We start from the raw sequence: 1,028,870 nt of genomic DNA, 5'->3' as shown, positions 1-1,028,870 counted from the left end.
ACAAAATAATGTAAATATTGGAGACATATCTTAATATCTAATATGCATTAAGTACATTTTAAAATCCATATCTGCATAAAGTTAACTGCACTGCCACAGAAGATTTAAAAAACTTCAATACTTCACGAAGGTAAAGCGTGAATCAGTCCAATTTCAGTTTAAATTGTCCACTAGTCCCCTTCTGTCTTTTCTCATGTTCAGTGAAGAGACAGGATTTGATCGTTCACAGTTTTTAAAAACAGTGTCTTATTTTCATTAAGCTAAGCCTACCGCTGATGTAATTCTTGCATTACAAAGGTCTTAATTTAAACCATGACATAAATGCTTTTCATCAGTTGATTTTTTTGTTCTTCGTGCCAAATTTCTTGCATTTTTAAAATAAAATGTATGGCATATAATAACTGCTGCAGGACAGGCTGTTTTATTCTTAAATATGAAAGACAAATGGGGTGTGACATGCAAATATTTCAACATGCAGCACTTATTTTTTCTGAACTTTCCTTTTCCCACTGTTTTCTCAGTAGAGTATTTGACTTCCTTTGAATCTGGCCTAACAATAACACTGGATTTGAAGCACAAATCTCAGTCATGATCATACTGACTGGACCAAGAGGTGAAAAGTGTTCTAATCTCCCCAGCCTCCCCTCCAGTCAGGGATTTGGAGATCTGTAGATTATAATTTATAGCAGCCTTTTGAAAGAAGCATGGGGATTCACTGTGAACACCCAAAATCCTGCTTTGTGTTGCATACCAGGGGTTTCAAAGCACACCCAGATTTCATCATAATCATATAGACAAGGATCATTTCTACAACTATCTGCAGCATAAATACTTTTTCTCTTTGGTATCATTGTAATGAATGACAGATGAGCTATGTTAATGCACTCAGGAGAATTTCAGAATTCGTTTAGTCTCGTTTTATTTTGAAGATAGGAACCTGGTTAATTTTAATTCTGGGTCAAGGGACACCAGCTGTTTTCCCATTTGAACTGTAAAGTATCGGAGACATTTTTCTTGTGTAATATTAATAGGAATAAATTAATATTATAATTACCAACATTCAAACATTGTATCGAAGCAGAAGTTTCAATGTGATCTAGCTACAGAATGCTGTCAAACAGTGTGTGGGTAGTTCACTGATTATTGCAAACAGTATATTATGAGGCATTGACTAGATGAAGACAGTGAACTCTGACATACTTTTAGAAAGAATAGCATTTTAGACAAAATCTGGCTGCACAGTATTTAAGGTGTGGGCTCTTATTAGGATTTTATTTGAATTGTGAGAGGCTGTTTTAATACATCAAATATTCAGGACTGCCCAGAGGATTCAGGAGGCCTGGGGTCTTTGGTGGCGGGTCCCGGGGTGGAAGGACCCCCTGCCACCGAATTGCCACCAAAGATCCGGAGCCGAAGAAGCTCCGGGGTCCCAGGCCCCGTGAGAGTTTTCCGGGCCCCTGGAGCGAGTGAAGGACCCCGCTCCAGGGGCCCTGAAAAACTCTCGTGGGGGCCCTTGTGGGGCCCGGGGCCTGGGGCAAATTGCCCCACTTGCCCCCCCCCCCCACCGGGGCGGCCCTGCAAATATTTATATTCAATTAGCTTTTGACTTTATCCTAATTTTTAAAATCGATTACTCATAGGATACCTTACTTCACTTGTAACAATATTATAGTTTTGAGTTGAGAAAATAAAAAATATTTTAAATATGTCATTGTGACTATTATATGTTGTTACTTTTTCATACTACCGTCTGTGTCTAGAAGGTTTTCCATTGCTTATTTCAGGGGTCAGCAACCTTTCAGCAGTGGTGTGCCAAGTCTTCATGTGTACACTCTAATTTAAGGCTTCGCGTGCCGTTAATACATTTTAACGTTTTTTAGGTCTCTCTATAAGTCTATAATATATAACCAAACTACTGTTATATGTAAAGTAAACAAGGTTTTCAAAATCTTTCAGAAGCTTTATTTAAAATTAAATTAAAATGCAGATCTTATTAGTTTACTGTGATCCTTGCCCTTGCTTTTCCAATGTTGGAGTTTTCCAATGTCTGGTGGCACCTATTTGAATACTTTAAGCTGCACACAGGCTTCTGAGTGATCAGTTGTTAACCGGCTGGAACCCCATATTGGCAGCCGAGGTGAGTGGAGCTGGCGGCTGATAGGGCTGAGCAGGGCCGGAGGCTTGGACCCTGTCTGGCAGGGGCCCTGCGCTGGAACTCCAACCGGAAGCAAGATGAGTGGGCTGTGGCGGGGACCCCAGCTGGCAAGGGGCCAGCAGCCGGAACCCCAGAGCGGCAGCGGGCTGAGCAGGTCAACCCGCCCAGCTCTGGGGTTTCGGTGGTGGGCTGAGCGTCTCCGCCCGCCCCCGATTTGGGGTTTCAGCCACCGGCTCCTGTTAGCCAGGGTCTCAGCTCACTGCCAGCCTGGGGTTCCTTCACCCAGGCCAGCAGCGGGCACTGAGTGGGACCCCAGCTGGCAAGGGGCCAGCAGCGGGAACCCCAGAGTGGCGGTGAGCTGAGCAGCTCAGCCCGCTGCTGCTCTGGGGTTTGGCTGCCAGCTCCTGACAGCTGGGATCTCAGCCTGCTGCCAGCCTGGGGGAAGGTACCCCAGGCCAGCAGCGGGCACTGAGTGGGACTGGCGGTGGGACTCCGCCTGGCAGGAGCCAGCGGCGGAAACCCCAGAGCGGTGGCGGGCTGAGTGGCTCAGCCCGCCCCGCGTGCCAACAAAAATTGGCTCACGTGCCACCTTTGGCACATGTGCCATAGGTTGCCAACCCCTAGTTTATTTCATTATTTTAGATTTTTGTCTTTATTTACATTATTTTTTATGAAAATCTTTTTTGTATGGACCCTGTATGGAGCACAAGCTAGCAAGACTTTTGTTAAAAGTATGTTCACCTTTACATTTTCAATCCCTATTTTGAAGGATTCATATTAGTCCTGTAACAATTCACTCTGGGATGAAACTTGGCATAGAAAATTTCAAATCAAAATATATTTTTCTTTGTTTTCCTTTTTTAATAAGAACATTAAAAAAATAAGTCATGTTGTTTTTAGAGACACAGGGTGAAGTCCTGGCCACATTGAAGTTGATAAGAGTTTTGCAGCTTCAGTAGAGCCAGGATTTCAATCATAGTATGGAAAACAATTGAATGTACTATTTTCAGATGGGAGATTTGTGATCCTATATCTGAAAATTATTTCATTTTTTTAGTTCATATTGTGTATTCATATTGTGAATTAGTATCTTTGTTTTTTGTTGTTTTTTTGATTTAGTAAAACAGCTACTTAGCATGTTTGGTCACTTTTAAACAACAATTTCCAAAGGAATTTTAGTATTTTGAGATGAGATATAAAACTAACATTCTCCCCCACCCCCGACAAAGATCCCTTGGCATTTATTTCTCCTGAGAGTTAGGGGGTGCCACCTACAGTGGCCTAGACAGATTCTAGTTTGGATAATAACAGTCTGCTTATCTATTTTTCCTCGGCAATTTCAATCAGATATTGGTATTGTTATATATTTCCTGTCCTAAACTGTCACACGTCGTTGCTTTGCACTTCAAATAGCTTATACATCTCACCACTCCACCTGTAATGATATTATCATTTGAGCTCAGGCCTAAATCCTACTGTGCTGGTGATGAATTGACAGCACCATAAATGAGCCTGACATGATACAAGTACAGATGTTCAATATGTAGAAGAGTCTGAAAAATAAGTCAGACTGTAAGGTAGTGTGGTGCCCCTTTGTGTAAGGGTGTGATGCTCCAAGGAGTCCCCAGTGCCTCCTGGTTGCTGCCTGTCACTGAGTCGCCTGTGGCTCAGCCCTCTGGCAAAATCACATAAAGTCCAAACCCTTTCTGGGGTAACAAAGAGGCCTAAACAAAAGTTCTAACAAATCCAAAGTAATAATTCTTTGGCCCTTCTTGGATCAAATTAATAATTATTTCTTCTCTGGCAATATTCTCCATGCTGCCTCCCTCCCCCAAGGACTCTAGCAGTTTACCTCGGAGGTCACCATGTTCCCACTTACAAGGCCTATTCCTGGACTTCTCCCACATGGACTAGTCCCCATGGGTTTCTTCTACCAGAGCGCTCTCCTTTTTACTTCCTGGAGGCCTACACCAGCTAGGGTTGCCAACACTCCCAATTTCGGTGGGAGATTCCCAGAATCAGGCTTTATCTCCTGGAGGTTACTGAAGCCAAACCGGGAGATTTTAGGACACTGAAAGTCTGGTGGTGCAGTGGGGCTAAGGCAGGCTCCCTACCTGCCCTGGCCCTGCGCTGCTCTCAGAAGTGGGCTGGCACATCCCTGTGGCCCCAGGGCTGGGGTGGGGGAGAGAAGGGGGTCTCCATGCGCTGCCCCTGCCCCGAGTGCCGACTCTGCAGCTCCCATTGGCCGGGAGCTGCGGGGGCGGTGCCTGCAGGCTGGGGCAGCCCACGGAGTCCCCCAGGAGCTTCAGGGATGTGGCGGCTGCTTCTGGGAGTGGCGCATAGCCCCGCTGCACTGCTGACCGAGAACCGCCTGAGGTAAGTGCCGTCTGGCCAGAGCCTGCACTCCTCACCCCCTTCTGCACCCAAACCCCCTGCACCAGCCCTGAACCCCCTCCTGCACCCAAACTCCTTCCCAGAGCTTGCAACCCATTCCCTCCTTCACCCCAACTCCCTGCCCCAGGCTCAGCCTGGAGCCCCCCGCCCCCTCCAAACTCCTCGGCTCCAGCCCAGAATCAGCACCCCAGCCTGGTGAAAGTGAGTGAGGGTGGGGGAGAGTGAGTGATGGAGGTGGGATGGAGTGAGTGGTGTGGGGCCTCAGAGAAGGGGCAGGCATGGGGTGGGGCCTTGGGGAAGGGGCAGGGCAAAGGTGTTTGGGTTTGTATGATTAGACAGTTGTCAACCCTAACCAGCTCTCTTCCCAGAGCTTAATGAGAGGAGCTCCACTGCTGTCTCCCTTCCCCAGAGATCCTGACAACTCTCTTGGAGTTCTCACTGTCAGCTCTGACCCCTCATTCAGGGCTTGACCCCACAGAGGCCTACTCTACCTCCTGTGGGCAGCAGCTGCAGGGCTTCGCTAGTGAAAGCTCATTTTCTTTCCCCCTTCCTTCTAAGCAACTTTTCCTTTAGCTGTTCTAGCAGGGGAGGGATAGCTCAGTGGTTTGAACATTGGCCTGCTAAACCCAGGGTTGTGAGTTCAATCCTTGAGGGGGCCACTTAGGGATCTGGGGCAAAAATTGGTCCTGCTAGTGAAGGCAGGGGGCTGGACTTGATGACTTTTCAAGGTCCCTTCCAGTTCTAGGAGACTGGTATATCTCCAATTATTACCTTTATTACCTAGTCTCTTTCTAGTTCAGCTGCTCCATTACTAATTAGCTAAAGAGGCACCACCTGGACCACCTGATTGCTCCCAGATGAAGCACATAGGATCATCATAGGCCAATTAGGCCCTAATTTTCCTGAATGACTGTTGGATCCATTGTTCTGAAAGATTGTTCTGTGTGTTCAGAAATATTGTTCTGTGTGTGAGCATAAAGATATAGAACCAAGACAGTGCAACATTCAAGCTTTTTCCTCTCTCCACAGATACTGTCCTCTCTTTCCAAGCACTTCCTGAAAGTAGAGTTCTCTAAGTTCCTAGACTTTACCTTCTATATAAATATATTGCAACTCCCCCTATTGGGAAGCTGTTTATCATAACATCCCTTTTGTCACATTTGTTTGATAACAAGGTTAAACATTAATACCATAAAACCTGCTTACATACTTAACATTTTATTACACCTCCATAAAGTATCTCAATGTATGTGTCATGACCTCTGGGGCTCAAACCACCTCTGCAAAGTTTATGGGAGCAGCCATGCTCCAACCCGCTATGTAGCAGCCTGCTAACAATTGCTTACCTGGAACTCAAGAAGCCCAGCCCCAGGTTGAGGCTCTGTCCCTGAGGTCCTATGGGCAAAGTTCCAAAGCAGCTGATTGGCTCCCAGGCCCCACTTAAGCAAGCAGCAGGAACAGAAAGTTGTTTGAACAAGTGGGTTCCACACTGTGTCTGCTCCTCCTCCCTTGGCTTGATTTCCTGGCATTCTGTCTGAGAGTGACTCTGATTCCCGATTCATGGTTCTGATCCCCAGTTTGTCTCCTGCTTCTGACTGTCCAGTATCCTGACCCAGACGACACTTGACTCCTGTCTCATGACTGCAGACTCTGGCTCTGACTACTAGGTCTGACTGCTCACAACCTGGCTCTGACAGTTTGTTCAGACCACAATAACCCTGAGGGCCAAGCCTGGTGTGAGAAGGATGGACCCGGCAGCATCTCTGCAGCCACTAAAAGCCTCAGACTCACCTAAATGGGCCCTCTGCCTCCAAGCAGATAATTAAGCACTGCAGGCCCAAGTTGTGCAGCTGACCTCGGACAACCAGCATCTGCAGGAGCAAGTGAGGCAGCTCAACAGTGAGAATACCGTGCTGCTAACACAGCCGGCAATATCCTTGCCCCAACAGTTTGACAAGAATTGCCAGTGTTTCCTGGATTTCATGAACCAATCATAGAATCGTAGGACTGGAAGGGACCTGAGAGGTCATCTAGTCCAGTCCCTTGCACTCATGGAAGGACTAAATATTATCTAGACCATCCCTGGCAGGTGTTTGTCTAATCTGCTCTTAAAAGTCTCTAATGATGAAGATTCCACAACCTCCCTAGGCAATTTATTCTAGTGCTTAACCACTGACGGTACATTTTTCTTAATTTCCAACCTAAACCTCCCTTGCTGCATTTTAAGCCCATTGCTTCTTGTCCTATCCTCAGAGGTTAAGGAGAATAATTTTTCTCCCTCCTCTTTGTAACAACCTTTTATGTACTTGAAAACTGTTATCCTGCCCCCCCGCTCAGTCTTCTCATCTCCAGACTAAACAAACCAATTTTTTTTCATTTTCCTTCATAGGTCATGTTTTCTAGACCTTTAATCATTTTTGTTGCTCTTCTCTGGACTTTCTCCAATTTGTCCCCATCCTTCCTGAATTGTGGCACCCAGAACTGGACACACTACTCCAGTTGAGGCCTAATCAGCGCAGAGCAGAGTGCAAGAATTACTTCTCGTGTCTTGCTAGGCACTAAAAATGATGGACTGCATCTGTGGTCCCTCAGGACTTGCGAGGGTGGCGGTTCTTCAACTGTGCCATGAGTCCACCTTGGCAGGACACTTAAGGTGATGTAAAATTCAACAATTAATATCTTGTTTCTTCTGGTGGCCCCAAATGTGCCCTATGATAAAGACCTTTGTAGCTTCCTGCCAGGTGTATGCCCACCAAAAACCCTGCTGTCTCCTCCAATCTCTGGCCATCCCATCTTGGCCCTCGGAGGCAATTTCCTTGGACTTTGTGGTGGAACTACCAGAATCCAATGGTTTCACAAGCATCCTGACAGTGGTAGATCACTTATCTATGCAGAGGAAATTGCCCGGCTCTGGATAAACAACATAGTCCATCTTCATGGCCTCCTGGATCATATCACCTCTGACTGGAAGTCGCAGTTTACTGCCCACTTCTGGGATGAGGCCCTCTGCTTACCATCCTCAGTCAAACAAAAAGAATCAACCAGAGTCTCGAACAATACTTATGATGCTACACCATCATCACCAGGATGACTGTTACCATATTCAGAGGAATATAAAAATGGCCCTACTGGGTCAGACCAAAGGTCCATCTAGCCCAGTATCCTGTCTTCTGACAGTGGCCAATGTCAGGTGCTCCAGAGGGAATGAACAGCACAGGTAATCATCAAGTGATCCATCCCCACTCGCCCATTCCCAGCTTCTGGCAAATAGAGGCTAGGGACACCATCCCTGTCCCTCCTGGCTAATAGCCATTGATGGCTAATATTCTCCATGAACTTATCTAGTTCTTTTTTGAAGCCTGTTATAGTCTTGGCCTTTACATCTCTGGCAAGGAGTTCCACAGGTTGACTGTGCATTGTGTGAAAAAATACTTCCTTTTGTTTGTTTGTTTTAAACCTGCTGCCTATTAATTTCATTTGGTGGCCCTTAGTTCTTATGTTATGAGAAGGAGTAAATAACACTTCCTCATTTACTTTTTCCACACCAGTCATGATTTTATAGATCTCTATCTTATCCCCTCTTAGTCATCTCTTTTCCAAGCTGAAAAGTCCCAGCCTTAATCTCTCCTCATATGGCAGCTGTTCCATACCCCTAATAATTTTTGTTGCCCTTTTCTGAACCTTTTCCAATTCCAATATATCTTTTTTGAGATGGGACGACCACATCTGCAGACAATATTCAAGATGTGGGTGTACCATGGATTAATGTTGAGGCAATATGATATTTTCTGTCTTATTATCTATCCCTTCCTTAATGATTCCCAACATTCTGTTCACTTTTTTGACTGCCGCTTCACATTGAGTGGGTGTTTTCAGAGAACTATCCACAATGACTCCAATATCTCTTTCTTGAGTGGTAACAGCTAATTTAGATCCATCATTTTTTATGTATAGTTGGGATTATGTTTTCCAATGTGTATTACTTTACATTTATCAACACTGAATTTCATCTGCCATTTTGTTGCCCAGTCACCCAGTTTTGAGAGATCCTTTTGTAGCTTTTTGCAGCCTGCCTGGAACTTAACTGTCTTGAATAGTTTTGTATCAACTGCAAATTTTGCCACCTCACTGTTTACCCCTTTTTCCAGATCATTTATGAATATGTTGAATAGGACTGGTCCCAGTACAGACCCCTGGGGACACCACTATTTACCTCTCTCTATTCTGAAAACTGACCATTTATTCCTACCCATTGTTTATTTTTTAACCAGTTACCAATCCATGAGAGAACCTTCCCTCTTATCCCACGACTGCTTACTTTGCTTAAGAGCCTTTGGTGAGGGACCTTGTTCACATGCTTGTTGCCCCCCCCCCAAAGAATTCTAGTAGATTGGTGAGGCATGATTTTGCTTTACAAAAAAACGTGTTGACTATTCCCCAACAAATTATGTTCATCTGTGTGTCTGACAATTTTGTTCTTAGTTTCAACTAGTTTGCCCGGGACTGAAGTCAGGCTTTAATTGCCAGGGTCACCTCTGGAGCCCTTTTTAAAAATTGATGTCATATTAGCTATCTTCCAGTCATTTGGTACAGAAGCTGATTTAAATGACAGGTTACAGACCACAGTTAGTAGTCCTGCAATTTCACATTTGAGTTCCTTCAGAACTCTTGGGTGAATACCATCTGATCCTGGTGAGTTATTACTGTTTAGTTTATCAGTTTGTTCCAAAACCTCCTCTAATAGGACAGTTCCTCAGATTTGTCACCTAAAAAGAATGGTTCGGATTTGGGAATCTGCTTCATATCCTCAACCATGAAGACCGATGCAAAGAATTCATTTAGTTTCTCTGCAATGGTTTTATCGTCCTTTTGTGCTCCTATAGCATTTTAAACATCCAGTGGCGCCACTGGTTGTTTACTGGGCTTCCTGCTTCTGATGTACTTAAACATTTTTTTGCTATTACTTTTTGAGTCTCTAGCTGTTCTTCAAATTCTTTTTTGGCCTTCCTAATTATATTTTTACACTTCAATTGCCAGAGTTTATGCTCCTTTCTATTTTCCTCCCTAGGATGTAACTTCCACTTTTTAAAGGATGCCTTTTTGCCTTTCACTGCTTCTTTTACTTTGTAGTTTAGCCACGGTGGCTCTTTTTTGGTTCTCCTACTATGTTTTTTAATTTGAGGTATACATTTAAGTTGAGCCTCTATTATGGTGTCTTTAAAAAGTTTCCATGCAGCTTGCAGGGATTTTACTTTTGGTGCTGTACCTTTTAATTTCTATTTAATAAACCGCCTCATTTTTCTGTAGTTCCCCTTTCTGAAATTAAATGCTACAATGTTGGGCCACTGAAGTGTTTTCCCTGCCACGGGATGTTAAATTTAATTATATTATGGTCACTATTACCAAGCGGTCCAGCTATATTCACCTCTTGGACCTGATCCTGTGCTCCATTTAGGACTAAATCAAGAATTGCCTCTCCTCTTGTGGGTCCCAGAACTAGCTGTTCCAAGAAGCAGTCATTTAAGATGTCAAGAAACTTTATCTCTGCATCCCATCCTGAGGTGACATGTACCCAGTCAATATGGGGATAGTTGAAATCCCCCATTATTATTGAGTTTTTATTTTAATAGCATCTCTAATCTCCCTGAGCATTTCACAGTCACTATCACTATACTGGTCAGGTGGTCGGTAATATATCTCTCAAACAATAATGCAGACCATACATCCATAGGCAACTGCACTTCTTTTTCAAGTATGGATATCACCCCTGATTTCACCCACAACTACTCATATCCTCCCCCAACCCATCTGCCTTGAACCTAGTACAACACATCCATCACATCCAAGATGAGAAGATGAAGAAGGACAACAAAAGTTATGCGAATGAGCATATACAGCCGGGTCCCACCTACTCTGAAGGACAAAAGGTCTGGCTTTCAACAGAACACCTCCACATGGACAGACCCTTCCAGAAACTAGACTATTGGTTCCTTGGTCCATACCAGATTTGGTGAATAGTCAACCTGGTCACCTCTGAGCTCCAACTACCTCAATCCCTTAGAGTCCACCTGTATTCCGTTTCTCACTTCTAAACCCATACACTGAGAATACATTTCCCCATAAAGGTTAATCACCGCCCTCACTGATACAAGTATAGGGTCCGTAGGAATACATTGTTTGTGAATTCCTCGACTCTAAGATCAACTGGGGCAAATTATGATGTGATGGGTTGGACCCCCTTCTGGGATTCCACCTGATGTACTGGGATTTCACTGAACCACCCCTGCTCAATCAGCCAGGGTTCCCTTCCCTGCTTTGCTGAATTAGGGTCTCTGGCCTCTTGCAGCACACACACACAGGTAGGGGCACACCCCACCATAGGTGCCAACTTCTGCTTGCGCCGGTGGGTGCTCGACCCCCATCTGCTCCTGACTCTGCCCCCTCCCACCCCTGCCCCGCCCCCATTCCAACCCCTTCCCCAAAGTCCCCGCCCCAACTCTGCCCTTCTCTCTACCCCTGTTCTGACTCCTTCCCCAAATCCCTGCCCTGGCCCCGCCTCTTCCCCGGCTCCTCCCCTGAGCATGCCACGTTCCTGCTCCTCCCCCTCCCTCCTGGAGCTTGCTATGCTGCCAAACAGCTGTTTGGCGGAGGCAAGCGCTGGGAGACACGCTCAGGGGAAGAGGAGGAGCTGACTTGGGGTGGAGGGACAGGGAGGGGAGCTTGGCTGCCAGTGGGTGCAGAGCACACACTAATTTTTCCCCTCCAGCCCCGGAGCACCCATGGAGTCGGCACCTATGCACCCTGCTGCAGAGAGAGACTGAAGTCAGCTATGTGTGAGAGGACTCTCCCTGCACTCACGTGCACACCCCTTTTTGGGAGATAAACCCAAAATAATACTGTCTTGCACTGTATAGAAAAATCTGCACAGTGCAAGCTCATAAAAATCCACCCTCTTCCTCAATATGAAGAGAGATGTGCACACTTCTTGCCCCCTCTGTTAGAAATTGCATAAACTGGGTTTTATTGTAAACAAGAAATAAGTTCCAAAGGTGGATTTTAAGTGAATATAAGAGATAACAGACAGAACAAAGCAGATTTCTGAGCAAATGAAACCAAATACGCAAACAAAGCTAGTATCAGTAAAGAAATTGGTTACAAATAGTATTTTTCACCTTAGATGTTGTTGCAGACAGATTAAAGAAAGTCTTGAAAGGCAGCTGTACTGGTCTCCTTCTTGAGACCTCAGGTATATTACTCACAAGCTAGATGTTCTTCCAGCTTGGGCTCAACCCTTCTCCCCCCAGTTCAGTTCTTGCTTCCAGGTCTTTTTTCAGTGTCTCTTAGGGTGGGGAGGCAGAGGAGAACCTCAATGATGTCACTCCCCTGCCTTATATAGCACTTGTGTAAGGTGGGAACCCTTTATCTTCTAGTGGAAAACCACTGGGATCCCAAAAGGGGAGGATGGGTATCCAGTACCAGGTGACTAGGACCCAGGTCTCTAGATGGCTGTGGCCGCCATTGCTTGTAAGCTGTCTCCAGCGTCCACAGGAAGACTAAGCTCTTTCACAGTCCATTGTCTCTGCTAATGGCCCACGAGCCCTGTCTGGCTTTTCCATTGTGTACCTGAAGCACTGATTGGGGGGTGACACCCAAAGTAATACATTTGAAATACAGATACATAGTTAATAGTCCTAACTTCAGATACAGAAATGATACAGGCATACAAATTGGATAATCACATTTAGTAAATCATAACCTTTCCAATGTTATCTCACATGAGCCATCTTGCATAAATTATATCTCAGTTATGTCATATTCATATCATAATCATATTTTCATAAAGAATATGGAGTGAAATGTCACATATGGTACCTGCTCGACTAGGAAGGTTATTGCCCAGAGGAATGCACTTGGGAGCTAATGAAAAGTGTTCACGTGCACCTGCTGTTTTGGGCCTTCCATAGGAGCCACCATGATAAACCTGGACCTATGTTGCCCGGAGGGGAGGAGATGATGTCATGACCCACAAGTCTCAAACCCACAGATCCCACAGGATTTATGGGAGCAGCCATGTGCCAATCCTCCACCTGGCAGCCTGCTAGCAACTGCTTATCAGTGACAGAACCCCAAGTTGTGGCTCTCTCCTTAATGTCCTATTGGTGGAGTCCCAGAAGAGCTGATTGGCCCACTGGCCCCACTTAAACCAACAGCAGGAGTAGGAAGCTGTCTGAACTGGACTCTGTGCCTTGTACTTCCTGCTCCCCCAGCTTGATTTCTTGGCATTGTGACCTGGTGTGACTCTGGTTCCTGACTTGTGGTTCTGATCCCTTGTTTGTCTACTGATTCTGAACTCCTGGTATCCTGACCCAGCTGACAACTGACTCTTGTCTCATGACTGTGGACTCTGGGTCTGACTACTAGGTCTGGCTGCTCATGACATGGCTGTGACAGTATGTATAACATAACACAAACTTAAAAAAAATTAGCTAACTCTTAACTTGCTTGGTAACTAAGGTATTTTCCTACGATTTGGAAGGGTTCTTTTGTGCCATTGGGTTTGTCTACATGGTGCAGCAATACATACTTTGGAGGTGTGGTTTCTATAGTGCACTAACACATTGCACATTAATTGGTCCGTATAGACCCTACTGCTGTGCACTAAAAGTAGTGCTTAGTACTATATTAAAGTGCACTAGGAAACTTTTAGTGCACACGGGCAGTGTCTACATGGGTCAGTTAATGCACAACATGTTAGTGCACTTTAGAAATCACATGCTTGTAGTGAGCATTACCCCACTATATAGACAAGCACCAAGTATTGTACAAAATCTTGTGTACACCTTGCAGGCAGTTTTATGTTGAATCAAGTGCAGGTCTTGTAGTGACAGGAGGCTGCTTTGCACATGGTGGTTCTGGTTGTGTAGTGTTTGGAGAGTTTGTTCCGGTATGTGTCAATCACTTATCTGCCTGGGTTCCTTCCATGTCCTGCTGATCAAGTCTGAGCAGAGTGCATATTTCACAATCCTCCATGTCCATGTTTATGTTTTGTGCTTGTAGTGGGTGAATGCGCTTGTGGTTTCAGTGAAATATATGCCTATCCACTGCTATATTTGTCTGTTCAACACAAGCAGCTTGCTTCCAAATGCATGATTTGTACTGAGACAAATCTGGGAGGGAGGAGGTGCGAGTTGCTGGGCCAGGGGGCACCCCATGGCTAGGCTCTGGGGAGAAAGGGTCTGAGTGTCAGGCCCCCAGCTGGGCTCTGGTTGGGGAAGGGGCAGAGAAGCAGGAACCGGGCTGTGATAGTGGTTTCTTTAACTCTCTACTCCTGGGGGAATTTTTGAGTGTGTCTATATTATTACAGACACACTTGCTGACAGGTATTTTGAAATAAATTACCAAAATAATTGAAACTGGCGTGATTATATAGTGTTATTTTGAAAAATAAAATTTGCAAATTTTTTCAGAATTTTAAAATATTATGTGCAGAATTTTTAATTTCTTGGCACAGAATTCCACCAGGAGTAATGTTACCTTTTGGATATGGAACCAAAATCAGTGAGTTTCTGCACAGGGCACATGCCACAGGAAGATGGCAGCTTGACTGTCTCCACCTTGCCTCACTACCGAGGAGTTAGGCCAACCCAATACCGAGACAATTTAGGAACAAATTGGCACCTATATCAGAAAGGCACACTCCATCCTCTCAATAAAGCTCAGCAACTATGTGGCCGTGTCACATAATGAAGCCCCCTCCGAACTCCAGCCATGTCAATACTTTCCGGTTGGCCTTCTGGCCCTATCCACCTTTGGTGGGTGGACTGAAGTCCACCAAACCTTGCCAACCAGCATCTCCAACCATAATATCCCCATACCAGGAAACATATCCACCAGCAATCCATCATCCAGCTTATCCCTCCAAATCATTCCAGCCTGGAGCATGTTCCCAGCTCATTCTCCCCTAAATGAATAACAGTGATGTCCAGCATGTGCTTTCGGGGGCCAGGTCATGCGAGGAAGGCCAAGACAAAATCGCATCCCACCTGAGGCCCAGTGTGAGCCTCTCACTGTATTACACACTCTCCTGTAAGTGCAGTGCACTATGCTGGGCTTGCAAATCAATATTCTCAGGCATAGACATGCTCCGATGCATTCTATATGATAGAAATGGGGAAGAAGCAGACAAGGTTAAAACCTGAGGTGCTCACGGCCTCTCCTCAGGCAGGTGCATATAAGCCCTGGATCACCGGCATCCTATAACCTGAACCTCTGATGCACCCAAACCCAACTGGGTAGCCACAGTTGTGACTTCTATATGGAATGAGTGGGAGCCATGCTGTCCCAGTGGCATGCCCAATAGGAAGGGGCTGTCACTCAACACTTCCACAAACTGGAGATTGGTTAGGAAGGAAAGGTACCTCTGCAGAAACACAGGTGGCTCAGGAACATATGCCCGCAGTGCCCGCACAAGTCCATCTCCCCAGAGCAGTGCAGAGCAACAGCCTTGCTGACCTCTCTTTTTTGACCTGTAGACCTTCAGCTGTAGAGTCACTGCACGACCTGTAGTTCAAGAGCCAGCCGAAGGGACCAGTTCACTGGCCCAGAAGACCCCATAGAAGTCAAACAGAAAGGCTGCCTAGAAAAGTACAGCCTCACCCCCATGTACTGCAGATCTAATGAAATGCCTTGACTAATTGCTTTAAGGACCTGAAAGGTCACTGGCTTCCTGACATTGCTTCATGTCCCAGTATCCCCAGGCCCAACCCTCCAGCATCCTATGGGCCAAGAATCCCTGACAGGGGTCTGGACAACCCACAGACCTGCAGTAAGCTCCCCTCTCCCCCCGACACCTGGTTAGCTTTGTCAGTGATGCCAGCTCCTCCACCTATGCAGCAAGACAATGAACTGCCAGATTTGGGGTTCTGGTATAGGCTGGACCCTGGGTAGACCCACAGCCCTCCTGAATGACTGAAACTCCCAAATGCTGTTGTGTAAGCCAAAAAGCTGTGCAGTGCAAGTGATCTCTTTGCTGCGGATATTGCTTCTATCAACCAAGATTCCATAGGGCTGCCAGCATCTGTTCAGGCATCTCCATGGCCTCCAGTGCTAGTGTTCAGAATCTGTCAACCTGCAATCAAGAAAGAGCATTGGCTAGGCCATTGTTAAGCCAAGGCACATGCTTGGCAGTGAAATGAATATTAGAGAATGAAAGGCCTCACTAACCTGGCAGAATTAGTGGACTGAGAGTTCACCACATGGACAACTACTTGATTGTCACACCAAAACCTGATCATCTTGTTCCTGAACTCCCCATCCCAGATGGTGACCAGGACTACAGGAATGTGATGTCCTTCAAAATTCCAGATTCCTTCCACTCCTGGTTATACCAATGCACCCTAAAATACAAGCCAAAACCTATCTGCCTGTGGCAAACAAGTAGACCTGCAGGGCTGCCTTGAGCATGTAAACATACCTTCATCTCTCGAGGTCCCTTCCAGTTCTATGATTCTATATAGAAACCCCATTATAGTGAGTAAGTAAATGGTGCCAGGTTGCCAGGTCTTTCTTCATCTCTGTTGTTACCCTTAAAAAGTGGTGCAGGGCTTGCACTTGTAGCAAAACACACAGAAGATGTGCCTGGGGCTATGACTTTGCATGTAAATTCAGATGGCCCAACAGATATTGGAGATCCTTCCAACAAACCTTTTTGGCCCTGCTGACATTAACAACCATATATTCTAGCACCGTAAGCTTGTCCCAAGGAAGGCAAGCACAATGCCTAGGTATGTCAATGTGATAGTAGGGCCCTTAGATTTTTCATCAGCTAAGGGAACACCCAATTTGCCCACCAGCTCCCCCAAAAACCCCAAAGCAGCCTCTTACATTGTAAGACCCCATAGGTCTAGAACTCAGGGCTGCCAAGCTACTGACAACTTCATGCTATCACCCAGCAGCAACTGTAACTAACTTTCATTTCATGGCACTATGACCTGCTGTGGACACAGACCATAGGAAGTCCCATCTCAAGGGCACCCTATATAAACCCAAAGGGCATTCCAGAAAGTGTCCAGGCAACAGTGTGGATCTTCTGTAGCTGCCATCACCATTTCTGCTCATGAACACCTGGCTTCAATCTTGGCTTGAATCAGACTTTGCCTCCTGACCCAGACCCTGAAACCTGCCTCTGATCTTTGGTATTGACCTTGGCCTGGAACCTGACTACTCCAAGACTCAGGTTTGCTCCTGCTCTGACCCTTGGTCCCAAGCACCCTTGTTGGGATGCCGACAGTTTGCCTGGATCACGCTAGCCTGTGGTGAAGTCCTATCCTGGGGGAACATGGAGGCAGCAGGCCACTCCCTGCCCAGCATGCCCCAGAGAGTATCGTAGATGCCTGAATGGGTTAACTGCTGCCAGGAGGAGCTCCCCATGCTTCGAGCCCAAGTATTGCAGCTTGCAAGAGAGAGTAGAGCTCTGTATAGGCAGTCCACCCAGCTCCATGATGAAAACATGGCACCATAGGCCCAGCTGGCACAGCATGCAGCAGATAACCAGATGCTATGAGGGTTGGAGGCTCAGCTGCAGGATGAGAGTGCTGCATTATGGGCATGTGCTGCAGCTGCATACCTGGACCAGTCCACTTGCCAGAATGTTTTAGTGGGTATCACCAAAAATTAACCAATATTGGTTTATTAACCAATACTGCTGCTGTTTCTGCTCTGCCCCGAGTCCTACCCCACTGACCAAGCAAAAGTAGGACTCACTAGTCTCCTGATGGGAGATGCACTGGACTGGGCCTCACCCCTACTCAAATGAGTAGGCCCAACTCTGTTGAACTGGGATGCCTTTCTACAAGCATTTTCTGCCATATTTGACAATCCCCACTTTGTCTGGCTGACAAAGATGGCCCTGCACAAACTCCAACAGGGGCAGGAACAGGCCTCTTCCTACCCTGTCTGCTTTCAGTGACTAATCTCTGAGATTGAGTGGAACCAAGCGGCCCAGCTCTACCAAATCCGGTAGGGACTATGCGAGCAGGTTAAGGATGAGTTAGCTCGTGTGGCGGCCCTGACCAACCTAGATACCTGTGTTATACTCATCCATGGGTGGCATGTTTGTAGAAATTTTGGTGGTGCCCAGAACCCACCCTTGCCAAAACTCCGCCACGCCCCCAAACTCTGCCCCCCACCTGCCCAAGGCTCTGGGTGGGAGTTTGGGTGAGGGAGGAGGTCTGGGGTGCAGACCCTAGGCTGGGGCAGGGGATTGGAATGCAGGATGCAGGCTCTGGGAGGGAGTTTGGGGATGGGAGGGGTGCAGAGGAATGGGGTGCAGGGGTGAAGGCTGTGGGGTGTGGCTGCAGATGAGGGGTTTGGAGTGTGGGAGGGGCTCAGGGCGAGAGTAGAGGTGTAGGGGGTGAAGGCTCTGGGGCTGCCAAAGAGGGGTTTGGGGTGTGGGAGGGGCTCAGGGCAAGAGTAGGAGTGTGGGGGATGAGGGCTCTGGCTGGAACTGAGGATAAGGTGTTTGGGGTGATGGAGGGGCTTGGGGCTCAGGCAGAGGGTCAGGGTGCGGCGGGATGAGGGCTCTGGCTGGGACTGGGGATAAGGTGTTTGCGGGGCTGGAGGGGCTCAGGACCAGGGTAGAGGGCTGGGGATGAGTTTGGGGTGCAAGCCAGCTGCTCTGGGAGAGGGGCCAGAGAGGACTCCCCCCAGCTCTTTCCCTGCCAGCAGCAGCAAGCTCTGGGGGAGGAGCCCCCTTTTCCTGCCCCCCAGCAGCACACTGTCACTGTAGCCTCACTGGGGGTGAGGGATGGGGCTGCCTCCTTGCATGGAGCAGGAGTGGTGATTGTGGGCAGAGGGGGTCCCACCCCGTGCTGCTTGAGGGTCCTGCCAGAAAAGGGAAGGGTTTGAGGGGCAGGGCAGGCTCAGTCAGTCTGTCCTGGCCATGGAGATGGGGGGCACTAGGACCCTGCAGCAGCAGTTGCTGGGAGGCAACATGGAGCTGCTCAGGGAAGAGAATCAGTGATTCTCTGCTCCTGGGCTGGGAAAGACGAGCGGGGGGCAGGGCCCGGGGGCAGCAAGTTGGGGCCACGGAACACTCGGGAGAGGCGTGGAGGGGGCCACAGGTGGCGGGGGGGGGCACCCGGCTCCACATATTGCTGGAGCTGGGCCCCTGGTTCTGAATATTGCTGGTGCCCGAGCACCACATGGGTATGGAACTCGCCGCGTATGTACTCATCGACTACAGGTTCAGCAAACGAGATTAGGAAAGGAAAGGGTCCATGTTACCATTTGGCCAATGCCTCTTGGCAGCTGTCTTCAGCCCAGACCACAAATCTATGCAGCTAGATAGCACCCCCCGCCACATGACCCTTGAGGGAATAGAGCGCCATCACCACCACAGGCTGTTTTTCTACTGGGGAGGATCCAACCATATGCTTTCCAACTACCCATTCCAAGACCTAGCATGATGCAGTTTTGGAAATGACTTGGCCAGTAGAGGGGGTTGGCCTGGGCAAGTCCCAAGATAATGCCCCCCCTCACTGAATTCTACCAATTCTACCTCAGTGGCAATGATGGATTCTGGAACAGCGGCTGACTTCATAGATGCTGATACTGCCCAAGCTCTGGGTATTCTGGTTCATCCAAAGACTGTCCCTGACCTAGTGGGAACTAGATTATGCATTCCTGTCTTTGGGGACAGTGCAGGGAGGACAGTGCTTCTGGAAGATGCCTTTCAGGACCATCAGGAGATCCTTCGGTTCAGAATGACCCGCTCACCACACTTCCCCATAATCCTTGGCATTTCATGGCTGTTGGCTGCTGATCCACACATTCTTTGGCATCAGCACCAGGTTAGTATCTGCTCCAAGTTCTGCCAGCTAGTTTGCCTACATGAACTGTCTGATGAGCCCCAGAACAAAGACATGCCCCCCGCTCCCATGGGGTCTGGCCATGGGTCAGGTGGGACCACCACCAAAGTTGACTCCAGCACTGCCTCCCAGGTACAGTGACTATGGTAGTGATCCTCAAACTTTATACCTCACGTATCTCCTTACACCTGTCCACGTCCTCCCCTGCCGGGGCTGAGAGGAGGGCCATGGGGACGCAGACGGGTAAGGGGGCTGAGGCTAGGGCCACAGCTGGGGATGCAGGTGGGAGCGGAGCCTCAGTTGGGGGCTGATGCCGGCAGTCAGGGCCAGCAGCTGGGGCCAGGAGCAGAGCTGGGTGGCGCTCCCTCCCCATCTCCTGTGGAGGCTGGCTGCCACCCCAGCTGTGCCCCCACAGCTTGGGGACCTCTGGATTATGGTGTCTTCGAAAAGAACACTGCCATTCCACCACCACACTGCTATTATGGCTGCCCTGCAGACACGTGGCATGTTCTGGGACCTCCCATCCCCATTTATGTCTCCCTTGTGCTACCTCACAGACCTGACTTTGAAGCCACCTGGAGTCCCGGCTGTTGCTCCCACCAGAACTGCCCTCCTGAGACCATGTGGTGTCACAAGGGAGTGTGCTGAACCACAAACACATCTGCCCAGGAGGCCAGACCACTGGGCCATGCCCTCCCAGTAAACTGTTTGTGAACTCACCCTGCTGCAGGGACCAGGGGTTTCATGTTGCACCTGACCACTGTTTTACAGGTCTCCAAGCTGATCTGAAACACACTGCATTATCTCCGTGAGTTGCCCTATCCCTGGCCACTTAGGACATGGTTCCCTTCCTGGCCTCTTGCTCTTTCTTCCCTCCCTCCCCTTTTCCAGTATCCTCCTGGTCAAGGATAGCCAACACATAGCCATCTGCATCAAGTGGCTGCAAGGGGCCTGTTAGCTTGTCCTGCTGCACTGCATTTTGGTGCCAGCCCGACAGCTGGCTAGCCACGTGCTCTGCATAATCAAGCAGGTTTTGGTTGTTGCCAGACTGCTGCCTGTGATCCATGTGTTCAGGGCCTCCTTTGACGGCTAGAATCCAAAATACAGGAAATGGCCCTGAGCACATCATGGCACTAAATCTCATGAGAATTTATGGTCCCAAATCTTGTGCCAAATCTTGCAAGACCAGATGTTCTGTGGGGGCTGGAAATCTTGCGGGATCCAGCCCATCCTGTTGTTTTTAGCCCTCTACTGATGCAGGAACCACTAAACTCACCCCTCGCTAGGACTGGGCCCCTCATATAAGAGTTATTTCTCTCTTGATTTTCCTCATTATGACTACCTTATAGGTTTGGCACAAAAGAGAATTGATTTTTTTTTAATCTTACAAAGACACACATTTATGGGAAAATAGTTTTAACCATATAGAAATAATACTTGCATTTCCATAGTGCCTGTCATCTGAGGATCTCAAAGCCCTAGAGTTTGAACTAATTAGGTCCCACAACTCCACTGTTAGATATCTAAGTGTTGGACTTGTTTTGCATATAGGAAGGTTAAGAAATGGAGAGAGGATGTGACTTAGCTGCCACAAAGCAAGGCAGTGGCAGAGCCAGGAACAGAACTCAGGAGACCTAGAAACCAGTAAAAACATCAACATTGTTAACATACTTATTTGTTAAGAAACAAACACTGTGGCAGAGCTCTGACCTTGCCCCCGTGGGTCCTGCACTTCTAGGCAGTTTATGTTAGCCTCAGTGGCTCACTGTGACCTTCCACGTAGCCCTTCTCTCTCTAGGGCCAGGGTTATAGTCTACTGAGCCCTTTTCATCATAGGCCAGCAAGGAGGTTGGTGAGAGAACTCCCACAGTCTCTGTTGTCCCTAGGGCTTATTTCAGAACAGTTTAGCCTTCTGTCCTGACAGGGGCCTGACTTCTCCTCCCAGGCAGTGTTTCTGTAGTGGTGGGTTGTGGGGAACCCGGGCCTGTCCTCTATTCTGGGTTCTGGCCCAGGGACCCTAATGGTAGCAGCTGTTGCGGCCAACCTTTCACTGCCAGAGTTGCTACATTTCCCTGGGCCACTTCCCCACAGCTCTCCTGCTTCTCCCTTCTTCACCCTTACCTTAGGGCTCCCTTACCAAAGGTTTGAGGGTGTCTTCATTAACCAGCCCTTCAGCCACATTTCCTCTCCTCTGGCTCCTTGCCTCTCCTCTGCCTGACTGGAGTAAGCCCTATTTATAGTATCAGCGGGGCCTTAATTAAAGTCAGGTGGTCACATTAGCTTAATGGCCTCACCTGACTCTTTGCAGGTTAATTAGAGTCAGGTGTTCTCATTAGCCTGGAGCAGCCCCTGCTCTGGTCAGTCAGGGAACAGAAAACTATTAATCCAGTGGCCAGTATATCTGCCTTCTGCTATTCTGCTGCACCCAACTGGCCTGGGTCTATCACAACACATACAACTTTTATTCTTTGTTATTTTTAATTAATTTGCAGTTAGGAGGCCATGTTTCCTCACTTGAAAACTCTATGCATTTACTGCTGATTAAGTACATTACAGAACAAAGACAATGATAAGATCAGACTTTCAGTCCTTGCATACCCAATAATCCCATGAAATCAATGAGTGTTACAGGTGCTCAAAGATGTCAGTATCAGACCTAATGTGGAAATATCTTGGGCCCAATCTGCCTTCATTTATAAAGGTGCAATTCTCATTCTAGTCAATGGGAGTTGCACAATTGGCCTCAGTATGTTTATTTTTTTCTATTTTTAAGATTCAAATGTATATAAAGAGATGTAGCTGAATACTGTATTCAGTGGGCCAAATTCTCCTGTGTGGATTTCAATGGGATTGCACCAGTACAAATGAGAATAGAGTATCGCTGTTGTGTGTCTCTATACATTCTCCGAACCATTGGAATAGATCATCTCTAATGAAACAGACTTATTCACATCAATTCCATAGCTGACAAAAGGATGCAATTCTCAGCTTTATTAGAGCGGGCAAGATTTCACACTAGTCTTACAACATCAGATGTTCTTCTTCGAGAGATGTTCCTGTGGGTGCTCCACTCCAGGTGTTGGTGCGTCCCTGCGCCTTCGCTCGGAGATTTTGACAGCAGTACTCATACCGGTCGTGCATGCGCAGAGCCTGCCCCACGCATTGAGTGTGCTTTCATAGTACACTTGCTGCACGACAAGTCCCTTCAGTTCCTTCTCTGCTGTCCCCAGGCTGAGACGTAGCTCAGCAGACTCGTTAGAGAATTTCTTCTCTCCCTTGTTCAACTCATTTCCCTCTTAGTTTAGCTTCTCATTAATAGGTGGATTCCCTTTTCCCTTCTCTTTTCTTAAAAAAAAAAAGCAAACAAACAAACAAAAAACTTTTTTGTTCCTGTCAGCAGCAGCCGCTTCTGATATGCCTGGCTCTCCAGATTTTAAGCACTGCTGTAACTGTAATGATGCCATCCCTCTTTCAGATGGCCACTGTAAATGTATAAAATGTTTGGGGGAGTCCCACATCCCCCAGAAATGTGTCCACTGCAGCAAGTTAAAATCCAGGGTATGCAAGGACAGGGAGCTGTGGTTAAAACTGCTCCTGCTACAAAAATCTCTCGGACCAGCCTCAGACCCACGCTCTGACCTGCCGCACACCGCAGCCACCCCGCTTCAAAGAAAGAAAAGAAAACTTCAAAAAAGCACCAGTCTCTCTCACCCGACAAGGCTTTGATGGGCATATCCACTGCATTTCTCCTGGTGCTTCCCCAACTGAGTACCTTTCACTTGCTGGGCTCCTCCAGTGCCACACGAAACCCGCCTGCGGCTGCGGCGGTCACACCAACCTCCAGTGGCGTGGCTTCAGGCTTTCAGTTGCCTGCCTCTCACATGGCACTGTTCGACACTGCAATGGAAGCGGTGCCAACATATACTAGCCTGCCTGACTCCCCGCAGGCTCCTCTGACTCTCCCAGCACCAGTAGCCTCTGAGCTAGCCAGCAGTGACATAAGGCTCAGGACAGCGGTGCAGAGGAACCCTTCCTCACAACAAATTCCTCTCACACAGCCCTCCCCTCACAGAGGTGCTGCGGCACTGCAGTTCACACAGACAAGAGACCAGATGGTGTCACCTATCTTGCAGTCACCCCTGCTTAACACCTACTTCTCTCCGGACACTCAGCCAAGGTCTGCACAGCTTTCCTCCAGTGATGAGGAATCTGGGCTGCAGGGAGAATTTTCATCTTATTGCATCTCCTGTCCATAGACCCCAGTCAAGAGAGGTCATAGAAAAGCTACCTCATCCCACTCCATGGGTCCTGCTGGTTGCCACTGTGGTGGGATGGCACCACCCATGCCCTTCCCAACACAGTGGCAATGGGCTCCTTATACTCGGGACCACACTCGTTATACCACTGCAGCCAGGAGTGAGACCTCCTCGGTACCACCAGCTGACCACCCTGCCACTGACTCAAGACACTGGGCAGCCCTGTCACAACCACAAGATCAATCACGGCCTGCCTCTAACCTGGTAGAACTAGTTGTGCTGCCTGATGAAGCATTGCTTCCTCCTCCCCCGACATCTTTGGATGATTTCTCAACATTTCAGGACCTCTTTAAAAGAGTTGCCAATGATCTACGAATTAACCTGGAGGAAGTCCCTGAACAGCAGCATGAGCTAACTGACATCCTGCAGCCTTCTTCTTCTTCTAGAATTGCATTACCTATCAATGCAGCCCTTTTAGAATCTGCCAAGGCCATCTGGCAAACTCCGGCTGCAAGCCTGCCTACCTGTAAGCGAGCAGATCGGAAATACTTTGTTCCTTCCAAGAGCTCGGAATTCCTTTTCACTCAACCAGCGCCAAACTCGCTGGTAGTAGACGCAGTCAACCAAAAGAACAAACACCAGTTTCCCCGCTCCACCCCTTCCGAAGGACAGTAAGCGATTAGACCTTCTTGGACATAAGGTATACGCTTCTTCCACATTGCAATTTCACATTGCTAATTATACAGCTGTTCTGGCAAAATATGACCACAAGAATTACAATAAATTCATGGACTTTATTGATCACATTTCAAAAGAAAAGGAACAACAATTTACAGCCATAGTTTCCGAGGGACAAATCATCTCCCACACCGCTCTTCAAGTTGCCCTTGATGTGGCCAATACTGCAGCACAGTCCACTGCCACAGCAGTTGTGATGCACCGAGGTTCATGGCTCTCGTCCTCTTCCTTTCCCCACGAGGTCCAGAGTACCACTGAGGATCTCCCCTTCGACAGTGATAAACTCTTCGCCTCCACTACGAATGACGTACTCCATTCCATGAAGGACGCCAGGGCAACTCTCCAGTCTCTAGGAATTCAAACCCCTACGACCAAAAGGTGACAATATAGATACCAGCCTTACCAGTGACCACGCTACCCCACATACTCCCAGCAATTCCATAGAACACACGAGCAACAGCAACAACAGCAATGCCAGAGACTCAGATACCAACGCCGCCATCCCAACTCCTTGGCAGCATCTCAACCCCCTCCAACCAATAAGCAAATCTGAAGCCTTGGTCGAGGGTATAGAAAACAATATTCCCACTTCAGTGCTTACACTGCCTGCCCCTATTTTTGGACACCACCTACGCCCATTCTCCCATCAATGGCGAAATATTACTACCGACAAGTGGGCTTTAGAGGTTGTCACAATTGGCTATTCCATCTCTTTCCTTACCCCACCTCCCACCCACCCACTCTCCCCGACCCTCTTCAGGGACCCATCTCATGAGCAACTTCTCTTACAATAAGTACAACATCTCCTTCAATTGGGGGCAGTAGAAATCGTGCCCGAACAACACAGAGGGAAAGGTTTCTATTCCCATTACTTCTTAACAGATAAGAAAACCAGGGGATGGCAACCAATTCTTGACCTCATGCAGCTAAACAAATTTATCAAAAAGCAAAAGTTAAAAATGATTACACTCACCACCATAATCCCAGCGCTGGAGCAGGGCGATTGGTTTTCAGCCCTCGACCTACAGGATGCCTTTTCATGAGATTATTCACCCAGCCCACAGATGTTTTCTTTGCTTTACCCTCGGTTCGACACATTTTCAATACAGAGTGTTGCCCTTTGGCCTATCTACCACCCCCTGAGTTTTTTCCAAACACCTAGCGGTAGTCACTGCCCACGTCACGAAACAGGGGGTCATAATATTTCCTTACCTCAACAATTGTCTCCTCAAAGCCTCAATGCTCGATGAAGCTCTTTGATCCATGCAGCTTACCGTTGCTTGCTTCCTTTCCCTTGGTGTACAAATAAACAAAAACAAATCAGCCTTATCTCCTACCCAACAACTAGAGTTCATAGGAGCGCACCTTGATTCCCAATAAAACCCCCTTCTTTACAGACCGAATGTACACGCTCTAAACAAGCCTCTAGCCATACCCTTCAGAGTCAAAGCCTCCCTCTGATGGTGGACAGTTCCCTCCAACTTCTGCTCAGGAGTCCCTTTTCTCCAGGATGCTCCATCACTCATAATGACTACCGATGCATCCCTAATGGGATGGGGAGCACACATCTCCCACCACACAGTCCAGGGACTACGGTCTTCCACCGAAGCTTCCCTACACATAACGTCCTAGAACTGTGAGCCATATGCAATGACTGCTGGCACTTCCTCCCATTCATTCGGAACCAACATGTTCGGATAATGAAGACAACATCACATGCAAGTTCTATGTCAACAGGCAGGGAGGGGCTCGATCTCACTTGCTTTGCACAGAAGCCATGAAGCTCTGGAATTGGTGCCTCACGAACAACATCTGGATATCAGCCACCTATATTCCCGGGGCCCTGAATACCATCGCCGACGAACTAGGCATACATTTTCCCTGGGATCATGAATGGGAGATAAACGACACGATCATACACAACATATTCCGCGTTTGGGGCTATCCAACCCTGGACCTCTTTGCAACTGCGAAGAACAAGAAATGTCCCAAATTTTGCTCCAGAGCAGGGTTGGGCAAACATTCCCTAAGAGATGTGTTCTTGATCTCATGGGCTCAACACGTAATGTATGCTTTTCCCCCGATACTGCTTCTCCACAGAGTTCTGACAAAGATACGAACAGATCGTTCCACGGTAATTTTGATTGCCTTGTCGTGGCCCAGAAAACCGTGGTATCCGTTCCTCACCAGAATGTCAATTTGTCAACCGATTTCATTGCCTCTCACTCTGAACCTCCCATTGCAGCAACACAGTTGATTTCTTCACCCCAACCTATCCATGCTTCACCTCAAAGCTTGGTTCCTCCATGGTTCCCACAAAGCGAACTAGCATGTTCAAAGAGTACTCTTACATAGCAGAACATAATCTACTAGCACCACATATCTCCAAAAGTGGAAACGATTCACACATTGGTGCTCAAACAACCAAATTCTTCCAACTTCTGCACCTCTTCCAGCCATACTTTATTACCTGCTGGACCTTAAGAATATAAGAACATAAGAACGTCCGTACTGGGTCAGACCAAAGGTCCATCAAGCCCAGTATCCTGTCCTCTGACAGTGGCCAATGGCAGGTGCCCCAAAGGGAATGAACAGACAGGTTATCGTCAAGTGATCCATGCTCTGTCACCTTAAGCAATCCAGCCTCTCTTTCAGCTCCATCAAAGTCCATTTAGCTGCTATTACAACTTTTCACGACAAGATTGATGGTACTTCTGTTTTTGCTCATTCAATCACCAAGCGCTTTCTTAAAGGGCTCCAATCCCTATACCTGTACGTTAAACCTCCTACCCCTCTGTGGGACCTTCACTTAGTATTAACCTGTTTAATGTAACAACCTTTCGAGCCCCTAGGCACTTGCTCCCTCTTACACCTCTCTATGAAAACAGCATTCTTAGTGGCAATCACTTCCGCCAGACATGCAGGAGAAATAGCAGCTCTCATGGTGGACCCACCCTACACAATATTTTTTAAGGACAAGGTTACCCTCCAACTACACCTCAAATTTCTTCCAAAGATACATTCATCATTCCACATCAACGAACTTATACACCTACCAACCTTCTTTCCGAAACCACATGCAAATTCCTTTGAATCCACGATGCATATGTTGGATGTATGCAGGGCTTTGTCCTTTTATTTGGATAGAACCAGACCCTTTAGGAACTCTTCCAGACTCTTTGTCTCCATTGTAAAACAATCCAAGGGGACACCTATTTCCACCCAGAGACTTTCCAACTGGATCTCTGCTTGCATCCATCTATGCTACCAATTAAAGGAGACAATTCCTCCAGCCTGCATCAGGACTCACTCCACTAGATCTGTAGCTACCTCCGTGGCTTTTCTACGCAGAGTTCCTCTGGCTGACATCTGTAAAGCGGCCACTTGGACTTCTGAACACACATTTGTTAAGCATTATGCCCTTACTCAAGGCCCTCTCACTGATACATGATTGGGCAGAGCTGTATTATCTACCGCATTCCTACCAAATCTGAAGTCCTTACCTCCTTGAGATACACTGCTTTTAAGTCAACTGGAGTGGAGCACCCACAGGGGCATCTCTCAAAGAAGAAGAGGATGTTACTCACCTGTGCAGTAACTGACGTTCTTTGAGATGAGTGTCCCTGGGTACTCCACTACTCACCCTCCTCCCCTCTACTTCAGAGTTGGGGTAGCCTCCGTTGTAGAGAAGGAACTGAGGGGACCAGCCGCACAAGCGTACTACTAAAGCACATTCAACATGTGGGGCAGGCTCTGCGCGTGTGCGACCAGTACGAGTACTGCTGTCAAAATCTCCGAGCGAAGGTGCAGGGATGCACCAACACCTGGAGTGGAGCACCCACAGGTACACTCATCTCGAAGAACATCAGTTACTGCACAGGTGAGTAACCTCTTTTTATCACAGATCTGTGGAGTGCACTTTTGTGAAATGAAGATAAATTAGGGAAAAGAAAAAAAATCTTGACAGGTAAGTATAATTTCTGAATGCTGTCATCATGGTAGTGTTTTCATATTTCAAACAAGTACTAATTTTCATGGTATAAGGCAAGCAATTCTTTAGAGCCATTAATCGCATTCAGTTAGGAAGGTATAATGTGTAGTGTCAAAAAGAGAGATAGAGCTTTGAAGGGTTTGGCTTTTTTTTCCCCATTGGAAAAAAAGCAAAAAGCACATAACTCTAAAGGAAAGAGTAAAAGAACAGAAGCTCTTACATGGCACTATATGCTTGTGCTCTTGGATCCATAGCCTTTTTTATACAACAAGAATTCCTCATTGATGACAATAAGCATCAGTAACAGATACAGCTGAACACAGTTTAATAGCAAATGCAGCCAAGACAAGTTCTGTTCAGCACTTTTTCAAAAAACATGCTTAAAATCTGCCTGATGCAGAACGTTTGGGAGCTGGTAGTGACTAGAACATATTCCTCCAGAGACAGAGCCTTGGTATAGCTCCATGTCCTGTTCATAGGGTTAACCTGATCATAACCTTAACTCCACAAAGGCCCATCAACCTGTACCTGTCCCCTCTCATTCAGTAATTTATGTATTTTAATGTAGAAACTGTGCAAATTGGTATAGTCTCTAATTACATGTATCGTATTTACAAGCACTATAATGAAACAGCTACTACTAGGATCTGAGAAGCATTACATTTATGTCAACAACATTTAATAATAAATACTCAATAGCTTAATTAAGTGTTTCTTGGAGTGCACAGAACTTGGTTGTGGGCTCATTAGAAATGGATGGTTCTCCTTGTTTCACTTAGCATACTTACTGGAAGTACATATTGTGTGTTTGTCAATAGCATAAAAAGCGATGAGTAGATAGGACAAAATAAACATTTTTAAACATGGACAGACTGCATTTAGTAGCAGTGGAATGTATCTAGTTAATTAAAGAGATTGTCCTTAGGCATTCCACAGATTATAATTACAGTTTCTCACTCCACCTTCTGGCATATTTTGCTCAGAGGAGTCCCAAGAGTTTGGAGTCTTTAGGTTGAATGAATGTGGATACCTCCTTCAGGGTCTGAAACAAGAAAAATTGGCAACCACATTCCAAAGAAAGCTTAGCCGGATGGAAAATGACTGCTTATAGTACCAATGTTCTCTAACCTCTGTTTAGCTGAGGCAAAGCTGTGTCATCTCTTTAAAAAGGTATAGCTAGGATAAATATTAGATCCTGGAACCAGAAAATTCCACTTTACTCATTTCATGAGCTAGTTTAAAGATTTTATTATGAAGATTCTGTTATATATATGAAATCAAACATATGTGGGGAAGTACATTTGGAAGATCTAGCAGATAGCACTCTGGCTATTTCAAGAGAGATTGTGGTAGTACAAAGCCAAATAAATCAGAGATAAATTTAGAGTAAAAAAACCCCCAATCCTGCTAGCTAAATCTCTGATTTCTTTTTTTCAGGAATTTCTAAAAGTATCAAGTTTCTGATCATGGCATTGTTTTCCAATAGCTCTAATTTTTCTTAAGAGCTGTAATACCATTGTAGATACATCATTGCCACCAGAAGTAGTATGTTTCACATCCACAACTTCTGTTATCCAAACCTATCAGTTCATAGGAATTAATTTTAAATTTATTCACATTGGTAGGTAAGTAACTTAAACCTGTGTCCAAACTTTCATGTACCAGGCTCAGAATCTGGATACAGTTTCGTACTTATGTGAAAACAAGCTAGAATAGCCAGATGTATAGGCTATCAGGTAGGCAGAGAACTTTGATGGCCAGGCAGCCAATTCCTGGTATAGCGGTGTTCATTACAAAGCAATTGCCAAGAAATCATTTGCTTCTCATGAGCCATATATTTAAAGGGAATGTCCACAGATTGAATTCATAAGACATATTTCCTGACTTTTATTACACAATTGTTAGCCATAATTAAATACAAACCAACGATTAGCTTGACCATTATCTTGGCTATCCAGACTTCTTGCTTGAATTTGAGAAGTCCAATTTTCCCAGCTTTGGATGGTTGCACATTGCCCAGTCACTGCCTCCATTTTGGATCAATTAGGTGATCCATTTTTTGATCCCCTATTCCCTAGCTGTTTTACCATGTCTAGTCTAATAACTGTTATGTTTGAGCCAGTGTTTACTATTCCCTGTATTTCACAGATCCTCTTTCACATTCCATAGCCAAACTCTCACTGTTGTTGTTTAACTGCCCAGATCTAAACAAGAACTGTGGGGTTGATCTTTGTAGCTCCAAGCTTTGCCCCTTAGCTTCACAATATGTTGGGGAAGAGTCAAAATGGCTTTTGTAAAGGCAAATCTTGCCTCACCAATCTATTAGAATTCCTTGAGATGGTCAACAAGCATATGCATAAGGGTGATTCAGTTGCTATAGTGTACTTGGACTTTCAGAAAGCCTGTGATAAGGTCGCACACCAAAGGCTCTTAGGCAAAGTAACCAGTCATGGGATAAGAGGGAAGGTCCTATCAGTAACTGGTTAAAAGATAGGAAACAAAGGGTAGGAATATATGGTCAGTTTTCACAGTGGAGAGAGGTAAATAGCAGGGTCTCCCAAGGATCTGTAGTGGGACCAGTGCTGCTCAATATATTCAGATATGATCTGGGAAAAGGGGTAAACAGTGATGTGGCAAAGTTTGCAAACAATACCAAATTACTCAAGATAGTTAAGTCCAAAGTTGGTTGTGAAGTCTTGCAAAGGGATCTCACAAAACTAGGTAACAAAATGGCAGATGAAATTTAATATTGATAAATACAAAGTAATCTACACACTGGAAAGCATAGTCCCACCTTTATATAAAAGGTGATGGGGTCTAAATTAACTCCAGAAAGAGCTCTTAGAGTCATGGATAATTCTTTGAAAACATCTGCTCTTTGTGCTGTGGCAGTCAAAAAAACTAACAAGAGTTTTAGGAACCATTAGGAAAGAGATAGATAATAAGACAGAAGATATCATAATGCCGGTATATAAATCAATGGTACGCCCACACCTTGAATACTGCATGCAGTTCTGGTTGCCCCATCTCAAAAAAAATTGGAAAAAGTACAGAGAAGGGCAACCAAAATGATTAGGGATATGGAACAGTATAGAAGGAGGGATTAAAAAGACGTGGACTGTTCATCTTAGAAAAGAGACAGCTAAGGGGGAATATGATAGAGGTTTATAAAATCATGAATGGTGTGGAGGAAGTGTTATTTACTCTTTCACATAACACAAGAACCAATGGTCACCCAATGAAATGAAGAGTTAGAATGTTTAAAACAAATACAAAGTAGTACTTCTTCACACACAGAAGTCAGTCTATGGAACTCGTTTCCAAGGGATGTTGCAAAGGTCAAAAATATAACGGTTCAGAAAACAATTAGATAAATTAATGGGGGATAGGTCCATAAATGGCGGTTAGCCCAGATGCTTAGGAATGCAACCCCATGTTCTGGGCGACCCTAAACTTCTGACGACTGGAAGCTGGGACAGATGATGGGGAGGGATTACTCGATAATTGCCCTGTTCAGTTCATTCCCTCTGAAGCAGCTGGCACTGACCACTGTCGGAAGACAGGATACTAGGCTAGATGGACCATTGGTCTGACCCAGTATGACCATTCTTATATTCTTGTTTCCTGAACTGGGAGAGGGACTTTCAATAGGCATTTGTGACTCTGCTCTGGCCAATCTTATATTTACAACAATCCTGCTTTTTGTGGTCAATTATTTCACAGTACCAGTATTTAACTGAACTGATTCACTTAATTTTTGCATTTTTGCCCATTTCCCTTGTTCTACAAAATAAATTCATCACTTTTTCTAGTAATTGAAAAATATCCAAGGAACCAGATCAGAATCCCCTCTTTCATCATACATGTTAGACACAGAGCTGTACGTAAAAGGCTCATGGTACTAAGCGTCCATTTTCCTCACTAGTGTCTGCTTCCTCTCTTGGTGTACTGCTGCAGGGAAAGATTCAAGTTCCATGCTAAATTCCATAGCTTCTCACAGTCTCTTTGCTTCCTTTTTGTTGATCTTGACCTGCAACTCTAAATCCAGCTAAGCACATAGAAATTTGTCCATTGCCAGTTTATCCTGGAATTCCTCACTGAGATCTGGATGTGCCAGGAACACAAGTCTCCACATATCCTCTGCCTATTCAGGTGGAGTATCTTCTTTCTCTCTCATTCTACTTCTCAGTTGTGGCCTGGCCAGCAGATTGCTGGCTGGATCCCAACCACACATCAAATGCTTGTACCAGATCTGGATAACTCAGTCTTTTTTCTAGGGGTAAGGTCTGCAGCACTATCAGAGCTGGGCCATTCAAGTTGGCTGGTAGAAACCACCCTCTCTGAACATCCTCACAACCATTCATCTGGGTGATGATTAACTGAGCCAAATAAGTCTCCCAGGAGTTTTTGCATGATTTCAGCTGGGGCAGCCTTACTTTTTCCCTCTGGGCCTTTGTGGATCACTAACAGGGTAGAAAACTGTTTCAGTTGTCTAGTCTTACCCAAGACCTCTGGCTGGCCCAATTCCACATTTACGTGGCTTGCTTCCATAGTGGTCCGTGACACTGCTCAAGATTTCTCAGCCCCTTAAGTCCTTGCTGAAGCTCATCTCTGTTACTGAATTCCAAGTTGTCCAGAGTTTTCTTGGTCTCCCCTATTTCATATAAGACCTTTTGGTCCATGACAGTCAAGTTGTTGGTTACCTCATTGACCATTCTGGCATTCTGGACTGGGAGTGTTGCCAATGGGCTTCACAGTCTTTCCTGACACTTTGTAGTAGCTGCCCAACAGAGATTTCAGCTCTGCCTGCAACTCATCTTTTAGCCCTTTCTAGAAAACCTCCAGATGCTGCTTTAATTACTTTTGTGAAGCCTGCAGGTACTGTTTTGGATCTTGTTTTAACTCCTTTTGCAAAGTCTCCAGTTGTTCTCTTTCTGTGTTACTTGCTTCTTCCCTCTCACACATCATTCTAATCTAATCAATCCCTGTCCCTAAATTTATCTGATCGCAGTAGAACCCCCTTCGGCTGCACAGCTAACCCCTACTCCAGCCTTCCATGTGTCTTTGTTTTAGGCAGAGGCCCTTATTGTTTCAGTTATCCATTCCGTGAAAGAGTTCAATTGCTTTTTATGTACGTCCTGAATGAAAGGGAACTGTTATACCCACCACTTTCAATGAGGTTTGACCCAACCCATAACAATATTTTACTGACATGATTTCGCCATTGTATTTGGCTATGGGCCAAATCCTGTCCTTAGTTACACCCCTGCAATTCCCTGAGATTTCAATTATAGATCTGTAACCCTTTTACTTACTGCACTTTCTTTCAAGGCAGTTCACTCTTAGCATGCCTCTTGAAGCTATATTACCAAAACATATCCATTATAGGCATATTGGTTAGCTTCATTAGCCACGAAAAAGATGTGAGTGTTTGAATCACAGCTCCTTTACATAAGGAATCCCTTTGATTTAAATCCAAGTCAAATGTGGGAGATTTGCGTTGCTTTGGGGTATAATCGTGGCTATCCAGTGACCATTTCAGGCTATGTCATGAGGATAAGCCCAGGATAGATGTTGGTTTGGGCATTTGAGGGAGAATTCTGTGTTAGTAGTAGGTGCATTTTGTGGAATGCTTCCAGGACAACCTCCAGTGTGAGAACAACCATGGATGTGTCCCAAGTCTGGCCTGACTAAATGACCTGGGAAAGCGATCATCTTAATTTTCCCTGCCACGCCCCAACTCCTGTGGCTGAAATAGTAGCAGGGCCATAGTATGATATCTCCTTTAAACCCGGACCCTGCCCTTTGTTTCCTGCAGAACAGATTATGAAAGTGAGCATGGAAGTGTTGCTGTAACACAGGCTAGAACTGCATGTATTTGGGCAGCTGTAATGGTCTTCACATGCACTCACTTCAACTCCCTGATTCCATGGCAAACTGATAATGGCCCTGGATGAGAGAGAGAGAGAGAGAACAAAAAAGAGATAAGTTTTCCCAAAGTAATAGCTAACATACTATAAAATCCTACTATAGGCAGGGCAAGTTAGGGCCAACTACATGGAGGTAAAACTGCAACTTATCCAGTCTGCACTAGGATTTTACTAGTTAATGTATTAGTTATCATGCTGTAAAAACACACCTTTTTCCTAGAGTAGACATACCCATAGAGAGGTGAGCACAGCCCCGAAGAGAAATGGGGAGGGGAAGGCATGTGGGAAGCCAAGAAGAGAGCAGTGGGGAGGGAGTGGAGCCTTAGTGGAAGTGACAATGCAAGGAGAAGGCAGGAGTATTAGAGAAGAAAATGGGAATAATTGAGGGGAGCAATATTGGCCCATCCACACTGGAAATTAAACCATTTCAGCATAAGAGATAACATCTATGGAATGTTTTTAGAATACTGTTTTAAACAGTTATGTCTGGTACACGTTGGTCAGAGAGACGGTGTTTAAACTCTGTTAGCCAGAACTGTATCCCTACTGTGTTCAAAATCAATTTAGTTAATACAATTTAATTTCTATTGTTGATGGTGTCTTAGAGAGGGAGGAAGGATGTAAAAGAAAAGTGAACTGGATGGAAGAGAGATGCTGAAAAGAAAAGAAAAAAGTGGAGGAAAAGAAGAGACAGGAAGAATAAAAAACAAGGGAGATGTAGTAAGTTTCTGATTTTTAAAAATTTTATTTTATAGCCATTTTGCTGCCAAAATATTATAAACTGCCTACCTGAATAGTAACTGTAAAGTATATGCAGAAGACACACACACACTGCCAGTGTCTCTTTGTATTACACTTATGGTGGGAAATGCCATAAGAAAGATTTAGATGGCGTGTTGTCATATCTTCTTATATTTTAAATCTATCAAAAATGAAAACTTTGTTTGACGTGCAGAAAGGTTTTTGGCTGGCTATACATGAAAATATCATAATAAATTCCTTCTTTTATTGCTGGCATTATTATAAACAATGTACTCTGCCTATTAGAATAATAGAATATCAGGGTTGGAAGGGACCTCAGGAGGTCATCTAGTCCCATCCCCTCTTCAAAACAGGACCAATCCCCAGACAGATTGTTACCCCAGTTCCCTAAATGGCCCCCTCAAGGATTGAACTCACAGCCCTGGATTTAGTAGGCCAATGCTCAAACCAAGGAATTCTTGTGTTATTTGAAAGTTAATACATCAGCTAATGTATAAAGTGACATACCTATTTTTAAAGTCTAAATTCTAAGCTCAATACAGCTTCTTTTTCTATCCTGTGGGATTTTTATTGAGACTCAGAAAAAAATCTCTAGGTACACTTGCCTCAGACTTCCATGCCTACTATTTGCAATGAGATCTTTGGGCTGTAAGTATTCCTATTATGTGCCAATTTTGCCGACCAACATTCAGATGTGCATAGACTCCCTTGCCCCTCTTTAGGCCTTTTGGGTTCCACTTCTATATTTTGTCCATGACCCTGAAAATATTGGCTGCTACCTTGATGCTTCTCAGTGCATTATAAGGCATGACACAAATTAATTTTTTTGGCCATTCCATTTCATCTAGGACTGTGGCATGCCATATTATCTGTCTCAGATGGGAAAACACATGTGAATGAGCATAATCCATTTATTGGTTTATGGTCACAAAGTCCTCTAGGGAGTGTCCCACATAAACAGGGTGTTCCTGCATGCTGGATTTGGTATTTCAGTGTTTGAGCTGAAAGATGTGAAAACCAAATGTAGCTTCCTATTAATAACTAACACAGCTGAGGTGGTTTGTGTGTATAATCTATTCCATCAAAGGTGTGGAACAATTGCATACAAAAATATTCATAATAGACGTATTCCTTAGGGTAATCTATGCATAACTGATGAACAAGGGGAAACCTCTCACTTTGGGACAAACCATTATTTTTGAGATCTTCAAACACAAATGCAATAAACTTGCATCTCTGTTCTAATCTGGTGTATTGGAGGTTGTTTGTATCAAAATGACCCAGATGAAGAACATATTTTTATGGAAGATGTTACTAGACCTAACCAAGTACTTTACTTTTAGGTGTATGGATGTAGGACAGACTTGAGCCTTACATAACTGTGGGGGGGGGGGGGTGTTTGTGTGAATTTGCTGTTTATGATTGGTGCTAGTGCCTGAAATCCTTAATCAGTAGAACATAGGTAGTGGCAGCAAAAACTTGTCCATGCTCCCCCGCAAGTATGCTTCAGCTTTGAGCTGGAAGAAACAGCTGCATCGATGAGAGGACTGTTTAGTCTCACTGCACTTTTAATCTTTAGCCTTGCTGCTGAGACTGTCAAATATGGTAGCTGTTTTTGCGATATAGTCACTTGCACAGTTGGAAAGGGATTGAGACTATTAATATTGTTTAATAGATCACCAAGCAGCCACCATTTGGACACTCTCCACCCAGACTGGATTCCCATCAGTATCATAGAGGTGAAAGATGAGCCCCACATTTCTTAAGTACATATATAGATGCCCATTATATAGAATCTTGGGGCAAGTTTACAAGTGAAAGACAATGCTGCCACTTATTAAACCAGCAGCTCACAAATCTATACAAATTGATTCATGGCTCATACAGAGAAGCTAAAACATCAGCATAGATTTATTTTAAAATTTTTGTAAGCAGACTGTGTGATCTACAGTACTGAATACTGAAGCAGGAAATTGTGAGTTCTAGTCCTGGTTCAACTATTAATTATTTTATTTGATTGTTTATTTCTATTGCAGAGGCACGTAGGGGCCCAACGTGTTTGGCACTGTGCAAGTCACTTAATCCTTCAATGCGTCAGTTTCCCAATCTGATAAATGGAGGTAGCAATATACTAACCTTCAAGGTGTGCTATGAGGATGAATTGATAATGTTTGCACAGTGCTCTGAATAGGAAAAGTAGTGTATTAGTGGTGAGTGTTATGCTCTTTTTAAAAAAAAATACTTCATTATTTTTCAAAAGCAAACAATTTTGGCAAGGTGATAAAGGAAGAAAGAAACAGGGAGGGGAAGACTGAAGACAGTATTCTCATTTTATCCAGTAAATAGTAAGCTCCTTAAGGAACACTATATTCTTTCTTTTTCATTGTTCAATCAATCAGCCTCTTACGCTCAAGAGCAGTTTTCATATCTGTATTTACCTTCTCAAGCCATACTTTACACTCATGCTTTTCAGCACTTTACACATTTATTTAAGGCTCAACTGTGAGCACTTATTCCTTTTATTAAGAAAACACATCACACTCACACACTACAGGCCATAACCGCAAAGCTGTTATAAATCATACGATATCACTGACATCCTCCCTTTCATCTTCATGTGGATGTAGTACTCTTTCCTGGCTTATTGCTCTCACTCAGGCTGCTGTGGAGCTTCCTCCTGTGATTGAAAATAAATAGTCTTTAGTTTCCTTTCTAAGTCAATAGAAAATGTATTCCTGGTACCTCTCAGCAACATAGTTGATAGCAGTTAATGTATTCAGGTCAACCCACACATATCTGTCAATCAAAACTTCTATTGCAAAGATCACTTTTGTACGATAAGGCAAACACCCATATGAAAGCCATTCATCTAATGTTAATGCAGTCAGGAAATGACATTAAATCTGTTGATTATATATTTACTGTACATTTTCTTTGTCTACATACCAGCTTGGGGTTGAAGGACAAGGAAGTACAATCTAAGTCCTGTTACTTTATGTGTAGGGCCCTACTAAATTCACAGTCCATTTTGGTCAATTTCACAATCATAGATTTTAAAAATAATAAATTTCATGATTTCATATATTTAAATCTGAAATTTCATGATGTTGTAATTGTAGGGGTCTGAAAAAGGAGTTGTGGGGGAGGTTGCAAGGTTATTGTAGGGGAGTGCAGTACTGCTACTCTTATTTCTTTGCTGTTGCTAGCGGTGGCACTGCCTTCAGAGCTGGGTGGCCAGAGAGCGGCAGCTGCTGGACGGGAGCCCAGCTCTGAAGGCAGAGCTGCTGCCAGCAGCAACACAGAAGTAAGGCTGGCATGGTATGGTATTGCCACCCTTACTTCTATGCTGCTGCACTCAGAGCTGGGTTCCTGGCCAACAGCTACCGCTCTCCGGTCACCCATTTCTGAAGGCAGCACAGAAGTAAGGGTGGCAATACCACGATTCCCCTAAAATAGCCTTGCGACCCCCCTGCAAATCCCTTCTGGGTCAGGACCCCCAATTTGAGAAACGCTGGTCACCACCATGAAATCTGTATAGTATTGGGTAAAAGCACATAAAAGACCAGATTTCATGGGGGGAGACCAGATTTCACGGTCCGTGATGCATTTTTCATGGCTGTGAATTTGGTAGACAAAGGAAATGTACAGTAAATATATAATCAACAGATTTAATGTCATTTCCTGACCGCATTAACATTAGATGAATGGCTTTCATATGGGTGTTTGCCTTATCGTACAAAAGTGATCTTTGCAATAGAAGTTTTGATTGACAGATATGTGTGGGTTGACCTGAATACATTAACTGCTATCAACTATGTTGCTGAGAGGTACCTATTTATGTGGTAGTAACAGGCAGCCAGATTTTGACTTCACTTACACCAGTTTTACCATTACACTGATATAAATCAGGAGTAACTCCACTCAAATCAATAAGTAAATTCAGGATAACTAAGAGGGAATATGGAGCAGCGAGGGGAAAAAACACAAAGTCAAGGATGAGAGGAGGATACAGGAGGAGGATGTTTAGAAGAGAGGTCAGTTTGAGAGCACCATACACAGTGGGAGGGAGGAGTAGAAGTTGGAAGAAGAGATTGCAGAGATGGAGGCAGAACCATTTTTTTTTTAAAGGTTGCTTTTCATGTTGAACTTTGCTTGTAAATCTGCACCATCCTTAAACTTCATCCACATGCTGGTACTTGTCTGCTTAGTAAGTCAATCCTGTTGTTTTTTAATCTTGTGTATTCGATATAATATGAATAAAATGTTTTGTGGCGATATGTGCCATCTACATACTCATTCAAAAGTCTTATCAAGCTTTAAAGCAGAACAGGAATATAGAGCAATTCTACAGATTTTGTTGGAATTTTGTTTTTTTTATCATGAAAAACAGAAATATATTTGAAAAGTGAAGCAAAACTCCCCAAGATTTGACAAAAGAAGAACAAACAGTCTGGACTAGGCATTTCAGATGAATTTAGCTGGCAGGAATGAGCTGCTAAACGTGTAGTGTGGCCAACATTGTGATAGGGTGAGTAAACTTTGCATTTCTTATTGGAAACACCTTAAAGTTCACTATTAGTGTGTATTTACCCTCATTTAAATTTACTAAACAGAAAGGAAGCTGCTAATCTCTGAGCAGCAGGTCGTGAGGTGCTGACCTGATGATAAATTAATAACATCCTCGGGGATAAAGTGACTATGAGCCTGCTGTCCTAATAATGAAGGGCCCAATCCTGAAAATGCAATTAAGCACACCTATGGCCCTGTCTATGTTAGAAGAATAGCCTATGTTTGAACTCACATTTTCAAACATTTCCTAATTGAAACAGAACCAATGTGGTCTCTTTGTGGTAGAAAAATCTCTGCTCTGTTTACAGGATCAGGCCTTTACTATAGTCTGGTAACATTCACATAGAGTTGTGTAATGGTAAAAGTATTTGGTTGGAACAGCACAGCTTTATGATTGACAGGTGATATTCTACTGAAGAAGATCTAAGTGAAGATAACATTTTTCAAAAGAAAGATATTGCTGGCACTTGACTACCTGTTCCATGAAGCATTTATTTGCCTTTGTCAAAAAACCAAAATGAAGTCTTTACTGCTGCCAATTTGTGACTTTCTTTGCTGTAAAAATATTCTGTTACTAAATCAGCCCTTGTCTTCTGTCTGTGTTTGTCTTAAACTCTTGTGTGAAATAGTATATACCCCCTTAGAGACTTTTACTGCCCTTGCTATTTAGGCAATGAGAGTTCTGTACAAAGATAAATGGGAGGTTAGGTGCAGTTACATAGAGGTGATAGTGATGTATGGTTTACTTTAGGATTGCTCATTTATTAGCATATATTTTGTGTTTTCTTACCGAAGAACAATTCAGATGTATTCAAATCTTTTTTGTTTACTTTTTGTTCTCACCAGTTATGATAGTTTTCAGAGTAATTACAATGAGCTGCAGACTTTTTTTAAGGTAATAAGTTAAAGCTGCATAAAACAGTTGTGATTCATCAACTGTTGTGTGGAACATTAACAGTGAAATCTGGTTTTTCTGTCTAAGTATTTAAGTCTAAATAATATAAGCAAAAATAATTTCTCCAGTCAACTATCTTGAATAAAATTATTATTCAATGTAATATTGCTGTAAACTGTAGGGATTGATTTTTCCTGATGAAATGATGAGAGGGAGAGATGTTAAGTTCTTAGGAATTATCTTTGAACAGGAAGTATTGTTGATTCAGCAATATCACCTTAGGGTTGATTTTATCAGTTTAGACAGATATAGTTGGTTCTACTCAGTATTTGCATGGGAGATCTCCAAGGAAAACGCAGGTGCTACAGGAAGCAGTGTTGGTAATTGAAGAGTTAAACGTTTTCCACTGAGTTAATCCTGAAGCAGTACTCCAGCAGCATAGGGGGAATTGTGGGGGCATGGATCAATGTTCACATCACACTCCCGGTCAGTACCCGGTCCGAGCCGGGGAAGCTAATGATCCAACCAGCGGACCAAATTCAGTGATGAATCCTGGTCACATACCACCTAAGCACATTGTGCATATGCTGAGAAGAAGGGAGAATTGTGCTCCAAGTGGTGCAAGTTTTTGGAAGAAACCCCAAAAAAATTTTTGACCTCACTATCAGGGTGGATGCCAGATAGCAAAAAATTCAAAATTGTCTTCATTTCTGTTTCAAACAATGGAATTTTTTGAGAAAGACAAGATGTCTTTGTGAAAATATACATCTCTGAAAAATAGAGTTTTGTGAACAAAAGTTGTCCAACTCTAATTTTAAACTTCAGATGGTAATTAGATTCCACAGCCCTTTTTGCAAGAGCAGGATTATTTAGTCATGGTGTCCCAGCCAAATCTTATTTTGTGTTAATAACATTCTGCCTACCTAAATTCTATCCGCTGTCTGCTGTTTCAACTCATTTTCTGCCTGTCTAATCTTCTCTTTATGTATTTCCAGTGGGACAGTCACTGTGACACATGCTCATAGGCACTGGAACTAGATTGCTGGGGGTGTGAGAGCATTCCCTGGCTTGAAGTGATTTCCATCATATACAGGGTTTACAGCAGTGGTCCCCAACCTTTTTCGTCTGGCAGGCGCCAGACGAAGGACCGTGGCGGTGGTCGAGCATCAGCTGAAATGCCGCCGAAATTTGGCGGCATTTCAGCGGAGACGCCTCTGGATGACGCCGCTTGTTGGCGGCAAGCAGTGTCATCCAGAGGCATTGCCGCCGAAATGCCGCCAAATTTCGGCGGCATTTTGGCGGATGCTCATCCGCCAGCCAGTACACGGGCACATTTAGATGCCCCCGTGGGCGCCATGGCGCCCGCGGGCACCACGTTGGTTTACAGTTTGGTTCAATGGCTCTCAGCACTCCCGCTATACAAATTGTTCCATTACCACTGCACATGCTGTTATCCTGCTGAAGCACTTCACCTTAGTGGTATGGTTTGTGTTTGGAACGCAAAGTCTGCCACTGTGTTCCCCCTGAATTGGACTGTAGCGGGGTGGTCACCCCGCTCCAGCCCTGAAGGAGTTAAAGCAGCCCTGGAGAGGGCTGCAGCTGGAAAAGGTAGGCTGATGGGGAAAGCAGCCACAGCTGTGGCCAGTTTAATCCGGGCCCAGCTGGCCCTTATAAGAGGGCAGTGGGCCAGAAGCTAGGACAGACACTGTCTCTAGCTTCTCAGAGAGAGAAGGACCTGACTGCCTGGGAAGCTGAGGAGGGTACATAGGGTGGAGCAGTGCTGGGGAAGGGCAGAGGGAGCTCAGCAGCTCTAGTCTAGCAAAGCCCCAGGCTGCAGGCTGAGTTAAGGCCCCGGCCCACAAAGGGTACTAGGGCTGCAGAGAGGCAGCCCAGAGATAAGCAGAGGCAGCTTGTCCAACCCCCCTTACTGATGATGAGTGGTTTACAGACTGCAGTCTGCCCCAGGGAGATGACTGGCAGTAGCCACTAAGGCGAGGTGGGGATAGCGGGTTGGGGTTCCCCTGGAGGGGAGACCCAGAGTGAGGGGGTACTGCGGTGGGCAGAATCCCTGGGCAAAGGGCACTGGGGTCTGGTAAGGACATGGGGCCAGTGGCAGGCGAGACACTGGCCTGCAGAGGGTGCTCTGAAGGCTGAAGAGCTTATTCCCTGGACAACCTGCAGGAGGTGCTGTACCGGTGAGTCGTTGCCCTGCCACAGGGACCCTTTAAATCAATTTAACTACTGCTCAATTAAAACAAAAATGTTTCTAGTCTCTTTCATTGCAGAGAACCTTCTGATGTAAACAAGTCACTAATTTGTGTTGAATGATTTTTCCTAAACAATTTCAGGTTTCTCCTGTTCCACCATACAGCTACTCAGAGCTGGGTTTGGGACCCATGAAACCCAGGGCCATGGATTCTCTTTTACTTTGTATGTGTGGATGTGGGGCAATGAACCACCAATGAACTATCCCTACCCAAAATTCTAAGGCTGACCCTGCTTAAAGGTGCCTACATTTCTGAGGTAGGCAACTCATTTCCTGCTGTTTAAAAGCTTGTGAAGCCCTACGGCATTCTTCTAGGTGAGAGGTGCAATTATAAACATTACTACTTCTAACAATAAATTGAATTCCCACTGATGAAGAAAATAATGATAGATTTTTTTTCCGCTGGGAACAGCAGTTCTACCTCCCCATAAAGAATAATTTAATTAATAAGCATATTCCTTGGAAGCTATTCACACTACAGCAGAAAAAAGTTAAATGATTGTAACTTTGTTTCACTTGTAGAATAAGTTAGCAACTTTTCACATAAAATAATCCAATCTCAATTTGGATTTTGTTGGCTATTTTTTCCTGAGGTATATGAAATCCTCTTAATACAACTTCTACACCTAGTAGGCTGGATTTCCATTCATTTGTATTTTAATTTTGCTAGGCATTAATCTGCCTATTTTAGATTGCCAGTACTAACAAGAAGTCTGCAAAGTTTCATATGCTGTATTGGAGCAGTGATGATTACAAAAGCAATACAAGTAAAAAAGAAGAATTTTATTTTCAAGCAATAAGTCTCCTCTAAAAGTAATAAAACAAATATCAGAGGGGTAGCCGTGTTAGTCTGGATCTGTAAAAGCAGCAAAGAGTCCTGTGGCACCTTATAGACTAACAGATGTTTTGGAGCATGAGCTTTCGTGGGTGAATACCCACTTCGTCGGATGCATGTAGTGGAAATTTCCAGGGGCAGATGTATATATATATGCAAGCAAGAAGCAGGCTAGAGATAACGAGGTTAGTTCAATCAGTGAGGATGAGGCCCTCTTCTAGCAGTTGAGGTGTGAAAACTAAGGGAGGAGAAACTGGTTTTGTAGTTGGCAAGCCATTCAGTCTTTGTTTAATCCTGAGCTGATGGTGTCAAATTTGCAGATGAACTGAAGCTCAGCAGTTGCTCTTTGAACTCTGGTCCTGAAGTTTTTTTGCTGCATGATGGCTACCTTAAGATCTGCTATTGTGTGGCCAGGGAGGTTGAAGTGTTCTCCTACAGGTTTTTGTATATTGCCATTCCTAATATCTGATTTGTGTCCATTTATCCTTTTCCGTAGAGACTGTCCAGTTTGGCCGATGTACATAGCAGAGGGGCATTGCTGGTATATGATGGCATATATTACATTGGTGGACGTGCAGGTGAATGAACTGGTGATGGTGTGGCTGATCTGCTTAGGTCCTGTGATGGTGTCACTGGTGAAGCTATGTGGGCAGAGTTGGCATCGAGGTTTGTTGCATGGATTGGTTCCTGAGTTAGAGTTACTATGGTGCGGTGTGCAGTTACTGGTGAGAATATGCTTCAGGTGGGCAGGTTGTCTGTGGGCGAGGACTGGCCTGCCACCCAAGGCCTGTGAAAGTGTGGGATCATTGTCCAGGATGGGTTGTAGATCCCTGATGATGCATTGGAGGGGTTTTAGCTGGGGACTGTATGTGGTGGTCAGTGGAGTCCTGTTGGTTTCTTTCTTGGGTTTGTCTTGCAGTAGGAGGCTTCTGGGTACATGTCTGGCTCTGTTGATCTGTTTCCTTATTTCCTCGTGCAGGTATTGTAATTTTGAGAATGCTTGGTGGAGATTTTCTAGGTGTTGGTCTCTGTCTGAGGGGTTGGAGCAGATGCGGTTGTACCTCAGTGCTTGGCTGTAGACAATGGATCATGTGGTGTGCCCGGGATGGAAGCTGGAGGCATGAAGGTAAGCATAGCGGTCGGTAGGTTTTCGGTATAGGGTGGTGTTAATGTGACCATCACTTATTTGCACCGTGGTGTCTAGGAAGTGGACCTCCCATGTAGATTGGTCCAAATATGATTCTCTCCAGCACCTGCATGGGACCACAGGAGCAACTTTTATGAGTTTATACAAAAGCATTTGTTTGTATTAAGACAATCAATTATGTGTATTTGGGGATTAAAACCTATTTACATAGGACTAAATTGTTTCTAACACTAATGCAGCTGCACAGAGGAGTAGGAGGGAATAAGAATTCATCTCACTGTCTCGTGTCCAAAACACACAGACCAGCTAGTACTGGGGGACTTAACTACACATACATCAGTTGGAAAAGTAATATTGGACATTTTGTGTTTTACCATAAGTTCTTAGAGTATATTGGGGACAACTTTGTTTCAGAAGGTGGAGGAAGTAACCAGGGGAGCAGTCATTTATATTTGATTCTGACCAACAGGGAGGAATTGGTCATACATCTGAAGGTTGAAGGCAATTTGGGTGAGATCATGAAATGACAGAACTCATAATTCTAAGGAAAGGAAATTCATCACCTCTGGTGTTTAGGGCAGTGATGAAGCTCCTCCACTCCTGTCTGTTTCTGGCAAGTCTTTCAATGGTTTCTCCAGCTGTGCTGAGTTTTTCAGCTCAGCTTCCACAGCTCTTTGCCATGTTTTCAGGCGGCCTCGTTTTCACTTGCCATGAGGTGTCCATCTTATTGCTACTCTCGTGATGGAATCAGTTTCCATCCGAAGCACATGACCGATCCATCTCCAACGCCTCCTGGCAATGATGGTGCTCAGATCCTCTTGGCTGCACTGTGTCAATAGATCTTAGTTTGAGATTGTTCTGGGTCAAAAGATATGGAGGATTTTTCTGAGGTAGGTTGTATGGAATGAAGACAGTTTGGACATGTCATACTTTCTTATTCCCCAGCATTCTGCTCTATAAAGTAGTGTTGAAAGTATGTACCTCTGATAAATTTTGAGTTTGGTTTTGGTGTATTTTGATTATTTCCAGACTGTATTTAAGCTCCTAAAGGTGTTGCTGGCTTTATTGATTTTGTTCCAGATGTTCTGGCTTGTTCCACTATCCTGGCTGATGGTGCTGCCCAAGTATCTGAATGTTTCTACATTGGTGAGAACATAATCCTCTGTCCATACTGATGATGGTGAGGCAATATTAAAGATCATGATGTCTGTCTTATTGTGGTTGATTTTCAGTCCAATTTGCTGGCTGAATGCATTGAGTCAAGTTGGTTGTTCTTGTTTATGGTGTTGGGTATGTGATAGAGTGACATTATCTGCGAAGTCCAGGTCTTCAAGGGATGAGAATAGTGTCCATTTAATGCCTCTTGGCATGTCTTCTGTTGTACGCTGCATTACCCAGTCGATGGCAATGTTGAAGAGGATTGCAGACATGACACACCCTTGACGTACTCGTGTTTTGACTTCAAAACTGAGTTTGCTGTGATCAACACTGCATGTAAAGTTGAAATAGAAGCTTTTTGATGTTGATTATATGGAAAGGAATTCCATATGCCCACAGAATGTGCCATAGGCTGGTCCTGAATGCTATCCAAAGCCTTCTCAAAGTCTATGAAATTTATGTAGAGTTGCTGTTGCCATTCTAAGCACTGTTCTATTATGATTCATAGAGTGAAGATCTGGTCTAGGCATCCACGCCCTTTCCGAAAACCAGCTTGCTCTTTTCTGAGAATGCTATCAACTGCCTCTGATATACGCTGGACTATGATCTTACACAATACTTTGCTTGGCACAGATAAAAGTGTGATATCACACCAGTTATTACAATCACTGAGAGTTCCTTTCTCTGGTATCTTCACTATAACCCTATTGTCCACTCATCTGTCACTTTTTCCTTTTCCCAGACTGATGTAAATAGAGGGGCCACGTTAGATGCTGCTAATTTGGGTTTACCTTGAACAATTCTGCATTCAAGTTATCCTTGCCAGGAGCTTTCCCATTTTTTAAGGATTTGATGGCTTGAATGTGGGTATTCACCCACGAAAGCTTATGCTCCAATAGTCTATAAGGTACCACAGGACTTTGTTGCTTTTTACTCTTCCTTAGTTGTGGTGTCTGTGTTGATATCAAGATCTTCTTCTGCCTCCTGGCTGGAGGAAGGGATAGCTCAGTGGTTTGAGCATTAGTCTCCTAAACCCAGGGTTATGAATTCAATCCTTGAGGGGGCCATTTGGGGAACTGGGGCAAAAAAATCTGTCTGGGGATTGGTCCTGCTTTGAGCAGGGGATTCTATGTTTTCTTCCTCTTTAGGTGGCTCCCTGTTCAGCAATTCTTTGAAATGCTCTGTCCAGTGCATTTCTTGTTCTTTTTCGGTTTTTAGTAGGTGTCCTTGTTTGTTCCTGATGTGTGTTTGTTGGTGTCTGCCGTTTACCACTGATAAGCCACATCATTTTGTAGATGGTTCTTTGTTCACCATGAGCAGCTGCATCCTCTGCTTGTGTTTCCAGATTATTAATATAATGCCGTTTGTCCTCTCTCACAAGGCGTTTGACCTCCCGGTGTGCCTTGCTATACTGCTCATGGTATTTTCCCTTTAGCTTCTGGGATTTTGTGTCTAAAACTTTTTTCTTCAGGGCTCATCTGGTTTCTATGGTGTTCCATGTGCTGGGTGTAATTCACTCCTTCCTTCTCTTCTGTCAGTAGCCTAGGCAGGCTTCACTGTTCTGTTTATAAATTGCTGTTACTTTGTCCACTTCTTGTTGATCTCCTCATCTGCATTCCCCTTCTCTTCATCAAGCTCTGCAAGTGCTTGAAACCTATTCTTTAACTGCAGAATGAAGGCTTTCTGTATTTCAAGGGACTCTAGCTTGGCAATATCATAATGTCTATGTCCCTTGTTTGGTGGACCCACACTTCTCAGTTTTAGCTTGATGGAGGCTGTCACAAGGTGATTGTCACTGCCAACATCTGCACCTCTTCTCACTTTCACATCTGTCAATGAGTGTCACCATTTGCCATTGATCATGATATGGTTAATCTGGTTCTTATCTCTGCCATTTGGAGAACACCATGTCAGCTTGTGAATTTCACGATGTTCAGATATGGTTCCACCAATGACTAGGTCTTTCATATTATGGAAATCAACAAGCCTTTCTCCGTTTTCATTCATGGTGCCACACCTATGTCTTCCCATTGCTCTGTCGTTTGTTTGTGTTGTCCTTACCGACCTTGGAATTCAGGCCTCCCATGACGATAGTTAGGTCGTGGTGTGGTACTCTCTCTAACTCTGCCTGTAGTGTAAGGTAGAATTTATCCTTTACTACTACTTCACTGTCATTTGTAAGAGCATAGCACTGAATCATATATTATGTTTCCATTTCTGTCTGGCTCTCATAAGTCTGTGCTAATGGATTTCCATTCAAGCAGGGAATGCTCCACTCCCTTCTTCAAAAGGATGGCAACATCCTCATGGTGATGTCCATCATCCCATCCAGAAAACAGCAAAGTTTCTCCCGAGACGGTTGTTAATCTTCCTGATCCCATCCATCTGATCTCACTGACACCCAGGATGTGTAAGCTGTAGCGTCTCATCTCTGCTGTGACCTGAGCTAGCTTCCCTGTTCCGTACACTGTTTGTACTTTCCAAAAAACAAGATTGGTTTTTGTCTTGGTGTTGAGTACTTCAGTCTTCATGCCAGTGGCTTCCTTTCAGCTTTCACCCCTGGCAGTCATACAGGTCATTGACTCGGGAAGGCCATCACACACAGTAATGGTCGATTTCTCTGTCACTGTTTCCGTAACATATTTTGTTTTTTATGGGATAGGGTTGTTAGCCTTGTGCCTAACCCCCAACCTGGAGGACCAGGGTGTCTGTTTTGTCTGCCTCCTCCCACACAGACCAATCCAGCATGGTTGAACCTACCGGGAGCAAAAAGCCCCCGCCTACACAGACTTTGGGGATCATAATAGCACACAAGCTGTCCCGCCACAACAAGGCATGGACACCAGAGGACAGAGAATAAGGATAATGGACTTCAAAAAGACAGACTTTAACGAACTCAGAGCACTGGCATGTAAGGTCCCATGTCAAGAAAATCTAAGGAAAAAAAGTTCAGGAGAGCTGGCAGTTTTTCAAAGACAATATTAAGGGTGCAACAGTAAATTAACCCAAAGCAAAATAAAGATAGGAAGAATAGTAAACGGCCAATGTGACCTAAAAATCAAAAAGAAATCCAATAAGAAGTGGCAACATGAACAAATTGCTAAGGAAGAGTATAAAAGAATAGCACAAGAATGTAGGGACAAAAATCAGGGCAAGGCACAAGATGCAATAAGAAGAGATTATTTAAATACATTAGGAATATAAGAAAGATGAAGGAAAGTATAGGGCCTCCACTTAGCAGGGAAGGAAAGCTAATAACAGATAACATCAAGAACACTAAGGTGTTCAATGCCTATTTTGCTTCAATCTTCCATAGAAAAGGTTATGGTGACCAGATACTCAACATAATTAATATTAACAGCAAGGGGAAAGGAACGTAAGCCAAAATAGGGGAAGAACAGGTTAAAGAATATTTAGTTAAGTTTAGATGTATTGAAATCAGCAGGACCTGATAAAATGCATTAGGATGCTTAAGGAACTAGCTGAAAATCTTGGAAATACTACCAATTATCTTCAAGACTTCATGGATGAACACAGAGTACTGGAGATGGGCAAATGTATTACCGTTTTGGGGTCTTTTTTGTTTTAAAGAAGAGGATCTGTAAAATTATAGAACAGTCAGCCTAACTTCAGTACCTAGAAAGATACTAGAAACAATCAATTTGTAAGTACTTGGAGAATAATAGGGTGAAAAGCCAATGTGGATTTCTCAAACAACTCACATGAATCTAACCTAATTTCCTTCTTCAACAGGATTACTGGCCTAGTAGATGTAGGGGCAGAGGAGAGCTATAGAATTGATGTATCTTGATTTTTTTTATTAAGGCTTTTGATGCAGTCCCTCATGACATTTTCATAAGCAAATGAAGGAAATATAGTCTAGATGAAATTATTATAAAGTGGATGCAAAATTGGTTGAAAGACTATACTCCAAGAGTAGTTATCAATGGTTCACTGTCTCACTGAGGGGGAATGTATCTAGTGGGATCCTACAGGAGTCTGTCCTGGGTCAGTACTATTAAATATTTTCATTAATGACTTGGATAATGGAGTGGAAAGTATGCTTATCAAATTTGAAGATGACACAAAGTTGTTAGGGGTTGCTATCACTTTGGAGGGCAAGATTAGTATTCAAAATGACATTGACAAATTGGAGAATTGGTCTGAAATCAACAAAATGGTATTCAGTTTAAAAAAACAAACAAGGTACTATACTTAGGAAGGAAAAATCAAATGTACAACTACAAAATAAAGAATAACTGGCTAGGTGGTAGTACAGCAGAAAAAGATCTGGGGGCTACAGTGGATCACAAATTGAATGAGTCAACAATGTGATGTACTTATTAAAAAGGCCAATATTCTGAGGTGTATTAACAGGAGTGCCAAGTCATGGGAGGTAATTGTTCAACTGTACTCAGCATTGGTGAAGCTGCAGTTGAAGTACTATGTCCAGTTCTGGCCTCTCCATTCTAAGAAAAAGGGACAAATTGGAGAGAGTTGAAGAGAGCAACAAAAAAAATAAAATGTTTAGAAATCCTGACCTCTGAGGAAAGGTTAAAAAAACTGGGCATATTTAGTCTTCCAATATGTTAAGTAGGGCTGTTGATTGCAGCTAACTCACGTGATTAACTCAAAAAAAGTAATCGAGATAAAAAAATTAATCGCGATTAATCGCAGTTTTAATCGCACTGTTAAACAATAGAATACCAACTGAAATTTAGGATTTTTTTTACAATTTCAAATGTATTGATTTCAATTACAACACAGAATACAAAGTGTACAGTGCTTTATATTTTTTATTACAAATATTTACACTGTAAAAATGATAAACAATAGGAATAGTTTCTCAATTCATCTCATAAAGTACTGTAGTGCAATCTCTTTATTGTGAAACTGCAACTTACAAATGTAGATTTTTTTTTGGTTACATAACTGCACTCAAACAAAACAATGTAAAACTTTACAGCCTACAAGTCCACGCAGTCCTACTTCTTGTTCAGCCAATCGCTAAGACAAACAAATTTGTTTACATTTATAGGAGATAATGCTGCCTGTTTCTTATTTACAATGTCACCTGAAAGTGAGAACAGGTGTTCTCATGGCACTTTTGTAACTGGCATTGCAAGGTATTTACATGCCAGATATGCTAAAGATTCATATGCCCCTTCGTGCTTCAGCCATCATTCAGAGGACATGCTTCTATGCTGATGACATTCATTAAAAAAATAATGCATATAAATTTGCGACTGAACTCCTTGTGGGAAAATTGAATGTCTCCTGCTCTGTTTTACCCACATTCTGCCATATATTTCATGTTATAGCAGTCTCGGATGATGACCCAGCACATGTTGTTCGTTTTAAGAACACTTTCACTTCCGATTTGAAAAAACGCAAAGAAGGTACCAATGTGAGATTTCTAAAGATAGCAACAGCACTCAACCCAAGGTTTAACAATCTGAAGTGCCTTCCAAAATCTGAGAGGGACAAGGTGTGGAGCGTGCTTTCAGAAGTCTTAAAAGAACAACACTACGATGTAGGAACTACAGAACCCAAACCACCAAAAAAGAAAACTTTCTGCTGGTGGCATCTGACTCAGATAATGAACATGCGTTGGTCTGCACTGCTTTGGATTGTTATTGAGCAGAACCCACCATCAGCATGGATGCATGTCCTCTGGAATGGTGGCTGAAGCATGACAGGACAGAATGAGGTATGAATCTGTAGTACATCTGGCATGTAAATATCTTGTGACGTTAGCTACAACAGTGCCTCATGAATGCCTATTCTCACTTTCAGGTGATGTAAACAAGCAGGCAGCATTATATCCTGCAAATGCAAACAAACTTGTTGGTCTGAGTGATTGGCTGAACAAAAAGTAAGACTGAGTGGACTTGTATAACTTTAGAGCTTACATTTTATTTTTGAGTGCAGTTTTTTTGTACATAATTCTACATTTGCAAGTTCAACTTTCATGGTAAAGAAATTGCACTACAATACTTGTATTAGGTGAATTGAAAGACTATTTCTTTTGTTTTTTACAATGGAAATATTTGGAATAAAAATAAATATAAAGTGAGCACTGTACACTTTGTATTCTGTGTTGTAATTGAAATCAATATATTTGAAAATGTAGAAAACATCCAAAAATATTTAAACAAATGGTATTCTATTATTTAACAGCACAATTAATGGTGCAGATTTTTTTAATCACAATTTTTAAAATTGCTTCACAGTCCTAATGTTAAGGACTGTTATAAAGAGGGCAGGGATCCATTGTTCTTTCTATTGACTGAAGGTAGGACAAGAATTAATGGGTTCAATCTGTAGCAAGGGAGATTTAGGTTAGATATTAGGAAAAACTCTCAAGTATAAGGATAGTTAATCACTGGAATAAGCTTCCAAGGGTGGTTGTAGAATCTCCATCATTGGAGGTTTTTAAGAACAGGGTTGACAGACATTGATCAGGGATCATAGAATCATAGAAGATTAGAGTTGGAAGAGACTTCAGGAGGTCATCTAGTCCAATCTCCTGCTCAAAACAGGACCAACCTCAACTAAATCATCCCAGCCAGGGCTTTGTCAAGCCAGGCCTTGGTCTAGGTATACTTGGTCCTGCCTCAGCACAGAGGAATGGACTAGATGACCTCTCAAGGTCTCTTCCAGTCCTATATTTGTATTATTATGTTTAAGTGGTACTGATTGCAGCTCCAGTACTCAGAGACCAACTGAGCTGGAAGTGGGAAGAAACTAGTTAAAGCTGTAGCTCCTCCCCACACACATCACCCATCAGAGCTGGTACATCCTATAAAGGGGTGTCCCAACTTCCTTCCTATCCTCCCACAGAGAACCAGACAGATGAGGAGAAATTGTACTTTTCTAAGGCACAATGCCTCTTGGTGGTGTACAGCCTCCTGAAGGGGCACAGTCTAGCCCATAATGAACCTACTAACATGCAGAGCACAAGATGAAGGACAGCACAGCATCAGGACGTGAATCAGTATCTATATTGGGAATGAAAAGCTGAAACTGTCCAGCGTTCAAGCATATGACAAGTGAGCCAATATAGTGTACCATTCAAGCATTGTTCCTTTCTCCACAGATACCGTCTTCTCTCACCACAGCACTTCCTGAAAGCAGATATCCCAAGGCTACATCTGCTATGTGAACTAGCATTGCAATTCCCAGCTTGTGTATACCTACTGTTGCTAGCTTTTATAACGTTAGTGGGAGTATAAATAGTGTAGCTGCGATAGCATGGGAAGTACCAATAGGGCTTAGCTGTCCTGAGTCCAAACCCATCTCAACCCCGTGGTTATGTACATGGCACAGCTTAGCCATGCTACTGCTGCCCTTACTACGCTGATATTTATACATGCACTAGCTTGAGAAGAACTAGCCTGAGTATAGGTTTCAGAGTGCTGTGTTAGTCTGTATCAGCAAAAACAACGAGGAGTCCTTGTGGCACGTTAGAGACTAACAAATTTATTTGGGCATAAGCTTTCATGGGCTAGAGCCCACTTCATCAGATGCATATGTATGAGAGCTGGGAATTGCACCCCTAGCAAATAGTGGAGACTTAGTTTAAAGTCCTAGGTGTTACCCCATAGGCCACAGAGTTTGCAGGGAGGATGCAACCTGGGCCATGGCTCAGTCACTTTTTGACTGGGAAAAATATACATGGTGCTACAATCCCACATGTCCAGCTGCAATACCATTCACTCAAACATGGCCCAGCTGCCCCTCCATCGTGACTCCTTTGGGATGCTATAACCTCATAACTGGATACAAAAAGTGTTGACCACTCAGAATTTTTTATGAAAATATTCTGTAGATATTCAAAACTGGTTAGAGCTGATTTAATAGTAAAAGAAACAAAAACAGAGTTGTGAACAAAAGCACTAAGTGCAGCTTGCTATTTGTGGCATCACCTCATAGTTGCAACTGCTGTGGCATATGGAAGATGTAGTATTCTTGATAAGACTTATATTTAATAACACAGCAAAGTTGCAACCCTAGTATGCTCCCTCCTGGCTGGATGTGGCATGACAGAACCTTTGCGTCAGTTTTCCCCATTATCCCGTGGCCAACTCCAACTGTAAGATTGTCCTGGCCCTCTGACTAAGCCACTTTGCAAACTCCTGCCCCTTTCAGGACCCCTAAGTCCTTTACCAAACTCCAGCAGAAATGTATACAAAAACTAAACCTTCAGCACAGCTAGGCTCAGCTTACAGGCACCCCTCTGCTGCTCTGTGCCGTTCTCCTGTCTATCCACAGGCATCTGTGTCTCAATCAACCTCACAGCCGAAGGGCTAGCACACATACCTTCCCTCATTCAGGGGTTCAGGTAGGCTCTAGTGTCTTAGGGCTCCTAGCTTCAGTGAGGCTCACAGTTCACCATGAGAGAAGTGGGCTCCAGGAGGGAGTTTGGGTGTAGAAGGGGGCTCAGTGCTGGGGCATGGAGTTGTGGTGCAGGAGGGGGTGAGGGGTGCAGTCTCCAGGCAGTGCTTAACTCAGACAGCTCCCAGGAAGCTGCTGGCGTGTCCTTCCAGTTCCTAGGTATAGGGTCAGCCATGGGGGTGCCGCACGCTGCTCCCTGAGCTCCCATTGGCCCTGGTTCCTGGCCAATGGGAGCTGCGCAGCTGACACTCAGAGTGGGGACAGCACGCAGAGCACCAGTGGCTGCCCCTAAGCCTAGAAGCCAGAAGGACATGGTGGCAGCTTCCCAGGAGTGTGCTGAGCTGGGTAGGGAGCTTGCCAGCCCTGCCCCAACTGGACGTTTAACAGCCCCACCAGCACCGGACACCTGCCAACCCTAAAACAGAGATAGAATCTGGGAAGAGGTGAGACTGCTTATGTTGGGGGAGGAAAGGTTGCATGTGTGTGTGTGAAGTTTTGGGAGGAGCTTGTATAACAAATCCCCTGGGGCCTGGGTTTGTGGGGGAGCCTGCAGGAAGGATTGTGAGGGGATTTCTGGAACCTGAAAATGGGAGCAGTTTTTGGTGGAGACTGTGCATGTTTCTATATTTGCTGCAGTTTTGGGGTTGAGAAAGAGAGTTTGGAGGTGAAAGGCAGAAAAGTGTGTGTGTGATTTTTGTGGCTGGGGAAGAAGCATGCATGTGTGAGATCTTTTGGTGGTGGAAATAGAAGTATGTGTTTGGGAGCAGATGAAGGTGGAGAAACTGGGAATAGAGAAATTAGTGAGAGAGACTGAGACATTTAGGGAAGAAGGAAGATAATGGAACAAAAGAGAGAACAATTTTCACACAATATATGGAAAGTATAGTGAGGGGAAATAGACTGAAAAAGATAGAGGAAACACTAATAAGTTATTGTAGAAGAAGGGAAAATACTGAGTCAAGGGAATAAACAAATGCAAGAAAGACAATGTCAATTTTAAAAAAATATTTAATTAAAAGTACAGATGCAAAATGTTGCAACAAACAACCACGTTTAAAATATTTTTTAAATATTTGGGGTTTTCTTTTTGATATAACATGCTGTGGGGCCTAAGGTCAGTCCTGGTTAGCTGTGTTGCCTCTTTTATCATTATTTAAGGCGCACAAAATTATTCTCAGTCTCAAATCTCTTTCTGTGTTTGTACCTATGCATCATAAGTGTTATTTGCAAGTATTCAAGCAGCCCGAATGCACACATGAAAATATTCATGTATCTCAAAAGTTTCACAGTTTTAGCATCTTGATCTAAAGTGATGAGTAAGGGTGCTGATACTGCATTCCTTGGGCAGCTGAAATTGTCATTGACTTTAGGGGAATATGCAAAAAAAAGCAGGATATTTTAATCAAAATCATGGGAATAAAAATCTCCTGCAATATTTCTGTTAATGTCCAATAAGCAACTACCCACACTGGTGATACATACAAAACTAAAGGGAAGGCAAAGCAATGAGCCAGCCCAGCAAATAAAGAGTAGGAAGCAAAAGAGAAACACATGTGGCAGAGAAAAAAAACAAACTAAGAGTAGACAGTTCAAGGTAATAAAACCAATAAAGGAAATGGGAAATAGAAGCAGAAAAACTGGGTAGGTAAAGTATAGATACAAAAAATAGTGTAATGAGAAGAATGGAGAGAATGAAAAAGAAAAGGTAACTAAAATAGATTTAAAAAGAGCAGAATGAAACAAAAGTATACACAAATGAGGAAAAAAATGCAGAATAATGGAAAGAGGTTTATAGAAAGTCTTGCACAAAATAGATGCAAATAAAAATAATAAAATAAATGGGGAAAAAAGATGAAACAGTCAGAGAAGAATAAAAGAGAGCCAAAAAACACAAATGGCAGGGCTTATTTATTTATTTATTAGGGCTATCAAGCAATTAAAAAATCAACCATGTGATTAATCATATGATTAAAATAATTTTGATTAATCATGCGATCAATTGTGCTGTTAATAATAGAATACCATTTATTTCAATATTTTTGATGTTTTCTACATTTTCAAATATATTGATTTCTGTTACAACTAGGACAGTTGATTAATTGCAGTTAATCACATGATTAACTCAAAAAAATTAATCGTGATTAAGTGCAATTTTAATTGCACTGCTAAACAATAGAATAAGAGGGATAGCTCAGTGGTTTGAGTATTGGCCTGCTAAACTCAAGGTTGTGAGTTTAAGCCTTAAGGGGATCACCCAGGGATCTGGGGCAAAAATCTGGGGATTGGTCCTCCTTTGAGCACTGGGTTAGACTAGATCCTGAGGTCCCTTCTAACCCTGATATTCTATGAAATTTATTAAATATTTTGGATGTTTTTCTACATTTTCATATATATTGTATTCTGTGTTGTAATTGAAATCAGTATATTATTTTTATTACAAATATTTGCACTGTAAAAATGATTAACAAAAGAAATAGTATTTTTCAATTCACCTGATACAAGTAGTGCAATTTCTTTGTCGTGCAAGTGCAATTTACAAATGTGGATTTTCTTTGTTACATAACTGCATTCAAAAACAAAACAATGTAAAAATTCAGAGCATACAGGTCCACCCAGTCCTACTTCTTGTTCAGCCAATCGCTAAGACAAACAAGTTTTGTTTACATTTACAGGATATAATGCAGGGGTTTTTTGCACATAATTCTATATTTGTAAGTTCAACTTTCATGATAAAGAGACTGCACTACAGTAATTGTATTAGGTTAATTAAAAATACTATTTCTTTCTTTACAGTGCAAATACTTGTAATCAAAAATAAATATAAAGTGAATATTGTACACTTTGTGTTCTGTGTTGTAATTGAAATTAATATATTTGAAAATGTAGAAAACATCCAAAATATTTAAATAAATGGTATTCTATTATTGGTTAACAGTGCGATTAATCGTGATTTTTTTTAATCGCACGATAATAGCAGTTAGTTTTTTTATAGCTCAACAGCCCTAATTATAACACAGAATACAAATTGTACAGTGCTCGCTTTATATTTATTTTTTATTACAAATATTTGCACTGTAAACAAAATAAATGGTCTTTTTCAATTCATCTAATACAAGTTGTCATAAACATACAGCTAAGGGTAGCATAAAATCCCTCTTTACCTGTAAAGGGTTAAGAAGCTCAGATAACCTGGTTGGTACCTGACCAGAAGGACCAATGGGGAAAGAAGATACTTTCAAATCTGTTGGGGGGAGACTTTGTTTTGTGCTGTGTGGGTGTTCTCTCCGGAGACAAAGGGAGAGACCAAGCAAGTAATCCAGCTCCCACTGAAATGATACATCTAATATTACAGAAATAGTAAGTAATAGGAAGGAAATGCCTTAGAGTATCTTTTGTTTTAGCTTGTGAATTTTCCCTGATTCTTTGTCTAAATCCCTTGGTGGTGGCAGCATACTGGTCAAAGACAAGGTGGAATTTGTGCCTTGGAAAAGTTTTTAACCTAAGCTGGTAAAAATAAGCTTAGGGGGTCTTTCATGCGGGTCCTCACATCTATACCCCAGAGTTCAGAGTGGGGAAGGAACCCTGACACAAGTACTGTAGTGCAATTTCTTTATCATGAAAGTTGAATTTACAACCATAGAATTACATAAAAAAGAACTGCATTCAAAAATAAAACAATGTAAAACTTTAGCACCTACAAATCCACTCAGTCTTACATATTGTTCAGCCAGTTGCTCAGACCAACAAGTTTGTTTACATTTGCAGGATATAATGCTGTCTTCTTGTTTACACCACCTGAAAGTGAGAATAGGTGTTTGCATGATACTGTTGTAGCTAACGTCACAAAATATTTACATGCCAGTTGTGCTAAAGATACATACTTCATACTGTCCCTTCATGCTTCAGCCACCATTTTCAGAGGACATGTGTCCATGCTGATAACAGGCTCTGCTCGGTAATGATCCAAAGCAGTGCAGACCGACGCATGTTAATTTCCCTCATCTGAGTCAGATGCCACTAGGGAAGATTTTCTTTTTTGGTGGTTCAGGTCCTGTAGTTTCTGCATCAGAGTGTTGTTCTTTTAAGACTTCTGAAAGTATGATCCACACCTCATCCCTCCGATTTTGGAAGGCACTTCAGATTGTTAAACCTGGGTCGAGTGCTGTAGCTATCTTTAGTAATCTCACATTGGTACCTTCTTTGCAAATCTGCAGTGAAAGTGTTCTTAAAATGAACAAAACGTTCATGGGGGGGTTGGGGTGCGGGGGGAGGTGTGGGCTCTGGGAGGTTGTTTGGATGTGGGAGGGGGCTCACGGCTGGAGCAGAGATGGGGGTGCAGGCACTGGTCGGTGCTTACCTCAGGTGGCTCCCGGAAGCAGCCGGCATGACTCTCTGGCTCCTAGACAGAGGCACAACCAGGGGCTCTGCACGCTGCCGGTTCCTGACCAATGGGAGTGTGGAACTGATGCTCGGGGCAGCACCTGCACTGTGGGCAGAGGCAGCACGCAGAGCCCCCCTGACTGCCCCTGTGCCTAGGAACTGGAGGGACATGCCAGCCATTTCTGGGAGCCGCACAGAGCCAGCCACTGTGGCCAACCGGACTTTTAGCAGCCCAATCAGCTGTGCTGACCAGAGCCGCCATGGTCCCTTTTTGACTGGGCCTTCCAGTCGAAAACCAGACACCTGGCAACCCTAGTTCTTTTAAATACATAGGCCCAGTTCTGTAGCTTTATGTGCACTGATGAGCATTTAATAACCTGAGTATTCCCCTTAGCTTTGCCTGTGTATGTGAGTGCTCACGGTTGTTAAGAGCCCTTTCTAATGGTTTTAATCCACAAATCAAATTGTTCTTTTAGTGTGAAACAATACTTTTTTATTAGTTAAACACAAGCAGCTGGCTGGACCTTTTATGCATTAGAATAAGGACAGAAAACCTCCCTCTTGTTTTAAGTTTTCTTTTGCTTAGATTGTACCCTCATTCCTTGTATTTTATATTTATAGCTTTTAATGTAGATTGTTTAAAACGCTTATAAGAGCAGGGAAGGGAACAGTTTAACCTTTGACAAAGGCAGCATTTTTAGATTTAACTGAAAGTACTTAGTTAAAAAAAATCTGTTTCCACTTTACTGATGGGATCTTTTTTAAAAAAACCTGCAGGTTAACAACATACAGTAGAGCCATGATTAGCCTTGCCAAGAAAGGCCAGATCCTGCAAAGCCCCAGTCACATGAACAGTCCTTACTAATGTGAGTCCAGTTGAAGTAGATGAAACTAATCACATGATTAAGGTTTTAAAGAAGCTGGTCCCAATTTAAACACTTGGCAAAACTTGTGCCTCCATAATATTTGTGGTCCATAGTAAAACCTCCTAAGTGGTTTCTGATTCCTTTCCAGTACTAAACTCCTTTTAAAGGAAAAGCCTACCAATTGATGAGCCTGCATGAACTCCCAAACATCTTTGCTAAAATAGTAACAAAACAAGTCCCGCAAAAACTGAGTCATAGGATTACATTTTTCTCTGTTACAGTGGTATAATCCAGAGGGAATCCAATGATACTGAGGAGGGGCTGAGGGAACTGGGATTGTTTAGTCTGCAGAAGAGAAGAATGAGGGGGGATTTTATAGTTGCTTTCAATTACCTGAAAGGGGGTTACAAAGAGGATAGATCTAGACTGTTCTCAGTGGTACCAGATGACAGAACAAGGAGTAATGGTCTCAAGTTGCAGTGGGGGAGGTTTAGGTTGGATATTAGGGAAAAAAAATTCACTAGTAGGGTGGTGAAGCACTGGAATGGGTTACCTAGTGAGGTGGTGGAATCTCCTTCCTTAGAGGTTTTTAAGGTCAGGCTTGACAAAGCCCTGGCTGGGATGATTTAGTTGGGAATTGGTCCAGCTTTGAGCAGGGGGTTGGACTAGATGACCTCCTGAGGTCCCTTCCAATCCTGATATTCTATGATTCTATGATACTATCTCTGGACTAACAGTGTGAAAACAAGAGAAGAATTTGGCTCACTGCTTGGAAGGAGTCTGTTGTTACAAACTGAAAGACAGCCTATTTTCCTCCAAAATAGGCCAAATCTTGTAGTTCTTACCCAAAATTGACATCAAAGGGAGTTTTGCCTGAGTAAGAATTGTAGACTGTGGCCCTGTAACAAGATCTCCAGAAGAAGAAAGAGGAGAACCCATGTACCCCCAATGCAGATAGAGGTAAGAAACTGTTTTCAGGCTCTCTGCACAGGTACTACAATGGAGAATGATTTGGAAGAGTAATCTGAGGGAAGGGATCAGAAGGAGACCCCACAGACTGGAAGGCATGGGATGCATTGTCCTAGGGATGGGGGTTCCAAGACCACCACTCCCAAGAGTAGGCGTGGTGGTGGTTGGGGATTCCCTCCTAAGGGGGACAGAGTCATCCATCTGCCATCCAGACCTGAAAACTTGAGAAGTGTGCTGCTTGCCTGGAGCTAGAATTCAGGATGTAATGGAGTGTCTGCCAAGAATGATCAAGCCCTCGGACCGCTACCCCTTCCTATTTCTCCATGTGGGCACCAATAATACTGCCAAGACTGACCTTGAGCAGGTCATTGCAGAGTATGTGGCTCTGGGAAGAAGGTTAAAGGAGTTTGAGGTGTAAGTCGTGTTTTCGTCCATCCTCCCTGTTGAAGGAAAAGGCCCAGGTAGGGACCATCAAATGGTGGAAGTAACTGAGTGGTTGCCCAGGGGGTGTCAGAGGGAGGGCTTTGGATTCTTCAACCATAGGACATTGTTCCAGGAAGAAGGATTGCTAGGAAGAAATGGGATCCACCTAACGAAGAGAGCGAAGAGCATCTTCGCAGGCAGGCTTGCTAACCTAGCAAGGAGGGCTTTAAACCAAAGCCCTGAGGTAAGTGGAGAAATGGGATACTGGGAGGAAACACTAGGAGGAGGGTGCAACAGGGGAGGCCTCCTAATTCACACTGAGAAAGCAGGGCAGTCGACTAGTTATCTTAGGTGCCTGTACATGAACTCAAGACGCCTGGGAAAGAAGCAGGAAAAATTGGAGAAAAGGTGGAGGAGTTGCACTGTATGTAAGAGAGCAGTATGGTTGCTGAGAGTTCCAGTATGAAACTGGAGAAAAGCCTGTTGAGAGTCTTTGGGTTAAGTTTAGAGGCGAGAGCAACAAGGGTGATGTCATGGTGGGCATCTGCTATAGACCACAAGACCAGGAGGATGAGGTAGGCGAGGCTTTCTTCATACAACTAACAGAAGTTTCCAGATCACAGGCCCTGGTTCTCATGGGGGACTTCAGGAAGGTGATCAGGAACAGTCAACATGGATTCACAAAGGGCAAGTCATGCTTGACCAACCTGATTGCCGTCTATGATGAGATAACTGGCTCTGTGGATAAGGGGAAAGCAGTGGATGTGATATACCTTGACTTCAACAAAGCTTTTGATACGGTCTCCCACAGTATTCTTGCCAGCAAGTTAAAGAAGTATGGGCTGGATGAATGGACTATAAAATGGATAGAATAGAAAGATGGCTAGATCATTGGGCTCAATGGGTAGTGATCAACGGCTCAGTGTCTAGTTGGTAGCTGGTATCAAGTGGAGTGCCCCGGGATTGGTCCTGGGGCCGGTTTTGTTCAACATCTTTATTAATGATCTGGATGATGGGATGGATTGCACCCTCAACAAGTTTGCAGATGACACTAAGTTGGGGGGAGAGGTAGATATGCTGGAGGGTAGGGATAGAGTCCAGAGTGACCTAGACAAATTGGAGGATTGGGCCAAAAGAAATCTGAGGTTCAACAAGGACAATTGCAGAGTCCTGCACTTAGGATGGAAGAATCCCATGCACTGCTACAGGCTGGGGACCGACTATCTAAGTGACAGGTCTGCAGAAAAGGACCTGAGGATTACAGTGGACAAGAAGCTTGATATGAGTCAACAATGTGCCCTTCTGGTCAAGAAGGCTAAAGGCATATTGGGCTGCATTAGTAGGAGCATTGCCAGCAGATTGAGGGAAGTGATTATTCCCCTCTATTCAGCACTGGTGAGGCCACATCTGGATTATTGCATCCAGTTTTGGACCCCCCACTACAGAAAGGATGTGGACAAATTGGAGGGCAACAAAAATGATTAGGGGACTGGGGCACATGACTTATGAGGAGAGGCTGAAGGAACTGGGCTTATTTAGTCTCCAGAAGAAAAGAGTGAGGGGGGATTTGATAGCAGCCTTCAACCATAGGTGCCGACTTCTGCTCCAGCCGGTGTGTGCTCAACCCCCCCTCTACCCCTGGCCCTGCCCCGCCCCTATTCAAACCCCTTCCCCAAAGTCCCTGCCCCAACTCTGTCCCCTCCCTGCCCCTATTCCGACTCCTTCCCCAAATCCCCACTGCGGCCCCACCTCTTCCCCACCTCCTCCCCTGAGTGCGCCACATCCCGCCCCTCCCTCTCCCTCCCAGAGCTTGCTACGCTGCCAAACAGCTGTTTGGCGGCAGCCTGGCAGGAAGCACTGGGAGATAGGCGGAGGAGCAGGTACACAGCGTGCTGGGGAGGGAGGCGAAGGAGGAGGATGTGGAGCAGGGCGGAGGGGAGCTTGGCTGTCAGCAGGTGCACTATTTTTTCCCCATGGGTGCTCCAGCCCCGGAACACCCATGGAGTCGGCGCCTATGCGTTCAACTACCTGAAGGGGGTTCCAAAGAGGATGGAGCTAGGCTGTTCTTAGTGGTGGCAGATGACAAAACAAGGCGCAATGGTCTCAAGTTGCAGTGGGGAGGTCTACATTGGATATTAGGAAAAACTATTTCACTAGGAGGGTGGTGAAGCACTGGAACGGGTTATTTAGGGAGATGGTGGAATCTCCATCCTTAGAGGTTTTTAAGGCCCATCTTGACAAAGCCCAGGCTGGAACGATTTAGTTGGGGTTGGTCCTGCTTTGAGCAGCAGGTTGGACTAGATGACCTCCTGAGGTCTCTTCCAACCCTAATCTTTTATGATGCTAAGGAGTCTGTTGCAAACTGAAAGACAGCCTATTTTCCTCCAAAATAGGCCAAATCTTGTAGTTCTTCCCAGAAAATCCCATTGTCAATTGATATCAAAGGAAGTATTGCCTGAGTAAGGACTGTAGAATGTGGCCCTTTAACAATAGATGTGTCGACTAGCTGAGTTAACCCATTTACCCAAAAGAAATTATAGCTGCAGATGTTAAAGCAAGGCATAGCACAACTTCCACTCCTGTACTGAAAAGCAGCTCTCCTCTTTTTTTTCTGGCTGGCTTGGGAAAGCAGTGCTCCACCACACCTCTCCCTCTTCTTTAGCTGGTGCAGTAAGAATGCCCCCTCCTGTTTCAAGTCACTTTAACCAGTGGATTTTAGGAGGCAACATTCACACTATTCACTCCTGTGGGAGTTGGATTTGAAGTGGACAGGGGGAAGCAAAATATCTTCCTAATATTTACTGGGCTAAATCCTTGATTACAACCAAGGAGGGATGATTAAAAGGCCTCATCTTTGCACTCATCCAATCCAGGGCTGACTGTGTACTGAGCTAATCCCTTATATAAATTAAAGCAACCGAAAGGCTGATCTAAATTATGTCAGCTGTTAGTGGCAGCCTGGTTTAAGAGCAATATCTCATATGCCAACAGCAGAGTATCAAAGGCTGGCTGGCTTGTAAAGAGAGCTCATCTCAGCCTTGCCTGTAAGTAGCAGTTAACACCAACTGAGCCTGATCCAGTGACTTTATTACAGTTAGTGGTCCAGCCGTGAAAGGGTATCAGTGAGAAGACCCAGAAGAGAGGAGTAAAGGGAGTTTCTGTGGTTGCTGGGAAGAGCCCTGGTGAAGCTGGGCTGGAAAGAACTACATAGGAAGGTCAGGCTCCTGTGCGGGGTCTCTCATTTAAGGCTTGTGAGAAGTAGGGAGGTTGCTGAGGGAAGCTGACAGAGTCTCTGGGGAGGGAAGGAGTGGGGAAAATCAGCTGGGAAGCATCAGCATAGGAGAACTCTGCAGTGCCTGGGTGTGACGGGTTGGATCACAGAAATGCCCTGGGGGCTGCCAACTGATGTGCCAAGACTACTTCTACCCCTGCTTTCCCTGCCAGCTTGGGATTTCAGCACCCTGTCTTGTTGAGCCAGACACACCAGTCTGCTCCAACACAGACCCAGGATCTGAACCACGTGCCCCAAAGCTACAGACTTAACTGAAAGCAACTTGAGAAGTGTTCCTGTATTTAACGCTCAGATGCCAAACTCCCAAAGGGGTCCAAACCCCAAATAAATCCGTTTTACCCTGTATAATGCTTACACAGGGTAAACTCATAAATTGTTCACCCTCTATAACACTGATCGAGAGATATGCACAGCTGTTTGCCCCCCCCCCCCAGGTATTAATACATACTCTGGGTTAATTAATAAGTAAAAGAGATTTTATTAAATACAGAAAGTAGGATTTAAGTGGTTCCAAGTAATAACAGACAGAACAAAGTGAATTACCAAGTAAAATAAAATAAAACATGCAAATCGAAGCCTAATACAGTAATAAAACTGAATACAGATAAAACCAGTATCTGGTATTCCAGTAAGCTTCCTTTTACAGACTAGTCTCCTTCTAGTCTGGGTTCAGCAATCACTCACACCCCCTATAATTACTGTCCTGTGTTCCAGTTTCTCTCAGGTATCCTTGGGGGAGGAGTGGCTATCTCTTGAGCCAGCTGAAGACAAAATGGAGGGGTCTCCCAGGGGTTTAAACAGACTTTCTCTTGTGGGTTGAGACCCCCTCCTTCCTCCTATGCAAAGTCCAGCTCCAAGATGGAGTTTTGGAGTCACATGGGCAAGTCACATGTCCATGCATGACTCAGTTTTTACAGGCAGCAGCCATTATTTACATGCTACCCTGAACTTCCTCAGGTAGACATCTTATGTGGCTTGGAGCCTTCCAAGTTTCATTGTCCTTTAAGTGTTTCTTGATTGGGCACTTAATTTGCACATTCCTTTCTCAAGGAGCTGACCAAATGCTTTACTAAGGCTACTTAGAAATCAAGCAAGTACACAGCCAATATTCATAACTTCGAATACGACACATGCATACAAATAGGATGAATATATTGAGTAGATCATAACCTTTACATAGATATGTTACATGGCATATGTAGCATAAAACATATTCCAGTTATATCATATATACATTCATAAGCATATTTCCCTGAAGCCTTTTGGGGTGCAATGTCACACATAACGTTACACTGGGAGCAGGGGTGAAGGGCAAAGGACTTCAGGGTAGCCCAAGAGGAGAAGAAGAATTATTGGTTTGGCTATTGATATGGATTTACAGTTGGATTTGCATTACCCTAGAAAATGACTGAATTTAGGAGTTGATCTGGCCAGAGGACTGGCTGTGAAGGAAGACCCAGAAAGGGCCCAAGAAGTGACCAATGTGGGGGATGAAGTCCCCTGCAATGTCCTGACCTAACACCAGGAGGTGTTACAGCAGTTAGTGCAACCACAAGGAACACTATGCTGGCTATACTGCACAAGGAACACTATGCTGGCTATACTGCTGACTAGTGACTATACCATGAAGGGTGAGCCAACTAAGGCCATTTACACCACTTATATGACCACTCTGTAGTGCAAGCACAGAATTGGGCCACACTCTCTAATCCTGCCAGAAATGAGAACATAAATGCCACAGAGCAAGTAGTCCTCAAGCTAGGCTTGCAGTGAAAAAAAAAACCAGAGTTACTGTAGATTCATAACAGAAATGCAACTGTTCCCTACTCCATGTCATCTCAGACTCCATCTGATTATCCAGATAGATTTGGCAAGTGCCCAAATGGAATTCTATGGATATCTAGTTTTGTGAGAGTAAATAACTGTATAAAGCTAGTCACGCTCTCTGCAACAGATTTCTGTGATTTATTAGTAAACCCACCAAAGAAACTTGCTTCAAAATAAAAGGGATAACAATAAAATCTCAGCTGCTCCCGTGTACATAGGAGCTCATTTTGTGGCTAACGACATTAGGCCACAAAGATTTTATTGGAACTCATTTGGGATTGCTTGAATAACTTATGTGTGGCTTCACCACTTGTGAGTAAGGTGGCCATTCCAAGCTGATGCCTTTATACCACCCCATTCTACCTGGCATTCCTTTTATGAACCATTTTACAGGAAATCTATTTTAGAAATGTTAGAGGTGGTTTCTTTCTAAAAGAATAAGTACTGTAATTTAAAATATTGTTCCTTTAAAATCAAGTTACTTTAGTATTGTGAGTTCAACTGTACAGGCCCTTTAGGGAGAGGAAAATCATAACTAACACAATTTTAGAAATTTCTAACATGACCACAGAATTGCTTTTCCATGCTTAATAATGTCATGATTTTAAGGTCTGCTATTTCAAGGCCTACCAGAACTGGAAGGCAGTATTGTGCCTCATCAAAAGGTTGATAAGTTGTGAGGTATTCCATCTTGAATCAAGTATAGCAGTGAATATTGCTGCTCTTGAGTTTCAGGTCTGTGTGGTTTCCACATTTGGTGGGAAAGTTCCAAAGTTGAGGGGGAAAGGAAACATTTAAATGGCAATTTGCGTTTTTTAATTATTTCAAGCTGCTCAGAGTTAGTCCCAGTGGTGGAGATGGCTTAATGGGCAGTTGTAGGTACATGATAAATGCAACTTGTCACATGGATATTGCGTCCACGTTTGTAGTATTTGTGTATGTGTTTCTCCAGCTGCTGAGTTCATTATTCTTGATTCAGATACCGAGTCAGACATCTGAGCATACGGTTGCAGACAGCCTATGTTTGTGCTTTTTTTTTTTTGTTAAATTAGTCATTACCGTGGGCCGGATTGTAATCTTGCAATCTGTCCTGAGTATGGGGTGGTGTGTTCCAGAAGCAGACCAGGGAACAAATCGTGACTCAGACTTCTAACTCCTCCTTTGCTCTGGGGAGGGAGTAAGTTACTTTATCCTTCTTTCTGAAGCATCTTGCTTCTCCATCCCCCTGCCACAGGTGCACAGCCAACTACTTTGGGTTGCTTCCACTCCTGTCCCCCTCTGCCTCCACCCACCCACTTGCTCACAGTGTGGAGTAGCAAATAACCCCAGCTCTCTTCCCCAGGGCTGCTGTCATAATTTCAGCAATGGAGGAAGTGGAACTTTACTCCCCTGTACAGCTGTGTGAGAGCTGTGACAGTCTGGCCTCAGAAATGTAATGATGATTGTTTAGCTTGATTTGTCTTTCTTCAGACCCTGTTAATCAAGAATTTATAGTCCATTCCAATGGATGCTTTATTCTCTCAGGGTTTTTAAAATATATGTAATGAGACAGTTCACTTTTATATGTAACTCTGTTAGAGTCTTCAACAGTTTTATGGAGGGAACACACAAATTTCAAGGGACATTCCATACTTGAAGTTAGCACTGAAAATGACTTCATTTCACTCATTAAAGCCAATAATTCTGGCTGAAAGCTGAAATGCCAATAATTATTACTGCTCATGTTAAGACTTTGCCCCCTCCCCCCCCCGCCCCACCCACACACACTCAAAGATGCTTTGTCACGTTCAAACTGTCAGGAAGTTTTTGTTAGAAGGGATGAGGAGGAGATTTAAGGAAAGACTCAGAATTCCAAGCCCTTTGGGCAGTCCATGGTAGAAAATGATGGCTGACTTGTTCATGAACACATTTAAATTAATTCAGAAGTACATTCTAGAACTACATTGTCTGAGGCAGTAGAGATAAAGGCCAATCTAGCAGTTATCTGTGGGTAGCTGACTGTGCTTATGGCATGAGATATTTTGTTGAGTGTAGCAGGATGACTCAGGGCAGGCTGCAGTTTACATGTGGATCCTGCTGCTGCTTGATAGAAACATGCACACTAGCTGGTTTAGAGGCCAGTTTGGAGCCCAATAGACTGTTGGCTATTTGCTGTTGCTATGTGGCTTGCACCCTAGCATGCCTCTCACCATTTGTACTTCTGTGCATGATGGAAGTATCTTGCCTAGCTGCTTAAAGGGGAGAAAAAACTATGCCTATGCCCTTTCCCCGGCCTCATTGTACACCAGTAAACTTGACATCAGTATCAGGACTCAGCCCAGTATATCTGACTTGAAGATTCCCATTAAAAATATACTGAATAGCAAATATCTTGTCTTTGTACTTACACTTTTTGTGGTGGTGTCTTTAAAATGTATCCCCTTTCTTTTCAACAGAGAAAAGATTCAGTCTCATAATGCTGGGAGTGGAGTGAGAGGAAAATCAGAATTACTGTAGTGCTAACTCAAGTGTGCAGTGATGCCAGTCCTGTTATCTTGGGATTCCCACCAACCTCTCAGAACAGACAGAACCAGCTGTTTAAGGAGGGAATGTACAATCTTCTGAGTGTTGAGAGCTTAAGGCAGGCTAATGGTTAGCAAAATTACCATGTTAAAACACGTTTTTATTCAACAGATCTACTCCCTGCATATTTTGGAGTTATAGCTCCTTACTTTACTGACCAAAACCCTGTTTTTACTATTGCTAGCACTGATAGAGCTGATAGAGCTTTTGGGGAGTGAGCAGGCTTCTATGCTGTTTTGCACATCATTAACAAAATTGTCAGCTGATAAAGATTCTGCAATAGTCTATTACTGGTGAGGCAGAAAGAACACTATTTTCACACAACAGCTGGAATTTTCAGTCTGATAGAAAAAACATCGTTTTAACTTGTATGCTGAACAGATTTCATATGGAAGTCACTGAGGGCTAGTCTACACTTACCGCGCGGGTCGACACGGTGAGTTCGACTTTCCGGAGTTCGAACTATCGCGTCTGATCTAGACGCGATAGTTCGAACTCCGGAAGCGCTAGTTCGAACTCCGGTACTCCACCTCGGCAGCTGGAGTTAGCAGAGTCGACCTTGGAGCCGCGGAGTTCAGTTCCGCGGCGTCTGGACGGGTACGTAGTTCGAACTAGGGTAGTTCGAATTCAGCTACGCTATTCACGTAGCTGAATTTGCGTACCCTAGTTCGACCCCCATTCTTAGTGTAGACCAGGCCTGAGTGTGAATAAATATGCACCTCAATTATATCACTTAAAGAATAACATTGAACTATAATGCTAATGTTTTTATTTGTTTTGTTCTGTCAACTGCTGTTTTTTAAGGCTGTGTTGAAGTCTTTGGCTTCAAGGCTGCATTAAAACATATGGTACTTCTACCCCCAAATGTTCAAAAATCATGAGTTTGGTCTCAAAACATTGTGGGATTGACTTCAAAATCCTGAGATTACAGAAAAAATGGGGGTGGGGTTCTAGTTACTTTCTGGTTTTTGAGCCTTTATCATAAACTTGTTTGCATTTATAAACTCTTCTCTGCAACCAAGAGGTAACTTACTTTAAAACAAATGAAACCTGCAGTTCCCAGTTTCACTCAGTCCAGGAGCTCGGGCTTTGAAGAAAGTGCCAAACATTTTAAGATTCACAAGCACTGGCAACACTGTTCCCAGATCAAAAAAAGGTCACTAAACTGGTGTTAAGGTTTTCAATTTCTAGCAATAACTTAAAACAAAAAGCTTAATAGAACATGGAAGCTTTCAAGAAACACAAACTTTAAATTTCCTGAAAGTCAGAAAATTTAAAGCTCAGATTACACGCTGGAACCCCTAAAACACAGAAATGTTTGGAAGTGCAAAGTTAGGGTACTCTTCTTCCACCTAATCCTCACAAAAATAAAGCTGCCCCTAAATAGTGTCCCCTTGTGTATGCTCCTTTTAAGGTGAAGACATTTCAAACTATATTATGTACTTAAGGCCCATTGCTTTCAACAGAAGTTTTGAATGTGAAAGGACTGCAGAACTAGGCTCTTGGCTAGTTAGCCATTAAAGCAAGGTTAACACTGTAGGTATCCTTGAAAGTCCAAAAAACAGTTCTGACTATTGAGAGGTTCAAAAGTCCATAGCAAATGGCTCCAGCCTCCAAAATTAAGCATGAGCATCCAAAAATACTGAAAAGCATTAGGGCTCATGGAGGGCTGATGAATAGAACAAGCTCGGAGTTTCTAGCCTGAAATATGCTGTTCCGAAAGAGTTAGACTTTTGTAAAGTTCATATCCTGTAAAAATTCTAGTCCTGTTCACTTCAAATATGCTTCCCCAATAAAATATCTCTTAAGGCAAGGATCTACAAGTAGTGCAGTTTGATTTTGGGTTGAGGAATTTAAGGAAAGTTGGGATTGAATTAGATTTATTATAGAAAGCTCATTACAGCCAAAATACTACTGTCATTCCATATAATAAACAATCTAGAATAGGGAAGACTCGATGTGGCCTCAAAAGAACACAAAAAGTTGCTATGAAGTGAATTAATAGAAGCAGACGGGGCACTGAAAATGTCATTTGTGGGATGTGAGAGGAGGGGTCAAATCAATAGGAAATCTGAGGAATCCATAATAAATCAAGGTATAGTATCTGACCCAACAGTAACAGTTTTTCAAGATTGAAACAAAGTTCTTATTCAAGCAGTCTTTGTTTTATGTTTTAAATAGTGACTTATCATCCTATTGTTTGAAAATCAACTGTTTTTGTTGAAGCAGAAGCTTGTTGTATAGAATTTTATCTAAGACTTAGTTGAAATCTAGAGAAATTGTGCTGTGTGAGCTTCTGTAGCTTTATCAACTTTATCTGCAATGGCCCTAAAAAGATTAGTCAAGCTGGAAACCTAATCAGGTAGAGTGAATATTTTACCAACTCTAAAGGTGGAATCCCCATCAAACTAGTCTTTACAAACTAGAAGTTAATTGATAAAAGGTGGCATGGATAGAACCAGTTTACATAAAATATACATTTATCTGAAACTTTGCTCAAAACACAAAACCAAAAAAATTATTGACATTCTAAAAGTTGTTTTATTCATTTTGGAGCACATCTGCACTTCTGGTTCTGTCTGAAGCTGAAATGAAAAGAGCAAAATACTGAAAGGAAGGCTATCTTTGTGGTGTGTTCAGCCCAGCCAGAAACCAAAAAAGCCCAAAACCTAGAGACAGCCTGTTCTCTTGAGTTTTCTAGCTCAGATCTTCAAATTCAGGAGGCCAAAAGGGCTTGGAAAAGCAGCTGGGCTTCTGAATGTTTTTCCAACTGAACCCCCATCAGCAGAAAAACAGCATAGGGAAAACAATTAAGGAAATCTAGATTACAGCTATTATATTAGCAACACAGATTCGGAGTGCAGCAGTTTCCTTGTATTTCAAAGCAAAACAGTCTGTGGTGTATGAAACCATGTAAGTGTGAAGTCCTCGTTTATTGTGTACTGCATTTTTAATTTAATAAGAAAACCTGCACTCAGACAGTGGACATTTTGTTGTCAGATTTGCTGCAGCCTGTTACAGAGGAGATACACTGCACACTGTGCTCACAAAGAACAAAAGTAAACTTTCATCTTACTTATTGTTAATCTAAACTAAAAATAATGTAAACATTGAAATAATATGGTTGTTCTTTGTGAATGGAAAAAAATAAACACAATCTATATCACTATAATTTTTCTGAGAGGACTTTCATTATTTACTAATAGCTTTCAGTTTTTGCTTTCACACATCTTTTCCTATAAGAAACGTAGTAAACAGATCTTATATAGTTGCTTGCATTTCCAGTCTCTTCCATAGCATAATCAAATGCACAGTAAGGTCTGGTCTACACTACAGAGTTACGTCAGTGTACATGCTACAGGCTTGCTCTCACCGATGTAAGTGCCCTGCTACACTGACATAACAACTCCAGCTCCACGAGAGGCGTGGGGCTTATGTTAGTGTAGTTAGGGTGATGCAGTGTCGGTCTAGACACTGTATTACTTACACCGGCTGTTGGCTGCCATTCTTCTCAATTTCATGGCTCCATACAGTGGAAAAGAAAAAAGAGCCTGGGCCAGTAGTGGACTCCAGCTAGAGCCCTGCCATGCCTGGGCTCCCTGCTCCCAGCCAGGCTGCTGACCGCTGTTCCAGGCTCCCTGCTCCCAGCCAGGCTGCTTCCAATTGCCCCAGGCTCCCTGCTCCCAGGTGGGCCGCTGTCCAGGCTTCCCGCACCCAGCTCCCCACTCAGGGAGGAGAGAAGCCTGGGCCACTGCCCCCTGGACCCAGCAGGGAGGAGAGAATCCTGGGCCATTGCCCCCTGCTCCCAGTGGGGAGCTGAGGGCCCAGAGGACAGCTGGGTTCCTGGAGGGGAGCTGTGTAGAACTGAGTGCCCTGGCTCTCAGCCCCCATCACTGCCCTTCTTCAGTTGGTGGAAGTGCTTCTGGTGAGGATACGCACCACCAACAGAAGAAGGGCCATGTGGACATCAGCCACTGCATTTATTACTGAGGTGGCTGTAAGTTGACCTAACATAGATGGACTTAAGTTTGTAGGATAGACATACCCTAAATCTACTAAAGATCCAGTATAGTCATATCACCTGGTTATCAAAAGTTTATAAATAATTAGCATATGCTGCCTTAGTTGTAAACAAACAACGAGCCCTAGACTTTACTAACAGAGAATTTTGCCATTGAAGCTCTGTTTAAAAAAAATTGAGTTTTCACCCTGAAAATATATTTTAGATGAACAGCTCCAGTCTTCTACAAATTCAGTAATAGAAACAACAAAAGCAGGTGGACAATCCCTCGCTTGCTACTGTTCTTGAACAAGAGCATTTCACCCTGTACAATAATATGTCAACATATTTTCTACATTGTTTGGTATTTAGACAGAATTTATTGCCAAGCTTCCTGGTAGCAAACTGTGCAGGTTGCAAGTGGAATCTGATTGAGGTGAGTGAATTAATGTGGTGGCTGTTTGGAATGTCATCCAGCTGCCAGTTAGAATTTCATTTGTTTGCCTTTTGCACAAGTGTGAAATGAACAGCCCTAGGTTTCAGAAGTGTGAATGTACATTTTTATATCTCACACTAATTAATACCTTTTTTCTATCCTCCTCATTCTGGGACATATAATTTATTTGTAGATGTTATTTACTACTGGTGTGATAGAGAGGGGGAATTTTACCTCAGACGTTAAACATGTATTTAAAGAAAGAAAGGCTGGGGCAATCCAAAAGTGGGTAGATAAACTTCCTCAATTTCACAATTTGCCATTACATCTAAAGTGAGATAAAAGGAGTTTGAATTACGAACAATTTTGGAAGGAAGTGTTATTCACTTAATGCATCTTAGGAAAAATTGTTGATGAAACGTCATTTTGTACTTGTTTGTGTTTGGAATTTTACATCCTCTACTTTGACCCATCTTTTGAAGGACACCAATTTTATGTACAATCTCCACTACTCTCCCATACACACAACTATCCTCCTCTGCTATCAATAGGCTGATGATAATGCAGTTTGTAATGTGTTCTGATGTGAAAAAGGTGCTGCATAAGACTGAATTGTTGTTGTTGCTGATATGGCCAGAAATTTCCCCAACTAGATCTGTCAATAACTGACACTAAAACAACAAGGTACGAAGTGTATTTGAAGAGTGTCAGACAACATTGTTTTTCTGTCTTCTCTAGGCAAACTATTCTTCAGATAGGTGATTTGACCTAGCTTTGTTTAAATAGATTAAGGGCTAAATGGTTTGAAAAGAAATAAAGGAAGGGAGAAAAAATGGAAACAGACTAATATTAGTTGCTTTGCACAATGCAAATCTCAATGTTCTCTAGTCCAGTTATAATCTGTAACTAAAAATATCACTTTACTCCATGAACTTTCACTCCATGCATCTGAAGAAGTGACAGAGGGGTAGCCGTGTTAGTCTGGTTCTGTAGAAGCAGCAAAGAATCCTGTGGCACCTTATAGACTAACAGAAGTTTTGCAGCATGAGCTTTCGTGGGTGAATACCCACTTCTTCGGATGCAAGCAGAGAAGAAGTGGGTATTCACCCACGAAAGCTCATGCTGCAAAACTTCTGTTAGTCTATAAGGTGCCACAGGATTCTTTGCTGCTTCTACTGAAGAAGTGAGGTTTTTCACCCACGAAAGCTTATGCCCAAATATATCTGTTAGTCTTTAAGGTGCCACCAGACTCCTTGTTTGTTTTTTTTAAATATCACTGTTATTTATGAGAGAGACAGGGTAGATGAGGAAATATCTTTTACTGGACCAACTTCCATTGGTCAAAGGGACAGTCTTTCAAGCTTCACAGTGCTCTTCCTCACGTCTGGAGAAGGCAATCGGTGTCTCTAAGCTAAATACATGGTGGGCAATTAAGCGTTAGCAGGCAGTAGGGTGTGTTACAAACTGTTATAATGTGCCATAAAACCAGTGTCTCTGTTAAGTCCATGGTTTTTAGTATCCAGCAGTTATGAATTTAAGTTCGCAGGCTCATCTTTTGAGGATGTTGTGCAGGTTTCCTTTGTGAATGAGGACTAAGAAGTCAGATTTGGAGTGATCACTTTGTGTAAAGTGTTCACTCAAATGTGCTTTTGTCTATCATTTTTTGGTGTGAATTCTTTTGCAAGCATATCTGGTTTAACCCACATAGTTGTTGGGGCATTTGATACACTGGATGAGGTACCCCACATGTTGGGAGAAGGCATGTGTAGGAGCCATAGATCTTGAAATGTGTGTTGTGGGATCTATTGATCATTGTAGCAGGTGGGATATGTCTGCAGGATTTGCATCTGTTGTTCTGGCAGTATCTGGTGCCACTTTGAGTTTGTGTCCTTGTTTGTGGGGAGCTTCCTTCTGGTGATGAGGTTGGGGGTTGTTTGAAGGCCAAAAGAGGGGTTTCAGGAAAGATTTTTTGCAGGACAGTCTCCATCAACTATGGGTTGTAACTATTTGATTATACCCTGCTTGGGTTCCATTGTGGGATGGTGGGTGACAACTAGGGGTGCGTGGCCAGTGGTGGTTTGTTTCTGTTTATTTTCTGTATTGAAGCAGGTTCTTTTGGGGTATTTGGGTGGCCCATTCCATGATGCAATTTACTATTCTGATGGAGTGTCCTTGCTCGGTGAAGGTTGTTTAAGTCTGATTAGGTATGTATCCCATACTTTCTTTTGGGAGCAAATTCTGTGATATCTGAGTGCCTGCCTACACATAACAGATTTCTTGATTTATCTAGGATGGTTGCTGCATCTGTGGAAGTAACTCTGGTGATCCATGTGTTTTTTGTTTGTTATTTGTTTAATAATATATAGTCATTTGTAGGGTTCCATTATTGAAGTTGATTGTGGTGTCCAGAAAGTTGCTGCTGGTGCAGGAATATTCTGGAGAGAGGGGGATATATGGGTGGCAGTTATTGAAGTAGTGGTGGAAATCTAAGAGGGAGTTTAAGTCATCTGTCCAGAGGGAGAGAATATCATGGATGTGTCCAAGGTATATCATTGGTTTTGTGGTATGAAATTCTTCCTCAAGATGGTCCACGAAGAGATTGTCATATTAGGAAGCCATCATAGTACCCATGGCTGTTCCCATGATTTGGACAAAGTATTTGTTGTTAAATGTAAAGTTGTTGTGAGTGAGGATGAAATAAAGGAGTCTGATGATACATTTGGGGTGGATTTCTAAGCATTGTTCATTATCATGTAGGTATTTGAGGCAGGCAGCAGTGCTGTCATGATAATGAATGTTGGTGTACAGGGAGATGACATCCATGATGGCAAGGATGGTATTCTGTGGAAGTTGTTAATGTTGCAGAGTTTCTGGAGGAAGTTGATAGTGTCTTAGAGGAAATTGGCCCTTTGTGTGTTGAGTGGTTTGAGGATGGTTTCTATGAGTCCTGATAGAGTGCTGTGGCTAAATATGATTGGTCTACCTGGGTTTCCTTGTTTGTGTATTTTTGGAAGACTGTAGATGGTCCCTGGGGTGGGTTTGTGGGGGATGTGCACTCCAACTCCAACTTTTATTGGAGTTGTTTGGGAAAGGACTTGATTGTATCTTTAAATTCATGTGTGAACTGCGGTTCAAGGTCTTCTTTGAGTTCTTTATAGTAGGAGGTGTCAGAGTTGTCTCATGGCCTGATTAAGATAGTGCCCCCTTTGTCTGCTGGTTTGATCACTATCTGGTGGCTGGATGTCAGGGACTGTATAGTTGTCTTCTCAGCAGTGAAGAGATTATGGTGCATGTAATGTTTGTTGAGGATTTTTCACAGTTGATATTTTTCCTGAAGCAATCGATATACTGATCCAGTGTGTCTAACCCTTATGCTTAACAATCTGTCCCACCTTGTATTTTGGGTAGACACTCTAGTTACCTTCTCCATACCTGAGGAGGTGCTCTGTTAAGCTTGCAGTTTGTCCCTTCCACCAACAGAAGTTGGTCCAGTAAAAGATATTATCTCACCTACCTTGTCTCTCTCATATCCTGGGACCAACATGGCTACAACTACACTGCAAAATGTAGTTTATGTCTGTCTTCTTGTCTTCAATACTGTGAATGAAGAGCTATATGATTTTTGGTTCAGTATGAATTACTTCAGTGAATGTATTTGAGAAATTCACATATAGGACAGATTTTCAGAAAAGTGAACATGAAAAATGTGCACTTGTTTTCACACCTAGTTACTTAATTTACATGTCTAATTATGTGACACACCTACAGTCAAAGTAATTGCATGCACAGTTACTTAAAAATCTGCCTATGCATCCCCAACTTGGTAACAATTACATTTTAATGTTTACTTATTTTTTAAAAATGTGTAGTTTCTATGTTAATCTACTATGTTTGGCATTGAAGGACACCAAAAATGTTTTACATAACTGATACAAAATTACAACTGTGTTATTAAGAAACTGAATAAGGAGAAGAGATTGAGAATATTAAATGTTAACCCCAGGCTTATTTGATGACATAATATCCCTGACAAGCTTGTGCTCACTTTTAATTTCTCACCAGCTACTGTATTGAATGTTTGTGACCCTCTGCAGAACATATTGCCTCACAGTTAATGAAGGACCAGGTTCTGTTAAGGAAAGATGTATTCAGTAGCATGCCCCATAGGGGAAAGAAAGCTCCATGTGAGCTTTGGAGGGATAGAATTTCCTTGCAGGATGAAGATGTGAGAAATGCCTTTAGAGAAGAAGGGATTAGGAGTTAAATAGCATTTGGTTGGAGCACATTTTCCCAGTTACATTCATGTAACTCCACTGAAGTCCAACAGGATACATCATGTAACCATAGCTGTCACAAACATAGTGCAAACATAGCTGTCTGAAGCTGCCACCATCCCAGGGAAACAGAAAAAGATGGCAGCATTAGTCTTGTGCTATAGCTAGAGCTGTATCAATAGTAGATTTTTTTTTCTGCTGCCAGTTCCATAAAATCAAACCACTTTTGTTTCTGGTCAACCTGAAAATTAATTTTTTCAAAATGTTTGGTGAATTGAAAAGTTTAAAAAAATGGGTTGAATTAAATGTTTTATGACCCAAAATGAAATGTTTTAAATTTGAGTATTTTTGTTTACATTTTAAATTTTAAAAAATCTAAAGAACGTTCAAAATTAAGTAATTTCAAATAAGAATCTCCAAACTTTTAATTTCAACAATGTTGAAACAAAATGTTTTAGGGTTTTTTTTTTAATTTTTGTAGTATTCCCCACCCCCAACCCCAATTTCCAACTCCAGCTAAATAATTCAGCAAAATCACAAAATACTTTGGTCAGCCCAAATCTGCATTTTTTTTCTTTTTTGGCTGAAAAAAGTTTTGGTACAAAAATTTTGCTCAACTCTAAGCACAGCCTCAGCTCTCCCTCTGTTCAGCTGTCCTAGCAGCTCCAACCCTGACCCTTCCAACCACCTTTTGGTTGTTCTGAGAGCAGGAGGCACCACACTGAGAGCAGCAGGGAAGTTGCAGGAAGCTGGAGCCCTAAAAATCCCCATCTTGTCTGTGCAGCCTGGATGCTGAAAAGGTCAGGGTGGAAAGAGACCTGGGGGAAGGAGTAGTGAGAGAAGCAGGGAAAAGGAAATCTTAATGTAAGAGGTTGTCACAGGAAAGAGAAGCCTGGGGGAGCAGATATTTGGTGCCCTCAGTAGGCTGCCCTGATTGCCTGCCCCAAAGGCTGACCTTACAAGGGAGGAGTGCACAAACAGAGAGACTCAAAACATGCAGAATGGAGGCGAGGGAGGCATATGCAGAGAGGATGTAGAAGGATGGGGGAAGCCTATGGAGAAATAAAATTCACTAACATGCAGTTCTAATTGCCCAGCAGCTAGAGGCCAGGCTTTGGAAAACTCCCTGGAAAGTAATTGTAAATATTAGTGGATATGTTTGTAACTCAGAGCAGAATCTGGCTGAGGTTTTTTAATCAACCCTGCTTCGAGAAAAGCCAGTTCAGGTATCAAGAAATGGCGGACACATCGTGGTCAGCCAAAGGATAGGCCAAGCCATGGAGGGATCTGTAATGCGGTGGAGACATCCCATGTTCAGGTCCTGGTCCCAGTTCCTTGTTCTTGTGTTAGCAGAAGCTGTCCAGAGCTTTCTCTCCCAGGAAGGCCCAGAAAGCAATATGACAGCCCATGATCCCTCCTCCGCTGAAATAAACTGGTTACACAGCTCAAATAAGCTGTCCTAGTGCGAGTTGTGCAGCTATCAGAGGCACAAAAGAAGTTTGGCAATCTCTCTATTAGTCCAGGTGATGCACATCTTCAAAACACAAGATGCAAGGTTCATTTGTGTAATGAGCAGCACCAAACCTCCAGATACTCTCAAAATTAGGAATGCTTTAATTAGGTCACCTCTTTCCTGATCAGTTTTGCCTGTTTATTAAGTTAGGGTTGATTTTTATCCCTTGTTTATTTTTGGCAACATGGTTATATTTGTCAGCAACATACAGCCCTGGGAAATAAGATTTATAGTTGACTCGTGCTCCCTCTACTGGTTGGCATTTGCCTCTACAGTTGCAGAGCAAAACAGCAACTACTGTAGCTTTTTGATCTGTTGACAATAAGGGGTTTTTGAACATTATATTTATTTTATATTTTGGAGGCAATTATTGCTCATGAAAAGTTCTGCAATGACATAACTTGGAGTATGAAACCTTCTATACTCAGAGAAAATTGGCCTTTGGGGTCCTTGAATTCCCTTCATGGATTTGGTGGGCCTATGAACATAAAGTTTAATTTCAGCTTTCATTTTTTAAAATAGTATTTTTGTCTGTTTTATTTTGAAAAGAGCTTTGAAAGAGTAAACTAACTTAAACGAGTGTAAACTGATCACTAGTGTCACTGATTTTCCCCCCAAAATGACAAGTTATTCACAGACCTTCCTATAGTCACTCATGGTTCATTTTTGGGACTCATCATGAAAGACGTGGACACAGTTACCTTGATTTGAGGAAACCCTACTCTATCATCAGGTGCCACTATTGCAGATGGGCCTGCTAGTTCTGTTTGTTCAAATGCATAATAGTTAGATCTCAGTGAAATGCTTATTGTCAGCTGTGATGCAGTTTGTTTCAGATGTTGAATACATTGCCTGCAAAGTTGGTTTCCTGTCTGAATCATTGTCTGAGAGTCTTTTTGATTAAAATTAATTCTTAGGTGTAGTTGTTGTCTATAGGTTATATGTATATAAGCAAATATTGCATAGTTCTAAAACATAGCACCCAGATCAGTTCACAATGGTAGAAAATAGTGCAGCTAAATAACAGCAAGTATGACCTCTGGTCACAAAGTCTAATAGCATGAGAGGTGCCTGGTCTAGTAATTTTAAGCACATGACTGAAAACAAAAAACTCCTGCTTTCTAATCTTGTCTCTGACCATGGGTGTAGTTTGGGGGAGCAGTACCCCCCAGACCGCAAGCCTCAGGCACAGAATTTACCTCTCCCCCCATGTGGCCCCATTAGCCTGACTGGAGCTGCCTCCCCCGCCCCCAGTATAGTAATCAAACTACATCTATATCTCTGACACAGATTCTTGGACTAAGTCAAGTCACGACCATTCATTCCTAGTAAAATGGGGATAACACTTACCTCTAGTACTTACCAGGCAGGTTGGAGAATCTCCTCAACATTTATAATTTACACAAGTTGAAGATTTGCCCCGTTTGATTAACTATTTAATGCTACTACTAACGCTACTACAAAAATGCTAAAATTCACCTTAATATGACTGTTGAATGGCTAGGGCATGAGCAGAGATTTTGAGTCTGCCTTATTTGGATAATAATTCCTTGAAAAACTGTTTTAATCAACAAATGAACAGAAGACTGTGTATGGTCAAATCTTATGTCAGATATCCAGGATAGATTGTTTGATGCTATTGTATATTCAGACAGATTATTTCCTTGTCCTTTCAGGCAAAAAGTACTATATTAATATCAAGTGATCAAGAAAGCACATAGTTTTATCTTATGCACAGTCTCTGGGATTTCCATAAATTCAGACTAAGCTTAGATTACTGGCTTGAAAATGAATTCAGAAATTTTGTTTTTTGTTTCCATCCACTTGTCTTCTGACTGACTGATATTGATCATTTTGAATGTCCCCAATCTATATTTGTTCCATTGGAAATTTCCTTTATTGGTTTTAACCATTGCCTGTTTTTATCCAAGGTCAATGTGTGCAAAAAAATAAAATATCCCAATAAACAAAGTACCCACTGTAATTTTCCAACTATTCCTCCTCACTGCAAGCAAGCCAGTTTTATATCAGACTGAAAGACTGTAACTCAGGTTGTATGTGTTTTCTTCATGAAATAAATGTTTGAATGAATATTGTTACACTAAAATATAAGTTTATGTATGTTAAGGATTAGACTTAACTTGAAGAGGTTATATTTTATACTGTACTAGAAACAAGAATTTAAATTGTTGGAAGGGCTTCCTTACTTTTACTCTTTGTACCATTCTGGAGTGTGAGTTTTGACCTCTACCTTCAAGTACATATAAGGCTTTTTTCAAAATAAAAGTGACATGAGGTCTCTTGGGAGGTTGCAAAATACTCATACAAAAGTACATTTTAAAAAAAATTGTGTTCTGGAGTTTCTACAGCTAGCTTCTAACCCAACAGTGATGTGCATATTTCTTGTAGTGGAGGATCTTTTCAGTATTTTGGCATTCTGTTCAATATTTTATTATAAACTCATTCAGGTGTTGTTGACTTTAATTTTGAGTAGAAGAACAGTTTTCTCTTAAACTTTTATATTCACTCGAAACACCATTCCTCCTGTGGAATACTTGTTCCACTGGACTATTTTTCCCTCATATAAACAGAGCAAATCCTATATGGTATAGCAATATATCTGGATAAACATTCTATAGTTAGGAAAAAAAAGTTTCACATGTCCTGAAAGAAGTTTCTGGAATACTATATAAAAAAATAAAGATGTATGAACATTTTCTTTGAGTGATGGTCCCTATATGGATTGCAGATATGTGTGCACATGTGCACCATGCGACGGAGCTGGAACTTTTCATAGTAGTGTCCGTTGACCTGCACATACGTTTGAGGTTTTAAGAGGCTGTGCAGGTCGATGCTGCTCCAATTTTCCCTTTCTGTCACATGGCCAGAATCAGAACACCTGTTCCTTGGTGCTTCCTAAGAGAACTCTTTGTCTGTTCCTGCTGTTGTACATAGTTTTATAGTTTTTCTAGTTGCCTAGAGTTAGATGGTTAGATCTGCTCTTGTTGGACTTTGTTACCATGGGGTGACCCCTCCCGGGGATTGTGTCCCGGCAGGCCAGCTTCAAGGATTGTGCTTCATGCCCATGCTCTTTCTCTGTGAGCGATGAGCACCAATGTTGTCTCTACTGCTTTGGTGAAGTCCACATCATTGCCCACTGCTCCATCTGCCGCTCGTTCCTGCCTCACACTTGAAGCCAGAGAACTCCGCCTCTATAAGTATCTGATGGAGGAGGCTATGCGCCCATGTGTGCAATCGGATCGGATCCACCAGAGTGGCACCTGTCACCACGAGTGAGCATGCCCCTAGCTCCCTCTTGCATGCTGGTGCCCCAGTACAGCTGCGACCACAGGAGCACTGTGCACTTAAGAAGCACTGCCATAGGCATAAGGGTGGATCCCCGACAGGGACTGGCGCTAAGCACAATGTTGCCTTCACGAGCTGCATCAGGTTGGGTGAGAAATCGTGTGCTGATTCAGATGCTCCGCCTCCCAAGAAGCCCTCACGGAGCATAAATTGAGGCACCACCACAAGCCTTCTGTGCCATCTCCAGCCACAACTGCTGGTCTGCTGCCTATAGAATTTTGTTTTACTAAGAGATATGCTGTATGATTGAAGATGACCACTGTATCATTGTTGCTGCCCCTGTTACACAATTGCAACAAATCTTATATAAAATGTATCATAAGGTGTCAATGGAAAAGTTACAATCTGTCAAGTATGATTATCCTAGTGAAATCCATATCTCATCACTGTATCTGAAGTTATGAATATTGGCTATATATTGGTATCTCAAATGAGAAGGTTACTTACCCTGTGCAATAACTGAGGTTCTTTGAGATGTGTGTCTTTATGGATGCTCCACTGTATGTGCGGCAGTGCCCCTGCATCTGGGTTTGGAGATCTTCGGCAGTGCTCACTGCACATGCACAACTCCCTGCTTTCACACTGTGAGTGGGAAATATATATAGTGCTGTGCAGTCCGACCGCTCCCCAGTTCCTTCTCTGCCACAGAGCTTATGTTTCAGTTCCGAAGCAGATGGGAGGAGGGCAGGTAGTTGAGTGCCTATAGCAACACAGGGCCGGATTAACTTTTTGTGGGCCTGGCTCCAAACATATTTGTGGGCCCCCCCGGGGAATGATTGTAAAAGGGGCCGGGGGCAAAAGCACAGTGGGGTGGGAGCTAGGGTTGGTCCCTGGAGCAAGGGAGGGGCTGGGGTAAACTGCAAGTGCAGCAGGGCTGGGGAAGGGGTAAACAGGATTCCCCCCCCCCCCCGCTCCTGCCCACATAGAGCGGGTACCTACCTTCTCCCTGGTTCTGATATATGGAGCTATACCTATCTCATAGAACTGGAAGGGACCCCAAAAGGTCATTGAGTCCAGCCCCCTGCCTTCACTAGCAGGACCAAGTACTGATATTTGCCCCAGCTTCCCCTTCAGGGATTGGGCTCACAACCCTGGGTTTAGTAGGCCAATGTTCAAACCACTGAGCTATTCCTCTAGCCCATCCTCTTTGTCTCTCTCTGCACTGAGCTGCCACTCCTCCAGTGTGACAAAGTGGGAATGTTCTTAATATTTTCTCTAAATACTGTGAGTGCCTCAGTTTCCCTTATGCATTTCTTACGTATGTAAGTGGTGGGATAAGGCTGTGTGATCGTTGCAGAGCCCTAGAGGGCAGGTGTGATGCTGTCTGCACAGAGAATGGCTGACACACTGTCTCCTGGCATCTGATGGCCTGGGCCCCTCCCCTGCAAGGTGCCAACTGAAGGTGTTGGAGAACAAAGAGATCAGGGGCCTCCTGGCCTGAGGGGAAAGAGACAAAGGACAGAGGAGGGGCTGGAGGGGGTTGCAGTTTGGAGCTGGCTGGGGAAATGGAGGGAGGCCCAGCACTGGTGTTTGGGCTCCCTTCCCCACAAGACGGACCTGACTGAGGGGTCCTGTTTTCCATACCTACAAGCTCTGCTTTGACTGTGTTCCTGTCGTCTAATAAACCTTCTGTTTTACTGGCTGGCTGAGGGTCACGGTGAATCGCAGGAAGTGGGGGGTGCGGGACCCTGACTCCCCCACACTCCGTGACATCCAGCAGCAGCAGGACAGATTCTCTTCCAGCCCTCTGGGGTGGGTGTTGGGAGTGAGAGGAGCGGAGGGTAATGTGGTTACTCCTATAACTGGACTTTTAGTTTCCAGTCAGCACTGCTAACCGGACCCCCAGGTCCCATTTTCTACTGGGGTTTCCAGTCTAAAACTGGATACCTGGCAACAGGGCTGCCAGAAAAGCCTGAGGGGGGCAGGAGGGGCAAGCAATCATTTTTAAAAGTGAGAGGGCTAAGCCTTAAGTGGTGGGAAGCAAGGGGTGGGTGGGCTAGGGAGCGGAGAGAGCTAATGGGCAGGGCCATGTCTGCTGTACTGCCCAGGTAGGTTGGAGACTGTGGGGATCAGCTGACACAGTATCCCCAGCCCAGGTGATGTGACAGCCTGTGGTGGATTTAGAGTTAGTGGGACCCCCTGGCCCTGTGCTCAGCTTCATTTTTGGGGCCTCTCCTTGGGTCCCAGCCAAGAAAAAGAACTTTCTCTCTTATCTCCTCCCGCCTCTGTTTTTTCATTCTTTTTTTCTTCATCCTCCTCCTATAAGTAATAGCAAGTGTGACAGAGGGTATGGCTACACGTACAAATCTGCAGCACTGGTAGTTGCAGCGCTGGTCGTCCAGCTGTGCAGGGCCAGCGCTGGTGTGTGGCCACACTCACAGCTACCAGCGCTGCAGTGTGGCCACATTTGCAGCGCTGTTGGGAGTGATGAATTATGGGCAGTTATCCCAGCATTCAAGTGGCAGCAACGTGCTTTTCAAAAGAGGGGGGTGTGGGGCAGTGTGACAGGGACCGGGGGCGGGGGGAAAGAAAGAGTGGATTTTTGGAACTGACACTGTGCAAAATCAGAAAAATTTCCCACCCCCTTACTGTTAACTGCAAACAGCCTGCATCCAACATACTCTCTTTCCCCCCTCTGCCCCCTCCCCCTGTTTCTCTCAAGCAAAGCAAACACTCAACCCCTGTGAATGACTCCTTTTCTCGCTGCTGGTCAAGCAAAACGCAAACACTCAACCGCTGTGAATCACGCAGGGAGGAGGATCTCATTTGATTGTTCACAGATTGATCACAGCAAACAGGAGCTGATAAGCAGCTCTGGTAGAGCAGCTCCGGTAGCAACGGAGGGAGGTTCACAACAAAACAAAGAGAGGCTGCATAACAAAACAAAGGGAGTAATTTAGTTAAAAGCATTCTGGGATACACCCTTATACCCTGGAGGCCAATAACAGCGCTGGTGTGTGGCCACACTTGATGACCAGCGCTGCAGCACCAGCACTGCAATCCTTATTCCCCATGCTGAGTGAGGTGTACGGCCAGCGCTGCAGCCAGGGAGTTGCAGCGCTGGAAGTGCCCTGCAGGTGTGGCCACTTACTAATTGCAGCGCTGGAAAGCCTCCACCAGCGCTGCAACTCGCAAGTGTAGCCATACCCAAAGTTCCTCCTCTACCTTGGTGGATCCTGCGCTTATTGGCAGATTTTTGCTAGCCTTTGAGATCTTCCTGTGTTGGATCAGGAGTTGGGAGGTTCTGGGGGGAATCCAGGCCCACCCTCTACCCCGGGTTCCAGCCCAGGGCCCTGTGGATTGCAGCCATCTACAGTGCCTCCTGTAACAGCTGCATGACAGCTACAACTCCCTGAGCTAATTCCCCATGGCCTTCTCCAAACACCTTCTCTATCCTCACCACAGGACCTTCCTCCTGGTGTCTGATAATGCTTGTACTTCTCAGTCCTCCAGCAGCTCTCACTCTCAGTTCCTCACACGTGTACCACAAACTGAAGTGAGCTCCTTTTTAAACCCAGGTGCCCTGATTAGTCTGCCTTAATTAATTCTAGCAGCTTCTTGATTGGCTGCAGGTGTTCTAATCAGCCTGTCTGCCTTAATTGTTTCCAGAAAATTCCTGATTGTTCTGGAACCTTCTCTGTTACCTTACCCAAGGAAAGGGGACCTACTTAACCTGGGGCTAATATATCTGCCTTCTATCACTCTCCTGTAGCTATCTGGCCTGACCCTGTCACACAAGTAAATGAAAGTAAAGTGAGGTACCTTGATTGTTCTTGTAGTCTAACTTATTTTTCCACCGACCACTTGAAAATTGCAGAGAGTATCGATGGACCACTTAATGATTTTTCCAAATATTGTAAAAAAACGTTGGGGTGCAGGGTCTGGCCAGGAGCTAGGGTGAGGAAGAGGGCTCAGGGTTGGGGCAGGAGGTTGGGGTATGGAGTGCTTACCTGGGGCAGCTCCTGTTTGGTAAGAGGGGTGCAGGTGGGAATGCAGGGGGTGCAGGAGCTCATGTTTGGTGCTCAGGATGGGAGTGGGGATGTGGGGGGGTTCAGGAGTCAGGGCATGGGGTGTGGGGGGGCTGGGTATGTGTGGGTGTGCAGGAGTCAGGGCAGGGGGCTGGGGATGTGTGAGGGGGTGCAGGGGTCAGGGTGAGCAGGGGGCTGGGGCTATGTGAGGGGCATGCAGGGGTCAGAGTAGGCAGAGGGCTGTGGGTGTAGGCTGGGGTCGTGGGGGTGCTCATGGCAGGGGGCTATGGGGTATGCTCCAATTCCAGTCCCTTCCCCAAGGCCCTGCCCCTGCCTCTTCTCTTCCTCCTCCTCCCCCTCCCCGGAGCAACTGATCAGCGGCGCGGGGGGGGGGGGGGAAGGGAATGTAGAACGCTGCGGAAAGAGGGGCGGGGGAGGAGCTTGGCTGCCGGCAGAGCCTGCCCTGCTGCAGTAGGAGCCAGCAGCACTAAGCTTCTGCTCCCATGGGGGAGGGAGGGCAGGGCAGAGAAGAGTGTGCCAGGCCAGGGCCCCTTTGGACAGTGGTGCCATGGTAAATCCGATACTGGCAACACACATCTCAAAGAACCTCAGTTACTGCACAGGGCGAGTAACCTTCTTTTCTTCAAGTCTTTGTCTTCTGTAGGTGACTAAAAAGCAGTGCCCCTAATTGAAAGACGGGATTCAGAGTGGTATTTACTGAAGATGATTGAACAGTATGCTCTAGGAGAGTGTCTGCAGCAGTGGCGCGAGTAATGATGTAGTGATGGGCAAAAGTGTCAGCTGATGCCCGTGTGGCCACTTTGCAAATGTCAGCAATGAGGACATGATTGAGAAAAGCAATGGAGGTGGAGAACAAGTGGGTGATATGTGCTCTTATTCCAGTAAGAGGTTGTCGATTGTGTAGTTGGTAGGACAGATGTATACACTGCAAGATCCTCTTGGAAAGGTGTTGCTTAGAGATGGCTGTGCCCTTGGATCTTTTGGCTGTTGAAAGGAATAAATGTGGCGATTTTCTGAAAGGTTTAGTTCTGTCCAGGTAGAACGCTAATGCTCATCTGACATCCAGGGAGTGCAGTGCTGCCTGTCGGTTACCATGAGTCTTTGAAAGACGCAAGGAAGGTAGATAGGGTGATTAAGATGGAAAGAGGATGGTACCTTGGGTAAAAATTTGGGATGTGGACATGGTGGAACTTTGTCATATGAAAAACTGTATGGGGAATATGCCATAAGGGCTCCAGTTTCACTGACCCATTGGCAGATATGATGGTGAGAAGAAATGCCATTTTAATTGATAAATGAACATAGGAGCATGCTGCCATTGCTTCGAATGAAGGTCTAGTAAGAGAGCATTGGATGAGGCCAGGGTCCCAGGCTGGGGTTGGATCCCGTATGTGAGGGAAAAGATTTTGGAGGCCCTTCAGGAAACATTTCATGAGTGGGTGTGTGGAGATGGAGTGGCCATCTATGTGGCAATGGAAAGTCGTGATGGCTGCCAAATGCACACGAATGGAGCTGGTTGATAATCCCAATCATTTAAGGTATAAATATAGTTCAGGATAAGTAGTAGTGGAGCGCTCATTATGTCCCAGTGATGGGGGGAGCACCACATTGGAATCTAGCTCATTTGTGGAGATAAGTGCATCTAGTCATGTCGCATCTGCTATTCAAGAGTATCTGTTTAACTACTTCTGAACAGGTTATTAACGAATCCCAGAACCATGGAGGAGCCATGCTTTCAGGTGGAGCAGCTGTGGATTGGGGTGGAGGATGTGACCTGCATCCTGTGAAAGGAATCACGGAGTTGGATGGAGAGAGATTGGTTAGCATGCCATCATGCAAAGGAGGTAAGTATACCAGATCTCTCATGGCCATGTTGGAGCTATAAGGATGACATGGGCTTAGTCCCTTTGTATCTTGTGGAGTACTTGAAAAAGAAGGGGGAAAGGAGGGAAGGTATAGAGCAGTGGTGCATCCCATGATCTATGTCCCAGTCCCACTCTCGAGCAGAATTGAGGGCAGCAGGCATTTTGCGGTGTGGCAAAAAGATCTCTGGTGGGGAATCCCCCAGTAGTTGAAGATGAGATGAAGAATACATGTATACAGTTCCCACTCGTGTTCATGGGAGAATCTCCTGCTCAATGAGTCCACGGTGGTGTTCTGATGTCCAGAGAGTTATGTGGCTGAGGTGGTGATGTCATGCTGGATACACCAGTTCCATAATTTCAGTGCCTCCAAGCATAAAGACTGGGACCTTGATCCGCCTTGCCTCCTTTGTAAAACGTGCAGGCAATATAGTCCGTCATGACTCTGATGGTGCAATGTGAAATCCCTGGGAGGAAATGTCAGCAGGCATTGTGGACCACTCATAGCTTCAGGAGGTTGATGTATAGGGTGGATTTGGTTAAGGACCATCTTCCCTGCACTGTATGAATGTGAAGGTGTGCTCCCCAACTGATTAAGGAGGCATCAGTTGTTAGAATCATGGTGGGTGCCATTTGAAGGAAGGAACCCTGACACAAATGTTCTTGGGCTGTGTCACCAGAGTAGTGAGTCCTTGACCCTCGTGGGCATGGATAAGAGTTTGTGCAGGCTATTCCTGTGAGGTATATATACTGTACGTAGCCAAGCCTGAAGACATCACATGTGTAACTGTGCGCACTTTACCAAGAACCTGATAGGTGGATCAAGGTTGATATTGGTGTCCTTTTATCTTGCACCATATTAACTACTAAGAAATTTGGAGTAGGATGAGAGAAAATAAATTCCATATCTTTTGCGGGAATATAATATTTTTGTCTGCCCATTTGCAAGTCAGAGGGATGGACCCTTTGGTCTGCCAGAGCGCTTTAGTGCGATTGAGAAGGGCATCATTAATAGGGAGTGCTGTTGTGGAGGATGAGGATGTGTGCAGGATATTGAGTAGTTTATGTTGTTGATCTTGCACTTCCTCCAAAGGAACCTGGAGGGAGTCCGCAATCCTGCGAAATAATTCTTGAAAATGCTTGAAGTCGTCATCAGCAGGAGGAGGTGGAGGCATGATAGCCTCATCAGGGGAAGAAGAGAAATGCCCTGTCCATGGCCCAGGGATCCCAGTATGGACAATGTGGAATGTGGGATTGCATCCATGGTGGTCCATACCAGGGTGCTTGTGTGGATTGTGGATGTGCAGTGGAAGCCGTTTGCATGAGATGGGGCATTCCTCCTCCTCTTCTTCCTCATCACTGGAGAAGTGGGGGTGCTGTCCTCAAAGGAGAAAGGGAAGTCCAGAGAGAAGGGTGGAAGTGGGGGAGGTTATGTCTAAGCAGTGGTGACTCAGGCATGTCAGGGTATGTCTACACTACGGGATTATTCCGATTTTACATAAACCGGTTTTGTAAAACAGATTGTATAAAGTAGAGTGCATGCAGCCACACTAAGCACATTAATTCGGTGGTGTGCGTCCATGGTCCGAGGCTAGCGTCGATTTATGGAGCGTTGCACTGTGGGTAGCTATCCTGTAGCTATCCCATAGTTCCCGCAGTCTCCCCCGCCCATTGGAATTCTGGGTTGAGACCCCAATGCATGATGGTGCAAAAACAGCGTCGCGGGTGTTTCTGGGTAAATGTCGTCACTCATTCCTTCCTCCGTGAAAGCAACGGCAGACAATCATTTCGCGCCCTTTTTCCCTGGATTGCCCTGGCAGACGCCATAGCATGGCAACCATGGAGCCTGTTTTGCCTTTTGTCACTGTCACCGTATGTGTACTGGATGCCACAGACAGAGGCGGTACTGCAGTGCTACAGAGCAGCATTCATTTGCCTTTGCAAGATAGCAGAGATGGTTATCAGTCGTTCTGTACCGTCTGCTGCTGTCATGGGTGCTCCTGGCTGAGGTCGGCCGAGGGCGCAAAGACAAAAATGGGAATGACTCCAGGGGTCATTCCCTCCTTTATGTTGTATCTAAAAATAGAGTCAGTCCTGCCTAGAATATGGGGCAAGTGTGCTAGAGAACCAGTGTACCAGAGAGCACAGCCGCTCCGTGTCAGATCCCCAGAGATCCCGCAGAAATGATGAGCTACATGCCATTCTAGGGACTGCCCCTGCAACAACCCCACCTGTTGCTTCCCTGCTCCCCCAACCCTCCTAAGATACCATGGCAGTGTCCCCCCATTTGTGTGATGAAGTAATAAAGAATGCAGGAAGAAGAAACACTGACTTGTTAGTGAGATAAAATGAGGGGGAGGCAGCCTCCAGCTGCTATGATAGTCCAGGCAGTACATTAAACGGTGCGGGGGAGAGGAGCCTAGCATCCCACTGCTATGATAGTCCAGGTAGTACAGAATCTTTTCTTTAGACATGAAGGGGGGAGGTTGATGGAGCTCAGCCCCCTGTTGCTATGATGAAGACAGTTACCAGCCGTTCTGTACCATCTACTGGGAATGACCGGGAGCCATTCCTATTTTTACCCAGGCGCCCCCAGCCGACCTCACCTGAGGCCAGCCAGGAGCACTCATGGGCTGATGATGACGATGGATAGCAGTCATATTGTACCGTCTGCCACCAGGGAGGGGAGGGGAGAGGATGCTGCTGTTCACTGCCGCAGCATCGCGTCTACCAGCAGCATTCAGTAGACATAGGGTGACATTGAAAAAAGTCGAGAAACGATTTTTTTCCATTTTCTTTCACGGGGGGGGGGGAATTGACGAGCTATACCCTGAACCACCCTGGACAATGTGATTGACCCTACAGTCATTGGGAGCTCAGCCAAGAATGCAAATGCTTTTCGGAGACTGCGGGGACTGTGGGATAGCTGGAGTCCTCAGTACCCCCTCCCTCCCTCCATGAGCGTCCATTTGATTCTTTGGCTTTCCGTTACCCTTGTCACGCAGCACTGTGCTGAGTCCCTGCTGTGGCCTCTGTCTGGAGATTTTTTCAAATGCTTTGGCATTTCGTCTTCTGTAACAGAGCTGTGATAGAACAGATTTGCCTCCCCATACAACGATCAGATCCAGTATCTCCCGTACGGTCCATGCTGGAGCTCTTTTTGGATTTGGGACTGCATCGCCACCCGTGCTGATCAGAGCTCCACGCTGGGCAAACAGGAAATGAAATTCAAAGTTCGCGGGGCTTTTCCTGTCTACCTGGCCAGTGCATCCGAGTTCAGATTGCTGTCCAGAGCGGTCACAATGGTGCACTGTGGGATACCGCCCGGAGGCCAATACCGTCGATTTGCGGCCACAGTAACCCTAATCCGATATGGCAATACCGATTTCAGCGCTACTCCTCTTGTCGGGGAGGAGTACGGAAACCGGTTTAAAGAGCCCTTTATATTGATATAAAGGGCCTCGTTGTGTGGACGGGTGCAGCGTTAAATCGGTTTAACGCTGCTAAAATCGGTTTAAACGCGTAGTGTAGACCAGGCCTCAGATACAAGTAGGTCTTTAGGGCATCTGAATCCTTGGGTAGGAGGAAGGAGTATCCTTGGCACTGATGCGTGACTCAGTGCTGAGGGAGAGATGCATTCTCCGGAGCAGCCAGCAGGTGGAGCTGAAGACTTGCTCAGTGTCAAGGACTTGCTTGGTACGGTAAAGGATGCTGGTCCTAGAGGTATTGTTGGTGCTGTAGCACCCAGAAGTTGGTCTGTCTTGGTCTCCAGAGCTGAAGATAGTGCCAAGGGCTATAGGTCTGCCTGGTTAGTGTCTTTAGATAGTTGTTTCGTTCTGGTACCAGAGATGGTCAGATGGGCCCAGGAGCTATGTCCCATGTCTGAGGATGTTGAGGCAACTTACATCGCAGGAGATAGTGTTCTGGCAGGCTGTGCTCAGAGAGTGAGAATCATAGAATCATAGAATCTCAGGGTTGGAAGGGACCTCCGGAGGTCATCTAGTCCAACCCCCTGCTCAAAGCAGGACCAAACCCACCTAAATCATCCCATCCAGGGCTTTGTCAAGCCTGACCTTAAAAACCTCTAAGGAAGGAGATTCCACCACCTCCCTAGGTAACCCATTCCAGTGCTTCACCACCCTCCTAGTGAAAAAGTTTTCGCTAATGTCCAACCTAAACCTCCCCCTCTGCAACTTGAGACCATTACTCCTTGTTCTGTCATCTTCTACCACTGAGAACAGTCTAGATCCATCCTCTTTGGAACCCCCTTTCAGGTAGTTGAAAGCAGCTATCAAATCCCCCCTCATTCTTCTCTTCTGCAGGCTAAACAATCTCAGTTCCCTCAGCCGCTCCTCGTAAGTCATGTGCTCCAGCCCCCTAATAATTTTTGTTGCCCTCCGCTGGACTCTCTCCAATTTATCCACATCCTTCTTGTAGTGTGGGGCCCAAAACTGGACACAGTACTCCAAATGAGGCCTCACCAGTGCTGAATAGAGGGGAATGATCACGTCCCTCGATCTGCTGGAAATGCCCCTACTTATACAACCCAAAATGCCATTAGCCTTCTTGGCAACAAGGGCACACTGTTGACTCATATCCAGCTTCTCGTCCACCATAACCCCTAGGTCCCTTTCTGCAGAACTGCTGCCCAGCCATTCGGTCCCTAGTCTATAGCAGTGCATGGGATTCTTCCGTCCTAAATGCAGGACTCTGCACTTGTCCTTGTTGAACCTCATCATATTTCTTTTGGCCCAATCCTCTAATTTGTCTAGGTCCCTCTGTATCCTATTCCTACCCTCCAGTGTATCAACCACTCCTCCCAGTTTAGTGTCATCTGCAAACTTGCTAAGGGTGCAGTCCACACCATCCTCCAGATCGTTAATGAAGATATTAAACAAAACAGGCCCCAGCACCGACCCTTGGGGCACTCCACTTGACACCGGCTGCCAACTAGACATGGAACCATTGATCACTACCCATTGAGCCCGACCATCTAGCCAGTTTTCTATCCACCTTACTATCCATTCATCCAGCCCAGACTTCTTTAACTTGCTGGCAAGAATACTGTGGGAGACTTTATCAAAAGCTTTGCTAAAGTCCAGAAATAGCACATCCACTGCTTTCCCCTCATCCACAGAGCCGATTATCTCATCATAACAGGCAATTAGGTTAGTCAGGCATGACTTGCCCTTGGTGAATCCATGCTGACTGTTCCTGATCACTTTTCCCTCCTTTAAGTGGTTCAGAATTGATTCCTTGAGGACCTGTTCCATGATTTTTCCAGGGACTGAGGTGAGACTGACTGGCCTGTAGTTCCCTGGATCTTCCTTCTTCCCTTTTTTAAAGATGGGCACTACATTAGCTTTTTTCCAGTCATCCGGGACCTCCCCCGATCGCCATGATTTTTCAGAGATAATGGCCAATGGCTCTGCAATCTCATCGGCCAACTCCTTTAGCACCCTTGGATGCAGCGCATCCGGACCCATGGACTTTTGCTCGTCCAGCTTTTCTAAATAGTCCCGAACTACTTCTTTCTCCACAGAGAGCTGGTCACCTCCTCCCCATACTGTGCTGCAGAGTGCAGCAGTCTGGGAGCTGACCTTGTCTGTGAAGACAGAGGCAAAAAAAGCATTGAGTACACTAGCTTTCTCCACATCCTCTGTCACTAGGTTCCCTCCCTCATTCAGCAAGGGGCCCACACTTTCCTTGACTTTCTTCTTGTTGCTAACATACCTGAAGAAACCCTTCTTGTTACTCCTAACATCTCCGGCTAGCTGCAACTCCAAGTGTGATTTGGCCTTCCTAATTTCACTCCTGCATGCCTGAGCAATACTTTTATACTCCTCCCTGGTTATTTGTCCAATCTTCCACTTCTTGTAAGCTGTTTTTTTGTGTTTAAGAAGAGCAAGGATTTCACTGTTAAGCCAAGCTGGTCGCCTGCCATATTTACTTTTCTTTCTACACATCGGGATGGTTTGTTCCTGCAACCTCAATAAGGATTCTTTAAAATACAGCCAGCTTTCCTCGACTCCTTTCCCCGTCACGTTATTCTCGCAGTGAGGAAGGAGCCTGTTTCTTCTCATCAGAGTGACAAAGAGATAATTCCTTCTTAGAGGGACATGGGAAATGAGAATCAGCGGACAACTTCGCAGAGCATAAAAGCCACACAGGTGGGAGTCCAGGCCTGGGTCTGATGCTGGTCATAGTGATTTTTCCATGAGAAGTTGTAACTGAATGTCACAGTCTTTTCTGGCCGTGGCAGTCAAGTAATGTCAATGGGAACACTTGTGGGATGTGTTCCTCTCCCAGAGAGCAAATACACTGCAAGTTTTCGTCCATTACCAGGAATGTGACCCAACAAGAGACGCACTTCTTAAAACCAGGAGATCTGGGCATAAGGGAAAAAGCTTCCCGGTTGAGATGAGAGGGAAGCAGGGAAACAAACACCTAAGCTATGAAGTAACAATTAAGGTAAGGTGGAAAAAAAATTGGAGATAGAGGGAAGAAGAAAGTACTAACCTACACTAAAACTAACAGGTAGGGCACTATATAAGGAGGCAAAGGGAAAAGCAGGCTCTGCCATGGATTTCATCCCAGACCAAAGGTGGAAGAGAAGGAACCGGGGAGCGGTCAGACCGCACAGCACTATACATATATATCCCGCTTATGGCGTGATAGGGGGGAGGTGTGCATGTGCAGTCCATGGGCACTGTTGATGAAGATCTCTGATCCCAGATACAGGGGGCACTGCTGCACCTACAGTGGAGCACCCATAGCAACATCACTGGAAGAAGAAGTATTTACAACCAGTCTCGCCAGCTCATTGTGAATGGACTATTCAAGCTTGATGGGCCATTAAAAAGAGTCAATTCCCCAGATAGTTCTTCCTGAGGATACCTCAGACAGCAAGGAGCAATGGCCATCCCTGTGATTCAGCAAAACATGTAATGGCATGTGATGTGGACATGTGACCTCAGACTCCATCTTTGTCAGTAACTTTCCATACACAGGGGCCATGAGCATTGTTTGGGACAGTAATGTTCCATGCACATGGCAGAGGATATAAAAGACACCTGAGACATCTCCATTTTGCCTTATTCCTCCTCCAGGTCTTTGACTGTGGATTTACAACTGAAAGGAGTATTTTGAACAATGGACTGAGGACCTTTGAATCTTTTGGAAGTTACCAGAGAGACTTTTCCAAGCCAGCAGACTATTCCATCACTGTTACAAACTTGATCTAAGGACTTCGCAATCATTTGCATGTATATGGTCTTTTAACCATTTATAACTCTATTCTTTTATTAATGAATTTGTAGTTAGTTTGCTAAGGATTGGCTGACAGCATGATATTTGGGTAAGATCTGAAATATATATTGACCTAGGGGTAAGTGTCTGATCCTTTGGGATTGGTAGAAGCTCACATCTGGTGAATTGGGTTTTCAGTAACCTCTTACTGTATTAGACCAGTTTGTCTAGATGGGAATCAAGGGCTGGAATGCCTAAGGGGAGGACTGTGTCTGGCTTCTTGTTAACCAGTGTGGTGCTACAGAAGCTCTTTTGCTACTGGTTTGGTGAATCTAATTATAGAATAAACCACCAATTTTAGGGGACTGTCTGCCTGTTTCTTGCAGTCTGTCCTGAGCATGGCATTCTCAGTGTGGTTCATTCTAGGTACCTGGTCACAATAACAACATTTATCTATTGTTTCTATTTGAAAGCCATTTTTGCTGTTGTACATCTCATTATTCAATGTCTTGGACAAAGTTGCAGGTAAGCATGTTTTTATTTAAAACTTGGAGCATTTTATTATGACTATGCAATAAACGCTTTCTCAGTCCCATATGGCTGTCTTTATGTAGGGCTTGATCCTGCCCCCACTGCCCTAGGGAGTAGAACTGGGCCCTTAATGATGAGAAAACATACATACTGCTTCCTGTCCTTTGAGATCATATATTCATTCTTCTATATTTGTGCCTGTTGAAAATTTGCCTCAGAAATGCACCTTTAAGTGAATTTTCTGTCATAGGATGTTCACAGAATTACCAGAATCAACTGAGATATACTGTTTGTTGTTTCCCAAAATGATTATATATGTAGATGCAAATACTGTCCCTCTTCAATGGGCATAGATACCTCCAGACACAGCAGAACTGGTGCTATTTAATTTACAGAAAGGGTGAAAGGGCAGAGTTTATCTTCAGTGATGAGAATCTGAATGTCTTCCACCATTTAGAATAACCAAAGTCCAGGAGGTGCAGTGGATACATGAAATTTGTATACCCCTTTTTAAGCTATACAAGCTAAAGGAAACCAGTTTACATTATATTACTGCAGAGAAGCAATTTTGTAATTTATGCTGCTCAGTTTAAAGCATCACATTTTTTATACAATAACAAAAAAGCAGAGAGCCTGAGTCATTAGAAAAATACTTGCACAGCTGGTAAATTGTATTTTCTATGGATCTTATACATGTGATTCTAGGTGCTAAGTATACACATTATTAGGGTCAATCCAAATCCAGGCTGTTGAAAAATCCAGAGTGTTGGAGGATTTAGGATCTTCCTGTGGATTTTGTTGTAGCCTTCAATCTATGCTTTCATTAAAATAATACATGTTCTAACTTTCTGGATTCTAAAGGGAGTCTTCACAATGTAAGCCAATGTACTGTCATTGATTATACAGCCAAGCAGGCTAAAACAATATCACAAAGATGTGTAAAATAATATTTTGTTCTGTATTTTTGTCTTCTCATAACAGATTAATCCACCAGTTCAGAAGTGAAGTGCTACTGTGAAATGGCCCCAGTCCCTCAATCACATGGAGATAGCATTGTTGAGATATTTTGGTAGCAAATATCCTTTTATGAAAGGGCATGAACTGCATGGTGTCCCCCTACTAGAAGGCAAGAAGCTATCAACACTATCTCATTCTTTCCTGATTTTCTGGGCTATCCTGACTGAAAGGAAATGGGAAGGGACAATATTGTTCTGCTGAAGAGATTACATCTATTCTCTGCTCCTTTTTGTCCTAGTACCTGGAAATAGAGACCTAGTTTCTTGTTGCAGCTTGACATGAAGAGGGCAATTTGAGATGTTCCCTACTCTCTGAAGATCATTTCTAGGATGTTTTGGTTTAAACTCCCACTCTCCTAGAGATTGTGTTTGCCTGTTCTTCCAGTTCATTTACATATCGAGCTTCCTTTGACTGTATTTTGCAGAGGTCATTACAAATTCTATTCTGGCAAGTGCAGAATTCTGAGATCTGCAGAATGCATGGAGGACTTTGGTCCCCCTGGTCAGTTCACATAGGCTACTGCTGTGCAGTTTTTGCTCTGCAAGAGAATCATATTGGAGTTTAGATGTCTTGTGACTCTTAAGTCAATTGCTTTTATCTTTGTCTGACTGTCACAGGGTAGACTCACCCACTGCAGGTGGCCACCTCCTCCTAGCAGCTCTGGGAAATTCACTCTTTTCCACATCCAACCCCTCTCCTTGTGTTCTCTTTACCTGTTGTTCTCTCTCTTACTCTGTGGCTGCTTGCTCACTCCAGGAATTGTAGCTTCCTCTTCGTGACTTGGCCTTCCAGGGTATAGAGTCTCATTTCACCTGCTGTTCAGGCAATGCCATTCCATCAGTGGCTGGTAGGGGAACCCAGGCCCGCCCACCATTTTGGGTGCCATCCTAGGGACCCTACAACGTGCAGCCAAGTTCTGCTTAGTCCCCAGCCTTGCTGCTCTCTCTCTCTGGGCAGCTTCCTACTCTGCCTCCCACAGGCTTTCTTATCCACGCTTCTCTCTTCTGGGTGCACCCTTCCCTCAGGGCCAGACTCCCAGGGGTTCTACTCTTTCCCTGGCTTTCCTTCTGCCTTCTCTAATGAGCAGAGGGTTGCTGTAAACTTCCTCATTGCAGCCATTTCTGTTGCCAGATTCCTGGCTTTATACTAACCTAGCCCACACCTACTCAGCTGACCTTTATTGTCCAATCAGGGGTTGCTTCTCCAGCCTAAACCCCTCATATGTGGGCTATCTCACTAACTGGCCCTTTCTCAGCTTCATTAACTCTTTCAGGGTTGGTGTGGTGTGAACACCCAATAAAAGTGACCATAAAAGCATTCCAAAGAGGCAAGGGGCTCCACTAGTATCAGGTAGTGAGTTTCAGCTGGCCTGATCAGTTCATTGTACCCCAATTCACTTATGTCATCATCTGTATCTAATAGTTGTCATGTAAGGTATCATTGGAAAACCCATAAGACACTGATCATTAATGTTTGTGTGTGGCGTATGTATGGTAAATGCTCAAAGGACTGTATAAATGTGAAAGAAATATAGGACTAAAATGTGCTTGAACCAGATAATTCTGGGGAATGGATAAACAGGCTTTTTCCAGATAAAGGAAAGATCAAAACCTCCATCCAGGGGCAATCATAGTCAGGTGGCCATTCACTGGCAATTTGGAGGCTGCAGGGACAGATAGTTTGCATTACAGAAAGCACCAGCAGTGAAGAAACCAGCATGGGACTTTCTCCATTAGACTCCATGGCACCTTTCCTCAAAGCAAGGGCACTGAACTTTGAGAAAGATACATTCTGAAAGTTCACTGAATTATAAAAGAGAGGGGCAAAGAATCCTAAGTTATCTTTCACCTAAGAAGACAATGGAACCGAGCACTTTGGACTTTCTGGGAGATCCTGACCAAGGAGATGGTCAGTCACCTGGCTGGAAAGAGATGTGGTAAGACTCTGACCTAGAACCAAGACTGTAGTTTTGTTAAGTCTTAGACATTAGAAAGCATTTTTCACTTTTGTTTTAACCATTTCTGACTTTATGCCTTCTATTTTAAATATCTTAAAAACTCTTTTTGATTAAACTTGTTTTACTTTTATTCTAAATCAACCCAGTGCTGTGTTTGACTTGAAGTGATTATTAACTTGTTAAAGCAACAAGCTGCTGTGCTTTTGTCTCTTTAAAGAAGCAATGGACCTTATTATTCCTCTGAATGTTCCAGGAGAGGGCTGGATGTTTCAGGGCAGATGGTTTTGGGGAAATTCAGGACTGGAGTTGTGTTGAAATCACTTGGCTGGTGGTGACCAGAGTGTGACTGTGGTGCAACAAACAGGCTGCCGGAGTCAGAGCTGCTGAACCAGGGCTACTCAACACTCAGATTCTTAGTACATGCTTTTATGCTGGCTGGGAGCATCCAGACAGGGAACCACAGTAGCAGAGCATTTTAAGGCACCCAGGGTTGCAGGACAAGTGATGACACAATCTCTCTGTGGTCAGGGTTGAACTCCAAAATTTGACACTTGGGCTTTTATATTTCTCCTTTCTGCCTCAGACCACTTGCCTTCGGCATGTGTGAGGGTCCATCTGTGCTTCTTGGAGAGAACTCTTTATAGTAAGGTCAGGGCATTTTCAGCAGAGATTCTTTTCCATCTCTAGCATCTATGATTTTTGAACAGGAAAGGAATCTCCTGTTCTAGTTGATGAAAATCATGGTGGAGTAGTACCTCCAGGACCCTGCTGGTATCCCTGGCTCCATGGTAGAAAGACGACTGCACAAGAAATCTAGATAGTGTAAATTGGATCTTCTCATTATAGAGGAGTGCTACTCAAGTTGTTGCTGTTTATTATTTGTTTTGCAATAGCCCCTAGGAGCTCAAGTCATGGACCAGGGACCAGTTGTGCTAGGCACTGAACAAACACAGAACAATAAGTCAGTCCTTGTCATATACTGTACACTCCTTGGGACAAGAGATGGAAACAGCAGACAAATGGGAAGCACAAGAAAACACTGAGACAATATTGGTCAGCATGATAGGCAATGGTCTCAGCATGCTGGTTGCCTAAATGTTAGTTTTGTTTGTTTTTGTAGGCCTCACTGCAAATGAGATTTTAAAGAGGGCTTTGAAAAACAACAATGATGTGGCTTTGCAGATGTTTACAGGGAATTATTTTCATGCATGAAAAGAAAACACAAAGTTGCTTGTTTGAAAATTTAAAATGAAGGCTGGCATGACTGGGAGAGGAGAGGTGGGAACTGATGTTTCGGTACCATGTAAGATGCAGTAGGTAGGGTGGAGTTAGACCATGAAGGGCCTTGAAAGTGAAGACAAGTAGTTTGTGTTTGAGGTGATGGAGAGAGGTGAGCCAGTGGAGGGATACAAAGAGAGGGTTGACATGGTCAAATGAGCCAGGAAAGTTATCTTTGCTGCAGCATTTTGAATGCATTAAAATCATAAAAGTGTAGGACTGGAAGGGACCTCAATAGGGTCATCTAGTTCAGTCACCTGCACTCAAGGCAGGATTAAGTAATAACTAGATCATTCCTGATAGGTATTTTTCTAACCTGCTCTTACAAACCTCCAATGATGGAGATTACACAGCCTCCTTAGGCAATCTGTTCTAGTGTTTAACTACCCTAACAGGAAGTTTTTCCTAATGTCCACCCTAAACTTCCCTTGCTGCAATGTAAGCCCATTGCTTCTTATCCTATCCTCAGAGATTAAGGAGAACAATTTTTCACCCTCCTCCTTGTAACAACCTTTTATGTACTTGAAAACTGTTATCATGTCCCCCCTTCAGTCTTCTCTTCTCCAGACTAAACAAATCCATTTTTTTCAATCTTTCCTCATAAGTCATGTTTTCTAGACCTTTAATCATTTTTGTTGCTCTCCTCTGGACTTCCTGCAATTTGTCCACATCTTTCCTGCAATGTGGTGCCCAGAACAGGACACAATACTCCAGTTGAGGCCTTATCAACGCGGAGCAGAATGGAAGAATTACTTCTCATGTCTTGTTAGAGACTAAATCATGGACTGAAGAGAGACACTGGATTTATGGCTTATTACAACAATTTGTAACCCACTAACCCCCTCTTTTTGTTTTACTACCGCAGAGGTGTTAACGGGCCACTCTACCTTGAATGGTCCCTTACAAAAAGTGCTAGCTATTTCTGTTAAACAATCTGTTTTATTTTATATTTTGTTGAGACGCTGGAAGTTCCTTTCCCAGACTTGAAGAGGTCTGCGTGGCTGGAAAACTTGTCTCTCTGACCATCAGAAGTTGGTCCAATAAAAGATTATCTCACCCACCTTGTCTCTCTAATATCCTGGGACCGACACAGATACAACTACACTTTTCTACTGTTGGCAGTCTGAGGTAAGAAAAGATTTCTCTTCCCACTGCACTCCACCCAAATTTTGGGCAGAGAGCTTTCTTTCTGAATGGAGGAATAGTGGGATACATCATGCATTTCAGGTAGATGATTGGCACCAAGCTCACAAAGCTGCTTCCTTGCATTACTGGGCCTGTATCCTAGAACCTTATGAGTGATGTATGAAAATGAGAAGACTTAATTATGTTCACTTGAATATTAACGTTTAATTATGTCATTGCTGAATGACATACTAGGCACCTTCTGAAATTTTTTGTGCATTGTGACTGGATTGTTTCTGGAATGACATGACATTCCATTAATTTTTTTAGATAAGAAGCTAGTGCCAAAATGAACACACATTCTATTACCAGTCCAGGGGTTAAATAAAAAGATGGGATACCTGGTCCAGATCTGACCTATAAAAAAAAACCTAGACATATAGTGGGCAATGTCTACTTCGTGAACTTGGTGGGTTTTTTTTTTTTGAAGTCTCATCAGCGTTTTCCAACTTCCATCACACAAATTAATGTGCAGTGATTAATATTAAATCCAAAATGTTAATACAAAATTATATAAATGAAAAACAAAAGTCAGAGTTAAAACAAATGGCAATTATTGATAATGGCTGGACAGATGGCCAGCAGAAATTATTAGCAAATAATGTTTTTTAACAAAATGACTTAAATTTGCAAAATGTGAACTTAGATAGCCTATGTAAACATGTGTCCCTATCACCTTTAACCTTGTTCCCCTTAATTTTCTCTGGTAGTCATACTTACTTGGCCTGTCTTGTCTTAATTTAGGGCTAGATTGGACCTTTCAGCTCAGTTCTGAGCAGGGCTAACTGCAGTACTGTGCTAGGGATGGAGTAATGTACAACACCCCTCCTCAGGGTGTAGCATGCTTCCTCCTTAACCCTCCCCATGTACACAGCCAGCACTTCCGACTCTCTGCACCTCCCTCCCTCTTGTTTGCTGGAGTGTGGGGAGCATTAGGCATTCAGTCCCTGCTCTTCCATTTCCCCTGCCCCCCACCCCGACCTGTGATCCTTGCAGGTCTTAAGAACCTATGCAGGGGTTTGGGGGGGGGGGACGTACTTCCCTGCATAATCACATAAAACTAGAATATAGTCTTATGGTGTGTAAATTCTTCTGAGGAAAAACCACCTCCTCCTATGCATTTTTACTATGACTAGCACAGTGGAACCCTGATGCTGCCTAGGGCTTCTGGGTGTTACAGTAATATAAATAACAGTAGTAATTAACAACTCAGGTACCAGCAATGAATATGCCTCACCTAAAGAATCCACATTATATAATTCTGTGTTACATCTCTTCTGATGTGTCCTTTGTCCTTATACAGTCTGAACTAGATTGTAAAATCTTCAGGGTGGGGGACCACATTTTATCTGTAAAGCCACAGACACACACAAGGCTTCTGTAGAAATAATAATTATTTTATTCAAATAGAATTTGTCATAGCCAGTCAGAGTGCAGGGGTACTGCTCAGTACTGAATGATAAGTGAAGCCCTTTCAGTTATGCAATTCCCTCACTCATCAATTCAAGGAGTCTGATTTCTATAAACACTATATTATTTCACAATAGCTATACAATATGCAAAATTGCTGTATATTAATTTAGATGAAAAGAAAGCTTAAATTAAGAGATTGCATTGTAGCTTCTGCTGAAATGTTTCTGGTTCCGACTGTAGGGCCAGCTAATCAAATTTCATGCTTCAAGGCTTCAACCAGTCACCTGTAGGGGTCAGGAAGGATCCCCCCCCAATACAGAAGTGGTCAGATATATTCTGGTTTTTTTTTTCACCTTCCTCTGAAGCATCAGGGATTAGCTACAGATGAACATGGGACACCGGATGGTGGGACCAGTGGTATAGAGAATCCTCTTTCCTAGATGTATGTCTGGTGTGTCTTGGTCAAGTGCTCATGGTCCAGCTCATCACCAGATCTGGCGTCCGGAAGGAATTTTCCCCTGTGTCAAACTGGTAAGGACCCTGAAATGTTTTTTGCCTTCTTCTACAGCATAGAACACAGATTACCTGCTAGGATCATCTGGGCATATTTCACCTAATCAGGTTTTCAGCCATTGCAGGGGCCTCAGACAATGGTAGCACTTTGGTCTCTCCTGTTCTCTGCCTGTGGCACACAACACTTAGTCTCCTGAGGACTGAGCTGCTTTAGTCTAACCCAAGTTATTGCTCTCAACACAGGGGTCATAGTGAAATTTAATGGCCTGTGATATATAGATGATTTAATGGTCCCTTCTGGCCTTAAACTCTGTGAAATAAACACAGGGCAAAAGAGGATCCTAATGCATAGTGGAGAAAGATAGTTTAGCCCTATAAATAACTAATATAGGTAACTGGATATTTAGCAGTCTCCAAACGAAAAGTAGCTGCCATTTCCTACACCAACATCAAACGTTAGCCTCATTCACTTCTTACTTTTTAATAACACATTTTTTTCTGATGGTAAAAGTAATAACATTAGGACAAAATTGACTTATAAAATTACTGCTTACACTTAAAGTAAATTGGCACTATTCTCATCACACATTTTCCCCTTAAACCTTCAAAGCTCAATTGTTTCAGAAGGCTATGTGGGAAGTTGCTACTGAAGTAACTTTTTTTGCTTGAACAGTACAGAAATAATCAGGCAAAATCTGTATGAAACTTTTAGCATATAAATCTTCTGATGCCTGGAGGTTCTAATAAATTATATGTTTCTTTACAAATATGTTTTAAAACTATTTGTCATACTTACACTGCATGTACTGGAACCAGGAATAACATCATTTTGGCTGACTCTGCTTGTTTTTATATGTATTCACAAGTTAGTTGCACAAATGAAAGATGTCTCTTTATACCCAAAGGCTCCATAAAACAATAGAGTGTAAAAACGGGCCAAACATTTTTTATGCACTAAAACCTTAATATTGAAAGAATGGTAATCTAACTCCATTGTTTCCAATGTATCTAAAACTTTAAGTACTGTAAGTTTTAACCCTAAAAATTAGATGTGCATACACACTTTCCATCTTTTACTTATACTCTTAAAAGACGAATAATGCATTCCATGTACACTACAACTCTAGTACTACACCTGTCACTGTGGTATTTGAATGAAAGATCAGTCCCACAAGTATTCTGAGGGCAGGGGAGGGGGGAGAGGGGGAAATGCAGTGGCTGTAATAATTCAAAAAGCAAATTGAATTTATGTAAATGGATTTTGTGTATGTACCTTACTATTTCATAGCATTTTTCTCAAATTTATAAGGGTTTAACACATATTAAAACACATAAAGATCCCCTGGCTGCCCTAATCATGCCCCTTCCCAGGCAGCCTGGCTCACTCACGGTGGGTTGTTGTCCCCCCTTTGTGCCCTCTTAAACAAGTGATTTGTGAAACAGGACTCGATCCACCAAGTGAACAGCCCACTGACAAGGGAACCACTGGTGGAAGCAGACAAAGACCCTGAGTATACCTGACCCGGATAGGGTAAGATGTGCACTAATATGCCTCAATATTTTGGTGCACAACTTGAGACACCTAAGGCATTATGGGCTCAATCCTGCAAGGTGCTGAGCACTCTGGTCTTGATCCTCCAGCGTGCACCCAAAATTAGTGGACACATTGGTAAGTATTGGCCAGAGTGATTTCATAGAGGTCATTTAGGTCTGGCCACCATGCTGAGGCAACTCTAAGTATATCTAGACCAGTGGTTCTCAAATTTTTTTTTTTTCATGGACCACTTGAAAATTGTTGAGGGTCTCGGCGGACCACTTAATGATCTTTCCAAATGTTGTTTGTACTGTTAGCTAATTTTTTGTAAAGTGCTTTGGATAAAAGTGCTATATAAAAAAAACCTTTATTACAATTTACTTTTTTTGTTCTACAAATAAAAGCACACAACTCGTATATTAATATCAGTAGTCTTACCTTTCTAATGCGATGGATATGCCCTCTCTCTCTCCCATTGCAGCAGCCCCTGAGCTGGGGCTGGAAAGGAGACGGGGGTGTCTCTCCCTCTCTCCCCTGCTGTGGCAGCCCGTGAGCTGGGGCTGAGAAGGAGAGGGTGGGTGGGTCTCTCCCTTGCAGTGGTGCAAGTAGAAATCATTTCTTGCCAGTATTGTAATCATGGGAGAGAGACAAGGGGGGGAATGTGACCTCTGCACATGACCCTCCATGCGACTCCTCCCCGGGAATCCCCCAGTGTACAAAGACCTGGGTAACAAAGGCCTGGTTAAACAAATGCAGTTGTAAAATGATGCTTCGGGCCCCTGGTGCCACCTGTACTTCCAAATTGAAAACTTCTTAAATGAAAGAAGATTAGAAAGGACAATCACCCTTAGATAAAGATAAGCTGGCAGAAGCTTAGTTTGGACATAAGGGAAACATTCATAGTGTGTTAAGGGAAAGTGGGGTATGTCCAGAGTGACCTAGACAAATTGGAGGATTGGGCCAAAAGAAATCTGAGGAGGTTCAACAAGGACAAGTGCAGAGTCCTGCACTTAGAATGGAAGAATCCCATGCACTGCTACAGGTTGAGGACTGACTGGCTAAGCAGCAGTTCTGCAGAAGAGAACTTGGGGATTACAGTGGATGAGAAGCTGGATATGAGTCAGCAGTGTGCCCTTGTTGCCAAGAAAGCTAACAGCATATTGGGCTGCATTAGTAGGAGCATTGCCAGCAGATCGAGGGAAGTGATTATTCCCCTCTCTTCGGCACTGGTGAGGCCACATCTGGAGTACTGCGTCCAGTTTTGCCCCCCCCCACTACAGAAGGGATGTGGACAAATTGGAGACTGTCCAGTGGAGGACAATGAAAATGATTGGGGCTGGAGCACATCACTCACGAGGAGAGGCTGAGGAAACTGGGCTTGTTTAATCTGCAGAAGAGAAGAGTGAGTGGGGATTTGATAGCAGCCTTCAACTACCTGAAGGGAGGTTCCAAAGAGGATGGAGCTCGGCTCTTCTCAGTGGTGGCAGATGACAGAAAAAGGAGCAATGGAGGAGTTGCAGTGGAGGAGGTTTAGGTTGGATATTAGGAAACACTATTTCACTAGGAGAGTGGTGAAGCACTGGAATGGGTTATCCAGGGAGATGGTGGAATCGCCATCCTTAGAGGTTTTTAAGGCCCAGCTTGTCAAAGGCCTGGCTGGGATGATTTAGTTGGTGTTGGTCCTGCTTTGAGCAGGGGGTTGGACTAGATGACCTCCTGAGGGACCACGCATGTGCGACCCAGCCAGGCACCATGTGCGACCCAACCAGGCACCGCTACCGAAAGTCTCCGACTATGAGTGCAAGGGCGCATAAACACCTAAAGTGGAGCACCCACAGGGACACACATCTTGAAGAACCTCAGTTACTGCACAAGGTGAGTAATCGTCTCTTCTTGTGGCAACACTCTTATGCCCAAATAAATGTATTAGTCTCTAAGGTACCACAAGGATTCCTTGTTGTTTTTCCTTTAGCTCAGTGGTTCTCAAACTGTGGTTCAGGACCTCAAAGTGGGTCATACCCCCATTTTAATGGGGTTACCAGGGCTGGCTTAGACTTGCTGGGGCCCAGGGCTGAAGCCCAAGCTCCACTGTTTGGGGCCAAAGCCGAAGCCCGAGGGCTTCAGTCCTCGGCGATGGGGCTCAGGTTACAGGCCCTCTGCCTGTGGCTGAAGTCGTTAGGCTCGGGCAGGCTCAGGCTACCCTGCTGGGGTCATGTAGTAATTTTTGTTGTCAGAAGGGGGTTGCAGTGCAATTAAGTTTGAGAAACCCTGCTTTAGCTTAAATAGCTCTTCATGCTCTCTGGTGTTTACCCCCAATGTATTTATAGACAAGAGTCATGACCCCTCTCAACCTTTGTTTTGCGAGGCTAAACAGGAAAGCTCTTCCAGTCTCCTCTCCTAAGACAGGCCCTCTATTCCCTGATCATCCTAGAAGCTCTCCTCTGCACCTGCTCCAGTCTGAATTCATCTTTCGTGAATATGGGTGACCAGAGTTATATACAGTATTCCAAATGAGCTCTTACCAGTGCTTTGTATAATGGCATTAATACTTGCCTATCTCTACAGGAAATGCCTTGCCTGATTCATCCTAGGATCGTATTTGCTTTTTTCACAGTCACCTCACACTGGTGGCACATAGTCATTCTATGATCAATAAACACAGCAAGGACTTTCTCCTTTGTCGCTTCCAACTTGTAGCAGAAATTTTATTATTTGACCCAAAGTGCATGACCTTGCATTTTGTACTATTTCTAAATGTAGTAAGTTTCATCCCATTTCTGTTACTCTAGCCTTCAAGTTCACCTAGATATTCCTATATAATATTCAGTCCTCCTTTGTAGTGACCATGCCTGCCAACTTTATATCATGTACTAAATTTCATTACCACACTCCGACTTTTTGTGCCATTAATAAAAATATTGAATGAGATTGGTCCCAAGACCAATCTCCACCAGTAACTTTTTCTCCAGTCCAGTAATTCACCTTTCAGTACAACCCAAGGCCTTCTCCCCTTTAGCCAGTTCTTTATCCACCTTACAGTTCTTATACTCATACCCATCTTTTCTAACTAATCGTTTCCTAGGTGGTACCATGTCAAATGCTTTTATGAAGTCCAAGTATATTAGATTTACTATATGTCCCTTATCTAAAAAAATCAGTCATTTTCTCAAAAAGGAAATCAGATCAGTCTGGTATGATTTATCTTTTGTAAATCCATTTTGCATTACAACTCTTTTACTTCTATGAATTTAATTATTATTTCTTTCACAATTTGTTCTAAATATTTGCATACTACTGAGCTCAGACTAATGGGTCTTTAATTGCCCAGATCACTTTTCCCCCTTTTCTTAAATATAAACAACTTTACCTATTCTCCAGTGATAGAGTACTATCCCTGAATAGACTGGTTTATTAAAAATCCTTGCTACTGGACTAGCAATCTCTTGTATCAATTCTTTTAGTATGCTAGGATGGAAATAATCTGGCCACCCGATTTGAGCTCTTTTAAGTTTTTCTTCCATTTTAGATGTGGTAATTTCCATTTTTGTACACTCATTTCCATCAGTCGTCCTGCCCTCATGCTGATATTTCACATTATCACCCTTACTGAAAAATGAGGCAAAATGCTAAATTAATTTTTGGGCCACATCTAGATTAACTTTAATCTCCTGCATAGCAACCCAACCTCATCCTTCCTTATTCTCAATTACATAACTAAAAAATGCATATTTTAATTTCCTTGGCAAGTGCAATTCAGCATGACTCTTAGTAATTCTCACTTTATTTCTATATTTTCTAACCTCCAATATGTAGCTTTCTTTGCTGATCAATCCCCCTTTCCATTCCTTATAGCTTTCTACATACTCTTAATAATCTTTTTGAGGTGGTGATTCATCTAGCTGTGTTTGGAGCCTTTCCTAATCAGTTTTTCCCCCTTGCCTGGGATGCAAAGTTCAGATAGTTTTTGTATAGCTGATTTAAAGAAATTCCAAGTCTCCTCCACATTTAAGTGCTTCAGTCCAGTGACTTCTTTAGCTAGTAGATGCACATGTAACTAGTCACACTTTGTTGCTTTCATAGGTTGATCAATTTGCACAACAGGAGCTCCTTGCATTCCTCCATTCCGTGTGCCATCCTCCCATCTCCCTCTGTATCAGGGACTCCCTACAACACCCTATCCCAAGCAGGGGCTCTGTGTGACCTCCATTCCTCCCCTCCATCACATACTAGGAGCTTTGTGTCCCCCTTCCTATTCCCCGCTTTTGCCACATGCTAGAGACTGTCTCATTGTTGTCCCCCCATACCATTTTCCTCTATTCTCCCCCTTACATCCAATGCCAGGGCTATGTGTGCCCTATAATTCCCTCATATAAGGGTCCCTCATTCTTCCACTTATGGCAGGGGCTCTATGTGCCTTCTACCCCTGCTATTTTTATTTCTTTTCTTTCTGGGAGATATATCAGAGTGTCAGCATTTTTAAATTGTACTAGGATGGGCAGAGATGAGAGGGTAGTATTGTTACGCTGGAAGGTGTTAATGGCTGCTATCAACTGGTTCTTTGATTTATAGACAATTTAGAAGCAGCTGAAACTGCTGGCTCTGCTAACCAGATGTAGGGACTCTACATTCCTCGTTCTCCTCTTGTTTTCCAGTTTTCATGAAGATGAAAAGGGTTCAGGTCATTGACGCCTAGAATATTCCCTAAAATGTTGCAATTGATCAGATGCAGTGTTCAAAAGTTATCATGTTATGAAGGGACAGACAAACAAAGAAATGCCATTGAATTGAGTGTAAGACCCTCAGCAAGATCACAGGTGTGAATATAATACTGTACTGGTACTGTAGTTTCAATACTGCCCCATATTTAAAAATTACAGTAAAATTATCACTGTTTAGTCCACAATTTAAAATGAATCTATTATACATCATCCATAAAACTGAGGCTGGTTACTTCAATTATCTGTATTTTATAAATAAAATTTCTGTATTTTAAATAAATTACACAGTGGGGTTGAAAAAGGAGGATCACCCTGCACCCCCAGTCCTCTTCCCTCATGGTGGAAGTCAGCAGAGTGCAACTCCTGGAAGGGAAGATTTTCTTGTGTGTCCTAGGGCGAGACTTCCAGTCTCATTCACCACATGGGGAGACTCAGCACAGCAGTTGCAAACCCTGTCCCTCTCACAGCAGGTCCACCCCAACTTGCTGCTGCTCAAGGGTGTCTGGCTTCTTTCTCCCTTCAGTTGGGCCCTGCTGCTGCTGTACAGAACCCTCCCTCCCTCGCAAGGCTCATAGAAATGAACAGGCTCAGCCTACAACGGGGTTAGATAAGAAGCCCATTCCAAGTTATATTACTACCTTCTCCACGTGTGTGTAGGGGGGAGGGGAGGCTTTTAGCCAGGCACAATTACCCCCCATCTCTACCTGAGGGGGCTTTTACCCTGGCACCATTTACCCTTCCCTCATCTCCACCCGGGGGGCTTTTACCGCGGCACGATTTACTCTCCCCTCATCTCCACCCCGGGGGCTTTTACCGCGGCACGATTTACTCTCCCCCCATCTCCACCCCGGGGGCTTTTACCGCGGCACGATTTACTCTCCCCCCATCTCCACCCCGGGGGCTTTTACCCCGCGCGGCGCTGAGCCCCCAACACGCAGCCGCTGCACCGAGGCCCGCGCGGCGCTCCCGCCTCTCGGTGTCACCGCCCGATTCTTCCGGCCGGGCAGCGCGGCCGAGCCTGCGCCGAGAACGCGCGGGGGGCGCGTGAGGGGAGCACACCAACCGGGGAACCCGGAACTGCCCGGCCGAGCGGTAGCGCTGCGGCTGCCAGCCGTCACGGTGAGGCGCTGCGGGCAGCTTAGCCTGGGACGGCGGCTCAGGAGCTCGGCTGCCGGGGTCGGCGGGGAGCGGGCCCTGGGGACGGCGTTCGGTGCGGTGAGTGCTGGGGGCGCGTGGCGGGGCGGCAGTAGCGTGAAGGGGTTGGTTGGTGGCAGGTAGTGGCGAGTGCGGCGCGTGGGGCGGGTTGGGGGCAGGCGGGGGTAGGGTAGTGTGGGAGGGTTGGGGGCTTTTACCCTCCGCACAGTTACCCCCATCTCTTCCTGGGGGCCTTTACCCCGCACCATTTACCATTACCCAAGGGGGGGGGGTTGGGTCAGTCAGCGTGAGGAGCGGGAGGGTGGTTGGGGGTAGTCGGGGTGAGGGGCGGGGGATGGTGAGGGGCAAGTGGGAAGGTTGGGAGCAGGCAGAGGCGCGGGTGGGTGGTGAAAGCAGGGAGGGGTGAGGGGCGGGAGTGTGGAAGGGCTGTGGGCTGGCGATGATGGGGGCGAGTGGGAGGGTTGGGGGCAGCAAGGGTAGTTGTGGGGATTGGGGGCAGTTGGTGGTGAAGGGTGATAGTGAGGGTGGGAGCTTTGAAGGCAGGTGATAGTGAGGGGGTGACTGTCCTGATATAGGTGTGGAATGATTACCAGCAGATTTTTATTGGTAAATGTCAGGAAATGTTAATGTCACAGTAGACAAACCTGCAAAAAATTTCCTTCCATAATAATAGAAATTTACAGACAAGCAAAGTAAGAAAAATGCTGCTTGAGAATTTATTAGAGTCTGGTTTAAGGATGTTTACTGTGTATGTTTGACATGTGATGTTGAGAATTTGTAATTTAAGGTTTATAAAGCTTTAACTCTTTGAATCTGAATGTCTACTTTCATTAAATAATTATTCTAACTCACCCCCCATAATTTTGTACAACTGTGAAAATTAAAATAGATAACAATTGAGAAAAATGTTTAAAAATAAACCAATATTGTCCATCAAAATTATATATAAAAAAAAGTCAAATTCTGCCAAGCCTATTTATAGGATTTGTGTAGTACTGAAGTGGGCTAATATAAGATTGCATTATATGCTGGACAGTCATGAAAATAAGATGTGCATGTCTTGTGACTGTCTGTGTCAGAAACTGCTGTGCCAAATGCAATTAGTACTTTGGTTTGCCAAGAGTGGTAGAAAATAGAACTTCACTCTTGATATCTAAAAATTGTTCAAAACTCATTATAAGATCGGTGCCAGTTCAGTCCGAGCCAATGTTCTAATCTGTCTGTTGTCATCAGCAAAAGGTGAGTTTATAAATTGTCAGGATTTGTGTAGATCCAGAGATTATTATTTTCCTGTTAAGTATTATGTAAAGATATGGCAAGCATGCCGTTCTGCTGATTAATTTTTTATATATTGTACAAGCTTACTATTGGTTCTAATGCAAATAGGTTGGAAATTCATGAATACAAATATTTAATATATGTACATTTTGAGTCTCAAATATTTTCTTTAAGTATATATAACCCCTGTTTAGTAAGCAAAACTTGAAATAAATTTTCACATTTCCATACATTGCATTAACTAATGCTGCTAATTTTTAATGTGGTCTCTTACTGATTTTTTTTTTAAAGTGCTTGGTGTATAATCCAGAAATCTTCCACAATGCTAGAGTCCTATGTGACTCCTATTTTAATGAGTTATGTGAATCGCTACATTAAGAACTTGAAGCCCTCAGATCTACAGCTGTCACTATGGGGAGGAGATGTGGTTCTTAGCAAACTTGAATTGAAGCTGGATGTACTTGAACAGGTATGTTAACAGTAGCTACTATGTATGTGGCTCAATTTAAAATAAGTTCAGTAAAATGTTCAAGATACTATCAGTATATCAGTATTCACTTACAATCATTATTATTTTTGCTATCTGTTTTGTTCCCATCTAGACCTCTTTTTGGAGCTTTTTCCCCCTGTTGGTCAGCTGCTCTGGGGATCCCACATCCCCTGTTCTAGTGGATGAACAAGGAACATTTGCATTTCTGCAAATCACTGTACTTGAAGAGACAGCAGTCTCTTTATGAGCATATCCCTTCTTTCAGTGATCAGTTGTTTCACAGTACCAGCACTTAACTGAACTGCTTCTCCCTTTAAAAAATATTATCAATCTTTTATTTTACTATCTGAATTTAATGATATTTAAAACCATTCAAAATGTTGTGAATCAAATTAAAATCCTCCTTTTAATCATTTAGATGCAGATTTTAACTTACGGGACTCATTACAGAAAGGTTCCAACTTCTTCGGTAGCAGCTTTCATCTTTTTGATGGGTTGTGCATGGAAAGACTGTAGTTCTGTAGCAAATTCCCCTCCCTCACCTTTTGGTGATCTTGCAAGTCCAAGTCCAGCTGGGTATCCTTGCTTGTATCCGTTGTTTCTGGCATATCTAATTTCCTTGGGTCATTTGTCAGTTCATATGGGGTCTCTTCTACCCCTTTGCTGAGCCCTGGCAGGTCATACTGATATCTGGCTCCAAACTTCATATCAGAGGCTTGTACCAGCTCAGTTTCTCTTTTTGTGGTTTAAGTTTTACAGCATCATTCAAGCTAGCAGCGAGAACACCCTCATCCCCAAACACTCTTCTGTTCCTATCACCAACCATTCATTTGGGGTATGGTAAAATGAACTAAGAAAGTCTCCCAGGAAGTTTTTTCCTCAATGATAGTGGGACTTCTGAATTATTTTAGCCCCTGAACATTTGTTTCTTCCTCATCAGAGTTCCTGTAGGCTACAAATAGAGTGGAAATCTCCAGTTTTACCTAAATTCTGGCTTGATTCCTATGGCAGTGGCAGACTTCTAAGGTTATCTGCACCCTCCTGAGTTTTCTTGCAAAGCAGTTTTTCAGTCCTTGAAGTCCTTGCTGCATCTCAGCTTTATTAGCAAGTTCTGTGTTGCCCAAAGCTTTCTGGTTTATTTCTATTTCTTGAAAAACTTTTTGGTCCATGGTAATTAAGTCAGTGGTCACCTGTTCAATCCAATTTGTCAGCACACACTAGGCATTTTGTAGCTGGGTTTCAAAATCTGTCCTGACCCTTCATGTCGTCTTAATCAACAGAGGTTTTGTTTCCAGCTGATTATGTTAGATCTCTGCCTTTGGGCTATCCCTCACTTCTTTCTGAGAAGTTTCCAGAAACTGTTAGGTCGTCTTTTAATTTCTTCTGCCGTGCTTTGATTTCTGCTAGTGTCTCAGCTATTTGTTCCATTTTGGTTCAGCAGTAATACCAGCTCACTATCTCTCTCCTTGGAAAGTATCCCACTTTGATGACTACTCGTATTGCCTCTCCAATGAGTTTTAGAGCCTTGTAGGTCAGTTTTCCTTTGAAGGAGAAATTGATAGTGTGGACTATGGGTATTTTCTTTGGGTAACTTGTTTTTATCTACTCCATATACTCTAGTCCTTGAGCAGGTGCATTCACAAACAGCATGTAGGCAATCTGCTCTTTTGGGAATCTCAGCCCACAAACTGCCTGGTTCCTAGGAAGCAGGTCTGCACCTAGAATTTACTTCAGTTAAATTAAGGCAGAGAGCAAAACATCTTGTTGCTTTCTACAGCTCCCTCAAAAGGAAACTTCATCACAAAACAGTATTTCTTCAAAGACTCCTTGCACCTCTGTAGCACTTAGTGAAGATGCTATCTACATTGATGGGGGAGCTTCTAGGTATAGGTACTCCTCTTCCCGGAGAGGTGGTAGCTATGTCAGTGGGAGAAGTCCTCCTGTTGACATAGCGCTGTCTACGGAGTTCGGTTGGTATAACGGCATCCCTCAAGGGTGTGAATTTTCCAAACTGCTGACCGAGATAGTTATACTGACATAAGTCGGTAGTGTACATCAAGCCCAAGAAAAGACTTAAAAAAAGAACTTGATAAGTTCCAGGACGGATAGGTGTGTTAATGGCTATTAACCAGGATGGGCAGGGATGCTACATAATACTCTGAATGTCCCTAGCCTCTGTTTGCCAGAAGCTGGGAATGGATGATGGGATGAACCTCTTGATTGCCTGTTCTGTTCATTTCCTTGGGGCACCTGGTATTGGCCACTGTCAGAGGACAGGATGCTAGGCTAGATGGACTGTTGGTCTGACTCAGTGTAGCCGTTCTGATGTACTTGAAAGACTGTTTAACAATCCCATCTGGTGATTCCTGTCATAACGTAATTACTTTTACTAAGTATAGTAAGTGGACATGTTTTTTGAAGTAGTTGGATTGGAATAGAATCCCTTGAATCTAGGAAAGAAAGCATAGTTTTCTGGTGATCCATGAAATCTGGGTTCATTTAATGGCTCTGCCATAAACTTTCTTTTTAACTGTGGGCAAGTTGTGTAGGTCCCCATCCTGCAAACATTTGCACCTGCAAATCTCATTGAGCTTTAGTGAGACTACTTATGTGTGCAAAATTGCTTCCTTGGGAAATCGTGTCTTACTAATCTATTAGAGTTCTTTGAAGGGGTCAACAAACATGTGGACAAGGGGGATCCGGTGGACATAGTGTACTTAGATTTCCAGAAAGCCTTTGACAAGGTCCCTCACCAAAGGCTCTTACGTAAATTAAGCTGTCATGGGATAAAAGGAAAGGTCCTTTCATGGATTGAGAACTGGTTAAAGGACAGGGAACAAAGGGTAGGAATTAATGGTAAATTCTCAGAATGGAGAGGGGTAACTAGTGGTGTTCCCCAAGGGTCAGTCCTAGGACCAATCCTATTCAATTTATTCATAAATGATCTGGAGAAAGGGGTAATCAGTGAGGTGGCAAAGTTTGCAGATGATACTAAACTGCTCAAGATAGTTAAGACCAAAGCAGATTGTGAAGAACTTCAAAAAGATCTCACAAAACTAAGTGATTGGGCAACAAAATGGCAAATGAAATTTAATGTGGATAAATGTAAAGTAATGCACATTGGAAAAAATAACCCCAACTATACATACAACATGATGGGGGCTAATTTAGCTACAACGAGTCAGGAAAAAGATCTTGGAGTTATCGTGGATAGTTCTCTGAAGATGTCCACGCAGTGTGCAGAGGCGGTCAAAAAAGCAAACAGGATGTTAGGAATCATTAAAAAGGGGATAGAGAATAAGACTGAGAATATATTATTGCCCTTATATAAATCCATGGTACGCCCACATCTCGAATACTGTGTACAGATGTGGTCTCCTCACCTCAAAAAAGATATTCTAGCACTAGAAAAGGTTCAGAAAAGAGCAACTAAAATGATTAGGGGTTTAGAGAAGGTCCCATATGAGGAAAGATTAAAGAGGCTAGGACTCTTCAGTTTGGAAAAGAGAAGACTAAGGGGGGACATGATAGAGGTATATAAAATCATGAGTGATGTTGAGAAAGTGGATAAGGAAAAGTTATTTACTTATTCACATAATATAAGAACTAGGGGTCACCAAATGAAATTAATAGGCAGCAGGTTTAAAACAAATAAAAGGAAGTTCTTCTTCACGCAGCGCACAGTCAACTTGTGGAACTCCTTACCTGAGGAGGTTGTGAAGGCTAGGACTATAACAATGTTTAAAAGGGGACTGGATAAATTCATGGTGGCTAAGTCCATAAATGGCTATTAGCCAGGATGGGTAAGGAATGGTGTCCCTAGCCTCTGTTCGTCAGAGGATGGAGATGGATGGCAGGAGAGAGATCACTTGATCGTTGCCTGTTAGGTCCACTCTCTCTGGGGCACCTGGCATTGGCCACTGTCGGTAGACAGATACTGGGCTAGATGGACCTTTGGTCTGACCCGGTATGGCCTTTCTTATGTTCTTATGTTCTTATGTTCTTGTGTATGTGTTTTCAAGACTGGGTCCTTAATCTGTATGTGCCTCAATTCCCCACTGGTAGAATGGGATAGTCATAGTAAGAAGGAGTGTGGTGAAGACATATTAATTATTGTCTGCAAAGTGCTCAGATACTATGATGTAGAAAATTTATGTAAGTATTGAGTTTAATATTTGGTATATGTATATATCTATGGGAAACAATGGAGTCTGTTGTCATTTTACTTATAGGAGCTAATGTTGCCTCAGATACTTACATGCAACTCTTATATATCCACAACTCTCATTTAAGTCAATATCTCAAAGCAAAATTTAGTTCAACGAAAGCAAGTTTTTTGACACCTGTTAGTCTACATGAAATGAGTGACCTGGTGCCCTTAGTTTAGTTTTACGTGGGTAGGTGCCCTCATTAAAACAATAACTATAATTGACACTCTAGTTGGCAGCCTCATCAGAATTCAGAGAGTGAATGGGAATTGAAGATGGACCACATACCTCCTTATAGAGCAGAGGTTCTCAAACTGTGGTTCGCGGACCACCAGTGATCTGCGAGCTCCATTCAGGTGGTCCGCGGATAGTTCCTTCTAAGGTGTGCACCTGGGCAGCCGCACATGAGAGAATGAAGGGCTGCCCACCTAATTAGTGGAGCCATGCAGGCGTGGCTCCACTAATTAGGTGCCTGGACCCTGGAGAAGATGCACATGTAAGGTGAGATGGTGGCCTTGGGGGGAATAGGGAGTAGGTGAGAGGGGCCAGTGCGGTGAGGTGGGGGAAATAGGAGGTAGGTGGAGGGCGGCCATGGGATGAAAAGAGGGAGTGGGGGGAATTTGGGACGTGCAGGGCTGTGGCGGCCAGAAAAAGAGGCAACTTGCTCCAGCTCCAGGGCTGCGGCTGCTGGGGAGAGACCCCTCTCCTTCCCAGCCCCAGCTCGGTGGCTGCCATGGCAGGGGAGAGACTGCTGATATTAAAATATGAGTTGTGTGCTTTTATTTATAGAACAAAAACATGTTAATTATTATTTAGTTTTTTTAATATTGCACTTTTATCCAAAGTGCTTTACAATAGTTAGCTAATGATACAAACAACATTTGGAAGGATCATTAAGTGGTACGCCAAGACCCTCAGCAATTTTCAAGGGGTCTGCGAAAGAAAAAGTTTGAGAACCACTGTTCTAGAGGAAGGCACTCCAAGCTGGGATGGAGGTACACGACAAAAGTAACTAGAGGAAATGTGCTGAATCTATTCTGTCGATGCCAGGTTGGAGCCAGTACTCGCCAAACTCAGTTGAAAGATTCTCATTGACTTCCAGGAAGGCTTAGAATGAGCCCAAAGAGTTTTTCAGTCTCCTGGGCTATCAGGCCACCGTCCTAAGGCTTTTTAAAAATAATTTGCAGAATTTTATGTAAATAATGCTAAGTGCATATGAATAAAATTTAACTTCTGTTAAATTTATCTCAAGAGCACATGCATTTTTTTTCTTTATTATGCAGGCACTGATTGCAACTATGTAGTTAAGCCTGAGTTCCATTTTTCACTTAAAGGAAAGGTTCAGCATTTTTGTTATGTATGAAAAATACATGCATCCTTATAAAAATGACAGCACCCACTCTTTGAGTACAGAATGAATTTTCTGAGAATTTACAAGTAGATCTTTGGAGTTTAAAGTTAATTAAAATGTGGTCCTTTAAGAAACTTTGGACCTAAGTCTTTTCCTTGTCCCAAATGACCTTGAATGGAATAATGGAGACTCTTCAAAATTTTTATATAATTAAAATGAATTGAAATTTTGTACATAGATTATAGTGGAAAAAATTGTGTTGAAATTAAGTTATTAATTATTTTGTATTACTATAGGCACTATAGAAATAATAGCTCAGGTAACTTTTAAGGGGGGGCATTGTGGTATCAGAAGAAACTCAACAAATCATCTTTCCCTTTACAGCTGTCTTGCATGCAATGTTTCTATTGGTTGAATGAGTCAGTAGTGTGAGGGAGACAGGATACATGTTAGGCATTCTCTTTGGTATTATTATTATTTGTATTACCATTGCACCTAGGAGCTCTACTCGAGGACCAGGACCCCTCTGTGCTAGGCACTGTACAAACACAGAACGAAAAGACTGTCCTTTATAGATTATTTGGCCTCGTTGCACTGCTGTTTAAAGGTTCTGTGGCTGCATTATGACTAGGTGTCTGTGCTTAAAGGACTCTCAGCTGCACTCCAGGTAGCGCTGCTGGGGAACTGAAGCAGAAATGCAGAGAGAACATAAGAAAGGCCGTACCGGGTCAGACCAAAGGTCCATCTAGCCCAGTATCTGTCTACCGACAGTGGCCAATGCCAGGTGCCCCAGAGGGAGTGAACCTAACAGGCAATGATCAAGTGATCTCTCTCCTGCCATCCATCTCCATCCTCTGACGAACAGAGGCTAGGGACACCATTCTTACCCATCCTGGCTAATAGCCATTTATGGACTTAGCCACCATGAATTTATCCAGTCCCCTTTTAAACATTGTTATAGTCCTAGCCTTCACAACCTCCTCAGGTAAGGAGTTCCACAAGTTGACTGTGCGCTGCGTGAAGAAGAACTTCCTTTTATTTGTTTTAAACCTGCTGCCTATTAATTTCATTTGGTGACCCCTAGTTCTTGTATTATGGGAATAAGTAAATAACTTTTCCTTATCCACTTTCTCAACATCACTCATGATTTTATATACCTCTATCATGTCCCCCCTTAGTCTTCTCTTTTCCAAGCTGAAGAGTCCTAGCCTCTTTAATCTTTCCTTGTATGGGACCCTCTCTAAACCCCTAATCATTTTAGTTGCCCTTTTCTGAACCTTTTCTAGTGCTAGAATATCTTTTTTGAGGTGAGGAGACCACATCTGTACACAGTATTCGAGATGTGGGCGTACCATAGATTTATATAAGGGCAATAATATATTCTCAGTCTTATTCTCTATCCCCTTTTTAATGATTCCTAACATCCTGTTTGCTTTTTTGACCGCCTCTGCACACTGCGTGGACATCTTCAGAGAACTATCCACGATGATTCCAAGATCTTTTTCCTGACTCGTTGTAGCTAAATTAGCCCCCATCATGTTGTATGTATAGTTGGGGTTATTTTTTCCAATGTGCATTACTTTACATTTATCCACATTAAATTTCATTTGCCATTTTGTTGCCCAATCACTTAGTTTTGTGAGATCTTTTTGAAGTTCTTCACAATCTGCTTTGGTCTTAACTATCTTGAGCAGTTTAGTATCATCTGCAAACTTGCCACCTCACTGTTTACCCCTTTCTCCAGATCATTTATGAATAAATTGAATAGGATTGGTCCGATGACTGACCCTTGGGGAACACCACTAGTTACCCCTCTCCATTCTGAGAATTTACCATTAATTCCTACCCTTTGTTCCCTGTCCTTTAACCAGTTCTCAATCCATGAAAGGACCTTCCCTTTTATCCCATGACAGCTTAATTTACGTAAGAGCCTTTGGTAAGGGACCTTGTCAAAGGCTTTCTGGAAATCTAAGTACACTATGTCCACCGGATCCCCCTTGTCCACATGTTTGTTGACCCCTTCAAAGAATTCTAATAGATTAGTAAGACACGATTTCCCTTTACAGAAACCATGTTGACTATTGCTCAAGAGTTTGTTTTTCTATGTGTCTGACAATTTTATTCTTTACTATTGTTTCAACTAATTTGCCCGGTACCGACGTTAGTCTTACCAGTCTGTAATTGCCGGGATCACCTCTAAAGCCCTTTTTAAATATTGGCGTTACACTAGCTAACTTCCAGTCATTGGGTACCGAAGCCGATTTAAAGGACAGGTTACAAACCTTAGTTAATAGTTCCGCAACTTCACATTTGAGTTCTTTCAGAACTCTTGGGTGAATGCCATCTGGTCCCGGTGACTTGTTAATGTTGAGTTTATCAATTAATTCCAAAACCTCCTCTAGTGACACTTCAATCTGTGACAGTTCCTCAGATTTGTCACCTACAAAAGCCAGCTCAGGTTTGGGAATCTCCCTAACATCCTCAGCTGTGAAGACTGAAGCAAAGAATCCATTTAGTTTCTCCGCAATGACTTTATCGTCTTTAAGCGCTCCTTTTGTATTTTGATCATCAAGGGGCCCCACTGGTTGTTTAGCAGGCTTCCTGCTTCTGATGTACTTAAAAAACATTTTGTTATTACCTTTGGAGTTTTTGGCTATCCGTTCTTCAAACTCCTCTTTGGCTTTTCTTATTACACTCTTGCACTTAAGTTGGCAGTGTTTGTGCTCCTTTCTATTTGCCTCACTAGGATTTGACTTCCACTTTTTAAAGGAAGTCTTTTTATCTCTCACTGCTTCTTTTACATGGTTGTTAAGCCACGGTGGCTCTTTTTTAGTTCTTTTACTGTTTTTCTTAATTTGGGGTATACATTGAAGTTGGGCCTCTATTATGGTGTCTTTAAAAAGGGCCCACGCAACTTGCAGGGATTTCACTTTAGTCACTGTACCTTTTAACTTTTGTCTAACTAACCCCCTCATTTTTGTATAGTTCCCCCTTTTGAAATTAATTATCTCTAATCGCATACAAGCAATGGGACTTTGGGGCTGGACTGCTTCTACTTCTTTCTCATATTGCTGGTCTCAGCGAGACAGCTGTAGAAATCATTAAGTCACTTGCAAAGTAAGGGACAGATTCACCTTACATTTTGATAGTTTTACGCTGCTTTGGCAATGCAAAGCAGTAGTAAACCTCACTTAACTGGTCAATATACTCTGACTGCTTTGTGCTTCTCTGGTGTATTGGTGAATCTGCCCTTAAAAGTTAAAATAATGTTTTAAAGTTGTATATTTTCAAATCATTAGAAGTATTGAAAATAGGGATGTAAAATATTAACTGGTTATCCGGTAAGTATTGGTCTTACCGTTAACCCACCCTAACTTTTAACCCTCATGCGTGAGTATCAGATTGGTTCTCCTGCCCCGGGCCGCGCCAGTTGGGAGCAGCCCTAGCAGGCCCTGGGAGCTTCGTGGGGGGTGGCGAGCCGGGCGGACAGGGGCTGCGGGTCTGTTGCGGGGTAAAGTAGTCCCCAGCCTTCCCCTGTGCCATTGGGAGGGGTACGGTTGCGGAGGTAGATAGTGCGCTGGTCAGGGAAAGGAAGCTGCTGCTGGGGTGGGAGCATGGAGCATCTACGGAGGCCGCATTGGGACAAACAAGGTAGTTTACAGTCTGGACTCTGTGTGTGTGTGTGTGTGTGTGTGTGTATAATTACTGGTCTGAACTTTATTCTGTTTGCACATTAGAAATCTGATCAAGTCATGATCACTTGTACTGAAGCTACCATTAATTTTTAGATCCGGTTAAGGTTACACTTAAGAGAAATCCAAACATGTTAAGGTACAGAAATGCACGGTTAAAGCATCCAAACAACCTTATAGCGGTACAATGAAGGGAAAATATGAAAAAACTGTCTTTAAAAATTAGTTTAACCTAATCTTGGAACTGCAAATACAAAATGCCTTAATTATTATCGTATGGCTATTGTATGGCATCACTGTAATATATTATTTATAGAGCAGAGTCCTGAATGTGAGGAAGACAAGTTTTGATTTTAATATGGAAGTAGAGGTAATAATACGTAACTTACCTACCTGTCCCACAGGGATATTGAGGGTTCATATATTTTAAGGCTAGAAGGGACCACTAAAATAATCTAATCTTACCTCCTGCATAACACATGCCAAAGACTCTAACCCAACAATTTCTGCATTGAACCTGTATCTTATGTTAGAGCTACAGCATATATCTTTTAGTGTTTGTACAGTTCTTCAAATATGTAAAACACTATGTAAGTGTTAAGTATTAAACAAATGTAATCTAGTATAGTTCAACATTCCATGTAATACTTAGTTTAATGGGAAAAGATTCCATGAGAGTTGAAGGGGAATAAAAATAAGGCTTCTGTTATGTTTGTTAAATTAGTAAATGTGGCACACACATTTGTTCTGTGTTGCCTCAATTATCATTCTTAAGTACCACAATAAAGGGTTTGCATTATATCACTGCAGAGACAATTATTTGTCCAATTAGGATAACGTCAGACAACATTTGTATCAACATTCCTTTGGCACAGAAAAGTTGATTTACCTTCTAAGTATATAGGCAACCCGTGTCTCTCTGCATTTTGCTCCACTTCCTGCTTTCAGAAACGTGTGGTGTTGCTTTTTTTTTTTTCCCCCTTCAAAGCATTTTTCCATATCTTGTAGGAAGCTTTGGACACAAATGGGACTTTGAGTTAAATCCATCTGGTAAATAATGGGGAAAAAAGCTATTTCAGAATGTCTTTTAAAGTAAACTTAGAATTCCCACATGTAAAGGCAAATCAGTGTCTAAATAAACATTGCTATACTGATGATTGGCATAGAAATTAAATATTTGAGAGACAAGAAGCCTAGCTTACTTCTACAACTCAATTAAATTGCAGCTCGTACTGGCCTGCTATCTTCCTGTGTGAAAGCCTCGTGTATGTTATATATTTTTTTTATTTTGTCAGGCTGTTGGAGAGAATAATGCTTCCTATTCTTACCTGGTTGTTTGGGCTGTTGGAAAGCTGGTGTAAAGTGATTGGTTCCATTTGTTATGGGCAGCAAAATGGCATATAACATTTTGAGTACAGAATGAATTTTCTGAGAATTTATAAGTAGATCTTTGTTTGGAGTTAAAGTTAATTAAAATGTGGTCCTTTGAGAAACTTTGGATGTCAGTCTTTTCCTTGTCCCAAATGATCTTGAATGGAATAATGGAGACTCTTCAAAATTTTTATATAATTAAAATTAATTGAAATCTTGTGCATAGATTATAGTAGAAGAAATGCTTGTATTAAAAAAATAAATAAATCTGAATGTATTTCATCCTGACCATGTTCAAAAGATTTGTTGTATATACAGTGTGTACAGAAACTCTCATCTGTATGTCAAATAAACTACAAAGTAAATCTTTCTTTGCTGTGTGGAGTGTAGCCTGATTAGATTAGTCTTTCCATGTTGACCTCCTTTCCTCCTGTTTGACTTGTTCCCTTCACCTCTAATATTACGTTAACACTGCAGGAAAAGAGTACAAACTCAACTTTATATATTAAAAGTAACCAACAAGATACATATGTAATAAAAACATCCCTCATACTCTTTTACCATAGCCCTCATTCTTTAAGTACCTGCTCCATCTTTGTGTTTGTCATTTCTTGCTGTCTTTCATCTGATTTGAGCCTGTTCCTAAGAGATACTGAGCACTTGCAACTCCCATTGAAGTATTAAAAGGTTTTTGGAGCAGAGACCTCTTCTTCCCCCTCCCACCCCTGCAGTTTTTAATATTAATCTGTAAGGTTCCATGCGCTCCACAGGCACCATGGAAATAATACAGTATGCGTATGAATATAATTAACTTTCATTGTTAATTGTTGTGAGTATGCTATAGTTATGTTTCTAGAGTAGTGATGCATTTCACTGTAGCTGCATATAAGAGAGACTGTGGTTTAAACCTTTCTTAATTATCAGGGACATAGTAGAATCCAGATGTTTCCTTTGAACACATAAGCACAATAAATGTGTGTGAGTAAATGCATGTGACCAATTATTAACTAAAGTGACAAGACTTATGCAATACAGAACTGACGGTGGAAAAAAGAACTTTTGAGGATTTTTTGGGGGGGAGGGCGTGGGTGCGAGGTGACTCTTAAGATTTTATTCTTAGTTTTTTGTAAAGTAGCAAATGTGTCCTTGACAATTTTGATTTTATTTTTAATTAAGTTTTAATATCTAATTGGTTAATTCATATTTTTTAGGAGCTGAAACTACCATTTAGTTTTTTAAGTGGACATATTCATGAATTACGAATCCATGTACCATGGACAAAACTAGGCTCAGAACCAGTTGTCATCACTATCAATACAATGGAGTGCATCTTGAAACTAAAGGATGGAGTCCAGGTAAGAAGCCTATGATGAGTTTATATAAAATATAGTTGCTAAATTGAGGGTTTTTCAAAAAAATTGATAAAGTAGTTGATGTTGTATTACAGGAATGCTAATTTGTTTTGTCTGTCACGTCTGGCCAAAAGTCTTTGTCTGCACTGAAGTAATAATCATGGTTAATATCACAAGAACTGTGATGCTTTCTCTTCTTTCACTTTATTTACTGTAGTGTTGTTCCTGCAGGTGTAAAAGCAGGTTAATGAATCTCTCTGCCAACATTTTCCTATGACTAGGTAGCAAATGAATCTTTAGAGCAACATAGCATCCTAAGTGCTTCCAGCTTTTACCACCCAAGAAGTTGTGTCCCACTGCTGGATTAAGTTATATAGAGCATCACTAGGCTGTGTCCTCAAGATATGAGTTATTGCTGTAGGAATGCTTTATTAAAGTTCCTATTATTTCAGTATAGCTATCTTTTTCCATTTTGATGTAATAAGTTATTTGCTTAAAATATAAAGTCTTCTTGGAAGACATTTTTTAGTGTCTTTTAAAAGCTTTTTATTTATTTGTTTGTGACAGATGCATAACAACACTTCATGTCTGTAAAATTTTCATTCCACCACAATAAAATCTGGTACTATACCAGCAACTGGATATTATTATATTTTGCATATATGAGTTTAAAAAAAAAGTACAGAGCTTTGTGAAATATGCAGTAGCATCTTGCCATACTTCAGCATTCATTGTCAATCAACAAATACGTTGGAACACGTGAACAAATACGTTGGAACACTTCAACACTAAAGCATGTTTTAGTTCTAGGTTTCTTACTTTGTCTAAACATTTATTTCATTTCAATAGATACTCCAATTATATTAGAGTCCTGGGAAATAAACATATGATTAAGACATCTTCTATAGAACTTCCACAATTTGCTTAATGAACTGTTAATATTTGATACCAGTATTTAGATATCTGAAAGTAATTACATTGGAGAACATTTCTGCATTACATTTATATGATAAATGTTCTGTAATGAAAGTCAATCTATTTCTGGAATTAGAGATTTTTGTTTTGTTTTGGAAAACCTGGTCCTAGTTATGCCACCCATGCAGTGTGCGCTCTCTCTCTCTGTCTCTTTCATATATATCTATATATAAAAACAACACCCAGACACTAAGTATTTTTTCAATGGTAAGGTAGAGGTTTCAAGGCCAGATGTCCCATAAGAAACACACTTTAGAAGCAGCAAATTATAATTAATTATAGAAGCTGCGTAAAAAGATATGTGTAACATGACTTTGTGCAACCAAGAACTAATATTTGATATTGGACCACGCAGATGGCTACTGCTGGTATGATCAGATTTCCTGCTTGCATGGTATTTGAAACTTAAATTTTGTGGTGCGTACAGCAAAAGGTCAGATGTCATGAATGTAAAGCACTCTCAAAACAAGTATTTGTTACAGATGTTTAAGATTCAGAGGCAAGAAAGGATTTTTGAAAATTACAACTGACATTTGAACAAATTATTCAGTGGTCTGTACACCCTGGAGAGTAACATTTGGGTCTGTGCCAATGATAGTGTTTATCTTTGAGTAATAAGAGTGCAAATGAAAAAAAATTGTTGTTTTCTCTGGGTATATTTTTAAGAGGCTATGGGTTTGATTTTATTTCATGAAAAAGTACTTGTATTAGAAATTAAGTGTTAAGAAAAATGAAAATGATGTCTAATGACTTCCATGTCAAATTTATTTAAGTATTTTTAGGCTATTTTAATTTGCACTATGTAATTGTAGATTGAATGGCTAGGACTAAGCCTTTTATCATCAAAATATTTGCTTGTTAGAAACTGTTAAAATGTACACACGTAATAGGTAAAATGTCTTCTCAAAACAGTGATGATGGAATAAATGTTTAATTTTTTTTATTTTGAATTAACTATCAACTAAAACAATTGCACCAAAGAACTTCAAATCAGTAAAATAATAAGAAAACATTGTATCCTGTCCCATGTTAGTTAGCATAATCCTGCATTTCCTTCCTCAGGCAAAATGTCTGTTGGAATCATGAGTAGTTTGTCTGAGCAAAGTGTGTGCAGTCATTGACCCTAACTTACTACTATGAAAACCCATGGTGAAACCCGTGGAGGAGCGGTGAAGTTAGCTGGGTTTCTGATGAATCTTGCCTTGGGTTTGCAAAGGAGGTAGTGGGGCATGGTTTTAAAAATGATGATCCTATGGGTATCCATGGAAAGGAAGTTCTGATCTTGTGTGCCAGCCCCTTTGCAGTGCTTCCATATATGCATCACCATGGGGATCATACACCTGCAACTCTTTAGGAGTTGTACTGCTGCTGGTTCTTTGTCCATGCTTTGGCAATATCCCTTTTCCGAGTGGGGTGAAAGCATAGAGTGAAAGATGAGGCTGATTCTAGCAGCTTTAACTTCCGCTAAACTTCTATGATGATGATTACCTTTTTAGAAGAGGAGAATGTTTATTCCCTCTGAAGCGTCTGGCATTGACCACTGTCGGAAGACAGGATACTAGGCTAGATGGATCATTGGTCTGACCCAGTATGTCTGTTTTTATGTTCTAATGTAGTATACAGTGATGTGTTTCACCCACACATACCGTAAACCCACAGAGTAGAAGTAGAAGTACTTCTGTAAACTCTGGGGGATTAGGGGTGCATGGAGAAACTGCCTCTCCCACTTTTGCGCTTCCCAATATATTTTTACTCAGTTATGCTTTCTGTGATGAAGTGGGGATTTCCTGTGACTGACTTGACTAGGGATTGCTATCCAGGGGTTCAGATGGGTTAAAATGCTCCTACTGCAAAGCAGTCAATGTGAGTTTGTTTGGGTCATATAACTGTCTAGAGTGGTATGAATGGGTTGTTAAGGACTGGCTGAAACTTGCACCAGTGGAGTATCTGGAAAGACAACGGGAACTCTAGTGATTGAACAGTTGACACCTAATGACTCAGCAGTGGTCCTTTAAGAGGATGACAGTAGAACCGGAGGTGAAAGGAGGCTAGGATCAGAGCTGGCTTTTGGAGAGACCAAGGAAATTCTGACCTGAGGCTGACAGGAAAAGGGACAGCAACAGAGAGAAAGGAAACCAAGATGGTTTCTAGAGCAGTACGGCTCAAGGAAACCTTGGCTTTAGCCAGTATGGACTAATCTTAACCTTTGTTTCTCTGTGCTAACCTAAGGACTTCCCAATGCAGTATTCCAGTTGACTAATAAGTCCTACAGTTTTGAAAAGTTTGCCTGGTGTCTCTGCAAATACTTGCTGATGTGCATTAATTCCTGAAGAGGGTGAAAGTCTCTGAACAGAAATCTATCTCGGTTGGACTTGCTGGGCAGAGCTCATGGTTAGAAGCAGCAGTACTGGAGCCCAGAGATTCCGTATCAGAGGTGTTAAACCCATATGGCCTATCTTTAAGGAGGTCTGGCACAGTAAGGGACTGTTTAAAAGCTGATAGTATGATAGTACTGATAGTACTGATCATGTGAATCCATAACCCTTTCTTCCTCCCACAGGTGAATGAGAGCCTTGAGTAACTAAGCATGACAGTTTACTAGCTAGAAAAATAGGTTGCTAAATATATTCTCTCTGTTTGGAGAGGGAGTTTTTGAGTGAGCCATTCATAAGATGTGCAGTTCAATATGAAGGCAGAATATATCTTGATTACAGTTTCTACAATACCTCAGTGGTAGTTGCAGTAGAAATCAGGTGCCCATTCTTTCGCAATACCATTATTGCATGTATGATGACTCATAGAGTCAATAGAACTCCATGGAGGTGTATAGGTCATCATGGTTGTCTTTCACAGTTGTGTGGCCTAAACATCAGTGTTTCTGATGTCAAGTTACGATAATACTCAGGTAAGCCAGTTACATAAGGTGTAAGACCCAAATAAATGTGGGTCTAAAATGAGGGACACTTGGGAGGAATTTACTTTTAGTGATTACTTCCTGGATAAGTTGAAGATGTGCTGATCATGATTAGAGGTGAGTTGTTCAGTTCTTCTGGACACTGTTAGAAAATTACCCTATACACTCATTCATAAGCCGAATATTTTTGGTAAAAAAGTGATGCATCAAAGAGTGGGGGTTGGCTTATAAACGTGTCTACACCAAAATTTGATGATTTTAAACTCTATGGAATCATTGAATTGAATATTTAATACATTGTCATTTTGTTTACCTGGAGCGTTCACAGGCACGGAGCCCCTCAGCTCCCTGTGGCCGTGGTTCACTATACCCTAACACCATTTGCTACACAACACATCCTGATACGCCGCACGTTTTAAGAGGCAGGGACCTTCATTAAATATGAAACAGTGTTTAATCGTGTAATTAAAGACTGTATTATAATGCCTATTCACAAGGAAGTTTACATTTGTTTGTACAACCTTAACTGTCGTTTCTGGACTTTGAAGAAGATTCACTCAATCTCAAGTTTTCATGTTGTATAAAATTTCCTCTTCTTTTATTTTTTTTAAACAAGAAATAAATTCTATCATAGGTAACTATTTTCTAGACAGAAGTAGAATGCTCTATACAGCACACTATGTGTGATCAGTTGAGGTGAGAAACCTTGCCTCTGCCCATACAGACTTTGATTTATGGAAACTGGCTGTACACTTTGAAGCCCTGTCTGTTTCTTTTAGTGTATAGTCTATTTTAATGTTAAAATAGATGTTCAGTTTACAAATCTGATTATAATATTAAGTTTTAATCTTTGTGTATGAATGTAAAATTTAAAAAGTGAGAGAGCTGCCTGCCAGGCAGAAGTCCAAACCGTCTGGGCTGGCTGCCAGAGTTCCTTGAACTCAGACTCTAGGTTCTCATTAAAGTGCCTTGTGTCCACGCACAAGTTTTTTAAAAAGTGAATTATTTGAGGTGTAAGGTCACAGTAATTAATCCTATTTGGAATTGGAGTGACTGTACTTTATAGTGAGTTTGTTAGCTTATGATTCATATGATGTATTCCTAACTACTCTGCTTCTGACAATTCTCCCACTGCTATCCCAGACTGTATTGCTTCACAGTTTGATCAGCCTGTCTTTGAATCTGTGTGCCCTCCACTGCTCCAGTTTAATTTTGACTGGATGCCACCTCTCTTTTTGAAATGCTGGCATGCAGCCATGTGTGTCCCTTTTTGATGCAAGGTAAGTTCATGCAATGAGTCATATATGCCCATTATAGCAGCCATGTCCCTTGTGCTTCCATGCGCACACTTGCAGAGTTCCTGGACTTGATTGTCCTCTTTGGACTGCTGCATGTCCAGTCCCATTTGGAGAAGTCACTGGAATGCAAACATCTACAAGATATTGTCATGGCACTTCCAGACTTGTTCCCAGTGCCAAGTGAAAGCAAAGGAGGTGTGGCAGAAGTAGCTGAAGACAAGGGTCAAGAACAGGACCTCTGGTAATGCTTCTACTATCTGCCCATACTGTGAGCAACTGGACTGGATTTTTTGCAAGCAATGTCACCACCTAACTCACGAATGGTGAGGTGGGCAATTTTCCACAAAGCACACGAGACACCCAAGCACCTAAGACACCACAGAAAGCATCCTTGCCTTTGTGTATAGCAGGGGTCGGCAACCTTTCAGAAGTGGTGTGCCGAATCTTCATTTAGTCACTCTAATTTAAGGTTTTGCGTGCCAGTAATGCATTTTAACATTTTTAGAAGGTCTCTTTCTATAAGTCTAGAATATATAACTAAACTATTGTTGTATTTAAAGTAAATAAGGTTTTTTAAATGTTTAAGAAGCTTCATTTAAAATTAAATTAAAATGCAGAGCCTCCCGGACTGGTGACAGGACCCAGGCAGTGTGAGTGCCACTGAAAATCAGCACACATGCCATAGGTTGCCTACCCCTGGTGTATAGCATAGGGTCTTACCAGAGGGAAATTCTTCAGGGGAAGCAGTAACTGTATGACCTGGCAGATTGCACAAGTACACCATGCAGACAGTCATACGGAAGCTGCTGTGGAGGAGAGCTCTCCCTGTTCAGGCATCCAGTAACAGGCTTCTTAAACAAGGGAAGCCGTCATAACTCTGTTAAGTCCATAGAAGTCTGAGGAGCAAAAATTCCCCTGCTTTTTCAAGCAAACATGCCTAAATTTCTAAAGATCCTGGCATCATGGCCCTTTTCAGACTGTCCCATGTGAATATTGGTGAACCTTCCACCGTGATCTACCAGGCCTTGCAGCACCATGGAGAAATATCCCTTTTTGTAGATGATAAAGGCATTGGCTTGGTGTGGGAGGCAAACAGTAGGTATCTGGGTCACATCAGTAATGCATATGCAGTTTGGGAGCCCCATCAATGCAAAGCTATCAGTAACCTGTTCATTGCCAAGTTTGCAACATGACACAGCAGCACCCTCCTCATAGCTCTGCAAATCTCTATAACAATAGCCTCATCAGTTGATCTACCTGTACCAAACTAGTAAACTACTGATTGACAGCCCTCAAGAGTGGGGAGTTTTCAGATGGTAATGGCCACACATTTCTCTCTGCTGGGGGAACTCTCATGTCTGTGTTCTGCTGTAGTTCTGGTGACAGATCTGCATAGATCTTTAGGAAGGCAGTCTTCTGCATCCTGAAGTTCTCCAGCCACTGCTGGTCATCCCATTTCTGTCTCACTAGCCTATCTGACCAATCAGTGCTAGTTGATTACTTCTAGAGGTGATGGTCCACTGAGTAAAGCCCCTCCAAGTATATGTATGCAAAAGTAATTGCTTGATTTCATCCTTCTGCTCCTCTTACCTGTAGTTCTATCACCACTGCATCTGAAGCTGCTGAGTCAAATGCAGTCAGCTGAACAACTGCAATAAATGTGCACGTCCTGTGTCTACTAATTATTGTGATGATCACGGTGTTCAGCAGTATGTCTTCCACGCTGTCTGAAAGCAGTTTGAAAATTGAATTGGTGCTGGCAAAATAGATGAATTTATGGGTTTCCAAGACAGGAATCATGGGAATTTGTTAGTATGACCCTACATCCCAGAATTCCTGTGGCTTCTGGTAGGCATCTGTGATAAATAAAGTGGGGGGATAGCTCCCTTTGATGGACACCCAGCCAGCCAGTTAGCTGTAAAATCCCTCTTGGTAGCTGTTCTTTACTTGCGTTAGCTGTAAAGGGTTAAGAAAAAAAAAAGTAAGGTAAAGGGAAAAAAAAAGTGGCACCTGACCAAAAGAGCCAATGGGAAGGCTAGAACTTTTTAAAATGGGGAAAGAAAGTTTCCCTTTGTCTGTTGTTCTCTGGGCTGCAGGGACACAGGGCAGCAATGCAATAAGCAGAAATGCTGTGTCAGGTTTGAACTATGTATGAAAAAGTATCTTCCATACCTAGAAAAAAAAATTTGGATAGGGAATGTTTAGACGCTATCAGATTTATTTCTTATTTTGGCTTGTGGATCTCCTCTGTGCTAACCCCTGATGCTTTTGTTTGCTTGTAACCTTTAAGCTGAACCTCCAAGAAAGCTATTTTGGGTGCTTAATTTTTGTAATTTTTTTTTAAGATCTAGCAAAAAGCCTAAGTTCCAGATGTAATTTTTTCCTTTTTGTTTTTAATAAAATTTACCTTTTTTTAAGAACAAGATTGGATTTTTGGTGCCCTAATTGGTTTGTGCATGTTGTTTGATTAGCTGGTGGCCACAGCTAATTTCCTTTGTTTTCTTTTTCAGCTCTTCCCCGGATTGGGGGTGGTGAATGGGGAGAGGTGAAAGGGCTTGAGGATACCCTATAGGGAGGAATTCCCAAGTGCTCCTTCTTGGGTTCAAAGGGTTTTTTTTTGTTTTTTTTCCCCCCATTTGGTTGGTGGCAGCATTTACCAAGCCAAGTTCAGAGAAAAGCTGTAACCTTGGGAGTGTAATACAAGCCTGGAGTAGCAAGTATTAATTTTAAAAATCCTTGCAGGCCCCCACTTCTGTCACTCAAAATGACAGAGTAGGGATTCAGCCGTGACAGCATCCCACAATACACCCCAAGAAAAATCCCAGACTATAGAGCTGAAAGGTGAATATTGCACCATGGGATGTATGCTGCATGGTTAACTTGAAAAAGTGGATAGGTGGGTAAAGGTTAATAAGGAAAGTATCATAAAATGGGCAGAACAAAGCAACATGATGGATGCACATACTTTCCCATCTGTCTGTACTCATCTGTTGTCTCTTGTCTTGGATTTAGATTGTAGTCCCTGTCCCAGAGTCTACCTTTTTTGTTCTGTGTTTGTACAGTATCTAGCACAGTGGGATTCTGATTTGTGACTAGGCTCCTATATGCTACAGTAATACAAATACGTAGTAACAATCCCTGTGTAGACAATCCCTTAACCCAGCTCCTGGCAGGGCCGGTGCAAGGATGTTTCACGCCCTAGGCGAAACTTCCACCTTGCGCCCTCCCCCCCCCCGCGCTCCCACCCTGAGGCGCTCCCCTCCGTGGCAGCTCCCCCCTTTGCCCCGAGACGCCCCCCTTGCGGAAGCTCTCCACCCCCCACCCTCCTCCCTGAGGCACCCCCCCGCCCCAGCTCACCTCTGCTCTGCGCATGAGCACGAACACCCCAAGTACGCCGTCGCTGCTTCACTTCTCCCGCCTCCCAGGCTTGCGGCGCCAATCAGCTTAGGTGCTGCAAGCCTGGGAGGCGGGAGAAGTGAAGTGGCCATGGCGTGCTCGGGAAGGAGGTGGGGCAGGGGTGAGCTGGGGCGGGGAGTTCCCCTGCATGCCCCCCCTTTACTTGCTGCAGGCGGCCCTCCCTGCGCTCCCTTGCCCCAGCTCCCTCCGCCTAAATGCCGGCGGTGACTGGAGCGGCCGAAGATCTGGCTGCTGCGGTCACTGTCAAAGAAAATGGTGCCCCCCAAATGCCAGCGCCCTAGGCGACCGCCTAGGTCACCTAAATGGTTGCACCGGCCCTGGCTCCTGGAAGTAGATTATCTAGGGGAATCCTTATCACAAGGAAAGGTCTTTCATCAGATATCAGAGTAGCAGAGTTTCAGGACTAGATTTAAGTCCTAATTCAAAGGAAGTGCTTTTGGCCTGTCACTGCTATATTAATAGAATCTATGGCAGTCTGTCTGGAGTTAGTCCCATGGCTAACTTCTATATGATCTTTCCAGAGCCATATGCTATATTTACAGCTGCAGAGCTATTCAACTCCAATCTCTTTCTTGCCAGAGTTAAAGACAGTATTAACTTAATGGTTGCACTTCTCCAAGGGAGTTCTTCTGGAGGCCTCACAGTGTCTGGTTGTAGTGCCTTGAGCACCTTTTGGAAGTATCTAGTCTTAATTTGCATTAATTTTATTATGTTGTTACAGTATCAGCCCATTGGACAAGTTGTTTCTTGAGGACTGATGCTCGGATATTAGTTCTATATTCATCTGCTTTTGTGCTGTTTTCATACCAATTCCAACTTCTGAAAAAATTAATCTTCAGATTTTTTCTTATTTAACTGCCTTCATTAAAACTCATCTGTAACAAGCATTTATTAAGGGTCATTATGGTTCTTTTTTAATCTCTAGTCTCTTGTTTCCATTGATCTTTTAGTGAGTTTTGAACTATGTATTACCTATGTGATTCAAGAGGAAACATGGAAAGCTTATGGTTATGCATTTTGGCTTTTGTGTCTAACCTCTGTTCTCCAGAAGCTGGAAATGGGCAACAAGGAATGAATCACTTGATGATTACCTGTTCTTTTCATTCCCTCTGAGACACCTGGCATTGGCCACTGTCAGAAGACAGGATACTGGGCTAGATGGACCTTTGGTCTGACCCAGTATGGCTGGTCTTATATTCTTATGTTTAACTGATGAGCTTGCCCAAATTAGGCTATCCCATCATACCATCCCCTCCATAAACTTATCAAGCTTAGTCTTGAAGCCAGATATGTCTTTTGCCCCCACTATTCCCTTTGGAAGGCTGTTCCAGAACTTCACTCCTCTAATGGTTAGAAACCTTCGTCTAATTTCAAGTCTAAACTTCCTAGTGTCCAGTTTATATCCATTTTGTTCTTCTGTCCACACTGGTACTAAGCTCAAATAATTCCACTCCCTCCCTAATATTTATCCCTCTGATATATTTATAAAGAGCAATCATATCTCCCTTCAACCTTCTTTTGGTTAGGCTAAACAAGCCAAGCTCTTTGAGTCTCCTTTCATAAGACAGGTTTTCCATTCCTCGGATCATCCTAGTAGCCCTTCTCTGTACCTGTTCCAGTTTGAATTCATCCTTCTTAAACATGGGAGACCAGAACTGCACACAGTATTCCAGATGAGGTCTCACCAGTGCCTTGTATAACGGTACTAACACCTCCTTATCTTTGCTGGAAATACCTCGCCGGATGCATCCTAAAACCTTACCTTGTGCCCCATCTTACCCCTGTCTGCGCCCCTTCCCCAGAGCTGGGTCTGTGTGTGTGTGTGTGTGTGTGTGTGTGTGTATGCGGACAGGGGTAAGGCGGGTGATGCTAGGGCTACAGATGGGGGTGGGGCCAGGAGCAGAGCTGGGTGGCATGCCCTCCCCACTCCCCATGGGGGCTGGCCCGGGTCCCAGCTGCGTTCTCTCGAATGTTCCTCTGTGCCGTCCTTGTGGCGGGGTTGGGATGGGGGAGAGGAGTTTGGGAGGCACCCCACAGTTTGGGGATCTCCGTACTACGGACTGGGTCACTAGAAAGGTGTGGTTTTTTTTTTTTTAAGTATATAGTAGCTCTGTGATACCTAACTTCAGGAGATTATTCTTGGAAGAAAATATGAGTTAATGGGTATGCTATTCATCCTCTCTAGAACTAAATGTTTTCCTCTATGAAATGGTTTTATATGAAGAGCATGGATTGAAGGTCTGTCTTTCAAAGTAGTAAGAAGAGGAGAGTGAAGCTAGCAATAGTGAATTGTGGAGAAATTAGTCAAAGGATGAAGGAACAGAACAGAGGTGAAGGATAGTTGTGTAGAGAGGAAAGGGTGCTAATTTAAGCATGTGGGAAAACAGTTTCCCTTTAACTTAATCATAAATGATTAATTGGCAATATTAAAAAAAGCATATGACTGACAAATGGTTCTTTAATAATGTGCCCAAATTGTGTGGATGCCAGAGAGCAGTATTTGAAATTTTGTTTACCTTTTGTATAGTACAGTAAAATTGCAGTTGGAAGGAGTGCATCTTGTCTCTTCATTTGCTCCTGGCCTTCAATGACTTATGTACTTACTTTGTGTTAAATTTTAATGTAATACTTAAAAAAAAACTCAGATAATTAGGAGTACCCTTTTATCAGCACTTCATATGTCTGTTTTAAAATGCATAATATTTCCTATTCTTTGAACTGAGGCATGTTCCTGTAAAATGCGCTTTGTTTTATGCCACACATGTTGCCGATCTGTTCATTTTGTTTGTAAAAACCCATAACATTTGGGCAAAGACTTTTTTTTTGTTTCAGTTTTTTGCATTCCCCACTGCTTCTTTTGTTCTATTCTTGGATCTTCTTGTGCTGTGCTTTTTAAGCCCAATATGAAGTCTTGAACACTGTTTTCTTAATTACCTGCTGAATCATTTCCTTCCTTCTCGTTTGGAACTTAATTTTAGAGGTCATTGTTCTTTTTCAGTGGTCAGTAGAACTTAATTCATATTCTTTATGTAACCTCTTCCCCCTTCTGATTTAGGTCTGTTCTTCCTCTCAGTCAGCGTTCCCAGGCTTTTATTCCTGAATACTAGAAAATATTATTTTGTCAAAAGTCTTAAATGTAATGTTTCACTGGTTCCCATAGGATTGTGAATACTGTACATTTTGAAAGAGAGAGGAGATGTTATAAAGTGGGAGAATATCTTGTCTCTGAGGCTCTAAGCAGAAATAGGCAAGAAGTGGTTTGAATACTAAGGACCAAATAATTTTCCTATTTAAGCGAATGGGAAAATATCCCGCTGACTTAAATTTTCGGCCCTCTCCTGTTTGCAATAAGTCTGGTTTGGTAGTCCAGGATGAAACAATTTTAATCAAGGCAATATAAAATCATGATTTAAATCACTTGATTTAAAAAAAAAGATTTAAATCAGGTTGTGGCTTTGTAAATCTAATTGAAAACTTGTGCTATGTCAACTTTACACTAACAGTGACAATGAACTAAATTGTAAATGCTGTTTTTAAAAAAACAGATGCCAGTATTGGGGAAGTTATTTGAAGTTTACACAACTGCTCTAGGCAAAAAACAAAACTTGATAAAAAAAAGACCCTAATCCTGTAATCACTTAAGCAGGTACAACTTGACTCATATTATGAAGGTCTGGAAGTATTGTTGCTGGAGAGGGGAATTCTTTTGTTTGCTCTCCAGCAAAACTTTCCTTTGACTGATTTATATAGTGATGTTAATAGGCTAAAGAGTGAACCAGAATGAGCATGGAGCCCTTGGGAGCTGGAAGAGAGAGAAAATGAGGGTTCACAGGTAACTTACTCACTCCTCACACTGCTTTACAAAGGGGTGAGAGGGATGTTTAAATGGCATGAACGTTAGTGGGGAGTGAAAATCAATCCCACTTCTTAAAATAATGGGGATACCAATTGAGAGTCCATAGTTAAAGCTGAGTTTTACATTTAAAACAGAGATTCAGTCTCTTTGTTATATAGGAAGAGTGCAGTGTAACAGCATTTACTTTTTAAGTACAGAATGAATTTTGAGCATTTACAAGTAAATCTGTTAGTTTGACTTAATCTCAGAGTGCTGTTTAATTTTTGTTTGTCCTGAATGACTTCAACAGAGTAACATCCTCTTCAAACATTTGATGTAGATAAGTTTTTGAAATCACATGCATAGACTATATTTGATGAAATTGGATGTAAGTAATGTTGCTAAATTACTAATGAATATTGTATTAAATTATGATTATATAGGCTGAACCAGATCATTAGCTTATGTCACACTGGTGCAGTTGTGACCTCATAGGTGTAACCAGTATTGCCAGTATAAGGGAACTTTTGGGGTTCTTTTTATTTGCCATTTTGTTTTTGAACCTTTAGGGTGCACTTAGGTCACATTCTCAAGGTTTTCTCTGCAGCCATAAGGACTAGAAATGTACTTGTTTTTAAATGAAAGCTGAGATTACCTCTTAATTACATGATTCCAGGAGCTTGGTATTTTTCTTGAAGCCCAAGTACTTCGAGAGTCATGATAAAATTACAAGAGTCAATAATTCTGGATAACTCAACCAATCATTGCCTTTCCTCTTAGGGTTGGCAAGAAAGTCAGTTGACTGGTCAGATAACATAAATTAGCTATCTACTATTTGGATGTGGTCAAATATTCCAGCCAGAATGCTGTAAGGTAGGCAGTGGCCTATCGTACTATCTGTTAGCAAGCCTACTTAAATGTTTCGATTGCTCATTTTACTACATGCTAATACTGTTTGTTGGGGAAAAGTAACTAATTAAACGTTGAACATCTTGATTGGCTAGAATCTTCTAGAACAAACATATATATGTTTTGATCTGTATACCAGGCTGTCAGTGTGTGTGTAGGTTTACAAAGCATGTTAAAACAAAACAAATTAAAAGACATGGTCCCTGTCCCGAAGAGCTCACAAGCTGAACTGACTAGACAAACATACAGAAATTAACACAGAAGGGAGTTGGGGAGGCAGAGGATGGTTCAAGGTAATTACATTTCCTCCCCCAACACAAAGAAAATAGATACACAGCCATTAAGTTGCTTGAAGGGTTGATGGGCTGCCTACCTAGCATAAGAGAGACAAGATGGGTAGGTGAAGAGCTCTGTGTAAGCTCGAAAGCTTGTCTCTCTCACCAACAGAAATTGGTCTAACAAAAGATATTACCTTACTCAACCTTACTTCTGCTACAGCAAATGTTCATGCTAAAATTCTGTAGGTTGTAATGTGTCAGTGGTATGAGAGACTGGCTTCATGTATCAAGAGATGACATTTCATTGATGAAGTAACAGTTAGGACAAAGCCTGGTCTAACCTACAGCGTTAGGTCAGTGTAAGCTGCCTTGTGCTGACCTAACTGTTGAAGTGTCTTCTCTTAAATTTGTTTTCTGCCAACATAAGTTCTTCTGTATGCCGATTTCATAACACCACATGCCCAAGTGGCATAGAGTCACGGTCAATGTAATTAGGTCGATGCAATAATAATGAAGACACTGCATTGCTTATGTCGAGACTATTAACTAGCTTTCAGGAGCTATCCCATAATGCATCACACTGACAATACAATCGATATAAGTGCTTCTGGTGAGGACATGCAATGCCAACACAAGGAGCCAATTATGTGCACAAGTGATTTAATAACTATGGTGGCTGTATGTTGATATAAGTTAGGTTGACATAATAATGTAGACATACCCTAAATCTTTAAGGCTGACTTCACTAGGAAGAAAGGTGTATTCTTTGTCCGAAACCGACCCGGGTTTGATAAGCTTTGGTATTGGGAGAGGAAAAACAGGCTGGACCAGAATAAGGTTTAAAGCCAAGTGGCTGCGTTTATTTGGGGGAAAGTTACAACTTGGGCCGAGGGAGGAGGCAATTCTTAGCTGGGATGTTATCAAACAATACAAACACACCCAAAAATCATCAAAATACAAATCTATACTGCTCACTGCTTCATACTGAGTAGGCAGACACACCAGTTACACAAGAAGGAAATCGGGTTCGTCAGAGCGGTGCCCGGTGCAACACAGAAAAGAAACGCACGGGCCACTGCCTCAACCGCCCTTGCTTTCACACTAAGGGATTTACCCAGAGTGTGGTGCAGCTGCGATTGTGCAGATTCCACTCACTCAGACCGCGGGGACAGAAACCCCTTGGTCAGCTAATCCCCAGATGGAGACAGCACCCAGAACCATACACTCCACACAAAGACAGAGCAGTAACTCACACAACTTAAAACAGTCTACAATTAACTATCTACTAAAACCCAGAACAACTATACAAACTAAACAACTGTGCAATTATGAGCTCAAATACTGTAAGATACAACAATTTAACTCTTATATGCTATCTACACACTTGGTACCGAGTCATGGAGGGGAAAAAGAGGGGAAGCTAGGTAAGCAAACTATCAGAAATTAGAATGCAAATACCGCACTCCAGGCGCAGCTGACCAGTAGAACAGACACCAGAAGCATGACGAGCTGATAGAAATAGATCCAAAAGGATAAATCCAAAGCGACAAATCCAAAACGACACGACACGAGCTAGCTATAACCGGAGAAGACCCTGGCTGAAAGGTTGATCAGGCCCTTCAGCTGACACGCGGACACTCCACACACATTTTGGGGGGAAACCTAGTTTTATTCGAAGGGTCTCTCTCACTCGTGTCAGCATCTGATTGGTCCCTGGCTCCTACACCCTTCAGGCTCCAAGCTGTTGCCCCCCACGCCAACAGGATTTGCACACGGCACACTGGCATCTTTGCACAAGGCACTAGCCTGACCCCTAGATGACCAAGCAAAAGAGCGGGAAAATGTACATAGCACTAGAATGTTGCACACGACACCATGGTGTTGCTGGGCAGAATTAGGTCTCTGCCCTCTCCTGTGGAACAAGAACCTGGTCCAAGATGGAGGCTGCCTTGTCCTTTTAGCAGAACAAGATGGCCACGGACCGACAATTGGCTATACAGAACCATAACTATGTATAGGGTTGCGACATTCTTAACTACAGTTGATGCTATACCACTGGACCCCAAATGCACATATTTCTCATCAGTCATTCTCATGAAAACACCCAAACCCATGCCAAATGCCAGCATTAACACTACATGCTTTTTTTATATAAACCCAAAACAGGTTCTTCCCTCTCCTTTATTTAAGAATGTCAGGCTACTTTCCCCTCGTGGGGTCCCAGAGCTTGGGCTTCAGCCCGAGCCCAAACATCTACATGACGCTTTTACAGTCCCGCAGCCTTAGCACTGTGAGCCTGAGTCAGCTGATATGGGCCAGTCAGAGATGATTGATTGCAGTTCCTTAGATAGTATACTTGTGTTCTGAAAAGTGACTCTGTGTTTTAACATTTCATATTTGTGTATTAATTATTTTAAGATCAAATCTGTTCAATTTAAAATTGTCTTTTTTGGTGTGTTTTTTGGGGATAACAGCAGGGCTGAATACTTGGAATCTGAATGAAAAGTTGAGGTCTTCGAGTGATGAAGCACCAACAATAAAGTTTCTGTTTTCAGTACTTAGTTAACAATTCTGTTCTGTACTTACTGGAATAGAATCCAGAACTAACTTTTCAAGAGCTGCAGTGACTGGAGGGCTAACAGGTAGAAAACAGGTATTTTAGTAAGATAAAGGATATGATGAATTAGACACAAGGAAAAGGTCTGTTGACAGAGGAACCAATTTTTACATACATTTCAGAGAAGAACTTACAGTGAACTATCTTGTGGAACTCAGAATCATGGTGGCTTTGAATGTGAATAAAATAGAATTATTTTTAGTTGAATTGTAAAAATTAATTGCTCTTATGTTTAAAAGGATTGTCAAAGTTTAATGGTCTCTTCTTACGTCAGACGTACCTTGCATTAACAATTGTTGTAGTTGTATGCAACTAGATTTGAGATTAGATAAACTATGCACAATTTACATGAAAATTTAGCAGCCTGGATACAAACTAGTTGCCCAGCCTGTACCACTGTGGTGATGCTGCTAAATTAATATTTTACTTGCCTTGTGCAATTAGAATTTTGCAATACTGGATTAGACAATGTATAATATTTTAGGATTTTTCTGTAACACCAATCATTATAGTAAGTAAGTGCTTCCCAGTTAAATTAGAGCTGCATAGTGATGTCCCTTGTGGATTCTGAAGTCTTCTGCTCTTCACCCCTGGCTGTAGAAGGCTCTGACTGGGTAGAAATATACATAATTTAAAAAATAAACTTACTTCTCTGATTATGTTGGGAAAACTTCCTGAAAGAGGAGAGGGGAGAATCTTTCAGTACACCCTAAAGATGTCTGAGCTCTGGGTTAGCCAGAGTTCTTGTGGGAGCTCATTCCATAGCTAGATCCCCTCGACCGATTAAAGCTTTATCTCTGTGTCTCACGCATTTTTGTCTGGATTTTATAAGCTGCATTGTCCCAGAGGAGCACAGCTGTGTTGGCGAGTCATGGATGGAGATGCAGTTGCAGATGTAGCTGAGTCCTAATTAGTATATTTTGAATAAAAGCTTCTGTAAATAGGATTCTTATGTAGAGTTCTTATCATATGCTTCACTTATCTTAGAAAAAATTGGGTGATATTTTTTATCCTGATAAAAACAACCAATGAAATCATATTTTTCTCTTGTATTTCTGACATGTATAATAAGCTAGGTGGATACATGGATAGGCCGAACAATTTTCCTTTTGTTTACTTCCTTGCCCCCCAAATGTTACGGTTTCCTTGTACTTTAATCTCTGTTAAGTTTAAACCTTTGGATAAGCTTACCCTGGTCATTTAAAAAATATTAGTTTCCACTTACGAACATTTTTTTTCCACACTGAGATTCTTTTTTGAATTCATGGATTTGTGATTTTTATTTTTATTAGCTTACAGGAACCTGCCATCTTATATCTGTACAGCTTCATACATTGTATAGCATACCTACAAGAAGTTCTTTGAGTAGTGTCCTTATGGATGCTCCATATCAGGATGTATATGCATCTGTGCACTCTGTAGTGGGAATTTTTCATCAGCAACGTCCGCGTGTCTGCATTTGCCCTCAACATCCTTTTGCTCTGGTACAAGAGCACATAGGGAGGAATGGACTTGCCGCAGCTCAGTTCTTTCTCAGCTGCCTGAGGCTTGAGATAGCAGACACCATGATGCTCTAACATGTCTTGCTACCCCTCTCGCTAAAATGTCTTTTTTTTTCTTAGTATATTTTTCTTTGTGTTTTACACAATTGGTACTTTAAAAAAGGTTTTTTTTCTCCCTCTTCTTTTTTTGCCCGATTTGGGTCTTTGATCCATGGCCTTGAGTACGGGTTATCCCCGAGACCCTAGGCTTCAAACCTTTCCTGACCTGCCACAGGACTTCCCTCCTTGTCCACCATCTCCGCCCCTAGCGATGAACATTCAAGCTGCCTCTGCTGCTTTAGGGAGTCTTATGTCCCGTCCAAATATAAGCTCTGCTCACGGTTTAAGAGTAGATACAGTAAACTCCTGTTAATGCAGTGCTTGCTGAGACCTGTGGGGTTTGAGTCCCCCACTCCCATGCATTAGATTGTCAGAGAGCTCTTGTGACTATCCCAACTGAGACTAAACAGCTCTTTTTCTCTCCTGCTAATAGCTCACCTTAACTGATCACACTCCTTATAGTGTGTATGGTAACACCCATTGTTTCATGTTCTCTGTGTGTGTGTGATCTTCCTACTGTATTTTCCACTACATGCATCCGATGAAGTGAGCTGTAGCCCATGAAAGCTTATGCTCAAATAAATTTGTTAGTCTCTAAGGTGCCACAAGCCTGTGTTTGTTGGGGGTGTAGCTGGTTCTAAGCCAGGCCTAAACACACTGGGAGTGGGTCCTTTTAGTTCAGAATTGCGGTGAATTCCCAGTGAGCAGAACAGAAATAGGATCTGCTGGTTGCTGTCTGTGCTTCAAAAAATGGCTGACCTTTCAGGAGCCAATTGTCCAGATAGGGAAGAACTATTATTTCCATTTGATGAAGATGGACTGTGGCGGCCGATAGTACTTTACTAAAGACCCTTGGAGCAGTGGAAAGACCAAAAGGTGGGATGTGATACTGGTAGTGGTCTCTACCCAGGACAAAATATTGTAAACATCTGTGCAAATTTTGCATGGCTGTATGGAAAATAAGCATCCTGGAGGTCAAGGGAGACAAACCATTTCCCAGGTCCAGAGAGGGATTTACTGCTAGGGTTATCATTCTGAATCATTGAGCTCAGACAAAGATGTTTAGTGTCCTGAGGTCTAGAATTGGTCTCCATCCCCTGTTTTTCTTGGGGTCCAGGAAACACCTGGAACATAATCCTTTCCCAACCAAGTCCAGTGGGACAGGTTTGATCACCTCCACTGTTAGGAGGGATTGTACCCTCTTGCCTCAAGAGACTCTTGTGAGAGGAGTCCCTGACGAAGGCAGTGGGGGGGTGAGGATACGAGGGTGGAAGTGAGTTGAAACGGATGAAATAACCTATAGATATCACTTCCAGGATTTGTCTGTCCAAGGGGACGAGTTCCTAGCAAGGTAGAAAATGAATGAGATGGCCCTTATGGGGTGGAGGGAGGATATTTGCAGCGTAAAATTTGGAGGAGGAGAGGTCAGCAGGTCAAAATGGTCATTTTGCGGATGTCGCCATCTACGATTAATCGCAGTTTTAATCACACTGTTAAGCAATATAATACCAATTGAAATTTATTAAATATTTTTGGATATTTTTCTACATTTTCAAATATATTGATTTCAGTTACAACACAGAATACAAAGTGTACAATGTAATAATCACTTTATATTATTTTTGGTTACTAATATTTGCACTGTAAAAATGATAAACAAAAGATAGTATTTTTCAGTTCACCTCATACAAGTAATGTAGTGCAGTCTCTTTATCGTGAAAGTGCAATTTACAAATGTAGATTTTTTTTGTTACATAACTGCACTCAAAACCAAACAATGTAAAATTTTAGAGCCTACAGGTCCACTCAGTCCTACTTCTTGTTCAGCCAGTCGTGAAGACAGACAAGTTTGTTTACATTTATGGGGCATAATGCTGCCTGTTTATTATTTACAATGTCACCTGAAAGTGAGAACAGGCATTCACACTTTTGTAGCTGGCATTGCAGGGTATAAACATTTGTATGCCCCTTCATGCTTCGGTCACCATTCCGGAAGACACGCTTCCATGCTGATGAAGCTCATGTGACATTACGTTCCATATTCTTTATGGAAATATGCTTATGATATAACTGAGATATAGCTTATGCAAGATAGCTCATGTAAGATATCATTGGATAGGTTATGACTTACTGAATGTGATTATCCAATTCTTATGCATGCCAACAAATTTAATGAGTCTGTGACGTTGCAGTCCATATGCTTTATGAAAATATGCTTATGAATGTGAAAATGATGTAACTGAAATATGCTTTATGCAAAAGGTCTCTTGTAAGGTATCATGACAAAGCTTATAATCTGAGTCTGTTCATCCTATTTGTATGCATGTATCATTATATCTGAAGCTAGAAATATGAAGTATAAATCTGAGGTTCTATTGTAATTATGCAAACTGTGGGCCGTTAATGGTGGTTTGGAATCTTGATGTCTCCCATTGACTATGACAATTGGTTGTGGACGGTTTATTTACTTGCAAGCCTTCCTGTGTACGTGTGGGCCAGCCCATGGGTAATGAAGAATGAGGTCTTACAGTGACATATGACCATGTCACCTGATAATGAAATCCATCTTAAATCTGGTACTTTTCCATTTAGAAGGAGGGGTGGGGACCCAGAAAGACACGAGTCCTGCCTTGTGCCAAAGCTATAAAAGGGGGTGGAGCAGAACAAAAGAGCCTGCTAGTCATGACAGAGCCCCTGCTTTCCACTGAAGATGTCTGCTGGAACTAACGAGGACTGTACCAGGGGAAAGGAGTCTAGTCTTTGAAAGAAGTTTATTGGAACATCTCTGATGGTGAGATATTACCTGTAATCAGTTTCTCAATGTATTAGGCTTAGACTTGTGTGTTTTTCCTTTATTTTGCTCGGTGACATACTCTGTCTGTTATTACTTGAAACCACATAAATTCTACTTTTTATACTCAATAAAATCACTTTTGTTTATTAATGAACCCAAAGTAAGTGATTTAATATCTGCGGGGTCAAGTTTGGAAAACAAAGGATTCCCACCTTATGTAAACCTTATTTAAGGGTGGGAAGAAGGCAAACGGGACTCCTCTTCATGACCTGTCTGCCCAAGAAGAAAGACTGCTAAAGACACCTGAAGGGAAGGCGAGGGGGGAGTTCAGACTGAGACGGGTCCAGTCTGAAAAGAAATATAACTGGAACTCTAAACTACAGATATTTTGCAACCTCCCTAAAATAACATTTTGAGTAAGAAATTACATTTTGTAGCCTGTTTCTAAGTATATTAAGCTAAGCTTGCATATTTTGTTTTGTTTGCTCATTAATCTGCTTTGTTCTGTCTATTCTCTCTTATATTCACTTAAAATTCACCTTTTGTAGTTAATAAACTTATTGCTTGTTTATAATATAACCCCGTTTGTACAATTCATTGTGTGTGTGTGTGGCATAAGAGACTGTGCATACCTTCCTCCACACTGAGGGAGGAGGCAGATTTCATAGCACACCTTTGGCTCTGCACTCCAAGGGAGGCGGACACCTGAGTGTAGGGGCAAGTCTCCTAAGCTGAGTCTTCCTAGAACTGATCTCAGGGTCTGTGTTGTTCTTCAGTTGGGTGTGGTACTTCCTTTGTGTGTTCTGGAGGAGGCTTAATAGCCTTGCTCAACAAGACAGGTAAAAGGGTGTCCAAGATGGCATAACAGGTGTGCTCAGTGGTATTTCAGCACATCAAGTGGCATCGTAAGGAGAGCAACCTGTCACAGCTCGTTTAAAAAAATGTGTTAATTAAATTTGTGACTGAACTTGGGGGAGGGGGGGAATTGTATGTCTCCTGCTATGTTTTACCTGCATTCTGCCAAATATTTCATGTTATAGCAGTCTCAGATGATGACCCAGCACGTTTGTTTTAAGAACACTTTCACTGCACCTGGTTGAGGACAGAATTGGATAAAAATCTTAATACTGGTTATGAGGCATGAGATAGAAAGAAGGGACTTTGACTTTTGGGTCCCATGCTAAGTTTGGTGAATTTGTAGGGCTGGTAGTTGGAGATGGTGGTGGGAGAAGGGAACACCTTTGAACTTTTAAACTGAACGCATTTGTTATGGAAATCAATATACAAACACTGACCCCTCACAGTGCTATTTCTGTAGAATTGCTCATAGAGCAGAACTTCATTTGAAGTGTATGTAAGGGAGCATACATTTTATCCTCTTTCTTTTATGGAGTTGCTATTTCAAGTAGATGACTGAAAGGTTTCTCTCCCCCTCCCCCAGTAATTTCCTATGCGGATGATTGGTTCTCAGCATTTAATCTTATAAAATATTTTCGTGACTCAGAGTTATTCCTTTTTTTTGTGTTCTAAGAATAGTCACGGTTTTTCATGACATTTGCTTTAGTGTGCTGCTTGCTATTTTCCAGAATAAGACAAATTATTTCTATTTTTATAGTAATACATTACTTTACTTCTGACTTTGCCATAGTAATTTTGTTTATTCATTTACAGAGCCAATGATTGTGATAGTTTAGGAATACATTTCTTATAGTAAATATAGAGAAAACATTCCTTTGGTGAATATAGGAAATTATTTTTGCAGTTTAATATAAAATATAAGTACTTATTGGTTCACAGTCAAGCTGGAAAGGCATATTGAGTGGTGTCTCACAAGGATTGGCCCTGAGTCCTGTTCTGTTCAGTAACTTCATAAATGATTTAGATAATGACACTTAGAGTACACTTACAAAGTTTACGGACAATACTAAGTTGGGAGGGGTTAGAAGTGTTTTGGAGCCCATGATAAAAATTCAAAATGATCTGGACAAACTGGAGAAATAGTCTGAAATAAATAGGAGGAAGTTCAGTAAGGACAAATGCAAAGTACTCCAATTGCATACATACAAAATGGGAAATGACTGCGTAGGAAGGAGAATTACGGAAAGGGATCTGGGGGTTTCAATGGATCACAAGCGAAAAGTGGGTCAACAGTCTAATGCTGTTGCAAACAAACCAAACATCATTCTGGGATGTATCAGCAGGAGTGTTACAAGCAACACATGAGAAGTAATTCTTCCACTCTATTCCACGCTGATAAGGCCTCAACTGAAGTATTGTGTTCATTTCTGGGTACTGCATTTCATGGAAGATGTGGACAAATTGGAGAAAGTCCAGAGGAGAGCAACAAAAAATGATTAATGTTATAGAAAACATGATCTGTGAGGAAAGATTATAAAAACTGGGTTTGTTTAGTCTGGAGAAGAGAAGGCTGAGAGGGGACATACATGAAAACTGTTATGTAAAACAGTGATTCTCAAACTTTTGTACTGGTGACCCCTTTCACATAGCAAGCCTCTGAGTGCAATCCTCCCTTACAAATTAAAAACACTTTTAAATATATTTAGCACCATTATAAATGCTGGAGGTAAAGAGGGGTTTGGGGTGGAGGTAGACAGCTCGCGACCCCCCCCCCAATGTAATAGCCTCGTGACCCCCTGAGGGGACCCGAACCCCAGTTTGAGAACCCCTGACATAAAAGGTTGTTACAAGGAAGAGGGGGAAAAAATTGTTCTCCTTAACCTCTGAGCAGAGGACAAGAAGCAATGGTCTTAAATTGAAGCTAGGGAGATTTAGGTTGGACATTAGGAAAAATTTCCTAAATGTTAGGGTATTTAAGCACTGGAACAAGTTGCCAAGGGAGGTTGTGGAATCTCCATCACTGGAGGTTATTAAGAACAGGTGAAACGCCTGTCAGGAATGATCTGGTTACTACTTAGTCGTGTCTTGAGTGCAGGGGACTGGACTAGATGACCTCTCAAAGTACCTTCCAGCCCTACCCTTCTGTGACTCTGTGACTTTCATTTTAGTGGATGCTAGTGAGACTTTTTTCTTAATATATTACAATAAGAAAATAAAATACCCATAATCAATTACTTTGTGTCCATGAAGATTGTGAAGGGATTTATTTTTTCTACTTGGCATGTTTCCTCGAGTTTTAGGGCCAGATTCTCATCTCAGTTATGCTGGTGTAGAGCTGAAATAACTCCATTGTTTTATATTAGTTATTCCAGATTTATACCGGTCCAGCTGAGATCAAAATCTCAGCAGTTTTGTGTCCAGTTTTGTTTCATGTAGTTGAGTGAATACTTTGGATTGGTATAGTATAACAGGAAAAAGGTGAGGTAATGCTTTCAGCAATATTTCCTTAGAGAGGAAATAGTTTTTCCTCATTTGTTGGTAGATGAAAGCATAGCTAAATTAGTTGGAATGTGTTTCTTAGCTCCTCATTATAGCAAAAGGTACTATTTCAGAATGGGTATAATCACAGATTTTGTAGTGGAAAAATTATGTAATGTGTCCTTTCTCTGGTAAAGGCTTTTAAAAATGTCTAAAGACAAAAGTTCTGTTAATTCTCTCAAGGAGAGAATTACACAGACTATAACTTGCCCTCTTTTTTTTTGGTTGGAGGGTCTGATACAATTTTGATAGTTTTATTTGATACCATGGTGATGGGCATAAGGTGACCAGATGTCCCGATTTTATAGGGACCAGTCCCGATTTTTGGGTCTTTTTCTTATATAGGCTCCTATTACCCCCCACCCTCTGTCCCAATTTTTCACATTTGCTGTCTGTCAGTCTAGATGGGCACTTCAGAAATAATATTGATAGATTTATTTATTACCTTTGACTTATCATGAAGTATCTTTTCTAAAGGAATTGCTTCTGTAAAATAATTTTAACATACACAATTTGTTTGCATTATTTCATTTAGCAACTCACCCATAACAAAACAAACAAATAAAAAGCAGCGAATGAGGCATACAGATGTAATGAAACATACCCCATTTCTTTTGAAAACGAAACTTGCCGCCGCCACCACCACCACTTTGGTGGGGTGATGCGGGGGTGGAGGAGGAGAGAGGAGCACTTATTTTTCATAGAAATGGTAAATATGACCCATTTTCAAGTGTCCACCCATGCTCTCTCTTAACTAGAAATCTCATTATCCTACTTTGCCACTGATTGGGAAGAAGTTGGTGATCTGCTGTTATCAAAATGCTGAATCACCGAGTCTCCAATCACTTCAATTTTTGAACTCAAGCTATTAAGCAAATGAACGGTAAATGTTCACTTGTAGAGAACTTCTCTGAAGACAGCCAAATAAACTTGATCATTTTGTCAGTAAATATGAAAATCTGGTCCTCTTTAGCTTTTTGGAGTATTGCAGCTATTTTAAGTCTATAATATACTAAAATCATGGCTGGTTTTTGAAATAACATCTAAAAAGATCTGTGACCTGATGCAATGTATAAATAACCAAGCAGTTTGTTTACACTCATGGTGAACATTAGGCCTATAGGTAGTTCAGTAAGTGGACACTCTAGGTAAATATTTAGCTGGCATCAGAGAAATCTGTTTTACCCAACAATGAGCTTTCTAATTCCCTTTACTAGCCTGCTTTACTAAGGGAGTATCTGGTGGACAGAATAGGTCAGTGTCTCAGTTGCATACAGTAGTGTTATAGCTTCATTATCATCAACAGCCATGGTAAACTTTTGTTGAGACTTAATTTATGCATACATTAAATGACATTTCCTGCTTTATTGTGATGTCCTAGTTTACTGGAGTTGTACAGAAAGTGAAGAAATATGAATTTATCATGTGAAAGTTAGAAGGAACAATGTGTAATGGAGTTACAGTGGAGAGTCCTTTTATAATAACTTACTTAAGTTACTTACTTAAGCTTGTATACAGCAAGCTTTTCTTCCTAAATATAAAGTTGCTAATAATGTGCTATTTTATTTGGAAGCTACTTTCCCTCTTTAGAACCACAGAGGTGCTGGTGTTATATCACGTCCTTTTTATGATATAACTATGAATATACTACTCAAAACTGTGGCTAATAAAACTGTACTTTATTAGCCACATACAAATTATTGTAACCACTGCTGCTTTGTCCTACAATAATAATAACTAATAATAATTAATAAAAATAGTAAACTTTCCAAATGGCTGTTGTAATGTTAACAGAGATCCATTTCTCCATGAGTAGCTTTTTGTTAAGATGTGGTATTATCAACAGTTATGGTGTTATAATCAAAATCAACTTGAGGAGAGAACCATGTGTGTTACATAGAGATGGTCAGGAATTTTCCATCTTTTTATTTTTTTTAAATGTTTTTGCAAAACACAGATTTTTGCAAGGAAAAATTTTGATTTGATTTACCACTGGGAAAGTCAAAACAAAAAATTTCAATTTGCGTTGACCTGAATAAAACTATTTCAGTTCGTTGAACCAAATTGAAATGTTCAGTTTCTGGTCAGTTCAGCATTCATCTGTGTCTGATTTAGCTGCTTCAGTATATCCTGGGAATTGTAGGACAAGTGCCTGATGCCCCCATTCTCCTCTATGGGCTGGGCTTCTGGATGCATCTCTGAAGATACGCCATGGTCCCCTTCTTGTTCAACTGACCTGTGCATCATGGAAATCCATCGGGGAGCCTAACCCAGAGAGGAGATTTGTAGCATGAGGCATTGCCATAGCTCAGGTAGTCAGATTAATGTTTAATCAAGCCAAAACATGTTTTGATTTCACAGTATGAAAAGAAACATTTTGAATCAGGAGTGATGAAAAGTTTAGTTTTGAATGAAAATATCGAAATGAAATGTCTTGACATTTATGAGCTATGGAGCTTCCCATTGAGTGAATAATTTTAATATTTCAGCTCTTCTTCCTGATGTAGGACAAACACATTTTGATAGATCAGAATGTTTTATGGGATGAAAGTTCAGATTCTTGATGGATTCTTGTGTTCCATGAGCTATTTCTGGGATAATATCTGGACTCCTTCATGAGGAGTGTTCTAACTTCAGAATCATTGTGTTAGATAAGGTACATCTTTCCTTTTGTGGTATCAGGGCTGGCATAAAGTATAAGCACTGTAGACTTGTGCCTCCATCCTGGCTCTTGGAATCATGTGATTTACATCAGAATCTAAATTTTAATTAAAAAAAATTCAGCTAGCACATTTTAAAAATGCACCTTTTTATCCAAGTCTAAACAAGTCCTTAATAATGGGTTGTTAATACCAAGACCTACAGTGTACACAGCATAGTGTATTGATTTTTTTTTTAAATCAGCAATTTTAAGCATGATTTAAATCAGCAAGCAGGAAGCTTGGATTTAAATAATTGATTTCATTCTTGTTTTGCATCTTTAATTTTTAGTGATTTCCTAATGTGAATGTATCTTTCTTTGGTAGGTAGAAATATTATAACATGTTAATTTGCAACTAAATATTGTCTTTACATTGTATTTGGTACTCTTTGCCAATCAGGAGTATACATTACATCTATATACATTTATTTAAACAGTTACATAGCACAGCATACATTTATTAAGATTATTGATTTTTACCTTTTTTATGTCAGAAATGGTGATACATTTTTATTTGCTAGATAATACCTTTTTACTTGTGATTTGTATCAGACTGCTTTTATATAGAAATTGGAATTTAATTTATAATGTATAAAATGAATTTTTAATTAAAAACTTATTTATTAAGTAAGTATTATTTGTATGTAGTGAATTGACAGATTACCTCTGATCACCATGGGCCAGATTTTCAAAGGTATATAAGTGTCTAAAGATAGCTTCCTGGTGCTTACTTAAGTAGGTTTGGTGCCTAACTGCCATTGAAATCGATTGGAGTTGAAATAAATGAAATTAGGTTAGGTGCCTATGCACTTTGGAAAATCCCTTGCATCTTTAGGCGCCTAAATAGTTTTGAAAATCTGGCCCCAGGTCCTTCAAGTTTTTAGAATTAGTAGATCTCATCCTCTTCCATCTGGTTTTTATTTATAGATTGGAAGAGAGAAAACAAACTTTCCAACTTTTTAAACTCCAGTCAATTTCTTAAGTTGGAACTAGTACAAAAGAAGAAATTGTTCTCTACACTTGGTAGCTAAACTGAAACCAAAGTACGGTAATTAAGGCAAAAGCTTTTGCCCACAACAGGAACTGAAAGCACATCTATGTAGAAAAATGTAAATTCCAGCATTCACTCAATTGTACTGAAAGAAAATAATATAGATATTTCCTTAATACAGTATATGACATTGTAACATTGATAAAACTTGATTTTTACCTTGAATTCTGTATATAACTAAAAAAAACCCATTTTTTTAACTTATTCAGATTTGAGGAGGGTTCATTGATGAGCATTATTTTTTTAGTTATTTAAATTATTTTAATGGCTTGGAGTAAGTTTAAGCCTTAACTACAGTTGTCATAATTTGAAATTTGATTATTATAGGTTTATTTTAAAAAATAAAAAATGTATTTAAATAAAATAAAATTTTTATTTTTTTTAAATTGTTATCCACCTTGCTACCAAATTCTAACACCACCACATCAGAGCACTCTGTGTGTGGAAAGAAGAGTGCAGTGGGTCCAGTGCACTTTTACAAGCAGATACACTGTGGCTGCTATAGTAAGTATTGATGGACCCCTGCTGCTTCCCCTACCTCTTTAGTGGAGAGAGGCACCTTCTTTTCCTGAAGGGAGGGACTTGAACTGCGGAGGAAACCAAGGAGCAAGAAGTGCTATACTTCTGTATCGTCTTCATTGGGAAGGAAGGCTGGTCTCCTGCCATCAGTAGGACCATGAAGCAGCCTTGGATGCCTATTACTCATTCATGAACCACGTGGACTCCTAGCCTAGGTGCTATTACAAAAGAGAGAAGGGGGAAGCATGGTCCAATGGGATTGAAAAGCAGTTTTCTCTGATAGGAGTCCCCAGACTGCAGTGAGCCTTTTCTTCTCCTCCACCTCTGTTGTTGGAAATGGAGCAGTGCCTAACTCATTTTTTTGTCCTGTTCCGCGCCCTCCCCCCGTGGCTACCAAATTTTGTTGTTTTTTTTTCACCCCCTCCCCTCAGTTTGTCTGGGCTCGTTGGTGATTGCTGATCTTGGATGCCACCAAAAAAGAGATTTTTGTATTCTGAATAATTTTGTATTCTTGAGAATCTGTAACTTGCATTTGAAATCTTAATCTTGAAGACGTCATCATTGACATACACTGCCAGTTTGTGTTTCATATTGTTACTCTTAGTATCCATTATTTTAAGAACATTTCTTAGATGTGTGTTATACACCCTTGTCTTATGCCCTTATAATATTAAATGGAGCAAATCCTCTATTTTCAATGTTTGTCACTGCCTCAAGGGAAACATACTGTGCTGCCTTTTAACCCATTTCTTAAAATAACCTCCTGAACACATCCAACACAATAGTCCAGAAAAATTTCCTTTGTACATAATGACATTTTCTTTGGCATTGAGCATTATTGTAACAAGTCTGATTTTAAACGTGTGGTGTCAACTATGTTGGCCTGAATATTCCTTTATGCTGATTTCTTGTAAGAATTGAAATATTCTTGCTATTTTCTCTCTCTCGCTCTCCCTCAAAAAAAATAAAATAAAAAAGGTTAAATTTTACCTCCATACATATTTTATTTTGGGTTTGGTAAGCCATGGTGGTTTTGTTTTTCCAAGCACAGGCCTCTCCTTCTGCAGCTTAAGAATTAAACAGAGGTGCCTTCCTGATTAAACTATTGAGCCTTGTACTCAGGCTTCGGTGTATGCCATATCAAGTTTATTTCCAAACAAACAATGACTCAGAATCTTTATCCTCTCTTGCTTCTGGATCTGCACACACAATGAGAAATATATGTATGTATTCTGATGTGTAGGTCTTCTATCTGCGCAACAGTCCTTGCTTGGTTTACTGTACACTGGCTTGACTCTGAGCCTAATAGATGTAGAACTGCAGTTTTGCACTGATATTTCCCACAACAAATATATTACTACTGCAATTTCAAATAGTTTCCTGGAAATGCTGGGGACAATGACATGATTACATGATCATGAAAGATCATGACATGGCCACTGTAAGGTGGGTTGTGTATGGAAGAGGTAGAGGTCCGCAATTTGTAAAAATGATTCTGATGTTTACAGCCTGAGACTTTCACATGCTTCAGCTTTGTATTCATGACTCTATTTCAGGTTGCCACTTTACCTGAGCCCCTCCTCACTTACCAGCAGCTCTTTTATATTAATATTTTAATAATTTAGTTAATATTTAAAAATATAGGTTAATTAGCACTACTACATGATCTGTTTTGTCTTATTTCCTAATTAAATTAATTATGAAGAGTATGGTATTCATAATTAGAAAACCAGACCTTAGAGCTCTACATAGTTATCCTATATAAATTTCCATAAAGCTTTGCTTCATTCTGAATCGTGATATAAACCAAACTGGCAATTAAGACTAATAAGAGGACAAGGAGGTAACTCTCATGAACAAAATATTATGATGGCTGGAAAATAGAGTTTCCTATTTAAAGGTTTATAAAGCTGGGAAGCTTACCTGACACAATCATTAAACTGTGCTTATGTTTGAAATTATCAGAATTTTTAAAATATACTGGAGCTAAATTTTTTTATTTATTGCAGAATCTGAATCCTAAATAAAGTTATTTTAATGAGAATACAAATAATAAAAAAATCTTGCCTGCATTTCTTGCAAAATTTCCTGGAAGAGTTTTAAACTCAATTAGCACAGATTAAATTAATATGAATGTAACTTCTTTGAGTGATTGCCCCTGTCATTTCCTTTCCAGTGTATGTGTGCCCAGTTCACCAGAGTGAGAGGAGATTCCCTTTGTGGTACCTGTCAGGGCAGCACATGCCATCTGCTTTCATCATGCTGCTGCACAATGGTATAAAGAGTGGAGTGACCCTGATCCTCCTCAGTTCTTTCTTACCACCGTAATTGGTAGCAGCAGTTTGTTGACTTGCTGAGCAAGTGTCCTCCTTTTCTCTTTCTTTTTTTGTATATAGTTAATGTATTTGTCGTAGTTAATTTGCGGCAATAATGAGCTTTACAACAAGTTTCATTTCTTGTTTTATTTTGTTTTTGTGTTACTTAAGAATGTTGGCTCCTGGGTTTTCTGGGTGCCAACTCCTGGTACAGGGGAAGCCTTGGTCTCCGGGCTTTAAGAGTTGTAAGAAATCGATGCCAGTGAGTGATCCTCACTCAAGATGTCTGCAATGCCTCAGGGAGAGCCATGTTTGTGATGTGTGAGATCTGTAAAGACTTCAAGCCCCAGATTCAGAAGGACAGAATGGCGAAGCTCTGTCACCGCCTCATGGAGGCAGCCTTGGATCTGCTCTCAGAGCCTTCCTGCTTGGGTTGGGAACCGAGCATTTCTATGTCAGTCAGAAGTGCCCCTATAGACATTGCAGGGAGTTGGTGCCCTTCACCTTCCCCATTACCGAGAAAAAAACATAAACATTATGCTTCCAAGGAGCCAGCCTCATCCAGGAGATTAAGGTCCCTGATACAGTCTTCCAGCAGACAGCCAGGGGAACAAGAGAAAATGTCTTGGACAAGAGACGCTACCTGGAACCAACATCATCTTGTACAGAGTCATTGACACTGACCAACCTCCTTCTGTGATTACTGACCCCTTTGATGCAAAAACAGCAGCATCAGGGGAATGTGTTGGTTCTTACGATGCTGGAGACATATGCTATGTTGTGGGGTCTCCTATGCCTCTCAGTATCGAGTTCTCCAGCAGTTCAGGATACAGCTTGTCTGGTACTGATTGATATGCAATCTTTGTTGGCCTTATCTGCAAGTATAATCCAACCACTGGTACTGTGGCCATGTTCAGACTGTCCTGCGCCTCCTTGCCCGGTGCCATCTCGAGGCAAGCCCAACATTCTGTCCCTGATACTACGTCACCAAAGATACAGCTCTAGTCCTCAGTACTGTGTGGTACCATGGTTCCCTGGTCAAGTGACTCAGGTTCTTCCTTGGAGTCACACATTGCTCCTATGCCTCTCGCCAGGGTAGAAGGCATCACTCACCTTCATCGAGAGGACTGTGCTCCTGGTACCGAGGTCCCACAGTGGTCCAAAGACCCAGATCCATGAGCCAGTAGATGTTGGGGGTTCATGGCCTATCAGTTGCCATACTGGAACCTGTGGAAGGTCTTGTCTCACCACCATATCCTCATCGGTTTCTCTTCCCTCCCAATCCCCAAGCAGATATCAGTGCAGCTCTGGGGCAGAGACATAGGAAGTTACCCGTGGTACTGAGGTTCATATTGAATGCAAGCAACCTTATCTGCCAGAGCCTCCCACAGAAGAGGTTTAAGAGACTGCATTTCAGCCCCCTTTGCAATCCTTGTCTTCATCACTGGGTGAGGCGGTAATGTCTGGGGTGTCCCCCCTTTCCTGGACAACTATATGGCATACCAGAACCTGTTAAAGAGGGATGCTTCCTTTCTGGACGTCAATGTTGAGGTGATTGACTAGTCCTTCCATAGTCTGGTGGACATATTGTGATTGGCAGGACCTTCTTATGTGGCTCTTCCTGTTAATGAGGACACATTGGTTTCCAGAAAGGCACCGTCTTTGTTGTCAACTGCTAAGAAGACCGAGCAAAGGTACCACATTCCCTCCCTGGGATTTGAACATTTCTACACATATCCCTCTCTAGGTTCCTTGGTTTTGGCAGTAGAAGAATGTCCTTGATGCTTCCTTTCATTTTCTACCCCAAAGGCAAAGGAGGCAAAGAGATTAGACCTTTTCAGTAGAAAGATTTATTCTACTGCTGGCTTGCAGTATCGTGAAACAGCAAGCCTTACTGGCTGGATACAATTTCTCCCTCTGGGACAATGTCCTTTTTCATGGAGAATTAGCCAGAGGATGCCAGGCAGGCATTTCAGGCAGTACTGGAAGAAGGCAAGCTGATGGCTAGGACCTCTCTTCAGGCCGCATTGGATAGGACAGATTTGGCAGCTAGCACCATGGCATCCACAATAACAATGTGCAGATGCTTTTGGCTTTAGTTGTTGGGTCTTCCACAAGGGGTCCAGCAGATGATACAGAATCTCCCCTTTGAGGGTCCAACTTGTTTCTTGCAGCAGACTGATGAGAAACTTCACAGTCTCAAGGACTTGAGGGCTATGGTGATATCTTTTGAAATTTACACTGTATTCCAGAAAAAAAAACCACTTCTGTCTTGTCAATCCAGCATTACCAGGTGTTTGTGCCTAGGCAGTTTGACCAGTCCAGAAAGAAGGGGAAGAATTATAGAAGACCTCCTCCTCCATATTTTTGTTCTGCAACTGTTTCTTGGCAGCCAGGAAATACCAAGCAGTCTGTTTTCCTGCCAAGTCGAGGGCAGTTTACCAGTCTGAATTATGCCAATTTCTCCTTTCCCAACAGGATATCCCACTTCCTATTTGCTTGGCCCATATTACTGCAGATCAGTGGGTTTTAGGCACTGCAGAACTGTGATACACCCTTCCGTTTATTTCAGTCTGCCCTCCCACCCCCCTTCTCCATCTCTCTTCAGAGTCAACTCTCAAAAGGCTGTCCTCCTCCAGAATGTCCAGTCTTTTCTCCATTTGGGACCTATAGAGGAGGTTCCTTGTCTCTACTAGGGAAAAGTGTTTTATTCACACTAATTCCTGATTCCAAAAGCAAAGGGAGGTCTCAGACTCATACTAGACCTGTCAGAGCTGAACAAATGTATAAAGAAAATAAAGTCTTGTACGGTCATCTTAGCCTCCATTATCCCATTCCTGGATGCCGGTGACCTTGCTCTCAACTTCAGCAATGCATATTTTCATGTGACTGAAACCATAAAACCACGAGAGATTCCTAAGATTTCTAGTCAATACCCATTATCAGTTTACAGTCTTGTCCTTTGGCTCTGAGAGTGTTTACAAAATGCATGGTGGTGGTGACTGGTTTCTAAGGGAACACAGGTATTTCTGTACCTGGATGACTGGCTGGTAAAGGGTTGGTCCAGGACACAGGTAGGATGCAGTGCAGTCAATATCTGGTCCCTTTTCAAAGTTCTAGTTCTCCTAATCAACAAGGGCAAGTCAGTCTTCTCCTCCAGTTCAGAAGATAGAATTAATAGGAGTGAGCCTGGTTTCTATGGTAGCTGGGGGTTTTCCTGTCTCAAACCAGATTTCAGACAATGTTAGCCATTTCTTCAGACCTAAAAAGCCCATCCTGCATGATGGGAAGACCTATCTGATACTTCTGGGGCATGTGCCTTTCTGCATGTATGTGATTTGGTGTGCCAGACTTCGTCTCAGGTTATTGCAGAGCTGGGTAAGCTCAGTATACTCTTCAACTCACCCCCCACTAGCCATGCAGGTTTGAGTGAATGCAGGAGTGCTAACTTCCTTGGAGTGGCGGATGGATCCAACCAATGTGTGTATGGCAGTTCCCGTTGCCCCTCACATATGTACATTGACACTGATTACAGACCCTTCTCTAAGTTAGGGGGCTAGGGAACCTGAGGACTCAACATCTCTTGTCACATCAAGATTGAGCTCTCCACATAAATGTAAGGGAGTTGAGGGCCATTCATCTGGCATGTCAGGCTTCCTTCCCCCACATCAAGGAAAAGACTCTACATGTCCCCAGGGACAACACAGCAGCAATGTTCTACAACTACATGAACAGACAGGGAGGGACAAGGTAAGATTGCTTATCAAGAGGTGATACAGCTTGGGAGTTTTGTATCACCAAGATAGTTCACCTCAAAGAATCACACTTGTTGGGGATTCAGGGCAGTTTGGCAGACTGCTTGAGCAGATCTTTCAGCAGAGATGATGACAGATCTTTCAAGCCAGATATATTAAGACTCATTTTCCAGGCATAGGGAGTTCCCTTTCCTGTTTGCTTACCTGTTTGCTGCATTCCACAACAGGAAGTACCAACTCTTCTAGTAAAGAGCAGCTCACAGTCAAGGATCTCTCACAGATGCCTTCCTCTTAGCCTGGCAAGACAAACTATTGTATGCTTGCCATCCTGTTATGCTCTTCCCTAGACTATTTCTCAGGATCATTCAGTCCTCATAGCACCAGCACGGCCTTGTCAGCTTTGTTTCTCTGCAGACCCACTCCACCAGGCCTCCCTTGACATTTCCTCCAGAACTGGACCTGATCTCAAAGGCCACAGTTGCCTGCTTCATACCAGTTCAAATGCTCTTTTTCTGATGGCCTGGCTACTCCGTGGTTAATGCCTCAGGAGGCAGTCTGTTCAGAGAACGTGGATAAACGTTCTCCTGAATAGCATAAAGCCTTTTACTAGAAGACAGACTTGCCTATTAAAGTGGAAGCCATTCTCCTCATGGTCTCAGAGAAAAGATATTTTGCCTGTCCACACTTTTTATACAGCATGTTCTGGATTATTTGTTCCATCTGAAACAGCAAGGCCTGTCTGTTGATTCAGTCAGGGTTCACCTGGGAGTTACCTTGATGGGATCCCCTGGGTGCGGTCTGGGACCATGGGACTGCTGTACCCCCTTAACTCTCTCTGGCCTGGGCTGTCTCTCTCAATGCCTTAATAGTGACAAGTAGCAAGCCCCTCCAGGTGCTGTTATCACTCAGTACAACTGCATGTGGAGACCCACAGCCAGCTAGATTTCATGAATGCTCCCAGAGCCACTCCTGAATCACAGAGAGAAAGGTACCAGAACCAAATCCCTCCCAGCACTGTACCTCAGGAATATACCATCTTGCACTGCTCAAGATCGGCAGTGCAGATTTATTAATTGGTTCACCACTTCATCAATGGAAAGTGGACATAACCTGACCAGATTACCAAACACGTCAGGCAAACTCACTGGTAAAGATAAACAGTTAAATTTGACTAGAAAAGATAGATTTTAAGTGATAGGCAAAAAGTCAGAGTTAGTTACCAAAAGAAAAGAAAATATAAGCACGCAGTCTAAACTCTCAACCCTATTAGACTGGGCAACATCTGGATTAAGCAGTTTTTCTCGCCCCATTGGATATTGCAGTCCTTAATATACAGGTTTGTCCCTTAAACCTGGGCCACTATCCTCTGTTGGAGTCTTCAGTCTTCTTCTGAGTGTCTTGGTTGCTTGCGGCATAGGTGGAGGCAGGAGAAAGGCGAAGCATGTGTTCTGTTTTATATCCTCAGTCCTATGTGCTTGGGGAACACAAGTCCAGGCATGTCTGGGGGGCACTGCTGAGTGTCCAGGGAAGATTGAGCAATTCCCCTCGTGTGGCCTCATGTAGATGAGTTATTGAATTGTAGCTTCCTTGCTGGACAATGGCTGTTGATGGGCTGTTTGATACCCCATCCAGGCATTGGCTACTTTATATGCAATATCACAATTATATGTAAATGAAGAATATGAGGGTTACAAGATACTCCCCCCCCACAAGGTATAGGATGTCACAATCTCCTCTTTCCATCCTTTAATTGCGAGTCATTCATTATTCTCCAATCCCTTGTCAATTAGGTTCTAAAGGGGCCTGGACAGATTAGATCCTGTCCCTCCCTGGGATTTGAATCTTGGGTTATCCAAATTGATGGGTCCTCCCTTTGAACCAATGGCTATCTTCTCTTTACTTCATCTATTTATGAAAGTAGTGTTTTTGCAAGCAATTACCTATGCAAGCAGGGTTGGAGGAGTTATGAGCCTTAGTTATGAGCCTCCGTACATAGTCTTTCATAAGGACAAAGTGTACTTATGCCTGCATCCAAAATTTTTGATTAACGTAGTACTGGAGTTCCACTTCAATCAACTTACCAACTTTTTTCCTAAGCCTCATTCTAATAAGGCTGAGGAAAGACTCCATTCCTTAGATGTCGGAAAGGCATTAACTTTTTACTTGGACAGGACTAGATTGCTTTAGTCCTCATCCCAACAGATTGTGGCAGTTCCAGAGAGGATGAAGGGCCTTCCAGTTTAGACACAGAGGATCTTGTCATGGATTTCCTCCTGCATATGCATGTGCTATGACGTTGTCAGTATAACCCTGTCAAGCAAGATGATAGCACACTTGACAAGATCTCAAGCAACTGCAGCAGAGTTTCTAGCTCAAGTGCCCAAAGCAGGCATTTATAGGGCTGCAACTTGCTTGTTGGGTCATACCTTTATGACGCGTTATGCTATATCTCAGCATTCCAGAGACCACGCTAAATTTGGATGTGTAGTCTTTCTGTCATTGTTCAGGTAGACTCAGATCCTGCCTCTGGTTTGAACTGCTTGTGAGTCACTTGAAGTGGAATGGTGGACATGTGCAATCACTTGAAGAAGAAAAAATGGTTACTAATCTGTCCTGTAACTGTTCTTGGAGATGTGTTGCACATGTCCATTCCTCGACCCATTATTCTTTCTCTCTATTATGGATTCTGTCTCATTAAAAATGAAGAGAGGAGTGTCAGGGGATGACTTTGCCCTTTATGCCAGCAGTTCTCAAACTTTAGGAATCTGAGGAACCCCATTTTGATTTAAAATTTTTCATGGATCCCCAAGCCGACTTCTAATTTTTCCCTGGGGATGTTCAACCCCCATTCAGTCCCAGGCCCCACTCCACCTCTTCCCGCCCCCACTGCAGCTCTTCCCTATCTCTTTCCTCCCTCTTCCCCGAGCATGCCCCATCCCTGCTCTTCCCCCGTCCTCCCAGCGCCTCCTGCACACCACTGAACAACTGTTCTGCGGCATACAGGAGGCACTGGGAGGGAGAGGGAGGAGTTGATCAGCGGGGCCGGCAGCCCCACACATGACTTGCGGATCCCCTGGAGGACCCCAGTTTAAGAATCACTGCTTTATACCGTTGTGCAGCAGCATGAGGCAACAGAGGGTGCATGCGCCACCCCAACTAGTACCGCTAAGGAAAAAAATCTCTGATTGGTGAATCTCCAACACTGGTTCACTGGGTATGCAAATGCCTGACGTGGAATGGACATGTGCAACACATCTTGAACAACAGCAAAGTTACAGGACAGATTAGTAACTGCTTTTTCCTGTGCTTGATAATACTCAGTACCTAATATTTCTGATACAGATGCTATCGTTTTCCAATGTTTATACTAGTAAAAATACAGCCAAGCTTTTGTACTATATCAGTTTTCTATTCATAAATCAGCTATAGAGAGTGCTGGTTGGCAATTTTCCATAAGAATGATTTTTTGAAAGAAAAATACTTTCTATAAAGTCAAAATGTAATTTTTTCCAGAAAATTTGTCCATTTCCCTAATGTGTCACATTGATTCACAGGAGTTGTAATTCGGACCCCAAATTCTTCTGTGGGCAGGGCTCCCTGGAGGACTAAATGTCCCAAGGTAAAGTGCAGATTCCCCTCTCACCAGTTACATGGTGCATAATGAGATTTACATGAGTTCATATGTATCACGAGAGATGTAGTCTGGACAGAGAGCCTGGCATATAGGGAGAACAGGAGCATTAGGTTCCCAAATACAACTTTCATTAGGCAGTACACCACAATAAGGAAATGTAGTTCAACAACCCGAAGCAAAACATTTCCGTTTGGGAATGTTAAAGTGTTTCATTTACATAAAAAATGTTAAAGCACTTTAACATTTCTAAATCAACATTTTTTTGAAATATTCTGCAAAAATTTTCAATATTTCAATGTTTCATCCCAAATTGGGATGAAAACAAAGTTGAAATATCAAAATTTCCCACATGATAGAAATTCCAAATTTTTCTCAACTCTAGTTGTTAAATATGTGAATAGCATTTCTTTATATTATTTCCTTTCAATGTATATTATGCTGTTCCAAAAAAAAAGTACCCATCTAAGATTCTTGGTGCCCTTGGTAGACTTTCGGATTCACTTACTGCTTTGGGGATTGTATTAAAGAAAGAGTCTTAAAATTATTCCATTCCCACTGAATTATTTCTTTTGTCAATGAAGGGTGTAGGACTCAGAATATTCCTCGCCCCCATATCTGATGGTTTATGTTTCTGCTATGGCATCCTCTTTGTAGAATGGAATTCTGCCTTTGCCAATAAAGTTTGCCTTTCTACTGCATAGGTGTTCCTTTGCTATTTGGGTCCTACACACATAGGTTGTGCAGCCTAGAGCTCAGGTTTCTGTATTGGGTTGCAATTTGGAGCGGGGGGGAGAGGAGAGGAGGACACTTTATTTTTTCCTGTAAATTAGATGTGACACCAATATTGATTATCCCTCTCATATTTTCACTGTCTCCCATTCCCCATCCCTCCAAACCACATTGTATTAATTAGGAATCTTGTTTGCTGTTTTCATGTTAATTAGGACCTTTGTTCATGCTTTTTTCATGCTTGTTTGTTAGGGCCGTCAAGCGATTAAAAAAATTAATCACAATTAATAGAATACCATTGCTTTAAATATTTTTGGTGTTTTCTACATTTTTAAATATATTGATTTCAATTACAACACAGAATACATATCTAGCTGAAGCTGATTTCAGTTTTTTATTTATATTAATATACAATTAGTAACAAAGTAATGTGAAAGATGTAGTCTCTGCTTTATTGGAAATGGTCATTGGATGTGTTTGTTTTATACTATTTCTAGTGTTCAGTAAAAGCATTTTACTGCCTATCTGACAATAAGCGCCTATTAAAAGGTTTGATGTGGTTTATAATATCTGCACAATATTTTTAAATTTTATTAGCTATTTGGAGTTAGTGACATGCCTCCAGTTGCTTGTCTAGAACACTTGAACAGAATAACTTTGGCATTGTCAGAACGGCATTATTTTTGTACAGCCCTGTTTTACATCAGGAACAGCTGGATGCATCTGAAGTGAACGTTAGAGCCTGTTCTCTGAATGTTCTGCCATGAGGTATTCAGATCGTTGAAGAGTTAATCACCTAAACAAATGTAGGTCAATAAGGTAAAGGATATTTATAATAGTTATTACAAATAATACTGAGTTTACATGTGACTATAGATATGATTAATTAGTGTGTAGGAGGCACATGGATTAATCAGACATAATTTTGGTTTTTGATGCTAAATTAAATTTTACTGTGAAAGCTGTTGTTTTTTGGCAGCTAACAGTACTAGAATTAAGATTTACTGCACTATATATATTTCATCTTGGTATTTTGCAGTTGTCTGAAGTATTGCCATGGGATGCTTGTGAGTTTTTTTCATACTCTTTGGTTTGGCTGTTGTTCAGAGAGCCATTTTCAGAAACTTCTTCCAAACTATTTTGGTAAATTTACAGGACTTGTGAATAATGAGTCACTTAGTGAATTTTGGTGCACTCTGACCTTTAGAGAGACAACCACACATACTTAGGTTTCACTTCAGAAATTTGGCAAAAAGAGACAGCAATCTGCAAAGGAAAATATTAAGGGTCATAATAGTTTTTGTCTCAGCTTGCATCAGGTGACCTGCCATCTGTTTCCTAAGATGGAACATGCTCTATTGAAGGCTGCATTAGTGGTGGTGGTTGTAGTGGGATAGTTTCCCCTCGCTCCCTTGTGTTGTTTCTGCCTCTCCACTTTTGTCTTCTGTTTTTCTTTTTCTCTCCTGTTTTCTATATTTTATCGTCCCACTACTTTACCATCTCCCATTTACAAGTCTCTTCTTTCTCTAACTAGCAGAAGTTCTGTCATCTAATGCTGATGCTAGATGATGTACAGCAATAGCTGGTAAATGTTGATGGTGCTTCCTAGCATTCTAGATTCATAGAGTTTATGGCCAGAAGGGACTCTTAAATCTAATTTGACTTCCTATCTAATCCGTACCATACAATTTCAATCAGTTACCCTGGTATTGAGTCCAATAACTTGTTTAACTAAAGCACATCGTCTCAAAAAGCATCAAGTCTTAATTTGAAGAGATGGAGAGCCTGCCACTTCCCTTGAGAGTGTGTTTGAAAGGCAAATCACCCTCATTGTTAAAAAAAATTATGCCTTATTTCTAGTTTAAATTTGTCTGGCTTCAGCTGTTGGATCTTGTTATATCTTTCTGAACTATATTAGAGAGTCTCTTAGTACATGGGTATTCTCTCCGTATAATCCAGTTACCTCATGAGCTCCTTTTTGATAAACTCAACAGATTGAGCTCTTTAAATCTCTCGCTACAAGGCATTTTTTTCCACCCATTGGATCATTTTTCATGGCTCTTTTCTGCATCCTTTCCATTTTTTCAACAACTTTTAAAAAAGTTATTAGTTAATATAACTGTTGTTAATGTCTAATTCTAGGTGTGCCTGGCAAGATAATTAAAAATGCTAGTTACTGGCTTTAGAGGCTGTTGTGTCGACATGTGATATTTAGGGTCACTGCAGGTTTTATCCCACAACCCCCTACTATCCACACAGAATAACCTCTGACTCTGGTTTGGAGGTGTTTTAAGCCCAGGTTATCTTACTTGGCTGTGGTTATAAGTTAGAGCTCTGGTTCTCCTTTAAGTCAGGCTGGGCCCTGCTTATTCTGCAGTAAGGACACAAGGAAAATCACTCCAGTGCTGATAGTCCTCCAATACCCTTCCCACAATTTCTCCTGAAGGACAAACAAGTTCTCCCAGTATTGTCAGTAGTGGATGGGAAAAATCCTAGAGTGTCACAAAGAATCATGGGTTATGCCCTCAGACACCAATTGGTGAGTTCAGAAACAGTGAGGGCTTAGTAAAGTTAGTAGGGCTTTGTTGTGGGAATGCTTGTACCTGGGCAAGGCTAACCTGGTTGTTCAGACCTGGGTGTCAATGCATCCAGGTTAATTGGGTAGTAAAGACCTACCCTTAATGATAGCAGCATTACTCACATCCAGAGCCTACTGTCATAAGGGATACAGTTTTTTTATCATTGAATTGACATTGGACATTTTAAGATGCCTCTGTGACCAGTAATATATTTGACTTCTACAATTGGAAAGAGGAGATTCAAGTTGTCTGGTTCTTATTGATAATTTTGTTGTGGATTTGTGCATATGTTTATATTATTCAAAATATTGCTCAGCCAAATTTTAAAAATGTATTTTTGTCACTAACTCACTTAAAAAAAAAAAAAAAGAGCTAAAATGTTCTTACGTGATTTAATAGAAAATCTGTTGCCAGAAGCAGGGAATGGGCGACAGGGGATTGATCGCTTGATGTTTACCTGTTCTGTTCATTTTGTCTGGGACACCTGGCATTGGCCAGTGTTGGAAGACAAGATACTGGGCTAGATGGACCTTTGGTCTGACCCCATATGGTCATTCTTATGTTCTTAAGAGCGCTCTGAAACACCTGCCAACACTTTCCCCCCCCCGACCCATGACATGACTGTACAGATTCTCATTGACAACTTGGTGACTGTGTTTTATGTAAACCGCCAAGGAGGGGCCCGATATTATGCCCTCTGTTCGGAAGCAGTCTGCCTCTGGCAATGGTGCATCTCCAACAACATAGACCTCATAGCATCTTACCTGCCTGGATGCCAGAATGCAACAGCGGACGACCTAAGCAGGAACTTTTCGCTAACCCATGAGTGGGAAATGGATCCTGGAATAATAAAAACTCTATTCAGACAATGGGGATTCCCCTCAATAGATCTCTTTACAATGAAACACAATGCCAAGTGCCCGCAGTACTGCTCACGAGCAGGATTGGGCCACAATTCCCTGGGAGCTGCCTTCCTTATGAAATGGGAAATCCCACTAATGTATGCCTTTCCCCCAATCCCTCTATTGCATTGTGTCCTCCAAAAGATCAAGCAAGACAGGTCCAGGTTTATCCTTATCGCACCAACATGCCCCAAACAAACATGGTTCCCATACCTGAAACAGATGGCAGTGAGACCAACTCGAATCCTTCCCCTTCTGCCTCATCTGGTGACACAGGACGCAGGTTGCCTTCATCACCTCAACATCTCGATACTCCATCTCAAGGCCTGGGTAATCCATGGATGACAGGACTTGAGGCTCACTATTTGAAGGAAGTTCAAGACATACTACTGAACAGTTGGCGATTGACCACACGAAAGACATACACCCACAAGTGGAAACAATTCTATATTTTGTGCCAGAACAAGCAGATTACTCCACAGTCGGCCCCACTACCTCTAATTCTCAACTACCTATTGACCCTAGAACAACCAGGCCTATCTAGTAGCTCACTCAGCATGCATCTAGTGGCCATAATCTCCTTCCATTCTAAGGTGGACGGAGTAACCATCTTTGCTCACCCACTGATTAAATGCTTCCTTAAGGGCATAGTGAACACTTACGCCACATTACGGGACCCAACCCCCATGTGCGACCTCAATCTCGTTCTCTGTGCCCTCATAAGCAAGCCCTTTGAGTCACTAGTGATCTACTCGCTGTTGCATCTCTCCATGAAGGTTGTCTTCCTCGTGGCCATCACATCAGCAAGAAGGGTGAGAGAGCTTGGTGCCCTAATGGCACACCCACCTTATGCCATGTTCCTCGAAGACAAAGTAATCTTATGACAACATCTCAAGTTCATACTGAAGGTTGCCTCTCCCTTCCACCTCAACCAGCCCATTTACTTACCTGTATTTTCCCCCAAACCTCATGCTGACAGCAAGGAGGCCTCTCTCCACATGCTGGACGTCCACAGAGTGCTAGCGTTCTATAGAGAAAGAACAACAATATTTTGTAAATCGACTGTTTCTATCCACAACAGGATGTTCTCAGGGTCTCCAAGCAGAGGCTATCTCAATGGATATCTACGTGTATCCAGTTATGTTACCAAAATCATAATATGCAAGCTCCCCCTGGACTTTGCACACACTCCACTAGGGCGCTATCCACATCTGTAGTATTTCTCAATAATGTACCCATTACGGACATTTGTAAAGCACCTACCTGGGCATCAGCCCATACCTTTACCAAACACTATGCATTAGAACAACAATCAGCTGCAGGCGCGCAGTTTGGACTATTGGTTCTCTCCACTGCACATAAATCAAGTCCGAAGCCCCTCCCCTCCATTGAGGGGCACTGCTCTACAGTCACCTAAAGTGGAGCACCCCACAGGGACACTCCTCGAAGAAGAGGAGTAGGTTACTGACCTTCAGCAGTAACTGAGGTTCTTCAAGATGGTTGGCCATGTGGGTGCTCCGCTACCTCCCTCCACCTCCCCTGTACTTTGGAGATTCACCTCTATCTTCTGGGGTAGAAGGAACTGGGGAACAGTTGGCTGCTCAAATGGGGTAATTGCTTAGAGCGGTATGAGATGGCTGCCGCGCGTGCGTGGCCAACTGGGTCACTGCTACCACAAATCTCCGACTAGAAGCGCAGGGCACCAAGACACTTAAAGTGAGTACCCACAGGGACAACCATCATGAACCTCAGTTACTGCACAAGGTCAGTAACCTTCTCTTCTTCCAAAGATGTTTCATATTGAAGCTGGTGATGAATCCTGCTGAACAGAGTCAAGCAACAGAAGCAAAGCTAACCGTTTCAACAGGATTTTCCTGATTAGAGGGGAAATTGATGCTCCTGGTAAGATATCTATATAACTCATCACCAGAGCCTAAAGCTAAGGAGGGTTATGTGTTGAAGGTGACGTCTGCATGGGTAAAGAGTCACCAGAGGAAACATGGCAGTGGCAGAGAAGGAGAATTATTCCACTGCTGCTTCTTGGACTCTCTCTCTATGTTGGAATGCTTCCATTTCTCCTTCTTTTTCCTCTGGAACAAAGTCATGTGGAGGACTGAAAGCCTGCCTTTTGGTAATGGCATCAACTGGTGTTAATCCTAAATTCCCAAAGGAGTCTTTGGTGCCAGTACAGACCAGGTTGACGATATGGATTGTCTAGGTGGAACTTGCGGTGCTAGACGGTCTGGGTGGTAAGCTGAGCAACTGTAAGCACTGGCTTTGGAGAGCTGGACCTCCAGCCCAACACTGAGGGAGATAAGGCAGGAGTGGCGAGGTGCATCTCTGGTCCCTTTACCCAAGATTTCAGCACAGAAGCAGATCCCATACCTCCTACATGAGTATTGGAATGGTCAAGTTGGAGACTTACTAAAGCCAAAGGCACTTGCAGCCTGAGCTGCCTCTCCTTCCTTGTATGAAGCATAAAAGCATGTGCACTGAGACTAGGTGTGATTCTCCCAGGCACACAAGGCACTGGACACGTGCATCTGTCTGAGGGAAGACTGTACATTTTTTAACCCCTTTCTGTTTTAGGGATCTGACATAATCTCTGGGGGGCTAAGGCCCACAATCCTAACTAACCTAACTATCACTACCAGTAAACAGACTATATAACTATTTATTCAAAGAAAACAGATTAATTTGCTGTGCAGACAGTAAAGGTAGTCCTGCTAGCTTTTCTATATAGATCTGCAGCTAGAAGTGCTGATCCCATTAGTAGGACTTCACAGAGGCCCTTGTAGAAGAATCCATGCTTACATGTGTTCTCCAGCCCCTTCTAGTAGCTGGACCACAAAGAGGCCAGTGATTTGGATACTGCTTTTGAGCTAACCACTGAGTCTTTTAGCTCAGGTAGCGAGGGTCTTTTTATTTTTATTTTTAAATGATCTAGACTTCTTGAGTTTAATCCCTTAGAGCTGATGACATCCCACCATGGATCAATGTGTTACATTTAGATACCACACTGTTGGGCATTGTTAAATAAATTCTCTTAATTGGGTTGTATTACTTGGGAGATTTTATGTGGTCATGTAATTAAAGACTGTCTTGTAATTCATGCACATAAGGTACAACCTATTTAGCATTTCTTTTTAAGTTCTTAACTATGAAATATTAATTTTTAAATATTTTTATGGACTATATCTACATCATCTATGTTTCTTAATATTTTAAGGTCAAACTATAGCAAGTTTAGTTTAGGCACTTGTGATGTGAAGAGGTGACCAGTTTAGCTGATACAACCCAGCTTGATTGAGAGATCTGAGTGTTTGCCTTTCTTTTGGGGATATCATGAAAATGTAAGCAGAGGGTATTAAATTCATAGCTCTCATTTGACTGTTTTCTGGATCATGATTTGGACTGCAAACTTGATTCCATAAGAATGAATAATTTTGTACTGCAAGAGAGTAACTACATAGATTAAATTAATTCTCTGTAGTGCTATTAAAACATTTAGAGGGGCATCTGCATTTTATTTTTTAACCATTACATGTTATGATGAAATTAATCTCAATTTTTAAGTACAGTTTAATAGGGAAAACTATTATCTGTTCATTCTAAAACGTGTCAAAAATAGAATAGATTTTTAAAAATGAGCACATACAGTATGTAGTGGGGTAACATAGTTTGTGGGAGATGTGCATATTTGTGTGTGCATAAAGAGTATATGGTGGGAATGAAGTTGATAGTAAAAGCAACAGCTATTGGGGAAATTATACAGTTATAAAAAGTTGTTGCTAATGATTAAATCATACTTAATTTTAGAATAAAGGTAACTTTTGTGCTTTTTTCCTTCTAAAATTTGAAATTTGTTTGCTACATCTGGTGTCTGAAATGCAGACTTCTAAACATTTCAGAAAATCATAACGAGGATATATAGGTAAAGAATATACCAATATTTAAATATCAGTGTATGATTATATGATAGCAGTTATTGCAGTATGGAACACTACCATGGTTGTGTCTTATGGTAGCTTTCTGAACATGTATCATAATACATATATTTATGTGGGCCCCATAATAATATTTAAATCCTGGTTTTGATGCACATATAGGTACCCAGACTTAAATGGGACTCTGCATATATTTATGTACCTATTTGAGGCATCCAAAAGTCTAATGGCTTAATTTTAGGGTTAAATCTGAAAAAAACTATGTTAAAATATAAAATTCCCAGTATTTTACCTGGGCTGTTTGCTGATGTTTTTATTCTGTCAATTAGTTAGGAGGATGATAGTTTAAATTTTAATTGCTGGCTATTAGCCAGTTTTAAACAACAGTCCTTCAAATGACCTTTGAGCAGCCACTGCTGCCAGTCTCAAAACAAGAAGAAACTGCCTGAGCTGCTTACTGTAACCAGAGCTCCTCCTCTCTGAGTTTTATGTAAATATTGTTTAAAAATCAGGGTATGCATATTCTGCAGTGTTTAGTCAAGGAAAATGGAATTGAGTATGTGAACTCATTCAGAATTGGAATGAGCTGAAAAAATATTAACCTATAAAATAATTAGCTTTTACATTGAATTGTTTAGTTTTGTCTAATTGTTAAAGCCATAAGCATGGTAGAAATTCATAAATTAAAATTGTATGGTGCCCTTAATTTTAATTCTAAAAATGATTTTAGTCTGAAAATGAAAAATTATTATTGCGTTATATCTTTGAGAGCTTGTGGATGACAGGTGAAGGGCAAACATAGTATTTATCGTCAAAAATAAGCAAAAAGAAGACCCAGAGAATTATAGACCAGTTAACCTTACTTTGACACCTGGAAAGTTTCTGGAACAAATTAAACAATTTTGTTCAAAACTGGAGGATAATAAGGTGATAAGTAATAGCCAAGAAGGATTTGTCAAAAACAAATCATGCCAAACTAATTTAATTTCCTTCTTTGACAGGATAACTGGCCTAGTGGCTGTGGGGAAACAACAGATGTGATATATCTTGATTTTAGTAAGGTTTTGACACTGTTCCACATGATAATCTCATAAGCAAAGTAGAGACATATGAAAGATCAAATTACTATAAGATGGGTGCACAACTGGTTGAAAAACTGTACTCCGTAGTTATCAATGGTTCGCAGTCAAACTGGGAGGACATATCAAGTGGGTTCCAGTAATGGTCTGTCTTGGGTCCAGTACTATTCGGTATTTGCATTAACAACTGGGATGATGGAGTGGAGAGTATGCTTATAAACCTTGAGGACAGCACCAAGTTGGGAGGTGTTGCAAGCACTTTAGAGGACAGGATTAAGAATTCAGAATTACCTTGATAAATTGGAGAACTGATCTGAAATCGGTAAGAGTAAATTCAATAAAGACCAGTTCAGTTAGGAAAAAAAAATCAAATGCATAAATAAAAATGGAAATAACTCATTAGGCAGCAGTACTGCAGAAAAGAATATAGGGGTTATAGTGGATCACAAATTGAATGTGAATCAACAATGTGATGCTCTGGTGAAAAAGGCAAGTGTCATTCTGATGTGTATCAACATGAGGGTAAGACATGGGATGTAACTGTTCCACTCTACTTGACACTAATGAAGTCTCTGATGGAACACTATGTCCAGTTTTGGGCACCACACAAAGATGTGAACCAATTGGAAAGAGTTCAGAGGAGCGCAACAGAAATGATAAAAGGCTTAGAAAACCTGAGCTATGTGGAAAGTTTGAAAGAATTGGATATGTTTAGTCTAGGGAAGAGAAGACTGAAGGGGGATGTGGTAACAGTCTTCAAATATGTTAAGAGCTGTTATAAAGAGGATCATGATCAATTGTTCTCCATCTCCACCAAGGGTAAGATAAATAGTAATCAGCTTAGTTTTGGAAGCAAGGGAAGTTCAGGTTACATATTAGGAAAAGTTTTCTAACAATGAGGATTGTTAAGTACTGAAACAGGTTACCTAGGAAGTTTGTGAAATCCCTGTCATTGGAGATTAGGAACAAGTTAGACAAACACCTGTCAAGGATGGTCTAGATATACTTAATCTTGCCTCAGCACCATGAAGCGGGGGCGGGGATGACCTCTCAAGGTTTCTTCTAGCCTTATGGCTAGAAGCTTCTGTGTATTATATACCTATACTGTGCAGCCCAGTGTAGCATATACAGCACTGGACTCAAAAGACCTCAGAAGGGTTCTATTTCTGGCTCTGCCAGTGGTCTGCTGGGTGACATTGGGCGTGTCACTTGCACTCTCTGTGCCTTCATTTCTGTAAAATGGGGATAGTGATACTGACCTCCTCTGTGAAGTGTTTGAGATCTGTGGGCGTATGTAAGAGCTAGACGATATTTATTTATTTATTTGTTACTTGGTTTAAGAACCTCCAAAACAAACAACATCTGTTCATCTATTTGAAAAAAGCTGTCTGTTAAATATGTCATTTATTTAAATTTCATTTAGTTTTTTAAAAAGTGCATTGCTTTTGAGGTTAATTTACAGTGACTACATGCAGTTTCCTAAATTTACACAGAAAGCTGATTAAAAATATTTTCCTTGGACTGAAATACCGTTAGAGAAACTTGGATGACTTGGTGACTTACATACTTGTTTATTTTTCATTTGATTAGAGTTGGGCAAATTAACAACCATGTCTATATTATGGTCACTATAGTGACACAACTACATCATAGTGCAGACACTTCCTACAGTGATGGAAGGACTTTTTCTGTTGCACTGGTAATCCATGTCTCTTAGCCAGAGGTTGGCTTAATTATGGTGCTCAAGGATATGAGGCTGAGCGCTGTAGCTATGTTAACCTAACCTTAAAGTGTAATTCAGGCCTAAGCTACAAAGGCAAACTTTATCAATATAATATGATCAGTTAAAACACTGAATTATAGACTTAATAATAGAATAATCCTATATTTTTTGTCAATTTGACTCTAAATCTGCCATAAGCTATATAAACCACTTATTTTGTATTATTCAATAGTACTGTTCCAAAGGTTATTCTGTGCTTTAATTTAAAATGAGATGCATTCTTTTCTCCTTACACACTAAATACTCCCTGAGCTATTCTGTTTGGCATTATATAAGATTAGAAGATGTTTCCAAATTTTTCATTTTCCCACACTCATATTTTTTTCCCAAGCTACTTTTAAATCTTGTTTTCTCCACCCTGTTGGCCAGTTTTAACCTTTACTTTTGCATATGTTCAGAGTACACAGCTGAACACCACACAGTAACAATCTTTTCCTGCTTTCAGAAATATTTATATATTTTGTTTCCTATGGGTATCTAGAATCAACTCAGTTCCATTTCTTGCTGACACTTACTTTCCTTCCTCTTATTAAATCTTTACTATTTCTTTCATTAAAAATTAGACCAGGGATGACAGAAAAATTAACTTCTCTTCCAGGAAGAACTAGTGCCAAAGACTAATAAAACGAGAGTTTGCAGTCCTTATTTTTAGCTAGAAATATTCTGATCAGTCAGTAACAAAGAAAATAAGTTCATTTTGAATAATTGCTCATGAGACTTCATGGGAGAAAAAATATTTGTCATGAGTGTGGTCATTTGAAAGGATAATAAACCCTGTGTGTGTGCTGTTAAAAAGTATCAACTATTTGAGATGAAACACATTGCTTTTTAAATTGACTAATGTGATAAGAATTTACATATTATGATGATACAATTACAGAGATCTTTTGTAAAGCTTTCTGACAGTTATAATGTGCAGTTGACATTTGCACTCTTTAATATATAGAATTTTTGGAGGTTTAGGTGATGCATATCTAACAGGCCTGTTTTGGAAGATAAATAGTTAGTTTAGCACATTTAGTTAATAGTTTGAAAGCCTTGCTTGGTATTTGAAAAGTGATGCCTAATACATAGTATTAAATTCTATGAAATAGTGTACACATCACAAAGATTGACACTTATATAAAAGAAATGATTGATTATAAGTAGAAATAAGTCTTAATTTAAATGTCTTGAATCAGTTGTGCCTATGTGTACTCTTGACATTTATTAACCAGAAAGCTTGTAGAATGACCCAGCTACCTTTGCAATTTAATCCACTGGTTTTATTAGTCTGTTATCTGAGCACTTGGACTGTTTTAGTTCACTGATTACACTGGGTGAAAATTAATTTTTGGCCCTTATTGGTATATAACAGTAATTTAAAATACAACTAAGGGTATGTCTACACTACCCGGATCGGCGGGTAGTGATCGATCTATCAGGGATCCATGTATCGCATCTCATCTAGACGCGATACATCAGTCCCCGAATGCGCTCCCCATCGACTCCGGGACTCCACCAGGGCGAGAGGCGGAAGTGGAGTCGATGGGGGAATGGCGGCTGTCGATCCCGTGCCACAAGGACGTGAAGTAAGTCGATCTAAGATACGTCAACTTCAGCTACGCTATTCCTGAATCTTTTATGGAAGGCTGTTTCAGTAAATCATGCCTGAAGACATTGTCTGAGTAGCTAAGTATAACTGGAACTCAGCACTAACTTGGCTTCTATGCTGGTAAGACTTTGACCAACTTGAGATGTACAAAGTTAACTAAAGTCCTGGCTTAGGTAAATGATCCTCTTGCCAGGCAAAATATTTTAAAACTTGGCACTCTGTTACATTCAACTAACATGTTTAAGTTGTGGTGTAGCCATCCTAAAAAGAGAGCTTGTTTTGAGTGTAGTAGCATACACGTGTGGGTAAAATGCAAAAAAAGTACATTAAAGAAATATAAATTTGTAGAGTAAAAATGAGTATTCTTTTAGTAACTAACATGACCTTGTTCCATGTACACAGTGTTCATGTATTCCTAGAGAAATGTATTTAATTTCCTTGCCTTTTTAAAAAAGAAAGGGAGGACAGGTTTTTTTACTTGATTGTATGTAAGTGGTTCTAATCTGTCCCCAAGAGATCACTATGCACGATGAGGTCTTAATTTTTGTGTGTGTGTGGGGGGGTGGGAGCGGGGGTTCAGAAACACCTTTGAATTAGCAGAATGCAGCAAAAATTGTGGAGATATTCAAATTTTATGTTCACACTTTATGCAGGATAAAGAAACTGGAGTGGTGTAAAGAGTTCTGAAAAACCCAGTTCCAACTGGGAGCTAGGATTCCCCTTGATGTAGGTACTGTGGAAGACAGCCGCAAGCACATTTTCTTCTTGTCATCTGGAAGAGAAACAAGTGCCATAATTTTATAGTGGAATTGTGAAGAGTGAGCGTGAGAACTGCTGTCAAGTAACATTCAAATAAATAGGGATCTTGGCAATGTAAGCACAATGAGGGTTCTACTTGGCTAGACTGCACTAGTCTCAGTGACCCATAAAGAGAAAACTCTAGTAGATTGATAACCATGATCCCACCACATTTTTGTGTGTGTGCACGTTTTGTTATGAATGGGGGAAAAAATTTTGAGATGGAATTCCTTGTGGTTTAAGACTCTGGGCTGGGACTTGGGAATTAAATCCAGATCTCCCAATTTTGTCAGAGACTTTCTGTGTGATTCTGGGTAGGTCATTTAATCTCTCTCTGCCCTGCCTCCCTTTCTGTAAAACAAACATAACAATAATTCCCTACCTCACAAGTGTGTTGGGAGGGTATGTTCATTGTTGTGTGTGATCCATCCAAATATTCTGCCATGTAAGTATCTAGATAGATGATTATTAGGAAGACTGTAAAATAATGATTAAAAGCATTATGGGGGGCAATAAATCCCCAAGAAGTTAGTCTGTCCTGAAGAAGGGTGAATCTCGTCTTCTTACAGTGGGCTTAGCTGGCTCAAGGAGGTGCAGTTTTTTTCTCCTTGTATCAGCTTTGGCCTAGTGTTATGAATTATTTGTAAATATTCATTCATTCATTCCCATAATTGTTTGGAGAATCAAAAAGAAATTCATGACTGGGAAAAGTTTGGGAACCCATGTTCCAAAAAAAAAGGGAAAGGTTTGGGCTAAAATAGTTTTGTTTTACACATTTCTATGTTGTTTAAATGCCAGGTGGACTAGGAACAGACTTAAGTGCTCAGGGCACAAATGAACTTGCAAGTTCACTGGAAGGACTGGGGAGAGCTGGAGAGACATGAATCACTTGGTTGTTCCATAGAAGCAAATCTGGGGCAGATGGAGAGGCTAGCTGCAGCAGGTGTCCATCTGCACCGTTGGGGTACCTTTGGGCCAAGTCCTTTACTCACTGAAATTCAATGGGAGTTTTGCCTGAGTAAGAACTGCAGGATTTGGCCCTTCGTTATTAGTCAGTTTTTTCAAACTTTTTGGAGTATTTACTATAAAATGAACACTATATGTCAAATTTGAAAGCTTACACATTTCTGTGTGTGTGTTTGGGGGTCAGGGGAAGAGGGAGTGTGATAGTGTTTTTTGTTTAAACAGTGTGAAAAGTCTCCCCCCAAAAAACTGTCCTTAACTGACAAATTCTGAATAAATTCTTCAAAAGTTGCCCCAAAACAAACAAACAAAAATATCAGCACAGATCAAAAATGGAAAATTTTAGGCTAAAAGAATTTTCAGAATGTGACATATATGAAAAATATATATATACACACACACACCATAATCTTAAAATATTTAATTACATAGGATGTAATTCAAAGTATACAATTTTGTCTTATCATGGACCCTGGAACTGTTAATGAGTAATTCATTTTATTTTAGCAACATATTAAATCTGTATAATCTGTATTAAAACAAAACAAATTTTCTAACTCCAAAAAATGCAATAGGTTGACTGAAATTTGTATAAGCATGTTAAAAATGCTCATATCAGTTAAAAAGTATTACAATTTTTCATGCCCATTCACACTTCCTCTTGGTGCTTGGGATAAAAGATGCTATATACAATAATTTAGTGTGTGTTTTACATTCATATGAAAGATGAAACATCTGTTTAAAATATTATGCTGCTAGTTAAATGTGTGTAATTATTATCATGGCAGCAGTAGCATCACTATCCTTTATGCACAGCTCACTTCTACTAAAAATCTCAGTTTTTTTCCTGTAAATGTGCTGATTACATTGCAGTTGGCACTTTCTGATTGTGATCTCGTTATTTCTCATACCGTAAGCGAGGATCAGATCTGGCATGGGAGGCCCTCAAGAAATATTTAAATGCTACAAAAATTGGTGTTGGTGATGCAGTAGATGGAATTCTTCTTCTACCAGTACTGAACCTTGTGGCCTTAGAAATTAGGAGGACAGTCTTTGTCTGAATCAGCAGGGGAAGAAAAATATTGGCCCCATTATAGAATATGCAAGGTTCAGTGTTAGGTCTAGTCTTCATATGAAGCTCTTGCATTTTGAATTTGCACCATAGGCATTCAGTCATCTTGTGATTTTGAGGAGGAGTGCTCTTGGCTGATTGGTGGGACACAAGGGTTCAGCAAAGCCTATTTGCTTCCATGCATTTTAATGAGAGGATTTATGAATCCTTCTTCCAGTCTGGGGGGCCATTCTGCACAGGAAGAAAAGCTTCCGTCTTCTGATTAGAGTAGGACCAGGTCTTTTGGGCCCTTGCTATTTGCATCATGCTAGCTGCCTTTGGGGCTAGGGAGGAAATTTTTCTCACTGCCAGATTGGCCTGGGAAAGGTGGGTTATTTCACCTTCCTCTTAGCTGCCCGGCACCTAGTGGGTATGTAAAATTCACTTTGTTGCAACTTGGTAGGTGCTCATTGCTGGTAATCCTTCAGTAGTGGGTTGGTCCCTGATAAACTGGAATTGGAAATGGATTAGGAGAAGGCGTCTCCTGAAGAAGGTGGAGAATGGGGCTGAGGTCCTAATGTCTGGTACAGTGAGCAAGTAGCCTTGCTTTTCCCTCTCCCCTTAACCCTCAGATGAGGGAAGTCTTAAGGTCTCAACAGCGGTACTGGGACTAGGCTAACTGGACAAGTTACTGCTGTATAGTTCCCATATGTGTTATTTAATTAAGCTTCAGCCTGGTTAAACCACATTCCTGGTGTTTCACCTTTCTTCCTGTGGTGTTCAAGACAATGCCCTTGCTAAATACTGTGGGCACTGTGCTGCTAGAGATTCTCTTATTCATTTAATTTAAAAGAAGTGCCTTGAGTATTCATAGTTACTGAAGGTGGGTCATGAAACTTACCACAGGAATTGGGATATTAATAACATTTGATGCAGTGTCTTTACAAAATCCTACTTATACAATAAATTAAAATGGTCTCGGACTGCAAAGAGGCTGAAGGAACACAAAGGAAAGGACTGTGGGGTCATGGGAGAGAGTGTCTAGCAAGGTGTTGCAAGGTTCAATGTTAGGTCTTGTCTTCATATGGAGCTCTTGCGCTTTGAATTCTCACCGTTCCTTAATCTGAATTAATTTTAAGAGTGGAGAAGACCCTGATGCTGATCTTATTTAAAATGTTAGTGGTTGGGACGAGGGTAATCTTTTAACAATATCTTAGTATCTGTGAATTTCATTAAATTGGGGGGTTCTCTGAACATCATTCAAGACAGCGAAATGGTACCTAGAAATCTCTCTAGGTTGTGAGCTCTGTGGGACAGGTAGTCAGTGTTTCCCTTTAGTGCTTACTACAGTGAGTTGATTGACTGGGACTTCTAGGTGCTAGTGTAAGACAAATAATTAATATTATGAATTTTTAAAAAGTGTTGCTTTTTTTTTTTAAAAAAAAGCTAAACATCAGAAAAAACTTCCTGAAACATTAGGAAGAGTTATTTCTTTGGAATAGTCTCCTAATGGGAGTTTTGGAAACCCTATATTTGGAGACATTCATTATTTTTATGTTTTTATTTTGAATTTTACAATTAAAAGGTACTTATAGCAAATTATAGGTGGCCTGATAATTTTTTAAAAAACACAGCAAATACAACAAATATTGCTACTCCAGTAAACGACCCAGCTCCCATATAATCAAATCTGAGTCAAAAGGTTTACAATATAAATCACCCTCCCCAAAAAGAAAAATAACATCCAGGCAAGTCAACCCTATCAAAGAGCTGAGACAAATAAGTGGACTTTGACAAATTTTTAATATTGCTGACCAAAGTGAGGGATGAATTCAAAATCAAGGTCTCTAATGGAGTACAGCCCATCTTATCTACCTGTGCTTCTGTGGACCTTATCACCATAGTTTTTGAGAAGCCAGCACCTCCCTCTCTTGTAAACAGAGATGTTGCACTCAGATATCTCTGCTAATCATAGCAGTAACAGCACTGAACATAGTAGTTGTTCTCCCCAGAAACCGATGGGCAGCCAGCACATTTCCCAGAGCACCAGCGGCATGTTTTCACTGCAAGCTACTTTACTTCCAAAGTGGGCTGCTGTGGCTGCATACGACATTGTCTTAAGCTTTCAAATAGATTTAAATTATAGCACCATTTAGAGCACATTGCTGTAAACTAATATAGAGGTAACAAAAACATGGATCATGATAGTAAATTCTGGAGTCAAGAATAATGGATTCAACCTCCTGACCCGATTAAGATGATAAAAAGCCTTTCTGGTCATTATTGCCAAACACCCTCAATTAGATGACTTGATACAGTCTCTTCTAAACCCTTTGGTGGTTTACCTCAGCCTACCTTCCTAACTTATTCAGGCTGAGCCTTTGCCTCTTTACCCTCATCCATGCCACCAGTCTCAATAGACAATCATTAAGGTACCACACCAGTTGGCTCTGATGAGAAAGAGAGAAAGACATGGATATCCTCATTGTACTAAAAGTACCTCAGATTGGGACTCCTTACTATCCCTTCTAATAGTCTGATATATATTTTGAATAAAAGAGGTTATAAAATGAATCTTTGTGAAACCTCACATGAGAGCACTCTTGGAACCAAAATATAGTCCCTCATAACAAGCTCCCCTGGGATCTCTTGGAGCGAAAAGCAGCCATTCACGAGTTACTTTGTCATTTCTGTTCTGGTCTTGCAGGTGAGTCAGCAACAACTCTTTATTAAAGGTAACGCAATAGCTCTAAAATCGGTATGGGTACCTAAAACATCTACTGGAAGAGATTTAAAACTAGACTGGGTAAAAGTGCAAGAAAATATGCTGTCATAAACAATCGAACTCTGGCATTGGGATAAATATCTAATTCATTACTTCACAATAGTAATTTCCCACTGGTCAAATTCCAACCTGGATAAATGTTCTATTTCCTTAAAGTTCCCCCTGCACTGTCAGTTAAAGATGTTCTCTGTTTCCCCTTCAAAGAAACAGTTATTAATGTTGTGTGCAAAACTGATGCCACATAGAACTACTCTTGGGACAGTATTTCAGTGTTAGAGTACAATCTCTAAATCATTTTGGAACCCTTCAAGATAAAAGATGCTATATTTATTAGAATTTTGAAAGATGCTATATTTATTAGAGCTTTGAGTAACTTTAGCTCTTATCCTTTCAGCTTAAATAATCCTAATTTAATTTTGGCACTATTATGTCATAAGTATTAAAGTCATAAGTATCGCCATCTCTTTAACCATATGATTGTTTTTGTGAATTTTGAAGTACCTTTAGATACATTACATAACAACCATATTTCATTCTATTATCTGTTTCCAATAGTCAGACTGCTGTTAAAGTTCCCAAGAGCCCAAGTTTTACAGCAGTTAAGTTTATATCAAACAGATCAAAGCAAATTAATTTTCTATATCCACTGTTTTTACTTGTTTATATTGCTCTTCATTAGAGCAGTAGTAAAATTTAGTCTACATTTTTCAAGGTTTAGTTTGACTTCAGTATCTATTCCCAATAAATCAGCTTTGCGAAATCTGTTTGCTTGCTTTTTACGTTTGATAGGGGGAAATGCGATATTTTACTCAAAGTAGTATTCACCTTAGAAGAGTGGTCAGTTAGAATTTTGCAAGGGTGTAATAAAGTGCTCTATTAATGTATTTTTTGTATACATGCTTCTACATTTTGATGCCTATCTGGTAGTATTCTGTAGGAGACAATACACACACTATATTTTTTTTCTGCAGTGAAATCCTGCAGGTCATAACCAGTTTGACATAGATTTGTAACAGATCTTGAAATGATTCTTTGCTCAACTTCCCATGGGTAAGAATGTTTAATTTTAATAATGATAGCCCTATCATTGGAAGTTATTTTGTGGAGCACCAACCTTCGTTCCATAAATAGGAACTGGTTCATCATTTTGGGTTTCTGCAAGTAGTCTGGACAGTAAATTAGGTTTATTTTTCTAGAAATAATAACTGGAATAGTATCAAGAGGATGAGGGAGAAATTTGTTTGTGGGGGGGTGGGTGGAAGTGGAGGAGAGAGAGAGAGTCAAAACACTAACTTGAAACAACCTACCCATATAAGTGTGCAAGAAGGTTTCTGTAAAGTAGCTAGTTAGACTGCATCAGTATGATTTTGCAGTGTAATTCACAACTGGAATTGATTTTTTTTTTACCATAATTCCCCCTATTTTAAAGAAATGACGTTTTTACTTGGTTCCTTGAGAGCATAGGCCAATATTTGCAGAAAAAACCATGTGATCCCCACAAGAAAACATTCTTCTCCCATGAAGTATTCTCACTAGACATCTTGGAAGTCTTGCAGATTAAACAAAGCTTGTGTTGTGAAGCATGTTTTAAAATGGAAAAAAAAATCTTCTGAAATTAATTAAAGCAAAAAAGTTGTCTGTTTTATTTAAATAAAATATTTAATAGACTATTGGGAAAAGGTTATAGTAAAATTCAGAGCATGTATTCTGATGCGGTCAAATACGGTTTGTATGTGACAAAATGGCAATAGCCATTTTATTTATCAAATATTTCAAGTCAAATTTGACAGAACATTAATCTCATGGATATTTTACTTATTACTTACACAGCACTGGAGGTGCACGTGGTGCTTTACAAAACAGTAAAATGAGGTCCCTTCTCTGAAGAGTTTTGGGGTGGTTGCAGATTCTGCAAACATTTATGTATGTGAGTAACTTTACGCATGTGAGGACTATATGCATGGGACTTGTAAGATCACCAGCCAAGTTAGGAGAAGAACAATATGAGTAGATTACATACTCTGGTGCTTCAATGGAGGAGAAGATAGGAAATCATAATTTTCCGTATATTTACTTTCTAATTATAGAAGTATGCCCAGTTTATTTTTTGTTTAGGAAGAAAATAGATATCTTCTTTATTTACACTAAAGATGCTGCTTATTATGTCCAGTATTGAAAGCAAACCTAAATTATTGCTAAAGGCCAGCATTTTAAGTTATTGCATAGTTATTTCACAAAATATTTTTAGTAAATAATCACTGTATTTCTCTGTAAAGATCAGCAGTGAAAATACAACTTTTTGTCTTTTTACAATTTAGATAGCTATTGTTATAACTGATACTTGCAATCATTCCCATTATTAAAATACATATGTAGTTTACTAAACTTTTCAGCTAATGATATTTTAGAAATATATATTTTTTAAAAAGTGTTTCTTTAACTTTAAAATGTTTGTCATGTGGTGTGAGCTAGATTTATTAGACTGCAGTAGTTTTAGTGCATTTTGGCTGTGATGTTTATTATGACATCACTGTAATCTATATACAGTATGTGATTTCAGTTGGTTTCAGTGTTAAATATTTTCATAATTATGGTAGTTTTGGCAGTTCACTTGGAACGTTTTCTCTTTAATGAACGTGTTTTACTTCTGGGTATGAGAGACAGCCACATGTTTGAAAAATTAATAGCATGCTTTTAAAGTTAACATTGAGCAGAAGTGTATAACTACATAACTTTTTTGAATGTAAGTAGAACTAAATAGGAATCTAGTTCTTATAAGGTCATGGCCATAATAATTGTCATCTAGTAATTAGAATATGACATTTGTTTTATAAAATATCAGTAGCTGTTGTGAAAGAAAAAATGTGAATTTAAAAAAAACAACAATACATACTAGCAGAAACTGTTGGATAATTGTGTAGTTTAAGGAAACTAGTGCATATTAGCTAGCACTAAATAAATATAGTAGTACTTTCAAACATTATTGTATCATGTTGAGCTCTTTTTAAGCTATAGCTAGATACATATTGTTACAAGAGTTCACATAGGTGGGAATAAAGTTGTGAGTCTTCTATTAGAATTTCCTTATTAATAGTAATGTATAGTTATGTTTCCCAGGGTGGTGTTTGTGTATTATTTTTGTCACCATCCTGAAGCATGTAAATATTATTTTGACTACCCTGTTAGGTCCAACACACTAAACAAACTATTGCAGCCTCTTCCCCTCTCAGCGAAGACTAATTGCTCAGTAAGTTATAAAATTAAAAACAAATGCAATATAACAAAAATATAATAAAATCTTAGAATTCAAACAACAAATGAAGGGATCCATTTAAATAAAAAAAAATTGAAATTGGAGCTTATTCAGAAACAAAGGTATTTTTCCTTAAAAAATAAACCTTACAGATTGAAATAAACTTTATAGTGCTTTTTATACATGGAGAGGAATGAAATGAGACTGATTCAGGCATAAGCAAATTCTATGTTGTGTAGGAGTTATGTTGCAAAAGTGCAATTGCCAGCAGACTTTGCACATGCTGATGGGATCCTTGTGTGACAGGTGGTTTGTGAGTGTGCATACTGGTTAGTACAAGGCTGAAAAAGAATTTGAATGTAGCTAGGGTCAACACCATTAATGGTTTAAAAAGAGGTAATGCTAATTTAAAGAGAATCCTTTTTTTTATTGGTAGCCAACATAACTATCACAGGGCAAGCATAATATGATCGTAATGATTCATATCAGTAATGAGTCCTTCCAAAACATTCCGTGTAAATGGTAAGTGACAGCGGCTCTATGACAAGCTCAGGAAAGAGGGGATCATGCTTATTGAGCTGTGTGGTCACCAGGCCATCTGTTGCTTTGGCAAGATCAAAAGATAAATAAAAATGCAGTGATTCATCAGAAAAACACTTTTGTACAGAATCTGAAACACAGTTTTCTAAGGAAAGGGCATGGTCAAAATAATGCTAAAATTCTTAACTTGAAATCTATGAATAAATTCTCTTCAACAAGTGAAGGAGATGAGCAAGCGTCTTGTTATAAAAGGTCTCTACCGAACAGCAAAACTTCTGTCTTCTCAGTGTTGAGGATGTGAGAGGGCAAGTATATCCAAGTGTCATTATTGCTCAGGTATCCATCCAAATCAGAAATTTAATTTGCAAGATCCATGGACGAGAATAATAGTGTATTAATGAGATTCTATGATATGTTTAGAGGTGCTGAAAAACAGGTGTTAAAACAAAATCTTGGTGAGATGCTGTATTATCCATAATCACCAACTGATTCCTATCTTCTAATTTTGTCCAGAACGTAGTCCCAGACAATACCAGCAACATTCCTTAGTTGTTTATATGATTGATCAGCCATTATTGAACAATTATATAAAAAGGTGAGAGAGGTCCCATATCACCCAAATGACCAGTTAATCCTAATTTAAGATCAACTGAAGATCACTTGTAATTTCTGCATGCACAATCTCAACTCCGAAGAAATCTGAAACTCAGCTGGGAGCCATTGTAAATTCTGTATTTCCTGGAAACAAGTGTGTCTTTTGCATTCCCCTTTGGTATCAGTTATTCATAAAAACCTGTGGAGGATTGAGAAAGACAGTCTTTGTCATCCTAGTTGGGCCATCATGGCTGCAATGAGTCTTGTACAAAAAACAGAATCCAGCTGCCATCAAGAGTTCTCTGCTTTCTCATTTTCTCAAAGCTATTAAGAGAAATGCTGCATCGAGACCTGCCAAAACATCTGTGAAGTCTCACTCTGAAAAGCAGATAGTAGATCTTCAAATTGTGCACATTCCTAGTTTCCAAAAGGATTTGGGAAACTGTTTTCTTCACTGATAAAATTCTAGGAGGGTAGACACTATAGTGATCTCTAATTCTTCAGCAGAAAGTTTGAGATTGTGAAGAAATCGGGACCTTGCTCCTAGGCTTCTGATAGATCAAGTTTCTATCCTTTTATAGGCCATGAGGAAGGTGCAAGGTAGTAGGGTCATATGCCGTATTAATAAGATTCAAGAACATTTGTTTTATTATTCTCTCCTACTTTCCCAGATTTAGAATATCTCTTTTGTTTTTGTGACACACAGATCCATTGGTGCCAACTAGAAAACAGTTAACTACTAGGATGACCAGACAGCAAATGTGAAAAATCGGGTCAGGAGTAGGGGGTAATAGGAGCCTATATAAGAAAAAGACCCAAAAATTGGGACTGTCCCTATAAAATCGGGACATCTCTTCACCCTGTTCACTACTCTGTTGAGATACAGAGGCCTGTTAGTGCCAGCTGGCAAAGGGTTCACTACTCTTGGTCAGCAACTCCTATCAGGCCTGACAAACTCACTGTGCCCAACACGTTGCTTTTGTTATACGTATCCAAAAAGTGGCCTATAAGGTATCAAATGAAAGCTGATGACACTGGTCATTAATATCACTGTGAAATGTATGTACTGACAATATATAAGAAAGTGTGTTTGTGTGTGTATATGTATATATGTATGTATGTATACACTGAAATTACGTTTTAAAGCCTGTAACTAGGCAGAGGGGACAAACAAGTCGTCTTCCAGACTCTTATCTCTGACGTAAATTAAGGATTGTAAGGCAACACAATGGAAGCCCTATTTGCATTTGGAGCCAACAGAAAAAACAGATTGACTGGGGGAGGGGTGAAGGGGTGTGTGTGTGTGGGGTGGGAATGTGAAACCTGCAGTGGGGAGCACACCAGAGAACCGGCCACAGTGGAGAAGAGTCTTATCTAGGAGTGCACTTCAAAAGGGATATTTCAAAGATTTATTAAACTATAAGAGGGAGGAACAAGGCCTCTTATCCTTCACCACGAAGTAAAGAGGACGGCACTTTTGGCAATTCATTAAAATTGGGTCCTGGCCATGAGGGCTAGTGACGTTGGGGAGTTGCTTTAAAGAAACATTGCTTTAGACAAGGATTTAACTAAGCTTAGACCCTAAGGGAAGCATTTTATACCATTTGTTTTACATGTAATCTGTTTATTATCTTTGCTCACTAGCGCTTAAGTTTATTTACAAAGATGAAGATTTATTTGTTTTCACTATAAATAGATTCCAGTGCTATGTTGTTTTAGGGGACCTAATCCTGAGTTTTGCCAGTCAAGCTGTGTGTACACTGTCTCTTCAGAGACAGGCGTACCTGGTTATTTCTGGGAGTGTCCTGTGACAGGCTGGATATGACAGAGTCACACTGGCAGAGGGGCTCGGGGATTGGTGTGTGTCTGTCTCTAGTCTGCACAAGAGAGGGTGAGCTCTATGGAGTCCTGGAAGACTCTACTTATCTGTGACCAGACACTGATAGTTTCAGGGAGCTGAGCTAGAATAGGCATCAGGCAAAACTGCTTTACTCTAGGGGCGGGTGGTGGTGAGGTGTCTCTCAGCCCTGACTACTCCTGGGGAGCGTCACGATGGTGTCTTAAGTTTTATTTGTTAATAGGCTTTTCCTTCTGCTGTTTTAGCATTTGGGATCCATTTTTTTCTGTAAAAGGCATAGTCTTACCTATCCTCTTTATTTAGATGGGTCAGTATGTTGTTGATTTTATGTTTTGTCGTTTATTTAGTCTTCTTCTAGACCAAGGTGTTGGTACATATTATCTCTGCCTTTCTTCCTGAAATGTTATCTCCATTTTGTGTCAATCAGGAAAATTGACCTAAATAGTTTTTCTCCCTCTTCCAAATATGAAATGGAAATTTTGTGGCATTCCCTTGAATGTCTTTACATCTCTTTAAGTTCTGTTTATATACAGACCTTTTCATAATTGTCTGAGGAAACCTTGAAAGGCCAAGAAATTTGGAGTTAAGATCCCCTCGTAATTCTTACAAGAACATTAAACAAGTAATATTAGAAAATCAGGAAATACAGACTGAAGATGACACTTCTCACACAACACAACCACGCAATTTTAACTGTGTTGTAGCAGGAATGCCAAGAGGAACTAGGAATGTCATCTCTCCATAAAACACTGCCACTTTTATTGCCCATTATTGTTGCATAACAGGACTTGTGTTCATATACTCCAGCAAACCCTTGTGATCTGGGCAACATTGTGATCCAGGACATACTTGCTGCTGGTAGGCTGAGTTCAGTTAAAAAGGTTTAAGAATGGGTAAGGTATCCTTATCTCCCTAAGGCAGGACAGGGATCATAGGTAGCAGAATTAAGGTGGTTTTTTTTTTTTTTTTTTTTAGTATTAATATTCTATGAGAAGGCATTAACCATAATTTATTGGTTTTCTAAACATGAGTTTTGATAATAAATGCACATTCTGGAAGGGCACAGGGAACACAACACAATAGTTGAGCCTTTGCAATCCTAACTCCACATAAACTATGTTTTCTGTGTGTGAATTTTCTATGTTGCAAGTATTTATCATTTAAGATATATTTTTAACACAGTTATTTTATGAGTGAGCCATGTTTTCTGTTGCCAAAGTGCTGAAGGTAAATCAGTCATATAAAAGCTTAAAGATGAGCAGTTACTCCAGGTTTGTTTATCTATTTTAGGGCAGTATTTGCTGTTTTAAGGGTCTGAGAGAATGTCTTGCTTCATGAGGCAGCTTTAATTAACTGTGGTAGAAAGGACATGACTCTGACATGTTGGAACTGTTCAAGATTGTTTCATGAGCAAACACTTACGCTAATCCGATAAATGTGGATAGTGTTTCTCACATTTATTTTTATAGTCTGTAGAGTTTTTTCTTTGATTTTTTCAGGAATGTTTTGTCTGAATTGCAGCTAATTACGGTCATCACTACAATGTGTGACTTTTGCTAAAACAAATCCAATCAAATATTGGATTGATACTCTTTTTTATTTGCATTTAAAATAATCTGTTTTTTACTTTCTAGCTAATCCCAAATTACCGTATAATTTATGGTTAAACACAAACTATAGTGTGCTAGGAACAATACTGGCAAAAATATTATATTTATCAAATCTAGCAATCATAAATCCCTTACATTCAGCTGCTCTTCTGTTATTTGTTTCTTCTTTGAATAATTCAGATTAATATTTGTTTGATTTCCAGGAAGACCATGAAAGCAGTGGTTCCAGTTCAACGAACCGCAGTACCACAGAGAGTGCAAAATCATCAGTGAAACCACGACGAATCCAGCAAACTGCTCCTTCTGATCCTGATTTACCGCCAGGTAATGTACAACATAGCTTTCAAGAACTGGGTTGTATTTGTGTTTATTTGTATGCTTTATATGAATTTTATAAATAAACTAGGTTAAAGGTTTATTAACTTGGGCCCAAATTTTCAAATCTGTGCTTAAAGTTAGGTGCATTAAATATATTTAGGCACCTAATAGTAGCCTGATGTTTCAGAAGTGCTGACCATCCGCAAATCATACTGAGGTCAAAAGGATCTAGCAGTATTTCAAAACACAACTAAATTAAAATAAAACTTGAATTTAAAAAAGAAAAGAAATCTTTTCGTGATAATTCCTTGTAGGCCTTTGCACAAGGACTAGCCCGCTCTAGTTTTTCCAGTAATTTTGGCTAATGACTCTGTGGTCTCAGATTCATGTAATAGTTTGAGGCATTACTCTAGTTTTAAGAATATTATATCTGAGGTTGCTTCATCCTTGAGTTGTCTGTCCATTGATAGAGACACTAGTCATTTGCTTTCTGCTGAAGGTTTTGACTCTGCTGAGCCTGAGGACGTTGGCTTGCCTTTTACGTATGTGTCTGCCTAGTTGAACTGAGGATGGTAGCTTTGTCTGTGATGTTTCTCTCTTTGTGTTTAGATGGAAGACAGTTACTTTTATGTGAAGTGTACATCTGTATGTTCAGGATGATAAACATTGAGAAGCTTATCTCAATATCTTACCTTTGTCTTCTTACAAGGTTTCCAGTGTGTGTTAATGTGAATTTAAGAAATCATCCTCTTTCTGTGCATAGCATTGGATGTTTTCCTTGTGGTATTTTTCTTGCTGGCAAACTTCTTGATCTAGGTCTAGAGCACTCCTGTTTTTTAGGGGTTTTCTTGAACATTATTATTCTGGGCCTTCAGAATTGATTAGACCTTTCTCTACCTCTTCATAGCAGCAGAAGGCTCAAGTTAATAGTTGTCTCATTAATCTGACCTTGGGAGAGGACATTAAAGTTTGTGTGCAGAGCACTTTGTGTTAGGAAATATATTAAGGGATACAAGCCTAGATAGCACAAGGATAATCCTGCCTTCGTGTGTAGAAATGGACTAGATGATCTCTTGAGGTCCCTTCCAGTGCTATATTTCTATGATTCTATTATATGTTGTTTTGGCTCACTTTGGTACATGGACACCTGAGTTAGAGCCAAGGGTTTAAAGACTGCTTTGATTTGTTTGCCTTGATACATTGGTGTTGAAGGCAGTCTGGAACTTCAGTGACTTGGATATACAGGCGTTTTGGCACACATCTCCTACCTGGGCAGCACTTCAGCTCGTTGGTAGTAGAGTTTGTCCATCTTGGCTCATTGTGTCCTGTCTCCACATCATGAGGTTTCAAGACCTAGTTGTCCTGACCCAACCCACAGAAGCCTTGTGCGGGAAATCATCAGTTCGTCAGTGATGGTTTTGGCACATTGGAATATTGGTTTCTATGAGAATCTTCAGAATATAGGTGCTCTGGATGCATGCTTTTTGGAACACAGGCATCTCCTGGAGTGCAGGCCCTCCAAGAGGGCCATTCCTCCAAGAACAAATGCATCATGAAATGCACTTTTCCAGGCAGGGACCTGTAATTGCCTAAGGTGAGCACCTTACTGGGCATGTCAGTATCAACACCTGGTGGCTATCAGTTATCATGTTTTCCTCTTAGTGCTTCAGTAGTTACTTTGCTCTTGTGGCTGTGAAAGTACATTGTTACTTTGGGTCTGCAGGCACACTCTATGCGTTCAGTGGTGTGGTGAAGGGACGGACATTCAGTATATCAGTGTGATAAGCTCAACAACTTGAACTGTTACCAGTGAGCATCAGTAAGAACTGATGTCTTTGGATAGACCATGACAGACATTCAGCGTAGCTGTTCTCCAAGTTCAGTTTTGTTTCTTTGATGCATCTAGCATCAGTCACCTTGCATTTCACTCAAATGTTCCATATAATATGCAACATAGGAATCCCAATACTGTGTATCTTGTTCTGTGATTTAGATGTCATGTCCTAGGTAGGCTTTAATCCACATACAGTAACTCCTCACTTAACGTTGTAGTTATGTTCCTGAAAAATGTGACTTTAACCGAAACGATTTGAAGAGAATCCAATTTCCTCATAAGAATTAATGTAAATGAGAGGGTTAGGTTCCAGGGAATTCTTTTTCACCAGACAAAAGACCCCCCCCCACACACACGGATAAGTTTTAAACAAACAATTTAATACTGGTACACAGTGATGATGATTGTGAAGCTTGGTTGAGATGGAGGAGTCAGAGGGTGGAATATTTCCCAGGGAATGCCTTACTGCTAAATGATGAACTAGCAATTGGCTGAGCCCTCAAGGGTTAACTTTCACACTCTACAAGGCAGCAGGAATGGAGGGAGGGGAGACAGCATCGCAGACAGAGACACACACACTCTGTGTGTGTGTGTGTGTGTGTGTGTGTGTGTGTGTGAGAGAGAGAGAGATGCGCATTTCCCCTTTAAGTACACTGCCTTGGTAAATTAGATCAGCTTGCTGAGACGCAGCTGCTGGCAGCAAGCTCCCTCCATCCTGAGCCCTGTCATGTGTCCCCCCCTGCTCTATGGAAGATGGGGTAAGCGGGGTGCAGGAGCAGAGGGGAGGGGGACACCCTGACATTAGCCCTCTTCTTCCTCCCCTCCCCTCCACGCAGCAAGCAGGAGTCTTGGGGAGCAGCTCCAAGGCAGAGGGCAGGAGCAGCACATGGCAGTGGGGGAAGGGACAGCTGCAATTGCTAGCCTGCTGGGCAGCTGCTGCACAGGGAACTTAAGAGAGCGGGGAGCTGATAGTGGGGCTGCCGGTCCACCCTGGTTCCAAGCCCCCACCAGCTAGCTGCAACGGGCTGCTCTTCCTACAAGCAGTGGACAAAGCAGGCGGCTGTCAAACGATGTTAGAAGGGAGCATTGCACAACTTTAAACTAGCATGTTCCCTAATTGATCAGCAACGTAACAACGAAACAACGTTAACTGGGACGACTTTAAGTGAGGAGTTACTGTATCTCACTCTTATTAAAGTAGCATATCTCCCACTGTAAACAGACTGCTTTTGGTGTTTAGCAAGCATCAAACCAGAGTGGTGGAATCACTCAATTCAACATGAGCTGTCCAAATGGCCCAAGTATTTTCTCAGAGGCAGGTGTAATGTAGTGGAAGGAAGTGCTGCTTGATAGAGTTCAGCACACAATCTTCACATGTGGGACAAAATTCAAGGCTGTTAGTTTCCAGGGAAGCATCACCAGTTTGGCAGAAACAGTTTTCCAGGGTCAACAGATCACTTTCAAAGTGGTGGTGGTGATGGTGCCAACTGAGAGAGTGCTCAGGGGGTGCCTGGGTTTTTACAGGAATGCTCTGGGTTAGATATATGCATAATAGTTCACTGAACCATGGCATGTGAGGGTTCTACTGAGAGCCAGTAGCCCACGGGTCATCGTAATCGTAAAATGTATGTATGGATAATATTTAAGGAGTTATATATTTATACTGAAAATTATGTTAAGGTCTTGGAGTTAAGGCAGGTCACCAGGAGGTGACATGCCTCATACATATTCCTTTCAGGCAGAAGGTAACATACACTTATCTCCCTGTCTGGTCATGTATATTGTACGCCTCACAGTGTAGGCCTATTTGAAATATTGTGAAATCTACAAGAGAAGAAATTCACAGGATGAAACAAACAGCAGGCAGTATCCTGTTAATGACTAACGACAAAGGATTGTTAGGGTATATCTGGGGGTACAAGGAAATGCTCAGGGTCCTTCAGTGGGGAGGCAAGCTGACCACGTACTTGTCTGATGAAAGGAGGATCACAGCCAAGTCTCATTATAGAGCTCTGCAAGAACTTTGGGTCAGCATTACTCTACAAGACATGAGAATACCTAGTTGAAGTGTAGGCTTTTAGAATGCTTCTATTTATTTTACTGTATATGTAACCATTTGTTTCCAATACTTCTACTTGCTATTACTTGAATTTATTTTATTAAATAAACTTATACTTGATTTCACTATAAACATATCTAAGTGTTGTGTGTTAAGTCGAGTGGTGATCTGAGGTGAAACTGGTAAGCTGAGGAGTATAGTTTCTTTGGAAGTAGTGAATCTGTGAGTACTGTGAGTGCAACAGGGGCTGAACATTCCTGGGAAATGCTTGGCGAGCTCAAGGTGGAGTATGCCTATTGCTAACCTGTAAAGAGACAGCGGGACATAGAGGGGAATGCTTGTATTGCCTGTGGCTGGTGGAGTTGGCAAGCTGCTCCGTGGCAGGCACAGTTAAGGCTTCCTCACACTAAGGGCAGGTGATAGCAAGATACCTCACAATCCTGCTTAGCCCTGGAAAGCATCACACTCACCTTTCTGCTTTCTGCTCTCTGAATTTCCTTATGGTTCTTATAAATTTTGCCACAGTTTAGTGCATGCAGTTGTGAATATTTTCCTGCATATTTAGGAATTTAATATATTTTAGTCTATCATATCTTTATAATTCACCTAAAGCTTACAGGAGACTTAGCTGACTGAATAGCGATGAAACTGTCAAAAGGCAATATTCTCGCCATAAGCGTGTGCATTATATGTGAAACATTTAAATGATCATTATGTAAGTCTGATGAATAAATCAGAGAATTGAAAAAGTGTCAAACTCTCTTTTGCATTATTTTGAAATATAACAATACAACTAAAGATATATCGGGCTTTGAAATAAAAAAGCTTTGTTTTAAATGTTTTCAGAATTAAAAAAAAATTAGAGCTCTTTTCATTTTACATTTAAATATGAGTGAAATCCTGAGCCTACTGAAATCAGTGGGAGTTTTGCTATTGATTTTAACAGGGTAAGGATTTCACTTGTTATGCTGAACCTGATTCTGTTTCTCTGATGCAAATCAAGAGTAACTCCATTTAATGTATTAAAGTTACATCAGAAGAAAACAGTGCAAGTTAGATCAGAATCAGTCCATTTCAATTTTTACCATATAATATAGTCTAATTGATATTTGTACTGTGCACATTACAACTTTTTAAAAAGCCTAAATATGTTTGGGCCTTATTCCTATTTGCACTGAGGCCACTTCACACTACTTTAATCATTTAATGTGGTTTTAATGTGTATGTAAGTATAATTTACTTGCACTTTTTTCCTTTACACCTTCAGAGCAGTTTAAAGTGGTCTTAGTGTAAATAGGAATCAAGCACTTTATAATACTACAAATCGTTCTACAAATATTTTTAGTCTATATTCTAATCTTCATCAAGGATGAATTAGTACATTTCACCCTTTCTCATCTTTTGAATTTCAATTACAATCTTTTTTCAGCAAGTTTTATACTTCTATATGTTGATTTCAGCAGTTGGTTGACAGTAGGGCAAAAGGGCAGATTCAGTTAGTGAAAAGGTCATGTAAGGTTAGAGAACTTTGTTTCACAGCTTAATATTGACAACTTTCACTTGGCCTCCTAGATTCCATCTTGTTACACAAATCTCCAAAGAAATACTTCCCCTCCTTAATATCATATTTATTATGCTTTAATACACTCATGATAGTGGCAAGATCATAACATAATAGAAATGTCTAAAAATAAATAATTATGTGGGAGTTTAGCTTGTTCAAAATATTTTTAATATAATGAAAGATTCATTGCACATTGTGTGGTAAACCTTTAATATTAAATCTTTAAAAAAAATCAGATATTGAATACTGTTGATTCTGAATATGTTCCAGGGAAATCTTAAAACCACATTTGGATATGTAAAATAACTGTTTTGAAACATGGCTAAGACTTCCGTTTCAGCCATTTTAGAATTATGCAAATGCAAATCATCTGATAAGAATGTATACAGGGGAAGCATGTGAATTTGTAGTTATATAACTTGAAAATGGCTAATACATTTTGCTCAAATGTGGACCAAAAAGCGCGCACACATTTTAGGATGATATCAAACAAAGAAAATTGCAGCCCAAAATTTGTATGATAAACTGGAAAAAGGAGAGTTAGAATAGAAGTTGAATCTCAACTTTAATGCTAGCTATCTCCAGCTGTCTGAAATTTTGGTCAAATTGCATACAAATCTATTAACATGGAGGGATGGTTGCTGATGTCCATTCTTAAATGACACATACTAAAACTGCAGGAAATGCTAAGTCAAGGATCTTTCACAAACTTAGAAATCACTTTGTATTTTATACATAATATTTCAATCAATACCTTCTTATGCAAGTGCAAATAAATCAAAATTCATATAGCAGCTTCAGCTCTGACCACAGTAAATTTGAATTAATTTTTCAGTACATATAATTAGGTATATTTATATGCTTAGAACTTTCTTAGGTCATTTCTGTACTCTTAGTTCTTAACAATTGTAGCCTTACAACTTTTCTCATATTTGTATTTAAACACGTTTATGTAAAATAGTATTACACCAAAGTGATGCATATATTATAAAATATTTTCTCAATGTATATTACAACATAAAATTTCTGAAACAGGAAGAAAAATTACGGAACTCTTCATAAAAATATTTTAAAAGGTAATCCTGAGTTCTACTTGTTTCATAATCTTTAAAAATCACTTTATTTCAGATATTTTTCACATCTAGATATCTCATGTTCTAATACAAAATGTTGCATTAATCTGGAGTAAATAGACATGTTAAGATAGTATTCTAGTACATCTTATATAAAAACTTTTAATTATACTTTAATGTATGATATTATGAGAAATGTGTATGTGGTCAGGGTTAAGGTTGATTTTGGTGTCTTATTCACCTCAATCATAACTATGGAGCTGTGGCCAATACCTACAGAATTTGTACTTAAATGAGACCTTACTGACTGCAATATTATGCCTGAAAGAGGAAGTAGTTCTAAAGTTTGTGAAAGGACCCCAACTTCAGGGTTTCCTGCATTTTTATATTTAGGAATGGACTTCAATTAGTCAATATTGAAATAGCTTTTTTTGTGTTGAAACTTTGTTTTTGTTTTCTGGAGTGCAAATGAATAGTTATTAACACATGGGCACAGGTTAAATGAGGTTGATGAAAGAACAATTTTTATTAAGTAAATATTTTCAAATTCAAGTCTTTAAATTGTTATTCCAGGAAAAGTTTAAAAACAAACTCCCACCTAACTAAATGCCAAAATTATCCATTTTTACCAGCCAGTGAGGATCCTGTAGGGAGGGAAAAGAGCAGGAGTATTTCCTCTGAGGCCTTGTCAGCACATGGACACTCAGAAAAGTTGAGATGAATTAATTAAATGTGTTTAATGAAAGCTTATTAGTTAAAGTGTATTAGTCCCTGACGTAGATTCTGTCATTCAGAAGTAAAGTGGCCTTAGTTTGCTGTAATTTAGTCTTTGGGATTAATCTGTGTGTTCAGTGTGTTAACTCTGTATTTACAAAAACAAGAGAAGTATTAATTCCCAAACACAATCCTTGGGATTAAGCATTAAGAGATGTTTTAGTACTAGTTCACCATCAGTTTCTATAAAGAGAAATTATCCTCAAATTCAAAATAATCTTTGTTTGTGAATTTAGTGCAGAGGGCAGATCCCACCTTAAATAAAGTGGATTAAGAAATGGGGCGCCACATTAGAAGCAATATTATCAGCTCTCATTAATGTGGTAACTGAACTCACTGAGAATGTGAAGGCTCTATTAAAGTGAATGTTGGCAACCTGTCTCCCAGTGTTAATGCCCCATCCTGGGCAGATGGTACCAACTTGTAACAGAGACCTGAGTGTTGACTGTCTCTTGCACGTTGGCAACACTTGTATTCTGTGTCATGGCAATGAGGTGGTATTAAAAAAAAAAGAATGAAATTTAGTAAGGGTATCTAGCTGGGCAAGGGATGAGGCATTATCAGTGGAGGTGGTATGGGAGGCACAACAAAGGGGAGATGAGTTTTCTGGGAGCAAAGCATAGGGTTGCAGGAATGCTACGTGTTTCGTTTCGAAGGGTGAGGCTGCTGCATGGTTCTGAGTCACAGAGAGTCCTGCTTTGACAGCTTGTTGAAGGCCCTATAAATCCTATCTGCAGCCCCAGTTTAAAAGCTTCTTACCTTTGCTCTTGTTTAGTAAGAATCCTTTCACCGTCCATAGAAAATGGCATTCATCATCAAATGTCTTGACATTAATGAGTGAAGTTATGGAAGTTATATAAATAAATATTTAATTGTGCAAATATGACATTCTATGTGTACCCTATATATGAGACATTATTATCGGTACCTGTGGTATGTTGGCATTTGCTCTATTTTAACAACATTGTTTGAAAGCTGCCCAAAGAACTGTTAAAGATTGTGTGTGGTTCTTCCCTCCTCCCACCCTCCAAATAGGCCGTTTTTAAATGCCTCTCGCTTAGCTGATTAAACACTAAAACACTCTAAAAAGTAAATCAGACCCCATTAATATGTGACATGAGTTTCTAAAGGCAATATTTTATTTTGTATAAGTGGAATAAGTTCTAAGTTTAACTGCCTTTTTTCAATCAGTTTAAACTATAGTCTCCATAATATATAATGCATGTGTTTTTACATATTATATTGATGTATAGGTAGGTAATATCTTAAAATATAGTGATATGCAAGTAATATAATTTTTAAATAGTTGTATCTGTGTTTTTTTTCTTAGCAGCATAAATTAATTGGCATTTTTAATATATTCTGTATACAGGAAAAACTTCAACATGGATAGGATTGCATTTCTTTCCTGTATTGTTCAGATGAGAATTTTTACCCTCCACTGGGAAAGCATAAAAGAGTTAGTTTTTCCAACCATGTTATGGTTGAACAAATTTAAATAGGTTTCTTCCCAGTAGGCTTTATTGCAGGTGCTAACTGTGTGAGTTGTTGACAGAAATTGATTCTGTTATACCTAACAGAGTTCTTACTGAGGAGCACATGAATATATTGGTCATTAAAATTTAAATTGAGTAATAAAAGTACTTAGAAAGATGGATGTTATTCTGTGACTTTTTGTAGATGGATTCAGAGGGAAAAATATATGTAAAGGCATGTATATTTGAACTAGTATCCTAGTAACTTTGTATATTCTTTCCAAGTCCATTTCTATCTTTCTTTGAATATAGTTATTTTTGTATGTTCACATAAAATCTTTTAGTAGCAGTATTTTGTGATCTTCTCCCCTCCCCCCCAAATAAATAAATAAATTTTGCACTATCCTGAAAAATTAAATTTGAAGGTTAATTTTTGCCACCAGGTTTCAACATAACAATCTAACACCTAATATTGCATTAAAATCCTAATAGATGATAATTTTGTTTTTATATTTCCTCTGCCACACTTGCTGGAAGCTAATCCACTCAATAGCACTGAATGCAGTTTTAAAGAAGTTATGTCTTTGGGCTTTTGGCTAGGGAAAGGTTAGTGTGATAGTGATATTCTGATGACTGGGAATAGATTCACCTTGGAAATAATTTGTTGTTTTATATTTTTGTAATTAACAAATATGAGGGGAGAAATTAATAGTAGCATCTCTTCCTCATAGCGTCTGAGAATCATTCTGTTTTGTCTTTTTGTTTCCATTTGATAGGTTATGTGCAGAGTTTGATTAGGCGTGTTGTAAACAATGTCAACATTGTGATCAACAATCTCATATTAAAGTATGTGGAGGATGATATTGTTCTCTCAGTAAATATCACTTCTGCAGAATGCTATACAGTGGATGAATTTTGGGATCGTGCATTTATGGACATCTCTGGTGAGTAGATACTTTTGGGTCTTAGATTCTATAGTAATAGGGCTCTGATTCCTTAGATGAGAATTTAAATTTCATGCAAGTAGCTTTCCAAGTGTTGGAAGTGAAATTGCTTCCTATTATATTTTCAATTTTCTTTTTTAACATAGTTGTTTTTTTCCATTACCTGTACCTTGCAGACCACATTATGGTAATTTTATATGTTGACTGTTAAGTAGGCTGAATGGAAATGCAAACACATGCAGTGTATTTTATGGGATAGAAAGACCATCAGTTAAGTGAAATAGTACATGCCACATCATACATCAGTAGGGGAAAATATCAAGTTATCTGTTCATTTTAGGGTGGGGTGTGTATTCCCCAGGACATTGGTATCTGAGTGCCTCACAATATTTAATCTATTTATCTTCACAATTCTCCTGTGAGGCCGGGAAGTCCTATTATCCTCATTTTACAGATGAGGAACTGAGGCATAAGAGAGACTTGCCCAGGGTCACAAAGGAAATATGTAGCAGAGCAGAGAATCGAACGTGAGTCTCTTGCATATTGTGCCATTACCCTAACAACTGGACAATCTTCTCTAGCTAAAATTTATAATAATTGTGGTAATATTATAACATTATAAAATATATCTGAAGCCAAGATGATGATAAAATATTTTATTTTATCTTGCTTCAAAATTGCACGATAAGATTTTATCTGATGAAAATGTGCATTTTTGGCGGGTTATCAAATCGACAAAACTCTCCTGGGGAGAAAGAAATGAGTGGGCTGGTCTCATCCTTGTGCATAGACTACAGTAGCTAGGAGTGTTTTTAAGGTCAGCTCTGAGGTGCAAAGTGAGTTGGGAAATTTGCACTGTGCATGGCTCTAGCCTGTATTGTTCTCATTTTTATAATCACCAAATTCACAAAAAAGACCATCTTTAAAATATGCATTCTGTTGATTTAGTTGGGGATTGGTCCTGCTTTGAGCAGGGGGCTGGACTACATGACCTCCTGAGGTCCCTTCCAACCCTGATATTCTGTGATTCTATGATAAAAAGTTAAACTGACCACAGCATGGAAAAACGGGTTAAGGCACGCTGCCCTTCTCAGCTCTCATTGGATTGCAGAGCAGGGTCTGGAGGGTGATCCATATGTCATGGCTTCCCAGTTGCACTAGTCATCCTAGATAGAGTTCTTCTAAGAGGAAGGGTCTCAATGGGTAATCTATTTGGCTGGGGCATAGGACAATTGATAAAAGGGCCAAGGAAGGAGAAAAAGGCACTCGCCCTGTTCTGTCTTTGGCTGCAAAATATAAAATTCTTCTTAAATGGGAAAATGTATGTATTTTTTCCTCAGTCAAGACCATACAAGATCTTAGAAAGAAACTACTCTTTTTGTGAGATGATTTTGCATCTTGGGAGTTTTCTGCAACTCTGTTATTTCTTGCAAAATTGTGACTATAAGGAAAAATTAATATGTTTTTGGTTAATGATAGTGCAAGGAATTTTTTTGTCCTTGCAGATTTATAATAAAGTATATGAAAATTGAGAGAGTATTTTGGATATTCACTTCCATATTCTCTGTTGCCTAATTTTTAACTATTGGTTTCAGCTGTCCCCCCCTCCTCCCCCCCGAGTAAAACTGAATGTAACCTTTGAGTACGTTATTAGAAGTGTAATGTTGTTTAGAGTTATTAACTTCTTTCTTCCCCTTTCTTTCAAGATCAACACTCTTCCCCCTCCTCTCCCCTTTTCTGGATAATCATTATTTCTTAGGGATTTGAGGCCTCTGCTATGTTTGGGACAATAGTTTTCAAGTGTGGGTGGGATCGTTATCTTTGTGGAAGTGTTTTTGTTTTTAAAGTGAAAAACACACACTTTAAATGTGTGTTTAAATACAAAACATTTTAGTAAGCTGTAAAGATAAATATATTACCAAATGCTTACTTAGCAAATGATTTTTCTTGCTAAAGCTCTTTATTTTAGCCATGTGAGCCGGTAATATTTGTGGTAGCTTAAATAAAAGATAACACTGTTAACTACAGTGGCAGTCTCTTCTCTTTCTGTCAATCTATTTATTTTTTATTGATTATTACTGTTTGCTCATAGAATAGTATACTATGCATATTAAGTATTTGCTTCTTATTTTTTGTTTTAAACTGTCTTAATATTTTTTCTTATCTTTTTAAAGCAAATGATCTGGTACTAAGGAAAGTGATTAATTTTTCTGACTGCACAGTATGTCTTGATAAGAGAAATGCTAGTGGAAAAATTGAATTTTACCAGGACCCTCTCCTTTACAAGTGTTCCTTCAGAACTCGTCTGCATTTTACTTATGATAACCTTAATTCCAAGATGCCATCTGTTATCAAAGTAGGTACCAAAGTGTCTTCTTTTGTTTCCTCAAAGCCATATGTATGAACTACTTTTCAGGTTTTAAGTGTATAATTTGACATTCATAAGAAAAACCAAAGAACATGAACACTAACATAGTACATTAACTACTATGGAATTTTTGTCTTGGTTTATTAATAGACTGCATGTATTATGTATACTAACAGCTGTAAGAAAGAAAAGTCCTGTTCAATCCAGGCAGCTTTTTCCTTGTGCTTAAAAAATGATTCTAATTGTACCACAGAATAAAGATTTGAGAAAACGGGGGAAAAAGGGAAGCTTACAGTTAAATTTGGAGACTGCATGATTTAGGAGATTAGTATTGGGACATAGAGCATTTTCAAATCTGGCCTAGACACAGATAGGTATTAAGCAAAACTTAATATATTCTAATGACTGTTCAGTGGTCTAGATGTAAAAAAATCGTGGTCCAAGTCCAGTTCTTAAGAGGCGAGTGTCCAATATCTCACACACACACGTCTGGTCCTAAATGACATGTTTATTGATAGTCAAAGCATAGAAATCAACAGTTGAATGGGCACAGAGGTTGAATTACCTTTTCACCTTTAAAGACTCTTCCTTCAGTTCATGTTGTAGGTATGTTGCACAGTATGGGGGAAGCTTTTTGCTACTACCTGCTCTGTAAATGGTATTTTGCACTTACATAGCACTATTGATCTGAAGATACCAAAACTCTTTACAGATACTTGCTATTTTTAAGTGCATATCTAGAAATGTATTCATGCAAAATGCTGCATGGTATTTTTTTGTGTGCTTGTTTTGCACACGTGAACATCCAGTAGCATATGTGCAAAGCAGGCAATCAGCACCTCTCCTGATCATTAATTTAATTTTTATTGATACACTCTAGTAATTTTTCCTATCAGATGTAGGTATCTTAGTACATAAAATACATCCTATTGTGCACTGGTCTTATATTTATACAGTACTTATGCACACTGGGACCAGTTAATCCTGTGTTAATTTTTTTTGTAAATTCATTTATTTTGTGTGTGGTTTTTTTTTTTTGTTTTTTTTTTGTTTTAAGAAATGAGTAAAAGCTGAGTCTTTACGGATATTAGGATATTACGATTTGTGGTACTAGTAAAGTTGGTGCATATGTGCAATAATACTGCATGCTAAAAATCCTGTATTTTTGCACTTAAAATCAGCAAAGTTATTCTTTTTAATTTTGGAAAAATATTCAGTCACAGGCTTGAGATCTTCTGTGCCAAGTTTTAACACGGAGCAAATTTTTATGGCTGAATTATAAACCTCTGACAACAGATATTTATAGTGGAAACATTGACACAGTCTTCAGGATAGTGTCAAATGGTGCTGCTGTTTTAATAATGAATTCTTTACTCTCTTTTACCTTATTACATAATTTTTTTTTATGGGTCCTAGATTACCATAAAACACATGCCAGAGTACATGGAGCAATGTTAGTGTAATTAAATTTATATTTATATGAAACCCACCTGTTTATCTCTGTTGGTGGTCAGTCATTCCCATCTTTTTACATATTTTCAATGTGTTCAAAGACTCATCTTACCAACTATTCATATTTTGTTGATTTTTGATGATATTGGCCCTAGTTACCATATTGTTTTTCATTTTCAGTATGTGATTTACAGATTAAAATATCTTCACTTTGTACGTTGTCCTTAGAGATGTCAATAAAAGATTAGAACATTTGGTTTTATGCTGCTGGATAAATGTTGAAGTCAATCGTCAGTTTTAAATGAAATAAGCTGTATAGTAATGTTCAATGTCATGGTTTTTTATACTATTCTAAAACTATTTTTATACTGCTTGATTCCTATACGTTTAAACACTGGGGCTGTAATTATTGATTCAGTAGAGAAATATTTACTTCATATATCATTATTAATTTGCTGCATTCTGATTGCTATAAGCAAGATGGGTGCGTGCTCTAGTTAGAGAGCAGTTATAGAAAAAATTACCATTTAAAAATATATATACTATTTTAAATGTTAGGTTTCTGAGTGGATATAGGTGTTCTTTAAATGTGCTCTTGTAATTTATACTAATGAAGTCTGTGACAGCCAATCAGATCACTGGATGGCTGGCATTCATTCATGAAAACTTTAAAAATGTTAAACTTCACTGCTGTAAGTGAAATGAATTTATAGCTTCAACCATTTCCTCTAGTAGATAAGTGTATTTATCTCCCAAATCGTCATTACTGCAGTTGTCACTAACTAGTTGACTGTCTTAGCAGAGAGGCTAGACAGTGGAAAGGTCTGGCCCTTATCTCGGTAACCTTAACCCAAATCCATAGCCAGTTCCCCTGGAACAGGTATGAGGAAGGATGTCAGGTAGTTTGCATTAATGCTTCACGTACTGTACTTGTTCTGTGGTTAAATAAAGGGTGCAGTCTTTCGGAATGTTTGTTTCATTTCATGAGTTACATTTACTTAAAAACAATATATTTTTTTTGTATACCTGGGGACTAGTGTATTCATAAATTATCTCTTTGGGAAAAAAACAACAAAAAAAACTCATGAAGACATTGGACTTCCAGTCTATGATTCCTCCTTTATCGTCTCAATCCCACTGGCTTCTGTAAAATTACAGGGAACTTTTGAGATCTAACCCACTGATTCAGTCTGGGTTACCACTGGCAGCTCTGTCTTCTCTTGGCAGTGGACTGGATCTGACTGGGGCTCAAAATGGCTGCCAGTTTTGTACCCCTGATAGAACTCACTACTTATTGGTCAGAAGTGTCCAGCTTCTAATTAAGAGTGTATGTGTGCAGGACTGTCTGCCATTAATGAAGCCTTTCACATCAGCTTCAAAACCACTATTGAGCATGGTTAACGTCCTGCACTCTTTTTAGTGTGCTGAAATAACTACTTGTTTGCAGTCACACAAATCTCTATGCTGCCACCTTGACTAGGAAGGTTTCCAAATCAACTGAGAGTAAGTAAAAGCTGCAGCTATAATTACAGCAATAAATATTTTGCTGAACACTAAAAAAGAAGAAGAATGAAAAGGGGGTTACAAGTGTGGATGGCAAAGTTTTCCTTGTATTTTTCTTCATTCTTGGATATCATCATGAGCATCTTGGACTACGTTTGTGATTTTATTTTCAGATGTCGGGTCAATAGCAATATGCAGAAGTGCATTTTGCCCTGTGTGGATACTTGGGACTATTATCAAGACACTTTTCACATTTCATGAACTATATATTGCATTAATGTCAATATTGATCCTTTTTATTCTATTTAGTAGATCTATGAGTTTAAATCTGGATGGCAGAATATATCTAGGATGGTATGTAATTTATTATAATAGCTGATTTTGTGCTACACTGAAGATTATAAAAGAATGTAGCCACTTTTTTTATCCAGTTTGGGATTTTGCCTTTCAATTGTTTCTTCTTTGAGTGGTTCTGCATATTCCCCCTTATGTGTAATCCCCTAACTTGTCTACCCTTCCCCATAGCATCTTCGAATGTTCTCAGGGCAACGTTATATAAGGAGGTGCTGCACTCTCTACGGCCTGTTTTCCTTCCATCTGCTTCCGCCAGATAAAAGTGAACTAATCTGGTCCTTCAGAGCTGGGTTTTTTAGATAATTGTTGTTGGTAGCTTGTAATGTTAGTTAAATTAGAGAGTTTTTAGTTATACTTAGTTTAATATAATTTTAGGTTTGGTTCTGTATGATGACAGAACCAAAGAAAAAAAAAAGCAGATGTAAGAGGTGTGCTTTATGCCTAGCTATCTTCCCAGTGTCGGACGACATTGTTAGGTGCCTTAAGAGCCTTGGAGAATGCCACTCTCCTTTTGGATGTTCTGTTTGTCAGATTTTTACACTCAGAGCTCATAAGAAATGGCAGAATAGACTGCAACTGTTCCTGCTTAAAGAAGCTCTTGCTGCTAAGCCGTTGGCCTCCAGGAGATCATCAGATCCAAAGACTAAGAGGCCTGTTTTGGCTCTAACTTCTTCGTTTAGTAAGGCTAAGGTGCCTAAAAGATTCTGTCTTCATCGGTTCCAGATGAAGTTCAGAAATTGCTTCTGATAGATGCTGAAAGAGGTAGCCTAGGGGCTGTGGGGTCAAGAGTTGTATTCAAGATATTTGCTGGTGTGGGAAAAAAGGGGGTTTCTGACCAGTTTTAGATTTGAGGAAGTTGAACAGGTTTGTTTGGAAGTTTCGTTTTTGAATGTGAATTATGGCCTCCATAAGTCCCTTACTTTCAATTATGGGTTGGTTTACAACTTTGGATGTAAAATGTGTACTTCCATATTTTTATCTGCAAAATCATCACAAGTACCTATGTTTTGTGGTGGCACAAGGACATTTTCAGTACAAAGTCCTGCTTTTTGGCCTTTCTACAGTCCAAGAGTCTTTACAATGTTACTTTCTATATTAGCAATGCATCTCAGAAGACAGGACACTTCTGTTTACCCATATTTAGACAGTTGACTGCTGAAGTCTCCTTCACACAAATATCTGCTAGGCTACATCCAGTTTATTACCTCCCTTCCTACGGATTTATGATTGCTTCTGAATATTAAAAAGTCAAATCTATACTCCACTTAGACCCTATAAAATGGATCTTCTATCCTGGACTCTGTAGTAGGAAGAGCTTTTCTCCCTGAGGAAAACATTCTGAAGATAGTGTAATCTACTTTTGAGATACATCATTGTTGAACTCAGAATGTGATTTTTCTTTTTGGCTCTGTTGGGTCTTATGGCAGCAAGTACTTACGTTACTCAATTTGCATATTTCAGAATGAGGCAATGAAGCGCTGGTTGGCTTAGTTTACAAGCTGGACAGCCTTCACATGTTAGTCACCATGCCTAAGAACATTTTAGATTCTTTGATGTGGTGGATAAACAGAACTAATGTTCTCGAGGGGATCCTGTTCAGTCCCCCTTTGCTGTTGATCATGATAACATCTGATGCATCAAACAATGGATGGGGAGCTCATCTGGAATCTTTCATAATTCAAGATGACTGGGTGTCCCAGGAATAGGATTTACACACAGATGTTTTAAGATTAAGGGCTATTGGTCTGGCTCTCAGGTCTTTTCTTCCTCATGTAAAGAGGAAGGTTGTTCAGGTAGTGACAGACAATACAGTGGCTATGCATTATGGCAACAAACAAGGAGGTGCCCACTCTTTTTCTGCTGTGTGTTAAGGCAGTCAATCTATGGGATTGGGGCGTTGTTTGTTATATCCATTCGGTGGTCCTATATCTAGCAGGGGAGAGCAGTGTGTTGACAGATTGGCTCAGCAGAGACAGTTTCAGATGCACGAGTGATCACTGAAAGATTAAGTGGTGCAAGAGATTTTCTCCAGCTGGAGTCTGTCCAACCAAATTCAACAAAATGTCTCTTCTGTTCAAGAGCATGAAAGAATAGTCAGTCCATCTTGCTCACTTTCTCTCTCTTTCCATTAATTCAGAAGGTGGTGAAGATGATCGGACAGGACAAGGCAAGAATGATCCTGATTGTTCTAGCTTGGCCGAGGTACCATGGACCTGCTCGAGCTGTCACAGAGAATCTGTGCACTTCTTCCTTTGTTTCCAAAGCTATTGTCACAGCAGCAAGGCAGGAGATTTCTTTCAGATCCAAAGTCTCTCCATCTGATGGCCTGGACTATAGGACTGTGATTAATCTAGAAATATCTTGTTCCATGTTGGTGCAGAATGTGTTAATTCTAGAAAACAATCTTTTAGGAAATGTTACTTGAAATAGGTTAGATTTGCTTCTTGGATGCAAGGCAAATCTGATTTACCAGTTTCAGTTTCTGTTCCCTATATATTAGAGTATTTGATATATTTAAAGTCTGAGGGGCTAATTCTTCTTTGAGTTCATTTAGTGGATCTTTCAGATTATCATGCTTTGATGGTAGATCATTATTTGTACATGATACAGATAAAAGGTTTATGAAGGGGTTATCTAAGTGTTATTGTTCCTGTAGAGATATGGTTCCACCATGGGATCTGAATTTGGTTTTATCTAGGCATATGAAGTCCCCTTCTGAACCTGTGGCAGAGTGTTCTTTTTTTTTTTGATATATCTACTAAGACTCTGGTTGTTTTTGCTCTAACATCACCAGAAGCATGAGCGAATTATATCTCTTTCTCATAATGACAAGATGGTTCTTAGACTTGATCACAAAAATGGTATTTGAGTTTCACTTCAGTCAGACAATTAATTTACCAGTGTTTTTTCCAAAGCCACATGCTAATATAGGGGAATCTGCTTTACATACTTTAGATTTTAGGTGGTCTTTTTGGTTATTTGTTTCTTGTGCTAAGAATCATATGGGTTACAGTGTAGTTGCCCAGACTATTTCCAGATGGGTTAAATAATGTATCTTTGAATATTAGAAGTTAGAAGTGAGATGTCATATCACTAAGGCAGTTGCAGGATCTTTTGCTTATTTTAAACATGTTCCTGTTGGGGAAATCTGTAATCCTGCTACTTGAAAGTCAGTCTGTACATCTACTAAATATGCTTTGGATTTGGCTTCGAGAGCAGATGCTAGATTTAGTAGAGCGGTGCTTCAATCATCATTTAATTAGAGCTCTGTTTCCTTCTGTGTTTTTCAGTACTGCTTGCCAAAGTACCCATAAGTGGGAATATGAAGAGCCACTTGAAGAAATGAAGGTTATTTACTTGTAACCAGAGAGGTTTTTTGAGGTGGCCCCGCATATTCACTCTTCCCATCTGCCTTCCCCATCTTTGTTAGAATCCTCTCTTGGTTTCTCTGGGCCAGTGGTAGCAGGAACTGAGATGGTAGAGGGCACAGGGCCCCTTATATAGCCCCACACTCAGAACATTTGAGGATGCTGAAGGGAAGGGCAGGAGAGGGCACAAGTGTGCTCTAACAGGCAATGTTCGGAGAAGGTTCTACTGTTAGGCTGTATCAGTCAGCACATTACCCGTAAGTGTGACTATGCAGAGTCATCTTGAAGAACTTCCATTTTTATGGCATAATCACCAATTGATTTTTTAAAAAATATTTATTGAGTATCAGGAACAATGGAGACTGATTTTGAATGACACTGCTGAAGGGTTGCTGGAAGCCCTGAAACATGGACTTAAATTACCAACCTGGCTATGTTTTGATAACAATAGCAATTAAATGTCTCATATACATCAGCGTTCTTTTCTTCTGCTTCAGCAAAGTTTCATGCTGTGGTATATTCAATCATGAACAACCCAAAGAAACTAGTTTTCAGTACTTTTAAATGGGCATGACTTTTCCTTTCTTGCTACGTAACAATGTTTATATTTTACTTTTGAAAAATTATCTATTTTCATTAGTGCAGTTGCTTCTTTTCTACCACTTCCCTCAACCTTAGGCATGTTGACAGATAAATTCATAAACTTCTGATGCTTAGTTATCACTAAACACCAAGCATCCATTTGCAGTATTGATCAGCAACTTTCGATTTACAGAAGTTGGAATGAGAAACAGCCACCTACTGATTTCAACACTGTAAAGCAAGGGTAGCCAATTATTTTTTTATCAAGGTCCCTGTCCGAAACCGATTGCGGTTCGATAAGATTTGTATTGGGAGAGGAAAAACCAGGCTGGACCAGAATCAAGTTTAAAGCCAAGTGGCTGCGTTTATTGGGGGGATAGTTACAACGTTGGCCGAGGAGAGGGGCAATTCTTAGCTGGGATGTTATTAAACAATACAAACATACCCAAAAATCATTAACAATACAAATCTATACTGCTCACTGCTTCACACTGAGTAGGCAGACACACCAATTACACAAGATGGAAATCGGGTTCGTCAGAGCGGTGCCCGGTGCAACACAGAAAAGAGACCCACAGGCCACTGCCTCAACCGCCCTTGCTTTCATACTAAGGGATTTACCCAGAGTGTGGTGCGGCTGCGATTGTGCAGGTTCCACTCACACAGACCGCGGGGACAGAAACCCCTTGGTCAGCTAATCCTCAGGTGGAGACAGCACCTAGCACCAAGCACTCCAGACAAAGACAGAGCAGTAACTCACACAACTTAAAACAGTCTACAATTAACTATCTACTAAAACCCAGAACAACTATACATACTAAACAACTGTGCAATTATGAGCTCAATAATTCAATTCTCATACACTGTATACACTTGGTACCGAGTTAAGGGGGGGGGAAAAGAGAGGAAGCTAAGTAAGTAAACTGTCAGAAATTAGAAAGCAAATACCGCACTCCAGGCGCAGCTGACCAGCAGAACAGACACCAGAAGCATGACGAGCTGACAGAATGGATCCAAAACGATAAATCCAAAGCGATAACGAATCCAAAACGACACAACACGAGCTAGCTATACCGGGAGGAGACCCTGGCTGAAAGGTTGATCAGGCCCTTCAGCTGACACGCGGATACTCCACACTACGAGCTAGCTATACCGGGAGGAGACCCTGGCCAAAAGGTTGATCAGGCCCTTCAGCTGACACGCGGACACTCCACAAAGATTTTGGGGGGAAACCTAGTTTTATTCGAAGGGTCTCACTCACTCGTGTCAGCATCTGATTGGTCCCTGGCTCCTATACCATCCAGGCTCTGAACTGTTGCCCCCCACGCCAACAGGATCTGTACACGGCACACTGGCATCTTTGCACAAGGCACTAGCCTGACCCCTAGATGACCAGGCCAAAAAGAGCGGGAAAATGCACACAGCACTAAAATGTTGCACACCGCACCTCAGGGTTGCACACGACACCATGGTGTTGCTGGGCAGAATTAGGTCTCTGCCCTCTCCTGTGGAACAAGAACCTGGTCCAAGATGGAGGCTGCCTTGTCCTTTTAGCAGAACAAGATGGCCGTGGACCGACAATTGGCCATACAGAGCCATAACTATGTATAGGGTTGCGACAGTCCCAAGGTGTAGTCAGGGCCCAGACTCCAGAGGAAATATTTTTAAAAACCAATAATGATAATAAATAAGTAAATAAGATGATTTTGGGGTCCATTCAAAAGTGTCTGGTGGTCCAGATTTGGCCTGCTGTCCGCTTGTTGAGTACACCAACTGTAAAGTCTGAAGACTGTTATAGATGAGCTAAACAGCTTTCCATAGGAAACCCAAAATTTTTCAGATTCTAGTAAATCAAGCGCCCTTCACAGTTCATACATCTACGCATTCTTTTCTTTTCAGCTTCCAGTGATTGTTAATTCCAACCACTGATCAGTCACCTCTCTTCAGCCATTCTCTTATCTTCTCTGGACTTCTAGATAGTTTCCTTATTTCCTAATAGATATAATCAGGCATAAAAATATATAATTTGTTCTCATTTTGCTTTCACCTTTTTAGAATAACTAGTTGTCATTCACAGACTGAAATTAGGAACATGATGTTTCTAGGATCAAACTTTCAAATATATGGACATATAATAGTTCAGAATACTTCAAAAAAAAAAAAAGAAAAAATCATCCCAAAAACCTTCCAAAACCCAGCTGACTTACATTTTTCTTCAGGGTGGTGTATTTTTCTTATTGTTGCGAGAGTTTTTACAGCCCTGGAATGCTGTGATCATTTTGTCCTACATAGCAAAATGTATTCAATCAGTTTCAGACACCCCAAACTTTAGTTTAGAATGTTCTCCTTTATTATAACACAAGTTGTTATAAAAATGTAAATTAAAATATTTTTCATGCAAATCTCTCTGCCATTAATACAATAAAATGTTGTTTTTATTTAGGTTCCAAAGTGTGAATGTTTTTGACTTAAAGATATTATAATATTGTGATATTGTTTTTGAAGAGAAAAATATAGCATGTTCCTATATATAGTATGCATCATATCTTACATTTTAAAACTTGATTTTAGTGAAGACAAAATTATATGATTTCTTTGTTTCTGTATTTTTTATACTGTAGATTCATACATTAGTTGAAAGTTTGAAGCTTTCCATCACTGATCAGCAGCTCCCTATGTTTATACGCATAATGCAGCTTGGGATTGCTCTTTACTATGGAGAATTGGGAAACTTTAAAGAAGGAGAAAATGAAGACCTGGTTTGTCATACTAAAGATATACTGGGAAACAGCTCAGGTACATATAACTATTATTTCTCAATCAAAAATAATATTTAAAAAAATTGGGTTTTATTTTCTGATTTTTAAAAATGTGAGTGTTTAACACACACTATTACAGTGTCTTGACAATCTATAATCTGTTAGAGCTAATACATTGTGCTATGTAATTGTGTAATACTCTTAACATTATTTGTGTGTTATGTTGAGAAAGCTATTTTGATGATCCTAGCTAAGCTGAGGTTGTTCTTTCTGGGCAAAACTTTGGATTTTGATGATCATCCAATGTAGGAGGAGACTTGGGGGTGTTAGATAGTTTTTGATATTTTTTAATTTAATTAAAATATTGCTTTTTTATTTTGTTTTTGTGTTTTGACTTTGAAACTGTATTTTTTTTATTGTGAATAGAAACACCAACACTTGTTCTTGTTCGAGTGGTTGCACATGTGAATTTCATTCTTAGTGTCTGTGTACCCAGTGTATAGCCATCAGAAACTTTTTCCATCAGCCGTACCCGGTGGGTGGCTTGAGTGCCATCTGCTGTCATGTGCCACTGCGTGCAGGTATAAAAGGCAGAGCTGCCCACAGCCCCTCTGTTTCTTCTGACCTTCTGCGACGGTTGTTGGAACCCCCTTTCGTAGCTAAAACAGGTTTCTCTCAGCCTTTATGTACATAGTCTAGTTGTAGTTAGTTAGTTTTAGTAGTTAAAAAAAGTTAAGCTTTTATAGTTTTTCCTTTTTTCGGGTTTCTATTGCCAACACCGTGTCATGCCTGGGTCACCGGGCTTCAAATCATGTGCTTCTTGCTCAAAACCTATGCCTGTGAGTGACCCATACACCATTTGTTACAAATGCCTGGGTGGGGCACATGTGAAGGGCCAGTGCCAGATTTGCCAGGACTTCAAGCATAGGGCGAAGAGCGATAGGGAGGTTAGGCTGAATTTCCAGCTAATGAAGGTGGAGCTGAGATGACCCTCAGAGCTGTCCTGGACTGACTCTGTGCCAAGTGCTGCAACTTCAGTCAGAAGTTTGCCTCCAAGAGTGTCAGAGTTCCAGCACTGGTCACTGTCACCTGTGCCTAGGAAGGAGCATAAGTCTTCCAGGGAGGCTCTGATCAGAGGAAGATCTCCAACCCCCAAGTCTGCAAAGCAGGGGGAAAGGGAGTCAAGTAGAGGGCAACTGAGATCTAATCACCCCTCCTCCAAATCAGTGCCTAAAACTGCACAGTTAGCTCCAGTGCCAGAATGGGCATTGTCGAGTCCTGTGCCAGAAATGGCACTATTAACTTCAGCAGCACTGCATCAATCAGATATGATCTTGGTGATGAGTACTCTGGAGGCATTTGCAGCAGCGAGGAGTTTACTTTGTTGGTGCTGGTATTGTTGGCGGTACAAGAATCAGCTCCCATGGTACTGTTAAATCGCCCTGTGCCAACATCTGTGGTGCAGCACCCCGTAGTGCACCAGCTGCCTACTTCTTGGACAGTCTACCCATTTGCGCCATCTAAGAGGAAGCTGGCAACAATGGTGTGTCTCTAGCCTTCGCTTGGTTCTTGGCACCAGTCACTGGAATCAACTTGGATTCACCCTTCATGGTCTGCAGAAGGGGATTCTTCTTCATTGGACTCTGAGGTGGGTTCATATATTTGTCAGTCTTGGAGCAGCACCCACTGCTCCCCACATAGATTCTTCCTTTCTGGGTACCCTGTTGAACCCACAATGGGAGCTTCTGTGGGAATGTGGTGAGGAGGTCATTGGGATCTGGTCCCTTATCAGCAGCCCTTTAGAACCACTGGGGTTTTCCCCCAGCTTCTAGATCCTCCCCTCCTCATTCCTCCTCAGTGTCCTTGTCCAGGACGAGTGAGTCCTCGCACCAGGCTGCCCACCTACAGTGTCTGGTATTGGGCCCAATACAGACAGTCAGGAAGAGGTTCTGGAGGAGCCAGCCAAACATCTTGCAGCAAAAGTTCAACTACTTCTAGTCTTGGATTCATCCTTGTCCTCTCTGGATGAGACGGTTTCCTTGGAGGCAACATCACCCCCTCCTGACAACTACAAGACTTATCAGGAATTGTTAGAGGGGTGCTTCAGACTGGGGATTCAGGTCAAGGAGGTCAGAGAGTCCTCTCTTCGCCTGATTGATGTATTATCTATGTCAGGTCCCTCTAGAGTGCGCCGCCAATCAGTGAGTTGATTTTGAAGCCTATAAAGGCCCTATGGCAGACCTGATCTTCCTTGCCTGCTACCTCAAAGCATGTGGAGCACAAGTATTATTTGCCCTAGCAAGGGTTTAACTGTCTGTTCTCCCATCCTCCTTCAGGGTTGCTAGTGGTTGCAGCAGCTAATGAAGGGCTCACCGGAGGCTTCAAGCTCCCAACCCCAAATCAAGAGGCAAAGAAATGTGACTTATTTGGTATTGTAGCTTAGAATTGCTAACCAATGGGTTCTGTTGAAATGTTCTGATTTTAATTTGTGGGGCTCCATGGAGAAATTCAGATGTCTGCTCCCTGAGAATGGTAGGCAGGTGTTCTCTTCCCTGGTGAACAAGGGCTGATTAGTAGTGAGAATTTGGCTGAAAGCTGGGCTGCATGTGGTAGACTTGGTAGCTAAGATTATGGATTCTGTGGTCTCCATGTGGAGGTCTTCCTGGGTGCAGTCTTCTGGTCTACCCTTTGAAATCCAGAATATTATTCAGGACTTGCCTTTTGAGGGTCCTTCTCTGTTCTCAGAGCAGACAGACATAAAGCTCCCTGGCCTTAAAGACTCAAGGGCCACCTTGAAGTCCTTGGGTTTGTATGTGTCTGCCCCAGTCAGAAAGCACTATCAGACTCCACAGACTCAGCATTATCCTGCTTTTCCCCTTCATCAAGACCTGAATAAAAAATCCTGGGTTATAGGAACAGACCTCCCACTCCTCCTTCAGTTCTAGCTCCTGGTCCTCCTAGACACCTTCTAAACAGTCATTCTGGTGGGTCAGTCAAGAACTCCATACCAGTCTCCATATTTCCAGATCCTATCTCCTCAAAAATTTGCAAAGTCTTTCCCACTTCTTCAGTGCTTGGTCCAAAATTACTTCAGACCCAGTGGGTCTTAAACACTATGAAAGTGGGGTATACCCTCCAATTTGTTTCTACCCCTTCCTGCCTCCCTCCCTCCCACCTTTCCTCTTCAGGCCATTCTCATGAGGAGCTCCTGCTCCAGGAGGTGCAATCTGTCCTTAAGGGAGGGTACAATAGAGGATGTTCCACAGTGTCATAGAGGGAAAGGGTTTCATTTCTGCTATTTCCTAATCCAGAAAGTGAAGAGAGCTCTCAGACCAATTTTAGCACTGCGTCAACCCAACAAATTCTTAAAAAAGATAAAAGAACAGGAGTACTTGTGGCACCTTAAAGACTAACATTTATTTGAGCATAAGCTTTCGTGGGCTACAGCCCACTTCATCGGACGCATAGAATGGAACATATAGTGGGGAGATATATACAGAGAACATGAAAAGGTGGGAGTTGCCCAACCAACTCTAAGAGACTAATTAATTAAGATGAACTGTTGTTAGCAGGACAAAGTCGCAAAGTTCAGCCACCAGGTTAGCCGTGACATTATGGGGGATACTGTTCCTGATGGCTCGTAGTCCATCTTTGTGTGGAATGTTGCTTTGCGACTTTGTCCTCACCCACAACTGTTTCACATTTGGGAACAATATATACCTTCAAGTCAGTGGCACTGCTATGGGTACCCGCAAGGTCCCCACAGTATGCCAACATTTTTATGGCTGACTTAAAACAATGCTTCCTTATCTCTCGTCCCCTAATGCCCCTACTCTACTTGTGCTACATTGATCATCTGGACCCATGGAAAAGAAGCTCTTGAGGAATTCCACAATGATTTCAACAATTTCCATCCCACCATCAACCTCAGCCTAGACCAATCCACACAAGCGGTCCATTTCCTTGACACTACTGTGCTAATAAGCGATGGTCACATAAACACCACCCTATACCGGAAACCTACTGACCGCTATACTTACCTACATGCCTCCAGCTTCCATCCAGGACATACCACACGATCCATTGTCTACAGCCAAGCTCTAAGATACAACCGCATTTGCTCCAATCCCTCAGACAGAGACAAACACCTACTAGATCTCTATCAAGCATTCTTAAAACTACAATATCCACCTGCTGAAGTGAAAAAACAGATTGACAGAGCCAGAAGAGTACCCAGAAGTCACCTACTACAAGACAGGCCTAACAAAAAAAGTAACGGAATGCCACTAGCCGTTACCTTCAGCCCCCAACTAAAACCTCTCCAGCGCATCATCAAATATCTACAACCTATCCTGAAAGATGATCCCTCACTCTCACAGATCTTGGGAGACAGACCTGTTCTCATTTGCAGACAGTTCCCCAACCTGAAGCAAATACTCACCAGTAACCACACACCACAGAACAAAAACACTAATCCAGGAACCTATCCTTGCAACAAAGCCCGATGCCAGTTCTGTCCACATATCTATTCAAGTGACACCATCATAGGACCTAATCACATCAACCACACCATCAGGGACTCATTCACCTGCACATCTACCAATGTGATATATGCCATCATGTTCCAGCAATGCCCCTCTGCCATGTACTTGGCCAAACTGGACAGTCTCTGTGCAAAAGAATAAATGGACACAAATCTGACATCAGGAATCATAACATTCAAAAACCAGTAGGAGAACACTTCAACCTGTCTGGCCATTCAGTAACAGATTTAAAGGTGGCAATTTTGCAACAGAAAAACTTCAAAAACAGACTCCAACGAGAAACTGCTGAACTTGAATTGATATGTAAACTAGATACCATCAACTTAGGCTTAAATAGAGACTGGGAATGGCTGAGCCATTACACACATTGAATCTGTTTCCCCCATGTTAAGTATCTTGTCAAACTGTCTTAAATGGGCTATCTTGATTATCACTACAAACATTTTTTTTTCTCCTGCTGTCAACAGTTCATCTTAATTAATTAGCCTCTTAGAGTTGGTTGGGCAACTCCCACCTTTTCATGTTTCTGTATGTATATATATCTCCTCACTATATGTTCCATTCTATGCGTCCGATGAAGTGGGCTGTAGCCCACGAAAGCTTATGCTCAAATAAATTTGTTAGTCTCTAAGGTGCCACAAGTACTCCTGTTCTTTTTGCGGATACAGACTAACACCGCTGCAACTCTGAAACCTTAAAAAAGATAGTTTCGTATGGTGACCTTAACTTCTATTATCCTGTCACTTGAGACTGATATGCCACCACTAACTTTAAAAAATGCCTGCTTCCATGTAGTGATCAGTCAAGCTCATGGAAAGTATTTCATATTTTTGGCAAATCGAAATCATAACCAGTTCACCATATTAGCAGCTCCCAGAGTTTTTACAAAGGTTATGGCAATGATAGCTGCTTTCCTCAGAAGATTGGAAGTGGAAGTTTATCCCTCTCTGGATGACTGGCTTGTCAAAGGCCGATCCAGGGTGCAGATACTGTTAAGTATATCTCTGATCCAGTCAGTGTTCAATGCTCTGGGACTTAGTGCAATGAAGTCTGTCCTCTCCCTGGTCCAAAGGATAGGGTTTATAAGAATAGTACTGGACTTGGCTCAGGCCAGAGCTTTTCTTCTAGACTTGAAGTTTCAGACAATTCAGTTAGTTGTGGATAATTGGTCTATTTTTTCAAGCCACATTTCAATAAGGTTTTTGAAAGGCCTAATTAAATTGTATCCTCAGGTACATGATCCTGTTCCCCTGTGGGATCTAAACTTAGTGTTGTCAAGGCTTATGGGGCTAACATTTGAGCCTTTGTTCACTTGCTCTCTGCTACATCTGTCAGTGAAAGTGGCATTTTTGATTGCCGTTACCTCTTTCAGAAGGGTGATGCTAGAGTTGGATGAATTGTCCTCCAAACTTTATCCTATCTCCTGTTTCACAGCTTGTGGGTCACCAAGAGTGTGAAGCGCTCTAAACAGAAAAATGGTTATTAGCCTGTTCCGTAACTGTTCTTCGCAAGGTGTTGCACATGTCTTTTTTACAACCTGCCTTCCTACCCCTCTGTACTGAAGTTCTGGCAAGAAGGAACTGAGTGAGTGCTGGGTGTGGCTCTGCCCTTTTATATCTGTATGCAGTGGCGTGCATCAGCACTCAAATTTTCCAATGGGTATCATTCAGGGAAAAAGGTTCCTATGGCCATGCACTGGGTTCACATGCACAGACAACAAGAGTGAAACGAACATGTGCAACACATCTCAAAGAACAAGTTATGAAACAGGTTAATAACCCTTTTTTTCCACTTAAGTGTTAAACTGCAAAGTATCTCCTAAATAAATGTTTTGCATGGTGTTTTCACTAGTGCTGTGTTTTTTTATTCTCTTTCTCCTTTTTCTGAGAGATGGTATATACCCTGTATCTGATGTTTTAGGATCCCTCACTTAATGGTTATTATTTGTTGAAACAATAAATCAGGTGTGCAGCTTTAATGGTTTATTTTATTCTTCTGATAGTTATATCTTGCCTTTTATTTCAATATAAAATATCAAATAAGTAATTTTATATGTTAATGACTGGGTTTGAAAAGACTTTCAGAATTCAAGATGTCATGTCTGTCTTAATCAAAAACAGTTAAGATACTGAGTATCCCACACGCTTATCAGAAAATTTTGTTTTGTAGTGGGGCATTGGGCAGAAGGAAGAGGGAGAGGAGGTATCATCTAAATTATCTACATTTCTCATTTTTGATTTACATCTTTGGTGGAGGTGGGGAACTAATTTAGAGTTTCTGTTTTTATTTTCATCTTCTCAAGAAATAATCTTGCATAGGTCTCTAATGTTAACAATCAAGAGTACTCCCTAAAAAGGTCTACAACATTCTTGCAGGTTGCATGAAGGTGTTCTGGTAATCTAGGCTATGTTGTTGTTGCCGTTAGGGTATTATAGTAGTTTAAAGCTTCCCAGATGAATGTTAAGAATAATTCATTTTTTTCAATGAATGAATTACCATGTGAATAAGAAAACTCTTGGGTTTTTTTGTTTTTTTTTTAAAGATACGTTATGTGCTCTGTGGTTCTAAGGAAGTAATTTACTGTTGGAAAGATGTTGGTAGTGGAAACTTATTTGCCAGAAATGTAGCATCCGATATTGGTTGGCATAGATGATAATTTCAGTCTAATACCAGATTTGGAATTTACTCTCATGCTTCTGCTATGTGGAACTGAGCAAAAAAATAGTCTATCAGAATTATCGATAGTGCTCCTATATTTTTTTTTCTAAATAAGAGACACTAGTCTTTAAAGGAAATTATATACCTTGTGAGGAACGAAGAGTTTGAGTGGGCAAGAGAGGATGTGGAGCAGCACTCTGTCAAAAATGGCACTACTATGTCTGAGTCACTAACAATTCAGATCCATAAGCATTCCAGAATATTTTCTTCTATGTCCTAACAGATAAAACACAAGATGGGGTATTTTTGGAGTCTGCTGAAAGGCGCCACCTAGGAGGGTCAAGGAGAGTCACATGCCCCTCCCCAGATGCCTTGGGAGGGGAGGGGGCACATTCAGCAGGGAACCGCATCAGTGAAAGGAGTGGAACGTGGGGCCACTGCCCCCAGCCCTTCCACACAGCTGCGTCTCCTGGGGTCTGCACAGCCGCGCCGGAGGACAGGACTGGGGGCAGTACCGGTAGAGCTGTGCCGGAGGAGTTGCCAGCGACCTTCTGCTCCTTTCACCGCTGTGGTTCTTGGGAGAGCTCTGCGGTTCAGTTCAGTGCTGAACTGAAACACAGGGCTCTGTTGGGAACCACAGTGGCAAAAAGAGCAGAATGTGGGCCCAAAGCTCCCAGGAGCCAGCACTCTGAGCTGGCAGCTCCTCTGGCGTGGCTGTACCTGTACTGCCCCCAGTCCTGTCCTCCAGCGGTGCTGTGCTGACCTCAGGAGATGCAGCTATGTGGAAGAGCTGGGGGCAGTACAGCCGTGCCAGAGGAGCTGCTGGCATGGGGCTGCCCTCCTTTCACCTGAAATCAGTATCTGGTGTAGCGGGAGGACAGCGTTCCGCCCCCCCCCCACCCCGGTAACGTGGGATGCGGAGGGGATGGGAAGAACGCCGGGGCCTGGGCTGGGGGTGAGATGGGGAGGGGTTAAGTGGGGAGGTCATGTGCCCCCTTTAGTTGGTGCCCATCTTTGTGTCCCTCCCATGAGTCGCAAAGTCCACCACATCGCACTAGGTAACAGGCTGATCGGCTTCTTAAGCAACTATCTATAATGTGTAGACAAAAAACTGTGTAATCCTGCAATTTGAGTGATGTACTGCCATTAAAGCATCCTTAGAATTTCTTAATATTATAGATGATAATTTCTTAACTCAAAAACTATTGCATCTAACACAAGGGAATGTTATATTGCGCCTTGTCTTGACCGTTAAAGAGGAACTGATCACAGAACTAAAAATTAACAGTAGCTTAAGTACAAGTGATCATGACGTGATAAAATTTATAATTCAACGGCAAAAAAATTATGTTAATTCTGAGTTAAGGTTTCTGGGTGGTATTTCATCCCCTTGCAGCTGAAAACCAGGAAATGCACAGTTAAGGTAGTTCATGCAGCCTTAACTCTGCCCTCTTTCAGATACGCTTATCTTCTTTTTCTGGCTCTTCCTCCCTTGATGTAACAAAAAGTTTGGTTAGACTGGCTGCTTACTATATTCTACTGTCTTCACAGTAAACCTCTGCATAAAATAAAAATGATATGTTGTAACAGAGACAACTTGTAGCAAGTAATATGAGTTATTAAATCTTTATTGCACAGGTCTACAAAGATTCAGACTAGTAACGTCAATGGCAGGGACAATGGTATTGGAAATGCCCTCAAACAACCCTAGGCAAGCATAAAATGGCTGCATAGAAACCTTCTCATGTTTTTTTTTCTTTATTGGTGCGTGCACACTGTAATCTAGGGGTTCTCAAACTGGGAATTGAGACCCCTGAGGGGGTCATGAGGTTATTACATGGGGGTCACAAGCTGTCCGCCTCCACCCCAAACTCCACTTTGCCTCCATTATTTATAATAGTGTTAAATATATTAAAAAGTGTTTTTAATTTATAAGGGGGGGGGTCACACTCAGTCACTTGCTATGTGAAAGGGGTCATCAGTACAAAGATTTGAGAACCACTGCTGTAATCCTTCCAGGCTGCACAACTACTTAAGTGAAGAAGTGAACATGTTCTTATATACTGTTCACAGTTTGGGTCTCCAAAGGCTTAGTGGGTACCATACAGTATCTTGGCTAAAACTTGACAGTTTGAGACCATTTTGCCACACATTGCATCAATAGTTTGAGCTCTAGCTTGGAGCCCCCCCCAAAAAAAGGCCACATACAAACTTTTTGTACAAAGACTATCTTTTTCAGGGCTTGTATCTCTGCAACCACTAGTTCCAATGACCCCACATTAGGGTCACTAATCTTATTCTAGATCTTCCTGTGGCATATCAAATTTCAAAGGAATCTGACTAAGCATATCAATTTTAGAGGCCAATTTTTAAAAGGTGCAAAGCAACCTTACTTATAGTGGAGCCATTGCTATAATGTCCAAACAGAATAAAGTCCAAACTAGTAAATTTTGTTTTTTCTCTCTCTCTCACCCACACCCACCCGTTAAAAGGCCAGTTTCTGAAAACAATTATGAGCCAAATCAGCTAGAAGAAGGATTTAAACAGAAAAACGTGAATGATAATTGGAAATTGTTTTAAAACACTTCACTAGATTCTCAAAAAGCCACAATCCCACAAAATACTTGAACTGGTTTAGAGGGAAAAGTGAAGGCAGCTGTAAAAACTATATATATATATGTAACTATATATAAAAATAAAACTAATGGAAGAAGGGGGAAATTGATAGTAATGAATATGAAATAGAAGCTAGCAATTGTAGAAAATTGATAAGGGAAGGGAAAAGACACAAGGAGAAGTCTATGGCCAGCATAGTTAAGGACAATAAGGAGAAGTTTAAGTATGTTAGAAACAAAAAGAATCCTAAAAATGTTATTCATCTATTATGGTTATTTCATTTACCAAAGGTAATTGAAGCAGATATTTATGAAGTCAATTGAACTATTTCCAGTTCAACAGGTTAATCATTAATATTTGGAGGATTTTCTTGTCATGCTGTATTAGGAGGAGAATATCACCAGACAGACATACAATTGTTTTATTTAACTAAAACAACAACTAAAACAAAAATGTCTGAGTTTTTGTCTTCAACAGCAAACATATATTTTAACAAAGCAAGCATATTAATTTTTTAATTTAGTTAAACATTCACTTTTTTTAAATCAGGTTTGCTTTTGTTAAAATTGTTTTTAACTAAAATAGTTAAATGAAATATATTTAAAAAGCAAACACAAAAATTAAATCGACTGTCAGCCAGGTCAACATGAGAAACTTAAAATATTGGCTTCTGCAGCTAACTCAGTTGTCTTCACCTTCATTTTCCTGTTTATCCATAATCTGGAAAAGAAAAACAAGCTTTCCTGCTTTTTCAGGTCCCAAACGATTTCTCAATTTGGAATTAATTAGTCCAAAGATGTTAAAAGCAAGATGATCACTTCAACAGTCTCTGAATCCGAGTACTTAAGTGATTTCCACCAGTTCACTGGTGTGACTGTCTTTAAAACATCATCAGCAAACATATATTTCTTTAATGGTTCTTATTCCCAAACTGGGTCTCTTTTATGGCCTGCTGCCATTATAGATTTTCCCTTCTAGTGAGAGTATGGTATGGTATGGTACACTCAGAAAGTCTTCAAGACTTCTGGAATATGCTGCTGAAACAGTTTCATTTTTGTTTCTACTGCCTGTCCTTCCCTTCTCACAGTTATCTCCAGACTTCTTCTCCTTGTCCAGATCTATTCCTCCCCCAACAATCTTCTATTCATTGAACTTTTTGAAACTTTGCACTTTTAGACAGAGGTAAGGGATTGACTCTGTGTACACAAATTTGCAGAGGGACAATAAGGTTGAAGTCTGTTATTTCTCACCTCTCTATATTATTTAATTAAAAACGTTTTTGCTGTTAAGAAGCATGTTATCTCTAGAGACACAAATCCAGTCTGAGAACTGCAAAACTCTAAGCATCTCTGATGGTATCTTCTAGACTGAGCAGTGAGTCCCATTAGGTAGATAGAAGGATTCACCTAAATCTATAGAGAAGCCCCTGTGACCCCATAAGATTGGGTCCCTAATCCATGAACTATTGGAACTCATTTGCAAAACTTTTCTTAAACATTACATGAATATATTGTCTCATACTATAGAATTAGAATTTATAATCCCTATTCCATTATGAGATATCGTTGAGCTTTAATGTATTTTAATTAAAACTATCTTTAGATAGGTTTTTCCTCAAAAAGCATTTTATCAAAAATCTGATTTAAATAAAATCTGATTTTTTTTAAATTTTATTTTTTTTTACATTGTTGATTTTTATCCACTCTGATTGCTGCTCTGTTTTTTGGAAAACAGATGATGCATTCATATTGTATGATGATGAAATATTTTCTACTTCAACAGTAGCCAACGAAGATGTTAAGCAGCTGCTACTAAAATTAGACAGTTACACCAGAGCGGGTCCAGAATACTTGCATCCGAGAGTTTTAAAAGAGTGGGTTAAGGACTCATTGCACCATTTATGTTGATTTTCAATAAGTTTTGGATCACTGGGGAAGTTCTTGTAGACTGGAAGAAAGCTAATGTGCCAATATTTAAAAAGGGTAAATGAGATGACCCGTGTAATTGTAGGCCAGGTAGGCTGACATTGATCCCACAGTAGTCAGTCTAGCAGAAAAAGGTGTAAGATGATCCAATGGCTTTAAGTTGAAGCTAGACAAATTCAGGCTGGAAATAAGGTGTAAATTTTTAATAGTGAGGGGAATTAACCAAAGGAACTCTTTACCATGGGTTGTTGTAGATTCTTCATCATGGCAATTTCAAAGTCAAGAATGGATTCTTTTCTAAAAGATATGTTCTAGGAATTATTTTCTGGAAGTTCTATGGTTTATATTATGCAGCAGGTCAGATTAGCTAATTACAATGGTACCTTCTGACATGGAATCTATTAAAGCAATGAAAGTCAGCCAAAGGAAAGATATCCTAGAACAGGGGTTCTCAAACTGGGGGTCGGGAAGTCATTACATGGGGGTCGTGAACTGTCAATTGCCACCCTAAACCCCGTTTGCCTCCAGCATTTATAATGGTGTTAACTATATTAAAAAGGGTGTTTAATTTATTAGGGGGGTCGCACTGAGAGGCTTGCAGTGTGAAAGGGGTTGCCAGTAAAAAACGTTGTGACCCACTGTCCTAGAGTTTTACAGAATGGCTTGAGGATCAGGACTAACTTGGAAAACACAAGGGTTTGCAACTGCAAGTGTATTGAACTGAAAGAAACAAAGGTGACTATCTAATTATCATCACATGACCAGATTCTTAAGTGCCACCATCTTTAGCTCTCTGATAATATGCAGATTGCCCTAATGAAACCTTCATAAAGCCAAAGTCCAAGCCTTCATAAAGCCAAAGTTCTGTTGTCCTCAGTCAGTAGCTGTTTACTTCTTCTCATTGAAAGTATCTTTTGTATTTGCTATAATTTTATTCAGACAGATTTCAGCATTTGGTAGACCCTCTGTTTCATGAAATGGTAGTTCTTGCGGTCATCATTGCCAAGGTCAACATGATAACTTAGAGCAGTGGTTCTCCAAGCTGGTCCGCTACATGTTCAGCGAAAGCCCCAGGTGAGTCAGGCCGGTTTGTTTACCTGCCGTGTCCGCAGGTTCGGCTGATCGCGGCTCCCACTGGCCGCAGTTTGCTGCTCCAGGCCAACGGGGGCTGTGGGAAGTGGTGCGGGCTGACGGATATGCTGGCCGCCCTTCCTGCAGCCCCCATTGGCCTGGAGTGGCGAACTGCGGCCAGTGGGAGCCGCCATCGGCTGAACCTGCGGACACGGCAGGTAAACAAACCGGCCCGGCTCATGAGGGGCTTTCCCTAAACAAGCAGCAGACCGGCTTTGAGAACCACTGTCTTAGAGAGGACAGAAGCAATATTCCTATCATTTTGACATCATCTAGAACATCCTAAAGAAGTAGAATAGCATAAGTTAGAAAGTGGTGATTTTGTTGCTTTCTACACCCACTATTGAAATTGTCATATTTGGAGGGTCCAGGTAAGGGGAAATTTGGTTTTACATGTGAACTTTTCTCTTGGATGCTCCATGTCTAAAAGCCTGACCCTTCCTTGGAGAATCACTCTGTGTCCAGAGTGTTTATGGCAATTATTTCCTTGTTAAGGAATTTTAAAAGGGTATAGTGTTTGATTTTCTTTTGTGAAATCCATTAACCTTTCTTTTCAATGGTTTGTTGTGAATTATTTGAACTGAATATTAGTTTTTAACTTTTATTATAGACAGGGCTTGTAGCACCAAGTATTACTAAGGTTGCTTGACATTTCCTGTTGTAAGATTTCAGGTGTTTATAACTTTGCCAAGTCTCAGTCATTTGGGATGAAATTTTCTATACTAGATGTCTGCTTCAGGCTGAACTTTTTTTTTGAAAATTTCAGACAAAAGTGTCATCCATTTCCCAGAAGAAGGTTAGAGAAAAATACATTGTTTTACCAATATTAAAAAATTCTTGTCCTTTTTAGAAACACTAGCATCCCCGTGCTTTATGGTGGGGGCTTGAAAATTGGTATGGGTGTGCTTTTTATCAGGCATATGCTTTTTGCCAGCTCCTTGAAAATCTGCCCAAATTTGGCCAAGTTATAAGCCTTTTAAAAAAAAATCGTGCTCAGTAAGGTCTCACTAGAGCTTCACAGCTAGCATCTCCTAAGTTTCCATCCTCACTGAGTACACAGCAGTCCAGGGCTGAGCAGGACTTTCCCTGCAGTTTCAGCTCTGGGGTTTGGGCATCAGAACTGAAAGCAGAAAGACTGTCTCTCTTGTGATCTCATGGAAGAATAAACTCTTTGATTTGAGTGCAGAGGGGACAAGAGCAGGATCTGGAGTAGGGGATGGGGAGTGGAGGAGTAAATTGAGACAATGGGATACTGGGAGGAAGCATGAGCAGGAGAGCGCAAGAGGGTAAGACTCCTGTCTCATTCTGAGAAAGCAGGACGATCAGCGAGTTATCTTAAGTGCCTATACACAAATGCAAGAAGCCTGGGAAACAAGCAGGGAGAACTGGAAGTCCTGGCACAGTCAAGGAACTATGGTGTGATTGGAATAACAGAGACTTAGTGGGATAACTCACATGACTGGAGTAGTGTCATGGATGGATATAAACTGTTCAGGATGGACACGCAGGGCAGAAAAGGTGGGGGAGTTGCATTGTATGTAAGAGAACAGTATGACTGCTCAGAGCTTCGGTATGAAACTGCAGAAAAACATGAGAGTCTCTGGATTAAGTTTAGAAGTGTGAGCAACAAGGGTGATGTCGTGGTAGGAGTCTGCTATAGACCACCAGACGGGGATGAGGTGGATGAGGCTTTCTTCTGGCAACTAACAGAAGTTACTAGATCACAGGCCCTGGTTCTCATGGGGGACTTCAATCACCCTGGTATCTGCTGGGAGAGCAATACAGTGGTGCACAAACAATCCAGGAAGTTTTTGGAAAGTGTAGGGGACAATTACCTGGTGCAAGTGCTGGAGGAACCAATTACGGGCAGAGCTCTTCTTGACCTGCTGCTCACAAACAGTGAAGAATTAGTAGGGGAAGCAAAAGTGGATGGGAACCTGGGAGGCGGTGACCATGAGATGGTCAAGTTCAGGATCCTGACACAAGGAAGAAAGGAGAGCAGCAGTATAGGGATCTTGGACTTCAGAAAAGCAGACTGACTCCCTCAGGGAACTGATGGGCAGGATCCCCTGGGAGAATAACATGAGGGGGAAAGGAGTTCAGGAGAACTGCCTGTATTTTAAAGAATCCTTATTGAGGTTGCAGGAAGAAACCATCCCGATGCCTAGAAAGAATAATAAATATGGCAGGCGACCAGCTTCGCTTAACAGTGAAATCCTTGCTGATCTTAAACACAAAAAAGAAGCTTACAAGAAGTGGAAGATTGGACAAATGATCAGGGAGGACTATAAAATATTGCTCAGGCATTCTGGAGTGAAATCAGGAAGGCCAAATCACACTTGGTATGTCCAGACTACCCGCCGTATTGGCGGGTAGCGATCGGTTTATCGGCGATCGATATATTGCGTCTCGTCGAGATGCGATATATCAATCCCTGAATGCGCTCCCCGTTGACTCCGGGACTCCACTGGAGTGAGCGGCGGTAGCGGACTTAACGGGGGAGCCGCGGCTGTCGATCCCGCGCTGTGAGGATGGGAGTTAAGTCGGAATAAGATACGTCGACTTCAGCTACGGTATTCCCGTAGCTGAAGTTGCATATCTTACATGGACACCCCGCTCAGTGTAGACCAGGCCTTGTTGGAGTTGCAGCTAGCAAGAGATGTTAAGAGTAACAAGAAGGGTTTCTTCAGGTATGTTAGCAACAAGAAGAAAGTCAGGGAAAATGTGGGCCCCTTACTGAATGAGGGAGGCAATCTAGTGACAGAGGATGTAGAAAAAGCTAATGTACTCATTGCTTTTTTTGCCTCTGTCTTCACAAACAAGGTCAGCTCCCAGACTGCTGCACTGGGCACCACAGCATGGGGAGGAGGTGACCAGCCCTCTATGGAGAAAGAAGTGGTTTGGGACTATTTAGAAAAGCTGGACGAACACAAATCCATGGGGCAGATGCGCTGCAATTGAGGGTGCTAAAGGAGTTGGCGGATGTGATTGCAGAGCCATTGGCCATTATCTTTCAAAACTCATGGCGATCGGGGGAGGTCCCAGATGACTGGAAAAAGGGAAGGAGAAGGATCCAGGGAACTACAGGCCAGTTAGCCTCACCTCAGTCCCTGGAAAAATCATGGAGCAGGTCCTCAAGGAATCAATTCTGAAGCACTTAGAGAAGAGGAAAATGATCAGGAACAGTCAGCATGGATTCACCAAGAGCAAGTCATGCCTGACTAACCTAATTGCCTTCTATGATGAGATAACTGGCTCTGTGGATGAGGGGAAAGCAGTGGACGTGTTATTCCTTGACTTTAGGAAAGCCTTTGATACGGTCACCCACAGTATTCTTGCTGGCAAGTTAAAGAAGTATGGGTTGGATGAATGGAATACAAGGTGGCTAGAAAGTTGGCTAGATCGTCGTGCTCAATGGGTAGTGATCAATGGCTCCATGTCTAGTTGGCAATAATGATCTGGAGTATGACGTGGACGGCACCCTCAGCAAGTTTGCGGATGACACTAAACTGGGAGGAGTGGTAGATATGTTGGAGGGTAGGGATAGGATACAGAGGGACATAGACAAATTAGAGGATTGAGCCAAAAGAAGCCTGTTGAGGTTCAACAAGGACAAGTGCAGAGTCCTGCACTTAGGAAGGAAGAATCCCATGCACTTCTACAGACTAGGGACCGAATGGCTAGGCAGCAGTTCTGCAGAAAAGGACCTAGGGGTTACAGTGGACGAGAAGCTGGATATGAGTTAACAGCGTGCCCTTGTTGCCAAGAAGGCTAATGGCATTTTGGGCTGTATAAGTAGGGGCATTGCCAGCAGATCGAGGGATGTGATCATTCCCCTCTATTCGACATTAGTGAGGCCTCATCTGGAGTACTGTGTCCAGTTTTGGGCCCCACATTACAAGAAGAATGTGGAAAACTTGGAAAGAGTCCAGCGGAGGGCAACAAAAATGATTAGGGGGCTGGAGCACATGACTTCTGAGGAGCGGCTTTAGTGTCTCCAATTGGACATCCAAAATTAATGGATACTTTTGACCTGACCCTAATCTGTGTCTTACTTCCCCATCTTTAAAATGAGGATAATAATATCCCCTCATTGCAGAGGGGTGTTGTGAAAATAAATGTATTAGTATTTGTGTAGCACTCTGCTATTATAGTGATGAGCACCATAGAAAATCCCATGATGAAATTAATAATTTTGTCTTCCAAGATGGGTTAGAATAGTAAATAAGGCATGGGGATCCACATTGAACTGTGAGATTAAAACAGAATATTGAATTGCTACTCACTAAGTGGGTACCATACTTTCTGTGCAGTGAATGAGATGGGTCCTGTTGAGAAAATAGTGTGGTCAGGTAATTAGACTGTATCATAATGCATACACTCTAGAGGCCATGTACAGGCAACTTTAATGGTGGCATTTCCTAACTTTTGAATATTTGACTTTGCAACCTTAATAATGTTCTTTTAATGTGTTTTTTTTTTGTGCATGACACAATATATATTTAGCTCTGGAATTTATTTTTCTGGAGAGTTCTTCTTGAGACATGGTACTAAATCCTGGCTTAGGGCCAAAGGTCTGGTCTGAGTTTGGTTTATAAGGTAAAGAAGAATGCCTACTGTAGAGACTGTTAGACATGTTGATTACCAGAAAACAACTCACAGGTGAATCCAGATTTTTTCTACTCAGTGTGTTGAGCACATATATCAGACCTCTGGCATGGAATTATTAGCTGACATTAATTAGCTTTGCTGATTAATTTAAAGGAAACAAGAGTGCGTGTCTATCAGTGGACAAAACTGAATTGTTGAAGCTTTTGATTTTTACATCTATTTGGGATTCAGAGAGAAGGCTCCTATTTCAGGAAATATTTTGAAAAATTGCTGTAAGTCAGAAAACATTTTAATGTCAAAAGGAACTGGATTTACTTCACACTCTTGGTGATCTTTTTCTTTTTTTTTGCGTTTGTATTTTTCACTTTTGCTACTTTTAGGCCTGGTGATTCAAATCCTTTGGTATAGTGATCTTGAGTCCAGGGTTATTGGCTCATAAAGCTTTGACACTCTCTTCTAACAAGCAGCAAGCTGTATTAATCTCTCGCAAAGAAGTTTCAGATCAAATAAATCTATTTGTTGTCAAGGGTCTGCGAATGCCCAAACCATCAGTTTCTGGCTTTTAAGGTGTATTAAACCATCTTCTGAACATGCAGATTGAGGGACTTGGAGGAGGGTCAAGGCACATTTCACCAGAAGTTTAGTCATTTCCTTAGTAGAGGTTGAGACACTGGCTGTTCATATTTGTAAGACTGCTGTTTGCATCAATCCCTTCTCTTTTGAGGGCCATGACAAAGTTTCCAATTTTCTTAGCCAATATATAGTGCAGACTTAGCTCTAGAAACAATTGTCTACATCCAACTCTTTCTTCAATACTTTGTCAAATGGAAGCCAAAAAAATTAGCAGCAGTTTTCTATATTTTCTTAGCTTTTCCTTCTTATGCTTGTTTTTTGGATGGCTAGTCAATCATAAAAAGATTATAAATATCTAGTGTTGGCTTGTCATTCTTTTTGAGGAGTAATTAAGCAGAACGGTCATACGGGAGACTTGCAAAATTATCTGTACCCTAACTTGTTAGTTAAGATTGCCTGTATTTTAAAAAATCTTTTATATTATGCCCCTGAGTGGGTGCTGGAAAACATTTTTCCTTAGTTCTTCATAGTGTATTAGTCATCCAGATTTCCAAACACAGATTTTAACTTTTCTGAGGAAAATTCAGTGTTCTGCTTTTTTCAAACAAGTCTACTAGCTGATTAACTAGCATAATAAATAATATCTATCTGTGGTGCTATACTGGCCACATGCTTTTCAACAGCAGCACTTACTGATTCTCAAAAGTAATTCCATTTAAAAATGTGCCTAAATTCTTTATCGTTTAATACTTGAAAGAACTACCTTGCAGATGTCATATTTATAACTCTTTGAAACAGCTATTCATGTCCTCTTAAACTAAATATTTATTATAGTGAGTCTGGTACCATTGTGTATCATTAAGGTTGCCTGACATTTTCCATTATAAGGCCCTGTTTTCAGTTGCTTATAACTGCCAAATTTTAACCATTTGGGCTGAAGTTATCCATGCTGGGTATCTGAATCAAGCTAAATTTTTAAAGAAAACTTCAGCCAAAATGGTTCAATTGTTCTGAGAATCAGGCTAGGGAAAAAGAAGTTGTTTTGCCCATGTTGAAATATTCTTGTGACTTTGAAAAGTTCTAGTGTCCCCCTGCTTGGGGGGGGAGGGAGGGGAAGCTCTGAAATTTGGCAGGGAGTTGGCCTTTGTATCAGAAATGCCCTCATAAATCTTCCCAACTTCAGCTATGTTCTAAGCATCTGAAAAATCCCAGGTCACACATGCTCAGTAGAGACTTCTTATAGATATCTGCAGGTAAATTACCTGAAGATTCCATGTGTACTGAGTATGCTCTAGCCTGGGCTGAGCATGTCCTACAATACCAGCACTAGGCTGCTCTTTGCAGTGCTGGGTCTGAGTCTGGCCACCTGAAATGAAAGCAGGAAGCCAATCTCTCCAGTGCTAGGCCACAACAGCATAGAGGAGGAAGTTGCCTAATCTGAATGCAGAGAAGACAAGAATCAGATGTGCAGTGGAAGGATGTGGGATTGCGGAAAGTATACAGGAGACTAATGAGGGAGTGGGAAGGAGATGGAAATTGGGAGTGGGGTGGCAGGGAGAATGGAACTGGCTGTACAAGGAGACTTACTGGGGCTTTGGGGGAGACTGGGATGGAAAGTCCAGAGGGGTGAGACTAGAGTTGTTTGGTAAGGACTAGGATGACAGCCAAGGATGGAAAAAAGATAGGACTGGGACTGAGACAGGTAGGGAGAAATGTTGTAGAGAGGGAATGGCCAGAATAGTTTGTACGCACTAGAGTACAGTCCTCTCTAAAATCTGGAATGGAAGCCAAGATTCCTGAGTCTCACCATTCCTTTGCTGCCAGCAAGTATCTGGGAAAATCCCAGCAAAAGTGTGTGTGTGTCATCCCCCTTTAGTGCTGGTCCACACAGAGGATGGCTGTGATGGGTTCCCCCTGGGGTGCCATCTGGAACTGGGGTACCACTGAGCCCTCTGACCCATCAGCCTGGGCTCCCTTTCACACACACAGAGTGGGCAAACTTTTTGGCCTGAGAGCCACATCGGGGTTCTGAAACTGTATGGAGGGCTGGGTAGGGAAGGTTGTGCCTCCCCAAACAGACTGCCCCCCGCCCCCTCCCACTTCCGCCCCCTGACTGCTCCCCTCAGAACCCTCGACCCATCCAACCCCCCTTGCTCCTTGTCCCCTGACCACCCTCTCCCAGGACCCCCTGCCCCTAACTGCCCCCCCCAACACCATCCCTATCCAACCCCCCCTTCTCCCTGTCCCCTGGCTGCCCCACCCCCTATCCACAGCCCCACCCCATGACAGGCCCCATGCGACTCCCACGGCTATCCAACCCCCCCTGTTCTCCGTCCCCTGACCGCCCTCCCCAGAACCTTCACCCCATCCAACCGCCCCCTGCTCCTTGTCCCCTGACTGCCACCCGGGTTCCTCTGCCCGTTATCCAAGCCCCCTCCTCCCCACCTGCTTACCATACCGCTCAGAGCACCAGGACTGACAGCCACACCGCCCGACCGGAGCCAGCCACACTGCCATGCAATCTAGAGCACTGGGGCAGGCCACTGGCTCTTGCAGCTGCGTTGCGTGGCAGGAGCTCGCAGCCCCGCTGCCCAGAACACTGGTGGCATAGCGAGCTGAGGCTTTGGGAGAGGGAGGACAGCAGGGGAGGGGCTGGGGGCTAGCCTTCCTGACCGGGAGCTCAAGGGCCGGGCAGGAGGGTCCCACGGGCTGGATGTGGTTTGTAGGCCGCAGTTTGCCCACCTCTGCTTTAGCATATGGCGGGAACCCTTTGTTTCAAAACTTGGTTCCCAGACCAATTTCTGGAAAAATACTGACATACCAAGATGAAGTCCAGAATCATGTGGCCTGGTCACATGTCCTTGTAGAGTCATAGCAGCCATTACTTACAAGCTGTCTGTAGCCTTCTCAGGAAGGCTCACCAGGTGGGGGATAAACTTTTCCTAAGGCCTATTGTTTTTCCTAACGGCTCATTGTCCTGAACAGGCCCTTCCCAACCAGCTATCTAGACTGAAAGCATCTTGTCTAGTTGGTCACCAATGTATAGAAAGGATGTGGAGAAACTGGAAAGGATCCAGAGGCGAGTGACAAGGATGATCAAAGGGAGGGAATGTAAGCCATATGAGCAAAGGCTGAAGGAACTGGGGTATGTTTAGTTCGGAAAGAGGAGATTCAGGGGAGACATAATAGCAGTCTTCAAATACTTCAAAAAGATGAAGAAATGTTGTTGTCTCTTGCCACAGAAGACAGGACAAAAGGTAATTGGTTCAAGATACAACATAGCAGATTTAGATTAAATCTCAGGAAAAATTTCCTAACTGTAAGAACAGCAGGGCAATGGAACAGACTGCCTAGGGAGTTTGAAGAAACTCCTTCACTGGAGGTTTTCAAAAGGAGGTTGGATAGCCATCTGTCTTGGATGGTTCAGACCCAACAAATCTTGCATCTTGGCAGGAGGTTACACTAGAATGATCCTTGTGGTCCCTTCTAACCCTATGGTTCTATGATTCTAGTCCTTATGAGACCCAAACCTTTAAGTTAGAAATAACTGCATGCTCAAGTGCTTTTAATAGAAAATTCAGGGAGAAGAAGTGTATTACCATGAGGAGATAAAACCAAAAGGATTAACAGTAGATCCAGAGAACTGCTTATATTTGAATTGGAGAGAGTTTGTCATGGAATCCCCTCCCAGCCAGCTGAAAAGAATTTGTGCAAGAAAACCTAGGGCAACTTTTGAAGTTGGAGAAGGGGAGATGAAACTCTGGAGTATCATAGAAGGGTAAAAATGGACAAGCCAGAGTAGATTCACCTTACCTGAGAAAGACAGCTCTGTGCTTCAAGAACCAGGCAGCTTGCACAGTCAATCCCAGTGAGTGGACAATGGCAACAACACTGATTCTCAGATACTTCTCAGTTAAGTGTTCCCTGCTGGGGTCTGAGTGCAAAGAGTGGTGATATTTGAGAAAAATGCCCTTTCTCTCTATTTTGACTGAAACCCTGCTGGATAAAGACATTGCCAGGCTTTCATAAAGGGTGAAGCATTGTATGCTGGTGTTTCAGCCCATAAAGGGGCCAATGAGTGGATTTTTTTAGGCATCTTTGCACATTTTTGCTTTCTTTAGGTGTTCAGATCCTTTGGTGATGAGCATGGTACTAATGACATTGAAAAGGAATTTTTACTCAATGAACTTGATGTCCAAGGTCCAGGGTATCAAATATTCTATGGAGATAGCCAGAATCCATGAATTAGTCTGTGGGCTGAGGTATAAATTTAGGACCATGTACAGTGGGTCTTCCGCTCATGTCTGTGAGTGGTTTCCAGAAATATCAATGGTAAAATATGGCCATTATGCAGTAATTCAACTTTTATTTATCGATATTTATTATTTGTTCTGTATTGTCACATTCAGCATCACTCAGTGGGGAAAATATGCTCCCTTTTTCTTTAGATCTGTTGCAACTTTTGGTCTTTGTTTTTTCCCCCTTTTCTAAGACAAGCAGCTGCAGCAGTTATAGCCACACAATGGGGTAGGGAAGCAGCCCCAGGCCCAGAACTGTGCAGAGGATGTGACCTCCCCCCCAACCTCCCGAGGGACACCAGGCTCCATGCAGTTTTTCCCCCTTGCCTTCCCATAACAAATAAAAATTAAAAATTGTGGAACTAATACTACATTTGCCAGGCATCACATTGATACTTTGCCAGTATGTTATCCCCCTACCTCACCATTTGTTTATCTTGTCTCTGTAGTGTATAAACTCTTTGGAGCAGGGACAGTCTCTTACTCTATAGTAACTAGCACGATGGAATTCTGATCTCGGTTGGTGCTGCTAGGCACTATAATGCCAAATAAATATGATACTCTATTTCTCTTTCTTTTATCTGTCTGTACGTTTTTTCACCCATTTTTTTCCTTGCAGCATTTCCTAATTCCTCCTCATGTGGGCTTCATTTCCACTCTCTCTCCCCATCCAGTATGTTAGAGTGATCACCAAAGAAATAGTTAATTTTGAAGATTAAAGCTTCCTCAACAAATAATGCTTAATAGCATCAGTTTTGTTGCATCCTCTTACTTTAAAAAACTGTCATTTTAGTGGGAATAACTTTGCACAGAGTTGAGACTTTTTCTGTTGATGCATTGTACAGATCTATTCAGATTTTGTTTGGCATTTTCTCTCAAAGGGAATATTCCCCATCAGTGCCAGATCCCAAACTCTCTGCTAGCTTTTTTGAATTTTGAGAGGTATAGGTTTGTCTCTCAGGTTTATTTGTTTTTATTAGTTGCTCATATAAAGCTAAATACTAATTCTTTCTAGCATTTTCTTTAAATGGGTTTTCTGTGGCTATGTAGCAGCCTTGTAGAGGGAAAAATTGAGGCTTTGTGTTTTGATTTCTGTAATGTAGCTACGCAGCCACCCCCATATGTTACCCATTTGCCTGAAAAGAAGATGGAAGTTGTTAGGTTGATATAATTGCAAAATGTAGGCAATTTTTGAGCGCTTCCTATGAGTGTAGCCTAATTGCTATCACTTGACTTAAATTGACCTACAGGAGTCAAAACAAACACATTATTGGTTCAGCACTTAACTGTAGTTGTGGCCTGGTTCCTTGATCAAGTTGGTGGATGAGTTTGGCATTCTCTTTAGCTAAACAGGATTTCCCTAACAAGTTTGGATGATTATTCGCCCCCGCCGCCCGCCCACCTCCTTTTCTCTGTACTTGTTAGCTCTGGTTTTAGATAGGTTCAATTTATAATAAGACTAAGAGAGTTGAATGTGGATAGGGAGACTGTGTGGAAACACAATATAACAAATGGAAACAAGATTCCAATGTGGAGTGTCTCTTGAGACAGTGCATCTTGTGGAACAGAAGCTGAAACTTCCCTATAGCAGAACACTTAAAGAGCATTCCATGTCTAGCAGGCTGTATGACAGCTCAGTAGTGAAAGAGAGTTATAATTTCTTCCTTTAAGAGTGTTGTTTGTCTGGAAAGGCATCTTTTTGTCTGGCCCAGTAGCATCCAGAAATTGTTCCAGATTAATCTGGATGCTATTCTTGACATGGGAATCAATAATAGACCCAAAATCCTACTATATTTCAGTATTAGACCCAGTGCTATTTGAACCATGGATGACCTTTTCGTATAAAAAGAAGAAAATATTTGGAAACTTTAAGTAGGCATTCTCCACTGATAATGTGATTTTCTTATAACACTGCATTCACACTGCAATTATCATGGTGTCAGGTTTTCTAGAATGGAATTCTGTTTTTAGCAGGGGATGTGGAGAATGGCTTTCAGAGTAGAATTTGGTCTATAGGATTTTGTTTTTTGGTGGTAGTGGTATCATGTACAATGACATAAAAATTGATGCATCAGCATTGCTTGCTATCCACGTACATTTGTGGTAGCTAAAGGTCCGCATTCTTTGTTACATTTCACGTGGTAAGTGCATGTAAACACCTAAATTTGGAACTGCTGGCATAGTCAGTAATCATTACCAGTTACTCTGTGATACTTGAGTTTTTTGTCTTATGCCATGTGAATCCAAAAGATAGATCTTCTTTTGGAATAAGAACCTGTATGGTACCACTGCTATCTGATAACTGTATGAAGCATATTGAGGAGTTTGCTCAAAAAATGAATCTGGTAATTTCCCTGTACTGGCAATAATAAATAAATTTGGGGCAGCGGAATGTTGCAAGAAAAAAAGTGTGAGAGATGTTAAAAGGACTCCTGGTTAGATTTAATAATTTGAGATTATTCAAGAACCCATTTGCTTACATAATGATTGTGCCTGTAGAACTGCCAAAGTTAGCGTCAAGCCTGCATTGTCAGCCATGTAAATATTGATTGCCCAAGTTAGAGCTCGTTATGGAATTTATTCCAGTAAATTTTATGTGTGAGAATTAGTGTAAGTATTGTTTTATATTGGGTCCTTCCTTGTCTCTTCCTTCCATTTCCCCCTTTTTAACTTGTTCACCCAATCTCTCCTTTGATGTATAGCAATTGAAAAATCTATGTTGTTGTAAATTAGATAGGACTACTTTATCTATTTTGAATGATAAATTTAAGCTTTTTATGCAGCTTAATCTTCCTCAGGATAAGACACAGAATGTAAACAGTTAAAAGCTCAGTGTGAATGAAAAGTGAATTATAACAATATATTTAAATACTTTTTGATCAACTCTGTTTTTGCTCCCCAATGAATTCAATAAGTAAAAAGTCTTCAGATATTCTCCGGATGTAATTCTATAATATTACACTAACAGCTGTGTGTTTATAGCTTTTCCTTTCATAGTCTAAAACTGATAAAATATCTGGCTGGCAAAACTCATCTCTTTATCCAATACTCAAAGCTACAGGAATAGATAATTGCTTCTTCACCCCGGAAGCTCTTACTCAGCCCCACTAATCTAAAGCTTTCACTTTGCATCACTATTCAGCAGTTATATGTTCATAATCTCTAGCTTCACCATCAGAAATCTGAACAGTTTCTAAACCACAAAACCCCTTTCTAAAAAGGGTAGTGGACTTACGTGGGCACAGAAACAATAAGACATAGGCACCATAATATGGTTAAATACAAAGGTAGAAACTTTATATAAAAACTGCTACCTAACTGTGGTAACCCTCCCAGACTACATGATAAGGGTTCCACTCTGGATCTCAACTGGCCCCAATGGCCTTGGTGGACTGGACTATAAATCTGATGGTGAGTGGGAAGAGCAGGCCCCCTGTATACCCTCAGACCTGTCAGTGGCCTTTGACTTGAAGCCAGAGTTCCAACCTCGTCCCACGCTGGAGATAGGCGAGAGAATATCAAAGGAGCCACAAGATGCATGAGTCAGAGGCATACCCAAGACCAGTGCCCAAATAGCACACTGGGTTACAGTCACCTCACATCAGACCCCTTCTAACCCAGCATCTGCACTGGAACCTGCCAAAGTTGCACAATTGTAACTTAAGCCCAAAAGACAGACCTCCAGGACACTGGGTGGATGGTGGGAAAAAAACCCACGTTTGCCAGTGTTTTCCTTTCAGGCCCAATCAGCCTAGCCCCTGGAATTGCCAGAGATCCAGCAACTAGGTTAAGAATGGGTCTGAAACAGGGAGCTCATAATGGCTACCCGGCCCAAGCAGCAAGCTGTATCAACCCCCTTCATGCTCCATGGCCACCACATGAGACTCAGTCACCTTGCCCAGCACCAATTTCACTGCTTGGTGACAGTGGAAGAGGGTGACAGACCCCAGAGCTCAAGCCCAGATACACCATGTTACTCCCTTCTTCCCCATGCCTTATAGCAGGAGGAAAGGGGAAGAAAGAAGCAACTCCCAGGTTCCAAAGGCAAATAGATAGTGGGAATCCAGGTTGACAGGATGGAGGGAGGGATGATTGTATCGGGGCCCTGAGGTGAGGGGGACCCCCAAAACATCTGTAACATCTGTATGACAAAAAGTGAAATGGGAGGGGTAGGATCCCAGGAAATATAATGTACCCAGGCCCCAAATTTCTTTTGGCGGCCCTGAGGGGAGTAAAGGAGGAATGGTTACTTTGAACGCTGCCTCAGCTCTTCACAGTTGAATGTTTCCTTCTCCTATCCCAGAGGCCATCTTCACTGCTCCTGAACCCACCCGTGCCTCACTCTGGCTAGGAGGGTGAGCACTAGCTTGTCATCTTTTATAGTTTAATGCTTCTGATGGGAAAAGATGGTGTTTTTTTTTTAAACCTTCCAATATAGTAATTACTAAATATTTACTGTTTCTTGTGGTTTGGATAAAACTGCTTTGGGAAAGTATTTTAATGTATAAGAAGCTGGGCATTTGGCTAGGTATCCCTCTCATCCTCTTTTTAAATCAGTATCACAGCCATCACCATTTCATCGTCATTAGTTTGCCCCATTTTATGTGTCCCATGTGGCTCTAGTTGAGAACTTATTCATGTGCATGAGGTATTAACTTCAATCCAGTTATATTTTGAGGGGTTTTTTAAAAGGAGAAAATGACTATGGCTTAAAATATTTATTTCCTCTGGTGGTGGTGAAGTAATTTTTGTGAGGGTTTTGACTGCTGTACAGTATGTGTTGGGACAAAACAATCTCTCACTGTCAACGTATATGGACACACACACAGTCAAAACATAAGGTTGTTATTAGTATCTCTCTAAAATTCTTACTAGTAAAAATACTAAACCAAAAGTAGACATTAGTGTTTTTGTTTTTGGAAGATTAGGATGTGATAAAAACATTACTTGAATTTTATATGCACTGGCTATCCTTTGTAGTGGATAACAGAGTATCTGAACAATCAGGGACAAAAAATCAATTTAAAAACTCAAGCTGAATTTCTATGTGACCAATGTTGTAGTTTTAAGATGTACAGAAAATCAATTTGGACAGAGACTTTCCCTCCCCTCTACAGATTCACACTGTCTTCTGCTCCCTCTGTGACACTTGGGATTGGTAATGGAATGCAGACCTTTTTGTCTCTGGGTCACAGGTTCAGAGCTGGCTCAGATCCATATCAGGAATTTCCAGTTGCTGGCTTTCCTGTGGCCTGTATGAAACCAATGGATAGCTTATGTCCAGTTCTTAGTGGATAAGTGTCTAAATTCCCTCCAAAAATACATCAGTTAAAACTGTTTGGGTTTTCTTCAAGTAGTGACCCCAGGACCGCTCCATTTCACCTCATTTGCTTACACCCCATGCACTTTTGATCAGAGATTTTTGGTTGGTAGTGCCAGTTTAACCTGTGCGTGAGCCCTAAGCATCCTCATGCCCTGCACCGAGGCTGTATAGGGCTGCATAGTCAAACCACTCTCAGTTCCTTCTCAGCAACCTTGGCCTTAGATGGAGCATTAGTGTGCCTTTCTGTTTGAAAGTACTCTATTACTCTGTCTTTCTCTTTCTGTCTCTTTCTTTCTCTGTCTTTTTCTTTCTTTCTTTTAGAGGGGTTGGTCTCAATCCCTTCACTCTTATGGGGGAGAACTTCCTCCTCAGATCACCGTTGCTCTGGGGTATGCCAGACTCTCTGGATTTCAAACAGTGCCTTTCTTCCTGGGAAGCTATCCATGTCAGCGATGGGCATTCTCATTGTATCCTCTCCTTGTGGGAGTTGCATATTACTCAAAATGCTTTTAAGGGCAGGGCTAGGAAGAATCATGAGATAAGATTCAAACTCTTAATGATGGAGCGTTCTCTTTATCTGGCCTCAGATCAGGCTAGGATGCCTCCTTCTCTACCAGACATCAGCCTGGCAGTGAGCACAGTGCCCCTTCGACTTCAGCATGTTCACCTGGATCTGCTAATGGTAAATCTTCAGAGAAGACCCGTAAGAAAAGAACATATTCTTCTCAAGAGGAGCCTACTTCAAAGAAGTCTGATTCCTCCAAGTAAGACCATTTCAGAGACCTCATGACCTGTTTAGGAACTGTTGAGGCTTCAAGTGCCATCGATACCGACCTCATGTCTGGTGCTCCCAACTCTTCTAAGAATGGAGGCACCAAACATGCTTCGGTATTGAGACTATACTGCAGAAGCAGAGCACTGTACCACAGGAGTCTAAGCACGTCTCTTAAAAAAAGGGAGTACCTACATGTCCTTTGGTGCCATTTGTACCAACATCATCATCCTAGACATTCTTGGTATCAGGTAAGTGCCGTGCCTGTCATACAACCTCAGTCTCTCCAAAGACATCCTCGTTGGTACGGACTATATTTACCAGGAGAGACCTTCTGGAACAGCTTATGTCCTCAGTGCCAACAATGGAAGTGGCTCTGTACCTCAAACTTGTGTGGCACCACAGGAATTCACATATTTCAGAGACCTCCTTTTTTCTGATAAAATTGAGTCTCCCTTGCTGGTCAGATGTTTAACCCCAACCTGAGGATTCTTCATTTCAAAGCTTGGCTTCTCAATGGTTCATGGGAATAGAGACTTCCTGTTCTTAGGAGACACGAGAGGTATTAATGAATGATAGAAAGGAGTCTATGAGATACATTATCTTCAGAAAAGATTCAGCATTTGGTGTATTCAGAGATGTTCTCCACCTGCTCAATAGTCCCTCTCGACCATTTTGGGATTCCCTTCTAGAGTTCAAAAGACTGATTTATCTACTAGTTTCATCAGGGTATACCTAACGGTCACAAGTCTTTCATTCCTCAGTTGAGGGATTCTCGGTTTTTGCTTATCCCACAGCTGTGAGGTTTCTCAGAGGATTGGGGACCCTTCTTCAAGTTAAGGAACCCATTCCAATTTGGATGTATTTCTTTATGCCTTCTGAATTTTTCCTTTCAGCCAATGGTTACTTCTTCCCTCATTCGTTTATCTATGCAGATGGCCTTTCTAGTGGCTATCACCTCTGCCTAAAGGCTTGGAGAAATAGGATCTCTAATGATGGAGCCTCTCTTTTTATAGAGTCTGTCCTATCTCGGGGCCTCTCCTTCTGCCTCACCACCCCCACGAACATGATACAGTTCTGCAGTGACCTGGAATCCTACTTTTGCCATCTCCATCTCAAGGAATATTTCCGTCACACCACTGACCAGCACACTAACCCACAGAAACCTTCCTACCAATGCTACAAGAAGGATTCCGCATGGACTCCTCCTGATGGTTGAAACAACAGACCAGACTTCTACATAGAGTGCTTCCGCTGACATGCATGGGCTGAAATTGTAGAAAAGTAGCGTCACTTGCCCCAATACCTCAGCCATGCAGAACACAAGGCCATCCACAGCCTCAGAAACAACTCTGACATTATAATAAAAAAGGCTGACAAAGTAGGTGCTGTAGTCATCATGAATTGGTCAGAGTATGAATAAGAGACTGCTAGGCAACTCTATGACACAACATTCTACGGGCCATTACCCTCTGATCCCACTGAGGGGTACCAAAGGAAACTGCACCATCTGCTCAAGAAACTCCCTGAAGAAGCACAGGAACAAATCTACACAGACACACTCCTAGAGTCCTGACCAGGGGTATTCTATCTGCTACCCTAGATCCATAAACCTGGTAATCCTGGATGCCCCATCATCTCAGGCATTGACACCCTGACCGCAGGATTGTCTGGCTATGTGGACTCTCTCTTCAGGCCCTATGCTACCAGCACTCCCAGCTATCTTTGAGACACCACTGACTTCCTGAGGAAACTACAATCCGTTGGTGATCTTCCAGAAAACACTATCCTAGCCACTATGGATGTAGAAGCTCTCTACACCAACATTCCACACAAAGATGGACTACAAGACATCAGGAACAGTATCCCCGACAATGTCACAGCAAACCTGGTGGCTGAGCTTTGTGACTTTGTCCTCACCCACAACTATTTCAGATTTGGGGAGGATGTATACCTTCAAGTCAGTGGCACTGCTATGGGTACCTGCATGGCCCCACACTATGCCAACTTTTTTATGGCTGAGTTAGAACAACAGCTCTCGTCGCCTTGTGAGAACCTATGGGCGTTTCCTCACATCTCCATGTCCTCCCAACACTACTCCCCTTTAGTTTCATTGATTAGGCGTGGGGAGTTTTCTTGTTGAGTTCATTGTGATCTCACACCCAGTACTGAGCAGGAAGTAACAGTTCAGGGGGATCCTGTGAGTCAGTTGCCAGAGGAGACTCAGCCTCAACCTCTGTTAGCTCCATCCTCCTCTTCCCCAGATGAAGCAGTATCCCTGGGAGTGTCCTAACCTACACTTGATAACACCAAGCCTTCTGTTACCCAGGTTCTTTCAACCCAAAGCTTTTGGTAACTTTTACTCTGTGCGAGGATGATGTCAGGAAATAAATCAAGGCAGACACAGCCGTCCGACCGATGGATGGCTGGCACAAACAGGACAACATAAGAGTGCTTTCACTTAAAGCTAAACTTTACTTAGTCTCAAGCACTTACACACGTCCTCAACAGGTTAGTAAAACACCCCCAACCCTCAATAATTACCGAAGCTGAGTGTGGCTTTTGAGTGGCACTGTAACAGGCTTCTGCTGGCCAGGTTTCTGTCTGCTGGTGCAGACCCCAGAATGCATCTAGAGGGAATGTCCCTGAAGAGCCTCTTCTGAGTAGTCTGGTTACCTCAAACTTTTCCCCCTTATTTATACATTAGTAACATAATGACATATCCCTTAAAGAAAACATGCTAAGCAAGCAGTTTTTTAAAGATGAAGCAGGAGATTTCCTTATGGTCATCAATTTACCAGATATGTTCCCCCCCCCCCCTCCTCCCCAACATGTCTTGGGGCCCTGACAAACATTCCCAGGGGCACATATAAACAGACTTCTTGTTTTTCTAAAATACATGCATCAGCAATTTCAACATTCTCAGCAGGAAGGGCGAGGGGTCAAGCTGCCCTGTCTGTGGCACCCAAAACTCCCTCTCCTCCTGTCTTGGTTATGTTGAGGCCCGCTGCATGACCAATTTACGACCTGCTGATTTGGCTATCTTTAGCAACACACAATAGTGGTTCAGTATGGCCGGCTAACATGGCTACTGTTAGCAACAAGCAATAGTGGTTTAGGCAGTTTACTCGTTTGCCAAAATCTCCCCGTACACTTACCAAGAGCTCTTAAAAAGCGTTGCCTCAGCCTTGGATATCCAAGTGGAGGGAAGTTTGGGGAGTCATACCATAGACTTATTCACATTGTAACCACAGCTGGCCTGTCTTGTGTGGCCTTACTGATTAATGAGGCAATTTTAGAGTCCACCCGTCAAGGCCCTGTGGCATACCCACTCCTCCCACACCCAAGAGGGTTGAGCCTCATTACTGTGTATGCTCCCAAGGCTTTGAGCATTTTTATTCCCTCCCCCCTTTTGGGGTTGGTGGTTGTCACAGCTGCCAGTGAGAGGGAATGCCAGGGACAGCAAGCTGCTACCCCTAAATCAAAGGATGCCAAAAAACTGTACCTGTTTGGTAGAAAAATCTTTTGTACAGCTGGGTTACAACTTAGAATCCAATCCACAGGTTTTATTAGGGCATTATGACTTCAATATCTGGGACTCTATATTGAAGTTTAAGGATAAGTTGCTGAAGGATGCAAAACAAGAGTTTCACTGGTAGATGAAGGGAAGCTGGTAACACGAATATCACTACAGGCCAGCTTGGATGGTGCTGAAGGGCTGCTAGGATCATGGTCTCTGCCATCATCATGTGTGGGTGCTCATGGCTGCAGTCTTTGGACCTGCTCTAAGAAGTCCAGCAAACTGTTCAGGACCAGCCATTTGAAGGGTCATCCCTCTCTGTTAGAGATGGATGAGAAATTTCCTGGTTTATAGGACTCCAGGACAATGTTATGTTGTTGGGTATATATACATTGGCCCTGAAAAGAAAACACTTTCATCCTTAGCAGTCCCACCGATATTCTATTCTGTGCTTCTCCAAGATCTGCGAAGGAAAAAGAGTAGAGGTTATAGGCGCAGACCATATACTCCTGCTACTGCAGCAGCTCCTGGTTCATCTACACACTCTGCGAGGGTGCTAAACAAACATTTTGATGGGTCGGTCAAGGATGCCATACCAGTTTCCAAAATTCCAGCCTCTCTTTGCTCTCTGTTTGCGAACAGTGTATCCTACTTCCTAGGTTCTTGGTCCCGAATTTCTTCAGACAAATGGGTCTTAAGGATTGTGGAAGTGGGATACACCCTTCAATTTGTTTCTACCCCTCCTTCCCACCTTCTTTCTCTGTCCCTCTTCAGGGACCACTCTCATAAGGAAGTACTCCTCCAAGAGTTACAATATCTCCTTCAGTTGGGAACCGTAAAAGGGGTTCAGAAGTGTCACAGAAGGTTGGGCTTTTATTCCCATTATTTCCTTACACAAAAGCAAAGGGAAGTCTGACTGATTTTAGACCTCAACTCAACAGATATCTGAAAAATACGAAGTTTCTCATAGTCTTGCTGGCTTCCATTATTCCCTCCCTGGATCCTGGAGACTAGTAGGCTGCCTCGACTTATAAGATACATTCTTCCACGTAGTGATCTATCAGGGCTGCAGGAAGTATTAAAGTTCTTGGTAAACCAATCTCAGTACCAATTCATAATGCTCCCCTGTAGCCTGTTCACAGCTCCACAAGTTTTTTGAAAATTTATGGCATGGTAGCTGTATTTCTGAGGAAATGTATCCCTACAGCTGGCTTGAGAGAGGCTGGTTAAGAGTTCAGGTACTATCCAGTGTAAGTCTTATCCAGTCAACCTTCAATGCACTGAGACTATTAATCAATGCAGAGAAGTCTATCTTCTCCTTAATTCAGAGGATAGAATTCATATGGGCAGTCCTGGAATTAACTCAAGCTAGAGCTTTCCTTCCACGGCCAAGATTTCATACAATTTGATCCATCATTTTAGATCTCAAGGTTCACCTAACCACAAGAGCATGGAATTGTATGAGGCTTTTGGAGCACATGGCCTCTTGCATATACATAGTCTGTCATGCCAGGTTGCGCCTTAGGGAACTACAGATTTGATTAGCCTCTGTATTCTCTGAGTTGTCACTCTGGAAGCTTTGTGGTGGGGATACCCTCTCAGGTTTTAGCCTCTCTGGATTGGTGGACAAACCCTGTAAACGTATGTGGTAGGTGTTCCCTTTGTCCTGCGTTAACATTCATTGATATTAGTGACATACAGACAGCATCTGCTCTGGGTTTGGGGGTTCATCTGGATTCACTACAGAGACAAGGGTAATGGTCTACAAAGGACTTGTTTGGACACCCAATTTCCAGGGAGTTGAGAACTAACCAACTCATGTGTCAGGCTTTCCTAACCCATATCAAGGGGAAAGCCTGCTCATTCTCAAAGATAACACAGCGGTGATGTTCTACCTCAGTCAGCAAGGAGGGGCCTGCTCGTCCTTGCTCTGCCAAGAGGCAATCCAACTCTGGGATTTTTACACTGCCATTTTGATCAATCTCCAAGTGTCTTACTTTTCAGAAGTGCAGAATGAGTTTGCAGTCCACATACGCAGATCATTTACATGTGAGCATTGTCGAAGAAAAACTTAGTTCTCGCTTTTTGTTTGGGTGCAGCAAAATCAAATACTTTATTATTTTCTCCAGTAATTACAATGGAGGGAGAGAGTGCCATAGGACACAGGGTCGCCCCAGTCCTGGACAGGTCTCTCAACTGGTAAACAATTACATCAAGCCTTTATACCTTTGTTACAGACAATTTCTAGCAATCCTGGAGACATTAAAGGAAAACATTTGCATTTGTTTATACATAAGCCTATTCGCTATCTTATTTGTCTTCAATACTAGAACAAAAACAAGGCTGCATTTTACAAGGCCATAATGACTTTTCACACAATTCACTCTGTACCACATTATCTTATTTCTACATATCTCACAGCATTAGGATCAGAGCTTAACTCCTGCTAAATTAGCTAACATACATTAAGATCCCTTCAAACCTTTATTAATTATTTCTTGGCTTCCACACTCCCCCCTTTTGTACTTTTAGTACAACAAATACTTTAAATCTTAATTTGCATTAAACCATGGATTTTAGAGTTTACAGCAGACATGTTAACCTTAGGTGTGTCTATGGGATGTAATGACAATGCATGATTAGCATGAACATGAAAAGTATTATTACCATTATTACGTTTTTTACAACAACAACAACAATAACATAAGTTTACACCAACTAACAACACTACAAACAATAACATTCCCATAGGAATAAAATAATGGGGTTGTTGTACAGTTTTGGTAACAAAGCACAATACATTATAGTTAGTACATAAAGTAGACACTTTATAAGCTGTATGAAAGGCATTTTTTTTAGCATGATATATATATTCTGAAGCATATGAATTTGCCCTTGCAATTCAGAGATTCTTCGAACCTCTGGTAACAATGAAAGCAAATTTTGAAACCGATCAGGCACTACTCTAGTCCAATGAAAATATACCTGAAATCTAAGAGCTACTTGCAACATTCTATCTGCAGGCCAGGAAATTATATGAATGCCTGCAGCAGTGGTAAGATTAATATGTATATCTTGTAAAGTGGTGGCATCAACGTACACATAGCTATCATCAGCTTAAAAAAAAAATGGGTGTCCCATCAGGGTAGTTCCTTGACCTCCACCCTCTCAACAAATATTGTCATAAACAGTGACAACTTCCCCTGGCTTCAGTTTATAGATACACTGAGCTGTGGTGGTTCTAACGGCCAAAATGTCCATTGACTCTCTATTCTTATCCAAATGTCAGGTGTTATTCTATGGGTACTGTCCAGAAAGCAGTTGGATATACCAGGTGGTCTAATTTCCCAGATGTCTCAGCAAACAATTACAGTCCCACAGGCATCCTCCCCATGGACCCAGCAGGATTCGGTATGTGGGAGCCCACACCCACCCTAACCGGTCCATATGCTTGGAAGGAGCACTGTGAATGTCCACACTTCCATTCAGAAAGTGTCCAAGTATGTCTCCATGACCACAGATCAGATGGTACTCTTGATGCGTCTGTAAGGGCAGTGGGCCAAGTCTGGTCTAGATCCCTCTGCAATGCCTTCCCAGCCTCAGTGATATTCAATACCATCTCTGTCAGTAACTTCTGGGTCATAGAACTAAGGGTGGAAATGATATGTAACTCACCAACTCCAGCCTGTACTTAAGATAGCTGAGTTTCAAGAATAAGGCTAGTAGCCTGTTCCAGTTGGCCCAATTTCTTATCATGTTCTTGGCTTTTAAGATATTGGCCCTAGCCCACAGGGATCTGCTCAGTTCTCTTTCTTTCCAGAGGAAATAACCCAGGCCCTCTGTTGTGCTAATCTAATGGCAGCCCCTTGTGAGCAATCGGGGTATGTAGAAGTGATTTGAAAACCTGATAAGGGCAATGTCATTTAAAATCCAATTAGGGAGGGCAATACATCCTGAAGGATTTATCCAAAACACAGGGCGCAGCCTGTAGATCAAACCCCAAAATCCAATTAATACCACATCCCCAAGCATGGGTCCCATAACTTCTTCCTGCCAGTGTACAAGTCTTCGTACAATTCTTTGTTTCTTCACCAGGGTCAGTTCTCAATGTCCTGTTCTCAAATTCCTGGACTTTGGCAATGTCAGTGGAGTGAGTGTGTCGTCTTCTTTCCCAAAACAATTGTGGTTTAGCATCCTACAGGGGAGAGGTTGCCAGCACATATCACCCTGTAATGGCTTTGCTTTTTCTAGAAAAGTCTAAAGGCACAATTGGTCTGTCAGTGGACAAGGGAGAGGTTGCCAGTACGTCACCTTGTCCTTTTTCCCTGCTGTCCAGAAGCACAGTAGAGCTAGAAGAAGAATAGGCTAATCATCAGTAGGAAAATTCTTCTGATGTGGAGGGGTCTTTTTGCAGTGAGAATCCTGGGTCCAGGCAGTCAGTCCTTGGCACTTCACAGCGGTGTTGGTAGACAGCAGGACTTGGAAAGGGCCATTCCAGCGTGGAGCCAAGGCAGTCTTTCGTTGATGGATCTTTATGTAGAGCCAGTCTCCTGGTTTCAAGGAGTGGCAAGGTTGCACAGGATCCTTCGGTAGTGCTTCCTTCACCTGTGTATAAAAAGACTTAACACATTTCATTAGTGCCCGACAATACTTAAGCATTATGTTATCCATCAAATGAATGTCCATCTGAGCTGGGGTAAGTGGGGGTGCAGCTGGTAGTCACATTGGGCGTCGTGTCAAAATTGCATGAGGGCTGAGTCCAGTCTTTCGATTGGGAATGGCTCTCATACTCATCAGTGCCAAAGGAAGGGCATCTGGCCACTTTAAGTTTGTTTCAGCACAAATCTTGGCCAGTTTATTTTTTTAAAATCCCGTTCTGGCGTTCCACTGTCCCAGCAAACTGTGGGTGGTGAGGGCAGTGAGCTGCACATAACTCCTTTACAATCTGTCCAGTAAAATGAGTTCCACGATCACTGATGATACTCACAGGGATGCCAAAACGTGGCACAAAATCTTTAAGCAAAATTTCACAACAGTCTTGACATCTGCTTTTATACCATGAACACATAAACATTACTGTTATACAGTACATAAGTCTTATTATTCAATGTATGCCACATATACCCTTTCACTAAAATAACCTTATTACAGAACTTTGGAATAACAAGCCAGGACAAGCACACCCACTTTGAGAAGTTCACTGAATATAACCTCTAGTCCAATAGCTATCCACCATCCCCAGCCCTCTGGCTAAAAGTCTGAGGTAGCCAGAAGGATCCCTTGTACAATATGGGGAGTGGGTTAACTTTTCATGTCCTTGCTTCCAAAGACTGGCAGTATGCAAATTTTAACAACAATTCTCAATTAAAAGATTTGGCCAATGTAGTTTCTTTCTCTTACTCAAGAAAATGTATTAGACTTTAGTATATCACATTTTTCTGATGTAACCAAACACTTTGTATTCTAAGGTGAACAAAACAAGTATCTGCATTTCAATGCAACATTTTCGCTTGATTTCAAATCAGACCATCTCATGAAAATAATAAACACAACAATTCTGGCCACGAGACAAACACCACAAGACAGAACATAGAACACACAACATAATTTTTACTGTGCCAGTAAATCATGGTACGGTGAATGCAGCGCAGCTGGCATTAGTTTTCTTTGATTATCTGAAAGACAAAAACAGGTCTACCCCTTCTGGGCAGCCAATCATTACTTAAAATATACAAATACCCTTGTTGATTTCAGGCAAAATAGAGGAATTATCCCATATTTCTCGTATGTGTTTCTTAGACAGCCCTGGTTTCAGCGGCCTCTACCTTATCAGTTAGTTAATTTGCAGTAACACAGATGCTTTCTGGCTTGCTTTTTTTCTCTTTTAACTCCCGCTTTTCTTTTAACAGCCACTTTACCAATTCAAATCACCATTCCAAATATCCTTCTGAGTATTTGAAATCCTCATGCTTATATTCACTTACTCCTTCTTTCCACTACACCCTCAAAAGTTTCCAACCCGTTTTCCAATCTCTTCGTCTGTTGCCTGCCCGCCTGGGCCCGATCCTTTTTTCTCGCTGAGCCGTCCCTTCCATAGGCACAACTTGTGCCACGACCAGTTTAGCTAGGAGGGTGGGCTTCACAACTAGCCCCCACCCTTCTGGTCTTTTCCCTAAAACATTTTTACTTACAAGACTACCCGAGTCCTCCCTAGTAAGGCTTGCCACCTGGGCAAAAATACATGGCCATTGCGCAAAGGCCATTTACTCAACACACAATCCAAACCCCTTTAGGGGGTCTACCCAGAGACTCACCCATTTGTCTGCTGACACTTAAACAGAAAAGAAAATTACACAGAAAGCAGAGAAAATTACAGTCTAAGCCAGATTTTTCTACTTCTATTACCTTGTCCGTTACAGGGGGCGGGACAGAAAGATCTCAATACAACCTCAGAGCTTCATCGCACACATGGCTTCCACTCTGAGGAATTACGAACGAGAAGTTCAGTTCCGCTCACACACCCAACGCCCAAATGAACAGAGCAGAAAAACAACAGTAACCGGTAAAACAAAACAGAACAAAACCAGATAGTGTTTCCTTATTCTATTAGGGCCCACCTTTAATCATGCTATTCTTAACAAATAACACCAACAGCACCAAACAAAACAAACATAAAATAACAAGGGTAAAAGAGATAGATGGTGTAAATTCTGCAGGGCTCCCCCAGACATAATTGCTCACCAAACTGTGACAAATTCCTGTTACTAATTTATCCCTCATATGTCAGGTGATCAAACTGACACTGCAGGACGGTGTGGGGGGGGGGTGGATAGAGAAAGCACATCATATAACCAAATTTTAAAGCTTCATCAAAAATAATAAAACAACAATGGAGAGTGTTGGGAACACTCCCACATCACTCAGGAAAAATATGAATGCTCCAAGCCTTAAGCCAGTGTAATACTTACACATATCCAGACTGGCCACGTCTGTGCATTATGTTCAGAGAAGGGAAATAGGTGGACGGGAGATTATCCTGTATACACCTTGTCCAGAATTTTCAACATGCTTCTGCTCTTGGATGGCTGTTCTTTTACACCCTGGAGTCTCCTGCGGTGTCTCTTTCAGAGATTCCAGTTCAGGTCAGCTGCCTTATGGCTTTTCCAGTGTCACCGAGCCATACCAGCTACAGGGTCGCAGAAGCACACTGCTGAATCTCACTGGAAAGTTAAGCTTTGCAAATGTAATTTCAGTTCTGTAACTTGTATTGCCTTTGGTTTGCCTCTGCCTCTATTTTTCACAACCAGCTGGGGCTGAAAACAGTTTCTTTGCACTTAGCATAGTCTGTGCTGGTTCTTGACCTTGTACGCAGAGCAGCTTTCTCGTTATCTCTGGGGTTAGCCGAGTTTCAAATTAACCCGTTCCTAGACAAATTGCTCACACTGTGTCAGAGGCTTTTCTTTGTGATTAAAAGCTCCTCTGAGATATATGATCTTATCTAGATTGAAGGTACCTTCTAATGGGCATTATTTAGATGGATTTTCACGCGTGTGAAGATTCCAATTCGCTAAATACCTGCAGGTTTTAGGACCATAATGTACGTACATGTAATATGCTGGGGTACCCTTAGGGGGTGAGGAGGAATATTTAGACAGTCCCTTACCCATTTTCCACTTACACACACAGAGAGGGTGCCCTGTCCGCGCTAGCGGCTCAGAAACTAAGGATCTTTCCCTACAGGGCACTCACACAGGAGAGACTCACAAGGAAAAGGGAGGGAAGATGGGTTCACACACTCCTAGACCCAGGCAGCTTCCTCGCCGGACAATGCCTGGCCGAGTCAGCCCACCGTGGGTCGGATCTCCTAAAGATCCACTAGTTACCGGGCTAGCCCGGCTACCTTATGCTTTACCTTATGCATTTACCTTGGCCAACTCAGCAGTTCCCAGTACTGCTATAAACTAACCTAATTGGGGCCTCTCCCCAATACCACTTTGCATCTGATCCTGCTGCACAGTCAATAAGTTCAGATGGCGTGAGCCCATCAGAGACAGACGTCCTCACGGACAGTCCTCCTCCGATACCCCAATAGAGATTTCAAAAGGTCTCATACCTCTCATGTGGCGCCATGGGGTTCGAAGGGGAATGATCCGTAGTAGCCGTCTGTGGGTCCGTGGGCGTTGCCATCCCGGACGAGCCCCCAAATTGTCGAAGAAAAACTTAGTTCTCGCTTTTTGTTTGGGTGCAGCAAAATCAAATACTTTATTATTTTCTCCAGTAATTACAATGGAGGGAGAGAGTGCCATAGGACACAGGGTCACCCCAGTCCTGGACAGGTCTCTCAACTGGTAAACAATTACATCAAGCCTTTATACCTTTGTTACAGACAATTTCTAGCAATCCTGGAGACATTAAAGGAAAACATTTGCATTTGTTTATACATAAGCCTATTCGCTATCTTATTTGTCTTCAATACTAGAACAAAAACAAGGCTGCATTTTACAAGGCCGTAATGACTTTTCACACAATTCACTCTGTACCACATTATCTTATTTCTACATATCTCACAGCATTAGGATCAGAGCCTAACTCCTGCTAAATTAGCTAACATACATTAAGATCCCTTCAAACCTTTATTAATTATTTCTTGGCTTCCACAGCATGAATGGTCTCTCCAGCTGGATATAGGCAGTACATTTTCCAGCTGTGATGGTCTGCCCAGGTAGACTGGTTTGCAGTGAGCCCCAACAGGAAGTGCCAGCACTTTTGCTTCCTGCAAGGTAGCAGTCCTCATGGATGCTTTTCTGTTGCCTGGGACAGACAAGCTTCTGTATGCTTTCCCACCAATCCCGCTGTTTAGAGTATTGCTAAAAATCAGACAAGAGCATGCTTGAATCACACTTATAGCCCCAACTTGGCCTTGGCAGCACTGGTTCTCCACTCTCCTGTCTCTTTTGATGAAAGCTCTGATATCGCTTCCATTGGACTCAGGCCTAATTTCTCAAGATTGCCATTGCCTACTCCATCCAAATTAGTAGACACTTCATTTAACTACCTGGATGCTCTATAGCTAGACCCCTGAGAAGAGTCTTATTGTAAAGAGGTTCAGGATGTGCTATTAAATAATAGGATGCCATCTAGTAGATCTATTTGGAAGCTATTCTCTGGTCCTAACAGTGACTGGATGACTGGAAAATTCCCGGATGACTGGAAAAGGCTAATGTAGTGGCCATCTTTTAAAAAAGGGAAAGAGGAAGAACAACAGGCCAGTCAGCCTCACCTCAGTCCCTGGAAAAATCATGGAGCAGGTCCTCAAGGAATCAATTCTGAAGCACTTAGAGGAGAGGAAAGTGATCAGAAACAGTCAGCATGGATTCACCAAGGGCAAGTCATGCCTGACTAACCTAATTGCCTTCTATGACTAGATAACTGGCTTTGTGGATGAGGGGAAAGCAGTGGACATGTTATTCCTTCAGTTTAGCAAAGCTTTTGATAGGGTCTCCCACAGTTTTCTTGCTGGCAAGTTAAAGAAGTATGGGTTGGATGAATGGACTATAAGTTGGTTAGAAAGCAGCTGGCTAGATCGTCAGGCTCAACAGGTAGTGATCAATGGCTCTATGTCTAGTTGTCAGCCAGTATCAAGCGGAGTGCCTCCAGGGTCGGTCCTGAGGCCAGTTTTGTTCAATATCTTCATTAATGATCTGGAGGATGACGTGGACAGCACCCTCAGCAAGTTTTCAGATGACACTAAACTGGGAGGAGTGGTAGATATGCTGGAAGAAATAGGATACAGAGGGACCTAGACATTTAGAGGATTGGGCCAAAAGTAACCTGATGAGGTTCAACAAGGACAAGTGCAGAGTCCTGTACATAGGATGGAAGAATCCCATGCACTGCTACAGACTAGAGACCAAATGGTTAGGCAGCAGTTCTGCAGAAAAGGACCTAGGGGTTACAGTGGACAAGAAGCTGGATATGAGTCAACAGTGTGCCCTTGTTGCCAAGAAGGCTAATGGCATTTTGGGCTGTATAAGTAGGGGCATTTCCAGCAGATCGAGAGACATAATCATTCCACTCTATTCGACATTGGTGAGGCCTCATCTGGAGTACTGTGTCCAGTTTTGGCCCCACACTACAAGAAGAATGTGGAAAAATTGGAAAGAGTCCAGCGGAGGGCAACAAAAATGATTAGGGGGCTGAAGCACATGACTTCTGAGGAGCGGCTGAGGGAACTGGGATTGTTTAGTCTGCAGAAGAGAAGAATGAAGGGGGATTTGATAGCTGCTTTCAGCTACCTGAAAGGGGGTTCCAAAGAGGATGGATCTAGACTGTTCTCAGTGGTAGCAGATGACAGAACAAGGAGTAATGGTCTCAAGTTGTAGTGGAGAAGGTTTAGGTTGGATATTAGGAAAAACTTTTTCACTAGGAGGGTGGTGAAGCACTGGAATGGGTTACCTAGGGAGGTGGTGGAATCTCCTTCCTTAGAGGTTTTTAAGGTTAGGCTTGACAAAGCCCTGGGTAGGATGATTTAGTTGGGGATTGGTCCTGCTTTGAGCAGGGGGTTGGACTAGATGACCTACTGAGGTCTCTTCCAACCGTAATATTCTATGATTCTATGACTTTGAACCTCTTTCCACACAGGACTTAATTCCCTTGATCTCATCTTAATTAATTCTTCTTCACTTAATTTCTGCCCTTTTCCTTTTATCAGAGCTTGTAAAAAATGACTTAATATCCACTAACCAGGGAGAAAAAAATCCCGTGCTGCCTTGTCCTCTCAAATCCACGTTCTGCAATTTAATATGGATGAAACAGTTGTGTATGGTTTATAGTCCTGTCTATATTTAATTGTAAGTTATTATAAATGAACGTCATATTAAAACTTTGCAGTTGTAACTTACTACAGCTCTTGTTTTTGTATACCATTTTTCCCTTTTTGGCTTCCCTTTGCTCCTCTGCATCCCACCTTATCTTTTTTGAGCTGTGGGACTTTTTGAAGACTTTGGAAGATAGCACTGCATTCATTTACATGGTACTCTTATTTGCAAGGTGATCTGCACAACCCTAAGGATTAAAACCTTTTATTTAAATGGCAACTCAAATTTGCAGGAGTTGATGGTACTCAACTCAGAAAAGCTTTCTAAGAACTTAAGAAGAGTGCTTTTTCCAGCCTTGCTTTTTATTATCTCTCTTTTCCTTCTACTCTTTGTTTTATTCCTACATTTCATGCTGTGTTGATTCCTTCCTCTTTTTCCCCACTTATACCTTTCGTGATGTTGCCTCTTTCCCTCAAACCTGGAGAGTTCTCTTTCTTCCTAAAAATCAGGTCACTTGACATCTTTAGATTTTTTTTCAAAATTAACTTATTTTGTTATCTTTCTATTGCTGAGCTCTAATCCAGGGCCTTCTATTGACCTCTTTCCTTACCCTTTCTCAAAATAAATATCCAGACCCATAAGATACGTGAATATACAACATAAAAACATCACAATAATTTGTTGTATCCCTTGCTCCTTGTCCTGTTCCTCCTCTTTCTTTGGTCAATTATTTTAATTTCTTGTATGTCTAATTTAGATTTTCACATGTTTTAAGATAGTGACTGTTCCTCCCTCGCCATGAAGCACCATGCCCACATGTAGTGATAATATGTAGACAACATTATACTGTAAATATATTCAGGCTGTTTGTCAGTAATTAAGAGCGCCACCTCTGCTTCTCACTGCGTGAGTTGTAACAGGGAAATTCCAAAATTTAGATTCGGTGGAGAGGAGGAAGGAGAACCCTACAGAAAAGAATGAAAATGGGTGTATGAAATGGGAAATTATTTCAAAATAAAAAAAAAAATTAAAAATACCTTTCAATTCATTTTCCTCCTTCACACTCAGTTCTATTCCATTGAAGTCACTGCATGAACATCCGTGGGAGTAAGATCATACCATTCTTATTTACTTTAATACCTGTTGTCTCTTTTCCCTCCTTTCTGGTCAACAGGGCTTTTGTTCCTAGAATATATGCCTTATGTTGTTTAGTTTGTGTTTTTATTGTTTGTCAGAGAAGTCGTCTCTCAATTCATTTTGAAACAGCCATCAGCCATTAACTTCAGTGTTTTTCCATTATGATGATGATTATTCTTTATTTGTATTTCTGTTGCGCCTTGAGTTCAGGGCCCTATTGAGTTAGGAGCTGTACAGACATGGAAAAATAGTAACCTTCTTGTCCCAAAGAGTTTACTATCTAATTTTTTATCTCATAAAGAGGAAGGACTCTCAAATTGTCATTAAAATCGTGCGTACCCTGAAGGGCAGAGAAAAAAGCAGTAAATAGAAAAATAATGTGATGCATTAAGCCCCGAATTAGGAGGAAAAGGGACCAAAATAAAGGCCAACATAATTCTTTGAGATTAAGTTAAAAGTTGTTCTGTGCTAAAACTGGATGTTATTTTTGAGTATTGTGAATTATATGGTGGTGATACAGTACACATCTCTGAAAATAAGGGGTTGTTGTATAATTGAGATAAAGTGTATTTATAGGGTAGCAATCACCATAGTATACAGGCATGAGCATACGACTGTGTTAAACTTTCATTGCTGGGGGTTTTAAAAACAAAGCTTTCCTCCGACTTTTTATAAAATTGAACTTTAAAGTTCTAAGATTGCCTTACTTAATGATATTTGCTTTGAAACTTCAAGAATAGTCTCAATGAGGGAGGACTGAATGTGACTGAGAAACATGTACCATAGAGAAAAACACTTGAAGTCCATAGCATTTCTGTAATCATAAGGGAAAATATCGGTGAAAGTCATCAGAGCTCAGATTTGATACCTTAAAATCTCTCTCTATATATTTTTAGGAGCTTAGGAAGCCTTAGCGGGAAGATTTTATTTATAAAAATTTTTATTGGTATTAATGAGACCAGAGACAAGAGAATGGTGTGTGAAACTTACCCCAGATAACTGCTTACATATTATAATTGTGGACATTGCATAAAAGAAGAGCCTTTAATCATTGTTGAGTTGAAATTTGATTTATATTTTGTATCAAAAGGTGTAGAAGATGAAACAGGTTCAGATATGCAATATTCTACCCAGTACATTAACCAAGAACCCTACATGCGTCAAGATGATGATCAGCAGCAGGGATGGGTTTCTTGGGCCTGGTCCTTTGTTCCTGCTATTGTGAGTTATGATGATGGAGAAGATGACTATACTGGAACAGAAGGTGGAACAATACTGCATCAGCAGAAATCCCAGGCCCTTAAGGATCCTATTGTTTCTATTGGGTTTTACTGCACAAAGGCAACTGTGACTTTCAAGGTAAGTACATCTCTACATTATAGTCTAATAATTGTTTTGCTGAGCAATGAATTAATGTATTAGATTTCAGTGTATGGTTATTTGTCTTTTTAGTAAAGAGAGGAAAAACGTACATTGCTGAAAATACGAAGCAATTGTAAAGTTTTATTCTTCGTCAAACAATTTGCAGTTAACTTGGATTTGTGAGATGACTGATACAAAATTTAATTCAGTGAAAAAAAAATCTAATTCTGAAGGGAAACCATTTTAATTTAGCACTAAAATAGATAAAAAACTTGAAAGAAAGAAAAAGTTCTTAATACCAAAGAGTATCCATGAACATTTATTTTAATATTGGCTTCTGAGTCTACATGACGTTTTTGCAAATTCACTTGATTTCTTGTAAAAGTACTTTTGCTGATATAGCAATTTGATACTGGCTGGAGTTATTTTCTTTATTGTGTAATAATAGATAGAACTGGACTTGTTACTCAGGAACATCCAAGATTAAAGTAAATTTTAGTTGACATTTTTAAATACTTGCACTTCTATTGGGAGTCACCTTAGGAACAGTAAAGTAAGAAATCACACATGCGCGCGCACACACACATTGAGATTTGTGTAATTTTTTTCATAAATCAGTGATCAAAATAATCTCAAATAATAAATGGATAGATCTCTGCTTATTCGTGTTATGCATTTTCAAAAAGCAATACTGGGCAGTCATTGATTTTATGTAATTTTGTTAACTTAATTACTGATAAAACACTAAGATTTACTGACAGGAATTAACTTGATAAAAATAGGGGCCTAGTTTAGCAAAGTATTTAAACACATGCCGAATTTTATGTTCATGATTAGCCCGACCAAAGACTACTGATGAGTTTATACTTAGGCACATGTTGAATAAAAGCCAGAATGCTTTAGAGCAGGAAAAGAAAGGATGGTGGAGAATCTGCCTTTTAAAAAGACATGTTGCTGAAAAAGGGCTTAAAGTTTCAACCACTTCAGCTCTGACAGTTGCTAATTATTTGACACTTTAATCCAGGGGTCTCAAACTCAAATGACCCCGAGGGCCGCATGAGGACTAGTGCATTGGCCCGAGGGCCGCATCACTGACACGCCCCCTTGCTGCCCCTGGCCCCACCCCCAATCCACCCCTTCCATGAGGCCCCGCCCCTGCCCTGTCTCTTCTCCACCTCCTCCCCTAAGCGCGCGGCTCCCCGCTCCTCCCCCCTCCCTCCTGGAAAGTGCTAAGCGCCACCAACAGCTGTTTGGTGGCTTGGCGGCGGGGCACTTAGGCGGCGGGTCCCGGAACAGAAGGGGCCCCCCACCGCCGAAGACCGGGCTGCGCTTCGGCGGCGGCGGGTCCCTCTTTTCCCCACCCCGGCCGGTCCCGCTTCCCACCCCGGCCCCGGCCGGTCCCGCTTCCCTCCCCCACACCCCCCGGCCCGGCCCGGCGGGTCTCGCTTCCCTTCCCCCCCCCCCCGGCCCGGCCTGGCCCGGCCCGGCCCCGGTGGGTCTCGCTGCCCGGCCCGGCCCGGCGGGTCCCGCTTCCCACCCAGGCCCCGGCCCGGCCCCGGCGGCTCCCGCTTCCCCCCCCCCTTACCCGAGCGCGTCTCCGGCGAGGCCTGAGCTTCGTCCCGCTCAGAGCCGCGTGGTGAGGGGGCGGGGCTGTGAGCTCCACGCCGAGCGCAGCGCTCAGCCCAGAGCTCCCAGCCCCGCCCCCTCCCCACGCGGCTCGGATCGGGGCGGGGCTCAGGCGCTCGGACGGAGACTCGGCGCTCTATGCGCCGAGGCTCCAGGAGAGGGGCGGAGGCGGGAGCCTCCGCTTTTCTCTTGGGGGCCCCTGCGGAGCCCGGGGCAAATTGCCCCCTTTGCCCCCCCCTCTGGGCGGCCCTGGGGAGCTCCGCGGGCCGCAGGGAAGAGCTCCGCGGGCCGCATGCGGCCCACAGGCCGCATGTTTGAGACCCCTGCTTTAATTTGATGTAAGAATACAAATAATTTTATTTAAAGGATTTATTAGGTACTTGAAACATATCTTCATGTCTTCTGTTTAGTTAAAAATGTTAATTAATATGAATGGAGGGAAATATGCAGCTTTCCCGTGATTTTCACTTACCTTGTTTTGTTTAAAAGAATGGGAGTTGTAATTTTTTAAAAATCGCAGTTGGAACTTAAACAGTTTTGCCTTATTTTGTATTCCCATATGCAGTATTGAATCTTGGTTCTACAGCCCTTGCTCACATGAGAAATCCTACTGAAGTCATTGGACCTATTTACGTCAGTGGTTCTCAACCTTTCCAGACTACTGTACCCTTTTCAGGAGCTTGATTTGTCTTGCGTACCCCAAGTTTCACCTCATTTAAAAACTACTTGCTTCCCAAATCAGACATTAAAATACAAAAGTGCCACAGCACACTATTACTGAAAAATTGCTTACTTTCTCATTTTGTCCGTATGAAATTTTAGTTTCTACTGACTTTACTAGTGCTTTTTATGTAGCCAGTTGTAAAACTAGGCAAATTTGATGAGTTGGTGTCCCCCCAGAAGACTTCTGCATATCTTCATGGATATACGTGCCCCTGGTTGAGAACCACTGATTTACGTGAGCAAGGGTTGCAGGATTGGGCCTCTTAATGTTGCGTTAATAGGCTTGTGCATTTAATCTTAGGATGTGGTAAAAATTACTTATAAATTATGGCATCTTGCATTTTATATTTTTAGAATGTAAAGTGGTATATGAGAGCAGTATGGTGACATTTAGGAGGAAAACATTAGAATTCATTGTTCTGCTTGCATGCTAAGAATGTATGGAATTAATTTGTGGTTCATATTTTGGTCAAAAAATAAGGTCAAGTTTCTACATTAGCATTCTGAACAGTTGATACCATTCCAGCTAAAAAATCATGCCAAATTAAATGTAGCATTTTTCTAATAATGTTGAAAATTGTTCTTGTAATGTCTGAGTTCTTTTAATCAATTAATTGCTTTTCCTCCACAATAATTGCACACAGCTGAACGGTGATCGTTTCTTAAAATTTATTTATTTATTTATTTATTTTAAACCAATTTTACTTGAGCTTTTGGATTACAGAATTTTACTTAGAAATGGCAACCATTTCTACATGCTCTTGCAAATAACTAAGTAATGAGAGCCGGTGTGTATTATATAAAAATTAAAACTTGAATTATTAATTTCAGCAGATCAAACTATAAAAATGCAAAACAAAGAAAAGTTGTACTAAAACTTCATATAATAGTGTTTAACTGTTTCCATTGCATGATTTACAGTTTTAAAGTTTTGATAAGTATCTAAGTATTTAGAGCATAGAAAATATAATTTAATGGAGTTTTATTTTAAAATAACATGACAAAAAAGAAATGTAGGTATGATTCAAGTTCATAAAGTTTTCTTTAATGTTATTTATGCTGTGAATTATTTACTATGCAGCATAAATGTTTTAATAAGTTTATGGATTTTTAGAGCAGTTTATAAACTGGCATGTGTATTGCAGCCACATATCTGTTACTTTACTTTTTATACAATGTTGATATAAAAAGAGAAGCTAAATAAAAATACTAAACTGTTTAAAACTTTCTTAGCAGTATTTGAGATTAAATTGGCATATTTCAGCTAGAAGTTCATGTATTCTAATATGGATAATGTGTTACAGCTGTTGTTACTGCACCTGTTTCCTGCCTAATAATAAATTTTGGCCTATACTAATGTTTAATTTGTCTTCATCAATTCTTATAGTAATGACAGATTACTGCTATTTAATGCTAATATTGGCTAATATAAGGTGTTTATCATATTGTTTCATAGCTTACTGAAATGCAAGCTGAAAGTAGTTATTATAGCCCTCAGAAAGTAAAATCCAAAGAAGTTATACTTTGGGAGCAAGAAGGAACCACAGTTGAGGTAATGTTCCATTACGACTAAATTTTTCAGGTTATAGTAAATGTCTTGGCAAATTGATGTATAGTAAATATTTTTCATCAGTTAAATATTTTGAAATGGCAGTTAATATTTGGTTTTATATTTCTATTTTTTTAATAAAGTAATTCCTATTCTCTGTTACTACAAAGTTAGAACACCATAGTACTAAGATTTGGTAAGAGTGTAGTTCTAAAAATTTATTTATTGAATTAATTACTTGATTAATTAAAAACTACACTTGTAAAGCTTACCATATAATATATTTAAATTTTCTCTACTTTTTTTATATTTTAATATCTTCAGTTGTATAGTATTTGTTGTCATATAACGTTTTTCCTCCAATAGGCCCTTATGATGGGAGAGCCTTTCTTTGACTGCCAAATAGGTTTTGTTGGTTGCCAAGCTATGTGCCTTAAAGGAATTATGGGAATTAAAGACTTTGAAGAGAATGTGAACAGAAGTGATGCAGTAAGTTTATTAGAAATACTACTGATTGTTAAATACAGCAGTGCTGTTTTGCTTTATTGATTTAAAATATTAAAAATATGTAATTTTCTTAGCTGTGGCGAAGAGTACAGTGTCACAGGAATCCAGTGTTTAATGGTAGTATGTATAACTGGCATGATTTTGGGGAACTGTCTCACTCAGAGAGAAAGGATGCTGTAAAGTTACTGAACCATAGAAACTATACACTTATTTCTTAGTAATGCAATTTCCTGTGCATTTATTTGCCAAGGGTTTCTGATTTAATAATCCTACAGCTACTAATACATTGCAGCTACACAGCACCTTCCATGTGAAAGCTCTAAATGTTTTTCAGAGAGAGTTATTTTTCAACAATCATGGCATGTATGATTGTATTGAATCCTGGCTGCTACCTTCTGAACTCCCTATCCTTCTCCCTGCAACAGCCATGGTGGTTCTTTGAGTGCTTGCTCATGTTAATTCCATTCTAGGTGTGTGTGTGCCCATGTGCACAGTTGTCTGCGATTTTTGCCTTAGCGGTATCTGATGAGCTGGCTGTGGTGTCCTCTGTAGTACTGTGCTATGCCTTGGTATATTAGGTGCCGCTGACCCTACGCCCTCTCAATTCCTTCTTACCACCCATTGCGGTTGGACAGAGCATCTTTTTCCCTTGCCTAGCAAATGGTCAGCAGTTCTCTCCCTTTCTTCAAGTTTTTAGTGTCTTGTAAATAGTTCATTTACAGTAGTTAGTTAGTAAAGTAATTGTTAAGTACTGTAGTTAGTAAGTTAGAATCCTGGTGAGGACTTTGCCCCAGGTGGGGCATGCCTTGGTCTCTGGGTTTTAAGCCCTGTTCTGACAGTAACAGGCCTATACCTATTAGTGACCCCCATAGCAGCTGCCTGAAGTGCTTGGAGGAATCACACGTGAAGGACAAGTGTTGCATCTGTAAGAACTTTCATCCCAGAATAAAAAGAGTGCAACATCCGTTTGAGGGCCTTTCTCATTGAGGCTGCCTTCTGCCGAGCCTCGGAGTGGTCCTGGCCGGACTTGACTCCTACCATTTCAACCTTGGTGCGCAGTGCTCCTCCTGCACTGCTGCACTTCGCTGGTGCCCAAAAAGAAGTAAAAAAAGCGTGACTCCCCGGCACTGGGCAAGAAAGGCCAAGGGGCATCGGGTAAAGGACCCAGTTTTGGTCACTTGCCCACCCTGGAGCTACATGGGGGTGCCTCCCTGATGGGGCCTCCTAGCTCCCCTAGAGAGCTGCCACTGACTCCAGGGAGTGGTAGGTGACCAGATTCATAGCGGGGCCAATGCCTTCCCAGGCCCTCCTGGTTCCCTGAGAGCAAAGGACTCTCCCAGTGCAGTCAGCACTGCATGCTGCAATGGACCCAGAAAAAGTTCCCTACAAGAACAAGTTAGCCATAATAACCCCACAGAGGGCAAGTGAACAGCCCCGGTCTCCAGAGCAGAGGCAGCGCTCCCTGTCGCTGCACCCCAGGTCTCCGCAACAGTACTGGTCACCAATTCTATGTTTTAGATAGCAGACACCGTGCTCCCAATCTCCACCCTCTCAGTGAGGTTCACCCGGAGGGAGGCATTGGTCACTGTATGGCTGGCACTGGTCATCCTCCCGCCAACTGTCTCCACAACATGGGTTGCCATCACCTAGACCATGGGAATGTTCTCTGACACGATACTGATCTGCCTGCTCCCAGCACTGGTCCGCCTATTTGAGGCATCGTTCACCCACAGTGATGGTTAGCTGCCAGACTCAGGCATTGACGGCCCCACCGTGGTCACCAGAAGGGGATTCCTCTGGCCTGGTAAGGGAGTTCAGCCTATCACCGAGGCATCACCGGCGCGACTGGGCACCTGAGCTGCATTGACCTCCTCAATGCCGTCCTGGCAGCACGGCACAGTGACTATACTGGAATGCCTGGGGCATTCTGGTTATGCTGATGCCCCCTTTGCACCAGTCTTCAGTTGCCACTTCGGAAAAGCAACCGGCAGTACCAGGCTCAGTGTGCGAAATGCAATCGGACGCTGCAGTGGAGGAGTGAGTGCACACCCTGAAATCCTCTTTTCCCCCATGGGGATCGATGACCCGGGCCCTCCCCTGGTGGTTCAGTCGTTGTCGTCCTCTCCAGGTGAAGCTGTGGTGGGGCCCTCTCAAGCTAGCCCATGGAGGATTTCAAGGAGCACTAGGTCCTGCTCTGAAGGGTGGCCACTGGAGTTTGAGGAGATGGTGGAGAAGTCGGACATCTTCCGGTGCATGATGGGGTGTTAAAGATACCCAAAGCCCTCTTACAAACCCCATCTTCAGTCCCACTCATCTCCAAGAGAACTAAAAAGAAATATTTCGTCCCAGCCAAGGGGTTCGAATGCTTGTTACACCCACCCGCCTCTAGGGTCACAGGTTGTTTCTGTGGCCAACGAGAAAGACAGATAGGGGCAAACCAGTTCTACCCCCAATACTAAGGAGGCCAAGGCACGGGACCTTTTTGGAAGGAAAATGTATTCAACGGCCAGCCTTCAGTTCAGGGTTGCAAACCACCAGGCTTTTTTGGGGAGATATAACTTCCTCCGTAAGTTCAAGGATTTCCTGCTCCGGGACTTGGCCCAAGAATTCAAGGCCCTAGTGAAGGAAGGTACAACAGCGGCAAGATTCTCCCTCCAAATGATGTGGGATGTGGCCGTTTCAGTGGCTAGGATGGTTGCGTTAGTGGTGGTCATGAGGTGCAGTTCCTTGCTTCAAACTGTGGGCTTGTTCCAGGAGTTGCAGTCCTCCATCCAGGACTTCCTGTTTGATGGGAATGGTCTCTGCAGAACAAATGGATGCAAGGCTGCATGGACTAAAGTACTCTCAGGCTACCTCTGCTTGCTGGGTCTGCATACACGTCAGTCGGCGAGGAAGCAGTTCCATCTGCCCCCCGCCTTCAAGGCTCTGTCAGCCTCGGCTAGAGAAGGAGAAGGGCTAGAGATATGAGTTTTAGTTGTCAGTGCCCTTCCTTCTCCCACTCACCTGCACAACCCAGCCCGGCAAAGCATCATCGGGGCCAGAAGTGCTCATTTTTAGGGTGCACTTGAGAGTGAAGTCCCAGTCAACTTCCTGGATCCACCTCATTCTTTCCTCAACCGCCTACACCACTACTGTTCAGTCTGGTCGTGGGTAACCTTGGACTTCTGGGATACATCCTGCAATTCTTGGGCACCTCCCCTTCCCCCCTCCCTTCTCCGTCTCTCTTCAGGGATCCTTCTCACAAGCATCTCCTCATTCAAGAGGTCGAGAACCTTCTGCAGCTAGGGGCAGTGTAGGAGGTCCCTTGGGAAGTGAGAGGAAAAGGGTTCTACTTCCATTATTTCCTAATCCTGAAAGCAAAAGGGGGCCTAAGACCCATCCTGGGACCTGAAGTGCCTCAACAAATCTCTCAGGAAGTTGAAGTTTTGCATGGTCTTCCTAGCTTCCATTATCCTCTCCCTGGATCCGGGAGACTGGTACGTCTCCCTTGATTTGAAATATGCTTATTTCCATATCTCCATCTTCCAAGAGTACAGACAGTTCCTCCTTTTTGTAATGGGCACTGCCCTTTGGACTCTTGTTGGCCCCAAGGATGTTCACAAAAAGTTTGGTGCCAGTGGCCGCTTACCTGAGGCGTCGAGGTGTCCAGGTTTACCTGTACCTCAACGATTGGCTCATCGAAGGCAGATATCAGGAACAGGTGCAACGAAGCCTTGATCTGGTACGTTCCACCTGCCACGACCTGGGCCTATTGATAAACTAAAAGAAATCGACCTTAAAGCAGGTGTGATGGATGGATAGAGTTCATAGGGGAGGTCCTCGGTTCCACGTGAGCCCGAGCCTTCCTTCTGAAGGCTCGCTTCCAGGCAGTGTTGGACCTGATCTCCCATGTGAAGGACCACCGCTCACTCCTGCCTGAGGTTGTTAGGCCACATGGAAGTGTGTACGTATGTGGTCCATCATGCTCGACTCCATCTCCAGCCACTGCAAGTGTGGTTGGCATCGGTCTACATCCCCAACAGACATGATCTAGACTGGGTGCTAGATCATATACAGTTGTCCCTGGATTGGTGGTTAGACCCCCAATTGGTGCTGGAAGGAGTTCCCTTCGCGGACCCATCCCCGTCATTGACTCTGGTTTCCGATGTCTCGGACCTGGGCTGCGGAGCCCACCTGCCCGAGATCAGCACACAGGGCCGCTGGTCGAAGGAAGATAGGTCCCTCCACATAAACATCAGGAAGCTCAAAGCGATTCGCCTAGCCTGCCAGGCTTTCCTGCCCCATCTAGAGGGCAAGGTGGTACAGATCATGATGGACAATACCGCTGCAATGTGTTATATCAACAAGCAGAGCGGAGCCAGGCTGTCGGCCCTTTGCCAAGAAGCTCTTCGCCTTTGAGACTTCTGTGTGCAGCATGCAGTTCATTTGGTGGCTGTGCACCTTCTGGAGCCAAAATTTGTTAGCAGATCACCTCAGCAGGACCTTCTGTCTTCACCACTAGTGGTGGCTCCATCTGGAGGCAGTCAGTAGAATCTTCCAGAGGTGGGGAACTCCCCAGGTGGACTTGTTCGCATCCCGTCAGAACAGGAAGTGCCACATATTCTACTTTACTCGGGGGATGGACAGGGGCTCCCTGTTGGACGCCTTTTTGCTCCCATGGTTGGGGGGCTCTGATGTAGGTCTTCCCACTGGTGCCCTTGATCCAAAGAGTCCTCATGAAAATCAAACAAGAAGGCGACAGTGCTTCTGATAGCCCAGGCTTGGCGTTGCCAGCACTGGTTCGGCACACTGCTGGACGTTTCGGTAGCTGCCCCACTGCAGCTGCCTCTTTGGCTAGATCTGCTGTTCGAGAACCACAGCAATCTTCTGCACCTTAACCTAGTGGTGCTGCACTTGACAGCCTGGCTACTGCATGCCTGAATACAGAAGAACAGGAATGCTCAGCCCGGATCCAGCAGGTCTTGTTGGGTAGCAGAAAAGCCTCCATCAGAGTGACTTACCTGGCCAAATGGAAAAGGTTCACGTGCTGGTCCTCGGATCAAGGTATACAGCCGAACGGGCCTCACTGCAAGTGATCCTGGACTATCTTCTGCATCTCAAGCTCCAAGGGTTATCCTTGTCATCGATTAAGGCCCACTTGGCCATTATTTCGGCCTTCTCTCCCCCCTCAACCCCTCCAAGGCAGGTGTCTTCGCTGATGACATGACAGTTCAGTTTTTGAAAGGTTTGAAGTGACTCTATCCCCATGTCCGGGACCGCTTCCCTCCTTGGACCTGAATCTTGTGCTGTTGCGGTTCATGGGTCCCCCCTTCAAGCCTCTGGCTTCTTGTTCCCTTCTTCTCCTCTCCTGGAAGGTTTCTTTCCTGGTTGCAATAACATCTACCCACAGGGTCTCAGATCAGGGTGCTTACATCAGAGCCACTATATACAAGGACAAGGTCCAGATAGGCCGCACCTGGCATTCCTGCCCAAGGTAGTTTCGCAGTTTCATACCAGCCAGGATGTATACTTACCTGTCTTCTTTCCAAAGCCTCGTAAGTTGGTGGAGGAGGAATGCAAGTTGCACTCTCTGAATGTCAGGAGAGCGCTTGTATTCTACATCAACAGGACTAAGTCATTTAATAAGTCAAGGCCGTTGTTCGTTGAAGTGGCAGACAGGATGAAAGGTCGTCCAATGTCCGCTCATATGATTTCATCCTGGATCACTGCCTGCATCTGCTGTTGCTATGATCAGGCAAAAGTGCCTCCAATGGCAATTGTAACCACCCATTCAACTAGAGCACAGGTGGCATGAGCAGCCTTCCTGGCCCATGTACCTATTCAAGATATCTGCAAGGCTGCTACCTGGTCATCTATTCACACATTTACATCACATTACATACTTACCCAGCAGGCCTGAAACGGTGCAGGCTTCGGTAGAGAAGTTTTACAAGCAGCAAGAGCGTGAACTCCAGGGATACTGCTTGGGAATCACCTAGAATGGAGTCAACATGAGCGAGCACTAGAAGAAGAAAAAACAGTTACCTACCTTTCATAACTGTTGTTCTTCAAGATGTGTTGCTCATGTCTATTCCATTCTAGGTATGTGTGCACCCACGTACACAATTGTTGGAGACTTTTGCCTTAGCGGTATCCATAGGGTTGGCTGCAGCGCCCTCTGGAGTGCTGTACTCATGCGTTGGTATATTAGACTCCGCCGGTCCTACACCGGCTCAGTTCCTTCTTGCCAGCAACTCTGACAGAGTGGTAGGAGGGCGGGTAGGTGTCCGTTTTGTATCTTAACCTTTTTACCATGTTCCCACAGTGTCATCCTACCTATTCTCAGGTAAAGTATAATTTTTAAAAGGAACTACTCTTAATGGAAGTGAGAGTCCTTAGCCTCTCTGAAAAGGCAAGGAAGGGAAGTTGGAGGGCTACAGGCAAGACTGTGGCTGAAGCGGGATAAGGTAGTGAGCAAGTCATAGGTTGAAGTAGTCACGTTTATTGTGAATAGATAAACTATTGTGAGGGCACTGGGCAATAAACTAGAAAAGGGAATTTATAGTGTCAAGGCAGAAAACAGAGGTAAGAAGATGGAGAGCTTATTTCAGTATAATAATAATTCAAGGCTTCTCCATATTAATATCAAGTTCACAGTATTCTGGGCTAACAAACTACAGAATGGTAAAGTTCATTAGCCCAGAATATTTTTATTAACTTGTAAATAAGGAAAAGCTTTGAAGTTAATTAAATAATTGTTTTAATATCTTCAGCTATACCAGTGTTTTTGCTGAAAACTGAAGAGTGGATTTAAGGGGGCCTGTTTCAAATTTTCATAAGGATTCATGTGGATTTTACACATAGATCATTGTATGAAGAAACAACAGAAATGTTTGATCATACTAACCTGACTTTTTCTCATGTTTGCCTTCTTGTCTCTCTCTTGCTTTTTTTTTTAAACCACCCTTTAAGGAGGCCTACTTCTTCAGTTGTGGAGAAAATCTGAGTACAAAAGGAATGACGTACCTTACCAATTCACTGTTTGATTACAGAAGTCCAGAAAATAATGGTATTCGTGCAGAATTTATTTTGGATGCAGCTCATCATAAGGTTAGAAAATAAATTTTGTTTCCTTTTTAAAATTTTTAAATGGATTTTAAAATCTATGTTCTTTTTAAAGACCACATTCTGCCACCCTTTCTTATGTTGAATAGCATACTCTATAAATAGCCTTAATGCCCCCCCAAAAGGGCAAATTTTCAAAAGTGCTGAGCAATCAGTAGCTGCATTGATTTCACAGTTTGAGCTCTTGTAAAAGAAACCAGAAATTAAGGGGAGCACCAGTACCTGTATCCAAACAGTTCTTCATAGACCACCAGCAAGTGCTCATCCAACCCACCAGTGGTCTAGGGATCACAGTTTGGGAGCTGCTGTTTTAAAGAGCCCAAGTCTGGAAGAATGTTAATTGTGTTGTCCTTGCATGCTATATCTATCTACTTGAAAGGTGTACTGCTAATTCTGCTTTTTTCTTTGGTAAAGGTGCGGTTGTATATTTTGGCAGCTATTGTGTTACTTAACATGGAACATTTGTTACCTCTTCAGTCAGATATCAATAATACTGCTTCATTGTAAATTAGAGTCTCTCTTATGTTCAGTAATAGAATGTTTAGCAGTCATTTGTCCAATATGTAATAATTTCTCATTCCCATTAGGGAAACCCAATAATCTTAAATTGCTGGAATAGATGTCCTTTGGCAGTTCGTTTTTACCATTGTTGTTCTATACTGTTGGAGAGCAACATGCTGCTTCTCTTGCTATATCTGTCTGGGTTATTTGGGATTCAGTAATTTTCCACATCACTCCATATTTTAATTCTGTATCTGGGGCTGATCCTGTTTTATGAGATTATACACAGAATTTAAGCTGAATAACTTGAATATGGTATTCACATATGGGAGAAAAGGGGTATAACATATAGTAGTTAACAAAATTCCTGTGCTGTAGAATGTCTACAAATCAGAAATGGTTTAGGGAAAACTTGTGCAACATGGGGTACCAGACCTAAAAAATTTCTGACAATTAGACCACGCACAAAATTCTTTAGTGAATAAGATTATTTTTTTTAGCTAGAAGCATTATTTCAAAAGACAGGAAATTATCTTACATTGAGTCATTCTGCTAATGTATGCTTCATGCTCTGATTTGTAACGCTGGCTATATTCTCAAATACATACACTTTTTGTCATTTTTGGACTTTAAATAAGCCATGTGTCGAGGGGTATTTTTGGAATTAGTCAAACAAGTCTCCTTCCTGTGTACATTGTTAGAGTTCTCCCCATTTTGTTCTCATTTGTAGAGAGCACATCCACTATACAGTGAGTTCTATTTTGAATTAAATCTATGTGATACCGCTGATTCTGGGTATAATTTTGAAAATCCTGAAGTCTCATTTTCAAAAGAGATTTAGGCTCCTAGGAGGAGTCTGAGATCTGGTCTGCACTACAGAGTTTTCTGGCATTGCTACATTGCTGAGGAGTGTGCAAAAATCACACCTTCTAGCTGACATAGCTATGCTGGCAGAGCTCCCAGTATAGCCCCAGCTATGCTAACAGAAGAGTGCCTCTGTTGCCATAGGATTGCTGGTGTAGCTATGCTGGCAGCAGAACACCTTCTGTTGACATATGTTCAATATGCACTAGTGTGCTCTACTATAGTGTAAACAAGCCCTGCCTTTTATTGTGTTTCAATGAGATATAGACAACTAAGTACCTAAGTCACTTAGTCTCCTAAGTCACTGAGGGTATATCTACATGGCAGTTAAAAACCCATGGGTGGCCCATGTCATTTGACTCAGCTGGAGCCTGAGCTCAAATATCTATACTGCAATTAAACAGCCTCTTAGCCTGAGCCCTATGAGCCTGAGTCAGCTGACATGGGCCAGCCATAGATCTCTAATTGCAGTGTAGATATACCCTTAGGCACTTTTGAAAAAGTTATTATACAAATATTGAAATTCTGAGTCAGGTACATGTTCATAAGATCATACTATGATTTTTTGTAAAATTAAAAGTCTTATGATAGAGAGCTTTGTGTTGGTATATGTATATATATATGTATAAATATATGATATGTCTCTAGAACAAGAAACAAAAGTCTCCAAAACTCAAGATTTGGTAGGAATGGGTGATTTTAAGCACTCTGACATCTGTTGAAACAGTAATATAGCAAAACATAAAATTTCCAAGAAGTTCTTGGAAGGTGCTGGGGACAACTTCTTGTTTCATATGGAGGAGGATGTAAGCAGATGGGAAGCCCATTATAAATGTGATTATGACTAACAGGGAAGAATTGTTTATGGGGATGAAAAAAAATGATGGTGATTATGAATTGATAGATTCTATGATCCCAAGGAAAGGAAGGAATGAGAGCATCAGAATCAGAACAATGGACTTCAAAAAGCAGACTTTAACAAATTCAGGACTGGTAGTTAAGGTCTCTTGGGAAGAAAATCTAAAGGAAAAAGGAGTTCAGAAAAGCTGGCAGTTTCTCAGAGGCAGTGTTTAAGGCACAGCAGCAGAATATGTGGATGTAAAGAAAAAAATAGGAAGACTAGTATGAGGCCAATATGATTATACCAGGAGGTCTTTAATGAGCTGAAAATAGAAAAGGAATCCTACCAAAAGTGGAAACATGGGTAAACTGCTATGGATTAGTACAAAAGAATAGTACAAGCATATAGGAACAAAATCAGAAAGGCTTAGGCACAAAATGAATTGCACCTAACCAGGGATATGAAAGGCAATGTAAAAAGGTGCTTTAAATACATTAGGAGCAAGAGATAGATAAAGAAGAGCGTATGTCCTCTACTTAGCAGGGAATGAGAGCTAATAATGGATGACATCAAGAAGGCTGAGGTGTTGAATACCTATTTTGCCTCAATCTTCATTTGAAAGGTAAATTCAAATACCTACCATGATTGATACCTACCATGATTGATATTAAAAAAGGGGTAAGGAGCACAAACCAGAAGAGGGAAAGATCAGATTAAAGAATATTTAGATAAGTTAGATGTATTGAAGTTGATGATCTGACTAAATTCACCATAGGATACTTAAGGAAACAGCTGAGATAATCTTGGAAACATTAGCAATCATCTTGGAGAATTTATGGAGGATGGGTGAGGACTAGAAAAGGGCAAACATCCTTTAAGAAGGATTCAGGAAATTATATACTAGTCAGCCTAACTTCAATATGTGAAATTATTAACCAATCAATTTTTAAGCACCTAGAGGATACTAGGGTGATTAGGAAATAGCCAGCATGGTTTTGTTGAGAACAAATCATGCCAAGTCAGCCTAATTTCCTTCTTTGACTGGGTTATTGGCCTTTTGCAGAGGTTCTCAAATGGGGGTGATGGTGGTGCGCCAAATATATTTTGATGGGGGGAGGGCATGAGAAGCTTTAGGGGAAAAAAACTTACTACGCACATTCAGAGCTGGGTGGCTGGAGAGCTGAGGGACTGTGTGGGAGGGTGTAAACTACTACAGACACAAAGAAAGGGTGTGTGTGCAATCAAGTAAATTTGAGAACCACTGGCCTACTGGATATGGCAGAAGCTGTAGATATGATATCTTGATTTTAGTAAGACTTTCTGACATAATCCCACCTGAAATTCTCATAAGCAAACTAGGGAAATGCAGTCTAGATGAATTTACTGTAAAAGTTGGTTACACAACTGACCGAAAGACCATACTCAAACTAATTACCAATGGTTTGCAATTAAACTGGGAGGATATATCTAGTGGGGTTTTTGAAGGGTTCTATCCTGTGTCTAGTACTAGTCAACATTTTCATTAATGACTTAGATAATGAAGTGGAGAGTATGCTTATAAAATTTGCAGATTACACCAAACTGGGAGAAGTTGTATGCACTTTGGAGGACAGGATTAGAATTCAAAATGACTGGGACAAATTGGAGAATTGGTTTGAAATCAACATGATGAAATTGAATAAAGATAGGTTCAAAATACTACACTTAAGGAAAAATCAAATACATGACTATAAAATGGGGACTAATTGGGTAGGCAGTAGTACTGCAGAAAAGGATAAAAAATTATAAAAGGTTTAGAAAACCTGATCTCTGAGGAAAGGTTAAAAAAACTGGGAATGTTTAATCTTGAGAAAAGAAGATGGAGAGGAGATCTGATCATTTTGCAAATATATTAAGGCTTTTAAAAAGAGGAGAATGGTGATCATTTGTTCTCCTGAAGGGAGGACAAGAAGTAATGGGCTTAATCTGCAATAAAGGAGATTTAAGGTTAGATTTTAGGAATAGATTTCTAACTCTGAGGATAATTAAGTACTGGAATAGGCTTCCCACGAAGGTTGTGGAATCCCTGTCACTGGAGGTGTTTATGAACAGGTTGGACAAACTCCTGTCAGGGATTGTCTAGGTATATTTGGCCCTGTTTCAGTAGGGTGGGAGGATGGACTAGGTCACCTCTCAAGGTCCTTTCCAGCCTTACATTCTACAATTCTATATACTGCTTAGAACAAAAAAAAAAAAAGAGCAGTATGGTAGATATCAATCTAGAGATGCCACAACAGAGTGAAATTGGTAAAGTCTCAGACCCAAACATTTATGAATACCCTTTACTTCTCCTTAATTAAAAAATGCCCTTTCCTTGACAAGTTTTCTATGGTTTTCTTGCTTCTATGAATTACAATATGAGATATTTTCTAAAAATCGTAATGATGTAGTGACTTAAATTTTCAAAAGGCTAAAGATAAAATGCATTGTTTTGTTTTTAGAAATCAGACTATTTTAGAATTAACAAGCATTAGTTTTAATTTTTACAGTATTAGACTGGTCTGCTGGGATGTGGGAGGTCTAGTGAAGAATATTTACTCCATTAAAGGTATTAATAAACTATATGTTATTGATAAAGCGGTCAAAATGTCAAGCAGAATTATGGATCTCCTTTTTGTGTAGTGTACAATAGAAGTTAGATTACCTGTCTGACAGGTCAATTCTCTGAGATAACCTCTGTCCTTATACATCTTTTGTTTTATTTGCTTTGTTTTGTTGGTAGGAGACATACTCAGAGATAGCTGGAATGCAGAGGTTTGGTGCCTTTTACATGGATTACTTGTACACAATGGAAAGCACCAGTGGCAAAGGTACTCCTTTTCTTTGTTTTGCCTCTCTTGAAAAACAGAAAGCAAAGATTTTTTGACGGCCACCTGGGCCTTGACCAGCTGTCCTCTACCTTACCTTAGATTTATTTTGCAGTTGCTTGTTGGAACCGACATGCGTAAGTTTTCTTAGATTCTTGGTATTCTAACTTTTTTTCCTCATAGGTCAGTGTTTCCCAAACTTGGGACGCCGCTTGTGTAGGGAAAGCCCCTGGCGGGCCAGGCTGGTTTGTTTACCTGCCCCGTCTGCAGGTTCGCTGTTCCAGGCCAATGGGAGCTGTGTGAAGTGGCGGCCAGTACTACGTCCCTTGGCCCGCGCCGCTTCCAGCAGCTCCCATTGGTCTGGACCAGTGAACCGCGGCCAGTGAGAGCCGCCATCAGCCGGACCTGTGGATGGGGCAGGTAAACATAAGCGGCATCCCAAGTTTGGGAATCACTGTCATAGGTGATTGGAAAGATATTTTTTATAATCAGCAGCTAAACGTAAAGTAGTTTTCTACTAGTAGTACAATCTAGTAGTGTACTAGATTGAATTTCGTGTAAAGTGTCACATTTGAATTACTTAAAAAAAAAAACAAAAAAAACCTGATGCTGTAAAAAAAATAAAAAATTGAGAAATAATTCTAGTTTTAGAATATATTTTCTGTGATTTCTTATTTTATATATAGATGATTTATATGACAAGATCTTTGTTTCTTAAGAGTTAATCTGTTTTTGCTGCTTATTTTCTACTTGATGTCCTAGGGCCATATATTCCCCAGGAAAAAATGTTCAAAAGAAGACAGTTACAACACCCAAATTACATGGCTAAGTGTGTAGACAACCCTACACATTTATTATTTTGGGATAGTGGGATTAGCAAATGCACAGAAGATGGTGGGTTTATAGTATTTTTAATTATGCAGTTCGAGGATTTATGGGAAAAATTGGTTCAAACCATGTGTATATATAGACTTCTGCACCAATTATCAGCCATTCTTGAGCTTTCTAATTTTGACAACGTGTCTGGCTCATTTTAAAGTTATGTTCCTCTGAGGATAGCTAAAGCTACCCAAGGTTAGTTAATACTTCAGTATGTAGCATTTTTTTATATTATAATTTTTCTATAGGTAATTCAAGTTCATTTTCTCTGAGTGAATACCCTGTAGAGATCCTATTCCATAGCTCCACCCTATTGGGTAACTGCTTCTTTCCCCACCTTTATTTAAGGATGAACAAATACTATTGCCATGGGGGTTCTTTAGTGCCTACTTGTGAGCTTCTGACCAAGCAGATGTATATGTGCCAGCTCCAAATCAGCTGTTTTCTGTACATATGCTTACCTCTATGCTGTGGAACTCTCAATTGTCTGTTGTAAAAACAATTTTCACGTATATAGAATAGTGATATCAGCTGGGGAATGGTGAACAGATGTACTATTAAAGAAAATATTTTGTTCTTATGCAAAGTCCTCAATTTAAAAAGACACACTTAAGTTTAGTACCTCTAAAGCTGGATATTTTTCTTCAAGTGTCCTGTGCATATTACCACTCTCAAGATGTTCTGAACTACTGCAGTCTGACCCTAGAGCTTTAACTAGCAATAGTCATTAGGGTGCTCACGTTCCTCCCTCTCCCTTTTCCTCAGAGAATGTCAAATGTTCCAAGGCATGAGTATAAAAGGGGTGTGGCCCTCCAGCTACCTCTGTTCCTTTTAACTGTGACCAGCTGAACCTTTTGTGTGGAGCTCAGGTATCCTCTTGTATCCATGATTAGTTAGTTAAAATCTTAATTGTTAGTAGCTATAGAGAGTTTAGTCTTATAGTTAGTAATAGTATAGATAGCTATTGATGGAACCAAAAAAGAAACATGGTTTCAAAAGATATGTATCCTGTCCCGCGATGTTCACGGCATCTGATGCACATGCTGAGTGCCTGTCATGTTTAGGGGAAGGGCACTCATCTGCCAAGTGCTCAATTTGCTCTACAATTATCTCGAGAGCAAAGAAAGAAAGAAAACAGATAACAAGCAATCCTGTTGAAAATAGCCTTGGCTGCAAAGCCATCTGGAACTGGCAAGATGATCCATAGAGTGTCATCTGCCTGGATGGTTCTGTGGGTAAAAAAGATGTCATCTCTGTTGGACTGTAAGGTCTGGTGATAAGGCCCAGAAAAAGAGGAAAGCCTCTGAGATGTTGGCTTCTGTGTGTAAAGCCAATCCTCTTGATAATGATTTATCTATGCAGGCAGATGTCAGTAGTCAGTCCTCAACAGTGTCAGTCTCTCTTAAGAGAGCCAATCCGCAAGTGAAGGATTCCATTATGTACACTAAATATAAAGAACAATATACTGAAAAGTGAGGAAACCTTCTTCTGCTACCATCAGATCTGGATGAGCCAGTTCCAAAAAGAGACTTAAGGAGCTAGTGAAGCAAGGACATATTTTGACACCGGTGACTGATACTATGGCACTACAGTGCATAATTGTTCAGGTGCAGGTTTATAGATTGGATTTGACCTCAGATCCGCCAGATACGGAGTCAGTTGTGTTATTGGAGCAAGGAGAAACCATATTCCTCAACAGTCTCAAATATGTCTGACTCCAGAAGGGAAAGGATATGTAGAGGAGTGTGGGGGTTCTCCTCTTCCTTCAACTCCAAGGACATTTTCTGGATCCCTAGAAAAGAACTGTTCTCCAATTTACCTTGTTCAACCAAGATTATTGTTGTCTCCAATTTTGTTGGAACTGAGAGCAATTTCATACTGGAGAAAGAATTTGATTTGTGGATAGGATCCGCAGAAGGAGTATTACTGGTAAATTTGCAAAGCTGCTGGCTTCTTCACTATTTGCTGGTATGCGTGGTTTTTCCTGGTACTCTTACTAAAGTCAGTTTTGCTGGCCTTGCACCAGAGATTCACCAAAATCTGGCTGTGCTCCAGGGACCATGAAGCAGTGCATTTTGCAAAAGGCTTGTTCTGTTCTTTGCAAACGCAGAAGGCGCTCTGATGTGTTTGCAGGTTGGTGATCAGAAGACAATGGAAGGATCAGTGCTGACTCAGTGAGCTGCTGCTGAACATCAAGGAGTGGGGGTTGTTTCCGTATTCTTTGGAGTCAATTGGGGATTCTTTGGATAGGGCATAGGAATTTGGCCCATGAAATTGTGAGATACTTTTGGCTACTCCCAGAACCTCAGTCTGACTAGGGCTCACAGCCTGCAGCTCCACAAAGTACTGGACCCCTGGGTCCAAGCCCTGGTTTAGCATAATTTGTGAGTAGACAGAAGGGGGGTTAGGCTTTAACTGGAGCCTGAGCCCGACCTTACACTTCAGTGTAGACATACCTGCAGAGGAAATATCTAGGGAATCACTTAAGCAAGTATTAGTGTTCCCAAAGCCAACTAAAGTGAAATACATCATCGTTTCTACAAAACAGCTTGACTATGGAAGTCAAGGATTACGTTTTGGTGAGGCAGGTGTCTGCAAGGGAAAGGTTTGGAAAACTCCAAGAAACCAAGATGAAACTCTAATCATCATTACCTTACCAGGTTCCCCACTAACAAGTTCTCCAGTAGCAGACAGTAATAAATGCTGTGCTGCAGGTTCTCATAAAACCACCTTCCTAGCCGTCACAGACTGTCTCTATTTTTGTTTTGGTAAAAGTATATTTCCTGTTTGGCACCACTTTGGTCAGATGGATTTTGGAGTTTGATGTGCTATCAGTTATTCAGATAACATCAAGATATGATACTTCTTGGAATGGACTAGGTAGGCTCTCATTGGCCATCCTTGACTTAGATTTTTCTTGTTTTTGTATGTTTGCTCTATTCTTTTGTGTGTTGTTAGAGAAATGGGCTGGGAGTCAGTTTGATCCTGGTTCTAGTTTTGCGTGACCTTCAGCAAACCATTTGATATTTCAGCTGTACAAGGACACCATAAAAACTGCTGAATCACTGTATAAAAAAAATCAGTGAAAATGAAATGAGTCTGAATGGACCTTTCCTGAGTAAATATGCTCAGGAAAAGGTGAAGAAATCTTTTAATGAATAGTGTAAAAAAAAGTTATAAAACCTAAATAATTAAAGTTAGAAGAATTTGGCTGAAGTATTTTATTATGAAATAGTTTTATAATAATATAGTCACTACCATCTAATGGTTGTACAGTGGCCTGTGCAATGAGTTGGTGGTTTCAATCCATTTCTTCCAAGTGCCTGTATCTCAAGAAGTACCATCACATTTAGCTCTAATTGATATACTTATTGGTGGTCTCAGCACAGAGGCCAAAGATCAATTGGAGATGGAGATTGAACAACCCTTTCATCCCTGGGGTGGTCCTTGAAAAACTGGACTGAAGTACATTGGTGAGGAAGTTTGCATTCTCACTTCCTGTGCTGTACCTCATGTGTGGACGAACGAGAGAGATTTATCTCCTAGGGCTGTCAATCCAGTTTCTATTACAATCACTTAGAGTGAGAGTCTCAGTTCTGCTCATGCCCCTTTATGCCAGGTAAAAGGGCTTTAAAAGCTCCAATTCTAACTTGGTGGGAATTCCCCTGGTGCAGGAACTGAGGTCACATTAGAGTTTATTGGGATTGGGGCTACAATGCCACACTGCAAAGATTTTGAGCAGCACAGTTATCCATAGGCAGCTGGTATCAGGCTTCTGTAACTTAGAGTTTCCTGGGCACTGCCTAAATTATCTGGGGATGTTTTTGGCTTCCAAAAACATGGTATAAAGCCAGCTTAGTGCTCCCTCCCCGAGTCTGCTCTGATATATTGCACAGCACAGAATCTCACCCTTCGTTTTCTCAACATGAAAAGGAATAAAAATTCTTAAATATAGATTAACCCTGTGTTAACAGAAGTGTTGCATTTACTTAATTATGTTTCCTGTGGAATTTTTTTTTCTGATAATAAATCTGGGGTCATAAGAGCTGTATCAAAAATAATTGACAAAATTAATACATCTATATTCCCAATTGTCGTCATTCATTTTACTGACTGAAAAAAATACACTTTTATTTAGTTTCTGGAAATCAGCAAGACCTTTCTTCATCAAAGAGTGAAGATTTAGTAAATGTGCAGGAGATGTCTACAAAAAGCCTCATTGTAGGTCCGCTTAATCTTCGATTGGATAGCAGTGCAGTACACAGGATTATGAAAATGATAGTTTGTGCTGTGGAACATGAATATGAGCCATATAACAAGCCCAAACCAGGTATGCTGCTTATTTAATTATGATGAATATGTTGTTTTTACAGACCAGATTCAGCACTGCTGAAAGGTGCAAACTGCAAATAGTGGAAGTGGGGTTGCAGAGAGGAAATTTAATCTCTGCCTGTGTCTTCATGGGAGTTGCACCAGCGAAGGCTAGGGGGAGGGTAAAGTGAATCAGCATATGCCCTGGCAGCCCTAGCTATGCCTTTCTCTGACCAGCATACCATTTTTATGGTTGTGCTGTTTACCTACAAGTTCCGTGGTGGGTGGAGACTTTGTATCATCACAACATCCACACTCCTGAGTGTACTTTCTCCTCTAAAGTCCAGAAAATAAAAGGAAACCCTTAATGTGGGTTAATGTTTATGAAATAACGGGATTAAACAGAAAAAGGGAATGGACGCTAATTATAGCCAGCTATTAAGATTAACATTTTAGATAAAACAGAGAGCCAGTGTGTATTTTTCACTCTATAAGTGTGGATTTCCAAGTGAGGAAAATAATTCATTATTATTATATTTAGCATTAAGTAGAGCCTAATGCAAAGGGGATAATATTCCCAAATATATAGAGAGAAAGATAAAAAATTGCATCTTTTACTCATCCACAAAAAATACTGTGCTAGATGCTGGAGAAAATATTTACAGGTAATCTTAGGTCTGTCAGCTGGACATCGATACCAGGCAAGGTAATGGAGCCCCTGATAATGGGTCTCGATTAATAAAGAACTAAAGGAGGGTAATGTAATTAAAATCAAATTAACCTGGGTATATGGAAAATAGATCCTGTCAAACTAACTTGATAACTTTATCAACTAAAGCAAGATAATAGAGTTGATTTAATATACTTAGACTTTGGTAAGGTATTTGACTTGGTATTGCACAACATTTTGATTAAAAAAATTAGAAGGATATAAAATTAACACAGCACACCTTAAATGGATTAAAAACAGATAGATAGCATAACTGTGAGCAGAGAATAGAAATCAAGTGGGTCTGTTTTCAGAGGGCCCTGCAGGAATCAATTTTTGGCTGTATGCTGTTGAACATTTTTATGAATTACCTGGAAGAAAATGTAAAATCATCACCTAATAAAATTTACAGATGACACAAAAATTGGGGAATAGTAAATAATGAAGAGGACAGATCACTGATTCAGAGTGATCTGAGTGGCTTGGTAATATGGGTGCAAGCAAACAATGTGTTTTAATATGGCTAAATGTAAATGTAGACATCTCGGAACAAACAGTGCAGGCCATATTTACAAGATAAGGGGACTCTATCCTTGGAAGCAGAGACTCTGAAAAAGATTTGGGGGTTGTCATGGATAATCAGCTGAACATGATCTCCCAGTGCAATGCTGTGACCCAAGAAGGAATCTTGAGTAGGAGTAGATAAGTTATTTTACCTCCATATTTGGCACTGGTGCGACCACGGCTGGAATACTTTGTTCTGTTCTGGTGCCCACAATTCAAGAAGGATATTGATAAATTGGAGTTGGGACCGAGAAGAGCCATGAGAATGATTAAACGATTAGAAAAGATCATAATAAGATCATAAGAACATAAAATAAGAATATAATCTATTTTGATTAACAAAGAGAAGGTGAATGGTGACTTAATTACAGTCTTTGAGTATCTATGTGGGGAAACTAATGTTTAATGGGCTCTTCAAGCAGAGAAAGGAATAACTCGAACCAGTGGCTGGAAGTTGAAGCTACACAAATTCAGATGACAAATAATAAAAGGCATACATTTTTAACGGTGAGAGTAATTGACCATTGGAACAGTTTACTAAGGGTTGTGATGGATTCTCTGTCGCTGGCAATTTTTAAACCAAGATTGGATGGTTTTCTGAAAGATATGCTCCATGAATTATTTTTGGGAAATTCTGTGGCCTGTGTTATACAGGGAGTCAGGCTAGATGATCAAAATGGGCCTTTCTGGCCTTAGGATCTATGAATTTTAAGGTAATTCATTTACTTTTATTTTAATCGTATGACGAATTTATATGTGTAATCATGATTGATTTTAGATATTGTGGAAGGAAATAGAACTATGCCAAACTCAGAAGAAATAGCATCTTTGGAGGAATACATTCCCACTCGACTCACAAGCTTTACCATTCTTAAATGCACCATTACAATCTCTATGGCTGAATTCAATTTACTGGGCCATTTGCTACCTATAATCATGGGACAGAAGGTAAGATATTTTTATCTACAATAAATTTTATATATATTTGCTTAATTTGTGTGTGTATATAGGTGTAGATAATGTATGTATGTGTATGTATATATTACATACACACACATTTATCACACACACTTTAATCTTAGGTATTTTTAATTTTATATATATATAAAGTACGTTAAGGTTGCATATTCAAGCATTCATTGTCATGGTTACAGGATTAACTACATCTGTATCCTCTTTTTTGGCTCTCTGAGTGCACTCCCTCAAGTTCTATGCCCATGCCTTTAGATTCACCCTTTCTTAGACCAGGGCCTGGCTACAGTACTTTGTGTGTCAACTAATCTTACCCAGGAGGTCCAAATAGATTTAGAGTCTGTGGTTCTTCCCTTCAGGAGTTTGTGACCTGTGGTGTGTACAGTAACCCAACAACCTTCTCAAAACGCAAGTATGATTTATCATAACAGCAGGAACAAAGTATTTGAAAACAACAACCAGTCTACATGCATGTCTGTCTTACCATTCCTTGATGGAAGTCACAAGTGGCCTAGTTTCTGTAGACATGCAAGCGGGTACCTGTTTGTCTGCTCTCCCAGACAACTGCTGAACAGTCAACACCTCTCTCTATCGACAGTCCTTTTTAAAACTGCTATAGTACTTTGTTCTCTTCAGTTTCTGGCCATTGGCCTTGGTCATTAAAACTGAGTCTGCAAGTTGACTGAATCCAGGTGGTAGAATCTTCGAACCTAATAGTTTGGGTATTGTCTTTTACAACCCTGAAGTGTTTACTGTGGGTTAGCTTAGTTTGAGCCATAGTTTGCTTCCTGCTTGCTTTTCCTTACAGCCTATAATACCCCAATAACAGGGTCAACATACTGTATTCATAAATTATTACAGAGCAGTTCCACTTCTGTCAAATTCGTATGCTAGAAAATGCCAGAATTAAGCTTACCTATGCAAACTTGTCTCCATGTGCCATATGCATTATGATACAGTGTTTAATTACATGATCACATACTACTTTTTCCATGGAATTCCTGCCTCGTTCATTGCACAAGATGAGAAGGTATTAAGTGAACCCTGTTGCTGTGCGGTATTTCTTTTTATCCCAGTCCTTGAGTTATGTGGTCTTATGACTGACTTACTACACATCATCCAATATTTACATTGAATGTGAATTTGTTTCTTCACAAGATTTCTGTTGCACTCATCACCATAGTTTTTGATTGCCTCATAAACATTAATTCATTTATCTTCATAACACCCCTGTGAAATGGGGGTGTAGCAGGGTATGATCCACTCCTGCTGCCTTGCATCACAGAAATCTGCACAGACTCCATTGGTTGAGTATCTACACTGTGCCCTTTATATTTTTGTGCAACAATACTGTTTATACAGTCCCTTGTATTCTCAGCCCTCTCTCAAGGCTCAAAGAAAAGAAAAGGTTGCCCTTCCGTGAGATCTCTCTGAGTCTGGGCTTAGCTAGCCCTGCTTCTCTCTCCTGCACTTCTTTCCTATGCCTTTTTTATCAGTCCTCAGCTGATGGGCTTATTAATGTTTTAGCTTACCTAGTCTCCTGTCCTGATTAGCAAATTACATTTCATTCCCCAATCAGACCTCTCTGGGGAAACTAATTTGTACCAGAATGATCAGAGTGCTGACTCACCTGCTAGCTGCCAGCACTTTATCACAGGGGGTAATAACACTTCCTTATTTTACAGATAGAGAACTGAAGTACAGAGAGATTTAGGCCAAAATTAATTAGTCGGCTCACAAATTTTTGGGTATCTCAATAAGTGGGTGCCCAACCTGAGATAATTAGGGCCTGATTTTTTTCAGAGTTGCCGAGCAGTTGGGAGTTATGAATGTGCAGAACTGAAAATCAGGCTGTAGGTGTGTCAGATCATACACAGAGAAAATGAAGAAAAGTTTGTGGCTATGTATGAAAATTCTGGTTTAAATGACTTCTCTAACATCATACAGAAAGTCTGTGCCAATGATAGGGATGGAACCCTGTGCTCACAGGTTTCATTCAGCACTTTAATTACAAACACATCTTTCTCTTCCTGCAGGCCCCTTCCTCACTCATTTTACATTTTTAAAACATTGTCAGCCAACGAGGCAGGCATATTCTCAACCACAGCCTTGTCGACTACACATCCTTGTCTGTGTGGTACCCTGGGTACTGAATGAGACAAGAAATTTTGCGGTAATATAATTAAAGATTGTTTCATAAGACATAAACAGAAGGAGGGATGCAGTGTTAATTCTGTCCATTTCTAGCTTTGGAGTGCTTGATTTTGGAACCTTACAATGTTTGTTTAACATTATGTTATGCATATATGGAATTTCCTAGGTGTTTTTCAGGAAGAAAACTGAAGGGAATCAAAGAAATTCTATCATGTGCAACCGTTATTACTCCCCGCAAACATTGTCAGCAGGAATTAAACCCTGGAACTTGAGGTTCACTACACAGACCTCTTCCATTTGAGCTGAAGGAATAAACAGCAGTAATAGACTGTTATCCTCCATGTAGAGGACCAGCGAGGATGAGAAGCATGACCAGGGAGGTGACTGTATGCCACAGTGGTGGAGAGAGAAAGATCAGATGATGATCTGGAGGTGGGGAACTGGGACTTGCTGGGCAAGGAGCTGGGGGGTGGGAACTCGGTAGGGTTGGGTAAGGTGACTAACCTGGCACTAAAGGGGAGACTGGGTGACTGGGAGGAGAAACCTTGAGGAGTTGAAATTGGGACAGGTTACGTGAGGGAGAATGGGACCAGTACAAGGAACTGGGGTGCCAAAGAATCAAGACAAGGACAGGTTGAGAGAGTATTGGGCAGAAGAGTCTGTGCCCAATATAGCAACCTCTCCTTCAGAGTCAGAAACGGAATCCAAGATTACTGAGTCTCACCATTCCTGTGCTGTCAACATATATCTGTGAAACCCACTGAAAACTTGTTTCATCTCCCGCTAGTGCTGGTCTGCATGGAGAATAGCAACATATTACTGCTATTGGTTATATAGTTATGTCAAGCTGCAGAGGTCTGTGTGGTGGATCTAAAGTTTCAAACCCTGCTGATGACCCATGTGGGTTTCAGTATAATTCCATATGGTAGAGTGCTATTTTTTCAGTTTCCTTCTTACTACGATGCACACAAAAATACCTGTTAAAAGTATGCTATTTAGGTTCTGTTCTGTATAGGTTTCATACCACACTCATTACTATGATATCTGAGCACCTTCCAGTAGTGCATTAAACCACATGCATGCATATGTCACACATTTTGTTCTCTCATCTTCTCCCCAGAGGGAGAAATATGCAGTGGAGTGTCCTGTTTTGGTGGTGGTTTATTTTAATTTCATTTTCTTTTTTGTATAAGTGGAACTGTTGCTGTGTGTTTATATTAGAGAAGGCAAGGTTAAGGAAGTGTGCCTTGCCTTTGTAGTGGAAAGTGGTAAAGTTTGTGATGGCACTTCATTCTTTTGTGAGTTAATTCCACGTTCTTGGACTGCCTCTGGAGAAAATTCTGTCTTCTGTACAAATGAGTTTTACCCTTATTGCTGAGAATTTCATTGTACCAGAGGAATGTATTTGTCAATCATGGTGTTTGTCCTGGACCTTTAGATAGTCTGTAGGTATCCTAGGCCCAACCCTTGGGGTGATTTGAGGAGAAGGTCCAGACCTTGACATTGATTGGAAGCCATTGTAGAGACTGGAGGACAGGCGTAATGCAATTGAGGAAGCCTCAGTTGCTCATGAGATGCTCTGCAATGTTTTGTACTAGCTGGACTTTCCCAAGTGCTGAAGGTTTCATGCCAAGAGATTGCATTGCTGTAATGCAGCTGAGAGGTGATGAAGGTATGAATGGGTGAGGCCAGATCTTCATCTGCCAGGATGGAATGGAGTCTCCTAGCCAACTGGAGATGGTAGAAAGTGTTACTTGCAGCTATTACTATGTGAGGTTTGAAAGTGAAGCACACAAAAGTTAGGAGATACCAGAATTAAGGTTCCCTGGGCATCCTGTTCAGAGAAGGAGGCAGGATCCAGTAGAAAAAATAGTATGTGATCATGTAAATAAAGACTATTCTAATGCATATACACAAGAGGGCCAAATTAAGGTTATATAGGATACCTTAATTCTAGCATTTCTTTACTTTTCAGTGCTTCACTTTGCACTTCGCATTAACTTTCTTTTAATGTTTATGTCTAGTAAAGTAATTATATGATATATGGTAGTGAAACCTATGAAAAAAATTGCATATATTACGTACTTTTAGCCTCGGCTTACTTAGCCCACCAATTTATTGTCCTCATGACTATATATAACGTTCCAAACCATTAAGCAGTTGAAACCGTTGCCATTTATTTAATCAATCCACCTGAAATGTTACCTTCTGTCCCTCAATTTTGGAATTCTTACCTTCACCCAGATTACTTTGGCCTAAGACCCTGGGTGGTCCTGAATCAGTCACAAGTTTAAGGTCTGATATCTCTTGATACATCAGGGTTAGAAGCAAGAGCTATTAACACTAGAAAGGGGAGAGTCCCAGCTTTCCAGTGGGAAACAACACTTACTTCTATTCTGGAGTGAGTCAAGAGATTGGACTTGAAAACTGCAACACTTTTCTGACTATCAAAGCTATTTTAGAACTTTTTTAAATGTCTCATTTATAATTCTTTGTTCCCTCTGAGATCTTTACAGTTGGGCTCATGGTGTTACTAAGTGAGCCTGACTTTACAGGCTGAGGGATAAGAAAAATAGCATCAATACAGAAATTAGAATTCTCCCTGCAGTATTTGCACTTTTAATTGGACTTGTTTGAGTTGAGTGAATGGCTTGCTTGTGTTTTAGTCTCTTTTGAGTTATGTGGCCATCTCAAACTCAAGCTGGTAAAATCTTTATAGCAGACCATCATGTATTCTGTATAAACATTTACACTCTATAATTGGGCGTCATGACAAGCCACCATTGGCTTGAATACTTTCTTATGCTAAAGCTAAGGTGGCCAAAGTGTGCAGTTCATGGGTGATGTGTTGTCCAGAACATATCTCAGTCCTTTCTGCTTTAAAGACATTCCGCTAGTGATTTACAATTAGAAAAAATTGTTAATTTTAATTAGCTGGTAACTTTTCTTTATCTTTTTGATGCTTTTGAACTCCGATTATTTGGTTTTTAGTATACTCCTCTTTAGTAAATCCATCTTTCAGTGGTGTCATCGGGCATCATTCTGGATAAAGTAGTAAACCATCTGCTCAGTGTGACTTGGGCTGCAGATTTGTAATGGAATTTTTCCCCCCAAAATCATGGATTAGTCACTGTAAATATAGTAAAAGTCCTGGATTTCATGATTTTTTATTAAAAAAAAAATGTTTTGGCAAATGAGGAGGATCAGCGTTGGCGGAGGGGACGGTTGAGGGCGACAGGCGGGCCCTGGAGGAGGAGCCTACTCTGCATTCACCCATCAGCAGTGGCTCCTGTCCCATGGGGCTGGATCCAGTTCTCCACTCTGGGTGTTGTGACCAGCACATGGGGTCACAGCACTGCTCAGGTTTGAGCCAATTGCCTCTCAGTCATGAAGAACTTGTTGCGCATATATCTGCAGCTACATTTAGTTTTGCAGCGATCTGGATAGTGAAACAGCATAGGGGCTGAGGCAAAGGCTCAAATAGACTTGGTATGATGCACGAAGTCTGTAGTAAGAGCCTTGGACAACCTTGAAAGGTGATCATGCATTATGGCAGGGTTGCATATTTCTTCTGTGTACTTAATAAGCAGGTGGTGGTTCTGATGAACTGAGGCAGAGTCAAAGTTGCATGTACAACCTTAACCTTTGGCATTTCCTAACTTTTCAGGGTTTAAACTGAAAATATAACACTTTTTAAATTTACTCTTTTTATAGAATTGTATGTAATCATAGAGATGAGGAATTGAATTGCCAGAGCAAGCAACCTATCTGCCAGGAAATTACAGGCATGGCACATGGACTTATTAGCCATTTCAAAACTGGCAAACTTCTAGCAGAATTGCACTGAGAGCATTATTTATAGCTTGTCTGTTTAGTACAGGTCCATAGTGGTGCTGCAGAGATAGACTTGTTTTCCCTGGCTAAGCCAGACTCTCATTACTCAGAAAGCAAAAAGAGAAAAATAGGAATCAGGTATGGAAGGAAAAATGACACCCTGTGGAGTGGATAGTACTGGCAACCTTAAGTTCACATCTCAGGTTTTGATTAAGATTTAATTGTACCCAACTTAGATGTTGGTGTCCTCTGATTTACTCCCCTTACAGAGTCAGAATATTTTTCATGTTTAGGATAATGGAGGCCTAATGGTTTGGTTGTAGTTTCTTAGTTCTCAGTAGGGGTGATGGCAGCCATGATGAGGAACTTGCTTCCACTCCTGTAGTTAAATCCTTTGACAGCTTCCTACAGTTAAAGCCAAGTTAAACAAGATGCCAGTTGACCACCAGAAAAGCAACATCCAGGTCAGGTAGCAAACTTTTCCATCAGAATGAACCAATAAAAACACATAATATTTCCTGTCTTTCTCAGACCATCTTTGTGGTGTAATATAGCAATTTTGTGGCTTCACCGGGGACCTTGAAAGACCCTAATCAGTTTTTACTTGAAATGCATGCAGTTCATACTACCTTTTATCTCCAACTTATACTTATTTCATACAAAATCTTTATGTAACATATTTTTGAAAATTAAATGCATTATTTTGTTATAATAGTTAAGATATCTGTCACATTTATAAACACTGAGATAGTACAGAGTGGTGTAAAAGTTATATCATAATGAGTTTGGGGACATTTTACTTTTCAGTGATGAAGCAATGTGTAAATAACTTTTTTATAGACTAGCCACTGAACTCTCACATACTCTGTACATGAAAACTTGTTACAGGAAAATTATTTTAGAAGTGTTTCAGACTCTTTAAAAATTTTTATTGATAGAGGTATGAGGTCCACCATAGGGTATTGCATAAAAGTTTGTCTTTAGAATACTTTTTCTTTTCTTTTTCTTTCTAGAGTTCAAGTGGTTTGTTAAATGCTGGAAGCTTCCAGCCTTTACGGCCTTTGCCTGCTATTAGAATACTGATGGACAAAATTAATCTGGAACATTCTGTGCCAATGTATGCTGAACAACTTGTGCAAACAGTCAGCAGTCTTAGCCAACCTTCTGATAACCTGCTTCATTATTGTTATGCACACTGCTACCTTAAGGTAAAAGAAAATATGAAGTGTATTTATTATTAAAGAACACTGAAAAGAATTAATACAAATACAGACAGTCCTAGATGCTAAGAGTTGTGATCTCCCAGAGCATGTTCAGTTTTGCCAAAGAAGTGTATAGCAAATATCAAGGGCTTGGTTTTGCACTCTTAACTTAGGCAAAATTTCCTATTACTTGAATGAGAATTCCACCTTTGTAAAGAGTACAGGCCGAAGCCCCAAGGAACTAATTTTTTATTATTGTTGTTCAAATTATTTGGCGAAAACCTTTGCAAAATTGGATATAATACTAATATAGTTAACACATTTGTAACAAATCATCTTTATACATTCTGTTATACGAACATGTTTAGTACAAAATTAGTAATATTTTGGTAATATTGGTAATATGGTAATATTTGCTCTTGATTACAGTGAGACACACACTTTAACATATTTTGTGCATAACATTAACTCCAGGGCTGCTGAGTGTGGGAGGAGAACCTCTAAACATTGTATTTTAATATCCTTTAGTGAGGAGGCAGGCCCATTTGCTAGGTTAAGAGTTTGCAAAAATTCATTAAAAAATCAATTTGAGAATGTGGAATGTGCTAAAATTTTAGAAGAATCTGTTGAAACTCTGCCTCCTTTGGATCATCGGAAGAGTTAGTTTCCCTGCCAGGCCAAGTGCAGTGGTTTGAATCATTTGAAGGGTCTTTGGATACTACCATAATATAACAATTTACTATCATGACTACTAATATTACTAACTTTTACTGACTCTTTTGAAAGACATACAGAAGCATGAGTTTCCACTGCACTGTCTACTCATACAGCTGTCTAAGCCAGGAAATTCTTAGAATGTCCTTGTAAAACAGTAATACTGTATAGGCTAATTACATGGCAAATTTTCAGTTTTCTAGAATGAGATATTCACCTCATAACACATTTAAAATAACTGGGACAGCAATATCACATTCAACCCTCCTAAATATTTTTCAAGTTTTCCTTAGTTTTTTTCCCCCTCCCCCCCAAAGTTAATATCTAAATGTTAAAGAAAACCCTTGATGTTTTCGGTACTGAAGGGTCCAGTTCTGCTCCCATGGAAGTTGATGAGAGCAGGATTAAGACCATTGTTTTATCTGCCAGTTTTAGTGTAAACATATGAATTGTACTCTTACAGGAAGTGTTGCAACATGTGTTGAAAAGATTCAGTTCCACAATAATTAATTTTCACATTAGTACAGAAAAAAATTAAAGAATAATTATAATATACTGTGTAGAATGTAATTTAAATTGTCACATTTTATTGAAAATAACAAAAAGGTTTGAAGAAAAGCTACTTTTGTCACTAAATCCAACTGTTTTTGTAAAAATATTACTCTAACTATGAAACAATGGATATCTGCATTTTGTTTAATTTGTATTAAGTATAAAGGCCTGGTTCAACTCTCCCACTCACTGAAAGGGCCATTGACTTCTCCCGATCTTCACCAATCTGTCACTTATCTCTCTGTTGCTGATTTCCTCCTCTCCGACCATCACATGGTATCTTTCAACACCGTCCATTAGCCTCCTGCACCCCAAAACCACCCTATCACTCAGTCTTTCTGTGACTTCAAGTTTCAGTGTTTGATGACTTCTCATCTGCTCTCAGCCCTCTCCTCTCTTTCTGCCTTTCTCTTCCTCTTCCTCCATCAATATGATTGTTGATTCTCTCCATTTCACGCTTTTTTATTGCTTACACCCTTCACTCTTTGCTCCTCTCTCTCATCTCAAGGTCTGCCCTGCACCCCCCTTCACTGGCTCATCACCAAAATCTATTTCCTCTGTCCCTATTCTTTTGCTGCAGAGAATCTGTGATGGAAATCCTGTGACCACCCTGACTTTCCTCCATTACAAATTTGTTCTCTCCTCTTTCATTTCAGCCATCTTCCTGGTTATGCAACTCTGTTTCTCCAACTTAATTGAATTTCATATCTACCATCCCAGCCAGCTTTTTATCAGCTTTTTATCCCAGTCACTCCTCAAACACTCTCATTCTGCTGCCTCGCCTTCTTTGCACAGGATCTTGCCATTTTCTTTCAAGAAAAAAATGAGTTCTGTATGAGCTAGCCTTCCCTTCTCCCTTTTCCTCCTACAACTCTCTTCCTCCTCCCTGACACAGATGCAGATATTTCTCATTTGCTCCTCTCTAATCTCTCCACTTGCCCCAGTGGCCTCATGCATCTTATCTCCTGAAATCCCACATGCCCACTCTCATCTTCCTCCCTTACTTTCTCCTTAACCTCTCACTTTCCTCTAGCTTTTTCCCCTCACAATACAAAACTTGCTTTAGTCTCTCTCATCTTAAATCCTTGACCCCACTTGTCTAACTACTGCCCTGCTTTCGTTTTTAAGTTAATTGAGAACACTGTCCACAACTGCTGCCTGGAGTTCCTTTCTTCCATTTCCATCCTAGACGCTCTTCAATCTTGCTTTCACCCCTTCCACTCAACTGAAACTGCTGTTGTCAAAGTCTCTATTGACCTCTTCCTAGCCAAAGCTTGGAACCATTACTCCTCCATCTTCATCCTTCATAACCTGGAAGCCACCTTCAACACAGTTGACCATGCTCTGCTTCTAGAAATCTTATTCTCCCTTGGCTTCTGTGACTGTGTTCTCTCCTGGTTCTCCTACCTCTCTAACCACTCCTTCTACATGTCTTTCCCGATCATTTTCCTGGCTCTCACTTTGAAAATATCAGAGGGGTAGCCGTGTTAGTCTGGTTCTGTAGAAGCAGCAAAGAATCCTGTGGCACCTTATAGACTAACAGACGTTTTGCAGCATGAGCTTTCGTGGGTGAATACCCACTTCTTCAGATGCCAGACGTTTTGCAGCATGAGCTTTCGTGGGTGAATACCCACTTCTTCAGATGCCAGACGTTTTGCAGCATGAGCTTTCGTGGGTGAATACCCACTTCTTCAGATGCATCTGAAGAAGTGGGTATTCACCCACGAAAGCTCATGCTGCAAAACGTCTGTTAGTCTATAAGGTGCCACAGGATTCTTTGCTGCTTCCACTTTGAAAATGTCATCCATCTCTTTGTATTCCTCCACTGGTTCCCTCTTCTGTAGTGTATCAACCATAAGCTACTTGTCTTCACTTTCAGTGCCCTTCCCAGCCTACCTCCACCCGACCTTCACTCTCTCATTCAGTATAGAAAAGTTGACTCCCACTTCAGGTTGGCCCATGATCCCAGCCTCTATGCCCATTTGTTAAATTTTCAAACAGGCTCATTTCTGCTTTCTTCCTTCAAATCCTTCCTTCAAACTCTACTTTTCCGTGGTGCCTACAAAAAAAGTTGACAACAGTTTGGTTCCTTTTGTGCTGAGAACACAGCCTATCATGTTGCCCAATATTGTCTCATTATTTCTTTGTACTCCCTGTCTGTCCATATCCATTTGTTGTCTCTTGTCTTGTATTTAGATTGAAAGCTATTCTGGGCAGGGACTGTCTTTTTGTTTTTGTGTTTGTGCAGTACCTACAACAGTGGGACCCTGGTCTATGATTTCCTTGCTGCTCTGAAAATAAAAATAACAAATAACAATATGCTATTGTAAGGAAGCATGTGAGATGATGTTTAAATCTTAATAGGTGAATTAAAATAAATTTTAAGTATTTTTTTCAACAGATATATTTCTCTTAAAGTAAAACACTTGCACATTTTGTTTTTGGAGAGAACTTGGACATGAGTAATTTTCAGGTTATTTGTGTGCTGGGAAAGTATTCTCTAATTATCATAATTATTTGTTTATTTAGTTTAATTTTAACAAGTTGAAATTTTGGGGAGTTGGATTGAAAACTAGAAAGAGTTTAGTGTGCAGTTATTGTAAAGAAAATTGAAACTGTTAGATCTAATCTTATGCTTGTTAAATCTTATATCATTATATAATTTGACCTTTTTTTCTTATTTCAGATATTTGGTTTTCAGACAGGATTGACCTCTTTGGACATTAGAGGATCATACTGCTTACCTACTCCAATTATCCCCTCTTTTAGTACTGCTATTTATGGCAAACTGCTTAAGTTTCCCAAATATTGGTGAGTATTAAACTTACAATATGAAACAGTAACAGATAATCTTTCCCTTCATTTTTGTGTTATACTGACATAGGTTAAAGATAAATGGAATTTTATTGAGTATAGTATCATATTTGACTCTAGGCCTTTGTGTTTCTTGTAGACTATATTATAATATAAAGTCTGTTGTCTGCAATAAAATTTAGGTGAGGATGTAGCTGTTAATTGGTGTTGTAGACCCTTCTTTGGTTGAATGAACTAAAGGAACAAGCTACAAAAGCCTATAGCAAATGTTTTGCTTTTTAAAACGAATGGAAGTCTTATGGACCAGTTATTCTTTGAGTGCTGGTCCCTTTGTGTATTTCACACATGGATATGCATGTGCACCATGCACCTGAGATCAAAGATTTCTAGCAAGTAGTGTCCATTGGTCTGTGCCCAAACAATTGTTTACCTCATATGCCAAACCAAGGGCATAGGGAGCAATATGGATCAACCCCTCTCCAGTTCCTTCTTGTTGCTGCATGGCCTGAGTTGGAATCCTGTGTCTGTAGATGTCTAAGTGGGTGACTCCAGTCAGCAGGTCCAGCCGGTAACTCTTTTTGGTCCATCTTCTGGCAGCCTTTGGAATCTATCAACAAAGAAAAGTCAGCATTAACTCCCAGAAGGACTGTGGACTTTATAGGAGTGACCCTAGATTTGACCTCCGCAAGGGCCTGCTTCCCTACAGAAATATTTGAGACCGTGAACAATTTGATAAGACAAGTCTCTTTCAGACCACAAACTCTGTCAGTCTGCCTTTTCCTACAAGGCTACATGGCATCATGTACTTACGTAACACTGTTTGTCAGACTTCACCCACGTTGCCTACAAGCCTGACTCTGGTCCATTTATCCAGCAAACACAGACCACATAAACACCAGAATAACAATAGTCACCTTGCCTTGTGGACGAACCCGGAACAAGAACGTGTGGGAATTCTTTTCACCATAACCGCACCAGATGTGACTGTTATCACAGAGGCATCCCTTCTTGGGCAGCCCACCTAGACAGTCAGACCACACAAATAATTTGGATTCCTTGTGAGGCCAGAATACACATTAACCTCTGAGAAATAAGAGCAGGCCATCTAGCCTGCAACGTATTCCTCCCACTAGGATCCTGCCATGTCCAAATAATGTCAGACAACATGACAACTCTCTTTTACATGAACAAGTTGGAGCAAAATCCCTTCTCTGAAGCAATGAATTTATGGAATTGGTACATCAGAAACCACATAACTGTCTCAGCTGCATGCCTGCCAGGTACACAGAATTCTCTAGAAGACAGTCTCAGCAGGCACTTCTCCACAGAGAATGAGTGGAAGATACACAATTCTGTCCTGAATGATATGTGCGGTGGGGAACACCTTCTTGGGATCTGTTCTCATCCCAAATGAGTATGTAATTCACCATTTACTGCTCCAGGCAGCTCTTGGCAATGTCTCCAGGGGCAACGCCGTTCTGCTATCCTGGACAGGCCAGCTCACATATGCCTTTCCTCCCATCCATCTGCTACCACAAGTTCTGTGGAAGATTTGCTGTGACCCATTCAATTCTGGTTTCTGGACCTTCTGCAAAGTCAGTCCATCCTCCTATCAGTATCCATCACTCCCAGATTTACTAACTCAGAAGAACAGAAAGATCAGACATTCCAACCCAGCCCACCTTTATGATCTGGTATTCAGAGGGGGGACAGACCTAAAACATTCATACTCAAAGGCCGTTCAGTCTTTCTCAATCAAAGTAGGAAAGATTCGACCAGAAAATGTTTTCTGGCTAAACAGAGGTATTTCTCTATCTAGGCACAACGTAATCAATTATCTCCAGACTCTGCAGATATCCTTGCTATTTTAGATTATCTCCTGTCCTTGAAAACTTCAAGGCTTTCCACTAGTTACTTGCAGATCCATCTAGCAGGAATCAGTGCCTTCCTTCTAGTAGAAGGGATAGTCTGTTTTTATTCACCCAACAACAACTAAATTTCTGAAGTTCCTTGTTAGGACATTCCCACTGGTGGTGAAATCTGCACCACAATGGAACCTCAACCATGTGCTGCCAGTATTTACCAGACGACCATTTGAACCACTGGCCACATGTTCTACAACTCACCTTTCCATGAAGATTGCATTTTGAGTTGCCATCACATCAGCCAGAAGGATGAGTGAACTGGGAGCACCTGACCCGCCATACACTATTTTTAATACTTCTTCACCCGAAATTAATTCCTAAAGTAATTTCTGTGTTTCACATAAATCAACCTGTCCTGTATGCTTCCCAAAACTTCATGCTTCTAATGAGGAGAAAAGACTTCACTCTCTGGACATCAGATGAGCTCTGGCATTCTACCTGCAAAGGACAAAACCAATAAGAAAATCACAAAGACAATTTATTGTTACAGTGAGACAGTCGTGAGAGCAAGCATTATCTGCTCAGTGACACTCTACGTGGATCTCTGGCTGCATTATTCTGTGTTACCAGTTAGTATATTCCTTCCCTGGATGGGGTAAGAATCCATTCCACTAGGGCACAGGCAGCCTCAAGAGCATCTCTTTAAGAGATATCTCTACTGGAAATATGTAGGGCGGCGACCTGGAGTTCCATCAATACATTCACGAAGCATTACGCATTAGTTCAATCTGCGTCTGGAGAACTGTAGGAACTGCAATATTACAACCACCTATATCAACTGTATCCTTGCTAGTCCCCTCCTGTTTAAATATTGCTTATTATTCACCCACATCTAGAATACACATAGGAACCAGCACTCGAAGAAGAAATGGAGGTTAATTATCTATAACTGGAGGTTCTTCATGATGTGTGGTCCCTATCTGTATTCCACTACCTGCTCTCCCTCCCCTCTGCTTCAGATCTTATCTGATTTGCGGTAAGAAGAGACACTGGAGAGGCAGTTGGTGTGCACTGCTCCTTATTTCCTTGGTTTGAAGCACAAGGGGAGCAATGATGCAGGCGCGGGCCAACGCTGATCTCAGGTGCCTGTTGTTCATGCTTACCCACATATGGAATACATACCAAATATCTCAGACTCCATAGTTACAGATTAGTTTAACTTCAATTTCTTCGAGTAGTGTCCCTATTGGTGCTCCACTGTAGGTGTGTGTATGCCTTTGTGCTGTCGATTGGAGAATTTCAATAAGCAGTCTGTCTCACTCAGGCATGCGAGGCTAGCCAGTGTGCACGGGCATTTCTCCCTCAGTTCCTTCTCAACTGCCCTAGGCTAGAGATGGAGCTGAGAGCCGTCCATTCACGGATTGTTAATTCCTGATAAGTTAGCAATTTTTTGCTTCTTTTGAATCCCCTTTTCTTTTAGTACTTGTTTGTTTTTAGTTGGCCGTGCCAGATAAAAAGAAAAAGAACATAAAGTTTCGCCTCCCGCCAATCCCAGTTGGGGGGACTCCCCGGACAAGTGTATGCCTGGCTCCCCAGGCTTCAAAAAGGTGTCTTAGCTGCAAAGAATGGACGGCCACTCCATGGACAGTAATGGACGGCCACTCGCAATGTATTCGCTACTTTGTGGAGAAGCAGAATCCACAAAAGTGTAGTTGGTGCCAGCAGCTAAACCCAGGTCCAGGAGGGATAGAGAATTAAGGCTAAAACTCCTGCTCATTGAGTTGGCCCTTCAATCACCGAAGAAAAAGAGAGATTGGAGACCTATACTGGACCTCAGAGCACTCAACAGATATGTCAAAGTGCAGAAATTCAAGATGGTCACACTGGCAATGATTATCCCAGGGTTAGAAGTGCGGGACTAGTTCTCGACCTTTGACCTTCAAGATTCATACTTTCAGATCTCTGTCATAGAGGCACAGATGTTACCTCAGGTTCACGCTATGCCAGAACCACTACCAGTATAGAGTACTCCCTTTCGGCCTCTCATCAGCCCCAGGGTGTTCTCTAGGGTCCTTTCTATAGTGGCCCCAATCTACGTTTTACAGTTTTTCCCTACGTAGATGAGATGACTGCCTTCTCAGGTCACGGTCCTTCATAGAGGTCCGACTAGTCACTCAGACCACACGAGACCTTTTTCTGAGACTGGGCCTTCGGATCAGTGAACAAAAATCAACCTTAACATTGGTTCAGAAACTAAAGTTTATTGGAGTCAACCTCATTTCTGTTCAGGGTGCGCCTGCCATATCACAGATTTCTCAGTCTCTCCTCGTTGATAGAGACAATACAATCCAGTTCTCAAATACCATCCAGATACTGCCTTAGCTTCTGGGGCACATGGCTGCGGGCACATCAGTCATTGCTTATGCCAGACTATGCATGAGGTGTCTTCAAGCATGGTTTGGTTCGGTGTACAGACCAAAGACAATATAAACAAGCTCCTGTCGATGCCCACCTGAGTCTAGCAATCCTTAAATTGGTGGAAAGAGTCAGTGAATGTTTGCATGGGAATACCGTTCACTCAGTCCTCCCCATCCCTTCTCCTGACCACCAATGCATCCCTCAGAGACTGGGGAGTACATCTCAATGGTCACACTGTACAGGGAAGATGGTCCCGGTCAGAGATGTGTCTCCATGTCTAGTAGAGCTCAGAGCGGTCCAAAACACGTGCACTCACTTCCTCCTCCAATCAAGAACATGTATACTAAGGTTATAGCAGACAATATGGGCTGTATGTACTACATAAACTGGCAGGGAGGCACCAGGTCTCATTCCTTATGCATAGAGCTCTGAAGCTATGGAGCTAGTGCATCTCCCAGAATGTCATAATATTAGTGGCCTACAAACTGGGAATACATAACATGATGGCCGACAGTCTAAACCGCAAGTTCCTGCTCAGCCAGAAATAGGATATAGAACCATTCATTCTGCACAATTGTAGCAAAGTAGTGTGGCCTTCCTCAGAGACTGACAGCAAAGGAGAGCCAGATGCCCCCTGGTGGGCGGAGCCTGGAAGGTCTAGGCCTCCACGTTGGAAGTGGAAGGGTGGGACAGGAACCGGAAGTATAAGATGCAGGCACTGCAGCTCAGTTGGGCAGGCGCCACCGAGGGAGGCAGACACTTCCAGCCCACTGCTGGAGCTGGAACCTGTGGAAGACTTCTGCTGCCCTGAGGACACCTCCCAGGTACCAGGACTGTCAGACATGCCTGATGCGGAGGAGCTGCTGGGATTGTCAGTGGCAGTATACCCTGGGGAGATGGAGGACAACCCTGGGGTTGAGGTATACCTAGAAGAGAGGGTAGGAAGGAGCCTGGAGATAGTTGACTGTAGTCTGGCTGCAGTGCCACTCGAGACACAGTCAGCGTGTTGCAGCTGGATTCCCCGCTGACCCCAGTGGCAGACCATACTGCCACTTTTAGGGCCTTGGGCTGGGATGCAGTGGAGTCGGGTGGGCCTGCGTTCCCCCCTACCCCTGCCACCCCACCCCTGGGGTAGCAGTACTCCCCCTTCTTCCAAGAGGCATGTGTTGGTCTGTCACTCATCAGATTCAAGACGACAGACTGGGGTGTTCCTGCCTGAACCCCATAGAATGCAATTGGTGCTCACCATTACCTGAGCCCCATAGACAGCAATTGGTTCCCAACCTCAGCCAGCTCCCTAGACGGTTTGCTGGGTGCTCAACTTTCTGCCGGTGCCCTAGACTGTTTGCTGGGGGCCCCGCCCTGGCTGAGGGTCTGTTATTGCACACGTGTGGCAGCAAAGGGAGGTGGCCTCCCCCAGTGATGACAGTGAGGGAGAGCCACGCGCACCTATGCCTACAACGATATATTACAGCAATGGGGGGTGCCAGAGAGAGACTTGTTCGCCACTTACTAGAACAAGAGATGTTTGCAGTATTACTCCAGAGTAGGGATAAAATAACACTCCAGGAGAGATGCTCTTCTTCTTCGTTGGGGCAATGGCCTTCTTTACACCTTTCCTCTATTCCCTCTGTTGCTGAAGGTCCTGTTGAAAATAAAAAGGAGAAAAACAAACATCGTTCTGATTGCCCCCATCTAGCCCAGACAGACATAGTACCCTTACTTGTCTCAGCTGGCATTGTGTTCACCGATGACCCTATTGATCACTGCAGTACTTCCTCTGAACAGTATGCCTCTATGGGCTGGAGCCATGAAGGAGCCACACTTTGAGATGTAGGACCCATGGATTGAGGTGAAGGGTGTGACCCTTGTTCTGTGACAGGAGATACTGCACAGTAGGAAGGGTGCTACTCATTGCACCTTCCTTCAGAAATGGAAGAGATTCCAGATATAGTGCCAGCCTAAGGATGTCACCCCTAATTCAGCCACCTTGCTGGTGATCCTGAACTACCTGTTATCTTCAAAGAAATCGGCTCTCTATTCGCTCGCTGAAGGTTCACTTGGTAGCAATTGCAACCTCCCAACAGCAGGTAGAAGGCTACTGAGTCTTCACCACAACGATGAGGAGGTTTCTAAAAGGTATAGCAAACCTTTTCCCACAACACAAGATCCCCAGTCCGCAATGGGACCTCAGTGTAGTGCTAAAGGGTGACTAGACCACCATTTGAACCCATGTCCACTTGTTCATTAAATCACCTTTCCATGAAGATGGCATTGCTCATCGCCATCACTTCTGCCAGAAGGATAGGGGAGATAGTAGCTTTGATGGCACTTCTCATAAGAACATAAGCACAGCCATACTGGTTCAGACCAAAGGTCTATCTAGCCCGGTATCCTGTCTTCCAACAGGTTTCAGAGTAGCAGCTGTGTTAGTCTGTATCCGCAAAAAGAACAGGAGTACTTAGGTGCCACAAGTACTCCTGTTCTTTTTGTCTTCCAACAGTGGCCAATGCCAGGTGTTTCAGAGGGAGTGAACAGATCAGGTAATCATCAAATGATCCATCCCGACACCCATTCCCAGTTTTTGTTGAATAGAAGCTAGGGACACCATCCATTCTGGCTAATAGCCATTGTTGAACCTATTCTCCATGACTTTATCTAGTTCTTTTTTGAACCCTGTTATAGTCTGGGCCTTAACAAAAATCCTCTGGCAAACAGTTTAACAGGTTGACCACGCCCCCTTTTACGGTGTTCTTCCTGGACAAGGTCTTATCCAGACCACACCCAAAGTTCATTCCCAAAATAATTTCTGCATTTCACATGAATCAACTTATTCAACTCCCAACATTCTATCCAAAACCTCATACGGATAACAGAGAGGCCATCCTCGATACGCTTGATGTGAGGAAAGCCTTGGCCTTGTATTTAGACAGGACAAAGGCCTTCAGAAAATCTCCAAGACTCTTCCTCTCAGTGGCAGACAGGTCAAAAGGTACAGCAATTTCAGCTCAGAGACTCTCCAATTGTGTCTCTTGCTGTATTTAAACTCTGCTACCAATTGCATGGGGTAACACCCTCATCTTCAGTATGCACGCATTCCACGAGGTCAGTCTCCTCATTGATCGCCTTCTCCAAGGGTATCCCGAAATCAGAGATCTGCAGAGCAGCTACATGGGCATCTACACATACTTTTGCAGAACACTATACCATCCTGAGTGATTCGACTCCCGATGCCCAATTCGGGGCCTTAGTACTTTAATCTGTGGCCTGGTCTACACTAGGACTTTAATTCGAATTTAGCAGCGTTAATTCGAATTAACCGTGCACCCGTCCACACCAGGAAGCCATTTAGTTCGACCTAGAGGGCTCTTTAGTTCGAATTCGGTACTCCACCCCGACGAGGGGAGTAGCGCTAAATTCGACATGGCTATGTCGAATTAGGCTAGGTGTGGATGCAAATCGAACTTACTAGCTCCGGGAGCTATCCCACAGTGCACCACTCTGTTGACGCTCTGGACAGCAGTCCAAGCTTGGATTCTCTGACCAGCCACACAGGAAACGACCCGGGAAAATTTGAATTCCTTTTCCTGTCTGGGCACTTTGAATCTCATGCCCTGGTTGGACATCGGGGCGAGCTCAGCAGCACCTGCAACGATGCAGAGCTCTCCAGCAGAGGAGTCCGTGCAATCCCAGAATAGAAAGAGGTCCCCAGCATGGACAGACCGTGAAGTCCTGGATCTGATCGCTGTGTGGGGCGATGAGTCTGTGCTTTCGGAGCTGCGCTCCAACAAACGGAATGCAAAGACCTACGAGAAGGTCTCCAAAGCCATGGCACTCAGAGGATACAGCCGGGATACAACGCAGTGCCGCGTGAAAATCAAGGACCTGAGACAAGGCTACCAAAAAGTCAGAGCGGCAAACGGACGCTCCGGAGCACAGCCCCAGACCTGCCGCTTCTACGAGGCACTGCATGCCATTCTAGGTGGGTCTGCCACCACTGCCCCACCAGTGACCGTGGACTCTGAGTATGGGATAGTGTCGAGGGGCAGTTCCTCGGCGATGTTCGCCAATGGGGAAGATGAGGAAGGGTTTGTGGAGGACGACGCAGGCGACAGCGCTTACAATACCGCTTTCCCCGACAGCCAGGATCTCTTCATCACCCTCACAGAGATCCCCTACCAACCCTCCCCGGCCGTTAACCCGGACTCAGAATCAGGGGAAGGATCAGTCGGTAAGTGCTATAAACATGGAAACATTTATTTTTTAAAAAACAGGAATAAAAAATATGTAAAAACTATATAAAACCTTTTGCTTAAAAAACTATATAAAGAGAAGGTCCACACAGATAGGGATGGAACAGAAATCCTCCTGGGACAGTTCCACGAAGCTCTTGGACAGCAGCTCGAAAAGTCTCCGCAGGAGGTTCCTGGGGAGAGGTGCCTTATTTGGTGCTCCGTGGAAGCACACTCTTCCACGCCAGGCCATCCTAATGTACAGCGGAATCATTGCCTCCACCAGCATTGCAGCGTACGGTCCTGGTCTGTGCAGGGATTCGAGCAGCATCCGCTCTCTCTCTCTCCGAGTGACCCGCCTCAGGCTAATCTCATTCGGCGACTGCTGCATCTAATTAGGGCAATTAGTGTACTGTTACTATTGTGAATGCTTGACTTTTACTTTGCATAGCAATGACCTTCGCTTAACAGCCACGTGTTGGAGGCCACAGAGGAAAAGCATACAGTGATCTTTCCCGTGCACAGCCGCGAGGGGCTGGAACAGTGTCAGACTTTATGCTTTACAGATTGCCTTCAGCGGGAGGGCACAGCTATCCATTAACTGTTAAGCAGCCTATAGTGTAGTGCTTACCAGGCCTGGCTGCTACACGGATTCAGCTGTACCGCCCCGCTTGTCCGATCTCCTGTGCAAGACCGCAGCCAATGAAAGCGTATTCCGAAATCTCAAACTTGTCCTGAGAGCTCGTGAGACTAGATGCCCTGTATGGTCTTGTTCACAGAAACTGACTAGACTGTGTTCAGTGTTCGCAAACATGTATCTTTTCAAGGAAATCACTTCCTTTTTCCCATCACACAGCTGCGGCTCTTTCACGAACTGCCTTGGCATCCCCCTCACAGAGGCTGGCGCAGATTAGGCGGCGAAAGAAAAAGACTAGGGACGACATGTTCTCGGAACTGATGGCTTGCTCCAGAGCCGAGGAGGCTGAGCAGAGACAGTGGAGGGAGACCCTATGTCAGCAGCAGCGCTCACACAGCGAACGGGAGGACAGGTGGCGGCAGGAAGACCAGCAGGCGACTCAAACGCTGCTTGGGCTAATGAGGGAACAAACGGACACGCTCCGGCGCCTTGTAGATGTTCTGCAGGACCGCAGGCAGGAGCAGAGAGCCCCCCTGTATCTGCAATCGCCTTCCCCCGCCACAAAGTCCTGTCCCCCCCTCACCCAAAATCACAAGAAGGAGGGGCGCTAGGGGCCGTGAAAACTGTCACTCCACCCCAGCAGAGCGCTCATGTACCAAACAGCTCTCATTCCCTAAAGTGTGAGAAGTGCTTCCCTTCCTGGTTCACCCAGTCCCAAATCCAAGTTTCATCCCCCCACTGTGTAGTTGAGTATTAAAAGTAGTTTGTTATTATTCACTGTTTCCGTCACGTTTTCCTTGTCAGAAGACTTTGTGTGAAGGGGGGGGGAGGGGTTTTTTAATTGCATAGGACAGCCTCCATTACCAGGGTACAGACTTGGGGGCAGGATCAACAGCAGGACACACACAGACTGCAGTCACTAGGCACTAGGGTCATTCTGGGAGGTGAATGCTGCCCCGGGTCAGTCTGTGAGGTGTATGCTGCCCCAGGGTCCTAGCGCCTGACATCCACAAATGGCAAGGCAGGCTGCCCTTAGCATGCCCTTCCCCCCTAGCCACGAGCCTCTCCGATGCCCTGAGCCCCAGCAAGAGCCCTCATCCACGGACACATACTCACCCTTCCCACACACCCCTCACCCCTTCCTACGCCCCAACCCCCAGTCCAGAGCCTGCATCCAAACTCCGTCCCAAAGACGGCACCCCTCACCCCTTCCTGCAAACCCACCCCTTCCTGCACACCCACCTGCAACCGTCCTCCCCCCAGAGACCGCTGTAGGAGCAGGAGCCTGTCATTCCTCTAGTGTAGAAGCGGTCTGGACATCAGTGCACACCGTACCCACCACAGTACGCGTCCATGTTTCAACCCTTGAACAGGAATTCATAATTAAAGAAAACTTTATTAATAATCAGTGTTCCATTAAACACTGACTTGCATCTGAAGAAGTGGGTATTCACCCACGAAAGCTCATGCTGCAAAACGTCTGTTAGTCTATAAGGTGCCACAGGATTCTTTGTTGCTGTTCCATTAAAGTTATTTTAAAACGTGTGTTGGAAGGGGGGAAACCTGGAGAACGGGGTATGTAACTGCAGATCGAAGTCAACAGTCACTGAAACAGGCTCAGGTTCAGCTTCTCTGTAAATCAACTGGAGAGTCATAGGTTACCCTGCTCTCCGAGGAACTTATCTTTCAAAGCCTCCCGGATGCACAGCGCTTCCCGCTGGGATCTTCTATCGGCACGGCTGTCTGGCTGAGCGTAATCAGCAGCCAGGCGATTGGCCTCAACCTCCCATCCAGCCATAAAGGTCTCGCCCTTGCTCTCACAGAGATTGTGGAGCACACAGCAAGCAGCAATAACAACGGGGGTATTTTTTTCGCTGAGGTCCGAGCGAGTCAGTAAGCTCCGCCATCTCCCCTTGAGACGTCCGAAAGCACACTCCACCACCATTCTGCACTTGCTTAGCCGGTAGTTGAAGAGTTCCTTCTCACTGTCCAAGGCGCCTGTATAGGGCTTCATGAGCCAGGGCATTAGCGGGTAGGCTGGGTCCCCGAGGATCACTGTAGGCATCTGCACATCCCCAACCGTTATTTTGTGGTCCGGGAAGAAACTACCTGCCTGGAGGCGTTTAAACAGACCAGAGTTCCTGAACACACGCGCGTCATGAACCTTGCCCGGCCACCCGACGTAGATGTTGGTAAAACGTCCCCTATGGTCCACCAGTGCTTGCAGCACCATAGAAAAGTAGCCCTTTCGGTTAATGTACTCGCTGGCCTGGTGGGCCGGTCCCAGGATAGGGATGTGAGTCCCATCTATAGCCCCACCGCAGTTTGGGAATCCCATCGCGCCGAAGCCATCTATGACGACCTGGACGTTTCCCAGGGTCACTACCTTTGAGAACAGTTGCTCAACGATTGCGTGGGCTACTTGAATCACAGCAAGCCCTACGGTAGATTTGCCCACGCCAAAGTGGTTCGCTACTGACCGGTAGCTGTCTGGCGTTGCAAGTTTCCAGAGGGCTATGGCCACTCGCTTCTGCACAGTCAGGGCTGCTCGCATCCGGGTGTCCTGGCGCTTCAGGGCAGGGGACAGCAAGTCACAGAGTTCAAGGAAAGTGCCCTTACGCATCCTGAAGTTTCGCAGCCACTGTGATTCATCCCAGACCTGCAGCACTATGCGGTCCCACCAGTCCGTGCTTGTTTCCCGGGCCCAGAATCGCCGTTCCACACCATGAACTTGACCCATTGCCACCATGATCTCCACTGCGCGGCGTACCCTGCTTTGTGAGAGGTCTCGCCACTCTGTGACTTCCTGTCCTCACTGCGCTGACGGAGCCTCCTCGCCCGATTTCTCAGCAGCTGACTGTGGAAGAGGTGGACGATAAGGTGCGAGGAGTTGACAACGGCCATAAGTGCAGCGATGATCGCAGCGGGCTCCATGCTTGCAGTGCTGTGGCGTCCGAGCTGTAACCGACCAGAGAAGGGCGCGAACAGATTTCCCGCCGGCGCTTTCACAGAGAGAGGGCGGGAGTGACGGTTCAATGATGACAGTTACCCAAAACCACCCTCGACACATTTTTCCCCCCAGCATGCATTGGGGGGAAATCCCAGGATTCCAATGGGCAGCGGGGAGTGCGGGAACTGTGGGATAGCTTCCCACAGTGCACCGCTTCCAAAGTCGACACTGGCCCCGTTACTGTGGACTCACACAGTCGAACTAGTGTATTTAGTGTGGATACACAACTTCGACTTCATAAGGTCGATTCCACAAATTCGAATTAAGTTGATTCGAAATAGTCTTGTAGTGTAGACGTACCCTGTATCAGACTCAGCTCTGAAGTTCCAGCCTCCAGCAGTGGGTACTGCTCGGTAGTCACCTACAGTGGAGCACCAATAGGACACTACGTGAAGAAGTAACCTTGTGCACTAATGATGGTTCTTCGAGATGTGTCCCCCTATGGGTGCTCCCTTCTCCCTTCTATTTCAGAGTTCTACTGGTTGACACTGGTAGAGAAGGAACTGAGGGAGAAATGCCCATGCATGCTGACTAGACTCATGGCAGGTGGGGAGCCACACGTGCTCGGGTGGCATGGACTGCTATTGAAATTCTCTAACAGCGCAAGGGTGCGCACACCACACACCTACTGTGGAGCACCCATAGGGGGATACATCTTGAAGAACCATCATTACTGCACAAGGTGAGTAACTTCCTCCCATTTTTTTCTTGAATAAATACCAAGAGTAGATGTCAACTGACAGATTTACACGTGTTTAACTGAAGAGCTGTGTTCTCACTTCAATCAAACTCAGGGTTTGAAACAAAGTAGGGCAATAATCTACAACCTAGCTCCACAAGTAAGGTCTTGTGTTTAAAATAGTATGCTGTAGAAAAAAATTATTTTTGTTTTTTTAAAAATATTTTCAATTAAATATGGCATTTTGCTTGTTATAGCAGACATTTTTAGGGTTTTCCCTTTGGTTCTAAAATATAATATATATTTTTGCTTGCATTGAATGAAAGTCTTCTCCTTGAGAAATATTATTAAAAAAGCAGAAATCAGGGAGAAGAAAAGTTAGCATGTTAAAAATACTGTCCTCATATTTAATATTTTATATGCATGAATGGGAAAATATATTTTTGTCCTATTAATATTTATGAACTATGCAAATAGACTAGATTTATATATAATGCTACACTGGAATATACTAAGTTGTTTACTATTGATAGTTGCACTATGTTATCTTAATGGATAATAATATTTTAACACAGTCAGTACACCACCAGGTGGTAGTAGATTAATTTTTCTTGGTCATATTTTTCATTGATACTTCACAATAACACCTAATACTTTATGTGAAATAGTATGCTGATCTTTCATTTTTCTGATGAAATACTGACTTTATTATGGTAATTTAGAAGTGATGTCAATTGTCAACACTGGTGAAGAGTACTTTAGTCTTTAACATTAGGAAAAACAAACTTTTTTCACTCAGCGTTAGTTTGCTATACTTGTTAAGAAGTATTAGCTTGTAAAAATGAATTAGATGTTTAAAACCTAAATATAAATTTTGGTTTTACATTATTTTGAAAAGTTTGTGTACATGTGCGAAATGAAATTTTAAAATGATCTAATTCTTTTAAAGATGTCGGCACTGAAAATCTGTCAGTAGGCAAGCTACTTAGTAGTGTTTAGCAATGTTTGTCTCCGTGCATATTATGCCTTATATCATTTTTTTTTATTTGTAGACTGTAGGTTACTTTATGTGATGCAATATGATAAATTCCTGAGGCAGAAAAAAACAACTCAATAGGCCACCAAGAAAAAAGAAAACTCATAATTTAAGCAAAAAAATGGTGCTATCTTAAAATGAGAAAATATGTCAACTTTTGGGAATAGGATTTATAACCCGAATAGCATCTATAGCTTACTACATTTCTAAATTATTTTAATAGCGAGTTTGATCATTTGTCTTCAGGGTATAATGCTTTTGTAGATTTTTAAAAAATATAAATGTATTTCACAATCTTAATAAGATAAATTGTTTGCATAAATTAGTTTTATCTAAACCAAGCAACGCCAATTTGAGGGTAATAAAGTAGAAAAAATAAATGAGTACAGCAGCAGCCTGCTTAAATGAAGTGTAGTTTGAAGTGAATAAAACTCCAGATGAAATGCATCAAATAGCACTTGAACTAAATCGAAATCGGCGTGAGGACTGAGAGCTTCATTGAAGTCATGCACCAAGTGAGAATTAGTCTGGTAGAATAACCTGGTAATGTCATTAAGCTTCAACTCATTTTTTTTCCTTCAAAATTATACCACCTGCTTTATTTGGGTTTTTAGATTTCACATTCCAGAATTTCTTAAAGTACACACATCTGATGCTACATATGTTCTTCTATTTCTTGGGAGAAAATATATACCATAGACCAGAGCTTTTAAAAACAAAGACATTTTATGAACTGTTATGGAATCCCTTAGGTAGTATGTTTTCGGTTAGCAGCAAAAATCTTAACTTTATTTCTGACATAAATCAACAGAATAGCTTTCATTTTTCTTGTTTCAAAATATAAATTCCAAACTGTACATTAACTATATACAATATATGCTATAATTTGCTATATTTACATTTTTAAAGTGTAGTGGAGAAATGTAGGTAACATTTGATAGATGAAAGTAAATTAGTTCTCCCCCCATCTCCATAAAGATGCTGGCAACTATTTTTATCATTTAAACAAGTGATATTTGTTTTTGTTTACTAATTTGGTGTTTTAATACAAATGAATACGTCGGCTTAATGCCAAGAGATTTGCTCAGAGCAATTAGTTCAATGTGTTTCTGACTATATTTTAAATTCCTGTATATGTAACTTAATTCTATAATTAAAATAAAAAATACCTTCTGTGTCCTTGTTCACAGTGGCAGTAACCTACAAAATACAATTTTAATATTTGTGTTTTACAAGTAATTCATGTAGTGTTGCATGCCAGGCTATTAAACAGCTTTCAAACCTTCCAGGCAGATATTTAAAAGCAACTAAAAAATTAGCAGAATATGGCTCGAAAGACATACTGACTAATAATAATATTTAATGCGAAACAGAAATCTTGAGAGGAATTAACTTTTTTTCATTTTTGGCTAGAATTTATTTTTCAGCAGATGAGGTAATTGGGTGTAGGACAGTTTAGTATTGTAACACAGTATCACCAGTAGAGTAGCACTTTGTTGTTCTGCAGATGAATATTTGTTAAGGTTCCTGTGATACTAAAGATTAGATTCCTAAGAGAATTCTGTTTTTTGTTTTAAATATCTGGGCTGATACAGAAATGTTTCATCTATATGTTTTATGAGGTAGATTTTGGTCCAGGTCATATGTCATTTATATCATTATTTTCTCCTCTGCACATTCCCATGCTTGGGATGCACCATCAGTGCAGCCTGGATTAATGCAAACGGCTTGAAGCAGTGTCAGCTGGAATGTCCTCAAACTGCCTGTTTACTCCCCTGGGAAATCTGAATGTCTGGAGGGCGAGAACATAAAAGAGGACAGGTTGAATGAGCAACCTCAGTTCCTTCCAGCTGTGGTAGTAAGAGGCCAAGGAGCTTCCCTGTCTTCACTTATTCAGTCTTTTTTGGAACAGTTGTTTCAGTTAATTCACTGTATTTTAGCTACATCTAGTTAGTGCAATCCAGGTTAGTGTTAGTTTAGTGTTGTGTTTCATGTATTTCTTCTTTTGTCTGAGAGGATTGCGTTGCCCTGTCATGGGGTCCTTGGTTCTGCTAAGGAGGAACAAAAAGCAAAGAAACTGCTGTTCAAGAGTTCTGCCTCTGCCCCTGCTGTTTTCTTGTCCTTGGACACCCATGCTTGGTGCATGGCCTGCTGGGGGGAAGCCATTCCTTCAGACATTGTTCCATCCTTTATCCCAAGGGCTAAAAAAGAATGACAAAATAGACTCTAAGGCTAAGTAGTGCTGCTTCAGGAAACCTTAACATCAAAGCCTCCTGATTCTGACGGACAGGATTTCATAAATGGTTGGAGACCTGCTTCAGCTCCAAATCTCGAGGGAGATAAGGCTGCTTGGCCAATGCAAACCCTATAAAGTGAGGAAATAAAAGGGTATGTCTATACAGCAAGTTGGTGCATGATAAGCTGGGTTGCTCCAGGAGGTTTGCACTAATTGTCCATGTGGACCTTGCTGTTACAGACTAAAAGTTCTGTAGTGTGCTTTGCATATACTGCTTCAGTAGGTACTAACACGCTGTATAGACAAGCCCTATATTACAGGATATATCTCTTAAACGTACCCAAATGTACCACACAGCACATTTCCAGTGATTGACCCAGAATCCTCTCAAGGACTTCCTTCTGTCTTTAAGGAAACACACACACAAGAATATTCCTCACGGATAACACAAAAGCTTAAGTATGAGCTCATGTCTCCCCCTTAAGCACACTCAATCTGTGCACATATGTCAACTCAAAGTATTTGCTCATGTTGCTAATGTGTGGTTTGTAGTTAAGGTTGTAGAAAAGGGTATTATGTAATACATCAGGGAAGAAGAGGATCAGAGGATCTGCTTTGCTTGTATCCTGTCTGGAGCTCTAGTTCTGTGGGTATCATGTTCAAGAAGCTCAGTAGGACCTGGGAGCATGTGTAATACAGTTGGGACATTAAAGAAATTAAGGAATAAGCATATGACAAGTTCTGTTGCATAGCTTCTCTCCTCATTTGTCACTAATGGGTTAATGCCCTGCACCTGTGCAAATCGGAGGCAGACCAGTGTTGTTGCTGGAGATTCCTGGACTAAGCCTCGCCTTGCTGCTCGGGCCACCAGATTTTCTGCCTCTGTCGATGGAACAAATTGCCAGTTCAATTTGTCCCAAGCATTTTGTTTTAAAACTTATTTTGTATTTGTTTTTATGCTGTAGTGATTTATAATTTTTCTTCTGCCGCCTCCTCCTGGATTGGGTATCAGGCAGCCTAGTGGTTTCAACCACCCGGATCTGTTACTACAGTGCTCCTCTTCTGGGCTTCCTCTGTCCCCACTCACGCAGGGCAGAGCAGTCCTGCAAATATCAGGCTAACTCTAAGCAGTGATTTCCTGTTGGAGGCAACATTTACAGGCCCTACAGAAGGCAATTATATTCTGACTGAACCAGCAAAGAATCCTGTGGCACCTTATAGACCAGGGATGGGCAAACTATGGCCCGCGGGCCGGATCCGGCCCTTCAGGGCTTTGGATCCGGCCCGCGGGATTACCCCTGGTGGTGCTGCGGACCCGGCGCTGCTCTCAGAAGCAGCCCCCGGGCCGGGAGGCAAAGGGCTCCATGTGCGCACGCAGAGCCCTCTGCCCCCCCCCCCCACCCAGGGGCCGCAGCACTTCCTGGAGTGGCGTGGGGACAGGGTAGGCATGCAGGGAGCCTGCCCTGGCCCTGGTGTGCGCCACTGCCACCCCGGAGCCACTTTAGGTAAGCGGCACCGGGCTGGAGCTCAAACCCCTCCTGCCCCCCGCCCCCCCAACTTCCTGCCCTAAGCTCTCTGCCTGTACCTCGCACCCCTCCTGCACCCAACTCCCTGCCCTGAGCCCCTTTCTGCACTCCTGTGCATTCCAACCACCTGCCCTGAGCTCCCTGCTGCACCCTGCACCCCGTGCACCCCAACTCCCTGCCCTGAGCCCCATCCTGCACTCCGCACCCCTCCTGTACCCCAACCCCCTTCCCTGAGCCCCCTCTTACACTCTGCACCCCTTCTCTGCCCCAATCCCTTGTCCTGAGCCCCTTCCTCCACATCCCGCACTCCACCCGCCCTGCCCCGGCCCTGCATACAATTTCCTCACCCAGATGTGGCCCTCGCCCCAAAAAATTTGCCCACCCCTGTTATAGACTAACAGACGTTTTGCAGCATGAGCTTTCGTGGGTGAATACCCACTTCTTCGGATGCAAGTGGTGGAAATTTCCTGGGGCAGGTATATATAAGCAAGCAAGAAGCAAGCTAGAGATAACGAGGTTAGATCAATCAGGGTGGATGAGGCCCTGTTCTAGCAGTTGAGGTGTGAAAACCAAAGGAGGAGAAACTGGTTCTGTAATTGGCAAGCCATTCACAGTCTTTGTTTAGTCCTGAGCTGATGGTGTCAAATTTGCAGATGAACTGGAGCTCAGCAGTTTCTCTTTGAAGTGCTGAGCTCCAGTTCATCTGCAAATTTGACACCATCAGCTCAGGACTAAACAAAGACTGTGAATGGCTTGCCAATTACAGAACCAGTTTCTCCTCCCTTGGTTTTCACACCTCAACTGCTAGAACAGGGCCTCATCCACCCTGATTGATCTAACCTCGTTATCTCTAGCTTGCTTCTTGCTTGCTTATATATATCTGCCCCAGGAAATTTCCACCACTTGCATCCGAAGAAGTGGGTATTCACCCACGAAAGCTCATGCTGCAAAACGTCTGTTAGTCTATAAGGTGCCACAGGATTCTTTGCTGCTTCTACAGAACCAGACTAACACGGCTACCCCTCTGATACTATATTCTGACTGTTCACAGCCAGATGACCTTGCACTGCCAGTGCACGGAGCTCTGTTGAACTGGCATGTTGGGTTCCCTCCCTGTCCTGAGAAGCCACGACTACAACACAGAGAATCCTGATCAGTAGCTTCTTATGATTTGGGAGAGAGTGTCTAAGGATGCAGAAGACACTATCCAGCCAGCTCAAGGAGCAAATCCCACAACAGACCTGGACCAGAGGGGAGAAACCCCTGAAGAGCATCAAAAACCCAACCCCCAGATACTGCAGTGGGTTCTCAGCTCCCTGGGGAAAGAAGTAGGGCTGCTACACAACTCCCTTTCCTTCTCACTGTACATCAGGGAATTCTCATGGTGCTCAGGTATAAAAGCCTTGCAAACCCTAGAGATTCTAGGTCCCAGAAAGGTAAAAGCAACCATCACCTTGGTAGTGCAATAATTAGTGTGATTAATGAGCAAGTGGTGAAAACCAGTGGTTAACCCCCTTCTTCTTTACCTAAGGGAGTGTTTGTTGGGGCCTCTCCTATACAGAGAGTATGTCTACACTACAAAGAAAAACACATGGCATTGAGTCTCAGGGCCCAGGTCAGTTGACTTGGGCTCTCAGGGCTTGGGCTGTTAGGCTTAAAAATAGCAGTGTTGATGTTTGGACTCAGACTGGAGCCTGGACTCTGAAACCCAAAGATCTCAGATGGAGCCCAGTCTATTTTTAAGCCCAACAGCCTAAGCCTGAGTCAGCTGACCTGGACGCTGAGACTCAATGCTGTTGGTTTTTCTTTGCGGTGTAGACGTACCCCAGAGAAGTTCTTGCAGTGCTCTGTACCAAGCTCACCATCCCCTCCCACCTCGCAGCATGTCTGGGCATACAGAGGATTCTGTCACTGTGCTGTGAAACTCTTCCTCAGGTTGCAGTGTAATGGGAATTGTGCCTGTCTGACTTTCAACCCAGGGACTTTTACTCTATCAGGGCATGGGGCTCAGATTCAGGCAGCAGCAGAATGGGATTTGTGCCTTCTGGTCATCATCCATAAACTCTTGTTTTGTCAGGGAAAGGGGCTCAGAGTCTGAAAAGCGGAAAGTGGTCTCTCTTTCCTCTTTCCCTCATCATAGATGGGCCACACTTTAAAATGTAAATAATTGGTAACCAGAACAAAGGCACACGAGGAGTCTACTTCCCAGAAACCTGCATCATCATGGCGTTACTGGGGAGGAGGGCAGGGGATGTGGAGATAAATCCCTTCTCATGTTCAAAATCATCCTGATTTACTGATTAAAGTCCTGAGTCCTAGGTGACTTCTACTATACTTAATTGGGTGCTAGACAACCTAGGGGAGCAAGCAGGCAGGCTTTCAGGCTCTTAGAGCATTTAGCAAGCATCTTCTACAGTTGAGGTATTTGCATGTTACCACAATGGTAAAAATTTGCAAAGGTCCTAAACTTTATTGCATCAAGGCATTTCCTAGCAGTGGTCATATTTACCAAATTATTTCCAGTGACTAAGATTGTTGGTGTCATTCATCAGCTTCGTCCACAGAGTGGGTTTCTTAAAATGTGCCTGCAGAATTTCCTTCTGATGATGTGGAACCACACACCTAATGGAAAGCGAAAGTAGATGTTATTCTCAGATCACATCCAATTGTCCCTTTATGGGCAGCTAAGTACAAACAACACGCTCACTGCCAACCCAGTATTCACTCCAGACCTTGCATTATCGGTATGGAAGCAAGGATGAGTAGCATGCTTGGAAGAAAGTTCCCAACATCTGAGAGTACATATCCATTTAGTTTATTCATGTCTGAACAAAAAAAACCCTAAGCCACAACTGTGGCCCTAAGGGTTGGACCCAGTGATCCATCAAATCCAATATCCTGTCTAGGTCGGTGGACAGTACCAGCTGCTTCAGTGGAAGGTGCCAAGAAATCACATAGTGGGAAACCATGGTGCTCACAGGGGAAGTCTCCTTTTACCTCCTGTTAGAGATTGGCTTATGATTGAGGCACGAGTGTTTGGTTACTCACTGGTTTTGGAAGGGATATAGAGTTCCATTTTTCCCCTGGAAATAGGAATAACATCCTGGGCAGAGGAGAATCTGCCACCTTTCAAGGCAGTTCACATAAAGGATATAGAAAAGAGGAAAATGGAAATTGAAGTTGTCATACTACTCTTCCACTAATCTAGAAGGCACTTTGAATTTGCTAGACAGCCAAGGAACCCATTCTGGCACTTAAAGATTATACCTATAGGAAAGTACATAGGAGGAATGGTGATGCAGTACTTTGAGTAGTGCATAAACCCCCTTATTTTTGCCCTAAAATCAAAGGTGGGCTTATCTTGCATGTCATGGGTGGTTTGCAGGAACGTTTCTGCAACAAATGTTTTCTCAGGGTAAGCCTGTAGAATTTACAATATACTGTGGCTGTCAAGTAATTAAAAAAATTAATTGCGATTAATCACATTATTGTTGTTAATAGAGTACTATTTATTTAAATATTTTTGGATGTTTTCTACATTTTCAAATAGATTTCAATTACAACACACAATACAAAGTATACAGTGCTCACTTTATTTTTTATTACAAGTATTTGCACTGTAAAAAACGCAAAAGAAATAGTAATTTTCAATTCACCTAATACAAGTACTGTAGTGCAATCTCTTTATCATGAAAGTTGAACTTACAAATGTAGAATTATATACAAAATAACTACATTCAAAAATAAAACAATGTAAGATTTTAGAGCCTGTAAGTTCACTCAGTCCTACTTCTTGTTCAGCCAATTGCTCAGTTTGTTTACATTTGCAGGAGATAATGCTGCATGCTTCTTGTTTACAATGTCACCTGAAAGTGAGGCCAGGCGTTTTCATGGCACAGTTGTAGCTGGCATTGCAAGGTATTTATGAGTCACATGCGCTAAAGATTCATATGTCCCTTTATGCCTCAACCACCATCCCAAAGGACATGCATCCATGCTGATGACGGGTTCTGCTCGATAACAATTCAAAGCAGTGCCGACCGACACATGTTCATTTTCATTATCTGAGTCAGATGCCACCAGCAGAAAGTTGATTTTCTTTTTTGGTGGTTCGGGTTCTCTAGTTTTCTCATTGGAGTGATGTTCTTTTAAGACTTCTGAAAGCATGCTCCACACCTTGTCCCCCTCAGATTTTGGAAGACACTTCAGATTCCTAAACCTTGGGTCAAGGTATCTTTAGAAATCTCACATTGGTACCTTCTTTGCATTTTGTGAAATCTGCAGTGAAAGTGTTCTTAAAATGAACAACATGTGCTGGGTCATCATCCGAAACTGCTGTAACATAAAATATAGGACAGAATACGGGTAAAACTGAGCAGGGGATATACAATTCTCCCCCAAGGAGTTTAGTCACAAATTTAATTAACACATTTTTTTTAACGAGCATCATCAGCATGGAAGCATGTCCTTTGGAATGATGGCCGTAGCATGAAGGGGCATACGAATGTTTATCGTATCTGGCACGTAAATACCTTGCAATGCTGGCTACAAAAGTGCCATGCAAACACCTGTTCTCACTTTCTGGTGACATTGTAAATAAGAAGAGGGCAGCATTATCTCCTGTACATGTAAAGAAACTTGTTTGTCTGAACAACTAGGAGTCCTGGCACCTTAGAGACTAACAAATTTATTTGGGCATAAGCTTTCGTGGGCTAGAACCCACTTCATCGGATGGAAAATACAGGAGCAGGTATAAATACATGAAAGGACGGGAGTTGCCTTACAAGTGTGAGGTCAGTCTAATGAGACAATTCACTTAACAGCAGGATACCAAGAGAGGAAAAATATCTTATGTAATGGTAATGAGAGTGGCCCATTTCAAACAGTTGACAAGAAGGTGTGAGTAAGAGTAGGGGGAAATTAGTGTTGGGGAAATTTGGTTTAGGTTTTGTAATGACCCAACAATTCCCAGTCTTTATTCAGGCCTAATCTGTACAGTTTGCAAATTAATTCCAGTTCTGCAGTTTCACGTTGGAGTCTGTTTTTGAAGTTTTTTTGTTAGCGATTGGCTGAACAAGAATTAGGACTGAGTGGACTTGTACATTGTTTTGTTTTTGAGTGCAGTTATGTTACAAAAAAGATCTACATTTGCAAGTTGCACTTTCATGATAAATGCACTACAGTACTTGTATGAGGTGAATTAAAAATATTATTTCTATTTATCATTTTTATAGTGCAAATATTTATACTCAAAAATAATATACATTTTGATTTCAATTACAACACAAAATGCAATATATATGAAAAATGTAGAAAAACATCCAAAATATTTAATAAATTTCAATTGGCATTGTATTGTTTAACTGTGCAATTAAATCTGCGATTAATCATGAGTAATTTTTTAAATTGCAATTAATTTATTGGTTAATCATGTAAGTTAACTGTAATTAATCGATAGGGCTACAATATACATATATTGTAAGTTGTGTCTCCCACCTCATCATTTAGGTTGTGTACATATTCTTTAAAAAAATCATTATAAATCAGTTGTCAGCTAACCAGTCAGTTAAGAAGGGATGGAAGGCAAAATTACATGAGAAATTTTGAAAGTTCTGACTCCAAGCTGGTTTTGACATTTTTTATACTGTTTTAATGCCTTGGATTTTCATTACTATGTAATTCAAAAACGTCTCGACCAATTTCTCTCAAACTTACTCCCCCAACAACACCCACACACTCTATTTTCTGGCCTGAAATGAAGCATGAGAATTTACAGCCATATGTTTTTGTTTTTGTTTGTTTGATGAAGTCAGGGAAGCAGAGTTGTGAAGATAGGGAATTGTTCCTTTTCTGAATGTTTAAAAATAAGGTGTTCAGTAGAACAGTAAACATTGTGTAAGAAACAAGGTCCCAGGAAACATGTTTGCCCAACATGGTTTTGGTATTTCTTTTGCAAGTCAAAGAATTTGCAAATGTTTTTATGAAGATGTATTTTAGGGTTATTTTTTAATATGAGGTGGTATTAACTTTTATAAGAATTTGGGTACAGTACTTTATAGTTATATAAGACAAAGCACATTCTAGTGGCTAAAGAGCAGGACAAAAAGACTGGCTATCTGGGTTATTTATATCCATTAAATGTAACTTCAGTACTTTGCCAACTTTTTTTTTCTTTCCCCCTCAAATAAGGTGGTTTCCAGTTGGCTGAAGCACAAATCTGTTCTTCAGTCAATCTTTTTAGGTGTGCAGTTGCATATGCAAAAATTGTATGGATGAAATCTGGGTCTCACTGAAGTCAATATCGGGTTTTCAACCTCTTTTTCTAGTTATTTATGGAATTACATCTTGCTGAGTGCTTAAAATGCATTCTTTGCCGTCTCCAATATACTGAAGTCATTTGGCATAACAGCAATGAAGTTATACTGGAATACTGTGTCAGACTGAAAGGCTCTTGCTTTGAAAATAAGTATATCTATTATGTTCCAATATGTATTTTCCATAGATGTCTTGGCTTTGATTTTGCATTTATGTTACAGCGGGAGAATGTTATTCTGTGACATTTTATTATACTTACAGTATCTTTTTAAATATGTCTGTATCTGATTATTTTGATGGTCTTGAGACTCACCAGGGTTTGTGGAACTATTTAATGTTTAAATAATAGTAACAAGACACTTTCAAAGTTAGTAGGCCAAAACTAAACCCAACTTTTTTTTCCCTTATATGTCTGCAAAATCTTTTTGTGTATTTAAAAACTGCTTCAAAGATTTTAGTATTTTTTCGAAAGTATTACATGGCAAACTCGGGGCCATTGAATTTAAATCTGAAATATAGTTTTCACTAAGGGCTAGCGTAGCTGTTGGAGAGAAATGAAACACATTTACTAGTATACAATTATTTACATTTAATACAAACAAGAAATTTTGAGTTGTACTTGAAATGCTTTAAAATATTTTTAAACAAAGTTATTAAGTAGTGAGACTGCCAATATAATCCTTCCTTTACAGCCTTCACACTCTTTCTGCTACTTGTACAATGCATATTCGTGGAACATAAACATGAACTGTAACATCTCCATCAGTGCAATGTTTCAGCTGGACTTTGACATTTACCCCCGCTCCCCTGCCTCACACACTCTCTCTCTCCCACACACACTAACACCCCCCACCCTTTTTAGTCTTTCTCCTCTGATATTTTCTAGTGATGATTTCATAGGCTCAGTCTACACTAGAAAAGGTTTGCTGGTATAGGTATACCTGTGGAGATGCAATTTTTGCTGGCAAAAGAGTTTCCTTGCCAGTATAGTTCATGCTAGTTTCCGAAGCGAAATAAACTGTATCCATGAAAGCACTTCTATACTTGTAGAACTGCTTCTACATCAGTGTTATACTGATATAGAATTGTAAAAAGAAAAATCTCACCCTGGTCAACATTATTCTGCCAGCAAAAGTTTCTAATATAGACTTTGGGTTAGTCTGTAGTGTCACCTAAAGAGTTGCATATCTTGTGAATCTTCTGAAATCGAAATGGAACCAGTGTCTTAGTCCATAGCTAAGTCCCTACCTTAAAAAAAAAAAAAATCCCATCTATGAGTCCCTTTCAGTCAGCAGCAGTTAATCCTCTGATAATGGTAACCTCATACATGCCAACATCTTTAAAGCAAAAAGCACCAGAGGAGCAAATGTATTTAAGTTTGCTTGTTTTGCATACATTTTGAGATACCGGTATTATTCTAGGAGTACTTAGAACTGAGGAGAGAGATGGAGTGCAAAAATAGAAGAGAGAGAACAATAAAGAAAGGAGAGGAAAGAGTTTGACTCCAGCATTTAATTCTCTTCCCCTTCCCATCATCAGCATTTCATTCCACAGCCACCATCCCCTTCTATCTCCACAAAGAAATTTCATTTTTCCTAACCCTCGCTTCCTCTTCCCAAGTACACACTCTCACCACCCACCCTCATCTTCCAAGTATTTTCCCCACCCTTACACCCTCCTCTTCAAGCCTTTCAGCTTAACTACCTTGTCATTACTTCATCATGTTATTTTGACACCTATCTTCACCCCCAGATCTTCCCAATCTTCTCCCCTCAAAGGACTTCATTTGACTCCTTCCCCTTACATTAGAAACCTGGGAGAGGGGGTGTTGATGGGAACCTATTCTTCCCCACTCCCAACCCTTCTCAGGTCAGGCTGGAATCAGTTGTGTGAGCATTCTGGCTGTGCAGCTTTCCACCCCTTTCTGGCTTCCCCTGCTACACTGCCTCCAGGCCAGGGGGGAGATGAAGACACTGGCCTTGTGGCCTGATTGAGAGCTCATAATGAGTGATGAAATCATTAGATTTCCACCACATCTCCTAGGTGCTCCTGCCCAGGGCACCTCTATCTTTGCCACCACCAACAAGGTAGTTCTTATCTGGGGCCCCTTCCTGCCTACCTGACCCTTTCCCCCTAGTCCTATGCTGGCTCCTACAAAGCCACCACTCCTAATCCCAGGACACAGATCCTCCCCTTTATCTCAGGAGTCTTCTGGGAGGACCCCATGACTTCCCATATGTTTGCTTCAGGGAGTGTCCAAATGTCCACCATCTTCAGTCTTTGAGGGCAGAAGTAAACTAAATTGAAGCTCCACCTCTGTAATCTACAAATTTCCAAAGAGTTGTAAGAAAAAATAATTAAAGTTGAAAGATTAACTACAACACTTGGGATAGGGAGGGAGTTCACAGTCTTAAATTATGCATTGTGTTTTGGCAGACTTAAAAGTTAAGGTACATTTACTTTTTAAAATAATATATTTGACTTTTTTTTCCCTTTGACCTCCCAGCTCCTGTTGTTCTCTGTTTCCCATGCAAGAGGTGATTGATTGATTGAGATATAGATAGATAGATAGATATAGATATATAGACACACATGTATAAAATTTAACTGTTACTAATAATTCCCTCGATTGTTAAAACTGAAAGAAGTTTAAAAATCTAGAACACTTCCTACTGTGTTTACTTATTCCTTCTCCTGAGCTTGGATTATGAAGATGGATTATTTAGTTTCACTTTTGTGTCTAGTCAATTTTTAATCAGTTTAACTTTTAAGTTCTCATGCATGAGCATAATGCTACAATATTAGATTTACAAATACTATGAGGAATTTTTTTCCCCTAGCTTTAGTGGCTTTAGCTTGCTGCTGCATTCACAACTAAAGCAGCTTTCTCAGCTAGTAGTAGTCTGTGACATTTTGATAAAAAACTAGAACAATACAAAATGTACACAGCAAAAGTTAAATGGATTAGGAACTGGCTAAGTGACAGGACTCAAAATGTAATTGTAAATGTGGAATCATCTTCAAGTGGATGTGTTTCTGATGCAGGCCCACCGGGATCGGTTCTTGGCCCTATGCTATTTAATATTTTTATCAATGTTATATTCCTAATTTTAGAATTCCAGACTTTAGACTTATTCTCTAAAGTATCACTGAAGCTTGCATTTTTTTCTTTTTTCCAAAATTGTTTCTAGCAAAGGTTTGTCAATCTTTTTCCAAAGACAAAGTGTCCTCTGGCTCTTCAGAAAACAGAAATGCAACTTCATTATTACCCAGCCAGACTCTTCTGCCTTTACATTAAACAGAAAAATCCTGGTTTGTGAATACCATAATTTAGTGGTTTTCCCATTCTGATGAATTGTCTGACTAGCATGCTTTATAGAGGTCAAATTGGAAAAACTAGTGGTACTCCCTGAAATTTCACCCATTTAAGAGACCAAAATGAGATGCCACACACTCAGTTATGCAGAACTTAATAAAGTAAGTAGAGGTGACCTCTAATGTGTCACACTTGAGGTTTATTAATGGAGCAAAGTAATACATTTTTATTACACCTGCTAGTTTTATATTTTTATTTAATTTGTTTTACTGGCATTTCTGTAGCACTCATCACAGTAGTAATTTAGTGCCTCAAGAGTAAAGATACATCATTTATCTCTAGAAGACAGAGTTTCCTCCTATAAGGAGAAAATGGGGGCCATAACTTGCATAGCATATCATAGTGACTGGAATTCAGTATCTTAAAAACATTTGTTAGTCATCATTGGATTATTTTTCTCTTTTTTCTCTTCAGAGTTTTGGTATTCCTTATTAATTAAATGCCATATTGTATAGTCATGGATTGGATTATCCAATAATTCTTGCTCAAAAGATGATAAATTAAAGGTTTGAAATTGTGGTGTTGGCAATATAAATGACTTTGTTCCTGAAATTTTTATCAGTTTAAATTGAGGATCAAAGAAATCAGTGATTGAATTACATGGGAGACATTGCATATACTGCAAGTGAATCTTGTCCGTATTAAATAACTGAACATAAACATTATATATTGATTATATAATAACAAATTTGTTAGAATGTCTCCCAATATTATTTAAGCTTTTAAAGTACATTCAGGTTCTTTTAAAGCACATTCACTAGGTTCTAGTAGCAGGTTACCCAATTTGTTATTTTGGAAAAAATGAACTAATCGTATTTTACTGTACAGGATATGAGTAATAACAAAAATTAAATTTTTGGAAACAGTTTGCAGGTTCCAGTCTTGCATTTTGGGACTCTGTATAAACCTCTGGAGCCAGCTGTTCACCACTATATTCTTTCAATCACTATGAGGTGTTGATTTTAAAAGAATGGGTTGCTGTTCCTAAAGTCTACACTGCAAATATTTCATGGCAGACCTATGAACTTGCATGGATTGGTTATATTAATGCCTATGCTTGGAGCATAATAAGGACCAATTCATGATTTCATTCAAAAACAGTGAAGAAAACTATTTTCTTTAATGATATGCCAGATTTATCCAAATATTTCAGCAAGTCTGTATTACAGTTTGTCAGCAAACTGGGTACAGCAAAGTGTATTTAAAAATCATTTAATTAGGACAGATTCATTTTCACTCCATGCCACTACACAGCAAGACTTGCTTGTTCCTATTTCCTTAAATTTATCCTGGAATTTGTCCAAGTTTAGCTTTAATGAGTTGGCTAACCCGCTAGTTACATTAGGATTTATTTTGCCCTGGAGAATAATGTTTGAATTGATAGTTTTTTAACCTGTTTTGTTAAATGAACATATGTTCGGATCTGAACTTTAACTCTGGATATAAGAAAGATTTGAGAAATAATTATTTCTAGTATTGTTGTTAATAAGGTTTTTAAATGGAATTTGCTTCTACACTTTAAAAATCACTAATCAATCACCTATATAATTACAGTAAGTTTTAATATGATGAGTTTTAGTATGAATTCATATTCAGTTATTTCGTATGAACCAAAATGATCTACCAAAATATAATGGCACAAAGTTGAAATAAAGATCTGACGTGGTTCAATGAAAAAAATTTAGTTTTACTTGAATATTCGTTTATATTTATTTGTTTGAATATATCTGTTAGGTAATAAAAGATGGTTAAATATAGCTCATTACATTTATTAATAGTGGATATTTTGTATTAACAGGTGCAGCTTGGTAGCAAATATATATTATATAGTGCTTTTAAATGCATTGTTTGTACTTCAAAACCATTATAATAAAATTTGAATTATAAAATGCACTTTCATCATTAGCCAGTCCTAGTTAAAATTTCCTTTAAGAAACATTTGCTGCACACATGGTACAGTAGAATTTTTTTCCTTTTTTGTTTCCTGCCTTTCTGTGTATAGAAGGATTTATTTTCTTCACCTTTCCTTTCTCTGAAAACGAATAATGTATTTTGTCCCTATGGTAGTATTAAAAACTACAGTAAGTTTAGAATTTGCATATTGTAAAAAAAGTTTGTATTTAATATACTATTACTACCCATCAGGGAATCTTTTACATGAAATCTGTAAGTGTAAAAGTCATTGTAGTTCAGTACAGTAGCTGCACTGAGCATTAAATGAATAGTCTTAGTTTTTAAAATGAAGTTTTTCCAAGATGTTACACTATAAGTCAGTATTGTTGCAGATCTCTGGATATCTCCTTTTCTCTGCAAGTACATTTATTAGTCATTAGAGAAGCCTTCCTATAGAGACATGCATTGATAATTATATTAGTCCTATTTTTTGCTGAATAGGAGTTGTGTGCCATTTCGTTTTACTGTCTTTCTTTGAAATGTATGTTATGAAACATCCTACGTCAGATTACATATTAAGGGAATTGGAAGGATTTAGTTTAAGGAGCCAGACATTAAAACTAAAGAAATCATACTGTGAAAACAAAAAGTAGAAGAGCACGTCTTTAAGATACATAAAGGAAAATGGATCAATGACACTAATGCATTGAGATCCATGTTACAAAAGTGGGCATGGCTTGAGAGAAGGCCTGGTAGGAAGGACTCTGACAATTGATACTACCATAGTAGTACATCAACTTATGCTGGTTTGCCTTCAGGGAAATTTGGAGATTTTCTGTTAATGGCTGCCAAAGGCTCTGCTAACATGTGTTTTTGGGCTCTGGCTTGTGACTGTTCTAACTTTGCACTTTTGCCCTTCACATGGCTAGTGGTGTCTTGTGCCATGTTAGAGAGAGGGGACTAGTAGTATGAGACTTGTGGCTCCCCTCTTTCTGCATAATGTTTTTGTCTTGAGTCTTGTACATTAATATATCTATTAATATTTATTTATATATCTATTGCACAAATTCTTCTTTAACATAACATTTATTTTTGTAGTTTCCCATAAGCACTGTTTGCAATGAGAGACTACATAACTTGGGTTTGAATAACGTTAGAGTAGCAGGCTCAAATTCTAGCATGAGGCACAGATAGTAGAACAATTTTTGGTGGGTTATCATAGCACTGCACCAAAAGTGATTGGCACAGTATGGGAAATATTGGCATGCCCATGATTCCCAGGGGATTCAGTGCCTCATCTGGGTATGCTCAACTAATGTAGCTTCTATAGTCGTATGTGCCCTTCCCTCGGGGGTGAGGGAAGGAAGAAGAAGGTTCTCTTGGCCTGAAGAGCTTCCAGTCTGTATTTTTTTTGATGTGACATGACAAGTGAGAGTAGCAAACAAAAATGTTTATAGTAATTAATTTTTATGTATTCCCAGACCACCACCTTCATATAAAACCAGCCTATTCAACCACTTATTGCTGCTATACTCTCCATCCCCTCACCCCTTTTTTTTTGTTTCCTGCACCCACTTGTGTCTCATTTTACATTAGGTACCAGTCCTACAAAAATGTATCATATGTTTAACTTTTCTCCTGTCAGTATTCCCATTGAAGTCTGTATGACTTCATGACCGTATGACTGTTAAATCGTGGAAGTAAATGTCTGGCTATGCAGATGGTGTCAGCGAGAGTGCTTTGGCTTCTTTGACAACAAGCTGATGTTCCAGGAAAGAGGATTACTGTTCTGGGATGGGTTTCATCTATCACATACTGGAAAGAGTGTCTTCTGACATAGTCTGGCTAACATGATAAGAGGAGCTTTATACTAGGTCCTGTGGCGGATGGTCACAAAAATCCGGCCAATGTACCTCTATGCTCAAGTAACGAGGACAAAGGGAAAGGAGTAATTATGGGAGAAGGGTCTAGAAATTACAACTTAATTAAAAAGGCAAAAAGAAAAGCAACAGGACAGTCTGCAAAAATCTTTCATGCCTTTACACAAATACAAAGAGTGTGGGAACAAACAGGATGTACTGGATGTACATGGTATATGAAGGGTAGCCGTGTTAGTCTGGTTCTGTAAAAGCAGCAAAGAATCCTGTGGCACCTTATAGACTAACAGACGTTTTGCAGCATGAGCTTTCGTGGGTGAATACTTGCATCCGAAGAAGTGGGTATTCACCCACGAAAGCTCATGCTGCAAAACGTCTGTTAGTCTATAAGGTGCCACAGGATGGTATATGAAGAAAATTATGACTTAATTGGCATCAGACAGACTTGGTGGCAAAACTCCCATGATTGAAGTACCAATATTGAGGGATATATCTTGTTTGGAAAGGATAGGTATGGGAAAAAAGGAAGAGATGTTGCTCTGTACGTCAAGAATGTATACACTTCTTCCAAGGTCCAAGGGGAGGTGAGCAACAGACTAATTGTAAACCACAAAATCATGAAGAGGAAGTGAAGGAGTTATTCTATAAGCCTCTAACAAGATTAACTAACACATATGAGCTGCTATTAATGGGTTTTGTTTTAACTTCCCTGATATCTGTTGGAAGACTATTGCAGCAAAACATAATATGTTCTGCAAATTCTTAGCATGTGTAGGGGATAGCTTTCTGATTCAGAAAGTTAATGAAACAGCGAGGGGGTCGTCCATTTCGGATGTTGTTTTGACCAACAGGGATGAATTAGTAGTGAATGTGAAGGTGGTCTGGGACTTGCGAGGGAAGTGATCATGATCTGATGGAATTCAAGATCCTATGGAAAGGAGGACATGAGAACAGCAAAACAAGGACACTGGGCTTCAGAAAGGCAGATTTCAACCGACTCAGAGAAATAGTAGGCAAGGTCCTATGGAAAGATCAATTAGGAAGAAAAGGAGTTGAAGGGGTTTGGCAGTTCTTAAAAAATGTAATACTAGAGGCTCAACATCAAGCTAGTCTGATGCAGAAGAAAGAGAAGAAGAGCTAAAGGAGGCCAGTGTGCTGCACAAGATGCTTTTTAGCTAATCTAAAAACAAAAAGGGGTACATACAGGAAATGGAAGGAAGAACATGTCACCAAGGAAGTATACCTGGAAATAGCATAAGCATGGAGGGACAAAATCAGGAAAACTAAGGTAGTAAATGAATTGCAGCTGTCAAGAAATGTTAGAAACAACAAGGAGGGGTTCTTCAAATATGTCAGACAAAAAAAGAAAGATCAAGTGTGGTATGGGTCTGCTGCTAAATGGAGAAGTTGAACTGGTAACAGAAGATGATAGGAAGGCAGAGCTGCTTCAGTCTTCTCACAAAAAATAACCTGTGACCAGATGACTAATGAAGTTACCATAGAGAATAAACGGGAAAGGATGCAGATCAAGGTAAGTAAAGAACACGTCAGAGATCTTCTGTCCAATTTGAATGAATTCAAATCAGTGGGCTGTATGCTATTTGCTGTTCAAAGGTACGGAAGCAATTAGCTGAAGAAATCTCGGAGCCACTGGTGGTAATATTTACAAACTCATGGATGACAGGAGAGGTCCCAGAAGACCAGAGAAGAGCTAACGTTGTGCCCATCTTTATAAAGGAGGAACCAAGGAACTATAGACCAGTCAGCCTGACTTTGAGAACTGGGAAGCCACTAGAGCAAAATATAAAATATTCAATTTGCAAATACCTGGAGGATGAAGGGATAATCACTAGCAGCCAACATGGATTTACAAAGAACAAATTATGCCAAACCAGCTTAATTTCCTTCTTTGACAGGGTAACTGATTTTGGTGGATAGGGGGAATGCGGTGGACATAATGTACTTGGACTTCAGCACAGCTTTTGACACTGTCCCACATGACATTCTGATGGGTAAGCTGGAGAATTGTGGGCTTGGTGGAACTACCACTGAGTGGATACATAATTGGTTAAACAACTGCAGACAGAGTAAATATTAATGGATGATGTTGGATTGGAGGGAGGTCTCAAGTGCGGTTCCACAGGGATCTTGTTCTGGATCCAGTGTTTTACATCTTTATTAATGACCTGGATATAGGTACAGAGAACATACTGATCAAGTTTCCAGATGACACAAAGCTAGTGGGAGTTGTCAGTACTTTGCAGGATAAAGCTAAAATTCAGAGGAATCTTGATAAATTGGAGAACTGAACTGTAGATAAGAAAATTAAATTGAACAAAGGCAAATGTAAGGTGCTACACTTAAGAAAGAAAAACCAAATGCACAGAGTGAGAGAAAACTGACTTGGTGGAAGCAGCAGCACTGCTGAGAAGGATCAGGGATATGGTGGATCACAACCTCGACATAAGTCAGCAATGTGATGCTGTTGCAAAAAAAAAAAAAAAAATTAACAGAGGCGTAGCATGCAAGTCACAAAAGGTGATAGTACCACTCTACTCGGCACTGATTAGGCCTCAGCTGGCATACTGGGTCCAGTTTTGGTCATCATATATAGAAAGGATCCAGAGGGAGTGACAAAAGTGATCAAAGGGATGGAATGAAAGCCATATGAGCAAAGGCTGAAGGAACTGGATATGTTTAGTTTGGAAAAGAGGTAATTAAGGGTGGATACAATAGCAGTCTTCAGATACTTGAAAGGCTGCCATAAAAAAGATGGAGAAAAGTTATTCTCTCTTGCCACAGAGGCCAGGACAAGAGGCAGTGGGTTCAAACTACAGCATAGCAGATTTAGATTAAATCTCAGGAAAAACTTCCTAACAGTAGAACAATGGAACAGACTGCCTCGTAATGTTGTTGAAGCTTCTTCACTCGAGGTTTTCAAAAGGAGTCTGGATATCCGTGTTTCTTGTATGGTTTAGACCCAACAAATCCTGCATCTTGGCAGGGGATTAGGCTAGACGATCTTTGCGTTCACTTGTAATCCTTTGGTTCTGTGACAATTTGTATGAGTAAACTTGAACATAAAAATATAAGTGTCTATGGGATGAGGGCGTTCAATTGTAAACTGTTTGGGGCAGGGACCATGTCTTTGTGTATAAGCAGCTTCTTTTACAGTCTTGCTCCAATCTTGATTGAGACCTCTGGGCACCACCAAAATACAAGCAAATAATAAAAGGGGTGGGGAAGGGCATGGGTTAACATGATATCGTGGAGCTACACAGATATATGCACATTGGCTTGGTGATATAAAATGTATATTTACACACAATTAAAATCCTGTTAATTAACTTGCTAGTAGGCAACACAGGAAAAATGAGAATATGAATTAGGAGTGGGTAATGCCTTTGTGTGCAGCGATTGGGAGTATATACCATGCATAAGGAACAGTATCGGGGGGGGGGGGGGGAAAGAGATCTGGAGACAGAAGTTGGAGAAGGAAAGAAAGGGGGCATCAAAGCTGGTGTCACTAGCAGAGTAAGGGCTGGGATATGCAAAATTATTGAGATCAAGGAGGTGTGTTTGGTAAGTGTAGTGTAGGACCTTGAAAGTGAAGATAAATGAAATTTGATGTGTGGGGCACTGGGAAGCCAGTCAAAGGATTCTAAATGGATGATACCATAATCTAAATGATTGGTATGGAAAATAATTTTGGTGGCATTGATGGGATTTTGGACAGATTGCTGGGGACTGATGTGGCTGTTAGAAAGAACAGATTACTGTGATCAAGGCAGATGATTAGGTCAAGGACAAGAAAGTGTCAGTTTTCAGATATGTTTTGGAGTAAGAAACTGCAGGATGAAACTATCGATATATTTCTGGTTTTCAGTGAATATGATACACTTATTTGATGTTTATAACATATAGATATTACCTGAAGCTTAAAGAAAAATGTAACTCCTGACTACTGATGTAGAGTGCTACTTGCCTGCATTGTGTTCAGTGGGCTACAAAGGTATTTTTGTGTCATTCCCATAAGTGCTGTTGTTGGAAGCGGATGTGCTTGGAAATAAATTAAGATAATGCTGTAAAAAGGAATCAAATCTGAGTCAGAGCTTGAAAACTGATAGTGGCTAAATAGAGTGCATATTCAGTGAGTTCTAAGTATGAGGAGTGAGGAAAAGCTCATTTCTGTTACTTTTATTTGCTGAGATACCGTCAGCGTGGCTGTTTTCAAATTATTTTCTTCTGGTAGTGCAACGTAACAGATGTTTCATTTGGTGACTCACTACATTTTTTTAAATAAAATGTTTGCAAATGATTCAATTTATAAACACTTTCCTCCATTTTAGTAATGTTAAACAGCTAAATTGCCAAATCTATAACTGTGAAACAAAAATAATTTTAAAATATTGTGTATATTAATATTTTGTATTTATATATACATAATTGATATCCCTTTTACTACCTTTAGATGTAGTTAAGATCAGAAAAATGACTGTCAGGGGTTTTATGAGGATAAATCCCTGAATACTTGAGAAATGTTCAGATACTCTAGTGCTGGGTGGATCACAAATATATAGATAGATAATAGAACAGCTAGATCTGGTGGAGTGTTTAGGGGAAAGGTTCAGAAGTAGGGCAAGATATGCATAGGTAGAAAAGCAGTAGTGATAGGAGGAGGATTGACCGTGAATAAGGATCAACAGTGGAAGTGCGGGAGAATTTAAGGGAAGATCTGTAGTAGCAGTTTGGGGCATCAGAGGTTGGAAGATGGTGACAGTAGCAGATGTGGGAGAAGGAAAAGTTGAAGGCAGCATTAGTTGGAGTACAGAGGAAGCATGTGCCTTGATTCATATTTTATATTAAAAACCGCTCCAGAATATTTGAATTATGGAGATTATAACATTGAGGAGTTCTGGGGATTAGATTAACTATTTGAGTTTTGCTCTTGTGGTTTGTCATCAACAGTACTCGCCAATGGACTATAATCCCAGAATGAATTTTCCTATTTGTTCTGTATTTTATGCACACAGTATGGTTGCTGTACAGGTGCCCGATGCTTAGATTTGCAAGAGTGAAAACACCAAATACTATTTTGGTGGGAATGCATCAGTATGACAAGTTTTTTTTATTTAAACATTTTAAAATTTTGAGATAATTGGGATGAAGGCATGCGAAGTCAGTTATTCTTTCTAATAGTGCATGATTTTTTTTTTTAGGCAGATAACAATGAGAAATGAAATTTCTTTTGATATCCAATCATATTTGTAATCTAGTGGTTTTTTTGTAAATTATGAAATGCCACCAATAAAGTACAATTCATGCCTTAAAAGCCAGCTGCTTTCAGCCTCAGCTCTCATTATTACAGTTTTTTGGTATATTTGCCAGTACTAGGCACTAAATTAATCACTTTATGTTTTGTTTTTCAATTTTTAAAACAGGACCAAGCGATCTCATGTTCCACTAACAGAATGCATATTTGAACTTCCAAATCTGACAGTTCAAGCAACTAGAGCCCAGACCCTTCTTCTACAAACTATTTATCAGAGCTGGTCTCATCATGTTGGAAATGTCAGTTCTGCAGTGGTAAATGAAGTTTTGCTGAATGAAATCTTCCAAACTTTAGGTAAAGACATAATATTTCTGACAAGTATGGTAGATTAAAATCTCTGCGGTAATATAGAGCACTGCTAGTAGAAAATGAATGCACATACAGCTATTTTTAAATCCAAGTTTTAACGTATTGTAGTTAAATGACTGAATGTTTTTGTGTGCATATGGTATTTATAGCTTATGCTTAAAATCCAGGATGTAAGCTAAGCCACCAAGCTTCTCTCCCTGGCACCAGTTTCTGGATGCATTTAATATTGCCATACAGGATAACTTTTCCATACTTCCTTCATCATTTGAGACATCCAGCCTTGCTGCCTTATACTGTGTAATGTAGTAACATAAGATCATTCAGAGGTGAAGTTGTTGAATGAATGTCATCAAGGACATTTTGTAGAATGCAGATGTGGATTTGTTCAAAAGGGCCCCCAATGTTCCTCATCTAAGCCAATTTAATCAATAACTGTTTCCTTGACTATTCTGAAGTAGCTACAGTGATGCAAATCCAAGAGGTGGAAGAAATAAAGGAGCTGGCTACATGGATTCATAATGCAAAACATGGATGGTTTTCAGAAAAAAAGTTATTTGTGCAAATTAAAGACGGATTCTGCAATGCTCTTGAGCACATGCTTATTATCCATCTTTACACAGCTATATACATGCTTTAAAATAAGCATGTACTTAAGCGTTTGGCTGAATCTGGGCCTCGCTTAGCCCATAGACAATTCAGGTTACCTTATTCAAGTTTACTTAAATCCAGGTACTCAGTGACCTTGGCAAAATTATGAGTAATGGTTTTACTAAGGATGAACACTTTCTTCAATGTATTGGTTCAAACTCTTTAAAAAAGCCTGGCTTCTTTTTCTACCTATTTTCCCCCCATGAACAAATGTATTTATTTTGGCCAAAGACAGGGGAAAAAACAGTTTTATTTCCTCTTTTTCCCTAGTACAGCATACAAGGGCAGCGATTCAATGTACTATCATATGTTGACTCCATGGTGGGTATCTTTTTCAAGACTTTCATGTCATCCAAGATTATATGCTGGCAGCTGAGGATTTAGAGCAGTGTCTAGAAGGACAGCAGCAGAGAGAGCATGGACATGAGCTCCATCTCTAAAAGTAGACTATGGTGAGGTAGTTGTCTTAGGCCTGGTCTACACTGGCGGGGGAGGGGGGGAGGTTGATCTAAGATACTCAACTTCAGCTTCGAGAATAGCGTAGCTGAAGTCGACGTATCTTAGATCAACTTAGAATCACTTACTTCACATCCTTGTGGCGCAGGATCGATGGCTGCGGCTCCCCTTTCGACTTTGCTTCCGCCTCTCACTGAGCTGGAGTTCAGCAGTCGATGGGAGAGTGATTGGGGATCGATTTATCACGTCTACACTACATGCGATAAATCGATCCCCAATAGCGCGCGATCGGTGGGTAGTGTAGACGTACCGTTAGTCTGTGTTACAAAACAGTGCTGATATCCATTTCTTTGAAAAAGGTGTAATGCAATACAAGTAGTCCATTGTGAGACTGGGCTGGCTATTTCCAAGAGCAGCAAGGACTAAAAAAAAGTGGAGTTTGGTTGTTATTTGACCAACTAAAGCTATATAAAGTGTTCATCTTGTCTAAGTGCAGCTAGAGAGGATATTCACAAAACTGTCAGGCAGTTCCCAATAAGAACTCTAGAGCGGATAGCTGGAAAAATAATCCTCCTGCTGCATTTTGTTACTATTTGTTTTTTATGATGATGATCAATCCTGTTAAGACTATGGCCAGGGTCCTGTATGCTCCAGGGCCTCTGAATTTTTTATAGAATTGTTCTCCAGAATCTGTTTTCATTTTTAAAATAGTGTCTTTAGCCCATATGGTTGTGATAAAAACATAGAAAATGTAAACTAAGTGTAAACTAATGCAATATTGTCTTCCTAAGTCTGCAGAAGGCCTGAAATAATAGCTCTGAGAGAAATGAATTGTTCCATTCATCTCAGTGAAGGTCCTTGTGGCTGCTGTGATTCTGTGGCCACAAAAATTGACATTTTCTCAAGAAGCCGAAGAATTCAGAAGTTTTACAATGGAATTTACAATTCTTCTGCAGCCAGGCACACAGCATTTTGCTTTTAGTGTCCTTGAGTGGTCTGCACCTGCTTCTTGCTCACCAGCTTTTTCCATAAGAGAAAGGTAGTTGGGCTACAGTGCATGCCTCCTGTGTTATTTCAGGCAGCAGGAGGTCAGAGAGCCAGAGCTGGAGTCCAGCCTCTCGCCAGAGGGCAAGGAGAGCCAAAAGTGTAGGCTGACATCCTTTAATTCAGCTTGGAAGTTTCTTAAGCAAACTATAACAGAATTACAGGAAGTATTCATGCCCCTAAACAGTAAAGAAATCAGGAAGCAAAAAATCCAAAACTCTAGCATGGTTAAATGGCAAAGTTCAAAAGGTTCTTCAAGCCAAACAGATATATGATTCAGAAAATGGAAATCCAAACCAAGGGAAAATAGAATAAACTATAGTAGGTAAAATGTAAGCTGGAAATTCAGAGGTCAAAGGAATTTGAAGAGGATAAATTGCCAAAAGGGTAAAAACAAAATAAAAAGAAATTACTTAAGTACAGTCGAACCCATTTATCTCGACCTCGGTTAACTTGCCAATCTTATTAAGTCGACGTTTTAGAAGTGGAACCGCCAAACTCCCTCTTTGTCTTATCGGTTTCTCATCGGTTATGTCGATTCTTTAATCTCGCCGAACCCTAATATCTCGAGCACAGAAGAGCGCCGAATTTGCCACTTACCGGCAAACTACTAACTCCGGCGGCGGCCCTGCCCGGCTCCTGCTGCATCCCTCCCCGGCCACGCGACTCCTGCCCTGGCCCCGCGTCCCCGGCCGTGCGACTCCTGCCCTGGCCCCGCGTCCCCAGCCGCCCGCTCCCCGGCTCCCCAGCCGCGTGGTTCCCCAGACGCCCGGCTCCCCGCGTCCCCGACCCACCGTGTCCCCAGCCGCCCGCTCCCCGGCTCCCCAGCCATGCGGTTCCCCAGACGCCCGGCTCCCCGCGTCCCCGGCCGCCCGCTCCCCGGCTCCCCAGCCCCGCGTCCCCAGCCCCGCGGTTCCCCGCGTCCCCGACCCACCGTGTCCCCAGCCGCCCGCTCCCCGGCTCCCCAGCCGCGTGGTTCCCCAGACGCCCGGCTCCCCGCGTCCCCAGCCGCCCGCTCCCCGGCTCCCCAGCCCCGTGTCCCCAGCCCCGCGGTTCCCCGTGTCCCCGCCCGCCCGGCCCCGCTTCCCCGGTCCCCGCTTCGCCGCCCGGCCCCGCTTCGCCAGTCCCCGCTTCGCCGCCCTCCCGCCCGGCCCCGCTTCCCCGGTCCCCGCCCGGCCCCGCTTCCCCGGTCCCCGCCCGCCCGCCCGGCCCCGCATACCCGGTCCCCGCTTCTCCTGCCGCCCGCCCCCCCTGCCCCGCATACCCGGTCCCCGCTTCTCCTGCCGCCCGCCCCGGCCCCGCTTACCCGGTCCCCGCTTCGCCTGCCGCCCGCCCGGCCCCGCATACCCGGTCCCCGCTCCGCCTGCCGCCCGCCCGCCCGGCCCCGCTTACCCGGTCCCCGCTTCGCCTGCCGCCCGCCTGCCCGGCCCCGCTTACCCGGTCCCCGCTTCGCCTGCCGCCCGGCCCCGCTTACCCGGTCCCCGCTTTGCCTGCCGCCCGGCCCGCTTACCGGGTCCCGCTTCTTTGGCTGCCCGGCTCCGGGTCCCCGTCCACGGCCGCCCGGCCCCGCTTCCCCGTCCCGCTTCGCCGGATCCAGCCACGTGCAGGCAGCGCGGTAAGGGGGCAGGGAGGGGGTGTTGGAGAGAGGGCAGGGGAGTTCAGGGGTGGGGGGGGTTGTTTATCTCGATCATCGGTTATCTCGACGCTTTTTGGCAAACCCCTAGGCCGGCGACATAACAGGGTTCAACTGTATATTAGAAACCTATGAAATTCAAAGGTTCCAGTCTTTTCCCAGGGAGCAATTTGAGAATAAGGACAGAGGAGTAAAATGATTTATTTACATCTGCCTTCACTGCAGAGAATATTTGAGAAGAGATACCACGTTGAGATTTTGCCCAAATCTGAAAAAAAATTCAGGGTGTTTTTTTTTTTTCTTGGGGGAAATTAAAAAAAAACAACAAATTTTATTAAATTTACTCATTTTGTAAGTATATTTATTAAAAAAACATAAAAATGCATGCATGTTGTTCACAATGGAAGATATTGCAATTCTGGTAGTAAAACAACAGAACACAGTAGTTGAGTACTCCAGTCCACTAACTAGTTAGGTCTATCACTCTTCTGAATTTCCCCTTCAATAATGATACCCTTTGACCCATTTATTTGTTTTTTGAGCACCTAGCTGATAAGAACTTATTTATTTTTTATTTTTTAAATTTTTATTAAAGCTAATGTTAAAAAATATATATATAATACACAGGTTGAGCAAAGAGTGTACAGCTGGGTATAGTGCTTAGATTATCCACTAATACAAAGTTTGTTTTTAGAAGTCATATGATACATAGAGTACATAATCAGCAATAATCCAAATTTAGGTGAATAGATTTAAAAATATAGTTTAGGTATTAGAATCCAAATACTCGGGTGCATCACTCATGAAAAGTTGTACAGAGATTTGGTTGCGCAAAGTAAAATATATCAATGATTGGAGATTGTCCCTCAGTAATTGAGAATTAGGTAGGTTGTCCATTTAGAAAATACAATTCATGAAGAAAGTATTTTAGTTACTTTCCTGACTGCACTTCTTATTGACACTCCAGCTCATCCATCGTGGTATTGCCAGTGTCCGGTGATGTGTTCTATGTGGATGTCCCTCGACCACCTCATGGTGTCTGACACTGAGTTGCCACAGTAGCTGAGCGTAGCGTTGTCCGATTCCGCATTCTCTCAGCACTCGCTCGTTACTGGGGTCCCATGCGCCCAAGGCTATGTCTCTCAGTGCGTGTGTCTGAACCTGGTAGCCCTTAGCTCTCAAGGTTTCAGCCAGAGGGATGTATTTCTCTACCTTTCGAGCTCGGGCATTGTGGAAGGCCGAGATCCTGTTCTTGAAGGGCACTGTGACGTCCACCATGATGATCTTCTTCCAGTCCTCGTTGGTGATGAAGATGTCCGGTTCCGGGGATGGCAGAGTTTACAGCAACCTTCCCCATGGCTCTGACCAGGCGATCTTGGATGGCATTGTCACAGCTGCCTAGCTCTTGAATGGGGCTTGCAGCTACACAGGATATGGGGCAACTACACAGGACGTGGGGCAGCATCTCATTGGTGTAGCCGCACTTCCTGGATCGCTTGTCCCGATTCCCATGGTGGACTGCTCCATTTAGTGGGATGCAGTTGAGCTGGACCTTGTGGATGAACCTCCAGTCAGCAAATTGGGTGAAGCTGCCCCAGGGGAGGAAGTGCTTGCTGGTGTCCCACTTGCATGTCACTTCAAAGGCCTGGTCCTGGTCTGGCTTCTGTTTCAGGTTTTCCACGTATTGGCAGCAGATGGCATCCTTCAGGGTCCTCTCCAGCTTGGTTTTGGCTCTCGGAGTGATGGTGCGCTCCGTGTTCTTCACCTGTGGCACCAGGACTCCCAGCTCCTGACATTCGTTGCACCACGTCCAGTGGCAGCCGATACGCTTCTCCAGTCGTCGCGTAGCATTGCGGGTACGAGTCCAGAGTGAAGCAAAGTCTCTCCCCTCTCTTTCAAATTCGCCTTCCAGCGAGCCGCTCAGGTAGGTGGTGACATCTTGGTTGGAGGGGATCCTGGTGATTTGCTTCTTGATGGCATCCTGAAGAGCACTCTCCGCAATGTTCCTCACCATGGCGTCCGGGCATGTCAGAAGGCAGAAAGCTTGAGTGATCACAGCAACGTTGCACAGATCACCTATTCGAGGGATGTTGGCACTGCCCTGCTGGGCGAGATGTACACCAGTTCCTTGCTGGCCCTCTGGGGAAGAAACATCCACTTCTTCACCAGATGCCTGATGGTGTTGTCTGCCTTGTTAAGAAGTACCTTCACCACGGCAGATCCTCTCAGGATGAATGAGATACAGGGGATTAGGAAGGTGTTCAAGGCATCGATCTTCTGCCACGGTGCCAGTAGGGAGGAGTCGATCCTGGCCACATCTTGTAGGATCTCTGCGATTATATCCTCAGGTGTCTGCTGGATGCGGAAACCTGTCGGCATGCCGAGATGTTGGTATGCTTGCCCGTCCTTAAGGAAGATCATGGGTTTGCCTGGATCTGGGACGACGTTGCCTGGGCCGAATCCGTTCTTCTGCCATTGATATGCAGGGATGCACACTTCCTGGCATTGAAGTGGAATCCCATCCCATTGGCAGCCTGGCTGGTGATGTCAAGCATTTGTTGGAGACTCTCAGGCTTGTCTGCAATCAGGACCCAGGTCATCTGCTTAAGCCAGGATATTCACTCTGTTGTCGTATAGATAGAAACTCCATAGACTGCTGGAGATCGCTCAAATGAGTGGCTCCATAGCTAAGTTGAAAACGATGGAGCTCAGGGGACAGCCTTGTTTCACGCCGCTATGGATAGGAATTTGGGGTGTCTCTTCTTCCATGGAGCAGATGGTGGTGGTGCAGCCTTCATACAGTTCCCGGACCGGTTGGAGAAAGTTTTCAGAACTCTTGCAGCATGTCGAAAATGTGCTGGTGAGGCATCGATCCAAAAGCATTGGCCAGGTTGAGCCATGCTATGGCACATTGCCTCCATGCCCTCCTGGCCGTGTGGATGGCAGTCTGAAGGACAAATTTGTGTTCGTAGCAGCCTTCACATGACATGAAGCCTTTCTGGATGGAGCTGATGGCTCCTCCGTTCACCAGCCAGTCTGTGATCCTAGCCGCATGACAGCTGGCATACAGTTTGTACATGGTGGAACAGAGAGAGATGCATCTCCAGGTGTTGGGGTTGTCTCGCGTGCCTTTCTTGTAGATGAGTGCCATCATAGATTTCTTCCAGGATCTGGGAGTACGGCGGAACTGTTTGCATTTGTTGAAAATGGCAGTTAGTACCAGGCAACCAGGGTCTTGGTATTTGTTACAACTTCCTGAAAAAACAATCTTTTCCTGGGGCTGTGTTTTTGGTCTTTGTAAGTCTGACCTACATTACTTCCCGTGATATAAAGTCTTGTTCCAGGTCCTCTACATAGTCAACCCAGGGTAAAGATTGAAGGCACTCTGGACGCTGCGTGTCACGGTCAAACACCCCCTTGAAGTATGAGATATTTACTATTTTTCATAAATTGAGTCACTACATTTAAAACTGATAAAAAAAGAATTGAAAATAAGGTGTCTCACCCTCATGCTCTTTTCTTTAGATTAGTGCTGCCTCATGTTTTTTCCAAAATATTTTCTAACAGTTACAATATGTAAGCATAGTAGTACTATACTAAATACATACGCTTCCCGACTTATGCAAGCGTTCCGTTCCAGAATGCCTCACATATGTCGAATTTTGCGCAAGTCGGGAACATATACCTGACAATTACGTGGAAAAAACCAAAACTTATGGAATTTTTCCCGTAAGTCCGGATTTGCATAAATTGGTTTTGCGTAACATGGGGAGTATCTGTACACATTTTAATTAACATACTATCCCAATAATGTGGCAGGCATATTTAATAGTTCATGCAGTTTCAGTGGGAAAGGAAACTTGGGTCTGAAATGTTCATGTTCTCTGCATATGTACAGTGAGTATTGGTCATTACAGTAAATTCAAACAAGAAAATGTCATTTATTATCACACTTGATTATAAACATACAAATATAGGAAATAGCTAAACATTGCAAAGCAGTAATTTCTTTAAAGAACTAATATTATTAATCCTTTGGCATTGTTACATATTTTTTCTGTTAGTGTGTACCTAAACCACTTAGTTTCTAACCATATCAGTCTGCCAAGAAAACACATATACAGTCACATATGGCTTTACTTTGCTCTGGAAAACTGGAACTTGCTACCACTTTTTCCTTGTCCTGTTCAGGTAGTTCATTATTTTGTTGACAGTCCAGTTCCATTAATCTGGCATATTTGGGAAAATTGCTTGCAGACCTTAAATTTCTCTGAAGCCGATCAAATAGGCATTGGAATCCCTCATGTAAATGATGTCTTAAAGTTAAAATAAAATCTACTTTCCAGAAAGTAACTGTAAAACTATTTTATGCAAGATTTCATGTGGGATACCTTAATGGTTGAATAATAAATTTTACCTCATAAAAATGAAATTCAATAATACAGTAGCTTTCTCAGCGCAGTAGCATCTGGTTGAATCTCATGAGAGCCAATATTTTCCAACTCATTAGGATCATGTCGTTCTGTATGTCGTCAACATTGACTTAGCCAAGCTACCTTTACTTACATAACCGCCAAACTATTAAATAGGTCTCTTGTGGAGTGAAGTCAAATATTCCTCTTATTTTGCTTTTGCCTGGGAAGAAGAGAAGAAAATGTGCATACTATAACATTTAAACATCTGGTCTAAACCACATCAGGGTAGCGCTGAGGAAAGTAACAGGATTCAGTATTCTTCCCAGGTGTACATATAAAAAGAGTTTTGGAGTTGCTGCATAGTTCTTTAACCACTTAGGAAAAAGATTGAAATATAGTGATTTGCTGTTCTAATGCCCCTGTTTTAAAACTACTTCCCCGCTCTTTACATTTCTAAGTTCAGTTGTAATGCAGGTTGTTGAGCTGTAATCATTTCCTTGCAACGTACTGGCTTTGAATCTCTGTTTGTTCCACATAACGTGGCCAAGATTGGCATTCATTTTGAGGACTGTGAGTTAGACTTTCTGTTTAAAATCAAAGTGCAAGAGTGCATTCTCTTGAGTAATTGCTTGGGTGTGGCAGAGCACAGCTGTATGAAACTTGCACAGTATAAACATTTTGCCGTCTTTCATGGATGATTGTACCCACATGTATTCTGATCCATTATATAGGTTTCTGCATACAATGCATAAATAGTACTGTTTTTTAAATACAGTTAACTTCTGTGCAAGTAGTGCATTTGAAATTAGGTAGAAACTAATCATCTGCAGATAGTTTGGAAATACAGCTCAGCATCAAATTGTGGTGAATTCAGATATGTTAATTGATTGGCATATATATGATCATATCACCTTTAATTGTTATGATGAAGACTTATCTTCAAGAATATTTTTAAAACATGAAGATGTGGGTGTATTGCGGAGATAACATTGATCTCATCATGAATGTGACAGTGTGTTACTCTTTCAATCACCATTGGTATCTAGATTATGAAGAAGCTTCTAGTGTCTTAGAGAAGTCTTCCTACTACAGCAGTGGTTCTGGAGTGACCTAGCACTGATGAAAAATTAACAACATTTAAAAAAAAAAGAAAAGGAAAAAAAGGAACTAATATATGAAGTGTGTGTATAGAGCACAGTGGTTAAACAATTTTAATTAACAGTTTCAGACTTTTCTTATTAATTTTGTTGACATTCATGTTGCTCAGTCAAAATATGTACATTTAAGAGATTTACAGTTGTAAGTTTGTTAACCTAGATAAAAATTCAAAGACAAAATTGAAGAATGTTACAAACACTAAAATAAACAGTAAGGAAATGTGCAATTAAGGCATTCAAACAACCTGAACTCCACCCTGTAAACGTGATAGGGGAAAAAAGAAAAACATATTTTAAAATAATTTTTAATCTACTTTGGGACCACAAATGAAATGGTCACATTTGCTGAAAATGCAAAAATGGGGGCTCAGTAATACAATGAAAAGAATAAATAAAAAGTCAGTAACATGTTGTCATGGGGGACACTCATCTCCTGAGTGCCTCCTATTGGCTGAGTGTGGTGCTGCAATCTTTTTTTCTGCTCCTGTTGCCCCTTGCAGGTTGCCAGCCTCACTAGGGAGGTCTTCAGTTGCTCAACCCTCTGGCCAAAGCACACCATCAATATGGGTTAACCCTTCCAGTGTAGCAAAAGTCCATCAGAACTATCTGCCCTCACCAAGGTCTTCAGCCCAACGTCTGGGCCCTTTTTAATCCAGCCCTTTGCTTGGGGCTTAGGCCACTTTCCCAGTGGGGGAACCCGGGCCTGCCCGCTACTCTTGGTCCCAATTCAGGGATGCTATGAACAGCAGCCACATACTGCTTTCTTTGACTGGTTGCTGCTGTTTTCCCTGGGGCTTCTTCCCACCTCATCCCTTTCCTTTCACGCTTTACTTAAGGTTACAGTTCTCAAGTCCTCTCTTCCAGGCCCAGTAAAGGCAGCCCGTTAAGATCCATTGGCCACAGCAGAGCACCCTTCCTTCCCCTCTAGTCCCAGCCAGGAACTGCACTGCTCAGATCCAGCAGCTTTTTTAAATCTGAGCCTGCTGGGCTCTGATTGGCTGCTTCTATGCTGCCTCTGTAAGCAGGCCTGGAACACCCACCTTCGCAGCTCCTTTCCTGGGATGGGGTGAGGTAGGACAGCAGGACCTCCAGCAACTGGCCACGGAGGCCTGGTACACCCTGTCACACATGGAAAAGGAAAGGAATGATTAGCTTTTGGCCTAAAAGATGAGCACTACTGGATTAATACCGCAGCCATTACCTTGAGTAGTGTTATATTGTTGTAGAAGGCACAGTTTAGCCTTGAGTGTGTGTGTTTTTAGGATAACATAGACTCCTGTGTATATAATGGTCGGCTACGAAGAGTAACAACAAGCCAAAGACAGGGCTTATTCTAAGAATTTGATTAATTTGGACAAATAGTGGCCATGGAAGCACTGATGGCAATCAGACCACCTATGTGACTTTGATCCCTGCCTTCCTAGATAGGAATTTTTTTTTTTAAAAGAAGAGAATGCTGGGATCATGACTAAAGGTGATTATTGACATCTCCTTTGATGGGAAAAATTTGCCACCCACCTTAATACATACAGTAGTATAGCCATCACTTAATTAGAGTAATTGCTCAAACTACTGCCCAATGTCTAATCTCTGCTTTCTAAGCATGTTTATCAAGAAACTAGCACAAATCAATTTTAATGAAAAGTCAGCTGCCAGTGTTCTGGGTCCCTCTCGAGGAGGTTTTAGATCTGGTCATGGTATAGAGGCAGCACTTGTTCCTCCAATGAATGACCTCCTCCCTGTCCATAAATGAAGAAAGTACTTATCGTGTGATGACCGGGCTAGGCTATGTTAACTGTGAGGAGAGTGAGAGGCAGGCAGAGATAAGAGACAATTTTAAATTTTTAGAACTTTATAAGCGAAAACACAAAAATTTTACAAGGAGCATAAATTATTTTGAATATTACCAAAGGCTTACTATTTATAATAATTATCTATAGTTTACCAATTCATTAACCTTTGTAAGCTTATACATGCTGTGCAGCTAGTACCAAGTGCATTGTCACTAACAAAAACAAAAGAGATTATTCTACAATCACTACTTTGTGTCACTTCAGAGAAGAATCAGCTTTTCCTTTCCTTGGCTGTAAGTCCAGCTCCACTCTTGCTGTCCAGTTCTTTCTTTTCTTCAGCTTGAAATGCTCCTTAGATTCGATGTTCCTGTGCCCGTACCTCTTTTCACTGAGTTTATCCATAAGTGGGATTCTTCTTAGAGTGCTTGCACATGTACATTCCCACATAGTTGTGTGCGCACTCCGAGCACAGTTGCTGGAAATTTTCCCCTAGCAGTATCCGTCAGGTTGACTCTAGCACCCTCTGGTGCCACGTGTGCATGGTGCCAGTATAAAGGGCCATGCTGATCCCATTCCCCTTTAGTTCCTTCTTACCACCTGTGACAGTTGGCTGGAATCCTTCATTGCTTAGACAATTCTCTCCTAGTGGTTTTTTTCATACAGGTTTAGTGTAAATAGTGGTTACAGTTAGAGTAGTTTTTAGTAGTTTGAGGTTTTAGCTTGGATGCCTCGACATGTAAGTTGCGGGGTTGTCTGCCTTCCGGATGCCGGGGCATGCCTCGGTCTCCGGGTTTCAAGCCCTGCATTGCCTGCAGTAAGCCTATGCTCTTGAACGACCCCCACTCAAGCTGTCTCAAGTGTCTGGGGGAAGCTCATAGGAAAGACTGCTGCCAAATCTGAGGGACTTCAGGCCCTGGACCAAGGAGGACCGAGAGGCCCCACTGAAGGTCCTTCTCATTGAGACAGCTTTAAGACCAGCTTTGGAGCCGCGCTCGGACTCAGCACCAAGTATCTCAGCTTTAGTGCAGAGTGCTCCTCCATTGACTCAGGACTCTAGGCACTGATCGGCCTCCCCGGTACCTAAGAAGAAGCACCTCAAGCCCCAAGAGAAGGCCAGTTCTCTGGTGCCAAAATCAAAGGGAGACAGGGAAAGAGCGAGATCCATGCTGGACCGCTTGTCTTCCCCTGCACCACAACATAAGGTGTTGGCAACTCTGGTGCCACAGCAAGCTCCTTGGATACCTACAAAGTAACAATCTTAGAGTTGGTGGTGCAATCAACTCCTGAGGTGTTTGCAGCTGCCTGGGACCTTCTCATCCTACCAGTACCACGGTCCCCAGAGAGTCAAGACTCAGCACCATTGACAGTGTTCCCTCTGATTTTTCCATCCGTGTGCAGAATGAATGTTATGTGCATCAGTATCGAGGTAATGTGTGCATGTGCACCACCAGTAAAAACAAAAAACATATATATATATATTTTTAACAATTACCATAGGTATGGAAGAAGAAAAAAGAATATTAAAACAAGGGATAATTAACAAGGTGCACTGTTTAAGGTGTTTAATATGAAATCAAATAAAAAGAAAATTAACACTGCTAAATTTTCAGTAGCCTTTCAGGAAGACACTGAGGAACCTGATGACACAGCCAAACATGACACTTCACTCCCTATTCATCTCTCACCTTCATCACCAGATGAAACAATAATGCCACCACCCCCTACTATGGGGGATGATTTCAGATCCTTTCAGGACCTCTTCAAAAGGGTTGCTGAGTCCCTAGACATTTCATTGGCTTACCTACCAGAAGCCCAACATAAGTTCACGGACATGCTCTAGGCATCCTCATCGGCAAAGATAGCCCTGGCGATAAATGAAGCTATTATGGAGCCTGCGAAAATCATCTGGCAGACTCCAGCTACTGCACCACCCTCGTGTAAGAGGTCTGACAAAAAATATTATGTGCCAGCAAAAGGAGCTGAATTTGTATTCACACACCCTGCACCAAAGTCCTTAGTGGTGGAGGCGATCAATCAAAGGGGGAAACAACACCAGTCCCGAACGACCCCATATAATAAGGATTGGAAAAGGCTCGACCTTTTTGGGTGGAAAGCCTATTCCTCAGCTACGCTTCAGTTCCGCTTCAGTTCCGCATAGGTGGCATCCCATCCTAGACTGAGGAGAACACAAAATTTCAAAATGGTGACTCTAAACGCAATAATTCTGGCATTACAGAAGGGAAATTGCCTCTCGGCCAATGACTTTCAGGACGCTTATTTTCATATATTACCATTCACCAGTCACACAGAAGATTCCTGAGTTTCACTCTAGGGAAACAGCATTTCCAATAGAGAGTACCACCCTTTGGCCTTGCCGCTGCCCCAAGAGTGTTTTTTGAAGGTTCTCACTGTCATTGCAGCTCATTTCCGCAGACAAGGAGTGATGAAATTTCCATACTTGAATGACTGCCTGATAAGGGCACCAATGCAGCAAGAAGCAAGAAACACCATGCAGAACACGATCATTCTGTTCACAGACCTAGGGTTACAAATAAATGTACAAAAGGCCACAAGCTGGAATTCATAGGATCCTATCTTGATTGTCTCACAGAAACAGCAATGTTACCTCAACAACGCTTTCTCACTCTAGTCAACCTAATTTCAACAGTGATGGACAGCCCAGAAACATCCGCCAAAATATGTTAAAAACTCTTGGGGACAGGGAAAGAGCGAGATCCACGCCGGACCGCTCGTCTCCCTCTGCACCACAACATCAGGTGTTGGCAACTCTGGTGCCACAGCAAGTTCCTTCCTTCGCCATGGGGAAGCACCTTTGGAATTGGTGCATCACCAACAACATAGAGATATCTGCATCCTATGTGCCGGGATGTCAGAATACAACAGCGGATCAACTAAGCAGGTATTTTTCAGAAACCCACGAGTGGGAGATGGATCCAGGAATTCTCAAATCCATATTCAAACTGTAGGGGTTCCCCACCTTAGATCTATTTGCAACAGCTCAGAATGTCAAGTGCCTACAATATTGCTCCCAGGCCAGATTGGGACACCACTCCCCAGGGAACGCTCTCATAAAATGGGAGGAGCCACTGATGTATGCATTTTCCCCGACTCCACTTCTAAGCCAAGTCATTTACAAGATCATACAGGACAAATCCTCATTGCACCCACATGGCCCACACAAATGTGGTTCCTATACCAGCATCAGATGTCAGTGACACCACCACGAACCCTTCCTGTAATGCCTCACCTTCTACCACAAGATGCAGAACGTGTCTGTCACCCCAACCTCGCAGTACTCCTCCTCAAGGCCTCATTACTCCATGGCTGACGGGTCAAGAAGGACTATTTTGAGGAGGTAAAAGATATATTACTGAACAGTCAGAGACAGCACAAGAAAGATATATATCCATAAGTGGAAACAACTCTGTGCCTGGTGCCAGGACACACAGATCTTTCCACAGTTGCCCTCCCCTCCTCCCCCCAAGAATCCTCAATTATATACTGGGACTTTAAAAATTGGGGCTATCCACAGGCTTCATCAGAGTACACATGGCTGCCATTACCTCCTTCCACAACAAGGTGGACAGAGTCACTGTGTTTGCTCACCCGATGATTAAATACTTCCTTAAAGGCATAGAAAACACTTACACCACACTAAGGCTAGGTCTACACTGTGGTGGGGGGGAAGAGGGGTCGACCTAAGATACGCAACTTCAGCTATGCGAATAGCGTAGTTGAAGTCGGCGTATCTTAGGCCGATTTACCTGGCTGTGAGGATGGCAGCGAGTCAACCGCTGCCGCTCCGTTGTCAACTCCGCTTCTGCCTCTCGCCGCGGTAGAGTTCCGGAGTCGACGGCAGAGCGATCAGGGATCGATTTTATCGTGTCTACACTAGACATGATAAATCAATCCCCGATAGATCGATCACTACTCGCCGATGTAGACATACCCTAAGAAACCCTACGCTCATGTGGGACCTCAACCTTGTTCTGTGCAGACTCTTGGGAAAACCATTTGATCCCCTTGCAACTTGCTCTTTGTTGGATTTATCAGTGAAGGTGGCTTTCCTCTTTGCCATCACATCCACAAGATGGGTGGGAGAATTAGATGCCCTAATGGCTCACCCATTTTATGCAACATTCTTTAAGGATAAAGTAATCGTATGACCACATCCTAAGTTCATACCCAAGGTTGCCTCCCTTTTTAATTTAAATCAACCAATCTAATTACCTGTATTTTTCCCGACGCCACATGCTGACGGGAGGGAGGCCTCACTCCACACGCTACACATTTGCAGAGCATTAACTTTCTACACAGAAAGAAAAAAAACATTCAGAAAATTACTTAGATTATTCGTTTCCATAACAGAACACACAAGGGGCCAAACCATCTCAAAACAGAGACTATCCAAATGGATATCTGGATGTATCCATTTGTGCTACCAAAACAGCAATCTTCAACCTCCACCGGGAGTTTGCACATGCTCCACCAGAGCGCTAGCAGCATCTGTGGCCTTTCTAGCACTAGAAAAGGTTCAGAAAAGGGCAACTAAAATGATTAGGGGTTTAGAGAGGGTCCCATACGAGGAAAGATTAAAGAGGCTAGGACTCTTCAGCTTGGAAAAGAGAAGACTAAGGGGCGATATGATAGAGGTATATAAAATCATGAGTGATGTTGAGAAAGTGGATAAGGAAAAGTTATTTACTTATTCCCATAATACAAGAACTAGGGGTCACCAAATGAAATTAATAGGCAGCAGGTTTAAAACAAATAAAAGGAAGTTCTTCACGCAGCGCACAGTCAACTTGTGGAACTCCTTACCTGAGGAGGTTGTGAAAGCTAGGACTATAACAATGTTTAAAAGGGGACTGGATAAATTCATGGTGGCTAAGTCCATAAATGGCTATTAGCCAGGATGGGTAAGAATGGTGTCCCTAGCCTCTGTTCGTCAGAGGATGGAGATGGATGGCAGGAGAGAGATCACTTGATCGTTGCCTGTTAGGTTCACTCCCTCTGGGGCACCTGGCATTGGCCACTGTCGGTAGACAGATACTGGGCTAGATGGACCTTTGGTCTGACCCGGTACGGCCTTTCTTATGTTCTTATGTTCTCAATAATGTACCTATCCCTGACATTTGCAGATCAGCTACCTGGGTGTCAGCCCATACGTTCACTAAACACTATGCTATAGAACAACAGTCAGCATCAGATGCTCGGTTTGGACTTAAGGTGTTATTCACCATCAATAGACCAACTCCGAAGCCTCTCCCCTCCACTGAGGGGCACTGCTCAACAGTCACCTAAAGTGGAGCCCTCACAGGGAGACTCCTTGAAGAAGAAGAGAAGATTACTCACTTTGTGCAATAACTGAAGTTCTTCGAGATGGTTGTCCCTTTTGGTGCTCCACTACCTTCCCTCCTCCCCTCTATTCTGGAGTTTCACGCTGATTCTCTGAAGTAGAGAAGGAACTGGGGGATGGTTGGCTGTGCACCGCTCTGTAACCAGCAACAAGAGCAGCAACTGTACCACCTGCAACATCCCTTTGGGTGGTTTTTCCCTCCCCTCAGACAGCAAGATGACCCCAGAAAGGGGCATAGGTCTCAGAGGTGGAGGCATTCGGGTTTTGGGTTTGGCCAATCCACACGCCCTCTCCCAGTACCTCTCCATCACTCATTGGTCCAGAGCAGTGGTCCAGTCATGACTTCTATTACCCCCAGCGCCCTTTCCGGTTTGGTCAATACAGGGTCCTTCCCTTCGGACTGTCCACTGCTTCCCGCGTGTTCTCAAAAACGCTCGTGGTAGTAGCAGGACATTTACGACACAATGGAGTCATAATCTTCCCCTATTTGGACGATTGCCTTCTCAAGGGTGCCATCTGACAAGAAACGGCAGGCATGCTGTAGACCACAATAGACCTGTTTCGCCAGCTAGGTCTACAGATAAACAAAATGAAATCCACGCTGGAACCAACCCAGCAATTGGAGTTTATCAGAGCTGACCTAGACTCCATACAAGCCAAGGCAATATTGCCACCAAACCACAGATTCACTACATTGACCAATCTTATTTCCACGGTGACCATCAGCCCACAAACTTCAGTGGGGACATGCCTTCAGATTCTGGGATATATGGCAGCTACCACTTTCATAGTAAAATATGCCAGACTCAATATGCGCTGTCTACAGCACTGGTTGAGCATGGTGTATGCACCCAGCAAGCACTCTCTCATCAGATGTGTGACACTACCACCAAGGGTTATCCTCTCCCTACAATGATGAACACAGCCAGGGAATGTATGCTCTGGGGTTTCCTTTCAAGAAGACCTCCCCATCAGTGACTATTTCAACAGATGCCTCCCTGATAGGTTGGGGCGCCCACTTGTGTCACCATAGTGTACAAGGCAAGTGGTCCGCGACGGAAACCTGACTACGTATCAATCTCCTGGAACTCTGTGCGGTACACAATGCATACCGGCACTTCTTCCCACTCATATGAGAAACCTCAATCTCTATTCTCACCGACAATGTTGCATGCATGTTTTATATCAATTGCCAAGGAAGAGCCAGGTCTCACTCGCTATGCATAGAAGCCATGAATTTATGGAACTTCTGCATCTGCAACAATATAAACATCACAGCATCATACCTACCAGGGTGCCAAAACACTACAGCTGACAACCTCAGCAGGCACTTCTCACAGGAACACGAGTGGGATATCCAGGATAGTGTTCTTGACGCAATATTCCAAAAATGGTGTCACCCAGTAATTGACCTTTTTGCCTCAGCAACAAATCACAAATGTCCACTATTTTGCTCCAGGGCAGGCCTGGCACTGGGATCGTTAGGGGATGCCTTCCTCATCTCATGTACGCTTTCCTGCTGATACCACTGATCCCATGGGTCATCCGCAAGATACAACTAGACAGAGCATACATCAGTCTCATTGTCCCCACATGGCCCAGACAGACTTGGTTTCCATACCTCTCACTTCTAGCGGTCTGTGCCCCACAACCGCTGCCTTTCTGGACGGACCTCCTGTCCCAAAACAAGGGCCTGACACTCTATCCAGACCCATCGAAACTTCATCTCAAAGCGTGGCTTCGAGGTTCCAACATGGGGAATTGAACTGTTCAGAGAAAGTAAAACTGGTATTACTAAATATCCGTCGCCTCACCACTAGAAATGCATACCACCACAAGTGGAGAAGATTCTCCCTTTGGTGTCAGCAAAAACAGCTGGACGCAACCATGGTGCCTCTATCTATGATCCTAGACTACCTACTAGATCTGAAGGAAACGGGGTTAGCCATAAGCTCTGTTAAATTACACCTCGCTGCCATTACAGTCCTCCATGAACAGATAGAAGGGGCTTCAATATTCGCTCCCCTGATTACACAGCGCTTTCTAGCAGGTATACAGAACATGTACCCAGAAGTACGCCAACCTGCACCACCATGGGATCTCAATCTTGTGCTCAAATGTCTCACAAGACCACCCTTCGAGCCTCTAGCAACCTGCATGTTCCTTCATATGTCAATGAAGGTCACATTCCTAGTGGCAATCATGTCTGCCAGACATGTCAGTGAGATGGGAGCATTGATGGCTGAACCACCCTACACTGTATTTACCAAAGACAAAATCATGTTACGTCCTCACCCAAAATTCTTGCCCAAAATGGCTACACATTTTCATATTAACCAAACCATACACTTACCTGCCTTCTATCCCAAGCCACACAACTACTCTCGAGAAGCAACATGGCACATGCTAGATGTCAGACGGGCTGTAGCCTTTTACTTGGACAGAACTAAACCATTTCGCAAGTCACCAGGACTATTCATCTCTACAGCAGAGCACTCCAAGGGCCCTACAATATCGACCCAGAGATTGTTTAAATGGGTCTCTACCTGTATTCAAACTTGCTACCACCTGCATCACAAAGAACCCCCTGTGGGCATCTGATCCTACTCAACACAAGCCATGGCGACACTGATTGCATTCTTGAACAGTGTCCCCTTAATAGATATTTGTAGAGCTGCAACCTGGACATCGGAGCACACTTTTGTAAAGCATTACACTATCACCCAAGGCCTTGTCTCAGACTCTATCGTTGGCCTTACAGTGCTTTCATCACACACTTATATATAACTCCGAACCCCTACCACCTCTGGTGGGGTACTGCTCTACAAGCACCTAGAGTGGAGCACCCACAGGGACACCACTTGAAGAAGTTACTCATCTTGTGCAGTAACGATAGTTCTTTGAGATGTGTGTCCCTGGGAGTGCTCCAGTACCCATCCTCCTCCCCTCTACTTCAGAGTTCACACAGCTGGCCTCTGCAGTAGAGAAGGAATGGAGGGAACAGTTGGTGGAGTGCACATTACAGGAGGTGCCAACAGCACTAGATGACTCCTATGCGTGTCCTTCCCCCAATCGAGTTCTGCTGCGAGAAATCTCCAATCTCCGGCATAGGGAGGCACCGACACCTAGAGTGGAGCACCCACAGGGACACACATCTCGAAGAACCATTGTTACTGCACAAGGCAAGTAACTTCTTCCTTTGCGATGTCCCAGGACAAGAGGGGTAAAGAATGGTGTCCCTAGCCTCTGTTTGTCAGAGGATGGAGATGGATGGCAGGAGAGAGATCACTTGATCATTGCCTGTTAGGTTCACTCCCTCTGGGGCACTGGCATTGGCCACTGTTGGTAGACAGATATTGGGCTAGATGGACCTTTGGTCTGACCCAGTACGGCCATTCTTATGTTCTTATGAGGGAATTCTGATTTCTGGAGATTATTCCAAAACCTAATGTTTGTTTGAAAATAGTTTTATGATGTTAGTTTTGTGTTTTCATAAAGATTTGTGTGTGTTTGTGTATAATACATATATTTAGAAACATAATAAAAATATAGAAAAAAATCTGTACAGCAATCAATGTCAGCAAGCAACAATAGGTAGAAAACTTTAAAATGAAACATTAAAAGTTTCAGTTTGATCAAAAATTTGTAACGTTATTTGGGGGGAAAGTTACTAAGTGAGGAGAAGAGGTTATCATTCTACAGGAGTATAGGTTACTGCTATTCAATAAAGAGTTTTTCTGTCTGTGTGAAATAAAATCTGAGGAGGAGAAAGAATAAGAGAGAAATCAAATGTTTGTTGCTTTTCCCAGACATCTCTTTGGCTTGACAAATATGCACCAGAAGATGCAAGCCCCTTTGTACTTCTGCCCTGAAGTGCAGGGGCCTCACAACAGAGAATATTCTGGGAAAAATGTACCCCAGAATTCTCTTCACTTTGATGTGTTGCTGTAACGCTTTTCAAACAAACGAGAAGAGTTGATCACTCTCTGGGGGTGTTATTGTGTGGTATAACATCAAAGAAGGATTGCAAGCTATGTCAGTGGATTCCAAGTAGAAAGACCACAAGTGGTCAACACCTGAGCTTTGTCTGACCAAAAGAATGATCTCTACATCTATCCAGCATCCTTTAACAACTTGATGTGGAACTGGCATAGTACTGACTCAGAGGGAGGATGTCATCAACACTATTTCCTGAAACACCTTTGGAAGCCTCCTAAATAAGTACTGTCCCTAGCCTGAACTTACTTAGCTTCTCTCTTTTGAGACTATATCATGAGGGCTGCAGATCATATCAAAAGCGTCTTACACTTTTCCTTTCCGTTTTTCTCTCTCTGGCTTGGTGTTTTTCCTTTGTGTTGGGGGGCAGCATGAGACAGAAATCCAATCCTTAACTCTCCTTTTTGTGATGGCGACTGCTCCCAGTTTCCTGCTGCATCTGATCCTTAACCTTCCTTTTTTACTGTTGGCTGCTGCACCTGATCCCAAGGACATCCTACTACCTTGCCTTCTCTTTTCTTGGGCAGCCTCATCTCTGATGTTTCCTCTCTCCACTTGTTGGCTGCCCTCTCTGTTCTAGTTTTCCTTAGTTAGTAACAGTGAGTTATTTACAGAGTTGGCTTTGATCTTCTCTTGGCACATAGACACTACTGAAGTTAACTCATCATTTGCTATTGAATAGTTAAAGTAAAAACCATCTGGCAAGTGCCACATTTTTTTAAAAATTTTTAAGCGTGCTATATTTTTAACATATAATGTTAAATGCTTTTGAAAATTAGGGTTAAATGAATATACTTTTAAATAACTAAAGATTTGGTCTTAGAAAAGATTCCCCATCCAAGAAGTGGTCTATAAAAACCCAAGCTCTCTCTAAGATGGAAAAACAGCAGCCGAACAGCCGGAGAAAGAGTCCCTCTTTGTCTCATTCCTTGGAGATATTTTAAAGCGAGAGGTTCTGAATTCCTCCTCTTCCCCCTGAGCTAATGGCTTTTTAGGGCTACTTGTCTTATTTTCAAAACATAATTCCTGGGTATTTCCCATTTTCATTGGTAGATTTGCTATAGCTCTCTCCACACCCAATATATTGTGTTTGCTTTTCTCTTGGGAGAAAGGAGGCCTAGAATTTTAAAGGCAATCCATTCTCTCTGCTGCAGGGCTAGTAACATTTGTTCCTCTTAGATGAATGTTTTTTGAGTTTCTACTTGACTTATTTAAGAAATGGTCCATGGAGAGGTGAGTCACCCCATCCTGGTCATGAAATGGTTAAACATTTTTTTGTAAAGACTTTCATATTTCGAGTCACCATGATTAATTATGGTTATAGAGACCCACTTGATCTGATTGTATCAATTGCTTTCTAGCACTGCCATTACTTCCAGTTCAGTCTCAGGAACTCGTTCTCCAGTCCTGTACTTTTCCTTTTGGTCTTTCCTTCCCCAGAGCTTATGCCTAGCTTATATCAATTGTAGGAGCCCACCTCAGTAAGAAGGGATGGAGGGTGATAGTAATTCCCTGTCTCAGTTACTGACTCATTGGGAACAGTGTTCTGATTCCTAAACAGAAAAGCTCTCTGACCTCCACCTGGAATCTTAATCACCTGGGGATCCAGTCTGTCTGTCTGTAAAGGCTGATAAAATAACATTACCAGTCTGAGGGTTCTGTCTCTACATCTCTACCCCTTTTATGGGCTGTTTTTTTCCCCTTGTGTCCTTCAGTGAGGTTTTTCCTGGTGCTTCTTCTAGCTTTCAACCCTGCAACATTTCTTTTTATGTGCCCAAGCCAAATGGGAGCAGAACTTGGACAAAAGAAACATCACTCTGTAACCCTTCTGCCAGGCAGAACCAGCAGCAACCAGGGCTATGTTCAATATCTAGGGGTTCCTTTCCATTGATACAACACAGAACCGACTCAAGCCCCCACCCAGTAACCTGGAAAAATTACACACCACCCCTGGGTGCCTCTGAGAGGCATTATTTCCCCACTCACAAGTACAGAGTCTTAGTGTAGAAAATAAACTTTTATTAAAAGTAAAGAAGAACTCATTGCTAATTTGGGAAAACATGGCAAACAGGATTTATAAACATAAACCAGGAGCAAAAGACCCACCCACAAGTAAGTTGGACAGTGTCCTTTTCCCCTCAGGTTCTTAAGTCCAGCAACCCAAAAATTGCTTTAACGTGCCCATCTCTTCTCTGCTCCCCACTCACAGTTGCTGTCTTTGGTCAGTGCAGACCCAGACCCAGAGTTCAGAGGTGCATCGGCAGAATTCACCTCTCACCATTTTGAGCATTTAAAATAACAAAGAGGCTCCTAATGAAGCCCATTTAGCTCTTTCTTTAAAAAGTGGGGAGAAATAGGTTAAACCAGTCCAGGGAGAACCCTTGGTGAGGGTGTGCAGCTTCCTAGTTGAGACACCTGTCCCCTCCCCTTATTTTCACAGGGCTCTGGCATTCAAGCCCTTGGCTTAACGAGGTCCTTTCAGCTGAAGGTGACCCCCCTCATTTGGGACAGGTTAAGCACAGTCCTGCTTCCTTGTATTCCTACAATAATTACAACATTTTGGTAACAACATTTCACTACCCCTGCATTCAGTACTAAAGTAATTTGTGCCCAACACCAGCCAAAATTGATTACTTTGTCACCGTTCTATGTGCTGAATATCTAAGCAGAGCAGGAGCAAACTGTATTTACATAAACATACCCAGAGTGTTTGCCCCTCCCAGCTAGCTGTCAGGGAAGCGTTCATTCAGACCCTACTTACAATTCTTTAGATAAAATTCTCATCTGAGCAGGCTTCAGATTTCTTACCTTTTGGGAGGGGAGGAGGGGAAGCTCTTTCAGATTTTTGTTGGGCTTTTCTAATAGTTTAGCCTTTCCCTGTTGTTTTTCTAGAGGGTAGAATAAGGTGAATGTGTAGGGCATGGAAAGATGGTTCAGGGGAAATACAGCTCTGAGTGAGTTCTAAAGAATTGTTTTACAGTTAAGAATCATAAGGGCCATGTTTGTTTTGTGAGGACTCCTCAAATCCATCAGTTGTAGCTTGTTTAATTAAGAAGGGGGAAAATGAGTCCTTAGTTTTTGTAAGTCAGCCTTGTCATTCCATTGGAAGGTGAAAAACATTATTGTTCTAAGACCACTAAACAAGTTAAGAATTAAGTTAAACATCGTAACATTGTATGAAAATAAAAATTGCCATAGTGACTCAGACCACTGGTTCATCTAGATCTGTATCCTCTCTCTAACAGTGGTCAGTGGTCAGTACCTAATGATTCGGAGGAATGTTCAAGGAATCCAATAGTGCACAATTATGGTTACGACACTGTCCTTTTTCTGGTTTCTCTGAGTACACCCCCACATGTGTTAGACTTCTTTACCCATCAGGAGATTAAAATCTCACAATTCTCCTATTTGTATACAGGGCTCTGGGTACAATTTCCCATCTATGTCAAATGCTAGCCATCATAGAGACCTGATGGGTTCAGTCATCTGCTTGATCCTCTTTTTGGAGTCCTGTGACCAGTGATACAGCGACCAACAGCCTTCTTAAAACAAATATGTTTATTAGCAAATGGAACAAAGCATTAGAGAACATTATTTCAAAATAATTAACAGCCTACACACATGTACTTTCATTTCAAGCTAAGTTAAGTGGGCTTCCTTCTAGAGTTTCAGAAAAAGAACAGAGCCTTCTTAGGGTATGGCTACACTTGCAAATTTGCAGCGCTGCAGCAGGGTGTGAGAAAACACCCTCTGCAGCGCTGCAAATTGCGGCGCTACAAAGCGCCAGTGTAGTCAAACCCCCAGCGCTGGGAGCGCGGCTCCCAGCGCTGTCCGTTATTCCCCACAGGGAGCTGGAGTACGGACAGCGCTGGGAGAGCTTTCTCCCAGCGCTGGGGCTTTGACTACACTTAGCGCTTCAAAGCGCTGCCGCGGGAGCGCTGCCGCGGCAGCGCTTTGAAGCGCTAATGTAGCCATAGCCTTACACTCTGTAAGGAAGTGAAGGAGCTCCTGGGCCAGGCTTTGTCTCTGTGTGTCTATCCATTTGTTTCCATTTTTCTCAGCCTTTTCTGAAAGATGCTATGTATGCCTGAGTGGAATTTCAATATTACTCAGTGGTCTTTGTTACAGGGCCTGGATGTGAAGTCGTCTCTCTGCCTCAGGCTGTTTTTTCCCAATTGAACAGGTTGGCCATTTAGGAAATTGCCTCCATGATGGCTATTCACTGTTTGGCAGTTAGATTCATTCAGCTTTGCTGGCTTGCAATCACTATCTGTTCCCTCTGACATTCCAACATGCCATCTCAAGAAATCCAATACATAAACCACATTTGGAGGGTACAAATAAATGTTCCTTACTAAGCACTCTTACATAGAAAAATTGATAATTTCTTCTAACACTAGTTATATTAATTAAATCACTTCCTTTTCCTTTTCTAAAATGTTTCTATACTGAAATTTCCTCAATAAATTACTTTAAGCCTAAATTAGACTCTTTGTCTAACCAGTTACATTCCAACAAGTTGTCTCATGCTTCCCAGTTTTAAAGCATATTTTTTAATTGTAGGTGCTTAGTGAGCATTTGCCAGTTGCTGTTCTGAAGCTTTATATTTGCTATTGAAAATACATTTATGGCCTGTTGTTTCCTGTATTTGAGTCTGTTCCAAATTCATTGCATATTGTTGGCAATAAAGGTCTGCAACTGTGGTATATTTAGAACACTGTAGTGTGAAGTGTAAAAATCCCATTCTGTGTATTATCTAACTTGTAAAATGTAAACGAAGGAGTTTAGTCATTTAACTAGGGCTTTTCTTTTTTTTTTAAGATGTCTCTCTCAGTAGACTTATTCTCAAGTTCTTGAACCTTATTTAATGTAAGATTTAAAATAATGCTTTGTGACATTTACTCAACAGTGATTTCAACTCTATCTGGGCATTCATAGGAATGTCTAGGATCCAGTACATTTCAGCCTTTTAAAAGACTGAATTTTGTTTTGAGAATAGGATCTCGACTTTAGCTTCCTCTTGCAGCCCTAGAACTTATAAAGGTTTAGTTTGTTGTTCTCAAAAAATACTTCCTCTGAAAAGAAGTCTATTTTTCTTGATTTGACAGTAGACAAACTTATGTTCTCCCTCTATTCTTGTTAATTTATAGTTTTAAAAAATTGTCAAGTCTCTGTAAAACTTCAGTTTTTTCAGATCTAATTGATAAACCATCCACTTTGTCTTCTACACATTTAATGACACTAAAATAACTAAAGCTATCCCAGTGGAAGTGCTTCTCTACAGTGTTGTTTACCCTGTAAGAAATGATGGTCTAGGTTCAGGGTTGCTTTGTGGCTCCTTTTGTCAGTATAGCTGGCACAAAATTGCTCCAAAACAGCTGCATAAGCCCACAGGGGAATAGTCCCAAACCAAAGAGCCCTCCATGGGAGTCACAGAGCCATCTGTGCGCTTCTTCCCAGTGCAGTGTGGGGGCTGGAGGGGAAGTCGCTTGTGTCCTCTGCCTTGCTGCAATGGCTTGTAAAGTGCTTTCTGCATTACTGACATTGCCTGCACCAGGGTACCAATCTGACTGCTGGCAGCTTCTGAATGGAGGAAGAAGCCAGCTGGTTCTCCTCTATCCAGGGCCGGCTCCAGGCACCAGCGAAGAAAGCAGATGCTTGGAGCAGCCAATGGAAAGGGGCAGCACGTCCGGGTCTTCGGCAGCAGGTCCCTCAGTGCTTCTCGGAGCGAAGGACTCGCCGCCAAAGAATGAAGTGGCGCAGTAGAGTTGCCGCTGACGTGCCATCGATCGTGGCTTTATTTTTATATATATATATATATTTTCTCCCCGCCGCTTGGGGCAGCAAAAAAGCTGGAGCCGGCCCTGCCTCTATCCATGTGCCAGCTCTAATAATTACCACCAGTAACTGTCTGAAAATGTAGAGCAATTGGCACCTACTGTTGTTAGTTTCTTTGGATCAAAACCATTTCACAGGGTACCAGGATGGTCTAATCCCACTGGAATAAACAAAAAATATCAACTAAGGGGCAATGAGCCAACATAAACTAGTGTTAAGATAGATGCTATCACTGAACAGCTTCAAAGAGATGCTGCCCCACAATCTTTTTGTTGTTTCATGGTCTGCACATTCCTTCAGGATATTCCTTCTTGCCCTTCCCCTTTCTTTTCACCCCCAACAAAGATTAATTATTTTTGCAATCCATTTTGGGCCATCAATAGGCAGGAGTTTAAACACACTTACAGAGATACAGTTGCATCATGAAGTGTTTGGTTAGGTTGGTTGTCAAACAAAGTTACAAGATGCTAGAACAAAAACAAACAAAAAAACCAAACCAAAACTACTAATAATGCAATATTTATATTGAGGTTTGCTAGATTTAATTGAACTTGTAAAGAGATCTTATAACATTACAGAGCAATTCACAAAAAGTTTAGATATATTGAAAAGTAAGAGAAAAATTCTTGCTTTCTGTTTAACATTGTGTACACCATTAGCTTTTGCTACATTGAAGCCTCTTTCAAACATTCTGTATATTTCTTGCAAATGGGAGATAGCTCTTCCCAGGTGTTCACAAAATGCATCTTAGATTATTTCTTGCTATAGTTTACTTTTGCTACTGGTTCCTTTAGTTAACTCTGAATTACTTCTATTGGATTTAGATTAGGTGGCTGTGATCACCAAGGTGCTAAGTGCTTGATCTTTCCTTAAGAAAGTTTTTTATAAAGCCTGTTTTGAGGTGTGAAGCTACTTTTCAAGTGGTATAATTTTTATGCTACTATCTCATCATACATTGCACTATCCAATTTCCAATAAAGCACAGCTTGCCAACATATTTAGAAGAGATGTGGTCTTCACCAAGACAGTGACTCTACCATGCTTGACAGTAGGAATCAATCATTTTTCTTTATTAAATTCATTTTTATTCATTTAGGTAGTTTATTTATAAAATTCGAACCTCTGAATACATCTCAGTGCACGCTTAAAAATCTAATAACATTAAATTTTATCTTGATAACAATAAAAGGACCATCCCCAAATGAGAACAATCGAATAACAACCTTATTGTTATTACCCTTATCCTTCCCTATTCCATCCTGTCCCAACTCTTTTGTCACCTTCACTTGTTGTGCAACATGTACATTTAGATGGCAAACTCTTTGGGAACTGTCTATATGACATGAATAAAGAACAATTCAAGCCCAGCCTCCTGAGGGTAAATGACTCACAGAAGAGCTAGGCCTTGCAGTATGCTGTAAACATCAACACAGATGTGACCACTGTCAGACCAGGGAAGGAAACATTCCAGCACTTTCAAAAGAAGCATACTCCAACTCCTTCCACCAAGTATTAACTCAAATGCCTCAGTTGCTGTGGTTACATGTGCTGGAAGAGTTGGCCTCCTGGAAAAACAGGACTTAATTTATATAGAGTTTTAAACACTTTGAGTTGCACACAGAAATGAAGAGGAAGATAGTGAGTTTCTGGAGAATTAGTGTAATGTGTTCGTATGGCTGCCACATTCTGAAGTAGCGATAGCTTCTGAATTGGCCTACAAGTACTTAGCCCCATATAGAATGTCTAGGTTTTCTCCTTACCCGTGTACAGTATCTAGATATGTTCAGCATGATGGAACATGTGTATATATTTTATTATACCAGATAACTTTGCTCCAAAATTCTTCAGCCTTTTGCAGATTGTCTTGAATACTTGGGGTTTTGTTGTTTCTTTCATACAGGGGCAGCACCAGCCTCTTCCTGGTAGGGGGGCTGAGGTGAGCATAAAAATATATACAGACAGATCTGTTTTAAGCTTCATCTATGGCAGCTCACTGGTGTAACATTTATTTCACAGACAATCAATAGAAAAAAACCCTAAGCCAATAAATAAATAAACTAATAATATTAATATTATTAACAATAATAACATGCAAACTCCTGGAAAAAAACCACTGGTTAAATAATACTAATAGCTAATTACTTTAAATAGGAGAATGTACTGTATTATATTTTAAAATTAGCCATTTCCACACCCAAAGAAAACGAGACACAACACACACTATTATTTAAAGCAAAATAAACACCCGACCAAAACTAAGTACACTTTTTTTCCCTAGCTGATTGAGCCCGTATTTCCATTCCAGTCAAATCAAAATCCAATTAAATACATATAATCTGAAAATTCAAAACATTTTTAAAGCTGGTGGGGTTTTTCAGGGGGAGGGATGTCACTCTTCCTGTGACTGTTGTGCACCCACGTTGAGCCAGAGTCTTTGTTACTTTAACAAAAGCAATTAATCTGTTAACTAAACCAAATGTCAGTTACTACAAAAAAAGCATAAAATAAATCACTTCCAAAAAAGCACAAAACCAGCATTTGACAGGCAGCAAAAATCAATATGTAAATATGTTATTTCTTAAACATACAATGTGGGGCAGATATTTCTAAAGGTTGCTACTAAATCAGTGAAAAAACTGACATACATTATGAAACAAAAAAAGGGGTGTACAAAGATTGAGCTACTACTCACCACAGAGAGGAGGTTTAACTTAAGGATCTTGTTGTGATTTGCAGCAAAGGCATCAATGATTTTGTCAAATTTTAGTCCTTTTCCTCTCCTTGAATTTATAGAAAATAAAGTGAGGTTACTGGTTCGAAAGTCTCATAATTTTTCAGTTGTCATAGGCAGGAAAAGCTATGTTCACAGGCTGCTGAATTAACACCAATGCACACAAGTTTGTACAAATCAATAAGTGCATCTTGATATGGTAGGAGTATAGCCGAAAATGCAAGTGTGAAGTTAACATTTCCCTGTTGCTTTTTTCTTTCAAGAAGACATCGCAGTTGATGAAGTTTTGTGGCCAGATTGTCTTTGCAAATCTCATAGTGGAGGACCAACGGCAGAGCACAGTTTGTCCAGGAATGATTTATGTTGTGGAATAAGTGCGTTCACACCTTTCAGAATGTTGCAAGAGTCGTGTGAAAAGTGCTGATTCAGTTAATCAAGTTGTTTGTGCTTAGGTAGAAGCCGTGGTTTTGATAATCATCAGGTTTTGTCAATGAAATCCTGTACGTGGCATGGTTGTGCTCATTTTCTCACCTGTTGATTCTACTCTATATTAATCCCAGCTTGTTCACATAGATCATTTGCTCTGTTTCATATATCTTCCCATGTTTTTTTCGTTGTGCTTATCCTTATGGGCAGATATGTGTGAGTGAACAAGATCAACTGCAGAGTCCAATTGCATGCCAGGGGACTGTAGATGATTGGACATCGTTTTTGTAAGACAGAGAACTTTCCATCATAGTGAGATTAACTAACTGTAAATGACTGATGAATCAGTGTATTCAATGCTCTTGCCTCGGTTGCTGTGAGGGTTTGACTGGTTGATGATGTCTATAAGCGTTGCACTTATAGCTGGCAATGTTTTTCGTATTGTCCAGCAAGCAGCATATTGGCAAGCCCATCGTGCGTCGGATAGTTTTTTCAGTTCAATGGGCTTTTTTTTGTGGGCTCACATTCCTTCTGTTTTTGAATGAACAGGTCATGTACAACTGGTCGAGAAAAGAAGTTGTATACCATCTGAATTGTGGCAAAAATCTCAGCAGCTGTTTGCACATTGTGAACACAGTCAACTAAAACTAAATTGAGTTAATGAGTGTAGCAGTGTACATAAACTGCTTGTGGCACTTTCCAAAACTTATCCTGAACACCCTGGTGGCACTCATATATTACAGCAGCCCAATCATAGCACTGACATATGCATGCATTCTTACCAATGTCGTATTTGCATAGGATATGCTTTATTTTCTCGAGGAGGAAGTCAGCGTCAAGACCCTCTGCTTGGGTGAAGTGTAAAAAGTCCTCATGAATACTGTCGTCATTCAAGTAGCGCAAAACTACAAATATCTGTTCCTTCTTGCTGATACCTTTGCTTTGCAGGTATATGAATGCAAAGTGCTCTGTTGCCTTCACCTCCTAATTTATTTGTTTTCTAATCTTTCTGTTTGCCTTGATATCCACAACTTAATTTGGTATGTCATGGTGGACGTATTTTGCATTACCTGGATCATCTATCAAAATTGCTTAGCAAATGTAAAAGTTCAAAGAACTCACCTCTATTGGTGGACTGCTCGTCTTCCCTGTATACACATTGTGGTATATTTTGACACTCAGTGAAATGAAGTGATTCTACTACTGCTCATATGAATATTTGTTCAGTGCAGTTGTGTGGTGGGTTTTCAGAGAGACATTTGCTTTCTTCCAGTTCTTGAAACCATCATGTGTAAAGGCAGTTTTGGTATAGACAAAATGTTGGCAAGCAAAACAAAACATGGTGTCCAATACAACTAAATACTCTAACCAAGAATATTGTTCATATCAGCTGTGATTGAAAAACCTGGCTTGCATTCCAAATATTTGTGATGGATATCTTTTAAGTTCAGGATGAGTGGCCCTTCATTTGGAAGTTGACTGATATCATGAGACCCAGGGGGCTTTTTGCAGTATTAACGGCAGTAGCACTTTTTCGTTGTCATCTTCTACCTTATTTAAAATAGCAACACACTGTTCATCACACTCATTGCTGCAAGTTGCCTCTTCAGTAACTCCGTCATCCTCGTCCTTGATTTCAATGGTCCCGACTGGGGCAGCAGTCTGTACTGGGTCCTCACCACTGGTTGACTGACAGTCACTTTTTTGTAGAATTAAGAAGCGATCCATAGTTAAAACGGATCCTGATGACCAACAAACTTAAACAACCTCAACCTTGCTGCTTCGTTTCTACTGTCACAATGTTGACCTTCAACCTACATCATCATGTGACATGCTATGAGATTGTGACATGCTAATATTTATTTTTCACACAGTGCATAGGCGATAGGTCAGATTGACAGTTAGTCATGTATACCAGAGGTTCTCAAACTGGGGAGCATGGAATGTATTCGGAGTGGGGGAAGGGGATGAGCCACCCAGCTCTGAAGACAGAGTGGAGAGTGGTGGCTGTTGGCTGGGTGCCCAGCTCTGAAGGCAGCACTGCTGTCAGCAGCAGCACAGAAGTAAGGGTGGAAGCGCAATACCATGCCATACTTACTTTTACATAGCATTTGACCTTTGCACTGGGAGGGGTACTTTTGGGAGGAGGGCTAATGCAAATTTTGGGGTGTCTGTAGCCCCCACAAGCTTCACCCAGTGCTGCTCCTGCTTTCATGCTACTTTTCCATTGAAACTCTTATTCATCGTCACTATTTTCACTGTGTATGAATATCAGCAGTATTACATTCTTTAATCCCCCATGTAAGCCATCCTGTGCACTTCCTATTTTTCCAGGTGTTTCACTATTGCTGTTTTGACTCTCATACATTTTGTTTCCTATGTATTTTGCATTTTTGGTTTCCACAGTCCACTTACAGTACAGTATTTTATTAAAAACATGCCTATGACGTTGTAAAATTCCATAGTGTTTTACAAGGATAAGACATGTTTCTTGCCCCAAAGAACTTGCAGTCTAAAGGACTGATTATTCCATTTACCATGTGCGGGTGGATTGTGCTCATGTGGTGACCCAGTGGGGTTCCACACAGGCTCAGCAGTCTACCTACATATTTTAAATTGCATAATCAGGGCCTATGATTGATAAGACAAACACAGGACAACAATTTAGTACAGGGACTTTGTGGTGAATGAAGAAAAGAAAGGAAGAGGAATTATTTGAGGAGATGGGATTTAAAAAGAAAAAGATCCTTGGTGGAGAGAGGAGGAGGTTTTTCCAGTTGAGTGGAACAATAATAGAAGAGACAAAAAGGGAATAGGAGAGGAAGGGAGTAGTAATATGAAAAGGTTAGTAAGAGTAGAGAAAGGGGAAATGAGCATACCTGTAGTTTTGGGTAGGGTTATATGGAGCCTTGTTGGGGAAGGGAGGGAGCTTGAATTCGATGTGGTAAAAGATGGTGTGCTAATGATAGGATCTAAGGCTTGTGGTGATTATTCTTGAAACTGTTGGCTTTTTTCAAGGAAAGAAGCCTCCTTGATGATATGGCAGTGGTGTCAAACACATTTGGCCTGAGGGCTGACCATATTATTTCAAGAAGGTGTCAAGCTTAGATGTCCCTAAATTCAGACAGAGTAATTCAAGCTTCTGTTCTGTTAGACTGCCACAACCTAGCAATGAAGCAGGCAGCAGAGGAGCCACAGCTGCTCTCTCTTCCCTGCCTTTTCCCCTCCCTTGTGATGCAGCAGGTGCCCAGTTGGAGAGTATAAGCTGTGGGCAAATACCCCAGGTAAAGTAAAGCCTCAAACTGTGATTCAGTCCAAAGTTCTTTGATCAGAACTGGCTTTATTAACCAAAAAAAAAGCAAAACAGGAGCAAAGCAACTCCAAATGCTTGGTCATAGCCACCAGGGGCCTTTTCAGCTTTCAGTAAACTGGGAAGGTGTAGCCCCACTTCAGTTGCTTTCCCTGTGTTTTAAAATCCCACCCCAGATCACCCATGTGATAGGGGGTAATAATGGCTTTCCTTAAAACCCCTTGTGCACTTGGGCTCAAGGTGTGCCTTTATACTTTGTTGCATGGAGCTTCTGAGCAGCTGCAGCTGGAAAACGACGGCAGGTGCTCCATATGCTCCTAGCTCATGCCAGAGCTGCTCCTGTGGTTTCAGAGAAAGCAGTGCGTGGCAGTTGGTGAAACAGTGCCTCTATCTCTTAACTATACTGATAATACCTTAGTTTAAAAGTTACAGGGCATGTTCAGGGAAACCTTTTTCAATTCTTAAGCAAATATAAATGTTCTTCCTAACACAATTGCTCTTAAAAGCCAGCTTTTAGAGTCCCAAGAGCCACAAGAGGCTTTTAGGCCATTGATTGAATGCCATTGTGTTACACCTTAGTGGTTGGAGCTCAGATCTTCTTGCCTGTGGTAACATGATACTTTTTCTTCTCTTTAAGCATTTAATATAATATATTTGTCTCATTAAACAGTTGGAAGATACCTATTTTAAACAGTGATTCACATTTTCTTTTTTCCTTTCAGTATGTATCTACACTAAACTGGATGTCTATATTCAGATGATGAATTTCACAAGGCCTTTACTGTTCTAACCATTTATTGATGTAGATATTTTTTTATAAAGTGTTGATCAGTATTTTCAAACCACATGTGCAAACTTTTAAAACAAGATTATAAACCAAAATTAATTATAAAATAGCATAATGCTGACAAAGGATTATCCAAGCTTCAGTAGTATATCAGGACTCGGAACTACTTCTCCCCAGGGAAAGCCTGGGAGAACAAACTGACACTGCAGGGTGCCCTGAAAGTCATTATATCTGGGTTCTAATAGACCACTATGGTCACTGGTCTTTTTAGCTGATATTTCCAGAGTAGATGTGAGGAGGCAAGGGGATGGAGGCTCTTCAATCTTGTCAGGCAAACGTGTAACAAGGTCGAATTGCTGGAAGCTTAAGCTAGACAAATTCAAATGGGAATAAGGCATACGTTTTTAACATTGAGGGTACCATTGGAACAATTTACTAAGGATTGTGGTGGATTCTCCATCACTAGAAATTTTAAAATGAAGACTGGATATTTTTCTAAAAGATATGCTCTAGTTCAACAGGAATTAATTCAGGGAAGTCCTATGGTCTGCGTTATACAGGCAAGCAGATTAGATGATCACGTGGTTCCTTCTGTCTTTATATTCTATTAATCTAGTCCAAGTCCTGCCTTTAAAACAAGCTCCACCCATGTTAGTCACCAAAATGAGAGTATATATGTACTGCTGACAGTATATTGTGTAAATGTTCAAAATATCACTGTGTGCTCTCTGAGCTCTACTGTGGTCTTTGACCTTGGCACCCCTCAATGGGGTTGCATTATACCCACAGGCTCTGCTGAGGTCCTTAGGCTTGGTTCCTTCTTAGTTTGGGAAAAATGAAAGTGGGCAGTATCTCCCAAACAGGACTTACTTGGGTCACCAATGTGAAACCACAGAATACTGTGTGGATTTGTGATCATCCCTCTCTTTTCTTAGAGGATGGGTGAGATAATTTAAATTACAAACTTTATTAACTATCATCATTGGGCATTTGAGTTAACACCTGACTGAGAAGAATGAGTCAGTTTACAACTCCTTAAACAATTGTTCCATGCTCTCTGGAGACTTCTGTAGATATCCCTTCATCAGTTGCACTTGAATCACATATATGTGGGTTACATCTCAAGCATAATAGCTAGAGACAGCTTTTTTTTTTTTAAGCTAAAAGCTGATGCTTTGGAGAAACAGATAAGAGTGAGAGGTCATGTACGATATTCTCCCCTCCTCTCCTTTTTTAGGGATTAATAATTTTAATTATGTGCCTCGTATCCAGACACTACAGTGATGGAACCATATAAATGGTCAAGAAGAACTGACACACACATTCATTAGATAAAATAGTTTAAGGTCAGTATTGCACAAACGCTCAGGGAATGAAGAGACCATAAATAGGCTCTCCCCTCCCTTCCAGCTCTGCTTTGTAAGGGTTGAGGACAATGAGAATCCATGTGCTCAAGAATGAGAACTTCGTAGAGTAAGTGATGCTAACTTTCTAGCTCTCCACTTTCTTCTCTCCCGTCTTCCCACTCTGCTGACCAGTCACAGCTGGAATTCTGCAGCCCTTCCAAGGTGGAAGAGGGGTCCCTCTGATCCAGTGCTACTTGGTGCCCCAGGCAGCATTATCCCTTTAAGTACAATTCCATCCAGATATCTGATCGGGGCATTGTGCCTCTGCACTACCCCTAACATCAAGGTTGTGGCTATGTAATTTTTAAACTTGTACACATATTATCAATCCTTTAGAATTACATTGTAATTTTAGAAATTGAACCAGAATGAAGTTACCTTGTTTTACTGAAGATATAGTAGGTTTGTTTAGATTTATTTGACCACCTCAAACTTTAAAAATATTTTTGGCACTTTCTTTTAACAAAGAAAATGCTGTGGTTATAGAAGAAAAGATCCACCAGTAAAGGTAGGTTATAGAACGGGTGGGCATAGTCTTACCTGCCTCTAAAGGTTCCCCAAACTGCTTTTCATGCCAATTTTTTCTTTTACAAAAATGAGAAGTATGTTTATTCAGAAGAAAGCTGGGTTTTTTCTTAGAGTGCTTGTTCATGTCAATTCCAATCAAGTGTGCACTCGCCACATGCACAGTTGCTGGAAATTTTTCCCCGAGCAGTTCCCGTCTGGTCAGCTGTGGAGCCCCCTGGAGTGGAGCCTTCATGGTGCTCAATATATGACCCTGCCAACCTGGCCCCTCCTCAGTTCCTTCTTACCACCTGTGATGTTTGTTGGAACTGCGGGTGGCTTGCTTACAAGTTCTACTCGCTTCCCCTAGCTTTCTAGTGTTGTTTACCTTAGTAGTTTATAGTTCTAGTTTTATTAGTTCCTAGTAGTTCTGTTAGAAATGGGGGGTTTCCCCTCCACCCCGACCTTTCCCCTTGGGGACCTCAGGGCATGCCTCGATCCCCAGGGTTCAAGCCCTTCAAGTCCTCCAATAAATCCATGCCAATGAGCGACCTCCACGGCACTTGTTTAAAGTGTCTGGAGAGGCTCACCAATCTGATAGGTGCAGGATTTGCGGGTTTTCAACACAGGACCAAAAAGGAGCGAGATTTCAGGTTGAAACAGTGCCTCAAAGAGGTGGCTCTTAAACTGCAGCCCGCCTCGGTGCAGCAGGACTCGACACTGAGCTCCTCAGTGCGGAGCGCGCTGGCATCAGTGACAGAATCAGCACAGTGGAAGATCTCTGAGCACAGAGATTCGTGGCAGCGCTGATCCGCCATGTCTATGACTGTGGGAACTGCCCGGCACTGGTCCCTCTCTCTGGCACTGCAGAAGCAGCACACCAAGCAGGGTAGAAGTGGATCTCCTGTGAGACACTCCCTAGTGGTCTCAGCCAATGGGGTGCATCCCAGAGAGGAACACCCGGCCCCAAGACCTTTGGAGTTGGCTCCGGGAACTTCAGAAATGCAAGGAGTATAGTTGAGCCCAGGACCATTGGACTCCCCAATCCACGTGGTGGAGGAGGTGGGGCTGTCGTCCACTCTAGGACCTCATTTCTGTGACAGCACCACGGTCTTCCACTCTCCGTGACAAACCCCCGGCACCGCTGAGAGCACTACTGTCCCACAGCAAGCCAACAATGATGTGCCTGCCCACATCGCCAGATCACCGGCACTGGAAAGGGGGCATCGTCCTGATTCCCGGTGCCGCTCAGAGTTCTGGCCGCCCCGGTCGAGCTCGCGGCTCCGATCGTCTTGGCACTGGTCCCTGGATCATTGGTGGTCTCGCTCCCGGCGCCAATCATCATTGCGTCGCCGATCTCCTCTATACAGATTGAAGTCTCGGCACTGCCCCCCTTCTGCGTGGCACCATCATGGCCCTGTACATCCCAGCCCTCATCCTCAGAATGAGACACGGGGTCTAGGTACTCACACTGGAGGCGGCACCGGTCGACACATCGATGGGCCGACGTGGGTACAATGCCATGGCTGCCCCAATTGAAAGGACTGGCACAATGGCCTTTTTTAACCTTCTGGGTGCATCTCTAGTCCCAGGGTACCTTGTCGAAGGGCTCTCGGTCAGTGGCATCCAAGCCCAGGCTGCCAATGGTTTCGGCCAGCCGCCCCATGGTCAGAGGTGCTGAAGGGATTCTGGTTACAGCACCTTCACTGACACAGACCTCTGCCCCTATGCTGGAACAGGGGATCATCAAGCAGCAGGTGCACGTGGACCAACAGGCCCAGCATGACCTGGTTCTCCCGCCTGCGTCCTCATCCTCCTCCCCGGATAAGGCGGTAGCGGGAAACTTCAGTCTCAGGACCGCCACCCGTAGATTGTTGAGTCCACCAAGACCTACTCTGCAGGGTGGTGCGCAACATGGGCTTGCAAGCCGAGGAGATGGTGGAACAGGAGAACCCAATGGTGGACATTTTGGCCCCAGAAGGACCATCCCGAGTAGTGCTGCCACTCATTAGGACCATTCAAAACAACACCAAAACTGTGTGGCAGACCCCGGCTTCCATCCCCCAATAGCCAAGGGAGTAGTTACAAGTATCTATACTCCCACCTGAAGTCCTGCTTCTTGGTGGTGTCTGCGGTTAATGAATGTGAAAGGCAGGGGCAGTAGGGACCCCCACCCTAAGTCCAAGGACTCTAAAAAACTTGACCTATTTGGTAGAAAGGTCTACTCCACAGGGGGCCTACAACTCAAGATTGCTAATCAGCTGGCAGTCCTGAGCAGATATAATTTTAACTCGTGGCATTCCATGCTCAAATTTAAGGAGCTAATACCATCAGAGTCCAGGGATGAGTTTGGGGCTATTGTGGAGGAGAGCATGACAGTGGCACGGACGTCTTTACAGGCCTCACTGAATGCTGCTGACTCGGTGGCGCGTACCTTGTCCTCTGGCATAGCCATGAGGAGAACCTCGTGGTTTCAAGTTTCAGGCCTACCCCCTCGAGGTCTAACAGACTCTGCAGGACCTTCCCTTTGATGGGACAGGATTATTTGTGGAGCAAACAGACTCCAGGCTATACAGCCTAAAAGATTTGAGGGTGACAATGAAGTCACTGGAGATGCATACCCCAGCTACTCAGCGAAAACACTGTAAACCTCAACGTCCTTACCAACCTCGCCCTGGGCAAGACTTTTCTAGAAGGCGAGGTAGAAATGGCAGGCATAAGCCGCCCCAGCCCTCCTCATCACAGGGCCAAGCAGGCACCTCCTCAGCCTCTAAGCAGGCCTTTTGAAGGTGCACCCAGGGACAACATGCCAGACCATATACCGGATCCTCAACCCTGCTTTCAGAATCGTCTGTCCCACTTCCACTGTGCCTGGTCCCAAATAACATTGGACCGCTGGGTTCTCCGATCTTGGATGCTTTTTTGCTCCCCTGGGGAGACCTTCTCATGTATGTCTTTCAACCATTCCCACTTATGCACCAGAGTACTGCTGAAAATCCACAGAGACAGAGCTGTAGTAATTGTACTGGCCCCGGCATGGCCCTTCCAGCACTGGTACACCAGACTTCTGGAGCTGTCAGTGGACACTCCCATTGTGTTACCACTCTACCCTGATCTGATCACTCAGGACCACGGTCACCTTCAACACCCAGATCTCCAGTCCCTTCATCTCACGGCTTGGAAGCTTCATGGTTAAACCCAGTGACGCTCCTGTGCTCGTAACCAGTAAGAAAGGTCCTGCTCAGCAGCAGAAAACCATCTGCCAAGGCCACTTATCTGGTCAAGTGGAAACGTTTCACTTGCTGGTGTTCCCAACATCACACTCCTATGCTCCAGGCATCTGTACCACTCATCCTGGAGTACCTTCTGTACCTGAACCAACAAGGCCTGGCAGCATCATCCATCAAGGTACACCTTGCTGCTATCTCGGCCTTCCATCCGGGAATGTCTGGCTGCTCCATATTCGCTAACCCTATGGTAGGATATTTCCTTAAGGGCCTGGAACGGCTATATCCTTGGGTTAAGTATCAGAGGGGTAGCCATGTTAGTCTGGATCTGTAAAAGCAGCAAAGAATCCTGTGGCACCTTATAGACTAACAGACGTTTTGCAGCATGAGCTTTCGTGGGTGAATACCCACTTCTTCGGATGCATCCGAAGAAGTGGGTATTCACCCACGAAAGCTCATGCTGCAAAACGTCTGTTAGTCTATAAGGTGCCACAGGATTCTATCCTTGGGTTAGACAGTCTCTTCCTGCATAGGACCTTAATCTGTTCCTCTCCAGATTAATGGGATCCCCATTCAAACCACTGGTGACTTACTCCCTTCTCTACCTGTCATGGAAGGTAGCCTTCCTGGTCGCCATCGTGTCAGTCAGGAGGGTGTCTGAGTTAAAGGCCCTTACCTCCAACCCACCTTACATGGTCTTCCACAAGGACAAGGTACAACTCAGACCTCACCCGCCCTTTCTCCCTAAAGTAGTGTCACAATTCCATACTAGCCAAGACATTTTTCCACACAACAGTACTCAAGAGCAAAGGCTGCGTTCACTGGCTGTTCGGTGAGTATTAGCATTCTACGTTGAACGCACAAAGCCATTCAGGAGGTCGAACCAGCTGTTTGTGGCAGTGGCAGACCGCATGAAAGGACTCCTGGTCTCATCTCAAAGATTATCTTCCTGGATCACGGCCTACATCCACACATATTATGAGCTGGCCAAGGTCCCAGCCCTGCCTCTTAAGGCTCATTCCACAAGGGCACAGGCCTCATCAGCTGCATTTCTGGCCCAGGTCCCGCTACAGGAAATCTGCTGGGCAGCTACTTGGTCCTCAGTGCATACGTTCACCTCTCACTATTCCATCATACAGCACTCTAGAGATAATTCAGCTTTCGGCAGAGCAGTACTCCAATCAGCGATTCCTTGACTTCGACCCCACCTCCAGAGTAGAGCTTGGGAGTCACCTGATTGGAATTGACGTGAACAAGCACTCGAAGAAGAAAAAACGGTTACTCACCTTCTGGTAACTGTTTTTCTTCGAGATGTGTTGTTCATGTTCATTCCAGTACCCACCCTCCTACCCCTCTGTTGGCGTAGCTGGCAAGAAGGAACTGAGGAGGGCCTGGGTCGGCAGGGTCATATATTGAGCGCCATGAAGGCGCCATTCCAGGGGCTCCACAGCCTACCCAATGGGATCTGCCAGTGGAAAAATTTCTGGTAACTGATTGGAATGGACGTGAACAACACATCTTGAAGAACAACAGTTACAAGAAGGTGAGTAACCGTTTTTTATCTGAGATAACCATATAGTGAGCAGCCTGTTGCCTGTGCAGGTTGACCATGCTGGGTGTGAACATGGAACTGGGAATCTGGAATCGCTGCTCTTGCACTGATGCCTTTGACATAATTTGACAAATAATGTAACCTCCCCAGCTTGGTTTCCTCATTTGCAAACTGGGGCAGCCATCATTCTTGTCCTTGGAATTCAGGTTCATCAACTGAATTCTCTATGCCAGGGATCGGCAATGTTTTGCACATGGCCCATCAGGGAAATCTACTGGTGGGTTGAGACGGTTTGTTTACCTGCAGCGTCCGCAGATTTGGCCGATCTCAGCTCCCACTGGCCACGGTTTGCCGTTCCAGGCTAATGGGGGCTTTGGGAAGCGACGCAGGCCAAGGGAGATACTCATGTCATTCTTAAACCCAAGTCTTCTCATTAGTGCATAGTGTCCTGCAATACTACTATTTTTGAAGACTTTTCTTAATTCTGCACCTGTTTTTCAGAACAGTTTTCCCCAATTTATAAGCACAACAGAGTTGTCTTTTAGATCATTCTCATCTGTGTTAAGAACTCTTTGATTTTTTTAAGTTGTAGGACTCTATTTCCAAACAAAAGTCATGTGACATAAGCAGTGAGGTGCAGTAAGAGCTCTCTTAGGATTACTTTAAATAGAATGGAAGAATTTGGGTATATAAGGTTATGTGGCCTTGAATGTGATTTTTATTTGATATATGAGCTGTGACATAGCTATTGCATGACTGAGATGGGCCTGTAAGCGATGTAGTATACAGATGGAGTTTCTCTGAAACAAAGCCAGAGACTAAATCTGAATGTGGTCTTTTAGAGGGTAAAGAATACTTCATAAAACATATGGAAACATTTCTGTGTTTTTTCATTAAATAGCCTTTTTAGTCTTTAAGCACTTTTTTATGATTGATCATTTTAATGTGTCATTTACCTGAATCAAGACCACCTACATATGTGATTTAGTAAAAAAGAGGAGGGGGAGAGAAGAGAGAGGAAGTATTGCTATAATGTTATGAAGTATTTACAAAAATAATTTGAGACACTTACTTTTGTATTTTATTATTCCAAAAATTTTAGTGTATTCCAGTATTTAAAAGTTGAGAAACAATATACTTCTACAGAGTCATTTCATTTGCTGAATGATTAATGCTGAAATACATGATTTGTTTATAGTTTATGTAGAATGGTAAATAATGAGGAGGACAGGGCAATCATACAGAGTGATCTCGATTGCTTGGTAAGTGGTGCTTATTCAAATAAAATGTATTTTAGTACAGCCATATGCAAAGTTATAAATTTAGGAGCAGGGTAGGCCATGCATATAGAATGGGGTCCTGTATCCTGGAAGTCAGTGACTCTGAAAAGGATTGAGAGGTCATAGTGGACAAGCAACTCAACATGAGTTCCCAGGGCATTTATGTGGCAAAAAGGGCTAATGAAATCTTCCAATGTATAACTAAGGAGTAGGTATAGGGAGGTGATTTTACCTCTGTCTGCAGCAGGGTTTCTCAAACTTCATTGCACTGCGACCCCTTTCTGACAACAAAAATTAATACGTGATCCCAGAAAGGGGGACCGAAGCCTGAGCATCACTGCTCCAGGCTGGGGGACCAAAACTGAAGTCTGAGCCCCACCATCCCGAGTGGGGAGGAGGAGAGGGGCAAAGCGCTGAAGCCCGAGCCCCACCGCTCTGGGGTGGGGGCTGAAGCTGAAGTTTGAGGGCTTTAGCCCCAGGTAGGAGCTGTAACCTGAGCCCAGGTGCCTAGGGCTGAAGCCAAAGCCTGACACCCCCACACACCCCCGCCACCCAGGGCTGAAGCCCTTGGGGTTTGGCTTCAGCCCTGGGCAGTGGGGCTCAGACTTTGGCTTCAGCCCCAGACTCCAGCAAGTCTAAGCCAGCCCTGGCAACCCCATTAAAACAGGGCCATGACCCACTTTGGGGTCCTGACCCACAGTTTGAGAACTGCTGGTACAGCATTGGTGAGAACCATACTAGAATACTGCATACAGTTCTGGTGTACCCATTTTTAAAAAGAGGTTGAAAAATTGGAGAGGATGCAAAGAAGAGCCACAAAAATAGTTTAAGGGCTAGAGAAAGTGCCTTACATTGAGAGACTTAAGAGTCTGAGTGGTATGAAATGAAATTTTGATATTGTTTGAGATGGTATATAATTGTTAGTATCTTCCAGTTTAAAAACTTTCACTAGATTGAATTGTCCAACTTGAAACAGATAACATATGCTGTTCAATATGTGTGGATGCACATGTGCATGCGCATATGCATACACATTTGTTTAATCGATATAGCAACAATCCCATAGTTATTTCTCACCTTTGCAATCAGAGACTATGGACTTTACTCTTCATTCTGTTACATTAGTGTAACTCCATCAAATTCTATGGAGTTTATACTAATATAAATGGAATGGAGAATAACTTTATATTTCAACTTTGTGTGGAAACTTGTCCACTAAAAGAAACTCAAAACAATGTTCACATCATTTTAATTGTTTGTATGCAAATGACTAAAATCAGCTAGTGACTAAGATTCACAATGTGAGGATGATTCTCGATCCTCACCTGATCATGGATTCGCATGTAGCATTGGTGTCCAGAGGTGCCTATTTTTACCTGTCCAGCTAAATGAATGCATTATTCTTAATATAGACCGTGTCACAGTTGTGTGTGCTTTTAAGAGCTTCAGGTTTGATTAATAACATGTTACCCTTGAAGGGTGAAGGAAGGTTTGTGAATAAAAGCTAAGACTAACAATTGGAAGTTCTGGGCTCCAATCCCAACTCTGCGGGACATGCTGTGTGATATTGGCAAAGGCACTTAATATTGCCTTGTCTATTTGCTCATCTGTACAATGGAGGTAATGATACGACTTTGCCTCTGTCCGCAGGGAATGGGAGTGGCAGAGCTCCTGGCTCAGCACAGACAGGGGAGGGAAGACCCCAACATCCTGGCCGTTCCCCCTCCCTGCAGGAAAGCTGCTTGGTCCCTGCTCCGCTCTTTGGTCCCCCTTCCCTCTCTGGAGCTGCTTGTGTTGAGGCACCTGGCCAGCATGCACTGTCAGGGCAGTGAGCGGGAGTGAGGTCTAAAACTTCCCCAAAGCCTCCTGGGGGGCATCTAGCAGCAGCCAGGCTGGTGTGTGTGTGTGTTTTTCCTCCGAAACCTACATTTTATGTCAAACTTCCAAACAAACAGACAAAAATAAATAAAAAAACCAAGCAACAAAAAACCCTTAATTGAACATCCCATTTTAAAAATTAAGAATTCCAAAGTTTCATTATAATAGTTTGACAGCCCTGGAGAACAGAACAGGTACACAGGGGTATTTTCCTGCCAGTGTGACTCAGCCTAGAGGTGCAGAGCCCAATTCTCACTCTAGATGATAGTTCTGTATAAAGCCTTGTCAAACTACTGTCATTTTACTGAGAGAGCCCCAAAGGGGCTAATTATGCAGTTCATGCACTCGTGCTTCTTATGGGCAGCTGAGTCCCATCAATAGCACTGTCACAGGTAGGAAGCAGGGTGGGCAATAGAGTTCTTCCACACTGCAACATAATCATAGAGCATATACATAAAGCCAAAGAGGAGTTTGAAGAACGGCTAACCAAAAACTCCAAAGGTAATAACAAAATGTTTTTTAAGTACATCAGAAGCAGGAAGCCTGCTAAACAACCAGTGGGGCCCCTTGATGATCAAAATTCAAAAGGAGCGCTTAAAGATGATAAAGTCATTGCGGAGAAACTAAATGGATTCTTTGCTTCAGTCTTCACGGCTGAGGATGTTAGGGAGATTCCCAAACCTGAGCTGGCTTTTGTAGGTGACAAATCTGAGGAACTGTCACAGATTGAAGTGTCACTAGAGGAGGTTTTGGAATTAATTGATAAGCTCAACATTAACAAGTCACCGGGACCAGATGGCATTCACCCAAGAGTTCTGAAAGAACTCAAATGTGAAGTTGCGGAACTATTAACTAAGGCTTGTAACCTGTCCTTTAAATCGGCTTCGGTACCCAATGACTGGAAGTTAGCTAATGTAACGCCAATATTTAAAAAGGGCTCTAGGGGTGATCCCGGCAATTACAGACCGGTAAGTCTAACATCGGTACCGGGCAAATTAGTTGAAACAATAGTAAAGAATAAAATTGTCAGACACATAGAAAAACATAAACTCTTGAGCAATAGTCAACATGGTTTCTGTAAAGGGAAATCGTGTCTTACTAATCTATTAGAGTTCTTTGAAGGGGTCAACAAACATGTGGACAAGGGGGATCCGGTGGACATAGTGTACTTAGATTTCCAGAAAGCCTTTGACAAGGTCCCTCACCAAAGGCTCTTACGTAAATTAAGCTGTCATGGGATAAAAGGAAAGGTCCTTTCATGGATTGAGAACTGGTTAAAGGACAGGGAACAAAGGGTAGGAATTAATGGTAAATTCTCAGAATGGAGAGGGGTGTTCCCCAAGGGTCAGTCATCGGACCAATCCTATTCAATTTATTCATAAATGATCTGGAGAAAGGGGTAAGCAGTGAGGTGGCAAAGTTTGCAGATGATACTAAACTACTCAAGATAGTTAAGACCAAAGCAGATTGTGAAGAACTTCAAAAAGATCTCACAAAACTAAGTGATTGGGCAACAAAATGGCAAATGAAATTTAATGTGGATAAATGTAAAGTAATGCACATTGGAAAAAATAACCCCAACTATACATACAACATGATGGGGGCTAATTTAGCTACAACGCGTCAGGAAAAAGATCTTGGAGTTATCGTGGATAGTTCTCTGAAGATGTCCACGCAGTGTGCAGAGGCGGTCAAAAAAGCAAACAGGATGTTAGGAATCATTAAAAAGGGGATAGAGAATAAGACTGAGAGTATATTATTGCCCTTATATAAATCCATGGTACGCCCACATCTCGAATACTGTGTACAGATGTGGTCTCCTCACCTAAAAAAAGATATTCTAGCACTAGAAAAGGTTCAGAAAAGAGCAACTAAAATGATTAGGGATTTAGAGAGGGTCCCATATGAGGAAAGATTAAAGAGGCTAGGACTCTTCAGTCTGGAAAAGAGAAGACTAAGGGGGGACATGATAGAGGTATATAAAATCATGAGTGATGTTGAGAAAGTGGATAAGGAAAAGTTATTTACTTATTCCCATAATACAAGAACTAGGGGTCACCAAATGAAATTAATAGGCAGCAGGTTTAAAACAAATAAAAGGAAGTTCTTCACGCAGCGCACAGTCAACTTGTGGAACTCCTTACCTGAGGAGGTTGTGAAGGCTAGGACTATAACAATGTTTAAAAGGGGACTGGATAAATTCATGGTGGCTAAGTCCATAAATGGCTATTAGCCAGGATGGGTAAGAATGGTGTCCCTAGCCTCTGTTCGTCAGAGGATGGAGATGGATGGCAGGAGAGAGATCACTTGATCATTGCCTGTTAGGTTCACTCCCTCAGGGGCACCTGGCATTGGCCACTGTCGGTAGACAGATACTGGGCTAGATGGACCTTTGGTCTGACCCGGTACGGCCTTTCTTATGTTCTTATGTTAGAGTGTCGACACTGTGTGGGGACTCTGGGAACTTTGGGATAGAGTAACTTCACTGTGGTGTCAGAAAAGTCCTTAACCTAGGGTTAAAATGCAGTGTAGACGCTCAAGACCAGGGTTTCCGGACATGGGTCAGCTGACTCGAGTCTCACTAACCGTAGGCAGACATTGCTGTGTAGACATACTCGCTGCTACAGCAGGGCTCAGATACCTCAATATAAATAATATTTCTTGTCTCAGGAAGGATGTCAGGTTCTTCAACTAGAAGAAAAATCCCTTCACCTAAGCACTAGGTTCCTGGTTTATTACTAAATAATTATTGCATTTGTGTGAGCAAATCAGTTTTTCTTTTGGAATCATGGCAATCTTCCTCTAGGCTGTCATGTTGGTAAGTGAAAACAGTTTCATGCTTATACACAGTTTGAAGTGGTGTTTGAGCTCTTCCTTTTTAGTAGTAATATCTTACCTATGATGGATTCAGTATTATTTTGTTCTCTGTGGTTAAAGCTTATTTAGCAACCAGACTACCTGCCTTGTCCTTGTTCAATCTTTTCTTATTCCTTGCCAAAAAGGGTTCTTTAAGGCTCTGATGAATGAGTATACTATGGTTTATAGACCTGTGAGATTGAGATTTGTTTCTTGTTCTCACAAACTCGTAGATGCTATTTTAGAAGCCCCTGGTACCTGTTCCTTCTAGCATATATTGTTAGAGTTCTTTTTTTGTGGCTTTTCCATAAGCCAGGAGAGTTTCAGCAGCAGGTTTTGATGGCAGATATTTCAAATATTAATTTTTCATAAGGATAAGATAGTTTTAAGATCTCATCCAAAATGTTTTACTTAGGCAGTCTAATTTCATTTTAATTAGTCAATTTCTTTGCTACCATTTTTTCTGAAAGCCTCATGATCTCCAAGGTGAAGCTTTGTTACACTCCTTGCATGTTTAAAAGGGTTATTCATTATAGCTAGTTCTAAACCCTTTATACATTGGACAAGGTTATTTGTGAGTCTTGCTTAAGACTAAAGGCCAAGCAATGTCAATTCAGAAGCCATCAACATGGATTAAATTGTGTATTTTGTTATGCTGTGACCTAGCTGGAACTACTCTTTGAAAAGTTCCAGGTGTCCAATATTCAAAAGGGGAAATAGTGTCTGCAATATTTTTTGCCAGTGCAGCTTTCTAATGCTCTGATACCTGAAGTTCAATTAATATGTTTGCAAAGTAGTATTTTCTTAGTGCTGAACCCAGAGTGAATGTTCAATTCAGCAAAACCATGCTTCAGTTTCTTTTTAATTAGTGATAGTACTACCTGTTCATCATCTTGAGGACTGTCATTTCAAATTAATCTTCTACGTTGGGTTATCTACAGAGGCAACATCTTTTAGAACAAGGAAAGGTTACTTGCCAGGAACTGGTGTTCTTTCAATGTATTGCCTCTACGGATCAAAACTTGAAGTTCATCCTCCTGTGTACTTCAGAAATTTAAAAGGATGTGTCCAGAGAGAAATGTAGGCTGGATATGGGGCACAGAGGCTTATAGCTTCATGGATGCAGAATGCCACATCTGAAGGACATGCTCATAGAAACTGATGGATAACTCCCTTGGAAAAGGTTCTGTCTCTTGCATGGCGAAGCTCCTGAGACCTACAGTGTAGATCTGAAGTGGCAATGTGTTCAGAGAACAAACAATTGATAAGTAACCTTTCTCTTAATTAATACACACACCTTTCTCTCACTACACGCACACACTGTTCTCTCACTACACACACACACACAAACATATAGGCACGTACGGTATATAAAATTTAAGCATTTATATCATGCACATCACAGTATTCTTACAAATAATATTGTAAACATACTAGGCTTGTGGTATAGTTTTCTCTTTTTTATTGGAAACAGTTTCATTAGATAACATTGAAACAAATGTGGAGGTACGTCTGTCCATATTTAGTCTTTGATTTTTATTATACTGGGTGTGTAACTAAGTATGATACTTCAGGTCTCGTGTGTGTTCATCTAAACTGTTGTCATTCTGGCATGTTTCATATGTCCTTCTTTATACATGGATTATTACAGTATTTCCTTCAACATGATAGACATACAGGAACTCTTTGTAATTCTGCTTGTACTTTATAAAGTTCCTGACTAGAGAAAGTAAATAAATTACCTCAACCCTTAATCAGCTCACTGCTGCCACTGATGACCCAATATTTATGCTGTAATATTGCTGCTGTTGAAGCTCAACCAGGCTCTGGGGCTTTTTTGTAATGCAGTGCTGTAGGCAATTCTTAGGGTGTGAAGCCAAACAGCTTTTTACCGTGGTTTCATTTCCACTTTCATTTCCCATGGGAGTTTTATTTCCTTTGGAGGGTTAACCTTTCTTTCAACTGCCTGAATATTTAAATTGCCTACCTGTTGTGTGGACAGTGTGTGGAATACAATAAACTGTTTTTCATAGTTTTTATCCTCTCCCCTTCACCATTTCCTTTCTCTTTAATATGTACTGTGTGATATGTGTATGCTAAATAACAAGATAATTGCTGTATAACATGTGTGATTTCTTCAGATTGAAGTACTTTAAAAGATGTCTCTTTTTGACATTTTGTTTTTGTTTTGTTTCTTTTATACTACTTTTATTTCATGCATTACTAGTAGGAATGTCTTAATACCATTCTAGCCTTTGGGAAATGTAACTAAGAACTGTCAGCTATGTGCAGTTGAAAAGAAGTTTAATGAATTGTAAAGCTGTGCTGTCCACATTTTCTTTGTAACAAATGCATTATCTGTGAGGAAGTGGTTGGAATAATTCTAAATGAATAGGCCTCTAAAACTGCTAGCAGCCTCCATTTTTAACATTAACAACTGTCTTTTAGAAAAATAAAATTTGATCACCAGAAAGATTATGCTTAATCTTTCTTATTAAAACATCTGGATATTTTTGGCCTGGCCCTACAGCGATGACATATTCTGCAGTAGAAATAAAATATGCATTCCACATATGAGAAATGACATCCTTAGATTTATAAGATGGCTTTCTTTCTTTCACACTGCACATTGTCTAATGTGTGTATTTTTTGTCTGTTAAAAGGGATTTGAATCTTAGCTTTGTGGAATGTATTATGATGGTACATACATATAATGTTGCTGCCATTTCTAGAGTTCTGCTTCCATCATTTTCTTAAGAGCCACTTTAGGTCACTACTTTTAGTATAAATTGAGTATAAGTAGCAAATTATATTAACATCTTTTGTTTCCTTTATTTTGAAGTATGTCCTATTGTAAATAGCTTACATATTTTACAAGTTCCTCCTTCAGAATATTTTATTTACTATTTCCATGAAATATTTTGGTGTTAGTCCAGCAATAATGAACATCTTTTTGCATCAGCCATTATTTGCACAGGTTAGCACAGATGTAATCCATTTCATGTTTTTTTCTTTTTTGATTGTATAATCAGTTGGTACTTCTATTGTTTGTCCCTCACCCCCTAATTCCTACTGTTTATACTCTGCTTAAAATAACAGGTAAACATTTAACTGAATTCCCTGTAGGATTTTTTTTGAGCTTCTGCTTGATTATTAATTCTGCATTATTATTATTTATATTACTGTAGTCCCTAGGAGACCTGCTCATGGACCAGGATCCCATTGTGCTAGGCGCTGTACAAACAGAACAAAAACAGTCCCTGCCCCAGAGAATTTACAATCTAAGTATTGGTCAGCATGTTGCAGAAGATTATTCACTATATGGGACAGAGGTTGTCTGAGGTCTTGAGAAATAGAATAAGTGTAATCACTTATTATTTAAAGTGTAGTGATTCATTGCATAATTAACAGATATTTACCATATATTTGATTTGTAAATTGGTCAGAAGTTGCATAAACCCACAAAGAATTTGATCATTTCAGTACGTACATTTATGGATATGTCTATACTAGTGTCTTGTCATGTAAACACAGATGTTTAGCATTAGGGTATTAACATTTTATTTATTTTAATATACCTACAAACAAAAACAGTTAGGGTTGCTTACATGTAACTCCCTCCCCCCCCCCCCCGCAAATTCTTAAAAGCAGTGAAATAAGTTAAGAGAACCTTCTTTACTGTATACCCACACATCACATTAGCCATTCTTACTGATGAACTATGGGCATGTTAATTTACGTTGTAACTCAAGTGTTGCCCTAATTCAACTCCCATCCATCCACAAAAACCCATCGTTTGGGTGTGGTGGTTCTTTTAATTCAAGTTGGTTGGCATGAGAGGGGGCATAGGCTAATGCAGAAGTAAAAGTGAGTTAGCAGCAGCTAACACAACCATTCTGCAGTGTGGATGGAAGCTATTGTCATTTGAGTACTGCTAGTTTTCCCACTGTTCATCTTGTGTGTTCAGAAAGGACAGACAATTGCTCTCATAATGTGTTGCAAACAAAATGCATAGTGAGCTAAAAATCATAGGATTTGCCCCCTGAATTCTGAGCACCAAACATGAGCGAGAGCAGTGCTTGTGTGGATGCAGTAGCTGACATGTTGTTTCATAGTGAGGCAAACTCAAGAGGAATAACTCAAGTGTAGATAACTTGTGTTTACTCTGCAGTGAAGACATAACCTGTACCTTTAGAAAGATCTCTTCTAGCTCCACATTATAGTGTTTCTAGTGCAGACATGCCCTGAGTTCCCCTAATTTACATTCTAATGTAGAACCTTAACTTCAGACCTCTGTAACACTAACATATTTACTGTAGAAGTATGTATTGATCAAGTGTAAGATATTGTTTTTTCATGTGGAAAGTAGAAGGTAGGAAGTAATGTTCTGTTACTATGCAAGCTAGAGAAATTTAGTGTGTATATATTGTTTGTTTCTTTGTTGAAAGAGGTGGAAAGGAATTCCTGGGGAGGCAGTGTGTGACAGCAGTGAAATGTGGGCTTAAGGTATGGTAACAAGGTTCTCTTTTTTTATTATTTTTACGGTTTTGTGAGGGTTGGTTTGCAGAAGGAAATATACAGTGTACTTTCTTAAAAGGTGGTATAGTAGACTTATACGCCTGCTCTGTACCACCACTATTGTGGGTTTGTGCCTATAAGGCAGAAAGAAACCCTTGGAAATTATGATAAAAATGTCTATGGTTGCTTATTGTAGTGCAAGCTTCGCATACTGTCATGGAGGAAGGAAGAGAGAAAAAACCCTATTTCCTAGTGTGACACACGTAATGTTGAATTAATTTCCAAAGGAATGTCTATTTCTCATTTTTAAGATGGTACTGTATTTAATGCATACTAGGCATATGAAAGTGATTATGGAAATGAGGGTATGTGATCTGAGCTTCACTGCCACTTTGATGCATAGTACAACTTCTGTTAAAGACTACATTATTCAACACCTCTGCTAATAGAGATATTAACATGCCCTTTTAAGGGCAATGATCTGTTCTATCTTAATATATTTGTGAATGAGATTTTTTTTTAAATATGTAGGCTTGACTGTCTCCAGAATTAAAGTTGCATTTAAGTTCCACTGTCAGTTTATTTTGACACCTTCCCTCCAATTTTTGAGCTGCGTAAGTGATTTGTTTGAAAATATCTCTGTGATGTAAAGGATAATGTTTGGTGGCTGAGGTGGGCTAGAGAGTGTCCAGAGCAGTAGGCAAGTGTGCATGGGTGGTCCGGTAGCTGGCAGGTCATTCCGTATCAGAGGCAGTCCAGGGCAGTGGTTGAGTTCTTGAAGGGACAGTAGCCAGAAGATCCAGTCCAAGGGGCCGGGTAAGTTGATTGGGAAGGCGAGGTTAGATAAGGCATCGAGGCAGCAGGGCAGGGTCAGAGGAAGCGGCAAGGCAGTCTGGAGAGCAGCTATCAGGCACTTGTCTGTTGCTCAGCTTCCTTTTCCTGTTGTGGCCTTTATATAAGCCAGGCTCTCAGTGAGAGTGCTGACTGTCTATCCAATCAGGGGCCTAGTGCATGGCTTCTGTGGGCCTGTAGGCCTTTAACACTAAGGCTGTTTAGTCAGGCACTCTGGTTCAGTGTATTGCTGTGGAACAGTGGTTAAGGATGCTGCCTAAGGACCTTGTGGGCCTGGCTTCAATACCAGGGTCCTGGCATATAGGCTGGAAGAATTTTTTTCAGAAAACTTCCTAATTCTATGATATGTAGCTTTCCCATGCTGTTAAAAAACAAAAATCCGAACACCCACTTTGGGGAAAAAATGTTCTCCTCATGTCTTATCCGAACAGAGTAACTGGAAAACTTGTAGAATGCAGAAAATGTATATGAAAACATGCCCACTGTGTACAGTTCACCTAATTCCACTGACTCCTATAACCTGTAGAATTGTGGCATGCCAGTTAATTGGAGAAGAATGGTGATGACTCATTGAGTTAACTTCTCTCACAGTGACACCACTTTAGAATGATCTGTATTATTGATCTGTACCTTACTGTAATCATAGCAGTTAGTTAGCTCAAGGGGTCTCAAACTTCATTGCATCATGACCCCCTTCTGAGAACAAAGTTACTACGTGACCCCAGGTGGGGGTGGAGCCTGAGCCCCACCACTCTGGGTAGGGGTGGAGCTCAGGCTTCAGCTAAGGGTTCCAGCAAGTCTAAAGCTGGCCCTGGCGACCCCATTAAAATGGGGTTGAGACTAGTGTTCCCTCTAATTTTTCTCACCCATGTGCGGAATGTGACACATCACCTTCATATCGGTGCATATAACAAAATTCATGTGGTGGGGGTGGGACTGAGGGGTTTGGAGTGTGGAAGGGGGCTCAGGGCTGAGGGAGAGGGTTGGGGTGCAGGGATGTGAGGACTCTGGCTGGGAGTGCGGGCTCTGGGGTTGGGCCGGGAATGAGGGGCTCAGGGCTGGGGTGCAGGACTGTGATGACTCCAGCTGGGGGTGCAGGCTCTGGGGTGGGGCTGGGGATGAGGGGCTTGGGGTGCAGGAGGGTGCTCCAGGCTATGGCGAGGAGAGAGGACTCCCCGCAGCTCTCTCTCCCACAGCAGCACCTGGCCTGGGGGGAAGGGGCACCCATCCTCTCCCCTTTGCGGCAGCTCCGGGTCTGGGACTGCAGGATAGGTGCTCCTCCCTTGGCTCCTGGAGGTCCGGCCGGGGCTGGGTTCAGGGAGGGGTGCCCCGTGAGAGGTCTGGGCCAGGCCACCCGGGTTCAGGCCGGGATGCCCCAGCTGTGGCTGGGTTCAACCTGCACCATGCTGCTGCGGCTGGGTCCAGGGCAGGCCGCGGCTGGGTCCGGGCTGTGCTGCCCCACCCCAGCCATGGCTGGGTCCGGCATGTACCGGGCTGCACTGCCCCAGCCATAGCTGGGTCCGAGCCATGCCGTGTTGTCCCAGCTGGCAGGTCCGGGCCCGGCATAGATAGGGCTAGGGGGCTGCCCCAGCTGCGGCAGGTTGGGGGCCGGGCTAGGTTGGGGCTGGGGGAGGGTCATGCGTGGTGCTAAATAGGCGTCTGCGCAGCATACAGGGAACTTAGGTCAAGACCCATTGTGGGGTCCTGACCCCACAGTTTGAGAACCACTGAGTTAGAGACAACAATCATTTATAACTTTGCTTGATTGCAACTTAATAGCTTCAAATACGCGTTGTAACTATGTGGACAGTTTGAATGGTTAATAAACTATTTGTTAGCTAGAGAGAAACAAGAGATGAGACTAATGAAAACGTTTCTTAAAGGACCCATTTCAAATTATTTTTAACTTATCAACTATTGTGAATTCCCAGAAAATTCATTCTGTTCAGAGAGATGTAGTGCTGTAAGTGTGGGACGGATATAATATCTAATTTGTACATAGCAAGGAGTATGTCCTCATAGAAGGGTAAGCCTGGGCTTATAGCCAGGTGTTGCCCCAATCCTCTCTCATGCCACATACAAAAACCTTTAACCTGGGTTTGAAGGTGCTTTAAACTAGGATTAGCACAGCTAAGGGTATAGTTGTGAGCTCATGTTTTGATTCAGCACAGGCTGGCAACCCACCTACTTTACAGTGAGAAGGCAGGCTAATCAAGCCTAGGTGCTGTTCGTTCTCTGGTTCTATCCCAGAATGCCACCTGAGCTGTACTTTCTTGTCTAACACCTCCCTTCTTCTGCTCAGCAGTTTAACCCCATGGTTGCCTGTTCCATTTCTGTGGCACTTTCACAACATTTTAACAAAGATGCCGCCTACGAAATCTTCCTCCCATGCTGCCAGCATGTTAGATTCTGACACCAGCCTTCTGTTAAAGTGTGATATTAGCAAGACCCATACTTTGGGGAAAAGGATCCAAAATGACATTTTTATGTTTAGTGGATAGGAAAGAAATCTAGAGGAAGATAAGTCAGTTGGGAGCTCTACGATTCACTTTGTGGTTTGCAAACTGAATTCCTAAATGACATTCTCATTAAAAGTTCTTGCTGCAAAATGCTGTTTGCTTTCGCCTACATGAATCTCTGTTAATAATGAATAGCTCCACTTGGAAGTTATTTGCATAAAGTATTGTTCTCACATCAGTACCACAAACTTCAGCTTCATACTACATGGGGGAGAGAGAGAAAGAACAACAAATAAATTCATAGAACAGCCCAGTTTAATGCATCACTGAGAACTGTGGGATATCCCACCAGAAATCCATTCCAGCACATGGGCTTGTACAGCAGCATTGTGTATGCAAAGGGATCTGGCAGAGGTAGCCGTTTGCAGTAGGGATGCTCCACTCATGCTAAGGGCATGTGTACACACAAACTGCTACAGCGGCACTGCTGCAGCTGTACCACTCTAGTGCTTCAGTGAAGACACCACCTGTGTTGACAGGAGGGGTTCTCCCTTCGATGTAGGTACTGCACCTCTTGGAGAGGCGGTAGATATGTCAAGGGAAGAATTCTCCCATCAACCTAGCACTGTCTACACAAAAGTTAAGTCTGCTTAACTGCATTGCTCACGGTTGTGAATTTTTGACAACCCTCAGCAATGTAGTTATAGCAGCCTAATTTCCTAGTGTAAGACCAGGTTTAAGCTAGTGAAAATTTATCCGAAGAGGCTTAATCCCTATTGTAAGGAAAAATACTCAATTTGGCCTTAACCATGGAATCATGACCAGTACCTAAATATTTTTAGAATTTCTAGAAGTAAATTTGTTGAACTAAAAACATCTGTTTTGTCCTTCAGGACTTCCAGATAAAGATGAATACTTCTTATTTTAGTAAATTATTCAGCCAAGCATCTAGTGGGTTAACTATATATGAAGATATATTAACAGTTCCAAAATCTACAGGACCAAAACAACTGCCCAAAGATTTTCTCTATCAAACTCTGTAAAATAAGTATTATGTTAAACCCACATTGCATGGACATGTAATGAAAGGAAACTACTTATTAACCGACATATACTGAGCAGATAATATGCAAATACTTGATCCCATTTTCCCCACTTCGATCTTTTCCCCATATATTTGAATAATGGACTAAATGAAATTATAACTATTAGTGTGGAAATAAAAAGAAAATATAACTATTTATTGAGATGCTTTGCCTTAAAATAGTATAATAAAATACAAAATAGTGGTAGTCATTTACTGATTTAATTACCAATAGATGCAAGAGGTAGTTTTTTTTTTGGGGGGGGGGGAGTAAAAAGAGTAAAATCCCAAGGGTTACGTAGTTGTGTAGATTCCAAACAAGTAATACAGGACACATTTCAATAACATAAGAAATTGTTTAATTTAATTAACTGTGGTCTAATATGTTGTGCATCCCACTCTTGGTAAACCACAGTGGCATTTACTGGCTATTGCTTCAAAGCACTACTGTTTTTCATCCATTTTCATTGGCCAAATGTGTCATAAGAACATTAACTAAAGTCTGGAAAACAGTTCTCATGGATTTTGCTTTAATGATAAATCTAACATCTAGTGCACTTGCTGATATAATCAAGTGAATGGAATTTCCAAAATCTTGACTTAATGTCTTTTAAGTATGAAGCAATAATGTTTTTATGAAGTAGCTTTTAAATGGCATTTGTTGAAGTGGAGAGCAGATGGATTAGAAAGGTCTGTTTTTAACTGCAATCAGCAATGATCATAGTATCATATTACAATCACCCTATAAAATAGACTGTATTTTTTAAAAAAATGGAAAAAAATGCATGGTGATATGTGTTGCCCATAGGGGTCTGGAGCTGGTTACAGTTTGATAATGTTGCTTCAGCTGTTTTGGCTAACAATGCAGTTTTCAATCTGAGAATTCCTCTGTCAGTTAGGTTTTTATCAAGTTTTCTATTCAATTTTGCATACACTTACGAGGTTTGGGCTGAATATGGAAAGATGATATTTTTCTTTCTTTCTTTCTCTCTCTCTCTCTCTCTCTCCCCAAGTATTTTTCATGTGTTATACAGGTGTTTAGTTGTAATGTTTGCCAGGCAGCTACTTAGTAAGAATTAAGGCTACAACCACAGCATGTTATCCAGTTCTTTCCCTTCCCCCACACGTGAGAAAGTGGTAAATGCATATTCAAGCTCACCATCTCTGCTACTGCTGTGCTTGCAGATAGTTTACAACAGAGTATTCCTCTAGGTCTTTGAACACATTTTTGTGTTGTCAGTTTCCTCAGATTATAAATTCTTTTTGGGCCAGCACAGTATTTTCTTCTGGGTCTTGTACAAGATAAACACAAAAATGAATAATAATTAGGGCTGTCAAGCGATAAAAAAATTAATCGTGATTAATCAAGCAATTAAAAATTAATCATGATTAATCGCACTGTTAAACAATAATAGAATACTGTTTAAATATATTTGGATGTTTTCTACATTTTCAAATATATTAATTAAAATTACAATACAGAATACAAAGTGTACAGTGCTCACTTTATATTTATTTTTTATTACAAACAAGTTTGTTTACATTTGCAGGGAATAATGCTGCCTGCTTCTTGTTCACAATGCCACCTGAAAGTGAGAACAGGCATTCACATGGCACTGTTGTAGCTGGCATTGCAAGATATTTGCATGCCAGATCTTGATGCTTCAACCACCATTCCAGAGGACATGCGTCCATGGTGATAACGGGTTCTCCAAAGCAGTGCGGACCGACGCATGTTCATTTTCATCATCTGAGTCAGATGCCACCAGCAGAAGGTTGATTTTCTTTTTTTTGATGGTTTGGGTTCTATAGTTTCCGCATCAGATTTTGCTCTTTTAAGACTTCTGAAAGCCTCCTGAATACCTCATCCCTCTCAGATTTTTGGAAGGCACTTCCAAAATCTTAAATCTTGGGTCGAGTGCTGTAGCTATTTTTAGAAATTTCACATTGGTATCTTCTTTGCATTTTGTCAAATTTGCTGTGAGTTTGTTCATAAAATGAACAACATGTGCTGGGTCATCATCCAAGACTGTTATGAAATTTATGGCATAATGCGATTAAAACAAAGCAGGAGACATACAATTCTCCCCCAAAGAGTTCAGTCACAAATTTAATTAACACATTATTTTTTAACATGCGTCATCAGCATGAAAACATGTCCTCTGGAAAGATGGCCGAAGCATGAAGAGGCAATCTTTAGTGCATCTGGAATATAAATATCTTGTGAAGCCAGCTACAACAGTGCCATTCGAATGCCTGTTCTCGCTTTCAGGTGAACAAGAAGCAGGCAGCATTATTCCCTGCAAATGTAAACAAACTTGTTTGTCTTAGCGATTAGCTGAACAAGAAGTAGGACTGAGTGGACTTGTAGGCGCTAAAGTTTTACATTGTTTTGTTTTTGAGTCCAGTTATATAACCAAAAAAATCTAAGATTGTAAGTTTCATGTTCATGATAAAGAGATTGCACTACAGTACTTGTAAGAGGTGATTTGAAAAGTATTATTTCTTGTGTTTATCATTTTACAGTGCAAATATTTATAATAAAAATAATATAAAGTGAGTACTGTACACTTTGTATTTTGTGCTGTAATTGAAATCAAAATATTTGGAAATGTAGAAAAACATAAAAAAATATTTAATCTATTTCAATTGGTATTCTATAGTCGACAAAGAGACGAGAAAGAGTTTGTTAGGATGGAGTCCTGTTACCTCCAGAATAATAAGAGCGAGATTCTTCTCCAGATATGCGAAGACTACCATCATTCAATGTTATGCACCTACTGAACAAGCTGAGGAGGAGGAAAAAGACTTGTTCTATAGCAGACTCCAGGAAGAGATACTTAAGACCCCATGCCACGACATCCTGATTTTGATGGGCGACTTCAATGCTAAAGTCGGTTCCAGCAATGCCGGGTATGAAGCATGCATGGGGCGGGAAGGAGTTGGAGAGGGAAATGACAACAGTCAACGATTTGTAGACTTATGTCTTGAGAATGGACTGGTGATAGGTGGAACAATCTTCCAAAATAAGACAATACACAAGCTGACGTGGATATCACTGGATGGGAAAACTAGGAACCAAATTGATCACATTGCAATCAATCGGAAGTGGAGAGGGTCACTGCTGGATACTAGAGTATCAAGAAGTGCAGATGTAGGTGGTGACCATCATCTTGTATTGAGCAAGCTTCAGATAAAATTGAGAAAGACGAAGAAAGTTTATGGGCAACAAATTTTTGACTTAAGGAAGTTGGAAGAACCGCCGGTAAAGGCACAGTTCATATTGGAGCGCTCGAAAAAGTTTCAACTTCTAAATGACTTGCGAACTGGTAATATAAACACTTTTTGTGACAACGTCGAGAAGGCATATGTAGAGACCAGCAAGACAGTGCTTGGCTACAAGAGAAGAGAGCGGAAAATATGGATTTCAGATCACACATGGAAACAACGAAGATGGAGGTGGCTGGGGCATGTGTTGAGAATGGATGCTGACAGACACCCTCGTATTGCCCTACGATGGACACCACAAGGAAGAAGGAGGAGAGGTAGACCATTGGGGATGTGGCGAAGGACCATTGAAGAGGAAATGAAAGGTTTGGGAATGAAGTGGGATGAAATCTGCTGTCTCGCTCAAGAACAAAATGAATGGAGGAGAGTGGTTGGCGCCTTATGCTCCACAGGGAGTGAAGAAGAAGAAGAAGAAGAATTCTATAGTTTAACAATGCGATTCATTGTGATTAATTTTTTTGAGTTAATCGTTTGAGTTAACTGCAATTAATCAACATCCTTAATAATAATAATAGTTAATTTGTACTTTAAAGCTCAAAAGTTACTTTTAAGACTTTTTAACTCCATCCTCCTTATCTACCACTTCCATTCCCTCCTTTCCAGCAAAGGTATAGGGTTCCTCTTCCCAGTTACTTACTAATTCTCTTTGCATCAATGGAGAATTTGCTTCCAGACCCCTTTTTTCTCTTTCAAGTTTGTATTTCAGTGATCACTTTCAGGTTTCCAATATTACATACGGAACTTGATGACTATCACTACATTTTTGAGCTGGTGTATATGAAAATTATTGAAGTTTTTTTATTTAAGATTTAGGACTAAGGCCTCAGCATTTGGCATCAGTGATGAGTCAGCCCACTGCCATCAAGAACTGGCTCCCATTGAGCAGTGATTGTATTAGACTGTTCTTCCGAAATGGGATTTACTTTCCAGACAAACCTGATGGCTTTTATTGATTCAGTTGTTATTAAATTCGTCCTGACCTTTGCCCTTCTGAAAAATCCTCCTTATGCTTTCAGTGCATTGAAGGACCATAATATAGCAGTTTACTGAGTTGGGGAGATGTCCAATGGGAGCTCACAGAAATAGTAGTTAAGCTACTTTTTAGATTTAACATTTAAAAACATAAATATAAAATAAGTAAAAACATTTATTATTAGGGAGAAAAAGCAAAAGGAACATTAATTCACAAATGACACTCAGGATCTGTCTACACTGCAATTAAACAGTCGTGGCTAGCTGTGTAGCTTGTGGGGCTCAGACAACAGGGCTGTTGAATTGCTTTGTAGACATTCAGGCTTGAGCTGGAGCATGGGTTGTGGGATCCCGCAAGGAAAGAGGGTCCCTGAGCCTAGGCGCTAGCCCAAGCCTGCATGTCTACATTGCAATTAAACAGCCCCCTTCCTGACTATAAAAGTCTTACTGGTTGACTGACCAGGTATCATTCCCAGTCCTCCAATCCAAGGCAATGCCACTTCCCCAATGGCTGGTAGGTGAACCTGGGCCCACCCTCTTCCCTGGGTTCTAGCTCCGAGACCCTCTAATCAGCTGCCAAGGTTTGCTCCATCCCAAATCTTCCTGCCATTTCCCTGAGCCGTTTCCTATTGTGTCTCTCAGGCTTCTACACCACCCTTCTGAATAAATCCTTCCTTCAGGGAATGAATCCCAGGGGTTCTCCTCTTTCGCTGGGTTTCCTCCTTTTCCTCTCTAATGCCCTGCGAGTGAATACTGCCACCCCTTTCTGCTGCCAGCTTTTTGCCTAATACCAGCCCCTCTTGCGCCTGCTCAGCTTAGCTCTATCCTCAGTTAGGGATTGCCTGTCAAGCCTAACTCTCCCTTAGGTGTGGCTTATCAGGTTACTTAACCCCCTCTGAGCCACACTAACTCTTTCCGTACTAGTGTGGGATTAACACGCCATCACAAGACAATACCTAGAATGCTGTGTTCTGTTTGGGACTGGAGCACCTATGTATTAGAAAGATGTTTCAGACGTGGAAGACAGTCAATAAAATGAAGCAACAATGATTAACAGAGATGGGCCCAATGAAAACTGTGGAGCAAGGACTTGAAGCCATAGTGGTGGGAGGAAATAATGGTACTCTCCTAAACTGTGCAGTTCACAGTAGATACTACAGATGTTTCGAAATATAGTTAGTTCTGCTGGGCTCTGCAAGCAGGGTGGATTTGATTTAAATCAAATTGAGTTAAATCACTAGTCAGGAAGACTTGATTTAATCATGGATTTCTACATAAAAGTGCATTCATGTTGGTTGTAATACCCTTAATACATATTCTTCACAACTCAGAGATAGATGTAGGTTTCATTTTTAGAAAGTACACACTATACATTTTTAAAGTGATTTATTTGGAAAACTTTTCAGATTAGGTTTACAGCTATATTAGAAAAGGAATGATTGTGTGGCTATTTCATTTACCAAAGGTAATTGAAGCAGATATTTATGAAGTCATTGGGAGGTGAACTATCTCCAGTTTAACAGGTTAATCATTAATATTTGGAGGATTTTCTTGCTGTGCTGTATTAGGAAGAGAACATCACCGGACAGACATTTAAATTGTTTTATTTAACTAAAACAACAACTGGATTTTTTTCTTCAACACCAAACATATAATATTTTAACAAAACAAGCATATGAATTTTTGAATTTAAACATTCAAGTTTTTTAAAATCAGGTTTGTTTTTGTTAAAATTGTTTTTAACTAAAATAGTTAAATGAAATATTAAAAAAAAAACAACAAAAATTAAATTGACTATACAGACAAGTCAACATGAGAAACTTAAAGTATTGGCTTCTGCAGCTAACTCAGTCGTCTTCACCTTCATTTTGCTGTTTGTTCATAATCTGGAAAAGAAAAACAAGCTTTCCTGCTTTTAGAGGTCCCAAATGATTTCTCAATTTGGAATGAATTAGTCCAAAGGAAGAATATATTCTTTCTACACCAGCAGAAGAAGCTTCTGCTGTTAAAATGAGATGATCACTTCAACAGTCTCTGAATCCAAGTGCTTAAGTAACTTCCACCAGTTCACTGGTGTGACTTTCTTTAAAACATCATCAGCAAATGTATATTTCTTGAATGGTTCACCCTTAGCTCTGAAGTTTATTATAGTTGGCATTATGGAGGGATGGTTGCTGGATGTCCATGTCATAGCCAACTCCTCTTCTTCAACACTTAAAGTTTGACCCTGGTACCAAGTATTGAGAATATTTGCAAGAAAATGTGCTGGAGATAGTGCTTGTCCCATTTGTGGTTTTTTTTTGTTATGCTTGTAATTTAACTCTGTCATTGCATATTTCTCTTTTTAAGATCTCAGTCAGTTCCTTCCAAATTTCAACAGCATGAGCAATAAAACAGCTATTTCCCTGCATTTTGTTCAAGGCTACAGAAATAGGCTTCAAGGTACTCAGCATGTGTTCAACATTTCTCTTAAGCCCAATGTTGAGAACTTCAGCTGTGACAGTGCCATCTATTTTTTCACAATTTTGTTCACAAACTGTCATCAGATTAGGCCAGTTCTTGATATAGTGCTCAAAACAGTCCACTACTGAGTTCCATCACATGTCTTGTGGGAGAGTTAGCTTGGTTCCTCCCACTTTTTTCAGAGCAGCTGCTGCAAAGTGGTTGTTTTGGAAGTATTTTGCAGTTTCAACAACATTAGCCTTTATTTCTGAAACACTGAAGTCTTTGGCTAGGAGGTGCATCAAATGAGCACTGCAACTGTATGTTATTAGCTTGGGATTCTCTTCACTCTCTTCTAAATAATTTCTTCTAATCTTGGATACATTTGCAGCATTGTCTGTGACCAAGCTGTTACTAGACATTTGAATTTTTTTTCACAGTTTGTTATAGCTTTTACTGCTACTTCTTGTAAGTATTCTGCTTTGTGTGCATTTTCTAATGTATCAATTGTTTCTGTAAGGAAGACATTCCCTTCTTCTGTTGTCACACAAGCACATATAACAGTATCATTGTGGATGTTGCTACACCCATCAAGACTCAGGTTAACAATTTCACCCTCTAGACCTTTTGCACACAGCTCAATTTCTCTTTTGTACACTTTATCCATCAATTTGCCTGTGACATCTGCTCTGTTGGGTGGACTGTATCCTGGTCTTAATGACTGAACCATGTTAATTAAGTGTGGGGATTCAATTATACGGAAAGGAGAGTTTGTTGCATAAACAAACCGGGTAATTTTTTAATCAGTTACCTCTTTTTTGTAATCTGTTGGTTCTTATCCCAAATTTATCTATGGCTGTTTCTGGATGATGGAGATTTTTTTTCTCTTTTTGCTACAGGTGGTATATTGTGGCTATGTGACATACATGATGTGACTGAAACACTGTCATTGGCAGATAACTCTGAAACTATAGAAAATGATGGTGATCTTGAAGGTGGATAGTCTTCAGAATCCTGTATGTTGAGAATGGCTTCTCCTAAACAAAATAAGTCAATGCAGTTATTTAATTATTATTACCATACTGCTCATTTAGTATTACTCATTGCATTCACTGACACTCAGTACTACTTTAAAGGTAAAGTTGTAAAAGGAAGATCTGCCTATTTCAGCTATTTATTTTTTATCACAACTGAATCTAAAATGATAGTACCATAGAGTAACAACTATATTTTTTGTTCAAACATGAGAATTCAATCCTTGAGGGGGCTACTTAGGGATCTGGGGCAAAAATCAGTACTTGGTCCTGCTACTGAAGGCAGGGGGCTGGACTCAATGACCTTTTAAGATCCCTTCCAGTTCTAGGAGATAGGTATATCTCCAATCATTGTTATAAAAAAGAATAGTCCAGAAGGAAGACAGGCAGTCCTTAAGAAAGAAGTATTAAATAAACAAGTTTACCAACCTGAAGATCCTGCATGTTCAGACATGTTTCTTTCATCATCTTCAGTGCAGCTTCCTCCTGATAAGGAACATTTCCCCCTGCCTACTCAGCTGTTCACTTCTCCCCTGTTGGTTGGAGGGCCGGACAAATGGAAGCTCCGGGCCAGAGTTTGGAGACCCCTGTTCTAGACCAGAGGTGGACAGACTTCGGCCTGGGGACCACTTCCGGCCCTTCGGACGTTTTAATCTGGCCCTCAAGCTCCCGCTGGGGAGCAGGGTCCAGGGCTTGCCATGCTCTGGCTGTCCAGCCGGCAAGCAGAGTCGGGGGTTGGCCCTGCACCATGCATGCCGTGGCTCTTCCTGGCTTCCAGAAGCAGCAGCATGTCGCTCCTATGTGTAGTGGCAGCCAGGGGGCTCCGTGCATGGCCCTGGCCCAAGTGCGGCCCCCGCAGCTCCTGTTGGCTGGGCACCGCAGCCAATGGGAGCTGCCGGGGCAGCGCCTGTGGATGGGGCAATGCATAGAGTCATCTGGCCGTGCCTCCACATAGGAGCCAGAGGGGAGACACGCTACTGCTTCAGGGAGCTGCTTGAGTTAAGCGCTGTGTGGAGCCTGCCCCCCTTCCCAGGCCCCAACTCCCTGCCCCAGCCCTGATCCCTCTTCCGCCCTCTGAACCTCTCCATCCCAGCCCAGAGCACCCTCCTACACCCCCAATCCCTCATCTCCCGCCCCACCCCAGAGCCCTCACCCTCAACCAGAGCCATCACCCCTAATTTCATGAGCATTCATGGCCTGCCATACAATTTCCATACCCAGATGTGGCCTTCGGGCCAAAAAGTTTGCCCACCCTTTTTCTAGACTGAGCATTGAATCCTATTGGGTAGATAGAAAGATTAACCTAAATAATCTATACAGAAGCCCCTCCCTAATCCATGAACTATTGGAACTCATTTACAAAACTTTTCTTAAACATTACATGAATATATTATCTCATACTATAGAATTAGAATTTATAATCCCTATTCCTATCTCTGAGCTATAATGTATCTTAATTAAAACTACCGTTTTTCCTCAGAAATCATTTTATCAAAAAAATCCGATTAAAAAAAATCATTGATTTTTATTCACCTTGTCTGCAAGTTTGATTCCTTTCAGTGAGGCTTGGAAATAACCATGGGCAGGGCTGGATTAAGGCATAAACACAATAGTCATGTACCTAAATTCCCCATTTTCTAGAGTCAAGTGATGGTGTCAAGATTCTGAGCTTTCATTAGAAATGAATTATTTATAGCACCCATTGTTAGAAAACCTTGAAATCATGAACTGATGCATTCAGCACTAGCTTAAGGTATAGGCATTAAACGTGTATGTATAAGGTGACTGCTCAATCAACTTGATTGAGTTCAGAATCTCAGTTTTCACTTTTTTTAAAATAAGGTTATAGCACTCATGGTTTTGAAGAAAAGCTTGTTAAGGTGAGACCCAAGTGTAACCAGTGCAGTGATGTCTGAGTCTGCAGACAGCCTAGAACAGTAGCTCTGTGAGGTGTGAAGTACTCCATGCATCTCAGTGGGGGGTTAATGTCATAATCTACTGCTGTAGGGACTCCCCACCAACAGCACCCCTGCAGAGGGATCTGTGTGTGGCAGAAACATGCATTTGGCACTGCCTATCAACTTATTCTGAATCAGCCCCCACTGCTGGGATAAGTTCTGCCTCCCCCTTCTGTCACCAAGAGTTGGACAGGGATATTTGCTCCTCCTAGGGGAAGAGTTCCTACTGTTCTGGAGAGAGCCCCATTCCACTGCTTCTGACACAGCCATTCTAATTGTGGAAGAGCCTCAGCACAGGGATGGCGCTAAGGGAGGCTCTGGGTCCTGATGTGTCTAGGGTCGTGGATTGCCATAAATGTTTTTGGATGCACTGATATCTGTAGACACAGACTGCCAGGACAGATGCCTACTGGATCTGGTCAGGGAGACAGGTCTTGTATTAATCACTGGGCTCTGTAGGGATTGGCTCCACCTTGATGGAGCTCAGTTGCCTCCTGGACTCTGCTACTTCCCAATGGCCTTTTGTCGCCTGGCCTGGATCAAACTCAAAGAAAATCAGAAGTGTTGGGTCTCTCCCAGCACTACTCACTCAAAGTGAGGTGACACTCACAATAGACTGTGCAGATTTTTATAATGTGATCATGTCTCTCCTTTCTTAATTATTTTGAATGGTATTGAAATAGCTAACCTTTCATAAAGATTGGATCTGAATAACCCTGGACTTTGTGGAAGATCAGATCTGAACTTGATGGCATGGGTCCATCGCTCTGATTAAAAGATGGATAGGGATTGATTTATATAGAGAGATTTAAAGAGATAAATACATATTAGGGCTAACATTTTCAAACGTGAGTATCTAAAGTAAGGCAACTAAATAAGTAGCCTGACTTTTTTTAAAGGTGCTGAGATCCTCTGAACTCTCATTGACTTCACTGGGAGCTACAGTGTCTTAGCACCTCTGGAAATCTTTCACATGTAGGTTTCTAACAAAGGTGGAATTGTACTCAGTACCTTTGGAGATAATTCATATCATTTTCTTAAAACAGGAGCCTTAAAAGGACAATCTCTTCTATAGGTTTCTCTGTGTACAAATTAGAATATCTATGTAATACTGGAAGCACTATAGTGGCTGCATAGTTAAGGTGTGTGGAGATTTATTTACATAGTATTTTCCAAAGCACTATCAAAACATAAATTCTCTCCTGTGTGATAGCCTCCATTTTTCCTTTGGGGAAACAAGGAGACAGAGAGATTTGTGACTTGCCTAAAATCACAGAGCAAATCAGTTCCAAAACCAAGATTAGAACCCAAGTCTCTTGGCATTTAGGCCTATGCCTAGTCTGCTACACTACTGTGCCTCCTAGGAAAAAGTCATTTAACTGTCTTTTTTACCATAACATCCCTACCCTGGACACACCACATTGGCCTCATTGTCTGAGGCCACAGATTCAGGTGAGAAAGAAAAGGTCACTCATCTAGGTCCCTCTGAACTTCTTCAAAGTTTTCTCTTATCTGGACTGTATAATTTGGTTCCTCTGAAAATGTTGCTACCTCACTTGTTCTCCCATGTTCCCAGGTTAATAATATACATTGAAATTTGGGACACACAACTGCTAATAGTTTGAGAATTAACAACTTATTTCTACCCTTTTATGCCAAATAGCCAGTTTTTGATCTGTGATGGTATTTACCCCTGTCACCTGATGGCTTACTATATTCAGTAGCATTTTGTTAAATACTTTTTCAGAGGCTTTTTGAAAGTTCAAATACATTTGATAAACTCTGATCGAAGAATTTCTAGTAGATTAGAGTAGCACAATTTTCTTTTATGGAAGCCATGTTGTTTTGGCCTGATGGTATCATGGACATTTTAGTGTTTAGTAGTGTTAATAATAGTGTCTAAGTATCTACATGGGGAACAAATATTTTATAATGGGCTCTTCAATCCAGCAGACAAAGATATAACACCATCCAGTAGTTGGAAGCTGAAGCTAGACAAATTCAGACTGGAAATAAGGTGTAAATTTTTAACAGTGAATATAATTAACCATTGGAACTATTTACCAAGGGGTGGTGGTGGATTCTCCATCACTGGTATTTATTAAATACATTTTAGATTTTTTTAAAGATATGCTCTAGTTCAAAAGGAATTATTTTGAAGTTCTGTGGTCTGTTTATACGGAGGTCAGACTAGATGAACACAATGGCCTCTTTCAGCATTTGAATATGTAAGTGACTTCTTGGAGCATGAGGAATAGTTAGCCTTCTCTAGCTCTCTTTAAACATGTGTGGGGCACATTTAAGAGAGTTTGGCCCTCTATTTTTCCTTGTTTCACTCCAGTCATGAAATGGCTTCCTCAGCAGAAGAACCTGGGCAGAGAGTTTTGAAATGGGGTTTATGTTACATTGTCTATATCTGCTGTCAAAAATTGGTCTCTTCTGGAAGAAAATGTGGGAGCTTATTCCTCCAAACGTGCATAACTGGCCTAATGACTGTCTCATCTTAAAAGTCTTATGTGCTGAATTTTGAAGTTCCCCCCCCCAATTGGCAGACATTGTTACTAAAATTAGTATAACTATGCTACTTTTAGAAAATTCTGCTTACTGGTAAGGTATTTTATTTTTGTGCGATTTCCCTACTATTTCAAAGTAAACACCATTGACAAATGACATTAAAGGATATGTGTTTCTTTTATTAATGGAAAACTAAGATTTAGTATCTACTCAGTTTTTAGATAGCTTTTGTATTTTGTCATCCTTACAAGTCAGTGATTATACCTATGAGAGATACTATAGTTTGAACATTGTGCAGAAGTATGCTGGACGTTTGCACAGAGGCATTAGCTGTTTAGTTGATTGTTTTCCTTTACTATTGGCTTTAACTTATTAAAATACCACCAGGTTTTTAGTGGAGACTTGAACAAAATAATTCTTTAAAACATTATTTTCTCTGCTTCAGTAAAGTTATTTTAACACTTACGTGACTGAGAAGAGCTAAGCATGTGTCTTCCAAATGTGGTTTTGACAGGAGAAATCTCTCCTATTACATTTTAACGCTGACATGATACTATTAAAAAGAAACAAGATTGTCAGAATTATAAAAGATAAAGCAGATTTACTCGATGCTGTCCTTTTTCTCAGGTATACATATAATAGAGAATTCACCTGAGTTAAGCAGTTAATCATGGAGCTAAACAAATACAGATAGAAAAATGTTATATAATTACAATAAATGTGACAAAATATAATATATATAACTAGCAAGAAGTTTTATGATATACTAACTGTAATTGATTCCAGTGATTTGTCTGTTATTGCCAATGCAAATAATTGTAACATCTGTCAAAAACCAACCACTACTATGAAAACCTTTTAACATTTTGCACATAATAAACTATTTTATACATAAACTACCTTATTGTTTATATTAAAAACTAAAAAATATTCAGTCCGTTCCAGCCATTCTAACAAAAACTTTAATAAGTAGACATTGCATAAAAATGACACAATCCAGCAGTTATTTGGTAAGGCAAGCACAATCATAAATTTACCATCCATGCTTTTCCAAAAATACTAACCCATATTGTTCTCTCTGGACCTGTTGCAGGGATGACTAATCCAGCTGCTGAGGTCTCCCTTTATGTGTTTGATGGAACACTTGGCTTGGTAGACTACAGCTGTGTGTTTATGTGCAGTGCACACCTGCAGGGGCCTGACAAATAGCTGTAGTATGCAGAGTATACAAAATTACCCTGGCAGTGCTGCAAATAAGGAAGTTTCTGTTTTGAAGTCCATATGTGTGTGAGCTTGAGATGCCAGCTGGGGTATTTATGTTGCATTGCACAGATGTAAAACTGCCAACTGATTTTATACCAAATAAAGGCTAATCTTTTTATACATACTTGGTGTCAGAGTTATGAAGTGGTACATAAGAATGTTCTCACGACTTAGCTCTTTTAAAATAAAAGCTGACATTAAAAATAATTTCTATTCATATTGTGAGTTCAAGCAAACTGACTGCATTTATTTACATATGAGCTGTACTATAGAATCTTAAAGGTTTTCTTATTAGTGATGTACACTTCAGTATAAATAATAAGGACTTGATTTATTGTGTGCGCATACAGTATGCTGCATATCCTTTTTTCCTCTAGATTGGTTTAGCTCTGTGTTGAATCCAGTTTATGGGTTCTGAAATGTTAAAGCCAAATTTATATAGCTACTTAACTTGAAAGCTTTGCCTTCCTATTTTCAAGTGTGTTTAATTTATAGCAGACTGAATTTTTTATCAAATAAAACACAAAGTTTGAACATTTTAGCATTGTAAAGAAATACTTTTTTTAAATGTAAGAATTTTTCCAAATGTGTGGGAAATAGAAATAGCAAAGTTCATTTATTTGCTAAAATAAATAAAAGGTAGTGCAGATTTAGGGCTCTATTCTGTTACCACTAAAGTCAGTGACCATACTTTCAGTAGGAACAGGATTGGGGCCAATAGTGAAGAAGAAAAGATAAATGAAATGATGAATTTATAATATTCTGTTTTCCCATATATAATTTATTTTTAATGCTTTAAAAACATAAAAAGTGGTAATTTTTGTCAAGGCATATAGTTTGAGTCTGTGTGTTTCTAATACACCCTCATACTTCTTAACACCCACACGCTATCTTCAGTTTTAGATTTATTTCCCTCGATCCCCAAAATATACTGTTTTGTCTATGACTTATCAAATTCTTTTTATGCTTGTGTTTTTGAAAAATTGCTATTTACTCCAAACTACTGATTGTTTGAAGGCATGCAAAGTTTTGCTTTTGGGTGTCCATCTGTCAAATTATACATTTGAAACACATTTATCTAGAAGTGTACAAACAAATACACCATGGTGAAATGGGCACAGCTCCTATTCAAAATGGGAGGTACATCTGTGTATACTAGATTGAATTTTGTCCACAGATCTTAGAAATGTTTCTTTTCTCAAAGGCAGATGTACAACTTAGACATTTTGTTGCCAGTGCTCACCTTTTTGTCATAAATGGGACAAAAGGAGATAAATAACATATAAAATGGACATATGAGGCCAAGGCACTGATCCTGCAAAGTCTTAAGTGCATGTTTTAAACATTTGAACAAGTAGTGCCCCCAAAATTAGGCATGTGTGCAAGCGTTTGTAGGATCTGTGTCTAGATCATATATAAGCATGGTATCAGACCATATTTATTATAACTGTAAAACAATGTTTATAGAAGGTAAGCTGGCTAGCATATTTCCTGCCTAAACAAATAATGTTTTCTGTTTCTACAACATGACCTAGAATATGATTCTTTCACCTTTTGTGTTGTGAAAAAGGATATTTAACAAAAATAAGTGACAAACATTATCCCGATTCAGAAATACAGCATTTTGTTTTTAATTGAGAGAGTTTAGGAACAAATCAGGGATCTTGGATTTTAGGGCAGAGTTTAGCTGAAGAGATGATGATATATTTAGTGCAGAAGGAAAAGAGAGGTTGGTGTGTAAGCCACACTGTTTCAAAAATATCATCTCCAACTGGCTGACCTATAGCGTAATTTTGAAATAAACATGCTCTTGTGACCCTCCAGCTCAAAGGAAGCTTTGTACTAGATATTATAACTGCTGAGAACAGAGCTATACAATAGAGAAAACTGAGAATTGAGAAGCACAAGTCAAACTGGAAGACAAAAACTTCAAAAGAGATTACTTCTGCTATATGGGATATAAGAAATCTTAATTATTATATACCCTTATTTACCAAATACTTGTCAAATAAATGACTAAACCTAAATTATAAGACCAGAAGGACCGAACTCTTTATTACTCATGTGAGAGATTATGTTGCAAAGATGGCCTGGTTATTTAGTGTCAAGGCCAGCTCTCTTATAGAAGGATATTACTTCAAACAGTGCTGCCGCCACTGCAGGTTGCAAACATACAATTGAAGACTTCTAGTTCTCAGCTCATGCACAGATGTCTTTCCATAACTTTAGCCAGTAATTTCTTCAAATTGCTCAGTTTATCAGCAGCACATGTCATCAATCCCGGAGTGGTTGCTCAAGTCAAACTACAGAATCCTTAGCTTACAGATGCAGCTGCAAACAGGTGAACAGGCAGAAAGTAATTTGTGCAGCTTGGTGGCTGTCAGACGAAAGACAGACAATCTGTGTTTAAAACAGATTGCAGGCCTTGCATAAGCCAGACAAAAGGGTTTTCTACAACTGCAAATAATTCCAAGGTTAACATGTTTTCCTTTCTGCCATTAGGTGATTTGTTAAAATTGGAAACAATGAACATTATAATTCTACAGAGAAACTAGAGATAAGTTGAAAGAGAAAAACAGATCACAAATAAGTTTGTATCCTTCTGTAGAAAAGGATACAACCGGCATTCATATAGGCCTCCTTACAAATTATGCCAAGTTATAAAATAATGCTTTGTAAGTTATAAAGATATGTCAGAACACATTTAATATTATAGTAAAGACTTCTAATTGCCAAAAGAAATAATGTTGGAATAAGAATAAGTTCATAGTACTAAATCTTTACATTAAAATTTTGTTTTTTTTTCAGTAGTAAAAAGAAAAGCAAGAAAGGTGTATGTTTCACAGCTTACAGATTGTTAGAATTTGCATTTGTTATGTCAGAAGTTCTACCAAAATATTTCTGCAGATTTTTTGCTGACATGCTGCAAAGATGTATAAGGATTTCATTTGAACTTTGTCATTCCAGTGCTTCAAATGTTACAAGATAGTACTTGCTAGATTTGTAAAGTTTTACTTTACTAAAAAACTAAGAACATCAAAAGATTGTGGAAGTATTATAAAGAGATTAACTACAACACTAACCTAATTACAGTAGACGTTTTAAAATTTGCCAGAGATACCAATTTATGCTTGCTTTCCTGATCACGAGTGTTAGGTGTACTATGTAGTAACACAGAAGGCCTAATCCTTCCACTTCTCATGATCTCTATAAACTTCCATTGACCTCACAACTTCTTTAGCAGTCTTCCAAGAGGTACTCATCAAGCTAATGTAATATAGCCCTTCTTCCTGTTTAGTTTAGTGAGTAAGTAGTTATGTAGACTAATATTGACAGGTAATACTATGCTTGGTTCAAGTTGTTCTGGCAAAGTTTTTCAGCTTAGAGATTTGTAGATGGAAAAAGGTCCACAGCCTAACTTTCTACCATGAGTGAGTAAGAGAGTAGTTTTCTGCAGATGCTTTCAACAGTTTTCACAGAATTATGTATCAACAACTCTATTTATACTAAACCAGGGGTCGGCAACCTTTCAGAGGTTGTGTGCTGAGTCTTCATTTATTCACTCTAATTTAAGGTTTTGTGCGCCGGAAATGCATTTTAATGTTTTTAGAAGGTCTCTCTCTAGAAGTCTATAAACTATTGTTGTATGTAAAGTAAACAAGTTTTTTACAATGTTTAAGAAGCTTCATTTAAAATTAAATTAAAATGTAGATCTTATCAGTTTAGTGCAGTGGTTCTTAACCTGGGGTGCACGCATCCCCGGGGCAGGGCCGGTGCAAGGATATTTTGCACCCTGGGCGAAACTTCCACCTTGCCCCCACCCCCTGCACATCGGTTCATTGAGGGGTAAATCCCAATGAGCCTTGATAGACCTCAGGGGCCAGCCATGCCCAGGAGCTGCTCCCAACTCCAGGTTCCCCCTTCCCCACCCCCTGAACTCCCCTGGAGGGTGCACAGCCCCACCGCAAGCCCTCCCCACCTCACCCTGGTGGTCCCCGCCCCGAGTCCACTCACAGGCTTTGCCGGGATTGGGCCGCTGCAGCAGCTTGGCAGGGAGGAGCTGCCTTCTGGAGGCACCGGAGAGCCAGAGCATCCCGTTTGCGGCAGCAGTCAGCCCCAGCCATGGCGGAGCCAGCGCGGTGCAGGGGGGCAGCAGCCCTGCAAAGGCATCAGCGCCGCTAGCGGGGAGCATCCGCTACCCCCTACCTGTCCCCTGACTGCCCCAACACTTATCCACACCCCTGCCCCAAGACAGACCCCTGGGACTCACACGACCCATCCAACCACTCCCTGCCCCCTGACAGGACTCCCAGAACTCCCGACCCATCCAACCCTCTCCCTGATCCCTGACTGCCCCTCGGGATTCCCCTTACCATGCCGGTCAGACGCTAGCTCCACGTGGAGGCAAAACACACTGCCGGGCTGCTGCGCGCACAGCCCCTCCCCCGCAGAGTGCTGAGGTAGCGGGAGGGGCAGCGGCGGCGGCAGCTCACACTTCCGGGAGCTGCAGAACCCGAGCGTGGTGAGGGGGGAGCCAATGGGCACGCCTGCCTGCGCTGCGGCCCGGTGTCCCCCCAGGGGGGCTTTTGCTGCGGATGCATGCGGGCAGTGGTGTCTGTGAGCCCTCCAGCTCCCCCCTCGCCACGCTCGGGCTCTGTGATTCCCAGGAGTGTGAGCCGCTGCACCTCCTGCAGCAGGCTTAGGGCCCTGCGCCCTAGCAGCTCACACTCCTGGGAGCCCCAGAACCCGAGCGCGGTGAGGGGGGAGCCAGGGGGCATGCCTGCCGCCTGTCTGGGGTCCCTGCCGTGAGCCCCGCATAGCTTCCTGCCGGTCTGAGGTTCCATTCATTCAGCTGGCAGCAGGCTGAGTGGGATCAGCGGCCGGGACCCCGACTGGTAGCTGCGTGCCAGGCAAAATCGGCTTGCGTGCTACAGGTTGCCGACCCCTGTACTAAACAATCAAAATCACCATGATATTTTTTTAAGAAATTGAGGCTAAGATATTTTCCCTGCTTTATGAAAAAGTATTTAATACTTGTTGAGTTTTGGTTAATTATACAAAATTACTACATGTGTATAATTGATTTTGCACTCTTCCTCTCACAAGTCCCAACTTTTCCAGTCAAATGTTATAAAGGTATATTGTAGTAAAATGTAATATGTTCATCCTACCATAAAGTTAGGCATATAGTACATACTGCAATCCAATTATAATATTCTTACAGTGGAATAAATACTTCTGACCTGTTAGAATGTTTTTTATATAAAGTTAAACGTACATGTTAATGAATATATATTAATGAATACTCCTATAGAGAGTTGTGCTGAGATTGAAATTAAGAACATGACATTTCTTGATAGCTGAGAAATTTAAGGCACTGTAGAGGCTTCTGTTTTACTATACATAGTGTTTTTCTTTATGAAATACAAATTTTAAAGTGTCCTTGAAATCCATCATATTTTTTAATCATTTTAGGTAATAAGATATTTTGAACCTTTGACAGAGGAATTATTTGAAATAAAGGATGTCTTCTAACTTGCTCTTATGTTACATTAAAAGAATATATATGATTTTGGTTGTAGTTTAATTTTTTTAAGTACACATAGAGGATTTTTCTTTTAATCCATATCAAATCAGAGAGATTTTTAACATCTTGTGAATTAAAGCAAGTATTCATAATTAAAGAGAATTGACATTATTCAGACAGTGAAGCCTAACATAAAAATTATTTTCCTTTTTTTATTATGTTGCTAGCATGCCTTTTTTCATTTTAGTTGTGCGGGGTAAATGTTTTTTTTTTGTATTCTGTAGGTGTGACAGTGTACTGTACACACATACATAAAATACCCATATATGTGCTGTATATATTCACTGTGAAGGTGAGATCACCGTCTTGTAAAGGATGGTTTTAATTTGTCTTGGTGAATCAAGTGGATACTGTATTTAGAGGAAAAAAAATGCACTCATGCAGGTTGCTGTCTGCAGTCCAAATTGCTGATCAGAGAGTCTTTATACACATCAGTAATGTGCTGTGCAATATAAGCTGAAATACATTCCACAAGGGAGGAAAACGGAATAGGTTACATACGCTGTTCCTAAGTGCAATGAATATAAAACTCCATTACTCACTTTAAGCAGGTGCTTTTTATATGAGGCTTTAAAGAAATATAAAACTGCTGGTGAAATGATTGGTTTGTACGGACACAACTCAACTTCCAGTGCTTTGACCAGATAAAAAGAGTCTAAAAATATTCCTAAAACATTTCTTTAATGGTTTTGGGGATTAAAGGTTAGTATCCTTCTGGTGTAAGAAACTGCCACTCCAGATGCTAAAGGTACTGTTTATTTTAACTACTCACTAATGATACATAATATTTTGGGGATAAATAAAAAAAAACATTTCTTACTCTTTTTTCCACTAAAATTAGAACACTCTGTTCTTAAGTTTAACTTAAACCATATATATTTAAATTATTAGGGAGAATTCTGTGATTTTTAACTGAAAAAAAATTTGTAGATGTACACAAGATGATTTGAGTGGATTTGAATGCTACTGAAATTAGAAATAAAATACACGTTTTGATGTGATGAAATTTTGGTCTCCCTGGCTACAGAAGGTTAGGAGTGAAGGTTCAGATTCAAGTATTTGGGTTTTTGTTTTGTTTTCTTGTTTAAACAGCCAGTATTTCCCAAGAGAGAACAATGGTTGCTTTAAATAATGTTGGTAAATAATTGCTCAACATTTTCACATGTAATCCATACCACTTCTTACCTTTTCATTCCCTCAGGCTCCTATTGCAATCACTGTTTTTCTCTAACTGTCCCATTTCCCATCCAGTGACTGTTTTCAACAGCAACCTGCATTGCCACAGCACAGTGTAGTATATATCCCTATTGATGCTTCCCATTGGGTCCCCACCACCTCCGCTTATTCTGCCACTATACCTGCTGTTTTTAATGTCCAGCCTATTAATGAAAAATGTCTATTCTTACATGAGCACCTTGATGATTAATTGGTGTCTTTGCCTGAGACTCAGAATTTGTGCTCTCACCTCTTCATTTTACTTGAAATATCTTTTCCCATCTCATTCATTTTGAACAGTTCTTTTTCTAGACTTATAAAAGGCAAGTCTGTTACTGGCAAATTTGGATTTGTTTTCATCTCAATGTACACTAACACTTCAAATATATAACTACCGTTCTTACATCTTATTCAGCATGCAAGTTCTTGATTTAACAACTCTACATCCATAGTTTCTCTGGTTTCATGATGACAATAGGCCTTTTCTACTGTAATCATCACTTAACTGTCAATATCTCTGGTGACAGCCACTCTGACCCCCTGGCTTCTAGCTTCCTTTACCTCATAAAGGTAGGATAGTAATGATCTTTTACATTTTCACACCATTAACCTCTATACACCTTAAATTCTTCTCCCTTACTTTTTCTCATCCTACCATTGAAGTTATCTGTATTAGTTTGTATCTCCTCTTCCTCAGTGTCATGCATCACTGAGGAAACTAGTAACTCATTATCCTTGTTCCAGATTATTTTAAGTAATAACATTTGCTTTGTCCTTCAGAACAGGGGTTCTCAAACTTCACTGAACCACGACCCCCTTCTGACAACAAAAAAGACTACATGACCCCAGGAGGGGGGACTGAAGCCTGAGCCTGCACGAGCCCCACTGCCCTGGGGAGGGGGGCCAAAGCCAAAACCCGAGCTCTGTCACCCAGAGCTGAAGCCCTTGGGCTTTGGCCCCAGGCAGTGGGACTTGAACTTTGGCTTCATCCCTGGGCCCTGGGGCTTGGGTTTTGGCCCTGGGCCCCAGCAAGTCTAATGCCAACCCTGGTGACCCCATTACAATGGGGTCATGGCCCATTTTGGGATCCTGACCCACAGTTTGAGAACCGCTGCTTTAGAAGATTGAAAATATACCTGATCCTCTTGTTATCTTAAGGGCAGTCATCTGTTTCTATTCTTTATATGTTTGCAACCCTGAGTCCACTTCCAGCCTTTTTTTCACCTTATAAGATCAGCTATCATCCCTTGTATCAACAATTCCATCTCCTCTGGTTCTTTCCCTGTCATACTCAAAATAGTTGCTACTATCTACTTCATTGAAAATTTGCTCACCTTAATTTTGGTCTTAGTCATTAGTTAACTACTGCTCTCCAGTGCTCTTATCCTATTTTATTCAGGTTCTTACACTGTCCTTATCACTGTAGTATCTGAGTGAATTCCAGCAGTGCATTGAGCAGTATGGCCTAGGGCTTGTCTTCACTGCCGCACTACATCAGTGGTACTGCATGGTGAAGACGTGCTGTGTCGATGGGAGAGCACTCTCCTGTCTAAGTAATTACTCCGTCTCAATAAGAGGTGGAAGCTATGTTGGTGGGGAGTTCACATCCCTGAGGGAAATATCTTACGTTGACTTAAGCGGTAGTTTAGACAAGCTGCAACATCTGTCACATGTGGTTCATTTTCTTTCATCCTCTTCCATGGGGGAGAATTGTGCATGCTGGGTAGTGTTTTGTTTTGTTTTTGTTTTTTAAATATACATGCTGCTATATGTGTGTGAGAGAAGGCAAGGTCGAAAAAGTGTGCTATGCACTAGGAGCAGAAGGTGGTGAAGTTTATGATGGGCTCCTGTACGAGTTCATTCAGCTGTCTTAGACCAGTCCCCAAGAAACATTGTCTCCTGCATAGACTAGCATTCTCTTTATGGTATTTTCATTGTGCCTGAGCAGTGGAGTTGTCAAACAAAGTCTTCATCCCAGAGTTTAAGATGATCATTTAGATATTCTGAGGCCAGGCCATGGAGCAACTTGAAGATAAGGATTGAGGCCTTGAACTTGAGTCTGTATTCTATGGAATAGTGGAGGCCAGGTTTTATGTGCTTACGGTACCCTGTGTTGATGAGGAGATATGCTGTAGTGTTCCGTACCGATTGGAGTTTTGTAAGAATGACTGGCTTCCTGACCATGTATATTGGATCACTGTAGTCCAGCTGAGAGGTGATGAAGGTGTATATAATTGAGGCCAGGTCATCATCTTCCAGGGTTGGATGGAGTCTCCTGGCCCGGGAGGTGGTAGAGATCATTATTTGTAGATGCTGCTATATGAAAGCTTGGTGTCAGCAAGGAACCCAGAAGCATTCGTAAACTACATACAGAATTGATTAATAATCGTTGTGTACCTTGGCTGCATACCCTTCAAAGAGCTTTCCTCTTTTTCCCCAGCAACACCTCTGTCTTGTTCAGGTTCAGCTTCAATCAGATCTTCCAGTTACTGGACTATCTTGGTGGTAATGGTATGGTCATTTGTGGTAAGTAGAGCTGTATATTGCTGGCTCTTCAGTCTGTGTCATCCTACCAATTTACCTATTGGCTGAATGTAGGTGTTGATAGGTCCGGCGAGAGAATTGATCCTTGTGGGACTCCACAAGTGAGGTGTTTGGAGTGTTTCCCATCACTGGTCATTAGGAGTGACTTAAGCCATTTTCACCACAGTTGCCTGGGCCCCTATTGCTTCTCTTGGGTAGGACATGAGGATGAAAATGAAAGTCTTCTCTCTCTCCATTTACAGCAAGAGAGCATTCATCAATGCCACAAAAGCTGTTTCCATCCCATGTCCTGCCTTGAGTCCATCAGTTAGATGAGCTTGTAGTTAGCTTTTGTTTGAGCTTGCTTAGGAGTGGAAGGTTTAATACTGAGCAGTAATTGGCTAGAATCATATGTTCAGGGTTGGTTTCTTCATTGTCGGTTGCACTATTGCATATTTGAAGGAGGAAGGGAGTATTCTTTCCCTCAATGAGGCATTAGTATTTGCCACAAAAAGCACAAGTTGCTTATGAGTCTTTTCCACCAACCAGGAAGGGCATGGGTCAGATTCACGTATCTTGGGTTGAGACTCCTTTTAGGGTGTCCAATACTTCTTCGTGAATGAATGTACTGAAAGCTAGGAATGCAGGCAAGCTGTTTGCTGCCTGGGTTGATGGAGTGGATCCATGCTGTTTGAGAAGCCTTCCCAAATACCCATGATCTTTTCAGTGAAGTAACTCTTTGCAGTGCTTTGTGCTGGTTTCAGTTATGGGCTATAGACTCTCAGGACTGATGAAGTGGTTTACCACATTGGATAGCTACTTAGAATGGGATTTGGCATCTTCAGTGGAGGTTGATAGAAAGTTTTTCTTGGCCTGTAATACTACTTCAGAATAATCTTTGTCATTCTCCAACCTGTTGGTTTCAGCTTTCGTTTCTTGCCGTAGGTGCTTGAGTTTCCAACCTCTCTGTCTCATCTGGTGCAGAGTATGAGAAAATCAAGGAGATATATGTGAGTGAAGGGAAGAAATGAGCTGTATGGGGGTCAGAGTGTTCATGGCTGAGGCTAGAGTATGATGATGATTATTCACCAAATCACTGAAACCTTGTCCTGTGGTGGAATGTTGTTCTGCTTCAGCATGCTTTGAAATTTGATTAAGTCTGAGTCTTTGTGTTTGAATCAGGGTCATGTGACTTTCTTGTCATTTGGAATTGGACCAGTCTGTTTCTTGAGTACTGGTGGATGTGTTGGAAGCATCATACAACAGAAATGATAATAGCAGCAACAATAATACTAAGTAGGTTGAGTCTAGGAAAAGGGGGATGTAAATGGCATCAGATGTCTCCTTGAAATAAGCTGTCTGTGGTCATGGTGCATCTGCTGCCTTTATCTGCTTTGGAGGAGAGGGGCGAGAGGAAGCTAAATAGTTCTTACTATTGAACAGTGTGTGAATTACAGCTGTAAAAATGTCCTCCTGGTTAGAAGAAGGTAGCAAAGGCTGAAGGAGCAGGAATGAGGCTAATGACTCCTTCTCCATAAGAGAAGTGTCTTTTGGGAGCCTAGTTCCTGGTGGCGGTTCTTGAGCTGGAGAAAGTGACTTGGAGAGTCATCACAACCTCATTTTCAAATTTTAGAAAAATCTCTCTAATTTTTTCTTATTTTTTGGAAATGAACAGTGGTCCCTTCCATGCTGCTATGTCCTTGCTGGTGAAGGGAAAGAAAGAACAGCCAGAGAAGTGGGGACCCTGAACCCTTTAAGGGTAGTAAAGCTCCCCTGCTGCTGCTGTGACCCTACTGTTGGAACAGGACAAGTCCCCTTTATTGGTGCTCTGGCTCCTCAGCTACTTCCAGTTGGGCTGGTGGCATGTGGGGTTGGCTGCTTTTGGTTCCCATTGCTGCTGTGTCACTTCTGTGGGAAAGAGGGAAAGAAGCTCTGTCTCCAACTCTCTAACTAAGCTTTTTCACCTCTCTAACCAAGTACACAACAACCTTGTTAAAACTACAGTTCAACAAATCAGATAAGCATGTGCTGAATTTCAAGCACATGAGTAGTCTCACTGAAGTCTTGTGGTTAGAGTTAAGCATGTACTTATATGCATTACTGGATCAAGATGTAAGGGCCTGCTCTAACGTTCTTTAAGACAGTGGGAATATTTCTATTGACTTCAAAGGACATTGTATTAGTCCCTAAATTTTCTTTTATTTGGGTAAAAACTACTTGCTCCCATTCATTAATCTGTCTCTTTTCACCCAACTCTTAATCATTCTGATGTTTGTGTGCCAATCTTCACTTTGTGTCCTGGCCATACCATCATTTCCTGCTACTGAATGCTTTAAATACTGAAGTCCTCTCTTTGAAGCCACCTCAAAAACATTGCTAGAATCCATTTGGGGCCACTTCTGAAAATTTTAATCATGCCTTACTCATTTCCCATCTCATATTTTGCATTTCCCTCTTTTATGATCTTCCTAAATCATTACTCTTTAAACTTAATGGGTGTTCAGATACTTAGTTCAGACTTTCTTGCCGTAAGTAGTAGTAATATATCACCTTTATCTTTCATTCCCTTCACTGATTTCCTGTATATCATAAAATTCAGTTCAAAACTACCCTCCTGATTTTTCCACTAATCACTGCAAACTCATTACTTTACCAGTGCATTGGTAATGGATATAAAGGTTGCTAAGATCACCAATTAAGGTGTAGATATTAAAAAAAAATATCTTAGGTTAAGTTAGGGTTCACAATAAGTATCAGATTGACAGCCTTGGTGATTGAAGTCTTTAATTTAGCCATAAAGTGCCAGATTGTGACTTGTCCTGCAGATGACATATGGAGGGGGAAGGTTGCAACCTTTGTACTCCTTCACATTTAAGGAGTACCCAGTAGGAATGTGAGGAGGCCAGGCCTTGACCCCAAAGAATAATGCTGCCTTACCTATGGAAACCTTACTACACCGTTCTAAGGGGTAACACAGTTGCTATGCTCCCCGGGAGCTCTTAAGTAGCATGTCTCCTTGAGGCCTTCCTGTACATATCGCTGGAAAAGAACAGCTCTGTGCACTTCTGGAGACTAATAGAATGAACATTAAAGTGAGTTATTGTACCATATAGGGAGTGTAAAATGTCAAGGCAGAGCTTTGGGAAATCTTTCAGCCAGTTTTCCAGTTCTGCAATATAGAAGAACAAAATTTCATGTATCTGGTGGTGGTGTTTTACACTATGTGAAATATTCCAGTTCATCTAAAACAGAAAAGCTACATGTGACATACTTAGAGAAGAGTTTGATTTTGCTGAAATCTGCTCCACAGAAAAGCAGGTATCTTCTACAAAAGCAATACAATCAGAAAAGGGTAATCTATCTCTGCATTCTTACCTGAAGCAAATGTAAAATCTGCTTGAGTCATACTACATCTCAGTAGTTATGTATACTGACTATCTCCCTATAGTCTATGGTTACCATGTTGCTGAAGTAAGAAAGAAATTAGCTAAAGAAATTTGTCAGCTGTGATGGGGGGAAAAAAACACATGATGAGCATGACTGCTCTCTCCTACTTTCTCTCAATGAATTTGTTGATGTTGAATAAGGGAGTGAAGTGAATCTCATAGCAATTCTATTGGAACATTGAGTTCTAGAGAGCAATATGTTTTCTCCTCACATTTTTTCCCTGTAGTTTACTTGCAAAAATTCCAAGAATCAAAGGACAACCCTGTATATAACTTGCATATTGTACTACCATCTTAATGGCACATTTGAGGACAAAGTTGCAGCTTTGGTACAAGCTGCACTGTCTTCTTTGAAGAAGGGGATGTACTCATCCAAACGTTCTGTGTAGCGGAAAACAGGAGAAATTAACACCAAGGGAGGTAATACTGCTACATAGATTCCAAGGCCAGAAGGAACCAATGTGATTATCTAGTCTGACTGCCTATATAATACTGGTCATAGAACTTCCCTGAATTAATTCCTGTTTGAACTAGTGCATATCTTTTAGAAAAAAAAATCTTGATTTTAAAATGGCCAGTTATGGAGAAGCCACTGTAACCACTGGTAAGTTGTTCCAGTGATTAATTATCCTCACTGTTAAAAATGTATGCCTTATTTCCTGTCTGAATTTATCTACCTCAATTTCCAGCCATTGTTGCTGGTATATCTGTGTCTGCTAGCTTGAAGAGTTCATTATCAAATATTTGTTACCTATGTAGGTATTTATAAACTGTGATCAAGTTACATTATAACCTTCTTTTTGTCTAGCTAAATAGATATGTTCCTTGAGTCTATCACTATACTGTATGTATGTCCTTTAATCATTCTCATGGCATTTCTCTCAACCCTCTCCTATTTATCAGCATCCTTACTGAAATGTGGACATCAGAACTGGACACAGTAGTCTAGTAGTGGTTGTACCAGTGCCATATACTGATGTAAAATAACTTCCTTGCTCCTGGAGATTCTCTTGTTTATGAATCCAAAGATTGCATTCACTCTTTTGGCCATAGCATTGCACTAGAAGCTTGTGTTCAGCTAATTATCCAGCACGACCCCGTCACGCTGTTTGGAATGGCTCACAACTGTGAATGCCAACCTCAGGGCAGACTACCAAGAAGCAGGGCAGAGACCCCAAACTGGCTGTATGTTCTATGTTAAATTTCACCAACCCAGTAACAAGTGTGAACTCCTAAAGCACTATAACAGTCTTACAATGGAATCACAGACCGTCCCCTTGAGGATTCCAGTCTATCTTGCCACCCAGGCAACCTGGACTTAGTGATAGATAGTTGCTATACACTACAGATCACAAAATATTCACGTTGCTCCCAGTGCCAAGAGATCAGCCACTTACCCCAGGTTAATGTATACATTAGATCTTATACCAAAGACAACACTAGTAGCCAATCCTATAGTAAGCTATCTAAAGATTTACTAACTAAGAAAAGATGTGAGAGTTATTACAAGGTTAAAGCAGCAAGCCTTTATACACAAATGAGTTACATTCTATGGTTCCAAAAAGTGACAGAGTTGTAGTGATATGTCTGCTCTGAATGTCTTTTAGGACTATCCCAGGTCGACCCTGGGGATCTCTGTTTCATATACCCAGCCCTGTGAAAGTTCAAACTACAAAAGAGATGACAATTTTTTTTTCTTGTCAGCTAATTTTATTTCTTTCTTCCAGAATTCAGGCTGATGTGATGAACCCTTTTGCATGTAGCCTCTCCATGGGTGTAAGGGGTAATTAGCAAAATCTTTGTATTGTGATGTCCCAGAATGGTCCCTTTAGTTTTGGTGGCCCATCTGGGTTCACAGTTTCAGAGCAAACATGTTTTTAGTTACAAAGCAAAAATGTAAATATTTCCTTATAGCAGATGATAAAGATATTATAAATGAGATTAATGCATGCAGCAATTTACAAACATTTAATAAAGTCTAAACACATTGTTCTAAGTCCAATACTCATCTTAACAATACTAACACACAGGTGAAACAGACTGGTTTCCAGCAGTGAATTTGTCAGTGTTCAGCTGAGGCCTAAAGCCTTGGCAAGAGCAGGCATCTGTTCTGCCAGAGTCACAACCCACAAGTCTTTTTCAGAGCCATTGCTTCCCAGGAAAGAGCTCTCCGATCTTGTACGTATGGCCTCCATTCTTTGCTCCTCAATTTATACCTTTACATTTGTCCTTATTAAAACACATGCTGTTTTCTGTGCTCAGTTTACCAAGAGGTTCAGATCACTCTGTTAGTAACCTGTCTTCATTATTTACTGCCACCCCCCCCCATGTTTTGTCATCTTCAAACTTTATCAGTGATGATTTTATGCTTTCTCCAGGTGATTAATAAAATTGTTAAACCAAGTAGGGTCAAGAACCAATTCCTATGGGACTCCAGTAGAAATACACACACTTGATTATGATTTCCCATTTACAATTACATTTTGAGACTGAGCTATTAGCCAGTTTTTAATCCATTCAGTGTTTAATCCATTTAATCCATTCACTATGTAAAAAGATCTGATATGAGGCTGCAGGAAGAGTTTGTATTTTGTTTTCCTTAAAGGCATAGTGTATAAATGATGTCTTCCCCCGACCCCCTTTTATTTAAATGAGCTACAACAAAATAATTTATGTGACTAAAGTTCTGTATCCAAATGTCCCCACACTAATTTAAGCAGGAAATTAGCTTGATGCACAAGTTTACATGAACTCCATTAAGCAGAAGGGGTTTCAGACCTTGCTTCCAGCATTTGTTCACGTATGCAACATAGTCTTGAATAAACATACTTTGGGTAGGAAACATCAAACTTTTGTAGTGTTGGCAATATTATTTTTGCAATGGTTTCAAAATTAGTGTTTTTTTCTTCAGACGTGCACTAAAACATTTCTTAAATCTTACAGAGCATTGTTTGGTTGATACTAGCCATCAAAATGTCATATACAGTGTAGTTGTAGCTGTGTTGGTCCCAGGATATAAGAGACAAAGTGTGTGAGGTAATATCTTTTATTTTGCCAACTTCTGTTTAGAGAGACAAGGTGGGTGAATGTCATGTGTAAGACACAGGAAGTATGTGGCATATGATGACATCACGTCCAGCCCTCCTGCCTTTTTGATTAATGAAAAATTGTGTGTGAGAGAGAGAGAGGGTTAGATATATACAGCCTGAAATATCTCCATACAGCTGCTAGTTATGAGCAGGTGAGGTAACCTAGGAATGATGTGTATGGCTTTTCCTTTGAGGGACATTGGCAGAGACTCAAAGAATTCTGAGGGGAGGGCAGGAGGAACTGCCAAAGGAGATGGTGAAAGAGTCTTAGAGAAACAAGACACAGCTATAGAAACCAATGGAGAACAATATGCTGAGGAGGAGGGACTGATTTTCTTTGGCAAAAAGACCAAGATAAATGAGGATGAAGGAAGAGCCAACTGAGTATCTTGAAGAGCGATGCAAACGATTTTGGTTCTGTTATTACCAAGCTGAGCTAAACTGGTGACTCTAGAGTTTTGCATCTCGTCATCAATCACTTGAACTTGCCCAGTGCTCTCTAAGTTGAAGGAAGTTATTTTTGGCTACTTTGAATGCTGAATGTTTTCTTTCAGGTTTGCACTTACAGTTCTCTGAATTAACCTTAACTACTACTTTAAAGATAGACACCATACATACCACCCTTTAACTGTTCAATATATCAGGTGTCTTAGTAATACATATTTAGTTGAGTAGCTGAACTACCCTTTTCTTAGATATGTGCATTTTAACTTGCTTTTCAAGCCATTTCATCTAACGTCCTTATTTTTAAAACACCCTTCTCGAAATTTGTCTTATACCTCTAAGTATGATCTCGCTGACAAGAATGTCAGTTATTTTGTAGAAAATGTTACTTAGTGGCTCAACCACACTTACTTCCTGAACCAACACCCGTGTGTAATTGAACACTAAATCCCCAGTAGCCTCCTATTCTTCTATGTTCCAGAATAAGCTGTTATACAAAACAATTATTTTGATATTAAGAAATTTTCTCCAAATGTGCTTTTCCACCAGTTTGGTTTTGGGAAATCGAATTTGGCCATTATTAGTACACAGTAGTAGATATGGTTACCTCTTTGAATTCTCAACATTGAGTTTACTATCACTAGTCCAGTTAAAACACTGGTAGTGTGTATATATTTGTGAGTTAGTGACTATGAATTAGTATTTTGATGTACAGATGTTACCTCTTCAGAAATATTATTTGGACCATATTTTTATAATCCTTTTATACTACTTCCCAACCTCTATTACCTAATGTTTTAAATATATTTTTATTGAGGGGAAACAAGGCATATCACCAAGATTTCTACTACAGCTATAAGGGCTTTGATTTTACAAACACAGTACATTATCATTGAAGAAGTGGTTTAATAGATTGGGAAATAACTTAAAAAAAGAAATCCTTGGCAAGAAAGAATGATATAAATAAGGCTTTTCACATGAGAATAAGAAGCAGGATTTGACCAACAGAATTTATTTTGGATAGGTCAGTGAAGACTGCTGCCCAGTGGACAGCATGTTTTGAAAAAAATGATTTAGAAGCATTTAAAAAAGGTTAGAAAGTGATGGTAGAAAATATAACATACCAGAGTCATTCCTGGTGTAACTGAGCTTACTTGAATGATGTTACAGGAATGAATTTAGCCTCCTGACTATTGAACAAATCAATGTGAGTTGAAATATGGTGTCTATCTTTTTCTTTGCCTTATCTTCAGAAATATATAACTCAGATTAAAAACGTCCAGAAGAGCACATAAAAGATAATTTGAAGAAATACATGTAATGACATTTGCAAGTGCTAGGATTATTTTTCTGAAGGACTCAGAATTCTGAATGACAAAAAACCGATCAGACCTGCTTTTGATTGTTTCATATAAAACAAAAACAATGGAACTCTTGCTAACTTTGTTGAAAAGCATTAGTAATGAAATGAAAATATCTACAGTTAAATTTGATAGAATTATTTACAGTGCTAAATTATTTGTGTTTATGCATGGGTGTACATAATTATGTACAAATAAAGTACACTCAAAGAACATTAAGGTTGCAAAGTCAAGCACTAAAATTAGGAAATGCCAGTTGTCCTTTGGAAAAAATGTGAGATTGTGTAATTAAAGATTGTTTATGCATAAAAGGGCTAGATTAAGGTTGCACAGGAAACCTTAATCCTGGTATTCCTAACTTTTGAGTGCTTGACTTTGCAACCTTACAGTTCTTTTAATGTAAGTTTTTTTAATGTAAAAAAAAAATCCTGAAAAAATAGAAATTACATTGCGTTTAACCATATTGGCTCACATTAGTCATCAAGAAGGTTGGAACCTTTAGACCTACAATGCAGACCTTTACCACTTGAGCTGACCGAGTAACTGATAGCAGTAGTACGCTGTTTCTTTGTGAACCAGACACTTGGGAGTTAGGATACACACTGTTCAAGTGGGTTTCACAGGTATTTGCTAGATGGCAGAGACATTTTGGGATTTAAGAATTCTGGGTTTTAGTCCATATTCTAGAGGAGAGTGTGCTATAAAGGTTATAAAGTGGAAAGAATCAAAGACAGGAGACACTCTGCCTTACCTAAGAATGCTAATAGAATGGGGTGAGATTAGACCATGGGGATTGCTTTCAGGACTGTTTGTTGTTTTCCATGTGTTTGTAACTCTTGTGCTTTTAAAAAGGTGTTTGTGATTAAGAAATTCTTCTGCTAAGCCTGTGTTCATTGCTTTATTGCCATGTTCTCCCTGAAGAAAGTATCTAGGTGTGGAGAATGTGGGAGCTGTACAGTATTTTTATAAATATCATATGTCCTTCTGGTTATCAGTTTGATATTAACCTGCCTGACTGCAAAGAGTTAAATCAAAGGAGGCTGTTAAAGGTGAAACCATGAGGAAAGACTAGACCAGGGGTAGGCAACCTATGGCACGGGTCCCAAAGGCGGCACGCGAGCTGATTTTCAGTGGCACTCACACTCCCTGGGTCTGGGGGGCTCTTCATTTTAATTTAATTTTAAATGAAGCTTCTTAAACATTTTAAAAACCTTATTTACTTTACATACAACAATAGTTTAGTTATATATTATAGACTTATATAAAGAGACCTTCTAAAACGTTAAAATGTATTACTGGCACGCAAAACTTTAAATTAGAGTGAATAAATGAAGACTCGGCATACCACTTCTGAAAGGTTGCTGACCCCTGGACTAGACAGTGACAAAGGTAAGGCTCACTGGGGAAAAAATATGGGAAGCTTCTGATTTCAAGATAACTCCTGACTAGCTCTTGCTAGTCTGGTAACTTTTATTCTTCCCAGATCCTAAACCTGAAAGATGCTAGCCCCAGGAACAAGGATGAGGGAGTGGGTTGTTGTCAATCTGAGGCTGACACTCAAACTGACTAAGGTTAGTGTACACTTACAGTGATGTGTAGAGTACAGACACTACACATGCAACTAGCATGCGTATAAATAGTAGTGTAGACAGTAAGGTGAGTAGAGTACACAAGAGTGCTACATGCCTGAACCCCTAGGGTGAGACATCTCTCTACATGCCCAAGAAGTGCCTCCCATGTCAACATTGCTATTGTTAGCAGTGTAGCATCCCACGGCCACCCCCAATCAGAGTTTTTCTTCACCATAGTAAAAGGCTCTGGGAGTGGGGAGCTACTAGAACTTTTCACTGAGGTGTGTAGTTGCACATCACTGTGACAAGTGTGGAAACAGATTGCCTACATGTGTAGTGCCTGTACTCTGCCATAAGTGTAGACTTGGCCTGATACTTGCAGACAAAGAGACACAGGAACTGTAGCAAACAGGCTGGGTGTCTCAACCAAAAGGTTAAGTTTAGGTAAGGAAATGGGCATATAGGACTTTTTGTTGTGTTAACCCATTTTCCTAAATGCTATGTTCCCTTTGGCAATTAAATGCCACTTCTATTTAATGATGCTGTTTTTGAGTCATTGTAGTCAGCTGCTGCCACCAGTGCCTGGAGAAAGAAGGTTTATAGGTGCCAGACCCAGTCAGACCTGTCAGATTAATGTGGTTGGTAAATGGGGGGCTGCAGCCCAAAGATCCAATCTAAGAGTGGTTAGACCATGTGGTTCAGTTCACAGTGGGTTGTAGAAAGCCAGACCTGGCACTCGAGGGACTAATAGGGGTGTAAGGCATGGCTCACCCAGTAACAGTGTCACTAAGAAACCAGAGCTCCCACAACCAGGCAGACTCCTAGAGGTTGGGGTGGGGGAATGTGTCCAAGCATCTGGGCACTCGGAAAGCATTTGGCATTGGTTCTGGGGTTTTGGTGGCTAGATGGTGGGCTCCCACTGCCCAAGAAGGGTGTCAGACACAGGATCTGCTTCTGGGCAAGACCCAGAGCTAGGGAAACCCAGAGCTGGGATAAGTGATCAGTCATTATCCAGACCCAAAGTGATTTAGAAGCACATGGCTTCAGTGGTTAGATTCAGTTACAACAGACTGGGGTCCATCCAGAGAGCAGCATGGGTCCAGATTATGACAGAAGTGGTTTAATCATTGTCTGCTATAGGTTTTCTTGAACTTTTCTCTGAAGAGTTTGGTACTGGACCAGATGGGCCACTAGTTTCATCTAATATTGCAGAGGAAGGATGGTCCAGTGGCTAGGGTGTTTGTTTGGGACTTGGAGGATCTAGGTTAATTTATAGGCTTCCTATATTGGATGAGTCAGTCAGTCAGTCTCTCTGCCCCAATTCACCATCTTTAAAATGGAAATATGAGTACTTCCCTACCTCACAAAGGTCTTGTGAGATACATGTTACAAAATTGTGAGGCACTTAGGTACTACAGTGGGAGCCACATAAGTACCTAAGATAGATAGATAGCTGTCATGGCTTATTCCCCACTCTGGCACTTTGAGTGCAGAAGGTGGGGGCCGGCAAGGATTCTAAAAATTAATACTGGCCACTCCAGGCTGGTATTAAACTCCCAAGGTTACAGCTTCTCTCTGACCTTGGATGGGTAGATGCTGCCACCATCCAAGTGCAAAAGACACACACACACCCTTTTGAGAACCTAGGAAGGAGGACCTGGGAATTCCTTCCAGTGGGGTACCCTCAAGCCCTTTCACACACATCCTCCTCCCTTCCCCCCGGGAGGAAGAGCTGCTATATAAATAACTTCACTTGTACATAAGCTGTCCTTAGCAATTTTAATTGCTTTACATAAGGGACTTTGGTACTCTCCACTTTTTCCCATAGCTCCTGATTTAAATAATACTCCCAAAGTTTTCCCCAATACTACAACCCTTACATGAGTTGTCATTGTGTGAAAGCCCTAATGGGTTCATTTGGAATTCAGTGTTACCATTCATGTGATTGTGTTAATTGACTGTAGAGAGATTACTCGTGTAATTTAATTTTTAGTTTATTCCCAGGTACAGGTATATTGCAAAGGACTGTGAGCAGCATGATTATACATGCCCAACTGAATATGCTCTAGTATCTAGACAATGAATTGTACTAAGCACAGAGTTTCAGACTTAATTTTGAATTTTCTGCCTATTGTCATTTTGTAAATTAAGTGCTGTGTATGTTTTTTCCTGTTTACTTAAAATAATCAAAAGAATAATCTTTAATGCAAGTGTCTTTGACAGCCAATCCAAGAAAATATAGTCTGTTAAGTATTTAGGGGACTTAAAATATATATTTATCCAGTTTCCCTAATGTCTCCATCTATCATGAAAATATATATCAAAGTGCTTTTTAAAAAAAAAGTATTTTTGCCTGATGGATCATAATAGTTTCTTTGGATAAATATGGATTCTGGCAGAAATACTGTGTTAGCTATGCACAGAAATGATCCCCATAATTAGGCTAATCCTGCATAATGAACAAAATGCTTGCCAAATCTAATTTTTGAATTCAATATCAGTTCTGTGTAGGGAAAAAATCATTTATAAAATGGTAACTTCAATTTCTCCCTCGCCACATACTCTTTACAAGTGTCAAACTATTTTTTTTAATATAATTTGTAAGTGTATGTAGTTTTTCTGATGGTGAAAGTCTATGGAATAATAGTTGACTTGAGCCATACATGGTGTAGGTGGGTGATATTGTGTAAGCTTCCCCATAGAATTCAGCCAGTGTACCTAAGTCCTGACCTGCAATATCCCCTGCTGTTACAGTTCTAGGCGTCTCTTCAGAAGAGATTGCCAATAACACTGATTTGTTCCAAACTGTGTCTTAGCTTTCTGTATGCACAAATGGGGACTCAGAAGAGACCACCAAACTTATTTAACGTGTGACCTAAAGCAAGGTTTGAACTCTAGTTTCCGTAGTGAAATGTCAAGTGCACTAACCTGCTGTGCTACTCAGCTGCATGTATTTAATGTTTTGATATTGCTACTGAATGAAACCCTGTTTTCTAAGTGTCGTCTGAAAACATTTTTAGTCATTTAAGATCCTCAGATTAAAGGATTATAATAATAATGTTGATAGAGAGCAGTTTAAGTGTCATGGCTCAATTATAAAATGAAACAAAATTATCTGGATTTGTGTATATACATATTTATTCTAAAAGTTGTAAGTTGCCATATGTGTATGAAAATAAGAATAAATAAATATTTTGTGCATTATATGTATATGTATAAAAGTATATAACAGTATTCTCTCACTTCACAAAGTCAGCTATGAATAGCAAGAAAAATGCTATAAGAACATCTAACATGGATAATTAAAGTATAATTAAGTTTAAATACCTTGGTGAAGGAATATAAAAATATTTAAATTCAACAGGCTAGTACATTTGCAGTTTTCTTTTATTAGGTGTGAAATCTAAGAATCCCCTGCCAACTCTTGAGGGCTCAGTCCAGAATGTTGAATTGAAGTACTGCAGCACATCATTGGTCAAATGTGCCTCTGGGACCGTGGGATCAATAAAAATTTGTGCCAAAGCCCCAGGTATGTGCAGCTGGACCATGTAAAACTTTATTGCCTGTATAGGAGAATTGGCCTTGTTTTTTACAAGGAGAGTTACTGAAACAAGAATTTACTCATTGTTCCTATGAATCAGAGAGGGGTTTTTTTTTGTATTCTATTTTTTTTTAATTGTGCCAGGATGATACATATAGTAAATTTGATTTTGATGACAAATAAATAAAATTAAAACCTGTTGGATTTTGAACTCAAAAACCAGGGTCTAACAACATTGAAGAAAATTGATCTGAAAACTATACAGTACAAATTTCAAATTATACAGTACATTTGTGTTTTGTCCCACTTTCTATATAATTATGAATGTATATTATGATTTTTTAAAATCTGTCTCATCATTTTCAAATAAGACACAAGTAAAATTTTCAGTTGTGGAGATTTTAAGAGGTTTTGTGGTATAATAAATCTTTACTGCTTCTGGTGAAGAGAGGTGTATACAGTAAATATTTTCAACCCATACAAATACATTATGCAGTCAGTGTTTAGAGCTTTTTCAACATAGTAATTATAATTAAATGTGATTTAGGAATTCCCAGGTGATTGTTGAGATAAGTGACTATTTTATTAGTCAAGAGATAGTAATTTACAAATTATTTAATGAGACTTGATTGATTTATCTGGGAACATTATTTTAAATTAAATTTTAATTTAAATTCTTCTGCATATAAAGACATTTGCAAAATAACTTTATAAGGAAGTTGTTTACTACTAACAAGTTTATAAATGCTATTCATTCTTTGTATTTTGTCACTTTGTTCTATACTTGTGTATTTAATAGCTGCCCTGCTCAGGTCAGTGAAAGTAAGTGTTGAATTACCTTGTTGTTAGAAAAGGTGTAAAGAGTTTAATCTTTATTTAGGTGATGGTGGAAAAGAGAAGCTGATTCCTTTAATTCAAGGCCCTTCTGACACCAGAGACCTACACAGCAGCAAATGGCTCAATGAAAGTAGAAAACCAGAATCTCTCTTAGCGCCAGATATGGTAGCCTTTACAATCCAGAGTCCACAGTATATGGACTATTGCCATAATTCTGGTAAGTGCAAAACTCTTGTTAAGCTGGTATCACATTACATTTTCATATCCAATGTAGTTTTCGAAAGGGGGATTTGATATAAAATGTGCCAAATGCCCAGAGTATCTGTTTCACATACTGCACACATTATAACTTCACCCTAGTTCACTCTGAAACTTAAAAACAAAATACATCATTGTAATATATATTCTCTTAGATAGTGCATGCCTAACTGACTTGGTTTGCTTTTTGAAAAAATTATATACTGTCTTCTGCCTACTTTTTTTTAGTTTGACAAAATCCATGTTGTAGATGTTTATTTTATTCTAGTTTCTTATCTAACTAGGGTTTCATATACAGAAGCAACAAGTTAGTTCCTGAGTTGACATTGGATTCAAAATGGCTCATGTAAATCTGTAGCATAAATAATTGCCATTAAAAATTTGTTAATCCACATAGTAAAAAGTGACAACTTTGGAAACAGTTCGTAAACTATACGTGTAGCCTCATCTATCTTGCTACAGTGCTATAGATTTAAATGGTAAGCAAGTTTAGAGTCTCTGAATAGCTTGTATAGGAGTTGAAGGAAGTTGCTGATTTGAAAGATTTGGCAATGCTTGTGTAGGTCTGAGCACTCATGTGGCATTCTCATGAATTCTGTGATATTTAAACAAAACATTGACTACTAGTGGTCTGTTTAAATGGACATTGTCAATTTGAAATCCAGTTCGTTAAAAACAATTATGTAAAAGCCGTTTCAGGTACTGTATTTGGTCTTACATTCCCCTGCTAATATGTGTTGATGTAGTAATCACATTTTCCTATTTTTAAAATGTTGTTCTCACCCTTGACACTGTTTTAAAGATCAAAACAAAGAATATGGGAAGCTGACAAATATACTGATTTTACCAAGGAAACAATAAAATTAACTGCTCACAAAACATTGCAAAACAAAAATAAACTTCTGAGAGAGCACAAAATACACATGGAAGCTACACTAGGATCCCTTTGAATATCTTGTCCTATGTGTGCTGTTTGTAGTCTGTATTTTTTGTTTGTTTGTTTTGTCTTTACTAAATTGTCTGTGTAATAGCTCTGCCCAGTCAGGTTTCAGATATTTGTAGCAGGATTTTTATAATGATTATATTAGGTAGTTCAAGTACTGCAATGAACAACTGCCTGGAGCTATTAACTTTCAAACATCCCCTTTTCCTTCCTTTGAAAACCTTCTGAACATCTACCTATTCCTCACCAGTTTTCTCACTTCAATCTCTGCACTCCACTAACTGTTCATGGCATTTGTTCATGATATTTGTATTGTTTTGTACCTTTTATGTCTTTTCTTCGTAAGTTTCTCCGTTCAAGGATCCCATATTTGACTAGCACATATGACTCATTTTAAACGACTGTATATACCTACCATCACTATATAAATTATTATTATTTAGAGTGTTTATATATATTTTAGATCAACATGAAAGTAGTTCCATTTAATATTTGAGCTTTTAAAAACAAATTTAATTGATTTTTGGAAGAGGGTGTTTGAGAGAATTGAAAACAAAAAACAAATATAGGGCCAGTATTGTGTAGGTGAATTGACAAGAATAATTAACAGATGTGTGAGTTTAAAATGCCATAAATCAAGTAGCCAGTTTTTCTTAGCAAATTGGAGAGTTTCAGAAAAGAGCTACAAGAATGATTGAAGGATTAGAAAACATGCTTCACAGCAATAGACTCAAGGAGTTCAATCTGTTTAGTTTCTCAAAGAGGAACAAATATTTGATAATAGGCTATTAAATCTAGCAGAGAAAGGCATAACACATAACACAATCCAATGGCTCGAAGTTGAAGCTAGACAAATTCAGATCGCAATAAGACAACATTTTAACTATCAGGGTAATTAACCATTTGAACACTTTACCAAGCATGGATGGATGCATACTCTGTCACTGGCAATTTTAAAATCAGGATTAGGTGTTTTTCTAAAAGATATGCTCTAGGAAATATTTTGGAGAAGTTCTGTGGCTCGTGTTATATGGAAGGTCAGAGTTGATAACAGTCCATTCTGGCCTTGGAATTCATGAATCTATAAAATTAAAAGGCTGCTAAAGAATGTGCAATGCTGAAAATGGACCATTTTCTATCCTTTCCTTTCCTTTTTTTGGAGAAAGTATTTGTTTTCCATTTATGAGTGTACAAAGGGTGTTGTGAGCAGGGCCAGCTCTGGCTTTTTTGCCACCCCAAGCAAAACCAAAACAAAACCAAACCTGCGGGGCAGCTGGAGCAGCGAAGGGGGGGAAAAAAAAACAAACCTGCGGGGCAGCTGGAGCAGCGAAGGGGGGGGAAAAAAAACAAACCTGCGGGGCAGCTGGAGCAGCGAAGGGCGGGGGGGGAAAAAAAACCAAACCTGCAGGGCAGCTGGAGCAGCGAAGGGCGGGGGGGGAAAACAAACCAGCGGGGCGGCCGGAGCAGCGAAAGGGGAAAAAAAAAACAAACCTGTGGGGCGGCCAGAGCAGTGAAGGGGAAAAAAATACACCTGCAAGCCGGCCGGAGCGGCAAAGGGATGGAGCGCGGGTGCAGGGGGACTCCCAGCCCTGCAGACGTGCCCCGGGCAGCAGAGTGCGTGCCCCGGCTAGTGGGGGGGAGAGAGAGAAGGTGGGCGGCCAGGGCTTCCTTCAGCAGGGCGCTTGCCGTGCCGCCTGCCAGGGGGGCTCCGCGCCACTCCGGTCGTCGGGCAGGGAAGGACATGGGCTGCCCTGCTGGGCTTGCTACAGACCTGGCACCGCTCTCAGCAGGGCGCTCCCCTCCTCCGCGCTGCCACCCCCTACAGCGCAGCTGGAGCAGCGAACCAAAAAGAAAAAAACCTGCGGGGACGGCCAAAGGGGCAAAGCAAAAAAAATAAAATAAAAGGATTCGAGGGAATGCCGCCCCTTGGAATCTGACTCCCCAAGCACGAGCTTGCTCGGCTGCTGCCTGGAGCCGGCCCTGGTTGTGAGCATCATCTGAAGCCACTGACAGAAACCATTAAAGCTAAATTGGATAGTTTGAGAGCTATAATAGGTTTAAACTAAGTTGGGATGGATATGGAAAATGAAGGGGTATTGAAAGATTATGATGCAACCAATTTAGAAGAAGAATGGAAAAGTTCCTATCAGAGGAGAGATTGAAACAATTGTTCTCTACAGATAATTTGATAGTGAAGAACATGGACCGGACAATATATGATCCAGATAAAGAGAAAAGGATGCTGTGCTACCTTTCTGGGAATCCAGCCAAGAAATATGACCAGAAAGGCCAAAGATAGATTAATTCCAGATAAATTTCTCGGTGGCCTATATAGGAACTAGTGACACAAGATATATTAATTAGAATAAAGGACAATTTTCCAGATCTTGGAAGAGAATTGAAAATATCTTGCATATGAAGTTCTTACAGTTCCTTCTATTACAAGTATGAGTGAAGGAAGAATGACTAACCTAATTTTGCACCTATGGTGTAGATAGGAGGTTTTGGCATTGTACAGAACTGATTGCTTTCTGTAATGAGATGACTGGGTTATAAATCTCTGCTTAGATTGGAAATCAACTTCTGGTATGCACAACTAGTGGAGTGGTAAACTGGCTTTAAACTGGGTATAAATTGCTAGGAGGAGACTGTGCAGAGTTAAAAAAAAAGTGTTAATATTCATTTGGAAGTACATGCCAAGAAAATTTTATCAAAAAGTGAATAATAATAATAATAAATTAATTAATTAATAAACCCTACATTAACATTTTTGTGTCTATTTTCAACTTAAGGAATTGATGGTGGAAGGAGTAAGATAATACAGTATTAATATTAAATTACAGTGATTGTAATCTAGTAGAGAAACCTGAATCTTGGTAAAATGACTTTTTTCCTTTTTCCTGTTAATACTTTTGTAAATTATATATAATAGCCCGTTTATATTAACAGTTTCTTAACAAGGGCTGATACTTTTGGTGGTGTTTTTTGTTTACATTTGTGTGTTTACAAAAAAGTGTGGCAGCGGTATCCGTTTGCCTTGTGTAGATAGCAAAGTATTTTCTAATATAAAAATAACAGTTCATTATGATTTTACTAACAGTAGTTCTGGCCCTTAAATGTAACTTTGTATGTTAACACTCTTAATTCTGTCATCATTCATCTGTTTCAATAGATCGCTCAGTGGTTTTTTTAATAGTCTTTGGTCCCATGAATATCTTTGTAGCATTAGTGCTCCCTCACCTTTGTCTAGATCACAGCATATATATAATATAATAAAGAGGGGATGACTGGCAGGATTTTCTTTGTTAAAGGACCTAAGGTTTGGTAATGCCCTCCTACCTCTATGTGAAAGTTTCACCTGGCGTTTGAAGACGGATGGGGTACTTTGAAGATGAATGGTAGTGCTAGGCTGTGTCTACAATATCAGCTAAATTGGCACTGCTGCAATCAATGCAGCAGTGTCTATTTAGTGGGTGCGTGAAGACATAAGTTGATGGGAGAATGCTCTCCCATCAACGTCTGTGCTCCACCTCCACGAGAGGCGGAATTTGTATTGACAGTGGAGCGTCTCCTGTCGACATTGTACAGTGTAAGACACTGCTGTAAGTCAACCTAAGTTACGGTGACTTCAGCTACGTAATTTATGTAACTGAAGTAGCATAACTTAGATTAATTTACAGCGTTAGTGTGGACCAGCCCTTTGTGTTGAATTATGAGATTCTACTGAAAAGATGGGGTGAGCTGATTAAACGGTTTTATTTTTTACTTTTAAATTATTGGCAAGGCACTCAGAGCCTTTGTACAGACAGTTTTTATTACTTTAATCAGAAGGCAATAAAATAAATATAATTAGTAAATGATCTTCTTTGAACTGAACTTAAATATTGAATACTAGAGTAGCGAAGCAAGGAAGTAAACAAGAGCAATCATGTTAATTTTGGGTTTGTTTGATATAAATTAGTGTATCCAGTAGACAAGGACCAAATTGATGATAAAAGATTTTTCTAGTTTTATGGGGGAATTACTAAAAGTGGAGACGAAACATTTTCAAACTATTTTAAATGTTAATCAGGAATTAGTAGTGCTCCATTAATGAAAGTGACTTTCCTTTCTTTCCCTTCCTTTCCTTAGAGTGACTTTTCTTTCAAGCATTTTGAGACACTTCTATTTAAAAGTATTTGAAATATATGCATAATTTCACAAATCTCTGAAAATAAATTACTCTGAAATTGAGTATTTATAACTGTATGAATATTTCTCAGCTTTCAAAAAAATCCTATGAAAAAGAGTGCCCTGAAATTTACAAAAGTCTCATAAATTATAACACTAACAACAATGTTATCTGATATTTTTCCTACAATGCAAAGGTTAATTTTGTTCAGTAGGGTCAATTGGAAAGGAAAGGGTGGGCTTAAAATCCAATTTTGCTTTTCTTTTTTTTTTAAAGCCCAAGGGTTAAAATGAAGTTATCAATGTTAATTATTTTTCCACTTCACCATTCTGGTCTGAAATACTGTAAATTCTAGCAGAAGTTAGGTTTTTTAAGTTACAACAATGATGTTTTTTACATTTTTCAATATAAATTTAGATGTATGTCTTTATGTTGTTAAAATAGTAAAATCTCAATGAACTGCTTAAAGTACCTTTTAAAATATTTTTGACACGACAAGTAAGTAAGAATGCTTATATATTGTAGTACATAAAGACCATTCACTTTTGTGGTTTGGGCACAAATGCGTAAAAATTATACCCATCTATCTTATTACATTTCCTCTCCTATCCCTGAGGACTTCGCTATGTACTTTATCTATAATTGTTGCCAGTTTTCTATCATGTTCCCACTGGGCTTTTGGTGCAAAAAACCTTATCCTCTCGATGACAGAGCTTGCCCGAATGATTTCATGCTCTTAGCATTTTTGTTCACAGGAATTAGGAGCAAAATGTAACTACAGCTGAACATAGCATCTATTTTTGTAATTTTGAAGTTTAGACTCTGTTATTGGAACTAAATGAAGAGATGCAGGTGTTCTCCAGTTCAAGTCCTTTGGGATTTTTTGATGGTAGATGCTTGAAAAGAAAATGCATATGTTTCCAGAGTAAAACAGCAGCTGTGGACAAGGATTTATGTTTTTCTCAGAACTTTGGGATTTCAAAATGTTACATTTAATCACATGCACAGAAAGGAGTGCAAATGTTAAAGATGTTACATATAAAACTAGGGATCTGATCTCTTTACCATACCAACTAGTTGTGGGAATACAGGAACAAAGTGATCTTTAATCTTAATATCAACAATTTCAAAAGGATTATGATAGTTGCCAGGACTCAGTCTTTTGAGAACTCTGCAGTTGCAGCACAGAACATTTTTATCCTCTTAATTACTTTTAAAATATAATTTATTCTCATTATTTTGCCTTTAAAAAAAATCCTGGTACCAGGTAATATATGTTCCTGAAAGCACAATGTTTATATTGTACTTTTGTTAGAATGAGGTAAATTAGGTTTCAAGCACTTAGATATTCTATGATGAGTTCCATTAACTATTGCCTGTAGTTTTCAAAATTGGGTTGACAACAACAGTTAAAATACTTGGAGTGTGAGGCTAAAATTAGAAAAGTTCCAAAGTTACAAACCTTGCCAAATGAATGTTTTACTGGTAATGAGTGTACTGTCAGATCTGTATATTTTAAGAATTTGAGATTTGTTAGTAAATGAAAAGTGCTGTCTGCAAACACGGCATCCATGAGGAGTAATCTTACTATATCTCATGTGTATAGTTTTTGAAAGTGGTGATTTTCTGTGTCTTAATTGTTCCTTCCTCATAAAAAAGTGACTTGCATAATGTGAGTAAACTTGATTACAAAACCTTTGAACACAGAACAATATAACTTTTTAGTAATTGCATGTGACCCTGATTCACCAAAATGCTTATGTTCTTTAGTCAGGGCCTACAGCTGGCCTGTTTCTCTGCTTGCTTAACCTCCAGGCAGTCTAATGAGCACAGGTGGGCCCAAATTGAACCTCCTGATTGGTATAACAGCCTGATTGGCTGAGGGGATCCACAGACTTGCTCTGAAGGCCAGCAGCAGGGTGCTGTCTGCTCAAAGTATTTCCCAACAGCAGCACTTGGTTCCAGCCCTGCTCCTACCTTCCCTGACTCCAGGTAATCTGGATTTGACCTTTGGCTCCAATTCCTGTCTCTGACTATGGCTTGACCTTTGGCTCTGGCATCTGCCTTCTGACACTGGTTCCAACCCTCAGCTCCTTTTTCTCGGCACCTGGCTTCTGCTCCCACCATTAGGCAGGACTGCCCACATCCCACTCTCTAATAGTTTGAGCAGCCTAAATGGAACCAATGAGGGGGAAAAGGGCCTTCTTTCCCACTGACATGGATCCCACCAAGACAAATGCCTCCCTGTTGGATATAGTGGGTGCTGTACACAATCTGTATACTCTGCAGGCGCAGAATGTGCCCCTTCAGGTGCAAGCTGCAGCTCCAACCTCATCTCCCCGTAAGCCAAAGATTTCACTGCCAGCTGAGTACAATGGTGACTGAAGCAAATTCAACGGATTTCTGAGTCAGTGTCAGCTTCTGTTGACACCATGGGCATTTCCCACCAATCAAGCCTGAGTAGGACTTATCATCAATTTGGTAATGGGGAGGCTCTGGCCTGGACTTTCCCACTCCTGGAGAAATCGAACCCGCTCTAGGCTAGTTTGAAAACCATATGCAAGCCATGGTGCCAATTTTTAATGATCCAAACCTCACATGCACAGTACAGACTGAGCTCCAAGCATTGTGACAGAGGTGCCAATCAATATCCAAATAGCCATGGAATTTCAGAGCCTGGTAACAGATACCAAGTGGAATGAGGCTGACAGCATTACCACCTTCAGCCTAGCCTCAGCAAAGAAATCAAGGATGAGCTGACATAATTTAATTGAACCTATGCATAAGGATTGATAGCTGTCGGACAGAGCACTGTGAAGAGCAAAGCTTAGCCTCCTGTGCCCCACTGGTTTCTCTGGCCCCAGCTCTCCAGTCACCAGCTTTGTCCCTGCATATTGAGCCCATGCAAATTGACCAAGCCCAGCCTTTCCTTTCAGATGCAGAGAAAAATGGACACCAAATGGTGGGTTTATGCCTATACTGTTCGGAGCCTGGATACATCAAATCAGGCTGCCCTGAAAAGGTCCAACTTGCGTCCCAGCTGGGAAACGTCAAGTCCTAGTCCCAACAGAGGGGAGGGGGCTGGGCTGGTATTCCTCCTGTCCCTCCAGTACACAACATCAATATATGCCTGCTGGTACTATGGCAAAGGCTAACCAGAACCTGACACATCTGATTCCCCTTCCAAATTCAGCACCCTACTGTGATGGTTTTGGTCACAGAGACCCCCTTGGGACTGTCACCTGACGTGCTGGAATTATCTCTGAGCCCGTTTTCATTGCCAACTTGGGACTCCAGAACACTGCCTTGTTTAGACAGACACGCTAGCCTGCTACAACGCAGACCCAGGTCTGGTCCACACCCCCAAAGTTGCAGGCGTTAACCAAAAACTGCTGAGCATGTTACCTGCCTCCAGCACCGAAACACCCACCTCCTAATGAGATCCAAATCCCAAATAAATCTGTTGTACTCTGTATAAAGCTCATACAGGGTAAACTCATAAATTGTCCACCCTCTATAACACTGATAGAGAGAGATGCGCAGCTGTTTGCTTCCCCAGGTATTAATCACTTACTCTGGGCTAATTAATAAACTAAAGTGATTTTATTCAGTATAAAAAGTAGAATTTAAGTGGTTTCAAGTAATAACAAACAGAACAAAGTAAGTCACCAAGCAAAATAAAGCAAAAACACGCAAGTCTAAGCTTAAAACATTAGGAAACTGATTACAGATAATATCTCACCCTCAGAGATGTTTCAGTAAGCTTCTTTCACAGACTAAATTCCTTCCCAGTCTGGGCCCAATCCTTTCCCCGATACAGTGCTTGTTAGTTCCAGCTCAGGTGGTAACTAGGGGTTTTCTCATGACTGGCAGCCCCCTTTCTTCTGGTCCACCCCCTTTTATAGCTTTGGCACAAGGCGGGAATCTTTTGTCTCTCTGAAGCCCCACCTCTCCTTCTAAATGGAAAAGCACCAGGCTTAAGATGGATTCCACCATTCTTCCTGGGCTGGCTTACACGAACACAGGAAGGCTTGCAAGTAAACAGACATTTACAACCAATTGTTCTAGTCAATGGGAGCCATCAAGATTCTAAACCATCATCAATGGCCCACACTTTGGATAATTACAGTAGTACCTCAGAGTTATACTTTATATTTCCAGCTTCAGATACAAGAATGATGCATACATACAAATAGGATGAACACACTCAGTAGATTATAAGCTTTGTAATGATACCTTACAAGAGACCTTTTCCATAAAGCATATTCCAGTTACGTTATATTCACACTCATAAGCATATTTCCATAAAACACATGGAGTGCAACATCACACCCTCTATGACTGAAGTCCACAGGAAGCACTGGTGTATTTGAATGCCTCCAGTAATTTCATGGACTTGGACATTGCGCGAGCACATACAGTCCCCATCCACCATAAAGCTCTCTGGACTTAGTGGAGTCTATTGACGAGTTGCTTCTCTCATCATGCCTGGTTACACAACAGACTGTTCCTTTGGGTCACCACCCTCCAGGGTCATCGAGAAACCCTCTAATTCAGACTCATCCAAGGCCCTGCACTCTCCGGTTATCCTTGGCATGCTCTGGCTCACCGCCCAACATCCTCATATCCGTTGGCCCGCAGGCACAGTATGTTTCAAGTCCCTGCACTGTCGACATTCTTGTCTCCCAAAACTCAGATGTGGGCCAGAAGTCCTCTGCAACTTGGTCTGCCTTCTCTGAGAACCTGAGTCTGAGGCTGTTAGTTCACAAGGAATTTCAGCATCATCCGTGCTGCTTCTTACAACTTCAGCGATACCTGTTAAATACCAAGAATTTGTCAACATGTTCGTTAAGAAGAATACAGACACCTTGCTGCCCTTTCACAGTTATGACTGCCCCATTAACCTTCAGCTAGGAGCAGAGATCCCTTTCAGTCACATCTACTGTCTCACTGAGAGTGTGCTATGGGTGCTCTGGAGCTACCTTTAAGAGGACTTTCATCCATTAATCCATTCATATCTTCAGCTGGGGTACTGATTTTCATTGTAAAGAAGGAGGATGGATCTCAGTGGCCCTATGTGGACTACAGGATACTAAACAAGATCTCTATCCATAACTGGTACCCTTTTCCCCTCATCAATGAGCATTTTGAATGATTTTGCTCCACCAAACTCTTCACGAAATTGACATCCATGGAACATACAACTTGGTGAAGATTAAGAAGGGAGATGAGTGGAAGACTGCCTCCTGCCTTCCTTGACTCTGAGTAACCAAGTTCTGACCCTCAGCTCCAATTCCTGGCTCTGATTCTAACTTCAGCCTTGACTCTAGCATTCGGACGCTTGACACTGGTCCTGACCTTCAGCTGCAATTCCTCACTCTGGCATCTGGCTTCTGACTCTGGTTCTGACCCTCAGCTTTGTATCCTGACTCCTGCTCTGACCACTAGACAAAACCGCCCATGTCCCGGTCCCTCACAGTGCCTTGCTATATCTTGCAGACTAAAAATGCTTTTTTAGTACTATTGTATGTGTAAAAGAGTTATTTTCTTTGTTACTATGCACTTTCTCCATTTGCCAGCTCTCATAATGAAGTTGTAATGGTCTGTTGTCATGGTACTTGTGATGTAACGAATTGAGCATTTAAATTTTATTGCAGGTAGGAACAGCAGATGGGGATGCCAAAGAAAAAAAGTTTAGTAATAAATATCTTTGCTAATTAGCAACAATGGTAGATTTATGTTTAAAATAATTTCTATTTGTAAGATTTAAAAGTCCTCTGTTTAATTTATTTTATTAAGCTGTTTGTGCAATTGTAACAATAGCTACCTAAGAAATTAATATATTTTGTGTCACAATTAAATAAATACTGAAGACTTTATCCAGCCCCATATCACCTTTACATCTGCCAGTTTATAAAGATCCTGCAATTTTCTTAGGCTATGAAATTTAGAAACCTGCTACTTGTACCACGGGGGAAATAATCCCTTTCTTGAGTACAGTCTGTTACTCTATTCACCATGATTGCAACTCCATCTCCTGGGAATAAAATCAGGGTGGGGTGTGCTGTTGTACCATAACAACTAGATCAGTGTCACGTCTAGTGAACTACATAACCCCAGCAGTTGGTAAGGAAGATGATCTAATTCTAGATAGGGAGTTGTATTGTACAGCAGGTAGGAAGTTCATTTCAGTGATCTGTTCTTTCCCACCAAATGGCACTGCGGTTTCCTGAAGTATAGCTGTATTTTTTTTCTTCTCTCTGTTTCTGCAGTGGCCTATCTTTCCCCTGGATAGGACAGCCTGGTATGCAGCTTTTAGTGTTTTGTGTGACTTAGACAATCATGTATAATTTTTGCTAAATAAGCTCCTGAATTGTGTCAAATAAAATGGGAAAACTGCTACTTTTTAACAAGAATAAAGAAAAAAATGAATATGCTGTGTCAATGCAATTGTTATAGGGGGCGCTGGTAAAGACTCCTATAGGTTGCCTATAACTTTCCATTATAAAAAAAAACAAAAAACTTGTGCCTTTTTTTTTTAGATGTACTAACACTTTTATTATTTGCAGCAGCATATTGAAATTTGGTTGGGGAAAGCCCAGTGGCAAGAGAAATGTCTTTTCTTTGTGCCATTTGTTGAAAATAGCCATTTCTCTTACCTTGCTTGTATTATTCAGGAAATATTTGGCAATAAGCCAAAATAATAACTAAACATGAATAGTGTTTAGTAGCTGTCTTCCACTCTCCCTAGCTTTGCCTACGGGTTTAGATAGTTGTAGTTCTTTTAGTTATATAGTGATATAGTTAGTGTAGTATAGTAGTTTTGATGGTTTTAGAATTAGTTTGTAAATAAAGTTAGTGGGTTGGAAGGGGCTCTTTCCCCTTCCTCCCTGCATGCTGCCCGGGCTCATGCCCAAGGCTCCGGGGTTTAAGCCGTGCTCAGCCTATACAAAACCTATGCCAATGGGAGACCCCCACAACTCCTGTTTAAAGTGCCTTGGCGAGTCTCACCAGGCCGAAAAGTGTAAGATCTGTAGGGCCTTCAGGCCTCGAACTAAAAAGGAGCGGGACTTTAGACTTAAGCAGCTCTTTATGGAGGTGTCCCTCAGCCCGGATCCTCCTTCGGCACGCCAAGTTCCAGCACCGAGTGCCTCGGTACGTAGTGCCCCAGCGGCACCTTTGAGTACTGCACCGCAGGGAAACTCTAATAGAGACTCACGGCGCCGGTCCTTGCCGGCACCACGTCCAGCGCAGGCACCTCGGCACCATTCACTGTCCCTGGGACATAAGAGACCTTGCAAGCTGGACGGGGCTGCCTCTCAACAACAACATCAGGCGCCGGCACCCCCTTTGTCAATTTCCGACTCGTGTCCGGCACCGGAGCACCCGAAGGTGCAAGCGCCTTCATCAGCACCGTTGACTCCGGCACCGAGGGAAGAGCCATTGAGTCCGGCGCGTACAGGCTCCCCAGGCCGCACTGTGTTTGAGCCGGACTTCCGTCGACGCCGGAGACGTTTGCTACAGCAAGGGATCTCATTGCCCTTACAGAACTGGCACTGGCTCAGGCTCCGGCACCGCATCCCGCCCGTGTGGTACAATCTAAAGGCAAGCCAGCCCTAATACGTCCACCATCTCCGAGCGTGGACACTCGGCACTGCTCCCAATCTAGGAGCAGGTCCCGGCATCGCTCAGAGTCCCGGCGCCATTCTCTATCACGGCACCGGTCGTACTCGCGGCCCAGATCTTACTCCCGGCACCATTCTGCCTCGAGGCACCTCTCTGGACCTCAGTACTTCTCGGACTCCCGACGCCTCTCTCAGCACCGGTCAGAGCACCGATCCTATTCAAGGAGTCGCTCCCGGCACCGCTTCCACAGGTGATCTTCATCGCGATCCAGGTCTGGATCCCATTACCGACATGACCATTGGCACTGTTCTAGATCCCGGTACCACTCCCCGGCACTGCGTCGGCACCGCTGTCCTGTGGTTCGGCACCATTCCCAACAGAGTCGGCGCAGGCACACTCTGCACTGCCCTGGCCCTTGTGCTCTGCCTCATGCTCCTCGCAGTCGGACAGTGCGTCCCACATGGCCTATCCCGCACCGGGCCAAGCAGAGGGTAACCTGGATCAGTGGCAGGATGAAGCTCAAGACCCTAGCCAGGAACCCGCACAATGGTCCTTCTACGTCCCGTGGGAGTACCACCAAGCCCAAGGGGTACCATCCGCAGCCTCCTGAGCAGCCCATTCAGAGCCCTGAGTACCGGAGGCCACCATCAGTCAACCCCCTCCAGGGCGTCTGCACCCACCCCTATGCAGGCCCCAGACCCCGGCACAATGGATCCTGAGCATCAGAACCCCTCACAAATGGATCTACCACAAGATCCGTTAGCCCCTGTAGCATCCTCCTCAACTTCTCCAGATGAGGCAGTGGCAGGGACGACGACCTCAGGTTCCCTTCCGATAGACCTACGTGCTCACCAAGATCTGCTATGTAGGGTGGCACGTAACATGGACCTCCAAGCGGAGGAGATAGTGGAGTTGGAGGACCTGGTGGTGGACATCCTTTCAGCTGATGCTCCATCATGGGTAGCATTACTCATTAGCCGTATCATGCAGGCCAATGCCAAGACAATATGGCAGACCCCGGCCTCTATCCCACCTATGGCCAAAGGAGTAGAGAGAAAAAACTTTGTTCCCTCTAAGGAGTATGACTACCTGTATACTCACCCTCAGCCGTGTTCATTGGTGGTGTCCTCAGTGAATGCAAGGGAATGGCATGGTCAACAAGCTGCAGCGCCCAAATCAAAGGACGCCAAGTGCCTCGATCTGTTTGGACGCAAAATTTACTCAGTGTGGGGCCTTTAGCTCAGAGTCGCAAACCAGCAACCGCTTCTGAGCTGTTATGATTATAACTCATGGAACTCCATGGGTAAATTCAAGGAGCTGATTCCGTGAGAATCCAGGGATGAGTTTGGGGGTTTAGTAGAAGAGGGCAAAAAGGTTTGCTAGGACCTCCTTACAGGCCTCCTTTGACATAGCTGACTCTGCGGCTAGCACCCTTGCATCAGGCATCACTATGCGGCGCACCTCCTGGCTTCAGGTATCTGGCTTAACGCCAGAGTTGCAACAAACCCTGCAGGATCTACCATTTGATGGGCAGGGCCTATTCTCGGAAAAAATGAACTCTAAGTTACAGAGCCTAAAAGACTCTGGAACCATCATGCGCTCCCTGGGGATGTATGTCCCTGGTACCCAGCGCAAGCCCTTTAGATCACAGCCTCAAAGGTTCTACCCTCCCCCTCGTCCAAGGCAGGACTTTTACAGGAGACATGGTCGAGGTGGCAGAAAGAGATCCACTGGCCATCAGCCCGGTCAGAACCAAGGCCCTCCTAAACCATCATAGGGGCCTAGACAAAATTTTTGAAAGTGCACCCGAGGACGGCGTACCACTCCCTATCCAGGATCCTTTCCCTCCATTTCGAGATCGTCTCTCCCATTTCCACCATGCTTGGTCCCTTATAACTTCAGACCGATGGGTTCTTCGCACGTTGTTTGATTCGCCCAGACATCATCCACTCCATCTTCCTGAGGTGGGGTTTCCCCAGGTCGACCTATTAGCCTCGCGCAACAATGGGAAGTGCCAAGTGTTCTGTTCTCTACAGGGATATTCTCCGGGATCTCTATCGGACGCTTTCCTACTCCCGTGGAAAGACCGGCTCTTCTACACATTCCTTCCATTCCCGCTAGTCCACAAGGTCTTGCTCAAGTTACGCAGGGACAAGGCACACGTGATTCTGGTCACTCCAGCATGGCTCAGGCAGCACTGGTACACCACACTCCTGGAGCTATGGGTAGAGCCCCCGATCACACTCCCCCTGTGGCCGGACCTGATATCACAAGACCACAGTCGCCTCTGTCATCCTGACCTGCAATCCCTCCACCTTACAGCGTGGATGCTGCATGGCTCACTCGATCGGAGTTACTCTGCTCTCAATTGGTGCAGCAAGTTTTATTAGGCAGTAGGAAACCCTCCACTCAGGCTATGTACCTGGCCAAGTGGAAGCAATTCTCCTGTTGGTGCAGGCAGTGTGCCAGACCTCCGTTATAGGTGTCAATTCCTTTCATCCTAGGCTACCTCCTATCCCTGAAACAGCAAGGCCTGGCAACATCATCTCTCAGGGTGCACCTGGCAGCCATATTGGCTTTCCATCCGGGAGAATGTGCTTCCTCTGTCTTCTCCAACCTGATCATTGTTAGATTTCTGAAAGGTCTAGATCGTCTCTACCCACAAACACGACAACTGGTCCTAGCATGGGACCTAAACCTTGTCCTCTCTAGACACACGGGGCCCCCCTTTGAGCCAATGACCGCCTGTTTGCTCCTTTATCCATCTTGGAAGACAGCCTTCCTTGTAGCCAGCACTTCAGTGAGATGCGTATCTGAAATCCGAGCCCTCACATCTGAACCACCATATACAGTTTCCCACAAAGACAAGGTGCAGCTTCGCCTCCACCCTGCCTTCCTTCCCAAGGTGGTATCAGCTTTTCATGTGAACCAGGATATTTTCCTCCCGGTCTTTTATCCGAAGCCCCATGCCACTTGATATTCATAGGGCCCTCACCTTTTATATCGAGTGCACAAAGCCGTTTAGGAAAACAACCCAGCTTTTCGTTGCAGTGGCCAAATGGATGAAAGACCTACCGGTCTCCTCACAGCGCATCTCCTCATGGATCACCTCTTGTATCTGCGCTTGTTACAACTTGGCCGGTGTCCCGACCCCGTGTCTCACAGCTCACTCCACGAGGGCCCAGGCCTCATCGGCTGCTTTCCTGGCTCACATTCCGATTCAGGAGATCTGTAGAGCTGCGGTTTCGTCATCTGTACACACCTTCACTGCTCACTATGTGTTAGTCCAGCAGTCTAGAGATGATGCCGCATTTGGTTCAGCAGTTCTACACTCAGCGATAGCTCACTCCGACCCCACTGCCTAGGTAAGGCTTGGGAGCCACCTAATTGGAATCGATATGAGCAAGCACTCGAAGAAAATACGGTTACTCGCCTTCGTAACTGTTGTCTTCGAGATGTGTTGCTCATATCCATTCCAAACCTGCCCTCCTTCCCCACTGTCGGACTAGCCGGCAAGAAGGAACTGAGGGGGCGCTGGATTGGCTGGGGTATATATCCAGCGCCATGAAGGCGCCACTCCAGGGGGCTCCACAGCCGACCCAATCCAGGTGTTGCTAGGGTAAAAATTCTCTGACAATTGTGCACGCAGTGCACACATATTGGAATGGATATGAGCAACACATCTTGAAGAACAACAGTTACAAAGGTGAGTAACCGTCTTTTTCTGCATCTGAGGGAAGAAGGGCTTAATATCTTCTCCAGCTTGGACAGGAGAAGAGCCTTCTTGTTGTGCATAAGATCACTGTCTGTCTCTTTAGGCATCTGATAAAATGCAATGTCATAAGGTGACTATAGTTGCTGTGTAACTGGATGGTTTTGCTTTAAGATTTGTTTTGCTCAATGTAGCAGGGTGGACCCTGCTCCTGCCCTGAGGGGTTTAAAAGCGGCCTGGCAGGGCTTGAAAGCGGCTGCTCTCAAGGCTGGGCTGATTGAGGGAGTGGCTGCAGGTGAGGCCACGCCCCAAACTGAGCGACAGCTGGCCCCTATAAAAGGCCAGGGAAGCCAGAAGCTCAGACAGTCTCTCTCTTCATTCAGAGGGAGAAGGGCCTGGCTGCAGGGAACCGAGATAAGGTACCTAGGGTGAAGCAGGGCTGGGGAAGGCTGAGGAGCTGGGGAGCTCCAGTCTAGAAAGCCCCAGGCTGCGGCCTAGCATTGGGCTAACAGGTACTGGGGGTTGCAGAGGGTAGCCCAGGGGTAGGCCAAAGCAGCAGGTCCAAACCCCTTTGCCTGTGATGAGTAGGCTGATACTGCAGTCTGCCCCAGAGTGTGGGGCTAGACAATGACTGGCAGTAGCCAATACTGAGGCAAGGTGGGGATAGAGGGTGGGGGTTCCCTGGGCAGGGGAAACCCAGAGAGAATGGGGTTACTGCTAGGGGGCAGCACCCCATGTAAGAGGGCACCGGGTCCAGGGAGGGACACGGGGGGCCTGAAGACAGGTGGATCACTGGCCTGCAGAGGGCGCTCCAGTGCTGGACTAGAGCTAATTCCCGGAGTCACCAGCAGGAGGCGCCGCGGGGGTGAGTCGAACCCGTTACACTCAAGTAGAAAGAAAGGCATGTTGAGTGATAAACTGCATCCTTAGCAATCAGGTCTTCCATAGATATTCTGTTCAATATGTCACCATCTCCTCTTTGAAGTGCTGTGTCCTTTAGGCTACTGGCTCTCTCAAAGGTTTCTGTTTTACAAAGTTTCTTATCTTGTGTGTTTTTCCTCAAGCAAATAATGTAAAAGGACCAATCACTGGAGGACACGATTGCTCTGATGGGTATAGAAGCAGGTGAACATGATGCTCTCTGATCAGGTTCAGAGTCTGTTTTATTTCCTGGGTTCAGTACAACTCTGCCCCACCAATGTTTTCTCCCCTGCTTGGAGCGCGCCGCCGCCACCGCCGCCGCCAGGGCTGGAGAGCTTCCCCCCTCCCCTCCCCTCCCCGCCCGGCCCCAGAGAGCTTAACTGCTTGAACGCAGGCAGCTGCGTCTGTGTGTCTCAGCAACAGCAAGCTGCTGCTGACTGTACCATCTCCGAGGGAGGGGGAGGGGGAGGGGGGCCCGCCGTGCTGGTGGCAGCCCTCTCCTCTGCCCCACCCTGGAGGCTGGAGGCTTAAACGCAGGCATGTCTCTCTCCCTTGCCTTGCCTGTTGCCTCTGCTGCTGCCGGCTGCTGTTGCTTGCTGGAGCACTGGCCGGGGGAGGGGAGGGGGCTGTGCCATGCTTGGCAGCCCTCCCCTCCCCTTACCTGGAGGAGATGCAAAGGGCACTTCCGGCCAGGACTCGGAGACTGACCTCACCCACCTGAGCAGGTCCTGGGCTTCCGTGAGTGTTTGACCCTATGATTCCCCCCCAGCCCCCACTCCTGCCCAACGCTGGGGAAGGGGCAGCCCCATGCCATCCCCTCCCACCGTCCCCCCCCCCACTGAAGCTATGGTGAGGGGCTGCAGGCTGCAGCAGGGGTCAGGGAGGCAGGAAGCCATATGTGAAGGCAGTGCCCCTCCCCTCCAGCATCCACCCACCACAGGGCAGATGGGGGAGGGGGATTCATAGACCTACCTGAGCAGCTGGGGCTTGGGTGAATTTTATGACACCCTGCTCCCCTGCCCCATAGCCATCACCATGCAGACCCCACTTCTGCCCCATGCTGGGCAAGGGGCAGCCCCATCCACAGTGAAGTTATGGTGAGGGGCAGCAACATGGAAGGCTACCTGTGATGGCAACCCCCACCCCCTAGTACCCATCACAGGGGAGGTGAGTGGGCTTTATGGACCTGAGGGGCCCTAGGAAGGAACATATGCAGTGACTGTGGTGCAGAGTGAGTGTGCTGTGGGGGGCAGGGGGGAGAGGAGGGGTCCCTCCCCTGGAGCTTGCTGCTGCCAGTGGTGGTGATGGGGAGTCCTCTCTGGCCCTAGCCCTGGGGCAGCCTGTCTGCACCCCAAGTTCCTCATCCTCAGCCCTGCCTCACCCCAAAGCCTGCACCCCCACCACCAAGCACGCTCCTGCACTGTGAACCCCTCATCCCCAGCCCCACCCCAGAACCCTCACCTGAGGGGAAAAACATGCAACTTAAATTTGGTGGTCAGTTTGGAGTATCATTGTATTTAGCACAATATTTGATTATTTTACACCCTTCAAAGTATGTAACTGGTCGTATACAGGTGTTTTCTCTGAATACTGTCTGTGTGCCTCAGTTTCCCCAATGTATTTCTTAAGGCTCTAGATGGTGGGATAAAGGGGTGTGATTGTTGTAAAGCCCTAGAGGGCCAGTGTGATGGTGTCTGCACAGAGAAGGGCTGCAACCCTGCCTCCAGGCAACTGATGGCCTGGGCCACTCTCCTGCAAGGTGCCAACTGAAGGTGTTGGAGAACAAAGAGATCAGGTGGCCTCCTAATGCCTGGAAAAAAGACAAAGGCCAGAGAGGAGGGAGAGTCAGTGCCCTGTGCAGACTTACGGGAAGCGCATGGTGTAGAAGAGGATGCTGGGATGCTCTAGAACAGGGGTTGGCCGCAAGCTGATTTTTCATGGCATGTGGTGCAGGCTGAGCTGCTCAGCCCAACCTCGTTCTGGGGTTCCCTCTGCTGGCCCTTACTAGCCAGAGTTCCCGCAACCCCACTCACCTTGCTTCCAGTTGGAGTTTCAGCGCAGGCCCCCTGCCCTGCTCAGCCCTACCAGCCACCAACTCCACTCACCGCAGCTGCCAATCTGGGGTTCCAGCCTCTGACCTCCTGCCAGCCAGTTATCAAATTATAACTCAGAAGCCTGTGTGCAACTTAAAGTATCTAAATAGGTGCCACCAGACATTGGAAAACTCAACAAGGAAAAGCAAAGGCAAGGATCACAGTAAACTAATAAGATCTGCATTTTAATTTAATTTTAAATATAGCTTCTGAAACATTTTGAAAGCCTTGTTTACTTTACATACAACAGTAGTTGTTATATATTATAGACTTATAGAGATACCTTCTAAAAACAGTCAAATGTATTGGGGGGAGGGTTGGGGTCGTAGTTTAGTGGTTTGATCATTAGCCTGCTAAACGGAGGGTTGTGAGTTCAATCCTTGAGGGGGCCATTGGGGGATTGGTCCTGCCATAAGCAGGGGATTGGACTAGATAACCTCCTGAGATCCCTTCGAACCCTAATAATCTATGATTACTGGCACATGAAACCTTAAATTAAAGCGTATGCATGAAAACTCAGCACACCACTGCTGAAAGGTTGGTGACCCCTGCTCTAGAACTACTCCATACAAAGACAGTCAGGACTCTGGGGGAGCCTCCTCTCTCTGAGCATACTGTCTCCAGGGCAAGAAGCTTACACCTTCCTGGGTCTGACCTCGGAGCATTCAGCATGCGCTGTCCGCACAGGTGGGGCTCCTAGGTAAGCTAGAGGGTCCTGCACCCCAACTCCACAGTCAGACGTGACTCTCAGTCAGTTGGTAATACAGGAGGCTTATTAGATGACAGGAACACAGTCTAAAACAGAGCTTATAGGTACAGAAAACAGGACCTCTCAGTCAGATCCACTTCTGGGGCTGGGTTCCCCAGCCCCAAGTTCTGGGTGCCTCTCTCTTTCCCCAGCCAGCTCCAAACTGACAGTCCCTCTAGCCCCTCCTCTGGCCTTTGTGTCTCTTCCAGACCAGGAGGCCACCTGATTTCTTTATCCCAACACCTTCAGTTGGCACCTTGCGGGGGAAACTGAGGCACTCACACAGTATTCAGAGAAAACATTAAGAACATTCCCACTTCATCACAACAGGTACAACAAAGTATAATATATTGAAGCAGGCAAGTGCTGCTTGTGACTTTCCACTTTTAATTGACCCTTGTAATCTTGTGGCACCGACGTGTTGTAGCTTCATTTTATCCCAACAACAAATTCTTGATTTGTAGGACCATTAATGATCAACAATGGATAAATTCTTAATAAAGTTACCCAGAGAAAAAGAAGAAAAGGGTAATTCATCAAGTGATGGCCTGAGTTCAACACCCAGCTTTGAAACTGAAGTTATACAAAAGAAAGAAGCGGCAAATCCACAAGATGATAAGAAAAGGAGTTTTCAGCAATCTTGGCTATCAAGATTTAAGTGGTTGGAGTACAATATCAAATTAAACAGAGCTTTTTGCTCAGTCTGCAAAAACTGTTCTGAAAAGAAGATCTTAATATTTTCTACGAAGGCTGAACCAACATTTATTTCATCTGGATTTCAAAATTGGAAACATGCATTGCGTGGTTTTACATCACACGAAAAATCCTCCTGTCACAAGGAAGCAGTAATGAAATATGCTGCTCTGCAATCACAGGTAAATGTTTCTGCACTAGTGTCAGCCAGTTACAGAAAAGAATCGCAGTCAGCTAGGATTGCACTGCACAACATTTTTACCAGTGTTCAGTACCTAGCTCAACAAGGAATAGCACTACGTGGACATAATGACAGTGATTCAAATTTGATGCAGCTCTTGTTGCTACGCAGTACAGATTCTGAGGAACTGAGACAGTGGCTCAATCGCACAAAATACAAGTGGATATCACATGAGGTTATTAATGAAATAATCGAAATGATGGCAATGATGGCACTAAAAAAAATTGTGCAAAAGATAAAGGCTTCTAAGTTTTATGCCATTGTAATGGATGAGACTACCGATTTGTCAAGAAAAGAACAAGTAAGTTTTTCTTTAAGGTTCTTTTCTAGTGAAGACTGGGAGATTTATGAGGAGTTTATTGGGTTTTACCAAACTGACACAATGGATGCTGCTTCTCTTTTCAAAATAGTGGAAGATACACTTCTCAGGTGTGATTTGCCCTTTTCTGATTGCCGGGGGCAGTGTTACGACGGAGCCAGTAATGTGTCTGGCAAATTTACTGGGGTCCAAGCCAGAGTGAAGGAACGAGAGCCGAGAGCAGAATTTGTGCATTGTGCTGCACATTCTCTTAACCTTGCCACGCAGGATGCCCTGCATAATATTCAAGAGTGTCGTTATATGTTTTTTATGGTGAAAGATCTCATCAATGCCTTCAGGGAGTCACCAAAACGTATGGCAGCATTCAGAGAGTTTCAGAGTGAAGGAGAACCTTCTTTACGACCATTGTGCCCAACAAGATGGACACTAAGGATTAGTAGCATTAAATCACTGCTCCAAAACTACAAGGCCATGATGAACTGCCTAGATGAACTTAGTTACTCTTCTGATGAATTTGGCTTAAAATGTAGTGGATTCTCAAAGCAACTTCAATCTTTTTCAACAAACTTTATACTAACAGTTCTTGTGAAAGCCATGGGTCCGGTAGAAGAAGCTAATGCACAAATTCAAAGCCCAAATGTGTCATTGACAAGCGTTATGAAGAAAGTTGGCCTATTGCAAGAGGTGTTGAGTGGGATGCGTACTGACTCATCATACAATCACTTTTGGGAAACAACGGTAGAGAAGGCAAGAAATCTTTATTTAGATGAGCCTACACTCCCAAGAAAACGCAAACCTCCAAGATGGCTCGACCATGGAAGCCTTCCTCACACCTTCAGTGACCCTAAAGATTATTTTCATAAAAAATATGTTGAGATCATTGATGCTTGCAAAGTTGCAATTGAACAGAGGTTTTCAACAGAAAGCTTTACATTCGCAGTAAAATTGGAGAAGCTTATAACTGAGGCAGCAAAATGGCTCAAAACAGGACATTGTCCAAATAAGTGAAGCATTCCATGGTGACATCAACATGGAGAAACTATTTCTTCATTTAGAAATGTTGAGTGATATTTGCAGATTGAGAAATTGCCAGCTCACTTCAGTGAGTGAAGTGAAGCAATTTCTAAAACAAAATGAAGGCTTAAATGACCTGTTGTCAGAAGTTACAATTCTCCTGAAATTATTCTACACAATTCCGACTACAACCTGCACCGCTGAGCGATCATTCAGTTGCTTGCGCCGACTGAAAAATTATTTGCGAACAACGAGCCAAGAACGTCTAAATCACTTGACATTTCTGCACGTTCATAAAAACTTTACCTCTGAATTGGACATTGCAAGTCTCCTGGATGACTTCATTTCAAGAACCAAACAATGACAAAAAGTGTTTGCTGCCTCCTAAAGCACATCACAAAAGAAGGGGCTATATTTGTTGCAATTTTAGAAAGTATTTGTTTTGAGGATTATTGAATAAACAGTGTATGGTCGTTTCCATATTCAAAAGAGTATTAATTACTGATATTCTTAGTTAAATAATTTTTTATTATAGTGATATTATACAATAAAAAGAAACTTAAACGCTTATGGCTTCCAATCCATTTTTACACTATTTAATAAAATATATATATCATCTTACTGGGCGGGGGGGGGGGGAGAGGGAGATTACACCCATTCTGGGCCCCACCAAAAATTATACAAACCTGCCGCCTATGTGCACAGGCAATTACAAATTTATAACCTTCTACCAGGCAGACTAGTTGATGCATTGTATTTACAAAAGCTTACAAATGGAGAAGCATTACATTAAGAATTCACTTACATTTGTACCCACTGTGCAGTACAAACTGTGGGCATGCAATCTACTGCTACTGGTACACAACCTTCAGTGTGAGACTATTTGATCAGCAGATTTCAATTGAAAATGTAGAAAACGATTATCATTTGTGAGATACTTTGACAATTAAGAATGTGATGTGAAAACATTTCATGTTAGTATATTGCAAAATGTTGATATTTGCCATTTTTGCCACATGCTAAAGAGCTACATCATTTCTGAAGAAAAATTATTTGCCCATGCAAAACCAATAAAAATCTTTTAATACATTATTTAGTAGCTTTGACCAATAAACACCACAATAAGGTGTTGAAATTAACTGAAACAGTAAAAACTGTGGTTATAGTCATGTTGCAGTATTTTTGGAACTGTGCAAAAAATGACACTTTCTCATTTTGGATGCCACTGTTTCACCTCACCTACAGGCTTACAGCATCATTTGGCAGCTCCATATCACATGTCATCTAAATGCATATAAAATAAGCTTTCAAATGGTATATATGGGTATATGTAGGATGGGTACATTAAACTCCCAAAATATGGGTATTTTTGGAGACTTGCCATATACCTATGTGTAGTAGGGGGTTGGAGATAGTGTCATGCTGAGTTCCTCCCTAACCAGCAGTGCAAGTAGGCTGGTACACTGTACCAGCAAGCTATTTATAGCCAGTACAGCATACTGGAAAGACACAGCAGCAGGCCCACAGGAGGAGAGGACTGTGGGGTGGGGCTGGGGGTTCTGCTCCTTTCACCGCTAGGAGGGGGAGCAGGGAAAGGAGCAGAATGCTGGCAGCTCGTCCGGCAGATGTACTTCCCCCAACCTCACTCCCCCCCGCCCTGTCGCAGGCGGGGGTACTGCTGTAGTATGAGGAAGGATGGAGACGCAGCTCTGTGCCTGGAAGGGCAGGGGTGGGGCTGTGAGTTCTGCTACTTTCCCCGCTGCCCTTCCCAGCAGGGAAAAGAGCAGAACTCCCAGCCCCACTCTCTGCCCTTCCACAGAGCTGCATCTTCATCTGTGTACCACAGCCCTGCCGGAGGAGAGGGCTAGGGTATTGGACTGGGAGTTCTGTTCCTTTCCCTGCTGAGAGGGGCAGCGGGACTCTGGAGGAGGACAGAGCCCCTTCCCCCCCCCCAGGTAACATGGGATGGATGTGGGGAAGGACAGGTAGAGCGTGGGGGCCCCAGGCTGGGGGTGGGGCAGTGAGAATTCACATGAAGGGTCACGTGGGGAGGTCACATGCCTACCTTAACTGGTGGCCCGCCCTATATCGGTAAGACCTGGTTTTTACTTGCACCTCTGTCCCTAACCCATCCTCCTCTCCTCTGGATAACAGCTTTCCATTGACCACTAATGTAGTTAGTTTTGTAGCTGAAGTGGTAGAGGTCTGTGCTGCAGTGTTGGAGGTTTAGGGTTCAAACCCTGTTGATGATGCATAATTGGGGAGGACTGTTAGTTGTACATAATAGAACTTATTTTCCTTTAAAAAGAGAAAAGCCTAGGAAATTTTGTACCAAAAATATGTTGTGTTGTTTAGGAGGTTTCAAAATTAAACATTTGAAAAATAGGAAATGCTAGATATAAGGTTACATGTGCAACTTTAATTCTGCCCCCTTGTGTGTAAGTATTATTATACAGTCCTTAATTATATGATCACATATTATTGTTTCTATAGGACTCCTGCCTCATTCAGTTCACTGGTTGGCAGAATTCAAGTTGCATAGGCACCATTAAATCTGGTATCTGCTAATTGCGAGAGCTTGATTTAGCAACCTAAATAACAACTCTTAGGTTGTTTTTTTTTTTTTTGGTATGTAATAAATTATATATGGGAGGCCAAACATAAGATTTTATTTCAGTAACAATATGGGCTAATACATTTTTCTATAATATATTTGTATAAAGCAGCTTTCTCACTCAAGGTACCTCAGAGCATTTTATTAAGCAAGGTGACTAGATGCTGCTTGTGCAGAAAGATTTTGGAAACCTGATAGCCATTATACCCTCCAGAATTGCTGACACGCAGCTTTGGACACTAAAATCTGTTTTAATTGAGAGAGTATATGTTGGCCAAGATATCGGGATAGCTCCTACTCATTTTGAAAAATTGCCTTGGGATCTTTAACTTGCATCTGGATGCTCACCAGAGATGGGTAGAAAGGACTATGGCTGTTCACTTTCATGTAATGTTTAAAATTCTTCCAACTTTATAATTTAGTTAAATTGCCACAACCATCCTTTTTTGGAGCTGATGCATATAATGTTGAATGAGAAAAATATTGCATTGAAAATAAATGCAATATGCATAAAACATAAATGTATTTCACATGTTGCTTATTTTTATGTTTTAGGTTAATTATTCAGTTTTCAGATGCCACTGTTTTCTTCAAAAAGTGTAATAATAAATTAAATGTGAATATACTGTAACTGTTTTTTCTTTAAAGGTACTGTATTTTAATGCAGTGTAACCTTTATTAAATATTTCATATAAAGTTATCATGTGTGCACAAATAGTTGTGATTGTAATTTGAGTTTTAGTAATTGTTCTGAAACTCTGATTACTACCTAACACTCTAACGATTATAATTTTATACCAATGGTTTTCAACCTTTTTTCATTTGTGGAACCCTAAACATTTTCAAATGGAGGTGCGGACCACCTTGGAAATCTTAGGTTTAGTCTGTGGACCTTGAGTGGTCCACAGACCAAAGGTTGAAAACCACTGTTCTATGGTAACAACAACCTTTCGTGGACTTGTTAACATTAACAAGTCACCGGGACCGGATGGCATTCACGCAAGAGTTCTGAAAGAGCTCAAATGTGAAGTTGTGGAACTATTAACTAGGGTTTGTAACCTGTCCTTTAAATCGGCCTCTGTACCCAATGACTGGAAGATAGCTAATGTAATGCCAATATTTTAAAAGGACTCTATAGGTGATCCTGGCAATTACAGATCGGTAAGTCTAACGTCGGTACCGGGCAAATTAGTCGAAACAATAGTAAAGAATAAAATTGTCAGACAGCTAGAAGAACATAAATTGTTGGGCAAAAGTCAACATGAAAATCGTGTCTTACTTATCTATTAGAGTTCTTTGAAGGGGTCAACAAACATGTGGACAAGGGGGATCCGGTGGACATAGTGTACTTAGATTTCCAGAAAGCCTTTGACAAGGTCCCTCACCAAAGGCTCTTACGTAAATTAAGTTGTCATGGGATAAGAGGGAAGGTCCTTTCATGGATTGAGAACTGGTTTAAAGACAGGGAACAAAGGGTAGGAATTAATGGTAAATTCTCAGAATGGAGAGGGGTAACTAATGGTGTTCCCCAAGGGTCAGTCCTCGGACCAATCCTATCCAACTTATTCATAAATGATCTGGAGAAAGAGGTAAACAGTGAGGTGGCAAAGTTTGCAGATGATACTAAACTGCTCAAGATAGTTAAGACCAAAGCAGACTGTGAAGAACTTCAAAAAGATCTCACAAAACTAAGTGATTGGGCAACAAAATGGCAAATGAAATTTAATGTGGATAAATGTAAATTAATGCACATTGGAAAAAATAACCCCAACTGTACATACAATATGATGAGGGCTAATTTAGCTACAACGAGTCAGGAAAAAGATCTTGGAGTCATCGTGGATAGTTCTCTGAAGATGTCCATGCAGTGTGCAGAGGTGGTCAAAAAAGCAAACAGGATGTTAGGAATCATTAAAAAGGAGATAGAGAATAAGAAGGAGAATGTATTATTGCCCTTATATAAATGAATGGTATGCCCACATCTTGAATACAGTGTACAGATGTGGTCTCCTCATCTCAAAAAAGATATACTGGCACTAGAAAAGGTTCAGAGAAGGGCAACTAAAATGATTAGGGGTTTGGAACGGGTCCCATATGAGGAGAGATTAAAGAGACTAGGACTTTTCAGCTTGGAAAAGAGGAGACTAAGGGGGGATATGATAGAGGTATATAAAATCATGAGTGATGTGGAGAAAGTAGATAAGGAAAAGTTATTTACTTATTCCCATAATACGAGAACTAGGGGTCACCAAATGAAATTAATGGGCAGCAGGTTTAAAACAAATTAAAGGAAGTTCTTCACACAGCGCACAGTCAACTTGTGGAACTCTTTGCCTGAGGAGGTTGTAAAGGCTAGGACTATAACAGCGTTTAAAAGAGAACTGGATAAATTCATGGAGGTTAAGTCCATTAATGGCTACTAGCCAGAATGGGTAAGGAATGGTGTCCCTAGCCTCTGTTTGTCAGAGGGTGGAGATGGATGGCAGGAAAGAGATCATTTGATCATTACCTGTTAGGTGCCCCAGAGAGAGTGAACCTGGCATTGGCCACTATCGGTAGACAGGATACTGGGCTAGATGGACCTTTGGTCTGACCCAGTACGGCCATTCTTATGTTCTTATTACCCCTTAGACACAGTCTGCAGACTCTAGCTTGAAAACCATTGTTTTATACAGTTGAAATATTCTTTTTAATGAGATGGTTTGTTTTCAACTCTAAATAATTTCATCATGCTATTGCTTCTGTACTCCATTATTCACCACAGCCTATCCTCTGTTGTAGATGAAGAGGGCATGTAGATTCCTCCACAAACATTTTCGGGAAATGGTCACAGATTCAAAAGTTTTGATTGCACACATGCACAGAAGCTTATTGAAAATCTTTTATATACATGGTTTTTTATTAAAACTTGATTATGTTCTGGGACATAATCTCAAATCTACAAAGCAATGAACATTTTCAGAACATTATCAATATCAATCAAGTGCCTCATTGATTTGAGGCTCATAGGAATTGCCATACCAGATTACAATTGTCTTCACAAGATAAAATTACATAATTACCATGTGACTAAAGAAATGTGGTGCCATGTGAGATATGGAACAGATCAGAGCTAGGATTAGTCAATCTCAAAACTTCTTGGGATTTAATCAATAAACTAATTGTAATCCAGAAAGACAATGCCAGCGACAAACTGAGCTAAAACAATATTTTTGTATATCTAGAAAAGTTGACCAAGATTTTCAGAAGTGACTAGTGATTGTGGAAACCTCAGTTTTCACTTCAGAAACTCTAAAGAAGCCTATTTTCAAAAAGTGCTGTGTACTTACCCTCTGAAAATCAGGCCCCCTTAAATTGGGCATCCAAAACTGAGACTTCCAAAATCACTACTCATTTTTGAAAATCTTGGCCATTAATCTTTTATATACTGAATAAGTAACATCTGCATTTTTCTCCAAAGCATCTAAGTACAACTAGTTTGTACTAAATACAATATGCCTGCCTATATATAACAATGATGCATTAAATAGCTAGGTATTGTGGGTGCTTTAGAAGTATCTAAGACAGATATATTATTATGTAGAATAATATTGAATATGCTACATGTATATTACATGGTCTTAGTTGTAAATATCTCCATAAAACAATTTTTAAAAAACAACTTCAAACGCAGGCACCTTAAACATAGTAAAATATTTAATTTACATGCAATATAGTAATTTTAAGTCTCATTTGAAATTCACTTTTGAAACACTTCCAACATTCTTATTACTTCCTGGCAAGCTAAATGTATTTGAAAAATACACTGATAAGATTATATAGTTTAATGAAATAACTACATTTTAAAAATTGTTACTTAACTTGAATTTGGTTTGCGGTTAAATTATTTTGAGGAGGAGGGTAGAAGCAACACAGCAGGGCAGACGATATGCTTTACTGAAACAGTAGCTGAATTACAGATTACTATATCTGTAGCCCCAATCCTGCAACTGAATCTATGGCATCTGCCTGAGCAGAAACAGCTGCAGGTTCAGAGCCTGTGTTTGTACTCAAACAGGTATAAGGCTGCTAACTTACCAAAAATGACCAGGAGACAATCAAACCAGATTCAGAATTATATTTTCCAGGTCATGCAGGCAGATCTAAAACCCTTCAGGTTGTCATTTTCACTAGGAAACCTGGAAAAAGAATTCTATGCCTGTATAATGAGAATAGCAATAATTTAAGGCTATACAATATGAAATTAATGGAAAGGTGTCAGGGTACATGTCACAGTAACAGCCATTACTGATGAAGTGGACAACATAGTAATGACAGTTACAGATCTGGAGACTAAGGAACAGCATGGATGCCAACACAACAGCATTGCAAACACAGCAAATATCTATGCCACCTTCAAGAACCTGATAGGAGGAAAACTGAATATGTTTCTAAAATTATTATGGGCACTAAAAAGATAACAAATGATACAATTGAAAGTTCTGAAGATCAGTTTATTACTCTCAGAATGATATTCTGAATCAGGTGATGCCTCTTTGTCTTGAAAACACTACCCGAATATGTCCTCAAAGTACCGCAGCTTAAGATCCGAGAGGATCTACTATCTCGCTAAATATATTTGTATCTCTAAAGATATAGTATAGCCACAAAACATTTTATTAAAATTAATCATTTTTCTGTATCCTGACATCCTACCCCCTTGAGGTGCATGTGAATTATGTATACCAGAATTTTTCTTTTTAATGTAATTGTATTAATGTTTGATTCTGTTTCCATTGAACCTATAAGCAGTCACTCTTATCTGTTGAGAGGGGTAAGTGAATTCTCTTCTCTCTCCCTTAATCCATAGAGTATCTTACATAAGGGTCTTTGGGTGGGGATAGAAAGAGGGAATTCCACTGTGTGTGTACCAACTCTGTAGCCAGTGAACTGAAAATTAATAAATACAAAGTTAGAAAAAATAACCATTATATTATTTGCAAAACATTTTAAATTGTTAAATTATGCTTTAAATATATGTACCAATATGGTTAACTCTTAAACATTTCCTAAAATATATTTTCATGTTCAAAATGTATTGAAAATAGTTAACAGCTATTTTGTAAATGTTTAATTATAGAATCACTAAGTTACATTCTTAAGATGCACTAGATTACTCCTGAGGGCATTCTGTGCCAAGAAATGTAAAATTCTGAACACAATATTTTAAAATTCTTCAAATGTTATTCATCAAATACATGTGGCGTCTGCAGCATGGCATCGGGGAGCACAGGCCACTGGCTACACAGAGGTGGGAGATCAATGTGCAACCCCCCGCTCCTCCCCGGACACAGACTCAGAGGTGAGGCTGCACCCAACCCTGACAGTGCAAGGACCTGGTCTGCCCCCGAAATGCCTCAGGGCCCTGCCCCTCTGTGTGGGCAGGCAGGCTCAGCAAGACAGGATCCAAGTGTGGAGGCGCTTAATGTGGGGGGATCTAGGTGTGAGTTGAGAAGTTTCTGTGTGGGGCAATGTGGGTGTGGGCGGTTCAGGGGGGAATCTGGATGCACAGGGGCTTGTTTGGGGGTTCTGGGTACAATGGTAATGGGACTCTGCAGGGGGGTCCAGGTCAATGTGGTTGGGGCTCAGTGGCAGGAGGGGGTATGGGTGTGGGAAGATAGAGCTCAGCAGAGGAGTCTGGGTGTGGGAGGCCCAGTGTGGGATCTAGATACTGGAGGAGTTGGGCTCAGTGGTGGGGGTATTCAGGTGCAACTGGTTGGGGCTCGATGGGGTGGGGATCTGCGTGCAGTTGGCTCATCAGGGTGGTCCAGGTGCCGGGGAAGTGGGGATCATCAGGTGGGGTTCTGAGTGCAGGGAGGGGAGTGAGGCTCAGCGGGAGAGTCTGGGTATGAGAGGAGAGTTTGCAGAGCTTCCTACAGCCGGGGGAGAAATCTGGGGGTGGATTTGACCCGGGCCCGGATGCCCTGCAGGGGAAGAGGAAGTCCCGTTCTCCCTAGCCTTGCCAGGACTAGCAGCTGAGCCTGGCGCAGGGTAGAAGTCACCAACCCAGTCTTCCCCAGTCCCACCTACTGCCCCAAGGTAATTTGCCTCTCTGCCGGCTGCCTTGGGCATCCGAAACATACTGCTAGGGAGGGTTGCAAGACCGCTCTTGTGGTTTCCCTTTGCTTCCCCGTGAAAGAGTAATTTTTCTGTGGGGAAGCAAAGCTGTAAGGGATATAAATTCTGCACATGTGCAGTGATGCAGAATTCCCCCCAGGAATAATTATGTTCTGTCAATTATATTAAAATGTCTGTATTTAAATCAGTTTTCTGAAGACTCATCTGTTGGCAGTGAAAAAATAGAACTTTTGATTCGTGTGCCAATATGATACACAAACTTTAATACAGTTGAACGTTCTGAAAACAAATGTATAGTTTAAATGGATGGTTAATACATTATAATGCTTGATTTTTAAGTAATGTGATACTACTTGAATTAAGACAGCAATCAGTGAATGAAATTATTTTTAATTCATTAGCCAAGAGTTAAATTCTTATGAAAATAAATGTCAAAGTTAATAATGCTGCTTTATTTTTCGATGGTAACAAAACATGGCATAAGTAATCCTAATCAGCCTGTGAAAGGGATGACTTAACACAACTGTTGATGCACTTGGAGTGAAACATCTTTATCAAGTTAATACAAGAAGCAGTCATGCCCTACTTGAATTACTCATTTATAATAGCTGAGCAGCAGCCTGCATGTGGACTTTGAAATCCTGGGAAAATAAGATGCATGCATGCATTCAACTGTCTAAAGGCTTTACTCTAGAGCAGCTGGGAAATGTTGAAGTTAGTTGTCAGCTACTAGCTGTTGTCTACATTTTTGGTCTTCAGGGTGATGTGATCAGTTTAATTACTGACCAACTTCACTATTACTTTAATGGTCCTGGATTAATGAAACCTTTGGACTTTATAGTTTCAAGAGGCAGTTGACCACTTAGGAGCCAAGTTACAAAATGATCATCTACTTTTTGCACATTTTTTATGCATAAATTCAGCTGATCTAAAATGACATACTTTAAAAAATGCATATGTAATAATTATAGATTTTTCTATATTTATAATACTGTAAATGTTCACCACAATGTAAAAAATTAAACACAATCCTTTGGGTTTATAGGTGAAAAGAGGAGAGCTGAGTAAGGCATAAGTGTTGCAGAAGTGATTTCAAAGAGCATTATCTATCTGCTTGCTAGGGCTTGATTCTAGTCTCTTTGATAAAATGCATATCTTTTAAAAGGTATTTATTTACACTGAGGGCATCAGAATACGGTATATTACTCTGTTTTGGTAGATCACTTTGTTGGATCTGCCCATGGGCAGGGTTTCCATAACCAAGGTCCCTGCAAATGTAGTTGTTTAACTGATACCATGCCTAAGCCATCCCGGATGTTTTTTTTGCTTGTGTTTTTGTCTACTGTACACCTTGATTGGGTTGTCCAATCAAGAATAAGCTTCCTAACTCCCTGTTTTTCAAGTGCTGGTCCCTATGTGTATTGCACACGTGGGTGCCCATGCATGCCATGAGCCCAAGTTTGGAAATTCTAAAAATCAGTGTCTGTTGCACCACAGATGCAGTGAAGTTCTCCTTGTACTCCAGACCAAGGACATAAGAGGCAGTGTGGGCTGATACCTCTCCACTTCTTTCTTACCATCACATGGGCAGAGTTGGAATCACTGTGTCCACAGATTTCTCCAGCTTTTATCTTTGATAGCCTGTAAATAGATATTGTAAATAGCTTTTATAGTTTTTACATTGGTATTGTTAGAATTTTATAGTATAGTTGGTATTGCTAGTTCTTTCCCCCTGTGGTCTGGGACTATGCCCAGAATCCTGGGCTTCAAGAACTGTGTCTCCTGCCCTCGCTTCTTCTCCACAAGTGACAATCACCAATACTGTCTCTACTGCTTGCGGGAGCTGCATGTTGTTGGAATGTGCAGCATGTGCTGCTCATTTTCACTGCAAATATGCAAAGCTCATGAGCTTCAGTTAAGGAAACACGTTATGGAGAAGGCTCTGAGGCATCACTTTGATCTGTGCCAGGGAGACTCCCCCCACAAACTGGCCCCATCAGATGAGCAGCGCCCCTCCAAGAACAAACTTAGGAGCAGAGTTTACAGCTGCTAAGTCCAAGAACTGTTCTTCCCAGGCTTCCTATGAGAGTAGGGGGCACTCTCATGGTTGAAAGGACAGATCCCCCATAAAAGAAGCCTGAATTTGTTTTCTCCCACCCTGGTGGTACAGGCAGTCATAGATAGAGCAAGATCACAGTGTCCCAAGAACGCTCTGGTTGACAAGAGCTCAAAGAGGTTGGACCTCTTGGGAAGAAAGTCTTTTCCTCAATGAGCCTGCAATTCTGTATAGCTAACTATCAGGCCTTGTTAACCAAGTATAATTTTAACAATTACTCCAGGGTGGCTGATTTTTAAGGACAAACTTCCCTCTGATAACAGAGCCCAATTTCAGTCCTTCAGAGGACGGCAAGTTAGTGGCAAAGACATCCCTTCAAGCTGCAGTGGACACAGCATCCAGAGGCTTAGTCACTAGCATAGTGATGAGGCTTGAGTCTTGGCCTCGCTCTTTGGGGTCCCCAGTGAGGTCCAGAACATCATACAGGACCTGCCTTTCAACGAGTCACATTTTTTTCAACAAGGAAATGTATGAATCCCTAGATTGATTGAAAGACTCAAGGTCAACTCTATGGTCCCTGAGACTTTATACTTCAGCCCCAATGAGACAACACCAGAGGCAGGTGTATTAGGACAAAGCCACTCTCTCCACAGACGTTCTACCATAAGTGTCCAGCTGAACCCCTGTTTAAATGTCAGAGGACTCAGAGGCCTTGGTTTTCAGCCCCCTCTGCTACCACGACCTTTACCCATTCCCAGCCGAACAGTAAAGTCTACTTTTGACCCTTCGGTCAAGATCTGCCCACCTCTATTGATGCCACCCACCTTTACCCCCCTTATCTTTGTGGTCTGTCTCTCATTTTTCTCCCACAATTGGGCCTCTGTCACAACAGACACTTGGGTCTTAGAAGTTATACATCAAGAATATTCCATAGAGTTTCTCTCCCTCCTTCTTCTCAAACCCCCTTCCCTGTCCCCCTTCAGGAGCCACTTTCACAGGTGATCCTTCAACAGGAGATGGACTCCCTCCTCCAATGAGGGGCAATAGAATGAGTGCCATCTCAGTATCAAGGGAGATTGTTCTGTTCCTCTTGTTTCTTAGTCCTTAAAAAAGATAGAGGGTGTAGACCCATTCTGGACCTTCAACAACTGAACATCTTAATTTGAGAGTCAAAATTCAGGATGGTTACACAGGTATCAATATCATATGGTTCATGGCTGTCAACATGAAGGACGCTTATTTTCATGTAGATATTCCTCCGTCCCACAGAAAGCTCCTTTGGTTTCTAGTTGGTCAGGAACATTTCCAGTTCAGAATCCTTCTGTTTGGACTAGCAACAGCACCCTGAGTATTCACAAAGGTCTCCTCAGTTATAGCAGCCTAAATCAGGGTTACACAATTATCCCATATCTTGATGATATCTTTTTAAGGCCCGGCTTGACAAAGCCCTGACTGGGATGATTTAGTTGGGGTTGGTCCTGCTTTGAGCAGGGGGTTGGACTAGATGAGCTCCTGAGGTCTCTTCCAACCCTAATCTTCTATGATTCTATGATGATTGGCTCCTAGTAGGTTGCTCCAGCCATGAGGTCAGAGTGGTGACTTTGTTCCTGCTCCATATTCTAGCAACACGGGATACCTGTGTGAACAAAGAAAAGTAAATTTTAACTCACACAAAGACGATAAACTTCATTGGAGCGACACTGGGCTCCATTTCAGCAAGAACTTTCCTTCCCACATAAAGATTTCAGTTAATGAGCCAGCTGATAGCGCAGATTATTTGCAGACCAAGGACTACAATCAAGGTATGCCTTTCTCTTCTAGGCCATATGGCATCATGCACGTATGTTATATCGTTTGCCAGACTTCATCTATGCTGCCTATAGGCCTGGCTCTGGTTGGTCTACTCACCAGACAAGGATCACATCAACACCAGAATGGACTGTTACCACCTTGGTCATCACCTGTTTTACCTGATGGTCAAACCTGGATTGAGTGACAGTTGACATACCCTTCATCGCTCCCACTCCCAGTACCACCAGATGTATCCCTTATGGGTTGAGGTGTTCACATGAAGAACCACACCATACGAGGTGCCTGGACTCCACGAGAGAGAGTTTTTCTCTTGCTCATTCATTTAAGTAACATTGGACATCATCACCATGGTCTCTTACATAAACGAAGGTGGAGCAATATCTCTATCCCTAGTTTAGAAGCAGTCAGGCTTTGAAACTGGTGCACATGATCAGAAACTGCATCACTGTCCAAGCTGCTTACCTTCCAGGTGCTCAAAACACCTTAGCAGGCAACCTGAGCAGACACTTCTCTACAGACTAGGAGTGGGGGATACACAGTTCTATCCTGAGTGGGATATTCGCTCAATGGTGAACACCTCAGTTGGATCTCTCTGCATTCCAAATGAACAGGAAGCTTCCCTTGTACTGCTCCAGAGGAGCTATGGGTCCCAGCTCTAGGGCAGTGCTCTCCTGTTGTCCTGGACAAATAAACTCAGATATGCGTTTCCTCCTATTTCCCTGTTACAACAGATCTTGAGATTGACATTCTCAGGGGCTCTGGGAACCAAAACTGTCTGGGCCAGTTGAGTGCTAGGAGAAAGATCCGCCATGACATAGCCAGAATTAATCTGTCCTCTTATCAGGATCCACCCCTTCCCTGATCTCCTTATTCAGGAAGGGGGCAGAATCAGACACCCCAATGGGGACGGTTGACGGAAGCCCCCTAGGTATATATTGAAATGATTATGGAATTATCTGCACTGTATCCTTTTATCTGCTGGGTACTCCCAGATATTTAAGAATAAAGTTTTGTCCTATTTAAACCATATATAGTGTTTCCTGTCCTCCTTCCAGCATAGCCAGACAATGGCTGTAAATTAGTTGTCAAGTGATTAAAAAAATTAGTCGCGATTAATTGCACTGTTAACAATACAATACCATTTATTTTAAGTATTTTTTTATGTTTACAATTTGCAAGAGATAATGCTGCCTGTTTCTTGTTTACAATGTCACCTGAAAGTGAGAACAGGCATTCACGTGGCACTGTTGTAGCTGGTGTTACAAGTTATTTATGTACCAGATGTGCTAAAGATTCATATGTCCCTTCATGCTTCAACCACCATTCCAGACGACATGATAACCATCGAAAGCAGTGTGTACTGATGCATGTTCATTTTCATAATCGAAGTCAGATGCCACCAGCAGAAGGTTCTTTTTCTGGGGGGCGAGGGTTCTGTAGTTTCACATCAGAGTGTGTTGCTCTTTTAAGACTTCTAATAGCATGCTCCACACCTTGTCCCTCTCAGATTTTGGATGGCACTTCAGATTCTTAAACCTTAGGTCGAGTTCTGTAGGTATTTTTAGAAATCTCACATTGGTACCGTCTTTGCGTTTTGTGAAATCTGCAGTGAAAGTGTTCTTAAAACGAACATGTGCTGGGTCATCATCCAAGACTGCTATAAGATGAAATATATGCAGAATGCGGGTAAAACAGAGCAGGAGACATGCAATTCTTCCCCTGAGGAATACAGTCACAAATTTAATTAATGCATTATTTTTTTAATGAGCATCCTGTCCTCTGGAATGGTGGCCGAAGCATGGACAAGGCATACGAATGTTTAGCATATCTGGCATGTAAATACCTTGCAATGCTGGCTACAAATGCTCTCTCGGCAGCTACAAGTGTGGAGCATGGAGAGAAAAAAGAGATGAAATTGAGTTGCATGAAGTAGCAAAAAAAATCCATGGTATAATGCCCTGATATTGTATTATGATGATTGAATGATGATGATGTATCCTTATTTTCTGAGTACACTGTCATAATAATCAAACATAGCACAAATGTCATGACACAATGTGAAGACTTCCCACTGTGATTATTTCACTTTCTGTGGAAGAAGTGAGCCTTCAATATCTTTAGCAATGATTTAGATTATGGCACAGAGGCTACACTTATAAAGTTTGTGGACGAAACCAAGCTCGGAGGGGTTCCAAGTACTTTGGAAGATAGGATTAAAATTCAAAATGATCTGCTCAAACTGGAGAAACAATCTGAAGTAAATAGGATGAAATTCAATAAGAACAAATGCAAAGTACTCCACTTAGGAAGGAACAATCAGTTGCACACATACAAAATGGGAAATGACTGCCTAGGAAGGAGTACTGCAGAAGCGGATCTAGGGATCATAGTGGATTACAAGCCTAATATGAGTCAACACTGTTGCAAAAAAAGCAAACATCATACTGGTACAGTATGTATTAGCAAGAGTGTTGTAAGACACGAGAAGTAATTATTCTGCTCTACTCTGCACTGATTAGGCCTCAGATGGAGTATTGTGTCCAGTTCTGGGTGCCACATTTCAGGAAAGATGTGGACAAATTGGAGAAAGTCCAGAAGAGAGCAAAAAAAATGATTAAAGATCTAGAGGACATGATCTATGAGGGAAGAGTAAAAAAATTGGCTTTGTTTAGTCTGGAGAAGAGAAGACTGAGGGCAGATATAACAGTTTTCAAGTACATAAAAGGTTGTTACAAGGATGAGAGAGAAAAAATATTCTCATTAACCTCTGAGGATAGGACAAGAAGCAACGAGTTTAAATTGCAGCGAGGGATGTTTAGGTCGGACATTAGGAAAAACTTCCTGTCAGGAATAAATTGCCTAGGGAGGTTGTGGAATCTCCATCATTGGCGGTTTTTAAGAGCAGATTGTCAGGAATGGTCTAGATTATACTTAGTCCTGCCTTGAGTGCAGGGGACTAGACTAGAAGACATCTTGAGGTCCCTTCCAGTCCTACAATTCTATGATTCTGCAGCAGCCAGATGTTCAACATTTTTTTTTCCTCCCTGATCTGCTGGGACCTGCCTATTGTTGCAGTTTGTTTTGCCGTTTTCCGAACAATGGGGAGTTAATTGGATTACAGTACTTGTTCCCTGCAGCCAGGCAGTAGGGAGTCAAGGAGCCAGAGCTGGAGTTCAGATTCTAGACAGGGAGTAAGAGAAACCAGAAATTCAGATTGGTGATCTGGGTTGCCTGCAGAATAGTGCAGCAGCTGTAGCCAAGAGCTGGGGAGATCAGGCATTGATTCCATTGCATCAAAACTCCCTCCTTCCCTGGTTCATACGGGGGAAGAAGATGCTGAGTCGGACTGCCTGGAAAACCTCAATGTGAGTGAAACCTGGCTGCCTGGAGAGCATGGTGAGGGGAAAAAAACCTTCCTGTAAAATAATCATGCTTGATAATCCCCAATGAATTTTACGGTGATTAATTTCAAGCATGAGCCTAGTTTGTGTGTGTGTTTTTTTTGTGGTGTTGGAAAATGGGAATAAAGCATATTTTTGATGATAGAAAACATTGGTATGGAATTTGGTGGTTGACGTGACAGAATTTGGTCCCACTGTACAGAGAGTACACAGAACCCGGGCTAGTAGTTATTACAAGTGATTCTTCCCACTGAAAATACTGAAATATCCATGGAAATTGGCTTAAAACACTACTTTGTTTAGCTTGCTCAGAATTATTGTCACATTACATAAAGACCTTGAAAATGAGTCCGCTGGCCAGGATATCTCAATTCATTGGTATAATAATAATGTAACTTTATCTAAATTGCAGTGAAAATGAGATTTAAGAACCTTTATGACATAAAGGATGTATACACAATGTATGCATAACTATGTATATTTTAAAATAATTATTTTATTAACATAGTTTGCTGGTAGCACCGAGATGGTCAGTTGAAACAGATACATTATTCCTCTGCATAAACACCTCCTAATCTCAAAATATGTCTGTTTCATTTCTAGGACACACTTTATATCACAATGATTGTATAGTGTTTGCTGCTGTAAAAAGCATGTCTGTAAGAAGCCCATTAATAGTACTATGTGGAACAAACATCAGTGAAGATTTTTCTAACTTAGGCTTTTCTAGCACTTCAGATAGTAATTGGAAAACCTGCTCACTTTTCAAGTAATCTATCTACTTTGGGAATTTGCTTTTCTGAGATATTAATGTTCATGTCTATAAAATGGGCTATTTCAATATATAACCTATATTTGACGTAGGATAATATCAAGGGAACTGTTTTAGAGTGGTATACACTACATGGCATAGCAGTAGTTTTCTCCTGCCACCTAATTAGTTCTGTAGCTCTAGTGGTAGAAGTCTGTGCAGAAACACTGAAGGTTTAGGGTTCAAACTGCTGAACTTGCCTGATTGTGGGTTGAAGGGAATTCCACACTTGTACATAATATAATTTATTTTTACCTTTTTCCTTAAAAAAAACCTAGGAAAATAACCTTACAATTTTAATTTTACTCACTTGTGTGTGTGCATTTTTTTTCACAGTCTTTAATTCCATGGTCACATACTGTTTGTTTCAAAGGACCTTATAGGTGGAGGGATATGAAATACAGTATCAATAATAATCTTTAAAAAAAAAACCCTAATGATATTCAATAATAGGTTTTCTATAAGAATATGGCATAATGCACAGGTACATCATGATGTGGAATAAAGTTTTTATTGACATGTACTTGGGATGATTTATATCACTATTACTGTCCCTGCCAAACAGTGTGATCATCCCAAACCTTTGCAAATAAATTTTTTATGCCACATTTTCACATATTCTTTATATATTCACTCAAACTATCATGTAAATAGGAAGAACAAAGCATATAAGGTGAATGTGTGTTTTGGAAAATGATCAATCGGAAAGATTTTTTTGTTTAAAATTTTATTATATATATGCTTAAGGATTAATATATAAAATATACTCACTTTAGAGCTCAATCTAATATTTGGTTGTACTGTATAGCAAAATATCAAATGGGTATTTAAAAATTGTGCAGTTTCGCACTACATTTTCTTCTACTTGTAAGCTAAATTACCTTTTCAACTAAATCTATATTAAAGATACATAATGTTATCTGGCTGGAAATCCTAAACTGTAAAAGACAACTAGTGTGGTAGCTGAAATTTGTAAAGAGTAGTTAGTTTTTAAGTGTATTAATTAAACAATAATGCTCTGATATTGACTCATTTGGCCATAATGATTTGTCTTGCATGATAGTATACTGATTCAAATAGATGTTTAGAGTTTTCTAAGTTTTTTTATTATTATATTTCTCCTACTAAGTGCAATTTAATACTTAGCTACTGATAGTGTTTATTATTACTGTTATGCTTTAGATCAAAAGAAAGATAGCATAGTTTATGTTACAAAGCATCAAATAATTTGATCTTTGTACCTTGGCAATAACTAAAAGTAGTGGACTGAAGTTCAGATTTATATAGTGAATGAGTCTGAGTAGTTTTCTGTGCCATTAGCGGAACAAATTAAACTTTCACTGGTTGAGTGCATATTTCTAAACACTGTAGTGTGGGAGGATTATCAGCCAGTTAGTCTTATTGTTTTATTGGTAGCAGAGCAGATTTAAACCAAATTTTCCCATGTCAGAGGCACTGTACTAAAAATCCCAGAAGTTCTGCTAAGAAATTTATGAAGTGGTATGAAAGTAAATTACTGAAGATCCATCAAAGCAAGTATGTTATTAATTGACAATTTATTGACTTCATCCTCAGTGCTAGTTTAAAAGAAAAAAAAAGATGAGGTTTCAGATTACACTTTGAAAGCTGTGTGAGGTCTTTTGTAAGATATTTCAGTTAAGCTGTAATTAATTAACTTAATTAAACAAATATTAGTAAAAGAGTAAAAACACACTTATTCTTATGGATCTATAAAAGTAGTAGTCATGGGCTTAATATAAATAACTAATGGAAAGTGTGAATCTGGGTCTGTTTAGGACAGAATGCAACACTAGTTATCTTTGATCTTCTGAGAAATGTAGTCTTTTCTCAAGTAAATCTCCCATTGACATCATCGATTTATTGACTAAGAACTGCCGGGTCCTTACCCTCCAGGTTAAGGTTAGTAATATACTACTGTTCATCACACTGAACTATTGCAATATGTCTAAGTGGGTTTAATTCAAACAGCATTGTCATTTACTTTCATTGTTTATTACTTTACCTTACATTGTGTGGGCTGTGTATTACAGCAGAAAGATTCCATCCCATGATGTATTCTTGTCTCTTCCACTGACTTACTGACCTTGTCTGTGTCACCTAACTTCTTTTGTATATCAATTTATGTATAAAATGTGCTATAACATAATCTACTTCAAAGGAGTGTTGTGAAACTTACTGTATAGTGCTTTCAGAATCTCATTTGGAAGGTACAACATGGAGTGTGGAATATTATAAATGAGTGTACTTGTATCTTTAAGCATTAGTAAAACTTTGATATAAAAAAATATTTTTACACAATCTAAATGAGATTTTCAATAGTGGCTAAATAAGTGAAGCACCTAACTCCTTCCACTGACTTTCAGTGGAAGTGGGGAACCTAACTGCGTTAGTCATTTTTGAAAAAATCCCATCTCCAGTCTTTTTGATTCATCTGTAATTTAAATATGTTGTCTCTTGAATTTGTGTGTATGTGAAGATGCATTATAAATTTGTGCTCTGCTAATACATTTTCCTATTAGTAGAAATCCCCAAAGCCTCCTTCACGTAAGACCTGATCAAGTGCTTACTGAAGTCATTAAGAGTCTTACCACTGGCTTGAATGGATGCTATACTGGGGATGAGAGAGCTCATTGAGTATGACTCAAAGTTCAATTTCTTATGAAAATATTATAATGAATAAAAAAATTAGAACAACAACTTTTAAAACATTACAACAGTATTAATTCTGGAATAAAATCACTTTTATCCTGGAATGGTGTCTCCATATGGGGATCAACTCCAGAATATCTAAAGCATGATAGTTTATTCTGCTATGGTTATGCCACTCAATTTCCCCATGTAGACAAGCCCTTGGAGGTTTACCTAATCAGAAATATTGTTATTAGCATAGACAGTATCTAAAGTTGTCCTTCCCTTTTTAGTGAGGGCCTCGGAGCTACCTAAAGCTGCTTCCTTTGTATTTTTTGAGTCAGCAGTGATCTAAATATTTTCTTTACTAATGTCAACTTTATCTACTTGTGCAATTTTGTATATGCTTTTCAAGTACTTTTCCATGTAAAAATCAACTTTTGAAATGCGTTGCTGACGTCTACAATTCAAAGATTTCCTAAATTAATTAGGGCTGTCGATTAATCAGTTAACTCATGCAATTAACTCAAAAAAATTAATCACAATTAAAAAAATTAATCACAATTAATTGCAGTTTAAACTGCGCTGTTAAACAATAGAATACCAATTGAAATGTATTAAATATTTTGGGTGTTTTTTCTACATTTTCATATATATTGTATTGTGTAATTGAAACCAAAGTGTATATTATTTTTTATTACAAATATTTGCACTGTAAAAATAATAAAAAGAAATAGTATTTTTCAATTCACCTCATACAAGTACTGTAGTGCAATCTCTTTGTCCTGAAATCGCTTTGTTGTGAAAGTGCAACTTACAAATGTAGATTTTTTTTGTTACATAGTGTTTTGTTCACTCAGTCCTACTTCTTGTTCAGCCAATCCCTAAGACAAACAAGTTTGTTTACATTTACAGGAGATAATGCTGCACTCTTCTTATTTACAATGTCACCAGAAAGTGAGAACAGGCATTTGCATGGCACTTTTGTAGCCAGCATTGCAAGGTATTTACATGCCAGATATGCTAAACATTCGTATGCCCCTTCATGCTTTGGCCATCATTCCAGAGGACATGCTTCCATGCTGATGATGCTCGTTTAAAAAAAAAAAAGTGTTAATTAAATTTGTGACTGAACTCCTTAGAGGAGAATTGTATGTCCCCTGCTCTGTTTTACCAGCATTCTGTCCTATATTTCATGTTATAGCAGTCTTGGATGATGACCCAGCACATGTTGTTCATTTTAAGAACACTTTCACTGCATATTTCACAAAATGCAAAGAAGATACCAATGTGATATTTCTAAAGATAGCTACAGCACTGGACCCAAGGTTTAAGAATCTGAAGTGCCTTCCAAAATCTGAGAGGGATGAGGTAGAGAAGCATGCTTTCAGAAGTCTTAAAAGAGCAACACTCCAATGCGGAAACTACAGAACCTGAACCACCAAAAAAGAAAATTAACCTTGTGCTGGTGGCATCTGACTCAGATAATGAAAATGAACATGTGGCGGTCTGCACTGCTTTGGATTCTTATCGAGCAGAAGCCATCATCAGCATGGACTCATGTACCCTGGAATCATGGTTGAAGCATGAACGGACATATGAATCTTTAGAGCATCTACCACATAAATATCTTGCAATGCTGGCTACAACAGTGCCATGAGAATGCCTGTTCTCACTTTCAGGTGACATTGTAAACAAGAAGCGGGCAGCATTATCTCCTGCAAATGTAAACAAACTTGTTTCTCTGAGCGATTGGCTGAACAAGAAGTAGGACTGAGTAGACTTGCAGGCTCTAAAATTTTACATTGTTTTATTTTTGAATGCAGAGTTTTTTTGTCCATAATTCTACATTTGTAAGTTCAACTTTCATGATAAAGAGACTGCATGACAATACTTGTATGAGGTGAATTGAAAAATATTTCTGTTTTTTATAGTGCAAATACTTGTAATTAAAAATATAAAGTGAGCACTGTATTCTGTGTTGTAATTGAAATCAATATATTTGAAAATGTAGAAAATGTCCAAAACTATTTAAATAAATGGTATTCTATTATTAACACTGCGATTAATTGCATGATTAATTTTTTTAATCGCTTGACAGCCTTAAAATTAATGCATTGTATAATATATAACTGAGTGAAGATATTTCTTCCACAGTATTTGCTGTACTGTATTTGCCCATGTTGCAAATATAAAAAGGTTTTACATCTTAATAATTAAGCAATTAACAACATTGCTGGACACAAAGGACAAAAAATTAGGAAGCTATAGTCAATCTGTGTTATTTAAAATCATACAATTCCAATTTTCTAAACTGAAGGAACATTATGCAATGTTTTAATAGCAGTTTATTGTAGTTTGAAGTATGGTTCTCCATCTTGTCGTGCAAAACGTTTATTCAGTAAAAGCTCAGCTTGATTGTGTATACCAGGGGTGGGCAAACTTTTTGGCCCAGGGGCCACATCAGGGTTGCAAAACTGTATGGAGGGCTAGGTAGGGAAGGCTGTGTCTCCCCAAACAGCCTGGCCCCCACCCTCATCCAACCCCCTCCCATTTCTCACCCCCTGACTGCCCCCATCAGGACTCCCAGCCCATCCAACCTCCCCCCCCACACCTTGTGCCCTGACCGCCCCCTCCCGAGACCCCCCGACCCTAACTGTCCCCCCTATCCAACCCCCCGCTCCCTATCTCCTGACTGCCTTGCCTCTATCCACACCCCTGTTCCCTGACAGGCCCCCTGGGCCTCCCACGCCTATCCAACCCCCCCATCCCCCGACTGCCCCCACCCCGAACCTCCATCCCATCCAACTGCTCCCTGTCCCCTGACTGCCCCCTGGGATCCCCTGTCCCATATCCGATGCCCTGGCCCCCTTACAATGCTGCTCTGGCAGCCGTGCCACCCGGCCGGAGCCAGACACGCTGCCACACTGCCCTGCAGGAGCTCTCAGCCCCGCTGCTCAGAGCGCTGCCCACATGGTGGTGTGGCTGCGGAGTAGGAGCCAGGGGCTAGCCTCTCCGGCCAGGAGCTGAGGAGCTGGTCAGGATGGTCCTGGGAGCCGGATGTGGCCCATGAGCCATAGTTTGCCCACCTCTGGTGTATACTGTGGTCTTGATTCACCAATGTGTTTCCACATTTATGCTCGGATACTCCATTAAAATGAATTAAATTACACCAGAAGAATACTGGAATAAGACTGAACAATGAATCAAGCCCTATAGATCTTTGATAATTAATTTTATTTGCATATGTAAATAATTTTTAAAAAGACATGAACTTTGTGAGAGCTCTTCAAGGCACAGCTGAGGAGAAGGGTACCTCATCCTGTCCAGTCTCTTGGCTCTCAGCACCCTCTTGCCTCAAGATGTCACATGAGGAAAATGCTTGAGAAACCCTTGTGGGGTGAAATCTCTAACCCATCAACTCTTCTGTTAGTTTTGGCAAAGTGGTAAGAAGATTTGCTTTCCTTTGCATCCTGCTTGAACTTTATTATTCACAGATTGGAGGCCTGCATGTGCTAGCCAACTCGTTCTCGGGCTGTGGGGCTATTTCATTGCTGTGTAAACCTCCAGGCTTGGGCAGGAACCCAGGCTCTAGGACTTTGAAGGGTTGGAGGGCCCAGTGCTCAGTCTCCAGCCCAAGCCCGGAAAGCTACATAGCAATGAAACACACCTGCAGCCCAAGCCCCGTGAACCCAAATTGGCTAGCACAGGCCAGCCATGTGTGTCTAGTTGCTGTGTAGACATGCCCTTTGAGTCTTAATACCAAAGGGAAAAAATTCACCCAAGAAAGATACGTGTTGAAAATAAAACAAGATTTGGTGAAACTAAATATATTTAAGTTAATATATATTAACTAAAGCTGTGGGCTGAGAGATAAAGGAGTAAATTTCATTCTATAGTAGTAGAAATCTATAGTAGAATTTTTTGAGTTTATTATTGCTAAGTAAGGCTACGTTTTAGTCACGGGTATTTTTAGTAAAAGTCATGGACAGGTCACGGGCAGTAAACAAAAATCCACGGCCCGTGATTTGTCTATGACATTTACTAAAAATAGTGGTGACTAAAACTCGAGAGGGGCTGCCTGGGGGCTCGGTGGGTGCTGGGGGAGGGTGGCCTGGGTGCTGGGGGGGATGGCTGGCGGCAGTGTGCGGCCCAGGATCCCTGCTGGTGCTGGGGGTTGGGAGGTTGGCGGAGCTGGTAGGCTCCCTACCTGGCTCCGTGCCTCTCCCCCACCCAGTAGCAGAATTTAGGCATGGGAGGGGGCAGGGGACTGGGACACAGGATAGGGTGAGGCGGGCTCTGGGTGGGGAGCAGTGAGCTAATGGGAGCAGGGTTTGTGCCCTGGGTGGAGGCAGGATGCAGAGCTGCCTGGCCACAGCTCTGCTTAGCAACTGAGCGAGGCGGGTGTCGCCGCTTCCGGGGAGCCACCCAGGTAAGTGCTGCCCAGAGCCTGCCTCACTCCCGTCCCATGCCCCAACCCCATGCTTCCTCCCCCTCCCACACCCAAACTCTTCTGCTGGGGAGGGGGGGCGAGACTGCTCCAGCAGTCTGAGCCAGGTGTACTGGCCACTGGAAAGTCACATAATCTGTGAATTCCGTGACCTCTGCGACAAACTCACAGCCTTAATTATTGTCCTTAAAAGAAAAAATCTATTTAACTGGAGAAGCTACTTTTCTAACATTAATCGCCACATGCATCTGAGAGCAGGATGGAGCTACAGAATTCATTAGTAACATAAGAGCTCCTTTACACTGGTAAATGAAATTTCCATTGAAGGTAATAGAGATGCTGGTACTTCCTGACAACAGAATCTAGCGCCCACAAAAGTTCCTTTAGAACCAATGTCAGTGCTTTGTAAATCACATGGTTCAGTATGTTGCCTGCCAGTAAATGTTACCATTGAAACTTTCATGATCTTTGAATCCTTGGCTATTAATTTCACACTCTGTTTCCCACTAAAGAGCATCCATGAGTTAATGGACAGTTGCACAGATTTTTCCAGATTCTGATGAGTGGGAGCTTCCTTCTGATGATAATATTTAAGTTTTCAGTGTGGGTGAGGGGAGGGACACATTGGGAATGCACATCTGAAAGGTCAGATATCCATTCATACATGTTTACACAAACAAAATGTTACTTTTTGTCTTTAAGATTGTTTTGTCTCCTTGAAAATATTACACCATTCTTTTTTCTTTGTAAAGTCCAGACCAGAATTCTTTATCTCTTCTCTATTGTGTCTCCTTGTCAACTGCTCCTGGTGCAGTCTCTCTAGGGGTCCCAGTTTCCTTGTAACTGGCCCCTTTAATTTGCTTACAATTAGACCAGTCTATAAACTCCTACCCTAAATTGAGTCTGTCAGCCCTTAAACTTCAGGGCTTGCAGTCATCTTTTGTCTCCTCCTTGTCAGTTTTTGAGAGCGAGCCTGGGGTGGGGCTGTTATCCTTTTGCTACCCTTTCTGCCTCACTTTTCCTCTTTGTCCTGGCTACTTTATAGTTGGACTTATTTTCTTTATTGGACACAGGTGTGGGTGCAGCCTCCACAATTGGCAGTTCTGGCCTGTAAGCAGGGAAGACTCTCCTTTCCCTTCTGCATGTGCTCAGTATGGGATTTGTAAACTCCATTACATTCCTCTGTTTATTCTTTGTAATCTTTTCTACTCTGTTAGCTCTCTGTCCTCCCCTATTTTACTGGTTGGATGCCTCTGGTTTCCCATGGCTTCCTACTTCTCTTGGTCACTTGCCTCAGTTTTTCCTTCCTATCTTTTTTGGTTCCTTTCCATACCCCTCTAGTCCTTTCTGCTATCTCTGTTGGGAACCTGCAACATGAAACTTAATTCTTTGGTAAATTTTACTCTGGAGCCCATGGAACAGAGCAAATAGGCTATTAGCTGCTAAGTTCTGCACTGTGGCTTTGCCCTATGTGGATGACAGGTTGATAAGTGAAACTTTAACAAACAATTAATTCCATTTCACTTTGGATATCCACTGTGCTATGCATAACGAATGGGAACACAGAGCGGGGGAAAGAGGAAGTGATGCTAGTAGGATGTCAAAGTAAAGACATGGGCTTGCAAGCAGGGTACACTGCTTCTTGCAGGAGAGCCAGCCAGATAAATCTCTGAACAGTTGTATGTAGATCCAAAGTGGTACTGAAAAATCCTTTAAAACACCATTTACAATGTGATATACTAATCCAGAAGAGATACTACCACACTCCAATTTTTCTCAAATGCCAAAATTCAGTATTTTATTTTGAATTGCACCATGTCTTAAGCACTAGTAACAAAAGCTGCACCACTTTTCTAGGTAAGTTAATAGTGTTAGAAGAAAGTACATTTATTATAACCACTACTTTCTTAGTGTATGTGCAATAAAAAAGTAAAGAAAACACAAACTACTGTCTAGTCAACTGGAACTGCTAGAGATAATGTTACCAGAAGATTAATAGCTTTCAGGGAGTTAAAGAATTTACAATAGTGCACAGATTCATTAAATGTTTAGGGTTCTTTTGATATTGTATATCTATTATTTGATTGATTTTTTTTAAACTAAATCAGCTGGCAGACAAAATTAAATAACAATGTGTGATGGGGGCTTTCTCATAAGATAGATACTCACATTTAGAAAGCAAGATGGGGGCAAAAAGATGTTTCCTCTTTTACTGAATTTCAAGTTTTGTAGCCAGAAAAGTAAAATGTGATATAAAATGATTAAATACAGTACAAACCAAATTAAGCCACCCAAGCTGGAGTCTCTAGACCACCCAAGTCTTAGACCACACAAGGGACCAACAAAAGTCACTTGCCTGGAAAAGATGGCCTTTCACAAAAGGTTGAACAAATTGTGCTACAAACCTTGGAGATATTTTACAGTGGTTTCTTCAGCTAGTGGGTCATCTGTTGGAGGTAGTCCTTATTGCAAATGTCTGTGTGAACATGTCCTCATTGCTGTACCAGTGATCTTAACTCTACTATTGTTTCCTTTGGGAGTGAGAAAAAATTGGTAATTTTAGCAGAGTTTTTCCCAAACAGAGGTCCCAAGTCATGAAAAATGTGCATGGTACCCTTTGTGAGTGAGATTTTGAATTGGAAATAATTGATGGATTTCATTTTCAAGACTTCAGGTGAGAAATCAAACCGATAACTCCCACTGATAAAAAAACTTTATCCCTTTCGCTATCCAACTCCTTTCCCAGTTGTGAAAAATAAAACATGAAATCCAGAGGAGCAATAGACTATCAGGCTACAGGACAGGACAACAGGACAGAGGGCATGGGATTTGTAGAGAGAGAAGCTAAATTATTTATTTTTTGCTTTGGCTTAGAAAAGATGATTGCTTGTTTAAATGAGGCACTATCAGATACATGAATTAGAAAAATGATGGAACAATTCAAGAAATTAAAGTTACAGGAAAACATCAAATGCTCTACTTTCCAATTGCCGGATATAAATAACTACAACCTCATAAGTTTTAGATACTAAACATCATATTTTAACAGTAAAACATATATAACAGTAAGATCTTAATCTTTCTGAAGTCAGAATTAAGGTTGTTTGGACTTAAGCATGTTTTTGAGAAACGGGATGTGTGCATTTTAGATGATTAAATATTGAAGTGGAAAGGGAGCTTCCTGAGGAATCTGAGAGCGTGTTCGGGTATTATGATGTTTGGATAATAGGGTATGTGAATTGAGGTTAATCTGCATGTTAATGTTGGGTGCTTAACTATTGAGTTTCTAGAGTTTTAGTGATAGTAAATGCACATGAGTAACCGTAATTATAAGTTAATACTTTTTTTGGTTTTGGGTTTTGTTTTTGGCATTTTTTGTGGTGAAATATAAATGTAACTTCCAAGGCTTCCCTTGTATAACTCACTGTTCCTGTGAAACAGTTGTGGGTGTCCGATTTGGGCTATTTTTATTTACCTGATGAAACACCTGAGGATAGGTGTACACTGGTGTTAGTGTGCTGCAACTTATCTGTATGTTGAACATATCATGTACTCGCTGTTTGATTTAGGGAAGGTTGGGAATTCATTAGCTGGAGTGAAATCTTCAGGACAACTGAAATATTTTTTTTTTTACTCACTGCGCTTTTATCTCCTTTTCTTCTTTCTGTATTTCACGCTTCGTAATACTGTGGTGGTGATGCTAATGCTGATGAGGCAAAGCTTGGAACAAACTAGACAATCCATTTTTCTGTTATTTGGCTATTAAGTATACCAATCAAGTCTTTTATGTTTTTTTTAAATCAACAAGATAGGATTACCAAATAATCTATTAGTAATTTAGTAATACCTGTGTGCGGCATATTTTGAGTATTTCACCCCTTTCATTAATTTTCACCTAGTTTCATATTGATGGTAATTCACTGAGAATCTATGTAAGCAGATTCTTGACAGGCAGTATATAAAGGGGAAATTTCTGGTTGAGGGTTTTGTTAACCTGACATTTCATGGTTTCGCCTCATAAAACTGGCAAGGGACTCTGCACGGAATGTTAATGGGGTGAAGTAATGAATGCAGGATGGGATGTAAGACATGAGCAAGCATAAAGTCCATACTTCAAGGTTCTTGGGGGAGGTCCTTGCAGACAGTAGCTTTAGTAATAGATAAAAGAAGTGGGAAGACTTTTAAAGCTAGCACTTGGATCCTCTCCCTCCCCTTCTCCCCCCTCCCTCCCCCATCCTCCCGCAACTCGAGCTTTGAACCTAAGTGGTGTTTGTGTTATGAATATAGGAAAGTCTTTAAAGTAAAGCCACAGACATTTAATAATTTGGTCTTGTTGAAAGGAGCGTAGTTGAAATAAACAGCTTTAACACAATTTTATAGCTTCATCTTTTTCTTCAATGTGATAGTCTGTGAATGAGATTTTTTTTTCAGTGGCATATGTATGTCGTGATGACCATTAAATATTTTAAGAGAAAAATGTCATTTTCTTTTAATAAAAATGTTAGTGCCTTTACTTCCACTTTAAAAATACTATTTCAGAGATCTCAGGAACAGCTAATTTAAAACACATGAGTTTGTCTCTCTCTTTGGGGAGCATTTATTGAATACTTTTCCATAGCATTCCCATACAACATATAACAGAGACTATTTAGGGTGGGTGCTCTTTGCACAAAAACACGTATGCTTTATTAATAATAACATGAAGATCTCAGGTTTTTTGCAAACCTCCTAATTCTCCTCTGAGTTAGAGACTTTGTAATATACACATTTAACAAGTATACTGAGTTGTAGAAAAATTGAATTCTCAAGATGACACAGCTAGTCAGTATCAGAGGCACGGTTAGATGCCAAGTTACTGATTTTCAAGAGAGTTTGGCAGCCTGGCAGATGAGTACAGGACCACATGGTCATGCAGTTGTCCCTGGTTCAGTATCCGATGCCTGATGGGAAGGACACCAAAATCAGAGTACAAGAGGCAGGTTAGCAGGAGGGGTCTAGTAGATGGCATTCCTTGGCCTAAGAAACAGAAGAAAAACTTCATACAGGTCTGAAATTGTTGCTGTTTACATTGGCTCGGAAGACTAAGAGATGGATTGTAGACCAGGCTGGAAAGCAATATGTGAAGCAACTGATAATAGATGATAATGTTAGTTAGAACTGGCATGACACATTTCTTTTTGGATATAATGATTTATATATTAGATAAATGGGAATGCAATATGGTAGATAATACCTGATTTTTTTTATTAGAGCCTCCATTCTTCTAGGCATAATTCTGTGCTCTCAATGAATTAAAAACATTTTTTGACAATTTTGTACTCTGTTAACTTATGGTTTTTCTTGACAATATTGGAAAGGTTATAATATTAAGGATCTTAATATTTTAAGAATTTTGAGTAACATATAGTTAATATGCATTGCCAGTTCCTTTGGAAATATTACTCTCGGATGCTTCAGGAAAATGCAGTGACTAGGAAAATCAAGCTTTATCTGGAAATAGAGGTTTTGTACTTCTGGTCACTATTATAAAAATAAAGTTTCATCCTTGTTTTACAAAGGTGTTTATCACTTGAATATTGGCAAATATAAGTTGATAACAATGTAAGTCTAAGTTCCACCCTATTAGAACATGAGTGGTCAGACCAAAGGTCCATCTAGCCCAGTATGCTATCTTCTGACAGTGGCTAGTGTCAGGTGCTCCAGAGGGAATGAACAGAACAGGTAATCATCAAGTGATCCATTCCCTGTTGCCATTCCGAGCTTCTGGCAAACAGAGGCTATGGACATCATCCCTGCCCATCCTGGCTAATAGCCATTGATGGACCTATTTTCTATGAACTTATCTAGTTCTTTTTTAACCCTGTTATAGTCTTGGCCTTCACAACATCCTCTGGCAAAGAGTTCCACAGGGTTGACTGTGTGTTCTGTGAAGAAATACTTCCTTTTGTTTGCCTTAAACCTGCTACCTATATATTTCATTTGGTGGCTCCTAGTTCTTGCGTTACGAGAAGGAATAAATAACACTTCCTTATTTACTTTCTCCATACCTTTCATAATTATATGGATCTCAATCATATCCCCCCTTAGTCGTCTCTTTTCCAAGCTGAACAGTCCCAGTCTTATTAATCTCTCTTCATATGGAAGCCATTCCATACCCCTAATAATTTTTGGTGCCCTTTTCTGAACCTTTTCCAATTCCAGTACATCTTTTTTGAGACAGGGCGACAACATAGGCGTGGAGTATTCAAGATGTGGGCGTACCATGGATTTATATAGAGGCAATATGATATTTTCCGTCTTATCTATCCCTTTCTTAATGATACCCAACATTCTGTTCACTTTTTTGACTGCCGCTGCACATTGAGTGGATGTTTTCAGAGAACTATCCACAATGACTCCAAGATCTCTTTCTTGAGTGGGTAACAGCTAATTTACCTCCATCATTTTATATGTATAGTTGGGATTATGTTTGCCAAAATGCATGACTTTGCATTTATCAACATGGAATTTCATCTGCCATTTTGTTGCCCAGTCACCCAGTTTTGAGAGATCCTTTTATAGCTCTTCGCAGTATGCCTGGGACATAACTATCTTGAGTAGTTTTGTATCATCTGCAAATTTTTCCACCCCATTGCTTACCCCTTTTTCCAGATCATTTATGAATGTGTTGACTAAGACTAGTCCCAGTACAGACCCCTGGGGGACACCACTATTTACCTCTCTCCATTCTGAAAATTGACCATTTATTCCTACCCTTTGTTCCTATCTTTTAACCAGTTACTGATCCATGAGAGGACCATCCCTCTTATCCCATGGCAGCGTACTTTGCTTCAAAGCCTTTGGTGAGGGACCTTGTCAAAGGCTTCTGAAAATCTAAATACACTATTTCCACTGGATCCCCCTTGTCCACATGCTTGTTGACCCCCTCAAAGAATTCTAATAGATTGGTGAGGCATGATTTCCCTTTACAAAAAACATGTTGACTCTTTCCCAACAAATTACGTTAATCTATGTGTCCGACAATTTTGTTCTTTACTATAGATTCAACATGTTTGCCTGGTATTGAAATCAGGCTTACTGGTCTGTAATTGCCAGGATCACCCCTGAAGCCTGTTTTAAAAATTGGTGTCACATTAGCTATCCTCCAGTCATTTGGTATGGAAGCTGATTGAAATGATAGGTTACAGACTATAGTTAGTAGATCTGCAGTTTCACATTTGAGTTACCAGGGGGAGAGAGAGCTCAGTGGTTTGAGAATTGGCCTGCTAAACCCAAGGTTGTGAGTTCAATCCTTGAGGGGGCCACTTAGGGATCTGGGGAAAAATCAGTCCTTGGTCCTGCTAGTCCGTGGTCCTGCTGGACTCAGTGACCTTTTGGGGTCCCTTCCACTTCTATGAGATAGGTATATCTCAAATTATTAAAAAAATTAACTACTTCAGAACTCTTGGCTGAATACCATCTGATCCTAATGACTTATTACTGTTTAGTTTATCAGTTTGTTCCAGAACCTCTCATCTCAATCTGGGACAGTTCCTCAGATTTATCATCTAAATCTCCCTCACATCCTCACCCATGAAGACCGATGAAAAGAAATCATTTAGTTTCTTCACAATGGCCTTATGGTCCGTGAGTGCTCCTTTAGCATCTCGATCGTCCAGTGTCCCCTCTGGTTGTCTTGCAGTTTTCCTGCTTCTGATGTACTTAAAATTTTTTTTGCTATTATTTTTTGAGTCTTTGGCTAGCTGTTCTTAAAATTTTTTTGTTGCCTTCCTAATTATATTTTTATACTTTATTTGCCAGAGTTCATGCTCCTTTCTATTTTTCTTCCTAGGATTTCACTTCCACTTTTTGAAGGATGCCTTTTTGCTTCTCACTGCTTCTTTTACTTTGTTGTTTAGCCAGGGTGGCACTTTTTTGGTTCTTTTACTATGTTTTTTAATTTTGGATATAGATTTAAGTTGAGCCTCTATTATGGTGTCTTTAAAAAGTTTCCATGCAGCTTGCAGGGATTTCACTTTTTGCACTGTATCTTTTAATTTCTGTTTAACTAACTTCCTCATTTTTGTGCAGTCCCCCTTTCTGAAATTAAATGCAACAGTGCTGGGCTGCTGTGGTATTTACCCCACCATAGGGATATTAAATTTAATTATATTATGGTCATTATTACCAAGTTGTCCAGCTATATTCACCTCTTGGACTGAATTCTGTGCTCCATTTAGGACTAAATCAAGAATTGCCTCTTCTCTTGTGGACCTCTCGAGGACTAGCTGCTCTAAGAAGCAGTCATTTAAGGTGTCAAGAAACTTTATCTCTGCATCCCATCCTGAGGTGGCATGTGCCCAGTCAATATGGGGATAATTGAAATCCCCCATTATTATTGAGTTTTTTATTTTAATAGCCTCTCTAATTTCCCTGAGCATTTCACAGTCACTATCACCATCCAGGTCAGGTACTATATCCCTACTGCTATATTCTCATTATTGGAGCTTTCTTTCACACATATTCTCACATATTCTTTCATACATAGTGCTTTCTTTCACATATAGTGCCACTCCCCCAACTGCATGACCTGTTTTGTCCTTCTGATATATTTTGTACCCTGGTATTACTGTGTTCCATTGATTATCCTCATTCTACCAAGTTTCTATGATGTTTATTATATCAATATCCTTATTTAATATGAGGCACTCTAGTTCACCCATCTTATTATTTAGATTTTTAGCATTTGTATATAAGCACTTTAAAAACTTGTCACTTTTTAGCTCTTTGCCATTACATGATGTAATTGAATGGGACTCTTTTTCATTTGACTGTTTCTCATCAGATCCTACCCGTATTTTATCATCTTAAATCCTCTCCTCCTTAATAGAACATAGAGAATTTCCATTAATAGATCCTCCTCTAAGGGATGTCTCTGTCCGAACCATGTGCTCCTCTGCATCTGTCGGCTTTCCCCCAGCCCTTAGTTTAAAAACTGCTCTACGACCTTTTTAATTTTAAGTGCCAGCAATCTGTTTCCGTTTTGGTTGAGGTGGAGCTCATCCTTCCTGTATAGGCACCCCGTCCCAAAAGTTTCCCCAGTTCCTAATAAATCTAAACCCCTCCTCCCTATACCATTGTCTCATCCACGCATTGAGATCCTGCAATTCTGCCTGTCTAACTGGCCCTGCGCGTGAACTGGGAGCATTTTAGAGAATGCTACCATGGAGCTCCTGGACTTCAATCTCTTACCTAGAAGCCTAAATTTGGCCTCCAGGACCTCTCTCCTATCCTTCCATATGTCATTGGTACCTACATGTACCACGACTAATGGCTCCTCTCCAGCACTACACATAAGTCTATTTAGATGTCTCGAAAGATCCGCTACCTTAGCACCAGACAGGCAAGTCACTGTGCGGTTCTCCTGGTCATCTCAAACCCAGTTATCTATGTTTCTAATGATTGAATTGCCCATTACTATCATCCTTTTTATTCATTTCCAAAGGGTAAACTGCACTTCAGTTACTAAACTGTAATTTTAAAATGGAAGCTTAGACATTCCAAATATCTGAAACAACTGAATTTTGTTTTGTTCATTGCAGTTTCAATTGAATGGAAAAAATATTTTTGACCTGTAATATATGTAGAGCTTCACTTAATATGAACTTTCAGAATTGAAGGAAGCTAAAGCAAGTGTAATCTATGTTCAGACTGACTGATAGGACTTATAAATTCTTGTGGGAATAAAAGCCTGAAAATACAAGTTGATCTAAAATGGACTTCCAGTCATTAACAATTGTTAATCTGATTAAGTCTGAGATGAGTTGGAGTCATTTACTACTACAAGTGCTTGAGAAAGGTCTTCAAAGATTTGAGGGGAAGTTCTTACATATGGAACTCACGTATGAATTTGAATAGAAGCATGCAATCTGAAAATTTAATTTAGTATTGAAACTGGGGTAGTGGCCCTTTAAGGCTGGAGTAAGCAGCCTGGGAGGCTAATTACATCATTCCAGGTGTCTGGAGAAGGTGAATGAAGGCCATAGGATTAATTGAAATAGACTTTGGATGAGAGGAAGATGGTCCTGAGGAATGTTAGTATCTGAGAAGAGGGAAGAGTAGGACAACCCAGGCCATTGTTCCTTTAAGGGCCCCAGACCAGGGACCTTGTAGCGGGGAGTACAAAGCTCCCCTTTGTCCTAGGGGTCAGACAGAAGATTGGAGTTATTAGACTCCCTTGAGAAGGGTCAAATGAACGGTCAGATGACTGAGTGGGTGAATCAGAAAGGAGGCTCCAAGTCTAGTCAAGGAGAGCCTGCTGAGAGGAAGACTCATGCAGGTCACACAGCTCTAGGAGAGCTGTATAAACCAGGGGTAGTCAATAGGCAGACTGCGGGACACATCCGGACCGCCAGATGCTTTTGAACAGACCCCAACATCTTTTTTTTACTTATTATTAGTTATTTATTATTATTGACTAAGAAATTTGGACCCTAACAAAAAATTAACTACTCCTGGAAACCCTAAAATTAAGGGGGGAGTTTATAGGCAGGGGAGTCCAGGACTGGAATCATGCAGTCTTGAGAGAGAGCACAGTAGAGCCCTGTACCTAAGGCAGAGTCAAAAGAGGGTGTGGTTGTTTTTTTGTTTTTTTTGGAAGCTGGATATTGTTTAATAAATTAGACCCCAGAAGAGGCAGGGAATATTGTTTTAAAGACTCGGGGTGTGAGTAGATGATTTCTGAAATTTAGAGGGAGATTGAGGCAGGGGATTGCAATGGAATACCATGTCACAAGAGTGCACACTCAGTGGCTGCATCATGCCTACAAGTATATAGATTAATTGTTACATTGTCTATAAAAACATTATACTATTTTAAGCCTTAAGAAGCTTGGCAATTACCTCACACCACCACCCTTTGCAAATTTAGAAGGCTTATAAGGGAGTTCCCTGCATCCACAGGCATTGTGAGGCTTGTTTGGGCCTTTCCTGAGCTTTAGGAGGGTGATGGAGGTCTCCAAGCCTGCACACCCCATGTGAGCTTTAACAGTTACTGGGACAAACTGTTACCTCTTCCTCCCCTCCCCCCAAGGTTTAAGAGCTTGTTCTTGTCTGATACACTAAAACTGGATAATCAACTATCAAACAAGCCTATCCAACAATTTTCCAAAGATCCTTTTAGGCTCATCAAGAGGGCCACTGTGTTGTGCTAAGCTTAATAAGTCTTTAGCTTGTTTGCTGCGAGGGATCCCATGATCCTACTAAGGCTTGAGGATAGAGGGGAGCCTATGAGCCGCTAATATAAGTAGTAGGTGAGTAGGTGGCTTGCAGTAGGATGATGAATCTCACAGAGTGATGCACCCAATTCTTCTTCTCCTTTCCCCCTTCCCCCATTCTCTCCATCTCTACTCTTCCCTGCATTTCTGCTCCTCCAGGCTCTATGCTTTCCCACACACTTCCTCACACATGCACCACATACATATTCTAAGATCTCCAGGAAGTGTGCACCTTGGGACGGCTGAAGAAGAGTAGTATTTGGGCTAGCAAGGGAGTTGGGGTGGGGTCAGTACAGAAGGAACCTCTCCTTAAATGTGTGGACCAAATAAACTTAATTTAAAATCACTCCCATTTTCCATTCTCATGTTTGGAACGTACAATAAAAGTGTTACAGGAATTCTAACTGGCGACCACCACTTTCTTTAATTTGTCTTCATTTGAAGTCAAGAGAGTTATGCCTATATGCATCAGATTATCTGCTTTGTAATTTTCTTTTTTAATTTAGCTCGTGAGAGTCTTTTGATGCCCTATCATATGATTTTTGTATCAGATCAGTAAAATTGTCATTGTGCCATTATTATTTAAAATCTTAAACTTTCAAAATAAAAATTTGACTAATTTCTCTCTGTGCAATGGAAGTCTAGTAAACTACATTTAAATTCCTCTCCTTCTTTTAATGTTTTTTTAAATTGCAAATGACAAAGAAAAATAAGAGGTCAAGTTCTAATAAACATTTATTTTTAGGGTGTCAGAACAGAGGAACCTGTTGTCTAATGTACTTCAAATTTGGCACAAAATTCTACCTCAGGCCCAGTCCTAATTACCAATTTTGAGGTGCTTTTTCTCTGAATTTTTTAAGGGGAGCCAAAATGGGCTTAAAATGGAAACTCCTTAGTTGCTGCTACTCCATAATTTGAAGTATAATTAAATAGTAATGAGTTGGTCTCTCTACTTCCTTCATCTTTTGCAGTAAAAGTGGCTAATATCCTTATCCTTATAAAGATGAACAGCTGTTTGCTTCCTACTGACTTTCTGGCTTTGTGATTTGATAAACCAAATCAGTAATAATTCTACTTCATTAAAATGTCAAAGGTCTAGATCTGTCTTTTGCATGATAGAGAGCAGACCTAAAGGCTTTAGAGCTGTCACTACTGTCTGATTGAATTATGCTGCTAATTTATGGACTTGTCTGTAGAAGAACTCTCTGGTGACAGCAAATTCCATTGTTAACACCTTTCTTATCACATTCTTTTTCTCAACTACTTATTTATTTCTGTTTCCTCTCCTGTGGGGTCTGCTGAGGAGAAAGTAATGATAGATTTACATATGCTGCGATGAACAATTTAACCAGTAGCTACAAGGATGACACTAGGAAGCTTAGGGCAATGCTTTAAAGTAGTATCAAATTAGTTTTTATTCTATTTTATTAGTGTAGTAGAGTGAGTAGTTTGTCATACTTTGTTACTCAATATGAAAAATTATCTTAGCCCTCCAGGTGGAGTACTGGCTTCTGTTGATTTTACTGTCTTCCTCAAAAGTTTTTAATGTGTTACTCTGTGGCATTGTTGTATTTAAAATGTTTGTTTCTGCATGTTCTTGGTAACTCTGCGATGGAGTGAAAGCTATACTTGTGGTGATGAAAATGGTGATCAAACAAATTACATTGAAAATGGGACAGTTTATTAAATTTCTGATGTCTTGTGACAATTTTTCTATTCTGAGTATATCATATGATAGAATTTGGTATCATTTTGCTTTTACTGTCTGCTAAGGAAACAGTGGTCAAATGATAAATAGCTTCTGTAATCGACAAATATTCTATTTAACTGAAAAATGCTTTCATTTTTTGAAAAGTACCTACAGTGCTGTACTTCCATCCTAGAGCTCTTGTTTGTCAGACCTTTTCCTTTTCATTTACATACTAGTGAACCTACTAATATAAGATTACTAATTATAGTGAAAATGAGCACTCAGCTCTAATATACACTGCTTTTACTGTTTTTGCAGTACTGGGTAATGATAATTTTAACATAGATATACATCCGTATCACCGAGAATTGATTTATAAATTTTCAATTCAGTTGTGCTTGTGGTAATTTTCTTTGGAGATTAGTAGAGAGTTGTATTTTTATCTTTTATAAATATTTTAATAGGATTGTAACAAAAAGGTGCAAAAATTGATAAATGACCCTATATCACACATTGCTGATGTGACCAAATGGATTTTAATTTTTGTTGTTGTGGGGGAGGAGGAGAAACCCAATCTAATTGCCTGGAAAATGTCTTTAATTGTTATGGCTGGAGGCATAGACCCATGAGTTGAATGCTTTAAGTGGAAATGAATACAGATTTTTAATAAGAGTGGAATTATGGAAAGCATTGTAACAACCTGAAAAGTGATTTCATAGTTGTCATTGATATTTGTGATGAATTAATAATGAAATATTGACCTGTTCTGTTAGTACGTTGAAAAAAATGCATTGCAGTTATATGAAATGTTAATTCATTTATTTAAAAGATTGGGCTTTACTTTGGGCCAAAACAAAAAGCTTCTCTATATAAAAAGTTGTATATAATGTGGAAAATACGTAAACCCATCAAACTTTAATATAATAGTTGCCAAAAGGACAGTCAAATGGCAAAAGAGAGTCATGCTTTCCTTTGAAATGGCAGAAATCGGCCTTCTTCCCAAGTCCCTGTTTGTTGTTTCCTATTCACATCTTCACTTTCCCCATGCTATTCCTATGCATGGGACTCCTTCCCTCTGTTAATTGAAATTCCTTTTCAAAAAGTCATCTTCTGTGAGTGCTGTCATTTATAGAAATAAGCAAAAAGGGTTGTTAGGTCATCCAGTCAGTCTTGCTGCTGATAAAGCAAGAAGGGGTCAGCAGAGCAGGGAGGAATGTTTCTATGTTTCCTCTAATGCATTTTAAAATAATTAATGACATGTCCAAAGTAAAGCCCAATAGGGATCCTTTTTTTTTTTTCTGATTAGTGCTCATGGGCCTGAGATGTTTCTGTATCCAAATCTTCAACTTTTCAGTATGAATAAAGCTCTGGATTTAATACTAGATGGCTGAGACCTAGAAAAGAAACCAAAGATGTGAGAATAAGGAGCAAATATTAAAACTCCTATTGATAAGAGAGAAAATAACTGGGAAAGAGAGAGGTAAGAGAGTTTATGTAGTACTTGAAGCAATTGGAAGATTATCTGTCAATGACCTGAACTTCTCATGTAATCAAACTAGAGCTTGAAGTGATGGATACCCTGATCATAAAGGCATCTGACTTAAAGTTCCCTGGAAGAAGAACAGATCCTCTAAAATGGTTTTTTTTAAGGATACATTTTTACTTAAAGGGAATAATAGATTTCATAATCAGGGGTGAGGTGTGTTCATTTGTTTCCCATTTAAGGAAAATGCTTTCTGAGAAAGAGGGAACTGATAACACTGAGCTGGCAAACTTATGTTAAGCACCATATGCTGAAAATTTTTATATATTTTGTTTGTGAAAAATATACTGAGCATATTGATAGTTTAGTACTGTGTTCAACTACAGTAGAACCTCAGTTATGAACGTCTTGGGAATGGAGGTTGTTCGTAACTCTGAACAGAATATTTTGGTTGTTCTTTCAAAAGTTTACAAATGAACATTGACTTAATACAGCTTTGAAACTTTCCTATGCAGAAGAAAATATTGCTTTTAACAATCATAATTTAAATGAAACAAACAGAGAAACAGTTTCCTTACTTTGTCAAATCTTTTTTAAAATTTTCCTTTTTTAAAGTAATTTACATTTACACAGTACTGTACTGTATTTGCTTTTTTAAATTTTTTTGTCTCTGCTGCTGCCTGATTCCGTACTTCCAGTTCCAAATTAGGTGTATGGCTGGTCAGTTCGTAACTCTGGGGTTCTACTGTAGTGTCATTTGAAAGAGGACAAGGAAGATGGATAAAGATGGGATAAGTCATCTCTGGCAGAGATGATTTGTAGCAGTCCCCAGAGACAGGGAATCAACTCAATTCCAGCTTGGCTAGGGAATTTTAATAAAGGTCTACAAATCACTCCAGAGAGCCTACTCCGGTACGCCATTGAATTTTTTTTATTGCAATATGCTTGCAATTATTTTAAAACAATGGCTTTCTAATTAGAAAATAAAACAACCTATCACTGTTCAATAACTCCACTCTTTAATCCAAAGGGGTAAGTTCCATCTTCTCTCTGCAGTCAGGCAGTGGTCACCAATGATAATTTGAAAAACTGCCACACATGGAGGCGTCACGTTTTTCTCTGGTTCGGAAAAAAATACAATCTATTCTTTGCCTTTGAGATTTGAAGAATGGTAATTTAGAGGCATTGTGTATTTTTACGAGGGTCTCCTTCCAGGCATAAAGGACACAATGGGAGAATACGCCTAAACTCACTCTGAGAGAGTGGAACCAGGGATGATTCAAATCTGCTTTCCTGGAGCAAACTCATTCCAGGCTTCCTTCCTTCCTTCAGCAGAACGAGTCAGAGGAAAGACTGCTACAATCTAGATCATGGCCAAAATGTGCATCTGAGAATTCCAACTGAGTGGGACAGAAGGTTGTGAGGGGAAAGAGTACTATCTGATGCAATAGCTCTATCAGTCTAGATCACTTTTGGATATCCTGATCAGAATTTCAGTTGAGACAGTTGTTAGTTTTCTCTTTTTTTTAGCTATAGAGGTACTTAATGTTAACAATCAAGCTCCTTCTCAAATGGCCAGAGAAAATCCATCTGCCTTCAGAGGAAACTCCCTATTAGTTCCAAATTATGAAGAAAACTGATCTCTTTTCAATCTTAAAACCAACTTCATCTGTAATACACCCTACAATTCCCTCTGGCTGTTGGCTGGGGTAATGGCTAGCAACATAATCACCAGACATACTCTGTGGCTTTGACCCTTTTCTGCCCTTTATATAGGGTAGTGTCTGTTCTATGAGCTAATGACCAGACATAGATAATAAGGATTTCCTTTCCTTGCCCTGGAAATCCACATCAGGCTTGTCATTCTCTGCCCAGTAAAGTTGCTGTGTAGTCAAAATACTTCCCTCCATGCCTTGAAAGTAAGAGCTCTCCTCCCCATCACTTCTTTTGAAATGTGCAAGCCAAGCCTATGGAAGCACCAGCTTCTTCAGAACTTTTTAGGGGTGATTCCTATTTGTCTGCCTACCCTTCAGAAGTACAAATATGGTTCCCATTATAAAATCGTATTAGATAATGGGTTCTTTCAGTTCAAGAGAGGCTACAGATTCAATTTCTTCCTTCCATCCAAATATCTGGTTTCTTAACTCATTCCTTCCAGTGCATAAAAAGATAGGCATCATTGTCCTGAGACAACTTCTTTCCACAATACTTAGTTACCTAGTGCAACAAGAAGAGATTTGAAAGTTTGTACTGCCTCTGTTTCATACTTCTACATAGGTCACAGAAATCCCTACTGATCCATAGCAACAGCAACAACAAATGGCTGAATCAATGCTGATTATCATCAGCAAATGCAAAGTTCTTGTGATAAAAGTAAAATGAGCCATGATTTTCTCATGTGAGAAGACTGGAACTTGTGGTCTTTCCATGTAATTTTAGAGACTTTGGTCAAAATTTTCAAAACTGAGTGCTGAAAGTTAGGCTTCTAACTCCTTATGTAGACCTAAATAAGTAGCCTGATTTTCAAAAGTTTTGAGCATCCAGTAGCTCCTGTTAAAGTGAAAAGTCAATGCAAACTGTTGGGTGTTCAACACTTCAAAATCTGGCTGCTTATCTGGGTCTTCAAAATACACCTATGAGCCTAGTTTAAAATCTTTCACTTCATGTTTATTTTTAACACAGTATTGCCAACCATTGTGATTTTTATCACAAGTGTCACTTCGGTGCAAGAATTCTCTCTCTTTCTATGTTTGTACAGTGCCCAGCACAATGGGGCTCTAATCCTGATTGGGACCTTTAGTCACTTACATAATGTAAATATTTAATATTACCACGACTGTAAGATTTTATTTGTTTCAAGTTTCACATGACCTCAGATTTGTAGCTTCAAAATGTGCAGGTTTCCATTATTCAAAATGCCCCCATATCTCCCATTACTTTCAATGGGACTAAAGTCAAACTGCTCTCAGACGTAGAATATTGTAAAGGGAAAATGGGACAATTGAATGTAGGGAGTCAGCTGAGGACACTTTTGTAATTACCAGTTGGGTGGGCTGTGGTGGTAGGGTATGGAGAAGGGCAGAAGACTGGATGGGGTAAGGAAGAGGGACAGAGAGGGGAAGGAGACAAGATAGTGAAAGGGGAGGAGGATAGAATGGCAGCTAACCCACTTCAAGGTGATGAAAATCCCCGTCCGAGAAGCCAGTGGGGATGCCTGCATTTTAAAATATGCATTTCAGGAAGAATTTTGACCCTGAAATGCTTACATACAGTTTTGGGTGGGTGTCTTCCACTTTAAAGGCTAAAAAAACTAGAAAGCAAATACTCTCCCAACCCCCCAAATTTATATTATTTTTAAATTGTTGTGATGAAGACAATTTAATGATTTTTAGGGAGCTGACTCAAGATTTTTGAAAACATGGAGTTGACAATACTGTTAATATTACAGAGAAAATGTAAAATGTATATGGTTAGGAGGATTAGCAGAATTATATGCCGTATATATTTGTTCATTAGCCCGTTCATTTATAAGCTGACCTCCCAAGATGGATAAGTAAAAATAGGTAAAACTGATGACCCTTTCATAAGCCGAACCTATATTTCCGGGGTTGGAAAACTTTGGCTCCCAGCCCCTCTGGGTAAGCCACTGGCGAGTTGGGACGTTTTGTTTACCTGAAGCATCTGCAAGCATGGAGCCCCTCAGCAGGCTGTGGCCGCGGTTCGCCATTCCCAGCCAATGGGAGCTGCGAACCACGGCCACAGGGAGCTGAGGGGCTCTATGCTTGCAGACGCTTCAGGTAAACATAATGACAATATATTAGATATTCAGTTCAATGATTCCATGGTGCAGGGATTGGCAACCTTTGGCACGTGGCTTGCCAAGGTAAGCACCCTGGTGGGCCAGGCCGGTTTTTTTACCTAATGTGTCCACAGGTTTGGCCAATCGTGGCTCCCACTGGGCGCGGTTCACCGCTCCAAGCCAATGGGGCTGCGGGAAGTGGCGGCCAGCACATCCCTCGGCCTGCGCTGCTTCCCGCAGCCCCCATTGGCCTGGAGCGGCGAACCGCAGCCAGTGGTAGCCACGATCAGATGAACATGTGGATGCGGCAGGTAAACAGACCGGCCTTGCCCACCAGGGTGCTTACCCCGGCGAGCCGTGTGCCAAAGGTTGCCGACCCCTGCCATAAAGTTTAAAATTATCAAATTTTGGTGTAGACCCATTTATAAGCCAACCCCTGCTCTTTGATGCGTCACTTTTTTACCAAAAATATTCGGCTTATGAACGAGTATATATGGTAATTTCCAGCCACAATAAGTACAGTGATAACAGTGGTGTATGATTTTATTGATATGAATGACTTTTTAAAAAAAATATGGACTCTGCCGTTGTATTATGTACAGAAGGTGGTGTTCATTTTGGACAAAAACTTTTTTTTTTTCTGGAATTTGTGTTGTTTTAAGATGGCGACACATTTTTTAATAATGAGTGCATTTCATTGGTCCTATTTTTAAGTGAAAGATTCATTATTATTTAGCATGTACATTGCAGGAGCACCCACATTGTGCGAAGCGCTTCCCAAATAGTGTACTTAAAAGACAAACAGAGGTTGGAGGGAAAGGATGTAACGTTCAAGGGAAGTGATCAGAGTCGTGGTGTCTTATTAGTTACATGTTTGTTTGCTTTTGTTAAACATACTAAATTCCCCTCCTTCCATAATTCAAACTTCTTATCTTTCACCTTTATCAATTCCTAGCTTCAGTTCCTGTGTCCTTACAACTTTTCTCCTCATCATTAAGTCACCCTCCTACCTATAGGTTAACATTACATTCAGCAGATAGATAAATTAAATAGATGAGCTACATGACTTAATGAGCTAGTTTAGTGTAGATGGCTTGGAAGAATTGGATTTTCTGGATGGATGTAAATGAGGAGGATTAGTGCCTTTGCAGACTAGCTCTGGAAGGTGTTAAATGCACAGCGTGTGATGTGAAAGAAAGCAGTGCTAGTTATGAGAGAAGCATTCTGCTTCAGAGCAGCTTCAGATCTGAGGAAGATACTCAGATGTAGAAAACACAATGCAAGTTATTGAGAGGGAGCACTACGTACAGTTAAGCCAGGGAGCTAGACACCAGGTGGCCTTAAATATGGTTTTCTAGCGGTAGCATTTTAAAGGGAGTTGTTTGACATGCAATATCCTTAATATTTTGTGTTATTTCTTTGGTGCTAATAGCTATATATGTTTAAAATTTCACCGATTGTGTTCAAGAAAGGTCTCTGTGAACAAATTAATTAGGGTAGCTATAATGGAGTTCTTATTTTCTTAAACATTACTGCCCCCACATGGACATAATAAGAACATGCAGTGACTTTAGGGAAAACATTTTGTATATTAAGTAGTTTTAAAAGCCAAATCAAAGTCAACTCTGCAGTTGCCTATTAAATTTCAAGTGGTTTTTTATTGTTTGGTAGTTAAACGAGGTTACAGAAGTATGTGTAAGAAAAGTATATGGTACCGTATCAGCCGATGCTGTGAAAATGATACTTTGAAGTGCAAGAAAACATACTTTAATAATATTTTATTTATTAATATTTGCAAATGCACCTGCTGTCAACAAGATTTTTATAAAACCTTCCTATTTAGAAATGAAAGCATTTATGCCCCATCTTCTTTATTTTGTAGATTAATTTTACCTAAGCGTGGAGCATGTCTTAAATGAAAAACCCATCAAATTTATTTGTAAGGTTATTTTACAAGATTTGGAAAGTATCCTCAACAGCTTTCTTACTGAGTGACATCCATCTCTCTTGGCTGTTAGCTAAAACTGAATTAGAGGTCTCTTTTTGCAAGTCCCTAAACAAATAAATCAAATGGAAGAAATGTGTCTTATCTTTGGAAATATCTGTGGCAACATCAATTAAGCTAAACTTGCTGACAGAATTCACTGGCTCACATGAATAAGGAACAACATGTGACTTATCTTTTTCCAATATTTGCCTGTGGTTCATTGGATCAGTACTACATTTCTAAGCCTGAACTAGTTGGATTCAAAAGATTATTTTTAACAAGCCCCATGTATGTGCAGGGAAATCCAAAAATAAGGAATTAATAAAGTTACGATTTACTGTTGCCACAGCAGATTTTTTTTAAATGGCCATTTCCGTGCAAGTAGGGGAACAGTTAAAACTTTTTTTAATCAGTTAAAGTGTTACAGGCCAAGTCGAGTGTTCTTTATTTATTCCGAGTAGCTCATTCAGTCAATTCTTTGAATGTCCCAAAGGGCTCAGTATGGAAAGGATGTTTACGAGTACAAAGTCAGTGTTATACTTGCACTATATGCCTGTTTAACTCCATTTGTTTTTATACACATAACATAGGTTACCATTTGCTGCATAGAAGCACAAAGGCTTTATTTAGTCAGCAACATAGCAAAAATATAAAATTTAAAACACAAATTTCTGTCTAAAGTTTTCTTTTTAGTTTCTCCCCCATATTTTCACACTAACATATTTGTAAACAAAAAGTCCAGCTATAAAATTACAACAAATTACTATATTCTGATGCCCTTTTAGTTTTGGGGAACAACTTCCTCCCTCTGTAGTTGTGTTTGGCATAGTGCATTGTTTTACACCTGTATTGAAAAGAAAGCAATAACATTTAGTCTGTTTTTCTACATTGTGGTGATCTAATGAAATGATACTGTTTAATTCCTTGCATAACAGAGGAAATGAATGATTCAGTAAGATTGATTTAGAATATTTCACAAATTAAGCAAACATTTTACTGCTTTTTGATTGAAGAGAGAATATTTTCTGTTTTCAGGGTGTACACATTAGGAACAGAAACTTTTGTGCCCTGGAAGAAATCTTTGTAAATATCAATAATGTATCCATTCTGTAACTCATATCTTCACTCTTCAAATCTACATTTAGATATTAGTAATCTATTTATAACAAAAATCAGACCAAGACCAAAGTAACATGGATAATGACCAAGAAAATGTTTTTGTTAACATATATGTATTCTTAATTGTTTAGGTGCTGAAATAATAAAATGACCATGTCTGCACTAGAAATGGTTAACTATATCAGCATACTCTCCTAATGGAGATGCAGCTTACACTGGCAAGAGTTCATTTGCCAATATAGTTTATACTGGTTCCATGGACAAAATAAATTATATTGGTGATAGGACTTTCTTGCTGGTATAACTGCATATGTATTAAGGCTATTGCTTGCGTACCTATGTCAATTAGGAGAGAGAATTTTGTCACATTTTTAACCAAAATATCTATACCAGCAAAACTGTTAAGTGTAGACCAGGCCATATATTAAGTCTTCTCCTTTTACAATAGATCATAAAGGAGCAGAAGCCATTGTTGAGGTGTGGAAGGGGGAAAAGTAGCCCCACAACATATAATCTGTTCCACCATGTCATGTCTTCAAGTTAGGGATACTGTGTATTGGCAGGGGTTGTCTGATGGGCATTCCTCGGGTTCAACCTGAAACTGAGATACCACTGAGCCCTCTGTCTCTCCAGCCTGGGCTCCCTCTCACACTCTTCAGGATGTAACAAGCTGCAGACCACTCCAGGTTTTGCACTCACACAGACATTCACAGGCAGGGACACGTGCAGCTGAGTTACACAAATGCTTTTGCCAGCCACTCATTAATCAACAATAGAGAGGCTTCAGTCAGTTCTCCCCAGCCTAGGACCGCTCCAGAACTATACTGTCTTGCCCTGGTCAAAAGTCTGACCAATGTAAGTTTATTAACCAGTCCACCCCTCTCTCTATGTGGAAGGAATATGTACAAACTTTTTGTTAACTGAACTACAATTTTTCATGCACGTCACTCAAACCACACTGTTTTTAAGTAAAATATAAAATGGATTTATTAACTTCAAAAAGATATATTTTAAGTGATTATAAGTAATAAGTGTACAGATCAAAGTAGATTACCTAAGAACAGTTCCGTAACAAGGGCGAGGCGAGTGAGGCACTTGCCTTGGGCACGCAAAGTGGAGGGATGCAGCTCTACCGCGATCGGCGGCAGCAGCTTCTTTGGCGGCAATTCGGCAGTGGATCCTTCTCTCCAAGAGGGATCAGGGACCTACTACCGAAGAATGAATGAAGCAGCGGCGGCAATTCGGTGGCAGGTACTTCCCTCTGAGAGGGACTCAGGGACCCGCCGCCAAAGAACCTGGAGCCGGCCCTTGCCTCGGGCGCAAAAATTCCTTGTTACAGTTCTGCCTAAGAAATAAAACAAAATCACAATCTGAGTTCTATTAACTAGACAGGATTTAAATCAAGCAGTGTCTCATCCTAATGGTACAAACAGTTCACCAATCTTCCATACACTGGCTGGGATTCCTTCTTTCCCACCTGGGACCACCTCCCCAGTCCAGTCTTTGTTCCTGAGGTATTTCAAAGTGTTGAGTTGTGGAGAAAATGAGGCCAAGCGATGACATCACTTCCCCCTTTTATAGCTTCTTTCATGTGGAGGGAATTTCATTGTTCCAAGCAAAGTCCCCAGCATGGTTTGTGAAAAACGACAGGCACAAGATGGAGTCCAGTATCACATGATCTAGCCATATGCACTTGTATGCTTCGTTGAGTCATAGCAGCCATTATCCATATACTGGCTGAAGTGTCCACAGGAAGGCCCACCAGGTGGGGATAAGTTGCTTCTAAGGCCCATTGTGTTACCTAATGGGCCATCTACTTGAATAATCCATCCACAATGTGCTGGCTAGACTGGATGTAAACTACCTTGTGGGTGTCACCCCAGGAGCACACATATTTGAAATATTGGTACATAGTCAATATTCATAACTTCAGATACAATGGTTAAGCATACATTCTAACAGGATATTAATGTTCAACAGATCAAGACTTTTAGAATACCACCTTACAAGGCATACTTTTCACAAAAGATATCATAATTATATCACCAGGGTAAATAAAGAATCATAGAAGATTAGAGTTGGAAGAGACCTCAGAATGTCATCTAGTCCCACCCCCTGCTCAAAGCAGGATCAACCCCAATTAAGTCATCCTAGCTAGGGCTTTGTCAAGCTGGGCCTTAAAAACCAATAAGGATGGAGATTCCACCACTCTCTAGGCAAACCATTCCAGTGCTTCACCACCCTCCTAGTGAAATAGTTTTTCCTAATATCCAACCTAGACCTCCCCCACTGCAACTTGAGACCATTGCTCCTTGTTTTGTCATCTGCCACTACTGAGAACAATCTAACTCCATCCTCTTTGGAACCCCCGCTTTAGGTAGTTGAAGGCTGCTATCAAATCTCCCCTCACTCTTTTCTTCTGGAGACTGAATAAGCTCAGTTCCCCCAGCCTCTCCTTGTAAGTCATATTCCCCAGCCTCTTAATAATTTTCGTTGCCCTCTGCTGGACTTTCTCCAATTTGTCCATATCTTTTCTGTAGTGTGGGGCCCAAAACTGGATGCAGTACTCCAGATGTGGCCTCACCAGTGCCAAATAGAGGAGAATAATCACTTCCCTTGATTTGCTGGCAATCCTCTTACTAATGCAGCCTAAAATGCCGTTAGCCTTCTTGGCAACAAGGGCACATTGTTGACTTATATCCAGCTTCTGGTCCACTGTAATCCTCAGATTCTTTTCTGCAGAACTGCCGCTTAGCCAGTCGGTCACCAGCCTGGGATTCTTCCATCCTAAGTGCAGAACTCTGTTGTTGAACCTCATCTGATTTCTTTTGGCCCATCATCCAATTTGCTGGGTCAGTCTGGACGCTATCTCTACCCTCCAGCATATCTACCTCTCCCCCATTTTAGTGTCAACCACGAACTTGCTGAGGATGCAATGTTTCCCATAATCCAGATCGTTAATAAAGATATTCAACAAAACTGGCCGCAGGACCAACTTGATACCGGATTAACACTCCGCTTGATACTGGTTGCCAACTAGACATCGAGCCGTTGATCGCTACGTGTTGAGCCTGACTATCTAGCCATCTTTCTATCCATCTTATAGTCCGGGACCTCCCCTGATCACCATGAGTTTTCAAAGATAATGGCCAATGGCTCTGCAATCACATCAGCCAACTCCCTCTGCAACCTCGGGTGCATTGCATCTGGCCCCGTGGACTTGTGCATGTCCAGCTTTTCTAAATAAACCTTAATTTGTTCTTTCATCACTGGGGGTGCCATATGGGGGTGCCAGAGTGTTGCTTTGGAGTACAGAATGTCAAATTGACATAGGTGCATTTAGGGAAGAAGCCGTATTAAAGCACTACCACATGCTTCCCTCTAAACCTGACATACTCAAGCAAGAATAAATGCTACGCTAAGCAGCACTAATTCCCATTGCACACATGTGACCCTTTAGAGAGAGCATAGGAGCTAATGGGAAAATAAGTCCAGAAGAAACAGCTGTCATAGGTTGGGGGAAGGTAACAATCATCTAAGTGGAAATGATTGGCATACAGAACTTCGTCTTAGAGAAACCTGAGCTCCAAAGAGTTTGTAGGCTGTGTGCTCTACTGCTTCTACAGTCCTATATCCTTCCTCAAAGGCAGCATTGCAAGGAACCTCCATGAGGTGAGCCTTGTAGAGGATTATAGGCCTCTTGTCCCATTCCCACAGGTTTTACTGAAGGCAAGGTACAATATGGTTGTGACAGGATGTATAAATCCTCCACCAGTGGCAAAGGAGTTTAAGAACTGGTGTGTCTCTAGCGCTGTCAATCGTGTAATGGGTGGAGTAAGATTTTAAAAGCAGGAAGATCCAGACAGTTGCTGGGCAGCTCTGGGAGAGAGAAGGCTACAGTTCTACAGCTCACAAGAGGCACTCCTGGAAAGCTTCAGAGAAACTGCCCTCAAGAAGGTCACACACCAATCCTACAAGAAAACAGTAGACTCCAATATTCCTGCCAGGCAGGATAGGTTTGGCAGTACCAATGCAAGCTGTTAAGCGATTGATACTGCTATCCTCAAACCGTCGTAGAGTTAGGGAATCAAGGACTATACTGAAAGGACTTGGAGAATGGAACCCAGGAGCCTCATCCCCATCAAACGCAATCAAAGTACACCTCTACCTCAATATAACATGACCCGATATAACGTAGTAAAGCAGCACTCCGGGAAGGGGACGGGGAGGGGGGCGGCTGTGCACTCTGGTGGATCAAAGCAAGTTTGATATAACGCGATTTCACCTATAACACAGTAAGATTTTTTGGCTCCCGAGGACAGCATTATATCAAGGTAGAGGTGTATTCGGCTCAATTTAGTTTCACTGAGACTCCTGTGTATGTAGATGGGGATGTCCTAAAGGTTTTTCAGCACCTAGATAGCAGGACCTGCCTGTCAGTAACCTGAGAACTGTGACACATAGTGGAGAACATGGGCATTAGATCACCCCTGAGGTGAGGGAAGGCATAAAAAAAAGTTACTTATAGGTGATCTAAGCAAAATGGACTGCAAACGGCGGTGGTGGAGTCGACGGGGGAGCCGCGGAGTTCGACCCCACCGCGTCTGCACGGGTGAGTAGGTCGAACTAGGGTACTTTGAATTCAGCTACGTTATTCACGTACCCTAGTTCGACCCCCCTTCTTAGTGTGGACCAGCCCTAAGGGGAATAATACCAAGGCAGCAGGACCAACAACAACACTTGGTCCAACAATTTTATCTTTTTTTTAAGCCAACTGGAGCAGCTCAGGGGCTCCATTGAGCCTAGCAAGTGTGATAATGGAAGACCCACCCATGCTGTGAAGTTGCTGAAAATAAGTCCAGATGATGAGTGGCTCAAGCAGCCCAGTGGTCTCAGGAACACTGGGCTGTCCTGCTGGCCTCTTTCCTTTACCAGATAAGCCAAGGCAGCATATTGAGAACTGCATGCAGTGGTTGCGCAGGACTACCTGAAAGTGAAAATGGCTATCTTCGATTACTTAGATATTACAGAATAAACTACCTCTGGCACTTCCAAGAGGAGAAGTACCCCACCTTTTCCCCCCAGAGCATGATCCTGAGTGGTGGCTCAGTACTTGCTGAATTAAAGCCAGAAGCTGGGACAGGGATACAAGTAGCTGAACTTGTGTTGGTGGAACAGTTAACACTCATCCTACCTGCTGGGAAAAAGGGCCTGGGTGTTAAAATACTGCCCAGAGACATTAGCAGAGGCAATTAGCCTTATGAAAAATTATACAGTTGCTGATAGCCTACTGGCAGTACTGGGGAGTAGTATATGGGGAACCAGAGGAGGACCTGACCAAACAGAACCTGGGACCAGCTGCGGGGACAAACCTCACTGTGGGCCCCTAGAAACAGAGGTGAGTGTGGTGAGGAACACAAGAAAAAGGAACTAGGGCATGGTCTGGAGTTCCCAGGAAACTACAGTCATCTAGAGAACGACTTCCTTGCACAAAACCAGAGGCCCATCAGACGCATCAGGAAGACCAGCTGGTGGCTCATAAAGGACTTTTCCAGAAAGAATTACAACCCCCTAAAACAGAACCCAGTGTGTCTGCAGCTCCAGGAGTATGCTTTTCATGTGAGCACCTGGGATACTTCCACTAAGACTGCGCCTACATGGAATGTAATTATGGGCAAGTATGGACACTCAAGGCCTGAGCTTGGAAGAAGGGGAAGGCCAAGCTAGTGGTGCACATACGAGTCAATGGCCTAGTAGACTATGGCTATGCACAAACCCTGGTAGATGAACAATTACTCGGACAGGAAGGTGAGGCTCAGGGGATAGTCAGTCTCCAGTATATATTTGGAGATATGAAACCTTTCCTGACATGAACTATACAACTAATGATGGGTGCTGGATAGCAAATCTTCTTGTTGGGTTAGCTCCTGCCTTGACATACCCAGTTATACGAGGAAGAGATTGGAAGTATTTTCAAGAAACCATAGCAGAGTGTGGGAGAAAGCCCTGTGAGAAGGCTAGCTCCTCATAAAAGTTGGAGACAATGGCTAGATAAGGTGATCTGGTTGAAATAGGTGAACAACTTGACACAGGGTAAGTTTCCTCAGGCGCAGGAACTCACCACCCAAATCCCTGGGTCTCAATGAGCTTATAGGAACCAATATTCACACCCAAAATACTGATTTTGTGCAGAAACAGTGGACCAACCCCATGCTTAGCTGGGCTGCCAGTCAGCTTGCTCTGGTAAATGGCGAATTGCTTGAAACCCAAATACTGAATCAGTGGCCTAGTTTCAAACTCTTGGATGAGCAGGTCTACCTCATCGAGAGAGACAAACATATGAGCAAGGTCATGCCTTATAGAGGAGTGAGGTTGTGACGTTGCACCCTATATGATTTTATGAAACTGTGCTAATGAGTATATATATATATATGAGTATATAATGAGTGAATATAATGTAACTGGGGTATGCTTCATGCAAAAGGTGTATTGTAAGGTATCATTACAAAGCTTATAATCTACTGAGTGTGTTCATCCTATTTGTATGAATGTATCATTCTTGTAGCTAAACTAGAAATATGACTCTGAGGGCCTATTGTAATTATGCAAAGTGTGGGCCATTAATGGTGGTTTGGAATCTTGATGGCTCCCATTAACCAGGACAATTGACTGTAAATGGCTCTGTTTTACTTGTAAGTCTTCCTGTATACGTGTGTGCTGGCAAATGGGTAATGAAGTCTTACAGTGACCTGTGATCGTGTCATCTGAACTGGAATCCATCTTTAACCTGGTGCTTTTCCATTGAGAAGGAAGGGTGGGAACCCAGAGAGGGACAAAAGATTCCCGCCTTATGCAAAAGACATATAAGTAGGCGGAACAGAACAAAGGGGGCTGCAATCATGAGAAATCCCCTAGCTACCACCTGAGCTGGAACAAGGGCTGACTGGGGAAAGGACTGTGCCCAGACTAGGAAGGCGTCCAGTCTGTGATAGAAGCTTATTGAAACATCTCCGAGGGTGAGATTTTATCTGTATTCAGTTTTCTTACTGTATTAGCCTTAGACTTGCGTGTTTTGTTTTATTGTACTTGGTAATTCACTTTGTTCTGTCTGTTACTAAAAAAAAAACTAAAAAAAAACCAGTGGGGCCACTGGACAATTGAGATGCTAAAGGAGCACTCAAGGACAATAAGGCCATTGCGGAGAAACTAAATGAATTTTTTGCATCACTCTTCATGGCTGAGGATGTGAGCCATTCTTTTTAGGTGACAAATCTGAGGAACTTTCCCAGATTGTGTCATGAGTCAACCATTTTCTAGAGATTAATTCTGGAATGAAGACAAATGTTTCTGTTAAATATTTGATCTATTCTCTATAGATTATGCTTTGTTCAATGGAAGTGGTTTATTTTACCACCATTTTCTGTTGGATGAATGCTCTTACCCAAAGAAGGTAAAAGGAAGCATAATTCTGCATGTGGACTGGCGATAGAGCTGAGCCCTCTCTCTTAGGGGCACTTTTTAAGCCTTCATTGGTGATCTTGGCAGAGAGGCATTATCAAATAGAAAGGGGGATTTTACAGGAGTACATTCCTGCCAGTGAGTTACCAATGAGGAAACTATTGAAATATTCCCTTCAAGTCTGCTTTCTTACGACTGTAATAGTCTAACAAAAAAAGAAAGAAAGAAAGAAATGTTTTCCACCACTAGTCTTAACTATAAGAAGTTTGATGGTCTCACTATGAAGGCTATATTAACTTTACTGAGAATTATTGCCTCATGTTATATAAATTCAATTCTGTTTGGATGAAAGCTTTTGTACTTTTTTCAGCCAGAAATGTATGCTTAAGCAGGCCAAACACACTGTGTGCTCTTTGTGAGTTCAATTAGTCTATTTTTTTTGTGCTTCTAAAGTTTGTGAGATGAGGCCATGGAAGTTAGTGAACCAAATACTCAAAGAATGCCACTTTTAGAACCTAATTTTATATGTACAGTATGTATGTGTGTACACACACATTATGAACAATGTTTCCACAATAATAGGGGCATGATAAAATGTTAGAGAAGGATAAAATTTGAGGGAAATATTTTAAATCAGTGGTTTTCAAACTGGGGTATGCATTCTCTCATCAGGATATGCCAGAAAAATCCTGTAATGGCGGACAATGCATTTAATTTAGCAAAACTTGGCAATCTAATCAACTATTAATTTCCTTTCAGTTAAAACTGCAACCACATTGGTGTACATTTCCTTTCTGCTGTGCGAAGTTAACGATATAAACACATATAAACACTAAAAGAATGAGGCCAAAGACCTCATTAGTGAAATTAATGTTAATGAGAACTAATTGGCCTCATTCTTACAAGCCATTATTGATGTCTGATGTCAGAGTTAAGAGTTTTTATTCTTCAATTAAGTGAAAAAATATGGATTGTTGGCTCAAGACTGGTACATTAGCAAAGGGTAGAACACATAGGGATCAGCAGGAGTCTAGTGCAACCACAGTTTCAGCTAATTCAACTACTACTGTTGGCTCTCGCGGTGCAAATGCAAAGGAAGCCACGCATGATTTGCAAGTTCAGCCTGGGAAGTGTGCAACAGGGCAGGAAAAGAAAGTGCATCAAAAAAATTCAAGTATGATTAAAGTTACATTGAACTTGGATTTACATGGACCGGGGACTCCGGTTATTCTCAGCCACAGTGTGTCCTATACTGTGAAGTTTTATCAAATAACAGTCTTAAACCATCCCTTCTTCCCCAGCAGCTAGAAACTAAACACAATAAATTTAAAGACAAACCAGCTCCGTTTTTCAGTTGCAAACTGAAATAGGTAAAAAGCAGTAAACAAATTCTGCAATTGAATTCTTGCATGGGAAACATAAATGCACTTCAAGCCTCATACCTTGTGAGTTAGGGTATGTCTACACTACCAGATTAGTTCGATTTAACTTAATTCGAATTTGTGGAATCGACCTTACAAAGTCGAATTTGTGTGTACACACTAAGGACACTAATTCGACTTTGTGAGTCCACACTAACGGGGCAAGCGTCGACATTGGAAGTGGTGCACTGTGGGAAGCTATCTCACAGTTCCCGCAGTCCCCGCTGCCCATTTGAATTCTGGGATTTCCCCACAATGCATGCTGGGGGGAAAAATGTGTCGAGGGTGGTCTTGGGTAACTGTCATCATTCAACGTGCTTTTGGACGTCTCAAGGGGAGATGGAGGAGCTTACTGACTCGCTCGGATCTCAGCGAAACCAATATCCCCATTGTTATTGCAGCTTGCTGTGTGCTCCACAATCTCTGTGAGAGCAAGGGGGAGACCTTTATGGCGGGATGGGAGGTTGAGGCAAATCGCCTGGCTGCTGATTACGCTCAGCCAGACAGCCATGCAATTAGAAGAGCCCAGCGGGAAGCGCTGTGCATCCGGGAGGCTTTGAAAGCTAGGTTCCTCAGGGAGCAGGGTAACCTGTGACTGTTCAGTTTCTTTACAGAGAAGCTGAACCTGCCCCTGCTTCAGTTACTGTTGACTTTCTTCTGCGGTTACATACCCCGTTCACCACGTTTCCCCCCTTCCAACACACGTTTAAAAATAAAGTTAATGGAACATTGTTAATTAACGTTTTCTTTATTAATGAATTGGCGTTAAAGGGTTGAAACAGGGACGCAGACTGTGGTGGGTAGGGTGTGCAGTGATGTTAACACCGCTTCTACACTCGAGGAATGATAGGCTCCTGCTCCTAGAGCGGTCTGCAGTGCCGGACTGGTTGTTTCAACGGAGCCTGCCATCCCTCCTTTTCGGGACTCTGTGTGCGGGGGCTACGTGACCTTGTGGCGGGGGAGGACGGTTACAGATTCCCCTGCTGCGTGGCTCTGTGGTCCGGGACAAGGACCGCTGCATAAGTTCTGTAACCGCCCTCCCATGCCACAAAGTCACGTACCCCCCACCCACACAGAACATGGAAAACACCTCCCAGACTGACCAGGGTGCCTACTGACTACACTGTGTGTGTGACCTGCTGTTGATCCTGCCCCCGTGTCTGTACCCTGGTAAAGGTGACTATCATATGCAATTAACAACCCCCTCCCCCCCCTTCACAGACAGTCTTCTGTAGAAAAACTTGGCGGAAATAGTAATTAACAGCAAACTACTTTTAATAATCAACTACACAGTTAGGGGATGAAACTGGGATTGGGGCTTCAGTGAGCCAGGAAGGGAAGGACTTCTCAACATTTAGGGAATGAGAGCCTTCTTGTATTTGTGCACTCTGCAGGGGTGCAGTGACAGTTTTCACGGCCCCTGTCGCCCCTCCTTCTTGTTACTTTGGGTGAGGGGGGTTTGGGACTTTGTGGCGGGGGAGGGCGGTTGCAGATACAGTGCAGGGGGGCTCTGTCCTCCTGCCTGCAGTCCTGCAGAACATCCACAAGGCGCCGGAGCGTGTCAAATTTTCCCTGGGCATTTCCTGTGTGGCTGGTCAGAACATCCAAGCTCGGACTGCTGTCCAGAGCGTCAACAGAGTGGTGCACTGTGGGATAGCTCCCGGAGCTACTAAGGTAGATTTCCATCCACACATAGCCTAATTCGACATAGCCATGTCGAATTTAATGCTACTCCCCTCGTCGGGAGGAGTACAGAATTCGAACTAAAGAGCCCTCTAGGTCGAACTAATTAGCTTCCTGGTGTGGACGGGTGCACGGTTAAGTCGAATTAACGCTGCTAAATTCGACATAAACTCCTAGTGTTGACCAGGCCTTAGAGTCACTGAAAAAGGGAAACCACACACTGCTGCAGAAGATTTAATTATACCTGCTGTTAAAGACAGGATAAAGTTCATTTTTAGTGAAAAGCAGAAAAAAAACTTAATGCCATACATTTCTCCGATAACACTGTGTCGTGCTGCCTTGACGATAGGACTGAAAAAGTTCTTTCTAAGTTTGTGAATCACATTAGAAACAGTGAATATTATTCTCTGCATCTAGATGAATTCACGGACTTAGCTGCCTAGTTAATCTTTCGGTTTATGTTTGTATATGTATGAAGGTACCATACATGAAGATTTTCTGTTTTGTTGTCCCCTGCCTACTCAAACAACAGAAGAGGGTTTTTTTTTTGTTGGTTTTTTTTACTGCTTGATAACTTCATGAGTGAGAACAGTATTGACTGGTCCTGCCTGGAAAGATTTGTACTGATGATGGGAAAGCACAGTGGAGTTGTGGTTCACATGAAGGCCTTTACAACAGAAGCCACATGGGTACACTGCAGCGTCCACAGAGAGGTCCTTGCTTACAAAGAAATGCCTGAAGACTTGACTGCATCAGACAACATTGACGTTAAAATGGTTAACCTTGTTAAGGCGTGGCCTTTAAATTCAAGAATTTTTGCTACCTTGTGTGATGAAATGGGAAGTGATTATTTGATGCAACTAATGAACCCTGAGGTTAACTGGCTGTCGTATGGCAAAGTACTTACACAACTCTTTGATTTGAGCAGCAAGCTTCACATTTTCTACAGTGACCACCCCCCACTTAGCATTGTCTTCTTGCTTGGAAGATGCTACATCAGCGATTAATCTACTTGGCCGACATTTTTTCTTGCCTCAACGATCTCAATTTAGGTCTTCAGGGCTTAAGTGCACTATTTTCAAAACACAAGACAAAATTGAATCCATGATTAAGAAACTATTATTTTGGGATAGCTGCTTAAAGAGAAAAGTGATTGACTACTTTCCAATACTGCAAGAATTTCTCGCAACAAATGACAACATGCAGTTACACGAGAGTGTGAAAGCTGATATTATGGAGCACGTGCAACAACTTAGCCCGAAAATGGACAATGCAAATGTTTTGATATGCAATCCATTTGAGGTGCCTGAATCTCTCCCAATCTCTCATCTCTCAGTGCATGAGCAGGAGGAACTTTTCGATTTCTATTCTGACAGTGGGGCTAAATTAGTGTTTGCACGCAAATCTTTGGCAGAATTTTGGGCACAAAGAATGGAAGATTACCCAGACCTGTCAAAATAAGCTGTCAAGTTTCTGATGTCCTTCTCCACAATGTAACTTTCCTTGCCCGGATTCTCTGCCCTCACAGCAATCAAGACCAAGTACTGTCTGAGATTAAACACCAAAAATTACTTGGAACTGAAGTTCTCCCCAATTTTCCCTACCAGGAGTGATTTGTTTGATTAAAAAGTAGGGACATCCATTACATTGATAGATAACCATTTTATTATTATTTTCAATTAATAGATAAGTATGATACATTAATCACCAAGAATTTAAAAATGCCAATAATATATTTTCGTATTACTCAGGTCAGCTGTAGAAATGTGTGGGTAGTAAACTTTTCTTTGACTCTTTTTCTGTATCTTTTTATCATCAACAAAAATACATGACATAAGAATGGCCATACTGGGTTGGAGCAAAGGTCCATCTTGCCCAGTATCCTGTCTTCCGACAGTAGCCAATGCCAGGTGCCCCAGAGGGAATGAACTGAACAGGTAATGATCAAGTGATCCATGCCCTGTGGCCCATTCTCAGCTTCTGGCAAACAGAGGCTAGGGACACTATCCCTGCCCATCCTGGCTGATAGGTCCATATATGGCTATCCTCAATGACAGGCTAGCAGGGGTTATGTCAATTCTGAGTGATTGAGACCAGCACAGAGGCTTCATTCATTTTAATTAATTACAACAAAATGACGTTGAAAACTTCCAAGTTAATGTTTACAACAAGTAGAAACTTGTTTGAGGGACTATTTTTATTCAAAGCAAAAGTATATATAATTAAATTGTTTGTAATAATAATAATAAATTAATTGTATCCGTGACAACATGCTTGAGCATTGTGTTGCATTGTGTTATCCCTTACATACCTTTTCCTCCCTGTTTTCATAGGTATATTATGACCCTATCTCAGATTGGGGTACACAGTAGACTACGTTATTTGGAAAGGGGTACGCAGCCTAAAAAGTTTGAAAACCAGTATTTTAAATCCATTGTCCTGCTCTTGCATAGACAAGTATATTCATATACAGTAAGATTGGTACGAGTTAGGTAGATCATTTAACAACATGTAGGTTTCTTATTTAGATTGCTTCTCATGACAAAGCTTGTCAACCTCCTTTAAATCACCTTCTACATATACAGTGTAAAGCAGATTATGATAATGCTTTTTTCTTTATGTAGGATAATTTTATGAATTATGTGGCATTGTGAAAATTTTTTCATTTGAGGCAATATAAACATGATCTAAAGAGTGTAGTTTTAGGCTGCTTATTTATTTTGGTTTTCATGCATTTTAATTTCAACACACAATACATAGATACCTACAGAAGGCTCTGGGTCCCTTAACAAATATTTCAAAACACAATCCACAACAAGAATAGCAGTGGTTGATGAGTGGTCCTGTCCTTTCCCAGCACAGAAAACAAGCTGTGGACAAAAAGTAAACATCCCCACATTATTTACCACAAAAATCCTGAACCCACACAGATTTCACATTCCTCCCACCCACATAACCAATCCTGAATCCACTGACCCATATACCCCTGACTGTTTGCACCTGTAGTGGTGTTGCACTGGGAGAGAGGCAGTCTCTCTAGTAGGTAGGTGTAAGATCAAAACCTGCACCACAAATTTAACCTGGAAATCTGCATGTAGTCAGTGCATATTTTGGTATTGGTGTCGTGCTCACTGTGAGATACTTTACTTAAGAAATAGAAAGGGTTTTTTTGTTTGTTTGTTTTGTTTTTTGGGTTGTTTTTTTGTTTTTTTTTGTTTTTTTTGACAGCTACAGTTTCTGAAAGTATTTAAAATGTAATCTCATGTCCAGTTTATGGGAGTAATCTAATTTCAAGGTGAGTAGCAAGGTTTGCTGTTGAAAGAAACTGCTGCAACTTCTTGACCAGATACAAATGGAAAAAAGTAGTTTTGGTCCTGCTACTGTATGATAATCTAAATAGCATCTAGGAATTTAAGAACACCACAAAATCACAAATTTGAAGCAATTGATGGACACATACTCTTAATCAAAGGAGCAGATATAATCTTTCTCATCCTTCAGTTAATTCCCTCAGCTACTGTCACCACCAGTTTTATCTGGTGTGAGCTTTAACCATCTCATACTCATTCATGTGCCAATCTCTACCAAACACACCATAGTGCCTATTTTGGGCACTTCACTACTGTCATGCAAATAATAATTCCACAAAGGCTTTCATCCACCGGGAAGGAAAAGGATGCAAAACATATGTTATAGAATGAAGTTATCCCAATGCATCCAGAACCTCAGTTAACATCTCTGGTGAAACCATGTGCAAGCTTTTTAAATGGCCATGGCTTGATGTTATCCTTCAGCTCAGATCGAAAATAGCTAAGAGCAAAGCTGAAGCATCATGAGCCGAAATAGGCTGTCAGGTCATTCATTTGAGTGCTCTTTGCTGTCCAACTTTGGCTCCAGTTAGAAATAGATGAGCAGAGATTAATTCTGCAGAAGAACAAACAAAAAAATCTCAATCTGACAAAGATTAAAATTAGTGTAAATTTTTTTTTAAAAAGAACAATCTGCACAACACAAAAGAAGTAAAAAAAAAAAAAAGGAGGGGGGGGTAAAAATCCTCTCTTGAAAGAGTAAGAATGAGTGACTATTAGGGCTGTCAAGCGATCAAAAAAATTAATCACGATTAATCGCGCTGTTAAACAATAATAGAATACCATTTATTTAAATGTTTTCTACATTTTCAAATATATTGATTTCAATTACAACACAGAATACAAAATGTGCAGTGGTCACTTTATATTTATTTTTATTACAAATATTTGCACTGTAAAGAACAAAAGAAATAATATATTTCAATTCACCTAATACAAGTACTGTAGTGCAATCTCTTTATCATGAAAGTTGAACTTACAAATGTAGAATTATGTTCAAAAAACCCCCTGCATTCAAAAATAAAACAAGAGCCTACAAGTCCCATCAGTCCTACTTCTTGTTCAGCAAATCGCTCAGAGAAACAAGTTTTTTTACCTTTGCAGTAGATAATGCTGCCTGCTTCTTCTTTACAATGTCACCTGAAAGTGAGAACAGGCATTTGCATGGTACTGTTGTAGCTGGCGTTGCAAGATATTTACATGCCAGATGCGCTAAAGATTCATATATCCCTTGATGCTTCAACCACCTTTCCAGAGCACATGAGTCCATGCTGATGACGGGTTCTGCTCTAAAGCAGTGCAGACTGACGCATGTTAATTTTCATCATCTGAGTCAGATGCACCAGCAGAAGGTTGATTTTCTTTTTTAGTGTTTGAATTCTGTAGTTTCTGCATCAGAATGTTGCTCTTTTAAGAGTTCTGAAAGCTTGCTGAACACACCTCTTCCCTCTCAGATTTTGGAAGGCACTTCAGATTCTTAGATCTTGGGTTGAGTGCTGTAGCTATCTTTTAAAAACAACAAGGAGTCCTTTTGCACCTTAAAGGCTAATAGATTTATTTGGGCATAAGCTTTCGTGGGTTAAAAAAACACTTCTTCAGATGCATCTTTGCTGATGCTGCATCTGAAGAAGTGGGTTTTTTACCCATTAAAGCTTATGCTTGAATAATACTGCCAGTCTTTAAGGTGCCACCGGACTCTTCGTTGTTTTTGTGGATACAGACTAACATGGCTACCCCTCTGATACTTGTAGTTGTCTTTAGTAATCTTGCATTAGTACGTTCTTTGCACCCACAGGGACAGCACTCAAAGAAGAAGGTGTTCTTAAAACGAACATGTGCTTGGTCACCATCAGAGACTGCTATAACATGAAAGATATGGCAGAATGCAAGTAAAACAGAGCAGGAGACATACAATTCTTCTCCCCCCCTCCAAGGATTTCAGTCACAAATTTAATTAACACATTTTTTTAAAAGAGCATCATCAGCATAGAAGTATATCTTCTGGAATGAAGGCCGAAGCATGAAGAGGCATACGAATCTTTAGCGCATCTGGCACATGAATATCTTGTGACACAGCTATAACAGTGCCATGCGAACATCTGCCCTCACTTTCAAGTGACATTGTAATTAAGAAGTTGGCAGCATTATATCCAGTAAATGTAAACAAACTTGTTTCTCTTAGTGATTGGCTGAACAAGAAATAGGACTGAGTGGACTTGTAGGCTTCTACAGTTTTACATTGTTTTGGTTTTGAGTGCAGTTATGTAACAAAAAAAACAACATTTGTAAGTTGAACTTTCATGATCAAGAGATTGCACTACAGTACTTGTATGAGGTGAATTGAAAAATACTATTTCTTTTTTTATAATTTTTACAGTGCACTGTACACTTTGTATTCTATATTGTAATTGAAATAGATATATTTGAAAATGTAGAAAACCGCCAAAATATTTAATAAATTTCAGTTGGTACTCTACTGATTAACAGTGCGATTAATCACAGTTAATTTTTTGAGTTAATCATGTGAGTTAACTGCAATTAATCGACAGCCCTAGTGACTACATATAACCAAAAATAAAATTTCACTTGAATAGCACTGCTCTTCAAAATCTTCCACCTGCACAAAAAAAAAGCAAAGTTCTATCCTTGAGGGGCCTATTTAGGGATCTGGTGCAAAAATCTGTCTAGGGCTTGGTCCTGCTTTGAGCAGGGGGTTGGACTAGATGACCTCCTGAGGTCCCTTCCAACCCTATGATTCTATGATCACAACTGAGTGCTGCTCCACTAAATACAGATTTAGTAACTGGGATGGGAAGAAGCAGCTGGCCAGCACCAGTTTTCCCCTACCACCAGAATGTGATGGGATCAGAGCCTCTAGCTTTGTGTCTCCTGCAGCTCCACTAACCACTCTGTAACACAGCATGCATGTTGATATGTATATACCTGGTGTCTGGAACTAAACCTCAATTTTGGTTAGGCACTGGAAGAATTGAACACATCCTTGTGATGCGTGGATTAGTCAACCATTTAATTACTACACTACAGCTAAATTGGAGAGCCCAGACATCTGAACAGGAAATGTTATCACATGAAATTGTAAATGTCCTTGGAGTATCAACACCATCAAGTATAATTCCATTATTTACAAATTGTCATTATTTCTTATGACAAACACTATTTGTAATATTTGACTGATTTATTTAAATCTTTCTAATGTTTTCTTTAACAGTTTTAGATATTTGAGATTTGCTTCCTTGTTTAATAAATGAATGTAGAATTAATATAAAATATAACCCAAGAACATACTACAGTTTCTAAAAGTACTGTAATGATGTCACAATATTTTGCTAGCTTTCTGTAGGATTATTTCCTTTGTAAATAAACTTGGTATTCCATAATGCTAATGCAGATGTTTTATACAGTTTACTTACAAACTTTTGCTGACATTTTTAAATGAGATTGATAAAATTATAAAGCTAGTGTTCATTTTAAAGCTAACATCACTGTAGACGATACTACTGTCTGTTTATTCTTAACATTTTTCTTAGAAGATGCTGTCAAGGACTTGAAAAGTTCGTTTCACTTAAAAATCAGTTTTTCAAGGCAGTATATTTAAATTTCTCACTGTGGCCTAAAGGCATGACTGCAGCTGTCTGTACTGCTAGTTGAGAGATGCAGGTTTATAGATTTATTTACCTGTAATTTCCCAAAATGTGTATTGGGGAAGGTGATGCGGTTCTTTAAGTCTAAGGGAATGTTGTCAAACAGTTTTGTTAGTGCCTGCCATAAAGGGAGCCCCTCACACAGGATCCAAAACAGAAAGTAAATATGCAGCTGATACTGTGATTCAGAAGTAGTTTTTGAAACTGATTTAACTGGGTAGTATTTTGGAGTTATTAAAATAACTACACAAGGTTAGATTAACTCTTTTTCAAAAGTTGGATATTTGTTAGTATTTTTAGTGGAAGTAATTACAAGTTAAAAAATTTTACTTGGAAAACAGGGAAACAGTGATATGTGATAGATTATTGAATCCATATTACCTCTGTTAATTAAGAGATTTAGCCAATCTTCCACTGCTAAGGCACTGATCAGGTAATGGTGAGTGAAGAGAGAGTGATTATTGCTTGGTTTTAAGAAACTGTTAATTCCTTATTTTAGGTTTTTTCATTGGTAAACAATGGTGATAATTTTTTGTTGTCTAATATTTTAGGGTGAGTGTCCCTGAATTATAATGAATCTTGCAGTAAGATTGCAAACCGTATGACAATAAGATGCCTCTCTCATAAGTCTATTCCAGAACATTAGAGTCACATATCTTAATATCTGATTTTATTTGCCAGTTCAAAGTTTATAAAGTTGCAGGTTATAAAGAGGATAATTTTTCCTCTTCAGCTAAACAGTGCAACAGGAAACAACTTAAAAAAACCCTGTGAACCCAAATATACCCATTGACATGTGCATTGCAGATAGAAATGAATTGTGCATGCTTTGGCTCAGTTGTAATGAGTGTGCACTCATTTCTTATGTGAGCTGGTTAGAAGTTAGTTTTCTGTCTGTTGCATTGATTAGTTGAACTATATTAGAGGAGCTCTTCTTTTCGCATTTCAGATGTGCAAGAATAAAGCAATATTTATGGTCAACTAGCTTGGGAATCTAAATGTCTTTAAATAAATAAAGGAAGTCATATTTCACTTATTTTAAAATTACATTCTGAAATTTATACTTCACTCTGCCATAAAGATGTAAGCATCAGATTTAAATTAATCATTCAATTTTATGTCCTCATGAACTGTAAGGACATACTTTCATTATTCATCTCTCCATTAATGATTAGATAGCAGTCATTAAACTGTTGGCAAAGATATACCAAAACTGATTTCTCAATTTTGTTCAATATGCCTGAGAACTTTAAACTCATTGATCCAGATCAGGGGTGTCTTTGTGGCTTGGCCCTGTGTCCAGGTCACTATAGTCCTCCCCTTCCAGGGTATCAAAGTCTTTCTGGTGCCATTTCCCCAATGGCTGGTAGGGGAACCTGGCCCTACCCTACCCTCTTTTTTTGGTTCCAGCCCAGGGATCCTCTAATCAGCAGCCAAGCTTTGCACCATCCTAAACTTTGCTGCCTTTTCCTTGAGCCTTTCCTACATCTTCTGGCTTTGCTGCCTGTGGGTTTGTCAGCCCAAATTCCCTCCTCCCAGGGAATAATTGAAGATTAAAATTCCATAGGCCCAAACACACCTCCCTCCCCGCAGGGAGTGACTGCAGACTACATCCCTGAAGCCCCTTCCTATTGCCAGCTTTATCCTAGCCAAGGCTGTTACTTCTCAGCCTGGCTCCATCATCATTCAGGGGATTACTTAGGCCCCCTAATTCCCCTCAGCTGTGTCCTATCTGATTAATTGACCCCTTCTCAGCCACATTAACCCCTTTCAGGCTGGTGTGGGGTGAACACCCCGTCATACCATTTCATTCTATCATTCACATGTACAAGTATTAGTACATTTCACATGCAAGTAACTGTGCGAAGTTTCACATTAAAAAGAGACTTGTGTCCCCTTAGATAATTTGGCCCCTTTAAGTGTATAGTATCTGAAAGTATTAAACTTCTATTTCTTTGGTACCATGTAACTCAAAAACTGTCAGATTTTTTTTCCAGAGTTTATCAGAAAACATTTGCTCTCAAGCTGAGACCTCATATGCCAAGTTTCAGTTGGAGTGTGCTTGTAAAAAAACGTATATGGTGGAACTGCCTGCACAATCTTAACTACACTGAGTGTCACAAATGTGATACTGTAATGAACTACAGATGGGTTTTTTTTTCTGCCACCCTGTTAGAATAATAATCCTAGCTCAAATGATTGATTGGCAAATACATTTGTTTGGTATTTATTGCCATTTTTAATTTCTGCAGTATTGCATGATGGGTTAGATCAGGGGTAGGCAACCTATGGCACAAGTGCCAAAGGCGGCACGCGAGCTGATTTTCAGTGGCACTCACAGTGCCTGGGTCCTGGCCACCGGTCCAGGGGGCTCAGCGTTTTAATTTAATTTTAAATGAAGCTTCTTAAACATTTTAAAAACCTTATTTACTTTACATACAACAATAGTTTCGTTATATATTATAGACTTCTAGAAAGAGACCTTCTAAAAACGTTAAAATGTATTACTGGCACGCGAAACCTTAAATTAGAGTGAATAAATGAAGACTCGGCACACCACTCCTGAAAGGTTGCCAACCTCTGGGTTAGATGAATTAATTGAGGTTTTCTATTTAGAATAAATGGTATACTTCAGGTTACCTTTCCTTTTCTTCTATTTATGTTTTTCTGTCCCCTATAGAAAAGGACAGTCTGAAATCCAGTCTGGTCTGTAAGAACTGTTTGCCCCTTAAAATTATTTTCTTATGCCTCAACTGCTCTGGTAATATATATTTTTATTGAGCACCTAAGAAAGTGTGTGAAATCTTCAGTGTGTTTCCTGTTGCCTCTGGGGAACTATAATGTTTAAGAATAAAAGGAAATTTAAGAGTTACAGCTGCATATTGTTCAAATTATTTTTAAGAGAAGGTTCATGAAGCATCTACTGGTAAAGTGATTTTAGGTTTGCATTTTTAAGTTCAGAACCCATTGGTATCCATAGTCACTATGCTACAAACATTCTACTGCTAGAGAAAGAAGGAAAATAGTTCTTGATGTACTGTTACCATAGGGGGAAGAGAGATTTCTTGCAATTCACTGAGGAATACTACAGTAAGAAATTCCAAAATAACACTTCAGCAGATGATATGAGGTATTTACAGATACAGAAGCTACACTGTACTAGGCAACTTCCTTGCATTTATCAAAGTGTTGGCTGCTCCCATTTTAAGACAGATGAAAAATAATATATGGTTGTAAAAATTATCTCAATAAATAATGTAAAAACCCCACCATAGTACAGACTGGTTCATGTCAACTCTTGTTTCTACTGGTAGTACCACTATATTAGGAAAACTGATGTCATAATGAAGCTGTGAATATATTGCAGTTCATTCAAAATGACCCAGCATTCATTTTATCTAGGTCATTGGTTCCCAACCTTTTCCATATTGTGATCCTATGCTAACAACAGAAATAAGTTTTCTTATAAGTTTCCTCCCATACAGCCATAAATAAAAGAAGATGGGTTGCAACACCTAGGATAAGAACCTGTCATGTAGATAATTAAGCACAGCTAATTGTCTTGTAAATTATGGATTTCTTTTGACAAATAATTAGCAGAATGTCATAAGAAAAGTAGGCCTACATAGTTCTTATAGAGAGAAGTACTATATTGAGGTGCTCAGATATTAGTTACAGCCGTGATATAGTAATCTAGATATAATCATGATGTAACAGTCTAGAAGTCAAGGGGTTGTATTTCCACATAGCCTTACCATATACTAGTTTATGGTTAATGTAAATAAAAATAATACATTTCCTTTCCTATAGTGAAATTAAATATGTATCCCATTCTTCTTCCTCTAGCTTTCTAGTTTTATCCTCTTATTTATTGTCTTGTCCCAGCTGGGAACCATTATATTTATCTTACAGGGTAATATATATATCCTGGGCTGGGTTTGTATTATCTGTTAACGATAATACAAACCCAAGATACCCAGCCCAGGATACTACAGACTCCATCCATTATTTTCTTCTAATTTTAACGCCTTGTTCTTCACCAGTTTTGGAGACCTCACTATTTCCACTAACGCATTTCACATTATTAGTGTTACATCAACAAATCTCATCTTTAGGATTAAACACCATGTATGAGAGATTAACCCATTCTTTGCTTCAGTTCATGTTCCATTATATCAGCATTGATTTCACTGCTCATGCCCAACCTCTCGAGGCTTGTATTATCAAAACAGTATCCATTCCTTACTTGTATGCCTTCATTCAATCAGGATTCTCAGCACCATACTGAATCTCTGATTGGGTACTAGGTTTTTGTATTTCTTTACAATCTTTAAAATCTAGTGAAGTGGCTCCATCTTTCTGAGGAAGAATGCGTGGTTTTACTAACATTAGTATTGAGAATCATTTTGATTACCTTTTGTATGTGTGTTAGTGAGTGTACTACTCCTGAGGGAATTCTGCAACACTGCATGTGCACAGAATTCATGTCCCCCGCAGATTTCTTTGCTTCCCCACAGAAAAATGACTTTCTGACAGGGAAGCAAAGGTAAGCTGCAAAAGCAGTCACGCACCACTCCCTAGCTGTGAAGGTACATAGTTTCAGGCACCCGGAGCAGCTGGCGGAGAGGTAAATTACTGCAGGACTCAGGGATACCCCCTACCCTGAGCTGAGATCAGCTGCTAGTCCTGGCTTAGCTGGAGGCAGGAGGGAATGGGACTTCCTCTTCCCCTGCAAGAAGTGTCTGCGGCTGTGTCAGACCTACCCCCAGAAACCTCCCCCAGCTGCGGGGAGCTCAGCATCCTCCCCTGCTTTCTGCCCCCATCACTCCTCAGCTGCAGAGGGAGGGGTCACTATATGGGGAGCTGCTCCCCTATCTGCCCAACTCCCATGCATCTGGGCCTTCCATACCCAGACACCCCCATCAAGCCTCACCCCATATACCCAGAACCCCCTATCCCTCCATACATGAATCCCACACCACTGAACCTCAGCCTCTGCATCTGGAGCCCCCTTTCACCCAGACCCCCTGCCTCTGGACAGCCACCCCTGCACTGAGATCACCCTCCAGTGAGCTCCCTGCACTCAAACCCCAACCCTGATGAGCCCCACCCTCCTGCACCATCCAGACCCCCAAGCCACTGACCCCCAACTAGCTGCACCCAGATCCCCACTCCACCAAGCCCCAAGCCCCCGGCACCCAGACCCCCTGCTGAGACCTCCACATCCAGACTCTTCTGCTGAGCCCCAACCACTTTCACTTGGAAGCTGCTGCAGAGTCCCATTGCCCCTGCACCTGGACCTCCCCCCACACCCACCGAGCCTCTGTGCATCCAAATCTCTCTCACCTAGACTCCCCGCTGGGATGCTTGCACCCAGATTGTCCCACACCTAGATTCCCCCACACTGAGCCCCTCCACTCTTGGATCCTACCTGGTTGAACCTGCCTGCCCAACACCTGGTGCACCTGGCGCAGGGCAGCAAGGCCCCAGGGTGTTTCTGGGTAAGGGCCAGACCTTGTGCTGTGTCAAGGTCGGGTTCAGCCTTTCCAGTGAGTCTGTGTTCCAGGGGTTGGGGAGTTTCCAGTGGCCTGTGCTCCCCACTGCTATGCTGGAGCCTCTGCATTTATTTATTGACAAATGAAACTTGCAGAATTTTAAAATATTGTGCACAGAATTTTTTATATTTTGGCGCAGAATGCACTCAGGAGTAGTATGCAGTCTTTGACCATTTGGGAAGGTCAAGCAGATTTTGCCTGCAGGAGTACAAGAAAACCTGAGAACCCATTATGGGCAAGCTGAATCCTACCCCCTCTCCCGCATTTCAGCTACCAGAACTTCCATTCATGGAATCAGAATTTCTTCATTTGCTTTGTTTTAGATTAGAATATCATCTAGAACTAATAAAGTACTCTTTGGTTCAAAGTAGCTCAGATCCTTATTAGTCAGAGATTGATAGGGCTGGGATCGGGTTTCCATATTGCAGTTCCTGAGTAATAAGAAAAATGGGAACTCCAGTTTGTCATGCTCCTTCCATTTCCAGTCTTGGCCTCTTTAGTAAGGTAGTAGTATATGCTGCCTTCCTAAACTTCTTGCCCCCTAAGAATCCCCCAATAAACACTATATAGTCTCTCTTCACTTGGGAAGACACCAGCATTCAGTAATTTGGCATAGCCCCAATCCCTGGAACCTCTCCCTTTACAAATGAGACTAGAAGCCCTCATGGACTAGAAGAGGGCCACGGTGTTTTGAGCCTCTTCTTTAAGAGGGTTTGAAAGGTCTTGAGCCTGGTTAAATAAATAAAAAATGAAAACACGATTCCTGACCCAATGAACACAATTTTTAATTTTTTTAAAAGTATGTACATTCTGTGCTTTGACCCAGAAAGAATTGAACAACTGGAAATTATCCTTGCCCTACAAGAGAAATTAACTAAAATGATCTCCCTTTTTAAACCGGTTTTGTAATTCTCTTCTTGCCTCAGAAATAAACAAACTGGAAGGTCTCCTTTTTGTCATACAAGGGAAAGCAGACCAAATTAGTCTTTTTAAACAATCTCAAAACTTAGGCACTGTCTGGCAGCTTGGCTGTTGATCCAATCATAGCAGCACTAGTATCTTCCTTTTAACTTTTCCAAATTGAGTTTCGGACTCTAATGAGCCTCAGTTATTTCTGAACTCAGCCAGTGTTTGCCTCCCCATCCTTGTGCTGCCCAGCTGGCTAGGTACATGGCCATCCTGGACACATAAGCAGTTAACAGACTTCACACAAGGGCCTGTTCCAACAATCTAAGACTCTTAGATCACTTGTTGAATCCTATGAGTCCAAGGATGAATGGGCATGCTCAGATAGAAGCTATGCAGATCTATTTATGAGATATTTTGGTAATGGATCCAAAGTTCTGAGGTTCGTTGTTTATGCAGAAAGTGCCCATAGGACCAGCATTGGCAGTAAAGAAGTCTATCATTTTATTTCTTTGATGGGACAAAGCCTGTTAAGAAATTCTCAAGATGGTTTATAGCTTTTGGTGGAAAGATAAAGGCCTGTCCATTTAAGTCCAGAGGTGATTTAAATGGATAGCCTGTCTGAATACTTAATTCTATATGTCCACTGAAATTCCTTCACCAGAAGTACTTAACACTCTTTCTGCTGTGGAAAGGAGGGGTTACCAGTTTATGCAGCATCTACTTATCATATATCAGTTGTGCAGATCCTCAAAGCTCCTACCCAGGACTTGGTTAATATCTTTAGGTAATATTATTCTCTTGCTACTTAGTTCAGATTAGATTGGATTCTCCATTTAAGGAGAGCTGTGTTTCATTCATTTTTGAATTAGCTGTACTCTTGAGTCTTCTTTCAGAGAGTTGTCACTATATTTAGTCTCTCTCAATACGTACCTACAGAGACAGTGTCCTGAAGGATAAAATGAGGTCATTTACCAAAGTAACTTGCCTTACTATTCAAATACAAGTGTCATTCTTCCTTTTAGTACTACTGTGACATGATTGCTCACAGTTGGTGGTATAGTATTGTACATGTACAGTCAGGCCATGATACACTGAGTTAGCTATTATAGGGGAAGTGACAGTGACACCTATATTTAAGTTGCCTATCACTTTCCATTAAAAAAGTTATTTTTAAGAGCTCTGAGATTTCAGTGGTTTTCAGCAAGACATTGAAGTTTGGCATGGTAATCATCTCACGGATGTGCTTTTTGCTGACACCCTGAAAATTCATTCAGATTTGGTCAAGTTATAAACTGATGAAAATCTGCTAAATATGAGGCTGCATGTCATGCTCCTTCATTTTTGCATCAAATGATAAATAATAGAAAGGTTATAGCTAAATAGGCGTATCTAAAACATGAATGTGGACATGAGAAAGGTTCATAATAGCTTATAAAGAAATGATCCTTATGTTAAGAGCTACAATTTAGGGGAGGGAGAGCTGTTCTGCTCAGCAGGATAATAATAGCCATCTGTTACCGTGTTTTCACACAGACAAATCAGAAATAACCAAAAAGAGAGTTGACACATATCATGCATGCTGCAGCTGCCCATCCATTTGCTAGTCATACTGAATAAGTGGTGTTTCTTCTTTAGCCAACTTCCCAACCCCACATCCCTGTACCCTCAGAAGTCAGTGTACATAGTTTTGTTCAGATGGAATAGACAAAACTAGGAAGCAGTTACTGAAAAAATACTTTGTATTTCAAAATTGTATACCATACATGTTTAATATTAACATTTTAGCAATTTTTGGTGAAAACTGGTTTAACTCAGTTTGTCACATATGCAATAAACTGCATTTGTTTCTAAAATAAGATCCAAATTTTACCCTGTAATGAAGGTATGGGTCTTAACTGACAGCTCCAATCTTAACATCAGAAGGCAGAACTAGGCCCTGAGTTTTTACATGAATGATGAGTGCATGATGAGAACTATTCTTAACAGCTTGATTGCATATTCTTCACTTTGGGGTCTGATTCTGATCACACTCTTTTTTTTTTTTTTTTTAAACCACAGTGTAACTCCTTTCACTTCAGTGAAGTGCACCTGATTTAAAGCAATAAGCAGCAGAACCTTTTGTGTTTAGCCAATGTGTTGAATGAATTTGTGTATTTTGATGTTGTATCTTCTTTAATTTCATCCCTTGTGGTTTGTATATGTTCAGATGCATATATAGATGGCCATACATACTTTGATTTTCACGAACCCCTAACATTGTTTGTTAGAACATGTGATTGAAAGTTGTGCCACCGCAATTTACATATTTTTATGCAAAACAGGTCAAAACATTACCTTTATATTATTTGCATATTGTTTTCACTACTACGTACAATAGATGCTTAATTGCAGTACATAACATACAAGCATTGACCATTAAACTATGAAATATTTCCTAAGACCAAAAGCTGTTACTTGGAAGGCAAATAGCATTAAAACATAAATAAATATTTAGGATTCTTTGTGTGTGTTTGCGGGAGCATGTGTATATGAGAAACTGTATTTTAAAATGCCTGAGTTGAAGGGAAAAGCTGGTTTTAACATTTGTACTGGGGAAAATACTGTGGTTGTTACAAAAAGTATTTGAATATCAGCCTAAACAACTAAACTTTTCAATTGTACTTGTGAGCTTTAAAACAAAAAGAAAACTTTACTAAAGTAACCATGGAACTCTACAAATGTGTGTTCATTTTTCTTCAAGTTTCTGTGCACTGTCTATAACATAGCTTTCCCTAGTGAATATTTATGCCTTTAGGTAGCCTGTGTAATGTTAAATAAAGGTTTAAGGTTTTTGTTTATTATTCTATAGGATTTTCAAACAATAGGAGAGAGTTGAGACAAAATATATTTGACACTTTGACTGCTAACATTACATAAAAATGAAGTTTATAACAGTCATACTGGGCCCGATCCTACTCCCATTGAAGTCAATTAGGGTTTTGTCAATGATTTTGATGGGATCATGACTTGCCCACATTGGTCTTCCCACTCTCCTTAGGAACTAAGTATTCTTTCTGCCAAAACCCAGCCCATTTGGTTGTGTTTTTTCTCAGAGATAAAGTAACATATTTGTAAAATATTTGTCTTAAAGATATTAGTGTCTGTAATTAGATCTTTTTAAAAAGGCACTCAAATAAGCCTTAAATAGTGAGACTTGCAGACAGATATCTCAATGGGTAGACAATAAAAATTTGTTGACTTACTGTAGCTGCCATAATGCAAAATATAACTATTCATAGTCACTTAAACTTTAATGTAGATTGATATGTCTGCTCTCCCTGTTTGGTTCAGTGATTCCAGATAAAATGCAGGACACTTTGTCCCTCAGATAAGTTGATATTTTACAAAGCAATCTTACTGGCTTGTCATATATGTTATAAAACTGACAAAAAGTGTGCATGTTTAATTTTTATGCTGTGTAACTTCAGTCTCTAACCCCTGCTTCAGCTCTCATTCTTCACTTTGGGATGTAACTGAAAATGATTGTGGTGCCCTGGGATAGCTAATTGGTAAAGCCTGTTTGGAATGTGGCTAAGTGAACCATTTTGGCAGTAAGCAGAGTAGCAAAGCACACTTTTTCCCTTACTTGTCTCTCAGGCTAAAATTAAACAGAGTTAGATATTTTCACTTTTAGTGATTTACAGTGGATCTGTTCTGAGTCAAGCCATCATAAAGAGCTAATTGCCTGCACACTCTTTTACAAAAGAACTCTTTATTTGTGTGATATGTAGGTCTGTGTCTAGTACAGTATATTGGGGGTCGAATAATCTGATGATAAATGAAAAATAAGACTTTTGTTCATTCCCCTTCCCCTTTGAAATAATTGGATATTAAATTTATGATGCTAAGTTAACCTGCATCAGCACCTGTTTAGCATTCATGGACTCCAAGACACCTCAAAGTCATGAGGTCATTGCTGGAATAATTTATGATGCAGTTTATGTAGCATGCTGGTGTAATGTTTTCTTAAGCTACTTAGTTACTAAAAAATAAACAAAACTTGTCAGAATTAATTTTCATTACAGAACATTTTAATTTGTTTTGTCATCCCTCCCTCAAAAAAAATCCCAAATTTATTGTAACTAAAAAAGGTGTTGCTGTTTTTTTTGTAAAGGTGCTACTATTCTTTTTTTCCAGAAAAATATTTAAAATCTTGAGATAAAGAGTTTCATTTCTGAAGTTTTGCATTGGGAACAATTTACATATTCATATTTTTAATTTAAAGGAGATTTCAGGAAGTGTTCCAACAGTAGAGCATTCTTGCTTTTCTTCCAGAGATTAAATATGTTGAGCACCATCTCTATCAGTCCTGTTCACAAAGTCTCAAGACTGCTTCTTATCTCAGATCATCCACAAAATTAGCTATATCACTGCTGTCATGTGCTCGCTGTTGAGTTAGAATAATAATTCCACTTACAATTGGAATACCCCTGTCCATTTTAAACAATGGACTCATTTTGACAAAAATATGGGAGGGACACAGACACTTAGAGTACTGGGAGCCCTTCCCTTCCAAGAAGACCCCAGCAACAGAAGTCCACTTCTACACCTCCACAACCCAGGCTCCGCACACCTCTCCTCCCCAAACAATTTGCTTCCTCAAATCTCCAATCTTTCCTCCCAAAGCACTCCTTCTCCACCAATCATCCGTCTTTCACTCTCCACCCACCAAACCCTTTAATTACCCTCTCCTTCTCTCTCACCAAACTTCTCCTCTCTCCCACCAAACACCTTTTCTCCTCCACCTGCCCCAACTACCCACAAATCTGTTATCCCAAGTCTTCCTCAAGCCTGTCTCCCTTCTTGCCACCACTTTCCTCCTGAGAGATTCCTCCCATAAGCCACAGCCACCTCTCCCAAACTCTTCTATCAGACACCAGTGTCATCCCCCAGAAATATGACCAACCCCCTCTCCCATACCTGATCCTGCTTCTTGGGTGTGCAGCAATGAAAGAATGACGAAGAGGGACTAAAGTTGGTGCTTCTGGGCAAAGGGGCTGATGGCTGAGTTGCACTGCCTGCCAAGCGTGGGCACTCTCTGCTCTGTACTTAGAGCTGGAGGTGATGACGGTGGCAGGGGGGGGGGAATGGTTGGGTTGGGTTGGAAGGGAACAGAGAGAGCTGCCTGCCTATCAGGGAGAAAGAGTTGGTTCCTAGAGACAGAAGATTGCAACTTCTGATGCCTCCTCCCTGCCCAGCTCATTAGCTAGCTTATCCATGGGGGAAGAGAGTTCTGAGTGCAGCTATACTAGGTAACCTCAGAGTTACGAATACCTCCAGAATGGAAGTTGTTCATAACTCTGAACAAAACTTATAGTTCTTTCAAAAGTTTACAACTGAACATTGACTTAACACAACTTTGAAACTTTACTATGCAAAAGAAAAATGCTACTTTCCCTTTATTTTTTTAGTTGTTGTTTAACACAGTACTGTACTGTATTTTCCTTTTTATATTTTGGTCCCTGCTACTGCCTGATTGTGTACTTCCAGTTCCAAATGAGGTGTGTGGTTGACTGGTCAGTTAGTAACTCTGGTCTTTGTAACTATGAGATTCTATTGTACTCTCTCCTCTCCTTTTTGTGCCTGGCCCCCTCCCTCTGTCTTCTTCCTCCTCCAGCTTGGGGCTGAAAGTTGGGGGAAGAAACAAATTGTTTTTCACTCAAGCTGAATTTTTTTTGGGGGGTGGAGGGGAGGGGACTGTACCCCCATATCGCCCTAAAATGTACACCATGACCCTAAGGCTCTGTTCCTTCATATTCTCAAAGACTGCATAACAATTGTTATCAAGATTTATATTTTGTACTGGTTAACTAGAAAGGGGTATGAGATAAATATATGTGAACTGGGCTTGGAAAGTGAAACACAGTATGTCAGTAAGACCAGTTCTTCATTGAAACCTGAATTTAATTCACAGAGGGAGTGAAAAAAGTTCAAACCACTCCTAATGAAATTCAGGAAACTTTAGTGCTTTTTCCTGAAAAAGATAAAATAGTCATTAAAGAATCTTTAATTAAATATAAAACCTGCCTCAAAAGAATCTGTTTATGTCCTGATCCTGATGCCAGTGGAGTCAATGAGAGACTTCTATGGCAGTTGGGTCAACCCTTAATTTTTGGCATTCTAGCTAAATTTAAAATTAGCTGATTAAGTAGAATCTTTTGTGCTTGGATTTCTTGGGAGAGGTCCCATAAAAAGTATTTGTCTATATTACATGTACATGTAATATTTGTCCATCAACATAGAATCTAAGGCCATCTCTACACTTACAGGGGGTCGATGCTGCTGCGAACGATGTAGCAGGGGTCAGTTTACAGGGTCTAGTGAAGTCCTGCTAAAATGACTGCAGAGCACTCTCCGGTTGACTCCCAGGACTCCATCAGAACTAGAAGATTAACATAAGTCAATGGGAAAGCATCTCCCGTTGACGCAGCGTGGTGTAGACACCGCAGTAAGTCAGCCTAAACTACATCATCTCCAGCTATGTTATTCACATAGCTGGAGTAGCATAACTTAGATCAGCTTATCATGGTAGTGTAGGCAAGGCCTAAGCAAAATATGCTGAAGTAAAATTTAGTAAGTGGTTAGTAGCAAGCCGAACTTGCCTGGCACTCAAACTAAAAGGCAAAATAATTGATTTATCTACTTGAACTGTTTTTCTCAGACTTAAGGGATGAACAACTAAAGAGGTTTGAGAAACTAAACTACAGTGTCCTCCTCCACCTCACCTTTGAGCTTATGGAGCCATCATAGCAACTCCATAGTTAAGGTTGACAGTCAAAATCATGCTTTAACTTGAAATGATTTCCAACCTCCTAACAGTTTGAGCTGAGTTCTTTTTTTCCAGTACTAAATCATGTTACCGGCTAACACTATTTTTGTTGTTGTTTTGGGGGAATTTGTTATAAAAAAAATTTCCTCTAATTTTTGTGCCTAGGCTGACTCCTCCCCAAATCCTGCCCCCCCGGGGAAGTCTGTCCAATTCGTATATTTTATTTGACGCATATAATGAATCTATCATTAAGGCTAGCTGACATCAGACAATATCTTTTAAAGATGCAGGAATCCCTCATAATTTTTGCGCCTAAAATGTTGATAAATGCTAATTATTGTAATGTGCTCCATACCAACCTTCAAGCATTTTCTGTTTCCAGTCTCCAATCTGCTGAAGATCCTGCTGCAAGGCTTATTTATCGTTGTTCGCATTGTACACATGTTACTCTTTTATTTTATGTCCTACCACTGGCTTCTCCTTAAATTGAAGATTTATTTTTAAGGTTTATTACTGACATTTAAAACTATCAGATCACAAAGCCTCTTCTAGCTACAGGAGTTCCTCTGTGTGTGTTCCAGCTCTGAGCCTGTGCTATACTGATGATTTATCTTTGTGTATTTTTTGACTGTCTCTTGCACATTTGTACTCCTCAAGTCTTCCTCACTTAACCCCACTTTGATAGTATTTCCTGCCTTATAAAATTCAATAGGTTTGCTCACTTTTTATGTAAAATAAATTCAAAATTTAATATTTTAGCTTTTTTTTAAATGTTGTGAAGTATCTTATATCACTGAATGGTATATTTTTTCTGTCTGTCCAAAGTGTGTTGATATAAATGAAAGGATTGTATAAATTAAATTTAAAATACTGTGCCATCTATTTATGAAATATCAAATACGATATTTGGAGAAATCACTCTTTTTGTTCTCCTTGAACAGTATTACTACTAAAAATATCTGGATTTTGTTGCCTCATCTTCCAATAATCAGCTGCTTTTTATGAACTGAATTTCATTTTTCATTGCAAAATTTCAAATCGGGTACATTGGTCTTCATCATTTCTCTTTGCATTACATTTATCCATTTGGTTTAAAATTTTGCACCTTTGCAGTTAAATAGCTGTAGTAATATAAATGCATATAAGTACATTCTAGTCCTGAATGCAGAATACTCGCTGCATTAACATGTGTTAGTGTAACTTTAAAAAAAAGTTAATTTTACTGTCCATGAAAATGCTCCATTGTCTGTATTTGAAGATCTTTAGATACAGAATAATTCCAATACACATGCAACAACAGTTCACACTCCTCCACCCATACTACTAATGCATCTTCTCCAGGACTTGAAAGTTCCACCTTTGGGGCAGAGAGGATAGTACACTCAATGTTGTACTATCCATAGTTCTCTACCTAGATTGAAGTACTGCCAACCCCAAGCATACAAGAATCGTGAGTCAGGCCCCAAATAATCATTACATTGATTTCAAAATAATTAACTATTAAAATAATACATTTGGGTATCTTTTTATTTGCCATCTGTTTTTTTGAGCTTTAAGAGTCCCTTTCCAAGCTTTTCTCCATAACTGAAGCAAGAAACTCTTCTAAAAAATATAACTGAAATTATTGTATAACCCCAGAAACTGGTGTTTTAAGAAAAGCACCAACTATTGTGAGGCTCATGATAAAATCGTGAGGATTGGCAACAGTTTAGACTGCTGACAATGGTAGTGTTTAAAAATGTATTTTAAGAAAAGAAAATATATCCAAAATTTGATTGTAAAGCAAAAATGCAGTCTTAATACTGCAAGGATAAAGAATGTCATATTACATAAACAGATGCTAACTGTAATTGATACAAGAGACAGGTGCCCTGGTCTTGCTATTGGACAACTTGTGTGTGAAGTTGGATTTCAGTGGGATTCAGGCACCTACCTCCCAAAGGTTGAAAATCCCATCTTAAGCCTTACTATTCATCACTTAAGACACCATAGTTAATCATAGTTGCTAAATGATTACATTTGTGGGAATTAAAATAAATTCATACTACATTGCTTATACTGAGGAAAATAAATGAAACTTATCAAGAAACTATTAAAACGTTAAACATAAATTTTGAATGGTGAGGAATTTTGTGCTAATTATGTTTTAACTAATAAAGTTTTAAGGAATTATTTGTATTTATAATTATTAGCTTTGCTTCTGTGCATAGCTATAGTCTTTAAACTTCATGCTATTTTATGTTTAGGTGCCAGTAGTTAATTTCCTTATGTGTGATGAACAGGGCCGGTGCAAGGAAGTTTCGCACCCTAGGTGAAACTTCCACCTTGCGCCACCCCCCCACCCAGCTAACCCCGCCCCTCCACGACAGCTAACCCAGCCCTCCCTTAGGGAGCCCGCCACCCCCTCCCGGGTGCCCCCCCCCGCAGCAGCTACCCCCCCTCTGTGGCAGCTAACCCCACCTGGGGAGACCCCCCCGCGGCAGCTAACGCTGCCCATGGAGAACCCCCCCCCATTGCAGCTAACCCCACCCGGAGAGCCCGCCTCCACGGCAGCTAACCCCGCCTGGGAAGACTTCCCCCCCTACGTCAGCTAACCCCGCCTGGGGAGCCCCCCCCACCGCGGCAGCTAACCCCGCCTGGGGAGCCCCCACCTCTGCAGCAGCTAACCCCGCCTGGGGAGACACGCCCCCCCCCCCCCCCCCCGCGGCAGCTAACCCCATCTGGGGAGACTCCCTCCCCGCAGCAGCTAACCCCGCCTGGGGAGCCCCTCACTCTGTGGCAGCTAACCCCGCCTGGGGAGCCCGCCCAAGTTCATCTCGGCTCCACCTCCTCCGCTGAGCACGCCGGCGCCGCTCTAATTCTCCACCCCTCCCAGGCTTGCGGCGCCGATTGGAGGAGAATTAGAGTGGGGGCTGTGTGCTCAGCGGAGGAGGCAGAGTGGAGCGGTTCCCCTGTGCACTCCCCCGTTACTGCGGGCGGCCCTCCCCGCGCCCCCTGCCCCAGCTCAGCTCCACTCCACCTCATCGCCTGAGCGGGCTTTTAGGCGCCCTCAACCACTAGGCACCCTAGGCGGCCGCCTAGTTTGCCTAAATGGTTGCACTGGCCCTGGTGATGAAAAAGTGTTTTCCAAGGGAGACCTCCTAAACTTTTTGTCCACAGCGGTAACTGATTCTAAGGATTTCATAAATTGAAGAGAACCCAAGCAGAAATATTCCACAGCACTTCCTATCTGCATGATCTTCTAAAACACTGGTTATAAAAGAGATGGGAATGCAAATGAATATTAATGTTTAGAGCATAACATTTTGAATACAAACTTTTCAGAAACAACACATGGTTCAATTGTTTCCTTTTCATGGTTTTTCAGTTTCCTCTTTTCTCCATTCTAACTTTTTTCTTATCTTTTTTTTTTTTTTTTTTTTAAATCTTCTGGTCAGTCTTGTAGGAGAGCCTTTTGTGTGTATAATGTCTCCCTCTCTAGTATTTTGCCTTGTAATCTCTAGTGGGTCAGTAGGGTGTCTGACAACATCCATCCAAATAATGTTTTGCCCAGGACAGAGAGATAATTGAAGTCTGCTTTGGGCAGAGCACCAGCTGGAAGAATGCTCCAAGGCATCCCCCTCTGGCTCACTATAGAGAAAGTTGACCCCACCGACCGATTACAAGTGTTTTCTTTTTGGGGGGAAGAATGGGTTACATTATTTTCTTTGGGCCTGGGGCTATACTGCTCAATTCTAGCGTAGTGTTTCTGTTGGCTGAGAAAAGAGTCTAGGGAGAGAAGTTGTGAGATTTGGGTTACATTCACAATTTTTTTGTGAAAACAGCTGTGTTTGCAGCAGAAAAAAGAAATAAAACGTACAAAAGCAAAACCAAGAAATGTTGTGCATTTTCTACATTTTGTTTTCTGCTTCCTTTTCCCCACACCATTTGCAAAGCTGCCAAGTTTCTCACTTTTGTGATATGATGAATAGAGGCTTATATGATGTACACAGTTCTGCTGTCTTGTGATTTCCACAATCCACTAATCTTCACAATAAGTCTCTGCTGGACATTTGAGTTTGTTCTTTCTCCAACTGTTTTACTGCTCTGACTGTGAGAGAAACACAGAAGCCTCAGCAGTTGCTGGGAACAAAAGAGTGGTTATGAATTGTCAGACTGATCACTTGCTGGAAGCAAAAGGGACGTGATTACAATTGAGAGGCCCCCATAAGTTGGGTGTCCCTGCTGGCACTAAGAATGGTGGTCAGTTGCATTGGCCTTTGTGACACACTTCATTTTCTATGAGATCTTTGCAGTTTCCACTGTAAATAAGGTGAGCTGTAACTGTGTGTCTGGAGTCCCTTCAACTTTTGAGGTTCACTGTTCGGGTTCATTTAAAATTTTCACGCAATCTAGTGCATGGATGATGGAGTAAGGCCTGTCCTTCTCAATAAGGACAATTAGCAGAAACACAGATCCTAGTCAGACCTGGGAAGTCAAAGGTGAACAGAATTATTTCTTCAGGTTCTCCCACCCCCAATTTAGGGCAAGCCTGATGAAATTTAGGCGCTTAGAGGAGTTGATTGGCAGATTTTAAGAATCATGAAAGTCAAAGACAGTTGTGAAAGACTTCTGTGAATAGTTTATGGTATCACTGACAATCAGAAATTAACAGCAATCTTATGTAATGTCAAGGGGGCTTTTGTGTGAGGAGGTTAACATTGTGCAGAACTATTTTCTTTCTTCTGTAAGATTCCTTGATTCTCCATTCTTCTTCCACCTTTCTTTTTCCACTTCTTTTTATAAAGATATAGGGTCATATTTTGTGCTTAGAAATGTTTATCACTTTCAAAATTGCCATTTTACAAAAGCATTTATTTAAAATAAAGCAATATTGTATTATGATATACCATCAACAAAATAAAAAAATCCCATCCTAATCAAAAGAAAATCAAATTTACAGTACATGCAGTATTCACAATTAAAAAGTTACATCCATTTTAAAATACTCTATCAGTTTATGTGGTACTTAGTGTTAAAATGGAGACTATCTCTAGAACTGGTAACATCTCTAAAACTGGAGTGAACTTTTAAAGTGTAAAGTGTAATCACTGCACAATGGTAAAATTCTTTTTCAAAAAGGATTTGTATCTACTAAAGAAAATATATATTTGTATGTGTGTTTATATAGTTTATCTTTTTAATTTCATTTTCTCTTTATGCTATCTAGGTGCTGTACTTTTGGCCAGTGTGCAGGGATTAGCAGTCAATATTGATCCTGTCTTGTATACTTGGCTTATGTACCAACCTCAGAAACGAAGTAGTAGACACATCCAACAGGTAGGAATACTTGAGAAATCAGTTCTTTGTGTATATAAAAATAACATTTTCCTATATCATATTCTCTCATTTAATGTGAAAATTTTATGTTATATTACTCCAGACTACATTTATTATAAAGAATAAATGGGGGGGAGGGATAGCTCAGTGGTTTGAGCATTGGCCTGCTAAACCCAGGGTTGTGAGTTCAATCCTTGAGGAGGCCACTTAGGAATCTGGGGCAAAAATTGGTCCTGCTAGTGAAGGCAGGGGGCTGGACTCAATGACCTTTCAAGGTCCCTTCCAGTTCTAGGAGATTGGTATATCTCCAATTATTACCTTTAATATTGTCACAACCTGTCCCTGTCCTGCACTCTGTTTTGATTGGATCCAACCTCTGAATCCCGTACGCTTTAAGCCTCTGGGTCTAGATAATGGCTGATCACTAATCTGGAGGCATGTATACACAGCAGTTATGAGGTGTATACATGCCTTCCCAGTGTGAGTTCACGTACATGAGCTAGCTATGCTCAAGCTAGTGCACTAAAAATAGCAGTGTGGCCATGGTGGCACAGGTGACAGCTTGGATTAGCTACCTGAGTGAAATCCTGCCCGACCCCCTTGGTGGTAGTACCCAGCTCCCTAGCCCAAAGCTGCAGCCCATGCCTCTGGGCCATATTGCTGTTTTCGGAATGCTAGCTCTCCCAGCTGCTGTGTAGACATACCTTGAGTGTATCATGTGCACTCAGGTACAGGCCCCCATCAGATACCCTTCTTAGGTGGTGGGATCCTACAATCCAGCCACGAAGATCCCAGAACCAGTGCCACAGCCCTCCTGAGCCCCCAGTTGCTTAGACACACTCCCCACAGAGTCCACCCAGCTGTGGGAACTCTGGTATCTTAGTTACACCCTTCAGGGACAATGTGGCAGTAAAGCAAGGCAGCATAGGCTTGTCACAAGAATATCTTGTCTCACACACTTTACTCTTAAAAAGCCCAAGAGAATTACAGATTTATGGAAAATAACAACCTTCTGAACACAAATTCCCTGAGTCTGACCTCTCCACCCAGTGAGTCATGGTCTGAGACCTTAGGCCACGCAGCCCTTCTGGCCTTCTCAGCCTGGCCATCTTGGTCTCTTTGACTTACAGAAGTAGTTCTTTTAAAACTGACTGTCTCCTCAGTGAGCTGGGGGCGGGAGCAGGTCCAGGCTCCAGGGCTCCCTACCAGTTGGCTTCTCTGTAGGAAAGCATTGAAAGTCAATGAACCTGCTCACAAAAACCCCATTATTTTGGTAGGAAACAGTCATTCACTATCGATCCCCCTTGATCAGTCTGTCACAGCTGCTCAGACAGTTTGTCTACTAGGTGTCAAGCCTCTGCTACAAAATCTACAATGAAAGTTCTTCTTCAAGTGCTTGTACATGTGCATGCCATTCTAGGTGTGTGCATGCTGCGTGCCCAGTCATCAGAAAAAATTCCCTCAGTGGTATCCATCAGGGCAGCTTGAGTGCTCTCTGCTGTCGCCCACTATTGCTGATATAAAAGGTCCAGCTGCCCCAGATTCCACTCAGTTCCTTCATACCATCCATGATGGCCGTTGGACTTGCTTGGCTTGCTTTAGCAAGTGCCCTTAGAGTGCTTGTTGTAAATTTAATGTAAATAGTTTTCTAGTTGATCAGTACTTAGTAGTGTAGCCTTAAACTGTATAAGGCTCCTGGGACATAAAGTCTTGTGCACATACCAGATTATATCTCAGGGTTCTTCAGAGTTGGCTGGCCTCCATTTATTCAACAATTTGTCACCATCTGAACTCTCTGCTGAATGTGCTTTCTAGCATACTGAGATCTCTAGATTGGTGGGCAGACTTGGTCTATCTATGTGCAGGCATTCCTTTGGACTGCTCTCAACCTTTGCTAACATTGGTGATGGATGTGGCTGGCTGGGAGTGGAGCTCATCTGGGTCCCCTTACAAGCTCAGGGTTTATGATCCTCATGGGCTCCTCATGTCTCTACATATCAATGTCAGGGAGGTAAGGGCTATCTGCCTAGCCTCTCAGGCTTTCCTATTTCAGGCAGGGAGGAACTCTCTGTTTTCCACTTTGTCAAGAGGCACTTCACCTACAGAACTTTTGCATTGCCAATTCAATCAACCTCAAAGCCTCTTACATTCCAGGATTGCAGAATGAGCTTGCAGACCACCTAAGCAGATCGTTTGAGTCACTACAAATGGTCTCTCTGCCTGGATGTAGCCAGGTGCATTTTCCAGCAGTGTTCATAACCAAGGCCAAAAGGAAATGCCATTAGTTTTGTTTCCTACAAGGTTTCAGTCCTGGTTCCATCATGGACACTTGCTTGCTGTCTTGGCTGACCAAGCTGTGCTACACTTTTCCTTAATTCCACTTCTACACCGAATGTTGCAAAAGATCAAACAAGACCATGCCCAGGTTATAGTAATAGTCCCCAGGTGGTCCTGGCAGCACTGGTTCTCCACTCTCCTGGATCTGTTGGTAGAGGCTCCAATTTCACTTCCGTTGGACCCAGACATAATTTTGCAGGACCTTTGTCAGGTGCTCCACCAGAACCTGCAGGTATTTCATTTAACAGCCTGGAGGATCTATGGCTAAATCAAAAAGAGGAGTCTTGTTTGGAGCAAGTTTGCAATGTCTTGTTAAATAGTAGAAAGCCCTTCACCAAGACTATTTACATTTTGAAGTGGAAGCATTTTTCCATCTGGTCTTGTCAATTTGGGGTTTCACCAATCCAGTCTTCTATCCATCGTATCCTGGACTATTTATTACACCTAAAACATTCATGGTTGGTGATTAGTTCTGTCAATATTGACCTAGCAGCAATATTAACTTTCCATCCTTACTTGGACAGCCATTCTAAATTTGCTAATGATATGACAAGCAGATTATTGAAAGGCCTGGAAAGATTGTACCCTCAGAGAAGGGAATCTATTCCTCCATGAGGCTTGAATTTAGTTTGAGCCGTTAGCAAGGTGCTCTTTGCCAAACCTATCATTGAAGGTGGCTTTTTTTTAGTAGGCATCACTTTGCCAGGAGTATGGCTGAGCTACGTGCTCCGATGTCTGAACCTCCTTATAAAATTTTCTTTAAGGACAAAGTATATTTCCTCATCCAAGATTTCTCTCTAAAGTGATATCTAACTTTCCTATTAACAAGTCAATTTACTTACTTATGTTTTACCCCAAACCACACATCAATAGAGACGAGCAACCCCTGCACACCCTAGATGTTAGAAGGGCTTTGATGTTCTACACAGATAGTACTAAACAGTTCCAGTTTTCAACCCAACTATTTGTGACCATCACAGACAGGGGATGCAGGGTCTCCCAGTCTCTTCACAGACAGTCTAATTGTGGACAGCATCCTGTATTCATGTATGTAGTGATCTGGCTGGCATTTCCCTGACAAGCAAAGTAACTGCTCATTCCACAAGATCTCAAGCAGTCTTGGTGTCATTTCTTGCACAAGTCCTCATCCAGGATACTTGTAGAGCAGCAACCTGGTCTTCAGTCCACACCTTCACATCCCATTATGCCAACACTCAGCACTCAAGAGACAATGCTAAATTTTGATGAGTTGTGCTCCAGTCTGTGTTACATAGATTCAAACCCCTTCTCCTCCTTTATGGCTTATGAGTCACCAAGAGTGGAATCAAGTATCAGAGGGGTAGCCGTGTTAGTCTGGATCTGTAAAAGCAGCAAAGAGTCCTGTGGCACCTTATAGACTAACAGAAGTTTTGGAGTATGAGCTTTTGTGGGTGAATACCCACTTTGTCGGATGCATGTAGTGGAAATTTCCAGGGGCAGGTATATATATGTAAGCAAGAAGCAGGCTAGAGATAACGAGGTTAGTTCAATCAGGGAGGATGAGGCCCTCTTCTAGCAGTTGAGGTGTGAAAACCAAGGGAGTAGAAACTGCTTTTGTAGTTGGCAAGCCATTCACAGTCTTTGTTTAATCCTGAGCTGATGGTGTCAAATTTGCAGATGAACTGAAGCTCAGCAGTTTCTCTTTGAAGTCTGGTCCTGAAGTTTTTTTGCTGCAGGATGGCTACCTTTAGATCTGCTATTGTGTGTCCATGGAGATTGAAGTGTTCTCCTACAGGTTTTTGTATATTGCCATTCCTAATATCTGATTTGTGTCCATTTATCCTTTTCCGTAGGGACTGTCCAGTTTGGCCGATGTAAGAGTGGAATACTCATGTGCAATCACTTGAAGAATAAAAAATGGTTACTAAACTTCTATAATTGTTCTTTAAGATGTGTTGCACACTTCCATACCATGATCCATCCTCCTGCCCCTCTGCATTGAAGTTGTCTGGCAAGAAGGAACTGAGGGTGCTGTGGGCAGCTGGACCCTTTATATTGGAACACAATGGCACATGACAGCAGAGGGAACTCAGGCTGCTCTGGCGGGTTTTTCTGAGGGAACATTTTCTAACGACTGTGTGTGGAGCATGTGCACACGAGGAGTGGAATGGATATGTGCAACACATCTTGAAGAACAGTTACGGAAGATTAGTACAATTTTTTAGTATTATAAATGGCAGGGCATTCATGGCATTCATAATTTGACACGCATCTCCAACTGTCACAGCTCCGATACGTGATCTGTAATTACATGTGTTCTAAATGTGTATTTGTATGTTATATACATAGACGAGATATAGGGAACCAATGTGTTTGTGTCCATCTGACAAGAAATTCTCTGTGAAGGATTCTTAACTATAGCATTTGATTCCCCTTTTGTCTGGCAAAGCTTGAATTTGCAGGCTTGTAGGGTATGTTGCAAGGTTGGAGCCTTCTCCAGCAGGGTGCTGGATTGTTGGGCACTTTTGTTAACATGTTGATAGAATATGTCCTCAAGTTTTTGTGTCCTTTGAGTTATGATATTTTGTACAGTAATATTGGATGCCACAATCAATGTATCTATCTTTTTTATTTTAAGTTTTGTATAAAATCCATCCCCAGTTTATATAAAGTAAAAAAGTAATCTCTCAAAAACAGTCTTCTAGCCGGTTACGGAATAAGATTATGAAAGTCATCTGGTTTGGCAGTTTATTCCAAATTCAGATATTGGCCCAGATTCCTTGAGGTTCAACACGTTTTGGAAATCATCCAGGAATTTCAGGGTAGGCCTTAAACAAGCCAAACTTTGCCTGATTTTGAATCTTCTTTTATTTGAGATATCTCCTTCACTTTTTGTTATCTTCTGTGTTAGGCAGGCCAGTGGCCTGTTAACATTCTCATTGCTGATGTCTTGGTGGGGCAACAGTTCTAAGAGAACATTAAAATTGACATAATGGATCAGACCAGTGGTTTGTTAGTTTAGTTTCCTTCCTCACTGTGGCCAGGACTAGATGGAAGAGAGACCCATAATTACAGAATAAGCTGTCCATAGTGGAAGTTTGTTTGTCTAATCCTTATTTTTGACCCTTACTAAACTCTTGCTCCCATTGACATCTTGTGAAATTGAGTTCCACAGGTTAATTAGGTGTTGGGTAAAGATATTTCCTTTTAAATAGTTTTTCTTTCAATTTTATCAAGTGCTTCCTTGTCCTTGCGGTATGAGAGGGAGAAATAGGCATTCCTGATTTTTCTGCTCTTTCCTAGTCATAATTTTTTACAGTTTTGCCATGTCTCCTTTCTAAAATAAGTGGTCCCAGTCTTCTCTTCATATGGAAGTATCTCCAGGCCTTTAATCGTTTTCATCACTGTTTCTCAACCTTTTCTATTTCTTCTTTTTTTTTTTTTTTTTTTTTTGAGATAAGTGAGCAGTAAGGCTTCTTCTTTCCTCTTCATTCTAAAGCGATCTGTCAGACATCTTCGGGAACAGGTGACCTGTCTGCCCACATTCTTGAGCGGTTGTATCAGAAAAGTTTCTACTAGTCCTATTACTACTGAGCAGCTTTACCTTATTTTGGGACCTGAAATGCCCCAGAGCTAAAGAAGAACTGTGTAAGCTTGAAAGCTTGTCTCTTTCACCAACAGAAGATGGTCCAATAAGAGATATTCTCACCCACCTTGTCTTGCCAGTGTTTACTGGGTCAGTTGACTATACCCGTGTATTTAATATTGAAGTCATTCTGTTGGGTGTGATATATGTAATATGTATTAACAGATTTGCATTTGGATACACTTGTTTAGCTTTTATTTTGTTAATTATGTTAAATTGTATTTTAATTTGTGTCATTATATTATATATACAGTATTATACAGCTCTTCAAGAATCTTGGAAAGGGGGTGCTTTATATATAAAATTATTGCCCCAGGATTTCAAACCTAGGTACCTTCATCGAGGTTTAGACATATAAATAAAAAGTGGCCTGATTTGTCAGAAGTGCTGAACACCTGCTGTTGTTACTGACTTTAGTAGGATTTATGGTTGCTCCTCTGAAAATCAGACCACTTCCATCTAAATGTTTAAATATGGATTTAGGAACTTCTGTGTAAGCATCCAACTTTGAACATTTTTGCTATTATTATCATTTGCTATTATTAGTAGTTTTGCTTATAACTTGGGTAAAATTATAAAAAATATAATTTTCTTTATAATGTCAGAAATGCATCTTCATTTAAAACTATCACTGCTTACACTGAAATAATCTTATCAAGGGAACGTTTTCCTTCAGATGATATCCATTCTGAACACATTCAAGGATTTAAAGCTTGAGTCTGTGATAAAGCACTGATACCGTACGAGGTAAAATAATGTAGCCAAAGATATGATCACATATCTGTTTTATTGAAAAGAGGTACAGTTCATTATCTTAAGAACTGATTTGTATAAGAAAACAAAAACATTCTGCAACGACGTATTTTTCCACAGTTTAGCGTTTTTTCCACAGTTTCCATACTTTCCCTTGTTTTGATTTCTTTTAATTTAATCTTAACTCTGGATTTCCAGAATTTGTAATGCTAGGTTTTGGGATAATTACAATATCCCTGTAATGTGTTTTACTTTAAATTATTCATGTGTACTTGTAACTGTAATTCTGTCTTAATGTAATTTTGTCTGGGTATATAAAGAGAGGTTGAAAAGATTGGGATCTGTGTAATTTAGATAACAGATTAATAAGGGGGGATATGACAGAGGCATGCAAAGTTGTGAGTAGTACAGAGGATAAATATGTGTGCTGTATTTACCTTCTTTCTCATACTACAAGAACAAGAAAACATTCAAATGCACTGACGGCATTAAATTTGTTAAAAGGAAACACTTTTTAAACAAACTACATAATCAAACTATGGAACTGACAGTCACAAGATATAGTTGAAATGAGGATCTTAGTAAGATTCTTCCCTGTTTTTCATATAAGAAGCCTTAAATATATCAGTTCTACCTGCACTGTTATCTGTAATGGGAGTCTTGTAGGTTTCCTGTTTATACATACACCAGGTTGAAATCTGTGTGTGTGTGTGATTTTTTTTTTTTTGGTGTTTTTTTGTTTTTTTTTAAGCAACAGGATTTTCACATGCTGGTGAGCCAGAAAGTTTTATAAACTCACATTAATCTGCCAAAAGATCCAAAATAATAATGAGTAAGATTGAGTAATAGTTTTCAGTGACTCAAACTACTAATGATTTGGTTCAGAATGCTATTTTATGTCTTGTGTAAAATTAGTACAACTATGCACTTTTCTATGAGAATGTCATGGAAATAATTGTGTCTGTCCTTATTGAGAGTCCAGCCAGGAGGAGCAAATGCAGGAGGAGCCAAACCAGGGCCTACAAACTTTCAGAGAACTACAGTTTTGAATCTCTCTTCCCCTCCCTCCCAGTCTCTTCATCTGTTTTTCACTCCACATTTACCCCTTTCCCCTTGCGTTCAATGTCCTCTCTCTCTTCATTCTTCTTTCCATTCAGTTTACCCCTAAGTAAACCCACCATAATAATAATAATAATTGTGGAATTGCCATGATGTTTGCTGCCATCATATTGTTCACTCTGTGTATTATATCTAAGGTTAAGATTTTGCCATGATTATTTTTAGTATAAGTCATGGACAGGTCAGGGGTAATAAACAAAAATTCATGGCAGATGTGACCTGTCTGTGACTTTTACTAAAAATAATGGGGAGAGAGAGAGCTGGGAGGAGGGAAGGAATGACAGCTGGAGCTCGGGGGGGGGGGAAACAGATAGCCCCAGCCCCACCACCATGCAGAGAGGCACAGTCCTGTCCCTGCCACAACCACTGGGGGTGGGGTGCACAGCCCCGGCTTCAGCCTCACCAAAACCGCAGGGCGGGGGTACACTGGAGCAGCTCCACCTTTGGTTCCAGCCCCAGACAAAGACACGGGCTTGGGGGAGACACAACGCAGTTGCTGGGGGCAAGGGAGCACACAGCCCTGGCTCTGCCACCAGCTAAAGGCCTTGGGGGCAAAGAGCGTGCACAGCCTGGCTCTGGCTGAAGCCGCGCGTCAGGGGTGCACAGCCCCAGGGTCGCCCAGAGAGAGGGGCAAGTGGGGCAATTTGCCCCAGGCCCTGCAGGGGCCCCGCGAGCCCTGACCCGGTGGTGGTCCGGGTCTTTGGTGGCATTTCGGCGTCGGGGGCCCTTCAGTGCTGCCGAAGATGCGGAGCGACTGAAGGGCCCCCCGCCGTCGAAATGCCGCCAAAGACCCGGACCGCTGCTGAGTGAGTACAAGCGTCGCAGCTCCCCTGCTTTGCCCCAGGCCCCCTGAATCCTCTGGGCGTCCCTGCACAGCCCCAGCTGTAGCCTGGCTGAAACTATAGCTTTGCACAGAAGCAAAGCTAATAATTATAAATACAAATAATTCCTAAATAAATAAGACAAACAGGATAGAGAAAGGGGTCATGGAAGTCATGGATTCTCTGACTTTACCGGACCTCTGTGACTTTGGCTTCAGCCATCAGTGGTGGGGGCAGAGCTGGGGCTGTGAATCCCAGACCCATGGCTTTGATCAGGGCTGGGGCTATCTGGAGATGAAGCTGTTCACCCCCACCCCACGGCTTCAGCCAGAGCCAGAGTAGAGGTTGTGTGCCATCCCCTGGTCCCCGGCCATTTCGGCCAGTGCTGGAAGCAATTTGGAGCCAGGAACTGCCTATTACTCTGTGTTCGTGCTTGGTACTGTACAATGGGGACCCATTCTTGGTTGGTCCCGAGACCCTACCATAATAAACATGATTAATAATAACAATAGACTAAAAAACATAGCCAATGTGTGCTATAGCAAATTCCACTTCGCATTAGTCATTAATTTCATGCAGTTTAAAAATTCACAAATGATTTAATTGTGAAGTGCATTAATAATAATAACCCATACCAAAAATTTAGGATTTTGTGAAGTCATTTATTTCTCAACTACACACATATCAGCTGTGCTGCCCTGCTCACAATCAAGTTGCATAGTAGAGAGAAAGTTAGGAGCAGCATAGCTCTGCTTGTAAGCTTCTGGCATAACTTTGGAGGAAGAATGGAATTTTGGGAGTCTGATGTTGTCAATGTATGGTTTAACAATGTATTAAGTTTGTGTATTTTTTCCTCAGCATGTGAATGTACGTGCCAAAATGTGGCTGCTGTTACATATTTGAGTAAGGATCCGTGTTGTTCCTGTTGTGACTATGTGGTCAGTGCTCTAGGGGTAAAGGGGGATGTTTTCCTGTAATCATATTTGATTTCCACATACATCTATCCATTTTTCATTTTAAATAACATGAACAATGCGAACTTTGATTTAATATGTAAAAAAAATCCATGACAAACTTTCTGAATGCCTGCATAAATCTGCATAATGCCTTTGAATTTCTTCATTGGATACTAGTGAAATATGGTATTGATTTTAAGCTTCTTTTGCTGAACTGCAAACTCTCAGGAGGGGAAGAACAGTCTGCATCTCCAGCCTTGTTATCTGCTTATCAGTGATTGGACTGTAGTGTGATATAATCCCATACTAATGAAAGGCTCTGGGATTTTGATTTTCAGTAGTAATGCCTCATAATTGTAAAATCTACATCTGGCTGAAATGAAAAACTGAACCATTTTTTGAAAATAATTTAAAACATTAAAAGCATCCAATTTACAATTATAAACAAATATCTTATTAATATTTCTGGAGGAGTAGCTAGAAAGCATATTTATTAAGGTATTTAGTATTATGATGTATAAATAAGCAGTAAAACATGCCACAGTTAGCATTTGTCAGAAAGTTATGCACATTCACACACTAGTGTTTTCTATTGATAAGATGGCTGTTTATATTTTTAAAAAGTAAATGGCTACTTTCACCAAAAAATGTATCAGTTGCAGAAATCTGTAGTAGGTGTGGGTATATACACATGTACCTGTACACATATATTATATATAAAATGGAAATTATATATAATTTCCTCCATAGGTCATTAGCTGGATTTGAATACACAATCTTCATTTCCACTGTTCAGACCTCTTTCACTTCAGCTGTAAGAGTAAAGTTGGGCAGGAGATGGTTTTCCCATCCCATGAGACTTTTTGAGATTTCTGAAAGTTTTCCCATCCCATATTGGGATTAAAAAATCACAGAAATATTATCAGCAGTCTGTGGAAAAACTGGGACTAGAACTCATGGTGTCCTGGCTTGAGCTCAGTGCATTTTCCCATAAACTACAATGCATTGTGTGGGAGTCTCTATCCCTCGTCCTCTGAAATCACATGACTGCAGGAGCTTATCACATATTTGCAAGCGCTTCTGCAGAAGGGGCCAAAATCACGTTACTTGCATAAATTCAGTAGAGGTGGCAACACTAAAAGCTTTCAAAACTGATATTGATGGTCTTCACAGATAATCAGAGTAGCAAGTATTTCTTGTTGCTAGTTTGTTTTTTGGTCTTTTTCTACAATATGTCTGTTGTGAAAACCCTTGCAATATTCTATATAATTAAACAAATTAAGTTTGTTTTTTCTAATGCTCATTACTCTGCTGACCCACACTAATTTCAAAGACATATACTCCTTTCACAGAAGTGCTTTACTGATTGGCTGGTATCAAAAGTTTTGTCCAGTCTTCCTTAACTGATGTCATATCGCAGAGGTCAACAAGGTGGGAGGGAAAATATTGCTCAGTTTTCCACTAGAAAGATGGAACTTAGTAATATATAATAATAATATGTAGCTCTTATACAATGGAAATACTAAGACAGGCTTAAAGATAGCAGAACTTTTAAGCATTACTCTAATATTTGACACATTTGGGTTAATTTTCAAAGAATTGCATGGGATTTTAGCCACATAACTCCTATCAAACTTTAATGGATATAAAACCCCATCCACAGCTTTGAAAATATATCCCATAGTGTTTCCTCTGTGGCTCTGTGTTCTGAAATGTAATGCATGAGGTGGAAAGCTAGTAAAAACATGTAATTTTTGTGCATTGTATATAATCCTTATGACTGCTCAAAAGAAAAATTAGCATACACCAAGATACATTGAACTCTAGCCATCTGTTCTACATAAAAATCACATATTTTACATTATTTGGGTATTAAAAATAATCACATCTTTAGTTCTCAAGATTTGTTATACTTCTCTAAAATAGACTTATGTTACCATCACTTTTGTAGTGGCTGGCAATAAGCCACAGATGAAGGGCAGCAAATTCAAAGGATATTTTTCTGTAACCTTTTTGATCATTGATGAAACATTGTTAGAAAATAGTTTAGAATATGTTTTTTCATTAAAATATTCCAGTGTATATGTGAGACTCTGACAGATACTATCAGTTTTTAAATTCTATTTATATTAAATATTTTGTTAAACTCAGCTGGATTTGGAGCAGGTTTAGTCATTTCTTTGTTAAAATTGAAATTAGATCCCCATTTGACCAATGAGCCTGATTTTGAAAGTCCCTTCTCTTTCCCCCCTCAAGAAACCAACCTTTTTGAAATTTTGCATCCCATATCCTACCGCATGGTAGAGTTTTCTGAGAAGTTGAGTAGAAATCAGGTAGTGTTTTAAACTTACGGTGTTTTTAAAAAATAGCTGTAGTTTACTGTTTTTATAATCTTGTATTTTGTTTGGTTGATTTTGCTGAGTAAAAGTTCCTTTTGGTATTTTGGGGCAGTTAGTTCAGGGCACAAGTTAAGAAGATATAAGGGGTTTTTAATTACATAAACAGAATGCAGTATAATTCTTGTTCCCTCATTACTACTCCATCTAAACATATGCCATCTACCACATATTAACATTACCTCCTTATAAAAACATTACAAAGTCCCATTCTGTGTTCAAGGGTTCCGTTTCCTATAATCATAATGTCATTTTCATCTCTGTTGCTTTCTCTCATATGTAAGCAAATTTGATAAGGATGAACATAAGAACGGCCATACTGGGTCAGATCAAAGGTCCATCCAGCCCAGTATCTTGTCTGTCAATAGTGGCCAATGCCAGGTGCCCCAGAGGGAGTGAACCTAACAGGTAATGATCAAGTGATCTCTTTCCTGCCATCCATCTCCACCCTCTGACAAACAGAGGCTAGGGACACCATTCCTTACCCATCCTGGCTAATAGCCATTAATGGACTTAACCTCCATGAATTTATCTAGTTCTCTTTTAAACCCTGTTATAGTCCTAGCCTTCACAACCTCCTCAGGCAAGGAGTTTCACAGGTTGACTGTGCGCTATGTGAAGAAGAACTTCCTTTTATTTGTTTTAAACCTGCTGCCCATTAATTTCATTTGGTGGCCCTAGTTCTTATATTATGGGAACAAGTAAATAACTTTTCCTTATTCACTTTCTCCACATCACTCATGATTTTATATACCTCTATCATATCCACCTTAGTCTCCTCTTTTCCAAGCTGAAAAGTCCTAGCCTCTTTAATCTCTCCTCATATGGGACCCGTTCCAAACCCCTAATCATTTTAGTTGCCCTTCTCTGAACCTTTTCTAATGCCAGTATATCTTTTTTGAGATGAAGAGACGACATCTGTACGCAGTATTCAAGATGTGGGCGTACCATGGATTTATATAAGGGCAATAAGATATTCTCCGTCTTATTCTCTATCCCTTTTTTGATGATTCCTAACATCCTGTTTGCTTTTTTTGACTGCTGCTGCACACTGTGCGGATGTCTTCAGAGAACTATCCACACTTACTCCAAGATCTCTTTCCTGATTAGTTGTAGCTAAATTAGCCCCCATTATATTGTATGTATAGTTGGGGTTATTTTTTCCAATGTGTATTACTTTACATTTATCCACATTAAGTGCATTATTAAGTTTTAGTGGATAGTCTGTATTTATCTTAAACAAATATAGCTCTACCAGTAGTTGCGTGTACTCTTGTGTTTCCTTTCATTATTCACATTTATATATTTTATATACATAATACCTACATATTTAATTCATACACCACTGTTTGTTTCACATAATGTTTAAACTTTAGTTAATACCCCTAATTTAGGTTTGCATAGGGGTTCTTGATTGTCTTGGCACAAAAATTGTATTACCTATATTTCGGTGTGCTATCTCCTCTGCAGACCTTGATATCTGGGTATCAGGTAGTCATCATTAAATTGTTTTTGGTGTTTTCATAGGAGATATATGAATCTGTGTGTGAAATCTTCATTTTTAGGAAGTGCTCATCAGGTTCTAAACTCTTGACATTTGTCAAATTTCTAAGTATTATTGGGTTTTGTTTTTATAATTGTTTCACAATTTGTAAATTTGATATTGTTGCCAACATTGTTAGTTATGGAGGTGAGGGTGTGGATTGTATGTGTATGCTTATGCCTAAACATTGTGTCCTCCTTTAAAATTATTTGGGGGAAGAGAATGGCTGTAAAAACCTGAGTTCAGGATTGTCTGAAGCTGACATATACTGGGGAAGGGAGCGAATGGGGGTAGTGACTAAGGAATAACCTTTTTACCTCTTCCAGATTCATCAGTGTCCATGGCACCCTGTGCATGTTATCTTCCATTTCTGATGGGTCTTTCAAAATCTGTTGCAATGAAAACTGAGAACTACAGTATTTTTTTTCCTTCTCTTTAGGATAAAATCTTCAAGGTGTTTCAAATAATGCATGTGCATAGAGAGAAAGAAAACTTACATACTGATGGAGATTTGTTGGATCCAGCTAAAGACATCTGGGCCTAGCCTGCTTCATCCTTTTAGTTGTTAGCAGGCCTTGTAGGCTTTCTCTTTTTTCTCTCTCACCTATTATTTGAAGCCTTTGTAGGGTTGATATAATAAGAATGGTCAACAGCTTTGAAGATGTATAGAGACTACCCTTAAACTTAGTTTGTTTAAATAGGAACAGAGGTAGAAAGGGTGATCTAATGGGTAGTGTACTGGACTGGGAATCAGGAGACCTAAGTATAATTCCCAGCTTTACCATTACCATGCTGTTTCCTTGAGCAAGTCATTTAATCTATATGCTGTGCATTAGTTCCCATCTGTAAAACTTTGATAATGCTTCCCTATCTCAGAGGGGTGTGGTGAAGATAAAACCTATTAATGATTGTAGAGGTGCTCAGATATTCCAGCAGTTTGAGGGCCATCATCTTTCTATCTGTCTAGACAGACAGGGGACATTACCTCAGCATTTTCAACATTCCCTTATTCTAAGGTATCCAAAAGCAAAAGTGGAAATTTTTGAGAATGACAGACCACTTTATTTTGCTCCCCTTGACAAGGAGTCAAGACATCTAGAAGTATAAGAGGAAATCTTCAGCCTTATGGAGAATGAACAACAATAATTAATATTTTATTTATATTCACCCTTCAAAAGGATACTTCAGTGTTTTTCAGTCTGTGCATCATGCCCATTACTTACACTAATACAAAAGTAGCTAATTTATGACAAGTTTTCTGGGACAGTAACAATAAAGAACAAACTTTTTATCAGAGGAAATGTAAATAGTAACTTTCGTATTGAAGCTCCAAAGGGAAGTATGGAAGGACAGTCGCTTGTCTGCCTCTTATTCTTTGTTTTATCCTTTCACTGAGCATTTTCTTGACCTGTGTACTGCAGTATATGTCAGATTATGATAGTTGAGGTTAAAGTTGTAACTGTCTTTTAAATACATTTTCTGTATCAGATAGTAAATTGGGTATTTGGCATATTTCCACTTCTTTGTACACCAGGAAATATTTGGGATTTTATATCTCTGGATGGTTATTTTTGAGTTTGGTCTCTTTTTTATAGTTCCTGTGCCTGCCTTTGATTTTACATGATTCTTTATCAGTTCCAGAGTCATAATGACAATGTAGTATAATGAAAAATAAATAAATAAATAATGTGTCATTAATGGCTGAAACAATCTGAAATTGAAGATGTTTTGTTTCTGTTGGGGTTTAGCCTCCATTTAAAAAAACCCAACCTAATTCTAACAATATAATTATATTGAAAAGAAAGTTATAAAAATGCTCATTTTTAAGACGAGTTATTATTAATCTATCATAAAATTTGTTATCTATAATATTAATGCGTTGGTAAAACTGCACTCAGTGGTCAGGAGTGGTCAATTATCTCTGTTTCTGGGATCAAAGCAGCCTAAAACTATAGTATAAAACCCAGCTGATTGGTAGTTAATTCAGTACAGTACTTTAAATAAGCCATGAAATCAGACCTGCTTTCTGATGTTAGTCAAAGTCTATCATCTTCTGAAATATTTTTAATTACCATGAAAACATAGACATTCAAAGCAATCTTCGTATAATAGAAGTCTACCACTCGTCATGTATTTTCATAATCTGAAGAGAGGTTATATTTTTTTAATTATTGGGGTAGCTGGTAGTGACTGCTATATTTAGGTTGTCTAGCACGTTTCATTATAAACAATTCTCGTGACCTTTTTTGAGCAGTGCTAACTTCTCCATTGTTTCAAGTGTGCCTTTGAATTTCAGCAGGGAGAAAGCCTAGGGGCAGAGAAGTGCCTTTTCTTTGTCCCATGAAATTGTATTGGGTTTAGCCAATTTAAAAACTATTGAAAATTACCATTTCCCTTCTATCGTTTGCATTGTCCACAAAATGGTTTTAGCCCGCCAACATAATAACTGAACTTTAATATTCTAATCTAAATGCAGGCCCATATCGCTGTCAAACCACCATCAGCAGCAATACACGATGAATGGGGAACCCTGGGATCAGAGAAGGGGATTCAGGCTCAGCTTCCCTCAACACCCTACCTAACACATGACCCTAGTGGCTTGCCTTCCCATCTGGGGACATCATTTAGGGCAGTAACTTACCCAACCTCTTGGAAGAGGGAAGAGAGAGCTAAGCAAGGCTTTTCCAGGCCATGCTCTGAGTTGAGCACGTTACCCTAATGTCCAGTGGTACCATCTCAGGCAGGAGCATCCCCTACTTCCTTGCGAGAGTGAAAGAGCTGAGACAGGCTTCCACCAACCATCTCCTGAACCCAGCACATATGGTTCAGTCTTCCATCTCCTCTCTGGGATAATCTTCTGCTTCTGCCAGCTAATGTAATTAATCCTTTAGCTCAAGTGATAGAAATCTGTGCTGCAATGCTTGAGTTTAATGGTTCAAACATGATAATGGTGCACAATGAGGAGCGGGTTTCCGTTGCTCATTATAGAATTTATTTTGATCTTTTTCCTTAAAAAATAAACAAAACCTAACCCCTAGGATATTTCACTGACAAAAAACATTATTAAAGTTTGCGAAGTTGAGCAAACTTAGGAAATGACAGAATTAAGTTTTCCTGTGCAGTTTTTAATTACACGAGCACCTTATTTTTTTCCATGGGACCTCAGCTGCACAGGATGGGAAGTATTCAGCGAATAGGCTGCTCTATAGTATTCCTGCCTCACTTGCTCTAAACATTTGGAAAGTGTATAGAGAATGAGACAGAAAGAGAAAGAATGTTCTGTTGATTAAGGTAATTAATGTCTGCATAATCGTTACATACAGGAGCCAAATTAAGGGTGAACAGGCAACCTAATTTGTCGCATTTCCTGACTTCTGGGTGCTTGACTTTGCAACTCAAACAAAATTCTGTTAATATGTTGTGTGGGTTGTTTTTGTTTTTAATTTAATAAATGACTTTGGAGGGGAGGCATCATGATGTAGTAGATAGCCTAGGCGCTGCATGGAGAGCTGGTTTCCATTCCCAGGTCTGCCACTGAGTTGCTGTATGGCTTTTGACAAGTTATTTCACCTCTGTGCCTCTGCTCCCTCTCACCTTTCTATTGTCTGTGTAGATTGTAAGCTCCTCTGGGAAGGGTCTATCTCTAATGACGTATTTTATACAGTGTCTAGTACAATGCAGCTCCAATCTTAGTTTGGGCCTCTAGGCACTACTCCAGTGAAAACTCATTTAAAACTCTCACTTATATGCAGTTCTAATTACTGTGGTGAAGTCCTACAAAGTATGGGGCTGATCCTGTCAATATATATGTGCAGTGTTGCCAACCCCAAAGCTTAAAAAATCATGAGTCACCCCCTCCCCCCTTAATGAGATTGGGAAAAGGAACAAAAAAGGGGTTTTTTTGGTCTTTCTTCCAATTCTTGAACTCCCCCTGACATTCTCAATGTTTGTGTGATATAGCTGTCACAAGCTCTTGTAAACTTATATTGAGTAAGATAGTTTTGGACAGTATTTCAGGGGCTCTCAATAGAGAACTCAACTGAGATTGGGTCATCATTTTGCTAGGCACTGTTCAAAAACATAATAAGGGATAAATCCCTGCCATGAATATCTTACAATCTAGTGCAAAGTTTTTTATGTGGGAGCTGGAACTGGGACTTGACAAATTCAATTTATTTGGGGGCTATCAAACATCCATTAGATGGGGAACAACTTTTCCCACCTCCAGATATGGGCAGGATTCAAACTGGTGTCCTATAATTTGGGAGCATAATATAGTAAAATCTCATTTTGAGGGCAAGTTAGTGATGTAAAGGTAAGGAAGGTGTCATTTCATTAGTAAAAACCTACAGAATCATAATTTCAGAGGTGTCCCCCCCCTGCACCATGGCAGGTGAGATTTGCTGTCTCCCTGACACCATGTAGCGGGCCGGTGTGGCTCCCCTCCTCCCCGGAGAGGGTTGAGCCCCGGACACAGGAAGGGGCGGGGCTACAGCAGGGTGAGCCCGCCCCTCAGAGGGTCAGGCGGCGACCCGGAAGAATAAAAGCCGGGCCTCCCAGCTCAGTCAGCTCTCAGCCACCGGGGAGAGCAGACCTGCCTGAGGGAGCTCCTACCGGAGGAACCACTGGAGCCCCGAGCGACTGCCTGGACTGGACGGAGAGCACCCTACCTCGCTCCTGGGAAGACCAGCCGGAGCTCCCCCGCGCCACCTATGATGAGGAGCCCGGGGGAACGCCCCAGCTGCCATGCTGTTACCCCGAGGAGCCCCCGGGGCAGGATTGGCTGGACTTCCCTAAGGACCTACCAGACCTACCCCCCAGCCCAGGTTGGGACGAGCCCATGCAGTGGGACTTCCCGGGGCGAGACGCCGTGGACCAGGTAGGCCAAGAGGGGGATAGTGGAAGTGGCCCGGGGGCAGCTGACCTCAGTCAGGCTGCTGACCAGACTGAACCCATGTCAGTGTGTTGCGGTCAGGATCCCCACTGACCGGCAGCGGTGAGGACCGCTGCCTAGGGCCCCGGGCCGGGACACAGTGGAGTGGGTGGGCCTGTGTCCCCCCCTGCCACCCCACTCACGGGTGGCAGTCGTCCCCCTCTACCTACTGGCTCAGCCTGCCGCAAAAGGCCTGAGCCCCTGTACTGTTTGCTACTGGCTCAGCCTGCCACAAGAGGCCTGAGCCCCTGTACTGCTTGCTACTGGCTCAGCCTGCCACAAGAGGCCTGAGCCCCTGTACTGCTTGCTACTGGCTCAGCCTGCCACAAAAGGCCTGAGCCCCTGTACTGTTGTTACTGGCTCAGCCTGCTACCCAAGGCCTGAGCCCCTGTACTGTTGTTACTGGCTCAGCCTGCTACCCAAGGCCTGAGCCCCTGTACTGTTTGTTACTGGCTCAGCCTGCCACAAAAGGCCTGAGCCCCTATACTGTTGTTACTGGCTCAGCCTGCCACAAAAGGCCTGAGCCCCTATACTGTTGTTACTGGCTCAGCCTGCTGCCCAAGGCCTGAGCCCCTGTACTGTTTGTTACTGGCTCAGCCTGCTACCAAAGGCCTGAGACCTATTTAGACTGTTTGTCGCCCAGCCCCTGCACCAGGGGGCCTGGGCCTGTCCTAGCCTTAAAGAGACAGGACAGAACCCCTGTGAGACAAGCGGGCCGGTGTGGCTCCCCTCCTCCCCTCAGAGGGTTGAGCCCCGGACCCACCTGTTACAAGTGGCACCTGACCAGGGATTGTGATCCCTTGCCCCTGTGAGAAGGGGCCGGTGAGAGGGCGGCGGACCGCCCCTCTTAGCCAGGAAGATGGAGACTGACCAGCTGTTCCAGCTGCTGGTGGAAAGCCAGGAGCGGCAACAGACGGCTCAGCTCCTACAACAGCAGCAACAGCATGCCGCCCAGCTGGAACAGCAGCGGCAGCGAGACGCAGCCCAGCTCCAGCAGCAGCAACCGCAACAGGTAGCTCAACTAGAGCAGCAACAGCAGCTGGTGCAGCAGCTTGGGACCCAGCTGCAGCACCTCCTCGGGCCCGCCCCCCGCCCCGCTGAATGGCCCGCGGGGGAGGGCACGGGGGGGGGGTCCGCGTCTGGCGACCCCCCTGCGTCTGACCAAGATGGGCCCAGATGACGACCCGGAAGCCTTCTTGGTCACTTTTGAGCGGGTGGCCCTCGTGGCGGGATGGGCAAGAGACCAGTGGGCCACCTTGCTGGCCCCCTATTTGACCGGGACGGCCCAAGCAGCCTACCGGGGGCTGGCGACCGAAGAAGCCCGCGACTACGACCGCGTGAAGGCTGCAGTCCTAGACGCTTTGGACATTAGCCCGGAGACGTTTAGGCAGCGATTCAGGCGACATACCTACCCGGCGGGAGCCCGTCCCCGGATGGTGGCCCAGACCCTGAAGGAGGCCTGCCGTAGGTGGCTGCAGCCAGACGTCAGGACGGCGGAGGAGGTCACCGAGCAGGTGGTGTTGGAGCAGTTTGTTCACACCCTGCCGGCCAAAGGCAGGGCCTGGGTACTCCGCCACCGACCGAAGACCTTAGCGGACGCCGTCGCGCTCATGGAGGGCTTCCTGGCGGCTGAAGCCTCGATAGGGCCCACCTTCCGGCCACCTACCTCGGGGCCCGAACGACCCCGGGACGAGAAGAGGGCGTCGAACATGCCCCACCCACGAGGCCCAGATCACGGGCCGGGACCCCGACAGGGAACCCTGACTCCACGCTGGGAAGCAGCCCCCCGGCTGACTACCCCGGCCTTCACCCAGGGAGCGCCCAAGGTCCGGCGGAGCCCCCCCCGAAGTACCAGAACAAGCCTTCCCCGGAGTGGACGCCCTGAGCTCGGTCCCTGCTTTAGATGTGGGAAAGCAGGACATGTACAACGAGACTGTCCTGAGATGGATTGCAGTTTCGGGCAGGTTTACGTAGGGGCCGGCCGGGCCCGCCGGGCGGAGGCCCCCAAGCTGATAATCCCGGTGACGGTTGAGAACCAGACCACACAGGCCCTGATCGATTCAGGGTGCGGCCAGACCCTGGTCCGCCAAACTCTGGGACCACCGGCCGACCCCCGTCTGACGCCGATACAATTACAGTGCATCCATGGAGATGTCCGACCTTACCCGAGTGCCTGGGCCCAGCTAACGGTGGGAGGCATTACCCGGCGGGTAGTCGTCGGTCTGGCGCCCGGCCTGGCCTATCCTGTGATTCTGGGGCGAGATTGGCCCTCATTTGAAGAGGTCCTCAGGGCAACGCCGGGGTTGGCTGCTGAACCCCGGGGACCTCCACCAGAGGCGGGGCAGGCGGGTGAGGAGAGTGAGGGAGGAGACCAAGAAGGTCAGGGGCCGCCGGGACCAACTCCCTCAGCACCTCGCTTCGATACGGACTTTTGCCGCGACCAGCGGTCGGACCCAACGCTTAGCCGGGCCTACCAACAACTTGCGGCCGTCGACGGCTCCGTAGTGGATTCTCATCGGGCCACGCAGTGGCCTCATTTCGAGCTGCGGCGAGATCGGCTCTACCGCATCGATCGAGACCCACGCACCCGGGAACCCTTGACGCAGTTGCTGGTACCCCGTTGTCACCGCAGGGCCGTGATGCAGTTGGCCCACGATGTGCCTGCCGCCGGGCATCTGGGGCAAGAAAAGACCCTCGCCCGAATCCTGGCGCGGTTCTTTTGGCCCGGTATCCATCAAGAGGTGAAGCAATATTGTACCTCCTGTCCCGAGTGCCAGCTGGCCGCACCGCCTCGGGTATCCAAGGCCCCCTTAGTCCCTATGCCAGTCATCGAGACCCCCTTTGAGCGGGTCGCCATGGACCTGATAGGTCTGCTTCCCCGAAGCGCGGCCGGCTTCCAGTATGTTCTCGTCCTCGTGGACTACGCCTCCCGCTTCCCCGAGGCCGTTCCCCTGCGGAGCATCACCGCCCGGACCATTGCGGGGGAACTGATGAAGATTTTTGCCCGAGTAGGGTTGCCTAGGGAGATCCTAACGGATCAGGGCACTAACTTCACGTCCCGGCTGCTCCAACAGGTCTGCAAGCTCCTGGGGGTGAAACAGCTGCATACGTCGGTATACCACCCGCAGACCGACGGGTTGGTAGAGCGGTTTAACCGCACCCTTAAGGACATGCTAAAAAAATTTCCCCCCGAGGAATTGCGGCACTGGGACCAGTTCCTACCGCCCCTGCTGCTGGCCATCCGGGAGGTTCCGCAAGCCTCGACCAAGTTCTCCCCCTTTGAACTGTTGTACGGGCGGAGACCCCGCGGACTTCTAGATTTGATGCGGGAAACATGGGAGGAGTCGGTCTCCCCAACCCAGGGCCTCCTCCAGTACGTCCACCAGTTACGGGAATACCTAACTCAGGCCGGGACAGTAGCCCGGGAGAATTTGCGGGCAGCCCAGGCGAAGCAGGAGCGGAACTATAACCAGGAGGCACGGGCCCGGAGGTTTGCTCCTGGGGACCGGGTCCTACTGCTTCTACCCTCCAGCGAGTCGAAGCTGTTGGCCCGTTGGCAGGGGCCCTATGAGGTGGTGCGGCAAGTGGGACCCGTGACATACGAAATCCGCCAACCCGACCGACGGAAGAAGCTCCAGGTCTACCACATCAACCTGCTAAAGCCATGGTGTGACCGAGAGGGCCTACTGATCGACCCTTGCCCGCCTGAGCCCGAACTGGGCCCGGACACGGCCGAGACAAGGGGTGTGGAGGAACCCCCGATAGGCCCCTCGCTCACGGCAGAGCAGCGTAAGCAGGCTACCTGTCTCCTGCAGGCTTTCCAAAAAACCTTCACGGCAGTCCCGGGGTATACAACCCGGGCCTGTCACACGATTCTGACCGAGCCAGGGAAAACGATCAGGGAAACCACCCGGCCTTTGCCATACCGGATGCGGCAGGAGGTAGAAGAAGAGGTCCGAACCATGTTGGCCTTGGGGGTCATCGAGCCTTCCTGCAGTGAATGGCGCAGTCCGGTGGTGCTGGTCCCCAAACCGGACGGTACGCGCCGATTTTGTATAGACTTCCGTCGGGTGAACGCCATCTCGCGGTTTGACGCCTATCCAATGCCCAGGGTGGACGAACTCCTGGGCCGCCTGGGGGAAGCCCAATTTATTACCACCCTGGACCTGAGCAAAGGATATTGGCAGATCCCACTCGACGAAGCATCCAAAGAGAAAACGGCCTTTGCTACCCCCTCAGGCCTTTATCAATTTAATCGAATGCCGTTCGGCCTCCATGGGGCCCCTGCGACCTTCCAGCGGTTGATGGACCACCTCTTGCGGCCCCATCAGGAGTATGCGGCCGCCTACTTGGATGACGTGGTAATCTACAGCCGCCACTGGGAAGATCACCTCAACCGGGTCGCCACGGTCCTACGAACCTTGCGAGAGGCAGGGTTGACCGCCAACCCTAAGAAATGTAGGATCGCATGGCAGGAGACCACCTATCTGGGCTACACGGTGGGAGGAGGACGAATCAGACCCCTGGTAGGCAAGGTACAGGCCCTTGCGGACTGTCCCACACCCACGACGAAACGCCAAGTGCGGCAGTTCCTGGGGCTCGCCGGGTATTATCGGCGGTTTATTCCGCAATTCGCATCAATTGCCGCACCCCTAACTGAGCTCCTCACGAAAAATAGCCCCCGACAGGTGCGCTGGACGGCCGAGTGCGAGGTGGCCTTCCAGACCCTGAAGGACCGCCTTTGCCAGGAACCAGTCCTGTACAGCCCGGACTTCGACAAGCCGTTTGTTCTACAGACAGACGCGTCTAAGACCGGCGTCGGGGCGGTCCTGTCGCAAGAAGCGGATGGGGGGGACCATCCAGTAATATACCTCAGCCGGAAGCTATTCCCCCGCGAGCGCAACTATTCCGTGATCGAGAAAGAAGCCCTAGCGGTGAAGTGGGCCTGTGACGCCCTCCGATTCTTCCTCCTAGGTGCCCCCTTCACCCTCGTCACGGACCATGCACCCCTCCAATGGTTAATGAGGATGAAGGATAACAACCCCCGGATCATGCGGTGGTACCTAGCCCTACAGCCCTATGCCTTTACCATCCGGCATCGGGCGGGCAAGGACCACGCGAATGCCGACTTCCTGTCCCGCCTTGAGGAGATGGAAGGACCTGGCCCCAAGGTATGGGAGCCGGGCTTGAGGGGGGGGGAATGTAGCGGGCCGGTGTGGCTCCCCTCCTCCCCGGAGAGGGTTGAGCCCCGGACACAGGAAGGGGCGGGGCTACAGCAGGGTGAGCCCGCCCCTCAGAGGGTCAGGCGGCGACCCGGAAGAATAAAAGCCGGGCCTCCCAGCTCAGTCAGCTCTCAGCCACCGGGGAGAGCAGACCTGCCTGAGGGAGCTCCTACCGGAGGAACCACTGGAGCCCCGAGCGACTGCCTGGACTGGACGGAGAGCACCCTACCTCGCTCCTGGGAAGACCAGCCGGAACTCCCCCGCGCCACCTACGATGAGGAGCCCGGGGGAACGCCCCAGCTGCCATGCTGTTACCCCGAGGAGCCCCCGGGGCAGGATTGGCTGGACTTCCCTAAGGACCTACCAGACCTACCCCCCAGCCCAGGTTGGGACGAGCCCATGCAGTGGGACTTCCCGGGGCGAGACGCCGTGGACCAGGTAGGCCAAGAGGGGGATAGTGGAAGTGGCCCGGGGGCAGCTGACCTCAGTCAGGCTGCTGACCAGACTGAACCCATGTCAGTGTTGCGGTCAGGATCCCCACTGACCGGCAGCGGTGAGGACCGCTGCCTAGGGCCCCGGGCCGGGACACAGTGGAGTGGGTGGGCCTGTGTCCCCCCCTGCCACCCCACTCACGGGTGGCAGTCGTCCCCCTCTACCTACTGGCTCAGCCTGCCGCAAAAGGCCTGAGCCCCTGTACTGTTTGCTACTGGCTCAGCCTGCCACAAGAGGCCTGAGCCCCTGTACTGCTTGCTACTGGCTCAGCCTGCCACAAGAGGCCTGAGCCCCTGTACTGCTTGCTACTGGCTCAGCCTGCCACAAAAGGCCTGAGCCCCTGTACTGTTGTTACTGGCTCAGCCTGCTACCCAAGGCCTGAGCCCCTGTACTGTTGTTACTGGCTCAGCCTGCTACCCAAGGCCTGAGCCCCTGTACTGTTGTTACTGGCTCAGCCTGCCACAAAAGGCCTGAGCCCCTGTACTGTTGTTACTGGCTCAGCCTGCTACCCAAGGCCTGAGCCCCTGTACTGTTTGTTACTGGCTCAGCCTGCTACCAAAGGCCTGAGACCTATTTAGACTGTTTGTCGCCCAGCCCCTGCACCAGGGGGCCTGGGCCTGTCCTAGCCTTAAAGAGACAGGACAGAACCCCTGTGAGACAAGCGGGCCGGTGTGGCTCCCCTCCTCCCCTCAGAGGGTTGAGCCCCGGACCCACCTGTTACACACCTACTCTGGCTCCCAAATCCAAGTCCTCTGATTGATGGAAATTTTGATAATACAGTGTTTGTCTGAAAAGGGATGAGTTGGATATCATTTGAAAGCCCTTTCTCCTATGAACATGATACCAAACATGACAGACCTAGAACAATTATGTAGCTGTATATTCAAAAAATGTTTAAAAATCAACGTTTTTAATTATATTTTAACACAGGAATGCATTGCTTGCATAAAAAAGAGATTGATTTTTGGTAATCGAAGGGAAGTTAGCCTTGATATATAGGACTTAAAACATTTGTTCATCTAAGTCATCATCAGTGACGTCTCCATTTAGGGCACCACTGCTAGACACGTCACAGTGATTCTCGTCTGTGACACACTTGCACATATCAATACAATGCAGGTTGCTGGGCAAACATTTGCATGGTGGTGAGCATCTGGTCTTTGCATACAAGCAATTGATTAGCAGATGGATTGATTCGGAAGTGCATTTCGTATCAGTCCATCCTGCATGACCCATCCATACCTGATAGAGGAGGATAGTTTTGAATGCACTCACTCATCCCAGTCATTCCATTGCTTGATAATCCTCTTCTTGATAGCAGCTATACATGCACCTCTGGATGGTGGCAAGTTTTCTTAGTGAAATGAGCGATCATTGGGGCTAGCAGGTATGACTGGCAGGATGTATACATGGGTCATTTGCTGTCTGCTGCTGATGTTGGAATGTATTTTTTCCCCGAAATGATGTATAATATGTCCTAGATATCCAGATCTTTTGCGAGTATGTCTTCTCCCTCTTCAGCTGAAGCCATACTCAATTATTTTTCACCTTTGGAGTGCATCCCACTTTTCCACAATAACGAAGTGAGGTCAAGGTTAGTGAATGCAGAAAGCTCTGCTTTAGTCAATTAAACCAATACTTTATTGAAAACTGAGTTTTTGGCTTCAGAATTTTTGGACTTGATAGAAAAGTGTGTGTGTCATGAAGTCAGGAAGCACTTTCAAGGAACAGTTCTTTGCTGGTCCAGACAGCACATGAGGCTGGGACTAGTCTCCATTAATATAGTCCTGATAGCAGACCATAACAGTAGCATGAAGAGTACCTGTGCCATCTGCTGTATCTTCAAGGAAGTCTAAGTTATTGGCAGCACAAAAATATAGACCTTCCCTTGATGAGATCTGGGGAATGTACAGCCGTTCATTCAGTTCCATGCAGCTAAGAACATTGCTTGCTATTGCAGTCTCCAGGAAGAGTACTTTATACTCAGTGGAGGAGGCAATGCTGTGCATAAACTGCACAAGGAATTTGCTACAGGTTTTGGAATTAATTGTTAAACCAACAGCCATTTGTAGTGGTAGATTGTGCATATGGCTCACAGTTGTCATGCATGTGTTGAAAACCTGCCTTTCACTCAAGCACTCGTACATGAGGCTTTGTGATAAAATGGCAGCCTTGTGCTCCACTTGCTTACTGTCAAGCTTGCTGGTGCTTACTGTCACCATGATCAAAGATGCACCATTTAAAAAAAAAAGAAAAACAGGTCACTCAGTTTTATTTTTTCAGATTTGGCATCAACTATGGATCCCTGAAACTCCCACATACTGCAGGACACAATGCTTTTCCGTAAACATTTAGCATCTGGAAACAGTCTTCATATTACTGTTGACATCAGCGCTTTGTATAGCGCCACGTCTTTTGCAGCTTATAAGTATATGCACTGTGATTCATTTCTGTGGATAGGATTGCTAAAAACTACATCCACATCCCACAGTTCATCTTCAATAAATGCTTTCAGAGCTTTTCTGCTAAGCATTTGTTCCTCTTCAATCCTGTTCAAAGCACATATTTCTCTGTACTTAGCCTTTGCATCACCCATCACCACCACTTTTCCATCCATTTGAGCCCTCTGTGAGGCAGTTTTTGAACTCCAGCCGAGTTGCATAGTTTACAGTGGTAACATCAGTATTTGTTTCGATTGCTTTTACCTTTTGACACAATATATATGTTATTGGTGTAGCACTTGATGTGATACACAATATCATATGCATGGGCATCTTTTGGGTCAATGCACTCACCTTTATTTTCCATGCAACATTCTTACTAAGAATGACTGCTTCATACAGTTTCACACCTGTCTTATGTGTCAAAACTGTGCTTAATGGATACTTTCGGGCTTCTGGAAAACTGCAGAAGAAAAGGTATTCTTCTCAAAATGCATGCCAAGGGATCTAAGATAAGGTGACTCTTGCCCACGACTGGCAGTTGTCTTTGCATCTTGAATTTTTTCCTGATGCTCGATGTACATCTTCTCCAAGCTCGCCAAATTCAGTTTATGCGTGCATTTCTTCTAGCCTGTAAGGTGCTACCAAGCATTTAACTAGGACTTCCACAGTGGAATTCTTCAAAGATTCAGCTACTCTTTTTCTTTCCATTGATTCCTAAAAATGATCAAGATGAGAGTAAAAACGAAAAGATTGTAATTATATTATAATTATGTTATGTAATGTATGTTATGTAACTATGTGCATACCGTTTGCGGATGGATTCCAGTAATTTCTGGCATGATGCTGATGTCTTCATCAGTGCTTCAGTACAACTCTTGGCATAGTAAATAAAGTTGATAATCAGTACCACTGAAACAATTCTTTTTTTGCCAATGATGCCAAATCATCGTGATGCATTCCTTCCTTTCATAGTAATCTGTAACATTAAAGAAATGAATCAGGTATCATGTTCTGAGACTGAACTGATCACACAGTACTGTCAACTGAGGGCCACAATTTAATATTGTGAGGGCTGCATGTTTGACAAGACTTTCTTAAAGTATAATTTAAAAAAATTTATTTTTAAGCATTCTCTTGAATATATAGCTACATAGTTGTTTTAAGTATCAGAGGGGTAGCCGTGTTAGTCTGGTTCTGTAGAAGCAGCAAAGAATCCTGTGGCACCTTATAGACTAACAGACGTTTTGCAGCATGAGCTTTCGTGGGTGAATACCCACTTCTTCAGATGCATGTATTCACCCACGAAAGCTCATGCTGCAAAACGTCTGTTAGTCTATAAGGTGCCACAGGATTCTTTGCTGCTTCTATAGTTGTTTTAGGTTTGGTACCATTGTGTTTTTGGGAGAAGGGCTTTTGAATGATATTCAACTTGACCCGTTTCTGACAATATTATCCAAATTTCCACCAGCTGGAGGAGTTGGAGCAGGGAGCCACGGGGGGCAGGAAGTCCCATCTACCACGCTGCGAACAGTGACACTATTGAAATTATTATTCGGTCGATTTTTACAAATCAAAAGACACCATTCCTATCTTTCTGTCATTAACTTGCCTACAGAATTACATATGCTCCCAGATTACTACAGGTGAAAGGCTCCATAGCTCCAAAGCAATGTTCTGAGACATCCAATCCCTGTTAATGTTATACTTTGATAATTATGTTTGCTTTCTGAAAAGATAATTTTATTAAATCAAGTTCTGTCCTTTTTGGGCTGTACGTAGGCAGGGCTTCCGCTCCCTGGACACACTGCTAAAATCATCCACACATTGCTATCAGTCTAAAAAACACGCTACATCTCCCACACCCTATTCTTAAAAGGACAGCTCCTATTAAACAAATACAAATAATGCAAATGCAACAATACAACAAATTATTAAACCAAGATGCACATTCACTTTAATAAATAAAATTTTTGCAATATAAAATTGTTCTAACAATTACTCTTGGGTCCACTAACTTTTACTTACACACACACATAATTTGTCATATTCACATGGATCATCATCAGGTTTTCAACCCACAACCTTCAGACCTGCTGTACAGATCCCTTACACTACAGCTCTAAGCGTAATGGGGAAGATATGTTGTTGTTCCCTTTGTGGACCAGCTCATGCAGGGTGCTAAAACACTCTCATTGCCAGTGGGTTACACAAGTATTTGTGAGACAGCAGTGCAATGCTGGGCATCAATATTTCTGGTTCTTCTTCGAGTGATTGCTCCTATGCATTCCAGTTAGGTGTGCGCGCTGTGCGTGCACGGCTCTCCGGAACATTTTTACCCTAGCAACTCCGGTGGGCCGGCTGGGCGCCCCCTGGAGTGGCGCCGCTATGGCGCCGGATATATACCCCAGCCGGCCCGTCCGCTCCTCAGTTCCTTCTTACCACCCGTGACGGCCAGTTGGAACAGTGGAGTGCTCTCTCACCTCCACAGCCCTAGCGTTTCTCCATCTCTTCAGTGTATATAGTTGGTTAACTTAGTTTAGTTGTTAGATTAGTTGAATAAGTTTAGTTGTTATAGTATAGTAAGGGAATTAGAGGGGTTAGCCCCTCTTCTTCCACAACCGGTGCGGGCTCATGCCCAAGGCACCGGGGTTTAAGCCCTGTGCGGCTTGCCAGTGGCACATGCCCATCGGCGACCCGCACGACTCCTGCCTGAGCTGCCTCGGGGAATCTCATAGAACAGATAAGTGCCCGATTTGCACGGCGTTTAAGCCGCGCACGAGAAAGGACCGAGACTCTCGCCTTAAACAGCTCCTTACAGAGTTGGCACTTCAGCCTCCCGCTCCGTCCCCGGCGCCGCCGAAACCGTCCTCAGCGCGCAGCACACCAGCGGCACCGAGCCGTCCCGGTACCGACGCAGCTAAAGAGTCGCAGATGGCACCGAAGTCCCGGCACCGTTCCCTCTCCCCACAGAGGAAGCGGAAGACGGCGCACACAGCTCCTAAGTCTTCAACTTCGGGACAGCTTACCCAGCCATCACCGGCACCTCCGGCACCGGCTGTGGTAGTGCACAAGCCGTGCAGGTTCCGTTGACTCCGGCACCTCAAGAGCCGTCGAGTCCGGTACCTCCCTGATCCCCGGTGCCGACCGCGGTCGAGCTGCATCTCCCGTCCACGCCTGAGACATTCGCGACGGCAAGAGAGCTTATTGAGCTCGCAGAGGCACCGAGCCTCCGGCCCCCGGCACCGCCGGTGCGGGCTGTTCAGTCGGTGGGCAAGCCGGCAATGATGCGGCCCCCGACCCCCGACAGACGGGATGGACGACGCTCCAAGCCTCGGACCTGGTCCCGATCCAGGCAACGGTCGCCGTCTCGTCGATCCCGATCCCGGCACCGATCTCCGTCTCGGTACCGCTCCCCGTCCCGGCACCGGTCACAGTCCCGGTACCGCTCAGTATCACGGTACCGGTCGCACTCCCGGCGACGCTCACGGTCCCGGTCACCGGACCGACGGTACCGTCGGAGGTCCAGCTCCCGGTACCGATCTCGACATCGCGACTCCCGAAGCCGCTCTCGTCACCGACGATCGAGGTCACGCTCAGGCTCCTGGTACCGAAATGGTCGACGGTCCAGATCTCCATCCTGGCACCGTGACGGCCGGCACCGATCCTCGGCACCGTCCAGGGACAAGCTGCCTCCTTCCACGGCGCACTCCATCAGCGCCTCTGCCCCCCCGTAACCTTCGCGTCAGCCATCCGTCGCCTCCCAGGCGGGCAGCGGGACAGATCTCCGGGCTGCCACCCAGAGCCAGGACCTTGGACCTCAGCAGTGGGGTTTTTGGGTCCCCTGGGCCTACCATGAGCCCCAAGGGCTCCCCTTTCCCCAGCGCCCAGTAGGTGCTGAACGCAGGGTGCCAGAGGCCACGGTGAGCATGCCTCCCCCAACACCACCGGGGGAGACCCTGTCGCCGTCAGATCCCGCATTGCATCCAGGGCACGATTCAACTTCCCAAGCCCCGGAGCAGCCACCGGCAGAGGTGGTGGTACAGACTCTGTCTTCATCTTCCTCTCCAGATGAGGCGGTGGCGGGTGCCGCTACGGCGGACCCTCCCCCGATTGTCCTGCGGGCCCACCAGGACCTTCTCCGCAGGGTGGCAAAAGCCATTGACCTCCCGGTGGCGGAGGTCCCGGAAGACGAAGACCCGGTGACCAACGTCATCGGCGCGGAGGCCCCGATGCGGGTGGCCCTCCTGTTTGTTAAGACAATACAGAAAAATACCACTACCATCTGGCAGTCGCCGGCGTCCGTCCCTCCTACAGCAAGGGGCGTTGAACGTAAATACTCTGTCCCCCCCATGGGATACGAGTATCTGTACACGCACCCCGCTCCGGACTCACTCGTTGTCCACTCTGTTAACGACCGTGAGAGGCACGGACAGCCAGCCCCGGCGCCGAAGTCGAAGGACGCCAGGTGCAAGGACTTGTTGGGCCGGAAGGTGTATTCGGCGGGGGGTCTCCAGCTGCGGCTTGCAAACCAGCTGGCCCTCCTAGCTCGGTACACTTTTGACATTTTCGTGTCCCTCACTAAGTATTCGGAGCTGATCCCGACGGCTTCCCGGCAAGAGTTCTCGGCTCTGGTCGAAGAGGGCAGGAAAGCCTCCCGGTCCTCCATCCAGGCTGCTCTGGATTCGGCGGACTCAGGGGCCAGAACTTTGGCCTCTGGAGTGACTATGTGGCGCATCTCCTGGCTGCAGTCCTCCACCTTGCCGCCGGAAGTGCAGTATACCCTGCAAGACCTGCCCTTTGAGACTCACGGTCTGTTCTCAGAGAAAACGGACTCCAGGATACAGACCCTGAAGGACGGTCGTATAGCTATCCGCACTCTGGGTATGGACACTCTAGCTACCCAGAGGCGCTCTTTCCGGCAGCAACAGCCCTACCGGCCTTTTACCCAGGCCAGGTCAAGGCCCTATAATAGTCGGCGCAATGGCCTCAACCGCCATAGACCTTCAGGCAGCAGGCGCAACCAGGCCCAGGCGTTGTCCAAGGCCCCGCAACGGCCCAAACAACAGTTTTGATGGGACGCCCGAGGACGGCTCATCAGTCTATTCCCAGGATCCAACCCCTTTGTTTTGCAACAGCCTTTCCCGCTTCCTCCCGGCGTGGTCCCAAATAACATCAGACAGCTGGGTACTCCGTACTATCCAGTATGGTTACCGCCTTCAGTTTATTTCGCCCCCTCCTTCCCACCCACCTTCCCCGTCCCTCTTCAGGGACCCCTCTCACGAGCAATGCCTCTTGCAAGAGGTCGAGACGCTGTTGAGGTTGGGTGCCATAGAGGAGGTGCCGCAAGACAGGCGGGGCAGGGGATTCTATTCCCGTTATTTCCTCATCCCCAAGGCGAAAGGAGGCCTCAGACCCATACTGGACCTCCGGGAGCTCAACAAGTACATGGTCAAGCTCAAATTTCGCATGGTAACCTTGGGGACCATCATTCCCTCCCTGGATCCGGGAGACTGGTTTGCCGCCCTCGACATGAAGGACGCGTACTTCCATATCGCGATCTACCCTCCCCATCGACGCTATCTACGTTTCATGGTCAACAGTGCACACTACCAGTTTGCGGTACTACCCTTCGGCCTATCCACCGCGCTGAGGGTATTCACCAAGTGCATGGCGGTAGTTGCTGCAGACCTCCACCGTCGTCGAGTTCACGTCTACCCTTATCTCGACGACTGGCTGGTTCGTGGGCCATCCCAACAATTGGTAACAGACCAAATTGCCGAGATACTCTCCCTGTTTCGGGCACTGGGCCTTCTCGTCAATGCCGAGAAGTCCTCACTGACTCCATCGCAGAGAGTGGAATTTATCGGAGCGGTCCTCGACTCCACGGTGGCCAGGGCCTGCCTCCCTCGCGCTCGACACCAGACGATGGTCTCCATCATCCGAGACCTGCACGCTTTTCCCACTGCGATGGTTCGGTCCTGCCTACGCCTCCTGGGCCACATGGCGTCGTGCACGTTTGTCACCGCCTACGCGAGGCTGCGCCTTCGCCCATTTCAATCCTGGCTGGCGTCGGTGTACCGCCCGCACCGCGACTCCATAGACAGAGTAGTCACGGTCACGAAGCCTACCCTCGCTTCGCTCAGCTGGTGGCTGGACCCAGAGGTCGTATGTGCAGGAGTCCCGTTCCGCCCTCCTCGTCCGTCCGTGACACTGACAACGGATGCCTCGGCGCTGGGATGGGGGGCCCACCTGGGCGACCTTCACACCCAGGGCCTCTGGTCGCCCCAGGAGCTCTTCCTCCACATCAACGTCCGGGAGCTGCGGGCAATTCGCTTGGCATGCCACGCCTTCCACGCCCGTCTGCAAGGCCAATGCGTAGCGGTGTTCACGGACAACACGACAGCGATGTTTTATGTGAACAAACAGGGCGGAGCCCGCTCCTCCCCGCTCTGCAAGGAAGCGATGCTCCTGTGGGACTTCTGCGTGACCCACTCGATTCACCTAGAAGCGTCCTTTCTTCCGGGAGTGCAGAACACATTGGCCGACCATCTCAGCAGGTCGTTCCTCTCCCACGAGTGGTCCCTCCGTCCAGATGTCGTGCACACAATCTTCCAGAGGTGGGGGTTTCCCCAGATAGACCTATTCGCCTCCAAGGAGAACAGGAAGTGCCACCTGTTTTGCTCGTACCAGGGTCGCTCGCCAGGCTCCCTGTCGGACGCCTTCCTTTACTCCTGGACGGATCACCTCCTCTACGCCTTCCCTCCGTTCCCGCTCGTGCACCGAGTGCTACTGAAGCTTCGGAGGGACAGAGCCCACGTCATACTCGTAGCTCCGGCCTGGCTGAGGCAGCATTGGTACACCCTGCTGCTCGAGCTCTCCGTTCGGGATCCCATCCCCCTTCCGTTATGGCCGGACCTCATCACACAGGACTTCGGCAGACTCCGCCATCCGAACCTGCAGTCCCTCCATCTTGCAGCTTGGTACCTGCGTGGTTGACCCACGCAGAGAGGGACTGTTCGGCGGCAGTACAGCAAGTCCTGCTAGAGAGCAGAAAGCCTTCCACTCGCTCCACCTACCTTGCGAAATGGAAGCGATTCGCGCTGTGGTGTGATCAACGAGGACTCAATCCATTCGTAGTCCCTGTCCCTACTATCCTGGACTACCTCTGGTACCTTAAGGAGCAAGGTCTTGCGGTCTCCTCCTTGAGGGTCCACCTGGCAGCAGTGTCTGCCTTTCGTCCATCTATGGGAGGTCGGTCCATCTTCTCCAACCAGATGGTTTCCCGCTTCCTTAAAGGCCTGGACCACTTGTACCCGCCGGTGCGGCGTCCTGCCCCGACCTGGGATTTGAACCTCGTTCTGGCCAAGCTTATGGGACCGCCCTTCGAGCCTCTGCCCATGTGCTCTCTGCTCTACCTCTCCTGGAAGACAGCCTTCCTCGTCGCAATTACATCCGCAAGACGAGTCTCTGAGCTTCGTGCTCTAACGGTTGGTCCACCATACACCGTCTTCCACGGAGACAAGGTGCAGCTTCGACCACACCCGGCCTTCCTCCCTAAGGTGGTGTCGGCGTTCCACCTCAACCAGGAGATCTTCCTCCCGGTCTTCTTCCCGAAGCCGCACGCCTCCCCTCGGGAGCAACAGCTTCACACCCTCGACGTCCGCAGGGCCCTTGCCTTTTACATCGAGCGGACGAAGCCCTTCCGGCGTTCGACCCAGCTGTTTATAGCAGTCGCCGACCGCATGAAGGGCGAGCCGGTCTCCTCCCAGCGGATTTCCTCCTGGGTAACGGCATGTATTCGGACATGCTACGAGCTTGCTCGCGTGCCACCATGCCACCTCACTGCTCACTCGACGAGAGCGCACGCCTCGTCGGCCGCCTTCCTGGCCCATGTCCCCATCCAGGACATCTGTAGAGCGGCCACCTGGTCTTCTGTCCACACCTTCGCCTCCCACTACGCGTTGGTGCAGCAATCCAGAGACGATGCAGCCTTCGGCTCAGCAGTCTTACACTCTGCCACGTCTCACTCCGACCCCACCGCCTAGGTAAGGCTTGGGAATCACCTAACTGGAATGCATAGGAGCAATCACTCGAAGAAGAAAAGACGGTTACTCAACGTAGTAACTGTTGTTCTTCGAGATGTGTTGCTCCTATCCATTCCAGACCCGCCCTCCTTCCCCACTGTCGGAGTAGCCGGCAAGAAGGAACTGAGGAGCGGACGGGCCGGCTGGGGTATATATCCGGCGCCATAGCGGCGCCTCTCCAGGGGGCGCCCAGCCGGCCCGCCGGAGTTGCTAGGGTAAAAATGTTCCGGAGAGCCGTGCACGCGCAGCCCGCACACCTAACTGGAATGGATAGGAGCAACACATCTCGAAGAACAACAGTTACTACAGTGAGTAACCGTCTTTTTCTGTTTGTGGCTATGGGAATGGATTGTGATCCAGTGGTTACAGACAGCATCACTAAATGTAACAATGCCTTGCTTGGGTCATCTGTGTGTACTGAATCCAGTACCTCTAAATGTAAAAGTGGCCTCTTCCACTTCAGATAAAGAGCCAGATCTCTTAGCACAGAAATACTCAAGTCAGAAACCTCTGTATGTGTAGCTACTAGAGAGTGATGCAAAAAGACAGTGTTGCAAAGTGGATGAGTCTTGGCTCTGTTATAGCTCTATTCCTGGTGTGATAGACCCAGGCTAGTTGGGAACAGCAGAGTAGTAGAAGGGAGATATACTGGCCACTGGATAAGCAGTTTTCTGTTCCCTGAGTGATCAGAGCAAGGGCTGCTCCAGGCTAATGAGAACACCTGACTCCAATTAACCTGCTAAAAGTCAGGTGAGGCTGTTAAGCACCTGACTCTAATTAAGCCCCCTCTGATGGTATAAAAGGGCTCACTCCAGTCAGGCCAAAGGGAGCCAGAGGAGAGGAAGTGCATGCAAGGAACTGGGAGCAAGAGGCTTGCAAGAAGCTGAGAGTGAGTAGGCATACGGCTGGAGGACTGAGAAGTACAAGTGTTATCAGACATCAGGAGGAAGGTCCGGTGGTGAGGATAAAGAAGGTGTTGGGAGGAGGCCATGGGGAAGTAGCCCAGGGAGTTGTAGCTGTTGCACAGCTGTTCCAGGAGGCACTCTAGACAGCTGCAGTCCACAGGGCCCTGGGCTGGAACCCGGAGTAGAGGGTGGGCCCAGGTTCCCCCCAAACCTCCCAACTCGTGATCAGACACAGGAGGAATTGACCTGGTCTGTGGCTTCTACCAGAGGGGAAGGTCTCTGGGCTGTTTCCTGACCCACAGGATGAATCTGTGAGGTGAGCAAATCCGCCAATAAATGCAGGACCCACCAAGGTAGAGGAGGAACTTTGTCACAATGGTTTCTATTCGGTTATCTGTAAAATGGTGAATGGTAGTTACCCCCAACAAGGTATGAAAGCCTGGCTCATAGTATGGGTTGTGAAGGGCACAGAAATATTAAGAGCAGTCAGTGGAAGAGAAAGGAGTAGAACTCATGGGCTCTTGGTTTGCTGTTTAGTGCACCTAACACTAGACTACAGAACTTTGTGTTCTTTCTTTCCCCCCACTCCCCTCTGCACCCCAATATATGTGAAGGCTGGAGTGAGGGCCAAAGTCACATTATTTGTGAGAATTAATACTGCATACACACATAATTATCCCAGAGGGACTCTCAGTGACTTCAGTGTGGCTCCCTGAGGAAATACATAAACCCTCATACGTAAGTGAAGTCCAATAACAAGAATACAGTCAACATGAATTGCACTTAGTCTCACTATTATAATGTTCATCTCAGCTTTTTTAAACTGAGTGGTTTTCAAGTTAGCAGTGTCCTTGCAGCTGGATTTTGCTTCGTGATGTGACTGCAAAACAATTACAAAAATTAGAACAGCCTTTGGTGCATTTATTTTTCTTCTATGACAATGTTGTATGAAAGTCTTATCTCTATAAAATCTTATAAGTTTTTCCAGTCATAGACTCTGAACCTGGAAGCAGTTACTCATGAGCATGTATATATTCCTGCATGGAGTCCCACTGAAGTCAATGAATTTTGCAAATCACTTTTAATTTTGTTTCCCCTCTTGCTATGGGAAAAACCTATACAAACAAAAAGGGGAGATGATTTTTGGAGGGCAAGCAGGGAAGCTGAATATAATCAAAGTGCAATCTAATATACAAAGTTAACACACTGGAAAACACAGAGAACGTGGTTTTTTCCCCTCAAATCTCTTTTAGTTATTGAAACATTAGGAGTTACTTGTAACAATGTCAGCTTAAAAAAATGTAAAGTTGTCATAAACAGATAGTTAAGGGTTAAGGTCTCTTTTACCTGTAAAGGGTTAACATGTAGTACCTGGTGACCACCTGACCAGAGGACCAATCAGAGATAAGATTTTTTCAAATCTCTGTGGAGGGAAGCCTTTGTCTGTGTGAGAACTGGTTTTGGATTTAACAGAGGACAGTCATGTCCCCAAGTTCTCCTGGAGTAGTTTCTACTAATTAATAGTGAGTATTAATTAGAAAGGCGAATTAGTCTTATGATTTGATTTCTATATTGGCAATTGTGTGTTTGCTAAAGGAAATGCTTTATTCCTGTTTGCTGATATTGCTTTTACTGAGAAAAGGGGGAGAGGGGATTCTCTCCAGAGATTGATAAGGTTATACCCTATGAGTGTCCAGCTTGGGCTCATAGAGATTCTGTATTTTTCTTTTTATTCTTTAATAAATTCTTTTCTTTTCTTTGGACTTGGTTAATTCCTTCCCTTGGGGAAATTCAGGGGAAGGGGAGGGGGAAGTGGGCTGCTTCCCTGTGTGTGTGAGATTCAAGGCGTTTGAATCCAGGCACCTCTGTCTCCAGAGCAGGCTGGAGAGAGGGAGGAGGGGGGAGGTTCCTCCTCTGTGAATTGATCTGTGTTCCCAAGGGGGGAAACAGGGGTGTCCCGGCCCACGGAATTGACCGGGTGGTGGCAGCCGAAGGGGAGACCTACCCTAGGATTTTGGGGTGGGGGGAAGACATGCGGGTCCTCACTTTGAAACCGCCCAGTTTCAAGTGAGGGTAGACTCCTGACATGGTGGCAGTGGTGTTTCGGACCCAGAGAGAGAGGCAAGGCTTTTCTACCAGAGGCACTCTGAGGCAGTTTCAGGGTTACAAGTATTTTCAGTTTTTGCAGGGCTTTCTGTTACAGTACTTGCGTCCATTGTGATACGAGGTATCACTCAGGATTCCTAAGGTGGGGGGAAGTGCTCGACAAAGTACATTCCCATCCAACAGGGAAAACAGGGTTAGGAGGAGGTTTTTTTCTCTGCTGGCTATGCTGAGGAAAAACTCTTCCCTAGAGGTGTGTCCTTCCTTTGTGATATCAGGTATCACTCAGGATTCCTAAGGTGGGGGGAAGTGCTCGACAAAGTACATTCCCATCCAACAGGGAAAACAGGTTTGGGGGGGGGAGACAGAAACCCTCCAGACAGATTTTTTTTCCTGTGTCTTTTGAAATCCTCTGAAGCCAGGGAATACAAATCTCTGAGAGGATTTACTACACTTTTCTGCAGGTACTAAGTAGCACCAGCCGCTCAGCTGGGCTTATTAGGAAGATTGTTTTTCTTGGAAACAGATTTTCAGCTGGGTTTAGCTGAGGCATAAGGTTTTCTAACAGGCTGTGTTAGAAAAGGATTTTTTTCCTTCTTCTTTTCTTTTTTCTCCTTTTTTTTCTTTCTGTCTGCTTAAAAACAGCTAGGAAAGAGGTGCAAGTTTTTCTAGGAGGCTTGTTAGAAAGGACCCCCACTGTGAGGTACTTAGCAAGTGCTAGAAACAGGACAAACCAGTTTTTTTGGGTCTTCTCAGTATATCAGCAAACTGCAACTACACATTTGCAAATGAAAAGGTTTTGTTTCTTTTCTATTCAGTCTCTCGGGAATAGAGAGGGTTAGGAATTGGGGAAACCAATTCCCTGACTGCAAAGGGGTGTGGCCAGCACCAAAAAGCAACACCAGCAAGCCACACATAAAATTCACTGACTGCAGAGGGGTGTGGCCAGCACCAAAAAGCAACACCAGCAAGCCACACATAAAATTCACTGACTGCAGAGGGGTGTGGCCAGCACCAGAAGGCACTGTTCCCCATCCCAAGAAATTTCCCACCTACATGGCAGGTGAGGACACTAAGGCCTTCTTCAAAAAGGTTAAAAGGACCTGCCATGGGTACAGCATCCCTGAAGACCAGTACAAGGACTGGTCAGGAAAAAGGACTTTTGCTGTCTATTACAATTATTCCATCCCCATGTTACTGGGGGAAGACTTGGCCAACCATGTGCAGCTGGCCAAGAGGGGGGGAGTGGTCACCCGCGGCCAGGCCAAACAAGCAGGCACTCCCAACCCTGTTCCTGAGCCATCCACCAGGACCCTGTCTGTGTTACCAGAGACCCAGACAGAGGTGGTGGAACCGGATCCCATGCCAACAACTACAGCAGCCATAGTACATCCAGTCCCAGGACCGGAACTGGAAAAGCAACCAGCGGCAGAACCAGCGCCAGCACTGACGCCAGCGCTTGCAACTCCACCGCCAGGGGGCGCCAACGGGCCTAAACTGGCAGAAGCAGCAGACAACTCTACCCAAGAGGCTCAGCCAGAGCCTGAAATATCACCTTGTGCACCAGCGGAGAGCGGTCCACAGTCAATGAAAACAACCTCATCACCTACATCGCTCCCAGAGGAATTGGTGTCTCCCGCCTCAAGGGAACAGTTCCAGACTGAGCAGGAAGCCGATGACAGCCTTAAGAAAGCTTTGGGCGGCGGCACGAAGCAACCCACCGCCTCTCAGCTCTTCTACCCAATTCCAGTTTGTTGTAAAACAAGGACTTTTATATAAGGACATTCTTTCTGGTGGACACCAGGAAGGCCAGCATCCTCAAAGACAGTTGGTAGTTCCAACTAAGTACTGGGACAAGCTCTTAAGCTTGGGCCCTGACATCCCAGGGGGCATTCTGGGGTCAACAAAGCAAAAACAGGTTAAAAACATTCCTTCCACTGGGAGGGGATGGGCAAGGACAATGCCAAGTATGTCCGCTCAAATGCATACAAAGTGTTCTTCAGTGTCAAAAATCTTGTTGTTTACATACTTAGTAGTATATGTAATAGTGCATGTGTTTTGTTTATCTGTTTATGTTACAGTGCTAGGAGGAAATCACCACCAGTAGTTCCCACTGTTGGCGATTTGGGGGGCGTGTCATAAACAGATAGTTAAGGGTTAAGGTCTCTTTTACCTGTAAAGGGTTAACATGTAGTACCTGGTGACCACCTGACCAGAGGACCAATCAGAGATAAGATTTTTTCAAATCTCTGTGGAGGGAAGCCTTTGTCTGTGTGAGAACTGGTTTTGGATTTAACAGAGGACAGTCATGTCCCCAAGTTCTCCTGGAGTAGTTTCTACTAATTAATAGTGAGTATTAATTAGAAAGGCGAATTAGTCTTATGATTTGATTTCTATATTGGCAATTGTGTGTTTGCTAAAGGAAATGCTTTATTCCTGTTTGCTGATATTGCTTTTACTGAGAAAAGGGGGAGAGGGGATTCTCTCCAGAGATTGATAAGGTTATACCCTATGAGTGTCCAGCTTGGGCTCATAGAGATTCTGTATTTTTCTTTTTATTCTTTAATAAATTCTTTTCTTTTCTTTGGACTTGGTTAATTCCTTCCCTTGGGGAAATTCAGGGGAAGGGGAGGGGGAAGTGGGCTGCTTCCCTGTGTGTGTGAGATTCAAGGCGTTTGAATCCAGGCACCTCTGTCTCCAGAGCAGGCTGGAGAGAGGGAGGAGGGGGGAGGTTCCTCCTCTGTGAATTGATCTGTGTTCCCAAGGGGGGAAACAGGGGTGTCCCGGCCCACGGAATTGACCGGGTGGTGGCAGCCGAAGGGGAGACCTACCCTAGGATTTTGGGGTGGGGGGAAGACATGCGGGTCCTCACTTTGAAACCGCCCAGTTTCAAGTGAGGGTAGACTCCTGACAAAAGTGAAGTATGATTTTTTTAAGTAGATAAAATGAACCTTTAAATCTAATCTATTATATATGCCCTGTTTTGATTTTCCAGACGAGTTCTTTAAAATTCTCCATGTGCTCATTTAGATTTAAGTGATGCTTATTGATGGTTACTTTCTTCCTGTCACGAACAGATGATTGGCCTTGAAAACTAAAACGAGCATTGCACGTATTTTAGTCTTGACAGTTATTTTTCTGAGAACTTCCCCCTTAGTGTTCCCAGGTGAGCTAGCTGAAGTCATTGGTATAAAAGATAGGAATTATTCATGATATTATCAATTTTAGAAAGATATTGCTGAACAATTTGTGTATTAAATTGACCCTATGGAATTTTCTCTCTTACTGCAAAGGGGACAGGAAGTAAGAGAAATTAAGACAAGAAGAAACCTTTTCTGCATTCAAAACTATTAAAAAGCACTATATAATGGGCACTTTTTTTATATAGTTTCAATAGCTATTAAATATGCTTAGATAAATACAATTTTTGTTGAAGTATCTGAGGTCCTTCCAGGTTAATTAGATTAGAAATAATGAGGTTTCTGGTGGACTTCGTGGAGTCTCTGGTTTTTCTCCCTTTCTGTGTTATAAAAAGTTCTGCTTGGGGTAGTTTATTGGTTCTTTTTTTGGATGAGCTAGAGATGGGATGTCTGCTGTGAATGTCATTCTGGTTAAGATGGAAAAGCTTTATCCAAGAGATTTATGTAATGTTTCCTAATGGTCATCAGACTTTGGATTAATACATGTCACAACCTGAGAATGGTTTTGTGATCTTCACTGTCCCAAAGAAATGCAGTTACCCCCTTATTAAAACATGTGAAAGGCTTACTGAAAAAAAGTTCAGTCTTGGATCATTTATACCCCTTTTTCTGCTCATCACCTTCTTCTATTTTTCCTATTTGCAAGAATAATTCCCTCTCTGTCCCATACCTACCGATAACATCAACAGTTCCCTAAGAAGCCCTTTGTAAGGATAGCTGCTCTGGCCGTGTAGGTGGTGGTCTACAGACAGTTGTCCCTTATTCAGGGCCGGCTCCAGACTTCAGCGCGCCAAGCAGGCGCGTGGGGCGGCATTGTCCTGGCAGGGCGGCATTTGGCTCCGGCGGACCTTCCGCAGTCATGCCTGCGGGATGTCCACCAGAGCCCCGGGATGAGCGGACCTGCCACAGGCATGACTGCGGAGGGTCCCCTCTTCCCGCGGCTCCGCTTGAGCTCCCGCCAGCATGGCTGCGGCGGGTGCACTTGCCCCGCGGCTCGGACGGAGCTCCCGCAAGCATGCCTGCGGATGTCCACCGGAGCCGCGGGACCACGGGACCGTCCGCAGGCACTTCTGCCCCGGCCGCGGGACCGGGGAAGGGTGGCGCAAACGGCGCGGCGCGCCACCCTGCTTGGGGCGGCGGAATTTCTAGAGCCACCCCTGCCCTTATTCCCCACAAACTAGCTGTATGGGACTTCATGTGCTTTTCTCCAGGCTCTGTGCAACTTCTGCAAGTGTGTACTCCAACCAACAGAACATTTATTGTTGCAGGAAAGTGCAACACTGTTATATATTATGTCACTGACTGGGGAAAGGACTTCTTACTACAACCATGACAAAAGCAGGAAAAGCTAGAGGGGAGCCAAATACAATTTAAAATTAAACAAAAATCCATTTTAATTACATCAGTATGACTCTCTTATTCATAAGGCTATAAACATTTTTATGACATTAGTTCACTGAGCATAAATACACTTCAAGTTCCCTGAACTTTGATTCATTTATTTCCAGACAATTTTTTTTAAACTTTTAATGATCAGCAGAAAAATTGGTGTGGAATTAGGTTTTTTCCCCCCTTTGTAACATATAAGGTGTCCTGCCATCTGTCCTGTTTCAGTACACTGCCTCTTGTTACAGTGTCCTCTAGTGTGGTACAACTTTGTATAAAAAGCTGCTATAATTTTTCATAGCTATATTAAGTCTTCTGTACATTTACCCTTATTATAATAACATCTACTAATAATCAAAAGGTGGTTCTCAATTAGGTGTAGCAACAAATGTGCAGTAGAGTTTATCTCTAAATTTTTGATGTGATAAAGTGCTGATGGTAACACTTGAGTGTGTCATTACCTTTCCCATCAAATTCATCATCTTCCGATACAGCTGTGGTGCTGTTGTCGTCTGCTATTTCCTAAGCCACAATTTCCATGTCAGTTTGTGGCTAAACCCCCCATCTTAACAATCCCTTTTTATCCAGTTCAACATTTAACTTTCATCTACTGCATACTTATAACTGGCAGTTTTTTGCCAAAAAACTGACAAGACTGTATTGGGCATCATCAACAGCATCAGGCTTGCTTTTGGACAGCAAAGATGAAACAGCTGTTTCATTGTCCAGTACTTATGCATTCAATATATGGCCCTATTTTTTTCCATCTTTCTCTTACTATTATAGTCTAGATGGTTTTCCCTACGTGTCTAGTGGTGTTACATATACTTCTACATTGTTGAGACAATGGTTCAGAACTAGATTTTGTCTCTTAAGACAATTTTTTCCATCATACCACTTTCATAGAATCATAGAAGATTAGGGTTGGAAGAGACCTCAGAGGGTCATCTAGTCCAACCCCCTGCTCAAAGCAGGACCAACACCAACTAAATCATCCCAGCCAGGGCTTTGTCAAGCCAGGCCTTAGAGGTTTTTAAGGATGGAGATTCCACCACCTCCCTAGGTAACCCATTCCAGTGCTTCACCACCTTCCTAGTGAAATAGTGTTCCCTAATATCCAATGTAGACCTCACCCACTGCAACTTGAGACCATTGCTCCTTGTTCTGTCATCTGCCACCACTAAGAACAGCTGAGTTCCATCCTCTTTGGAACCCCCCTTCAGGTAGTTGAAGGCCACTATCAAATCCCCCCTCACTCTTCTCTTCTGCAGACTAAACAAGCCCAGTTCCTTCAGCCTCTCCTCGTAAGTCATGTGCCCCAGCCCCGTAATCATTTTCGTTGCCCTCCACTGGATTCTCTCCAATTTCTCCACATCCTTTCTGTAATGTGGGGCCCAAAACTGGACGCAATACTGCAGATGTGGCCTCACCAGTGCCGAATAGAGGAGAATAATCACTTCCTTCGATCTGCTGGCAATGCTCCTACTAATGCAGCCCAATATGCTGTTAGCCTTCTTGGCAACAAGAATACATTGTTGACTCATATCCAGCTTCTCATCCACTGTAATCTCCAAGTTCTTTTCTGTGGAACTGCTTCTTAGGCAGTCAGTCTCCAGCCTGTAACTCCATTGTGTCTCATAGTCTCTGGTCATATTCTCCAAGCCACTGCTTTAATTTGGCATGCCAGCACTCTTTGCCGTGTCATATCCAGAAATGCCAAATTGTAGAAGGAAAAAATTCTCAGTGGTAGGCGGTATAGGGTGACCAGATGTCCCGATTTTATAGGGACAGTTCCGATTTTGGGGTCTTTTTCTTATATAGGCTCCTATTACCCCCACCGCTGTCCCGATTTTTCACATTTGTTATCTGGTCACCCTAAGGCGGTAGGAAAGGTGCAATCATTTTTGACATATTAAATAGTCATAGAAGCATAAGTGGCTAAATTTTCAAAAGAGAAATGTAGTATTACTAAATGTGTCTTGACAAAAGTGTGCTTGACAAATTTTCTTTTGACCTACCTTTCCGTATGGAAAATAATTTTACACCATAAACCTTATCTTGCTTTTCCAGTGCTGACTGAAGATTCCTTTTGCGTTGCTAGAATGACTTTTAGGGCTTTCTGGTGCATAGCTGGTGTTTGATGGGCATATCCTGGGGTGTTCTATTTGTCTACAGCAGTGGGGTTGCTCTTTTCTGTCTCACATCCCACTGTAGGTGCGTTCAGGTTGGCTTCTTTGGGGTATGATTAAAACATGCTACTTCCTCAGTAGATGTTTGATTTTTCTGATGAGTGTTTTTCTTGCACTAACTTATTTTCCTAGTGGAGTTCCTAAGCATTATTAAAGGTGTTTAGCAGTCACTCATCCATGGACGATATTTTGTGTGTGTGCACGATGCTTAATGCAGTAATCTGTTTTCCATTGGGGGAAATTTACAAGCACATAACCCCTGCCTCACACAAACTGTTTCCCACAAAGATTCCTCATGCAACGTGTGAGGTTTCTTTTTTCTCGTCTATATGAATTACATTATCACTCCGCTACCAACAAATTTAAACAACAACAAAAAACTTGATTAAAGTATGTGTAACCCGGCTGTCTGGTCTTCACAGATACTGTATCATCTGTAAATAATAAACAAAAGCAAAATCAGCATTGGGAATGTGTAGTAGTTCTCTGCTACTAACAGTCAGGCCTTGGGGAAAAAAATCTCCTATTTCCCAGTGACTGTTGCCAGGTATGGTGTAGCTTCTAAGACAATTTGAAGGGCTGTTTACTTAAAGAGCCTAATGGTCAATTGTGTAGCCATGGCCCACAGTACTGTCATTTTGATTTTTTGAATAACGCACATTAAAAAGAAAACGTGTCTTGTTGGCTTGAAGACATATCTTAGAGCCAGGCACTCTGTTTTCTAATCTCAGTACTGATACTGACTCACTGTTTGGCCTTGGATAAATCATTTAATCTCTCTGGACCTGTTTCTCCACTCCATAAAATGGGAAAGTAACACTTACTTTAGGAATGGATTCTAATACTCTTACTCATATTAAGCAATATCTTACTTCATGTGTAGCGTCATTGATTTTACTCATACTGCCAAAGAAATAAGATGATATTCAACATTAGTAACTGTAAGAAGGTGGTCCTTAGTATTTAAGGTATAGATTTCATCTTTTTTTTTTCCCCTATAAAGCACCTGGTATACACATGGCATTGTGTAAATAATAAAAATGTTTACTTCATCCAACATTTTGAGGATTAATTAGGCAAAGTTTGTAAATTGCTTTGTATATAAAGGACTGTACAATTTATCATTATTATTATTTATTAAAATGTCTTAGAATTCATATCTCATACAAACATCTTTCAGTTTCTGGGAACCTCAAACATCCAGACTTCAGTTTTTCTGTGGTCGTCATTTGTCCAGATTTATTCTTTAAGTTTTGGTTAGTTTACAGATAAAATATTACCATTTTACTGTCTTTGACATTTTTTGATATTTCAGAGCATTTTCAGGAACAAAGAGTTGCATGCAGAAATCTGGATCTAAAAATATTTAAGGATTTTAATTTATTTAATACATACTGAAGGAGTTCAGTGTGCAAATTTTTCACATTGTATGTGCTTGAATTATAATTTCAAGTTATTTTTCTAGGAGTTTTTTTGGGCGAAGTAACAGTTTATGATACGCTTTCTATGATGATGTAATGTTCTATCATATATGTTCATTGTCTCTGAATTAGTCACCATATAGCACTTACTTTTTTCCTGTTTCTAGCAGCCCGTAGGAACTGTTCCTCTTGGTATGCCAGTAACGAGAAAAAAAGAGGATGAGGTGTCAGTTGGAAGTATGCCTTTGGCAAAGCAGCAGTCAAATCAAGCTTCTGAGTATGCCAGCAGCCCTGTCAAAACAAAAACTGTAACAGGTATGTTCTCTTTTTAATTGAATCTGGCCATTTTGTCTTCTCGCCAGCACATAACACACAAGCATTTTAGCGGCATTACATTTTTCAGACTTAAACAGTTCATTTTAAAACGCTCATTTTATTTACAATTTATGTAATTAAAAATCATCAGATTTTTAATTTCTAAAACACATTAAACACATTTTATTTGCCTCTTGTTTTGCTATTAGTATTGAGGTTCATGCTCTTTCAGACAATGCTCTTGCTAAGCTGGATGAAGCAGATGCACTTACAGTAGAATTTTAATTATTGTCTTGATATATAATGTCAATGGAATTACTCACATAATCTCGTTCTAGCATGTTCAGAAGTCTTTGTAGTATCAGGGTCTTATGTTTAAATAAAGTACAATGCAGTATTTTCAAGACCACCTACTTATGGAAAATGTATTAGCCACCACTTTGTTTTCTGTCTTTAACAAAAACTTAAATGCTGGAGTAGTTTGTGGTCCTTAACAAATGTCTATGCTTATGTTGTAGCATGTTATTACTGATTGTCAATGGACATAACAATCTGTACATTTCTGGGCTATCATAGCGTGCTTCACTTATTATTATAAGACACAAGCCAAAAAATTGATTCTATCCATTTAAAAAGTGTAGTAATCCTTATAAAATACACGGGGCCAAATTCTACTTTCATTCACACTGGTGTATATTCCCACATAGAACTTATCATTGTCCTCATTGCTATGTTCTTCTGTCAGTGCTATATGATTGACGTCTTTAGGAATCTGGTTTGGAATCTGGCAAAAACGATGCATGGGTTAATAGGTTCCCAGTTGATGAGTGATTTTTCAGCAGAATCTGTTATAATGAGCATTACTCCCTCTGAGGGTTTGTTGTCACTACAACCTGAGTAAATGAGATGTTTCTTCTTTTGCCTGAAGTGCTTGTTTTCTGCACCTATCAATCTGCTTTCATTGATACCCAGAATTTAAAGTTCATAGTTGTCCATCTCCCTCATGATTGCTGAGATCTTTGGTATTTGAAATGTTGTTCTCATGTTCCAGTAACCAACTCTGAAGTGTTTTATTGTGCTAGCATCAGTTTTTGGGTTCCTGGCTTCCAGAGACTGGCTTTCACAGGAGCTGTCATGCAGCATTAGGGGTCGGCAGATTTAATTTTTAACAGAGTGGTAGCCTGATTCCATTTCTATAACCAGTAAGATGTTTCTACAAAGCCAAATGGTTAGCCCTGTGTTCAGCCCTCCCCACTTTACCTGGGCTTGGGACCAGCAGTCACATGAGTGTGCAGCAGGTGGGCTTATGTTGTAGAGCTAGCAGCTGAAGCTGCTGCTATGATAGGAAACCACAGAGCTGTTTACCAAGTGACTAAAACTCTGTGTGAAAATTTCAAAACAGGACATGAGCCAATAAAAAGAAAAGATGGAAAAATGCTTACAGCTGAGGTAGAACAGAAAAACAGATAGGCAGAGCATTTCAAAGAAGTACTCAGTAGAATCAGCCCCACCACAGCACCAGATCTGATGAAATGTGAATCTGATCAACTTGACATTAACATTGATCCAATAGAGATATCAGAAGCACAGTCTGAAGTAAAAGAGCTGAAAAATAACAAAGCAGTGGAGGATGATCAAATTACAGCAGCAATGATAAAAGTACTTGATACCCCCATCTAATGAAATTGACAGAATTGTTCAATGAAGTTTGGGGGAAAAATAGTCCTCTTGACCAGTGGAAACATTGAATCATCTGAAATATCACCAACTAGCAGCTCATTTGCACCAGAATCAGAAGGGAGTGCTGGAGATATTTGGGGCATATACTTTGGATGACAACACACAGACTTCCACATGAAGCTTGTCAAGTGAATACCGACTGATTTAAGGAAATAAGGCTGCCTTAGAGCAGTGGTCCCCAAACTGTGGGGTGTGCCCCCCTAGGGGGACACGGAGGAACATTTAGGGGATGCGGCGTGGCCTGGGTCAGCCCCCCGCTCTGCTCCAGCCCTGTCCCATCCCTGTCCCAGGTCCAGCTGTGGCTCTGCTCCCAGCCGTACCTCCAGCCCACGGGACCACCGGCTCCCGCTTCCATCTCTGGTCCCACTCCTGGCCCTAGCTCCCGGGGGGGTGCAGCCTGCGTAAGGTGGGGCCATGACCAAAAAAGTTTGGGGATCCTGCCTTAGAGAAACCTTAAAAAGAATCCTAGTCAGGAAAGGCAGAATAGTTGAGCGAACACCACTGAGCAAATGGAAGCAGCAACAAATTACAGAGATGAATGGAAGAGATGGTTTCCACCCTATGTGCCAACATTGGTGTGGGAAGGATATGTGTGTGTATGTATTTTTCCAGGTATTCAGTAGAATTACTCAAGATTTTCACTGATATAACTGAAATCAGAATCTGGTACTCTAATCCTAGTGCTTTTTTACTGCTATTTTGTTACTGAATTAATACATTTGAAAAGGAACAATGACAGAAAATATGCCTTTACAGTGGATATTACAGATATGGCTATGACATCATTAATAGTGAAAACATCTGAAAATTGTCCTAATAATACATGCGTGCTTTCAATGGTTAATATTGATTATGAGAGATTGTTCTATAACTAATTATGAAGCCACAGTGTGTTCTGAAATTAGGTTGTCATAAATATGTGACTGTGACTGACTGAAATTATGTGAATATTTGTGAATATAATTTCAGTAATGAACCATTGATCAAAAAACAAAATAGAATAGAATGGTGACAGGAACCCAAGTTGAATACATCTGTATTTTTTTCATAAACAGAAGAGGAAATTTTGGGGAAAACATAGTCTTTATTAACACCATATTCATGTTAAATCAGAAGGGGGGATTACAAACTGGGATTTTCAAAGGGAAATAGAAAAGGGAGTTGGGAATGATAAAATAGGAAGGTAAAATCTCTACCCTTTGCTTCTTTCAAATATTTCCTCAGAACCATTCAACAGTGATGCCTATAAGAAATCAGTCAATTAAAGGTGGTTTGATGGACAAACAGGATGTCTATTGTCATTTTATCGATTTATCATTTTTAAATGATTATAAATGTGTGTATGTACATTGTGAGAAAGCAGCGGGAGAGAGGGAACTGCATGCAGGAGATTAGAAGCCTGGAGCAGACTTGCTAAATGAGACAACCAGAGACATCTGGTGCAAGGAAGGAACCTCTAGCAACTGGTTCGTTATAAGAGAGCTATTGCTGCTCTGGAATGAGGGGATTGACTCTGAGAAGCTGCAAGGGAGTCAGCTTGGTTAGGGCACCCACAAGCTGGTAAGAGAGACTGTGCAAGTAAACCTTTTCTCACTCCCTCTGTCACTGAGGTAAGAATCATGCCCTGGGACATATTTCTGGGGACTCTGTGAGTGATTGGGGAAATTCATTTTTGTGTGTGTTTGTTTCTGTTTGCATTTTTGGAACTTTGTAAATAAAGAAACCAGACCCCAAGAAGGGCTGTGATTGAAGGAGAAAGACTATGGGGTGTATGTGTTGTTTAAAGACCCCTGAAGAAGGGGAAATGCGCAGTGCACTGCAGAGGCAGTTTTGCCACCAGACATAAAAATGTATATATTAGACTATATTCCTCTTCCACCTTACCCTTCATATGCCTCTTATCTCATTATATTGTAGGCTCTTCAGGGAAGAGACCTTGTCTTCATATGTGTTTGTTCAGAGTCTAGCAAAATGGGACTCATATTTTGATTGGGGTTTCTGGGTGCTGCCATAATTCTCCTTCTTCTTTTAGCTTTCATTCCATTTATATGGGGTCGGCTCTTCGAATCCTTTTTCTCCATTCCAGTCTTTCTTGACTCAGTTCCTCAGAAACTCCACAACTAATCAGATCTCTTTGTATGACATCTATCCATCTAGTTTTGGATCTTCCAACTCTTTTCTTACCCTCCACTTCGAAGTTTAATATCCTGTTCTTATTTGAGTGATTGCATATGTGCATTCCTCTCTTGATGTGTGCATGCCCCACAGTTGCCATAATTTTTTCCTCGGTCGTGCCCTTTGGTACAGCTCGAGTACCCTCAACTGCCACACAATGTTGGTGCCAGTAAGAAGCACCCAGCCAGCCCCGTCCCCTCTCAGTTCCTTCTGACCTCCTATGACGGTCACTGGAACTGCTCTTCTTGCATTTGCAAGTTCTCTCTGTGGACTTTCCTCTGTATATTATAAATAGTTAGTATTAGTTAAGTAGTTAGATTTCAATGTTTGTCATTTTTTGGCCAATTCCCAGTGCCCAGGGATGCCTCGGTCATCAGGCTTAAAGCCTGCATTTCCTGCAACAAGGCTGTGCCTGAGTGACCCACACACAAGTTACTTAAAGTGCCTGGGGGAAGCTTATACTGAGGACCATTGACAAATCTGCAAGGATTTTAAGCCTCACACAAAGAAGGATTGGGAGGCCAGGCTAAAGTTTCTGCTCATGGAGGAGGCACTGAGACCTCCATCTGAGTCAGGCCAGTCAGACTCAGCACCGAGTGCCGTGGCATTAGTAAGAAATGTTCCTCTGACTGAACCAGAATTCACATTACCAGTTGGCAGTGCTTGCATGTTCACAAAGTGTATAGCCATATTGGCAGCTTTCCTGAGGAGATTAAAGGTTCAGGTCTACCTTATCTGGATGATTGGATAGTCAAGGACTGGTCCATGGCTCAGGTTGTGTTCAGAGTTCAACTCATCCAGTTGATGTTCATAGCACTAGGCCTTCTGATCAATGCAGACAAGTCTACCTTTTGTCTGGTACAGAGAATAGAGTTTATTGGGGCGTTGTTGAACTCTACCTAGGCCAGGGTGTTCCTCCCCAAGTTACAATTCCAATCAGTCCAATTGCTGGTGACACACTTCAAAGATCATCCAATCACAATAGCCTGAAACTGTGTTGGGCTCCTAGGCCTCATGCACATATGTGATACAACACAGAAGACTGCATCTCAGACCTCTCCAGACATGGCTGGCCTCAGTATGCTCATCAAGCCATCTCCATCTGGACATTGTGCTCACAGTACGCTCACAGGTTCTCATCTCTTTGAATTGGTAGTTGGATCTTCTCAATGTTTGTGCAGGCATTCCCCTTCATCCGCCGTCAACCATCAGTTACTCTGGTCTGAGACGCATTAGCGCTAGGGTGGGGAGCTCACCTGGGGCTCATCAGAACTCAGTGTCTTTGCTCTCTGGCAAAATCTCTCTTTTCATATCAATGTCATAGACTCAAGGCGGTTTGTCTTGCCTGTCAGATGGTCCTGCCTCATATCAGGGGCAGAAGCTTATTTGGAGACAACATTGCAGCCATGTTTTACATAAATAGGAAAGAAGAGAGAGCTCACTCTTCCCTCCTTTGTCAGGAAGCAGTTCACCTATGGGAATTTTGTATAGCCCATCAAGTCCTCTTAACTTCTGGAGGTGTAGAATGAGCTGGCAGATCATGTGAGCAGGTCTTGCTCCTGTCTCAAGTGGTTTCTTTGCCCAGATGTAATTAGAGGCATTTTCCAGCACTGGGAGATTCCCCAACTAGACCTGTTTGCAAACAAGGACAACAGACAGTGTAACCAATTCTGCTCCCTTCAAGACCGCAGTCCAGGTTCCATTATAAATGTCTTCCTGCTACCCTGGATGGGACAATTTTATTATGCTCTTCCCCCAATCCCACACCTACACAGAGTGCCAGTAAAGTTCAAGTGGGTTATATTTATAGCCCCACCAACATTGGTTCTCCACTTAGACCTCTCAGTGGCGACCCCAGTCTCACTCCTAGTGCACCTGGATCTGCTCTCTCAGGACCATGGCTGGCTGCTCCACACAAACCTGTGTTCCCTTCATTTAACAGTCTGGAAGCTCCATGGCTAAATCCCAAAGAACAGGCTTGCTCGGAGCAAGTTCGCCAGGTCTTACTAAGTAGTAGAAAGCCCTCCACCAGCATGGCCTACCCATCAAAATGGAAGCGGTTCTTGTTCTGGCATTCCCAAATCAGAGTCTCGCAAATGCATTCATCCATCCAAAATATACTCAACTATTTGTTGCACCTGTAACAGCAAGGCTTAGCAGGACCCTCTATCAGATCCACCTGGCAGCAATATGCGCTTTCCACCCTCGGGTGGACAATCACTCTGTTTTTTCAAATCCCATGGCAGTCAGATTCCTCAAAGGCCTAAAAAGGTTGTACCCTGAAGTAAGGGAACCCGATCCTCCTTCGGATGTGAACCTGGTCTTCCCAAAACGTATGGGACCACCATTGAAGCTGTTAGCAACGTGATCCTTACTATACCTCTCTTGGAAGGTGATTTTTTTTAATTGCCAACATGTCTGTCAGAAGAGTTTCTGAACTGTATGCTCTTACCTTAAAGCTTCCATACACAGTCTTTTTTAAAGATAAAGTGTGTTTATGTCCTCACCTGAGTTTCCTCCCAAAAGTAGTTTAGCAATTTCATAATAATAGAGCAATTTACCTACCTGTCTTTTCCAAAGCCTCGTGCAAATAAGAATGAACAACGACTAGAGTTATTGGATTTTAGACGCGCTCTAGAATTCTACATAGAAAAGACTAAACTGTTTCAGCATTCCACCTAATTGTTCATGGCTGTAGCAAACAAAATGAAAGGTCTCCCTGTGTCTGCACAGAATTTCATCCCGGATAACTTCATGTATCCGCACTTGTTATGATTAGGCAGGCGTTTATCTGCCAAGTAATCTGTCTGCTCATTCCATGAGATTGCAAGCAACTTCAGCAGTGTTCTTAGCACAGACCCCTATCCAGGACATTTGTAAGGGTATTTCTACACTATGAAATTACTCCGGTTTTACATAAGTCGATTTTTGGGAACAGATTGTATAAAGTCGAGTGCATACATCCACACTAAGCACATTAATTTGGCGGTGTGCGTCCATAGAACTGTGGCAAGTGTCGACTTTCAGAGCGGTGCACTGTGGTAGCTATCCCACAGTTCCTGCAGTCCCTGCTGCCCAGTGAAATTCTGGGTTGAACTCCCAATGCCTGATGGGGCCAAAAATTTGTCGCAGGTCATTATGGGAAAATGTCATCAGTCCACCCTCCCACCCCTCCATGAAAGCAATGGCAGACAATCATTTCGCACCCTTTTCTCTGGATTGCCCGAGCAGACGCCATAGCACGGCAAGCATGGAGCCCATTCAGCCTTTTTTCACTGTCACCGTATGTCTACTGGATGCTGCTGACAGTGCTACACAGCAGCAGCTGCAGCTCCTTGCCTTTGCAAGTTAGCAAAGACGGTTACCAGTGATACTGTACCATCTGCTGCTGTTATGGGTGCTCCTGGCTGGCCTCCGTGAGGTCGGTCGGGGGCGCTTAGACAAAATGGGAATGACTCCCCAGGTCATTCTCTTCTTTAAGTTTTGTCTAATGGAGATTCAGTGCTGCCTAGAATATCAGGCAAGCCCACTAAAGAACCACAGATGCAAGCGGCCACTCCGGGTCAGAGCCCCAGATATCCCGCAGAAATTAAGAGCTGCATGCTATTCTAGGGGGTGCCCATACCACAACCTCACCTGTTGCTTCCCTCCTTCCCCACTCCTCCTGGGCTACCATGGCAGTTATCCCCCCATTTGTGTGATGAAGTAATAAAGAATGCATGAATTTGAAACAACACTGACTTTATTGCCTCTGCAAGCAGAGATCAAAGTGGGGAGGGGAGGACGGTTGGCTTACAGGGAAGTAGAGTGAACCACCATTCTGCACTTGCTCAGCCTATAGTTGGACTGCCCCTTACTACTGTCCAGGCTTCATGAGCCATGAGAGCAAGGGGTAGGCGCAGCCGTGTGGTGCTGCCGACTGGGAGAGCAGCCTGAGGCAGAAGCCTCCAGCTCGCATGATATTCGAGGCAGGACTGAATCTCCATTACACGGAACTTAAAGAGAGAATGACCTGAAGTCATTCCCGTTTTTTTCCAGGCACCCCCAACCGACCTTACCAAGGCCAGCCAGGAGCACTCATGTCTGCCCAATCACCCCCTACCGACCTCACCAAGGCCAGCCAGGCGCACCCACAGGATGACGATGACGGATACCAATCATACTGCACCATCTGCTGTCCGCAAGGCAAGGCAAGGGGATGCTGCTGTGTAGCGCTGCAGTACTGTGTCTGCCCACAGCATCTAGTAGACATACGCTGACAGTGAAAAAAGGCGAGAAACGATTTTTTCCTTTGCTTTCACGGAGGGGGGCGGGAGGGCTGATGACATGTACCCAGAACCACCCGCGACGATGTTTTTGCCACATCAGGCATTGGGAGCTCAATCCAGAATTCAAATGGTTGGAGGAGACTGCGGGAACTGTGCGATAGCTACAGTCGTCAGTCACCCCTCCCTCCGTGAGAGCAACTGCAGACAATCGTTTCGTGCCTTTTTTCCACGCAGATGCCATAACATGGCAAGCATGGAGCCCGTTCAGCTCGCCGCAGCAGTTATGAGCATTGTAACACCTCACGCAGATCGTGCAGTTTATGCAGAAACAGAAGCTGAAAAACCAGGTGAGGAGGCGACGGCAGCACAGTGATGAGAGTGATGAGGACATGGACACAGACTTCTCTCAAAGTGCAGGCCCCGGCAATATGGACATCATGGTGTTAATGGGGCAGGTTCATGCTGTGGAACGCCGATTTTGGGCCCGGGAAACAAGCACAGACTGGTGGGACCGCATAGTGTTGCAGGTCTGGGATGATTCCCAGTGGCTGCGAAACTTTTGCATGCGTAAGGGCACTTTCATGGAACTTTGTGACTTGCTTTCCCCTGCTCTGAAGCGCAAGAATACCAAGATGAGAGCAGCCCTCACAGTTCACAAGCAAGTGGCGATAGCCCTCTGGAAGCTTGCAATGCCAGACAGCTACCTGTCAGTCGGGAATCAATTTGGAGTGGGCAACTACTGTGGGGGTTGCTGTCATGCAAGTAGCCAACGCAATCACTGAGGTGCTGCTATCAAAGGTAGTGACTCTGGGAAATGTGCTGGTCATAGTAGATCGCTTTGCTGCAATGGGATTCCCTAACTGTGGTGGGGCGATAGATGGAACGCATACCCCTATCTTGGGACCGGACCTCCAAGGCAGCCAGTACATAAACTGCAAGGGGTACTTCTCAATAGTGCTGCAAGCACTGGTGGATCACAAGGGACGTTTCACCAACATCAACGTGGGATGGTCAGGTAAGGTTCATGATGCTCACGTCTTCAGGAACTCTGGTCTGTTTAAACGGCTGCAGGAAGGGATTTACTTCCCAGACCAGCAAATAACTGTTGGGGATGTTGAAATGCTATAGTTATCCTTGGGGACCCAGCCTACCCCTTAATGCTCTGGCTCATGAAGCTGTATACAGGCACCCTGGACAGTAGTAAGGAGCTGTTCAACTATAGGCTGAGCAAGTGCAGAATGGTGGTAGAGTGTACATTTGGACATTTGAAGGGTCGCTGGTGCAGTTTACTGACTTTCTCAGATCTCAGCAAAACCAGTATCCCCATTGTTATTGCTGCTTGCTGTGTGCTCCACAATCTCTGTCAGAGTAAGGGGGAGACGTTTATGGCGGGGTGGGAGGTTGAGGCAAATCGCCTGGCGGCTGATTACATGCTGCCAGACACCAGGGCGATTAGAAGAGCACATCAGGAAGCGCTGTGCATCAGAGAAGCTTTGAAAACCAGTTTCATGACTGGCCAGTGTACCGTGTGACAGTTCTATTTGTTTCTCCTTGATGAAAACCCGCCCCCTTGGTTGACTCTAAAATTCCTGTAAGAAAACCGCCCTCCCCCCTTCGATCACAGATTGGAAATAAAGTCACTATCATTTAAAAACCATGTATTCTTTATTAATTGATTATAAAAATAGAGAGATAACTCACAAGGTCGACTGGGTGGGGTGGGAGAGGAGGGGAGGAGGGAAGGAAGAGGCCACTTCAATACTTGTTGAATGACAGCCTTCTGTCCACTGGGGTGGAGTGGTTGGGTCCCTGGAGCCTATCCCTCCCACCCCCCGCGTTCTTGGGCATCTGGGTGAGGAGGAGGCTATGGAACATGGGGAGGAGGGAGAGCGGTTATATAAGGGCTGCAGCGGAAGTCTCTCCAGCTGACGTTCCTGAACCTCCACCAGACGCCAGATCATGTCCGTTTGTTCCCGCAGTAGAGTTGCTTCGTGCATCCTCTGATCTTCTTGCTGGCACCTCTCCTCACGTTCACTGGCTGCTTTCCTGTCCTGTGCTATTGTGTCCCTCCACCCTTTCTGCTGAGCTCTTTCAGTGCGGGTGGCCTGCATGAGCTCAGAGAACATTTCATCGTGCATGTGTTTTTTTCGCCGATTTATCTGAGATAGCCTTTCGGACAGAGGAGGGAGACTTGAAACATTTGCAGCTGCAGGAGCTAAAAAAGGGAGAGAAGTATTTAAAAAGATACATTTTACAGAACAATGGGTATACTCTTTCACGGTGAACAACACTATTCACATTATATAGCACATGTGATTTCAGTACAAACTAACCCCCCCATCCTTTTCTCTGGGATGACTGCTTTAACCCTCTCCCCACCCCACCGCGTGGCTGGTATCAGGGAAGATCCCTGCTAGCCAAACCCTCAGCGCCAATGCCTCCTCCGCCCCCCACCGATTCGCTAACTGCGGGGAGGATTTCTTTTCAGCCACAGGCAAACAGCCCAGTAGGAACGGCCACCTATGAATGTCTCCATAATTAAATTCTCATATTTCAACCAGGTTACCATGGACGATATCACTTTCCTGAGGATAAAACAGAGATAAAGAACTGATGTTGCTTGAATGCCAGCAAACACCAGGACCATATGCTGCCAGGCTTTGTCATGCAATGATACCAGAGTACTTGCTACTAGCATAGTGTGGTAAAGTGTCCTACCATGGAGGACGGAATAAGGCTGCTCTCCCCAGAAACCTCTGCAAAGGCTTTTAGAGTACCTCCAGGAGAGCCTCATGGAGGATTTCCGCTCCATCCCCAGACACGTTAACAGACTTTTCCAGTAGTTGTACTGGCCACAAATGCATCCCAAGTCCTCAGGGCAAATTAATCATTAAAAAACACTTGCTTTTAAACCATGTTTTATATTTTTATAAATATAAATATTTATATTTATATTTCTCTGGCTTCATGGTCTGGGATACGGCCTTGGGAGGGTATTTCAGTCAGGCTGAGAAAAAGATCCTGGCTGTTGGGGAGAACAGTGTGCTGTGTGGTCTCCTCAACCTCGTCCTCCTCATCTTCCCCATCTGCAAAATCCTCAGGCATGGTGACTGAGAATACCCCATCATCGGAGTCCACGGACAGGGGTGGGGTAGTGGTGGTGGCCCCCCCAGAATTGCCTGCAGCTCAGCATAGAAGTGGCATGTCTGCGGCTCTGTCCCGGAGCGTCCATTTGATTCTTTGGCTTTCTGGTACGCTTGTCTCAGCTCCTTAAGTTTTTCATGTGGCACTGTGTTGAGTCCCTGTTGTGGCCTTTGTCCATCATGGCCTTGGAGATTTTTTCAAATATTTTGGCATTCTGTCTTTTGGAATAGAGTTCTGATAGCACAGATTTGTCTCCCCATACAGCGATCAGATCCAATACCTCCCGTATGGTCCATGCTGGAGCTCTTTTTCGATTCTGGGACTGCATGCTCACCTGTGCTGATGAGCTCTGCATGGTTACCTGTGCCGATCAACTTTCCACGCTGGGCAAACAGGAAATGAAATTCAAAAGTTCGCGGGGCTTTTCCCTCTACCTGGCCAGTGCATCCGAGTTCAGATTGCTGTCCAGAGCAGTCACAATGGTGCACTGTGGGATAGCTCCCGGAGGCCAATACCATCAAATTGCGTCCACACTAACCCTAATTCAAACTGGCAATGTCGATTTCAGCGCTACTCCCCTCGTTGGAGAGGAGTACAGAAATCAATTTTAAGAGCCCTTTGTGTGGACAAAAATGGCTTCATTGTGTGGATGGGTGCAGGGTTAATTTGATTTAATGCTGCTAAATTCAACCTAAACTCGTAGTGTAGGCCAGGCCTAAAGTAGCAAGCTGGTCATCGGTGCACACTTTCTCCTCCCATTATGTCATCACCCATTACTCTAGGGACGATGCCAAATTTGTTGAGCTGTGCTATGCTCTGTGTGTATGTGAACTCTGATTCATTTGCCTATATTACTGCTTGGAAGTCACCAAGAGTGGAATGCCCTGTGCAATCACTCAAAGAAGAAAAAACGATTAGTCACCTTTTGTAACTGTTGTTCTTTGAGACGTGTTGTCACATGTCCCTTCTAGAACACGCCCTCCTGCTCCTCTACATCGGAGTTTCTAGAAAAAAGGAATTGAGATTGTCTGGGCACTTTATATTGATGCTAGCGGCCCAAGGCAGCAGAGGGCACTTGAGCAACCCCAATAGGTACCACTGAGGGGAAAATTTCAGATAACTGTGCATGGGGCATGCATACACCAAGAGTAAAATGGACATGTGCAACACATCTCGAAGAACAACAGTTACGAAAGGCTAATAACCATTATTTTCCAATATAGTTTTCTGATCTTCTTTTCACATGTCCAAACCATCTAAGTATGGATTCCCTCAGCTTTTCTGTAATTGGTACCAACATCACATTTCTCCTAATTTGTTCATTCTGAACATGGTTCATCCTTGTAACTCCAAGCAACCATCTTGTTGGGTTTAGTGTGTGAGTGTTGGGTGTCATTGGTGGCCTGTGATATAAAGGAGGTCAGACTAGATGATCGAGTGGTCTCTTCTGGCCTTAAACTCTATGACTCTGTTAATATTTTAATTTCCACTGTATTCAGGACCTGCCTTTAAATAAATATTAAATAATAACGTTTTGGGAGCCCTCATTTCCCATCCCACTCTTTTACTCTAAGCTTGTTTGCTCTCAGTGTTGATCCTCATATTTCCCTCAGGCTGGAAACTATTGGCTGAGGAGGAATACTTTTGCATGGAACCCAGGAACCCAGAGCAACTTCATAAGTGTGAAGCTAGTAGTTGGGAGAAAGCAAGTGGGAAGTATGAGTGCTAGAGCTGGGGAAATACCCTTTGGAAAGCCAGGGAGGTGAGTCTTTATGAAGTGAAGAAGAAGGGTTTACTCAGGAGTGGGAAGGGAGGTGGGCCTGCTACGTGGAAAAGGAAAAGTAAGAGGGAACTAGGATAAATGTATATTTGGCATTGAGGACTGGTTAATTTGCAATTATAGAATTTTTAATGGCTCTTCAAAGTTGTTATGGGGGGAAGGAGTGAGGGTAGGGGCAAGTGTGTATTTGTACCAAGTGAGTTTTTCAAAACTTGGATTCTGAATTACACCTACAAAAACTGCACAAACTTTCATTTTTGCACAGGTAATTGCTCATGCAAATATTTACTTGCATGCACAAATGTAACATTAGTATATGGCAGTTGCCTGTTAATGCAAGCATCTGCATTTTATTTGGACATAACTTTGGACCTGAGTTTTGAGAATTCATCCCTATGGCTGGCTCATTCTCTTTTTCAATTGTCTAGCTGATTCTGACCTTTGACCTTTGCTACTATCTTCTTTGTAAGGGAATCAGATTTTCCATTGCTGGTAATGGTCAAATCAGAAATTATTAGTCAAAAAGTCTGTTGCTCAAAATCTGGAGATGTCAAGAAAGGTGCTGATGTTGATTTTACAGACAACCTCTTTTTTTGTAGCAAATATTTTGTGGCAAAAAATTGATAAACGATAAATAACGGTAATAATAAAGACAAACTATTTTCATGGGTCATCAAAGTACTCCTTAGTTTTCTAATGCAAAAACTGCTCAATTTAAATTAAAAGTGGATGTTGAGAAGTCATGTTTTTAATTATTTAGCAAAATGGACATTACTGCAGCAAAAAAGAAAACTTCCTTGTTAGATTTCATTTATATTAGAAATCGCTCACTTTAATCATGTACTTTATCTCACTAGTTTAGACTAAATCCCATTCCTTTTATGATTAATCGTGTATTTAGTTTCATTGTAAATTAATTTCATGGCACAGAGTTTGACACTAATGAATAAAATATGATAGCTTTGTTTCTCTCAGGAGATAGAGTGGTTTGACTAAGTATTCTATTTTCCTTTTTGAATTAAAAGTAGTTAGTCTTTTGAAGAATGCATTATGGAATTTGGCATAGTTAATTCGTGCTTTGTTAAGGACTTCCAAATTATGTGAAAGTGGGAAATATTATATATGACAAGCAAAGCTATAGCACGGCACTGTTTGTTTAAAAAAAGATCTCTTCAAAATTTGTTCTTTTATCTTTTTTAAGATTGCAATGTACATGACAAAATGTTTGGTCCTAATCCTAGATCTCAACTTTTAAATATGTGCACATTTTTGCATGCTCTGGAGTTGCAGGTGTAGAATGCATGATGTACAGATGTACATGGGTATGCAGATCTCTGTCTTGCCCATGTAAATTTTGTGCACATGCGGTTTTATGTACATATTTAAATTTAAGCCTCAGTGTATAAAAGTAAAAGCTAAAACATTGTTGGTTAATAAAAGTGACTTACAAGGACATCATGTCCACCTCAAAGGGACCCCTAATAGTAAAGAGAGATAATAGGGTTCTGGAAATGTTTTCACTCTTAGCCTCTGTACCCTCCTGTTTTTCATCAATAGCTTGCTGGAAGTGGATGGGACAACAGATGCTTTATTTCTAGAGTTCATATTGTAGCCTATTGGGCAGAATTGGTTTCTGGTTAGAGGATTTAGGGAGGGAAGATCTGGCCTGTCAGTGAAGTTGAAGAACACTAGACTTGAACTCCCATTTCCTATAGTCTGTGATTTGACTAGCTAGAAAGACCTCTGTTGTGGATGTGAGGCCACAGGAGATGGTAGTTATGAGAATTTGGAAAGGTTCAGCTGTAGAAGGTGAGGCTTCCCATCAAAAGAATTACAATTGACTCTACTCTTTCTTTCAGCTCCTCTTTTCTGCCAGAGATATATAACATATATTGGAATATGACTAAATTAATACGAAGTGTGCTAATCTTAAAATTGTATATCTGTGCCTTTATTCCATTTCTTTATTCCCTTCATTCCCATCTCCTAGTTTAGTTGACTCTGTCTAACATATTTCCAGTTTCATTTTACCTTTTTGTATCTAGATTTTCTTCATCAAGTGGTGTCCCTGTGGATGCTCCACTCTAGGTGTCAGTGCGTCCCTGCACCGAAGATTGGAGATTTCTCGCAGCAATATTTGGCCGGGGGAAGGGTGCGCACAGGAGTCATCTCATGCAGCTGTTGGCACCTCCTGTAGCACGCGCTCCCCCGACCGTCCCCTCAGTTCCTTCTCAACTGTCCTCAGCTGCAGACGGAGCTCCGTGGCAGTGCTCTCTTTGATACTTTCTGGGGGGAAAAAAAGTTACAAGTTACATAGGAACTTCTTTTTAGTCTATACTTAGTTACATTGTTTCCTTAGTTCCTCTTAGAAGTTTTTCTTCCAAAAAAAAAAGGGGGGGGGGATGGGGGGAGAGAGAAGAAAGAAAAAGGCTTTTTCTCTCCTTAACTCCCCTTTGGGAACAGTTTCTACAGTTTACCTTTACAATTAACTCGCACCCTTATCTCTTGAAAGGAGGAGAGGCTTAACTGCAGTCCTGCCAGGCTCAACAGGAGTTAAAAAGTGTGACTCCTGCCGTGAACCGCCGGTCTCTGACGGCCACACATCCTGCATTCTCTGTCTGGGAGAAACTCATATCCCAGAAATGCACACATTGCACCAACTTAACATCAAGGGCAAGACGTGACAGGGATCTCCACTTGAAAATGCTTCTGCTGGAGAAATCCCTCCAACCTCTGCAAGAGACGTCCTCTGGGGAGTCTCACAGACCGAGATCCCTGAGCTCTGATAAGGCTCCGACTTCGAAAACTGTCAGGAAGCGAGCCTCATGCTCTCCAGCAAGGGTCTCTCAGAAAAAGAGAGCTTCCCCAGCTAAGTCTTTATCCTCAGTGCTCCACTCATCCAGATTGAGCACTTATGAGGCACCGGGCTCCTCCGGCACCATCCCTCAGTGGACCCCTGCTGAGCCCCAACGTGTGGCACCGGAGTTGAGACGTCAGGTCTCCTCCACGGCATCGACTACCCCGGTACAGAGCGTGGCACAGGCAGCTGCACCGCGATCAATGCTTCCACTACTGGCACCAAGCCAAGACTTGATGCCAGCTAACAAGCCAAACCCAGCACCGATCAGCGCTCCAATGGTCAACTGCAACCCCAAGGTGGGACCAGCACAACTCCTGCGTCCTGCTGACATAGCAGTTTCTTCGGCACCACAGTCACCACTGCTTGGCACCGAACACTCCTCGAACTACATAGCATGGTACCATCCTTCATCTCCTGCACCACCCTCCATGCATGGTGGTGAGGAAGGAGACATGCAGGACATCTGCTTCTCCTCTCAACGTTCATAGGGGGGACGGATAGCTCAGTGGTTTGAGCATTGGCCTGCTAAACCTAGAGTTGTGAGTTCAATCCTTGAGGGGGCCACTTAGGGACCTGGGGCAAAATCAGTACTTGGTCCTGCTAGTGAAGGCAGGGGGCTGGACTCAATGACCTTTCAGGGTCCCTTCCAGTTCTATAAGATAGGTAGACTCCATACATGCCAAGACAATATGGCCAAACCATAGATTTACTACCTTGACTAATCTTATTTCCACGGTGACCATCAGCCCACAAACTTCATTGGGGACATGCCTTCAGATTCTGGGACATATGGCAGCTACGACTTTCGTAGCAAAGTATGCCAGACTCCATATGCGCTGTCTGCAGCACTGGTTGAGCACAGTCTATGCACCCAGCAAACACTCTCTCAACAGACATGTGACACTACCACCAAGGGTTATCCTCTCACTACAATGGTGGACACAGCCAGGGAATGTATACTCCGGGATTCCCTTTCAACAAGACCCTCCATCAGTGACGATTACAACAGATGCCTCTCTGATAGCTTGGGGGTGCCCACTTGGGTCACCACAATGTACAAGGCAAGTAGTCTGCGACAGAAACCCTACTACATATCAATCTCCTGGAACTCCGTGTAGTACACAATGCATGCCGGCATTTCCTCCCACTCATACGAGAAACCTCAATCTCTATTCTCACCAACAATGTGGCGTACATGTTTTACATCAATCGCCAAGGAGGAACCAGGTCTCACTCGCTATGCATAGAAGCCATGAATTTATGGAACTTCTGCATCCACAACAATATAAACATCACAGCATCATACCTACCAGGGTGCCAAAACACCCAGTAATCGACCTTTTTGCCTCAGCAACAAATCACAAATGTCCACTATTTTGCTCCAGAGCAAGCCTGGCACTGGGATTATTAGAGGATGCCTTCCTCATCCTGTGGAATGTGTCACTCATGTACGCCTTCCTGCCAACGGCCCAGACAGACTTGGTTTCTGTACCTCTCACATCTAGCAGTCTGGGCCCCGCAACTGCTGCCTTTCCGGACAGACCTCCTGTCCTAGAACAAGGGCCTGATGCTCCATCCAGACCCAGTGAAACTCCATCTCAAAGTGTGGCTCCTCTCTGGTTCCAACATGGGGAATTGAACTGTTTGGGGAAAGTTAAACAGGTATTACTAAATAGCCGTTGCCTCACCACTAGAAATACTTATTGCCACAAGTGGAGAAGATTCTCCCTTTGGTGTCAGCAAAAACAGCTGGACGCAACCATGGCGCCTCTATCTATGATCCTAGACTACCTACTAGAACTGAAGGTAAATAAGGTAAAATAATTGGAGATATACCAATCTCCTAGAACTGTAAGGGACCTTGAAAGGTCATCGAGTCCAGCCCCCTGCCTTCACTAGCAGGACCAAGTACTGATTTTGCCCCAGATCCCTAAGTGGCCCCCTTAAGGATTGAACTCACAACCCTGGGTTTAGCAGGCCAATGCTCCAACCAATGAGCTATCCCTCCCCCCAAAGGAAGGAAACGGGGTTAGCCATAAGCTCTATTAAAGTACATCTCGCTGCCATTACAGCCCTCCATGAACAGATCGAAGGGGCTTCAATATTCGCTCACCCGATTACATGGCGTTTTCTAGCAGGTATACAGAACATGTACCCAGAAGTACGCCAACCTGTACCACCATAGGATCTCAATCTTGTGCTCAAATGTCTCACAAGACCACCCTTCAAGCCTCTAGCAACCTGCTTGCTCCTTCATATGTCAATGAAGGTTGCATTCCTAGTGGCAATCACGTCTGCCAGACGTGTCAGTGAGATGGGACCATTGATGGCTGAACCACCCTACACTGTATTTACCAAAGACAAAATCATGTTACGTCTTCACCCAAAATTCTTCCCCAAGGTGGGTACAAATGTTCATATTCACCAAACCATACACTTACCTGCCTTCTATCCCAAGCCACATAACGACTCTTGAGAAGCAACGTTGCACATGCTGGATGTCAGACGGGCGGTAGCCTTCTACTTGAACAGAATTAAACCATTTCGCAAGTCACCAGAACTATTTGTCTCTACAGCAGAGCACTCCAAGGGCTCTACAATATCGACCCAGAGACTCTCTAAATGGATCTCTACCTATATTCAAATTTGCTACCACCTGTATCACAAAGAACCCCCTGTGGGCATCAGATCCCACTCAGTGCAAGCCATGGCGACATTGATTGCATTCTTGAACAATGTCCCCTTAATAGATATTTGTAGAGCTGCAACCTGGACATCGGAGCACACTTTTGCAAAGCATTACGCTATCACCCAAGGCCTTGTCTCAGACTCTATCATTGGCCTTACAGTGCTCTCATCACACACTTATATATAACTCCGAACCCCTACCACCTCTGGTGGAGTACTGCTCTACAAGCACCTAGAGTGGAGCACCCACAGGGACACCACTCGAAGAAGAAGAAGAAGAAGAAGAAGAAGAAGTTATTCACCTTGTGCAGTAATGATGGTTCTTCGAGATGTGTCCCTGTGTGGGTGCTCCTCTACCCACCCTCCTCCTCTCTTCTTCGGAGTTCACACAGCCAAGCTCTGCAGTAGAGAAGGAACGTAGGGGACGGTCAGGGGAGTGCGCATTACAGGAGGTGCCCATGGCTGCACGAGACGACTTCTGTGCCCGCCCTTCCTCCGGCTGAGTACTGCTGCGAGAAATCTCCAATCTCCAGCATAGGGACGCACCAACACCTAGAGTGGAGCACCCACAGGGACACACATCTCGAAGAACCATCGTTACTGCACAAGGTGAGTAACTTCTTCTTTCTCTTACCATTCCTCTTCCTCTCTCCCTTTTCTCCATAAAACAAGGAGTAAAAATCACACTAATTATAGGTCCAGGCTTTTGTTATACTCAGTGTCAGACCAGTTTAAAAAAAAAGACTTCTCAATAGAGAGATCAGTTATTTTAAGAATTATTTTAAGATTGGTATATTGTTAGCCATCGGGTCTAACTATGCGTGGCTTAAATGGTCAGAAAGCTGGGGGTCCTGCATTAGTGTAAGATGCGTGTGTAGTCCTTGACGGTTGAGAGAGGTATTATCTTAAAATCATACAGTTCCATTAATTGTCTTGATTTTACCTGTTTCTTTTCCAGCATGCTCTTAGAAGCCAGTCTCCTGAGACCAGCTAGAAACCGAGCCTATATATTTACTGACAGCAGCTTGGAATTGCTGTGAAATAATTTAAAACATTGATCTCCAATTTTATCAGTGTGTGAGATAAAGGCTGCTGAAACCTTGCCAAAAATGGCACCTAAGTGCCCAGCAAATAAATAAGACAAGGCCCCTGCTCCAAGAGTCAAACTAATGTTATTATTTATCAGGCATCCAGCAATATCCTAGACACGTCACAAAATAAGAAAAAACAATAGAATGTACAGTCTAGAGTTAACATGATGTGATGTGACAGTAATGGTAATTAACAGGAATGGAACAATGGAGAATGGGAGAGGAGGAGGACGAGGGTTACAGTAAGTTCACACAGTTACTCTGTAAGGATGTAGATGGTTGCCTGTCCTCCCATATTTTTTTGTTGTTTATTGGTCCTCTCTGTTGCTTCTTGGAAGTGAGATAACACAGTGATGAGGATGCAAAAATTATATTTGCCATTTGTCTTTTTCCATAGATTGTTGGGTTTTTCCCCTCTTTTTCCAACACACTCTCTCTCACCATCTCTACATGGAAAGACTGGGACTGGGTTTAATAGACCTGTAGAAAAAGAAGTTAGTGTTACAGTGGTGAATGTGTTTTAAAGATCCTATGACTGGACCAGTGATGCGGAGAAAACACATAGTTGCATAAATCATTCCTTCCCCTTTTCTCTTACTTTTAAATATCTTTTAGTTCTCTCCATTCCTGGTTTTCTGCGCGCGCTCTCTCTCTCTTTCTCTCTCTCCGAGTTTTGCTCGATGTCTTTTCCCTTAATATTCTGTTTGCTCTATTTACTTCCTCCTTTTATCCTCAGTTTATTCTCTTGCTTATCTAACCCATTACTGTCTTTCTTGTCTTCACTCCATAGACTGACAGTCACCAGCTTGTTTTCTTTCACCTTTCTCTTCTCCCACTTCTAGATATTCATGTCTTTCTTGTAGGTGCTCCTCTTCCATACAAGCTCCAAAAAATCATTTCCACTCACTCCCACCTTCCCTCATCACCTTCTCTGATCTTTGTTCCCACTATTGAAAGTCCCCTAAATTTCCCTTTCTGCTTCCAAAGTGCACCATAATCTTTGCTTTCATCACCTGAACTCCCTTTTGATATCTGTTCTTCCCTTCTTTGAGGCCCCATTTCAGCCTCTGCTCTTTAAATTCTCTGAACTGAAGCCCTATCAAAGAAGAGAAAGGCCAGCTGAGTTCTTCTTTCAGCTCCGACAGCCACCCAGATCTTCTGCTCACATTCTCAGCAGCTATATTAGCTGATAGAAAAAAATAGGAGGTTGGCTGACTTGCAGCCAACTAGAGAAGAGTATCCATCATCAGGCAGCCTTTAGCAAAATATTCATGTATATAATCTGTATGACACAGGTGGGTGAGAAAATATTATGGGTCACTGTAACAGGAAACACCAGCTGTGGGGAAGCTTGAATGCCAGGACTTTCAAGCTTCCAGAAGTGCTAATATGTCAGATACCAACTACAATTTCACTGAATCTTTTGCGGTGTTCTATAAAAACTGTATTTGTTCATCTCTATTTTTTAAATTTTCAGTTATTTTTACTTTTTCTCTGAGAACTGAATTACTTTAAAAAAAATAAAATAAAATGTTTAAAACTTGCTTGTGAAATAGTAAGTTGTAACCCTGTGGCTGACATCTCAAGTGATACCTTACAAGACCCATCTTGCATAAAGTACATCTCAGTTATGGCATATTCATATCATAAGCATATTTTCCTAAAGAATAAGGAGTGAAACATCACACCTTCCCTCGGCGATTACTGCCAGAGGATTGGTCACTGACCAATGTGGAGGCAGTATGCCTACAATCCCTTTATGGCTTTGGTTATACAATACCCAAGTGTTACCAAACACTGTAATGTCATTCATAGATGCTTTTGCAAAGTTCTGGGTTTCTGTTCCCAGGTTGCTATAAAACATTTTGGTGTGTAGTATTGCAAACATAATGCAGATATCAATATCTCTTAAAGTATAGGTGCCTTGGCATTTAGGCACCAGTGCCATGAGGTGGCATGCCTCAGTTTTCCGTTCCACACAGCAGTCTAGATTGGTTATGCTTTCTCTGCTGTGCCCAGCTCTAAGCCTGTTTATAGGTACTAGCTGAGAAGCAGTATTGTTATAGGACTTTCTTGTTACCACTCCCAGTCTGTACCAAAGACTCTTCTAAAAATCATGCATGTTACGCATTTTTAAAGTATTTACCACCAGTATCCGATTCTTTGTCTTAACCCATAGTGTGTGTAGTAAGAGACATTAAATTACCAGCAAATTGATGACAGAGAGGTGCTGCCAAGTATGATTATCATACCACACCTTCTGTCTAAACAGATCAGTTTGTTCGGCATTCATTGTATTTCTCATCCCCTCAATAAAGGTTCTTACTTTAAGTATGTCTTTGGGGTTTTGGCAAGGAAAGAGTATAAGACCTTGTATGTTACTGGCCCACTCCCTGTGCAGTTGCATTTACTCTCCAGGGATAAGCCCATGGGAAGAATCCACCCCCTCTCGTGAGAATCATTTGTGTTGTTCACCCCCATCACTCAGTGTCTGATGCTTAGCTGTGGGGAGGGGGTTACCTGCCTGGGAAGTGGCTGTCTCCACCCCTTCATCAGGTGAATCATTAGCATGTTCACTGACACCAAAATGCTTGGATGAAACTCCCCGCCCCTCATCGCCTTAAAGAGACAGAGTTAGTTTTCACAAGTACATCAGGAAAAACATTTTGGCCCCACATTTCCCTATGCATCTCGCTGTTCCCAAGAGGTCAGCTATATGGCTGCTCCCCTCAGGGAGGTCAGATAAACCGTTCCCCCTTAAAACCAGAGCCACAGGTGAGGTGCCTGGGATTACAGATGCAGATCCAGCAAATTTCTCCTGGGCAAAACCTTCCCTGTAATGAATGTGGAGACAGTACTGTACTCCCCCACATTCCTTCTTAACCTCTTTTTCTGGGGCCCCCACCAGGGCACACCCCCTGTGCTCCCTGCAGGGTAATCTGTCCCCTATACATCTGTGGGCTCACAGGTACCAGCCATGACAGACCCTTCACTGTCAAGTCCTGTACCCTCCTCCATCTTTGAATTGGGCTGGCCTCCAGGTACAGAGCCCATGGAATCCTCATCCCCAGCAGCAGTTTCTCATATCCCATCTTCCCCTTCTAGGGTTTCCTACAGGACATGTTTCCCTATGCGTCCTAGAGCAGGATTTATCCCTTGCTTAACTGCAACTTCCTGGCAGCCAGCAACCTGGACAGTCTCCCTACCTTCAGGCAAAACATTCCAGTCTCTTGAAAGAACAGCCGCCAGACAGCGAAAGGCAGAAGGATTTTGTGACCCCCTACTAACAGAAGCTCTGCCATCTGTCCTGGCAGTATGTCTTTCTCTTGAACCAGGTCTCTCCTGACCACATTGATTTCTGCACCAGTACCTCTCCATGAACGGAATTCTCTGCCATTTACTCTGACAGCCTTTATGTGCTTACTGACTGGCTGAGCAGTGGCAACCTTTACAAATCCTGTGTGATAAGTGGCAACTGACTAAGGTGCCTCTGTGCTCTGGGTAGCAGCATTTCCATGAGTTGCCTGCTGCCTGTTTCCACTCAGCACAGGACATTTATTCCTCAGTTGCTCAGTGGAATTACAATGATAGCACCTTCTGGGCTCTTCTGTTTTTACAGGAGATTTGGGATGAGGACTAGAGGAATGGACTTGGGGAGGTGAGTGTCCAGCCTCCCATCCACCCTCCTTCTTCCCAGGGGTAAAACGTGGACTTTTGCTTCCCACCAAACTTGAACCCCTCTGCCTGTGATTTATTCCTACTAGGTGCTTGGGATTGCTCAAATTTATCTGCAAAAACTGCAAGTTCATCGACTGTTTCCACCTTTTTATCCCAGAAACACTGTTTGAAATCATCACTAGACATATTTAGGAACTGTTCCTGAGCAATCAAATCACACATTCCTTCAAAGCTTGTAATATCTTTTCCCCTCACCCCTTATCCAGTAAATCTTTCATTTGGTTCACATAAAGCACATTATTTAATCCAGCCCCTCTCTTAAGGCTTCTAAATTTTACTCTATAAATTTCAGGTGTAATCTGAAACTGTTTCAAAACCAAGTCCTTAAATTTACCATAATTGGAAGCATCACCAAGTGGCATCTTATTGAATATGTGCAGAGCTCTCCCAGTTAACTTTGCAACCAAAGCGGTCATCTTCTGATCCTCAGGAATTGCATGGAGCATACACAGCCTCTCAAAGATGATGAAACATTCAGCAATGTCACCAGATTCACTCTATGGTGGACACAACCACTCCACCTGTGGGTTTTTGGAGAGGTGGTGTCCCCTAGTGGGGGGTTCTGTCTCCTCCACTCCATTACAGCCAGTTCCTGTTTTGTCTCTTTTTCCATCTCCTCAAAGGCTATCCTGTGGCTCACCATGGCCATCTCGTGGTCTGTTTTTGTCTGGCTGCTTGTGCCTCCATTTCTTTGTCAGCCTCCAGCTTTCTCCATTCTCAGGATTCCCCAGCCTCTAGCTGTCTCAGTTCATGGCTCTCTCATGAGCTAACTTCTCCCTGGCTGCTTCTGCTTCAATTTCCATCTGTTCCAATTCCATCTGTCCCTTTATGCATCCCCTCATTTTTTTCTACTTGCAGCCTATGGAGCTCCAACTTTTTGGTAACTTCAATTTCACTCATTTTGCTGCTTTTCCTGTCCCTACTTCTCTTGCCCAAAATAAGCAAACAGAAAATAGCAAACCAGTAACCGCTTTGTCTGTTCTCTAGCCACCACACTTAAAACTCACTTAAAATCACCAGTGTTTCAGGGCAATAAGCTGTGCACACTATTCTGCTCGACTACACAACTGTGATGGGTTTGTGCCATTTGGGATGTCACCTGATGTGCTGGGGTTTAACTGAGCCTCCCCTGCTCAGTCAGCCCGGGTTCCCTCTTACTGCATTGCTGGATTAGGCTCTCTGGCCCTGCTGCACACACAGAATGAAGTCAGCTCTGTGTGAGAGGGCTCCCCAGCACTCATGTGCCCACTCCCTTTAAGGGGTACAAACCCAAAGGTTTTATGAAATTCGCCCCTCCTCAATGTGGAAGGAGGTGCAAAACTTCCCCCCCCATTAGAAATGACATAAACTGGGTTATATTATAAACAAGCAATAAGTTTATTAACTACAAAAGGTGAATTTTAAGTGAATATAAGAGATAACAGACAGAACAAAGCACATTACTGACCAAATAAAGCAAAATACACAAGCTAAGCTCAATATACTTAAGAAACAGGTTACAAAATGTAATTTCTTATCCTAAATGTTATTTTAGGCAGGTTGCAAAGTTTCTGTGGTTCAGAGTTCCAGTTATATTTCTTTTCAGACTGGACGCCTGCCTCAATCTGGACACTTCCCCTGCCTTCCCTTCAGGTGGCTTTAGCAGTCTTTCTTCTTGGGAAGACAAGCCATGGAGAGGAGTCGTCCCCTTTGCCTTCCTCCCCACCCTTAAATAGGATTTACATAAGGCGGAAATCCTTTGTTTCCCAAACTTGACCCCCCTTCCCTTCCAGTGGAAAGTTACAAGAAGTCCCTGGTAATGTTTAGTATCAGGTGAAAAGACCACCTGTCTCTGTAGTATCACAGCATCCATGAGTCAGTGGCAGTATGGAGGGTCCGCAGGAAGGCCAAGCCTTTTCACAGTCCATTGTCCTCGCTGATGGGCCACTGCCCTGTCTGGCTTTTCCATTGTTGTACCTGAAGTGTTACCAGTGGGCGTCACCCAAAGTAGCATAGTTGAAATACAGATACATTGTCAATATGATACAGGCATACAAATTGGATAATCACATTCAGTAAATTACAACCTTTCCAATGATACCTTACAAGGCCCATCTTGCATGAAGTACATCTCAAGTTATGTCGTATTCATATCATAAGCACATTTTCATAAAGAATATGAAGTGAAACATCACAGTTACATTTTGCAAATTGTGGAACTTTCTCTGTATTATGCTGATCAAAATAATGAAGCATTCATTATGATAATATATGGTAAGCATGTACTGTAGTTCATAGTTAAAAACAAAGGGCAAAATCCTCAGGTCTGCAGGAGCAGAATTCTGAGACACACTTTTGGTCTCCCAGTCCTCAGGCTGGCACAAATTAGAGAAGTGTAACTTCCACTGGCCCGTAATGGATTGATGGAATACAGTGTACTCTGGTCCCTCCCCCTGTCCAAGTACACCCTGACACACCCCTTATATTAATGGGAATGGGTGGTATACCTCTGGCTACCCTGGCTTTATGCCACTCTGGGATTCCCTACACCAATGAAATCCCGAACATTTCTTTTAGGTCATCTTTCCAGTTTTTTTCTAGTGCTGAAGCAGATAAAAAGAGCTAGAATGAGTCCCGAGGATCTGGGCCAAATCTTTACTGCTTAGAGTTTCCCTAGAGTATTTTATTTTAACTATTCTATTCTCAATGCACTACTACAGAATATAGATAAATTATGTTTAAGATCACTATTAAAATGGAGATACGATCTAAGTAATTTTGTTTTATCATGATTAAATGGTAATAGACATAATTTATGAAATCTCAATTTGTTTGACATTTGTTAGAAAGTGCGCTGTGCAGCCAAAGTGACCCCTTGTAGAAATACTCCTTAAGTTTATAAGTACAATTTTGATCTCAAGTTGGGCAAAATTTTTGTTGACTTACAGCGTGGCAGGATTTGAGCATTAGTTAGCAAATTAAGTACAAGTATGCATTTTATCTGAGATACAGTTAAAATGCTGAACTAGATTCCTCCTAAAATGAACTCCTGAAATGCAGAAAACTGGCAGCTGTGAGGGTAGGCTGGTTGGTGAGAAATCATTGACTTATCTGAAGTATTTGAATTAGGAGATCACATATTTCTGCTCCAATGAACTGAATGATTATTGTTTTTTCATGCCTGCTGTGCAGTGGATGACCACTGATTTAAATGAACAAGAGCACTTTTTGTATCTGAATCAAAGTAAATAGACAGCAGAGAGATACAGTATAGTATATGTATGTACATCTGAAGTACCTTTACCTCAAGACTTAAAGAGGCACTCTGATTTCTATGCTTCTGTAAACACATTTAAAATCTTAGGAGGATAAAAAATTTCCTTGGACTCTAATCTTTTACTGTAGCTTTTACATGTATGGGCAGCAATTCAGCAAAATGAATTGAACCATATTATTTTTTAAAAAAGACAGTTTTTAGCAGGCAGAATTAATGAGGGAGCTCACAGTAATTACTCCTAATGCCTGGTAATCTAAAATGTTTTATGTTGTATATCAATGTCTTCACTTTTGACTTTCTGCTCCAGCCAAAAGCACTGCCACTTGGGGTCTTTGAGAATGTTAGGGACATAAAGCAGTGCAGTTCTGTCATCTTACATGTCCTGACATTCATAACCAAGAGGAACAGAGGGCAGCCATCAGTCATTTGGAAGTAGTTTTCAGAAATTGCTTAATTTTAAATTTGGAATTTAAAAAAAATATATTTTTATTTTTTAATTTATTCTGTAAATAAATTCTGTGAATATAAGGCAAAACAAAGAGCATGTCATGCATTTATCTGGGAATGTTCTTGCAAATCTCAGATTGAAACACTGAGTTTAAGATTTAATAAAAATTATTACATAGCATGGTTTTATGGAATGTATTGATAACTACAAAAATAGTTTATGAATATTGTTTATGAAAATAAGTGTTAAATAGGAAGATTTATAAGCAGGATTTACTCGAAAGTAAGCCAGTCAGTGAAATAGCCAGAACAGAACACATAACTAAATGAATATGTAGTTTAACAATTGTTCATAGGTAGGGACACTTTCTTTGGGCCATCAAGAGAAAGAAAATAGCTTTAAGGATTTTTCTAGTTGGGGCTCAGCCTCCTTCATGCACTGGAGGAAAGCATAAGTCGGGCTGATTGGCTGGATAGAAAGGTGTAGCAGAAACCCATTGGGTCATGCATATATGTGGGGGGGAGAGCTTATCAACCCTTTCTCCTGCCCAGGGTGTCATTCTGTGCCTGGGAGCAATAGCTCCCTGTCTTCCTTGGGATTAGAATAGGATCAGGTTTCTGAGTCTTGCTGTTGGCATCATACTAGTCACTTTTGGGGTCTGGGAAGGATTTTTTCCTTGTCCTGAGTGGTGTGGGTTTTTTCACCTTCCACCCAGCATCCCAGGATCCGCTTGTTAGGGTAGGTCATAAAGATGTTCGTGTCATGATCCAAGAAGTGTGCATTGCAGGTTCTTGTTTAATAAACAAAAACCAGCGCTGCACACTTCCCTAATAAACTGGAATTTGAATCAGGAGTAGATGAGGAATTAGTTTGGGACTCCTAATATCTGGCATCAACTCCCTTTCCCCATAACCTCAACCCTTATATAAAGGAAAGGTGGTGGGGCCTCAGGAGTGCTTCAGGGACCAAGTTAAAGGTTTGGAGGGTAGCAGAGCCGAGGTCAATCTTCCCCCAGCTGGTACAGATTACAGAAGAAAAATTGACCTGCACTGGAAGAGATACCTTTCCAAGATATGCTAATAACATTGTAGCCTAGCTAAAGCACATTCCTGATGTCTTGTCTTGTCTTCCTGTGGTGTCCAGGGCAATGCTAGTTATATATTTTATGTTTTAGTATTTAGTTCATACTAGTTTAAAATTCTGAAGTTTAAAATATTACAAAATAATCAAGTAAGCATGAATATAAGTATGTGTAAGTAACTTATTGTTACTTCTTCATTAATTGATTTCTCAAAGAAGACAGTTCTCCAGCTGCTATGTCCCCCTCCTTCTATATACTTATCTTTGGTCCAATTTAGCAAGGTACTTAAAGCTTGTGTTTTTAAAGCTTTAAGTACCCAATTGGCTTCAATAGGCGTATTCTTCTGCCTAAAATTAGGCATGTGTTTAAATATCTTGGTGAATCAGGGACATTGTGCATTATCAGGTTCCTTAGAATACTTTGTACGGTTGTTGAGCCAACAGTACTTTTTTTTTAATGTCATAATTAAGATGGATATACTCTATGTAACTGAAGTGGTTGTAAATGCTTCTCCACTATTCTGTATATTGGCTCTATTTCTAACTCATGTTCCTTCTCTTCCAAGTCAGCTCATATACTTCCATTGAGGTTGTTTTTCTTTCTGCTGATCTCTATTTATGAAATTTCAATTTAAAAAGTTCTGATGTTAAAATCTAGCACCTCCTCTCTCACATATATAAATATGGGCTTAATCAGAAAAGAAGCCGTTCCTTCTAAAATACAAATTGCACACATTCAATCAAAAATATTTTAAATATCTGAAAAGAATGGTGAAAAAGTTAAACTTGTCTGAGTAAGGTGTAAATGTGTGCTCTATTTATTTAGGATTTGTGATGCTTATTTTGCAGCTATTTAATAAATCAGTGAATTCATAACACTTACATACTGTAGCACTTTTCCTCTTCAAAGCATTTTGCAAACATTAACTAATTAATACTTAGCATAGCAAGCAACCACAGTTTCAGTAAATACAAGAAAAATATTTTCATTATTGGAAACATCCATTTCTCTGCTTACAATTTATTTTTTCACTAAATTTCTATACAAGTATATATAAATCTACAGTTTAACTGTCTAGCTGTAAAAAATATACTTCAACATGTATACTGTATTACCTGTGCGCTTCTATATCTAATTGAGTTCCTATTGTATAACTACAACCCTTGCCTAAAAGTTTGAGTTCAAATGTAAACATTATAAATTATTGTTTCCAGATGAAACGTAGCGTATCATTTTCCTATTTTGTAGAGTGACTTAGCAAAGTATACAGTTTCATATGCTATTACATGCACTTTTCAGGTGTCCAAAAGTTGTTATATCCAGAATGATAGTAAGGGTGACAGCGATAATATGAAACTTAGCACACATCACCACAGTAGGTCTCAGATGATGTTTTTAGACTGCCTGTCTGAATAAAGTAACAAATAACATAACTTCTGCAGAAAGTCTCTCTGTGATTGCACTGCCACGTTGTTATCATTCATCTTCATTTGCTGACACCCATTGACTCTAGAGGCAGGAATATGGAGTTAGGAATCATGGACTCTTTTGTTGTAATACTGGCTCTACCACTGACTTACTGAGTGACCCTGGGTAAGACACTACATCTCTCTGCTTCAGTTTTCCCAGATATCAAATGTCATACCATTTACCTTGCCTACTAGACAGGATGTGTGTGGTGAGAATCAAGAGTTCGCATAAGTGAAGATAATAATCACTTTTATCATAGTCATTAATAAGAATAAAGTAGAATGCAAAAACACTGAAAATGAGGTAGAGGAACTGAAGATCTATAGATTGTGTGTGTGCACTGTACTGCATCATGTTGATTGCTGGTAAATTTACCAAGACCTGGTATCAAAATAGACAGTATACTGATAAACATAACCTTTAAAAGCTCTATTCTAAGGCAAACCAATGCAGAAGAGTCTAGGGGCAAACTTATCCATGAACAGGCAGTCATGCAAATCCCAAATTGCAAGTCGTATACCTGGGCTGGCCAAACTTACTGACTGCCTGAGTTGCATACAACAATCTTCAGAAGTTCGAGAGCCATGGTGTGCCTGCTGGGAATAGGGCCGTCAGCCCCTTGGGGTAGGGGATCTTGGTGCCTCGGCCCTACAGGAGGTGCCTGCTGAGGCCCTGAGCCATGGCAGGTGCGCCCTGCAGGCCTGAAGCCCCAAGATCTCCCTCTCTGCTGGGCAGAAGCCAGAGGTTGGATGACCAGGTGTCCAGTTTGGAACCGGAACACTCAGTCGAAAAAGGATCCTGGAGGTGCTGACCGGACTGTTGACTGTCTGGTTTGTGGCGCCGCGCAGCGGGGCTGGCAGGCTCCCTGCTAGCTACCGTGCCGCATGGTTCCCGGGTTGGGAAGCAGCCAGCATGTCTGGCTCTTAGCCTTAGGGGCTGCCCATGGGGGTCGGCAGGCTGCTCAGCCCCCCGCAGAGATGCAGCTCCCATTGGCTGGGTCAGGGCCAGGGCGTAACTAGCGCAACTCATGAGCTCTCAGCAGGCGGCTGTTGAGGAGTCGCATGGAACGTGTCTCTCCCTCTACTCCTTGCGCTCTTCTCCTTGTGCTCTTCGTGTGACTGGCCTCCAGCTGTGGTGCGTGCCCTGCGGCAAACCACCGTCTCTCTCCCCATCGCTGGCACCCAGGAGTTAGAGGTATTTGTATCCCTGTCTCCGAGTGCTGGGAATGGGTCTGCACCCCCACCCTCCTCACTGCACCCCTTCCCATCCCAACCCCCCCATGCCCCCATTCCTCCATCCCCCTCACTGCATCCCTTCCCAGTCCCATCCTGTCCTGCCCCCCACACCTACCCATCCCAGCCCTGTACCCCTTACAGCACTCTCCCACCCATCCTCTCCACCTCCCAGAGTTGCCACCCCCATGTCCCTCACCCCCCACAGCCCTGCACCCCATTCACCTCCATACACTGCTGTACTCCCATTATGTCAGTAATACATCCCTGTGCCCCCACATCCTCATGCACCTGTAGCCTTCTGCCTCCCCCTGCATCCCCATCCACCCCATATACCACCACACCCCTCCTCTCTCCTTCACTGCCCCCTCTCACCTCCACCCTGCTCTCATCCTTGGCCTCTTTCCCTCTCCATCCTCTCTCCTCCACCCCCCCATCTTTCCCCCTCCAGCCCACCCTCCTCCCTTCCTGGCTGGGTATCTTTATGTAGGCAAGTGTGTGTGTGCATGCATGCACTGTATGTGTGTAAGAAACTGTTCGTCTTTGAGTAGGGAGGTGCATGTATTACTGCATGTGTGTATACCTGAGTGAATAAAATTTGCATCCTAACTCTTTGACTTTTATTCCTTTTGCTGGCTTGCACACAAAAAAATGGATGACCTAAAATATGTGTGTATTCATTTCATAAGTTTTTTAAAGAGAAGGGAATTCTAAAAGAAATGTATTATTTCTTAAAAAGTAAATGTTGTTGACTAGTAATCGTAGAAGAGCCAATGTATCACATACATTTCTCCCCACCTTTGTCTAGCTACATTATAAACTCTTTGTTGCAGACACTCTCTTTTTATCTGTATGTGCAGCATCTACCACCTTGGAGCTCTGATTATAGTTGGGGTTTCTAGGCACTAACCAACAATTGTAATAATAAATAATGTGGAAGTATATGTGTTAGTGTATGCTAGATGTGTACACATGAATACACGTGTGTATCTGCATGTAGATATGGGAGTCAATTTCTACAGATTTATTTATATAGGTGTACATGGACACTTGTGCATTTCTCTGGTTGTGCTGTATGGATTTGTATTTGGGCTTCAGGAGTGGGCCTTTAATGGACCCATTGCAGCTGTGATAATGTGCGGCCCTAATTCCACAAATAAAATTACAATAACTTTAGTGAACAAAAAACATGGAGCTGGTTACAAAAAATGGGAATTCGGGAGGGAAAGAATCATTAAAACCTTTGTGAAATTTCATTTTTTTTAAAAATGACCCTTTTTGACTATTTTGCCGCCAGCTCTAGCATCCTATAACAAATAAAACTTGAAATTAGGATAATACATCTGTCAAAAGAATAAATAACCTGTTTGGGCCTTGCAGTGAAAATGAGCACGTGAGAGAGGGTGCGGGAGAGCTAGCCACAGAGGGAGGGCGGATGGAGTGAGTGGGGCTGGGGCCTCAGGGGAGGGGAGAGGCGGGGCAGTGGATGGGGCAAGGGTGTTTGGTTTTTTGGAATTAAAAAGTTGGCAACCCTAGCCAGAGGTGACATACGGGCGGGGGGCACATGGGGTCATGTCCTCCACCCCCCAATTTTTGCCAGGGTTTGCTGGTCCCGCTTAGTCACATAGTGCCTTCAGGACCCCTCCCAGTATGGCAGGTGCTGGATAATGGGGGCCAGGGCCAGTGCAACTACTTAGGCAAACTAGGCAGGCGCCTAGTGGTTGAAGACACCTAAAAGCCCGCTCAGGTGAGGAGGTGGAGTGGAGGTGAGCTGGGGCAGGGAGTCGCGGGGAGGGCCACCCGCAGTAATGGGGTGGGAGCGCACAGGGGATCGGCTCCCTGCCCCAGATCACCTCCACCCGCTCTAATTCTCCTCCAATCGGTGCCGCAAGCCTGTGAGGGGAGGAGAATTAGAGCTGCACCGGTGTGCTCAGTGGAGGAGAGCTGGGGCTGGCTCCCCGGTTGGGGTTAGTTGCTGCGGAGGGGGGGGCGCAGTTAGCTGTTGCGGAGGGGGGCTCCCCGGGCCAAGTTAGCTGCTGAGGAGCAAGAGGCGTGCGGGGGGGGGGGAGCTACTGCGAGGGGAGGGCTCCCTGGGTGGGGGCGGGTTAGCTGCCGTGGGGGGGCTCCTCGTGTGGGATAGGCGGGTGGGCGTGGTTAACTGCCATGGGGTGGCAGTGGGCAGGGTTAGCTAGGTGGCGGGGTGGGGCAAGGTGTAAGTTTCGCCTAGGGCGTGAAACTTCCTTGCACCGGCCCTGATGGAGGCAGGGCATGGGGAGCTCTGTAAGCGGCACTTTAACTGTAAAAGAGCCGCATGTGGCTTGCGAGCCACAATTTGGCCACCCCGCATATACTTTCCTCAAGAAATCTTCAGCTATTCAAATGGTTCTAACAGCGGTAATCAAGTAGTAGCTGTTCATGTTGTGCCAGAGCAAAAATAGAAGGTTGGTGAATATTCTGTCAGCTTCTTAAACACCCTTGATTCTGTCTGGCGATGGTTCAGACAAATGTAAATGCAACTGTTCACGATACCCACCAAACAGTTGTACACATCATACCTTCTGGACAGAAATAAATTTCCATATATTGTTGCAACTTTGATGGGGTTAAACCTAGAGATGCATGTTAGAAGAAATTAGCAGGACTAGGAGAGATGTGAGTGTATGGAACAGTCTATTGCAGGGTGTTTGCATTGTTGTTTAACAATACATCATGCAACAAACTCTTATCTGTTGCAGCAGGATGTTGACCTCAGTGGGGCTGTACTCATATAAATGAGAGTAAAACTTTGCCCTTTAATTGTAAGCCACTTTATATACATAGACATGAGGGAGCTCTGATTTCATGCTCTACTGTGGTTACAAGGATATTATTTATTCTACTCCCTTGTAATTAAAAAAAAGTCTAATTTAAGTGTGTAAGTGTAAAGCAGATGTAGGTGTGTCTAAATTGCTTCTGTATAATATATGTAACAGAACTCTGACCATTTTAGAAAAATGAAAGGGGAGGGAAGAGAAATGTTTTAGGCAGTTTTGAACATATGAATAGACCTACGGTAATTGAATGGTAGGACTTTCCACAAGAAAATCTGTGATCCTTTCAGGTTTTTTATTTTTTTTAAAGGTATTTGGAGACTGAATTTTCCCCTTGACTGCCTTTAAATCACATTTCTAATCCCTTAGACCCCTTGATCAATTACTCAGTGGCTTATGTTTTAGCAAACTCCTAGGTTTTATCATTTTTCTTCCTGATTAAAAGCCAGATGTATACAGTATCTTAATGCGCACGTAAACATAATTACATTAAGATCCCCAACGCAATTGCTTGTAACATTTTAAACTGTTATAGGTGTAATGATGTGCACAGAAGGTTTAAAAAAGGTTTTTTAGATTGTAAACTCCTCAGGGCTGGGTCCTCCTTATATTTGTAAAATACTTTGGATAAATTTGGCACTAGAAATAATAAATATTACTAGAAAAATGTTTCCAGGGTAGCTGAAAGAAACTTATTTTTTTCAAGTATGTTTTATTTGAAATATCTGTTTCTGTCAGTGTTTTTCATTGTCATGCCCATTTGATATCTGTGGATAGCTAGTACTATGAAAGAGCTAAGTATTTATTTCTAATGCATTTTACCTGGTCCTATATTCAATTTAGCAGCTTATGATAGGCAACTTTCCACAAGTGTTGTCCAGCCCACCAGCAGTTCCTAGACCACAGTTGGAGAGCCTCTGACCTAAAGTCCTAATGAGGAAATTTCCATTCCTCCTTTCTGCCACAAACCTTCGAATTCCAAAAAAAGTTCTGCTCTATTCCTTGAATATTAGTATATTCTTTTAAGAAGTCCTCTGTTTTTTATAACTCGTAACCATCTTAAAAGATAAAGATTCTAAAACAACAATTTCCCAGCGGATTAAAACTGCAGTTACAGAGGAATATGTCAGTTTCAAAAGGACATCTGTTTCTGGATGTGTGCCTCTTAGGGTCTGTGCACACAATGCAATGCTGGACAGAAGGTTTCTTTCTGTTCTGCCCTTCAGTAGACACTCCCATCTCTACTTCTTCCTCTGGCACTGAAAAATCACCCCCTTTCCTACCTGTCCTTTCTTTCACATCTTGATTCTCCCAACTCACATAGTGAATTGAGACAGTACCCCCTGTTCTGAGTACCCCCTGTTCTGAGAATTAGGCATCAATCTACTTGGATTTGCAAGGAAGTCCCAGCTTGTTGATTGCCTTTTGCAGAAGCCTGCAAGGGGTTGTTGCAGCTTTTATTGGGCTTTGAAAGGGATGCAGGCATTGCTTAGGCCTTGGAATAATGTAGACCAGATAAGACCTCAGTTTTAAGGGGGCTGGGTTCAGCCTGGGACATGTCAGGATGCTCTTGATATAAGTATTAATTTCCTGGAAGGCTAGTAACAGCTCAGGATGGTTGATGCTTTCCCCCCCTTTCATTGCTTCCTGGACTTTTAAGAGTTACAGTCAGACCCCTAATTTATGAACTATTTGTGGATTAAGGAGTTGATAAAATCAATATGTTTATAAAACTGATCTCAAAATTATCATGGGCAAGCTGCATTAATCATTCAGTGATAGTGTACATAATGAATAGTTAAAAATGTATACAGTGTGTCTGATTGTTCTTTAAGAGAAATGCATTATTTCTCTGCTACCAAATCTGTCTTTTCAAACCTGTATAGCTGCTTGAACATTGGCTGGACAGCAGCAAAAAGATTACTTTGGTGGCAGAAAAATGGTTCCTGTGACTTATTGTTCAGTAAATCAGTCTTCTACTATACTATGTTTTAAGTGTAAAGTTGCAGTTACTGAGCCAAAAGCTTCTAATCTATCTTTGTCTTTACTGGCCCATTTACAGTTATTCTGTTGCACAGGAATAGTTCCATATTGGAACAGCAAGAATGTTTCATATTAGGGTTTGCAAAATGTTGAGGGGAAGCTTGCTCAGAGCCTGTTGGCATAATGCTTTATCATAACGATAGGATGATAGTCCATGTATGTTCCAAAACACACACACAAAAAATCTCCACCAGACTCTCATTATCTGTTTGGAAGTGAAATGTATCCAGGTGGGTTTTTTTGAGTGCTTGCATATATCTGTTACACTGTAGGTATCTCTGTGTCTCATGCATCAGTGCTGGAGAGTTTCCCTAGTGGTACCCTTATGGTCTGCTCCACCTATCTCTGGCTTCTCATGTTTGGGGAGGTGGGTAAAAAGGATGGAGCCACCCCACCTCTCCTTCAGTTCCGTTCCTTCTTATCATCTGTGGTCAGTAGTTAGAGCATTGTGTGTTCACAGCCTTATTCTGTTATAACAAAATTTGGGTACTTTCGCTCACTTTTTTGTCACTGGTACTGTTTTTCGTCCCTTGGACTCTCCCTTCCCCCCCCCCCCGTTTGTTTTAACATTTTTCTTTTCTTATTCATTTTTTGAATCTGGCGGGCCTCATCCAGTACCAGGGGGGCCATTGTCAAGTTTCCCAGGTTTCAAACCTTGTTCTGGTTGTTGAAAGTCAATTCCTGTTGATGAACCTCATTCTCGCTATCTAAAGAGCTCAGTTGAGGGCCGCATAAGAGGTGTTTAATTTGCTGGGGCTTCAAGAGCAGAACAAAGAAACTGACAGAAGAGTGATGTTACATATCGCTTCAGTGGGTGTCTGAACCCGCTTGGTTGACAAAAGAGAGCTCAGTGATGACTCCTTCCCAGAGTGCTCCCCACTTTTGTCAGCAGACAGAAGCTTTAGAAGTTCCCTGTCACCTGGAAAGTCATCTTCGAGGTCTAAGATATTGGAGCTATTCCAGCCTCAGAAATATAAGAAGTCACCATTGGGTCCTTCTAAATCCAGGGTATGGTACTCCTCTGGAGAAGGTCACTCCAGTACCAATGATAGAGCACATCCTTCAGCTCCTCTCCCCAGTAGTACCTCACACTGACTGATAGACTTGAGCCGTTAACTCTGATACCTGTCTGGGGCCATTAAGCGTGGCTGCGTCTTCAGCTATGACAATATATCAGTTGTCTATGAGAGAACCATCTGTATTGTACCAATAATGCCAGAGGCCTATGTGGCAGTGAGGGACATATTCTGCTTCGCGGTACTGCCATCTCTATTGATTCAGAGCAAAGACCCTATTCTGGCACTCTCACAGGCACGCCACTCGTTGGCTCTGCTACACTCTGCTGTGGGCCCACTGACTTTAGACCTGATACGACATTCATTGGCCTTCTCCATGTCCATTTCAAGACCTCTGGTACCAGCTCCATCTCATTTGCCTGGCCCCAGTAGCTAAGAAGCCTTCCATGCTTCATCTGGCACTGCATTCCTAGCATAGATCATGGTCATAGTCTTTGAGGACTTCTCTCAGGCCTGGTCTACACTGGGGAGGGGGTCGAACTAAGGTACGCAACTTCAGCTACGCGAATAGCGTAGCTGAAGTCGAACTACCTTAATTCGAACTACTTACCCGTCCTCACGGCGCGGGATCGACGTCCGCGGCTCCCCGTCGACTCCGCCACCGCCGTTTGTGGTGGTGGAGTTCCGGAGTCGACGGGAGCGCGTTCGGAGTTCGATATATCGCGTCTAGATGAGACGCGATATATCGAACTCCGAGAAGTCGATTGCTACCCGCCGATCCGGGCGGGTAGTATGGATGAACCCTCAGTTGGGCACTGCCTTGGCTTTCCAAATACTCTGATTCTTTGTTGGAGTCTGAGGCAGTGGCTGTTGAGTCTCACACTTCTGAGAGTCCAGAACTTCCTCCAGATCCTGTTCTCTTACTCAAGGAAGGCAATATGAGAAAAATAGAGCCAGAGTTTGGGAAGCCCTGGTCCAGGCACAACCGAACCCCAATACTATATCAGCCCTGTCATTAGGTATATTGGATGCCTTGGGGGTTGCTCCCAGAATCAAAATCTACACTTCCATTCCCCCTTAGTAGCGAATAAAAAGTGAAGAGAGACTTTTTCTGCTGCTATCGAGAGTACTTTTACACTGATCAACTTACTGGCACAGATTTAGCAGACCTGCCTGAACTTGCTTTGGAATACCAACCTATCTCAGCAGCACAGGGCAAACCTTGGGAGGCTTCTCCCTTGCATGTCGTCAGTGCATCATCCTCATCATCAGATACCAGACAACTTTAAAGTATACCAAGAGCTCCTCAGGGGAATGGCTGCTTCCCTTGGTATTGCAAGGATAGTTGTGGAGAAGAAAACCCACGAACTAATGGATATTTTGCACCCAACTTATAAATGAGGCTACCATGCAGCCTATTAAGACGCTGTGGCAAATCCCTTTGTCCAGTGCATTGGCACTACATGAATGGAATATAAAAACCAAGCGTAGTAGGAGTTTTACTCAAACCCTATGCTGGGCTCTCTAGGAGTAGCCTCTGTAAACAAGGCTAAAACAAGGCTAAAACCCACTTCATCAGATGCATGCAGTGGAAAATACAGTAGGAAGATATATATACACAGAGAATATGAAAAAATGGGTGTTGCCATATCAACTCTAACGAGAGTAATCAATTAAGGTAGGCTATTATCAGCAGGAGAAAAAAACTTTTGTAGTGATAATCAGGATGGCCCATTTCCAACAGTTGACGAGAAGGTGTGAGTAACAGTAGGGGGAAAATTAGCATGGGGAAATAGTTTTTACTTTGTGTAATGACCTATCCACTCCCAGTCTTTATTCAAGCCTAATTTAATGGTGTCCAGTTTGCAAATTAATTCCAATTCTGCAGTTTCTCGTTGGAGTCTGTTTTTGAAGTTTTTTTGTTGGAGTATTATGACTTCTAGGTCTGTAATTGAGTGACCAGGGAGGTTGAAGCATTCTCCGACTGGTTTTTGACTGTTATAATTCTTGACGTCTGATTTGTGTCCATTTATTCTTTTGTGTAGAGACTGTCTGGTTTGGCCAATGTACATGGCAGAGGAGCATTGCTGGCACATGATGGCATATATCACATTGGTAGATGTGCAGGTGAATGAGCCTCTGATGGTGTGGCTGATGTGATTAGGTCCTATGATGGTGTCCCTTGAATAGATATGTGGACAGAGTCCACTGCATGCATCCGATTAAGTGGATTTTAGCCCAAATAAATGTATTAGTCTCTAAGGTGCTACAAGTACTCCTTGTTCTTCAAGCATCCCGAGTTATTCATTTTTAAGAAAATATCTAAAAGTCCATAAGATACAGTAAGTCTGTGGTGAAGACTCTTTTGTAATCAAACTCAGGGTTGCTATGATTCAAGATGATTGTTTACTGCTCTGGAAAGTAAATTTTAACACTAGGTATTTTATTGTTTTGCTATTGTTTAAACAAATGCAGCCTTAAAATCAAAGTGTACCATATGATCATTTTAAAATCTTGCCATATTCTAAACTTTAATTCAGCAACTTTCAATTCAGTATTAATTTAAATCAGAAAGTAAATTTATTATTTCCAGCTGTTAAGTATATTTTCACAATGTATTGTCCCCTCAGGAGTGTTGTGGTACAGCTGACTCGTTTTGACACTCCTACTGACTGAAATGTGGAACTGTAATATTTTCATTTACATTGAACTTGTTTGTTCACCATTACCTTCCCCTTCACTGATTTCTCCCCATTGTCTGTCTGTCTGTCTCTCTCTCTTTCAGGAATGCCTGTCTATGAAATTTCCTTGTAGTTAAGTTACTAGTCTCCCTGTTATCCAGATGGGCATCTCTATAGGGTTCATCAACTGTTCTGTTTTTTTCCCCCCTTCACATTTGGGCTCTTACCAAATCCTGATGCTTCCTTCTCTGTAATATCTCTAGTATTCATTTGGTTTTATTCTCTCCAACTCAACGGGCAACATCCACTGCCCATGTTCTAGTTCTTCAAGTAGATGCAGACATATATTTCAAGTAAGTGTGTGCACACCCCATGGCTCCGAGCCAGAGACTTTTGCCTAGCAGTACCCCTTGAGGGGTGGCACTTGCCCCTCTTGTCTGTAGCCCCTCCCTGGGCTATATGAGGTGGCACCGCCCAGACCTTCCTCAGTACTTTGTCACTGCCCGTCAGTTAGAGTTGGAACTCTGTGCGGTTATTCCTTCACAACCTCGCAATTTATCTCTTGGAGTAGTTTTTGTTGTAAATAGTTAAATTAGTTAGTAGCAGCAAAGAATCCTGTGGCACCTTATAGACTAACAGACGTTTAGTCTGTTAGTCTATAAGGTGCCACAGGATTCTTTGCTGCTTCTACAGAACCAGACTAACACGGCTACCCCTCTGAAATTAGTTAGTGGTGTTAGTTAAGGGTTATAGTATATATTATAGTGGTAGTGCTCTCCGGTGATGCCCTCACTGAGGTTTAAGCATTGCCCTTTGTGTGAAGTGGCGATCCCTAACAGTGACCTACAGATGCATTGCTTGCTCTGCCTTGGTGAAGAGCTGTTCAATCTGCAGATGGTTCAAGAAGAGGACTCAGGTGCGTGGGACCTTCATCTTAAGCAGCACCTGCTTCAGCAGGCCATGAAGTCTGACCTGGTACCGAGGCCTTCCTTGGGCTGCAGATTGCCCTTCGGCTTGGAGAATGCTGCTGCCTCCCATTCGTTGCACAGACCTCCCCGAGGAGGTACAAGAGTTGTTCTTCTTCGAGTGATTGCCCATATCCATTCCAGTTAGGTGTGCGCGCGCGCCACGTGCACGTTCGTCGGAAGATTTTTACCCTAGCAACCCCAGTGGGTCGGCTGAGCGCCCCCTGGAGTGGCGCCATAACGGCACCGTATATATACCTCAGCCGACCCACCCGACCCTCAGTTCCTTCTTACCGCCCGTGTCGGTTGTTGGAACAGTGGAGTGCAGCTTGCCTGACCTCCGCTTCCCTAGCTTCCTCATAGTTCTTCTATTGTAAAATTGTACATATTTATTATCTTAGTTTTTAGTCCTTTCTTGTTTTATTAGTTTACCTCAGTTTTAGAGTTATAGTAGTTAGCGGGTTAGGGGATTAGCCCCTTCCCGCGCCCGGGACTGGAGCGCATGCCCGGCTCCCCGGGATTCAAGCCATGCTCGGCCTGCCGCAGGCCTATGCCTACAGGAGATCCACATAGCTCCTTTTTAAAGTGCCTGGGAGAGTCTCACTTATCTTCTAAGTGCCCCATTTGCAAGGCTTTTAAGCCACGCACCAAGAGGGAGAGAGACATCAGACTCAAACAGCTCCTCATGGAGGCAGCCTTAACCCCTCCCGCTTCGGCACCACCTTCAGACTCTCGCAATACCTCCTCGGCACAGGGTCACTCTTCTCTGCCCAAACAGAGAGCACCATCGGCACCGAAATCGACCCCGAGACGCTCTCTCTCGCCAAAGGCGAAAAAAGTGAAGGCCACTGCCGCCTCGGCACCGCCCGCTTTGAGGCTGCAGACTGCGCCCCGTCCGGACCGCCCGGCACCGAAACCTGCCGCGGCACCGACTAATCCGGCACCGGCAACTCTGCCAGTACCGCCAACTCCGGCCCCACAGAGGCCATCGAGTCTGGATCCTGTGTCCTCCCCGGCACCGCCCGCGGTTGAGCTCACATTGCTGTCAACTCCTGAGGCCTTCACAGCGGCAAAGGACCTCATTGCTCTAACGGACACGGCACCGCCCCCACCCCCGGCGCCGGTGGTGCGGATGCCCCAATCTATCGGCAAGCCGGCGCTGCTCAAACCACCTGCCGGCACCGAGTCAGACCGGCACCGCTCCCGATCCAGATCTCACGAGCGTTCCCGGTCCCGCCGCAGATCTCATTCTCAGCGTCGATCGCAACGCCGCTCGCAGTCCCGGCACCGCTCTGCCACGCGGCGCCGGTCAGACTTGCGGCACCGATCTTTCTCCCGCTCTCCGACATGTCACTCACGGCACCGATCCAGATCCCGGTGCCGATACGGACGCCGTGCCTCTCGAAGCCACTCGCAGCACCAAGAGTGGAGATCGCAGTCGACCTCCCGGCACCGTGCCGGTCGGAGGTCCCGCTCTCGCTCTCGAGGCTACTCTGTCTCCCGGCACCGGTCACCGGAGCGCAGAGGAACACGTTCCGTTGGCACCTCGGCGCCAGGCTTCTCCGCCCCTCCATGGCCATCTCGGCACGCGTCGGGCTCATCGCAGGCTGACAGCTACTATGTGGTCGAGCAGGACCCTCAGGTGCCCTCGGGGATATTCCAGGAGGCCCAATACACTGACCAAGACCCTCGTCAATGGGGTTTTTGGACTCCTTGGGCTTACCACCAGGCCCAAGGTGCTCCTCTGCCTCCCACCCGCGCAGTGTCTTCAGAAGCGCGCATCCCAGAGGCTACGATAAGCCACCCTCAAACTCAGATGGACGTACCATCACCCCTCCAGCCTGCTCAGGAGCCTCTCGACCAGGAACCCCCACAGGACCTAGAGGCGGGACATGACACGATCGTCCCCGGGGTATCTTCTTCCTCCTCCCCGGATGAAGCGGTAGCGGGGTCTTCGTCCTCAGGGCCCCCTCCGATTGACTTGAGGACACACCAAGATCTTCTCCGGCGGGTGGCATTGCGCATGGACCTCCAAGCGGAGGAGGTGTCGGAGGTGGACGACCCAGTGGTTACTATTTTGTCGGCAAACGCCCCAACCAGGGTGGCCCTGCCATTCATAAAGACTATCCAAGCCAATGCTGATAGCCTTTGGCAAGCACCGGCCTCTATTACTCCCACAACCAAAGGGGTGGAACGCAAGTATATGGTTCCCTCCAAGGGATATGAGTATTTGTATGTCCACCCTCCACCCTCGTCGTTAGTGGTCCAATCTGTCAACGACAGAGCGCGCCATGGTCAACAAGCCCCAGCGCCTAAATCTAAGGACGCAAGGAGAATGGACTTGCTAGGCCGCAAGGTCTACTCTGTGAGGGCCCTACAGCTACGGGTCGCTAACCAGAAGGCCTTATTGAGCCGCTACGGCCATGACACATGGGCCGAGGTGGAGAAGTATAAAGAACTGCTTCCCCAGGATGCCTGCCAAGAATTTGCAGCCTTCGTAGAGGAGGGTAAAAAGGTGGCGCGAACATCATTACAGGCCTCCTTGGATGTGGCCGATTCGGGAGCTCGAACTCTCGCTGCCAGCATTACCATGCGACGCATCTCTTGGCTGCAGAGTTCGAATCTCCCCCCCGAATTACAATATACTATCCAGGACCTTCCCTTTGACGGCAAGGGATTGTTCTCTGAAAAGACGGACTCCAGGCTCCAAAGCCTGAAGGATAATAGGATTATTATCCGCACTTTGGGGATGCACACTCCTGTAACCCAGAGACGTCCGTTCTGTCCCCAGCTCAACCGGCCTTATTTTATGCCCCGGTACAGGCAGGACTCAGGTAGACATCGCGGTCGAGGGGGACGCCGACGACAGCCTGGCCCACAGCCGTCCCAAGGTCGGGCCACAACTAAGCCTCCGGCAGGGCTGAAGTCATCATTTTGAAGATGCGCCCGGGGACGACCTACCAGCTCTTGTCCAGGATCCTTTCCCTCCCTTTTCCAACCGCCTTTCCTACTTCCTCCCGGCGTGGTCCCGGCTGACCTCTGATGCCTGGGTCCTACGCACAGTGGAACGTGGATACCACCTCCAATTCGTTTCACCCCCACCTTATAAGCTTCCTTTTTGTGTTTAAATTTGCAGAAGATTTCTCTGTTAAGCCAAGCTGGTTGCCTGCCATATTTGCTATTCTTTCTGCACATCGGAATGATTTGTTCCTACGCCCTCAATAAGGCTTCTTTAAGATACAGCCAGCTGTCCTCGACTCCTTTCCCCCTCATATTAGTCTCCGAGGGGATCCTGCCCATCAGTTCCCTCGGGGAGTCAAAATCTGCTTTTCTGAAGTCCAGGATCCATATTCTGCTGCTCTCCTTTCTTAGTTTTGTCAGGATCCAGAATTCGACCATCTCATGATCATTGCTGCCCAGGTTGCCACCCACTTCTACTTCCCCTACCAATTCTTCCCTGTTTGTGAGCAGCAGGTCAAGAGGAGCATGATTCCTAGTTGGTTCCTCCAGTACTTGCACAAGGAAGTTGTCCCCAACACTCTCCAAAAACTTTCTCAGAGGTTGTCCAAGAGTTCCTACTTAAGAATAGGAAGACTAGAACGGCCTAATTGGCTAAGTGGAAGAGGTTTTCCATGTAGTCCTTGGCCCGTGGGAACCATCTGGCTGAGGCTTCCATGCAGGTTAACTTGGAGTACCTGTTACGCCTTCAGGAATCAGACCTAGCACTCAGTTCTCTGAGAGTGCACTTGGCAACAATATTGGCACTTCATCCCCCTGTCTAAGAAAAATTGGTTTTCTCCAATGACATGGTGACAAGATTTTTGAAAAGGCTCCTTCACCTGCATCCTCCAGTGTGAGAGCTAGTCCCCTTGTGGGACCTGAACACGGTTTTAGCGGCTCTAATGGGGCCACCATTCAAGCATCTTGCTTCCCATCCACTGCCGCTCTTGTCTCAGAAAACTGCATTCTTGATAGCCATTACCTCTATCAGGAGGGTATGTGAGCTGCAGACCCTGATGGCTGTGCCTCCTTCCATGCAGTTCTCCAGAGACAAGGTTACACTTTGGCCACACCTGAAGTTTGTATCCAGGGTGGTCTCTCAGTTTCATTTGAACCAGGTGCTGTATTTGTCTGGAGGAGCACGCGTCCATATGCTAGACATTAGACACTGTCTAGCCTTCTGTCGGAACAGAACTGAACAGTTTCATGCCTCGCCTCTTCATGTCCTATGCGGACCCCATGAAGGGATAAGCAGTCTCTGCGTGGACCATCTTTAGATGGATAACATCTTGCATCAAGACTGATAAGATAGCGTCAGCTACGCCTCCTCGGCAGATATGTGGTCTGCACATACATTTGCAGACCATTAGGCAATTGCTGCTTCTTCCAGAGTTGATACTAATGTCTGCAGAGCAGTCCTGTGATCCTTACTCAGATAGACTCTGAACCCCGCCTCCAGATTGGGGTACTGCTCATTAGTTCCCTACTTGGAATACACATCTGCATCTACTCAAAGAAGAAGAAATGGTAACTTACTGTAACTGTGGTTCTTCAAGATGTAATGCAGACATGTATTCCACAACTCACTCTCCATCCCCTCTGCATTGGAGTCTTCCCCTGGATAGTCAGTGTGAAGGAACTGAGGGGGGTCAGGGCAGGGCTGCCTATTATAGCTAGGGGAGGGGCTACAGGCATCAGCCTCCCCTGTACAGGTACTGCTAAGCAAAAGTCTCTGGCTCCAGCGGATGCACACACCTACCTGGAATACACTTGGAATGTCTGCATCACATCTCAAAGAACTACAGTTACAGTAAGTAACCATTTCTTACCTCCTTTCATCCTCACTACCATTGCAATGTCCTGCTCTATACTCTCTCATGTCTTTTTTTTCTCTTTCTATTCCATTATAACTCAAATGCTGCAACCAAAATAATCTTTCCTTCCTGCTTTTCAGACCGTCTCTTCACCTTTTCTTTATTTCCTTACTTACTACATAAAATTCAGCTTTCTCTTTTTTTTCAAGGCAGTCCATAAACTACAATCTATCACATTTTTGAAACTGAGTTTTTGAGTGGATTTTGCCTAAATTATTAGCCAGCTGTAGGTTTTTTGGTTTTTTTTGCTCTCTCATAGCTTTTTACTGGAAAAAAAATCACAGATTAATTTCTAAGAGAGCATGCTGTTGCCTCAGTCTCTCCCCCTCTCTTGCCCATGTCCTTTTTGGGGTGCTTTAGAATGTGATCTTTTGCCTTGTCCCTATATTTTCAGAGATGATTGAAATTGTCTAATGGCCAAACTTCTTTGAGAAGGGCATACAGTCAGATTTTGCCAGATTCAATTTTAAGATGCATGTGGGACAGAAGAAGGCAGTTGGTTGGTTGTTTTTTGGCAGAGTTTATATGCTACAGACTGTTATAGTCATTAGAATTCTACTGATTTTAAATTCATTTTAAAATGAACTAGAAAGAATTCTTAATTTATGCCTGCCATTTTCTCTGCCCATTCATGGATGTGATAGAATAGAGAAGTTGAAGAAGCTGAATACATCAAAAGATGGTCCAAAATCTCAAAGCGATAATTTAATGTGTTGTGGAAAATGCATATAGTTGCTGCTCCTGCTGAAAAAAATGTTATTTGGTAGATCTGTGTTGCAGGATGACTGCCTCATGAACCTAGGGTGGTTCTGCAGTGGCCTTGCCTCAGTTTCCTCTTGTGAGAGTTTGGCTGATCCAGTGACTTGGCCCCACAGCTAAGGCTTTAAAGGAAGTTGCCCCATTCTGTAGTATACCAGTCAAAAAGACCAGTACAAAAAACCCAGAGTCTATGTCCCAGCCTCAAGCTGGGCACAGCCCCTGCATCCTGAGGTGTTGATCTGTCTTCCACCCCAGACACTCTTCATAAAGCCCTTTGGTTCAGTATTCAGCTGCTCCCAGGCTCTGTTCCGTCCTTCCCTGTCAGCCCTTCCTGGGCTCCTTTGAGTCACTCCTTGCTCTTTTGCTGAGCAGCAGCTACCAGGGCTTCCTTCCCGGAGGATTCCTCCTAATTTCTCCTCCACTCTATTCTACCTCCAAGTAGGGTTACTACATGTCAAGGTGTTCCCGGATATGACCTCTTTTTTTTGTTTGTCCGATCTCTGTTCAGGTAGATTTTTTATATATGAACAAATGTCCATGGTTTTCCTTGCTCGACCTGTTTCCAACATTGATTCAGATAGGACTTCAGTTCCTGGCGTGCCCTAATAGTGACGTGTGAGTTTACTGGATTTGCCACCCTTATTCCTGTGCTGCTGCCTTCAGACCTGGGCAGTTAGACTGCAGCAGCAGCTGGCCAGGTGCCCAGCTCTGAAGAGAGTGCTGCCACCATCAGCACAGAAGTAAGGGTGGTATGGTATGGTATTGCCATAGAAACTGTACCCACCCCCTCCAGCTTCCCCTCCCACCAGCAATATCCTCTATTTAGCAACTTGAAATATGCTAACCCTACCTCCGAGGACTTTCTTCCCTAAGAGACCTAAATGAGCCACATGACACATAAGTCATAATGATCATACGGGCTCTCACCACACAGGGAGGTAAGCTAATTGTGTCACAGGTGGGGCTGAGACCCACCTCCTCTCAAAGGGCCAGACACTGTGACAGTCTGGTAGTTTGATTCTGCTGGCATACTTGTAAATGAATTCCTCATTTAAATCGTTTTTATATTCACATATTTATTACTAAATTAAATATATTATTAATATGGTATGATGCAGTCACTTTTTGTTTTTTCCTTATTAGAAAATTTTATTTTTTCCAACATTTTATGATATTTTTGGTGCATTTTAGAATTTTCTTAAGCCAGTTAGATTTTTAAAAGTTTAGGAACAACATTTAAATGATGGTTTAATTTTCTTGAATATTTTGGCATGTTTGCTGAAAAACCTTTCCTTAAATTAATAATTAAAGATACCAAGTGAAAGACTAAATTTTAACATGGATACTGTTTTGCTCTTTGCAACAAGTTTACAGAACTAAATCTTTGTTTAGATTACCCAGGCAGCAAATTATGTGGAAAACTTATTACTAGTACATCATCAAATATGCCATTGCATGTTAAAAACTGACTTTAATTGCTTAGGTCAAGCATTCTTCATAATATTTTTTAGCAGCTTACATTGGAAAAATTTAGGATGTCTCTAAATGCTGTTAAAATGTTGAATTTCTCATCACAATTGATACTATTCCCTTCCCAAGCTTAAAGCTAGTAAATAAAACAATACTAGTCCACTCAAGTTTCTGCTATACAGTGTAAACACTGAAACATACATTTTAAATTGGGGAGTGGAGACAAACTATTTATAGACTTTAAATAAAAAAAAATCTACTAGTAATCAATTACTGAGTGAAGGTACATATCATCCAAGTAACTAGTGTATGTTGTTTGCTTTAGAATCTAGGCCTTTGTCACTTCCATTGAAAGCCATGCTGACCTCATCTGAGAGCTGCAGAAGTCCTGAGGAGAGAATGAAAGAATTTATTGGGATAGTGTGGAATGCAGTTAAACGCCTTACACTTCAGGTAAGATGAAAAGGGAGTGAGAAAAGTTATGTCTTCCCACTTTTTATGCACTTTTAAAAAATCTCTATAAAAAAAAGCTTCCCAGTTTTATTATCGTATTTTACTTTAAAAATACTACAGACAGAAAATTAAATTATGGCTATTTGATAAATTCACCAAGGATTCATAGAATTTAAAATATTTGTATCAATGGACTTATCTTTCTACTTAACTGTAAAAGGAGAAGAAAAACATTAAAAACATTATTTTTTTTATATCACATGTATGGAGGTCTTACACCAGCTGTAATTGGCCCCACAGAGCAGTTTTCTTTCTAAAAATAAACTATTTCAGTGCTTTTAAGTATGGAAATAGCATGTGTAATTAATGCAGTCATAGTGGTAGCTCATCTACTTAAATTTTTGCCCCTTTGTTGAGATAAGAAGTAGACCACTCAGACTAAACTGTACCATTCTGTTCTGCATAAATTTGAGCTCAATAGAAGCAATGCTTTTTTATAACAATGTACATACATCACTACCTTGATATAACACTATCCTCGGGAGCCAAAAAATCTTACTGCGTTATAGGTGAAACTGCGTTATATCAAACGTGCTTTGATTGGCCAGAGTGCACAGCCTTCCCCCTCCCCCCCCTCGGGCATTGCAATGCATTTTTCATGTTAAACTTAAAAATTATTATTGGGGAAGCATAACCATTGGATCTTCCATTACCCCTTCTGCATACCAATTTATTCACTTGTATATGGCCAAATACCAAAACCTTCACTTTACTTATTCTGTACTCAGATAAAACTCTCATTGACTTCATTATAGCATAAGGTGTGAAAATTGGAGTTTTTCTGAGTAAGGGCTTCAGGATTGTGGCTTAATACAGAACCTCCTGAAGTTGATGAGATACTATCTATTGACTTAATTGGGCTTTGAGTCAGGTCCTTGGTTCATAGTTTCTAAGCGGGTTTGTCTCTCCCCTCCCCAATGTCATTTTCACCACTGGGAAAGAGGACAGCTGGAAAAGAAGAGTCAGATATTTACTTGTAAGCAAAGTATTTTTGTTATGTGTTTGTACAGTGTACAGCACAATGAGGCTCTGATCCTGGATTGAGGCATGAAGGTTCTATTGCAATACAAACAGATGATGATGATGATGATGATAATAAAGGAGTGAGTTATGAATGAGAGAATGGGGCGGGGAAGGGCATGGGAGTTTAAGGGAGTTTAATTGTGTCCTCTGCCCAAAATTTCTCCTGGTGACCTTCTCTGTTTTATCAATAACATTTCCGGGGTTTTGCAACCAAAGCATCTGCCAGGAAAATGAAAAATTAGTTCATGTGTTGAGGTGTATGAAAGTTATTGACCAGTTAAAATAAATACCCAGTTTTTCATATTTGCAAAGAAGTAAAAAATGTTGCAATTATGTTCTGTCTGGTTTTTTTGCAAAAATTAAAGGAGGTTGTAGAAATAGATTTGTGTATTCTCAAAAAAAAAAATTCTGGAAGTGAAGATAAACTGTTGTATAACAAACATGTATTAGCTCGATTCCTTGATGTTAGGATATTGGTAGATTTTTTTTTAATGCTAGATCCACTTTTTTATTTTTCAAATATTTTTTTATCTACAGTTTATAATTTTGGTTATATTTTTGTGAAACAATCCGATGCCTTCTGGTTTTGAGTGCCATGAATATGAAACTGTATTTTTTATCTATTTTAATATTGAAATAGTTCTGTAAAATCACAAAACACTTGACAGAAATAAAAAGGACACTGTTGTCCCAAAGAACTTAGCACCAGATTTTTAAATGTAGCTAGCTGCCTAAAAATGTAGATAGATGCCTAGTGGGTTTTCAAAAGTATCTAGGCATCCAACTCCCTTTGTGACTTGGGGACCGTTCTGAAAATCCCATTAGGTACCTCCTATCTGCATTTTTAGATGCCTAAATATCTCTTAAAAACTTGGCCCTTAGAGTCTAGGCTCCAATCCTGCAAAGACTCAAACATGCTTAATTTGCTGCCCTGCATAATACTCCCATTTGGTTCCAGACCTTAGACGTAGAATGCTCTCATGAGGTGAAAGACGTGTTGTTGTCAGCCAAAAGTTAACTACTCAACATACTTACCTACAAAAATGGAAATGATTCCAAGTTTTGTGTCATTCTAAGCACACAGACCCAACCTCGTCTTCCATCTCTCTAATTTTAGACTACATTTTAGACCTTAAGAGGTCAAAACTCACTCAGCTTCCTTAAGCTACATCTTGCGGACATAATGGCTTTCCCCATCAGGTCGATGGATACTTGGTGTTTGCTTACCTGCTGATGCAGAGATTCCTTAAGGGCATTGGAACTCTTCATGCATGTGAGACCACCCTCTCCAACCTGGGATCTTGACCTAATTCTCAGAGCTTTGACTAGACCTTCCTTTGAGCCCATGGCAACTTGCTTTCTCTTACAGCTGCCCACGAAGACAGCATTTTTAATTGCCATCATCTCAGTTAAGGGCATAGGAGAAATGGCACATCCACCATCTTTTTTAAAGACAAAGTAACGCTGAGGCCTCATCCCAAGTTTCTCCCTAAAGTCGCCTCCACTTTCTATATGAATCAACAGATCCATCTTCCTGTTATTTTCCCGAAAACCACATTGTGAAAACAAGGAGGTGACTCTGCATATGCTAGACATTAGAAGAGCACTAGCATTCTACTTGGACAGGACTAAGGACTTCAGGAAGTCCTTGAGTTTCATTAATCACTTATCAAGAGTACAACCTGTTGCCTCTGTCTGGAATCTGTACACACTCCATGAGGTCAATTTCTACCTTGGTTGGATTCCTTAAAGATGCCCTATCTCAGAAATTTCCAGAGCAGCGACTTGGGCCTCTTATCCCATGACTGCCTACTTTGCTTAAGAGCATTTGACAAGGGACCTTGTCAAAAGCTTTCTGAAAGTTCAAGTACACTATATCAACTTGATCATCCTTGTCCATGCATTTGCTGACTCCTGTAAAATTGGTGAGTTATGATTTCCATTCACAAAAAACGTGTTGGCTCTTCCCCAACATATCATGTTCATCTATGTGTTGGTAATTCTTGGCCAGTTTCAACCAATTTGCTCCATACTGAAGTTAGGCTTACTGGCCTTTATTTGCCCAAATTGCCTCTGGAGTCTTTTTTAAAAATAGCTCTTACATTAGCTATCTTCCAGTCATATGGTATAGAAATTGATTTAAGCAATAGATTATTACCATAGTTAGTAGTTCTGCAATTTCATATGAGAGTTCCTTCAGAACTCTTGGGTGAATGCCATCTGGTCCTTGTGTCTTACTACTTTTTAAGTTATCAATTTGTTCCAAAACTCCTCTGTTGACACCTCAGTTTGGGGCAGTTCCTCAGATTTGTTACCTAAAAAGAATGAATCATGTGTGGGAATCTCCCGTACATCCTCTACAGTGAAGACCCAATACAAAGAATTAATTTAGCTTCTGTGCAACGACCATGTCTTCCTTAAATTCTCCTTTAGCACCTTGATTGTCCCTTGGCTCCACTAATTTTTTAGCCAGGTCCCTGCTGCTGATGTACTTTAAAAAAAATTGCTGTTAGTTTTTGTGTTTGTTTCTAGTTGATCTTCAGATTCTTTTTTGGTCTGCCTAATTGTATTTTTTACACTTAACTTGCCAGAGTTTAGTATCAGAGGGGTAGCCGTGTTAGTCTGGTTCTGTAGAAGCAGCAAAGAATCCTGTGGCACCTTATAGACTAACAGACGTTTTGCAGCATGAGCTTTCGTGGGTGAATACCCACTTCTTCGGATGCAAGTGGTGGAAATTTCCTGGGGCAGGTATATATAAGCAAGCAAGAAGCAAGCTAGAGATAACAAGGTTAGATCAATCAGGGTGGATGAGGCCCTGTTCTAGCAGTTGAGGTGTGAAAACCAAGGGAGGAGAAACTGGTTCTGTAATTGGCAAGCCATTCACAGTCTTTGTTTAGTCCTGAGCTGATGGTGTCAAATTTGCAGATGAACTGGAGCTCAGCAGTTTCTCTTTGAAGTCTGGTCCTAAAGTTTTTTTGCTGTAGGATGGCCACCTTAAGATCTGCTATTGTGTGGCCAGGGAGGTTGAAGTGTTCTCCTACAGGTTTTTGTATATTGCCATTCCTAATGTCTGATTTGTGTCCATTTATCCTTTTCCTTAGAGACTGTCCAGTTTGGCCGATGTACATAGCAGAGGGGCATTGCTGGCATATGATGGCATATATTACATTGGTGGAAGTGCAGGTGAATGAACCGGTGATGTTGTGGCTGATCTGGTTTGGTCCTGTGATGGTGTTGCTGGTGTAGATATGTGGGCAGAGTTGGCATCGAGGTTTGTTGCATGGATTGGTTCCTGAGCTAGAGTTACTATGGTGCGGTGTGCAGTTGCTGGTGAGAATATGCTTCAGGTTGGCAGGTTGTCTGTGGGCGAGAACTGGTCTGCCACCCAAGGCCTGTGAAAGTGTGGGATTATTGTCCAGGATGGGTTGTAGATTCCTGATGATGCGTTGTAGGGGTTTTAGCTGGGGACTGTATGTGATGGCCAGTGGAGTCCTGTTGGTTTCTTTCTTGGGTTTGTCTTCCAGTAGGAGGCTTCTGGGTACACGTCTGGCTCTGTTGATCTGTTTCCTTATTTCCTTGTGTGGGTACTGTAATCTTGAGAATGCTTGGTGGAGATTTTCTAGGTGTTGGTCTCTGTCTGCGGGGTTAGAGCAGATACGGTTGTACCTCAGTGCTTGGCTGTAGACAATGGATCTTGTGGTGTGTCCGGGATGGAAGCTGGAGGCATGAAGGTAGGCATAGCGGTCGGTAGGTTTTCGGTATAGGGTGGTGTTGATGTGACCATCACTTATTTGCACCGTGGTGTCTAGGAAGTGGACCTCCCGTGTAGATTGGTCCAGGCTGAGGTTGATGGAGGGGTGGAAGCTGTTGAAATCGTGGTGGAATTTTTCCAGAGTCTCCTTCCCATGGGTCCAGATGATGAAGATGTCATCGATGTAGCGTAGGTAGAGAAGGGGCGTGAGTGGACGGGAGCTGAGGAAGCGTTGTTCCAGGTCGGCCATAAAAATATTGGCATATTGTGGGGCCATACGGGTGCCCATAGCGGTGCCACTGATCTGGAGATATATATTGTCAGCAAATTTGAAATAGTTGTGTGTGAGGATAAAGCCACAGAGCTCAGCAACCAGGTGTGCTGTGGCATCATCAGGGATACTGTTCCTGACAGCTTGTATTCCATCAGTATGTGGGATGTTTGTGTAGAGAGCCTCTACATCCATGGTGGCCAGGATGGTGTTTTCTGGAAGGTCACCAATGCATTGTAGTTTCCTCAGGAAATCAGTGGTGTCACGGAGATAGCTGGGAGTGCTGGTAGCATAGGGTCTGAGTAGAGAGTCTACATATCCAGACAGTCCTTCAGTGAGAGTTCCAATGCCCGAGATGATAGGGCGTCCAGGATTTCCGGGTTTGTGGATCTTGGGTAGTAGATAGAATAACCCTGGTCGGGGCTCTAAGGGTATGTTGATTAGTTCTGGTGTTAGTGTAGGGAGTGTCCTGAGTAGATGGTGCAGTTTCTCAGTGTATTCCTCAGTGGGATCTGAGGGAAGTAGCCTGTAAAATTTAGTATTGGAGAGTTGTCTGGCAGCCTCCTTTTGGTAGTCAGACCTGTTCATGATGACAACAGCACCTCCTTTATCAGCCTCTTTGATTATAATGTCAGGATGGTTTCTGAGGCTGTGGATGGCATTGCGTTCTGCACAACTTAGGTTGTGAGGCAAGTGATGTTGTTTTTCCACAATTTCTGCCTGTGCACGTCGGCGGAAGCATTCAATGTATAGGTCCAGACTGTCATTTCGACCCTCAGGAGGAGTCCATGTGGAGTTCTTCTTCTTGTGCTGTTGGTGGGAGGGTAACTTTGTATCCGTGCGCTGTTCAGTGTTGTCCTGAAAGAATTCTTTTGAGTCGGAGACGGCGAAAGTAGGCTTCCAGATCACCGCAGAACTGTATCATATTGGTGGGGGTGGCAGGGCAGAAAGAGAGTCCCCGAGATAGGACAGACTGTTCTTCTGGGCTGAGTGTGTGGTTGGATAGATTGACGATATTGCTGGGTGGGTTAGGGGTACCACGGTTGTGGCCCCATGTGGCAGGTAGGAGTTTAGACAGCTTACAGTCCTTTTTCCTTTTTCTCTTTTCTTCAAAGAGAAACTGCTGAGCTCCAGTTCATCTGCAAATTTGACACCATCAGCTCAGGACTAAACAAAGACTGTGAATGGCTTGCCAATTACAGAACCAGTTTCTCCTCCGTTAGTTTTCACACCTCAACTGCTAGAACAGGGCCTCATCCACCCTGATTGATCTAACCTCGTTATCTCTAGCTTGCTTCTTGCTTGCTTATATATACCTGCCCCAGGAAATTTCCACCACTTGCATCCGAAGAAGTGGGTATTCACCCACGAAAGCTCATGCTGCAAAACGTCTGTTAGTCTATAAGGTGCCACAGGATTCTTTGCTGCTTGCCAGAGTTTGTGCTCCTTTCTGTTTCCCTCAGTAAGATTTTGCTTCCGGTTTTTAAAGGTGGTCTTTTTGGAAATGAAGCTTATAAACTGCAATATTTTAAAACAGAGAATGAGGTAAGGTGATTATTTTTGTTGTTAGTGCTGAGTAACTTATGGCATATCTACACTGACCCACAGTTTGGACTACAGGAGTTTGAATAGCAGTGTGCACCAAAATGCTGTGCTGTTATTTCCCTGTATGGATGCTGCAGGCGCAAACTAAATGGTTCCTAGTTCACATTATTTTAGCTCTCTTCAAACAGGATTACAGTACTGTGAGTAAAAACCTGGTATTTCATACCTGCACATCCAGGGAGTAGAGTTACAGTGCAACACTTTGGTGTGCACTGCTATTCACACTCCTGTAGTGCAAACTGCAGAAGCAGTATAGACATGCCCTTAGAGTTGCTTAGGAAATGTAGCTATTTGTATGCCCAACTTTTTAATAAACTTTCCATGTTTGTGTCCCTAAACCACATTACTTGCTCATTTGTCCTGGTTTCTCTTCCATTTTCCCTGTTTCTCCACTGCGTTTTAATCACCATACCATCTCATTATACATAGTGAGATATATGGATAAATGTTGGTGAATATTTATTTTCTTTAACTTGATGGAAAGAGGCACATTGAGAAGCCATCCAAAGAAAATTACATCAGCTCCCAATGAGAAACCACGTATGTAATTTAAGAATAGATTTCTAACAATGACTTGGCATTATTTAGGGTTGCACATCCTGATGAAATACAAAAGTTGAGTATATTTCTTTGCAGGTGCTTTTCTTTCAGTTGTACAACATAAAAGTCTGCAGTTGGTCATTGGATAAAACAGAACTTGATAATTTAAAATCATCAAAGGATTTTTTTTTTTTAGTGAAAGTTTGAGTAAGTAAATGTGTTGAACCAAAGTCGTGGAAAGTTTGTTTTGGAGCCAAGACTGGTACTGGTTTAGCCCTGGTCCTTTTTGCTCATGATAGACCCTTGCATGAAGATATTGTTCATTGGAGTTGCTGTAAACTATTAGCATTTCAGTGAAAAAGACTTTCAGTCTTAACTAAAAATAGTTTTTATTATTTAGTTGTGGGGTTTTATATGCAGCCTTGAAGTCTTTTTTGGCAGCTAGGCTGTGGAGGCGGTACTCACTTTTCACATGTTACTTGTATTAATAGTTGCTAAAATCATGAAGCGGCATAAACAATTATTTTTAATTGGTTGTTAATGATGAATTCTAGTGGGAATAATGAGGCATCTGTAGTAAAACCAAATTAATTAAAGAGCAATGTTACAGTGAATGACAACCCAATAAGTGTACAATGATTATTTGTAATGTTCAGTAGATACTCCATGTGCTTTAAAATATTTTGAAAAATAAGCCTGTTTCCTGCAATTATTTGAAGTAATATTTTCTCTAAAGAGTATAATTTCCACTGAATTTTTTATTGTTTGATAGAATAGAAATCTAATCGTGAGGTTAACTTATATTCTTGTTCCTTGTGCAGGACACAGAGAGCTTTTGTAACATGTAACTTAGCAATAATATACAATAGGTATGGGAGGGAGAGAGACTATTAATTGACTCGTTATTTATCACACAATGAGTGAGTGAGACTGATAGAATGATCATGCTCATTTCCTGCTAACATCAGTAAGAGAGTTCCTAAAGTTTTCACAAGAATTTCTATAAAATGTTTCCATTTTGGAACATTTATCTACAAATTTAGTCTATCAGTTTTGATTTCTGTAGTTTCATGACCAAATAAAAATATTGTTTTAAATTTAGTCAACAGTGAACTGTGCATTGTTCAGAAAGTAGTAGGAAATCAGTCAAATATTACCACTTATGTTTTAAGATGTTTTTAACAAACTTTAAATGTGAAATTCTGTCTCCCTTGCAACATACAAATAAGCAGAGCTTGTGTGGTACACCAGCAGAAAAGTTAGATAGATAAAATGCTATTACTCAACTTGGAAGTAGGAGTCAAGCACCTGTGCAGCTTGGCCACGGCAGCCCTCATTGTTGACCTCATCCCACCCCTCTACATGAGACTTCTGGCCAGTGGATCTCTTCAGTTTGTGGGTCTCATTAGGGTGACCAGATGTCCCAATTTTTGGGTATTTTTCTTATATAGGCTCCTATTACCCTTCACCCCCTGTCCCGACTTTTCACACTTGCTGTCTGGTCACCCTAGATCTCATATATGTGTACCCCCCTCTTGTCCCTCACAAAAGCCCCCAAAACAAAACAGATAAATACACACTAGCCTTTTTACAGCAGGAATATATTTGCAGGGCTGGGACTTAGAGGGGACAGAGGCCACACTGCTTAGAGGTATCCTTACAAAGTTCCCCCATTGGGCAGTTTCTGTCACCTATAGCAAGTAGTGGGATTGGCTAGGGCTGGCTATCAAGGGCTCAGCAGGGAAGATGTGAATCTTTTAATTGTAACACTATGAAGCATAAGGGGCTGTAGATATCCCTGGCACATCTTCTCCACTCTCCTACACAGCAGCACCTCTGCTGCAGGCCACTCCACAGCCAGGATGATTTTCCCCTGATTCAGTACGTATTTTACAGTTCTCTCTACTGAACAACCTTCCCTTTTATGCAGTATAGAATTTTAAAAATAGTATAAACTGCTTAAACAATTCTTGTGCCATCACTTACTTTAGTAAATTAATATTTTCCTTTTTAAATAGCTGAGATCTGGTGATCCACTCACCTTTCAATGTAAAAATGTTAGTAAAATCTTAAATACAATATGGTTCACTTAATTTTTTTTTAATTAGAAGGCAAAACAGTTCTTTCGCCCTTAGTTTATCATTAGTATATGTTATAGCCCTTGACATAATAGAAATCAAAATAGGAGGTGATTCCATTTCAAGAATTTGTAATAATTCTTTCTCTTTAACACATGAATGTGTTCAGTATTGGCACAAGAACATGTTGCTACCAAAACTGAAATAAGATCCTTAAAACAGAAAGGATGTTGCCATGGAAAAGTGAAGTAACACTCAGTACAGCTGCGATACATTAATGAATAGGATATTTTTTTAAAAGATCATTTGTGTTTGGTGTGGCTTGGAGGGTCCCAACCAGATGGTTTCCATGAACAGGATCTGACCCCCAGCTTGAGGACTTCTTACTGGCAGATTACTTCATTTTCTTTCCCTTGGATTGTCAGATCCTTACATTAATGCAAGATTTACTGCTACAGATTTATATTCAGTTACATAGATCAGTCACATTTTACGTTAAAGTCACAATTTTAGAAATACCATTTAACAGTTATTTAAAAAGGTAAAAAAGATTTATATGGTAGCTTTAATATATGCAATTGATGTAACTTTAATTTTAAAATATTTTGATTACATATAATTTAAAGCACTTTCCATATCAATAAAATGATACATAACATATATTATTATTATTTAATCCAACATATAGTGCATCAATATTGGGTGTATTCTTCCCTCTCTTTACTGGAACTTGCTGTAAGCCAAATCTCCTGGGTGGGATTGGGCAGAGGAGAGTGGGGGTGAGAGAGACAGATTGTGCTTTCAGATGCATGTGAAAATCCCACTGAAACTTGCTGGAATTTCGTGAGGGCAAAATTTGGCCCAATGAGAAATGTAACACGTTCCTTAAGAAGCCACTGTTGAATGCTCTAACAGGCATTTCCACATATAAACTGATAATTTCCTGTGACAGGTAGTAATTGCCTGATTTGTACAGGAAAATGTGTGTTTTTAGAGGTTCATCCTTTGTGTTCTCCTTTGAAAATCTTAAACTGTATATTCCTCTGATTTAAGACCTCCTATATGATGCATTCATTTATTTATGCATGCTTTTTCATAAGAACGGCTGTACTGGGTCAGACCAAAGGTCCATCTAGCCCAGTATCCTGTCTCCCGACATGCCAGGTGCCCCAGAGGGAATGAACCTAACAGGTAATGATCAAGTGATCTCTCTCCTGCCATCCATCTCCACCCTCTGACAAACAGAGTCTAGGGACACCATTTCTTACCCATCATGGCTAATAGCCATTAATGGACTTAACCTTCATGAATTTATCCAGTTCTCTTTTAAACGCTGTTATAGTTCTAGCCTTCACAACCTCCTCAGGTAAGGAGTTCCACAAGTTGACTGTGCGCTGTGTGAAGAAGAACTTCCTTTTATTTGTTTTAAACCTGCTGTCTATTAATTTCATTTGGTGACCCCTAGTTCTTATATTATGGGAATAAGTAAATAACTTTTCCTTATCTACTTTCTCCACATCACTCATGATTTTATATACCTCTATCATATCCCACCTTAGTCTCCTCTTTTCCAAGCTGAAAAGTCCTAGCCTCTTTAATCTCTCCTCATATGGGACCCTCTCCAAACCCCTAATCATTTTAGATGCCCTTCTCTGAACCTTTTCTAGTGCCGATATATCTTTTTTGAGATGAGGAGACCACATCTGTATATAGTATTCAAGATGTGGGCGTACCATGGATTTATATAAGGGCAATAATATATTCTCTGTCTTATTCTCTATCCCCTTTTTAATGATTCCTAACATCCTGTTTGCATTTTTGACCGCCTCTGCACACTGCGTGGACATCTTCAGAGAACTATCCACGATGACTCCAAGATATTTTCCTGATTTGTTGTAGCTAAATTAGCCCCCATCATATTGTATGTACAGTTGGGGTTATTTTTTCCAATGTGCATTACTTTACATTTATCCACATTAAATTTCATTTGCCATTTTGTTGCCCAATCACTTAGTTTTGTGAGATTTTTTTGAAGTTCTTCACAGTCTGCTTTGGTCTTAACTATCTTGAGCAGTTCAGTATTATCTGCAGACTTTGCCACCTCACTTTTTACCCCTTTCTCCAGATCATTTTTTCACTTAAATTGGCTTGAATTTATATAGAAATATATTATTACACATTTTGGACCAGATTCTACCACCCATTAGTCCATGAGCAGTCCCATTGAAATCAATGCACCAACTCACATTAACTCAAGGTACTACTGAACATGAAGGGTCTTCTAATCGAGGCCTAAGTGAGTGATAGCTCCTTCTAAATAATATAAGGAGTGCTACAGTTGTGATTACACTTCAATGTTCTTAATATGGTAAAATCAAATTAAACAGAGGAAAATGACCTGAGCAAATTGTATTCAATGCAATTTTGCAGATAAAGTGTAAAAAATCTTAGCATTTCCTGGTTCTGTATACTTGTAAAGTGAACTTTGTTAAACATCTATTGTAGACCCTTGCAGTGAGTAAAGTGATACAACATTGTATCTCTGAGTTTGTAGAATTTGTGGGTTATTATAACCACATGTCTTGTATATTCTGGCAACATTTGATGTTAATCATCATAGAGATATATATTGGGTGATTTGTTATAAATTGCTTACTCGGTAAGTGCATTGATAAAAGAAAAGCTACTCTGACCATAACTGCATTGCCTTTGTCATCTATTTATCACTGCCCAACAGTGGTCTTAACTTCAACTTATTGCTAATAGACCAGAAAATACTCTTATATGTCACCATAAAAATCTTTGAACATTGACAGAATGATTAATTTTTACAGAGTTTTTGAAAATCAAAATGTGTTACATTTGTAACAATACACAATTGCTTCTTGTCTGGTATAAATAAAGTACATTCTAAACCTTGGATCAATAAATTACTTATCAAAGATGTAATTAACTTCATTTTATAGCTCAAATAACTCTAAAACTAGAAACAGACACAAACTTCATGTAATGTATTTATTTTTGCAAAATTCTACTTATATTTTTTGACAGTGAATTCTTGTCACTTTATCTCTGTTCACCAGGCTGGCAAATTATTTATGGTATTGAGGGATTCCAATCCTGTTACACATCATTATTGCTCTTGTGGGGGAATGTTAGCCTTTAGGGGAGGTTATCGTACACTAGGTCTTCATTATCATTTGTAAGATATAGTTCCTTTAATTATATAAATTTATAGTATCTTGAAGCATTTATTGGACACTGCTACATGAGTTAGAAAGCAGCAAACAAAAGTACTTTATCATGTCTTCAAATAACATCTTGCATCCAAAATATTGTGGAGAAACGGATTGAATCATAGTTTGTATTTGCTTAACAAAGCATTCAAGTGTGTAGGCTGTTATGGTTATTTGATATCCAGGTGCAGAATATTACTTGCAAGAGCCAAGTAAGACTAACAGTCTTTAGCATACATTACCTTTGAATTAAGAAGTCATGATGAGTTCAATCCTTGGTTTGGGCTTACTTAGCCTTGCTAGAAGTCTCTAAGGATATGGCAGAATTATCAAAATCGTTTCATAGCAGTCTAAGTAACTGTGCACTCATGGAAACAGAAGTTTCATATGAAATCACATGTTCTTGTTCTAATCTGAAAAGTGACAAAAGGAGACAAACCTGTTAGTTTCTAAACTTTATTAACGTTTTTCATTAAGAGATATATCTTGGTACTAATGAACATGTCGATATTTGGCTGAGGCTTTTATTTATGTTTGACTGATTGAGCTTGACCTTTTTATGCACTTTAGTCACTGTTAACTACAAAATAAGGGAAGAATTCTCACTGAAATAAATCTTTTTTACAAAGTAACAGCATATAAAATGCTAGTCAGCTCTAGAGCCTTAGCTAGTGATAACAAAAGCTAATGAACTGCAAAAGGAGGAGGATTTTGTCACCTTTTCTGCCGGCACAGTTTCTAACTCCATTATGTTTCCTGAAAACAGCTGTGGAAAGGCAAATGTATGTTCAGCTTATGTGGCTACACCCTTTTGATCAAATGTATAGACCAAAATGGCACCTTTTCAGGTGTTATTTTCTATATATGTAATTTATGAAAGTGTAAGCATCTGCCATTTTCTGTTGTCCTTTCTTTTAATTCTGTTTAAGAATTTAGACAGGTTTTTAATCAACTGTGATATCGGTGATTCTGTGATATAGTCTTTGATTCTGTATTATGAATGAATAAATATGTTGGGAGAATGTTGAGATCTATTTCTGAGAATCCTGTCTTGGATTTGTTTTTGTTTTTGTTTTTCCAGCTTGAAGTGCAGTCCTGTTGCGTGTTCGTTCCAAATGACAGCCTGCCTTCCCCAAGTACAATCGTGTCTGGTGACATTCCTGGAACTGTCCGAAGTTGGTACCATGGGCAGGCTCGTATGCCTGGTACGCTAGTTCTTTGCTTGCCCCAGATAAAGATTATGAGTGCTGGACACAAATATATGGAACCACTGCAAGAAATCCCCTTTGTTATGCTAAGATCCATTCTTGAAGAAGGTACAGTATGAGAAATTTGGAAATTTCCTGTTGTTATTTCAATGTATAATTCTGTTGTATGATCATTGTTTTATATTGCCAACATTTTTATATAAACCAGTCTTCTTACTAAAAGATTTCATATCCAAAATATGTGAGCGAAGTGCCACAGACAAATTTGTATTCTTTAACCATGATCCATGAACTGTACAACTATAGCAAAAATTTAAACTTTCTGGAAGTTTCCATGTGCATTTAATTCATTACTCTAATCTTGAAACTATAAATTTTTTTAGAGCGGTTTTGCTGTTTTTGTGTATTTGCATTAAAGTGAGCAGAAAAAAACTTGTTAAAAGGTTTTCATAGGAGAATTTTGTACATAATATTTTTCTCTTTTTTGCACACAAAGCTTACTAATGAAACTTACCAAAAAATTATAAAGCACAGATTATGAAAAATGGAGTAAGAAGTATTTTCAAGTACTACATTTTCTCCTGAGTGTCTGCCAATTTTTGTGATTTTACAACTACATTTTCCTATATTTTTTATTGATTTTCCCCTCCCCTTTTGTTCTGTAACAACCCCAGTCTCTCTTCCTCCACATGCACAACAGCAGAAACAGATTTTAGTGAATTTTTTAAACAATGAAACTCTCTGTAATGGTACTATAAGTGCTGTCAAATGCACAAAGTAAACAAGAATAGAGAAATAAATGTTTCCTCTAATTTCTTTCAGGTAAAATAATCTTGTTATAGTAACAAGAAAAGGTAAATATGTTTAAACAGAAATGTGATTTTTTTAAGTTGGTAGTGCCCTTTAAACCTTTTATGAAAGTAGACCATACTTACATTTTCTCAGACTCAGAAAAGAAGGAGCAGTCCGAGAAAGAGAGCTGAATCCCCTTGGTTGGGATAAACCCTACTATAAGGGATTTATTTGTGTGTGGCTTTGTGCTCTGGGAATAATGCCAAACAGAAGTTCTCACAATCTTGATATTTTTGATTCTCTAATGGAGCTGTTACTTTCTCCCATGCCAAAACTTCCCCTTAAACAGACTAATAAAAAATATTTTCAAAGCTTTTAAGTCACCTTCTTTATTTTCTCCATGCAGAGGTAAGTACTTTTTATAGACTTTTATTAGGGAGAGTCTAAATGACTATCTATATTTGAACAGGACTCCAGTGATGACATATCATTCTTAAAACATGTTACCTTCTCTGTGAAATCATATGCATGTAACCTTACTCTTTGTGAAAGCTATTTTGGAACTGTTCATTCTTTCGTAAAGAAGATCCAAGCAAATGTCCAATTTCTTACAAGATTATGTAGTTACTCTGACTCCTATCTGCTCATTCACATGTTTTTCTTACTTCTTTAAAAGCAAAAACAGCACAGTCATCCTGTCATCTAGGAATACTGCAACTTTGTCAGGAAGGCTTATTGACCTCCAAATGTCAATATACAACAGAAATAACTCCCACACTCAAATCTTTGTTTCCAGAGCTCTGACAAGAGGAGTCCTCTGAGATAACTGTAAGCTGTAGGAATACTTTTGGTAATCACATTCAAAAGAGCATATTAAGCATGGCACTATAATTCAGAATTACTGTAACTTGGATAATATTACCAAGTAGCATGTGAAAAGGAGATGGATTTACCCAGGCCATGTTTGTAATCATAGGTTCATCTTTGAGTGCTGGTCCCTGTGTGTATTACACATGTGGACACGCATGTACCTAAGACCGGAAAATCTTTCAAGTAGTGTTCATTGGTCCATGCCTGCACCTTCCTCATGCTCCGCACTGAGGGCATAAGGGGAGGTGTGGACAGACCACCTCTCCAGTTCCTTCTGACCACTGCATGGTTTGAGTTTGAATCCTGTATCCAAAGTTATCTTCACACTGCCTTTCTTATCTGTAAATATAACTGTATATAGTTCTTAGTGTTTTACGTAGTCTCTTTATAGTTAGTGTAGATTAATTCTTCCCTGCCCCGGGGACCCTCTGCATTTCTGCACTAGGGAGAAGGTCTATGCCCAGAGTTCTAGGGTTTAAGAACTGTGTCTCCTGTCCTTGATCCTTCTCAGTCAGCAATGACCACCAACATTGCTTTTATTGACATAGGGAGGCTCATATCTTCTTCAAGTACAGAATCTGCTGCTCCTTCCCTTCCCAGACCTGCAAGGGTTGAGAGCTTCAAGTGAGGAAGTACCTCTTGGAGAAAGCTATAAGTCTCCAGTTGGATTTCAGGCCAGGGAGATCCCCACTGAACATCAGATTGAGCTTCTGAGCACAAGCTCTGGAGCAGGCCATAGTTAATAAAGCCAAAGTCTTGTTGTCTCAGTGTTCTCATGAGAGTAAGGAACACTCTCGCAGACACAGGAACAGATCCCCTTCCAGATCTTCTCCCAAGATAAAAGATCCCTCTCCATATCCTTCCAAATTGTGAGAGTCCTCACACTCAGGTCCTAAAGACTTAGGCCCACGTTAGCATTCCAACCACGAGGGTAAAGCACACAGAAGCAAGGATCCAACAGTACCAACTCTGGTACTAGCTAGTAAGCTGAAAAATTGGCATTTGCCAGCACTGACTGAGGGCTCCAGGCAGGACTCTTCTTTGACGCACCCATCATCCCATAAGGACCCACTCACCGTTAAGCCTATGATGTACCAGATCCAACTATACCGACTACCATGACCCCTCACATTGTGGGACAGACTGAGACTTATACCTCCTCTTGTCCTCCTGTGCTCACAATCTCATTTGCTTTTGGGTCATTCTGCCTGAGGGATATTTCCACACCAGAAGAGGAATCCACTTTGAGAAGAAAGAGCTGCTACTCTGCTCTGTCCATGAGCTGGAGTCTCCATCCACTGGCACCAACGGTACCACTGATGAAACTAAATCTGACCTGCTCATGGGCTGAATCCAAAATCTGAGCTGAATCATCTAGACAGGGTTTCTAGACTGCCTTGAATCCATCCTCTGACCAGACAAGACTACCTTCTCAGGAACTGCTGGTACCCAGTGCATAGGGATCTCCCCAACCAGCCTCTTGAACCATCATGTTGGCCCTCTTGGGTTCCTTGAGATCCCTATGCACAGCACCCTGGATCTGTGCAAGAGTCTGATTGGCCCTCTTCCCCTAGGCAACAACAACCAGCTCTGCCAGAGTATATGGAGGAGGAGGACATCAAGCCAAATCCACCGGTACCAGCAGTACCGACAGGAGTATAACTCTCTTCGCCTGATGAGTTAATCACCCCATCTTTGCCATCCCTGCATGATGACCACAAGCAATACCAAGAACTACTGCAGAGGATGGCAACTGAACTTCAGATTCCACTTAAGGAAGTTCATGTTGCAGTATATGCTCTTTGATATACTGCAGCCCACTGGACCCAATTGGGTAGCTCTCCCAGTGAATGAGGACCATGGAACCATCCAGGGTGGTATGCAACACAGCTGCATGAAGCACTCCTACCACCAAATAAACTGAGAAGGTGATATTTTGTCCCTGCAAAAGGGGCAGAATTTTTGTTCATCCATGGAAAGATCCAGGCAACAACACCCCAAGACCACCTCTGCAGACAAGGGCTTTGCTGGATTGGACATGAGTGTGCAGCATCTTGCACGTCTCAGCATAGGATTCTAAGAACCACAAACAATGATTGCTCAAATTAAAGAACCTTTAAAATGTGTCTTCTGTATTTGCACTGTAGATCAGAACTTACTGAGTCTCTTTATATTACTATCTCTACCTCTGTCCTCTCCATCATAAAGTCTTGTCATCCCAGCTGCAATAAACAATTCTTACGTAAAGCTAAAAATAATCTGTGCACATAGTTGATAAATTGGACCAATCTGTGGCCAAACTCTTTACCATTCCAAACACAGCAATTTAATGTTCTCAGAACTGTCACAACTGAAAGTGCATCAAAACCTGAAAATCTGGATAAAAGCAGAAATGCCTGGCTATATGGCCTTAAAACACTTAACTCCCTATGATTTAAACTTGGAAGAGAATACAGTATGTCTATTTAATATTTGAAGTGACTGGAATTAAATATAGCGTTCCATGGAACAACTATTCAAAGTCTCTAATTGTAAACGACTTGTTTGTTGTTTAATATCTTTTACTCCTTGACAAGAGAAAAGCCTAAGTATTTATAAAGTGCTTTCCTGGATTGTTGTTTCTGAAGGATTCTATCTCTCTACTGTAACTTTGTATAAATAATAAGAAATATAAATGCTACTTTTCAACACTGGAAAGCCTTTATTCAAAAACAAACATGGTGGTGGAGTGAAGAAGTACAAATTATAAAAAATAAAGTTTAAACTCTGGCAAAGGAGTAGGAGCAAATGAAACCTGAAGGAATAGAAGGATGTGAAGAAAATGTCCAGGAATAGTTGCAAAAGCAGAAGTCTTCAAGCAACTTTACACAAGACTTAGAACAAAGGAAGGGGGAAAAGAAGTGTATAGGCTAGCAAAATCATAGGTCAGAATTACCAGAGATATAAAGGAAGTGAGGTTCATCAACAATGAAATTGGTATGGTGTCGACTGGTGATATCATATAAAGGATCGATGGAAAAGGTACCCAAGAGAACAATGCAATTTCAAAATGATGAACTTTGGTGTAGTAGAGCCCCTCATACCTGATGAAGTGGCAAACACTGTAAAAGCGATGAAAAATAATAAGGCCTTAGGCCCAGATAGATCCCTATTGAGACATTGAAAAAGCTTGGAATAGAAGGCATCCATTTGCCGACATTTCTGTTCAATTTAATCATGAGATGGGAAAGGATACCAAATGAGTGGAGGAAAAGTATCTTGGTGCTGATATACAAGGGAAAAAGTGACAATGGCAACTGCACAAATTAGAGAAGTATTAAGCTGATTAATCATACGATGAAACTGTGTGAGAGAGTCATCGAAAAAAGATTAAGTGAAGTGAATATTAGCACAAATCAGTATGATTTCATGCCAGGAAGGTCGATAATTTTTGCACTTAGGGAGCTAGTGGAAAAATATATAGAGAAAAGGAAAAATATTCACATGGCATTCATGGATCTCAAAAAAGGACTTTGGTTGAGTTCCAAGAGAATTCATCTGGTGGTGTATGAGGGAGAAAATGGTACCAGAACTTTCTGTGTGGCTTGTTCAAGCCTGTATGTAGGTACAACATCAACAATCAGAACTTATGGTGGTGAAACAGATGTATTATCGGTAAAGATGGGAGTGCATCAGGAATCAGCACAAAGCCATTTCTTGTTTATTCTCATCCTGGATACCCTCAAGAGGAACATACAGAAGGAAGCATGCTATTTGCAGATAATATCATTCTATGCAGTGAGGGAAAAGATAGTCTTAAAAGAGAATCTTGATAAATGGAGAGATGTGGTATATGATATATAATTTCAGTAATGTGCACACTGAAGAATTATCTTTGAAACTAGATGAGCAAACAATACCAAAAATGCAAAGTTTCAATATCTGGGTTCCAAAATCTGGAGAAATAGAGGATAAAATTAGAGGTAGGATAATAAATACCTGGCTCTGATGGAGAAAGAGAAGTGGAAAGTACCAGTAAGAATAAAAAGAAAAGTCTATAAAATGGTGTCCATCCAGTTTTAATGGGTGGCGCTGGGTGTTGGGCAACAAAGAAAGAACATGAGCGAATGATCTCTTCCACGGAAATGTAAATGTTGAGATGGATGAGTGGTGTAAGCAAGAAAGATTACCTGAGGAATGTGTATATTAGAGACATGCTCAAAATAAAACCCATACATAAAAGAGTAAGAGAGTACAGGCTCAGATATTTGTTCATGTAAAATGAAGTCCTGACAACTACATGGGTAAGAGAATCCAACAGATCAGGATTGAAGGCCAACCCAAGAAGTAATGGTGGGATGTCCTAAAGGAAAACATGTTAGTATGTGGTATATGGATATATATGGCATTGAACATAGCAATTTCGAGGGAGAAGACTCAGAGCAGACCTCATTTGATGAGATTAATGCAAGGAAGAAGACTTTCTATCTGAGAACTGAGTGCACTTTAAATCATTAATAACTCATAAGTCCTCATAGCACCTCTGTGAGGGTAAGTATTATCCCTTTCTTACAGATGGGGAAACAGGAAGAATGTTTGAGAGACTTGTTGAAAATAACATAGAATGACTTTAGTAAAACTTGGAATAGAAACCAGATCGCCTGAATTCCAGTGCTGTAATCACAAGATTATTCTTCCTTTCCACTTACTTTTAATAAAAAAATAATTACACATCTGCTACAGGTTACAGGTAACTGCCATTACTGCAACAAGATCCTTTAAAAAAGGGAAACTAACAAATGCGAGGGCAAATGTATAACAAAAAAAATTAGTATTTTTACAATTTGATCAATATGTTACACAATGAGTAGGGGTAGATAAAAGGCATAGTTAACTCTATTGCTAGCCAAAGAAACCAAAACTAGAACATCAGCAGCATGTTACAATGAACAGATAAACTCTAGAGAAGACCCTTTTTTATGATATTTAGTGTAAACAGCTTTTATCACACACACGAGAGAATTCTTGCCAGGGAGCCAGCATATAACGGATCAATGATTAATATTAAGGAGGGTACCCTGATGCCAAGGAGAAATTCTTTCCCTATCCTGAAAGTGGCATTTATAAACACAAGAAGTTGTTAAACCAGTTGAGTATAACTGTTACCATCTTTTGCATTAATTTTCAAGTCCACTAATAGTTCAAGTAACTGACTTATAAATCGTCTGTAAGAAGAAAAAGTAAGGATTTGTCAGCCTCAAGTTTGTGAGTAAAAGGGATTTTTAGCAACATTCTTGCCATATTGAGGAGCTGCATTGTTCATCTCATATTCTGGCTCAAAAAAGATCTAGGGTGAAATACTGGCCTCATTGAAGGGCTATGACTCATATGAAGGGTCAGTTGGAAGGTTGTAGAGATTTCTTCTGCTCCTACTATTGTAAACAGTGGTGCCTGGCTTCCCTTCAGATGTACTAGTAAGTGGGTTTTGAAACAAATGTCTTTTGACAATTTCTTTTGAAGGGTAGACACTTTAAATAGTTTCTGAAGCTTTGTACGTTCACCCAACAATGAATATAGGCCACCAAAGTAAAAAAAAAAAATTAAAGCAAAATTAAAGCACTAAAAACAACTACAGAAAAAAAATTCTCTAACACTTGGACAGTTTAAAGTAGATATGGTATGCGTGGTGGAATAATGTTATAAATATTATTTTTGGGTGATCTCTAACTAGTCACTGAAAAATATTCAATATTGAATTACTATGGTGATCACTGAGAAAAGAAAAATCATGTATTTTAATTAATAAATAAGCCATTAGAATCTACTTCAAGTTTTTGAACAGTTTTCCATCCTAAACAATCAATATTTTGTATTTCTTGGATTAATTAATTTTTTGGAGAATTTTAAATACGTAATCGGCAGTCTTTCCAAAATATTTTAAAGCAAGTCTAGCTGAATTTTATTTTGTACATAATTTGGAACCTTTCTTCAGTTTGTAAATAACTTTAGAATCAGTTCAAAGTTTTCAGTTCTTGTATGTTCTCATGCAGTGCTTTATGGCTATACTAGTGACTATAAATGAGTTATTGCTGGTGTCACCTCTGTAATCACTAGTTAAACTCTTGCCAAAGTAGTATGGAGAAGACTTCTGGCTTCAACTTTATTCTAACTTCATATATTTTTGTAAAGTATAATTTAAGTAGTTAACCATCAGTTAACTCAACACTTAATTTCTGGTATCACTTAGCTGTATTGTTGAAGCCCTACTTGAACCTCAGGACTGCAGATTATTCCCAAGCAGCAAATCCCCAATGTAACTCTTCATTAATTAGTGAGTTGGACACACCAGTTAAGGTGCTTTATAACTGTGCATTGGAAAGGCCAAGTCCCATGTATTTAATTGCCATTACCTGCTATCATATGCTCACTTTCCCAAGCCTCACTTTGGGACATGAGACTAAGTTGTGTCTCTTCTTACCTTGTCTTTATTTGTCACCTGCTCAAAGTTGTGACAAATAGTCTCATCACCAGCCCAGCCCTCTGGATTTGTTATAGGAAAGAGAACTTCACCTCATGTGTCTCCTGCAAACTGAATAAGCCCTATTCAAATATAAGGATGTCACAGAGCTGGTTGAGCTTTCACTTGTTGGACACTCACCAGGCTGCTTTGCTTAGATCCCAGCACTGGATGTATGTTCTTCTGAACTCCCATGAGCTCCAGGTACTGTCTCTTTTTTTGGCCTCTAGGCTCACTCTAGGCATGGACTCTCTATCTAGGATCCCATGGTCCAGCTTTCCTAGTCCCCAAGACCAATGCCGAACTCCCTGAGACTCCCCAATAGCATACATGCACCATCCCCAGAACTCCACCCTCCAGGGTCCTCTGGTTTATAGTTTAATCCATGCAAAGTAGGCCACTGGTCCAGTATTGAATCCAGCAGTCCTGCTTTTCTAGGATTTCACCCCCATTCGGTACTCAGACAAAACTGAATGTGGTTTTGTCCAGCATTGAATGGAGGTTGCCATTTTGAGAAGCATACTGCTCTGTCCCCACCAGCATGACCTTGCATGCAACATGATGCCAGTGGGGGCTGCGTGATGACCTTTTCAAAATTGCACCCAGATTTGTCAGGAAATTGCACATGTGCATCCAAGTTCACCCTGGTAGGAGAGGGGTTATGCTGGCAAGAGCAGGCGCATACTGTTTCTGAATGTCCAGTATTCTGGGAATATATGAGTGGCCACCCTAATGCAAAATAAAAAACACTTGTACACCATTCCCTGCCTGAGTTTTTCTCACCACTCGTGAGTGTTCTTTGGGGTTTGGTCAGTGTCCTTTAGGGTCCAAGGTCTCCTTTTCTGGATTTCAATCCTCCAACTCACAATCTTAAATTTGTAAAATGTAATCCTCCATCATGACTCCTACTCACAGTAGTAGTTGTATAAAAAATTTCATCGACTGTAGGATGTCTGTGTGTGTGTCTAAAGTCTGATTTTGCTACTTATAAACTGAAGTCACTGGTTCTGCTTACAGAGCTGGATATTTTTCAAAGCGAGTAAGGTGACTGGTATCTTAATTAAGGAAACTTCTTTGATACAAGGCAATACAAGACATTTACAGCAGACATATGCTCACTTAGTTTTAATGTATTTTTAAAAACACAGTGCTGAAAAATCAAGTAAATCAACAAGATACTGTCCTTTAACATTGTTCTGCTAGATTTATTTGCAGTGTGAAATAAAAATTCAAATCAGATTTCTGTTTTTTATCTCCGGGCACCGTATCAAAGGGTATTTTATTAGGATTTGGGACCTGGTCCAAGTGCCCATTGAAGAAGTCCATTAACTTCTGTGTGTTTTGGATCAGGCCCATTCATTCTGAATTTCATTATGTTGAGAAAAATCATTACTTAACATTTAGAGGCATGTAATTATAAAACTATTTTTTCTCTTTAATCACCAGGTGATGCCTTCCCCTGGACAATCAGTCTGCATCATTTCAGTGTGTATACTCTTCTTGGACAACAAATGACACTTAATTTAGTGGAACCCATGGGCTGTACTTCTACTCTAGCTGTCACTTCACAAAAACTACTTGCCTCAGGGCCAGAATCCAGACACTCGTTTGTTGTTTGCCTCCATGTCGACCTTGAGTCACTTGAAATAAAATGCTCGAACCCCCAGGTTAGTATATTTAATTGATTTATTAAAGGAAATTAAAAATAACTTGAATTAAGTACAATTGTTCTCCATTTTGTTGAGGAGGTTCTCTTTTATTAAATATCTTATTTTTTATTTTTTTTAAACTGGGCCATCAAGATCAGGGTACTTAGATTAGATTTGCTTTGAAGCTCTCTCAAGTTTTGTAATTTAAACTCTTTTCAAAATGTAATAGCTACAGCATAAATGCATCTTTTGGCTGATGGAATGAAATCAGTTGCAGATGTACTGAAGCACTGCTCAACTGTCGTGAAAAAAATTGTTGAAATGGTCTAATGTAATTTTTGATCAAATTCTCACACAGTCTCTCATTCAGCATGGAATGTTTTCAAACAAGCTATGATATCTTTTATTAAAGGGGAAAACTGAAAGGGAATTGTTTAAAAGAATGCAGATTGTCACCATAAATTTATTCTTTAAAAGGTAGGTATGTTACATGCACTACTGAAAACTGCATTTTAATTGAGTTAGATCCAAATTACTCTACAGTGGCCTGAAGTCACTCCAAATAGGAGAGATTTTCTGTGCAAATTTTCGATGCACTGAACTGTGTCTTTAATAATGTTTTTGTGTCAGTACATCTTAATTGTAGTTCTGATGAAGCTGGCATCTCTTGTTATTGATGTTTATAATTCAGGCGCCATCTGGGTGCTTGATACTGTACAAGACACTGCATTCATACAATTTCTTCTTCAAAGAGCTAGCTATCAATGAGACAAGACAGAGAAAAGAGACACAATGGGGTAGCCCAGTGAAAATGATACTTGAATTTTTCAACTATTACTGCTTAATAAAATGAAATAAAAGTATGTCGTAAGAATGGCTATACTGGGTCAAACCAATGGTCCATCTAGCCTGGTGTCCTGACTTCTGCCAGCCCCAGAAGCTTCAAAGGGAATGAACAGAACAGGGCAATCATCAAGTGATCCATCCCTTGTTGTTCATTCCCAGCCTCTGGCAGTCAGAGGTTTAGGCACATCCAAAGCATGGGGTTTCATCCCTGACCGTCTTGGCCAGTAGCCATTGATGGATCTATCCTCCATGAACTTATCTAATTCTTTTTTGAACCCAGTTATACTTTTGGCCTTCACAACATTCCTTGGCAATGTATGGTGTGAAGAAGTACTTCCATTTGTATGTTTTAAACCTGCTGCATATCAGTTTCATGGGTGACCCCTGGTTCTTGTGTTATGTGAAGGGGTAAATCACACTTTCTTATTCACTTTCTCCATGCCATTCATGATTTTATAGACCTCTTTCATATCCCCACTTAGTCATCTGTTTTCTAATCTGAACAGTCCCAGTCTTGTTAACCTCTCCTCATACGGAAGCTGGGCAGGTGGTTGGTAGTATATTCTTACTGCTATACTCTTATTATTCAAGCATGGAATTTCTGTCCATAGAGAATCTATGATACAGCTGGATTCACAGAATCACAGATTATCAGGGTTGGAAGGGACCTCAGGAGATCATCTAGTCCAACCCCCTGCTCAAAGCAGGACCAATCCCCAGACAGATTTTCACCCCAGTTCCCTAAATGCCCCCCTCAAGGGCTGAACTCACAACCCTGGGTTTAGCAGGCCAATGCTCAAACCACTGAGCTATCCCTCCCCCCAGATTTTACTATATTTGACTCTATGCTTTCTTTCATATACAGTGCTGCTCCTCCACCTGCAAAACTTACTCTTTCATTCCTATATACACCTCTACCCCACTATAATGTGACCCGATATAACACAGGCATATAGCGTGGTAGCAGTGGGGCTCCGGCGGTACTTTAAAGGGTCCGGGGCTCCGGCTGCTGCGGCCCCTTAAATCACTGCCAGAGCCCTGCTGCCGCTACCCCGGGGCTGGGCAGCAGGTCTCAGCGGTTGATTTAAAGGGCCCATGCTCCCCGCAGTGGCCAGAGCCCGGAGCTGTTTAAATCACCGCCGGAGCCCTGCCGCTGCTACCCCGGGGCTGTGGCAGCAGGGCTCGCTGGTGATTTAAAGGGTCTGGGGCTCCCCGTGGCTGGAGCCCCGGGCCCTTTAAATCATCGCTGCAGCCCTGCCACTGCTACCTCGATATAATGGCGTTTCACATATAATGCGGTAGGGATTTTTGGCTCCCCATGACCACGTTATATCAGGGTAGAGGTGTAATTACCATGTCCCATTGATTGCCATCATTCCACCAAGTTTCTGTGTTGCCTGTTGTATCAATATCCTTATTTGATACCAGGCACTGAAGTTCACCCATCTTAGTATTTAGACTTCTTTCATTTGTATACAAGCACTTATTAAATTTGTCAATATTTACTTGTCTGCCTTCATGTGATGTAATTGAATGGGACTCTTTTTCATTGCACTGTTTCTCTACCATAGAGGTCTTGGACATCAATCTCTTACCTAGCAGCTTAAATTTGGTCTCCAGGGCCTCTCTTCTACCTTTCCCTATGTCCTTGGTGCCTATCTGTACCACAAACACCGGCTCCTATCCAGCACTGCACATGTCTGTTTAGATGTCTTGAGAGATCCGCAATCTTTGCACCTGGCTGGCAATTCATCATGCAATTCTCCCAATCATCCGAACCAGCTATCTGTATTTCTAGTAATCAAATCCCCCATTACTATTACCATTCTCTTCCTAATAACCGGGATTCCTTCCCTCAGAGTGGTATCCTCAGTGTGAGAAGATACCATGACATCATCTGGAAGGAGGGTCCCAACTATGGGATTGTTTCCCTCCACTCCAGTTTGATGTTCTCCTTCCCTGAAACTTTCATCCTCCTTGACAGCACAGAGGCTGTCAGACTGGAGGTGGGGCCACTTTACTGTGTCCCCAAAAGTCTCATCTATGTACCACTTTGTATCCCTTGGCTTCTCCAGTTCAGCCTCTCTGGTCTCAAGAGCCCATACTCGGCCTTTGAGGGCCATGAGTTGCTTGCGCCTAATGCACGCATAAGCCACCTACCCACAAGGCAAGTAATCTTACATGCTGCATTCAGTTCAATAAACTGTATAGCCCCCTCTCTGCTACTGGACTTCTACCTGCATTCTTTTTACTCCTGCAGATTTTTTTGCTTTGCCAAAGATTCTTCTTCAAGTGGGGGCCTCTGTGTATGTTCCATTCATGGAGTGCATGTGCCCCATGCACCTGAGACTGGAATTTTTTTGTTTACAATGTGAATTGCTTTGCAAATGCACCCTACTCTCCATACTCCCAGTCAAGAGTATAAGGTGCAGTGTGGACTGACCACCTCTCCAGTTCCTTTCTTCTACATGTGGTCTGAGATGGAACTTCTCTAGTGTCTGTAGCTTTACTTGATATTCTTTGTTTTATTAGTTGTAAATAGTTGCAAATAGAACTTTCTTAGCTTAGTTTTGGTTTTAGCTAACCCTCTTACAGAGCTTCGGGGGTGCCCTCCATCTCTGGGTACTGGGTACCTAGCACGCCCAAAGCCCCAGGTTTCAAGAACTGGGTCCTTTGTCTCTGGACACTCATGGCCAGTTACAGCCCTGACATATATTTCTGTTGCCTCAGGAAAGCACATATTCCTTCCAGTTGTAGCATCTGCCAGACTTTCAGTAGCCAAACTCATCAATCCTGTGAGTTCAGACTTCAAACATTCCTGATGGATTGCTTGATGAGACGAGAGTCCAACCCCAGCCTGTGCCCTTTCGAACACGATTGCCTCCAGCTCCAGGAACCCTGTAAGCAGAGTTAAGGACTCTAACATAAAATGGGAATCATGAAGAGGATAAGAATGAACACCCTCACAACAACATATGTAAGAAATCCACTTCTAAATCCTCATCTAAGAAAAGAACTTTTTCCCTGACCCACTCAGTCAAGTAAGACTATGCATTCGAGTATGGGTGTGTCAGGAGTTGAGAACTCATCCCTCAGCACTGAAAACTAAAAAGGTTCAGAGGCTTCTTTCTACTGAAGTAGCAGCACTGGGACTGTCCTTGGGAAAGGAGTAATTGGATGCCTCCAGCACTTATGGTACCGACTCACCTGGAGAAGGAATCGCTGATACTGAGAACCAGTGCCTGACCAAAGCTAGGACCCTGTGAGGTGGGGAGAGTATATGAGACTTGCAGACAGTTTCTGCCACTTATCTAGAGCCTCTCACCTCACAGGGTTCTCGAGCTCAGGATCCAGCCTGAGCCGGGAAGTCTACACTGCGAGTTTTTAATTGCGGTGCAGACATAACCTGAGACTGTTCACGAAGGTATTATCAGTAGAGTCTCTGCAGCAGTGTCATGAGTTCCCTTACCTGGACAACTGGTTGCTCACAGGGAAGTCATGCCAGGAAGTTCAGGGAGCAACTCTATCCTTACTTGGCCTTTTACAATAATTAGGACTCTGAGTCAATGCAGAAAAGTCCACTATAACCTCCATACAGACTCTAGACTCTATTGGAACAACTCTGCACTCAAATACTGCCAGAACATATCTACTGGTTCCAGGCTATGATGATGCTCATCATATCAATGCTGAGGGAGCCCCCAAATAATAGTGAGATCCTGTCTCACCCTCCTAAGCCACATTTCCTCATGTACATATGAGAGACCTTGTGGGAAACTTTGTCTTCAGTGTCTTCATGTTTGGTTACAGATAGCCTATGTCCCAGATAGACACAGTCTACATAAGTTGATTTTGCTCCCGACCAGGATACTAGCCTCACTCAACTAGTGGAAAAACATAGAGACAGTATATGTAGGGATTCTGTTCATCTCTCTTCCACCCACCAAAAGTTGATTACAGATGCCTCTCTGTTAGGTGGGGGGAGCTCATCTAGATGAGCGCATATCCCGAGGTACTCTGTGACCAAATGCTGTACAGCAAAATGAAAGAGATTTTCCACCTGGTGTCAGCATCATCCGCGATCCCCAGAAGGTTTGGGGAGATCCCAACTGTGTTGGACTATTTCCTTTCTCTGAAAATGTTGGGATTGTCATTCAGCTCCTTTCAGGTACACTTAGCAGCTATTAGTGCCTTTCAGCCCCAGTGGACAACTATGCAATCATCACCCATCTGGTCTCCATGAGGTTATTTAAAGGCCTTGTCAGAGCCATTTCTCCAGTACTGAAAGCAGCCCCAGTATGGGATGGCAATCTAGCCCTATTTGCATTAACAAATCCCCCGTTTGAACCTTTGTCCTCATATGCTTTCAGTCATCCATCCAAGAAAGTTGCCTTTCTTATCACAATTATCTCAACAAGGAGAGTGGAAGAACTAGGAGCCCTTATGGCAGACCCTCTATATACAGTCTTCCATAAGGATAAAGTTTCCTTAAGATTACATCCCAAGTTTGTTCCAAAGGTGAGCTCGAAGTTCCACCTGAACCATGTCATCCTCTTTACCTGTCTTATACCCAAAGCCATGTGTCAGAAGGAAGGACATGAAGCTCCACACTTTGGATGTCTGATGAGCCTGGACTTCCTACCTACAGAGAACAAAATTCATCAGGAAATCCCCTAAACTATTTGTCTCCTTGGCTGAATGTGTGGGAGGAGACTTTATGTGAATTTTGGGCTACATCTTGCTTTGCTATAAATTGACTGCAATCCTGCCCCACAAGGTGGGATGGTACACTTCACTAGGGCCCAGGCAGCCTCTGTAGCTTTCCTACAAGATGTCCCTGTTCTTAAGATATGTAGGGCAGCAGTGTTAGCTTTGAGAGACATTATGCCCTGGTTCAGGCTTCGAGAGCAGGGGCCCCCTTTGGCAAAGTAGTTCTTCAATCGGTGGGTACAGCCGAGCAGGGCCGGCTTTAAGACCCGATTAGAATAGTCGGTGGCAGGGCGTCTGCTCCGGGTTTTCCACGGCACCGAAGAACCCCCTGCCGCCGAAGACTCCTGGAGCGGGGCCCTCTTCGGCGCAGGACCTGATTCCAGGGAATCGAGTGAATCGGCTTCAAGGCGGCCCTGCTGCCAAGTTCGTTGTACCCTCCTTCTTAGTGAATACTGCTTGTGAGTCATCTTGAGTGGAATACATGTAGTGACCATCACTTGAGAAAGAAAGAATGATTACTTACCTTGTACAGTAATTGGAGTGCTTCGGGATGGGTATGTCTACACTGCAGCTGGAGTGAACCTCCCAGTCAGGGGAGACATTAGTGGGACTTGTGCTAGTCCACTAAAAATAGCTGTGTGGATGTTGCTGTACCATCAGAGGCTCAGGCTAGCTGCCCAAGCTCAAGCCCACCCTACCCCCTGGTCCAATCTTGGGTAGTTAGCTTGAGCCTCTATCAGTGATGCAATGTCCACACTGCTATTTTTAGCATACTAGGTTGAGCCCCACCAGCATGAGTCTGTTTACCCAAGCTGGGAGGCTTGCTCCGAACTGAAGTGTAGACATACCTTATGTGTATTCCACCACTTCTTCTTCCCTTGAGCTTTGGATCCTTATCCTTAGAATATTCCTGATAGAAGAGGAACTGGAGAGTGGTTGTCTGCACTGCCCTTAAATACTCAGCTTGGAGCACGAGGAGTAGGGGACACTCCTGACAAAAAAATATTTTGGTCTCAGGCACCACAGTTGCATACACACCTTGAGTGGAATAAACACAGGGACCACTCATTGTGAAGAACTCCAGTTACTGTATAAGGTAGGTAACCTTTCTTTATAAGTCCCCATCTCATAAACACTTACTCTCATATATATATATAAAGATTTGCCAGATCGGGGCCTAAATCTGGAAATGATAACGTTGTGGTTGCGGGGGTAATCTTTACATTGTCCCTTGTGCACATGCGTTACAATGTGTTCTTTAATCAAATGCTCTTTCCCCCCCCTTGCCTCATTCAGTGCACATATTGGATGATGGTCTGTATGTAAGGCAAATGTTCTGAATTTATTTATTTATTTATTTTATCCTCAGTGTGTGGTCCCCTGCCCCATTCACTGCACATTCTCCAAGCCCACATTATAGACTCTGCCTCATTCGCTGCACGCCCTCCACTTTATGCAATGGATGAGACTAGGGTTCAAAGTGTAGGTTGGATGATGTGTGATGAAATTGGCAGGGGATTACACACTGAACAATGAGGATAAAAATTAAACATTGAACAGCTGCCACAATTCACCAAGATCCATCCAGGCTGCACAATCATTATGATCATGTTATAAAAGCATATTCAAAAAGAGGCAGAATAATGAAGTGCAGACAACTTTAATTTTGGTATTTCAAGACTTCTGAGAGCTTCATTTTGCAACCTTAACAATATTTTTACATATTTTTGTATGGAATAATATTGCACAATTTTACATCCTTTGGAGCCTGCCTTATTCCATATTCATCTTCATAATACTGACTTAAACAGAATTACACCCACTCACATAATGGTGATTGTGGCTCAGGCTTTCATGCAGCTCTTACCTTCAGAATGTAAACCTTATAGGTCATAAACGATTCACAAAAGCCATTGTAGTGTTAATTTCTTAATTTTGTTGCCATACATGCACCTAATATCCTAAAAGAATGTTTTTTAAAGCAAATAATCTGGTCACTTCTAATTCCTTTTTCCTAAACTTTCAAAGGCTCTAATCCAGGGGTGGGCAAACTTTTTGGCCTGAGGGCCACATCTGGGTATAAAAATTGTATGGCAGGCCGTAAATGCCCACAGAATTGGTGGTTGGGGTGTGGGAGGGTGTGTCTGGCTGAGAATGAGGGGTTTGGGGTGCAGGAGGTGCTCTGGACTGGGACCAAGGGGTTCTGGGGTGGGACCAGAAATGAGGAGTTCAGGGTGTGGGAGGGGGTTTCTGGGCTGGGGTGCGGGGGAGGTGAGGGCTCTGGCTCGGGGTGTGGGCTCTGGGGTAGGGCTGGGGATGAGGGGTTTGGGGTGCAGGAGGGTGCTCTGGGCTGGTACCGAGGGGTTCAGAGGGAGGAGGGGGATCAGGACTGGGGCAGAGGGGGGTTGAGGGCTCCAGCTGGGCGTGCAGGCTCTGGGGTGGGACTGGGGATGAGGTGTTTGGGGTGCAGGAGAGTGCTGGGACAGGGGGGCTGAGGGCGGGGCTCAAGGGTGCAGGTTCTGGGCAGTGCTTACCTCAAGCAGCTCCCGAAAGCAGCAGCATGTCCCTCCTCCAGCTCTTACGTGGAGGCGCAGCCAGGCGTCTCTGCGCGTTGGCCTATCCACAGGTGCCACCCCTGCAACTCCCAGAAGCAGCAGCATGCCCCCCCTATGGCTCCTACATGGCAGCGCAGCGTCGGCCAGTCGGCTCTGCGTGCTGCCCCATCCGCAGGCGCCACCCTCGCAGCTCCCTTTGGTCGTGGCTCCCAGCCAATGGGAGCTGCTGGAGGTGGCGCTTGGGGCGGGGGCAGCATGTGGAGAGAAACCTGGCTGCCCCTACACATAGGAGCCCCTGACCCCCTCCCCGGCTGGAGCTCGAGGATTAAAAGGCCTGATGGGTCGGATGTGGCCCACAGGCCGTAGTTTGCCCACCCTTGCTCTAATCACTTACCTTTATCCCGTTAGTGTGTTATTGTGTCAGTTTAAATAAATTAATCTGGTTTTGAGTTATAGAGTTGCAGAAAACAACTCAAAACACAGCACTATTTTCTGTAGCCCTGTAACCAAAATATTGTCAAAGTGATTGCTTTTCAAAATGGGTGAAAATATTTACTTTTACGCTGTATCTAAACTTGGAGTTGGGGGTGTGATTCCCATGGAGTCCAGGCAGATTTGTAGTTGAGACGGCTAGCCCGTGTAGCTGTTCACAGCTGCTGTGCTACCGTGGCTATACTATTTTTAGTGCATGAGCTCAATGAGAACTAGCATAAGTATGTCTGCGTGAGCTAGGAATCACACCCCTAGCTCCAAGTGTAGACATAGCCTGGGTCTTAAACCTTTGGTTGGTAAGTTTTACCCCACAAGTAATACTTAAAATGGAGTTAATCAGATCTTGAAAATAAATAAATATGTATAATGGAAAATCTGATCATTAAATCCTGCTGTCATGGGCAGTGCTTCTATAACCTATAATGTTATTCATTCACTTACTAATAATTTTAAATGCTATACAAAATGAAACCAAAAGGGCCTAACAATATATTTGTGTTTAGTAAAGGGCCTTGGGGGTTGCCCGCTTTCTCTGCTTTATTTAAGCAAAAGTCATAAACATCAGATTCTGATTTTTTTTTACCAGATGTTCAAGAATAGAAGATGGAAAATAAAATTACATAAACAGCATCTGATACCTATAAATTCACAGTAGGATAACCAAGCAACCTGATTCTTTAGAGTGGCAGACTATATTTTGTCTGTGGATGGCAGCCTTAAATTATCATATACTTACTGAATTTGTTAGATGGTAACAAAGGACTAAGTATTTTACTGTTGAATTACTATGTATTGATTTGGGGCTAAATTCTGATGATCTTAGTCCCTTGAAACCAATCGGAGTTTTCCATGAATAATACCATCAGGGTTTGAGTCTTAGTTTTTATCATTTTGTTTTCAATTTTGTGCTAACAAATTATTCCAAAAAACATGAAATACCTGCAATCTGTTGAACTTCCATATCATGCATAATTAATTAATTCTGAGCGGGGTTATGTGTTTTGATTTATTTTTGAGAAAGAAACGAATTGGCTAAACAACTGCTAGAAGTTACTCTTTGATAATCATCAATTTATTTCTAATTTTGAAGAGATTACTGAACCTAATGATACTTGTATATCTACCGCAAAGTTTAAGAAGTGCTGCCAATGCTAGGAACAAAAGGAGACTTCACACTGATGTTGGCCCTTCTTTAATTATTAACAATATGTGGGAATGTTCAAACAGTTTCCTTGCAAAAATTGCCACCAGCATGGTAAATAGAAACCACCTCCTTTTTAAGAAACAGAAGCCACTGAAATGTAATGAACTGTATTTCAAAATATCAGCAAATTAAAATGGAGCTTCACCATGCTCTCTGCAGAGTTGGATTCTAATATAACTTTGGGGTTATGGCTCTTTTTTGCATGAAAGTTGAGTATTTTTTCTATTTTTATATATATTCTTGAAAAATATTTTCTCTCACCTAACAGAACTTAGATTTTCTTTTTAATCTTAAAGATGTATTTCCTTCTGGCTTGGTCCCTAATTTTAGCAATTTTGTTCATTGTGACCCAGTCTCTGACTGCTGACATAGATGTCACCTGCTGAGATAGTTTTATATACTTCCACCAACTAGCTCCATTTAAAATAATATCCCCTTAATATGGGAAAGAACTCTTAGCCTTAGTGAAAGTTGAAACTCTCTCTCCACCTTCTCAGCTCTGGGACACTCTGGTAACAAAATTCTTCACTGGATTATTTGTGATTGTGTGCATGCACATGGCAATGACACCATCCCTTCATGCTCTTTGCTTCTGCCTTTCTTATGAGTAATGGAGTACTGAAATTGTCAGAAATCCTGCTTTCGTAGGGCACCAGTTCCTTAAACTATCCACTAGTCTCTTGATCAACCTTTTTGAGTTTCCAAGAATGTACTGTTTGGGTCTATCCAAGTAGCCCACTAAACTCCCAGAAATGATTAAACTATCACTCATGTTATCAGATCATTCATTTTTAAAATTGGAAAGTTTTGTTGTTTCTTGGCTAGTGTAGAGTCAGCCCCAGTTAATAATATACAACTTAATCAGTCGGAAGTGTGTTATTCTCAATTATGTGGAAACAAGTATGAAAATCTGAATGTAATAGTTTTTAAATAACACTGTTTAATTATTGTGGTTAGTTACAGTAATTAAAGTAATAATTAAATAACTATCACAGAATATCAAAGTATCAGGGACATAAGAGACTCTCTTAAACTTAATGAAAATACATGTCTGCTGTAGACAGAACAAATATCATTGTTTGATTATTACTCTTAATGTGGGAAGACATAAATGCAATTCATCCACTCTTAACAAAACACTGTGTGTCAAAAAGTTATATGACCTGCTCATTGTAAGACTTGAATCTTCAAAAGAAAAACCCAGATGAATTAAGAAGCTTTTTATAAAACTGCAGCATTTCACCTCTTAAGAAGTAACTGTAGCATAATCTTTGAGACTTCATCACACATTCACACGCACAAAATCAAGTACTGTTTTATATCAAATATAGATTGACAACAATGTTTTCCTGCATCTGTTCTGCCCACATAAGAAGCCAGCTTCATAGCCTGGATGTGTCCTGAGGCTGAAACTTCTTATAAATATAAGAATTTTTTATAATGGCAGCTGAGTATGGTATCCAGCTGTGGATCTGCTTATGTATTGTTTGCAGTATTCTCTGGACTTGTTTTATATAGTATATGGCAATATGTTGTCATACAAATGTCATGATTAATGCTTATTTACGAAAGCTTGTGTAAATATCTAAGAACTGAGTCAAACAACGTGCAAGTTAAACAGTATGTTTTCTGAATATTGGAATGACATATCCCAGGAGGCTATTGAGTTGGATAGTGGATGTTCTTTCTGCGTATATAGAACAGTTTCATATGTAGCATGGAATCATCATTTTAATATTGTTAAAAAGAAGTCTCTCCTACATTGTTTATAACATTTCATATTCCTTTCTTCATGTGAGTTTGCCTTTTCATAAGAATCAACTAAAATGGCAGTCATTATCTCTGTGTGAGATAATCCAGAAGTTAGATAGTTTTTTTTATTGCTAAAACTTTTACTAATGAAAATTTTCCAAGACCAGATTTATGACACATTTTTATGATCTATGTTTTGTAGTTTGATTTTCTACTATATGTTTAGACAAGCAGTGCTTTCTGAGCAAAATCACTATGTTGTAATTGTTGTTAATTCATTTTATAGCAGCATAGTCTCTTATTAGGATGTTATTGTAAAAGTTTTGAGCTTTGATATGTAGTTTAAATCTCACTGGAGGATTTTGATGGCTGTGATGGATTTTCGTACACCTAATTATGAACACTCCATCTATTTTTTCTTCTTTAGATACAGCTTCTGTATGAACTGACTGACATCATGAGCAAAGTCTGGAATAAGATTCAGAAGAGAGGTATGCTGTATCAATCTTCTGTCTACACGGAGTCTGTGACAGGGCCTGCTCCTCCTAGCTCTCCAATTAAAAGTAGTGTTGGGACAGCTCCACCGGATACCAGCACATATAGCCCATCTGCTGACTTTGGAACCACTACAGAGGTAAGTGTTTCTGGAAAAAAAATAAATCCTATGAAGGACGATCTGCAAAATGTGGCAAGTGACCAATTAAGAATCACAAAGATAAAATAAGAGTAACAGTATTCCTATATACTGTAGTTTTAACTATAATCTGCTAAACATGCAATACTGTAAATTTGAGGAAACTGGAGGAGGAAGGAAGGAAATGGTTACAATATTGCTGCCATATTAATTATATAACTAGCTCACTGCTATTAGAAAGGTATGAATGCTGATTCTTTTAGACAATAAGTAGGGCCCTACCAAATTCATGGTCCGTTTCGGTTAATTTCATGGTTGTAGGATTTTAAAAATAGTAAATGTCACGATTTCAGATATTTAAATTTGAAATTTCACGGTGTTGTAATTGTAGGCGTCCTGATACAAAAAGGAGTTGTGAGAGAGTCACAAGTTTATTGTGTGGGGAGGGGGGTTGCGGTACTACTACTCGTACTTCTGCGCAGCTGCTGGCGGTGGCTCTGCCTTCAGAGCTGAGTAGTTGGAGAGCAGCGGCTGCTGGCAAGGAGCCCAGCTCTGAAGGCAGAGCAGCAGCGCAGAAGTAAGGCTGGCATGGTATGGTATTTCCACCCTTACTTCTGCGTTGCTGCCTGTAGAGCTGGGCCCTCAGTCAGCAGCCGCTACTCTCCGACCACCCAGCTCTGAAGGCAGCACAGAAGTATGGGTGGCAATACCACAACCCCCCCTAAAATAACCTTGTGACACTCCCCCCCAACTCCTTTAAGAGTCAGGACCCCGAATTTGAGAAACACTGGTCTCCCCCATGAAATCTGTATAGTATAGGATAAATGCACACAAAAGACTAGATTTCATGGGGGGGAGACCAGATTTCACGGTCCGTGACACGTTTTTCATGGCCGTGAATTTGGTAGGGCCCTAACTATAAGTGTAAGAAAATTATATTTAGGTGTTTTTAAAAACAGAATATGAAGGAGTTTTTCAGGTGCAGAATTATAAAGGTGATGGTGGCTGGCCTATATATTTTTGCTCGGACTGGGGCCAGGTGAATTTTTTGTCTTTAGTTTACTGCCTGGTCTAAGTCTCTACAGCTTGCACAGGTTGTATTGATAGCCATATTTGGGCATGGAGAAGAATTTGCTTCCCTACTGTACTGGCTGAATCAAGGCGGGTTTTTCACCTTCATGGATGCATCTGCTGAGCCTGTTTTATGAATGTGGTGCCTTTCAGGCAGTTGTAACTGAGCATAATAATGCTTGTGGCAACTGGACACTATGCACTTGGAAAGTCATGGGACTTGTGACTTTGCATCAATGTGGTTGTTAAGGTCAGCTGGTTAAATTAATTAGCTGACCTGACACAAACCGAGCTCATGGGTATATTGATGGGTCAAGGAGCTAGTGGTAAACATATTGGGTGGGATAAGGATAGTCCTGTGCCGTGCTGCATGTATGGAATGCCAGGTTCTTTCCACAGACATGAAAGTATGGGAAGTACAGTTCTGGAGAGACGAGACAGTTTCCTATTTTTTGGTTAAGCTTGGCTGTTCTTAGAGCAGGCCTTTATGACACATGGGAACAGGGTTAGCCAGTTAGTTTGAATTCTGGAGTTCTACTGAAAAAAGTTGTGACCAAAATTGCTTTAACTCTATACAAATTATCATAGAATCATAGAATCTCAGGGTTGGAAGGGACCTCAGGAGGTCATCTAGTCCAACCCCCTGCTCAAAGCAGGACCAAACCCAACTAAATCATCCCAGCCAGGGCTTTGTCAAGCCTGACCTTAAAAACCTCTAAGGAAGGAGATTCCACCACCTCCCTAGGTAACCCATTCCAGTTCTTCACCACCCTACTAGTGAAAAAGTTTTTCCTAATGTCCAACCTAAACCTCCCCCTCTGCAACTTGAGACCATTACTCCTTGTTCTGTCATCTTCTACCACTGAGAACAGTCTAGATCCATCCTCTTTGGAACCCCCTTTCAGGTAGTTGAAAGCAGCTATCAAATCCCCCCTCATTCTTCTCTTCTGCAGGCTAAACAATCCCAGTTCCCTCAGCCTCTCCTCATAAGTCATGTGCTCCGGCCCCCTAATCATTTTTGTTGCCCTCTGCTGGACTCTCTCCAATTTATCCACATCCTTCTTGTAGTGTGGGGCCCAAAACTGGACACAGTACTCCAAATGAGGCCTCACCAGTGCTGAATAGAGGGGAATGATCACATCAGCTTGTTAATTTTAGGGCAGTTGGAGGCTGGGAGAAATTGGAGGTGGTGACTGGCAGGGCCCACTTATCACATCCATTTTACATAGAATCAGAGAGATTACTGTCATTAAAAGGATGGAATTGGAATTCTTCTTGTTAATCTAGTTTCACTGCAGTATTTGCCTTGTATTACTGGAGTTGCTTGGGTTTCATTTTTATTGATATGTTAGTTTATTATGTATGCTCTACCATGCAAAATCTAGATGAGATACAAAAGTGAAGATAAACAATAACAGTGACAAAACATTATGGCTACACAACCAACAGTTCATCAGCTACTGACATTAAATCCCTTGTTTAAAAAAAAAAATAGCCATCACCGCCATTATAAATAACTGTATGTTTTGCCCCCTCTTTTCTTTATATTAATAGCAGTATATAAGAATTTGGAGTACTTGCTGTACCCAGACAACTACGTGAAACTGATTTAGTAATTTTTAAAATCAATTTGTGGCTAAAGTGGTTGTGATTTGATGGATCCAAGTGAAGCTACTATATCCTTTCCCCTTGAAAATTTTGTTGAATCATTTATTTCACTTCAGTTTTTTCTCCTGCTCTCAAGAAAATGTTGAGCTCTAGCCAAACAAGATTTATGTCTTGACCTGAACCTAAGTGTAGCATTGTGAGTTAGCCAACAAAGGATGATACCAGAAAATGAAGTCAATAATTTTCCTTTCTGAGACTGAGCACATCATCTCAGTCAGCTATTCAGTACAGTACTTAGAGCCAGTATTTGTGCTCAGTGTTTGATTTCTCAGTTAGAAGCTTATTAGAGCATCACTGAAGCATCAGGCAAACTACTCAGTTTCTATCCTCCTTTCCAATGTGGATTGCATCATCACGCAGGACGATGATTTTAATGCTTGTATTTCGATAAAGTTGCAGGTTGTGTGAAGTAAAAGTTTTGCTTTTGCATATCTCTGAAATTCTAATTCTGAGAGCTCATGAAGCTATTGTAGTGGTAAACTAAATCTAATCTGTGAATTACCAGCAAAGCAAAAGTACACCTCTACCCCGATATAACACTGTCCTTGGGAGCCAAAAAATCTTACCGCGTTATAGGTGAAACCACGTTTTATCGAACTTGCTCTGATCCGCTGGAGTGCTTTACCGCCTTATATCTGAATTTGTGTTATATAGGGTCGCGTTATATCGGGGTAGAGGTGTATATCTATAGTATGTTAAAATAACTTTAAATGTATGTGTCAGAATGGCAGAGTATTGCATTCAATCCTGTGGCCTTAATCCTAGTTTACTGATAGTGATTCATAATAGAATACTTAATTTATACAGTACTTTCCAAAAAAGGATCTCAAAGCACTTTACAAAGAAAAATATAATTGTGCTAGAGACTGTACAAACACATTGTTAAAGATAGGCCTTGCTGTAAGGAGTTTACCATGTAAACATGCAATCAAAGGATGGTAGGGAAATGAGAGGCACAGTCAGAAAAATAACCTGAGGCCATGCAGCATGTTATTGGCAGAGATGCGAATACAATGCACATGCCCTAAATTGAAGTCCAGTGGCCTAAGCAATGGACCACACTAATTCTTGACTGGGATTAGGTTCTATTCCATGCACATGGGGCAACATGGAAGAAGGCACAAAGACATGAATAGGAGAAAATGAAAGGGTATTAAGGCTGGTAGCATTTGTGGAATGAATGGAGTGAGGGGGAAAATGGTAGGAGATGAAGCCTGAGATATAGGGTGAAGTTTTGTTGGGTAGTAACTTGAAGATGAGGATGAGAAGATTAAGTTTGATAGAATTAGCAGGAGGAAGCCTTTAGAATGACTTAAACAGGGGACTAATGCTGTCTGATCAACAGACAAGGTAAATCATATTGACTGCTATGTTTTTAGTGAATTAGATGGGAACAACATGAGTATTAAGGAGATCAGAGAGGAGGCAGCAGTCAAAGTTGAGATAAGCATGTGCACAAGTGTTTTCGCCATTGGAAAAGAAAGGAAAATTTAAAACATTGTGAAGAAAGAAGCAATAAGATTTAGGGGTAGCCTATTTGCGTGACAAGAGAAGTCAGATTGTGCCCTAAAATAGACCAGGAGGCTGAGGATGGTGCAGAGGAAAAGGGCTTGTAGGAACCAGTGCATTTGGAAAGCAAATGGTTGAAATATCTTGAGAGAATCCTGGTCCAGTGGCTTGCTCCAATAAGCCAAGATAGCATTCTAAAAACAAATTATCCTTTAAGGACAGTTCAATATGATATGGAAGCCTCCTGGAAAGGCTCTAACCTCAGCCCAAAGGGAGGTGGTAAGTAAAGGTAATAGGAAAGTACCTCCTTGCACTCCCTCTTCCCCCATCTCCACAACCAAACTGAAAAGTAAGCTTAAAGAGTCTGGCTGTGTGAGAAAGTATGGAGAATTCATATTAGAAAAACATATAGCCATGAGATTCTGGGCTAGTATTAGTAGTGTCATCTTTAAGGATATGAAAGTCCTTTATGAGTCTTTGAGATGGCAGAATCAGGTTCTGGGAGAAAGCCAGTCATCCTAGGTGTGACCCATATGTCACTAGGATACCCACATTGGTCTTGGTTCCCTTACCAGGTAGTTGCGACCCAAAGAACCTCTTTTTGATCTGGCCCTTTTTTGAATCTGAGGATTGATGTAAAAAGCATGGTCATCACTCCTTTCTCTAGGCTTGTTTTGTACTCAGGCCTGGTCTACACTGGGGGGGGGGTCGATGTAAGATACACAGCTTCAGCTATGGGAATACCGTAGCTGAAGTCGAAGTATCTTATTCCGACTTACCTCTCGTCCTCACCGCACGGGATCAACGTCCGCGGCTCCCCCGCCGACTCCGCTACCGCTGCTCACTCCGGTGTAGTTCCGGAGTTGACGGGGAGCGCGTTCGGGGATCGATATATTGCGTCTAGATGAGACGCGATATATCGATCCCCGATAAATCGATCGCTACCCGCCGATACAGCGGGTAGTCTGGACGTACCCTAAGTTACCAGCAGGAACAAAGTGAACTAGCATAGGGCCTGTTATGTCATCCAACTAGGTCTTGATGATGCAAACAAGGTCAAATGTATCAAGCATGGTATTAACAAGCCCTTGCCCATTAATAGGAAAGAGTCACAGCTATTTAACACCCAGATTTTACTTTGCTTAAAATCGTTATGATCTGGTGGGCAGTCTTCCTGATTCTACTTATTTTTCTTTTAATTTCCTCACTTAATTTCTGAGATTTTACAATGAAGGTAGCCACTATTTTGACATGACAGAGTGAAACCATGTGGGCTGCTGTGTAGGAAGCAGCTTACCGCCCCCCCTCCAGTCCCCCAACTATTCCTGGACCTACATACTTTCCTCTTGACATCATTGACATTGCAGGTGCACCGGGAGAGTTGTAAAAGAAATGGAGGCCATAGCGTTATTTCACAGGGGGAAAAATCAGTGTTGGCCAAATAGAGTATGACACAATAAAAAGAAAATAAACCTTATTCTCAAGTTTCTAATAGGCTATTGCTGACAGAGTAAAAATAAAATTATAAAGTAATTCTGTTTTGCAGTTGTCATTGGTTGTTTCAGAAATTATAGTGTATTGGCAGAGCATTTCCAAAAGTTAGAGTGCCAGTAAGGGTTGATGTCATAATAACAGAGTTGCCATCCCACCCTTGAGGAAGGGATTGTCAACCCTTTAAAATCAAATGTGGGAAGCAAGCAAACAACAAACCTCTCCCAAAACAACTCAGGGCCATTTTCCTCCTGCGGGGCAATTAATCTCTCATAGATCCCTTTTTCAGCAGGGTGGCTTAATTAAAACAAACAGACAAATAAAATTCCCCTATGGGTACAGTGGCCACGGAGTCCTTGTCCTCCCTTGAACTGAGAAGGATGGGATTGAGGAGAAAAGAGACAATCTCCTGACTCCAGTCCCCTTCCCTGCACTTGGGATGAAGCTGGAAGCATCAAGGATTACCCCCATCCTCCTGAAAGCTTTTTATGCCCCGTTTAGACGGGGTTTATTTGCACCAGTGGAATTAAACCACTGCAAATCACCATTGTAGAAGCAATAGTGCAGTGAATTGACAATGGGGGTTTGTAGCTGTGTAGTTATACTACTACACCCCCCCCCCCATAACCAACAACAACAACAAAGCCTGTATATACAAGATCTGAGCTTCTTATGTCTGCCACTCTGTGAGGCACAGTTGTCAGCTCCACCTTTCAACTGCCCAAGGGGCGACAACCATCAGCCCCTAAAACCAAGGCAGTTCTGACTGGCTAGGCTTTTCCTCTAAGCCCTGCGTAAGGGTGCAATCCCTTCATGGTTTAGCCAAAGATGGATTATTGTATAGTCATCTTAAGAACTCTGGAAAGATCTGTCTGTATAGAACTGAACTGCAGTTGCATGCCTACTGGAACCAAAACTAGCATTTTAAAGCCTTGCATTCATTGTTACACACATGTTGTAGTTAGTCCTTGCTAATCACTTTCTGGGTGTCTGTTGAAATCTAAATTACTTTTGCAAGGCCATAGCTGTCCCCTCTTTCACAGCCCCATGTGTGACAGACGAGTGGGAAAAGTGTGTGTGTGTATATGTATATGTATATGTATATATAATTAATTTCAGGGTGGGAGGGAGACAGAGACATATTATTTGCATCTCATAGAAGCAGTGAGAGAGCCTTTGGGAGATTGTTGAGGAAGTAAAGAACAGCCTCTTTCCACTTCTGGTCTAGGGTTGCCAACTTTCTAATTGCACAAAACCAAACACCCTTTCCCTGCCCCCTGCCCTGCCCCTTCTCTGAGACCCTGCCCCCACTCACTCCAGCCCCCCCTTCCTCTGTCACTCACTCTCCCCCACCCTCACTCACTTTCACTAGGCTGGGGCAGGGCGTTGGGAGGGGATTTGGGGAATGGGGTCTGGCAGGGTGTTCTGACCTGGGGCTGGGAGTTTGGGTGCAGGTGGGGTGGGAGGTCTGGGAGGAGTTAGGGTGTGGCAGTAGGTTCCGACCTGGAGCAGAGGCTTCCCTAGGGGCTGCAGGGACATGCCGTTTGCTTCCGAGAGTTGCACGGAGCCAGAGAAGGCAGGGAGCCCACCTTAGCCGCGCTGTGCCGCTGACTGGATTTTTAATGGCCCGGTCAATGGAGGTGACCGGAGCCTCCAGGATCCCTTTTCAACCAGGTGTTCTGGTTGAAAACCGAATGCCTGGCAACCCTATTCTGCTCCTTGTTCCCTAGATTTGAGTCAAGCTGATTCCTCTTATTTTCCACACTGCCTGGATTCTAGCAGGGGGTGCATTAAGAGCACAGGACAGAGAGCCTCCCTCCTGTCAATGCTGGCACCTGGTGGCCAGGAGAATTAATTGCAGGAAACATTCTGCTTGATCCCTGAGCACTACTATATGCATGACACTTGGCAGGGCTGCAAGTTGTAAAAAACCTAATTTTGAACAACATTTGGCCATTTCATTTTACCAAACATTTGGGAAATACTTTTATCATCACAATTTATCTCTCCTTAAGGTGGAATGTTTAACTTTTCATACCTACTAGTACTTAATATAAAACTTCTAGATATACACATTTTGGTTTTTAAGGGTGGGATTTTCAAAAGCACTCAGCATGGGCCTAGCTTTGCTCCCAATGAAGTCAATGGGAGGTGATGTCAGTGGGAGCAAAGATAGGTTCACACTGGGTGCTTTTGAAAAATCCCATAATATATACTTAACTTTATTATTTTCTGTTCAATTCTGATAAAATGTTTAGAATTTTGTGACACTAGTATTTTTTTAAAGAATTGAGGAGATAATATATGAAAGTGGGTCATGTGAACCACCTTTGTCAAATTTAGCTCCCCAAAGCTAAGTATATGCAATTTTTATACTTAGTGCTGCAAACTAAGAACAACAACAATAATATAGGTAGACTCATTACACCACAGTATTTATTTCTACTGGTTTGACTTTGGATGTGGGTTTTTTAATTTCAAATATTTTAGCTACATGATTGGAGATTGGCATTGAAATTCACTATGGTAAAACATTTCATTTACATATTTATATTATTACAATCTTTTGGGACCATTTTGAAATTACAGTGTCTGTTTTGTTTATATGTTCCTACAATTTACATTTAAAACTTTGACGATTGTCAAACAAAAATACCCCATGCCATCGGTATGAATTTTTGAACTTTATACATTTTACATTTAAAGCATTACACTATTCTGGTGGGGCCAAATGATTATTTTTAAAGGCTTCTTTCAAGTGCAGTAGGCTTGCTATAAATGAATTAAAAAAAAGTAAACTCTACAAATTGTTTATATTAAATAGCAAAAGAAGTATTTGTTTATAAGATCCACAGATTATTTATACTTTAAGCTGTAAGTAATTCATTTCATGCTGACAAGTTGATAGGGAGCACTGCACTCCTGTACGGGTAAAGCTATCTAGCTTCCTGAATTTCAATCTGGGTGGTGGCAGAGGAAAAACGTGAGTGAGAGGCTTAAGTACTGGGTCTTAGAAACAGTTAATCATTTTTACCACCCTGCATTAGAACAGCAAGAGCAAAGGTAGTGCATACTACAACAGGCCACTTGTTTCTGTTTACTTAAGTACAAACAGTGGTAGAAGTGTTTAGTCCTTGGGGAAGCTCTGTGATTGAACAAGAACGCAGAAGTTATTTTGATAAGGCATAGCAGTGGTGTGGCCAAAACTGTGATCATCCCTGAGCTCTAAGGCAGGCCAAGGATGAAGGCCTCATATGTTTGGTTCTTCCTGATGAACAAAGATAAATTCTGCTAAGAAAATAAACTCAGTATTTTGGTCAATTTGCAACAATTGGTGAAAGAATTAAATTGTATATTTTAGGACTTGGCATGAGGAGGTGTGGGAAAATAGTTCAGCATTGCTGATTCTGGCTTGATCTTTCTGTAGATCTGGAAGCAGAGCAGAAAATTAATGCATAAACATCTTTAACAATACCATGCTGGGTGCTGGAAATCCAAAATGAAAATTGAAACTGCATGAGGACAGAGAGCATGATCTCTCACTGCAGTTTCTAATTCAAAGCAACAAATTTCTAAGGATTTAAACATATTATACTTAATGAAATAAAATTAGATTTCTTCATGCAATTGCCTCTGCAGACCCTCACTCTTTCAATTCTTGAGCTCTACACCAAGCTTTAGTGCAGTGGATCTCAACCTTTCCAGACTTCTGGACCCCTTTCAGGATTCTGATTTGTCTCATGTACCCCCAAGTTACACCTCACTTTAAAAACTATTTGCTCACAAAATCACACATAAAAATACAAAAGTGTCACAGCTCACTATTACTGAAAAATTGCTTACTTTCTCATTTTTGCAATATAAATATAAAATAAATAATTTGGAATATCCACATTGTTGTTATATTTCAGCGTATAGTATATAGAACAGTATAAACAAGTCATTGTATGAAATATTAGTTTATGCTGACTTTGCTAGTGCTTTTTATGTAGCCTGTTGTAAAATTAGTCAAGTAACTAGATGAGTTGATGTACTCCCTGGAAGACCTCTGCGTACCCCCAGAGGTACTGCGTATCCATGGTTGAGAACCACTGCTTTAATAGATGCAGAGCCATTAAGAGTTAGACTGTGGGCTTGGCTACACTTGAGAGTTACAGCGCTGGTGGTGGCTTTACAGCGCTGTAGCTCACTCCCCGTCCACACTGGCAAGGCACATACAGCGCTGTATCTCCCTGGCTACAGCGAGGCATGTACTCCACCTCGATGAGAGGAATAAAGAGAACAGCGCTGCTGTTGCAGCGCTGGGGTGCCAGTGTAAACAGTGATTAATCTTACTACACCGTAACTGACCTCCGGAACCTTCCCATAATGCTTTTAAGGAAAGATAACACTCTTTGTTTTGTTGTGATGCCTCTCTTTGTTTTGTTGTGAACTCGGGGCTCCGGGAGCTGCTTATCTAAAAAACAAACACAGCTACTGTTTGCAGTGAATGAGCAGAGGCAGGGGGGATCCCTTTGGAATGTCCACAGCTAGTGTTTGCTTGAGGAAAGAAGCACACGGCGGGTGGCGGGAGGCGGTGGGGTGGGGTCCGTTTCAGAGCATCTGCTTATCTGGTCTGTGAGGAAAAAAACAAAGAAGGCTATTTGCATTTAGTGAATGAGAGGGGGTGAGGGAAGGGGTCAGAACTTGCAAGACAGGGAGCTGACACAGTGTCAGCTCGAAAAATCCACTCTTTCTGTCTCCCCCACGCTCCCTGTCACACTCCACCCCACCCCCCTCTTTTGAAAAGCACGTTGCAACCACTTGAACGCTGGGATAGCTGCCCATAATGCACCACTCCCAACACCGCTGCAAATGCTTCAAATGTGGCCACACTGCAGCGCTGGTAGCTGTCAGTGTGGCCACACTGCAGCGCTTTCCTTACACAGCTGTACGAAGACAGCTTTAACTCCCAGCGCTGTACAGCTGCAAGTGTAGCCAAACCCTGTATCTGACCCTGCGGAAGAAACTGCATCCCTTTAAGTCCCACTTTGCAATGGCCAGCCACAACAGCAGTTCTTACACTCTTGGGAGCACATGTATTTCTCCTGATTAGTGTCACTGAGGAGGAGAATGAGCGAGTCCAACTGTCCAAGTTGTGAAAGAAATCAAGTAAGCAGACAGCTAAATGCTCTTGTTTGCAGCCATAATTAATTGTGTCCGCAATAAAATAAGGCACAAAAATATGTCACTTTAAAAAATTGCCCCCAAATATCAGAAGATGCATTAAAACAAACTGCCAGCTTTGTGCGTCTCCTATTAATACCCATCATAGATATATTGCAATGATAATATACGCAAACATGTGGAAAAGGTATTTATTACCAATGTGTCATGCAGAGAGCAGTTTATACCGCTACTCAGTGCTGTGCACTGGCTGCTAGTAAGTTTCTAAAGTTCAAAGCATTGTTGTTAATCTATGAGAGCCCTAAATGGTTTGATTACTTGAAAGATCAGTTCTCTCTACAATGTTGTCACAGTTTCTATGAGCACTGATGTTACATCTGGAGACCCCTCAGTTCAGACAAGAATCTGTCACAGCATTCTTTCTGAAGATTTTCAACTTTGGAACTTGCAACCCTTTTTGTTTACCGAAGCCAATATTTGTTAACCTTGTAGGCATACTACAAAACCCTCTGTTTTTCACAGGCATTTGGAGAAGAAGAGGGTTCATGGGCTGACAAGGCTGGGGTGGAGTGGTTTAGCTGAGGGTTTAGAATGGCGTCTCTTTAATTAGTCCTGCTTAGCTCTTTGGTATTAGATATTATTTTTAATTTTTATGAAGCATAAAAATTGTAAAATTGATGCTATAAGGAAATATAAAATGCTTGAGATTTTTGGCGTAAGATAAAGTTAAGAGTTAATTTATCAATATGTCAGCCTTATTCTCTTCCTTCACTTCCAGTTATTCTTCACTGTACTTTTTCTTTCTGTATTTTTCCCATAAATGTGTTTTCCCACAGGCTATTTTTTTACATTATTTTTTTCCTAAGTTCATCCCGCCCCCGCCCTCCCCTTCTCTTTGAGGCACCAAAAGTCCAGTTTCTGGAGGGCAGGGGGGAGGCACTAGGTCAGGGGTGGGCAAACTTTTTGGCCCAAGGGCCGCATCGGGTTTTGGAAATTGTATGGAGGGCTGGTTAGGGGAGGGGGGAGTGACCTGGACCCCACCCCCATCCGCGCCCGCCCCCCCACTCCTGTCCCATCCAACCCCCCCTCCCCCATTCCCTGATTGCTCCCCAGGACCCTGCCCCATCCACCACCCCCTGCTCCCTGTCCCCTGACCGCCCCCTGAACCCCCGCTCCTGACTGCCCCCCGCCGCCCCATCCAACCCCCCTCCTTCCTGACTGCCCTCCTGGACCACTGCCCCATGCAACCCCCCCTGTTCCCCGCCCTCTGACCACCCCGACCCCTTTCCACACCCCCACCTCCTGACCACTACCCCAAACTCCCCTGCCCTCTATCCAACCTCTCCCCCCCCCCCCCCCGGATCCCTGCCCCCTTACCGCGCTGCCTGGAGCACCGGAGGCTGGGGGTGCTACAGCCGCACCATCACGCAGGGCACTGGGTCAGGCTGGGCTTGCAGCGGCACTGCCCCAAGAGCTCACAAGGGGGAGGGGGAACAGCAGGGGAGGGGCTGGAGGCTAGCCTACCAGGCCAGGAGCTCAGGGGCCGGGCAGGAGGGTCCCGCGGGCCGGATGTGGCCCGCAGGCCATAGTTTGCCCACCTCTGCACTAGGTCATTAACTCACACTAGCCCCGTCTCAGCCGGGGCCATCTCCTACCTGCAGAGAGGCTCCTTGAGATGATCCAGCGAGCGACAGGCGGAGTGGGGGAGAGGAGTGAGCAATGGAGATAGGGTCTCGGGGGAAGAGTTGGAGCAGGAGCAGGGCTTGGGGGAAGAGGCAGAGAAGGGGTGTGGTCTTGATGGAAGAGGTGGTTCAGGGCCTTGTGGGAAGGGGCGGGGCATGGGTGGGGCCTTGAGGATCCAATTACCAGCAATTAGGAAGGTGGCAACATTATCCCTGCTCTCATCCACACACAATACCCTCTCACCTGAGTTTGATGGTACTTTAAATTCGGGCTAGCCTGGGAGAATAGGCCAGAGCTCGAGTGCCATGTTCGCTCAGGCTGGTAATCTGCACACTTTGCAGTGAGGAGGACACAGGCTAAAGCAGTGGAGTGCTGATAGTTCTCCAGCTTCTTCCCATGATTCCCTCAGACTCCTCCTTCCCCCTCTGCCCTCCTTCCCCATGTGCTCAGAAGGACAGTCAAGTTCTCGCCTACTGCAGCACAAAGAATCATAGGATATGCCCCTAGAAGGCCTCATTTCACAGAGTAGTCAGTGCAGTGCCAGTGAGGACACACTAACTCAGACATTGCTTTGCAGTGACGCTGCTCACACCTGGGCTTTGCTAACCTGCATGCTCAGACTGGAATGTTGATCACCCAAGTTAACTCTGCAGTGAAGACATATCCTGATTGTGCTGGTTAATCTGGTCCTGGAACTTTAATTTTATTTTGATTTTAAAAATCTCAATTATTAGGATTATAGGTAAAGAAATGTATGTTTCTACAACATTATTCTTAAATTGGCAATGTCCTGTTGAGTTCTGGCAAATCAAGCATTGATTCTCTTTTTTAAGTTCACTTCCAGACATGTACTGTCCATGCAGGCCTTTCTTGTATCATTGCGTTTTAACATAAAATTTCGATGTATTTTTTTTAAAGCCACTTCACACAGGAGAGAGATTATAGTATGCTCCTAGGAAACGTCTGCAAATCAGGCAACACTGATCATAAACATAGTTGGAATCATGCCAGTGCAAGTTTAGCTCCAATAGTAGAGAAAACTCTGAACACTCTGGTATCTTTTCTAAGTCTGTGTGCTTTTCCATTATTGTTATGTCAGCAGCAGTGTCTGTTCCACTTCATGGTATATCCAGGCAGATACCCAGGACTGAATAATTGGTAGACTTTGGGTGTTAGATATTTGATTGGTAATATTCGCATTCCCTAAAACTCAGTATGCACTGCTTTCAAAATTTCATGCACATTTCTCTGTCATTGCACATTTTATATGCCTTGGTTCATGCTAGATAAATGCATTTCTTCAAGGATCTCCCTAGTGCTGCCACAAGGAAACTTGTGCCAAAATTATTAAAAAACGGATTCTTTGAGGAACATGATGCATCATTTAATATTTTCAGAAAAATCTGTTCTAAAAAACAATGGGAAAATTATTGCCTAAATTTTGTACAACACAAAGTTATCTGTATCCTCAACCACTAAACAAAAACATAATTCAGTGTGTGGGGGGTGGAGTTATACAACATAGGCTCAAACTCTGAAAAACACGAAACACCAGAATACATAAAATTGAAAAGAAAAAAACAACAACAAGAGATCTAATTCATAAAATGCAAATATTGCCAGGGTGGCAGTGTGTATTTTTTGTGAAAGGTGCCCGTTTGTGTTTAATTTATTATTGTTTTGTTCTTTTTAAAAAAAAACTATTCAGAAATGGAGAGATCTGCCAATTTTTTAGAAAAAAAATACACTTTGGGAACGAGCATATCCAATGGGGGAGGGAGGGAGGGCGGGAAGAGGCTCCCAACCCCCAAAGTACACAGTTTGTAAATTAGGTTGGTAAACTGAGTGTGCTAGCACTAGAAAAAGAACTTCAAAAATTTTCCAACTGAAAAACAAGGAAAAATGCACTCTATAAAATAAAAAGAAAATCAATTTATACAGTATCAAAATTGGCTTGAATCTCAATTTGAACTGAGCTTGAACATATTTTTAGGTTTAAATAAGTATTGTTTCTCTATTTCCTTGACCCTCAATTGGCCTCTACTTCTTGATATCTTGTGAAATCCATCTCAGGGTCTTAGCTACAGCAGCATGTCCTTGGCTGGCTGCTGCCTTCAGATCTCACAGGCTCCAGTGCTTCCCCTGTGTTCCAAAGCATATGAGGTTAGAATAAAACAGCCATCTTAGACCTGAAGACTTCACAGTGAAAACATCCTACATGTGAGCCCGTTCAGAAGCCAATTATGGAAGTGTGGGAAATCTATTAGGAAATGAGGGCCATACTATGAAAGAACCATCTGGTAGGGTTGTGAGAGAGGAATAACAAAGATGCAAGTGTCCTTGCCATTGTTGGCAATGAAGTGGGAAGATGGTATTAGTATGCAGAAATTACTTTTTAGAAAGCAAAGAAACATCATCTGATTAGGAAGTGAGATTGAATCTCAGCGCTTTGATCTGAAAGTGCTGTCTGCTACCATGGTAGGATATTCATCTTTTCTGGTTCTCCTATTCAATTTTATATAGGCTTCTAAGTCAGAGAGTTCACCTTCTCATAGGGACAATATGTGGGTCCTGAGAGGAGCAGGGTTCTATGTAAAGATATGTAGGAAATCAGTGGTGGAAGCATAGTTGGTGAATAGGACTCAGGATGGGCATGAAGGTGAATTGGGCTGTGGGGAAACATGGGAATTTGAGCTGTTTTTGAAGGGCATGGGGAGAAGTGGAATTGGAAGTGATAGGGACATGGCAGGGAGAAGCAAAGGGGAGAAGATCTGCATGTTGACCAATCACCTTTGGCTTGGAATGGGTCTCTTCTTCTTCAATGCTTAGCCGAACAGTTGGCCGTAGTGATCGTTCACCATTTGGTCCCTTCCTGTGCAGCCGCAAGGGCTCAAAGGCCCAAGAGTCCAACATCAGAATAGACTTGATGAACCCATTTAATAGGGGGTCTGCCTCTGGGCCACCTCTACTCCTCGATTGGTGGAATTTTATCTCAGATGTTGTATGCCACCCGAAGAACGGCATTCGCCAGAACGATTTGTGGCATTCCCGTGAGTATAGAAAACAAATAGCAAAAGCTAGAGACTGCTTTGACAGTTTAATTATTCAAAGATTGGAGTCGTGGGTGGACCTGGTCCTAGATTTTGCATCTTTGTCTTTGACCATGAGACATAAAGCCTTAACCAACTCCTCCTCCATTTGCTGGAGTGCCTTGTGAAACCTGTCGGGGCTCTGTATTAGAAGAACAATGTCATCAGCATAGTCAAGGTCTGAGAGTGAGAGATCACTGATCTTAATGCCCATGGACGTGACGGAATGCTGCATTATGAAACCCCTTACCCAATGAAAGAGTGCCAGGGCCAAGACAGATCCCTGCCTAACACCAGATACTGATTTAAAAGGGCTGACATCCAATTCCCCAGATGTACACAGGCAGTGGTTTAATTATTCAGCTCGCTAATCAAGTCCAGAAGAGTGCTTGGATCACCTACACCCTTTAAGGCCTTCCATAGTGTGATTTGGACAACTGAATCAAATGCAGCCTTAAGTTCAACATACACTATGTACAGGGACTTCTTGAACTCTTGGTGTATCTCTGACAACAAGCAGAAGGCCAAAATGGTGTCTAATGTGGACCTGTTCCTCGTAAAGCCTGACTGTTGGAGGCGACACTTCTGATGTAGCAGGGGCTCCAAACGTGCTAGCAGATCATGCGCAAACACCTTCCCTGACATGGACAATACGGTGATCGACCTGTAACTCTTACATTCACAGCATGGTCCCTTGCCCTTATAAAGTGAGATCACAATACCATCCTTCTAGGCAGTTGCCAGGGTTCCAGTTGTCCACACCAGACAAAAGATGGCCAGAATTGATTCCACTACAGGGTCAGTAGCACCGTTTTTTCAGTTTGCAGATGGTGCACTTCACTTCATCCAACGTTGGTGCATCAGTACAAGTGTCTGGGTCTGGAACCACAGTGACTGCCAAATCGTCCTACTCTGAACAAGCAGTAGCTGGAGGAGTGGTTCAGGATACTGTAATAATGTTCCACCCAGCATGAAAGGATGTCGTCATCCCATGGGTCTCTGCTCTGATAAATCTCCTATAGTTTGTGAGAGTATAGTGCATCTCATGCCTATGCCTTCACACTCCAACCGCTCCCCCCTTGCCCATATTTCCCTGCTTCCCCCTCTGCTCCCCACAGTGCAGTTGAATGGTGCTTTGGAGAAACCAAAACAGGGATGAATAGAGACATGAATGGAACCAAGGTAGCACCAAGGGGGTTAGTTGTGGGGGCCTGAGATTTGGTGGAGGGAAACTCATAGCCTCTACGCCAAAGTATCTGTTTGAAGGGCCCACTGGTGCTGCTGCTTTGGCTTCCTTGTCCACCAAAGCAGCTGTGTTGTGTGTATCCCTTGAGCTGCTATTGTCTCAGCACAGAAACACTGGACACCATGCACCCAATTCCCATCAGCATACATCTCTGGGACCCCCTTGTCCCTCCATATGTTCTCTCTCATCCTTTCTCCCAAGTGGTGATCAGCCCTTTCAGGTAATGTGTAAGCAGATCTATAGGGGGTGTCCTTCAAGTGTCCTATATTTGTACAGAGTCATTGGTTTTTCCCCACTGTTCTGCCCACAGAGCCTCAGTAACCTGCAACCAAATATCTGTTCTCCCGTAACATCCCCATCTCCCATACATTTGCATCCTGGAATACCCTTAGGGTACGTCTACACTACGGGATTATTCTGATTTTACATAAACCGGTTTAGTAAAACAGATTGTATAAAATCGAGTGCACGCGGCCACACTAAGCACATTAAATCGGTGGTATGCGATTTCTGGAGCGTTGCACTGTGGGTAGCTATTCTGTAGCTATCCCATAGTTCCCGCAGTCTCCCCCGCCCCTTGGAATTCTGGGTTGAGATCCCAGTGCCTGATGGGGCAAAAATCATTGTCGCGGGTGGTTCTGGGTAAATATCATCAGTCATTCCTTCCTCCGGGAAAGCAACGGCAGACAATCATTTCGCGCCCTTTTTCCCTGGATTGCCCTGGCAGACGCCATATCATGGCAACCATGGAGCCTGTTTTGCCTCTTGTCACTGTCACCGTATGTGTACTAGATGCCGCTGACAGAGGCGATTCAGCAGCGCTACACAGCAGCATTCATTTGCTTTTGCATGATAGCAGAGATGGTTATCAGCCGTTCTGTACCACCTACATGCCATTGTAAATTGGCAATGAGATGACGGTTACCAGTCCTTTTGTGCTGCACCATCTGCTGCTGTCATAGGTGCCCCTGGCTGAGATCGGCCGGGGGCGCAAAAGACAAAAATGGGAATGACTCCCAAGTCAATCCCTCCTTTATGGTATCTAAAAGTAGAATCAGTCTATTTGTAGAATCAGTCTAAGTGTATTAGAGAACCAGAAAGCACAGCCGCTCCCTGTCAGATCCCGTAGAAATGATGAGCTGTATGCCATTCACAGGGGGTGCCCCTGCAACAACCCCACCTGTTGATTCCCTCCTCCCCCAGCCTTCCTGGGCTACCATTGCAGTGTCCCCCATTTGTGTGATGAAGTAATAAAGAATGCAGGAATAAGAAACAGTGACTTGTTAGTGAGATAAAATGAGGGGAAGGCAGCCTCCAGCTGCTATGATAGTCCAGACAGGACATTAAGCAGTGTGGGGGAGAGGAGCCCAGCATCCCGCTGCTATGATAGTCCAGGCAGAACAGAATCTTTTCTTTACACATGAAAGGCAGGGGCTGATGGAGCTCAGCCCCCTGTTGCTATGATGAAGATGGTTACCAGCCGTTCTGTACCATCTACTGGGAATGATCAGGAGTTTTTTACCCATGCGCTCCCAGCCGACCTCACCGGAGGCCAGCCAGGAGCACTCACGGGCTGATGCTGAGAACGGATACCAGTCCTTTTGCACTGCACCATCTGCCACAAGGCTGATGATGACGATGGATATCAGCCATATTGTACCATCAGCCACCCATGAGTGGGGGCGAGGATGCTGCCGTTGACTGCTGCAGCATCGCATCTATCAGCAGCATTCAGTAAACATAGGGTGACATTTAAAAGAGTCAAGAGAGGGGTTTTTTCCCTTTTACTTCTGGGGGTGGGTGAGGGGGGTAAATTGACAAGCTATGCCCTGAACCACCGCGGACAATGTGTTTGACACTACAGGCATTGGGAGCTCAGCCAAGAATGCAAATGCTTTTCGGAGACTGCAGGATCTGTGGGATAGCTTGAGTCCTCAGTCCCCCCTCCCTCCCTCCATGAGCGTCCATTTGATTCTTTGGCTTTCCGTTACGTTTGTCACGCAGCAGCGTGCTGAGTCCCTGCTGTGGCCTCTGTCTGTAGATTTTTTTAAAATGCTTTGGAATTTCGTCTTCTGTAACGGAGCTCTGATAGAACAGATTTGCCTGCCCATACAGCGATCACATCCGTATGGTCCATGCTGGAGCTCTTTTTGGATTTTGATTTCGGACTGCATCGCCACCCGTGCTGATCGGAGCTTCACACTGGGCAAACAGGAAATGATATTCAAAAGTTCGCGGGTCTTTTCCTGTCTACCTGGCCAGTGCATCCGAGTTCTGATTGCTGTCCAGAGCGGTCAGTGGTGCACTGTGGGATACCGCCCGGAGGCCAATACCGTCTATTTGCGGCCACACTAACCCTAATCCGATATGGTAATACCGATATTAGCGCTACTCCTCTCGTTGGGGAGGAGTACAGAAACCGGTTTAAAGAGCCCTTTATATCGATATAAAGGGCCTCTTAGTGTGGACGGGTGTGGCGTTAAATCGGTTTAACGCTCCTAAAACCGGTTTAAACGCGTAGTGTAGACCAGGCCTTAGTTCCACCCTCAGGTAGCCTCTCTCTCTCTTTGCCAGGTGGAACATCTCAGTGTGAGAGATCTGATGATGATTGATTATTATTATTTATTATTTGTGTTATGGTAGTGTCTAAAGGCCCCAACCAAGATTGGTGCCCCATTATACTAGTCTCTATACAAAAGACAGAGAAAGAAACAGTCCCTGCCACAAAGAACTTACAATTTAAATGGACAAGGCAGAAAAAGGTGGGGGTGGTGGAAAATGATATAATATACAAGCAGCACAAATAATGTGATGATGGTTTAAATCAGGTTAATTTCATGATATGAGGCATGAGAAATTTGTTTTTAATTTTTGGAGTGATATTTTGTTACAGAATTAGCTAAATGAAAAGACAAAGAAAGGAGAAGGGGACATTGAAGGGAGGAAGGGAAGGGGGATAGGAAATGGGAGCATGGTGGAGTGTGGTTGAAGTTAACTGGGTAGCCCTTGGTGTGTCTCACCTCCCCCCATGGTGGTGCTTTACCTGCTGTTATCCTCAGATTTTTCAGCCTGGGATTGTAGCAGGGGACAGTTAAAATGTCACAGGGAGGTGTGGGGGAAAAGGAAGAGAGTCATAAATTGGAGGGGGTTTAAAGTTACAGGTGGGGAAAGGTCATGGAGGTATCTAGGAAGAATAATTGGAGGGACCTGGATGACATCCCACCAATTCATCTCCAGTTGTCTTCCTCCTCCCCCAATATCTCACAAAATCTCACAAGGGACATACTGGCAGCCGCTTCCAGCAGCTCCCATTGGCCTGGAGCAGTGAACCTCTACTACTGGGAGCTGTGATCGGCCGAACCTGCAGACGCGGCCGGTAAACAAACCAGCCTGGCCCACCAGGGGCTTTCCTTGCACAAGTGGCGGAACAAGTTTGGGAACCACTGCTCTAACCTGTTCCCTGTCATGGGTTATGAGCTGATTAAATGTCATTCTAGTTGCAACTGTCTTTGCATTGCCAGCAGTCAAGAAAAAGCTTACAAAAGAAAATGATGATTTTGGAACTTAGAATTATCCCACACACTTAATAAAATGAGTGGTTTATATTAAGTGGTTTAATCACACTTGATGTAAAACATTCATTTTATTAAGTGTGCAGGATAATTCTAAGTTCCAAAATCATCATTTTCTTTTCTAAGCTTTTTCTTGAAAGATGGCAATGCTCAGACTGTTTCAACTAGAATGTTTTCTGCTTACTTCCAGAGTTGTTAATTTGTCAAGTCAGTTTCCCCAACCAAATACATACAGGTAGGAACCAGTTAAGACAATGTCCAGAAGGGAGTTCGGGAACCTGGATGAAATCTGAGAAAGCACCAGGGGTTGACTCACCTATTAGAACCATAATGTAGAGTTCTAGTTGTAGAAGATAAGAGTTGTAGAAGATAAGAAAATCAAGGAAAAGGATAGACACCAAAATGCCAGATGAACAAAGTTGACCAAAATCTTTTCAGTTTATTTTGTCTTTCTATAACTGTACAGTGCATGGAAAAGTACCTTGTATGTTATAACTAGTTCTTTCCCATAGTCATAGATTCATAGAAACATAGGGTTGGAAGGGACAAAGCCGGCTCCAGGCACCAGACGAGGCGGCACATTGAAAGGGGCGGCATTCCGGCCAATCTTGGGGTGGCCAGCCCAGCCCTGCAGGGACACGGACCCTGGCCCGGGGGGCATGTCAGGAACTAGCGATCCCCGCCGCTCATCGTGCCGCCGGGCTCCCCGGGACGCGCCACTCCCCGCCGCCTGCACCGGCCTCTGCCTCCCGCGCCGCTCTGAACCCAGCCTGGCCAAGCCGCCTTTAAAGGAGCGGCTGAGCCACCACCTCCTGCAGCCCCTGGGTACCGGAAGGAGGGAGGGTTCTGGGCGGCCCAGCGGGCAGCGGAGGGAGGGTTCTGCGGCGGCCCGGCAGGCAGTGGTGGCAGGGAGGGTTCTGTGGCGTCCCGGCAGGCACTTGAAGGAGGGAGGGTTCTGCAGCGGCCCGGCGGGCACGGGAGGGAGGGAGGGTTCTGTGGCGGCCTGGCGGGCACTGGAGGGAGGGAGGGTTCTACGGCGGCTCGGCCGGCAGCGGAGAGGCAGGCCCCACTGATCCCGGCGCCCGCCATTTGCACTGTGCCGAGCCCCACTGCAATGCCGGCCCCGTGCTGCCTGTGTCGGCCCCCTCGGAGCCTGTCCGGCCGGGAGAGGCACCCCAAGGCCGGAGGGGGGAGCCCCTCTCGCCCGGCTGCCCACAGGCGGAGGGAGCGGGTGGGTGCTGCCCTTCACTGCCCTCCACGAGCTCCCCGCAGCTGCTGTTTTTTTTGTTTGTTTGTTTTTTGCCTGGGGTGGCAAAAAAGCTAGAGCTGGCCCTAGGAAGGGACCTCAAGAGGTCATCAAGTCCACGCCCGCACTGAGTCAGAACCAACTAAACCTAGACCATCCCAGGTAGGTGTTTGACTAACCTGTTCTTTAAAACCTCCAATGATAGGGATTCCACAACCTACCTTGTAATCCTATTCCAGAGTTTAACTACCCTTATAATTAGAAAGTTTTTCCTAATATCTAATTTACCGTAAATCTCTCTTGCTGCAGATTAAACCCACTACTTCTTATCCTCCCTTCAGTAGACATGGAGAACAACTGATCACCATTCTCTTTATGCAGCCCTTAATATATTTCCACATAGGTCAGGTTTTCTAACCTTTGTATAATTTTTGTGGCTCTCCTCTGGGTTCTCTCCAGTTTGTCCATGGGTTAGACAAACACCTCTTTGGAATGGTGTAGATAATACTTAATCCTGCCTCAATGCAAGGAACTGGACTAGATGACCTAGATGATTTATTTTATTCTTCCAGAAGTGTGGCACACAGAATTAGACACAGTACTGCAGCCGAGGCTAACCAGCAATGACTGGAGCAGGACAGTTACCTCCCTTGTCTTACGTATGACACTCTGTTAATACACCCCAGAATGATATTAGCTTTTTTGCAACTGCATCATATTGTTGGCTCATATTCAATTTATGATCCTCTATAACCCCTGGATCCTTTTCAGCAGTACTACCACATAACTAGTGAATCCTCATTTTGTAGTTTTTCTTTGATATTTCCTTCCCAAGTACAGCTCTTGTCTTTATTGAATTTCATCTTGTTGAATTCAAACCAATGCTCCAGTTTGTCAAGGTCATTTTGAATTCTAGTCCTGTCCTCCAAAATGCTAGCAACCTCTCCTAGCTTGGCTTCATCTGCAAATGTTATAAGTATACTCTTCACTCCATTATCCAAGTCATTAATGAAAATATTGAATAGTAGCAGACCCAAAACTGACCCCTGCAGCCCCGTTAGAAACACACTTCCAGTCTGATAGCGAATCATTAATAACTATTCTTTGAGTATGGTCTTTCAACCAGTTGTGCACCCACCTTATAGTAATTTCAACTATATTTCCCTAGTTTATTTATGAGAATATCATGTGGGACTAGATCAAAAGCCTTATTAAAATCAAGATGTATCGTGCCTACTGCTTCCCCCTATCAAATAGGCCACTAATCCAGACAAAGAAGGAAATTAGTTGGGTTGGTATGATTTATTTTTGACAAATCCATGCTGGCTATTTCTTATGACCCTATTATCCTCTAGGTGCTTACAAATTCATTGGTTAATAATTTGTTCCAGTAACTTTCCAGGTTTCAGAGTAGCGGCCGTGTTAGTCTGTATCCGCAAAAAGAACAGGAGTACTTGTATCTTTGATATCTGGAAAGATATCAAAGTTAGACTGACTGGTCTATAGTTCCCCAGACCCTCTTTATTCCTCATTTTAAAGATATGCACTATCTCACATCCTCTGAGAGCTCATCCTTCTTCTATGAGTTCTCAAAGATAATTGCTAACAGTTCTGAGATTGCTTCAGCTAGTTCCTTAAGAACCCTAGGATGAATTTCATCAGGCCCTGTCTGCTTGAATACATCTAATTTATCTAAATATTTTTACCTGTTTTTAACCTATTTTGGCCTGTGTTCCTTCCCCCTTATTGATAATATTAATTTTGTGAAGTATTTGGTCACAATTTACCTACATAGTAAAGCAAGGATCGGCAATCTTTGGCATGCGGCCCATCAGAGAAATCCACTGGTGGGCCGGGACAATTTGTTTATCTGCAGGTTCGGCAGATTCCAGCTCCCACTGGCTACAGTTCACCATTCCAGGCCAATGGGGGCTGTGGGAAGTGGCAGTCAGCACATCCCTCGGCCCCCATTATCACTTTCACCCAAATTGCCTTACACCTTCAGATTTGCTACCTGTTGGTCACAATCAAGTCTAAAATAGCTATCCCCCACTCACTTTCTCCACTTTCTGAAACAAAAAATTGTCCCCAATATTCTAAGAATGTATTGAAATTTTGTGCTTTGCTATATTACTTTTGCCTCAAATGTCTGGGTAGTTAAAATCCCCCATTACCACCAGGTCACATGTTTTGGATATTTCTGTCATTTGTTCTAAAAATGCCTCATCCACCTCCTTTTCCTGATTTGGTGGTATATAGTAGACCCCTACCAAACATCATTTCTATTTGTTACCCCTTTTATCTTTACCCAGAGACTTTAAACTGACCAGCCTCTCATATCCTTCTGGACCTCACAACAAGTGTGTATACTCTCAATGTATAATGCAAAATCTTCTCCGTTTTTATCCTAAGTATCCTTCCTGAACAGGCTATACCCCTCTATAACAGTATTCCAGTCATGAAACTTATCCCACCAAATCTCTGTGATTCCAGTTAAGTCATAATTTAGCTTATGTCCTAATATGTCCAGTTCTTCCTGTTTATTTTGTTTACATACTCTTTGCATTTATGTATAGACATCTAAGATTGAGCAGATTCCCTAACTAATTTCCTTCTTGCTGCTCCTATGACCCAATTATAATTGTCCATGTCCCCTCTGTTAAGATTGTCATTTTTTATACTTACCTGTGGGCTTTTGTCACCTGCCCCCTTTGAACCTAATTTAAAGCCCTCGTCACTAGATTGGCTAATTAATATGTGAAGATGGTTTTCCCCTTCTCAGTCAGGTGGATCCTATCTCTTCCCAGAAGACCTTCTCAAAACAACATCCTATGGTTGAAGAAGCCAAAGCCCTTCCATCGACACCATCTGCACAGTCATGCATTCATCTTCAGGAAGCACTTGTCGCTGACTGGGCCCCTACTGTCAACCACGAGGATGGACAGGAACACAATATGCACCTACGACTCTTGCTCCTAGAACCCTGTAGTCACTGCTGATCTGCTTATGGTCATACCTAGCAATATCGTTAGTTTCCATGTGGATGAGCAGCATGGGGTAGTAGTCAGAGGGATGGATGAGCCTCAGCAATCTTTCTGTATTGTCTCAGACATAGGTTCTAGGCAGGCAGCACACCTCCTGGGACATCCTGTGAGGTCAGAAGATGGATGTCTCTGTCCCCCTCAGAAAAGTGTCCCCAAGCACCAAAATCCTACACCTCCTTCTCTTGGGTCCAGTGACTGTGAACCTCTCAGCTTTGAGGTCAGGTGGTTCCTCCTCCTCAGCATTGTGCTCTGCTCCTCACCTGTTGCCAGTACAGCATACAGGTTCTTCACATCAATAAAGACAGGACCTGGGTGGGGAGATGGAGCACAGTCTGCTGCTTGACATAGTCAGCAGGCAGTCTCCTTGCTGTAGAGCAGCTGGTTCTCCTTTCTTCTCTGGTGCTATTGTAGTCATCTGTACTTGGCTCCATCCCACATATTTCCATGTGGGTCTATGAAGTCTTTTCACTCTCAGATGCTGAGCACCTCCTCCTACAGCTCTGTTACTTGCTTAATTGCTGAATCTCTTAACCTAAATAATTTTAATCTATAAGCAAAGCAAACTTGCATAAGAATATATCAACAAGGAGCCAGTCTGTGGCATTACATAGGGTACAATCTGGACTGATGAACAGCTGTGTCCCCTCAGTTCTCCAAGCTAGGGTGCTCCTTACATTGCTTTGCTACCACTCCTGGTCTGCTCATATCCAGCCTCCAGCATATAGATTACCCCCAGTTATAGTATATGAGTGCTATAGCCAGCCACTCATGAATTACTCTGCAGAGAAACACCAGCAAATTCCCAGTCCCAGATTTTCTCCCAGAAATGTACGTCTTGTACTGCTAAGTCTTCTCTTAGACAATACAAGCTCATATAAAGTTTTTCATTTTATTAATAGAAAATGGTGTGCACAAATCCTGTTATCCCAAATGTAACTTCCCAACACTTTGATCCAAATGCACTTGTTTAGATAAAACAATAAAACAAGTTTATTAACTACAGAAAGATAGATTTTAAGTGACTACAATTAATGAGGCATAAAAGTCATAATTGGTTACAAGTAAACAAAAAGTAAAATAAAACTAATACCAAACTTAACAAGCTATATAAATTTAAAGGAAAAAAAAGTCTCTCTTGCCACATGTTATAGAAGTCTTACTAGCTGAACTCTCTTCATTCAGGATCCCTCCCCAATCCAAAGATGCTTGTTTTGTCCTTCAGGTGTTGTTGATGCAGTGAGTAGAGATGAAGGGAGAGATGATTTGGGGCCTTGGTTCTTCCTCCTTATATTTTCCTCCTCTTTTGAGGATCTCTGCAGCTGAGTTTCAGAAGATAGAAAGTCCATGTGGGTGGGAACTCTCAGCTGTTTCTTTGTCAAAATGTAAATCTTCACCCATATCTTTTTTCCTGCCAAAGAATGGCCACTTAGCCAGGTGATAATCCATTTGATCTTGTTGACATCTGGCTGAGGCGTTAGCTATCCTTTTGTATCTGGGGAACTGGTTTGTGGCTGCTTTTAGTAATATCATACAGCAGAGTCTTATAAATTTACATACAATGTTGTCACAGACATTTTACGAGGACAATAATGATCAGCAAATTATGACTTTTCAAATGATACCTCACAAGGCTTACATTGTACAAGATTTATCATAGTCCTATGAAAGGGGTGAATATAGGGTACAGACTGTCACACAGTCATCAAAACAAATTTCCCTGCAAGCATTATATTCTTACTAGCATAACATAAGTTAAATGATTTTAATAATTTTACAAGGGGAAAGTTCATACTTTAAATGCAATAAATCCATTACAGTCTCTCCGATATAGGTAGGTCATGTCACTTGGTTTCATTTTCACAAAAAGTCCATTACTCATGGTACTCAGGCCCATTTGATCAGATCTTCAAATCATGTCAAGTGGTATTTCAATAGAACAGCCCATTTGAAAAATCAGTGTCCATTGTAAGATTGAAACTTAATGAAAATTACTCAGGTTGAAGTTTTATTAATTTACAATAATTGAGAGTACAGTTGGTGGTACTACAACAAGCTACCACAATCAAACACACATTTTCTCTCTTCGTTATAAGTAGATTAATTTTTTCAAATATGTTGAGAGAAGCCATGCATTTTACATATTTCTCCTAAAATAATATGCAAATATTAGCACTACTGAAAGCACAGCTGACACAGCCAAAGTGATGATTGACATAACCAAGCTGTCATGAATCAAATAATTTTGTGAGAGAAGGTGCAATTTTTCAGGTGGTTCAATGTTTTCCCCCTTACTAGGGTTTGTACAAGACTGCAGATATCATTGTAGTGCAGTTTGGATGGCATGAATGCAACTTCATCAGTAATTTGTATGTCTTCAATACATGAATCAACCATTTCTATATCTGCATCTCACCTAGTATAAGGAAAGCTTTCCAACTATAACAACATTATTCTTGGGTAACTGAGTGAAACACACATGACACGAGAGTGTATGTTCACCATACACTTTGGCTGTTTCATGAAAACTGATTATTTTGTTTGGTGTGCTCACCAGCCATCAATCATCAATAATGGTTTAAGAGGTTTTGATAGCTGAACTTGGCAATTTTTAGAAACACAACTGTTCATTCCACACAGTGCCTGGATATTATTTATTACAAATGGTCTTTCTGGACACACCCAGTACAGATCTCTGACTTTTCTCCACTTATTTCAATTAGGCAGTAGGTACTCATCAGGAGATTCTTCCTGATAAGCCACCATTGGACGGGTTATCATTTTGACCTTGATAGAATCTTTTCAGGTGCCTACATTTAGAACTGACTTAAGTTTTAAATTGTCATCCATTTTTACAAGTTGGATTTGAAGAAGGAAGCCAGTTTCCTCATGTACAGTGGAATGATAATGAATAAATACTCTTCATTGCCTTATGTGGCACCACAGATTATATTTTCCTTATGCTTTCATAAGAACTCTTCCAACAGCACTGAATTTTTCATGGGCCTTTCTGTTTGTGGAGGTAGATAAAGTAAAATACCTTTGTCACCTGTCTGGTATTCCTTAGGTGAGGATTGCTTGGTGTAATTAGCTTTGTCTCCCTTTCCTGACCTTTGTAGGTTTAACTGGAACAAGGAAAAACCTGCCACCAAATGTTGCTTTAACTGAGAAATGTACTTCTTAATCTTTGAAGCAGAGGTTCAGATTCTAGTGTTTGTCTGATACGAATCTGATAAGATATTTCTATTCTTCTCTCATTGATAAGTTCAGAAGTCATAAAACCTGTTTGATGTGGATTGAACAGCCCAAAGACCTTATATGCAATGTATAACTTTTGTTTAATCCCCAGTTAATTCCCAGTTTTTTACACACATCTGCTGGTTTATCTGGCTCTGTACTCTAAGGTTTAGGTCTCTGTTTGAAAACCTGATTCATCAATACAAAAGCTTTGGTGTGAGCTATGTCATTTCCTTGGTGTGGGAATACATTTTACCCATTTAGAAAACAGATGAGTAACTGTAGCCATTTCCTTAATCCCTCTCTTGGTCTGTAGAATGGGCCTAAAAAGTAAAATTGTAAGTCTGACCACTGAAAAATAAACTTCTCTGGACTTTAGAGAACCTCTGAAATTTGCTTTGGTGGATTATAATGTACAGGAAGCGAGACGCTTTCACATAGTGATTTCCACAGTTAAAATGCATGGACCAATATGCTATTTGCTTCCACGACTGGTAGATAACTGTGATTTCTGGATGACTTCTACACAAGCCATCATGCCATTTTAGACTTGATTCTGACTCGTGGACGAATTGGTTGCAATTCTCAAGACTGAAGGCAGTTTGGGTGATCATGAAATGATAGCTTTCATGATTCTAAGGAAAAGAAGATGTGAGAGCCACAGAAAAAGGAAAAAATACTTTAAAAAGGCAGGCGTTAGTGACCTCAGAGAGTGGGTAGTTAAGGTTCCATGGGAAGAAAATCAAAGGGAGAAAAGTTCAAGAGAGCTACCCATCATGGTATTTGTCCATCATATTGATGTAAACAAGCAGTCCTTTAAAAGGATTGAACCATTGTTTTGCCGTATTATGATTTATAATTTCTTTATTATCCTTACGGTCTTTCTGATTTGGAAATAAAGTATTTGTAGAGTGCTTTATATGCCTGTAAAGCTTAGAAATGACTTTGTTCTTGTAGTTGTGGCTTCACTAGCTCTGAGTCTGGTTTATCTCTAGCCAAAGTAATACCTTTGCCTTTGTCAGTTGTGCCTGAAGGAGTGGTGTCAGAGTAATCTGATTTGTAGCATAAGAAAACTCTTCTAGTAATTCCTATGTTTGCAGTATTTATGCTATTTACAATTCATTTAGTTATAGAAAATCCCCATGGAATTCTACTGTCATTGCCAATGTGATCACATCCAATTGAATAAGAGTGACTGCTTTATTCTAGTAAGTAGTTGGGTTACATTAAAAAAAACACCTCTGATAAATTGTTGCAATCAGGTTTTTGTTTGTTACTTTGGAGTCCTGGAACCCCAATGTTCCTCCAGATGGGAAGGTAAAACAAGAAGTTGTTTTGATTAGACTTGGAATCTGCAAGTAAAATAAAATCAATAATGACTAACCTTTAAAATCAATTGCTGCACATATTGACATTTTGATTTTGTAACATTGCAGATTACATTTCTGAGATTTCTCTGACTTACAGAAGGAAAGATAGAATGCCCAGAGATGGGATTACACTCTGTCAAAACACTCACTGGATACTTTCCCCTCAAATGGAACAAAGTCATGCCATATTGGTGTTATTCCTATACCAATTTCACTCAGTGCCAAGATGGTAATAGTTTTAGGGGTGTTTTTCTGTAGCAAAACAAAAGCAATTGTTCCAGAAAAGTCAAGGAAATTTGCAACACTTTCTAGTTGTAGTCCAAACTGAACATTTTCATTGGTGTAAAGTGCCATTTGGTAAAAAGAACTTTGTCTTCCGTCGAGCGCTTCTGGGGGGATCCTCCTGGACAAATATATGCCTGGCTCTCCGGGCTTCAAAAAGTGCCTCAGTTGCAAGGAATCTATCCCAGTGGCTGATGGACACTCGCAGTGAGTTCGCTGCCTGGAACAGAAACACATTCCACAGAAGTGTGGTTTGTGTCAGCAGCTGAAGCCCAGATCCAGGAAGGACAGAGAACTGAGACTTAAACTCCTACTCATGGAGTCAGCCCTTCAACCTCCAGAGTCCCTGTAGGAGCCCTCACTTAGCTCACTCCCTTAGAAGTGGAAGTTGCAAAGAGAGACACCTACGAGCCACTCATTTAAGGCCTGTAAGAAAAGGTCTATGCGTCCTCATAGCGAGCTCTGATTGAGCCAAAAACAATCCCCGGCTTGGTCTGTATCATCAGTAACAATGACACTGAAGCGATCTAAATTTGGTACCCAGGGCACAAGCAGTACCAAACCATCAGGGCAAGTTGGAATGCCTAAAGACCTGATGGGCGCAAGCAAACAAGCATCGGTACTGCAGGGGTGTAAAATCCACCCCAGGGGAAAGGCTCCATTGGTACGGTCATCAACATCAGTACCAATGATGGTACATCAGGCACCGATGCACCCTGCTATCAGGTCTGTGTCTCCGACACTGTCGGTATAAGTCTCTTGGCATCAACAGCCTCCGCTGGTACTGACGCCCTCTGCACTGACGGATCTTTCGGTGTCCGACACACTAGACTCTCCTTTGCTCAGTACTGGGGCTCTGGTACCAAGTTCACCCAGCGCCCTTGGCTCACTGATGACCTCCTGCCATGCACCACCCTTTTTGTCATTGGAATCAGAAAGTGAGCAAAAGAACCTAGCTTCCCAATGCTCTTCTCACCTGCCATACAGAGCCCAGTTTCACTATGGACACCAGGCATACCACCCCTCTGACCCGCAGCCTCCCTCGTTTGGGCAACCATGGTACCAACCACCAGACCCCTTCCCATCACAATGGCCATACTGGGACCCTGGCAGACCCAAAGGCAACAGGCCTCCATCACTGCTAGTATGGCCTGCCAACAGCTGAGGAAGTGCCCTCCTTCAGCCGCTGCCTCAAGGGCCTCTGAACAGCCTGAGTAGCAAGGGAAGTAGAGTAGGTAGTCACTCCTCCAGCCCACTTATCATCATCATCACCACCAGATGAGAAAGTGATGCCCTTTCTGCCATCTATGGCAGGTGACTTTAAACTGTTCCAGGACTTGGTACAGAGGGTGGCAGACGCATTCCAAATACATTTACAAGAGGTGTCTGAGTCGCGCCACAAGGTGATGGACATTCTACATTCCTCCACCTCCTCTAGAGTGGCCCTCCCTATTAATGAGGCTCTACTGGACCCCACCAAGGTGTGTCCAACCAACTTGTAAGAAGGCGGACAAGAAATATTATGTGCCAGAAAAGCGCACGGAATTCCTGTTCTCTCACACGCCTCCAAATTCATTCATTGTATATGCAGATAATTCTAAAGGCTGCCAACACCACTTTAAGTCTACCCCTTATGACGAGAACTGCAAGCGCCTAGACCTGTTTGGCAGGAAGGCCTACTCCTCATCCATTTTTCAATTCAGAGTGGTGAACTATCAAGCCTAGTGGCCTATGTGATGCTTAGTTCTTTTATTGAACAGCTCTCCGATTCTCACAAGGACCGATTTAAAGCCTTGGTTAATGCGGGCCATCTGGTAGCAAAAACATCTCTCCAGTTTGCACTTGATGCAGCTGACACGGCAGCACATTCTATTTCACCTGCCACTGTGATGAGATGGGCTTCATGGTTTCATCTCTCTGGCTTCCCCAAGGAGGTCCAAATGATGGTGGAGGACTTCCCCTTTGAGGGGACTAAATTATTTACTGAAAAGACTAATCCCTCCCTCTGCACATTAAAAGATTTGAAGGCCACTCTTCAATCCCTTGGGATCAATACACCTGGATACAAAAGGAAGTACAGCCCTCAGCCACCATTCAAGCCTCACTCACAATACTCACTCATCTCAATATACATCTGTAGCGGGTTGGTTACCCGCTCCTGCCCTGTGGGGCTTGAAACAGCTCAGGAGAGGGCTGTGGCTGGGGCAAGAAGCCTAGGCTGATTGGGGGGAAGTAGGCTCAGCTGGGGCCATGCCCCAATCAGGCCCAGCTGGCACCTATAAAAGGCTGTGAGCCAGAGGCCCAGGCAGTCTCCCTCTGCCTGTAGAGGGAGAAGGGCCTGACTGCAAGGTGCCAAGCAGGGAACCTAGATTGGAGCAGGGCTGGGGAAAGGCCAAGGGAGCCGGGGAGCTCCGGCCTAGGAAAGCCCCAGGCTACAGGTCTGGTAAGTCCTATTAGGTACTGGGTTGCAGGGGGCAGCCCATAGGTAGGCGGAGGCAGCAGATCCGAACCCCCTTTGCCTATCATGAGTGGCTTACACTGCAGTCCGCCCCAGTGAGCCGGGGCTAGAAGGGGACTGGCAGTAGCCTAACATTGAGGCAAAGTGGGGATAGTGAGTGGGGGTTCCCCTGGGAGAGGGAGACCCTGAGGCTGTGAGGGGTTACTGCCAGAGGGGCAGCACCCCAGGTAAAAGGGGCACCAGGTCCTGGGAGGGACATGGGCCAGTGATAAGACAGATCATTGGCCTGCAGGGGGCGCTCTGGGATGCTGGAAGAGCTCATTCCCATGGATGACCAGCAGGAGGCGCCACGGGTGTAAGTCTACATCGCTACACCATCTCAATATACACCGAGATTGTATGAACCTTAGAGGAAGAAGCCCAGGTTCTCCAGACAAAAGATGTCGGGATCTTAGCGAATTTCCTCTCAGCCCTCCACCTCCAAAAGACCATGTTGATGGATTGGTCGAGGTGCCCATAGAGCACTCTCCTCATTTCATGCTGAAAAACCACACTGATTTTTTTAGAGATTGTCTCTCCCCATTCCGCAGCACCTGGTAACGGATAACCTCCAAATAATGGGTGGTGGATATCATTCAAGATGGCTACTCCATCCTTTTATCCCTCCCCCTCCCCCAAATACCCTTCCCCATTTCTCTTCAGGGACCCTTCTCACAAGAGTTTGTTACATCAGGAGATAAACCACCTCCTCAGTGTAGGAGCCATAGAGCCAGTGCCTGCACATCTAAGGAGCAGAGGCTTCTAAATTAGGGGTCTAAATTAGCTATTACCACTCAAGAAAGAGATCTTGGAGTCATTGTGGATAGTTCTCTGAAAACATCTACTTAACATGCAGCGATAGTCAAAAAAGCAAACAGAATGTTTGGAATCAGAGGGGTAGCCGTGTTAGTCTGGTTCTGTAGAAGCAGCAAAGAATCCTGTGGCACCTTATAGACTAACAGACGTTTTGCAGCATGAGCTTTCGTGGGTGAATACCCACTTCTTCGGATGAATACCCACTTCTTCTTGCATCCGAAGAAGTGGGTATTCACCCACGAAAGCTCATGCTGCAAAACGTCTGTTAGTCTATAAGGTGCCACAGGATTCTTTGCTGCTTCTACAGAATGTTTGGAATTATTCAGAAAGGGATAGATAATAAGAAAATATCATATTGCCTCTGCATAAATCCATGGTATGCCCACATCTTGAATACTGCGTTCAGATATGTTCCCCCCATCTCAAAAAAGATATATTGGAATTGGAAAGGTTCAGAAAAGGGCAACAAAAATGATTAGGGGTATGGAATGGCTTCTGTGTGAGGAGAGATTAATAAGACTGGGACTTTTCAGCATGGAAAAGAGACGACTAAGGGGGAATATGATAAAGGTGTATAAAATCATGACTGGTGTAGAGAAAGTAAATAAGGAAGTGCTATTTACTCCTTCTCATAACATCAGGACTAGGATTCACCAAATGAAATTAATAGGCAGCGGGTTTAAAACAAGCAAAAGGAAGTATTTCTTCACACAACACACAATCAACCTATGGGACTCTTTGCCAGAAGATGTTGTGAAGGCCAAGAATTCTCAACAACATTTGCACAGTTCCAGTTGTTTTTAATTTCTTGTTGGTGCCATGCAAACATTCTTCCTGGCCAGTCAGTTTGCATAAAATCTTTCTAAAATTGTAACATTCTTTTTCACTGACCTGAGTGGCTTCCAAATTTAATGGCAATTTTGAATCGAAACATTTATAGCCATAGGATATCCAATTCATATCCAGACTTTGAAATCATAAAGACATCATGCAATAGTGTCTGCAGCGTTGCCAGCATCAAGCATTTAAAAATAATGAGTTGGGCCCAAAAACATCATGAGATTACAATAAATTTGTGGTTCTTTTCATTTCCCTTTTCGTTTTTCTGCCTTTAAAATACACTTTAGTCACATTTTCAAACTTTTCTCCACAACCATATGAGACGGGGTGCTATTTGTAGCACCCTAGTTACTGAGGTTGCTGCAGCACTGGGAAGACTGCAAACTTAATTGAAGTCAATTAACCAGTTTCTGCTGGGGGTTACAGAGACTTGGGTGGCAGTTGCTGGGTTAATCAGGGAATTGGCTCAGTGGTTGGAAGGTTATATTGGTGAAGAATTGAGAAGTAAAGAGAAGGGCTCAGAGAGTGAATTGTGGGAAGGAGAGAGAGCTGTGTGAATGTATTTGTCCTGCTGTATACCTGTGGTTCTGTCTGTTATGCTTTGAAACTGAAGATTAAAAAGCACATGTGGTGAAAGGGAAACAGCCTGCATGTGTTTGTGGCTAGGAGACCGCAAGAACAGGCTAGGCAGCAGTATTCACAGGGTAGGTGAAGGGATGGGCTGTGACACCATGAAAGCTGGAAACTAACTTTATTTTAATGACCACTCTGAGTATCTTATATGATCAGTTGACTTCAGAAGCCGAGGCCTTAAGAAAAGCATCAAATATTGCAGGAATTGGAAACACTGTGTTTATTTTGGTCTCAGATTCACTGGCAAAACTGACAGCTATCTCTTGTTCACAGTGAGAACTTCATGCATGTTAAAAAACAACAGCAGCAAACATGCACACACACAACTGGGAAGAGAAAGATTTGTCCCGCTATTTTCTGTGCTATCTGGTTACATCTGCATTTAGCTGAGACTTTACAATGTATTTTGAAATGGAAGTCTCTGCACTTTCAAGTGTTAAAATTAATGGCAATGGATTTTTCAAGCATGTTTGCAAAAAGCTTTTCCTTTTAGTCAGGTTTCCAAACTGGTGGATCAAGAGGGGGCAGGTCCCTTCTGTGAAGAGGGGTATAGAAGCAAGGAAAAGAACAGGGGGATTAGTCCCAGGCTTATGAGAACTGCAGTTTGGAGAAGCAACACTTCTGTCTGAATGTAGTAATTGATTTTAGTGGAGCACATGAATATTCTAGATCAGAGGTGGGCAAACTACGGCCCGCGGACCACATCCAGCCCGTGGGACTCTTCTGCCCGGCCCCTGAGCTCCTGGCCCAGGAGCTTAGCCCCTGGCCCCTCCCCCGCTGTTCCCCCATCCTCGCAACCTCAGCTCAGGGCGCAATGCTTTGGGCAGCGGAGCTGTGAGCTCCTGAGGCAGAGCCTGGCCTGAGCCGGTGCTCTGTGCTGCGTGGTGGTTTGGCTGGCTCCAGCCAGGCGGCACAGCTGTAGTGCTGCCAGCCACCAGTGCTCCAGGCAGCGCGGTAAGGGGGCAGGGGAGTTTGGGGTGGTGGTCAAGGGGCGGGGATGTGTATAGGGGGCAGGGTGGTTAGAGGGCAGGGAACAGGGGTTGAATGGAGACAGGGGCCCTGAGGGGGGGCAGTCAGGAAGGAGAGGGGGGCTTGGATGGGGAGGCGGGGGGCAGTCAGGGACAGGGATTCTGGGGGCGGTCAGGGAGAAGGGGTGGTTGGATGGGGCAGGGGTCCCGGCAGGGCAGTCAGGAATGAGAGAAGGAGTTAGATGGGGCAGCGGGGGGAAGTCAGGGGCAGGAGTTCTGGGGGCTGTCAGGGCACAGGGAGCGGGGGGTGGATGGGGCAGGGGTCTTGGGGGGGGGCATCAAGGAATGTGGGGGTTGGATGGGGCAGGAGTCCAGGGGGGCCATCAAGGGGCAAGAAGCAGGGGGGGTCGGATAGGAGGCGGGGCCAGGCCACGCCTAGCTGTTTGGAGAGGCACGGCTTCCCATAACCGGCCCTCCATACAATTTTCGAAACCTGATGTGGCCCTCAGGCCAAAAAGTTTGCCTGCCCCTTTCTAGATGATAGGATACTCCTCTAAAATCTCATTGGGAGACAGTAGGTACTTGGTCTATGTCCTGTGCTCCATATAGAAGGGGGAAATAGTATGGGTAAGTCTAGAAAAGAAGCTCCCCTCTGTCTGATCAACCATCATGCAAACAGGTTTTTCAATGTGGCTTTCATTTGTTTTGCTCTTTCTCAGAGAGCACTCATCTTTGTGGCCTTGTCTGTCAAGTCTTTACAATTTTAGGGAAGGAACAGAGTTTGTTGATGCAACAGAAGCTAAATACTTCCCATAGGTGAGCACTTTTATCATAAGGACAAACCAATCAAGAAACTCATCATGCTCTCAGCCAGCATTTTGAGGAGCAAATACAAAACAAGTATATTCTGACTGCCTTTGCTTCATATTAGGGAGATAATGCATGCTATGGGGAGGGGGAGGAGAGGAAAAAGGAGAAAACTCTTATTTAACACTTCTGTCCTGCATAACCATCAAAATAGTGGTGGTTATGAGTTAATTAGATAGTGTGTGCACCCTTCCACAGTAATAAAACAGTTAGTGGTCTGTCCAGTGCTTTAAGACTTTAACTCCTTAATAATCATGTGGTTGTTAGTATTGTCTTTTTGTACTGTTGTAGGTGCTAGAAGCCACAGTCAAGGATCGTGCCAGACATTATATATACATATTACAAAAAGACAAATGAAATCACTTAAATGTGCAAGAATATTGCAGGTTTCTTCATGAGCGATGGCAATATTAACAGGGCGGCAACCAGAGAAGAAGAAGGAAAAGGGGGGGAAATAGGTTCCTGTCCTGTCAGATATGGATGGATTTTTGTGATGTTAGTTGAAGCTGAATATTTCCTCAGGCAGACAAAGTCCCGTGCTTCACTGAAGATCAGGCTGGAAAGTACTGTTTGTTGGTTGAAATTTACTCTTCTTTCCTGGTGGCAGGAACCAGCTAAGAAAGCATCAGCCAAACAGGCAAACACCAAATCTAAAAGACATTAAGGGATATTATTAAAACCTTATTGGCCTGACACCCAATAAGTTTTGTACCCATTAAACCCACAACTTAAAAAGAAAAGTAAGAAGAGCAAAGGAGAGAATAGGCATTGAAACTCCAGTGAAAAAAAATCAACCACAAGCTGAGGAAATCCTTTCGATTTTTATAACTGTATAGTCAATGGAAAATTATCCAGGTTGTTATGACATTTATTTCCAATAGTGTCTTAACCCAATCTTATCTTGTAAACAAATCATCCTTAAACACAGTCAACAGTCCTCAAAACAAGGTTCCCCACATTAATTATTTTCTCCTTAGTATGACTTTGAGTAAGTATTTTTGGCTTTTCTAAAAGTTCCAGGATAAAAGTCCAGAGTGCAGCGGTCTTAAATCTATAGGTTGGTCATGTCAGTTGGACACATTTGCTGACATTGTCCACAAATGTCCCTGCATCTGCCACTCTGACCAGCTGTGTGGTCTTCCCCATGGCAGCAGTGCCAAAATACGGATATATTCAAGTTACCCCTGGTTCTGCTTCCATGAGTCTCCTAGTGCATCTGTTATGGCAGTGTGAGGAACCATAGATGCCCAAGGCACTGCTGCCTCATCCCAGCAGGCAGAAGTGCTATGGGGGAACTCCATCTGTATGGGCATACATATTGGGATCTACTCCTGCAGCCCCCCTGCAAAGCACAGCCCCACTGTCACATCTCTTCCTCCTCTATTCCCTCATAGACCTAATCAAACCTCTCTTCCCTTCACAAAGCCCAGATTTCACCCTCTGTTATGCACATATACACTATCTTTCCCACCTCCACCCCAGAGCTCCCTGTTGGCCAGTGTTGATCCACCAGGGGTTTTGTGAAGAGAAGAGCTAATGAGGCAGGCTAGTGGTGTTGTAAAATGGAAGTAAGTGATAGAACTTGACAGTTTCATCATATAATCCGGGCAAAACTCCATTAGGTTTTCCTGAATAGGGGGACTAATTCTTCATGTGTCTAATTTTAAATATTCAAAAATGGCTTATGTCCAAGACATTATCAGAATGTGTGTGTGTGTGTGTGTGTGTGTTTGAAGTTTGGCGGTCTATAGTAGTTCAACTAGAAGAACCTTCAGAGGTGTGATGAAAATAGGAAAATTCAAAAGGAGAGGGTGTCTTATGTATAATTTTCCCCTTGCAAATTTAACAAAGACTTTGTCCAGAAAATACATCGAAAATTCAGTTGTCTTGTGGAGAATTATTGACCTACATTTGGAGACTAATTTCAGTCTAAAGAGATGAAAGACAGGGTTATCCATTCTGTGTTAAGAGCAAATCTCAAGGCACCATTAATTATGGAGTTGTTACCAATGCTTCCATAATCTGTGGTCCTTTTGCATTTTAAAAAGTATTTTTTTTAAATTAACTGATATTTTGTCTTGAAAAAAATCCATCATATTGTATGTGGTGTAGATTTGACCATGTTTCTTATAGTGTTGCCAACTAATTGAATAGTACTGATTAAGTAATCGTATATTCTCTGAAGGTAATTATCTTATTGTGTAAGTGCCAGGAGGACAGGTATTATTTATTAACTTTGCTACTCAATAGAGCGATAAAATACTAATTTAGTGCCACACTGGAAGGCGGTTTACAAATGATCAGTGTATAAGCATATTATATACAGTATATGACCTGTGATAGTATTTTAGACATTCATGTGAAGTATTTCTAAATTATTATGTAATCTGATTGTTCATTGAGCCTTTTCAGTTAGTATTTCTCTTTTTCTAGGCTGATTCTGTACAAGGTGGTGATGATTCTCCATTCTCAGACTCTGTTACCTTGGAGCAAACAACAAGTAACATTGGAATATCAAGTGGACGTGTTAGCTTGTGGATGCAATGGATGTTGCCAAAAATTACTATAAAGCTGTTTGCACCAGATCCTGGAAGTAAAGGCACAGGTATGGTACATAGAATTATCTATTTTAATTTAGTACTTTAAGTGTGTAGTTATTTTAAGATAAAACCAATTGCTATTTATAGCATGTATTCATGAATTAAAACCTCTGATAATTATAAAAAGATGCACGTTTTTGTCCAGTGTTTTAAGATACTGCAATATGCTGTCATGCAGGGGATCAGACTTCAACATTGTCCTTTGCACCTGGATTGGCAGAGATTGGGAGCATTGTAACGGCAGTCTTGGGGCTTGGTCTTAGCCCACAAAGTGTTTTTTTTTTTAATTTGAAAACAATTTGTTCACTTCTTTTGACTTATGCACGTATGAAAAACTGTATATTTTTTTTCTCATGTGAAGTTATTCTCTTGTTTTTCCCACTCAGAGACTTCAGAAAAAGGTGGCTATTAAAATTTAATTTGGCACATGGCTCATCCTCAAAAGGAATAGGACTATACTAAATCTGAATTAAAAGTTTATTAGTCATTTTAAATGATACAGGACAAAAGTTTGTGCATCAGCAGTGTACATGTTTTAGTAAGTTTTACTTGTGATGGTATGTGCCCAACTGTGAGCCGCTATACACAATTTTGCATTTTTCTATCAACATTTAAAAATTGTGTTGATTTTTAAATGACATTGGGACTGGAGTCCCAGTGGGGGCCAGCTAAGATCACTCAATTAGGGTGAACTGCAAAGAAAGGGGAAGACAAATCCCCATAAAGCTGGTGGATATTCCACTACTTAGATTTACCAAACCAGCATAAAGCAGCTTCTTTATTACCTAACTGGTTATTCAGAAGTCCAAACAACACAGTTCCCTTAAAGTGATCCAGCCTCAGGCTTCTATCCAGGTACCCACGTCAAATATGATGAACATTTCTGTAAATCTTATTTCATCATATAAAATAAAAGGTTCTACCAATCCCAAAGGATGGGACACATTACCTCCCAGGTTAGTGAATGTTTCAGATCTTACCCAAATACACTCTACAGCCAATTCTTATTAACTAAACTAAAATTTATTTAAAAAAAAACAAAAAACCACAGAGAGAGTATGGTTAAAAGATCAGTATACATACAGACATGAGTTCAATTCATTTAGGTGCATAGTCATAGCAGAGATGGTGAGCTTCGCAGTTGCAAAGAGTTCTTTCAGAAATAGTTCATAGGTTATAGTCCAATGTCCAAATATCATATTCAGGTCGTACCAGCATGACTGGGACCTCAGTCTTGTGACTCAAACTTCCCCTGATGAAGCCTACGTAGATCTGAGATGACAGAATCAGAACCCAAAGATCTTTTATACAATTTCATGTCCTCTTTGACAAGTTGGGATTTCCTCGGGGAACAAAAAGTCATTAGGATGACTTTGAAGGAGGTCAATCACCGGAACTTAGCTACAGAATTAACATAAGGCAATTTGCTTGTTCCTCCACCATTCACAGTACATTTCAAAGAGAGATGAATACCGAGATATCCTGTGTTTACAATTCATTTAAATACTAGGATGTCCTTTTGATCTCTGAACTATCAGAATACTGCATAGACAGGGACTATTGATTACATTGTCCACCCTACTCATACATATGTAAATACACAAAAACATAAACGTTATCTCCCCACAAGTCTTTTGAGGGTTATTTATTTTGCAGGATGTTTAACCCTTTTTAGCCATGCGTCACAGACATAAATTTAACATCTATAATATTTTAAAAATAAGAAGGAATTTAATATGTTTCAGGTTACTTTATGTTGAAAATAAAAATATGGTTTAATGGCAGGTGGTACACAATTCTCTTCTTATTAACGTTTTTATTTGGGAAATACCACTTTTGCACTAATACTATTTATAAATAACTCATCACGCAGATTTTGTAAATCACTTATTATTGTATGAACTTAAATACATATTTTTCTTAGGATGCACACTTGACATCCTTGTTAACAAAATATACTGGTGCCCTGTTTTAGAAAATGAAGAAACTAATCTATCTGATTAAAGTTAATTTACAAAGAAATGTAGCAGAACATTTGACAGCAGAAACTTAACAGGAAACAAATCTGAAAATTCAGTAGATATGATGATGATAAAAAAAACTTGGCATTTGTAATGCACTTTGAAAATGAAAAGCATTTTCTACTGATATTATCTAAATGACCGCCATCACCACGATGGTTGTTAGGTAAGTATTATTATGTAGTCAAGTATCAGAGGGGTAGCCGTGTTAGTCTGGATCTGTAAAAGCAGCAAAGAGCCCTGTGGCACCTTATAGACTAACAGACGTATTGGAGCATGAGCTTTCGTGGGTGAATACCCACTTTGTCGGATGCATGATATCCATCCGACGAAGTGGGTATTCACCCACGAAAGCTCATGCTCCAATACATCTGTTAGTCTATAAGGTGCCACAGGACTATTATTATGTACAGTTTTTATAAACAAGGATACCCGAGCAAAGAGGTTAGGTTAGGCAAAGAGGTTGTCCAAGCCCTAAAAGTATTGTTTCTGCCAGAGCTGGGATTATTGCTCAAGAATTCCTAGCTCTCAGTCATGTTCTTACATCTCTAAATGAAGTCTCTTTTGTGCTGTTGTTTAATTTGAATATATCTGTCCCAATGGTGGGCAAGCCACATCCGGCCCTCCAGATGCTTTAATCTGGCCCTCGAGCTCCCGCTGGGAATTGGGGTCCGGGGCTTACTCCGCTCTGGCGCTCCAGCCAGGGAGTGGGTTCGGGGTCTTGCTCCACTACACACGTCTCCCAGAAGCAGGGGCATGTCCCCACTCTGGCTCCTACGCATAGGGGCAGCCAGAAGACTCCGCACGCTGCCCCCGCCCCAAGCACTGCCCCTGCAGCTCCCATTGGCTGGCGACTGCAGTCAATGGGAGCTGAAGGGGCAGTGCCTGCAGACAGGACTGTGCGCAGAGCTGCCTGGCCACATCTCCGTGTAGGAGCCAGAGGGGGGACATGCCGCTGTTTCTGGGATCTGCTTGAGGTAAGCGCCGACCAGAGCCTGCCCCCCTGAACCTCTCCCATGCCCCAACCCCTACCCCAGGCCTGATCCCCCTCCCATGCTCCAAACCCTTTGGTCACAGCCCAGAGGACCCTCCTGCACCCCAAACCCCTCATCCCCATTCCCACCCCAGAGCCCGCACCCTCCGCCAGAGCCCTCTTGCCCTCCAGCCCCCAATTTTGTGAGCATTCATGGCCCGCCATACAATTTCCATACCTAGATGTGGCCCTCAGGCCAAAAAGTTTACCCACCCCGATCTAGCTTGTTTAATGGTAGCTAAGGCTATAGAGAAAGCAGTTTACTGCTCTCTGTCCACAGAATTACCATTGATGTCAATATTAGCAGTTCACACAGATCAAGAGCAGTAAATGATCCTGATTCTTTTTAATTGGTTTTCAAGCCAAAATGTATGGAACAAAAATCCTGAACTCAATTTATCCCCTAAATTTTGAAGGGAAAATGTTCTGTTGTTTCAATACAGTAGTTCAAAACAGTACATTTTTCTAGATTCATTTAATAGCCATAATTGCATAGTAACACACTGAAATCTGGAAGCACTCTTTACTTAATGATGTGCTATTCTATTCTGAAACTGAAAAGTAAAGTAACCCATCACTACTTTCAGTGATTTACTGCGATGCTGTCCATTTGGAAAATGCAGTGGAAAATGCAAGCTATGCAGAAAAATTTCTTGAAAAAAATTGACACCAACTGTCTCAGGTTTAATTTCTCAACTCTACTTTGTAAACATTAACGTTGCTTTTATGTTTTAATAAGAGTCAGAGTCTCAGTCTAATTTCTGTCCCTTTTTAATGTCCTTTGCCCATTTTTTTTACATAATCTGAGGAGTCTATTTAGCAGTAAGTGAGGAGGAGTTATTGTATTTATTAATCACATTTGTCTCTCTTCTAGTGGATCCTATCTTGCAGATGTTGTATGTAAAGAGCCATGTATACTTATTCTGAATATAAATAATTATACACAGAAACAATGTTAAAAGACCTTTAAAGCTGGTTACAAAGTCAAGCACTCAACAATTAGGAAATCCCAGAATTAAAGTTACCTGTGCAGCCTTAATTCATCTCCCTTTGTGCATGTGCCTTATGATAATCTTTAATTACTTGGTCACATACTATTTTTCCACAGAACTGTTATATCAAACAGACACCTAAAGTGACAAATATTAGCTTGATCTTAGTAACAGGTTAAGTGGAGCAGGATTATCACAACTAGGAAAGACATGTTGCTCTGAGAAAACTATTTGTATTTGAGAGCTGACTTCTATTTAAGCAAAATGTGGAGGATTTGGTGAGAGATGTTATCCATCTTTTAGTCAGTGGAAGTGGCTACTCAGATTGCAAAACATCTTTCACAGCTGTTAAACTCTGGTCTGCCTAGAATTATCTAATCTATCCAGGTTTCTATACTGCATTGATCACTGTAGTATTGGATTGATTGGTATTTTTCCATTCTGAGTTATTTTGATGTTTTAGCTTTCTGTTGTATGCTTTACAGCAGAGTTGAGCCCAAATAAAAACAGTCTCAGCATTTTTAAGAGAGGTCTGGATTCTGAATCTGGATCTGAGTTTTGTGACTAGCTCTTGTCTGTGTGATGTTTGAACAAAAATTCACTAAGTGAAAATCCCTGAACTTTGCAGGATGGGAATTAGAGATCTAAATACAAATTGTGGTGACCCAGGCACATTTCTGGTGTATGAACAGTGTTTTATTTATAACACAAACTTAGAGATTGTAATTCATAGATGTTCATTTTAATTATCACTGGTTATTGCAGAGATTTGTGTTGTCAGTGAATTAGAAGATCTCAGCGCCTCAGTAGATGTGCAAGATGTATACACCAAAGTCAAATGTAAAATAGAAAGCTTCAACATTGACCACTACAGAAACAGGTAATTACTGGAAGTCATGCTACATTAATTCCATTCTGAAAAAAGAAAGCAGTTATCTTTTTTTCATTGACAGAATTATTATTTGACTTTTAATTAAAAAATCATTGTGGAATATAGTGAATTAAACCATAGCTATACCTTTTTAAACAATAAGCACTGATAATCAGAATTTCCCAGAATTAGACTTGCTTGTAAACAGGGTATACAAGCCATTTTAGTCTTTAGGGAGAAATAAATTTTGTGTGTGGGTGGCACCATTAAAAATTGGTATTTGTTGAACTAAATGAGAAGCTGTTGTCCAAATGCTTACAATAGGAAATGCCTCAAATAGTGTACTGTGATTAATTTTACTTTACCAAATAATAAATGTCTAGGGTTTTTTTTGTCTCTCCTACTTGATAAGTTGTTTATTTTTAAGACATCAGAAGGAAATTTCTAATAAAAGAGATGTTTTTGTTGTTGTGGAGTAGCTGCACTGTAATGCAGGAAACTGAGCTCATTACCTTTGTAGCAGGTGCTAGTCTAATACATAGAATAGCCTTGATAAGCTCTGAGGGAGCCACATGCAGTCTTCATCATCTGAATGATGAGTTGTCATGAAGCAGAATCCATGGAGGTATGTGGGAGATGGTAATTAAGAGAAAATGGGACAGTTCTCTAGTGTCTTTTCCTGGGAGAAGAATCAACAAATAATCCAATATTTTAAAATTTAGTATTAGGGTGAGACCTTTCAAAAGTGCCTAAGGGATTTAGGAGCACAATTCCTACTGACTTGCAGGGAGACTTGTACTCCTAAATCCCATAGGCATTTTTGAAAGTCTCCCATGAGAACAATAGGAAGGAAATTCAGTGTTAGCCTCTCATTCTGTCCTTAATTCAGTTATCAACTCATTTGAGACTTAGTACAATGAACAAACACTACAGGGTGTGTATGAAAAATAGAGCCATTCTGAACTGTCTTTCTTTTCTCTGAATTAGAAATATATATTTGTTTGAATGTATTGTAAAAATTACTAATCAAACCTTACATTTTCTTTCTAGAAACTTCTGTTGCAGTCTATACCGTGAAGCTTTTAGATATAGTGGCATACACCAAGCCCTCATACTATTAACAAGTTACTTTTCCCACAGGTTCTGTGAAAGGCTTGAGAGGTTCTTTGTTCTGAATAGTCTAAAGCGTCAAACTCTCCAAAGCTTCCTTCCAACTTAGTAGTGTTCTTTCTTTGCTAAAGTTTTATCAGGTTATTAAGTTACTCCACTTAACATAATTGCATTGTCAAATCCAGTTTCAATTCATAAAGTATTCAAAGTACACTCTATATATGACTAAATTCTGTGGACTCAAACCAAATGCAGAGAACAGATAAGGTGAACATTCTGTTTTCCAGGCCAGAGGAAGGCTGGCAGTCAGGACATTCTGAAGGAATATTTCTGCAATGCAAAGAAAAACTTGTGGTGAGATTTTTGTAGTGGAATAAGATGCTTAACAAAATAACTCAGTTCTAAAACTTAAACAATATAATTTTTCTTTGTTCTCAGACATGTTCAGAAGAATGATTGCAAGAATTATAATACAAAACATAATTTTACCACTTCATAACCAATTTTGTGCTTATGAACAAGTACTCTAAATTTGAAATGTAATTGGATACTGTTTTCCTTTCTCAGTTTTTTTGTTCTTGTAATCATCCTCTTTCACGCTAATAAAGCTTTTTGCTGAATTTTTAATTCTGAGAAAATCAAGTTATAAGTGTTTTGTGTGCAGAATTCTATTGGATTTTAATTCCATGACCTCTTGGATGGATTGTCCTTTCCCATAAATTACAGTTTTTCCAATTAATATTTTTCACACCAGTTTTTCTTTTGATTTCCTTGAATTTGGGCATTTCAGAAGGTGTGTGTGACACATGCTATATCTCAGAGCTGTGCAGAGCTATGCAAATTTCAGCATAATTTAAAATTCTAAATTTTTTTGGCTTATGGCTTTTGTTTTGTTTTGTTTTTCTTTTTGTCCTTTTCCTCCTCTCTGTTCATCACCTCAAGCCTTGGGGAAGACTGTTGGTCTCTTGGGCAATACGGAGGTGTATTCCTTTCCTGTACTGACAAGCTGAACAGACGTACCTTGTTGGTTCGACCCGTCAGCAAGCAGGACCCTTTCAGTAATTTCTCTGGCTTCTTTCCTCCTGTAAGAAATCCTTTAAAAACTTATACCGGTACTACAGAACTTCCATTAACAAACACAAATAGGCGAAAAATTATCTCAAATGTCATTAGTTTCTTCCCATTATTTGTCATTTATAAATTCTCTGTACTCTTTTTGTTCTCTGGCAACAATTGTCAAATTCCTTTGCCTGGACCTGGGAAGCAGTGTCCTTTGTGTTCCTCTGAAATCTACATCACTGCTATTCGATAAAGTGGCACAGCTAGAATGCCTCATTTAAAGTAACTAAGATCCTGATAGCACAATGCACTTAAGCACATGCGTAAGCTTAAGCATGTGAGTAGTCCCATTGAAATCAGTGGGACTGCTCAAATACTTTAAAGATAAGCATGTATGGAAGTGTTTGCTGGACTGAAGCTCAAATGTGTGAGCAAAAGCCAGTATTGTACATTGTACCTTGTTTGTGGTGGCTTAATGATATTCTCAGTGCCTTTAATTACTTTACGTAACTGAGTTATGCCTTAAACTAATTTATTCACATATATTATTTACAATATATACGATAATTACAGCAAATCATTCATGTGGTCACAATTCCTTGAAAGTCTCAGAACATTACAATAGTCTCAGCCAGCAAGTAATATGAGTTACTTAACTGTTCTCTTGCATGGCCTTTTTCCTATTTGATTAATAGTCATGAGCAAGCACAAAACTTGAACTGGCCTAGAAGTAATTCCAAAAAAAGCATAAAGGGCCAAAATGTGCTAACCTGGGTGCCTGTTAGGCTTGGCTCAGCTCGGCTCTCTACTTTGAGCATTGCTACCTGGCTCCTGGTGCATGGGATCGCAGTGCTGCTCAGGTTTGGCCCTATTCCCCTGAAGGGAGGTGGCCAGGCCAAATTTGAGTAAGTGATGTTGCAACTTGCGCACAGGCTCACACAAATTTGGCCTAGCCTCGCCACCATTTGGGGGGCCAGGCCAAACCTGAACAATACTGCAATGCCAGGGGCCCAGTCATAACTCCTGGAGCAGGGAGCTGAGCCCAGCGAGCCCTGTGGGATAGGAGCTGCTTCAACCAGGACAGGGGTTTTGTGGGTTAAAGCAGACAGACCCACAAAACCAGAACTACTGGGGTGCCTTACTGCACACTACACATATCTACACTTTTTTTGGCGTATAGAGTACATGTAGTGACACTTCTCAGTAAAAAGCAGGCTGCATCCAGACTGCAGTACATAGCTACACACAGCAGTGAAAGGCTCTGGCAGGAGGGAGGCAGCAGGAAAAGGTTCTGGCAGTGGGAGTCTTTCCCCACAGCCAGAGCCTTTCACTGCTGTGGAAAAGGCTCTGGCAATAGGGAGGCAACGCGATAGTACACTGCTAAAAATAGCAGTGTAGAGATGGGAGGCACTGCTTGGGCACGTGGACAGCCAGGTGGGGTACATGCCTTAAGGTTCTGGTGTGTCTTTACTCACCTAAGCAGTGCTTCACCATCCACGCTGAAATGTATATCTGTGCTGCGGGGACATGCAGTGTTTGTACTCTGCATGCCGCCATAAGTGTAATCATAGCCTAAAAGTGCTTTCAGGCAGTTTTGCTTAGTACGCTTCTGAAATGTATTAAGCTAATGTGCACAAAGGTACTCTTAGTGTGCAGTACAAATGTCCACATGGGGAGTTAGTACAGAGTAGCTAGTGCGAGCTTTTCCCCAATGTAGACAAATCTTATGTATGTATTCAGTCTCTCATATTCACAGAAATGAAAAATTTTAAAAATTCAGTCATACAATTTTTCTAGCAACTCCCATTGAAGTTAATGGGAGTAGAGACCTGAGCAGGTTACAGCACAGACCCTTTATCTTGAGTAGTGTGATAGATTATGTGGAATATTTTTGTGTTAGTGGAAGTTCTGTTCCATTTGATTTATTTTCTGTCATGAATATGTCCATCATTCTTTTACTTATTCTAGTTTTTTACATTTGTCCTAATAAGAGTGAAAGCTAACTTACTAATTTGTTACAATTCACTTAATGATATGCTCTTTCAGCTTCTCAGCATTTCAAAAACTTATTACATTTATGTAAGAAGTTAGTGCTTATGTTTATAAAAATTTTAAAAAATACATTAATTAGCGATTCTGAATAAATAAAATCTGAAAATGTTGAAAGAAGCATCTACTCTGTTTACAAAATGTAGTTGCTGTACTTATGCTTGAGTGATTAAACACTATTAAATAATGATATATAATATTATGTCAAAACCAATTTGATTTTATTTGCTTTCCTTTATTATTAAAATTATTTAATTTGTTTTATTAGTTTATTTTAAAATTCTCAACTTTTGCAGTAGTTCACTCAAGGTCAACTTTCAGTCAGAAATGAATGTTTCATCTAGATACTGGAGGAGATTTTTCAAAGGTACAGATGTCAGGAGCCTAATACACTCTGACAGTCAATGGGAGTTAGGCATCTAACTTCCAAATGTACCTTTGAAAATCTTTCCCTCTGTGAACAGAAATCTTGCAGATTTCTGAAGAATAATGTAATAAATTTTAAAAGTTTTTTTTTATGTATTGAGATGAATTATTTAGTGTATTGTATATAGTAGTTAGTATTATGGGTGTTCTTCAGGAGAAATTTAAAGTACAAAGTTATCTTGTCACCACTGGTACAGTGATGGTTGGGCCCACAGAGGGAATGAAAGGGAATAAAAGCGATAATAAACTCTTTAAAATTAGGAGGGGGTGATGGAATGTAAATAATTTTAAGCTTATGCACAATTTTTTAATAAATATTTTTTGGTAAATTTTGACTTTCTGAAGTGCAAAAAATATTTTGGGTAGTAGTATTTGAGGGATATTAAGCTACCAGGCTGAGTTCAATGTTTCATGTACAGCACAGATGAGCAGAAAAAAATGAATGTTTAGTGTCACTAAAATATTCAGCAGATCTAGCTTACATTGGCCTGTTCTGTGATAACATTTGGTCATACTGTGAGGTAGATGGCCCTTCTAAAGATTTAAATAAACCTTTTCTTAAGTTGTTTGGAGAAAGTAAGACCCCCCCCCCAAAAAAAAACCCAAACAAACAAACCTGAAAAGACAAGCTAATAAAGAAATAATAGCAATTGCTCTCTGTTTAGGATGTGTAACCTGTTCTCTTTACAACAGTTTTCATTATTGTTTCTTTTTCCTGGAACAGACAACTGCAAAACTTTTAGATGGCTCACACCAACAACACGGATTTCTCTCTCTCACTTATACAAAGGCTGTGACAAAAAATGTCCGGCACAAGTTGATATCAAGAAATGAACGAAGAACTTTCCATAAGTTATCTGAAGGTCTCAATGATGGTTCTCCTCATTTTCTTCATGAGATCCTTCTTTCTGCTCAGGCATTTGATGTTGTCCTATGTTTCCCTTTGCTTAATGCAATTGCAAGTATATTTCAAGCAAGGCTGCCAAGGAATCAAAAAGAGAAAAGCAAATCACCTGGCCAACCTATGAGGACTCATACTCTAACATCTCGGAACTTACCTCTGATTTATATCAACACAGGTGTAATCAGAGTCTTCTTTCCCAAAACTGAGGAAATGCAACATGATACAGGAGGTACTATGTACTGCATGAATATATTTATTATGTGAAACATTTACTTCCTCCACGTTCTTTGGTGAAGGTTAAATGCCACAAGATGGCACAGATCTCTTAAGCAGGTTTCTTTGCACTCTAGACAGGTGAATTATAGGGAAATCTAGTGTCTTTGACCTAAAAGTTCTATCTCAATTATCTCACTGCTTCTTGTGATAATGGCATATTTAGCATTGTCCCTGGGGCTCTCATACTGCAAGGGAAAGAGATGGAAAATGTAATTAATATGATACACACTACATTTCTTAAGAGTTATAGAAATAATTACTTTGGAAGTCTACCTTTGGCTGTCCATAGCGTTTGAGCTGCGGATGTGATTGTTAAAGGAGTTGGTCAGGAGTTGCATGGAGAGAACTTAAGCCCTGAGTCTCCAATTAGATCTGCAAGAGTTGACTCTTGTGCCAGCACTGACCCCCTTTGAGGCCAGTGGGTGTCCATGCTGGTACAAGAATTTACCTATGTCAGATGGATCCATTTTCAGGATCAAGGCCTTATGGTAGGGAACTATTGAAAAACCTCAGGGCTTATCTACATGAACATTCAGTTCATAGCAAGCTAGAGTGTGAATCTATCCCAGAATTAGCCTGTTGCAGACTAACTGTCTGTGTGGACCCTGCTAATATGCATTAACAGTTTGTTAATGAGCCTTGATTTAGTTCCATTTCAAAGAGGACTAGATCAAAAATCATTAACAAATTGTTAATGCACATGAGCAGGGTCCACAGTCAGTCACTCTGTGGCAGGCCAGTGCAAAGTAGATTCACATCTCAGCTTGCCACAAACTAAGGGCTTGGCTACACTTGAAAGTTGCAGCGCTGGGAGTTACAGCGCTGGTCATGCAGCTGTGTAGGGACAGCACTGGTGTGTGGCCACACTGACAGCTACCAGCGCTGCAGTGTGGCCACATTTGCAGCATTTGCAGCGCTGTTGGGAGTGATGCATTATGGGCAGCTATCCCAGCGTTCAAGTGGCAGCAACGTGCTTTTCAAAAGAGTGGTGTGGGGTGGTGTGTAGTGTGACAGGGAGCGGGGGAGAGAGAGAGAGTGGATTTTTGGAGCCAACACTGTATGTTAGCTTTTTGACTTGCAAAATCAGAAAATGTTCCCGACCCCTTAATCTTAACTCTTAACTGCAAACAGCCTGCATCCAACGGACTCCCGTTCTCCCCTCTGCCCCCGCTGTTCCTCGTCAAGCAAACACTCAACCCCTGTGAATGAGACAGGCACGGGGTTTTCTCATTTGATTGTTCACAGTCAGGTACAGATTGATCACAGCAAACAGGAGCTGTGTTTGTTTTTTAGATAAGCAGCTCCCTGTGCTCTGGAGCGCTGCGGAGCTCCGAGTTCACAACAAAACAAAGAGAGGCTGCATAACAAAACAAAGAGAGTAATTTAGTTAAAAGCATTCTGGGATATCTCCTAATACCCTGGAGGCCAATAACAGCGCTGGTGTGTGGCCACACTTGACGAGCAGCGCTGGATCACCAGCGCTGCACTCGTTATACCCCAAGCAGACCAGGTGTACAGCCAGCGCTGCAGCCAGGGAGTTGCAGCGCTGGATGTGCCTTGCGGGTGTGGACAGTTACTAATTGCAGCGCTGGAAAGCCTCCACCAGTGCTGCAACTTTCAAGTGTAGCCAAGCCCTAAATGTTCATGTTAGACAAGCCTTCAGACAGCTGGGCAGATGGATGGGTACTTAGAAGGATGGAAGGTGTAAAAGCCTGGTGCTCAGTTAAACCACTACTCTGAGTCTCTGCATTGCCCACCACAAAATATATTTATTATATTTATACTCATGCTTTTAATTCTTACATCTACATAGAAAGACATTAACATTAAAAGTACACCTGCAGACAGCTAGGGACTATACCGTTACAAGTACAGTACTCCCACTAAAAAGAACAAGGAATACTTGTGGCACCTTAGAGACTAACACATTTATTTGGATATAAGCTTTCGTGGGCTAAAACCCACTTCGCTTATGCCCAAATAAATGTGTTAGTCTCTAAGGTGCCACAAGTACTCCTCATTCTTTTTGCTGATACAGACTAACATGGCTACCACTCTGAAACCTGTACTCCCACTATCATCTACTCTTCTGAGAAAGGAATAAAATGCATTACTGATATAATGCTATGTTTACATAAGTCATGTAGGTATGGTTTGTTACTATTATCTCCAATAATACACAGTCTAAACCCATGAGGGTAGAGTTTAAATTTTCACATAACGTAACAACAAGAGGTGCAGACAGAGAGAGTTTAGTTGGATTATTTTTTTGCCAACATCCTCTACAATTTTCCAACTGGGAATGGCAGAAATACAGTCAGATAAAATTAGAATGGCTTTGTTGGCAAGGAAGAGTTATCGTTCTTCTGGGAAGGGAGTCTGAGGCATGCTGTCAAGGAAATTTTTTAAAGAATATGTTTTTGCAACATCTGTAGCTTTGCACTTCATTAAAATTACATTTATAAAAAATGCTCTGGCTGGCTTAGAGAAAGAAAGACTGACCCTGTGCTAACCACGTTTTTAAGCAATTACAAATAGCAGAACTGCTGTGGGTAAGCTTGAATGAAGGTGGTAAACACACATGCATGTATAAAGAATGGCCAAAAAAGTTAAAACTTTATTGAAATAAAAACAGAACAAACTAACCCCAAAAACTAGAAGTTCTGGAGTTTCATGAAAATGTGAAGATCAGTGCCAGATCTTTTCCGTCTCTTCTTTCACCCCAACCCTTTCTAAACTCAGGTACTTCTGAATGAGGACATTGAGGTCTCCTTGCCCATGAAGTCTAGAGACTGTAACAAAGGCCAAGGTTTGAATATGAACAGCTGTTATTTTTAAATTAACAGTGGCCCTTTAAATATTAGGATTTTAACTGCTTTTGAAGGCCTCTGTACTATATAGTCCATCTGCAAGAGGTGTTCATATATTAGTTTCAGGTAATTACAGTATACCAAAAAAAGTTGCTATTTCAATATGACAACTTAAATTAATATGCTACATGGTACTATATTGGGCACATTTTCTCTAAATGTTTCATAAGTTAACTATTAAAATATATTTGATCTTTCCTTTGCCATCAGTTAGGACATCTATTAGTCACAGGCCTGTGGTAACCACTGATGCCTATTTTCTTTTTAAAAATTCAGTGTAACTTTTCTTTTCTTCAGCACAAAATATTCCAAGTGTCATATGTTTATTTGATAGTATTTCAGTAGCACAACCAGATCAGAGGTGTTTTCTAGCAAGTCTCATGCTGGACTTGGTGATCCCCAAGATGACATGCTGTAAAGTTACACTTTTCATGTTGATCATAATTTTTTTCTCACTCCTCTATATCTAAGGACATGATTACACTGAAACAAATGTTGTACAAGACAGTCTCTTTAATACCAGAAAAGTTAAAGGTGTTACAAAAATGAATGTTGATGTTATATACTGTATTATAAATACTTACTGTCTAGGGCCCTGATCCTGAAAACATGGCACAGATTAACACTCATAGTAGTCCCACTGAATTCAATAGGACTACTTACGTTAATGAAGTTAATGCACATGTGTATGACTCTGCATTCTGGAGCTTACATAAATTATATAAACAAGTTTTATTTAATTGTGCCATTATTCTTGAGGATTAAATCTTTTTTTTTCCCTACATAAAATGCCAAAAAGCATGAAAAGCTTCACCAAGTGCAAGCACGGTGCTAAACAAAGAATTTAGCTCTTGAGGCTGTGTAACAGTTGGATTACATAAACATTTAAGAATTACTTCTAAAATATCTGTTTAAAGAATCCTAAAATATAACAATTGCAGTATGACGCCTTACTGTATGTACTGTAACTTCTGTTTTCTACTTTTGCAGTATGTTTATAGTCATCTAATTTAACAAAAGAGCAAATAGAGTTTTTATGTACTCATGAAATATAGTTTAATGCCTCTAACAGCCCATGTAAAGGATGAAACTAATTATTTTTAAAAACCTCATATGAAGGATACAAAAGTACAAGATTAGCTTTCCCATGTATTAGTCAAGTGAGTGCTTTGCCAGTAAGCCGCAGGTGTGCAGCACTAGGGGTAGTTGAAAACAAAAGTGAATGTGAGGGGCCTTATGACATATATAGCTATAATAAATTTGTCCCAGGGTGCATTCATTATGTGTAATATATACATTCTTACTCAGAGCTTTAGAAATACATAAGCAGGCAACCATGGTTTTATTCATTATAGTTTCCCCATAGAAGATTTCCCCTGAAAAGTTCAGGAGAGTATGTGTGGGAGAATATGAGTTAAGAGGTGTATTCTCCATCAGTAAATCAGGACATAAATCACTTCTGCCCCCAACACAGAAGCATCAAAATATTGATTAGTATGGTACTCTCTATATATGTTAAAGAGTTCATTTGTTAAACCATGTGACATTGAATTACTCTTTGGTACATTTTGTGGTAGGTAAGCTGCAAGTGTTGGATGTACTAATAGTATTGAATACATTTACATACTTTTGTTTCTTTTACCAAAATCCAAACCCTTGTTTTTAAAAAAAAAAAAAGAAGAAGAAGAAGAAGACAGGAGACCTTTCTCAAGTGCTATGTTTTTTTGCCACTCTTGCTCACAAATAATGTCATGTTTTACAGCATAAGTGAGGTGGTGACCCAAGTAATATTGAGACTAATGAATAGGGTTCTATTTATTGCCCTGTAATAAATGATCAAAGTGACAAATACTGGAAACAAGACACCCAGAACCACTTTTGTTCAGTATTCTAAAACCCTTATCATAAAAAGGATTTGGCGGAGAAAGGGAGAAAATGCAATACTTAGCATGGGGATCTGCCACCCAAAGCCTTTAAAATAATATTTAAAACACACTTAATATACTTCCCTCTTCCCTCACAGACATTTTAAAGCCTATTATGTTAATTTAACACCAGCAGGAGGTAGTTTTAAATCTAATATTTAGACTTTGTTTAAAAAAAACTGTTTGGTTTTGGTTAAAAATATTGGCACAAAAAGTTTTTCATGGGCATTTAAAAATTCCCCCTTCAGTGCCTGCCACCAAAACAAATGAGCATCATTTTGGTCAGATTAAGGACGGAAGGATCTGGACTCTGATTTTTGGGTAGACAGGTTTCCTTCAATCAAATAATTTGTGCTATCACTCATTGGTTTACTTTGCTGCATCTTGCATTATGTCGTTTTTTCTGTATTACCCAGAATTCTATAATCCCTGAGATCCATTTACAAAAATTATATGTCCAGGCTACAGAGCATGGCCTCAGAATATGGCTGTCTGATTCACCAAGAAATGAATTGGTCTGTAGAAGCCATTCAAAAAAAAAAAAAAAAAGCTGAGGTCTGACTAGTTCTTTCCACATCAAGCAGTGCATTATTTAGTAAAGTACTTCAGCTCTCTTCTGTGGCTGAACATTTAGTTTCAGAACAAGATATCTGAAGTATCTTCCTGGGTGGCCACACATGGTAAAATGGGTTGGGTTTAAGTACTTACATATTAAATGGGTTGATATGTGTAATGTATGTAGTATGTATAATACTGAAGATGGAGTGGGAAACTCTATGAGCATGCTCGATCATATACTTACGATATTACTGGCAGCTTCCCAATTGCCATAAATTCCTTCAAAGTAGGAGTGCTGCAAAATACCTAATGCGAGTCTTTGTAGCTGTTGAAATAGAACATATTTTTTTTTAGTGATGATGCAAGAGAGCCATGAAACTTCAGTGTACTATGAGCAATAGAATCTAATTTTTTTTCTCAAAAGAGCTCTGGTTTTATATCTAATACAGCATTCATTTAAAGTAAACCTTTTCTTCATCTGGATAAAATATAAAACCTAATTTAGACACAGTAAAAAGCAGAGGTTTTTCATTATAGCAGTTGAGAATGTCACCAAAGAGACTTTTCTTCACAGATACATATCACATCTTTTTATTTTTTCACAGTGTGTAGGGTATTATATAGTGCGCTGAATATATATTGCACACCACTGAGCCCAATCTTGCTATCTTTGTGTTTATCATGTTTGTTGCAATCAGTAAGGTGTGCTCCAGGGATAACTGTTGAAAGATCTGCTATTGTATGGTGAGATTGTAAAATCTTGCATTTTTTGAGTCATTTCTTCCAAAGGCTGAGTAATATTTTAACATTTTAGATATGCATATACTTAAGTAGGGTGTTCATGAGGAAGCAGCTGTAGAATATGAAAATCTGTTGGAATCAATATCCTTTTGAAAAGGTATTTTTAAAATAAGATAGCTCAAGGTAGAGCAAGAGGCACTTAAATCAATCTGTGACAAGACAGAACTTGATGGGGAAATTGGGCTCCAAGGAACAACCTTCTCTGTTGTATATCATCATAGTAGTGCTATTGACTTCAATGGACTTATTTGCGCAAGTAGTAACTCTTGTGCATAAATTTTTGCTAGATTGAATCCTTAATACATAGTCTGATTCAGAGATTCCTTATAAACAATTTTTATATATGTCTGCCATGTACCTCTGTGCACACACTCACTTATAACAAAGATGCATGTTTTCTCTCGCCTTAGCTGAAGCTAATCAGGCAATAAAAGAAGACACTTTGATTATCAAGATTGCCTCCGTCTCTATGGCTCCCCAGGCTGACAACCCTCTTAGCAGAGCTGTACTCAGAAAAGATATTTACCAGTAAGTATTTTTCTTATATCTAAACTCACAAATATTTCATTTGTAGGGGAAGTTAATTGGTCAATAAAACTTGGTCCATGCAGCCTGTTAAAATACTTTTGATATTCAAAACCAGATTTTTTTTTATTTTCTTCACTTGCAGGCTTTCAAATCCATTCAGACATATCAAGTATTTCTGTGACGTGTTGATGCATAACAGAATTTAAATGGCAAGTCATTATGAAAGTTAAAATCACAGATGAAAGCATTTTAAGAGACTTGGTTTTATGTAGCGAAAACTCAGATCACCTAAGAAAAGGGATTGTTTGTGACTAGCATAGCTCTTAGTAGCAGTGTAGCATGAAAGTGATAGATACTCAGAATGTAAATGGTAAACACACATTCAAAATGCAGGACTGTCGATGGCATGTGGATCAAAGCTGTAAAGGAGAGCAAACTTATAAAGAGACATTTCACAGTAAGCACATTTTCTGCAAAAATGTCATGCTCTGGATTGTGTCATTGAGTATGTGCAAACCTCACTAATCATATGTAGGCAGCAAAACTGGCAAACATATGTAATCAACATGATAAAAATAATGTATGATATTTAGTAGAGTTGGCTCTGATGCCAGACATGAAAGTATGGTTGCAAATAATACCAAGTGAGAAAAGTCACAGGAATACAGATGAACAAGTGTCTTATAGTTCCTGTTGGTCTGTTTCTCAGATGTGGCAATATTTTTGTTTGAAAAGTACTTCATACTGCACTTCAATAGAAGTTACAAACATCAAAATCCTTTCCCAGCAGTAAAACATTTACTGCCTAGAAAATGACAGCAATTTTACTTTGTCAAGTTTAGGAATTTTTAGGATGGCAGGAGACCATGACATTTCTCCAGCTCCTTGTCTCTTCTGTTCATCTAGAAGTTATAAGGCAAAGTCTTTTTTTCTCCAAATACTTGTCAAATTTCCATTTGAAAATATTTGAATTATTGTATTTGCTCATATGTTTGTCACTAGTAGCTTATTCCTTATATTAAATGGGCTGTGACTATTATCACGTTAGGATCCCTTCTGTGAAAGTTCTTTGTGTCCTGTTGCCAGTGACTGCTTTCGATGAGGAGGTCTGAACCAGTTCCCACTCTGCTCACAAATGTCCTGGCTTCTGTCTCTGTGGTTCCTCCGCTCTCACAATTCTTTCCCCCCTCCCCCCCACTAAATTAGTTTCTGCTTTGTGAGGAACAAAACCAAAACTACATCCTACTGTCTTTCTCTTCCTCTGTTCCTATCTGGAATCTAAAAACTATTTAAAAACATTCCCTTAGCATAAATTTGAACCTGCAAGATCTAGTTTCAATAATGTAATCTCCAGTGCTGTCAGTTACAGGGGGTATGTGGCACTCCCTGCTTAGACATTAGAGACTAAATGGGACAGATTTTCAGCTAGTGTAAATTGGCATAACTCCATTGAAGTCAGTGAAGATACACCAATTTATACTAGCTGAGAATCTGGTCCAGTGCTCTTAATAATTAAAATAATAATAATAATTTGAGATATACCTATCTCCTAGAACTGGAAGGGACCTTGAAAAGTTATTGAGTCCAGCCCCCTGCCTTCACTAGCAGGACCAAGTACTGATTTTTGCCCCAGATCCCTAAGTGGTCCCCTCCAGGATTGAACTCACAACCCTGGGTTTAACAGGCCAATGCTCAAACCACTGAGCTATTCCTTCCCCCCAGGTCCATGGACTTCAGGTTGAAAACCACTGTTCTTTGTTAACGGGAACCTTTCACGTACCCCTTAGACATAGTCTAGACATAGCAGACCCCCAGAGGTTTGCAGACCACAGGTTGAAAACCACTGCACTAGACTAGCTTTTGGCAACATATATTTGGTTCTCTCAGTTCTGCAGCCCAGAATGTTGTCTTTTGTTTTGTGCTGCTAAGTTTTTAGATACTTTTTTTAAATATCTTTTTTCTAACAAGGAAGTCATTAAAAAACCCATATACAACACAACAGACTAAGGGAATTTGAGGTAAAATTGGGTAGGATGAAAAGAAGTGTTGGATCACTGTCTGTCACTGATCAAATCATTGACCCTATACACAGCATCACACTCCTCAGTGCAGTAATGTTCTCCTCAGCAACGTCTGCAGTCTCCAGCAGTTTTCCCATATCTGCTTCATTCACTCACCATCTTATTTCACACCATAGGTGAAAGGCATATCTTTTCTCTCTTAATTATGCAATTATATTATTGACAACAATTTTTAAAAATCTTTTGGGACATACTTTTCATGAAGGAAACAATGGGCGACAGAGATGAATCACTCAATGATTACCTGTTCTGTTCATTCCCTCTGGGACACCTGGCATTGGCCACTGTTGGAAGACAGGATACTGGGCTAGATGGACCTTTGGTCTGACCCAGTATGGCTGTTCTTATGTTCTTAAGGATACTTGGCAAAATTATAGCATATGATGTTGCAATCCTACTTTTTTTTTTAAATGTTTTGAACTGTTGAGGCATGCCATAGCAAATTTCACTCTATCAAAATAAGTAAAGTAATTTTTAGCATCAAAAGTTTTAGGGTGCCAACTTTGTGGCACAATGGTAAATTTTCTACACTTCTAATTGGGAGTTCAGGATTCAAATCCAGGATTCAGTCTGTGTTCCCATGCATGACATAGATTTGGGAGCATTGTGGCGAGGATATACTCAGTCTTCTTCATTCAACAGTAGCAGCTGCTAGACAAGTAGAATTCAGAAGGGAGCTCATTTCAAAACTCTTGTTGGAAAGGAGGATAATACAAAGACTTTGTATAATTAGGGCATGGGTGGAAGCTAGAAAAGAATAAAAGTAAGGCATTTATGATTATGTTAGTTCAGCTTCAACACTCTGCTGCCCAGAGACTAGATTTCATTACTTGACCAGGAGTCTCACTATCTGGAAGGTCCAAAGCCTGTGGGGGATAGTGTTAGATGACAACTGTGTGTGACTGGTGAATCCAAATGTTAGTCAGGGTTTGTCAAAAAGCAAATGAAAACAACAAGCCCATAAAACTTAACGCACACATTTTGTTTAAAAATGGATCATAAATATCATTTGCAACATATGTAATGTACTGTCCATTATAGAACATTTAAAAATATAAAAAGTCTGTTGATTACTGGAGATGTATCTGCTGCAGTACTGTAATAATCCCAACATGGCTTCTTCCCCCTCTTTCCATCCTTCCCCCTGCTTCTATTTATTACTACTGTTTTTAATAGAATGTAAGAAAATAAATCATTGTCTGAATTGCTGTCTTTACAGTGTTATGGGAGTGGGGACACACAGCCTTTTAATTTGTGGTCTCACTTTGGTTTAAACAGTCTTCTGTTTAGGTCTGTGCTGTAACCACATGGAATTAGTGTCATTTTTTGTAGTGTTCCTCATGAAGAAGAATTTTTTCCTCACATTTAAATACTCTCCGTATTGGAAAACAGCTTTCTTGTTTAACTTGGAGAGAAAACTAAATTCAAAAAGGGATCATGGAGAAGCAGCTCACCCTGAAAGTTTGGATGCAAACATTTCCCCACATGAATATTGGCATTTAGCAAGCAACATAATTAACAAAATGACTCTATTTTTATTTTACCATTTTAAAATATTTAAACTGCATAAATGTAGGGTTTAATTTCTTTTTAACCAATTAATGAAATACAACAAATAGGATAAATGTACTATAACATCAAAAAGAAGACTCTCTTAAAATAAGCATTATTATATCATTTTGCTGCCTGCTATAAGGAGCAATGCCTGCCCCTTCCTCTGAGATGTGTGGGGGGGGGGGGGAGGATGGGTTTTTTTTGTTTGTTTTTTGTTTTTTAAGATTTCTGATGAATTTCTGGTGTCTGCATTCCAGCGCATAAAGTTTTGCCCTTTAAGAAAATGGCCACCATCTCCCATTCCTGTCAATGGGACTGAAGCTACAGGGTGCTCTAAGCTGGACAGCATGGCATAACCTTTATAGATGTCAGAAGAAATGAGGGAGAATGTATGTAGGCAATAAGTTGCCGGTGAGAGGACTGGGAGTGAGAATGTGAGTGCAACCTCTGCCTATCCCATATATGGAGAAGGATAAACAGAGAGAGATTGGCAGCTCGCTACACCTTTAGGGAGTAGGACAGGGTAAGTGGAGATCCCTCTAATCAGTGAACAGGAAGGCCATATTTTTGTGCATATATTAAAGACTGAATTTTGACCTGTCTGATAACACAGTTTAGAGTGGGAGACTTTCCCCTGAAGATGAAAGGAATCCAAAGACTGTTGAAAAAAATGTGATTTATTTATTTTTTAAAGACCACGTCATTTACTGGGGTCCGACTCATGATTTTTGAATTATTGGAATTAGCAACACTGACACGATCTTGTTACTCAGACTCTGTGGTGTGCTTAGGATATGTTCCAAAATATTAGTATTTAATACTTTATGTTGGAATTTATTAAATACAAAATTGTGGGTGGTGATTCTGACTACTACAAAAAGCTTTAGATCTACTTCACAATTACTTGTCATATGGAGACTGATTTATTGAGAAAGCCTTTCTTACTGGGACTTTCCACTCTGAGTCCAACCAAGAGCACCAGTGCTAGAGGATCCCCCTCCTCTGCCAAATAGGCATGGGGAAGCAGGACAGGAGTTCTTGGGATGAAACCAGCTGTCAGGGCAGCAGGAATTTTCCTCACTCCCTTATTCCAATTTACCCACCTTCTCTCCTCCTGCCATTTCTCCAGTCCCCACCTCTCCCCCATGAACAATACATATATTTTATATTATGTTAAAAATGTTTTAAATAAATAGAAATAACAAGATATGTGCCTATTAGCACCTTCACCAATTTTCTGCCCCATTACATTCATTTTCTGTTTTTCATCTTTTTAGATTATAAGTTCTTGGGGTCAGGGGATTCTGTTTTCCTGTGTTTATGTACAACACCTAGCACAACATAAATAACATTCACCAGTTGAAACCCAGCATAAAAGAGAGCAGAAACTGAGAATCTCCCATTATTTTTTAATATTATAATATTGGCATAACTGAACTTCTTTACAAGATGCACCATACCATGTCAGTTTATCTGCTGGCATGTAGTGGGAGGGGAACCATAGCTCTGTCTACTCCCTCTCCTCCATATCCTGCCTCTGTCCATCTGTTTATGGTAGAGAAATATCGGATACGCAGTGCCCTGCTTCCCCCAGCACCTGGTCCCAAGTTCCAGGTAGTGTGTACTGGGGAACGGGGCTTGCTGTTTTCACATGATCACATGGGATCAGGGCATATTCTAGTTCTAAATCAGAACAATGCTAGATGCTGCACAAACACATACAAAGACCTTACAATTTAAGAAACTGTGACCCAGTCCTAGAATGAGTAGATTAAAACAATGTGATGCACATGTAAATATTTGATATTGCTCCATTAAATGACTTGTCAAGTCTAGAAAAGAAATAGTGACCAGGAGCATGGAGGGTACAGACTCTGAAAGCAACTGTGAAAAGGCCTGACATTTAAGGTGCCAAAGATCTCCTGTGAGACTATGAAGTAACTGGAAGTTTAGTGCACTCAGCACATCTAGGGGATCATTAGGCCCATAGTTGGTCAACAGGGAATCCCCCATCATTTTCAAGATCCAAGCTTCTCGTTCATACCATATGCTAATTAAAAAAAGCAATACTATTTAAATTTCATGTGTTTGCGCTGATAGTGCTGGAGTAAATGAGGGAAAGAGTGATAGATGGGTTTCTGACAGAAAGTAAATACATTGCCAAAAAGCTGGATGGAAATCTGTTCTCTCTTTCAAATGTGGTTTGGAAAATGAAATGCATTTCTAATGTTTTCCAACAAGCACCCAAATTTCTAAGCATGTAGTCGTCAACTGTATTATCTGGCTCAGTTTTGATACTATTATGGGCTACATTTATGTCATAAAATCATACCTGTTGATGAGGAATTTGCAGAACACTCTTTCTTGTGATCACAATATGAGCAATAGTGAACCCTTGTAGCCTTTTATTTTTCAGTTTTTTGTAAGACCAATTAACACAGCTGAAATCATCTTTCTGATTTAAAAGTTTGGTATCAAATATCTGAATGTAACTTAGGGAATGCAATTGAGACACATAGTTCTTGCTTTAGTGGTTGATTATTTTATAAAAACTTTCACCTTATTTTCCATTGAGCTGTAAAGTTTGGAATATTTAAATGAAAGGTTTTTGTAAGTGAACAAAGAATTTACCAAGCTCTGAAGAAGGATAAAGAAACAAACTGTTACACTACTGCTGGATGAACATTGAAATGCAATCATTTAAAAATATATACAAAAAGGATTCTTGGTGGAAACAATATCAAGTCAGTAAAAATTCCCAGATTTTACCACAAGTTAGTAGGAAAATGAAGTTTTCTAATAAAATCTAGTTATGTCATTTTGTTTAGCTCTCTACTGCAAAGGTTAGGTTAGTGTTTTTTTTAAAAAACATAAAGGTAAAAGATAGGTACAAAAACTAATCTTATTACATATTTTTAAAAATTATTTGTAGGGAAATATTTGATTTATAGCTTACAAGCAATTAAAACATGAGAGAGAGAGAGATTTGTTCTTTATTTTCTTCCCATTTTATAGTCGTAAATTGCTAAAGTGGATGTTTTGTACTCTTTAATTAGCTTCCTTTGTTAGTAGAATTTCAGATTTTACTCAGTAATTTTTCTCTTAAAAATATTTTAAAGAAATTTCACTATAAATTTTAATTCACAGTTGCAATAGCACAAGTTCTAATTGTTTTGCAAAGCCTTGATTGATTTTTAAGATAATTAAATCAAATCAGTTATTTAAATTGTCTTAATTTCAATCATTCCACCCTGTTATACCACTTGAATTTATGCTTGTTTATAAATAACTTTTATGAAAATCCTTCTTGTTCTTATTTTCTATAAAGGTTCATGATTATTCCCTCTTACAGCTGTTAAGGATAGAAAAGTTGCCCTGCTCTTTTAGAGTCTTATAGTATCTCTTCATTTTCTGTACTAATTAGAGTGGTTCAAGATATCTGTCTCAGCCATTGTACCAGTAAAACATTCAAATATTTTGATAGCGTTACATGGAAACTCCATTCCTAATTACCACTGGCACTTCTGAGATCATTGCAAGAGTTATTCATTTGAAAACATCAGTGGAAATTAATTGTAAAATTAAAGCTAAACACTGCCCATTTTATTTCAGATATCTAGCTTATTCGTTTCCAATACCAAAAGCTATCCAGACCCACAGAATGAATTTCACTAAACTTAAACTGCATATTTCACTTTTATTTTGGACTTTGCTTTTTTAATTATGAAGTTGATTGGCGAATACAATACCATTTGTTTAATTGAACTAAATATAATAGAATAAATCTCCCCTCCTCACTTTGTGACTGGTAGAAATAAAAAAAAATTCAGAAAGAGAAAATGTTAGTAATACTTCTATCTCCTACTCGACCCCAAACACTTGCTTCAAAACTGTGAGTACCGTCACCTCAAATCATTTTTCTTTTAGTGGATTGAATTTTATTTGCAAATACTTGCTGAGTGTGAATTTTAAATTTTCACTTGCAAATATTCATGGATAGTAAATTTTATATTTGCTTCATGTGAGTATTCCAATCCGGGAACAAAAACATTATTATGTGACTTATATGTCCAGTGGTTGCTAATCAATGTTGCTCACAAGGAAGCCACGTTAAACAAAAGTTGTGACTTTCTTTCAAATAGTTTTCAATTAATCGACAGTCTCCAAACAGAGAAAAGGTTACATTTGTCAATTATGTTATTTGTTACAAATTGTTTGCTCAGCTCCCCTAGTAACTCTCCACCTAAGAATGTTTTTTATAAAACAATTGAAGAAGTTTACCCTAAAAAAAAAAAAAAGAGAGAGAGAGAGAGAAAAGAAAAAGAATTTCAATAATTTATTGTTGCTTTATTGTCTTTGGACTTCAAATTGCTTTTTTTAAATTCTCCTAGTTTCCATGTTAGATGTTATCTACCATAGTTTGTTCCTGTCTGTTGGCTTCACTTGGTCAGGATTTCTATTTTATGACGGATACCTGTGCAGCTCAGATAACCTATTGTATCTTTTCTTTTTTCTTTTCCTTTCTACCACCTATTTTGTTTAGAGCCATTTATGCCTTTTGTAACTGTATGTTTAAGTAGCCTTGGTGCTGAATCCGAGGATTTTACTAAAATTCTAAATCTTCTAGGGTGAGATTTTGTGCTGTGCTTCTAAGAAGTGTTACACAGAGCTCTCAACTCCAGGGGATGGAGGCTACGATTGCATTAAGCCACCATTTCATCCTTCTAAACCTGGGCTGTGCCAGCAAACACCAAGACTGTGTCTGGAATCTCTGCATCATTGTATTCTGTGCCCCACTCCCAACACACCCCCTCCCACTCTCAGTCCTGCCCTCCGGCACACTACTTATGCCAGGATTTGCAAGAGGGTACTCCAAGATCAGCCTGATGGCTTTCTTCTACATTTCTTTCTCTGGGGAAATCCTCCCCTGGATGGATATGGGGATTTTAGCGGCCTTTTATGCCACTCTGGCCCTTTTACTTGTCATAAAGGGGCTGGAGCAAGATGAAGTTCTCAACCCTAATGTTTAATGTAACGGTGCTAATACGTGGTATGAACTCTCCCATACAGATTTTGAATATAATTATAGTGTGTCATGAGTATTTGGTGGCCCAGATGTAGCTTCCTGAACTAACACTTGTGGGTTGTTTAGGAATAAATCAGGAGCAGTCTCTCAACTTGCATGGTCTAGGACCAGCTATTTAAAGAAGCAATTGTTAAAGGTGGCTAAAATTTGCTCCTCTAAACCTTGTAGGCTACTGAGGTGACCTATTATTTCAAGATTTAGTTGCTGAAAAAATGGTTTATTTGAATTCTTCAAAATTAAATTTTCCATTGAATGAAACATTGCCTATTGAAATGAAAGCAAATTACTGATGAGTTTGATGATACTACAATTCAGACAACTTTGGTATCATTAGCATCATTGAAAAATACTCTTGTGTAATTTATAGTAAAATATCATAATAAAGTCTGACTCTCATTTCTGTTACTGGTAAGTAAAGTTTACCACCATTTGATTGACAGTTTATAATATTAAAGGTCAGACATAAATCACCAAAAGCACAGCAATTGCAAATGAAGGTTTCTGTAAGATAATTGCCTTTTTGTATAGTGCTTATGTACTGCAATTTATATTATACTCTATAAAAAGGTCTCTCAGCTGCTGGTGTTCTTACCTACCATGTGTTCTCTGAAGCCTGCACAAAATCAGCAGGCTGACTTTAGAGTTTCCTTCCTTTTATGATTTTTATTTATGCCTATAATACTATTTTAACGCAGTTATTTTGTATTTGATATACAGCATATATAAAACTCGATACATTTCATATCGCTTCAGTTTTGAAATCAATAATGTGTTTAAGTTGCTGCAGTGGGAGGGGGAAACAGGATTTGTTTTCTGTGTACGGTGTCTGAGACGTAGTTTAACATAATTAATTTTTTTCTATTTCCTGACCAAAAAACTGCAATTTTATTATATTGAAGCCAATTATAGGGAAGCCAATTAAAATAAAATCAAAGAATCATTTGATTAGTTTTAATTTGTTTAAAATTTTCATGTTCTGACATTATCATTTTATATACCGAAATACTTAGTATTTTAAACTTTTGCCTTGATATATATTAACTCTTAGAACAATAAATACAAATAAATATACTTGTCCGTAGTGTACTTTACTGAGGCAACAGATTTATTCCTGTTTTTCTCTTCCTCACCCTAGCAGGAGCAATGCCTCCTTCCCAGCAGCCAGGTGCATCAAACTATTTGCAAACCTTAACTCTGATGCAAGCCCTACCTCCCCTTTCAAAATATACTGTGTGTTCCATGCCATATATTCACGCCTTAGTTCCTGGTTCAACATGCCATTTAGTAGAGTCACTGCAGATATCAGAGGGGCTCCTGAGTAGACTTTCAACTCCCATTGAAAGTCAGTCCTCCGCCCACTTGAGTGGTGTCTGGTGGTGGTTGGGCGGATGTAGACTCCCAGGCCACTGGGGAAAGAGTCCTGTTCCACATGAGTCCAGGGAGGATACTGGGCCACAGAGCTCCCAGGTTGCCTTTACTGCTGCCTTCTCTCATAAGAACAGCCATACGGGATCAGACCAAAGGTCCATCTAGCCCAGTATCCTGTCTTTCAACAGTGGCCTATGCCAGGTGCTTCAGAGGGAATGAATAGAATAGGTAATCCATCCCCTGTCACCCATTCCCAGCTTCTGGCAGAGGCTAGGAATGCCATCCCCGCCCACCCTGGCTAATAGCCATTGATGGACCTATCCTCCATGAACTTATCTAGTTCTTTTTCGAACCCTGTTATAGTCTTGCCTTCACAACATCCTCTGGCAAAGAGTTGCACAGGTTGACTGCATTGTGTGAAAGGCACATAACTTTCCTTAGGCTCCTTTGAAAATCCCATCCTCAGCCCCTAGCTCAGTTTATCGCCCTTTCCCACCTCCCTCACCAAACAACCATTCTCCCAACCACACAATACAGGTCATAGAGTCTGGAATTACTGATTTCATGTGGCTCCTGAGGCTGCAAAGGAGTGAGCTGCTGCTGCGAGAGGACTGCAGGGATGTGCCCCAAAGTTTTAGCAATAGAAGGAGGGGGCATCAGGGAAGGTTGGCTAGGCCATCCTCCAGTCACTTGGTGTGCTGGCAGAGGCAGCAGGGGCTCTCTTTGTGTGGAGGATACTAGCACCTTCTTAAAGGGCTACTTCCCCTGACAAATTCCATGAAGAGCACCAACCCAGATGGTTGCTCCAGAAGAGAGAATTTGCTGGGCCACATGACTTCCAAAGTCTTGGCTTTGCTGAGTTCTGTAACTGCTGCTACCACTAGTGTAAGTTGCAGGTTTTGGAACATTACTGTAGAGTACTGTAATACTTGATAACAGAGGGCTGCATTAGTTGGACTAGGGGAAATAGCTTACTTTAAGGGTTTAAATAGAGCAGCCATTATGGAAGTTACTTGTATTTAATAAATCCCAGTTGGGGGAATAGTTTACTTTCCATAAAATATTTCGCTGTTTGTCTGTCCTCTGGTTTCTTATAGTTGATTTTAAAAATATGTGCTTGAACACTCATTTAAAGGATACTTTGCTGTCATATATAGTTTAAATTGACATCCAAAGGTCTTGATTGTGGTAAGTAATTTACTCTAAAATAATTCAGAAAAGGTTTTTAAAAGCTTACTGTTACACTTTTTATATTAACTGTGAGTAAATATAATTCACATCATATTTGGTTTCAACAAATGTTTTGTTTGCTGAAAAGTATTTCCCAGAATATTTAAAGCAGGTTTTTTTCTTTTGTAGTATTTTTAATTATAACGGGATCTTAAGTTGAATATAATATGAGTGCTATGCTTCTGTTCCTGGGAGACCGATACCCCATTTGTAATGAGACATTTGTTAACTTCTGTATACAGCTTGTGGTTCATTCCATAAATGTTTGTGGGTTCTCTGATGTCCCTCACACGGTTTTATCTATGACAAATTTATACCACAGTTCTTGAAGTGATTTGTGAATGGTTGGATATTTTTTTTCACAAAATAGTTTGCTAAAATCGTTCTGTTCTATCTACAACATTTTTGTAAGCATTTCTATGTTCAGTTTTATGGACATTCAGCTGAATGAAAATAATCACATTTACTTCTATGTTCATATATAATTTGATTATATTGAGAAACTTGCATAGACAGCCATATACTGATTTAGTCAAGAGAAGGAATTTGAACAAATTACTATTATTATTTGAGCACCATTCAAAGCTGTAGTAGCAAAAGTGCTCAACAATTTAGCATGGGTTTTTTATGTGAGTTGGGCACCTAACTCCCACTGAGTTTCATTTGGGGTTGGGCTGCTATCTCCTGTAAGTGCTTTTGAAAATCCCACACTTAATATTCTTCTAATGTTTCAGCTCTTATTCTTCACGCTGGTATCTTATCTCATTGCAGTGTTGATCACGTTGATTACAGGCAGAACTCTAGCCCAATTACAACTTCTAAATACATTTCATGTGCTTTCTGACTGGGCTGTCAGTTGTCAGTGAGTTTTCTGTTAAGAGTACAATGGGTGATACTCTTATTAATTAATGGCAGCCTCTGTTAGAGGATGGAAAAATACTGAGATAATAGCTAGCATTATTATTGGCTATTTGGTTTGCTTTAGTCTGATGTCCTCATGACTTCCAGTGGCATGGCAGCTTGGATTAAATGGCAAAAGGTATTACAACTGTGAAGGTGGCATTGAACAGAACATTGCAGGAATATAGATATGTACAGATGCAAACAGTCCTTGCAGGCTACAGAGAAGGCAGTTCTTGGTTGACAATAATATCCAGATTTACTTAAACCCGAGGCTATTATTATTTTTAAATGTATTTGTTATTGGCTTTATTTTTCAAATTGCAAAAAAAAAAAAGCCCAGGGCTTAGAAGTGTGGGGGAAGAGTCAGCTCAAAGGAAAAGCTAAGACTTTTCAGTTTCCCATTGTAAGTATATAATGATTATCCAGCATAAATTCAAAATTAACTTTGTTATAATTTATCTATAGGTTTGACTATCCTTATAGACATTTTTATTTTCCATAGACATTGTTCAGAGCTCTCAGCTTAATTATTTAAAACCTGGCATGTTATGTAAACAGATGCATCATTTTAAAAAAAAAAACTTTTAAAAAAAATCCAGAGATTATACCATGTTCAAAATGCAACTGATCGGAATTATGTTTATTCAACTGTGCTCAGAGGAGTCTGCTTTAAATAAATACAGCAGACAGAATTAATTGTGAAGTGTGTGTGTGTGTGTGTGTCTCTCTCTCTCTTTGTGTGTGTGTGTGTATGTGTGTATGTGTATATATATATATATATATATATATATATATATATATAATGTCATTGATTGCTTCCTGCGCTATTTTACTTCTGACAGAAATGCAGGACACCCAACTGCCTTTATAACCACCACAATTTCTATATTTTGGGAGTTTGACAGAGCCTGTTTAGACACGTGAAAATTTAATCCATAGTCCTAAAGGTCACTGTTGTCATGCAAGTGGGTATTCTAGCAAGTGTGGCTTGGTTTATTTGGCAATAAGTGCAACTGCAACTTACTTAAATCTGGTATTTGAAAACATCTTTGGCAGGCTTTTCATACATACTGTATCATAGTGTTTAACTGATTCAGTGTGAAGGCTTTGTATTTAAATTTGGCATTCACAAAAGCAATGGTGTATTCTGAGGCTTCCTGTGGCAGGATGTAGGTTTCTAAGAATATGTTGCCTCTTGCTGCCAAAAACTACCTCAACGACAGTGTTCAAAAGGTCTGTGACTCCTACTGCCTTTGAATTGTACTGCTTTTATGATGTTGTTAACCCTTTCCCCCTATGTTTCCCTTGTAGTTTTGCTTTCCATTTTTTTGCCTTTTTGTTTTTTACTGTAAAAAAGAAATTTTGAGGTCAGCCTTCACATTAACCATATTTGCTTAGATATTCACTTCAGAAAATGTCTTCTAAATATGTTGGAAAACGCTATCTACCTTTTAGCTGTAAATATACTAGTCTGCTGCTAATATCTACAATTCTACAACAGATATATAGGTTTCAGAGTAGCAGCTGTGTTAGTCTGTATCCGCAAAAAGAACAGGAGTACTTGTGGCATCTTAGAGACTAACAAATTTATTTGAGCATAAGCTTTCGTGGGCTACAGCCCACTTCATCGGATGCATAGAATGGAACATATAGTAAGGAGATAAATGTACATACAGAGAACATGAAAAGGTGGGAGTTGCCCAACCAACTCTAAGAAGCTAATTAAGATGAGCAATTATCAGCAGGAGAAAAAAAACTTTTGTAGTGATAATCAACATGACCCATTTCAGACAATTTGACAAGAAGGTGTGAGGATACTTAACATGGGGAAATAGATTCAATGTGCGTAATGGCTCAGCCATTCCCAGTCTCTATTTAAGCCTAAATTGATGGTATCTAGTTTGCATATTAATTCAAGTTCAGCAGTTTCTTGTTGGAGTCTGTTTTTGAAGCTTTTCTGTTGCAAGATTGCCACCTTTAAATCTGTTACTGAGTGGCCAGAGAGGTTGAAGTGTTCTCCTACTGGTTTTTGAATGTTATGATTCCTGATGTCAGATTTGTGTGCATTTATTCTTTTGCATAGAGACTGTCTGGTTTGGGCAATGTATATGGCAAAGGGGCATTGCTGGCACGTTGGTAGATGTGCAGGTGAACGATCCCCTGATGGCGTAGCTGATGTGATTAGGTCCTATGATGATGTCACTTGAATAGATGTGTGGACAGGCCAACTCTGTCCAAAAAAATATTGCAAAATTCTGCAAATTTAATTTGTCAAAATAACACTACATAATCACACCAGTTTCAATTATTTTGGTAATTTATTTCAAAATATCTGTCAGTGAGTATGTCTGTAACAATGCAGAGAGACACAAAAATTCCCCCAGGAGTAGAGAGTTAAAGAAACCCCTATGACAACCCAATTCCTGTTTCTCTGCCCCGTTTCTCCCCCTACAGCCCAGCTGGCGGTCCAGACACCCACAACCTCTTCCCCCCAGAGCCCACATGAAGGGCCCCCCACAGCCAATACACCCAAACCCCCTCCTTCCCAGAGCCCAACCACAGGGCCCCCCCAGCCCAGGCACCCACCCTACCCACCCCCAGAGCACAGCTGCAGGCCTGCCCTTGCCCAAACATCCGTCCCCCCCCTCAAGCCCAGGGATCCAGAGGGAGAAATAGCCTGATGCTTGGTCCCAGGCTTGCATGGAGTTTCCTGCACACTGCCCTCTCCCTTCCTCAAGGCATGCTGGGAACTGCAGCTGCCAGGAACCCTCTAGCTCCTCTCCCTCCCCCACAATAGTGTCTTCTTTGTGCTACTCCTGAGGGCATTCTGTGCACAATATTTTAAAATTCTGCAAGTTTTATTTTTCAGTAAATACATGCAGTAGGGAGCACAGGCCACTGGCTGCCTGAAGGTGGGAGATCATCCTGCAGCCTCCTTATCCCTCACCCCAGGGACATGGACTCAGTGGTGAGATTGCACCTGACCCTGACACAGCACATGGCCTGGGCCTGCCCCAGAAACACACCGTGGTCCTGCCTGTTTGCACCTGGCACACCAGATGTGGGTCAGGCAGGCTCAACCAGGCAGGATCCAAGTGTGGAGAGGGTCAGTATGGGGGGATCAAGGTATGGGGTGGGAGGATTCTGTGTGGGACAATCTGGGTGCCGGCAGCTCAGTGTGGGGGTCTAGTTGTGGAGGGATCTGGATGCACAGAGTCTCATTGGGGACGGGGTTCCAGGTTCAGGGGCAATGGGACTCTGCAGGTGTTGGGGCTCAGCAGAGGGGTCTGGATAGAAGTGTCTCGGCAGGGGTCTGGATGCTGGGGGATTGGGGCTTGATGGGGTGGGGGTCTTGGTGCAGCTAGTTGGGGGTCAGTGGCTTGGGGGTCTGGATGTGGGGGCTCAGAGTAGTGTAGGGGGGATGGGGCTTGTCAGCGTGGGGGGTTGAGTGCAGGGAGCTTAGTGGGGGGGGTCTTGAGGCAGGGGATCTGGGTGCAGGGGGCTCCAGATGCAGTGGTTGAGGTTCAATGGGGTGGGGTTCAGGTATGGAGGGCTAGGGGGTAACTGGGTGTATGGGGTGAGGCTTGGCAGGGGTGTCAGGGTATGGGAGGTCCGGATCTATGGAGTTTGGGTGGATGGGGGAGCAACTCCCCATACAGTGACTCCTCCTCCACAGCTGAGGAGTGATGGGGGCAGGAAACGGGAGAATGGTGAGCTTCCTATAGCTGAGAGAGGTTTCTGACACAGCCCCAGCCACTCCTTACAGGGGAAGAGGAAATCCCATCCTCTCTTGCCTCCATCCCAGCTGGGACTAGCAGCTGATCCCGGCTTAGGTTAGGAGCCACTGGCTGGGGCATCCCCAGCCCTGCAGTGATTTACTTCTTCACCGGCTGCTCCGAGTGCCTTAAACGATGTACCTGCGCAACTAGGGAGTGGTGCGTGACTGCTCTTGCATCTTCTCTTTGCTTCCCTGTCAGAAAGTCATTGTTCTGTGGGGAAGCAAAGAAATCTGGGGGGGACATGAATTCTGCACATGTGCAGTGGTGCAGAAATCCCCCAGGAGTAACAGTGTGCAAGCTGGACTCTGCCAAATCCAGTCAACCCTAGTGGTGGCGAGCAGTTCTGGAACAGCCTTCCAAGGGGAGTAATGGGGGCAAAAGACATATCTGGCTTCAAGACTAAGCTTGATAAATTTATGGAGGGGATACTATGATGGGATAGCTTAATTTTGGCAATTAATTGATCTTTGATTATTAGCAGGTAAATATGCCCAGTGGTCTATGATGGGATGGGATCTGAGTTACAACAGAGAATTCTTTCCTTGGTGCTGGCTGGTGAGTCTTGCCCACATGCTCAGGGTTTAACGGATCGCCATATTTGGGGTCAGGAAGGAATTTTCCTCCAGGGCAGATTAGCAGAGGCCCTGGAGGTTTTTTGCCTTCCTCTGCAGCGTGGGGCATGGGTCACTTGCTGGAGGATTCTCTGCACCTTGAGGTCTTTAAACCACAATTTGAAGACTTCAATAACTCAGACATAGGTTAGGGGTTGGTTACAGGAGTGGAGGGTGAGATTCTGTGGCCTGTGTTGTGCAGGAGGTCAGACTAGATCAGGGGTCCCCAACGCAGTGCCCATGGGTGCCATGGCACCTGTGGGGCATCTAAATGCGCCCGCGTCCTGGCCGGCGGTGGAGCATCCGCCGAATGCCGCTGAATTTCTGCGGCGTTTCGGCAGCGACGCCTCTCGATGACGCCACTTGCCGCCGACAAGCAACGTCATCGAGAGGCGTCGCCGCCGAAATTTGGCAGCATTTCGACGGGTGCTCCACCACTGCCACGGTCCGTCGTCTGGCGCCCGCCAGACGAAAAGGTTGGGGACCACTGGACTAGATGATCATAATGGTCCCTTCTGATCTTAAAGTCTGTGAGTCTATGAGTCCATTTCTGTGGTGGAAAGGAAATTCTGCATGCACAACCTTAATTTCTGCAAAATTCTGCATTGCACAGTGGTGCAGAATTCCCCCAGGAGTATATAGTGTCTAGAGAAATAAATTATCACTTTATCATTAATAACAGAAACAAAGAATGCAGAATCATTTTAGTCTCAAATAATTACTTGCAAATTTAAATTTCAGAATAGATTGCTGATAGAGGAGAAGAAGTGGTGGTCTTATGGTTAAGGTAGGAAAGGGGAGTTAAGAGACCCAGTTTATATTGGTGGCTTTGCTATAAATTTCCTGTGTGACCTTGAGCAAACTGCTTATTTTCTGATTTTCAGAGGTGCTCAGTGCCCTCCTCTCTCTTTGCTTTAATTTTCTAAGTTGTAAAATTGGGATAGTAATAAATTATCAGCCAAGGTTAGAGTTGCAAGAATTTTGCCTAAATTATAATTTAAAAAAGCGTTGACCTGGGTTGAGATAATGGGACATTTTCTATTCAGAAGCAAGTAAATGCCCAAAGCTCATCCTTGTAAATGTTTCAAGAGTTCTTATAAGCAGGGTAAATCACAGTGAAGACTACAGACAAGAATCAATACCTTGCAAATTTGTTCTTAAACTTGGATGCTTTTCTAAGTGGGTCCCAAGTATATTTTGTACTTTTAAATGTGATACACCTTGCTGCATCTTTGCATATCTTTTAGTTGTTTAAACTGCTTCAGGGTTAGTTATATTGCATTATATATATATATATATATGTTTTCCTTCCAGTCATGCCCAACAGTCCTCACAGTGTTATTTTCTCCCCCCTCGACCCTCACCCTGCTGTAGACCCAGTCCAGGGAAGCTGGTGCTAGAACCACCTACTGGGAAAACACTTCCCAGGCCTCTAAGTGGGTTAGAACCCTTAACTTTCTACAACTTTTTCCAGCGGTCTTAAATCAATGATTTAATACTAATGACAGTTTCTCTTTTGTGTTTTGTTAAAAAGGATAGGTTTGTCTATGGGAAAGCAAAGTCATTTCTATCCCATTCAAAGCTAGATCCTATTTGTTATAATGTACCTTGTGCTAAGAAGTGTACTAGGTACTTTACAGATAAAAGAAGTGGTCCCTGCCCCAAAGAGAATACATTCTAATTTTAGTCATAATTTAGTGAGTGATTGTCAGAAACAGTAGAAAGAATATGGAAAAGAGAAGTCCAGGGGATGAGTAATAACACACATTGAAGCTCTAACAGGAATCCCAGAAGAATCATTGATATATCCTCAAAGAAGAAATCATCTCCCAAACCAGAGGCCATAAAGGAAGAGCACTTACCTTCCTTTGTAGGACTTCCCTCTCAGAAAAGCCACAGCAAAGTGAAAAATGGAAAAAAAATAGTTCCTGATTCCAAGGGAGAAATTCTGGTTTCATAAAATTAGAAAGGTTGAGGCTCCAAAGTTATTTTTTCTCTGGAAAAGCTATAGGGAAAATCCTAATTCTTTGGATTATTCATGTACTTCATCCTTAGAATAGTAAAGAGGAAGAAAATTTAAATCCAGTAAGAAGAAATGCAAAAAGAGGGAGTATAAGCATGTATTCTAGCATGTTTTCTCCTGAGGAAGGAAAAGTCTCAGACTTCAGACATGAAGAACAAGAGCAGGATCTCAGGTAAATTGCTCCCGACCTAGTACTTTGATAAAAATGGTTCAAAGGATAATTAGCACCTTGAATGTTCAAGTCCCAGAACCTAACCAAAAGGAGAGAGAAGAAGAAGATAAAAAAGAAAAATCTGAAAAACTGGTGCCCAGGAAGTACATTCCCTCAAGAGCTAAAATAACTGTTCCTGCTCCTCCACCAAGCATAGGGGAAATGTCCAACTGAATTTTAAAAAACAAAGAGAGTGATGAAAGTTTTATTTACACTTTTAAAAAAATTCGTCCAAAAGACGGGTGCTGTGGGATGAACGAAACAGTCCTTTTCCTCTCAAGGAACTTCTTTTTTAACAATGGAAAGTAGAATAATCACTTAGTCATAATTATGAGGCCTCAGTTCTTTTCCTGAAAGTTTAGTCAGCCTCCACCTGATTTGCAAGAGCTACGCTGTCATGGATGCATGAACTGAAAGCTCCAATTCCTTCCAGAGAAAAATAACTAAAAGCTGTGGTTCTTAAACTCTCACTAGCTTTTTTCAGTCGATTCCCTTAGTGTCTCAGTCCTCTCAGTGGCTTCCAGTGGTGTGCCTAGGGTGAAATCCTGGCCTGATTGAAGTCAATGATAGTTTTGCCAGGGTCTTCAGTAGAGTTAGGATTTCAGCCCTGTTTTTGTTCCTCAAAAGGAGAGACAGGCCAAACAGCTACTGAAAATACTCACTGGGGAAACTTGTTTGGTGAACCTGTGAATGGGCAATAGTTCAGATGGCTGATTTAAAAAAAGGCTCTGATGAAACAAGAAAGGGGAAATTCAGACTTATAGCAGAAAGCAACAATTTTGAATACAGCAGATTTAAGCTATTAATGAAAGAAAGGGATAGCTCAGTGGTTTGAGCATTGGCTTGCTAAACCCAGGGTTGTAAGTTCAATCCTTGAGGAGGCCACTTAGGGATTTGGGGCAAAATCAGTACTTGGTCCTGCTACTGAAGGCAGGGGGCTGGACTCAATGACCTTTTGGGGTCCTTTCCAGTTCTAGGAGATAGGATATCTCCATTAATTTAATTTAAATTTAATTTATAAACTTCAGAGGAGAATATTCCGCCAAGCCCAGCTTCACCCACAAAAAAAACCCTGGCTGGAACCCAGTTTTTTTTCATGGTTGTGTCACATATGAAGGGGAGACGGCAGCAATTTTGCCATCAATGGAAGTTAACAAATTCATAAGATATTCAGGAAGATCCAGAAAGGCAAATTCATAGCAATTATATGCCTTCATACTAGCCTCACTTCTATCTAAAGTTATAAAGAAGAAAGGAAAAAAAGTGGGGCCACTGACCACAGTTTCATAACGTGTGATCTAGAAGCGTTTCAGATGAACCTCATTATTATGCTATCCACAGAGAGGTTCTTGGGATTAGGGACATCCTTTGATACAATATCACTATCTCTTTTTGTAACAGTTCTCAGGAAATCTCACAACTATCAGATTGTAAGGCTTTCAGAGCATCAATTGGCAAATAGCTCAGCGCATGTATGAAAGCATAGAAACAAGAGGGAGCTGTTAGCTCAAAAAACCTTCAGACGTTTTTTCTTCAGGTTATGGTAATGAAAAGTACACTTCTTATTATCAGGTTTGTAGGGTGACTATGTGGGTTTTGGTCCACACATTTTTTTGGATCCTACAAGCTCATAAATTAGCTCCTCCAAAGATTCCTTAGGCAGAAATTGGTTAACTCTAGTGTCTCATTAGCCCAGTCTTAATCCCTCATGGTTCAATTCTGCTTATACTGAAGTCAATAACACCTCCATTCACTTCAGTAGGCACAGGTTTGATACCTTAGAGTCTGGGGATACCTAAAATGTTCAACAAATAAAACTATTTCTTCTCTGGAGTAATTACCACTTGTTACATCCTAAATGAATAGCCCAAAAATCCAACCCATTTTAGGTAATTTTTCCCTACTCATAGATTAATTTGAACTCAGACATATTCTTAAAAACCACTTAAGAGGTTCTGTTCAAAAATATTTTTTTAATGTTAATGTAAAGTTTTACTGTGTTTCACTTTTGGAAGACTTTGATTCTGGGATGAATTTTTTAAGGGGATTGTTTCCCAGATGGTGGTGAAGTAGGAGAAGCAATGAGAGGATAGAATAAAAATATTCAAAGATTAAATTTTCAAGAAAGGACAATTATCAATCCCCAAGGCTTCTTTAATATTAATGTTGAAGCATCTTTATCAACATAAAATCACTTCTAAAAGCTAACTGAAACCATTCTCAAATTCATACTTTGTATCTAATTTAATATTTTATCATTCTTTAATATGATTATTTCTAGCTTCACATTGTGAATGCAGTGATTCACAAAATGTGAACTCATACAGTAAGAGTTTTGGTTTCTTTAGTTTTCATTTAACTTATTCATTATCAAAGACCGATGCAATGTACCACTGAGGAACTAGATACTTAATAATAAACCTTTTAAACTAATTTGTACCTATTGTACAGTATATACTACTTATTGTTATAAAATTATTTATTACTATATATACTATATAAGTTATTTAATGTGTATAAAAATGCAGTCTATATCATGTCTAAAATTTATTATTTTTTCCAGGCATGTTGTAGTGCTTTGTATAGGATTTGACTGATGTCCAGGTATGGGTTTGATAAACTGATACAACACTGAAAAGAACTCCTGTCCCACATCAGGTTATCAAACACACTATTGACAGTATATCTTTTATATTGCTCACCAGGCTGTTTAAATAAGTTCCATACAAGAATCACAAAGCCTGTGTTCAGTGAAACTCAATCTCAGTTTTTCCAGGTGAATTTATAGAACACCTGATAAGACTGAGGTATTGTACCAGTAAATACAAAACAAAACACAGAATGAAAACAACTGTGGAATCACGAGGTTATTTGTCTCAGCTTTGTGGTAAGCCAACTATTTATGAAATGTTTGGGAAAGTCAAAACTTAGTTTCCTATTACTGCCAAACAATGCTAAATTATGCGGCAGAATTATTTCCACTGTAAAACAAGAGTAAAGAATTTCATTTATGTTCTTGTGTCTTGTTTTTCACCAATTCTCCCTTATCTCCCCACCTAACCCCTCCAAGTTTTTTCCTTCTCACTGAACCTTTAAACAGAAATTGTATTCCACTTGTTTCTTGTGGAAATGTTTTGCCATCCAAAAATATCACTCAGACCATCATTTGGAATTATGCATATTTATCACTTTTATGGTCTGCCAACTGTACATTTACACTATGCTCTCCACGTTTTGGTGAACGTTTCAAAAATATGTCAAGATTCCTCAAGCTGTCTAAACATTGATCAGTGTAAAAATGAAAAACTAATCTCTAAATGTTCAGACTCTCTCAGACTGTAATTTTTGTTGAGGAATTTAAACAATAATGTTACAAATCATTAAAAACAGATTACACCTATATAGATATCTGAAAGCATCAGCCATCTTAAGTTTTATTTAATACTTTTTTACAGTTAGTCTAAAATTACACTGTATAGTTACCACACTGTACCTTGTCATCATTGGGTCATTCATTTCTGTGTTCCAGATATGGCTGTAGAAGACAACTGTAATGCAAAAGTTCTTCTGCTTAGTTGTGGGAAATTATTGTACATGGAGCCTTTGGAACAAGGGACTACTTTTAAATGTCTAGTCACCTCACAGTATATGTAGAGCATTTCTTAGAGGAAGTAAGCACAAGGCCAAAATCTTTGATGTGTGATCCACTGTAATTCCTTTAATGTATTCAGTGGCTTTTATATGATGAATGCAGTGCGACCAATTCTGACCTTGGTGTGGGCCAGTGTATTTCAATGTGACCTTCCTATATGAATATTACAGTGGCACCCACCTGCCACCACTACTGTAATTAATATTTATTTAGTTCCTTAAAGATGTGCCAGATAATTAGTTTATAATGCACAAGCTTTCATCTGAAAACAGTCCCTCGGAGTAAATGAAATTTTTGCCTGTCTTGTAAATATTTCTGTTCTGAAGAAACACCTTTCAGAACAATTGTATGGGAAAAAAATGGACTGCACCAGCTGGGGTAAGAGGAGTGCTTGAAACACCCTTTAAAAACTGCTTGATCTCATCATTTCTCAGTACATAAATTTTATTTTCAGTGCTGTTACCTATACACAGCTGCTAAAGTGTCAAGGATTTCTTCCACTGCCAGTACTTGAATACGGTACATGTCATTTTATTAGAAATTTGGTTATTGTAAGAGTTCCTGGTCTGCCTTTTATTTTGAAACTCTTATTTTGAACTCTGTAAATTTGTTATCTGATAATAATGCTCTTTAGAAGTTCCTATGCCATGTTTTGTTTTGAGACATTACTGTCTCAACTCCTCATGTGTATACATTTTGTTTCCAAATGTCGGGGAAAGGAAAGTGGGGACGTTAAGGCAGTAAATGATCTAAAAGTTGTTTCAGGTACAACACTAGTCCTGCAGTCTCTCTTGCCAATTTTTGTCACATATTCATCTTTTTAAAAAATTATTTATCTATCCTGTTCAAATGTGAAAGACCCACATAAACAAAAGGTGAAAATGGCTAATATTTGGGGAAATCAGTAAAACTGACTCTTAAAGGGTTTTCAAATGTACAAAGTTAAACACACTGTTTTCTCTAATCTTTCAGATGTTAGTAATCTTGTGCTACTTGTCACACTAGTCAGACCAAAATAATTCAGACAATATTATTTTTAATTGACAGTGTCTGTCTAATATTTAAACATTTTAATATTCCTAGAAGCATTTAGGACCTTAGCTCTTAAGACCTAGCTTGGCATTTTCCTATATTATAATTTGCTTAAAACACACACATTTGTAATATGAAAATAAAACTATTCAAAGTTATATATATTGCAAAGTATTATATATACTGTTTATCTAGCTATCTTAGCTGTTTCTGTAGGGCCTATCACAATAGTATGCATTGTTTTTTGTAAATCAAACATGCGCACGTGACTGGTTAGCCACATGCACTCCCAAATATCTGACCTGTATTTGTGAAGCTTTATGATTCAAATACAAGATTTTAAAATATTACATTAGCAGATATGGCAATGCTAATGTTATTCTGTAGTTGTGGAGCATATAATAGAGTATTATTATACTAATACAACATACTATTGCATATTAGAATTCTTCCAACTCCCTATCCTTTTTGACATAGTATATGTCAGGTTTGTGAGTCACCTGCTTGGAATGGACATGAACAACCACTCTAAGAAGAAAAAACAGTTACCCACCTTTTAATAACTGTTGTTCTTCGAGATGTGTTGTTCATGTTCATTCCAATACCCACCCTTCTGCCCCTCTGTCGGAGTGCTGGCAAGAAGGAACTGAGGGGGTGGAGGGTCGGCGGGCCTCTATATAGGGCACCACAGTGGCGACACTCCAGGGGGCGCCGAGGCCAACCCTACGGACGCTGCTAGGGTAAAATCTTCTGGCTGGTGTGCACGCGGCACGCACACACCTGCTTGGAATGGACATGAACAACACATCTCGAAGAACAACAGTTACTAAAAGGTGGGTAACCAATTTTTTCTTGGGTAAGATGGACTGCTCAAAAACTTCCTTCTTTGAGTAGTGTCCCTATGGGTGCTCCACTGTAGGTGTGCTTGCATCCCTTCAGTAGCATATACATGCTGTCTCTCCTCATGCCCTGCCATGAGGCTAATCACGTGCAGGCTAACCCCCCTCAATCTCTTCTTAACCGCCTCTGGCTAGAGACAGAGTTAGTCGCAGTCCGTTATGATGATTGCTTTCAATTTTGCATTTCTATAGTTAGTTAACCTCTTAGTACGTATTGTAGTTATAGTTGTTGTTTTTTCCCGTTTTCTTTTTTCTCCTTCATTTTTTTTTAAAGACTTAATTTCCCCCAGCTTTTTTCCTTGTTGGGGACCTTTCCCCCAGTGGGGTATGCCCAGTCCACTGGCCTTCAAGAAGTGCTTCTTTTGCAAAGAGGTGATTCCTGTCGCAGACAAGCACTCCCAGTGCATTTGCTGCCTCGGGGAAGGCCACATTCAACAAAAGTGTGGTCTCTACCAGTAACGCAGGTCCTGGTCTCAAGGATAGAGAACTCAGACAGAAGATAATCTTCATGGAGGCGACTCTCCAACCCTCTCCAGACCCGTGCCACGAGTCACCTGGCAGACATGAGTCTTCCCCACAAGCCTCAACATCTAAAGGTTGTGGGTCGAAGAAACAAGCTGCTCACCTCCCTCATAAATTGTTGAAAAAAAGGAGTGGGAAGTCCCCACAGTGATCACCAAGATACCCAGAAGTGCTCTCTGGCATGTTTGGTGTCCTTGGTACCTTTTGCACCGACACCTTCGCAGTCCAGTACCCCTGGCTTATGAAAGTCCAAAGCGGTGTGTACCATCAACAAGTGTATAGACCCAATGTGCATGGGCACTAAGTCAAGGGGACATGGACAAGAATAAGCACTCCATTAAGAAGGCATTTCAGGTACACAATTCTGCATCGGTACTGTCATCTATGCCTCATCCAGCACCAGAGCAACTGGTACGGAGAACTTCTGAGTCCCTCCCAGTACTGCCAACGGCAGTGAGTTAGTCAGTACTGCCAGTATTCTGACACTTTAGGGACCTCTGTGTATCTGTTGTACTGGAGTCTACTCTTCTCAGTGCTGGGACCTCTGCACCAAGTTTTTGCCCTGCATAGGAATCTTCCCTGCTGCCCAGTCACGCTCTCCTGCTCTCTAGTGAGGGCTTGGATAGTAAACCTGAGAAGGTTGCATCACATTACTCCTCCCAGACTACTTACGGTGCCCAATATCAACAGGGCCCTCAAGCATACCCTCAGATGGCCCCACTACGACCATCGTGATATATCCACTCACGGGCTCCGCGCCTGTGGCCATACTGGGACCCTTGGGCTGTATATCGCCTGCATGCCTCTTGAGCTTCTAGCCCCACCCAAGAACTCTTCAGCCACAGCGTCCAGAGCTTTGGAACTTCAGGAAGAAATTGTGGAGGAACAGGAGGGTGGTGCTGAGGAAGAAGTGATCCTGAAGACCATATCCTTCTCTTCTACAGATGAGGCCGTCATGCCTTTCCCACTGTCTCTGGCTGACAACTTTTGCCTCTTCTGAGATCTAGCAAAGAGAGTGGCAGACACTTTCCAAATACCACTAGAAGAAGTCAAAGACACCCTCCATTGTCTCCTTGACATACTCCATTCAGCCTCATCCTCAAAGATTGCTCTACCTATTAACAAGGCCATTCTGGATCCGGCAAGAACCATTTGGCAGACCCCAGCATTGGTAGCACCTACCTGCAAGTGGGCGGGCAAACAATATTATGTCACAACAAGGGAGAGTGAATTCCTTTTCTCCCACCGTCCACCCAACTCCATTGTGGTGGACGCCATTAATACCCACAGCCATCAACGCCAGATGAGGTCCATTCTTTATGATAGGGACTGGAAGCATTTGGGCCTTTTCTGGAGGATGCATTCTCTTCAGCCACCTTTCAGTTTCAAATTGCCAATTACCAAGCCCTAACAGCAAAATATGGCTATGTAAATTATTCTAAACTGAACAATTTTATTGAGCAGCTGCCTGAGTCACATTATGACCAATTTAACATCATTATCCAGGAGAGTCAATTAGTAGCAAAGACAGTGCTACAGTCTGTCCTTGATGAAGCCAACTCAGCGGCCAGGTCCATCTCCATGGCAGTAGTAATGTGTCGGGCATCATGGCTCCATATGTTGGGTTTCCCGAAGGAGATACAGTTGACCATTGAAGACCTTCCCTTTGAAGGCACTAAGCTCTTTGCGGAAAAGACTGAGGCCTCTCTTCATACCCTGATGGATTCTCAAGTCACTCTCTATTTGCTGAGCATCTGCACACCAGGACAAAACAGGAAATTTTGTCTGCAGCCCCAGCACAAACCATGTACCTCCCAATACCCAGCTCAATGCTACCGCAAGCCACAGAGGAAGAAAAATAAGTTATCAAGGTGTAAATCATCTGGCCCGCAATCTTTCTTGTCTCAGCTGTCTACATCCAAGCACCAATTTTGATGTGTTGGTCAAGGCGAGAGTAGACCAACTCTCCCAACCACCATTATCAACCCATTTGGCCATTGGTTGTCAGTGTTCTGCAGCACCTGGGAACACACAACATCAGACTGATGGGTCATAGAGATTGTTCACAATGGATACTCTATCCATTTTACCTCCCTGCTGCCACAAAAATACCTTTTCCCATCCCTCTTCAGGGACCCTTCTCACAAGAGATTACTTTGACAAGAAGTAGATCGTGTCCTGCAGTTAGGAGCCATAGAATCAGTACCTCAACATCGATGAGGCAAAGGGTTCTACTCTCGCTATTTCCTAATACCCAAGAGGAAGGTAGGTTGAAGACTCATACTAGACCTCCAAGCTCTCAACAAGTTTGTCAAAGGTCAAAAATTCAAGATGGTCACTCTAGCAATGATCATTCCCACATTGGAACAGGGAGACTCTTGACCTTCAGAACACCTACTTTTATATTTCAGTCCTCCCAACTCACAGATGATTTCTGAGATTCACTCTAGGACAAGACCACTACCACTACAGGAAATTACTCTTTAGGCTATCATCGTCCCCGAGAGTATTTTCTAAGGTTCTCTCAGTAGTAACTGCACATTTATGCTCCCAAGGGGACATGATTTACCCTTATCTGGACGTCATACTCATCACTTCTACTTGGCTGAGAGAGACCTGGTACCCTTACCTATCACAGCTCATGACTTGCCTGCCGATCCCTCCCCCAGCCATTTTGTACCTCCTCTCACCGAACAGAGGACATATCCTATATCCCAACATGGGGATTCTCTGCTGCAAGGCATGGCTCCTTCTTGGTCCCAACATTAGAAAACTCTTGCTCAAAGGAGGTACAAGAGGTATTGTTACACAGTAGAAAGTCCTTTCCTGCAAAAATTGTCCAGGTTTCAGATTTGGTGTACTTCCTGACAAAATATCCCCGACATCCATGACTCTTCCACATATCTTAAACTATGCACTGACCCTAAAAAGCTCAGGACTATCTATCTCTAAGCAATCTGAGTTCACCTAGCAGCTGAAACCAACCAGTAGAGGGCTACTCAGTACTATCACATCTGACCACTAAAAGGTTCCTTAAGGGTACAGCAAACCTCTTCACACAACCTCAACTTCCTACTCCCACATGGGACCCAAACCCGGATATTGAAAGGACTGACTAGGCCTCTCTTTGAACCCATGGCCACCTGTTCGCTTACATACCTCTCAAAGAAAACGGCCTTCCTGATAGCAGTTACCTTGGCTAGGAGAACAGGCGAAATAGCAGCTCCTGGTGGTACAAACCCCCTATATTATTCTTTCAGGACAAAGTTATGCTCAGGCCCCACCCAAAATTCCCTAAGATGACCTCTCCATTTCATATGAACCAGTTGATTCACCTTCCAGCCTTCTACCCCAACCCTTACGAAGATAACAGGGAGTCTATATTACACACATTAGATGTCATCAGAGCCCTAGCCTTCTACCTGGATAGGACAATGGCTTTCAGGAAGTGCCCTTGAGTTTTCCTTGCCGTTGCGGAGAGATCCAAGGGCTCAGCTATATCAGCCCAGAGCTTCTCTACATAGGAGGTCTCGAACTGCATTAAACAGTGTTCTCAATATGACCCCTCTAAACACTATTCACATGCACTCCATGAGGTCGACCTCCTCCTCCATCACCTTCTTCAAGAAAGTCCCTATTTCAGAAGTCTATACAGTGGCAACATGGGCATCAGTCCACACCTTCACACAACACTATATGATCACTGGGGATTCCGCCTCCGATGCTACCTTCAGCTTTGCACTACTGTCATCTGTAACTGACCTGACTCTGAAGTTCCAACCTGCCAGTAAGGAGACTGCTCTGGAGTTAGCAACAAAGGAGCACCCACAGGGATGCTACTCGAAGAAGAAGTTACTCACTTTGTGCAGTAACAATGGTTCTTCAGTGGAGTTTGTAGCCTGCTTAGTACAAAGAAAAGAGGTAACTGGTTTTATTTAATTCTAGATTACACTATAGGAAAAGACAATGGAATAAATTATTCCCAATTTACAATGATGTATATTTTGAAAAACCCCTGGGGCAGTCCCTCTTTTACATTCGAGATGCATTTATTTCCCAGGATACTAGACTTTGATATTGCCATTCAAATTCAAGGCTCTGCTAGCAATTTCTTTCCCAAAACTTTAGTTCAACTACCCAGAAATAGCTAGATTGGTCATTGAATTTAATTTCTACAGTATAATGATATATTTTATCTGTAACATGTTAAAGCAGATGCTGATTTTCTGTAACAAAGGTGTCCTGGAAAATTAGTCTTTTGTATTCAGTATCAAAATCCTAACCCAGGAAAAATGTTCTGGGTGAGTGGATTTTTCTTGTTCTTTTCCTAAGCCACAATCCTCTGCTGTACAGTTTGCCATATGTGTGCATATCTACTTTCACAAAGTAACCACAAGTTTGCTTTTCTTTAATTTCTTCACTTGTTTCTATTGCTGGTTCAACACATGCTATTTTTTGGGACTGGATGTCATAATATGTATTACTTTAACCTGTTCACTCGTCTAGCAAATACAAATATTATTTACCACTCAGTGCATTTCTTCTTCAAAGAGCCTTACAAACTAATTTACCTCACATAGTACTATGAAAATAAAATATTATAAACAAGGTACAGTAAAACACTTTTATTTGCTCATTGCTTCTCACTGTGTTAATAAGGGCATTTTAACTCATTTCTTACTTTAGCTTGTTTTTCACCTTTAAATTAATTCATTTATTTTAACAATGACAACTACATTTCCTCTTATCTGATATTGTTCATGGTCCATACACCACATTTAGCGAAATAATTTCTCTGGAAATAGCAGGAGATGTCCTGTGTCTCCTGGTGTTTCACAGGAAACTGCTGTCACAGCAGATACCCATTCTAGCAGAACCAACATCAGTGAAACAACAAGTTGAGACACCTGGCTTCAATTTCAGTTTTGACTTGCAGGACCCATGTAAAAGAAAACCTCATTCTCAAAAGGTGATCAGTGCCAGCTCAGTGAACACAAAAAAATATGAAAATATCCTTAATCTACCATTTCTAAACTTTTCCATAAAATATAGTAGATACACTAGAATACTAAAATTGATATAAAAGTTATTAATTAAATCCACAATGGATAATTTATGTAGTCATCCAGGGTCACATTTATAATTGTATAATCATTTTGTGGTGTTTATAACTTCTTGAATAGACATATAAACCAACTGTGAGATGGATTATTTTTGCAATTAGTATGTTGAAAATAAATGGCAAACAGTGACTGAAATATACACTAATGAGTTGTAAATAAAATTTATTCCTGGTTATTCTTTATTGTTTCAAATGACTGATGTAGTTAAAAACTTTTTAAAAAATCTATAATCTAAACATTCTCCATTAACATTTTGTTGTCATTTAAACTAATGCTGGAAAGGGCTATGCTAGTTCCTGTGAACCCCGTGGCCTTTGCCTCTTTCTGGTCACATGTAGTGTTGCCATGAAAGTCAAGTGACTCTGTGGGGAGGTTTCTAAGACAAGGGAGAGGATCAGATGATATAAAGGTTGTAAAGACCTCTAGACGACTCAAGTGGAGGGACACTGGAGACACCATAGCCTTTGATACCTTTGGATCAAAGGATGTATTGACTATGGGATTAGGGTGTATTAGGACATCATGCAAAATGCTGATGATCAGTGCCAGTCTGTGAAGTCACTAAACCATTTCCTGTCTTGAATATGATTTTTAATGGGGTGGGAGAGGGGGTGTCTATTGGGTGTTACTAAGACCTGATTGGATGGTAATTCAGTTTTATTTTGTGCAGTCTGGTCCCAGTATTTTTAGCAAATTAGTATCAAAGCCTGGATTGTTAAGCATTCGGGAGAGATCATCTATTTAAAATCCACCTTTGAACAGGGAGCTTGGTTCTTGGTTAACACCAGGTACTTTGAGCAACAAACCCTCTTGCACTGGCAGAACCTACCTTTAGTATTTTCCAGATACACCAACTATGTTGTGTACAGTTTTGACAGTGAACAAGTAGTTATTCACCTTATGCAGTAACTATGGTTCTTCTAGATGTGTCCCTCTATGGGTGCGCCACTGAAGGTGTGCTTGCATCTCTGCACAGCGGATTGGAGAACTACAGTAGCAGTGTCTGTTCTGCCTGCACATGTGCTGTTTCTCCTTATACCCTGCCACAACGCCAGTCAGGGTACACAGGTCAACCCCCCTCAGTTCCTTCTCTACTGCACAGTCATGGACAAGAACTCTGAAGTAGAGGAGAGGAAAGCGGGTTGTGGTGCACCCATACATTTTTGTCCTTGGGCAATCTTACATTTCATTATAATAAAAAGAGACAAATCCCTCACAGAACTGTGTGAGAGCAGACAATGGATGGCAATCACTTTTTAGAGAGATTACAATGAGGATTTCAGGACTGTTTAAAGTATGGATTATGTAAATTTTGTATTTAAGGACTTCAAAAAATGCATAGTATTGACAGGGCCTATTACAATATAGGGTATCGTGTAGATATGTGTCCAGGGAATTTTAAATACATGTATTATTGTGCAGAATTGTCTTAGTCGTTGAACATTCACTTGGAATGCTTGAATCTTTCTTCCACTTCTAGCAATGATGGCATCCATAATCAATGAAGTTGTGAGGTATTGCTAACAATTATTTTGTTCAGGATTCTTAAATATAATCCATTAAACTCAGGACAATGGATGAAACTAAAACTACTGCATTTGTTATTTCTTGGTACTCTGCATAAGCAGTACTCACAAACAAAATTGATTTTTGCCATGCTCATGCAATAACTAAGAATAATAATAAAATGAAAAAAGAGACATTACTGATATTTGAAAATCAGCTGTTGTAATTGTTACTCCAGGTATTTTGGGAACTTCTGTGTCATGGTTTGGAACCTCAGCCCTCGAGGGAATCCCCCTACTGTGTTCTCCCCTGTCTCCCTCACCTCACTCCTTACCCCTCTCTCCTAGCTCTGAGAAGTGGATGCTGAGTTGTGCCATCTTGGGGGAGGGGCAGAAAAAGCCACCTACATCCTAATTTTGCAAGCACTGCAGATTGCTCACCCCATTTGGGGTAACAGTTATCCTCTCTGCCCCTCCCTATCCTGGGATTTCCCCTGTCTGCCACTTTCTGGCAGCACCTATATCCCTTGCTTAACCCCATCCCTGATTTTACATAGCTGCCTCTCTCCTTTCTATACCTCCACCTGTTTGTCCCCTGTGCATACAGTTTGCCTCCCTGCAAAAATTCAGCCTATCCCTCCCCTCTGTTTTGCTCCCTCTGCACCCTTTTACTCCCTGTTAATAGTGTGGAACCTATTGTGATTCAAAGTGAGGGCAGAGTAAGGGTAGACATACCCTCATACTCCCCACCCTGGATCAGACTGTGGTGGGGATGTTGGGGTCCTCCTCTCTCATTTCTGCTGCTTCCAACTGCTGACACTGCCAGTCCTACCATTTCTCCTCTTTTGAACACCACTGCATCTGACTCTTCTCTCCTCTCTCCCTCCATGTTTATGTCATCTGCCATCCACCCCACTCATCCCTCTCAGCCTTCCTCTCTTATTTTGACACCTGGCTCTACCCCTTCCTCTCTGCACAATCTCACCCTTGGTGACCAGCTTCCATGTTCTTGACCCATCTAGCCCCTTAGCTGCACATTTCCTCATTCTCACCTTTTCATTCAACCTGCAGCCTTAGTTCAACTCTACCACTCACCAAAGGGAACAGTCAGTTGACTTGGTTTTTACCAAGCACTACACTCTCTCTCTCTCTCCACTCTGGACTCTTTTGCCTCTCTCTCCCATTTCAGTGTCTGCCCTGCCAACCCCCAGCCCTGGCTCTTCCCCAGCATCTGCTGCCTCTTCACTGCTCTTGTACTGTAGAGCATCTCTCGTGACCAGGCTGATTTCTGCCATCTTCCTAGCTAAACAACTGTACTTCTCCAACTTAATTGAGTACCACACTCACAATCCCAACTTTTCCTCACTTCTCAAACCCTTCCTTTCTCCTGCTTCCACTTCTCTCTTCATACAGAATCTTACTTATTTTTTCAAAGAGAAAATTGAAAAAATGTGATGTGACTTTCCCCCTCCACTTGGCTCACTTTTCCTTCTCCTTCTACAACTCTCTCCTCCTCATCATCACAGACACTGAAGTTTCTCACCTGCTCTCCATATCTAGCCACTCTTTTTTTGTCAGTGATTCACTCCTCCCCATCCCATCCTTTTCCTGATCTCCCTCACACCCACTCTCATCTCCTCCCTTACTCTTCTCCTTAACCTCTCACTGTCCTCTTTCCCCACACAATAGGAGCACACTTTAGCCTCTCTCATTTTTAAAAATCCCATCTTTGATCCACTTGTCTCTCCAGCTACTGGTTCATCTCCCTTTCATTTGTAAGTTCATTGAATGTGCTGTCTACAAACACTGTCTTGAGTTCCTCTCCTTCAGTTACATTTTAGACCCTCTCCAGTGCAGCTTCTGCCCCCTGCATTCCATTTCTCTCACAGAAGTCTCTTCTTAGTGAAAGCACAGAAGCAGGACTCCATCCTCATCCTTTTTTGACCTGTCAGCCACCTTCAACACCAACTCTTCTTGAAATCTTGTCTTCCCTTGGCTTCTGTGAGCCTGTGTTCTCCTGGTTGTCCTCTTATCTAATCTCTCCTTCAGAATGTCTTTTGGAAGTTCCTCCTTATCCCCCTTGTCGCTTTGTGTGTTTGTAGGGGGTTTTCCACAGAGTTCTGTCTTTGGTCCCCTTCTCTTCTCCCTTGACACTTTATCTCTGGGAATCTCACCCACAAACGCAAATGCAACTACCTTCTCTATGGATGATTCACAGATCTGTATCTCTACTTCAGACCTGTCTCCTGTCCAAACTAAAATCTCAGCCTCTCTCTCTGATACCTCCTCATAGATGTCTAGCCATCAGATCAAGCACAACATGGCTAAAACATAATTATTATTATTATTACTATTTATTATTTTATTAATATTTATTTTGGTACTGCCTAAGAACCAACTAAGAACGGGGCCCCACTGGGAAAACACAAGGTAGTAGATTGTCCTTGCCCCCAAAAAGCGTATAGTATAAAAACAATCTTAATCTACCCTCCAAGCCCTTCCCCCACTGCCTATCTTCCCAATCACTGTGGACCACACCACCATCCTGCCTGTCACTCAAGCTCATAATTTAGGTGTCATCTTCAAGTCGGACCTCTCTCCTGGTCATGACATCCAGGCTATGTCTAACTCTTGCCAGTTCTTCTACATAACATTGCTAAGCCTTTCCTGTCCATCCACATAGCTAAAAGTCTTGTCCAGGCTCTTATCATCTGGCCTCTCAAATACTGCAACATCCTTCTGTCTGGCTTTGACAAACACAATCTAGTCCCTCTCATATTTATTCAGAATGCTGTTGCAATGATCATTTTCTTAGCCTGTCACTTTGACCATGTCCCTCCACTGGCTCCCCCTTCTCTATTGTATCAAAATATCAGCTATTGGTGTTCATTTTCAAGGCCCTTCACAGCCTGTTCCCACCCTACCTTTTATTTCTCATTCACTTTTGAGATGTCAGCTCAGTTACCAATCTCCACGCACTTGTTACATTTTTCCAACAAGCACCTTCATGTTTTCTCCTCTGCTGTCCTGTATGCTTGGGAGGCGCTCTCCATAAACATCCACATCATTATCCTCCTTCAAATCTCTCCTCAAAGAAACCTCCTTTTCCATGATGCCTACTGAAAAATTGGCAATAGTTAGGCAGCTGGTGCAGTGAGAGTATTGTCTGTCATGCTGACCAATATTGTCTCATTATTTCATTGTACTCCCATTTGTCTGTATCCAGCTGGTGTGTCTCGTTCTATACTTAGATGGTAAGCTCTTTGGGGCAGGGACTGTTTTTGTTCTGTGTTTGTACAGTACTTAGCACAGTGGGGTCTGAAGCACTACAGTAATACAAATAAATAATAACAATAATAATTAGCTTTTTTTCTTAGTTTCCTTCATACGGTCCATTGAGTAAGGAGTTTTCTGGCATGGTGTTTTGTTCATAGAACTTGTGTATTCTCCAAGACCAGTACTATCCCGATGAATGATGCCTTGCATTTGCCACACTGCCTGTCTACCCTCCCCAACTTCTTTGTGGGAGCCATCAGAATCTCCCTCCAGGAGAGGTTTCATAACACATAGTAGGATCTCTGGCCCAGTAAGCCATGGAATCATGGAGTTGAAAGAGAGAAAATGGGGAGTTCATGGAGTACAGTACCGCAGCAGTCCATGGTTGCCCCCTACCCTGATTCAACCATTCCCCACTCATAGATCAGGGTTTCCACACTGCGTCTGAGATGGGCTATGTGGGTTAAGGTGAGGAGTGAAACACTGTAGGGGTAGTAGCACTCCCCGTTTCTGTGCCCAGATCTAAAAGGAGTTCACATCCACCACCCATAGAAGCAAAGGGAACAGTTTGACCTACATATACTGGGAGACTCTTTCTTTTGGATTTAGGATAGGGAGACGCTGTCACCTTCAAAACACTGTCTTCAATGTTTGTGGTTTGAACCAAATAGATTTGGGAAAGAGAAGAAATATGTGGATATATCCATTTAAACATTGACTGACAGTGACTTTGATTATTGTAAAATATTTGAAAATCACAACATAGTTTATATGAATTTTAAAATGCCATTTTCTCTGGTTTATTTAGCATTTTGTAGATCTCAGCTGAGCCATAAGTAACTTCTTTACCATGGGTCTCAGAATTATGCCTATTCAGCAGCAAGTAGTAACTGGTTCAACATGAGCTGTTTCTTGTATAAACATACAAAAGGCTTGACCCAGACTAAATCAATTTAACAAGAAAAACATTAAATCTATGTTTCCTGTTACATGCTTAAGGTCTTCTTTGGTTTCTTATGATTTTACTGTATTATTGACCAACTATCATAGGCTTTAGTTTATCCTCCTACACCACCAGCTGAACAGTTCAAATGGGATGGTGGAGTTATTTTCGGAAGGGCAAAACAATGACAATTATAACTCCTACATTGCATTTCAGCTGGTGAAGCAGGTTTTATGCTAGGGGTACGGAAGTCTTATGAATCTTGGCTTACTCTTTTTCCTGATTTCAGTTGCTAGAAGGGTTTCAAAAGCAGCAAAACGAAAAAAGGGTGCAAAGTTCATAGAATTTGGAACCATGTATATTCAAGACAAAGTCAAATTGTAATACATTTTAACTTATCTGGTCCATTCAGGAAGTATACTGAATAAAATCAGGGTGTTATTCATGTAAGTAATTGACAGAGAAACCCATGAGTTTTTATTTATAAATATGTATGTATACAATTAGTTGGAAAAATTAGAAGCTATTTTTTTCCTCTTAGTATAAACTAACGCAATTCACTTTCAGATTGATAAGCAGTCATTAGCAAAATGTAACCAGCCATTGATGTGTTAGTTCTTCTGATTCTTTTATAAAAGTCCTTGAAAGTACACCTTATGTGGTTGTATTGTTTTAGTTGTAGCAAAGGTTGGGTATCTCAACTCACATCATTTGCATGACTTACTTTCATAAGTGGTTTGCAAAAGCAATTTGGACTCATTCTTTGCATAGGCAGATTAGGCTTTCTCAGCTACAAGAATGGAGTACTGTGCATATATGCTTTGAAAAGAGCCCTTAAATAACCCATCATGCAAAGCAATACAAGCTAGCAACCCTGGGGAAGAATAACCCCAAGCATACATACTCATTGAGAAGGAAGTGCCTAGAAAGCTGAAATACTGAGACACCTCTCAAGATGATGGTAGTGGACAGAAAGTTAGTTTACAGTGTGATATGACAACAAAAAAACAAACAAAATTAGGGCTGCATACCCAGAGGCACCATGCCATGAAATAGGGTGAGCATGCAGTGTTTTATATTGTAGTTCTGGTCTGAACACATCTGGGATATTATATATGCCTCTGGGCCCCACCTTAACAGAAAGTTATTAATCATCTGGAGGGGTTCAGAGAAAAGTAACAAAAGTAGAGGCTGGAAGGATTGATTTACAGTGTGAGAACTGAGTTTTAAAAGAACGGCATTTGTATGGAATGGTTAAGAGGTGGGAAAATTGGGAGGGTTGCAGAAACATAAGAATCTACTAATATTTCAAAGGTGCACATGTGAAGGATAGAAAGGAATTATTTAGGCTGTTACATGGGGTATTGCTAGGAGTAATAGGATGCAATTAAGACAGAGAAAATGTAGCTTGAGTATCAGCATGATAGTGAGATATATTAGGGTGTGGAATAGTCTCCTATGGGAAGTGGTACAAACATCATTGCTTAAGACTTTTAAAACTGAATTGAATGAAATGCTAGAAAAAAGGCAATATGGGAACAATTTTGTATTGACGGTGGAACGGACTGGTTGTCCAATGGGTCTTTTCTTTCTCTAGCTTGTTTGACTCTATGAATAGTAGTCATGCCTGTTCATTGCACCAGGAGATAAATGCCAGGAAGTTAGTTAATTTTAATTTATATTGAGATAAGTAAATCTAGTCATAACACAAAATAAGGGCCAAATTCACCTTGGCCAGCACAATGAGGAGTTGCAGGGACACTTTCAGAATGCATCTATTGCTCCAATAATCCTGTTGGCCCGGAATGATTGTGCAGCACAAACTTGGGAGATGCAATGCTGGGTGTAGTTTACTCCTTCTCTGAAAAGAAGTAACTGCACTCTTAGCAGTTGTATGATACCAACTGCCTCCGATTGAGGGGCTGAACATGCTACCTAATCGACAGACCACATCTTGAATTCCTTTTCCTTCTGCTTTCTTAAGTGTTGGGAAAAGATCCTGTCCTCCTGCTTGCACTGCAAAAGGGAGAAAGTTTTCTACATCCTCCTTCCTGTTTTCCCCTCTGCAGCACAGGCATGGTCTAATCCTAAGGTTTTCTCACTTTATAATAATAAGCTAGGGAAGCAATTTGGAAAGCAAGAAAATAAATATATTCTGATCCTATATGAGGCGTTCAGGGGACATGATTTTTGCAGAGAACCCCTTTTAGTATCAAACTTCCTTCAGATGTTGCCTTGTGTTCTTTCTACTCTGTTTTCTCACTTATGCATCTAATTTATCTAGTGAGTGTTTTGGAATGAAGGACAATAGAAATAAAAATGGCCTTTAGCCCAAGCATGTCATATCTTCATTAAATTTGCTTGCAGTTGCATATAATCTTTCAGATGTGAAGTAATAAAGATGAACTTTAGCTAAAGCACAAGTGTGTTGCTTAATAGTCCTCTAAAAATAGACAGCAGTAGCAAAAGCAGAAAAATGTGTGTGAAATAATTTATTTTTGTTTAAATCTGTCTCTAAATGTGTATAAATGAAAGATAATTAAAACACCATATTGTACTGTACTTCCTTTTTGCTCCTTTTTGCATTTTTCATTTCTTTTAACCTCCTGGTTGGAAATACAGAGCGCAAATGTTTTTTATCTGGTGTCTCTGGCGGTAAAAATAATGATTGAAAAATGTGCTTTTTGGAATTGGATTGCAGAGGAGGAGAGAAGAAGGATTTCACTATGCTAGTAAACTAAATTACCATATGTTGTATTTATATTTTTAGAGAAATCTAAACACATGGACTTCACAGGATGTGTCTCTTGCTGCTTTTATTTTGGCTAATATTTCCCCAAATATAAGCTCCAGTCTTTATTTGGATTAAACAAAGCAAATAATCAAGTTATCATATGACCCAATGTCACTTGGTAATTTGTAATATGAATCATTGTACATATATTCATGAAACTGTGCCTTGCAAGGGAAATAAATTACATCATAGTTGTTATAGATTACACTTCTCAGGAGAGAGGGTTGACAAAAGCACTCTGAGTTTTAAAGATCACAGCATATTTATCTCTGGCGACATAGATTGTATGCAGTATACTTTTGCTTAAGTTTTGAAGAAAAATATAGGACTACTGCACAGTGCCACTGCATTGCATAAACACGAATGATTTGTTCAAAACAATAGGCCCTATGACCATTCATATGACTCTACATATTGACACATGTTTTGTCGTGTGTGTGTAAAACTTTAGTTTCTTAACACCAATGATTATATTTTTTTTTTAAATTGATCAGTTATATGCGAAGATCAGAAACTATGTGAATGGGAAACTCCAGCTTAAAATATGTAATGGGTAAATTCATGAGGAAGAGATTACAAATTGGCATCTTGCCTTTTAATGGAAAATTGTAGGAATATCCAATTCACCTTATTTTCTGGTGTATTTTAAAACTAATATTAAATTCAGTTACACCTTTTTATTACATTATTAAATGAACAGCTTCCATTACTCTGTATAGTTTCAAGATAGAGTGGGCCAGCTGATTCCTCTAAAGATTCTCCACTGATCTTTAGCAGAAGTCTGAAGATAATTGGTGGTACAATTATTATCAGAGGATTACTGTATTGCCTTCATAATTGTCTCAGCTACCTCCTCTGGTCCAGAAAACTCTGGAATGTGTTGCTGAACATGGGTTTCTTTACATGTATTTAAAGTATTGAATAATAAACTGAAAAAAACAACGCTGCAGAACCTTGCATTAGCCACACATTAAATAATTTGCTCAAAATGTTACTCTTTGTTTCCTCATTTGTCAGCAAACTTTTAATAACAAAACATTTTAATGAAATCTCATATTACTATGATTAAATTATTTTTACACAAGAAGGCATATTATGGAAATTTTACTTGTATCTTTAGGGACTTATTAGCAAGTGCTGTGAATGGTTAAAACTAAATGTGTCAAAATAAATTAACAAAATACATTTTGAAATGTCCTTACTACTTTTATTCTTTCATGGATGTGCTAAACTTGAACAGATTAGCTCATAGTGGAGTTTCTTATAGTACTCTACTGCATTCTGGTTGCAGAACACTTTTGGGTGACTTCGATAGTATATTTGCAAAACACTCTGGCTGGAATTTTCAAAGGGGCCTAAGGAAGTTAAGCACCTAAGACTTTCCATAGGATTTGGGTACCTTACTACTTTGAACTCCTTGGAAAATACCAGCTTCCCTTTTTTATAAGCTTCTAGTTCTGTATAGTCTTCTAAAAGTTTAAGTAATTAAGTATACACTTAATATATCTTCTTGCTATAGGGTCATATCCTGAAGTCCTTACTGAGAGCTTGATTCTGCCATCCTTACTCACATTTAATTTTTCCTTATTTCTACTGTTTTCAGTGGGGCTTCTCATACAGGCCCAATCCAAAGTGCATTGAAGTCAACGGAATGACTTCCCATTGACTTCAATGGCTCCGCCTATGATACAGTACTACTGAACATAAGAGTGGCAGAATTGAGCCCTCCTAACTTGTTGTGGGAAAATACCCATTGAGGTTAATAGTAATTTTCCTGATGATGATCGTCAGTATTTAGACCATATTTATAGCACTGAACAGAGTGGCAACTTTCTCTCTTTAACTCGCAAAAATCTTTGTATCATTATAGGAGAGCACTGAATTTGGGAATTCTTCGAGACCCTGGATCAGAGGTTGAAGACAGACAATACCAAATAGATCTGCAGTCTATCAACATTGGTACTGCGCAGTGGGATCAGCTGAAACCAGAGAAGGACAATAGTAAAGGAGGTGTGCTGACAGAGAGTGAAAGAAATTCTCAAAACCCAGCGCTTGAATGGAATATGGCCAGTAGGTAAGGAAATAATTCAAAACTTTGTGTCTTTCAGACAAAAAACATTGAGGATACAATCTAGAGTATGCCTGATCAAAGTATTTTTTCACTGTTTTTACTTTGCGTTGCAAATATTTTCTATGAAATAGAGTTTTGAATTGTATGTTTGAAACTGTTATTTGTATTATTGTTACACTGTAATTATTGCATAGGTCTTTTGTGTGTCTATTTTCCTTAGAAATTCCTTTTTTGAATGGCTTATTATATGGCCATAGAAAATAACTCCAGGAGGAGACTTGGCATTCAAGTTCTTAGGCTAGGAACAATGGTTTGGGTTTTTTTTTGTTTCCTTTGTTTGTATTTTTACAAAGTTTGAATAAAGCAGTTTAGACATTTCTAAATTAGGGGAGGATAAAGTAGAATTTTTTCTATTGGCTCCTAAATGTTTTTTTTGCTTCTGTAAGGGAAAACAACTGCATTTGTAGAATAACACATTTCAGCTGATTTGTCCATAATGTAGACTGTAAGATATGCAAAAGAGACTTCCAGAGAAACAGGTTTAGCACAGTTACTCCTGGATTGCCCATTGGGAGACTTCCATTTGGCTCGCCTGCTAAAATTGCTTCTAGTGGACTTTAAGGATCTTGTTCTGGATCATACTGAGTCCAGCATGAGATGAGAGACTTTGCTGTGGGTTAAATTCAGGATATAATGTAGCTACACATAGTAGATACAGCATAAATACATGTGCTTGGTATTTAAAATTTAAAAAGAGATACCTTAATTACTATGAATTAATTAGTCATCACAGTTTTGTTGCATTCCATGTATTTGCATTATAATGGCTAATATACAGTGCTTTTGAAATTCATACTGAGATTAATTTATTTTCTCATGAATGAGCATGTTACAATGTGTACTTTCATTATTCTATGATTCATGCAGCATCTACCCTCATGTTTCGCTCTTGTAACTCTATTGACTTCCATTGTGTTGAGTACGTGTAACTGAGGGTAGAATGTGAATATGATATTTGAGAATCTAAAGTTTGGAAATACCTGAAAACATATTGAAAAGAGGTACAGCAGAGAAAATGAAGAGATGAAATAGTTGGTATTTATTGAGAAAGGGTTTGTCTGTCTGTCTGTCTATCTACTCGGACTTTTTATGCTTTTATTTCTAAACTGTAATTGAGATGAGGATTAAATCTTTTTGAAAACAACATGAAAATGATTAGAGAGACAAGAGGGTGAGGTAATATCTTTCGAAAACTTGTCTCTCTCCCCAAACGAAGTTGGTCCAATAAAAGATATTACCTCACCCACCTGTCTCTCTAATATCTTGGGACCAACACAGCTACAACATCACTGTAATAACTGTATACATGAAAATGATTAGATATACCAGAGATAGATTAATAAGCATTAGAATACTAGATAGGGAGAAGAGGAGAGACAAAGTGACAAAAGCACAGCATAATTCAAGCTCTACCTTCACTCCTACCAAGTTTTGCATGGATCTGAGAGTGCTGTGAGAGACTGGTGGGAAAAGCACCTTAGGATTTTACTCTGTCCCATAGGACCAATTACACTACAGCTGTATATAGCATTCTAGAATGCCTGTGGTTAATTTTGAAGTTTTAAAACATACGAAAACTTTGTTTTTCTTCTAAAATGCCTATTTAGCCATCTGAAAAACAGAATGATGATTTTAGAACAGCCAAAGGTTTATGCTTCAGAGTGAAGGAAGTTGGTATGGTAGCCAGGAGCAAGTGCTCACAGCTCATTTTGAAGTGTTTGTACTTAAAAAGGTCTGTTTGTCCAAGCTCAAAGACAATTTTTTCAAGCAAAACCACAACGTTTTTCAAATTTCTCTGGAACTTGTTCAATCCATATTCAGCGCATGCATGGTTTTGTGGGTCCAAGAATTGAGGTTCTTCCCCAGTGGAGAGGGTGGTTTCTCAAAGACACTGAAGAGGGATTGGAGAAAAGAGAGCAGTTCAGTTTTTGCCAAGAGGATGTCCAGAAAGATGATATACAAGCCATAGCAAATGGAGAGGGGTCAGGAATGGGCAGGCATATCTGAGTGTTATCAGCAGTGAAGTGATGAAAGACTACGGAAGTAGATGAGGCCACTCTGAGTGTAAGGGATAATCATGGACAGATCCCTGGGGAACACCAAAAAGATAGAGGGAGAAGAAAGAAGAAGGTCCACTGAAAGTAATGATGAAGGGGCAGGAAAAGAATGGGGGAGGTGCAGTAATAATGTCTGCTGGTTATTCATTTATAAGGCATCATAGTTGGTTTCCTGTCTTTTGAAACATTAATTCTTCTTCGGGTGATTGTTCATGTCCATTCCAAGCAGGTGTGTGTGCACCACGTGCACGCCAGCTGGAAGATTTTCCCTTAGCAGCATCCGTAGGGTCGGCCTTGGCGCCTTATATAGGGGCCTGCCGACCCTCCACCCCTTCAGTTCCTTCTTACCGCCGGTGACAGCTAGCTGGAACTTTTGCTCGCTCTTACAGCAAGCATAGCAGTGTCCCGTTTAAGTTTATATAATTGTTCCCTCTCTCATAGTTTAGAGTTAGTGTTAGATAGTTAATAGTTTGGGAGGTTTTCCCCCAACATACTTGTCGCCCCGCTGGGGCATGCCCGGGTCCCCAGGGTTTAAACTCTGCAAGGACTGTGGGAAGTTTATGCCGAAGAGTGACCTGCACTCTTCCTGCTTAAGGTGCCTTGGAGAGAACCACCAAAGAGACTGGTGCAGTATCTGCAGGGGATTCCATCCCAGAACTCTTAAGAACAGAGAGCAGAGACTCAAAGTGTTCCTGATGGAGGCGGCCTTACAGCTACACTTGGACCCCGAGCTGCCCGACCCCGGAACCGCTAGCAAGTCAGGAGGCCCAGTCTAAGATTTCTAAGTCCCGGCACCGGGGAGAAACGGGCCATAGAAAATCGGCCTCCGTGAGGCACCGATCACCATCTCCAGTGCCCGCAAAGGAAAAGAGGCCGTTGAGGGGCCAATCACCCCATCAGGACCTTAAAAGGCTGGTGGCGTCCATGAGTTCGGTGGGACAAGCCATGCCACAACCGCATCCTCTCATGGTTCCATCGACTTCCGCCCCGGTGGGGGTGTGGTCAAGTCCGGACCAGTCGAGATCCCTGGACTTCAATGAGAATGTGCGTTTTCCATCAATGCTGGAGGCGTTCGAGGCAGCCTCTGACTTAAGCCTCCCGGTGCTGGCCTCCCCGCACCGGTGGAAGGAGCCACAGAACATGGCCTGACCCCTGGTCCAATCAAGGGGCAAGCCAGCCATGATGTCGCCCCAGTTCCCACCCCATACCGCCCCTGTGGCAGCAGCACAGAGTGAGTTTTCGGCTATAGTGGAGGAGGGGAAGTTAATTTCCCTGGCATCCCTCCAAGCAACCCTGGATGCGGCGGACGCAGCCTCCCACACACTGGCAACTGGGCTGGTTATACGACGGGGAGCCTGGCTTCAGGTCTCAGGCCTTCCACATGAGGTCCAGCAGACCATCCAGGACCTCCCTTTCGAAGGACCCATGCTCTTCTCCGAAAAGACGGACAAGAAGCTCCATAGCCTAAAGGACTCAAGGGCTACCCTACGCTTGCAGGGCTTACACACCTCAGCCACCCAACGTAGGCAATTCAGGCCGCAGCCGGCCCCATGACCTTACCAGCCCCAAAACCGCACAAACGCCTCGTGTAGGTGGAGCAGAAACAGCAGAAGGAGGCAACAACAGCCCTCCGGCCAGTCGTCTGGCCAGCCGCAGCCCCCATCAGGGCCTAGACCCCAAATTTGATGGTGCGGTTGGGGACGACCTACCGGTCAGGACTCTGGATCCTACCAACCCTACCTTTTCGTCACGTCTGTCCCTCTTCTATTGTGCCTGGTCCCGAATCACATCGGACAGTTGGGTGCTCCGCATGGTAGAGAGGGGATATTCTATCCAGTTCTCCTCCCTCCCACCCCACCAGCCCCGCTCCCCATCCCTCTTCAGGGACCCTTCTCACGAGCAACTTCTAATTCAGGAAGTGCAGTCCCTCCTCGTAGTAGGGGCAGTGGAGGAAGTTCCTCAGGAACTCAGGGGCAGGGGTTTCTACTCCCGGTATTTCCTAATACCCAAGGCCTCAGACCTATTCTGGACTTGCGGCGTCTGAACAAGTTTGTAAAGAAGCTCAAGTTCCATATGGTCTCCCTGTCCTCCATCATTCCCTCCATGGATCCAGGGGACTGGTACGCCACCCTTGACTTAAAGGACTTATATTTTCATATTGCAATAGTTTCCCAGCACCAACATTACCTCAGATTCATCATGGGCAATGCCCATCTCCAGTTCATGGTCCTGCCTTTTGGCCTGTCAGCAGCCCCGAGGGTCTTCACAAAATGCATGGCAGTCGTGGCAGCCTATCTGCACAAGCATAGGATTCAGGTGTTCCCCTATCTGGACGATTGGCTCATCAAGGCCCGCGCCAAGGCACAGGTGGAGGCTCAGGTGGTCTTCATCAGATGGACCTTCCTCGAGCTCAGCCTCCTGCTGAACGAGGCCAAGTCCACCCTCTCTCCCATCCAGAGGATAGAATTTATAGGGGCAGTTCTGGTCTCGACGCAAGTGAGAGCGTACCTACCGGAGGCCAGGTTCCGGGCCATGTCCGACGACATTCTCAGTCTCCAGTGTTGCCTGGCCACCACAGCAAGAAACTGCCTCAAGTGGATGGGTCATATGGCTGCATGCACCTATGTGGTGAACCATGCCAAGCTCAGGCTGCGCCCTCTCCAATCCCGGTTAGGGACTGTGTACAGACCAGCCAGGGACGCGCTGGACTCGGTGGTGACGCTTCCCAGAACGGTGCTAGATTCCCTCCAGTGGTGGTTCGACCCACGGGAGGTCTGCGCGGGAGTACCCTTTATCAGCCCTCAGCCATCCCTGTCCTTGGTAACAGACGCATTGGATTTGGGGTGGGGAGCGCATCTGGGGATCCTCAGGACTCAAGGCCTTTGGTCCCCAGCAGACCTCTCCCTGCACATCAACGTCAGGGAGCTACGGGCGGTGCATCTAGCCTGCCTGACTTTCAAATCTTGTCTGGCGAGCAGGTGTGTTGCAGTCCTCATGGATGATACCTTGGCGATGTTCTATATCAACAGACGGGGGTGCACGCTCCTCTCCCCTGTGCCGGGAAGCCCTCGCGTTATGGGATTTCCGCGTACAGAACGCAATTCACCTGACGGCATCCTACCTCCCAGGGGTGCAGAACAGAGTGGCGGACGCCCTCAGCTGCTCATTCTATGGTCACGAGTGATCCCTTCGCTGAGATGTAGCACGCTCACTCTTCTGTCTCTGAGGCTATCCCCAGATAGACCTGTTTGCCTCGAGGGACAACAGAAAGTGTCGATGTTTCTGCTCCCTCATGGGGCACAGTCCAGGGTCTCTGACGGACGCCTTCCTCATCCCATGGGAAAAGCAGCCTGCTCTATGCCTTCCCCCCGATTCCCATGGTTCACAGGGTACTCCTCAAGATCTGCAGGGATCACACTCGTGTCATCCTGATAGCGCCGGCGTGGCCGCGCCAACAATGGTAAACGTCGCTGTTGCACATGTCCACACGGGCGCCCCTCTCATTGTCCCTGCTCCCAGACTTGCTCACACAGGATCGGGGCCATCTCCACCACCCGAACCTGGAATCGCTCCACCTCATAGACTGGATGCTCCATGGCTAAACCCTGTGGAGATGCAATGCTTTCAGCAGGTCAGGCAAGTCCTCCTCGGTAGTAGAAAACCCTCCACCAGAGCCACACACATGGCCAAGTGGAAACGCTTCTCCATCTGGGCCGAGCAGCAGGGTCAGGCTCCATTGCTCACCCCGATCCCTCTCATACTGGATTACCTGCAGCATTTGAGACAGCTAGGACTTTCCCTCTCTTTGGTTCGGGTCCACTTGGCAGCCATCTCAGCATTCCACCCAGGAGCGGAAGGTGGTTCAGTTTTCGTGAACCCATTAGTTTGTCGCTTCCTCAAGGGCCTGGACAGACTGTTCCCACATACTCGACAACCAGCCCCAGCTTGGGACCTCAATTTGGTCCTTTCCACCCTCACAGGGCCCCCCTTTGAGCCCCTGGCTATGTGCTCTCTGTTATTTCTCTCATATAAGGTTGCATTCCTAGTGGCTATCACCTCAGCCAGGAGAGTGTCAGAACTCAGAGCACTGATGTCCGAGCCTCCATACACTGTCTTCCACAATGACAAAGTCCAACTTAGGCCATACCCAGTGTACCTTCCGACGGTGGTCTCCCAATTCCACATGGGTCAAGACATTTTTCTCCCTGTGTTCTATTCTAAGCCACACTCCTCTGGCGTGGAGTGTAGGCTGCATTCCCTGGACATTCACAGTGCCCTGACATTCTATATTGAAAGAACCAAACCGTTCAGGAAATCAACCCAACTCTTTGTTGTTGTGGCCAACAGGATGAAGGGACTCCCCATCTCATCACAGCCTATCTCCTCATGGATCATGGCCTGCATCTGCGAATGCTACAGTCGGGCTAAAGTGCCTGCCCCGCCAATCACAGCCCACTCCACAGGGGCACAGGCCTCCTCCGCAGCGTTCCTGGCTCAGGTCCCAACACAGGAAATATGCAGAGCGGCCACGTGGTCCTCAATCCACACATTTATGTCTCACTATGCCATCATGCACCAGGCCAGAGACAATGCAGCCTTCGGCCGCGCAGTGCTCCAATCCACGGTGAACTCCGACCCCCGCGCCTAAACTCAGGCTTGTGAGTCACCTGCTTGGAATGGACATGAACAATCATTCGAAGAAATAAAAACAGTTACTTACTTTTTTGTAACTTGTTCTTCGAGATGTGTTGCTCATGTCCATTCCAATACCCAACCACCTACCCCTCTGTCGGAGTGCCAGCAAGAAGGAACTGAGGGGGTGGAGGGTCGGCAGGCCCCTATATAGGGCACCATGGAGGCGCCACTCCAGGGGGCACCAAGACCAACCCTACGGATGCTGCTAAGGGAAAATCTTCTGGTTGGTATGCACACGGTGCGCACACACCTGCTTGGAATGGACATGAACAACACATCTCGAAGAACAGTTACAAAAAGGTAAGTAACCGGGTTTTTTTTTACTAGTAAAATACCACATTGGTTTCTTATTTTAGATCCTTAGCTTGAAATAATTTGCCGGGACCTGGTTGGGGCTGTGATGTTAGAGTTGCAGATAACTTTACCTTCTCACAAAATGGTGCTGTCCAGTGGCACTTCTTGAAGGGCAAGATGGTATTGACCCCAACAGACCTTCTAGTTGGTCAGCCCAATGGCCAGACTGGCTTTTTCAAAGGGAGCCACATGAGGAAATGCCTTAGTTCTTCCCACAACTGACTGGCATCAATATAATCAGCAGGGTTTGGTGTGTGCCTTATGGGTACATTTTTTGCCCATGATAGGAATTCCTAAAACAGTATTAAGATTACAGGATAAGGGAAGCAGCTGTTACAGCCAAGCTGCACATTCTCCTTTCATAACTGCTAGAACTTTTTTCCATCTTGAACAAAACTATATTTTTGTTTGAGCTTGTGTTCAATAACTGTGTTTTTTTGCTTTGAAAGCATTTTTAACAAATATTTAATGCGACATTTTAATTAGCTGGATTGACTTGTTCTTTGTGATATGCAGTACTACTATTTTAATTTTATTCTACATTTGTTTAATGCAGAGAGTAGCTGGTATGTGTGTTTGCTTGTCAGTTTGGTTTAATCTTATATACATGTACCACAGTTCATTTTCAGGATGTTCACCTTTTTGCCGTTTACTTGGCAATCAGTTATGCTGCATCTGCGTTTATTTTATGATCTGTGGAAGTGATGTGCTGAGAACTGGAAGAACCTGTACTGATGTCTGCCATGTGCTAGGATATTTCCAGCATGCACCAAGAGAATGACTGCATGGTGTTTTACATGGTGCTTAGTGTTTCCAGGGTGAAGTTTATCTTGAGATTTCCTGAGAATGTTACAGAGACTTTCTTTATTCTTTGTGTTAGTAGTGATACTATTTTCTTTCTTAATTCTTTGTAAGTTACATAGATATGGTTAGCATAGAACATAGGGAATGGCTCTTTCTGAGGAACCCTTGGGTTAGTTTTATTGTTTTGGTTTTAATACATTTGTTTGATTTCACTTAGCTAGTCCCATACTCTGGTTTAGTAGGTCAATTATTTTTTTTAAGGTTCCTCTTGTTAGATGTGTGTCTGTAGCAGTGTATCTTACTCGTTTCATTATTTTTGATGTTTAGCTGATACATGTGTGTTGAAGTATAGAATCATATCTACGTCTTTTCCTCTGTGTAGCATTGTTTGATTACTAGGTTAACTTGTAGAAAAGAATTCCAGAAAAGCGACTGTTCTTTCATTTTCCAAGTGTATGTTACAGTTTCCAACACTGCAAGTATATTATTATAAATATACTGACCTTGGTAATTTTTAACAAAACCCTAAAACAGATGCTGCGAACACTGTCCATCCACACTGCATGAATGATAGGCGGCCATGGATGTGGTTTAATTGGGATGCAGCTTTATACACTTATAATATCTGGCAGTACCTGGCAACAAAGTTTACAGTATAGAGAGGAAGATGTCAGCTCCCTGCTGATCCAGACATAGGACCCCCCAATGCATTTCTTCAGGTCTCTTAATGGGGGCCAAGAAAAGGAGGGGGGTCTGCTCCACACTGATGAGACATAGGAGACCCAAACCCACCTTACTCAGTTCCCATAAGGGATGCTTTCCTTCAAATCCTTTTCCAAACCATTTTATCCAATAACCACATCCCTTCCACACCGAATACCTGCACTAGACATCTGCCACAAGTTTTATGTATAAAGTCGCAACACTGTAATTTAACCCCTCAACTCCACCCCACCAGATCCCAGACCAGCTGTGGGGATGGTGAAAAAAACCCACCTTGCCCCTTCCAGTGACTGTGCGGGAAAAATTTCTTTCCAGCCAACCAAGGAAAAGGAGCAACTAGTATAATGCCCTCAGCATGTCAAAAGGGAACTGATACTTTTCCCACTTTCAAGGGAGTTGTGTGGATGAGTGTTGCCAGCCTGATCCTGGTAAAGAGTGTGTCTCCGTGGCTGCATGGAGTTTAATTTTTGTTATAGTCCTAAGTGGTGCACAGGATCTGGTCCAAAAAGTGAATGTAGCTGAACCACTCAGTAATAGCAATCATAATGAAATGAAATTTAGCATCCTTGTAGGAGGGGGAAATATCAAAGAAACCCACCATGATAGCATGTAACTTCAAAAAGGGGAACTATACAAAAAATGAGAAGGGTAGTTAAACGGAAATTAAAAGGAACAGTCACAAGAGTGAAGTGCCTGCAAGCTGCATGGAAACTTTTTTAAAACAAGGCTCAACCTATATGTATACCCCAAATAAAGAAAAACAGTCAGCAGACCAAAATCAAATGCCACCAGGGCTAACCAGAGTAAAAGAGGAAGTTAGAAACAAAAAATATATCTTTAAAAAATTGTAAGTCAAACCCTACTGAGGAAAATAGAAAGGAACCTAAACTCCAGCAAGTCTACTGGAAAAGTATAATTAGGCAGTCCAAAAAGAATTTGAAGAGGAACTAGCAAAAAACACAAAAACTAACAGCAATTTTTTAAAAGTTATCAGGAGCAGGAAACCTATCAAACAATTAGTGGGGCCACTGGATGATCAAGGTGCTAAAGGAGCACTCAAGAATGACAAGGCCGTTGCAGAGAAGGTACATTTTTTTTTGCATTGATCTACAACTGCAGAGGATGTGAGGGATATTCCCACACATGAGTCATTCTTTTCAGGTAACAAATCAGAGGAACTACCCCCAATTGAGGTAGCCTCACTCAGAAATAGCTATCTAAATACTGTGGTGTACTGGGGATCAGGAATCATAACACTTCCAAATGTGAAATGTTTATACTTCATTATAGATGTTATAAAAAGTTCCCTAATGGGGCAATATATAAAAAGAATCCTGGAAACAGTCAGACAGTTCTAATAAGTTTATGTACAAATGAAACCTGTTCACATTTATGCCCTTTGCCTAATAGCATGTAGGGAACTGGGAATACTTAACCAAAAAGAAGTTTTCTTGATTGAAAACTGCTTTTTCAGCTTGTAGCCCTTCTCTCTCTGCCTCCTCTCAGTGGAAAAAATAACAGCCCTGAAGGAAATAAAGAAATATATCCTCTCTTGAGACCTCGCCCCCATCCTCATGCAGTCCTTCTACAACACCCAGCAGCAACTTGTGCTTCCTGCAGCCTGAATAAACTCTGTTTGAAAAACAATTGAGGTTAAAGGCATTACTGCTGTGTGTGGTAATGAACTGAGTGTGGCAATGTACTGCATTTCAGTTTTGTCCTTGGCAGACCACCATCTGGAATGACTTCCTGGGACTCTCCACTAGTATGTCAGGGAGCCAAGGATCTATGGTATCAAATAGAACAAAATGTCACTCACAGTTTGTGAGATCCCTCTGAGAAGGTTTTTGCATTATTTCTTTAGGCTTTACTCTTATGTAGTTTTGAAAAGCAAATATATAAAGTTTTACCCTCATAATGGATGATGCTTCAATAATAAATAAAAGGAAAAAAACATGGTCAGTAGGTGTATGGTATGTGTATTAGAGATTACTTGTGTAACTCTTCGGCCAGGTGGAGCCGGCAGCAACCAGAGCCAGGTTTAATATCTAGGGGTTCCTTTTCAACAATACAACACAAAACCGCCAAGAGCCCCCATCCAGTAACCTGGGGAAATTACTCACCACCCCTGGGCACCTCTGAGAGGCAATACTTCCCCACTCACAAGCACAAGGTCCGAGTGTAGAAAAGAAACTTTTAATGAAAGGAGGGAAGTCACCCGACATTAATTGGGGAAAATGCCGCAAGCAGGATTGATAATCATAAAACTGTGAGCAGGATGCCCACCCCAGAGTGTGTAGGGTAGTGTCTGCTGCCTCATGTTCTTGAGTTCTACAACCAAAAGTTCCATAACTGTGCCCCTCTCTGTTCCCTCACCATACCCCACTCACAGTGGTTGTCCTTGGTCAGTGAGGACCTAGGGTTCAGAGGTGCATCCATGTGTGTTACCTCCTGCAGGGGTAGTGGGGGAGAAGGCACTTTGCTTGCTCCACTATCTGAGTACTTGCTCTGGCTGGCAGCCCCACCAGCTGCCGTTCCGCTCACCATCCCGCTCATTCCTCTCCGCTCCTGCTGGCCACCTGCTCACCGCTTCCACCTGCTGCCTCTCTGCTGTGACCTCTGCAGGTCAGTCTCTTGCAATTCCACCCAACTCTTAGTGATTGTCAGCTCTCAGTGATTTGCAGCACTTACTGATTGTCAGCTCTTAGTGGGGGAACCTGAAGCGGACTGGAAGGAAATGTTGTCCCTCCACAAGTGATTTCAGCTCTATTGAGCAGTTAAAATAACAAAAGACTCCTAATGTAGCCTATTTAGCTCTATCTTTGAACAGTGAGGAGGAACAGGTTAAACCAGACCAGGGACCATTAAGGAGAGTCCACACCGGGGTCTGGCATTTGAGCCCCTGGCTTAGTGAGATCCTTTAAGCTGAGGGTGACCCCCTCATTTGGGACAAGTTAAGCACAGTTCTGCTCCCCTTTACTCAGACAATAAAGACAGCAACATTGATGACATTTCACTACCTCTGCATTCAGTACTAAAGTGATTTGTAACCCAACAGTAGCCAAAGTTCGACACTTTGAGCAACACAGTTCTATCTGTTGGATATGTAGGCAGAGTAAGTGTGTTCATGTAAATACAGTTTTCTCCTAAAGTCTCACCCCCTCCCAGCTAGCACTCAGTGGAGAGCTCATTCAGACCCTGCTTACACTTGTGAAAATTTTAGGGACATAATGCAAGACTTTATTCAACTAACTCCTTTATTTCATTTGTAATATTTACATTAGCTTAAATGTCATGTGCACATCATCATACAGTACGAAGCCTTATACCAATTACATGCAAGTGCATTATTTTATTCAGTACCCCACTACAAAAAATGCTGTTGGCTGCTGTCACAAAGATGGATGAAATGTTCTTTTTGCTCAGTCATTGCTATTTAACAGGAATACCTTTATACAGCCAGGTGGCTGGTACTTGGTCATCTATATTGGGCATTTATATAGTCCTCATGTCTGTAGTATCCGAGCACTTAGTAATCTTTTAATTTGTTTATCCTCACAATACCCCTGGGAGGTAGGGAAGTGCTGTTGTTTTTCGAAGAGTGTCCCTGTGGGTGCACCACTTTAGGGGTCTTGATGCCCTGCGCTTGTAATTGGAGATTTGTGGTAGCAGAGCCCGGTTGGGCAGCGCATGGGCCGTAGCCATCTTGCGCCTCTCCGAGCGGTTACATAGTGGTGTGCGGCCAACTGTCCCCCAGTTCCTTCTCTACAGCCTTTGGCTTGGGTCTGAGCGATCATCAGTGCCCTCTCTTACCTCAGATCAGATTAATAGTAGATAGTTCATAGTGATAGTTTTAGATTAGTTGTAGTTAGCTTCCCTATCCACTTGCCCTAATCTAATTTCTTCAATTTTCATTTAAAAAAAATTCCTTTCACCTTCCCTGTCTACCCCTGTCACTCCAGCAGGCATACAGCTTTAGCCTCAAACAAGAGACCGACTCCCTCAGGCATGCCCGGCTCACCTAGCTTTAAATGCTGCCTGACATGCAGACTTTCCATACCGGTCTTGGGCAGCCACGCATGGTGAGACACACGTTATTCAAAGGTGCCCACACTGCAGAAAACTGACAGCCAGGACAAAAAAAAGGCAAGGATCTCCAACTGAATCTCCTCATGATGGAGAAATCTCTCAGGCCAGCCTCCGACCCTAAGTCCAGGTCACCCCCTGGCTAATGGTCACCACCAGCAGCAGCCTCTGACAGGGGCTCCACTTCAACAATGGCTGCCAAGGAGCTACTCCTAGAAAGGCTACCAAAAAGTGGTCTCAGACATCCCTGCACCAAGAATCGCCAAAAAGAAAATGATCTCCAACTGAAAAATCTGCCCCGGTGCCCACAGCACTGAGAGCACCGGACCACAAGACACCAAGAACATCCGGCACAGAGAGTTTCCGAAAAGCTAAAGACCCTATTCAGGAAAGCTCTATAGGAGGTTCACACACTAAAATAAAACCTTCCAGCTCGGCACCCAGCAAAGATGGTCTCGGCACTGAGCAGTACAATGGCGCCCTCTGCTGTACCTATGCCACACAGCTCTAAATCCTCAGCATCAGTAGCTTCAACTCATGCTCCTGGGCCTTCCGCCATGCCATCTCCAACACCGAGCCTCACGGTTCTGCAGTGATTCGTGAGGCATGTGGATCTGATAGTGGTCTCAATGCCTGAATTTCCTTTACTCGGTACAGAGGGTACCCATCCAGAAGAGTACCAAGCCAGCTGACTACTCCCTGCAGATCAGCCCCTCTTATCTCCAGTGATGAAGAAGAGGATGATGCAGTAATATACACTCCTCACTCAAGCCAGGACCATTTTATCACCAACCACCTGCGGATATATGAGGATGGTATGGTCACCCATGGGCACCCCCCCCATACCATTCCCACCTAACTGGTCATACTGGGATCCATGGGCAATGTATAGGGCCCAAAACCACAGGCCCCCTAGCCCGCCTAGCTCCAGAACAGCCAGGTCCCCTTCATCAGCTGTCCCAGAACTCTCAGAAACACAAGAGGAAGAGACCAAGGAACCTGAGGACACAGCCAAACATGATAATTCGCTGCCTACTCACCTCTCATCTTTATCACTGGATGAAACCATAATGCCACCCCCACACACTATGGGGAATGATTTCAAATCCTTTCAGGACCTCTTCAAAAGAGTTGCTGAATCCCTAGACATTTCATTGGCACGACCCAGAAGCCCAACATAAAATACTCCAGGCATCCTGTCACATTGCACTCCATATTCTTTATGGAAATATGCTTATGTTATGGATATGACATAATTAAGATGTACTTTATGCAAGATGGGTCTTGTAAGATATCATTGGAAAGGTTATAATTTACTAAATGTGATTATCCAATTTTATACATGTGCCATTTCTGTATCTAAAGTTAGGAGTATGGACTATGTAACAATCACAACTGGGTTTGTATTGGGAAGACACCCGCCTGACAACAGGCCATCAGATTTGATGAGCCATCAGGAAGGGACAACAAAACCATGAAGATACTAATCTCTCTCCCTCCTGGGAGGCAACCGGGGATGTAACTGTGACACTACTAGGTCAGGTGGTCTTGTCACCTGACACTAAACATTATCTGGGACTTCTTGTAACTTTCCACTGAGATTAAATTTGGGAAACAAAGGAGTCCCACCTTATGTAAATCCTATTTAAGAGTGGAGCGGAAGGCAAACGGGACGACTCCTCCCCATAGCCTGTCTGCCCAAGAAGAAGGACTGCTAAAGCCACCTGAAGGGAAGGCGGGGGGGAGTCCAGACTGAGATAGGGATCCAGTCTGAAAAGAAATATAACTGGAACTCTGACCCACAGAAGCTTTGTAACCTGCCTAAAATAACATTTAGGGTAAAAAATTACATTTTGTAACCTGTTTCTTAAGTATATTGAGCTTAGTTTGCATAATTTGGTGTATTTGCTCAGTAATCTGCTATGTTTTGTCTATTATCTCTTATATTCACTTAAAATTCACTTTTTGTAGTTAATAAACTTATTTCTTGTTTATAACATAACCCCGGGTGTACAATTCAGAATTGAAGAGGGGGAGGGGAGAGGCTGTGCATACCTTCCTCCACATTGAGGGAGGAGCTGGATTTCATAATATATCTTTGGGTCTGCATTCCAAGGGAGATGGACACCTGAGTGCTCGGGCAAGTCCCTTAATCTGAGCCTTCCCAGAACTGATCTCAGTGTCTGTTTTATTCTGCAATTTGGGGTGGCCCTGCCTGTGTGTGTGCTGTAGGAAGCTTAATAGCTTGGCTCAGCAAGACAGGTAAAAAGAGTGCCTAGGTTGGCATAACAGGCAGGCTCAGTGGTATCTTGGCATATCAGGTGACATCCAAAGGGGTGCCACGCCTCACACATCCCCAGCAGCAAAGATAGCTTTGCCAATTAATGATGCTATTATGGAGCCTGCAAAAATAATCTGGCAGACATCTGCTACAGCACCACCTTTGTGTAAGAGGTCTGATAAAAAATATTATGTGCCAGAAAAAGAGGCTGAATTTTTATTCATATACCTCACACCAAACTCCTTAGTGGTGGAGGTAGTCAATCAAAGGAGGAAACAACACCAGGCCCGAACAACCCATACGATAAAAAGTGGAAAAGGCTAGATCTTTTTGGGATGAAAGCCTATTCCTCAGCTACACTTCAGTTCCACATAGCCAACTATACAACCCTCCTGGCTAAATATACACACAATATGTTATCCAAAATGTCAGAATTTATTGAAAATTTACCAGATGACAAAAAAGAACGATATAAAGAGAACATTTCCAAAGGGTCTCTCATCGTCAGGATGGTCCTACAGGCCTCCCTTGACTCTGCAGACTCAGCAGCACGATCCATTGCGACATCCATGGTCATGTGCCATGCATCCTGGCTCCAACTCTCCAGATTCCCAAGGGAGGTCTAGGCGACAGTTGAGGATCTCCTCTTTGAGGGTCAAAAACAATTCACAGACAAAACCAATATATCTTTAAACACCCTAAGGACTCAAGGGCGACCTTAAAAACCCTGGACATCTACGTACTTGCAAACAAAAAGAAACAAGGCAGGTTTTACAACCAGAGATTCTGGTCTACGCCACACTCTCAGCCCCAAAGACAGTGCGACCAATGGCGTAAACAAAGACAGAACACACATCGGCAGAACCAAGATCAGCCTTCAGTGTCTCAACAATCCATTGCTAGACAATCATTTTGAAGGTGTGGTCAAAGGCACGAGACCTCCACACTCTCTGACTCTGAAACCAGAAATAGTCCTCCGCCCATTTGGAGACCACCTGTCACCATACTACTCAGTCTGGAACATCATTATGACAGATTATCCATAAGGGCTACTCCATCCTCTTTTATTTCTATCCCACCTACCCACCCCTCTTCCCTGTCCCTCTTCAGGGATCCCTTTCACAAGCACCTGTTACAACAGGAAATAAACCACCTCATACAAGTAGGTGCTGTGAAACCTGTACCATTGCAACATAGGGGGAGAGGTCTTTATTCACACTACTTTCTAACTCAAAAAAAGATCGGTGGGTGGAGACCCATCCTGGATTTATGCAAACTCATCAAATTAATGAGGACACAACATTTCAAAATGGTGAGACTAACCACAATAATTCCGGCATTAGAAAAGGGAGATTGGCTCTCAGCCCTCAACCTTCAGGACACTTATTTTCATATTACCATCCGCCATCACATAAAAGATTCCTGAGATTCACCCTAGGGAAACAGCATTTCCAATATGGAGTACTACCCTTCAGCCTGTTCACTGCCCCAACCGTTTTTTCCAAGGTTCTCGTTGTCATTGCAGCTCATTTCTGCAGACATGAAGTAATATTTCCATACTTGGATGCTGCCTCATATGGGCACGAACACAGCAAGAAGCAATAAATGCCATGCCGAGCACAATAACCCTTTTCATGAACTTAGGATTGCAAATAAATGTGCAAAAGTCCAGACTGGTTCCTGTCCAAAAGTTGGAATTCATAGGAGCCTGTCTCGACTCTCTAACAGCAATGCTACCCCAACAGTGCTTCCTCACTCCAGTCAATCTAATTTCAACGGTGAGGGAAAGCCCACAAACATCCACCAAAACGTGTTTAAAACTCTTGGGGCACATGTTGGCAACTGTGCTTGTTATCAAACATGCCAGACTCCACATGTGATGCTTGCAGGCCTGGCTTCGAACAATGTATATACTGCACAGACACTCTCTCAACAGATGCCTCACAATGCCACGCAGAAATTAAAAGACTTGTTAACATGGTGGACACAATCAAAGAACATCTGCTCAGGAGTCCCTTTCCAACAAAGAACTCCAACCGTGACAATGACAACAGACGTTCCATAATAGGTTGGGGGGCACACATACTCAACAATACGGTCCAAGGCCGCTGGACCCCAGTGGAGTCCAACCTGCACATAAACTTACCGGAGCTAAGGGCAGTCCAAAATACGTGCGGCCATTTTCTCCCTCTAATCAAGAACTATGCCATCAAGATCCTCATGGACAGTATTGCGTGCATGTTTTACATAAACCAACAAGGGGAAGCACGATCATACTCCCTATGTACAGAGGCAATATGACTTTGGAATTGGTGCATCACCAACAGCATAGATATATCGGCATCCTATCTGCTGGGATGTCAGAATACAGCAGCAGATATACTAAGCAGGGACTTCTCACAAACCCACGAATGGGAGATGGATCCCGAAATTCTCAAATCCATATTCAAACGATGGGGGTTCCCCACCATAGATCTATTTTCAACAGCTCAGAATGCTAAGTGCCCACAATTTTGTTCCAGGGAGGGATTGGGACACCACTCCCTAGGCAATGCTCTCCTCATAAAATGGGAGGCACCACTGATGTACGCATTTCCTGCAACTCCACTCCGAAGCTGAGTCATTCACAAGATCAAGCAGGATAAATCCAGGATTAGTCTCATACACCCACACGTCTCAGAAAAACGTGGTTCCTCATAACTGCATCAGATGGCAGTGAAGCCGCCTCAAACCCTTCCCCTAGTACCTCACTTTCTAGGACAAGATGTGGGACACATCCACCATCCCAACCTCGCAGTCCTCCACCTCAAGGCCTGATTACTCCATGGCTAACAGGAGTCAAGGAGGTCTGTTCTGAGGAAGTAAAAGATATATTACTGAACAGCTGGAGACTAGGCACAAGAAAGAGGTATATCCATAAGTGGAAATGATTCTTTACCTGGTGCCAAGATAATCAGATCTTACCGCAGTCGTCCCCATCCCCCAAACAGAGGATTCTGGACTATATTCTAGGACTTAAAAAATCAGGGCTATCAACAAGTTCCATCAGAGTTACATTTGGCTGCTATTACCTCCTTCCACAGCAAGGTGGACGGGATCACTATATTTGCTCACCCAACGATTAAATGCTTCCTTAAAGGCATTGAAAACATTCACTCACCATAAGAAACCCTACACTTATGTGGAACCTCAACCTTGTTCTATGCGGACTCATGGGAAAGCCATGAAGACAGTGCAGCAACTAGAGCTGGGCAAATGATGGATTTTTTTTTTGTTCACTGGCAAGTCTGAAAATTTAACAAAAAATGTTTTGGGTCAAACCAAAAACAATTTTTTTCAGAATTCTTGGCAAATCAAAAAATTAGAAAACATTTCATGTAACCCAACTAAAAAATTTTTGTTTTGATTTCAGGCATTTTAACGAAAGCAAAAGAGGACTAAATTCACAAAACAGCAGGAAGTGGTGGTGCCCTCTTGATAACTTTTAGCCTAGTAGTTAAGGCGTTCATCTGGAATTGTGGGGGAGGAGGCTGGGGTTCAATTCCTGCCTGTGCTGGATGTGGAGAAGGGATTTGAAGTTAGGTCTCCCACATTGCAGGAGAGTGCCCTAACCACTGGGCTGTTGGTTATTTTGGTGTGGAAATCTCCTGGGTTAAAGCTGTTCCACTTTATATGTATAAATAAATCGTCACTGGAGCAGGGACTTGAACTTGGTTTTCCCACATCCTAGGTTAGTGCCCTACCTCCACGCTTATAGAGTCATTTTCTCTTTTTACTCTCTGGACTATTCATTGTCATTATGAATGACTGCGAATTGCCACTGTGAATGCCAAAGTCTAAACAAAACAAAACAAAACATTTTGATTTTTCAGTTCAGACAAAACTTTTTGGTGAACTTGATGCGAATTCACAAATAGTTTCAGGTTGACCAAAACTGCATTTCTTGACCAATAAACTATTCCCTGAAAATGTTTCACCTACCTGTCTAATAGTAATAGATTCAGGACATCCTGAAGTATGACCTAAAGAGGAAGGAAAGCTAGCAAGGAAATTGAAATGTGTAAGCAAATAATGTCAAGCGCATATAACTGAGGTAAAGGAACTAAAATGGGGACAGAACAAAGGAAACCAATGCACTGGGAAAGAACATAAGAGCAGAGAAAAAAAGACTGAGAAATTCAGCTGACATAAGCAAGCTTTTTGTTGTCACCTCTCTGCAGAAGGCTTGACAATACTTAGGCTCGTGCTGTGCTCATACAGCAGCCTATTATGTTGGTCAATATTCTCATTGCTTCCTTATACTCCCCTGTATCCATTTGTTGTCTCTTGTTTTATACTTACATTGTAAGCTTTATAGGGTGGGGACCACCTCTTTGTTCTGTATCTGTGCATCACCTACTTCAATGAAGTCCTGGTCCATGATTAGGGCTTCTAGGTATACTCAGGTATAGCCTTAGTTCAGCAATTGGTGGCCAGCAATCAGTATAGGGCACTAGTGTACCATACCACAAAAGTTTTATTGCCTCACAGCCTTATGTTAGCGTATGGTCTTTTAAGTGTACTGTACTTTTAAGTGTAGATGATGGACTACTTTAATGTCTCTGAAAGTACTGGTTAAAAAAAAAAGACATAAATATATAACACATGCGTAAGTGGACCTCGGATTAAATGTACTCTGGACATAGAACCATCATTACATCCTTCACAATCAAGTTTTTTCATGAGCTCATGTGGTGTACACCTGTGTTAAGTTAGCAGTGCTCTTAGATGCAGTGTGGAAGACTTAGTAATTCAAAGTGGAACTTGTTTCTTTGTTCATTTTTGATTGCCCCATTCCTTCTCTCCAAGTGTATTGTGTTTGGCTTCTGTTTATACTTACAGTTTTGCTAATACTTGATTTGGCGCCTTTTCAGATTTACCAACTAATATTAATTGATAAGCAAAGAAACTAATATTATTTGATAGGTAAATTAGTTCAAGTAAAGTAGTGCAGGCAGATGGTATAGGGCACGTAAAGAAAACATTAAGCAGTCTTGAACCTGTGTTACATTAAAAAAAATCCTTTAAAATGCAGCACAGTGTCCACCTACTAAATCAACATGTCACATTTAAGAAATGAGAATATTTATTGGCCAAAATTTATTTAAACAAAGATCAGGTTGGTGTTTCTGTGTCCACGTAATAATGCAGGTTTATCTCTTTTTTGTCTTGCGTATACTAAAGTCATAATTGCCAGCAATTTTATATACATTAGAGCAGACAATTATCTAACACATAGCAGTATGTTCTTTCAGTGTCAGCGGTATGCCTGTGCCATTCAATTCTTATTTCCTTTTCACCAAAGACAAAAACACTTACTTCCTTATTTTCCCATTGTGCTGTGGCAATAGGGACCTGGACGAAAGCTATTTGATTTAAACTTAATCTAGATAAGACTGACGAGATGCTGATTGGCAGGGAGAAGCATTTATGGAACTAGCAAAATCGATGACCACTTTCTCAATTGAGGATGTTTGCCAACCGACTGTGAATGTGCTTTGCGATCCTGTGGTCTGACTAGATAGATTCATCATTGCTCATGGACTACCAGTTAACATCACAGGCTGGACGGGACTTTTTTCATCTTTGAATGACCAAATATTCCAGGGGTGGCCAACCTGAACCTGAGAAGGAGCCAGAATTTATCAATGTACATTGCCAAAGAGCCACAGTAATACGTCAGCAGCCCCCAATCAGCTCCCCCACCCTGGTCCCAGCGCCTCCCACCCACCGGCAGCCCTGCCAATCAGCACCTCCCCCTCCCTCCCTGCACCTCCCAATCAGTGGTTCGTGGGATGCAGGAGGCTCTGGGGGTTAGGAGGAAGGAGTGAGGGCACGGCAGGCTCAGAGGAGGGGGCGGAAAGGGGTGGAGTGGGGGCAGGGCCTGTGGCAGAGCCAGAGGTTGAGCAGTGAACACCCCCCGGCACATTGGAAAGTTGGCACCTGTAGTTCCAGCCCCGGAGTCGGTGCCTATACAAGGAGCCACATACTAACTTCTGAAGAGCTGCATGTGGCTCTGGAGCCACAGGTTGGCCACCCCTGAAATATTCCTTGCTTTTCCCTCAGATGCTGATCTTGTCATAGTCATCCCTGTGGAACCAACCATGACAGGCATGCAGAAGCCCACCATCTGAGCAAGAGTATATTATACCTGTGCTCAACAAATATTAAACCTGTATTCTGTACTGGCTGCCAATCAACTTGTGTGTAAAACTGAAGTTGCCCTAAATAATCTTAAATAGCCTAGGGCATAGCTAACTTGGAGACAGTATTCCTCTATAATTTACCATGCTTTCTGCACACATTACTTCTGAGGAATTCTGTGCCACTGTGCGTGCAGAATTCATGTCCCCTGTTGGTTCTTTTGCTTCCCCACAGAAAAATGTTGGTTTGGGTGCCTGGAGCAGCTGGCGAAGAGGTAAATCACTGTTTGGAGGGTGTGTTGGGGGCGGGGGGGCTGGGGATGCCCTGGCCGATGTCTCCTATCCTGCACTGTGCTCAGCTGCTAGTACCAGCTGGGCTGGGGGCAGGGGAGGACGGGACTTGCTCTTCTCCTGCAAGTAATGGCCGAGTCAGACCCTCCTCCAGCTGCAGGAAGCTCTGAACCCCTCCCCCCCCGCTTCCTGCCCCCATTGTGCCTCAGCTGAGAGGGAGGGATAACTGTATAGGGAGCTGCTCCCCCATCCGCACAACCCCCATACATCTGGTCTCCCCATTCCCATAGTCCCTTGCCGAACCTCACCCTCCCCGCACCCAAACCCCCATCCTGCTGAGCCTCACCCCCTGCATCCAGACCCCCACCAAGTCCCACCCCCCCGCACCCAGTTCCCCACCCCTGCAGACAGACAAGCCCCCCACTGATCCCACCATAATTGAACCCCCACCCCAAGGAGCCCCACCCACCTGCACCTGGATCCCCACCCCACTGAGCCCCAACTAGCTTCACACAGACCCTGACCCCACCAAGCCCCCCTCCCCCAGCACCCAGAACCCCCCCGCTGAACTCCCACACCCAGACCCTCCTGTTGAGCCTCATCCCTCCCCACACACACATCTACTGAGCCCCAGCCACCTTCACCTGGACCTCCATGCAGAGTCCCATAGCCCCTGCTTCCAGAACCCCCCAACAAGCCTGTATGCATCCACTTCCCCCCTCACCTGGAACCCCCGCTGAGCTGCCTGCACTGAGATTGCCCCACAGAGAACCTTCTCACCCCACTCCTGGATCCCCCCATACTAAGCCCCTCCACACTTGGATCCTGCCAGGCTGACCCTGCCTTCCCACACCTGGTGCGCCTGGTGCCGAGGGGCAGGGCCCCATGGTGTTTCTAGGGTAGGCCCAGCCCTTGCACTGCATCAGGGTCGGGTGCAACCTCACAGCTGAGTCCATGTCCCTGTGCTTGGGGGGTTCCACGGTGATCTCCCACCTTCATACAGCCAGTGGCCTGTGTTCTCCCCTGCTATACTGGAGCCACCACATTTATTTACTGACAAAATTCACAGAATTTTAAAATATTGTGTGCATTTTTTTTTTGGTGCAGAATTTTTAATTTTTTGGTGCAGAATTCCCTCAGGAGCAATACATCACATCCTGAGCACTTACGCTAATTGCCAGCAGAGTAAAATTCAAGGAACACAGAATTTGAATGAGCAGGTACTCTGTAATGTTTTGGGGTTCAACTCAGACCAGTAAGGGGTTGTGTCATTGCCTGGCCTGCAACTCTGGATGCCTTAAATGCTGTGCTGCTGTGGCTCACAGCCTGACATCAACAGCCCACATACACCCTGGCTTCTAACACCCAGTTGCTTTTTGCAGAGTGAACCTCCTACTCCTGAATTTTCCCAAAATCATCTGCATTTCTAGTGTCCTGTCCTCTCCTGGAACACGAATAGAAGTTAAGTTTGTTGCTCCTTTAAAGAGTCAATATATTGCAGCTCATAAATGTAACTAGTTTTTGACAAATACTATTTCAATTACAGCACTGAACTGGTTTATGATAAAAGTAAAACAAGTTTATTTAATCACAGAGAGGTTTTAAGTGAGTTCAAATATAAGGAATAAAGATAGAAAGGGTTATAAGCAAACCAAAATAAAAATACGCTTATAAGACTAAAACTTAATTTCAGCGAGTTACAATCTAAACTTAGCTTGCAGAGATTTCATCCTCCTTGGCCGAAGGGACCAAATGTTCTGTGATTTCAAGAGCTGCAGTCCCATAGAATCCCCCAAGTGATGGACAACTATGGGGTTCTTTTCCCTTTATTTTTATAGTCCAGTAAACCTTGGAAATGTATTCTTTGAAAAGTAAGCCCAGACAAAGTGGCTTTTCCTTGCTGGGTGTGGATGCCATGCTGTTGGTGCAGACTCCATACTGTCTTCTCTCCCCCTGGTGATTCTTACAATGCAAATGATCTCTTCCTGCAACCTCACTTGGTCTGAGGTGTTAGCCTCTTTCCTTTGTCTGAAGAAAACCAGTTGATCAACTCCCCTGGACGTGCCTGTTTAAATACAGTTTAGTCATGTTTTTCCATGATATATTTATGTAACCCTTCTGCCAGGCCGAATTGATAGCAGCAAGGGCCAGGTTCAATACATAGGGGTCCGTTCTCTACAACGTAATGCAAAACCAGCTCGAGCCCCCACCCAGTGACCTGGGAAAATCTTACACATACCCCATGGCGCCTCGAAGAGGCAATATTTCCCCTCTCGCAAGCACAGAGTCTCAGTGTAGCAGAAAATGTTTAATAACATGAGATAAACAACATAGCATTAAATTGGGAAAACACCTCAACTAGAGTTCATAGACCAAACCATGAGCAAAGACCCACCCCAGGAAATTTGGCCGTGTCCTCTTCCCTGGGCTCTTGAGTCCAGCAACCCCAAAATCACCCCAAGACTCCAAAGTCCAATACCCCAAATGTCCCTAGAGTCCAGCAACCCAAAGATCACCCACAGTCCCAAAAGTCCCACAACCCAAAAGTCTCTGTCCTGGGTCAGTGCAGCCCCAGGGTTCAAGAGTCTATCTGCAGGGGTTTTCCCCCCACCAGCCTGGGTAGAAAGGGGCACCTTACGTGGTCCGAGGCCAACTGCCCTGCCTCTCTGTGGGATTCTGCTTCCGCCTTCCCCACAAACTGCTCAGCTCCGCTCCGCTCTGCTCTGCCAGCTGCTCGGCTCCACTCGCTCCGTGGGCCGCTCCAACCGTCCCACAAACTGCTCCGCTCTGCCAGCTGCTCTGCTCCACCAGCTGTCCTGTGATCCGCTCCAGCCGTCCCTGCAAACTGCTTGGCTCCGCTCGCTCCATGAGCACTCCAACTGTCCCACAAACTGCTCCGCTCTGCCAGCTGCTCTACTCCGCAGTATAGCTTCAGGCTCCCCCACTAGTTAGCACAACTCTTTAGTGATTTCAGCTCTTAGTGAGTTCAGCTCAGGAACCTGTAACTAAGATTCTTAAGGGAATCAAAAATCAGCTCTGGTATTCAACAGTGGAGAGAGGAGGAGGTGCAATTGATGCTTCTGGCTCACACAAGGAGCCCACTCCCTTGTCTAGCGAGTGTCACTCAATTGATGGTGAGACTCCCTGTCACAAAGCAGTTTCACAGTTCCTCATCCACACAATCAGGGTGACAACACTCCACTCCTCCCACCCCAATAACAAAGAAACTGGGGATTCCACAGCTGCCAAAGCAACCATCCCAGGCTGCCATGGGCTATGCCAGGCGGGGTGGGTGTACCTATGCAAACACGATCAGCCCCTGAAATTCTTTTCCACACTCGCCATAATTCACCACCAGATGTCAGGGTAGAGCTCATCCTGACTCTGCTTACATTTATAAAGTATTTTGTGGGTTTACCATACATACATTACACAAGAATATTAATGATCAGTGACTTACTAGTTTTCCAGTGATATATTATGACATGTCATCTTTTGCATAAATGTCACGACAACAGGGTGTTAGGTGCAGTGAGTATGTCAGGCCTGATGAGTTGCTGACACAGAATAGTGAGCTACCAATAGGGCTCTGTGTCCCACTCTCATCTCTGGAGTTTGCTTCTGCTAGAAATATATCTAAACCGGAGCCAAGCCACATTAAAGAATCATTGTGAAATCCTCTTACTTTTATCCTTTATGGCTCTGCTGATCACCATTGTGAGAGATTGTGTGTCCTGCAACAAAACCAGTTTCAAGTCTGTTTGCCATGGTAGAACGTGTATGTGAGTCTCTCTTCTAGCATTCTAGAGCCAAGGGTTTAAAAGTCCCTATGCACCAATTGTCTCTTAGTTTCTCTTTTTATATGAGCCAGAGAAAATGCATAATCTGGGCATTTTGTTGGGATATATGTTAGAATAATTTGTATATTGTTTGAACTTAAATTATTTGTTTAATAGCTTGTTCATAGTTAGCTGTTTCTCATTTTATGAATATGCAGAAATTGGTCTAATGAAAGTCATGTTCTAAGAGTTGTCAGGGTTTGCCTCTATGGAACCCAGTGATTAGCTTGTCTTTGTAAGAAAGGTAGGTAGTCTTCTAGCAGATCTCAAGGCAATGGCTCAAACAGATACTACCCAGAGGACTCGCATTACCCATGATCTTGTTGAGACTGAGGGCCATCTGATTTCATTGCAGGCTTTTCTCATTCAACTTTCCTCACTGGAAGAATGGCAGAGGAGGTGCTCATAGACAACAATCTGTGGCAAATTTATTTGAATTGACACAGAGATCCTAGTCTGGTATGTTGGGTCAACAAGGGCTATTGATAGATTCATCCAAAAAAGGGAAATGACTTCAGCCTGCATTTTGGTAGCAGTGAAAAATAACCAGAAGATAACTTAAGTATCCAATTTACTGACACAAATGTTCATGGAAAGTGAATGTCAGTATCCTGTTTAGAAGGAGCTAATGTACAGCATGCTCATCCAATCACAGAAAGGGATGCTGGAAGGCTGGCATTGCTTCACTATGGGGGCAGAATTTAGGCGTCTGTGTGTGGTCTATGGTGTAAAGTACTTATGGTAATGGTGAAGTGTGAATGGTGGAGTAGAGGTTCTGTATCGTTAGATGGCTTAACTTTTCATGGACTTGATTTTGTGATTTTTGTGCCACTTGTGTGTGTGGCAGCTTTAACTGTTTCTTTACAAAGTATTTTGTGCATGTTGTAAATGTCTTGTTGGATGTACAAGAACACCTATTTAAATATAAAGATTACTAACACATTTTTTAAATTATTTTATGTGGTTTGTAGGTCAAATGTGTGTGGCCTAAACTGCTTCACAGTGATTTAATTTTAAATGTATATTAATTCAGTAAAAGGAAAAACAATAATACATCACTTTGTATCGTGTGTATACTGGTGGATTGCTTGCAGAGTAAAAGGTTTAGATATATTTTGGTTTCAAACGTACTGAGTTCACAATGGGTTTGTGCAATATATTAATAGTTAACATTAGAAAAATGTGTAATTTTTGTCTTAATTGTGAGGAAATTCAAATAAATTATTGGCCCTGATCCTGCAGTTGGAGCCATCTGGGCCTTACTCTGCATTGAGCTCCACTGATTTCAATGGTCCTGTCCATGGGGATAATGACCTGACAGCCAGATTGGGACCATTGTTATTAATAATTATTTATTATTTTTATTGTGGTAGCAACCAAAGGCCCCAATCAGAATTGAGGCCCCATTTTGGTAGGCCCTGTACACAGGAAGAACACAGGAAGATGTGGTCTCTGCCCTAAGCAGCTTACAATCTATTGTAATAATATATATTTTTTCTTTTAGCATAAGGCGACATCAAGAACGGAGAGCAATTTTAACTCCAATTTTAACAGATTTCACAGTGCGAATAACTGCAGCTCCTGCAATCATTTTCACAAAAGTAATTTCACCAGAAAACTTGCACACAGAGGTTAGTACAAAATTTAAACAAAAATAACTGACTTTTTAACATGTACATTATTGTTCCCTTCACAAATTTTAATCTTGATAGAAAATATTATATTAAACAATATTAAAATAGTGTGTTTGTGGAAAAAGGAATAGTTTTTTTAAACTGTTCATAGAGCTGCTGTAATTTTGGTATTTAACTATGGCACCGTTATTGTTTATTATTTGCATTGTTTGAACAGTTATTTTTATTTAATTACATTATGATAGCACTCAAAGGCCTCATCATGACCATGATCTCATTGTGCCAGGTGCTGTACAAACACCCAGAAATAGTTTGTGTCCCAAAGAGCTTACAATCTCTTGTCAAAAACCAGATGAAAGGAGGGGAAACATGATTCAGCAGACTTATGAAGTAGTCAGATTTATGGTAGGCGCACTGCAGAATTCTTAAAGGATTTATAACTAAAAGAGTTGAGAAGACATGATCCAGCACAATATTTAAGAAACACTATTTTCATGGGCCCCATAAAAGCAAACCTGAAAACTACATTATCTCTACAAGAATCAAATAAACGCAGTGTGCTACGGTCAATTTTCCAAAGGCATACTACTTTTGTAGTAGGAGTAATAGGGATACCTCAGAATATTCCAAATTGACTGGAAAGATTTAGCAGTAACTTTTACCAGTCTGTGGGTCAGCTCATTAGAGGAGACTGTTACACACAAGAGACTGTGGTTCATTTCTTGGCATTAGCACATGGGTAGGGAATTTAAAACACATTATTTGGAGGGAGGTGCCAGTCATTGTTTGCCAGCTAGCAGGAGTGATTTTTCATAATAGCTACCTCCTGGGAAGGGCAAAACCGAGGTAGGAATGAAAATCATATTTGCACATTTGTAACAGGTGCAAGTTGATGGAGAAGGAACAGATGTTAATTACGTGAGGGAAAGATTGCAGTGAGTTTGTGTTTCATGTAGAGTGCCATCACAAGTGTAGGAGGGAGAGAGTTTTAAATTAAAAGAAAATTCAGGGGATAGCTGTGAGATGCATGGAAAGGATTCAGAGAAAAGAAACATATGAACATTACTATTGCTCACATTCAGGAATTTAAATGTTTTGGCTAGTCAGATTCTCCTTGAATCTATTCCTTAGGGGACGCTTAAGGTTGAAGGGTGGGGTCTACTATAGATTACCGAGAATATGAACATTATTCACATGTCCTTCATGAGAAGGGGCAATGCTTCTGCTTATTAAGCAAACCTTATGGATTGATTCTGCTGTTCATCTCTGAATCACTTGCCAACAATGGTCAAGAGCTTTAGTTTTGTATAACTATAATAGTGGTCATCCATCTAACTCTGCCAAGATATTAACAGTGGTTTACAGGCAAAGAGAAATCAATTAGGCTGGTTATCTTTAAGTTCCAACATATGATTTCAATATAAATCGAGCTGAGTTTATATTCCAAAAAAGTATATCTTCTTGGAAGGACAAGGCAAAGGAGAAATGTAGTCAATTGCCAAGCAAATGAAAAACAAAAATCTGACAATCTAGTGTTTGATATTGTCACGGAGTCCCTGGACGATGCTCTGGAACTGCTCCCCACCAAGCCAGTCAGGACTTTGGGGAGCCTCCTCTCCCTTGGAGCAGACTTGTTCAGGGCAAGAAGCTCACACGTCTTCACCTCCTGGGTCTCTCCTTGGAGCATTCAGCATCCTCTGCCCCTCCGTGCGCTTCCCCCAGCGAGCTCGCCCCAGTGGGGTCCTGGGGAAGCCACAGGGTCCTGCACCCCCACTTTGCAGTCAGACGTAACTCTCAGCCAGCCAGTAAAACAGAGGTTTATTCGATGACAGGAATAGGGTCTAAAACAGAGCTTGTAGATACAGCGAACCGGACCCCTCCGCCGGGTCCATTCTGGGGGCAGTGAGCCAGACCCCCACGCCTGCACTTCACTTCACTCCTCGTCCCCAGGCAGCTCCAGACTAACAACCCCCTCCAGCCCCTCCTCTCTGCTCAGCTCCTTTCCCGGGCCAGGAGGTCACCTGACCTCTTTGTCTCCAACACCTTCAGTTGGCACCTTTGCAGAGGAGGGGCCCAGGCCATCAGTTGCTAGGAGACAGAGTGCCAGGCATTTAGGTGCACTGGCCCTTTGCTCTGGAGCAATCACACACCCTTCTCCCACCACCTAGATACTTAAGAACTGCATAGGGGACACTGAGGCACCAACACAGTATTCAGAGAAAACATTAAGAACATTCCCAGTTTGTCACAGATATTACAAAGAAAAACAAGACCTCTCACATGAAACACTTTACATACAAGATTTGTGTTAATGGTTACATATGCTGTTGAAAGCAAAGCAAGGTATTAAACACAACTTCTTCACAAGAAGTCTTATGGCTGGCACACCATTCTTTGCTACTAAAAGAGAGAAATAGATTTAACGGGTCCCAATTAACATTGTGTAAATGGCTTAAATTGGGTATGACAGAGAATTGTGGTATACTTACCTTTAAAATGTAAATTATCTGCCTAATAGCTAGTATCTGACATGTTTTTTCTCCACAGGAGATTTTAGTGTGCGGACATTCTTTGGAGGTGAATATGACCACAAACCTGGACTTCTTCCTCAGCGTAGCTCAAGTACAACTTCTACAGCAGCTAGTACAAGCCAATTTGATTGGACTGGAGCCTTCTGACAAGAGCACTGAGGTAGGTTGTATAACTTGTTTTCTTTTAGAATTACTGTGGCTCACATCAGACATTTACATTATGTGTGGTGGTAGAAAAAATGTGTAAGTAAATGAATTACACACATTATTGTTTATCAAGCTTTACTTATACTGTACTCCATTGTTGTTTTGAAAATTAAGCTTCCTTATGAGACAACATTGATCAGGAGACATGGGAGGATGAAAGGCACATGGATGGATTTTAAGGCAAAAGGCTGTAAAGTTATTAATGTTTAACTTTAATGGAAGACTCAACAACCTATTTCTCTCCAAGATATACCACTCATTTACTTGAATCCAATACAGTGTTAAATGACCTCCAGGCCGAACCAATATTCAGGGTTGATCTCCTTCACTCTAATCTCTATGATTCAGCCCACCTTTGAATCATCTTATGTTCCCCCTGCAAGTAGAAAGGAGGATACACATAAAAGGTACCTCAGTCTGTGAACACTTAACATCTTTCTTGTGACTAATAGGGTCCACCAGCCATCACTCGGGTCTCTCATCCATGCTTACTTCCAGGTGCCAGCCCCTATCAGCCTGTCATTGGCAATGAACACCAGCCTCAAGTTGCAACAAAATTACAAACTTCCCACTTACTACATTTTGAACTTTTAAATTCTGTCTTTATTCATTAAAACTAGGCCTCCAACCAACAAGACACCTTGCCCCTGGAAAAAAAATCCTTCCTGATTGACAAAATTGGAGATCTGATCAGACCTACAGCATCTTGGTAACACAGCTCAGATTATACCTCAGTTATAGGGCAGGGTGAGGCAGGGCAGCAGCAGCAACCCCAGTGGAATGACTGCTACATGCCCTAAGAACTTCATCGACAGCAGGGGGATGCATGAGACAATCAATTCTCCGTTTTCCTCCAGAAGTCTAGCAAATGGGTGGAAGGGATAGGTAGAGAAATCTCTCCTCCCTGTACTTACCCTCCTGCCCAGGCACAATCTCCACATGCAGTCTGGGCTGGCGGGAGGGGGCAGTGCTCTGAAGCAGCTGAGCCTGCAGCTCCCTTTCTCCCTGCTCTCAGGACCCCAGGGGATATCCCACCTTAAGTCTAATGAAAACTCACCCTCTGTCCCTCTCCCTCACCGAGACTGGGGGGGCATTATTTCATTACACCTTTGAAACATTAACAATGTAATAAAAGAAATACACTATGTCTTTCTCTTCTTTGGATACTTTGCAGATCCACAGCCTCTTTTGGAAATGAATATTGTAAGTAGATATACTATGGGAATATCTTCAATAAATAACTTACAGGGCACTGTTTTCCCATCCCCTGTGGAATGCACAGAATCATAAACATTGAACGGGTGCCCAGAACTTGAATTTTGAGCTGGTGCTGTGAAGAAGTTCTGCACTATTAGTGCTTAATATGCAAACTTGCTGCAATAAAAGCCACTTACTAGATCATTTCAGAGTGCTTTTTCTACACTATATCTAGAGGTGCCCATTTGTTCTTCATCAGTTCTTTCCATACACACTGTAGATAATTAATAAAGGAAAACATTTCTAGTTCAAGTTATTATTCTTAGTTATGTCATAAATAGTAAAACTATATCTGGATTAAGTACAGTGTAGGGTAATGATATGTTTTATTTCCATTACTCCTTTCTCCAGTTATTTTCTCTAAAATAACAAAGTGGAGCCAGGTTCACACCAGTGCCTCAATGTCTTTTCTCCACATGCCTTTCACCTCATGTTGCCTTCTTGAGTTTTCAGATGGTGAAGTAATAGCTGATGGATGTGAACTGCCCTGCTCATATCAATGAGTTAAGTCTGAAATCTAGAACTGTTAACTATTCGACTGCTAACCATTTTATTAGAAGCATCCAGCTATAATTATCCCACATTCCCCAGGGGGCCCATCTAAGTTGTAGCAGCGTCCCTGGATTGCCCTGTGAGCTACAGTGCTGCCTGCAATCTGTGCTGCAGCTTTGCCCCCAGCCCTGCCTCCAGCACACCCCTTATATCAGAGCTTCCCTGACAGTCTTCAGAGGGCAACTCTACAGTTGTTTCACACAGTTCCTGAACCAGGGAATTTTCTCTCAGTTTCAGAGCTTTAAGGGTCTCTTTAAGCCACTTCAATCCTTTTACCTGGTATAACAGGGGCAGAGCAGGAATGAAGATTTCATCCTATCTTTATATAAGTGCTGACTGTGTTTGATACTGTACAGAACACAGAAAAAGAGGCAGTATCTGCCCCCAGGAGCTTAGCTGCTAAATAGGCAGATAGTGTATAATGCACTGGGAGACCCAGAGGAAGGGCCCACATATGAAATCCTCATAGTGAGCTTGGCTTTGCTTCCAATACAAAATGTATAAGGCCTCTCTTCCAAATCTGAGACAAGATAATGTAGCAGTGATCTGCCAGGTTTTTAAAGTAACAGAAGTCTTTGATTGCATAACAGACATTATGATGCATTCTGGATGTAATTTTCATTCTGGAGAGAGTCCACGCATGAATTTCGAACACCAAAGATAAGCAGTCCTGCTGCTGCTTTAAGAAATACTCAGAGCTCCGCAGGCATATAATGTTGAAATGGACCAGGTGAAAGTCTGTCATTTCACACATTTTAATGATACACAGCATGAGGGAATTGGGAAACTTTTAGTTCATGTTCCTTGTTTAGCATATTTTGTTTCTCTTCAGAGACACCTCGATAGGTCACATGTAACCAAGAATAAACAGAGGTCACTAATAAAATACGCATTTGTGCATTCTCTAAAATGGAGGAGATGAGGGAATACCTTGAATTTCTTGAGGTTATGGCCTGTAAAAGAAATAAGTGTTTTACCTCCTGTTCATCCCCTGCTAAACACAATGGAAAGACTTGGCTTGAAACATATCTGACAGAGTTTTTGTTAAGAATCTGTCAAAGATAGTTTACCTTTAGCCTGCAACTGAGGGTGTAGAACACTGGAGTCTTCTAAGAATAAGAGAACATAGTCTATAGTAATAAAAAGTTTTAATACTTCTGATTTCTCTGTATAGTGGTGCTTTTCTTGTGGATGGTGAATTCTTCAAGGGTCTCCAGGTGAAGATTTGAATACTTAAAGGTCTTCCTAGAAATATTGCATAATGGAATTGTTTAGGGGCAGATCATGGAACTTTGGGGCTTGGTGGGGACTAGATTTCCTGTAGTATGCAGTGTCCAGTTCACCGTGAACTTTGTATGGGTAACATGGAGCCTGTCTCTCGTCTACTGTATGTTGAAAGAAGTGGTTGGCCTGGAAGCAGGAAATGGAAAAAGGAACACTGCAAGTAGAATGGAAAGACTAGAGAAAGATTAACATCAATCCATTTTTTCAGGGCAGTGTTTAATAGCTACTAGCAACTCCCTTTATTTCTTAATATGTTTTTTTCAGCACTGTCAGATGTATTAAGTAACAAATATTTTTCCAAATTCAGAAGTAAGTCAGGATTACTACTTCCCCTGCTATGCTTAAAATCTCCCAGAAATGTGTTTACCTGGACATACAGTTCCACTTCACACTGAGGGCACAAGGGTGATTGGAATAAGTCAAGCTTATTTAAACTTTTGGAGTGAAATATGTCTTGTATTGACAATTAAATTAATTCATGTGCAGGCATGGAAAGGTTAGATTTTTATCAGTCAATGTTGGGAAAAGTCAATATCTCCATACACACACAAACTGACAAAAAATATTTCTGTCGATGATAATCAAAATGTCCAGGTAGGCAAAGTAAGAAAAATGCTGCTAAAGAACTTAGTAGAGTTTGAGTTAAGGATATTAAGTTTGTATATTTTGACATGTGATGTTGAATATTTGTGTGTTAATGCTTGTAAAGCTTTAATTTTTTGAATCTCAGCATCTGCAGTCATTAAATAATTGTCTGAACCTGCCCCTGCCTATTTTCTATCAACTCTCCAAATTTCCTACAACTCTGAACATTTAAACAGATAAAAATTGAAAAAAGTTTTAAAATAGACATCAATATTATCTGTCAAAATTATTTTAAAAAAATTTGAAATCTGCCAAGCCTATTCATATGGCAGCTATTAGACAATGACATTGACTTCACATGTTCATTCCCAGGCTTCCCAGGTTTCCATGTTTAAACCTTTATTCAATGCAGACCCCTTTTTCATCATCTTGATCAAGTCTCTTTGTGTGCTGATTGTAAATAAATTTTGGTTAGCAGAAACCTTAATTTTGGTACAATTTTTAACATATCTCATGCATCTGGAGTAACACTGCTTTACCACTACAAATGAGAAACTCACACTTTGCTAGTTGGCTTTCATACAGTTTTGGGTGTTCTTGAGATATTATGACCTGTGAGATGGACTGATTAAAGCTAGGATATAAACATTGATCTCATTATTGATGAAGATTGCCACAGCTCTTGTTCAAGCTGTTATCTCACGTCTTGACAGCTGAAATCTTCTCTCTGGCCTTGGGCCACCAACCTTTCCCTCCTCACATCAGTAGAAAAGCTGCTCATCTTGATGGTCCATTATTCTGATACCACCATCCTTGAATTGTCTCCCTTGCCTTGCCGCCATGAGGACGGTAAGTCAAGCTAAGATACTTTGACTTCAGCTACGCGAATAGCGTAGTTGAAGTTGCATATCTTAGATCAATCCCCCCTCCCCAGTGTAGACCTGCCCTGAGACTATTAATTTATGCAAACATTCTATCCTTTGCTGTTATGTTTGTCCCCTGCTCCTGCTTGTTTGCTTATCCTCTTGTTGTGTCTGGTCATAATCCTAGATTGTGAGCTCCCTGGGACATGGACTTTATTTGATTTTCTTCTGGCACTATTGCAATATGAGTACTCAGTAAGATAAGTACAATAAGATGATCATCTGGATTGCTCAGGTCAGCCACACTTAAATAAATGGTATTTAGATTCCTCTTCAAGAAACATTTCACATCTTCCTTTTTTAGGAAAAGTTATCAAGAAGGTTGTAATGGACCATCTCAGATACACCTCAATTCCACATGTGTGTATTATATTTTAGTCTGGGTTCAATTATGGTTATGGAATAGAGACCTCAGTGATTATATCGATTGCTGATTTCTTTCTACGATCACATAAGCCGTAAGGAGGCCAACCTGATTCAATTAAATGTATCAGTATCTTTTGATACTATTAAGGTATTGTTGCATCTGGATGATCTTGTTTGAATGAACAGAGTTCCACTTCAGCTCCTTCTGCCTCAAGAGATTCCAGAGGTAGAAATGGGCAATTGTTTATCTTCCCTAAGAGCCCTAACGTTGAGATTTGCAGGATTCCATCTTGTCTTCCCTCCTGTTCAATGTGTATGTAAGCTACTAGGGGAGACTGAGAGACGTTTTGAGCTGCATTGTCATCAGTATAGTGCTGATACTTATTCACAAAGGACAAATACACTATTGATGCTACCTGATTGACTTTAGTGGAGGTGAACTAGTACATACCAGCAGTGAAAATTCGGTTTCATTTAATCAAACCTGGATCCAACAGTTTCTTTAATTTCCCAGTAACTCGCCATGATAAGGATGTGGATGAGAGCAAACTGGCTATAACTAAAAACAGGAAGTGATGCTTGTGGTAGGGAGAAGCATTTAGAGAAACAGGTGGTTCTTGAACTGTTAGCTATTGCTCCCAAAGTTAATGTTGTTTAACATGTTATCTTAATAAATTATTCAGAAAAGGGGGCTAACAGCATGTTTATGAACACTGTGGGTGATACTATATTGGGATGGTTGTAAGCACCAGTGATGATTAGGAGTAATACTAAAGGATCTAGAGCGTTTCAAAATATGGGCAGAAAACAAAACAAAACATTTAAACTTGTTTAAATGCAAGCTAATAATTCTAAAATGAAATAATCCAAAGCAGAGATTCAGTGAATGGGAGATACTTGGAAAGCAGTAATACTAAAAGAGTCCTAGGGTAATAGTGAACAATAAATCAGACATGAGTTTGCAATGAAATGTAGAAGCAAAAAAAGGCTATTCGGTTTAGTGGTGCAAATGTAAAAATCACACTCTGGTACTGGGCATAATGGTTCCACCCTGTAGGGCTCTGATGTAGCTGTATCTGGAATATTGCTTTTAGTCTCTTCTTACCCGCAACACCCATTCCCACAAAGGGTTAATCGCTTGCTCTGTCGCTTTAGAGGCAGGGCCACACCTGTCAGTCACAGCTAGTAGGAAATTCTTCTGTCTACCTTTTCTGTTCCTTGTTAGTACATTGCTCCCCTTCAGAGCCACAGCTTTTCTCTGACTGAGGTGCATGCCAGAAGAGTAAGAAACATGACTCCAAAAAATGCCACTCTTGCTCTGCTCCTGTCTAGCCCCATTTAGAAGCTCCCCTGTGTTTCTTTTACCTGCAAGTGGGCCTCGTCTATCTGCTCCTGTTATCTAGGGATGAAGCAACCTCCCCCAGCATGGAGCCCTTTGAAGCATCTTACAAACTGGAATTTCAAAGAAAAATAAAGAAATGTTTAGGGGATTTGGGAATTGATTTATGAGGAAAGATTTTAGAGCCGAACATGCATAGTTTGGCTGAGAGGTGACAAAGGAGAAGAGTGGGGCTATAAATCTGCAAATATTTGAAGGGTGTAAGCACCAAGGAAAGAAGGGAATTATTTAGGGTTGTAGAATGGATTTGAAGTAGTAGTTATATAGTGAAATAAAAGAAAGGGATTGTTTAGGATGACTATCAGGAAAAAAAACTTATGAAATCAATGTATTAAGCTGGGAAAATGTCTCCCAAGGGAAGTGATGGAAGACATCATAACTTAGGATATCTAAAACTTGACTGAACCAAACACTTGAAAATAAACTATAGGAGATGGTCCTGCCCTTGCAAGGAAATTGATTAGATGGTCCTAGTAGAACTTTTTAATCTCTAATTTCTGTGTTAAATATTCAAGAAATTCTATCCATTTCACCTGAATTTCAAGCAACCATTTGCAGGACAGGTGAGATATTACCTACAAAGACAAAGTAAGGTGAGAATTAGTGATTTCCAGTCTCTGAAGGATAAAAATTATTAAACATCTAAATCTTTTTTTAAATGGACAAAATAAGGCTTGAGTGTATTAAGACTGCCTGGTGCCTGTGGATTTAGCAGCAGTAATTAGTTCGTTATTCATGAATATCAAGTAATCATCATAGTAAACCCACTTACAAAAGTCCCATATGTAAGGAATAACATATGTCTATTTTTTGAAAGCAGTGTTTAAGAGCAAGTTAAATGTTTATACTTTTTAACAAAATAAAAAACATATTTTAAGGGGGCAGGGAAGAACCACATCATTAAGGAAATCAAAGATGGCAGTGCTCTTTGATCTATGTACTCTAGACAGCATCCTGGAGAAAAAACTTTAAATCATAAAACTAATTTAACATTGTTTCCTTCTCCCTATCTCTTAACCAATTTTCCCCTCACAAATTTCCATTCTTCTGCAGTCTTCTTCTCATTGCCTAATCCATCTGTGTATATCTTGCCTTTCAGTAGGCTTACTTTAGTCTTGATGTGCATATGCAGTTCCCCAGTGTTTTCATTTTGCACATTTGTTCTATAACAAATTAAAAAAGAAAAAAAGTAGAGAAATTCTAATTTTGTGGAATTGCACTAGTTCTGTGAAATTATTAGAGGATTTGTCCTGTTTGTTCCCCCAGAATGTTAATCATTGTGTACATTCTTCAACTTTCTGCTCAATTAACAAAATACAGTGAAGGAAACTGATCTTTTCTATCATGCCTGAAGTTGTTCTTTGGTATTAATTAGTTTAGATGGCAGGGGAACTTTTCTCTTCTCTTTTTAATTATCTTTGATAATCTTTTGAAACAGAGCTAGAGCTAGAAAGGTTCTATTTATGACCATAAATCTTGCTTCCGTTACCATGCCACTTGAATGCTCCTGTATTACTCATAGCCAAAAGGGACCGTTGTGATCATCTAGTCTAATCTCCTGCATAACACAGGCCACAGAATTTCACATAGAGGGCTTATCTACAACCCCGTAGGACAGACTAAAGCACTGTGTAGACAAACCCAGTGATTCCTATATCAAGATCATAACTTTTGATTGTGCTAGAGCACTTCTTTTAGAAAAAAAAGACATGGAATCTTGATTTAAAGACTTCAAGTAATGGAGAATCCATCCCATCCCTAGGTAAGTATCATTGACCGCTGAAGTGCAGTGAATAGCACACTGTTTGGCAACTTTGGCAAACTTGTACTGAGAATTTACTCTTGTTTCAACAGTGTAATACCCAGGACCCCAGTGCATCCCTCTGGGTCCATGAAGAACCCCATTTAAGTAATGAGGGCTCAGCTTGGGTGCAAGATCTGTTTACCCATGATGCGCTCATTGCAGAATATGGTCCTGAAATCTTTTTTTTAAATGATTTGATCATTTCTCCTGTTTCATCTACCTTTGTCTGTTAATTTTTCAGCAGCAGAGAGTCAGAACATTCAACTACAGGATTTGAAGCAAATGGCTATTATATCTTCTGGTTTTAATTAAAAAGTTTAGATCAATCATTTGCTAGTGTATGTATCAGTCCTAATATCCATGTGGTGATGATATGTCCTTTTCTATTTAATTACTGCATCAAATGTTCTGGGAGATCTTGTATCTTTTGTTCAATATTGGGAACAGTCTATTGATATAAACTCTCCATCTTTATTAGTAATTACATGTATTGCAGTTTGTGCACTATGTTGGTAAGGTTGCCATTCCAAGTGAGAATTTGGGGTGGGATCCTCCAGGCCACCAAGTTCTCTTGTGTCTCATAAAGCAGCCACATATTACCACTGGAGAGTTCCTCCTATATAGAGGAAATCTAAGTTGGCATAGGCAGCTCCACCATCTCCTCTGCCAGAAACCCACCCTCCCAATATAAGTGGAGGAAAGGGACATGTTGGGGTATGGCAGGAGAAGTGAAGGGAGAGAGAGATCAAGGTGTTGCCTATGAATGGATTGAAAAACTAGGTTCTACCATCTTCTTGAGGGAGTTTTGTTAATTATGTATAGTATCTGGGCTATTTACCGTTGCCTTTGGATTTTTGGACCCACCTGTTCAGGGGCCAGGGTCAGCAGTGGGTCAGGTTGAGTTCTGGACTCTCTCCTGAAGTTCTCGCATCTTTTTTCCTGTTTCTTTTCCATTTTGAAAAACCAGTGCATTTTGATTTGGTGCATTCGGATAGTTTCACATATTATTTATTTGAAGTAACAGCTACAGTATGTAACTCTGTCATGGATGGATATTATCTCTAAGAAATACATGAGTGTTTTACACTTTGACAACACGTATCCAGTGTGTTGTGCCAATAATATCAAATTGAATTGAAAATTGTGGGAGGAGGGATTGACATTTCCCACTTGGTGCTTGATGCTGTAGGTATTTGTTAAAGGTTAGCACAGTTGTAGTATATCAAAGATAACAAAGTAATCTCTGAATTCTCACTATAATTGTAGTCTAGTTAATGTTTTCATTTGCTTTTGTTTGCTATGTAAATGAGGGTGCCTTTGGGGAAGAGGTGGAAAAAGCCTTTCAAGAGATTGCATTTGAGCTGGGCTAGATTGGAAGCAGGTGATCATCCAGATTCTGTCACAATTTTGGCATATCATTCATTAAGAGGACCTATGCTACTGAAATTAATTCACGCCTAACAGATGTACACTACCATGAAGAGATGTGACCTGCCTGACACCAATCACTGGAAAGAAAACACATTTCTTTTGATGTTTTGAATTAGATTCTGTAGATATTACACATGTGTCTCACATGTTGACAACAGAAGTTCTTTTTCTTCTACAAGTGTTATACCTAAATGCACATTCATCTGTACGACTCTGCCCATATAATAAATATTTTAAAGACTAATAGTGGGATCTCCAAAACTGTCTGAATGACTTAGGAGCACAAGTCCCATTGAAAGATAATGACACTTGTGCTCCTAAAACACTTCGGTGATTTTTGAAAATCCCACACCAAAGAATTAAATCTCAACTAAATGCAGTGGTAACTCAAGTACAGCAGTAAACTGATGCAGTACGTTTCCTCTTTCTTTCTCTCTTTCTTTCATCAGGTTTGTAGGAAAAGTCTATTTTGTCTCTGTAGCTAGCTGTTTACTGTGACCAGGTCTCTGAATGTTAAGAGCAGAAGTACAAACAATAAATGATGACATTAATTTATTCATAGGGGAATTCTGCGCCAAAACATTAAAAATTCTGTGCACAATATTTTAAAATTCTGCATATATTGTTTGTCAAAATAACACAATATAATCACGCCAGTTTCAATTCTTTTGATCATCTATTTCAAAATACCTGTCAGCAAGTATGTCTGTAATAAGGCAGACCAAAAAAAAGATTCAGGAAATGTTTTTTTGACAAATAGATTCCTTACTAGACAAATGAATACAGAACTTTTAGTAATTCATTTAAACTACAATACAGAAATGTATTTCCTGCACCCGTGGGAAGCAGTGCAAAGGCTTAGGGTAATAGAGGAGCTGAGGGAGAGGAAAGGAACCAGAGAGTGAACCTGGAGGGTTGTTGGGTGTAGGTTGGAGAAATATGAGACAGGTTTTTTGGGGGGAAGAGGAGGGGGCCCCGCCCCGGTCTTTCACACTAGACCTTCTGAATCCCTGTCGCTGATCCCCCAGCAGCTCTGCATGCCCCACTCTGTCTGCCACCCCCCATATCCCATGCCTCCTAACCTGGCTCTGCACGCAGGGTGCTCTGATGAATGCACCGTGCCCACTGTTACTGCCAGTCAGCGCTGCTGTCTATTCTGTCACTACAGCGTCCTCTGGTGGGTGAAAGGCAGAACTGCAGCATTTCTCAGTCAGAATCCATTTTATGTGCAGAAAAAAAAATCTATGCCAGACATGAATTCTCTGCATGCACAGAATTCCCCCATGAGTAATTAATTGTAATTTTTTAAATCAAGAATGAGTGCAGCTTTTTTTAACAATATGCTCTAGTTCAAAAGGAATTATTTTGAGGAAGTTCTAAGGCCCGTATTACACCGGAGATCAGACAAGATGATCACAATGGTCCCGGCTGGCTTTGGAATCTCTGAATGAATACATGTCTGTGATTGAGTAAAAAGAACTCCTATAAACGATAGAGAAGACCTCAGTTGTAATGAGTTTCCCTCAGTTTAGACATTAGCATTGTTCCTTGTTTTGTTACACATTGGGATTGTTTGAAGTATCCTGGGATTCAGGTGTTTAAAGGATGTCCTGGCAGTTTGGTTGTGTACCACTCTGAGTTGTAGCATTTGAGCTGAAATGAAAATTATACCTTAGATATTTGGGATTGTCCTTTCTGTACACATGTACCTCATAACTGTATTTTATTTATTTGCCTGCTTACTCTAGTGGACAGTCCTTGTTCATGGGTTACTTAGAGGGTCAGATAATTAAGACTACAAGTGGACTTTGTTTGCACTCTCTCTGTCACGGTACAGGGGCTGTTTTCATATTGATATACCACCCCCATCACCCACAAGGCAAGGGAAAGAACCCAGTTAGTCATACTCTGCATTTGGACGTGGGGTGTAACTAAATGCCATCCTGGATAAAGGAGGTGGAGTTAAGCTGTATAAGCTAACTGAGAAACTCAGTTGGGGACAGATTGCTGACAAGACTGGTCTCTCTGACAGAGAGTCCTGAACTAGGGCTTAACAGGCGCAGGATACATTAAGGGAACTAGTGATGCCTGAGAGTAGGGAAGGGCTATTAGATTGAAGACTTGTTTGAATCTTTATTTGGACTTGTTTGTGCTACTCCAGAAGGGAGACTTTTATGTGACTTGACTGGAGGAAAGGGAAAAGGTGCAGGTGGAGAAAGGCCATTGCAAATCCAAGGGAGAGTCTTGCAAGGGGCGCTAAGTCAAGGACCCCATGCAACACTGTGACCAGAGACAAGTGGGCATCCAGAAGGTGAGGAAGGGCCCTTACAGAAACTTAGTACATATTTTATTATAAGAGAAATACAGCTTCCTGTAACAAGGTCTGTAGCGGCAAATCAATCATATAAATCAATGAAATCATGGAAATCAATAATATATTTGTCTCTAAAGTGCAAGCATTTATAAAGAATTTTTGATATGCGTGTTGAAATGGCAGTCTGTTGAGTACTGCAGTGTATATATCTGAAGCCTTTGAGCTGCTTCACATACTGAAAGCCAAAAACAGTTGCAGTAATTAAAAGAAAAAATAGAGGTTCTAAAAATTGTTATGTAAGTCTTAAAACATTTGCTGATCATTCGGTGCATCTGTGGAACTGAAGATATTGGGCTATATCATCAGATTGTGAAGACTGGCATAGCTCCACTGAAGTCAGTGATGCTGTGCCAATTTACATCAGCTGAAGTTCTGGTACATTGACATTTAATGATCTAGATGCTTTTGATCTGTTTGTGGATACAAATTTCTGAGAATGAATGAATACCCATAACTTCTGAGATTTAGCCAACTAAGGAAGGGAAATTTTGCTGCTGAAAATCTTGTTACTTAAGAAAGTTGTATTAAGATGGTGAAAAAAGTGTTGCCCCTGGACTGTACGCCATGCCACTTCTTTAAGATGGAGATGAGGAGGAATATTTTGATATGTATTTTAATAATACTGTATAATTTATTTTACAGGCTTTTAGTTGACCCATTATAAATGAGTAGGAGTCCTCAGGACCTACATAGGATACAGTTTCAGCACGGAATATGTTTAAAGATTTCTTTCTTTCTTTCACTCTGGATGTGAAGTATCTACATTTTAGTAATGGGTGATGTGATCTCTGTATATAACATACGCTCAGTAATCATTTTGTTGGGTGTTTTGGAATCTTTTCCTTTCTTTTAATTTGATGAAAGTCATTATACATTTCAGTTTTTATTATGATTAATAAATCACCTAAATGATTATTCAGTGATCATTAATAACTGATATATGTATAATAATTTTAATTCAGACATCTCAAAATGCTTGAAAATGTGATCACAGACAACAAGCAGGGTATATTTGAGGATCCCTTTACCTATTAATAAAATGCAACTACATCAATGCAATGTGCCCTGTTGGAGCGTGGTGTCAAGTGAGTCATTAGGGATTGTTGTTAGAAATGGATTATTCAATTTCTCTAACAGTCATCATGGTTAAAACAGATTTGTAAATTATAGTAAGGCAGGTATTGCAAATATCAGAAAAACAGCAAAAGAGATTAAAAGTATGAATAGGAAATTTAAAAAATCAGTTCAGGAAAATGTAAACAAAACATTTGCAGGAAAATAGTGCAAAACCTGGTGATCAGTAGAAGTGAGATAATTGAATAGCATTAATGCTGAAAAAATAGCCCCTGTACTTTGATATGCCTTTGCAAGTACAACTAAAAAAACACATCACAAGCTTATATGTTATTGACATTTCTCTATCACCCTGTTTCTTTCAACATCAATGCTACTCAGTTATCGCATTCCCACTGATCACCAAGTCGTGGCAGAAATTCTCTTTCTCTTCTTTGTTTCATCCTGGCTAAGGTGCATATCACAAACAGAGTGCGCTCTTTATGTTGGATTCATGAAGCCATATATCTGTCACTCACTCTAAAAACTTCAATCAACAGCTTTCTCAGCTCTCCTCTAACAACCATACCCCACCCCTTTTTGTCACACAGGTAGAAGAGTTTGCACTCAGTGGGTTCATTAGTACTTGATGGGTTCATTTCTTTTTCTTTATGTGCCATTTTCTTGTTTTGGATTGTTATCTGCACTATGGTCTAACACTACTCCTCTTTTTCCTCTTAGTTTTTCCCATTTTCATTATCCACAAACTTCTTTTGCCACCAGAATCCACATTCTTTCGCCTCTTCAGCTGATGCCAAATCTGTTTCCAGATCTTATCCTGTACTGCTTGCACAAACTTCTCTGCCGTACTTCCTCTGAACTTAACTACTCTGGCTTGGATATGTGCTGGAAATAAATTTTTTTCGTGTCCACATTTATGAAGAAAGGAGCATTTTGAGCACTGAAGAAACTTTACTCTTTCCAAATGTCTCAGTGGGCCAAATTCTGACACTTGCTGAGCACTAGCAACTGCCATTAATTCCAGTTAGAAGCTTCATTTCAATTGAAGTTGCAGATGGTTAGAAGGATTAAGGATTTGTGCCACTATTTAAAAATAACACACATTGTGATTCCATGTATTTCTTTTTATTTACATAATTTTAGATAGTCAACAGAACAGTAATCACCTGTTTAAACTGTAAAGGGGCAAATTCCAAATCCATTATCTTTGATTTATTGGATAATGTAGTGAAGATTGGTGTAGACACAATAATAAAGAGCAATGAATGTATGTTTAAATCAGATTTGTTACAAAAAATTTTAGTATTTTAATATATTATAGAGAATATAGTGCCAGGTCTGCAGTGTTATGTTTTTAATTATTGTAAGCCTTTGCTGTATGCTCTCTTTTTATAAAACCATCTTTGATGTACAGTAGACCCATTGTACTGGCTTCTTCATAAAGTGTACTCTGTTATCACAAAGAAGATTGCTTTGATCTGCTTGGCAGTCTTAGAGTGTGGACACACATGTGGTGTTTGATAAATTACCTGAAGGGCAAGGAATTTTTCTGTCTTTTCATAATTATTCACTTTTTTAAATTAATACATGCCAAAATCCTGCAAAAAGAAAAATAATATGTGCACATGGAGAACAGAAATAGAGATAGTGGCAGAAGGAACAGGGAGTGAAAGGATGAAGGGCAATTAAAATGCTTTACTTCTTTGCTAATTCAGCTAAGCGGATAGCTACATAATTAGACTTCACTTTCTCTGCCTTAAGATTTTTGAAATGTTGTTAGAGTGTAAACCTTTAAAATATAAATGGTATGCAGTACTGTTGTTTTTCCATGATACAACAAGTGAGCCTTAGAGAACATCTTTCTTAGGTTTGCAAATCAGGTTTTTTATGTCCTTAGCATTACCACCCAAGGTACATCTACCCAGGGATTAAAGACCAGCAGCACAGCTGCCACTGGTCCAGATCAGCTGACTCAGGTTGGAGGGCAAAAAATTGCTGTGAAGACATTCAGGTTCAGGCTAGAGACAGAGCTCTGGGACCCTGCAAGGGTGGAGGCTTGCTCAAAGCATGTACATCTACCTAAACTGTAAATTACACTGCCCTGTGCAGTGTAAACATACCCTAAAGGACTTAGGCACCTAAGTCCCATTTTCAAAAATGTCTTAGGAGCCTAAGTCTCATTGAAAGTCACTTAGGTATTTTTGAAAAAATTACCATAGGTCATCATAAACTAATCTATAAATGTCATTTTACTAGTCCTCAAACGTCAAGATGAGCCCAGGAAACAGTGCCCTAATATACATTTCTACACCAAGTCACCTTTTAGTTATATTTGCCCCAATATTTATAGCTAATCAGATTCTACATTGATGTTGATAATAAACATGCTTTGCATTCTGATAGCACCTTCCAGCCAATAATCTAAAATTCCTTTATAAACATTTAATTTATCCTGACAATATCTCTGTGAGTTAAATATGTGGCGTTAACTCCATTTTGCAGAGAGATTCAGTGATGTACCCATTGTAAATCTACAGCCTACTGTATTGTAAATGCCCAGTCTACTCTTCGGGGGTCACAGCCTTTGCTGTGACAGGATGCAGGCCCTAACCAGTGGTGAAGCAGTATTAAGAAGCCTTTCAGAAATGCAGGAGGTTATTTATCATATTTTTATGGAAATCTAAATTCAACTTTGGGAACTTTATGTAAACAGAAAATCAGAAAGGACAGATATATTATTGCCTCGCTTTACAAGTTGCCTTTTGTAGCTGGAGACAATTTTTCTAAGCGTTACTTAGAGAAAAACGTTGGAGAGATCTTTCCATTTTGCAGTGGGTTGTAGACAGGGGCGGCTCTAGCAATTTCGCCGCCCCAAGCGCAGCGGCATGCTGCGGGGGGCGCTCTGGCAGTCGCCGATCCCGCAGCTCCGGTGGACCTCCCACAGACGTGCCTGCGGAGGGTCCGCTGGTCCCGCGGCTCCAGTGGAGCATCCGCAGGTACGCCTGCGGGAGGTCCACCGGAGCCGCGGGACCAGCGGACCCTCCGCAGGGATGCCTGCGGGAGGTCCACCGGAGCCGCCTGCCGCCCTCCCGGTGACAGGCAGAGTGCCCCCCGCGGCATGCCGCCCCAAACACGCGCTTGGCATGCTGGGATCTGGAGCCGGCCCTGGTTGTAGAGTTATCGTCTCAGAGTATTGTATACTGGGGTTTGAAGTTCCTAGTAAGTTTGGCATGTAGTTGAAAACCAAGTCATATTCCTGGGCCTGTGCTCCTAGTAGAACTCGCAGCACAAGACTGGCAAGAACTTCTGAAGTTAGCCCATTTTAGCTTTAGGTTGTAAGGTAATTAACTAACCTCACAGCACTTCTGAGGGTAATTTGGTGTAATTTGCCCAAAGGAGAGGCTAGAAGAAGGTGTAACTTTAGATTCCCCTCTGAATTTGGCCCTGGAAAGGAAGAATTCTAAAAAGAGGACACTTAAGATATCCAGAAGTCACAGTAATCAGACTTGACATTCCAGTAATTCAAACCTCATCCATTCTGAACTGCTGCCAGTGACATTAGCACCAAAGAGCATAGATCCATTTCTGATGGCAGGTTTTAGCATCCGAGAATGAGAAAGATACGTAATATTTTTTTTATAACAACTGACAAATAAGTCACTTTGTTTTACCATTTGGACTTGCTTAGCAGTTTATCCCCACCACAGATGATATATAAGCTCCCCTTTAGAAATAGAGTATTGCTGATCCAACCAGAAGGAGGAGGTACCAGAAGTCTTGCAATAAGCCTTTTCTTGCAAGATTTTTATTTCAGATTTTTGGTTCAAAGAGGTTTGGATAAGATTCAAATAACTATCAAACTTTTGAGTGATTATCCAGATTGAACGCCTCAATCTTTTTAGCATCACGTAATACTAATTTTCAACTGCTTATATTACATGCAATTTATTAAGTCCTAAAATTCCCTTGGTTAAATCTCTTCCATTTTATTCATACATTAATTCATAAAAGCAGAGAAATTTCAGCAGATTTCTTTTCACAATAAAAATACTATTTTGCTTGTATTATAGGGCTATATGGTGATATTAGATACAGTAACTCAGTAGTTTGATGGTGTATTCATGCCAACAGTAGCTCTAGGAAGCATTGTGATGTAGACACACCTCTGAGTTAAAATTCCTCCCATGTTTCCTTCTTGCTCCAGGGATAATAATTTCCTATTGGTTAAACATAGCAATAAATTACCACACTCGGTGCTTTTTTTAAAACTGTGCCCATATATATCTCTGTGCATTGACAGTTAATTTTTAGTTATATTTATTTTAATTATAAACATCCAATCAGGTTCCACATAGCATTTGTACTAGATAGCAAGTCAGAGGTGGAACCTAGTTTCTGCCCGTACCTCTTCTGCTCTCCATCCATCTGCTTCAGGAAGGTTGCATAGCCCAGTTTACAACTGAATGCCTGCTTGACGCTCTCAGTAGCCCACAAGTCCAAATCACAATCTAGCCCATAGATTATAAATTCACTATGTTAGCTACTGTAGTAGTAATAATTAGTGAAAAATAACTTAAGAACCTTCATTTTAGTCCGTTGTGCTGTTTTGTTTCATTCACAGCTTCTTTTAATGGTAGTGATAAATGCAGCATTTAACATTAAGTAGTTGCAAATGATGGAATAGTTGAATACCATTAAAGCAGAGATCAAAAATCTTTTTCACTTTGGATCTCCCTCAGATCTCTTTATTCCTTCAGCTTTCAGTTTCTTCTCCAATCCAAGCCTGAAGGATCGAGAAGAGCTAAATTTCCAGAATTCTTGGCATTTATTTGCAATAAGAGTAAGTCTTTACGTATCTTGTATTGACAGTTAAGAAATCCCTCATGAGAAACACTTTAAAGTCCTCTTGTTCTTTAATTCGGAAAGAAAGGAATTGTATTCACTGATATGATCAACAGAAATCTTCATTCTTGCAATGACATCTGCAAAGGGGCACAGGATTGTTGCAAGAGAATGCATAACACTTGCCTTTGCAGTAATATTTCTATTTATGCCATTCCTGAATCAATATTCTATTGCTGTTTCTTAGTTACCACACAAAGGTTATAGTTCATCCAATCCAATAGGAGGATATAAAAATGTAAATACTGGGGGTTTTATTTTCATATACTTATAATTTTAAGGGATTGCTATCTCTTATATTTAGATAATTATATGTTTCCTTTCACCAGGACCTAATGGAGCCATTGGCATTCAATCTTATCAGCAGTAAAGTTTCAGCACGCAAGCCCCCTGAGTTAAATGCAGATTCAACTGAAACTTTAGTTACAGTTACATAGTCATCTAGTAGAGAACCAAAATAAATCAGGCAATGTACTTATTGTTTAAAATAAACATAATGCCCTTTCCCATTTGTATTTCATTAAAAATCATAAAACTGGTAACACGAGTTCCAGAGAATGTCTCAAGAAGCTAGGCAGCCTAAGTGTGAAGTGGCAGATGCACATGTTGTGCAGATGTTGTGTTGACTAGTTAGTATCCTATGGAAAAGTGGTGTAATTGTAAGTATTTTTAGTATATGTAAATTCTCAGAAGTTGGCATTCTAATTACCAGGCTTCTTTTGAGTGAGCTGTTTATCTTTTGTGCTTTTGATTCCTGAAGTCAAAAATAATCAGGGTTAGAACCAAATTGTCTCAATTGCTATAGTTTGTATAGGTCAGATAAACTGAGGTGTGTCTTCTGTAGTGGTGTGTGTTGGCACAGAAGAACATAATGTTGGGTATAGGGTTACCAGGTGTCCGGTTTTCGACCGGAACACCCAGTCAAAAAGGAATCCTGGTGGCTCCGGTCAGCACCACTGACCTGGCTGTTGACTGTCCAGTTGGCAGCACCGTGCAGCGGGGTTGACAGGCTCCCTGCTAGCCTCTGCACTGCACGGCTCCCGGAAGTAACGGTATGTCCCTGCTCCATTTCCTATGCGGAGGGGCAGCCAGGGGGCTCCACGCGCTGCCCCGTCTGCAGGGGTGGCGCTTGAGGCGGGGGCAGTGTGCGGACCCCCTGGCTGTCTCTACACATAGGAGACGGAGGGGGGACATGCTGCTGCTTTCAGGAGCTGCTTGAGCTAAGCAGTGCCTGGAGCCTTCACCCCAGAGGCCCACCCTCGCACCCCAACCTCCTGCTCCAGCCCTGATCCCCCTCCTGCACCCTGAACCCCTCATTTTTGGCCCCACCCCAGAACCTGCACCCCCAGCCCAGAGCCTGTACCTCTTCCCACACCACAACCCCCTGTCTGAGCCCGGAGCCTCCTCCCATACTTCTAACCCCTTGGCTCCAACCCCCCCGCCCGGAGCCCCCTCCTGCACCCCAAGCCCCTCTGGCCCCACCCCAGACCCCACTCCCCCAGCCAGAGCCCTAATTTCCTTTTGCATCCCAACCCACTGCCTCAGGCTGGAGCCCCCTCCCGCCCTCTGAACTCCTCATTTCTGACTCCAGCCCCCTGAGCCAGCCCAGTGAAAATGAGTGAGTGAGTGAGAGTGGGGAGAGCGAGCGACAGAGGAAGAGGGGATGGAGTAAACAGGGACAGGGCCTCGACGAAGGGGTGGGGCATGGTCAGGGCCTCGGAGGAGGGGCAGGGAAAGGGTGTTTGGTTTTCTGCAAATAGAAAGTTGGCAATCCTAGTTGGGTAAAGAACAGTTTGGGGGGCGGGGGGGAGCCGCCTGCCTGCTGTGCTTGGGGAGGCAAAAAACATAGAGCCGCCCCTGGGCATGCCTACGTCCTCCCACTACTCAGGGGTGAGAGGCAGCTGGTGAAGGAGACAGCTACGCTGGCGGAGAGTTTATACAGGGGGAATAAACTCTGCTAGCAATTCCATGTGTCCTAAATCCATTTTGTGCCACTTACACAGCACAAAGTGGACTTAGAGGACTAGAGAATCTGACCCACAATGTAAAAGGTCATAGAAGATTTAAGACAGAGGAATAGTAGTTTCTTACAGATCTGGCTTACCATGTCTAGTGTTTAAGAAAAAAAGGCAAAATAAACTGAGAAATATAGAGAATTTTGTTTTGCTGTAAAATATTTTCTGTCTGTAACATCCATCTGAATAATGTAGAGAATGAACAGAAATGATGACTGTTAAATATTTACATTTGTATCAGCTCTTACGCCAAAAATAGCTACTGTACTACACTGAAATTTGCTATGTAACAATCATTTTTCCTAGTATCTGCATAAACTCTAAAAATATTAATAAAATGGTGACATAAATAAACAAATGTAAGCTTTATGATCTACTGTATGAGAGATTCCAAAACTGGGAATTAAGTTAAATTATAAGGGAATATTTAAAAAGAATTAGGAATGGCTTTATTTAAAAAAAATGTAAACAAGCAAAATGGGATCACAATGAAGCTGATGAAGTTAAGTAGTATTAATATAGTCATGCAAAAATTAAATGACTGTATGTAATATTATAAATCCAAGAGATCTTTGTTTTGTAGTAGGGATTAATGACCATAGTTCTGAGAGCCGTGAATTTTTATTTATTTATATTGTTGGGTATCATTCATTTTTAACTAAATGGGATATGATTGTGGGAGGGTTCTGGTGGTGGTGGCAGCCGTTGTTGTTAGTTTTTTTGTTTATTCTGTCTACAGCAAAAAATGTATAAATGCATGCTGGAGTTGTTACCAAAATGCTTTAAACATGATGGGGGTACGGCTTGTTTTTTGGCCATATTTTTCTTAATAATTTGCCACTAGTGAAATAAACTAGATGAAATATCTGCCTTGAATTAAGGTTGTAAGAATTTCAGTCATAGTGTGATTTGTCATGGATGTAATTAGGATATCTTTTTATTTCTTTTCTTTTCACAAATGATAGTTTGGAAATAAAAATGGAATAATAAATATGACTCCAAATAGCCTTTGCTTGAACCCTGCAGAGTACACCCCTACATCTTCCAACTGTATTTTGTAATATTTGGAAATGAAGAGGTTAAATGTTAAAGATCTGGTCCATGGTACTGTGCAATTTCATATTGATAAGGTTTAAAGTCTTCATATTTTCTTTAACCCTAATGAAACTAGCATGTTGGCACATGACCAGTAGAAAAGTACCCCCAAAGCATAATTGTTTTCCCCTAGAAAAGCACCTAAAAATATACGTTGTAAAAATCTAAGAGTTTAATAACTATTAGTGGAGACAAAGAGGATTTTCAAGGGCTTTTTTTTTTCAATAAAACCTTTATCTTATTTGATAATTTTTTTTATTTATTTTTCCAAGTGTTTGAGAGTGGAGCCTCATGGGCCACAGCAATTTTAACCTGAGTGTTAAGTGCGAGTTTGGGCTCAATCCAGCTTTTTTTATTTTTTTAAGGTCTACTTTACTTGATTATCTAAAACAGACCTTCTTGCCTCTGTTGTTTGCATTACATTTCTTTTGTCTCATACTAACCTTTGTGTAATGGTCTAAAGAAGATAAATGTTCTAGCCAATGTCTCTATTAAATAGTATTACTTTCAACATTTGGACAATATTTTGTGGCTGTTGTTTGTCTGATCAATACTTTAAATAAATGTTATTGCACACTCTCCCCAGCATAAGCTTTATGTTGATAACTAAATGGAATGTTGTTAGTTTTAAAGTTTCCAGTAATTCCATACAGAAATAAAGAATATCTTATAGTTTTCATATCTACATTGAAAAGAAAATGAACAATATTAGCCCTCTGCTACTTCTAAAAAAGTAGCTTTATTTTCAAATTGTGCGAAGCTAGTGAAAATTCTGCATCGTTCAGGTGCATAGTAGTACTATTTACTTTACACAGTAGTAAAGAAGGGCTAGATGGCTCTATGGTCTAACCCAGTATGGCCATTCTTATGTTCATGTTCTTTGTGGGAAGGATTCGGACATTTCTGTGGAATCTTTGTGCAGGAGCTATCCCAGTCTTTTCTGTATTTTTAATGTATGTGATATCAAAGCAAGCACTAGGCGTTGTTGTTTTTTTAAAAATGTATCAGATCTACAGAAAAATAACTTTTTAGATGTTGCTTTTCAGATGTTAGTACCTTTAACTCAACTTAAATGTCTTTTATAGAAAAAATATACTGTTGGTGATGCTTCACCAAATATATCTTTGGTGATAGTGTGCTTGTGTATTGTTCTTTTGACACATTCTGTCGCCCAGATTCTCTGCTTCATCAAAAATTTGCTTCGCACAGCAGGAAGGAGACTGTCAAGGTTCTGGTTACTGTTCCCCAATTCTCTGGCCAGAATCTTGCACAAATAGGACATGATCAAAATTTCATCAGCTGGAGTGCAGCGTACTCCAGCCATACCTGTTCCCCACCAGGTGTCTAGGGCCAGGAGGTGTCATAGAAGCAAATCTTGTCAGTTTTAGACCATCGGGGGAATCCTTCAATGAAGTGGGTTCTAGCCCACGAAAGCTTATGCCCAAATAATTTGTTAGTCTCTAAGGTGCCACAAGGACTCCTCGTTGTTTTTGCTGACACAGACTAACATGGCTACCACTCTGAAACCTCCGCAGAAGAGATTTTCCCAGTAAGAGTTCATTTTCTGGATATTTTTACTAAAATGAGTAGCATGATGTTGATACTCCTGTTGTCATCTTTAGAGTTGACTCATCAGCTGAAACCCTCTTATCTTTCCTAAGTCAGCCTTGTAACAGTATAGCAAATCTCATTAGGAACCACATGGTTAAATACTGAAAGTAACTGAGCTCTTGCAGTTCATGAATTTCAGAATCATGCAGTTGCAACAAGACTTCTACCCAGTAGAGTACTACATGAAAGGCAGATGATAGGTGAAATCATTACCCGTTGAAGTCAATGGCAAAACTCTCATGGACTTCTATAAGGTCAGGATTTCACCTTAATACTGCATTGTCTCTGGTAGTAGATGTTACATTTTTACAGACTGCACAATAACTACCATATTTACTATTCCCTTTTCTGTATTTTTCTACCCAATTGCAGCCTATTTTCAAAATCAGGTAATGCTTCATCATCTTAGAGGGTTTTTAATGTGTCTGATAAAAGGCTAAGCACGGCAATTTGTGCTAGAGATCTTGGCAGGAGAAAATATAAGCATTTCTTCAAAATCTGATTAGCCTGGGATAGTTATAGCACAATTTGGAGTGAATGTCACACTTATTTAAAGTATACCAAGAATATGCATGCACACAGTTTTTCCTCTTTTTCAATAACATTTACATTGAAGTGATGGTGGTATTATATCTATGTAATAATATCAAAAGGATTCAAAGCCATTCAGTAGGCATAAATCCATGATGTTTATTTTCAAAGAATTTATATTTCCCATTTCTTTTCAAGTGAATTTCAACACATTATTAGTGTCCCAGGGTCTTTCTGTATCATCACTTTTGTGTTGTATAGTATAGTTATATTATAGTCATACTATTTTTTTTGTTTCAATTTATACACTTTTTTTTACTAAGTAGATATAAGACTTTTTTTCATGGAGAAACTCCAAACTGTGTTCAGATTTTTTATTCATTAAAACTTTAAAAAACATTTTTGAAATCCCAGTTGAGTCAGCCTCTCCTTCCAAAAAACCACAAAGACCTGCACCCTCTAATACCTTTGTAAAGTGATCTATGTGACCATGGCTTAAATACAGGCAAAAGTAAACTGTAAAATATGGAAAGGATATAAGATAATTTAAAAGGGAAATTTATGACTAAGCATCTTTTCCAAATGGGTCTGAGTAATATGCTGAAATTGAGTCCATTACATGAGCTAATCTTAGGTAAACATGTGCACAAAGCCAATGAGCCAAATTTATCCATTGTATAATGTCATTTGTTTCAGTTGTTTCATTTCAGGAATGAATCCGACCCATTGTAACAGTGCCCTAAAATTGTACTGGTATTTTTTATTACAGGATAGTCTGAATCTAATAGACTAAAAATCAAAACACTTCTGATGTCTAAATAATATAGGATCTCTGTCCTGATTTAGGTGGAAAAACTGTTGCCCACGTGTTTTTCTCCATGTGGTTCTCAGCAGTTTGCTGTGTTGTACTACAAACTACTATTTATCTCACAACCAGCCCACTAGCCGATTTAATCTGGCCCTCAAGCTCCCGCTGGGGAGTGGGGTCTGGGGCTTGCCCTGCTCCTGTGCTTCAGTTGGGCAGCAGGGTCGGCGGCTGCTCTGTGCACGCCTGCCACGTCTCCGAGCAGCTCCTGGAAGCAGTGTCATGTCCCCTCTCCAGCCCCTACATTTAGGGGCAGCCAGGGGACTCCTCGCGCTGCCCCCGCCCCAAGCGCAGGGAACTGTGGCCAATGGGAGCTGCAGGGGCAGCACCTGCGAACAGGGCAACATGCAGAGCCACCTGGCCTGTCTGCAGGCGCCACCAGCATGCAGAGCCTCCATGTAGGACCTGGAGGGGGACATGGTCTGCTTCTGGGAGCTGCTTGAAGTAAACGCCACCCGGAGCCTGCACCCCGAGCCCCCCCGACACCTCAACCCCCTGACCCAGCCCTGATCCCCCTCCTGCCCACCGAACCCCTCAATTCCAGCCTGGAGCACCCTCCTGCATCCCAAACCCCTCATCCCCAGCCCCACCCAAGAGCCTGACCCCTCCCCCCCACCCCAACACCTCACCCCAGCCCGGAGCCCCTTCCCACACCCTGAACTCCTCATTTCTGGCCCCACTCCAGAGCCCTCACACCCTTCTGCACCCCAACCCCAATTTCGTGAGCATTCATGGCCCACCATACAATTTCCATACCCAGATGTGGCCCTCAGGCCAAAAAGTTTGCCCACCCCTGCTCTAGGAGCCTGCAAGGTGGGAGAGTCCCAGACCCCAGGCTTCTGCCCAAGTTCAGAAGTCTACACAGCCCTGAAGCCAGAGCCCCGCAAGCCAGAGTGAGTTAGCAGGAGCTAGCCACGGGTGTCTAGTTGCTGTGTAGACATACCCTCAGAGAGCAAGATCATAAGAGTGCTAGGGGCATTTGTTTATGTGCATTTTGGTCATGCTCATCACCACAGTATCTGAGCATATCACACATTAATTAATTGATCCCTACAACACCCTTGGGAAGTAAGGAAGTACTGTATAACTAATCCCATTTTACAGATGGGGAACCAAGACACAGGGTCATGAAATAGTTTGTACAAGCTCAACGTGCTAAATGTGGCCTGGAAGATCCAAGAAAAGATTCAGACGTCCTGAGTTCCAGTATTCCTGGGCTTCCGTGGTGGCCGTGGGATGGCTCTACCGCTTTTTTGAGACCTTGGAGGGGACTCTTCCTTCCCTCTCCCCACAGAACACTTCGTCAAGCTGTTATGCAAATGTATATTGTGGACATAGGGTTTAGCACAATATGGCTTTACATTTGGGGAGACATGGGAACTCCAGTAGTATGCAATACAGCAAAATCCTGTTTGAAATTATAGGCAGAATTCTATTCCAGTGGTGCTAAACTTGTACCACATTCAAAGCTTTCACACCTGAGGTAAAAAGTATGTGCCAGAGCTGAATTACTTTTGAAAATCCATAAATAATGTCCATTGCTGTATAAAGAGAGTTTCTGGCATTAGTGAGTCTGGATTAGTGTTTCAGATCAGATGAGGAAAATATAGTGAAGTTTCCTGCCTTTTTTTTGTCTTTTTCATATGATATACAGTAGTCGGCCAATATATATATGTGTATGTGTGTGTGTGTGTGTGTGTGTGTGTGTGTGTGTGTGTGTGTGTGTGTGTGTAAAAAAAAAATCCCCAGCTCAGTGGGCAACATAGATCTGTGACCTTTTCATTTCAGAGTTCTGCTTTAATGTTTGTGCTGAATTAAGTCTTCATCATTACTTTGATACATTAACTTGTCAGTAATTTGGGTGAAGGCAAATAAAGTTTTGCTGGCTCATGTATACAAGACTGTTGTTATGGTCAATTTCTGTCCAGTTCTGCTTTTAATGCAATAATTTTAAGCTTTTGAATCGCTCACTCTTTTGAAAGATAAATGACATTAGATACTCATCTTTTGCATAATTTTAACCACTGGGTTATTTTGTTAATAAAATTTCAGAATTAGAGCAAGCTTGTAGCTTGATAATATTGAAGAGAGTACCAAAGTGTAACGTCTAGAGAATGCCAGTGAAACCCCTGAGCTGGAATACTTGAACAACACTTGCATCATTTTCCTGTTAGGTTTTACCAGTACTTGGCATCCAATTTATAAATTTGTTTCCTGAAAATAAAGTGAACCTTGATTATTTTGCGGTACACTAACTATCAAAATAAATTTCTTGCCAGTGCCTTGAGTCATCATCTTAACATCTTTCCATTGTTAGGAAGCTTTGCTTCATCATTTCATTTTATTTCCAAAAACATCAGTAATATATCTTTCAGTTAGACTGTACTGTACTTTTTAGATATTTCCTATAAGCAAATATTTTAATTCCAGTGGAAATCTAGATATAACTCTTGTGTTGGGAGAGAGGCTGAGCATTTATTTTGTTACTAAGTGAGACTATTTTAAGCAGAAATTTTATTTTTCAACATACCAGAGGTCACCCATCAGTCTTATGGGTCCCTAATAGTCCAAAGTCTTTCCAACCCTTCCATAAGGGTTGAGGCCTCTCTTGGATAAAAAGTTCTGTCCAGACCTTCTTGCTGCACCAGAATGAAGGCCTTGAGTCCATTTAAACCCAGCCTTTGCCAAAAGCCCTTTCTTTGTCAACTGGTCTCTATAGAATCCAGTTTGAACCAGTACATGCAAGCCTTCCCTGGAGATGGTATCTCTCTGGAGGTGGTTAGAACCTGAATAATTAACCTTAATCATCCCCTCACTATTATTAGTTCCTGGTGGAGCAGTGGCAACACCCCATCTCACCTCCCCGGAGTTTCTTAAAATCTTTAGCCCACAATGAAACATAATACATACACTTAATACAGTATGGTCCCCAAAGATATTGCATGCAGTTTCAAGATCTGTAGGGAGTCTGGAGTAAGTGTGGGTATGTGCCAGTGGAGGTTAACATTACCCTCCAACACACCTGAACATATTAGACCAGGGGGAATGGAAATTGTATGGTGGGCCATACATGCTCACGAAATTGGTGGTTGGGTGTGGGAGGGGGTGAGGGCTCCGACTGTGGGTGCGGGCTCTGGGGTGGGGCCAAAAATGAGTTCAGAGTGCGGGAGGGGGCTCTGGGCTGGGGCAGGCAGTTGGGGTGCGGGAGGGGACGGGGGTGAGGCCTCCGGCTGGGGATGCGGGCTCTGGGATGGGGATGAGGGGTTGGGGGTTCAGGAGAGTACTCTGGGCTGGGACCGAGGTGTTTGGAGAATGGGAGAGTGCTCTAGGGTGGGTCAGGGGGTTGGGGCACGGGAGGGGGTCAGGGGTGCAGGCTCTGGGCAGCACTTACCTCAAGCAACTCCCAGAAGCAGCAGCATGTCCCCTCTCTGGCTCCTATATAGAGGCGCGGCCAGGTGGCTCTGCGCACTGCCCTGTCCGCAGGCGCCGCCCCTGCAGCTCCCATTGGTCATGGTTCCCAGTGAATGGGAGCTGCGGGGGTGGCACTTGAGCAGGGTCACCGTGTGAAGCCCCCTGGCTGCCCCTACGCACAGGAGCTGGAGTGGAGACATGCCGCTGCTTCTGGGAGCCGTGGACCCCGCAGAGTGGGGCAAGCCCCCGACCCCACTCCGCAGCGCGAGCTCTATTAAATGTCTGAAGGATTAAAACATCTGAAGGGCCGGATGCGGCCCCTGGGCCGTAGTTTGCCCACCCTTATATTAGACAAAAAAGATAATACAGCCCCAAACTGTAATACATTTATTTCCACTGGGTTCCTAAGGCTTCCATTGACTGCAGAAGCCCTTGAAGCACAATTCCAATGGAACTGTGCTGTAATGGGAGGTACAGAACCAGTGTGGAACCTCCAGGCAGAGGACTGTGGCCCACTTTTGATCCTCCAGGATCCACAAGGTATGCGAGCGTGTCCCATGACTTATTCCACAATGGGGCAGGCCTCATTATGATGATGTAATCTGGGACAATTCCTCAGGAAAAAAAAATGTATAGGGAGTTTTTCCTCTTCACACCACTCTTTTGGGTTTTTCTGTGACAGAGCGTGGTCAAATCCAATGTTGTTTGTGATTTCTCTTTAAATGGTAGAGGTAGCTGTCATATTGATCAGGAGTGGCATTACAAAGTTTTTGTGATGAGTGTGGGGAGGATTGGGAAGCAGCAAAATATTGCCATTTGAACGTCTCTATGATTAGTCCTGCTCTGGTTCAGTTATGCTGCACTATATCATATGGTGAAATCATGGATTATAAATGTGATATTGGTCTGATCTAAGTCTTACATGTGATATTAATAACATAAGATAAATTCAAGTCTATGGATAATTGGCCACTCGTGCATATCTAATATTTTTACTATATCTCAAGTGGTACTGCCCTTCCTCCTGCTTCCTTATTTCTCCTCTTCCCCTCATTGTTTATTGGAGGGCTTCTCCATCTGATAATGAGTCTTCTATAAGGTATTGTGGTCCCGTTCTTGCATAAATTATGTTAGTATATCACCCTAATCTTTGATTTGCATGTTTCTGCCTTATTAGTATTAATAACTCTTTCACATTAGCAACTCTTTCTCATGTGTTGATGTGATGTTACCTATTACTTTAAAATTGTTTCATTCTGCTCCCACTAGAGTCCCAGGTTACTCTTTGTCAACTTGTATGAATCAAGATGGAAGCCTCAATCTTGACTCATGATTCGCTCTCCCACTAATTTCACCTGTCTCTGTCAACGAGAGAGTGATAAAGTTCATACCGTATCTTTTCCAGAAAGAAACTGAAGCAGTCACTTTTCAATGTATTTAAAAACAAGATATTCCGTAGCACATAGGTTGTGAAAGAGAGCACCTATAAAACTAAAAGGATGTTAAACATTTAACTTCCCCTTTGTGTCCTATCTAAAAGTCTCATAAAGTTCATCTACCTCAGAAATAAAAAGGAAAATAAGATTTTTCACTGCCATAAAAATTTATCTATATATTTTCCTTATCTGTATATTTCCCTTGGTTGGGTCTCTTTCTCATAATCAGGACGTGTTTTCACAGTGAAGTGTACCTCTTTCCGGCACGCCAACTGGAAACATGTCCCTTCCAGTCTCTGGGACCCAAATGACATAAGACAATCTTCCAGTCAGCTTCTCAGATGATGGGGTATAACACTCGCAAAATACATAGATACTGTATAGGAAAGATTCAAAGCACACATGAGAGTTACGTGCCTATGAGAGTCAATGAGAGATGGGCACATAACCACCTTTTGTGCCTTTGAAAATCTCCTGCTGTTTCATTAATATGCATCCTGTCTAGTTATCAGCCATTTCCACTCATGTAAATGCACGTTGCATATTGACTGTTTGTTTTTTAGCCCTTCTATTTATTAGATCCCTGGCATTTGTGTAAAATTTTCTCCATAGGGATCTGAGTGCTGGTCTGGGTTGGGCGCCTCATTGACTGAGTGCCCAGATTCATCCCTGATGGAAGTTTGTCAAAATCAATGGAGTTACACCAAGGATCAATTTGGCCCAACTACTATAATAATAAAATGCAGAAAATTAACTTAAATATGTTGCACTTCCTGCATAAGCAAGACTCCAGGTATTCCTCAGCAAGTTGCACTTAAATCTCCAGCAAAGTTCCTGGATTCTTCTGCACTCTGGTGCAGCGGACTGGACATTTTGTAGCAGTTTCTTTAAAACTTAAAAAAAAAAAGATCTTTTTAATGAATGAAAGCTAAAAATAATTCAATCAGTACAGTAGTCCCTATGTTGTTTATTTTGTTATTACATTAATTCATTTTATGCTATCCCCACATTTTCAGTTTTCTTCAGGCCAAAGATGTTTGTACTGACAACTGATAGCTGCATCATAGGGAAAGCTGAAGGTTTTGGCAACTGAGTAGAGGGCTCTATCATGGATTTTGTCATCTAAAGAGGCTTTGAAGGCAGGTGGGGATTGTGAGATACTGCTTAAAATATTGGGGCTGTCTGCAGATTCAAGTAGACAACACTGCAGGGGTTTACTCTTGCTTCACATTTTACAGATCATTTCAGAAACCATATGGGCTAAAATCATAAGTGTTTTACAAAATACAAATTTAGATTCTGGTGCACTGTTCTGCAGAAAGGAGTGTATTATAGGGCAAATTCCATGGCAGCAGACTTACAGAATATGTGGAACCCTGGCTTTAAGGCAGGACTTTATAAACCTTTTGATAGTGTTGACTGAACTTAAAAAAGACCAGCTAGACTTTTATAATTGGTGCGATGTATATTTTATATATTGGTGGGACACTTGTAACTCAGAAAGGCAGAAGAGATTGTGCTCAGTTTTTATGCATACACACTTTGCCTTTGGACAGAGACCAATGAAACTCAGCCCAAAAGGTGCATGCTTCCATTCAGATTTGTTTCAGAGTTTCTGTTGAATGGCTCTGCTCCATTTTTTCAAGGAGAATACAGACAGTAGTTTTGGGAAATTGTGCCTTGGCCCGGAGTACTCACTTTTGAAAGGCAGTGAGATAATGCCTATAGTCCTTTGAAGCAACTCAAAGAGGTAGCTGAGATTATAGCAGTTCTTCTGACTGAGCGAGTCATTTGTTATTCAGGTTGTGAAACCTGTCTGTGGATTCTTTGCTGCTTCCATGTACCCATGTAATAGCAATTGCCAGGAGTGCTTTTTATCCTTTGGGTGTGGCAATAAGATGGGACCTTTTCTTTTGGATACAGACTTCTCCACACTTATCCATGCCCTTGTCAGCCAAAGGTAGGATTGCTGCAATGCACTCTTTGGGGCTACAACTTCAGACTATTTGGAAATAGCAACTAATGCAGAATGTGGCGAGTTGCTTATTAACTTATGTTTCATACAGGAGTACATGTCAACTTGCCTCTTTATTTTGTAATGGCTGCCAACTGATTTTCCTGAAAAGTATAAGGTGTTGATTTTTATCATGTAAAAGTCTATATGATTTGGGTCCTGCCTACTTTGGAAACAGTCACTCTCCTTTTAGGATGCTATAGTAGCTTGAGCCACGGCTGACTAGTTCAGTTGGTAAAGCATAAGGCTTCTACTCTCAGGGTTGTGGGTTCAAGTACCGCTTTGTATGGTTTAGTTCCCGTGGATGTGTTTCTGGAAGATATGCTGTAGACAAACATAAGTTACCCCTAATCAACACAATTTATTGGGCTCAGTACAGGGGTAACTAGGTAAGATTGAATGGCCTGAGACATACAGGAGGTCAGAATAGATGATCTAATGATTCCTTCTTAAACACAAAGAATATATGAAAGCTGAAGTGTTAAAACTAACAGCTCTCTGATTTCAATGAGACAGGGTTGATTGCATGGCATTTCTAGTTGAGGAGACCTTAACTTTAGAATTATTTTCCCCCATTCCTTAGTCTGACATAGTGCATATTTTCTGGTCTTCAGGGCATTCTATAAGGCTAATTTATTTTTCCAGGCTTTTGGGGGTGGGGGGTGGGAGGAGGCAGGTGGAGTTCATTTGCTTGGGCCAGGAGGCCTTTATTGACATCTTTGATCTAGTAAGTTTCTGGTCATATTCTTAATTGATTGTATGATGCCCAAAACCTAGGACAGGCACTTTTATACATTGGAGACACTGATATGTAATGTGCTATTTGGGATACTGCACTAACAGTACATACAGTTTCAGTTAAGGGGCTGTCAGTAGACTTTTGTCTTGTGAAAATCATCTTAAAAGTTACTTGTATTTAATGCATTATGTAATTTAATTACATTTGATGCTAAAAGCTAACCTCATTGGTGGTAATCATTTTGTTCAGGAAAAACAGTCTCTGACTTTTCTTTCTATAGTTTCGATGAGTTCTGCTCTCAATCATAGTCCTGGTAATGGGTGTCTGAATTTATTTAGTTAGTTCTGCATCTTTTCATTTTTCTCACGGTGCATTCAATGTTTATTAATTGGAAGTATTATCAGATAGTTACTTTTCATGCTTTTTATCTGTGGATGTCATTAAAGAGATATATTTGGTATTTCCTTATCAAAAATTTTTTTCCTTTTCCATGTTCATGATCAAATGAGAAGTTTTTTGATATAGTTATGCTATTGGTCAAGAAAACACTGATTTTTAAATAGCAAAACTCTGTTAGTTCAGTATTGCAACACTTACAGAACAGAAATTACTTTAAATTACATGGTTCAGTTACATCATCAAATATGCTGATGGTTTCACAGTTGATCCAGCCTTAATAGCACTTTCAGATAGTTTGATGGGACACAGTTGTTTCCAGTAAGATCAGTTCAACTCTAATGGACTATTCAATTCCATCCAATTCCATCTTAATGGAAGTATATGTGAAAGAGGCTTGAAACTAAGACTGATGCAATTGCAAAACTTTATGTGAGTTGTTAAAACCAAGAGGATCTCTCTGAAAGTTTGTCAGAAACCATGATAAAAAAAGAGTTAAAGCTTTGATTGCATCATTTTGAAAAGTAGTAAAATTGAATGTACAGTAGCCATTTTAAAAACAAAAAGTTAAACCTCGTCTTTTGACAACACACATACACAAACAACAATTTTGATCAAGGTTCAAGTATATGTAATTGTTTTAACCTAAGCCATGCTTTTCTTACAAAAAAAACAAAGAAGCAAAAATAAAACTGAAATTAATTGCAGACAAAAAGTGGCCAAACTTTTTATTTAGAATTTTAAATATACATTGCTCTTGGACTAAGACCTGTATGCCAAGTTTCATCCTGGAATTACTTTTTCTTTAATTGAAAGTATATATCTCTAAAAAAGAGGCTTGTACAAGTCTCGATAGATTCTTAATATAGTATAGTAAACATGCTGTTTATATTAAGAAAAAAACTATTAATTCTACCTGGGTTAGTAGGAATTTCCATATTTGGCTATAACCACATTACAGCTGGAACATTTAGCACAGCTTTCATATATAAGTATTTGAACTGATATTTAACAGACAGTAGCCTCTTATTTGAACTTCAAAGAGCTGGAAAAAGTATTTCATTAAGGAGGAAGCTGAAACTATAGTACTTTTTACCATCCTATCAGTTATGCAATGATGTATATAATTAGTTCTGCTTTTTTGTATAATTACTGTAATATTGTGAAAACTTCAGTTGCAGTCCAATTGGGAGCTATTATATGAAATCATAGATAATATTGTGCTCAGTGAAATTAACTTTTAAAATCGCCTTTGCTTTGCAGCAAGCTCTGGTGAAAACAACTTCTTCAAATGAGAGAGAAATTGGATGTTTGACTCTACATCTGTAGTCAAATGACCTAGATCCTCATCTTGCAATTGGATCCATGCAGGCACAGGCTGCCTGACAAGATCAATTGCAGAATTGAAGTCTTAGTTTAAAATTCAGCAAACTGCAAATACAGAACAGTGACATAATTTTAAAATGATAGTTCAAAAATGTGTGTTTCTTAATGTTACTCATGGGAGTTTATATGTCAGATTGGAAAAAAAGTTTTCATAAGTGTCAGAATTATAATCTGTGTTCATTTGTATAAATAGTTTTTAAAGCAAAACAAGTAATTAGTTTTAATTGTTATGTTCATAAGAACAATGTGGTAAACTGTACTTAACAAAGAAAAGGATCTTTAAACTACAATGATAGTAGTCAAATAGGTTTGCATCTGTTTGGCTTAAGATGCTTTGATAGATGAAGGACTTTAAAAAAAAAAAGTTGAAATGAAACCACAATATTTTTTCTCTGTAATTCTAGTTTAAGGACAATATAAAAAAAACTGGAACTAATTCTCTTTCTGTATTTGCTTTTATAGGATAGACAAGATGTTTATTTCCATGAAAATACTACTACTTTTTAGCAAGAGCAATAAAATTAGGTCAGATGTCACAATGATGTACCAGATGTGATTGGCACTTTGATTCTGTGGTTTCACACTTGTGACTTTTTCCATAATTTATATGATGTGAAGAATGATCTCATGATTGGCTGAAACTATTTTGATCAGAGTTAAGGAATGACTGTTGTAAGCTGGAAATATTACTTCAATAGTGCCGTTATGTAACCATAATTAATATTAGAAACTGGAAAAAATGCAGATGTATTTTAGAGCATTTCAAAAGATTCTTTTGCTTACAATTATTCTATCATTGGACTATTATTCTCTGTAGTTAAAGTAGGGACTACTAGTAAAACCAGTCATATCTCTCAGACAGGTAGGAACTTTTTAAGTGCGACCATTGTATATATAGACACATGTTGCTGATCAAAATGATTGAAGAATCAAGAAAATGAAAACACAGTCGATACAACAATGAAGTCGTCACTTGTTTTAAAATATTTCCCCTTTGTTTGAAAAATATGTTAATTATAGATCTAAACTACCATTTTCAGAGTTTATCTGGATAGTTTAATTTGCTTGTCTTTAAAAATTTGAGTTCTGAAGGATCTGTCTTTTAGCAAAAATCTCTCATGTATAAACTTATCAAAATTGGCCATAAATAAATAAGAGAAGTTACCAGATTTAGTCTGTCTTAGATCATAAGCAGAACTGTTTACTCAATATTGTAATTTGGAAAGGCAATTCCATTTATTTACATTGGATTTTTGATGCACTGCACAGTGCATGTTCATGAGCACATGCTAATATCATACCTCTTCACTATATATATAGTATATATATACACTATATACACACACACACTCTCACTGTATGCCCTATTGAAGTTAAGGGGTTAAGCTAGTAAAGTTACCTATCTCAATACATGAAAAGGAAGAATTAGCCACAGTTCCCTAGCTACTGGTGTAGCTTTCAACACCTTTTCCTTGGTGGTTAGTATTGATAAGCTATATAACTGTGAAAGGATGGGAAAATGCATTGAAGTCATATAAGAAGTAAACTATCAACTTGACATGTTTTTCTAGCTATTGAAAACTTTTTCATATTGCAACTCATTCTGACAGTGAGACTGTAGAATTCCTCTGATTTAAGTACCATCTGGTTATGCTCAAAGCTTTAAAGCTATTTTCTCAGCATAAAATTTCAGAGTCCTAAACTTTTTTCTTCGCCAAACTATCCATTTTTAAGCCACAAATATTTTTCCAGTCCTTTCAGATTTTATCTAAAAGTATATTTTAACAGTATTTAAATAGTTCTTAAACAATAACAATTTATCTTGATAGATGACATGCTGTGTTTTTTCATTTTATTTTAATTAGCCATTGTGGAACCAAATTCCCTTTTGTTTTATTCCTTTGAATACTGTTTAATTACAGTTATCATGCCAGATATCTTAAAGGTTATTGTACCAATACAGTTTCATTTAACATAAGCCATGTGGAATCAATAGTCCTGTTTCCTAAAGTGAATGCTTGGAAAATCTTACATTCATATGTTAAGAGTACACATCCTTTCCTCATTAGTTGGAAAGTACAGGGATTTTGGCACAGGTTCTGTGTGGAAGCATTGTGCAGCTTTTATATGGATTTTGTTTTTAGCCTTTGATGACACTGTTTAGAATAGGAAGTATCTAATAAGTAAAGCATTTTGTCTAATGTGCTGCCAGTGTGTTTAATATATGCCTGGAGGTCTGAAACATTATCTTCTCCACTACAGTAATATGCATTTAATTCTCTGAAAGCAGAAGGTCGAACTTTTAAAAGGGACTCAAAGTACATTTTCAAGTAAATAATTTAAAACATATGGGATAGGGGACCAGAGTAATGTACAGTTGGTTTTTATGGTTTAATCATGATCATGTTAATGCACACCAGTAGCTAATTAAAGAAAACTTTTATTGTTCGTTTTAAATGGGTTATGTAAAGAGTAAGAGAACTGATATAATACAGCCCAATGATAAATGTTACCATTACATTTGCTAACAGCAAGCTGATTTTGCTGTTTTTGACGTCTTTAAAGTATTGGCCCATTTATTCCATAACAAGGCAAAACATCTCTTTTGAGTTTTTCCATTGGGAGTCCCCCACCGCCTCCCTTTTAAAGGAGTATTTAATTGCTGCCCAGTTTTATTACCAGGCATACTTTAAAGTTAACTGCAAAACTTAACTGAGTAACTGGCCAAGAGTTCCATAAGAGACTGATATGCAAAGTTCCAGTGATACTCCTGCTACTTTTGTTTTGTACTCAGAAATTATATAATAAAACTGAGGAACTGTGTTGCAAATTATTACTTGTTTGTTCCAGTCTTTATAACAGGAATATAAGAAAATGTAAATATCAAAATTTCAGTATGTAGCTAGGTGGTGTGACTGATAGGTAATGTGATACAATACCTTTCACCTTTGGGTCATTAGTTCATGTTCCTCACTGCTTGGTACGGATCAGAAGAAGTTACCATCTGACTGCTGTTCGGTGACATATGTGAATTGATTTGGTAGTCTCGGTAATGTTTCTATTAGTCAGATGTCCACATCAGAAGAAACTCCACAGTTGGGACTAATTAGCACCCGTATTGGTAGTCTTAGCAAAAAGGCCAAGGACCAACTGGGAGTAGAGGAAGAGCTACCCTCTTACCCTCCTGCAGGTGTTTTGTCCGGGTCAGTACATTTAACAAATATTAAATTTACTTTTTTTAAAATGAAAAGGAAGAAGAAGAAGAAAAATAGGTTTCTAAATCAAACGAAACCTATAAAAACCTAAGAAAATGTACTAATTTGCAAACTGGAAGTACGTGTACAAATTTTTTTCATTTGTAAAATAGATTATCTTTCCCTAACTGAAATTGCATTTTCATTTCTTATGGCCAAATCCAGCCTACTATAAACACGGGGGAACTGTCATGATTCTGCTGCAAGTAGCAGAAGAATAGCAAACCACAGTGGATGCACAAGAGAAGTCTGCAGCCTCTATCCACTGTTACCTGATGCCTCTCCTCACAGGGCTAAACAGGTGGCTATGGACCTGTTTGGCGCTGCTGTGCTCCTATTTTGACCGTGGCATCAATACAGTTGCTGGTGGCCCAAATGCCCCTCCACTGTGCTGTGGAGAGTGCCGACCATGAAGTGCTATTGCAGGGTTTCTCCACAACTGCCTCTTCTGTCCATGCAGAGATGTTGCAGCCATGTTGGTCCCAGGGTATTAAAGAGACAAGATAGGAGAGGTAATATCTTTTATTGGACCAACTTCTGTTGGTGAGAGAGACAAGCACACCCACATAATGGAACTTCATCTGGCATTTCTAAAGCACCAATCATCGCAGGATCTAGAATAGGTAAATAATATTGCCAGTTTACAGATGAGGAGACTGAGGTAGAAAGGTTAATTGATTTGGCCACAGTATCAAATTGAGTCACTGGCTGAGGAATTCCTTGCTCATAGTCCAATGATTCATTAAGGCTGCTTCTAGTAAATTATTTTTGTAAAGGCTACCTTAAAAGTGATGTGATATATTTATGAGCCAATGATGAGAATCTCTGATAGAAATCAGCCACAAGGATTTTTATTGGTGATTTGAAAAATATGTACTATATATGAGTGAAGCTGAAAATCTCAGCTAGTTAACGGTTCTGTTTAGGATTTCCATGGTAATACTATTCTCTAGTATATTTACATTTTTAAGGAAATCTTTGCTTTTGTTCCCTTTGATTTAAAAAAAAAAGCATGATATAAAGGAATTCCAATAAAACCCCTCAGCTATTCTTAAAAATCCAAACCAAAACAAAAGAAACCAATTTCTTAGTATGTTATACAGTAGAAAGACTAAGGAGAAAAAAATCCAGTACTTCAATGCCCTTCACTCCAATTATGTTGTATTGTGAATAATATTAAAAGTACATGTAATTCGCAATTATATTTTTTCTAATGGAAGATATTGTATATTTGGGATCAGGTTGTGTTTGTCCCTTCATGGGTACACAAGGTGTAAGGAGACATCACCTTGCAACAGGTTTGAGGGCAGGGTCCAGAGACATTCCACTCTGCACCCAGAGGAGCTTGTGACTAGTGTAGGCAGTGACTCTGTGCTCCTCAAAGGAGCAGGATAGGGTGAGCTCATGTCACTACTTCACTTCCAACCAATCAATGGAGCTGGCTCTGAATCATCATTATTATTGTTGTTGTTGTGGAGTACACTCTACACCTTATAAAAGAGTATATTTGTAGCTGTGGTTGCTCTCCCCACCCTTCTTGGAGGATTTAAACTTTGCCTCAGGAGCAATGGCTCTTTGGGGCTTCTGCTTGGGTGGTGCACATCTGCAGTGCCCCCTACTGAGGGCTCTGCCTTAAAGGCACAATCTAACTCTTGATTAGTAGTATTCGCTGTGACACAGCTAAAATCTGTCTTTTTTAAGTGTTGCTCTAAGCAGTGATGTCTATCTAAACATTTCTATTTGATGAGATCCTGTGAAGTCATAGCCAAATGCATAAAACTCTAGTGAGTAAATATACCACTTATGCCACCATAGTGGCAGGCTTTATAAGTAGCTGACATTTACCTGAGCAGTGAGCCATGTTGTTTTATATAATGCAGCTGGTACTTGCGTGACTAAGAAAACATTCTTTCAAGTCCTACAACACAGTATTTATATCTTACAATTTCCATTTAGTCTTTTTTATAAATTTGAAATTAATTAGTACTTTTTTATTTTGTGTAAACATGCTAAAGCATTTTTAATGGTAATGGGGTTTTTTTTTTAAGTTTTAACACAGAAAACTTGGAAGAAATTCAGATTATTAACCTTTTTCTAATTGTCAAATATAATATTGTTTCATAGGGGCACAATTTTGTTTTAACTCATGTATTTCTTTTGGATTCTTTAGACTATAAAGAATTAGTTGAAAAAATGTAGTTTGAGCCTAGAAATCATTATTCAATTTTTTTCCCTTCACATATTCCTTTGGCACTTTGTCAGATGTGAGTCATCATTTCTTCGGAATGGATACCTGCTGTGCTTTCATGAGTGATTACTCTGTTAAAAGTTAACTTGGCAGGTTTTTTATAATTCCGTTTTTTGAAATCATGTTTAAATAGTAATTGTTTGCTGCCACTGAAATGGAAATACTTGAGATATGGATATAATAAGATAATATAATATTTTCCTTCACAGGTTTCCAAACAAGAACAGAAAAAAATGGATATATCTGATGGAGGAACAGTTGAAACTTCTTCACGTTATAGTGGTGCCCAAGACAGTGGCATTGGCAGTGACAGCGTTAAAATCAGAATAGTTCAAATAGAACAACATAGTGGCACCAGCCAACACCGCATTGCACGTCCTTCCCGACAGTCTTCCATTGTGAAGAACCTGAACTTCATTCCCTTTGATATTTTTATTACAGCAAGCCGGATCTCCTTGATGTCTTATTCGTGTACTCCTTTAGCTAAATCTAAATCATTGCAAGATCAGAAAGATGATGAGAAGATAAGCAAAAGTTCATTAAACCTTCCAGAAACAGATTCACGTGGTAGCCAAGACACCAGAAAGCTCATTCAGGCACCTATTTCATCAGTAACTGCAGATGATCTCTTGAACAGTAACAATTCTTTGCCCAGTGGGAGAAAAACAGGTCTACTGTCACTAGAAAGTCTTCATGCTTCCACAAGGTCATCTGCTCGACAAGCCCTTGGAATAACTATTGTTCGACAGCCTGGTCGTAGAGGAACTGGTGACCTCCGGTTAGAACCTTTTCTGCACCTTGTTGTATCCCAGCCTTCTGTACTCTTGAGCTGTCACCACAGAAAGCAGAGGGTGGAAATATCAGTGTTTGATGCTGTGCTTAAAGGAGTAACCTCAGACTACACGTGTACAGGTAAGATCATTTAAAGTCAGGAGGGTGTTAACAACTGTCATAACAATAAGGCTTCCTCAAAGTTTCAGGGATGATCAAACAGAAAAGAGCTGATAGACTAGACAAGACATATTAATTTAAAAAAAAAAGTTAAGTTTATATTCCATACTTGAACCAAATTTAAGAATAGAAGATGATTGAAATGAATAAAGGTTTAACCTTCAAGAACCCAGTTCTTATTTTATTCAATATTGTTTTCTCAGCCCCAGAAAAATAAGAGGCACTGTCATAGTATTTTAATGTATCAGGAGTTTCTGAACCAATATGATAAGCAATGAGTTGTAAGTCACATTTCTTTCATAAAGGGTATTTTTATGGCTGAAAACCATTATATTTTCCCATATTACTCCTCTGCTAAAATTAGAAGCAATACTTTCAGAAACACGTGGTATTTTAATCATAAACTGTACAAAAATTATAGTAGTCTTCTAAAGCAAGATGTGTAAAATCATTAAATTGAGAAAACTTTTAGCAAACTTTTTATGAAGAACTATTTAAATTGCAAATCAGCAATTTCATGACATATCTATCTACTACATACCACCTCCCCAGCAGGGTCTTTAAAACTCGGGATGGGGATTGGTAGTGGGAAGGTTTGACTTCAATTCACTGTAAGGAAGAGGAAAGAAGTAGCACCTGCCATTGGGGAGGGATGAAGAAAGAGCAGATCATTCTTATAATTTCTTCTCCTCCTGAATCGATGATGCACCACTGTCAGACATAATCACCAAAGATGGAGTAGAAGTGACTAATCCAGTCGTGGTACAGGGTGGGTACGATGCTTCCTCTTAAGTATTCGATTTCACACAGGTGTTTGAAAAATTATTTCTCCTAAGCTAAATAGCAGAATTTCAGACATAATTAACCAAATTCCTATTTGTATCAGAATTTTTTTGTATAACCCTAATAAATGCTAACGTAGGAAATAATATATTTTAGGCTCTCCCTCAGCTAAGCAGTAAGGTGTTATGAGAGTTTCCTTTCCTTAGATGAAGGCGGTCAATTGTTGGCTTTTCTGTAGATGTAATATTTGCTGTATTTCGTGTGAAGTATTTATAACAATGAAAAGTCACTTTTTTGATTAAAAATGTATCTGTCTGCCTATGAAATGTTAGGAAAGGGAGAGAAAATAAGACAGAAAATATCATATAGCCACTATATAAATCCATTGTATGCCCACACATTGCATACAGTTCTGGTTGCCACATCCCCCCAAAAAGACATTAGAATTGGAAAAAGTACAGAGAAGGGCAACAAAAATGATTATGGGTATGGAACAGCTTCCATATGAGGCGAGATTAATAAGACTGGGACTTTTCAGCTTGGAAAAGAGACGACTAAGAGGGGATATGACAGAGGTATATAAAATCATGAATGATATAGAGATGGTGAATAAAGAAGTGTTATTCACCTCTTCACATAACACAAGAACCAGGGGTTCCCAATGAAATTAATAGGCATCAGGTTTAAAACAAACATAAGGAAGTTTTTCTTTATGCACAGTCAGCCTGTGGAGCTCATTGCCAGGGGATGTTGTGAAGACTAAAAATATGACTGGGTTCAAAAAAAGAGTTAGATAAGTTCATGGAGAATAGGTCCATCCATGGCTATTAGTAAAGATGGTCAGGGATGCAACCCCATGCTCTGGATATCCCTAAACCTCTAACAGCCAGATGCTGGGACTGGACCACTTGATAAATTGCTTGTTCTGTTCATTCCCTCTGAAGCATCTGGTACCCAGTCACTGTCAGAAGACAGGATACTGGGCTAGATGGACCATTGGTCTGACTCACTATGGCCAATCTTACATTCTTACTGTGAGTGGCATTACAATTCTGCCCTCTACCAACCACCAGTGGGGCAAGAATGCCATGAGACATTCCATTAGCCCACTAGGATATTAGGGACCAAAATGTGGGCAAATCAGGACCCATATAGGTGAAGCAAGACTACCCAAAGAAACTGTTTCCAGGCCTAGACCTTGGGGAGATTATTGATCAGAGGAGGGCTCTGGGTGACATCATTATTTCTTCTCTCACCAAATTTCATACAACACATTTAATTTTCAAATAGTTTAATAAAGAAAAAATACATTTTTACCCAGCTGTAATTAATAGTTTCTGTGCAAAATAAGACCTAACTAGCATTTAAATGGTTGTTTGTGGAAGAGATTAACACAAGGAAGAAACAGACATCGAATCTTCCTTTCTTTTCTTTACTAAGAGATTACGGTAGAGTGAGAACATAAGGAGGTAGAAGGTTTCCTGGTTCCGTATCTCCATCCTTATTTTCTCTTCTCTCTTTTGTTTTTCTAATTCCAATTCCCATTTTTCTCTCCTCTGCTTTTCCCATCTGTTGCTCTCCTTATCTCTTTGCAAGAAATGCTGCCTCAGAACTTTTGCTGGGAGACTGGTAGTGATCTCTCTGTATATTTATTGTATACTACCTGATATACTTGCAGGGGGTACTTATTATAATGCCCAAGTTGGTCCCAGCCATGCCTGGTTGCTGGAACCATTTACAGGATAAGAACATAAGAATGGCCATACTGGGTTAGACTAATGAACCATCTAGCCCAGTATCCTGTCTTTCAACAGTGGCCGGTGCCAGATGCTTCAGATGGAATGAACAGAATAGGGCAATTACTGAATGATAAATCCCCTGTCATCCAGTCCCAGCTTCTGGCAGTCAGCGGTTTAGAGATATCCAGAACACGGGGTTGCACTCCTGGTCATCTTGGCTCATAGCCATTGATGGACCTATCTTCCATGAACTTATCTATTTTTTTAAATCCAGTTATATTTTTGTCCTTCACAATATCCCCTGGGAATAAGTCCCACTCTGCATTGTGTGAAGAAGTAATTTCTTATGTTTGCTTTAAACTTGTTGCCTATTAATTTAATTGGGTGACCCCTGGTTCTTCTGTTATGTGAAGGGGTAAATAACACTTCTTTATTCACTTTCTCTACACCATTCATGATTTTATAGACCTCTATCATATCCCCCCTTAGTCATCTCTTTTCTAAGCTGAACAGTCCCAGTCTTTTTTCTCTCTCCTCATATGAAAGCTGTTCCATACCCCCATTTCATTTGTGTTGTTCTTCTCTGTACTTTTTCCAATTCTAATATATCTTTTTTGAGATGTAGCGACCAGAACTGCACATAGTATTCAATGTGTGGGCATACCGTGGATTTATATAGCAGCATTGTGATATTTTCTGTCCCCTTCCTAGTGGTTCCTAACATTCTTTTTTGACTGCTGCTGCACATTGAGCAGGTGTTTTCAGAGAACTATTCAGGATTACTCCAAGATCTCTTCCTTGAGTGGTAACAGTTAATTTAGAACCCATCATTTTGTATGTGTAGTTGGAATTGTGTTTTCCAAAGAGCCTTACTTGCATTTATCAACATTGAGTTTCATCTACCATTTTGTCGCCAGTTGACCCTGTTTTGTGAGATCACTTTGTAATGCTTCACAATCAGCTTTGGACTTAACTGTCTTTCCTAATCTTGTATCATTGGCAAACTTTGCCATGTCTCTCTTTCCCCCTTTTTCCAGATCATTTATGAATATGTTGAACAGCACTGGTCCCAGTACAGATCCTTGGGAGACCCTGCTATTTACCTCTCTCCACTGTGAAAACTAACCATTTATTCCTACCCTTTGTTTCTGTCTTTTAAACCAGATACTAATCCATCAGAGGACCTTGCCTCTTATCCCATGACTGCTTCGTTTGCTTAAGAGCCTTTGGTGAGGGACCTTGTCAAGGGGATTCTGAAAGTCCAAATACACTATATAAACTGGATCACCCTTGTCTAAGGCTTGATGACCCCCGCAAAGAATTCTATTAGATCATTGAGTCATGATTTCCCTTTACAAAAGCCATGTTGACTCTTCCCCAACATATTTTGTTCATCTACGTGTCTGATAATTCTGTTCTTTAATATAGTTTCAACCAATTTGTCTGGTACTGAAGTGAAGCTTACTAGCCTGTAGTGCCAGGATTACCTCTGGAACTCTTTTTAAAAATTGGCAATCACATTGGCTGTCCACCAGTTATATGCTACAGAGGCTACATATCAGTTAGTAGTTCTTCAGTTTCATATTTGAGTTCCTTCAGAACGCTTCGGTGAATACCATCTGGTACTGGTGACTTATTATTGTTTAATGTATCCATTTGTTCCACATCCACCTCTATTGATACCTCAGTTTGGGACAGTTCCTGAGATTTGTCACCTAAAAAGAATGGCTCAGGTGTGGGAATCTCCCTCACATTCTCTGCAGTGAAGAGCGATACAAAGAATTTCATTTAGCTTCTCCTCAATGGCCTTGTCTTCCTTGAGTGTTTCTTTTAGCATCTTAATTGCCCAGTGGCCCCACTCATTGTTTGGCAGGCTTTCTGCTTCAAATGTACTTACAAATATTTTCGCTGTTAGCTTTTGTGTCTTTTGCCAGTTGCTCTTCAAATTCTTTTTTGGCCTGCCTAATTATACTTTTACACCCTGCTGCCCTCCCCTCATGTGGGATGAAAGGGGGGCTATAAAAGGAGAGTTAAGTTAGCTTCCAAATGTTCCAGGTGTAGCAACCCTCAGCCCTCTTTCCTCAGCTCCCTTAAAGGGGGCTAAAAAAAAGAAGAGAGTTGGCTCCACGCTGGAGGCCAGGGTGGCGGAACTGGAGGAGCTGAGAGAGGCAGAGAGGTATGTTGATGAGGCTTTCCGGGACACTGTAGAATTGTCCCACCTCCGCTTAGACAGCTCCTGTGCTGTTGAGGAGGAAGAAGGGCCCAGGGAAGTAGAGCAGTCGATGGGAGCAGAGGGAAACCTTCCCGTAGTTGGGACCCTCCTTCCAGATGGTGCTGGGGTTGCCTCTCGCACTGAGGTTACCTCTCCGGGGGAGGGAACTCCAGTTTCTAGGAAAAGGCAGGTGTTAGTAATGGGAGATTCGATTATTAGAAATGTAGATAGCTGGGTCTGTGATGACCGGGAGAACCGTATGGTGACTTGCCTGCCTGGTGCGAAGGTTGCGGATCTCTCGAGGCATCTAGATAGACTTATGTGTAGTGCTGGGGAGGAGCCGGTGGTCGTGGTACATGTAGGTACCAATGACATAGGGAAGGGTAGGAGAGATGTCCTGGAAGCCAAATTTAGGCTGCTAGGGAAGAGACTGAAATCCAGGACCTCTACGGTGGCATTTTCAGAAATGCTCCCAGTTCCACGCGCAGGGCCAGGTAGGCAGGCAGAGCTTCAGAGTCTCAATGCGTGGATGAGACGATGGTGTAGAGAGGAGGGGTTCACATTCATTAGGAACTGGGGAAACTTCTGGGATGGGAGGAGCCTATACAGGAGAGATGGGCTCCACCTAAACCAAAGTGGAACCAGACTGCTGGCACTAAACATTAAAAAGGTTGTAGAGCAGTTTTTAAACTAGGAGATGGGGGAAAGCCGACTGCTGCAGAGGTGCGTGTGGATCGGACACAGACTTCTCTTAGGGGAGAGTCTGATGATAGAGAATCTCCAGGTTATAGTCAGGAGCAGAGGAATGAGAAGTATAATGTAAGGGCCGGATCAGATGACAAACAGTCACATAAAAAAGAATCTGGCACATCAGAAAAAGGCAGGCTAATAAACAGGGACAAGTTTTTAAAGTGCTTGTACACAAATGCCAGAAGTCTAAATAATAAGATGGGTGAACTAGAGTGCCTTGTGATAAAGGAGGATATAGATATAATAGGCATCACAGAAACCTGGTGAACTGAGACCAATCAATGGGACACAATCATTCCGGGGTACAAAATATATCGTAAGGACAGAACAGGCCATGCAGGGGGAGGAGTGGCACTATATGTTAAAGAAAGTGTAGATTCAAATGAAGTAAAAATCTTAAGCGAATCCACAGGTTCCATAGAGTCTCTCTGGATAGAAATTTCATGCTCTAGTAAAAATATAACAGTAGGGATCTATTATCGACCACCTGACCAGGACAGTAATAGTGATGATGAAATGCTAAGGGAAATTAGAGAGGCTATCAAAATTAAGAACCCAATAATAGTGGGGGATTTCAATTATCCCCATATTGACTGGGAACATTTCACTTCAGGACGAAATGCAGAGATAAAATTTCTCGATACTTTAAATGACTGCTTCATGGAGCAGCTGGTACGGGAACCCACAAGGGGAGAGGCGACTCTAGATTTAATCCTGAGTGGAGCGCAGGAGCTGGTCCAAGAGGTAACTATAGCAGGACCGCTTGGAAATAGTGACCATAATACAATAGCATTCAACATCCCTGTGGTGGGAAGAACATCTCAACTGCCCAACACTGTGGCCTTTAATTTCAAAAGGGGGAACTATACAAAAATGAGGGGGTTAGTTAGACAAAAGTTAAAAGGTACAGTGACTAAAGTGAAATCCCTGCAAGTTGCGTGGGCCCTTTTTAAAGACACCATAATAGAGGCCCAACTTCAATGTATACCCCAAATTAAGAAAAACAGTAAAAGAACTAAAAAAGAGCCACCGTGGCTTAACAACCATGTAAAAGAAGCAGTGAGAGATAAAAAGACTTCCTTTAAAAAGTGGAAGTCAAATCCCAGTGAGGCAAATAGAAAGGAGCACAAACACTGCCAACTTAAGTGCAAGAGTGTAATAAGAAAAGCCAAAGAGGAGTTTGAAGAACGGCTAGCCATAAACTCCAAAGGTAATAACAAAATGTTTTTTAAGTACATCAGAAGCAGGAAGCCTGCTAAACAACCAGTGGGGCCCCTTGACGATGAAAATACAAAAGGAGCGCTTAAAGATGATAAAGTCATTGCGGAGAAACTAAATGGATTCTTTGCTTCAGTCTTCACGGCTGAGGATGTTAGGGAGATTCCCAGACCTGAGCTGGCTTTTGTAGGTGACAAATCTGAGGAACTGTCACAGATTGAAGTGTCACTAGAGGAGGTTTTGGAATTAATTGATAAACTCAACATTAACAAGTCACCGGGACCAGATGGCATTCACCCAAGAGTTCTGAAAGAACTCAAATGTGAAGTTGCGGAACTATTAACCAAGGTTTGTAACCTGTCCTTTAAATCGGCTTCGGTACCCAATGACTGGAAGTTAGCTAATGTAACGCCAATATTTAAAAAGGGCTCTAGGGGTGATCCTGGCAATTACAGACCGGTAAGTCTAACGTCGGTACCGGGCAAATTAGTTGAAACAATAGTAAAGAATAAAATTGTCAGACACATAGAAAAACATAAACTCTTGAGCAATAGTCAACATGGTTTCTGTAAAGGGAAATCGTGTCTTACTAATCTATTAGAGTTCTTTGAAGGGGTCAACAAACATGTGGACAAGGGGGATCCGGTGGACATAGTGTACTTAGATTTCCAGAAAGCCTTTGACAAGGTCCCTCACCAAAGGCTCTTATGTAAATTAAGCTGTCATGGGATAAAAGGAAAGGTCCTTTCATGGATTGAGAACTGGTTAAAGGACAGGGAACAAAGGGTAGGAATTAATGGTAAATTCTCAGAATGGAGAGGGGTAACTAGTGGTGTTCCCCAAGGGTCAGTCCTAGGACCAATCCTATTCAATTTATTCATAAATGATCTGGAGAAAGGGGTAAACAGTGAGGTGGCAAAGTTTGCAGATGACACTAAACTACTCAAGATAGTTAAGACCAAAGCAGATTGTGAAGAACTTCAAAAAGATCTCACAAAACTAAGTGATTGGGCAACAAAATGGCAAATGAAATTTAATGTGGATAAATGTAAAGTAATGCACATTGGAAAAAATAACCCCAACTATACATACAACATGATGGGGGCTAATTTAGCTACAACGAGTCAGGAAAAAGATCTTGGAGTTATCGTGGATAGTTCTCTGAAGATGTCCACGCAGTGTGCAGAGGCGGTCAAAAAAGCAAACAGGATGTTAGGAATCATTAAAAAGGGGATAGAGAATAAGACTGAGACTATATTATTGCCCTTATATAAATCCATGGTACGCCCACATCTCGAATACTGTGTACAGATGTGGTCTCCTCACCTCAAAAAAGATATTCTAGCACTAGAAAAGGTTCAGAAAAGAGCAACTAAAATGATTAGGGGTTTAGAGAGGGTCCCATATGAGGAAAGATTAAAGAGGCTAGGACTCTTCAGTTTGGAAAAGAGGAGACTAAGTGGGGACATGATAGAGGTATATAAAATCATGAGTGATGTTGAGAAAGTGGATAAGGAAAAGTTATTTACTTATTCCCATAATACAAGAACTAGGGGTCACCAAATGAAATTAATAGGCAGCAGGTTTAAAACAAATAAAAGGAAGTTCTTCTTCACGCAGCGCACAGTCAACTTGTGGAACTCCTTACCTGAGGAGGTTGTGAAGGCTAGGACTATAACAATGTTTAAAAGGGGACTGGATAAATTCATGGTGGCTAAGTCCATAAATGGCTATTAGCCAGGATGGGTAAGAATGGTGTCCCTAGCCTCTGTTCATCAGAGGATGGAGATGGATGGCAGGAGAGAGATCACTTGATCATTGCCTGTTAGGTTCACTCCCTCAGGGGCACCTGGCATTGGCCACTGTCGGTAGACAGATACTGGGCTAGATGGACCTTTGGTCTGACCCGGTACGGCCTTTCTTATGTTCTTATGTTCTTATGTACTAGATGCTTAGGAGCCCCAAATCCTCCTTCCTCAGCTTCCTTAAGGGATACTTTCCTTCAAATCCCTTTCCAGTCCATTTTATCTGCTAACAATATCCTTTCCAGAATGAGCACCTGCACTGGACATCTGCCACAAGTTTGAGATACTAAATTGTGGTATTATAATCTAACTCCCCTACTTCATTCCCCTGGGCCCAGACCTTCTTTGGGGAGGGCAAATAAACCATCCCATCTTGTCCAAACTGGCAGTGAGGGAAAAATTCCATCCCAGACCCCAAGGAAAAGAGTGACTGGTGTAATGCCTGCAGCAGGTCATGAGGAAACCCTGTCCTTTTGCAAATTTCAGGGTGAGTGCTGCCTGCCCAATCCCAGTAAAAGAGGGTTGCTCTGGGGCTGCATAGAGTGTAAATACCCACAAGTTCTTCCAGTCAGCAGGAAGGGCTGGACTCAGCTGCTTTGTGCCCTTCCTGTCCATTCCTGTCAATTTCCCTCTCCTCCCTCTCTACCCCTGTTGTAAGGGGGCCCTTAAAGGGGCAACATCCCTTTTCTTCTGGACAGACAAGACCCCTTCCTCCCATGGTGGCTGTGGTGAGCACATTGTAGTAGTTAGTGCAAACATAGAGCCATCAATAAACAGGGTAATTTTGCTGCCTTGTTTGGCTTTTTTTTAAGTCTGCATTTTAAAACCCATAATAATTTTAAAAGGCTTTATTTAGAATTTTTGGTGACTTCTGCCAGTAAATGATAGTTCATCAATATAGTTTCAAAACCAAATACCATCTCTAGAGATGTGGTTGACCAGAGGAAAGCAATCAAGTGAAATGTAATAACTTCCTGCCTGTGTCAGATTAATGGCTGAACTGTTTGAGGAAAGATAGGCCAAATATGATGAAGTGATAAAATTCAAACCCTTTATAAACAGATATTATTCTTCATCTCTTCATATCAAATTATATCAATACATTATTTAGACCTAAAACAGACCCTCAGATACTCATGTACCACTAATATTGACTTAATGAGAACTGTGCATTTTTGATCAGGACATTCAGGTGAATGAAGATAGACATGGATGGAATTAAGAAGAAGGCCACAACTTTATTAATTATCACTATGGAAGGATGCTATACACCCACATTCCCTGTCTGTCATATACCAGGCACTTCGGTGGGTTGAGTTTGGGAATATAGGGCTCCTACCTTATAACCAATAACTCAGAGTAGACCCTCTTCAGCTTACTCCTAGAACATAGCTCACTTCTGAATTCTCTCTCCCTCCCTCAGGTAGAGATTACCAAGTGTGCAAAGACTTGAGATCTCCCCTTTTCCCATAGGCAAAAGGTCCATCAGAAAAATCCCAGCTCTCCTTTACCCCTGCGACCTGGTCCTTTTGGCCTTTATCTGTATTGGACACTGGCCACATGTTGTGATTCCTAACATTACAAATTTCTAATACTAATTTCTAAGTTCTACTACCTGTAACAAAACTGTTCCTCCACGATGCTGTGAGGAAGGTGAAAAAACCTGCCAGTTTGGCCCAATGGCAAAAATACCTTACTGATCCCCAAACAGGTGATTGATCAGACCCTCAGCATCCTAAAAACACTGCTCCTATACAATGAATACAGGGAGGGCAGCTAAAGGGAAGAAAAGCCCCCCCCCCCAAGCCCCAGTAAGAGGTTTAAGCTGATGAAGGATTGGGGAGCCAATTGGGCCAGTGAGTTCCCAGCTTCCTCCTGGCAGGAGAATGGGAAGCAGGGAGAAGGAGGGACCAGACTTCATTCCCAGGAATGCACTCTCCCACTTCTTTATGAGCTGTCTTTTCCACTGCTGGTGCCATCAACCTTCTTACCCAGTAGGGAGAGGGGGAGGCTGTGTCAGGGCAGAACGTAGGACCTGATTCTGCACCACTCAAGTCAATGTTAAAAGTTTAATTAATTTTAATGAAGAAGAATCGGGTCCTTCGTAGAGCTGGGGAAAAAATTTCAGACAAAATCTTTTTTACACTGAAAATGCAGATTCGGGTTGATCATAACATTTCACAAATTTATGCTGATTTTGGCTAATTATTTTGGTGGAAGAAAATTTCTGAAACATCGAAGTGAGCTGTTTCAACATTGTCAGGCTAGATTCACAAGGAGATTGAGAGTGTCTACAGTGTAGTTAATAACCCACGGCTGGCTCATGCCAGCTGACTCAGCCTTGCAGGGATGGGGCTAAAGGGCTGTTTAATTACAGTGTAAATGTTTGCTCTTGGGCTGGAGCCCAGGCTTTAGGACCGTATGAGATTGGAGGGTCCCAGACCGAATGTCTACACTGCAATTAAACAGCCCCTTAGCCCAAGCCCCGTGAGCTTGAGTCAACACACACACATGCACATGCGCACACACGCACACACCTAGTGATTAAATCACTCACCTGGGATGTGGGCGATCTAGGTTTGATTCCCTGCTCTGGAGCAAGGACTTGCACACAGATCTCCTGTATCCCAGGTAATTGGCCTGATCACCAGGCTGTAGGGTATTCTGGGATGGGCTTTTCTCAATCTCTGCTGTTTGAGTGGTTCCGCTTTGTATAAATAATTAAGTATTGCTTGGAGCAGGGACTGGAATTGTGGTGCCCCCCTTCTCAAGGGAGTGCCATAACCACCAGCAAGTCATTCACTGTCTCTGGCCCAAATAATATTTAATTATTTATAATTACAAAGTGGAACAGCTTGAAGAGGGGTGACTGAAAAAAACACACTCCAGAATAGTCAATAATTTTGAGACTAGGGCACTCACCTGGCTGTAGAAGACCTATGTTCAAGCTCTTGCTCCAGACAGGGATTCAAACCAGTCTCTCCCATGTCCTGAGTGAATGCCCTATTCACTGGACTATTAGAGCAGTATCAGCACCTCCTCTTGAGTTTTGTGAATCTAATCCTTCATTTCTAAGTTTCCTTTGCTTTCATTTAAAAATAAATAAAAAGTTTAAAAATGCATGAAATTGGAAGAAAACATTTCAATCAACCCAAAATGATTTTTTCTGACTTTTCAATTCGCCAAAAATTCCAAAACGTTTTGATTGCAGGTTGACCCAGAAAGAAAAGTTTTTTCCATTTTTCAGAGCTACAAGCTAACTGAACAATCAGTTATTGAAACAGCTCTAGGCCTTAGTGTCTAAAAGTAAAGGCTGGGATTTTCAAATTAGTATAAAAGAGTTAGGCACCCAACTCCCAGTGCCTAATGGCCATAAATTATCTTGAAAATCTCAACATAAAAGCATAAAAAGATACCAAAATAAAACCAGTATATGGCTTAAATAAAATAGGTGATGGTGCTGTGATATAAAGTTTGTAGTGCTTCTTCTTTGGGAAGACCTACCATATTCATAACTCATGGTTCCATCACTCATGATTAACACCATCATCCCAATGTGGTAACTTGGTGGTTTTTCAAATTATTTTTATTTCTGGGATCTACCACACGTTTTTTGAGGGCAAATTGCCATGAACTACATTATTTATTGCGATAAAATATAGCATCGGGAGCTTTGCACCACATTTGTTAAACTGCTGCAGTCAGTCAGTATGATTGATATTCAGGCGAATTTCTTTGACATATTCTGACCACCTGCTAATAGTTTTGTCTGAAAGACATGCATGTATCTTCCAAATAGAAGAACAATATAAAGTTTATTAAAGGAAGCCAATTAGCTTCTGTTTTCTCTGTACAACCATTTACTGTATTCCTTCCTGTATCTGGGATTATTGGAAAAGAAAACTAGTGTTTAAATTACATATTACAAATGAGTGCTGTTTTCATTAAATCTTTCTAGTGGAGGTACAGTTTATATTTGTGTATGTTATATACAGAGAGAAAGAGAAATGTGTGATGGTGTGCTATAAACTTTTTCTTGGCACTCGTTTGCAATGTCACCATTACTCACAACTGGCAGAACCATGAGTGAGTTATGCAGGCATCCCAAATAAATGCCAATAAAACCTTTATGCCCCCCCAAACTCATTGTGCATTTCATATATACCATCTGTGTTACAGAAAACTATTTTAGGAATGTTTTGAAAGATTGGATTGAATATATTTTTGTGTCCCTATAAAGGCAGGCCCCTTAGTTACTGTTAATCCAACTGCACTGGACTCAGGTTTTATAAAAACCTATAAAATAATTTATCTCTCTTCTATAGGAAAAAAAAGAATACACATTTAAAGTCCATCTCTTAGAACTTTGTAGGAGAGGAAGCAAGAGTAGGGTTCTGTTATGAAGCTAGAAATCTCTCATTTCTCATGCAGTATAGCTCCTGAGACATGTTCATGTGTAGAAAAGTTGTTATAGTCCAAAACTGAATTTTGTCCATCCTCACGTGGGTGTAATTTTGTGGGATATCTCCATTTGTAGAACAACAAAGAAATGTTTCTTTTGCAGATTGATTTAGATAACAATGATGACTCAGGGGTTCAGAATGTTCTAAATCCCCAGGGAAATAAATTAAGACTAATAGTTGCCAGAGAACAATGAGGTGGTCATACATATATGATAAATTCATGTTCTACAATATATTACATGGATATTACCTGTGCGTATGTGGTGTATATGGTATGGTATAAACACACATGCATACAAAGTCAAGTCATACTCATTGACTAGTTTATTTGATTAATTTTGTGGTGCTGTTCAAATAATGTTTTAAATACATCTATTTTTAATTAGTCATACTGTTTATGGAATGGTATGAATAATTAGTGAATACTCTCAACTTTAAAAACAATAAGAACATAAGAACAGCCATACTGGGTCTGACCAAAGGTCCACCTTGTTATCTCAGTTTCCCTAGAAACCAACCCAGGGTTACACTTATATTGTTTTTATTAAATGTGGCTGTTGGATCAAACAGAAAAGAGATGGGGCTTATTCATGCACGCACACATTCATCGCATTCATACCCTCATGCACCCACACACACACACAGGTGAAGAGTTACCAGAGACAGCAGAGGAAGCTGAGAAGCCGAAGCATAGTAGATCTGGTGTGTCCGCCTGTGGTCATGGATCCAGGTCGGCGAGCAGCAGGGGGCTTGTGTGCATGCCTTCTTCCTTTTTGGAACTGGGCAGCTCCTGTCACATACACTGAGTTTCTCTTCTGTATCTGTCACTGAGAAGCATTCCCAGGCCTCGTTCCTTTCATGCATACCAGGTTCTTCTTTTCTTTACAGCACCCCACGATTGCCTTCTCAGGGCAGATTACATCAGACACACCTGTCTCATGTCTCCGGGCTCTATTCTCCTTGCAGTTCCTCTCCGCCCAGTCCCACATACACTCCCTTGTTCACACTTTCTCTGATTGCGTGATGGTGTATTGCAAAGCTTGGAGGTTTATACAAGTGGCAACTGAAAAGGTTACAAAGCTTGCAAGAGTTACAAAGCTTAAAAGGCTATGCTAACTAACTAAAGTTACAAAGTTTGCAAAAGGTTACAGAACTTAATGATCCTCCTAGCAATGACTGAAAAGTTACAAATCTTACAATCGCATTCTGCTGGATTGAGCAGAGGCTTTACATAACATTTCCTGCCCCTTGGTCACCCAAATTGTGGTGACCATCCAAAGAGGGACTGCGTGCCTCCCCTCATCCATGCCAGTACTTGGATTGCCGGAACAATTCCAGATTTTCATTACACGTAGCATGTCCACAATAACAGAAATACATATCAAAAAGTTGACTGGAGGATGTAACAATGAGTGTCAAACAGCCATTATCATGTACTACATTTAGATGAAAATCAGAGTATTCGATGGAGAGGTAAACAATCAGTAAAAAGGTAGTTATAAGCTTGATGTATCAGAGGCTTCTGGACGGAGGTGGCCACCATGGGGATAGGTGTGTGATTGACAGTTTGGCAAGATGCGGAGGGGTAGGAAGAGGGAGGGGTCCGGTTAGAGTTAAAAAGGGCTGTAAGTATGGTATGTTGCTGTTCCCTGCCTTATGCGATATCTTCCCTTTTCCTAAACACCATATACCATAATGCTAGCAATTGGACAAGCGCTACAAGACAAACATAAAACTTGAAACACAAAAACACAGAACATAAGACAACGTAGAGGTTTGTCGCAACGATACACCATGGTATGTTTCAATTGTCCTTCAGCTTGTATCAGCTCTTTCTGGTGCTCTGAAAAACAGAAGCTGCAAAAAAAAAATGAAACCTTGTCAACTGTAGGCTATCGTAGAGAGGAACATGGAGTCGGGGTGGTTCCCCCTACAGGCTTGAGCTGTCCCCGATGGACCCACTTCCCATTATCAGGATATCGTCCATGGGGCTGTGGCCGCAGTGACGGGAGCAGGAGCAGCAGCGATGGGAGCAGGAGCCTCAGCTCTGGGCTCACCAACCACTCTGGTGGCCTGTCACGCCACTTCCTGCCTCCACACTCGCATAGCCATCTGAACATCTTTGGGCAACATTGCTGCAATAAGCCTTATTTCGGCTGTTGGAACCACAATCTCAGGGTCCTGGGGATCACCCCCCGGCGCACGAGCCAGATACCATCCAGTTAACAATCCCGCTAATACCATTCTCTCCACAAAGACGTCAGGGTCCTCCCTGCATACTGGTGGCTGACCTCATGCAGTGCTTCTCCTTGAGCCAAATTGCAAACCAGCACAAATGGAGACTGCCACCGTCCGGCAGCCTGTGTCCGCAGTGCGATTCTCATATCGCACCCCGGTACTGTGGATGCCATCCTCAAGAGCTTCCTAACTTCCTCTGGGTTTAACCCCTGATCCTCTATCGCCATCAGAAACTGATACGCCCATTCCAAGAATGTGCTTGCCTGGGCTGACCCTAACCACTGAGCCAGAGTAGTTATCTCTGCAGGAGTCAAGGCTATTTCCTGCATAGTTACCCCAGTTACGGGTCTGGGGCTCCCTCCCTGGGCCGGGGGGCCATGTACAGCTGCCACCAGGGCTGGCTGAGCTCCCGGCCCATCTGGCGGCCATCCCAGGTCAGGATTGTGCCATATGTCCCCGTCCCAGTCTCCGGGGTCATATCAGAGCAGCGCCTTTGTCCCCGATCCCAGGGGGCCTGCTTCTCTCCTGCCCAGATGGGTCCCCTGCTCTAGCACCAATCCCCGCAAACACTCCACCTGGACCTCCAACTCCTGTTCAGCTCTCTCCGTCACCTTGACAGCGGAGATTGCTAGCTGTTGACAACTTGCCCCTGCCGCTCATGCTTGGGGGATGAATGGGCTAGTTGAACAGCCTGCGACCCGGCTCCTGGCGAGTCTGTAGCTGGTACGGGCGGGGGGCTGCCTGCGGCCTAAACTGTCTGCGCTGGGTTGCAGGGGTATGCAGACCTAGCGAGCGAAGCGTGGCCCTCGAGTCCTTTAGGCTATGCAGACGTTTGTCTGTCTTTTCTGAAAATAACATCTTCCCCTCGAAGGGGAGGTCTTGAATTGTCTGCTGGACCTCATAGGGCAGGCCTGAGACCTGGAGCCAGGCTCCCTGCCGCATGACCAGGCCCGTGACCAGGGTGCGCGAGGCTGAGTCCGCCGCATCTAAGGCGGCCTGGAGGGAGGCTCGAGAGATCAGTTTGCCCTCCTCCACTAGGGCCGAAAACTCTGGCCTCGAGTCCTGGGGAAGGAGCTCCGCAAACTTCGACATGGCCGAACACGTGTTGTGACCATATCGGCTTACAACCGCCTGTTGGTTGGCAATGCAGGTTGGAGGCCCCCTGTGGAGTACACCTTTCTACGAAAGAGCTCGAGTCTTTTCGCATCCCTGCTCTTTGGCGTTGACCCCTGAAACCACTGATGTTCCCGCTGGTTGGCCGCATCTACATAGGGGGGAGGGATAGCTCAGTGGTTTGAGCATTGGCCTGCTAAACCCAGGGTTGTGAGTTCAATCCTTGAGGGGGCCACCTAGGGATCTGGGGCAAAAATTGGTCCTGCTAGTGAAGGCAGGGGGCTGGACTCAGTGACCTTTCAAGGTCCCTTCCAGTTCTAGGAGATAGGTATAACTCCAATTATTAATTAATAAAAACAGCTGGAAGATCAGAAGAGCTTCCCTTACAATCGCATTCTACTGGATTGAGCAGAGGCTTTACATAACACATCTAGCCCCGTATCCTGTCTTCTGACAGTGGCCATGCCAGGTGCCCCAAAGGGCATTAAACAAAATGTTAGCAAAAGTATCTTTCAGTATTTGTCAAGCTCAGTCCATATGATAAATTGGAAAGACATGATGATTGCATTTATCAGGAACTGTTGGCCACCACACCTGTCCTCTGCCCCATTAATCCAGCACCCCTGAAACAATTTATCAGATATCAGACTTTTGAACAGCTTCCCCAAAATGTAAACATTTTCTGACAAAATTTTTCATGTTGATAAGGCCTCAACTGGAGTATTGTGTCAAACAAACAAACAAACCCTATTTTGCCCATGGTGAATTTGGAACCGTATATCCAAATACTCCGGTTGCAAAGTAAGAGAATAAGTACAGCTAATAGATTTTTGTGACACCTACAATCCATGCACAAAATAGGTATGGCACAGACATCACTAGTGCAGACGTTCCAGTATTTCATTTCCAGGGTGCAAATCTACCATGTAGAGAGTAATTCAGGTGTCATGACTCTTCAACTCTTGGCTTTTCTGTTACAAATGCTGACAAGGATGCTAATTAGTGCGGTGTTATGTGGACTTTCATCATGTCACCCAGCAAAGCATTAAACTTATGCCTAAATGCTATGTTAAATCATCATTATTCATTAAGAGATAATCAATTCATTTGAAAGGAACTTTGGCCCAGTGCATAGGGCATTGGAGACTGAGTCCAGAGAACTGGGCTCTGTTCCTGGTTCTGCCCTGACTGGCTCTGTGATCTTCCTATCTCAGTTTTGCCATTTGTAATATGGAAGAAGAGGAAGAAAGTCAGTATAGAAAAACTAAATGTTCTTGTAACTATTTTTATTTATGTTATCATTTAACTTTGAGACAGAATGAAAGTAAGCCATTCAGTACAATTCTATCCATATGTCAGGGCAATATATCTGTCCTATTTTCTGGTTTGCCTCGTGCTTACATATACCTGATTGGCTAATTAATATGGGTCTCATGTTGAGTGGATTCTAATCTGAACAGGTTCAGTGCGAAACTGACAAAATCTAGATTCCAATTGCAGCCTGTTCCATGTGTAAAGGCCATGCAATAATTTTTAAAAACCTCCAAAAATAATCTAAAATAACTTTTCTTTACATCATAATATAATGATTTGAAAGTCTAATATCACGTGAGCCAGAGCAAAAGACTTATAGCACTGGGAAAGAGAGATTCCCAGTTCTGAAATGGGATAAAGCACCTGTTTCTAGCCATTATTGTTTGTGATGTCGTACCTTAAACCTGTCACCAAATTACTAACACTGCAGACCAGTGTAAATTTTGGGTGGGGGAGTCGTTATATAGTTTTGGAGAAAGAAGGAAACATTTATGGCACAAGTTATTCATTTATTTTTATAGTGGCAGCTCTGTCATGTAGCAAGTGGAACTATGTGACATTGTAGACATAAAATGTTGTAGACATTAAATGTTTCACCTTCAGTTTGTAAGCAAAATAGACAGCTTGAGTCATTATTAGTCCAAAGAAATCCAAACTGACACCGTAAACCTTGTATATGTCTTAAATTTGTGAGAGGTATTGAAAAGTATTAGAATGCAATAAGGCCAGCAAAGTCTATCCCATCTTCTTTGCAGACAGCTAATTTTTAAAAGTGAAAGTGCAGATATTTCTCACAGGCAAGTTATAGTGGGAGAAGAAAGTAAGAAATGTGTATGGATAGGGGAAAGTGAGTGAAATGTAGTGTTGGCATGTCTGATATTCACTGCAAAATCTTCTTCAGGATATATGTTTTTCTTGTTTTTTATTCATAAACATCTTTGCTGCTAAAGAAAAACAACTAGGAAAACAATATGTTCTTGTTTGTCTGAAAGGGTCATTACTGATTTTGTAGCGTCATGGGTATCCAAAGGAATGAGGTGAGACCACGTAATGAAATATATCCAACATATGTTAATACAGCCAGAGCCCACCCACAGCAGTGCCTGCCTCTCCTAGAGCTAGCAACAGGTGGCCCACTCCCCAAAAGAACACTTCCCATTGCCCCAAGCCTCTCTCTGAAATCACACACCCCCCTGCAACCCAGCTAGTGGGGGAGGGGATGCTTGTTACAGTGTCGTAACTATGGGCAAGTGGAATTGTGGTTGTGTATGGATGTTCCACTATACATTTCTGCTTTGTCCGAGTTTTATTTTTGTAATTGTAAATCTTAATTACTGTGATGGTTCTGAGAGCCAGGGATAGGAGTTTCGTATAAAAATAAATATCCTAAAAAATAAATAATACTGACTGCTTAATACCTCCTGTTAAAGGGGATGGCTGCTTTGTGAGATGACCTGTGAGCCGGTTCCTATTTTAAATGTAAAAATAAAGCAACATTTTCATTCCATGCTCACCCTGCTTGGAACAAAATCTAAACAAAAGTTACATCTTCTGCCAGCACCTTTATTTCTCAGAACTGCTTAGTGGCCAACCCCATTTAAGAAGAAGTGTCTGCAATTGTTTGTAACATAATATTATTAGCTATGCTTATAAATATTTTTAAATTCATATTTGTTTTGTTTCGGGTAATGCAGTCCAGATTTAGTAGCCTCGTTTCTTAAGCATGATTCCCAGGACATTTTTGAAAAATATATATACCGGTATTTTTTTGTGTTTGTTTGTGTGTTTCTGTTTGTTTTTAGAGAGATGAATGTGCAGCCTGGTAATTTGTAAAGTAGAGAAATTTCCCAAGAAATATTTGTTATGCACAGAATGTCTCCAACTTCCTCCAAAGAACCATTTCAAAAACAGCTATTATGAGGCCACCTAAAGAGCAATCTTGATCATAGTGAATGCATTTTTTTTTCAGTCCAGCCCTCTGATGGCACAAGGGTCCACTGAGAGTGGACTTAGAGGCTCATCCCTGCTTTAGTTGGGGGCCCAAGCAAAATAGGGTGGGGCTGGGGCCATGTCAGGCAGCATCTGCTGGTGGACTCATGCGGTATACCAATAAGATTTTAAAATTCCATGCGCTGGCAGAATCCTTGAAGAAATCCGTTGCAGTGCCACCTGTTCCCCTTAGAGTAAATTCGCTTTCCAGCACAGCCGCATCTAAGGATATATATGGAAGCACAAATTGGACTACCTGGAACAGCACGGATTAAAGTTTGCTATAGGTAACTGCATTCCTTAGTCTTTCAAAAAGTCTGTGAACTTCCTATCAAAAGGTATTCAATGGATGCTTTGGAAAAATATGTCCCAGAATTTAGCTGTAAGCTGATAGAAGCTCCAGTCATGGACTAGGACCCCATTATGCTATGTGCTTTATAAACCCAGAACAAAAAGACAATCCCTGGCCCACAGAGTTTACAATCTAAGTACAAGACAAGAGACAACAGATTGATACAGAAAGACCAACAGAAGAGTTCAAGAAAACAGTGAGGGTATATTAATCAGCACAATAGGCAGTGGTCTCAGAACACCAGCAGCCAAACCATTGTCAAATTATCTGTAGGCATCATGGCAAAGAGGTCTAAGGAGCGTTTTGAAGGAGCATGAAGGGACATATGAATCTTTAGCGCATCTGGCATGTAAATATCTTGTGACGCTGGCTAAAACAGTGCCATGTGAATGCCTGTTCTCACTTTCAGGTGACATTGTAAACACGAAGCGGGCAGCATTATCTCCTGCAAATGTAAACAAACTTGTTTGTCAGAGCGATTGGCTGAACAAGAAGTAGAACTGGGTGGACTTGTAGGCTCTAAAGTTTTACATTGTTTAATTTTTGAATGCAGTTTTTTTTTTACAGTGATCAGGGGCGGCTCTACGTATTTTGCCCCCCAAGCACGGCAGGCAGGCTGCCTTCGGCGGCTTGCCTGCGGGAGGTCCCCAGTCCCACGGATTCGGCGGCATGCCTGTGAGAGGTCGCTGAAGCCGCGGGACCAGCGGACCCTCCGCAGGCATGCCGCTGAAGGCAACCTGCCTGCCGCCCTCGCGGCGACTGGCAGAGCACCCCCTGTGGCTTGCCGCCCCAGGCACACGCTTGGCATGCTGGTGCCTGGAGCCACCCCTGACAGTGATAAAGTGATTGCATTACAGTACTTGTATTAGGTGAATTGAAAAATACGATTTCTTTTGTTTTTTACAGTGCAAATATTTGTAATAAAAAATAAGTTTAAAGTGAGCACTGTCCACTTTGTATTCTGTGTTATAATTGAAATCATATATTTGAACATCAAAAAATTTTAAATAAATGGTATTCTCTTATTGTTTAACAGCACAATTGATCACATGATTAATCGCGATTATATTTTTAATTGCTTGACAGCCCTAATTATTCTATCCCACTGAAAGATACTAAAAAAGGTAGAATTTCTCTCCTACTAGAAACACATTTAAACCTACTTCTGGCCACATTTAGACGTTTATACTGCAAAGAGCTCTACACAGGTGGGCCCATGTGCAGAGGAAGGACCTTAGAATGTATTGCAAGCTGTATTTCCTTCTTCAGGCTTTTCCACTGTGTACATAGCCATTAATTTCCCATACACGCTTGAAAGGAGAATGCCATGGACAGTTTGTGAGGTCAATTTTATATTGTTTTTTCCCCTTAAACAGGTGTTTGTGCTGGAAAGTATGACAGGTCCTTTACAATTTAAAATATTCCAACCCATATTTCTCTGTAATATTAATGGCAGATAAACCTCTCATACATCGTACAAAGCTCTAAATTAACAGTATCAATTTAGGAAAAGGACTTGGGCATCAGTGCAGACAACTCAGTGAAGACCTCTGCACAATGTGCAACTGAAGTCAAAAAAGCGAACAAAATATTAGAAGGTATAAACAATGGGATTGAGAGTAACACAGAAAACACTATAATGCTATTATACAAATCAATGGCTTTCTCTAATCTGAAATACTGTGTGCAGTACTGGTCACCACATTTCAAAAAAGGATGTTGGAGCAATAGAGAAAGCTCGGAAATAGACAATGAGAATGATTAGGGGCGTGGACAACTCTCACATTCGTCGATTCATTGATTCTAAGGCCAGAACAGATCATTGTGATCATTTAGTCTGACTTCCTGTATAGCACATACCATAGAACTTCCACAAAATAATACCTACAGCATATCTTTTAGAAAACACCCTATCTGGATTTAAAAATGGTCAGTGATGGCAAATCCACCATGACTCTCGATAAATTGTTCCAATGGTTAATTATTCTCACTGTTAAAAATGTATGCCTTATTTCCAGTCTGAATTTGTCTAGCTTCAACTTCCAGCCATTGGACTCTGTTATATACCTTTCTCCACTAGGTTGAAGAGCCTATTATTAAATTTTTGTTTCCCATGTATGTACTTTTATAGACTGTAGTCAAGTTACCCAGGAACCTTCTCTTTGGCAAACTAAATAGATTAAGTTCCTTGAGTCTGTCATTATAAGGCATGTTTTCTAATCCTTTAATCATTCTTGTGGCTCTTCTCTGAACCCTCTCTAATTTGTCAACATTCTTCTTGAATTGTGGGCACCAGAACTGGACACACTATTCTGGCAGTGGTTGCACCAGTGCCAAATACAGAGCTAAAATAACCTCTCTGCTCCTACACAAGATTCCCCTGTTTATGCGTCCCAGAATTCCATTAGCACATTTGGCCACAACATCACATTGAGAGCTCATGTTCAGCTGTTTATCCACCACAGCCTCCAGATTTTTTTTCAGAAACAATGCTTCCCAAGATAGTGTCCAATCCTGTCAGTATTGTTTACTTTCTTTGTTCACAGATGTATACATTTACATTTAGCTGTAATAAAATGCATATTGTTTGCTTGCATCCAGTTTACCAAGCAATCTGGATCACTCTGCATCAGTGATCTGTCCTTTTCATTATTTACCATTCCCTCAATTTTTGTGTCATCTGCAAACTTTATCAGTGATGATTTTGTTTTCTTCCAGGTCATTGATAAAATGTTAAATAGGGCCAAGAACTGACCCATGTGGGACCCAACATGAAACAGACCCACTCAGTGATGATTCCTCATTTATAGTTAAAGATTGAGACCTATCAGTTAGCCAGAGAGAGACTGAAAAGATTGGGACAATTACCTTAGAAAGGAGATGAATAAGAAGGGTTACAATAAAATAATACAAAATGATGAATTTTATAGAGAAGATAGACCAGGAGTAGAGCTAGCAGGAGAAATACCGACAAACTGTTTTTTTCCATGGGAATTTGCAGATTCATCAAAAGCAAAAAGAACAGGAGTACTTGTGGCACCTTAGAGACTAACAAGTTTGTTTGAGCATAAGCTTTTGTGGGCTACTTCTTCGGTGGGCTGTAGCCCACAAAAGCTTATGCTCAAATAAATTTGTTAGTCTCTAAGGTGCCACAAGTACTCCTGTTCTTTTTGCGGATACAGACTAACATAGCTGCTACTCTGAAACCTATCAAAAGCAAAACGTTTTGTGGAGATAGTTTGATTTCACCAAAGTTACAACAAAAATCTGCCTGGTTTCCTGCCAGCTTGCGTATCCAGCTTCTTGGCAGCCTGCCTGGCAAGCTGATGGTGAGTCTGGAGGTCCTGAGAGTCCCAGCTGCCAAACTCCCAGGCTCAGGCTCCTTGGCAGTTCAGGCTCTGAGAGCTGAGGATCCTTTCCCTTTCACAAAGACTTTTGAAATATTTGGGGTTTGTCCCAAAATGAAACCAGTTTTAGAAATAGTTAAATCCTCCACAGAATAGAATTACCTTTTCCTGCCCACCTCTAATCAAGAGTTCCTATTTTTTACCTTTCTCATAGCACAAGAATTGAGGGGGCATTCTGTGAAATCGAAAGTCTGAACATTCAAAAGTGAAAAAAGCACAACAGAGTATTAGATGGCACATGGCATCATTGCCAAAAATTTAGCGAGATTCAAAGAGGGGTTGGATTTATAGATAACATTATTGTTATCTATAATTAGTTAATTCTAAAATAAGAGTTTTGGAAAGGTTATAAAACCTCATGTGTCAGAGTTTAAGCCCATTTCTAACTATTAGGTGTCAGGATGAGTTTTTCATTGGGAACAGGATAACCACATTTGTCTACTTCTGAGTTCACCTACCTCTGACGTATCTGGTACTGACCCCCATCAGATGGGATCCTGGATTATTTCCATACAAGGTCTGATCTACTATGGCAATTCCCATGTACCCGTGTTTCACACTCATTATGGTGAATCCTATATCAGATTTTTTCTATAGGAGGCAGCTTCTGGCAGAGACGTAATCCATTCATTTTCAGTTGACAGAGCCTCTGATTCTCAGTGTCTCAAAATTACCATCTTGACTATCAGTACATAATAGTTATTCATATGCTTTTTATCTTTGATGCCACAGAGTAATCTATCACATCATACAGTAGATAACATGTCTGACTCTCTTCTCTCTTTTCCCTCTTTGTGTGTTTCCTCTTCTCCTATCCACTTTTCAGTCCTTCTGCTTTCCCCCTACTCCTTGCCCCCGCTGGTTCCTCAGTAGTCCTCCTGCCCTCTCCTTTTTACTCACATTTCCATCCCTCTGACTTCCAAGGGCTTTTATTCAAACAAATAACTACAAATCCAAGTGTTGATTTTTGAGGGAATCATAGGAAATGGAGGTGGCAGTGAACTATTATAGTACTTCATCTAGCCTAGTCCCTGCCAATGCATAATTGTTCCCTATTGTACATTTTATAGTGTTTTCTTCATTCTATTTTTAAACATTCTAAACTATAGTGTTTCCACCAGTTCCCTGAAGAGATTATTCCATATTCTAATAAATCTCACCATCAGGAAGTTCTTTAATATTCAGCCTAAATTTTCTCTCTTCTAAATTTCATTCCATTATTTCTGTGATAATTTATACCTTCTGTGGCATGCTGAATGATTTATTCCTTCCTTGGTGTTTAACCCTACAAATATTTGTACACTGTTTTCCTCCCTAGATTGAACCTCAGTCAAGCAAGTCGTATTTTACACCTTTTACCTTTCCTCATAAATTAATCTGTCCAGCCTCCTGGTAATTTTTGTTGCTCACTCCAGTTACTCAGTATTAGCATCTAAATAACCCAGTTATTTCACCACCCAATCTTAACTTTGCAGTCTTTCAATCATAGTTTTCTTTTCATTACTTAAGAACTTCATTAATGATCCAGGTTTGGCATCATTTGGATCTTTTAGGTTATCGGGAGAATTAAAAATCCCTGATGAACATGAATAGTATCCTGCAGTTTCAAGCACCTTGAGCTGCATTTGTATATCTAATATGTAATCAAAGAGCTTTCCCATATGTTAACACTTTTCATCTATTTTGTTGGATATCTTCATATTTAAAGAGTTAGGCATTTTATAGTATAAATACTTCTTTAGATGGATCATAGAAAAGTGCATATAAGTATTAAGCAATAGAAAAGGTGGACAAAATTTGCAGATCTTTTCTAGCAACAATACCTACCTGTCAGTTTATATATATCAGTGACATTCATTGCATTATATTCTGTAATCTTTACAAGGCTTTCATTATATGATAGCTGACATTTGTATGCTGTTAGTAACAGTATGATGGATAGTTAGTACAAAAAATAAGACTTTGTGGTATGGAACCAAAACAAAAATGACAATGTTTAGAACAACAAGAGTATTTGGAAGTAACAGTAGTTTCTGCAGAAACAAATTGTTGTGAGTTCTTCTGAAGCTGTGCATTTATAATAAGGAAATGAGAATATAAGAATGTAGCATAATTTATAAACTGTGACATACAAACCTAGATAGTAATAAAAAAACTCTTGTTATTTATTTGCACATTTGCATATTATTTGTACTATGCTAGGCAGTGTTTAGATACAGAGAAAGACACACTCTTGCCCTAAAGAGCTAATAATATATGAAGGAATACACCATACCATACTCTTCAGCAAAATTAAAGAGAAAGTATAATAGCCATAGAAAATGCAGAAATATAAATGGACAAAATACATGTATGCTGTGTGCAGTGATCAGGAATGAAGAGCTCTTAAAATAACTGTTGAGAAGTGACTTTATAAATGGATAGTGTGAAGAATGTAAAGGAAAAAAAGTATTTTGTCTGTAATGTAAATATCACACAGTATATACACTGCTCTAAAGTCATTGCTTGCCTGAAAATTGATCAAATAAAAGCAGAAGAATGTGCTAACTTTTGATCTTTTCCATATAGATCTAAAGTCACGATCAATTGGTTTCCGTCTGTTCTTTGAAATCACATAAGGTTCATATGTGCCAAGTTTTATATGAATCACATGATAAGGTCAAGTAATACAAATTCCAAAGCTGACTTTCTATACCCAGGTCACATATGACTGTGATACTATATTACATATGTTGACTATAATGGTGGGTATGTAAATGCTGATATTGAAAGAAATCCTATCAGTAAAACCCAAGATAAATAAAACTATAGTAACACTTTTCAAATTAACTAAAAATGAGAGGAACTCGATGGCAAAAAAAAATATTACAAAATAGAAAGAGTCAAAGGCCAGCATGGCATTCTGTGATCATAAAATCAGAGAGAGAAACAGTCTTGGAACTAAAGAAAAACTGTGAATATTGAGACAATTTTTTTAAAAATCATGAAATGCCAAAATTCAGCAGTTACTTTTTAATAGAGTTATTTAAAAAAATGCTGGGGATTGCCAAAGATTAAAAATAATCTGGTGATGTTTTTGTCATCTATGGGAGCCAGAAAATAAAGAAATACATAGCACTGAGCAAAAGTTAATTTGACCTTTTATTCATAATTGTGAATATTAAGGATTGACAAAAGGAATACCATTAAAGGATACCTGCAGCAGTAGCTACTGAAGTAAACTTCAAAAGCCTAGCAGTAAAAAGTGACTGCAATGTCAGTGAAACTAAATAACTACATTGCATGCTTGAGCGTGTAATGTTCTGATCTTTTAGACTTCTGTATAATTTCTGCTTTCTGTTGTTTGTGTTTACTGTGATGCAAAGAAAATCTAGAAGTAGTAACTAGTAAAGGTTTCATTTCACTAATAGCAACTTTTAGCTCATACACCCATTTTAGGTAGAATAAGTAAAATGTCCCTTGCAGTTAAGCTACATTGAACAGATACTAAGAACAGCCATGTCAATGTCTTTTTATATTTACTAATATAGTATTTGGCTTTTCTTGCACACATTACAAATTAAGTATAATTATTGTAACGTACTCTGTCATATATACATATGCACACACTAATGTACATGCAGCTATACTGGCTCTAAGTATATAACGACAAACACTGCATATAAAATAGTATATAAATGCTATAGTAATGTGTATATGCTTAACCTCATTTTGTTTTGCTTCCCCTATTCTATTTTATCACACTACTAGCATATCATTAATAAATATGATGATTATCTTATCACCTGCAGATCCTGGAAAGACACTTCCAGAGGCTCTTGATTACTGCAAGGTTTGGCTACAGACAGTAGCAGGAGAGATAGATGCTAAAAGTGGCATTCCTCCTCCCCTCATCACACTGCAAATTAAAGACTTTCTCAATGGGCCAGGTAAGTGGTGCACTTTTGGTCAAAATGAATTTTCTAATGTAATCTGTGTGTGCATATAGAGCCATCATTTCTTTATAAATGAACATGCCAGAAAAATGTTTCCTTCTTTCTCCATAAATGTGGATTTTTTTTAATTAATTTTATTTATTCATTTTTGCCAAAAACTACACTGGAGAGAGTCCCAGGTTGAACAGAATTAAAGTGACAGATTTAAGGTCAGGTAAATTTATCTTTCAGGACTAGACACTGGAGCCTTAAACCCTAGAAATTTCAAATTTATAGATTTCTAGTAGAACACAAAATACCTGCTTCTAGGCTTTGGAAAGCTCATGCTCAGTTTGTCTATAAGGTGCCACAGAACTCTTTGCTGCTAATTTAGAGACTTTCCTTCGGAATGGAGTTGAGCTTGCTGCTGAGCAAACCCAGGCAGTCTCTACTGGTGGGTTTCACTTTCCCGTGATGGAAGTGATTCCCCCAGGTGCTAAGTAGACAATAAATCTCCTACCTCCAAATATAATGGTGTGAACAGTGGCACTGGAACACTTCTTTAGAGTGGGAGTGCTACATCCCCTCTTACCTCTGTCCGCACCCCCTCACTGTCCTGTAGAGCTGGGGGTGGGAGCAGGGTCATGGCTCCGGGATGGGAGGACATGGACAAAGCACGGGGCCAGCAGGCGGGTGTAGGGCCGGCAGCTGGGACCGGGGCCAGAAACCAGGACCAGGATTGGGCATTAGGCTAGCAGCTGGGACCAGGGCCAGGCGCACGGGCACAGAGCCAGGCATGGGGCCAGCAGCTGGGCACAGAGCAAAACCCTGTGCAAAACCTTAGTTCCCTCACCTATGGGTGTGAATAGGATGAGTCTCTGCTCTATCCTCAACAATATAGGCAGATTCTGAGTCAGTGTTCAAATTCGCTCCTTCCTGGTCTTTGGCTTTATAGGCAACTCCAAAACAATAATGCAATATAAACCTCTGCATGTTTCCTTCTAGATCTTGGCGGTTTCCCTCCAAAACCTCTTTTGGCCTAAGAAACATAGCTACATTCTTATCACATGTCTGGTTCGTTGGACCCATTTCTAAGCATATCTCAGCAGTAATTACCCTGAATCTTAACATAGAATTTTGGCTCAAGGTGGTTCCAACAGAACATCCCAGCCTTCCAGTACAGGGTTTTATAACCTGTTAGAACTGAGAGCTTGGTCAAATAATTTAATCTTCTTTAAGTACCATTCCACAATGTTAGAGTTTTGATTAGATTGCCTTAAAACAAAGACCATACTTGCATATGACCACACAACTGCAATAAGTGCTGTTTCAGACCTAGTGAAAAGAAAAGTTGCAGTGGTTTAATTCAACAACATGCTAACATCAACAATACAATAAAAACCTCCCAGTCAAGACTAATTCCAACACGTGGCTGGCAGGGGTGCTGGAACAATTTTTAGAGTGGGGGTGCTAAGAGCCATCGAACCAAACTGTAAACCCTGTATATAATGGAAACCACTTCAAGCCAGGGGGTGCAGCAGCACCCCCATTCCTTCTAGTTTCAGCACCTATGGTAGTTCAGCATCTGAGAAGTAGCTGAACCCACCAGGAGTGAGAAGAATGGCTCCTTAGTGGTTCTGTGGTAAGCAGTTAGTTGGCCAGACACAGTTAGCCTGTGATTGTCTGGCAAGGGCAAGGACCTCAGCAGTCATCTTCAGAGGGCCTCAGCAAGACAACCTAGGAACACATGATATTGGTGGCAGCAGGGGAAACCAATATATCATTACTGAATTGAATACTCTGCTAAAAATTCATTCGCAGGTACTAGTGCATATATTGCACCATTCTGTCAATGTCAAATACTATAATACTCATGTTCCTACTATATTACTACTATAAATATTTTCTAAGGACTTCTTTATGTTCATTTTATGTATTTATTTTACAATCAATTGATGTATAGAGAAGTGCATTAGCCCTGGTCTACACTACGGGGTTACATCAAATTTAGCCACAATAGGTCGATTTTAATATGAACCAACCACACAACCAACCCCATTCCGTTGACTTAAAGGGCTCTTAAAATCAACTTCTGTACTTCTCCCTGGTTAGGGGAGTAGTGCTAAATTCGACCTTGCTGGGTCGAATTTGGGGTAGCGTGGACGCAAATCAACAGTATTGGCCTCTAGGAGCAATCCCAGAGTGCTCCATTGTGACCGCTCTGGACAGCACTTTGAATTCCGATGCACTAACCAGGTACACAGGAAAAGCCCCGGGAACTTTTGAATTTCATTTCCTGTTTGGTCAGTGTGACGAACTTAGCAGCACAGGTGACCGTGCAGTCCCCCCAGAATCATAGAGCGTAGAATGTTTCTACGCTCCCCCCATCATCTCCATCTCTGAGGTTATCACAGAATAGAAGGTGAGAAAAACGCACTCGCAATGACATGTTTTCCAAGCTCATGCAGTCCCGCATTGATAGGGCACATCTTAATGCATGGAGGCATTCAGTGGCAGAGGCCAGGAAAGAATTTAGTGAGTGCGAAGAACGGAGGCAGGACACGATGCTGAGGATAATGGGGGAGCAAATGGATATGATGAAGCGGTCTGTTGGGGGAGCAACAGACATGATGAAGCCTCTGTTGGAGCTGCAGGAAATCCAACAAGAGCACAGACCCCCAGCCGCCTCCCCTCCTCCCCATGTTCCATAGCCTCTTCACCCCGATGCCCAAGAACGCGGTGGGGAGGGGAGGCACCGGACACCCAGCCACTCCACTCCAGAGGATGGCGAAAGCAACAGAAGGCTGTCATTCAACCAGTTTGATTTTTAATGTGGCTACAGTAAGCAATGTGGCCTTGTCCTTCCCTCCTCCCCCACCCCACCTGGGCTACCTTGTCTGTTATCTCATTTTTTTTAATTAATAAAGAAAGAATGCATGGTTAAAAACAATAGTTGGCTTACCGGGAATTAAAATCAACAAAGGGGGTGGGTTTGCATTAAAGAGAAACACACACAACTGTCACACCGAAGCCTGGCCAGTCATGAAACTGGTTTTCAAAGCCTCTCTGATGCGCAGCACGCCTTACTGTGTTCTTTTAATCACCCTGGTGTCTGACTGCTCAAAATTGGACACTGGGCGATTTGCCTCAACCTCCCACCCTGCCATAAACATCTCCCCTTTACTCTCACAGATATTATGGAGCACACAGCAAGCAGCAATAACAATGGGAATGTTGTTTGCGCTGAAGTCTGACCTAGTCAGCAGACATCGCCAGAGAGCTTTAAATGTTCAAAGGCACATTCTACCACCATTCTGCACTTACTCAGCCTATAGTTGAACTGCTCCTTACTACTGTCCAGGCTTCATGAGCCATGGGAGCAAACGGTAGGCTGGGGTAGGCGCAACCGCGCGGTGCTGCTGGCTGGGAGAGTAGCCTGAGGCAGAAGCCTCCAGCTCGCAAGATATTCCAGGCAGGACTGAATCTCCATGAGACGAAACTTAAAGAAGAAAATGACCTGGGGTTTCTGGCTCCCATTTGGTGCTCTAGGACAGGGGTTCTCAGACTTTTGTACTGGTGACCTCTTTTACACAGTAAGCCTCTGATTGCCACCCCCCTTATGCATTAAAAACACTTTTTTATATATTTAACACCATTATAAATGCTGGAGGCAAAGCAGGGTTGGGGTGGAGGGTGACAGCTCGCAATCCCCCATGTAATAATCCCACGACCCCCTGAGGGGTCCCGACCCCCAGTTTGAGAACCTCTGCTCTAGAAGGAGGATAGCCATATCTGTTCAGGCCTCACCAAGGTCTGCCAGGAGCACCCAGGAGACATAGAATGGCTATCAGTCCTACTGCACCGTCTGCCACAAAGGCAAGGAGCTGCTGCTGTGTAGCAATGCTGTACCGCATCTGCCAGCAGCACCCAGGAGATGTACAGTGACGGTGAGCTGAGCGGGCTCCATGCTTGCCGTGGTATGGCATCTGCACAGGTAACCCAGGAAAAAAGGCACAAAACAATTGTATGCCATTGCTTTCACGGAAGGAGGGAGAGAGGAGGGCCTGACGACATGTACCCAAAACCACCTGCGACAATGTTTTTGCCCCATCAGGCATTGGGAGCTTAACCCGGAATTCCAATGGGCAGTGGAGACTGTGGGAACTGTGGGAGATCTACCCACAGTGCACCGCTCTGTAAGTCGATGCTAGCCATGGTAGTGAGGACGCACTCCGCCGACTTAATGCGCTTAGTGTGAACATACACAATTGACTGTATTAAATCGGTTTCTAAAAATCGACTTCTGTAAAATCGACCTAATTTCGTAGTGCAGACATACCCTTAGATGATAGCCATTGAAGACAGCTGATCTGCTGTTCAGCACATTTGTCAAAGTTATACAAATACAGTCAGAAACCTGGATATAACTATTGCAATGACAACTGAATATGCCTCTATACATGTATCAGAGGTTCACTGTTTTTTAGTAAGTAAAACATTTTCCCTAAGAAAAATAGTTTTGGAAAGGTGAGTTTGAAACAGTTCTACTAGTCCAAATATGTACATAACTTATGATGCAGTATAGTAGTTAGAAAACAGCCTGTAAATGGTTCCCAGAATTTGCTATCTTAGATGAAACTTTAGTTATTGTAAACAGTTTGTCAGCTAAAGTAGATAAGTAGATGTTGTTCCATAGAAAAAATTTATTTTTTCACCACGGAGGAAGCCAGATTGTCACTCTATATTAACTTAGAGATAAAAAAAACTACAGCTAGTAGCTAGACTTGGAAACCACCAATTAAAAGGGAATAACAGGATACATTAATACACTTCTTGCCACGAGTGGATTATTTTGTACATTTTTGGCAACTAACGAAAAATGATATTTCTTCCAGATTTTAGGTAATAGGATCCTAGGAGAAATAAGCATATATCACTGAGCCAGTGGGAAGAGGCCTCAACTTTACCCCCCAAAAACAAATTGAAGAATTATTCTTTCCTTTTCTACAGTAACTAATTATCTACAATTTTTTTTAATTCCTGCTAGATCAACACGCACAACCGTTGTTATAGTAAATCTAATACTAGACTTGTATATTTAATACTTCACAGGCAGGATTACACTAGATACAGCTGAACGGATGATTATTTCTGGCCAGTTATCTTCTTGGACAAAGAATAAAGATGCCCATGTTGTTTTACTACTAATTTACTTGCTATTCCTACCCATTAATTCTTACTTTAGAACAAAAACCCCACATATTTGTGCTGTATGTAATATATTACAAAAGGTTTCAACAATTTTTGAAATATAACTTGTCTTATAATTTGCCTTAAAAGTACAGTTGTAAGCAAAACACAAATTCTTCTGTGCCAAAATCCTCTTTCCCTAACATTTTCTTGGAAAGATGATAGTTTAAGTATGAAATTATTAAGCTTTTTGATTTTTTGCCATTTGGAATAATTTTCTGTAAAACATTTTATTCAGTCAAATTAAGAAATATGATGTAGTCCCTCTGCTGAATGATAAAACGGAGTTAAAGATTTTTCTTTTGAGTTTGCCTATTTGTCTTTCCCTTCCATTGCTTGTATGTTGTGATGAATACTGTGCTATAAAGCTATAAATGCTATATAAATATACTATATTTATACATTAAAAAAAACAAAAACCCAAGCGTCACTTAAAAAAAAATTCTACCTCCAAAGGCAACAATTGTACCCATTAGCAAGGTCAGTGATTTGGAGAAACCTGGTAAATAGCAGCTACCAGAAACCCCCTAGAATAGTATCTCTAGCAGGTGATAGATTAGTTGGAACAAATTGGAACCATTGCACTTCGGCAATCCTGGTTTCTTTCAAACTGTTTTAAAAATGTCGTCATTTTAATACACAGTCTCAACCCTGTAGAACAGTCCACAGCAGGTTAATTTGAATCATATGATGTGTCACTGCCCTCAGCTGACATGAGCTCCGTTCCATGTGTGAAGCCATAATAAATCCATTCCCAACCAAAGCAAATTCCCTGTGAGAAGGTGAACTAATCCAGGCCTCACACTGGCATGTTAGCCCTCTGTAATTGAAAGCAGGGCCACCTGTTCCCAGCACAGTTAGCCTATAGAGAGAAAATTAGCATTAGATCAGATACTTAATATATTGAAAAATCATTCATACTTTTTGCAAGTTCAGCTGTGGGCTGCTTAACATGACATCATATATAAACCTAGGAATGTACCCACTTGATCCCATTTTAACAGTTTTGTTAACCATGGTGTTTGTTAACTTTGAAATGAGAATTTTTTGATTTAATGAGAGCAGACACGTGAGAAGGGGAACTGGCCAGGGTGCAGACTTTTCTAATTAACTCAGGGTCATTTGCAAAAACATTTGAGCTCTCTGGTATTTTTTTCATTGTTCTTTTACAAACAAGTTTTGAACCGCTGACACTGTAGTCATGAAATGACATTTATTTTATTAAGAGGACAAACAGAAATATGCCAAATAAATATAGTAGTGTGCACATGTTATTTTTTATTGACACCGTTATTTTTATTAAAAATCACAATTCAAGGATTCAATGAGGTGTGAAAATAATGCAGATAACATTTTCAAAAGTGACTTAGATACTTAGCAACCTAAGACCCACTTACTTTAAATGAAACATAGGCATTTAGGAGTCTGTCACTATTGAAAATGGGACTCAGGCTCTTAAGTCATATAGATGGTTTTGAAAATGTTACTCTATATCTTTTCCATCATTTTGAAGTGTCTTACGTGCTTTTAAAGTCTACTTTTACCTTTTGCTGATTTTTTTCTCCTCTTAGGATTTTTTAATCTCTATCTTCCATCTTATTTTTAATAATGATATGAACAGGGCTTTGGGTTTCTCTACACTTAAAATGCTACAGCGGCGCAGCTGCACCTGTGCAGTTGGGCTGCTATAGCGCTTCAGTGAAGACACTACCTACGCCAACGGGAAGGTCTCCTATTGGTGGAGGTGCTCCACCTGCCCGAGAAGTGGTAGGTAGGTTGATGGGAGAATTCTGCTGTTGATCTAGTGCTGTCTACACCAGGAGTTAAGTCAGTTTAACTGCATCGCTCAGGGGTGTAGATTTTTCACAGTGTAGACCAGGCCTCTGAGTCACAGGCACTAGGATCCTTTCCAGGCTCTTCCCCAGATTTGCTGGGTAACCTTAAGCAAATTACTAAACTTCTTTGTGCCTCAATTTCCACATCTGTAAAAAGGGAATATTAATACTTAACTACTGTTCGCCTTCATGATGATGCCTCCATACACATCAATTGTATTTGTTTGCTTAGTCACATAGCCCCTGAAATATTTTTGAAAAGTAGTTGGTAGTTAGGGGCATGTACAATTCCCTCAGTATCAATATTCCATAGATCATCTATGTAGCCTCTGAAGTCCCTGCAGCACATGAATTACAGGCAGAAGAGAACTGAGAGAGAGACCAGGAATGTAGGCTTTTGTGGTGCTAATTAAGAGTATATGGTTCCCTGAAGTCACAATCCACCTTATTGGTTCTGCTCTTGATTCTTCAGTCCCAGCAACAAGTAAGGGGGTGTTTCTGATACTGGTGCTAGTACTGGTTAGTATCAGGTTGGAGAGGGAAGGATTCTGAGCCTAGGGATGGATTTTCTATGTCTAGAGGGGTGTGTGTGCATGCACAATAGGTGTTCAGAATTAAGGGGGATGGTTCTGAGCTACCAAGGCTAGGTAAGAAGAGAAAGGGTTTTCCGCTTTGGGGACAGGTGTGTGTGAGAGGGTGTTTCTGTGCGGTTGGGCTGGAGAGAAGTGGGGAAATTCTGAGCCAGGAGTGGAATGGGTTGAGTGCAGGGTTAAGGCAGGAGGGAATAAATTGGTGGTGTCAAGGTGATAAGAAGCAGATGTTAGGATAGAGCTAGACCGGAGGGAATGAGGTGCTGGGGCTGGGAAGAAACAGTGAATGAACGACAGGGGGAATAAATACTGTTTTCTCCTACCTTCATCTTTTCAGTCATGTGTCCCAATTTTTAAGTTATTTCTCTAAAAGGGGGAAAAGAGAAAAGGGTGCCTCCTTCTCCTCACAAATCTATCCCCAAAAGTGTCTCAGTTTTCCACTTTGTAAATATGATTGACTTGCAGAGAAGTGGAGGATGGGGGGAAGGTACTTGCTCCCTACAGCCCCATCCATTATTTTGAACACCACGCTGCCATTAGGCTGATCCATCTTAAAATAATTAGGCTGACAGTGCATTTCTCTTGCCTTGGAATATCCTTGTTTCAGATAGGCATAAAAATGCTCTTTATGCCTCAGGAAAAGGCTCTTAATGCCTATGATGACTACAGGACCTTCTCAGAAAGGGCCCAAAATGACCATAAATAATACACTGCTTCACAGCATGTTCCTGCATTAAGTCCTGGGAGACCTTTTCCTAAAGAACTCCTGTGGGGCATGAAAAAACTGCTTAGGTGTTTGACTTCCAAGTCTTCCATAGGTGCCAAAGCCTGAATCAAAATCTGAGATTAAAAGAGGAGTCATTCTCTTGTAAAGGCATCCGATGATGAACCATCTAAACAATTTGATTGGCTAAAGATCTGAGTTCTATGTGGAGGAGAGCTGGCATGTTCAAGGGAGACACATGATTAAACAAAATGTAATGCTCCAGATGCCAGATTTGACCAGACCCCTGTGTGATTGGCTTTTCGAGATCTTAGGAGCCCCTAGAAAGGGAGGGCTTCCTGGTATCCAGGCTGATCATGTATATCAAATATATATCAAATATATGTAGCCAAAGCATCAGGGAGCCAAAATGCCCTTTGAAGGCTCTGGTGAAATCTGAAATAAAACCCTAAACCTAAGCATTATTTTTTTTCCTGTTTTGTTGTTTGCTTGTCTCCTCTCCCTTCATGTTTATTTCAGTGGCTCTCCATGAAGAATTCCTCACTTCTTCCCCTCTTTTCTCTATTCTTCTTTCCATTCTCTCTCCTTACATTTTCCCCTCATGTCCCTTTAACTTCATAGTGGGCCCTCTCTGTTGGTGATTGGAGGCAGAGTAAACCTTTTGTTCTAGCTGGAGTATAGACCACCCATATTTCCTTCCATCCAAAGCAATGTGAACAGCTGGCTACAGACATCTGTTTATGACAGAGCTTTTTCAGGCATCTTAACTAAAACTTTTTCCTTACCCAGTTTTATTTGGAATATAGGATTTGTTAAAGAAAATCTGCAAATGTTTGGAATGTTGGGGTTGAGATTTTCTAATGTATTTTCCTGTCCCATCATCCTGCTGAGCCAAAGATAGCAGACAAGTAGAAGAAAGGGAAACCAAGGCCAAGAGATGCATTGTGTGCTCATGTATATCCTGGCACAGAGGGCCTGGCTTGTTTATCCTTGTCATGTGGTCCACTCACTGCAGGTGGCGCCTCCTCCTGGCCTCTCTGGGGATTACCTCTTTCCAGGTCTGAGGCCCTCTTCTGCTGCTTGCTGCACGCCCTGCTTCCACTCTCTCTCTCTCTCTCTCTCTCTCTGGGTGCTCCTCCTTTCTCACTTGGCCTTTCGGCCAGGTCACTATACGTATTTCCTTTTCTGGGGTATCAAAGTCTTTCCTTACCAGCAGTCTTCTCACTCACTGTCCCTATGGTGCCACTTCCTCAGTGGCTGGTAGGGGAACCCAGGCCCATTCTCTACTCCGGGTTCCAGCACAGGGACCCTCTAGTCAGCAGCCCAGCTCTGTTCCATCCTTGATCTTTACTGCCTTTTCCCTGAGCCTGTCCTTACCTTCTGGCTCTTCCTCCTTCTCTTGCGAGCCCCATAGCTCCCTCCTCCCAGGGAGCAACTGTAGGTTTCTTGCTTCTACAGCTTGCTTCTATACAAACACACCTCCCTTGTCCCAGAGAATGAATGCAGACTACTACCCTACAGCCTCTTCTCTGCTGTCGACTTCCCACCTCGTTCCTCCTCAACTGGGCTCCCTCATTATTTGCCCCAATCCCAGTCAGAGGATTACTTAAGGCATCTGATTCCCCTTAGTTGTGTCCTGTCTTGATAATTGGCCCTCTTCTTAGTCTACTGTGACGTTGCAGTCTGTATGGTTTTATAAAAATCCCTGTCATTGGAGGTTTTTAAGGACAGGTTAGACCAGGGCTTGGCAACCTTTCAGAAGTGCTGTGCCGAGTCTTCATTTATTCACTCTAATTTAAGGTTTTGTATGCCAGTAATACATTTTAACATTTTTAGAAGGTCTCTTTCTCCAAGTCTATAATATATAACTAAACTATTGTTGTATATAAAGTAAATAAGGGTTTTTAAAAATGTTTAAGAAGCTTCATTTAAAATTAAATTAAAATGCAGAGCCCCCTGGACCAGTGGCCAGGACCCGGGCAGTGTGAGTGCCACTGAAAATCAGCTCACGTGCCGCCTTCAGCACGTGTGCCATAGGTTGCCTACCCCTGGGTTAGACAAACACACCTTTCAGGAATGGTCCAGGTATATTTGGTCCTGCTTCAGCACAGGGGGTTGGACTAGATGACCTCTCAAGATCTCTTCCAGCTCTACATTTCTTTGATTTTATAACAGACTGAGGCTATAGAATATCAGAGTTGAAAGGGACCTCAGGAGGTCATCTAGTCCAACCCCCTGCTCAAAGCAGGACCAATCCCCAACTAAATCATCCCAGCCAGGGTTTTTTCAAGCCTGACCTTGTCTACAGTTACAAGCTTACAGTGGCACAACTATACCAATACAGCTGTGTCGCCGTAAGAGTGCTTGTGTAGCCTCATTATACCGACTGGAGAGAGCTCTCCTTTTGACATAATAAAAGCAGCTCAATGACTGGCGGTAGCTATGTCAGCAAGAGAGTGTCTCCCACCGACATAGTGCTGTGTACACGAGCGCTTATGCTGGCAAAACTTAGGTTGCTCGGGGGGTGTTTTTTCACACCCCTGAGCAACAAAAATTTTGTCAGCATAAGTGCTACTTTAGGCATGTCCTAAAGCAGTTGTCTAGAAACAGACAGCTTGTGCCCATCAGTCTTCTAAGTTCTGAAGAAGAATATTCATCAGGAAGAGGATATGTAATAGAATCATAGAAGATTAGGGTTGGAAGGGACCTCAGAATGTCATTTAGTCCAACCCCCTGCTCAAAGCAGAACCAATCTCCAGACAGATTTTTACCCCAGTTCCCTAAATGGTCTTCTCAAGGATTGAGCTCACAACTTTGGGTTTAGCAGGCCAATGCTCAAACCACTGAGCTATCCCTGCCCCCCAATAGAGTGATCTGGATTTTCTTCCCTTGCCCAGACTACAATTCTGCAATATTTAACATCCCCAAATCCAAAGCATGATTTGGGGGAACCCCAGCCGAAGGAGGCAGTCCACATGAGAGGGCTCCTGCAGAAATGTGCGATTTGATAGAACTGAATCCAGTACCTTGAAAGAAAGATGTTTGGCATCTCCAAAATTAAAGAATTCAGGAAGGACAAACAAATAATCTCATATCTACTTCACATTTGGGCCACAGAACCTGTCCTATCAAATGACTGATCCTGTGGAAGCTACTCAATATTCTTTGTGATTCTGGAAAGGAATTACAATATGCAAGCCATCTTGGATCTTGAATTGCTCAATGTATTCACCTGGATATCTAAATGAATTATGTAGGCTGTAAATAGAATCCCTACCCCTTCTGGATTCTTCTGTCATTATGGTATATCATCAGAAGTATATATGCTTCTGAAACTACGAGAGACACTTTCAGTCAGGACCCTGCCTTTCAGTCCATCACCCTCACAGCGTGTCTTTAATAATAGGCTTCCTAGAATGGGAGCCAACCTCTACCCATTGCTCATCAGATCACCCTCAAAAAAGAAAAGGAGCCCAGTTGTGGCAGCAGCTATAGAAGTATGGCTCTATGGCAAACAAAGAAAAAGTCACATTTTTCAAATACAAAGACTACAACTTCTGGTGGGTCATGTTAGAGTGTCTTCATTTTGAAAGAGAAACTGAGGAAGATTACAAATTATTCATCTAGTATTGGAAACCCCACTGATTGGTCAAATTTCTAATGCATCTAGCTAGTAGTCATGCTGGTATCATGTGGAACCAAACACTTCCCACAATATAACCCTCCATCAGATAACTATTTCTTTGAAGAGTTAAGGTGCTTCTCCAGTCCTAATACTTGAAAGCTCTAGTCCAGAGAGATATCAGTGTTCTTTATAGTAGGATTAAATCTTGTGGTTATGAAGAAGTTTAGTATTTTACAGCTTTAGAAGGTGGTGTTCTGCAAAATACTCAGAAAGGATAGTCCTGTGTCCCAGCTGGGTAAAATGACTGGTTTTCTGCCAATCCTCTGGGAGAGAGGGGAAAATTCATTTAAGATCATGGGATACTCTGGGTCTAAGAAAAGAAACTCTCAGCAAAGAACACATTTTCCTTTCTCCTTGATTCCCTCTGGTTACTGCTCTGTGAAAAAATCCTATACGTATGAGATCTATGACTTTTTTACACACGTATTTTTCATTATGCCTTCTCATGAGGTTTCTTTTCTGATTCACAAAAGTAAATGTACAGAGCCTAGCACACTGTAGGTACTATATAAATTAATAGAAATAATGATCTATTATTTTTTCAGTTCTGGCACATCTCAGGATCAAGCCCATTGACTTCAACAGGAGCTTAGGGTACTTAGCACCTTGCAGGATGAGGCACTTTTTTCCTATTCTAAGTATAGGGAAACAATGTAGTACATCAGCTATAACTGTGCCATAACTGGCAAATGTAGACGTTGTAATGGTGAAACCTATCTGTCAGATACCTAGGCATTACAAGTTAAAGTATATTGCCATTGTCTCCACAGTAATTGGTAAGGACACTACAACATGTATACATATTAATATTTTCAGAACTGAAGTATGTAACTCATATATTTTCACTTTTAAGATATATTTATATTTCATATCTACCAAAAGCAAATAGTCATGTTCTCTCAGTTTCCCAGCATTTTCAAACAGTCATCCAGTAACTAACTTAGCCATGTATTCTAGGTTAGGCTCTATTGGAAATGGCACACCTACTACTGAGAAAACTGACCAAAAAAATCAAACTTTGAAATGCTAAGCAGGAGAAGAAATACAATATTGCCTGGTATTATTTTAACAGATTGGTCCATGTATGTGTAGAATTTTTCATTCCACTTGTTGGGGTTGACCAACACAACTCGTTCATGGCTCTGCCACTTTTGAATTACACAGTCACCCCTAATTCATGATGTAAAAAGACATCAACACAGAGCGTACACAAATATTTCACAGAGAGAAAATAGTCACAGTGCTGTAAGTCTGCACCTATTTTTGGTACACCTTTAATGATGAAATGACAAAGGAAGAAATTGTTTCAGACAGAATTTTCAGAGCGCAGCTTATACATTTTCTTTTATAGATATTATGATTTTGTTAAAACAGGCCATATTGAATCAATTGGGTTTTTTGTAATAGATTTCAAAATACATAATAACTGTAAGTAATATGATGACTAATGGGTCAAGTGAAGTTGGAACATTTTAAATGAGAAAATAGCTGGAAATAATTTTCAGGAAACTATTCCAGTTGATTTTTGGTCCCCCACAAGGTATACGTTAACATAAACTCCATAGAATCGCCTCTGGGATCTGAATTCCCTCTCTGATTTCATTATTGCAACGTGATTCTTTGCCTTTCACCGTTAAGTCATCTCCTGGTGTGATGGGAGCATATATTAAGTGTAATTTATTTATGTTTGTCTAATTTCCTTTTAACTCAATAGTCATTTCATCATTCTGTTTCCTAGTAGCTGTTCAGAAAGTTGTGAAGGGTAATTAGAAACTAATAACTGACAGACCTGGATTTACTTGGTAATCTAAAGATATGTGGCAAGGGAATGGAGAGAAAAGTACAGCAAACAGGAAAGCAGATTAATTAAGTGCACTTTTCACTGGAAGAAAATATTTTTCCATGAGATCCTCTAATACAGTTTATTCGTATGTAGTTATGTAATTTGGAATAGTCCACTTTACCCCAGTTTGTTAAGAATCCCTTTATTGTTTATTTGCAATGGAAGAGCCTCAAACCACGATGGGGTGAGAATTGCCTATCCTGTTTTGAAACTGATTCTGTGCTTCAGGGCGGAGAATTTGCCCTTCAGGAGAGAGCTAAGGTAACTGTAAGCCACCTTTGCTCCCTCCTGATTCTAGTGTAACTTAGATAGCTTTGAAGGACTGTCTACATTACTGCAGCCTATGTGTCTGCCTGCCTGTGGACAGCAGCACTGCCCTTAATGTCTTCTGCGCTACGTGCTGTGGCCCGACGCTCTTCCCACCCATGTGCCATGGCTTGTGAAGGTGTCCTCAAAGGACAGTCTGCAGCTGTCTTCCTTAGTTCTTAAGTATCAGAGGGGTAGCCGTGTTAGTCTGGTTCTGTAGAAGCAGCAAAGAATCTTGTGGCACCTTATAGACTAACGGACGTTCTGCAGCATGAGCTTTCGTGGGCGAATACCCACTTCTTCGGATGCAAGCAGTGGCTTAGTTCTTGTATCTGGGGAATTCTCTCCCACCTCTATGCATGTTTTTAGTGCCCCTTTATGATGCAATGGCCTTTTTTACCTGGCGTGAAGGGGCCAAGTAAGGGGTTGAAAATTTCACCCATTATTATCTTTATCTGCTGCTGTAAGATGCCACCAATCTCCACTGATATATATTCTGTCCATCACTTAAACAAGTTTTTCTCAGAGTGAATGTTAATGTTCCTTTCACAGTGTTAAGGAGAAAGTATAAAACAGGGCAAACAATAAAATCATGTAGATTGCTCAGTTTTATTTTTATTTTTTATGTTTTACTTAAAATGCCAAAGAATCTTGTTGCATAATCTTTTTCATTATGAGATTGTTAAAATATTTGCAATAAATGCTCCAATGTTTTATTTTCTTCAATTATGCTCTTGGCTGACCCACCAATTTCTGTTAGGCCTGATTCACTGTATAATAATAACCTAATATAAAACTTTGTCATGTTATCAGGCATGACAACATTTTTTGCTGTGTGACACATGCTGTTTCAGTGTGGAAAACAGGGAAGCCATCCACTTACCCTGGCTTGCATTGCTCCTGTGTTTTAGTGCTAACTTTTTTTTTTTATTGCTTTTTGGATGAATTCAGGGTTTATGAAAGCAAGTGACTAATAGCACTAATTAAATACAGACATAATGAGACAGGTGCTGTGCAAGTTTCCTTACTCAGCTCTGCAAGTGCACCTCAGTCCAATCTCTCTGACTAATCTATCCCTATATCTTTCTCTGTCTGAGAGATCCCAAGAGAGTACTACTGGGCAATTACTCATCTCTCCTTTAAGGCTCTCTCATGCAGAATGCTCTAGGATTTTATCTTGTCACCTCTCCTGTTGAACCTGTATATTAGGATTCATTTATTCTTGCTGTTTGCAGAAGTAGAATATACTGCTACAGGAAAACATCAGTAGTCAAATATGCTCTTGAAAAATAAGGTGTCTCTCCTCCAGTTTAGTTTCTCACATGCTTAACTGTGAAGCAACACCAACAAATATTTTGAATCTGGTCCATAAGTGCAACTTCTTGATGAATAAAGATGATCTAACAGGGTATGATTTTCCAAAATATCTAGGTGAGTTAGGAACTCAAATCCCAGTGGGACTTGGAAACTTAGGCACTTTTGAAAATTTACTAATAGATTTTTTTACTTTTTTAAAAAAAAGAACGAGGAGTACTTGTGGCACCTTAGAGACTAACAAATTTATTTGGGCATAAGCTTTCATGGGCTAAAACCCACTTCATCAGATGCATGTTGTGGAAAATACGGTAGGAAGCTATATATACACAGAGAACATGAAAAAATGGGTGTTGCAATACCAACTCTAACGAGAGTAATCAATTAAGGTGGGCTATTATCAGCAGGAGAAAAAAAACTTTTGTAGTGATAATCAGGATGGCCCATTTCAAATAGTTGACAAGAAGGTGTGAGTAACGGTAGGGGAAGAATTAGCATGGGGAAATAGTTTTTACTTTGTGTAATGACCCATCCACTCCCAGTCGTTATTCAAGCCTAATTTAATGGTGTCCAGTTTGCGAATTAATTCCAGTTCTGCAGTTTCTCATTGGAGTCTGTTTTTGAAGTTTTTTTGTTGGAGAATTGCGACTTCTAGGTCTGTAATTGAGTGACCAGGGAGGTTGAGGCATTCTCTGACTGATTTTTGAATGTTATAATTCTTGACGTCTGATTTGTGTCCATTTATTCTTTTGCATAGAGACTGTCCGGTTTGGCCAGTGTACATGGCAGAGGGGCATTGCTGGCACATGATGGCATATATCACATTGGTAGATGTGCAAGTGAACGAGCCTCTGATGGTGTGGCTGATGTGATTAGGTCCTATGCTGGTGTTCCTTGAATAGATATGCGGACAGAGTTGACAACAGGCTTTGTTGGAAGGACACCAGCAACCACACACCACACAACAAAAACACTATCCCAGGAACCAATCCTTGCAACAAAACCCATAAGCATTTACTTAAGCCTGTTGAAATAAATGGTAAACTTAAGTGTGTGCTTACTTGATTTTCTGAATTGTGGTGTAAGGACCTAATCTTGCTGCCCTTTATTCTTGAGGTAAAAAGTTTCATATTGCCTGAGAAGCAGAAGAGCTGAGTTCATTTGGCTAAACCACAAATCTCAAATGATTTTGTCTTAAAAGAACAAGCTGGTCATTTCAAACTTGAAACTTGGCCCAACTTTGATTTAAAGGTTTATCAACCTATGTGAACCTTTCAACAAACTGTCTGCAACATGAACTTGTAACAAAACCTAAAATCAGGCAGTTTTGTATTTTGTTGTGAACATTTCAGACAGCTGAGTTGCATGAGTGAAAGTGATCACGTTGTGCTCTGTAACTGAAAAGAACTGTCCAGAGAAAAAAAGAACCTTTTTTCCTTAAAAGGGCAACTACAATTTTTCATTCTTCATTACTGAATGAAAGCTGAACTGCAAGGCAAAAATGTACTCACAGCAATTGTATGCAGTGGCTGTTTGTCTGTCTGACTGGACGAAAAGGGGCTCCCTCTGCAATTGGTACAAAAGGGGAGGAAGGGGGGAAATTACCTAGATGGGTAGGGAGGAACAGGAAATAGTTGGACCAGGTATGTGTGTGGAGACACTGCCCTTCCAGATGACCTTGGGGACTGGGGTATTTATACCCCAGGCAGTTGCGGAGAAGGCCTCTGTCACTGTGATCAGGCTGGCAAAACCCACCCTCCCGCAGACTGATTAAGAATAGAACCGGGTTGCCTCATGATCTGCTGTGGGCATTATGCTAGTTGCCTTTTTACTTGGGGGCTGGGAAGGAATTTTTCCCTTACTGCCAGATGCCCAAGTTGGGGTGGATTTTTTCGCCTTCCCCACAGCAGGTCTGGGACATGGTGGAGTGGGGCAGAGGGGGTCGGTTATGATGTCACAATGTAATAACTAAAAAAATTGGCAGATGCTCAGTGCAGATATATGGAAGGGATATAGTTATCAGAAAAAAATGGATTGGAAGGGGATTTAGAGGAAAGTATCTCTTAAAGGAGGTGGGGAAGTGGGTTCAGGGCTCCTAAAGTCTGGTACAGTGGGGAGCCATCTCTCTCCTTTTTTCTAGCCCCCCTTAATCCTTATATGAGAGGAGGGCAGCAGGGTCCCAGCAATGGGCTACGTGGAACCAGGTTGGGTTGGGGGAGGGCTGAAAGTAAGGGGAAACAATTAAGGAAATATTGATGGCCTGCACTGTATGATTTGTTGTTGGGTATTCCCATATATTTTAAGTGGGTAAAGTTCTGTTTTAATTAAACCACATCCATTGCCCCGTCTTTCTTATAGTGTGGCCAGGACAATAAAAACTGAGATAAACCTGGATTCCTTTGCTGAAAGCACCAACTCACTGGCTCTGAGAAGTGTTCAGCAGCATAAAAATAAGATTTAACTAACCAAAAAATTCTGCTGCCCATCTACATAATCGTCTTGGTACTTCGCGGGAATATAACATCACAACTATTGGAAATGTCATTGCAACCCATGAAATTCATTTTATTGTGATTTCTCAAAATAATGCATTGTAAGATATTTTAATTAAACCAGGAAATATCAATATAATTTCACAGGAAGTACCAAGATTTCACAGAGGGGGGAAATATTTATAAAAGGTTACATTATTTCTGCCCTGAATGTTTCCCCAAGTAGAGATTAAGCATAACTAATTTTTTAGGTTTGCTTTACAGTTCATATTTAAGTACAAAATACATTTAAAACAGTATGATATAACCACTGATAGAAAACCAAAAAAGTATACACATTATCCATCAATTTAAGTGTGATGAAAATTTCCACTGTCAGCTTTTGAGTTTATATACAGTACCACTAGTACTTGACAAAAACTCAAGGGAATGAGGAATATATATTTTCAGTCTGATGCACACAGATTTATGTATTTACCATCCTACACACTAGAGTTTGTCTTTCTTTTCATAAGGCTGTGATGATCCCTGAACAGAAACAAGAAAATAAGATTGTGTTAGCTTTCTTCCATTCAAACAGTTATCAGTGTTTTAGTAATTTTATTCAAATGTCAAAATCAGCCAGAGAAATAATATTTTCCCTCCATACTTCAAATGAATGGTAATTATTTTTTCCATTAAATGAGTAATTGATAATGTTTTTGTCTCTCTCAAATCTTTTCTGCAGCTGACATAAATGTGGCTATATCAAAGCCTTTGAAAGCAAACCTGAGCTTTGTCAAACTTGATCAAATAAATCATTTCCTGAAGAAAATCATAAGGACGAATGACTATGAGACTAGCAAGGAGGCTGCTGCTTCAGCTGATAGCATTCCAATCAAAGATGACATATCAGCACCCAAATGTTCCAGTAGAAAGGATTCTTCACCTGCAGTAAGTGCTAATGGAGAGCAAATGGCTTCAGTCCAAGAAAACTTGTGGAGAGTTGTTTCCTGTTTTCAAAAGATTTCCATTCATACTGCTCAAATGGTTGTTTCTATGGAAACCATGCCACACCCGAATAAACCTTTCCTGTTAGCATCTTTATCAACCCTCAGTGGAAGTCTGAATGTCAAAGCTGGACATAAAACTACAGGTAAGAGCTTTTAACAATGAAAGTTGCTACTTATTTGTATAAGTATCATTATGTTACACATTTTACAGCTTGGTAAAGTGAGATATAAAGATATGTGTTTGTTGCTCCAGGTAACACAGTGGTTAGCAGCAGAACCAATTACTTTAATTCTCTGCTCTGAGGTAGGAGTTGGGGTTTGATGTGGAGCTCAGTAAACTGGTTGCAGTTTCCTGATTCAGGACTGCCTGACCTGGAACAAGTTATGGCTACACAGGGGCATCCCTAATTTATGCTGCTAGCATAAGGTTCCCTATGATAGTAGAGGATTCCCTATGATAGTAGAGCTCCACTCTGCCCATCTCCCTCCGCTCTTTGTTCTGTCCTCCCCACCTCTCCCCCAGTCCCTTTAGCCCAGGGGGTGGGGAAGGCTGACACAGGAGGTAGCAGTGCTGTCTCCACCAGCTTTCTGCTGGCAGAGTGTGCTCCTGGAATTCTCCATTAGCTTTCTCCTGTCACTTTAAGTCACTTTGCACAGCTTACATAGAACAAAGTGGGTTTAGTGGATTGGAGAATCTAGCCCTAAGAATCCTGATTTCCAGTCTTTTACTGTAACCAGTAGACCACCAAAAAAAAGTCAACCTTCCTCCCCCAACCCACTCAAACTCTGTAAATTTTAGAACTACAATTTTATACAGTAGTTCACCAGTATTAGAGAAGCCAAGCCTGCCCTCTCCTGTATTCTTTTTCGTATTGTGTGGTAATTAGAACTGGGGACTGGAATTCAGGATTACTGAGTACTATTTCTGGCTTTGCCTTGGACTCACTGTGTGTCCTTGAACCAATAAGCTAACCTGTCTCTGCCTCTGTTTCTCCATTAGTAAATGTAGGGAATAGTTTCAGTACTTCCTGTACCTGTCAGGGATGTTATATGGTTTAATGGTATTTGTAAAATGTTTGAGGGCCTGGAATAAATTGCAAAGTACTGTAACTATTGCTACTGTTTTATTATTAATTTGTCATAATTCTGGGTTGAATTCTGACTACATGGATACTGTAAGAAATGCTGCTAATGTGCTATGCATACAAGAGAGACAAATTAGAACTTCCCCACAGTAGATACTAGAGACTTGATATTTAAAGGTATTTAGATACCTAAAAGATGCAGATAGACATGTGGTGGGATTTTCAAAAGTGCCTAGGCACCTAACTCCCAGTGAAATCAATAAAATCAATGGGAATTAGGCACCGAGACACACTCAGGCAGAAAAGTCACTGCTGTGAGACTTAAGGCACGTCTACACTACCGCTTATGTTGATACAGCTTATGTTGCTCAAAGGTGTGAAAAAGCCACCCCACTGAGCGACGCAAATCCCAGAAGGACTCGAAGAGGTGGAGTAATTATGCTGATGGGTGAGCTCTCTTCCATTGGCATAGAGCAGGGGTCGGCAACCTTTGGCACGCGGGTCGCCAGGATAAGCACCCTGGTGGGCCAGGCCAGTTTGTTTACCAGCTGCATCGGCAGGTTTGGCGGATTGCGGCTCCCACTGGCCGCGATTTGCTGCTGCAGGCCAATGGGGGTGGCGCGAAGCCATGGCCAGCACATCCCTCGGCCCGCACTGCTTCCCGCCGCCCCCATTGGCCTGGAGCGGCAAATCGCGGCCCGTGGTGCCGCGATCCGCCAAACCTGCCGACGTGGCAGGTAAATAAATCAGCCCGGCCCGCCACAGTGCTTACTCTGGCGAGCCGTGTGCCAGAGGTTGCCGACCCCTGGCATAGAGTGTCTGCATCAGACGCACTACAGCAGCATAGTTACTCCGATGTAGCACTTCTTGTATAGACTGGCCCAAAAATGTGAGGAATTTCACACCGTAAGTAGAATTAGCAGTACGCCAAACATAAATAGATTCCCCTTTAGGTTTAAGGATTTTTGCACCACTTTATAAACTGTATTGGTTAGTCTCTTAGTAAAACTAATAAGATGGTGCATTTACATGATCTGGAAGATAGCCAGGCCTAGCCAGCTGGCAGTGTAGCTTAAGAGCTAAAGAAAATGGTTTGTAGCTGAGAAGTATGAGTTCTAGGCCAAACTAGGTGATTTATTTCTTTTTCATCAGAAATATTCCTGCTCAGGCCAATAAACTTCAGTGCTTTTTTATTGTTTTAAAAGTTGAAAATGAAAAATTCAAGGTTCATAGAACATGAAAGGCTATGAAAGTGCTAGAGGCTGAAATTCTTGATTTATCCACAAATATATTGCAGTACAGACAGGAACAGTGAATGCATTCCCACGCTTTTCCAATCGTATCTCAATCCTCGTATGGAAAGAGCAGCAGTTGAGTAGAGTAAAGGGCATTTTTAATATCCTTTACATAGTTTTAGCCTTCTCTGTGTGTTCTAATCCTCTTTCTTTCCATCACTTCCCTTCTGTCGTACTCATACTTTATCCCTCCGATGGTACATTATGGTGTCCACATAAGCTTCTATATATCAAAGCCAAGCCTGTTCTGTCACTGTACTTTAAAGCAATTTGGCAAACTCAGCAGTGTATATCACTTCCCCCTGAGTTTTCATCCTCCCAGAAGGACTTACCTTGACTTGCACATTAAACCTCAGAAACATTCTGCTACAAAGTTGTATTTCTTAATCTTTCAGGCAGTGCCAGGAGACAGATTATGCTTGGTTTTTTTGAATGCGGTAAACTACACTCAAGTCTCTAGTGTGTTTTTATTCTGGCAAGCACTTTTAAATAAAGCGATAGCAGTGCCGAATCTAATCAAAATGAAAGCTAATCATTTAATATGAATAATTTCCCTAACTAGACAATAAAGTAAGATCAACAGACTCTCTTCACATTTCTCCTATTAAAATTAGTGTATCTTTCTGTTTTATAAGAAGAAAAACACATCACGTACACACGAGCTTTTGATTTCCAACACAGCAATGTGGGAAATTGTTTTTAAGTTCCAATAACTGAAAAACACATTTCCAAAGAACTGCATTCAAAACTACCTTATTTAATACATTTAAAGGTAACTTTAGGAAATAAGATAAAACATTGTGATGGGGCTTGAATTATATTTTTGTCTCAAAGATCTTCACAAGACACAAGAATACTGCAGTTACTAGCAAGAATTGTTTTATTAAGTGTAAAAAATATCATGCAAGTTAGCTAAATCGAAAAATGCAGTAGCTGTGTCAATCAGATTTTTGAGAGCTAGGGCTATTTAAAATATGTCAGTTCAGAATTTTCTTTTTAAAAAGTTTTATAGATTTACCTTTTTAGTTGAACAGGGTTAATGTCACATATTTTATAGTATGAAACTAATACGCAAATACTTTACTGTGTCTTTGATTTTATAGTCATATAAGTATTGTGACCATCTGTAGCAGCTGCATTTTACGAATTATTTACTGAACCAAACTGAGCACAGTGACAAAAGTAGTCATCTCAGATGTACTGTTAAAACAGAGAAAGAAAAAGGAGCATTGCTTGCCTTTTATACAGTATGGCCATCTGTTGTACAGATGTTATTATATAGAATGACTTCAGATTCAATAATTGTAGAAAATTTTCATTAAAACCTCAACAATTTGCACTTGTTTACTTGAATCTGCATAACTCCCCAGTGAGACAACACAACACACTTGGGGTTTCTTTGGTTCTCACTAGCTTTCTCTTTGATCCTTTTTGATGAGCTGACTTTAATAAACATAGTTTAAAAAACTGTTCAAAAAACATCATGGAAAAAACTACAAAGGAACAATTATTTCAGTAGAAACTACTCTAATCCCTTACTTACGCAAGCTATTTTTAGTGAAAAATGTTTTTTTACACATTTTATGTGACAGTGTTTTATAAACAGTGTAAATGGCCCCATTTCCAGATGAGTTTTAATGTAAGAGATGAAGTTGGTTTGTAATGCTCGAGGACTCATATGTGCTAAGAATTATTTAGAAAAACACACACGGGAATGTGTTGTCGGCTTGTTTCCTCCCTTATGGAGGGAGGGAGGGAACAAAAGCTTATGACCTCGTATAATGACTGAAGTTGTTTTTATTTTGTTTTGTTTTAAATTAACAAAGAAGCTTGCCACATGTAATTTGTGAAAAATTATTTTCCCCCCCCCAGACATTTAAAGTTAGTACCACTTTAACCATGCAAACTCAAAACCTTCTAATTTTTTTTTCATCCTGTTATTTAAGAAGAAAATTGAAAAATACAATGGCTAATCAGTTGATTTTTTTTTCACTTTTTGATGGGATAAATTGCAATAGTGATTGTACACATCACAACTGTGGATATTTTAGACCTACCAGTAATTACAAAACCTCCATTCCACTTAGCCCGTTGCAATATTATACAACCCCAAACCCCATTAGTGTTTCATGGGACTTCATTTTTTTGGACACTCTTCAGGTTCTAATACAACAGTGACTTTTAATCACGATTCCAATTTCTGCTAGAATACTTATACACTGTAGTTATGGCAAAGTCCTGAGTGGTTTTAGTAATATAATATTATTATAGAATGTGATGTACTGTATTGCAGAAAACTCTATGACTAAGGTTATCATTAACAGTAGTTTAATAAAGACAACAGTTATAACTTTGTGACATATTCAAGGACAGTAGTTTAAATGTGAAGGTAAATGAATAATTTAATTGTAACCAATGTATGTAGTTTAAAGACAGAAGTTAACATTTTGATCCAATTTTAGCTGGGTAAATTTGGAGCCACATCTTGAAATAGTGAATGCTGTGAGTTTGCTCAGGTAACTTGCAGGTACTTTATTTGTATTGTTGACCAGGAAGCCCAAGTTCACAAGCAATCTGAGGAATTACAATGGGCCTGATCCTGTGAGGTTCTGGCCATCTCTTACATGGTGTCTTGCACCCTTCATGTCTCACTGTAGTCAGTAGCTCTTCACGGTGCTCAGCACCTCACACAAGGCACAGAGCTCATTGTTGTGTAGTGCCTTATGTCATTAAAACTTGGATAACTCACAGAGATTCACCAATAAATTCTAGCAAGCAGGGTGCAAATATCTCCCACATGTGCCCCATTAGCTAATTTAGATTGATTTTGAAATTGGAGCCACCCACCTGGGTAAGATGTAGAAGAGAGATTGGGAACCATACTATCTCCAGAGTGAAAAAGAAGAAAGCTGTAGACTCCCTCAGGACCAGTTTCCTGTTCCAGGAGGGCACAAGAGAGAAGACTCTCTGCTTGATACCTGCGAAGTTAGGATCTCATACCATGAAAAATCTAATGAATTGTTTTCTTGGTAAAAGAGTAACAGTTTAAATAATTTTCACTGCCCTTCCTCTATTATGCAGATATAATTATCTTAGCATGCAAAGAGGAGACAAAAGACCCCATTCAATTTCTCATGTGAAAATTGCATGTATTTCTACTAGTCACAAATTAAAAATGTAATGGATTTAAGATCTTTTTTATAAATATAAAAAATAAAATGTGGATATTAATTGGTATAAACCAGATACAAAACTTTTCATTTCACAGTTAACTGGCCCTCTTGAGAAAACTTTGCTAAGGCGTTGTCATAGCCTTTGGATGCTGCAGATATGCAAGTTAGCCTAAGGGGAAATAAAACATTAAATTAGATATGACTACCTAAAATAATATGCAGCAGTAACAAGCCATTTACAACACCCAGAAGACATTTGTTACTTTTAGAAAGAAATATAAACTCTTTCCAAATTTGAACAATAGGAAATGAATTCTTTGTCAGTAAAAGCCAGAGGACAAACTAAATATTTAAATGGCCACTGAGGATTGAAGTGGAAGTGCAGCTTGTAGACAGCTATACAAATCACTAACAAACCTTAATGAATATTGGGTGTGGGCATCAGGGTCCTGTCAGTTTTGACACTATGTCCCAAGTAGCTTAAACCCAACACTCAAGAAAAGGTGGAGACCTCAGCAGGTCTCTAACATCTGGGATTTTATTTGTCATTATGGCATACCCTGCAAGCGCAAAAGAAAGAGTAAAAGGGGATTATCCTGACAATGAAATGAGTTACTGAATCTTGTGATAATGAAAAGCAGAAGAATTCTAATTCCTTTCTATAGTCCCTGAGGTGGAGGTGCGTTTATCGTTCTGCAGAAGTAAAAGGAGGGAAGAACAGATGGCCTAAAATCCATGAAACAAGACACCACCTAATCCCAGGACTGAGTACCACTATTAATCCTGGTCAGATTCCCTACTGTTACTTTATAACAGGGTTCTGAGTTGCTACTGATGAACTGGCATGTCTGTTTTTTTTTAAAATTGCAAACTAACTGAAGGTTGCTGATTTAAGAAAGAAAATGTGTTCTAAATGTGTGGGACCACTAATTAACATAGCTAAACCTCCAAAGAATGGATAACTTCCAAATGGAACCGAATCAAACTATTTTATGTTCGTTCAGAACAAATAGCATTGTTTTCTCAATCTCTGTTACTACCTTCATAATGAAAGCAATCGCATATACTTAATATATGAGATGGGGATTTCATTTCTGGGTTTGTGGTTTGGGAATGTTTTGTTTTATATTTTGTTGTATAGCTGCATATGCTATGTATAACAATAGTGGAAGCTCTGTTATTCTCATACTACAGCTTTTCATGGTGTGTCCACAGAAGACTTGCATTAACCAGAAAATGTATAATAGCTGAAGGGTTGTGCTTTGATTTTTTTTTTGAACATTCTGTATTTTTCTGTATAATGGCTACACTACAAACATGTTTTTATCTAATACATGGATCATTTGTTTCAGTAGAGCAGCTGGGACCTAGGTGAATCAAGCATATAGTGGGGAGTCAGGAGACCTAAACTCTAATCCCAACTCTCCCTTGGGCTAATTATTTAAGCCTACATTTTCAGAGCTGCCCACTAGTTTTGGCTACCTCCATTGTTGAGTGCCCAATTTAAGATGCCCACAGCCTGATTTTCAGTAGTTCTGAATACCCGCAACTATTTCTGAAATCAATGGGAGCAGCAGTTCCAAGCACCTCTGAAAATCAACCCCTGAGAGAATGTCTACACCAGAGCTGGAGATGTAATTTACAGCTCAGGTAGACCTACCCATGCTAGCTTTTAATGAAGCTGTCATGTTAAATAGCTGCAGCAGGGCAAGCAGTGGGATGGGCTAGCTGCTCCAAGTATGTACCTAAGGTTTCAAATGGAATTGTACTCAAGGCAGCTAGCCTGTCCTGCCACCCGTGCAGCCGTGTGTACACTGGTATTTTTAGCATGCTTGCTCAATGACAGCTGATGTGGGCGTGTCTACCCAAGCTAGAAATTACACCTCCCACTCCAGTGTTGAGCCCTTTTGGAGCCTGGAGGAACAAGCACCCCAGTTGGGGTAACAGATTTGGGGGGCTACCTCTGATCTCCTCCAGGCTTCAGAGCCTGAGCTCCAGCCTGAGCTGCAACTCAAGGCAGCTAGCCTGTCCTGTCCCCCATGTAGGGGGAGGGATAGCTCAGTGGTTTGAGTATTGGCCTGCTAAACCCAGGGTTGTGAGTTCAATCCTTGAGGGGGCCAGTTAGGGATCAGGGGCAAAAATCAGTACTTGGTCCTGCTAGTGAAGGCAGGGGGCTGGACTCCATGATCTTTCAAGGTCCCTTTCAGTTCTAGGAGATTGGTATATCTCCAATTATTATTAAATTAACTTCAAAGCACTGTCTACACAGCTATTTTTAGAGTGCTAACCTGAGTCTGTCAACCCGGGCTGGGATGCTTGCTCTTGCAGGCTCCAAAATGCTGTGTAGACATACCCTAAGTGTCTCAAGTTGAGCACCCAGAAATGGAGGCACCCAGATGTTAGTGGATGCTTTTAAAAGTGTGAGCTCAATTACCTCATCTGTAACATGGAGATAAGAATGTTTAGCCACCTTTCTAAAAAGCTTTGACTTCTAAAGATGAAAAGTGCCATTATATGAAAGCTTACATATTATTATTACCTTCATGGTATTACCAGCTCATTGTCAGTCACAGTTAGGGTGACCAGATGTCCCAATTTTATAGGGACAGTCCCGATATTTGGCGCTTTTTCTTATATAGGCACCTATTACCTCCCACCCCCTGTCCCGATTTCTCACATTTGCTGTCTGGTCACCCTAGTCACAGTGGATGAAATCCATTGAAGTGATGAGAGTTTTGCCATTGATTTCACGGGGGCCAGGATTTCACTCAATATCCATAACAACATGAATGAATACAAGCACTACTTTTTTGTATTATTCTACTACATATTTTTCTCTATTAGAATTAATTTTTCTGTAGTTAGTGTAACATAGTAGCATAATGATTTACAAATAAACTGTAAATCATTCTATACATATGACAATAATTGACCAAAAATGAAAGAGATTCTCTCTAGACCTAAATTGATGCTGTAACCAGGCACCACAAATTCAGAAATTATCAGATCAACAATCGACGTGTGATTTCCATGCTATTTAGCATTCAGTAGTGTTAGGAATGTTATGTACCTGCCTAGCCTTTCTTTAAGGGAGATGAGCTCATTTTAGATAGATAACCATCTCTGACTTTTCTTCTGATTCATCACTGACCTGAACTTCATTTGAACCTTGTTCGACACAAAACAAGCAGGATTCCTGGCCCAAGCTATAAAATATAATTAAGCCCTTTTGAAATGATGTGTAAAAGAACATTGGTCTACCCCCACTATAACCACTACCACCACCACAACCAATAAAGTTAAATCAAGCACTGCCTGTAATGGATTAAAATAATAAATGTTCCTGGATTTTAGTGTTTGAAGTACTTGAAGAAAACAGGCTCCCAACAGCCAGGGCTGCTGAATGCAGGGGGACATTTATTAATGACGAGTTCAAGGATTTGGCCTGTTTAAGATCATTACTTTCTGTTTACCAAGTGTTACACGTCTCATGTTTTTACAGAGCCCACGTGTGTCCCTATGCAATGCTGAAAAGCTCTCTTTCAGTAAAGAATTGTTAATCAGTAATGTGCAAATATTGTTCTCCTGGGGAGAAGGAACCATCATATGATTCTGTTCCATACTAATGGGAAATCCAGAGCAGTCCGTAGATTGTTAACTTAATCTCGCCTGGAAAATTGTCCCTAATTAAATGTCTCACCATTTTCTAGTTGCTGTGGTTAGTCACTATTCAATCTGGTGACTTTTACATTAACTGGAGTTTTTCCCCAATAGTTATTTGGTCCAGAACTACTACCCCATTTTCTTTGCAGCTGTTTGTTACAGAATGACAATAGAGAATACAACAAAACTGCTTGACCCATTTATGATATGACATATCTGAAGTTTAACAAAGGAGGAGAAAGAAATGTACTATTCATTCTAGACATAACCAATATGCATATTAAAAAATACCTTCCAATTTCTCTGGCAAATGCAAAACAGATTCTGAAGATAGACATGATGAATACTAGCAACTAGATTTCACTGCTTATCATCACCTTTATAACATATCAAAATATGGGTATGAAAGTAGTTAGAAAATGCTTAGTAAATAATTCTTCTTTGGGGGGGTCAACTTTGTTGGTATAAATAAGAAATGACATACAGAAGCCTGACAAATAACTTTATACCAACAATTCCATCTGCGTCACCTAAAAAAAGAAATAAAATCCCCACCTCCTCAAAGAGTGAGAAATATTTCCTCCTTCAGTTAAATTAATATAGAAAAGTGTATGGTAATTAATCTTCTAAGGGCCAGATCGTCCTGAGTGTCTACAGGAGAGGAAGCTTTCTTCACAAAACTGCTACTCCCCTCCTGCTTTGAATAGGGAGCAGTTAGGAGCTTTTTCCACCCCCAAAGCATTGGCACACCAAGTGCTACTCTCCCCCACACACATACACTCGCACACCCTAAACAAGTGGAAACAGAAGCAGATTGTGATTCTGACACAATCTCCTTCCCCGGTACCTCCTGGGGCAGCACAACAGTGCAGTGCCCTGTATGGCAAAGCCATGACTGACCTCAAGAATTTTTTTCCAACTATAGTCTGTCTAATGTTCAGTTCTGTTTATTTTATTGTACAAATAAATTGTCACCTGTTTGCTTTTTTTAAAAAAATGCTTCCCATATATACATCCACCAATCAAAACTCTGCTCTGAACTCTATCAATGTGGCAGTGCAGCCAGATCAAATATCTTTCAGCTATTTCCTGGGAAACTAATGACATGCAGAAATCCAGTGCGCATAGTAGAAGGGAAGAAACATCCTGTAGAGTTTTCACTTCTTTCAATACTTGGGAATTATTAAAACTGTTACCAAATTATCAATATTTTAAAATACTGTGGAATACAATGACTGCCCAATTCGTTTGAGTTATAGTCCCTTCCTTCATTTGTGACTCAGTAGGACTAAAGGAACTATATCCTTTTGTCACTTGTTGTGTATATTCTAATACCTAAAATGATCATTAATGAAAAGGGAGGTTCTTGATTTGTTTGTTTTTCTGTTGCATTTGTTAGAATTTGTCTCTGCCTTTTTACATCCATTGCAATGATAATAGACAAGGTCAGGCTCCTTATCTGGGCCCCTTCTCTCACCCGTGCACAGCCTGACCACTGCAGAATCTTCTAATAAATAGTAAATCCTCACATCTTTATTTTAGCATATTTGGCTCCATATATATGACCCTGTCAAGTGTCCTTGTAGTGTCTGTGTTAGTATAAATCAAGTCAGTGACATTAAATATTTAAAGATGATATAATTGAACATCAAAAGCTTTCTCTGTCTTTATAGGAAGTTTTCTTATACTCAGTGTTCTTTTTTAATAGTATTCATACTTTTTAATAGTCTTAACTGTTATGCAAATCAGTTTCTGGAGAGTATCTAACACATGCTTGCAGTTTTTCAAGTAGACATAGATTATTTCCAGCTGTATAAAAAATACCTGGATATGCCCTTCTAGCATATGTCATCATAGTATAATTTTTTATAATGACATACAGAAGCCTGATTTAAATTTCATTTTGCTCAGTCAGTATGGCAGTGCTTTGCAATGCTATTAAGGATCTGAGTGGAGCCTGACAATGGAGAGTTGGCAACATTTGGTAAACATTGTCCAAAGCAAGTGGTTCACATTTATTTGTCTCCTGAAGATGTATTTTAAAAGTCATGAAACTAATTGTTCCTAGAGCTAAATTATTGCACTTACTGAAAAGTATGTTGGTGTTCAGCAAGCAATAATCCAAACAGAGCAAGTTAACTTCTGCATTTCACAACAATCGTTTATGAAGATATATTACTTCTGTATGTTGCCATATCAAGTTCACTTGAAATGGTGACCATGATTTAATCTGTTTAAACCGAAGGCAGAATTCTACACAAGATGTTTGAGAGAGATCCATGAAAGAGCTGGCTGAAAGCAGTGTGTGGGAGGGGAGCACAGAAGAGGAGAATTAGTTTTTTACTTTTCCAAGATGACTTACTCAATACGAGGAAAGGAGCTTCACAAGCTCAGTTCATGCTCTGTATTTCAATATGGTGTTTAGAAATCCTAAAATAAGACCCCTGTGCATACTGATGTTACAATGGTATTTCTTCACTCCCTTTCCCTTAGAATGTGAGTACACTTCTCCCCTAATGTCAGCCTACTGGGATTTCTACTGCAGTGATATTCCAGTGAAAGAAGCGTCCCTAAAGCTCATACATCTGTTCACTCGTTTTTGCAGTTTCTACCTATCTGCCAGTCTTCATCTGTTTTCTTTAAGTACTTATTCTCTTAGCTCTCTCAAGACTGCCCTTTGTGCAAGTTTATCTGACTATTCTTTGTATTTTTTTTCATTACGTGGATATTGATTTATATAATAAGATTCATTTCTCCCCAAAGAGGTCATTTATAACTGCTGTGAAATAGGATATGATGTCTTGCCTATAAAGAGAGAAATTCTGGTTCCTTATAAGAAAAAATAAATAAAACTGTGGCCCAAGTCCCTGAAATTCCTCTAGTATTTGTAGAACATAACCCATGCAGTTGCTTTGCACTACATAAATTACCTTTTTTGAAATTCATCAACATGTCTTTTTCTTTATTAATGATTGTGTTTCAATTTCTCACTGGGATATATAGCAGTTAGATTGATTGATTCCTCTTTCCATCTATTATCATACAGATAATTACAATATTCTGTAGGCACTGAACCACATGAAGTAACTCTTCCGCATGAGTGTTTTAAAACTGTTAAAAGGTCTACAAATATTTCACATCTGCGTTCAACTCATGAATTCAGTATCAACCCTGAAGTTTCATGTTTAGTTCATTCTATTGTGTATACGTTGTGTATATGATATAGTCATCTATCAGAGGAACCTAATAGTGGTGTGTGATCTCACATAACATATCAACTGCAATACTCAGGCCCAATGGAGTGAGTTAAGGATGGTGTTTCTATCTTACAACTGACCTGCAATTATTTTTAAATCGCTGAGCCAGATTCACTGCTACACTTTGGTTGCAAAGTGCTAGTCCAGCTACACAAGCAGTCATAAATCCAGGTGAACTGGAAACACAAAGCAGCCAGAGCATACCAGTGAATCTGGACCAGTAAACATTGGGTTATGTGTTGAGTGATTAGTATAATTTACATTTTATATTTTGTGAAACTGTTCTGTAATTTAAAAAACAATCTGCATAATCCTTGTAAATTGACTCTATGTTCCAGCCAGGTTTTGTAGTGGCTTTTACATCACTGTCACATGACTTGAGCATTCTTGTCTATGGGTCAGAACAGCAGGCAGGTCTAATGGTCAGAGCGGTAATCAGGCCTAGTGGTTAGGACAGGAGTTGGTAGCGAAGAATCGGAGCCCAGGCTCAGAGCTGGTCAGAGGTCAGATGCCAGAGGCAAGGGTCACAGCCGGAGTCAGAGGCCAGGAATTGGAGGTGTGGGGACAGAGCTGGGTTACCTGGAATGAGGCAAGGCTGGGACCAGTGTAGAAGCAGGGCTGGGAGCAAGGCTACAGGCAGGCACAGGAGCTGTCATAGCTGTGGGCGAATGCTTTGAGCAGCCACTGAATTGCTGCTGCTGCTGCTGGACTTAAGAGCTGATCTGCTAGTGCTGATTCTTCCAACCAGACAGGTGGCATAGCCCATCAGGCAGCCTACTACAGGCCAGCTGCACTTACCTCGAGACTGGCTCTGCTGTGGGCCCTGGTTCACGATAATCACCAGCATAGTGCATGCTGCAATGCGTCGCACTACAACATCCGACAATAGGTAATTCTGGATGACCAGTGGGGTAAAAGATGTGGCTAAAATATCATACATACTAAAAGTCTTTCTTCCCTTTGCTGTCTAGGGCACTCAACACATAACCCTAACTATCATTCATATTAAGAACAAAAACAAAAAAATCCTTGAACTTGCAGGTCACTCCTGCCATATTACAAATTGTGAGAATAATCTACACAAAAGTATATTTCTGTGTTTTAGAACCAAATGTCATAAGACAAGTGCAAAAAAAATTTAAAATCATTAAATATTTTGATTTTGGTGCTCCTTAAAATAACTAAATTAACAAAAGAACCAAAGACACTATTTTCTTGGGCTAACCGCTTTTATATTGTATACTGTGTGTAGTTGTCAATCCACTGTTCTACTGAATATGCTGTGCTTATAATCAAAAACAGTAACAAAAGGAGAAGATGTAGTTTATTGATACTATAAACATACTTATTCAGGTTTACTCTCCTGTTAAATTTAATCTTGAAAGAACCTAACCAAATTGGGCCAAATTCTTGTCTTGGCTGTTCACACATAGGGCCAAATCCAAGGATCCAGCACCAAGATTGAGTTATCCAGAGACAAAGTCTGATATTCTGGCCTTGTTGTAACCATTGGCAACTCTCCTGTTCACTGCCATGGGGCTAGGATTCCATCTCAGAACTTTAAGTAATAATCCCCTAGAGTGCAAAGTAGTTCCATGGAGGGTACTTCAGCCCAACTGCTGAAATAGCTCTCTTTGGTTCCTGTGCACCTCTGCCACAGTAGGGTCCCCATCCAGTCCTACCCCGTCTTTGCATGCCTCCTGCACTCTGCACCATATGGAACTCTGCAGAGATGGGTTCCATGCTGCCCAGAGGATGCATACCTCTAGTGTGTGACCCACTCTCCTCCCATTCAAAACACACACACAGTACAATGGCACCTCTGTAGCTATGGAGATTGGATTTTTCTAATATTTCTCCTGGAATTGACAGAAGCTGTGAACATGCATCTGAGAAAAGAATTGGGTCCATTATGTGTTTTCTTCCATAATTCAAATCATGTTCTTAAGAAACTATAGATCATTACATTATAAAATTATTCTTGGCATTATAGTTTAAAGTCTCAGGACATAGACAGATTTTTCTTGGATTTTGAAAGAGGTTCATCAGAGAAGTTTAAACCTCCCCACATATTTAAACCAGGCACGTTTACATTGTACACAGAATAGAATTCCATTTTAATGGGATATTTCTTCTAGTAAAGGTTTGAAAATTCAAAATAGTACAGTCCTTTGAAACATCTGTATGCTGTAGGCCTTGAGTATTTTTTAATCTTTCATCTTTTGTAAGTATCAAATTTCATTAGAAAAATCAGCTATAGGCATCGTGAACTAAGAATGGTGAAATTCAGTATTCACAATGACAATTCCAAAAATGAGCAGCAAAAGAGAAAAATGTAGCCCAGCCTCTAGTGTAGTGCTTTGCATCTAAATATCCTAAAGAGTAGAGAGATTTTAGATACAGTTTGTTTTATTAAATTGTTTTCAGAGAATCACAGAAGTTTAGAATTGGAAGAGACCTCAGGAGGTCAGCTAGTCCAACTCCCTGCTCAAAGCAGGACCAACCCCCAACTAAATTATCCCAGCCAGGGCTTTGTCAAGCCGGGCCTTAAAAACCTCTAAGGACGGAGATTCCACCACCTCCCTAGGTAACCCATTCCAGTGCTTCACCACCATCCTAGTGAAATAGTTTTTCCAAATATCCAACCTAGACCTCCCCCACTACAACTTGAGACCATTGCTCCTTGTTCTGTCATCTGCCACCACTAAAAACAGCCTAGCTCCATCCTCTTTGGAAACCCACTTCAGGTAGTTGAAGGCTGCTACACAAGGATTTTTGATTTGCACTAGGTTAAATTCACAAGAGAACTTAAATTTTTAGGTGATGTTCATTTTCTAAAACTGTTTATTGTTAATGAGAATACATAGGTGATATTATAAATCTAACCTGTCTTTAACTTTTTAAAGGTTTTATAATACTCTGTCCACTATGAATGGTTATGATGTGATTTTTTTAGTAAACACGTTATGTATTTTGAGTTACTGTGATTATTTTGAGTTACTGAATTCAAGCAAAAACCTTATTCCTGTTAAGAACTCTAGACTCTATCCAGGCGATATATTATATTGAGAAATCAGAATGAAAGCAGAGAGAATAATTCAAAATGGCTATTTCCTATCAGTTTAGAATATAAGTGTAGCAGCTGTTCTTATTCTTAATATAATCTTGAAAAGATTGCATAGTTTAATGAAAACTGTCTCTATTCATAAAACTTAAAATACTCACACATGTAAAAAGTTATAACGTTTTGCAAATAGTACTTTGTAAGGAATGTGCATGAAACATACCTGCTCCATAACTAGAACTCAATCTAAACTGTACTCAAATATGTTGGAAAAGCAAACTGAAAACAAACCAAAAGCAGTATGGCCAGATTGTGAATGCCTTAGTTACATTGGTGAGGCATTTACTCTCACAAGTAGTTCTACTGAAGTTAATGGGACTATGTGTGTGAATAATTGCTCACCAATAAGAGTAAAGGATTCACAATCTGGCCTTGAGACATTTCTAGAGAATATATATCTAGGGAGAACACACACATCACTAAGCTAAATGATATATTTTTCCTTTTTCTTCAGGTGTAATTCATGGATCAACATTTGTTCTTGACATAAATGATTTTCTCCTTAAAACAAGTTTCAAAGAAAGAAGCAGAGCTCTGATAGGCCCCTTCTGTTGTTCTGTCAATGTGGAAGCTAAGTGGTGTAAGCACAGTGGCAATCCTGGTCCAGAGCAATCCATTCCAAAAATACATATTGACTTCAGAGGAGGGCTTATACAGGTCTGTATATGTTTTTGATGTATATGTTTGTGATGTTGTGAAGGCCAAGACTATAACAGGGTTCAAAAAAGAACTAGATAAATTCATGGAGGATAGGTCCATCAATGGCTATTAGCCAGGATGGGCAGGGATGGTGTCCCTAGCCCAGGGGCGGCTCTAGGGATTTTGCTGCCCCAAGCACGCCAGGCAGGCTGCCTCCGGCGGTTTGCCTGCGGAGGGTCCGCTGGTCCTGCGCCTGCGGACCAGGACCAGGACACGCAGGACCAGCGGACCCTCCGCAGGCAAACCGCTGGAGGCATCGGCAGAGCGCCCCCCGCGGCTTGCCGCCCCAAGCACACGCTTGGCGTGCTGGGGCCTGGAGCCGCCCCTGCCCTAGCCTCTGTTTGCCAGAAGCTGGGAATGGGTGACAGGGGATGGATCACTTGATGATTACGTGTTTTGTTCATTCTCTCTGGGGAACCTGGCATTGTCCACTGTTGGAAGACAGGATACTGGGCTAGATGGACCTTTGGTCTGAACGTTAGTATGGCTGTTCTTATGTTTTTATGGTTCTCATATATAACTGAATTTGCCTTGAATTTTGATTCTCTGTCTAAACTGCACAGAAAACTTGTAAAGCTTTGCATCATGAGACAGTTCACCACATTTGAAAATTTTTACATTTGAAAAGAAGTGAGCGTTTATGCGAAACTACTGATTAGACAAAACTGCACAGAGTATTGACAAGAACTGTTCAGGGCATTTTACTGTAGTGTAGCTGTATGTGTGTGTTCCCTTAAAAGTACTGTATCAGGTTACTAACATTTAACATTTGGGGGCCTGTTCTGTTTTGTGTGTGCATGCGTGCGTAATGCCTTGGGGCAGCTCTCACAAATGCACTTCAGTTTCTTAAAACGTACAAAAAATTCTCAGGGGAGTAATTGATGATTGTTGTTTGTGGCAATTAACACTCAGTTTTACATGCTATCCTCCCCTTCAGTTAAATGGGTCCGTAACTTGAAAAACAGTCCAAGAAACATGGGAGTTTTTGAAATGAAGAATTCTGATTCTGTATAGCTTAAGCAAGAGGGTTGTAATATAATTAGGACAAGATACACACCTATTTACAGTAAGATTTAAAAATAAATAAACTCCAGCACATAAACCCTTCAATAAATATTTATAAAAAAAAATGTTTGCAGAAAACTGGATCCGTTTGTAAATGTTGGTGAAATGAAAAAGGACTATATTTATAATTAATCATTCACAACAAATAATTTGACCAGCTCTAAATATGACCTCATGTATCACCATTACTAATGTGTATTACGGTAGTGCCTAAAAGTCCAAAATGATATTGGTGTCTCTTTGTGCTAGATTATGTATCTACATATAGAAAGAGAGTCTCTGCCCTGAAGATATTTCAGTCTAAATAGACAAGACAGATAAAGAGTGGGAGAGAGGAATTGTTTATCCCCACTTCACAGATGAAGAACTGAGGCACAGTTAGGTTACCTGTGCAGCCTTGGGCAAATCACTTAATTTGTGGCAGAGCCAAGAATTAAACTAAGTCTTTTGTGTCCCAGTCCAGTGCCTTAACAACAAGACCATCCTTCCTCACTACCACACCACAGTGACGCAAAAAAGTCTATTGTCAGCTTTGACTGTAAGGCACTCTCCTCCTCCTTGCAGTATGAGCATTAAATGTTACTACTGAATTCTCCAGACCATTCCGTCAGGTATCTCTGTTTTTAGTCTTTGTTTCCCTCTCCTGTATGCTTACAATTCATAGTTGTAGGTTACTTCCTGTCCAGGACCATTTGCCATTCTACTTCCACAAGGCTATACTTTCTCCTACAATTTACGTGTGGCTGCAGAGGAAGGGAAAACATGGTTCTCACCCAGCTTTACTGCAAGTCTTTTTAGGTCTCCTCAGACTTCCTGCTTCTGTACTCATAGTGAAAAGATCTTTTGTCTCTGGACAAGTTAACACTCTGTTCCTTCCACCCACCAGCTGCAGACTTTTGACCTACCATTTGGTGGTTTCATCCTGTGATGAAATCAATAGATAAGGTTACTTCTGTTTTTCTCTCTCTGCCTCTAGGTACACTTCTGCACTCAGAATCATTGGTGATCACCTCATTGTGTCAGACAAATAGTTGAGATACTGCATTCTAGATAGTCTACTAGTTTTTGGTGTCTCGATATTCCACTGGGTCCAACACTGGAATTCCAAGGACCAGGCAGGGCTCAATTAAATTTTGAGTGATGTGCTGTGGATTAGACCAGTTATGTCTTTAAGTTAGATGCAGAGGGGTTCTGGGAATATGTTAGGGCAATTGTTTAAAAATTACTTTGTCATCAATTTCTCACTGGTTTGTCCAAGCCTGCAGGATTGCTGCAGACAGCAGTGTGAATGAAGAAATGCAGCACTGCTTGGCAAGGCAAAAGGGAACGGTTCATTAATTTCTCTCTCAGCCAGGAAAGACTGATCCATTCGTTCCCCAGTGCACTCGCTGCCTGCCGAAAGCACCCAGATAGGATTAGACATATTAGTGTTCAAATACCTGGGATTACAAATCATTCATGGTTATATGATTCACCATGCAGAGCCAGTTAACATGTAACAAACATTGCAGAAATCTTTTCAATGTTTTTTTTAAATCTTGTCAATTTCCTTTTTTCACCTCTCTGCCTTTCTCTTTCTTTCTGGTGAAAAGGTTTATGTATCTTCAGAATGTTGTAAGTCTATTTTCCTCATTTTTTTTCTACATACCTGAATGTTTTGATTAAGGATGGCCTGAACTGGAACCCTAGACATGCACCTCCCTAAAATTTGGGAACATCTAACTGAGATCTCATCCAAATTCAAACTTTGCTCAAATCAACAACAGTGCTTTCTGAAGATGGGCCCTCCCCCATGGAAGTGTGGATCTAGATACTAATCTATCGTTTCCCAAAACTCAAAATTGTTGGGATTCAGGGTTATGGTATGTCTGTCTTTCTAAGGTACTGATACCATAGTATCTGGGCATCTCAACATTTTTATATTTAAAATAAATTTAAAGTATATTTACCCTTATGAGTCCATTATAACGAGAGTCCTGAGCTGCAAAGATTGGATCTAAGTCTGAATCTCAATTAAAACACATGGTAGCATGTACATTAAAAACAAACAAACAAAAATCCCTACCATAATAAAACACTGCACTTACACACACACACTGTTTCCTGCCTGGGGAGAGGATGAGAGAAAGAACAAGGAGATGGGAGGACAAGGATTTGGGTCTGGGGTTTTGACTATTATTTCATCACCTATTTTTGTCATACTGTATCTCTGCTTCCCCCATGTTCTCTCACTTTCACTACTCCTCCCTGTTTTCTCTACGCTTCTCTTCTTTCCTTTTCTCATGATGTCACTCCCACCTTATTATTCTGGGGTTTTTTTCCATTACTGTTCTGCCACACTACTCTCTCTTTTGATGGTTTTATGGGTGAGAAGAGAACTGGATTACCTTCCAAAGAAACCAAATACCAGGAATAAGATACTCATAACTGTTATGTGGTTTCTTGCTTGGGCAGCATATCCAGATCTTTCTCTCCCAAGAAATATTGTGAAATTTACTTCATGCTGCTATTCTTTATCCTCTGTGTTAGATTTATTAGACATTTTTAATTAGCACATGCTCATGAATTGTAGGATAGTGAGGGACTAATGTGTCAATAACCACATGATTCAGAACCCGCACTTCCTCAGGCCCAAAATAGCCTGAATCTGATTGTCTTCCAAGCTTGCTGGAGAATTGTTGGAGAGTGAAGGGGATTTGAGCTTTAAAGTTGCCTAGTTTGCTGGCAGTGAGTTATACTGAATTTTACTGCTGAACTTTTAGGGTATTATTTGTGATGTGTTTTTAAGATATGTCAAGGATGGCTGCAGACTATGGAAAGGCATTTCTTGTGTGTTTGCATAAATCTAAATAAATAATAAATAGATAAATATGAAGTAACCTCTGTTCACTGGCATCTCTTTAAGGCACGCTATTCTGCATTTTCAGTTTTTACCAATTTTTGCCAATAAATTACCAGTTTTTATAATTAAAGGAGTTCTATTTTTACAGACTTACACCCGTTTATTAATCCACTCAATATTTTTTCAGGTACTTATTTTTGTTAAACTCTAATGCTTTACATGATTGTTGAGTCCTGCAGCTCTAAGATTGAAGCTGTTCTGCAGAGTAAAGCACCGAACACACACAGTGGAGGTTGGAAAATCAAACAATGTTAATATCATGCTATGATTGGCTCACAAGGAAATGCTACCCACCAATTTCTTTGCGTCCATTTATTATGGTGCTCAATTTAAAAAATCAATCCCCCACAGATAAAGATAGATAAGGTAACGAAAAGGTGAACATGGGGTGAAAATGCAGATCTATGCCTGAATACCAACAAGAAAATCAATGCTTAGAAATTTTCAAGAAAAGTAAAGACAAGAGTGAAGAGGATTCATTGTGCTGCAAGTACTGCAGTATTGAAGTCAGTGCTCACGCGACTGAATAAAGGAGCATGTCAAAAGCAAGCAACACAGGAACTTTAAGGAAGAAAGTGAGTTTTGGGGATAAACAATCAGTGTCAGACGCTTTCACCAGGGCTTTAATGAAGGAGAGGACACAGCACGATTGTGTCAATGAATTTGTGGGTGCTCTTTGTTTTGCCAGACAGCCACTGTTAATTGCAGAGGGGACTATTGGTGACTTTGTAGCAGCAAAAACCCTTCCTAATGCAGACAACCTCACTTGTATGTATCTGAAAGAAAATTATGATGCTTTAGTATCTAAACTGATGGAACGAATTGATGGAAATGTGGTCTAGTATGATTTTTGATGAGTCTCTTGATGTTTTGGACCATCTGATTCTTGGCCTTTTGTTTTCATATTGTTAATTCAAAGCGAATAAACCTGCATTGTTTTGTGTTGATGTGACATTCATCCACTCGGCTGATAGCTGTTTTGTTGAGGCAGCAATAACTGACACGACTGAGATGTACGAACTACTTTGGGAAAATACGGCCACAACTAACACAGATTCTGCTTCCTACATGGCTAAGTTTTCACGGGAGATTAAACTCAATCAGAAACCAGAGCTGCTATGTATTACCTGTCCTGCTCATCTGATTAACATTGCACTGTCAGCTACTGTTACAGAAGAAATGAAAGACGTGAAATCTTGCATCATTGGATTTGGGGCCGTTTTCAAGCATGTGAACAAGCTAAGGCTTTGTTTTACACAGTGCAAGACAAATGCAGAGCCGACTGTCTTTTTTACCTACCATTGTTGTGCCACATTGGTGGATGAGCTTATACTTTGCTGCCTGTCATGTAAATAATGTGTGGACTGTGTTAATGCCTCTCCTAGATCACCTTGAGTTGTTTGGTTCTCAAGCAGAAACTCTTAAGAGACTGCCAAATAACCAAAATGGCTGCCAATTCTGTGCACCACAGTAATGTTCATTGTTGAAAACTTGGGGTCACTGTGTGACATACAGAAAACACTGGAGTTTTCTCCGACAAGTGCCAGCACATTTGCCAGTACAGACATTTATCGGATCCTGACAACCAAAATCTCAGCTGAATTGAGCACAAAAGCTGCAGGAGAAACATACGGTGAGAAAAGCCAGCTGTTTCTGAATATCCTTCCAACTCCAGAACACGAGAAAATAAAAAAAAGCATTCATGACTGTGGCCTGTAATCTGAACCCCAAAGTGTTTGGTGCCGAAGATTTTTTTTGCAATGTAATCCAGGTGTTGCACCCCTTCTTCAAAGTGAATTTTGCAGCAAGTACGACCGTTATGCCAGAGTGTTTCAACCATTTGCCACTAAAGATGAAATTTCAAATCTGAAAGGGGAACTTACTACATACATGAACACACCTAATCGTGACAATGTGAAACTGGATGTGCTGGCTTTTTAGTACAGTCATCAAAACGCACTTCCCAACTTCAGCAAAGTGGCACAGCAAACTTTGAGTGTACTCCCCAAAGGGTAGGGCACTTGGAGCTAGGGTTAGGGTTCCTATGGGTAAGGCGCCCCGCCCTAGTGTTAGGGTTCCTAAGGGTAGGGCACTTAGAGTTAGGATTAGGGTTCCTTTGGGTAGGGCACTTGGAGCTAGGGTTAGAGTTCCTATGGGTAGGACACCCCGCCCTAGGGTTAGGGTTCCTATGGGTTGGGCACTTGGAGCTAGGCGTAGGGTTCCTCTGGGTAGGGCACCCCGATCTAAGGTTAAGGGTTCCTATGGGTAGGGCACTTGGAGCAAGGTTTAGGGTTCCTAAGGGTAGGGCACTTGGAGCTAGGGTTGGGGTTCCTACGGGTAGGGCACTTGGAGCTAGGGTTGGGGTTGCTGAGGATAGGGTGCCCCGCCCTAGGGTTAGGGTTTCTATGGGTTGGGCACTTGGAGCTAGGGTTAGGGTTCCTATAGGTAAGACGCCCCGCCCTATGTTTAGTGTTCCTATCGGTAGGGCACTTGGAGCAAGGTTAGGGTTCTTATGGGTAGGGCTTGCCGCCTTAGGGTTATGGTTCCTAAGGGTAGGGCACTTGGAGCTAGGGTTAGGGTTCCTATGGGTAGGACCCTTGGAGCTACGGTTAGGGTTCCTATGGGTAGAGCACTTGGAGCTAGGATTAGGGTTCCTATGTGTAGGGCACCTCGCCCTACATTTAGGGTTCCTATGGGTATGGCACTTGGAGCTAGGCTTAGGGTTCCTATGAGTAGGGCTCCCCGCCCTAGGGTTAGGTTTCCTATGGGTAGGGCACTTGGAGCTAGTTTTAGGGTTCCTATGGGTAGGGCTTCCCTCTTTAGGTTTAGGGTTTCTCAGGGTAGGGCACTTAGAGCTAGGGTTAGGGTTCCTATGGGTAGGACCCATGAAGCTAGGGTTAGGGTTCCTATGGGTAGGACCCTTGGAGCTAGGGTTAGGGTTCCTATGGGTAGGACCCTTGGAGCTAGGGTTAGGGTTCCTATGGGTAGGGCACTTGGAGCCAGGGTTAAGATTCCTAAGGGTAGGTCTCTTGGAGCTAGGGTTAGGGTTCCTATGGGTAGGGCACTTGGAGCTAGGATTAGGGTTCCTGAGGGTAGGGTGCCCCGCCCTAGGGTTCGGGTTCCTATGGGTAGGGCACTTGGAGGTAGGGCTAGATTTCCTATCGGTAGGGCACATAGAGCTAGGGTTAGGGTTCCTATGGGTAGGGCACTTGGAGCTAGGGTTAGGGTTCCTATGGGTAGGGCTTGCCACCCTAGGTTTAGGGTTCCTAAGGGTAGGACACTTGGAGCTAGGGTTAGGGTTCCTATGGGTAGGACCCTTGGAGCTAGGGTTAGGGTTCCTATGGGTGGGACCCTTGGAGCTAGGGTTAGGGTTCCTATGGGTAGGACCCTTGGAGCTAGGGTTAGGGTTCCTATGGGTAGGACCCTTGGAGCTAGGGTTAGGGTTCCTATGGGTAGGGCACTTGGAGCTAGGATTAGGGTTCCTGAGGGTAGGGTGCCCGCCCTAGGGTTTGGGTTCCTATGGATAGGGCACTTGGAGGTAGGGCTAGATTTCCTATCGGTAGGGCACATAGAGCTAGGGTTAGGGTTCCTATCGGTAGGGCACTTGGAGCTAGGGTTAGGGTTCCTATGGGTAGGGCTTCCCACCCTAGGGTTAGGGTTCCTAAGTGTAGGGCACTTGGATCTACGATTAGGGTTCCTGTGGTTAGGGCACTTGGAGCTAGGGTTATGGTTCCTCTGGGTAGGGCTTCCTGCCCTAAGGTTACGGTTCCTATGGGTAGGGCACTTGGAGGTAAGGTTAGGGTTCGTATGGGTAGGGCTTCCCACCTTAGGGTTAGGGTTCCTAAGTGTACGGTTCTTGGAGCTAGAGTTAGGGTTCTATGGGTAGGACCCTTGGAGCTATGGTTAGAGTTCCTATGGGTAGGGCACTTGGAGCTATGGTTAGAGTTCCTCTGGGTAGGGCACTTGGAGCTAGGGATAGGATTCCTGAGGGTAGGGTGCCGCGTCCTACGGTTAGGGTTTCTATGGGTTGGACACTTGGAGCTAGGGTTAGGGTTCCTATAGGTAAGACGCCCCGCCCTAGGGCTAGAGTTCCTATCGGTAGGACGCCTCGCCCTAAGGTTAGGGGTTCTATGGGTAGGGCACTTGGAGCTAGGGTTAGGGTTCCTATGGGTAGGGCACTTGGAGCTAGGGTTAGGGTCCCTATAGGTAGGGCACATGGAGCTAGGGTTAGGGTTCCTATCAGTAGGGCACTTGGAGCTAGGGTTAGGGTTCCTATGGGGAGGGCACTTGGAGCTGTTAGTAGGGTTCCTATGGGTAGGGCTTCCCGCCCTAGGGTTAGGGTTCCTAAGGGTAGGGCACTTGGAGGTAAGGTTAGGGTTCGTATGCGTAGCGCTTCCCGCCTTAGGGTTAGGATTCCTAAGGGTAGGTCACTTGGAGCTAGGGTTAGGGTTCCTATGGGTAGGACCCTTGAAGCTAGGTTTAGGGTTCCTATGGGTAGGACACCCCACCCTAGGGTTAGGGATCCTAAGGGTACGGTCCTTGGAGCTAGGGTTAGGGTTCCTGAGGGCAGGGTGCCCTGCCCTAGGGTTAGGGTTCCCATGGGTTGCGCACTTGGAGCTAGGGTTAGGGTTCCTATGGGTAGGGCACTTGGAACTAGGGCTAGAGTTTGTATCGGTAGGGCGCCCCGCCTTAGGGTTAGGGTTCCTATGGGTAGGGCACCCCGCCCTAGGGTTAGGGTACCTATTGGTTGGGCATTTGGAGCTAGGGTTAGGGTTCCTATGGGTAGGTCTTCCCGCCCTAGTTTTATGGTCCCTAAGGTTAGGGCACTTGGAGCTACGGTTAGGATTGCTATGGGTAGGGCTTCCCGCCCAAGGGCTAGATTCCTAAGGTTAGGGCACTTGGATCTAGGGTTAGGGTTCCTATGGGTAGGGCACTTGGAACTAAGGTTAGGGTTCCTATGGGTAGAGCACTTGGAACTAGGTTTAGGGTTCCTATGGGTAGGGCTTGCCACCCTAGGTTTACGGTTCCTAAGGTTAGGGAACTTAGAGCTACGATTAGGGTTCCTATGGGTAGGGCTTCCCGCCTTAGGGTTAGGGGTCCTCGGGGTAGGGCACTTGGTGCTAGGGTTAGGGTTTTTATGAGTAGGGCGCCCAGCCCTAGGGTTAGGGTTCCTATGGGTAGGGTACTTGGAGCTAGGTTAGGGTTCCTGTGGGTAGGGCACTTGGGGCTAGGGTTAGGGTTCCTATAGGTAGGGTTTTTCGCCCTAGGGTTAGGGTTCCTGTTGGTAGGGCACTTTGAGCTAGGGTTAGGGTTCCTATGGTTAGGGCTTCCCGCCCTAGGGTTTGGGTTCCTATAGGTAGGGTTTTTCGCCCTAGGGTTAGGGTTCCTAAGGACAGGGCACTTGGAGCTAGGGTTAAGGTTCCTAAGGGTAGGGCACTTGGATCTAGGGTTAGGGTTCCTATTGGTAGGGCACCCTGCCCTAGGTTTAGGATTCCTCATTTTGGGCCAGCTTTAGACCATTCCACGAGTTCCCCCGTATCAGGCCCCTCACCTAAGAGGGTCCTGCGCCCAGTGAGAATCTCTTCCCTGGCGGCGCTCCGGGTCTTCGGCAGCGCTTAGGCGGTGGGTCCTTCGCTTGTTCTGGGTCTTTGGTAGCACTTCAGCGGCGGGTCCTTCAGTGCTGCCGACGATCTGGAGCGAGTGAAGGACCTGCCGCCGAAGTGCCGCCGAAGACTCGGAGCACCGCCCGGTGAGTACAAGACCCACGAGGTTTTTTTACATGTTTTTGGTTTTTTTGTCTTCCCTGCCGAGGCCCCGTCGAAACTGTTCTAATTGGGCCCCGCACTTCCTAAAGCCGGCCCTGACCCCCTCGATCTATTGATGCAGATTCCTTATTTTCAAAGTTGGACTGCCTCCAAGACAGCAAGAGGCTCAAGATGAGTGAGGATACTTTGAAAAACATTATGTGAGTGTACGCAAACCAGGATTTCCGGAAAAACTACTATCTCTGAAAAACAAAAAATAGCTTTGTACATTTAAAAAAAAAACAACCTTTACATTATACTGTAGTAAAATGTGTTTATTATGAAAGTTTTTTTGTTTTTCTTTTTTCCAATTTTCTTTTTTAATTTTTAACTATTTTTCATACTCGTTTTAATGTTTGGAAAAGAAACACTGAAAAATTCCCAGAATTTTTTTTTTACAAATAAAAACTGAAAATGTGGAACACTAAATATATATAAGGAGGGTTCATCTTATTCTCTGCACTGTTACTTCCTAATTTCCTTCTCTTGTCCACCAATTTTAAGTGTAATGAAAAAATATAAATGTAGTTGAAGGTTTAAGAAAACCCATAAAAACACTAACTAAAAGATCTACTATGGAAACTTATTGCCCAACATACATATAACTCGAAGACAATTTCAATGAACCAGACCTAATGTTCTCCAGAGAATCACATTCCAAAGTGCCCCATTTTATAACACTATGCTCTGAACAATTGAAACATTAAAATTACTTTCCTCATAAGCTTATCCGAAAACCTGACTCAGTGGGACTACTCCCAGCACTAAGCAATATGCCCCACAGTAAGTGAAGAGCAGGCCTTTAGATTCTAAACACTTCAGCTCAGTGCCTGTCTATTTTATATATATGTGAGATGCATAGTGTATAACAATAAATGCATTCCTTAGACTTGAGTAAAAGACAGATTTGTCAAAAGGCATGGTAGAATCTTTTTACCATTTAGCAGGTTTGCAGAAAGTTACAGTATATGAAGAGTATGCAGCAAAAAAAATGTATGTTTTTATTTTTATTTATTGATTTATTTACTTATTTTGTTAATTTGTTTAAAATAATTACATATTTTAAAGCAACATTTTTGTCATCTGTTTTGTTTTTTTTCTTTTCTTTATTTTTTAATCAGGTCTTCTGGGGTCAAGAACATTTGAATTGTTTAGTTCTTCTCCATGAACTTCTGCAAGGGTACCTTACTGAACAAGGCAAGATGGAGACACTGATCTCTGATCAAACAAACCAGACTCAGTCTCCTATGGAAAGGAATCAGACCTCAAAAACTGAACATACCTCAGATGATCTGAGAACAGGCCTGTTCCAGTACATACAAGATGCAGGTAGGAAGATTATTATATTTTATTTTAAATTACAAAGTTCAGTAGTAACCTTTTAAAGATCACTTACCTATGATGAAGTTCTTTACCTTTTTTGGTAAAGCAATTGAAAACATCTGTTGCATCAATGTCTTTTTGATTTCTTTCCATTTAGCTGCAATCTTTTAAAAGTCAAGGAAATTGCTTTTTTATTTTCTCTCCTTTTGATCCTAAGAGATTTGTTTTTAAATACTTTTGTCTCGTAAACCAGCCTGTTCCTTTTTAGAAATTACATAACAGATGATAGCTTTCTTTCATTTGACAGAAGCGCAGAAACTGCCGAGTGCCTATGAAGTTGTGTTTTACGGTGAAACTGAGGATAGTCCAGGAATAATGTTATGGAGATATCCAGAACCCAGAGTGCTTACCCTTGTAAGAATAACTCCTGTTCCTTTTAATACAACTGACGATCCAGATATTAGTACTGCAGACCTTGGAGATGTTCTTCAGGTTAGTAATTGGTAATTCCTACTTTCATTAACAAAAGAGAAGGTTGTTATTATGAAGTTTATTCAGTGTTTTAGAAATTGCTGTTAGTAAAAATTGTGCATAAAACAAACAGAGGCCTAATGAAGTCAATGGGAGGTGAATTTTGCAGCTTGAACACATTGCTAATTTAAAATGAATCAAACAGTGTTTCCTACCATTTACCTGTGAAGGCTTTTCCACAGCATCATAAACTACAGCAAACTTCAGCAGTTCTGGTTTTACCATCTTCTTGCTGTGGGAGGCTGATAAGTGCAGTCCAATCCTATTGCCCCAGTCCATGGATCTCCTCTTCAGGAGCACTGTCTGACTCCCTCTGCTAAGCTGGAGTGTGGCTGTATACCCTAGTAGTGTTCCTGCATCTGCCAACTGCCTTGCTCTTTCATTATTTAGTAGGCCTGTTGTTCCCCAAAATACATTATTAGGAATTTTGTACTCTCTACTCTAATCCATCTTTATTATTTCCCTTATTCCCTGGATTTCTATATAGATATTTATTCAACTGTGAATTCATTAATATTTTTAATTCTTACTTTTGACTTCTTTCTGCAGGCCATCTTCTGTCTCATTCAGGTCTGCTTATTATTCAGCTTTGAAATAGTATTGCAAATTATATTAAATAAAATGTCCCCCTCCTTTCCAAGTTAGTGAGAGGTATTAAATTTTATTTTTTTATTTTATAACTGTAATGGAAGAGTTTCTGTTTTAAGAATTGAATTATGCACCAGTATGCATTAACTTATGGATCAGGTTAATCTCCCACAGAAATATGATATAATATCAGTATACTGCACAAAGTGTTAGTGAAATCATTTAGGTGTCCTGCCAATTTATTTGCCCTCTAGACAGGCAAGGTTCAACTCCCTTAAATTGTATGAAGGTTAAGAACTAAATTGAAGAAATCAGCTAAGCTTGGCCTGAGGTCTCATCAAAGATCAAAATAGTGTTATCATGCACTATCCTGAGGACTCCGTTCAGTCCATGTGAAAACCTGCAAATTGCAGACCTTAAAGACTATATTTTCAAAGCAATGTGCAACAAGTCTGCTGCATAAACTCCATTATAGTTAACAGGCTTTGTGGGCAAAATTCCATGTATACCACTTGAAAAATTTAGCCCTATATAGTAATATAGGTTCTCCATTGAGTACGTCAGTGTGGTTCCCACTGTAGTTGTGCATATCCCTCATGCATGCGAGACTGGAGGTTTTTTGAATACCAGTGTCTGTTGGGGCTGCATATGTAACCCACACATATTTTTAAAGTGGGTGTGGTGTTCTGTCTCATCTAGTGGCACTGAGACCACTTAAAGAGAAAAGTCGGTGGGCGGGATCAAACCAGGGACCTAAGGCTGTAGACCAGACTCATTTTGGTCTACAACTTTTCAAGTTGGGGCTCGTCCAGGGCCGCCCAGAGGATTCAGAGGGCCTGGGGTCTTCAGTGGCGGGGGGCCCCTGCTGCCGAATTGACGCCGAAGACCCAGCACTTTGGCAGCGGGTCCTGGGGCGGAAGGACCCCCCACCGTTGAATTGCCGCCGAAGACCCGGAGCGGAAGAAGCTCCACGGGCTTGGGCCCCGCAAGAGTTTTCCGGGGCCCCCAGAGCAAGTGAAGGACTCCGCTCCAGGGGCCCTGAAAAACTCTCATGGGGGCCCCTGCGGGGCCCGGGGCCTGGGGCGAATTGCCCCACTTGCCCCCACCCCCCTGTCTGGGCGGCCCTGGGCTCGTCCGGGATTTAAACTGGGAAGACTCTGAAGCTCGAGACATGCTTCCTCAGCTAGGAGAAGTATGTAACCCACACACTTACTGGGTGTGGTGTTCTGTCCCATCCAGTGGCATTGAGACCACTTAAAGAGAGAGATAAAATGAGTCTGCTCTACAGCCTTAGCTAACAGCAAGTTGGCTTTTAGTTCATGCGGTAGAGGTTCATGCACTAAGCTCCAGAGGTCCCCGGTTTGATCCCACCTACCGATGACCAGGGTCTGTCAGGGTTACACGTATACACTCTCTGCCTTCTCATGTTCCCATATAAGGGCAGAAGGGCAAGGTGTCTGCAACCCTCCCTCAGTTCAACCCACTAGTTCTTAGCTTTTGCTAAACTTTTACAAATCTTTGGGAAAATCTTCAGAACTACTTCTCATCTTCTGCATTGACTGCCATGAACTGTTTTCATCCATTTGAACCAAACTGGTTAGAACCCTTGTACAGCATCCTTTGACATGGCAAGATTTAAGCCCTGTCCATCCTGCGATGGACTAATCCCTCTAGAAGAAGGAAATAGCAGGTTTCTCTCCTGTGTGGGGACATCTCCTATACTGAGCAGATTCTCTGCCAGCTTATCATTCTCCATGAGAATGTGTAAGCTGCAAGATGCAAAGCTAAACCTCCATCTTCTGGGACACTCCATGAAGGTGTCATCAGACCCTGAGATCAGTTCTCAAGTTGTGCTTTAAGACAGCCAGCTTCATTTAGCACCCCATCTAGCAGAAAAGCAACACCAAAGACCAGTACAGAGAAGATGGCATTGTTACCCAGTTCCAGTACGAATATTGATACCATCGCCACCAAAGCTGTTCTCAGCAGTTGAAAATGGTGCACCTCTTCTGGCATCTACAGCTGGCTCCAAAAAGGGCCACTCCAAACAGAAGCAGAGATTCCAGACTCAGTGTCCTCCCATAAGGACAAATACTGTATGGTCGCTGAAGATAAATCCACCGTGTACCTCATAGCATCGAGAGTTGGGGGAAAGGAGTAGCTTACAGTGCAGCAGACTCCTCCAGCATGAACCCCTGCTCTGATGATGCACCCATCAGTGTCCATGCCCACCAAGGAGGATGAGCCCAGAGGACCAAGATCACCATTGGTACCAAAACACCTACTTGCACCAGTAAAGACTCAGATACTGAGAACGCTGTATATTTTGGCACTACGGATGAGGTCTACTCCTCCTCACAATCACTGTGGCATACATTCTTCCCAACATCCAGTAGAGAGCCGCCTTCTCTGAGGTCAGTGATCAATACCATAGAGATACCTAACACCTTACCCTACAGGACTCAGCCACCACCTGTCCATCAGGAATAACCCTGAACTGACCAATAACCAACAAGCCAGCTTTATTCCTACAGCATGACACCATGGCCCTACTGGGTTACCGGGCAGCCCACTAACTCAGGCATCAAGAAGCTGATTTTCACCACACTCAAAGAAGAGGAAAAGATTACCCTCCAGTCAGAATTCCTGGCTGGACCACCTATGCCACAGTACCAGGAAGAGCCAGATCCGGGGACAGAGCAGCACCAGCCCCCTGTATTACCACCATAGACCATTTCATCAAGTAACAAAGATGAAAGGTCATCATTGGCACCGAATGACTTTAAAGTGTTCCAGGAACTCCTTGTGATGATTGTCGAGACATTGGCAATTGAAACATCAGTCATATTGAAGAAATCCATAAGCTATGTGATGTCGATCAGCTTCTTGTCCTGCTGCAAAATGGTGAGAAGTGAGCAACTGCCACAGGATTTGAGTGCTTCTACACCCACCTCATCCTGGGCTCCTTAGTTGTGTCAATGGTACAATAAAAGTTAAAGTCGAGTAAAAGTAGCCACAAGGACCCCAAAAGGCTTGACCTTTTGTGAGAAAGCCACACTCCATTGCTTCCCTGCAGGGGCTAATGGCCAGTCCTTCCTGGCCAAATATTATCAGGACATGGTGAAAGTGGCTGAACAGAAGAAAGGACTGTACCGCCCATAGTTCCAGGGCATTGATATACATTCTGGACTCTCGAGATGTCCACACTCCTTGAGGTGGTCCCGGTAATGGAGTGTATATCCCCAGAGAGCACAAGGTGGCTTTTGAATCCTTCAGTGAGTACAGAGCACAGTCTGTCCTCTGGCTGAACAGCTCTGAGCCCTGGATCATGGTCTGTGTCTTTCTCAGGCTGCTGGATGCCTGGGGCCATGATGCTTCCAAGCAAACAGCAAATGTGTCATGTATTGCTCCAGAGGAGCCTTATGCTACTGCTCCCAGTGTGATAGTCTCCTCCTTACTTGGTCAGACCAGTTCAACTATGCCTTTCCTCCGCTGCCACTTCTACCACGAGTACTATACAAGATCCAACAGGATAGTGCAACAGTCATCCTGATTGCCCCTTTCTGGCCCAGACACTTCTGGTTCCCCAACATCCTGCGCATGTCATCTCTTCTGACGATTACCTTCCTGACATTCCCTGAGCTCCTAACCCAGTGCAAGGGCAAGATCAAACACCCCAATGCACAACCACTCCACCTCACAGCGTAGTATTTGGATGGGCATCATTCCTAGAACATGCATGCTTCTCAGCTATCTGAGACATCCTCTCTAATAGCAGAAAGAACTCTACTAGAAAATGTTACCTAGCTAAATGGAAATGCTGCTTGTCCTGGTCACAACAAAGAGGCGTTCAGTCTGAAGCTATGGATATTCCCCTAATCCTAGACTATATCCTATCTTTGAAGACACTGGGTCTATCCCTCAGCTCATTGTGAGTCCACTTAGTGGTGGTCAGTGCACACCATCCACCTGATCAGGGCTACTCCATTTTCACACACCCACTAACCAACAGATTCTGGAAAGGTTTGATAAGACCTTTCCTGCCTCCTCAGAAGATTGTGCCCCATTGGGACCTGAATCTTGTTCTTTTGGTACTAACCAGGCTCTCCCTTTGAGCCTTTAGCTACTTGCTCCATGTCCCTCCTCACCATGAAAATCGCCCTTCTTGTAGCTATCACATCAGCAACAAGGGTCAGTGAGCTGGAAGCAATGATGGCAGACCCTCCATATACGGTGTTCCATAAAGATAAAGCTTCTTTACACCTATATCCCAAATTTTATCCCTAAAATAGTTTTGGAATTTCACCTTAGCTAAAACTGCATGCATCTGCAGAAGAATGTAGGTTCCACTCCCACCATGTTCAACAAGCTTTGGCCTTTTACCTACAGAGAACAAGACCAATCAGGAAGTCTCCGAGACTACTTAGGTACTGCTTGTCAATCACCCACAGTGGAATACCATATACTTTTGGGGCAATTCTGCACCATTGCAGCATATTTGTGAATAAGGTAATTGTGATTAGCACATTTAGAAAGGGAACCAAAAAAGTTTTAAAAACAGTAATGATACAAAAGTTCAGAGAAATCATATTGCAGCTTTCCCAGTAGGGAGCATGTCTTGAAATACTATGTGGTCCCATACTGTAACCAGCAGTGATACCAATAAGGACTCAGTTCTATACTGTCAGATAAATTCAGTGTAAGGTGAATATGTGTAATTTCAGTTATATTTAACATTTAAAATTTTGACAGTTGTATGTTCATCTTTTAAAGTAAATCATTGTGATATTTCATCTGGCTTTCTGGCTCTACTAAACTCTTTTATGGCACATCTTTTTAATCATCATGAATAAATGTTGGAAGCCTCTTTGTTTCTATAACTTCTTCAGATTATTAGAATTTATGAAAACTTCACTGTAAACAGAACTTTGTTAGATATCAGAAATCATTACATGCTGGCTGCAATTTGACTGTAACCTCAGGATAGACTAACTGCTTCAGATAAATAAGAACTGATCTGAACCATGATGTGTCTCTCAAATCAAATTTTAATGTAGGTTCAAAAATATTCCAATAGCTTGTTTTCTCACTTTTACTCCATTGTAGCCTGATCTATAGATTAAGTACAAGAACCCTCAGTTATCACTTTGAACTTTGACAGGTTCTTGTCCAAAGATCAGGCCCAGTATTATTAAAATTACTGTGTAGTTGAGAACCCCAATTTGCACAGTTGCAACACTCATACTATAGGAACTTTCCTATATTTACAAATAATTTATTAATAAATCTAGCACAGTCACAATCACTAACTCAGTAAGGTAGATAGAGAGAATACAGAAAGTACATCTGAACATCCATACTCACACCATCCCTTGCAGAACAACCTGAAATGTTAGCCATTATCTTCCTCATCACCATCATCTTCCTCATCTTCACCAGTGGCCATCATTCTGGCACCACCCAAGAGCTACATCTCTCTCTCTCCTCCTGCCAACAGGCTGAGATACCACTTTTATAATATGTTATAATATGTTATGCTGATGCTACCATGTCTAATGCATATTCAGTAGGGTTTTCTCCCCTCTTCCTTATTTGTATTTCCTCGCCTTATTAATGTTGAGGCATCCTTCTTCTGTAGGTTAGTATATTAATGATTTCAACTGATCATATATGTCAATTCGTTGCCATGGCACTCTTGTGGTTGGATGTTTTTTCCAAAACTTTCAACAAGCTGGTGTTAGCTCATGTTTCTGTGGTTGATTGATGTCATTATGGACAAAATTCCCCCTTACACTCTACTTCTAGTTCCCCAAAATTTAGGGATTATCGTTGGGCCGTTTATCTATGCCAACGTTCATAGGCCTCAAGACTCACTCATGCTAACTGCTGAAATCAATGTCTTGCAGGATACAAGCCTGTAGGTTCCTTGCATTACTGCTGAAAATAATAAAGGCAAGGCAGTGAATATAGTAAAGGCAAGCTAGCTGTATGGGCTACACCAGGGGTAGGCAACCTATGGCACACGTGCCGAAGGCGGCACACGAGCGGATTTTCAGTGGCACTCACACTGCCTGGGTTCTGGCCACCGGTCCGGGGGGCTCTGCATTTTAACTTAATTTTAAATGAAGCTTCTTAAACATTTTAAAAACTTTACTTACTCTACATACAACAATAGTTTAGTTGTATATTATAGACTTATAGAAAGAGACCTTCTAAAAAGATTAAAATGTATTTCTGGCACACGAACCCTTAAATCAGAGTGAATAAATGAAGACTCAGCACACCACTTCTGAAAGGTTGCCGACCCCTGGGCTACACCATTGAGTGTAAATATTTGTCTTAGTCAAATTACTTAGATTGATTTTTTTATATACACCTCTACCCCGATACAACGCTGTTCTAGGGAGCCAAAAAATCTTACCGCGTTATAGGTGAAACTACATTATATTGAACTTGCTTTGATCCGCTGGAGTGCGCAGCCCCTCTTCCCCTCCGAGCGCTGCTTTACCGTGTTATATCCGAATTCGTGTTATATCGGGTCACGTTATATTGGGGTAGAGGTGTGTATATATATTTCTTACTTTGCTTCCTTTTTCTGTTGGAGGAAAGCAAGCTTTTCATATGTGATTTTGTTAAAAATGTTTAGTCTTTGTGTTTGGGGGAAGAGAGGTGAAACCATCCCTAGCTTGGTTACAGCCATGAGAATCCCCATTCTGCCTGTTTTTACATCCTACAAACACTCTTCTGGCTCCTCATGGCACATCATCTTTCTGGACAAAAAAGACTTCATTATACTCATTTGGAACTTGCTGATATCTCTTCTTAATTTGTTAGAAGAGCCACTGTTCAGTGATATGAGGTATTTCCTCTTCCCACATGCTAAAACCAATACCTCTGCAGCATACCCGTTTCTGTTGACCCAGACAGCAAGAAACCAGGACCAGAAATGTTATTTTTCTGGCTTTTTTACATGGTGGTTTTCTGGCAGGTCAGGTCCTAACTTATCCCCACCATGCTCCAAATTGTTTCCCTGGCTCTGCATAGCATCTGTTATTGGCAACAGAAATCTACACGTTCCTTGCAAAGCACATAAGAAAACTTTTAAGCTTCATATACTCCATTCTTGAAGTTAGCCTCAAAATGTAGACAGTGACAACATTATACTGGTTTCAGTGTAAGATTTGGTCTATGCCAAAAAAGCATTGTTAGACCCAAGGACTGATAATTTTAAAGTTCAATATCTGGACCATCATGGCTAGAAATATATGCCTTATATCATTAGAAACTGAGTGATCTTAAAGAAAAGTTCTGGCATCTTAATTAGCACACAAAGATGTTGCATATCATTTACAGGAGACACTTGTCCCCTCCAGACTTGACTTTTCCAAAAATTTAACTGAGCAGAGTTAAGTATTTTTCATATTATTCAGTTTTGGTTACTTACCATTACCTGTAATCCTGAATCATCACTGAGATCTTCACTAGAGCTACCTTCCCCTATTTTCAGGGCATATATTCTAATTTAGGTCCATTTCCTGCACAAACTTTCACATGTGTTTAACTTTAAGTACTCATATGGTCCATTAAATTAAAGTTAAGCATTAAAATTAAGCACATATATATTTTCAGGGTTGGGGCCTTATTAATGAAAAAGGATGTGTGATAGAATACTTTGGAAACACAAACACAGTGCCTTAGGAAAGAGGGTTTTGCAAATTCCCCACTTCCAGTGTCAGCCTGTCCCTCTCCCATGCTCATCCAGCTTTTTCTGAAATGGCACCATAGCATCACAGCTTTCTATAAGACTCTTGTGTCTATCTGTTACAGTCTAGCCTGTGATCAGTTTAATAACCATATTTTAGCTTTATATTGTGTTGGATAAAGATATATTGCAGTCTAGACATTAGAAAGCCTGGATAGTAAATGAAGTTGTTGAATCAAAAACCAGAAAATCATTTGAAATGCTAACATTCCATATCCTTTAAAAATGTGGAAATTCTATTTTATAATAATGTACATGTTTAACAAATTAAAAACACTTGCCAACTGGAAAAATACTAACCATCTTAAACCATCATGTCATTTGCTAACAGGTATTTATTAGTTTGTTTCTTTTTTCCATACAAATCTACTTAATTTTATTCTGGAAACTATCTCTGTTTCTCCACTATGCTCAGCCATTAAATAGCATTGATCTCTGAGCAATGAAGCCTTTTGTTTTTTCTTGGTGTCATGGTGGTAGTGATGAGTTTCAACATATATTTTATCTAACCCTGCCTTTCTTCTACAACTCTTGAAGTGGAGACAGAAGCTCACTGCTGCGTAGCTATTGTCTGTTAATGATCAGTGTCATGTTAATATTCAAAATCACTAGGAAATTTTAAGATCTGTTTTTCCTCCCCTACAAACAACTGTTCTCATTACTCAGAATAAATTATACTGATCCCCATCAGCCTGCAAATTTATAATCCAGCATAATCTGCAAATTTTTGTTTGAGTACAAATTCCTCAAAATGTGTGTGTCTGTGTGTGTGTATGTTCTATTGAAAAAAATTGAACAATCCCAAGTGGTTTTAGGCATAGCCACCAGGTGTTTGAATGTGTGTGTGTTCCAGTATATGGTTGTGTCCTCAAATGCACATTTTATAGAGCCTAATGGGTCGTGGAGCAACTCATATCTTGGTTCAGTACTTTAAGGAGGGGCTATTAAAAGCTATTAAAATATTTACTAATATATCTCCTATCATATTCATTTATAAAGCCCTGATTCTTTTACTATAAAAATAATATAAAATATTTATCAGTATATCTAGTATATACTTTTCACTTTTATAGTACTTTTCATCCAAATATCTCAAAGCACTTTACAAGGGTGGCTAAGCACTGTTATTTACATTTTGCAATCAGTCCAAGCATTGTGATGACAACAGTAAAAAGAGGGACCAGAAGGTTCCAAGAGTGCTAATTTTAATAAATTCAAGAAATGAAAAACAATTTGGAAGTGTAAATGCCCATGGTTTGCTCATGCAAATTGTTGTGGATACAACTTTGAGTGGCCCTTTGAAAATTTGACTCTATATCAAGAAAGAGGTGTGATATGAATACAACAAAGAGTCCAGAAACTCCCGAATGAATCTTCTACAGTACACCGACATGTTCCTCTGTCACCCTGAACAAATCAATCTCTCTGCTTCTGTTTCTGTATCCTTAAAACGTTGTTAATAATGCTTGCCTATCCACATCTCTGGTGTGAGATTTCCTTGATTAGTATTTGTAAAGTGCTTTGAAGATTAAAAGCCCTATATATGAGCTAGATATTTTAATAAAAGTCATTGTGGGAGGAAGGGAAGGGACACATACTGGAATGGCAGTTTGATGTGCTCAGAGGAATAAATCTAACAGCACATATATTATTCCTTGTCCGTGTGATATAGTACATAGTGACTCTAAACCACAGATAGTATACCCTTTATGTAAAGGGGAAACCACTAAAGATCCTATTAGACAGTAGGAAATTCAAATGTTACTAAATGCATAGAAGTTCAATCTAGACTACAGCTAATATGGTCAAACATACATGGAGAAGAAAAAGCATATCCCACTGACAATTTGACTTAGTGGAAGATAACATATATTTCCTGAGAGTGGAGTTAATCCCAGAGCTGTCTCCATCTAGAGTGATTTTAGGCAAGGGCAATCCATTATTGCTCCAATTGGTGAGGGCAAAAATGAACAGGAAGTCAGTGCTGTAGTGAGGATCATACTTATAGCTTGAAAGAAGGGAAAAGGCCAAAGTATGGAAATCTTTGAGGGAATTGATCCAAAGGATAAAAATGAAGACCAAGACAGAGGTAAAAATATCACTTTTTTGATATGTTAAAGATTGGTGCTAGCCAGAAAGGATTCCTTGAGACTTTTCCAAGTTTTAACTCTCAGATGAAACATTTACACCAGCATGTCAAAAAAGTGACTAGAGTGAAGGTAGAGGATAATTTTTGGTGGTTGAAGATACATGGATAGGTTTTTAAAAAGATCCTTCTTTATTATGTACAAATGAAAAAACAGCTATTAGTGGTCTGAGTTTTGAGAGGTTCATATTACATTTTAGGGCACTATCTTGTGCTAGCAATTTCTGAACTGAAAAGACTAGGGAAAAGAAGTATCTGTTTTTACTTAAGTATTCACACGAGATTTGCAAAAATGGTGAAATTTTGACATTTTAAAGAATAGTCTAATGGTTAAAAGGCAAGACTGGGAGTCAGAAAATCACGGTTCTATCCGACCACTACCAGAAGCTAGCATTACGATTTTGATAAAGTCACTTAACCTTTCTGTGCCTCAGTTTCTCCATCTAACTGTAAATTGTTCTCTATAAAGCAACTGTAGGGCCAGACTGGATATGCAGGTCAGCATGGTTTTGATCTGGCCTGTGACATCATCTGTTTAGTAGTAGTTAAAAATTTGAGTAATCAGCTAGTGGTGTAGAGCAGTGCATTTAGCACTTGTGACTACATATACACAATATGTCAGGTCCTGAGTTGAGGACCTAGCCCAAGAAGTGTTGCCCTGTTTCTGAGAACAGTTTCAGTGCAAAACATATACAGTTCAAAAAAACAAAAACAAAACCCAATCAGGACGCTAACATGAGAAGATGTTATTGGTGAAAGGACAAAAAAGAAAAAAAGGTGTTATTCTATGAAACAAAACAAAAAATCAATGAATTTACCAATTAGCGCATCCCTGGGCAGCCGTAGTCCCGGTCAATAGATCCTACTGGTCCAGCTAGAACATTCATGCTCAGCCGTCATTTCAGAGTGGTCCCTGCAGGGCTGTCCCTAGCCATTCTGGGGCTCTACACAGCCTCCCCGTGGGGGCGGGAGGGCCCAGGCCTCCACATGGGGGGGGGGGAGGCTGGCCCCAGGCTTCCGCCAGGGAGGGGCGCTGGCTTGGGGCGGAGCAGGGCCGGGGGCTTTGGGGAAGGGGTGGAGTGGGGGCAGGGCTGGGCGGAGCAAGGGCAGGGGCCATGGGGAAGAGGTGGAGCAGGGGCTGGAGCAGCATGCAACTGCATAGGACACCAGGAAATTTGGGACACCAAATATCCTGGTGCCCTATGCCTATTGGTAGGGACAGCCCTGGGTCCCTGTTCCATTAGCAAAGAGAGTAGCTTAATATATGTTAAGTTGAACAACTGGAATTTCATGGAATCCTGTCTACTGCTTCCAGCCTAACTCCACCTGCTCCCTGTAACCTTGGTGTCCCTCAATAATAGTCCCTCCGAGGAACATGGTTCCTCTGACTCCACTTCCACGGATTATGACACACCTTCCCTATTATACAAAGTTTTTACTACAAATAAAACAAATAGTTGAAGCCAAGCCTTCAACAACCTGTCCCTTCAGCCAGAGGTTGCTAGCACATAGCTGAGTTGGAGTCTTGTCTTTATCACAAAATTCAGCTGATTATGTAGTCTTTGAGATAGTTTGATATCCTCAACAGACAGCCACACTGCCAGCTGATATACTTCAGAGAACTCACCATTCCAGTGCTGCCACCGTATTTCATTAGCAGAGAGTAAAGCTGAATGCAGGTTAAGTTGAACAAGTGGAACTTTATTAAATGCTGAGCTCTGTTTTGGATGAGTTGTTTCCAGCCTAACTCCTCACATTCCCTGTTCCTCTGGTGTCCCCTCAATAACAATATCTCCGGGAACATGGACCCTCTGTGTCCAGTTCCACTGATCATGATACATTCCCCTGATCTTTGGGCCTAGTGCTGGCAGATGGGAAGGACTGGAAATAGCATACAGTGGATCAGGAGCAGCTTGGATTTTTTTCAAGAATCCTAGATAAATTGTAACAAAATAAGCTGAATCCATCACAGGAATTCTGTGCTGAAATTTCAATCTATTTCAGCTTAATACAAAACAAAATCCAATGACGAGGCTGTTCTTCCCTTAAGGTTTCTCTGAACCTATTTAACCAAATAGACAAGGGATGTAAGGGCATCCCCCTGGGGTATTCATAACAGCCGCATCTCAGGAACATGCTAGGCAGTCCACAGGGAGGCAGTCTGAGGTGTAGAGTAAAGACTTCCAGGGCTGTGCCTTTTCTTCTCTCAGCATCTTTTCAGCACATGAAATGATGGGAATTGCCTTACCAAGTGCTAACGAGGCTAATTCAATTAAGGTGGAAGTGGCCTTCCTCCTTTGATATTCACCCCTTCTTGTCAACTGTTGAGAATCGGCCACTTGCACCTTAATTGAATTAGCCTTGTTAGCACTGACCCCCGACTTGGTAAGGCAACTCCCATCTTTTCATGTGCTGTAATATTTATACTGCTTTTGGTATTTTTCACTCCATGCATCTGATAAAGTGGGTTTTAGACCACAAAAGCTTATGCCCAAATAAATTATAGTCTCTAAGGTGCCACAAGAACTCGTTGTTTTAACCATGTTCAGTTAATTTCTGAGGTATCTTGCACTGTCACTTGGATTTGCAGATCTCTCTTCTTGTAGTATTTTGGATTCTCAATCATGTTTGCTGTGTCAGACCACTGTCCATTCTCCATAAGTTTCAGTCTGGATTGGGTAACTTCTGTTGCTTAGGAAATTCTACATGCTTTGTGAAGGGGTTAATTTTATAGTAGTCATTCTTTGAGTTTTTTTGTTCCAGATTCTAATCACAATCCAGTCTTTTTATCAGGGACTCATTTAACCCCCCAGAATTGCAAGATTGGCTCTTCAGCCTCACATATAAATCACCATTTGTAACCTCAGATTAAAACATATCAGTCGTATCTTTCATTTTTACATGGGTACAGTATTCTTCAAATTTCTGAACTACAATTTCATAGTTAGTAGTATCCCCAAGCTCAAGTGTTCAAAAATTATGAGTCATGCCACAAAAATCATGAGACTGTCTTTAAAAATCATGACCTCTTTAAAGCATGATCAATTTTATGTTCTTTTTATTTACCTTTTGAGTTTTGAGCCTTTAAGTGGCACTCTTGTCATGTTTTCAATCTTTACTCCTCAACCAAGAGAGATAGAAACATATTCTTTTTTTGAATGAAAGTTGACATATGTACCTAAGCACACAGTGCCAGGAGCTAGGGCTTTAAGAAAATTACCAAATGTCATGAAACACATGATAAAATTAATTGGTATCACTGAGTTAGGCTCTTCTGTATGAATTAACTGAAAACTGTTAAACATAGCAAGTGCTTCAGAACCATCCATTGTCAAAAATAAGATATGTCTTCCTTTTGACCAACACCCATTGCTTGCAAATGAAGAGTGAAGTGCTGTTTGAAATTCCTCCAGTCTTCTTCCAAGTTCCCAGTGAGTTTCAGCTGTGAAGGAGCTTTTAGCTGCTCCGTTTCTTCACTCAGGTTATTTTCTGAATCTCTTTTTATTTCTGGTAGTATGTGGTATTCTGTAATCACTCAGAGAAAAGGTGCTTGACAGAGATAGGCTTCATTCATTATCTCAGTTCCAACTGCCTTTGCATTACGTAACATGATCTCTTAAAGGTACAGTTCCCCATACCTGGCATTTGTTCAGCCAGAAGGACAAGGAGGGGTTCTGACTACACAAGGAGGTGTTTATTTTTCTGTTTTCTTTAGGCCTGAACCTATGATGTCAGTAATCCGTATTGGGAACAGGTTTTCACCAAGAAAAGCTATTTGTGTAGTGTGGAAAATATTCTTCCTGTGTGTGTGTGTGTGTGTGTGCATGCACACGCAAGCAAGCTTGTGAACAGGATTGCAACAAGAAATTTCTTGCACAGCTTTTTACTTGGGGAGTCTCTTCAAAGGTGTTTGTTCTCTGCTATTTCTTTCTCTATCCTATCTCTCCAGCAAAGAATATCACCGGCACTACCCTGTCCTTCCTAAAAGCCTACTCATTGTCACTGAACTGTTTACACAAGTGGCCATTGAATAACAGATTGTATAATCAAATATAAACTGTTTTATATTTTTGCTGTTTGTGATTATATCAAGTGGTACTCTAAATTCTGATCCCTAAGATCTACGCAGGCCACTTTCACAACAAAGACCTTAATGCAATTTTCTCTTGAATTGCTATCCAGGGAGATAGTCCAGGCAAATCATGAACTCTGTTGAGAGAATATTATAGGCTGTTAGAAGGTATAGGGGAGCTAAGAGAAAAGGAGTATAATCTATGGCTCTTATTCATTGCTGCATATGAAGTTAAAATAAAACATCTATCAAGCTGTAACGCACAAACAATTTTGTGTATGTGTGTTTCCCTTGTGTACCAGCTGGTATTCTGATTGCATGCAAGTGCAGTCAGTTTTATAAGAGTTGATGAAAATATTATTGTGTGCTGGGGCATCTTTTTTTGCCCTTTTACCTTAACACAGTCTCTTTGTAAACAGGGTGAAAAAGCCCACTCTCTTGGTCTAGAGAGTGGTAGTTAATTCAGCTTGGTCTCACAGATAGCAGAAAAAAGCAGAGGAGTAAATAGTTTTGAGATTGCACGGGCTTAGCTTAGATTTAAATAGGGAAAAGACCAGGTAAGTAACCCAGCTCTGGAAGCTTTCCTTTGTAAATCCTCTGAGGTGAAGAAAGCTCCTTTAAGAGAATATAAATGTCTGCAATATCTGGGAAAGTTGGGGATTTAAGAGAATTGTCTGTTACATCACATTAATCGCCTACACGGTTTAAATAAAACATTTGTAAACTACAAAACCTTGGGCTTGATGTTTTCAACACTATGCTAACGTAGAAACAAACACATTTGCTAACACCTAGTGGCTGCTTAAACAGTGGTTCAAGGAAGAATGAGCTTAAGAATGATTGGCATTAGACCTACTATAAGTCATAACTCCAGGAAAGATTTGACATGACAGTCAACAAGAAAAGAATTATGATCAATGTCAAAGGCATTCATTTTCCCCTTTAATGAAGAATACCTCATTTTTGGCTGACTCTGTTTCCTTTTTGCTTTGTATTCCCCATTGGGGCTACAGTGTTGAGCTGGGCATTTGAAAGAGCTGGGAAAAGAGGTTTGGGGGAAACCACAAATTTTACTCATGTTTGGTTCATTTCTCACATTTCAGAAGCAAGTATTTTGGAAATCCAGTAATTTGTGTTTGGCAGGTTAGTGATTTAGGTTTGTGGTATTATTAGTTAAGCATGCTGTAAAGTTCAGCCACACTTATCAACAGCATGGACTGAAATTTTGAATATTTTAAAGTCTGTCATTATACTTAATGCTTGTGCTTTAATTGGTCAGACTTTTCTAAAGTGTGATAAAATATGTTGTCCAATTATTTTAGGTAGTGCAGAGAGCAAGCCGAATTTGTTGTATTGTCAGGGATCTTGCCTTTTATAGCTGTCATTTGTTGTTTTAAGTAATCCTTTTAAATTAAATTACTGGTATATATTATTTCCTTTTTATTTATTTATCTGATATTTGCACAGATTAAACAAGCATAAAATGAAAGATTAGTCTTTTATTCTAAAAATTATATTTGATCTTATAATACTACACCCTTCCAAAAATTCCCTTAATACTAGTGTCTGAAATTTCTTTCCTAGACCCACATTTTCAGAAATATACATGTGCAAAAATGAACACACATAATTTGTCTGTATAATTGTAGTGTTGCCAAGGAGTGGAGACTTGCATGTACCAATAACTAATTAGACTTCAAATGATTTAACTGGTCATTGGTGTGCACAGGCATAATGACATGTACAATTTTGCAAACCTATTTCTGAACATTAGGACTTAATTATTTAAAACTCATTTTAAGACTGAGATAGATATTGAGTATTATCTTCATTCTGCTTCATGGAGGGGAAACAGAGGCAGAGAAAGTTATTGACTACGGTTGCACAATGAGTCTGAGGCAGATGAAGAAACAGCCAAATTTTTTTAGGTATTGTAGATTTAAACATTTGTGAATTATCTTGCTTTGAGGGACTTTACTATCCTGTTAATGTATTTGTAAGTTACTAAAAATTTTTGTTGTGTGTTCTGCATGTTATATGCAAAACTTTCTGTATATCAAGAAGAGAGACTGTGTCCTTTAGGGGTACATTTTCAATAAACTCTGCATGGAGTTAGGCGTAACTCCTTGGGAATGTTAATGGTCATTGTGCATAATTTGCCAGTGCCTCACACTTTTATCCCTTGAGCCAGTGAAGACTCTGCCTGATGCCAGAAGACTGACAAAACCATTGGAGTATTTTAATGACAGATTTATACTCTGGTTGAGTTCTGTCCTTTTCAGACTTCATATCTCTGATTTATGAAACTTTAGAAACTGTGGTTCTCTCTACTACAACTGGATGATGAAGACCTTGTGCCACTTTTTGTTAGAGTAGGGGTTTGTTCATGTATCCTTGGCCAAATATCTCATCAGTCCACTATTGTGCAATATATACTGTGCACTAGTAAGCTGCTGGCTGCAATCCCAGAGGTGGCTGCATTTCAGTGGTGCTATATACATATTATTTGTGAAGTGCTTTTGGATCCTTCAAGATGAAAATCACTATATAAATGTGGACTATTTTTACTCTATCAGAAAAAATAGAACAATTTGAAAAACACTGTAATGGGTAGATGAGGTTATATACCAAGAGCTTTTTTTGATAACTTGTTTCTGAGTATTTGCAAAGTTCAATAGAGAAACTAGACAAAAAGAATCCAAATAAATTCTACAGCATTGTACCGTTTCTTACTACTTTTTCAGTAGGAAGTGTAAGTGACCCCACGTGTACTCAATGTAAAGATGAATGACATATGAAACTGTTTCTCTACTTAAGAGTATGTATATTTCTTTCTTTTTTTCTTTTTTTAAAGATCCTACTGAAGTTCTTTCACATACAGCTTGGTACTGCTCTGCTGTCTCTGTTTTAACAAAAGCTATTTTGTATGTTTAGATTAATTTCTCTTTAATGAGAAAAAACTCAGTCTGTAACAGATTGCTTTCTATCATGCACACCTGCATTTGCTCTGAACTTGGTAGCTTGATAAATTGATGAGATAAGTTGGTCACATGTTTTTTTTAAAAACACAAAATATAGGCCTTAATAAGAGAATGCTACATATTTCTTCTAAAAGGTTAAAAAGTATTTCTCAGGGCTCTTAAATTACCATATTCTGATACCAAGGGAAAATAAAACCTGGGCTTAGAGTCTTGTTTGTACTTAGAGGGCTTTCCGGACAGGAAAGCAATCTTGATGCAATGCAGTAAGCCACAATACCAGTGGGGCATTACAGGTGAAAAATTTGCAGCTGTACCCCTCACCACAATGTATTACAACTGTACAGTGGAATATTTCCTGTACAGAAATAGGGCTTGGTTAACTTTGTTTCCCAAGAGTAGATCACATTAAAATGTTATAAAATCATGATTTCCTGCATTTGAATACTTGTGGTTTCTCAACTGGTTCCAATATTACAAAGGATTTTTTATGGCTTCTATTAGTTGAAGATGTATAGAAGCTTTTTTTCAAACTCAGCTAAAAGGCATTTAGGTATTTTTTTTAAAACAGATTTTTTTTTCAGAAAAGATATTTTTCTTTGATATCTCTGCATTATAGTTGATAGGTGTTTATTTTATATTCTGTAGTACTGATTTAAGTGTAAGTAGAATAAATACCACATAACTAATAGCAGTGGCAGACTACCATAAATATATTTAATTTAACATAGATAGAAGGTCTGAGATGCTATTCTTTATTTTTTTAAAAAGGTATATTCCCCTTTTACCCAAAGATTTATAAGTCCTTTGGAAAGCTGAGTAAATATTTATTATCCTCATTTTACAGATGAAAAACCTGAAATTAAAACACACACACAGAGGCATATTTACAATTGAACTAAATAACTGTGACTTTCAGACAGGCATTATTAAACCCAATTCAAATCAGGATCCAAAAGCTCTCTGTGAAGAAAAGGTAATGTATAGTTTCTTAAAGTTTTTCCAATTTGCAGTATCTGCTTATCATTGTTGAGCACTGAGCAGGTGCTGTTGAGGAAGAATTTTCAGTGCCCAAAGTCTAAGGATATAGCAAAATAGTGTGAATGTAACAAAACCAACATAACAAAGATGAAGAAGAAATTTGAAAAAGACATAACATAATTTCCTTTGTGCAGCTATAATTTATTGGATTATATAAAAACTGAAACATTGTTATGCTGTATCTGACTTTGAATCACCTCCATTTTTTATTTGGATCCACATCAAAAGTCTAATGGAGTGAATTTCCAGAACATAGATATGCCCGAAGAGGTTATTTTCCATAGTGATGAGATATAATCTTAGTCCCTTGAGAAGGAGGTAAGAAATGTTATCCAACTCCTAGAAGGCAACTTGCTCTGTACTATGAGTTCACAACACTCAGTTGCATAGGAAGCTAGTCTGGCAGGTGTGTATTGAAATGTTCTGAAATTGTAGAGTTATTCTAGAGGTCAGTTTAAATTATTTATTAGCAATGTACATAGGCACGTTTAATTTTTTATATCTGTTTATCCTTAATTTTCTTTTGAATTCACCTTCTCTGTAATACACTTTTCAACTAACATTGCTTTTGCAATTTTGATGCAAATCACTGTTAACCATAAAGTTAAAAATACAGATTGCTGGGTAACGTTGCCAAGAATTTTCTTCCTATAGTAATGTGGACAAGAGTTTTTATTTTTCTTCTGCTACTTCTTCAGTTCACCTAAAGGGAGAGTTGTATTTTCAAGGCACTTGGCTGTAGAACAGAAAAATATCCTAATACCAGGATAGCCGTATTATGGAGCAATCAGTTATTCATGCAGGAAGCTTGGGTTAAAATCGCAGCATGGGTTGGCGTCTAACACAAAGTACAAGATTGTTTTGTATTCCGCCTCTCTTTCACTTAGGTGGCCCTGTTAGGAGATAATAAAACACACACATGCTTCCTGTCTTCTGTGTGTATTTTGTTGTACAGTAGTTGTTTCTGGAACAAGAGTGACTTCATCTCCAAGGGGAAGCACCACCATGTGAGGGATAGCACTTCAAGAAGTGAACATTTAATCTTTAGAAGCCTTTTTTCAAACCAAAAAAATGAAACAGTACATAAATAAAAGGCCATAATTGCATCTCTGAGGGCAACACATGAACACATTAGTCTGTAACCCAGCTGTTCCCTTCTTTAACTCTTTCTCAAAGGTCACCAAAAGAGAGATGGAAGCTTTCAGTGCATGTATTTCTCTGCACTGCAGTATCCCTACATGGAGGGAGGCTGCTGCCTCTTCTGTGTAAGGTATTCGTGTACTAAAATATATAGCAGCCATCTTGCAAAGTTGAGTTTAAGGATTCTGAATTCAGTCTGATTCTATGGGTGCTTAAATAATACCTCTGCACTCCAGGTAACAAGTGAGATTGGGAGATACAAGCTAAACTCGGTGTTCTTTTTCTGTTTTGATGATGAGCATGATCACAGCCATAGACTTTTTTGATAACTAGGGAAAAAAAGGAAACTTTTGTCAGCAGGCGTGCTAGATAAAGAATGGCGGGTTCTTGTATGTGTTTGTTATTTAATAGTGGAGTCTAGTGGCTAGCCTTGTAGCTGTGGTGTTTACCCTAGTTTTCTAGAGGAAATCACAGTGGTCACATTCTAAGAGGTAACAATTATTTGAATCGTAGCTAGAGTGTTACTCACACATTTCAAGATAAAAGAACCATATTTAATTTTACACATGGGGCATTTTTTAGTGCATCTAATTCACTCATTCCCACTGCCAGTGACTCAGTTTTGGGGATATAGCCTATTTTCAGTCTTTCACAACTATTGTTTTTGGCAGCTAATGCTGCCCAGAGCACCCATCATCCCTTAAATTTATCCAGATCAGGCATTAGCAATAAGCCCCCTAGAATGAATAAATCTAGATGTTTAGGAACAGAGGATTCTAAATCAAGTAAGTCTTTTGCATTCTTCAGCCCAATATGCTTAGAGTTTGGGACAGTCCCAAAGCATATGAGCTGTAGTTAGTTTAGGGAGATCACATAAACTGCATATTTGACCTTTTAGTTTATAACCTATAAATGATATCTTGAATCCTAATATATCTGTCTAAACTACATTTCTTATGTACGGTACATATTAAAATACAGTTAGGGAAAAATACTGTGCATACAAATGAGTCGCTTTTCAAATGTTAAAACTTTTTTTCTCATTTTAATCAGTATACAGTGTGTTTTTCCTCATTAGTCACACACCCTATTCCTTTGGTCATGTTTGTGGCTTCCCCTGAATTCTCTCCAGTTTCTATATGTTTCTGTTAATGGGGACCGAAAAATAAGCACACTCTTTCAGATCACAGTGGGACCTAAAAAGGAACTGTTGATTTCTACCCTTTGATATTAAGTCTCTACTAATGCAGTCTAAAATTGCATTGCCCTTTTTCACTGCGTAGTCTGTTACACGCTCATCTAATTTTTATGTCTTGCAGTTACTGTTTTCCAGCTTTCTTCCACTTATTGAATACCTATGTTTCCAAAAAAATTCCTTCCAGTATGCTGTATATTAGCTTGCATTTCTGCAAAATCAGTCTCGTGTCATTGTTTTCTATCCATCTGTATTTTTGACTTCTCTGGGTCCCATTGTACAATACATCCAGACTGTAGTATCATTTGTAAATTTCTTTGTGCTGTTAACTTGTGCTTTCAGCTCAATCGGAGTGAAATTTGCAGGCTACTCCTAGCGAAGGAGGCCCTTTTCAAAATGGCTACCACCTACTATTGTTCCCAATAGAAATGAAACCAGGCTGCCTTTAGAGAAGATGGCCATTGCCATTGAGGAGATGGTAGCCATTTTGAAAGAGAGCAATTCTTCATGAAATTTTCTATAGAAGAACACTGTTTTTCAGCCCCTATTGAAGAAGAAACTTTCAGTTATGAAGAATAACCTATAAAAAAGACCATTAATACTAAACAATCACTTTAAAAAACTTAGTTGCAGGAGAACTACTCAACAGCAAGGGCAAGAGGAAATAACTTAGTGGGTGTGGCATGCAGAAGAATGTGGGGGACAGGAGCAAGGGGGATACTGGTGTCTGTGTGTACCAGCACAGAGGAATGCAGTATTGTCAACCCCAAGAGTTCAAAAATCATGAGATTGGCTTAAATATCCTGAGGTGGGTTTTTCTTAAATAATATATTTGGGGTTCTTTTTATTTGGCATTTGAGCCTTTATGGTACATTTAGGTCATCTTGTCAAGATTTTCTCTGCAACCATGAGGCTACAAACTTTTTATTTTAAATGAAAACTGAGAGACTCATGTGATCACATAATTCTAGGAGCATCAGATATTCAAATCTCGCAATAAAATCACAAGAGTTGGTAGCACTGGGAGTATAGGACGCAAGAGAAATGCGGAAACTTGTATGTGTGTGTGCAAAGTGTTGTGAAAGTCAGGCACTGGGGGAAATTGGCAACTAAGCTGCTTTGCACTGCTCCAGAATGGGACAATGCAGTCAAAGCACACCGGTGAACCTGACCCTAAGAGTTAAAATTCAATAATGTAAGCTACATATCTTTTAATTATTAGCAATATCACATGGTAATGTTCTCTTTGGGTTTCCTGTTTAGTGTTCGTATAGGAACATTTTTATTATTATTAAAAAATCAAGGACATTTTAAAATAAAAACTACATTGAACTGGGAGTAAGGTTGAGTATATCTCAGTAATTTAGGGTTAAAAACATTTCAGGGATGTTGTAATTATGCCAAAAACAAAAATTAAAAGCTCACAGAATTCAGAGTTAAGGGTAAACTTAAAAGAAGTACACACATGTTATAGTGCCCAAATATACTCGGCCCTGTAATGATACCATAAGAAAAGGAAAAAATTGAATGTATCTTTTAAAAGCATTTTAATCTAATCTAGGATTAAAAACATAATTATGCACTAATCATAATTATGTGGTTATTGCAAAGGGTCATTACAGAGTGGAATTAAGTTTGTTTGGGTGCCTTCACTGTGCATTTCCATGTATTACTAGGTTTAGATTTATTTTAAGTTTAACCTGTCTCACATTCTCAGTTACTTCCTTGTTATCAATTAAAAGTAGATGCGAGATAGTTTCTTCTGTTTTTAGAATCTCTTGCTTTCTAGATTACACATTTGTTTTCTACATACTTGAGAATTTTCTTTGATGACATTCTCCCCAATTCAGCAAGGTATTTAACCACATGCCTAACATTAAGCATATGAGTAGTTCCATTCACAATGATTGGTCTAATCATATACTTAAAATTAGGTACATGTTTAAGTAACTTGCTGAATCAAGTCCACTGTATGGCTTTCTTTGTGACCACACAGATATCTGGACAGTTAGCACATTCCATAAGAGAAGCTGTTCTTTTTTTTTAAAGTACTTTCAGAGCTGGATCAGGATTTTTAAAAAAAAAAAAAAAATTCTAGTGATCTGTAGCAGATGCCCAAACTACTTTCCCCTTTATAGCTTCACTAATTTAATGTGCATATTTTAACACTATATTAAATGTTTTAAAGACACTAATTCAAATACAATTAGGCAGAGTTTTGTGGGGATTATTATTAATCATTTGTATTGCTGTAGCACTCTAATTATGGACAAGGACCCCAGTGTGCTAGGCACTATACAAACACAGAACAAAAAGTTGGCCCTGACCCATGGACCTTACAATATAAGCATAAGACGAGACAACAGATGCATACAAATAGACTGATGGAGGAGTAGAGTACTCTATACTATAGTCACATCCAATGGATCTTTTGACTACTTAATGTGAATATGGGATTTTTTGTATTGTCTTTGTCATGCAGTGTAAATAACTATTTCTTTTCCCAATACATAGGTGGATGTTTTAAGTAACATCTTCATAGAAAGGTCTAATAAGAATGTAACTTAACTATATGGAGGTAGAAGGGGGTACATAATGAGAATTTAAAATTCTCTTGGTCATTTGGCAATTATTTTAGTTTAATTTTATCATTATAAAGTGTACTGTAGATACCTGTATTGTGTACTTGTATAGAAGTACAGAGTAACTGAGATTTCTTTAATATCGCAGGTTCCTTGTAGCTTGGAGTACTGGGATGAGCTCCAGAAATCATTCATTGCATTCCGGGAATTCAGTCTATCAGAAAGCAAAGTTTGTGAGCTGCAGCTGCCCAGTATCAGCCTTGTGAATGATCAGAAGGAGCTTGTAGCCTCAGACCTTTGGAGGATTGTCCTGAACAGCAATCAGAATGGAGCTGATGACCAAAGGTAATCTTAAAACAAGGGAAAGGTATACTATTCCCTGGAGAGAACTGTTCAAGAAACTTAGTGAAACTGATGTCCTTTCACTTATGCTAGTAGTAATTGCTCCTAACTGATCTTCAGATTGTGATTGACCCTCACACAATTCCATGGAGTGGGGAAAGAAACCTTCTTCTCTTCCTGCAGATTCATAAGTTAACTGTCAACCTTGCAATCCTTGGAGACTCTGAGCACAAAGATTGTTAAAAAGGGGAAGGAGACCGTCAGGCCATGGCCAATCCCCACCCACCTGCACCAGGCAGCAAAACTGACTTGTTAAGGAAGGGATGATGTGTCACAACTCATTGAGTGGTGTAGTAGGAGACATGCTTTCCCTATACACCTGGTAGCTACCACCAGAGTTGTGCATCTTTGTACTGCCCTCGGTGTGAGCCCAGGGCTGAATTAACTCTCCTGTGGGCCCGGGGCTTTTAGATTTTGTGGGGCCCCTGTATACAAGGAGGGGGTTGGGGCAGGGGATTGGGTGCAGGAGGGGGTGCGGGTGCAAGAGTGGGATTCTGATCTGGGGCAGGGAGCTGGAGTAGAGGAGGGGGTGCGAGGTGCAGGTTCTGGCTGGGAGGCGCTTACTGCAGGCAGCTCTTGGCTGCAGCATGCCATGACACCACTCTGCTCCAGGAAGCGGCTGGCTGCTAGCACGTCTCTGCAGCCCCTGGGATGAGTGGGGACAGCGTGACTCCATGCACTGCCCGCACCTGCAAGCACCACCCCTGTAGCTCCCATTGGCTGGGAACACACCAATGGGAGCTACAGGGACAGTCCTGGGGGTGGGGACAGTGTGCGGAGCCACCTCCCCGCCAGGGGCCACATAGATGTGCTAGCAGCTAGCGCTTCCAGGAGCAGCGTGGGGCCACGGCATGCAGGCAGCCTGCCTGAGCGCCCCGCTCCGCCATGAGACTTTTAGCAGCCCAGAGTTGATCGCTGCCTGTGATTTATTTTTTGCGGATTCCCCCTTAAGCATGGGCCCTGGGCTGCAGCCCCTAAAGCCCCTGCCTTAATCCAGCCCTGTGTGAGCCAGAACCTGAAAGGCACAATTCAGTTGTGAGTGCATATCTCAATAATGTTAATTATAATCTTAGTGATGCTTTATGGTCATTATATATCGATCACACTGTGTTCTTACTATGCTAACAAATGGAAATTTACCATCAGGAGATTTCAGAAACACTTCAGAAGATAAATGTTTTCATTTCTTCACCCCTGGAAGCTTCGTAAATGGTTAACTGTGAAAGAAGTGCACTGAGAGTCAAAGTTTGGATTTTGTTGATGAGTTTTTTGATTACCTTACAGAGTTTGAAAAAACTATTGGGGTGCACTATTGTATCTGATATTCAGAAATAACAATGCAAGTGATGTCAAACTGCTCTCCTTCCTGTCCTTTTAGTAAATTATACTGGATGGATTGGGAGATTGCCTACTGCAACCATGTGTTGGTTGTTACTGCCGTGTGTGTGTGTGAGAGAGAAAGAGAGAGAACCCATAGAATTCAGGGGGAGTCAGGAACAAAATCAATAAAAAATTAAACATCTGGTTTCCATTAATAATATCAGGTTGGAAATGATTTCTTGATGTTAATTGTGAAGGAATGCATTTTCATCACTGAGAAGTTAAGTGTTTTAGACAAGGTTAATTCCTCTGAATGTGGGACCTTTGCAAAATTACCTTTGTGGTCAATTTAGCACCATAGAAATGTGAACTCTGTGGGAATTGGAAATAAAGCTAGTGAAATTCAGTAGATTTTTTTCATCAAAGCATTTGACATTGCTGTCACAGCTATTGTTTTCTACTCAAATGGGATTTATCGTTGTATCTAATATTTCACAGAGTTCTATTAAAAAGTTTTGTAAGCAACGACCACTAGGAACACTAGTGTTTAAATGAAATGCAAATAACTTTAAAAGCTAATAGAGTAAACCAATTTAACCCAGAAAATGGTGATGAGCATAAGAAACATTTCATAGCACAATACAAATTCACACATGCAAAATATATTAATCTGTGGTTTTCAACCTCTGGTTGCAGCACCTGTGTGGGTGGTCATAGGTCCAACGTGGAGTCATGACCACTTTCCCTTTCTTTGTAGCTAGATTGGGGCAAGTTTTTCTGTTATAACATGGGATCATAATATGGAAAATGTCAAGAACCGCTGTATTAAATAAATATATCTGTAGAAAAATTAGAGGTACAGTGACATGAAACTTTTAATCTACCATGATAACTTTCATTCCACTTATCTAGCTACTTTCCATAATTTTATGGGTATAGGAAAAGCAAAAAAAGCCTTTTTTAGATATTAGCTCACACCAGGAGATCTAGATTCAGGAGCATGTTTGAGTCTCTAAAGGGGCCAGAAAGAAGTGTAAACCAGTGCAAATTATAGTCTTCTTTAGATTCATTTCTAGCTCTTATGAGGAAGCAGGGACGAAGTAATATGGAGAGTAAAGAGAAACAAAATGAATGCCTGATGGTGGGTACTCTAAGATCTCCATTTAGACCAAATAGTATCTTGAACTGCTTCACTGGCCATCCCAATCAGGACTGATGGGGTGAAAAGTGAGAGAACCTACACCTAGATACCTGTATCACTCCACTCTCAACTCCATAATTAAAAAAGAAAAATAGATATAAGTACCAAAATAATATTTTTGTGCAGATATGTTTAGTATTATTACTTCATATTTACATAGCATTTGATATTTTTAAGTGATGTAATAACACATGATTAATTGGTTGATTAATTTTTAAAACATCTAATATAGAATTGTCCTACAAAAAGGAATTAGTCCTATAAAGTCCTTAACTTGGCTGGAGTATATTTTCTGTATTTGATTTTTATATTTTGGATCAGACTCCCACACTACCAATAACTTTCTTTAAAAACAAACAAACCAAAAAATACCCAAAAAAACCTACAGGTTTTTGTTGTGACCTCTCTGATATGGTAATAACTAGTACTAAAGGGCTAATCCCTTGTGTTTTAAGTACTTTATTATTGATTCCTAAAATGGAAATAAAGGGTGAAACTTGTGTGTCTCATCGTATTTGGTGACAAGAAAACTGCAGGTTTTGTGGGAAGATATGGATTCAGCTTACATGCTGAGTAGTAGATGACAGGCTGTGGTAATGTCGGCCGCGATGGCTATTATGCTATCCAAAGATGATGATGTCAGCTAATAGCCACTGATGGACCTATTCTCCATGAATTTATTTAGTTTTTTTTTAACACTGTTAGTGTCTTGGCCTTCACAACACAGAGGTTAATTTTAAGCTCCTGAAGAGGACCTCATGCTATTGGGAGAAAATCAGTGTCCCCTGAAAATCATTTGAGGCAAAAGAAAATTAGGATTCTTTGTTTATTTCTCTCACATCTAAAGAGTTTCTGGGGTTCTTCATTTTCATAACTGTTTGGCCATGGCTGGGGAAATGATACTATTATGAGTGAGACAGTCCATTGTCCTTATTCCCAGAAACCACTTCTAGGGTCACTACTTCCCATATTGGTATTCAAAATAATAAGTACAATAAAGGAGTCAGCATTAAACAAATATCAATATTTGCTAACAGTTACTTCAGTGGCATCTGGGATACCACAATATCACCCCATTCAGAAAAGAAAAGAACTGCATCCCGGGGGGGCCGTCAGGAAACAGGGGAGGTTGGATGGGGCAGGAGTCCCGGGGAGGATATCCTACCCCGGGACTTCTGCCCCACCCAACCTCCCCTGTTTCCTGACAGCCCCCCCGGGATCCCTGCCCCATCCATACACACCCGCTCCCTGTCCCCTGACCGCCCCCAGACTCCTGCCACCCCATCCAACCCTCCTCTCATTCCTGATGGCTCCTTGGGACCCCTGCCCCATCCAACCACCCCTTCTCCCTGTCCCCTGACTGCCCCCTGCTGCCCCATCCAACCCCACCTCCTTCCTGACTGCCCCCCCCCGGGACCCCTGCCCCCGTTCAACCCCCTGTTCCCCCCCAGACCACCATCCCGAACTCCCCTGCCCTCTGTCCAACCCCCTCTGCTCCGTGCCCCCTTACTGCACTGCCTGGAGCACCGGTGGGGCACCCCAGGAGCTCGCAGCTCCGCCACCCAGAGCATTGCTGCGGCGGAGCGAGCTGAGGCTGCGGGGAAGGGGGAACAGCGGTGGTGGGGCCAGCGCTAGCCTCCTGGGCCAGGAGCTTGGGGGCCAGGCAGGAGGGTCCCGTGGTCCAGATGTGGCCTGTGGGCCGTAGTTTGCCCACCTCTGCTTTAGTGGATAGTCCACAACAGAAACACCTCCAAGTAATATGGGATAATTGGCAATTGCAGCTCATCAGCAGTCCTAAAAGAGGGTATAGGAGCAGAATTATGTTCTGACCTGAGAATAAATTACCTTTGTAGGTAAAGGTTTCATGGGGCAGGGATGGAAAGCTCTCATTACAGAGACTTCAATGTATTGTACTAGGCCTAAGCAGAAAAGACTTGGGGGGCAGGGAGGCTCCATCAATTTCTGTTCATACTGGTTATCATAGTAAAGGCTTTAAAGGCTGTTGTATATATTTTATGTACTGAATAACGGCATTTCTATAATTATGTTTTGTAATTTGTCAGTATTCCCTTAAAAATGAAAAATGCCTTAGCAGAAACATCTTCATATCTAAGATATCATAAAACAAGTGCAAACAAATTGCAATATGCCTTTGACATCTACTTTTTAAAAAATTCATATGGGAAATCACAATTGTGTTTCTAGTTAATTGTTTTGGGTTAGATTCAAAGTAGTTTGATATAGTGGACTTAGACCTCTAGAGACCTGTGTTCCAACCACGAGTTAATTGGTCTCTTTCTTCTCCAGGTGGATATTTTTCCTTGTCACAATTTGTCACAAATGGCAGTTTTGCTTTAAAGAATTCCACTGTTGGACTAGTAGGAATAATGCAGGTCAGGATTAGTCATTGTTCCCAGTCATCACACATTTAGCCAGAGCATTTCTGGGTTTGTAAGATGTGAAATTATAATTTTTGAGTATATCTTATCTGTATTGTAGAAGATGCCCATTTTATAAACTCTGACACTTCATGTGAATCTTTGGAAATCATTCTACAATATTAGATTCAATTTTGTTTGTACTTGTATTTTCTCTGTTTCTATTGCTCTGTTTTCCAGTACAATCACACCTCAATATACGATGCCATATTTGGAGCTGTATAAGCTAACTGTGTTTTTTATTACTAGTGGGGAAGTTGCAGACAGTCTCTGCTACCTTTGTGCCTCTGGAGCAAGCCAGAGAATCTTGCCCACTATCATATGTTTGTGAATCACAATTGTTTGTTATCACAATCAGGGGCTTATTTAATGTACTTCTGCAAAGTTAAAACACCTTCTTTTGCTTCAACAGGACTCAACAGAAGGAGTGTTTCTGGACTATCAAATAATTCTGTTTTATTGCCAGACTGCATATGACATATAATGGGCAGTAGAATGAAAGATAGAAAATCTGGGGCTCGAATTCTCATTGCTTGCACTTTAAGACTAAAGCAATGTTGAAGGTCAATCTGAAGTCTGCTCAGACAAAGAATCAGATTGCAATCACAGTATATCAAGTAATTTGAATAGGAAAAGCTCTAAATTAGTTCTAAGTACTGTGGTCTCCTTTTAAAAATAAATATTTACTGATGGCTTTACCACAAAATGGTATCTGAAATACTGCAGTTCTTTTCTTTTCTGAATGGGGTGATATTGTGGTATCCCAGATGCCACTGAAGTAACTGTTAGCAAATATTGATATTTGTTTAATGCTGACTCCTTTATTGTACTTATTATTTTGAATACCAATATGGGAAGTAGTGACCCTAGAAGTGGTTTCTGGGAATAAGGACAATGGACTGTCTCACTCATAATAGTATCATTTCCCCAGCCATGGCCAAACAGTTATGAAAATGAAGAACCCCAGAAACTCTTTAGATGTGAGAGAAATAAACAAAGAATCCTAATTTTCTTTTGCCTCAAATGATTTTCAGGGGACACTGATTTTCTCCCAATAGCATGAGGTCCTCTTCAGGAGCTTAAAATTAACCTCTGTGTTGTGAAGGCCAAGACACTAACAGTGTTAAAAAAAAACTAAATAAATTCATGGAGAATAGGTCCATCAGTGGCTATTAGCCAGGATGGGCAGGGATGGTGTCCCTAGCCTCTGTTTGCCAGAAGCTGGGAATGGGCGATGGGACAGATTACTTGATGATTACCTGTTCTGTTCATTCCCTCTGAAGCACCTGGCATTGGCCTTTGTGGGAAGACAGGATACTGGGCTAGATGGACCTTTGGTCTGACACAGTATGGTCGTTCTTATGTTCTATGTTACCTCTGTTCTCCTGTTTCTCGGGATGGGACAGATTACTTGATGATTACCTGTTCTGTTCATTCCCTCTGAAGCACCTGGCATTGGCCTTTATGGGAAGACAGGATACTGGGCTAGATGGACCTTTGGTCTGACACAGTATGGTCGTTCTTATGTTCTATGTTACCTCTGTTCTCCTGTTTCTCCCCTTCCTTCCTACCAGGAAAGATACTCAGCTTCACTAATGTGCAACAATTTTATGCTCATTTTGTTGCAGAAAAAACATAGTTCTACTCAAGCTTGCTATTTAACTCTAGATTACTGGACATAATTGCATCAAGCATTTTGTAAGTGGTGGGGTTTGCTATTTCAAGTTTCTCTTGGAGTTGGTCTCAGCAGTTGGTTCAGGAACCAGTGATATGGTGGTCCTTTTTCAAACTAAGGTTTCTCCACATGAATAAATGAAAGTAGTTTAGAGTCTTTAAAGATCTTTTTGAGTGCCTGACGTTTTGAGTGCCCAGCTATTATACCCACTTGGTATATTGTTTGTAGAGCAAGGAGATCACAGTAAAGTATGGATAAATGCCCTAAATTACTTTCTAGAAGTGAAGCTTCTGACACATGTCCTCCTGCATCAACCATGTCATGCTGCCCCACAATCATTATTATGATTAGAGGTGGGAAATAAAGGCCCTAGCACACTAGGACTCTGTAAATAAAAATACGTAAGAAGCCAATTATATTAAGTCTGAAGAAACAAGGAGTTTGGTTTTTATGAAAATATCCTTGTAATAATAAATGAGGAAAGAAGAACTGAGAGTCACTGGTACAATGGTTTCTGAAAAGAAAAATGTTTGAGTTTAAAGAAAATTTGAGATGCTCTTAACGGCTTCATACTACTTTGCTCTGTTTTTTATGACAATGAATAATTACTTTGGAGAGTTCATTTCTGGGAGGTTACTATGAACTGGGATAAATTAATCAATTTGGATAAATTAAAAGTTGACTCAAAGAAAAAAACTAAAATTAAATCTTTGTTAAGGTTCTAAAAAGTTAGATTAATCTTTCTTTCCCCTACTTCTCTTTTTCATTTTTTTGTGTGTCTGTCTGTGGACAGAACAGGAAGTGCAGAACAGGAAGCATAGGAAAGGCTGCTCTTACAGTATTGCCAGTTCTTCTGAGATTACTAACTGGTTTTACAAACTGAAAAGCACTCAATGATCCAGATAACCATTTACATTTCAGGTGGTTATCGGAATTGGTTATTTTTTAAGCTTTGCCCATCCCTCATTGAGACTACTATAATAATCACAGAATCATAGGACTGGAAGGGACATTGAAAGGTCATCTAGTCCAGTCCCCTGCACTCCTGGCAGTACTAAGTATTATCTAGTTCTTATAATTAGTTATTGCATAATGTTTTTCATCTGTATATCTGCAAATACTTTACAGAGGAGAGTAAAGCATAATTGTTTCTGTCTTACATATGCGGAAATAGAGGCAGAGTGTAGAACCAAGATTATAACATAGATCTCCCAGTCCAATTCCCTAACCATTAACCCAAGCCATCTCGAAGAATTATTTATTTCCAGAGATACCAATTGGCATGGCAGAGATCAGCTGTACTGTAGAGAGAGTTATAAACATAGGCAATGGAAGTGGCAATGATGGATGGGCTATGACTTTGGCCATTTTCAAAGTAATAGGGGACAAGTGGAAGAGGGAAAAGGAAGCATAGGAAATCAACTATAAATCTAGTATGCAGTGATGTTGTAGCTGAGTCAGGCCCGGGATATTAGAAAGACAAAATGGCTGAGGGAATATCTTTTATTGGACCAACTTCTGTAGGTGAGAGAGACTAGCGTTCGAGTTACACAGAGCTGGGCTTCCAGACCTGAGGCAGATCTCTGTGTAGCTCGAAAGCTTGTCTCTCTCACCAACAGAAGTTGGTCCAATAAAAGATATTACCTCAGCCACCTTGTCTCTCTATAAATCCAGTAGCAGATCTCCCTCTCCTCCTTCACTATCTCTGTACATTACATCTTGTCCTTTTCCTTTGATAATGAACACATCTTGAATTGTTTATTGTTAAACATATATAGCACGTTAGTCTAACATTTTCATGAATCGCAAAAACTCATCATGTCCACAAGCCCAAAGTGTACTTTAAGCTCTTCGAAGATAAATATCATGCTAGTTATTTATTATAACACATGATGATCAAATTAGGTGTGTGACATAAACATTAGGAAATTAAAGTGTTTGTGCATGAAAATTATGGACACATATATATTTATGCATAATTTTGCAGAGTCACATGTGGAAATTGAAGATAAATTGAAGGGCTGAAAATTTTGCCCTCAATGTACAAAGCATATTGGTTACATTTTTGGAAATTTTAATCCAAATCTGCTCCAAATTTTATATGTCTTTGTCATTTACTAAATTTAGGCTCGCGTAATATATTTAATATTTGGTTAAAATTGAACACAAAACCAGTATTTAACTGTGGACAAAAACTCGGAGTTTTTTGGTCTCAAACAAAACCTGGGATTTTTAACCCCAGAACTCTTAAATTGCAAAATAGTAAGGTAGTGGGAGTGAGGAGCATTAATGATTGATTTGGCTTAAATTAGAAAGTTTATTTGTACTGCTATGATGTCTTTGCAGCTTATAGGCTTGCGAGGAAGTTTTAGCTGTTCTCAAGAGAACTTCGGGATAAGTCTTGGAAATATTCACAGTGTCAGGAGTTGTCATTAGCAAGAGAAAATTCAACTGTGATGGCATTTTTAAATTATTCAGTTACTGTTTCATAATAAATTTTATACGGCTCCATGCTGAGCTTATAAGAGAGGTTTGTCTAAGACATATTTTTCTAAAATGCTGACTATACAGTGGCAGAGGACAATAAGAGGCTTGCAGGGCGGGATTCAAATGTGGAAAACATAGCTACAGTATATAAATTATGGAATACTTTCTTTTAAAAAATCCTTTTTTGTCTTGGCAAAGTGAGTTTTCAAATCTTTCTTATGGCCTGTGCAATGTCAACACAGTTGATCATTACATTTTAACAAACATTAAAACATAACTGCCGTTTTTCATTAATTTCTAAAAGTTTAATTTCTTCATTTTTTTGTTCACATATTTCACTAAGTAAATTGAATACACTCTACTGTAATAACAAAGTTCTTTGATTGAAATATTGTCTACCGACTTTAGCTTGAAAACAAATTGTATGCCAGTTTTGTATGCAGTGTTGTTTTAGCCATGTCAGTCCCAGGATACTATAGAGACAAGGGGAGTGAGGTAGTATCTTTTGTTGAACCAACTTCTGTTGGTGAGAGACAAGCTTTCGAGCTTACACAGAGCTCTTGCTTGTCCCTCCTTTGTGCCAGTATTAACAGTTAAACATAAAATAAAATGGTTATTTTGGCTATGTCAGAAAAACAGCATAGCAAATGCTCAAATCCTGTTATAAAGTGATAAAGACCTGGACTTGCTGAGCTACTGCTTCATTATATATTTTCCACAGCTCTGAAAGTGAATCTGGCTCACAAAGTGCATGTGATCAGCTTGTGACTCCTACAGCATTAGCAGCCTGTACCAGGGTTGACTCCTGTTTTACTCCTTGGTTTGTGCCTTCACTTGGCGTTTCAGTCCATTTTACTCATTTGGAACTCCATCTCTACCATCATCTTGATCAGCTGGGCACAGGTTCGTACCTCTTAACTCATAATAACGAAAACATTTAATTATGATTTACTATCATTTTGCCTTCTGTAGTCCCAGTTTCTTATTCAGGCAGCAAACTATGACAAATCACTACTTGGAAAGGCCATTGGTAATCACTTCAGTGCAAACTCACAACTTCTGTTCTGTGTCAATTGATAGAGTACATTCCAAAAGCAGTGTGACTGACTGATCAGCTTCACTTTGTCCCTTGGGATTGAGTGATTGTATGTAGAAGCAGTTCAGTTTTCTTAGCCCTGACTAGTGATAGCAGGTGCCAGTTCACTCTCGAGCCAATTTATAGAACCAATTCAACTTTTAAACTTTCCAATATATTTACATTATTGTTGAAATATTTGACAATTTTGCAACCTCTTTAGTAAGGATGCCTTGGTAAAGGAACTGCAAATATAATTGGTATTCCAATTATGATCATTTTTAGAAAGATTAATCTGTTTTTGTTCAGGGTTCTCTATCATTGCGTTAAAGGCAAATACATTCCAAGAGATCTTTAGATTGTCTGATTTCAAATGCCAGCAATGCTTTCCTTGGAATATGAACAAATACCTAAAATACCTTTTAAAGGAACTGCTTTTTTCATTAGTAGTTCTGGGTTTTTCTGCAAAATTAAAATATATCCATTATCAAATTTTACTAACATTAATGCTAGTAAAATCTAGTAAATTAATTGAACACCAGCTAGCCCTGTACCGTACTTAAACTTTTGGTGCTATTATACTCCAATTCCAGTTGCTGGAGCTGTAAAATTACTCATAATGGAAAAAGCAACAATCAGATTAAAATCAAACACAGCTGTTTCATTTTTCAGCAACAATTGAGTTTATGCTGAGGCTGTTATCTTTATTGCACCTAAAAGTCCCAGTCAGTATTGGGATCTATTGTGCTAGGTGCTGTACAAATAGAGTACAAAACTTACTGAATCCATTACATTTTTGAACATTTTTTAAAGATAATAGGGTTTGAGTGTGCAAATGGCTGAGCATTTTGGTACCAGTGCAGCAAAATATTTAAGCATATGGTAATTTTGAGCATGTGAATAGTCCTGGTGACATGAATCATAACAAATTCAACATGTCTACTCACATGCTTAATATTAGACAAGTGTTAGGTGCTTTGCTGAATTTGGGCCAGGATCAAGACTTTAATGAAGCACATGAAACCCTTGTTATATATTTCTCAATCTTGAAGTTTCAAGATTATGTTTTGGTTTGTTTTAATTTTTTGAGTGATGATGTTGCTTATGAAAGGGAGGGTACACTTGTGGTTTTTGAATACTCTGCTAATCAGAGCAAATACAGAAATTTCATTATAAAACCTGTTAGTCTGCAGAATGGCAGTTCAACAAGTATAACAGTGTTACTGGTATTCATTATTTATACGGGCTCATAAATGTGTATGGCATGTTACATACATACTCCCCCTACACAAACAGAACTGACAACAATATGGTCGCTACTCCAAATAAGTTTACAATGTAAGGCCCCAATTCTGCATTGTGTAGTGTGCTGGTACAGGAATCTTCCTGCACTCCACAAAATGCAGGAATGGTGCCTAACATTGGATTTAACAGACAAAAAGTGAAAGATAGAGCTAGGACGAAAAGTAACATATATAAGGTACTTTGGTTGCTTAAATTTATGGATATATCTGGATGGATTTTATTTTTACGTACATTGTGTTTGCAGTGTATAAGGTTATGTTAATTATAGTTGTGTCTTTGTTTATCAAATACTGTACACTATCACCAATAATTTTAAGTTTCAGACATTTAAGCTATCCTATGTATTTTACACATTTAGAACAGATGAAAAGCTCCTCCAAATAAAAAAATAATTTGGGAAAGCAAAGACATTCTTGAAGCTTGACTGCATTATTGATATCCTATTTTAATTCTATCTATTCTTTAATTTAACAGCACCAGCAAGGTCCCTTCAACCATTTACCTCTGATAAAAATGTTCCATCTGAACTAGAATACATGATAGTTTCCTTCAAAGAGCCCCACACATATCTCCGGCAGTGGAGTGATGAATCAATCTTCAAGGAGATCCAGTTTTCTACATGGACTGACTGTAAACTTTTGGAGTGCCGAAATGTTACTATGCAGAATATCGTGAAGCCTTTCAAAATCTGTGGGCAGATTGCCATTTCTAGCAGTGCAACAGAAAGGTTGCTGGACTGCACTGTGATGGTGGACCCTATATTCGTAAACTTTGGGCAGCATGCAGTTCATTCTCTGAATACAGCATTTCAAGCTTGGCAACAGGTATGCAAATATGGTAGCATGAAAGAAGTTATGTTCTGGCTATTTGGATTCACTTAAAATCAAAGTTGGTGGTAACTAAATTTATTAACAATAGTCAAAGATGTAAAAGACTTTTACAGTAGAAGTCTTTCTAGTATTGAGCATTAATTCAAACACAGCTGTGAAAATTAGGAGATAATGGACCACATTCTGCTCTGTTACACTTGAGTAAATCCAGACTAACTGCTTGAACTTCAGTGGAGTGACAGTGATTTATACTGGTATAACTGTGATCAGATTCTAACCCAGTGGGTCTTTGAAATACAAAATAGTCAGTTAATATGTGAATGATGTATGATATGCAAGACTAGTTCATTCTTAGTAGTATGACATTTTGTTTCCAACAGCTACTGCTTTTATTCTTATTGAAGTTCAGTACTAGTGTCACATTACATTCTATTTATGCAGCATTAATCAGCAAGACCAGTTCTGGTGCAAAGAACATTGCTTCTGCAGTGAACTTTCAAAGGTCTATAATGCTCTCACCTCAATACAGCCCTGAACGCAAATAATTTTCTTTATCTGCCTACAGACCAATATGTTTCTTGTGAATTAATTACCTGTAATGGCACTACAATAGCGAAGTAAAAAAAAGATAAAACATCTGTTTTATATAAAAAAAAATCTTCTTTAAGGGCACTCCATGGTTTGCTTGTTGCAAAAGGACATTCATAAAACAAGAGCTAGTGTGATTTAAATCTTTACAGCTGGTTCAAATATCACTGTGAACAAAGATCTTTGTAGCTCCAATTTCTGTCTTTTGTCATATTTTGAACAATGCATTTAATAAAAAACAAACATAGAAAAAACATGAGATTCCTTGTTAGCCCAGTTAAGCCCAGAATATTTCTGTTTTAGAACCAGAGCCTCATCTGAGATATGTGTGGCAACTACTGAAACATGGCCTTCAGAAAGATTAGTTTCCTCTTAGGATAAAAAAGTCTCTCAGACAGTTATACATCTAAGTAAAATATCGTGCGTAAATATTTAAATGTTTTAAACCACATCAGAGTGTAAATGGCCGACTGACTACACAGTGCCTTGAAGGAATATTCCAAGTTGAAAAAATGGACTTGTATATTTGATTAAGTAGAGCCATATGTTGTATAGTATATTGCTGACAGGTACATTCTATGAATAGTTGGTTCTGATTTATACATGGCTTTGGCAATGTTAACATGATCCACAGGAGGATATACTTCTGTAATTGTTGCTGTAATTTTCTCGTTTCCTCTCATGTCAAGGGTACTTGCCACCATGTTCTGATGTGGTGGGTATCTAGCCCTGAGTATTCTAGATTAAAAACTTGCACTACTTTGAAATTAGGGGATATTTGACACAGAAGTGGGTTCAAAACTGCTTATTAAATAAATTGCTACCAAGCTGTTATGTATGTGGTTTTACCTCCACAAGGGGGAAAAATGAATTTCCCAGTTGTAAGTATTGTTTGATGTACGGTGTTCAGATCGAGTACAGAGTAAATGCTGCCAACAAGAAACATGTATTTAATAAGCAGCAAAAATAATTCTCCACATATTTTTTACTGGATTAATATATGGCATAAGTAATTTTATATTCCATGTGGATGGGACAGACAGATGAAGCATGAAGCAATTTGGCCTTGCACCTTTAGGTCAAGAGTTCAAGTTTAACAGAAGCCTTTGTCAGTGTCTTTGTTTCCTAGATGTGGATTGATTTAGTAATGATGAAAGTTTTAAAAGTAGATTAGGCCTAAAAAACACCAAGTACACATTTTGCTTTATACTTCTAGGTCACATGCTGAAAACCGGAGGAGATTAGCTCTTTTTTAAAAAACTATTTCCCTTATTGACTTTGTGTTTCACTGTCTAATCTTTTATAATATGAAATGCCTGTTCAAATACAAGCTGTAACAATCTAATGCACAACTGAATGCAAAGCTGAAGTAAATAAGGTTTTAATTATAAAATTAATGTATAGGGAACATTAAGGAGTAATTATTTAATAATAGAGTATATGCTGAAACAGAAAATGCATGCTTCACTTTAATAATGATGCAATTTTTTTTACTGTATTTGAACATTTAAACCATTCCAAATTGTTTTAAATCTTTAGTGTTTCACTGAATTCCATAGGCCAAGGGTCAGTTGATAAAATAGCTCTCCAAGTACGTACTATGGGAGTATATTTTAGAAAAATGTAAACATCCCCTTTGGGGCCTAAATGTTTTTCTGAACCCCTTAGAATTTATTAAACATCACTTTTTAAAGATGAGGAAACCAATTCATTTTTTTCCCCTTAAGGCCATGTGGTGATTAACCTCTCTGTTATTAGCAGATTGATCCCAGTTCATTAAGAAAACTCAGTCTGATTTCCAAGATATCTTCCAGTCAGGCAGATATCTGTGATCACAGCAGCTTCCTTGTATCTCTGCTACAAGGATCGGAAGAAGGAATGGTGTATGCATATAGCTGCTATTTACATTTCAGTTGATAATGCCAAAACGCAGCAAGCATGTCATACCTTAGGTTTTGACTGTAACAATTATCAAAGATTGCTGTTCTGCCTTAGAAAAACAGTTGGAAAGGCTTTGTGAAATTACTAAAGTCCTTTCAGCAGAACAGCCACATTAAGTAATATATGCAGAACTCATCCACAACTGTACAGTAGCTTGCAAAACACTCAGAAGATAACCCCATGCACAGGGGCGACTCATTTATGATTCATTCCCAAACCCAGCACTGCTTTGAAATAAGTTTGAGCTGGAAGATCTTTCTGGCTATGGTCATTCAAATGAGCACAGAGCCCTGAGACCAGGGAAGCTTGAGGACCAGCAGTATATAGAGAAGGGGGTTTCCTCTCTGAATTGAGTTCACAAATTATTTGAAAACCCTGTGAACAAGAGAGACTTTCCAGGCCTCCCTGAAGGAACAGAAAGACCTACGAACAGACTAGAGAGGGCAGGGAGTTGTCCCCCAGGAATTGACCTTTGTCCATACCCAGTTCAGTGTGTTGATCTTTTGTCAAATCCTTTGATTGTTATTTTGATTCAAGAGAGCATTTTCCCCTAACCCAGTCTTAGGCATGTTTTTTGTTTGCAACTCTTTGAATGGCCAGTCAGTCCTCTGCTGACATGACTCCTGCACAGTGCTCCAGTTTTTGTTTGTTTTCTTTCTTTGTGTCTGGGGATTAGATCCTCCCCTTTAACTATTATTCCTATCCTCCCCTTTGCCAGTCTACACTTCTTCCTCTCCTCCTTTTGCCTCTTTTCTCCCTTTCAAAGCCCTCCCACCCCAGGCATTTCTAGTACAGTAACTCCTCCCTTAAAGTCGTCCCGGTTAACGTTGTTTCGTTGTTACGTTGCTGATCAATTAGGGAACACGCTCATTTAAAGTTGTGCAACGCTTGCTTCTAACGGCATCATTTGGCAGCCGCCTGCTATGTTCACTGCTTGCAGGAAGAGCAGCCCATTGGAGCTAGCTGGTGGGGGCTTGTAATCAGGGTGGACTGGCAGCCCTCCATCAGCTCCCCACTCCCCTAAGTTCCCTGTGCTGCAGCTGCCCAGCAGGCTAACAATTGCCAGCATTGAGCTGTCCCTCGCCCACTGCCATGTGCTACTCCTGCCCTCTGCCTTGGAGCTGCTCCCAGAGACTCCTGCTTGCTGTACAGGGGGAGAGGGGAAGTGAGAGGCTAATGTCAGGGTGTCCCCCTCCCCCTGCTCCTGCACCCCGCTTACCCCATTTTCATAGAGCGGAGGGACACACCAGGACTGAGGGAGCTTCCAGGCAGCAGCTGCATCTCAGCAAGCTGATCTAATTAACAAAGCAGTGTACTTAAGACTGGGGTTAGCTATTTAAAGGGGAAATGTGCATCTCTCGCTCTCATGTCTCTGTCTGCTATGCTCTCTCCCCTCCCTCCATGCCTGCTGCCTTGTACATTAACAAACAGCTAACCCTTGAGGGCTCAGCCAAATGCTAGTTAATCATTTAGCAGTAAGGCATTCCCTGGGAAATATCTCAGCCTCTGACTTCACCACCTCAACCCAGCTTCACAATCATCATCGCTGTGTACCAGTATTAAATTGTTTGTTTAAAACTTATACTCTGTGTGTGTGTGTGTGTGTATATATATATATACACACACACATAGTCTTGTCTTCCCTGGAACCTAACCCCTCTCATTTACATGAAATCTTATGGGGAAATTGGATTCGCTTAACATCATTTTGCTTAAAGTCGCATTTTTCAGGAACATAACTACAACATTAAGTGAGGAGTTCCTGCACTAGACATTAGCAGCAGCTTTGGGGCTAAATTCACCCACTGTGCCTCTGAGGGTGCTAACATCAAGGGAGAGTAGGCAATGTTCTGCTGGAAAAAGATATCTTTCAACAATAATGTGAGATATGGAGGAACCCACCAGCAAAGGCTCCATGAGCGATGTTCTGAATTAGCACATCCACAAGTCACTCTTGACATCCCCTTTGTTTTCCTTTGGGGCATCAGTGACCACCTCTAAGCCCCTCTTCCCCAGCAGGTGACTAGTATCTTGTGCCACTGCAACTACCTTCAGGTAAACTTTCCTCTACTGGGGGCCCTGTGACCTGAGTTATGTGAATAGAATCCAGTATGACCTAGGGCTTAAAATACCACTTGTATCTAAGTCTTAGAAACGCTGCTGCTAAAGACAATAGATGCCGGTAATACTTTGAGCATATAATGCTAGTAACTGCTATCAGTATTTGACATTAAATGTGGTTAGTGCTGTTAGTATAGTCTGATGGAACAGTGCTGCATGCTGCCCTAGGAGGTAATGAGAGGAAGGATGATCTGATGCTTAGGGCACTAGCCTGGATTTGGAAGAGACAGGTTCAGGTCCCTGCTCCACACAGACTTCCTCTGTGACTTCACGCAAGTCACTGAGCCTCAATAATCTATGTATAAAATGGAATAATAGCACTTCCCTACCTCACAGCAGTGTTGTGAGGATGAATACATTGAAAATTGGCAGGGGGGCTCAGATACCACATTGATGGAAGCCATATGTGGACTTTAGATACATACATACAATGTTAGATCAGGGTCACACACCCAAGGTGTGCAATCCCATAGCCTGTAAAGCATCTATTCTGGCATCTTAAATGCAAACTTGTTGCCCCAGGCGCCAATCATTAATTGTACATATGCACTGGTGCAAAATTAAAATTAGGCTTGGCCTATTGAATTATTTTTGCATGTCAGTAAATGCATGAAGTTACTCTTCATGGTAATTGAGCTTCATATTAATACTCCAAGAAGCTCAAACTCTTTGTGGTGCTATTGTTTCAGGCTTTCTGGCTGCAGAACCAAGAAGACAAATCCAGTGGCTGTTTCCTTGGGGAAAAAAAGTTGTATTAAATTCACTAAGGTCTGAGCTAGGTTTGACTATAATAACATACTGAGTTCCTTAGCTTTTAAATCCTGTCTTTACAAAAGAACATTTCATAAAGCTGTTACAAGAAAATATATGTTTGTGGTAGATATATGGGTATGGCAGTTTGACAATGAGAAGTCATAGATCCATCACTAGAGAGTGCCAAAATAAACTTTGCTCTCTGAAGTGGCACTGTATATGTCAGCATCTAGTATACCCAGATCAGCTGCTGAATACAATTAATGCAGATACTCTGTAATGAGTTTTACTCCTTACAAAAGGGGAGACTTTGACTACTGTTAGCTTAGTTGACTAACTTTTCATGGAAGATATGCAGCATAATGAAGAGAAATTCATGACAACGGGCCAGATTTTCAGAACTTAAGTGTCCAGTTACACACTTAATTGCTCTCACAAACCAGATAATTTAGTACACAAATGCACTTAATTAGTCATTTTAATGCTAAGTTACCTAAATTGTGCATGGAGTCACAATAGGGGCTAAATTTTACCTTTTGATTTGCACACAAAACTCACACAGAATTCAATAATAGCCAGGCACTCACATCCAAAGGCACATTTGGCATAATTTAAGTTCAAATTTGGCACACATCTTTGCACACCTAACTTTCTGAAAATCTGGCCCACAGTGACGAGCAGGTACCAAACTGTGTTCATGGACCATTAGTGGTCTGTAGAGAGCTGTCTGGTCTTATGTTCCTGGCTCTCTCCCTTGATTCCAGGTGCTTTTTTCAGGTTTCCAGGCACATTGTTGTCAGAGACCTTGGGAAGCTTGTGAAAGTAGCTTATGGTAGGAGCCAACCTCACTTTTTCTGCTAGGGAACTCTGCTACATAAGACAGGGAGTAGAGGAAATAGAATTAGCTCTCAAAGATTGAAGCTACCTGTGACCCTGGAGCTGCCTGCCAGCAGGAGAAAAATATCCTAGGAAGGAGAGATGGGAATGGAGCAACTGGACAATATGTTGAGAGGAGAAGGCAACCAAGCAACAGAGAGAGAGAAGAAGAGAACAAGTGGTAGAGAAGCATGTGCAGGGAAAGATGGGTGGAAAATAAATGAAAACCAAAAGTAAATAATGTGATAATTTATATATGCTATATACATAAAATTGCATAAATAGTATTCTAGTATTACTTCCTCATGTAAGCAATTGCTCCATTTGCCACAAGGATGTTATGTGATAGCAAGTGGAAAAGGAGAGTTGGCACAATGGTGATGGGGGTGCGGGAGAGGAATCTGTGAGATGATTTCTCTATGAAAATGTTTGAGAGCACTGTGTTACAGAAACCTGCCATTTAAGGGGTGAAAGGATTACTTAGTTAAGTGATACCTTGTTTCAGCTGAGCTAAACAGTGCGCCCTGATCAGTCTCAGGCTCAAAGATCCCAGTTGCAGAAAGTTCGCCTGAAAAAAGACAGTGGCACCAGCCACTTGCAACCTCTACAAGGGACCAATTTGGCATAACTGTGAGAGCAACCTAGAAAGTGGGTGAGGATATGGGAGGGGGTGGCCCAGGTGGGAAGGCTATGGTACTCATCACATCCCCCAGGCAGTTTCCATTGGCAGAGTTGCTATGCAAGCCTTGAGTATACTTTTCAGCGGCTCCATCCTGACAAAACCCTCCCAGGGGGAGGGCGGCAGTATTGCTTCCAATTCTCCCTTGGCAGTGAATGTTTCTCCTGGTGCAAAAGATTGCAGTTTGTGCCTGCAGGCATGAGTAAAGCCCTGTGGCTTGATAATTTATATTGACTGTCATGGAGTCCCATCATGCAAATAGAATAAGTGGTGGAAAGATGCCCAGAATGCTCTTTGCTCTGCTGCGATACCTCAGAACTGAAAAGGAGCCAGATACAAAGAGTGGAGGAGGGACTGCTACATTGAGCAGGGAGTATTTCTACCTAGTTAAAATGATGTTATGAAAATGCATTAGACAGTTTAATATTTTGCATGTTGAGCCATTAAATTGCATGATGTATTTTCAAAAAAGCCTGTGGATTTGTGGAAGTAGTTCCCAAGTTGCAGCCCTAGCAGTCCTGCTACTTTGAAGTGTTGCAGCATCACAAGAGAGAGCCTTCTGGGAGGGAATATTTGCTCCAGAATGTTCCACAGCAGCATTTCAAAGTAAAAGAAGAAGCTGGGGAGCAGGACATGTGTCCTGTTAGCCTTGCAGATCTTTTATTAAGCTTGGAGGAACAATAGCATTGCTTTATATTCAGCCTCTAGTGCATTGTCTGCACCATAGAACACATTATTTCCTACATATGTTAATTTTGCACTAGTCATTTCTAAAAGTTGGGAGATTTCATTTTCCTTCTAGCTTTGAATGTTTATGATTTACAGTAGAAGAGCAAAAATACATTCTTGGGATACACATTTTAGACCCCAGCACTTGTTCGTGCTTATGCTGGCAATATAGAATACTTTATAACCAAAGCTAATGACAACAGATCTTACAGCATTTCTGTGTTGTAACAATCGCCACTGGGCAGACAGCTGCCAAACATCTTGCAATTAAGCTGATGCTTGTTGGCTTTCATATTCTTTTTTTTTCCAGAACCAATGCCCGGAGGCAGAGGAGTTGGTCTTTAGCCATTTTGTGATCTGTAATGACACACAGGAGACATTGCGCTTTGGCCAGGTGGATACTGACGAAAATGTTGTGCTGGCTAGTCTGCACAGTCACCAGTACAGCTGGCGCTCTCACAAGTCCCCGCAGGTATGTCAGAAACAGCATTACAAATGCACCAATTGTTAAAGTTGGCTGGAGGTTTTATTCATTGATTCTATGGTTTTATTCATGTGCTCAGCTACCTTTAGCTTTCCAGTTCCATCAGGAGCTGCATGCTGCAGCTACATCAGACATAAGAGATAAATAAAGGGATGAGGAAATCCAGAAGTGTTTACACGTGATTCAGATTTGGAACTGGACATGCACACACCCTTCCCAAAGAAAAATCATGTTCATAAACATTCAAGCTTCTGAACCAAAGCAAAAAAATTAATTTGCCAGGTTCTTGAAATTGATTTTCTCAGTGCATAGTTTTTGGGATATGTTCTTCATATGGTATTCACACAACTCTTACAGAGGAAGCCATATACCATTAAAAGCCTATTTCCACCCTGTTTGTCAGTCTGTACTTCTGTAGCCAAACATCTGGGCTCGGATTTTTAAAGAAACCAAAGAGAAATTCACTGGATACTGGGTGCCTAATTCTCTTGGGCACCCTGAAAATTCCAATCTTGATGTGTAAGATAGGGGTCATGTTTAGGAGGGCAATTATAATGGATATGGCTGAGATCTATAAGTCAAATGCAGAGGTGATAAGGTTTAGGTTGATTAGGAACAGGGTGACCAGACAGCAAGTGTGAAAAATCGGGACAGGGGATGGGGGGTAATAGGTGCCTATATAAGAAAAAACTCAAAATATCAGGACTGTCCCTATAAAATCGGGACATCTGGTCACCCTAATTAGGAAACAGATGTAGGTGGCAAACTGACTGTAAGTTGTGCTGAAATGGCAGTCAGTGGATGTGCAAAACAAGCATATACCTTACATTGACATGGTAACCTGGGTGGACCAAACTCAGCCCTATAGTAAGTTGTTGCAGATGCCTCTCCAATCAGCAGAATGCGACCACTTATTTCAAGGCTGAATTAAGCTTCAAAGCTGTTGGAGATTGTGTAGGCATACATTAAAGTGGGGGAGGGGGCTGTTGTGCTAATAAGGGATATCTTGGGCCCAGCAAGGGATAAGATAATGTTAGGGCTTTTCTACCTGGTCTGTTAATGTGCAGCAAGCCAGGATACAAATCTAGTGCTCTAGCCTGCCATGCACTAAGTGGTGATGCGAACCCTGCACTACAAATTCTGTTTAGTATCAGAGGGGTAGCCATGTTAGTCTGGATCTGTAAAAAGCGAGAGTCCTGTGGCACCTTATAGATGAACAGACGTATTGGAGCATAAGCTTTCATGACTACGTCTGTTTGTCTATAAGGTGCCACAGGACTCTTCATCGCTTTTTACAAATTCTGTTTAATTAGTTTTTCTAATTGGCCATTAAAATCAACCAGACAAAACACATTTTGATTATTTTAATTATGAACATTTCCTCCCATTTCTAGAATCTTCCAGATCATTGGCATGTCAATCTATGACATTATCAGGAACCTTGAAGACCCCTTATTACAGTTCTTTTAACCTGAACAATCCAGTTTGTACTAGTCTTTCTGTCTTTAACTTGTGCTTATTTTTATAAACAATTTTATATAATGAGCAGAGCAGCACCCTTGTTACCTTGGACAACTTGCAATACAGGACTATGTACAACAGGACCTACTTTGTCTCTCATCCTCCTATTAGCTGCTGTTGCTGCTATACAATTTCCTTCTTTCAACTCCTGTAGCAGAGGCCAGAGTTTTGGTTTGGTTTATTTATTTTGAGGGTGGATGGTAAATACCAAGAGAAAGGGGGGACATTGTGAAAAATTGTTTTCGTAACTGGTGCCCATACACAAATCCTTTTTGGGTTCACAGAATGATGTTTGGTAAGTAATGGCAACATTAAAGCCCCAACCCTTCATCGGTGAAGACAATGGGAGTTTTGCCATTGACTTCATTGAGAGCAGGAATAGGCACAGAGTGGGGAACTTTCTACTACAGTGTGTGGCTGACCATAAAGCCAACACCTTCAAAATTCTGAAGGTCTACACAGTAATAATCAAGATCAGGGCTGTGTTACACTAGGATATGTACAAATACATAGGTTGGTATAGTCCTTTTCCCAAACAGTTTACAATCAAAGAGTCAAATTCTTCTATCCTCACACTGAGTAGTAGCTAGTTTTGTGGGTAATCCCATAGTTTTCAGTTAGTCTACTTGTGGAGTAAGGTACTACTCAACCTGAGTGCAGATGGCAGAACTGGATCCTAAGAAATTAGATTACTTCAGGATTTAATTAATGTACATTAAATTATTAACCAATAGACACCCAAAATCTGCGGTTTGAGAGGCAACATTGTGGAGAGAAAGCCAGGCAAGGCTTAACATTTATCTTCTGTAGTTCTGCCAGCCACCTTGGGTGAGGCACTGCATTGTGCACCAGCTACATGTGAGGAAGAAACAGTGCAGAGCTGGCAGAAGGACAGGGAATGGAAAGAAAAGGCAGGTCTTGGAGAGGAGAGAGAAGGAAAGGCAGGTCAAGACAGAGCTAGAGATCTCACTGAGGAGAGCAGTCATAATGTAAGAACAGGACAGCAATCCCTAGTTCTTTGAGCTTGTGCACACCAGAATGAAAAGATCAACAATACAAGGGTGACACCAAATTTTAGAGCCTTTCAGCGTTTCCTGGGCTGACACTAGATTATTATGTTGAAGCTATCCCAACCCGCTGCAATAGTCTCTGGAATGTTATTGTTCTGTTACCATTTTCACTGCCCTTCCCATGACAGCAAGTTTAGGGATTGAAACTGGGAACTGAGGCAGCTTCACTGATGATGCGTGGAAGCACAGGTTTTCCATACACTATTCAATTATAAGCTAATTTTCTTCAGAAAATATTCAGAACCTTTGCATCCAAATGTAAATTTAGTTCATGTGATTAATTTTAGACAGGAATCATTGTAAATGCTATTCGCATTAGAAAAATGGTTCATCTTAACTGTCAACAACATAATATTTAGACATTTTAGGTCACGCAAACCATGTTTATTAAGAATATTGCAAATATCGTCATGTGTAAAATGTTTTATTTTTTAAAGTGAGATATTAATTCAAGTCTGTTTGTAATGAAAACAGCAACTTGATTAAGGCTTCATGTTGTACCTGTAATGTTGTAGCACTTTTCTAATTGTTCCAGGCTGAACTGGATATTGAACACAACCTATTATTTAAAGGTCAGAATAATGCCCAAGCCTGGACAAACCCTGTGAGTGTCAGATTCATGGAATGCTAGATGACTTCATAGTTATGAAATTATTTCATTTCTCATGATAATTCCTGACTTGCCAAGTTAGTGAATTTTAAGAACTCTGAGAGCAGATTGTAAGATAAATGTGAAATAATCCATACTTTTGGAGTCAGGGACTTCCCTTCAGGCATTAGTTCATACTTGACTTACACTTGGGGATAAAATGAGTTAGGACAAGGTCTTAGATACCACATTCTCTTACTGGGAAAGAAAACCAACTTGCACAACTTTGGCTGGCTCATGTTTCTTGTTACACAGGCACTGAGCAGCAGCGGTTGCTATGAAATACTTTATTTAACCTTTGTAAAAATGTTTTTTTAATATGGCAAGGCAGTTCAGTTAAATGAAAATAAATAGCTTTAAAAGGATTGTATTTCTCTTACATTCATACCAATAAAATTCTTCATTTTTCTTTTGCTAATTAAAACTAGGAAGAAGTATTGTAATTGGCTAGTCAAAATTTTGAACAAAAATAAATGAAATAAGTGTATAAAACATGTTGTTTAATATTGAGGCATATAGATAAAACATTGCAAGTGTTTTATTTTAGTTCTGAATGAATTTTACTGGATTAAGGATGCTACAGTGGATTATAGTTATTTAACATTTTAATATAAAAATGCATTGGTATGGCATTTCAGATTATCAATTATTGGTGATTACTCTCAAAAAGTTTGGTCCTGATACGTAAGCAGGCTTATCTTAATGTATCTGAACATTCTGAGAAATCCTTCCTCCTTTCCATTTCTTCTTCTAGTTCTTCTTCCATTTCTTCTTCTAGTTCTTCTCCCTCTACATTTCAGTCAACCTAACCCTTCTCTTCCTCTGCCCTTCAGTTTACTCTCTGATTCCTAGAAGCCTTTCTAACTTGGTTAATATTTCATTGGAAAGTCTTATGTCTGACACTGATTCTGTTGGGCTCCAGCCAGTCATTTTCTTCAAATTTCATAAGTTCTTGACCTTTCTTGGGTCCAAGGCATCCCCAAATGTATTGTTCCTCTCTGACTTTGGGGAAGTCCAGAACTCATAAAAACGGACATACTGGGTCAGACCAGTCTAGCCCAGTATTCTGTCGTCTGGTAGTGGCCAGTGCCAAATGCTTCACAGAGAATGAACAGAACAGTGTAATTTTGAGTTGTCCATCCGCTCTCATCCAGTCCCAGCTTCTGGCAGTTGGAGGTTTATGGAACTTGGAGCACGGGGTTGTGTCTCTGACCATTATAGCTATTGATGGACCTATCCTCAATGAACTTAGCTAACTCCTTTTTGAATCCAGTTATACTTTTGACCTTCATGACACCCCATGGCAACAAGTTCCACAGGGTGACTGTGTCTTGAGTGAAGAAGCACTTCCTTTTGTTTGTTTTAAACCTGCTGGCTATTAATTTCATTGGGTGACCCTGGTTCTTGTATTATTAGAAGGGGTAAATAACACTTCCTTATTCACTTTCTCCACACCAGTCATGCTTTTATAGACCTCTATCATGTCCTTCCTAGTCGTCATCTTTTGTAATCTTTTCTCCGGGCTGGGGCAGAGAGTTGGGGTGTGGGAAGGGGTGAGGGCTCCATCTGAGGGTGCAGACTCTGGGGTGGGGCTGGGGAATGAGGGATTTGGGATGCAGGAGGGGGCTACAGGCTGGGGGGTGGGGCTGAGGGATTTGAAGTGCGGGAGGGGTCTGCGGGTTGAGGCAGGGGAGGGGGGTGGAGTGAGGGAGAGGGTGAGGGTTCTGCGCTGGGGGTGCTGGCTCTGGGGTGGGGCCAGGGATGAGGGGTTTGGGGTTCAGGAGGGGTCTTTGAGTTTGGGGGGGGCTAAGGGCTGGGGCAGTGGGTTGGGGCTCAAGGTTGGGGCACAGACTTACCTCGGGCGGCTCCCGGTCAGCAGTGTTGCAGGGGGGCTAAGGCAGGCTGCCTGCCTGTCCTGGCACCCAGTGGCGCTGGAAAATGTTTAGTAGTCAGAGTGCTGAAAGCCAGCCCCCTTATCCCTGTCTGCCCCCCACGCCCCAAGGCTGGGAGCAGGGCTGTGTCTCTGGGAGGGGAGAACACTGAAAAGGGTAAGGGGGCCGAGGCCACAGCTAGGGGAGGGTATGAGACCAGGAGCAGAGCCCTGGGCAGGAGCCAGCAGTCAGGACCCCATGTGCGGGGCCAGGTGTAGGGCCCCGGGCATGAGGCCAGCAGCCATGGTCCCAGGAGCAGAGGCCTGGGCGTGGGGCCGGCGGGCCCTGGGAGTGGGAGCCTGGGAGCAGAGGTGGGGCTAGTGAAGGGCCCACGGCCAGCAGCCAAGACCAGAACCCCGCCCCAGGTGAGGAGAGGGTTTGGGGGACAGAGGGCTGGGAGCAGGGCATAGGCGCGGGAAGCACCCCCTGCACCCCTACTTCCCGCACCTATGCTGGCACTGCTCTGTGCGCGCCCCAAAAACAGCAAACAACAAGCAGGTCCAGCTCATAGGCGGGGGGAAAGGGAGGGGGCAGGAGGCTCCGCTCGCTGCTCTCGCCTGCAGGCACCACCACCCCATCAGCCAATGGGAGCGCGGGGCCAGTGCTTGGGATGGGGGCAGCACATGGATCCCTGTGCCTCCCCCTGAGCCCCCACCTAGGAGCTGGACCTGCTGGCCACTTCCGGGGTGCAGCACGGTGCCAGCCAGGACAGGTAGAGACTAGCCTGCCTTAGCAGCGCAGCACCGCTACCTGGCCTTTTAATGGACCGGTTGGCAGTGCTGACCGGAGCCGCCAGGGTCCCTTTTCAACCAGGTGTTTCAGTCGAAACCCGGACACCTGGTCACCCTTTAAAGGTAGCTCAAAGGGCCCCTCCTGGAGGCTGAACACTGCTAACCTTCCTAGGGCCCTGGATCAGAGCCTGGTGGAATGGGTGGGCCCAGGCTCCCCTACGACCGAGTGGATGCTAGTCATTAGGCCCCTTGGCCAACTGAGAACCCCATTACAGTCACCCACTTTAGTGAGATCCCTTTGTAACTCTTCGCAGTCAGCTTTGGACTTAATTGTCTTGAGTAATTTTGTATCAACTATAAATTTTGCCACCTTACTGTTCACCTCTTTTTCTAGATCGTTTATGAATGAATATGTTGAACAGCACAGGTTCTAGCACAGATCTTTGGGGGACCCTGCTATTTATGTCTCAACATTGTGAAAACTGACCATTTATTATTCCTACCCTTTATTTCCTATCCAGTTACTGATCCATGAGAGGACCTTCCCTCCTATCACATAACCGCTTAGTTCGCTTAGGAGCTTTTGGTGATGGACTTAGTCAAAGGCTTTCTGATAGTCCAAGTACACTGTATCGACTGTACCACGCTTGTCCACATGCTTTCTGACCCCCTCAGAGAATTTAATAGATTGATGAGGCATGATTTCCATTTACAAAAGCTGTGTATTATGAAGCTGTCAGAAATCCTACCAAAGATTGCCAAACCTTGTTAGATCAGATGTGGATTTTAGTGAAAGTAAGAGGTCTGTTAGGGGTCAGTAAAAGGGATGGGCCGCTACATTTCTGCAGTGGCTCTACATGCTACACTGGATCTACTTCAAGGTCCTTATCTTGATCTTCAAGCCCAGTACTGGGATAGGCCCCAGTTATCTCAGAAGCCCCATTTGTCTCCAAGACAGCCGTGTTCCTTAGGAATACTGGAGCATATGGTATTTATCATAAGCACGGGTGATAGGTTCTTCTCAGCAGCTGGCTCATAGTTATGGAATTCTGTCTTGCAAGACAGTAGACTGACCAAGGAACTCACTGCTTTCACAAGTGTAAAACCCATGTGGTTACATTAGATTCCCTGAATTGCTACCCTGAAAACTATTTGTTTGCAAGTAATCACCCAAAACTGTCTATAACATACTCTTTCCCATCACTGCGCAAGGCAAGGGGACACTGACTGTTTGAGTGCAGCCAAAATTTAAAAAGCAAACTTCAGTGGGGGCCCATGCTAAATTAATGTGAAGAAAGGGATTTTTTCCAAATTTCTGGCATAATTTGAAGTTTGGGCCAGGTTGCCTATCCTTAGTATCAGTTTGTTATTATCAACTTAGCTTTAACCATTTATTTTTAATACTTAACACTCCTCTTAATAACTTTCCATATTATGAATCTACTGCTAAAGACAACGGACTGGATTTTAATGTTAGTTACACTGGTTCAAATCTAATAAAACTCCATTGAATTCAGTAGAATTAATTCAGTGTTTTATTAGTGTGACAGAGATCAGAACATGCCCCATATGTTTTTCACCTTTCGTAAGCCATAGTTCGGTTTAGCTAAGTATATCTCTATTTTTCTTTTCCTTCCTCATTTCAAAATGGAGCCAATCCCAAACACAGCACACTCAGTCCCTCTTGATGTCTGTCTGTAATGCTATAATGTTAAGCTTTAACAGTCCTGGGACTGACACATGCCTCCCCTGCCCATATTATTAATGGTGATTATTATTTGAAAGAGATCAATAGGTTTATATGGTATTTGTTTTTTCGGGGGAGAAGGGAGAAAGAGAGTCTCTATCGTAAAGAGTTTCCCATCTAAAGCCCTGATCCTACAAGCACTAGTTTACATAAGTAGTTACGCATATGGGCAGTCCCATTCAGTTCATTAGGAATGCTCGTATGCATAAATGTTTGCACATTCGGGCTAAGTTAAACAAACAAAGGAAATGATGACACCAGACATAGGATGGGGCAGAGAAGGTTGAGCAGTGATGAGCTGCCAAAATCTTAACAACCGGGTCCCTACCAGGTCTTTGGCAGCAATTCAGCAGCGGTTCCTTCAGTACCATCAAAGACCTGGAGTGAGTGAAGGACCCGCCGCCAAAGTGCTGCTGAAGACTCGGAGCGCCGCCACGTGGTTTTTTATGTGGGTTTTTTTAGTCATTCCTGACGGGGCCCCATCGAAACTGTTCGAATCAGGCCAGCACTTCCTAAAGCCGGCCCTGCACATCGGGGTTGCAAAATTGTATTGGGGGCTGGGTAGGGAAAGCTGTGCCTCCCAAAACAGCCTGTCCCGTCCCCCCATCTGACCCCCACCCATGTCCTGCCCTCAACTGCCGCCCTCAGAACCCACAAGGGCCGCAAGCAACCCATCAATCCCTCCCTACTCCTTGTCCCCTGACTACCCCCTACCAAGACCCCCCCCCACCCTAACTGCCCCCCAGGACCTCTCCCCACCCCCTACCCAACTCGCCCCACTCCCTGTCCCCTGACTCCCCCGACTCCATCCACCACCACCCCAACAGACCCCTGGAACTCATGCCTACCCAAACCCCTCCGATCCCCATCCCCTGACAGCCCCCTCCAACCGCTCCCTGCCCAGCCCCTGCCTTATCCAACCCCTCCTCCCAGCCCCAGCCTGGCCCCTTTACCATGCTGCTCAGGGCAGCGTGTAAGGATGCCACACGGCCCACTGGAGCTTGCAGCCCCCACCCCTTACCTTGCCGCTCAAAGCGGCAGGAGCTGCCCAGAGCGCTGGCGCCGGCGGCTCGGCATGCTGTGGCTCTGCGAGGGGAAGGGAGAAGCAGGGGAGGGGTTGGGGGAGCCTCCCCAGCTGGGAGCTCAAATGGGCCGGAGACAGGACAGTCCCGCGGGCTGGATGTAGCCTGCAGACTGGAGTTGTTTGCCCACCCGCCCGCCCCTTTAACAGCCGGTTCTACACAGGCTTCTAAATTTAACAATCGGTTCTTGTGAACCAGTGGGAACTGGCTCCAGCTCACCACTGAGGATGAGGCAAGTTCTATAAAAATGAAAATGTTGATTAACATTGTGTTGCGTCTGAAGCTGTAATTACTGATGTATTATTGTTATTTAAATTTGAGAATAAGGTAGGGCACAGAGTAAGGAATAGGTAGCACAAGAGAAGAGGGCGGGGTGTAAAGCTAGCTAAAGAAAGTGGGTTTTGAGAAAGGCTTTGAAGTAGAGAAGGGGGATACTTGGTGTGCTGAAAGAGGATGTTTTTTTCCAGGTATAAGGAGCAGCATGAAAAAGGATATGAAGGTTTGAGTGATGGAAGAAGACAAGGAGGAGCAACAAGGCAAGAAGAGGGTGCAGAGAATAGGGTATGAGACTAGGAGTAGACAGAAATAGACTGAGGTGTAGGTGTAATTTTGCAGCACCCTGAAAGTGAGAAAGAAGAGCTTGATGTGGAAGAGATGGGGAGTAAGTGAGAGGGATTCTAGGAGGGGGTGACATGGTCAGAGCTGTAGGAAAGGAAGGGGTTTTTTGTTTTGTTTTGTTTTTAGCTGCAACATGAAGTACATGTTGAAGAAAGGATGAGCTGAGAATCAAGATGGCTAAATAATCTGTAAGTACTTACATGGGGAGATTTCTGGTAGTAGGGGTTCTACAAGTTAGCAAACAAAGGCATATTAAGATCCAGTGGCTAAAACTTGAAGCTAGATAAGTTCTAAACTGAAAACAAGGCACATATTTTTAACAGTGAGCGTGATTAACGTTGGAGCAGCTTACCTTGGGAAGTGATGGGTTGGCCCTCATTTTGATGTCTTCAAATTAACATTGAATATCGTTCTAAAAGATTACATGGTCTAGTTCAACCAGAAGTTATGGGACTGATGCAGGAATTATGGGGTTGAAGTTCTATGATCTATGTTATGCAACTGGTCAGACTAAATGGTCAATAATGTTCCCTTCTGCCTTTAACACCTATGAAAAACAAGGAGGTTACAGTAAACCAGGCAATCAAGAACCATGATATGAACCATTGTAGGTAGGGATGGATCTCATATTCTGTTGATCTGTACAGCAACATTATGTCTTGAACCTGAATTACTATGCAGTTTAGCAGTTTATGTAGTTCTAGAATACTTTCAAATGTTGATAAATAAGAACTACAACTTTGAATTTCTTTTCTTGTATGCATTTATAATATCAACCATAAGGTTGAATTGATGCAGTCTGCATTTAAGGACTTGATCACATGATCACTGAAATCAATGCATATTTTGCCATTGACTTCAAGGAGAGAACAGTCAGGCCTTTGATTATTGGTAATATGTGTATATTTTTCATTGAAATATTGTAGTTTAATATTTCTAAATGAACTATATATAATTTAAATGACTATTATTATATAATTTTGGTTTGGTATTCACATGGTTTGCATGATGTTTCAGTGAATATATCATATAAAGTATTGTACCTATCTACACAAATTTTAGTAACACTTTCAGTTTAATACTGGAATAAATATAAAGTTTCTTTTCTTCTTCCTTCTTTAGATAGTGTGTTCGCAAAACAGACCTTGAGCTGTAACTTTATAAATGACTTTTTTTTGGAAAGTTCTATTAAGAACCTCCTCCTCTTTCCCCGAAGAAAAAAAATGAAGCCAAAATGTAACTTATGCTTCTTCTCCAACAAGATAATAATTCATCATTACTTATTTCCAAGTTGCTATTCTTTCAGGTACTAGGTTATGTCCCATAAAATCTAAGAGGATATACAGTACTCTGTGGGTTCAAACATATAGAAACTGTGACTTCAAACATCAGTCACTATCTGGAAATTTTCCTGTTTAATTGCTTAGGGATGTTACAGATTCTCTGAACAACCTTTGGTACTTAACTTAATCCTCCCCAGACCATTTACAGAACAACAGCAGGCAAAATAAAGCTTTATTTTATTTTTACACTATTTAAGTAGTGTGAAATGTATTGTCAATTCCACTTGGGATTCCACATTCCAAATTAATGATTTAACTGGATTATATTTAATTTACTTTCCAGATAATATCTTGGACAGATAACGATTTTTATTACCCAAGAAATGTATGGCTCATCATAATTTTGTTCATGTTTCTTGTTCTTAACACTCTTCTAATCTAGAAATGTGGGGTTAGATTGAGCCTATTAGGCACAAGCTGTGTGGAGCCAAACAATGCCTCCTGGAGCTCTCTGGTGCACAGGAGGAGTGTGCCTGCTGAGCCAACACTAAGGAAAGTTCAGCCTATACTCCAGTGGCCAGCTTGAAGGGGATGGGTCCATGGTCCCATTCTCCTCACCTCTATCAGAGTAATTTGCACCACTAGTGATGCTAGTCAGAAACTGTTGCTGTGTTGTGGGATCCATAAAGAAAGAAAAAAACAATCAATCTGCATTTCTGATGTAATGCACACTGGAAAAAAATAATCCCAACTATACATACAAAATGACGGGTTCTAAATTAGGTGATACCACTCAAGAAAGAGATCGTGAAGTCATTGTAGATAATTACTTTAAAATATCTACTCAATGTGCAGCGGCAGTCAAAAATCTTGACAGAATGTTAGGAACCAAGAGGAAAGGGATAAATAAAACAGAAAATATCATATTCCCTCTATGTAAATCCATGGTACTCCCATATCTTGAATACTGCATGCAGATCTGGTTGCCCCATCTTAAAAAAGATATATTGAAATTGAAAAATATACAGAAAAGAGCAACAAAAATGATTAGGGGTATGGAACAGCATCCGTATGAGGAGAGATGTATAAGACTGGGACTTTTCAGCTTGTAAAAGAGACGACTAAGGGGAAATATGATAGAGGTCTATAAAATCGTGACTAATGTGGAGAAAGTAAATAAGGAAGTGTCATTTATGCCTTCTCATAACACAAGAACTAGGGGATCACCAAATGAAATTAATAGGCAGCAGGTTTGAAAGAAACAAAAGGAAGTATTTCTTCATACAACGTACAGTCAACCTGTGGAATTCTTTGCCAGAGGATGTTGTGAAGGCCAAGTCTATAACAGGGTTCAAAAAAGAACTAGATAAGTTCATGGAGGATAGGTCCATCAATGGCTATTAGCCAGGATGGGCAGGGATGCAAAACCATTCTCTGAAGTGTCCCTAGTCTCTGTTTGCCAGAATCTGGGAATGGGTGACAAGGGATGGATCGCTTGATGATTATCTGTTCTGTTCATTCCCTCTGAAGCACCTGGCACTGGTCTCTATCAGAAGACAGAATACTGGGTTAGATGGACCATTCATCTGTATCAGTATGGTAGTTCTTATGTTCTTATGTTAGAAATTCTACTGTTGCTGCAGCATTTGATTCACTCCTTACATTTTACCTTCCTTCAGTTTTAGTTTTTCAATGAGAAATATTACTTTTACTTCAGGTCCCTAGAACCCAGATCTCCTCTTGGTCTTTACACTTTTCACCTGTTTCTGTGGGACCACAACTTTTATTTTATCAGCAACACCTCTTGGAATTTACACCTTTTCCCATGCCACTGACCAAGTCATTACTTCCCTTGTGCAGCTCACGAGAGGTCAAAAATTAATTTACTACCCATTGGGATTGACTCACAATAAGTATCCCAACTAATGGCTCATAAGTCAAATTATCGTTCAAAAGCAAGTTTAGTTATTTAAGCTAGAAAATAGAGAAAATATTCAAATAAACTGAAACAGAATAAACTTGACCACATCTACAAGCTATGCAAAAATCTAGTTTACAATCTCTAGGTTACTAGCATTAAATTATACCTACTTGCAATCTAGAACATGCTGGCTGGGCAAAGCTGCTTCAGCAATACCCCTTCCTTAGCCATGTTTCTCATCCCTTTCCTTGGTCTCTACACCTTGTCATGTGACTGCTTTATTTATCTAAATCTCACCCATCTCCCTCATTACTGGCTGAAAACCCTTAGCAAATTGAGACAGAAGAGGCGGAGGAGGGAAAATGAGGGGATGTGGGGTTGTAAGAAACCTCTGAGCAGAAAAGTGGTAAAGATAGGAAGTCCAGAGATGACAAAGGGGCAGTAAATATGAGTAGTTCTCACATGGTCTCTTGGACTGCATAGAGGCCACCGAACACATTATGTGCCTCCTTGATTTTCTGTCTTGAGACAAATCTGACATGTTACATGATAGAATGTTTGTGAGGGGCAGGTGTCTGTTGATGCCATCAGACCATCTTGTTTTGTGTCTTCCATGTGGTCTTTTCCATCCTGCTGTCATTGGGTCAAAGCCAAAGATGATTCTTGTAGGGAAGTTGGTAGGTGTTCAGAGCAGATGACCAGACCACCTTAAAACGGGTGACTGTTTGAGAGGGTGGGACCTGTTCAGTTAGGAAACTGATGTATTCATTTGACTTGAATTTGTACCATTTGATGTTTTTGATTACTCAGAGATACTTCATCTGAATGGTGTTCAATTTCTTTTCAGTCTTGAGAGTAAGGGGCCATGTTTCATTTCCAGAGGTCAGATATTGACCACTGAAGCATTATGTATCCTGAGCTTCATCTCTCTATTTATCTATTTAACACTTTCTTGATGAGGTACCCTATTATTGATGATATTTTTTGCCATGTGAGCTTCAAGTTCTTTCTCGCCAAAAGAACTGAGGTGAAATAACTGACAAGCTTGATTGGGTGGTTACCCACTAAGATGGCAAAGCCTGCAGCATGTTCAAAATTGACAACAAGAAGAATTGTGCTTTTGCCCCAATTAATTTTCAGGCCAACTTCTGCCATTGAGCTGTTCAGGGCTTTAAAAGCCACAACCAGCTCGTCCATTGATTCAACGACTAGCTCTATGTTGTCAGTAAAATTGACATTGGTAAGGTTGTTATAATCAAAATGAATGCCTAAAATGTGTTTATTATTGTCTCTGACAACACTGAGGAGTTCGGGGGCAGCAACACATGCTTGTTAATGCCTAATCTGATTCGAAAGAAGGCAGTTATTTTCCCATTTACAAGAAAGTTGCTTGAGGAGTCATCATATAAAAGAAATAACATTCTAAAGAGCTTGTTGGGGAGGCCAGCAAGTTTCAAGATCAGACAAAATGACTCCATGTCAACAGTCAGACGTGGCCTTGATATCCACAAATGTAATGTGAATGGAGCACTTGAATTCTTCTGAATTCTTGATAAACTGGCACGCTCTGAAAATTAGCTCCATCATTGAACAGCCAGAAGTGAAGCCAGTTTGTTGTGGTCTTCTTTTGTTCCTTAAGATATCAATGGCTTTGGCCAACAAGACAGAAGCAAAAACCTTCCCCGAGATAGATAGAAGTATAATGCTGCGATAACTGCAACAATCTCATTGCTGCTTTTATGTTTATTTTTGAATAAATATGGGTAGTTAGAAACTCCTTTTGAGCCTTATCCTTGATCAGAGGAGAAGGGAAGGAAGGAAAGCTCTGAGGAGACGGGGAGAAAAGCCCTTAGGAAAGCATTAGAGGAAGGAGGACAGTCCCAATAGCCTGAGCAGCAGGAAGGCAGAAATGGATAAGTGGAAGTGGATAAGGAAAAAGAGGGGGAAGACGCAGAAAGAGGTCAGGAAGCAAAAACATGTTATAAACGGTCTTTAAAATTTCTAGTCTCTGACTTTTCAGCTCTTTGGTTTATTTGATCCATTGTTTTGTTTAATGTTGTGATGAGATAACGTGTTGTGCTCAAAAAGATTTCTGAACTTTGCAGTAGTGCTGATCAACCTACTGACATATGACTGTTTTACCCAATAACATCTAATATTTTAAGAACATTTTCTAATTCTCATTAAAAAGACCAGAGCAGAAACCATTCCAAAAAAGAGGATAATGGTATTTCTACTCTTGTCAAGTGATATTGTCCAACTCTCGTTTAGTGTATTTTATGGGTTCATTCAGTCTCTTTAGAAATTTTACCATCACAATTAAGAGTTCAGTTCAAATGGAATGTCCAATTTGTGCCCTTACGTTATTTGGCTTTCTTTATGCCCATGACGACTCTCATTTGCCCTTCTGTGGCACTGATTTGGACGGCGAATGCAGCCTTCTCTATGCCACTTACCTAGCACAAACAGCTTACTCTGCCTCCCCAATATCAGTTTCATTTGTTTTTGAAGCAGCAGCCAGTAATGGCTACAAAATTAATAGTTCAATACCCCAGTACAGGTCAGTCTAAGCGAAAAACCGTATTTATCAACATATTAGATAGTAGAGAAAAAGCACAGACGTCAAAAGGATGATAAGTTCATGCACATTTGAATAAATACAACAAAGTATTTTAGATTGGCTCTAAATTTTGAATTACAGAAGGATTACTTTGGTCAAAACATCTTTGAACTCTGGTCATCCTGTTCCTGCTGACACTTCTTTTCCCTTTTAGTAGCAACACCTCTTTTCTCAGAATATCTCTCTGCTACTTCTCTATCTGCTTTTATAAACCCCTTCGTTCTTAAACAGAATTGCCAAAGTACACTTAGCATTTGCTTATATCTTGGTGGGTGAAGGGAGTTGTCTGGTAATTATTCTGCCAATGCACCTTTAGTTCAGTTTATTACGATTAGGACAGAGCATGTACTAAGTGTCTAATTAAACATCCTTTCTGATATTGGCTTATGCTAAAATAATGTTTATTCCTGATTACTTGATTTTCCAAAATTACATCAGTCTCCGTTTCCATCTTTTTACATACATAGCACTAGAGGCCTTCATGTTTTGAAAATTATTCCAGATCTTGCTTTTCAAAGAACCTCATGAACAAGGTTTTAAAAGTAGACACACATATAATACAGACTACTAGTATTAATAAGTCATGAAGACAGGTATATTAGGTAAAAATTAAAATAAGATACCTGGGTTATTCCATGTCTCTTGGTAGTATTCACAAATATATGAGTGATTTGGCTTGAGGAAAAGTTACTATGTAATTAGAAGGATAATACACCAGTCTGTTCCTCACTTTTCTTACTCTTTTTTTTTCTGAACCATAGAATCAAATGCACATAAATCTTTGTGTTACACAGAAAATTACTAAGTCAACATTCTGTGAACTAATGACTGCTAAATGACAACTGACAGCATATTCCTTGGTGACGTTCAGTTAGTGAACAAGTTACCTATACAGGACAGGAGTCCTCTTAAAGTTGGGGTTATAAGCAAATGCTAATTATTAATTACATCTTTATGTCTGGCATCTGTATTTGGCATGTATTTTGAGTATATTCTAACTGGGACTGACTCTTTAGTACCTTTTTTCATTATTTTGTTATCATTTCCAGCTACTAGTCTCTCCAAAGTAAACAGCTTACTTGTTTCTTTTAGTTTTTATATGCCCAGCTGCTTCTGTAAGAAACTGAAATGGTTCCAGCCACTACAATTGTTTTTCTTTTTCTGTAACTAATATTTAAATATCAAAGCTACCAGGAGCTTTTATGTCATGGAGTACACTTTGCCTCAAGGTACTTTTTTTTTTAAAGTCATTAAGCCTTCTTCTAAGGTGAAGTAATTTGAATGGGAATGCAGCAGTCATTTCTTGAGTGATTCAGAAGCCACTCACTGTATGGATGTTTTTGTTTTTGTTTTGTGTGTAATCTTGTGCTGAGGACACCACAAATTATGAAAAGGCTACTGAGTTGTAAAGTCTTAGAAGGCGGTTACTGTGGCTGCTTCCTAAAGGTCAAAGTAGAAAGCAGTCCCAAAACACTGCAAAAGAATATCTGGACAATCACTCAGTCAACAATCCTGACCTATAGACTTCACAATCTCCCTTTTTCAATTGTTTTTTAAACATGTCAGGACATAATATTTACAGCTTTTATTTTTCATTGGTGCAAGTAATTATACTATGGGCCTGCTCCTGCTTCCAATTAATTAATGACAGAATTCTCATTGACTTCTGGCCGCAGATGCCCAAATACAGAATGCAATTCAGCCTTGCACAGAGAGTTTTCCTAAAGCCTTTGCACAACTATTTTAAGGGCTTAAGTGGGTGCTTAGACTGTGTGCTGGCCCTCTGCAAAGAAATACTTATTGCTTTAATTGTGTATATGTAAACTCACATTCTTAACTTTGCACAGCCATGAATCATCTATATAAAGCTAAATGGCCAGCTCCTCTGCAGGACTAAACTGATGTAACTTTATTGACTTAAAAAGAACTGTATCGATTTTCATTAGCTGAGGACTTTGGCTCCCAGAATTCCCATGGAATAGGGATAGGTACATACTGTGTTGAAAGACTTTTTGAATGATGAAATACTGAGGGCATGTCTTTAGAGTGCATTAGTGCGCACCAGCTGAGGTATAAATTCTAGTATACACAAGCATGTCTTGTACTAACTCTCTGTGAGGACCTGCTTGTGCACACTAAAAGTTCCTTAGTGTACATTCATGTAATCCTGCTTCAAATAATATCATGTCGATGTGCTCTAGGGAACTTTGAGTGTGTTCCAGCAAGGTCCATGTAGAGAGTTAGTACACAACATGCTTGCGTGCACTAGAATTTACACCCATATAGTGCATAGTGATGTACCAGGTAGACAAGCCCTACGTTGTCTTAGAAACGGTTTAAGCTAACCAGAAAAAGGCATTCCTATTCCAGAATAAGAGTGACTACACGGGGACTGATACTGGTATAACTATATAATTATAATGGTATAATTATGCCTGCAAAAGCCCCTTGTCACCACTTTGATTCAAATGAGATGTTCCCCATTTCTAAGCAACATATTTAAATACTGATACATTTGATATACTTATGAGCACAAGTGAGCCGCCCCCCATCCCCAGATGGATTGGTTTGGAGGATTTTTGGGTGGGGGTAAGGGGTTTGTATTCATGAATGACAGCTTAAAGATTTTTTTTAAATGGCTTGTATCTGAATTACCTGCTAACCGTAAAGAGAGTGGATTTCCAGAGCAGTAAAGGAACTCTCTTATTTTCCTTGGCCTGACCTATAGTGTGCAGGACCTCTTCTTAACAAGTGTAGTGCTAGATCTTTACCATTCAAGAGCATAAATTATTTGCAGTAGACAGTATGGAAATTTATTGTGGAAATACTGTAATATAATCATTCAGAGTGTTACATTATTCTTTGTGCAGTCAGCAATTCTGAAAAATGGGTGTTATACAGATTTCAATGAAAATATCTGCTTGGCATTTTTAAGTTTTATGGATAGAAACATTTCCCAATATTGGAACTCATATTCTAGTGCAAGCCTTTTTTTGCAGTTCTGCATTGAAGGAATTATTGTTTCCTCTCCAGCTGTTACACATCTGCATTGAAGGTTGGGGAAACTGGCGCTGGTCTGAGCCATTCAGTGTGGACAATGCAGGGACCTTTATCAGAACCATTCAGTACAAAGGCAGGACAGCATCACTTATCATCAAGATTCAACAGCTCAGTGGAGTGCAAAAACAAGTAAGTGCTCTTATGTACAGTATAGGGGAACCATTTTTAATCTGAGTAAATTAGATTATGCTTTTTACATAAATAATGAATAATCCATTTTTAAATTATAATATTTCCCTGTAATTGTAGTGGTGCTCACTAATGCCATAATATTTAATGAGACTAGCAGGACTTACATTATAGAGATTATTTCAGGAGTTAATACAACTCTGCTGTAAGAATTCACTCTGGTATGAATCTTGGCACACAAAATCTTAGTCCTCAGCACATTTTTAAAACATTTTGTAAAACATCCTTTTGCCTGGGTTATAATTTCTAACAATGCAAAGTTATACAGTTTCTGGCACATTTTTGTACTCTTGAAAAGTAGGAATGTGTTTTGTTTTTTAAAAAGACGTTATTTATGTTTTTATTCAGTAGTGTGCCTCAGGCCCTTAGGTTATTGAAAAAGAGGGGGAAAAGAAATGACCAAATTAAAAGTTCAAAAGGTATCTTGTCCCTTTAAGGGCCAGAGAGCCAAAGAGTTACTTGCTATGGCAGCTTCATACCAGGTCAGCCTGGGGATACTGACCCATTTCCCCGTCTTCCCCTGTCCTGGACCAGGCAGAGCAGCACCTACCCTCTCACCCACAAAAGTAGTTAAAATACTAGATTTAGTCATGATCTGCTGTGGGCATTACACTAGTCACTCCTTTCTCGGTGGGCTGGGAATGAATTTTTTCCCTCACCACCAAATTGGCCACGGTGAGGTGGGTTTTTTGCCTTCCTCACCTAAAGCTCAGTTGGGGCAAAAAATAAAATGGGGGTTAAGCTATGATGGCACAACTCTTTAGATAAGCGTAGCAGGATGTCCAGTGCAGGTACTCTGTGGGGAAGAGTTACAGTGATCAGCTCAAATGGATTGGTAAAGGATACAGAGGACGTATTCATTAAAGGAACGGAAAGAGGAAGGATTCAGCGCTCCTGTGACTTGTACAGCAGGGAAACAACCCCTTCTCCTTTATGGCCCCTTTCCCCCTCATTCAAGGGGGATGCAGCTAGATCCCAGCAGCGGGCTGGCTGGGGAGCAGGATGGGTAAAGGGGGAAAGCTGACAGCAGCACCGCCACCCAGGAATAGATAAATGATTATGGAATTACCTGCACTCTACAGTTTTATCTGCTGGGTACTCCCGAACATTTAGGAATAAAGTTGCAGCCTAATTAAACCACATCCACTGACTCCTGTTCTCCTTCTGGCATAACCACACAATGAGTTACCATACAGATGTTCTACTATAACATATTAATATATCTGTAATAATATTGTAATAGTTGTGCCTCAATTGGCAGAAGCCAGGGCATATGGTGGACATAACACATTCAGTCCACAGACATAGGAGAGCACCTTGTGTTACTCAATAGTGATTCATCTGATTTGGACAGTAGTAACTCAACTCGTTTGGCCAATTTTCAGGTAGACATGTTTAATACACATAGTGTGGAGGGCCTCAGAGCTGGTTGAAGCTTTGTTTTTTATTTTTATGTTTAAATGGGTGTTTAATTGCAGGGTAAGCTTAAACCTGTAAACATACTGCAGAGACTTGCTCCTTTGAGAAAGTGAACCCTAGATAGTGACCAGGATTTGGGATTTCAGCGGAACCCTTCAAAAGCCATTGCGGCTACAACTCAAAATATCCATAGCGACGACACCATATGCCAAGAGAACTACAATATATAGGGACATCAGGGGAAGGCAAAGACATAATTACAGCCACAGAGTGCAATCCTTTAAAGTGCTCGATAGGAGTTGAGGACACTAACACCATACAGGTCCTTACCTGAATTTTTTGCATGATATCCATTTACATCAAATCCATATGTTATTTTAGCATTGTTTGGGGTATCTTAATAATTATGTTTCTCTGGAATTATCAATGCATTTGGCTAGTTAGAAGAATATTGTTCTTTATAAATCAACGCACTGCTGGAGTATCTAAAGAGCTCACTCTCCATCATTTTCAGCAACTCTCAGAAACAAAACATTGCTTGGGGTTTTTTCCACTGTAGATTGTTCTTGTAAAATTACTCAAGAGCAATTTAAGAACAATACAGTTCTAAGGTATTTGAAGAATCTTGTATCTTAAATTTAATACCACAGTGACACCCTTTGAGTTTTCTTTTCAGAAATTGGTAATGCAGCGGTTGACTATTTTTATGTTTTAGATCATAATCTGTGGAAGACAGATGGTCTGTAGTTATCTGGCTGACAGCATCGAATTGAAAGTGGTTCAGCACTACATTGGTCAAGATGGGCAGGCGGTTGTTAAAGAACATTTTGACTGCCTTGCAGCCACACAAAAGCTGCCTTCCTATGTTCTAGAAAATGATGAGCTGACCGAGTTGAGTGTGAAAGCTAAAGGAGATGAAGACTGGTCAAGAGATGTATGTCTCAGTTCCAAACACACAGAATATAGCACAGTCATTCAGGTATGAAGATAAATAGATGTTTGAGTATAGCATTTAAAAACTTCCACCTAAAACTCCCAGACTCCTTTGCAAATTCCAGCTTAGAGTACCTGGTGGAAACCTCACAGCCTGATTATCCATGTACATTCATTGGAATGGCACTTCCTTCTGGTCTAAACTACCTTCCCTCCTCTCATCAGTAGCAGATAGCTATTAGGGGAACTTCTGATTGCAACCTTAATTATATTAGTCCTATTAGACCCCATTAGAGTAAAAATATATGGTATTACATACCTTAAATATGTCACATGTTTAAGATCCTATGTAAATTTAATGAAAGAGAGCGAGCAATGTTACTCTAAGTGGTGAAGTGTTCTCTTCTCTACTTTCTGACTTACAGTAACTCAGAGTTCTAACTGATGTGGTCAGATGTTCAGCTTTATAAGCTGAAAATAATCTTACTTAATGCTGTCTATTCATCTCTCTGTGTGCAGGTGCCATCTTCAAACAGTTCAATTACTTATGTGTGGTGCACAGTTTTGACAATAGAACCCAACACTCAAGTACAACAACGACTAGTGAGTGCATTCACCATTCTCCAAATTCTGTATGGCTCTGTGACCTTTTCGTGTTCTGAAATAAATTAAGGTCAGAATGACCCAGAGCAAAGATTTATTAACAGCTTGTTTCAGCAGCTGGAATAGAATTAACATTGTTAGTGTGTTGTTTTTTGTTTGTTTTCAGTTTTACTTTTGTTTTTCTTTGTAGATTGTTTTCAGCCCTCTTTTTATCATGAGGAGTCATCTTCCAGATCCAATTATCATACATTTGGAGAAAAGAAGTCTGGGGTTGAGTGAAACACAAATGATTCCAGGAAAAGGGCAGGAGAAATCATTGCAAAATATAGAGCCTGATCTTACCCATCACTTGACATTTCAAGCCAGGTATAACTTGTGCATTTTCCTGAAAATGCCTACAATAAAGGAGTCGTCATCATTTGTCATTTAACTTTCAGTGCACTACTTCCAAGAATATTCCCTTGCATTGCATGTATAGAACAGATAATTGCATGGGCTGCTGAAAATGATATGATGGAATATTGTAAACTGTGCAGTTCCTCTTAGTGCACCCATATCTGTTTATGTTGAGCATACAAATAAGTGCGCAAGTTTTGGCATTTTGATAAAAAAAAGTTCCTACCATCTCCTGTGATGCCATATTCTACCACATTTTGGGAGTCCATTTTCTGTTATATGTCTGGTCACTTTAATCTTGGTTTTGTATGAGATCATTCAGGTTTCAGAGTGCACTCATAATGCTGCACTAAAGAAACTGTTAGCCATAGTTTGGACAACCTAGTGCTGCAATTGATTTCTGTTTCTGTTTTCATTTGACAGGGAAGAGGATGATCCATCAGAGTGTGCAGTTCCTATCTCAACAGCACTTATTAAACAGATAGCTACTAAATCCCATACAGGTGGCACTGTGAATCAGATACTCTCTGAGTTCTATGGGATTAATAGCTCTCCCCAGCCTGTGTGGCCATATAATAGAAAGGATTCAGAGAGGTAATATAGGCTTTGCCAAGTGTTGCCCACTGAGGTTGCATTGTCATGAAATTAAAGAAATATATATGCAAATAAGGCAGTATGTTAAAAGACCCTACATATTTCAATTGTAATAAAGGATCTAAAAGCCTTTAATTTTGTTCATGCTTGTGTAACTGGCTGATAATTTTATAAATATTTTCTGTAGTTAGGAGCTTCATAAATCATTGCAAATAACCTAATGATAATTTTTTTACCAATTTTTCACCAAAATATCTTTTCCCGGTGAGCCTGTCTAGGTGTGTTATACACCATTAAAAAGTACATAGATTAGAGTGTGATGGGTTGGATCACAGAAACCCCCTTGGGAGCTGCCACCTGATGTGCCAAGACTACTTCTACCCCTGCTTTCCCTGCCAGCTCAGGACTCCAGGCACCCTGTCTTCCTGAGCCAGACACACCCGTCTGCTCCAACGCAGACCCAGGATCTGAATTACTTGCCCCAAAGCTGCAGGTTTACCTGAAAGCAGCTAACAGAAGTGTTCCTGTCTTTAACACTCAGATGCCCAACTCCCAATGGGGTCTAAACCCAAATAAATCCATTTTACCCTGTATAAAGCTTATACAGGGTAAACTCATAGAATTGTTCACCCTCTATAACACTGATCGAGAGATATGCGTGGCTGTTTGCTCCCCCAGGTATTAATACATACTCTGGGTCAATTAATAAGTAAAAAGTGATTTTATTAAATACAGAAAGTAGGATTTAAGTGATTCCAAGTAGTAACAGACAGAACAAAGTAAGTCACCAAGCAAAATAAAATAAAATGCGCAAATCTATGTCTAATCAAACGGAATACAGATAAGAGCCTCACCAGTTCCAGAATACTCCCTTTTACAGACTAATTTCCTTTTAGCCTGGGTCCAGCAATCACTCACACCCCTTGCAGTCACTGCTCTTTGTTCCAGTTTCTTCCAAGTATCCTGGGGGGTGGAGATGCTCTCTCTTTAGCCAGCTGAAGACAAAATGGAGGGTCTCCCAGGGGTTTAAATAGACTTTCTCTTGTGGGTGGAGACCCCCCCCCCTCACTCCTATGCAAAGTCCAGCTCCAATATGGAGTTTAGGAGTCACCTGGGCAAGTCACATGTCCATGCATGACTCACAGTTTTTAAAGGTAGCATCCATTGTTTACATGCTACCTTGAACGTCCTCAAGTAGACTTCTCATGTGGATTGGAGCATTCCAAGATCCATTGTCCTTTAAGTGTCTCTTGATTAGGTACTTAACTTCAACGTTCCTTTCTCCAGGAACTGACCAAATGCTCTACTAAGGTTATTTAGAAATCAAGCCAGTACACAGCCAACATTCATAACATTCATAACTTCGAATGCAAAAATGATACATGCATACAAATAGGATTAATACATTCAGTAGATCATAACCTTTACAGAAATATGTTACGTGGCATATGTAGCATAAAACACATTCTAAGCATATTTCCATAAAGCCTTATGGGAGGTACCATCACATAGAGTAGTTAGCAAAAGTAGCTTTGGGGTTTTTTTGAGCTAACCAACCAGTGAGCAAACAGCACAACTAACACATGTGGATTTATGACCAGAAAGGCAATTTGTTCATTAGTCTAGCTTTCCTCAAATGCAAGTGGTATTTAGCCAGTGGATCATTTTACTGATTTCCTTTATTTAATTTCCTTCTTCCTGTGTTTGTGCATGCCAAGAGAAAATTTTATTTCACTTATTATGAGCCTAGAATAACTACTCTTCACTTGGTACTGAGGAGGGACTGGTAGTATAACAACAAAAACATGTAAATGGTCTAACAGTCAGGACACTGAAATGTAGTTATGTGACTTGTCTTACACAATAACCACAGCTGATACATGGCTCAGGCCCTGATCCTGCAAAAAACTTACATACTTAACTTTAAGGACTTAAACAGTCTCTTTGAAATCCATAGGACTAATCACATGCTTAAAGTTAATAACTGTTCATGTTCCTTGTAGGATCAGGACCTGAATACATCACTTCATAACAAGGGCCCTCAGTTCGCTAAGAACTAATCTTAGTCATCTAAAAATTGTTGCCTATGGCTTGTAGGGTTTTTCAGTGGTAATGCAGTTATCCTAAAACCTCATTTTTAATCTGTTCTGATTTCTGTTATAACTATCTAGAGTTTTGTCCAGCTTTGAATCTTTACTGTTAAACTACTCATTTGGAAGTAACAAAAACATAGAAGCAGCTTTACAGTACTTTATTTACTAGAGAAAGTTAGTGAGGATCACTTTCCTTTTTTTGTGTATGTATAGCCAGATTTGTGAAACCAAGTTGTAAGGACTATATCTAGTTTAAGTCATAGGTGATATTCAAACATATATTTACCTTGTTTGAATACCATATATGACATCTGTACTGATTTTTTAAACTAACAACAGAGTTTAAATAATTTAGATCAGCTCAGAAACTGCTCAAAACTACACTGTAGGGGCCATATCAGCCTTGTTTGCCCCCAGAATTGAGGCGTCTCAACCATTTTTTGTGGTTCCAACACCTCTACTGTGACCAGGAGAGACTGTTGTTTATGCAAATGTGATTTTACAACCACTAAAATTGGCAGGAAGTAGTCAGAGCAGGTGTAGTCGGGATACTACTTTTAATGTTTTTTTTTTAAATTGATCAGATTTCAGATTGATTGTCCCTTTAATAAATTTCTGCTTTTACAATCTACACTTAGGGCCAGCTTGTTCCTGACAGTACCTCTATACATTTCAGAGTGATAGGTCATGATGAAGTATTGTAAAATAATTTCTGAGTAGCTAGAATGATTAAATGCAATTCTAACATTGAATTAATAATTTTCTTTTCTTTTCTTTTGATATGTTATTTGGAACAGTAATGAACAGCTCACTCAGTGGGATAGCCCAATGCGGGTGAAGCTGTCAGTGTGGAAGCCATGTGTTAAAACTCTGCTGATAGAACTCCTGCCCTGGGCTCTGCTTAACAATCAGTCCAAATGGGATCTCTGGCTATTTGAAGGAGAGAAGATAGTTCTGCAGATACCTGCTGGGAAAACAATTATACCTCCAAATTTCCAGGTAGACATACTGTTCAAGTTAACATCCACAAGTTTTCTAAACATTCAAACCTTATTTCAAGACTGTATTTCAATCCACATGGTCCACACGTTCTTGCTGCATTCTAGTCCATATGTGTACCAGCAATATGGTTATGATCCGGGTATAAATATAAGCTGGAATCTGCCATGCTGATTGGACAAAATAAACAGATGTAGTCCAAGGCACTTTGGCAGGATATGGTGCAATACAGAGATTGACAAGTTAAGGTTGCTGCACAATATGGCTCACAGATGCCCATGAAAAAATCTGCTTTGAGAGTATAGAGCAGATCTTGCATGCTAGGTGAGCTACTCTCCTAACCTATGCACAGACAGATTGCATTCTTCACTGTTTCCTTCTGGGTATCTGTAGTGCCTACTTGATTCTTTTATGTGTCATCAGTACTTGGGAGAATCTGGCTTTGCCATCCAGGTAACCAGTGGTGGGTGTTGACCACAATGGAAGATTTCACCGCTATCTTCCCACTGTCCCAGTAGCCAGTTGCACAGCTACCTTCCTAATTGCACAGTGCCGGGTGCAAAGGCTGCTTTGTCCCTTATGGATATACATTGGCTTAGGTGGCGCAGCTGATGGCCTGGGAAGAATGTTTGTCTTGCGAGTAATTTTTTTCATGACTTGTGCTGTGTATGTAGTTCATGTGCTTCCAAGAACGTTGATGATGTCTGTTGTGATAAAGATGGATTTCAAATGGGGGAGATGGGAGGACTGCTCAAGTATACATCCTCCAACTTGAATTTGGATCACAAAATAGAGTTAGTTGGATTTTCCCTTTGACGTGCCTTCTTTTTGGCCACCCATACACTTTTCTTATCACAACTCCCAACCTGTTATCTGAGTTTAAGCAGAATTAAACTTAATTTGCATGTCTACTCAGTGCCTCATCAGTGCAAGATATACAACTTTGTGGCATATAACTGTTTTCCGGATATATTGCTTTGGTTGACTAGCTACACCACCTTGTATTTGCCACTAAATTTTGCCAATCATTTTTAAGATATTTATACAGTAGCATCAGCATGTCCCTTATAAAATGTATACTGTATAGAGAGAATTAAAGGGGGGAAATATAGGTCTGCAGGAAAGCAATAAAGGAAGTTGGTTGTCAGTATATGCATACTTGACAATTACTGTTAACTGTAGTATGAGTGTAAAAGTTAGCAGAAAGTTCTAAATATGGTTATTTTCCATTTACAGGAAGCTTTTCAAATTGGAATATACTGGGCAAACACTAACACTGTGCACAAATCAGTGGCAATCAAGCTAGTTCATAACATAACATCTCCAAAATGGAAGGATGCAGACAACGGGGAAGTGGTAACACTGGATGAAGAAGGGTTTGTTGAAGCTGAAATAAAACTTGGTGCCTTCCCAGGTCATAAAAAGGTTAGGAAGACATTGTGACAATTTATAACTTTATCATTTCAAACAGAGAATAATCAAACAGCAGATGAAAGCTGTCAAATACATAACAATGCACAAACTTTGCTCAAAAATATGGTAATAGATTCAAAAGCACAATGCAAAGATAAATAAAGGATCAAATATAATTTAAAAACTTAGATCATCTATAAAATGCACAACATCACTTTAAGCAAATTAAAATTATGAATTCTCAGTCTTAGTTGAAAAATATTGACTGATGCAGCTAACAGGAATTCTGCTTAGAAATTTGATGCACATCAGGTTATAATGTAGAGGAATTAAGACAGGGTCTCCAGCCTAAAATATTGTTTTCTTACTGTATTACAAAAACTTTGTTGTTTTTATGTCTGTTAACATATTCTTTTAAATTATCCTGCAGTTGTGTCAGTTCTGCATTTCCTCTATGGTTCAGCATGGTATTCAAATTCTACAGATTGAAGATAAGACAACAGTAATCAACAATACATCATACCATATCTATTGTATACCACAGCTGTCTGTTTCAAGGCCTCGGTCAGGAGAGGAGGTAGAGTATTTTGGATATTATTTTTCTTTGGCTTCTGCAATAGGTAGGCATTGATATTTATTTAAAGTCTCAAATTTGTCTTGCAAAAATTGAACAGAAAAAAGTAAAAAGTTAAGAGTTAATAAAGATAAGTAATTTCAGATTGTTTTAATTAAAAACGGGGAAGCTATGGTAAATTCAGCTATGGTAATTAACTGTGATAGATATCTGTGCAAAGTGGCAGATCCCTACACATTGCAGGATTAGTTCTGCCTGGTTTCCATCTGTTCAGAGAATGAAGACCATTGCTGTAATATAGGCAGTATAATCCATAATAGCTGTTGAAGTACTTCTGAGAATTTGTACTAAGTTCACATGTAGAAGAAGTACATCTGCTTTGCAGGATGAAATATTTGAGGTACCCTTTTTCGATGACTCCAGTACCTGATCATAAGCCATGGATCTGTAGATATTCCCCAAGTTTATGTATTTCAAGGAATGAAATATTCATTCATTAATATAAGTTTTCTGTGACAGCACTGTATATTTAGGAAATAAGCGTACAGTAAGCAGAATGCATGCAGGCACAAATATATTTTTAATCAGTCATTTATGTATTGATTAGGGCATGCAGGTAAATGAACAACAGACATATGGGAGGTATTTAAGGGGCGGGCTGCAACTTTATTAATTTAACACTGGGGAGGGGCACTACATGCCCACCCCCTGCTCTCACATACCAAGCAGAACCGAATTTAACTCACTGACTTAAATTTGATAGCATGGGTGTAATGGGACAGAATATGTCTGAATATCTGTTGAATCCTGCAGCCCCATTGATGCTGAACTTTTAGTTACAGTTTTCTAATTGGGCACTTATAACTGTTCACAGTAAAAGTTAAATATCAATGGACTGTTGTTATGACCCAACATTGTCTTTGCATTATCTTCTTTTTCTTTCCAGTATTTACACGTACCAGACAGTACTGCATTCAGCATCTGCCCAGCTGGGGAGCCACCTACTGAAAAATTGAGCTCTGTTCCTTGCTGGGACCTGATGTCAGACGTCAGTCAGTCAACTTCAGAAGTGTCCCTTTTTCAAAAGCACATATTGCTAAGTTTCAGTCCAGTTGTGTGTGCTGACAGCTCACGGTGCTGGAGCCTGCCAGCTGTGATTAGACCAGAGTTTCCTAGACAGAGTGTGTCAGTACCCATTGGAGTTTGTAATGAAAGTGGATTTTGTACCAGGTAAATTGAATAAATGTGAATGACGTTCTTCTTTGACTGTCAGTATAAAGCTTTATCTAGAAACAAAGCATAAGAGATTAATAGAAAAGTTAAAATAACAACATATGTCCACCATATGTAAAGTCAGATCTCACTTTAATTTAAAAAAACTGTTACTGTTTGATGTTTTAGACACTTTTAATAAATGGTTGAATGTTATGATCATGTACAACTTGTACTATTTTACTATTTACATGGCTCCTCCTTTTACATGTATAATACTATACAGAATAAGAGAGAATGAAAAGAAGTCTTTTCAACATTTTTTAAAATTTGCATGAAATAATACAAATTAAGAGTTGGAGGTACAATATTAAGTAATATAATTCCAAACTATAGGTTTTGTTTTTAAAAGAGTTGACAAAACCAAATATTATAGAAATGCTTTCAGGATTATCTTCTGTCAATGAAAACAATTTTTAGTTTGGATTTAAACAATTCTGTGCAGTGTTTGAAACCCAAATATTGCAGCATTAAGAGCCAGGAAATGAAACTGACTGAGAGGGATTTTATTGTCCAGGTTGAATAAAATGCAAAACGTAAGCAAATGGAGTAAATGGTGAAAAATATAATTGGTTTAAAAATCATTTCAGTTTTATTAATCTAAGTTGTTAGTAGCACAGGAAAGAAAAATTGTTTTTTATTTTTAATATATGATTTTTAACTTTGTAGTAGCCCTTTGAGAAACATGCTGAAAAATAAATAATGAAGTAGAATTGGAAACATTTTTTGTACTTTTTCTCTCTCCAAATATTTCTAGAAATCCTAAGAGAGAACTTGAGAAGATGTTTTCTTTGTTCAGAAATTTTGTGATCCACTATATTTTAACCATGTAATTTTTAATTTGTTTAACCATTTTAATTTTTAATCTAGCAATTTGGGGAAGTATCTTTGACAGCTATGCAAAAGTGCACAATAACATTTAATAAGAAGAGTAAGAGAGAAGAGCAGGAAAAGCAACCTTGGGGATAAACTGTTTTGAGAATGTAGCAAGAATAGATCTCCAAGTTTTAAAGCTTGCTATATCCAAATATGTATTCTCCTTTCAAAACAAGAAATGCCTCCAGCAAGTTAAAAATAAAACTCCTGCCATATAGGAGACCTGACTTTCATTTCCAGACCTGAGGTCTGATTCTGCTCTCACTTATGCAGGTGTAAATTTGAAATAAATTCACTAAAATTAGTGATGCCACATCACTATGAGTGAGTCATATAGTCTTTCTTTCACTTGGCCAGCAGAGGTGGGAGGGGTTTTGGAGGCAACATGCTCAGTCTATATGGAGTAAGGTGGGAATACCTCATACCATTCAATTACTCAACAGCAATTCCTCTAGATAATTTAGAAGTGATATTGGTGGATTCCAGAGATACCCATGCAGACCTCAGGTGGAATGATGCTCGCAAAAATAGGGTTCCTAAGAGTGAGGAAGAATAATGTGAAGTTCCTCAGGGTTTTGATGGGGATGAAGGAGCCATAACACTCCCTTTCAAAAACTGGCATAGTCATGTTTTAGACCTGTTATTTCATAAAAATCACTTTAAAGAAGCAGATTTTCAGAAGTGGCCATTAAAATTGCACATTCAAGCAAGCAGTTGTGTGTGCAAATCAGGAAACGATACCTTTTATTCACTAATGATAATCCACAATTAATTGATTTTCTTTTTTAAATGGCAGCAGTAGTGATCCAAAATGCTAGAATTTAAAATACTGATATAGTTATGGATCATTACTGCAAAGTATTGTGGTGGTGTGTTTTTCAAATAATATTTACATGTCCAAAAACATTTTTTTAAAAATAGCATTTACATGTACATGCAAATTTTCCTGAGCTGTTTCAGAAGTCAATTTTCAAAATTTGGCCCTGAAATTCTCATTGTTTTCAGTTCCTATAAGTCTGCAGTTTAAGGCTCTGTCCCTGCAAGCATGCAGGTACTTACTTTTGAACACAGGAGTAGTCCCATTAAAGTCAGTTTATTCTCTAATGTTGTCCTATTTTTCTCTTGCCTTTCTTTTAAAATGTATTGTCAGTAGGACTTCTCACATGCTTAATCGTAGGACTGAAAGAGACCTCGAGAGGTCATCTATTCCAGTCCCCTGCATTCATGGCAGGACTAAGTATTATTTAGACCTTTCCTGAGAGGTGTTTGTCTAACCTGCTCTTAAAAATCTCCAATGATGGAGATTCCACAACCTCCCTGGGCAATTGATTCCAATGCTTAACCACCCTGACAGTTAGGAAGTTTTTCCTAATGTCCAACCTAAACCTCCCTTGCTGCAATTTAAGCCCATTGCTTCTTGTCCTATCCTCAGAGGATAAGAACAACAATTCTTCTCCCTTCTCCTTGTAACAACCTTTTATGTACTTGAAAACTATCATCATATCCCCTCTCGGTCTTCTCGTCTCCAAACTAAACAAACCCAATTTTTTCAATCTTCCCTCATAGGTCATGTTTTCTAGACCTTTAATCGTTTTTGTTGCTCTTCTCCGGACTTTCTCCGATTTGTCCACATCTTTCCTGAAATGTGGCACCCAGAACTGGACACAATACTTCAGTTGAGGCCTAATCAGCGTAGAATAGAGCAGAAGAATTACTTCTTATGTCTTGCTTACAACACTCCTGCTAATACATCCCAGAATGATGTTTGCTTTTTTTGCAGCAGTGTTACACTGTTGACTCATATTTAGCTTGTGGTCCACTATGACCCCCAGATCCCTTTCCACAGTACTCCTTCCTAGGCAGTCATTTTCCATTTTGTATGTGTGCAACTGATTGTTCCCTCCTAAGTGGAGTACTTCGCATTTGTCCTTATTGAATTTCATCCTATTTACTTCAGACCATTTCTCCTATTTGTCCAGATCATTTTGAATTATAATCCCATTCTCCAAAGCACTGCACTCCTCCCAGCTTGGTATCGTCCGAAAACTTTATAATTGTAGTCTTTATGCCATTATCTAAATCATTGATGAAGATATTGAACAGAACCGGACCCAGAACTGATCCCTGCAGGACCAGTGCATAAGAGTCTGCAGAATTGGGCCTAAGAATGAAAAATCTTACAAAGGGGGTGTTAATAATAGTAAATTTGAAGTTCATCCAAAGAATTATATAATCACGCATATAATCTTTTTCTGTTGTAGAGCCATAGCACTAACTTATCAAGAGCATCTTGGGGTGACATACTTAACTCTTACGGAAGACCCTAGTCCTCGCATAATTATCCATAACAGGTGTTCTGTCTCATTGCTTATAAAGGAGAACATCAAAGGTATGGAATTTATGTTACAACATAGTAATCAGAAACAAAGCATTGTCATAATAAAATTATTATACTCTTTATCTCTACTGTTAGTTTTAAGTCTGTAGGTGCTATAGTTATGACCATCACTGGGTGGAGAATGGTAATTCCGTTTTGCTGAGGATCGATGCCCAGATTTTTAAAGCTGTTTAAGCATTGTGGTACTCAGCATTGCAATGCCTAACTGATTTAGGAGCTTCCATCTCATTTTCAAAACTGAATCAGGTGCTTGGGAGCCTAATTCCCATTGGAATGAGACATAGGCTTCTAAATCGGATAGGCATTGCAATGCTGTGCGCTGCAACACCTAAATGCCTTTAAAATTTTGAGCCTTAGTGATATCAAACTACTGGTTCATTTCGATTCAGAACGAGAACCTAAAATTTGAAATTCTCCACAAAATGGAATTAGCATTCTCTGCCCTGCTTTACAGGGAGTCCCAGCTTTGGGGCAGTCCACCTGGCGGGCTGTCCAGGAGCGGGGGAGCCTACAAGCCTTGGGAGCCTGAGCAGTCAAGAAGTCAGGCATCTGGGCTGCCAAGGAGCTGCAAGCCTGGTAGCCAAGGCTTCCAGCTTCGGAGAAGCCAGGAGCATGGAAGCTCAGGTTCCCCAGTAGGCCACCTGATGAGCCGGGCGGGTAAACTGGCAGGGAACTGGGCAGGTTTCAATGGAATTTATTGAAATTGACATATCCCCACAGAACATTTGGATTTTGACCAATTGACAAATTCTGACAAAAAAAATGTGTTGAATAATTTTCAGTGAGCTCTAGCTATGACAAATTACTGTACTGAAAAATAGAAGTTGCTGGGGAAAAAATGTTTAAAAACAAAAACCAAACATAAAAGACAAAGGTGAGCTTTTTTTGTAGTAGAAAAATCTCTTGTACGTGTAAACATGTGGGTTTGGGTTCTGCTGTAAGAACAAACAGTTGGAGAGCCTAATCTAGACATTTTGTAAAATTTCAGACACACCAAAGTTTGAAGTTTATTGCAAGAAGATTCCAGCTGAATGTTCTATTCATCATGAGCTTTATCATCAAGTCTCCGGCTACCCAGATTGCAAAACCAAAGACCTGCTGCCCAGCATTCTTCTGAAAGTGATATCAGCAGATGAACTAACAAATGAATGGAGTGATTTTGTGGACATTAATAATCAAGGAACACAGGTAAACCATTAAAAAATATTTCTCAGCTTAGAGGGTAAATGTCTTTAAAACATGCGATAAATGGCCTAAACTAGGCGCACAGTAGTAAGTAGGCATCTCCACATGCAAAGGCAAATTCACAGGGAAATGTATTTTTTTCCATCATGTCAGACCTTCAAAGATCAATATTTCTAGGGGTTTTGCACAGAACACTGCCCAGATGAGTATAGTCATTTGCTTTTGAAATTTACAATGGTAGAACTATATTCTGCATCTGCACAGAACCAAACTACATGCTAAACATGTAATTACCTTTTTGGTGCATGGCCCTGGTAGTTGTGTTTTCTGCTTAAGTCCTAGGAGCTCCCTCCAAGCCTGTATTTGGTGAAATTTTAGATCCTGCCTCAGTTCAGGGGACTGGATTAGATGGCCTATCAAGGGCCCTTCCAGTCTTACATTTCTATGCTTTTATGATTATTGTTTACCTTCTCATAAGCAAACTAAGGAAATATGGACAATATGAAATTAGTAAAAGGTGGATATACATACTCAGAGAGAGCTTATCACTGGTTTGCTGTCAAATTGGAAGGATGTATCTAGTGGAATCCCATTGGGGTCTGTCCTGGGTCTAATACTTTTCAACATTTTCACTAGTGACTTTGATAATGGAGTGCAGATTATGCTTATAAAATTCATGCATGACAGCAAGCTGGGAAGGCTTGCAAGAACTTTGAAAAATAGTATTAGAATTAAAAATTACCTTGACAAATTGGAGAATTGCTCTGAAGTCAACAAGATGAAATTCAATAAAGACCAGTGCAAACTACTGCATTTAGAAAGAAAAAATCAAATGTACAAATACAAAATGGGGAATAACTGGATAGGCAGTAGTACTGCAGAAAGGATTTGGGGGTTATAGTGGATCACAAATTGAACATGAACCAACAATATGATGAGGTGTATGGAGAGGGGTAACTAGTGGTGTTCCCCAAGGGTCAGTCCTAGGACCAATCCTATTCAATTTATTCATAAATGATCTGGAGAAAGGGGTAAACAGTGAGGTGGCAAAGTTTGCAGATGACACTAAACTACTCAAGATAGTTAAGACCAAAGCAGATTGTGAAGAACTTCAAAAAGATCTCACAAAACTAAGTGATTGGGCAACAAAATGGCAAATGAAATTTAATGTGGATAAATGTAAAGTAATGCACATTGGAAAAAATAACCCCAACTATACATACAACATGATGGGGGCTAATTTAGCTACAACGAGTCAGGAAAAAGATCTTGGAGTTATCGTGGATAGTTCTCTGAAGATGTCCACGCAGTGTGCAGAGGCGGTCAAAAAAGCAAACAGGATGTTAGGAATCATTAAAAAGGGGATAGAGAATAAGACTGAGAATATATTATTGCCCTTATATAAATCCATGGTACGCCCACATCTCGAATACTGTGTACAGATGTGGTCTCCTCACCTCAAAAAAGATATTCTAGCACTAGAAAAGGTTCAGAAAAGAGCAACTAAAATGATTAGGGGTTTAGAGAGGGTCCCATATGAGGAAAGATTAAAGAGGCTAGGACTCTTCAGTTTGGAAAAGAGGAGACTAAGGGGGGACATGATAGAGGTATATAAAATCATGAGTGATGTTGAGAAAGTGGATAAGGAAAAGTTATTTACTTATTCCCATAATACAAGAACTAGGGGTCACCAAATGAAATTAATAGGCAGCAGGTTTAAAACAAATAAAAGGAAGTTCTTCTTCACGCAGCGCACAGTCAACTTGTGGAACTCCTTACCTGAGGAGGTTGTGAAGGCTAGGACTATAACAATGTTTAAAAGGGGACTGGATAAATTCATGGTGGCTAAGTCCATAAATGGCTATTAGCCAGGATGGGTAAGAATGGTGTCCCTAGCCTCTGTTCGTCAGAGGATGGAGATGGATGGCAGGAGAGAGATCACTTGATCATTGCCTGTTAGGTTCACTCCCTCAGGGGCACCTGGCATTGGCCACTGTCGGTAGACAGATACTGGGCTAGATGGACCTTTGGTCTGACCTGGTACGGCCTTTCTTATGTTCTTATGTTCTTATGAGGTTGTGAAAAAAAGCCAATATCCATCTGGGGTGTATTAACAGAAGTGTTGTATGTAAATGAGGTATATGATTATTCCACTTGGCACTGGCAGGGCCTCAGCTGGAGTACTGTGTCTGGTTTTTGGTGCCTCATTTTAACAAAGATCTGGACAAACTGGAGAGAGTCTTGAGGAGAGCAACAAAAATAATAAAAGGTTTAGAAAATCTGACCTATGAGGAACGGTTTAAAAACTGGGCATGTTTAGTCTAGAGAAGAGAAGACTGAGATGGGAAGTCTTCAAATATGTTAAGGGCTGTTATAAAGAGGACAATGATCAGTTATTCTCCAGGTCCACATAAGGTAGGACAAGAGAATGAGCTTTATCTGCAGCAAGGGAAATATAGGTTAGATATTAGGGAAAGCTTTCTAACTTAAGAACTGGAAAAGGTTATCAAGGAAGGTTGTGGAATCCCTGTCATTGGAAATTTTAAAGAACGTGTGAAATAAATACCTATCAGGGATGGTCTAGGTTTATTTGGTCCTGTGTCACCATGGGGGATTGAATTCATTAGATGACCTCTTGAGGGACATTCCAGCCCTACATTTCTATGATTCTGTTATTTATGCATGGCTATTTTTATGACAAATAATACAAATTTTCCAGTTTTAAATTATGTCGCTCCTTTTTCATACTCCCAGATGCCTTGTTGTGAAAATTACTTGGTCTAGACACATCAATCTTGAGGAACTCTGGCCTCTTGAAGCAAATATATGCAAAATCCAACAGAATAAATTTCTCTCATTTAGTAACTTCACTATTCCAGCTTCCTTATCCCTCCAAATCCCACAGGACCCATCATTGTCATTCTCCCTCTGCTTCTCCATGGGAATGAAGTTTATGTTTATACGAAAGGGGAATTATTTTATTCTTCAATTGGTTTTTCTCCTGTTTTGAGGTAAATGAAAACTTCCTTGCCTGGGATGGGGCGGGGTTGTTTGTTTTTTGTTGGTTTTTTTTTGTTTGTTTGGTTGGTTTTTTAACAGAAATTTGTCCATCTTTAAAGTAATTAGCATACATGGAATCAACACAAACAGCTTTGCCACTTAAAAAACATAGTAATTTCAGATGTTTTCCTTTGGGACCACTCACAAAATGTTCCTGATTATTAACTAGTATGTTAATTAGCAAGTAGTTCAGTTGAGTTCAGCAAGCCAGTCAGGCAATGTAAGATTTCAAATTCTAGTCATTGATATTATGCCAGTCCAGTGTTCTTTATAAAATCAGGCTCAAAGAAGGAATTAGATGCTTTGAAAGCATTTGAGGATCTTATCCTATTGGAGAAATTCTCTCGAATTAAAAATTCTGATACTTCAGACCCTTAGGTTGTTTAACTCAAGCTTTAAAAGTCCCTTTGACTTACTTGTATGAAACATCTCAATTTCTTGGACTTTCTGAACCCAAGGCATTGAGGCTAATAACAAAACTTTCTTTGCTCAATGATGAAGTGTTACTTGAGTAAGCAGAATTTAAAAAAAATATCAATCCAAGGTTACACTTTGCAATTGTTTATGTACTATGTTGGTATTTTGTGTGCATACTGTTACTACTCCACCTTAATGATCTACCTTAAAAATAAAGAGATGGCTGCAGCGATCTTAATTCTGTCTCTCTATAGGAAAATACTAGATGTTGTTGCAGGTGTGTTCTTAAATTATGTGATCATTTAAGTTTCAAACATAACAGCAACTAGCACAAGTCTGCATGTACTTTACATGATATGCAAAGATATTTGTTGGTTGTTTGGTCCAATGATAGTTTGTACATTGGTGGTGTTGCCTAATTCACTGAGTGGTTATTGATTATTGGTTATTGCTTATATTGATTGTTAAGGACTTACATTTAATCAATGATTGAATCTCTAGATTTGAAACGTTCTAGTCCCTGAATCAGGCACAACAGAATTAAGTTTAGTGTCTGGTTGGGAACCCCAAACTTGCACAATGACAACACTCACGTTGAGGGAAAAGCTATAAAAGTATAATTAATAAAAACACAAATGTTCCAAACCAAATGAGAATGCAGCTGTACTATAAAATTAAGGTGCTGTCCCACACCAGACCTTACACATACTTACCCCTTCTTGTGGAAACTTAGTGGTAAGAGACAGGCAGTCATCCATGGCAAGCCCTACAAGTCTGATGGTCACGATCTCAAGGCCTACATGGTGACTGGGCCTATTATAGGTCCTGGTGACTGCTATGAATATTCATGTAGATGCCCAGCTTTCTTTGTCCATAACTGACTTCCTCACCATAATACTGTTGAGGTGTCCTTATCCTATAGGTTAGTATATTAATGATCTCAACTTGGCATATACATCAATTCATTGCCAAGGCAAGTTTGTGTTTGTACTTTTTTCAGATGTTCCTATCCTAAAATATCCAAAGCTGATATTAGTTCATATTCCTGTGGTTGCCTGGTACAAAAAAAATCTCCTAAGCATGATATTCCTTGTTCCCCAATAACTCAGAGTCACTGTTGGGTAACTCACTTATGCTAAGGTTCATAGGCTTCAAAGCCTTAAGCTAAATACTTAAGCTAAATATATTAGGTGTAGGCCTGTAGGTTTCTTGCATTAGTGTGATATAAAATATCTTTAAACTAGCTCTGTGGGCTACAGTGATTCCTTCAGAATATCTAAGGGCTTATCTGAACAGCAAGGTACTGCACGGCAAGTCAGGGTGTGAATCTACAGCTCAAGATCTTGCCATGCAGAAATGTCCCATGTGCACACTGTTACAGTGCACTGAAAGTCCTGGAGTGCAATTTGGCATTACTACTACTTCAGGGGTGGCCAACCTGTGGCTCCGGAGCCACATGCGGCTCTTCAGAAGTTAATATGCGGCTCCTTGTATAGACACTGACTCCGGGCTGAAGCTACAGGTGCCAACTTTCCAGTGTGCCAGGGGGTGCTCACTGCTCAACCCCTGACTCTGCCACAGGCCCTGACCCCACTCCACCCCTTCCCGGCCCCTCCCCTGAGTCTGCAGTGCCCTCGCTCCTCCCCCTCCGAGCCTCCTGCACGCCACGAAACAGCTGATAGGGAGGGACATGGAGGCACTGAACAGCGGGGCTGCTGGTGGGAGGGAGGCGCTGGGAGCAGGGGGAGCTGATGGGGACCTGCTGACATATTACTGTGGCTCTGTACATTGGTAAATTCTGGCTCCTTCTGAGGCTCAGGTTGGCCACCCTTGTACTACTTGAAAGTGTAGAATGGCAAGCCACACTCTGAACTTGCACTGCACTGAAGCAGTGCCCACACAGCTGTAGATTCACACGCAGGCTTTCCGCACTCTAAATTGACATGTAGAAAAGCCATAAATCTCACAGTTTTATCATGAGTCTTGTGATATTTGGTGTTCCTATTAAGGGTCAAGTGATTATGTGAAAATCACAGATTTCATTAAAAAAGTCAACATGGTTATGGGGAAAAGCATGAAAACATGACCAGAGCAAACCCTAAAGGTTCAAAATCCAGAAAGCAAACAAAATGCATTCCAAAAATATATGATGCTTTTAAAAATCTCATGATTTTTAATCCCATTTCATTATTCTGTGTGGGTCTGACTCCAGATTTTTGAACATTTTGGGTTGGCAATACTGTTCCTTTGACCCACCAGAGCATGCTAGACCTTCAACAGTCATTTAAAAGATTGGTTGAATCAGGTTTTAGACTTTTTTAAAGTGTGTCAAAGTCCTAATTGGAGGGTTACATTGATTGTTTCCTCCATCATACAGCCTTTATAGATATGGATGCTCCAAAGCTGAGAGAGAGAACCTTATTCAAACTTCCTTGCTATCTCTGTTTGGAGCCCAAAAAAGTCCTGCTTTACATCCTGTTTTGAAAGAACAATCATTCAGAATTCTTACAGATAACACCTCAGTGATATGCTATATAAATTATCAGGAAAGGAGTCTGCATTCTCTGATGAAAAGAAGCAATTTACGTGGGAGACTGGGAGGAAGTAAGTTTTTACTGGGGGATCTTTCCATCAGCTATTAATCTGAAGGACGTGAACTGCAGAGTAGCTTGAGCAGTTTCATTTACAATCCCCACAAATAATCTGTTATATGAAGAACATTTGTCCCACTTTTGACATGTAGGTACCAGGGGCGGCTCTAGCAATTGCGCTGCCCCAAGCAGGGCGGCATGCTGTGGGGGGCGCTCTGGTGGTCGCCAGTCCTGCGGCTCCGATGGACCTCCTGCAGACGTGTCTGCGGAGGGTCCGCTGGTCCCGCGGCTCCGGTGGAGCATCCGCAGGCATGCCTGCAGCAGGTCCACCGGAACCGCCAGCTGACCAGACCCTCCGCAGGCACGCCTGCGGGAGGTCCACCAGAGCCGCTTGCCGCCCTCCCGGCGGCATGCCGCCCCAAGCGCGCGCTTGGCGCGCTGGGGTCTAGAGCCGGTCCTGGTAGGTAATTCCTGAATCCAGCTGGAAAGTTATTGCACTGCAAAGATGCAGAAATTCTAAGTGGCAGGTACTTTTAAAACATTCAAATTAAGACTTCTTGTCTATCTCTTCCAGTGTCATTAGGAAGGTTCATCTTAAAGCAGCAAGGAATCTGAAAACCTCATCCACTATCTATGCTTAGAATCTTTCCATTATCACTTAACTCTGTCTCACAAATAGGATCAAGCAGATATACTTGCGGGTGATCTGCATATTGAGTCAGTGGCCTAGATATTGAAATTCTAGGGTGTACAAATAGTGATTTTTCTTTCAAGAGGCCTTGCAGTTCTCTTCAAAGACAACACTTGCTACTAGAAAAATACTAGTACCTGAAATAAGTGCTGAGTATGCTATTCAACAACTAGGCACGTTCCTTTTGTGTACCACCCAAGTTTGGACCCTGAAGTTTCTTGAGATTTACAGGGTCACAGATCATTTCCTTTCTTTATGGCCAATCAAGTACAAAGTACAAACAGGCACAGTCTATTCCTCCAGAAAGAAAGTGCTTTACTAATTTACTAAAAGAATTAGTCACATCTAGCATCCATTATCAGAGCCAGCTGAGATTGGAATTAAAAGGACACTTGATTGAGACGTATAGAATACTGAAAGTATAGTGAAAACTCACCAGACACATCTGTTTCTTCTATTCCATAATGCAAGAATAAGAGGACCTTGGTTGAAAGGGAAAGGCTGTACATTTAAAACTGCTAAATGGCAATACTTTTTTATGTAGTATACAGTAAACCTGTGAATTCATTGCCTCAGAAAATCTTTAAAACAAATAATTTAGCAAGGTATTTTAATGCATTTGACAATTGTATGATCATAAATAACATTTGTAAGCTAAGATAATGGTAGAAGAAATTAATATTCATACTTCCAGGCATAAACTGATCATGTCTGGGGCTTAAAAAGAAGCCCATCCCTCACAGTCAGTGAGCTAGGGGCATTCTAGGGTTATGCCCTTTCCTCAGACATAACAAGAATTGGTTACTGCTAGAGGCACAATACTGGAGTAGATAGACCAACAGTATGATCTGATTTGGCACAATAACTACAGTATAAATAACTACAGTAACTGTGGGACCTAAACTTACTCCAGGGGCAACTAATAATGATGAAAATACCATGACAGTGATTTAAATGTATACATAGTACCTTTTATCCAGGAGAATCCAGAAGTGCTCTATAAATGTTACAAACTATGGGCTAGATTGTGGACTTTAAAGCCAAAGGGTGCTTAAGAGGCAGTACAGGGGCAGAGAGAATGTCAGTAGGGGCAAAGGAGGAGAAGCCACTTCTATAAGAGAATGCAGTCTTCTCCCCCTCCCCCCCTCCAGTTTAGGTCCATCAGCTGGTGTGGCGAGGTGAGCACCACCCTTTTCATGTTGTAGGGAATCATGGACTTGTGCACAAGGGACTGATAAAGAGTCTTTATTATTCTCTTCCTGCGCTCTTTCACAGCCATGAAGAATGGCCAGAATCTGTCCTTACATGTGGGAATAATTTCACCCAAAACAGAGATGCAATCGCAACGGAAATGTGGCCAAAAAAAGTGTACAACACTACACAAGAGTTTAGGACAGGAGGCTAAGAATACTGTATCCAACTGAAAGGATGGGGGAATTTTAGGTTAGTAGAATGTACAGTGATTCCTGAATTAAAATTAGACTGTGATACACAGCTAACACTCCTATTCTAGCAAAACGTGCCATAGGATTTTATGTCTATAAATGGTCAAGACTTCAGTTTTACATCCCATTTAAAAAAAACACCACCTCTAGCATAGATACTCTGTTCAGATACCACTGTGTTGCATTCAGATAAATGGATAGCAGAACCATGATACAGTGGTTGGGCATTGGTTCAGAACTCAGAATGAAGAGCACCACCTATAGAATCACCAACACAGCGTTACTCCCTTCAGCACTTACTTTCACTTTAGAGCTCTCTCATCCAACAGCTGACCATAGCTCATGTGGTGAGTTGAGATCACAGCCTGAGGCTGTATGGCTGCAAATAATGTCCATTCATTATAGCTCTGCTATTGTTCAATTTTTTGTTCCATAAAAAACAAATTTTGTACTTGTAATGTGGAAAACATAAAACAAATTACAGCTATAATAACATCAAACTATTATCATTCTTATCTTGAATCCAACAATCACACATAAAATTGGCAAAAAGAACAGGAGTACTTGTGGCACCTTAAAGACTAACAAATTTATTTTAGCATGAGCTTTCGTCAGTGAGCTGTAGCTCACGAAAGCTCATGCTAAAATAAATTTGTTAGTCTTTAAGGTGCCACAAGTACTCCTGTTCTTTTTGCGGATACAGACTAACACAGCTGCTACTCTGAAACATAAAATTGGATTCCTTATGAACTACTGGATTTTATTTAATGTTCTCACGGTTGGTTTGTCAACAATCAAGTCATCTCTTCATCAGAACTGGATACTGAATTTCCTGTGTTTGTTTCTTAGTTTTGCCATGTGTGGCAAACCCAGGACAAATAGCTACCAAGGGAGGGGTAGTAATTAGTCCCAGAAGGGTTAAAAGGCCTCTCCCTATCCATTGAGGGGAGATAGCCATGGAGAAATTAGGTTCAGCTGGAACAGGGGTTACCAGGGAACTAATTAGGATCAGCTGGCCCCAATTGCTGGAGACCTTTTTAAACCCTCCCTGGCAGGAAAGCAGTGGGGGAGAGAGAGAAGCAGCCAGTGAGTAGGTGTAGTAAGATTCTGAACTCTTCCAGTAAGGAAGACTGCACTCTGTCCCCAGAAGGGGAGGAAAAACAGCAAGGGACTGACTGAGAAAAGGATCAGCCAGACCCTGCGTGGCCGGGAAGGTCTTTGCTTTGCCCAAGCCTGTGTCTCCAAGGCAAAAAGGGACTGAGCCAGCCGAGGAGAAGCAGGTACTTTGCCACACTAGCCAATTCTCTGTATTTGTATTTCTTTCCTTTGTACCTTACCTAGAGTTTTGAAGAACAGAAGAATCTCTTCTGTGTTCCCATCAGTAAATGTCCTTGTTTATGCAGAGCAGCTTTCTGCATTTGGCTTACCCTACAGATCTCAAGTCTGGAAGCTTGTTTCTCCATGTGTTATATACCTCTCTTATTTCAAGCTACCAACATGATTTTTCCTTTGTCTCTTAGAAGTAATTCTTTTAATATGGCATTGTGGAATTCCATGTTTATTGTCTTTCAATAGGTAGCCATTATCTTTAAATGAGGCTTTCAATTTGAAACAGGTGTAAATGATAGGCCATGGAATTAAAATTTAGTAAACAATTCTGTTGGCGATGTACAAGACAGTATAGAATGCAGCTTGCTCTCTCTTCTGCAGGCCTAACCAAGTTTGTTGTGTTTTTTTCCAAACCTGAAAAACATACTCTTTTTTTCTGGAACAACATGAAAATCTGTGAAGGTTTCATGAAATCAAGTACAAAACACATGCTATATATGAGTCACTTCATGAGCACATTTACTTCTCAAGCACACATTGCAAATCTGCAAGCAAAACACAGCAATACAATCATCAGATCCTCAGGCTACTGACTAGTTAGGCCTTCCGTACATTTGTAGCTGTCCATAGATCGGGGTGGGCAACCTCTGGCACGCGGCTCGCCAGGGCAAGCACCCTGGCAGGCCGGGCCAGTTTGTTTATGTGCCGCATCGGCAGGTTCAGCCGACTGCGGCTCCTACTGGCCGCGGTTCGCCGTCCCAGGCCAATGGAGGCGGTGGGAAGCGGCGCGGGCGAGGGATGTGCTGACCGTGGCTTTCCGCTGCCCCCATTGGCCTGGGATGGCGAACCGCAGCGAGTGGGAGCCGCGGTCGGCCGAACCTGCCGACGCAGCAGGTAAACAAACTGGCCTGGCCCGCCAGGGTGCTTACCCTGGCGAGCCACGTGCCAGAGGTTGCCAACTCCTGCCTTAGATACTGAGATGCTTTTACCACTTCTTTGTTGCTTAGGACATTTAAGTGAATGAAAGGCAGACACTGAAATGGTTTTTAAGGGGGCAAGCTGCAACTTTATTGACTTAACATCACCGCCGCCCATCACATACCAGGCGTTTAACTTGGTCTGGTGCAGGGTTACATGGCTGCCATCATAAAACTAATAACTCAGGGTAGACCTCATTACCTTAACTCCCTAGGCCACAGCTCATTCTGAATCCTTTAGCCTTCCCTTGCTGGGAGGAGTTGAGAGGACCAAAGGGAACCTCGGTATTTGAAGACTTCAGGCCTCCATACAGGCACAACATCCACCAGCTAAAATCCTAGGTCTCATTTATCTATAGAAGAAGCTGGCCCTTTTAGCCTTTGTCCACACTGGACATCAGCTGCAAGTTTTGGCAACTGCACGTTCCTATATTTTCTTTTAAAATTATGTTTCTAAATCCTAGTATTGGTTACCCCAACTTTGCCTCCACATTGCTGCAAGGAAGGCAAACAAAAATGCTATTGAGGGCAGGGAATGTATTCCAGCACTCTTACCTACTATAACGTTTTAACTGAACCAATTTGAATATGCTAACAACAAGCTCAGTTGATGCTGACCTGGCTGGTTAGACGTGTGCATCTTTGAAAAGTTGACAGCATTTAGAAATTATCTGTCTTTTGTGAGTTTACTTCCACGTTTCCCACCATTTTGATACAGCTGACATGGCTCTCTCTCATACCCACAGATTTGGGTAGAAAGCAGGATCTTCAATTTTAAATGCTAGAAAACTGGATAGAATTTGGGATTCAATTCAAATATAACATGCATGTTTGTAAAAGCATACTTACACTGGACTGGCTTGTTTTCGAATAAATTGGCTACACCTCCAGTGAGGCACAGCATAGTTTCTCTCATTGCATCAAAGGAGTTCTTATTTGCAAAGAGTCTTGTTGATGCAGCTTAGTTCTGATTTTGGGGTGTTCTGAAGAGCTCCAGGGAGATTCTTTGCTCGGTGATCTGAAATCCAAGAGTTTGAAAGTCATTTGTTATGTTTTTTTTTTTTTAGCATTTAAACTGTTTTTCCCTCCCACATACAGGTTAGACTCTAGGAAGCTCCACCCTTTTAAAATGTATTTATCAGTTCTTGGAAGTAAAGGATGAGGAGCTAATTTTCTCTCTCATTTATTATATTCTTCTCTATTGACCTTACAGATGGAATATTTAAGAATCTGGATTTAATCTTATTTTTTTTCTTTTGAAAGCAAACTGTTTCTGCCTCTCAACAGAAAGTATGATTTGAGATGAAAAATTGCAACTCGAAAGTGGTAATAGCATTGAATCAACTTGTACTAGAGTAAAATCAGCCATTTCAGTAGAATTTTATATATGTCTAATTAGTTTTTTAAATGTTCTTTTCTAGATTGTGTTCCTAACTGGTTTTGGCTATGTTTATGTGGACATTGCTCATCGCTGTGGTACAATAATAATAACTTTGGCACCAGAAGGAAGACCTGGACCTATCCAGATCAACCTGAACAGGTATATAAAGCACATGGAAGATCATAAAAAATGTTGGTAAATTTAAAAACTTATCCAGGGAAGTCATTAAGCCCTGTAAGTGTGAAGTGACTTATGAAATCTGGCATAACTGTTTGTTTTGTCTAATCCCACTGCATACTCAGTGGCATAAGTTTAGAGCACATATTATGTTTTGTATATCACAGTAAAACATGACAATCTAACATCTGAGGTCATGTCATTCTAGGATAAACACTCAATGTCTGGTATAATAAACAGTACTGAGCTGTTCATTTTAAAGAATTAAAAATAGTTTCCGTTGTAATTTTGAGTGTATTCACAAGTTTAAAGTTTACGTGGCCAGTTCCTGCGGTCCTTACTCATGCAAAATTCCCACTGAAATTGGTGGGAGTTTTCTTCAGTAACGGCTGCAGGAATGGCCCTATACACAGTAGTTAACTATGCACTCCATCATCTTTATAACACTCTTCCTTAGAAGATCTCTCCCACTGTTAGAGCATTGCTAAAACTTGGCTCTCAAATCCATTCAACTCTAATTATAACATCACCTATTTATAACACTCAGAATTCTCGGCTTCCAGAGATGTTACAACAAGAGAGGAATGTGTGTTTGCAGAGTTTTTATTTGAGCTATAATTAAGGATTAATCCCTGAGAAATTGATCACCCAGCAGTACTAGCTTTTTTGGGAAAACAAGATGCCAGGTCAAATCAAGTAAAATTACAAACTCATGTTTTCCTTTCCTCCTATCTAGAACTCAGGAGCAGACCGTTATATTTAAAATGTTCATCAGCCAGGCAAGCCTTGCAGTGTTTGATGAAATAACAAATCATAAAATGTCATCTGAACTTCTGCGGCTTACAGCGGACAACATTTTCCTTAACATGGCACCAGTAGCCAGCTACTTGAGATCCCTGTCTCATGAATTCCAGGGAGAGACCTCCGAAGGTCTTCTTCAGTTTTATAGTCTCCAAATATATTGTGGAGACTTGCAATTGGACAACCAGCTGTATAATAAATCCAGTTTCCATTTTGCAGTCCTGTTGTGCCAGGGAGAGAAAAATGAAACCATGAAGTGGTCCAAAGTGAACAACCTCATTTTATCCAACAAAGATTTGGACGAATATAAGGAAAACTGTTTCATAAAACTCTGCATCACTTTATCAGAGGAACAGAATTTCTTGTTTTGCGTTAATGACCTCAACTTCGAACTGAAACCAGCGAGGCTGTATGTGGAAGACACATTTGTTTATTATGTTAAGACCTTATTTGATACATATCTTCCAGACAGCAAAGTGATTGGTCATTGCATGAAAACCTCAACTATTACCCAGATACTGCCTGAACAAGTGAGACAGCATGCTAAAGCTTTAGTCGACCCAGTGAAGTTAAGGAAGTTAGCAATACAACCAGTTAACCTCTTGGTCAGTATCCATGCTTCACTAAAGCTGTATATAGCTTCAGATCACACCCCTCTCTCCTTCTCTGTGTTTGAAAGAGGACCCATCTACACCACAGCCAGACAGCTCATCCATGCCTTGGCCATGCATTACGCTGCGGGGGCACTGTTCAGAGCAGGTCAGTGTTTTTTCCTTACGCTTAGAATTGTAACATTTTCATTATGTACCAGTATCCAGTAATTCTCTCACAAGCTACTTACTACAGTCAGATCTGTTGTTTTGTGCTTTAGATGGTCTTGCAAAATGACTATAATAATCTAAGAAATATTTGATATTCTGCAATATGATGGGGGTCAAATAAAATGGTGGGGCTGAAATTGATGTACGTTTAAAGCTGTGGTGAATGTTAGTTGGCCACCTGAAGACTTTTCCAAAGCCCTGTAAAAACTATTGTAATGTATTCTATCCATTTTGGTTTTTGTTGTCTCATATTATAAATACAATCAGAATCAGAACATGAATTCCTAACAGGAACTCACAAAAAGGAATTTATTTAATCAAATTATTCAATAAGTTGCAATGCATTCAGAGCAAATTATACCACTGTATGTTGTTTTCTTGTTAAACCTTTTGTCTGCACTTTATGATTAGGAATCTGTCCTTCTTCATAGAGCCTTCATGCTAAACTGGCACACAGATGTTTATTGTCCTTTGATCCCTGAAGTATGTAGTTTGCTGTACTGACTTTTTCCCATACAGAATCAATAGTGAGCAATTAGCCTCTTAGATTAATGGATGCATTCTTAAAATTCTGTCTCTCATAAATTCATAATAAAGTGTCTCAGTCTCTTCTACACCTTAATAGGCCTGGGAATTTGTAAATGATCACACACAGTTAATGTAAAACTTATTGCAACATCATATTTATTTTCCTAAGTCTCTAAAGTCAGATTTTCCAAAATCTTATTTTTTCCGCTTTTGCTACATGCACAAAGTGTGTACACAATTATGTACCACATTTTCATGCACAATTACCATGATTGTGCATGTGTATCAGGTATTTATAGATGAATATAGCCAATGAGATGTCTAACTGGCCTTTCCCATGTGCAAATATCTGATTTGCGGAGCTGATCATGCCATAATGGTGCACTTGCATGTAAACATTTTTTTTTAAATCAGGCCCCTATAGTACTAAAGGAGAGATTTAACTTCCTGCTAAATTAAGAGCCAAATTACAGTCCAACTAATGCAGTGGCACAAGATGCCCATTACCTCCAAGCACCAGCTATCCATATCACAGGTAGCAGTGTAGTAGGGGAAGCTTATGGACTGGAATGGTCACCTTTTGGATTTGGAGTTAGCCATCCCACATCCTCCAAATAATTAACCGGAAATGACAACTTTGATGGCTTGGGCTGTGTTTGAAGGGAATGCTGGTTAAAAATGTTGTTTAACACTGTCACATTACATTAGCAAAAGTCATATGGAAATTTTGAATGTTATTAGCCAAAATGTATCCCAATAGGTTGCCTATTAAGAGAACACGGTGGATCTTTGCTAAGACAGGGGATCTTTGAGCAGGGGGTTGGACTAGATGACCTCCTGAGGTCCCTTCCAACCCTGAGATTCTATGATTCTATGACATTGTAGTAATAGTTATTTCGTGTTAGTAGATATAAATACTAAGTGCCTTCTGATGTGTAGTAGAATAAGGCTTATGAAACATTGTGCAATTTTAATATAGAATTTGTGAATTTGGTGGATTCTGCTCAGTTCCTCATTTCTCCCCATATACACACACTTCCTCCCACACTTACCTCCTTCATTAAAAGGGCTTGAGTGATCTGATCTCTAGGCAAGATGCTGGATAAAGGTCCATTGAGAGCCCATCAGCTTCACTCCAGTGTATGGGCCAGAAAGGGTCGCTCATGATGCAAAATACCTCTATTTCTCTCTCCCTCTCTCTCACTCCGAGGTGAGCTTCTGCCTTCCCAGCCTTGCCAGAACCAACAGCTCATTATTCAAAGCCAAACTGTAGTGCACAGTCACTGGAATACCAGGTTGTCCTAAACTTTGTATTTAAACAGTTTCAGCCCTGCCTATCCGTAATAGTTGAAAAAGCTGGTTGGCAGTGTGTGAGCAGAGTTCAGGCAAGCTCAGTACCCCACACCTCAGACTGGCAGGGTCTGTCAGTTTTGTGGAGAGGCTACATGTTCTACCCTCTGTGGGATGGACCATCTTAGGTTATTCACAAGCAATCTGTGGTCAGTGATCAGATCAGCACTGATCATTTCTCGGGGATCTGCATCCATTCTTCCTCACCTGGAGAACCATTGTTTTGATGATGGTGGGTCTTTGAGGGAGAAGCAGCTCCTGGAAGGACTCAATTTCCTAAAACATTCAAAAAAACCTGAAATGCACAAATATGGTAGATGTAAATGATCAGTGCAACATTATTGATCAGAAAGGATCCTGAGCAGATGGCGCATACATTCCATCTGTACACCACTGCCAGCCTCATCCTGTTTTCCATCACTTTATACAGTGGCAAATACTTTTTTTATAGAAATATTACACTGAAGCGAGATAGCAAGCCCATGCTGGAGCACAGAATTCCCCTGAGCTCTCAATAAGAGAGGGCTGCCAATGAGACACCTCTGTAGGGCAGCAACTGCAGTACTTTTGCCAACGTCCGAAGGTTTTCATTCCAGATCGTCTCCTGGAGTTGCCAGTTGACTGTACTTGGGTTGGGTTTTTTTTGTTTTTTTGTTTGGTTTTTCTTCCCATCCCAGCCTCTCCCTCATGTCCACTATGATCCCTGGTTTTTTTCTGGAGTGTACTGTACCTCTCAACTGACAAAGCTGAAATGGGGGACAGATTCTGCAAGAATAATAGATTTTCCAGGAACTTAAAATGATAGCACGAGATTCATTTCTTTCACATGAGTAACATTTTCTCTCTGCTCAGTTTCATGATTCAGCTTTACTTAGGAATGGCCGTGAGGGGTAACGAAGAAAGAATCTGGAGAACAGTAACCCACAATGATGGGGTGGGAATAAGGAGAGCAAAGCAGTTTCACGGCCCTCAGTAGGAAGACAAGAGGCAGTTCAGTCCCTCTTTTACTCTTCTGTCTCTATTATGTATCATGTAACTCTGGCAGCCCTAACTGAAATCTGTGATTGTGAGACTGGCAGAGCAGGCAGTTTCCAATGAGTCTATATTGTTGTTTCTGAAATAGTCTCGATGGGTTGCTGAAAACAACAGTTATGGCAGCACCATCTCTTTAATAACCTCCTGCCAATCCACCAGCCTGAAAAAGAAGAGACCTGCAAACCAGATTTACAGTAAGACTCACAACAGAGCACTATACAGTGGCCATCAGACTGGCCTCTGGCAACCCTGTATTTATATAGGAAACCAGATCTCCAGATACCTCTCCTGGGATATTCATAAGGAATACTCCCTTATGAGTAATCTAATCAGCATGTATATGTCATTGCTGTTTACACAACTGTACTGAGAAAAAGACATTTGTCTGGCTAGAACTAGGCTCAAGAAGAAAGTGATCAGCTCAGAAGGGTTGGGTTGGATGAAAAATAACTTCTCATGCACTTGTCAAAAATCTGCATCCCCTTTTCCAACACCCCATCAAGCAATTGACCTCCATGCTCCCATAAGTCTGTACATTGAATCGCTGTAAACTGGCTGTCATGATTCTCTCACATAAGGATGAGAAATCACTATGTTGCCTGCAAAACAAGCTAAGCCTCCAGTACTGTTGCTCCTAGTTGTTTCAATCTAGCCTCCATCTCTCCACGCACACATTTAGCAGAAATACGGGAGGCTCATGGAAGGAAGTCATTCCAAAGCTATTTGTGAGTTTGCCAAAGGGATTTCTTTGATTTACAAAGTATGAAAGATTGTCATTTCTGAATTCATAGTGGATGAGTTATTTCCCGTGTTTTGCTCAGAGGAAGTTCATAATGTGGTGAATTCTAGTGTAAAAAAAAAAAAGGGGGGGGGGGAATTAAGGAATAACTTTTTCACAACTGCTGCTTCCACAATTTTAGTGAATGTAACATTTGTCTTGTTTCTCCACACAGGCTGGGTTGTCGGATCTTTAGAAATTCTCGGAAGCCCAGCTAGCTTGGTGCGAAGTATAGGGAATGGCATAGCTGACTTCTTTAGGCTCCCATATGAGGGACTGACCAGAGGCCCAGGAGCATTTGTCAGTGGAGTTTCCAGAGGAACAACATCATTTGTTAAACACATTTCCAAAGGTAGATCTTTCACTTCATTGCTCCTATTTCTGCCGTGTTGTCATGCATTGTTAAAGAATGTGTTAAAGTTTAAAATGAAATTGCCTGCAGCTTTGTTTGCCTTGTTAGATTGCAAAGAAATGCAGGGAGGATAACAAAGCTCATATATAATGTCTTATGTATTAAACAGATCACTTCTTGACTACAGTATGCTAGAATGTTTCAGAAACTTCAGAATTTTAAACCTCCCATTGGGGAAACCAAGATTGGCTTGGCCATTATTCCGTGTGATAACTACAGAAATATTAAAGGTGTTCAGTACTTCTGCTAAACATAAGAAATTCTACACTACGTTGCCTCATCATATTTATTATTTCTAAAAAAAATGTAGATGCAGTTGTCATAACGTTTGTAAGTACATTTTGACGTGAAGGCAGATCTGAATTTAAAACACAGCCAGCTTTTCTTTTACAAGGATACATAAACAGTGCCATCTTGTGGCATAACAAGGTCAGCAACAGAAAACAAAGTATTAGCTGTTTGCTAGCAATTCAGATTCATACAAGAGAAGCTCTTATAGGATCATTTTATGAATCTTGGTTTACCTTTCCATCCATCCCCGTTATGCTCATGTCAGACTTGTAATAGTTTGGGAACCAGGGAAGGATATGTGGATGAGCTGTGATTGTCACTAGTAAGGCAGGCCTGGTGAAGGGCAATGTAAAAGGTATGATGTGCACTAATGAAGCACATTGATGTTGCTTAACAAATAATAATAAATGTATGTTACACATGGGCAACTTATTCAGTTGAATTGCTGTTCTGTTGGTAAGCATATTTCAGTGAGACTTAGACTAAAACAGTCTGATCCAGATTCAAACATATAACTACGTGTTTTTAGGTACACTGACATCAATTACCAATCTTGCAACAAGTCTTGCTCGGAATATGGATCGTCTGTCACTGGATGAGGAGCATTATAACAGACAAGAAGAATGGAGAAGGCAGCTTCCAGAGAATTTGGGAGAAGGACTGAGACAGGGGCTTTCCCGCTTAGGCATCAGCCTTTTAGGTAACGTATTGTTACCAATTTACTATAGTTGTACTGGATATTTATGAACTACTCATCAGTCTTTTGTACAGTTGCATGCAGGTTAGAGACACAAAGGCCAAAACTTTCTTAAATGGCCACAGAGTTACTTATATGAGATATTGTTTCTGTTTATCCAGAATTAGGGTGAGTTTAAATACTGGTTTTCCTGTTAATAATAATTGCAGATATAGAATAACTTCATATTCTCATGCTGTTCTTGTGAAACACTTCTATTGGTACATGATGTATAGCTCAAAATGAAAGAATAATCCTGTATTGGGCATGCTGGCTTGTAGGCAAATCAGCACAAAGACGTCATCATTCTGATATTTACTTTCCAGTGAGTAATAGGAAAACTTTCTAAAACTGATTGTGTTTTCTACTGCACAATAGATATCAGAGATGCTTGTTTTTGTTTGAAAACCACTTGAGCGTAGTGCAAATGTCAAGTAAACTTTGAAGAATTCTACTTTTGCAAAGAAAGCCAGATTGGACTGACTCGGTATAATTATATTAGTCAAGCAGCCAAATGGTTTGGTCAGAGGTGAAGATCACTATGGATATTTCAAAATATTACATAAAAGTTTGAAAACTAAACCACTCTGGAAAATCTCTGAAAGGAAGTTTTCTAGTTAAAGCATTCAGGAACTGGATTTTGTAGGGTACTTCTATTTGTCACACTAGCAAAGGAATGCCAAATTGTATTCTTTGGCAAGGTGCCTTAGTGCATATGAAGGAGTATGAATCCCTTAGAGATCAAAGTGACTGAAAAACAGTCCAGAGCAAAAGGTTAGAAGAGACGAGCTTGACAGGATTTGTCCTCGTTCCTAATCGTCAGGACTATACACAACTCCTAAATTTACAACCGCAACCCTGAAAGCCCCAAAGAGGAAGTGGTAAAATGTTACAAGTTCAGGTTAAGTTACTGAAAATTATTTTAAGCAAAAACAGTAGATGATATGAAGCCCTGTCATTTGATAATGCCTGTAACCTGGCAAGCTAGTGTCCTGAGAGAAAATGTGCATGAAGCAGCAATTTCATATATTAGTAGCCACTACCCAATAGTAAACTGGTACAGATATTGCAAATCATAGGCAGTTTAGAGAATTTTTTTTTATTGGGCTGGGGGCAGTCAAGTTGAGTAGCTGCATAAGAACATAACATAAGAACATAAGATTTCAATTTGCGTCAGTCCAGCATTGGATGCTGGTGAGAAATAGTTTAGTGATCTTAGCTCAGTCACAAATAAGACCACGGGCCAATGTGATGGCCACCCTTTTGGCCAACACAGAGGTGATTGAACTGGGGAACTGCAGAGCTAAAAGCAAGAGCTGCTACAACTTGAGCTAAAGAGCCAACACTCTGTCCTTGGGGGCTGTAACAACTAATATCCTCTGGATTGGCTCATACAGGCAACCTGTAAGACACACATACCAGTGGATTACACCACACTTGTCACATACATCCAGGCACAGTGCACTAAGTAGCCTAATATCTTTTTGAAAGGCTACAGTGGTTATGTGGATACTTCTGGGTTTATGAAAATAGCAGGAATTAGAATACTGGAGCCTCCTTGATTACCCAAGAACTCAAACATTATGTTGGAAATATGAGGTTATTAATTTTGCACTTAAACAGTACTCCTCTAAATACCAAATAATGTCTTGCTTTTAATTGCTGCTGTTCCTCAAAATACGGAAGAAGAGCAGCAGTTTACATGTTGGCTTAGACTGCAGTTGCAGCGCTGTTTTATTTTAAAATTTCAACAGTCCCAGGAATAAGGAACTTGTACTCTCTGTCTCCATGGTTCTGTTTACAAATTCTTCACTGCTAAAGTAATACCTACTATTCTTAGCAACAGAAATAATTAACCTCCCAAATAAATACCTGTGGTTACTCTAGGGGAATTGACAAATATGGAGCTCGTCAGTATCAGTGAGGAATCAGCAGACATCACAATTGTATCAGACACAAATCTTGATTTTTTTTTCTTAATAACATCAAAAAGACTGATTCTCTATTAAGTATACAAACACTAGGCATCTAAGTTATGTACATAATACACATAAATTCCAGCTGTTACAGATACATCATAATGACATTTCTCCCCTGACCATTCAGTTTTAGGGATTTTAGAAATCCATCCAAAACAGATTTGGTTGGAGTAAAGTGCTGCAGCGCTGGTTTGCTTTACCAGCACATTTATAGAATGCTTAAAAAAATACCTCCAGTGTCTTTCTTGTACAGTGAAGTGAAATGAAGTGGTGCTGCTGTGTTCTTTTCTCTCGCAAGCAGGAAGCATTCAGAATGAATCTAAAGATAGGGATTTCTAGGTCCTTCGTAGAAATAATTTCAATGATTGCATAGATTAATAGAAATGAAAAAAACATGGAAAAGACCTATAGGATCAGATGATCAAAGCAGCATAATGTGTGTTCCAGTCACCCCAAATGTGTAGACAGTTTGGGTAATTGCATATGCAAATGGCCAGTTTTAGTCATATGTGTGCACAATTATCTGGTTTACATATGTATCTGTGGTAATTGCACAGAAAAAAAAAATGAGTGCACATTTGCACACCTAACTTGCTTGACAATCGAGCCCATTATGGCCCCAATTCAGCAAAGCACTTAAGCACGTGCTTAAGTGCTTTACTGAATCAGGGCCAAAGTCATGTACTCTGTCTCCTTCTCAGTGCAAGTTGTTCCCCACAGTGCATTCTTAAGTGCTTCGTTCTGTCTAGTTTTAAATGACTCAAGCACTGTCAGGGTGTTGTTTGATTTGATTGTTATCTCTGGCTCGCTATTTTCTTATTTTCTAGTTACAAGGAGACTGCTGGGTGTTTTCTGTCATATTTTTGATATCAAAAGAGTCTAGGCAGTTTTTCTGTTATAGATCTCAATATAAAAGTATATAAAATATAAAAGTGTAGATTGTGGTATTTAGATTATAAACTCCTCAGTGCAGGGGGCCATGTCATCTTTTGCATTTTGTATAGCATTAATCTCACTATCATGCCTTAAATCAAAACTAATAATTATGTGAGAGAGAATATTGATGCTATGGGATCAGTTTCAAAAATGTTGGCTCTGGTGAAAGACACCGCATTGAATCAGCTCCTTTTTATGAAATGGAACATTTTTGAGTAATTGAACAGCTGTCTAACCCTAGCGAAACAGACGTTTCAGAAAAACTGAAGGAGGACACTACACTCCACTCACACTATACTTCATGCTAGCGAGCAATCTTGTTTAGTAGTATTAGTAGAATGTAGCATGAACAAACTAATAATTTTGTAGTTAGACAATGTAAAGCCTGGCTTTTGGAAGCTGTGATTTCCATTACAGACAACCCAGATTTGAAGAAGAGCTCTGTGTAAGCTCAAAAGCTCGTCTCTTTCACAAAAAAGTTTATCCAATAAACGATATTACCTCACCCACCTTGTCTCTCTAAACTTTATTATTCACCATAATAGCGGTAGTATTACAGTTGCATCCATTGGGATCAGGGCTCCATTATGCTTGGCTTTGTACATACAAGAAAGTAAGAGACAGTCCCTATCCTGAAGATCTTGCAGTCTAAAATCCTAATCCAGCAAATATTTATGCACATGCTTAACTGTATTCACAAGTGGGCCCGTTCATTTCAGTAAAAAAGCACATGTTGTTTGCAGCAAGGCAACCACTTTCTGACCATATTTTCAGAAACTAGAACACTTGTGTCACACAACTGACAAAAGTACGTTTATGTCTCTACTGCCAGCTTTTAACTGAATAGCGACACATGCATTGTTTTCATAGTGAAGGATTTTTTCCTGTAACATATTGATCTAAATGAATGTATCTTGAATGAAATACAGAACAAGCGGCATTAACATTCACTGTGAGCAAAAGAACAGCTTACATAGATTCTATGCCGTTTGACTTTTCTCTTCACTCCAAACACTGTTCATCACTCTGAGCATTTGTTCCACTGGAGTGTTCTTTTTGTTCCTGGCAAGGAACTTCGACTTGCCCTGAACACACATTTTGTAGTTATAAAAATACCACTTTTTTTTTCAGTCAGCAGGGATACAGTATAAAAGCAGAGTAATCAGGTTGATGGTTGGCAGATGTCATAGCGGTTGTGCAATTTTTTTGGTGTGGTAAAGAAGGGAAATGGGGTTTGCTTTTATTGTATTGGGAGGACAGGAGAGTGGCCTGGCAATGAAGGGCCTGTGAAAGAGAACAGGAGGCAGTTGGAATGAACAGACAATAAATGGGGGGCAGGGATGTCCAAGGTACAAACTACAGAGGTTGTAGTTCTAATGACCTCATCATTGTCCAGGAGCTGTAAAGGTGACCCTAACTGAGCCTCTGCGTCCCCCATGCTCCTGCTGGTAAAAAATTTCTGCTCCTGGGCTGGTTCCACCCTGGGACCTGCTGCTTCTGCCAACCACATATGAGTGGGGAGGGATAGAGCCACATAGGGCCAGCTGCCTTCAGAGGATAGTCTTCTCTGCACATTTCTAGGTACTAGGAGATTTGGAGAGACCTAGACAGGCTTCATGTGTGCATCTCTAGCCGTATTGCTGATTCTGGCCTCTGCTTGGGGCAAGTCTCTGCTCCTGGGTTTGCTCTGCCCTGGGAACTTCTTCCTCTCCTGAGACCACATGATTGAGGGAGGATGGGAGCTGCATGGGTCCAGCTACCCCATGGAAGTGGGAGTACCCCCAAAAGGAAGTCTCCCCTACATTTCTCTGGGGAAGCTTGATGAGACCCAACCACAGGTACCAAAAGTCAGTTAGATGTGAGTACTGTTGTTTATTATATGGATTGTGGTAGTATTGTCTTGGGCACAATATAAATAATAATTTTATGCATCATAGTCACAGCAGTTTCCATTCTGCTGTCTTGTCCTCTGGGCCTGAATTCATCAGAGAAGTGTGTGCAGCACACCACAAGTTCTTTGGAGTAAGCTCTTATTCATTATTACCTTATAACATTGCTCAAGTGTATTACAGTAAGTAATTTACTAGTGCAAGGATTTAGGTGGATTACATTTAATAAGGCAGTAACTTCTGTTCTGAGAGTGCAGTTGCAGTGCATGACCTCTGTAGGTTGGGTGAAAGAGGTCATGAAGTCACATAATACTGGAACTTAGTACTACACAAAGAATTATTTTGTTTCTTCAGATGTGTTAACAGTTGTACAAGAGCAAAGAATGGATGAACAGCTCCTGTTTATGCAATGGGGTGTTGCGGTGTATTTTGAAGTCAACAAGCATGAGCAGCTGTTAACGATTAATGAAATGGAACTGAATTGAAAAGTACATCTCTTCCACAGCATATAGTTAAGGAAGCTTCATAGCCTGGCATTATAATACAAAGAGTTAAAAATGTGACTGAAATGAAAGATATGATGAGTGTTCACAACAGTGGGCAGGTCTCTTACAAACAAGGAGGCAGCAATACAAACACATTTTTCTGGGAAATGATGTACACATAAAAGGTGGAAGAAGTGTGTGTAACTGGAGGAAGGTTTACAGTGCTTTCATATTACATGCATTTTGGGGATACAATGTTTTAGAGAACAAGAATAGGGGGAAATTTGAACGTTCTTTTTCCCCAATCTCATTTGTTATTTGGAAAATACACCAGTTCTCATCATTCAAAATCAGCAGCTCCTTCATTAATCCAGTGGCCATTTCTTAAGATCATTTTAAAACCAGTTAGGGGCTAGCTAGCATATGTCAGTCTGGTAAACATATTGGGTCAGATGCACCCCTGATGTAACTCCATTGAAATCAGTGGAATTATTCCTGGGTGCATTTGCCCCCAAGTGCACACTTAGTGCCAGATACAAAGTGAGATCTTCAGAGTTTTCCATGCTCTAGGAGAAATGCATGGCTATAAAGGTAACACTTCCAGTCAATTTCTTAGTCTTTAAGTGGCTGCTTTATCTTGATATTTGCAGCAGGAACTGCAAACTGAGAGCTATCTGAGGGGTCTTCAAACTTGCACCCGGTGAATTGCTTTGCAGCGAGCAAAGGACTTTAGATCAGGCAGCCCATTCTCTAATTGATGTTATCTAACTAGCACCCTGTCACTTTGTCCAATCATTGTACTCTTAGTGATTTCCAAATAGCTTATCTATCAAAATTACAATAACTAGAGACATGTCTGTGGTAAGTGGCTTGAGTAAACTCAAGATCAAAGAAATGTACCACCTCACATACCTGTTTACATTTAGGAAGATTTAAGTTGGAGTCCTCTGTTGATACTAAAAGCTGGAGAGGTCATTGTGTCACTTGTAAAAGTTTGAACCATGCACATTAAAGTAAAATATGGTCGTTTTAACAAAAGAGTAACAAAAAGTCCAAAAGTCTAATTCTACTAATCTTAGTAGTATATCAAAAGTTGCATTAGCTTATGAACATTTCTGGCAGTGGAAGAGAATATAAAAATGATCTATTGAATGCAAGCAGTTTTTATTCTCGTGAAGTCAATCTTAGGCTTACATGAAAATCTCAATTCCATAACTGCTAAAAGTCTTTCAAAACTAGTGGATATTTATTCCACTCCCAACATTTCCAGAAGCCACATATAGAGTGAACTACATTATATCAAGTCAGCAAAGGCATTTAATAAAAAGTAGTTGAAAGACAAGAACATATTATGAAGTTAAGTGATTTGAAGGTTTAAAGAGTGAGACATGTGAGGGGGAAGCGGAGGTTTAGTCTAAACGCGAAGATACTGTTTAGATAACTGGTAAATGTATGCTAAATAGCTGTAGCAGAGGGCGGAGTGCAATGTTCAATCCAAACAAAGCTCTCTTCCAATGTTCAGATTTGATCTTGTTCTGGGATTTTAATCTTCATTAATTATTGGCAACTCTTGTTTTTTCAGGAGCAATTGCTGGTATTGTAGATCAGCCAATGCAGAATTTTCAGAAAATATCTGAGGCCCAAGCTTCGGCAGGGCACAAGGCCAAAGGTGTTATCTCTGGTGTAGGAAAAGGAATTATGGGAGTGTTTACTAAGCCAATTGGAGGAGCAGCTGAACTTGTCTCCCAGACCGGCTATGGTGAGTTTCAATAATTTTGAGATCTCAATATTAACTTTAAAGAATATTCTTAAGATTTGGTCATGAAATACAGCCTGCCGTGTCTGTTTATATGAATCAGTAGCTATTTTCCTTGCAAAAAGATTTAAAATACTACAGTTAAATTGCTATAAATGTTGTCTTTCTCCCTTAAAAGTCATCCTGTCATGCTCTCTTGCATTGAGATCACAGTCTTGTGTAGCACCAGAAACATAGAATGTACTATGAAGTAATTTTTGGAAGCCAGGGGAATTAGTTACAGAAACATATGTGCTGCAAGAGAGTTTTCAACAGTAAATGTAATGCAGCAATAATATATTGAATTAGAGCATTATTTTGTGGATGCTTGATCTGTTACAGAAAAGAAAGAGTTGTGTTTTCTTTAAATAAAGAATCTGAGAGGGAAAAAAAAGAATTATGTAGTGGGAATATCTCATTTAAATTGTAATGCTTCCAGGCAGGGAATTGAATTCTGGTTTTGGATATACTGGTAACCCCAACTTTATAATAGAGGGATGGGCATGCCAAGTAGATTAAGCACTAGCAGTAGTTATGGTAAATCCTTTCAGATCTACGTAAATGCATGTTGGGCCAGTAAAATATGTGAAAGAGTACCATGAAATGATCTAAACTTGCTAATAGCATTTGCTTCTGGTGTCATGAATCCTCAGCTCCAAAACTAAAGGGTTAAAAAAAGGGAACAAGATACATATTGAGGACAAATCAGTCATTAAGTTAACGTCAGCCAATTTTTAAATGATTTTTTTGACTTTTGGAGTGGTGCTTTTAATCTGAGCGCATTCTCCTCTTTTTCTTGATATACTGATTCATTAAGCCAGCAGTTCTCAAACTGTGGGTTGAGACCCCAAAGTTTGTCGCGAGCCCTTTTTAATGAGGTCACCAGGGCTGGCGTTTGATTTGCTGGGCCTGGGGCAGAAGCCCAAGTCCTGAGCCTCACCGCCCAGAGCCCAAGCCCAAACCGAAGTCCCACCACTCAGGCCCAAAGCCTAAAGACTTGAGCCCTAGGTGGTGGGGCTCAGGTTACAGGCGTCCTTCCCTGGAGCTTCAGTCTCCCCCCCAGGGGTGGTGGGATTCAGGCTTTGGCTTTGCCGCCACACCCCCTTTCCCCCTCCTCCCCCCACATACCCCAGCCAGGGCAGTGGGGCTCAGGCTAAGGTCCCCCCTCTTGGGGTCATGTAGTAATTTTTGCTGTCAGAAGAGGGTCATGGCGCAATGAAGTCTGAGAACCCCTGCATTAAGCCAAAGTTATTTGTGGGTGGAATATGAGGAGTTGCCTTAGAGTCAAAATTTTGAAAAATTATCCCCACACTTCTCTTTACACACAGAACACCTCCCTGACCTAATCTGGAGATAATAAATAATTAAATGACAAGCAAACATGCTTGGTAATCTTTTTTATATCTGGTTGGTAAAAAGGCTTGTGTACAGCTCAGTCTCTTCTTCAATGGTTTTACAATATTGTGAGCCTGATTTTATCTCTCTTACACTAGTTTGGCTCTGGAGTAATTCCTCTGAAATCTGCATTCCACAAGTGTAAAACTGATGTCCGTGAAATCAGAATCTGGCCCTAAGTTGTGGGAATAATGTTCTTTTTGTTAACTGTAGAATCATTGTTTCTAGGTTACTTTAAGCCCAGAGTACAATCATTATCAAACTACAAGAAATCCATAACCGCAGAGGGACAGTTTTCACTGCAGATATTGTATACAACACATCATGTTTTCCATGAACATATGACAGAAAGAGTTAGCCAGGGAAAGACATAAAAACTATATCAATAATAAATGGCAGTGCGTGAGAGAGAAACACACAACAGTTAGAATAACTCTCAGCCACAACTGGATTGGAAGTTGGGTCTGTGCCTCTTGGGAGGGACCCTGGGGTGGGGGACCACACAGAAATAAACACATGTTCTCTCTCCATCTGTAAATGACATTTTCACTTGCATAATGCTGAGAACTTGGGTAAGCCAATTGTTACAAGTGGGAAGCTTCTTTTAAGTATTAGCATCAACATGTGTGTTAAAAATTAAAGTATTTTTCAAATACTGATGTTTTGTTTAAATTATTATCCATTTTATATTTAAATTATTGTCCATTTTATAAAAAGGAGTATAAGTTACTGACACCCCTATGTAAAAATGCCTATTGCTTCATTGGAGTGCTTAATTTAACAAAATCATTTTCCTCTGTTGTTTACTTATGAAGGGCTCAGCACTATACTTTGTTACACTGCTCCTCAACTCTTAACCTAGTTTCTGTCACTCTTGTTAAAGAATTTATTATATCAATGAAGTTTTTACAAACAAGTAATTCTTGGTCTAATGACCATACCTCATTTATAAAAATTTACAAGTCACCAGAAAGCACACATGCTGTATCATCTTCTACTCTGGAGAGTCTACTTGGAGACCTGTTTAACTGCTTCTTGTAGTCTTCATTCTGTGCTGGCACTAAGAAGAACTTATAATAAAGCAGATGCCTCAGGAGATCTCATAAATGTATATAGATCCATGTTTAACAGCTGGATTAAGTAATTTAACATTTAAATGCTGTACCTAGGCAAACTTTTCTTCTAATTTTTACCAATCGTGGCACATATGTGGAAGTATTTTAATTCTAAACAAGAAAGTTAACGGTGGTCTTGGCTTTTTATACATAAATTGTAAATTTGTCTTAGCCCATTTTGGAATGATGGCTCTCAAGGGCATTATGTTTCTCTGAATTGCTAGTGTGTGACTGACTTTTAGTACGTTCGTTTTTGTTGTTGTTGTTTCTTGCTAAGGGTTAAATGCGCAGCTATTGCATTGTAATGGTCAATGAATTATCTTTATTACAGCTTCCAAAAATGTGACATCAGTTTGTATCTGCACTGTTTTATGAACCGCTCTAAACAGATGACATCACTGCAACATGTAACTGTTTTCCAGAAAACAACTAGTAAAAATCTTAAATTCTCTTACCACAGGTATTTTGCATGGAGCTGGACTTTCTCAGCTTCCCAAACAGCGCTATCATCCAAGGGATCAAAATGTTGAGCAGGCTCCAAACAGCCACGTCAAATATGTCTGGTAAAATTATTTAGACACTTGCTCATTTTTACATCCACATTGTTTATTAATAGGTTCTGGCTCTTGGTCAACTTAACAAGCTTCTTCCCTAGGAAAGGCTGAGTTATAGCAGTTTATTTAGGAATGTTAAACACAAAGGTACTGCGTAGAAACCCAATCTGCAAATGATGGACTGCTGATCTTCTTCCAGCTTTAGAACTGCAGAGCTAATCTTTATTTAATGACATTCAGTAAGTTTTTACTTATTTATCATTGCACTGAGCCCAAGAAAAATACTGCACATCTCCAGAAATAGCTGTCACTGAAGATAGGTTTACTTTCTGCACTGGATTTGGATCCAGCTTCTCAGGGTGATTTCTCTATTGGGATAGAAATTGGTTGACCTAGGTGAACGTAATTATGAATAGCCATGAAGTTATTACGTCAGTTTTGCAGCAAATCATTAAGGAGTTATGATAAACTTTACAGAATAAATATAAAACCTTGGTATTTAAATCTTACACGAGTATTGCAGGAAATGTGGTATTAGTTATTTTAACAAAAACAAACTGCCACTTATCTTGTATTTTTAGGTGGCAGGCAGCTACAATCTTAAGTGAAAACCTGGAAGAACAAAAGTGAGTTACTACTTTACACATCCAATTTCTAATACTGACTTATTTTTAAACAGGAAAATGCTTCAGTCTCTAGGAAGGCCAGAGGTCCATATGGCACTGGACGTGGTTATTGTGAGTGGATCAGGCCAGGAGCATGAAGGATGCTTGCTGCTTACGTCAGAGGTGCTATTTGTGGTCAGTGTCAGTGAGGACACACAGCAGCAGGCATTCCCTGTGACTGAAATTGAGTGTGTAGAAGACCATCAACAAAAAAATCTGCTGAAGGTGCAGCTCAAACAACAAAGAGTGCCTTGTGATTTGGAGGTAAAGACGTTTAGTAGTATCGTCATTTAAAGATAAAGTTGCATTGGTGAGTTTGTCAAGAGTATCAGTAGGGATCAGTTGGTGGCATGCTCATCTCTAGGTCAGGAGGTCAAGGTCCCACACCAGCCACTGGTATTTTTAATCTTTTTAGTAGTAAAGGTGCTATCATTCCCTTCTGCCTTCTACAGTCATTATCCAGATTAAATTTCAGTATCCACCACAGCGCTTTTCTGGAATAAACTGGGTAACTTAGCCAACATTAGCTCTCTGAATAAGAGGCTCTAATGTCTGAAGCTGTGTATGTGTATTTATTGCTCAGAACATTAGGGCTGCTCCATTTGCCTGCAAATTTACACTGAAAAAAATTAAACCAAATTCTATTAGATGCTTAACCTAGCAGTTCAGCAATTAAATGTACATTGTTAGGGCATGGTTCATCTATTAATCTTAAACCTCACAAGCCACTTTCACTTAAGAATATTTGAGCAGCATGGTTTTATTAGGTTGCTTTTATCCTCTTGTACTCAATTTTGCAACTCCCTTCTCTTTTTCCTGCAAATCATCACTTAAACTGAGCAAGTTCTGCCTGACCATCAAGTCTCATCATCCAATTCTTGAATGAGAGGCATTGTCAGAATCAAACATGGATTTCAGTATTGTTATTTATATTGCACCAACAAGTAATTCATAGACCCATATAAAGACAAGCTCCCTGCCCCAAAGAGCTCACAATCCCAACAGAGAGTATATACACAAAGGAAGGGGAAACTGAATACACTGAAAAAGCAGAGAATAGTGAAGTTAAGCACCATGGGTGACAACCTGACCCAAATGAAGTCAATGGGAGTTTGGGGAGTGATTCCAGTTGGGCTGAGATTTCATTCTTGTTAGTTCCATGGTTTCTGTAAGATACTTTTTTTACTTGATGAAGTGACAGTGGACTTGGTGAAAGTCTTGGGTAAGAGATGCATAAAATGGATGAGCAGAGTGATTAAAGCTGTATGGCAGGCAAGAGAATCCCCAGAGATTGGTGCAAGTCTATCTTGGTCCCAATACATAAGAAGGGCAGCATCCATGACTGTGGAAACTATCAAGGGATAAAGTTACTGTTGCATGGAGTGAAAATACTGGAACACATCTTGGACGCTAGGATTAGACGAAAGGTGGAATAACTCCTCAAACAAGAACAGTTTTGCTTTAAGAAAGGATGAGGAGCCACTGATGCCATGTTTGTAATTCAGCAAACAACAGAGAAGCAGCTAGAGTACCAATAGAATAGCTTCTTGGCTTTTATAGACACAAAAAAGGTGTACGATAATGTGGACAGAAGGATGCTTACAACCGTGCTGACGAAATATGGAGTGTCTGAGGATATAAAAACTATAGTGAATGCACTATATAGAGTGTACTATATACTCCACCTGAAACAGAGATCTGAACATATTTTGGAACAAGCCCCTCTGAACAGGGCCGGCTCCAGCTTTTTTGCTGCCCCAAGAAGCAAAAAAAACCAAACGGTTGAGCTCCTGCCAAAGTGCCACCGAAGAAGAAGAGACGGAGTGAAGGACCCACCGCCGAAGTGCTGCCGAAGACCCGGACGTGCCGCCCCTATACCGGATGGAATGCCGCTCCTTTCTATTAGCCGCCCCAGGCACCTGCTTCCTTCACTGGTGCCTGGAGCTGGCCCTGCCTCTGAAATGAAAGTTGGATTGCATCAGGAATTGGCCCTCAGTCTGCTGCTGTTTAGTACTGATTGACTACACCTGCTGGAAGAAGATCCCAATGGGAAAAGGTGAGAAGCTGCTATATGCAGATGACATAGCAATAAGAACAACGAGGAGTCTGGTTTTAAAGACTAACAGATTTATTTGGGCCTAAGCTTTCGTGGGTAAACCTCCCCACTTCTTCAGGTTGTTTTTGTGGCTACCGAATAACACGGCTACCACTCTGATACTTGGTACCATAGCAATAAGGACATCCTCAAAAGAAGACCTAAAGGAAACAGTGAAATCAGTGGTATGATCAGCTGAGCAGGCATGAGATGAAAATCACTATGACTGAAAGGGCCGGCTCCAGGCACCAGCTTATCAAGCAGGTGCTTGGGGCGGCAACTCTGGAGTGGGGTGGCACTTTCAGGTATTCGGCGGAGGGTCCCTCACTCCCGCTTGGAGCGAAGGACCTACCGCTGAATTGCCACAAATCGCAATCGCGGCTTTTTTTTTTTTTTTGGCTGTTTGGGGCGGCAAAACCCCTGGAGCCGGCCCTGACGACTGAGCTCATATGGGTCAGTAGAGGTGCCGCAGGAAAACTGGATATAGAAATTAATGTAGTAAAATTCAACCAGATTGATCAGTTCAAGTACCCGTGTGGGTGGGTTACAGAAGACAGCAAGCTTGAATGTGAGGTACAGTCCAGACTGGGGAGTGCTGAAAGAGTGTGGAATAACTTCTCAGGCATTGTGTATGACAAACGTATGTGTAAAGGAGTGGACTCACCCCTGTGGTGCCTCCTGCTGGTGGTCTGAGGGAATTAGCTCTCCAGCCATTGGAGCGCCCTTTGCAGGCCGGTGTCCCACTACCACTTGTGCCCTGTTATCTGGGGCGCTGCCTCCTGGCAGTAACCCCTCAGTCTTAGGGTCTCCCCTCCCCGGGGGACCCCCACCCACTATCCCCACTTCGCCTCAGTCTTGGCTACTGCCAGTCATCACTTAGCCCCCGTTCACTGGAGCAGACTGCAGTGCATCAGCCACTCATCACAGGCAAAGGGACCTGCTGCCTCTGCCTACCCATGGGCTGCCTCTTTGCAACTCCAGTACCCAGATGGCCTTACCCTAGGCCTGCAGCCTGGGGGGTTTCCAGGCCAGAGCTCCCCAGCTCCTCTTGCCTTCCTCCAGCCCTGCTCCACCTTAGGTACCCAGGTACACTCCCCAGCAGCCAGGCCCTTCTCCCTCTAAAGGCAGAGAGAAAGTGTTTGCTTGAGCTCCTGGCTCAAACCTCTGTAGGGCCAGCTGGGCCCTAATTGGGGGGTGGCCGCAGCTAAGCCTGCTTCCCACTCAGCCTGGGCTGTTCTCCCTGCCCTCCAGCCCTCTCCCAGGGCTGGTTTTAACCCTGCCAGGGCTGGAGCAGGTAACCACCCCGCTACAGTATGTCGCTGGGACTGAAAGCGCAACTGTATAGAACAGTGGTACAACCTGCAGTGCTATATGGGGCAGAAGTATCCAGTATTGTCTCAAATGTGCCAGCTGAGCTTTTGGTCATATGAGAAAGAGGGTGTTTTGAAGATTGTGACATTAGAATTAAAACCAAACTTCTGGTTTATAAAGCTGTTGTGCTCTCCACTTTATTCTATGGGGCTGAAATGTGGACTACATATAGGAGATATCTTATGGCATTGGAGAAGTGTCATCAATGCCGTATGCGTAAGATTCTTCTAATTAAATGAGCTGATAGACGCACTAACATTAACATCCTCTCGTAAGTGAATATCACGAGCATCGAGGTGATGATTATCAACAACTTCGCTGGGCAGGGATGTAGTTCAGATGCCCAATTATAGACTGCCAAAACAAATCTTCTCTTCTCAACTCAGCCAAGGCAAACATGCTAGAGGAGGGCAGAAAACGCACTATAGAGCTGTCTTGAAGGCTAATATGAGAAAATGCAACATTGACATTATCTTGTAGGAATGTATAGCCCAGGACTGACAACAATGGAGGAATTGCTTGAAGCAGGGAACTCAGCACTTTGAGAACCAGATTCGACTACATGTAACAGAAAAATGGGAGCAACAGAAAGAACACACTATGCTTCGAACCAATATCTCAGATTCACCCATCCTGCTCAGAAATACGTGTCTGCAATGTGGCAGAGGCTATGGCCCATCTGTGGACCCATAGATAACTTGAAATGGATAATCCATGAAAGATATCATCCTTGACCTTGAGGGATCGCCTATGATGAGATCTTTAGTGCTCTATGTATATCCTCACAATGTCACAGCTTTTCAGTAGGCTGCCATGGCTCTGAACAGAATGGGGGGAGGATCACTTCCTGTGAAGCATGCAAAGAGGAATTCACCTTTGGTAAGAAAGATTCCAGAGTCCTTAGAACCACCTTGTCATCATGGCACACACAAGGTGATTTCTGTATGGCTGGAGCTGCTAACTATGAGACTCATCCAGCATGTATCGTAGCAACTAAGAAGCAGGTGTAGACAGATAGGTAGGTAGAAAGAAAGGCATGACCACTGTAAATGGTTCAGAGGGGTGAGTGGTTAGGGCTCCTAGTACAAGTAGTTAGATCTCCCTTAGGAACATTGGTCTACTGCAGGTTTAGACAATTTGATTGCTCTGAGAACTCTTGAGACTTGAAGATTTTTGGCTAAAGAGCCCAAGGATTTGGAATGTAAGACACTACTTATGGGTGATGATGTATGTGCTATGTTGCTGTGCTATAGTCCCTTTCCATAATGTCCTGAAGAAAATCCAGAATAGCTGGAATTCCAGGGTCCTTGAGTATCTGGGTTTTTTTTTTCTTGATACCATGAGGTAAACCATGATTAGCTGGAGAAGTAGGCCATTAGTGTTGAAGTCCATCTGGAGGCCAGTGTAGTCCTAATCACTTTGAAGGATAATCCAAGTGCAGTTAATGCTTCCCCATGTGAGTTGTCAAGCTTTGAGCTCCCCACTGGTCGCTGATGTACTCCCCGGTGGTGGTGGTGGTTGTCCAATTGGACTAGGATGTGATCGCCCATGAGAGGGCTCTGGAACATTCATAGGGCTAGCTTCACTGCTCTGACCTCCAAGAGGTTGAGGCTCTCATTCCTATCTATGGAGCACCACATTCCCTGCACTGTTCTTTGTCCAAAGTGTGCTCCCCACCCCAATAGGCTGACATCTGTCTTGAGTACTTGAGGCTCTGTGGAGCAGATAGGAAGACCCTTGTGGACATTTCTTGGAATTGTCCACCATCTGAAGGACTCAGTACCTAGTTTAGGACCAGCACTTCAGCTTGCATGTGTTCCAGTGACTATGAGACTCAGCTAGCAGCTATCATAGCCACTCCTGAGTACCCTGCACTCAAACTCTCACCCAATGAGCCCCCCCTGAATCTGGGCCACCTCTATGAGCCCCCCGGACCTGGAACCCCCACCCCACTGAGCCCCAACCACCTACACCCAGATCCGCATCCCACCTGGAAACCTCCAACAAGCCCCTGTGCATCCAGATCCGCCCCCATATCTGGACCCCTCATCGAGCTGCCCACACTGAACCCTCTCACCCCACACTAAGTCCCTCAGGGGCCAGGGCTGGGTGTGCATGCGAGACTGTCCCTCTTGCTCACTATCTTGGTGCACCTGGCATGGAGGGGCAGGGTCCTGTGGTGTTTCTGGGGCAGGCCAGGCCCTTGCGCTGTGTCAGGATCAGGTGCAGCCTCACCGCTGAGTGCATGTCCTAGGGAGCAGCTGTGGGATGATCTCCCACATCTGTGCAGTCAGTGGTCTGTGCTCCCCTCTGCCATGCTGGACCCTCCACATTTATTTATTTACAAATAAAATACACAGAATAGTGCAGAATTTTAAAATATTGTGTGCAGAATTTTTATTTTTTGGTGCAGAATTTTTTGGCACTGAGTTCCCTCAGGAGTACTGGTTGTATTGCTCCGATATCCTGGGGTGAGAGCCCATTCAGTATCAACTCGTGTTTGATGGGACTGCTTGAGATGGGTGATTGGATGAAGAAGGTATGAGGTAATGCCCTTAGTTTGAGGGGGCAACTGAAACTTACTACTACTTTCACCAACTAGTCCACTTTCATCCATTTCGCCTTCTCTTGCTGATATTTCACCCATTCTGCAGCTCAGTGTCTCCCACAATTCTGTGACGTATAGGCTGTGCCCCTCCTCTGCAGTTCAGTGCCCCTCTTCTCCAGCGTCCTACCAGAACTTCTGAGAAGGGGGATAGTTTGCTTCCTACATTCAAATCAAGTTGACAGTCTTTATGGTCATAGTGAGTTTGTAGAGGTATTGCTGCCACCTCTGATTTTGCTACCGGATCTGCAGTTCCAAGGTTTGTGCCTGAAATATGGGCTCTCTTACTTCTGGGATGAAGGTGAGCAAAAGGAGCATTTCTACCTGTTGTTGGGCTTGTAGTCCCTTCTCAAGGCACTCTGTGGAGACGGAAGGGACTGCTTGGGCATGGATGTGCTCTCTGCTACTATCTTACCCAGTTTTCTCCAAACAGGAGACAGTCTGAGTTTGGATGAGCACAAGATTTGTTTAGAATGGGCATCTGCATTGCAGGGATGCAATCAGATGGGATCATGGGATGTATCCGTTTTGATGAAAATTTCATCAGAAAGGTTTCTTATGTCCAGGATTGAACTTCTTGTCACGACCAGAGAGAGGGAGACATTCCAGTGGTTAGGGGGCACTCTCTTAGGATGTAGGAGACCCAGATTCAAGTCCCTGCTTCAGAATCAGGTAGACTTGAACCTGGGTCTTCTGCATCCTAGGCAAGTGCCCGAAGCACTGTGCTACAGAGTAAATCAATAAATAAATTAGTTATATGAAGATGAACTGCTCCAACTGGGTGGGGGGAGTCAGCGAGAGAGATGGTTAGGGCATTCACCTGGGATGCTCTGAATCAGGCAGAGTAGGGACTTGAACCATTCCACACATCCCAGGTACATACATAACCACTGCGTTGTTGGCTGTTTGTGTGTTAGTCTGTCTCTCTCATTTTTCAAAAGTTCTCATTTTCATTCTGCATTGGAACAAAAACCAATTCTGAAACCTTGAAATTTTTTGCAAAACAGAATTGTTTACTGGCCAGCATGGGAGCTGAGAACCCAGTTCAGTATCTTTATGTAGGGGATGAGTTTGGATCTTTTAAGGGGTTTTTCCTTCTGGCTGGGGTCTTATGTGGGACTTACCCCTTGAGCTGGCCGGATCGCTTCCTCTGCATCCTTCTTCCCTGAAATGCTCAGAAGCTCCTGATTGGAGTCACAGCTCTTTGGAGAGGGCATGTCCTGAGTCCCGTGCCCTGCCTGTGTGATGGTTGGCAGGCTGGGAATAGGCAAGACATAATTTACCCTCTGAAAAGTCTGTGAATGCTGCCTCATATATAGAATCCCACTTGGATTTAGTCTGATGTTTGCTGGACAGTTCTGCACAGCCTGAGGGAGACATGGGAGTCCCATAGTAGGGACACTGCAATAACTGATCTGGGTTGTGAAGACCACCGTGCTGCCAGATACCTGATCCGTGTGGGGCAGCAGAGGAGGAAAGATTATAAATTGTTCATTACTGCCCAGAAAATGAATTAAAAGTCAAGTTGGCAATAGAAATAGTTGGGGCAAACCTAACTGCTGCTACAGAGGCAGAAGTTCTGGTGGGAAGCTGAAGAAAGGGGACATTGAACTGCCACCAGAACTGTAGAAGAGGGAAGCAGCTCACACGTAACAGAAATGTGGGAGACACTGAGCTGCAGAAAGGATGAAACATCACCACCATTACAGATCTATGATAGGAAGCCTTTGCTTGATAACAAACTAATGCAGAAGTATGTTTGCTGGGGATGAACAGTAAGTGAAGATACTTTAAATTCCAATAATAAAGTTGATTTATCTGATTTTAGGTGGATGGAGTTAGAGAGAGACTCTCTGAACAACAATACAACCGGCTGGTGGATTTCGTCACAAAAACATCCTACCACCTTGCTCCAAGCCATTCTTCTGTACAAACAGCATCACAAGTTGTAGCTGCAGAGCCCCTTCCAAGCACAATTAAGACATATCAGTACCTAGTTGATCCAAATTTTGCTCAGGTATTCATTAGTAAATTCACTATGGTAAAAAATAAAGCCTTGCGGAAGGGATTTAATTAAGAACAAATTATGGCAAGCATGGTTATGCATTACCATTTTGAAAGTCATGCTTTCTATGCAGTCACCTAATGTGAACTTTTCTAATGTCAGTTTTGTGGGGTGGTGGATGATAGAAAAATTTAAAAGCTACCTTTTCTGACCTGACTACAAGGACAGCTTTGGGATTCCTGGTTTCTACGCAAGATGTTAGCACTAGGAGGAAAGCAAAGTTGGTGCGTAAAATAACCACTCTAACAAACAGATATTCAACCAAAGGGAAAGGTGGTAACTGAATGAAAATCCTTTGTTCTTTCTCTTAGCAGAAATAAGAGGAAAGGAGACAAGGGAAATCTTATTCATTGAGACATTTTTTGCACACACCAAAAATAGATATCTGTGCTCACTATATCATATTTTAGGGTCTGCCAGTCCCTGGTATAAGCAAGGCTTATAACTCAGCTGTAAAAACTTCCTCAAGGTTGAAACTTTTTCCACCCCAATGTCTACATACTGAAGCAAAACATATTCCCCTACTAAATCTGATAGACCTGGTGTGACCGTTTTAAGTTACTAGCGACAGCTGGGTTTTAGCACCACTCTAACCTTAAAATAGCTTCCTTTATTTGACTGAAATTTTGCAGGACATTAGTCCTTAATGTAAACTAGTGCCTTTGTGTGGTTTGAAGAACAAAATGGAAACGATAACATTAATTTATTTTTGCAACTGTCTGTATACAGAAAACTTATTTTATCCACCAATCAAAATGTCATAAGAATTTTCGAGATATATACATACACCATTGTGGATTAGTTGGTAATATGTAATTATGTCAGGGAGACAGGAGCAGTTATAATTTTGGGTCCAGTAATGTGCATTTTAAAAAGCTTTAGGAGCTGTGTTTATTCTCATTAATATGTACCAAAAATTCATTAGCACCTTGCTCCTTTTAAACCCAAGTGCTAAACTTCATCCGTAGCTCACCTTGATAGGCTCTACTATTTCTGGACTCTCCAAACCGTACCCACAGCACTTCCTTACTTCAGCCAGCTGTAATTCATTTTATGCTTATCACCCTAAAAATGTCAGAAACCAGGAAATTCGGAATCAGGACTAGGAAGTCATGTATTACATCAGACCATACAGAACTACATGTGCCTAAAAATTATACCCTATTTTGCACAGCAGAGCAATTGGAAAATTCTTGGAGTTAGACTCATTTCTCAATACATGTAACAACTGTGAAATAGGTCGGAAGACAGAGTTGTATGAAAACTGCAATATTGGAGCCCGGTGCAAACCACTATCTGTCAGCAAGATGGCTACTACCAGCAGTAGGCTTACAAAGGGCAATTGCAGTATCAATGACATCAGTGTTAGATGGCACTTGTAACAATATTAAGTAAAAAGCTTTTAGACAGAAATGTGCTTTTCAAGTTGTTCTTTACCCTTTATTTTCAAATCTGTGTTATAGTTTGTACTGCTGTCATCACAAGAGCAGTTAGATTGCTTTGCAGAGCAAACATACCTACAGCAATTTTCATTTTAAATGGTAAAAGCTGACTTGACTCAGTTTCTTGGCTTTTGTGAGCTTCTACTTTAAACTCTGCCCATGACTCTTCTCCTTCTGACCGTGAATTTCAGCACATGAACTAACTTCTTGTGTGGGGATTCCTGATGTACCTGAATACAACCAGCAACTAAGTTAGGAACAGGAGTCAAGTCAGATCATTGTCCTTAGTGTTCAGTAAATGCCATTTACTTATGTTAGCATCTCCTATACATGGCTATGACCAAATGGACATACAATAAGAATGTATTAATTGCTATGCGTTTCTCATGAGTTCTGCTTTGTTGAAGCTACTCCTGGAATTCATGTCTCTTGTGTACTAATAAGGAAGAAGCCTGGGATTTGAATAGCCCTTTGCTGAATGTGAAAAGAACCCATCCATTATTAACATTTCATACAGTCAGCTAGCTACTTGGTTGTTGTTTGCCTTTAAATGACACTATTTAAAAATGTAAATAAATAGATTGTTCATTCCTGAATCTTTTATGGGAAATAGTTTACTACTGCTAATTTTACATACTGATGCATAAATTGTAATATAACAAGATTGTTTAAAGTTAATAAAGCTATTCCTACAATACTTGGTTTCTGTGTGCTACACAAGTCATGTGGTTACAATCTAATGAACAGAACATTGACTATAATAGTGACACTGAATCGCTGTGTGATCAACCCCCAGCAAGGGCTTTGCTGTACCCCAGAAAATGCAGCCAACCATGAAACACAGTTTGAAATTCACATTAATATTTTTTGAAGTAAAGACTGATGACTAGAGCTGGCAAAAACAGGTGCTACAGAGTTTTACGACTCTATGTACTGAGTCAAACTGCGTCATAGTCACAACCTAAACTAGAATAAGCTATTCACCTAGTAGAACATTGGCTGAATGTCAAAAACATGCAAAACACACCTGTAAAACATATGGGAGGAGACAGCGGTTTTTCTGAAGTGTCAAACTAATATTGGTGGGATTATGCTGACATTTTCTTCCTGAATTATGCTCCTCCTCTGGCAAAAATATTTATATTGCACACTCATCTACAATAAAAGAAGTTAGTGTATGTATTGCATTTGGCAGAAGGTTGTTTCTCCCCCTTCTGTGAAGTCAGGTACGGAAACACATGTGGTAACTTCACATAAATCAGGCTCTCCTACATATGATGTGTGAATGGCGAAAACAAAACTGTCCACGGAGCAGATGCCTAACAACTGTGCTTGGCGGGCTGAAGCTCTCCAACTTGTGCTTTTAGAAATATACCTAGTCTCATTCTTTGAGGCTGGAGAGCCCAAAATCTCCAATCCATCTCTTTTTTAGTTTGTGCTTTGTTCAAGTTTTTGGCTTGCTAGCTTTATTCTGGGGTGTTGATGGAATGCTTGTTTGCTCTGAGAGCACATTGTGGTGGAATCTTCTCAGGAAAGAACTTGCATGGTTCCCTTCTACATCTTATTTCACCTAGCCATCACAGACAAGCATGATTAGCTAGTGTGGACAGTCTCATAAAATCACCTTAACCATTAGCACAATAGCTAGTTTCTGGGGCAATAATGCCTAGAAACAGCAATCCAGAGCAGTGAGGACCTGTTTAAGGCACATCTCAGCAGGCAAGGGAAGTGAGAGATCAACTATATGTATTTGGGGCATATATTATACTTCTGAAAAGAAAAATACTGGGGATCTGTTTGACCATGGCTGGCAAGCAGGGCCGGCTCCAGACCCCACGCGCTTGGGGCGGCATGCGGCTCCGGCGGACCTTCTGCAGTCATGCCTGCGAGAGGTCCACCGGAGCCGCGGGACCAATGGAACTCCCGCAGGCATGACTGCGGAGGGTTCGGTGGTCCCGCGGCTCGGGTGGACCTCCCGAAGGCGTGCCTGCGGATGCGCCATCGGAGCCGCGGGACGAGCGCACCCTCCGCAGGCACGTCTGCAAGAGGTCCCCTGGAGCTGCGGGACCAGCGACCGGCAGCACACCCCCTGCTGCATGCCGCCGTGCTTGGGGCAGCCAAATTCCTAGAGCCGCCCCTGCTGGCAAGAGGAGAAAAACAAATTCAGGAGGTGTGTGGCTCAGCTTATTTGTCAAGAGGAAAGAAGCCAGCTCAAAAGGACTCGGAGCCAGTGACAAAGGACAGCTGTTAGGACAACATCCACTTAGCATGAGGAGCTTAGTGCACTATACAGCAAATATGCCTACTCACTGACCGAAACTGCCCCATGGCATAGGGCTGAGTCTATTTCCTCCTTGACAGTTGAGTTTTGAATCTTTTAACTAGCACAACAGGAGCTCACCACTCCATTTTAAAAAGGCTAACAAAAACCGTAAGTTAATATCTATTGATTGGTCAGTATTAGCCATTTTCTTCTCACCTTTCTTTTGCCTATGCTGAGCACAAAAAAGATGCACACTAGTGCTGTTCAGTGATTAAAACAACACTGGCTGAGAAAGTTCTGGTCCAAAATACATCAGGCCATATTCATTACTTTTTTTAAAAACCCTGACTCTTGATGTAAAGCAATGGACTTCTGCTTAGCTATGTTTAAAAAGTAGTAACTATCATGGATGATTTTGAAATAGCTACTGTAACATTTAGTATGTAGGGTTGCCAGGCATCTGGTTTTCAACCGGAACACCCGGTCAAAAAGGGACCCTCGTGGCTCCAGTCAGCACCCCTAACCAGGTTGTTACAAGTCCAGGCGGCAGCACAGTGGGGCTAAGGCAGGCTCCCTGCCTGTCCGGGCGCCGCATAGCTCCCAGAAGCAACTGGCATGTCCCTGCGGCCACTAGGAGCAGGTGAGATCAGGGAAGCTCTGCACACTGCCCCTGTCACCGAGCACTGCTTCTGCAGCTCCCATTGGCTGGGAACCACGGCCAATGAGAGCTGCAGGTGCGGGCAGCACACACCAGGCAAAGCCGTCTTGCTATGCCTCTACCTAGGGGCTGGACATGGTGGTTGCTTCCAGGAGTATCGCAAAGCGAGGCCAAGCAGGGAGCCTGCCTTAGCCCCATTGTGCCGCCAACCAGGAGCCCTGCACTCCCTAACCCCCTTCCCCAGGTCAGAACCCCCTCCTGCACCCAAACACCCTCCCAAAGCCTGCACCCCAAGCCCTCTCCTGCACTCCAACCTCCTGCCCCATCCCAGAGCCCCCTCTTGCACCCTGAACCCCTCATTTCTGGCCCCACCCCAAAGCCCGCACCTCCCAGCTGGAGCCCTCACCCCCCCTTCCACATCCTAACCCCCCTGTCCCAGCACAGTCAAAGTGGGGGGGGGGCAGGGCCTCAGGGAAGAGGCAGGGCAGTTTTGTGCAATTTGAATGTTGGCAACCCTACTAGTATGTGCTGTTTTTCCTTCTTTGACAGGCTTATTAGCCTACTGGATAGTAGTAATGGGGGCATCTATTGGCAAAGTAATACAGCAAAACAAAAAATAGGGCATAGGCATGTACTGGAGACAACTTTTTGTTTCAGAAGGTGGAGGAAATAAACAGGCAGCCATTTTTTTACATTTGCTTCTGCCCAAGAGCGAGGCATTGGTTGCAATGCTGTAGGGGAAAAGGAATTTGAGTGAAAGTGATAATATAAATATAGCTGTCCTGACTCTAAGGCTAGAAAGGTGCGAGGGCGGCAGCATACAGATGCTGGCCTTCCAAAAAAAAAAAAAAAAAAAAAAAGGCAGATTTTTAACAGCCACAGCACTGGTAGGTATGGCCTGAAACTCTAAGAGAGAAAGGCATTCAGCAGAGCTGCAGGAGCTAATATTAAAGGCACAACTGCAAACGCCCACAAGGCAGCCATGGTAAGAGGCTACTCGTGTCACTGAGCTGACAAAGCAAACGGTGGCAACATGGACAAATTGCTAAGGAGACGTACAGAAGAATAGCACAAATATGTAGGCATAAACTCAAAATGGGTTACACCAAGTAAGGGACATAACGTGGTTCTTTAACTCCATTAGGAACAAGCGAAGGAAAGGGCAAGTCATCTCCTTAGCGGGAACGCTGCACTAATAACTCGCGCTATCAAGACACAGATGGTTAATGCTTATTTGGCTTCGGGCTTAAAGGTGGCCAGCTACAAGGGAGATGGACTGCAACCCCCAATAAGAGGAGGTTCAAGAATCTTTGGGATAGCTCAGTGCTTTGCGCATTGGCCTGCTAAACCCAGAGTTGAGAGCTCAATCCTTGAGAGGGCCACTTTGTGGGGCAAAAATCAGTACTTGGTCCTGCTAGTGAAGGCAGGGGGCTGGACTCAATGACCTTTTGTGTCCCTTCCAGTTCTAGGAGATAGGTAAGCTCCATGTGTTAGTTGTTTTCAAGGTGCCAGGGCCTAATGAACAGCCCAGGGCAGTGGTTCTCAAACTTTTTTTTTCCGGCGGACCACTTAATGAGCTTTCCAAATGTTCTTTGTACTGTTAGCTAACCACTGTGAAGCGCTTTGGATAAAAGCACTATATTAAAAAAAACCCTAATAATAAATGGGGTTTTTTTGTTCTACAAATAAAAGCACACAACTCATATTTTAATATCAGTAGTCTTACCTTTCTAATGCAATGGATGTGCCCGCTCTTCCCCCATCACGGCAGTCCCTGAGCTGAGGGTGGGAGGAGGGGGGGGGGGGTCTCCCCAGCAGCTGCAGCTCAGGAGCTGGGGAAAGTGGCCTCTTTCTCCGGCCAACAGCCCTGCACATCACAAATTCCTTCCCCCCCCTCCCCTGCACTGCCCCTCCCCAATTCACCCCAAGGCCACCACCTCACTTTACATGTGTGGCTTCTCCAAGGTCCAGGCATCTAATTAGTGAGGGCAACCATAGGCCTTATCTTGAAAAAAGGGAGACAAAGGGCCTGATAGACCAGTCAGCCCCTCCCTAACTAGAAAGATACTGGAACAACTTATTAAACAATCAATTTGTAAACACCTGGAGGAGACTAGGAATAGGGTTATAAGTAAGGCTTAGAGTTGTGTCATGGATATTTTTAGTAAAAATCAGGGACAGGTCACAGGCAATAATGAATAAGCCTGGTTGGGCGGGGGGTGGGGGGTGGGTGTGGATGGCAGAGGGGCAACTGGGAGCTCCCACCACCCCCGGGGGGGCTCGGCGCGCCAGGGTCCCCCTCCGCTGGCAGCTCTGTGTGGCAAGGGTCCTCCCATGGCAGCTGGGAGCTAGGGGAGGGGGGTCTCTCTCCCCCCACCCACCTGCTGCCTGCAGCACTGGAAAGCTCTGGGGGGAGGGTTCCCCCCAGCCGCCTTGGTGGCAGGGAGCTGCGGGGGACTCGCACTGCCTACGGTGGCAGGGGTACCCTGCCTCGGCATGCAGTAGGGGATGCTGCACCTCCCAGCCAGCACTGGCTGACGTTACGAAGGACTTTGGCGGTCACAGATTCCATGGCTTCCGAGACTCAGGCTGTGGCTACACTTAGCACTTCAAAGCGCTGCTGCGGTAGCGCTGCCACGGCAGCGCTTTGAAGCGCTAAGTGTAGTCAAAGCACCCGCGCTGGGCGAAAGCTCTCCCAGCGCTGTCCGTACTCCACCTCCCTGTGGGGAACAACGTACAGCGCTGGGAGCCGCGCTCCCAGCACTGGGGCTTTGACCACACTGGCGCGTTGCAGCGCCGCAATTTGCAGCGCTGGAGAGGGTGTGTTTTCACACCCTGCTGCAGCGCTGCAAATTTGTAAGTGTAGCCAAGCCCTCAATCACAGCCTTAGTTATAAGTAATAGTCAGAATGGCTTTGTTAAAGACAAATCATGCCAAACCAATCTGTTTGTCCTTTAACAGGCTTATTGGCCTACTGCAGGGGTCGGCAACCTTTCAGAAATGCTGTGCCACATCTTCATTTATTCACTCTAATTTAAGGGTTCACGTGCCAGTAATACATTTTAATGTTTTTAGAAGGTCGCTTTCTCTGTCTATAATAGGTAACTAAACTATTGTAGTAGGTAAAGTAAATGAGGTTTTTAAAATGTTTAAGAATCTTCATTTAAAATTATATTAAAATGCAGAGCCCTCCCCCCTCCCCAAAGCAGTGGCCAGGACCCAGGCAGTGTGAGTGCCACTGAAAAAAAATCAGCTCACATGCCACCTTCAGCACGCATGCCATAGGTTGTCTACCCCTGGCCTACTCGATTGGTTGGGAGGTAGGACATAGAGCTATAACTTGAGTTTAGTAAAGCTGTCTGGCATGGGAGCAAATATCCATTTCATATGCAAACTAGGAACCTGTGGTCTAGGTGACATTACTATCTGGTGGATGCCCAGCGGGTCAAAAGCCCCAGAGTAGTTCTCAATGGTTTGCTGTCAAACTGTGTGTGTGTGTGGTTTTGTTTTTTTCCTGGGTTCAGTACGATTCATTCTTTTCATTAGTGCCTTAGATAAAGTGATGGCACCTATGCTGATCAAATTTGGCGATGACAACACACTTTGGCGGCTAGGCTTAGAATTCAAAATGCCCTTGGCAAGTTAGAAACTTGGTCTGAAAGCAAGATGAAATTCAAATGCAAAGTACTTTGGAAGGAAAATCAAATCAGATGCACACCTACAAAATGGGGACTAGCTGGCTAGGCTGTAATACTGCTGAAAAGGCTCTGGGAATTATAGTGGATCACAAATTGACAATTAGTCAACATGATTCAGGTATGAAAAAGGTTAATCTTCTGGGGTGCATTGACAGTAGTTTTATATGTAAGGCATGAGAGGGGAGGGGTAAGTGTCCCACTCTACTCAGCCTTGGGGAGGCCTCAGGTAGAGTACTGGTTCCAATTTAGGTGCCATCCTTTAGGATTGATGGGGACAAATTGTAGCATGCCCAGAAAAGCGCAACAAAAATGATAAAAGGTTTAGAAAACCAGACCTAGGGGCATGTTTAGTCTTATGAAAGATGACCAAGGGGGAGAAACTAATAATACTTGAAGCTTAAGGGCTGACGAGGTTGACATATTGTTCTCCGTGTCTACTGGCGGTTGAACAAGAAGTCATCTGCTTCATCTGCAGCAAGGCTAGATATTAGGAAAAACTTTCCAACTCTAAAGATGGAAACCTATTTGAGAATTTAACTAAGGAAGGTTGTGGAAGCCTCCCTCATGGTTAGTAAGTACAGGTTGGACAAACACCTGTCACACATGCTTTAGATTTACTTAGTCCTGCCTCAGCACAGAGGGCTGGACAAGTTTCTTTAAGAAAGGCACATTTCTTCTCCAGCTGCTGCAAGAGTAGACAGGACAGGCAGTTTTGTTTTTTCTCTGTGTAGTCTGCCTTTTTGAAGCAGTCTTCACTGCAACAATGGAACTTGGTAAAAGAAAAGTCAGACTTCAAAAGCAAAATGATTTAAAATTCTACATTTGCAGAAAGGCATGACAAAAATCTATGTTCTGTGTATATAGTGGCCTGCACAAGAAATTGACTCCACTAGCCTGCATCTGCCATTAACAAATTATAGTGCCACCAAAGCTGTGTGGATAAAAAACTTGCACCACTAGACCCTATAGATGTGCTTGAGACAGCACTAGTCAGAAGAAATGGTTGCTGCACATGTTTAACAGGCTGGGATAGTTACAGCTTTGAGAGATTAAGTATTATCTTTTTCTATCATGCTATAATATTCAGTTCTTCTTCAAGTGATTGCTCCTATGCATTCCAGTCAGGTGTGCGCGCCGCACGTGCACGGCTCTTCGGAACATTTTTACCCTAGCAACTCCGGCGGGCTGGCTGGCGCCCCCTGGAGTGGCGCCGCTATGGCACCTGTTATATACCCCAGCCGGCCCGTCCGCTCCTCAGTTCCTTCTTACCGCCCGTGACGGCCAGTTGGAACTGTGGAGTGCTCTCTGTCCTCCACAACCCTAGCTCTCGCTACTTTCTCGTGTATATAGTTCGTTTAGTGATTAGTGTAGATAGTTAGTTTGTTTTTAGGATAAGGTTAAGGGGGGGGTTCCCCTCCCTTTCCTCTCCCGGTGCGGGCTCATGCCCAAGGCACCGGGCTTTAAGCCCTGTGCATCTTGCCAGCGGCCTATGCCAGTAGGGGATCCGCACAACTCCTGCCTCCGGTGCCTCGGCGAGAGTCACAGGGCAGATAGAGCACTTATCTGTTCCTCTTTCAAACCCCGGACGCATAAGGAGCGGGACATACGTTTAAAGCAGCTCCTCATGGAGGCTTCGCTCCAGCCCCCGGCACCGTCCGCGCCGGCGCCGAAGGCTTCATCGGTCCGGAGCGCTCCGCCGGCCCCGGGCCGTTCCGGCACCGAGACTACGCATCCTCAGCCACCGGCACCGAAGGCCCGGCACCGCTCCCTCTCGCCGTCAAGGAAGCACAAGCCGGCGAAAGCGGGTGCCAAGCCCCACGCTGAGGGCCCAGCAGCCAAGACAGTTGCGCCACCTGCGGTCCCCGCTGTGGCTGTGCACAGGATGTGCACCGGGCCGTTGACTCCGGCGCCGCAAGGGCCGTCGAGTCCGGCACCGCCATGCTCCCCGGCACCGGCCGCGGTTGAGCTCCGGCTGCCATCGACGCCGGAGACTTTCTCCACGGCGCGCGAGCTCATAGAGCTCACAGAGGCACCGAGCCTCCGGCCCCCGGCACCGCCGGTGCGGGCTGTCGTTTCGGCGGGAAAGCCGGCAATGATGGTTCGGCCCCCCTCTCCGGACAGACGGCACGGACGACGCTCCCGGTCCCGGTCACGCTCCCGCCGCAGGTCACCGTCCCGTCGCTCGCGATCGCGGCACCGCTCGCCATCGCGGTACCGGTCGCCGTCCCGACGCCGGTCGCAGTCCCGGTACCGTTCGTCATCGCGGTACCGGTCGCACTCCCGGCGTCGCTCCAGGTCCCGATCGCCATCGCGTCGGCACCGACGGAGGTCTGCTTCCCGGCACCGTTCCCAGCACCGCGATTCGCGCAGCCGCTCCCGGTGCCGCAGGTCCGGATCCCGGTCGAGCTCCCGGCACCGGTCGAGCTCCCGGCACCGCAGCGGACGGTGGTCTCGGTCACCATCCCGGTACCGTGCAGACCGGCACCGATCCTCGGCACCGTCCGGGGACAGACTGCCTCAGTCGGCGGCGCAATTCGTCAGCGCCTCGGCGCCTCCATGGCCATCCCGCCCCGCGTCGGTTGCTTCCGGGGCAGACAGTAACGGGCACCTGCCACCTACCCCACAAGGCCAACCTCAGGGGGCACAGCAGTGGGGCTTCTGGGTTCCCTGGGCCCAGTACGAGACTCAGGGGGTGCCATTCCCCCCAAGAGCCCCTGCCTCCGAGCGCAGGGTACCAGAGGCGACCGTCAGCCGACCGGCCACTTCGTCACCAGGCGCGGTTTCCATACCGCCTGAACCCCAGAGGCACACGCAGCCCGACCCAGCCGACGAGCAGTCAGCAGATCCATCGTCGGAGGCTGTCGTCCAGGGTTTATCCTCCTCGTCCTCACCTGACGAGGCGGTGGCCGGAGCGTCGGCCAAGGAGCCCCTGCCAATAGATCTAAAGGCACACCAAGACCCGCTTCGCCGCGTGGCGACGGCTATGGCTCTCCCAGTGGCGGAGGTCCAGGAGGACGAGGACCCCATAACAAATGTCGTTGGAGCGGAGGCTCCAGTGCGTGTGGCATTACCGTTCGTGCGGACGATACAAAAGAATGCCACCACACTCTGGCAGACGCCGGCGTCCATCCCTCCTACGGCCCGTGGGGTTGAGCGCAAGTACTCTGTCCCCCCCACGGGCTACGAGTATCTATATACTCACCCGACCCCGGACTCGTTGGTCATTCAGTTGGTCAACGACAGGGAGAGGCATGGTCAACCTGCCCCTGCGCCAAAGTTGAAGGACGCGCGGCGAATGGACCTGTTAGGCCGCAAGGTCTACTCGGCGGGCGGCCTGCAACTTCGCATCGCCAACCAGATGGTCCTCCTCGCCAGGTACGTGTATGACATCATGGCGTCCCTGGCGAAATTTACGGAGCTCCTACCAAGAGCATCCCGCCAGGAGTTCTCCGCGTTGTTGGAGGAGGGGACGAAGTCATCCAGGTCCTCCATCCAGGCCGCCCTTGACTCTGCGGACTCGGGAGCTCGGACCTTGGCCTCAGGGGTGACGATGCGGCGCATCTCCTGGCTGCAGTCCTCCACCCTGCCACCGGAGGTGCAGTATACGTTGCAGGACCTGCCCTTTGACACCCAGGGTCTTTTCTCCGAGAAAACTGATACCCGGATCCAGACCCTGAAGGACGGTCGCATCGCCATCCGCACCCTCGGGATGCACACACCGGCTCCGCAGCGCAGGTCCTTCCGGCAACAACCCTCCCGGTCTTTCCCTCAACAACGGTACCGCCCGTACAACAGCAGGCGACCAGGCCCGAATCGCCGTCGACCATCCGGCAACAGGCGCAACCAGGCCCAGGCCCCTTCCAAGGGCCCTCAGGGGTCCAAGCAGGCCTTTTGATGGGACGCCTGAGGACGGCCCATCACTCTCCCTACCGGATCCTGCCCTTTTATTTTACAACCGCCTTTCCCATTTCTTTTCGGCGTGGTCCCAAATAACAACGGACAACTGGGTGCTTCAAACAGTCCAGTCGGGATACCGCCTTCAGTTTGTTTCGCCCCCCCCTTCCCACCCACCCTCCCTGTCCCTCTTCAGGGACCCCTCTCACGAGCAATTCCTCTTACAAGAGGTCCAGACTCTCTTGAGCGTGGGTGCCATAGAGGCAGTGCCTCAAGACAGGCGGGGCAGGGGATTCTATTCCCGTTATTTTCTCATCCCCAAAGCGAAAGGAGGGCTACGTCCTATCCTGGACCTTCGCGAGCTGAACAAATACCTGCTCAAGCCCAAGTTTTGCATGGTCACCCTGGGGACCATCATTCCCTCTCTGGATCCGGGAAACTGGTTTGCCGCCCTCGACATGAAGGACGCCTACTTCCATGTCGCGATCTATCCTCCTCATCGTCGTTACCTCCGTTTTGTGGTCAACAACGCCCACTACCAGTTCGCCGTGTTACCATTCGGACTCGCTACCGCACCGAGGGTGTTTACCAAATGCATGGCAGTGGTTGCCGCAGCCCTCCGCCATCGTCATATACATGTCTACCCGTATCTCGATGACTGGCTGGTTCGCGGACAGTCTCGACAGCTGGTAATGGGCCAGATGACAGAAATCCTGTCCCTCTTTCAGCGACTCGGTCTTCTCATCAACGCCGAGAAGTCCACCTTGATTCCATCACAGCGGGTGGAGTTCATTGGAGCGGTCCTCGACTCCTTGTTGGCCCGAGCCTGCCTACCGCAATCTCGGCATCAGACGATGGTCTCCATCATCCGGGACCTCGTCACCTTCCCGACCACGACGGTGCGCTCCTGCCTCCGCCTCCTGGGCCACATGGCATCATGCACGTATGTCACCGCGTACGCGCGGCTCCACCTCCGCCCGTTCCAGTCTTGGCTCGCGTCGGTGTACCGGCCGCATCGAGATCCCATCGACATGGTGGTCACGGTCACCAAGCCGACCCTCGAGTCCCTCCGCTGGTGGCTCGACCCGGAGGTCGTGTGTGCAGGAGTCCCGTTCCACCCTCCTCGCCCATCCGCCACTCTGACCACGGATGCCTCAGTGCTCGGTTGGGGAGCTCACCTCGGCGACCTTCACACCCAAGGCCTTTGGTCGCCCCAAGAGCTCGCTCTCCACATCAATGTCCGCGAGCGATCCGTTTGGCGTGTCACACCTTCCGCGCCCGCCTACAAGGCCGCTGTGTGACAGTGTTCATGGACAACACAACGGCAATGTTCTACGTGAACAAGCAGGGCGGAGCCCGCTCCTCTCTCCTCTGCAAAGAAGCGATGCTCCTGTGGGACTTCTGCATAACCCACTCGATTCACCTGGAAGCGTCCTTTCTTCCGGGAGTGCAGAACACGCTGGCCGACCATCTCAGCAGGTCGTTCCTCTCCCACGAGTGGTCTCTCCGTCCCGACGTCGTACACACAATCTTCCGGAGGTGGGGCTTTCCCCAAATAGACCTATTCGCCTCCAAGGAGAACAGGAAGTGCCACCTGTTTTGCTCGTTCCGGGGTCACTCGCCGGGCTCCCTGTCGGACGCCTTCCTGTATTCCTGGAAGGATCACCTCCTCTACGCCTTCCCTCCGTTCCCGCTCGTGCACCGAGTGCTACAGAAGCTTCGAAGGGACAGAGCCAGCGTCATCCTCGTGGCTCCGGCCTGGCCACGGCAACATTGGTACACCCTGCTGCTCGAGCTCTCCGTTCGGGATCCTATCCCCCTTCCGTTATGGCCGGACCTCATCACCCAGGACTTCGGCAGACTCCACCATCCGAACCTGCAGTCCCTCCATCTTACAGCTTGGTGCCTGCGTGGTTGACCTGCACAGAGAGGGACTGTTCGGCGGCAGTTCAGCACGTCCTGCTAGAGAGCAGAAAGCCTTCCACTCGCTCCTCCTATCTGGCAAAATGGAAGCGGTTCACGCTCTGGTGTGACCAACGAGGCCTCAATCCCTTCGTAGTCCCTGTCCCTACCATCCTGGACTACCTCTGGTACCTTAAGGAGCAAGGTCTTGCGGTCTCCTCGAGAGTTCACCTGGCAGCAGTGTCCGCCTTTCGTCCATCTGTGGAAGGTCGGTCCATCTTCTCCAACCAGGTTTCCCGCTTCCTTAAAGGCCTGGACCGCTTGTACCCGCCGGTGCGGCGTCCTGCCCCGACCTGGGATTTAAACCTCGTGCTGGCCAAGCTGATGGGTCCCCCCTTCGAGCCCTTAGCCACGTGCTCCCTGCTCTACCTCTCCTGGAAGACAGCCTTCCTAGTCGCTATTACATCTGCGAGACGAGTATCGGAGCTCCGGGCTCTGACGGTGGGTCTACCATACACCGTCTTCCACGGAGACAAGGTGCAGCTTCGACCACACCCGGCCTTCCTCCCTAAGGTGGTGTCGGCCTTTCACCTTAATCAGGAGATCTTCCTCCCGGTCTTCTTCCCGAAGCCGCACGCCTCACCTCGTGAGCAACAGCTTCACACCCTCGACGTCCGCAGGGCCCTCGCTTTTTACATCGAGCGGCGAACGCCGGAAGGGCTTCGTCCCCAGTTGTTCGTAGCGGTTGCTGACCGCATGAAAGGCGAGCCGATCTCCTCGCAACGGATTTCCTCCTGGGTCACAGCATGTATCCGGACCTGCTACGAGCTTGCTCGCGTGCCACCATGCCGCCTCACCGCTCACTCGACGAGGGCGCACGCCTCGTCGGCCGCCTTCCTGGCCCATGTCCCCATCCAGGACATTTGTAGAGCGGCCACCTGGTCTTCTGTCCACACCTTCGCTTCCCACTACGCGTTGGTGCAGCAATCCAGAGACGATGCAGCCTTCGGCTCAGCAGTCTTACACTCTGCCACGTCTCACTCCGACCCCACCGCCTAGGTAAGGCTTGGGAATCACCTGACTGGAATGCATAGGAGCAATCACTCGAAGAAGAAGAGACGGTTACTCACCGTAATAACTGTTGTTCTTCGAGATGTGTTGCTCCTATCCATTCCCGGCCCGCCCTCCTTCCCCACTGTCGGAGTAGCCGGCAAGAAGGAACTGAGGAGCGGACGGGCCGGCTGGGGTATATAACAGGCGCCATAGCGGCGCCACTCCAGGGGGCGCCAGCCGGCCCGCCGGAGTTGCTAGGGTAAAAATGTTCCGAAGAGCCGTGCACGCGCGGCGCGCACACCTGACTGGAATGGATAGGAGCAACACATCTCGAAGAACAACAGTTACTACGGTGAGTAACCGTCTCTTTATATTTACAAGAGAAAGCGTGTCCCTAACACCCCTAATACTATCTATATGAAGCACAAATAAAAAAGTGTATTCCCTACTTCACAGCAAAACCTATATGGATGGGATTTTCTTCAGACCTTCTGTTACTGCATATTAGTGTTTTGAATCAACTAAAAGTTACACAAGGAGTTTCTTTAATGTTTCTGCATGGTCCACCCTGAATGTTGAAAAGTTAATGGGCTATTTGAAATAATAAAAGCTATGCCAACTGAATTTGAACTTAAGACCTTTCCAAATATAATACAGATAGCTTAATTTGCTGTGCTTCTTCATGGGAAGACTTTACAGTCTGCTTATGAGAGAGATGGAATCTATGTTCTCTGAACAGTAGGTATTACAAGGAAAATTACTTTAAAGACACTATTATTGAGCAACTCTAGAATCTTATGTGTCAAGCCAAAAACACTCTGAAGTAGTTTCCTACATTCTAGCTATAAATGTGACACTGATTCACATTATTTGAGGCTAATGTGTTCTGTTTAATGTAAGAACAAGAATGTTTTAATTACTTGTAACAGGCCATCTTGTCCAAGTTTGTACAGGATAGCTTGACCTAAATTCAGTATGGAGGGTAGGCTGAAACGCCAGGGTGACTGAGGCTAAGCCTCACTCTATATTCCTAGACCATATCTATGATAAAATGGAATTACAGTTAGAGCATGCATCATTACCTTAAAACATATTGCAGTTGCTTTAGTTGTCCCAGAACCAAACATAAACCCAGGAAATTCAAGAATAGGCTTCAGGAGGCAGGGATAGCTCAGTGGTTTGAGCACTGGCCTGCTAAACCCAGGGCTGTGAGTTCAATCCTTGAGGGGAACACTTAGGGATCTGGGGCAAAGTCATCAGTACTTGATCCTGCTAATGAAAGCAGGGGGCTAGACTCAATGACCTTTCAGGGTCCGTTCCAGCTCTATGAGATAATATATGGAGATATACCTTACACTTTAAAAAGAATCCAAGCATGTTAAGGTAAGAAATGCAAGTAAGGTATCCAACTCACCTTTAATGGCTCTGTATTGATGTCACGCAGTAACCATTAATTACAATGGACATTTTAGTGTTTGCAGTCCCAGAGCAAATTAAACTTTTACAGAACATTTTCCCTCTCATGTCATCACCACAGCACAAATGAAAGTTTGTTTAGGTACCTTAAACATGCATTTTCTTACTTCAATATGTTTGCATCTAAGTGCCTTTGGCTGCCACTAGGTGCACTTGCCCTCATCTTCTCTAGACCCCCTCCTGGCCCCCAGTGTCTGAGGTACAGGCATATACCTAGGATTTGGGGCCTTAAGTAGTTAAACAATCTTCCAATTGTTATGCACTGCTGCCTATACCCAAAGGTAGGGGGCTGGTGCCAGCCCCAGGAGTCACATTCCAGCACTATTGGGGAAGAGGGTTAGGGGGGCACACAGGAAGAAAAAAAGTAAGAAGGCATTTTCAGCTGAAAGGGGAATAAGTAGGGCCCCTTCAGCTTGCAGCAGGAACAGTGACAGTTCAAACTTCTGGAATGGGTTGGAGATACAGAGGACTGCAGGACAGAGGGGAAGAAAGAAAGAAAGAGTACTCCTAAGAAGGAATAAGGAAGTGAGCCAAAGACTATAACTGAGGAGAGGGGGAAACCAGCGGAGAACTCAAGAGTAGTGAGTCTAGGAACAGAAAGGAGAAGACAAGACAGCAAGCAAACAGACAACTTGATGGGAGAAGTATAAAAATAAATGGGGAGGGAGGAAGAGAGATGTCATACTGTTTTCTCACCTTTCCCCTTCCCTGTGTCTGTTTCTTCCCCCTTACTCCCAATGAATAGGAATGTGATAGGGAAGGAAGTGCTAGTGACTCAAAACTCTCCCGTGCACACCTCCCTGTCAACCCACAACCCCTTAAAAGGTCATTTTATTTAAGAGTTCTGAAAGTCAAAAATTTGGAACTGCCAGATTAAGGTAGCATGGGCAATATTAATTGCAACCCCTTGTGTGTATTCATTAGGATGCTGTCTTTAATTACATGATCACATTTTCAAGAGGCTCCTTGCCTCATTCAGTAGTACAGGTTGAATTTTGAAGGGGGAGGAGGGAAATTATGTGGCCCTGGAAACCTTAACTCTGGTACATTTTAACTTTGTATCCTAAGCAAAAAAAGCTTTCAATTTTTTATAAATACTATATATAGGAATCCTCTGCAAGTGCTGTCCAAGCAGCTGTTGCCTATTGAACACTTTAGGCCAGGAAGCAAACAATACTGTCCTTATTTTAGTAACCACAAGGGTTCAGGATCTCTATTTTCTCTCTCACCTTGTCTTTAGCATTATATGTAGAGTACCACCTGAATTTCCACCCCTTCCCTCAGCATCTAAACAGTCAAGGTCATCAGTTAAGATAAATAAAGCTTCATTAAGTATTTAGTTTATTGAATTACACTACAGCATGCCCACCACTGAAGTGTATTACACATTTTACAGTTGACTGAAGAAACAAGTTTAAGCTGTCAAGTCTCCTTGAAGATGATCTGCAAAATAAGAAAAACATGAGTTAATATATTTGGACAATCCTAGCTCTCAGAAGTAACTACATTAGTA

The 1,028,870-nt window shown here is 41.8% G+C and overlaps 2 protein-coding genes and 2 long non-coding RNA genes across 13 annotated transcripts in view; 1 reads left to right on the top strand and 3 right to left on the bottom strand.

The window, feature by feature from the left end:
• The first annotated feature begins 110,590 nt into the window (after positions 1-110,590).
• On the top strand, positions 110,591-1,013,104 carry VPS13B (vacuolar protein sorting 13 homolog B). 5 transcript variants are annotated; one of them, XM_045002958.1, is made up of 62 exons: positions 110,591-110,728; positions 112,238-112,415; positions 124,270-124,413; positions 188,688-188,808; positions 198,358-198,525; positions 200,700-200,881; positions 210,774-210,948; positions 255,927-256,195; positions 260,004-260,099; positions 260,463-260,585; positions 267,555-267,692; positions 272,675-272,762; positions 277,777-277,968; positions 280,001-280,170; positions 287,196-287,390; positions 291,337-291,461; positions 328,006-328,190; positions 419,537-419,671; positions 420,564-420,737; positions 524,576-524,685; positions 570,782-570,929; positions 618,844-618,971; positions 632,617-632,851; positions 642,348-642,568; positions 654,537-654,743; positions 693,469-693,640; positions 698,447-698,561; positions 699,950-700,016; positions 703,921-704,329; positions 710,941-711,058; positions 751,521-751,724; positions 778,598-778,724; positions 781,275-781,418; positions 820,627-821,329; positions 848,543-848,680; positions 867,432-867,839; positions 883,748-883,950; positions 894,885-895,092; positions 895,394-895,578; positions 919,270-919,466; positions 929,366-929,547; positions 931,499-931,848; positions 939,852-940,013; positions 958,232-958,387; positions 960,582-960,845; positions 961,319-961,402; positions 961,593-961,768; positions 962,222-962,392; positions 965,283-965,484; positions 966,721-966,909; positions 967,328-967,474; positions 968,418-968,701; positions 971,881-972,008; positions 973,006-973,205; positions 985,134-985,252; positions 986,007-986,830; positions 990,759-990,935; positions 991,816-991,986; positions 998,894-999,070; positions 1,002,077-1,002,179; positions 1,002,850-1,003,099; positions 1,010,735-1,013,104. In XM_045002958.1, the coding sequence occupies exons 2-62, from the start codon at positions 112,269-112,271 to the stop codon at positions 1,010,981-1,010,983; spliced, it is 12,039 nt and encodes a 4,012-aa protein (XP_044858893.1). In that variant the 5' UTR covers positions 110,591-110,728; positions 112,238-112,268; the 3' UTR covers positions 1,010,984-1,013,104. The 5 variants fall into 5 exon arrangements, with proteins under 5 accessions (XP_044858893.1, XP_044858894.1, XP_044858895.1 ...); XM_045002959.1 differs by lacking the exons at positions 524,576-524,685; positions 570,782-570,929; positions 618,844-618,971; ... (38 more) ...; positions 1,002,850-1,003,099; positions 1,010,735-1,013,104 and adding an exon at positions 423,902-424,257; XM_045002960.1 differs by lacking the exons at positions 419,537-419,671; positions 420,564-420,737; positions 524,576-524,685; ... (40 more) ...; positions 1,002,850-1,003,099; positions 1,010,735-1,013,104 and adding an exon at positions 396,737-396,982.
• LOC123362580 lies at positions 291,941-317,357 on the bottom strand. 3 transcript variants are annotated; one of them, XR_006576493.1, is made up of 6 exons: positions 317,223-317,357; positions 311,613-311,725; positions 306,511-306,541; positions 297,261-297,392; positions 293,740-293,827; positions 291,941-292,071 (listed from the first exon to the last, which is right to left on the bottom strand). It is a non-coding gene; the product is annotated as an uncharacterized LOC123362580 (long non-coding RNA). The 3 variants fall into 3 exon arrangements; XR_006576491.1 differs by having other exon boundaries at positions 317,123-317,356; XR_006576492.1 differs by having other exon boundaries at positions 291,942-292,071; positions 293,591-293,827; positions 317,123-317,356.
• On the bottom strand, positions 968,623-988,683 carry LOC123362579. Of its 3 annotated transcripts, XR_006576489.1 has the most exons (5): positions 988,473-988,683; positions 984,562-984,730; positions 981,707-981,785; positions 980,398-980,443; positions 968,628-968,757 (listed from the first exon to the last, which is right to left on the bottom strand). It is a non-coding gene; the product is annotated as an uncharacterized LOC123362579 (long non-coding RNA). The 3 variants fall into 3 exon arrangements; XR_006576490.1 differs by lacking the exon at positions 980,398-980,443 and having other exon boundaries at positions 968,635-968,757; XR_006576488.1 differs by lacking the exons at positions 980,398-980,443; positions 981,707-981,785 and having other exon boundaries at positions 968,623-968,757.
• Positions 1,013,105-1,028,681: 15,577 nt separating the features above from the next.
• Positions 1,028,682-1,028,870, bottom strand: part of LOC123365236 (cytochrome c oxidase subunit 6C-2) — a 10,085-nt gene continuing 9,896 nt past the window's right edge. For both annotated transcript variants that reach the window (XM_045007946.1, XM_045007947.1), the window contains exon 4: positions 1,028,682-1,028,800. The gene's annotated coding sequence lies outside the window, so the exon portion shown is untranslated. The remainder of the gene's footprint in view (positions 1,028,801-1,028,870) is intronic.

The sequence above is a fragment of the Mauremys mutica genome, chromosome 2, assembly GCF_020497125.1.
Source record: "Mauremys mutica isolate MM-2020 ecotype Southern chromosome 2, ASM2049712v1, whole genome shotgun sequence".
NCBI lineage: Eukaryota > Metazoa > Chordata > Testudines > Geoemydidae > Mauremys > Mauremys mutica.
This window is presented reverse-complemented; position numbering and strand designations above follow the sequence as displayed.

Excerpts from the sequence above, each read along its gene's own strand:
- VPS13B (XM_045002958.1), top strand. The coding sequence starts at position 112,269 with ATGCTAGAGTCCTATGTGACTCCTATTTTAATGAGTTATGTGAATCGC. Across the intron at positions 848,681-867,431 it reads AGACTTTCTCAATGGGCCAG|CTGACATAAATGTGGCTATA; the intron begins GTAAGTGGTGCA and ends TCTTTTCTGCAG. Across the intron at positions 895,093-895,393 it reads CCAGTACATACAAGATGCAG|AAGCGCAGAAACTGCCGAGT; the intron begins GTAGGAAGATTA and ends TTCATTTGACAG.